Genomic DNA, 985,372 nt, shown 5'->3' with positions numbered 1-985,372 from the left:
GTATACCCATCATATGTGTTTCTTGTATTTTATGCCTATACAAATCACCCAGGAATGTGGTTAAAAGTTTGACTTGCTCAGTAGGACCTGAGAGTCTGCCTTTCTAACAAGTTCCCAACTGATATCTAAGCTGCTGCTTTGCCCAACATGCTTCGTGGAGTTAGTCTCTATTGTATTTAGCCTGTGAATGGGAGCCCACTTGCTGCTGTTATATTCTGTGCCTGCATCCCACTTATTTTAAAGAGACATTCTTCTTATAAATAATTAAATCTCTGAGCTGGAAACAACATCCTGCATATTTGTCCTAACTTTAACACTTTCCATGTGCAGAAAATTTTAACCACAAAGGATCTTTGTTTTATACCTGATCTAGGAAACTCTCACTCACTTTAATTAACCAGCTCGCATGCAGTAAAATCAGAGGAGCCAATTGCTATGAGCCGCATGTGTTTTATCCCGGAGAATTAAAATGTAGAATCTGTTCTCCTGGTCGCTTGCTCTGTCTTGATTACCAAATGTAAATGCAAATAATAGACGATTCGAACATAACCCAACACATGCCATAGCGAAGTTAAATTAAGTCAACCCCTGATTTCAATCCAGTTTCATTTATGTTTCATATAGGCTTTGTATTAATCATACATAGTGTATACATGATCTGAATTCTATTGCAACTTGATGCAATTTTAACTACTTTGAAATATTTTAGTTTCAATGTTTCCATTGTTTGAAAGAATTGTCATAGAAATATTAAAACACTAACTTCAGCTTTTCAATTGAGTTATACTACTAATGTTAAAAGATTATATATATATGTGTATGTGTTGTGTATATATATATATATATATATATATATATATATATACAGGAGCCTTACCATGTTAGAAAAGACTTCAATTTCTAACTCTTGTTTTTCCAGACTCATCTTCCTGAACACTGTTATTTATATCTTACATCATAGCCTTATCAAATTAACTTTCTAATTTTTGTTCATGCTTTTTGCCTTCTCAAATGTATGTGTATTTGGAACATCATGTCTTGGATAAGAAAAAAGTCCTGCCATCTTGGTCAAAGATCCCTCCAGATCCCCATCTCACTTCTATCCTCTACAACCTATCCTTCTTATTTTTTGAGAGGATCCAAACATTATTATTACTGAGGTACTATTAGTTTACAACACTGTATAGGTTTCAAGTATATAGTTTCTCACCTCAGTAACTATATATGTTGCAACTGGCCCATCACCAAATGTCCAGTCATCATTCACCACCAGGCAATCTATCCTCTCTACCCACCCTCCAGTCCCTTTTTTCCACCTTTCCCATTTAGTTTTATTTGTTCATTTGCTTTATATATATATATATATATATATATATATATATTTCTCAAATGAATGGAATCATACAGTATTTGTATTCCTCCATCAAACTTACTTTACCCAGAACAAGCCCCTCAAGTCTATGTTGTCGCAAATGATATTATTTTTGTCCATTTTCCATATGCCATCTTGTACATATACCACAATACCACATCTTCTTTATCTGTTTATCTTCCGTGGGGCACGACTTGGATTGTTTCCATAACTTGGCTATCGTGAACAGTGCTTGTATAAACATAGGGACCCAGATATCTTTTCCAACTAATGTCTTTATATTCTTTTTTTTTTTTCAAAGATTTATTTATTTATTCACACAAGCACTGGGCACAGTCAGAAGCATGGGAGGGTGAGAGGATTCACCAGAGCCAGAGTGGGGAACGGAACAGGCAGACTGACGAAACACACTGCTGAGGGGAGCAGCAGGTGGCAGGAGAGGTCTGCACGCCATGTGGGACACTCGCCCTGAGGCTGGGGATAGAACCGGCGCTGCAGAGACTGTGGGCAGCCTCGCAGCCCAGCGCTCAACCGCTGAGCCACCAGGGGAGGCCCAATGTTTTTATATTCTTAAGGTAAATACCCAGATTACTGGATTGTGGGTTACTGGATTGTGGGTCTGCTAGACTTAAGCAGCCTTTTCAGCCACCATTATGGTTACCTACAGTTTTGCATTCCTATACAAAGGTCAGAACTGTCCAGTCACAGTCGTATGAGTCAAACCTTACAAACTGTTTTTCAAATCAATCAAGAACAGAAAGCTTGATCACTTTGGGAAGGATATGTGTGAAAAGGTAGGACCGGGAACACCCAGGAGGCTGATGATGGATGCATAAACTTACTCCTGACTCATACATCAAGCGGTATGACGGGGAACACCTGGAGGGCCGAGGACCGATGTATGACAAGGGACCCCAGAAGCTGACCGGTGGCATGCCTTGTTGATAAGCTTAGGATCATGGTCAGGGGGCTGGGGTCCAGTTAGTATTACAACACTTGGTCATCAAGCCGAAAACATGGTCAGCAGCCTCATGTCCCCCCAAGTCCTAGAAGACATTCCTGACTTTCACCCATCCTTTTCTCCTTGTCCTCCTAACGCACGTAGCTGATGGTGTATGATTAGTCTATCAATAAAAACGGCCAGGATCTTGCTCTCAGCAGCATCCTGCATTATGTTCCCTGCTCCAGGACTCCCATGTCTTTGTCAATGTGGTGTTTCCCTATGTAACACTGGATCACATGGCTGTTCTGTTCTTAATTTTTAAAAATTATATATATATATAATATATATGACTTATTTATGCATACAAGAGCCGGGGTATAGGCCAGAGTTGCAGGGGGTGAGAGAATTTACCAGAGACAGAGTGGGGAGCAGACAGGTGAACTGAATGAAATATACTGCTGAGGGGAGCAGTGGGCGAGACAGGAGAGCAGGAGATGTCTGCTGCTCAATATGGGTCACCTCCCTGGCCAGGGATCGAACTCATGCTGCAGTAGTTTCAGATAGCTTCATAGTACTGATGCATAACCACTTGCACCACCTGGGAGGCCCCAAAAATCATATATATATTTTTAATTGAAGAATGTTGCTTTAGCTCTGCATTGATTCACACCTCTTCAGATGTATGTTACCAAATTATACCTACCACCAAAGCACAAATAATCCTCCACTCCAGCCCATTTGGGTCCCTGTTTCCTTTGCTTCTCTCATCCTACCCTCCCACACTAATAACCTCATCATCACAGTCAGATTTCTACAGTTTATTTTTGCTTAGTATTTTTAATTTTTTGAGGAATTTCCATACTGTTTTCCATAGTGGCTATACCAATTTACATTCCCACCAACAATGTACAAGTGTTCCTTTTTCTCCACATCCCTCTCTACCACTTGCTATTTTTTGCCTTTTTGACAATAACCATTCTTACTACTCAGTTTCCTATGCATCTTTTCATGTGTCTGTTGGACATTTGTATGTCTTCTATGGTGAAATGCCTTTTTAGATCATCTGCCCAATTTTAAATTGTGTTCTCTCTCTCTCTCTCTCTCTCTATATATATATATATATATATATATATATATATATATATATATGCACACCCATTTCTTGAACCTCCCATTCTGTAAAGCCCTTTCATAGCCAATTCTGTGTATCTGTGTATGCATCTGTCCTAGCAGCTTAGCAACATTATTTTCAAATTCATGTTTACCATTCTACTTTTCATGTTAGAATTGAAGGCAATTTTTTTAAGTTGTATTTCTAGTACTTAGGTTTGGAACTCTATATAGCAGTACTCAGTTATATTTTATTGATTTTTAATTGAGTGATATGGAGCTAAATTTTAAATATATGACATTTCTCTTATTTCCAAATCAAGTATTGTTGCTTTTGAAAACTATATACCTGACTCTCCAGGTAGATATGGAAATGATGAATTTTCATGAAGTTTCTCAGTAGGAATGACAGGATACATAATAAGGTATACCAGACTGAACCCCAGAATATGGTATTTTCTAAAAAGAGTCACAAAATCTTTGACACTCCTATCATTGAAATGTGGGATTTATGTCACTTTCTTAACATTTGGGCAGGTTTGAGAATGCTCTGACCAATTAAACGTAGAGGCTGGCAATGTTGCTGCAAGCTTACAGGGTTAGTTCATTAAAGGAGGTGTAGCTTCTTCCCAATTTTCTTGGCATACTTACTCTTCAGGAAGCTGTGCACCAACAGAAAGGAGTCTATCCTGAAATAGACACATTGGAGAGGCCATATAAGCACCAGATGAGCCACTGCCAACCAAGTCAGTGGGCCATCCCGTAGACCCAGTTCAGGTAAAATTGCAATGTGTCCTAGCTGATATCTGATTACAGCTGCCTGAGAAATAGGAAGTGCAAACTATCCATTCAAGTTCTTCTCTAACTCCTGGCCCACAAAATGGGGAGAAAAATATAATTATCTGATAGCACTCAGTTATGGGGTAATTCATTATGCAGAAATGATAAATAAAAGTAATCAGAAAAATAACCAGATTTCTGATCCCAACTCTATCTGTGTTGATTCTAGGAAAGTCATTCTTCCTCTTTAATTGAGAAATTAATCTCTTAGAAGCTATCAACAGTAAAAAACTTCTGTAGTCAAAATACATTTGCTATCATATTTCTAAATTCACAGATATGATATCTAATTTAATATCCGCAACTATAGCCCGAAGTTTCAGAGGTAGGTTTTTGATACATAAGAACTTGTATCCACATCTTACTTCAAGTTTATAAGTAAACCAAAGGCCACTCTCTCCTAGATATTTACATGCACCCCTACCTTTGAGCTATTTCACCTACAATTGAGAATTAATGATTTGGTGGATGGCCTCTAAAGTCTGAAGTGGCTCTCTCTGTTTCCAAGATTCTATAGTCTTTCAGAAATAATATCTTTCCATTTTAACCTATGCACTCAGAGGAGGAAATCACAATGTAAGCATGGAAGGTATTTAGCAACTTTTATAAATGGAGTATATGGAATGTTGTTATAATAGAAGGGGTAGAAAATACGTGAAAGGATATTTAAAGTGTGATAAATAAAAAAAAAAGTGATGATTCAGATGGGAATATCACTGGAAAGGTGAACAAGACAAAGGAGTAGCATCGTTTCCCATTGCTATTTTCATAATGGGAAATATGACCCTTATACATTCTTCTACTTTAGACAATGCAGTTGCCCCAAATCTTAAATTGTTGTGATACTTCTGATGTCCTCAATAGATCTTTTTCTTAAAAATGAAGTTGGTTTTAGGTGCAGTAATTTCTAAATAGGTAGTATTCTCATTGGGATAAATGGATAATACAGCAATAGCTAATGTTTACCATAAATCATTGTTAATATTGGCCATTGCTCTCTGGTGGATAATTGAATACTCTAAGGACAAATATGGGAGTAGGGAACTGTAGAGTATGTATCTTGACTCTAGTATCGATTTTCTGAGTGATAATAGGAGAGAACTGAGACTGCATAGCTTGAGAAATGGAAAGATTTCTACAAGGTGACAATATAATTTCTTCCCACATTGTTTATAAAGTTTATAAGGGTATTAATAAATTAATACCTAGAAAAACGAGTTACTTATAAATGATAAATATAGGGAAATTATTATTTACTGAATTAAAAAAAAGTGCTTCTTTAAGCAAATACAATAATAGGCATCATTATTTTGCTTTCAGCTTCTCTTCTTTGTATTAACTCCTCTCAATCACTAAGTATGACAAAAACCTTTTAGTAAGTGATTGAAGTTCAAAACACTCAGCAGTAAGGATATTTTCAATTATCTTCTCAGAATATATGACTTTTACACTTTATTGCCTATGTTATTTAAAAACTGAACTATTTAACTCACATGTAAATACTTATTAGTTTTTAGCTTAGTGGGATTAGTCAGTCAGGATCAATAAAACAGTGAACAATTGATTTATATAACTATACATTTTCTTCTTCCGAGAATGATTTAATGTAGGCATCATGAATATTGTAATTTACAAAACATGACTGACATCGATTTGTAAAAATATGAAACTATGACTGAGAAAATAGAAATGCATATACAATTTTGCCTTTAGTGAAACAATGAGTAAGCATCTTCTGTGTTTTTCTCTTCCATGTGTGATTTTGGATCTTTTTAGATCAGAACAATCTCCATAAAGAAAAGTACATTCAAAGTTGACTTTTCAGGTTGAAACACTATAGGTCTGTAAAAGTTAATTAAATTTGCCATTGGTCTAGTTTTGAAACAATATGTGTGTGTGTATACATATAGGCATGCATGTGTATATATATAGATATATATATATATATACACACACACATGTTAATATAAGAGAAACCATCACATATTTTAACCTTCAGTTTAATAACCTATGTCTATACCTATATACAGACTAGCATTGAAGTATTCACATTATCACATATTAAATTTCATTTTGTAATACTTATTTTGTGCACATTAAATTTAGATGAATGTGGAATTTACCTTTTTGCATTTTTACTGAAGATATGCAAAGGTGATATTTTTTGATGACAAGAAATTTTTCTTTGGATTGACATCATAATATATTATTAAATTTACCATTATCCCATTGACACTTATAAAATTGATAACTTCTTATAGTGCCCCCAAAGGTATTCTATAAAATATCGTATATGTTCTATATTAAACTATAAAAAAGGCACATTGATCAGCTAAGTTTGAAAATACTGATAAAATAGTTATGTGTGTGATTCTTTTTAACTCAGCAATTTAATACGCTAATCTTCATTGTGATTACCTGTAGTGCCCCAAACTTATTTTATACCATGCACATTTTTTTCATGGACTATTGTGAGGTCAGTGTTTTGCAAAATGTACTTTGGAATAATGAGCTCCAGGCAGCATTTTCTAATGCCAACAATCCATCCTCCTCTTCTGTCACTGACAAATGGATTCCACCAGATTTACATGAAGTCTAGCATTTTGTCATCTTGTTTTCCATTCATAATGTAAATTGAATTGAAGATTATTTTTAATATTTTCTATGTTCTAGAAGAAATCAATAGATGAAAACTAACCTGAAATGGTAACATGTCTTGTCAGTAAATGACAGGGAAATATATTAGAAAACTGTAGAATTATATAGTTTATATAAAATTCAGAAGAAAAGTGTTCTAAATAAGTTACTTCCCAAGATTTCAAAATTATTTGAATTCTCTCACCCCCCAAATCAAATATATTTGATTATATTCAAATATAATAAAATTATTTGAAATTAGAAATCACATTAAATTTTAAGCTAGTTCAGTTAATAGAATATAAATCTAGGTAGCCATTTTATTTTTTAATTTATTTTTTTAGATTTATTTATTTATATGTATTCTTTAGATATATAAAATATATTTTTTAAGATTTATTTATTTATACAAGAACTGGGGTACAGGCCAGATGTACAAAGACAGAGTGGGGAACAGAACAGGCAGACTGACTGAAATACACTGCTGAGGGGAGCAGCGGGAGAGACAGGAGAGGTCTGCCACTCCATGTGGGTATCTCGCTGGCTGGCCGGGATGGAACCCGCACCGCAGAGGCTGCAGACAGCTTCACAGCACTGTGCTCAACTGCCTGTGCCACCAGGGAGGCCCTAGGTAGACATTTTTAGTATAATAAAACTTGATTCTCTTATTTTTTTGAAGATCTGTAAAATAATCTATGTCAGTATTTTGCAACACATGTACACAGTCTTTTTTCATGGCTAAACAAATTCTTATGTTTTAACCAGATAGATCAAATTTTCCATATGATAACCTTTTAAGTACTTGAATAATGTGTAAAGTAAAACATGTAATTTTAATAAATCTCCATGTTATCATTTGTTCAAAGTCCTAAGGATTGAATGAAAAATATCAACAGAAAGATATTCTGATAAAAAGTAAGTCACAGATTTTTCTCCATAAATATGATTCTCTACCTTGCTTCATGGTCAGCTATGTGGCAACATTCAGCAAACACAAAAGTTTTGTGTTTTTTTTTTTTTAATGTTTTGTGTTTTTTTTTCCTTTTTTAATTTTTTTTTTGTAGAAGAACAGGGGCATAGGCCAGAGGTGGGAGGGGGGAGGGTGAGAGGATTCACCAGAGACAGTGTGGGGAGCAGAATAAGTGGATCTACTGAGATACACTGCTGAGGGTAGCAGCAGGTGAGACAAAAGTGTACTGTGCCATATGTGGGTCAGCTGGCCGGGGAGCGAACTCAGGCCATGGAAGCACAAAAGTTCTGTTGACTGACCCAATTGTTCATTTTTTTGGGGGGGGAGCATCTAATTATCAAATTATAGCTAAATCTGACTATGCGTGGTGAAAGGTAAGTAAAAAATGGGTGTGTGGAGAATAACACTTCTTATCATTTAATACACATTCAGATCATACATTTAATCATTTAATATATATTTGGAAATCACATTCGTATTTCCATTTGGAAATCCAAATCACACATTTGGAAATGTGTAGTAATCATTTAATACAGAATTCAGAATCTGAATTTTGACAAGATTGTCAAAAATACACATTTGGCAATCTTGTCAAAATTCAGATTCTGACTCAGTAGGTATGGAGTGAGGACTAACAGTCTGCATTTCTGGCTTTCCCAGTGATGAGGATGGTACCACTCCGTGGGCCATGTTCTGAGAAATGAAAGCATAGAAGCTTGTTGATTTATTCACTTGGTCAGTTGTACAACTCTGGGCTGCCTGTATGATCTATATTGGCCTACACTGTAAATATGCGCTACATTGTTTACCTGCAAATTATAATTCAGAACAAAGCCCAAAATAAAGGTTGAATGGGAGTTAAAATGGCAAGCTCTTATTAGCTACCCATTACTTAGTGTTGTTTGACTTCTACTTTTAATATTTACTTTGCATTCTTCAAAATGTGGTCTGTATAGTAAGTCCTCCATCTGCAAACCTTTGCTGTCTCTTACCATGTAGCCCAGACCCTACTAAAATTTACCCCTGATGTTACAACATATAAGCAGGTGTGTAGACTGTTCTCCCCACTGTCCATTGCAAGCACATGTTCTTTTATTTAAATTCATCTGGCTTTAGAAAAGATTTATTTGATAACTTAACTGTGTTTGCTAGTCTCTTCTGTGCTGTAGTGTTTCAATAACCTATCCTGTTTGTTCCTTTCCTGCCATCTTTCTGAAACGCACATTTCCTATTCTTTAATAAATACTGGAAACATCCAAGGAAGATCATTGCCATTTACAAATAAATATTTTTATATAATTTCAACTCTCTCCTTCACTCACTATCAATTCTAATAAAATATTATCATCTGATACTAGTTTTATCAAATATAGAAGGTTTTTTTTTTAAAGGATCATCACACATTTTACTTATTCCTTTGGATTGAATAGTCTGAAAAATAACTAAATTGGGCATAATTCTCAAATAATACATTCACTGATTTGTCAATTCGGAGGGTTTTACTAACTAAATGCAAAATGTTAATTATTTGGGATATAAATTATGATTAAATTATAAATCCTTTTGTGTTATACTTTCTATCTCCCTCTTGCCTGCCTTTTTTCCTTTTATCATTTCTCACTCAAAATACTCTATTTAATGTACAGATGGAAAATACTGCTTCTCATCATGGTGTTGCCCTTTTTTTTCCTAGATGATGATTAATCAATTACGAATTTATGAAAAAGAAACACCTGGCACACTTCCATAAACAAATAGGTTTCCTGTGGTTTTAAGAACAGCTGAGGGTATTTCCAAGGGTCAGGGGGGTGTGTGAGTAAAGCTCTCTTCACAGTTTGACTTCCCCACATGCCTGTTTCTCATAAATATGCACCCTTACACCCAACATACATTTATTTATTTATTTATTTATTTATTCAGCAAGCACATGTTGCAAAGGCTACAGAAGAACAAAGAATGTAGGGGAGAGAGAGGATTAACTTTGAAACACACGTGTACGTGTATTGAAAAAAAGTGTTTTAAAATTAATTTCCAAATAACCCTAAGTCAAAACCAAAGACAATGAAAATAGAAGCTGCAGGAGTAAGAAATACACAGCTCAGTGCCTCCACCTGAGGTGATTTGATCTTACAAGTTAATGGCAGCAATCGGTGTCGGATCGAGGACACCAATGAAAGAAACGTGCTCGGTACTTCCTTCAGCTGCTCTCCCAGAACTACTTTCTTGCCCTTCACGACACTTCTGTGGAAAATTTGGCTGGTATGTTTTCACATTCAAGGGGGCTAATGTTAAATTTATAATATTGTGCTATTGTCTACCTTTTGATATCGCCGATATATTTTTACATCTTTTAGAGAATGAGTTCTTGGAAAAGGAAGAGTCCATGTGTATTGCTACCCAGTCTTCCAAGGCTGTGTTTTGCACAATGGCAACGCCTCACACATCCAAGTTGAGATATGGTAGTTAGTGTAAAACATAGCCAGGTTGAAAGAATTTAGCATGAAAAAGAATGGAAATGACGATGGGTAATGTTTTTAGATGGATTACAAGTTGAAATGACAGTATTTGGAATATATTGATTTAAGATGTGTCTTATAATTAATTTCACCAGTTCCTTTATGCTCATATTCATATGGCTACTAGAAAAGTAACTGTATATGTGTGTGGCTCGCATGACATTTCTTTTGGACAGCACTACTATAAGGATTTTATTCTTATTTCTTTTATTCTATAATGTACAACATTGTTTTTCTCTTCAATAACTCCATTCCCTATCATTCTGAATACTAAAATAACTCCTCAAACATTGAACTTTGAAAATCCTCAAAATAATGGCTACTTGTCCCTAACTATATTTTAAGTCAAACTCAAATTAGCATCTAATTTTCTTTCTTTCTTTTTTGCAAATATTTAAATATAGCAAGGTGTTCAAATTTATAGAGTAGTTTTCTATTCCCAGACTTAAACAGCAATCATCAACATTGTGTTGTTACTGTATGTTTTTAATAATTCTTAAAACTTTGTTTGAAAATAAGTTTAAAATTGACAGGGAAATGCTGTTTTGGAAACCCAAGGCATTTTCCCATTTATTTTATAACTAAGAATTTTCTTATGTCCTCTAAAATGATTAGTATAACATTAATTCTTACTCACTTTGAAAAAAAAATTTAATACATATTTTAAAATTGACTTATAGAAAGGTCAAAGACATTCATAAACAATACAGATTGTCACAGCATATTCATATATGGACTAATCATAGCAGGATGAAGCATTTTTTCCAACATTATTTAGAAAACAACAGAAATTAGCATAAGGCAACTTTGTTCTAGTCCTGCTCTTGGGGTATTAAGTGTTTGAGACAGGAGAAGTACCTCATGTGACGTGGGCCTTGTTTATAAGGTAACCTTAATCCGTGGTTTTGAGTTCTATGTTTAAGTTCTTTGTATTTAACTTAAAATACTGTTTTCTAAAATTTATAATGTGATAGCTATGGAAGCACTCTCATGAGAAGGTTACTTTCTCAAGATTATTTTTTATTAGTCACTAAACAATCATGAAGAGTAAGATATATATATATATTTATAATACACACATTATTAGGTAAATTTTTCTAATCACTTCAATGATTAGTGTAGCCCCCCACCATTATACATTCTAATTAAAATTATCTTTGGGGATGCATGTTAGGACAGTAGAACCTGACTTTTCTGTGGAATTTATCTTAAGTTTTCACTGTTATTTGTATGCTTGTTGAATTAACAGAGATGTGAAGTAAGGACAGAGTGGTCAATGCAATACAATTTACTGCATTTTAAGGAGTGCTAGAATGATCATGTCATGAGGTTTTGCCAGAGTGGACTATTACTGAATCATGGGAATGATTTGTACAAGTTTCAGAGGATGCAATTGGTTTCCATTTTCATTAGTGGGAATCTATGTCCTTAACAGTCAATGATCAATGCTTATGTCAACAACTGACACAAGGAAATTTGAATTAATACAGTAATGGGATTGGAAGATGATATTTCTGTGTGCATCTTCTGCTCCATAATAGTTTTCCTAAAATCTTTGGGATAGGATTAAATGCTGAAGGACTGTGATGATGAAGACTTGCAATTCTGAGAAAAAAAAAGTATTATAAATACTATAACCATCAGAAATTAAGGCAAAAAGAGATTTTAAAGAAAATGTAACTGTACATTTTGTAACACACATACTTGTACATAACTGTACAAATGTAACACACATACTTGATAAATGTGCATTGTTTTCATGAAGTGAGAAACGGAATCTGATAAATGAAATGTCATGGTCAGACACTTTTAATCAATAATAAAATGCAAGTTTTTCCCCTTTGTTTAAAAAATTGTAAGTCTGATTAGATTATTAAATTGTTAACTTTCTCTGTTTTTTTTTTTTTTTGAAAAGTGAAATTGTAATCTCAAGCAGGACCTTGTCCTTGAAAATTTTTAAGGCTCAGTTAATCAACCATATTAGACACTAGACAGATATGTTTTATTCTTTCTTCACATGCATTAGCTTTTATCTGTGCTTAATGATGAGATTTCCATATGTATATGCCTTACCTTTCTGCCTTGAATTTTACTTGCTTTTTATTAACATCTGTCATTCTTGAGTCATTATTTGGATCTTATTATCTGTGAAAGATTTCACAGTTGAGAATTCTTTTGTTCACGATTAATAGTTTTTTTAAGATCTTGTAATTTAGTGAACTTTCATGTGTGAAATATTAAACTGATAAGAACAGATACTGCACTTGATTTTAGCCAAAAGGCTGAGAAGCAATTCATGTGTGAAATAAATATGGATGTGTACATACATGCGTATATCTATATGTGTCTCTGTGTTTAAAGATTGTCATATTCTTATATCTATATCTTAGGTATTTTTATAGTGCCAAGATAGATTTAGACCTGCTGATTAAATAGACATATTTAATAGCAATCATATAAAAATGGGGATGGGGAAAGCTTGCAAATAACCCTGGGAAGAATAAAGAGATACTTGATGTACTTTGTCTTAAAGGAAGAAAAAGATAGGAAGCAGAATAATATGTTATAAATTATCAATTTATGCAGTGAAACTGTGCTGTTTTTCCCCATGGGATATTTTTATGGTAAGTATTGATAAATAGCAATTGTTTTAACTGGGCTGCTACAGATATTCTATTTGGAGACAAATGTCTGGTACACTTGTTCTTCTAGTGGAAATTTAGTTTCAATTTGAGAAAAATGTAAATATGTTCAGATGCTGAAAGATAAACATATTCGATATTATTATATATTTAAAATTAATGATCTACATCCAGTGGCTATGTTTTATAGCTTATGTTGTAATTCTGGAATTCATGAGTCAACTTTGTATTTATAAAGTATTTGTGAGTAATCAATTAAATAGTAAGTTAACTTTAATGCTGTAATTGGCATACTCTGTTTCCCTTGTTTTGACATAACAACCATGTCATTGTTTCTTATGCTTGAGTTACAAAAATGATTCTAGACTCATAGGAAATCAGAGTTGGGAGAAAAATTTCATCTGATAACCTCCTTCTTGTTTATTAGAAAAAAGGTCAATCTGTGTAGAATTAATTTTATATCTTTAATTCATAGTATATCTTACTTTAAACCTTTCTATTTTCTGGTAAATAATCTTTCTTAAAAGATAAGACTTGATAGAAACCATGATTTTTATTAATTCCTTTAAGTGGTTCTTGCAGCCTGGCAATTCTACCAGGCTGGCTATAAAATTACCAAACACCTTCAGTTAGTAGAAGTCAGGGGAAGGAGGAGGAATTTCACAAATAGCAGCAGACAGAAAGTAGACTTTATTTATGGTTATGAAATGGGGTTATCGTTTTTCACTAAAATATTTTATATTCTCCAAAAGTAGTTCTTCAGTGGCTACTTGAATTTCATTCAATGAGAAATTAAAAAAGTTTGAAATGAGAATATGTTTCATGACATTTAGTAATTATAAAAATTAATATTTCTTTTATTATGATTCAAAAATTTTATGAAAAAATTAAAAGATATTTTGATGCAAAACTGGCAGAAGACATAAAATATGACAGCATGTGGTTCATTCAAAGGAGTTTTAGGATTAATTAAATTCACTTGGTATTGCTTCACAATCAAGATCAAATTTACAGACACAAGTAAAATTGACCTAAAAATAATTAGGATAAAAAAAATAATTAGGATAAAACTATAAAAGGGTCAAAAGCTTTTGATTTTTAAGAAGCTATTAAATACTAAATTTATTTTATAAGAGATTTAAGTAATTGACCAAAAAAAAAGGTAGCCAGAAGATAATGAGGTAAAATCTAAAATTTAATTTTTATCTACTCAGCCCTTTTTTTGTTTATTGTTGGCTACTTAGTGTATTTAGCAATGGATGGCCTACAGGTAATACTACATATAGAACTTATTAATATCCCAGGTTTTTTCTTTAGAATCAATTTGACTTAATTCCTTCCATAGCATTAACATCTTTTCAGAAAGAAGTATTGATGAAAATATTGATCTTTTGACAAAATCCATTTCATGGAGTACATTGATGCTATTTAATTGTTCAGTCATATTAACTAGGCCATCAAATTATATTATGTAGTTTAAGAATCTGAACCTAAGAGAAATATAAAATTGGAATAGTTTTTTTTTTATTTATCACTATAGAGTATTAAAATAGATAATAAAAATGTTTATCTCCTAAATACCTAAGAAACAGGAATACCATGTGTACTACATCTTTATGAATTTCAGTATGTCTGACAATGCAACATTTCTCTACTATCCCAACCCACAGTATTACTGAACTTTTGTCTCAGGTCTCTGTATAATTCTTGTAATTTCTTGAATACTTCATGTAAACACTTTATATAAAAATCTTCTCTCTATGGACAGAGAAATACTTTATTCTTAACAGACCGTGCTTTTGGGATTGTGACCAAAGCTATTGATCATCTTCTCAAATGAAAAGCATGCACACTAGCACATCTGTTCAAAATTTGGACCCTCTGCAGCTGCAAACTACCTTTAGTAAACTCTTCATGATTGAAATCATAATGATTTTATAATAGTGTTAGCCACAAATACTAATAGAATGTCCTACATTAGGGTGGGTTTTCAGATAATGCTTGATGGTGACTGATTAACTAATGAAAATTAAGTTTATGACAGTAATATACATGTGAAATATTTGTATCAATTTTTTTAAATGTCTAAAATGGGAGCAAATTTATTTCAGATTATAGTTGTGATTATCTTATGTAATTTTTTTTTTTTTGATCATTAAGCAAGTAAAGTTGAGACCAATCACAAAAAAAAAAATTAAACTAGACAGTGGAAACATTCTTGATAACCACTGGAAAGAGTCCTGGATATTTTATACCCTTGGGAACACATGAAAATAAGCCATTTCACTTTTCACAGTTAATTTCTCATGTGAATAAATGATCTATTTGTCATCAAGTATATGCTGATGCTTTGCACACAGTGGGTACACAATAAGCATTATTCACCAACTTAAGAAAGGGTTGTAAAATCACATAGTGAATTATTAGTATCTTAAATTGAACATATACAGAAGAGAGAGCAATCTCAAAGGGGATAATATCATTAAATTTGGCTACATGGCTCCTTCTAACATTGGAATAACCCTAGAGAAACTTTCATTTTCAATGGCAGATTATAACATTACCATAAATTTATAATGCATAGGGCAGACACCTAACTGCCTTTTACCAGCTGCCTTTTCCCTATGGATTTGATGTATTGTGAAGTAAATGTTTTGCAGTTAACTCATGTTCGAATATACTGTTAAACATGAGTAACTTATTCAATGCTAGAGAATCACACTAACATTCCTTTAGTTCTGCAAAAGAATCCTTAATTTGATATGAAGTTTGATTGTTTTAACTACACAACATAAAGGAGCCTGCACTACATCAAGACCTTTAATGGAAACTAATGGAATTTTTGGCATAAAATAGTAGAATTAATTAGATCCAGCAGTGCACACTGTTTAACTGCTAGCCTGCCATTTTACACTGATTTGAAGTCTTACATACTTAACAAAAGACATTGGGTTGATTGCACAAAGGAGTTGAACACTCTTTTCACATTCACTGTGTAAGTTATTATCCACTGTGAAAAGATTATTGACTTTTTTAAAGGAGATATTATGGAGAGAAATGATTGCTACCAGGATGACTGGTAGAATTATGTATGAGATAAGTAATAACTCTAATTTCTCATCTGCTGAATAAATGGCTTTAATTTTAAAATACTAGTTAGTGCATATGAGATTTCTGCTGAATTGAGCAGAATTATCAAAGCTGGTTTTGAAGTGTAATGGACACTAAAAGTGAAGCATAAAACAAAACAGTTTATGTATAACTTTGCTGGTTCAATAGTTATGTGTCCTAGATTGTTAGTGATGTTTCTGATGTTTTATTTCTTCCTGAATGTTGACCTGAAAAAAATTATATGTGCCTTATGCTGGGTCTAGAGTAGTAGTGCATAGATAATAACTGTGCCTCTGGTTCTCATGTAAAAATTGATCATATTTATTGATAATTGATGGCAGTTAATTGGTCTGGGGAAAAAAGATCAATGATATCATTGTAAATGTAAGTTAAGAGTCTAAAAGGATCTTGTATATTTTCCCTATAGTATTTATTTCCCATTATTGTGATTTTCTGTAATAGTTTGCATCAACTTTGATTGGTCATTGCAGATGTCTGAAAAGCTTTTAACGAAATACACACTTTTATAAAATTCCAGATCCCTTTATAGACTTTTGGATCCATGCAAATATTATATCCTCCATTTCACTATTTTTCTTTTTACCTCCAAAGATCTGTCTACTTTGCAATTATGCAGGATTATATATCTAGTTCTACCAAATAACTAGGAGTAGATGTGTGTCCTTTTGGGTTGAAGCTGGTAAGAGATGGTGAATCTTCACTGCCCCTTGTTTCCTCTGCTGTGAAGAACTGGAATATTATAAATCTTTAATGTATATCTGTAAGATGTGAGGTCTGGGGAGGAGACCAACATAAATGTGATCGTCCTTAGTGCTATTTGCCAAGTACTTCCTACTTCTTTATCCTGAGCCCTTTACTTCCTGAAGCAATGTGACTGGTTCTAGTATCTGATCTGTGAGCAGAGGTTATGATTCAATTCTGAGTAAGGGCATTATTTCTAAGTGAGAGACTTTTCTGCTCCGTTTCTTGCTATTCCTGATGGTAGGCATCTGCTATCTTGGTTCCTGAGTAATTGAAAGAGCAGACTGTGATGAACATGTAACAGCAGCAGGAATAAATATTTTTTATGTCTCTGACTTTGAGATTATTTGTTATGAGGGGTAAGTCCTGATTTTATTAAGCCATTTAGAATCGGGCATTTCTGTTTGGGCTGCTATCCTTAGTTACCCAAATACTACAGGTATAAGCAGTTCTCACTTTGCACAGTTCTGATAGGTACAGATTTCAGTTACCATAAATAACACCATCTCCCAACATCACTCTTCACTGTTTCTGCTGTCAGGAATTGTGAGTAATTGCATAGAGTACAAACTGCTTCTAGCTCTTCAGTCTGCAAATCATTATGTAAATAACAGATATGCATCATGATTAATGACCGATTGATTATTTCTTTGAAAGCCAATCAGTGACTGGTTACTGCATAACCGCTCTTAATACTCATATGGACAGCAATGACACGGCACATACGTGTGTTGACTCCTCATGTTCCTGTGATAACCTGTAGTGTTTGTGAAAGTGGGCAAAAGAAAGAGAGTGACAAAGATAAAAATGTAGAAGAGAAATGAAGAGTGATAACAATCGAAGCAAAGCAAATTAAATGTAAGAGAAGTTATAGAAGATCTAGCTCACCCTGGGAATGGTGACACTGCCACCATTCAAAGCAGTCCAGATATGCAGCTGGGGGATCTTACAAGGTGAACTTATCAACATACATTTAGGAAACTGGTGGTGACAAAATGAAGATATCCCTGAGGACATCTGGTAAAATACTTGACATTGAAGGAATTCTCAGAGATCTTTCCTGACATTGAAAGTGTGAAGCATAAAATAGAGGAAGGTGATCCAGACTTAGAAGGAGTGTGACAATTCCCGAAGACATAGCAAAGTTGCCACTCCACATTGTAAGTTATATGATGAGAAAGCAACTCCTGCTTAAACTACTATTGATAAGTTTTTTTTACAAAGAAATAATACACTTCAATTCTCAATGTTTCTGGTAGTTTGGCCAAATTTTATTTATTTTTTTAAAGATTTATTTATTTATTTATACAAGAACCGAGGTACAAGCCAGATGTGCGGGATGGTGAGAGGACACACCAGAGACAGAGCGGGGAACAAAACAGGCAGACTGACGAAATACATTGCTTAAGGGAGCAGTGGACGAGATAGAAGAGGTCTGCCGTGCCATGTGGGACTCTCGCTGGCCAGCTGGGATCAAGCCGGCACTGCAGAGGCTGCAGACAGCTTCACAGCGCAGCACTCAACTGCCTGCACCACCAGGGAAGGCCCAGTTTGGCCAGATTTTAAAGATCCAAGAACATCGTGCGTTTTCCAATTGATATTTTAATTGTCTTCTATGGCTTCAGAGTGCATACTGTGGTCCCATGCTAACATGCAGAGCAAAGACTGCCTGCATGTGATTAGGAAGAGAATTTTAATAGCAGTATCATTAAATGCTTCTCCGATCATATTGGTCATCGAGTATCATCTACTTCAAGTTCAGCTAGCATTCTATAAAAGAATGGTTTCCTATTTACCTCTTCTGCCTTGTAATATTTCTCTGCTCTAATCAAAATGACCTCCTTTCATCTCATAGTCATCATATCTTTGTTCACCCCATGCTCATGCTTTCATGTCTTTTTTGCTCTCCACCTGTTACCTCCTCCTCACCTGCAGATATCAGCCGAGGTCCTCCTCAATGAAGCATTCTGGGTATTTCAGTGTCAACTTTCTCTCTGTTACAGTCTTGCATGGAATTTTTTGTTTGCAGTTTGATTTGCAGCAGTTACTATAGTTACATTACATCTAGTAAATAATTATTTCATCAATGTCTGTGTTACTCGTTTGTAAGTTTATTCATGACAAATTCCTGTCTCATGAGCAAAGTAGATGCTCACTAAATAATTGTTGCTTTTAAAAGTAAAAAATATGGAGTCATTGCTGCCTGCTCTCCCAATTTTCAATTTTTTTATCCTTATAATTCTGAGAAGTACTTTAAAAAAAATATATTTATTTTTATGCAAGAGCTGGGATACAGACCAGAGGTGCGGGAGGGTGAGACGATTCACCAGAGACAGAGCGGGGAGCAGAACAGGCAGACTGATGAAATACACTACTGAGGGGAGCAGCAGGCGTGACAGGAGAGGTCTGCTGCACTATGTGGGATTCCTGCCACCGGCAGGATTGAACCCACACTGAGGACAGCTTCACAATGTGGTGCTCAACCCGCTGCGCCACCGAGGAGGCCCAATTCTGAGAAGTACTTTAAGATTGAAAGGGAATTTTAATTTTATAAATCACACTCTCCAGATGTCTATGTTATATAGGGATTATTTCTATCCAGCTAATGGTTACTATTATTTTGGTCAGTATAAAAGAATTGTTACTAATTAAGGTTTTTCTTATTACCTCTTGTAATGGCTGGATTTAGGAAAATATAAGGGCATTTGTGGGTGTAAAAGTAAAAATATTTGTGAGTAGAAAAAAAGGAACTTTAAAAAATTCAAAGATCACACAAAAATTCACATAGAATAGGCAAGAGATCATTTTTTCTCTTCATTCTTATGAACTACATGCCAAACTTCTTACATTGTTTCTTTTAACGTTTATCCTGTTAGACAGGTGTTTTTTTCCAATTTACTTTGGTAGAAAATAGAATTCAGAGTTTAATTTGCTCAAGGTGATAGAAATAGTAGGTGCTTTATAAAAGGATTTGGACCCAGGTTGGTGTGCCTTCATAATCCAGCTCTGCATATCATACCAGGCTGAGCCACAAAGAAACATCCCAGTGAGCTCAATATTAGTCTCAGTATTAGGGAGAAGTTTGCCACATATTCTTTTCTTTTTCCTGTTTTAATCTTGGCTGATTTTAATTTTATGCTTTTTAAAACTTGTATCTCTTCCTTTCAAGTTTCTATTGATTATTTTCATCACAACAGGAAATTGAAACTAAGCTTCCAGTTTGGCGTGGCATTATAAGTAGCCTGTATTTTAATTGTTCCTATGCTGGTACTTCTCAGTATCTGAAAAATCAATCATCTGGAACATTCATTGTATTAGGACTTTTTTGTTGGGCTCTTAGGAAAGCTTGGTGTAGCTCATCTATGAGTGTGTCCACTTAAAGCACAGTATTATGCTAACAGCTCATCTAATAATACCTATTCCCATAGTAAATAGAGTTTATTCATCAGTCAAACCATGCCTGTTTGATGTTTCAGACACAGTTGGTATGGTCATGGAGAGTTTGCTGGCACTTAATTTTTTTTAATTATAAATATATTAAATCTTTATTTTTTTTAAAGATTTATTTATTTATTTATACAAGCACTGGGTACAGTCAGACGTGTGGGAGGGTGAGAGAATTCACCAGAGACCAAGTGGGGAACAGAACAGGAAGACTGACGAAACACACTGCTGAGGGGGAGCAGCGGGCACGGCAGGAGAGGTCTGCACACCATGTGGGACCCTCGCCGGCAGCATGGGATTGAACCGGCACTCCAGAGTCTGTGGGCAGCTTCACAGCCCAGCGCTCAAACTCTGCGCCACCAGGGGAGGCCCTGGCACTGAATTTTTAAAGAGAAATAATAAAATTAAATTAACCTTAAATCAAAATTTATCTCATGTTACATATTGCTTCAGAAATTGAAATAACCTAGAACCAAGGCCCAGTATTTGAGAGAAAAGGAAGAATTAAGTTTTGGTAGTCTGTACATTAAATATACTCTTATAAATGCCTCTCCTCCCCCTGCCACAACAGACATGTCCCATCATGTTGACTAAACCATTGCTGCTGGCCTAGTGCCTAGTGATCAATAGTGGAGTAACCTGTCCCTTCCTGCTGGATACCCCTCCCCCCAACCACACAAAGTCCTGGACTTCGTATCCGGTTCTGAGATCAACAAAGTCTATAATTGTTTTTCTTGATTCCTTTTTTTCTTTAATAGTAATAATCCTATTACCACTCACTTCATATGATTGTTGCAATGATTAATAGATATGATGCATATAGGGTTTAACAAAGATCCTAAGACTGTAGAAACTCCCAGTAAACATTAGTATTAGTCATTAAATTGCTTTGTGGCATTTTCGCTAAGATCAAGGGTACTATCTGCTCTTATCAGTTATATATTAAGATGATGCTATCTCTATTCTAGGTATCTCCTCCCATTTATTCTCCATCTCTGTCTAGATGTCTGATGTCTTCTGTTACTCTAAACAATTAGTCTTAATGGAAGCAAGCTGACAAGATGGCTGCTACCAAATGAATATTTCAGGATGATTAAACCTGGTCATTCTTGGGGTGCCAGGGCACAACAATAATTAAGCACAGTTTTTGGTGATGCACAATTATATATGTTTTAAGTGACTACCTGTAGACCAGTGCAACATATTGATGAAAGTTGTATATTGAGTCACTATACTCTATCTTAAGGTTGTTGTACTTATTATCCAAATTAATACAGATTTGGATCAAGTAGCTTTATAAATACTTAATTTATGTTCTAAGTTTGTACACTCATTAGAGTCAGGTTTATACAAGGTGAGTAGAAAAAGGAAGCCACATAATTGACCTTTAATCAGTAATTCCTAATAAAATTCCTGCTCTAACATTTCCCTTTTAACCTTGTGTACATATATCTCAATCTATACCAGAATCAGAAAACCAATATGCCCTGTTAGTAGAAATTAATTCTGCTCATTTATGTATTCATAATTTTCCAGGGAAAGAAGCTTTCTGTGTTTTGGTTTCCTATATTCTCATATTTATTTATTTATTTATTTAGATTTATTATTTATTTTTTGTTTATTTATTTATTTATACAAGCCTGGGTACAGTTAGAAGTGCGGAGGTTGAGAGAATTCACCAGAGAAAAAGGGGGAACAGAACAGGCAGAGTGACGAAATACACTGCTGAGAGGAGCAGCGGGTGCGGCAGGAGAGGTCTGCATTCCAGGTGGGACCCTCACCTGAGGCCGGGGATCAAACGGCATTCCAGAGGCTGTGGGCAGCTTCCCAGCCCAGCGCTCAACCACTGCACCACCAGGGGAGGCCCTGTTCTCATATTTAATGTACTTTTAAATTTTTTATTTTTTTAGTTTGTTTTTCTGATCAATATATGCATATGATAGAGATATATTCTGCCATTATTTGATATAGGAGAATATTAAATTGTCTTAAAGTTTTAAATGATGCTTCAGGCCAGAAGTAGGCAAACTTTTTCTGTTACATGCCAGATTGTAATTATTTAGATTTTGTGGGCCATATGGTCTCTGTCATAACTATTCAACTCTGCCATTGTCATATGCAAACAGCCACAGATAACATGCAAATAAACAGATGTAGCAGTATCTTAATAAAATTTTATTTATGCACTCTAAACTTTAATTTTCATATAATTTTTCATGTTATCAAATAGCAATTTTTGTTTGAATTTTTGCAACCATTTTAAAGATAAAGATACTTTTCTAAGCTTGTATAATGTAGCCAGATGGCTGGCTGGTTTAGGCCCATGGGTGATAGTTGGATAAATCCTACCATAGCTTTATAATTATTTTCTCTGGGATGTAAGGAATAAATTTAATTCATGAGCTACCAGAAATCTCATGTAGAAAGAGCTGCCCCATAACCTTCAAATGATAAAGCACACAGAACTTCCTGCAATAGAACCGCAATATTTTCCATCAGTATCCACTAATGCTTCAAAGGCATTTTTTCCCAGCATATATTCAAAAATGGTAAACGGTATACACATTTTCATTTTCTCTTAGAAGTGACAAAACTGTTGAGTTACTTATGAGTTAATAGTGATTAAGCCAGAGATTTGGGTAGCATATGAAAGAAATATGTTTTAAAAGTCCAAAATTGTGCACAACTAAGTATCTAGATAGCAACTTTCAGTTAACAATAAAATTAAATCTAATATTTGACATTTTAAACAAACTTGAGAAATGAAGTATCAGTCTTCTGTTTCAAATCAATCCAAATAAAGGACAGAATAAAATTCAATTTCAGTAGATTCCGGTTCTATCACTAACACAACAGGGAAAGAATGAAAAAGGGAATAGTTGGTTAAAAAAAGAAGGAACTCATATCTCTTGAGTTTCTAGAGCATGGCAAGCAAATAATAATATCAATAATAAATAGACCATAGACCTAGGGCCAAATATGTGGGAAAATGAGAAAAGATCTTTTTCAGTGGTCTACCCCCACTTGACACAATATATGCTCACTCCACCCCTCCCTGTTCCTACCTGAAATGACACAGTCTGCAAACTGAAACTGCTCTCCTTAGTCTTTTCCATCCAAGTATATTGTTTACATTATTATATCTCTACTTTATTACTAGTTACCAGGTGGAGGAAGCTGAGGCTCCGAGAAGTTAACTTACCTTTCTGTTCATGCATTAAAAGAAAGAGGTAAAGAAAGGATTTGCATTAGATCAGACTCCACTGTCTCCTAACGTGGATATTGCCAAATTAGTATTAATTTTATGACAAGAAATTAGAGTACAAAATTACTTTTTAGCATGAGACATGAAATTTATTTTTATTATAGCCATTTTATGTGTGATTTTATAATCACCATAGAAATGATATAGCATATCATATCTACAGAATTTTTTCTAGTACGTTCTTCAGAGCTTCTTAAGGAGAAAAAAAATCTATTATTGGAAATTCAGAAATGTCCACTAATATTTCAATAGTGAGAGCTTTGATATACAGTTCAGTATGTCTTTTTCCTCTAGCAAGCGAGGGGATCTAAGGGAAAGTTTAAGAGTGGTAATCAAAAGAACCTTAGAGTCAAACACTGATCCTATTATAGCAGATGATTAGTACAGGTGGACCTTTCTCCATTTTCAGTGACTGTTGGTAATCCTTAAATAATCAGACAGCTGCTAGATAGCAAGAAAATGTCAAGTCGAGCACCTGGGTGTTAAACATTTATACATGCTTGTAGGCCACTTTTGATCTAGCTGCCCAACATGGCAAATGTCAGTGGATTCACATAGACTAAGAGGAAAGTGCCTCATTAAGGCATGGCTAGAGTTTGCTTAGAGTCAAAGGCACAAAGAATCCTGTACCCTGAGATGCAGTGTAGTTATTTCCCTGCGCACTGGGCTTGCCAGTATTTTTGAGTAGCCCGCATCCTCTGTTGTCTATCTGTCTATAAATTACTCTTTTCCCTTTCTCTTTTAAAAGAACATTGCCATGCCTTTGTTTTTCCAAGCAGAACAATACAAATTACTGTTTAATGGCCTAGGATGCCATTATATGGAGGAGCAGCCTGCACAGGCAGCTCCAAATTACACTTGGAGTTCTTCAAGGAGTTAATGACTGGTGGCTACATGCTGTATACGGGAGTAATCAGCAAAGATAAGGCAGCATCCTGGCTCACACAGGATGTTGTGCAGACAGAAGCATGCTGTCTGATTGCCTTCCTTAACCTTCTGTTCAGTTCTATTCCCTCTTGCTATTGTACTGCAGATGCAGTAATTAGTTTGCAAAGGGCTTGGGGGAAAACGGGCTCAAAGGCGAACTTATTTTCTTTTTTTCAAAGAAGCTGCCCAAGTTCATAAGCTGTGGTGAGTGACTTACTAAAATCAATGTAGAGTTTATAAGTGAAAAAGGACAAAGAGCATAACACAAAATGAAACTTGATTTTTCCATCCAATTTAGAGGACAACAAATCTGATTTAAGAAATAGAATGTCAAGAGAAAGGAATGTAATGTCATGTATTAAGTGAAGCTCTGACAAAAAATAGCAAATCCACGAGGAACCTTTTAATTCTACCATAGCGCCCACGTTATATAATTCTCCTGGTTACACAAATTGAAACATGTCAGGGTAGTCTAAAGAGTGAATGGTTTTGGTCACATATAAACGATTGCTATTTCTGTGTTTTCTTTGATGATGATAAAGTTCAAACTAGAATTGAATCTTTATTTTGGCAACTGCTTATAAATAATCTGTAGTTTTAAAAAATTGTCAGTATACATTTTCAACTAAAATATGGGATTGACCTCAGATTGCCGCATCAAAATATCTCTCCATTCTGCAGATGAACAGAACTTGTTCAATCAAAGTTGAAGATGATTTCTAAAGAGATCATTTTCCTAATCCTCATCAGCATCCTGGAGCTATTTTTGGTAACTAAGACTTGAAGTGAGATAGTTTGACATTGTAGCCAATCTTTAGCCTTGAGAACAATTACAGGAATTTGCCCCCAGCCAAAGAAACTGGGGAGGGAGTTGCAACTTGCATTTTTAGAAAGCTTCACTATGTGCAAAGTCACTCCAAACACTCCTGTTCTATGTCCTTTCTAGTGGTGCTAATTTGACTACATTTATTCCTAATGTGTGAATGTGATGTCTCTAAAAGCAATCATAAAATCAGACTCAATAAATTCCTCTTCTACTAGCTTACTTCTTTCTATTCTGAATCTCTGTCTTGGCTCTGCCTGTTTTTTTTTTTTTTTCCTTCGCTGAATCCTGTTGTCCCAACTCCACTTGGAATAACAGACATTGATGTCATCATTTCTGAGCAGAACATGAATTAAGAGACATGGGGTCCTCATAAAGTGACTTGTATATTTTCTATATTTAGAAAGTGGTCCTTATTCAACCTTTTCTCTAGTCAGTCTGATTATTCCCTATATGGTAACTACAATCTAATCATTGACTCATTGACGCTGAGCTTCTAGGTGGAAGTTATGGAGATACTTGGGTTACTGCACCTATCTATGTGAACAGGCATGAATTCTGATTAGTGAACTAACAGAAATGAAAGATGATACCCATCCAGTGTTCTAAAACAAATCAGAACTTGCATAACAAGCTATGTTTTACTATAAAATAAATTTTCCATGCTGAGAACCTGATTTAGTGACATAAGTAAAAAATAAAAATGAATAATGTGCAGGATAAGTATATTTTTCATGGGGTTGTTTTGTGTAAAGTGAGGAAGATACAGTAAGGAATACATTTTGGCAAGGGTAGTATTCTAAATAAGAATAGAGAAAGAATACCCTCATTTTATTTATTTTGTTTAATATGGGTGATTTCACTTTACATAAAAACTTGTTGAAAATATATGTTGTTTTTAAATGGCCCCTAAATTGTGGTCCCACACATTCATATACACTTTTTCCAGTTTGAAAATATACCATTTTTTAAAAAATGTTAAGTTTAAATTAAGTCAAATTTCCTAATATGCTATTGTATTTTTCTTTAAAAATAACTTTTCTTCATAACTACCATTAAGATTTTCAATCTGGGGCCTCCCTTGTGACCTAGACTTTAAGTCTCAGCATTAGCACCCATATGGCTTGAGTCTGATCCCCAGCCAGTGAGTTAATCCACATATGGTGCAGCGGACCTCACCTGTCTTGCCTGGTATTATAGGTATTATATTTTAAGCTGAAAAAATATTACCTCTATCATTTTCCAAATTAAACATATATCACTATTTTAAAAGAAAATAATAATATATAAATAGATAATAAATGCAAAACTAAAAGAACATAATTATCAAACTGAAGCTGCCTTAACTATAGTTTTAAAAAAATAGATTAAAATGTGTGATACTTGTTAAAAATGTGTACTCCCATGACAAATAGTTCTTGGTTATTTCTATCCCTCCCACTTACTACTTGAGTGATCTTAGACAAGTTATGTTTCTTGAGTGTCTTCTTTAGTTAAAAGTAAACAGTATTACCTGAGATAAAATGTGTAAAAGGCAGAGAAAAGGATCATCCAATGTTAGGTTATCATAATCACAATAATTAATTATTTGATCAATAAAGGGGCAAAAGTTTACATTTCCCCAGTGTTATGATGAAAAACTTGCTAGAAATGTATCTTGTGAAGTAGTTTCAGTGATGTGAAATGTGGATTACATGAAAGAATAAGTACAAGTAGGGCCAAATATGGAAAAAGTTGGTGAAACTAAATTATAAATTGATAGACAAATATAATGGTATTACAGGTGGTAGGCAGTTTCCAAAATGTTCCCCAATTATCCATGCTCCCTGGATATTCACAGGCTTATGGAATGAAATCCTCTTCTACTTTGTACCAAAAACTCGATCTGTGTGACCAACGCAATATGGTACAAGCGAAGTGAAAGGATGTCACTTAGAAATTACGTTTAGGGCCTCCCTGGTGGCACAGGCGGTTGAGCGCCGCACTGTGAAGCTGTCCACAGCCTCTGCAGTGCCTGTTCGATCCCCATCAGCCTTGGAGCAACCCACATGGTGCGGCAGACCTCTCCTGTCTCGCCCGCTGCTGCCCTCAGCAGTGTATTTCATCAGTCTGCCTGTTCTGTTCCCCGCTCTGTCTCTAGAGAATCCTCTCACCCTCCCATGCATCTGGCCTGTACCCTGGTTCTTGTATAAATAAAATAAATCTTTAAAAAAAAAAGAAATTAGGTTTAAAAGTCATTGTTTCCCTCTGATGATACAAATGAACTTCTTGAAAGCTTGTGACAATGTTTAAACAGGGTGAGTGTTTAAAATAGAAAAAAAAGACAGTAAAATATGTGATGGATAAATATGCATAAATCATACCCATATAATGTAACTTCTTTTTTTTTTAAGATTTATTTATTTATTTATACAAGCACTGGGTACAGTCAGAAGCGCGGGAGGGTAAGAGAATTCACCAGAGCCAGAGCGGGGAGCAGAGCAGGCAGACTGTCGAAGTACACTGCTGAGGGGAGCAGTGGGCACAGCAGGAGAGGTCTATGCCATGAGGCACCCTTGCTGGCGTCAGGGGATGGAACTGGCACTGCAGAGGCTGCAGGCAGCTTCCCAGCCCAGCACTCAACTGCTGCGCCAAAGGGGAGGCCCTTAACTTTTTTTTTTTTTTGGGGGGTGGGACCCTCGCAGGTGGCCGGGGATCCAACCAGCGCTGCAGAGGCAGCAGGCAGCCTTGCAACCCAGCGCTCAACCGCTGCGCCACCACAGGAGGCCCCTTAACATTTTTTTTTTTAATATAAACTGAATACACCTGAAGAATTAGCACACAAATCAAGAAATAGAATTTAACTTGTGGGGCCTCCCCGGTGACGCAGGCAGTTGAGCACAGCGCTGTGAAGCTGTCCGCAGCCTCTGCAGTGCCGGTTCATCCCTATGGGCCTCGGAGCAGCCCACATGGCCACCAAACCTCTCCTATCTCCCCCGCTGCTCCCCTCAGCAGTGTATTTCATCAGTTTGCCTGTTCTGTTCCCTGTTCTGTTTCCGGTTAATCCTCTCACCCTCCCACGCATGTGGCCTTTACCCTGTTCTTGTATAAATAAAAAAAAATCTTTAAAAAAAAAAATTAACTTTTATCCATGAAGCACCAACCTACCCTCTCCCAGTCACTGCATCATCTCCAAAGTCCTCATTATCAAGATCAGTTTTGCAAATTTTTGTATTTTATATAAACGGAATCATGCACTTATAGTATTATTGGACCTTGTTCATTCAATGTAGTCTATATGAGATTCATCGATGTTGCATATTATAGTTCATTTATTGTCATTGCTATATGCATTTGCATTTTATGAATAAACTGCATTTTACTTATCCAATGATTTCTGTTGATGGATATTTGTATTGCTTCCTATTTTTTACTATTGTGAATCATGCTGCCAGGAGATATTTATTATTAAATTTTTGTGTAATTTTTCATTGACCTTTTAGCAGTCCACTTTTGTCTTTTTCAATCTGTACTCCCTCGCAATTGAGAAAAATAAAAGAAAAATATTGAAAAGAATCATGGAACTTTGGAGTAAACACATTTTGCCTTATACTAACTCTAAAAACTTTCTTTTTTAAAAAAAGATTTATTTATTTATGCATAGAAGAGCTGGGGTACAGGTCAGAGGTGTAAGAGGGTGGAAACATTCACCAGAGACAGAGTGGGCTGCAAAACAGGCGGATTGACTGAAATACACTGCTGAGGGGAGCAGCAGGCGAGTCAAGAGAGGTCTGTTGCGCCATGTGGGTAGTTCCCTGGCTTGGGATCAAACTCAGGATTCTGTGGCTGCAGATAGCTTCATAATGCTAATGTTTAACCCCTTATGCCACCAGGAAGGCCCCTAAATTCTAGAAACTTTTACCTTCAATTTTAACATTAATAACATTGATTCTAGCATGGACTTTTAAGTCACAGTTTTAAAATTAAAATTTATTCTAAATTTAGAAACTCTTGCATTTTATATTTGGTTATAATAACCCTCCAGTTCGTTTTGTAAGTAGGAATAATAAAGGCTGTGAACTTTCATTGGATTCCTAACTTTAAGGAAAAATCCTATAAATATACTATATGTGAAGGTAATATATCAAGTGCTTTGAAATTTGGGATAAAGCTGTAGATGGCTTATTATCATTAAAATGGTTTTCTATATTTGAACAATCCATATTATTCATTTCTATATATCATGTACTGATTGTGTTTTAAGCCATTTTTTGACCCTCCGGCAAATGGGTTTCATTAAAATTTATTACAGCTTTATTAAATACGGGTGGCAACATAAAATATATCCAGACTAAATCACTTGCAGCAGTTCCTGTGCCAATCTATTTAAAATAAAAGTAACACCTTACACTAACTTACTATACCTTTGTGAAAGTGTTTTCTCTAGTGTTTCTAATCTAACAAGTCAGTTTTGGTAAAGCTAATCATTCTTTCCAAGATAAATTTTTCTTGTTTGTATAATAGAAATAACAGCTATCTCACAAGATCATTTGTAAGAATTTTTTTTTATAGTTCAATACAAATATATTGTAGGCCATGATTATCCTGGGTATATAGTCATTTAATTTTCTTGCAAATCTTCTTATTAAATCAACCCTTCTTTAGTGTCTTGGTCTCACAACATCTTGGGATTCATGGTGTCCATCCCTGAGGTTTAAAGCTGTTGTAAGCCATTATCTACACAATAGTTTTTCTGGGCCTTAAAAAAAAAAATGTTTCTTTGAGATGATGAGTGTAGATGATAAAATAAATCTCCCTAATAATAATGTGAACACTATTTAGCCTAGTAAATATTTGGCCATAGACTATATGAGTGAAAGACAAATGATATTCAAGGCCAGTGGAGAAATAGAGTTCAGAAGTCTATGATGAAAGTTATCTGGATAGCTGTTTTCTTTATTTTTTTACAGAATAAACTTGATTCCCCGGCTAAATCCTCAAATTTAGAGATACTTTTTTTGACTTCTTTACATAGGTGTAAGAAAAACCAGGGCATAGAGTATTCTATGATAGATAATTTTTTAAAATATTAATTTATTTATGTATACAAGAACTGGGGTACAGGCCAGAGGTGCAGGGGGTGAGAGGATTCACCAGAGACAGAGTGGGGAGCAGAACAGGCAGACTGACAGAAATACACTGCTGAGGGGAGCAGCGGGTGAGGCAGCAGAGGTCTGCCAGGCCATGTGGGTAGCTCCCTGTCCAGCCAGGATCTAACCCATGCTGCAGTGGCTGTGGACAGTTTCACAGTGCAACATTCAACCCGCTGCTCCACCAGGAAGGCTCTGTAGATTATATTTTCTAGTTATGAGGTAAAATTAGTAGACATCATTGTATTGTTTTAGGGGTTACAGTTTCAAGTCTACAAATGTTCACAGCAGGCCCACCACCAAAGCCCCTGTAATCCTCCACCATGCTTCATTGGGCCGCCTCCTTCTCCACTTCCATCCCTCCACCCTCCCTTTTGGTTGTTTCAGCCTCACAGTCAAGGATTTGTTATTGGTTTGGTTTTGTCTCAGCCTTTGTTTTGTTTCTCTATATTCTACATATAAGTGAAACCACCAGTTACTTATCTTTCTCCTTCTGGTTTGTTTTGCTTAGAATTATCCTCTCTAGTTCCATTTCATGTTGTTGTAAATAACAAGAGTTCATCTTAAAAAAAAAAAAAAATAGGAGTCTCGCTTAATTAGCCTAGGTTTACTTCATTGTTCAATCCATTTTTTATGTGTTTCCCAAAAAATTGTATACTTATGCAGGACCATGTCTTATAATGCCGTGTGTATATGTTTCACAGGTTCAGCTCCAGTCTGGACACCTAAAGCACAACTTATAAGTGATTTTAACAATTTTCAAAAAAATGTTTGAATAAAATAACTAGAGGTACTGTAGTAAGCAGAGGTCACTTTTCACTAAGTCATGTAAGAATATGGTCCTTGATTTAAAAAAAAATGGCCTATTTAAGGGAACTTAGGAAAAATATGCATTTTCTTGAAATGCAGATTTCCTGTTCAAAATTATATGAGTGGGCGAGCAGAATGGTGAGCTAACATTTTGGTAGCAGCATATTCTAGGCATGTGGAAATGCCCTTGTCTATTCATTCAACAAATATTTACAGAGCTCCTATCTTGTATGGATACAGAGGTGAACAACAGTGCGTCCACATTTCCTTAGAGAGACAGTAAAAGTAAACAATTGAGAGCATGATGACAGCTGAATTGTGCTGGCTCCTGAGAAGGGGCTGTGCCAAGCAGTGGACCCAGGTGACATCAGATGGCGCTCCCAAGGGAAGATTCCCTGAAAGGACAATTTGAGATTTTGACTCAAATCTAAGGAAAGATTCACTCATGTGATGTTCTGAAAGGAGTAAAACATTCTTGACAGAGGGAATTGCAAAGAAAAAGGCTTTTAGGTAGACCAAAGCATGATATGTTTATAGAACAGAAAGCAAGCTGCTGATTTATAGCAGTCTGTGTCGTACAGGATAGTTGCACAGTGACGCGACATCATAGATAACAGATACTTGTATTAACAGTAGAAAAAACTCATATGGGGGGCGACTTTGTACTTCCAGGTTTTGCATAACTATACTGAAAGATAGCTACAATAGGCTGTTCAAGTTCAGTGTTTGAGGAGAGACAGCGCTTGGATTTGAATCTTGACTCGGCCAGTTATTAGATTTGCAATTACTGTTAAATTCCTTAATCTCTCTTCATTGTTTCTTCTTTTTTTTTTAAGTATAGGGATAATAGTAGTACTTACTTCCTATGATTGTACTGAGAATTAAATAACATAATAATAACTAACATTTACTGAGTATTTGCTATGAGCTGGTGCTTTAATATGAATTCATTTTGGCCCTGCCAAGATGAAATTTTGTTAGTCTAATGTCAGAGTCTATGTTCTTTGTAATGAGCATACTATAAAGCGTTCATATGATTTTTTAATATGTGTTTACTAGTAAAATACTATAGAGAAAAACATAAGACTCCAATGATTCACTCCGATGAAGATCAATGATGATAAATATTGCATTATCGTTACTGTCTTTTTGGGGGTAATCCCAAAATATGATCATTTTGAGAGGTGTGATTGTGATCTATTCATTTTCAAAACTCCATATAAAGATCTGACACATGGTAAGCTCATAATAAATGTTTGTTGAATGTGTAAATAAACTTTAGAATTTCTGTGCGTAGAACCTTTAGCTAACTTCCTATTTCCTCCTCTTGATTCTATCAATATAAACGTCTTTCCTTTGCACTTTCATTTCTGCTGTTTCTGCTCTACTTCACCTTTGATTATATTTTTCCAACTACATGTTCCACTGAACAATTCTACAGCTGGGAATATCTACTTTTCTCTTTAAAGTCTTTGATTTTACTCCTTCCCTTGAGTGTTTTCTTTATATCATTTTAAATATATCCTGTCACCAAGTTGTCTTGGAAAGGGGGCTAAGCATCTTTTCTCGTGAGGATTGCTTTAACCTCTATTTGTGTGTGTGAAATCATATATATATGAAATTAACTTTAACATGATTCAGAAAACAATATTATATATAAATTTATATTATTTCTTGATCATGAAGATTCTTAAATCTCTTGGCCTACTTCTATTTTGGGGTGTGTGTGTGTGTATGTGAAGTGTATTTCAGACAGTTAGCATTTATCTAAATAAGCATCCTTCATGTCTTACAGATTGAATGTAAATATTTGTCCTGTGGGTCATTTTTGTCTTCAGTTCACTTTTGTTTACTAAGATGCAATAAAAAGTGTGCCCTAACAAACCCATCTTTTGATATGCTGTAAGAAGGTTAAATTATATTTCCCCCTCATATTTCTTTAGAGGCGGTATTATACATTCATAAATCTAATCTTTTCTTCACTCACTTCTTGGCCAAACATCTTCAAACTCTGATCTTGCACATCTCCAAACATAGCTATTGGGTCCTAAATTAAAGCCCCTCTATATTTCTTTTCCATTTACAGACCAAAGAAAGAGCCCCAGTCCCTCCCTTGATGTGAAATCAATTTCCTTCTTTGTATTGAGGCTTGTTTCTCTTGTACTAAGATTACATCTAGTCTTCTTCCTCTAGCTGTCTGTGTTCTTAATGCATTACATGGTTCTGCTTGAGGTCTGCTTTCTCTATACTGGGTGATTTTAATTAGTCTTTTGAAGTTTCTTTTGAAATTCTCTTCTCTTTCCCTTTTGATTATTTACTGTCTACAATTTTCCTTATCTCCATCTCTATGTTAAATTATTTTCTGTATTATTATTTCTTTTGGAATTTTAATTCCATTTATCAAGGTATTGGTCAGCTTCTTTTCTGTGTGTGAATGCACAAAAATGAGGATACACTCATACATGCACAAATACCCTTTTAAAGTTCTTCTCCACCTTCCTCTGCCTAGAGTAAGAATCTGTCCTTATTCTTACACTGGGGTCCTAGTGGATATCTAGATGAGTAAACACATGTTCTCCAGATAATCAGATGAATTCTGTGATACAGAGGTCTATAAAAGTAGTAAGCTCTTTCTAGCCAAGTTTTTGAAATGAAAGCTTCTTGGATTTTTCCAGAAAACATGAATAAAAATGAAACATTTTAAAACTTGTCACCTGCATCATCTGAAAGAGAGCACTCAGGTTCTCAAAATGCCAGCCAACATGCTTGGCACCTCCACCATTCAAAACTGCACAATAGGGAAAAATAAATAAATAAAATTGTGTGGTTACCTCACAGCATGTTAATGGGGAAGAACTTTACAATACAAAGAGTTGTGTTTAAGGTACCACATCTGGTGATCACAAGATAAACATCTAGCATGCAAATGATAAACGTTTGTGATTTAGCACTATAAGTTAATATATGTATATAACATCACATATATATGCAAAACCATTTGCCCTACTTACTATATTTATTGTATATTGTCATTATCAATTTATATATTAATATAAATTGTACTATTTATATAGTTCAATGTATAAATGTTAATATAGTATATATAATATATAAGATTAGATAACATTATAAATTTGCCCTACTTAATGCACATGATAAATTTGTGATTTGTACAAATGATAAGGAAACATATCATTAGCTCTTGTGTTTCATTATCACACTTTGGACTCAAATTGGGAGCTGCACAATCATACTTAGAATTGAATAGCAACTGACTTTTGATTTGTGAACTTGTTTTTTGAAATATTCATGCTAAATTAGAATCAGTATAATGGTACTATTTTGCTATACATTAAAAATTGTGGAATATTTTTGAACTTCTGGTTACAAAGGAATTATACTGGCTTATTTCATTTTTTAATTCTGGTTTTATATGTGATATATATGAAATAGTTGTGTGTTTATCATAGAATGATATATCTGAATTCTCTGTAAATGATTATTTATTAGTTTATTCTTTCTCAAGATACCAGGAATCAAATCCTTTATATAAAGCTTAACTTGACAGATTTTCACTTGTAATTGAAGCTTCAATTGAGGTTCCTGCAACAAATTAGTTTTCAGCTTCAGAATTTGTAGTCCCTACTGTGTTCATTCCTGAAAAATAAGCTGTATAAATATCCGTTTTAGATGCCTATTTTCTATTTAATGAAAATTTTCAGCTATCTTCATTTTTGACAGGCCAGAACATGGAAGACTCCCTACAGATATGATCATTGATAAGAACACCTACTAATGGATTTTATTAGCCACCTACTTAGAAACTTATTAACTAATTAAAAATTGAACATTTCTTCCTCATCTTTTGGGTTCTAACAATTTATTTTGCCCCGAGTACTAATTTATTGGAATAGAGTGAGCTATGTGTCTGTTTACATTCTTTTAAATAACATCACAGTGAATTATGTTAATAACAAATAGGTAGTATGACTTCAGTATTATTGTAAAGATGTGTGCATGGTATTTTCAATATCTCTCATATGGTTTGGAATAAATCACAAATGAAAACCAAAAATATGTTTTTGAAGAAATGCTACCTATTTTAAAACAATCAACATGTTGAAAACAGCTGGTTATATAAAATGGTGAAGTTTTATCACTAAAACTCTTAATATTTAGGACCATTGATGACTAAAGGATTAAATTACTATTTTTCCATATCATTAAATTACCTGACACCCTCACACACACACAAAAGCTACCGAAGTAGCATAACCATTAAAACATTGCAAGCCATTATTAAAAATATTATAAGGCCATAGAAAATCAATAAAATATAGTAAAAATCATATTTGAAATCATTAAAATATAAGTTATTTGAATGAAACTTTATAGAGTATGCTACATATATAGCATTATTTATAATTAAAACACAAAAGTATAATGTCCAATTTTTTTCTATTTGTTCAAAAGATATATGCAGTATTACTTATGCTCCATTGGCCTCATTTGGAAACACAGGGCAATTAACAAAGAATCCCCATCCTCAATTAGGTTGAGGATAAAATGTGTGCATCCATAAATTAAATGATAATAAACATGAGATTAGGCATAGCTTTATACAATAGATTTAATACTAAATAAGTAATGCTCATAATAGTATTATTAGTTTATTCAGAAAATATTCTTTGATCATGTCTTCTGGGTCAGGTGCTGTTTTAGGTTCTAGGTATGGTCTGGTAAAGTAAATATAAATATCCCAGGTTGCCGGGGTCTTACAGAGAGGAGACAATTAAAAAGATAAATATATAAAATACATAATATACTTGATGGTGGCTAACCTTGCTGGCTTCTTGGTAAGAAAAGATCACTGAGCTTTAAACTAATTTCAATTGTGATCAAGACTCATTATAATAAGGAAGACTGAGAATATCTAAGGGGGACAATAGGAGGTGCTGAACATGGGTATTAGAGTGGTTTGTGCACAGGACAGTGAACAGGTGACAATGATGGGAGATATGTGTATTAAAAAAAAAAAGCAATGACTAATGAGACTATATATGGAAGACAGAGCCAGAGTAACCAGTTATGGTCATTACAGTGTCAATGATTAGAGAATAAAAGAAATTAGTAAAGGAGTGTGGTAAAAAGAGTGATTTGGTAGTGATAGATAAAGGGAGGCACTTATGTTTTGGAAAAAGAGGAATTAAACTCAAAATTAGTGTATTTCCCAGAGGGTTTCTAACTTTCCCAATTATCACCTTATAGGAGTGGAAACATTAACCCTCTAAAGAACAAGCTGTAAGAATAATATAAATTATTACATATTGAGTGGATTGAAGCAAAATCCATTTATTCTCTCAAACTTCATTTGTGTCTTCTTTTTATTATACACTTGTGCTTTTCATTCTTCCTGTTTAAAAAAATGAGGGGAAGAAGTATTCTTTTTGACATACCTTAGATCATTTTGGTGACAAAGAAAATATAAAGGAAAGAATTAAGGGAAAAGGAGAAATGTCAGTTTAGGAAAGGAGAGGAAAAGAATCAGAAAATAGAAAACAGAGACCAGTAAATAGTTTTTTTACATTATGTCAAGGGGAAGGTAATACAAATCTAGATCATGGAGAATGCTTTAGATGTATGAAGGAAAGAAGGGGTGTACTGAGGGATGTTTTAATGTGAAAATAAACGTTAAGTGTGATTCACCTATACATTTTCACTGGCAGGATTTAGAATGTTAAATAACAGATTTTTTTTTTTAGATTTATTTATTTATTTATACAAGCACTGGGAATTCATTTATACAAGCACTGAGAATTCACCAGAGCCAGAGCAGGGAACAGAACAGGCAGACATACGAAATACACTGCCGAGGGGAGCAGCGGGCACAGCAGGAGAGGTCTGTTGAGCTATATGGGACCCTCGCTGGCAACTGGGGATCGAACCAGTGCTGCAGAGGCTGCGGGCAGCTTCGCAGCCCAGCGCCTAACCGCTGGTATGCATGGGTATCCCACCAAGGGAGGCCCATAAATACCAGATTTTTAAGATGATTCCTGGAGCCCAGGTAAGGAGAAGAATATGGATAGAAATCATAGAAATTGAGAGTCATGGATAGCAAAAAGACTGTTTAGTTTTATTCATAAAATGACATTGTGTTTGAGAGTAAGGAAATGAAATTCTATTCTAACATTCACAACCTAGAAACCAGACAGGTATTCAGTGACTCTGATGATGGTCATGAAATCTCATTCTTATGACCCCAATGCAACACTTTTGATTATAGTCTAATATGCTTTTTTATTAGGCAACTGTTACTTTCCAATATAGAGCTTGAAGTGAAGGAAGACTATCTGATAGATATTACAAATAAAGGATTAGAGGTGACACAGATGATATTTGAGAAGGTAACTGCACTATAGCAAAAAATGCAGGTGTCATTGAATAGAGATAATCTTTTGGAAGTTGAGCTCTACAAGAGGAAATAGTGAAAGATAATCAACAAAAGAAAAATCTTAGATAACATATATTAGAAATAGAAGGAGGAAGAATGAATGTTTATCACAGGCACAATTCAAAGGGATTGAAGTCTTGATTATTATCATCTAGCTGAGTGTTTAACATGCAGTATTTAAGTGTAATGTTTTATGCAACTTAACCCAGGAATGGTAAAATATTCACCTTAAGACAAAGTTAATCTAATTTAGCTTTTAAACTTCCATTTTATAAGTATACTGAGACTAGCATTCTAAAATTAGGAAAGATGTTAAGAAATGAAACATTACTATTTGAATAAGACAGAAATTTCTTCTAAGACTAAACTATTTAATGACAGTTTTTAGATGAAGATAATTTGGTTGTTTATTAATAAGATGCAAGTTACTTCCCTAATGAACCATTTTAATCAGTGATCTATCAGTTAATCAGTGTTAATCAGCGTTTCATTACTAAATAAGGACTTCATGATGAGGTGGACAAACTCATAGTGTTGCATAACTAATAAGTAGACATAATTTTTTCAAAATGATTTTCATTATTTAAGTCTATAATACTTGAAATTTGGGGAAAGACCATCTTGAAGTCAGCAGAATCTAGTGGCTTTATGAGAGGAGTCCAGCATTTATAATCAGTTGCTTCTGAGATGTATGTAGTTATTGATAATCACACAGCTTCTCCAAATAAAACAACCTGGAATAAATGGTGGTATTGCTTATTAGCGGTAACAAGACAGAACTGTCTCAGAGAATTTTTTTCTTATATTTCTTCATATGCCATTTTCTTACCAATAAAATAATATTGCTTAACTAAGATCTTAAAAATGATTAGATTCTGGGATTTTTTAAACTGGAAATTTTCTGTGTTTTTTTTTAAGATTTATGTATTTTTATACAAGAGCTGGGGTACAGGCCGGTGGGATTGAACCCACACTGCAGAGGCTGCAGACAACTTCACAGTGGGGCGCTCAACCTGCTGCGCCATCGGGGAGGCCCCGGAAATTTTCTGTTTCTTTAAAGATTGATTGAAGCAACATTGCATCATAAAACATTATTTTAATTGTTCATTGTTGAATCAACACATATATGTATTACCTAAAGGTCACCACTAAAAGTCCAAATCTAGGACCTCCCTTGGTGGCGCAGCGGTTGAACGCTGGGCTGCTGGGCTGCCCGCAGCCTCTGCAGCGCCAGTCCGTTTCCCAGCCGCGGCGAGGGTCCCACCAAAAAAAAAAAAAAAAAAAAAAATCCAAATCTATTCTTCATTATATTGAGATAAAATGAAACAGCTCTTGTAAATCGGTCCTTCATTTCTTCCCTTTGTCTGTCTGAGCACGTCTGGAACATGGATTTGGTTTTCAGCTTTGTGTTGTAAACACTGGGTAGGTTATACCCCAACAGGATTCTAACAAACTTGCCTAAAACTACCAGTTTGGTGAATCGTCCTATCGACACTCAGTCCCAGCCCTTCCAACCTGGAAAACCCTGTCACATTAGGAAGGCATGTAAGAGGCAGCTTGTGCTGCAATTTCAAGACAAGTCACTGTATCTCTTCTGTATGCTTGACTGACTTTCTCCTTGATTACTTGTTTTTCATTTATTTTTTCTCAGGGATCCTGACAGTTTTCAAAGATTTTTCCTATATTGTCCAGTGTATTTTATGTTAAGTGATTTGCAAAGTTATTTCTTATACCGAATGTAATATATTACACGCTAAAATTTTAAAAGTTCTTATTAACTTAGTGATAAAAGATCTTCCAAAGAAGTAACATATTTGCCATAGGTTTTTTTCACACCCAAAGATCATGGGCATTTGAATATTTTAGCCCTTCATTCTCAGAGATATTCTGAAAAGGTTTTGGGGAGATTGGAGTGAACAGAAGTATTTTTCCTGAATTTCAAAGAGGAAAAATTGAAATAAAATAAGAACAGCAGAAAAGAGCTAACCATCTATGAACTTTTACTAACTTCCTGTAACAGAGCATCAATTATGAATGTTGAAGACTACTTTTCTTTCTAACAGATACTGTTCAGTTCCCCACAGAATCAAAATACTAGTTCTCTAATGAAGATAGTCATAAATAAAAGTGAAGCACTGGATTATTTCTATAAAATAGACTCATAAAATATCCATAGATACCAGTCAACCATTTTTAAATATGTGAATGGAAAACATTCGGGACAAAATATGACAGAAAAAAATTTGCACAAGTTTTTTAGTGGCATAATAACAATCAGAAATACAATTAATTATAACTTGTTCTCCACCATTAAAATGCCCCAGCATAGACGTATACTTTTTCCCTTTGTAAATACCATGTAATACACAAATCAAAGAGACACTTGCTTAGGACACTCCTCAAAGAGCAGAATAAATAAATAAATCTCATTGTTTGTACTGGCTGCCTTACCAGGCAAACTTCAGACCTTGGAAGAATATTAAAACAATTCCTATCAGGAAATTTGAATTAGGGCAGCACACAGACGCTTTTGAGCATCGTCATAGCTCATTAAGAAAATTGTGCCTGGAGCTCTTCTCTCCAAGTACATATACATATGCAAGACTAAAATAATTATATTTTAAGATATTTCCATGTTTAAATAACATTACTTTTTGAAACTTTAACTTTGATTGATCTTTAGCCAAAAGAACCTGAAATTAAAATACCACAAAAATTTACTAATCTGAAGATAATATAAACCTGAGACTTAGTACATATTTCTTTAAGTTTGTATTGGTGCCCTTACGTTTACTCATTAGATAATTTTATATATTTTATTCACTTTGTCAAAAGACTTAAAGCGTCCTTTGAAAATAATTTTGTGTACAAATGAGTACAATTCCCTTCATTGCTTCATTGTTAGAAGATGTTATCTTTATATGTTAAGAAAATGTAAAAATTCTGGGTAGTGACAAATGATGCTGTGATTTATAACTTGTACTTGTTAAGAGATGTTGTGAGGTAGTCATTATGAACTTGTGAAATTAATGTGATGAGACAAAGCTTTTAAATATTCTATTTAATTCCTTACTCAATGCTCTAATAAAATGGCCCAATATTTGTGTTCATTGTGGTAGATTTTATAACAATCTGGAGAAATTCACCATTATACTTAAAATATTTTTGGTATTCTCTTAGTGATAACACTATCTCCAATGGAGATAGTTAAAGATGAAAATTAACTAATGTATTCTGATCTTGAAAAATCTGCTTGTCCTGATATAAGAACAGTGAAATATAACACAAATTTACTTAAAAGCTATATGAGAATCTATAAAATTATAGTACCTTTCCAATAGAAATGATAATCTTCCCAATAAATCATTTTTAAATGATGACATAATTGTAATGTGGGCAAAGGATGAGAAAGTCATTCCCAAAAGAAATATAAATGCCTAGTAAACAAAAGCATTAAATCCCATTACTAATCAGAAAGACAAACATTAACTGAGATATTTTCCAAACTGTATTGGCAAAATAAAAGTAAAGTATTAGTGGGCCTCCCTGGTAGCACAACAGGTTGAGCACCACACTGTGAAGCTGTCCGCAGCATCTGCAGCGCGGGTTTGATTCCCAGCAGGCCAGGGAGAGACTCACACGACATGACAGACCTCTCCTGCCTCACCCACTGCTCCCCTCAGCAGTGTCTTTGGTCCATCTGCCTGTTCTTCTCCCTGCTCTGTCTCTGGTGAATTCTCTCATCCTCCCACGCTTCTGACCTGTACCCCAGTTCTTGTATAAATAAATAAATCTTTAAAAAAAAAGTAAAGTATTAATGTAGTTATTAGATGATAAAATGAACTTGCAATGCTGATACAAGTATGTATTCATTTAAATAAGAAGGTATTGACACTTCCAGACTTGGGCCACACACATATGAATGAAAAGACTGGATGACTATGATGATAGATTAAGTTAGGAACTCTGTGGTCAGAGGTGGTGCAGAGAGTATGCTAGAGGTAAGTGAAGAGAAAGTTTGAATGAAACTGAGAATTTGAAGGACCTTTTCCTTTTCTCTTCTCTAATTTTTTGTCTTTTTTTAAGATTTATTTATTTATTTATACAAGCGTTGGGTACAGTCAGAAGCACGGGAGGATAAGAGAATTCACCAGAGCCAGAACGGGGAACAAAACAGGCAGACTGATGAAATACACTGCTGAGAGGAGCAGTGGGCATGGCAGGAGAGGTCTGTCGCGCCCTGTGGGACCCTCGCCAGCTGGCCAGGGATCGAACCGGCGCTGCAGAGGCTGTGGGTAGCTTCGCAGCCCGCGCTCAACTGCTGCTCCACCAGGAAGGCCCTTTTTTTTTTTGTCTTCACCACAAAAAAAAAGAACAAGAAACTCAGCAGCTGCCATCATGACGAGTAAATACAGTGCATGTTAATCTGTTTGTTGTATTGGAAATATCCATTTCTGTAAGTTAAAATGAACCTCTTTGACTAATAGGAAGCAGTTAAACATGGTTTGGACAAAATAATTATTTTTTAGTTAAATAAATCGGCACAATAGAATGAAAAATATAGAAAACCTAGTTTTTTCCCCATCAATCAATTCTTTTTTTTTTTTTTGTAAAATATGAGCTCTGCATGTCTTCTTATATTTCAGAATCTCCATTAAGAAGCGAGTCTAAAAACCACTTCATTCAAATTTCATGTGGTAGCTATCTTCACAATTTTACATTGTGCCAAAAGAGATGATGGATACAACTAGCAAAGAAGAAAATTTTCTGGAAAAATATAAGTACTTTTAAATAAAGTAGTTTACTATTTTCTCGACCAGTCCACTAATCAAAAATGAAAAACAAAAATCTCACTTGCTGGGGCTCTGTTAGTGCTAAAAATTCAGAGAAGAAAACGTGCAGTGCTACACTTGTGGGATTTATCATCAAGTTTTCTCTTCACTTATAATTTCTAAGCATGAGTTGTCTGGTGGCTCCAAAGTTAGGAGCAGAAAAATATTCTGCTTATTAATTTCTACCCATTTGATAGGGTAACCAAGCTAATGATCTGATCGTCTGAATATACCATGTATACTGAAGGATTTGTGCACTGAAGAAACCCAGTATATAATTTGTTTTTTTTAATAAAAGAGCCAACAGGATTGTTTTTAATATCAAATGTGTTAGTGGTTTAGAAATAATAGGATTGCTGATATCACCTCTTCTCTAGTAGACATTTTGAGTCATCAATATTTATCTCCATGGGATTTATGCATATTATTCTAAAGGTTTTTGAGCTCATTATATGGAACTGTTTTAAACTTAAATATGCAAATAAATTCTTGCAACCTCTCCTCAGTCAGTAGAATTAAATGATGTCCAATAAAATGTTTGACGTGTTCATGAAATCAACAATAAGAAGCTTGCAACTTGTCTTATAAATATTAGAGGTGATTCATGATAATCCCAGATGGGTATTGTGCTCTTAACTATTTTCTGTAAACTTCTAAAATTGTAGCCACAGTACTATTTTCTTCTTTTCCTTCTTCTTTGGTTCTTTTTTTTTTTCAATTTCAAGCAGAATCATCCTGTAAGGGCTAGAGAAAAATGGCCTATCTTCTAGGTACTTAAATTACATGTCAAACATTTCAGAGTTTAGAAGCAGCTAATGAGGATGTGATATTAAAATGTCAAACATGTACATACCATTTTCTTCCACTTCTTGACTCGGAAACCCTCTGGTAACAACTATAATGACCTGTTGAGGTATCAGCCCATCGTCCCCTTTCCTCAGTTGTATTTAGTAATTACTTTCTCCTTAAGTCTCCACTTTTCTTGAGGAAAGTAAATTTCCAAAGTAGTGTTAAGTTTGAATTAAATCCTGCTTATATTAGAGCAAAGATACATTAGCGGAGTGAATCTGACAGCTTATAGCTTTTCCCATTTATTTCCATCTCTACAAAGAGCTTCACAAAACATTCAAGTATATTTTTTGTTTTCAGGAGGGTTTTTCCTTAGAATACATTCTGACTGCCTTTGCATAACACCAGAGATGATTTTCAACTGTCTGACATGTGTTATCCTTTTTGTTACACAAATAGGAGTGAAAGAAGAAAAGATCTGTGTAAGCCAGTGCTGAGTAATTGAAAACAAAGTCCCTAATGCAGTGATAGAATGTTGAGATTTGAAGATCAAATGTGATTTGGAAATTTTGTTATCAGTGACACTCCAAAGAAGAATGTAATATGATGTAATGTTTATAAAAAAAAATTCTTTCCAAGTCTAGTTTATGTTCAAAGTGAATTTACATAACTAATTTTGCTGTCATAAGGTATTCAATAGATTGCATACAGATTCATCATCAGGAAATGCTCCCTGAGTAAGTGTAATCATTGAGTGAGCCAAAGTACATTATTTAGCATCTTACAGTGACCATAATTGCTTTGCTATTGTTTTTAAGTGCAAGGTCAGTCTAGCATATGAGATAGTTATGATGTTAACAACAGTTTTGATAGGATGCTTGTCATCCTAAAGTATATGTGGGTTGTTCTAAGGTCAGCCATTAGCTTCATTAAAAATAATCTGAAATTACTGTCAATACATGGAGTTTCTAAATGAGGAAAAGATTCACATGGCTAGTGTATGTTCCATTCATTATGTTGGTGAAACTGTGGCATTGTCAAATGTGTACTGTAGAGGCATCATTGGGATAACAGTATTCCTTTTTTTTTTTTCCCCAAAGATTTATTTATTTATTTATAGAAGCACTGGGTACAGTCAGAAACACCGGAGGGTGAGAGAATTCACCAGGGCCAGAGCGGGGAAGAGAACAGGCAGACTGAAGAAATACACTGCTGAGGAGAGCAGTGGGCGCAGCAGGAGAGGTCTGTGCGCCATGTGGGACCCTCGCCGGTGGCGGAGGATCTAACAGGCGGCGCTGCAGAAGCTGCGGGCAGCTTCACAGCCCAGTGCTCTTCTGCTGCGCCACCAGGGAGGCCCGGCATAACAGAATTTTTTATGCTAAAATGAACAGAGCTGTGACTTCAAACCAAAGGAAGTAATTATCAAAGAATGATAGTGAACTAGGTTCAGTACCAACTCTTCAACCATTAAACTGCCAATCTTTAATTTTCTCTCTTAAAGCACAGTATAATATATAATGGCTTTCACTGATGTCAACTATTCATTCATTCTTTTAAAAAATATTTTTGAGAGACTCTGATGAGCAAGGCACTGGGGATTTAGGGCAAAATTAGATAAACATAGCTCTAACAACTAACAATGAATTATACAAAGAAGTGGAGAGTGCTCTGAGTGTATCAGGAAGTTGTTTAACTTAGTCAAGGGGTCAAGGAGGACATCTCTGTCTAAATTATATTTAACTTGAGATCTGAACAATGAGTAACAGTTAGTGAAGAGAAATGGAGAGTGGGGATTAAGTAGATTAGGCCATGTGTGAGTCTGTTGTCTCCTTAGATACTTTCTTCTAGACAAATATTGTCTCTGATCCCTTGTTAAACTAAATCTTCTGTTATACTACTGGGCTCTATTTGGATTTTGTACTTCATTCCAATTCATACCTTACTCCTATAAAGCATCAGACCCTCTGGAAACCACTGTCCTCATTCTAAGATTCTGAAACATCACTAAGAACTAGTGTCTTGAGGAAAGGAGGGGAGAGCATCTCCATTGAACCTAACCAGAGAGAAATATGGAACTCTCCTCCTGAAATCATTTATGTTGGAGTTTAGAAGACTCTTTTCAAACAGTTAGGCTAGTAGATCCAGTTCTTCAATAGAGAAAAATGATAAATGTGTTAATTGGTCATTACTTTTATGAATAAGCATAGATTATACAAAAGAAAAAGTAGAAAAGGAAATAATCTAATAAAATGTGTATATATATATATATATATATATATGAAATCTACATAGGTAACATTATAAACTAATGTTACCTCAAAAAATTAAATGTATGGGGCCTCCCTGTTGACACAAGGGGTTAAGACACAACCTATGAATCTGAATCTATCCACAGCCACTGCAGCATGAGTTCGATCCCCGGCCAGGTAACTACCCACATGGCACAGCAGACCTCTCCTGACTTGCCTGCTGCTCCCCTCAGCAATGTATTTCCATTATTCTGCCTGTTCTGTTCCCTGCACTGTCTCTAGTGAATCCCCTCACTTCCCACACCTCTGGCCTGTACCCCAGTTCTTGTATGCATAAATAAATGAATCTTTTAAAAAATTAAATATATGGTGAAAGATAGAATTGGATTCTTAGTGAACCTAATACAGAACATGCGTGTGTGTATATATATAGCAACATATAAACATCAATATATATTTATAGAGGGTTGTTGATTTATGAGGATGCACACTTAAAACATATAATGTAATGTTTCAAAAATATTTTAAAAGTATATTCAGAACAACAGCAAAGGCTCTACTATTATTATTTCACAGCAGCTTCAATTGAGACCTATGTCATGTGTACCTATGTTAGAAGAATGAGGATAAATACTGGCTTTGGTTCAATAGAAGTTGTTTTGTTTTTTTTTAACAAGTCAATCCCTATTCTGTCTGTCTGTTGACTCTATTTTTCCTGTATGTTCTAATCAAAGACATAACTCACTTTCATTCAAACAAAATGCTCCACCAGGTAAATCATGAGTGACAGCTTGACTTGAGATCAGTCCTGGTTCAATATTGCTCCACTAACATGTCAATTATTAGAGAAGTCCTGTTGATTGATTTGTTTCATGTACACATTATTTTGATTCACAGTGATTTTAAGCATCAGAATTTCAAGTGCAATTATATTCTGCCTAAGTCAACATCTCTAGTATTCTCAATAGCCCACTTTTTCTCCCATTGCCTAATACAAGGACATGCATATTCCTTATCATTAAAAGATTTTACTGATAAAATTTTCCCTAATGTGATCTGAGTTTCAATAAAAAATAATTTATCCACTTGAATCAATATGAAAATTGTCCTCTTACACAAAACCCATTACATATTCATCTGTGATAATCTACTCTTTTTCACATAATTTTAATTAAATAATTAAAATATAGCATATAATTTAAAAATCTTATGATTAATTTTATGTATTATCATCATGGTAGGACCATATTTATGACAAAGAATAGTGTTGTTATATGTTCAGTTTTCCCTTAAAAATCTGAAAATGGAAAACTTTAACTATAGCCAAATGAATTATACAAAATAATAGTAATTGCTTGGTCTGCTTTAATTTATATCAGGAAATTCCAATGTTTAGTGGACAAAATTCCCTGCATGCATGTGCTTTGAAAGTAGTGTTTCTTGAAGTGGACTGAATTATAAGTGTCCAGAAATTTGCAGTTATTGTTTATACTATGCAGTGCAGATCATTGTGTATCAGTTTCATTATGAGTAATTACCACCAACTAGATCTATTAAAAATTATGCCATAGACTTTCCTACTATCCAACAATATTTTTAGTTAAAATTATGACAAATATGTTAGTGGGAATATGTAAAGAGCAAATGTTTTTTAACTTATAAAAATGTACACCTGCATACTGGTGAAAATTTTAAGTTCTTAAGCACACTGAAATCATTCAATTATTTGTTTGAAGGTATAATCATATTAACATAATCTGTTATAATTTTTTTAAATTCAGGAAATGTTCCTCTGTGTATTGTCAAAACAACCCAATTAACAAACACTTACATATAGTTAAGTGTAATATGCTTTCTCTATATTGGTCTTATTTTGTTCTTATATGTGAGACAGAATAAAAGTGATTGTTACCCTTTAATGATTTAGTTAAACAAATGGTTTTTATCATTTTATCAAGGCTATGGATTTTATATTTCCTTTACATAGCTCAACAATGCAAATATTGGGTTTTGTAGATAAGAATTCAATTAGCATTTCAAAGAGGTCAAATTAATTCTCTCTCAGACAGCTGCTTCTATTTCAGTCTACAAAGTAAAACTCAATTCTAAAGTACAAAACAATACTTAAATCTTGCCAATCACTTTCCTCATAGTAAAATAGATCTGATCTTTTAAGCTGGAAGGTTGTTGAGCTAAACTACTTAATTTTTTTTTTCAGTAATTCTACTTTCTTTTAAAAGTTGTTATGAGGGATTTTGAAGTTAATATTTTGGAGTACTTGAGACCGTGCCTGGATAAATAATAAATACTGTATAAATAAAATAAGAATTAGAAAATACACACATTTTGTTGAATCATTGTGATTATACATGATTCTAGAATCATTGCAGAGAAACAGTGGGATAACAGTGGGGAATGAGTAGGTGAGGTCATTCCCAGGTACTTTCAATATCTGGTGCTTCTAAAAACTGTAATGGTCAGTTTTAAACTGTAATAAAAATGGATGAAAGTTGGTCAACTTTTTTTTTTTTAGTTTTTTTTTTAAGATTTATTTATTTATTTATAGAAGTACTGGGTACAGTCAGAAGCACGGGAGGGTGAGAGGATTCACCAGAGCCAGAGCAGGGAACAGAACAGGCAGACTGACGAAATACACTGTTGAGGGGAGCAGCAGGTGGCAGGAGAGGTCTGCACGCCATGTGGGACCCTAGCCCGGATGCAGGGGATTGAACCAGCGCTGCAGAGGCTGCAGGCAGCTTCACAACCCAGTGCTCAACCATTGCGCCACCGGGGGGGCCCAAACGTTGGTCAACTTTTTAACTATGACCTATACATTGACTATTCTAAATAATAGACATGATATATAATATGATGTGAAGTGATAAAATACTCCTCTCAGCCCTGTTCAGTCACTCCCCAGTCTTGCCCCCTTTGGTATACATTTTCAAAAAATAATGATTGAAAAATTATATTTTTTAATTTTTTTTAAGATTTATTTATTTATTTTATTCAAGAACCGGGGTATAGCCCAGATGCTCGGGAGGGTGAGTGGATTCACCAGAGCCAGAGCAGGGAACAGAACAGGCAGACTGACAAAATACATTGCTGAGGGGAGCAGCAAGTGAGACAGGAGATATCTGCCACGCCATGTTTGATTCTTATTAGTTGGTGAGGGATTCGAACCGGCTCTGCAGAGGCTGCGGACAGCTTCACAGCATGGTGCTCAACCGCTTGCGCCACCAGGGGAGGCCCTATTTTTTAATTCTTAAAGGATGAAACTATTTCCAAGTGTCCAACATGCTTATAAGTCAATGTTTGATGGCATTTATGAGATCAATCATTCCCCAGATATATTTAAAAAATATAAAACAAGCAGGATAAAGCTATTTATTAGTAAATTAGAATTAATAATTCAGAATAATTAGACCCCCTGGGTTTTATTTTTTAATATAACCCTTCTAATTGCTTGTTTAATATCTTTCCCTTTAAACTGTAAGACTCATGAGGGCAGTGGTCTGCCTTGTTCAGTGAAATCCTAGTTCCTGGCATATGATAAATGCCAGGATAAATTTTTCTTGAATGTCAAAGTTAATTGCTAGTGAGGCTTAAAAATTTCTTCTTTCTTGGGCCTCCCTGATGGCACAGGTGGTTGAGCGGGTTTGATCCCGTCCGGCTGGCCAGCCTGGGAGAATCCCATATGGCTTAACAGACCTCTCCAGTCCCACCTGCTGCTCCCCTCAGCAGTGTATTTCATCAGTTTGCCTGTTCTATTCCCCACTCTGTCTCTGGTAGGTCCTCTTCTTTCTTCATATATATAGACTTTATTTTCTTAATGATACAGACTTTATTTTCTTAATATAAGATGGAAATAACTTTCCATTTTTTTAGTTTATGTGCTATTGATATGTGGAATGCAGTGGAATTAACAGCAATAATAATAATAACTAACACTTGTTGAGTTCGTACTATTTCTAGGCAGTATTTCATGCACTTTACATGTCTAAACTTATTTAATCACAGCTGTTATCCTGATTTACAAAAAAAAAAACTCTTATGAATGAGCAATATTTTCATTGATGAAACATTATAAATAAGATAATAGGAGAATATAAATGTATGTGATGCAGTGGTAAGATGTGCAGCAGACTATGTTAAAGATAAAAGAAATGAGTATAGATCAAAAGAAGAAACTTCCATAAATAGTCATGGACACTTAATGATTAAGAAGAAAAGCTGTGTTACCCTGTCTTTTTAAATTCAGTTATTATTTTGCTACTATATTTCCTTGTCTTTTTCTTCTATTTCCCAAAATATAACAATAATATTATTGTTTCCATTATATATTATTATTATTTCCTGAATCCATTATTACTGAAGCCATTTATTTCTTAGAAAAAGTACAGAAAAATACTTTTCTAATGGCTCTGCACTGATCTTATAAAACTGGACTGGTGGTTAAATTAGAATATACAAACTGCAAGATCTTGGACAAGCTACTTTCTTTGCAGTACATGCCTAAACTTTTTTTAGTCTATAAACTGGAGAGAAAAAATAAGTGTATTAAATGTGAGTATCAGTTCATTGCAAATTATGCTTATTAACCACCTTTGGTTAGTAAGATCCTTTTCAAATTTGTTTCTTTTCACATATTGCTAGCAATATTTGATGGCTTCCTTGTTTTCTACTATGACAAGTTCCAGGCTGGTCATTTATATTTCTTGACTCACAAATGAATCTTTTATATGTCTTTACTCACACAATGAACCATAGATTCTGGTTCCTTTTGGTGGAGAATAAAAATTGAACCAGCAAGCTTTTATTATTTCCTGTATTTAAGACATCTAGTAAGAATTTATAAATATTACAAAGCTGTTCATTTTCAAAGAATTTATAATTATTTGATGAGATTGAAATTAAATTTAACAAGGATTATGTTATAAAATAAATGCATATTTTGAGTGTTCTAGACAGGAGGGATTTCATTTTGGGAATACTTCTAACATGCTCAGAAAATAATTGCAGCTATAGTTAGAAAAAATAGAGGTCGCTTTAAATTAGGCTGGTCAAAAAAAATCTTATGGATGAAAAGAAATCATTCTTGAAGGATGAGAGGTATTAAGAATGGGAGCAATAGGGAAAATCAAAATATTCTAGGCATATATAATGGCAAAGAAGACCAGGACCATGTTCTAGAGATTGGAAATAAATTGATGCGTAAAGGAGAAGATTGTACAGACATTGGATATAAGAATAGAGGAATAATGGTTTAATGTGTCTGATCACATATCGCTAGATAATGATATTTAAGTTGGATAGTGCCATTAAAATAAAGAATGATAGTGACTTTTCCAAATTGATGGTTACATTGGTTAGGACAGTTTCTTTTTTTCTCTGAAAAAGTTTTTTTGTGAACTGTCCAGGTTCCAGGACAGTTCCCAGGTTCCAGGACTGTCCCATTCCTCCAGGTTAATCAGGGACCTGTTACTTCTACATCATTGTTCCACCATTGTTAGGCCATTGTTGTTATCTCCCTGGTTAAAGTTTACTCCACATTTAGGTGACAATCAGCAGAAGGCAAAGAATATGGTGGAGACATTCATGATCTCTCAAGTCCCAAAGATGTGACTGAAATTTCTCCCACTCATACTTTATTGGTGAGATGATGGTGATATGGCCATGCATGACTATAAAACAGCAATTCTTTATAGACATACTGGGTATTCATGTGCCTGGTAATCATTCTGTTAATATCAAAGAGTCAAGGGGTAGAATTTAGTGGAGAGCTAATCCCTATCACAATGCTCAAGACCATGATACCATCCTTTCATACCGTCCTGCTTTGTACATTTCATATTTTTCCAAACTTCATTACTATCAGCTGCTCCATTCATTTCCTTAATTAAAATGTCTCATTATCCTTCCTGCCCTGAATATTTTAACTGAGTATATCAGTCAGGGGCCAGAAGCCACATCAGTAGTTTGAACGTAGATATTTTAATATAATGAATAACTGGTAGCAGAATATTAACCACTAAGACATAAAGATAATTTCAAAGCATTCAGAAAATGGCAAATACAAAAAAAAAAAAAAAAAAAAAAAAAACAGCTAATACCTCCAGAGTTGAGACAGAGTACTCAAGGAAGAAACACAGTTGGACGAAACTTTACTACCTACTTCTTATCCTGTCTTCCCAAACTAGATTCAGAATTTGTTGGGGAAAGTGTGACAGTGACCACTGGTTGGTAGGTTGTGGTGACACAAATCAGGAAAAGCTAACATGAAACCACCCACTAAAATTTACTGTACCCAGAAACTTATAAAACTCACTAGGATACTTGTCTTGGGGATGCTGGTGAAAATTGGGTACTGCTGGAAGACTTTCATTTCTTCAGGAGTCATACTCCAGAGAATTTTAAATCACACTCAAAGCCAGACAATAATCCCTTCCTCCTATAGTGTTTCTCTAAGACCTTCTATCAAAAAGGCTTAATGTCTTGCCAACGGGCAAAGGAGATATGTCTATGGGCTAGAGCTTCGGTGTTATAAACCAGGACAAAGAAAGGTGGATTTGAAGAGGGAAGGCTATATGTTCATGACTGGTGCAAAGAGTGTGCCATGAAATCATTATACAGTGTGCTTGTGACATTAAGATCCCTCATTTTAGAAATGAATGAAATGAAAAATGTCATAATTTTCCTCTTCGTATACACAAATAACACCCTCTCAAAAGTAGAGTTGCCTTTAACTCATTAATAATCTTCAAGATGCAAATTTCATCTCCTCGTTAATCCAATGTTGTAATGACCTTCAACAAGTTCCTCCCCACTACATACAGTAACCATGAATGAAGATTTGTCAATTGACTAAACAATAATGGAAGTCTTAAAGTCTTATTTATTTTTTTTTAAAAAATAATCATTTTTCCTCATTTTCATGCAACACAGGGTCTGTTTCATAGGATTGTGTGTGACCATCTCCTCCATGACCCTGTCATTATCAGTGTGAGTAGTGAGAAAACGAAAAACCAAAGCTGCAGATGTGTTCCTACAGCCATCTGGCTCCTTTGGAAGGTAATTTATTTGCCTAAAAATAATCACATGCATATGGCCTCCCTCCTCCCTTACCGAAACATACTCCTAAAACTGTTAACATTCGTTCCATTGAGTTTACTAAAAAAGCATTTCTCCTGTGATACTGTTCTTTTGTTAATATTCATATGTGATATCTGAGGAAAAGAAGCAACACTCATGCATCCTAGGAAGCAGGAAAAATCTGTTGATGAGATTTTTTTTTTTAAAATCAAAAGTGTTCTTTTGGGCACATTCAATCAGCGAGTTTGTGTTTTTTCTTTTAAGTAGCTGTAATAGTGTCACATTTTCAGTAGCAATTTAGGTTTTGATTCCAAACTAATTTCTTCATATGCAGAGTTCTGAAAGGGAGATTTCCAATAGGTTATGATCATCCTGGAAATTTTCTGTCTGTGCTTAGCCCTGCAGCACTGGAAATTTGAATTCTTCAAGCATGGCATTACCACCAGCTATGTAGAGAATAGTGCAAAGCACACACCATTCTTTCGTTATTTGGGTGAATAGCAGTGAAGACATTTTAAGGACGTGAGCAGGAGGTTGACCACCTCTACAGTGATAAAATTGTAGCAGTCATGTCAATCGAGAATTTCACACCAAAAATCAGAGGGCAAGTTAATTTGTGATCATAATAGAACATTTTAATACTATGAAATGATGATAGTGAACATGGAGTTAATAACCATGCACATTAGCTGATGATCTTCAGTTAATGGAGAGCTTGAGTGGTCTTGCCCATAACACAAATATGCTTCATAGTATGTGGAATCACTCATGAGCCAGGTTCTGTTCTTGGATAGGTTATTTCTCCAGTCTCCTAAGTCTGAGGATGTCTGAAATATTAACTACCTAGCACATTATCTGAAATATTAACTACCTAGCACATTACCTAGGTAACTAGCTTAAGTATAAGCTAGTTCTCTGTTAGTAAAATTGGTTTAAAAAGGGAGCTATTGATTTTATGCTAGTCTTCATAATTTTACCTGGCTTACTCATACCCTAAATTATAACGATGATGCTCTTTTTACATTTTTAACTTGTCAAAGTGGTTTCAAATAGCCTAGAAGTAAGAGCAAAGTGGAGAAACAGCTGTCCCTTGTTATTTTGTTTCCTGAATACAAATAGTCTTAAATTGCTGTAAATGGAAAGGCTGGAATGAATTCAAACAGAGCTTGTTTAAATACACTCAGTCTGATGTTTGTGTGTTGGAACCTTTGGAGAGGGCAGACGTAGAAAATGCTACACATTAACTTGTCGCACATGACAATATACGGTTATGGCTTCTCTTTTGTTTGCTTGGTAGAGTTGCTTTGGTATCATTCAGGAATTTTTGTGACAGTAAATCACAAGAGATTTGAACTGAGATAGCTGAACAGCAGTATTAACTCCTTGGGCATTTGGTGTGAATTTTCTTTAACTCCTCTTAGGAAAACAAAAGCCCTTTTGGACTTCCACAGTGAACTGAATTCAGGCATGTATTTCTGATTTTTAGAATATGGCAGGAAAGAATTGAATGAATACATGTAGTCTTTGTTCTTGGCTTTTGAATTCTTGCCATTTGAGAAGTGAGTCTATATACAGAGGCCAAAAGACGGTGGTTTGTTTGTTTTTCTTCCATAACCCATTAATTTAAGGTAAAACCCTATTCCCGAAATGTTCCTAAATAGAGCTTTACTCCACACTTTTATTGACTATGTGGGATCAGAAAGACTGTCTAATGAATTCCTTCTTTTGTGTAGGAGGAAACATCACAAAATGTTTAAGAAACTTGGCCAAGGTCACAGAGCTCACGTTTAGTGGCACACTCATAAATAAATCCTTGGTGTTCGGAGTGTTGTTATAATAAAGCCACTTTCACAATTAGCTTAAGGATTTTTCTCTAACTACAGTGTACCACTCCACAGAGCAAGGGGAGTGGATTGACTGTATGCTATACCATTCATCAACTACCTCCACAGTCCTTACTACACTTTTGCATCACATGGCAGATTTCCCACAAGCTCACTGCCTAGATTATAAAATAGGAACTCAGTAAAAAAACTTGTTATGTTTTGAAGTTAAAGCTGCTGTGATTTTACTACTTCACATATTACTGAAAGATTATAAAGTGACAGTGCTAATCAAGCAGAAAAGAGGTAAAAGACTGAAGGCTATTAAGAAGTTAAACTTTTTTATTGGGGAAAGTGGTAATAAACTGTGATTTAAAGATCTTAAAGAGTTGTAGATAGTAGATAAGAATCAACTGTTCTCTACCCCCTGCACAGCTCTGGATTGGGAGATAAAGTAAAAGTATGTTATTAGAAGTGGTAAAGGGCTCTATTGAAAGCAACAAGCTGAATGCAGAATTGAACCATCTAACCTCATAGAGTTGCTTTGGGTGAATGGGTGAATCTCTGAGTCTCAGTTTCAATTTCATTATGTGGCAATGATGATTAAATGAAATAATATGTAAAATCACTATCTAGTAGAAGACTGCCCCATCGTAGGTACTCAATAAATGATTTTCATTTTTATTTTATTAACATATATTATCACAAGCTATATTGTTATAATATGTAAATATTGAATTAATTTATTATTTGTTTAAGTTAAATAATGTAAATTATGTATTTCATAGAGCTCTCCCAACTAGAATATATATGAAATATATTTATTGTGTATATATATAATTTGTATTTACATACTATATATAATAATTTATATATAGTTGTATATGTTACATATGTATTTTATATTTATCACAAATTAATGGTCATTGCACAATATAGAAAAGGATAAAAACATTAAAACTCAATGAGTCCAAATGTATAAATCATAAGGTATGTATTAGTGAACTGTATGAACCATGTTTAATAATTAATTTATAAGTATTAGTTAAGTAATAATTTTCTAGAAACTTTTAAGCATTATAAAACACTCACGCTTACAGTAAAAAAAATCTACATGAAGGGACATCTGTTCCCATGCATCTGACATAAAATATATCTAAATACATCTAGTTACCTTGATACTCTTCTCATCAATGACCCTATATTATTCAGTTGTTTCCTGATAAAACTCATATTACCATTTGTTTCAAAATATAGAGCTATTTGTATCTTTTTGTCAACAAATATTCAGAACATTTTTTTTTTTTGTACAGAAGAAACACTGATCTTTCCCCTTTAACATTCCCATAGAGTTTGCCTGCCCTTGTCTTCTTTTTTTTTTTTTTTACTACATTCCAGTTTACCTTTCTGTCCTAAGCACATTTTATACTTGAGCATCATCCCTTTCTCTGTCCTCTGAGTCCAAAAAAACTGAATTCTTTTCTTCCTATTAACACTCGCCTTAATCCTATCTGTCCTAAATCACCTATTTTGCTTTCTTCCCCTAACTCCACAAACTTATATGGTCTATGTTTTCAGTTTCTTCTTCTTTACCATTAATGGGACCCTGATCTAATCTTCTTTTCCAATAGTACAGTACTGGATACATTCTCTCAAAAATCTGCAATACTGCTAAACTCAAATTATTTTTTCAGGTTTTATTTCAGTTGATCCCCCTGAAGTATTTAATGGCACTTCTTCCTTCCTTCTACAATGTCCTCCTTAACAAAAATTACTCAAAATATTCCCCCCCATTCTCCTACTGTGTCAGATTCCTGAGTTCTTAGACTCCTTCCCTCCCCCCCCACCATTCTCAGACATCATCATTTTCATGTATAACTAGCAACTTTAACAGATACAATTACTGCTCTGGTCCTGGCTTCTCTCTCAGCAAGTCCCATCTAGACATCCCAACAGCTTGCAGAACATTCTGTCCCCTTCTGCATGCTCTTCTTAATGCATTTGCTTTCGTCATTATAGCAAGAGATATCTGTGTATTTGAGGACCTGGGTCATTGTAACATTGATTTCTCTCTCATCCTCATAATGGATTAGCCTCTATCAATTCTATCATTACCTCACATTATCTGTTATATGCATTCCCTAGTTACCAATTTTGCCATGTTTACCTCGGACTGTTATGTGTATTCCCTAGTTTCCAAGTTTGCCAGAATTGTTCTAATCTCTTTGCAAAGGGCTCTCCTATATCTAATTGCATTTTTTCTTTTCAAACCTAGCTTCCAAAAGTCCACAGAAGATCCTCTATAAAGAAAAAATCTAATAGTATCTCCCACTCAAAACATTTGCTCCATACTGCTTACATAATAAAATATAATGTTTAGCGTTTTCCACAATCTGGATTTAGTCACATCCAAAAACCTGTAAGCAGTCCAAAAATTTTCAAGAATTTTCTCTCCTCCATTACTTTTTCATACTGTTTCTCTTTTCCTCTTATTAATTCTACTCATAGTTCACAGTATATAAAAGTCACACTCCAATTAGATTTACTTTCATTATCTTAAAGCCATTCTTCTTCCTAGCATTCATCACAGTCCACCTGGGTCTTTGTCTTAGATACGGAACCCAATTGTTATAAAGTGTGTATAGAATAACACTAAAGATATAGCATCTATAGCAACACATTATACTTGAATTAACTTTACAACTTATCAATTATACCTCAGTAAAACCAATATTAAAAAGAAAAAAATCCTAGCAGGTCAATAAGAATTCGGGCGTGTTTTATTAATCATGGAGTTTTTTCTTCCTGCTATGGGATATAAAATAAAATGAATATTTTCAAATAAAATATGCAATGTTGTAATCTTATCAGTCCAATTAGCTATTTAAAGAACATTGAAAACACATTTGCTGATTTTAACAATTCTACAAGCCAGGCTTAGCATATAAACAATATGGATTATTGTGAAAAATCTAGAATATCTAAAGGTGTGAATTTGTATAGGATTGTATTTTTAGGCATAACATAAAGTGTTTCTTTTAAAGTGAGAAAATGAGACACACTTTTAAGTTCCTCTAAAATTATCTGTGATATTAAATGCATCAGCTTTTCAACAAGGCTCAATTTGTAGGAGACCATTGCAGACATTTGTGCCTGGTTTCACATTTATAAATTTGTGTGATCTATATCCAGTCTCTCTTTTTTTAGCATGCATTTATATGTGAGGTAAAAATGATTAATGTGGGCCTCCCCAGTGGCGCAGCGGTTGAGCGCTGGGTTGCGAAGCTGCCTGCAGCCTCTGCAGCGCCGGTTCGATCCCCGGCTGCTCCCCGGCCACCAGAGGAGGGTCCCACATGGCGCGCAGACCTCTCCTGCCGCCCGCTGCTCCCCTCAGCAGTGTACTTCGGTCCTTCTGCCTGCTCTGCTCCCCGCTCTGGCTCTGGTGAATTCTCTCACCCTCCCGCGCTTCTGACTGTGCCCAGTGCTTGTATAAATAAATTAAAAAAAAAATAAAATAAAAAAAAAAATGATTAATGTATTTTCAAATTATTCTCTTAAAGCATCACAAATAAGAAGAACTATTGTTAGTATGTTTTTAGTTATATTTAATAGAAATTCCAATATAAAATGCCCTAAAACTTTTAGAGGATTTATTAGGTCATATTGGCAAAAATAGCTGAACTTTGTGCTTAACTCTGCATCAGCTTTGCATCCAGGAAAAAATCATGTGCTGACTGACAGAGGTCAGAAATACAGAAATTTACCAGAATAGAAAATAGTACTTATTTGTTCAGCAGTCAAAGCAGTCTATGAAACGGAGGGAGAAAGGAAAAATCAATCCCTTCCAAATTGCATAATTGCTACATGTGAGGGAAGGCTAAAATGGATAAAGTGAATGTTGGGAAGACAAGCACAATGGCCACCAGTAAGATTAATTAATAACTTTGACTTCGCTTAATGCTTTCACTCTGAAATGTTCTACATAAGACTGTAAAGAAATTTCAAACAAATCAATGAATTAATTAAAGTACTTCCATGCTCTGTCCAAAGAAAGTAAAGGCTTATTGAACTAATTTTCAATTTAATGTGTCTCTAAATAAGCATAGATTTTTGAGGATTGTTGGATATTATACCAGACTATTTCCTGCTCTCTGCGAAAATCAATATGAAGTTATAGAGCAGTTATTAATGACAAGGATTACAGAATTTATATAAGCCTTGGTCTATGCCCTTAAAAATTAGCAACTTTGGCTGTGGAAACAACACTTAAACACATAAAAAGTTGAAGAATGACATTTAATGCATAGCAAGGTGCTCTATACAAGGTAGATGCTGCCTCAAAAAAGGAAAGATTTTGACCAGAAATAATGGAGATACACTTCTAGAGACAGTTGGGAACTGAGATGACCCAAAAAAGGGTTTTACAATTGCAATAATTAGAAAAAGGCAGAATAATCCATTCAATAAGGAAAATAAAAAGGAAAAAGAGCAAGTACAGATGATTTGGGGAGGTATTCACAGTCTTGAGCATGACACAAGTATGTATCAAAGACCAAGAAAATGGAATGCTATTGTTCAATGTTAAGATTTTATAATTGAAGTGAAGATATATCTAAAATTCTTTAATGAGGACAGCTTTCAGAAGTAAACAAATTCAGTCTTCATCTGATCATTTAGTAGTCTTTCAAAAACTTATTTTAGATTCATACAAATTTAGACACAGTAAAAAACAAAAAGATAGGCTAAGGTTCAGTTTTCTGGAGAAAGCACATGTACATTAAATCCAGTGTTTCTGAGCAGGGTAAATGCCAGGGTCTTAGAAAAAAATCTGTTTCAGGGTACCCTCCCTGCTGGCCTAAGGGTTAATTTTTAAGTCTTAGCGCTTCTACCATGACAGCCTACCGCTGAGGACTTAGTTCAATCTCTGGCCAGGGAGCTAACCCATATAGTGCAGCAGACCTCTCCTGTCTTGCCCGCTGCTCTCCTCAGCAGTGTATTTCAGTAGATGTGCCTTTTGCACCCCACTCTGTCTTTGGTGAATCCCGTCACACCCCGCATCTCTGGCCTGCACCTTAGCTCTTATATGCATAAATAAATAAATATTTAAAAAACAAACAAATCCTCTTCCACCATCACCATCTTGGGTCCTTAAGATTCTTGATTTTGACACTTTTATGAGTGAACTGTTATTCTCTTATCTGGGCATTTTTATCATTTTAAACTATGTGTTAATTTGTTAGTTTGTTTAGAATCTAACTTGAGGGAAAAATTGGGAGGTATAAAATATATATATATTTTTTTTATTTTAATAGCTTAATTTTGTTGCCTTCCCCTTAGTGTTCTATAATTTGAAGCATTTCCCCAGACTACATATGCAGTGTTCTTAAGAATAAAGAGGTAGCAGTCTTTATCTAATGAACTGTTTTGTTAAACTATATAATAAGCAATATCTTAGCTAGAAATCAAGAAATCTAATTTTGAGATTTGGCGTGAAAAATTCATATAAATAGTTAGAATATGTTTTGAAAAGACAAGTTCTAGTATCTTTTATAGCAGTTGACTATGGGCCAGACAGACCTGTTATCTTAAAAACAGTCAGTTATAGCTCCTCTCAAAATCACATGTATAGGTATACACATTAATTACGTCATTCTGTAATCGTCGGGGTATTTTTAAATGACCCTGTTTGTGTGTGTGTGTGTGTGTGAAGTTTCTTTTGCTGCTCTAGAAATTGCTGTATCTAGAAATTGCAACAATGCTGTTAGGACAAATTTGTTCAGTGTTATATTTCTGGAGGGGAATTCTTTTTTTTTTTTTTTTTTTGAGGGGAATTCTTTTTAACTCTTACATTACTCCTTATCAGCTGGGGTATACTGAAGAAGTTCATTAATTCAGTTTCTTCATGTGTAAAATATGGTAGATAAAAATGGTACTTTCCAATTGAAATGTAGTGAGAATTTTATTTCACAATTAGTTCATATGAAAGAGGTAGCACTGTCAGTTGGTATATGCAAACTAATTCTGAGCTATTATCAGTTTATAAAAACACTAAGCTAAGATTATTTCTTAAATCTTGAATATTCTGCTTTACTGCTACTGGAAACCACCATGTACACAATCTAGATATCCTTTAAAGTAGAGTCCTTTACAAAGACATATGACATCATTAATACACAGAAATTGCAGAGCACAGGAAAGTAGCTATTCATATTAATACTTTCTAAAATAGAAAAATGGGGGGGCTCTCATAAGAAATCTGCAAAAGCAAAGAGGATTTAACTATGGAGAATTAAAATGCAAATTGCACAATAAAATTTTTTTATGAGACAATATAATAAGCACTGTAGAAAATCAGTGAGATATAAGCCTTGCACCCATCCAGGAGAGAGATTCAAGTCTAGGTGAAATAAGGCACACAGGAGCAGAAAACTAAGCATTCATTGTGTTAACAGTGCATAGTCACTGTGTTAACAGAATATAGTCAAAGCACTATACATCAATAATTATTATAAAATTTGATCAGAGGAGATGCCACCATAGACTGAATATAGCAAAAGGGCACAGCAGAGTATCTGAAGAATTAATTTGGGTTTGAAAATAGGTAAGATTCCAGTAAGAGGGGAAAGGAGGTCGTTAGGAAGAGATGGGTACTGGTATTCCATCCAGGGGAGAGAAAATAAGCAAATCTAAACACACCCAACCCAGGGAACCTATCACCCTAAATCATTTACTGTTTTGTAAAGCAATGTCAGCTCAAAAAAAAAAGTTACAGAAAAAAATATTAAGTGCTACCTACTGAAAAAAAAAAATCAGTACTCTTAAAACACACATCCAAACAAACAAGAATAACGGTGTCTAGCTTGAAGGAAGCATTTGTAGCTGGCAATGCTGGAGAATAGCTCTGAGCTACATTCTAAGGGATTGTTACTTTGTTCTGTAGACAAGCACTCTAATTAATTTAATGTAGTATATACACATGTTGATAGTTAATGACATACACCTGAATCTTAAAAATATTATATGCAGTTATTTCAATAAAAAAATAACTTTTGAAGTAGGACAAAGCCATTACACAGAGTCTCTGAGTTGCGAGCATACAGAGTTCTTATTAATGTCTTGTTACAATAAACAAGTTAGAGCTCAAATATTTCAAGGAGATGAGGGGGCAGGATTTTGGCTTCCCCAGGTAAAGGAGGGGTGGGACTTGTAGAACAGTAATCATAATGAAATTGCTTGTTGCAATCTTCCATTGGTTTGGGGGCTCTCTAATTAACAAACTCCAAATATTTTCTTTTTACCCATGTGACACTCCCTCAAGTTTCTAAGTCCCTCAACAGAATAAAATATCTGATGGACCAAACACAAGCCACATGTCCCCTTCCTGACTATAATCTGAGAGGTAAGTAGAAGTTCTGATCCTTTTTGTTATAGCAGTGATAGGATTCCCACAATACCAAGACTACACTGGTGAGGCAGAGATAATGCTCCAAAGAGAAATGTGTGATTTGAAACAGCAGAGAGGTGGACCTCCCCGGTGGCACAGCGGTTGCAGCGCTGGGTTGTGAAGCTGCCCGCAGCCTCTGCAGTGCCTGTTCGATCCCCGGCTGCTCCCCGGCCACCGGAGGAGGGTCCCGCATGGCGCGCAGACCTCTCCTGCCGCCCGCTGCTCCCCTCAGCAGTGTACTTCGTCCGTCTGCCTGTTCTGTTCCCCACTCTGGCTCTGGTGAGTTCTCTCACCCTCCCACATTTCTGTCTGTACCCAGTGCTTGTATAAATAAAATAAGTAAATCTTAAAAAAAAGAAAAACATTAAAAAAAGAAAAAAAGAAACAGCAGAGAGGTGATATAGAACATATCATCAGACAAATAAAATGTCTGTAGGGCCTTCCTAGTGGTGCAGGGGCTAAAGTGTCAGTGCTGTCAAGCTATCTCCAGCACAGCTCTCCTGTCTCACCCACTGCTCCCCTCAGCAGTGTATTTCATCAGATCTGCCTGTCCTGCTCCCCACTCTGTCTGTGAATCCTCTCATCCCCCATACCTCTGGCCTGTACCCGGTTCTTGTGAGCAAAAATAAATAAAATAAATCTTTAGAAAAGAAAAGAAAATGTCTACAACATAATACAAATGAGTTGTTCAAAAAATAAGATCCATTAGCTCATCCAAGAGTCATTGAATCAGAGAAGAACCATAGATAGGTAATTCCAGACAGACTAGCCTGGATATGCGCTGAGGACCCAAGGACACATGTGACCCCAGAAGACCAACAGAGCATCTGATTCCATACACAGATTTTAGGCATTCTTCTGTGCATCTGAAAAGAGTTCTCTGCATTTTTAATGTCCCTAAAATTTGGTCTTTGCCTATAAGCCCAAACCACAGCTATAAAAGAGGGAGCAAGATTGAAGTTATGGAATGTGTAGTTGTTGAAAAACTGCTCAGCAAACTGGACAGCATTCATGAAATTTGTTTGGGTGAGGGCTGGCAAATTGCTTTTTTGAAAGAGAGAGTACATTAACAATTCTGGCATTCCTGTCTTCTCTTTTTACTGTACATGTAATAAATCCAATTCTATCATTCATAAAAGTGCTAATAAAAGATAAATGGTAGTTTTATAAAATGCACCACTATTAGTAACAAATGACAGAAAGGGCCATGGGTGTTTTTTTTCACGCCATCTAATTCAGCATAAATGAGCAAAGGGAAGATTTATTAGCCATTTCTAAATACTCAGAAGGAAGGACATTATACATAAACCTAAAAATATTTTCTTAAGGAGAATTAAAAGTACAATTCAATACATATTTGTGTCTGGCAGCTAGCTGAAGCAGAAGTTGTCTTCTTGCTGCAGCTGATGCCTCTCAGACTCCAAGGCGCAGGCTGTACCAGCTGAAGTCTGTCAACAGGGAGACCAGCATAAGGGCAACATGATAGTCAAAACAGGATGAAACCATAGTCTAAACAAGATGACATGAGCATTTGTGCAATTAACAGCATCAGCAAAAGGAGAGTTGTATTTGGAATAGTCTGCCAGGAATCCAAAAAAGGCAGAATGCTTATTTTGCCACAATAATGTTATGTATATCTGGTTAAATAGAATCAATGGCATGACAGAAAACACTGGGAATGGAGCAGTAAGGAAACTGAGGACAAAGACAAAAGATTGCAAAGCTGATGGTGGCTCTTGCTGTTATACGCAGAACTGACCTCAAACCTAATATTCAGCCTGTCACTCATCTGTGGGTACAGGCAGAGACTGCCTAATGTTACTTGGGTCATGCATCATACTGTTTTTTCAATATTCATTATTTAATTTAATTTATTTTTTTTTAATATTTATTTATTTATGCATATAAGAACTGGGGTAAAGGCCAGAGGTGTGCAGGGTTGGTGGATGAGAGGATTCACAAGAGACAGAACAGGCAAATCTACTGAAATAAACTGCTGAGGGGAGCAGCAGGCGAGACAGGAGAGGTCTGCTGAGCCATGTGGGTCACCTCCCTGGCCAGGTATAGAACTCATGCTGCAGTGGCTGCAGATAGCTTCATAGTGCTGTGCTTAACTCCTTGCACCACCTGGGAGGCCCTGGTTTAATTTTAAAATATGTGTAGGCTCCACATTCTTAATCTCATTTCACAGATGACAAAACTCCAGGGGATAGTTTTGAACATATAGAGAACATTTTTGAATCTTACATTAGTGAAAGAGCAAGAACTGTGAGGTTACATAAATCTAAATCTGAGGTTACATAAAATCTAAGGACTTTCTTTTGAAGATGACTTAATTTGTTCTATAATTAATTATCCTTATATAAAACATAAACTTGGGCTATATATGAGGAATAAGTAAGAGTATTTATGCTTCTCCATAATAGTTTGAGTCAAAATTGGTATCCAATAGATGGGAGACTCAATATTATTGTTATTAGTAGTAATATCAAAAGTTATCTTGTAATATTTTCTTTCATGTAATTTTCACAAAATCTTTGATTTTTAAGAGTACTAATAATTTCAACTAATAAATATAGGTAGTTAATGACAGGCCGACAAAGCCCTAAGGATCTTCTGTGGGTTATCTCATTTTGTTGTCCCAGCTTATATGAGTGAATTATTCCATTTAACTACTCAAGGAGGAGAGGCTCATAGAGGACTTAATCACACAGGTAATTTTATCTCAGAGCTTCTCATTCTTTAATATAATGCCCGTTCCACTACTTCATCCTTTCCAGAGATTTTAAGATTACAAAAGAAAATAGCATTGTTTACTTCTAATCTAACAAGCTGAAGGTGAGTCGATCTTTATGGCATTTTCATGTGAGTCATGTAGAAGTATCTTACAATCATTCTATTTGTTTTTTTAATATCATTAATCACAATCTTTGCTCATAGTTCTGTCCTTAGTGATGATTTGTTAACAGTTTTATATATATTTTAAGAATAATATTTTTATTATAGGAGGTATTCGAAATCTTCCAGAAGAAGCTCTGAGAAGAGTTATATTACTCAAAAATAGAGCTAGCATAGCTCAATACATCACTAGTATAGCAAACACTCTATCTAGAGCATTATTATCTCTTTTTTTAAGATTTATTTATTTATGCATACAAGAACTGGGGGTACAGGCCAGAGGTATAGGGGGTGAGAGGATTCACCAGAGACAGAGCAGGGAAAAAAACAGGCAGACTGACTGAAATACACTGCTGAGGGGAGCAGTGGGCTAGGCAGGAGAGGTCTGCTGCACCATGTGGGTTGCTCCATGGCCTGCCGAGGATCAAACTCTTGCTGCAGAGGCTTCGGATAGCTTCATAGCGCTGTGCTTTACCCCTTTGCACTGCCAGGGAGGCCCTAGGGCATTACTATCTCTTAGCAGAATTCAGGGCCACTGACATCTGTATTTGGTGCCTCTTCTCTTAGCTCAGTTTCCTTAACTACTTCTGGAAGATACAATCATAATTCCTGCCACATGGAATTTGCAAGATTTTTACATCAAAACTTTTGTGAGTTTAAAGATTGGGTGCAGTCCCCTATGTTTACAGCAGCAGTATTTACCATAGCTAAGCTATGGAAACAACCCAAATGCCCAAAAATAGATGACTGGATCAAGAAGATGTGGTACATATACACCATGGAATATTACTCAGCATTCAAAAAAGATAAACACATGCAATTTGCAGCAACATAGATGGAGCTGGAAGGGATCATGCTCAGCAAAATAAGCCAGAAAGAAAAAGAAAAATACCGGATGGTCTCACTCATAGCAGGAATCTAGAAACCTAAATAAGGGACCAGGAAAAAAGAATAACTATAAGAAAGAAAAAATCAAAATCAACAAAAAACTATGAACCAGAGACACACTATGGGGAGGTGGGGAAAGGAGGGATTGGGGTCAAAATAAGGGGGTTGCAATTGTATGAGGAATATAAAAATGAAAAAAAATTAAAAAAAGATTGGGTGCAGTATTTTTCCTCTGTATATTCCTAAACCTTGTTGCTACTCAAGAATGCACATCATTCTGGTGGCTTATTAGCAATGCAGAATCTGGAGCTCCACCCCATACCCACTGAATTAAAATCTGCATTTTAATCAAAGATCACCAGGCGATTTGTCTGTACATGAATGTTTCGAAAGCATTGTTCTAAAAACCACAAAAATTGATAAGCTCTGATTTTGCTGAACACGCATTTCATATGTGATAAAATTGGAAGATACTACCCTGATTTTGTAGCAAGAAAAGTCTCTGATTGCAGGGAAAAAAAAAGAACTAGTACCCTTGTAGATACAGAAAATAAGGTAGACTGTTGAATTATCATATCATTAAATATCAGGATTCTAAATTTAATGATTTTAAATTTAATGACTTTGTGATGTTAATCCCCTTAGTTGGTTCCTTGTTGCTAAGGGACCTAGGCATCAGATTTTTTGTTTCCCCAACAGTTACATTATTTAAATAAATAGCATGTTTATTTGGGGTTAAAATGCTTCATGCAACATTGTTACAATTGAGTAAATATGAGTTGGTTTTGATGCCACTGCTTGAATGATAGTATAATCTATTGGGAATAGAATATGGTTTTCTAATCTTCCTGAACAGATTTCACATTACTGAGCAATCTTAATATACATTCTTCTGGATCAGCGAGAGTTTCACACCAATAAATTAGAATATATAGAGATGTACGTAGTAAACCACATATGCAAATTAAACTATTTAATCAGGAGCGATGCTTTCTCACATCAAGCTGTGAGTTTCAGATCATGGAGCACTAGAAAGTGAAAACCATGAATAGTTTTTTTTTTTTTTTTTTTTAAGAAAAAGTGCTTATATTATCTATTTTAACATTATATAATAATCGCACGCCTTTTCAGTGATTTTTCTCTAATCCAACCTTACCTTACTGAAATTCAATTCCTTAAGTGTGTATTCAAAATATTACTTGGGATTCTATTTGTATTTACCTCGTAAATCCAATTATCTATATTTCTGGAAAGTAGTGGTCACCATTAATTTGTACAGGATTCTATTTTCCTATCTCAGCATTCAGTCCAGCAGTTTGTCTTTTCCACCGTCAACTAATTTCTATTTCTAAGGAAGAAATAATCACTTCTTTATAAAATAACTTCAAAATAAAGATTTACTTACTACATTAGAAAAACAGAGTAGTGACTTCAAGCTAGTGAAAACAATGAATTGGGGGAAGCAGATAATAAAAAGAGAAAGAGACCTACTACTAAACCAGGGATGCTTTTGAAAAAATCTTTTAGACAATATCCAAACTATTTTCAGCCTGGACCTTGTCTAAACATTCTCAAGTTGATAAAAATGTGGTATTTTTCTTTCAGCTTACAAAATCAAAAATTTCATAACCTGCCACAACCTAATAACCTCGAATTGAAACAAAAGTTAAATGTCCATAGTTAACAAATACACACTTTGGATAGCAATTTTAAAACATGTACTTCTCATTTTTGTGCCAGAAAGTCATTTCCTTTTTGAGTAGGGTTTTTTTTTTAATTCAGGTATAATTTATCATCTTAAAGAGTTTGTTGTCTAAGATCTTTAAATTTTTAAACCCTCCCAAATTCTAAAAAATGTGAATAAACTATCTGTAATTTGAAAAACTGTTTTTACCTTTATAAATTTATTTCAACACCAATGTTAGTATAATTGTTTTAAAATGTCCTTGTATTTTTAAATAAATTATCCCAATTATTTGTATTTAAATGAACAAAGACGATTATCATTCCAGCTTTCTAGTGAGATTCATAGATACAGGATGGCTAACTTGGGATCTCCAAGTTAGTCAGTATGGACCTTGGATTCAGTGCCCGATCCCTTGTCCTAAATCTTTTGTTCATAGCACCATACTGATGTTAGCTCATTCAAATACTACATCTTCTGTTCCCTTTAGGCCTTCCAGTACATATTTTACTTTTTAACTGCTTTCTGTAGGGTCTTCCAACTATCTTTAATAATGTCTCTATATACACAGAATTTCCTCACTTGTAATCCTTTTGATCAACATGATATCCCATCCTTGTTCTCTTAAAATTTCTGGAATATCCTAGTTATTTAGTATCCTCATTCTTTTCCTCTGAGGTGCTAGAGATGTCATTCTAGACAACATATCTGCAAAATTAATGATTGTATTCACAATTCAGTCTACAAAGTCACTGATTAAAGTGCTCAACAAAAGGTCTAGAAGCAACCACTGAGCAACATTACTTATGTCACCTCCACTTGGCAATGGCCCATCAAATACAACTCACTGACTATAATCCTATAGCACAGTGCTGTAACCTAATGGTGGTTGAAACAAGACAATATATCTCAATTCATTGATGACTTCTGGCATGTGGCAAAAAACCAAATCCTCTATGAAATAAAACTGTGGTAGATCTATTGCTTTCCCTTGACTAGCCACGTCTGTCATTCTGTCATAGATATAATTGATCATAAAGATATATACTGACTAGAGATTAACAAAGTGTTCTTCCACACTAGTAATTAACAGAATAGTTATTCTTTACAAATATAATCATCTCTTAAAAGGTGATTTACATAGATTTTTCATTGCTTCTTGAAATGAAAATCATATTCTGCCCACCAAATTTCACTCTACAGATATTCTTACCATTTGTACTAGATAAATTATGTTCATAATTTGCATATGGTAAACATCACAATGCACTTAAGAATTAAAAACTTGAAAAATGAATGAATTTCTTCAGTTTCACTCTTGTGAACAGTCAGTACCTCGATTTGCTACTAATGTTGCTACCTTGCTAATACTTGTATTCATTAGTGTTATCTGGGCAGATGTGACTTCAGAAAAACTGTCTTCTTTATATTTTTAACCTATTTACTGGCTCTTTAGAGTTCACATAAGTTAAAACAGCCTACATGCTTAAACTTATTAAACTATTGTGGTTCCTTATTTTTTAATAATTTTAATTCAAAAGTTCAAAATTAGTTTTCTTCATTTTCACTTGTCAATACTCAAACTGACAAAGAGAATTAATCTATATCATCCTCTCAGTGTTCTTTGCTGTGAGATTTTTGACCAATGCTGTTCTGTTTCTATAATTCAGTTCAGTTTCTGGCTGACCTAGTGATTCACATCTTTCCTGGAACTTAATTAGATAATTGAACAACAATCAACTTATTCACTCTCACTGACCCCTCAAGCTGGAAATGTCAATAATAATTCTCCTTTACAGAAGCAAATCCAGGGTTCATTTAGAGCTATTGGTCTGGTTTGTTAAATATGCCAAATGCACACTTGGGTGAGCTTACTTGGCTGATTTGCTGCTATGCAAGAGTTTGTTTATTTTCTCAAATATCAATCTTTTGATTAGAAGAAGAGGTGACATAATACATACACTGCTCCAGTTATAATTTCAGAAGGAAAAAAATAATAACATTTATGTACATTAGCCATTAGTAATGATGTCTAGAAGTAATTATATGAGGAATAATGATAGCTAACCTCACTTGAAAATAAGTTAACACTTTTCAAATAAGTTGAAATCATATTTACCATAGTTTGAAGGGCATGAGGTAGTATTGGTCTCCGGGTGTAATGGGATCAGATACCAGAACAGGTAGATCAGACCAGACTTTTATAGTTGGCCGTCTGCCCTGTAAGGTCCTCATTTTGCTCATTTTGCAAACTACCACCCAGGAATTATTAGACAATTTCTGGTTATCAACACCCAGGTAGTTTTAGACTCAGTGAAATGTACAAGAGCTTAATGGAAAAATAACAGAGAAATGCTATTCATTTTACAGAGGAACCACAGGTAAGGAGACCACACACTTCTGTTTGGACATGAACACATTTCTCATAAGAAATTCTTCACTTGAATCAACATAGAGAAGGAAGTCAGGAATTGAGATAATCTGAAGTTATCTCAGCCTAATGAGCTATTGACACTATGTAGCTGAGTAATGTCTGGCAACCTCAACTCTCAGCAATGTTCAAAGCTGGATATTCTATATTTTAGAATATTTGTCTTACCATCATCATAGTGTGACCTCTTCAAGAAAAAAAATAATGTTATGATCTGTGTAGGCATTCAAAATTGCCTGTCCAGTTGTGACAAAACTCTTATTAATACATGGTAAAAATGGTGGCATAAGAATTCAAACTTTTCTGAAGAGGTAGGAGACTATACTTCGGAATCATACACAGTGATGTAACCAATGTTACCTTTAAAAATTTATACAAAGACCCCAAATAAGGAAGTACTCAATTTATAAATGTTTGCAATTAAATGTGTTGGTATATCAAAGTTAACTTAAAACAGTAATTTATTAAAACATGATTATAAATTTTTAAAAAGAAAATTGCATTATTGAGGGTATATCTTTTTAAAAAATAATATTACATAATCTATCAACCATGAAATTAAAATGAAAAGAGATGACAAGGTAGTTTGAATTATTTCTTTAATAAAATAAAAGCTAGAAAACTGTGAAGGTCCCAGGATGTAAGTAAAAATTTAATTGCAATAAAAATTCCAGTCTGGCATCTACTGGTCTGTGCTGTTGAGTCAGCCATTGTGTGAAGTGACACCTCATCCATGGATTCAATATTTTTTTGTTGTAAAAGTGTCAAAAATAGACAAAATGTGCAGGCAACTATATATCTGGGCATACAACAGGGGAGTGGGAGGAAGAGGGAGCAAAATAGGGGTGGGAAGGGCACAAAGGACCATGGTGATGCATCACCGGCGATGTGGTAGTGGGAGATTTACAGGGACTACATTTGATGGGAGAAATCAAATACTATACAATAATGGGGAAAAAAAAAGAATTTCATGTCAGACAAAAAAAGAAAAGAATTTTGTTGTAGAAAAAAAAATTGTAGTCACCTACTTATAATATCACATAGGTAAAGCACTTCTACAAATAACTTCATGTTGAATTGTATTAATTGTGACTTCTAAGATGCTTCCTAATGTTGGCTTTGCTGAGACATACTGGTGTATAATGTGGCTAAATGTTTTAACCACAGGATGGGAAAAGTGATGACTCAAGTGGCAACAATTGCAATTTATGTGGTGTTACAGTAGATACCATGTTGGATTTCGAATAACCAACAGTGAAGTCTCTGCTTAATATGGAATGAGATGAAATGTGCACAATTAACTGAATAAACTGATCTGCTATAGACTTCAATAGACCACTGCCTTGACATATCTATTTTGTTTATCAGAAGAATGTCAACATATTAAAGTTTTTCCATTTGGAAATAGCTTGGTTTTATAGTGAATAAAAGAGAGAATAATCAAATGTAAATGAATTGAAAGAAAATTTCGAATGTTTGTTTTGTTATATTTTTCCCAAGTTTCAGCCAATTTTGTTTCCTAAATAGCTAAGACAGTAGATTTTCACCAAGATATCTATTTACCATTGTATTATTTTTCTGGTTAGTAAAATTATACTATAATGCCAACATTAGCTATGCTCTACAGAACTTAATTTCCTAGCAAAAAAAGTGATTTAGAAACCTGTTCTAATGTTAAAGATACGGTTTGTCTTAGGCATCACATTTAATATACCAAGAAGGTGTTCAGTGTTTATAGTGTGTGGTTATAGCAAGTGTCTTAGAATCTCTTATTTGGGTAATGAAATTTAGAGGGAGAAATGCCTTAGTTTGTTTCCAGATCCTAAACTTTCTTTCATGGTCATGTCGGCTTCAGAGCACCACTAATTTTGCTGCTAACTTTAAACATAGAGATGCATAAGAGGGCAAAGCCCTTAGGCTTTTGCCTCCAGATTTCAAAATCAGTATAAAGAATCTCCCAAATTAAAAATAATAATGTGTTACATCCTAAATGCTAACTTGATAATATCAGAGTTTATACTTTTTCCCAAAGAAAACTGTAAGGGTACATAGAATTTTAAAAAAATAATAATTTAAAATTTAAAAAAAAAGATTGTCTCTATACTTAAATTTTCACTAGTTCAAATAGTAGAGCAATTTAGAAATAGCTTGCCTTTGTAAGAAGTGTCTGAAGTTTCATCTTGTCTATCATCTGTTTATTTCTTATTTGTATCCAACGTAGTACTAAACAGTAACTAATAAATAGCTGTTGGTTGGATTTAAGGAGAGTCATCACCCTTCTTATCCTGACTTTCTTTTGAAAAAGACATGACGTTATTTAAGACATCTATTAACATTCAATGTTAATAACTTTAGTTGAGTGTTTAAATAAGCAATTTCCTTGGATTGGAATCAAATTTCTCACTCAGACTTATGACCTTGAACACTGTAAGAAAAACCCTCTTCACCTCAATTTTCCTCATCTGTAAATGGGTAAATAATGTCACCTGTGCCATCAGATGGCTCTAGGAAGTAGTAAATAAACTAAGTAGTTGAAAACCACTTAGGACTGTGCTTGGCACAGTTATAACTATATGTCATAACTATATGTCATATATAGTTTTCAGATACTCAGTAGCTACTCCAGTATTTGTTAAAACAAAACCTCAGGGCCTTCCCTGGTGGCACAGCGGTTGAGCGCTGGGCTGAGAAGCTGCCCGCAGCCTCGGCAGTGCCAGTTCAATCCCCGGGCGCCAGTGAGGGTCCCACATAGCGCCACAGACCTCTCCTGCTGCACCTGCTGCTCCCCTCAGCAGTGCCCTTCGTCAATCTGCCTGCTCTGCTCCCGGCTCTGGCTCTGGTGAATTCTCTCACCCTCCCGTGCTTCTGACTGTACCCAGTGCTTGTATAAACAAATAAAAAAAATTATTTAAAAAAGAAAATAAAACCTCAGATTTCCAGCTACACGAACAGATCAGCCAGTAAAACATTATTGCTAAAGTCAATCCAGCCCCCCATTCCCCTGCCACCCTCAACGGGACACTTAGAAAGCTCTTTCTTTTACCTGTAAGTGACTTTCTATGCTTTAAAAAACTGGGGGGAGGAGGTATCTTGGGGAGTGCTTTGAAATCCAAAATGAAATATTCTTGCCCATCATACCCTAAAAATATTGATTTTATAGTTTCATTTTTCTGTATTTATTAAAGGAAAGCATATTTGTTAGCCAGATAGTAAATAAAGTGCTGCATCTCAGATCTGTAACTACATAAGTCTAAATCCTTACCCCTTAACAATAGAGACTCCAATACTATCTTTTCTCTGAAGAAGCTCTGTAGACTCTAAATGTGTAGTAATTATGTGGATTTGCCTAGAGGAATATTGTTGAGATCATGATGTCATCTCAAGGGTAACGGATGCTTGAGGGTTGTTGAATATTTAATTTGTAAGAAGAGGTCAAAGAAAAGAGATGTTATTCTACTTTTCATGTATTTTATGAGGGAGAATCTGGGAAACTCAAATAAACCCATAAAGATAAGTGATAAAAATCTCCAAATGAACAATTCCAAAGAAATAGAATGATACCATGTTAGAATAATGTATCTATGGGATGGTTAAGTATTTTTCATTATTTGGGGGTAATTACAAAGTTTACATCAGCAAATACATCTTCCATGTGTTCTGCCTGTGTTCAGCAGTTGGATTTACATTCAATTTTATTTTAAAGTAAAATAATGTTATGATTGTTGTAAATATATAGTAAAAGAGAATCTAAATATATGTATATAAAAGCATTACCAGGTGTTTCTTGGGGAAATATACATAGTTTCTTAAATATACTAGAGTAACTATTGAGGAACTCTGCATATTCAAAGAGATAATATCTTTGTTACTACTCTTTTAGAAAATGTTTATTTTTAATTGATATATATTGAAGCTTTTATGTTAAAATAGCATAAAACCCCATCACATCCTTGAAACTAATATTAAGTTATATTTTAAAAGTATAGAACCTTCATATTACTATTTCAAAATATTCTTTAGTTTCTTTTTGTACTGTAAACAAATATTTTAAAATATCAATAATGATGAGATGCTGCCAAAATTCAAAATGACTGAAAGGAGTTGGTGAAATGGCCACTCCAGACTCTAAATATATTGCTTTTCAAGAGTTGCCTGGGCTTATATTACACAAATTTTAGTTTAACATCTGCTTGTATTTTGAGAGTCTTGTTCAAGGTGATTATTAAACAACTTCTTTGTACAAGAAGTACAAAGCTGCACTGATAGTAAGATTTAAGATATAGATAAAATGTAATTGATTAAATAAAATCCCCAATAATCAAAGGTCCCTGGAAGAATATCTCTAAATGTTTACAACACTCTATCCTTTAGGAAGTGGTCATTTATTCCATGTAAACATTACCCCATACTTTTCATAATATGGTATACTTTAGACATGAATTATTTGCAATTTAAATTTCATTTCTTAAATGTAACTGTTTGGTACATTTAAATATCTTTTAAGGGCCTCCCCTGGTGGCACAGTGGTTGAGCACTGGGCTGCGAAGCTGCCTGCAGCCTCTGCAGTGCCAATTCCATCTCCAGCCACCGGCGAGGGTCCCACATGGCATGCAGACCTCTTCTGCCATGCCCGCTGCTCCCCTCAGCAGTGTGTTTCATCAGTCTGCCTGTTCTGTTCCCCGCTCTGGCTCTGGTGAATTCTCTCACCCTCCCACACTTCTGACTGTACCCAATGCTTGTATAAATAAATAAATCTTTTTAAATAAATAAATATCTTTTAAAGTGCCAAAGATTTCCATGAAAAGTTTGTGTATTCCCTTCTCAGTCACCTAGCAAATATAATCATTGATTTCCATTTTGTTTGAATCCTTGTAGATAGATACATAGAAAATAGATAACCAGAAAGATAATTCTCTCGCCCCTCCTATCTTCTCTCTGTCTCTCTCATATAAAATTATAGGAGACTATGAACATAATTTTGAGTACCTTTCTAATTTAAAAATGTACTTCAAAGATCAATCTACCTCAATACATGCAGAATTAATTCATTCTTTGAATGTCTGCATTTTTTGAACCCACTCTATGGCTGAACCATGCTTTACTTAACCTGTCCCTTATTAATAGATATTAAGCACTTTCAATTATTTGCTTCTACAAATGATGATGGAATGAATAACTTTGAATTTGTGGCAAGTTTTTATAGGAGTTTCAATTCCTAGAAGTAGAATTGCTGGTAAAAATGGCACATATGAAGTTAATTTTCATATGCTAGATAAATTATCCTCTATAGCAAATGTTAGTAAATTGTCCTCTATAGACAATCTCCATTTACACCTCCACCAACAGTGAGTGTAATACAAACTTTTGAGAACTCAGCACCATTTCTTTTGTTTTTATCAGTAAAACTCAATGGATTGGGGATACATTCAGATGATTCTTTGAGTTTAACTTGTTGGGATAGTTCAGCAACAGTGACAGAGAGTTTGTGTTATAGTTTCAATTTTCAAATGCCTCATCCTATAGAAAATAGGCACTAAGTTATACCTTTGTCAAACACTTAATTGAAATCTAATATGTATTGGCTAAAATACAATCTATTTTTTCTTGGAATCATAGTTCCAATTTTATTCAACTTATTAACATAGAAATGTCCATTAATATTAAATATGGATTTATTTAAATCATAAACTAGAAGAGAGAAATCAGCACCATTTAAAAGAATGGGTCAAAGATAATAGACATTTTAGAGTCTAAAAGATAATATCTACACCAAGCAAATCTAATTGTACATAAAAGAATAATAGAATATTCAACATGTAGTTTTTTATTGCTTCTGTTTGTGCTTTCCTTGACTATAAATTATAATTCTAAATTGCCCTAGGAAATGTTATGCTTTTTGTACATTCCAACCCTGGTAGTAACAGGAGGTACTAAAAATGCTCATGAAAACTGTATTCCACCAATTAAGTGAATTCACACATGGTTAAGTAAGTAACCTAACATGCCTAAGCAAACATTTTATATGGTTTCTCATTACTTAGCCTTCAAAATAAATCCATAGAAGTTCTTTGTGATCATCCATTTAAAATTATACGCTCAAATTTAATCAAAATCTTTTTTATTTAGGGCAGCACAGTCCAATGTGGGTGTTGATATAAATGGTGCTGAATTCAGAAATGAGGGAGCTATTTTACATACAACTTAGATTGTTAATGAGTATCTTCACACAGGCTTTTACCAGGAAAAATTAATGGACCTTGGGTTTCACTGTCGCCCATAAACACATGAGAGTGCATAGCTAGTGGATACTGAGTTCAAAACTCAGATCTTTGCAGTCTACATGTATAAAGCAAATGTTTTCACAATATAGAAGAAATAGGTCGCTTCTGATAAGATTGCATAATTCCAAGATCAGCATCCATCTGTGTATATATTTTTTTCTTTTAGCTTATGTTAATAGCTTTATTTGGCAACTTAATGTTTTCCTTTTTCCTCCTAACAGCAGGTGAAAGAATTCATAAATCTGCCATGAACAGTTGCCAATGAATATTCATATCTGGGATGTCTGATTGCAGCAGTTTGACATTTTTATTTGATTTCCATCAAGAAAAAGAAATGCTTTGTTTTTCAATTCATAATGCATTCTAATCGGTGTCTGCACATTATACCACTGGTTAAGTTATTGTAATTGTCAGTATCATACAATTAATTTATAAAATAAGAATATTTGGTATGATCCAGAAAAAAAATGACTAAAAATTAATCTCACAAATTCATTTAAACAATATATCTTTGTGTTTATTGGGTAAGTTGTGAAAAAATATATCCGCATTAGGCACCTTCATTCCCCTGTCCTGCATGTATGGTCTATCCTCACTGGAGGAGTTGATCAGGTCTCCATTAATGTAGGGACCCCATGAGCAGGTAACATCAGCTTACTGGTTATATAGTCCACAGTCTGTTGTTATTTGAACAAGAAAACATCCAGAGCCAACACAAACTTAGTACTATTCTAATGGATATGTGTGGTTATCTGCCTAACATCAAGACATTCACAGCAATAAAATTAATTTCTTAATTAACTCAAATATGCCTTTACTTGATTCTGCCTTTTGATTGATTCTTTATCACTGTCTCAAAAGTACGTAAGAATCTTCTGGAAAGTTTGATAAAATAAAGGTCTCTGGGCCACATCCCTAGAAATCTTTATTCAATTTATGTAATGTGGAGCCCAATAATTGTATTTCTTACTATTTCCTAGGTAGTGATGGTGCTGGTGTACCATACTATATTTTAAATATTTTATAGTACTGACAACTGTTAGTCTTCAATAAGAGAGACAACTGTTAGTCTTCAATAAGAGTCTAGAGACAGAAATCTTCTAGATAAAGAGTGTAGCAAATGATTTATAAGCTTATATCAGCAGGCAGATTGCAAGAATTATTGGGGGGGGGCATAGGGTACAGAACAACTTACACATTTAATAACCCAGTAAAGCAAGTGTCTCCTCTAATCCTGGTCCTGAATAGTGTGTTAGCATATGGTATGTATTATATGCAAGGAGTTAAAAGTTAAAAGCTAATCAAGATTTAATTTTTTTAATCCTTTTATGAATCTGCATTCCTTAGTTTCATTTTTTAATTGAAAAGCTAAAAATAACGTAACAGTAAATTAGAGCACTCTAGCCCTTAATTATATAGAAATAAAATACTGGAGAAAAATATCTAACAGACAAAAAGAGAAAACCATAAGTATTTGAGGTTATTTCCTAGTCATCTATTAAATGCAAAGCATTTATTTCTAATTGTAGTTTATGAAATACTGATCTCTCTGTTTTGCAAAGAGCACATATTTACTTGTAATATTTTTATTTAATATATCTTCATTACCCAAATCAATTTTCTTAGCCTATCAGATTTTCTTACAGTCAGTGAACAAAAGTTATTTTCTATGTGTGGTGGTGGTGGTCAGAGTGGTTCTTTTTCAAAGGACTAACTGTTTTCTCAAGACTTTGAGAAAGACGCAAACTTCCTAACTTGTTTTCCCTACTTCACTCATATTTGCCTCCAAGCATTTTCAACTTTGCTTCCAGGCATCTTTCTAACACACAAATATGGTCATGCAACTCATTATCTTAATGAAAATCTTTTGTCAGCTTCCCATTGCTTTCAGCATAAAATGAACATTTTCCTTACAAGACCCTTCATATCTGCCTCACCCCAATGCCTTAGAGTTAGAGTTGAAACATTTACTCCAGGCATAAAAATCAATTTAGGATTCCCTAAAATACCACGTGTTCTTTTTTTTAAATAATAAATTTTATTTTTATATTCCCCATACAATTGCAACCCCTCCATTCTGACCCCAATCCCTCCCCTCCCGCCCCCCACCCCCCAAAAAGTGTCTCTGGTTCATAGTTGTTTGTTGATTTTGATTTTCACTTTCTTATAGTTATTCATTTTCCTGGTCCCTTATTTAAGTTTTCTAGATTCCTGCTATGAGTGAGACCATCCGGTATTTTTCTTTTTCTTTCTGGCTTATTTCGCTGAGCATGATCCCTTCCAGCGCCATCCATGTTGCTGCAAATTGCATGTGTTTATCTTTTTTGAATGCTGAGTAATATTCCATGGTATATATGTACCACATCTTCTTGATCCAGTCATCTATTTTTGGGCATTTGGGCTGTTTCCAAAGCTTAGCTATTGTAAATAGTGCTGCTATAAACATAGGGGTGCAGGTGTTCTTTGGAATTAATGTTTCTGTGTCCTTTGGGTAAATACCTAGGAGTGGAATTGCTGGATCATATGGAAGCTCTATGGTTAGTAGGTCCAGAAATCTCCACACAGCTCTCCATAGTGAATACCACATGTTCTTATGCAGCTGATCTCTGTGCCTAAAACATCCTCATTCTTTATCTTTTCCACTTTTCTTTTTTTTTAAAGATTTATTTATTTATGCATACAAGAGCTGGGGTGCAGGCCAGAGATGCGGGGGGTGAGAGGATTCACCAGAGACAGAGTGGGAAGCAGAACAGGCAGATCCACTGAAATGCAGCCTGCGAGTCAGGAGAGGTCTGCTGCTGCCACCTGGGTCACCTCCCTGGTTGGGGATAGAACCAGTGCTGAAATGTTTGCGGATTGCCCCATAGTGCTGCGTCTTAACCCGCTGCGTCTTTATTTCTCTTAAGACTAAACTAATTCATTCACTTCTTTTGGAAATTCTCCCTTTTTTGAACCAGTCTCTATTAAGTTTCTATTCTCCAGTACCCATTACATTCCTTACATTCTTCTAACAGCACTAGCTGCACCAGTCATTTGCCTCCACTGTAAATCTTTAGCTTCTGGAAATTACTTTTCCATTTCTATTTATGTTTATCACAGTGCCAGCATATAATGCAAAATGAGTACATAGATTCTTAAAAATTAACTTACTAGCTATATCATGAGTAATAAGGAAGATTTGATTCTCTAAAGTCAAAGTATACAGGGCCTGCTAAGACAAAAAAGCAGAAGTTTATTTTTAACATGTTGATTAGTACAGAACTATTATGGTGTTATGGAATGGGAAAGAGAACAATGCAAACAATGATTGAAGAAAATTCAGTGAGCACATTTAAGCTGTTACAATAGTTCAGATGTGGAATAAGGATGATTCACATTTGTGTGGTGTTAATGTTTATGAAGATGTGAAAGATATTGAATGTATGACTTGATAGTCCCACAATTTCTTTTTTTTAATATATTTTTTTTAAGATTTATTTATTTATTTATACAAGCACTGGGCACAGTCAGAAGCGCGGGAGTGTGAGAGAATTCACCAGAGCCAGAGCAGGGAGCAGAATAGGCAGACTGATGAAGTACACTGCTGAGGGGAGCAGCGGGCACGGCAGGAGAGGTCCGTCGCGCCATGCAGGATCCTCCCCGGTGGCCGGAATCAAACCAGCGCTGCAGAGGCAGCGGGCAGATTTGCAGCCCAGTGTTCACCCTCTGCGCCACTGGGGAAGCCCGGGTGATGGGATTTTGAAAAAAAAAAATGTTTGGGTAGAGGTCAGTGGAAAGTACGCAAGGAATTAAAAAATTAGAGTCAACATTGTAAATGGGGTTCTGAGATCCAATTTTTTAATATTGATGTTAGTTGCATGAATTAGGCAACTGAATCCATGGACACTGAGCATCCACTTTTTTCAGATAGAGATCAAATGAGACTGCAGGACTGAGTGTGAGAGACAAAAGAGATACTGACCAAAGGATGTAGACTTTCAAGAGAAGAAAGGTCAATATTACCGAGAGAGACTATCCAAAGCCATGACAGTGAAGCAGGAAGTTTCCCAAGCTTACTGCTTGAGGGAGTCTGCTCCTTAGATCCTGCTGCTTGCTGGAGTAGAAAAGTTGCTGGGTGTACTGCACTGCTTGTTCTCAGTGGTAGCCATGGCTACCTTGACCCCCTTCCCGAACAATAAAGTATGCTTTCGCTACGATGGATGGGATAGAGAGTTTCCTTATACCAATTGTATAAAAGCCTGCCATTTTCACTCTTGGGTGCTCGGTCTTTTGAGAGCTATCAAAAGCTGAGCCCACCAGTGTGACAAGTAAATCTCTCTCTCCACCTCCCTGAGTGCCGTCTGATTTCTCCGGGAAATTGCTGTAACAACAGCTTTGCATACAGTAAGTGTTTATACATATGTTATACTCTGAAATTTTAGACATATGCAAAAATGAAATGTAATTTGTGAGTAGCCCACAGGGATCATCGGGTATCCTGACCCAAATAGAGTGTACACAACAGCACATTCTGATGAGCCATGCTTTCCTTGATCTCTGCCCCTCCCCTCTTATCTTGGTCTCATCCACTCTTCACTTTCCATCTTCCTAGTTCTGCCTTCCTGCCCCCGCCTATATTTCCAGAAAGTCCCACCATGGGGATGTATGAGGATGTGGTGAGACCACACGGAGAAAGCTGAACGATTTCCCATAGCTAAACTGAAGCATCCTCAGCCACAACTTCCAGCAACATTCCCCCCTCTCTCCTTCCCCCCGTTCTCCCCCAAGTGGCGGCCACACATCTTCTGGCTATTCTGCTGGATAGCATATGGCAGTTAACCATTCTCGGTCCGGCAAAGTCATGAACCCCTAGACCACTTCCTTTGTTCCCAGTACTGCCTTGCTGTTTAAAATTAAATGTGACGCATTTGAACACTAAGGAAACCAGATGTGACATCTGTGGCAAGACTACCTTTCACCACCGCTGAGATATTTGGATATGAATACTGTTTGTCATTTCGCATTGCTGTTAGTATAGTACAGTGATAGATGATAACTCATGATTTCACAAAGAATTGTTTGCCCTTATGTAGTGATTTGTGTTACAAAGTGATTTTTTATAAGTTCTGTCTTTTGGTCCTGAAAAAAAGTCTTTGATCTAAGGGCAATTATTATCGTTTTACAATGGACGTGAGGAGGAGGCAGAGTGACTGAGTGATTTGCCCACTATCTCACTGCATAGGTGTGGTGCACCCATGGCCAGTACTGTTCCCTCTATACGACATTGTATTTATGTTTCTCCTGATAATAAGTTCATGGAGTACATTCTTTTCTCAAAGCATTTTTGTTTCAGTTTTTCATAAAAGAATACTGTTCCAGTAGGGCTGCTTTGCAAGTAAAAAATGAAAATTTAGTGATAAAAATTCTTAGGAAGATGAGTTCTATCAGCAAATGTGTGGCAGGGCTAATACTAGGAGGCTTCATGATAATTATCCCCATGATATTTTGTGGTGGATACTGTTCTCTGAGTGCCTTTTGGTTTTGCTACTTTTCTTCATTCTCAGAAGAGACTTAAGAGTGCATTACCTTCAACTTTTCTTTTTTGTGTGCTAACTTCTGCTAAAACATGAGGAAATTTCCATTCATCTGGTTCAGGCTAATCCTGTCACATGACCTGTTGATGGCATTGTTGGCCATTTTTCTTGCAACTTGGTTCATTAGTTTTCCATCTTCTTCCTGCATTTTCAGAGTCCATTTTACTACCTGTGATAAATCACACTGAAGTTTCCATGATCTAACAAGAACAAATCAAAAACTTTTTTGGCTCTAGTTACTTCTCACAATTTCTCACCTTTAATTCACAGATGAATGGTATATCATTTCTCTCCATTTCCTCCTCAACCCTTTGGTATTTTAAAACTGAACTTATTGAGGGAGGGGGGATGGAGAGGCACAGGTTTTTTCTTTAGCCTATCTCACCCACATCAAATTTTGATCCAGGTTTTCAGTCAGGGGATCTCAGCTAAGTCACTGGTGACCTTAAAATTTCTAATCAAGTCAACTCTATCTGGTCCTCTTCCACAGAATTCTCTGCAACATTAGTAATAGCCAATAGTGTCACCATTTTGAATCCTCAGTCCTTCTCTAAGATTTTTAATCACCTCTTGAACTGCATCTATTTTGAGGAAATTAGGTACAATAGTGAAGAGTGAGTGCACTCGAGACAGCCTGTGGTACACCACCACTAACAGTGTAATATTTGGCAACTTCTTTGTGCCTGTTTCCTTTAAAATGGGACTAATAATAGTAGCTGACTTAGGAGTTAGGAGCTACCTTATAGAGATATTTTTGAGGTTTGAAGGTCTTAATATATCTAGTGTTTTGATGCAATGCCTATCATATCACAATCGTTTATCAAATTATTATATCACTGCTATTATTGCTACCCTTGCCACCACTACTACTATAAAGTCTCTTCCTCTTGCCCCTCCTCTCTTCTTCCTCCCACAGCCTAGATATTGATGATCTACACTCTGTTCTCCATTATCTCATCTCCTCTGAGTGCTGTCCAAGGGCCATCAAGACTTCATATCAGGGCCTCCCCTGGTGGCACAGAGGTTGAGCGCTGGGCTGCAAAGCTGCCCACAGCCTCTGCAGTGCTAGTTCAATCCCTGGCCACCCGTGAGGGTCCCACATGGTGCGACAGACCTCTCCTGCCACGCCCGCTGCTCCCCTCAGCAGTGTATTTCGTCAGTCTGCCTGTTCTGTTCCCCGCTCTGGCTCTGGTGAATTCTCTCACCCTCCCGCGCTTCTGACTGCACCCAGTGCTTATATAAATAAATAAATAAATATTTTTAAAAAAAAAAAAGACTTCATATCACTACACACAATTTTTTTAATTGTTTTATTTTATATAATTCTAATTACATCATTTTTCATTTTTGCACAATGTATGCATTTTCATTTTGTTTATATTCCCCATACAATTCCCTCCTCCCTTATTTTGACCCTAATCCCTCTTCTCCTTCCCTCTCCCAGCCCCTGTAGAGTGTCTCTGATATATAATTGCTTGTTGATTTTGATTTTTTTCTTTACTATAATTAGTCTTTTTCCTGGTCCCTTATTTAGATTTTCTAAAGTTCTGCTATGAGTGAAGCCATCTGATATTTTTCTTTTTCTTTCTGGCTTATTTCGCTGAGCATGATGCCTTCCAGAGCCATTCATGTTGCTGCAAATTCCATGAGTTTATCTTTTTTTGATAGCTGAGTAATATTCCATTGTGTATATATACCACATCTTTTTGATCCAGTCATCTATTTTTGGGCATTTGGGTTGTTTCCATAGCTTACCTATTGTAAATAGTACTCCTATAAACATGGGGGTGTTGGTGCCCTTTTGAATTAATGTTTCTGTGTTCTTTGGGTAAATACCTAGGAGTGGAATTGCTGGATCATATGGAAGTTCTATCTTTAGTAGGTTGAGGAATTCCCACACAGCTTTCCATAGTAGTTGGACCATTTTGCACTCCCACTAGCAGTGCAGGAGAGTTCCTTTTTCTCCACATCCTCGCCAACATTTGTTGTTGCTAGTTTTTTAATATGTGCCATTCTCACTGGTATAAGATGGTTTCTCATTGTACTTTTGATTTGCATTTCCCTGATTACAAGTGATGTTGCACATTTTTTCATATGCCTGTTGGCCATTTGTATTTCCTCTTTGGAGAAGTTTCTTTTTAGCTCTTCTGCCCATTTTTTGACTGGATTATTTACTTTGTTTTTGTTGAGTCTAATCTGCTCTGTAGATTTTTGTGATCAGTCCTTTATCATTAGTGTTGACCACACACAATTTTAAGCCACTCATATCTTTATATCCAACTACTCAGTTGAATTCAGGACTAGTATACTCAATCACCAACTGGACAACTCCTTTCTGATGTCATTCTGGTACCTTAGAGTCAAAATTTCTAGATCTAGTATTTGTGTCTTTCCCATACTGTGATTTTTAAATACACTCCTTATTAAAGTCAGTAATCATTTAAGCCAGAAGTCTCAACTTACTTTTCCCCTTGCATCATGTCTACAAGTAACAGAGACTTTGAGTAGAAATGACTTAAACATGATCATTTATTTTGTCTTATTGGTGTCCTCAGTGACTCAGAGTCTTGTAGTTCATTCTCTTTATTTTCTAAAATGGAGACATCAAAAGAGCAGATAGACATCCAATAACCATGTCTGTAATTCTGGCAACAGTTAAAAGGAAGATTTTTTTTTTTTAAGAAGAGATAATTTGTTTTAAAGGAGCACACTATCCATATTGGAAGTAGGAATTGTTTCCTAATGCTTCTGCACAATATACTTTATTTTTCATCCCATTACCCTGAAGTTAGTTACATGGTTTCCATAACTACCAAGACTAGGAAATTATGTCTTTATCTAGATGGTCTTGTTCTCATCCAAAAATCAATAAGGAAGAAAAGAACAATATAATATATATTTTAATTTTAGTTTTATTGAAGCATATTTGGCATATAAAATATGTGATATTTAAGTAATGCATCATTTTGATTTGATATATGTATACATTGTCAAAGGATATCTCCATCTAGTTTAATTAACACATCCTTTATCTCACATATTTGTCTTTTTGGTGATTTAATGAGAGGTCTCTTATATATTTTATCATATAAATTATAATTTTAACAATGTCATATCATTTTCCTCTTATCCATTCCTACTGTTCCATTTCCACTGCTGTGACATCATTCCAAAATAGCTAATAAACGTGTTCTTCACGACTATGCATTGGAGCAAAGAAAGTTTGTTCAATAAATGGTGCTGGGAAAACTGGGTCGCTACATGCAAAAGAATGAAGCTTGACCACTACCTCACACCATACACAAAAATCAACTCAAAATGGATTAAAGAACTAGACATAAGACCTGAAACCATAAAATACATAGAAGGAAATATAGGCGAAACACTACGGGATTTGCACATCAAAGACATCTTTACAGACACATCACCCAAAGCAGTGATAGTGAAGAGAAAGATAAACAGCTGGGACTACATCAAATTAAAGAGCTTCTGCACAGCAAAAGAGACAATAACAAAAACAAAGAGAAACCCCACCAACTGGGAGAACATTTTTGCACACAACACTAATGATAAAGGACTGATCACAAAAATCTGCAAAAAGCTGATGAGACTCAGCAACAACAAAGAAAATAATCCAGTCAAAAAATGGGCAGAAGAGCTAAAAAGAAACTTCTCTGAAGAGGAAATGCAAATGGCCAACAGACATATGAAAAAATGTTCAACATCACTTGTAATCAGGGAAATGCAAATCAAAACTACCATGAGATACCATCTCACACCAGTGAGAATGGCACATATTAAAAAAACTAGCAACAACAAATGTTGGCGAGGATGTGGAGAAAAAGGAACTCTTGTGCACTGTTGGTGGGAGTGCAAACTGGTCCAACCACTATGGAGAGCTGTGTGGAGATTTCTGGACCTACTAAACATAGAGCTTCCATATGATCCAGCAATTCCACTCCTAGGTATTTACCCAAAGGACACAGAAACATCAATTCCAAAGAGCACCTGCACTCCTATGTTTATAGCAGCACTGTTTACAATAGCTAAGCTTTGGAAACAACCCAAATGCCCAAAAATAGATGACTGGATCAAGAAGATGTGGTACATATATACCATGGAATATTACTCAGCATTCAAAAAAGATAAACACATGCAATTTGCAGCAACATGGATGGCACTGGAAAGGATCATGCTCAGCGAAATAAGCCAAAAAGAAAAAGAAAAATACCGGATGGTCTCACTCATAGCAGGAATCTAGAAAACTTAAATAAGGGACCAGGAAAATGAATACAAGAAAGTGAAAATCAAAATCAACAAAAAACTATGAACCAGAGACACTTTTTGGGGTGGGGGGCGGGAGGGGAAGGATTGGGGTCAGAATGGGGCGTTTGCAATTGTATGGGGGAATATAAAAATAAAATTTAATATTTAAAAAAAAAAAAAAAAAAAAACGTGTTCTTCACATTACCAATAAAGTCAACTTTCTTTAACACATTCCTAATGATTTGACATCTTAGCTCAAAATCTTTCCTTCACTGCTCCATATTACAACATCTGCATTTCGGGTTAGAAAGAGCAAGATTGTATGCTGTAATGAAAATAATCTAATTACATAAATTTAACTCCCAATGATTTTTGTACTTATCTTCTTGTCACATCAAATTAGTTGCAATCTATTGAGGTTAATGTTCATTTATTTCTGTTTCTAGATTTGTACATGCTGGATTTTTTTCTTACATGAAATATTTTCCTTATCAATCTGACGAATGTCTATACATCCTTCAAGTTCCAGTTTAGATATTACATTCCTAATGTTTGGGGTTTTTTAAATTTATTTTTTAAAGATTTGTTTATTTATGCATACAAGAGTTGGGGTACAGGCCAGAGATGCAGGGGGTGAGAGGATTCACCAGAGACAGAGTGGGGAACAGAACAGGCAGACTGACTGAAGTACACTGCTGAGGGGAGCAGTGGGTGAGACAGGAGAGGTCTGCTGTGCCATCTGGGTTGCTCCCTGGCCAGCCGGGGATTGAATTTATGCTGCAGAGGCTGTGGTTAGTTTCATAATGCGGTCCTTAACCCCTTGCGACACCAGGGAGGACCTAATGTTTGTTTTTTAAAGCAGGATGAGTTGCCCACTTTCATCTTCATACTCCCATAAAGCATTATTATCTTATATACATCGTCCAATCTAGGGTAGGACATAATCTGTTGTTTTACAGACAAAATGTTAAATGTCTTTTCTCTTAGAAAATGAATGTCATAGTATGTTGCTGGATTTATGGGCCAATACAGATACAATATAGTACATTTTCAACAAAAGTTTGTCAAATTGTTAGATATATAAATATATGCTGGAATATAAAGACCATAACTACTCATATCAATCAATGTCTCAAACAGTAAAAATACTAAAAACATATAGACTGTTTATTCAAATCTGTACTTGAAGGAGAAGGATCTGAGTTAATTATCTTTTATTTACTAATTTCCTTTTGTTGATGTTAAACAAGATTTTTATTTGTTAAGTGAAGACAATCCTGATGAGACTTAAGGAATTCCATTTCCTAGAAATAAAAGCATTCCTAGCATAGAAGAGAACAATATGTACAGGCCAGTGAACTCTTCCAGGAGCACTGTGTAGGTTTCCAGTACAGTCCTCCCCTACCTGCCATCTGTTGAGCTGAAGAAGGCTCTTTAGAACTGACCCTCTAATTTAATATGATCTGGGGCATAGGTTAAAAAATTATAACAGCTCAATATATACTTCGAAACTTCGTCATTCACAATATGTCTTTGATGATTGTATATCTGGCATTTCTTCAGTTTACAAGACTTCAAAGAAAGTAGATTGAATAGTGTCTCTCAGTTTAATCATTTTGTCCCAGAACCTCAGTTAAGGCACCAAATTTCCTTCATATTATGGTGATGAACAAGAAAGTTATTTATTCCACAGACATCACAGAGCTAATCAGGAGATTCTCTTAGTCTGAATTCCATATTCTATATTCAGTTTTTCCTTATCCATTGTGTCTCTAAGGTAGAATTGCCAGAAACTCAACTTGACATCATAGCATTTCTTACTCCCAGCATGCTCTTTTATTTTGGCATTCATCACAAAGCTTCATCGCTGTTCACAGGTACATCGGGCCAATGAACATCACCTGGCCATAAACAAAGAAAAAGTGATCCATCGATCCCTTAAGAACAATTTGTATTTAATCTTGACATTGAAGTTCCCCTGAAATAAAGTCTTATTGTTTAACAATTAGTAAAAGAAGTTATCAAACGGTATGTGTGTGTGATAGTATAAGCTGAAATCAGTCCTTATATAATGATTTAAATTTCAGAAAAAATTACTTTCCATCTGAGTTGTTAATAAGATCTAAGAATAGATTTGAACTAAAATGACTAAAAATGACAAATGCCACAATGTGGAATTCATCTTTGCATTTTTGAAGGTCAAGGCAAATTTTAATGCAGCACAATATATTTCTCTAACAAGCAGATTTTAGCATGGTAAAATTGAAAGGACTGTTACAATGGTCAAATCAGAGTTTAAATTATTATGCAATGGAACTGTCATTAAAAATGTCAAGGAGAAAACTCATTTTTCCTAGGGTATGTCACAGACTATTCTGTTTCTTCCCTGTGATTTTTCTTTTCCTTTTTAAAAGTGTATCCAAAATTATAGACAACCATATAATCTACAACATTGTGATTTTGTTTGTTTTTTTGTTGGTACTCTGTTTGGGCCCAATTCTTTTGTAAGATTCAATCAAAACAAATTACTCAAAAAAATGATACAAATTAAAACGGCCAATTACTAAAATTATTATTAGAAACAGTGGCACTAAATAGCTATCAAATTGTTATCAATACTGATTCTTGAATGCTAGAGACTGGCAGCAAGCAATTCAGGGCCCAGCACTGCACCACAAACCAACTTTGAACAATGCTGGTTTATATAATCACAAGTGCAGAACACAGCTTCTCTGGACATACACATTCTGAGTTAATCTTCTATGTTCTATCATATTCAAAGTTGGCTTAAGTCTATAGAGCAGATCACCAAGGTTATAAATGGATTTTTTTCACTGACCTCACCATACTACTCCAGATGACCAAATATGGGTCATTGGTATTTTTGTCACTGATATTGGTTGGTCTGGCCCATGGGAGGTAAATGTATTTTTTAAATTACAGGTATTTAATGAAATTTTAAAAGCAATAAGGAATATCTTACAATACATACCAAGATTTTCTTTAACAGGGCTGATCTAATTTATTCCTTGTTCAAATGCTATATTACATTTTAAATTAAGAGGCATCTTATTCCTGCAGGTAGAATTTTAGGATCAATTATAGCTACCTTGTATTTTAGAAGGTACTTCAGTATGATTATATTAATTTAAACATAAAAATCTGGCTACTTATGCAGGAGTTGAAGTATGAAAGAGCTTCTCAATAGGCTCCTTATTTTAAGCCTTACCAACCAAATTACAGTGTAATTGCTTTTATTTGATCTTTTCCTATCGAAAAACTGCCTTGAGGGTGCATGTTTCACTCCATTTAATTTGATCAAAGAAAGAGAAGTCCAGGAGTTTTTCAAAGAACTTCCAGATTCAAAGTGGTAAAGAATATCCTATGTATTTTTACTACTCCATATGGACAAGTAATTTACACTGATTTTTAGAAAAGAATGGAAGGAAAGAAAACAAAGAATAAAAAAGGATGCATTTAGTGTTTAGCTTTGCAGTAAGTGTACTTAACTTCATATTGTGAAGACAACACATGGTATTTGAAGAATACTGTTATATTTATCGTGATTCTATTATCAATCACATGAAATCTTTACCTTTAGCTTTAGTCTGTTTAAATGTTACTTTGTACTTAATCCTATGATGATAATAATTATAAAATAGTATTATTGTCAAAATATAAGTTATGTACCAAAACCTGACTTTACTAATTTACTTAAAACAAAATTTACTCCGTATGAAAACTAATATTGATACATTTAGCACTATCCAGGAATCAAGTTTAGAGAATGCATATGATTATCTTTGTTGATTAATTATTCTAAATATCTCATCTATAGTTTGTCTTTACATTTAATTCTTGAGTAGTATTTTAAGTGTTTAATACTGCAGAGTAGTTTGTGTGCTAAATTTTTTTTCTGCAATGAATTTGGCAGTTATTGTATTTTATTTTAGTATTTTATTTTATTTTTGGCAAATAAAAAACAAATGAAAAATGAGGATGATTGTTTATACATAATCAGGTTGAATAAGAGAAGAGTAGGATAATTTTCATAATCCTCACTAGCTGTAAGTAGACACACCTGCACATCTCAACTGATAGTTTGCAATGCCCTGGGATTTTCTCAAGGATCTGATTTTACTCATTTAATGAACTGTATGTTAATTGTTCAGCCATTTCTAGTGACTTACTAGGGTAAGTCACTAAGTGACTCAGAATTTATAATGAACTTCTCAGAACCAGAGAGCAGCTATATTTTAACTGAAAATCGTGACCACCACTTATTTTCAAGCAAAGAAAGGGGGAGGGCACTAGTTCAATCCCAGAGACATTTATTAAGTGTTTATATATTGGAGAGTATTAACTCTAGCCTAGATTGTTGTAATTTTGTAAGACAAGAGGAAATCGAATATAATGGACTATCTGCTTGACCTTTGTCCTTCAGGCAAATCTTGTTCAGTGTAAAAACTTGTCATTGAAGCTGTCATAAGGTGTCCATTTCTTACGTTAGTAAGGAATGTGTGTTAATCCAGCAAGAATACGTTACAGAGATACCAGCATCTCTCTAATGCTATTGAGGTAGATAGAGACTCAGGGACTATCTTCAACTTGAGATCATATTAGAAGAGGTTTAGACTCATTTAATTTTGTTTGTCTTATTTTTATGCTCAGTAATGCTCCCTTGTTTATATTTTTAAATAAATTTCATTTTTCATCTTTTTTTTAAATGTTTTTCTTTATAATTGGGGAACAACACTTCTTTACACCCTGAATATGATCCAGAGGGTATAGGATCACATCCCTACAGATGTATGTTGCCACTACACACCCACCACCAAGACACCTAAAGTCTTCCTCCGTAGTCCAGTGGACTCATTCCCCTCTCATCTTTGTTCTACACCTTCTCTTGCCCACTCCGGTGGCACCAATTTTACAGTCAGAATTCTAGGGTTTGTTTTTCATTTGTTGTTGTCTCTTTCTTTGTTTAATGTTAGCCTGAATTTAGGAAAAAATTTATCCCAAAGAAAATTAAACTTTAAAATGTCACTATCACTGCAGTTCAATTTTGAGGTTGCTTTTACTTAGTTCTGTTCAATAAGATAGAAAGGCACTCATAATGAACTTGAGAGTCCATTTTCTTTCTTTTAGCAGAAAATGTTAGCATCAATTTTGAATGGACTGCATTAGAGCTTTAATTTTTGCACTACTGTTTCAAATTAGAGAGAATTTCTAAAAATAAACACTTATTTAGGGAAAAACATTCGTTGGATGTGTTCTCAAAATCTCTTGTATTTTGTCAGGAAAACTTAACTCATTGCATCAAATGAGGAAAAGTAAATGTGCTTCCCAGAGAGAAAACATTGTTTATACATGGAATTTTAGGTATGACAACAGGGTTGCCAGGAATACTTGAAGCAATCATCAAAATACAAGGTATGTATTTCATGCCAGGGACTACTTGAAACGCTCCATCTTCCCTGTCATCACCCAAAGTTTCATAACTTCTTATGGCATTACAGGCTTGGCAATATGCTCATTTCCCTCCATTCCAAGTTAGTTTCCTTATTGTATATCACCAAATAATATATGACAGGAATGTGGATTTCTATGCAGAAAATAGTATCCGTTATTATATAAGTAGTGGGTAAAAATTTAGATAAAGCCAATGTTCAGACATGGTAGGACAGATACATATATATATTGCAATTTTGTGAGTTATACCTTTTTTTTCCCACATAGACTCTTTTTTGGGAACCTCCATAATTTCTAAATCTTTGTACTCTGTTCTTCTAAATAATTTTTTCTTCTTGTTAACTTCCACTTCCCTCTTTATAGCATGCTTGTGTTCATTCAAAGGTCCTTAATGAACAGGAACTGGCCAAATTCTCTTTAGAAATTGAGATCTCACTCTCAAGTACATATTTGTTTTATTCATCAATATATTAAAATTTAGACAAAGATATCTCTTTAGATTATAAAGCACAACATCCAATATTTAAAATAGAACAATATACCCTGGTAATTTTGTGAAACTTCTTATAAAATCATATCAGATGATATTCCAAGTTGTCTCATTGTACTTAAGATCACTAAAATTGACTATAAAACCTCAGCAATAAATAATATTAAAAATGCAATAAAATGCCACTGTAGCCATATTATGTTTCAAAATAGTAACTGAAATAATAGTCATGACAATACAGGAATTAAGGGAATGTACACAGTTTCTAAATGTTATTAAAATATCTAAAATCATTCATTGCCCTTAAAAAATAACATAACCCATTCACTCTTCTAGGACCTGAAGCATTAGGGAAAACCTGGTAGGAACTTCAATTTACTGGATTAAGCTATTGGTTCCCTGTGTCTGGGGTGGAGAGATGTGCAGTGATGGCTACAATTTCCCCAGGCAGTGTAGGTTTTCCATTAGAATTAGCAAGTTCCTGCAGCTTTGGCAATGCCATGAGAGCAGCTCCCTTATGTTTGAATCAAAGAGAAGAACAGGCACACACACACACACACACACACACAAAAAAAAAAAAAAAAAAAAAAAAAAAAACCTGAACAAGGAAATAGATCCAGAAAACTAAGAACACAATGATAAAATCAAACCTCTATCTACCAATAACAATTGTAAATGCAAATGGACTGAACTCACCAATCAAAAGGAACAGAGTGGCTGGTTGATCAGAAAACAAAATCCAACTTCCTGTTGTCTCCAGGAAATGACCTAAGCTCTATGGATGAACAGATATTTGGCTTGTTCCAATGTTTCCAGAATCAAACAGAAGAGTTTGGTCTTCTAATACAGAGAGATCAGGGGCAAAAAATGTTCTAAAGTGTATTTATAAACTGTTATAAACAACAACAAAATTTGAAACATAGTATATAGCACCAATAAAAAGGACAAAAATCATATGATCATCTAATAAATGTAGAGAAATTATTTGACAAGATTCCATGTCCTTTTATGATAAGGATCTTTATTCAACTGGAGCAGAAGAAACATACTTCAATGTAATTGAGGCCATATATTATCCACAGCTAATATCATACTCAATGATATAAAACTGAAAACTTTAACATTTTTAGAGACACATTTGCTTATGGGCTATTATCAGATACATGAATAAATATATATTTAGCAAAACAGTTTTGTGGAGAATCTTAGTTATGGTTATGACAGGTACTAGTGAATATGATTTTGAAGGAAAGAATATAGTGATTTTTAATGTTCAGAAATGGTACATTTATGATTTTTTTTCCATCAGAATCCTTTGAAACTGAGCAAACAGTGAGTTTATGCAGATTTAGCTGTGAGCAGTATATGAAATTGCTAATGTCACTGAATTCATGAGAGAAACCATCTCCCCATCTTAATTTATACAGAGACTTATCTCTGAGATATAAAAGATGATAGGAGCCAAGAGATAAAACTCTGAATACCCAATAATACAGAGTAGAGAAACAAACAACAAAGATTAAGCACAGACCTCAAATATCATATTTCACTTATAAAAAATCCAAAAAATTGTGTTTACTTTGCAACATAGGGTAGCAGGGATTCTAAAAGCCTTTGTCAGATGAATAACTTTTATTATGCTACCTATATTTGTTCTCTTTGGTATTTGAATAAGATGGGGAATAGTTGTCCGTCTCTATAACATGTGAAAATCACAATAATAACCTTGTGGCTTTATGTAGCTGTTTGACTACTTTCAATATATCCCCATGTCCCAAAGATTTTGAAGCATACAGTCATTCACAACTGTCACAACATGGACATCATCATAATAACCAGGAAACTTTTTTTTTAATGGGTGAAATTTAGCGAAGGTTTTTTTGGTTTTGTTTTTCTTTTTTTATTAAATTTTTTTCTTATATCGTTGTACTCCCCATAGTTCTCCCACAACTATTTTCACCCCTGAACCATCAGCATATTCCCTTGTGTCCATCCCTCCCCTATATTGGCCCATTTTGCTTCAGTTCTATGGTTGGCTTGCTAGTTTTGACATTTTCTTGACCTGCTGTTTTAACCAGGAACTTTTTTTTTACTTTTTAAAAAGATTTATTTTGTTTTTTTATGAATGAAAAAACTGAGGTGCAGGCCAAAGGTGCGGGGTAGGAGGTGAAAGAATTCACAGAGCAGAGAGCAGAACAAGCAGATCTACTAAAATACACTCTAAGGAGAGCAGCAGGGGAGACCAGAGAGGTCTGCTGCACCATGAGGGTTACCTCAGCACTATAGCATAATAGTGCTGAGAGTTAGCCCCTACACTACCAGGGAGGCCCCGGTAACCAGGAACATTTTTTAAATTATAAATTCACAACTTTTAGGGTCTGATGCAATAGAAATAATATTAAGAATCTCTATTTTTTCCTCAAATAATTCTTGGAAAATGTGTTCACATTATCTTCCAGTTTGCTATTAAATCTGTTTCTATGGGATGTATAAGCTTGACTATTAAGATTGTCTTGGTTGTAAACACAGGAGAGTTCTCAGTCCTAGCGTAGTTTTTCACTAAACCATGAACTCCTAGAAAGCATGTCTCCTTCATCCTTTTCACCAGTGTCTAGGATTTTGTCCAGTATTCAGTAAATATTAATTTGATAACTCTAGTATACCAACAAATCAACATAACTTCTTATATTAAGTGACATGTTATCTCTTTCCATAGTCCCAAATTAAGGGACATACAACACTAAAACACTTTGTGTAACAAAAATTAAATTTTGTTTAACTAGTTTGTTAAATATCAGTTATTTCAAAGATAAGACAAAAGCATATAGATACATGAAATTCTAAGTATCCTTTGCCTATATCTTGTCACATCCTCCATCAGCCAATCATCTGTCTTTTCAAATGGTGTTTCTTTTTTCCTTCCTATGTTAAAGATATGAGTTGAACTTCTTTTGGCATTTAAATGATGAGACATTAAAGGATCTCTGCCAATTGTTCCTTCACCCACCACACCAAAAAATGAAATTGGGTTATACAATATATTTAGTTACTTAGTTTTCATTTTAAGTATGGGCTTTATGAAATTAACTAAGAGAATGTTCCTAGAGTAAACAATATATAGACATTTCTAAATAACAGATTTACATCATCAAGTTATTTAGCCTTTACCCATAGAGACAACCAACAATGTTGTAGCCATTAAGCATATTTAGTAGTTCCTGGGTTTTAAATGATATCTGACCAAGTGACTATTTTTCTCCTGCGACATGTGGCTATCTGCTCTCCTCGGGAATTGGGAATGTTTTCTCTAAAATGATTTTGTCCTTATCCATTTTGAATTCTCTACCTAAAGATATACTTTAGTGTATTTTTGTTTGTAATTCCTCTGTATCTTGTGGCATTTTATCTAACTTAATCCAGGATTTTGTCTGAAAAATACTGCCTGGCTAAAATTAAGCAATCACTGGCTCACTTCAGGAAATGATTAGTGTAATATATGAAGATAAAACACATTTTTTTCGGAAAGGAACAAAATTGATTGGGAGCTGAAAAACATGTCTGTGATTGTTACCTATTATCTGAAGATTTGTGACTATGAATGGTAGCCTACTTGGTTCATGAAAAGTCTGTGTATGGGTAACTGTGACAACAGTAGATCTGAAAGAGACCAGCTTTTGGTTACATCAAAATTGAGCTGACCATGGATGTAATTAGCATTGAAGGGCTGTGGCTGCAGATGGCTGTAGGGATATAAACCTGGCGGAAATAATGACAGGGCTGGAACTCAGCAGTAAGTCTTCATAATTTTTTTTTTTAATTTTCTTTCGTTCTTTTTTTTCATGAAAGCTCTAAACTTGGAAAATTGTGCCACCTGGAGATTTGTCATAAATGTCAACTGAAATATTAATCGAGCCACCAACAGAGAATAACAACTTTTGATTTTCTTGTGTTTTGCAATTGATCTCTCAAATTTTAGGAATATAATCCAAAAAATAGTTTTTATATATTGAGCAATCAACTCTGCCCAAATAAAATGTTACTGTGATTGTTTTTTTTTCTGATTTGTCCTTCAGAACAGAAATCTGTATGTTCTTATCAAAAACACCCAAATACAGCCAAAATGAGATATTTGTAGAGTAAACTGGAAAAAAATAATTACAAAAGCAAATCAGAATTGTAAACCACCCCCATCCCCAAATACAGAAAGAATAATGATACTTCAAGTTACCCATAACCCGAACTCTCAGGGGGTAAATTTTGTTTCTTTGAAGTTATATTTATGGATTTAAAACCTTTTATTTTCATTTCAGACTTTGGAAGTTAAGGAAATCCCCATATTAGAAAGGGATATGCAAACTGCTCAAGCACAGTATTTTTGAAGTTATTATATTTTCAAATAACTTATTGCATTCCAAGAATAGAATTTAATAGTTAACCTCTTGTGAGTTCATGAAATTTAACACCAATAAGATTTCATCCAAATTTATTTGATGAAAAATTGTTTTCACCAAAAATCTGTTTAAACTTTGAAGAGAAGTAAACTCTCTGGCATAAGGAATTTTCCATGTTTGCTACAAATTTTAAATTAGAAATGCATTTTTGACACCACGTTTGCTTGCTTCAAAAATATTCATATCTTGAATTACATATCTTGCAAATATATTTATTATTGATTTTCAAGTTGCTATATTTTGCTGTTTCCCTTTGCATCTGTCAAGTATTTTGTTTTATATAGGCAAGCATCGTCAATTCAACCTGTAGAAGAAGGGAAAAAAAAAGCATATTCATTATGTCCAAGTGAATAATAGCAACATAAAAATTCTAAATATTCCTAGATGCTGACAATTTCAAGTATGTCATATAAAAATGATGTCCTGCTATTTGTTCAAAGAATTCATATGAATTTCATTATTTTATAAGAAAAATCGAGGCTTGTGTTTTTAACTCTTACTGACTAAAAATAGGCAGAAATTTCTTATTCTTCAGAAAAATAATGTTAAGCCAAGATAACTTTTGGTGCACATTAAACATTACAAAGGTTAATAAATGCCACACTACAATGGATCAGTCAATATTTAAGCCTCTTCTAAAAGGCAAAGTTCATGTGCACTAGGGCAAGGGAAAAAGCAGCTTCATAAATATTTTAATTATTTCAGAGCTGAAATAAGGGTATATCGAATGACTTGTAAACCATGGGAACTATTTTATTTTTACATAGTGTCTGGCATCAATACAGACTTCTGAACATCCTGCATTTTAGAAACAGCACATCTTCTATCATAAACAAACAAAACTTTTTGTTTGAATTTTCAATTTCTTTTAGAAAGTGCTCTTCAAATTATGGAATGAACTGAGCAGTCTGCCTTCTGGGAACATGTGACACTTCTCACTTCCATAGATTGCCTCATAATGCCAGTTGCGGAATTGAAAGAATTGAAGCAGCAGCAGCAGCAGCACACTATTTGAATATTCACATTTCTTTGAAAGTTTTGTTGCAAGAATTGCTCACTTGACAAAAGCAAAAACCAAAAAAAGTCAGTGCTAGGAAAAAAGAGTTTCTCTCTGCTTTTCTGCTTCCCAATTGCCACAGGCAATTTGGTCATCCTGTAGTTGACCACCCAGAAAGACTTGGCTTTGGTCTCCTCCTAATTTGATGATTGACCCTGGAGGCCTTGAAACAGAGGTTGGCACTAGCTAAGATAAATAGACTGGAGAAAGAACCAAACAGAGGCATAACAGGAGTAAGCTAAAGAATGTCAATTTTCCTGAGACCCCAAGTTTAAAGAGGAGAGCAGGTTAGTGGGCCAGCCAACAGTTGATTGACTGAGGAGATAAGTCACCCTGGGAATTGGAGAAAAGGAATCTAAGTGCCATTAGGTTAAACAAAGGCTTTAGGTTAAACACTCTGTAAAAGTTGGTTGTTTGTTTTCAGACCAATAAAAAAAAAAAGTGCCTTTGACTTCCAAGAACCATTAACTCTGCTTTTGTCAGCAAGAGGCTCATCTCAGCCATTACAAATCTCCCAAGCCAAGCTGGGAAGAAGCTATTTAATCTTCAAACTGCCGTTAGTTTCTGAACTTTTACTTCCCTTTCAATTTATTATTCATTATTACTCAAATTTTAATCTGAAGGATACTCTTGACTTCTTTTTCAGCTATGTAAAAAATTCTAGCAAACTGGGTATGGTCTTGTTTTACATCAGAGTTTCGAAGCCAAGAGGGTCTTTGTCCTCTAATTCTGAGAACAGTGGAAAAGCCCTACTGTCTCCACTTTCACTAAAACCCATCACAGAAAATCCATATCAAAGACTCCTGGTGGGGAGGAAATGATGGCTCTCTCTTTTTTTTTTTTTTTAAGATTTATTTATTTATAAAAGCACTGGGTACAGTCAGAAGCACGGGAGGGTGAGAGAATTCACCAGAGCCAGAGTGAGGAACAGAACAGGCAGACTGACAAAGTGCACTGCTGGGGGGGAGCAGCAGGCGCGGCAAGAGAGGTCTGCCGCACCATGTGGGACCCTCGCCAGTGGCCAGGAATCGAACTGGCGCTGCAGAGGCTGCGGGCAGCTTTGCAGCCCAGCACTCAACCTCTGCGCCACCAGGAGAGGCCCCATGGAAATGATGGCTCTTAAAAAAAAAAAAAAAAAAGTGTACCAATTTTTCTATAATTCAAGCAACCAAAATTAAAGTGTAACTTGATAAATGGGAAAAACTTTAATGGGGGCATGGAATTAACAAAAAAAATTAATTAAAAATAATTTTAAAAAATAGAAAGAAAAAGAAAAGTTAGACATGATGAGGTTGTTTCATTTCTTCAGTTAATGCAAGAAGAGAACATAATGTCCAGACTGGAGGAGTGATTTCCTAATGCTACCCAGTAAGTTGATGATACCTGCCATACATCCTCTGACCCAGTGGGAACACTTGGTTGAGATGCTGCACGCATAAAATAATTCATTCTGTCTATGGTTTGGATGTTTAATGATTCAGCACGAGAAGCCTCCCCGTGCTATGTTTAGTATATTAGTTTCCTAGTGTTGCTATAACAAGTAACTTCAAACTTAGTGATTTAAGACACCAGAAATTTGTATCATTCTGGAGGTCAGACCAAAATGCATTTTAGATTGCTAAAACCAGTGTCAGCAAAGCTACACACCTTCTGGAGACTCCAGCCGGACACCCATTCCTTGCCATTTCCAGCTCCTAGAGGTCCCCTGCATTCTTGGCCTTCTAAACACCTCACTCTCAAGTCTTCTTCCACAATCATATCCTTTTTATATTCTAGACTTTCTGCCTCCCTTTAATAAGAACAATTATGGTCACATTGGGCCCATTGGGATAATTCAGTATAATCTCCCCGTGTTAAGATCCTTAATTATATCTCAAATCCTTTTGCAATTTAAAATGTTCACAAGCTTGAGGGATTAGGTCATGCTTAACTTTTGGGGACCATTATTTTGTTGACTACACATAATATAACACCAAAGAATGATCTGAAGATAAAAGACACGAATTTGACAAGAAAGCTTTGCTCCATGGTTTTGCTGTTCAAACATTAGCTCATTATAGATAACATTTTGACCATGTTATTGCAAATACTAGGAGTTATGGAAATTTATTTTTCTTATAAGAAAAATGAGGTAATGTTGGTTTACATCACTGTTTATATTTGGTGGTATAGGATCCCCCTTTCTGGTAATGTTACCATAGTGCTCATAACACCAAAGGACCCACAATTTATAAACCTATGATCTGCTATAATGTGAACCTGTTCCAATTAACAAATAAGAGGTCATAAAAATTCATCTTTGTAGTTCATTTGACCCATATGAAGAGCATTTAAAAATTTATTCTGATTGTAGAATCTACAAGAGAAATATAAGGTTAATTTTTATTCTGTTAGTTAGCATTGCAAAAATGTATACCCAAGTGTTCACCGGAATAAGAAAACTATTCCAGAATAAAAAAAAAAAAAAAAATATATATATATATATATATATATATATATATAGCATGAAAGAAATAAAATTCACAAAACTCTTGTGATTTTAGTGTAACTAGAATTTTTAACAGTTTCTTCCAGAACAATAAATTTGGCACAAAGGCAATTAGTTACCATTTGAAATGAATGAATTTTACCAGATACTATAATTTTTAAGATATTAAAATTTAGTAAAAGAAGAGGATATTTTGTATTTTATATAAAAGTAAAAAAATCTAACATTTTCAAGATTTTAAACTCTCAAATTATAAAAATATTTTGTACATGAACATGTAACATAGCAGTATTATTTATTATTATTTGAAATTTCAAGCTTCTAGTAGCAGTAGTTCTGAATAGCAAATGAGATAATGAAGTTTCTCTGCATAGTCCAGTTTAATGTTAGCTTAAAGGTTTTTTTTTTACTAGAAATATCCTAGTTATGGTCAAAAGAAGGTAGTCTGAATCATACACATAGAATGCTCCCTTGAATTCATTTTTTCTTTTAGTGGAATGTGTCATTAGGCCAGAAACCAAGTCTAATTAATTTTGAATTCCTTGCGCCAAGGTCAGGCAGAAGTTTTGGAATACTAAGTAGTTAAAAGGGAAAGAAAACAAATGTCTTTGAACTTAAAGTGAGGGGAGGAGGGCAGTGGTAAGGAAGGGTTTTTTTTCTTTTTAAGATTTTATTTATTTATACAAGCACTGGGGTATAGGCCAAAGGCGTAGGAGGGTGAGAGAATTCACCAGAGCCAGAGCAGGGAGCAGAACAGGCAGACTGACGAAGTACACTGCTGAGGGGCACAGCGGGCGTGGCAGGAGAGGTCTGCGCGCCATGTGGGACCTTCATCTGCAGCCGGGGATCGAACTGGTGCTGCAGAGACTGCGGGCAGCTTCACAACCCAGCGCTCAACCGGTGTGCCACCGGGGAGGCCCAAGAGGAAAGTTTAAACAGAAATTTTATTAGTTGATGTACAACTTTTTGGAGCCTTTCTACTCTTTGGATGAAGTAACTTATGAGAAATGTTTGATATGTTTTAAACCATGCTTTACTACTTTGTATTAGATAGATAGCTGCTTTTTTAGCTCCACAACAAAATTCCACAGACTGGGTTGATTAAACAACCAAAATATAGGCTATCATTTTGGAGACTGGAGGTCTGAGATCAAGCTCCCAGTCTGACCAACGTCTGGTGAAATCTCTCCCTAGCTCTTCCTGTCCCATCTGGCCTTTCCTTGGTGTGTGTACATGGAAATAGAGAGCGAGATCTCACTTTCTCTTCATATAGGGCCACTTAGTCTATTGGATTAAGACCCTACCTTATAACCTCATTTAACTTTAATTACCTTCTTTAAAATTCTATAGACAAATATTCACTTTGAAGGTTAGGAGTGCATTTTGGGTTAGAATTCAGTCCATAGCACTCCATCCTTCGCCTCCCAAAACTCATGTCTTCTCACATGCAAAATACATTAATTCTATCCTAATGACTTCAAGTCTTAAATAATTCCAGCATCAGTTCTAAAGTTCAAAGTCTCATCTAAATATCTAATTCAGATGTGAGTGAGACTAAAGGTGTGACTTATTCTAAGGCAAAATTCCTTTCTACTTGTAAACCTGTGAAACCAGGCAGGTTACCACTTCCAAAATATGATGATGGGGTATGCTTAATATAGACATGTCCAGTTCAAAGGGGAGAAATCAGAAGAAAGAAAGAGACAGATCCTAAACAAGTTCATCATTTAGCAAATCAAATAACCTTTGACCTGATACTCTGCTGGAGGTCCATTGGGGCCACAGCATCACCCCTATGGCCCTAGGTCAGAATCTTGACCTGATGCTATGCTAGCTTGGGGTCCAGCCCTCAATTTAGCAGTAACCTTGTCTATTGAAACCAAGAAAATGGCCTAAATGATCTCTGAGTCAACTTAAGGTCATCTTTTCCTCCTTTTGAAGACTAGACACACTTGCAACTGAATGACTCTAGCATCCTATATTATCATAGCCAAGAAATCCAATAGCCTTCTGTAATTTCCTCCTGTCTTCACCCAGTTCTGTTCAAATTGACATTGTTTCCGTTTGTGTAATAATCATATAATCTCTTTATCTAATGATAATGCACCCCCCACCTTGGTGATTTCTTCATAACACCTTTTTGTTTTCGTGGTAATGTGGGTAGTTTAAGAAATTTCCACTTCTTCAAGTTCTGACTCCTTTTTGCTTATAATTCCTTCTCACTTCATTTCTCTCCCTTCATGTCTTATTATAAGCAGCCAGGAGGTTTCTTCAACACTTAGCTACTTTCTCAGCTAAAGATTTAATTTCCTCTCAAAAGTTCTATTTTCCACAACAAACTACAACACAGTTTAGCAAATTTCACTTCGTAACAAGGATCACCAGTCCCCCAGTGTCCAGTAACATGTTCTTCATTTCTATCTGAGATCTTACCAGATGTCCCTTAGGTCCAGCAGGCATCTCACCACTCTTCCTTCCTCTATCATTGCCCAATTCCAAAGCTCTTTCCACATGTTTAGATTCTGTTTTAGAGCATCGCACTTCTGGTACCATAATCTGTCTTTTTCTATTAGGACTACTTCATCACAATCCTATAGACTAGGTCACTTAAACAAAACATTTATTTTCTTACACTTGCAATTATAGCAGGGAACCAGAATGGCCTTATTCCTGTGAGAACCTTTTTCCTGGCTTGAAAACAGTGCCCTCACTGTGCTCACAAGGCCTTTCCTCAGTTCTTGTGAGATGGAGTGGGAGGAAGGAAGAGAGGAGAATAGGGAAAGAAAAACAATTTTCCTTTTTAATATATGGTTTCTGATCCCATCACATTGGAATACCACCTTCATGGCTTCATTTACCCTTAATTGTCTCCTAAAAATTTAAACTTTACAGGCAGTCACATTGGATGTTGGGGTTTCAAAATATGAATTGCATGGAGACACAATGCAGTCCCATGGGCTGCATTCTGCCCCATGGGTCATTGTTTTTACACTTTACTTCTAGGAAGCTGTCAATAAATCTGCTACAAAGTGGTTTCAGCAGTAAATGAAAGAAACTTTTTTTTTTTTAAGATTTATTTATTTATGCAAGAGCTGGGATACAGGCCAAGAGCACGGGAGGGTGAAAGGATTCACCAGAGACAGAGCGGGGAGCAGACCAGGGAGACGACCTGAAAACACTGCTGAGGGGAGCAGCAGGCAAAACAGGAGAGGTCTGCCACGCCATGTGGGTATCTCCCTGACTGGCCAGGAATCGAACCTGCGCTGCAGAGGCTTCAGACAGTTTCACAGCGCTGCGCTCAACCCGCTACGCCACCAGGGAGGCCCTGAAAGAAACTTTTTAACTCTAGCTGACAGAGCTAAATTTAATTTAATTAAGTTGAATTTAATTTCACCAAAGAATTTTCAACAACTGGGGTTTGGTTGAAGATCCTTCAGCAGCTAGACTTGAATGAAATGAAATAAAAAAAAAAAAGAAAAAAAACTGATACAAGGAAGATATATCTGTTACTCCCTCTCTATCAGTAGTTATTCAAAAGAATAGAAAAAGGACAAAGAACTCTTTCATTTAAATGTATCCTTTTGCTTTTAATGGTATGTAAATGTCTTACAGTGGAAAGAATTTAGACTTTCTTTTCCTTGGAAATAAATATAAAAGAAATATTATCTGATCTTTGTTTTATATTCAGTAACACTCAAAATATTGCTAGAATGCCACACTGACTAAGAAAATCTGAGTTAAGGTCAATACTAAAAATTGTAAACCAATGTTACCAAGTAAAACGTAGTCAGCCACCCCTATTTTCTTTTATCAGTTATGGGTCAGGAAAAGGAAGCTTCTTGAAATTGGGGAGAAGGGCTATTGGACCACATCAGTGGTACTTATCCAGATGCCCACATATACTACAAGAATAGAAATGAACCTAAAAAGGAAATAAGGTTTTGATGGTTTGAGGCATAAATATTGAAAATTCAAAGCTGCATATTAAAAATGCAAAAATGAATGGGGTAAATGTTCATTTTTATCTCCTGATAATCAATTTCATGCTCCCTTTTCCTCCTTGGATGATCACAAAGAGAACTAATATGTTCATAGTTTCTAAAATTAAAAAAATATATATAAAAGAATTAGTATATTCAATTGAAATTATAAAAAAGTGAGAGGGAGAATAATACTCAAATTTAAAGCAAAATCATTTTGAGTATGAATTTCATTTGATCCAAACCAGAAGATTTATTCAGCAAAAAATCCATCAGATTATTTCTCTAGTTCTACTTTTATATAATCTTCCATTGCTCTACTGAATTTCATGTCATTTCTAACTGACCTTTTATTGACAGTCAAAGGAAATGTGTAGGGCAGGGGAAAAATACTGTGTACTCACTGGCAATTTTACTTGCTTCTAAAACTTTACTGTGCATGAGGATCATCAAGAGATCTTGTTAAAGTGAAACTTCTGAATCAGTAGGTCTGGGGTGGAGGTATAAGAATCTGCATTTTTTGCCCAAAAATAGATGACTGGATCAAGAAGATGTGGTACATATATACCATGGAATATTACTCAGCATTCAAAAAAGATAAACACATGCAATTTGCAGCAACATGGATGGCGCTGGAAGGGATCATGCTCAGCGAAATAAGCCAAAAAGAAAAAGAAAAATACCGGATGGTCTCACTCATAGCAGGAATCTAGAAAACTTAAATAAGGGACCAGGAAAATGAATATAAGAAAGTGAAAATCAAAATCAACAAAAAAACTATGAACCAGAGACACTTTTTGGGGGGGGGGGGGCGGGAGGGGAAGGATTGGGGTCAGAATGGGGCGTTTGCAATTGTATGGGGGAATATAAAAATAAAATTTAATATTTAAAAAAAAAAAAAAAGAATCTGCATTTTTAGCAAGTTCCAGGTGAGAAACCATGGGGCATTGCTCCAAGTAGCAACATGCTAAAGAACAGGTGACGGTGGAAGAAACCCTAATAATCCCAGTAACAGTTCCCAAACATGTTTCTTAGAAAAACATAAGGAGAGAATAGTTCTAATTTAAAAAGCAATAAAAAGATAGTAATGAGATAAATGCAGAAAACATAACACATCTCCCAAGATCTCTGATGCCATTTCAAATCTAAGAGATAGAGGCTAATAAATGCTATCAAGAAACCAGAGTTGTGATAATAGAATAAACCTAATATGGACTGCATCTAAGTGAGATGTTCTGAAGTAATCATTTAATAATAATACTAATAATGTAATAGCTATCAGGTTAATATTTTATGGCATCTTTACTGTCTACAATGTTTAATCATAATCAGTTTGCATTATAATTATCAGAAATCTGAACTAGTGTTTCTAAGCTGCCCAACATCTGTCCCAGTGAACCAAAGATAATATTAAAAAGGTGAAATTAAAAATAAATTGGAAATGGAATATGATATCTTTCACATTTGACCAAGTAAATTTTGCTGTAGGATATAAATGCATTGGGATTCTGATGCAAATTATTCATTATAAGACAAAGAAAACTAATAGAAGTAGTTCTCAAAGTAATGATTTAGGGCTTGAATTTGACATGTTTTCCAAGGGCCTTTATGATTATACATATTTCATGAATCTATATTCTGTAATGTTTTAGTTTTTTTTTTCCCCTGGAAGTGTTTTTTATGATTAGATCACATGGCCAGAACAGTCTTTAATGTCCTTTAATGTTTCCCTTTTTCCTGGTTTATCATTTTTCCATTTTACTTTGGAATGCATTAGCCTTTGCTGCATACCTTTCAAAACATCTACTTTTGTAATCAACTTGAAACAAAAAATGAGCAGTGAGACCTAATTGAATATTATGTATTTAATATCGATAAAATGGATATAATTTTGAAATGAGAAAGGCATATATATACAAGATGATCAGCACAAAATAGAGCAACGTATGCTTACTGGACAAGTGTAGCCAAATGGACTTGTTGATATTAAAAACTGGGAGCAAAGGAGAGAGGTTCTAGGGAACTATGGTAGAGGACTATGGGTGCTTTGGTGGTGGGTGTGTTGTGGTAACACATCTGAAGAGGTGTGATTCCAGACCTCTGAATCATGTACTGTGTTGTTATAAACCAACTTCACCTCAATAAAAATATAATATAATTTTTGAAAAAGCAGGTGGGGTAAAGTAGGAGTCCTGGAGCCCTCAGTGGGTTTTGCAGGGTTTTATTGGGATTTACCAGGTACATGGCAGGCAGGGGTACCAGAGGGCTGGAAGGCTGGCAGGCCACCCAGCCTCTGGCGAGTCTTCACTCTTCCTGGGCTCTCTTGTGGCCTCTGCTTCTCTTTCACTCTGCTCCTTTCGCTATGTTGTTCCTAGGGCATCCTGTGACACCGCCCTTATAAGCCCTGTCTCAGCCCAGGTGAATCCCATCTACATATGCTCACACCTTACTCCAGGTACCCGCCATCAGGTATGCATTCAGGACTGCAGGGATCCATCATCTATCCTGATGGTAGGAGGGCAGAAAAGCCTCATACCTTTTACCTTACCCTACATGTTCTGAAATGATATGAATGGTTCCATTTAAGACTAAAGTAATTTTGCACATTAAAAATTAGAATTATAATAAAGTAAAAATCAAAATCAACAAGGAACTATAAACCAGAGACACACTACCGGGTCGTGGGTAGGAGGGATTATGGTCAAAATAAGGGGGGGTGGGAATTGTATGGGGAATATAACCAAGATGAAAATGCATACATTGTGCAAAAATGAAAAATTATGTAAAAATATAAAATAAAAAATAGAATATTTTCACTTATGAACAGTTGATGAGACATGTTAGTAAAGTTTAAATTTGGGGGAAAATGAGCTTTTGGAGAATTTCTTTTTCACAATGTAGGGTAAAGAAAATGTCAGGCTCTTCTGCCTTCCTGCCATTAGGATAGATGATGGATCCTTGCGGTCCTGAATTCATGCCTGATGGCGGGCACCTGGAGTAGGGTGTGGGCATAGGTAGATGGGATTCACCTGGGCTGAGACTGGGCTTTTAAGGGCAGCATCACGGGGACGCGAGAAGAAGCCAAAAGAGAAGCTGAGAAAGAAGAGCAGAAGCCGAGAACGAAAGAGAAGCCAAGAGAGAAGCAAGAGAAGCAGAAGCTGAGAGAAGGCTGGGGAGCCCAGAGTGAAGACCTGCTGGGGGCTGGGGGGCTGGCAGCCCCTCTGCTCCCCAGCACCCCTGCCTGCCTTGTACCTGGTGAACCCCAATAAAAAGACCTGCAAAAAGCAACTAAGGACTCTGATTCCTCCTTTACCCGGTTTGCTGGATCAGGAAACCTGCACTGTGTCCATTCCTGCTTTACACACAACTCTGGAGATTTATATATAATGTTCAATATTAGTGGTCCTTGTTTCGCCCAACTAGTCATTCCTACTATTTCTTCTCATACCTGATCCTAACAGCTCTCTGTTGATTCATACTCACTTAGTAAGTGGAACAAAATAATCATTTCTGATGTGACTAAATGAAAGTGTGTGAGTACAGTAAATTTAAAAGACTATACTGCAGATCTATCTTGTAAGTATTTACTCCATTCTTAAAAGTTTGTACTTAGGGATATTTTATCAACACTGACTTTTTTAAAATGGGAATTTGCAAAGAATCTTATTTTGTTTATTACTCAGTCTTTTCTCTCCTGGGAGAGTTCCTTATATTAATTGCTTCTGTGCTCAGATGCTTCTAATTATTAACCTGCAGGTGTCTCTAATCACTGTGTCTTCCAGCAGAGTTTTGTTCGAGGGCCATTAACTGCGATGCTTAATTACAATACACTATACCTAGTTTTGTGTACTGTTTGATCTTTCAGATGGCTTTCCAGACCTCAGAAAATAGTCATTGGCAATCATTTTCTACAATTAACCACAGTGCCCTGTATCTGTTTCTCTGTTATTAAATTGGATCAGACTGCAGAGAGTTCTAGAAGAGCTAATCCTTAAAACTGAAAAGACTAAACTCTCACATATACTTAATGACACTTAGTCGCTAGTATATGCAAACCAAACAATGTAAATGTGTTCCTATGTTTTAAAATCGGAAATCTGCTGTATGAAAAATGTATAGAACCACTGAATCTTAAAATGTTTGGATTAAAAAAAAAAACCAACTCTAGCCCTTGTGTTTTAAAGTAAGAAAAGCATAGATGCCATAGACTTCAGCCTAAAAGAGAGTTTTCTGTTTCTGAGCTTCATCTTCCAAGTTGCGCTGATTGACCACTCACCTCTCAGTCCATTTTCAAAAAGTTCTGGAGTATGTCAAATTAGATTAATGACAACAGCAGAATTGTTCTAGCGTCATGAGCTATGTACCTTGTATTTCACACCAGAATACATTATTCATTGTGTGAAAACCAACATTCAAATAAAGATGTTTATAGGTCACTAGTTTTCTCCTACTGGGAGTGCTTATTTGAATCTCTGAACATGTCTTTTGACCCAGACGTGGCATCTAAATGGGGCCCTATGATTATGGCCCTGCGCATGGCAGAGAGCGTGGAGGCAAGACCCGGCACGTGAGCAAACAGCGCGTGTGCTGGTTTCATCCCGCCCTGGTAATTACTGTTTGGTTTGACTCAGCAGGATCATCAGGGCATTTGTTGTGTGGTAGGTCAGCTTTCCTTGCGGGTGATATTTATTTTATTTTGTTTTTTATTTGTCTGTTGTAGGTTCAGGTTTTGTTGCTGCTGTTCATTAGACATGATTTTAGCGAGACATCTGTGTGGAGTGAAACAAGCATGAGCTCAGTCTGTTAGTGTCACATTCAAAATCAGAATTATCTAATATGTTTCACAGCCTCATTTATCTGTCTAGATTTTATCTCTTGAAATGAAGTATGTCACCATTTCTCTGTCGCGACTAATTCACTTTCCACTCTGCCCCCACCTCACCCAACTTTTCAGGTATTTTCAGTGTTATCAAAATAGCTTTGAAAATCACTTTGTATTTCGTTTTCATGAAAATGGCATTGGTATTAGCATTTGTTACCTGCAGCATGCTAAACAAAATTACCTTCAAATAACAAAAAATTAAAATTAGAAAAAAAAAACACAGTTCTTTACATTAAAAACAGGATATTATATGATTTTCAAAATTTACCAAGCCTTTCTGAGAAAAGAAGTAACTTGTATTCATTTATTCACAATTCTTTAATGCATTGGTTCATTGTTAGATTTTTCTACCCATCCATGAAACTGAAAGATTATTCTTAAATATATCTGTAAATCTATGTATTTTTATGTTAGGAAACTAAAATTTTATTACACTAGAAACTCAATTCTTTGAAAGAATCTCTTAGCTGCTCTGTTGGTGAAGGAGAATTTTGAAGGTGAATAAATCTTAAATATGATGCTGCAAATGTTTGATTCAATCTTAACTTGTTTCTATTAATAGTTTATATGTCCATGTTGGAGACTATCATACCTGTATAAGAATATTATACTGTAGTTCTGCCTACAGGAAGGCAAGTGACCTTTGTTATACTAAGTAAAATATTATCACCCTTTAGATTATTTATTTTAAGGTTGCTCTAAATTTTCTAAAGCCTCTCTGTCATAATAATTTTAAAAAGAAACTTAATTGTGGGCCTCCCCGGTGGCGCAGCGGTTGAGCGCTGGGTTGCGAAGCTGCCCGCGGCCTCTGCGGCGCCGGTTCGATCCCCGGCTGCTCCCGGGCCACCAGAGGAGGGTCCCACATGGCGTGCAGACCTCTCCTGCCGCCCGCTGCTCCCCTCAGCAGTGTACTTCGGTCCTTCTGCCTGCTCTGCTCCCCGCTCTGGCTCTGGTGAATTCTCTCACCCTCCCGCGCTTCTGACTGTACCCAGTGCATGTATAAACAAAACAAACAAACAAACCAGCAAACAAATAAATAAAGCATGCCTCTATAAAAAAAAAAAAAAAAAAAAAAAAAAGAAACTTAATTGTGATTCCTGATATAATCACCTATAATCATAAAATATCTTATCAATATATGTATCTATATAATTGTCTTCATAATACATTAAGTAGAAATGTCTGGATTAAAATCCTCATTGAAAAATTCTTATATTTTGTGTCATATAATCTGTTATGAAAGTCTACAGCATCAAATCCATTACTTCATGAACTTTCAGAGGAAAATTATTAGATATGTATGTAAGTAATCTTAAAATATTATTGAAACATGTTCCTAATTACTTAACACTGCTATCGTGTTCACTTTTGTGACTTATATAAATGATCCTAAACTTTGTAGTCATTAGCAAAACTCTCTAATATGCTAGGAAAACAATCTATAGACCTGTTATCTGGTTGCTTTATTCTAATCTTTCTGAATAATGAGGAGACATCAGTATATTAATGGTGTCATTTTCTGGTTTTTATCCTCAACAGAGGCATATGATGGAAGCCATTTATCTCAAAGGCAATTTAGTATCACACAGTAGAAGACGGTAAATGGAAGAAGTCTTGTATTATGATTTATTTCATGCCATATGATCTAAGGTTGCTAACTATCCATTTATTTTATCTGGTTGTCCAATACAAGATCACCTAATTAAATTCTGAGGTCCAGGAGTAGCTATTATCAAACCAATGGTTTCTTAAGATTGTTAAAAATATTCATTATAAAGTTTGTGCTGGAACTTATTGTTCAACAATGTTCATTTTTAAGATTGCATTGGAGTTTTGCCTGAGTCCTCATTTTAATTATTCAAGTTGAAGTTATATTAAAACAATGTAGTAAAACAACGAGAGAAATTGAATTCTAGCAACCAATTAATCTTAAATGATCTTAAATGACCCATCATATATTATCTTTTGGTATCCAAAGCATATCTGTAATAGTTAATAAACATACATCGGACCTTTGTGTGAGCACACCAGAAGGTTTAATTATCTCTTCTTGCTTGATATGGACATAAACAATATTATGGATCATCTAAGTGACACATCTTTATTTTTTATGGTAAATTTAAAAACTTCTTATTAGAAAATAAGTTTAAATTCATGATAATTCTATTATATAATATAAATATGAAATAATTATAAATGCTCCCTGTTGTCAGATAATGAAATTTCGTCTATTTTGAGAGGGTTATGAGAACTGATAGGATTTTATGTGGAAATATGAACAATTTAAAAATTGTTTATCATCTCTTCAAACATTTATTGGGGACATATTATCCTCTAAACATTGCTGGATATCAGGGATAGGAAGATAACAGAGTGCCCCATCTCTCAGAATTTGCATTCTAGGGAGAATATGGTTCTGGAGCGTACCAAACACAACGCAATTAAAGTCATAGACAAATGCAGCAGAGAAACCTTTTGAGGAGGATAGCTGGTATGTCAAGCCAGCATTCACCAACTCTGGCTATTCTTAGACCACCATCACCATTAGCTTCAGTCCTCAGATTTGAGATCCAGGAGCACATTTGTTTGAAACTAAGAGATAAAATCAAGGGAACAGATTTTCACTTAGCAAATTCCCAGGAACCTATGGGTGTTTCAGTTTTTTCAAGTTATTATTCCTAATATTTTCCTATTAGGATATACTCTGATTTATATAGTTTTTAATTATAATGCTAGTGCCTTTGTAACAAGACAAAATATTATATCCAAATAGGAGATGGTGATAAGAAATGGATCACTGTCATATCACCCCAAATAGAAATGATAAATGCGATGAACTGCTTACCAATAGCATGACAAGTGTGAAATAAAACATCGAACAGAGATGCTTAAACGTTTTGAGAAGGTCTGGTTGTATAGAGTTGAGTCACACACCTTATTTAACTCTACTAATTGACTAGTGGATGTAAGTAAGCCTGAAACTCAATAGTGAAAATGATAGAAGAAAATTGTGAATTATTTTAAAACTTTCTTGAATTGTGGAGCCATATGGAAAATACTGACTTGCCAAGACCTAAAAGACTTTATAAAGGTTTGAAAAAAAAAAAAACTATATGCATCCACTAGGTGATTTAAATTATTTAAATGGGTAATGTTGACTGCTTTAAATCATTGCCTTTATGAAGGAACTAAAGAACTTAAACCTGAGAAAAATTGCAACTACATACACCGTCTTTAAAGAAAAAGTAACTTTTGAATTGAGCCTCAAGGAGATACAGAATTTTGTGGGTAGAAAAGACAAAAAAACACTTCAGAGAGATGGAATACATGCTTTTCAAACAAATTAAAAATTATTTATCTGGAATATAAAATCTCAAACATAGAGCTGTGTAAAGTAAAAATGGCATAAAATTCTCCATAACTTATTTATATTAGATTTGATAAGTGATAATGATAAGCATCACTATTCCTATTTGAACTATTTTAGGATGTGTATTACACAAAAATATCAGTGTTCACACACTCAAACAATCATGGTCCATAATTATCCTGTCACAAAAATAGAACTAAAACCAGAGGCTCCATGCAAACCATTCTGGAGTGCTAAGGTCAGAGAAGACAGAATGAAGTGGATGGTACTTGAAAATGCTACCTGATACCTCTCTGTGTCATCTAAGAACTGCTTAGCAAGATCACTTTCTGGGGCCATTGGACAATGTCTTATTCCAGATACTGTAACTCCTGACTTTGTATAGGCCAACATGACTGCATCTGGCTTCATACCCACTTCACATGCTTTGCCTTTCTCCTAGGTGTTTCCTTAATTTTTCTAAGGAGAATGTCATGAAACACATTAGGATCTAATTGTGTGCAATCTTGAAGTATGTGTGTTTGGGTACAGGGAAGGCATGTTAATGGTTCATGAAACAACCAGTGTCAGTGGAAATGGGTGACAACTGATCAATTCTCTTTCTTTCATTACCACATGATAAACTGAGGTGCGTCAGTTCACATAGACTCTTTTTTTTAAATATTTATTTATTTTTATGCAAGAACCGGGGTACAGGCTAGATGAGCGGGAGGGTGAGAGGATTCACCGGAGACAGAACGGGGAACAGAACAGGCAGACTGATGAAATACACTGCCGAGGGGAGCAGCGGGCAAGACAGGAGAGGTCTGCTTCACCATGTGGGACTCTTGCTGACCGACCGGGATCAAACCTGCACTGCAGAGGCTGAGGACAGCTTCACAGTGCAGTGCTCAACCACCTGCGCCACCAGGGAGGCCCCACATAGACTCTTAAAGATGCCAAAATTACGTTTGATACATAGTGTAGGCAGCTCAGGAATGCACTCCCATGTTTTTGCTACCCTTCCTCTCTTCCTGCCTTCTTGTGACTTCCTTGGGAAAGCACAGCCAAATAGAGTTTTAGCACATAATGTTTTTGCTTGAGATTCCATGACCTAAGGGCTAAGAGAATATTCTATTACAAAAAAAAAAAAAGTATAAGCCTTATGGATTATGGACCCCTTTTCATTAAACAGTCAAATCTTTGGCAAATTAGTGACAAATAGCTCTTTGAAATTATTTGTGTTAACAATGAAGGGGTAAACTTCTATAAAACCTCAACTTTCTATCTCTAAGTAAATTACTGCCTGCTTCCAGACACAATAAAAAACACTAAGCCCAGTCACTAAATAAATGTTTTTGGTTCCTGGGGACTTAAACTTTGGGCCATCATATGCTTTTATTCATTACATGTTGAATTTCAAGATTTAACTATCAAAGTGCAATGCCTGGCAGATCTGACCTCCAGTCTTAAGACTCTCCTAGCCATGTCAGAAATGCCAGTTGCACTTGAATTGATTCCCCCTTTATAAGAAAGAAGAAAAATGATATTTTTCTTTATAGTGATTTTTCTGAGTGAGCATCTTTTTTTGTATTAAAGTTACATCAAATGGAAATATACCATATACAACACTTGGGGAAATCACTTGAAATATTTACCCCAAGGATTAAATCTAAGTTTAGCGGTAGGAGAGTTGAAGTCTCCTATTATTGATAGCACAACTCCAAGGGCCACTACAAGAAGATAGGCAAGTCAAAGGCCACACATGCTGCCTCTGAATGTAATTATGAAACGATAACTGAGTGAGGAAACTGGCATGCCTGGTTAACATAACAGAGAAGAGGGCCCTCTGGGTCAGTTGTATCTGGAGTGCAGTCTTCTGGCCACTTGAGAAGTACGGAATGTTAATATTTCTTTGCCCTTCACTCTTGGCATAAGGATGAGAATTGTCCCAAAGGTCACCCACTAAGACTGTCTCTATCCACATTTTATTTTTCTGATTTCTTACAAATTCAGTTTCTCTGGGTATGTCAATACATTTAACTGTGCCCCCTTCCTTAAAACTCTCCACTCTTTTTAAATATTTTATTTCATATAATTCTTACATCATTTTTCATCTTTGCACAATGTATGCATTTTCATTTTGGTTATATTCCCCATACAATTGCACCCCCCCTCCTTATTTTGACCATAATCCTTCCTCTCTCCACGCCCGCCCCCACCCCGCAGAAACTCTGCACTCTTAATTTGCTCTATACGCTGAATAGTTTACTGGAATTTCCATTTCTTTTTGTCTTCAAACTTGGATCTACTTAACTAATTATCCAGTTTACTTTCTTCTTCCTACACTGATTTTCATCAGAATTTCAACCAATCATATGGATCCACTAGCTACAACTTTTAGCATGATTGCTCAATACCCTCTCAAAAGTCAAGTATTACCAGTGGCTTACACAACTTTGCCACTTAAACATTTCACTGTCCTCTGAATTTACTTGTCCATCATCATATTTATCTTACATAATCCAATGTTTTAATTAGATTGCAAATGTAGTATCTTTGTAATCACTGTTCTCTGCATTTCTTATGAAAGACACGTACATCACCTGGATTATACATAAAATAATGGAGGGGCAAAATTATGTTATGGAGGTTTGGTTTGCCATATAATCTCATAGACTTTAGTGTTCATATATCATATTCTACTTATCTAAAAAATTCCTTTGATTATCTTATGCCACTGGAAGACTTTGGTTTTAATCAGAGCCAGCAAGAGTCAAGAAAGCTGATTTATTGGTTCATTTTTTTGGCATTAACATTCATATGTGTGTGATGTTTAAAATCCTCTAATCTCAGTAAAGTCTCTTTAGTTCGTATTTCCTCCAGATATTATTATCTATTGAGAACTAATAACCTTTAAGATAAATGCCAATTTTTCCTGGATCTTGTCATCCCCTCAAAAGTTGGCAGATTGTTTGGTCAGAACTTTGAGAAAATTCTTTATCATTTCAATTTATTTTTACTATATTCACACTGCAGTGGCTTTTCTGTTGGAAGCAGACCTACACAATTTTCTTTAAGCTACTCCAAAGCATAGCTGTGTCTCTGAGATTGACTAATGGCAGTTGTTGAGAATCTGATTCATGTTCACAGTGATCAAGAGAAACCCCTTTTTAAAGCTAAATTGTTGACTGAAAATGGACTGACTCACTTTCTCCTATAGTCACTATTACTGACTTCTTAGAATTTGATTCTCAGTCACTCAAGGGAGATTCAAAATACAGACTTAAAGAAAAATAAGATTTGTAACTATTGAGATATGGGATCTTAAAGAAATAGATCAAGAAATATTTGTGGGAGATAAACTAAGATACTAGCAAAATCATAAAAGTCAGAATAATCAAGGACCATCACTTTTGGAAGTTAACTATCCTATTCTAGGAATTAAGATGAGTAAAATGATGAAATTATACTGCCAAAACACACAAACATTTAGTATTTAAGAATCAGCATATTAACACATAGAAATAAATTAAGTTGCTTCATTTCATGGTAGTAATGTTGGAATAATAATAATATTACAGTTATGCAACACAATGTATTGAATATATGTTGTGTGCCAGGCACTGTTCTAGTTACTGGGGAAAAGGAAAGAAGAAAACAGATGAAAATATCTGCCTCTGTTTGTAGTTCTCATTTTAAATTTATTTTAATATTTTTAGATTTTATTTACCAGTTTTGTGTTTAGAATTTTATAACTCATAATTCACGTGAATTGTTATTTTCCTTTGTGCTAATATCCAGTTTTGGTATTAAGGATATGCTACTTCATAGATTGCACCTTATGAGGGAAGATAATAATAGATACTTAAAATGTAAAGCCTATTACAATGTAATAATAGAAAAATAATTGTAAGAGGAAATGGAAATGAGGGTGTTCAGGGTGAGGGTTTGGGGTTTTTGTTTTGTGCGTTAATTTCAGATAGGGTGATCAGGGAATATTCTGTGCAAAAAGGAGGCAGTAGAGCAAAGATGAAGAAAATGAGGTAGAAAATTTACAGCAGATTGTTCCAAACAGAGGGATCTACAAATTCGAGGTTCCTAAAAAAAAGTGGGAGTGAAGTAGAAGAGAGGGAACCTGGCACCAAATTTTAAAATGTCATTTACATTTTCATGGAAGACTTGAAATTTTCCTAGAATTTCTAGTTACTTCATCTATATTTTTGTTACTATAGTGAAATAAATATTATTCAATTCTATTTTCTTTGGATCATTTATAATATTACTTTTTCTACATTGGCCTTATAAGCCTGCTACATACTGGACACTGCAACCAGTTTGAATAACTTGGAATGATTAGCTTTGATTTTCTCATAAAAGTTAATGTGAAACTGCTAGAACAATATTGAAGGAGTAAATATTGAACCACTTTTCAATTATGTGTTATGGTTGTGGTTCTTCCATCTTTTCTTGAGTTGATATGGACATCGAAATGAAAGAATACTTCAATTCATTCATGTGTTGAAAGAAAAGAGAGAGAAGAGAGAGAGATGTGTTCCCCTTAGTTTGCTCTACTCATTTGGCAAATGCAAGTCTGGTTATATTTTTTTTTACCTGCTGTTCACCTGCATAATTAGAGAGAAACACATAGACTTGCTTGTTTCATTGTGGACTCATGAATAATGACCTCCAAAACTATCAGGAACTCCACTTTAATCTCTTTAGTCAAATAATTTTATTTCATCCCAAAATAGTTTATAGCTGCTCTACTATCCTCAAACCAATAAGACATCCATTCCACTCCTTTCTCTAATTTGACTGTTTGTTTGTTAATTCTTTGAGGAAACAGAATCAGTTAAAGAGAATGTCTACATGTTCCAACGATCCTTGAAGCTAGTTCCCTTTCCTGTATTGTGGCCAACCTCCTACCTCAAAGGATGAATAACTATTCTGCTTTCCTCAGACCAACTCTTTCAGCTGAAACGCTGGTTCCCATCCCATTCCCAAATTACAGGAAAGTTTTGTCAATTAATTGTAATTCAATTTTTGGATGCCTTTTATAAAGTATAGGTTAAATTTATCCCATGAGTGATTTCACAATGTCATTATCATTCCTTTTCCCTTTGACCAGATATTTGCTTGCATAAATTCATTTCTATATCAATTGTGAGGGTCAGAATGGCCAAGGGTAACCTTGGGGATGGGAAAAAAAAGAAATCCTTCAAAGTCTTAATAAGGTCTAAGTAAGCATACTGATTATTTCCTCAGGAAGACTATTTCAACTAGTTCATTTTATTTTTATCAGCAAAAACTAAATATTCTAGCATATGAAACCTCCAAGTTGATAAAATTTTCTATCTGATATTTTAAAAGTGATTAATTAAGAATTTTCTGGAGCCTCTTAATTCTTTTAGAAGTTTCCATCTATACTTTGTTATTTAGGTAGTAGTGTCTATTATCTCTAGGACAAAAAAAAAATAGTGTCTATTTCTCTAGTTTCACTAAACCTATTACCAATAATTGCTTTATGACTTGTAAATTCAATGACTTTTGGATTCCATTAAGTTTTTGGATGACATATAATTTTGTGTGTGTTTTGATATTTCATGTCTTCTCTGTGGATCAAAAAATGCTATAGATCGGGCTGTTGTTTCTAAAACTGCTAAGTGCCTGTTTAAATCATAGATGCCTGTGATTTAGTATATCTTCTTGACTTGAATTGATATGCAAAATGTATAAGAATGTTATCATTTTTATGTTTTTTGTAGGTAAAATAATTTCTAATTAATATATACTTTTCTTCTTATTAGAAAGTCATTTTCCAATATCTTTGGAAATAGATCCATTTATTATACTTTGCCTGCCATTTGCAGTGCTGTCATATGAAAGAGATCTCTAAGAGTTAAATATGTAATATCTTGTGCTAAAGCAGTCAGAGTAAATTATCAAGTCAGTTCTCATTTGAATAGTTTGAGGACTCTGAATTGCCTTCTAACTACAAAGTTGTTCTAGTAGATTTTAATCTTGCTCAGAGACATTAAAAACTTACTTTCTCTGTTCTTTAGAGTCAGAGTTCCTCGGGAAAACATGTTCAGCAAATTCTACTTATGTTTTTTTTTTTGTTTGTTTGTTTGTTTGTTTTCTGAATTATCTGACAGTTTTGACAATCCAACTGTATTAACTCAGTGAAACCCAATTTTTCAATTCAAGCAAAGCAAATGTAATTGTATCTGTATGGAAAAACCTAGTAGGTTTTCTTTTAAGTAACATAGCTTTGATTTTTGCCCTTTTAAAAATATATTAAAATTACTGTGCTAATTATTTCCATAGTGAGTATGTTTTCAAAAATTAAAACTACTTAAAAATTACAATATTCCTGCTATGGAGAAAATATTTTTTGCTCCTTTTTTCCACTCTTTCCGACTCTTAGCCATTATATTTGTTCCTTGTCTTTGATCCATATATATATATAAAATCTTCATAAAATATCTTGTTGATCAACTAAATCTAATATTATTTAGCTTAAAAAGCAAACATACAAAACAAATTAACAAACAACTCCCCTCAAGCAAAATAAATAAGTTCCAATTTGTACAATGTAAAATATCCACCTGAAATTTTCCTTGTGTCCAAATCATTAAAAATTTTCAAATAATTTGAAATCTGTGATAATTTCAGACACCCAAAAATTGCATGTTAGGTGCCCTAAAATATTTTTACTGTATTTACAATTATTGAAATTGCATAATAATGTGTTCATTATTTTAAAGTTTATAATAACATAAATTTATAGAACAGTGCTATATAATTTCTTCAGTGGTTATTGGGTAAAATCTGTATAATTAGGACTAAGGCCATGCTCCTATAATAATGATATTTGTAAAACATCTTTGACAAAAACAGTAGGAACCTTCAGAAAAGGAAAACTGTAGTTTCCTTTGGATCATATGTAGCAAAGCTAAGTCTTGGCAGTCTGAAATACTAAGCTCAGAGTAGCTAAAATAACTTCAAAATGTGCTGATTATCATAAAACACTTAAGAAAAGGTTTCCTGTTCCTCTTCAGGAAGACAGTTTCATTTACTCAAACTTGGTTATTTTGTATTTTTTTTTTTTTATCATTTGCAATAAGATGTTTTTAAGTAATTTTATTTTGGCGGCTCCACTTCTCCCAGGAGTGACATATGTATTCCTCACTTAGGCAAAACTGCACTTCCTGCTTCCTTGATCTTCTGCACTTGGGAACAATAGAAAACTTTCCTTTTGCTCTTTGAACAGCTTGATTGTTTTTTCATCCATCACAAGTCTCATGAGGGAGGCTTCACCTCTGGAATCCTATCTCCCACCCATCCCAAGAAGCTGAGTGCTTTAACAGCAATGTCACTGCCAATGTGTTGTATTTGAAAGATTGTCTCATCTCTCTGTCAGAGGAAAAGCCCAGTCCTAACCTTTCACCAAAATCACAACCTGTTATCTCTAGAGTTGTATCCTATATACTATCAGAAACTGAGAAAGTGGCATCAATATTTCTATTTCTGTTTAGAAAAAAAACTATTTAATACTATCTTTAAATGAGAGAATAAACTTGTATTTACCTTTGAAACTAAATAATGATCTTTACAGTCAAAATATGAAATGCAGCCTCATCCATTGAGTTCACTTCACTGCCTTGATTTTTTTTACTTTTATTTTTTTTTAATTTTAGAGTTTTGAGGGCATATTAATTGACTAAATTCAGTATTGATGCAAAGACCATACAAATATTAATAAGACAAATACTATTAAAAAGAGAATTTTATGTTTTAAATAAATCATTCAGATAATAGATTTGAGAGACACGGGTAGTTTTCTACATACTTAAAGTCTTTTCCCTTCAATTCTTAAATCTTAGAATAAGTCCTACTCAATTGATAAAATTAATAATTAGAATTTTATCAAGCCCATAAATCAAGCTTAAGATGGCAAATTAATATTTTATATAATTTATTTGATACAGTTTTCCTAGTCTGATAATATTATTGACTGGGAATTTATATCTTCGTTAAATGGAAACTTCTAAGAAATTAAACGAGAGCGTGGGTCCGTTGACTTTGATGATAAATGCTTAGTAGCATTCAGAAGAATTTAAATTTTTAGGGAATTTCTGGATACTTTAAAAATATTTCTTAAGCTCTAAATTTTGAGATATGCAAATCATATATCTTGACCTCTCCTGTTGTAAATTGCTATATCATTGATAAGTAAAGCAAGGGATTCTAAACTACATTACATTTGGGGCTTAGGTCATGGTGTGGTCTGCCACTAATTTAAGTGAAAACTGGGCATTCTACCCCTAGTGTCCTTTTGGATCTTTTAGTTGTAGATCAGTCTAAAATATGATGGATTGAGTGTGTGTCCGAAATATGAGTACCTTGTTTCTATGTGGTTCATAAACAATATGCAAAACAGTTTTCATTTCACTTCATACTTATGATGGATCTATCAGTAGTTGGAATAGGATTGAAATTTAGATACACATTAAAAATGCTAATTATATTCTTGTTTAACTGCATAACAACATCAGGAAACAGCTGCCTTCACAAAAAAATGCTGGCTTTAACTTATAGTAAAGAGAGTTTCAGCAGTTTTGTAAAACTTTGGAATATCCCAATGCATATTTTGATGATTTCTATGAGGCCTGGAAATTCTATCCATGAAAATGTCGAAAGCACAGGAGGCACATCTTGTCCAAAAAACAAAACAGAGGGTATGACGCTGACATCAATGCCAAGCACATGCCCTGCTACAAGTGCAGATGTCCATAAAAAGTGCAGACACAGTAAACCAACCTCATGACTTGATTCCAAAGTGATAAATGCTAGAATAAGAGTATCATGAGGACTAGAGTTTACTAAAGATCAAATTGACCTCATCAATATACATCATTCCCTTTTATCAATGTGTATCTTAGTTACCTGGCTGTAATGAAAGTCATCAAAGACAGAAGGGCCTCATATATTTTTCTTTAAATTTTGAGAATGGAATTTGAAATACAGAGTTTATACATTGTTGAGTATGTTAATGAATATTAACATAGACATTTTCCCTTCACCTGGATATCCGTTGGATAGATCCAATGTTGGTATCCTGTTGCCATGTGTTTAATTTATATTTATAAACAAATTGATAAGAAACAACATAAGAATGCTAACAACTCACTGTTTGTAAAAATTTTCAGTATTACGCTTGTACTTTTGTTGTTATTTTACCTGTTTTTCTGAAATACATTTTCATGGGAGATAGCGTCTTGATTTCTAAGGAATTTAAGTTGAAATAGCATTGTTTCTCAAAAAGAAAATGAGGACTCATTCATAACACCCATGGAAATAATAGCAGATATTACATTTCCTGGATATTTATTTCAAGTTTTGTATCTCATAGCCAGAATATCTGTTTTTGTAAAATGAACTAATGAAATTGAATGTATGTCTATTTATATATAAGGTTTATTGTTAAAGTGCTGTTTTACAACTTATACTGCCTTTATAGTTTTTGTACAGTTTTTACACAATTCTCAGTCACATAAATTATACTTTCAAATAAGACAAACATATCATCAGGTCTTATTCAATACATTCATCATAAAGTAAGTACTAAATTTACTATACTAAAGCAACTATCCTAAAGAAAATACATAAAATTTGTAGGTAATATACAATGTATAAATGTCAATATACATGAAATCTTTAATATATGATGAATGAGTTGCTACTTTCTTAGAAAACATCATGAAAATAAGAATGGGTGACATGCTAACGTCCTATATTTGGTATTCATAATCTCATTTTGTCAATATTACTAGAAACATTAACATTCATCAATTCAAGAATAGACCAATATATATACATGAATAGGCCCCCGAAAATTCCTTTCCAGAGGAATTTTACTTAGTCTTAATCAATTAAATGTTTTACTGCACACGTATTTGAAGAGAGCAAGTTTTCCTCTAGTAGTAGAGATCTGTAATAGTATGGTGTGAAGAATCGTTACATTCATTTAAGTTTCTCTATATATTTAAAGTCATCTCAGATTCTTTAGTAACATAAATATTGCTCAGAAATATATTTTCTACTATATACACTATAGGAAGGAAAAGAGTATTTCTAGCTGGCATTCATTATAGTCCAATTACGTAGCAGGAATTCCATGCAAAGAACTCTGGATATTCAAGAACAGAGCCTTTTCTTCCATGTGTTTGATGGGAGAGGAATGGATCATGCGATAACCCTAAGAAGTAGAAGAAGGGTAATTGGACACTCATTCCTGCCTTTCTAAAATCACCAGTGCCAGATGCAGGATGTGTGCAACTAGTCCCCCACTTTCCTCAAAAGAAAAATCCCTTTTTTATAGCCAATCTAGTGTAGCACTATAAATAAAACCAGATTTTTGTAAGAGGAAGGACGTGGAAATTTTGATAGAGCCCTTGATCTGGCATTCAAAAGTCTGTTCACAATTTTTTCTCAATTGTTATCTTAAAAAAAAATTAGAGTACTTGAAAAGAACCCAAAACCTAATCCCATTCTTATGTCAAAAAGAGACAAGCTCATATTCATGGAGATGATTATTAAGCAAATGGAGAAAATATATAGCATAATGATAATTAATAATAAAAATATATTTAGATTTTAAATAACGCCTCCTGTTAGGTTCTGAAAATTATATAATCTCTTGGACATATGTTTTATAGCACAGAAGTTAGATGATGATTTTTTATGTAATGCTGGCATTTTTAAGTTTTTCTTTTAAATTATTCAATTTTGTTGATAGCAATTTTATTCTCAGAGAAAGGCTAATCCTTTAATTTAAAAAGTATGACCATGACTTCCACATAGATTTACTTTTTTTACTTTTACATAGACTTCCTAGATGTAGGTACCATTCCTTCATTTATTAATAAAAGTTTCATTGAACAACTCTTCAATGTGGGACATTGTTCAAGGTGAACAACTTTGCCAAAGCACTCACCCTTAATTAAATCACATTATCTTACTTTCTCTTCCTTCCTTCCTTTCTCAAACTTACACCTTGTTACTTCAGTCACCGCCTAGATTATTTGAAATTAGAGAAATATTAGTGATTAATAATTCTTCATTAGTGGTTAAGTATAATAGTGATTAATTGTACTTAGTATATGTTTTGCACTCATTGGTATATTTTTTGAAGCACAAGGGGAAATTTATTTCTCTAGATCAATAAAATGGCAGATTTCATGACCCCCTGTCATAGAAAGGATGTGGACCTTTTTTCAAAAATTTGTCTTTAAGTTAGCAATACGTTTGACTCTAAATTTAGCTTAGTTAGAGAAGATCCTGCTATCAAAATTCACTAGTTACTCTAGAAGGTATATCACTTCAGGTGCTGCATGATGTGACAATGTGTATAATAAGAAGTTGGGCCAAATCATTAAACCTGTTATCACTACAAAGAGAGCCTAGACGATCACACTCCCTCAAGAGTGGAACAACTTTTCATAGCCTTTGACAAGAGCTAGAAACAACTTGATATTTGTGATTTTGAACTTCTCATAGGGAAATGGCATGCTTGTTAAAATTAGACTTTCTTACCAATATTACTAGCCTGTATGTAAAAACAAAACAAATGCACTATAAGAGAAGCTGCTGCTGATTATTAAGAAATAAACATTCCTGTGGTTCATTTGAAGGCAAATCTGCAGTAGTCAGCAGAGGGTACATGCGACCACATCTGAGGGCTGGGATTTTCAAGTTCCTGTGTGCAATGAGAAACTCAGTGCCACAGCCATGCAGATGAAGAAAAGATGGTGTATAACTGTTTCCTTTCCATCTGGTGTTTTACAGCAGCTACACTCACAGTTACTCTTAAAGCAAAATAGAATGAGGAAAAATACATTCACAGTCTTGTGTTGTTTAGGCTGAAAAATCTAAGCCAAATTATTGTTTAGGAATAAATTAAATACTGAATAAAACAGGGTCCAAATATAAATAAGATAAAGTCAAGGGAAATTCAGTTTCTTGAGATCTTGAGCTATTTTGACTCATCCAGAACCAACCACTCCATATGCCAAGGAAGAGGGTTCACAGGTATTTTACTATCTCCAATCTATATTAAATTATAATACCCCCAGGATTCTCTAGCACATTTCCTAATCTATTTTTAATCTATAAAATATATCTCCAAATAATTTATCTTATATTTAACTTTCTATTCTTTTGTATACACTTTCTCTGGCCCTAAAATAGAAACTTCACTAGGGCAAAAGATTTGACATGTTTTATTTTCAATCCCTGGCATACAGGTAAAAAACACTGAACATGGTAAGTTAAAGAAATAATGAATCTGGGGCCTCCCCGGTGGCGCAGCGGTTGAGCACTGGGTTGCGAAGCTGCCCGCAGCCTCTGTGGCGCCGGTTCGATCCCCGGCTGCTCCCCGGCCACTGGAGGAGGGTCCCACATGGCGCGCAGACCTCTCCTGCCGCCCGCTGCTCCCCTCAGCAGTGTACTTCGCTCCTTCTGCCTGCTCTGCTCCCCGCTCTGGCTCTGGTGAATTCTCTCACCCTCCCGCGCTTCTGACTGTACCCAGTGCATGTATAAACAAAACAAACAAACAAATAAATAAATAAATAAAGCATGCCTCTATAAAAAAAAAAAAAAGAAATAATGAATCTGTTAAGGAAATAATGAACTAATTCACTTTATTTAAATGTGATACAGAGGGTATAATACTTATAGGTAAATACACAGTGCAACACATTTTTATTCCAGATATATTTTAAGGGAAAGGAAGATATTTTAATCCTAAGAAGAGGTTTGTTAATTAATTATTCTTTTTTTTTTTACCCAGAGGCTTGAAAAATATGGATTTTTAGGATACTTTTTAATCCAATTTCATTTATTAGGAAATACACTAATATGTGCAGTTTACACATAGGCATAGTTTTGATCACAAATAACTTTTTTAGTAAGCATTTTTTTTTTGGTTTTGGTTTTTGGGTTTTTTTTTTTTTGTTTTTTGTTTTTGGGTCAACCTAAACTTTGTTTCTACCTCATCCTCCCTCCCACTGTGTGCACCTAGGAACACTCATTTAGCTCTTCTTTCTCCCCCAAATAACATGGTAATTTATATAGAGGAGAATCATGTACTTTTCATTATATTTTAAAGGCTTTAAGTATTAACTTCTTTAATTAAATTTTCTGAAAAAAAAAAAACATGATATACTCGAGGATGTAAGACTATTTGTGTCAGAGTAAATATACATTTCAATAATAAAATTACAAGGAATTAACCCTTCACAGAACCAGAGCAAAATGTGTGGGTTAGCGAAAAAAACTGTTCTTCAGCAAAGATAAACAGCTGGGACTACATCAAATTAAAGAGCTTCTGCAGAGCAAAAGAGACAATAACAAAAACAAAGAGAAACCCCACCAACTGGGAGAACATTTTTGCACACAACAATAATGATGAAGGACTGATCACAAAAATCTGCAAAGAGCTGATGAGACTCAACAACAACAAAGAAAATAAAACAGTCAAAAAATGGGCAGAAGAGCTAAAAAGAATTTTCTCTGAAGAGGAAATGCAAATGGCCAACAGGCATATGAAAAAATGTTCAACATCACTTGTAATCAGGGAAATGCAAATCAAAACTACCATGAGATACCATATTACACCAGAGAGAATGGCACATATTAAAAAAACTAGCAACAACAAATGTTGGCGAGGGTGTGGAGAAAAAGGAACTCTTCTGCACTGTTGGTGGGAGTGCAAACTGGTCCAACCACTATGGAGAGCTGTGTGGAGATTTCTGGACCTACTAAACATAGAGCTTCCATAAGATCCAGCAATTCCACTCCTAGGTATTTACCCAAAGGACACAGAAACATCAATTCCAAAGAGCACCTGCACCCCTATGTTTATAGCAGCACTATTTACAATAGCTAAGCTTTGGAAACAACCCAAATGCCCAAAAATAGATGACTGGATCAAGAAGATGTGGTACATATATACCATGGAATATTACTCAGCATTCAAAAAAGATAAACACATGCAATTTGCAGCAACATGGATGGCGCTGGAAGGGATCATGCTCAGCGAAATAAGCCAGAAAGAAAAAGAAAAATACTGGATGGTCTCACTCATAGCAGGAATCTAGAAAACTTAAATAAGGGACCAGGAAAATTAATAACTATAAGAAAGTGAAAATCAAAATCAACAAAAAACTATGAACCAGAGACACTCTATGGGGGGTAGGGGGTGGGAGGGGAGGGATTGGGGTCAAAATAAGGGGGTTGCAATTGTATGGGGAATATAAAAATAAAATTTATTATTAAAAAAAATTAAAAAAAATCTGTTCTTCAAATGTGTTTCAATGCATTTTGTCATAGTAAAGTTGCCAAGTATAAAAATTACATTTATATTTAAACTGACTAAATCTTTTGAATCAAGATATAACTGAGAAATTTAGATAATTCACCTGCCTAATGATACTTTAAGACAGCATTTATCTAAAGGAATAATTCTATCAAGATAACAGTGGCCAGCCTTGGAGATGAACAACTCCTTCCCAATTGCCCTTATCTGCTGGCAAGTGAAATTGACAGTTCTCCACCTGGTATCACAGAGAGTCTAGGATTTAAGAACTGACTCATGTAGTTCATTTAATCTAAGGATGGATCTTAATCTGGTTATGAATCATTCTTCTGCATGTCCTTCTATCAAGGGTAGAGAAATTTTTGTTTTGTATCCCCTGGACATTATCATGACTCAGCATGGGTTTGCAACCAAATTCTTTACTTGCCTTTTTGCTCTCAACAGCTGCTATTTATGTCTCATGTGTCTGTTTCCTGTGACTAACTCTGGTAGAGGTATCTTTCATACCTCTTTCAATTTTTTCTTCCAAGTGCATAGTTCTTTGAGAGCTTCAAAACTTTCGTTCTGATGATAATGAAATATTGGTTTATTTTTAGAAGACATACAAGCTGCCGACAATTTTTTTTCTTTTACAATAATATCACTGCAAGAAAGGCTTAGTTTCAGAGTTTCATTTAATTTCACATTATCCTAGAAATCACTTAGCAAGGATTTGGGTGAGATATGTGGAATGGGGACATACTGAGGAATTCAATGTTGCACTTCAGATACAGAGAGGCGCCATGAATTTCCTTCTTTGTCCTTAGTTCCTCCACCACACTGGAATAACATGCTGGAAAAAGAATGCGGATAAAATGAGGGTAATAACAAAAGAAAGGACATGGCAGCCATGTATACGAGCACATAAGAGAAAGGGTGTAGAAAAATGTCTGGGAAACTAGTATAGTTACATAGAGTTTCATAATCTGACACCTGAAAATGTTATATTTTTAATCTTTTTATTTTCAAGTATCATATTATCTTGTGGATAATAGAACCAGTTATCATTAGTCCAAATAATTTACTCCAAAAGCACAAAAGGACCATAACTAAGACAAAAGAAGAGCCAAGACCCAAATCCTTATTTCCAAATTCAGATTCCTAACTTCATTTTCTTTTTACTGTCCTGGGACCTAATGGGAAATGTTTAATGAAAAGCCATATCTGCTATTCTTTCCACCATGGAACTACCATTGCTGAAAAATTATTACTTATATGTAAAAACGCAATACATAACTTGGGAATTTTAATGTTGCTATCAACATGAATTGCTGTGCCTGTTTTATATGCTTCTTGTTTAGATTCCTCAGTCAGTCATCATTTATAAGCTTAAAACACACACACACACACACACACACACACACACAAAGCAGAATGCCGTCCTTAGACTCTTACAGAATATCTGTCAGAATCAGTGCAGTAAAAATCTGTATCCGCATCTCCCAAATTTAGCTACTGGAGTTAACTCAATTTTTCATCTCTTAATATCTTTATTTTTCTCATCAAGTAATAGTTTTGAAGACAGATATAAAAAAAGATTGATAGCTATCAATAAAAGCTACCAATTTCTGTTCTCCATAGCTTGCATTTGTTATAGCAGTCAGGCAGAAAATGAACTGCTTCTCTTAAATTCAAAGTGAGTATATGATGAGTTTATATGAGATTTAAAAAACATGCATAATGGTGGCCTGTATATTGTTGTAGTTCACAGATAATTATAAGAAGCTGTTATATGATCTACCAGTAATTCTCATCAAAAATAATATAAATAACTCATTTTTTCTTTGAAGCTTTTTGTGCAGGGAATAAAATCTTAGAACTAGAAATAAACATTTACCTTTAATAATACACTTGCATTAAATTATGTAATTTGATTTAAATAGTTATATATGTTATCACCTATGTATAAGATAGATTTGGTTACCTATACACAATTCAATGCAGTGTCTGTAGGTAGCTAGATATGGTTAGCATATCTGCATATATTTTACTAAAAATCATTTTAATGAAACATTCTATTAATGTAGAAGAAATAGAAATTTCAAAATAAATATTGATTTATTAGGTTATTTAGTTGTACAGATATGCCTACTTGACAATTCATTGAGTTCATCTGATAATAATGATGATTAATATATGAAAAAACTCTATTTACTGGTTTTTACTGTTTACTAGTATTTCCTAAATCATTTAATCCTCACAACAATCCTCGTGATAGCTAGTGTCATTGTTACATGATGAAACTATAAGAGAAATTAAGTAACTTGCTCAAGGCACAGAGTAAGTGGCTGTTGAAATTAGAATTTAGGCAGTCTGAGCACCGGTCTGTGTTCTTAACACAGTTTGTGTTCTTAATCATGTAGCTACACAACCTCTAATAGTATAATTGCTTAAATATTTATCCCTTCTCCCTACTATACAATAGATTCTATTATATTGTCTTTCATCTCTATCTGTTTATATACCTCCCAGTTTGACTGCAAATACATTAAATGATTCAAATGATTCATTCTGAATTTGTAAGTCTGTTTGATTAGAATCCTGTCAGACTGCATAGTAATTTAGGTTTTATTAAAAATGTTAGTATTTAAGCTAATTCTATGCCTCTCCAACATGGAGATGATAGCGTTTCCATCTGTAAAGCCACTGTTTGGATTGGTATTATATAATACGGCTTAATTTTTAACATTTTTATCTTTCGTCCCTCTTCTGTCTTTCTCCGTCTCTCATCTTACAACCAGTAGTAGATATATTTAACCAAGTTAATGAGGGTAACAGATGCAATCTTCTACCATGAATAAACAATAGGTATGTAATTAAAATGCTTGACTTCTCCAAGATTTATTTACTAATTTGATAATATTTATTGAGTGCCTACTTTGTGCCAAGGAATCTATTAGAAACTGAAGCCACAGTGAGGAGCAAAAGTTTACATAATAGCTACTGTAATGGTGCAGTCTACTGGGGACCATGGTCATTAATTAAACAGTTAAAGGAAACTACCCTCACAGATAATGCTTTGTGATCTCTCTGTTTTAATACCCTGTTGCAATAAGCCAGAACTTACAAATTGTAAACCATAAAAAATTTACATGTCTCTTAATATTTCTTTGTACATCTTTTCTGTCCTTTAAATGAAGTTTAATGTTGGTGGGAAAGAATCAGTATTGAAAAATTAATATGTAGATCTAAATTGCTGTCCAGACATTCTGGTACTGTTCCAACTTTAACTCTTGACTAAAATGATAAAATGTAGTTCACCTACAAACCAGCATTCTCAGCACAGACTCAGCTATATCAGTCATTGAGGTGACATCATCTTCTAGAAAAAAAATGAGGTGATTAATTTGACTAAATGTCAGAGTAGAATGATTTTCAAAACCACAGCCCTGCCAAGTTTGTCAACACAACCTCACTCTTCTTTCTTGTAGCACTTAAACTCAAAACTGCATTAAAGCAATTTACTAAGATAATCCTTTTATGAGCAGCTGCTACTCAAGGGGCACAGAAAAATCACCCTTGGAGGTGAAAGGTTAATTTTGGAAAAAGAAAACCAGATAAATCACAAATACAAATGGATGGTATAATTAAAATTTCTTCTTTGGAGAGTTAGTTATTGAACTCTTTCTGCCTCATATATACTGGTTTATGAGAAACCTGTTGACTTTGAATGTTGAAAGGAATGAGTTCTGCCAGAATAACCAATGTTCAAATAAAGGATTTGGTATATAATATTCAGGATAAGTGTTTTATTCTATCAGTTTGATAAAATTAAAATAATGTGCATATTTATTAATCTTTACAATTTATTCTAGTTCAACTTTAAATTTGAAAGAATAATGGGCTACTTTGACATTCAAGTTTTTCCTTTATTGACACTATGTGTTGTATATAAACAGAGAAAGATTAATTTTACAAGATTTTTATCCATTAAAATACATACAGATGGAAAAGACATGCATGGACAAGGAAAAGAGAGTATTGTGACCAGTGGAATCTGACCCCAACTAAATTTGCAATGTCCTTCTCTATTCAGTAATTTTTAGTGGATTATTTCCTCAATTGGCATTCTAACTGAAGGCTTCATTCTGGAACCGGTTTAATAATACATGGGTCTTCTTATTCAAAATTATACTCTTAAAATTCTAGTATATTTAACTCAAAAATGGAGGCAAAATTTACCTCCACTCAAACTCTCAGTTGGTCCTAGCAAGAGACTAGCAGTAATGATTTAAGGGGGAAAAAATGCCTATTTTTATATATACCTTCCACTGCTACACAACTTACCTGGAAATCAGAATAATGTGTGCAAAGGAGCAACTAATTTATAGTCAGAAATGGGGGTATAGCAGATTTAACTGTCTAGAACTATTTAAAATTAAGCATGCTTACTGACTTCCCCAAGCTTTCATTTCTGCCCATAATTTCCGTGAAAATTTAAAATCAATAGGATATCTTGTTTACTAAACGATGATACAGGGCCTCCCCTGGTGGCACAGCAGTTGAGCGCTGGGTTGGGAAGCTGCCTGCAGCCTCTGCACCGCTGGTTCAATCCCAGCCGCCTGGGAGGGTCCCACATGGTGAGACAGACCTCTCCTGCTGTGCCCACTGCTCCCCTCAGCAGTGTATTTCTCTGTCAGTCTGCCTGTTCTGTTCCCCGCTCTGGCTCTGGTGGATTCTCTCACCCTCCTGTGCTTCTGACTGTTCCCAGTGTTTGTATAAATAAATAAATAAATCTTTAAAAAAAAAAAAGATACAAAACACTTCTGCTATTAGTAATAGTAAAATATATTTAAGTCTTAATCAAAACAAGTATTGTGAACTTCACTCCTCTTACCTGTGATCTTTTCTTGTCAGGGAAGCTTTCCAAATCATTAGGTGGGACACTCCTAAAATATACAGCATTTATTAACTATATCTGCTACAAAATCCAGTGAATGCAAAGAAACCGATATATCCTCAAAAACTGATATATAAGTTTGTTGAACTCTGATAATCATGTCTACCTTTTTTCTTTATTCGATTATAAAATGATGAGAAATCAGGTAAAACTGGTTTAAACAAACTATGAAAAGAGATTTTAAATAACGTACATATTTTGACCAAATAATGTTTACAATAAATGAATATATACTACAACTATATTAATCATTAATTCATATTTTATAGTTTCTTCTTGAGAAGGGACAAGTATCAAGTATTATTTCAAAAAGATGCTTGGGGGATATGTCCTTTTTTCATTGATTCCTAATGCTTTAAGTAGTCTACTTAAATATCCTCCATAAAACACTCCCCTAAGTGATCCTGAGGGGAAAAAATACACAAAACATGGTTTTAATAGTGTATGTGTTGGCGGGCATTTGGAAAGGTTCTATAAAGTACCATCTGCACTTTTGAGATAAACAACTCAGAGAGATTAGTTTAACAACTAAACAGGAACTTATTTTAAGAAATGAAAAAGTTTAGTGCTTGCTGGCGATTTTATTTTCAAGATCAAAAACATAGTTGTGGTGCACACCAAGGTCCTTTTCAAGGAAATGTTAATGACTGTCAACAAGGAGTATAATATTTGTTTCTAAACATAAGTCTTATTGATCTAATGTAATCTTTTCTTTTTATGCCATACGGAAGTATTTGAAATTCTCTGCCACTTTGTATTTGCAAAGGGAATTGGAAACCCTTTTATGAGTATATATTTTGCTCCTTTAAAATTATAGGGAAAACATAGCATTGGCTTTCAAACTTAAGCTAAAAAGTCCAGGAAATTAGAGTTGGAGCTATTCAAGGAATAATAATTGGGTTAGATTTAAGACCGACAAACAGAAAGATGATCAAATGGTAAAGAAAAATTCAAAGCTACAAAAGCAGGCTGAGGACATCTATTGTTTTACATAAAGGTAACTTTTTATATTGTTTTTAAAGCAAAACTTTGGTGCACACAAGTATGCAACTCAATGAGATGTTCTTCCTCAATATATATGCTCATCCTTTTTGCAAAGTGTTTTCATTCTCAGAATTCATCAAGGTTTGTTTAAATAAACTATACCTTGTATACCAACAAAATATACAGAATGCTCTATATATTTTCCAAGAAATTATCAAAACCACCAACACCTTTAATTAATTTCCAAAAGGACTGTTCAAATATGGGTGAAACTTATGAAAATTTTCAAAATATAAAACCAAAAAATAATTTGGAAAGTATAGTGGAAAAGGGATTATACACTAGACATAAGATGTAACTTTTTTATACTGATTGAGTTTTGTAACTAGCAAATTCTGTGCTACTTCTTTCTCTGTGTAAGTGGAAATTACTGAATTAGGTGCTCCCCAAATCCCTTAAATGACTAAAGATTTATGATATAGCAGCTCTAGTCCCCAAGTCTCAACTGAAAAGTTGTTATTTCTAGTGATACAATAAATCTTATTTTCAGAAATGAAATGCAAATAGATAAGAAAATGATGTTCCTTTTTTTCTGAAGGAACAATTTTCTTTTCATTGTCCTTTTTTATCTGAAATAATAAAAATCAAAAGAACAACCCAACATATATTGCCCCAAAACATTTATGGATGAACATTAGTTGTTTAGAAGGCTAAAATTACCTTTGTGGATAAAATAATTTATAAACCTGTCCACTTTATCAGCACACTATAATCAGTAGTCAATTAACTTCCTAGAGATTTTTTAGTTCTCAGTCAATAATAGCTAATTGCTCTATTTTCCAATTAATGATTTCTCAATTAATGATTCAAATGAAACTTCAGAAAGAAGTAGAAGTGAAAATTGTCATATCAGAAACCTCCTAATTATTTAACAAGAGGATAATTTGTAGATAAAATCTGTTTACTAAGCTAAACTTAATTAGGCCATCTACATTCAACCTTTGGCAATGTAGTCTTTCAAACAAAAATTGTTTCTTTCTGAATTAAAAGAAGGGGGACTAGTATGATGAATTGCTCCATTTGCTCTTTGCTCTAAGATTTCTCAGTTGAAATAGAGAAATACAATGATATAGTCCAGAACTCAGTCAGTTTAGATTACATTCTTGGTACAGAGGGAGTGTAAAATATCGGTCCTATATGTCCAAAGGGCACACAGATAACTTTCGAGTAATTCAAACATAAACAGGAAAGAAATTTGATAGAAGACCTTGGTGGTGGTACAGATCAGGTCTAATTACTGCTGCTCCTTGTGAACATTTTTGAATTAATAGGGTGGGAGGACAAACGGAAAGGCGAAGCATGATGAGCCTTCTGACTTTATAATCTGAAACCTTGACCCTCTTTCAAATTGGACCTCTCCCCATGAAACTGCCTGAGTTGATATATGAATGAGTATTTTATGTGGTGGGAGAGGTCTTAAAGAGGCATTTTTCTGGTCATTTTACCTGTGTTGAAGATCCTCATTACGGAGGGAGTCAGACCCTCCCTTACTCATAAAAGGCATTCACAATAGTCTAAGGGCATGTTCCAATTACTCATTAGTGCTAATTTCAGTGAAAAATTATCTGGGCCTGTTATTTAGTATCAATTAGGAACATGATTTTACCAGCATTCTGTAGGTATTTTATGTATGAATCCTTCTTTAATCAAGAGTATTTCTATATGTTATCAGAACATCCATAAAGTCATGAAATCTGTGATTCAACATCTTAACTTTTTTTTTCTTATTACACAGATGGTTAAAATCTCAAATAAGATTTTCTAAAACAGGCTAAACCTGGTAATAAGTAAATCAATAAATTGTATACCTTTAGTAGATTTAATTTATTTGGCCCAGAGATATTTTGGCAGTTACTTCAATTTATTCATTCACTTCTTAAGCCACTGTATGGTCATTCCAAACTTTTGCTGGTGAATAATGTGCCTTAAGATATGTGCAAACCAATCTGAAACTGATTTGAGTTCCTAATATAACTTTGTGAATGAAAATGATAGTTTTGTTTTGTTTTGTTTTTTTAAGATTTTTTTTTTAAGATTTATTTATTTATTTATACAAGCACTGGGTACAATCAGAAGCGTGGGAGGGTGAGAGAATCGACCAGAGTCAGAGCAGGGAACAGAACAGGCAGACTGACGAAATACACTGCTGAGGGGAGCAGAGAGCATGGCAGGAGAGGTCTGCGCACCATGTGGGACCCTTGCCCGGCGGTTGGGGAGCGAACTGGCGCTGCAGAGGCTGCAGGCAGCTTCGCAGCCAAGCGCACAACCGCTGTGCCACTGGGGAGGCCCTAAAATGATAGTTTTAAAACAAAATCTTTTACCAAAGCATTTTGATTTGGGAATTGGTAATATTTATTCTTCATTATATATTATTACATATACACACACAAACACATATAAATGTAAAACTATGTATATTCACAGTAATCACTAAAATTTATACTGAATTGCACAGAGTGTGCAGCATAAGTTAAACCCACCATGCACAACCCCTAGGTTATCAGCATTGCACAGATTTTGCTGCTAAGTACCTCGTGAATTTACCACTAGTAATAAAATCCCTCCATGTTAACAAAAATTTTTGGATTAAAATGCAAATATGGGTCTTCCTCCGGTGACATAGCAGTTGAGAGCTGGGTTGCGAAGCTGCCCGCAGCCTCTGCAGCGCCAGTTCGATCCCCGGCCACTGGGCGAGTGTCCCACATGGCGTGCAGACCTCTCCTGCCGCCTGCTGCTCCCCTCAGCAGTGTACTTCTGCTCTCCCCTCCTGCTCTGGTGAATTCTCTCACCCTCCCGTGTTTCTGACTGTACCCAGTGCTTGTATAAATAAATAAATCTTTTTAAATAAATAAAATGCAAATATGAAACATAATCGTAGAATTTCCCTGCTCAAATGTACATAACAGAGAGTAGCAGAGAAAGAGGAAAGCTTGTTTAGTGTATTATTCATAAGCACATTACCTTAATTATTTTAATATCATGAATAACTGTTACCAATATCTACCACAATATCACAAGTCTCAGATATTCTGAAGAATCACAAAAGAAGAAATTTTGGGCGCTTGTTGCCAAGAAAATCTGTGTCATTTCTTACTAGCTAGTATAACTAGTTTTGTTGTTTTTTTTTAATTAATGTTTGGTCAATATTATATCTTTCTCTTGCAGCGTTGTTATACTAAGGATGGTAATTGGGACAAATTATACAATTGTGCAGTGCCTTTTGGTATATATCTCAATGTACTGATACTACAAAGATTATATCTAGAAAAATAGATCAAGTTGCATGTATTTTAATAAATTTCTCAATTTGATTATAGAGCAAAGTGATAGATATGCATGCTAGATGAAAACAAAGAGAATGAATTTCAACAAGAAAAATAGTTCTAAGATAAAAACAAAACATCACATTCTCACTGAGAAGAGTGCGCTCTCCTGTCTGTTGGACTTAGCCTCACCAAAATGAGGTAACTCTAAGTGGGGGGAAAAGGCCTAGTCCCTCTAAAATTCAATATAAGTTTTCTAGAACTTTCCCTTTCCACTTTTAAAATGCCAATCTTTGATTCTATTGACATGGCATTTGACTTTTTCATGATTTCACCAGTTCGCAACTTTATTTATTTACTATTTCTTTCTTTTGCCAGATTGTAAGATCCATGGCAGCAGAAATCATGACTATTTTATTCACTATTCTATTTCCAGTTCTAGCAAACAGTTTGAAATATATGTGCTAAATGCATGAAGGATGTATATTCTGTGTATCAAGAAACCAACTGCAAAAGCATAAGGACAGAATACGCACTGAGTCTAGCCTTAGAACTTATGGCCATGTGCTTTCGGAGTAAGCTCTGTGTCTTCATTCTTTCTTATTTACAGTAACAGTACCTGGTCAGTTTGGGTAGCTATACAAAAGTACCATCAACTGGGTAACTTAAATAACATTTATTTCTCAAAGTTGTAGGGGCTGAGATGTCCAGGATGAAAACCTCCATCCATCCAGTGTCTGATGAGAACCTCTTGCTAGTTTGCTTTCTTCTTGTTACATCCTCACATATTAGAGAGCAGAGGGAGACAGCAAGCTACCTGTTTCTTCTTAGAAGGGCACTAACACCATTCATGAGAATTCCACCCTCCAGCCCTAATTATCTCCCACTCCCTCTTTTGGCATCACATTAAAGTCTAGGATTTCAACATATGACATTTAGTTCAATACAGGTATAGGAGAGCTTGTAAAATTTTATAGTTGCTAGTGTTTCTTTTGAGTAAAGATGGGATTGCTTTAATAGGCTTATCTTCCAGAGCCTCTCTGGTGGCACAGGGATTAAAGTCTCAGTGCTGTGAAGCTATCAGCAGCCACTACAGCATGAGTTTGATTCCCAGCCAGGGAGCTGACCCACAGGGCACAGCAGACCTCTACTGTCTTGCCCGCTGCTCCCCTCAGCAGTGAATTTCAGTAGATCTGCCTGTTCTGCTCCCCACTATGCTTCTGGTGGATCCTCTCACATACACCCACCCTTCTGGCCTACACCCCAGTTTTTGAATGCATAAATAAATAATATAAATCTTTAAACATAAACTTGCATGTTTTTGCAGCAATCTTATCTTTGGTGAACTAAGTCTGACATAATAAAATAAACTTGTTTGAAAATAGAAATAAAGGGGACTTATACATTGATGCTTTTTTTTGTATTAGATATAATGCATGTTTATGTTATTTTTGCAAGTCTGATTATATTAAAAGATATGTGAGATAGTAGCCAGAGTCATTTTTATATTAAATAAAAAAGAGCAAGTGATCTAATACCATAACATTTCCTTCAAAAGGTTGTTCAAAAGGATAATGAAAAAATAATAAATCCAAGCAGTTCTTTGAGTCCACACAGGAGTGTGAGAACAAGAGAACTTGCCTCCTCTCTCTGTTATTGTAAGGTAGCATATTCACTTTTTAATAAACAGGTTTATAATAACAAAAGTAAATTACTAATCGATTTGTGGAACACATAGATGCTGGCTTAATTTTCTAGTTCATTGTTGGTCATCCACTCCTGAAGATTACATATTGACTAGAAAAGCAGATGTGTCCTTGCTTGAAAGGCGGATTTTAAATTTTAGTGCCTCTTAAAGGTGGGCAGTGACAACGATAACAGGCAAAATGAGGGTGGATACGTGGACAAGGTGGTGACTCTACCCAGAGGGGAAGGGGAAGAACATTGCAGCTTGGCATCAGCTCTGCAATGTTGCTGCTTCATTTTTATGTTCTATGTTTGGTAATCAAGAGTCCCATTAACGTAAAGAATGAAGTCTGGTAGTCTGTGGCTTATTATGCATTGGAATCTTTGCTATTTGCTTTTTCAGTAATGGTGATTTCTTTTATGTTGAGAATTATAGACTTTTCCATGGAAATTCTTACCTTGAGAGAATTCAGAAATTATAGTACCTTCAGGCACCACTTAACATGGATACAAAAAGAATGAGGTTCTTACTGACAAGAAAAATGATTGATAAGTGTATGCTGAGAAAATCGTGAAAACATTAGGAAACCCAAGGAAACTATTCAGTGGAATCAGCTCTATGCAAATGAATATCAACATTTGCATATTTCCTTTTCCTGCTTCATACATTAAGAGGCCCCAGGTGGTGCTGAAAGAAAAGTGTGGTTTGTTTTGGGATTCTGTACAATTTCTGTCTTTTGCTCATTCACCAGCTGTGTCAAATATGGTCAGTGATGGCTGGTGGAACCTTCTCATTGAGGAAAAAAGAAGTTCTTTTTTTAAATCTGCCTCCTGTCAGTCATTTAAGTGGGTAGTATCTGGTAAGCTAGAAAAACATAGCATAGATCTTAACCCCAGGATTTTACTCTTTTTTTTAAGATTTATTAATTTATGCATGCAAGAACTGGGGTACAGGCCAGAGGTGTGGGGGGTGAAAGGATTCACCAGAAAGGATTCACCAGAGACAGAGCAGGGAACAGAACAGGCAGATTGACTGAAATACACTGCCAAAGGGAGCAGTAGGTGAGTCAGGAGAGGTCTGCTGCGCCATGTGGGTCACCTCCGTGGCCAGGGATTGAACTTGTGCTGCAGTAGCTGCGGATAGCTTCAGTGTTGCGTCTTAACCCCTTGAGCCACCAGGAAGGCCCTAGGATTTTACTCTTAAAAAAAAAAAAAAAACTTGTGCCTTATCTCAGGGAAAATTTAAAAGTTTATATAATCAAGAAGAATCAAAGCACTGGAAAAGCAGAAAGAAGGATCATAATAAGAAAATATTACTAAGTTCTCTTTTCTGAATATTAAAATTATTAAAATGAACATAAATGAAAACTTTCCACTTACCTATTTATATTAATGCAATAAATGACACAAGACTGTGATCAAATTATGGAGTTACATAAATTTTAGAGCCCAATACAAAATAATAATGTGGAGCTCCTTATTCAAAAAGCAAAAAGAAAAAATAGTTAATGGTACTAAAACTGAAGCAATTTCTTTTAAATTGTTTCATAACTTATAACACATGACTGCAAAATATAAATTTTATATGTCATGATTTCATGTAATACTTACATTTTGTTAAATATGATACCTTCATTTTAATCTTGAGTTTTTCTAGCTAATTGTTCTATGTATTTATAATTAAGTCATCAAAATTCAAATATTTAACAATTTCCTATGAAGGGACATCATTGAAAGTGATATTAGTTACTCAAGGCAAATAATTAATAGCAAACAATTTTTAATTTATAAGTATTCTGGTGATACAACTTTTCTAGAGCTATTAAGAATTTTTTATAGACTGACAACTTTGAGATACATCTGAAAAATTACTGAAAAATGTGAATTTTTGAACATACAGAGAAATTGACACATAAGAGGAAATTTTCTCAAAATATTTCTCTCTTCATACAAGTTAATTTCGTCATTTCATTTTAGTCTGAATTAAATTTTAAATGTAATTTCTAAGTTTCTTTCATCCTCCCCCCCTCCCCTACCAAGAGACACAAACATATTTGATGCTTGGCACATTAGTTGTGACATATATTTCCAAACTCATCAAGGTATAAACATTAAATATGTATAATTCTACAGATGTCAATTATACCTCAGTATCTCTTTAAACGAAATCAAAGGAATGATAATGCACCAATTTAAAAATGGCATGTAAAGGAATCAAAACTCATTTCTATTAGTTTTTTCGTAAGATCTTATCAATAGAAGATTGTTTAGAAAAATAGTATTAATAAATATGCTGCTATTATTTATATCAGATTTCAGCCAGAAATAAAATTTGAGTTAACTCTTTGACCCTTTGGGTCAATAAAAACAACCAAATTTTTATTGTGAACAGAACTGGAGTATAAAAGTTCACCTCTTCCAGGTCTCAGTTTGAAATTTTACTGTTTGGTTTCTTCTGCAAACTGGAAAATCTTAAATTCATAATACATAGTAACCTATAAAGCTCCTCAATTTGTGCTGTAGTTAATGCATTAAGATAATACTTTTGAAATTTTAAACAATGTCTAGAATACTTAGTCTTCCAAAACTGCAGCACATTTAAAATATACATGAAAGCAATGTGTTCTTTAACACCAATGTGAATTTTGTTTTAAAAGTTTACATATTGCTGTATGCAATGTAAGTGTCAACTGAATTGCATAGGCTCAAACCTTTTGAAAAGAAGATACAAAATGTATTTCCAAGCCAATATTTAATTTAAGCTTTGGTTATAAAAGAGACAAATTTAAATAGAATGGGGTTGAAAAAAATAAAAGCTAAAGCACACCAATGGTTTTAATAAAGGCTCATTAAAAACTGTGATTCTTGGCAAGCATATCCATTACTATGTTAAACTATAAAATGTATATGTTCCGAGGGCCAACAGTATTCTCTTTGTTGAGCCAGAGAATGGAAAAAAAGAACTATTTCAAGCTACACTAATAAATTTTTAGTGAGTCCTTTCAAGTATTTTGCCAAAACATTAGACAGGTTTAGGGGAACTCTTGGCTGCAAATTGATCCATAATAAACTGATTTATGTCATCACTTGAATATATGCCTTCCATGATCAGTGATTTAGGATGTATTATAGTTGGATCTATGTTTGACCTGTCAAGAATTCCTCTTGTGAATTTTGTTTAATTATAAAAAGTAAATGGGAAGATATGTAAATGAAAAATATCCTTTATGAGTATGTAATTTTTCTATATACAACCTCAAATATTTGCAATGGCAATTTTAGAAATATTGAATGCTTTTTATATGCCAACTGCCATTCTTGACGACACGTGAGATACTTCAGTGAACAAAAATAGAACACAAGTCCATCATGAGATAGTCCTATTGCTGCTGCAGTTCTAAAAGAAGATGAGAGTTTTTAACACAATTGTTAGAATCATATCTGAGTTTCTGGGTTCATATTGCAGAAATCTTTTTTTAAGGATTATTCCTTTAAGATTTTTATTTTATTTAGTTTTGCATAGAAGAACAGGGGTGTAAGCCAGAGGTGCGGGGAGGGGGTGAGAGGATTCACCAGACACAGAGTGGGGAGCAGAACAGGAGGATCTACTGAAATACACTGTTGAGGGAAGCAGCAGGCAAGACAGGAGAGGTCTGCTGTGCCATGTGGGTTAGCTCCCTTGCCAGGGATTGAACTCAGTCCGCTATGCCCAGGGGAAGCCCTTGCTGTAGCAGCTCTGAGACTTAACCTGTGGGCCACCGGGGAAGCCCTATCTTTTATTTTTGTCTTAAAATGTATTGAGATGTAAACATACATACTAGAAGAATAATAAAATCTTGTGGTTTCCTACAAAGCATAATCAAATAAAATATAAAATACTTTTCAGTGAAAATATAAAAGTACCAATAGAATGAAATCACAGCAAATTATTCAACTACTATTAAAAATGTAATATCCAAAATTCTATGATGGGAACTGGGAAATATAAATTTGAATGAGAAATAATCCTGCGCTCAAGTAGTTAAAAGTTCCCTCTCCCAGTAACCAAAAGCTTCAAAAAGACAAGATATAATACTGGTAACATTAGGCACTATCTTGACATAGATGGTAAGACTGAAACCTACTTCAGAAAAGATTTCCCACCTTTGTTCTTGAAACACAAGGGTGAGGAGCAGGGAAGTTTTGAGAAGGGAGTTAACGTATTTCAGGAAGGTCATTGGGCCAAATAGGCCTCCCTTGAACATGTCAATGAGAAATAATCAAGCCCTAATGTAATCAAACAGTTGTTTATTCAAGACATTCCAAGGTATATATCTGCAGTTCAGGGCATAGGGAAGATTTAAAAGCTCAGACAGAGAAATAAAATGAGTTTAGGTCATTTGCTGGGAAGTTTTTTGGATTGTTTCTTAAATCCATGTCTGTGTCCATGTTTGGTGGGCAGAGTGTCCAGACGGAAGGCTACAGTGTGAGGATCTGTTACCATGATCAGCAGATGATCTGGCTTTTGTGGTCACCGAATTTCTAGAGTAGCCTATTTAATTTTCACCTAAAAGTCTCCACATAGCAGTTAGAGATAGGATGGCGTCTGTCGACTCATAAGAGGTTCCACAGAATGAAAAGTGAAGGTGCATTTTATTCATTCTAGTTCACTTAGAAATGCCTAGAACTTATCCCTGTTTCTCACAGAGTGTGAGAATCATTTGTTGGAGCTCAAACCTTGTGACTTCTCCTATCCCTAGATTGCAAAGGACATGTGCTTGGGTCAGGAGTCTTTCAGAGACATTGGAAGGGCCTTACACACCTCAGACAACTGTGACTTCATGGAAGCCATGTTTGGGTGAAAGCTATACACTGAATTGTTGTTTCATTTAGTCACTGAGATCAGCCAGACTTTCCCACTTCCCCAACAGAGTGCAAAGGTAACATGTTTTCAATCTCATGATCAGGAATTCATTTTTATTCCTGTCAAGGTAACTCGATGAAATAAAGCTTTGTTTCCTGAAGTACAAGGTAATAGTGGGATGTTTACATTTATTTCTGTTTCTGGCTGTCACACAGTTGCTTCTGGCATAAAGAGCAGAGGATATGGGCTCTGGTTGCCCCCAGGATTTATATCTTCATCCAGGTATAAACAGGTTGCTATGACAGAGACAAAGTGTAGCTCACTCAGAGCTATCAAAAATATGAATCATTGCTGGAGGCTCAAGAGAATGGCTCCCTGCCATTTAGCTTCTGACACCATTATCTTCCTTTCTAAAAATAGAGGATGTTTGCTTTACTTTTCAAAGTCAGTCTCTGTGTTTTAATTTTACTATGATTTTTCTCAAGGTAAAAGGACATATAGTATAGTATAGGTAAAATAACATATGGGTACATGTGTGTATACGATTATCATTAACAATAATATATCCCTATTTCATCAAATAGGTTCCATCCACACTCAGTGAACTAAAGGACATGACCATCCTCAGAAAAGCAAAATGCTAATGGTTCTAGTTCCTTTTTGATTTTCAATCAAAGTTCTTCTGGCTCATGGCTGAGTTCATTGGCCAGGAATGAGGGAAAAGAGCAAGTAACTACTGATAATTGTTCTGTTCTGCAAAGTATCATTGGTGCATCAGAAAGATTAATTGCAGAAGCATTGTGTCCTGTCTACTACTGTGCCGACTGCCTGAGACTAAGCAGTTGTGCTACTGAATCACACTGAAAGGATTTCTGGCAGCCTGACCTTCCTCCTGTTTTTCTCTCATGTTCAGATTTAAAAGATGAATGAGAATATACAGTGGCATGAAGAACTGAAAAAATTTGAATATGGGTTTGTGTGACTTGGAAATGGTCCATGTCTTCCTAACACATTGTTCTGAAACCAAAAGTGAGGTAAATTGGAAACAACAGGAGGTCACAGATGATCATTATATTTCACTTTAGAAAAATATGTGTTACTGCCTCTTAGTTAAATCTTTTCTTACTCACAAAGGATACAGCATTTAAAGTTTGAATAAAGTTATGCAGGACTTCAAGCTCTAATTCCATCTAAACTTGTTTATGATACAAACTATATGGACTTATAGCTACTCTTGTCACATAACATTCTAAGTTGTATTACTGTATCATCATTTATGTACTTCTATTATCATTTTCACACAGTGAAATGACAGAGATATGCCTGTGTTTGGCAGTGGTTGTCTTTAAAACTGGCAGATTTGCCAAATAGTTTCTTTTGATTTCTCTCTCTATTAAATCTGGTGATTAACTTTAACTCCTACTTGAGAATTTCACCATTTTCCAGTTTGATTCAAATTGCTTTTTCCCTCCCCAGTGTCTCACAACATTGTTGTCTCATAAAAGTGTGATTACATCTTAATGATATAAAATTCATAGTTGAATGTGGTTTCATTTCTTACATCCCTATTTTAAATTTCCCTTGGTTGTATTAAAATTTTAGGTTTTTGTTGAGCATGGGGATACTTAAGCTAAAGGTTAACATCAAAGTGATGTCATTTTAATGTTGTGTAAAGAACCAGAGAAAACTGATCTTAGGAGCTAATTATGGAAGTGACTTCTTAGGTTATATCCATTCACAAATCTCTTTGGGTCCTTTTGGAGATTTCTGTCTTTTCCTTGAGAAAAATTATTTGAAGTTGTTTGTAAAAATACATTTTTACTAATAATTCATTATTTATTTTATAAAATCCTCAGTTCCTCCTATCTAACATCCACAGCAATTTGTTTCACTGAAGTGATTGTATATGTGCCAGTCTTAATGGCTGAATGTCAACACAAGAAAGTAGGTAAAGAGCGAATCTGAGAAATATCTTTATGAGATGGGGTTAAATCCTGTGCTTCAAATATAGGAAGTTTTACTACTATGATATCAACACTGCGATCTGAGTTAAAGATGTATAGATGGTTTCACTATTGGTAGAGTTTAGAGAAACAAAACAGAGGATCAGAGAAACTAATTTAAAAAAATCTATAGTAACTCATCAGGGAGAACTACCCCAAACAATCAACTGTTGAGGACAGTCAAGCTCAAAGAAACACTACTGTGATCTACCCACTGACTCATTGTATTTAAAAACTGAAGAAGATGAGTCATTTTTTTCAAGCATTCAAAGCCCTGCATGGAAAAACACCCAAACAGAAACAGTATTGTATATCCTAAAATATTTACTGTATTAGAATTTCTTGTTACATAAGTTCATCTTAAATTAAATCATTCCTAAACTTAAGAATTTAATAAGAATAAATCAGTATTTATGATGGCACTGTTAGGTTCTGGGTGGTTATTCCTTTTTTTTTTATAACTTTCAAATGAAATTGGTCAGATGATTATCACAGAATTCAAATGGCTAAAACTCTAACAAAGCCACAAAAGTACCAGGGCCTCCCTGGTGGCGCAGGGGGTTGAGCACTGCACTATAAAGCAATCCACGGCCTCTGCTACACGAGTTTGATACCTGGCCGGCCAGAGAGCAACCCACATGGTGCAGCAGACCTCTCCTGTCTCTCCCGCTGCTCCTCTCAGTAGTGTGTTTCAGTCAATCTGCCTGATCTGCTCCCCACTCTGTCTCTGGTGTATCCTCTCACCCACTGCATCTCTGGCCTGTACCCCAGTTCATATATGCATAAGAAAATAAATCTTTTTTTTAAAAAGTACCATCATCCAATGTTTATTGGAATACTACCTGTTCCCAAAAACAACAACAAAAATCTTTGACCCCAATAGTATTTCCTTAAAAAATTTTCCAAATTTCTAAGAAAATTTTAAGATAATCCTCATATAATACAAGCTAACTAAACTATAGATTTTTTTCCAGTTTTTCACCACTAAAAACAATGTACACATTTGTACAGAAATCATTGACATCTCTGATTATTTCCTGTTGATAGATTCCTAGAATTAGCATGAGTAGGATAAAGTATATAATTTTTTTTTTTAAATATCTTGTTACATGTTGTCAAGTTGTCCGGGAAGGAAATACCATTTTATATAAACAACACATAAGAATTTCTTTAATATAGAAACCTTTTTAGCTTTTCCAAAGAATGTATAAATATTTAAATATGTAAGCAGATAAATGTTTAAATATGTAAATATTTAAATATTCATTTCATCGAAAAATATGGCAACAAATATAGTAAAAAGTTTATAATACTTATGGTTATCCTTGGGCTATGAAAGTGCATAAATTTCTGGCTTTAGAGCAAAATAAAAGGGCACTGTGAACCACAGAATGTGAGCAACCTCTGAAAGCTATAAGAGGCAGGAAAGCAGGTGGGCCTCCAGAGCTTCCAGAAGGGGAGGCAAGACCTACTGGCATCTTGTTTTAGCTCAGTGAGCTTTGTATCAGACTTCTGAACTACAGAATATTTGTTACTTTTTTAAAATACTTATTTATGCATACAAGAACTGGGGCACAGACCAGAGGTGTGGGGGGTGAGAGGATTCACCAGAGACAGAGTGGGGAACAAAACAGGCAGGCTGAGTGAAATACACTGCTGAAGGGAGCAGTGGGCGAGTCAGGAGAGGTCTGCTGCACCATGTGCGTAGCTCCCTGGCCGGGGATCAAATTCTTGCTGCAGTAGCTGCACAAAGCTTCATAGGTTGCATCCTAACCCCTTGCACCACCAGGGAGGCCCAACATTTGCTATTTTTAATCTACAAAGTTAATGGTAATTCTTATAGCAACAACTGAAAAGTAATACTTTCATATAACAACCTTGCAATGCCTGCCCAAAGCATTTGAGCATATTAGGCACTCTTATTCATTATCCTTAGCAAAAGTCTAAGGGAGATTTCTCTGTCGCTGTTTACTCAGTTCTTCCTGTTGAAAGTCACTTTACATTTCTCAGGGGTATCAACAACTCCACCAACCGACATGTTCTTCATTAGACTTCAGAACATTTCTGCTAATTTTATTCATCTTAGCAGTCACTGCTTCTCAGTCTCATTGGCCAGTGTCTCTTCAATCTCTAGAGAGCCCCAGAGGAGTACTTGGTCCTCCTGGATTTCCACCCATCTTCTTTCACCTCCTTGGTGAACTAATCTATTATATTGGCTTTAAATATACACAATATTCTGATGATTCACACATCTCAAAGACAGATTTCTCCCTTAGTTACACCAGTTGCTAACAACTTTCTCAGTATCTCACATGGATCTCCCACAACATCTCAAATAGAAAATATCCAAAACTGAAATACTGCTCTCTGCCTTGTCCCTGTCTCAGCCGGGAAGAATTCCATTCTTCCTGGGGCATAAACTCAAAAGCTTAGAGTATTCTCTGTTCCTTTTTATCATATTAACAATAAATATTCTGTCAGGAAATTCTTTTCATACCATTTTCAAAATATATTCAGAATAGAACTTCTTCTCATAATATTCACCACTATGAAACTGAGCAAAACCATGGAATTTCCTCTCTTGGATTATTGTATTATCATCCTAAATGTTCTTCCTGCTTTCACAATTGCTTCTTCCTCTTCAAAAAACAGACAGTGAAATCCTAACAAGATAGATTGGGGTAGGAAGCAATACATTTTTTTAATATTTTATTTATATATTTTTGCATCATTTTTTTAAAGATTTTATTTATTTATACAATAACTGGGGTACTGGTCAGAGGTGCAGAAGGATGAAAGGATTCACCAGAGACAGAATGGGGAGCAGAACAGGCAGATCTACTAAAATACACTGCTGAGGGGAGCAGCAGGCAAGATAAGAGAGGTCTGCCTCGCCATGTGGGCATCTCCCTGACCGGCCAGGAATCGAACCTGTGCTGCAGAGGCTGCCAACAGCTTCACAGTGCGGCGCTCAACCCACTGCACCACCAGGGAGACCCATTGTTAATTTTTAAACAATGTTTGCATTACCCCCCCACTCCGGTGTAGTCCCCATAGAGTTTCCTTCACCAATGCACCAGTGCACCATCACCACAGTCCCCTGTGCTCCTCCCTCCCTTCCTCTGATCCCTCTCCCTCCTCCCCTGCAGTATGTCTCTGATTTATAATTGTCTGTTTGTTTTGTTTTGTTGTGTTTTGCACTGGTATTATTTTTCCCCGATATCTTATTTGGTTCCTATATGTGATATTTTTCTTTTAACTTCTGGCTTGTTTCACTGAGCATAATTCCATCTAGCTCCATCCGTGTTGCTGTGAATTACATGAGTTTATCTTTTTGATTGCTGAATAGTATTCCATTGTGTATCTCTAACACATGACTTCCTCGCTTATTCTCTTCCATCATTCCTTCTACTCTGGCCTACGTGCTGTTCTTCAAATGTGTCAGATGCATTGCCATTTCAGGGAGTAATCTTTCATTGAGAACACCCACCCCCTTTGTGCATGGTTCTTTCCTTCATGTCCTTCGTGTCTTTCCCCAAATATTAGTTTTGAAGACTTAGTCACCATATGCAAAATTACAACCATTGTCTCCCAAAACCTTTCCACCCACTTTCCCTGCTTAATTCTGTTTTATTATTATCTAACAACATACATTGTGCTTAATTTGGTTGTCAAGTTTATAGTCTTTTTTTTACACCATTAGAATGTGAGCTCTATGAGTTTTAGTTCCCCCCAACCCCATCTTCTCAATGTTGTATTCTGGATACTGAAAAGTGGAACTTTTGTCAGGACAGCTAAACATAAAATACAAATGCAAATAGTATAGCAGGTATAAACTAGGAAATCTAGTAGCACTCTTGCTTTGAAATTAGTATTCTACTAGAAGACATGCAAAGAAATATAATTTTACCATATTTGGAAAATGTGTAATAAAACAAATCTTTTTTTTTTTTTTTTTTTACATCTTTAGAAAGAGAATATCTCATATAGTTTATTTTATTTTTTTAAGATTCATTTATTTATGCATACAAGAGCTGGGGTACAGGCCAGAGGTGTGTGTGGGGGGGTGGTGAGAGGATTCACCGGAGACAGAGTGGGGAGCAGAACAGGCAGATCTACTGAAATACATTGCTGAGTGGAGCAGAGGGTGAGGCAGAAGAGGTCTGCTGCACCATGTGGGTAGCTCCCTGACTGGTCGGGGATTGAACTTATGCTGCAGAGGCTGCAGACATCTTCATAGGTTGTGTCCTAACCCCTTGCGCCACCAGGGAGGCCCCTCTAATATAGTTTATTTTTTTTTATTTTTTTTTTATTAGATAATAAATTTTATTGTTATATTCCCCATACAATTGCAGCGCCCCCATTCTGACCCAATCCCTCCCCTCCCGCCCCTGTCCCCCTAAAAGTGTCTCTGGTTCATAGTTTTTTGTTGATTTTGATTTTCACTTTCTTATAGTTATTCATTTTCCTGGTCCCTTATTTAAGTTTTCTAGATTCCTGCTATGAGTGAGACCATCCGGTATTTTTCTTTTTCTTTTTGGCTTATTTCGCTGAGCATGATCCCTTCCAGCGCCATCCATGTTGCTGCAAATTGCATGTGTTTATCTTTTTTGAATGCTGAGTAATATTCCATGGTATATATGTACCACATCTTCTTGATCCAGTCATCTATTTTTGGGCATTTGGGTTGTTTCCAAAGCTTAGCTATTGTAAACAGTGCTGCTATAAACATAGGGGTGCAGGTGTTCTTTGGAATTGATGTTTCTGTGTCCTTTGGGTAAATACCTAGGAGTGGGATTGCTGGATCATATGGAAGCCCTATGTTTAGTAGGTCCAGAAATCTCCACACAGCTTTCCACAGTGGTTGGACCAGTTTGCACTCCCACCAACAGTGCAGAAGAGTTCCTTTTTCTCCACACCCTCGCCAACATTTGTTGTTGCTAGTTTTTTTAATATGTGCCATTCTCACTGGTGTAAGATGGTATCTCATGGTAGTTTTGATTTGCATTTCCCTGATGACAAGTGATGTTGAACATTTTTTCATATGCCTGTTGGCCATTTGCATTTCCTCTTCAGAGAAGTTTCTTTTTAGCTCTTCTGCCCATTTTTTGACTGGATTATTTTCTTTGTTGTTGTTGAGTCTCATCAGCTCTTTGCAGATTTTTGTGATCAGTCCTTTATCATTAGTGTTGGGTGCAAAGATGTTCTCCCAGTTGGTGGGGTTTCTCTTTGTTTTTGTTATTGTCTCTTTTGCTGTGCAGAAGCTCTTTAATTTGATGTAGTCCCAGCTGTTTATCTTTGCCTTCACTATCACTGCTTTGGGTGATGTGTCTGTAAAGATGTCTTTGATGTGCAAATCACGTAGTGTTTCGCCTATATTTCCTTCTATATATTTTATGGTTTCAGGTCTTATGTCTAATTCTTTAATCCATTTTGAGTTGATTTTTGTGTATGGTGTGAGGTAGTGGTCAAGCTTCATTCTTTTGCATGTAGCAACCCAGTTTTCCCAGCACCATTTATTGAACAAACTTTCCTTGCTCCAATGCATAGTCTTTGCTCCTTTGTCAAAGATTAGTTGACCATAAATCTGTGGGTTTATTTCTGGATTTTCTATTCGATTCCATTGGTCTGTATGTCTGTTCTTGTTCCAATACCATGCAGTTTTGATGATTATGGCTTTGTAGTATAGTTTGAAGTCTGGGAGTGTGATGCCTCCATTCCCTTCTTTTTTTTTCAGTAGAGCTTTGGCTATTCGGGTTTTTTTGTGATTCCATATGAATTTCATCAATAATTGTTCTATTTCTTTGAAGAATGACATTGAAATTTTGATTGGAATAGCATTGAATCTGTATATTGCTTTTGGAAGGATGGCCATTTTAATAATGTTTATTCTTCCAATCCATGAGCAGGGGATATCTCTCCATTTCTTTGTGTCTTCTTCTATTTCTTTTAACAGTGTTTTATAGTTTTCTTTGTATAGGTCCTTTACCTCTTTTGTTAGATTTATTCCCAAATATTTGATTTTTTTTGTTTCAATAACGAAAGGGATGGTTTTTTTGATTTCTTCTTCTTCAGATTTATTGTTTGTGTATAGGAAGGCTACTGACTTTTGCGTGTTGATTTTGTATCCTGCCACTTTACTGAACTGATTGATGAGTTGAATTAGCTTTTCTGTGGAGTTTTTGGGGTTCTCTATGTATAATATCATATCGTCTGCAAATAGTGATAGTTTGACTTCTTCTTTTCCTATTTGGATTCCTTGGATGTCTTTCTCTTGTCTTATTGCCCTGGCTAGGACTTCCAGTATTATATTGAAAAGCAGTGGTGAGAGTGGACATCCTTGTCTTGTTCCAGATCTTAATGGAATTGCTTTCAGCTTTTCACCATTGAGAATGATACTGGCTGTTGGCTTGTCATAGATGGCCTTTATGATGTTAAGGTATGTTCCTTGTATCCCAAGAATTTCAAGGGCTTTTATCATGAATGGGTGTTGCACTTTGTCGAAAGCTTTCTCAGCATCTATTGATATTATCATATGGTTTTTATATTTCTTTTTGTTGATGTGTTGGATAACGTTGATTGATTTTCGGATGTTAAACCATCCTTGTGTCCCTGGAATGAATCCTACTTGGTCGTGGTGAATTATCTTATGGATACATTGTTGGATTCTGATGGCTAAAATTTTATTGAGGATTTTTGCATCAGTGTTCATTAGGGAGATTGGCCTGTAGTTTTCCTTTTTTGTGTTGTCCTTGTTTGGTTTTGGTATTAGTGTAATGTTGGCTTCATAGAACGTGTTTGGTATTGTCCCTTCCTTCTCAATTTTTGGAAGAGTTTGTGAAGGATAGGCACTAATTCGTCTCTGAATGTTTGGTAGAATTCATTTGTAAATCCATCAGGTCCTGGGCTTTTGTTTTGGGGAGGTTTTTGATTACCATTTCAATTTCGCTAATTGTAATTGGTCTGTTTAGGTGTTCTATTTCTTCTTTATCTAGCTTTGGGTGATTGTAGAGTTGTAGGAATTTGTCCATCTCCTCTAGATTGTTAAACTTGTTTCCATATAACTGTTCATAGTAGTTACTGATTATTCTTTTGATTTCTGCTGTGTCTGTTGTGATTTCTCCTCTTTCATTGATGATCCTGTTTATTTGTGCTTTCTCCCTTTTTTCCTTTGTGAGCCTGGCTAGGGGTTTGTCTATTTTATTGATTTTTTCAAAGAACCAGCTCTTGGTTTCATTGATCTTTTGGATTGTTTTTTTAGTTTCAATTTCATTTATTTCTGCTTTTGTTTTTATTATTTCTTTTCTTCTACTGGTTTTGGGGTTTTTTTGTTGTTCTTTTTCTAGATCTTTGAGCTTCGAGATTAGGTTGTTTCTTTGAGTTCTTTCTTGTTTCTTGATGTGAGCTTCTATTGCTATATATTTTCCTCTTATTACTGCTTTTGCTGCATCCCATACATTTAGGATATTGGTGTCCTCCTTGTCGTTCAATTCAAAAAATTTTTTAATTTCTTCTTTCATCTCCTCATTAGTCCAGTGGTCTTCCAGTAGTGTGGTTTTTAATCTCCATGAGGTAGGAAAGTTCCTTGCCTTCTTTTTATGGTTTATTTCTAGTTTGATGCCTTCATGGTCAGAAAAGATGGTTGATATGATTTCAATCTTGGTGTATCTGTTGATGTTTGTCTTGTGCCCCAGTATGTGATCGATCCTGGAGAATGATCCGTGTGCGCTTGAGAAAAATGTGTACTCCGTTTTTTGGGGGTTTAGTGTTCTATAGATGTCTGTTAAGCCCAATTGCTCTAGGTCCTTATTTAGAGCTTTGGTTTCTTTACTTATTTTTTGTCTTGTTGATCTATCCATTGTTGATAGTGGTGTGTTGAAGTCTCCCACTACGTATGTGTTTTCTCTGATGTCTGTTTTCAGAGAGGACAACAGTTGTCTGATATATTTTGGTGCTCCTTCGTTTGGTGAGTATATGTTAATGAGTGTTATTTCTTCTTGAAGTATTGTCCCCTTGATCATAATGTAGTGACCATTGGGGTCTCTTTTTATCTTTTTGAGTTTGAAGTCTGTTTTATCTGATATAAGTATAGCTGTTCCTGCTTTCTTTTTTGGACCATTTGCTTGTAGGATTGTTTTCCATCCTTTAACTTTGAGCCTATTTTTATCTTTTGTAGCTAAATGTGTTTCCTGGAGACAGCAAAAGGTTGGGTTTTGTAAAACAAATCTTTTTTTTAAAAAAGAAAAAAAAAAAGACCTCCATTCCAAGATTTTATTTTTACCTAAAGGAATTACCTAAACAAAAATTGCTGAATTTTCAATAACATCAGTACTTATGTTATATCAGTACTTATGTTGCGCTATAAAGAACACATTGAAAAATTAACCTTTCACATTTCACTTTCAACATAAAATGAAAACCTAGGCATAGTCCTAAGAACAATCTTCCAGGTTTCTCAAGTTCAGAACCTCCTCAGACCTCAGGTGTTTACACAGCGAGTCACTTAGATGAGGTAGGATCCGTCTCCTGGAATAAGAATTATTCAGGGCAGAGGGGCCTCCCTGGTGGTGCAAGGGGTTAAGTGTCAGCACTATGAGGCAATCTGCAGCCACTGCAGCACTAGTTCGATCCCTGGCCAGGGAGGTGACCCACATGGCCCAGCAGACCTTTCTGACTCACTTGCTGTATTTCAGTAAATCTGCCTGTTCTGGTGCCCGCTCTGTCTCTAGTGAGTCCTCTCACCACTCTCCCTCGCACTTCCGACCTGAACCCCAGTTCTTGTATGCATAAATAAATAAATCTTTAAAAAAAAAAAAGAATCATTCAGGGCAGAATTGAGAAATCCTGGATAAAAACATTTTGTAAGTGTATCAGGAAACACTCATTTTGTTACGATAAAGATATACCTTTTAAATTTCTGCAACAAAAACCAGGTTTGAGGAAGTGAATAGGAAGGGACACATAAAATAATATTTAAATGTTAAATAGTGACAAATCATTTCATAATATGAGCATGAATGCCAAGTTAAAAATTATTTCATGGTATTTGCAATACTTTTACTTTTCCCCTAGTTTCTTTATAATTCCATATACTGTACTGAAAAAATGTATTTATCTAAAATGGAAAATATTAGGTCCACTTAATTAATTTTTGTTATTTGTTACCATGCAAACTTACAGACTATATAGTGATCCCAGATATCAAATTGTATTTCTTCAATGAAGTAGTTCCAATGACTTCAGCACATTTTAAGGGCTTAATTGTCTTTTAGAAAAGCAAAGCTCTATGACATATTTCTTTAATTTCATAAAGTTAGCCATATAATTTGCTGACGTCATTTATCTTGATGATGAATATCGGAGTCAAAAGTGAATGAAATACCTCTGTTCAAAACAAACTATGCAAGCAATACTGGAATTGATGGATGGTTGTTTGTGATCATGGCTTGATTTTGATTAAATTTCAGAAGTCAGCTTTGTAGAAATGATTTCACACTTGGCTACAAAACCTTTCCCCCTCTAAGTTTGGATTGTTGGATTCATACATTATGTATTCCCTTTAATGACCCACATAGCCAAGGGATGGCACTTTAAATTGATGAGGGTTATATATTCATATGTAGAACAAATTAGTTTAGGGACAAATGAAGAATAGATGTGCAGTTGAGCTAGCATGAACTGTTACAATTATAGTGATTATTATAACCACAGTCTAATACCTTCCAGACATCAGCTATCATTATATGTGTCTCTATCATAAAAACACAATCCTATCCCTCCTAAAAAATGTTTCATTACAGGAATATTATTTATATAAAAATAGTTTGAGTGCTGTCAGTATTTCCATGCCAGTCTACTATTTTCAGGAGTTTAATATTCAGTAGTACAAAATTTGCTTTAAGGCATATCTAGGATTGCAATTCATCCATTTAAAAGCTTTTGCTGTATTTGTTCTGAAAACTTTGTTCTGAGAAAGATTATTGAACATAATGACAATATGACAATTTTGTTCACAGTCAATATAAATTGCTATTTCACTGCAATGTTTAATTTTCTTTGCAAGTGACCTGTACACAGTATGAGATCAAAAGTTGGGGGAGAGGGGAATACATATTAAAACACTTTTTAATGTGGAGCAATCTTTAAAGTTAGAAAGGGAAAAATTCCCATTTTTAATGTGATGATTGTAGATGATTTTAGAATATCGTATCTTAAAGATTCTTATGGTATTTATGGCTTGCCTAAATTTAAAAAAATGCATGAATAAGCTGTTAATCATTGTGCTTCATAGAGAAAATACCTTCATTTCAGTGTGAAAGCAACAGAGAGATTATAAAATATTACTTCCTTAGTTAAATTTTTGAAATTGCAAAATTGTGGGAACTATCAAAGTAATCTTATTTTCACACACATAACATTAAAATGTGGACTTTTTTTTACTTTATCTTAAAATAATCTTAGAAAATGCTTTGCAAAAAAAAAAAAGTACCAAATGTTTTCTTGTCTTTTACCAACTCTTTCCTAAAGTTTACCTAATTTCCTACAATAAACAATGGTATGATATTGTTAAAAAAAAAAAACAAAAAAAAAACCTAGAGGCCTAATTTAAGTTTTACTAACTTTCCTGCTAATGTTTGTTGTCTGTTCCAGGATGCAATTCAGTGTATTACTTTTCATTTAGGTCTCATGTGGGTATTCTTACTCTCCAGCAATCTGGGACAATTTCTCAATCTTTTTTTTTCTCTTTGTCTTTCATAAGCTTGTCACCTTTGAACAGTACTGACCAATTAAATTTTTCAATATTCCTCAGTCTGGGTTAGTCTGAAATTTTCTTATGGTTTGTTTGAGGCAATGCATTTTAGGAAGAATGACACACAAGTGATTTTGTGCCCTTCCCAACCCATCATTTAGGAACTAAATGAAATGCATATGGAAAAAAAGAAGTGAGGCAACAGTAGGAACTGTGGGCACAAAACCCACAAGCGACTAGATGTCCTTATTAAAGAAAATAGACATTTTCCAGGATGAAAGTCTAAGTTCAGGGAATCATAGCTTTCCAAAATAATGAGAGAAATCTATATCATGGAAAATTGTATGTCTCTATCAAACCATGATTTATGTACTTATCATTACCATAATATATCCAAATAATCTCTAATTGCATACAAGCCTTGAAAACACAGTTAAATATAAATTATATATGAAATTGGAAAATCACTTTAAATGTCCACAGATTTCATGTGTAGAACTTCAAGAGAGGAAATGAAAACATTTCTGTGAACGGTTCTGTTGCTCACAGTCAGAGAAGGTGTGACCTGAAGGAGTTATGAGGCATTAAAAGCAAGGATTGATAAATTAATTTTTTGCTAGAACTAACACATTACAATTAGCACCAATATGTTGACATTAGTAGTTTTCTTTATAAATTCTCATGTCTACTGAACATTAAATGATGCCAGTGATGAAACTGGGATCATTTTTATAACACTGATTGAGAAAATGGTTTTAAGAATTCATTGTAATCACAGAAGCGGGAAGTCATTCTAGATTATATACTAATTGTATTTTTGGTGTTTAGCCCAAGTTTACTTTCTTACATTCTGCCTTTAACTTTAGTTCTTTTTTTCTTAATGTAAAACCAAGTTAAATATATATACATATTCTTAGGAACATGTTTGATCCTAAGCTAGTTGTTTGAAACATTATTCCAAGACAATTACTGTGCTTGCCAGGGAGTATTAAAATGATGATTAGCATCTAGATGAACTATCCAGTGCAGTGTAGTGTATGCAGACCCACAAAACTGGTGTTCACATTGACCAACCTCTCCCTGTTTTCAACCCACCCACAGTGATTGATCCCCATTTTCCTGTTTATGCTTAGTTAAAACCTAACGTGAAAAGCAGGAGTAAGATAAATTACTACCATAACCATTCACCAGGTGATCTTTATAATAGGATACAAGTTTGTGGCAATTAAAATATACAATTGTCCTTATCAGGACTTGCTAATTTCACCATTATGTAATTATAATATCTAACTCAAATGTCTCCTAAGTACATAACAGATATATGACAAGTATTTTGCTAGCTGTTAATTTAAATAGTAAAACAATCAAAAAAATCTACCTCCATCAAGATTTATTGTATACATATCAAGAAATACTCTTTAATTGTTTATCCTTTTTTTTAAGATTTATTTATTTATTTATACAAGAACCGGGGTACAGGCCAGATGCACAGGAGGGTGAGAGGAATCACCAGAGACAGAGCGGGGAACAGAACAGGCAGATTGACGAAATACACTGCTGAGGGGAGCAGCAGGAGAGACAGGAGAGGTCTGCCTCGCCATGTGGGACCCTCGCAGGCCTGCTGGGATCAAATTGGCGCTGCAGAGGCTGCGGTGGACAGCTTCGCAGCGCATCACTCAACCGCCTGTGCCACCAGGGGAGGCCCCTGTTAATCCATTTTTTTAAGGATTTATTTATTTATGCATACAAGAACTGGGGAACAGGCCAGAGGTGCGGGGAACAGAACAGGCAGACTTCAGGAAATACACTACTAAGGGGAGCAGCAGGCTAGACAGGAGAAGTCTGGTGCACCATGTGGGTAGCTCCTGGGCTGGCCGGGGATCGAAATTGTGCTGCAGAGGCTGAGGACAGCTTCACAGTGCTGTGCTTAACCCCTTGTACCACCAGGGAGGCCCTCTTTATCCCTTTTTCAACCATAGGTACAATCAGTCTATTTTAATCTTGTATTCTGTTCTTTGTTTAGATTTATAATAGGTATATATATATTTTCTTATGTAGCTTATTTTTTCTGATTAGAAAACAATGCATACTTATTTTGGATAATTTATAAGGAAATGAATTCAAATAATAACCTTCAACTAAAGAAGACTACCTTCATATATTTGATATAAAATGAAATATCCAATTAGATATTTTTGGCCTTTATTTCAGATTCAGTACATGTGAGTGTTATACTTTGTAATATTTAGTTTTTGAAGATATAAAGATAAAAGATATGTATTTATACTGGCTTCTGTTTTTCAATATTATGCAGATGACTGGATGGTCATCCTTATATATTTGGTGTTGTTATATTTTCTACCAACCTGCATACATTAGGAGTATTCATGTTGTTCTGTTTCTTGTTTTATTTGAAAAAAAAATAAGCAAACTCAAACCAACTCAAGTGAAAAGTCAGTGTGATTCTAGATGCTATTGGCCAGTGTGAGCATACAAGAAAATAGTGCGAAACACATGTATAGGAAGTACAGCCAAACATAGAATGGGCACCTGGAAACCTGTAAGCTAACAAGGCAACTTTTTTCCCCTGAGGCCACATGTTCTCCCTTATCTTGGTATCTCTGTTCATTTCCTGGCAGGCTTCAATCATCACCTGATTCCTCTGTTAGATCTTTTAATGTGCAGCCCTACAAGGACCACCAGCCTATATGCCTCCTCTCAGCTGACCAGTCTCATTCTTGCATTTTTAAAGTTCTAGAAACTGGTGGGTGGTCAGCTCACATGAGTGATATCACACATACTACAGGTGCCTTGTCAACTTTGGTTCTTTTTTTTGGAATTATTGGCCACCTGCCGCTATATCTATGGTCATCTCTCACAAAGAAACAGCCTTGCATAGTTTGTCTGACTAGGGAGGCAGTGTACAGAACTGTTAAAGCAAGAAGGGGAGGTGGGTAAGGCAGAAAATTGAAAGATAATATCTGTTATTGATTTGGTATAATGAATTAAAGGTGCATGGTTCTGCTTTAGATGTTTCATGATAATAAAATGAAGAAGAGAGGGAATTGCTCTATACTCAGCACTAATTAAGTTTTCAAAATATGTTTATTTTTCCACTAACTTTTCTTGAGGTTATTTAGATAGTTCTTGATAAAGCTTCACAATAACGTATGGGAAAACAGAGATGTTTATTTTGTGATTAAATGGAATGAATTGTCAAATTCTAGTTTAAATACAGAGTCAATACCAGTGACCAGTTATAAAATGAGACATATGATTTCTTCCTTATAAAATTTTCTTTTTTCCTCCAACATCTAAAAGGCTATAAACACACAAAACATTATTCACTAGCACCATTCTTTCACTATTATAGGTAACAGATTGCACCCCAAATGATTGTACAATGGAATAAATCTGTGATCAGGACTATCTTTTAACTCTGTATAAGAGCCTAGGCTGGCTGGTGTAGTAACATTTCATGGGGGAGAAGTAGTATCAGGGATAATAAGAAATTCAGAAACTGAAACTTTAGGAGGTTTCCATCTGGAAAAATGGAGGAAAAATGACTTTTACAATCTTAATGTAATTGTTATTGTCAAACATGTCCTCAGTCTGGGATCCTCAAAAACTCCATTTGTGTTTAAAGAAATCACTGGATGTATTTTACCAAAAGATTTTTTCCCTTTAATTGTATTCAGTTTAGTAGACTTTTTCTTTGTCATTCACATTCACTCTACTTAAAACTATTGCAAGGTTATTACAATAGCCATCAATCCGCAGACTTACAGCTACAAAGATTTGAAAGGAGTTCGAGTACCCTCAGTATCACTTACACAAAATAGGTATAAATATACAGCCAATCTCACTACCTGGGTTCTTATTTCTTTTTTCACTGTCTCCCTAGGTGTCTCCACCATGGCAATGTCTTTACATCCACCTATGAACTTATGATGCCCAAATTCACAACTTTCAATAAACCCTTTTTCTGAGTTTCAGATCTGTGTATTCAACTGCCAGGTTGACTTTTGCTCTTGGGTTTTTTTCAAAGGTTCTTCCTATTTCACAAATGTAAACTTAACCCTTGATCTGTCTTTCATATATTTTCCATTCCTAATTTTTTACTTCTCAGCAAATAATGCCTTCAGCCATGCTTTTCACAAAGTCTAAAGCTTAGGTATCATCTTCAAAATGTGCTCATTCCATCATTAAATGCTGTCAATTCACCCTCCAAACTTTGTCTCAGCTGCATTTGTTCTTCTTTATCTGTGTTGCTCTGAAGTCAAAAGTACAGTATAATTTTAGTTTGGCTCCTTGTTTTCATTCATCCTCCTTGTCAACTTTTCTCTTCAGTCTATAAAGGAGAATTTTTCAAATTTATTAACTCATTACGGCATTTTAATTCATCTTAAATGTTTTATGATATTAGTTTACATTAAATATTTAGAATGTGTACCACTATAACATGAATTCTTCACCTAGACTGAGAAGGTCCTTTATGATCTGCACTCTGCTTCCTCTCCAGGACACTGTATTGCCACTTTCTCCCCAACTCTTAAAGCTTTATGTTGACTGACCTCTGTTAATCAAGTTCTTTTAAATCTCAGCCATTACATAGACTTCCTCCTCTCTCTCCTTCTTTTCTTGGCTACTTCTTAAACTGTTTTATAATCTGTAGTGATAAAAATAATAATCTTGGACTTCCCTGGTGGCGCAAAGGGTTAAGGACTGCACTATGAAGCAATCCACAGCCTCTGCAGCACGAGTTCCATCCCCGGCCGGCCGGGGAGAAACCCACATGGCGAGGCAGACCTCTTCTGTCTCGCCTGCTGCTCCCCTCAGCAGTATATTTTAGTCAATCTGCCTGTTCTGTTCCCTGCTCTGTCTCCAGTGGATCCTCTCATCCCCACCAACATCTCTGGCCTGTGCCCCAGCTATTGTATGCATAAATAAATAAATCTTTAAAAATAATAATAATAATCTCTTAGACCTGGCTACCTTCCCCCTCATAGCACTTATTTCTTTATTGTTATTATGTCTCTTCCTCACTTGTTTGTAATTTTTGAAAGGGCTTTGCTAAAGCAACAGAATTTAATCTCTGCTCAATTGCTGAAGCATAACCCAATGCCTGATAACAATAATTGCCTAAAAGTTAATAATTGGCAGCAAAAATACAAGATGTTTTTACATCTTCTAAAAATACAAGATTTTTTTTAATTAGTAAATAGGATCTCTCCCACTTTAGAAAAGGAACTATCTTCCTTAGGATTTAATCTGTTGATGGGAAGTAATTAAGCATTAACTGAATAATAGTATTACTAAATTGTATCTAAAAGAAAACATATTTCTTTGATTTATTTATAATAAATGTTATAATTCTGGGTTTTTTCTAGGAAGATTCTAGTGGCTATTTTATTTCTGAAAGTCATACAAAGTCATTATGATAGAGAATTAATTCCTTAATATGAAGAATTTTTGATAACTATATAAGAAATTTATAATTATTTTTTAAATTGGAGACTTAACTATTTGGTAGTTTCTACTTGAAACTTTCTCCTGTTAAAACTCATTGATTTGTTTTCCTTTTCATCTTTCAACCCTGAAGCTCTGAGTTTGACATTTTTATCACCCCAATGGAAGGCCTGGTTTTCATTTACAAAGCACACCTCACTTTTACAAGTAAACCAACATTTCACTTTTACAAGTGAAACATCATGGGCTAAGGAGCACATGCAAATCTAACAACCTGCTTTATTGTTCTGACTCCCTGTTTCCACAGGCTAAGATTTCACATAAGGTAAATGTGTTACATAAGTGAAATTCTTTTCAGTGTAGAAAGGGGAGGCTGTCCCTGACTTCAGTTTTTCCACGGAAACACAGCTGACATTTAAAGAGGGTGGCCCTCACTTATCAATATGCCTATGACAGCTGCTGGTGAAAGCACAGAAGCTCATGTGCACCTCAGAATGCATGCCTTTTTACACTCATTTACATTGGCTACGCATACCTACCCCTTTACTTCAGGGGACAAAGGAGAGAGGCTATGGTTCACAGAAGACACTGGTCTCTGGGAGTCCAGAAGTCAAGACTGGGTTCCAATTTCAATTCCAATTCCCTCTTTGACACTGAACATGTCTCAATTCTCCAGTTCAATCCCCTGATCTATAAATATGGAGTTGATCTGGATGGACTTAGGAATTCTTTCAATTCATGTTCTTGTTCTCTTAGCTTCCATCTCTAAAAGGTCGTACCTGTTCATTAAGATTCCTAACATGCAATTCTTTATTATCCCGTATATTTTTGTGACATTATTTTCTTGCTACCTAATTATCACAAATATTTGTAGAGACTTAGACTCTAAAGTGATGCTTCTCCTCTAATGTGGGTCTAACCTCATGTGAGTACTTCCACTGTGTGTGGAGAGGTGCAAGAGATATTTTAATCTCTTGGTAACAAAATGTGACTCCAAATTTATTTCAGCATTTCTTCAGTAGTATCGCTTTGAGTTGGTCCTTTCTAGGAAATCCTTTTTATGTCCTATTGAAAGAACTACCTCAGAGGACTGGCATTTGTGTTTGGGAAATTCCTTTTCATGATCCTCCAACTTCCTTTATCTTGAGCTTTACATACCACTCAGTGCTCTCTAGTTACTAGCTGTGTCTGCAGATGTGGCACGACCATTAAAATATCCTTCTTGGTTGTTAGAAAGATGTTATTCAAGTCTATCTGTTCTCACATTTTCAACTTACATTGTCATGATCTCAAGTTTTCCAGAGAATGAAATTATTAAACTGATCTTTAGAAAAGTCAATATGTAACTCTATAAAACATACTGGAAATTGCTGCTTTTTTAGAGTTAAAGTACCCAATATGGAAATTAGCTGCCATATTTTATAACTGGAATTTGCACAATGCCTTTTGAGAACTAAAATGCCTATTCACAGTTAAAATATAGAACTATGACAAGAAGCAAAAGGAGAGATGCTGCTGGTTATACAGTGCTTTTTCATCTTGAGTTCCTTAAGATGTTAGGAATGTTTGCTAAGGTTTATGTTAGTTTTCTTTCTTCCATCGTAATAATACGCATTATTATTATTGTTCTATTGTGTTCTGAATGCTATTAAATTTCATGCATGCTGTGCCATTTAGTCCTCAAAGTACTGGGAGGACTGGTAGAACACTTATACTTTGTAAAGGAGGAGATAGTGAAGTTATGGTAACAAGGTTAGTAACTTGAGAGAAAATGATGCAAACAGGGTTTAGTCATCTAACGCAAAGCGTTTTGTATTTTTTTAAGGAGCAGTTTGACTAATTAGATTAAAACATTAATAGATTTATAGAAAGATAAATTCTAAACACTTAGTTTTAGATTTTTTCAAACATATATATTTAAGAATAACCTGGCATTTAAAAACTTTTCCCAAAAAAAGAACATTTATGTTAAATTCCCAATTGTCTCTTTGTAAATACTTTCACAATCAGTGGTATCACTGAAAAAAATAGTCTTTTAGCCACATTATATAAATAATGCAGAATACTATTATAGTTTTACTTTATTTAGAAAACATGTTATTTTAGAGGATGATAAAATAAGTGCTAGCCTTCCCTAAAACAAATTTTCACAAATTTTAAAAGTTGAATTAACAAGGTCAATTACACTCAAAACATAATTTTTAATAATTGTATTTACTTAACCAAAAATGAGAAACAGTTGTTCTGTTTCAAATAATAAACTTTCTCAATCAATATTCATTTTACACCCCCACGGAACAAATGACACATCTTTTGGTTTTATGTAAAGAAAGGAATTCACAATCGAACAAACCCATGTTGTTCCAAATTGAATCCTGAAAAATTTTAGCCATCCATTAACAGTATGTTGCTTTGGGTCTCCCCGGTGGCTCAGCATGTTGAGTGCAGCGCTGTGAAGCTGTCTGCAACATCTGCAGTGAGGGTTTGATTCCCTGCCGGCCAAGGAGATTCCCACATGGCGCAGCAGACCTCTCCTGCCTCGCCTGCTGCTCCCCTCAGCAGTGCTTTTGGTCCATCTCCGTGTTCTGCTCCCCACTCTGTCTCTGGTGAATCCTCTCACCCTCCCCTGCCTCTGGCCTGTACTCCAGCTATTGTATAAATTAAAAAAAAAAAAAAAAAAAAAAAAAACTTAAAAAAATACGTTGCTTTAAAAAACTGAAAAATAAAATACAGATTTTAGTTATATAGGGTTTTTTAAATTACATTTCCTAAATTGGTTTGAAAATTCCAGATAAAATATTATATTCTTAAGACAATGTGAAGAGTATGGTCCTAATGTCCTTGAATGTCCATGGACAAAGGTTGGACTTTTCTGTAAAAGGGGAAATTATTTCTCCCCTCAAGAATGGTCTCGGTGGTTCTCCCACCACTAAAGCATTTGCAAATCAGCACCATATACTATCTAAAAATGTATTATGATGTAAGAAAAAGTCCCTCATTTGAAAATAAATGAACTAGGGCCTCCCCAGTGGCGCAGCAGTTGAGCGCTGGGTTGCAAAGCTGCCAGCAGCCTCTGCAGCGCCGGTTCCATCCCCGGCTGCTCCCCTCCCACCGGAGAAGGGTCCCACATGGCTCGCAGACCTCCCCTGCCGCCCGCTGCTCCCCCCAGCAATGTACTTCGGTCCCTCTGCCTGTTCTGCTCCCCGCTCTGGCTCTGGTGAATTCTCTCACCCTCCCGCGTTTCTGACTGTACCCAGTGCTTGAATAAATAAATAAATAGATAGATAGATAAATAAACAAATAAAAAGCTAAAAACATAAATAAATAAAAATAAATGAACTAAAATAAAATGAATATATGAATAAAAATAAAAGAGGAAATTGTTTTCTGATAGCTAAATATATATACCATTTCTGAAGTCAGGATTACTAAAATAGTCCTAATAACTGATGTGTATGTGTATATGTATATATTTATAAAATATATATATATGAAGATAAAATGGAAACATTGACAGATTAAAGATGCCCACATACTCTTTAAGACTCCTCCCATAAAGAGGATAGGGTCTATGAATACTTTTAAGCCAGTTGGCACAATAGTTGACTCTCAATGGGCATAAATAATTTCTGAATCATGGCAGGGCAAAACAGTTCTTTAATTGTGGGTTACTTTTATATATAACCTGTGAAGCAAACTTTTGTAGTCATGTAATTATCATATATGGCATAATTTTCCTCTCTATATTTAGTGTATTTACATGTATGTTTTCTGTCTATACTTAAGTATAAAATCTTCAGTAGTTATGCTGGTACTAAATAATACAATTTGTGAACCACATTTGCTTCCCTTTCAGCATGTTAAGCAAAGAGATTTAAATTAAACTAAATTCTCAGCTTCTATTTTAACTCCTACAGATGTCAATTTTTCTTATTTATTGACTGAAATTTGCACACATTACACAAACTTCTGCCAAATGGTAGTTAGTAATTCTAGCATTTTAATGCAATCAAACACCAGGGATTTTTGACAGTATTCATCACAAAACCTGTAGAAAATTTGCCATCCCATACCATTCTGACAAAAATCATGACAATGTACTAATGCTAAAATTTTAACAATTTCTAAATAGAAAATTAAATATAAATGTTATCCAGACGCTTAAAAAATTGATTCTGAATTAGCATCTCATCATCTCTGAAATAGTACATCTTACTAAAACAGACAAGTTTGTGGAAGATTGATGCTACTATTTTGAGCTGTCTGCTGCTCGAAAGTCATAAAAGGAAAAATTTTGTTAACTGTGCATGTTAGTTTGAAACAAGCAGATAAGATTGTTATCATAAGGACACTTGATTCAATTTAAATGATTACTGAGCTGCACATGGATGTAGCAGGGAATATTTAGTGACTCCAGAAAAGTACAGACTAGCAAATTGTATGGTCAGAACTCTCGGCAACTTTAGGGAGCACAAGGGACTTCAGGACATATAACTCAAGCTAAATTTTTACCCTAAATGGCCTAAAAACTTGAAAATCTATTCTATGTGCTCAAGCACACCAACATCTCACTGGTATTCATAGAATTTGATACACTTCCAATTCAACAAGCACTTTCCCCTGGTAAAATGTTGAATATTACTTTGGAGATGAACTTTTAAAGCAAAATGGTCCTTTTGATTTTTATTTGGGATTAAGTCCAAGATTTACCAAACAACATTTTGTATTATATTTGGTAGAGAATAAGAGAATATAGTTAGCTGTGAAGGGGCTGCCCTAAAATCTAACCTCTAACCTATAAAATCTCTCCCCCCCATCGCTCTCTCCCCGCCCACACACACCCCATCCTATACAGTATCCTAAATAAATCAACAAAAAGACTATATGCTCCATTCTAAATTTGTGTGTGAGTATGTGTGTATATGTTACAATTTTACATTAAAAACTGGCAGTTTGAAGGAATTGCTAAATGCCACACTGCTATAGTCTTAACCTTGAATGTCTTTCAGTCTCAATAGCTATTCAGTTATATGTGTTGAGTGACTTACAATGAAGTGAGAAAAAAATGCAGTGACTTGACATTTACAGGTCCCAACTGATACGTTTATTTATTCAACAGAGTAAATATTTAGTTGGCAGAATTAAATTGGAAAATGTTTATCAAGTTTGAAACCATGTTCATTCAATATATAAAACATAAACCTAGAGGCCTAGGCATAGAGAAATTTACCTGCAATGTGCCCTCCAGAGAAGGACATATTTAAATATCACAATAGATTTTCATCAGCTACTAGTTTGTTTTGAAAACTTCTGCCAATATTTTAGGGCAATGCTATTTGAAATAACACCTAATAAACCATAAATTACATGTGACTTTATTGATCATTTTGTATAATCTTACAATACAAGAAGTCCTCCAATTTATTTTCTCACTCTATTTTAGTCCAAGAAGCTAGTCTACAATACCTGAAGCATGTATTTCTCTCCTCGGTATTACAACATATCTGTGTCTACACATTTAGGATCAGATTAGCTCAACAGTTCTGTGACCATAACCAGAAAACAGTATCTTAAAAACAGTATTAGCTGAAAAGCTTGATGAAAATAAGCAAAGGTCTGTCAATTCTGCTTTTCACAATGTTATATGGACAAGTTCAATTAGTCAAGAAAAGTATATATATATATATACTGAATATATATATATATATATTTCAGTGGCATTAATTACATTCACAATATTATGCATCCACCATCACTGTTTTCATAGATTTTCTTTACCCCAAGCAAAAACTCTCTACTCTTAAAGCAGTAACTCTCTATTCCCCACTCAGTCTCTGGTAACCTTTAATGTACTCTCTGTCTCTATGAAATCAACTATTCTAGATATATCATAAAATGAGACAATAAAACATTTGTATTTTTGTGTCTGAATTGTTTCAGTATAGCATTTTCAAGTTTCATCCATCGTATAGCATATATTGGAACGTATCAATTTATATGAATAATATTCCATTGTACCCATATACCACATTTTCTTTATCCATTCATCACTTGGATTATTCCCAACATTTGACTATTATGAATAAAATTGCAGTAAAGATAGGTGTTTAAACACCTGCTTGAGTCTCTTGTTTCAATTCTTTTGGCTATAAACCAGAAAAAGTGGAGTTGCTAGGTGATATTGGAATTCTATGTTGAGGTTTTTAAGAATCACAAAACTATTTTTCCACAGTGACTTACCATTTTACCTTCCCACAGGCATCTAATTTCTACTAATAGCTGTGAAATGGTATCCATTGTACTTTTGATTTGCATTTCCCTAATCACTAATGATGTGGAACATTCTTTCATGTTCTTACTGGACAATAGTCAAGAATATTTGATGCATCAAAATATGACATTTGTTTTTTAATCCTCTTATATAGCTGGAATAAGAGTAATTATTTATGAAAGTCTGCAATATTAGACTATAAACATAAGTTTAAGGAATACACTTAAGTCTGTAAAATGCTTTTTATATTTTTTTAACAAGGAGAATTTTTTTTTATTTTTCCCTATTATGTTTATTGAGGTAATGTTGGTTTACAACACTGTGTTTGTTTTATAGGTTCAAACCTCTACAAATGTAAGTTTTCATACCATGTCAACCACCAGATCCCAATAATCCCCCACCGTGCTCCATTGAGTTCTCTTGTTGCCCCACTTCCACCCTGTACCCTCCCCTCCTGGTTGCCTCAGTTTTGCAGTCAGATGTGAAGGGTTTATTATTGGTTTTGTTTCTGTCTGACCTTTTATTTTGTTTCCCTATATTCTACACATAAGTGACCCCCATCTGAAATTTGTCTTTCTCCTTCTGACTCATTTTACTTATTATCCTCTCCATTTCCACCCATGTTATCATAAATGACAAGAGTTCATCTTTCTTAGTTGAGTAGCATTCCATTATGTATACATACCACATTTTTTTCTAATCCTCTCCTCTATCCTTGGGCATTTAGGTTTTTTCCATAAACTGCCTGTTATGAATAAGGTTGCTCCATGATCATATAGTGGTCAGTACTCTGCATTGTATAAATAAGACTGCAATGAACATAGGAGTACATGTAGCCCTTCGAATTTGCATTTTTGCATTCTTCAGGTAGATACATAAGAGTGGAATTTGGATCGTATGATAGATCTATTTTTGATATTTTGTGAATCATCCATACTGTTTTCTGTAGGATCTGGAACAGTCTACATTCCCACCAACAGTGCACCAGGGTTTTTGATAAGAATAATTCTCAGAGGTGGGAAGTGGTATCACACTGTGATTTTTGATTTGCAACTCCCTCTTGCCAAGTGAAGATGAACATTTCTGTTGGCCACCTGCCTATCTTCTTTGAAGAAATGTCTGTTTAGCTCTTCTGCTCATTTTTTGATTGAGTTAATTGTTTTCTATTTCTTGAGTTGTGCGAGTTCTTTATGTATCTTGAATATGAACCCTTTGTCAGATATATAATGTGAAAATATTTTCTCCCACTCAGTAGGGTGTCTTTTTGGTAAACATATTGTTAATATTTATCTTAATACAGGGATTTCATTTGCCTTTACATTAAAATGACATGATAAGTTAAGTAGTCTTGTCCATTAACGTTGTTCAAGTAGCAGAATTTTCCAAGTGGAACTGTATAAATCTGTGGGATTTTACATGGAGGAGGGAAATGGCAGAAAGGTATGCAGATATATATTATCATCTACTATGCTGTAGGTCACTGTTCTCAAACTGTTTCTCAAACTTGCCTTTCATAAACAAGTATTGTGGGATACTTGTTGTGGCCAGGTTTTATCCACATGGTCATTTGATGAAGCTAAGTATGAAGTTAATGCAAGAACTGAAACAATATCTTCTTCACACATGTTTTCCGGAAGTGATTATGGATAAGATGTTTAGTTTTTGTTACCTTTCCAATTACTGGTATAATTTGTATTCTTTTTTTTTCCTTTACCACAATTTCCTCTCCATCTCTATTCCTAGATCAGACTTTTACAGTAATCTCCATAGCAACATTCCCATCTAATTGAAGGATACATCTTTGGAATGAGTAGCAATACAACATTAACCATTAGAATATAACATTTTTCACAACCAGCCAAGAAATGTAAAAATGTCTGTGGCTCTTTAACAGTCACCTAAGGCTGAAATTGCTTGCATTATTAAGATTCGTTTACAAACAACTCCTATTAACTGATATGTAGCATAATAAAACTAAGCTTTATTTCAACATCAAAAAAGAAAGTCTAATTCACAAGTGAAGTTGCTTATAAAGACTCAAATCACCTTTTGTGGAAGAGTTTATAGCAGATTTGGGCTGTACTACCAATCAATTACTAGTGCACTAATATGTCTATTTACTGGCTGATTATGTCCTCTGGCAAAATTCGGAACTGTCTACTACTCTGGTGCAAACTAATCAGTTTTCAAAATTAGTTATTGATCTCAGACCCATTGTGGAGGTCCAATTTAGTGGCTGGTTCATTGAGTACTGAAATGACACCGTTTATGTGAGTAGCAGAGAAGTTAGAGCAAATACAGTGTTTAAAGACAGTTCTAAAAGGTAATTTTCCATTGCAGGGAATTGACAAATAGGAGTATTCAGGAATGCTAAGTTTCTCTGTTTAGAGAATGACAATGTAGGCGTATCTAGCCAGTTACGTGAACATAAATTCTTACTATGTACATTTGCTCTTCATATCCTGAATTGAAATAAATAGTGGATTATAAATCATTTTGAAAACTTCCCAAGGAAATTATTTCTTCCCGTTAATATTTAATTTTTAGTTTGAATTTATATGAAGGAGACTGAAGGGATGGTTACTTGACAGGTATCAAGTAACTCTTTTCTGACAAACATGAGGTGAAAAGTAAACCAGATATTGTGAGTTCAAATACTTCAGTGCCTAATTGCCACTTCATATTTCTCATAATTTATCAATCATATAATTTATCATTTTGTTTCATTGATTGTTTTGTATATTTCTTGTAGACATGATTTTTTAATGGTTTGTTTTGTATACTTTGTTTCAGGAAATATTAAAGTAGTTTGAGATTTGATATATTTTTCTGAGTATCTCAGAAAAACAAATTTATGAATTGTATCATTTGACTGGCAACACTGCTGAAAATTACTGAAAAATTGTCCTTGCATTTTCTCACAAATTTGGCATTCCTAAGGACAGGTTAATCTTAGAAGGTAACTTGTAGCATTCACATATATGTTGTTCCATAATGAAGGAGTCTTTGTTAAAGCAAAATGAAGCCATGTATTTGCGGTTTTAGTTAGACTGCTGCTAGGGAGACATGATTCAAGAAATCTTTGAGTTGAGTTCAAGTTGTCTGCATGGTGTAGGGTTTATTTCCATCTAGAAAAGGCAGGATAGTTTCACTCCGGGTTAGAAATCTATCAAGTTGGTGGCCCAATACACAAGTTTTGCTAGAAGTCTGTTGAATTCCATATGGTCCAGTAAGGTGCAGATCAGGTGAAAAGTTAATTGAACAATGATAGGTAGAGTTTCAATGTCTTATGGTCTGTGGCTTTGTTTTGGCTCCTCGCAGAGGTGGATGTGGCACAGCATGCCTCAACATGCCTGGCCATCTTGGACACCTGGGGTCCAACCCTCAATGGTTTTAGTTACCCAGATTCAAGTCACCCTAAATGTTCCTTTTTATTATGATACATGACCCGAATAAGATTTGTTTATGTTTAGTTATTTTAAAAAATACATTTCACTTAGGCAATAAAAAAATTGACACCCACAGTGACCAAAGCTCAATGTTGAGAAGAAACTTAGAAGTAGAAATTCCTGTTAATATTTTCTTATGTGGGATGGTAATCATTTTATTATCATCTTGACTTTTAGAAGTAGCTTTTTCTTCTTTGAATATATGTGTGTGTATACTTATATATATGAAAAGTACATCTTAAATGTAACCTTCAATAACTTTTAATTTAAAATATATTATAAATGCCTGTGGTTGCAGTTTGCATGAATTTTAAGTCTGTATTTTCAAGAGTTATGATTTTGTAAGTGAATAAAATTAAAACACATTTAAATATGTATTTGGTGGTGAAACCTCACACTTTATCATAATTTTAGCTTTATATAGAGTTCCTGTGAATTAGGAAGGAGAATTAAGAATTGGTCTTGTTAGTGGGCAGAACGAGGGGCACCCCAGCACACCCAAACCTTCCTGCTCTAAATAGGTTCTGCCATCTGCTGCATATAGACAAATCATACTACTAGTGCATAAGACCCCCAGTAGAAAAGAACTTTAATACAATTAGTGTGCAGTAGAGAGAAGAGAAAGAATATAGTTAAAATAGTTTCCAATTAGACACTCAAAATTTCCCGTCACCTCATAGGTAAATGCCCACCCAAACAGGGTTGGCCTAAAGCAGGGCACTGAGGCCCAAAGGCCTGCCAGAAGTCTAAGACACCTTCCAGTGGGGACCACAGGAAAGGGCAGACAGGGCCAGGCAAGTGTGGAAGGAAAAGAGCAAAATGAAAAACCAAGTCAACATTAAGGCTGCTGCTGTCTACCTCCCCATGGGTCTCTTACAAGACCACATCTCTTTCAAGTGTCTCCTTTCATGTCTCCCAAGTCCCTTGTACAAGTCCGAAGCTAAGAAGCAAGCGCAGCTTCTTCACATGGCTGTCTGTTCCATGGCCCTCCTCCAGTTTTCTCCTAGCCTTCCTCTTTTTCCAATCTCCAGCTTCTCTTCCCTGCTCAGCTCCACCCTTCCTTGGTGGGGCAGGGAAACTAGAACGTCCCCCTTTCTATGGATATCACACTGTTATAGTCTCAAAGGTGTAGAGATAACACAAATTTTATTGGTTTACACATTATCACAAAATTCTGTAATTTAAGAAATCTTCTTATAATAATTTCATTACAATGATCTTTTAATAACTTAAAAACCTTTTATTCTATTTCATTATAAAAATATAAAATAATATAATTGTACAAACAAGAGTAAGCAAAAAGCAACTAAGAAAACAGTTGGAGACATTGTCAAGTCTTCATATTATTAAAATTAAAATTCCTTTTACATGATAAAAGATATATATATATATATATCACTTATCAAACAACCAGTAGTTTCTCTAAGATAGTAATTTGAGCATCCAGAGATATATTGCATATGTTTTTATATGTCATTGGCACAAGTTGCAGTTCCTAAATTCAGGAACACTGAGTAAAATTTTAACTTGGATCAATGTTGAGGCCAATTTTCAATCTGATCATTTCTTTGGGGTTGTGGTCTTTAATGCTGATGAATCATCAGCATCTGCTTTAAAGCTTGTTAAAGGCATAGACCCTACTGAATCAATTTCCATGGATAGTTCCAAACATTTATGTTTTATAAGCTAATGTACCATAGAAAAAGAAAACTCTAGTTTGAATGTTCTTAGGACCTCAAAGGAAATGTAATATAAATCCAAATATATGATAGCTAAAAAAGTACAATTATCAGATTTCCTCATGTGTTCAGGCAGGCTTCACAAAAACGTTTTGGTGTGTTTATTACTTTGTATGCATCTAAAATATTACAAACTTTCATCTGTCAACTTACAAATTTATAAAGTATGCTGATATGTTTTTCCTCACATTAATCTGGAAAGATAATGAAAAGAAAAAGGAAATTGTTTAAGACATTAAACTCTGTCCACCAGAGTCGAAACAAATGATTTGCTCATTCCACACAGATTATCTGGAACTTGTTCTGAAATCTATATTGTCAATAATATAATCATAAAATGTCTAAAGAAAATGATTATCTGGACAAAATTATTTAGGTAATTTGTCTTATTTTGTGTATTACATCTTCAAAATATTTGTTTTATTCAAATTTACACTTTCAGCTAACCATTTTTAAAGAGTTCTTTTTAAAAAAAAAGATTTATTTATTTATGTATACAAGAACCAAGGTACAGGCCACAGATGTGGGGGGTGAGAGGATTCACCAGAGACAGAGTGGGGAACAGAACAGGCAGATCAACTGAAACACACTGCTTGGGGTATGCAGTGCATGAGTCAGGAGAGGTCCGCTGAGCCATGTGGGTATCTCACTGGTCTTGCTTCTTAACCACTTGTGCCACCAGGGAGGCCCCATTTTTAAAGAGTTGTTTTATAAAATGAGTACATTTTATATTTTTAAATAATTTCAGAAAGTACATGGAGCCATAATTTTGTACACTGTAAAAGTCTACTTTTATCACAAAAGGTATTTAGCACTGATGAAGCTCCATGACTATAAGGGTTCTACACAGAGAACGCAGAAATAGTAAATGGTAGATATATGAAAATATGTCCTATGGAATGCAAGTTTATTCTCTCAAACTGTTCTGTTGAAATATTTCATAGGGAATTTAGCAAAGTCAACCATTGGGCTTTTAATATCTATTACCATATCAGCACTATTTAAGCTTTTATAGAAAATAAAGCAGTAGGTTGCATAATAGACAGCAATGAAATGGTCCAAATAACTTCTTCCACTCATATTTGTTTTCCTGTTTTTCCAAATAGTCCCTAGAAATATATGGAGAAAAAATAAATCAAAACTACCCAAATTATCAACACTTTACAAAAACTGTAAAGAAATATATAGATTTTTAAAGTGGAAAATGCTTTAAAATAAAATCTATGAAAAAACAGCCAAGAAGTAAAAGTTGTCTTCAGATTTGGTTTATTTTCTCCATACCTCCAGGACTAGCTGAGCTGAAAGGTAATTATAATATAGAGGCAAAAGACTTGTCACTTCACCCAGAGTGAAAAGAGAACAAGAAATATGTTATTGAGTTCAAACTGAAAGCTGAATATCAGATATGAGAATTTCCCCATGGAGAAACAAGTTAAACTGTGAAGCATGACATTCTGGAAGGTTGTGCATATTCTTTGGAAATTTTGAGAATCTAGAACTGTGTCTTATATGTGCAGTAATAAAGAAAAAATAATGAATTGTACTGGGGTTGGCATCACATTGGTTTTAATTCACATTAAGGTTTAAATGATTGATAAAATTATTTCATGATGTTTTGAATTTCATCCAGTTCTTAATATACTCAAAATATATCATCTTCATTGCCTTAGTTGTCATCTAAGTAAAAAAAAAATAAGGTTTGATTGGATGACTGATACAGTTCTTCTGTCTCTCAAATTCATTTTTCTTCTCAATGCTAGTGTTTTCCTCTATATTCTATAATGGTACTGGTGCCAGTATTTTCATAATTTGGTTGTCTCTTTTTAAAGATTTATTTTATTTATTTATGCAAACAAGAACTAGGATATAGACCAGAGGTGTGGGGGGTGAGAGGATTCACCAGAGACAGAGTGGGGAACAGAACAGGCAGATCAACTGAAATAAACTGATGAGGGGAGCAGTGGGCACGAGACAGGAGAGGTCTGCTGTGCTATGTGTGTTAGCTCCCTGGCCAGGGGTAGAATTTGTGCTGCAATGTTATTGTTCCCTAAATATCCACAGCTTGTGTTATAGGTTTCCCTAGTCAACAACAAACCATCCTGTACTTTGTCATCAAAAATATATTCCAAGAGGGCCTCCTCTGATAGCGCAGGCAATGGAGTGCCACACTGTGAGGCTGTCAGCAGCCTCTGCAGCATGGATTCGATCCCGGGTGGCCGGCAAGTGTCCCACACGGTGCAGCAGACCTCTCCTGTCTCGCCCACTGCTCCCCGCAGCAGTGTATTTCATCAGTCTGCCTGTTCTGCTTCCCGCTCTGTCTCTGGTTAATCCTCTCACCCTCCCGCGCATCTGGCCTGTACTCCAGTTCTTATATAAAATAAATAAATAAATCTTTTTTTTAAAAAAAAGAAAAATATATATTCCAAGACTGGTCTCTTTTACATAGTTTTTTAAAACTTCATAGAATGAGAACATCAAATGACAGCAAGAGAAATTGTTCTACACAACCTAAAGTCTACAGTGATACTTGCTTGACAAATATTCACAACTTCTCATCTTTTTGGAAACATTTGAAAGTAGGCAGGGTGCATTACTGACAAATAACAGTACTCTGCATATGTCTACTGTCTAAACATATATGAATTACTTCAGTTGAAAGACCACTGTTATTTGCTTAATGCATGTCTTTTCCAATTTGCCTTTTCTGAGCTATATTTCCATAAAAAGGAATAAAAACAATATAGCTAAAGTTCCAGATTGAGTTTGAATAACTTGATGGGAAATAAAAATCCTTCAGTCTTCTATCATTTAACGATTTCTACTCAAGCAAGTACTGTACATTTACATGTAATTGGGAACACACTCACACCCAGAAAGACCTATGAATACTTTTTAATGTTTTAGTTTACAGTTAAGATACTAGCTTGCTAGTGCTAAAACTTAACCCCTTGCACCACCAGGGAGGTCCTTGGTTTTCTTTTTATGGTCATTTTGTTTTCTGTGCTCTAAAAAGTAACAAATTGGCTATCACCTAAAATTATAGGAATTATTATTAATAATTTATAGTCATTATAATAACCTAGAAACCTATCAGTTACTAGTTTACCGCTTTAATAACTAGATAACTATTTCCAGTAACTGGAAGATTGCTTTGTAATTATTTATCATAAAGTTATAATATCTAAATGTCTTTGATTCCCCAATGGACTTTAAGCTTCTTTGTTTTGATACCTCCGAAAGAGGTCCTGCTGGTATGAATGTCCATGAGTAAATGCATGCAGAACAAGAAGTAGACACAATGACTGGGTCTACAAAAAGCCTGAATTGACAGTGTGCTTTAATGGGAATGGTGGAAGAGGAACAGCAAATGGAATCTCCTGTCTATTAGGCTGAATCCACCCATTCTCTGAGTTATAGCTGAACTCTTCTGCAGATTCACTGCTAGGCAAACCCAGGGATAGATGTCACTACTATGATCAAAGATGACATATACCCTGTCAGATCCACCTCTGGAATTGAAATAGGACTATGATGTGTGAAACTATACCTGTGGTGCAGTAGCCACAACCTTCCTGAATCTTCTTGCCTTAGCATCGGCACTGGTTCCTTCGACATCACCAAATCTTCTAACTTTCATTCCTCTGTCACTGCATAGGTACATAATGAGCCAGCTCCCTACCAATGTGAAGTTGTGTGTATTTATAGTGGTGTAGACAAAAGGTTTGCACAATGGAAAGGATATATGCTTCAGGAATCAAATACTCGTTTTGACACTTCTCAGCTCCATAACTGTAGTCAAGAAGTTAAATTTTCTTTCACATCTATTAAAGATGAAAAATTATAGTTGTTAAATTGTTATAAGAATAAGAAAAGTCTGTAACATTACCCAACAATGTCTTTATTCAAAAGGTACTTTCTCCTCCATTATTTATGATACATATTATTATTATTTTAATACTAATTATTATTACTTTGTGGCCACTGGTGAAAAACTACCTATATCTATAAATTTTTCCTACTTGCCCTTTTTTACATTTATTTAACTACACAAATCTTTTATTTGACTCATAAAGATGACTTACAATTCAGACACTCATGGCTTATTCACACAACACTATAAATGATACATATATAATATTTATTGAGCCCTTAATATGTTCCAGTCACTATGCTCAGAGTTTTAACTGTGTTATTTCATTTTTCCAATTTTACTTTAAGAAATTGAGTCATAGTGTAGTTAAGTAAAATTTCCCAAGGTCATCAGTTAGTAAATAGCAAAGCCAGACATAAGCCAAAACATGCTTTAAATATTCCTGCTATAATGCCTCTGTTTGGATGTGATATTAGAGTCTTAATAACAAAGGAAAGGATGTGGGAAAGAGAGAATGTGAGAAAACTTATAACTGATGAATGAGGGTAAGATGTGGAATAGGAAAGAGCTTAGTTACTGCTATTAAACTGGGTTCAAATCCTAACTTGCCAGCAATATATTTTCAAGTTAGTCCTTCCACTTCCTATCAATCATTGGTATCTCTGAAATGAGACTAATACTAAGACCTCCATCTCCAGATTCTTAGGAGTATTAAATAAACATTCAGACAATATTGGTTATGTTTACCATAATTTTAAAAAGAGGAAGTTAAGGTATAGAGGAAAATTTCCTGTGCACATCACAATTTTGCTTGACACCTAGGTAATATGATTTTGCATTAAAGTACAGTGAACCCACAACATCAGTCAGCATTAATTTATATTGCAAGCAGAGTGAATATGTTATATGAAGCCTACCATTTTTTAAGGATCTCTCAGCCCCCAGAGAATTTGTTGGGTATGTATATAGCCCCTCCAATTCTCATATCAAAGCCCTAAAATGACAACAATTGTACCTAAATTAGATGAAAATGCTGACGATACAAAAGTCTTGCCACACACCCATTACACACACACTTAAAAAATTAGCAAAACCTAGGAAAACACTGAGGACTAACTCTACATTGTACAGTTTGGCACTACTTTTCCCATTTACATTTGAGCCACTGCTCATTTAGCAACAGTACTTGGATCTCAATAGACTTACGTTGTTGGTGTTGTGAGAGGTGTGACCAAGATTCTTCTGTATCGTGACCCTGAAAGTTGACATACTAGTATTTTTGCTTTTTTCTACTTATTTTGTTCATATTTTTTCTGATACTTGAACTGAATTAGAAGGTATTTGAGAGAACTTGAATATCTAATTTTCTCTTTGCTCTCAAATACCATGCATAAATTTTAAATATTTCTAACTTTTTTTATATTTCAAATAATTATCCAATAATGATTGAGAGATAACTCATCCATTGCAATTTGATTTAAGGCAAATGCCTCTATATTTGAGGCATCATGTTTTGCATATTGGTCTTGTAATATAATTGGTCTGATAATATATGCTATAATTGGTTTTGCAATTCATTAGAATTAGGAATACATGCCCTGGGGATCATGTATAGCCATCTAATTAAAACTAAATATATATTAAAAGGATATATTAATTTATGATGGAACTCTTATAATTTCTAATCAGTATCTCCATTTCAGAATTTGCAGGAAGGTAACAGCATAAAACTAATAATCAAGTTATTGTTTCCCTTAATATTGTGAGAGATATATGTATATATGAAATTCAAATAACAAAAACCTGATATTCTATTTAAATGTCTATGATTAAGGAAATGATTCAAACATACTAGATTTCCTATAAAACACTTTGTTCTTTCTTGTTCTATTAGATTGTAGTGAAGGTTAAATGTTGAATATTTCAATTTTTAAAACTGATAATAGTGTACTATTACATGCAAGTTTTCATCAGGTTTGTATTTGCTGGAACACCATCATAAATATTATAATTTCATCAATGATTGATGGATACTGTCAGATACATACATGACATTTGTTGTTATGTAGGTTATCCTTTTTAAAACAAGGTTTACATTTTAGAATGCTGTTTCAGTGATTAACATTTTTCAAGAGTTGATCTTTCCTATTTAATCATTTTGAAAGTCAGTTTAGTGACAGCTGCTTAACTGCATAATCAGTCTTAGTTTTAGTCTACCAGCGTGGATAGGTTTTCACTAATTTATGTTTTAATCTAGGCTATGTGTGTCTTCATACTACAGCACTTGAAAACTTAAGCATTTATTAAATAAAGACTTGAAGCAAGTGAAAAACATTTTCTTAATTGTCTGTAAGACAGATCTATCAATTGGTTCAATAAGCTTTGAAAATAAGTGAAAATAGCAGAACTCAATAAGGTGGCAAGGAAATTTGACCTATTGCAGATTTTAGAATCGATACATAAACATGTTACTATAGAAAAAAATGTCGAAGTATTCCTTATGGAAAATAATGAAGCTTTAAAATTTAATGACTCATTGAAATACCAGGCCCCTTTTGTGTGTCTGTGGTTCCTCTCATTATACTTAAACCAGAAATTGAACTGGACTGCATGGTACATAGAGGGTCTTTGAGAGATTGATCTTTGTTGCAGGAGATTCTCTACACTTCAGTAAATCACTCCAATAGCCTAATTTTATTATTTTAGAGAAGCTGATATACTATTTCTAAGTACCAAAGAGTCACAAAACCCAAGGCAGTAGGCAGTACATTTGCTGAATCATATGTCAAACTGAGAAGAGATTTGTTAAAAATAATTCCTTTGAAGAATATATTCAGCCTCAATTGTATATCCTCGACTGGCCACATGCTGGTTTCTCTCTTGAATTCTACCCTTTTGGTTTTCCCTTTATGTCTTCTTCTTAGTTATAAAGAGAACAATCCAGCCTCTGATAATGACTTACAAGCTTTATTATAAATTATTGGGGGCTTTGTGATATAACAAAGACTGTTTTTTTCTTAAGCTGTGATAGAACCAATGTATCAGAAGGGCTTTGTGTGTGTGTGTGTATGCATGCACGTGTGTGCGTGTGTTTGCTAGTTCAAATTTTTTTGAAGCACACTATTTTTCTTTGAAAATCATTGTTTCATTAATTTTTAAGAATATAATTATAGAAAGTGATATAAGACTATATTGCAAATATCTCCAAAGGGACAAGATAAAGCCAACATAGTTCAAAAGTTCAGAATTCAAAGCTTCAAAGTGTAAGCCTGGAAGAAAGGAAATTCCTCTGGGACCACTGTCATTTTCTTACATTCCCACCAATGCTTTGCTGGTTTGTTCTGAAGAACCATTCTCCAAAGACCTCTCATTATAATTTCTGCTATGACTGGCCGCAGTCGCTTGAAACTTGTGTGAAAGAACAAGGTATTTATCCACGTTGTCATTTTGCTTCTCTGAGGCCAGGGAATTAATCACTTTCTCAAGGGTCTAGCTCTACCAGTTCCTTTATTTTCGGGAAAGGGGATTTTTAAGAAAGGGCCACTGTGTGACCACAACTTATTCTTTAAAAAGAAATGGAATATATCATTTAAAGAACAAAAATTACCAAGAGATAATTTTAGCCAGAATTCAGTTATTTGACTCATGTTTGAGGGATGACCTCACTTTATGTCTAAATCAGGACTAGACATACCTTATAAACATGATGAAAAACTAATGTCTTCGTATGTGTGAGTCTTGTGGGCTGGCTGGGTGACAAGCATTTAGTCAGCTTCCATTTTCATCAGTTTAAATTCTACAAACTTGAAAAAAACTAAGTGGAAAGTGACACAAGAGCCTTTCCAGGAAACAAAATGGTTAGACTGCATAAGGAATGATGCCTGGCTCAGACTATGAATATACGTAGTGAATTTAGAATTTAGTCTCTTAAATGGTTCAACTAGAATGTTCAGTAAGCCAACAGTCTTTCACTAAAATAACAAATAAGTATTTAAGACCAGATAATTTCTGAAAAAGAAATTCATTGCATATTATTAATACCATCATTACATATTAGTAATACCTTATGGGTTTGTTTCTTTAGATTGACTTCATTTTTCAATTAAATCCCTCGCATTAACCAAACAATATCACATATATCTAGCTGGTACTTTTGATACAAATTTGAGAGCTATACACTTATTGTTATAATACAATATAATAGAAGACACTTACTGTTATTTCTAATTTATGGATAACAAAATCTGTATCAGGAAAGAATTAAGAGACTTTGACAGATACTGCATATTCATTAAATTTATAACCCAGAATTCAAATACTCATTTGTCTTATTCCTAAACCAAGTTTTTCTCATTGCACTATTAAGTTCTGTCTTTGATATCTACATATAAATTGATGTATATTTATTAATTTATTTGTATACACTTTTGGTAATAACCTACGCAAAAATTGCATTTGAGAATTCTATTTTCTATATCTTTAAAACAATGACAAATGTCCCTTCTTGTTACAAATTTAATCTTTTTGATTAGTAGATCACCACCCCTCAAACTGTAACTGACATGAATACATTTCTTCCTTTAATATATAGATAATTATAATAGGATTACCACTCCTTATACAAAAAAAAAATTCTAATCATTCCATAATGTTTTTATCAATATATATTGAATTTCTAAAGAATTCAATTGCCTGACGACTATACAAGCCAAATAGTTTTACCCAAGTTCACATTTTTTCCACAACTGAACTAATATGTAAAATTTTATACATGGGAGATGCATTAAAACATGAAGGCTAAACATTTCTATGTAGCTGGGAATAATCTTCAGTTTTCCTATTAAAATGAGCAAAATATATTTTTGCACATGGCTTATGTAGTTCAAATGACCTCTGTTCTAGTGGCAACTTACTAAACAAAAGTAAGAGATGCCACATTGTTAAGAACCTATTAACTTGAGCCTCCCCTGGTGGCACAGCGGTTGAGCGCAGGGCTGTGAAGCTGCCCGCAGCCGCTGCAGCGCCTGTTCGATCCCTGGACTCAGGCGAGGGTCCCACATGGCGCGACAGACCTCTCTTGCCGCCCACTGCTCCTCTCAGCAGTGTACTTCGGTCCTTCTGTCTGTTCTGTTCCCCACTCTGGCTCTGGTGAATTCTTTCACCCTCCCGCGCTTCTGACTGTACCCAGTGCTTGTATAAATATATCTTTTTTTTTTTTTAAAGAACTATTAACTTGATTCAGTTCAATGACTGGTGGTATACCAGGCCCTTTGTTTAGTGTATAATATATGGAGCCCTCATGGCAGAAGGTACAAAGGTGAGAAGAATCTCACCTGGTAATTCAATACCAAGATGATCAACAGTTTCAAGTAATATACTTATTGAACTTTATTTTGAAGATGTAGGAATATAAATTCTGATAACTTCACTGTTTAACATCTGATATGTAAGTTTCCCAAGTAACCTATATTTGGGAGACTATATATTTCACCTTTCCATTTTTAGCTCCAGAGCACCAAAAGGAAATTATTTGAAGGAAATCGCTGTAGGCACTCTCTCTTACCCAAAGAGCTGTTAAACACACACTTGATAAGTTTCTGAAGTCACTGAGGGAATCTCACTATTTGCTTGGTCCCCATCCAAAAAAGTTTTTTGTGTTTGGGAATCAACCACATTTCCCTACCTGTCATTTAAGAAAAATCTTTATCTGAATTGATCTATTTTGTAGAAGTTGGTTAGAATTGTTTTTTAATTTCTCCTTAATAACCTGGAAAATACTCTGATTTGTTAGTTGTTGATGATTCTTTGAATACATAGAAAGGTGTTAATTACACTTTATTGTAGTAAGGAACATGACTGAGGTTCTTTCTCTGTCAATATTCATTAGCATATGTGCATATATGTATACATTATTATGGACATAAATATAAGTGATGCATTCTAATTTAAGGATGCATAGCATCAAAATAATGTTATCAACTGCTAACAAGTCAGATAAGGAGACACATTGTTGTATTTCTTTTTGCCTCTTCTTCCTTAAAGTTTTATTAAAAGCTATTAAGCTATATATACAGAAGCTAAACTGATTAACAGTTTTGTATTTCATGAGTTACACAGCAAATATCTAGCCAATGTAATCCTGGCCTTTGGGCTTGAAAGACCTCAGTGAATGGAATATGTTTGTCTCCTTTTCAAGAAGACAAGCTAAAAACCATGTTCAGTTATATGTAAGCTAAAACATACATCTCTCCAAGCTTGAACTTCCTTTATTCACTGTATTTCCACTTGTGCATAAACTATATCCTGTCCTAGTGGCAGAAATCATAGGCCAAGTCCTCATAACTCAATGGGAAACATGATAGAAGTTGATAATGTTATTTTGCTATTATTCATGCTTCAATAGTCCACTGAAAATTATTACTTTATCTATTATCTGCCTCAGGTGATTTTATATAAAATTTGTGCAATGAGTCTCACTCTGAGATAGGAAAAGAAATATTAAAGATGCATTGAAAAAATAAATTATTACAAAATGTAAGTTAGTATATATAACGTATTAATAAAATACAACAAAATAATAATTATAATGTTCACATAGTATTGAATTTGATGATTAATGTAGATCCTAAAGACACAGCTTCTATTGTAAAGGAAAATAATCACTATATCTTATGCCTTATTATCAATAGTCTTATATGATGGATGCCATATTTCAGCATGCCTTAGAATATTAGCACCCTGTCTATTAAATATAGACACAAGAGACATGCCTTTTTCTGAATATTTGCTTTCAAATTTCAGTGTAATAATGAGCATTTACTAGTTTTAAGTATGTACGAAGTCTTGTGCTAGGAATACAATGAATAAGACAATAAAAGAAGAATTGTCCTCACTGCAACCCCATCCCAAATGGCTCATAGTCTAGCTAAAAATGGAACAAACATTATCATTTTTTTAAGATTTATTTTATTTATTTATGCATATAAGAACTGGGGTCTAGGCCAGAGGTGTGTGGGGTGAGAGGTTTCACCAGAGACAGAGTGGGGAGCAGAACAAGCAGTCTACTGAAATACACTGCTAAGGGGAGCAGCAGGCCAGTCAGAAGAGGTCTGCTGCACCATGTGGGTTAGCTTCCTGGCCAGGGATCAAACCCATGCAGCAGTGACTGGCAATAGCTTCATAGGGCTGAGACTTAACCCCTGTGTTACCAGGGAGTTCCTAGACAATATCATGTTTTTTCACTATATTTTGTAAGCTACAACTCTGAGTAGACTGGGGGAAGGTTGGTATGATAAACCCACAGAGAAAGAACATGACAAAATTATAAATTTGGATGAATTGTGCAAGTTCAAGAAGTTTCGAGACTAGATCAGATAACAGGTAACATTTCATAATATCTGAGCTCATGTTTCTCAAAGGATTTGTAATTTATTTACTTATTCTTCTTGTCCAAGTCCTCTCTCTTTCAAGTCTTCTTACAGAACTCCAGAAGTGGCCCTGATATTGCATTTGCTTTTAATGACCGTCATTTAAAATTTTAGTTTCTAAGTCTTACAAAAGTTCTTGGCAATGTACCCTTTTTTAAAATAGTCTTTGGAACCATCTATTCTTAGAAATATTTTTGGCCTCTTCCCCAGCTATTGGTAGTCTTTCATGGGCTTTGTGGGATGTTAATGGTTTGTTACAGTTGGCTAAATAATACCATTCAAAAAAACACAAATGTAGCACACAGCTTAAAGGCTGCTGAGATGTGTCTTTGCTGTCCCCTCTTCTATCATAGATCATTCTCACTTTGTAGGATGATTCCTTTATAATTATAAAAACTAAATTGAACACCCATATTACAGTAATAGTACTATATGTATAATAAGATACTAGGAATGTAGATGTTTTGATATGGATTTTTATTTCATTTTGTTACATATAGATGAAAAACACTATACATACATGGAAAATACATTGTTCTTTAGTTGATAGTTCTTGCCTGTGCAAGCATCCTTTTGGACCTTTGCAACAATTTCATCACCCCTCATACCCAGCACCTCAGACCAGTTTGGGAATATTGATTTAGATACTCCTACTCAGTCTCTTTTTAATCAGTTTCAGTTTGACATTCCATACAACAATGACTGTGATAGCAAAGTTTCTTCTATTTCCCACAAGCTTTCTTTTCCTCATTGGCTTTTGGAGGAATCTAATATTCTATTTAAAATAATGTTTTCTGATTTGTACGTATATTTTAAATTCTGTCCTTTAACTTGAAGCACATTCATTTTATCACTTCGCTTGTCAAAACATCAAACTTTTGAAATACAAGAAAGTTTTTAATGGTATGTTTTCTTCACACTTAAGAAAGTTAATGTTTCTAAACTGTGTACCTTCAAAACTCTATAGACATATATTGATTATGCAAATGAAAGCATGACTAAACTGTAATGCAGATGTAAAGGAACATGGATATGCTAGATTAATGACTAAAATAGACATTCCTGAAATGGGAAGGTCAGAATGAAATAGTCTTAGATGCCACTGAATTTACACTCTCTAAAAAGGAACCTAATCCTCTATTCAGGGTTAGAGGGCACTATCTGTTCATGCTATTTCATTAGAAGTTCATAGAGAATATAGATTGCTTCAAATATCTAAACTGAAATCTCACTTCATGGAATCCTAATTAGCAATTTTTTTAAAGATTTATTTATTTAGGCATACAAGAGCTGGGGTACAGGCCAGAGAGGTGGAGGGGTGGGTGAGAGGATGCACCAGAGACAGAGTGGGGAACAGAAGAGGCAGACTGATTGAAGTACACTGCTGAGGGGAGCAGCAGGCGAGTCAGGAGAGGTCTGCTGTGCCATGTGCGTTGCTCCCTGTCTGGCCGGGGATCGAACTCATGCTGCAGAGGCTGCAGATCACTTCATAGCCATAGCGCGGTGCTTAACCCCTTTTGCCACCCAGAAGGCCCCTAAATAGCAATTTTTAAATGCAATTGGACAACTTAACAGATAACCTGAAGAACAGATATATTCAAATAGATGAAGCATGGAAATATATTAACCTGAGAACTTTACACCTGCTATTTCAGTGATTATATTCCAACATCCCATGATTTTAGGGCATTATTATTTTTCAGTAACATAAAATACCCTTTTACATTTTGAATATCTTTACATAAGGACACAGATGCGCCTTGCCTTTAACATAATTGTTTGTTTGTTTGTTTGTTTGTTTGTTTGACTCATGTGGTGGCTGTGTGAAATTTTCTCTAAATTGTATTGAAATGATATTGCAATGACTGGTATTTTCTATTTAATCTTTAGATTGTGTTTTTAGTATGTTCAAGGAAAACATTATGCCACAGGCTTGGTAAACAAACTCACCTGTAATGGGAATGGTGGCAGTTTATAACAATTAATGACCTTGTCCACACATCCGCATGTCCCCACCACCCTGCCATTTATCCCAGGCAGAAGGCGTAATGGCTGTCTGTATTGATTTCCATTGAGTCACATGTGCTTTGCCACCTTGCAATCTATTTAAATGATGACTCATCTGAGAGCATGGAGGAATGTTTACAAAGTGAAGACATGAAAACAAACAAAACATTTTTATTTTGTTTTCTAAATCCCATTGCTAAAAGAAATTTAATATCACAAAATATGTGAACAACATGTTGAACCTTAGTGAAAAGTGATTAGTGACTTCACCGTATGGTATTGTTGAAAAACCAAGTATGACAAATAATTAAATCAGAATATAAATTCAGTGTTCACTTTAATAATATATGACTCATTTTTGCTACTGAACATTTGCTTCTGATGACACAATTGCTTTTCCAGACTTTGCTTTATATTTTGATAACTTCATTTGCTATTCATGCTGCAAATGACATCCCTATGTAAATGCTTTCATGCAAATGTGAAACTGAAGCCAAATTCCAGAAGAGGGAGTAAGCAGTGCCTGATTTAATAGGGTTAAACTATCCCAGTTAATCTCCTACAGAGCCCTAGATGGTTCAACAATTTTGGTAGCTTATGACATAAATGTTAAGATTCCCCAGCAGTTTCAAGTTCACGTACATTATAGAATGCATTGCTACAAACATTTTAATAAATATTTTACAGAGAGGAAATTAATTTGATAAAGAGGAAATTAATTTGAAATTAATCTGGTAATAGACACTATTTGTTATGATTCTGAAAATTCTAATTGATCTGAGGGGAGTATAGGTGGTCAGTGTCTTTTGTAATTCTAAGTAAGTTCATCAACAAATCATGGGAAATTTGGATATTTTTCACTATGTGTAGACATAAATAGGAAAATGATTTTGCAAAAAACAATACTTCACTTGACACTGATGCAAAGAAAAAAATTGTAACAAATTATGAGATCCTCTTTAACTCCCACCAGCAATTGTAGCAGAGTTCCTTTTTCACCACATCCTTGCCAACATTTGTTGTTGCTGTTTCTTTTTTTGACATGTGCCATTCTTACTGGTGTAAGATGGTATCTCATTGTAGTTTTGATTTGTATTTCCCTGATTACAAGGGATGTTGAACATTTTTTCATATGTCTGTTGGCCATTTTCATTTCCTCTTTGGAGAAATGTCTTTTAAGTTCTTCTGCCCATTTCTTTATTGGATTGTTTATTTCGTTTTTGTTGAGTCCTGTGAGTTCTTTGTATGTATTTGTGATTGGTCCCTTATCAGTTGACTGGAGTGCAAAGATTTTTTTCCCAATCAGTGGGGCATCTCTCTGTCTTGGTTAATGTCTCTTTTTGCTGAGCAGAAGCTTTTCAGTTTGATGTAATCCCAGGTGTTTATCTTTTCCTTGACTTTCTTTGTTTTGGGTAATGAGTCTTTAAGATGTTATTGCAATGTATGTCTTGGGATCTACCCAAAGGACACAAAAACATTGATTCAAAAGAACACCTGTACTCCTGTTTATTGCAGCACTATTTGCAATAGGTGAAACCTGGAAACACCCCAAATGCCCAAAAATAGATGACTGGATTGCCGCGGACCAGCACAGCAGTAGACGATGAGGCCACCTCAGGGTTGAGAGAAGCGTGCAGGGTGGTCATGGCGTCGGTGAAAGAAATGACAGACACACTTCAAGAGTGAAAATCTGAGTGTAATTTTCTTTGAGTTTGTGACCAGTATATATATGTTTTCCAAAAGCACAGGAACAATGAATATCAATGAAATTAGCTTGCTCATGGGCTCAGCCTATTACCATCAGGGTGGTGATCTACATAACAAGCAATGACCTTTATAGAAGAAAGAAGGAAGTTTAGAAAGACAATAAGGGATTAAAGTTTGTAGTTCTAGAAAGACAGGATAAGATTTTTAGCATTCTTGTAGTGGTTCCTGGTGGTCATTATCTTTTGATAAGCTTCTGTCTTTTCAGGGAACTTCTGCTGTACTTCCTCTGCTTCAGGGTGTTTTGCTGTTCTCCCCCTGCGCACTGGTTGCCCAGCCGGACCTAGGGACCATGGTGAAAGCCTATTCCTAAAGGTCACTGCAGGGGGAGGTGCAGCAGGTATGTCTTCAGAGGGTTTTGCTGTTCTCCCCCTGCGCGCTGGTTGCCCAGCTGGACCTAGGGACGGTTAGCCCTAAAGGTCACTGCAGGGGGAGGTGCAGCACTGGATCAAGAAGAATTGGCATATATACACAATGGAATATTATTCAGCAATCAAAAAAGATAAATTCATGCCATTTGCAGCAACATGGATGGAGCTAGAAGAAATTATGATCAGTAAAATAAGCCAGAAGGAAAAAGAAAAAATATTGGATGGTTTCACTTATTCCAGGAATATAGGGGAACCAAATAAGACATTGGTATTAAAAAAAAAAATAGTAACAGTACAAAGCAAAAACAGACAATTATAAATCAGAGACATACTGCAGGGAGGAGGAGGAGAAGGATCAGAGGGAGGGAGGGAGGAGCACTGAGGGGGACTGAGGTGATGGTGCACGGGTGCACTGGTGACGGAAACTCTTTGGGGACTACACCTGAGGGGGTTAGGGGAAGCAAATATTATTTTTTCAAGCAAGTTATTTTTTTTAATTTTTTTAAAGATTTATTTATTTGTTTATACAAGCATTGGGTACAGTCAGAAGCGTGGGAGGGTGAGAGAATTCACCAGAGCCAGAGCGGGGAGCAGAATAGGTAGAAGGACACTGCTGAGGGGAGCAGCGGGCGCAGCAGGAGAGGTCTGTGCGCCTTGCGGAACCCTTGGCCGGCAGCCGGGAATCGAACTGGCGCTGCAGAGGCTGCGGGCAGCTTTGCAGCCCAGCGCTCAACCGCTGCTCCACCAGGGGAGGCCCGGAAGCAAATATTATTTAAAAATGAACAATGATGTAATTTTTTTTTAAATTAATAAAAAACAAAAAAAAATCCTCTTTAAAAGTGTCTAAATAGAATAGAGGTTTTTAGGCTCAACTTTGGTGTGCTTAAGAATTCTAGATGAGAAAGAACTTGTATATTAATTCATTGATAAACTTCTAATAATGGGAAAGATATACTGTGACTAGATTTCAGCTAAACATTTGAAAATATCATCTGTATTGCTGAATACTTCAGTTAAATTGCCCTATCAGTTATGTTTTGTTTTAATAGGAAGCATTTGACAGTCATATAGAACTAGGATCAAATTAAGTATTCTTGTAAAGATAGGGAAATGATCTGCAAATTTCACATAATAACAGTGACTGTGCACTAATGGATATGTGTAACATAGGCCAGATTGTATTACACAGTTATTCTAAAAGATTCTTTGGTGAGGGCATCCCCTGTGGCGCAGCGGGCTAAGCGCTGGGCTGCGAAGCTGCCCTCAGCCTCTGCAGCTCCGGTTTGATCCCTGGCCGCCTGGCGAGGGTCCCACATGGTGCGCAGACCACTCCTGCAGCCCAGACCTCTCCTGCTGCCCGCTGCTCCCCTCAGCAGTGTACTTCGTCAGTCTGCCTGTTCTGCTCCCCGCTCTGGCTCTGGTGAATTCTCTCACCCTCCCGTGCTTCTGACTGTACCCAGTGCTTATATAAATAAATAAATCTTTAAAAAAAAAAAAAACAAAAAAACGATTCTTTGGTTATATTCTAAAATGTATGAATGCCTGTGCGTCCATACAAAGGCCAAATTCCAAATCTTAACATTCTCCCATGTGAGTATATTTGCAAGTTTAAATTGTATATGACCCTGAAAAAATTCTTCTAGATCCCTATGTTATTGCTTTTTTTAACTATGTTAAAAATTAAAGACATTAGAAAAGTAAAAATGCACACCTAAATAAAGCAGATAATTTAGTTTAAGGCCATGAGACTATTACATGCTTCAGATTCTGATTAGGTTTCCAGTTCCTACTATAAGCCTGTTTCTGTTGAGTAACAACTAATTGCTTTATGCATAAGCCTTAGAATGAAAATTCATGTCTTGCTTGAAACAAGCGCTCTTTTCTATACTTTTTGACAAAATACATATTGACAGCCTTTTTATTTGGAAGAAAGAGTATCTAGAGTGTTCTTGATGACCTGAGGTCTATAGGAATATATCTGAGTGTCTTTTAAAAATGAAAAAATGCTATAAATTCTTCTGAATATCTCAATTTCACTCTTTGTTGCCAGATGGAAGCTGTATTTCTCACAAAATCAAAAGGAATAACCAGCAAAATCAATACCTCTTGAACTTAAGAAATGAAAGTAACATTATAGAGACTATTTCCAAGGTTCTGAAAAAAAATTAGTTGTCTAAGCCACAGAAAAATAAAAGAGGTAACCAGATGCTTAACTCAGTTTTCAGAAGAGAAACTGCTGCTTTATAATCAATAGTGGAAATAAAATATGTTATCACCCTGCTGAGGTTCCCACACAAATACACCAAATGAACACGGATGGTTTTTAATGGAAATGGCCCAAACTAAATCCAAGAAGGATATTTCAGTGTTCTGAGGTTTCAGTTCACTGTTCAGTATTTGTTTTGTTTTGTACTGTGCTGGGAAAGTGACCAATTTCCTCCAGTTACTTTTCTTATATATGCAAACACACACACACACACATCACTTTAAATTTTTACTTCTTTACTCAACACATTTAGTATCTCCTGGCTGTTCTTTTTTTTTTTTTTTAAGTGAAAAAACTCACTGAAAACAATTGGAGAAGACTCCAATTTAGAAATGATGCTAGAAGGATACTCATCTGCTTCCATCCTCCAAGAAGTAACTTTCTTTGATTCATAAAAAGGTCATGAAGCTCAAAACAGATGACCCATACAACATTGCAGGTGGGGATGGCATTTTACTATTGCTAGCTTTTGGCTGCTGTTTTTCAAGATTGCTTTACGTGCTATAAGCTGAGCTTGATCTCAAGGACTTTCTTTGATCACTGGAAGCTAAAACACAGTGTGTCTATGTAATCAAAATATAGAAATAGCATTGCCTATCTCTTTTTGGTCTAATGAAAGCATGCTAGCATCCTGAATCTTTAAAATGTCCAAGATTGTAACTTAGAAGTTACCAGCATTGGATAATATTAAGGATTGCTAGAGAGAAGAAAGGTGGAATATAAACTTTGCTGCCCCTCACCCCACTAATTTCCTGTACCAAACTGTTTCCCTAGATTTAGAGGGAAATTTTGTGAGGAGATTCAAAGTAGTATGCCTCAGATCACACTAACATGATTGTATAAATAACAGGAAAAGTAATTGTTCAATATATGTTGAAAATAATATGCCTGTCTCCCAATTTTTAAACAACTTGAAGTAGGCCTTTTTGAAAGAGTATTTAACATTGCCATTAAAGTGGTTCTTCCTTCTTTGCAAAAATTTTATTGAAATACAATATACATACCACAAAATTCACCCATTCATATTATACCAGCAAATTTTATAGTATATTCACAGAGCTTTGCAAATATCACCCCATTCATTTTAGACCATTTTCATCATATCAAAAAGTAAGTCCCCTTTATTCCTCCCTGAATCCACTCTCCCTCCCAGCCCCAGGCGCCCACTAACATGCCATCTCCACATATAGATTTGCCTCTTCTGGATGTTTAATCTAAATGGATTCATGTGCTAGATCATCCTTTGTGACTGGATCCTTTCACTTATCATGATTTTTCAGATTTCATCCATGTAGCACATATCAGCACCATATTCCTTTATTTTATCTAATAATATTCCTTTGTATAGATACAACATATTTTGATAATTTATTCACTAGTTGATATACATTTGGGTTATTTCCACATTTTGGATATTGTGAATAATACTGCTATTAATATCATTGTGAAATGTGGAATTACTGAATCAAATGGTAACTATAAGCATAATCTTTTAAGGAATGATCAAAGTATGTTTTAAAACAACAGCATCATTTTACATTTCTTCCTACCATATATGAAGGTTCAAGTCTTCAAGAACATTTGTTATCATAGTCATACTACTCAGTATGAAGTAATATCTCATTGTGTTTTTCATTTTCCTAATGGCAATGATGTTGAACATCTTTTTATGAGTTTGTTGACCATTTGTACATCTTGCTTGGAAAAATATGTTCTCAGACCTTCTGTCCATTTTATAATTGGGTGATTTTTCCTTTTTAATGGCTTGTAATATGGCTTTATTTTCATATTCTAGATAAAAGTCCCTTATCAGATTTATGATTTGCAACAATTTTTTCCCATTCTATAGGTTGTTGCTTCACTTTCTTGATATCTTTTGAAGTACGTTTCTCATTTTGATAAAGTTCAATTATATATAGCATATATATAAATTTTATATATATTATATATAAAACAATTATATATAGTAACATCTACATTGTATATTAATATGCATTATATAATATATAATATACAATATATAATAATATATAATATTGTATATATAATATATATATAGTTGTTACTTCCAGATCCGGGTCATATCTAAAATAAAATACCAAATTCAATCACTATGGATTTTTCCTATATTTTCCTCTAATTTTTAGCTTTTATATTTTGTTCTTTGATATATTTTGGGTTCTGATACATGATATGAAGTAGTTATTCAACTTTGCAGGTAGATATGCATTTATTTAACATCATTTGTTGAAAACAGCAATTCATTTCCATGAGGTAGTATTGCTCCATTGTCAAAAATCGATTGATTGTGAATGTGAAGGCATATCTCTGTACTCTTAATTGTGTTCCATTTGCGACACTGTCAATTTTTTTTTTTGCTAATATTTTTGTCATTGGTTTTCCTAGCTTTAATGAGATATAACTGACATAAAATATTCTCTCAGTTTAAGATGCACTTTGTGTTGATTTGATAAGTGTATATTAGACAACATTTTCTTGATCTATTCATCCACCAGTGGACACGTAGACTGTTTCCATGTCTTGGCTATTGTGAATAAGACAATGAAGAGGAGGGTGTAGTGCAAACTGGTCCAACCACTATGGAAAGCTGTGTGGAGATTCCTCAACCTGCTAAAGATGGAGCTTCCATATGATCCAGCAATTCCACACCTAGGTATTTACACAAAGGACACAGAAAGATTAATTCGAAAGGGCGCCTGCACCCCTATGTTTATAGCAGCACAATTTACAATAGCTAAGCTATGGAAACAGCCCAAATGCCCAAAAATAGATGACTGGATCAAGAAGATGTGGTACATATACACCATGGAATATTACTCAGCAATCAAAAAATATAAACTCATGCAATTTGCAGCAACGTGGATGGAGCTGGAAGGGGTCATGCTCAGTGAAATAAGCCAGAAAGAAAAAGAAAAATACCAATGGTCTCACTCATAGCAGGAATTTAGAAAACCTAAATAAGGGACCAGGAAAAAGACTAATTATAATAAAGTAAAAATCAAAATCAACAAGCAACTATAAACCAGAGACATACTACGGAGGGGGGAAGAAGGGAGTAGGATCAAAACAAGGAGGGGATGGGAATTGTATGGGGACTAAGATGAAAATGCATATGTTGTGCAAAAATGAAAAATGATGTAAAAATATATAAAATTTAAAAAAATAATAGTAACTCTTCAAAATAGTGATTTAACGTCCTGAGGCTAAATATACAGAATTTAGAGCATATGCTAACTCTCTTTTTAATTTTCTAAGGAATCTCCATACTGTTTTCCATAGTGGCTGCACCACTTTACATTCCCACTAACAATGCACCGGGATTTCCCTTTCTTCACAGTCCAGAAAAATTGTGATCTCGTGTCCTTTAATAAAAGCCATTCTAGCAGGTATGAGGTGAAATGTCATTGCATTTCCCTGGTGATTAGTGATGCTGAACCCTTTCATGTACCTGTTAGCCATTTTTCTGTATTCCTTGGACACTTTTGACTTCAATTAATCATGCTACTAAAAAGAAAAATATTTAAATGCATCAAAACATTTTGGGAAGGAACGTACCTAAACGCAACAATGATATAAAATATGGAAAAAAGACTAAAATTCTAACATACACGGAATAGATTATACAAGGATTAGGAAAGCACAGAAAAAATAAAAAAAGAAAAATGTGGGAATGAAGGAACAGAGTATGAGAATTAAGGGACAGACAGAGCAATAATTAGGAATTTTTGTTAAAAGTCACTATGGTTTAATAAAAGTAGTTTCGTAATTACATATTGTCTCCCATTTCTAATTTTTCAATATAATACAAAAATGCATCTGTTGAAAACAGCTTGCTGTAATAAATGTAAATATTGTTAATAAAATGTTCCCCCCAAATACAATAGTACATTTAGAATTACTAATCGGTATAGAATTGATGAGTTAAATAGTAACAACATAAAATATTAATGACACAGAATAATGAGCACTCTTAGTTTATGTTGAAACATACCTTTCTACTGCTTTGATTTTTTTCTCCTTTTTTCATGTTCAGCTTTTTGCATAAAGCCTACTACACTGAATTTAATTGGCTCTGCATTTTCAAATGTAGACTTTTAATGAAATTATAACTAATCTGATATTTATTACACATTGAAACGCCTAAAAATGTGTTACACTGAATGATTTTAATACATATTTTTTAGGAAAATACTGGTTATGTAACTCATAAAATAATCTATATTTGCATAGAAATTCATTTCTCTTTAGGGGAACATAATTTAATAATTAATAATAATCACCAATATCCTTAAGAAATTTTTCCATTGTTTATTCAACTTTGACTCAACAGGTGTGATCTAACTCAAGAAATAATGAAGGAACAGAGAAGAACACTTAGCAATATATAGTTTCAAAAATAACATAAAAAGTGGCTTTATTTCCTGAGGATTAATGATCAACTGGAAGGGCCTGTTCCTAGGGCCATTAACTCCATGTGGTCATTAATTCTGTTGGAAATATCTCACAAAGAGGACATTTGTAACTATAAGTTCCCTTGTCTTACTGTAAGCTTTAGGAAAGCTATTTGAAATCTTTCCACTTTTTGAGGATGTTCTTTTATTACCCACTGATTTATTAAAAATCTCAGACTTAGTCATAAGCATTTGATGCAGATTCAGATTCTGGTATCTTTTGTGCCACATATATTTTGGCACTTTTTATTATAAAAAGTTTGGCACTATTTGGCACTATTATAAGCGTACAATGGCAAAAACATGTCTTCATTAATCAAGAGTCCAGCTAATTTAAAGCCAAAACTTTGACATGGTTTGTTTTATAATAAATGTTGAAGAATTTTAGAAAAATGCAAATTATAAAATATAAACCTCTTGTTTTCAGACCTGTTAACTGTAAATTAAACATCTGAGGAGTTGCCATTTCTTTCAAGATTTATGTTACTGCTTTCTTTGAGATTCAGGTTAATTTCCTTGTGAAATTCTGATATAGTTTAATTAAGTTCCATAAAGCTTGATTTCTACCCAAAAATTACTTTTAATTTTTTAATAACAAAACAGAGTAGTCTTAATTTCCTGTAATTCACCCTCATAATGCTTATGAAAGTACTAAAGTTTTACTATAAGATGTTTTAATTCTTGAAGATAAAAAATAATTTTTAGTTATGACTAAAATAACATAAGAATACTCATCCATTCTTTTGAAAACATATTCTATTTTAATGTTATAAAACAAATGTGGGTGGCTAAGAAAACAGTAATCATTACCACTAAAAAAATACAAATACAAAAACATACATAATTGTACAGAGATTATGTTCATTATTACATAGTGCATTGTAGTAGATTATGATATGGAATTTAGCATGTTGGCAATTTTTCTATTACACATAGATCATTAACCTCCACCTTTCATTGATATATATAATTGAAACCAACAGGGATCATAAAGTGAAACTCGCTGAGATAAGATGCAACAAATTGAGAATACCATGTCAAATTAAGACAGAGTGACTCCACACTGCCTTAAACAAAAAAAATATATATATAAAAAACTGATGTCACATTTATTGACAATAAAAGGGCCAAAAGCATGCATGTTAGATTAGAGTTAACCTAATTGGCTGGTGAGGGAACTTTGAAGTACAGAAACAGAAGCAGGCGCTAATCTCTGCCATGCTATGCCTTGTCACCACTACTTGAAATTCCATTGGGCAATGTTAATTCAAGCAGAGGTCTGAGCAACTAATAAATGAGGCAAATTGAGTCAATTACTAATTTCATGCTTTTATGATTTGGGGTTTAGCTAGATAATATCTGCAATTTAATACACTGCCCTCTAGAGATCTTGACCGTTTACTCTTTGTAGATCTTACAAAGAACTTGCTTTTACAGACCTATTTGCTCTATTCATTTTGTTTAAGATCCACTCTGCCATGTGTGGGGGTTGTGGAAGGGCAGCCAACGATTGTATTCACTCCTCAATGCATGCATGATGCCAGTGTATGTGTGTGTGTGTGTGTGTGTGTGTGTGTGTGTGACTTCCCTTTGAAATCTTTACCAGGTTTGCTAGCTAAATTCTTTGCTTTCACTTGACAGGCAAAACCTTTTCACAGGGATGCTGCAAGAGGTTTTATGTCATCAAGAATTTAATTTTTAAAAATTTACTGGAACTTCCACTTTCTTAAAAAGTCACTTTTATTTTATATTCAAATCAGTATAAACAGGTATCCCCTTGGGAATAGTTTAAATTAAAGTTCTCCCAGGTATGCATTTCAATTAGTATATAAGAATTTTTTTCTTCACAAACATCTAATGAATTAAAAGTGTATTTATTAATATTTAAAAGGTTTAACTCTAATACACATACAAAATACCAAATGAAAAAAGTAATATTAAATAATCTATGATCTTTTTTTAGCATATGTTCCTCCGTTTTTTATTTTACATATCTTTTTTTTTAAAAATGTACATATATGTACTTCATTGGGTTGAAAGGTTTAGGGCAAAGTGAAATTTTATGCAGCAAATTTACTGATATGGTCACTATAGCAATCCAATCTACTTTTCTGTTAAAAAAGTAGAATTTTTAAATAATCATATGAAAAATGCATGTGTACTAACACTAAAGGTTGGATTGTAAGTATGTAAGTAGGTTTTTCCCAGTTTCACCAAAGACCAAATAAAAATTTAGTTTAAATCAAATCTTTCTCCATCTGTGGTTAACCTGATTAGGTAGAGGTCAGTAAGGGAATGGATGCTTGCCAAAAATCCTCTTTGGCCTGTCCCCACCAACAACATAAAGTAGTAAATTGAGAATTGAATCAATTATACGAATAAGTCAGACTGAAAAGCACTTTCCACAGAACTCTATCAATAATTTACCTATGTTGTGTTGTAGGAGTTTAGACTTGATCAAGGTCGAAACCTAGAAGAGAATAACCACATTCTTTTTCTCCTTCCTTCCTTCCTTCCTTCCTTCCTTCCTTCCTTCCTTCCTTCCTTCCTTCCTTCCTTCCTTCCTTCCTTCCTTCCTTCCTTCTATCCTTCCTCTCTCCTGCCTCCCTGCCTCCTTCCTTCCCTTACTTTTGTCCTTCTTTTCCTACTTTCCCTTTCAGTTATTTTGTTAAGGGCCCTTATTTTCCATTCCACTCTGTAGGCTTGCCTTCCAATACCACTGATATTCTCAATGGAGTGATTTTCTTTGTTTCAGTAGAACTGAGACACGCATACTTCTGCTTTAATGGATAACAAAACCTAAAACAACTTCCTTTCTGAACTGCAGACTGAGCTCTGAAATCAAGAAGTAAATGGATAGACGTGAGACCAAGCCTCACACTACATTTCAATAGATTACCTCTATAAAAACAATGGTTATCCTCAGTGCTGCCCCAGGGCTGCACATTTAGAGGCCTACTCCAACCAGGAAGCTGCAAATGGTCCCCCTGTGCTGTTAGGAAAATTAATGTGTAGAATATAAAATAGTAAGCATGGTTAGGGATTCATAGAAGAAATGTTAGTCCTGTCTCTTCATATTTATTCTCATATTTATTATCCCCAAAGTTCTTATGAATAGTACAATTAAGTTCTTACTGAATATCAATACTTTTCCGTATTTATGTTCACTGACCAACAAAAGAATGAACAGTGTCTAAATAAAACAAGTCAATTAAATGAAAATGTTAAAATATTAGGAAAAGAAGTTGCATAGAGTGGATAATAATAGGTAATACTATTGATTATGTAAACTTGTATTGTAAGCACTTGATCATGAGCTATTATCCTATCCCTATGTGTATTAGTACAAACTGAGAAAATTGGTACTAACTGACCAATGAAACAATAACATTTGAATGTGTACAGACCTTTTGTACTTTTAACCACTTTGTGTAGCCTAATGAATATAAACAAATATAACATAGGACTAAAAAATACAATTTCTATTTCTCATTTTCATGCTGGTATTTTAGGAGTGATTTTTTTAAGTTGATCCATATTTTAAGCTGCAATTGAGGTGAATGTTATTAATATGCTACAAATTTAGGATAACAGCTAAACATATTATAAATATTAAGCATTATGCTATAAATTTAATTTAGATTTTTAATTGTTCCTGGCTTGGGGAATGTTTTCCTTGTATGTGCTCAGACTTCTCATCTTGCTATGGTCTTAGTTCAATAAGACTTAGCATTTGATATAAGAACACTGATAGGATTGTGAAGAAAAATCTGGCAGAGTATTTGGGACAAAGCATTTCAAGAAGTTGTAATGACAGGTGAAATCAATTACACTGTCTATGTGTGTGTTTGTCTCCACACACACAGAGACACATGGGCATGCATCAACATGGATATGCTTGTGTTTCTTTTATACTGACAGATTTAGTACTCATCTTTCCTCCCCCATAAGTCCTATTATTAACATTAAACCTATGGATTTAAATTAATGAATCGTTTAAATGTACCTTTTCATCTTTTGAGATCTAATAGGAATCTCAGAATGATAAGACTATTATTTTCTTTCCCAGCATAGATAAGTTGTTTTATGAGGCTTGTTTAAATCTATTTTGGGTTTACTTTCCCTTTTATTCTCCCTTTACTTATTTAAAAAGTAAAATAAAATGTAACAGGGAAGTTTACCAATTCTGTGGGCTTCATCTTGATGTATTTTCTTCTTCAACTCTCTTAAAATTATTATTCTACACCTTAGGCAAAAGGCCTTTTTTCTTCAAATTAGCCAGGTAGTTTTCCAATTATTTCCATATATTTCCAGTTAGGACATATGGGCATACTGCAAACATGAAATCATTAATAATAGAAATAGAGTTTTTAATAACAAAATTATTTAATATTTAAGTTTATGAATGTAACATTTAAGAAGTCAGCATATTAAAGCTAATAAACACTAGCTGTCTTCGGTGTTGACAATTTTTTTAGCACCATAACATTCAGCATATAACTGAATGATGATGACATTACCAAATAAGAGTCAGAGAAATTTGTTATATTTTTCTGTGGTAGTTAATGGCAAAGAGAGAGTTCATTCAAACCACCGTGTAATGTGCTGTATTGCAACATTCTAAACCACATAAGTAATTAATCTGAATGCAATATCATCCCATGGTCTGCATTGTTTTCTAGTTTCCACTTTCCATGTACTCTTTGAAGTCATCAATACCAATTATAATGAAATGTAGCTCATATTTTTACAACCACCATCAGTTAGAATATCTGTGTTTATGCAAGGGAGCTGTGTAAATCATGGTTCCAAGATTCTGTTTTGTTTGGGTTTGGTTTGGTTTTTCAAAATGGGATTTATTGAATTTTGTGGACATTGAAGAGATAATGAATTGAAGATCCAAGGGAAAGAAAATAAAGTTCTTTACCAATAAAGCCCTAATGTTAAATTGTCATATAATGCTGTTAGTGTATCAATATGCACAGCGTGAATATCCTGACATTTATTGATTTGCAATAAGAAACCAAGTGAATGGATTGTTAGTGGGAGTAGAAAGGTTTTAACTATCAGAGAAAATAGAATATGGCAGAGTTCAAAAAGCTATGAATTTGTGTTTTTCATTCCAGTAAGGTTATTGACCTCAGCCTGGAGGACATATATCCTTAAAAGCAGAGTTATCTGAAGAGCTTTTAATCAGATACCCACCCTGATGTACATATAGAATACTATACAAGTTTAAAGGGTTGCCTCTTACAAATTCCATGACAAATAGATCTTCCATGTCTTCAATACAGATTCTTGTTTTTATGAGTATGAAATTTATGCCATCCAGAGCACCAGGCATCTTATTCTAAGAAAAATTATTTACTATCCTAGAGTCTAAGCAAAATACACTGTTAGAAGGGTCTCCCCTGGTGGCGCAGGCGGTTGAACACAACGCTGTGAAGCTGTCTGCAGCCTCAGCAGCGCCGATTCAATCCCTGCTGACCCACGAGTGTCCCACATGGTGCGGCAGACCTCTCCTGTCGCACCTGGTGCTCCCCTCAGCAGTGTATTTCGTCAGTCTGCCTGTTCTGTTCCTCGCTCTGCTCTGTCTCTGATGAATCCCCTCACCCTTCCGTGCAGCTGGCCTGTACCCTGGTTCTTGTATGAAAAAAAAAAAGGTAAAAAAATACATTGTTAGAAATAGATTTACCCTCCCACAAAATGATCCATTCTATGCTAAAAGTAAGTCAGAAAATAGAGAAGGTATGAGACCTGTGCTATTAATGTTTTTTTTCCACTCCTAGATCCACTGTTGCCAAATACTTTTACCTGTCCTATCAACTGTTTTTTTAAAAAAGCTGTTTATAGGGCCTCCCCTGGTGGCGCAGCGGTTGAGTGCTGGGCTGCGAAGCTGCCCGCAGCCTCTGCAGCACTGGTTCAATCCCCGGCCACCAGGGAGGGTCCCACATGGTGCACAGACCTCTCCTGCCATGCCCACTGCTCCCCTAAGCATTGTACTTCGTCAGTCTGCCTATTCTTCTCCCCGCTCTGGCTCTTGTGAATTCTCTCACCCTCCTGAGCTTCTGACTGTACCCAGTGCTTGGATTAATTAATTAATTAATTAATTGCTGTTTATATCCACACATTAATAAATATATATTTTGCATTTAAATTCCATGAGAAAAATCATAAACCTGTTTAAAACTTTACTTTTGTAAATGACAATTAACCATCACCATTACTGAGATATGTCAGAGACTTAACACCATTACTGAGCCATAACAAGGAAGATTGAACATCTCTGGTAAAAAACAGCCATGGGTCACTAAAGATCATGCAGCCTCAGACACAGGGTGAGATAAAACTATGTGCTTGGAACAGTTTTTTATGAGAGAGAATTATATGATATCTTTGCATAACATCAAATTTTTACTAAAAATATGGGAATTTTTTTTTTCCTCTACTGGGGTCTGATGTACTGTTGCTGAATAGAAACCTATCTTCCTATGCCAAGAGAAGCATTTGAACCACAACAAATGATACAATCTACAGGTCCAGACTTCTACAGTTACAAAGAAAAACTATTACCTACCATGTCCATCCTAAAAATAAGAGCACAAAGGTTATTTTGGCTAGAAAAAAAGTTTTAAGAAAAATCAAAACATTCTTTGATTTCAAAACTTCTGACCAATCAATCTCTTATTCATCAATTTTTGTTCTAATAAGAGCTACTAATATCCTTTCAATTAAAATTACTGTCTTCAGAAAATAATAATTCAATATAATGAACAACTTGGAGTTCTTGAAAGCCCTTGTCTTGAAAAATGGAAGTTAAGGATCTGTTAAATTTACAGATCTCTTAGAAGAAATGATTCCACAAATCACTTACAAGTCTTTCAAAATTAACTTTTATTGGTACTCAATAGCTGTCCAAAATGTCTTCACTCATATTATCTATTTCTTTTTTTAACAATACTTTGAAATAGTACTCGAAATTCTTTCAGCTATAGTTTGGTTTGGTTAATGACCTCCTTTAAAAAACAAATGCTAGTATCATCTTGAATCTTGTTAAAAGGTTTTTGGCCATTCACACCTCAGTGTGAATCGGTATAATTAACATGCTCCATTCTAATCAATCTATTTAAACAGGAAAAGGAAAGAAGAGTAAGTTACATGCCCTACTTTGATGAGTAAGATTCCAGAGACTTCTGGGGTCCCTAAAGTAGGAAAAAGTTTTAAATAAAGATAAAAGCTGATAAATGAGCCCAAAATAGTGTTCATATATCTTCAAATGTTAACATTGACAACTCTGTGTAAGAAAAGGAGAAAAATTATTTTTCTTGCTGTTCTGTATGCCCATGAACTATCATAACTTGGAATGTGGAGTTGTTCTATTAGTAATATAATTTAACTATGTTAATGATGATATCGGAATTTGTGTTCTGGCTTGAAAATCTAATTATTTCTAAAGTTATGTCCATATAAAAGTACAATTTAATTTCTCAAATATAAACTTTAAACTTTTGAATGCATTGTGTTTCATGAACACAATGTGATTATTATGGAATGAGTGAAAAGAAATGCTGATAGTATTAAAAAGAAAAGAAAAATTCCAGATCAAGAATGACCTGAGAGCGAAAATTGTAGGAGTTGAGTTTTTGATATCAATTGTGTATAATTTATCATCAGTAAGTGATTAGGTAGTTTTTGCTGTATAACTATCAATAACAAAACTTAGAGACTTAAACCAATAACTAAGCATTTTATTTTGTTCATGAGCATATGGATCAGCAATTTGGGATAAGCTAAATTGGGTGGTTTTCTGAACTAGGCAGGGCTTATTCATGCATTGCAGGCAGCTGTCATGTCAGCTAGGAAATGCCCTAAAATGTCCTCAGGAAGGAAAGCTTATCTCTGCCCCATATGGTTTCTCACTATCTGAAAAACTAGTAAGGGTTTACTCATAGAGATTGAAAAGGGATGGAAGAAGAATGTAAGAATTCTTAAATCCTGGAATCAGAACAGGTTCAGTGTCCCTTCTACTTCATACTATTCACCAAAGCAGGTCACAGGGCCAAATCAAATTCAAGAGGTAGAGAAAATCTATCTCTTAATAGAATACAAAACATGGTGGTCAGTACTACGGTTTGGCTCAGCAAACATATACAATCCTGGCCTGCATAACAGGGAGTGTTGAGTCTTGCAATTTTTTAAATGGACAAGTTCATGGACACTTGTATTCATTTAAGTAAAATTAGATGGCAGTCTCTGAAATGACTGGGTTTACATGCAATACACCCTATGAAAATATGCTTCTGAATGTATTCAGGACCTCGGTAATTCCTATCAGTAAATTAAAAGCCAGGTTCATAACAAAGTTATAAGGACAATTTTGCCCACACAAAAAGAATCTTGGACCACTCACCAATTTGAAACTCTGGTCTAGCAGAATCATATATTTGAAACAGGATGCTGTTTATCATGTTCCTTAGGAAATTGAACAGTTATGATTTCAGCTAGGAGACACCCAAAATATCCATTCAAATTCATCTCTCAAAACTCCTCCACATGCATTGGTGGTGGTGTTCATTGTTGATCAGAACTCAAAAGATACACTGTCCTGAGAATAGAAATTTTATTTGTAATGTGGTTTGACATCTTTCCATTGCAGTGCTCACAATTGTTTTTAATATATGGGTAAGTTGATTGATAATTTCATTTATTTTTTATCATTGATAGTAAAGATAAGGATGGGGAGATGAAAAGAGTGGAGGGAGATAGAGGGAAACAGAGACGGAGAGAGGTTGACTAGACTAGACTGTACACATTAACTCAAGAATAGACGGGGAGCAAAAAATGGAAGGTGCTTTTTAAGGAATCTAGTTATTAGCAGTAAATAACATATACAGTGTTTCCAGAGAAACATCCATATATGTTTAATCTTTGCATGATAAAAAAAAATGTAAGGATAATGCACAGAGTAATCAATAGGACAAATGTTACAATTCATAGCTACTCATACTGTGCCTAGTAGTTTTTATTCAAATAGAATGGAAGCTATAGGGGTAGCTGCTTATAAAAACCCTTCACATCTTGGTGTTTGCAAGTGAGTGCACAACTAGCCTATGACTAATTTTCATGCCTGGGGCAGTTTAGTGATTAATGAAGTCAATGTGCTGGTGATTTTCTGTAAGATTTGAATTAAGTGCACCTTCTAGTGCACACTGAAGAAAGATTTGCCAGGTATATCCAGAGTGTAAGCCTGATTGTAGGAAATATTTTTATTTGCTTAGTAAAACATTTTTAAAAGATCTTAATCAACATGTATTTATTGAAACAGTCCCAACAAGATTTCAACTTATAATTGTTTAATTAGCTGTTGGATAAAATTCATATTTATCTTCAAAGTTAGTTAAACTGTATTAAACTTCATGCTGGCCTTCCTCCAAATTCACAAGACTGTATTTTGTGTTTGACCTTACTGTTCAGAGTGATGATGTTACTTTTGAGTACATTTTTAATCATCGGCTGATGAAAAGAAAAAAAAAAATACTGGAAAATTGGTAAGGATAGCAAACACCTATTTATTTAGTATGAAATGTATTACTCTTTCTCCACTTGGACTTAGGATTAGCACTGTTGCCTGCAGCCTGGGTGGCTGGCTCTTATCTGACTATATGTAAGTGCAAGAGGGCACTCAAGTTTCTCACACGCAAAGACAACAACTCTCTTGTAGATAACTGGGGGTACCTTTCAGACCTTACATCAGATTAACAGTGTTCTTTACTTAAAGTCAAAAATGTCCAATGTGTCCACTGTTGTTTACATATTTTTTTCAACCTATGTCTTTACAACTCAGCAGAGCAAGTTTGTCACATGACCCCTTGTGAAAATAGCATTACATAGTTTAGAAATGTCATTCTTGTTTTATCCCCCGGAGAAACTGTATTATGGTTAACAGCATTCCCTCTAGTAATAATTACAGGAATTCCAGTTCTTGACTAAAAACAGAAAAGACTCACATTTTACCAAGAAATGTGTGTCAAGACTGATAACATACATGAGGAGCCCCTGGGATTTATATAAAATACATTTTGTAAGAGTTGTATGCTTACTGCCAGTGTTAAGACTCCTAATGTAGGCTTTATTTCACAGTCTCAGTCATCAGTATTTTAAGTAGTGCTATCCAATTCCATATTGAAACACTTATACCTCTGTTTCATGTGCTATTTTCCTTACAAATTGGTAAATTTAAAGATGTAGATAAATTTCGTTGCTTCTTTTTTAATTGTTCACTATAATTGGCACAATATATGGTATATAGTAAGTATGTAAAATATACTTCCTCATAAATTTCAATCTATATTCTATCACACCCAACATTCCCAAGCCTATTTTATGCCTCCTTTAATTATTCTTCCAACTAGGACTAGACGGCTTAGTTAATATGCACTGAAAGAGAGGAAACAAGAGAATCTCTCCTTCATTTTTGCCAATAAATGCCAGTCTAGACACTTAAAAACCCTCTTGCTAGAAAAAGAATTCTGTAGAAGAGATATTTCACACCATGGTCAGATGTAGATGGACTCTCAGCCTCAGTGAATTACTCCCAGTTAAATGAGGCATGACACAATTCAAATATGTCCCTGAAGTTTTTTTTAAATCCTCTAAGAATGATTAAATCAGCAAATATTGGGCCTCCCTGGTGGCCTAGGGGTTAAGTCTCAGTGATACCACTCCTACAGCCTGAGTTTGATCCCTCAACAGGGAGCTACACACATATGGTGCAGCAGACCTCTTTTGTCTCACCCACTGCTCCCCTCAGCAGTGTATTTCAGTAAATCTGCCTGCTCTGCTCCCTACTCTGTCTCTGGTGAATCCTCTCACCCCCCTCACCTATGGCCTACACCCCAGTTATTCAATGCAAAAATAAACAAAATCTTAAAAAAAAAAAACAGCCAATATTAAATGCCAAAGGGCTACCATAAACACACTCTATTTCCAGAATTTCCCTTTTGAGAGTCTCTCAGTCTAAATAGCCTTTCTTCTAGTTCTCTACTTATTCACGGACCTACCTGTCTGTTAATTTCCACCTAAACAAAGTCTTTACTAACCATTTCAGGCCAGAGGGGTCATTCGTTCTTCTGAACTTATTCGGTATTTATGTTGCAAACCCTTATTAAAACTTTTTATGATGAGTTGATATCTTTGGTTACTTTATTCACAGCACATTGCCTATCCAATGATTAAAAATCTCTGAGTATGTAAGGTTAGTGAGAAGAGATGGTAGAATAGACTGAGCACAAAGGAGTTTTAGGGCAATTAACATACGTGTATACTCATGGAAAATACATGTAATTATACATATGTCAAACCCATGGAATATACACGATACCAATGAGAATTCTAACATTAACTATGGACTTCAGATGATGGAAAAAAATAATTCCTTGAAGACAAGGCTCATGCTTTATAGGTCTTTCTATGCAGAATTCCTAATATAATAGGAATATAGATGATAATCAAGGGGGGATTAAATTCAATGGTATTGAAATATAGCAGTACAATATCATTCATATCTAAAATGCTTTTTAGTTTAAAATTTATTATAGATGCCATCTCATTTGTTATATTCAAATCTAACATCTGAATAATGATTGTTTTAGATATAGAGGTACTTTCCAAAACATGACATAATATACTATGGGGTTAATCTACCCAAACGTAAATATCCATATGTTTAAAAGCAAGACTAGGTTTGAGAACTTAACCCTAAAGGCATTCATTCTGTGCCTGTTAACTTTCTAAAAATAAGCTCAGGGTCTAAAACAGAGAATGTTCTCTACACCTAATAACAAAGAAGAAGCAGGGCAGCCCCACTTTTTTCCTCTAAAAATTATGTTCCATAAATGAAATCTGATACTACTTTGAGCAAAAGTAGGGCAAGAAAAGAGCTAATACTTTAGTACAGACTCATTTTCGAGCAGAAGTCCAGATTGGAATGTCAGTTAATGCCAGTAGTAACAGAGTTTTGGCCACAAAACAATCAGTTTACGAACTTATTAACAGTTCATAAAATGTATGGCATTCTTCTGGTTCTTGTCACTGGTGAACATATGCTCTGAATTGCAACAGACTGAAGTACCATTCCATAAATATTAAAAATAGTTGTGAGCGTCACAATGGAAAACTCTCAAACCACATAGAAACATGATTCTTATTCAAAGAGCAGCAAATCTTTTCAGATATGATCAATGATGGATAACACTGCCAACATGTGTGGAGGGAGCTTTAAGAGGGGATTTTGAATGGGAATTTTTGAGGTCTCCTTACTGGTAAAAATCATAACTTCTCAATTTCATAAGGACATGATCAACACCATTCTGTTCCAAATCTATGATTCTTCTAAACCAGAATTCCCAATTGGTTTGCATTGTCAAGATTCTTTATGTGTGGGTAAAGCTGTCCTCCTAAAACAAACTTAAATACTAATGTCATTATGAACATCTTTCCACTGTTAAGTGAGTTAACAGTTTTAGAACTATAAAGTCACTCCTGGTTTTTTCCTCAAACACACTTGAACTTTATATATTTTATTCTATGCATGTGTTTGACCAACCATCTTTCTGTTTAGAACATGAGCTACTAAATATCTATGATTTTGTCTTTTTTTTTATGTGTCCATTCTACCTATGTAACTGATGTCTACAAGGTACAATGTCTAGTCCAAAACTGAACATTAGTGAGTAGTTCTTAAACGGTTGAAGACATTTTCAAAACTATATCATTGGACAAAGTATATTTTTAGAAATATATATGGGCCCTGTATTACTAATTAGCATATCTGAATTTATCCTTTAAAATAATTTTATCATTCAATCACAATAATGTTATACAGTCTAAATTTCCTCTCTGTTCAAAGTATTGCTTTAATTTATTTGTCCTTCTTTATCACTTTGAAGTTCCCCAGACTAACCCTTACATCCCATATTATAGAACTTAATGGTAAGTTAATTCTAAATGTATTGACATTATTAATATTTAATTTATGCATCGAATAAAATGTTTTTCTCTGGTATTTAATCCTAGTATTATATATCCTTAAAATCAAAGTCTTAAGAATACTGACTATTAAAAATCATGAACCACACTGATAATGCATTATTTTACATTAAAATGTTTGCCATGTTCTGGCATCATTTATTTTCAAATCACAATTATTTTAGATTCCAAAACTGATGCTTTCCTAAAGTAATTCAAAAGTATTTGAAAGTCCAATTAATGTTAGAATAATAAGATCACCATGATTCTACTTATAACAATATTGAAAAGGGACATCCTTAGTCACTAAGAAGACCTAACACACAGACACAAGAATTCACTTTAGCTTTGAAGTTTCTAGTCTTGTTTAAACACTGGCAAAGGATTTCAATATGGATTTGAGTCTTCAATGATATTTTTTTGTCTCAGTCTCTAAATCATCCCACAGGTAATTATTAATTTAGTTGTGGTTAATGTTCCCTTTTTATGTGTCCTTTTTGATCTGGCACACCCATGAAAGCCAGAGAAATAGTACAATAATATTTACTTAGTACATGTCCAGAATACATATTAAAGGAGCAAGAAAATACCTACTCAAACATTCATGTATAATGAGAAGATCAAAGCACTATGATGACTGACCATATGTCTAGAAATACACTATAATTAAGGTAGAGGGACATAAATATTCTGCTAAGAATCTTTTATTGTATAAGCACAAGGAAAAATAAAAGGAAGAAAGCAAGTTACCTCGTGGGGATATTGGAGACATTGTTCTCTAATTTCTAATCTCCTAGCAGAGTGTCTAATATTTTTTCTAAGAATCTATGAATATGGTAGATGTTCTTTGTTCTATAGCTCTTCGTAGTCCCATAACTTGCTTGGAAGCAATAAACTCTGTGAAGTAAAAATCAACACATCACTTCTATAGATCCAGAAGCACATCAATCTAATGTTAATTACCATTCTTGCTAGAGAAAAAGATGGGAACAAGAGATGTCTAGATCCAGGAATAATCCAAAGTAGCAATAAAATATTAAATTTCTTATAGGGGAATAGTTGGTGATGTTTTATAATTCATGATGCTGTGATATAAATGAAAAAACACTTGATAAATAATTGGAAAAGTTGTACATACTAAATGCTGAACAAAAGGAACAATTATTATCATCACCCACCATCAGTTTTTGTTCTTTTTCAAGTTGCTTCTCAACCCAGTTAGACCAACTACAGCACAAACTTTCTAGAGAGGGAGATTTTTTTAATCAGTTCTAGAGGATCTTTTCTGGAAAAATCATGAAATGCATCTTTTTCTCTCCTGACCTACAATTTATCTACTTGACTGGTTCACTAAGCCACTCATGAGGAACTTGGCAACCAAAGAATATATAGCAAAACTTAAAAACGCATTTTTATATAGAAGCTCATGTTCACATCATTAATTGTGTTCCAATTGATGATTCAGTTAAAAAAAAAAAAAAGAAAACTTTTGAAATTTTAATTTCAATTTCTATCCAAGTCAAAGATGATTTTGAGTATGTTTATTATAAATTCCTATATAATAAACCCTGGGCAGTTTAAAAATGTACATCCATAAGATATTTACTTTGCAGTTATGTTAAACTTTTTAGAAACCTCAGGATTTAATGGCTATCAACATTAATAAACTCTTCATAGCTCTTTTGGTTGACTCCTCAAATATAGGAACAAGCTTTGTGGCTTGTAATTCTGCCAATGGTATGAAAGAAAGAAAAAAATATATGAAGAAAATCTTTAGGCAACAATGGTTTCAGCTTTTAGTTCTTTGTTCCTTACTGGCAAATAGTTGAATAATAGTTCAGGAGTGAAAATAGGAGAGACTGTAATTGAAGCTACTCTCACATTTTACTCCCTCTGAAAATAGGAAACCCTGCTAGGTCAATCCCTTGCCTGGAGCGATACAACGTCCACGGTGTTTCTAACTTATCCAGGGAAGCAATCTAATCCAAATGTCTAAATTCAGTTGAAGCTGCTTATCATCAAAGTTCCCATTCATGTTTTTGGGACCAGACTCATTACTGAGAGAACTATAGCAGAATCAGAAGAAAGTTCTATTTATACTTTTTGACTTCAGTGAAATGCTTTGTGCTAATGTTTGTTACTTTGAGTATTTTATGGATGATTTGGGAATGTAATATATTGATGATGACATGACTTTTTTACAAAGGTAGACAACATCTGAGTAGTATATAGGCATGAATGCAGCTCTTTGCAACAAAATGGAAGGAATGTGAGAGAATTAGATGCAGCAAAGTAAATCAGAATGATAAAGACAAATATTGGACATTCAAGTAGCAGACAATTTGATAACACAAAACACAAAAAAAACTAGTGGACATTAATGAAGCTGAGGACTCTGAGGTTATGAAGGATGGTGAAGGGAAAGAGACAGAGGGGGACCAAGGAATGATTGTGGGGTGGGGTGGGGGAGAATAAAGCTAGACCTTCATCTATTTGTGAAGCTTCACTTGTCTTCCCATAAAATTCCGGATTTTTCCCATTGATTGCAACTTCCTTCCCACTGTTGGATCTTGTCAAACCGTTCTCTTTTCAAATTGAGAAAAACTTCATTGGAAACTCTTCTACTATAATAGCTTGTAGACTTTCTTGGGTGTGGGCACTGCATTTTAAGTGGCTCGTAACACAGTTTGCTTCCAGCTCCTTTGGGAGTCTCTTGAGAACAGAACCCATGTCTTCTTCAGATTTGTAGTGGAAGCACCATGGATATTTTCTAGAACAGATTTGATTCTCCCATTTTCTGGTTAAATAATAGTAGTATATTGCTTATTGGGCACATAACTTCTTCTACTTGTTATTCAATATAGTTTATCATTAAAGTGTGTTTCTGTTGTAAAAGCATCAGTACTGATGTGCTAATCTCATTTGTAGTCCAAAATGAACATTATTTTGAAAATGATGATGAGCTGGGTGAAAAGGAATGGAGCTTTGTTGAAGGAATTGCTATACATATCAATACTCTGTGAGGACTAATAAAAAAATCTACTTTTTAGAGTAAGGGGTGCAAAATAAGAATGACATAAATGACCACAAAAGGCTGAAAGTATTCTAGACTAGCAGCATTTGATTGGCAGATGAATGGTGATTCTACCCACTGTTGACAGTGTATTATTTATGGTTTGTACATATGAATCTGAGGCAATGTGAATCTGCTTCCCATAGCTGTGCTGCACTCAGATTCTTAAAGAAAATTATGCCAAATTATGCTACAGTTACTTCTTTTCTAGTAACTTGTTTCTAGAACCTTGGTTACATCAGAACTGAACACTATCCACATATACTCTGTCTTTGTCTTTCAAATAATTCCTTGATTAGAAAATCAATGAATTTTCATTTTTAATGAGTAAATTATTAAACTATATGCTTTCTTGGAGAATTAATTTGGTGATAACCCTCTACTATGTATGATGTAAGAAAAGCAGTGCAGTTTCATATGGGCAGTGAATATAATAGTTTGCAATGTAATAGGTTTTCTCAAATTCTTTTGAATATCAGTTCATGTTGTTCATGTAAAGAGGTGAGGATTGTCACTTCCATAGTCCTGTAGCCACAGGCAGTCTGAGCAGGTTGTTAATACTTCAACCGAGATCATTTCTAGAGATGGAAGTTACAGTAATTAATAAAACAAACAAATGTGGAATCTGAGTACCTTCATTTTCTCTACCTACCACCACTCCACACCACCCTGTTGATTAACCTGATTATTACAATAGTTTTGTCATCTACTGTGTACTTCTACTCTTGAAGTAGGAGTAACTAGAACAATCTTTTGGAAAAACTCAAATTAAATCTCAACTGTTCTATTTAAAACTCTGCAAGACAGTACCTCCATGGTGGCACAGGAGTTAAAGACAGCGCTATGAAGCCATCGTCAGCCACTGCAGCACAAATTCAAGTCCCTGCCAGGGAGGTGACCCACACAGTGCAACAGACCTCTCCTGACTCACCCACTGCTCCCCTCAGCAGTGTAATTCAGTAGATCTACTTGTTCTGCTCCCCACTCTGTCCCTGGTGTATCCTCTCACCTCCCGCCCCCCTCACACCTCTGGCCTACACCCCAGCTCTTGTATGCATAAATAAATAAATCTTAAAAAAAAAAAAACTCTGCAAGGCATCTCTGTATTCATAATGAAACATAAACTCTGTATTGTAATCCATAAATTATGGCCTCATAGTGACCAGGCCAAATGTTGACACTCCAACTTCAACTCCCGTCAGACCCATCCCACTACAATGTTACTTGCTCCGCTTACTCCCTTTGCTCCTTTGCTTTATTTCTTTTTTTAAAGATTTATTTATTTATGCATACAAGAACTGGGGTACAGGCCAGAGATGTGGGGGGTGAGAGGGTTCACCAGAGACAGAATGGAGAACAGAACAGGCAGATCTACTGAAATACACTGCTGAGGGGAGCAGCAGGAGAGTCAGGGGAGGTCTGCTGTGCCATGTGGGTAGCTCCCTGGCCGGGGATCGAACTCATGCTGCAGTGGCTGCGGAAAGCTTCATAGGTTGCATTTTAACCCCCTTGAGCCACCAAGGAGGCCCCTCCTTTGTTTTTTTTTTTCTAGAACAGAACAAACCTGTTCAAATCCCTGGACCTTTGCAATTGCTATTTCTTTTTCCTGAGATTGCCTTCCTCAGATTCTTTCATGCCTGGCCCCCTCCGTTTTTCATATGTATCTCATACAGATATTCCTTGAACTCTTAAAAAACACCACGAAATAGGGGCCTCCCCGGTGGCACAGCGGTTGAGCGCTGGGTTGTAAAGCTGCCGGCAGCCTCTGCAGCGCTGGCTCTATCCCCGGCTGCTCCCCGGCCACAAGAGGAGGGTCCCACATGGCACGCAGACCTCTCCTGCCACCCGCTGCTCCCCTCAGCAGTGTACCTCGGTCCTTCTGCCTGCTCTGCTCCCTGCTCTGGCTCTGGTGAATTCTCTCACCCTCCCGTGCTTCTGACTGTACCCAGTGCTTGTATAAATAAATAAATAAATCTTAAAAAAATAAATAAAATAAAAATGCCCCCAATTACTCTTCATCCTTCACCCTATGTTATTTTCTTCATAAAACCTATGGCATCTGAATTTCTTTTCTTCTCCATTTACTGATTAGAATCTAAGCCTGAAAGAAAATAAGAATATTGCATGTCTGCTCACTGATGTACCTTTAGTGCTTACCACAGAACCATGCCCACAGTAAGTACTCACTAAATATTTTCAAATGAATGAAAATATATATTTACATGCAAATATATATTAGAAACATTAAAACAACTTATTCTCTGCATGAGGTACCTTCTTGCTTCTTCCTCAAGATCCTTCTCCACCCCACACCCTTGTTGGTACTCTGAGAGATTGAGCCATTTTGGAGAAAGTCAATAACTTGACTTCTGTAAGTCTGGCCAGTGGAGGACACTTGCAAATGTTTGTAAGATAGGGAGAGTTTAAGTTGGGAAGTTTTTACCAGACTACCTTCCAGTCATATTGACCCAGGCTGACTATATTTCTTCAGTCCTCTACAAAGCACTATAATCACACCAGATGAACATCTCCATTCAATAACCTTTTCCAGATCTAGAGATGGCAATGCGTATGGGAATGACCAAGATCAGGAGACACTTGCAAGGAGACACGGAAGTGGGGGGCCGAGGGGGATGGTGGTGTGGATGTCCAGACAGCAACAGGCCAAGGCCAGTGGAAATCAGCTCCAAAGAAACAAAAAGGTGAAACTTCCCCCTAACAAATCTTCCCTAGAAAACTAACACAAAGCCTCAACAGATAAAATTAACCTGAATTCCATCAACAACAACTCATTTGAGTCCCCTCCTGGTAGCAGGAGTTTTGCTTTGCTGCTTTTGCTTGAAATAAAGATTTGCTTTGCTTGTGCCACAAATAAACTTTTGATGTTGGATACTCCACTGTCTTTTCTCCTACTTACAACATGGCCGCTGACTCCTGGGCCCTACTGCAATCTGGGGAAGCCACAAAGTCATGGGTGAAGTGACAGATTGTCCCTTTCTGTGATAACTGTCCTAGTAACTCATCCAAGGCTAATCTTATTTAAACCTTCCAATAACATTTTTTATAATAACTTTTATTTTTATATTCACCATACAATTGCAACCCCCTTATTTTGACCCCAATCCCTCCCCTCCCCGCCCCCCACCTCCCATAGAGTGTCTCTGGTTCATAGTTGTTTGTTGATTTTGATTTTCACTTTCTTATAGTTATTCTTTTTCCTGGTCCCTTATTTAAGCTTTCTAGATTCCTGCTATGAGTGAGACCATCCGGTATTTTTCTTTTTCTTTCTGGCTTATTTCGCTGAGCATGATCCCTTCCAGTGCCATCCATGTTGCTGCAAATTGCATGTGTTTATCTTTTTTGAATGCTGAGTAATATTCCATGGTGTATATGTACCACATCTTCTTGATCCAGTCATCTATTTGGGGGCATTTGGATTGTTTCCAAAGCTTAGCTATTGTACATAGTACTGCTATAAACATAGGGGTGCAGGTGCTCTTTGGAATTGATGTTTCTGTGTCCTTTGGGTAAATACCTAGGAGTGGAATTGCTGGATCCTATGGAAGCTCTAGGTTTAGTAGGTCAAGAAATCGCCACACAGCTCTCCATAGTGGTTGGACCAGTTTGCACTCCCACCAGCAGTGCAGGAGAGTTCCGTTTTCTCCACAGCCTCGCCAACATTTGTTGTTGCTAGTTTTTTTAATATGTGCCATTCTCACTGGTGTAAGATTGGTATCTCATGGTAGTTTTGATTTGCATTTCCCTGATTACAAGTGATGTTGAACATTTTTTCATATGCCTGTTGGCCATTTAGTCCCTTTATTAAATTTGCCTCAAAAATATTCAATATTTGAAATAATCTCTTTCAATATGTATTTATTAAATGTTTATATATGACTATATAAAGGATATGTGAATATATTAAAAGTTTTAACCAAAATATGTATTTCTTTATAATATATATAAACTATAAATAAATTTGATACTTCAGGAATATGCACATTTGTATTATAATTTTCTGTATTACTTGGTCTACTACTGCATATCCTAGAATTACTTGTGGTCCATTTTTAGATATATTATTTCAGGCACAGACAACAAACAATATAAATCTGCAAGTTCATCTTTGGGATTTTTACCTCTTTCATTGACTATTTCAAGGTTTTATGAAACTTTTAAAGGGTAGCTCCTCTGATAAAAAAGTTCATAATAACAAAATGTGTTAAATGACTCAATGGCCCCATCAAACAAATTTGAATAACTTATGAATTTAGTCCCCTGGAAATAGTATATATGCTTTATTGTCAAATGAAGTCAGCTGACATGGAAATTCCAGGCATGTGGATGGATAGAAAAATAAGGTAACCCTGGGGGTAAAGCCTTTATTGTCAAAATTGGTCATATGAAAATTTGTAAAATGGGCCTCCCCTGGTGGTGCAGCGGTTGAGTGCTGGGCTGAGAAGCTGCCCGCAGCCTCTGCAGCGCCGCTTAGATCCCCGGCTGCCAGCGAGGGTCCCACATGGCGCGCAGACCTCTCCTGTCGTGCCCGCTGCTCCCCTTAGCAGTGTTCATCAGTCTGCCTGTTCTGTTCCCTGCTCTGGCTCTGGTGAATTCTCTCACCCTCCCGAGCTTCTGACTGTACCCAGTGCTGGTATAAGGAAAAAAAAAAAAAATCTTTAAAAAGAAAAGAGAAAATGTGTAAAATGATTACCAACTTTGGTTGATTTTCAGAATTTCGCTATAGTCTTTTTAAAATACAGGAACTCAGGTTCTGGCACACAAATACTCAATTCAAATGCCTCAAATTGGACTGGTAGTCTTTATTACAGTGAACTCAGGCTCCCCTAACAATGAGCTGCTGTGAATACTTTCTGTGATCTATTCCAAATCCAGTTCAGTTCTATTTCTCTTTATCTGGACAGATGTCTAGTAATTCACCTTTTGCATATATAGTTTTCTGCTATTAATTCCATTTCACCTGACTTCAGTTTCTTAAATAGCATCATTTTTTTTTTAACAGAAGTGTTTCTATTTGGATCTTTAGTGTGAAAGTAAGAATTAGAAATTATGATCGACTGAATATGCATTCATTTAAAAGACAGAAATATAAATTTTCATAAAATCCTTTAATCTTTAGGCATTAGTCAATATTAGTGTCTTAATACAATTTGCAATTACTAGGCATCGCATCAGTTAATCTAATAAGAATTGAAATATTTTCAAAGGAAAGTAGAAAAATAATGATGAAATAAATTAGATTATAAGTGCAACATAATTTGTAAGATAAATGTGTATCTCAAAGATTGGCTGTTGAGATAATTTCTATTAATTATATTTTCCCTTTGACTTGGGCTTATCATTGCAAAGACATTATTCTTAAAGAGGATTGCAAAAGAGAGTGAAATCTTAAGGCTAAAATAGAAAGCAAACAACTTTGATGTAAAGTTATTTTTTAAATCATTTATTTATATGTAAATTACATTAAATGTAATATATGTATAAATCATAGACTGATAAAATAGTAATCTCTAAGAAACAGTGCACCTCATCGGTCCCTGAAGGCTCTAGAAATAACAGAAGGAAGAAAAGGAGAACAGAGTAGATAAAGCATTGTTGTTTTATTTCTGTTGGAGTAATGCAGTATCCTCTCTCTCTCTCCCCACTGCCCCCCACCCCCGCCACCTCCTAAGTATGGCCTTCTTTAAGATCCTTAAATTAGAACAAATTTTAATTGATAACACTCAATTATTGTCTTATGATATCCAAGAATAAGAATTGAGGAGTTGTAGTTAGAAACAGTGCCTCTAAAAATGGAATTTTTAAGATTCATTTCCAGTAACTTAGAACATCTTGTAATATCAGTTACCCAGGGATCATATTTTGATCAACATTCATTCCCCTATGGTTCATTTTCTTGCAGTGAGGTCTGCCCAAATACTTTCAGGATAATTAAGGTTGTGTGAAATCTCATTTTCTTTAATTTTGAGGCTGAACTTTAGAGGATATAAGCATTTAGTCTGACACACTCGAAACTTCTAATGCATTAAACTTTCTTAATGGCTGCTAAATTGGCTGTGTCTCTTATTCAACATGCTCCACACAACAATCTAATGGCTTACTTTTTCTTTTTTTATAATTTATTTATTTATATATATTTTACATCATTGTTCATTTTTGCAAAATGTTTGCTTTCTTTTCTCAGGTGTAGTCCCCATAGAATTTCCACCACCATTTCACCCAGATTACTTTTTCATTTGACAGTCCCCTTTCTCAAGCAACTTAGATCATTTGCCCATTGGAAGACCCTGGCAAAACTCTGATGGAGCACACAATAGATGAGAATTCAGTTCTTCCCCGAGGGAGAGCTGTGCTTGAATAAACAGCTAAGATACTGACAAGGTGAACTGTATGAATGTGCATGTGTGACTTTGCATGGGGTTGCAAGCTGTGATACAGATCTGAGCTGTTTTCACACTCACTTTCTATGAAGCAAAACCCCCAAGAACACAAGTCCTAGAAGTCCTCACCGTCAGTCTCCATCTCTGTTAAATGGTGGTGTTGCCTGCTCAATTAAAATGGGAGGTGCCCTATCAGAAAAGGTCTGGTCTGGTGAAGGGATAACAATGGGGTGCAGCTGGAGATCAGGGATAGTAACAGGACCACCTAGGTTTTACTGTTATCCCAGAGAAACAATGGCATTGTGGGGTGCGGGTGGCCATTTAGAAAAATAAAATAAAAAGAAGAAAAGATTAAATGAGCAAGCAGAGCCTTCTTTATTCAGTCTTTGTATTCCTGCTTTCTTATACTGCTGCTGAATAATAAAGCTTTCGCTCTGTTATTTATGTTTCTATTTGTAAATATGTCATGTTTATGTTATCAAAAATCGTAGATTATAATCACAAATACCTGATGAATTCCAAGGAATTTATCCTTAAAGATAGATTTTTAGTTTCTCAATTGTATTATGTCTTCATATTAAAAGTTCAATTTAAAAGTAGTGTCTTAGAAAAGTGTATATTCATTTAAGAAAAAAAGAAATACATCATTTCTAATCAGGATTTCAGGAGAAATCCTGTCATTTCCCTCCAGTGTAGCTCATCATAAAAGCTCTAAGGAAATAGTGCTTAAAATCAATTAACCAAGAAGGCCAAAATCAATTTAACAAGAGTTAGCTAATGTTTTACTAAAGCGAACTCTCTTTTCTTTAAACATGATTAATATCATTTAAGGGGTCTTATTAGTGGTGTCACTTCTAAAAAGTGTGACCAATTTGTAATGAAAGGGCCTTTGTATACATGTATGGGATTTATGGGAAGCATAGAAATTTAACGTGGTATTAGTGATTACATCTTTTCCTTGCCTTTGGTATTTTGAGAGAACACTCCATTTTCACTCTGTCTCCTTGGAATGTCTCCTCAAAGGTCAGTGAAGGATCAAGAAATACTTAACCTATAACTAACCATGATTAAAACAACTCTATGCAAATTATATTCTAGGATGACATTTAGCGATGTTGATATTGGTTAGAATCATAAAAATCAATGGATTTTAGCGTTAGAAGGAGCTAAATAATATAGGCCAGTAATTTTCAGTTTTTTAGCAGCCTTTTTCTTATCCGAACCCCAATACAAAGCTTAAAAAGTTCCTGCTATTGGGCCTCCTTGGTGGTGCGAGGGATTAAGACAGCACTATGAAGCTGTCTGCAGCCTCTGCAGCACAAGTTCCATCCCCAGCAAGCCAGGGATCTACCCACATGGTGCAGCAGACCTCTCCTGACTCACCCGCTGCTCCCCTCAGCAATGTATTTCAGTCAATCTGCCTGTTCTATTCACAGCTCTGTCCCTGGTGAATCCTCTCACCCCCCACACCTCTGGCCTGTACCCCAGTTCTTGTATGCATAAATAAATAAATCTTAATAAAAAGTAGGGCCTCCTGGATTTCTCCATTCTTATAACTATCCATCTCTAAGAAGTCCCCCGACAAGACCCTTTTGAGCGAAACAGGAGACTGAAACCTAATGTGTTCATATGAACACAGCATATCTGTACATTTTTACATATAATTTGACCCTATCTGTTATTGATACTAAATCTTGTTCTTTTTTTGTTTCTCATCATCCTTGTCATAATACGTTGTTTCTACCACAGAGTTTTACACTTTATATTCATTTGCTTTGTCAGATCATGGTGTTACAATGAGTTGGAACCCTGCATAACTCAGTTTCTTCTTTAAAAGTAAAAAAAAAAAAAAAAAAAAAAAAACTGCTTTACCCTTGGTTGCGACTAGTATAATTTTCTATCTTCATGTGCATATAAGACTCCCAGCCACCAAAAATCACATCATTTTTGTCTTTGTAAGTTCAGCCCCTGGTAATAGTAACATTAATATCTATCCTTGCCAAGGGCCTTTGAGAGCAACTAAGTTGAGTTTACGAAACAGACCATCTATGCACTTTTAATTTATACAAACAAGTTCATGTGACTGAACCACAAACTCTAATACTCACAAAAACCCTGTAATGGAACTGTCACCTCTGTTCTCTAGATATGAAGCCTGAGGTTTAGATTGAGATGAGCTTTGCCTGGGGCCACACATCCAGGAGTATTAGATAGGGGCTTGGCCATGAAAATATCTTCAAATCTCTTCTTTTCTTTTGCCCCAACTTGCTCTATAAGCTCAGATAATTTGAATTTATGATTGAGTGAGTTTGTTCAGAGCATAACTTTGTTCCACAGGTACATGAAAGTGGGAAACAAACAGATTTATTTATGAGGTAAGCTTTACATACTATAATAATACTGACTAAAATTGTAATCAGATATCAGTAGTAAAGATTGTCTGAGAGTTTTCAGCTACCTCTAAAGCCCACAGCTACATCAGCTATCAATCTTATTTAATTTGCAGTAGCTCATATACACAATAATGTTACTTAATGTTATTATCAAGTTAAGGGATCTTTGTTTTGTCTAGAATGTTGAACTAAAATAAAAAACACATTAGACCAAAGAACAAAAAAAGAAGTCTATTAAAATGTGAGAATGTTACCTTGGAATTTGTATCTAATATTAGAAACCATTAGATGGAAAAATAATGAGGTTTTGTGTTTATGAACTTTCATCTTTTAAATGAAAAGGAACTGAGTTATCAAAAAACAACCACAACAGAAAACTTTCTACTGTAAGCAGAAGATAAATAGTTGGGCAAAGTAATATTGACTTAGGAAAAGAATATTTGAACCTATCAGAGGTAACATGAAATGGGTATCAGAACCCAACATTAAAACATACATGATATTGATGGGACATGCTTTTCTTTTGCAATCATTTGTATTGTAATAGCTCAAAAAAAGTGACTTGAGCTGAAACAACTTGAAAAAATTTTAACATATCATTACATTTTGTTTTATCCTTAGAAAAATAATTTTATGCTACTTATGTGCATAAAAGCACATCTTACAACACTTTGTTTTTTAATTTATATTCATAGAATATTGAAAACCTCTCTCAAATCCTAGAAAAATCTTATGAACATTATGTATATGGTAAGTGAAAAACTATTAAGCATTTTATAAACATTTATTTATTTATTTATACAAGCACTGGGTATAGTCAGAGTGTGGGAGGGTGAGAGAATTCACCAGAGCCAGAGCGGTGAGCAGAACAGACAGACTGACGGAAGTACACTGCTGAGGGGAGCAGCGGTCATGGCAGGAGAGGTCTGTCGCGCCATGTGGGACCCTTGCCGGTGGCCCGGAGATCGAACCGGCACTGCAGAGGCTGCGGGCAGCTTTGCAGCCCAGAGCTCAACCGCTGTGCCACCAGGGGAGGCCCTATTAAGCATTTTAAATGCATTCTATGACTAATATGTATAAACTCAATTTAAGCATGTTTTAAAATATGAATTAATGGATTCAGCAGTATAAAGGTGATTCAGCTGTATTTCCTGTCACCTGAGGATTATCAGATTGGATTACTGAGAAAAAACAGTCCCACCTGTCTTTGATTCAGACATGTTGGAGATTAACCAACAAGGACATCCTTCAAAAATAGAACATCTTGCTACTATCAGTGATCCAAAACTAATCTAACTCATATCTTAAAAGCACAAACAGCTGAGAATAAATTTCAAATGAGTGCTATCACAAACAAGTCTTGAAAAAGAGGGTGGGTTTTCTATGACCAAAAGACATGAGGAAATTCTTCATGAACAGATGAAACTTGAAAGGAATGGAGATAGAAGGTTAAAAGAAGAGGTAAGAAAGGAAGTCCAGGGCCTCCCTGGTGGCACAAGGGGTTAAGCACAGCACTATGAAGCTGTCTGCAGCCTCTGTAGTACTAGTTCAATCCCCATCCCGGCAGGCCAGGGAGCTACCCACATGGTGCAGTAGACCTTTCCTGACTCATCCACTGCTCCCCTCAGCAGTGTATTTCATTCAATCTGACTATTCTGTTCCCCACTCTGTCTCTGGTGAGTCCTCTCACCCCCCACATCTCTGACCTGTACCCCAATTCTTGTATGCATAAATAAATCCTTTTTAAAAAAGGAAGTCCAAGTGTCACATAGGGTGAAAAGGAGTCAGGAATACCCAAACAGTCCCTTTGTTTTCAAGATTTATCACTTTCCTTTTTTTTTTTTTTTTGTAAGTTTCATTGATTGGCCATTAGTTTACATAACTACATAAATTGGGGGGGGGTATAACCTCTTATCACCAGGTGAAAGCTGCCTTGCTTACCCTCCATTAGAGTGATTACCACTGCCCTGTCCCCTCCCCTCTAGTCTCCTGTCCTCCCTCCCCCATCCCCTCTAGTAATCAGCATATTCATAGAATTCAAGAATTATTCCTCTTGTTTTGCTGGTTTGTTCTCTTTGGTTATTTGTATTCCACAAATGATTGAGACCATCTGGTAATTGTCTATTGTTTTCTAACTTACTTTACATAGCAGAATCACCTCAAGATTTATCTATTTCATCCCAAAAGTCACAATTCCATTTTTTGGAATTACTTCAGTAGTATTCCATTGAGTATACGTTCCACTTTTTTTTTAAATCCAGTCATCTGTCAGTAGACATTTATGTTGGCTCCACATCTTGGTTATTTATTACTCTCAGTTTAATGATTTTTGAATTCTTTCATTTGCATTTGTAACTTTGCTAAGAAATCTTTTGTTTCAAAAATTCTGGGGAAAACAAGACTAAAGAGATTAGTTGCTTTCTGAAAAAAATGATGTTTCTTCCATACCTCTTGAAGTTAAACTTTGGATTATAGATTCACACAGATTTGTATTTGAGCCACACAATTCTCCCATTTCTAGCTGGCTGATTTGGTAATGACAATATTAATGGGCACTGAGTAGTAAGAATTCAAAGGATTGCCATCAAGTTAATGTATGTAAAATACTTAGTATAGCACACAATCATCGATTCAGGTCATTTTCATTTTTAATGTTTTTAGAAGTACTAAATGGAACCTGCTGTTTTCAAACAGTTGAGAAGAGGAAGAATTAATCATAAACACCTCACTCTAGACTAAAATAGAAAGTGCATCTTGACTACAGTGTAAATGTAAAAATAAAACCACAAACAAAGCAGTAAAACTGAGAACTGAAGAATTTATCAAATATCTAGATAGGGAGAACTTTAAATACATATATGCATTACTGAAACGGACATTTTAATGCATGGCTTGTGAGAATTTAAAATGCTTTCTGATTTTCTCAGGAAGATTTTTGCAATGCATATTGAAAACTATTATTTCTGTATTGTCAGTAAGTCAATCTATTTAAGCAAACACTTAAATTCTAATGAAAAATGTGCAAAATAAGTTGTAGAAAAACACTTCAAGTCTGTTTTTCATAAAAGAAAAAAATAATAATTCTAGAAATAGCCTAAAAGTCTAATAATAAGGGAATATTGAATGTGTGATATTCATGCTACATAATGTCACAAATCATATATAATTGATTTTATAAGCTTAATAACATAGGAAAGCTTTAATTTTAAACATTAAATCAAAAAAAGCAAAATTAAAATTAATATAAGCTTGCAACTATGAAGAAATATTTGGAGATAAACCAAAATATTGAGATTATTTCTTGAAGTGAGATTATAAATTGAATGAATTCTTTTCTTTGTACTTTTCAGTACAAAAACTGCACTGAATATTTAAATATGAAAACATTTAAGTATTTTTCAAAATAAAGAGCAGAAAAAGCTACTTAGCAAAGACATATGACAATTAAAATTCTTGGGGCTTCCCTGGTGGCACAAGGGGTTAAGCAGCACACACTACCAGGCAATCTGAAGCCTCTGCAGCATGAGTCCCATCCCCAGCTGGCCAGGGAGCAACCCACTTGGCATAGCAGATCTCTCCTGACTTGCCCGCTGCTCCCCTCAGCAGTGTGCCTGTTCTGTTCCCCACCTTGTCTCTGATGACTCCTCTCACTCCTGGCATCTCTGGTATATACCCCAATTCTTGTATGCGTAAATAAATAAGTTTAAAAAAAATTATTTCAGTTGTGGTAAAACATGTCATAAAATTAAACCATTTTGATATAACATAAAATGTGTCATTTTCACCATTTTAATTATATAGGTCCATGGGATAGATAAATTCACATTGTTGTACAGCCATTATCATTATCCAGTTCCAGGATTTTTTTAATTTTCAAAATTAAAACTGTACCCATTAAACAATAACTCCCCACTCCTCACTCCCCTTATACACTGGCAAACACCATTCTACTTTCTACAATTCTTTATGATCTGATAACTCTAAGAAACTCATATATTGGAATCATGCAGTGTTTGTCCTTTGTGATTGACTTGAGTATTAATATTTTTGCGGAGAACTTTTATTTTCTCTCTAGGAAAGTATTAGAAAGTCAACCAAATCATGGATAAGGAAACAAAATTGTAAAAGGTCAAACCATCTCCAAAAGACTGTAAAATAGTTGAGACATATTATGTTTGGATTTTTAGAAATGTAGTGATGTATAATAATTTTAATAACATTCTGTATGTCAAAGTCTTAAGTATTTTTTGATCTCAAGGAATTTAAATACTTTGTTGAAAGGATACAGTCTCTTAGTGACAAGCATGAAAGGAAATCTAATTACTCACTTATCAACCCAAAATTCTTCTAAAACAATTCTTTCAAACATAAAACCAGACAGAGAAATTAAAAACTTTCCTATACTTTTGAAATTCCCATGCCAAAGTACTGGCTTCTCATTTTATTTATTTATTCAGTCATTTATTTATTTATCTATCTATCTATTTATTTAATTTTATTGAGGTACTATTGATTTGCAATACTGTTCATTTAGGGGTTTTAGAGTCATGCCTCTTCAGTTGTATATTGCCAGACCACTAAAACACCCATCACTCTCTACCATAATCCTGTGGGCCTCTCCACTCTTTACTTCCAATGCGTACACTCCACCTCAGATTTCTAGGGTTGATTTTGGTTTAATCGTGCACATTGATTTGCTTTGATTCTTCATATCCCACATATGAGTGAAATTGTCCAGTATTTGTCTTTCTCCTTTTGACTTATTTCACTCAGCCTCCATTTCCATCCATGTAGTCACAAATGGCAATGTCTCATTTTTTTTAATTAGCTGAATAGTATTTTACTGTGAATATATACAACTTCTTATTAATACATTGGTCATTAAACATTCAGGTTGTTTCATAACTTGGCTATTGTAAATAGTCTGGCTTTAAACATAGCAGTGAATATATCCCTTCAAATTAGTGTTTTTTCATTCTTTGGCGTTTTTCTTATTTCAAGGAGTCTATTAGTCTATAATATCTAGTCATAGTCTAGTCATAATCAATATTCTGATTATACTTAAATTACTGTATATAGTGACAGAATAAGACATATCTGTATTTTTAAAAATTAGTATCTACATTGTGTTTTATAGATATAGGTAGTCAGCTTAATTTATCACTTATACAAAATATGGTATTTAATATGACATTTTCTGTAGGACCAATAATTCAGAATCTCTGTATATCATGTATACAATGACACGTATATTCACAGAAGGACAGTTCTATGTGGAGGGAACAGACGTACCAATATGAATTTACTTAGCTGTCATAAGTTCTCAACATTGCACATTACTGTCTTATATATTGACTCTGTGTGTTTCCACCCAGCTAAACTTCTACATTTAAGTTAGGCAGAGAATTGTGTTATTATTTCAGAGTAAATCAAATTATTACTTCAGAAATGTTTTGGAGGTGATCAAATGGCAAAAGCTGTAGAGTGGATAAGTTTGAGTCTCAGGGATAACAAAAGGAAAGACCTTAAGTTTTTTTTTTTTAATTTAAATAATAAATTTTATTTTTATATTCCCCCATACAATTGCAAACCCCCCATTCTGACCCCAATCCCTCCCCTCCCGCCCCCCAGCAACATGGATGGCTTTGGAAGAATCATGCTCAGCGAAATAAGCCAAAAAGAAAAAGAAAAATACCGGATGGTCTCACTCATAGCAGGAATCTAGAAAACTTAAATAAGGGACCAGGAAAATCAATATAAGAAAGTGAAAATCAAAATCAACAAAAAACTATGAACCAAAGACCTTAAGTTTTTAATGCTTATTGTTCTGAATCGTAGTTTCATTGTGAAAATTTGTCTGGTCCTGAGTTCAGCTTTGTAAAGTGAGACAGTAAAAGGGGAGCTGAGTCACTGATGATGAGGAACAATAAACAACAAAACAGGGGAAGATATCAACTACAAAAAGAAAAGTTATATTTTAGTAACATAAAAGTCCAAATCCTATTATCCAGGATTTAGAGAAAATGGTGAACTGAGAGTAAAATCTAGAGTTGGAGATTTTTAGAAGAAAGCTGAAATGAAAGATATAACCAAGAGCTATTTTTAAGTATTTCTGAGAAAAATAACCAAGAGATGGAAACTGAACTCTGCACTGAGAAAAGTAATGTAGGGTTGGTGATTTAGATGTTCTGCACATACCAGCTGTTATGGATTGTAGTTTGAATAAATATGAAGCAAAAGAGGAAAAGACATTTGAAATTTCCTTTATAATACCACCATTTTGGAGCATTTTCACTGTCAGCTAGTATTTCAAAAATCTTTATTTCTCTTTGAATATTTGATTTAATGTTATATTGCAAAAGGGAAAGAGATTTTTGGAATTATATGAATACCATAAGTGAAGACATTGAAACATTAGTGAAGTGACCACTAGTTTGACCTTTTCCTCTTCTTTTGTTTTCTCTTGGTCTTTTTCAAAAAGACAGAAGGTCTGTGTTTTGGTAGTAAATTAATTTAGGGTGCCCTCTTTAAAAGGCAGGAGACGGGTTGGCTAACTCCTCCTTTTAGAATGTGTGATAGTCGTGTAAAAAGGAAGTGGCCATAAACTTCTAACACAAAATAATTTACTATAATGCATAAATCATTTCTATCAATTTTGGTTATTAGCTCTTTTAGGTCTATTGATGTCATTTATATTCAAACTCCTTAGTTGTTTTGTTACAGTGTTTCTAATAACTGCTTAACGGTGCCATAAGCTCATAAGACTCTTCCAAAATTATTTCTTTCTATTAGGGTTCTGTAACCATTTGGGGCCTTGAAAACAAAATATAATCAAACATGTCCCAAGTGATATCAGTAATTAAATTTGTGGAAGCTTTCCAGTTCACTTGGTGTAACAAATTCAAATATAAATTTATTGCTAAGGGCAAAACCAAAGCAATGTCCTGCAGTGATTTGGAAATTTAGTTAACATGATAGCTAACAAAAGTTTCTGAAAGAATAGACAAATTACTCCCAACCAAACATAAAAGGGGGTGACATAAGGTTGGACAAAAGATCCATGATTTAAGTGAATTTCTTTTGAAATGCAAACAACCTGAAGAATCTTTACAGCTCTCTTAGGAAAAATCTCCTGGGTGGTATCATTTGTGTTGAGGGGTTTTAGAACGGGCTGGTAGGATGCTAATGGAAAGTATTACACTCTTGGTGTTTTGGGGATTAGCATGAAGGAATCCCTGGATTTACTAAAGATGCTCACATCAATCTCTGAACTGCTCCTTGAGAGGCATTTTCCTTGTTGCTGCCTTTGGCTCCATGCTTTACACAGTTTCATCTTTTGAGAGGTATCTGATAGGGAAACAACCTAAGGAGTATCTACAGTCATACAAAATTCTATGAGTATCTCAATGTTTCCATTTATTCTTTGTTTTTCAAATTATGTTTATTGAGATAAAGTTTTTCATATTGCTGTTATCTTTGGGAGTTCTAGGTTTAAACCTCTATAAATGTATATTTTCACACTGTACCCACCACCAGTGGTCCAAATTATCTTCACCATCAATCCAGCAGTCAAAACTGAATGATCATAGTAAAAACAACACAACACAAAGTATATATATATGCTCACAAGCACAAAGTATATATGCTCACAAAGTATATATGCTCATAGGCTTAGTTTCAAGTCTGTTTTTTGTTTTAATCATGAAAGCTAGTATAATTTTATTTAGTCTTACAGGTTTATAATATGGAATCTCTATAGGTCATTTAATACCCAGGGATATATTCTGACCTTTGTGCTATCCAAATCTGTAGCATTCATTATATGCTATATCAGTGATGCTAATATCCTCCTTATTAAAATAAAATAGAGGTTTGTCATATTAGAATAAGACTGGTATATTGTACATATGTAATGTAGCAGATGGACCAGTTACCACAGATGAACCAGAACACGACTTTCAAGTCTACACTTGGCCCTGAAGAACAACTAACACTGATGGCTTCACATAAATACAAACATAATAGATTAGACCAGATGTGCCAATAAAAGACCATCAAAATAACCACTAATTCATATCACAGCTTACAAAGTAACTGCATTTCACAGAAACTGAATCTCGAAGCAATGCTTCTTTGTGTAATGGACAGGAGTCAGGCCCGGCTATTGCATACAAGAGCTGAAATTTTGGAAATGTCTTTACATGAGCAGAATTAGTTACAGAAAGTACATTCTTTTTTGTGTGTGTTTTATTTTTTTAAAGATTTATTTATTTATGCATACAAGAACAGGGTACAGGCCAAAGGTGTGGGGGGCATAAGGCGTCACCAGAGACAGAGTAAGGAACAGAACAGGCAGACTGACTGAAATACACCGCTTAGGGGAGCTGCAGGCAAGTCAGGAGAGGTCTGATACACCATGTGGATCACCTCCCTGGCCGGGGATTGGGGATCTAACTCAAACTTGCAGCGCAGTGGCTGAGGGTAGCTTCATAGTACTGCATCTTAACCCCTTGCACCACCAGGAAGGCCCCCCGGAATGTCCATTCTAAATGGGATTGGTCTTTAGGAGCCACTCATTCAACTCTCTAATTTTCTAGATGAAGAAAATATATCCAGAAAGACAATGTGAGTTTGAGACAGACATTCCCCCTATAGATGGCATGTAACAGCATAATACCAATAACAATTTGTTGAGTGAATTGAACAAATGACACTTTTCCCTCCCTCACGTTCTGTATTTCAAACATTGTAGCTTCTCATGCCACTGAAAACTATCCACAAATAGGTGCAGAAATTTTGACTACAAAATATTTTAGTCTTTTTCTTATAAGAAATACTGTTATAAAACAATCGCTTTTGGGGAGGAGTTAATGGATTTGTAATCAGAAGGAAAGAGTTACACGGCTGCTTATCAAACATTCAGATAAAAAGCTAAATTACATCAGCAGTGAAACGTCAGGGAGCTCAAACATCAATTCTAATTTAAAAGCATTTCTGGAGAGAAGGCAAAATATAATTCTATTCCTCAGTTGAGACAGTACTATTTCAAGGAAAATTAATATAGAAGTCCGACAAACAATAACGTTATAATCCCCTTATATGTCTTTCTGATGACAATAGTGATGACAACATCACATTACAAAAAGAAGTCTCAGTCTGAAGGAAACAGGTTAGAGGATTTCCCCTGAAACCCTTAATGCAGTTCATTCCCTTGTGAGGCTAATGGCCCAAACTCTCAGAAAGTGACATCTCCAGGAAGCTGGCATTGCATATACGAGAGGGGCCAGTATTAAATTTCTAGACTAGTCCTTCCAAAGCTCATGCAAAAGCACACACAGACATTACTAGATTGGACATCCTGAAGAGCTTACATAGAAGCAAAAGCAAATTGCACAATACATGTAAAACCAAAGTCAATAGGAAATTGCTACAGGACACACAGAGTTGTTTTAACTCATTCAATATCATTTTGTCGGGGGCAGGGGGAAATTCCCTCACCCCTCTGGATTCTTTTTGGACTGGACAAACTAATTATCAGTGTCAAAATTTAATTATATACATTTAGAGAATTCGGAATTCTAAAGTAAATGGGACAAACTAAAGGTTTATATTCCGTGTGTGTGTGTGTGTGTGTGTGTGTGTTGCATTTATCACTACCTGTTATTGATCATGGTGATGGGCTGACTCCTGTTGGGCTAAGGGATGATGGGATAAGAACCTGGGGCATCAAGGAGAGAAACAGGGCTCATATGATATGGAGGCAATGAATTCATAAGACAAAGCCTCCTCTCTACATGTTTGCCCTGCCTTAAGATAAGTTTCTCTGATAAAAAGTTTATTTCTGGAGATGACCCTACATCTGGGTAAGCTGCATTCTTGAAGCATTTGGTAGCAGTTTCACCCCAGGCCCACAGAACCTCTGTTGACCTCAGCTCCACATGCCAAGGAGAAACCTAGGAGAAAAAAAACCCTCCTCTGGAGATTGTGAGAAAAGCCTGTCTGAACATTTTTGGGGAGGACAATCCTACAATATGACAGAAACCGTAAAAAACAACCTTTCTCCCATTTATGTCAGCATGGTGCTTTATTGAACTGCTACAGCAGCTAGTCTGTTAGGCACTGAGAGATCGCCTGAGGATCAGGGAGGGACAAGCTCAGAATTCTAGAAAGGGCGTTGTCAAGTACAGCTCTCAGAACCACTTAGCATATTGAATTAGGTGGGGGAGGAGATTGCAGCTAAGCAGGCTCAAAAATTCTGTGGTGTGAACTAATGAGAACACATTTGCTCGCAAGACAAAAGTGAAGTGGGTAGAAAGAAACCAAATGAATACTTGAAACTGGGAAGTGCAATCAGAAGCCCAAAGAATAGCAAATCACTTGACTTTCTGTAGTATTGTTTTAGCGAAACCCAGCTTACCAATTGCTCCATTCTCCTTCCTGACTTTCCTGCTTTTCTGTCTTCCCACCTTTGCTTCCCTCTTCTTCCACTGCATTCCCTTACTCTTTTTCATAAACAATTGAGGCACATAAATAAGGAACCACTCCTGAAATCCCCTAGTTCACTAATGATCACTGCTTTCCTCAAGTTAAAAATGTGTGGCCCTGCAGCCTGTGCAGTGCCGGCTCTATCCCCGGCCACCAGAGGGAGTCCCACGTGGGACGGGGGACCTCTCCTGGAACGCCCGCTGCTCCCCTCAGCAGTGTATTTCATCAGTCTGCCTGCCTGTTCTGTTCCCTGCTCTGGCTCTGGTGAATTCTCTCACCCTCCCGCGCTTCTGACTGTGCCCAGTGCTTGTATAAATAAATAAATAAATCTAAAAAAAAAAAATGTGTGGCCCACATTGTGCAAAAATGAAAAATGATGTAAGAATTATATAAAATAAAATACATTAATAAAAAAATAATGCGTGGCCTGCCCTCTCTTCAGCCAGAAAAAGGCATTGTGGGATGAAATGGATGCCGATGTCAATCAGAACCGATGTCAATGCGCTCCTTGATTTTTATACTCTTGTCTAAGTTGCCTAATTTCTCAGCACCTCAATTTTTTGTAGTTCAAAATTAGTAAATAATCTTTTCTCTATTTCTGATTTAAGTCCTTCAAAAACCTTAGAAAAACATCTGACATCTATCTCTGATCACTTTTTCCTGATTTTATGCATGTAAGACTTCTTTTCCTCCAACTTTGGCTCCATGCTACCATGCATGGGATTGAAGTTTGTGGAATGTTTTGCTCCCTTTCAAAATTTATTATCAACCTTCTCTGTACCTTATTTTGGTGATTACAAGAAAATTTATTACTCCTTTCCTCTTTTCATGACGTTTTGGTGCCACACATAACACTGAGTAGTGTGTGAGGGATCACTGATTAGCATATATATGTTGGTCTAGATTTCAGGTGTGCTTATCTCTATGAGCATAACTTGTGATAAATTTGAATCTTTTTTTTTTAAGATTTATTTATTTGTGCATACAGGAACGGGGGCACAGGCCAGAGGTGCAGGATTCACCATAGCCAGAGTGGGGAACTGAACAGGAGGAATGACTGAAATACACTGCTGAGGGGAGCAGTGAGCAAGTCAGGAGAGGTCTGCTGCTCCATGTGGGTAGCTACCAGGCCAGGGATCAAACTCGTGCTGCAGTGGGTGTGGACAGCTTCATAGGCTGGGTCTTTACCCCTTGAGCCACCAGGGAGGCCCTAATTTTTATTCTTTATTATGGATACTACTTTAGACAGAAAGTAACAGACTGATGAGATTATATTCTTTTGAGCTGCTTTAAGATGCCCAATATATTCATGTGTGTGTGTGTGTGTGTGTGTGTGTTTGTTGCATTTATCACTATTTATTAATAATTATGGTGGTTGGATGACTTCTGTTGGGCTAAAATACAAATAATAAAGTTGCCAAGATAGTCATATGTTCAATAATTTGGGGAGATTTTATGTTTGGAGAGTGGTTTATGGATATTTTTAATTGAATATGAATAACTGAGGGGTGAGATGGATATGTTAATATTTAATTTAAAAAAAGCTATAAAAAGATGAGTTAAACTTTTTTCCTAAGACTACATTAAATATATCAAGAGAGTTAAGTCTACTTACTGCCATAGGCAGTTGTGTAAATCCAGTTCCATGGTAACCTTTACCACATTTTGCAAGAGACATTCTGTATTGAACATCAATAAAAACAGAACTAGATCCTTTCATTTAATATTTCCTCATAGAGGCATTGTTATTTAGTGTCTCTTCTAATATCTTCAAGGTATGGTTATTTTTAAATTTTGATCTGTTTTCATTACACAAAGAATGTCAAATGTGCTAATACATATATAAATAATTTTCAATTAGAAAACATTGGCAGTTGTAATAACAAATAACAAAAGACAATATCTAAATTTTGAAATTGTCCTGGTTCAATTAATACCAGTTTTAACAGATTCACAAATAAGGTATCTATTAATTTTAATTAGTTCATATCCTTGAGTTATATAATGAGATTATAATAAATGATATTAAAAATACCATTCAGTTCTGAAATTCTAAACTGGTTCTCTTAAAAGTAAACTTTTAAAATTTTGACTTTTCTTAATCTTATTTTTCTTTGTATTTAGATATACATATCTATTTCATGAGTATGTACATATATGATGCTTTTTATTTAATTAAATTTATAATTCATATTAACGCTATTTTCCAAGGCTTCTACTAAGTTATCCACTTGACTTTTTGCAAGTTATAAGTTATTTTCTCATTTAAAAATTTTTAAATAGTTATATCAATTTCCTAGGACTTTCATAACAAAGAACGACAAACCCAGTGGCTTTAAACAACAGAAATTTATTTGTTCACAGTCCCAAAGGCTAGAAAACCAATGTGTTGGCAGGGTGATGCTTCCTATGAAGCCTGAGGAAAGAATACTTCATAATACTTTTCTTCCAGAGTCTGGTGGCCCAGTCATTCCTTAGCAGATGGCAGCATTAACTCCAATCTCTACTAATGTCTTTATACAGCTAATTTCTCCCTGTGGTTTTCTTGCCTGTATCTAAATTTCTCTCTTCTTAATAAGGGCACTAGTTATTGAATTACGACTCATCCAAATCCAGTATTAAGTCATTTTAACTTGATCACACTTGCAAAGACACTATTTCCAAGTACCATTGAATTTTGAGGTTCTAGAACAATCTGAATCTGGGAGAGACTTCTTAACCCAGTACAGAAATATATAATAATACATAATGACATTTATGTCATATATTAATCAATTCATAGAATAAAGCATTTGGAAAAGAGTTAAATGGTCTGTTCTGCATGTTCAATTTGGAAATTTTTTATTTCATCTGGGGACTCAGTGTTTTATGAAGGATTTGGCTAGCCAATGAATGACAGAACAGTGAGTCCATCAAGGATGTATGAGTGGTATATCAGAGGTGAGGCCTAGTGCAGTTAGTGCAGTTTCCGTGGAGAGTCAGCATTACCAGCAGTAGTGCCGTTTTACAGGCAGTTACAGCACTTGGGATTTTCCTCATATCCAGTGACAAAACTCAAAGTCACATGATCTAACAACTACAAGAGGGGCTGGAAAATTTGACCAAGTTCTTTGTGGAAGAAGGAAAGAAAATGACTCCGGGTTAACAGAATTGTCTCTATCACCATGATGGAGATCCATTAGCACATTCCAAGAATGCTACAGATTCGAAACCAATTTTATTGTACATTATGCCAAGTCTTTTAAATGACGCTTCCAAATGCCTGTGTGAGTAGGCAGCTTTATCTTTGTCTTAGAGTTCAGGCATTGTTAAAAGGATACTGTAAGTGGAGGAATCAAGAACTGAATTCAGATCTACTTGAATCAGAGCTCCAGTTTTTAGCTAGCATGCGCTCTCCTTTCCCCATGTAGACTTTCCTTTATTATCCATGCTCTCACAGGTATCATGAAGCAGAAGGCTGCTTGCTTCAATAAGAGAACACTCAAATTTTCCTGATGACAAGTGAATAGCTTACTTAATAATATTGTAGAATGTCTGGAAGTCTTTAAAATACAGTACATTTTCATCTCTTTTTGATGGTTTAAATATGATGCAGAAAGAAGGCTGGAGATGGACTACCAGAACACATATAAAAATGTTCCTCCAGATTTGTGATGTGATATCTTTTAAATAACTGGTGGGAAATGGAGAAGGGAGAAAAAAATTACAGTTAAGTCATGACTTGGATTTAAATGATCTATAGAGAAAAGCTTAAAAAAAAAAAGGCACTTCAATGCTCATCACACTACAAAACTCTCATTGACCCTGTCTATACCAATCAGTACTTCAAGCACTCATGTTCGCCAGATCACTGAAGGAAACAAACAGAGATGAGTAGTCTTAGAAAAATGAGAAAGGAAGAGATTTTGTAAAATGTTTCTCTGAATTGCTAAAAGTTAAAAATTAAGTTAGAGTTTCTTATATTAGATGCAATGCACATATATTGCTACTAAATATCAGGAACTAGTCATTGAAAATAAGTATTTTAAAATTAAAAAAAAATCAGTACCATAGGGGGGTTATAATTTGGATCCAATTATCAAAAAACAGCATTTTTCAATCGTAACTATTTTGTCTTCTCGTCCCTGTGCATTAATATTATTATATAATGGAAAAGGAAAAATATCTTAGAGAACAAAAATCACCTACCCCTATACAACTTTTTGCTTGTAAAAGATGAGTTAATCAAAACTGCTTGAGAGATGCATTTCATAAAAATTGAAATATTTGGAAAAAAGTATTTTATATTATATGATTCCTTCATTTGCAGATTTGTCTACAGCTGTGGCCCATGATAGTTTCTCCCATATATTTCACTTTATCACTTAAGGAAGAGAATGTATATGCACAGCTTTCTTTTTTATTTTCACCAAAATTATATCATTTCCTGGACTCCCTGCTCGTACCTAGCAATTGAAAACCAGGTATTTGCCATAAATACCTGTCATAAATACTCCATAGGCAATCAGAAGCTTTTTTATCAGGCAGAAATAAGATAATTTGATACTGGAAGAAAATCAGAATCTGTTCTCAAGCAGATTAGTTCTTCTGTATGATAGACCATAGGCAGTTCAATTGGATTACACGTGCCCTTGGATTAATTCCATGATATTATTATAAGGTAGAACAAGCAAATTCTTTCCAATTTGAAGACTCCATTATGAAATATGCCTAAAAGACAACTTGGTGAGATGTTAACTGTAGAAACCTGGGTCTTCTCTCTCTCTCTCTCTGTATATATATGTATATATATTTAAAATGAGCCTTCTGAATCTTTAGCAATTCCTTCTTTTAAGAATAACAAACATTCTGCTTGAGATTAAAAAAAAAAACAACTTCCCATTATGATTACAGTTATGCATTGCTAAAATTCAATTATATGAAGCCCAGATTGGAACAGATGGACTTGGAATCATTTGGCAAAGAATCAAAGGGATTTTCTTGGGTTCATGTTATTGTGGTGTAAAAATAGCAAAAAATGCATTATTTAATATCATTGAAATTAGGCTATAAACTAAAATAAGAACTTGAGAACTTTAAATAGAGCTGGTAAAATATCAAGCAAAAAAATACCCATACACTTAGGAAATCTAGCCTGTCATGGTTACTGGCCATTTAGATAACAATTGCATTTTGTAGATAATTTATATTTTCATGAGGTTGTCAATTTTGTTTATTTTATAAAAACATTTTCTTAATCTAGATGAGAGGTTATCACTTTTGCTACCAAAGAGTTTCTTTTTAACTTTTGGCAGAGGTTGAATTTTCATTCATTACTAAAATGGAGGAAGTGGGGGACGGGGTGGGGACAATCTCAGAATTTTACCATATGAAGATAAAATCTCATGGATGTGAGATATTTTCATATTTTACAAAATCCCAATTTTTAAGGTATGTGCATAGCACAGAGAAATTCTACATACTTAGAAAAATTCTGCTTCAAATTTATACATTACTGACAGGGGTATTGTGTTTATTCAGAATCTATGCTATCACTCAACTTTTCAATCTAGATTGAAAATGATTATCTAAATTGATTTTAATTCTAAAGAAACAAAAATCCTTCTTGAACCCAGGTGATATATTTGATGGCAAACCCTCTACTTACTTGAAATATTTCTGTATTAAATCCCAGATCTCTGAAAATGAAATATTTTAATAACTTCATGTAATTTATGAAAAGCACTAATCATAGATAGATACTTAAGATAGGCAGACTTATTATGTGTAGAAAAGTATTAGTGAATATCTGAAAGTTAATTGATTGAAATCAGATACTCAGAACATATTTCAGAAAAAAATATATACAATTAATCTTGGCTCTCTCTCAAATCATTTTAGAATGACATGGCGTGTACTGACAAAAAAATAATGTAGGGGCCAATGAGTCATTCCTCTCTGACCTGGATGTCTAATGCTCTATTTTAATTGCCATGTGCCCTTTTATAGATAAAAAGCTGTACATATTATCTAAATGTGATGTTTCCATATAGTATGGGAAGACAATCTTACAATATATAGAGTAATTGAAACTGAACAAATAACAAATGATGATGTTTGACTTTTAAAAGATTCTTCAATTTTGAGACAAAACTGATCACATAATTCTGTGTTTTATTTCCCTATAAGTTTTTTTTTAAGTTATCAATTGAAATAACTTGTTAATGTGTTCAGTATTTCTGTTATTTGTAATATATCTCAAATTAATCCCAGGAAACCTAGCTTAACAGTTGGCACAGATTTTGTAGTAAAATGTGGATTCAAAGAAAGATTGCATCTTTTATTAATTTGAGTTAGATAGCTAATCTTTCATATTCATATCTGTAAAATGGGAATAAGGTCAACCATGTAAGACTCTCATAGGAATTAAATGATATATTTAAAAAAAAAACTAGAAAAGATCCCTGACACAAAATTCTGACCACATGGTAAAGGATTTTAAAATGATTAGTATAGATCAAATCTTTGATTTTCCTTAATATATGACCTTGCATTTATAAGGACAGCATATCTGAAGGAGTAGAAACAGTGAATTAGGACGTTTCAATTTATACCACATCCTTGAGAAAGCTTGCATGGGAAATAAATATTTAATATTTTATTTCCTATATTGTACAGATTGCCTTCAGATTAGTACTTTCTGATTCTCTATGAATGCCAATTCAGAAATGTAATCACAAAGAAGGCCATCTGATCACCTTACTGAAATTAGAGTAAATTATAGTGTCTTACACACAGTCTTCTTTTGAGGTATTAAAATATATATTTATCTGGTAGGCACATTTTGAGTACATAATAATACCATTCCAAGTTTTACATAAAAGGAGCCTAGACTTCCATGTACGTTTCTCCACTCAGCTGCTTGTTTAGAAAAGAAAAGTAATTCATATTTGGAAAGATACTGAAGCCAAGTGACCATTGGCCATTTTGTATATTAAATCTCTGATTTGGTGTTAGGGCTTTATTTTTCTAAGCCATTTTTGGCTTTTCATATTAATGAATATCTAGACAATTTTTTTTTTTTTTAGTTAAAGCATTGCAAAAATTACATATCCAACTTCTAGGATGTTCAGGATTTAATTTTTAATTAAAATTAAAGAAGTCTTTATTATATAGTATTCACCTAAAATTTGTCAAATTTTATTGAAATATACACATTTCTCTAAACAGGTATCATCACATTTTCTAGAAAGTGGTATCTTTTTTGCTTGTAGATGTAATATTGTCCACATGAAATTTCTGTCTGCCACCTTTACTATTCCTGTTGCTGACTTGGTATGAGTGCTTTGGTCATAACCTTTTCTTTCAAAGATTTATTTCATTTATCTATGCATATGAGAACTGGGTTACAGGCCAGAGGTGCAGGGGGTGAGAGGATTCACCAGAGACAGAGTAAGGAGCAGAACGGATGGATCTACTGAAATATACTGCTGAGGGAAGCAGCAGGGGAGACGGGAGAGGTCTGCTGCACCACATGTGGCTTAGGTCCCTGGCCAGGGATGGGACTCAAGCCGCAGTGGTTGATGACAGACAGGTTGATAGTGCGAGACTTTAACCCCTGTGCCACCAGGGAGGGTCCTGCTTTAGTCATAATCTTAAACCATCACTTTGTATGAGATTCTCATAAAATCATCAGTTTTCCTTAGTCATGTTTCATATCAAAGGAGACACTTACAAAGTGTTCTTTGTAAACATGATTTATGAATTTATCTGCAAGAAAAGCAGAAAATGTGAACTTCATAATTTCTTTGTTTTAGACTTTAATGACTATATACTGAAACCATAAGTAATGCATTGCAAAAATGTGGCACTATGCTGAAATCACTGTCATGTTTTGTCATCTTTAGTAGGCAAATTAATTATGATTGTAAAATGATGATAGTTGGCACCAAATGCCAATGCAACCAGAGGTTCCCCTTAAATAAACCCCTCTTCTTTATGAGGTCAATTCTCATATTATACAAAAGAACAACTTTCTTTGAGATATGAGACAACATTTTTCTGCCCTATAGGACAACAGCAATTGGTGGGTCATTTTCCTCCAGCCTAACCCCCTCGCTTCACACACACAACTTTTCTGCTTCTAAGTGATTTTATATATGACTTAAGGAAAATGCAACTATAAATGGTTAGTCTATCAAAATTCTGATAAAATTCTTCCAAGTCAACTGTTTCAATAACTTCCTTTTAGAGATCTAACTTAATATTGAATATCTATTTGATCTTAATATTTAATCTTCATGATGTGTTAATTTCTGCATTATTTTATTAGAAAGACTCCTCTCAGACTATTTTTATTGCATGAATGTAAGGAAGTTTGAGATTTGGGGGTGATACATTATTTAGAGGAATTAGGTAGATTTTATTTAAACCTAGTTCAAATGTTTAAAATAAAGTTTTAAAGAATTATCCATGATTTTTCCAGTATTATAGTTAGATAAGAGATATGCTAATCCAATGAGCTGTGGGCTTTTCCTAAACCACAGTATTATCTAATTTATTCTCCTTGGCTCTTGGGGAGGGCGGAATACATGTGAACTTGCTTAGCCTTGCTTAGCCTCTTTCACATAAAGTCAATGATTATTCACTCAGAATCATTACTGTAAGAATTCAAGAGATTTAACTTAAGCATACTGTTATTCTACTAGAGTGGATATTTTTTCTTTAGCAAAACCATTTCATTACCATGATTTTCAAGCATGTTCTTTCCTAAACACACAATATCACGTCCATCATAGGCAAGGAAGCGCTAAATTAAGTGGCAATGCCAAAAAGCACCCACCAAACAAAAGGCTCTTCCTCAAACGACCTCAAAGAATGTTTCCTAATATTTTCCAGTAGGGGGAACTAAAGACTCACCATCCAGCTTCTAGCTCAGCTCGCAGACCCGCGTGAGTTCCTATAACTCGCCTTCTAATCACTTCAACAAGCATCAAACAGCTACCAGCCAGCCTGTGATCACACGTGAGCCCGGCCACACCGGCCACACAGCGGCACCGAGGACAGTGACATCCCTTTGATCTGACCTGGCCTTCCTTAATCATGCCCGGTCCTAAATGGCATTCAGTGGGTGGGTTCTGCCTTAATTTTCAAGATTTTGTCATCTTTGGGCTGGAATCTTTTTTGAGCTTCCATTAGCTCAGCTGGATTTTCCTCTTCTCCTAGCTTGTGTTTTCCGTCCGTTCTCCCCATCCCCCCCCGCTCAGGGGTGCTTGTCTCTGGGGGATACAAACTTCGGGTACCCCCTGCAATCTCTCTGATCCCCACTTTCCATCCTAAGCATCTTCTGCGGAACTCCCTTGCATCCCACGAATCCTGCGCCAAACTCATCTTTGAGGGGTCAGAAGGCAACAGAGTAACGTAGGACGGGATGCACCTTCCCTCCCACCTTCTGCCGGGATTCCTCGGGGGCCCACAGATCTTGGTTAAAATGAGTTAGCCGAGGCCAGAGATTTCTGCCCCCCATTCCCCCCTTGTTCCTTTTCAACGACATAGGAAGCACCCCCCACAATCTTTCCGCTCCAAAATGTGGTTATATGTTTTCTTTCCTTTCCTTTTCTCCCTCCCGCTCAGCTACACATTTGGTTAAAAGGTGAAGAGTGAGTGTTTGTGTGATTTTTACGGGTAATGAGGCTGTGCCCTAGGTCCTGGAGGATGGTCTTTTTCCAGAAAGCGCGTGCATCTCTGGCAGACGGAGGAATGAATAATTAGGAAGAGCTTCCATGAAATCACTCACCGAGAAAATTACCTGCCCATTAAACGGGACGAGGCGAGGAACAGGAGGCTCGAGCCCACCTATCCCCTCCCGAGGCGGGGAGGGAGTGGAGGGGGCGCTGGCGCGGAGAAGGGGAAGGAGCTGACCCGGGGACTCGGTTCCGATTTTGTTCATTTCCGTCCCCCAGGGCTCCCGGCTCTCCGGCTCCCCTGCACCACCCCACCCCACCCCACCCCACCCCACTGCCCAGCGGGCCGGCGCCCCTGCCCCGGCGGGCGGCGGAGGCGGGAGGTGGAGGGCTCCGCGCACCCGCTCTTCTCCCCCGCCCCCTCCCGCGCCTCCCTCCCGGGGGCAGACTCCGAGCAGCTTCCCTTCCTCCCGCCCCTCCCGCCTCCTCGCCTTCCCTCCCCTAAAGTCCTTCCACCCGCGGCAGCTGCCGGTGGAGGCGGACGCTCTGCTGCGGGGCGGCGGGAGCAGCGGCCGCGCGGGCGGCTGGACGGCGGGGACCGGAGCCCGGACCCGGGCGGGCGGCTGCACCGCGCGCGGCCCTTTCTCTCCGGCGCCGGGGCTCGCTCGCCCCGCTGGGGTCTCGCCCGGCGCCGCGGGGTTCCCCGTCCTCTGAGGCCGCCCCGCGGGGCTGTCCGCTGTCGCGGCCGCGCCCCTCCCTCCGTCCCTCCTCCCTGGAGCCCCGCCGCGGAGGAGTTGGGATCCTCCACCCGAGCCGTCCGGGTTTTCCTGCTCCTCTCTTTTGGAAACGGGAGTGGTGGAGGGAGGCAGCGAGGCTGCAGAGGAGAGGCCCGCCAAGTCGGCCCGCCTGCAAAGTGTTGCTTTGACACATCCCTATTATGGAAGTTAAGTGAAAAAACTCTGGACGTGGAGCTGCTACCGAGAAGGAGACCCGGGGAATCAACCCAGTGGGCTGGCCAATGGTTTTTCGGCAGCGCGCTGGCAAGTTTGTGGAACACTTTCTAGGAATTAGGTCTTTTTCCTCCCCCTTCATCTTCTTGACTTCTGAAGAAAGAACTTGGCTTTGGATTGCAATGGAGCCTAAGCAGAGAGCGTTAGACACACTTGAATAATCCCTCCGGCTGGGCTGAATTTGTGGGAATTTCGAAAGCCTGAGCGTGGAAATACAGCAAGCTGTGGAGTACCTGCTGTTAATTTGGATGGATCTAGATGTGCCCCATTCAAGCCTCTTCACCTACCCCCTCTGATCTTGCAATATGTTCTTCATGACTTTAATTAGCATCTAGGAAAGTCTAAACTTTGGACCTACCTCTTTTTTTGATACTTATTTTTGTACTTTTGCTCTCTGGGATTGATTTCTTAAACAACCTGGATTCTTTTTACTATGTCAAAATGAGTCGGCTGATGTTTACACAACTACTGCTCTGTGGATTTTTGTATATTCGGGTTAATGGTAAGTAAAAAGGCTTTTTATTCTTTCCCCTTCTCCACTCCCCTCAACCCCCCTGCCCCCCAAAAAGACACATTTCTTTCTGAGTCGTATGTAGACTATATAAATAAAATGACATTATGTCTGTTGCCATTTTGGCCAGGCAAAGAGAGGTTTTGGGGGGCAGGGGTTTTAGGTCTTTTGTTTCTACTGTAAGCAGAACGTGTTAGTACTCACCTATTGTTGTTACTGTTGTAATTTACCTAATTAGTTGAGAAGTTGGATAATAAATGAAGGGGGCTTGAAGTTTTGTTAGAAAAAAAATATTAAATCTCTTGAGCCAGGTTAATACTCCTGTGCCTGCTCTCTCTTTGGTGTCTGTTCTTATATCTGAACTTTGGCTTAGAAATTCAAGTAAAGAAACATGGTAACAGACACTCCAATGAAGGTTCAGTGGGCTGGGAATTAGAGACGGATCACGGGGATCGATGTGTGTCACCTGCATGCTGGTGAGTGCTCTCCCAGTGTGAGATCAGAATGAAAAATCCAGATCATAGGGAGAAAACTGTCAAAAGTAAGACTGGGCGAGGCTCCAGGAAGAGCAGAGCTCTGGGCGGGCTGTGGGCACAGAACACTCAGCTTGGTCCCCAGTGGCAAGCACAATAGGGATCTGAAACAGGTGCTGTTGGTGTCTCCCTCTAGGTTGAGTTGGTCTGTCAAGCAGACAGTGTTCTGCCTGCTTCTCCTGTCTTTTGTTCAGATTTGGTTTTCTGGGATATTTCACAGGATGCCAGTATCTTGTGAGAGGACTGCAAAATCCTTTTTTGTAGCTCTTTTGAAGGACGAGGGGAAGTAATCATTACCATGCTTTTGTGTTTATTCAAAAGAAGAAAGTCTACAAAATATTTGGTATTACCCTTCTAGGGACTTTTTACATCAGTGGAAAGAATGGGTCTAAAGAGAAGGCTAGAACATGCTTACCCCCTCTGGAAATGTGAATTGTAGAACTTTAGATTTTACATTGCTATCCTTGTAAAAAATCTAAGGTGTATTGATTCAAATAGTAGCATGTTGCTACTTAAACTTTCGCCTGGCATTTGTATTGTGGATGAATTCATTATTTGGGACTCTACCTAATTTTTGCCTGCCTGCAGGAACTAACTTTGTTCCTGGCAGCTGCTGCTGTAAGGAACTCAATGTATCTACTCAAAAAGGAAGCCTTTCTATAAACATGAGGCAATACAGATGAGTTTACCTACTGTCAAGTGGCTGTTTTCAATCATGAACTACATGAGTACCTTTGCCTCCTAGTGATAGGAGGGAAGGCATTCATCTGGGCACACTCCTTTTCTTTTTCCCTTCTTCTAAGCAGTAGATGTTTAGAATGAATAATTATGAACTGGACTGTGGCCACACACACACACACACACACACACACAGAGTTACCTGTAATCATTCACCTTACATTTTCTTCTCCAATACATATCTACCTTTACATTTACAAATCCAAACAAAAAGGTTTGCATGTTTTTCTAAGTTCTGTTTGATAATCAGGATAAGAAGACATGGGTAAAACTTTTTTGGATAATATGGCTTCAAAAGCTATGAATTTATATATTTCAATATCAAAAACATACATATCCTCAATCTATATTTTGTAGACTACAGAATTATCACCAGGTTGGGGTTTTTTAAATCATTGCGTAGCTAGGAGAAATACAATTAAATTGCTCAGTGGAAGTGACAGAGGGAATCAGAAGAGCTTGGTGTTACAGAATGTAATTAATGTACCAGGGTGTTTGGAGATATATGAAACCAATGCAATTAACCAGCTTACTGGAACAGCAGTAGCAAGACATCATTTCTCTCTTTCTCTCCCTCCCTTCTTTCCTGTCTTCCTCCTTCCTTTCCCACTTTCTCTTCTTTTCTTCCTTCTCCCATTTTGTCCTTCTGCCCCAGAGACACACCTAGGATCTTTGTTGTCATTTAATATTACAGTATAAGGGGGGAATTTATGTTGGGGCCACAATTATGCAGCAGAATTCATAATAACTTAGTGAAAAATGCCCAAGGTTGAGGAGTTGAAAACACATAATATTACATTTGTGTGTGTGAAACTGTTATTTGTATTTAGCATTTACTTTGTCCAAAGCAAAGGAAACTGTGAATACTGTGACTGAACTAGTATGTAAACAGTTCTTTTGACATTGGATTACCTTTGGTTTACACCATAATGATGACAACTGTGGGGAATTGTTGAAAATTTGGGATGTAGACAACACTGCCCTCTAGGTTATTTCAACACACTGGACTGAGTGCTCACATCTCTAATGAGGGGGTTGGTTTGTAGGATCTCTAAGCTTTCCTGCTCTTCAGGATTCTGCTATTTCTCCTTACTTATTATCCTTCTTAGAAGTGTGTGCTTATTTTCCCTATGAATTTTAAATTTAGAGAAGCTTGTACCATTTCAAAGATATACTGACTACCCTTGGTGCTAGACACAGAAATTAATTTTATGCAGTGACAAATGATACATAGATTTGCATTGAAATTTGCTTGGTGGGTTATTTATATGTGCATTTTTATAGTATATGAAAAATGTTATTTTGCAACCTCATAGAAGATATGTGCTAATATTATTTATGATTTTTCCATATCTTGTGTCTGTAGAAATCCATAGAGAATAAATATTAAGCTAGTTGATAATTATAGACAAACTTTTTTATTTGGGATGTAAATAAAGATTTTCTTATTTGATGCAGATTAATTAGACAAATGCAGATTTTTCTGTACTATTTTTTAGGTGAATATATATTGAATTTAGCCTTTGTCCTATAGATTTTATTCAGTTTTATATCAGAATAGGTTTCATAATTATTTCCAAGGAATTAATACAAACCTTAACAAGACTTTTTAATTCGTCTATATGCCATACATTGTGTCACTTTGATATTTTTACTATACTTGTTAAAACATATTTTAAAAGTGAGAATTTTTTCTTATTGTTAATCCTTACCTATTAAATGAAAACGGTATGCATGATATTTGGGAGATAAAGTAATGTGTGTGCATAGTGCAACTGTATGATCTCATAAAGGTTTACATACATTTTAGTAATGTACTTCTTTCAGTAATGGGCTTATTATCATAGCCATATGTAGTCCATTTCAGAAGTTAAATTGCATATAAGTAACCTGAAATTTATTCTTGCAACTATGCAATAATATCGCATCTGAATTGGCTTCATTTGAATAATCTTTGATTCTAGGCAACATGTGGAACATAAACCAAAAGGATTTCTTAGAACATCACAAAAAAATTTTCTTAAAAAAGTCATGATTCTACAATAATAAGAATAATTTTATTATTAATAAAATAATAATAAGATTTAATAATAAGAATAATTTTGTTACCTCATCCCTGAGCAGCCTATATTAAATAAGCATCTTTGACAATTAAAATATGGATTAATTAATTAAAATATAAGCAAATTTCATGCATTTGGCATTTGGGGGTATTTGTGTGTAATCTGGGTGTGTGTGTAATTTGGGGGTGTGTGTCTGTCTACACACATATACACACACACACACAAACACACACACAAATGAAGGAGCTGATGTGTAGTGTGTGTGTGTTTCTAGTAATACCTGCTGAAGACAGCCCTGCATTTTATGGGAGAAAAATCCCGAGTAATTTAGTTTTTGAAGAGTTTAGAAAAAAGAATTTTTTTCTTTTACTTATTTATAGTTGTTATTTCCTCCTTTTCTCATTTTCCTCTCTTTCATTTCTTCTTCCTCCTATTCCTTTTCCTCCTTTTTTGGATGTGGTGGGAGGAATTGGAAAACATTTGAAGACTGAATAGTTGATGCTCTTTCTTTAATTACAATTTAGAAAACCTGCATGTAAGGGAAATATGTTAATAATATTTTACATTTGGATATATCCAATTAGAAAACCTATTATTTTTGTTTTTACAATGCTACATAGCTTTACACAAACTTATTTAGTGTAGATCTATTACTTTCTGGTGTAGGCAAACAGAAGTCTACAGACCTGACTTTAAGTTTGCAGTGGAACTTATAGAGTACCATTTTAGAGAAAAGTATTATGATTTTTTTTTAAAAGATTTATTTATTTATTTATACAAGCACTGGGTACAGTCAGAATCACGGGAGGGTGAGAGAATTCACCAGAGCCAGAGCAGGGAGCAGAGCAGGCAGAAGGACCGAAGTACACTGCTAAGGGGAGCAGCGGGCCGCAGGAGAGGTCTCTGCGCCATGTGGGACCCTCCTCTGGTGGCTGGGGAGCAGCCGGGATCAAACCAGTGCTGCAGAGGCTGCGGGCAGCTTCGCAACCCAGCGCTCAACTGCTGCGCCACCGGGGAGGCCCTTTGTTTTTATTTTTTAAAGATTTATTTATGCATACAAGAACTGGGGTACAGGCCAGAGGTGTTTGGGGGGCGGTGAGAGGATTCACCAGAGGCAGAGTGGAGAACAGAACAGGCAGGTTGACTGAAATACACTGCTGAGGGGAGTAGCAGGTGATACAGGAGAGGTCTGCTGTGCCATGTGGGCCACCTCCCTAGCAGAGGCTGCAGAGGCTGTGGATAGCTTCACAGTGCTGTGCTTAACACCTTGTGCCACCACGGAGGCCCAATATTATGATTTTTACAGTGCCCCTAGGTATAGGCCTCTCAACCTATATCAATTCATTGATACTGCTTTTTTGTTTTCCTTTTTTAAAATTATTGAATGAAGAATGAATGGCTATATAAAGTTTCTCATGATGAAATTTCCATAAACCCTTTCAATGTTTTATCCATAGTAGAGATCTAATGTAGTAAGTAAAGTGTAGGGTATTCACCCAAAACACCTATTTCTAAATATTTAAAACAGTGTTAGAGTAACCTGAGCCGCCATCTTTTGTGTTTTCTCCTCCACTTGCACAACATCTTTAAGATCTTTCATCCATTCACATGGGTTAAAATTGTCTTTATGCTGGTATTTCTCAAATTGCCCTAATCATTTCATGGAGGAATATAAGTTATATAAGGAAACACTTTGGCACTACTTCCCTCTCAGAGTCTGTCAGTGAGAGGTCTTTGTCACTGTTCCCTCACTTCTTTCATCTCCCTGGAACCCTACAAGTACTAGTCAAGCACAAGTGCAGGCTGGTTCCAGATTGGCAATGCCTGCTGGCAACTCTGTTGCCTGGAGCATGGCATCTAGCCCGACGGGCAGATGCCCAGTGATAAAACTGGGGGAGATGATAACTCCTTCAACACCTTCTTCAGTAAGATGGACAATGACAAGCATGTGCACAGGGCAGTGTTGTAGACCTGGAAGATACAGTCACTGATGAAATTTATACTGGCACCTACCGCCAGCTCTTCCCCCCTAAGCAGCCAGTCGCAGGCAGGGGAGTTGCTGCCATTAGTTATACCAGAAGGTACTACACCATTGGCAAGGAGATTATGTTCCTGATCTTGGACCAAATTCGCAAGCCGGCTGGCCAGTGCACAGGTCTGCAGAGCTTCTTGGTTTTCCACAGCTTTGGTGGGGGAACTACTTCTAGATTCACCTCCCTGACAAATATGGCAAGTAGTCCAAGCTGGAGTTCTCCATGTGCCCAGCCCCCAGCCCTACAACTTCATCCTCACCACTCCACCCACCACCTTGGAGTACTCTGATTGTGCCTTCATGGTAGACAATGAAGCTATGACGTCTGTTATAGAAACCTCGTTATTGAGTGCCCAATTTACACTAAGCTTATCTACCCTTTTAGCCAGCCTGCGTCCTCCATCACTGCTTCCCTCAGTTTTAATGGAGTGCTGAATGTTGATCTGACAGAATTCCAGACCAACTTGCTGCCCTATCCCCACATATGCTTCCCTCTGACCCACTGTTATCTCTGGTGTTAGGAACCTACCATGGACAGCTTTCTTTGACAGTTATCCCCAATGCATGCTTTGAACCAACCAACCAGATGGTGAAATGTGACCCTCCTCATAGTAAATACATGGCTTGCTTCCTGTTGTACCGTGGTGATGTTGTTCCCAAAGATGTCAACATTGCTATTGCACCATCAAGACCGAGATTGGCATCCAGTGTGTGGGCTGATGCTCTACTGATTTGCAAAGTTGTCATTAATTACCAGCCTCCCACTAATGGTACTTGGTGAAGACTTGGCCTAAGTGCAGTGAGCTGTGTGCATGCTGAGCAACACAACAGCCATTGCTGAGACCTGGGCTCACCTGGACCACAAGTTTGACCCGATGAATTTCAACCACGCCGTTGGGAGAGGGCTTGGAGGTGGGAGAGTTTTCTGAGACCTGTGTGGACTTGGCTGCCCTTGACAAGGATTATGAAGAGACTGAAGCAGATGGTACTGATGGAGAGGATGAAGGTGAAGAGTATTAACGTGTCTGCTACAATTTTACACAAGTTTCGGGATTGCTTCACCTCTGTACTATGCATCTGTCCACTGTGGCCCTAAACCTGCCCATCAAAGTGTTTTCATTTAAAAACAACTACCCCCCCCCCAAAAAAGGGATATACTTTGGCTCTTGTATATAGATTGTATCTCCAGTGCCTGTAACAGTGCTTGATATAACCAGCGAATGACTAGATGTCTAATGAGCATATATCAAGTTCACATCCGTGATAGAATCTTCTCTTTTTAGTCTGCACCAGCTCAATAAATAGCATTGATATTTGCAACCTTTCTTTTTTAATGAGAGAGATCACTCTTTTTTTTAAAATTTTACAACTATTTTAATTTTTTTCTTTTTTCTTTTTTTTACTTTTTATTTATTTATTTTTAAGATTTATTTATTTTTATACAAGAGCTGGGGTATAGGCCAGAGGTGAGGGGTTGGGGGGGTGAGAGGATTCACCAGAGAGAGCAGGGAGCAGAACAGGCAGAAGGACCGAAATACACTACTGAGGGGAGCAGCGGGCACCACAGGAGAGGTCTGTTGTGCCATGTGGGCATCTCCCTGGCTGGCTGGGAATCAAACCCACACTGCAGAGACTGCTGACAGCTTCACAGCGCTGTGCTCATCCCGCTGTGTCACCGGGGAGGCCCACAATTGACTTATTTTCAAAAAAATATTTATTTGTATATATATAGTTTATATCATTATTCATTTTTTTTAAGATTTATTTATTTATTTATATAAGCACTGGGTACAGTCAGAAGCGCGAGACGGTGAGAGAATTCACCAGAGCCAGAGCGGGGAGCAGAGCAGGCAGAAGGACCGATGTACACTGCTTGGGGGAACAGCGGGCGGCAGGAGAGGTCTGCGCGCCATGTAGGACCCTGGCCCGGTGGCAGGGGATGGAACTGGTGCTGCAGAGGCTGCGGGCAGCTTCGCAACCCAGCGCTCAACTGCTGTGCCACCGGGGAGGCCCTATTCATTATTCATTTTTGTACAATGTTTAATTTCTCCTCTTGGGTGTAGTCCCCATGAAATTCCCACTTTTGTCCTCACAGCTCATATCTGACTTGTTACTAAACCTTTCCAAATGTATCTCGATACCGACAATCTTTCTGTGTGTGTGTGTGTGTGTGTGTGTGTGTGTGTTTGTATGTTTCTGGTTTCTCCACATTTTATTATCATAAGCATTTCCAAACATACAGCAAAGTTAAACATTTTTTATTGTGAACACTCAGATATCTCACCTAGATGTGATCATTATTTTATGATATTTGATTATCACATATCTATCCATACCTCTAAGCAATCACTTTTTATTTTGAAATATTCTCAGATAATTCGATAACAAATATTTCTTACTCTGTGGACTATTGTAATAGCCTGATAATCATCCCTTCCTGCCCTCCTTGAGCTCCACACCTTACTTTCATCCCAGTTAATTCTTTACACAAAGGCCAGAGAGAACTTTTTAATACCTTGAGATAAGATAATGGCAGCTTTCTAGCATAGAACCTGCATATGGCTTCTACTTAAAACTCCTTGCAATTGTTTGCAAAACTCTCTCAAGTTGAGGCTCTCTCTCATCCTCTCTAAAGTCATTTGCTCACAATCCTTACTTGGAACCTAGAGTTTGAACTTAACTTGTAAAGCCCTGGCTCGGGTTTAGTGTTTTTTTTTGGTTTTTTTTTTCTTTTCTCTACCTGAAATGTTCTTCCCCACATCTTTGCATGGATAAGTCTTTCAATTGATATAGTAAGGCCCTATTCAGTATCATCTCTTCAGAAATACTGAAGATCCACCCTATTCGATTTGCTCCCCTTGAAAGACTATTGGACTATACTTGTCTTAATTTTTTATCATAGTGCTTATCTTTTTATGGAGGAGTATCTGTCTGGGAGTATCTGCAGGAGTGTGAGTCTGTCTGTCTGTACCTTTGTGTGTATAAGAAACAAGAATGGGGGCCTCGCTGGTGGCACAAGGGATTAAGCACAGAATTATGAAGCAGTCCACAGCCTCTGCAGCAGAAGTTCGATCCCTGGCTGGCCATGGAGCAACCCATATGGAACAGCAGACTTCTCCTGTCTTGCCCACTGCTCCCCTCAGCATTGTATTTGTCAGTCTGCCTGTTCTGTTCCCCATTCTGTCTCTGGTGAATCTTCTCACCCCTGAAGCGTTTGGCCTGTACCCCAGCTCTTGCATACATAAATAAAGAAATCTTAAAAAAAGAAAAAGAACTAAGAATGAACTGACATTTTACCTAGTTGCTACCTTGGGAGTTAGATGCCACACGAGCGTCATGGAAGAGATGAGAATTCTAGGTCAGAGATGATGGGCTTCCTTCCTCAGGCCACAGAGCACTGAATGACTTCATGCTTGCCTTGCCCCTGAGATCCCAAGGGGCCAGTGGGGAGGAGCCTCGGAAGATGATGCAGTCTTAGCTATTGGGGTTTGTGTCCCAGCTGAGGAACCCTGAGCTTGGGAAGCTAGGGAGATCATTTCTATTTTCAAAAACTGCTATATAAATATAAAAATATGTAGATACATATTTTTATTTCTATATGCTTACATACTACATATCAAAGATATAAATATTCTTGAAAAGATGGTTTGGACAAAAGAGCAGTTAGTACCCTTGCGAGTAAGATGTGCAGAAACATGAAAGCCCGGTGGAGAATATTCTCCCAGCGATAGTAATGGAGAGTTTTTAGTTTGTTACTGATTGACTCTTCCAACAAGCAACTAGGGCACAGACTAGCTTTGTCTGTTATGTGAGCCACTCTTCTCCAAGTGCCTAGGGCTCTGGATGACACATGAGAGATAATGTAATATTTCTTGAATATGTGACAAAGTGCTTGTGGAGTCCTTTAGCGATGTTTATTTTCATGCACCAGCCACAGACACATGGAACATTTCCCATTTGAACTATATTTGTGTGTGTGAGAGAGAGAGAGAAGGGAGGAGGGAGGGAAAGAGAGTGGGGAGGGAGGGGAGAGAGAGAGAGAGAGAAAGAGAGAGAGGGAGAGAAGGGTGGGGAGGGAGGGGAGAGAACGAGAGAGTGAGAAATATCAAACATACACATATAAATCATGATTTTCTGGTTATTTGCTGCTACTCCTTTCTCCTGGCAGGAGACTAGAAGTAGACCATTTGCTTTGATGTATCTATTTTCCATCAAACCAAGAATATTTTCCACTCCACAATTGTGGTTTTCATAGTTACTCTCCCCCTGATCCTGACCACTCTGGTGAGGGGCATGCACAGTTTAACAAGACATTCCTTCAAAAAGATTCTGATATGGGACTCCCTGGTGGTGCAAGGGGTTGGGACACAACCTATGAAGCTATTCACAGCCACTGAAGCCCGAGTTCGATCCCCTGCAAGGGAGATATCCACATGTCATGGTAGACCTCTCCTGTCTTACTTGCTGCTCCCCTCAGCAGTGTATTTCAGTCAGTCTGCCTGTTCTGTTCCCTACTCTGTCTTTGGTGAATCTTCTCACCCGCCACACCTCTGGCTGTTGTGCCCGTGAATGATGAATGCAGCCCCCAAGAAATCAAGGACAGCTGATGCAAGCACAAAAGGGAATTTAATGCAGACTCGAGTCTGGACTCATAACACCCATCGACGCAGTGGTGGATGGCGAGAGCCCCAAACTGGGGAAATGGGAAGGTATATATAGAGTTACAGGCAGGCTTAAATTTTACAATAAGCTGGCAGTTACTCATTGGCTACTGAAAGGCATTTTTGGCGTGGGTGCGACTCAAACTCAGTTGATTGGCCAGGGATGCTGCGGTCACCCTATTTGGTCGTCCCTTTTTCTGTTGGCCACCAAGGTGGTCCGAGAAGGTGAGGTGAGGATGAGACATAGTTCAAGAATGTTGCATCATCTTTCAGGAAAGCGAAACTTAAACCTAAAATTCTAAAATGGTGGTTACACAAAATGGCGAAACAGTGGTCAGGCGCGTAACAATCCGGTTTCCCACAGGCCTATACCCCAGTTCTTGTATGCATAAATAAATACATCTTTAAAAAGTATTCTGATATGCCCTAAGAAGACCATCCACACTTCTTCTGTACCAAGGAATAATAACTCATGATGATACCTAGTTCAGAAAAGGAGATTTTTTCTGTATATTTACGGATGCTTTCCATTTAAGTGTTAGCAACAGATTAAAATGATAACTTGAGTTCACAGATAGAATTAAAAAAAATTACTTTTAAATTCATCTCCAAATATATGCACCTGTAGTGAGTGAATAAGAAAAGGGAGAATAAAAGTAACATCCCCAGTAGTGGGCTTTGTCCCACCCTGTGGGCTAGGGTCTTGTTTACCATCGCTGACACTAAACAGATTCAGCAATTTGATAGGTACATTTTTAGAGGTCTGCTTTTTCACTTGAAGAAAAAAATCTTGTAAGTGGCTTTACTGGAAAAATTTTTTCAAAACTGAGAGGAGAGTCAATGTAGACATTTTCTAAATTTGATATGTGTTTTTCTCAAAGATTTTATTGAGATGTAATTCACAATTTGCTCATGTGAATTTTATATTTTAGTGGTTTTCAGCATACTACAATCTGATTTATTTTTTTTAAAGATTTTATTTATTTATTTTTGCATAGAACTGGCATGTACGCCAGAAGTGTGAGAAGTGAGAGGATTCACCAGAGACAAAGTGGGGAGCAGAACAGGTGGATCTACTGAAATACACTGCTGAGGGAATCATCTGGTGAGGCAGGAGAGGTCTGCTGTGCCATGTGGGTAGCTCCCTGGCTGGGGATGGAATTTAGGCTGTTGTGGTGGGACTTTGTGGTGGTAGTGCAGAGACTTAACCCCTTAGGCCACCAGGGGGGCCCTACAATCTAACTTAGACATTTTTTATCCAAAAAAGAATCCTTGTATTCTTTGTTTTCCAATCCTTCCTCAGCCCTAACATCCACCATTCTATGTTCTGTCTCAATGTATTCATCTATTATGAACATTTTATGTAAGTAGAGGCATACAACACATTCTGTCTTGTGACTGGCTTCTTTCCCTTAGTCTGTTTTTCAAGGGGATCCATGTTGTAGCATTTATCAGTTGTAGTATGTATCGGTCTTCATTTTCTTTTACTAGTGAAGAGTATCCCAATCGTGCATCCTTTCATGTATCAGATAATGGATATTTAGTTTCTACTTCTTGACTATTATGAATATTTTTTATGCATACAAGAACTGGGGTATAGATCAGCGGTGTGGGGCAGGTGTGTGTGTGTGTGAGAGAGAGAGAGAGAGAGAGAGAGAGAGAAAGAGAGAGATATTGAGAGAGGATTCACCAGAGAGGGTGGGCAGCAGAACAGGCAGATCTACTGAAATGCACTGCTGAGGGGAGCAGTGGGCAAGACAGTGGGCTGTGCCATGTGGGTTGCTCCCAGGCCTGCTGGGGATAGAACTCATGCTGCAGTGGCTGGTGATAGCTTGATAGCACTGTCTTTAACCCCTGCACCACCAGGGAGGCCCTATTATGAATATAATTACTAAGAACATTAATATACTAGCCATTGTGTACACGTTTTTCTCTTGTTTCCATATCTGGACTAGAATTGTTGGATCGCATGGTTAACTATATTTAGACTGTTGAGGAAGCACAGGACTGTTTTCTAAGAAACTGTAATTCTCATTCTCATTGGCAATTGTATGAAGTAACTATGTACTTTTAATACATTGTAGAAATAACACATTGAGTAGCCTTTATGGGTTGGGTATGATGTTTTGTGGTGAAACAATTTATATTATTGATAACATACCTTACATTTCCAATAGTCCTAATTTCTGATTCTGTCAATGATTATGTGTCTTGTAAATCTGTGTCAGTTTCCTCTAAAGCTTTAAAAATAAAATTAACCCAAGTAGAACTTGTCATTTTTAGCAGAGACCTGACCAATACTCAATATAAATCCTTGAATGATATCCTCTCACAGAGAGGAAGAATTTGTAGTTATGTAACATAACTCTCCCATTGGCCAGATACTAAGTAAACTGAAACTCTTAAGTTTTTATTTGCCTTGTCACAAATCTTATTAAGTTAGTGTCATCTAAAACTGAAACAAGTGTAGGAATGCTTTATTCTGTAGCATACTTCTTAAAAGAGACTTTTTAACTTCAAACCCTGGAACCTCTTAACGAGAATCTTGTACTCTTGTTATTGAAAATGAATAGCTGTTTTCTGAATATGTCAACAACAGAATTAGCTTGAGATACTTTGAGATTATTTACTTGATCCAACACATGCTTATAGAGCACAGATTTATAAACAAGGCAATTTACTGGGTCTCTGTGAGTAACATAATGACCTGTTAAATAGTTTTTACCTTTCAAGGAGATGATTGTTAACTAGAGGAGGTAACAAATGTTCCAGTCACTATAACAAAAGTAGGATCTGGTAAGTTGGGGGAGTGGGGAGTACTGGAACTGAAGATATGTACAGCATGGTCTGGAGATTCTAAGAAGGGATAGATGGTTTACAGCTGTGTCATCAGGGAAGGGCCAATACCAAATGGGTCACTAAACCTAGAGCTTAGAGTGGGGTTTTAGTAGCAGAAGATTGGAAATCACATTCCAGGAAAAGGAATAACAGAAGGAAGGACATGGACATGACAAAGGTGTATGAGGGGAAGGGCAGAGTCTAGTTTAATTGTAAGATAGTTCATAGGGAAGAAGCACAAAATTACGATTTTTAAAGGTAGTCAGCAAATACTAGCAGGTGTGAGCAAGTAATTTTTCCTTTTGACACTGAGCTATTTTATCTTTAAAATAGGCAATATAAACATACATATATGGTTAATAAATATAAATGAATTGTATCTGTCTGGGACAGAAATAAAATAATAAATGTGTTCAAAAAATAAAATAAAATAGGCAATATAATAGTGTGTATTTTATACAATGGCTATTAGGAATGAATGAATGAATATATACAAATACAACCATATATATTTGCGTGTGTGTATTTAATGGTGCCTAGTACTTAGTAAACACACTTAACACTTAACTGTTTTTTTTTTTTAAGATTTATTTATTTATACAAGCACTGGGTACAGTCAGAAGTGCAGGAGGGTGAGAGAATTCACCAGAGCCAGAGGGGAGAGCGGAGCAGGCAGACTGACAAAACACACTGCTGAGGGGAGCAGCGGGCAGGCAGGAGAGGGTCTGTCACGCCATGTGGACCCTCCCCAGCGGTCAGGGATCGAACTGGCATTGCAGAGGCTGCGGGCAGCTTCGCAGCCCAGCGCTCAACTGCTGCGCCACCAGGGGAGGCCCTTAACACTTAACTGTTATTTGTGATTTTTATTGTTAGCATTATTATTATCATTATATACACATATATATTTATTATATTTTAATTCCCAGCCTAGTATGGACTAGAAATAAATTGAAGAGGACTTTCACTAGAAATGAATTTAAGAGCACTTTGACTTTCAGGCTAATTATATATATCATAACCATTTTCATATGATCATCTAAGCAAGTGTTAAGTGACTGATTAAGAAGTTTTAATGCTCCTTAAAGAGACTCATCTGTGGCCACACCTATGCAACTGTGACAAACATGCTATGACATGTGTGTTTCTATTGCATCATGTGCTGATTACAGAACAAATGGGATTCCCAAGTCAGTGGTTATGAATGAAAGTAATAAACAAGAAAGGCATACAACAGAATAGCAATTTGTTAACAAATAGAACATGCTTACATAATCCTGCATTTTGATTCATGTTGACTGGTTTACATTTTCTTCAGCATATTTTTTGCTTGGTGCATTTGGCATAAAGTACCATGAACATAAATTGTGTGTAAGACGAACTTACTTGGTTCTAAATAAATACTCCTAGTGTAGAATATATTTGAAATTGATGTTCACTGTCAATTCATGTTTTTTTTTTTTTCCTAGCTAGTCTGCTTATCTTTCTTTCACCTACTATAAACCTGAATTCTAATAACTTTACAGATATCCATTAATGAGATTTCCATATTGAATGGTTGTATATAAGAAATGATAGCCCAAACAAAACAAAATTATTCCTATTGTAGAAGAGATGCACTCTGGGTGCCAAGCTGAGGACTCCACTTTTTGCTTCCTGTTAATTAATTGGATGACTTGAGATCCTTACCAAGAAAAAAGAGAGGGGACAGGGGAAAATTTGACTCTAAAATCTCCAACATGTCACTCAACCTTAAATTCTATTTTTGTAAGTAATTTAATTGTATTTGAGTACAACTGAGGGAGAAAATTTAGCTTGGAAAAATCATAAATATCCATCTTTGAAAACTATCCCTGTTTATTGTCCAATCTGGTTGGGATATATGCCTATATTTTTGTGTTTGCTTATTGATATAAATATAGTGTATAAGCAGAATTCATTCACTAGTCTTATGAGTCACATCCACTTTCATTAATTATCAGTGCTACTTATTGTTTCCTTACGAATAAATGCAATAAAAAAAAAAAACAGTAAGAAGAAAACAGTAGTCTTAGGCCAGTAGACTTGAGTTTCTGGCCACTATAATTAAAGCCATATGCCCCATAGAAGTTTTACCTTAGGAGAGGAAGTTAACAGCTACTTTTAAATTTCGGTTGTAGGGGTTAATGTAGTATCTCTTTCTTTAGTTTCTGATTTCAGGACATTTGAAAATGAACTGGAGAACGTGGAATATAACTCAACTATTCCATTATACTACATTTTAATTTTATATAGGGGATATCCAGTTGAAACTATTTGGAATTTGAAGAATTTTTCCTTAACCTATGTAGCAGTTATAACCTATCAGAATGCTCATAATTATGGTCAAAAAAAAGGGAGAACTTTTGACTTACAAAGATTAAATCAAGAGGTTTCCTTTACAGAAAAAAGGTTATAAATTTTATATATCAAAGTTAGTCACATTTTAAATTGTTACAAAATATTTATTTCCAAACATTTGTTAATAAAATATTAGAATACAGTTTCACTAATCTCTTTAGGTATACTTGATAATTCTAAGAGTTTTCAGGATTACATTGAACTAAGGGAAATTTGGGATTAACCCTTAACAAGAGGCCCTCTCAGTCGTGTTTTATATTGTATTTTGTTAAAATAAGAAATATTTAATGTATTGCCAAATAATAGTGTAGTTACTGAGAATGAGTTTATCGGTGATCTGTGAAACTGAAAAGACATTTTCCTTCCTCCTTTTGAAATATACATCAGCATGTCTATTTTAAAATACCTGTGATTGTCAGCTGAGACAATAAGAAACCATCATCCACTGTCAATTATATGAACCCCTCCCCAGCTCAACTGACCATTGATTGGAGGTGAAATGAAGTTAGAAAAATGCAACCTGCAATCTTTTAAAAAGAAAATGCCAAGTAACATATTATTCTCTACCTTTTTTTTTTTTTTTGTGAAAAATGGTCACAAGAATGTGATGGTCTCAGAACTACTTTTTTTTACTGCAGCAATAGTCTCAATAGCTAAAACCTACCGATGAAGAAGTATTTCTATGGTACCTGGGCCCTGTGCTCACAAATCTTCAAGCTGTCATTTAGGTGAGATCTTGCAGCCTCCTTTTCTTCTCACAAATTCTGTTTAATAACTTCACCAGAAAAGAAGTGATAACAGATTAACTGGGGAGTTCCTCACTCACTATCATGAAAACATGTGGATGATTTTGTTAGCTAAGGATGTTTTTAAGTGTTTCAATCTGCCTTTGTGATTTGAAAGCCTGGATAATGTCAACTTTTAATACAAAATGTAAGGGGAAAAGATTGGGAAAAATATGTACAACATGTGGGTACAGATTTTGAACACACATAGCTCTTATTCCCCCACCCCATAACACATGGCTATAAGAAATGAATAAACTTCCGAGTTGTTTGATGCCTGCCCTCTACTCACAACCCAAAGACAACTTTTATCTTAAGCAGAACATTTTCCAGGCTATGAATTATTATTGCACGTTTCTGTTAAATTGTTAACACCTGTGATGTTCATCAGTTGGATCTTAGGAAACTCACGCCAGATTTTGAGGCTCTGGGTAAATGTGTCTCATCATGTTAAATTTAAATTTCAAGTTTGTTCAGATTTTCTTTTCAGAAAGCATGTTTTATCTTTCTAAGCAGCAGCTAAATGTGGCATGCAAATAAGAGGACTGACCAGGCAATTGCTTTTATAGCCTGTCTCTGGAGGCAGTTCTAAGCTTTTTGAACTGTGGGGTGCTCTAGGAGTTTCCACATAATCTTTGCATTTGAAATAGTCCAGGAGATGCAAATCTTTGCATTTGAAATAGTCCAGGAGATGCATGGATCTACCTGGGAGGGGTAATCTCTTTGCACAATAAGGGGTGTGTTTGTGGGGGGAGGGGTCTAGAAAGAGAAAAACTGAACATTTGAATGAAGTGAATTGGGCCAGCATTTGAAACTCTACTATATAGCAAGTGGACAAGCTGATATTTAGTTCTATGGATTGTTAACATTCACATAAAACAGAATTATTTAGCATTTATTGAATCCTTTTTGATAATCAATTTGGGATCAAATGCAAAAGAACATGTGTCTGTCTTTGTATGACCCCAAATTCTTCCGTTTTCCCTTTGAGCAGATGACATGCCTTCCTTGCTGAGTGATATTGGTTGCTAGGCGAAGTGCAGTGGGCTGGTCCCCTCTTATCCAGCAGTAAAACTAAGGAGTGTATTGAGTGAGAGAAAGACAGGCAGAACACAGTACAGGCCATGAATCATGACTTGTCTCCAATATGTCCACTTTGCTCCCATTTTCCCCCCCTTTAAAAACTTTTGTTTTTGCCAATGATGCTTTCTTTCAGCCACTATCTATAATCTTTTTGGAGCCTGAGGGGATAAGGGTTGCTAAAGGGAGGCTGTGCTGCTAAGAGTCCACTCAGAGCAATAATAAAAGCCTTGAGAGTTATTCATGGGGCCACATTAGTGAGAATGCCCTACTCAGTGAATAGCATCAGTCAGCTGCCTTTGAAATCGGGTGATTAATACCTTCTGTTTTTAAAGGGGGAAAAGGCAGACAAGAAAGGTCTTCATTCTATTTGGGCTCTTTTGCAAATTAGACCTTAGACATTGTCAAAGATTTTGACAATGAAGTTGCTAAATTTTTAATACCTGCAATAGTCTCTTATTTTTTTTTAATCCGTGTTTCATGAACCATTCATTGTGGTTAGTGTCAGAGAAAATTGAAATGTTAAGAATATCCCAAATGAACACTTAGAAGAAAATCAGTTAGCCATTCTTATGTTTTGGCAACGGTTGTGATAACCATCAAACTGAAAATGTGATGTTAGCGATTATATTCAAAATGCTGTCTAAGTTGATCTATTTCACAGCAACCAAATCACATTTTTGTTTGTTTGATAAAGAAGCTAATTATAATACTCTGGAGATTGTAGAGAAGCATCTAATGAGAAAGTGCGAAGGGTGGCAGGTGTTTGTTTCCCATGAGCACTTGGTTGTAAGGGACAGTCTGCGATTTACAAAGAAGTTGTTATTTATATATGTTTGCATGTATGTTTGTTCACCTCTGTAGGCTACTTCAGCATCAGGGATTAGAGATGCTCTCCTTACAATCCCCATTACCTCTCTTTATATCATTTCATTTCATTAGGTTCAGAGCAAAGATCAGTTAAAATTGCTTGAGGTTTAAGAAACTTGTCAATCATCTGAGGTGAGTAGATGGAAAAGCTTCGGGTTTTGGTGGCCTGTGTCTAGCAACAGAATATGCAAGGTCATGCTTTTTCATACTGTTTTCAGCATCAGTCTAATGTAATCCAAGCTGTTCATATTTGCATGTAAAATTAAGCCAATCCTTAGTCCTTTTTAAAAGAATTTTTCTCATTTTGCTCTTTATTTTGTCTTTTAAACTTATTTTTGATACAGGAGGCTACTGTGGGGCCTCCTAAAGCTACTCATATTGCATCAAAAGCCTTTACTACAGTCTGAATATTAGAACAACATTGAAAGAACTCTGCGTGATGCTTCCTGTAACCTGTTTTTCACTCTGTGGAAGTGAAATATCTTGTTAAGAGGTGGTAATACCCAAGGGCAATCAGAGATGAAAATGTAACGATTTGGTGGGTGATGTCTAGAGATCAGCTTCAAGGAAGGTCTGATTTAACATCTTTATTAGTGATTAAAAGGAGAGAAAAGAATGATAAAGAAATTACATGTCCCAGCCCTTTAGAAAACTATCAGACCTTTCTCTCTCTATCATCCCTCCCTGATGAGCATAGAAATGATTTACAAAAAATTATGCAGAAAAAAATCTTAGCTGTATGAGAGCTAATGCTTTCTTTGGTATAAAAGTAAAGTAATTCTTCAGGGAAATAATCAGAAATCTAGATATCTAACTAGAGAGAGAAGCAGCAAAGCAATAAAACTGAAAAGACCCAGGGGATAAATCCAGGAGTGGGGGTGAGGGGAGAATGGGATTCAGATTAGGAGCATTATGTCCCAGTTTAAAGGTCATGAGATTATAGTGCCCATTTAGGGACTAGTGCATCACTGACTAGGAGATTCTCTTTCAATGAATGTGGCTTAAGTGCAATTGAAATATTTCTTTCATTTTTCACTACATTGCCAGAACATGAGAGGGGGAGAGGGATTTTGGCAGAACAGAAGTAAAAGCAAGTACAAAGACAAATTCTTTCAGAAGATGCCTGTCCATTTACAACTAGAGAAGGATGCACTTACTGCCTCTGGATATCCTGGCTCAGGCAGATGAAAACAATATAAAGATGGACCCTATTCAACCTTTCTAAATATCGAGGACAATTGTTGTCCTCGAAAATATTGCCCAAAATATTGTCCTCAATAACCTCATGGTTATTGTCAAAAACCATGTTTTAAACATTTCACCAGGCACGTTTCATGACTAAATCAGAAAAACTTGGAAGCAATAAATTATGTTCAGGTGGAAAATATCCTTATTTTAAAATTATCATTTTCTTAAATGAAGCTCAATACAAAGTTGCATTATATTTCAAAGGAAAGGTAGTAAACAACATGAGTCCACTATGTAAATAGGCAAGAATTGTAATCAGACTCATTGGTTGAACAGGCTCCAGAACATAATCCTCTTATTACTTTCAACATTAGTGAGATCTTATTAGACATGCGCCCTTTGGGGCTATACAATTTAAGGGAAATGTGAAAAATTTAATAGTCTCTGTTCTAGAGAGACCCACAAAAGGATAACAGGAGTGGAAAATAATACCTAAGATTGGCTGCATGAGTTGAGGTTCTTTTTTCTATTTTTCTTCTATCTCATTATTTTGAATAAATTAATAGTTGGAGGTAGAATAATGTTTTGTAATTGGATTTAAAACTCAATCTATCCTCGTTTAAAACATTTAAAATGTTGGATAGGTGTCATATACAAGCAGATACCCAGGCTCTGATGATTATTTTATAATCATTAATGATACGCCCAAGAGAAAACAAAGAATGCAGATCTGACTGCCAGCGCTTATCAATGCCACAGTGCTCTCAAAGTCTCCTGATACCTGTGTTAGTGAGGAAGGGGAGGATATACTGTGGACTGGTGTCTCACAACTTTTCCATAAAGAATTATATAGAAATTATTTTTGACTATGCAGGCAATATGGCCTTGTTACAACTATCAGACTCCATCTTTGTATGGAGAAATAGCTATCGACAATACATAAGTGAATGAGCACAGAAGGCTGTGTTCTCATAGAACTCTCCTTATTGACACAGAAATTTTAGTTGTTTGTAATGTTTTCATGTGACATAATATTTTCTTTTGACTATTTTTTTTTAGGGTTTAAAGATGAAAAAACAAGTGGCATGCAGATTGGTCTGGGGGCTATAGTTTGCCCTCAGAGTGTAGAGGAGTGTGAAGCATCTCTTTTTTTTTTCTTGAAAGGAGAGGAAGAGAGAAGGGGGTGGGAGGGGGCACGGGGCACAAGGATCCCAAAGATGTATATAGTATATGCCTCCTCCCATTAGTTTTCCACCTTCATTACTTTTCATCCCTTCAGCAAACTTTGTGTGCACCTACTGTGTGCAGGTGATCGAGCTATTTGCATTCCAAATTGACGGTAAGTTTCCAGTTTGACTCAAGCACTGCTGCAGTGAGGTGTGTGTACAGTGTGCTGAGAACATCACAGGCTGCCTGGAGAGCCCTGGGAGAAAACTTCCCCAGCAGGTAACTTGAGAAGAGTCTTAAAATGAAAAGGAGTGTTGTGATTGCCATTTGGAGAGGTTTCTGTAGTACGGAAAGGATATTCGAGGCACAAGGTTAATACATACAGTGTTTCTGATTGAAGGGTAGGGACAGAGGGGAGATTCCTCTGAGAAGTGGAGTGGAGGGATTGTTTGAAAAAAGGCTTAGTCATGGAAAGAAAGTAATGAAAACTCACCTAGAAGTTTTAAAGTGGATCAATGCTATTTGAAATGCAGTGTGTTTTGTCTGTGAGAGTATTATTGGTTGAAAAGACCAAGCAGAGAAAATCTGCCAGGGATAAAATAGTGAGGACATAAACAAATGATTATTAGTAGATGTGGGGGAACTGAGACAGAGCCAACAATTATGAAAGTTAAAATTAAGTTATGATGGACTGTGAGGTGATAGAGGGCAATTGCTGGGGTTTATAATTGGTTTTATTCTGTCAGTTTGATGTTACTGTTCTGCTGTGGGGCTACACATCTTGGCTCTCATTCGAAAGGGTATGGGCATGGTGCCATGGCATCAGTGCAACCAGGGATCAAGAGGAGGCCAACTCTACAAAATTTTATCAATATGTATTTGTGAGACATACACTCACACACTCATACATTTATATGTGTTTGTGTATATACGCAAACATGTGTATACATACATATGTATAATAGGCTTAAAGTTGTGAGATAAGAGCCCTGGTAATTAAATGCCTACATATATAATTTGAGTTATATAGGGGAATAGCTAGGGAGGCATTGAGTTTTTTAGGAAGAGCAGATATAATATAAATTCACCTGGAGATCACCCATCTATGATTTCTCTATACTAACTTTATAGTTTATTTTTTTTAGATTTTATCTTTATTCAACTTCCACTGCATCTTCTCGCTAAAATCAGACTCTTGCATGTAGTATTCACCATTCTGTAACACAGAACACATATTGATGTCCTGATATTATTGGTCTCTAATAGTCACTTTCCTGATTTTGTTGTTAGGTCAGTAAACCATTTATTGTATTAACAAAGGACCTTTCATTTTCATAATATGTGAAGTCAAAAGGAACTCTTTGCAGAGGATGCATATGTAATATCTACAATTATAGGAAGATTTGAAATGATTAAACAACAGAAATATAGATGCTGGAAAAGAAAATGCAAATGATTTGGCCTCCTTTTCCCTCTGCCATTATGATCTCCTATCTTTTTATCCTATCATAGTATTTGTGAGTTTCTTTAACTTCTCTGTGAGGGTCATAAAGAGCAAAAAACATATTTGAAGAACTTAAGTATAATGTATCCATGTATAAACTAAAATCAATGGGATTGCAATATAACTTACTTACGTGACATAAATGCAACCGATTTACATTTTTGTGCCTTGAGGAAAAAAAGAAAAGAAAACCAGTGGAGTAACTTCATTATACCCAATCCTGATCAATTTATTTCTGTAAATTTATGTAACTGTCAGATCACTTCTTACTTTACCTCCTCTAATTTCAAGATTTAAAAGTAGAGTCAAGTTAACCAAAAGAATGTTTATAGGGTGCACTTGGTGTGGCAAAATGGTGATTGTTGTAAAACACAACCTTTTAAGTAGCATGAATGTATTAAGTTAAAAAAGGTAAATAGAGTAGTTGTTTTGAACTTAGAAGTGAATGCAGGATACTCAATGTCTTTCGGAAGAGGATTTAGGATATATTTTGTAGGTATTTATCTCACACAAAGAAGAAAGTTTCCTTCCGTGGGAAACTATTAGATCACAGGAAAGCCTGAAATATTTGAGTAATAACTTTGTGAAACCACACTCAGTCTAAACAAGTTCAGACAAGATAAAGTCTTCGGAATAACAAAAAAGAATGATAGCCACAAAGATCTACTACTGAGTTCCCAGGGTTTTTCTGAAATGTAGTTAAGACTCTCTTAGATGAAGTCATCCTTTCTAGATCCATCTGTCTAAAATGCCTTGCCCTGCTCCTTTTTTCAAGGAAGGTGATATTTAGCAAATTTGGAGAGATTATAAAGACATAATTCTGTGTGATGTGACTCACTAGGACTAAGCAACAAAAATAAAGAAATGTTTGTAAATGAATGGCTTTGCTGCTTATTATTAGTGTCTTAATTCATGATGTGTTTCATTCATAAAAAGTTGTGAGTACTAGATAGCATTTCATTTTGGATTATGAGAAATTACCAACACCTCGTTTCTTGATATTATGTGGGCAGTTAAGAAGTGTCTGGGCAATACTAGAAGTTGAGCAGTTAGGAAAAATATATAATATATTTGTAATTTTCACAGCTCTATGTGTGCAGATAATTTAGGTACTAGACATATAACTATTTTAGCTAATAATAAAAATGGTTATTTTTTCAGGTTGTTGCTTAATATTTTTAACATGAAACATAAATGGTTGAATTGAGGCAGTAATTATAATCTATTCAACATATATTTTAGAGGAAGGGATATTTATATACCTATATATGCATATAAAGATATGCATGTATATGCATATATATCTGCATACAAATGCACATATCATAAAAGCTTATAATGTGTACACCCACTTTCAAAGGCTTTGGCACTTCTATCTTCTTGTATTAGCATTCCTATGAGTTAGTTACTAACAGGTGAACCATTCTTTTTTGCTTTAGCTTTTATAGTTTCCTAAAAAATATATACTTGGATTAGGATTGGGATTAGGATTCGATTTGTCACTAAGGGTGTGTGTGTGTGCACGTGTGCTTGTGTGTGTGTGTGTGTGTTTTATTATCAGAAAAAGGACTACTTACATTTCTTTCTAATTTCGATTAGGAAAATTCTATTACAATGTGGGTGATAAGGTCATCTTCAATACCTTTTACTAAACTTACAAATATCTCCTGAATAGGGTAAGTCAATAAAAATTTTGGAGCAAGATGCTTTTAGCTTGATACCATCCTAATTTTATTCAGTTGCCTTGAGGCAAAACTCACATGGAAATTAAAACTATAATAATCTAATGTTTAGTTTCCTGCAAGGTTCCAAAGAATGTAAGTAATAGTCATAATAGTCTTGTAATTTAATGAACAGGTTGCTATGTTCTGTCTGGTCTGGCCTGCCCCCTGTTCCATGCCATCCTACAGAAAAGTTGGCAGCTCCTCTGAGGATTATTGAAGACCTCAAGTGACATTGTTAGTAAAAGTATTGTAGGAAAAATAATGGCAAAATATGCAAATATGGCATATGTGTATGTTGCAATTTGAACAGTTTATCTTGCTGTTTCCAAGTTTATGACTATTAATATTGGTGTAGATGGTAGCACATATATACACTGATTCATTATTTTCTTCAAAATATATTTATTGATCATCTGTATTGTGTGGGTGTTTGTAACAGTGCATTGAGCTTTCTGTTTAGTGGGAAAGGTGTATAATCATACTGAGCATGTTTGTACTTAAAATTGATCTTAAGTATTTATATCCTTGGGTCTTGAGGCCTCCCTGGAATTGATGAGTATTCTGAGGCTTGTGCGATGGTTGTTTTAGGAGTGGGGTCTGGGAAGTGCTTTTAAGCTGAGAGAAGGACCAGAAGGGGTTGGGGAGTGAAGATCTTTAAAAACTTAGAAGAAAAGTAGAAAGAAAAGTTGTGAGGAGAGAGAAGGTGGAGGAAGACTGGTCCAGTTGAAACAGGTTATTGTTTAGATAAAACTCTAAATTTTATCCAAGGCAGTGGGAAGAACTGGAGGATTGTCATGCTGATAGGAACATTTTTGGGTTGGTAGCTGACGTCCAGCGGTCAATCTAGGTAATGTAGAGTGTGACTAGCTGTGAGCTTAGAGGTGGCCTCAGGATGTTCTCGGTATAGTGGCTAGGAACCTAAACCATTCTCAGGTGTGAGTAAAGGATCCGAAGAGGACAACTTAGCCCGAATCCAGAGTAAGACATAGTGAGAGGCAATGCTTAACCCGCAGCCAGATGAAGCAGCAGGGTGAGGAGAGGAGGACAGTGTCTGTTTTCTAAAGCTCTCTCCTGTGATTCTTGATCTACATCAAGATCAAGTGAAAAGATGGTGAGGAATAACAAAGGATGACTTTGCTAAGGAACTAGAAGTCAATAAATGAGACTAGAAAAATGTGGGTGAAAAGGGGATGAGTAAGTGGGCCTCCCTGGTGGCGCAGCGGTTGAGCGCTGGGTTGCGAAGCTGCCCGTGGCCTCTGCGACGCCGGTTCGATCCCCGGCTGCTCCCCGGCCACCAGAGGAGGGTCCCACATGGCGCGCAGACCTCTCCTGCCGCCCGCTGCTCCCCTCAGCAGTGTACTTCGGTCCTTCTGCCTGCTCTGCTCCCCGCTCTGGCTCTGGTGAATTCTCTCACCCTCCCACGCTTCTGACTGTACCCAGTGCATGTATAAACAAAAAACAAACAAACAAACAAATAAATAAAAAAACATGCCTCTATAAAAAAAAAAAAAAAAATTAAAAAAAAAAAAAAAAAAAGGGGATGAGTAAGAGAGAGACCTAGGAATTTGGAAACTAATAAAACAAGTTCAAAATATATGCTGCAATCAGGGAAGCTAGTGAAAGATTTGATAGGATCTCTTTATCCTGTCAACTCCTATAGCTCTTTCTTCCTCTGCCTGGATTATATCTCACTTTACCAGAATCATCATAATTTATGTATATGCTTTATGAATCACACCATGTTAGACTACTCATGTCAGGAACTGTTTCCTCCTTGCTTGTTATTGCTTGTCCTGGATAGTAGAGAAATTTATGCATAAGAAGCATTCAGTAAATACTTGTTAAACTAACCTTAAACTATTAACTTATTTCTGCTTTCCTTTGTTTTTGCTTGTTCTAGACTCAGCTAAAACTACTGTTGTCTATTGGTATTGCTGAACTAATCAATGATGTGTATAAACTACAAATGTTCTATTCGTCACTTCCAGAATATGCACAGTTTATGTATTCTGAGTATATTTGGGCTATTGCTTTACTATATTTGTGATTAAATCCAATTTCTCATTAAGTGATATTTATAATATGCACTTTGTATTATAATTGTCACTTTACTTATCTAAGTAGGAGGGCAAACCTGATAAATTCATGTTAACATTGGAATCTTTAGAAAAATCAGTATAGGGCCTCCCTGGTGGCGCAAGGGGTTAAGCACCACACTATGAAGCAATCTGCAGCCTTTGCAGCCTTTGCAGCCTTAGATCCCTGGCCGGCCATGTAGAAACCCACATGGCCAGGCAGACCTCTCCTGTCTCCCGCTGCTCCACTCAGCAGTGTACTGCAGTCTGCCTGCCTGTTCTGTTCCACACTCTGCCTGTTCCGTTCCCCACCCTGTCTCCGGTGAATCCTCTCGCCCCCGTATCTCTAGCCTGTACCCCAGTTCTTGTATGCTTAAATAAATAAATCTTAAAAGAAAGAAAAAGTGTGTATAGTTATGTCACTAGCTTTACGCTTTCAATTTTGTAATGCCATGAAAGTGCAGAATGCATTGTTTTCATAATTATCATGGTTGTTGACATAAAGAGTTAACTTTATTTTTAACATTACCTTATGAGGAGAATGCATTAAATTATGTCAGTATATATTTTTCAAAGGACAGAGATTAAGATAGAAAGTTTAGCTTCTTATAGTTTACAATTTGGCTTAGAAAGAGTTGCGTTTATTTCTAAAGTTTTGCTGAAAGAAGAATGTATTAATTATGCCAGTGTATCCACTTGAAGGAAAGATTGGGTACAAATAAAAGTTTATAAGAGTTTTTAAATTAAAATTCAAGTGTATGAAAAAGTAATAGTAAATATATTTTTATTTAAATTGTAATTTTACATTACATGTATTTTAATCATACTGGCAATGGAATACTAGTGATATTTCCAAGTATAATAAAAGTATAGTTCATTTCAAAATAAAAAGTGCAGAAGTCTCAATTTAAAAACATGGGAAGAATTCTTGAATCAAAAGTTAATTTGTATATGTATTCTCTCTCAAATATTTTGATTGTTTTCCTGAGGATAAAGGAAGAGTGATTTAGTTTCAGTGACAAAATATTTGTGGTAGTGATTCCCTGAAATTCTCATTTCCCATTTTTCCATAAAGTTGATGACCACTAGGGGGAAAAGGAAGTCTTGATAGCAATGGTGGAGGCAAGAATAGGTTTCTGAAAAGTGACCAAACTTTAATGTCTCCCCAGATCTGGGAGGCAAGGTATCCACAGAGTAATTTTATTTTGCTATTTAAATGCAAGGTGGGTCTGGTTTAGTCAAGGGCACTAAATTTATGTAAGAAAAAATGTGGGAAGGAAATATATATAATAATACTTATTATTTCTATTCTGTTCTTACCCTAAGCAGCTTCGAATGCTTAAAAATCATCATATTAAAAGTATAGTTCATTTCAAAATAAAAAGTGTAGAAGTCTCAATTTAGAAACATGGAAAGAATTCTTAAATGAAAAGTTAATTTGTATATGTATTCTCTCTCAAATATTTTGATTGTTTTCCTGAGGATAAAGAAAGATTGATTTAGTTTAGTGGGAAGGAGTACAGTAATAAATCACATTTTGAGGAGTTGTTTTGAATAGAATATATAAAAAGAGTTGTATTCTTAACAGAGGAAGGTTCAACAAAAGTTAAAATTCACTTTTATGAAAAGAAACATTTTGCATTAACAAATGAACGAGCAAACAAAAATTTTCTTCAGAATTAATGGTGAAAAATACCTGATTGTTTCCCTTTGTATTTTCATTTGAACCCAATTACCTGTCATTCCTATAACCTATTTTCAGAATTCCATTAAAGCCAGTGAGTAACAAGATTCCTAGCAATCTTCAATCAGGTGTCATTTAACTATTGGTGATCAAGATTGAGAGCACCTTAAATGAGGAGTTCAATCAATGGCCATCATCCATACTATTGATTAAGCACTTTGTTACCTTACTAAATGGCCCAAATTTTAAACATTTTTTAATTGTTTAAATTAAGAAGCTATTAAAATAGAAAATAATATTACTGTTTGCATAATTAATTGAATAATTAGTGGAATATGAAGGTAAACTTACATACTTCTCTTTGAAAATAGTGCCTTGTGTTATTGGATATACAGATGACCTTTCCACTCTAAGGTCAGAGTTCAAATTAAGCCCTGGGTCCTAAATAAATTGAGATGAATGGTTTGGCTTTTGTCCCTGGTGTAAAATAGTCCATATCACAAAATCACCATACATCTGTTTTTGCAAAATTGGCGTAATTGGCATTCTCCTAGGATTTCGTTGGCATTGAAACTGAAGCTATTTCTTACTATAAAGGAAGATCCATGTGTAGGTCATGTGTGTTTTTTTTTTTTTAACATGTCCATAAAAATGACCCAGAGTGTGTCTGTTCACTTTTGACAAAAAAGAGTTATGTATCATCATAATAAATTTGGTAATTGATAATAGGACAGTCACCATCTACCATGTTTACAGATGGGAACACCTATAGAAAATGACGATATAAATACTTGGAATAATTTTGAAGAAGACACATCCTTGATTTTATTATTATGGCTTTCAAAACTACCTGCATTCAATTGTATTGAGAAAAATAAGATTGCTTTATATTCTAATCATTGAAAGCCAAATTTTTTATAAACTTTAAAATTTGAAGACATAAGTATAGTGTAGCTATACAAAAATATTTCTTGGTGAAAGTTCTGACAATATTAACTGCAGGTTAATATTGATAATTTGTCTATATAAATTCTTAAAAAAATATCATATATTTTAATAACATGTCAAGTTGAAAACTTTTCTTATCCAGGAGTACGCTACATGAGAAAGATGTTTGTCTAGAGTATCACCCTATAAATCATTTAACAATATGTATACAATAAATTAAAGATCTAAGCATTAGGAAAAAGGTTAAAGTATAGATGTGTATACATTAATATTAAGTATGTGTATAATTCACTTATACAGGCAATCTAAATTTTAAGTAGTGATTTATTTTATTTTTCCTTTAAACAGTTTTTGATAGTATGAGCAGCAATCTAAAAAATTTGTAAGGGATGGTTGTTTACCATTGTAGTGGAGGGTTATATTAAATACAAAACACCACCATTACCCATATATTTACTGAAAATATAGTAAACAAACATGTCTTTGGTATTCTTTGTTACCATTAACACCCATGTTTGGATGAGCAAAATTTTAAGTCATCATTTGCTGTTGTTTAAATATTTTAAGAAAAAAGACCTCTCCCCTCATCTACACACACACACACACCCAGCTTGTATTTTGTGGAGGGTCTTAACAGCTTTTCTAAAAATTTTAACAATTGTCACTACTTCATTTTTGTGCCTACCAAAGTGTGATTGATATTGAATGAACGTTTAGACAGAGGACATTAATAAGGTAGATAGAAAACTAAGGCTGCTGTTAGTGTGAAATTCCCTGGAAAACCCTCCATGCCATTTTTCAGATTGCAAGTTACCAGTATATTTCAGTATTTAAAGAGGATGTAGAGAATACCTCAGAATTTAAAAAGAATTTTCATTTTATTGATGACTACTCCATCTATTGATTTTTAAAATGATCGTTACTTAATTTCTTGCAGACAACATCTTTTCAAGATATGTTTTCAACTCTAAACAGTCATTTGTGACTTCAGTATTCTTGTATTTCTTGTATTTTTTTTTCTTTTTTGTTCATGGAATATTATTAGTTAATCTCAATATAATTATATTTTCAAATATTTCAAAGTGGCATATCATTAGTCTTTGTTGTTGTTATAATGTCATAACTGGAGGGAAGATTCCATCCTATCTGGGAGTTCTACTTTTCTCTTCCTACTGGAAATGTACAGGCTTTTTGGTTGTTATTTATATTAAAAGTGTGAACCTTAATTTGATATGAGAAAACATATTTTCTTGATGAAAGAAAGCTGTCAGTTTTATGTGTTGGAAACAAAGAGTAAAATTAAGACATCACTTGCAAAGATGTTTCCTTCTGTTGTGCCATCATTTCCCAAAGGAAGTGAGAGAAGCCATTTTGTTTTGACTCTTCTAAATGAGAATGCACAAATCACCCTATTGAGAATAATCTTTGTTTAGATGAACATTGTATAGAATAAAGCATAATCATTTTTCCCATTGCTAATATCCAAAACCTCCTTCCAATCAGTCACTTAACAACCATGTTTAATATTCATTGTAAAGAGAACGATGTCTTGAAAACAGAATTCAAGCATATTATTCCTTTGTGGGAGAGGGTGAATGGCATCAAAACAGCACAGGAGAAGGTGGAATTGTCAGTAGACTGTGTGAATAAAGACTTTAATGTTTTTGTGAACATTAAGTTCAATATACTTCCACAGTGTGTTGCACAACCCACTCCCGCTTGCTAGTGTGCTCTGAGACCTCGTTATAGAACACATTTTATCTGAAATAGATGTGGCATGTTGCTCTTCATGCCAAATTTGACTTGCTATGTTTTTGTATGACCTGCAAACTCTAATAATGTTGCACTTAGTATATTTTGAAATAGTTGAGTAGAAATCAAGAGTTGAATATGTCATGATATGTGAAAATTCTATTCAGTCTAACTTCCTTGTCTACAAGTGTTGGAACACAGCCACCCTCATTTATTCACAGGCAGTCTACAGCTACCTTCCTGTTACAGAGGCAGAGTTAAGTAGCTGTGACAAACGGTGTGAATCACAAGGTCTAAGCTATTTATTCTCTCTTTATTTTTTAAAATTAAGTTCACTGGTCTGTGATTTAAAATAAAAAGGTGGTGTTGTTTGAGCTCAAGCTTGTGCTGTGAGACTATATACAAAATTGCTCATTTTTTATACTTTTTTTTAAAAAGATTTTACTTATTTTTATATAAGAACCGGGGCACAGGCCAAATGAGTTGGGGGAGGGGGTGAGAGGATTCACCAGAGACAGTGGGGAACAGAACAGGCAGACTGATGATGTACACAGCTGAGGGGAGTAGCAGGCAAGGCAGGAGAGGTCTGCTCACCATGTGGGACCCTTGCTGGCCAGCTGGGATCAAACCTGCACTGCAGAGGCTGTGGACAGCCTCACAGTGCTGTGCTCAACCACCTCCACCACCAGGGAGGCCCACAATTGCTCATTTTTAAGATAGAAATAGATAAGCTGGTAGGCATTTGAGGAGATCACTTAGGAGAGAGGAAGAGGAAAGCTGGCCTGGCTTTTAAAACTTGGTAGGAGATATGCTTGAATGGTTGAAGGAGTGATGATGCTATGGAAGAAAAAGAAGCTTATTGGCATAATAGTAATCGTCTGTATCACAGCAAGTATCTGGTATCTGTATCTATCTGTGTCACAGTAATTTATCTGGTATCCTGTGGGGAAATTACTGTTTTATTGTATTTAACCCAACCAGATAGAGTTGGAGTTAAAAGCAATTGGTGGCAATTTTGCTGAAATATATGTTGACTCAATATGGAAAAGTATACTAATGAATTTATAATGGAATCTTTTTTTATTTTTCATTTTAGTGAGTGATTTGTACTTCAGTCATTCAAGCACAGGCTATTTAAATCCTTGACGAACATGTTTAGAGATTATTAGATTGAATGACTTTCTTATTCTATCATTAATTAATTCATTAAGAACCTAATGCTTTGAGTACATTCTTTGTTTCAAACACTCTTTTAGGCACTGTGATTTGAGTGGTGAGTAGCAGAGGCCAAGTGCTTGCTCTTCTAGAATTTACATGCAGGAGTCTTTAAGAGAGAGAGAGCCAATGGGCAACAATTAAAGCAGTTATTAGGGAATTTTAGAGATAGGCTGGGGTTGTGAGGGTACTATGTAGTATATGACTGTGCCAGGTTTGGAAGCTATGTGGATGGATGGGATGTATCCCAAGATGTTCATGAGTGATATATGCCAATGTGGGGAGAAATCCAGGGCCATTCGTTTATTAATTTGTGTGCTTATTTATTTGTAATAGGAACAGTAGCCTGTAAAATTTTCAAAAGCTTCAGAAAGTTGTACTGTGAAAAAGAAATCTCCCACTTTCATGCCTTCAGATCTCTTATTTTAGGTCCAACAACTCTCAGTAGTTTTATCTCCATCCTTCTGAGAAAATATTCTGTGTGGAACTTTCTCTTTCTAAGATGATGGACATTTCTGTCTAAATTAGAGCTATTCCTTTCTCCACAAAATCCAATTAATGAGCAAGTTTTCCAATCAGAAAACATATTTTTTAGGAAAAATCCTGTTCGTTCAGTAAAAAGTTAGTAAACTTTGAAATAGGATTAAATTAAAATAAAACCTGTAATTTGAGTATAAAGGTCCCTTATAAATTTTATATGATGAATACTTGTGAAGTGTCCTAAAACTTCATAGCCTAGGTTTTTTGCCTGAAAATCAGAAAGGCACCTCTTCCCCTACTTGCAAAACTCATAAATGAAAAATGAAGTGGATTCTCTCATTCATTGTTTCTCCTTTAGGTACTTTGAAGTGAGTTATGTTGGAAACCTGCGTATTAAGAAGCATGCCCAAAGGAGAATCCCAGGCAGAGTCCATTTGGGGTGAAGGCTGAGGCTGGTGGTGTGTGATCGCTCCTGTGAGCCTCTGCTGTCTTTTCGCCTGGTTCAGGGTCTTTCTTGGCCATTTAAGGAGTGATTAGGTTCTCATCAGCTTCCCTGGCAAAACAGAGTTGGACAAAATCAAACCAGAAGAAACCCTAGTAATCTGACAGCAATATAGAACCTACGAGAAGTGGGGAGCAGAAGAAGGGTGGAGAACAAAGGGGGCTGGGACCCAGTGGACTCTGGTGGAGGACTGTGGGTGCCTTCGTGGTGTGTGGTGTGGTAATAGACATCTCAAGAGATGTGAGCCTGTACTTCTGAATCATGTGCAGTTATAAGCCAGTGCTACCTTGATAGAAGTTGTTTTATAACCAATAAACTATTCATAATTAGGGATTATGTGGGTAAAAATAAATTGAATATAAGTAAGGTTCCTTACTACCATGATGCTGAGAAATGTTCTAAAGATTTTGCTTCCTATCTACTCAGACTCTGCTTTCTCACAAGTTGCCATCCTGTCTTTCTGGGTTATTGGAAGAGTTTCCTGGTTGCAGGATTCTCCATAGAAAAGCCAGGGTGGATTTTTAAAATGTGAAGCATGTGATGTTAACTTCCTGAGGTGTTAAAAACACCTAAATCTCTACTGGACTTATGATAGCTTGAAATCATTAACAATGCCTTACAAATTCCTACATATTCTTGACCCTCACTACTTACTTTTTAAACTTTATTGTACTCTTTTCCTTACCTTGGACTCTGGCTATGTTGATGTTATTTGAGTTTCTAGAACATTCCCTTTAAGAGACTGCTGCTACTTTATGCTCTGCCAGGAATGTTTTTATCCAATTCTTATCTAGATTAAGAATTAGCCACTTATTTAGAGGCTTATTTAGAGTCACTTATTTAGAGGTCACGAGTCACTTATTTAGAGGTTTTCTTGCCCATTAATCCAAATTAGTTCTTGTTATTCTTTTTATGCATTTGTCACAATTGTTAAACATATACTTGGATACTATACACTTATATCCAAGCAGGTAGTTACCATCTCTACTTTGTTCACCAGTGTATACTCACTGCTCAACGTATATATTTGTGAAGGAATATATTTTATGTTTAATTTAAACTAGAAATTGTAAACATTCATGGTCCATAATGTTTGTGGAATTTGTGGTTGAGTCCCTCATTAATCTGTTTAATTTATATTCAGGATTACATTATTTACTATGGATATAACAAGTTTTTTTATTCCCCATGAAAGAACTGTTAGGTTATCATGATTTAGTTTAATGCAATGATTGCCAGAAGTCAAAAGGGAAATCATTTAAAAAACATGAATGGAAATGCATTGCTGAGCCTTTATTATGTTGTAATATCAGCTTTCGAGTCATTTTGTAGATAGGTGTTGAGGAAAATGCTTAATAGATATGAAAACAATTGCCCTTTAAAAATTACAGCAAACAAGTATTTAATCCAAAGGGGGTTAATAAATTGCTCAAGGGAAAAGAGTTGTAATTATATTTAATCACTATCATTAAAAATAGTCTTTAACAGGTTGAATGCTTTTAACTTAGCATTTTGAATATCAGATAAACATTGTCCATTATTTTTCTAGGGTTTTTTTATCATAAAAATAAGGAGAGTGAGAGGAACCCATGTTTATTTGCAAAGAGGGGAAAAAAAAGGCATGGCATTTCTGAAAAATTCATTGACTAGGTTGCTTTTCCATGCACAAGAGGGGAAATGCTAGTGAGCAGCACATTGCTGAAAACAAAGATCAATGGGACAATATGATTAATTTGAAGTTAAAGGAAGGAAGGTCTCTCATTTGTCACCCGTGCCAATTTGCAGTAAACCTTAGCGTTTCATCAAAGGGTTGCTTGTGAACTACTTTCAAGCAATCAACTTTCCTAGAACTGGTACCTCAGACCTTCCAGAGCCCTCTTTGAGAGCTCAGAGTTCCCGTGATTAATCTTCTCTTCTGTCAACATGAATATTAAGTGATTTCCTCCCTAGTGCATTATTAAGTTGTCTTATTTAATGCTACTTTCTGAGGACTCCACAGCTTGACCCTCACGCTGAGGGCGGACAGATAGGATTGTCTTATGGGCTTAGTGCTCTTACATGCGAAATGATGCCACATCGGTTTCCTTTATGCCTCGTCAGAGAATATGACCTAAAAATATACTCGAAGAAAGGGAGTAAATGAAATTTGTTAACTGGATCATGTATTTTAACTTACTTAAAACTTGAGCTGTCTTGATAACCATTTTTTGTATATGTTGATTAATACAAATATAAAAGTATACAGCATTTACATCCAAATCCTCTGTATTACAAATGAATGCATTCTAATTAAACAGGTAATGTTAATATTTTATTTTTATCATAAGAACCATGAAATTCTAACTTTATGAATTCTAAGTGCAGGTTTAAATTTAGATGTAGCATAAATATTCAATACATTCTGACTTTTTACAAACATTAGTATGTGATGTAAGTGGACTTTCTGTTCTCTGCTCCTGTGAAGCCTGCCTTTCAAGTGTCACAGTATCATCCTAACTTATATTCTCTCATCTTCCTTTGCTCAAAGGTTTAGTTTTAAAATATGACCCCTTCTACCTGTACAGTCACTGTAGGTCATCAAAGAGGTAGGTAGGAACAGATGATATTTTGTGGTGTGTTTTCTTGCAAACGTCTACTAACCCAATTAGTTACATTCCTGAGTGGGTCTTTGTATTTTGAACAAATCAAGTGATACTCTTTTCTAACACATTAGGGTGTTTATTAGTTCAGCTGGTCGGCTGACAGATGTTTCCTTCAGAATAGAACTGATACAGCCAGCTCAATTAAAAAATAAAGTTGTGCCCTGGGTGAATGTATGGCTTTATAGTTATCTTCCATTTTTACACTGAAGCTTCCTTTGTTGTTTTTTTTTTTCCTTCTATGTTTATTAGTCCCTGTAATATTACAGATTAATCACGAGGATATATCAAAGGCTATATTTCTCTAAACCTAAAAATATTTAAAGTCTTTAAAGACTTAAAGTGTTAGACATTATATTTAATTGTTTTATAAATGAAGGTTTCTTTTTTTTGTTTCCATCACAACACTTAAATTTTCATAAATAGAACACTTAGTACATTAAAGTCTGACATTTGGAACATGGTCTGTGAGTAGAAGTTTGCTTGTGTTTGGAGATCAGTGCACACACAAATACATATAATGCATCTCTTTATTTGTGAGCATTATAACTTGCAAGTTAGCGTTCTAGTAGTCATATCTTTCCTGCTAAGTTCACTTGAGAATTCATTTTTGGCCATACCCAAGTCTGGAGTTACAGTATGTGGAAAGATTTTTTCTTTTTTTTTTTTTTTCCTGTGAAAACACATTTTATTATCACTCATTTTAAAAGATTTATTTTTATTCATTTATACATATAAGAACTTGGGTGTAGGCCAAGAGGTGAGGGGTGAGGGTGGTGAGAAGATTCATCAGAGACAGAGTGGGGAGCAGAACAGGCAGATCTACTGAAATACACTGCTGAGGGGAGCAGCGGACGAGTCAGGAGAGGCCTCTTGTGCCATGTGGGTTAGCTGCCTGGCCAGGCATTGCACTCATGCAGCAGTGGCTAGTGATAGCTTGATAGAGCTGAGGCTTTAACCCCTTGCACCACCAGGGAGACCCTTTATTTCTTTAAATGAAGAACTTTTTTCTTACATCTTAGTTAAATTTTGGACAGTGTAAGATTAATCCCCTGAGGTGTGATCCCCATAGTTCTTCCACCACCCTGCACGCATAAACTTGCACGGCAGTGCATTGTGCTTTCCCCACCTGGGTATTTTCTCCCCTCTCCTATGGTCAGCTTTTCAAGGGTTGGTTTATAGTTTGCCTTTGACCTTGTGTTTGGTTTCTCTATTTCCCACATATCAGTGACACTATCCAGGGTTTATCTTTCTCCTTCTGATTTATTTTGTGTAGCATAATCCCTTTCAGCCCCATCCATGTTGCTGCAAATGGCATGAGTTGATCTTTTTTATTTTTGAGTAATATTTCATTGTGTATTTATACCATATCTTCTTAATCCATTCATCTATTTGGAGGTATTTAGGTAGTTTCCATATATTGGCTACTGTAAATAGTGCTGCTATAAACATAAGAGTGTAGGTTTCCTTTGGTATTAGTGTTTTTGTGTTCTTTGGGTAGATTTCTAGGAGTGTAAGGCTTTCAATATTAATACCCTGGTTGTAGGGGCAGGAAGGGCTCAGAGCAGTGTATCTATGACGGGAGCAGACTGGTAAAGGAGGAGTCCTAGAAACCTTAGTGACTTTTTTCAGGCTTTTATTGGGATTTGCCAGGTATGTGGCAGGCTGGTGGTGGTGGGGGGGAGCACGAGCAGGAGGCTGTCTAGCCTCCCAGCCCCCAGCGAGTGGCGAGTCCTCACTCTTTTTGGGCTTTCCAGGTTTCTGTCATGGCCTCTGCTCCTACTTCTTCTCTCTTTCGTTCTGTTAGCATCCCCATGACTCTGCCCTTATAAACCCAGTCTCAGCCCAGGTGTACCCACTTATGTAGGCCCACACCCTACTCCAGGTGCCTGCCATCAGGCATTACATTCAGGACCACAGGGATCCATCATCAATCCTAATGGCGGGAGGGCAGAAAAGCCTGATACTTTACTTACCCTACACTGGTCTACTGCTGGTTCATGCTGAAGTTGATTAGAGCTGCTAGGACTTCTGGGAAATGTACTCCAGCGCCCTGAACGGGTGAGGCCCCTTCCCCCACTCTAGTGGAAGGTCACCTCAGGTGAATTTCTGCATTAGCTTGAAAACAGTGAGTAGCTGAGCATTTGCTTAGACACTAAGAGGATTTGTAACCCTCTTTGAGACTCTTGAGTCTCCTGGTACTGACTGCGTAAGTTGCCATTTTTTGCCTTTTTCAATAGATGAGTGTGGCTGGGACTTAGGCTGTGCAGGAAGCGGAAACCTGGGTATCTTAGACCTGAACTGCACCAGGGAGACTGGAGATCAATCCAGAAGCTAGGAAGAGGGCTTCATTAGTGTGAGTTATCCCGAACATAAAACAGTGTGTGTGCTGGGTATGAACTTCAGTAATAAGGGAAACTTCATCGGTTAAGATTTTAAAGTCGAGAGAAATGTTTTCCCTCTCTCAGCAAGACTGGGCATTGTTTTTGTTTGTTGAGATATCTTGGGATCCTGTCCTTGTATTAAGGACTTGGAGGTGAATGGGGGAGGGGTGGTCTATGACAGTCATATCCATGTCAGTCCTCTCTGCTTACTTTTAGCAATCACTGATGCATGAGAATAATTACCTGAAAGAGTAACTTCTTTTTTTTACATGTTTATGTGAATAAATACCCCAAAATGTGATTGATATATTTTCCTGTATGAGTCATGCATTCATTACATACTATTATTTCTTCTGGCATATGAATGGGAGTTAAAATAACTGTTCTCTGCTTAGGTCAGGAAATGGTAATAGTTTAAAAACACTTCGAACAACTTGAACATATTGTGCCATTCTTGCATTTTTATTTAGGAGGAGTCATCATCTTTTTATAATTTATTTCTTGGTTTCATGAGATGTAATATTGAAGTTGTGTCCTTCAGTTCTCCTTCATGGTAGGTATTGTTCCCATTTTATTGTGCTTTCTTGTAATTCCTGTTTTGTCTTAAACATTCATTTTTTTAGGTATTAATTAGATTTGGCCTTAATTATAACATCTAATTTAAATGTTTAACATGTGTTTTGAGAAAAGAAAATGTTTTAGTACAAAAGTACCTACAAACAATTTATGATTTTTTTCTTAAAGTTTGATTTTTTGTTGAGTGATGTTTTAAAAGGCAAAGTAAAACTAAAGAGGAGAGTGTTTTTCTTCTCTTGACAACCTGCATCTCATCAACAATCTATGTGAAATATTTAAAAATTATTGCCATAAAGACTTAACTGTCTCAATAAAATTTAATTATAATTTCTAATTAAACAATTAACCTAGCACTTTGTAGCGCATATAGCTCCATCACGTAGAGATAAGTTTGTGAACCATAAATAATTTATCTTAAATTAAGCCATAGATTTGGTATTTTATGAAATTTTGAATTTTGAGTGTATTTGTTCTCAAAAATGCCCCTAAAAATCACAAGATTTCAGTTTTGCCTTAAATATCCAGCAATTAGTGAGTGTTACAAATTTTACAGTAGACTATGTAAAGGAGGAAAAATTTCTTTCCACCCTTTTAAGTTCTTGACTGGGAATGCTGTAACAAAAGACACATTAACAACAACAACAACAAAAGTTTGCAAATTTATTTAATGTAAGTTTTCCACCACATGGGTGCCTTTCCTAAGTGTTTTTGTGGAGGGTCTGAAAAAGAATGTAAAGTCCTAGGAAAATGTGACAGGACAGGAATTGTGAAGTAAGGCAGTGAACTCAGGGGACTTAGCAAGGACTGTTCCTTCAGCTGTCCCTCTGTGTCCTGTACTCTTCAGAGATAAGGGTGTTCCTTTCCTCAGGTTTGGGGGAAGACACCTTTCACATGAGTGAGCATCTTAAGACTACTTCAGGGAAAGGTCAGAAAGTTTTCCCTGACCTTGCCTTTCTCAATTTCCTTTAACTCAGAATATTTAATATGGTAAGTTATCTGTCTTATTTTGGAATAGTATGTCCTGAACCCTGTCAATCATTTAAGAGTTATGAAGCTAAACTTTTTAAGGAAAGGATTTGATAGCAGGTAGCTTCAATGTTACTGGAACAACTTGCTTAAACCAGTACTCTCTCCTGATAAAGACACTGTATCCTGAGCAAGATCTTGGGCAAAACACACACACAATAATGACAAAGTACATGTGAGATAAATATTTCTGCTTTTTGAAAAACAAAGCACACACATTTTTCTATTAGTTTTGATAGTATCAATACTTTTGATACTAATCTGTGGCAAACAATTTAAATTCTCAGATTCCTCATGTAGAACATATACAAAATTTGAACTGAGAATGAAATAAAATGATTTATAAAGCATCTGATGACTAAATTTTCAATAAAATATAGTTATATCAATCATTTTGTTGTTATTGCATATTAGCATCACTAAAATTGGATTCAAATTGTTAATCTTGTACTAGGCACCAAAAGTGCTAAGTTAGATCTTGTAGAAGAAAGAAGATTTAAAAATAAATAAAATTGTAGGTTAAAAATTGATAAAGAGGCCTCCCCTGGTGGCGCACCGGTTGAGCTCTGGGCTGCGAAGCTGCCTGCAGCCTCTTCAGCGCCGGTTCAATCCCCAGCTGCCAGCGAGGGTCCCACATGGCTCGACAGATCTCTCCTGCTGTGCCCGCTGCTCCCCTCAGCAGTGTATTTCGTCAGTTTTCCTGTTCTGTTCCCCACCCTGGCTCTGGTGAATTCTCTCACCCTCCCGCGCTTCTGACTGTTCCCAGTGCATGTATAAACAAACAAATAAATAAATAAATCTTTAAAAAAATTCTAAAAAAAAATTGATAAACTACTTTATGCATTCTTGTACAGAAATTACCATCAAATTAGGTTTATTCTGGATTCAGTTCAGTTGGGTGATTCTCAGGCTTGGGCTTGGCACTAAATCTTTGCTAAAAAGATAGAGGAAAAATGTTTAAATCAGCTGGGACCATGGGCATTCCAATCTTATGTAGATTTAGAGTTTTATCTCTCAGAATAGCATCTGGTCTTCGGGTTATTCATCTAAGTTACACACACACACATATACATACACACACAGAGTTATACATTGCACATTGCTTACGAATAGGGATACATACTGAGAAATGTGCTGTTAGGTCATTTCATCACTGTGTGAGCATCATAATGGGTTGCTGGAAAATCATGGTGCATTTTTTCTATGTTTATTGAATTAAAAATATGCCATGACTTTTCTGACAACCAGTTGGATGTATTGACACAAACCTAGGTGGTATAACCTGCTATATTCTTAGTCTATATGGTATATAACCTATTTGGACCACCATCTTCATTTTATATGTGATCTACCATTAGATGTATACACAAACACACGTGCATATATTCAAACAGATGTACTTTCTATATATTACTCTCGTTATGAGAGTTATTACACAGATTAGGTATTCTATGTAGGCAGGATGCTCAGATGCAGCATCATTGTTGGCTATTCTAGAAAATCTGTTGGTTCTATCTCTACTTTCTTCTTGAGGCCAAGATTATGATTTTTTTAAATTTTTTACATCATTTTTAAACAATATTTGATTCTCCCCACCCCCTCAGATATAGTCCCCATAGTTTCCTTCACCAGTGCACCCATGCACCATCACCACAGTCTCCTGTGCTCCTCCCTCCCTACCTCTGATCCCTCTCCCTCCTCCTCCCCTGCAGTATGTCTCTGATTTATAATTGTCTGTTTTTGCTTTGTTGTGCTTTGTACTGTTATTATTTTTTACACTGATGTCTTATTTGGTTTCCCTATGTTTGTGTTATAAGTGAAACCATCCGATATGTTTCTTTTTCCTTTTGGCTTATTTCACTGAGCATAATTCCTTCTAGCTCCTTCCACGTTGCTTCGAATGGCATGAGTTTATCTTTTTTAATTGCTGAATAATATTCCAGTGCGTACATGTACTATATCTTCTTGATCCAGTCATCTATTTTTAGGCATTTGGGTTGTTTACAGTTTTTGCCTATTGTAAATAGTGCTGCAGTAAACATAGGTGTACAGGTGTTCTTTTGAATCAATGTTTTTGTGTCCTTTGGATAGATCCCTAGGAGTGGAATTGCTGGGTCATATGGTAGCTCCATTTTTAGTAGGCTGAGGAACCTCCAGACAGCTTTCCATAGCAGTTGGACCAGTTTGCAATCCCACCGGCAATGTAGGAGAGTTTCTTTTTCACCATATACTTGCCAATATTTGTTGTTGCTCTTTTTTTTTTTTTTTTTTTTTGATATGTGCCATTCTTACTGGTGTAAGGTGGTATCTCAATGTGGTTTTGATGTGCATTTCCCTGATGATAAGTGATGTTGAACATTTTTTCATATGCCTGTTGACCATTTGCATTTCCTCTTTGGAGAAATGTCTTTCAAGTTCTTCTGCCCATTTCTTGACTGGATTGTTTATTTTGTGTTTGTTGAGTCCTGTGAGTTCTTTGTATATTCTTGTGATCAGTCCCTTATCAGTTGACTGGAGTGCAAAGATTTTTTCCCAATCAGTGGGGTGTCTCTGTGTTGGTTAATGTCTGTTTTGCTGTGCAGAAACTTTTCAGTCTGATGTAATCCCAAGTATTTGTCTTTGCCTTTACTATCACTGCTTTAGATGATGAGTCTTTAAAGATGTTTCTGAGGTGGATGTCTTGTAGTGTTTTACTATATTTTATTCTATATATTTTATGGTTTTATTTATTTTTTTTAAATATTTATTTATTTATTTATTTATACAAGCACTGGGTACAGTCAGAAGTGCAGGAGGGTGAGAGAATTCACCAGAGCGGGGAGCAGAACAGGCAGACAGATGGAGGACAGTGCTGAGGGGAGCAGTGGGTATGGTAGGAGAGGTCTGCACGACCTGTGGGACCCTTGTCCGGCTGCCAGGGATCGAACTGGAGCTGCAGAGGCTGCGGGCAGCTTCGCAACCCAGCACTCAACCCCTGCACCACTGGAGAGACCCGGTTTTAGGTCTTATGTCCAGTTCATTTATCCATTTTGAGTTGATTTTTGTGTACGGTGAGAGTTAGTGGTCAAGTTTCATTTTTTTGCATGTGGTGGTCCATGATTTTGTGTTTTTGATCAATACTTTTACAACTCTGAGACAGTTATATGAGCCTTGTTGGCATTTAAGGAAGCACAGGACATGTCTGCTTCAGATACTTTATTGCCAAAGGGAAAAAAGTTTTAATATAAGTGCCAAGGCAGAGGACCCTGAATGCCTTGAGATTAGGATTTCTTTCATCTAGCCTAATACCTGGCACCTGGTATATTATTGCTAGTAATATTATTGAAAAGTGAGGTTACTTTTCACATTAGAACCAATTAAAAATAATCTATTTTTTCTACTCTATTGATAGACCTCATTGCAGCACTTGAAATAATTATATTCTGATAATTCAGTTTGCCTTTTTTACTGAAAAGCAAGAAGGACACTGAGAAAATAGATACTGTTCTTCAGCTACTGAACACTTAATGCACATTTAGCCATACTAGAGAATTTTCAATATGAGAAAACTTTCTCAACTTTTATCCATTAACAGACACTTTTTAACATTATTATAGGATACTTTTGACCCAGGAATTTAAGCACATTTTCATCCTCACCATTTTACATCTTAAAATACTGAGAGGGTTTGTAATATGCCTGCAATTACCCAATACCCAAATTGCATCTGAAATTTGAATTCAGAGTCCATGTTCTAAAACAGCCTCACTGTGATGTCTTATATGGCACCATGGAATTTAGAAAGTTTGTTTTACAGGTATGATCTTCATTTCATCCTTATCACAGTATATAGAAGCAGATGTAACTTTCAATTCACTTTACAGAGTGAACAACTGAGGCTCAGAACAGCATATGTGAGGATGAGTTGGGTGAGACAGTCTTTTTTTTTTTTTTTTTTTACAGTGTTTATGTGTCACTCATTGTCTTAATGCTGAGATAGAGAGAGCTCTGTTCTTTCCCCCACCCAAAAATGCACCATTTTCAGAGAAGGCCTGATGCCATGGTCCTCTGACTTCCCCAACTGGGTTTCTCTGGTTAATTTGGATATCATGGTGACCTAACCACCTGCAGGTTTTTTTCTTATACATCCTGCACTAGTTGGAATTGTGGAACTAGACTTCACATCTAATCATTTAATCTGCTTATGTTGTGCTTTATGGAATCATTTTAATATATTTCCATTTCATAATATTAATGGCACTGACTTCTTAATCATTTTTAATCAAGACAAACTTTATTCTAGATTTAATGGTTTTTAGGCTAATCTCTCAGGTTTTTCAAACAGCAGTGGTCTTTCTGAAGACAGTCCCTTACATGAATTCTTTGCTTTGAATTGAATTCCACATTGAATTCTTTACTTTTTCTATTTATGATGGCTGGCTTTGAAAAATATATATATATATATTTAAAAATATTACCAATATTTTGTAATGTAAGAAGGATGGTTCAAAGTAATATGTCCCCTAAGTTTCACATGAAAATGAGTTCCACCTCAACGTAGTTCAATACAGTGTCTCTCTGTGTATGTCCTGGGACCATTATTTATTTAAATTTTTGTTAATTGCTGTTTTTCCAGAATGTATATTCCACAGGTAGTGCTGTTCTGTTCATAGGGGAACATTTAATTTGTGACATTTATTATGGGTTACAGTGGAACTTCTCTGGGAGTAAAAGTCACTGTTAGACAGCAGCTGTATTGTTTATATCACAAATGCTACAGTGAATAAATTAGTTCATAGCTCTAATATTCAGAAGCTTTATTATGAATATATATAACACAATAATATATAACACAAGTTAGGTTCAGTATGACTGTGACGATTTGCCAAAACTGCTCTGCAAAGGGTAGCTTTTTTGACCATCCAGCACTAAATCATATTCTCACCCCATGTTTGTTAACCAAAACAGACGACTGATTGAATTGTAAAGCTCATTTGACAAATGAACACATTTTGTACTCTTCCTGTAGTTTTCTGCTCTTGGCTTTTGTGTTCTGTGTTTCTTCCCAAGCTGTGTTATGCAAATGAGCCAATTAATGATAGATAAAATGATCTTCTACCTCACAGAGTTTGTAACTGGTAGGGCAACACCGTAAGTCACGTACCTATTCAGAGGATTCTATAGGCCACTGCAAGGGTCTGATTAGCTTGACTGTGGAAGACAATCGCAGAGGCATCTGCTCTGTTAATTTTGAGAGAAAATTTACCAGATGGAGGCTGAAGATTTAAGTGATTAGAAGGTAGTAGATTGGAATACAAATTGGATTAAAAGAAATTAGATTGATATAAATCGAATTGAGTCACAACAGTTTGTGTTGTTCGTACCAAGGGGCAGTGGATTATGGGAGAAGCAGATGCTCCAATGAGATAGGAATTAATGTGGCTTTGACAGTCCATCTGCGAAGGTCTGAATATCGAGTACATCCCTAATCTCTCTCTCCATTTATCAATGCCATAATGTTAATTAGTACTTCATTCATTAAGTTACTTACAGAAGAAAAACTCTCACCCCTATCCCCTCTCTGCTTGAGAATTTGTTATTCTGCCAAGAATTGGAAAGCTCTCTTCAGCTGAGCTAGCTACAGTTGACTGCAAGGATAACCTCTGTCCTTTCCCTCATGCATAGAACTGAACTGCCTTTGGCACGAGCTTGAAAATCTTTGCTTATATATCTCTTCATAAATATCTGGTTGCTTGATGTCTTGTGTTAATGCCTAGCACATTTGATGCTAATACTGTCTGGCAGATTCATCTTTGAGGGGAAAAAATGAGAAAAAAAAGTTCCCATAATTCTGTGACTGTTTCTGTGTGTATGTTTGAGTGTGCATATGTGTGTGTGGTATCTATGTGTTCATACCACATGTTTCAGTGAATGATTATTGGTTTATAGAAATTACAGGTTGCTGACATATTTATTTTAGCATACAGTATTTGGACCTGAAATTTAAAAAAGAAAAAACTCATTTTAAATGTTTGTGCTTTTAGTGGGACTAATATGTCTCCTTAAAAATCCAGGGGGTATTGACAGGGAACCTCATTATTACTCCATTGGCCACAGCAGTGAAATTCAGCATAAGGCAGTTCAGTCTTGGATCCCATCCAAGGGAACTGAGCCAGCAGAGAGCCAGAGGTGATCTCACCTTTCAGGCAGCCCAAAGGTACGGACTCTCTGGACCGCCATGCAGAAATGCCCACGTGTATTAGTGATAATCAGGGAAATACAACTTCTGGAAACTAAAGCGATGAGATGGGCAAAAAGGGAACGTGCATCCTGTGATGCAAGAAGCATATCATTAAAGGTTGTGCCAAGTCATTCAGAAATACTCGTGGTACTAGCAAGCATGGGCTGCCTGCCAGTGCAAGCAGGAAGAGTTTCTATTTTTGTTATGTGAAGGAAGGCAGTGACTTGTGCAAAAGTATATTAAGTGCTTGAAATTTTTTGGTTCATTGAAGAAAATTCTATGAGCAATAAGTGCTTCAAATGTTCTTAATATAGGAAAGAAATATGTGATATATTTATATACATGGCATCCCTGCCCCAGTCTGACCTGGGGCTTCTCCTGTGTCCTCCCCAGATTCCTATGGTAGGAGAGCTTTTGTATTTTAATATTGGCTAAAGAATCTGATGCTTGGGCCTCCTCTGGTGGCTCAGTGGTTGAGCGCTGGGCAGCAAAGCTGCCCACAACCTCTGCAGCGCCAGTTGCATCCCTGGCCACCGGCAAGGGTCCCACGTGGCGCGCAGACCTCTCCTGCCACACCCGCTGCTCCCCTCAGCAGTGTATTTCCTTAGTCTGCCTGTTCTGTTCCCCGCTCCGGCTCTGGTGAATTCTCTCACCCTCCCGTGCTTCTGACTGTACACAGTGCTTGTATAAATAAATAAATAAATAAATAAATAATAAATAAAAGAATCTGATGCTTTAAAATCCCCTATCTTCTTCTTCAGAATTAACCTGACCTCTCACAGCCAGGACTGAACCTGAGGTTTGTCTGAAACCATAATCTATGCACTATCTAGCTTAGGTACTAGATGTATATAATGTATGTAGCCCGTATTTCCAATTGTATACTCATTGATATAGGTTGGTGATAATGAAAGAGGTTATAGAATTTGGTACTAGCAATATTTAGAAAAGTAGAAGGGAAAATAAAAACACTAAGATGTAAGCCTACACAACGTTCAGTGTGAAGCAGAAATGCTCTTTGTAGGAAAAGTGCAATTCCTAAGAATTGTCTTTTGCTGTTCTGAGAGTAATTAAGTGCAAACTAAAAATAATTTAGTTCAAGGGTCAGTTCCTGTTTTGACACATCTCTTTTCCACCTAATTGTCAGCTATCTAATTGGTAGCTGTTGTCTTCATTAACGATCATCGGTACATCAAGGTGGTGCTTACTGAGCCTGGCAGAGTCAGACATTGTCCTCTTATTCCTCCCTTTGTCTCTGTGACTGATTATTGGGTGTTTAATACTTTGTTCAGCCCCAATGAGGATAATTAAAGAAATCACTTTGTTGTAAACTAATGGCAATAGACAATCTCCTGATCATTGTTAGACTTTAGACAGCAGATTCATATTCCATATAGTAGTCAGAATAGGGAGGCTGATGAATATGTGTTAAATGTGTTGATGCTTGTTTCTACACACTTTGATTTTTTTCCTTTATGCTAATCATCTCACATGGAATGTTTAGAAATTAAAGACCCTGTTTACTAGTTAATATTTCCTTATTTTATGGTTCTTATAAGTCAAAAATGAAAAAATATCAGCCAGACTTTGTCAAAATATCTATCATCATTTCTGAACTCATAGAAGGCAGCTGTCTCAAGGGCCTGGTTTCAATATGGGTGGTTTAAATAAATACAACAGATATAAGGCACCTCAACAAAGCAAGGGTTCTGAATCTTTTTTTTTTTTTAATTTTTTTTTAAATTTAAAAATAATTTTTTTTTTAATAGAGGCATGTTTTATTTATTTATTTGTTTGTTTGTTTGTTTGTTTATACATGCACTGGGTACAGTCAGAAACACGGGAGGGTGAGAGAATTCACCAGAGCCAGAGCAGGGAGCAGAGCAGGCAGAAGGACCTAAGTACACTGCTGAGGGGAGCAGCGGGCGGCAGGAGAGGTCTGCATGCCATGTGGGACCCTCCTCCTGTGGCCGGGGAGTAGCCGGGGATCGAACCGACGCCACAGAGGCCGAGGGCAGCTTCGCAACTCAGCGTTCAACCGCTGCGCCACTGGGGAGGCCCTGAATCTCTCTCTTTTTTTTTTTTTTTTCTTTCCTGCCTCTGAAGTCAACATATTTTAAAAATTTTCAGTGAATTCAGAAAAATGGAGAAACACAGCCAAACTTTAATATTTGAAGTGATGTTCTGGCACCTTTGACTATAAATCAGTGTTGCATAGACATCATAGCAACAGGGTAAATGCTGTCCAAGTAAATGCCAAGCCTTGGCTTAGTGGGTGGCTTGGAGGAGTGTCTTGCTTCCTCATAAGACTCACAAGGCAATTTGCTTAATCCTGGCTGCATACACTGGACTTAGAGAAGTGCAATTTGTAATTCAACTGGCTGAATAAATGGATTTCTACTGGCCAAGGGAGTGAAAGGAATTTAGAACATGCCCTGAAAGTCTGAGATTTACTTGGCTAACCTATTTCTTTTGTTTGTACATTTAAAGTTGAAATTAATGCTGTGTACTCCTAAAATTTTATTTCTCTAGCAAATGAGAACTGAGGAAGAAGCAATAGAATATACTTAGAATAGAGTAACTATGACATTTTGGAATGATGATATTGTTAACTTGAGTGTAGAGAGGAATGGAATTGAGCAGATGTAAGGTGAGAGACGGAAGGAAGACTCCAGTGAATGATGCCAAATGGTTTTGAAAGAAATTGAAGAGTTAAATCCTGCAGCTGACATTTTTAGCATTAGGAACTTGAAGAAAGATGGAGTATGTTGGGAAAGAAGAAGGAATGAGGTTTCAGACAAAGAAAGTGGTGATTGGTTCATTTTGAGGTTATAGCATTTGTGATTATGATTAAGCATTGAACTGGGCATCTGGACCCAGACTAGACCTTTTCTTAACTGGAGATACTAGATATTTGACTCTTGTTTTCATAGAAATTACACCAGACACAGTGTGTGGAAATGAGTTCCCTGTAGAAAACATTGGAAAGAGCAGCCGTCAAAAACACATACCTTAGGAGGCATTAACTATTGAGTTAGAAATTAATAGAATTAATTCTGACTTCTACTTCAATCGTTTATATATAACTAAATGTTTTTGTTGTTAGGCAAGGCAGGAGAGGTCTGCTGCACCATATGTGGATTAGCTCCCTAGCTGGGGATTGAACTCAGGACATAGTGGTGGTAGTTTTGAGACTTAACCCGTAGGCCACCAAGGGGGCCCTCTCCATAAAACTCAAAGTATTTTTCTCCCATTTGTGGTATAAATTTGTAAGGAAAATATCCAGTAATAATGTTCTTTTATTTTGTTTAATGTCAATGGCAGTATGTATATCTCTCAAAAACAGTTATTATTGCCTTTTTTGAAAGTAGCATACGTATATGGTATATTAAGCACATATTCTTATAGGCCTTTAAATTCATACACCTCTAATTTTTTTGCTCAGATTTTGAGTTGCTGCTTGTTAGGAAAATTCCACTTGTTGGAGATCGATGCAATGAATATTTGAGTCTAAAAAAGCTTCCTACATTTAGCAAATACCACTTTCTTCTGATCTATCCTTATTCTTGTCTTTCACAGTTGTTTTAACTCTATACATTTTTATTCCCCTGCCTGTCAGCATTTTCTTTCCATTTAGCATAATCCAGAATAATGTTGTGTGTTCTACTCCTTTTGCTTTGTAGACAAGAAAGCCCTGCATTTTGAGAGTGGCTGGATGGAGGTTAATTCCATGTCCACATGGTAATAACCTTAAAAAACCTGGGGATGATGGGTTTCATTTGATTCCTCATCTGATAAAGCTTCAAAGTAAATGAACTGAGTGGAAAATAACATTGCTCATAAGTTTTCTAGAATCTGAGTTCTTTGAGAGACCTGAGGATGTGATTCTCTCATATATATTACTGAAACATAATTCAAGCAGAAAAAAAGATCATTTAAAAACATTTGTAGCACTCCCACTTGCAGCATTTCTCCATTCAGCAGAAAAAAAAAAAAAAGCTCTTTTTTTTTTTTCTCTACACACAGTCTTTTAACTGAAAACGACACTCAGTTTTTCTCTTGCAGTGATGATGTTATCTGGTAGTCATTTTGCTCTGAAACAGAAGACATCACTTGACAGGAAATTCAAAGTTTTATTAAATCACTTCTTAAAGGTATCAACACTTGTCATAAATGGGAAAAAAAAAAAAACCCTGAAGAGATAGTATATCCCCAAATGAAAAACATCCTGAAAATCCAGGTAGCACATACTATTTATCTGCTACGTTAAAGCAACTTCAATTTTTAATCTAAGTATAACCAACCCCTTGCATCAATAGATAGATAAAAATCTTTATTATTTACCAAATAAGACTAAAAAATTGTCTTAATATTTATTTAAGTTAATATTTATTATTTTAATACAGTGTATAAAGTGAGAGGGGAAATTTCAGTTTGAAATTTTTCTAAAAGTTGGAAAGCACATTTTTATTCTTAACATAAGAGCTATTTGCAGCTGATTAAACATGAACAATTTTTGGGATCAAAATCTTGTCTGCGATGTTTATGGTGGAGCAAACACTTTAAAAGTGAAATTAAGTGTTTATATTCCAAGTACCTCTGCAGAAATGTGATGCCGTCACTTTTGTTCAGTTTGGTCAACTGTGAAAAACCTATTCACTCTTAATGTGAGGGTCAAAGAGAAAGGGATAAACACACGTTGTATTCAGCTACCTATATAAAGCTCCATTACTCTCCAAGGTACAGGTTTCAGAAAAAGAATTCCGACATGCCATTGTGTGATATAAAGAAAATACTATAAAGAAAACTGAATAAATGAATAAAGCCATTCCCACTATTCAAGAGACAAATCTTTCTTTTCATCTTTGGGATTACTATGCTCATATTTGACTTGGGTCTTTAATTTCAAGAGCTCTAGCCTTATTTTAAACACAGACAATTTCATAAACTGTAATTTAGAATGTCAAGCAAAACATGTTGCATAAAAAGGGAGAAAATAATTTTGTTTTGACCATTCCCTTAAACAACTGATAAAAGTAAATTTCAGACGGTGTTCTGATAATGTTCCTGGTCCCATCATGTCATTTAACTTGTCATGTTATTGTATCCTCAACAAATTTCTTTTGATGTTCTGTAAATCTCTTTAAAGTTATACTAGAAAAGCAACCAAAGATAGAACCAAAATTCACTCTTCCTGTTTATTAATTATGCAATGGCTTCAAGTCTTTCAGAAAGAAAAATCATCCGTATCGTTATAACCTTTTTTAATTTAATATTTTTGGGGACAGTGTTACTAAGAATAAATATTTAAATTCCACTTAATTATAATGTACAATTTTTTAGCATATATAGACAGTAATGCCTAATATTAACATTTATCATGAATCATAGTACGATTATTTAGCTGTTTTAACATTTTTTGAAAAGATTTATTTTTATTTTTTAAAGAATTATATATTTTTTATTTTTATAATGGCTGGGGTATAGGTCAGGGTCACGGGAGGGTGAGAGGATTTACCAGAGGCAGAGCAGGGAGCAGAACAGGCAGATGAACTGAAAATACTGCTGAATGTAGCAGCCGGCAAGGCAGGAGAGGTCTGCCACTCCATGTGAGTATCTCTCTGGCCGTCCGGGAATTGAATCTGTGCTGCATAGGCTGCAGACAGCTTCACAGCACTGCGCTCAACCTGCTGTGCCACTGGGGAGGCCTCAACATTTTTGATGAAGCTATAACAATCTCCCTGACAGGGTAACAAAAGTGAAGATTTATTTATTTATTTATTTATGCATACAAGAACTGGGATACAGGTCAGAGGTGTGGGGGGTGAGAGGATATACCAGAGACAGAGTGGGGAACAGAACAGGTTGATTGACTGACATACACTGCTGAGGGGAGCAGTGGGTGAGTCAGGAGAGGTCTGTTGCCCCATGTGGGTAGCTCCCTGGGAGGGGATCAAAGGATCGAACTCTTGCTGCAGTGGCTGCGGATAGCTTCATAGGTTTCGTCTAAACCCCTTGTGCCACCAGGGAGTCCCATAAATGATGTACTCTTACATAAGAAGATTATATCCTGTAGATAGATGGGAGTGTTTTTTCTGTATAGGGTTACAGATTAATTCTAGCATAGTGGTAGAGGTTATACAAATAAAATAATTATACATTATAATGAGACTAATAGTGAATAGTCACTGAGTGTTTACTGTATTTAAACATGGAAAACACTCGTTCACAACAATATTATTGGGTTGTACTGCTGTGTTTTCTAGAAACACAAATGTGAATTACATAATAAATTCGTCTGAGTTCATATTTTTCATCCAGGATTTGGACATGGACAATTTTAAGAGTTCCTGTATTGACAGAAAACCTCTATTAACTATGGAAGATCAACCTCATATACACATGCACACAAAATTTTGTGTCTAATTTCTGTAGTGTCATATAGTTTTGCATTCCATATAAACCAGTCCATGGTTTAAGTACCATATATATGTACCATAAATAAATACATATATATTTATACATATACACACATAATCCAGTGGTGAAATGAGATTTATATCGAACTTCTTCAGTAGTTGAGTGTTCATTATAAGTTAACAAACCTAAAACCAGTCATTGTGTGCATTTCTTAGTACAGCTAGTAGATTTGGCTCATGAATGCTGTAATTTTTTGAGTGATAATTTAGATCTTATTCTTTGAAGAAATATTTTGCATTGTACTAACATGTTCAATTCTGGTTTTGTTTTTCTTTTTAATTTTTGCATAGAAGAACTGGGTTGTAGGCCAGAGGACCAGGGTTGGGGGTGGGGCGGGGGCTGTGGTAGTGTGAGAGGATTCGCTAGAGAAAGACTGGGGAACAGAACAGGCGAATTTACTGAAATACACTGTCGAGGGGAGCAGCAGACAAGACAGGAGAGGTCTGCTGTGCCATATGTGGGTTAGGTCCCTGGTTGGGATTGAGCCCAGGCTATAGAGGTGATAGCGTTGAAACTTAACCCCTAGGCCACCAAGGAGGCCCTGTTTTTGTTTGGTTTTAATCCTAGGTATACTGTCAAGTAAAAGATGTTTGCCCTTTTATCTAGGACCAATTTAACTTTATAATAAAATATCTCCAATTTAGAGGAAAATATATCAAAGGCTTTATTTATCAGAAACCAAATGTTTAATAAAGAGTAATACATGCATGCATAATATATTAGTTCTGGTGGGAATGGTGGTGTTGACACTGATACCAGGACCGCTGGTATCTGTGGTTACTAAGACCAATGCTTTATAACGCTAATGAGTATATATTGCTTGGAAATAGACTAGAAAGCCAATGTATTACCACTCCATTAGAAATTCAGAATGCTGTTTTCTGGAAGCCTCTTCATAGTTTACACCAAATACATGTTGGTAGTTTTTAGAAAATTAAACATATGAAGCAATTTGATGAGTTTGGAAATTGTTTCATTGCATCACCTTTTGTAAAACCAAATGCAATTTTAAAACTGTGTTAAGATATTATAAATATGACAGTGAAAAGCTAAATTTCCAAAACATATCCCTGGGATAGAGATTGTTTTTGTCATCTTAGGGCAAATCTGCATAACCCATGAAAACCTCTGATTTGGTGGCAAATCACTCTTTAAAGAATGCCTTCAACCATGGTAAGATGTAGCAAATTGATTTGAAATAACGTTGGGTGAATGTCCAGGTTAATACCCTGGCTCCTCATTGAACTGTTGGAAAATGAATTTGTTAAATAGAAAATTAACTTGTTATTTCTCAGGAGGGAATTATTCCTAAAAATTTAATGGCAACTTTCAGATCTGTGGTTTCAAAATATCTCTTCAATGCTATATATTATAGATATTCTCATGTGTCCACCCTTGGATTCTATTGCCTTTGATTGGTTCTAATACAAACCAGTCCTGCCTTAGCCCTGGATGATGGTGCTCTGTAACCTGGGAACCCCTCTGCTCAGAGCTGGTCTGTAACTCAGTGCTTTGGATCAGGTAGCCAGATAATGGGATATTATAAAAAGCAATAAAACAAACCTAGTGGGGCACTGACTACTAACATGGGGTGGTGGAGCAATAGAGAAAATGCGTTTCTCTTTTAACATTTTATCAGTTTCTCTTCAGAATACATAAATAATGACCTGAAATGTAATTGTGAAATTCAAATAAAAAGTTTTATGGATATGTCCTCTCCTTGTTTCCTTCTCTTGAAAGAGCAGCCTGCTTACTCTGAATAAGGAAAGACCTTTTAAATATCATTGACTAATGTTTCATTTTAAATTATGGTTAAAATACTTTTAAGATGTGTATAAATTTAATAAATTATGTGTTAAATAAACTTTTTTAAACAAAATATTTAACTCATTATTAACTTTTGCAGAGTTCTTTAAAAAGGTATGTTGATACTAACCCTTGCTTTGATACTAGACCTAACCTATCAAACCTATCTACCCTATAGCAAACCTATCTAATCTGTAGATATATATATTAAAGGTATGAATGCTCATCAAAATGTAATTTCTTCAAAGTTTGCTTTATGATCATAAATTTAAGTCTTTCAGATGTGTATTATGACAAGGCAACCATAGAGACTGTGATCATATTATAAGATTTTGAACTTACAGCAATTTGGGGATAAAAGAATGGTATCATAAGATAGTTCAGCTGACTTGCTTAAGGTCACATACCTAATCATACCTAATCATACAATGACCCAGGGGAGACAAATAAAAGAAAACAATCCCACAGAAACTGAGGCTTAGGACTTTCTATTTTAGACTTTCAAAATATGGGTAAAAGGAGTAATAGAGAAGGAAAAGTCATCCCAATAGCAGAGTGTGGACACATCACAAAGACAGCTGTGCTTAGTGTGGGGGAAGAATCATTAGTTCTTCATTTCTTTGTTTTATTCTCCTCAGTTGTAAAGCTGAGGAGTTTGCGGCAAGAGGATTTCTGGGGGTCAACTTTCTGTCTGTGGCTGGCAAGACTAGATAATAATATTGATAATGGTTACCATGTTGAACAACTGAAACTTTTAGAATCAAAGCTGCCTGTTAAGTTTACAAAGAAATGCCTTTTATATGTATCAGTTCCTTTTGATATATAGTTTTACGACACTGAAAAGCTATGTAGAATTTTTAAAATAAATCAGTAGAACTTTCAGACTTCAATTTTGATATATTTCTAATTGGAAAGTATTTGGAAACAACACTTTTGGGTTTCCAGAAAGAATGAGAATCTTATCAATTTATCTGGGACATTGCCAACTTAGATAATCTCTTGAGAGAGTTTCACTAAGGTTCAGATGGATAAAATGGTCTTTGTGTTTCCCAAATGTTGACTTTGTCACCATATCCTACCACATCATAGGATTTCTAGGAAAAAATAAAGTGATCTCATAGCATTTTTTCATCCCTTTCCCTTGTAAGGGATATGCATTGGGATTTAGTCATAGTGAAGAATTCAAGAATGGAAAACATGGAAGGAGAGATTTCATGGTGTGATCAATTGATTCCATTTCATTACACATTACATTAGCTTACTAATAAAAGTGGACAACACTTTTAATGACACTGAGGTATGTTTCTCTCTATGGAGAAAATTTTGAATAGGATGTACTTTGGTAAAGTGGAGAGTAATAACAGCTTTCATTCTTTGAAATCTAGTATAAAGTGATCAACATGGTCTAACTGAAATTTACCATGCCCCCCCCCCAAAAAAAAAAAAAAGTACATGACTTTCAAGAAAAATGGTATGGTCCTTTTAGGGGGGAATTTTGTGAAGTGTGTTCATGATCATTTATAGAAGGAAAACCTATACTGACTGCTTACTACATGTGCTGATGTATAATTTCTCTGAATAATCTGTTCTGATGGTGAGGTTAATGGTCTGATTTGCACCTGGTGAAGTGAGGTATAACCGTTGGCTGGTTTAATAATCCACATATTTTATTCCTATTACATCCTCTCCTTGGGTCACAAAGCTTTCACTTTTTTGTAATTATATCTCTCAAATTGGAGGGAAGGGTTAACTTCAGGAGTGTTTTTGGTCGCATTCAAATCACAGTAATCAGAGAAAATCTTCCCAGTTTAATTTTACTATGAGTTGTTTTTTTGGGAAAAATATTTAGATAAAACAAACATAATATCAATAATTATGAACAAGGATACAATATTATGTAAATTTTTAAGAAAAAGAAAATAGTGCATGCAAATTTTGTTGGAAACAAATCTTGTTTCCTATTGCCAAGAATTTCTTGTGGCCTTGAAAAAATTCAGAAAAGTTTGAAAATTCAGAAAAGCTAGAGATGGCTATTTAGATACCAAAAGTCCAGGTAACACTCTATCCCAGCTTCATGAGACGGAAGTAGTTTACTTTGAACACATGAAATAAAATCAACTAATATTTTGCCTCTCTTTAATCAACAAGCACATTATCCTCTTTTATGGTATTATGTAATCAAAATCATTTCCTGAAAACAAAAGTTTCTGTAACACTCAGTAAAAATGAGTGGTTAAATTAAATTTAAATGTATTCACAAATTATGATTCATACTTCCAATCCTCTAAAATGTGAAGAGTTAGTAAACCATTAATTTTGTCTCTTTATTTTACCAGAAATCATTGTAAAATCATGTTTGAGATTCTTTCAAAAGCAGAAAAAATGTCCACTTTGTAAATTTGGATTCTGAGACCATTAGTCAATCTAAGATGCATCTGCATTCTACGAACTAATCTGATAGTCTATGAAATGCTTATGTCTAGCCAAATCTAAATGCAAGTGTGGCCTTCTCCTGGTCATTATCTTTAAATCCATTTCCTTCTGTAGTTCCTACTCATCATGGAGACCAAGAATCCTCATTTTGAAAGAGGTATCTCAGGTGATAATGATGCATGTAATCACTCAGTCAAGCTATCAGTGTGAGGAAGATGTTTTCTGGTTGTGTGACTAGTAGCATTCATTTGACTCATTTTATTGAAACCAACTTCAGAAGAGATTTTGGAATTATGTGGTTACAACGTTCATTCACCCTTTTTCCCCTGCTCTTGCATTCATTGTTAAGAAGCTTGGCACAATTCGGATAAAGGGTCTTAAATTCTAATTCTGCTGTTGCTAATTATTCATTATGGATAAGTCATGACTATTTGATAGCTTATTTTCATGTAAAAATGGTAAAAATAACATTTGGATATTCATCTTTAGGACCTTCTGATTAATTTCTGATGTCTTTACAACATACTATTAAATATAATGGTTTTAATTAAAATTTGAGCAATTGATTGCCTAGTAATTAACTGAGATATGACGATACGACAACATTTCCAGACTTGCTGTAAATGGCAATTGAAGTTAGAATTATAGGTAGTAATTCTGATTCTCCTGTATGTTCATGCAGGGATACTAAATATTTTTTTTATTACATGAGTAATATTAGCATTGCTGTCAGAGTACTTTTATTTTCATCTGAAATCTGGAGAAAACAGATTTGTGGTCCTCTGTAAAACTATTAAAATTTTCTGGGGTCTCCCTGGTGGTGCTGGGGTTAAAGGCACAGCGCTATCAAGCTATCATCAGCCAATGGAACATGAGTTTGATCCCCCCTCATGGAGATAACCCACATGGTACAGCAGACCTCTCCTGTCTCGCCCACTGCTCCCCTCAGCAGTGTATTTCAGTCAGTCTGCCTGTTCTGTTCCCCACTCTGTCTCTGGTGAATCCTGTCATCCCCCACACCTTTGGCCCATCCCCTAGTTCTTGTATGCATAAACAAATCTTTAAAAATATATGTATAAATTCTAATACTTGGGTTATTATTAGGGGAAAGTGATTTATAGGCACTCCCAGCAGGAGTGGCAAACTTTTTGTGTAAAAAAATCACATAGCAGGGCCTCCCTGGTGGCGCAGGTGGTTGAGCACAGCGCTGTGGGGCTGTCCGAGGCCTCTGCAGTGCCTGTATGATCCCTGCCGGTCTGGTCTCGAAGTAGCCCACAAGGTGGGCGGACCTCTCCTGTCTTGCCCACTGCTCCCCTTGGCGGTGTGTTTCGTCAGTCTGCCTGTTCTGTTCCCCACTCTGTCTCTGGTGGGTCCTCTCACTGTCCCGTGCATCTGGCCTGCACCCGGTTCTTTATAAATAAAACACATCTTTAAAAATAAATCACATAGAAGATATGTCAAGCTTTTTAGATGACTAAAGTTCTTTTATCCCCTTCTCCTTCTATTCCTTCTTTTCTTCATCCTCACATTTTTCTTCTAACAGCATTTTGAAAGGGTGAAAATATTCTTAGCTCTGGGCCATATAAAGCATGCTTCTTAAACTTCAATGTGCATACACATCCTTGGAGGATCTTGTTAAAATGCAGATTCTGATTCTGTGGGTCTTGGGTTGGTCCTTGGATGTTGTATTTCTTAATATGCCCTTGGCTATTAAAGCTCATGATGTTGAACTCTTTCCTGGCACTCTATGTGATGAACAGCCCCCTCTGCTGTTAGCATCTGAATCCCCAATGTCTGACCCGCAGCTGTCTTTTTTATTTTTGTTTTTTTTTTAAATCAAAATTATAGGGTTGTTTTGGTTCAGTAATGAAAAATAACTGGTAGCTTATTGGACCTTAAGACCCCAGACATCTTTGGAAATTTGAGGAAAGCTATGGTTCCCATCATTACTCTTTTCTGCCTATGGAGGAATACCTCTTTCAGAGGGTTCTGGGAACTACCTAAAACTGCTTCATCTTAATTGTTACTGCTATATCTGTATACTTTCTGAACATAAGGAGCTCAGGGTTTATTCCTTCACTTTTAATGGCATGCTAACATTTAAATTATAGCTGTATTTTTACATATCCATCTCAGCGACCTGGCTGGTAAAACCTTTCAACTTTATTGTATAACCTATTGGCTGTTGTTGACCTGATCATTACATTTAAACTTATAAATGAAGGAAATTTCCTAACTGTTGGCATAAGTGAACACAGATTTTTGCAATGCCATATAGTAAATTTATTCACAGTGCTATTACTCATCACTTTGAGAAAATTGTTTTATCAAAATATAGTTTATATGCACCCTATGTCATATCTTTTTATTGCATGCATGGAGTTATACAACCATCATCATAATCAATTTTAGAATACATGCATTCTTTGCTTTTGAAAAATTAATATCATGTCACTTTGTTTTTACAAAAGGCCTACCTTAAGACCTGTTCTGCTAACTGAAAAAAAAAAAAAAAAATCCGGAATGTATGTTTGCTTTTCTGGCAAAAGTAAAAAAAGCAAAAATATTGTCAATGTCTGATTTGCAGCTGCTTAGTAAAGACAGTGCATATCCCAAGGAATGAGATTTGCATTATCAAGTTCCTTCCCCAGGGACTGTATCTTACAGGCTTTGTATTTATCATTTCATTCTTTTTTTTTTTTTTTTTAAAGATTTATTTATTTATTTATACAAGCACTGGGTACAGTCAGAAGTGCGGGAGGGTGAGAGAATTCACCAGAGCCGGAGCAGGGAGCAGAATAGGCAGAAAGACCGAAGTACACTGCTGAGGGGAGCAGCGGGCGGCAGGAGAGATCTGCGCGCCATGTGGGACCCTCGCACTGCAGCCGGGGATCGAACCGGCGCTGCAGAGGCTGCGGGCAGCTTCGCAACCCAGCGCTCAACTGCTGCGCCACCGGGGAGGCCCTATCATTTCATTCTTGCTTTTACAATCTGTTAATTCTGTTTTAGGTTTTTTTGTGTGGCTTGTGATGGCTTGGTATGCTATTTTTTAGGTGTTGGAACACTCAAATATAAATGGTAATTGCTTCTTTGTGTTACATCATTTTGGCATAAGAAAGTTTTCATATTCATGCCATACTTTTGATTTGGGGGAAACCTGTAGTTTCACCACTACCCCATCCCAAAAGATTACCTAGTCCTCCTTAATTCCTCAGCACCATGGGACACCATAGGCAACCATAAATCTATTTTGTATCTCTGAATTTTCCTCTTCTGGACCTTTCACATAAATGTAATCAAACATAATGCTGTCTTGTTTGAAAGAAACTAGTTTTTTTTTTTTTTTTTCCACTGAGTATACTGTATTCAAGTATCATCCATGCTATTCTGTGTGTCATTCCTTTTTATTGCCCAGTTCCATTCAGTGGATATACCACATTTATTTATCCATTTTTCATTTCATGTCGGTTCTTTCCTTTTTTTGTTATTATAAATAATGCTGCTATGAATATTACATTGTATTTATGTACAAGTTTTGTAGAGATACAATATTTCTTTTTTTTTTGACTGCAATTGCTAGATTATGTGTTAATTCCAAAAGTGGTTTTCCAAAGTGGTTGCATCACTTTCCATCCTCTAGCAATATGAGACTTTCAATTTTTCCTGTACCTCTAAAATTCTTTTATTTTACATTTTTTGATTATTTCCATTCTAGTGGGTGACAAATATATCTCATTATGGTTTTTATTTGAATTTTAAGGATGTTGAGCAACTTTTCATGTGCTTACTGCCATTTATCTAACCTTTGCAGGCAAATGTCTGTTCAAATGCTTTACCCAGTTTAAATTAGTTATTGTATATTTTTGTTGAATTACACATTTTTATATATTGTAAAGTCATCTATCAGCTATAATATTTGCAAATATCTTTTTTGAATCTTTTTTTTCAATTTTAAATACTTTTTTCAGGCATATTTAAATTTGAGGAAGTTCAATTTATCTATTATTTAATTTATCACTTGTCTTTTTGATATCATATCCAAGAAGGGTTTTTTTTTTTAATCTAATTCATGGTCATGAAAATTTGCTCCTGTGATTTCTTCTAATTGTTTGATTGTTTTACCACTTACTTTTAGATTGTAGATGTTGTTTAAAAGTTTTTGTATTAGGGGCCTCCCTGGTGGCGCAGCGGTTGAGCGCTGGGGTGCGAAGCTGCCCGCAGCCTCTGCAGCGCCGGTTCGATCCCCGGCTGCTCCCCGGCCACCGGAGGAGGGTCCCACATGGCGCGCAGACCTCTCCTGCCGCCCGCTGTTCCCCTCAGCAGTGTACTTCGGTCCTTCTGCCTGCTCTGCTGCCTGCTCTGGCTCTGGTGAATTCTCTCACCCTCCCGTGCTTCTGATTGTACCCAGTGCTTGTATAAATAAATAAATAAATCTAAAAAAAAAAGTTCAGTCTATAAAAAAAAAAAGAAAGAAATCTTTAAAAAAAAAGTTTTTGTATTAGTGGGAATAAAATTACTAAAAGAATATACAAATGTGGCAACACTGGAATAGTATACCTATGTTATAGTGATAATGAGTAAAATTCTCAGAGTACTTATGGGGCATGCTAGAGTCTAAATCTTATTCCTAAATGATTTATGTATTTGCCTCCCATTATTTAGAAGTTTTAATTATAAATATTTTTCTCTTATCATTATGCAATATTTTATATTTATTATCTAGCAATGTAGGAAATTATTTTATATATAAATGACTCTCTAGTAACATGGACAATTAGCTAGTTTCATTTTAATAGTAGCACAAGATTGGGAATTGAGGAAATATGAAAGATTGTATATAGGAGATTAGAGAAGAACAAGGTGATATCAAAACATGATGATTGTGGCTTACCATATGCCTATTACATAGAAAGTGACATAGAACATTTGATGAATTTTAGGAACACCTTCTATGGCTATGAGTCCAGATCTTTACATTGGGAATATGTTTCTGACTTGAAAATTATTTTCAAACAATCATATTTACATATTCTGAAATCTCTTTTGATTATTACTTTGGACATAATTCTTATTTATATATTTTTAAATTCCTCACTTACTTTAGAGACTTAATATTTAACAATATGTAACCTGTGTTATTGTGATGCAAAATGCAATTGCTTGTTCATGTTTTAGTGCTTTGGGTCTTCGAAAGATTTTTTTTTTTTAATTCTGACCTGTGTACTCTAAATTACTCTTGTTCTAGTTACCTGTCATTTGTAATATATAAGTACCTTTTTGGTTGGATCTGATGAGATAACAAATGGTAATTAGCAACCTTTAAAAGTTAATCCTCTTCAGAAAAGAGAATGTTCATTCACTCTCAAATTAAGCTTCCTTTATTAAATTAAAATATTCATTTAATATTAATATTGAAAGTAAACTGGAATAATATTGAGGAGTAAATACTACTTGTGTTTATTGAGTAGAAATAGGATAGTTATCTCTCAGCATCTCCTCTTGATTTATTTTAGCAGCTGGTAGGACCTTTTCGCAAATACTTGTCCTTGACACCTTATAAACTAAAAATATTCAAAACAAAACATAATGCAAAAATTTCATCTTCAAATACCAAGAGCTCCTTCTTTACCTATTTTGTATGACCCTTACTGACATTGCTTTCATTGTAGTCACAAGGAAGTCATTGGTGGCTATCACTCTTCTGACTATATGGTGATATGCCAAATTCTGTCAAGAGTTCATTTTATAACATGCCATTTATCATTCTCCTTTTTTTCTACCTGAAGTGTCATTTACCAACAGGTTCTTTTCATTGTTCTCTGGGATATTTACATAACACTCAACTATCTTTTTGCCTCCTTTGCTATCTCTCTTTTACACAGCATACAAAACAACCTTTCTTACACACAGATGGCCATGTCAGTGCCCCCTCAAATTCTGTTGGCCATGTGGACCAAAAGTCACACTCCTCAGCACTGTACTTTAAAAGCCCCCTTTTCTCTGGCCCTAGGATTATATTTTGCCCTTACCTGCCACATCAAGAGGACACTTATGATGAAATGTTTTATACAGGTATTTTCATTTCATTGTGCTTTTGCTCATGATGTTTCTTTAATCTGAATGCTCTCCTTTGTTGACAATTTAAATGCCACAATTTTGGGGAGAAGGATCTTATTATGGTCTAGTTAAAGTTAAACTTCCCTCCCTGTTTTCCTATAAGGCATTTTTGAACCTCCATACATTACTTATTTAATTTTAATATAGTGAGTTATGCTTGAGTTCCTCATCTGACACTCCAAAATAGAAATTCTGCTGCTTCTGCTTAGTTTTGTATCCCTGGACAACAGATGCTATTGTCTAACCTTCCTCCTCTATTAAATTACTTTAATATTTGTACACAAGTTTCAGGTCTCTTTTAATGCTAAATTTGATGGTGTAGCACTAGCATTATAAATAGCATCTCTGTGTGTTTTATGCGTTTGCCTGCTTGACTTTCTCTTTGGGTAGAGAGTATGCACTTTGAAGAGAGAAAATTAATCTTACTCATCTTAGTACCCATTCTAACATACTGGTTCCAGAATAAAATCGCATGCCCTCACTTTTTCTTGCCATGATTCATGAAGGATGTTAACTCACTCACTGGAATTATATCAATTTATTGCGATATTTTCTCATTCCATAAGGGACATGGGAAGACTTAAGTGGTGCATAAAGAACAGAAGAGTGAAACATAAATAAAATAGTAGTTAGTGCATTTTGAATAATTAAAAAGCGTAATTTCACCAGTATGAACCATGATGAGACAAAAGCTACAGATAAGGAATGTTAAAGCTCGTTTCATTCTGTTTTATTTTGTAGGATCCCGTCTTCGCCAGGAAGACTTTCCCCCGCGAATTGTGGAGCATCCTTCCGACGTCATCGTCTCTAAGGGAGAGCCCACCACTTTGAATTGTAAGGCAGAGGGCCGGCCCACTCCCACCATTGAGTGGTACAAGGATGGTGAGCGGGTGGAGACCGACAAGGATGATCCCCGGTCCCACAGGATGCTTCTGCCCAGCGGGTCCTTATTCTTCTTGCGCATTGTGCATGGACGCCGCAGTAAACCCGATGAAGGAAGCTACGTTTGTGTTGCAAGGAACTATCTTGGTGAAGCAGTGAGCCGAAATGCGTCTCTGGAAGTGGCATGTAAGTGATCATAATGAGCCTGGTAAATGGCAGGCACATTTACTTTGATTTATTTTTAGTAAGCATTGATTCATTCCCATAAATGCTTAATATCTAAAGACGAAAACAATCAACACACTGAATAATTTTACTTTGCCTTCTCCAAAGAAAGCTGGTCAAAATAATGTCAAGCCAGGGTGTTGGAATGCATTTATTCATATTGAAGCAATGCAGAGATTGTGCTATTACATTAAAGTGAAGTGGCAATGGTGTCAGTCATGTTTAAAATTTGAATTATTAATAGGAGATATAATCAAGTTTCAAAGTGTTAAATGCAAAGTTTGTGTGTGACATGGCATACACAAGGCATAAATTCAATATTATACATAGTCCTGTACCTATTCATATATAAGTATTATATATAGCATTATATTGTGTGTTATATATTATATCTATTTCTGAATCTAACTTTTGTCAGGCAACTTTATAAGGAGAATGCTTTCTAGGCTATATTAACTCTTACCTCCTGGCTGAGTTTAGGAATCTTTATCCTCGTTATTCTAGGGGAATTAACAACAAAACAAAATCATCATTGAAGAGACTAGGAACAAAATGTTGATATGTAGGAGGGTCTTACTCAGTATTGGTAAATAATAATATCTAAGCATTGGCCCGGCCTCTGGCATTTTGTAATATATATTTTTATTAATCAGTTCAATTTCGCTAGAAAATCAACACATCAGTGCTTTGCATCTATTTGAACATCTCTACCCTAACTTCTTGGACCTTTCTTAGAACAAATTAAAATATACGACAGAGTTTGTTTCTTGTTTATAGATGAGGATTTGGTGCCATAATTTAAACAGTAACTACTAACCCTGCGGTCCATTTTTAACATCTTTTTTGAAGAAACACTTTATGTAGGATTAATGTGCATACGAGGGCAACAATCCTCCCTCTCCTCCTGATTGCCCTACCCCATGCCAATTTGTACCTTTAAAGTTTCTGGCTGTACATGGAAAGTCTTCATAGATGAGAAAATTGGGGACATTCAGGTTGGTGAACCATTTCTCTGGCGGGGGAAGAGAGTGCAAAATAATAACACATTGTCTCAAATCTTCAATTAAAGTTGATACTTGTATTCTCATACCATAAGATACCACATTAGATGAACAAAAGTGGTCTACATTGTGTAATTGTGTAGTGAAGTTTTCAACAATATATCATTATCTTTGCACATGAAAACATCCCTTAATAAACATTTCCTATTCAGCTAGCCTAGTGAATGCTTTTGCTCTCAAGCATCAGTTTTTGATTTGTAGTTTGTACCAGGAAATCTGGTACACATCAATACTTAACATGTATAAATCAGATAGGAAAAGTCTATAATAATCCTAAAACTCAAAACTGTTACGTGAAATACCTTGAACTTTAACTAGCAATGCCATTTTTCACTGACTAGGCAATTTCATTTTTATAATTCCAGAAAACAATTAAATTCAGTTTAAGGAAATTTTAAATGTATACAAAACTTAAAGAATGAAAAATATTTCCAACAGTACTGTTTTAATTTTGAAAAATCTTATTCTAGAACTTCTCAAACTTACTGAGAAGCTTTTCTCTTACTTTTCCACCAATCTTTCATAATAAATATATCGCTTATCCAATTTTATAGATAAAATAAAACCCATTATGGTTAAATGACCAAGACTTACATAATACTTAATGAAAAATTCAATATCACATTGCAATTCTTCTAATTTTTAGTTTTAGGGCATTGTTCCATATTTGGAAAAACACTCTAAATAAATCTGACCTACTTTATATAAATAAAAAAATTAAGACATTTTCACTAAAATTATTTTCTATCTACTTAGGAGAAAGTAACTCTTTAATCCTTAACTAAATTTTCTTCTCAGTATTAGAGTTTATATAAATGACAATAATTTTATTGTTGAGCAGTTATAATCTTACTTTGTTTCTGAACCTTATATTTGTTATAGCTGTTCCCAGCACATATGAAATTTTCACTTTTATTCAGTCTTAATATTTTCTCTCTTTCCTAATTGCATCATTAATAGTGAATCAAACTGATTTAGGAGGAACATTTTAAACCATGAATTTTTTTAGCGTGTAATATGACAATAGCATTTTTTGAATTTTTAAATAAATGCTAAAAATACTTCTGACCTAGAGAGGATGGCAAGAAGGCTTTTAAATTGGATTTAGCTAGTGAATAAAATCCTTTCTTCTAATGCCATGTCAACAGTTCATGTCATTTGAAACAATACAAGATCAAATAATGTCCATTTATATGCTACTCATCTTTTTTGCATTAGCTCAGCAGTCTTTTCTTTTTTCTTATGAAAAATATTAATATAGAAATTTGGGTCAAAGCATGACAATTTTTCAACACTATTAGTAACAAAGATCTATTTTTATATAATGATAAGAGACATAGCTACAGAGTATATCAATGTCTGGCCTTCATATTTTCAAATACTTAACATAAATGTTCAGTTTTGCCACATCTATGTCTTCATCCATTAAAGGAAAGAATGGAAGTTTAAAAACACTGTATATTGGGAGAACTTCTGGTAGCTGGATATGAGGTTGGTGGACAGCTAAAGTTTGAAAGGTAGGCATGTGCTCAATCATAAAATCTAGACTTTTAGTATAAAATGAGAATCTTTGAAAGAGAATGGAAGATTGGGTTAAGTGGATGATGAGTGAAGTCAGATAGGAGTTAAGAGGCTGTCAGATAACTTAGAAAAGAGTATACATGTTAGACTATAAACTGAAAATACAGTGACCATTAAAAAGAGGAAATGGTTTGAATCATATTTAGAAATTACACATCATATTACTTTATGTTTGATTTGAGGTGTTTCTCAAATACTATTTTTTGGCAGAATAACAAGGTGTATAGTGCTACCATCCATGGTGAGAGCAGAAACAGGAGAAATAGGGTACTGGAAACAGGAAAGTGAAATCAGCTTTGACTGCTATTGGTATTGTTTGACACCTTGAGATATACATGAGGTAAAATCATCCCGTTTTCTTTTTTAAGAAAAGCTATCTTTTTAGATAGCTTCTGGAATTGAGAAGAACGGTCTTTCCCAGATAGATATTGAAGCCATGGGATAGGTAGAATAGACATGGATGCCTAGTCAGACTTTCTGGAGGGCATGGGTAATAAGTGTTAGATCACTCCCATTGCTTGAAACACCAATATTTCATGATGGGCGAAGGAATGAGCTTTGAGGGGGAAAAAAAAAAAGAGAGCAAGGAATTGATTTTTTTTTTGTAAGATTTATTTATTTATTTATTTATACAAGCACTGGGTACAGTCAGAAGCGCAGGAGGGTGAGAGAATCCACCAGAGTCAGAGCAGGGAACAGAACAGGCAGACTGATGAAGCACAATGCTGAGGGGAGCAGTGGGCATGGCAGGAGAGGTCTGTGTGCCATGTGGGACCCTCGCTGGCAGCCGGGTATTGAACTGGTGCTGCAGAGGCTGCAGGCAGCTTCGCAGCCCAGCACTCAACCGCTGTGCCAACAGGGGAGGCTCAGAATTGATTTTAAGAAAAAGAAAAAGTGGTTGGCTATGCAAATGACAGTGATAGTCAAGTAATAAATATCTGTGGGCTCTAGTGATGAAAGAAAGCCCAGCAGTTGAAGAATGAGTAGGTAGTGGCAATGGACTGGCTAATGCCCATTTTTTCAAGACGTTAGCTATGAATGGAGTGCGAGGGAATGAGAACAGGGTATCCCAGCCTCTGCTCTACTGATATTTGGGGTGGGGCAATTGTTTGTTTTAGGGACTGTACTGTGCCTTGTAGGATGTTCAGGAGCATCTCTGCCCTTTGCTCGTAAGATATCCACAAGATCTCCTTTACTCATCCGGAGTGTGACAACCAGAAATATGTCCAGGAGCTGCACAGTGCTCCCTAGAGGAGGGGATGCATCAAAGTCATGTGAGAACAACAGACCTGGCTGGTTCAGAGTATGTAGATGAATAGAAAACAAGTGTTGCAACTTTTATTGTGAAGGTATTATTGATTAAAACATGTAAATTTTTAATTTCCATTTTCTTTTTCTGGGTTTTTATTTTTTATTTTAAAAGTCTTGGTTTCTGCTTTTGTATGAAATGGGCAGTTTTTACTGATAACATCTCTTTTGACAGTTCTTTACTATATTTGTTCTTTTTGTTTGTTTTTCTTTAATATCTACTTCAGTTTTATGCAACAGGACTATACAGTGGAGAAAAACATATACAGGACTAATAATTTCAATGGAGACTTGAATCACTTACCTCATATTTGCCCCTGGCACACTCCCTCTTGATTTCTGTTAAAAAAAAAAGAAAAAAAAAAAGCACAATTCAGAAAGTACTTTTGAATCACTTGACTTCAACAAAGATCTTCAGGTAAAAAGAATTTTTTACATATTTAGAAAACAGAATCACAGGGTCCCAGCAAAGCACCTGGCACTGAAGAAGTTAATATGCAGTTTTCCAGTGGGACCACCAAGAGAGGCACGGTGGAGCTGCTGCAGATAGGATTTCAGTTTGAACACCGGTGCTCTCTGTGTTTGGAGCAGAAGGAGCACAGAGGTCCTCACACGGATTGTGGCTGCCTGTGATACAGCCCGAGTCCCTGGCAGCCCCTAGAGATAGCAGCTGTAGCCCCAGGTGGTAAATATATGACAGCAGCTTGATCTATCGACCAGGGTAAGAGGGGGTTCTGGCCTAAATGAAAATTCATGAAAAATTGATGAAGTCCCCAGATTATTTTTTCCGTTTCCTTTTCTCAGCACTATACCAATGCAGAGAGGGGAGATTAAATGAGGTGCTGAATGCTTTAGTGACAAGGGGGTTGTGGTTCAAAGGTCAGGGGTCACTGACGGTTTTTTTTTGTCGCTTTCCTTACTTCTAAAGCAAAACACAGAAACTTTTCAGATAAGATGTGGTTTACCTTTGCTTTGATGACAATAAAGTGGCTAATATTTGAAAGTTAGCCTCTGATGCAACTACAAAAGGGAAAACAGATGTGATTCATAATTCAATTCAGGAACGAGAAATAGATTGAATTCCGTGACTGCAGGGCAATTTCTTTCCTTTTTTTTTTTTCTTCCCCCCACCCCCGTGTTTCAAGACTCATGCTGCAAGAAAGTCATTTAGAGAAGGAAAAGGTCTTGCATTATTTATAGGTCACAGATTGCTAGAACAGCATAGCTATGGAACTCTCTACAAACATAATGATCCTGTTTGCTTTAAATCCCAAACTAAATTGATGTTTTATCTGTACAAGGAAGAGAGGTTACAGAAGTAGACTCACTTTAGTAGCAGAGGTCACAGGTGGCATTAAAAATGAACACAAGGTAAATTGTTTCTTGATATTTCTAAGTTAAAAATGTCATTTTTTTTCTTTTATTTTGACTGCAAATGAATGTTATCTAGACAAATACCTTTATACTTCATAAAGTTTAATTTATACTGGTAAATTAAATTTCAAAAAAGGCTGAACTATGAAGAGAATTTTAAAATAGGTTTATTGAGATATAATTTGTCCATGTAAAATATACAGTTCAGTAGTTTTTAGGCTATTCACAGGGTTGTGCAACCAACACCACAGTCTAGTTTAGAACATTTCTGTCACTCCTGTAGGAATTCCTGTACCCTTAAGTGGTCAATTACCATTGCCCTGAAGACCACTAGCCCAAACCTTAAGCAAACACTAAAATATGTTCTGTCCTTTTTATTTTTTCTGTCTTTATGCACTTGCCTATTATGGATATTTTATATAAGTGAAATCATACAAATATGATCTTGTTTGACTAACTTATCATTAGTATATTGTTTTCAAACATCATTTTTGTTGCACATATTATTACTTCATTCCTTTATATTGCTGAATAAAATTTGTTTGTGTGGATATATGCCATTTTATTGAGTTGCTTGTAGGTTGATGGACATTTGAGTTGTTTCCACATTTTGTTATGAATAATGAATATTTCTGTACAAGTTCTTCTAGGAGATGTGACTCCTTTTGGGTATTTTCTTGGGTATATATCTAGGGGTCAAAGTAGTCATATGGTAATTCTGTTTAATTTTTTTGAGGAACTTATGTGTAATTTTTAAATGTAGATAAAACATTTGTTAGTGCCATTGGGTTACCTATATCCAACTCTTCTTGCAGTGGAAAGAACAACCTATGAACTTGAGTATATTCAATTGATATTATTGAATGACTAGCATGTTAAACTTCCTAGGTCAATATGTCCATATTTTAAGATAAGATTCAATTAATTAATAATAGGTAATAAATTATATGAAAATATTAATGGGCACAAAATCTTTCTTTGACCTACTCATTTAATTCCATGTGACATAAATTGAGAGAATAAATGCTGAAATCAGTTCTTCTTGTGAGTCTTCTAACAGACCATCTTGACTTTAGCTCCAATTAAGTTGAATAATGCAATTTACATCTTTGTTTTCTGTCATTTTTATTTTTCCTGAAAACAGACAATACTCTGACTTCTTGGGACATGTAATTACCTTTTCTGGGAATAAGTATCACTGCCTTTCCTGTTTCCATGTTACATCATCTTCCAAATGCTATAAAGTTTTGTATTTCTTTTTTAATTTGAAAGATTTAAGATAGGAACTTAATGAATTACTATAAAGAAGATGGTTAAGTAAGTCCAGGACTAGGAAAAAGAGAACTTCCATTACACTACCATGACTTAACTAAAATAATCATATAAACAGATTTGTCCATTTCAGTTCCATGAGAGTAATCAGTCCAACCAGAACCAATATTCTTAGATTTTGATCAAAAAGAATATAGAAGAAACTAGTCCTTTTATAAGTCTTATTTGCATTTCTACAAATTTCAAGAGAGAATTAATAAATTTTTGGTAGAGAGGGGATGATACACCAACAGTTGAAAAATACTCATGTTCAAAGTTACACAGGCCATGGTGTAGGCTGATTTGTGCCCTCCATTTTCCTTTTACCTGTTGAAGTCCTAAATTCTAGTACCTCAGAATATGACTGCATTTGATTATGGGACCTCTAAAATATGACACTTAGGATAGGAACCTAATCTGATATGACTAGTGTGCTTAAGAGAACAGGAAATGTGAACATATAAAGAGAAACCAGGGATGCCAATGACAGAAAAAGACTTTGGAAGACATAGGGAGATGGTGGCAATTTGCAAGCCAAGAAGAGAAACTGCAGAATAAACTAAACCTTTATCTGGAAAATCCAGTCTCCAAATCTGTAAAAAAATAAAGTTCTGTTAAGCCACATAATAGATGGCATTTTGTTATAGCAGCCCTAACAAATTAACATAGGTCATTAATTGTACAACAAGAGTAACATCTAGTAAAAGATTATATTAAGAAGAAAGTAGTGATGAGAATCAAATATTGTTTGCTGTCTGTGAATTTTGTCCTCTGATCCACAATACTGGTCCAAGACTGTTCTAAAAAAAAAATCTGTAAACTTAATTGAATATATTATACACCACGAGTAATATAAGTATTGAGGAATCAGTCTAAAACATCTTTAACTAGAAACAAATGAGAGAAGCAAATATTTTTATACCTGAGAACAGATGACCCTAGGGGTTATATGTTTGTGTGTAATATCCATGTCTGCCTTACTTGGGATGTTTAATTTTATGATACCCCAAACTCTTTCAAATACAGATCTTTCCTTTAATCTTTACAAATGAAGGTGTGAAATTGCTACTTTTGGGGAACATGTTTGAACTTATCATCAACTTAAATATGCATAAAGATCTATTTTGATATTAGGTTTCAGTTGATTGAATTAACTATGTCCAATCCCTCTCTCAGTACAAGTTTCAATCTGTCATTCACTCAAGTCAGCCTGAATTAACTCTGATACCAGGGGCAGCACAAAATGAAACAACATTTTGATATCCTTCACTTTTTTCTTTAATTTTATTTATTTATTTTTAAAGATTTATTTATTTATACAAGCACTGGGTACAGTCAGAAGCATGGGAGGGGGAGAGAATTCACCAGAGCCAGAGAAGGGAGCAGAGCAGGCAGAAGGACCGAAGTACACTGCTGAGGGGAGCAGCGGGCACCCTCCTCCGGTGGCCGGGGAGCAGTCAGGGATGGAACCGGCGCTACAGAGGCTGTGGGAAGCTTCGCAACCCAGCGCTGAAGCACTGCGCCACAGGGAAGGCCCTGATATCCTTCACTTTAAAGCGATTATTTCCCAAAACAAAATAATCCTGAGCTCTGTAAATATGTAAATTTTATTCATGGAATGGCAGACAAAACTATTGTGATTCTAAGGTGTGTCAAGACAAAACATGTCTTGTTTTCAATCCCAAAAGTGTTTTTTTTTAAAGATTTATTTATTTATTTTATACAAGAACTGGGGCACAGGTCAGAAGCGTGTGAGGGTGAGAGAATTCGCCAGAGGTGGGAGCAAAAAGGCTGAAAGCTCTGCTGAGGGGAGCAGTGGGCGAGACTGGAGAGGTCTGCTGTGTCATGTGGGGTTCTCCCTGGCTGGCGGGGAATCGAACCGGTGCTGCAGAGGTTGCGGGCAGCTTCACAGCACGGCACTCAAATGCTGCACCACCAGGGAGGCCCCCAAAAGTGTTTTTAAGATAAATTTAATAAATTTAATGAAACAACTTTCAAGGTTTTCCCATCTATACTCCTTTAATTTCCTAGATTTTAAATGATGTGCAAATATAAGTTTTTTGAAAGCATTTATAGGTACTTAGTATCTATATTTAAGATATTTAGAATACCTAATTTTATGCTGCAATGTGTACGCTTTTTTCCCAAGATTTGTGTTTCATCAGAATGACAGGTCTTCAATTTTCTTTCTTTCTTTTTTTTAAATTTTATTTTTGTGTGGAAAAACTGGGGTGTAGGTCAGAGGTACGGGTGTAGGTGGTGAGAGTATTCATCAGAGACAGTGAGGAGCAGAATAGGTGGATCTACTGAAATGAACTGCTGAGGGGAGCAGTGGGCGGGACCGGAGAGGTCAACTGCACCATATGTAGGTAGCTCCCTTGGGGATCGAACTGAGACCCTAGCAGTGACAGTGCTGAGACTTAACACCTAGGCTACCAGGGAGGCCCTTGGTTTTTTTGGATTGAATTTGTTTTTCATAATTATAATACACATTTTTAATTCTGACGTGGCCCCCACAAGGGTTTTATAATTACATAAAGGGTACTGCTTATCTTTCATGCATGAGGCAGTATATACAGCAAGCTCTTTACAGGAGTATAGAAATAATAACCGTAGGGGAAATTTTGGTGACTCTGGAAATTTCTTTCTGTATAGAAGTTTGTAAGAGTCTGTGGCTTAACTGCTTAAGGATGAGATTCAATTGTAGTATTGACCTGTTATTTCCACTGTATGCTGTTGAAGTTAGTTTTGCTTTTATGGGGTTTTCAAAAGCAAAAACACTCCCAAACATTCACCTCTTAATTAAGTACTATTCATACATTTTTGTCAATAGCATAAATGTTTCATAGGAAATAATTTAGGGCCTCCCTGGTGGCACAGAGGTTAAAAGTCTCAGCTATTGCCAGCCACTGTGGAATGAGTTCCATGCCTGTTCAGGGAGCTGACCCACATGGCACAGCAGACCTCTCCTTTTTCACCCACTACTCCCCTCAGCAGTGTATTTCAGTAGATCTGCCTATTCTGTTCCCCGCTCTGTCTCTGGTGAATCCTCTCACCTCTTGCACCTCTGGCTTACTTCCCAGTTTTTGTATGAATAAATAAAAATAATTCTTAAAAACCAAAGAAAAATCTAGGTAAGCATAACAGGTCCTTGCTTGGGGTAGCTTCTGTAAACTCTGAACTCCCAAGCACTACTCTCCTGGGGATGCTTACACATCAGTAGCTCAGTGTTTCTGGCCTCAGAGTGAAGTCAAGCATGGATTGTATGAGAGGCAGCTACTTTGATCATATGACAGATATACAGGCCCAATTTCTGGTGAGTCCCAACAGATATTTGGTATGTTTAATTTATTTTGCTTTTTTATTTTTAGTGAAAGTTTAGCACTCCATACCCCCATGGCCACTGGTCAAAGCCTCTTGTACAATTAATAGTCAAAAGGCCCCCAAGCAAGCAATGTCTTGTTGGGTTACAGGCAACAAGGAAAGTCTGATTGACTAATAACATTGGCCTACTGAGTAGGATGACAAATAGTGCTTATCATCTACTCTCTTTATTCCCTGAGAATCAGGCCATTTCTCAGTTATATAAGATGTTGTTGGTATTTATAAAGGCAATCATTAAGTTTCTTATGGCATTATGTAATATCTAAGTGTAACAAACTTTACAATTTATTTATATATAAATATATATAAATTTTATTTATAAATTTATGTGTATGTGTATATATAGCTATATACACATAAACACATACATGTCTACACATGTACATAATATACATACATCTGTATGTATACACACCTGTGTGTATATACACCTGTATGTATATATACATACACCTGTATATATAATTATGTATACACATATATATGCACAAAACATAATTTAACTGTTTCCATAAACAAATATATATAAACATATTTGAAGTAGACAAATATATGTAATATATGTAGACCTATATTTGATATACATTATATTTAATATATATTATCTCAATATATATTATCTCAACCTCCCCCATTTTCCTCCACCTTGCATTCTCCGCTTATTCACATTGAATGAGAGCATTCATTGACTTTCTTTAAATCAATTTAAAAATCTTTATTGGATTTCCTAGTCATTAGGAGTAAAAATTGGTTTCAGAAGTCCCTGTCTTCAATGGAGCTCATGCCATAAGTGAGAAACCTAGGTAGGCTCATCAATAACAGCTAACCTTCTACTGTGTTGTAGTGTCAAGGCCTTCAGAGGGGGCATGCCACAAAAGCTAGAAGGAGAGGCGCCAAATAAGTCTGGATGAATGTGAATGAAAAGTAATTTTTGACCACTAGGAAAATGTATAAAAGCAAAAGGCTTAAGCTGTGCTTAGTCATTTTGGTGGAAGATGAGTACATTTGCTGAGTTAGAGATTGTATATAGGAGAATAAAGGAAGATAACTTACATGAAAGTAAGTGGGGATTGGTAATGTACTAAACAAACCAGGGAGCTTGCATGTTGTGTTAAGTGACTTAAGTGAGTCCTTCAATGATTTTGATTTGGGGATGATACTTGTGGGGTTGATAGGAAATTCTTTAAGCACAGTGTGAGTTGGATGACAACAAGGGACACTGTGAAGAATGGAGAGATACAACAATTAAGGTTCTATAGGATGAGGATTGAAGTAATTTGTTGAATGAAGTAGACATTAGGGAAAGAGGAGATGGCATTGCAAAGGAGAATTGATAGGAATTTAAGAAATGAATCTGTAGTTCATAGGATAACATACATTTTATATAGTACCTTCTAACTACCAGGTACTCAAGTAGGTGTTGAGGATACCGATACTTAAAATGGAACAAGAATTGTTTAATGGCCATATATTTGCAGTTGAATGGATATAGAGGAAAAAGTTCTGGAGAGCTTTTTGTGTGACAGTGTGAACATTCCTAATCGGACAGAACTGCACACTGAAAAATGCTGGAGATGGTAAATTTGAGTTTCATGTTTTTTATCTTTATTAAAAACAAAAAATGAAAGAAGAAGAAGGCATGATTCATGACATCAGAGAGAGTTGAACAGGATGGTACAAAATGTGGTAAGTCCTGTGCTGTGGAAATTTGAGGAACTGTGATATAGGCAGAACGATTTCTCTGGATAGTGAGTAATAGTAATGGCTGGTATTTACTAAATACCAGACTATTTTTGTAAGTGTTTTACACTCATGATGAATTCAGCTCTCTAAATAATCCCATTTTTGTCTTCTCTAACTGAAGACCAAAGTATTAACTGGTTAGTTTTTAAACTACAATAAGAATTCAGGATTTGAACCCTGGGAGCTGATGTGTGGAACCTCTTTTCTAAACCACTCTGCTGAGTCTTTCTTCTTTGATTCCTTTAAATAAATAGACAACATTATTTACCCTAAGAAGAAATAATTAGTGTTTGTTTTAGATATTTTACTCAGAAAACAGTTATTCAGTTGTATATGTACAGTGATGATGCTGGGCTAGTTAAAGTCTAAGGCTTTGTTTTGGTGCTAAAACTCTGATTCATGGGATATTAAAGGAAGGAAACAACAGAAAGAGTGATTTTCCTATTTTTTTATTTAGTTATATATTGACATTTGAGAGCTCATTAGTTTATTCAAGTAATTTGATTTTCTCTTTACAGTTCCTAGTTGTCAAATATCCGTATCAGGAAAATTCATCACTTTCAGTTCTTATTGACATGTTTGCAGGCCAAAGCAGCTAAAAGATTAAGAATCCAATTTATAAGAGGAGTCATCTATCATTTAATATCTAAAGTTTACTATTTTTTATAGAAAGAGGAGTATGATAATAACGATACCTGCATGTTACTTTCTAGAGTTATTTGAAAGTTTTTAACAAATTCACATTTGTTATCTTATGGTGTATGTATTTATAGATATTTACTGACTTTGATAGCATGTAGTATAATTCATATTGGTCAACTTGGCTTTAAAATAACTTATTTATTTTTAATTTAAAATTGAATTAAAGGAGGAAGTATAATCTTTTCAACGACAACAAAAAAGATCAAGCAATTGGATGATCATAGGCAAAGAAAAGAAGAAAGTTTTGACTTAAACCTCACACTGTATACAAAAGTTAATTCATAATTTATTATACATTTAACCCTAAAGCACAAAAATATAACATTTTAGAAGACGGGAACAATCCTTTGGTGCCTAAGGCTTGGTGCTAAAGAAGAAACCAAAAAGATAAATATATTTGACTTCATTAAAATGAGAAATTTTAACTATTTGAAAAACTTTAAGAGAGTATATCACACTACTTAGTAGGAGACTGTGTTTACAAACCACATATATCTAATAAAAAACTCATTTAGAATGTATAAAGATCTTTCAGACTTAACAATAATGAAATAAATAATCCAATTAGAAAATGACCATGAGACTTGAAGAGACATTACATCAAAAAGTATATATAGCTGGCCAATAAGCACATAAGGATACATTAAACATTGCTAACCTTAGGGAAATTCTTATTAATACTACAATGAAGGGGTGCTCCCTCGTGGCCTAGGAGTTAAGTCTCAGCGCTGTCACCTCTATGGCCTGTGTTTGATCCAAGGCCAGGGAGCTAAGCACATGACAAAGCAGACCTCTCCTATCTCGCTTGCTGCTCCCCTTAGCAGTGTATTTCAGTAAATCCGCCTCTTTTGCTCCCTACTTTGTTTCTGGCAAATCCTCTCATGCCCCCATCTCTGGCTCCACCTCAGTTCTTCTACTAAATAAATAGATGTATTTAAAAAAAGGTTATGATGAGCTATCACTACATAATTTTCTAAGCTGCCAAAATTGAAAAATCATACATTAGCAGGTTCTGATTAGAATGCAGAGAAATGTATCTCATACATTAATGGGGGAATGTGTAATTGTAGAATCACTCTGGAAAATAAAGATTTCTTAAAATACTAAGTATAAACTTACCATACTGTTGCACTCTAAGGCCCTTATCTTATGGAAATGATAATTTGTATCTGCAAAAAAACTCTGTGCATAATTTTAATAGTTATGTTTATAAGAGCAAAAACAAATGGAGCAACAAGTTAAATTCCCCTCAATAGGTGAACAGTTAAACTATCCTACGTCCATAACATGGAATAATACTCAGCATTAAAAAGGAGTGAATTATTCATATAAAATGACTTGGATGGATGCCAAGGGCTTTATTTTGTAACATTTCAAAAGATCTCATATGGTATGATTTTACTTATATAACCATTTCAAAATGACAAAATTATAGAGATGAAAAAATTAGTGGTGGCTAAGGATTTGGAATAATGGGGAGAGCAAAATGGTGATCTTTATGGTGATAAAATAGTTGTGTATCTTTATTGTGATAATGGGTGCATAGGTGTGCATATTTGACAAGAATGGGCAAGATGACAAGTATCACACGCAAGTACCAATGTTAAATAACAGGCTTCGATATTTTATTATAATTGTATAAAGATACAATCATGGAGTGGGAAGAACTAAGTAAAAGAGCATCTGTGTCCTATCTCTATTCTCTTTCAACTTTCTATAAATCTATGATTATTTCAAAATGAAAACAAAAAATAAGCTATCCAATTATCTTAAGTAGGCTTAAAATATACATAAAACTGTCTTATTAAAAACTAAAAGCTATGTTTGTATAGATAAGTATTTTGTTTAAATATTGATGAACTCAATTCATATTTTTATTCAATGTGATTTGTTTAAAATTTACTTATTTAGATTCACATTTAAAATTAATAAATTGAATTTATAGTACATTCTACCTCTAGTCTTATGAATGCATCTTTATATTTTTGATATATGCTTTCTCATGCTTTTTTTTTTTTTTTTTTTTTTTAATAGAGGCATGCTTTATTTATTTGTTTGCTGGTTTGTTTGTTTTGTTCTGTTCATACATGCACTGGGTACAGTCAGAAGCGCGGGAGGGTGAGAGAATTCACCAGAGCCAGAGCGGGGAGCAGAGCAGGCAGAAGGACCGAAGCACACTGCTGAGGGGAGCAGCGGGCGGCAGGAGAGGTCTGCACGCCATGTGGGACCCTCCTCCGGTGGCCGGGGAGCAGCCGGGGATCGAACCGGCGCCGCAGAGGCCGCGTGCAGCTTCGCAACCCAGCGCTCAACCGCTGCGCCACCGGGGAGGCCCTCTCATGCTTTTTGAGTTTAATGACAAACTATTTCATTCTAAAGAAGAGAGGAATACTTATTTATGGGGATAAAGTAAGAATCCTCAGTGCATGGCCTAATAAATGGGGCTCATTATATATCTGTCCCAAAGTCTTTAATTTAAATTACGTAGGTAGTTCAGATTCAAAAATGTGGTCCACCTTGCATAGAGTAGTTTAATAGTTGTATCAGATTAAATTTACCTTTAAAACTAGAATACCACTAGAAGATAAATATCAGAGAATTAAGATTGTCACAGGTTACCAGGAAATACGGAAGGAAGCAGTATTCTTGAGCCAAGACAGTGCAGACAGCAGTAGGTCTGCCAGTTCTTGCCAAGCACATCAAGAAAGGTCTTGGCAAAGAGAGATTATATCTGTTCCATGTGAGCTTAGATGAAAGAAACAAACCAGTGTTTGGAAACTGAAGATTCAGTATGCAGATAATGATTACGGTGTCTTGCTCTTTCTTAGAAACTTCAGGAATTGTGGGTAAACCAGTCCCAGTGTGATGATATGATCAGAAAAGAAGCTAAAATTTACATAGAATCATTTGATTTGGTATAGCTTCCCTTATGTTCTACCTCAAAGGAAAAATAAGTTTCATGATAATAAAAGAAGAAAACAAAACTTAGTACTGGTACCCTACTCTGTTACACAATAGTTCTCAACACTTTGCTATTCACAAGGAATTTTATAAAGTAGAAATAATTTCCTTAAATTTAGTATTATTATGTTTCATAAAAAGTGCTTGTAAAATCACACTTGTGCATACATCTCACCCATCTTATTTTGAAATCCTTTGAGATTATAAGCAATTAAATTAATTGCATTATATAGTCCATCCCCTCATTTATAACATATAATTCCCCAGGACCCACATGTCCAGATTCAAGAGCAGCTTGATAGAATGGCTGATTTATTTTTGTTTTCTCCTTGAATCTGCTTTGAATATTTTTAAAAGAGGAGAAAAATGCTGTGTTTAATATTCATATAGGATTTTCTTTTAAAAGCATCCTTTTTCAAAAACCTATTGTTAAACAGGACTATCTAGAAAGGGGTCAACTTGCAAGATCCTTCCTAAGTACTTGTTTGGTTCTTTGGGATTGATGGATAAGCTGATAGAATCTAATCTTCAAATGTATGCCATTAATAGAGATGTAAGAATCTCAATTTACACTGTCTTTTTCTTTTCTGTCACATCGTGAGGGAAAGCTTTACTAATGAAGTACCCAATGGTAATAACCCATTATATGCTAGAATCTCTCTTTATATCAGATGACATGCAAATGAACTGTTCTATTTCTGTGGAGAAAGAGCGACAAGGAGTGGTCTAGTTAATCATACTTGAGGGCTGCCATAGTTGTCTTCTGGGAAATATTATCATTATTCATTCTTATTTAAGGGTCCTTATCCTAGCATAAGAAAATCTCCCATTCATTCCATTTGGGTTTGATGTTAATTACAGGAGCATTAATGGAAGCTTTCTAATAAGAAATGAATGTAGGATTAAATCAGAAAAAAAAAAAAAAAAGCAACCTTCAGATGAATCAGGTCATCGTTAACCCATGAGTGTGGAAGCTTGCAGGTTGGAGGAACTTTAGAGATCATCAGTCTCCTTGTTCAGATCTAGAAACTAAGGCCTTGGGAAATGAAATGACTTGATTAAAGTTCCCACCTGATGAGAGGCAGGTTTCAGAGGACACATGAGGAAGGCAATTTCATCAGCCAATGTGTTTTTCAATGAATTTCTTTTCTCAGGAAGGACTAGATTTTGATGCTCTATTGCTATTATTTATGTCATTTTTGGCAAACTTTTAAGACCTCTCTGGGTCTGTTTTAATAGAATTATACTGGCTTTTCTGTCCTTAAGATTTCCAAAGGAAATCTGATGGAACTAGTATAAAAGGTCTGTGCAATTACTAGACTAGATACATTGTAAAAAAAAAAAAAAGGCTATTTCTAATATTCCACTTACATTTTGCTTTTAGAAACTGAAAGGAGCCAACTTGGATATCAAGTAAATTTAATATTTGCCTTTTAACTGGCCTTTCCCCTGGTCTGTGAAAAGACTTTTCTTATCCCAGATAGCTTTTCTTTTCTTTTTTTTTTTTTGCATGTAAATTCTTGTTGACAACAAGTAATTGGTAATATTGTTGGTAAAATGAGGCTTTTCCTTAATCTTCTCTGTCTTTTGAAGAATCAAGTGATCATGTATCCGTGTCTACACAGCTCCTATTCACCTTGTCACCATGTAATTAAGTCATTTTTCTTTTTCAATCAGGCAGTAAGGTCTAAGGTAAATGGATCTTTGAAAAATTATTTACATTCTGGACACTAAGCCTGGTCTCTTGAAATTTAATGTTAATAAATATATATTTCTAGTATACAAATTGAGTCTTGATTCTCTTAATATACGAAACAAAGAAGCTTGTTTTTGATATATATTTTACTTACACTGAGTGTGTACTTTATCCGTTAAAAAAGCATTTTTACTTTTTACCAAGCTATTGTCATCTAAATTTCATAAATTTACACAAAATATTAGACAAAAATTCACATTTCATCTGTGATCATTTGGTCTTTAAATTGTGGTAGGTCTTTCTACTATGTATGTTTTTGTATATTTATTTTACTTTTATATGTGTTCCTGGTTATATGTAATGAATTACTATTGAGCTGTTGGAATACAAATAAAAATATGTTTATAAATTATATAAACTTTTTTCCACCATTTTTGTCAACATTTATACTTTAATCATTGAAATCCAAAAAGGCAGTTTTGTTTAATAATTTAATAAAATTACTATACATATAGGGCCTCCCTGGTGGCACAGTGGGTTGAGCACAGTGCTGTGAAGCTGTCCACAGTCTCTGCAACACGGGTTCAATTTCCTGCCAGCCAGGGAGATTCCCACATGACCTCTCCTGTCTATCCCACTACTCCCCTCAGCAGTGTGTTTCAGTCGTCTGTCTGTTCTGCTCCCCAGTGAATCCTCTCACCCTTCCATGCCTCTGGCCTGTACCCCAGCTCTTGTATAAAAGTAAATAAATCTTTAAAAAAATTACTACACATATAAATAAATAGCGCTATAATTTGGTTAAATAGGATAAACTAATAGAATTTAAATTTTCTTCCTTCAAAGAACATTTGGAAATCTCTTAATAATGGTTTTCATATATTCTCAGAAAATAGATATAATCTAAATTGCAAACTTGTTTAATAAATCTTTCCAAATTCTGACATTGTGGTTTTTTTTAAAGTTTCCATCTAATAATCTTAGTGTCAGTATTTTATAGTATTTCAAAAATAAGTTAAATTCATTAATTTTTCTCTTGGTTTATTTATTTATTTATTTATTTTTGACCACAAAACCGTTGTTTCTCAATTTTCTAATTGTGGAGTTATATCTTTGTGAGTACTAGCCCTTCTTCCTCTTTTTTTTTTTTTTTAAAGATTTGTTTATTTATACAAGAACCAGGGTACAGGCCAGATGTGCAGGAGGGTGAGAAGATGCACCAGAGATAGAGTAGTGAACAGAACAGGCAGAGTGATGAAATACACTGCTAAGGGGAGCAGCGGGCGAGACAGGAGAGGTCTTCTTACCATGTGGGACCCTCGCTGGCCGGGAGGCCAGGATCGAATCCGCGCTGCTGCAGAGGCTGCGGAGAGCTTCACAGTGCTGCACTCAATCACCTGCGCCCCCAGGGAGGCCCCCTTCTTCCTCTTTTTAAACCAACTAATATGTATTAGGCCTCACCTTGTACTTGGTAAATTCAGAATAATTGTTAATTCATGGTCTTTTTAAAATGGTCCTTTAAAAGTATTTGTTTTGAAGGCCTCCCCGGTGGCACATCGGGTTGAGCACAGTGCTGTGAAGCTGTCCGCAGCATCTGCAGCGCAGGTTCGATTCCGGGCTGGCCAGGGAGATTCCTACATGGCTTGGCAGACCTCTCCTGTCATGCCTGCTGCTCCGCTCAGCAGTGTATTTCAGTCATCTTCCTGTTCTGCTCCACACTCTGCCTCTGGTGAATCCTCTCACCCTCCCATGCCTCTGGCCTGTACCCCAGATGTTGTATGAATAAAAAATAAATCTTAAAAAAAAAAAAAAAGAGCTCGGGGGCTCCCTGGTGGCACAAGGGGTTTAGACACAACCTGTGAAGCTGTCCGCAGCCTTTGCAGCATGAGTTCGATCCCTGGATGGCCAGGGAACATCCCACATGGCACAGCAGACCTCTCCTAACTCGCCCCTGCTCCCCTCAGCAGTGTATTTCAGTTCATCTGCCTGTTCTGTTCCCCACTCTGTCTCTGGTGAGTCCTCTCACCACCCACACCTCTGGCCTGTACCCCAGTAATCGTGTGCATGAACAAATAAATGTTTACAAAAAAAAAGCTCAAAAAATATTTTTAATTTTTTAACCTTGAAAATATAGTTTAATTTCTTTACAATTTTTGAAAACACTAAATATTAAAATTCTTCATGAGTATTTTAATAAATATACATATTTGACACTAAAAAATAAATTTAGAGTAGTTTTGTTTCTATATGTGATTGTCAATTCTAAGAAAAATCAGTTTGTTTCATCCAACTAGTCTTCTTTCACCTATACCAGAGTCCTTAGTTGCAGTGACCTTTGGAGCGAGTGGTGTCTTGAGTGATGTAGTTAATGAGATCTAGTGACATCATGACCCTGACCCCTTCCTGGCCCTGGATCCTCTCATCCATCTTCTTAACCCCACAGGCTGAGTTAGTGTCTAGAATAAGGATTAAACAAGTGTGAATAAACATATTCAAGAGTTTTCTGTCATGGCTGCTGGCACATGGCATAGCAAAGTAAGACATAGAGAACTTAATACTGAGAATGCTCTTTTTTTAACTCAGTGAATCCTGTTACAGAAATCCTACTGTTTGTGGTCAGTGTGGTGCATCTAATCTTCTTGGGTTGCTCTATTCTTCAACAGTGATGGCAGTTGGCCTTTATAATCACATAGCTGTTGGCACATTCAATGAAAGGATGGCTGATCTATCACTTACCCAATGTCACACATTACTAAAGCTTTTATCTCATTAACTATGATTAATGTTTGTATGGAATGGGCTTGTCATGTAACTTCATATTCAGCAATTTTGAAAACCTTAGCTTACTTGAACAGTGAGTGGTATTTCTGTTTGCAAAGAAGAGGTTTATCTCAGGGACTGAGTGGCCTTATTTGCAAATCACTGTTGCCACATGGCCCTCTAACTGTATGATGCAGTTCTTCCTTGACTTTCCCCATTTTTGGTATTCAGTGTATGTCTTGTCATTGAACATAGGATGTCTTTATGTACTACAGTCTAATTATATAGATAAGAATAGAAGAAATGCAGTAAAACTCTAAGGAACATGAATGTCTTATTTCTTAGCCTAAAAGTTAGTTTTCTGGTATTATACCATTTACCTCTATTTTCCCAAAATGAGATGGAAAGGGGTAGAGATAAAGGCTATAGTTGCTTTCTTGCCCATGGCTGTGGTTCCTGCTTTATCTGTTCTACAGTTGACAAGTCTTTCCCTTTAGCCCAGGGCAACATTTGATAAGTTGACCAGTCAGTGATTAAACATATTTATTTAGTTCAATGGGTCAGAGCTATAGCGACAGATAGAAAATTACTGATGGATTATCAATTTCAGCACCTCTGACATCTGGCCTTAGTGTAGTCCATCATCTGAGGTCTCATAACACATTTGCTTGGACAATAACATGCTCAGCTACCTGTGTGATCACAGAAGTAGATACTGGAAATATTTTGTTCAGAAGTAATAAGACAGAAGTTGTAGAATTTAGAAAAGTTCTGCATTATACAGAACCTTATGCTCTTTAAAATTAGAATGAGAACTGACTTATACTTTAAAAATGTGTTGCTGACTTTGGGTTGTTTTTATTATTTTTTAGCGTAAACATTTTGGCAGTCCCCAAATAAATGTATTTGTAAATACTTTACAAACAATATTACATGTAAAAAGTTTAGTTGTAGCAAAATACTGTATTAAAATTATTTATTTTTTAAGATTTATTTATTTATACAAGAACTGGGGTACAGGTCAGAGGCACGGGAGGTTAAGAGAATTCACCAGAGAGAGCAGGGAGCAGAAAAGGCAGACGGAATGAAGACACTGCTGAGGGGAGCAGTGGGCGAGGCTGGAGAGGTCTGCCAAGCCATGTGGGTTTCTCCCTGGCCGGTTGGGAGTTGAACCCGTGCTGCAGAGGCTGTGGACAGCTTAATTGAAATAATGGTCTTGAATTTTGGCCTACTGGAATTACTAAAATACTCCAATTCGATTATCTGCTATTTAGATTCTTTCAGATTATAAACAGGATTTTAAATAGAATTTGTAAAATAATTTTCTTCTATCAATTTTACTATTAAATGATTATTTTACTCCAAGTGAGTTCTAATAATGACTATCAGATGCTGCAGCTGCTAACCTAACATAGAATTATATTTTACTCCTCTGTTGACTAAGAGTTCTTAGAAGCCAATCTTCTTTGTTTCTTTTTCAAACTCCCATATAAAAGACAATCCCATATTTTCAAACTCCCATATAAGAGACAATAAAAGACAATTAATAGATCATGACACTAGTAGGTTTTAACATATATTTGATTTATTCTCATTTGTAGAAACTGCCATTGATATTCAGATAAGATTATAAAGGTGAGGAAGTTCAGATAAAAATCCTGAATTTGATTTGGAGAATTCTTTTGAGCAGTATCAGGGAAGCTATTATACCAATTTCAGGGAAGCTTAAGGACCAATTCCTCCAAGTATGAGGATATTCTGTACCTGTCATTTGCTTTAAGACATTAAATATATTATATTGCATTTTTAAAGGTGGGTGCTCTCACTGTGCTCAAAATTTTGATGCACTGTTAAATGACTAAGTTTGCTTTTCTTCTTTCTGTTGTACTGAAATATGCACTTTTAATTTTCATTTACAATTGCTGGCAGATAAACTTTATACATTGACAAATATTTCCTTAAAAAAAGCAAACTGTGGAAAAGCAATAAAAATTATTTATGAATAGAGATCGTGGATCAACCCATTACATCATTTTGTGATTCCATAAAAATGAATAAACTCAGGTGAAAATATTCATTAATATGAATTAATGTGGATAGAAATTTCTTTAATAAAGAAACACATGTTACATTCTCAGGTGTTTTCACGCAGAAAGAGCTATTATCATTTGTTACCTGAGAAATGAAAGAAAGAAACGCATGTCAATATACCTTATCACTGTAATGAACTCTAACAAAGTGTGGTTAGTTATTTTAATGCTGTGTGAATTTTTTGGAACAGATAGTAAGGGAGAGAATAGAGAGTGATCCATTCTTACAGGCTTCTGGGCAGTCTAAGACTTACGGTTTTACAGAATTCATATTGACATGTAGTGATTTTTCATGCAAGAACATTAGCATTGGCTGATTTCATGTGCTTCAATCTAATACAAGATGTCAGAACCATAGTTTCAAAATACTGCCTTCCATGTTGCCTTCCATTTGTATCAGTAATTTAGAGTGATTTTCATCCTTGAATTTTTTCATAAACCCTATTAACTAGCAATGCTTTTTTCACTTTCATTATTAGATTAGTATTTTACATCAGCTAAACCTTCATTTCTGCATTTAAATTACATTTTTTAGCCTATACGATGAACTATTATGGTAACACATGGATGAAAGAGTGATTATTTTAACTCATGGTATGCATTGGCATTTATTCCAGTGTGTTTGGCACCTATATTTCTTTCAAAAATGCAGAGGTTATTTTTGGAAGATATGGAAAAGAACTAAGTCAGTGATGTTGATATAAGTAATGATTTTACTTGGGTGACCTAAAGGGATTAGGCTCTGGGGGGAAACTGGGAATTATGAAGCTTCTAAAATGTGTGCTGAAGGCATGCAAACTAGATCACATTTTGTCCCTGATCAGAACTGATTGCTATTATCATTACCTCTCAAAAAAATCAATATGTTAATGTTAAATTGGTAGTTGAGTTGATAATATAATTTTAAATGTGCTGTAGCTACACAAAATATAGAAGGAATGTTTGTCTTTATTCTGTGAATTTAAGATTAGCTTGGTGTGATTATGATTTCTAGCAGTTACAAAGCTAGAATTCAATGCAATAGCTGGAATTATGGTGCTCACTGTTAGTTTTGCAAATAAAAACCAACTTTGTCAATTAAGTTTATTGCCCTCCTCTGTGTTCAGATTATTATACATTTCAATTTAGCCTGAATACAGACTTAGAAATTAACTAAGAAAAAGCAATTGAGCATTTTTTATACTGATTTGAACAAGCTATTTGAACTCATATATTGCACCTTTAATCAACTTTGTTTGATCTACTTCTTATACTTGAAAGTCCCAAAGAATTTTCTATTACTCAGAGCTTAGATGAATTAATAAGGGAAACAGTGCAGATGTTTAGTGTTACTATGCCAATGTGAATATTTTAATCAGGTTTTGATGTTCTTGAAATCTTTGTAAAGGTTTTTATATTCTTTTTTTTTCAAAGATTTATTTATTTATACAAGCACTGGGTACAGTCAGAAGCGCCAGAGGGTGAGAGAATTCACCAGAGCCAGAGCAGGGAACAGAACAGGCAGACCGATGAAATACACTGCTGAGGGGAGCAGTGGGCGTGGCAGGAGAGGTCTGTGCCCCATGTGGGGCCCTCACCCGGTGGCCGGGGATCAAACCAGCGCTGCAGAGGCTGCGGGCAGCTTCGCAGCCCAGCGCTTAACTGCTGCGCCACCAGGGGAGGCCCAAGGTTTTTATATTCTGACAAAAGAATACTTTGACCACTATTCATTTCACTGTCTATATAAGTCCTTCATTGTTTAACCTTGAGTGAAGAATGAGACATTCTGGTTTAAATGTTTTCTAATTAACTAAGTTAAAATAGATTTCTTTCTTTTTTTTTTAGACCATGATGCTCTGTTGAAATTTTTTTCTTTTTTTTAGATTTATTTATTTATACAAGAACCGGGGTACAGGCCAGATGCGCGGGAGGGAAGGGTGAGAGGATTCACCAGAGACATAGCGGGGAACAGAACAGGCAGACTGAGGAAATACACTGCTGAGGGGACCAGTGGGCATGGTAGGAGAGGTATGCAGCCCCATGTTGGACCCTCGCCGGCCGGTTGGCCGGCGGACAGCTTTAGAGCGCGGTGCTCAACCGCCTACACCACAGAGGAGGCCCTGAAATTTTTTTCTTAATAGTTTTTTTTAATATATTATCTAGTATTTGGAATTTCTCAGACGATTAAGGCCTCAGAGTAATAATTGTAAGCATTTGTTCTCTTAAAACTAGAAAATCTTGAATATATTACATTATGCAACAGTGAAAAATCGAGCCATTTCTATGTGTAAATTAAACATTATGATCTTCTGGAAACTTCTCATTTACTTCTCATCTTTACTTCAAACAACTGATGTTTAGGGTGCTATTATATTTTCTTTATGAATAAATTAAATGGCTGATTGGACCAAAAGCAAACCCGCCCAAAGCCATACCTCTTGGTAGAGTGGGTTTTTGAATTTCCATGTGTCAGTTCAATGATTTGTATTTCTTTCCACTTAAAGCTATATATACAGTATTTGATCAATGGAAGGATTCTTCGGACTAATCTCTTTGTAAGTATAAAGTACAAGACCCAATTCTGATCATGTAAGTTAAGACTACAGATATAAATTCTGTGATCATTCATACAGATATGTAAATCAGTAAGCATTACCCATGCAAAGGGTTCAGGTCATAATTTAGCTCTCACTGCCCCTTTCCTTTTGTGTGCTCCAAAATAGTTTGCTGGTAAACTCTTCATTACTTTTCATATTCAAAGAATATGTAGAAATCCATGAAGTCACTTAATTTAAATTCAGATTGTTCCTATATAAGTAGGAACCTCCTAGAAAATGACCACACAAAAAACTGAAGCAGTCAGATATCTTTTTTATAGTGATGACAACATAAAAAATGAATCTATGATGCCTCACTCTCAGCTTCCTTCTCAGAACCATTCCACATGTGGTGTTGTGGTAATATTGCGAGCAGTGAAGTATTAAAACAGTTTTGTCTTGTGTTCTTTCATTCTGACAGGCCAATGACATAATGTCGACAAGCCATGTCTGATAGATTCAAAATTAAAAGTGAATGCCCTGCTTTTTTCCCCTAGCTCATGCCTAATGGCCTTTGAGCCAGTGAGCTATTTTACTGCTTCCCTCAGTCTTCTGTAGTATGTCTAGGAACAGATTTGTAAGGGTCTTTTCTTAGGTTGCAAGGGGTGACTTGAGCCAAACCATATTACTTTGTTATTAAAGGGGAAGGACAGAGAGGGATCAGCCGTAAAAACATAGACTGGTTCAGGACCTGAACTTTGAAAAGCATTTTGCTGATAGAGATACGAGTCTTATATAGACAATTTAATACTTTTATAATGATATGAAGAGGTTGATTTTCATAGCCACATGGAGCAACAACATTAAAACAAATAAAGGTAGGCATTTAAAAGCACTAGGAATTTTTCTTTCTACACTATATTCCAATATGTAGTTCCAGTAAGGAAGATGAAAAGCATGTATGGAAACAAGACTTTAAATATCTTCCTGGAGAATTTTCTCTTCTGCAGTTTTTCACCGACAAGTTTTGCTTCTCTAGCTGTATAATTCAAGATGGCTTATCAGATGATTGTTTTAGTAAAACATACAAAATAACTTAGAAAATTGAGAAAATAATTGAGGTTGATTATTAGAAAATTTTGCAAATATTTTCTTCATTTATTTAATCAGTGAACCAGAATTTATTATGAACTTAGGTTGTTTCAGTATATATTAAAATGTGCTCCTTGATTTTTGGCAGCATATATAGTGATTGGAAAAAATTAGAAATATAAGTATGAAACTGTTCACAATTCTAGACAATGAGTAAATCATCGGATAGCAGGTTCAGGTATACAAATCTATACTTGTGTGTGTGGGTAAAACATTTGAAAAATAATTTCTAGAGACAAAGTATTATTAGAAACCCATCTGGTCAGAATCCAGGTGGGATAAAAGCAAAGCTTGGTTATTCCTTCCTTCTTGATTCTTCAGAGTTAAGACTATCTAGAGAACTATCCTCAGAGGTTATCAGGGAGACCTGAGCTAAATGTGGGATATGATCCAGCAAAGTGGTGAAACCGCCCTTGTTGAGGAGAGGTGTTTTGAGTTGATCAAAATTTGAAAAATTGAAGGAGTTGGTTTGGGGCATTTCTGAAGCAAGAACACTGTAAAGGAGACACTTCAAGCCATGAGGGAACTGTGTTTATTGAAGATGTGAGAAGACCAAGATGGCAGTAGCAGAGTTTGTAATGTTGATTTGAGTCCCCCTAAGTCAGCTGGGGCCAAATTAACAGGAACCACAAAAGCCAGAAAGATTCTTTTTTTGGTCTATCCAGGAGACAATAAGAATATATTTAAGAACCTTAGAAAATGGACATGACACAATAAAATCAGTGTTACATGATGGAACATTTGGAGGGATTGTGGGAATGGGTTACCATGCACAAGAAAATCAAGGTAAAAGAAGAAACTGGAGGTGTCTGCTGGCTCCTTGCCTTCACTTTGGCAAAAAGGAATATCTACTTTGAGAATAGTAGTGCAATTACCTTTATGTGCTGCAGTATACATCTTATTTAAGTAACCGTCTTTAGTTCCAATATAATGTACCGAATTAATTTATCTATTACAATTGCTTACATGTCCCAAGGACTCATCTTTCTCCCTCCTTTCTCCTCTTTATTTTGTGTCCTTATTCTTTCTTTTTCACTCTCCACTTTTCCTTCCTTCCTTCTCTAATTCTGCCATGCAGGATGCCAGTCTTTTAATTATAGTGAATGTTAAAGCCTATTTAATATTTATTAAACTATACAATGAAATTATGTCCTTATGGTACAGCAGCATCAGAGCTGAATAGGAAAGGATCTATGGACTTTTTAGATATTTAGTTTGAATAATGACTGCTTCTGCTTTTGTTCATTTTCCAAGTAATATTTAGATGCAAACTTTATTTACTATAAAATCTGGAAGAATAATGAAATTTAGTCCAGGCATCCACACTTACTGCAAAACCAATTTAACTTTACAGCTGTGTTTTGTCTGTTCACCATTATGGTCATGGTCACATGAATACTTGTGGATTTCTCCCTTTCCCAGGGCTGTTTAGGTAAATCCTGGTGAATAGATTTGCTTTTGAAGCATCAATCACTGCAATGTTCAACCTTTTTGGGAGTTGTATAGTTTATTGGTGTTGGTTTCTTCAGTGACTTTGTGTTCCATTTAGGTGTGGTGCTATTGTTTTACTATGTTGATATTAATTCTGCTGAATTTGGGGCTGAAGGTCTCTATCATTAGCTTTGCTGCACATAGGTGTCTATGTCAATATACTTGATCAGAGGTATGATGTGGGTGAATCTAAAGTTTTGAATACAAAGGAAATAACAAGTTTGGATAAAGAGTTTCTTCAACAAAATTATAACCTTTTAAACATTCATTTACTATTACTTTATTTATAATAAATTTATGATTTTTTTCTGCTGTGTAAATCGATTAATCACTAATTTAACAGAGCTCAATTGTTAGGAATGCCATCATTCATAGATCATTGTGTACAAAATTATCATGAGAATATGCCTACCTTTAAAAATTTCTACTTTGAAATGCTATTATTTGTTTGGCTTATGAAAACATGTTCGCAAAGTCTACAATGTGCAAATCCGAAACAGTTTATTATTATTTATTCAGCTCCCAACGATTGCACACACTTGACCCTAAATGACAAAGTAAATGAAAGCCCTTTTTCAAAGTAATACAATCAGTTCAAAAAATATTGTGCTAATAAAGTTATACATTCTAATTGAAAGATTGATGGCAATCCATTTAGTTGTTACTAGGTTATTTGTGACAGACAGATGCAGAGTAACCTTATTACAGTCAGAATTGTGATGACTTGTAGCTGAAGAGAGGAAGAGAAATTTAAACTATTGTCACATCCATTTCCAAATGTATTCAGAAGATGATTTAAAAGAAAATATACGGACATCAAATATAAGTTTGAATTGGTTACCTAGCAGTGTTATTATAGAAGCAATGAAGTAATCATCTGTTTGATCTGTAATTGGACTACTTTAAATTCACAAATCAGATTTGCAGATTCCAATTTATGTAAGAGAAATGCTATAGCAAACATTGGATTAAAAGATTATCCCTTGTGGTTTGTTATTTCCAGTTCATATTTTCAGTTGTTTTCTTCTTGATCATTAAGTCTATATCAGTTTATTTTAGACATTTCTGTCCACAATTTCCAGTTCATAATAAATTATTCAGTGCTTTTCATTTGTATGTTCCCTAGTAGTTTAATGTCAGACTTTCAGTACAAGTCTCAAGGGAATTCTACCAACATTTAAAGTTAAGAGAAAGAGGGAATATGGAAGCACAATAATTATATTTTTCCTTACGAAAGATGTTGAAGTCTTTGTGGAGTATATTTCTTGTATACTTAATTTTGAAAATACTTTTTTGATTAATAATGATGTAGAAATTTTACCCTAAAGAAAGCTTTGTCTTCCCACAGGCTTCCTACTACTCTATCTGCATCTGCACAGATTTAAAATTTCTTATATTCATAAGTATCCTCAAAGACATCCTTTTTGTCTCAGTGTAATAATCCAGTGCTATGTCTCCCATAAAAAAAAAAAACAAAACATCGCATTTCCTCAATTCTCATTTCTGGCGCAAGCTTATATGAAGTTGTCCTTGTTTTTCTTATTACTCAATATTTGCACTTTCTCTTATTCTATGTTCTGAAACTATTCTGTTGTCCATACAATCACTGACATATCTTTTGCTGTACTTAACATTCTTCATGAATTCTAAATTCTTTTTATATTGGCAGACACACTCTCCTTTTTTTTAGATTTATTTATTTATTTATACAAGCACTGGGTACAGTCAGAAGCGCAGGAGGGTGAGAGAATCCACCAGAGCCAGAGCAGGGAACAGAACAGGCAGACTGACAAAATACACTGCTGAGGGGAGCAGTGGGCGCGACAGGAGAAGTCTTGCACCATGTGGGACCCTTGTTGGTGGCCAGGGATCGAACTGTGGCTGCAGAGGCCACGGGCAGCTTCGCAGCCAAGCGCTCAACCACTGCGCCACCAGGGGAAGCTCGGCAGACACACTCTTTACAAGATTATTACAAACCTGTCTTGAGATTCACCCTAATTTTTTGAAAAAGAAAAAAAATGAAATAAGGAGAATACAATTTTCATTGTGTGGATAAGTGAACTCAGTATCTGTTGGATAATGCTTATCTGCTGATAAATTTAGCATGGTGTTCTTTTTAAGATTGGGTTTTTAAATAAAGGTGACATTTTGCCTACCCTGAGAAATGAATTAAGAAGAAGGCTAAGCCAGTGCTCCCTCATGAGTTATATCATCAGTTAAGGTTAAAATTTTGACTTGTCTCAGCAAGTGAATTAAATATATGTTATAGTACGATCCTAACCAACGGAACACCAGCCAGTGGAGATTGTGTATTGAGATGATATGCCGAAGGCTAAAGTGGACAAAAAGAAACTTCCTTCCGTTCCTAATTATAGATCACTAATCACAGTTTACTGGTTATGTGATCTCAGACACAATATTTAACTTTTTGAGTGTTAGTATTTTTTACTTCAATTTGGATAATTCTAACCGAAGTTTGTTGGGATACACAGATAGTTTTATAATTGCATATCATTGATTCATTTATGAGTCACTAAGATTGAAACTATTTCAAAAATTATCCATGCTTTTCATTTCATTCAAGCAAATGCTTATAGAGTAACAGGTGAAGATCCAGGTGTTAGGGATTTGTCCATGAGTAATCCAGAAAAAGTTGTGGCCTCATGGAACTTAGATTGTCAATACTTACATACTCAATGCAGAAACTTGAGAAATATATAAATGCAAATTTATAAAAATAAAACAGAAGTCTGCTGTTAGTGATTTTTAAATGACTATATTTTTAGATGTTAGTATATTTACATATTTTGCAGTATTTTTCAGATAACCATTGTCTTTAATTTATATTTCACAAATATTTTTTCATATCACTCTCTTCCTCACCATGATATATAATCAAGCATATTTCATCCCATTTATACTTTAGCTTTATTATTCTTTATATGGGCATTTAAGTTATTTTCAGGAAAATCATAGTACATTCTTTACAGTTCATATATCCATATGTATTTACATGAAATGTATAGTCAAATGTATATCTGGGTATATACAGTTCATATATCCATGTGTATTTACATGAAATGTATAGTCAAATGTACATATGGGTATATGGACTATAAGTACTGTGTTACAATCTTTATATACATGTGTGAATTTTCTTTCACCTAAATCCATGCTAAGGCAATGAATATAGAGATTTTTAACAGTTTTGTAAGTTCTTCAGTAGGATGTTTAATATATTCTATATGCCTTACTAACCAGATTCAGTCTCACCTCGAACGCTTTGCTTATAGATTACTTTGCTGGACCCAGTTAGAATATTAGTTTAAGGCAACTGCATTAGGAGCTAAAATCTGCTAACAAAAACAAAAATCAATGGTCTAGAGATTTAATGTCTGGTACTTTAGGAATATTAAAGCTGTCAGTATTGTAAGGGAAAGTATACATTTGAGATTCATGAATATGAAAAGTAAATTGCTGATAAGCTCTAAGTTTAATGAGGATGGAACAATATATTCTATCAGAGTTAAAAATTTAAGAAGGGAAATGTTAAGAGTAATTGATAAACAATTTCTAACACTTTTTAGTAACGTATTTATTGATTTTAGTATGTGACTATATTTTTAAAAATAATATTCTGAAATCTGTTAAAATAGGGATACATAGTAAATTATTTGAATCTCCTTTAAATCATTTATTTAAAGTGCATTTATATGGATTAATTTGAATGTAAGTTTTCCATTGCACGAGGACCTGATATATTTCCATGACTCACTCATAAAATTATAAGAATAAGTATATTTAAATCTTTAAGCACAAAATACATATGATTTATTGTAGTGTTATGATTTTTATCTAATGTCCTAGTATTGAATGATGGTGTTTAATAATACTGTAATACTGTTTGTCAGAGATTTATTGTAGTTTTAATTTCTCTTAGTCAGGAGAGAGAGTACTTGAGTGTGTCTTGGTGATTATTGACTGATAAGCTATAAAATGATCTTGCACAGAGCTCAATGGCAAATGTTTCTCCAACTTCCTCTGATTAATATGGTCTCTCTTTGGTATAATGTGTCAATTTTATCAGATTCAGATTTATCACGAACTACCGAGTTTCAGCTCACGGGAAGGACTATTTTGACTGGATTATTATATTCTCAAATAAAATTGTTGATACCGTGAGAAAGAGTCCTTTTAAAAAGAATCATTCTTGACTAATCCTTGAGCAGCCAAATATGCCTTTATAAACATTAGATGAAATACATGAGCTGTGTATAAATAGATTTTGAAAATTTTAAATATTCTTAACAGTCCAATTAAATTGCAGTGGCTGGCTATAGTCACTTAATCTCCCTTGACCACTGAATTTTCAAGTATAGTTGTCTTCATTCTTTGGAATATGAAAATGTCTCCAATATTTAGAAGTGCTACAAACAAAAATGAAAATTATGAAGACAGAAGTTTGTTCTTGTAATCTATGTTTGATATATTTTTAATATAGCTGAACTTAACTGAACAAATATCTTATGGAACATCTCGCATGCGTTAGCATATATGCTGGGTTAAACAGCTACAAAAACCAACATAATTTAAGAGATAGATGAATGGATAGGAAATATTTATTAATCCTCCCTAGAAATATGACCTGAAATAATTAAGAATGGAAGCATGCAAATAAATTTCAACATTCTTCTTTCTCTAATCTTGCAATATACTGCTATACTTTAATTATATGGCCAAATGCGTAATTGGCACATTGTATGGCAATAATGGTTTATAAGTGCAGTTTCAAATTTTTCCAGGTCATTGAAACCAAAAAGCCATTATAATGAGAGTTGGAAGGTGAAGAAAGATTTTGGAATAAATTTTCCAATTTTTGATAGGTAATTTTGAGGGGGGCATTGATTAGGCCACTGGAGAGAGAGAATTGAGAATACATGTGTGATTTTCAAGGTAAAAAATGACTAGGGAACCCAGACTATTTCTAAGAATTGCATCATTCCTTTGTTAAAATCATTGTAAGTAACAATGCAATTTCACTCATAATGAACTTACATAGCAACGCTATTAACAACTTAGAAACCATCAAAAGAAATCTTAGTATTATATTTATCAAACATTTAAAATATAGCATGTATAAAGTACAAATGAATGATTTTAGGAATCTAGTACATCTGATGGATTGTGTGTTTTGTAAAAACCAAAATATTGAGCAGTATCATGCTCTGCTCCAAACAAACAGTATTCTATCTTGGAATTCCTTTAGTTTTTATGCTTCTGCCTAACTAAATAAAAGCACACAGTAATTTGGCTTTGTATTTTAAAACACCATTACTGAGAAAAACTGAACATGTTTTGCTAGTACATGTGGGCAGTTTCTATGCTAGAAATCTTTATGATGGGTAATAATTTTTACTAATCTGCCATGTTTGGCTGTTTTATATGTTGGAAGAGACGTCTCTATCTTTTCTTATTTCTTTATTTTGTCGGAAGGAAATAAATCTTCTGGTGCTCATATGTTTGCAAACATCCAACCAAAACCGATCAGTATCACAGATGTGAACATAGCTGATATTTACTGTTTTTCCTCCAAAAGTTCTGTCAGAGATCCAAGTAGGCAAAGAAATGTGGCTCTATCAAGAAAATGCTTTAAAGTTATTTCCACATAATATTTTCTACCTTTGCTTATGATGTGTGAAGTTTTAAATACCTAAAGAATTAGAAAAACAGAGCACCTTAATTATTTTTCTTCACTCTTTTCCTGATGATTTTGGTCAAAACAACCTTTAAAAGATAAATACATGTATGTGAATTTTAACATACTGATCCATTCCTCTTAGCATTTTCTGTGTCTTTCTAGGTGTCTGAGACTGGTGGGGAAAGCAGGAAGAAGAAACTCAAGTGTAAAGGTTACGTTAGGATGGGGGGTTTTCAAGAAGGTTCCAGTGTTGGCATGGGCATGTACTATCTCTATACCTTTTCAATTAGAAATCAGCTGCTCTGCAATGAGGATATTGTGAATGCTCACATCTCTATTTGTCAACACCGCTGAAACTTTTCAACATCCTATTTTTCATTCCTTTCTTGATCAAAGCTTAACCTGCCCACTCAGACTTTCATAAGATAATAATTTAATAACAAACTCCAAAACAGAAGACAAAGGGGAAAAACTGTGTAGGAGGCCACTACTAATTTCCCTCCCAAACATAATCAAATCAGTACAGTTATCCAGCCAGGACTCATAACCCTTAATAAGTCACTCTACTCGATTAAGAGAAATTGATTTTCCTCTACCGTGGATCATAGTGATTATGATAAATATGGTATCTGCTGTTTGCTGTGCTCCCCCCTTTGCTTCCAGTGTCCATTTGTTTGCAGGACGGCAGGTAAACGAGCGAGTGGATGATGCCTTGTCATTAACTGCAGTTGGTATCAGCACTTTGACAGCTGTGGAATTGAGTGGTTTCATAGATCAGCTCTGAAGCCTGTCTTAAGAGCCTTGCCCTGCAATTACACATTCCTGACAACACTACCTGCAGCCTTAAACATGTAAAATCCCTGAGTCATGATTTTTAATTGAAAATATTGGAATGAAACATAATTGATGGAATGATGGAGTTGAGGCTCTGGTTGTAAAATATGAAAAGTTATGTGGGCACCAAAAAGAACATGGCACTTTGCCAAGATTTCAACTTGATCCTCAGGTTATTTGAAGGCTAAGGTGGGTATGTCCTAGCTTGATCTCTGCAATCACACCTAGATTTCCAGATAAAATAGTATCTTAAAATGGTAATGTTGCTTGCAAATTCTTTGGGCTTACCTAGCCTTCTTCTGCCCTTGCTTGTAATCACTTGAAGAATCTTGAAGCAGTGGTTTTATATTGAGTGATTCTCCTTCTCTTTTCATTTAATAATTCCTGATACTCTAGTATCAGTTAAAAAAGGGAAAATTTTTATCAGAACAAAGTTTTCACAGAAAATTTCTGTATGACATGCTGGTAGTGTGTTTCTATAATTAAAAACATACTAAGTTCTTAGCTAGAACGTTTTAAATTATAAAGAACTTTATTCTTTACTAGAATAAAAAGGTATTTTATCTAACAATACACAGATATTAACAGTAATAAATGTGTGCCTTTTCTTTATAAAATATTTTGGGTTTGGGATTTTAAGTACACTGCTAATTTCCAGCAGATTCTTCCTATTTCTGTGCTATACAGAATGTGGTATGAAAGACTGATGAATTACAGAAAGACATGAAATGTTTTCTTAACTATGGAGATAGTAAAATATAGTATAAGAGATATTGAAAATAGGCTGCAGAATTTTCTTCCTGAAAACACTAGATTTGTTTGGTTAAAATTTTATTTTGGCTGAAGTCAGACTTAGGATTTTTAAAAATTTCTTCATCATGTGAAACCAATGTACTATTTTCTATTGGGGTACACTGGATTGTTGTTAGTTAATTCTTCCATTGGAGAATACTACTTTCTAATTATATTAAGAAAAAATAGTTTTTTAATTTATATCTGGCTGCCTTTCACCTTTTCTATGTAACTAAATAAAGGCAAGAAACTATGATTAGGGACCTCCCCTGGTGGCATAGCGGTTGAGACTTGGGCTGAGAGGCTGCTCGCAGCCTCTGCAGCGCTGGTTCGTTCCCTGGCCACTGGTGAGGGCCCCACAAAAAAAATATAAAAGAAACTATGATTTTTTTTTCCTAGTTTTAAAAATGCACTGGTGATTTTAATTTATTCTAGATAGCATTGCAGAAGTGACTACTGCTGTAAAGTAACTAGTACTATTATGTTACTTAGCATTTCCTTTGGGGGGAAATTCTATCATAAGGGGATTTAGTGATGGGGTATATGTCATATCTGAGAAAATTTTGATCTTATGTATATTTAACTTTTTATGACTAGAAATAAGTAAGTTATTTATAAAACTTGTTGAGATTCTGACTCTTCTCATACCAATTTTGAGGGAAATTTCCTCTTGTTGTCCAGGGGATTCTAACTATACAGGCCAATGAACACAAACAAGTCTGTTCTTGAAAAACCCTTCAGATGACTGCCTATTGGTGAGAATGTATTATCCAGTGAGGAGATGTGAGGAGAAGATGTCCTTTATTCAGTCCTATCTGCTTAAGGTGGAATCTTAAAGAATGAGTCCAGCCATTCGTGATCTCCTCCTTAGAGATAGATTGGCCCTATATCTACGTTAACCCTCAAAGAAAAAGAAGGTCTAGCGCAGCCCTTCCAAGTAAAGACAATTTGATAAAAATTTTCTAACACTCACAATATTCCAGGTACCATGTAAAACTTGACGCACAAAGACAGTAATCACAGCCATATAATGTGGCAGATTATTCCATTTCCTTCTTTCCACTCAAAAACTTCTGTTGCAACTCACTTATTCTTAACTTTTATGGTAGACAATGTTTAAAAACATTGTCCAATTCTGCAGACAAATACTATATTAAAAAGTCTAGTTTCTGTACTAGTTTTCACTTGCTCTTCACTTTTTGCACCAAAACACATAGTCTATTGAACTATTGCTGTCTCTTTCATTGGGATTTTGTGACAATACAGTTTTAATCACTCCTACTATCAATAATAGTTCCTTCATATCCTAGAGTTTACTGCACACTTTTAATTCACTAAACTATTTAAGTCTCATAATGGAATTCCTTTTTTATTAATAGCTGAGAAACCTTGGTACTTTCAAGCTGATGGATCACCTTCTTTTTATTTATTTTTCTTTTATATAATATTTATTTTTAGATGAATTATTTTTAAGCATTAGCAAGAACTTTTTTTTTTAAGATTTTTATTTATTTATACAAGCACTGGGTACAGTCAGAAGCACAGGAGGGTGAGAGAATTCACCAGAGCCAGAGAGGGGAACAGAACAGGCAGACCGATGAAATACACAGCTGAGTGGAGCAGCAGGCGAGACAGGAGAGGTCTGCACGCCATGTGGGATCCTCGCTGGCGGCCAGGGATAGAACCAGCGCTGCAGAGGCTGCAGGCAGCTTCGCAGGCCAGCCCTCAACCGCTGTGCCTCCTGAGAGGCCTGAGGCTTTCTTTTTAAATAAAAAGAAAACTGGCACAATTTCTTGTGCATCTAGTTAGAATATTCAAAATCATATATTAGCGATATAGTATGAACTATGATTAGCAAGGGAAGGAGGGAAGGAACAAGTGAGAGAGCATGCAAGAGCTAGCACATTATGTGGAGTAGATAAAAGTACTTAAATGTTATTTAAAAACTTTCAAATGAAGTATGCAGAATGAGTTTTTAAAACTGTTTCATTCATGCATACCCCTTGTTTAAAGTTCCATTTAAGTTCTAAATCAACAGTTCAGCTCATAACAGAAATGCAAAGACTAGAATGATTGTCTCAGTGTTCTGTTGATGCCGTAACTTATAGTGGCACAAGAGAGCAAGAATGTGGGCTAACAGGTATAATTGCGGAGCTTATGGCAGTTTAGGCCAATTGCAAACTTCCACACATAACGAGGAGAAAGCATGTGCATGAAAAGAAGATCGGAAGTGGCTGGCTAAGAAAAAAAGAAGGCTCTCTGGGTCTGTGTTGAAAAGCCCAAGGGTTTCTATACCAGACCATGAGATAGTTACTGATCTATAGTTAGAAGTACTTATGACCTGAGAATCTGTTATAGCATTATATTCTACTAAAAGGAAGATGTCAGGAGCAGTCCAAGCAGTTCCATTCTGTGAATCTACTGGAAAATATAAATGAGTAGAGAATAAACCAAAAAAAGAGCAATAGGGGAAAATGTTCAAAGACAACATTGAAAATGTCACACAGTTAAAATGATATTTCTTGAGTATGAAGACAAGCTGCTTTCCACTGACCCTCCAAAAGGTATACATTGTGTGTGTGATTTCTTGATGTTAAAAACCTAGCATGAGACAGAGAAATCTTGTTTTAATAAGACAAAAAAACTCTTTCCATGTATACTATTCCATCAATATACTCCATCCATATTTTTAAATTACAAATAATTTCTTGATATAGTAAATGGATTGCACTTTGGATGGTACATCAAGCCAATAACATAATGCTTATTAATAATACTAAGCAGCCTTTTAGCCTCATGAATTAACATTTTAGGAACTTAATAATGAAAATATGATTTAATGGTGAAATATGATTTCATATTTCATAATAATGAAAATATGATTTAATGGTGAAATACGATTTACTGCCTTATGCTTGCTTTTGAATCCTGCGTAACTTTAGTGATGGGGAAGTGAAGTGGATAATGTGGCTATGAAGCCAGTTCAGGAACTTAAAAGTTCCTAGATATAAAGATTGACATATCCTCACAGCACAATGCTGTTTCAGGGTTTGTGCTATCAGTGCCACTTCTCACTTTGCAATAAAGCTGTGTCTTCTGAACTCAAACTTTAAAAGGGTTTTTATCCCCACTTTCTCAGAAGCTGGACACCAGCAGAAGTAGCAGCTGCCTCTCTAGTCATTTTTCTTTCTCTTGTTTTGATAATTATGAGCAGAGGTCAATCACTTTCCCATCAAGGCAAAGCAGACAACCCCACATGTCAGAGCTGAAGTTACAGGTGACATGCTTGTCAACATCAAAAAGCCAAGAGTATATCTTAACTTGCTCATGACCAACAGAGTCAAAACCCTCTGTAAAACCAAAGGCAGAGGGGACAGGGAAGGTGGCTGGGTGCCCTGCCTTGTCAACTGCAGATATATAGTTCTAGGCAGAATTTGGTAACTTTAAGCTCCACAAATGGACAATTACCTTCCGCTTGTTAAGCATGGACTATGAGCACCCTGACGGAATGCAAATGCTTCTATTAAAGCATGACCTTGTAGTGCCTTAGATAGAGAGACTTTCCTTTTATTGAGGCATTTTTTTTCTGAACCCAGATTCATTTTTTTAGATGACAATGAGATGTTTTAAAGCTGTGAGGGGGGGCAAGTATTGCTCTTTTTATAAAATCTGGGTGAAGTGAAAGCTTGGCTGGCATCATTACAGAGATAAAGACACAGTTCCGTTCACTAAAACCAAAGGGAGAAGAGGAGAGATATGTTCTTTATATAGTGAAATTTTATATCAGATTTGCACTGCTCAGATTATGTCAGAGATTCATTTACATTTAATTATACCATGGCTCCTAGTCTTCGAATCAGCAGTACCAGAAATATACATTATCGAGTCTGCTGATTGCTGACCCTGAAAACATAAACAGAACCAATAACAAAACCATCAGCAATGAGGAGTTTGTGCTTGAGTTGTCTTTAGGTATTAGAATTCCTACATCCTTACCAATACGTCAACTGTGTGCACTTTCAATAATCCCAGCACATCCACTGTAGGGGGAGTTACAAAATTTAACCCAAGGTCCAATTTAGTACCTTTTCATGCCGCACCTTTTTTCAAACAATCACACATTTTCCTAAAATTACTTGGGTGATTTCATTCCAAATACATTAAGGGCTTTTGGTTTGAAGAGAACTTACAGAAGTTCTTCTTAGAAAATAATAAATTCTTCTGTATGGTAACTCACTACTTTTTTACTTCTCACATTTAAATCAGTATTTTATTTACAACATTCTCTGAGTATTGGTAGTGACTTGCTTACAGGTAGGATGTTAAGCAGAGCATTCATTCTCAGGATGAAAGAAAGCTCTACTTTCTAAGAAATTCATCACCTTATGTGATACTTTGTGGTTTAAAATGAAGTGAAGTATTTTCTGAAATGATCAAGTCTAACCTAACCTTAGGGCAAGTAATAATTCTCCCTGATTCTCAGGAATTAAAGTCTGTGGATATGTTTCTGTGTTCTAGCTATGCAGTGCTTGGTCATTGTAGACTAGAGTGAAATATGTAAGACTCTCATAATAGGTGTACTTGCTTAATCATCATTCATGGTACTGAGACATATATACCTTTAGACAGGATGATCGCTTAGTAACACGTGGAGTTTCTGTCATCCTTTCTTCTGTGTTGCCCTGTTGCTTACATTTTAGTTGGTCAACTTCCATGATATCCCCCAGAATGGAGTCAAAGACTGGCAAATAACACAGGTGTTTTGTCACTTTTTAAAAATCCCCTCCTTGGTTATTCATTATGGTAATGGCACTTTGTGATGTGCAATTTCTGGATTTATGGCCCATTCTCGATAAGTGTGAATCTGGACTGCATGTGCATCTTTGATAAGGTTCTAATTGGATAGCGGTGACCTTTCTGAATGTAATTCAGGGAGGAAGATTAAAAAGCAGTCCAGGAAGTGACAGGTTTGGGACAATAACGTATGAATTCGGCTCTGCTGGCAGGCAAGAGATGTAAGCCATGATAAATTAGAGGCAGACCAAACAGGCTTACTGAATGATTTTTCATTTCTGCTACATCCTTGGGTAAAACTCTTTTGCAGGAATTGTGCTAACCCCAGTGGATCTCTCTATGTCTGTGTTATACTACTTGATAACTGATTGCAGAAGCTGGTGAATTATTCTGTAAATGTAGTTTCTGAGAGACTGAAGAACACATACTCAATTAAAAAGTTCCAATTAACTGCTTGTGTGTTCTAATAAATAGAATAGTATGTGGAGAAGAGCTACCAAAACTCAGAGAATCCTCTCTTTTTGTCCTTTCTTCTCCCTTTCTCACATCTGTGTGCAAAGCCTATTTGAAATACATACACTGAGGTCCCGAGCACACCTTTATTCAATTTTAAATGTTTAAATTTAAGTTTAGTGATGGATTCTAATACAGTCTAATCAAGACACGTAATTAATATGCTTATGTATTTGGAAAAGTCTTAAACTGTTAATATATGTTCTACTTTGAATATATAGCAGGAATATACTCGGATAGGTGAGTCTATTTAAAGGAGACTTTGGGTTAAAAATACCTTTGTCAGATGATTTTTGTCAAGTCTGTCTTCTTTGCTTCTGAATCCCATCACTCATACACATGGAATACAAAATAAATTGTACACATAGCAGACAAGTCAACTGTTGGGCTTCCCTCCCTGGATGAATGGAGGGAAGAGTTCTGTTCTGCTGGCTTCCACCTCACACATAGATGCCTTCAGGGAGCACAGAACCTATCAATTCTGCATTTGCCTTTCCAGTAAACCCCCTGGGGATTGCCTTGGGAGGAAGGGAAGGCAGTTTTTTGAAGGTGGTAGGTGAGTCCCATGTTGTTTTTTTTTAAAGATTTATTTATTTATGCATATAAGAACTGGGGTACAAGCCAGAGTGTGGGGGGATGAGAGGATTCGCCAGAGACGGAGTGGGGAACAGAACAGCCAGAGGGGAGCAACGTGCGAGACAGGAGAGGTCTGACGCACCATGTGGGTAGCTCCCTGCCCGGGGATCGAATTTGTGCTGCAGTGGCTTCACAGTGCTGTGCTTAACCCCTTGTGCCACCAGGTAGGCACCCATGCTATGTTAAACCTATGTACATGTAGAGTTGTATTCCTGTTTCACTATAACTCAGGGTAGTGTCGCTGCTAGCCCTGCTTTTATAGGTGAGAAGTGTGATCCTTCAACACTCAGCACCAGGCCTGGTCCCTATGTAAATGGAAAACAAAATGAGTGAGACCAGGAAAAATGAAGTAACTCATTTAAGGTTACACTAATTAAAACCCAGAAGACCAGGTTTATATCTGGAATCTGTGTGTTAACACAAGCAAACTTCTAACCATATTGTTCTATGACAATTTTGTGATTCATTTATCATACACCATTTTTGAAACCACAGGGTTGTTTTTTTTTTTTTTTTTTTTTTGAGATGTACTTCCAGTATCAAGCAGTCCAGTCATTTAAGGGGTCAGACAGTCTTCATATTCATATTTAATGAAATCAACGTGGCCCACACTCTTCTTCAGCTATGTTTATATTCCTGGTCTGCAGACCTATTTGTTTTTAACTTATATAAAGAAAATAGGAAGTGAAAAATATTTCCCCACTTCAATAGTGCATATTTCTACTAAATTATTAGATATCTATATATTGGTATTCTTCCAGAATTTCTCAGATATCCATTCTTCCCTGTCCATTTTTTCATAGTCACTATTCTGGTGATCTTCTAAGGTGAACTTTTTAACTATTCCTAGAAACACTGACTTATATTCTTTATGGACTTCTTGCAATTTCATTCCACCTGTAAACTCACTGTCCATTTAATTATTCTAAAAATTTACTCATTGCATAACACTTTGCTGTTCTTAAAGCACATTGTCTGTCAGATTAAATTCAGAAGAAAGACCAACCATCACTAGTGGATTGTCAGTGTCATGTTGGTCTGATCCTGCCTTATATAGGGACACTTACTTTTCATAATTCCTATCAAAAACAAGTTCTCTACAAAGAGCAAACCCCTTAATCTCTCATTTATGCTAATGTTTATTTCTGGCTCTGGCTTTTCTTATGTGTTTAACTCATTTACCCTTTGTATACTCTCCTTCTTAAATATGACACAAAATGAAAATCAAATAGTTCTTTAATCAAATCGTATTCCGCCATAAATTTGGCCCAGCTCACACTGATGTTTTCCTATTCTGAAATCCTACTGAATATATAGAGATTTTCATTGTAACTGAATACTTGATAATCAATTGTCCCAACTATTTCTTCATGGCATCTCACATGTACCTTTCTAAACATTTTGAATTTCTTTTTTTTTTTTTTTTTTAAAAGGATGACTTATTTTTTATTTATTTATTTATTTTTTTTTTTTAAAGATTTATTTATTTATTTATTTATACAAGCACTGGGTACAGTCAGAAGCACAGGAGGGTGAGAGAATTCACCAGAGCCAGAGCAGGGAGCAGAGCAGGCAGAAGGACCGAAGTACACTGCTGAGGGGAGCAGCGGGCGGCAGGAGAGGTCTGCGCGCCATGTGGGACCCTCCTCCGGTGGCCGGGGAGCAGCCAGGGATTGAACTGGCGCTGCAGAGGCTGTGTGCAGCTTTGCAACCCAGTGCTCAACCACTGCGCCACTGGGGAGGCCCAACATTTTGAATTTCTTAACAGTATGTTCCATGTATGAATTTTTCCATGGCAAATTCCTTCCCACCATAGTCTGCTTAGGATATATTTTTGTCTGTAGTATTTATAAATATGCATGTGGATATATGCATCACCTCATTTGAAAAGAAAAAGAACATTTAGAACAGTTTATTGAAAATTTATGAGATTCTAATAAAATATTGACTCAAATATATAGTTCTTATTCAAGTGGAATCTAGAGATGAAAGATAGGGCAGGCTATGTGGTATTAGCATTTTAGTGTAAACATGCAGAGTTCTAATTGTATCACTAACTTTTAGGAAATAAAAAAAGCTAACTGGGGTAAAGAGGTGAAGTAAGTAGAATTTTCATTAAATCCAAGATGCATGGGTTTTTAATAAACTTAGATGTAATTTGGTTCTCCATCAAGGTCAGAACTCAAATAGCAGAGCTAGTATGAGCCTGTGAAGTTATTATTTATTAATTCCTTGCTTAGTCGAGCATGATGATAAAAATGGGCAGTAGATACATAAGCCAGCATTTGTTTTGTCTTATTTTAATCTCTCTAAATGTACAAATATGGATTATGTCAGAGGCTGTCAGGGACCATGGTATATGTCTCTTTTGCTATTTGCTTTTAAATATTAATATCGTCTATAATGAAGGTACTTCAGATCAATCTGAAAATGAATAAGGGAGCTTTATTGGCTTTACTAGTTTGGAGTCCACAGTCTTCACAATAGACACCTGAAAAGTGATGGTGTAGCTTGGTGAATAATGTGAGGATTGCATTCCTCTAGGAGCTCAGAAAATCCAACAAAAACGCTCTGAGTAAGTGGGGGTTCATGATTTCTTAACCTCTTGAGAAGTGTGAAGATAAAATAACATGATTATACATGCAAGGGAGTCCTGTTTGAAAAGTTACCATTTTGGTTATAACAATTATGGTTACAAAATAATGTGTGTTTAAACTTTCAAGGGTGTTACTGTGATACTTCTTGCTAATTTTCTAAAAAAGAAGTACTGTGCTGTAGGATACACACACACATACACACAGAACAGAGGTTAAAAAAACACTCTAAATCACTTTATAAAGTTGAGAGAAACTATTTAAACACAGTGATAAAATACTGCTTGAATTTTTATGCCTTTGAAAAATATTCCCCCATGTTCTGGAAGTGGGCAATTGAGAAACATGATGCATCTTTTATAATGAAATATCACAACATTGTACTTTTACTGGTTTAATGATGACATTTTCCTACCTCCACTGACCATCAACTGAATGAAATAATCATGGCTAGAGGATGAAAATGTGTTACATACACTTGTATTGGTTTGTGTTGATAGATGACTCTGTGTCCAAAATACTGACTGACAATGTTCTTATTTTCTAATTAATGCTCCGTTGCTGCTAAAAAATAGTTTAAAAGTGTGTACAGCAAGCTTGTCCATTTGCATGCACAGTGTGACATGATTACTGTTTGTTCCTTGAAAAGACTCAGGGGCTAAAAGGATGGTTTGGCACTTTTGCTGTCTTGCTTTGCAGAATTAACACTTTCACACTCTTAGTGGCTGAAGGGAGTGGTTAGGATACAGGGACTGCTGCTGCTCAGGACACTTAAAAATTTCATCCCCACCACTTACATGTTACAGGGTAGAGAACATTAGCTCTTGTACAAGAGGCAGCCTCCCAGCCTGCTGCTGTGTCAAGAAGCCAGAGAAATCAAAGAGCCACCCAGTGACCCCCTGTATTGTCTGGGCTTGTCGGCTTCTATCAGTTGTGGGCCACAATCAGCGAGATACATATGTACCTCCCACCTGCTCTGCCCTGGCAGCCCCTGTCCCTGCACCTGTTTGCTTATACATGAGCTGTGCATGTTTGAATTTAAATAGACACAAGAGGGTGGAGCAAGGGGGGAAGGGCCATGGTTGTGTCAGAAGTGGTTCATTTACTGCCACTGCCAGTTTGTGGGGACCTGGGGAGACACTCTCAGACTGTATTGGTTGACAAAAGAGGAATTTTCTCTGTTGGAATAATACATACGCACACACATATTGTGTGTGTGTGTGTATCCTTTTAAAGTTGAAAAGGGGTGGGGTTCAGTCAAGACAAACTTAATATTTGTTTTGGTTATCTTTTCTATCAATAAACAATATCTTCAGTTACATACAGATTATAAATAAGACGGTGAATTACTTGGGTTTTTCCTAAGATTGCCTTTCTTTACCAAGTTCAAATGATGTCATCATAAGAAATAGTTAATCAAAAGTTACAAAGACACGTATCATTAATTCAGGCATGCCTACGGTAAAATTTTAGGTAAATTACTATAGACTGGACTCATAGCTGTGTTATACACAATAAACACCTGTTTATTTTTATTAGGAAAGTATCTGCCTTAAAGAAAAAGTGGTATTGACTTTCTTTTGCAGCTTGTTTGCTAAACTATAGTTTTTTTTCAGATTTTCACTCCTGTTTCTCTTCCTGCAGCCTGCATCCAGTCTTCTAGTCTTTGAGTTACAAGTCCTGAGACAGGTTGAAACAGTATTTCCTAGTTCTGTGACCTTGGGTGGGTTATTTAATCTGCCTGAGGCTCAGTATCTTCTCGTCTGTAAAAAAGGGAGTACTGGTGCCTTCTTGAAAGTGCTCCAACGGGTTGAAATTTATAGACATAATTACAGTGTTTTTCTCAAACCCTATTACATTAGGTAGTGTTTCTATTAATGTTTGTATTGCATAAAATTAGCCTCTGACTTCATAAGATAAATTTCTTCATTTCATTACTAAATAAACTTTCTTTATAAGAACATAATACTTTTCAAAAACAAATCTGTCAACATAATCCTAAAAATTTCATAGAAACAATTCCTGTGTAAAGCACATTTTTGTATGCTAAAATGTTTTCTTGACATACTTTCATTATGTATGATTTATAAAATAATTCCAGAGTATAAAAATGGGTTTTTTAAAATTTTTTATTGCTTAATATTATACTTCACTCTAATTTTATTCTGCCAGGAATTAATGCAAAAGTTCTATATACTTTCTTTGGGGTTTCAGCCTTCCAACAAAAATGAATTAAAGAACTTGGGGAGAAGATTTTACATTTATAAATACACAGTCCCTCCTTCCCACACACATATCCAAAAGTTTTAAAAGATCTGTTGAATTTGGGGGCTACCTTGAAAGACTTAAAGCTGTCAGTGTCTTCCTACCCCATGTGGTTTGAGCAAATGAGCAGCCTTGAACTTTGCACACAGAGTTCCAGGGCCTGGGCAGAAGGCACTACATCTGCAGGTCCTCGCATGACTAATTTCCTGTCAGCTAGTGATTTTATTATCATTTAAATAAGAATTTATAATAATAGCAGTAAACTTGCCAGATGGCTGAATTAGTAAAATTTAAAGGATATAGGTTTAAAACATTTCTTTGCTTCCTCCCTTAATGCTTTCTCCTGTTCCTTTGCTATTGCCATCAGCTATTTTGGTGACCATTTTTCATTCACTCGTTTTCATCATTCCTGTTGATTAAAAGGATTTTAATTACGAAGTATTGAGTTGTTGTTGTAGCAGAGGGTACATCATGAGTCACTGCTAGCTGTTTACATAAATGGGGAAATAAGTAGGCATTTCCTGTGTCTTCTGGTAATCTCTACATGAAAATTTTGTTTCTATCCCTGCTCACCCAGCAACTTACTACCTTCACTTCTGCCTTACAATTTATACAAAGTTAAAATAACACACCAAAGAATGACTGTCCATTTCTCATGTTCTCTTTTGTTAGTAAACACAACCTTTATAATGCTGCAATAAAGAAGATAATCTTAAGTACAAAAGAATTTACTGATAACCGAGCTTTCACAATATTTCCTAGAGTACAGACACAAAAATAATTCCTATCAGACAAGATCTTACAAATATTAAATGTCATCACCAATATGGTAAACAAATGCCACTATGTATGAAACAAATATTGACTCTATTTCATAATGTAGTTTATGGTTAAATAAATTTAATATCCAGTTTTCAACTACCAATTTCACTTAATTAAAAGGTACAATTTCCTAAATCCTAATTAAATCAAAGTAAAAACATGCACTGCATCCTCCTCCTCAGAGATTTTTTAATGGAATGCTTGAGAAAGTTTGGTGTTGGAGTTAGAAGTCACAGGAAACTGATTGTTCTGATTTCTTTTGATTTAACATAATAAGATCACTATTAAACAAATTACATTAATTAAATTTTGAAGACACAGTGACTTCTAATGATGTCTTGCAATATATGCAAATAGTAGTATTTAATGTACACTAGGCACATTGGCTGGTGAGTTAGTTCTCCATGTGCACCCTTGGCAAGACTTCCTAATGCTATCTCTGCTCAGAGAACTCAACTTGCAACCTGTGAGACAACATATTTGTCAAGAGAGCAGTCCTTGTCACAAGCGGGGCTTATGTTCCCACAGGTCAGTAGTGGCTCATAGGAGATTTAGTTACTTCTGTTGGCATTAGACAGCTTCAGACGTCCCTCTCATCCAACTCACAGCTTGAACTTCCTCACGGACCAGTGTCTGTGTTGGCTGCCTAAAAAGCAAACTGTTGAACTTCTGCTTTAAGGAGGATGGATTACTGACTTCGTGCACTAAGTCTGGTCCTAGTTGTGATCTGTATTTAATAGTTTGGGTGGTTAGGCTTTATTCCTATTTTGTTTCCTATTTTGTTTTTCTCCGCCTGCTTTTGTGACTCTCCTGTCAATTTGTGCTGTATTTCTCATTTCATTTTTCTCTAAATTCTGCATATTTATTTCTTCGCTGTAAACTATTTAGGTGACGTTCTATCTTATTTGTGAGATAATAGGAAAATTGGCCAAAAATGCAAAGCAAAACGCTTCCTCAGATAAATGTCACCATTGAATGATTAAGTTTTTTATTCCTGTTTTTCTTTTCATTTTCAGTGACTATATAATTATATCTTTGTTTCAATAATGTGAAGCAAAAATTAGATGTGAGGGAAACTCTAAATAGGAAAACTCTAAATAGTGAGGCATAATGTTCTTTTAAAATGAAGAATTTAACTAAACCACTCTAAACTCCCCTGCTGGGCTCAGGCAAGCTGAAATTAATTCAAGACGGCAGATAAAATTTTTAAACAGGCCGAGTGGAGATGACGGATGTGACAGCTCTCAGTTAAAATGTCTTTTAGTGGCAAATGCATGCGTATTAGTCAAGAGATGTGACATAACTGTCCCGGGTAAGAGAAAATGAACCAATGACCATTTGCATTGAGAACAAAAGAAAATTCTTTCTAGTAAAATGTGGAGAAGGGTAGAGCGGTAAGTCCTTCTTGTTTGAGGTCATCTCATATAATCTTCTTGCCTTAAAAATTAATAAAAAAGAAGCCCCCGAAAGTTAGGCACAGCATTTTATCTCAAGTGGTGGTTCTTTTTTTATTTGTCTGTATATCAGAAAAGAAAATGATTGGTGAACAAAATATTTATGCCCGGAATGACCAAGTTATCTCCCCTCCCCTGACTCTCACCTTTTCTCAGGGAGCAACAGACAAATGTTTGGGGATAACCATACTTCAAAGTGGGGTTGGAAAAAAACATATAACCCAGATTGTAAACCAGATTCCAGCTGCATGAGTGAAATCTTGAAATGAGCTTTATTTTTTTCCATAAGGACACTGATTCCCCATGTTTTGCAAGGATAGGTTATTATGATGTGATGCAAAGAAAACAAACGTGGATGTGACTATAGCAGTAAGTTATAGAGAATGAAAATTATTTGGAAACTATACAGTTGTCAGGATTTGAACACATGGAAGTCAAGTTTAATAAACTTTAGGAACAGATGCTTTCAAGACATAGTAGTTACCAGTTAGAGTGGCAAGTATAATTAAGTTTTTAATAATATACAGTTTATTTTCCCAATTACAGTCAGATTCCATTATCATAATGTTGTTAGAAGACACTGTACTCTTTAAACGGGAAGCTCAATTATGAACCTAGAACTTACCATCTTTTTATCAAAATGAAAAAATTCACCTCTTTCATTTGTCTCAATACAACATGTACATACATTTCCAGTTTAGAAGTGAGCTTTTATGTGTTTTAATCACCTGTTATCCTCCAGAATAAATAAGAACATAAATAATTATTGCTTAATATGAGCCAAAGTAGTATTACCTATACAAATATAAAATGAAACTAAATGAATAAAAAACTAGAAGTAAACGATCTGAGACTTCAGGGATAAATAGGACTTATATATCAAAAGAGAATTGTTTTAATCGAAGATAGTAAATGGAAAAATTAGTTTTTCTCTCTTACATTTCTGGTGTTTCCTTCTGTCTCTTCTGTAAGGCTTGTTCTTGGTACCGGGTGATTAAAACTTTAAATTCCTTAGGGCTCAGTTCAAAATCCTCCTTACAACCTGTACATGGTTCCTGAGCCATTTCATCCATCCATATGGCTTTTGTTATAACCTGTATGCCAATTACTACCACATTTATGTTTGTAAGCAGAACATTCTGCTAAACTAAGATACATGTTCCCAACTGTGTATTTGACAAGGGTTCTTAAGTGTCTCAGAGGCCCTTCAATCTCACAAGGTCCAAAATGTTTTGGGTATCCTATCTAAGAAGCCATTAATTATCCAAAAACAAAAAGTTTTTTTCTTCTAAATGTTCGGAGCTAATTTTACATTTGGTGTGAGATGGGGGCCCAATTTTACTCTTTTACATACATATGCAATTTACTGTACCATTTGTTGAACAATTATTCCTTTCCTCTTTTTATTGTTTTTGTGTCATTATCCGGTATCAAATAAAAATATGTTATATTTATGGATTCTCATTTATTTTTCCGTTGATCTGTTTGTTTGACTTGATTAGTCAACTCATAATAGTTCTGAAATTGGAAAGCCTGTCTCCTTTAACTTCGTTCTTTTTCAAGATTGCTTTGGTTCTTCTGGTTTTCTTGCATTTCCTTATGAATTTTTGAATTAGCTTTTCAATTTATGCAAATAAGGAAGCTGGGGATTTTATGAAATTTTCTTTATAGGTAAATTGTGAAGTATTGACATTTGAAAAATATTTTCTTTCAACCCACAAATATAGAATGTGATCATGGTTATATAGGTCTTTTTATGTTTGCGTTCAGTGATACTTTATAGTTTTTAGTGTACAGATCTTGCACTTCTTATAGTAAATTTATTCTTATGTATTTTGATTTTTTGGAATGTAATTGTTAATGGAAATTCTTCTTAATTTTATTTTCTGTTTATTCTATTTTTTCTTGTATCTACAAACTTGCAGAACTTGGTTTTCAGTTTTAAGTATCTTATGTATATGCATTATTAAGATGTTTTTATATATATTTTTACCTATTTATCATTATTTTTATTGAAGTAAAATTGCAATATAACATTTTATAAGTTTCAGATTGTTTGTCATTATAACTTACCATCTGTCTTTGTTATAATAACTTTATCACTGAAAGTCCAATTCCATACTTTGCCATAAAAAAGAACTTTTTTCTCTAATTTGCTCATCTTTGCTTTTCTCTTTTGGTAACCACTAATAATCTTATAGCTTGTTTTTGTTCTATTTAGTTCATTCATATGTTTTGTGTCTTTATGGACCACCATCTGACTTATGGACAGAAAATTGGATAAAGAAGCTATGGTATATATAAACAACGGTACTACTTAGCAATATTAAAGGAAAACAATGAAATCCTGTCACTTGCAACAACATGGCTTGGCCTAGAGATTACTATTCTTTTTTTTTAATTTTAAAATTTATTTATATATATTTTACATCATTGTTCATATTTGTACAATGTATACTTTCTCTTCTCAGGTGTATTCCCCTTAAAATTCCCACTACCCATTCACCTGTGCACCATCACCATAGTCCCTTTGTATTCTTACCTCACCTGTTTGGATCCCTCTCTTTCCTCATCCCCTGCAGAATGTGTCTGATTTATAATTGCATGTTAATTTTTTTATTTTAATTATTTTTTTCCTGAACCCTTTTTTGGTCCCCTATATTCCTCCTGTAAGTGAAATCATCTGATATTTTTCTGTTTCCTTCTAAGTTATTTCACTGAGCATAATCCCTACCACCTCTGTCCAAGTTGTTGTGAATGGCATGAGCTTATCTTTTTTGAGAGATATATATATATATATACCACATCTTCTTGATCCAGACATCTGTTTTTGGGCATTTGGGTTGTTTCCATATCTTACCTATTGTAAACAATGCTGCAGTAAACATTTGGGTGCAGGTGTCCTTTTGAGTTAATGTTTTTGTTTTCTTTGGGTAGATTCCTAGGAGTGGAATTGCTGGGTTATATGGTAGCTCCATTTTTAGTAGCTTGAGGAACCTCCACACAGCCTTCCATAGTGATTAGACCAGTTTTCACTTCCATCAGCAGTGTAGGAGAGCTCCCTTTTCTCCACGTCCTCGCCAACATTTATTTTTGCTGTTTTTTTAAAATATGTGCCATTCTCACTGATGTAAGGTGGTATCTCGTGGTTTTGATTTGCATTTCCCTGATTATTATAAGTGAGGTTGCACATATTTTCATGCATCTGTTGGCCATTTGCATTTCCTCTTTGGGCAAGTATTTTTTTAAGTTCTGTCCATGTTTTGACTGGATTGTTTACTTTGTTTTTGTTGAGTCATGTGAGCTCTTATAAGATCTTTGTCATCTGCGCCTTACTTACTCCATTTTATGGAGTGCAAAATTTTTCTCCCAATCAGTAGGGTGGCTCTTTGTTTTGTTTAATGTAGAGACTATTATTCTAAGGGAAACAAACCCATAGTATTTTTTAGATTTAGGATCATGTTATTTGGGAATAGAGATGATTTCGTTCTTCTTTCTGCGAATGTTTGCCCTCCTTTTAATTTCCTTATCTAATTGTCTAGGCTTAAAAGTACCTTCAGTACAATAGAAGTAGAATCTTCTATCCCCAATTGAAACTAGAATCTTTATCCTCTTCCTGATATAAGCTTAGCTTTTTATAGTAAGTATGATATTACTGTAAAATTTTTCTAGTTGATCTTTGTCAGGTTAAGAAGTACTTTACTCTTTCTTAGTGTTTTAATTTGAAAGGGTGCTGGAATTTTCAAATATATATTTTTCTGCATCATTGTAATGAGTATTTGGTAACTGTTCTTTATTCTCTTGTTATATTATATTGATTTCCTTTCATATGTTAAATCAGGATTGCACTCTGAAATAAATCCTATGTAGTAATGTTATGCATATTTTATATGTTGTTGCATTTAGTTTGTTAGTATTCTGTTGAGGATATCAGCATTTATAGTGATATAGGGTATTGACCTACATTATTTTGTTGCCTATGAAGTCTTTGTCTAGTTCTCATATCACGGGAATACTGTTCTCTTACACAAATTAGAAAACGTTGAGTTTGTGAAGAGTAGAATCCTTCAGTGAAACAATCTGAGCCTGAATAACTTTTTTGTTGAAAGTTTTCTTGGCTATGTATTTGTTCTCTTCAGTTTTTAGATACCTATTATGATTTTTTCAGTCTTTTTTATTCAGGCTCAGTGGATTGTACTCTTCTAAAAATATGTTCATATCCACTCCATAAATGGAATATGATCATTAAGGAAACTAAATAAATCAGCACTTTTCCTTCCACTCTTCCATGTAATATGCAGCCAAGATCATGCCCTGTAGTTAGCATTGTAACAGCACAAACATTGGACCTTGGGAAGTATAGAGTTTCAGACATTTAATTCATCTTTATGCATTCTCAAACAATGTAGAGTGGAATAAGACCTATTCTTTAGCTCCAGTTGCCTTTCAAATATTTTTTTTGAAAGATTTATTTATTCATACAAGAATTGGGGTATAGGCTACAGATGTGGGGGATGAGAGGATTCACCAGAGACAGAGTGGGGAACATAACAGGCAGACTAACTGAAATACACTGCTGAGGGGAGCAGCGGGCAAGACAGGAGAAGTCTGCTGTGCCACGTGGGTTTCTCTCTGGCCGGCCAGGGATTGAACTCATGCTGAAGAGGCTGAGGATTGCTTCATAGTGTGGTGCTTAACCCCTTGCAACATCAGGGAGACCCTGCCCTTCAAATCTTCCATAACATGGAACCTTTAAATATTGAGGGAAAACTAGACATAAAAAGACACTGTCAATTGTAAAATAATGATATTAACACCTTTAAAAAATAATATTATATAACAACACACAAGGCATTTTCATGGTATAGATTACATGTAAGTTAAATCTGTGTACCACATTAATTGGAAGAAATTTGATCATGATTCAATACAACATTCTAATCACTATGATTTTCTTTTTTAAGCAAAGTTTATTTTATTTTATTTTAAGATTTATTTATTTATGCAAGTACTGGGGTACAGGCCAGAGGTGCGGGAGGGTGAGAGAATTCACCAGACAGAGCAGGGAGCAGAACAGGCAGAAGGACTGAAGTACACTGCTGAGGGGAGCAGTGGGCACAACAGGAGAGGTCTGCCTTGCCATGTGGGAATCTCCTTGGCCGGCCAGGATTCAAACCGGTGCTGCAGAGGCTGCAGACAGCTTCACAGCACTGCACTCAACCCAGTGTGCCACTGGGGAGGCCCTCTAATCAGTATGATTCTTTATCATTCATATTTTATAATGGTATTGTAGCCCTTCACCCTTTGCTTGAATACTTATACTAAAGGGAAATGACTTCTCATAAAGTCATTCTATTATTAGACAAATACGATACTTAGGTGGAAGTTCTTTGTTTTAAGCAGAATTCTGCCATCTTCTCTGTGTGCATTTGGTGCTGATTCTGTCAACATGAGCAGTATGGAACAATTTACTTCCTCTTCTACTTGATATATCTCAGAAAGACGACTTTCAAAAGCATTTTCACAGTAGATTTGTTACAGAAATAAAATGAGATCCCACACTTCAGAAGTTTCTGAGAACATAATATACACTTTAAATTCCCTAATGAAAGTTCTCATGAAATCATATGAATAAAATATCTCCCATTATATTCTAGACATTTGTGTTTTTCTTTTTTGACCTTGTTTTAGTATGAAGAGAAATAGTCAAGAAACAGTAGGTACAGAGAAAAATCAGCTAATGATACTAGTTTTTCTAAGTTAAAATAGAGATTTTTGCCTAGCAAAATATCTCCTCAAAATGTTTTTTTAAAAGAAATCTTCATTTTGAGAAAATGAGGGCAATTAGTGGACATTGGTCAGTGCTCAGTGAATTTTGGATGACTTGGTATCTGGGGGGGTCACAATGGCCCTCAAATATTCCCATGTGCTGATCTCCTCAACCTGTGAGTATGCTAGGTTACGTGGCAAAGAGAGATTAAGTTTATAGGTGGAATAAAGGTGGCATATCAGCTGATCTTAAGATGGGAAGATTATTTTAAATTATCCAAGTGGGCTCAGGAGAATCACGAGGGTATTTGAAGCTGGAAGTGGAAGGCAGAAGGGAATCTTAGTCATCTGATGTGAAGCCTCTGCTCCTTGATTTTGACTTTGAAGGTGGAAGCCTGCATACCAAAATATAGGTGGCCTTTAGAGCTAGAATATGCAAAGGAATAGATCTTTCTAGAGAACATCCAGAAAACCTGCTAATTCTTTGATGTTAGCCCAGGGAATCATGTGTCAAATTTTTTCTATTCCACAGACCTTTCATTAAAAAAAAAAAAAAATGCATTGTTAGTAAATGTGTGGTAGTTTGTCACAACAAATAGAATGCCAGTGCACTTGTTAGTGTTTTAATAGAAAACTAAATATGTAGGTGATCTGGATGCAGGTTTAATTACTCAACTAAAATAGCCACTTTACCTTCATGTTGTTCAACATTTTGCATGATTTTCATTTTCTACTTTGTTTCACTCTTCCAGCCATTTCACAATGTAAGTATTCCCTTTTCACGTCTTCAAGCACCTACTGTCTTTGCCTTCCATAATCTAGCACTAAGGTTTTAGTTCGACCTCCTTGAGCTCTCTTTCTTGGTCTCTTTTACGACTTATTCTGGTTCATCTTGATTTAAATTTAGAGCCCTTTACTCTTCTTACTCTGGAAATTCTCATCTGCCTTTACCTCTTTTATTGCCATATTTCTAGATAACATGCAAATTTCTGTCTTCATTCAAGAGCTTCCTCTGAGCTCAACCCATTGCCTACCTGAATTTGCTATTAGTCTCAAAGGTGCTTCACTTTAATACCACCCAAAATGAACTTATAACTCTCCTGTGCACTTGACACCATTCTGCTCTTCCCTTCATATTCAAAGCATTGCCACAAATGATCCACTTAAGATGTTTCTCCAACTGGTACTCTTTATTCCTGTTCCACCTGCATCACCCTAGCTTCCATCATTCCTCACCTGTATTATTAATGATCTATTGGCATCCAATGAACTTTGTTCATTGTTTTTCCCATTTTAGCTAGTCCTTTGATGTTCCAAGCTTCTGTCTAATGGTTTCTGTTACCTTGAAGATCAAGGCTGACCTCCTACAAGTACTATACAGTAAAATATTTCAGTGGCTTTGGAACAAGTGAAGCACTCATTCCCAATATCATTTTAGCACAAATTTAGTCTCAATGTTCACTTTTTAGGAATGTAACTAATAGGAGTCATAGTCTTGAAAACATAAAGAATATATGACATAGGATAAAAATCTCCAAGTCCTTCTCCCTGGTGTTTTCTTCTACTGTTGTTGTATGATTTGCAAATTTGGATTATTTGTGGTTTGGTTAATAAAGGGGTATGTAGGCCCTGCTTAGGAAGGAATGGGAAGAGGTTTAATATAAGCTAGAAGTTATGATGGAAACACAATCATATTTGACTTTGCTTGACATCATGTTACATAAAATCAAACATATATGCATGTAGATAATTTTGCACATTTCCACAAATTGGTGCCAATATTAATGGATGCCAATTGCCTTACTTGCTTTTGTGTTCACTGCCTGTTTGAGTTGTTAATGTATTGATGTGCCTATGACATTGGAAAACCATTATTAGTTAAACCGACTGTCAGGTATATTAGCCATTAGAAATTAGAAATTCATGGAAAGGATATTTCCCTATCTGTTGCAGATTAAAGTGAGAGATTATTACAAAATATAGTTCAAAGATCTCAGTTGAGTCCGTGTAATAAAGTATTAGCATTATTAAGCTTCTGTATATTGCAGACTATTTTATAGTACCTAATTTAATTTTCACAAGTTGTGCTGGTGTTTAGGAATCTTTTTTTTTTTTTCCCATTGGTTAGAGTGTAGAAGGATTGAGCTAACTATCAATAGTAATTATATACCCTAGGAAATGGATATTGTGCTCTGTCTCTAATGTCTGTACTTTTCTTTCAGTGTCAAGTGTATTACCACAGTGGCAGCAACAGCACGTGGAAACTTGTTAGAAATATAAATACTTGTGCCCCACCCCTACATCTACATAATAAGAATTTCTGAAACAGTGCCTATTAATAGATGTGTTGATAATTCCTTCAGATGATTCTGATGCATGTTAGATACTGAAAACTACATATAATTTTTCTATATTTCTCATAATTCATAAATTTGATAAGCACCTAACATCTTTCTTTATTCTTTTTTAACTCACTAAGTGTTGACCACTAAAGCAGTTTTATTTTAACTTACTAGGCAAATGATAACAGAGTTGACAATTAGTATCCCCATTATATTTAGGATAACATATAAACAAAAGGTTCATATGTCTAAAAATTAATTGACAATATTTGTTGTGTACTATATTTTACTTCAGTGACCAGTGCTGAAAGTTTTACTTCCTTTTGAAAGCTTAATGAGTCTCCAATTCCCAGGTTAAATTTCCAAGCAAAGAAACTTAAAACAAGTTGATACTTGGAGGAGCATTCTCTTGCTTTCTGTGTGGGAACAGAGAAAGTTCTTTACACATTTAGCCTACTCCCATTGAAAAGGGTCAGGTAACCCTGAAGGCTGTTGAGTACACAGAGTGGGGACTTGTTAGCAATTAGTAATAGGCAAAGAAGCTATACATTCTGGGTTTTTGGCACAATGATCATGAATTACTTCACTGTATTGTAGGTTGAAAGAGCTTATGAGGAAATGCATTCTGTGTTCTCAAAGCATTTCTAAATGAGCTTTTGGGACACTGTTTCTCTATTACAGATTACCTTTATTTGATTCTGGGGAATAAACATTGCTACTTAGATATTAAATTTCAGTGAGTACATATTTGCTAAAATTCCTATGGGAGTTGTGGGAGCCAAGCAGTAAGACTACACAGAGGAAATCCTAAAACGGAACCCTGATTGCCCCTGTGTTTTGTCTTCGTTAATTCAGTTGTTTGGTATTAAAGATAGAGGGAAGGAAAACATAGCTGAATTGCAACCCAAATTCTCATATGAATGCAACTCCAGTTTAGTTCCTTGATCTCTGAATATGGCCACCTAAAGTGCACGTAATTGTTCTCTCCCAGGCTGACCCAGGGGTTGGAAGGTGAACAGGGAAAACTTTGAAGGAGATTTAAGATGGCATTTTTTTGTGTGTGAGATGTATGAGTTGGACGCATGCCAGGGCTCAGTAAACCCTGTTTCAACACAAGGTATTGCTCACTGAGAGCCAAAAGTGGTTAGTAGAACCTTTCTCAATGAATATTGGTCCATCAGCCTTTATAAGAATGGCCCCTGCTAGCTATGTTTGAAGACTATCATCTGCCCTGCAATAGCTCTGATTTAGAGTAATACTACGCAGGCACTAATGTAGCCCAATGTGTGAAAAACAGACTTCTCTCCATGTGAGGTAAGTTAATAGATGTAATTGGGAATACTTCAGGAGGTGTTGTGGGGTTCTTTGCAGAAAAAGTGATTTACAAATTGAATACATTATTAATAGATATCATGCTTGTTTACTCCTGACATAAAGAATAGGGTCAAGGGATAAAATGCATCTCCAGCTTTTGGAATTCAAAACATGTTTTTATATCCTAGATAATAAATACTTGTAGCCGGTATTAGCGTATAATAAAAGTATGTGCCAGAGACTCCCCCAGAAGAGTTTGTCATCTGATATGCTGAATGGCCCCAGGGTTGGTGGCAGCTTAATAAAATATGTGAGTGTTCAGTGTGAAGCAGTTAAGTTATTTATTCCTCTTCTGATACTGCATGCATGAACTGCCACTGTTTGATGAATCACTGAAGAGAATGGGAACTGACAAACAACTCTTCCTTTAGCGGCCAGTCACACTGACAGCATCAATAGAAAAACACATCATGGGTTCTAAAATGCCACATTTTCACCATTTACCCTGAATAAGACATGAAGCTCTTTAAGGAAAGCAGTAGTACGTTATCATTAAAGGCCAACTGACAGAGAGGCGAGTGTGCTTTGAACTCTCTCAAGTCATCATTCTTAATTTCTTCTCTCCTTCGATGGAAGGCCCACCCACATGGGCCCTGAGCAAAGCAGGCACTATCACATGATTTAAAATCTCATTGATAGATTGGTTTCATCAACACCCATCCTGGCTCCTGCCCATTGGGAGAAGCTCCTGTTCTCATTAGGGTCCAATAATGTCTGTGGCTAACATTGTTCTCATGCAAATAGAATGACACAGAAGATAAGTGCCATGAAAATTCAATTTCCCCTGACCATCATTACCCTTTTTCTTTTAGTTATTCCCACTTCAATCTGCAGGAGGTAATGTGTGCAATCTGCTGGTACTTTTGCAAAATGATTACTACTTTTAGTAATGAATTTCCCAGCTATTGCACGAGGGGGTGTTTTAGAGGTTCCCTGGTTTTTGTGATGCAGACTTGGCAGCAGTCCTTGAGTGTTCTTCCCATGGCTTTTGCTGTGGTGAGTAGAACCTGTCCATGGAACTGCCTTCTTCCTCTGTCGTCATCAGTGGCACCTTTAAGTAGAGCAGTGATTTGTTTAATATTTTCTGGAAAACAAATATAACTTTTTCTACCTGCCCAAAGAGGAAGATACAAACTCCTATCAAAAGATACATCATAATATTTCTTCTGTAGTCTGTGACCAAACTTACATAATTTAGTAAGAATGTAAAATTCAGGGTAGTTCATATCAGTAGATTGAAATTATAAAAGAAGTTAAATAAATCATTTTGTAAGTCTATGGAAAAGTCTTATTTAGGCTCAGCTGAAACTGAGAGAACTATCAAATTCTGATACTTAATCCTATTGTTTGCATTTTAAGTTTCTTCAACAATGGGATTAAATATGTAAACATTTTATTGTCAGTGATTTGTCATGTTACAGTGGTTCTTTGTTTCTTCTGCAGTAATCCTTGCATGTTTTCAGTAGTGTGGGAGTTAGCTGTAAAAAAGAAGAGCGAGGGAGGTGAAAAATGTAGATTTCCCAGATAACAGATTTATATATATATGACTGTTTATTTTCAACATAAAATGTGAATACGTCCTCAGATGATAATTATCCTAATGGTAATATAGGAGGTTAACAGTACAAAGCACACTTTTCAAAACTTTTTATGTCAAACTTTTTTATTTCCTAAATAAGTAGATATGTGTAGTGATTAAGAAAAGTCCTTTACATATAGTAGCATATTATGGGCTAGAGAAATGCAAGATTTCAAAAATGTTAACACTGAAAAAACATTGACAGTTATTGTATATAAAGTCTTAGAACACATTTTTCTCTTATAAACTGAAACTTTTTTGATTAAATGTATTAATACTTTCTATTTACATGATTTATAGGTATTTTCATTGGATTAAAGCATTTATTACTGAAATATATTCATTTAATAATACATCCCCCCAAAGTCAAAGATGATACAAATTTAAAGAGAAATCAAGTTACTTCCTTACCTGAATCCTTTCATTTTATAAACTGATACATGCAATATAATTTAGTAGTTAGGTTGAGACTGTTCAGAATCTCTATGTGGCATGCCTGCAGTTAGATGTACACAGCTGCCAACATGTGGTATAGAAAATTATATTTGAGCTACAGTTTTAGTACTGCTACTTCAAGTTAGATACTGAGCATGTAATTACTGCATTCTTGGCATGTAATTACATGGGAGTTACAGTTTATACTGACCTGGAGAAATACTGATACTATAATTTGGAACTAAAAAGTAAAGTTGAATGTGAAATTGTGTGTTGATTTTGAAAGGCCTGTATTGTAAGTTTGCTCTCCTGAAGAATTTGTTATGATGATGACTCCCCCAATTTCCTATGGAGTTAGAATATGTAAAGTGTTATCAAATCATCCTTTATGACTCAATGGTTAACTGGTTACAACGACAGGTGAAAGAAGTACTCCAGTGTTCCAATGCATTGGAAGAAACTGCTAATTATAGCCCTCACTCCCAGTAATCCTCATGGCCTGCACTTCACAGACAGAGCCAATGGAGCATGACTGCTTGGGGCATTCAGTCCCAAGGGTTTTAGTTGTTTGTTTCGGTGTTGAGAAAAACACATTATGACCATAATATTATGTATATGAAATTGGATTTTTGTATCTACAGCACAAAGTTCCATCTTGCATAAAATGCAACTTCAGCCTAATTTTTATGGCGCTTCATTTGCATATCAAGCATATAGAACTTTCCAATGGGCTTCATTTGACATTAGTGACACTGTTGTTAATTTAATGTAGTTAGTATTATATGTTCCTGATGACCACTCCTCAAGGAACATTTCAGTTTTTTAAAGATTTATTCATTGCACAAAAACTGGGGTATAGGCAAGAGGTATGGGAGGTGGGGTTGGTGAGAGGATTCACCAGAGACAGAGTGGGGAGCAGAACAGGTGGATTGATTGAAATACACTGCTGAGGGGAGCAGTGCGTGAGACTGGAGGTCTGCTGAGCCATGTAGGTCAGCATCTTGCCTGGGAATCGAACAGGTGCTGTGAATTGCTTCATAAGACTGAGACTTAACCCTTTGTGCCACCAGGGAGGCCTTCAACTCTTTACTTACAATAAATGTGTGTGCATGGCCTTTAGTTGATGCTAAATGTAAAATTGAAAGATGATCTTTTATTTTCCACTTCACAGTACTATGCCCCCTTCATGCACTTTTGCATTCCATGACAAAAATAGTCGAGCTTTGCTTTTCTCAATAGTGGTTCCACTGTAATTTTTATTTTCTGAAATATAACCCAAGGTGTAGGGTCAGGAAGACCACAGGGCAGGTTTTCTTTGATCCCATGCAGGCCGAGTAAAGGAAGAGTCAGAGTCCTCAGTGGTTTTGCAGGTTTTTATTGGGGTTTACCAGGCATATGGCAGGCAGGGGTGCACGCAGGCCTCTCAGCCCCCAGCAAATCCTCACTCTATCTGGGCTCTCTGGCCTTCTCTCTGCTTCTCTGGTCTTCTGTTCGTTCTGCTGCTTCTCGGCTTCTTGGCTTCTCTTTCGGCTTCTGCTTTGGCTTCTCCTGGCGTCCCCGTGACACCGCTCTTAAAAAGCACAGTCTTAGCCCAGGTGAATCCCATCTACCTATTCCCACACCCTACTCCAGGTGTCCGCCATCAGGCATGCATTCAGGACCGCAAGGATCCATCATCTATCCTGGTGGTGGGAGGGCAGAAAAGCATGACATTTTCCCTTACCCTACAGTCCACCCCCTCAGGGTTTTCTGCCATATATTCTTTATCAGTCTTTATATACAAGTCAAACACATGTCTCTTGGCAATATGAACACTGCAGCCATGGCCCACAAAAGTAAATGAAATACATCACAATATAACAAAATATAACAGAACACAAATAAGTCCAGGCAGGCACCACCCTAGTGCAAAAGACAATTATTGGTACCAGCAGATGAGCCACCAAATCTGCTGCCAAAGGCACTGCTCATACGAGGGAGGGGAATCACTCACGGCATCTACTGTAACGCACCAGGAGCCGTCAGGCTTCCTGGCCTTCTCTGGCTGTAGTCTTGGCTACAAGCCACACACAGCATCCACCCCCAGGATGCACTCACTCTGGGATTGGCGATTCTATTCTGTTGGGGGTAATCGCCAACCCTCAGGGTTTCTGTCTGCAGTCGCTCCAACACTCGGCCTTCACAGCCACCAATGCGACTCGCAGACCCCTGCACTCAGGCCAACCCACTGCACAAGCACATGGGTCGGGGATCAAAACTCTACATGCGGCTTGGGCTCCACCCCAAGCCACGTTCCCCACCCGTCCCCCAAGGACGGGTTCCTCAGCTCCTCACCCTCAACAACGAGCAGGGCATCACCCATGGGTGATTTTACAAGACTCACAGGTCTTCAGCATACTCAGGCTGCTTAACAGCTGCTCAGGGCTTCTCAACTTAGCATCAGTACCAGCTTTTGCCTTCTCAGTTGGCTTTTCTCCTCTGCCTGGCTGCTGGGCATACACAGGCTGCCTTTGGCCACCAAAGCCCACTGGCCACCAAAGCCCAGATTCCCATCTCCTGGGGTTTACAAACAAAACTGTTCCACCCCAAGGGTCCCAAAACATATCAACCTGCAAGGTCCTCTGCCTTCTGGCGGGATTGTCACTCCAAGTTCATCAGTCCATGTCCATCAGTCGAAGTCCGTTGGCCTCTCCCTGTATCAGCACTGGTGAGCTCCGAATCGTGGTCCTCTCCTGCCCAACGATTCTGCTGTCTCAGGGGTCATTGGCTGGTCCTTTTGGGTGTCATTGGCTGGTTCTCTCGGGCGTCTCCTCCTCCTCCTCTGGGCGAGGTCTTATCCTGTAGCTCCCGGACCTTGTCCACCAGTCCCTCCAGGTCTTCGGAGGGCTCCATACCCATCTGCATGATCATCTTGCCGACTTACGCCAATTGTAAGGACAGGAATGGACACAGTGCAGGTTTTCTGATCCAGCAGACCGGGTTAAGGAGCAGTCAGAGTCCTCAGTGGCTTTGCAGGTTTTTATTGGGGTTTACCCGGCATATGGCAGGCAGGTGTGCTGGGGGGCTGGGAGGTTGGCAGGCCTCCCAGCCCCCAGCAAATCCTCACTCTATCTGGGCTCTCTGGCCTTCTCTTCGCTTCTCTGATCTTCTGTTCGTTCTGCTGCTTCTCAGCTTCTTGGCTTCTCTTTCGGCTTCTGCTTCGGCTTCTCCTGGCGTCCCCGTGATGCCCTTAAAAGCCCAGTCTCAGCCCAGGTGAATCCCATCTACCTATGCCCATACCCTACTTCAGGTGCCCGCCATCAGGCATGCATTCAGGACCGCAAGGATCCATCATCTATCCTGATGGCGGGAGGGCAGAAAAGCCTGACATTTTCCCTTACCCTACACAAGGGTATTCTAATTTTCGTTTCTTTTTAAAAATCACATTTAGGAGTAAATCACATTTAGGAGTAATATTTTCAAATGTTCAATTTGAAAATTAATAAGTTAACTTTCATATACTGCCATGTTTTTTCTGACAATATATTTTCTTCTCTTTGTTTCCCTTATGACAATCAGAAATCATTCAATTTCCCTAATTCTCCTTTCTCTTCTTTCTTGCTCCGGTCTCCACTGTAATGTCCTTTACTAAAACATGTGATTTCCTTCCTGGGCAAGAATATTCCATAAAATTGTCAAATTAGTAGCTTCATCCAAATTATATACAAAGTCATGTTCTGAAAATAATGCAGGAACAGCACTCTATTACAAATTCAATGGTTGGTACCAGTGAGACCCTTAAAAAAAAAAAAATCTTTCCAAGGGCTATAGATACGTCTCAGATTCCATGTATAGTAACTTGAGAGTTAAGCTCATCAGGTTTTAATTTAATTGGGGCATTTACAAACTTTCTTAAGTCATAGCTCTTAAGTATTATAAAAATAGAACATATGGTAGAAAATCATGTTCTGTGAAATATGCTAGCTAAACAAGAAAAAATAAAACAGCTTTAGAATAAATATTATGTCCATACCAGTAGTTACATTATATCTATATCTATAGCTAGAGAGCACTATTTTTCTGTTTTTAAAGCTTAAGTTTTCCAATTGTTGGATGCTTTATATATATAATTCTGATCAAAAATTGGTAGTACAGTAATACATAGCTTAAAAAATATTGACCTCACATATTGTAGGGTAAAGAAAATGTCAGTCTTTTCTGCCCTTCCGCCATCAGGATAGATGATGGATCCTTGCGGTCCTGAATGCATGCCTGATGGCGGGCACCTGGAATAGGGTATGGGCATAGGTAGATGGGATTCAGCTGAGCTAAGACTGTGCTTTTAAGGGCGGCGTCACGGGGGGACGCCAGCAGCACCAGTAGCAGCAGTAGCAGCAGCAGCAGAAGCCGAAGCCGAAAGAGAAGCCGAGAAGCAGCAGAACGAACGCTAGAGAGCCCACATAGAGTGAAGACTTGCCGGGGGCTGGGAGGTCTGCCCCCAGCCAGCACCCCTGCCTGCCATATACCTGCTGAACCCCAATAAAAAACCTGCAAAACTACTGAGGACTATGACTCCTCCTTTACCCGGTCTGCATGGGATCAGAAAACCTGCACTGTGCCCAGTCCTGCCCTTTACACATATTTATTATCTTTAAATTTTTAAAAAGGTTTATTTATGTATACAAGAACTGGGGTGTAGGCCACTTGTGGCGGGGTGAGAGCATTCACCAGAGACAGAGTGGGAAGCAAAACAGGCAGACTTAATGAAATACAATGCTGAGGGGAGCAGTGGGCAAGACAGGAGAGGTCTGCTGTGCCATGTGGGTCAGCTCCCTGGCCTGCTGGAGATCAAACTCATGCTGCAGTGTCTGGTGATAACATGATAGCACTGTGTCTTTAACTCCTGCGCCACCAGGGAGGCCCTATCTTTACATTTTTAATTTTTTTAATTGATGCAACATTGATTTAAATCATTGTTTGTATTTCGGATGCATAGTATCACTCCCCTCTGGTGGTTTTACCAGGGTGTGCCCACCACCAAAGCACCCTTGTCCACCACCATAGTCTATTGTTCTCCCTCAGCACTTTGTGCTTGCAAACCCCACCCCCCCCAATGCCTCTGCTCTATAGTCAGCATTCAAGGATTAGTATTTGAGTTTTGCTTTTTCTTTTGATCTTTTGTTTCTCTAACTTCCCCATATAAATGACAATGTTTTCTTTCTCTTTTTGACTTATTTTACTTAGCATTATCCCTTCCAGCTCCATCCATGTTGCCACAAATGGCATGAGAACAACTTTTTTGATTGTGCAGTAGCATTACTATTGTGTATATATGTATCACATGTTCTTGATCCATTCATCCGTTTGGGGGCTGGGCGATAAATGATTGTCAGGTTTTTCTGCCCTCCTGCCATTAGCGTTGATGGAACCCTGTGGTTCTGAGCGCATGCCTGATGGCGGGCACCTGGAGTGGGGTGTGGGCATACATAGGTGGGTTTTCCTGGGCTGAGACTGGGCTTGTACTATAAGGGCAGGGTCACAGGGATGCCAGAAGAATGAAGGAGACCAGAAGAGAACGAGAAGGAGAGAGAGAAGAGAGTGAATGAGAACATGAGAGAATCTCAGAGAGCCCAGGAAGAGTGAGATTTGTCGGGGTCTGGGAGGCTTGCCAGCCTCCTGGTCCCGAAGCACCCTTACCCTCCGTGTGCCTGGTAAATTCCCAATAAAAGCCTAAAAAAGCCACTGAGGGCTCCAGAATTTTCTCCTCCTTCACCCATCTGCTCCAGTCATAGAGATCCTGCACTGTGCCTTCCTGCTGCTACAGGGGCGATTTCATAAAATTCATAAAAAATTTCAATTTCATAAAATTCATCCACCTTTGGGCTCTTCTGTCCATTTTTTAATTGGGTTATTTGTTTTCTTTTTATCGAGTTGTATGAGTTCTTTGTCTCTTTGATTTCAGCCGTTTGTCAAATGGTAGGTATGTGACTATTTTCTCCCATTCAGTAGGGTTTGACCTCACATATTTAGATGTCCTCCATACAGGGAGTGAGAATAAAAGTATTGTATTAAGAAAAAGGCTACCATTGTATTATGCATTTAATTAAAATAACTGCAAGTCGATAAACACCAGTGTTTCCATCAACAAGATCCAAGAAGTACCACTTTATAGATGCCAAGTTTAGTGTCTTAATGAGTACTTGAACCATTGTTAATGGAAACAATAGACACCTGCCTGTGTGTCACTCTCTCCCTGATTAAAAGTGATAATCTTTATGGACAGTTTACCTTCTGTATGTAGTAACTGATCCTTTATAAACTTGCCTGTTCCTCAACTAGCTTGCAAATGATTTGAAATATTGGACCAGAAGGTGAAGGGTGGGACTGGCGCTACATGTGGGTAGACACTCAACATTCTCCAGTTTGAGATTTAAGAGTTTTGCTTTGGAGATGTCAGTGAAGCAGGTGTTACAAATTTTGTTGATTTTAAATCTGTAACAGTTTTACATTTCTTGGTGTCAATCTGGTCTACTAGTTTTGAAAATGTATATAATTAGGGTATTCTTGGCATTTAAGCATGATGTGGGGATAAAGAACCTATACATAGATTTTATAAATGTTATTTTACATTATATAAATCATCCACAAATTTCTATGAATGAGAGCTAATCATTACTATAAGGCAGAGGCCTAGCTGATTTTGACAGTAGTCCTGCTTATCATTAAACTGTTAAATTACAGAGATTTCAATAATCCAATAAAAAACATTGTGTTCTAAACCACTCACTTCACAACACTGTCTGTTTTTAAACTCCTTAATCACAGAGTCACTTATACTTGCTGGCACATTTTTTTAGACTTCTCCTGCTATTTTCTTTCACAGCACCCTTTTATTTCACCTTATAGTATTTATCATAATTTGAAATCATATCTGTATGTTCATTTATGCCTGTTTTTCTAACTTGACTGACAAGTTTTTGTTCACTAACTTGTACCTAATACTTAGATGTGGTCTTGGGGCACATAATAAGAACTCAAAAATATTCTGTTAAATTTGTGTGGTTTATAATAATTTAACAAAATACCTTACTGCTACCTTAAAAACATGGTTTAAATTTATTCTGGTATAGGGACAAACACATAGAAAAACATAAATATGTTCCTATGCCCATAGCATTCTGTTTTAAGATGCAATACATATTTGAATCAACTTGATAGTTCATCAGTTCTCAACTGCACAGAGCGTCGATGAGGAAGGATCTACTTTAATACAGATGTATGTATAATTATGTGTATATTATATAAATATATAGAAGTATATAAAAGTATGTAATATACATACATATAATGGTATGTGGATGGCAGTATTCTAGTGGAGATATTACACTAAAGTTTGTCTATGTAGAAACTAGTTAAAGGGTATGCCATCTCTTTTTTTTTTTTTTAAGATTTATTTATTTATACAAGAACTGGGGTATAGTCAGATGCGCGGGAGGGTGAGAGAATTCACCAGAAACAGAGCAGGGAGCAGAACAGGCAGACAGACCGAAGACATTGCTGAGGGGAGCATGGGGCAAGGCAGGAGAAGTCTGCCTCGCCATGTGGGAATCTCCCTGGCCGGCCGGGACTCGAACCCAGCACTCAACCTGCTGCACCACCAGGGAGGCCCTATGCCATATCTTTCTGTGTTATTTCTCATATTGCATTTGATTCTACAATAATCTTTATGTAATAAGATTAATAAAAATTTGTATAAGCACTTTATCAGATATAATACAAAAAGAAAAGGCTATTTTCACTTAATTATACTATTTTATTAACATTTATTTTTTATTAATGAAAAATAATATCAAATCATTATTTCTTTGGCAGTGTTTAATGCTCACATTTAAAGATTTGGACTAGACTGGGAGCATTTGAAAACTTAGGGATCTGTTTATATATTTATGAGTTTTTCATATTTGCAGTTTCCTAAATTCTTGTAGATTTTAACTGATATACAAAATGCTTAAGATTTTCTGTTCACAAAAAAGTTAAAACAACATTGAATATTCATCTTTCTTTTATTTTTATTAACTTAACACACGTGCATAATCATCACCCAAATTAATAAATAGACCCAGGAACTCTTGCTGACTTCTGACTCCATAAATTGAGTATTTTTTAACTCCCCATTTCTGTTTTGAAAAATTTCAGTGTCCAGAAAAATTGAAAGAGTACTATGTAAGCCCTCATTATCCTTCACCCGGATGCAATATTGCTTAGTATTTTGCCAAAGTCTATACATACACATTTTGTATTGTGGAGTATATTAGCATTTTTAAAATAGTGAATATGGGCCTCCCTGGTGGTGCAGCAGTGTACTTCCTCAGTCTGCCTGTTCTGCTCTCTGCTCTGGCTCTGGTAGATTCTCTCACCCTCCTGCAGTACTGATTGTACCCAGTGCTTATATAAATAAATAAATAAATCTTTAAAGAAAATAAAATAGAGAATATTTTTTTGAATGTGACATATTAGTCCTTGGATCTTCTTACTTCACAATTTTGTCATATTTTATGAATGTCTTGTGCCACTTCTGTCAGAACTGTTGGAATGTGAAACTTCTATTGTCTATGGAGACAGTGACATGATTTTTTTCTGCTGCATTAACTTTATTGTTCCCTGTAAAACACTAACACGGCAAAACTCTGAGCTTTAAATGAGAGACTTGTCTTCATCTTCATCAGAAAAATGACATTTGTAATTCAAATATGAAAAGGTAATGAACTTAATGCATAGCCTGGAATAACTATTGTAATGTGCCAATTTCTTTTTTTTAAGATTTTTTTTATTTATGCACACAAGAGCTGGGGTACAGGCCAGAGATGCAGGGGGTGAGAGGATTCACCAGAGACAGAGTGGGGAACAAAACAGGCAGACTGACAGAAACACACTGCTGAAGGGAGCAGCAGCTGAGACAGGAGAGGTCTGCCTCGCCATGTGGGTTGCTCCTTGGCTGGCTGGGAATCGAACTTGTGCTGCAGAGGCTGCAGATTGCTTCATAGTGTGGTGCTTAACCCCTTGCCCCACCAGGGAGGCCCCTGTGTTTCTTATAAGGCTAATTCCCAATGATACAGTTAAGGTATTTATTGTGTCCATTTAGTGTAGTGAGGATACAGCGTACCCTCCACTAATTTGGCATTCCATAATTATATCTGGTCTCCACAATATCCCTCAAGCATTTTGTTTAACATAATTTCTCATCCAAATATATGATAGCGTCTATGGCACATTGACTGTGTGCAAGCATGGTTCTTAACCTCAATGGTATTCTTGGTCTTAAACAGTATCATGACTGTACAGTCCAAAGTAATACCATCAAGCAGTCTTTTTATGGAGCTTCTCCATGAAGAGAAGCTATTTGTACAATTATTTTTGTTTAATTATAGTCTTCAAAAATAGGAAATACCAAGTGTGATTTGAAACTTTGATCTTCCTTATTTCCTTTACCTTTGAGACCCATAACAATAGGCTTTTATCACATTCTATTATAATCAATTTTTTGTTTGTCCTCTTATTAAAAGGTTATATTTTTATAGCAGATGCCATATAATTTTAATTTTCTCCTACAACTAGTAAGTAGGAAATTTGAAACAAACAAAAAGTCTGCTCAGTCAGAGGATGTTTTAATGATTGAGCAAATTCTTTCAATTGTGCCCTTCCAGAGGGTTCCCCTTGCTTCCTGCCATGTGCAGTCCTACCTGTATTACTTTGACACCTCATAGGAAAGACTGAATGGGTACTTGAATATGCAAACTTGCCTTCTTTGAACTGTGGGCTGTTTTCTCCCAGACTTAGATAATCGTGTTTTTGTGCAAAGGTTGTTGTGTCTTGAAGTGCCAGAAGGAAATAGGGAATAACTGTGATTCTCCTTCTAATACTCAGAAGACTCAGTTAGCACAGAATAATATCTCCCCTCTTCTATCTGCGTAATGTCTGATTGTGTCTATGCATATACAAATTGAAAACATTCAGATTCCTCTTCTAACAATGTGAATATATAAAATATTTCTGGGCCTCCCTGGTGGCACAGTGGGTTGAGCACAGCACTGTGAAGCTCTCCGCAGCCTCTGTAGCATGGGTTCGATTCCCGGCCAGCCAAGGAGAAACACATGGCACAGCAGACCTGTCCTGTCTTCGCCCACTGCTCCCCTCAGCAGTGTATTTCCGTCAGTCTGCCTGTTCTGCTCCCTGGTGCATTGTCTCGCCCTCCATGCCTCTGACCTGTACCCCAGTTCTTGAATAAATAAATGAATCTTTAGAAAAAAAGAAAATATTTCTGTTTTCTTTATTTTTTTTTTTTTTTTTTTAATAGAGGCATGCTTTTTATTTATTTGTTTGCTGGTTTGTTTGTTTGTTTTGTTTATACATGCACTGGGTACAGTCAGAAGCGCGGGAGGGTGAGAGAATTCACCAGAGCCAGAGCGGGGAGCAGAGCAGGCGGAAGGACCGAAGTACACTGCTGAGGGGAGCAGCGGGCGGCAGGAGAGGTCTGCGCGCCATGCGGGACCCTCCTCCGGTGTCCGGGGAGCAGCTGGGGATCGAACCGGCGCCAAAGAGGCCGCGCGCAGCTTCGCAACCCAGCGCTCAACCGCTGCGCCACCGGGGAGGCCCTATTTCTGTTTTCTTTAAACTTAAATACCCATCACTAGGCTACGTTATAGGTAAAGTGTTTATTTAACATTTTGTTAATTTTTAAAAAGTCACTTGCATGAATAAAATAGCCTCCTGTTTCATTTTTTGACTTCAAATTCGTCAACCTTTTATAAACTGTTATCATTCTCTCCCAGACAGAAGTTCTGCATTAAAATAAAATGAGGTCATAAGAATCCTCACTTACCAAGTTGTTCATAAATTTCCCTTGCCAGATATCAAAATTGAATTTAAATTTCCCAAAAGGATGTTTCCAATAACATTGACAAATAGGGGCCTCCCTGGTGGCACAAAGGGTTAAGCACAGCACTCTGAAGCTCTGCAGTACGAGTTCGATCCCTGGACTGCCAGGGAGCTGCCCATAGGGTGCAGCAGACCTCTCCTGTCTTGCCTGTTGCTCCCCTCAGCAGTGTATTTCAATCACTCTGCTTGTTCTGTTCCCCACTCTCTCTCTGGTGAATCCTCTCACACACCCCCACCCCCACCTCTGGCCTGTACCCTGGTTCTTGTATGCTTAAATAAATCTTTTTTGGGGAAAAAAAAACTGACAAATAATCCTCATTCTAGACAGAGTTTTAAGTTTGCAAGTAGTTAGAGTTTTGTGATTATTTCTGAAATTTACTTTGGTACCAGTAAACCAAGCCTACTTATCCATACTGTGTCCGTAAAAACTTTCCTCTGTAACTATGACTGATGCTTAAACTAGAAACCTGCTTTAGTAATAACTACTTTGATGTTCACATTTTTTCCTTTTTCTCCATTCTGAAGATAAAGGTCACTCTAAGAAGGTGGTTTATGAGTTAAAAGTGTTCCAAAAGGTTGAGGATTACAATGGAGACAGATATACTTCCCCACAAAAGGAACTGGAATTGAGCTGGGGCCATCCCACGCCGGTCCTCACAGAGACCCTGGGGAGTGGGATGGGATCTGACGGTGATGGGCTTCCCTTGACTGCTTTCTTCCTTTGTACCTAACTCTGGTCCGGAAATAGAGCAGCACATCATGCTCCAGGACTGACACCAGGGAAGCTTCATAAATCAGCAAGTGAGTGTTCCGGCATGATCCTTTAGCCACTGCCTTCCCTCCAGAGCTGACACCTGTCACCTTTTAAAGAGTGTGCATTCTCTGTCACAGAGCTGAGTCCTGTCTCTTCTTTATTCGCTCTCGTAATCTGCCTGGGTGGTATTATCTGGGTGGCTGCCCATATAGTATTAAATCACTGACATTAGGGCCTAGATTTTTTTTTTTTAATGTGCTTAAAAACTTGGAATTTCCATATAGTTATTGGATACACAACGAAGAACGTAATGCCACATACATTTCATTTTTAAAAGAAAATAAACATGCAAATGTATGAACACAAACATATTTGCATGTATTTTTAATAATTGACAGAATGTTACTCTTAATGGTTTGATAACTAATAGTTTAGAGGAAAGGCTAGGAATATTTCAGAATTTGGAGTTAGGAAAAAGGACTTTCAACATCATCAGACTGTAAACATCCATCTTCATTAAGTCAGTAACTATTGCTTATTTACGTCTATTAAAAATTGAGTATCTGCTCCGTGATGCATATCACCTTTCTAGAAAGCATTCTCTGAATCAGTTATACTGCTACATGGTTTTATTTTGTCCTAATGTGGTTTATGTATGTGGAATTTTAGAATCCCTCAGCTTTTACTGTGGGAATATAGAAATATTTCAGAAAATGTGGTAAGTCACAGATCCACCTGAGCAGAAATGTATATTACTTGGATATTTACATATTAATGGTGTTAGAAATAAAATTTACAATACATATTGGGGATTTTTCTACATCCCTCAAAGGAATGTTTCAAATTTATTTTGAATTCTAGTGAAGCAACAAGGACCACAAGGTGTTTGTAATTGGGGGGTATTAAGTGCAAAATACAAGTGGAGGGTGCTTAAAAGGGACAGGAAAAGTCAGTTTCCCATTGATTGCACTGTGGTGGGATAAATGTGTGGCTTCTGCCCTTAATGGAAGCTGATTGTTCAGGGATGTGCCAGCGAGACTGGTCGATTCTTGAGCTGTTGTTTACTGGGAAGGACAATATCAATTTTCCAGAGGGATGATTGGTGGGATGTCAAGGCTGTCACCCCTTTCTCCTCGTCACTGACAGACAGCCCAGTGACAATTACCAGTGATGGGACATTGCCTGCATTGGCATATACACTAGAGGATATAACTGGCAAACAAAAAAAAAAAAAAGAGGAAAGCACTCTTGTAAAAAAGATATAATCAGCAGTTGTCAGCACTGGTTACATATATGATGTTTGAATAACAAGGACACAGCACATTGCTTTTACCACTCATGTAACATAGAACCTACTTCATTACTCAAAAAAAAAAAAAAATCTTGGACTGTCTGGGATAGTTTAATGCTAGTAGTTGGCATTATTTCTATTTGAAGGTTAATATCAGGAAAAAAAAGGTCTATTTTTTTAAAAATATAGTTTGGAGAATTCATATTGCCTGAAAGGAGATATTTTCATTATTTACATAAATGATTACATTTGAACTAGTATGTTTCCTCGTGAGTTAGATAACTTTTAATGTTTCCTTCTGGGCTCGTGTTATTGGCCAATGTCCAAATGCATAACTAATGAATTGCATTCAATAGAAACACTAAATTCCTTCATTTTGGCAGAAATCCATCATTTAAATTGAGGAATATATTCTGTGCAGTGTAGGTAGTATGTGTGCTTATCTACCAGAATTTCTATAAATGTTCTTCTGCCAGTCTCATCTTTCCCATTTCTTTCTGTTCTATTATTTAATAGCTTCTGATACATTTAAAGAAAAAGAGCAGTATTTCTAGAAAGTACCTTCAGTTACGGAGAAGCTGACACCTAAATTAGTCAGACCACCTGGAGCATCATAATTGTAACTTAGCGGTATTTCTTTCTCAGCAAGAGACTTTTCTTTGTGTTAATTCATAAATGTCATTTATTTAATCAATCACATTGTAACTAATTATTTGTAGATTCACTATATGCTGTTGGAATTTTAGTATTTAGAAAAATTCACAGTGAATATAGTTTTAAATAGTCTTACTTTACATATATTTATTTTGTACTATTTAGATAGCTCCCTCCACTCTAGGTTTCTTAACATCAAAGTGAAAATATCTGTACATACATAGATAAAGCAATTTTTGTTTGCTTCCCAACAAAAAATGTTGGACTGGGAATACTTTCTAGTCTTACACACATTTTTTTTTTTTTTTTGCAATGAGAGTTGCTTTTCCCAAAATTGGTCACTGTAGAGATGAAAATAATTTGACATACAATGTTTATTTTCTACATATGTATAGCATTTATGGGTATAGCATATGTATTTCTTTTTTTGTGAGAAATATTTTCTTAAATACTGTATATGATTTTGAAATCAGTGTGTTCTTACTAAATCATTTTTCAGACATTAAAAAGCAAAAATTATAAAGTAAAAATCTCACAGGCTCTTACCATTTAGAGGCAAATGTTAATATTTTCATATTTGTCCCTTTTGTCTTTGTTTTAAGATTTTAAGTGTTTATATATGTTTGTGCTGTTTCAAGTGTTTTTCACTGATGCTGTTTCTAAGCTTGTTAAATACATAGACAAGTCTTTGATTTGAGCAGTATCTTTTTATTTTAAATATGTGAGCCAGCACTGCCTAGGGATTACATATGGAACTTACTTCTGATTGTACTTGTTAGATACCATGCAAAAGTTATCATTAATTTCCTCCATAAACCATGGGCTAATTGATTTTCCATTGCACTCATTAAAAATAGATACTTAGCTTTTCAGAAGATTGTTTCAGAAAACCAAGGCAAGGCCTAGGTCCTCGGGGATGCTATCAACTGACCATTCCATCAGCCTGGAATAGTGGCCCTCCTACTTGTCAGAACTGACGTATTTATCCCATTTCCCAGCAGATAAACATTTGCAAGGCAAATAATAAATTAGCCATTAATCAGAAGAATGTTTGCATTTGATGAACTCTGAATGGAGTGGAGATGTCAGGTAGATTGACAAGGTAAATCAACAAGGCAGCATCAATCCCTAGGAAGAGTCACCCACAATTTAGAAAGTGTTGACCCATACATATATTTAAAGATTTTGGAACTTGAGGATATTTTGTAAAGGAAGTAAGGCTATTAATAAAAAGGTGCTGTTAGAGTCTAATAATAGACAGTATGTTAAAATTTTAAATATATTTAACCCTCCAATGAAATTAGAATGTCATTTAAATTCTTGATTTGAAAAATAACTGTCAAATACTTATTTTTTAAAAGTTTGTATATTCTAATAATTTTTTTCAATTCCAGAATGCTCACATTTAATGAAATGTTACCATGCTATTCTACTTTTAAATTAATAACTTAGCAAGTGTATTCTTTTCACAACAAGAAATGATCTTGATATGTTAGTGTTTGTCCTAATTGGCTTTGCTCCTTTACATGTGTTATTCAAAGGCTTGCAAATTTGAAGTTTGAGAGACTTTGCTTGGATGATAATCATGTAATCTTGATGAGTTACCTAACCTTTAGTAATCTTTAATTTCCACGTTTGTTAAATAGGAATAATATCTATCCCAAAGATTCTTTATAAGCAATGAAATATGAAATGTATTTATGCAACTACTAATAGACTTGTATTTACAAAGAAGATGTGTAAGTTATAAAAAATTATTCTAAATCAGCTACTATGTATTAGCATCTGCTGTGTACATGGTAGTGTTCTATAGGGAAAAGCAGTAGATAATAGAGATTAAGACTTGTCCTTACAGAACTTTCATGTAGCAGAAGTAGACAATTGATAAAGCTAGAAACAAAATAAAATTTAACATAAAGTAGAGAACAAAGGCAACTAAAAGAAAATAAGCAGATGAAAACGCTGTTGGGTGATGGCTCTGTTACATATGGTAGGATAGTTGGAGATAGCAGTGAGACAAGGAAACTCTTGCAGTTATCTCCTGCATACCCTGCCATTAATGTATGATCTCTATAACCCATCTTTCTCTTGCCGTGATCTTTTTGGCTTACAGAGTTCCCAGCACATAGGTGAAGATGCAATGGCAGAATCCCTCAAAAGCTTTTCCATGTAGAACCGTATGTTGATATGAGATAGTTGGTTTTGATTTTCAGAGGGAAGAGGTGGTCTTTCTTGTGGGTGTGTTTGTCATCAGTTCACATTCAACAGCATTGATGTAAATCTCCAAAATGTGGTCATTTGACATGTAATATAAACTCACAAACTGACTTCAGTGCTTCAGGATAATGATGAGACATCTTGCTTTACTAAACAATTGAGGATATATGGTTATGGTTATGAGAAACAGCACAGAGAAAATATTTTAAGGAATTGATAATGGCACTTTGAATATATGTCATTTTAGTTCTTTCAAATAATTCCACAATCTCTTCAATGTATAAACAATTAATTGTTGTGTCATATATATGAAAATTCCCAGTATACTTAGGATTTTTTTTGGCTTGGTGATTACATTAAACTGTTTTCTTAGATCCACTTTCTAAAAGAGAGCTGTTCTTTTTTCTTTAATTTTGTACTGTGGAGAAATGAATAGGAAGGCTACAGATACTAAGAAAAAATTTAAACTTTTTTCCCCAAGTGTCTTTTGATTTGAATTAGAAAATAAATACTTATTCTGTTCACTCTGTTCTTACTGTTCTTTAGACATCCCAGTAATGCAAGGCATACTTGTATACTGATGTCAAGTAGGTGACTTGGGCGTTTGCCCGTATGTCCCAAATAATTCATTGTGATATATTTATTGTATCTCAGGTATATATTAACGTATCATGATATATAACTACTTATTTTATGTATCCTTTTTTATCTCTAAATTGGTATTTCACATTATTACTATCTATAGGATGCTTCTTAGAAACATTGAAAATGAAAAGCTTTGCATAATGCAAATTCAGAGAACTTTAATATTTAGTAACTGCCTTTAGGTGCAGGTTACTAATGCCCTTTCCATCCTTAAAAATAGGCTCAAAACTCCTGGTCACTTGTTAATAACTCTTCCCTTGTCAGGAGATTGAATCGCTATAGGCAAGCTTTCTTAATAAATCTGCAAAGAAAAAAATTAAATTCAATAGAAGACTTATATACATGTCTCTTTTACAGTTGGTTTTCAACCATGCCAAACATAGGCATTTTACCCTTTCCTTTAATTAATAATATGTACAAGCATATATGTGATTTATATTTAAAGAAATAATATGCCAGATTTAAAGAACATGAATATTTTATGTGCAGACATTAAAACTGGGGGAATTTCTAATCAAAATTATGAGGAAGAAAAATGTCACCCTTTCAATTTCTGCAGCATCAAGAAAAACATCAATAATATTAAAACGGATGGGTGATACTCTGTTGCTGTCCATATCCAGTCTTTTAAAAAAATCTTTGAACAAACACGTCACCTTAAATTCCCTAGATAGTTTTCTACAAAACACAAATGAGCAAACCTAAATAGTGAAAGAAGAAAAAAGATTGCTGTTAGCAAGGAACCATTTGTGACCTTGGGAAGAGATCTTAAACAATGCTACAGTTGGTTAAATTGGCTCTTAACAAGTTGTGGTCCTGGATCTACTCTGTTAAGGAGATACTTTCAGGAACAGGAGCCCATTTGTAATTAGATAAGGAAAACTGACAGCAACAGTGAGTTAGTGGCTCCCATGGAATGACAAGTATTGACTAAATCTGGGCCTGCGTTTGAGATGGTGAGGCAGTCGATAAAAGCATCAGGGCTTGTTTGGAGTACCACTGCCAGCAATGCTTTAATTTGCCGCCTGGAAAAGAGCCACAGACATTCTTCCCCAGTGTTTCGTGTTGCTGAGTTCTAACACTTACGTTTAATCTTCTGTTTACCACTAAAAACACTTGTAAGTGGTATATGACACTATAAAAAGGAAATAGAACAGGGAACATATTTTTGCATAGACACCCCCCCCCCAATGGTGCATTCCAAGTGTAGAAAAATCAACATCATTTGAATCGACAAACCAAGTGTGGAAGGAAAAGTTTAATAAATAATACAAATAAAAATCATTTGAAAACAAAAGCCTTACATGATTTTGGAGAAGAGGTAAGATAGAAAATATTTTGAAAATATCTATAGAAATCCTCCCTATATTTTTCTATATACCATCTCAGTTGAGTGAGAGAAAATCAATTTAAAAGGATATGCTATGAAGTACATAAACAATTTAAGTACATAAACACTTTATATTATTCTTCAATGCTTCCCAGATATTTTTGAAGTTGTTAATATATGTATTACACTATGATAAAATATTAATGTTTTCATTTATTTTCATTTTTCCCATTATATATACCTCTAAAAATTCACAAAAGCACCTAGCTTTTAATACTGACCTTTATAGCACTCAAGTAAATTGTACAAGCATGACTTGTGGTTCAGATTCTGCTGAGCCTCATTTAGCTTGCTGCCAGAATTCAACAGATACCATTATGAAATTTGCACATACTTAACCACTGCAAATTCAAATAATCCTCTACATGTGATCTTCAGTGTCTTATTAAATAAAGGTAGCCTTTAAAAATACTAGATTATTTAAATCTCATTTGGTTGCCAATGTTTAATGTTGCCCACCTGTTGTAACAGAGTGAATGCCAGAGAGAAACTGAACCATCTTTTGATTGTGCCAGCAATTTCCAGCAGTATAGGGTTTTGTAGTGAATCCACATTAAACTTCTGTTAGGTTCAACACGATGACCGACAAAGATTATCTGGTGTGTTGGGGAAATAATGACTGTATAAGGCCTGAGATGCATGCAGGCTGTGCCTCCAGGAGAAGCTGAGAGGGTTCTTTTCTTATTTCCAGATATGTTGCCAAGCTATGTGTCAGTTTGAGGAGTAAAATCATGCTTAAAAATGTAGGTATTAATTAAGACAGGACTTATTCTGACACATTTTATCTCAATATATAATTTTAAGCATGTAGAATGAAAAAATAATCAAAAGATAAGTATAATATTTAGCTGATATGTCCTCACACATATTTGGGATCCCTAAGTTATGCAAAATGGGTACCTCTTTCTAAAGTCTTACAGAAAATTAAATAGGAATAGGAATGTAGCATAACCAAATCACTTAGAACTTAAAATGTTTGGATTGAAAGTGCAATGTTGGGTCTTGTAACTGTTAAGAATGATGCACACATATGCTGGCTTTTTGTGGTTTCAAAATGTATTATGTCTGTTCTCATTATGTTCATATGTATAAGTTGTGAAATGTTTAATTATGCTGAAAATATTTTAAAATGCAAGATCTCATGTAAATTGATTAACAGAATTTTGTAGATAGTAATGTTGATGAAATCAAGTATCTCTTAAGTAGGAACAACCATTACCATCTCTCTTATTGGTACAATGACTGATTTTGGTTAAGCTGTCCTTGAGTTCTTCATGAAATGGTTCCACAGAAATCAGTATAGTGCTGGCTGTATTTATCCTGCTGTATGAAAATTGTCAGTCACCTTCTGATTCCTTTAAGATCATTATTTTGAGCATAGAGGTTTATGCAATGTCTTTAAAAAGATGTTATAGTTGTCAACTTTTGTAATCATCCTTAACAGGAGAGTTGAAATTAAAATACTGCCTGTAATGAGATTTCCAACAGATGGAATTAAATATGTGGATAAATCATTTTGGTATCTTATAGAGTATTAGAAATTTGTGTTAACAATTATGGGTATAACCAGATCATTCATTATTCATTCATCCAGCAACAAACTTTGTGTGTGGTCTGACAAAGTTCAGACTTTGTGCTTGCTGTTTGGACAATGAAGACATACACGATTTCTGTTTTAAAGGAATTCCTGTCCAGGAGTGGAGAAAGACATGTAAATAAATGATTGTAATACAGTAGAGTACAGTGTGATCAGCACAGTAATAGAGGTATGTACAAGCTAGAACAGTAATTCTGAAGGAGGGAGTGATTAATTCTGTCTAAGGTGTGATAGGGAAGGGATTGAATTCAAGCCCATTCTTTTGAATAATACATGAGAGAGCAACAGTCCATCCTCCTAAATTGAGTAGTTTAGCCAAGAAAGCTGCCATCCTATCGATCAGATGATAAGACAGAACTTAGATGGAGGGGGTCTAAATGAATAGGGAGCTGACAGAAGCAGGGCCTGGTGCCATTTGTAGCTTTATCCCTGAAACTACAATGAGTTGGTATGCTGTACAATGTCTCCATAATGATGAGGTTATCCCACAGCTGAAGGAAGTTTTTTAAAAGTGTTAGCAAAGAATGTCTAGAGATGCATGTAATCAAGCTGTCAATGTATTGTCCGAAACCTTGAGATGTGGTACTTTTCATAAAGGACAAGTCACAAAATCTGTCTTTGAATGAAAATGCTACTTCAGCTTTATTAAACATTATACCAGGTATTCTTTCTATCCCAGGCTATAGAATCAAATTTAATAGCAAAAAAAAAAAAAAGGTAAGTTTTCTTCATCTTGCTCCCTCATCTAGTCATTATTCTCTACCTCAGATTACTAACTCTCTCTTAACTTGGTATAGTGACATTGTTTTCTAATTAATGCACTGATTTCTTAAAAGCAAAAGCAATATAATACAGAAACACAAGACATGTAAATAAGACCTCCAAAACTTGAATTTTTTTTCTTTTACTTTCTCCTCGGTAACTTCATAAAAGTCCACAAGACTAAGAACTTTAGTCCATTTTCTATTGTTCTTTATTTTTATTTATTTTTTAAATAATTTTATTTTTATATTCCCCATACAATTGTAACCCCCTTATTTTGACCCCAATCCCTCCCCTTCCTGCCCCCCCACCCCCCATAGAGTGTCTCTGGTTCATAGTTGTTTGTTGATTTTGATTTTCACTTTCTTATAGTTATTCATTTTCCTGGTCCCTTATTTAAGTTTTCTAGATTCCTGCTATGAGTGAGACCATTTGGTATTTTTCTTTTTCTTTCTGGCTTATTTTGCTGAGCATGATCCCTTCCAGCGCCATCCATGTTGCTGCAAATTGCATGTGTTTATCTCTTTTGAATGCTGAGTAATATTCCATGGTGTATATGTACCACATCTACTTGATCCAGTCATCTATTTTTGGGCATTTGGGTTGTTTCCAAAGCTTAGCCATTGTAAACAGTGCTGCTATAAACATAGGGGTGCAGGTGCTCTTTGGAATTGATGTTTCTGTGTCCTTTGGGTAAATACCTAGGAGTGGAATTGCTGGATCCTATGGAAGCTCTATGTTTAGTAGGTCAAGAAATCTCCACACAGCTCTCCATAGTGGTTGGACCAGTTTGCACTCCCACCCACGGTGCAGGAGAGTTCCTTTTTCTCCACACCCTCGCCAACATTTGTTGTTGCTAGTTTTTTTTAATATGTGCCATTCTCACTGGTGTAAGATGGTATCTCATGGTAGTTTTGATTTGCATTTCCCTGATTACAAGTGATGTTGAACATTTTTTCATATGCCTGTTGGCCATTTGCATTTCCTCTTCAGAGAAGTTTCTTTTTAGCTCTTCTGCCCATTTTTTGACAGGATTATTTTCTTTGTTTGTGCTGAGTCTCATCAGCTCTTTGCAGATTTTTGTGATTAGTCCTTTATCATTAGTGTTGTGTGCAAAAATGTTCTCCCAGTTGGTGGGGTTTTGGTTATTGTCTCTCTTGCTGTGCAGAAGCTCTTTAATTTGATGTAGTCCCAGCTGTTTATCTTTGCCTTCACTATCACTGCTTTGGGTGATGTGTCTGTAAAGATGTCTTTGATGTGCTTATCACGTAGTGTTTCGCCTATATTTCCTTCTATGTATTTTATGGTTTCAGGTCTTATGTCTAGTTCTTTAATCTACTTTCAGTTGATTTTTGTGTATGGTGTGAGGTAGTGATCAAGCTTCATTCTTTTGCATGTCGCGACTCAGTTTTCCCAGCACCATTTATTGAACAAACTTTCTTTGTTCCAATGCATAGTCTTTGCTCCTTTGTCAAAGATTAGTTGACCATAAATCTGTGGGTTTATTTCTGGATTTTCTATATGATTACATTGGTCTGTGTGTCTGTTCTTGTTCCAATACCATGCAGTTTTGATGATTATGGCTTTGTAGTAAAGTTTGAAGTCTGGGAGTGTGATGCCTCCATTCCCTTCTTTCTTTTTCAGGAGAGCTTTGACTATTTGGGGTTTTTGGTGGTTCCATATGAATTTCATCAATAATTGTTCTATTTCTTTGAAGAATGATATTGAAATTTTGATTGGAATAGCATTGAATCTGTATATTGCTTTTGGTAGGATGGCCATTTTAATAATGTTTATTCTTCCAATCCATGAGCAGGGGATGTCTTTCCATTTCTGTGTGTCTTCTTGTATTTCTTTCAATAGTGTTTTATAGTTTTCTTTGTATGGGTCCTTTACCTCTTTTGTTAGATTTATTCCCAAGTATTTGATTTTTTTTTTGTTTCGATAGAAAACGGGATGGTTTTTTTGATTTCTTCTTCTTCAGATTTATTGTTTGTGTATAGGAAGGCTACTGACTTTTGCATGTTTATTTTGTATCCTGCCACTTTACTGAACTGATTGATGAGTTGAATTAGTTTTTCTGTGGAGTTTTGGGGTTCTTTATGTATATTATCATATCATTTGCAAATAGTGATAGTTTGACTTCTTCTTTTCCTATTTGAATTCCTTGTATGTCTTTCTCTTGTCTTATTGCTCTGGCTAGTACTTCCAGTATTATATTGAAAAGCAGTGGTGAGAGTGGACATCCTTGTCTTGTTCCAGATCTTAATGGAAATGCTTTCAGCTTTTCGCCATTGAGAATGATACTGGCTGTTGGCTTGTCATACATGGCCTTTATGATGTTGAGGTATGTTCCTTGTATCCCAAGAATTTCAAGGTCTTTTATCATGAATGGGTGTTGAACTTTGTCAAAAGATTTCTCAGCATCTATTGATATTATATGGTTTTTATATTTCTTTTTGTTGATATGTTGGATAACGTTGACTGATTTTCGGATGTTGAACCATCCTTGTGTCCCTGGCATGAATCCTACTTGGTCGTGGTGAATTCTCTTATGGATACATTGTTGGATTCTGATAGCTAAAATTTTATTGAGGATTTTTGCATCAGTGTTCATTAGGGAGATTGGCCTGTAGTTTTCCTCTTTTGTGTTGTCCTTGTTCGGTTTTGGTATTAGTGTAATGTTGACTTCATAGAATGTGTTTGGTATTGTCCCTTCCTTCTCAATTTTTTGGAAGAGTTTGTGAAGGATAGGCACTAATTCGTCTCTGAATGATTGGTAGAATTCATTTGTAAATCCATCAGGTCCTGGGCTTTTGTTTTGGGGGAGGTTTTTGATTACCATTTCAATTTCGCTGCTTGTAATTGGTCTGTTCTATTTTTTCTTTATCTAGCTTTGGGTGATTGTAGAGTTGTAGGAATATGTCCATGTCCACTAGATTGTTGAACTTGTTTCCATATAACTGTTCATAGTAGTTACTGATTATTATTTTGATTTCTGCTGTGTCCGTTGTGATTTCTCCTCTTTCATTTACAATCCTGTTTATTTGTGCTTTTCTCCCTTTTTTTCCTTTGTGAGCCTGGCTAGGGGTTTGTCTATTTATTGATTTTTTCGAAGAACCAGCTCTTGGTTTCATTGATCTTTTGGATTTTTTTTTTTTATTTTCGATTTCATTTATTTCTGCTTTGGTTTTTATTATTTCTTTTCTTCTTCTGGTTTGGGTTTTTTTTGTTTGTTCTTTTTCTAGATCTTTGAGCTTCGAGATTAGGTTGTTTCTTTGAGTTCTTTCTTGTTTCTTGATGTTAGCCTCTATTACTATATATTTTCCTCATATTACTGCTTTTGCTGCATCCCATACATTTAAGAAATTGGTGTCCTCATTGTCATTCAATTCAAAGAATTTTTTAATTTCTTCTTTTATCTCATTAGTCCAGTGGTCTTCCAGTAGTGTGGTTTTCAATCTCCATGAGGTAGGAGAGTTCCTTGCCTTCTTTTTATGGTTTATTTCTAGTTTGATGCCTTCATGGTCAGAAAAGATGGGTGGTATGATTTCAATCTTGGTGTATCTGTTGATGTTTGTCTTGTGCCCCAGTATGTGATCGATCCTGAAGAATGATCCGTGTGTGCTTGAGAAAAATGTGTACTCCATTTTTTTTGGGTTTAGTGTTCTATAAATGTCTGTTAAGCACAAGCGCTCTAGGTCCTTATTTAGAGCTTTAGTGTCTTTACTTATTTTTTGTCTCGTTGATCTATCCATTGTTGATAGTGGTGTGTTGAAGTATCCCACTACGTATGTGTTTTCTCTGATATCTGGTTTCAGAGATGACAATAGTTGTCTGATATATTTTGGTGTTCCTTCGTTTGGTGAATATATGTTAATGAGAGTTATTTCTTCTTGAAGTATTGTCCCCTTGATCATAATGTAGTGACTGTTGGGGTCTCTTTTTATCTTTTTGGGTTTGAAGTCTGTTTTATCTGATATAAGTATTGCTGTTTCTGCTTTCTTTTTTGGTCCATTTACTTGTAAGATTGTTTTCCATCCTTTAACTTTGAGTCTGTTTTTATCTTTTGTAGCTAAATGTTTTTCCTGGAGTCAGCAAAGGTTGGGTTTTGCTTCTTAATCCAGCCTGTGACGCTGTGTCTTTTTATTGAAAAGTTTAGTCCATTTACATTTAGAGTTAATATTGATATGTTAGCATCTGTATTTGCCATTGTGTTTGTCTTTCCTTTGATTTTATTTATTTATTCTTTTAATAACTTTTTTAATAACTTTTTTTTGGCCTTCTTTCATTGTTATTTGTCCGTCTGAGGTTATGGCTTTAGGACTCCTTGTAGTCATTTTTGGAGTGGGGGTTTAGTCGTGATGAAATTCCTTGAATATTTTCTCAGTTGCTATATCTCTCTCCTCTCCTTCTGGGATTCCTTTAACTCTTATATTTCCTTTCCTCATGGAGTCAGATAGTTCCTGAAGTCTTTCTGCGGTCTTTTTCCTTCTTACTTCTCTTTCCTTTTCTGTTTTGGTTCTTTTTATTTCTGTGTCTTCAAGAGTACTTATTTGTTCTTCCATTTCATCTATTCTGCTTTCATTGCTTTTCCCAGAGTTCTGTAGTGCCTCCATTAATTTTTTGATCTCCTGCATTTCTTTTACTTCCCTCTTTAGGGACTCAATTTCATTCTTCTGATCGTTGATTATTTTTCCCTTATCACTGTTTTCCTTTATGACTTCTGTTAGTTTTTTAATCATGGCAATTTTAAATTCTCTTTCTGGAAGGCTCAGAAGTTCTTCAAAGTTACTGTCGTTGCAATCTGGGGGGTGGTTTTCTTTTTGTGGTGCGCTTTTTTCCTGAGGAGTTGCTAGGTTGCGTGTGGTTCTTCTACTCCCTACTGTCTGTTTTCTAATTTGCTGTATGCATTGGGACACTGTGTTGCTGGGACTGGCCGGCATCTTGGGTGAACTTCTCCACTCCCCTCTGGCTCCTCCGGGAGCCATGTGTCAGTTTCAAGCAGAAGGTCCCTATTCTAAAATGCCGATGCGGGGACACACTCCCCTGTGTGCCTGGCTGCCCCGGCGGTGGGTTCCCGCTCCCTCTTTGGGCTCAAACTGCAGGCCAGAAGCGGCCTGGCATGGGCGAACTTCCCAGCTCACCTCTGGCTCCTCCGGGAGCCTTCTGCTAGTTTCAGGCATTCTTTACTGAAGAAATGTCCCTGTTCTAAAATGGTGATGCGGGACACACTCCCTGCGTGCCCACTCTGGCCCGGCGGTGGTTTCCCGCTCCCCCTCTAGGCTCGGACTGCAGGCCAGAAGGGGCCTGGCGTGGGCCAACTTCCCAGCTCACCTCTGGCTCCTCCCGGAGCCTTCTGCTGGTGTCAGGCAGTCTTTACTGAAGAAATGTCCCTGTTCTAAACTGGTGATGCGGGACACACTCCCTGTGGTGCCCCGGCGGTGGGTTCCCGCTCCCCCTCTGGGCTGGGACTGCAGGCCAGAAGGGGTCTGGCATGGGCGAACTTCCCACCTCACCCTGGCTCCTCAGGGAGCCTTCTGCTGGTTTCAGGCAGTCTTTACTGAAGAAATGTCCCTATTCTAAAATGGGGATGCAGGGCGCACTCCCTGCATGCCCATTCTAATGCACACTCTTCTGGGCGCCTGGTCTGCCCTGGCCGTGGGTGCCTGCTCCCACTCTGGGCTCGGACTGCTGGTCAGAAGGGGCCTGCCGTGGGCGAACTTCCCAGCTCACCACTGGCTCCTCTGGGAGACTTCTGCTGGTTTCAAGCAGTCTTTACAAAAGAAAGGTCCCTGTTCTATGGGGTGTTGGTGATTTTTTTTTCTGGTCGCTAGGTGGCAGCAGTGATCTCTCTTAGTGTCCTTGGGGAGCTGTTTTATTCACCCCGTGGGATGGGGAACAGAGTGGGAGTGGTGGGGAAAGCCTCAACGGCTTTGGGGTGCTGTGTCTGCCTTGTGCCCCACCTCCGCGGGGAACCCTCGCCCCGAATTTCATGCCCCCGGTCTCAGTTCCAAAGCCCTCAGGTCCAGGACGCGGGCTGTAGCCCATTTCAGTGTCCGCAGAAATGGCACCTTTTGCACCCAGCTCCCATGTCCGGGTGCCTGGTTTCTGATTACTCAGGGAGGGATGTTCACCTCAGTGAGGGCCCCTGCGCGTCTCCCTGCAAGCCTAGGTCACAGGCGTGGGGACCTGGGCAGCCGCGATCCGCGTTTGCTTTTCAAGCTCGCAGCTTTTCCGCACAAGCTTACCGGCTGGCCCGGTGCTGTGTGTAGGTCTCCGGGAGTCGTTGTTTTTCTCTAATGGCACCTGGAGCAGTTCCCTCACCTCCCCAGTGAATCCTGCAGGGTTCTCCACAGCTCCAGTTCACGGGGTGTGGTGGCTGAAATAGTTCCTTTCCACTCACAGTCCTGCTTGATGCGTAGTTTGTTCTTGTTGGTTGTTTTAGTTTTTTGTTTGTTTTTTCCCTCCTTTCTGTTGGTCGGAGAGTGCCGACTTTGTGGGTCGGGGAGGGTAGCAGGGTTCTGAGCTTTCCTCCCTTCTAGTCCTCTTTTACGTCAACTTTCAGTCCTCTTTTATGGCAACTTTCTTCTTCGGGTAGTTTGCTGGAGTTGTCCGTTTATCTTCCGTGTCCCAGTTCTCACTGGGACCTGCCACTTTTCTTCCCTATTAACTTTTTTTTTAAATGGGAGATCTTACTCGCAGCGTTTCCTTGCCGCCATGTTGATCCACCCTCTTCTAACCTATCAGTTTTAAATGAAGTCGCGTTTATTCCACAAATATTTCATGACCACATAGCAAGTACAGGTAGAGGGGGATGGAAGGAAGAAGAGTAGATGGAACTCTATTGTTCTTTATTTTTAATTGATATGCCATTATTCATAAATATCTCTGCTATCATTGTTGATTTGCATTTTGCTGTTTATCTTATTGGTACACAGTGTCAATTTTTTTGCTGTCTTTAATCATCCTATATTTAACATTTAGGCTGTGACTAAGGTTTGCTCTCTATTCCCTTATGACTCTGGACATCATTAGTTACCACTAAACATGAACCCAATCTCCAGGATAAAAAATATTTATAGATTGGTTCACCAAATGATTAGGAGCATGTTTATAAGATTGGTGTAGTGAATGGAGGCTCTGGAGATTTCTTTACTGCTGGACAACCTAACCTGAATCTCTGGAGCTGCTTTTACTAATTATAGTGTATGTGTTTTATCCTTATAATCTTGCATCAGCTACATTTTTAAATTCTGAGGTTCATGAAATGTTTGAATTCTTGATTAAAAGTTTAAAACTGGAAATGCAACCATTCAGTTGACAAAAGTTGTAAAGGAGTTTCTGAGTATACCACCCTGAGGGAAATAGGAAGATAAATCAAATAAGATCTTGCCATTAGTGACCTTGAATTTTTACCTAAATGGGATATTATGAAAAGATCAGAAACTTTGATAAAATGTTAAAGAACCGTACTAGAGTTGATGCATGTAGAATACTAAGAGTTAAAAGTATCTTTTCTGGTTGTGGGAACCAAATAATGATTGCTATAAAGCTTGCAATTGTGGCATACCTAGAAAGGTTTGGTTGGTTTGGGGTTTGCATATAAAGGAGTTGGGAGAAAGAAGCCTTTTCATACTGGTGGGAAAATATGATTGAAAATATAAGTAAGGATATGCATGTAAGTCAATGTTATCTCAATAAAAAATTATAGAGAAGGCAAACTAAAAAAAATATATATGTGCATTTCTTTTTTATAAATACATGTATTGGGAAGGAAATAAAATATTGACAACTTTGCTTGATGTGGGTAACTCTTCAGTGTCATATTAAAAAATATACAGTATCAGAAGCAGAAATACATCTACTATTTCTAAGTGGGTTTTACATAAAAATATCCTTTTCATTTTATATATTATTATTTTAAAAAATATCATTTCGGGAAAATTTCAGGATCTGTAATGGGACAAATAAGACTGAGATTATGTAATGTTCATTTTTATCTCCTCAGATTCTAACATAATGTCTTGCTTTTGTAACTTACAGAACTTGTGGATGAGTTTATTGTAATCATAACCTGAAATAGCTAAGTAGCCATAGAAATAGAGCATAATGAATGTAAGAGACATTTGAAAACAGACCCTTCAAAGCTTAATAAGTTTTTTTGTGTGGGCTGCCACAAAGATAGATCCTATCAAATGTAATGAGTGCTTGGGTGAGTTTACAAAGAAGAAAATGCGTTCATATACCTTTGGAAATATCTAATAAGCAGCATGGATTTCCATATAGGGAAATGTCAAGTGGTTGTCTGTTGAGAATGTTTTTTTTTTTAAAGATTTATTTATTTATACAACAACTGGGATACAGGCCAAATGTGCAGGAGGGTGAGAGGATTCACCAGAGACAGAGTGGGGAATAGAACAGACAGATGGCTAAAACACACTGCTGAGAGGAGCAACGGGCGAGACAGGAGAGGTCTGCTTTGCCATGTGGAATTCTCGCTGGCCGGCTAGGATTGAACCCGTGCTGCAGAGGCTGCGGACAACTTCATATTGTGTTGCTCAACCGCCTGCGCCACCAGGGAGGCCCCATCTATTGAAAATGTTAAAGGCAAATTACTATAGCATAAATTGTAGGGACACATAGTGCTGAAGAGCAGGTTTTGGAAGAATAAGTATTTTTGGAGCAGAAAACAAATAGAGCCACAGTATATGGGAGTTTTTCAAAATATTAAATATAAATATACCATAGGATCCCATAATTCCACTCATAGGTATCAACCCAAAGAATATAGAAACAGCAATTATAAGGGAAACTTGCATTCCCATGTTCATTGCAGCATTATTTACAATTGCCAAACTATGCATACAACCTACATGTCCAAGAACAGATGAGTAGATCGGGAAGATGTGGTGTATATATGCACAATTACTGCTCAGTTATCAAGAGAGAAAATCTCATGAATTTATAGCAGTGGATGGAGCTAGAGGAGATTATGCTGAACTACATAATTTAGAAGTAGAAAGACAAATAACACAAATAACTGGATGGTTAAAATAGTTCTTCTCTGGAGTAGCTAGGTCAGAAGAATCTAAAATTAATATTGAATCTTGTTGAGCTAACTTTTCTCTGTAGTTTGAGATTTGCCCACTTAGTTAAGTGCATACTAATTCTTTCATTTTAAATCATAAAATATATAATGTTCAATTTTGCCATTGTTGGAATCTGAAAGTTCTGGTTTGTGCCAAAAGGACCCATTTATTCAACACACAAATTGTACCCTGAGAGTTAGTGAATGTCATTTTAACATAAATATACTTAAAACTAACCAAAGCAATTTCAAAATTTTAATAAAAAAATTTTAGTTAGTATTATTATTACCTTTACAGTTGTTTTAGTTCTTTTAACAGGCAGTTGAGTATAATGACTGTTATAGGTATAAAGGACTTCAGTTCCACTGCAGCATCTCTAGCTTCTCATACTTTATTTATTTTAAAGATTTCATTTATTTATTTTTGCATAGAAGTGGGATATAGGCCAGAGGCATGGGGTGGTAGTGAGAGAATTCACCAGAGACTGAGTGGGGGGCAGAACAGGCAGATGTACTGAAATACACTGCTGAGGGGAGCAGCAGGAAAGACAGGATAGGTCTGTTGAGTCATATGTGGGTTAGCTCCCTGGCCTAGGATAGAACTTAGGCCTTCAAGGTGATAGCACTGAGACTTAACCCCTAAGCCATCAGGGATTTCCTGTAGCTTCTCATACTTGATGCTTCACAAACAACTGTGCATATTAGTCCTTTTATCTCTTTAAAAACCCTAGACAAACTTATCATTTTTTTTTTATTTCTGTATTTAGCATGTCTACAGTAAATTATAGGAAAGACAGTTCTGTGACTCTTTTAAGTTCTAAAGCTCATTTATTCCAATAATAATATATAAAATGGACCTCCCTGGTGGTGCAGTGGTTGAGTGCTGGGTTGCGAAGCTGCCCGCAGCTTCTGCAGCGCTGGTTCGATCCCCGGCTGCTCCCCTGCCACCGGAGGAAGGTCCCACATGGTGTGCAGACTTCTCCTGCCGCCCGCTGCTCCCCTCAGCAGTGTACTTCGGTCCTTCTGCCTGCTCTGCTCTCCCCTCTGGCTCTGGTGAATTAATCTCATCCTCCCGCACTTCTGACTGTACCCAGTGCTTGTATAAATAAATAAATAAAAAGTATAATATCTATGAAATTAATTTATAAATTTATAATTAATATGTTTTTATAATTTGTATGTTGTATCTGTGTTTTCTTTCATTATAAATCAAGAATGATTTTACTTCATTATGTAATTATTTATTGAGTTAATGTTGGTTTACATCATTGTTTGTATATTGGGGAGTGTAGGATTTCCCCTTCATGTGTAAGTGATGAAATCAGTAAATGATAAAAAATGTTAAATGTAATTGCTCGATCCAGCAACAATTTTTTTTTTTTTTAAGTTGGATTCTAACTCTGAATTATCAGTATTACCAAAACACAAGGGGTGGGGGAGGCTGGAAACAGTGGGCTTATTTACTTACATATGATTTACTCAGAAGGGTAAAAAGCCAAATGTATGAATTTACAAACACATGGGTAAATTAGTGTATATGATATTTTTTCCAACTAAAGGATTATTAATATGAAAGGAAGCACCAATATTTGTCAAACAAAGCTACCTTTGCCCTAGAGGGTTATTAAAGCCTACATATGTTTTATATGCAAAATGACCTGTCAGGATTATGGCAAAAAATTCTGACACCTGCCTTCTCATCAATGCCCTAGAATTAAGGTGAATAAATGAGTATCTCAGGATGGAATTGCACTGCTTATTGAGTTTGTTTGAGAATAAGTGTGCTTTGACTTGGCATTTTCATACTCATATTCTCATATTCTTGATTAGTTGAAAGCGGAAATGTCCACTTAATGTATAATATATCATGCTAAAACAAAATGTACTCTTTTTAGGATAAAACTTGAAATAGCACTTTATTGTTAAAAAGAGAACATTTTTATTATGCATCTTGATAGCTGAGCATCCTTATTTGCATTTATAGTTGTCAAAAATTTTTAAAACATTAATTCTAAAATTACAAATGGTTTCCAGAGGGTTATTTGACTAATATATTTTTGATCCATAGTCTTAGAGCCAAAAAGCAGTTGAGGTGGGATATTTTTGCTGAATATATTTTAAGCAAAGCTTGGTAGGAAATAATAACACATATAGTTCAAGAGCAAATATTTAAAACTTGAAATCTGATTATTAGTGCAGTGTTTGTGTGTGTGTATGTGTGTGAAAAAGAATGAGAGAGAGAGGGAAACTAAAAGCGAGTGTGGGCATTATTAATAGTTTTCTGGTTCAAAGTGCAGAAATTTTCTTTATATAAAATACATTTTTAGGTAGAAATATTTCATTAGACATTATATCACATTCATTTGGCCTCCTAATTAAACTTTGAGAATTGATTTTTTTTATGGTGCTACAAATTTTGTAAATGTTTATGTCACTGTTTCATTTTGGTTTGATTTTGTGAACTATTGCAAGTAGATGTGATAGGGTTAAAATGTGGGCCCTCTTGAAGATTGTATGGAAACTGAAGTTACAGGTTTACTGAGACAAGAACACAAAGATAAGATTTGTAACAAACCCTCTTAGAAGTGACCATGGGAAGATGATAAATGATATTTACCTCATATGTCATGATAACTGTTTTTTAAAGAAGATATCTGTGCTCTCTTTTATCAGGGGTATGGGGGAATGTATCACTTACAAGTACTCAATCACTATGACATAAAGAAATAGCAAACCTTGAACATGTCAAAACAGTGCCTGTTCAGTCTACTTCTTTTGTTGAATACTGAGTTTTTTCTTAATATTATATCCCTAAACAAGTAGTCTTTAAACTATGTTTACTTTATGAGATTTTATAGGATACTTAAGTAAATATGTAAACACATTCAACACATAACAATTTCATATAAAATGTATTCTAGAGTAAAAATACTACTTGATATTGCTAGTGTTATCAATAATTCTACACAAAACGTATACTAAGAATATAAAAGCATCAGTTTAAAACAAGCTAGTTGAGGTTTGCAATACTAAAATTGGCTCAAATTATTTGTAATGTTAGTTAGCCCTCTTGTCCAAGTTCTTCATATCTCTGTGAAAAATAAGTAGTAGTTTAGGAGCTGATTTAATATTGAATTTAAAACTATATATCTTTTGTAGTCATGAAATATTTTTCTGTGGAAAACTTGACCTTTTTTCCTGAAGAATGCATGAAATTTTTGAAATAAGATTCATATCTCCATTAAACACCAATTATATTCCAAATATTAAGCAAAGACAGTTAAAACTATATAAGTAACTTGAACATATGGGAAAATTCTAACTCTTCAACACAATAATCTTGTTTTGCAGGTATTTTCAAGGTTTTCGTAGTGACATTATCTATGTGTAAAATAGTAAACATGAATTTTGACCTCTACTCTGAACTGCTCTGCCAGATGTTTCTCAAAATAAAAGATATTGTCTCTGAGAGCTCTATAAACAAATCCTGACCTGAATGCCTCTCGTAGCATTCCTCCCAATTTATCAGATAAAAATAAATTCTATTTTCTTTTCACACAAGCCCTATATAACCTCTTTTTTAGAGAAAACAGTGAAATGCAGCATCATAACCAATGAAATACACACAAGATCTTGGCAGGCAGCATCAAGCAAGGAAGCATTATATTTTGGCTGAACATACTTTTTACTTTTATCTTGGCTAAAGCCTTTAAAAAAGAACATGCCTTAAAAGCATTCTTTTTTGCTATCCTGTACTAGATTTTCAAAAGAGGAGTTTTATTCAATGGTTTGATTCCTGGACTATAAGAAGGTGAAGTCTGTACACAAAATACTTACATTGTTGTAACTTTAAGGAACTTCAGAAATAGCAAGCCTCTTATAGTAATTTATAGTTGTGTACAGAAATGCTGAGGAAACCCATCTTAAAGCTGAATGACCCTGTTATCAAAAAACATACACATAAACCTCAGAAAAATGGTTCACATGGCAGATGGATATCTTGTATAGATGTTCCAGGGAATATCTCAAACATTATAAGCAAAGAATCAAAGACAGAATTTTAGGAAGATAAAATTTACAATCTTTCAAAATACAGACTTTTATTAGGTTCTCTATAAACACATACTTGTAAAGTATATTTGTCTAAGTTCTTCTGGTCAGTTAATAATAATTGAAAGAACTATGATATGAGCTGCTGTGTATTAATAGACAGAGTGACCAGTATGGTGCTTTGAGTAATTATTTCATTTAGTCCTGAAATAGCCCTAAGAGGTAGCATGAGTACTGTGAGAACACGTTAGCATGAACACCTTCATTTTTTGACCTGTTGTGCCACTAGATAGTCCAGTTGAAAGCCATAAATTGAGCAGAGAGTCTTAATTGTTCAGGGACTCAGTGATAGAGCTAAATACTCATGAGGGATTTCTCTAGATCATTCAACTCTTTAGAAGTGCGACCTAAGACAGATAGGAGCCATGATCTCTCGGGATAGAAGCTAATGCATTAAACTTGTATACTTTCTTGCTCTGGGTATTTACCATTTTGCCCTGACTTTCTTTTTTACCCTACATCATACAAGGCAGTAGGAATTTTTAACACAAATATTGCTGAAAGATTAATCCAGTCAGACGAAGACTACAATTTATGATTTGGTTGTTAATTAGACTTAAAGAACAAAGCTAATGCTGTTCCATTTAGTGAGAAAGGCCTCTGAGGACAGGAGAACTGACCAATATTGGTTCTCCTGCTGGGAAAACACTATGCATAAACAAGTCCCTGGGGCTTCATTACCAAGCCTTTTAGACAAACACAAAATGCATCTTAGTTTATTTGAAAATCCTTACAATGAAGCTTTATTGTACATCTATAAATTTTTCACATAGACATGTCAAAGTCTTGTAAAAGTATACTGGCAAGAATAATAAACATAAATAGCACTTTTCTTTTAAATGTAAAATGATTGTAGATACTACACAGTATGGTCATAAAGTGAATATTCTGTTGGGGTAACAATTGGCAGGAATAAATGGTAATATCTAAATGAAGTGGTGAACTATGCATTGAAAAAGTAAGCAATATAACACTACTTAGAAAATTTGGGTATGCAGTTTTTGATACTTAGCAGAAAAGATATGTTATCAGGGTGTCTCATTTTATGCCATTTATTGTGAGAGTCCAAATATAAAATTAAAATGGCAATATGTCCTCAATGCATTTATATTATTTTCATAAGTTCATAAAACTGTGCTCTGGTGTATAAATGTTTTAATATACTTACGATAATTTTTTTTGTTGTTTTTAAGAAAGGAAAAGTGTATTTTTATAAGAATTTGAAATATAAGTCCCCCAACATAGTTGGTTCATACTACCACAGATTTTCTTACTTATGGGTGGATTATATATACACATTTATTGGACCCAATTCTTGAAGAATAGGTATGAATTTAAATTTTGATTGAAAGTATTCAGATTTAGCCGTAGTTGTAATGCTGGCATTTCAAATTATCTGCTAACTAATTTAAACCACGGGATAACTTTTAGATGAATTTTTTTTTAAGATATTTCCCACTAGCTCTTTAAATGAAGTTGTTTCTCTTAAATTTGAAAGTTCTTTTCCTTCTTGGTGAAAGAGCATATGTCCATTTTGACATGTACGCCACAAACATTCAAATATGTTTGTACAATATGTTCACTGAAGTGTCTGGCCTGTAAGAGGCATGCCAACTTTGAAGGTTAAATATTCTTTCAGTATAGCTTGAGTTGTCAATCTGGTAGGCTAATCAAAGCTACAAGAGTAGAACTCCTCAGAACAAAACTTGTGATAGTAGGTACTTTTTGGCTTCAGAGAAGTAGTTCCTGAGGCAGAATCTTAAGTAGTTCAGTGAGAAAATTGCACACGAAGGATTCTTCTTGGCATAGGTTTTACTAAAATGACCAGTACTGAAGTTTTGCTGAATGTTGGAAATTTGGAATCTTCATATATTTAAGTCAACAAAGTCATTTTATAGACAGATTTCCTTCATTTTGCTAATTGGGTCATGATCCTGAATGAATGAAAGGCGAAGAGAGGTCATAATCTACTCAGCAAGGGTATATAAACTTATACTATCACCCTGGTAGTCAATCTTTTTGCTGTAAGTGTTGTAAAGCCTCATATATCTTAAATTTACTCAAATGCATAGAACTGGGAAAATACAAGATTAAAATTAAGGACTCCCCATCTTTTGTTTTTGTTTGAAGTTATGGTTATTGAGTTGTTATATCGGGAATTAGTTGTTTGACCATAGTGTGTTTATTTTTTTAATGTAAAAATCAGGAGCTTACATTTACAGATATTAGATTGGATTTATATGTTGTTCTGTTGCCCCAAACAACTGTCAAAATCAAAAGCAAAAGCAGTAAAGATATTGTTATATGAGATGACAGTTTATCCCAAACTTCAAAACATCAGTGGACGTGGAATACTGATGCAGAGATTTTCCTTTTATTGCTTCAAGTCTAACCCAGATAACATTCTTTAATATTATAGCTACTTCTTGTTGCCACCATTGATAGTTATATCAGTGGCAGCTTAATTCAGTAGATCAGTTTGCAGCCTTCCTCCTATTTCTCGGGAGGCATCTCCATTTAAATTCTCTTATTGTCATCCATCCCCTTCACTACTAACATCTAATTGTACTGTGTTCTTGGACACACTACTCTTTATGTAAGTTCACATGTAACAAACTTACTATAGTTATTCCTTATCCTTTAAAACTGCTTTTTCACAGGCCTTCCCAGTGGCGCAGCGGTTGAGCGCTGGACTGCAAAGCTGCCCACAGCCTCTGCAGCGCTGGTTCGATCCCTGGCCACTGGGTGAGGACCCCACAGGGTACGCAGACCTCTCCTGCTGCGCCCACTGCTCCCTTCAGCAGTATACTTCGTCATTCTGCCTGCTCTGCTCTCCGCTCTGACTCTGGTGAATTCTCTCACCCTCCCTCGCTTCTGACTGTACCCAGTGCTTGTATAAATAAATAAATAAATCTAAAAAAAAAAATAAAACTGCTTTTCCAGGAAGTTACTTAATCTTTTTTATTCTCCAGATTCCAGACTTCATTTATTAACGTTTTCTGATTGGATGCAAAAGGTTTATGGTAAAGATTTCTTTTACTGACTACAGAAAATTGAGTTAATTCATTCAGCTCAGTAAGTGTTTATTGAGAACTCATCAATTGCCAAGATATTTTTATTGGGAAAATAATGTTTACAAAGTTTTTTACTAAGCTGAAAAAATATTTTCAAATTTTCTGTAATCAACCTTAAATTAACTACTATTGATTTAGAGTATTTTTGCCTAGTGTTTTTTAGGCCTTCCCACAAAAGGACATATTTTTGTCCTTCAGATTAAAAAAAAAAAAAATAAGAAAAAGGAAGATTGCATAATTGGGTTATTAGAAACATAGCATTAGATGAAAGAGTGATTTAGTGTAAAGATGATTTCTAACATTTTATTTATATAAAAGCCTTTTTTTGGGCCTCCCTGGTGGTGCAGGTGGTTGAATGCAGTGCTGTGAAGCTGTCCGCAGCCTCTATAGTGCTGGTTCGATCCCCACCGGCCTTGGAGCAACCCAAATGGCGAGCAGGCCTCTCCTGTTTTGCCTGCTTCTCCCCTTGGCAGTGTATTTCCTCAGTAAGCCTGTTCTGTTCCCCGCTCTGTCTCTGGTGTATCCTCTCGCCCTCCTGTGCATCTGGCCTGTATACTGGATCTTATATAAATTAACAAAAAAATAAATAAAAATCTTTAAAAAATAAAATAAAATAAAAATAAAAGCCTTTTTTTCATTGTAATCACTATATTTTTTAGAAGTTGACTATCAGATGATTCTTGAAAGTATTTCAATTAAAATAGCAATTGTGGGCCTCCCCGATGGCACAGCGGTTGAGCTCTGGGTTGCGAAGCTGCCCGCAGCTTCTGCAGCACTGGTTCTATCCTCAGCCGCTGGGCGAGAGTCCCACATGGCACAACACACCTCTCCTGCCGCCTGCTGCTCCCCTCAGCAGTGTACTTTGTCAATCTGCCTGCTCTGCTCTCCCCTCTGGCTCTGGTGAATTCTCTCACCCTCCCGCGCTTCTGACTGTACCCAGTGCTTGTATAAATAAATAAATAAATCTTAAAAAAACTCACTTCTTTAAAAAATTTTAAAAAAATTAATAAAAGAGCAATTGTTAGCATTTTCCATATTGAAAATGACATTAAGATATCTCACCATTGCCATCTCCTTAAATCTTAACCTATTACACACGTTTTGTTTTCTCAGTGACAAATACATTTTTAAATAAGTTTTTTCAATTTTATTAAATTCAAATGAACAGAATAATATGCAAATTAACATGCCAACCTTTTTTTCTCTTTGTTATATTTAACAAACTAACAATTGTCATTGCAAGCTTTTATTTATTTGACATTACTTAAAAAATAGAACCTTTTAAAATTTTAATTTTCCCATATCCTTTAAATTGGTGAAGTGAAGGATGTTGATGAATGAATCTCAAGTAAGAATTTGTGAATATAGAATGAATACAAACTTTTTTAAAAGTAAAGCTTAAATTATTTTTAAAAAGTTTTTTCCTATCTTCTAAATGGGAGTAAATGCACTGATGATCCAGTTTTAAGGAAAAAAAATTCTAATCTGATATTATACATTAAATCAAGAGAAAATATGTAGATAAGATAAAATAATTTTAAAGACTATGCTTCATTATGACATTTATTCAGGCACTTAAAATTTCTGGAAATAGTTCATAGCAAACATTTTAAATCCATCATATCTATAATGATAAAAGGTAAATATTTTATAAGAAAAATTTTAAAATAAAATACCAGCAATTATAGACTTCCAGATACAATTTTTGATAATCGCATGTACTTGCATTGTGTATTTCAACAAGAAACACTCTTATTGTAGAAGTTCTGAAATGTACAGATCCTGAATCTGTCAAGTTAACTGTCACCCATGCCCCTCTCCCCACCTACCAAGCCTCATTAAATTAATCTAAAAAGAACACTATCTCTTTAAGGCTGGGAAAGTATTGTGCTGATGAGACAGGGGCTGCCCACCAATTGGCAGACCCATTGGGTGATAAATGTCCAAGGACCTCTAGGCTGACGACACATTTTTCATCATTAATCCAGCCCATTGTAACCAGGGCCACTCACATTGATTTGAACTAGGGGGCATCATCTGCTGTTAAGAGGGTGATGACTTGCTAAAAATGAAGGGCTGAAACTAATCAAATATATTTAGAGCTTTCTCTAGTACCTTGCAGGAGAGCAGCACTAGCCAGCTAATAGGGGAGCAGCAGACAGGTAGTGCTATGCTCTGCTAACTTTGTGTGGGAACATGAGAAATCCATGTGAAAGTCTTATATAATTTTATCTACTATACATTGTAGTACAAAATGTGCGTGAATTAGTCTAATACTCTGTACTTTAAAATGTAAGTGGAAAATATGCTTTTAACTGGAAAATCAATGAACTCAGTAATGAAGAATCAGAATTTCAAACCCAAATATATTTGAGGTTTTTTTTTTTTTTTAAGATTTATTTATTTTTATACAAGAGCTGGCGTACAGGCCAGAGGAGCGGGAGGGTGAGAGAATTTACGGGGGCAGAGCAGGGAGCAGAACAGGCAGATGTCAGAAATACACTGCTGAGGGGAGCAGTAGGCACGACAGGGGAGGTCTACTGCACCATGTGGGATTCTCGCCCACAGACCAGGATCGAACCTGTAGTGCTGAGGCTGCAGACAGCTTCACGGCGTGGTGCTCAACCCGCTGTGCCACGGAGGAGGCCCCAAATATATTTGAGATTGTAAACTGTATTTTTGTCTATATAAGTCTAAAATAGAATATTTGAGAAGGATGTTAAAATTTCTTACTGGATCAGCAAAATCTAATGGAGAGGTGAGTGTATCTTTTACCCCTTGCAGAATTCAACTAAACTAAATTTGGTTTTCTTCTTTTTTTTTTATTATATACCTAGTACATTTTTGAGAATACATATACATACATAATGCTGATTCAGGAGCTACATACATATTATATATAGGCATTTTATTAATGTATGCATATATATTTTAGATAAATACTGTATTTTAATTTATATTGATAAATGGTGGCACTGTTTCAATAATAATTGGAGATTTGATTCAGTGGTAATGGTTAAACAAACTTGTGTGACTCAGAAAAACCCACAGAAAACATGCACTTTTTTTTCTTGCTTAGAGTGGATAAAGCAAAATCAAGAACAAGTAAGCACTAAATTTAAGTCATTAGATTTAATGACTGAAAAATTTAACCTTTATACTCTTTAATAACTGCAATAGATTCAAAATAAAGGGCAGAATTTGGGAAAGATTGGCTTATTAAAAAAGAGAACACTGGGCCTCCCCTGGTGGCGCAGCGGTTGAGCGCTGGGCTGTGAAGTTGCCCACAGCCTCTGCAGAGCCAGTTCGATCCCTGGCCACTGCCGAGGGTCCCACATGGCGCGACAGACCTCTCCTGCCGCGCCTGCTGCTCCCCTCAGCAGTGTATTTCGTCAGTCTGCCTGTTCTGTTCCCCGCTCTGGCTCTGGTGAATTTTCTCACCCTCCCACGCTTCTGACTGTACCCATTGCTTATATAAATAAATAAATACATCTTAAAAAAAAAAAAGAATACTAATATAATTCCCTGTTATGATGAAGAAAGTAGAAAGGTGAAGGAAGAAAAAAGACAAAATAAATAAGGTAGAGTCTCCAGTTCTTCTAATAGCTCCAGTGTCCTTTATTTTATTATTATTTTTTAGGTTTTTGCATAGAACTGGGATATAGGCCAGAGGTGTGGAATGGGAGGTGGTGAAAGGATTCACCAGGGACAGAGTGGGAAGCAGTGTTCTGGCTGTGGAATTTCTGAAATACAGTGCTGAGTAGAGCAGCAGGCGAGACAGCAGAGTTCTGCTGTGACGTTTGTGGGTTAGTTCCCACAAATCTGGGGATCGAACTCAGGCCTTAGCAGTTATAGCAGTGATAACACTAAGACTTATTTCTGCTGAAAAGGAAGACTTGGACATGATTTCTCTGGAGGATGTTCATCAAGCCCATTTTGAAATCTTATTTCCTCCAAGTTCTGAAACTGAAATTTCACATCTTCGTATCTTCAAGTTTTAAGAGGACTATGTTTATAGTTATCAAATGCTTGTAATGTTGGCTGAACTTGTGTGGAGTGTTTCATTACTGAGTGATAGATATCCTGACTTTGTCTACCTTGTGATGAATATTCAGTCTGAATTTCATCTTAACTGAGTCTGTGTAAAACAATGCCAAAAAGCAACTGGTCATTAAGCAAATCATTTCGGACCAGAAGACAAATCGGTACAATTTTATGAGGGATGACATAGTAAGATCTACTAATGTTCATATTTTTTTCTATCCTAATACCCTTATAAGTAGAATTGGGGAAATGACTTGGGAGGGGAGTTGTTCTAAAATATAATTTCTCCTGTCCTACTAGTTCCATCATTTCTTCAAAAATGTTTTTCTCTTAGGTAGTTTGACTTATCATGAGTAATAGAATCATTATTGAAGAAAGCCCTTGACTTATCTTATTACTTAATTTTTCTTCCTTTCTTCCTTCCTCCCTCCCTTCCTTTCCCCTCCAAATATCCTTCTCTCCCTCTCCTCTTCTCCTGTCCATGCTGCAACATTTATCTCTATGTCCTATTCTTTTTCTTGTTCTCATTCATCATACATTTGTTTGATTGCCTAGCAAGTGCCTCCGTGGGTGATTGCAACAGACCCATGAAATCCAAGTGCACATCTGCTTAGAATCCTGTGGTCAAATTTAACTAAAAGCCTATAATAAGAGAGGAGATTCCCAGTAAGGATGATTTCTAGCAAAGTTTTCATTCAGAGCCTCCTTAACAGAGATTTTTTTTTTCCACAGGCAGTGCCTGCTAGCATAGTAGGTAGGCAAAGAGAATTTCAGTCACTCTGAAATACAGCAGGATTGGTTGATAGTAGGGATTTTTGAATGTCCAGTCATGCCTTAAAGTAAGTTGGGATTTTGAGGAAGATCTGTCTTCCATTCTTGATAATCAGAGTTTAGTGTTGTGTCCTGGTTCCAAAGAATCAAATAAAGGAAGTGATTTGTTTCTCTAGTTCCACATATGCTGCAAAAACAAAACAAAAAAACAAAAACATTGCTACCGTAGCTGTGTGAAGGGCTTATGCAACTTGTACATTTTTTTGGGGGAGGAGGCTAGGTCACCACATACCCACTTTTCTGATGTGTTGATTAAAGGGATTAAGAAATATTTAGTACAAATCTGTCACGAGAACAAGCAGACATAATTTTTGGGGGGTTTATGGCATTTTGTTTTATTGTAAACTGTTTATGGCATTTTGAGAGTTTGCAAAAATCCTTAAGATTCTATTTTTCCCCAGGAATACTTGAATATAAAAATAAATCAGATTTCACATCTCCTTAGGATGGAAAACTAGTGTAAGTAAGATTGATGTGTAACTATGGCATCAGAAACCAATGATAGTGCTGACATTTAAAATGTCAGCTTCAAAGTGTTTGAATGTATTTGCTGTGTAAAAATTCTTGAATCGAACTTGTCCATCTTATTCAAAAAGCTAAATGCCAATTGATTATTCACATATATCTCATTTTTTTTTCTTTTGTTACTGTTTCATGTTTTTATTGAAAGCAGCTTCTGGATTTCTCTATAAGATGGTGACGGTTGGTGCAGATTCTGGCAGCTAAAACTGACACTGCTGGAATTGACAAACCTGTATTTTCTCCTTCAGTTTTTCTTACAACTGTAAGATAGGGACTATAATCATCTTTATTTAGAACATGGGAAATCTAAAGTATAACTGAATTAGCTATGTCTTCAAGATCACATAACCAGTAGGTAGAAGAGCAGTGTTCAAAAGCCTGTGCCACAATGCAAAACTGCTTCCACATGAAAAAGCAAGTGAAATAATAGTAAGTTCTTCTTTTAGCTACTATATCTCTTAAGACAAAATTGGACCTGTGATTTGCCCTGACCTTGGCCTCAACCTCCAAAAATGCAAATCAAAGACATCTGATTTTAGTAGAAGGCAAATAAAAATGATTCATGGCCTACATTATTCAAAATATATTCATTGTCCATTTTGCATCAGACTCCAAGGCAAATCTGGCTTAATTTTGCCAGGCCCCAATGAAGTGAAAAGAGAAGTAGACAGTGAAGGATGGTGATTACTCTCACCTCTATCTTACTTTGTGCTCTACCCCTGCACCTTCTCTATAAAACTGATAATCTTAGATAGTGTTTTCCTAAAGCCACACTAAAGTTAGTATTGCATTCAGTGGACACCAATTGAAAATACTTTTTTTTAGCATAATACTACTTCATTTCATAGAAAGTAGTGTCATTCTTTTTTCCTTCATAATTATGTGACCTAAGCTTAGAAGACATTTATGACAATAAATTTAGAGATATAGAACCTTTGTTTTCTGTTATAGATTTTATAATTTAAAAAGTTCTGTATGTTAACATTTGCATTTAAATGTTTTTTTTTTTAATAATAAATTTTACTTTTATATTCCCCATACAATTGCAGCCCCCCCATTCTGACCCCAATCCCTCCCCTCCCACCCCGCCCCCCTAAAAGAGTCTCTCTGTTTCGTAGTTTTTTGTTGATTTTGATTTTCACTTTCTTATAGTTATTCGTTTTCCTGGTCCCTTATTTAAGTTTTCTAGATTCCTGCTATGAGTGAGACCATCCGGTATTTTTCTTTTTCTTTTTGGCTTATTTCGCTGAGCATGATCCCTTCCAGTGCCATCCATGTTGCTGCAAATTGCATGTGTTTATCTTTTTTGAATGCTGAGTAATATTCCATGGTATATATGTACCACATCTTCTTGATCCAGTCATCTATTTTTGGGCATTTGGGTTGTTTCCAAAGCTTAGCTATTGTAAACAGTGCTGCTATAAACATAGGGGTGCAGGTGCTCTTTGGAATTGATGTTTCTGTGTCCTTTGGGTAAATACCTAGGAGTGGAATTGCTGGATCATATGGAAGCTCTATGTTTAGTAGGTCCAGAAATCTCCACACAGCTCTCCACAGTGGTTGGACCAGTTTGCACTCCCACCAACAGTGCAGAAGAGTTCCTTTTTCTCCACACCCTCGCCAACATTTGTTGTTGCTAGTTTTTTTAATATGTGCCATTCTCACTGGTGTAAGATGGTATCTCATGGTAGTTTTGATTTGCATTTCCCTGATGACAAGTGATGTTGAACATTTTTTCATATGCCTGTTGGCCATTTGCATTTCCTCCTCAGAGAAGTTTCTTTTTAGCTCTTCTGCCCATTTTTTGACTGGATTCTTTTCTTTGTTGTTGTTAAGTCTCATCAGCTCTTTGCAGATTTTTGTGATCAGTCCTTTATCATTAGTGTTGGGTGCAAAAATGTTCTCCCAGTTGGTGGGGTTTCTCTTTGTTTTTGTTATTGTCTCTTTTGCTGTGCAGAAGCTCTTTAATTTGATGTAGTCCCAGCTGTTTATCTTCGCCTTCACTATCACTGCTTTGGGTGATGTGTCTATAAAGATGTCTTTGATGTGCAAATCACGTAGTGTTTCGCCTATATTTCCTTCTATATATTTTATGGTTTCAGGTCTTATGTCTAGTTCTTTAATCCATTTTGAGTTGATTTTTGTGTATGGTGTGAGGTAGTGGTCAAGCTTCATTCTTTTGCATGTAGCGACCCAGTTTTCCCAGCACCATTTATTGAACAAACTTTCTTTGCTCCAATGCATAGTCTTTGCTCCTTTGTCAAAGATTAGTTGACCATAAATCTGTGGGTTTATTTCTGGATTTTCTATTCGATTCCATTGGTCTGTATGTCTGTTCTTGTTCCAATACCATGCAGTTTTGATGATTATGGCTTTGTAGTAGAGTTTGAAGTCTGGGAGTGTGATGCCTCCATTCCCTTCTTTTTTTTTCAGGAGAGCTTTGGCTATTCGGGGTTTTTTGTGATTCCATATAAATTTCATCAATAATTGTTCTATTTCTTTGAAGAATGACATTGAAATTTTGATTGGAATAGCATTGAATCTGTATATTGCTTTTGGTAGGATGGCCATTTTAATAATGTTTATTCTTCCAATCCATGAGCAGGGGATGTCTTTCCATTTCTTTGTGTCTTCTTCTATTTCTTTTAACAGTGTTTTATAGTTTTCTTTGTATAGGTCCTTTAACTCTTTTGTTAGATTTATTCCCAAGTATTTTTTGTTTGTTTGTTTCGATAATGAAAGGGATGGTTTTTTTTTATTTCTTCTTCTTCAGATTTATTGTTTGTGTATAGGAAGGCTACTGACTTTTGTGTGTTGATTTTGTATCCTGCCACTTTACTGAACTGATTGATGAGTTGAATTAGTTTTTCTGTGGAGTTTTTGGGGTTCTCTATGTATATTATCATATCACCTGCAAATAGTGATAGTTTGACTTCTTCTTTTCCTATTTGGATTCCTTGGATGTCTTTCTCTTGTCTTATTGCTCTGGCTAGGACTTCCAGTATTATATTGAAAAGCAGTGGTGAGAGTGGACATCCTTGTCTTGTTCCAGATCTTAATGGAATTGCTTTCATCTTTTCACCATTGAGAATGATACTGGCTGTTGGCTTGTCATAGATGGCCTTTATGATGTTGAGGTATGTTCCTTGTATCCCAAGAATTTCAAGGGCTTTTATCATGAATGGGTGTTGCACTTTGTCGAAAGCTTTCTCAGCATCTATTGATATTATCATATGGTTTTTGTATTTCTTTTTGTTGATGTGTTGGATAACGTTGATTGATTTTCGGATGTTAAACCATCCTTGTGTCCCTGGAATGAATCCTACTTGGTCGTGGTGAATTATCTTATGGATGCATTGTTGGATTCTGATAGCTAAAATTTTATTGAGGATTTTTGCATCAGTGTTCATTAGGGAGATTGGCCTGTAGTTTTCCTTTTTTGTGTTGTCCTTGTTTGGTTTTGGTATTAGTGTAATGTTGGCTTCATAGAACGTGTTTGGTATTGTCCCTTCCTTCTCAATTTTTTGGAAGAGTTTGTGAAGGATTGGCACTAATTCGTCTCTGAATGTTTGGTAGAATTCATTTGTAAATCCATCAGGTCCTGGGCTTTTGTTTTTTGGGAGGTTTTGATTACCATTTCAATTTCGCTGCTTGTAATTGGTCTGTTTAGGTGTTCTATTTCTTCTTTATCTAGCTTTGGGTGATTGTAGAGTTGTAGGAATTTGTCCATCTCCTCTAGATTGTTAAACTTGTTTCCATATAACTGTTCATAGTAGTTACTGATTATTCTTTTGATTTCTGCTGTGTCCGTTGTGATTTCTCCTCTTTCATTGATGATCCTGTGTATTTGTGCTTTCTCCCTTTTTTCCTTTGTGAGCCTGGCTAGGGGTTTGTCTATTTTATTGATTTTTTCAAAGAACCAGCTCTTGGTTTCATTGATCTTTTGGATTGTTTTTTTAGTTTCAATTTCATTTATTTCTGCTTTTGTTTTTATTATTTCTTTTCTTCTACTGGTTTTGGGTTTTTTTGTTGTTCTTTTTCTAGATCTTTGAGCTTCGAGATTAGGTTGTTTCTTTGAGTTCTTTCTTGTTTCTTGATGTGAGCTTCTATTGCTATATATTTTCCTCTTATTACTGCTTTTGCTGCATCCCATACATTTAGGATATTGGTGTCCTCCTTGTCGTTCAATTCAAAGAATTTTTTAATTTCTTCTTTGATCTCCTCATTAGTCCAGTGGTCTTCCAGTAGTGTGGTTTTTAATCTCCATGAGGTAGGAAAGTTCCTTGCCTTCTTTTTATGGTTTATTTCTAGTTTGATGCCTTCATGGTCAGAAAAGATGGTTGATATGATTTCAATCTTGGTGTATCTGTTGATGTTTGTCTTGTGCCCCAGTATGTGATCGATCCTGGAGAATGATCCGTGTGCGCTTGAGAAGAATGTGTACACCGTTTTTTGGGGGTTTAGTGTTCTATAGATGTCTGTTAAGCCCAATTGCTCTAGGTCCTTATTTAGAGCTTTGGTTTCTTTACTTATTTTTTGTCTTGTTGATCTATCCATTGTTGATAGTGGTGTGTTGAAGTCTCCCACTACGTATGTGTTTTCTCTGATAGCTGTTTTCAGAGAGGATAACAGTTGTCTGATATATTTTGGTGCTCCTTCGTTTGGTGAGTATATGTTAATGAGTGTTATTTCTTCTTGAAGTGTTGTCCCCTTGATCATAATGTAGTGACCATTGGGGTCTCTTTTTATCTTTTTGAGTTTGAAATCTGTTTTATCTGATATAAGTATAGCTGTTCCTGCTTTCTTTTTTGGTCCATTTGCTTGTAGGATTGTTTTCCATCCTTTAACTTTGAGCCTATTTTTATCTTTTGTAGCTAAATGTGTTTCCTGGAGACAGCAAAAGGTTGGGTTTTGTTTCTTAATCCAGGCTGCAACTCTGTGTCTTTTTATTGAAGAGTTTAGTCCATTTACATTTAGAGTTAATATTGATATGTTAGCATCTGTATTTGCCATTGTGTTTGTCTTTCCTTTGATTTTATTTATTTATTCTTTTAATAACTTTTTTTTTTTTTTTTGGCCTTCTTTCATTGTTATTCGTCCCTCTGAGGTTCTGGCTTTAGGACTCCTTGTAGTATTTTTTGGAGTGTGGGTTTAGTTGCAATGAAATTCCGGAGTTTCTGTTTGTCTGGGAAGGTCCATATTCTTTCTTCAAAGAGAAAGGAGAGCTTTGCGGGATAGAGAATTCTTGGTTGGCATCTGTTTTCTTGGAGTCTGTTGACTATGTCCCTCCATTCTCTCCTTGCCCGTAGTGTTTCTTCGGAGAAGTCTGATGTCAGCCTGATTGGCTTTCCTTTGAATGTTATCTGTTTCTTCCCTCTTGCCAGCTTCATTATTTTTTCCTTGTCCTGGATTCTTGGGAGCTTTACTATTATGTGTCTTGCTGTATTTTTCCTTTCGTCGTGGAAGTTTGGTGTTCTTCTTGCTTCTTGTATATCAATTTTCAGCTCCTTCTTCACATTTGGGAAGTTCTCTTCAATTATCTCTTTGAATATTTTCTCTGTTCCTACATCTCCCTCCTCTCCTTCTGGTATTCCTATAACTCTTATATTTCCTTTCCTCATGGAGTCAGATAGTTCCCGAAGTCTTTCTTCGGTCTTTTTCCTTCGTACTTCTTTTTCCTTTTCTGTTTTGGTTCTTTTTATTTCTGTGTCTTCAAGATTACTTATTCGTTCTTCCATTTCATCTATTCTGCTTTCATTGCTTTTCCCAGAATTCTTTAGTTCTTCCATTAATTCTTTGATCTCCTGCATTTCTTTTACTTCCCTCTTTAGGGACTCAATTTCATTCTTCTGACCATTGTTTTCCCTCTCTAGGGACTCAATTGCATTCTTCTGATCGTTGATTATTTTTCCCTTATCATTGTTTTCCTTTATGACTTCTGTCAGTTTTTTAATCACGGCAATTTTAAACTCTCTTTCTGGAAGGCTCAGAAGTTCTTCCAAGTTACTGTCGTTGCAATCTGGGGGCTTCTTTTCTTTTTGTGGTGTGCTTTTTCCCTGGGGAGTTGCTAGGTTGCGTGTGGTTCTTCTCCTCCCTACTGTCTGTTTTCTAATTTGCCGTATACGTTGGGACACTGTGTAGTTGTGACTGGCCGGCTTCTTGGGTGAGCTTCTCTGCTCTCCTCTGGTTCCTCCAGGAGTAATCTGTCAGTTTCAAGCAGTCTTTACTGGAGAAAGGTCCCTGTTCTAAAATGCCGATGTGGGGACACACTCCACTGTGCGCCTGGTCTGCCCCGGCGGTGGGTTCCTGCTCCCCCTCTGGGCTTGGACTGCAGGCCAGAGGGGGTCTGGCGTGGGCGAACTTCCCCCGCTCACCTCTGGCTCCTGAGGAAGCCTTCTGCAGGTAGTCTTTACTGAAGAAATGTCCCTGTTCTAAGATGGTGATGTGGGACACACTCCCTGTGCGTCCGGTCTCAGGCACACTCTTCTGCGCGCCTGTTCTGCCCCGGCTGTGGGTGCTCGCTCCCCCTGTGGGCTCAGACTACTGGTCGGAAGGGGCCCGGCGTGGGCTAACTCCCCAGCTGGCCACTGGCTCCTCTGGGCGCCTCTGCTGGCTTCAAGTCGCTAGGTGGTGCCAGAGATCTCTCCTGGAGCCCTTGGGGAGCTGATTTTCCACCCTGTGGGACAGGGAATAGAGCGGGAATGGTAGGGTAAACCTCAATGGCTTTGGGGTGCTGTGTCTGCCTTGTGCCCCACCATCGTGGGGAACCCACGCCCCTAGTTTCGTGTCCCGGGTGTCAGTTCCAAAGCCCTCAGTTCCAGGACTCAGGCTGTAGCCCAGTTCAGTGGCTTGGGAATGGCGCCTTTTGAATCCCGCTCCTGTGCCTGGGCGCCTGGGCCTGCTCACTCAGTGAGGGCCTCTGCGCGTCTCCCCGCAAGCCTAGGTCGCAGGCGCAGGGACCTGGGCAGCTGTGATCTGGATCCGCGTTTGCTTTTCAACTGCACTGCTCCCCCCCCCCGCGCGATCCGGATTCCGATCCGCACTTGGTTTTCCAGTGCGCCGCTGTTCCGCGCAATCCTGACCGCGATCCGCGCCTGTTTTTCCAGCGCGCCGCCTTTCTGCGCAGGCTTACAGGGCAGCCCGGGGCTGTGTGCTGGTGCTGGCCTCCTCCCCGGGGGCGGGGTCTCTCTTCAATGGCGCCAGGTGCCGTTCGCTCACCTCCGCAGCGGATCCTGCGGGGTTCTCCACAGCTCCCGTTCACGGGGTGTGGTGGCTGAAATAGTTCCTTTCCACTCACAGTCCTGCTTGCTGCGTCGTTTGTTCTTGTGGGTCGTTTTGGTTTGTTGTTTCCCTCCTCTCTGCAGGTCGGAGAGTGCCGCCTCTGTGGGCGGGGGAGGGGAGCAGGGTTCTGCGCTTCCCTCCCTTCTAGTCCTCTTTTATGGCCACTTTCTTCTTAGGGCAGTTCGCTGGCGTCACCCGTTTATCTTCCGTGTCCCAGTTCTCACTGGGACCTGCCGCTTTTCCTCCCTATTAACTTTTTTTAATGGGAGATCTTACTCGCAGCGTCTCCTCGCCGCCACGTTGCTCCCTGCATTTAAATGTTTTTAGGCTGCTAGATAGCCCATCAATTCTCAAAATGGTAGAAGTTCATATATTTCCAAGTGCATGTAATTTTTATTTTCCTTTTTGTGTGTCTAATTGGCTATTCCAATGATATACCTCATGGCACTTTTTGTAATTTAGTATTTTCCTCCTGTAAATGTGTAAACAAAGAACCCTTTCCCCCCAAAAAATACAAATCATGCCCTAAATAATCTAATTCTGACCATTCTAATTGATCAAATATTAGGTAAGGAGCTGAGAATGTGTCCAGATTCACATCTCGTATATACAGATATTGAATTATAACAATGCACACCTGAAACTTTTATGTTTATAATGCAGAATTAATTCAATAAAAATGTTTTAACAATGATTCTTTTCAATTCAGTTGCATGTAATTTTAAACTAACTTAAGTTGTACTGTTAGAAGAATTGTTTTATTTTTTCAATCTATAAACAAAAAAATATGACTGATTTTATTTCAGAAATAGGTTTAAATAAGTCAGTCTCATACCGTCTGATCAGAAGGAAACTAAGTAATACATTTCATTGAAAATTTCTCAGGTATGAGACATGTCTAAGATCCAGTTTATAGGAGAAAAAAATAGCTCCCTAAGACTTCTGCCATAAATCATTATAATCTTGGTGACTTAAAACAAAAGAAATGTATTCTTTCTATCTTTTATAGTTCGGACACTGGGAGCATAAAAAAAGGTGTTAGAATGACCATGCTTTCTTCCAGTGCTCTAAGAGAGGATCCTTCCTCTTCCCTGAAGTTTCTGATAAGGGAGACATTCCGTGGTTTAGAACAGCATAACTCCAGCCTCTGCCTGTATCTCCTGCAGCTATCCTTCCTCTCTCTATATCTCCACAAAGAGTTCTCTTTCTCTGTGTTTCTCGTGGAAACACACGAACCAAAATGGTTAAAGACCAAACTATTCAACATAACCTCATTGTAACTTGATTACATCTACAAAGACCCTATTCCATATAAAGGTAGATTTGCACATACAATGATTTAGAACTTCAGCGTATCTCCTTTTTTTGAGGGGGGGGGGGATACAATTTGACCCATAAAAATGAAGATGTAGATTTTTAAATTTTTTGATATATCCTTTTGGTATGATAATTTATTGCTAGGTCTTCTTTGCATATAAACAATTACAAAACAGTACCTCCAGTAAGAAAATATTTAACTGATTTAGTTTTCTTTCTTGATTTTTTTCATGGGCTTTCTGAAAACAGTGCAATTGTCTTGAATTCTTACATGACTGTATGCTGTTCATTAACTGGACTCCCATAAAGCATAGCATGTAGGTGGGCTGATATTGGTGTATTTTTTCTCCTTTCTTCAATAGACTGGTGATTTGAGATATTATAGCCTCTACACAACAGATATTTTGTTCATATAAATTCTAAATTGTTTTATTTAGCTTTGAACTTTATATCAATTTAATTGATTTATTAGGCAACACAAACTATAGTCATAGAAAGTAGGGCCTCCCAGGTGATGCAGCGGTTGAGCGCTGGGTTGCAAAGCTGCCCGCAGCCTCTGCTACACCGGTTCTATCCCCGGCTGCTCCCCAGCCACCAGAGGAGGGTCCCGGATGGTGCGCAGACCTCTCCTGCCGCCCACTGCTCCCCTCAGCAGTGTACTTCGGTCCTTCTGCCTGCTCTGCTCCCGGCTCTGGTTGTGGTGAATTCTCTCACTCTCTTGCGCTTCTAACTGTACCCAGTGCTTGTATAAATAAATAAACAAATAAATCTTAAAATAAAAAAAAGGAAAGTACAAGGAATATCATGTGTGTAATTTTTTTTAACTTATGAAGTTTTTCTTCTATAAGAAGTCTAAGATTTAGGAGGAGTTTGGGCTATGAGAGGATTTAATGGGACAATTACTTTTCTGTCTGTTTTAGTTAGTAAGGGTCATTCTAAAATATAAAATATATGTGATATAAAAAATCCATTTTGACAGTCATACCATTCATATTAATCAATTTTCACCCCTCATTTTATATTAAATCAGGCGGAATTATTGTCTTGGTCTGAATTTTAATCTTAGATATTTAAATAAAACATCTGTGAATTTGATTTTTTAGTTTCTTTGTTCACTTTAGCCATGAATTTATTTTAAAAACATGCTTAAAAACATTCTTTAGCTGAGTGTGATCACAACATCAATTTTAGATAAAGGCTATAAAATGAGAGTGTAATTAATATTTTATTTTGTATGTTGTGGCAGTATGATGTGTAAAATTACTTTCACTGTTCAATGGGAAAATGTACAGTTCCCAAAGTGGAATTAGTAGTAAAGTTCTTATGATCACCAAAGCTCTATACTTTAATGTAGAGCAATTTTAAGAGTATTTGGCTAATATGAGGCAATTGCAGATTCATTGACTCTGTTTTTAAATCTCTAAATACTTTGAGTGAAGTCTATTAATGATATGCCTTACTTGCAGCTGACATTTTAAGATCCTTGCTGCTTTTCAAAAAGTGTGGGCACTAAAGATGTCTTCTTACTCCTGAGAATTGATTTCATACACAACAGGAGCTTGTGATGGATTCTCTCCCACTGTGGGAATTGTCTGAGAATATATCTGAGGACAGCAATTGGCTCAGATAAAGAATCTATCATGAACTCTCTCCTGTAAAGAGTAAGATTTTTGCATTAGAACTATGTGATGCTGAGTTTAACTCCTAGTCTCCTTTGTGATTCTAAAGCATTTGATAAGATTCTCCCTAATGCGAACAGACTGATTAGAAAATTTATTCATCCCATGACCTTGTCCACTCCTCTCTATCTCTGAAAAAAGTATCTCACCTGGAGCTCACATTTTCCAAGAATTCATTCTTTTTGTCCATATAACAAAATTTTGCTTTGGTTGAAAATGTAGTATTTGGGGAGATTTTGTTTTGATAAGACAGATCAGGTTCTACATTCACAATAAGATACATTCATAATTACTCATCATAAGTTCCTATTTTATTTTGTTTCAAAAGGCATCAAAATTGAATTGAAACTAATAAATGCAGTTTAATAAGGTGTCATGACAGACTGCATGTTACTGACTGGTAATGAATTGTCAGTGTGTTTTCATTGACCTCTGGCTTGTTAAAGCTTAACTTTGAGGACCTATTAGGCTGATCAAAATTATTTCTAATAGGCTATAATAATATTATTATACAGGCATAATGAGAAATCCATCTCATGATTTTTGAAGATGAGCTAAAGTTTATGGTCCTATGATTTATGATACAGTGACTCACTGTGTTATTTGTATAATCTGAAATTTGGGGTTCCTGTGATTAAACTCTATTTACATATCTCATGTGACATAGAGATATCTTTAATTTCTCTTAGATATTTTACTATCCCAAATTAAAACAAGAGATTTCCTTTAGATAAAAACAAGAGATTTCCTTTAGATAATGTAAACAATATTTTAAAATGAAATGTTGGTTACAATATTTTATCCATCTCTATTGTACAATTTTATTCATTCATTCTTCTCAACAATAATCTATAGAAGACCAACCATGAACAAGAGATGTCTAGTCCCTGTTCTCATAAGATTTCTATTCTGGAGAACAGGATAAGTAAGAGACGCATAAAAACAAAAAAGCATTAAATACAACTGTGATAGAGAATTAATCCACCACAAATGATATTGTGTGGTGGCCATTTTATTCATGGTTGTTAGGGCAAGTTCTCTTGAAGGTGAGGCCTTCTCTTGAGAGAACCATGCAGAGCTCTAGAGCAAGAACATTATGCTCTAGAACATCTACCAATAGCAGGACCATTAGTAGAGAATTTAAAGAATTTGCAAGAAAGAAGACCAACATAATTGCTCATAAAAGGTGAGGGGAAAAAATGACAGAAGGTAAGTTCAGAGAAAAGCATCTGCAGCTGACTTTCAGCTGTGTAACTAGGAGTTTGAATTTTATTTTAAAAGCAAAAAGAAACCATGGAACTGCTTTAACAAACTGACTGATGTGTCACATTTTTTTCAAGACCTTTTTGGTTGATTTATTGTGATCAATTCTCCATTTTTTTGACAGAATTTATGAAGATTTTAAGAAATGGATTCCACATCTGCTTCTTTGAGAAGTGGTTGTGTAACAGGGTGGTCCCCATAACAGTTGTGGTCTTCTAAAATTAATGAGTGTTTTAATAAAGATATTAATCTCCTATTTATTGCCAGTTATATTCCAGAAATGATTTGGTAATGTTAGTTTTATGCAGCAAATATGAATAATAATGAAAATATAACTCAATATTTCTGTTTTATGATCTATAAATCTAAGAAGCTTATAGAAAAAAATAATTAAATATTTGCCTTGAACAATCTGAAAACATTTTTGCTATTTTTCACATTGTTCCTGTTTTAGTGGATTGATGTTGCTTAAGCCATCTGAACTGAAAGTAACATAGGATAAGTGTTTTATTTTGTAATTTCATCTAATTTTCAATAATTTCAAAGTTAAGTGAGTAGTAAGATGAAAATAGCATTGAACAGGATTCATAAGGCAAGCACTCCCTTTTGGGAGACCATGCAATGAATATCATTAATCCATTTTTTCCTTGATTTATCAATAAATGCTAGAACTAGAGGATTATCACATGGATATTACATATTGATAACTATTGAAACAAATTAATATAGCATAAAGAACACTGGTCTGAACTTTGGAGATCTCCCACTTTGTAGTAACTATGGCATAGGGCAAACAAAATAATGTCTTTAGAACCAGTTTCCTAATTTACCAAATGAAAGGATTGGAGTAGGCTGGTCCCGGGAGAGATGTCAGGCTGGCCATACAGAACAATTTAGGGAACTTTAAAATATCACTAATTTCCAGATCCAACACTCAGAAATATTTATTTTGCCTCAGTGAAGTTCAAGGACAGCTACTTTCCCAAAGCATCCTGGTGATTCTGATGTATAGTCTTGTGTTAGGACTGTTGGAGTGATGCCTAAAAAGTCCTCCTTTTTAAAGGAAAAAAAAATCTGTTTCCCTAAGCTATTTGCAGTCATCTTTGTATTATAAATTATAATGCATTATAAATTTGATGCTCAGGTTCTCAGGAATTTTTCTTTGGAAGTAAGCTCTTGATCCTATGGTTTTAGCAACACAGTGTGCAGATATTTTGTAATTATTTCAAAATATCATCTTTCCCCTTCAATTTGGAAAATAACCTTAAAATTTGCAAGTGCTTCCAAATAGAAATTTCCCTCAGGGAAATTGATGCTGTGTTGTATTCAAAGATATATGGATAAGAACATTCCTTGCAGTATATTTTGTGTATGTAGAAAATTAATTTAGGTAAGCATAGATATCTGGAAACAAGAAATTGGAAAACAGGTTTTTGGATTAAAAATACAATATTACACTTGATCTTAGCCAAAAGGCCAAGAAGCAATCAGAATGACAACATTATAGTCTGCAAAGATTAAAAATGCAATTATTGAACTATAGTTTATTGATATCTAAAAATTTTCACTATCTTATTTAGTAAGAAAAGAAAATTACCAAGTGGTTTTTTTCCTATATGTGTAAATAAACAAAAAGACCAAAATTAAAATCTTTTAGGCTAGGGGAAAAATCTCTAATGCAAAATACTCCAATATCAAGTTTTTATTTCTATCTCTAAAATGATGAAATTAGGAAATAGTATGATTTGTTTTGCTTAGATGGGTATATATTTCTTAAAATTATATGCTTATTGCTTTGTGTTATTAGTTTATTGTTATTGAGGTAAATCAGTTTTATTGAGGTAAATTGGTTACTATATATGAATTAGGGAAAGATTTCATACCTTTTCAGATGTATGTTATCACTCCACAACCACCACAAAAGTACCATAATTCTCCATCATAGAGCATTAGACACCTTTTCCCCTTTTCTCCCCAGCTACCTCCTGATCTAGTAACCTCAATTCTGCAGTCAAATTTCTAGGGATTGCTTTACTTTGCATTACTTTGTTAAAAAAATTCCCCATGGTTCATGTGTAAGATGCTTGTGGAGACCAATGATATGAAGGTACTTCTAATTTTTATCCTAAAATCTACATATCCATTTGGAAACACAGTGTTACTGATGTCAGGGCTCCAAGGTAGAAGAGATCATTTGGTCAAGGGAAAACAGTTGTAGTAAAGCTCATATTCCAAAATTCATGTATGCGTAGCCACTTTTATTTTCTACTTTTGAATTGAAGATGAGCATATTTAATAGTTCGAGCCTGATTAAGCCATGCATCACCACATAGTGAAGCTCTTTCATTCCTGGTCATCTTTGGCCAATACTTTGTTTTGTCCCAGTTTCATGATGTGACTTTAATAGAATTATACCTGAATAGCTCAAAATTAAATGCTTAATCATGTTCAACTCCAATTACAGTTATTAATTGATCAAAGCTGATTATGACACCTGAAAGGAACCAGTTACATAAAATCGTAGGTTTGGGTATTGTACTCATGTGAACGAACAACCTATGAATTTTCTTTTATTAATTTTTTTATTAATTTTTTATTCATTTTATTAATTTTATTGTTTCCTAGCTTTTTGATTCATATTGGAAACTTGGGGACTAGGCTTAACCTTTACTTATAATAAAGAGTAATAGAACAGCAAAGTAAATTTATATTACAGGAAAGAGTAATTTCTTATTTAAATGAGTTAATATGTCATTATTTTGAAATGAGTTATCTTTTGTGCATTATGGATACATTGTCAACTCCTGGATATGCGTGTCAAACAAGGCTATGAATTTTAAGGTAGACATTTTGCAGTGTGTGTGTGTGTATTTCCAAGATCCCAAAACAATTATGAGCTAGACTTAAAATCATAGATATATCTGTCCTATAGTTCAGTCATCATGTGTAAATGTAATAAATCATCTTACCTTTTATGTTTTCCACTGGATGAAAATTAAAAGCAAATTCTTTGAACAAAGCTGTTCATAATCTAGTCCATATCTCTACCACCCTACCCTCATCTTTGCTCTTTAAATGTGCCAAGGTCCTTTTCATACCATTTTGGAATTCCTCCATTCCATGTTTACTTATCTTATTCCTACTTATCTTTCAAAGTTCAATAGAAGTTCCTGCTTACTGAAGTTCTTCCTGTTATACTACCTTATTCATTTCCTTATAATGCTCCTTCAATTTATTTGGGTTTGGTTAATATATGCCCTTAAATCTAGATTATTTTTATTTAATACTTTCACTTAGAGTTTACCATAGCACATTGCAAGTTTTTGTTTATATATAAATTTTAAATGTCAGCAGGTTTAATTAAATGTGGATTTAATTATATTAAATAATATCTTTCTAATATCTTTAGCTTTATATTTTATAAATTTCTTTTTTTTTTTAAGATTTATTTGTTTATACAAGAACCGGGATACAGGCAGGATGAGCGTGAGGGTGAGAGGATTCACCAGAGACAGAGAGGGGAACAGAACAGAAAGACTGAAAAAATACACTGCTGAGGGGAGCAGCGGGCGAGACAAGAGAGGTCTGCTTCGCCATGTGGGATTCTCGCCTGCCGGCCAGGATCAAACTGGTGCTGCAGAGGTTGCATCAGCTTCACAGTGTGGTGCTCAACCACCTGCGCCACTGGGGAGGCCCCTGTTTTATCAATTTCTTTAAAAAATACAGTGCCCGGGCCTCCCCGGTCACGCAGCACATTGAGCACAGTGCTGTGAAGCTGTCCGCAGCCTCTGCAGCGGCTGTTCGATTCCAGGTCAGCCAGGAAGCTAACCACATGGTGCAGCAGACCTCTCCTGTCTCACCCGCTGCTCCCCTCAGCAGTGCATTTCAGTCAGTCTGCCTGTTCTGCTACCCGCTCTGTCTCTGGTGAATTTTCTCACCCTCCTGTGCCTCTGGCCTATACCCCAGTTCTTGTATTAATAAATAGTCTTAAAAAAATACAGTGCCCATTTTTACTCCTTTTTATTTATGTTGAGACCTCTTCCCACCTCCCACCCCCAATTTGGTGAAATGGTAATAGTCAAGCTCATAATTCCCTATTTTATAAGTAAAACTTTTTGAGAACCACATTGACTACTAAGTGTAACACATACATGCTATCCTTTGGGCATAATAGATTTGGACAGGAAACTTAATATTTGGATTGTATTTCTGTAATTTGAGGAAGCTATCCAGTTACTGTGAACATCAGCGCTTGCACTTGCCCTCATTGTATCACAGAGCTATTGTAAAGAAAAATTACTTGTATAATTCAAATATGCTTTATGAATGGTAAAGACCTTTGGTAATTTCACTTTATATTAAATGTCCCAATTGTGTAGGATTTAAAAAAATATATATTTATTTATTTATACAAGCACTGGGTACAGTCAGAAGTGCGGGTGGGTGACAGAATTCACCAGAGTCAGAGTGGGGAACAGAACAGGCAGACCGATGAAATACACTGCTGAGGGGAGCAGCGGGCGCAGCAGGAGAGTTCTGTCGTGCCATGTGGGACCTTCGCCGGCAGCCAGGGATCAAACTGGTGTTGCAGAGGCTGCGGGCAGCCTTGCAGCCCAGCACTCAACCGCTGCGCCACAGGGGAGGCACTGTGTAGGATTTTTTAGATTTTTGAAATTAACTTTAAAAATAGTTGTGCAGTGGCAAATACAGGTTTCAATTACTTTGAAGCAAAATCTTTTGTAATATGGAAACAATGACATATCCTTTAAGAAGTACAATAGAACTCTTGCCCAACTCGCAAGATGGTGTGTGCATACATTGAGAAGCCAGCTACTAAAGACCTGAAGGCAAGAAAGCTGAAGTTGGTAGAAAGGTTAAGAAGAAAAAGTAACCCCAAGGCCAAAACGCCTAGAGAGGGAAGCCCTACTATATATACTGAAACCCTGTCCTAGTTAAAAGAATTGGCACATGTTCCCTATCTGTTGTATATTCCAGAAAGGCCATGTATTCAGCAGCAAATTGCAGAATTGAAAAGAAAAAGTAGAAGTTTCTTTTTATTGTCACAAACCTGTTGGTATTGTCAAAAATAGCAGTACCCAATGTGGTTAAACTTGGCAAGTTGCTTAGATACTATCTTACTGAGGATGTGCCTCGAAAAAGTTATTGAGCTGCACCAGAAAACCCTTCAGTTAGCGAGTGAGAAAACTGCCAGCTGGTATCACTCCTGGAATCTCCTGATTATCCTATCAGGGCACCACAGAGACAAAGGATCTTTTTCCTGAAACATCGGAGCTATGTGACATGGACCTGTGCCCTCAGATGATTTCCTCTGCATAGAACATAGCTGAAATTTGTCATCACCACCTCTACCAAAATTCAAACCATGGTGTGAAAATTCCATAACATCTCAGTGATAACTCACTTCAAGATGAAGGTTTGTTAGCCCATATGCCAGGAAGAGTAGATCTTTGGCACATTGAAGGAGAAATATGAGATTACAGAGCAGTGTGTGATAGGTGAGAAAGCTGTGGACTCTTCAGTTTGTCCAAAAGTCAAAGATACTCCTCAGCAACAGAGCTACTCCAGTTTGTGTTTACTCTCACAAATGGAATTTAACCTCACATATTGGTGTTCCAAATTCTCTACAAATAACCTAATTAAATAACCAGTCCATTAAAAAAAGGACAATAGAAAATGTTCAGAATGTGGCTTCAGTAAACATGCTTATTATTCTGCACAAAGTGATAATTCCTCCACACAATTGCATTTAAATCTCAACAGAAGATAAGCTTTCCCCTAGAAATTTAGCTATAAAAGTATGCCATGCTATTATTTTTTTAATTCATATTTCTCACTTTAACTCAATATTTTACATCTGTTAAAATGTCCTTTTATTTATCATTCCCCACATAAATATAAAATATTAGAATATTATCACTATTTAATGTATTTAAGTGGATTTTTAATAGAAATTATTGTTCTTAAAAAAAGGCATGATTCTTTCAAGATTATTAAATGGAAGTTTTCCCTAATGATATAGTCAAACTATGGAGTCTTCCAGTGATATATACTTCAAATCATGTAAGTTCTGAATACACTTTCATAGTAGGTGTAACTAACTTCACCTGACTAATGAAGAGGGATTAGTACCTCTTTTATCACTTAGACATTAATGAACTTTCAGTTTTACATAACATGGTTACCCATTCGTCTTTTTCAAAAAGATTAATTATTGTTGAACTTGCATCCTAAGTATTACTATGGTGTATAATAGAAGAACTCATACATTTTGAATAAAAATGTCAAGAGGCAAAGTATATTCATAGAAAATATAATCCAAATGATAGAGTCAAAAGTAGCATTTAGCATTAGGTATTATTTTGTGGTCTTTATATGTGTGGTGGTTAAACTACCCTATGCTCAGGTTTTATTTAATTGAAACATTTTTGGTGGGGCCTTACTGATGGCACAAGGGGTTGAGACACAACCTATGAAGCGGTCTGCAGCCTCTGCAGTGCGAGTTCGATCCCCAGCTGGCCAGGGAGCGACCCACATGGTGCAGCAGACCTCTCCTGACTCGCCCTCTGCTTCCCTCATCAGTGTACTTTGGTCAGTCTGCCTGTTCTGTTCCTCACTCTGTCTCTGGCAAATCCTCTCACGCACCCACACCTGTGGTCTGTACCCCAGCTCTTGTATGCATTAATAAATATATCTTTAAAAAAAAATTTGGCAAGGGAAACACCAGTTACACGAAACCTGCGGATCCAGATGTGACTGCTGCACAGCTCTGTCCTCCTGTGGCCCCAGTATTCATACTTATGGGCACACTCAATCTTGCCTTGGCTTACATGCCAGGATTACATATGCTCCCCAGGCACTGCCATTCAGCGCTAGATGGCTCTGCAAGCTGAAATCCCATCACTCACCAGTGAAGGTAGATAGAAGATGTTTATTGTTTTAGGATTTTATAGTGTTATTTTGTAGTTTTTGTTATTTTTTATAAATATAGTAGAAATAAATTCCAACCAGTTTAAGCTAAAAAAGGATTTTCAAAAAGCTAATAGGATTTGGCACTGATCCAATGCACCAGGAGCCTAACACTAGGATTCAGAGTGTCCGGTCTCTTATGTCCTACCTGCCTGCCTCCCTGCCTGCCTGTCTCCTCTCTCTCTCCTCTCTCTCTCTCTCTCTCTCTCTCTCTCTCTCTCTCTCTCATTCTTCCCCCAACCTGAACTTTTTAGGTGTCTTCTTCTAATTGTCCTTACAGAGTGTCCCCCAAGCAGCAGTGTCCCGGAACATATAGAAATATGGCCATTTGGACAGGATTTATCGTTCCCAAAGAAAGGGAGTTCTTGTGAAGGTAGAAAATAGTTCAGCAAATTAAAGATGGATAGATGGTTTACAAAATGGATATCCCAGTCGATTGAGCCCATCAATCTATCAATCAGTCAGTTATCTATATATCTAGATGTCTATCAGTGCATATATCCTAAACAAAACTAGTACGCAAATTTTGTCAATAAGAAGAAATAAGAATAGAGAATGGTAACTACATGTGAATCTTCAGTCTCACCCCTGGTTCATGTTTTGCCAGTGGGTTGTAGTTGACCAATAGCCAATTGTTTGACAAATTTGAACATCACAGGATTTTCAAAGTGGGAAGCCCAGGGTCATGAAGTGAAGAATGATTTTTATTTCTTTTTTTAATTGATACAGTTTTCACTATAAAGGAATGTTAGAATTTTCCTAGAAGAGTGAATTAATTTACAATGTAGATTCACTTTTACCCCTTCCGTCATCTCTGTTGGTTTATTCTCTACACATTTTCTTAAGTTACTTGGAAGGAGGACTATGTAAAACTTTGTCTTTATAGGGCCTCCCCGGTGGCGCAGCGGTAGAGCGCTGGGTTGCGAGGCTGCCCGCAGCCTCTGCGGCGCCGGTTCGATTCCCGGCTGCTCCCCGGCCACCGGAGGAGGGTCCCACATGGTGCGCAGACCTCTCCTGCCGCCCGCTGCTCCCCTCAGCAGTGTACTTCGGTCCTTCTGCCTGTTCTGCTCCCCGCTCTGGCTCTGGTGAATTCTCTCGCCCTCCCGCGCTTCTGACTGTGCCCAGTGCATGTATAAACAAAACAAATGAACAAACAAATAAATAAATAAATAAAACATGCCTCTATTAAAAAAAAAAAAAATAAAAAAAAAAATAAAACTTTGTCTTTATAGACATTAATTTCCTATGCTTTTATTTATGCTTTCAAAGCTTTTCTTCCCCATTTAAACATTTTTATTCTTTAAGGAGATCATGAGACAATATGGTGATATGTCCATTTGTTCCATGTGATATGCACATTTGTTCGATGGGAAAATGTGGTCTATTCCTAATTTCGTTTTCATTTCCTAAATAAGAAGACCCATTAAAAAGCAGACATCTGGTGTAGAAAGCACTTAAAGCTGTAGTTCCCAAGGAGTACTTCCCTTCCTCTTTAAATATGTATGAACTGTTGTTTTGGTATTCCACTTCATCCTGTCAAAATAGAATCAGATAGAATGTATGTGTGACCCCTTCCCCTTTTACCCTGGGAAAATGATTTCCAAGATCACTGAGGTGTACAATATAGTCTGCCTTCGCTTTCCATTTTATTCACTATCAATGCTTTAACTGTTACAGAAGCTGAAAGTTTAGATACATCCACTTTATTAATTGCTTTACTCTTTCACTTATGAAGAGGTCCTCTGTGAGCTTTTCATAGTTCAACTATAAAGGATGAATTTTAAACTTGAAAATCTTGAGAATTTCAGACCATCTTTACCTTCATTGATAGTTCAAATCAGAAAGGACCTATGTTTTTGAAATATTTACCTGGACAATTCTACATTGAAAATATGCGTATTTATTGGATTCTGTGACTAAATATCACTAACTTGCTCTCTGAAGAGAAAGGAACAACTAATATAGGCATTTGAACTAATCATTATTTTTCAGTTGATTCACATATAATGTCAATTTGCTTCTTTGAAATTTAGATCCAAGTTGGAAAAATTTATGTTCTACATAATACTAATTATCTATACCCACCCACTTCGTTGTCCATTTTGTGACAAAAGGGTTACATAGTCAAATGCTAGTCATCCTGCCTTGTCCTATAGCTTTATAGTTAAAATTTGCATATTCCACACTGCAAAAGCTTGTAGTAAGTATACCTCTGCTATTTTGGTTCAATTGAGTAGCCCATATATAGACATATATAAAATCTATGGACAGTTAAAATAAATCACTTTGAAAAACTTAGACTATTTTATAAGCAGATATAGTAGGAATCAGCACAAAATTTTAAGACCAGGGAAGACAAAACCCTCATTTTGTCTTCTTTGTAATCTTATATCCTTCAATGTGATTATGTCAGTTTGATTTGGTTAGATTGGAATTTTATTATATATAGTTCTATGAATGTCTAGATTTTCTTTTTTTTTAGATTTATTTATTTATTTATACAAGCACTGGGTACAGTCAGAAGTGTGTGAGCGTGAGAGAATTCACCAGAGCCAGAGCGGTGAGCAGAGCAGGCAGAAGGACCTAAGTACACTGCTGAGGGGAGCAGGGGGCGGCAGGAGAGGTCTGCGCGCCATGTGGGACCCTCGCTGGTGGCCGGGGAGCAGCCAGGGATCGAACTGGCGCTGCAGAGGCTGCAGGCGGCTTCGCAGCCCGGCACTCAACCCTGCGTCACCAGGGGAGGCCCTGAATGTCTAGATTTTCAAATGAATCAGATATGTCGTATTCACACTTGACATCCTCATTGCTGTGTGAATGTTTTAAATGAAGTAAATGTGTACTTTTGCTTTTGGTATTGATTTATAAGTTATATTGTTCTGTATTTGTATGAATGAGGATGTGCTATGTGCATAGATAGTCTGTGTTAGGATATTTCTAATCTATGATCATAAAATTAGTACTTGAAAGTAGTCTGTTTAACTACTGATTGTAACCATGTTTTCTAATAATATTCAATAATGTGATAATGCCTATGAGAAGACAGTTCCTTCACTAGAGGAAAACAAAATTAGGCAATTCAGTTTCTACACCATTTTGCATAATCTTAATTTAGCTAGGTACCTTTCCTCCAAGCATCCTATAAATACTATAGTTAATTACTTAATCTTTCAGTTCTTATATTCAAACCTTTGTGGTATATGAAAAATCATTTCCATCATCTTTGTTCTTTGAATTTGAACAATTTAGTACATAAATTAAGAGTTTTGTGTCAGATTTCAAAACTAATTTTACTTTCCTCTATTTTCAAACATATACAAAGCTAGGGAAATTAGCATTATCATTCAATATATAACCATAATCTAGATTCTATGATAACTAGTATTTTGGTATAATTTTAATCTCTCCATCCTTTTCTTCACTCTGAAGTGTATGAGAACATTTCATTTCAGTACTAGATAATTCAATAGGCACAAATATTCCTTTAAAATATATTATACAAGTTTCAGAATACAATTTTGTCAATTTGTCGTATATCTTTGATTCCATTTAGGACATATAAAATATGTGATTTCACATAGATTATTTGTCTGATATCATTACGTTCAAACAAGATTTTTTAAAAGGTAATTATTGAGAAACCCTTGCTATAATAGATTTTTTACTTCTAAATTAGTTTTTCTCTAAAATAATTATAAGTTTGGGCCTCCCCGGTGGCGCAGCAGTTGAGCACTGGGTTGTGAAGCCGCCTGCAGCCTCTGCAGCGCCAGTTTGATCCCCGGCTGCTCCCCGGCCACCGGAGGAGGGTCCCACATGGCACACAGACCTCTCCTGTCACCCGCTGCTCCCCTCAACAGTGTACTTCGGTCCTTCTGCCTGCTCTGCTCCCCGCTCTGGCTCTGGTGAATTCTCTCACTCTCACGCACTTCTGACTGTACCCAGTGCTTGTATAAATAAATAAATCTTTAACAAAAAATAAATAAATAAAAATAAAATAATTAGAAATTTGATTTCTTTCCAGCCCTATGAGACACATTCCAGCATAACACGTTTCTGAGGAAAAAGCGAGTTAAAGATAACTTATGAGAAACAGTTAAATATTATGAAGATGACTCTCTTCTCTTGTAGAATGGTCCTCAGGAACTCTTCCTGAGTTGATGTCTACATCTACAAACTAGTTTATATGTGGTGGGTTTGACTGACAGGTTGGATGAAGTTTATGTGGGTTTTTGGGGTGGATGAGGGAGCAGAAACAGGTTATAGTGTCCACTGAAGTCAATCATATAACCTTATTGATTGTTCTTTCAACTGCCTTACCTTGTCAAGTCTTATTCTGCTTTCACTGTCAATCCAGTCAAAATAGTGAAACTAATTTTTGCATGTATACAGAACTTTATTTTATAAGTTCTATCATTTCATCCTTGAAAGTGTAGGCATAACAAGTATTTCAGTCCACCTGCTGAAAAATAAACATCAGTATCAATGGATAGGGATGTGTGTAGGAGGGAAACCTTACTGAAGTTAAATCCTACACTGTATGTGCCTAGCATTTGACTTACTATTTGAGAAACCCAAATTGGTAAAGCATATACCAAAATGTTTCTTTATAGAAACATTTAGCAATGTTTTTCCTATTGCAGGATTCAAAGTAGCAATAATTTAAGGAATTTCACCGAGCACATTTATATTTAATAGCTAGGGGAGCAGATACTGTAATTCACACCATAAACATGTTTTCTGCTTATCTATCTATCTATCTATCTATCTATCTATCTATCTATCTATCTATCTATCTATCTATCTATCATCATCTCTATCTATCTACCTTTTAAAATTTTACTTGCAAGATTACAAATGAAATTTTAATAAAATCCAGGGAGGAACACTGAACTGAGCTAGTCAAGTGCAGGGTGGGCTTGCCAATTTCACAAACTATTCAATAGAACAAAATATTGAATTTAGTTGAATTACTCATTTTTAGTTCTCATATAATTTACCAGAGTGGCTCAACATAAAATTGGTTTGCCAGGTTCAGTTAGCATGTTTTGTTATTGCATGCTAAATCAATGAAATTAATCTCTAAGAAGATGTTTTTTCACTTTTAAGAACCAATTTAAATGTCTAAGTCTTCACCATGGTTTCTGTAACTTGTTCTCTAAAATGACATAATGATGCAGGCATAGCTATGGGTCACTGTGTGTGTGTGTGTGTGTGTGTGTGGTGCATTTCAGTACTAATCTACATTATGTAGCTGTGTATAATTTGAGATAGTGTTATGTACATTATCTAATTTGCTTTTTAGAAACATCCCCAGAGAGAAGAATCATAAATATTATTAAAGCTTTTGAGCAGATAAATGAGCTGAGGCTTGGGAAAGTTAAGTGAATGGAGCAAGTTAGGCTAGCTCATGAGTAATGGAGCAGTGGTCTGCAGTGTGGGGCACCGCCATCCTTCTTAGTGCTATGTATCTTTGTTCCATTTAAGTGATATGTTTCAACCCATTGTAATCGAAGTTTATTATTTCTCCTTACAATTTATATTGAGAATTCCCTCTGTGATAACAGATCAATTTTTTTTTATTTCAGCAGTACTGTAAAATAATAAAAAGTGTTTAACCTGGTTGTCTTAGGTTAATGATAAAAATATAACATAGTGTATATAAAGGTAAAATTATTGCTTTATCTGGTGAATTACAAGCTTGAGCTTTATTACGTGTTTCCCCTTTGGTGTTGGGAAGAATATCTTTGGCTATGTTAGAGAACTCTAGAATTGTTAGAGGTACTATTCATAGTAGACTGCTTTTTAAAGCAATGGCATCATGAGCAACAGTACATAAACAGAAGTTACTCTACAAATATAATGATAAACTATTTTTCTTTGACAATAGAAATGACACAGTGGGTCTTCCAGTAACAATGGGGAAAAGAAAATTAAATGGTTTTTAATGGAGCGTATTAATTTTACTTTAGCTTACTTTCCTATTAGTATTCTTCATTCAAATCTTAAGGTACTTATCTGAAAAACTGTTTTTCTTTTTCAAATTCTTTTAATGAATTGGAAGTTTGACTGCCACATAAGCTTGGAGAAATTAGCTTCTCTAAAGCTCAAGCTGTTTTTTAAATCATGAAAAAACATTGAAAAGTTGACTGGTAAGGAATACTGCAAGTAAATGTTTCTGGTATTCCTTATAATCATAATTTTAATGTAAAAAATTTGTTTTATTACATTTTGATGGTACATAAGGAAAATAAATGCTACACCTGTTGACTAGTTTGTCTACCTCATCTTTATTGGGTGCTTTACTCCTATACCCTATGCTTTTTTTTTTTTTTTGAGTTTTTAAAATAAAGTTGGACATGATAGAGTCTTTTATATATTTTTACCTATAAATTCTTAATTCATAATCTTATTTTTTTCATCTTTCCTTATAACACGGACAGACTTGCTTCCACCCTTTCCTAATCTAAACCCTTGAATTGTGTTTTTAATTCTTTTTGTTGCCTTTTTCCAGAGTGTTATTTTATTCCTTCAGACTCCCTCTCCTAGTTTTGTTTGTTTTCTCTCCACTTATTCTTTGTCCTCACTTGCTATCTCTTCAGCACACTTCAATGAAGTAGTTTATTCCAGTGCTGTCTTGTCTCCTTGTGGATCTACTGAAACTATTTTCTTCAAAGTCTTTTAGTTCTTTCCCTAGTTCTTATTTTCTGTAGTTTTATCATTTGATCCTTCTTGAATTTTGTTTTGTTTCTTTGAATTCAGCAATTTTGTACTTTCTTGGTTTCTTCCACTCTTCAAACTTTTTGTGTTGTTCCTTGGTTTCCAAACTCATTGATTTTCTTTCAATTACCATTATTACAAGTGTGGTACAAGTCAGGCAATGTTAGAACACCTGTGGATGCAGAAGTAACTAAGATATAAAATGGCCTGACTATCATGGAATCTGCATGCTACTGGAAAGAGAGAATAAAATGAATTAGGAGACATATCAATAGTAGAATTTAAAGCAGTGGTAAAATCCTATGTGAAAATAAAGTAATGGTATATAGAGTGACTAGAAATTTATATATCTGGAACAATCAGGTTATCTCTTTTTCTGTGTGGTTTTGGAACTGAAACCAAAAGAAAAGCTCCACTGTTAGTGAGTTGACTGAGGGTACCCCAGGGCCCCCAAACCTGCATGTTCTAAATGGGTTCTGTCATCCACCACATAAAGACAAAATATATTCTTAGTGCATAAGACAGTCAATAGAAAATAACTTAATACAATTATGGTGCAGCAATTAGTGTACAATAAAGTAGTGAAGAGAAAGTGTATAGTTAAAACAGTTTCCAAATAAAGCACCCAAAGTTACATATCCCCTTGTGGCAATATGCCCAGCCAAACAGGGTTGCCCAAAGCAGGACCACTATGACCTGAAAGCTTGCCACAAGTCTAAGGTACCTTCTGGTGGTGACTCATAGGAAAGGGGCAGAAGGAGCGAGGCAAGTCTCGAAGGAAAAGAAAAAAAATAAAATTCATGTCAGGGTAAAGGCTGCCATTGTCAGCCTCCTCATGGGTTCTTCAACCATGTCTCTGTCTTTCAGGTGTCTCTTTCCATGTCCTCCAAGTCCCTGGTGCAAGCCCAAGGCCAAAAAGCAAGCAGTTTCTTTTAAATCTCTGCTGCATGCCTCCTCCTGATTTTCTTCTTTCTCCCTCTCTGTGCTTCTTTCCTTCCAGTCTTTTCTCTTGCTCAACTTCACCCTTCTCTTGGGTGTGACAAGGAACCTGGAACCTCCCGTTCCAGGAATGTGAGATGTCTGGAACATGTGATATTCTATGGATATCACCCTTTTGCAGTCCTGCAAAGACCAGAGCAATAGGAATCCTGGGAAAAGAAAAGAGCAAGGAGAAAAACCACTTGAATGATAAAGTTGATAGGAATGGTTTCTGAGTTGGGTTGGAAAGTGGATTGGAATGATTGGGAAGTAAAAATGTAGAGACAGTTATTTTAAGTTCTTTCCAAAAATTGGCTCTGTCCTGTAATGGAACTATAATGCTTCTTTAAAATGGGGGATAGTATGACACTCTTGTTAAATTCCTAGAGGATGCTCTGGGATAGAAGGAGACTCTAATGATGCAGGAATGGTTTCAGAATTATAGGAGAAAATTATTACAGTGTTATTGCTCCTGGTTCCTTGCTCTAGCATGTGTAAACAAAGGAAATTTTCTGGGTTCCTTGCTCCCTCTCATAGACAAATTTACAAGTCATCTTCATAGACTCCAACTAACATGCAAAAATTTACTGCCTAAAGATTTAAGCAAGTCTTTTCAGATTAAAAAAAAAAAAAAAAAAAAAAAACAACACACAAAACCACCAAGGGATTTCTAGCCTTTGCATCTTTTTAGAAGGGAGGAGACTGAACCTGCATTGCCTTCCTTTAGCATTAGAATATCTTTGGATCAGAAAAATTTGGAGCCGTAATCCCATCCTACCAAAAATAATTGTGTTCTTTTTTTTTAAGAAGTGGGGTACAGGCCAGAGTTGTGAGGGGTGAAAAGATTCACCAGAGAGAGTGGGAAGCAGACCAGGCAGAAGCACCGAAATATACTTCTGAGCAGCAGGCGAGACAGGAGAGGTCTGCTGTGCCATGTGGGTAGCTCCCCAGCCAGCCCAGGGTCAAACTCGTGCCACAAAGGCCATGTACACCCTCACAGTCCTGGGCTCAACCCCCTGCTCCACCAGGGAGGCCCAAGAATAGTTATATTCTTGATGCTTGTGACCTACTGTTTATAGCTAAGTGAACTCTCAAGAGATTTGGGTTTTCTGTTTGAGTGGACAGTTCTCACAGGATAAGATCTGTTGGGGCTATTTCCTGGGTTCCTACCTCAATTTGATTATCTAACATCCTCTTTGTCTAACTATTCTTGAGACTTTATTTTTAAGTTAATTGTTATAAGCTGGGCCTCCCCAGTGGCTCAGCGGTTGAGCGCTGGGTCGCAAAGCTGCCCGCAGTCTCTGAAGCACCGGTTCAATCCCCGGCCCCTGGGCAAGGGTCCCACATGGCGCGCAGACCTCTCCTACCGCCCGCTGCTCCCCTCAGCAGTGTATTTCGTCAGTCTGTCTGTTCTGTTCCCCGCTCTGGCTCTGGTGAATTCTCTCACCCTCCCATGCTTCTGACTGTACCCAGTGCTTGTATAAATAAATTAATTAAAAAAACTTTAAAAAAATCAAAAAATAACTTCAACACACCACTACCAACAATGGATAGATCAACAAGACAAAAAATAAGTAAAGAAACTAAAGCTCTAAGTAAGGACCTAGAGCATTTGGGCTTAACAGACATCTACAGAACACTAAACCCCCCAAAAACGGAGTACACATTTTTCTCAAGCACACACGGATCATTCTCCAGGATAGATCACATACTGGGGCACAAGACAAACATCAACATATACACCAAGATTGAAATCATACCAACCATCTTTTCTGACCATGAAGGCATCAAACTAGAAATAAACCATAAAAAGAAGGCAAGGAACTTTCCTACCTCATGGAGACTAAAAACCACACTACTGGAAGACCACTGGACTAATGAGGAGATCAAAGAGGAAATTAAAAAATTCTTTGAATTGAATGACAAGGAGGACACCAATATCCTAAGTGTATGGGACGCAGCAAAAGCAGTAATAAGAGGAAAATATATAGCAATAGAAGCTCACATCAAGAAACAAGAAAGAACTCAAAGAAACAACCTAATCTCGAAGCTCAAAGATCTAGAAAAAGAACAACAAAAAAAACCCCACAACCAGTAGAAGAAAAGAAATAATAAAAACCAAAGCAGAAATAAATGAAATTGAAACTAAAAAAACAATCCAAAAGATCAATGAAACCAAGAGCTGGTTCTTCGAAAAAATCAATAAAATAGACAAACCCCTAGCCAGGCTCACAAAGGAAAAAAGGGAGAAAGCACAAATAAACAGGATCAGAAATGAAAGAGAAGAAATCACAACGGACACAGCAGAAATCAAAAGAATAATCAGTAACTGCTATGAAGAGTTGTATGGAAACAAGTTCAACAATCTAGAGGAGATGGACAAATTCACTCTACAATCACCCAAAGCTAGATAAAGAAGAAATAGAACACCTAAACAGACCAATTACAAGCAGCGAAATTGAAATGATAATCAAAAACCTCCCCAAAAACAAAAGCCCAGGACCTGAAGGATTTACAAACAAATTCTACAAAACATTCAGAGATGAATTGGTGCCTATCCTTCACAAACTCTTCCAAAAAATTGAGAAGGAAGGGACAATACCAAACACGTTCTATGAAGCCAACATTACACTAATACCAAAACTGAACAAGGACAGCACAAAAAAGGAAAACTACAGGCCAATCTCCCTAATGAACACTGATGCAAAAATCCTCAACAAAGTTTTAGCTATCAGAATCCAACAATGTATCCATAAGATAATTCACCACGACCAAGTAGGATTCATTCCAGGGACACAAGGATGGTTTAACATCTGAAAATCAATCAACGTTATCCAACACATCAACAAAAAGAAATACAAAAACCATATGATAATATCAATAGATGCTGAGAAAGCTTTTGACAAAGTGCAACACCCATTCATGATAAAAGCCCTTGAAATTCTTGGGATACAAGGAACATACCTCAACATCATAAAGGCCATGTATGACAAGGCAACAGCCAGTATCATTCTTAATGGTGAAAAGCTGAAAGCATTTCCATTAAGATCTGAAAGAAGACAAGGATGTCCACTCTCACCACTGCTTTTCAATATAATACTGGAAGTCCTAGCCAGAGCAATAAGACAAGAGAAAGACATCCAAGGAATCCAAATAGGAAAAGAAGAAGTCAAACTATCACTATTTGCAGATGATATGATAATATACATAGAGAACCCCAAAAACTCCACAGAAAAATTAATTCAACTCATCAATCAGTTCAGTAAAGTGGCAGGATACAAAATCAACACACAAAAGTCAGTAGCCTTCCTATACACAAACAATAAATCTGAAGAAGAAGAAATCAAAAAACCATCCCTTTTATTATTGAAACAAAAAAAAAATCAAATATTTGGGAATAAATCTAACAAAAGAGGTAAAGGACCTATACAAAGAAAACTATAAAACACTGTTAAAAGAAATAGAAGAAGACACAAAGAAATGGAAAGACATCCCCTGCTCATGGATTGGAAGAATAAACATTATAAAATGGTCATCCTACCAAAAGCAATATACAGATTCAGTGCTTTTCCAATCAAAATTTTAATGTCATTCTTCAAAGAAATAGAAAAATTATTGATGAAATTCATATGGAATAAAAAAAAACCCCGAATTGCCAAAGCTCTCCTGAAAAAGAAAGAAAGGAATGGAGGCATCACACTCCCAGACTTCAAACTTTACTACAAAGCCATAATCATCAAAACTGCATGGTATTGGAACAAGAACAGACACACAGACCAATGGAATCATATAGAAAATCCAGAAATAAACCCACAGATTTATGGTCAACTAATCTTTGACAAAGGAGCAAAGACTATGCATTGGAGCAAAGAAAGTTTGTTCAATAAATGGTGCTGGGAAAACTGGGTTGCTACATGCAAAAAAATGAAGCTTGACCACTACCTCACACCATACACAAAAATCAACTCAAAATGGATTAAAGAACTAGACATAAGACCTGAAACCATAAAATATATAGAAGGAAATATAGGCGAAACACTACGTGATTTGCACATCAAAGACATCTTTACAGATACATCACCCAAAGCAGTGATAGTGAAGGCAAAGATAAACAGCTGGGACTACATCAAATTAAAGAGCTTCTGCACAGCAAAAGAGACAATAACAAAAACAAAGAGAAACCCCAATGAGTGGGAGAACATTTTTGCACCCAACACTAATGATAAAGGACTGATCACAAAAATCTGCAAAGAGCTGATGAGACTCAACAACAACAAAGAAAATAACCCAGTCAATAAATGGGCAGAAGAGCTAAAAAGAAACTTCTCTGAAGAGGAAATGCTAATGGCCAACAGGCATATGAAAAAATGTTCAACATCACTTGTAATTAGGGAAATGCAAATCAAAACTACCATGAGATACCATCTTAAACCAGTGAGAATGGCACATATTAAAAAAACTAGCAACAACAAATGTTGGTGAGGGTGTGGAGAAAAAGGAACTCTCCTGCACTGTTGGTGGGAGTGCAAACTGGTCCAACCACTATGGAGAGCTGTGTGGAGATTTCTTGACCTACTAAACATAGAGCTTCCATATGATCCAGCAATTCCACTCCTAGGTATTTACCCAAAGGACACAGAAACATCAATTCCAAAGAACACCTGCACCCCTATGTTTATAGCAGCACTGTTTATAATAGTTAAGCTTTGGAAACAGCCCAAATGCCTAAAAATAGATGACTGGATCAAGATGTGGTACATATATACCATGGAATATTACTCAGCATTCAAAAAAGATAAACACATGCAATTTGCAGCAACATGGATGGCCCTGGAAGGGATCATGCTCAGCGAAATAAGCCAAAAAGAAAAAGAAAAATACCGGATGGTCTCACTCATAGCAGGAATCTAGAAAACTTAAATAAGGGACCAGGAAAATGAATAACTATAAGAAAGTGAAAATCAAAATCAACAAAAAACTATGAACCAGAGACACTTTTTGGGGGGTGGGGGGCGGGAGGGGAGGGATTGGGGTCAGAATGGGGGGGTTGCAATTGTATGGGGAATATAAAAATAAAATCTATTACAAAAAAATAAATAAATACACAAACAAACAAACAAATAAATAAATAAATCCAGCAACATAACAAGAAAAAAAAATGTGTATTGAGATATTAGAAACCTCAGAGCTCTAAAGGACTTTGAGATCATCCTATTACTTTATTTTTTCAATTAATAATAAAGATCTAAATAACTGTAAAAAAATTAAAAAATATTGTTATATTCTTATAAATCTCCTGCAGCTCTGCAGTTAACTCTCTTCCTGGTAGATTAGTATATAGCCAGCATTTTCTCCCAACCATTTCCCATCCTGTGGATTCTATTTCATATTAGTAATATCATATTTCATTTTTCCTTTCATTCCTGATTCAAGTTCTATGAAGATATTTGGTCATTCTCTTCCATCCAAGATTCAGTCAAGATCTCTTTCCTTTGCTACTTATAAATAATTAGTAGCCAAGGTCTTTGTCATTTTATGTCATGTCTCTTTTCTTTTCCTATTATTACTGCTGGTAATACTGTACAAATGGCCCTGCTTCCCTCTGGTTTCCATTTCTTCAAGCTGTTATATATTCTGGTAGCAGACATCTTCATCAAAAGACTTCACCAACTTCAAGTTAACTGTAGAAAAGCATCAGCTTCCTAACTTGGCAAATCAAGTCTTCTATGTTCTTTCCATATAAAACCAAGTTCAAATGAAGTGCTCACTTTCTTACACCATCCTTCTAATTCTAGGCTTTTGTTCAAGCTATTCTTAGCTGCTCATAACCTTCTGTCCCCAAGTGTTGGTTTCACCTACTTGAAAGAATTTTATCTTTCTCATCTCATGCCATGCTATTTTATTACACATCATTTTGGTTTTTGCCTTTCAGATAATTTACATACATTTTATTCCACATTTTTCCTTGAGGGTAGTATCTATGTGATGTTTATCATTGTATCACCCTAAATAGTGAGCCCAGTAACTAAATTGAGTGTGTGTTCATTGACTGGGTCTTCTGAATCATTCTTTTATCTCCATTGTTGGTGCCCATGACCTCTTTATATATAGCTAAATTTTCAACTGGTTATCTCCACATTAGTAGTCCATGATTGTTTTATCAGTTGTAGAGACTTAATGTGGATGATATGACACAACAATCTCACTCTTCCTGGCTATTACTCATAAAGTTACCACTGTAATTAATGACATGACTAATCTCTTAAAAGCGTAAACTGGAAAGTTCGGAAGTACTTCCATTGAGATTGCTACATTTGATTGATTCTACTTTTTATATGTCTCTGGAATCTTCTCTTTGTTTTCCTTCCACTATTGTCCAAGTTCAGGACTCATGGAATACCTGGGTTTCCTCACATGGTATGCATAGCTTTTCATGTTTCCGGATAAACTTCCTTTGCTGCCTGTTTTGTGTTTGCCTGTGTGTCTGGTCATGTAGAGCCCTTACTTTTCCTCAAGACTTTTCTTGTAATTATCTTTCTCATTTTCTTTGTGCTTATTTTGCAATTATTTTCCTATCAAATTCATCCTTCAGCAATCAGATTTATTTATTCCTTTTGACTTTGAATTTATTTTTGTCTTGCCTATGACTTTCTGTAGATTACAAAATCAAATATCTCTTACTCTATTTTGTACAACTCGTGATCCCCATTCTCAGCATCTTATGCTATACTAAAAAAATATTTGTTGATTTGAATTGCCTCATCATTTCAAAAACTTGTAAGTTTATTTAAGAATAATATATCATTTTCAAGTTATATATTATTTCTTTTAATATAACAATAACATAATATTTAGAAGTGATCGTAGTATCTGCCACATATTCTGTATCTTCTAAAACCAAGTCATTGTGTTTGAGGCTGGTGCTTATAATATAAAAAGGTAGAATAGAGTCCCCTCTACTTATGTGGAAAAATTAAAGGGGAAAAGTCTGCAACAAGGTCATATAATAGGTTTTACTTATCTTCATTGTCAATTTTAATTGCTGCATAGCTAATCTGATTGATTGCTGCCTCATCAGTTAATATGTTTGAAAATTCACCTCAATAATATCAAGAACAGTTCAGTAATAACCAATGAGGGGACACCTATTTGTACTATATTTAGAATGTGAGCTAAATAATATAAAAAATAGTTTTTGCTTGTTTTCTTTTCAGCCCTTCTGTGGCTTATAGGTAACACATAGAAGCTGTTGTACATTGATAAATGCACAGTGATTTACAAGTGTACACTATTAGGCCCTGATGTCAGGGGACAAAGGAGACATCTGCTTCCAAGGCTCTCTGTGTTACAGAGGAGAGAAACCCTGCCTGCTATTATATGTAAAAGGACATTATCCAATGCATTGAATGCCCAAATTAGGGTCTAGAAGTTAATGGGTACTTAACTATTTTTCAAATTTTAATGGAATACTATTATATCTATTTTACTCTCTTATATGAATTTACTGCATATAACTATTTTAAATAACATTTAAGAATTGAAATGAAATCTTTAACAAGTATTTTATAGATTTTTATTTCAAATTAATACATAGAATCAGATGTAATATTAATACAAAAAAGAAAATGTGACCAATAATACTTATTTGACTTAATGTTTTTTCTCAAGAAAAACAACACTTAAATAAGAATAAATTTCATTTGGCCCTTAAAATCTATATCAGAAACAAGCTATACATTAATCAATGAAAGCATATATGTTAATATTTTCAAATTTTGAACTATGTGCATACTATATTTGCATTTCTAGTTAAAAAATTAAAACAAAAACTTGAGATTAATAAATATTCCTGAAGAAAGTCCTTGTATTTTATAACCAAATTAGTTCTGAGTTTGGCATTTCCTTCTTACAGCCAAACAAGGGAGAATACCATTAGCTTTCCTGGAGCTTTGGGACCCTGGGCTTTTGCCTTTGGAAATTAAATATTTAATATTGCTTTGTCTGTGCTGACTTTGAACAGGATTCTTCCTTCAATCCAGGGCAATGTCAAAATTCATAGAAGAGCAACAACTCATATTGTCTATTGAAATCAAACCTGACTTCTCCCCCTTGCCTTCTCCCACTCTGCCCTTGGGACTGTGACATCATTACCATCTCAGTACCCCTAGGGTTGTTGTTCATGTTAAAATGAAGTGAGATTAGGGTTCTAGGAGAGAGCAGTCAAATATTTGAGTACTAATCATGTCTGGGTGTCTGTTATTACTTTCAGACAGTGGAATTCTTTTGGCTTCAAGAATTATACCACAGTCATGTAATGTGCATGTGGACAGAGAAGAATACAATTAGGTGAATCACAGAGACAATCTGCTTTATAGAGCATTCTTTGAAATGAAAGATGCATCTATTTAAAGGTTATCTGGCATATGAAAGGGACATTTATCCCCCAAGGAGAGACGGGAACTGCTTAAAAGGAATAAGACTTTTATTAATATTTTTCAATTAAATGTTGCAATCTCTTTATCCTTTTTCCTTTTGTAATTTTCATGTTGACCTATGTAAGTGCTTTGTCTGTGTAATATTCACTCTTTCTGGGCAAGTCATCAGATGGGATAGGTTTATTGAAAAAGAAACAGAATTAAAAATTCAATGACAAAGGTTCAAATAGTGTCTGTTTAGAGCTTATCGTCTCAATGTCAGGGCTTTCGTGGTTATTGGTTGGGGACTTTTGGGGTTGGTTCCTTGAAGCTCAGGTGGATGATGTCAGCATCAAGGGAAAAAGTGGCCTTACTTTCATTCTGTGGGTTTCAGGTGATTGCTTATGTTCAAGCCTCGTGGATATATCATCTTTAAAGAATAGCATGCAAAAGTAATGCATCTTTGTTACTGAAATATTTGAATTAGGAAACACAAAATCAGACAAATTAATTGGAAGGGGCTGTTAGTGTAGTATCTCCTCTAAAACTGTAAATGGAAAAACAATACTTTGTATCATACTTGGGTAGGTTTTATAATCTACTATGATAAAGCACTATTTAAATACACTAAAATTTATGATTTATCTGCAATGAAAGTATCATGCATAGTGAGGATAGACATAAAAAACAGAGTAGTATATACTAGGAGTACTAGTAGTAGTATGATGAAATGTTATAGGACCTGAAAATATTCATCCAGCCTTAAAAAGTTATGAATTGAATAAAATGAAAGAAAAACATTTTGATGACATGAATAGAATGTACCTAATAATCAAATTTGAACTTGAAAACTGATGGAGGACAAGAATAGAAAGACTGGAAAGGAGGTGCCCCAAGACCAGGATCTGTCTCACAAGGATGTGGGGGTAGAGGAATATAACATGACCATTAACCTAACCGTAGATGTCATGACCCTTAGGCACCAGTGCCTTATCACAAGACTTGAGACCCAAGCAGGATCAGATGCTATAGGGAGTGAAGCACAAGCCTGAGGGTAAAGATACAGAGATTGGGCCCACCCTGGAATCTTTATTCCCCACCCAGGAATCTCTGGTCCCTTCCTGGTTTTGCATAGTTGTCCAAAATTGGCAAAAATGTAACAATCTGACCACTTACAAAGATGAGCCCCCTGGGCCTCCCCGGTGGCGCAGCGGTTGAGCGCTGGGTTGCGAAGCTGCCCGAAGCCTCCGCGGCACTGTTTCGATCCCCAGCTGCTCCCTGGCCACAGGGCGAGGGTCCCACATGGTGCGCAGACCTCTCCTGCCGCCTGCTGCTCCCCTCAGCAGTGTACTTCGGTCCTTCTGCCTGCTGTGCTCCCCACTCTGGCTCTGGTGAATTCTCTCACTCTCCCACGCTTCTGACTGTACCCAGTGCTTGTATAAATAAATAAATAAATCTTTAAAAAAAAAAAAAAAAAAAACAAAAAACAAAGATGAGCCCCTCCCCACCAAAAGAAGAGGATAAAACTTCATGCTGCCCCCACTAAGGGGCAGCTCTTCCTGCCCGCTTGAGTCTATACAAGTGTCTTTTACTATCCTATCCCTTTTCTAATAAACCTGCCCTTTTAAATACCACTACCGGGCACAGGCGGTTGACCACCGCGCTGTGAAGCTGTCCGCAGCCTCTGCAGCTCGGGTTCGATCCCGGCCAGCTGGCGAGAATCCCACATGGAGAAGCAGACCTCTCCTGTAGCCTTTTAGGAAAACATCACCTTGGTCTCAACAGGTATTTTCTGCCAGTGGGTAAAAGCATTCACTGTGTACAAAGCAGAAATGTCCTAGTGGCATAGATATTTATACTAAAGCAATCCATTTCTCTTCTACCTGCAGATAGGAGGCTGGTGATATTCTGAGAAGTCCCATAATTTTAGTGGCTTTAAAATGTATAGTTTTTTGAGCAAATTTTAACAAGAAGTTATTGCATCTTTATTTTTTAATTAAAATATTTTAATAATTTTATTAAGGTAGCATTGGTTTACCACACTGTAATATAGGATCCATCATCTTTATTTTTTTTTGAAGTAATACTGCATTATAACTTTATATAAGTTTCAGGTGTGTATCATTGAAAATCAGTATGTGTCTATATTACATTAAGTGCACAGCTAAGATTTTACCTTTCTTTACAATGTTTGAAAATGTTGATTTACTAAAGAAGTAGACTAGTAATACTTACCCAGATAGAATAGGGAAAATGAGAGCTGAATGGACGTGCTTGGGGAAATTGCACACTATAGATTTACAAAGCCGAAGGTCTCACATGCAATTATAAATAAACACATACAAAATTGAACAACAGATTCTAGTAGTTTTAAATTTCACCTGCAACTGTATTTACAATTTTTCTTTGATTTCTCTTTTGTCTGATGATTTCCTGAGAGGTAGAATTGATGGGTTGATGTAATAATTCAAATGAAAGTTATGTCACAAACTCCAGGTAAGCATTTCATGATAAGCAGTTTTAATGAGAAAATAAAATGCTTCTATTTTTATGCAGAAATTTCTGCACTTTGAACATACTTCATAAACGGAGCATCAGCTAGCATTTTGTAGAGACAGATAGACCAAACTTAACTGCTAGTTTTCAAAGACAATAAAATCTCAAAGGCTGGATGCAGTGAATTATTCAGATAGTTCTATGTACTTTATATGTCAACTTTTAACTAGATAACACCTTCTAAATCTGATAAAACAGAAGTACTGTTTTATGAAAACAGTAAAAATTACAGGTTTTTTTTTTTATTTTTGGAATGGTACTAACAATAATGATGTCTTCTTCCTATTTCTAATCAAACCTTAATACAGTATAGAAATTAAAATGTAAAATAATTATAGTAAGAAAAGAGGGAAGTTTTATTTCAGTTTTTTTGTACCCTTCAAGATTTTGCCATTTAATAACACTATTTTCAATCATACCTTACATTTTGATAGTTTTCAGTAGTTCATCTCTGTAACAGGAATAGTATTAATAACTAAAAACAATAACTACTGTCCACTTGATTTTCATAAGAATAGAGGTAAATCATTATGAATCCTAGCTAACAGAGGTGAAAACTAGTATGCAGACAAGCCAGGTAGCAGGGTCATACAGGAAATAAAATGTGGCTAAGCTAGTATAAAAACATCAATCTTCTAACCTCTAATTCAGGGCTTTCCACAACTGCGGTATGATTAATCAATACCAGGAAGCAAACTAAGTATCAAGAAAATATCATCCATTTGTATCAGTCTTTCCTTTATGTGGTTGGAATCTAAAATACCAAGTGCGTGAGATATCAACAGCCAGAAGCTTTGGCAATTGTGACTATTGACTATTGAACGGTCTTTTTAAATTATCATCAGGAGAGTTGATGATAACATTGACATTTACTGAGCCAAGATTTGTGAAATACTTTGCAGACATTTTTGCTAACATGTGGAAAATAAGTTTTTTTCTTTTAACAACTTTGATTTTCTTTAATTTTTATACTTAGAGAACTCTCAGAGAACATGCTAAAAAAGCTATTGCCTTATGGATTGCAGTTGGCAGGGACTATTAGTGTTAAAGATTCACACATACCAAGTAAGAATGGATACATTTACACTTGTGTCATGGAAAAAAATTAGAATTTAAGGCTTAAATTGTAACAAAGGGCAAATTCATCATGTCTGAACAAAGATTAGCAGCATCTTTATCTGCCAGGGTTGTTGTTTTCTAAAGCTTAGTTTCCTAATCAAAGTTTTGGCAAGCAAAAATTTATTTTTTTGTGTGAGATGTGTATTTTAGTTTAATGTCTTTGAAAAGAGCAGGTAATCATGTACAAAAAGTAATTTGAGTTTAAGGTGTGGGAAGGTATTTGGTAGAGAAGCAAACAGTTCCACAGTGCTGGATGCTGTTGTTATCCAGCATCTATTCCCTTTTGCAGTTTACTGAAATAATTTATTTAAGTGTGTGGGAATCTCCTTTGCATCCAGCTTTGCTATAGACATGACATTATATCAACAGTGACATGACTTGTTTACAAGAGGGTGGTATAAACAGCAAATGTTCTTCCTCAAAATAGTTTTCTTGTTGAACTTCAACACAAAAGAGAATAAATGTAGAAGATCATATTTAACATGTAGAGTAAAATCTAAAGCAGAGAAGAGCAGCTGAGTATGTCTTTCTGTGTCTGTTTTAAAAAATACATTATTAACAATTCTGCTGCCTTCCTTTTCATATCTAATGAGGACCTAGGAAGTGTATATTGTCTTTACATGGCAGAGTCTACTACTGTGCTCCTCAATATTTCCAGGTAGAGCTGGTTTGAAATTAATTAAATGGGATAAGCAACATCAAACAAGGAGCGAGAGAGAACACACTAATATGCTCCAGTCTGTCACAGACACATTTCTGATCTATGATGTTGGAACAGACACACTCTCAGCTTTTTGATCTTGTGTTAACCTCATTTCTTTTCCTAGAAATAATAATAGTTTGTATAACATATCTCAGGTTATACCTGAACATACTGCAAAATACTAATTTGCTTCTGATGTGAGAAAAATTCTTTCGGACAATTAACAGGTAAAAATACAATAAGCTAAATTTTAGCCTTTTGAATCATCATTTGGATCATGACTGCTCATTGTATGCTGAACTCATTAAAGATCCAAATGTTTATTATTCCTAAGACCTGAGAACCTACAGGAGTCTGGATGCTCTGGTATGGAGAGAAAGAGCTCTGCCACAGCAACCTGGAGCTGGGCTTAGAGGGCTTTTCACTTACTCCAGGGTTAGCTTCTAGAAAACAGATTTGGGTAAACTGTCCTGGACATTCTGGCATTGTTATGACTCCCTACTCCAGTCTCCTACAGGTTCCATGAGACATACACCTGTGAGTTGTGAAATTATTACATATTGTAGATTCTTCAAAATTAGATAGCTTTTTGATATCAAGTATCCATATTACTTGGATTCGTTGGACAGTGATGAAACAATTGTGATTGTATCAACATGCTATTTTTCTTTTTAGCATTTATTGAGTCCTTAATTTGTATTAAGACCTCAGAATGGATGTTATAGGTTATGTAAAGATAAATAGTGATTTAGTTTCCTCGTAAAGGCATCCAGTAGAAAAATATGTTTCTTGTGGTACAAATTGATTAACATATGACACAATAAATAAATGAAATAAGTGCTTACAGATGAATAAGACATATTTTAAGATCTCAGGAGTGATATTATTTTGTGTGTGTGTGGTGGGGGAAGAGTGCAGACATCAGGAAAAGAAGGTGAAAATCAAACAGTTGACCCTTGTTAGGATTTTAAAAGTTTGAGAGTCACAAATACAGACAGGGAAATATATGCTATATACAAAGGCGGGTGGCCAATAAATATGACTGTGTTTGTCCATGGAACTGTAGGTAGGTGGATAGGGGTTTAAAATATAGAGGACAGTCTCCCATAAGTATTTTCCCCCCTTAATCTTATTTCCAAATATTGATGGAGATGTTTTAAGAAATCCTAAGTTAGGAACGTGAGAACAAATGAAGAGCTAATAGTTACTTGAGAAGAAAAAAAAAAAATATTTGGATTAATATTACTTAGTTTATGGTAATAAATATTATATTTTGTTTTGATTTAAAATGATGAGGATGATGGCTAAAAATAAAATGAACCAAGTTTTATGCATGTTGCATTTTAACAAGTTGGATGTCTCATTGGAATGCACTGCCTTCTTGCTCCACATTTATTTTTGGAATTTAATAAGGCGCCTGTCATATCTGCCTCAAGGCTAAAAAACATCATGGGGGAGAAATCCAAAGTACTGTCATGTTTGAGTGACATGGAGCCAATTTTATTTTATTTCTTTTTCATGGGGGGAGGGGTCGTTGAAATTAGCTGGTCTCACTTCTGAAAAGGCATCCCTATATATCTGTCCTAATGGCCTTGTGCTGGTTAACTGGTAATGACATTGCCCAGTGACATTTGTCAGGTGAATTTGACTCAGAAAACCAGTAAAGGATTTTCATTAAAAAATTAATTTCTGTGCATTTTACTGCAAAGCTCATTCTCATGATAGATTCTGGTACAGTGCCACATATCTCCAGAAGTGGGTCTCATTACCTGAGAAACTTGGGAAGGTAATAACTTCTTTATTTCTTCTTTGTGCTCCCAGAGCACATAATTAACATACTGACTCATTTAGCTCAACCCTCCATAGTATGAGGCTGTGTGAATACAATGGAGACTTCAGAAAAACTATGGCAAACAAGTATGGCTTCTTAGTCTCATCCAGGAGGAGGGGAAAATTCTGCCATTTTCTGCTTCTTTCTTTGAAGCTGATGTTTAGTATGATGTGATAATTTAAAATAGAACCATGATATGTTAGGGTTTAAATGGAACCATGATGTCTTAAAGAATTTAAGACCTGGTCTTATGGAATTATTCTGTCATTGATAAGTTATTTATAAAACTGGAGATCATAGTTAGCTAAAGGATTTGTCTGAGACATGAAAATAAAGTGTGCACTATTTGATAGGTATGCTGTTATAATAACTGTGATAAGTACTACAAAGTTGGCTCATTAAATCAGATTAAGATCTATTTGTTTTTAGTGACTATGGGCAAATAAGATAGTTAAATAATATGAACTTAAAGCATGTAAACATAGTCCTGTTACATCAAATAATGTGCTATAAGCAAAGTCAATAATTTTTGTTCCCCAGCTCTTCCTACCTTCATTATCTGGAATTTTCTGCATCTTGGGTAAACAGAAAAGAACTTGTGAATCTAAACTACTTTCTAATGAATGTGTGCCTTCTTGGGCACAAAGAGACAGCCACGAGCTCTTTCCCGAATCCCAAAAGACCTCTGGAGTGAGATTGAGAATTTGAGCTTGGCTTCAAATGTGTGTGTATTCAGTGAGTAAATACATAGAGAGAGAACCACTGTAGGAAAGTTTAGCCCTAGTTATGTGGTTATGCTCACTGTAATCCCAAATATGCATTGGATCAATTCTCAGTTTTATGGACAATAATTAGACATGGAAGACCAAGTCTGACCCATTAGAAATTGAACCACCATTTAAAATATGAAGGTGAAATATGAGATCTCTAAAAGATCTCTGCCCCATGTTGCAAGAAGCATGAGCTATCAACTGTCTTTGGATTTCTTTTTATTCTAAACATTTTATGGCTTCTTTCTGATGGAGCTCTAAGGCAATGTTGTTCAGATATCACAAAAACAATTTAGTACTTTATTTTCATAAATAATTAATTGAATTTAAGTGTCATTCCTGAGAACATGCCAATTTATTATCACTGGACTTCATCATATTTTGTACAAACCAAGTCTTGAAGCCATCATTTTTCAGTTAAAGATAGGAAGATTTATTGGTGGTTTGAGTAAATGATTACTTTGTTCCCCAAACTCTTTATTATTTAATTGGTTGATGAAAAAGTGGGTTTTTGTAGACTATATTCAATTTAATTAAATATTTAATTCAAATTTTCTGGAGGGAAAAATGGGGTGACTAAAAATGTTTCACTCTTAGTAAACAATTTCACTTATTATTTTAGTGAGATTATCAACCAAGAGATGTCTGTTTTGTCCATTTTTTCTAACTAGAGTTTCCATGCTTAAAACTGCTTTATTTAACTTAAATGTATCACTAATGATACTACTGTGAGTGTGCAATGCTTTTCCCATGAGCAACTTAAAATAGCTACCAAGCTTTGAATCTAGTCATTATTCCTGGAGCCAGCAGGAGTAGGTTGTCATGGAGCTAGGGAAGAAATCAGAGCACTCTATTTATGTTTTGGGCAAGAGGATGCTGTCTTTCTTCTATAAAATTTTAGAAAGAGGCTGTGGTGCAGGGACATTAGTCTGAATACTTAGCAGAGAGGGTACCACACGTGGGGACCCAATAAGGCATGTTGAAAGGGATGAGTGGAATGTCACATTCTCCTCCTGAATCTGAGACCAGTTGCCATGTTTCACTTGTTTTCTCACAAATTCTTAGAACTCTCATCTTATCAGTAAGAGTAATTGTACTACTAATAGAATATTTCCCCTATGACTAGGAATTCTGAGTTATAGAATTATCTTCCTTGAGAAAATGGCATTACATTGCTGACTTTGCAAATGTTATATGCGCTCTCTTTTCTTTGAATTTTAATTTTTTCCACTATTTCCTTAGTATTTCAAAACTTCCAAAAGATCCCTATTTGAATGCAAATGTCACTTGCTAGCTGCTTGATGTCAAGAGGGAAAAATTATTTTGTAAAATTAGTAACAATACTTCAATAATTTTTTTTTGTGAAAAGAAATTAATAGTATGCATTGGTGAGATCATTTGCATATATTGTTTCTGGAACTTTAGTCCATCAATTTCATTCTCATAAGCAGAAAGTTTATATATATATATATATATATATATATATATATATATATGTGTGTGTGTGTGTATATATATATTGAAAACTACAGAAAGTTTATATATATATATGTGTATATTGAAAACTACACTTGATCTTAGCCAAAAGGCCGAGAAGCGATTATATATATCATTGAAAACTATCTTTAAAAACCAGAGTTTGGGCTAGATTATCTGGAAGCTACATTATGACAAAGTATTCTGATAGGACTCATGTGTCTGTTTTTCCCAAGTGTTAATTTAATTTTGTGATCCAGAGAGAAATAATACACATTTCACATATATCTGAAGCAGCAGTAAAAAATAAACACTATTTACTATTTATTTTTATTAACATTAAATTAATATAGCCATAGCAAACCCAGAACTGGCTATAAAGTGTTAGATTTTTCCTCATTTTCCATATGCAAATTTTACTTGGAGAATCTTGCATTAAGGGAACATTTCAAAGAAATTTTTTCTAGATAAACACAGAAAAACTACCAGATCATAATAACACTAATATTGTACATGCAGTAAGTCAGATGGTAGCCCTCCAAAACTGCTATTACATGAAAGTGTCATCAATAAAATGGCTAATGTACTTCAGAACCACTCTAATTCAGAATAGCATGTTGATTTTAGATCTGGAGAGGCCTAGAACTGAATTCTGTTTTGACTTTTGATTGATTCACTTTGTAATCTTGGTCAATTTATTTAACTTGAGTAATTTAAATCTTGTCTATAAAATGGAGGCTTCAGGCTATGTTGAAAGATCACTTTGAAGATTCTGTCCGGTGTTTTCTAAGATGTCGGAACAAGGTTGTCCCATATTGGGCTTTCAGCAAATAGTCAGCCTGCTCCCAGGCTGTGCTTCTCATTCTACAAGTGGAAGCCCCTCCTTTCCTACTCCCTCTCCCCTATCTGGTCTCCTGTTCACCTCCTGCTGTAGGCAGGCAGAGCTGGGTACCACAAGCCCTGAGGGAATCTGTAATAACCTCAGCAGATGGTCGGTTTTACTTTTCAGGTTTAAACATTTTTGAGAATCCTTTCTTAAAATTTAATTAGTCAAATTAGTCAAAGTACAGAATCTTCCACATAAAGTAGCAGCCTAGGGTGACACAAGTTTTTGCCTTTAGAATCAAATATTGTAATGTTAATGGGCTGGAATAGGCTCTCTTTTTAATAGGGTTCACTTTGCTTACATTTTACTCACTTGGTGATACACTTACTGATGACTGAGGAAGGGATGCCTTTCAGTGTTTGCAGCTGTGATTCCTAAGTAAGAAGGAAAGATCGTTCCTTCTTTCAAAATAAATAACCAACTAAACAAACAAAGCCAGAAAGACAAAATAGCTGATAGTCAATGTGGTGTCTCAGAATGGAGAATGTGTACATGGCCTGTTCATAAATAATTTTATTTTTTTTTTAAATTTCATTCATTTAAATGACACTTGATTCTCCTGAAAGAATACTTTTATATCTTAATTTTAAATTAAGAATAAGCAGAAAGTTTGCAAATGAATTTTACTTGGTTATCTATTTAGACTATTTAAAATACTATATTTGACAAAGCTTTATGACATTAATTTACATACCTCATTGTATGAACTTTCAATTTTTGTCGTTTTGGAAAAATGCATAGGTGCATAGACGTTAGCATGTCAGATATGAGTGGAGCATTTACCATCCAAGTTAAAGAGAATGAGGATGTATGCAAACAATTTTCTGAGATAGGAGTCCTCAGCTTCCTCTCTGTTTCTCTTGATGGATGGTCAACAGATATCTACATTTGATATTTGAGAAGTGGACCATCTCTCCAGTACACCATTTCAAAACTAAAAAATTAACTTTAATAAGAATATTAGAAATATAATAGTGATTCTTGGGGTCCTTTTTTGAAAGTTGAATTTAGAAATGAACTGTAAAAGTTCAAACAAGTCAAAGAAGTTGTAGGGGCAGGAATGACCACTGAGCAGGTTTCCTGATCCAGCAGACTGAGTAAAGGAGGAGTCCGAGTCCTCAGTGGTTTTGCAGGCTTTTATTGGGATTACCAGGTACACAGCAGGCAGGGGTGCTGGGGGACCTGGGGGCTGGCAGTCCTCCCAGCCCACAGCAAATCCGCACTCTCTCTGGGCTCTCTGGCGTTCTCTGCTTCTGCTTCTTTGCTTCTCTCTTGACTTCTCTTCAGCTTCTATCTGTTCGTTCTTGGCTTCTTGGCTTCTGCTGGCGTCCCCGTGATGCCGCCCTTAAAAGCACAGTCTTAGCCCAGGTGAATCCCATCTTCAGGTGCCCGCCATCAGGCATGCACCCAGGATCACAGGGTTCCCTCATCTATCCTGATGGCAGGAGGGCAGAAAAGCCTGATACCTTTTACCTTACCCTACAGAAGTATTTCTACAAGTTAAGTATATAAATATACTTGAGTGGAAGGAATGTTGAAAAATCAAATTGAGTGGACAAATGTTCTAAAAGTTATTTGTCGTAAAAGCTATGCAATGACATAAATTTCAGAAATAAGTTTAATATTCATTAAACAAAACTATTAACACATCTCAATTAAAAAAATTATCTAGTATCATCCAAGTATTATGAGATGTGTACCCTGATAGGATATAAAGATTTCCTCGGGTAGAAATCTGAATCTAGTTGGGTGATAAAAGTCATACAATGTTATCAGCGAACCCAGAAAAGTTTAAAATGAAGGAAGATGGATGTTTTTCAATGAGAAATGACAGCATGTGCCCACAGAAGGACAATGGCATATTCTTCCATTCTAAATATTTGGGTTATTTCCATAAGAAAATTATAGTTTTCATAGAGGCAAATGTGGACTTTGTGGTAAGATCCAGCTATGATAGTCTACAAATAGTGATAAGGAGTCATTAATATAAATTAATACTTAAAAATTTGTAACTCACAATATTTGAAATGCATTGTTTAAAATAATAAAAAGGGACACAGATTGACATAATTTTTCTTTTTATACTTTGCTTAATCACTACATTTAAGGAGAATTTAGTTAAGTGTATTGTTACTTTTTATGTTTGAGATGATAATGAAAATATTACTTTGTTTTAAAGACATTTTTCTATTTTTGTAGTGAAGCATGCTTGCTTTCTTCAATTAAGTCTGCAGATTCATATTTTAATTTGTCAATGCAAACTTAATGTCCAGTGTGGTAGATATTTTACAAGGAGTAAAAGGAAGATTAAGCCTTAAGGGTAGCTTTATAAGTTTAAGTAATTGAAACATTGCTTTTTAAGCTTTTTTTTTTTTGAAGAGAATAATGATTTTAAGTCTGAATACTAAACTGCCAAGGGTTCATATTTATTGTATCATGTTGAAGTTGAATACCTTCAAAGGCCATTCGATAAGAGGGGAGAATTGTTCTACTTTTTCAAGTTTGGTTTTACTATGCCGTTTTGTTCTTAATAATCTTTTTGTTGGCTGTTGAATTGGAATAGGAAGTTAAAGCAGTTCTGATATTCTGTTTGTTAAAAATCTATTTTTTTCTAGGCAATTATTTCACTTGGTGTTATTTAACCTTTATTTCCTTATTGAACCAGCCTTTCCATTTGACAGAAGAGGAAACTGAGGGTCAAAGGGGTTAAGTGTCTTGCTCAAAGTCACCCAGAAAAATGTGGCAGAATAAGAACAAGGTCCCAGATCTTCTGACCTAAGGTCTAATGACCTTTCCATTAAACTTCAATTGCCAATTTTTTGTATAATGGAGGCAGATGTCTGTATCTTTGCTTAGAGAGGAAAGTGCACTGAAGTGCAAAGTTTCAACTGTACTGTTAAAGGGAGAACTAAAGAAAGTGAGAGCCTAAATATCTAGAAAGGCAGGGTTTATGTTAACACCAGAGTTCTGAAATTTTGGGAGGGTAAAATGTACAGAAATGTGCTATTACCCCATAAAATGTGAACTTAGAGGAATCAAAACCGATTGGAGATTTTGAAATCAAGCTAAGTTATATGAATCAAAGAGTAGAGAAAATCCTATTTAAAAGCAGCTGTAAATTTAGTGTTAGTAAAGTGAACATTTATAATCATTACTAAGGCAATGGTTTTTAAAACAATTTAAATAGTGAGTAGATGTAGTATAGACAACATATTTAAGCCACTTTGGAGTTTCTAACCATGTGACCACAAATCTCTACTGCCACCTTGTGGTAGTACATATATTTTAGAGACATGTTCCAGGGAGGAAAGTTAACCTCTGAAATGCTAAGAAGTACCATCAAAAAAAAAAAAAAAAAAAAAAAAAATCCAGTGGTAATTTAACTCTTCATTTTGGAACACAGGGACCAAGTAGTTTGGGAGAACACAGTATAGAGTTGTTTCTCAAACTCTTACTATAGCATTTCAGGAACCCCAGTTTAGTGAGCAAAGTCATTTTATAGGCACCACAGAGTGAAAACCTTGAGCAAGAGTATGGACCTGATTTCATTTCAGATTCTTTTGTGTTTATGGTTACAATAAATGTTCTTTTTTAAAAGCATATCCTAAATACCAACCAAACTTTATCTATATCTTAATTTGTTCTGTACATAGCAGTGGCAAGAGTATTGCATTGGAAATCCTAATGGTGTTTTAAGAATGAAAAGCTTTCAGTTACTTCTTCACATGACTATAATCCTAAAATTAAACATGGTGCTTCTATGTGGAAGTTGAATTGTTCCTGCTGGTTCTAAGCCAGATTTGTTGTCAGCATAAGTTTAAATGATCAGATTTTAAATAATCTTTGATTCTAACATCATCAATTATTGAAACTCACTATGTGACCTCTAATGTGTCTATAAGCTCATTAACCCAATAAAGCCAACTAATTGTCAACAGTTGATCAAAGAAATTTTTTGTCTTTAGATAATTTGTGTTTCAGTGCCAATGAAACTTCTGTTCTTATTCCACTAACAGAAGTGGATGAATAGATCAGAACAGTAGAGATGACAACAAAAGACAAATATAAACTTTTTTTTCTTTTATCATCCTGGAAAATATTTTTAAGATAACTTCAATGTTTACGTGTTAATTTATCACTTATTTTTACTTCGGGAATCTTGAGTATGTTAGTAATATATCTTTGTGCTAAAAATTAGTGTACCAATTAGAAGTTGTGTGAATTGGGGAAATTATCTAGCCTCTTACCTTATGTGCATGATGAGGATAATAACAACAACAGAAAGAATAAACAGCCCACATAGGAGTAAAATACTTAACCTGCTTCTCTATGTGGGTATGTAAACAATAAACAGAAAAAATTCTTATTTTATTCAGTAGAAAGTCTAAACATCTCATACCTTATTTATCATTAAAATGAAGGAAAGCTTAAGCAAAAATACAAAAACTTATTGTATGTTATTGTATTTGTGCGAAATGTTGTTGGAGAAGTGAATAAAGAGGAATGAACAAGTCCTAAGAGAGCCTCTTCTAAGAGCAGAGTATAAACCTGGACTCTCAAGGAACCTTAAAACAAACAAACCCTGTCATTGTCTCAGTAAGCTACCTTGCTTGCATCAAAATCTTGCCTCAGTAATTTACACTGTACACCAGTGATTTCTCAGAAAAGTCTTACAGACTTGTAAAAAATGGTTTCTGAAATATGCACTCATACTGCAGTGCTAGAGAAAGCCCCCCTTGAATACAACCTCATTAGCTCTCACTTTCTTTTTTGTTAATCCACAAATTCTATCCTTCTTGGTAGACACCTGGTGGTCTCTCCCCACCCCCACATCTCAGGGAGGAGATTGCCAAGGAGTTGAGTGAGGTTTCATTTTACCTAGACTGGTGGCTTATGCAAACTCTTCCACAAGACTATCTGTTGTCAATAATTAAGAGCTATCAAAACATTTGGCTCATTTATACTTGATAAGCTGAAATGAGAGTTCCTGTAATCACCAGCTTCTGTTTTATTTTTTAAAACACATAGTGCACAAAGCCTGCTGGGCCCTATGCAAACCATATCAGTGGAAATACTGGCTGTTCAGCAAACAGGATAGAGCCCAAAGGTTATGAAGAGGCAGAACAAACACAGCCCAGTGAATGGTCTTTATTGCAGAGGAGCTTCCCAGAGCAGGTGGGAATTTAGAAGCTCTTTTGAATGCGGAAATGAAGTATCCTGGCAAGATTTAATTGGCAAGCTGTTGTCATCAAATGCAGAGACAATGAAAATGGGCATGCATTCTGGAGTTGAGTAGGGAACTAGAGCAGTATTTCCAAAGAAAGGCACAGTTGATAGAAAATAGGAAATCCTGTATATTGATAGAAAGAAATAAAAAGTGTTAATTTCAGAAAACGATACCCCTCAGTAAAATTGAGGAAAAATTGTGTAGTGTATAGGTAAAGAGTGAAAAACATTTGAGTAAAAAAAAAAAAAATGGTCAACCTTGTATTTTCAGTACCAATAGCATAGTATAGGTTGATGGCCTAACTAATCTGATTATTTGGAGAGAATTCAGGGCTTTTATGGTTTTTTAATACTGACTTATAAGATGAGAGATCAGTGTTGCAACTAATGATGTTGTCACTGGTATTTTCAGATTTATTGCAGCTTAGGACACAATGGTACATACTGAGGGAAATAATAAAAAGAGAAGCAGTGCCAGAAAAATCTTTTGATGGTAAAATATCAGGATATGTCTTTTAAGCCTATCTCATAAACAGACATTTTGTTGTAATTGTGTTTATTAGCTGGACTGGCAGAATTAAAGCGGGACATTTCTTGAAAAAATTTTCTTACGTGTAATCTGGGGCAAAATAATCAACCACTGCCATTAAACTTGCTAGATAGTAAGCGTATGACAAAGGACTAGATTTTATAAAGTATTGATGAAACAATTTCATGAGTCTAAAATGAAATAATGGTGCCAGCATGTTAGAAGGAAGCCATGTGCCACGAAAAGTACATAGGGAGTAAGGAAGTAGATGTGTTTCCTCTTTAGAGACACTTGGATGAATTTCAAGTAAAAGTGTGCCTGGAAATTTTAGAACAACCCTAAAGTTGGAATCAAGATTACTGCTGGTTTAAGTGATACTGAAAATAACTGGATGATACAGTAAATATTACGTGGTGGTAGCAGGGAGATGGCTGCTATAGAAGTTTAAGTCTGGGACTTTTTATATAATCATATGTGCTTCCTCAATTTTCTTGAGTTTCACCGTTGAAATTATTCTCTTTTGTCAGAGGACCAGGCTGTTTTAAGAGTCCCAGTGAGAGTTTCAAGTGTTTCAGTACTCATCTGCATTGCCCAAGTTCCTCTTCTGTAAAACCCTACCTCTGCTTCATAGTCCAGCCTAAATACCTCTTCGGTGACCTTCTGGTTTTAAGTTAATTCTCTACGCTTTGGAGGGAACTTATCCCTTTTGGTACAGTTATTTGTGCATCTATAAATCTTCCTGGTCAGGTACCTCAAAAACAAAATCACTTTTAATTCATGGTTGCTTTGCAAAAGCTCTTCCCAACTGGCCACTTCTGCCCACTCTATCTTTTCATGTTCTCCCATCTTACATAACAGCTCTGTTCACATTGGCTGAGCTCTGCACACTCAGTTGAATTTGGTGACTTGTTCTTTCTTTGCACGTCCCCTTGGTTCATTCCTCTAAGCCTTCAGTTATCAACCGAGGTCTCCAGTCCTTTTCAGGACCCTCCCTATTAATTTCCTATACTCATCTCCTACTTAATGAGCCTTTTCTGTGTTTGCAGAAAATTATCTTCTGCTGTTATAGTTAGTATTTTATACACTTGTTATTACCTATCTTCTTGAATAGAACTTCCTTCCTCCTTGAGCTGAGAATTATATGGCATATGGTCAGTGCTCATAAATATTAGGGAATGAATATGAATTGACTTTTGTAGCATGTAAGCGCCATGAGAGCTGGGACTTTGTTTTGTAGATTCCTATCTTACTGGTGCTTGGAACAGTTTCCCGCCATATTAAATCTGCAGTAAAGTAGCTGCTGCATTAATAAACAAATAAATAAATGAAAATATTGTGTATTTTAAAAAGAAAATGATTGGTTTCTAAGAGGTTATATCATAACCGATGATTATAGATGAACAGAAGTACTAAGAATTTACATGATGACAAAAAGAGAGATGAGAGTAAGTAGAGCTTAATATTTATTTGGAAGTGTGCAAAATAAAGAGCAGGAACAAAAAAGGATGATTGCATAGTAACTGCTGTTCTTTGACAAATAAACCTTTATTCTCAGAAAGTTTACTTTAGCATTTCAGCAGCTGACAATAATGAAAGGAGTAAGAGATATGAATAATGACTTGCCATTTCACAATCACTTCCGTGCTTTGTCTGTTTGTGCCATTGTGATGGTTCAGATGGTTCCATTTGACCCTAACCTCTAGCTGTTTCAACCTCAGAACCAATATTTATTGCCACATATGGGCTATGCATGGCAGCTGCAAAATCCAGATGCCAAGCTTTGGAATGTATTTTTACGACGACGCCATCTGGGGCTCTGGCCAGCCTTCTTTATTGTCTCTTGAATGTTTACACTAATAGCTTTGCTGGGCCGTGGCACTACCTGTGGGACATGCTGAGGGTCAGGCCATTTATGAGAGTCTCTTGTCGCTCTGGTTAGGATTTCCCTTTAAACAACTCTCACATGCTAGCAACTTATTCCCCTTAATGTATCTGCAATGTCCTATAGAAGTAATAAAACAGGTGGTCATTGAGAGTAGGGAAGGCTAGGACTGTTCACAGAACTGGGTAAGGTGCTTTCATGGAGCCATGGCAGCCCATTTGTAGATTTTAGGGGAAACGGGAATATCTTTTTGATTTATTCAGTATATTATTCAACACATATATCATTGAAATGGAGATAAACTTTACTATAGCTGTTTATTCAACTTACTGAAATAGCATATTAATCTCTAATTGAACTGATGATGTTTCACATCTAAACTAAGCAGCCTTATAAATTCCTGTGATTTTGAAAAAAAAAAATAGAGGGTGGTTATTTCTCACCCATCAATGCACTATATATCATTTGAGATTCACTGACAACTCAGGAGAGGTAAAGTGACTCTTTATGATCCTTGGCAGTATGATTTAAGAAATTTCTCAGAGGTGAACCAAGTTGATTCACTGTTTGGAATTGCAAGAAACCCTTCATTTTAAATGAAGCAATACAACACAAAGAAGATTCAGCTCAAACAGTAATTGAATGTGTTATATTCAGCAAGAGGAATTGGTTCTGGGAGTTTAAATGACTTACCCAAGGTCACACAGGCCATAGATCCAGAGTGGAAGTGAAGATGAGCTTTGTACAATTATTTGATGACAGTAGAACTGAACTGACAGGAGAGTCCATCATGATAATCGAGTTCCTGAAATGATGAAATGACCTAATAATTGTGAAACATCCCCTTCACGTCCACATCTCTGACACTTGTGCTGCCCCCGTGAGTAACCTCACCTTTTTTGGTGGCTTTGGAGGTAGGGGCTGTGGATGGAGCAAAGTTACAGCCAGGCAAGGGACACAAAGGAAACTGCTTTTGTTTGACTTCTGAAGTCTTTTCCTGGTAGCTGGGCTTCATGGGAATTTCGCTGAGAGGCTGCCAGCCAGGATTTAGTGATGAAATGAAGCACTCACAGGTTCATGGTTTCTAATCGGCCTGTCACATATCTGAGGAGGTATTTCAGAACAAAGAGAGCATATGGGAAAGCAATTTAGTTGGAGATCTGCCGCTGCTTTCTATGTCTGCAATAGAAATGAACTGCTTCCTTTTAAGTGAAGCCAGGTAGAGAGCCAGAGCTAGACTGTCATGTGTGCCTCTACCAAATGGCCAACGTGTGCTGGGGGGACCACAGGAGGTTCTCGGAGCAGCCTTGCAAGTTCTGTATCCACTTAAGAAAACAGCTACAATTAGATCTAAGGGAAGGATGATACTCTCTCCAAAGACACTTTAAATAGGAATGAGCTGTTAAAGCTTTTCTGTAGATGAGAATAGACCTTTTAAAAAGATGTTTAGTCTTGGAAAGAACAAGACATATTGCTATACTGTGTTGTCAGTTCCCTAAGGAAATGGTATAAAAGAGAGCTCTTAATGTAGCTTAATCCTTTGTTCTGACGAATCTGTGCTTTTACATACAAGGATATAGTTTAGCCAGAAATCATGACAATATTACTATTTGGTATTGATAGTGAAATGCTATGCTATACAGACATATATGCATGTGTATTTTTAATTAATTTTTTTTATTTTTGTATAGAAGAACTGGGTTGTAGGCCAGAGGTGTGGAGCGGGGAGAGGATTCACCAGAGACAAAGTGGGGAGCAGAACAGGCGGATTTACTGAAATACACTGCTGAGGGGAGCAGCAGGTGAGATGGGAGAGGTCTGCTGTGCCATATGTGGGTTAGCTTCCTGGCCAGGATTCAAACTCAGGCGTTGGAGGTTCTAGCACTGAGAATTAACCCCTAGGCCACCAGGGAGACTCCCATGTGTATTTTTAAAATTTATTTATTATTACTTCAGTTGTTAAAAAAAAAGTCAGTGCAACTATGGTGAAACCTTTACTTGCTCTGTTTCCAAAAGATTACAATTCACATACCATCTTCTGTATGAATGAGATGAGAGAAAAGTTGATAGCCCTCTATAGTATCTTTGCACTGATTGGTGCCATTTCAGACCCTCTGAAAAATAGTGACCTAAAGATTCCCACCTATTTTTTTTTTCCTTTTCAGATTTGGAACATTTTTTTTCCCCCTTATGGAATAAAATTATTTCACAAAAATATGATGACTGGAGACAAATGCATCACCAGCTCCATCATTTCATACAGTAACTAGAGGAGATCATGGAAATGAAGGACAAACGAACAGATGTTCTCAAGTGGAGCAATAGGTTATGTGTGATAATGTCCAATGATTGGAAAACACATCAGAGGATGCTGCTATTTTGTATTGTTTTGAACTCTCTGTTTTGCAAATTGAAGAATAGCAACTTTGCCAGTGCTTAAGTTGCCAAAGAAATACAAGAGGTGAAAAAAAGTAGTGAGTTAAATCATCAATTGGAACAAGGTTTTTATTGCACAAAGTACTCACAAAAGGGCACTTGTACTGATAGGTGTACTGGGACTTGTGCATCCCCAAGGAGAGAGCACATGCTCCATAAAAGTCTTTGGATGAAACTTGGTAATATGTCCGTATAAGTAATAGATTATGGCTGAAGAAATCCTTGGGGGTCCCTCTGAAGGGGCCAGCTTCAAGTTAAAAGTGGAAGTGGGGAATAAACTTTCCTCTCTAGCATGCATACAGAAGCACACACACACACACACACACACACACACACACACAGTGTGAAAATATGTAACAAAAAAGTCCCTGGAAAAAGTATTTTAAAATTCCTAAAAGTTGCTTGGGACATCATGAGTAAGTTAACCATTGTCTTTTAGCACCCATATATCGAGTATCATGCAACAGGCAAGTGATTTCAGTAAATCTTTGAGAGAGCAGATGAAGTCGATGAAGACAGTGATGATAAATGTGATGACTCTGATGATGAATATGATAGCCTCAGTATGCATGATGGGCTACTCTAAATACTTTAATTATTAATTTATTCAATCCTTACATGAGTTCTGTAGTATCCCTATTTTCCATCTGAAAAAATCAAGACATAGATCACATAGTTACTACACGGATGATTCTGTTTTGTTGTTGGGTCTCAATGGAGCAAGTTATGAAATGATTTGTAGATCATCTGATCACATGGACTTACAAAATCCTGCATTATGAAAGAAGTAGGAAAATGTCCCATTCAAAATAGAGACATGCCTTGAAAGAAGAAAAGTTAAGTTTTGTCATTTATCTGTCACTTTTCAAAATAAAATTTTCAAAGATTTAAATTTTTTTCTTATAACTGATGGATCATTTCCATCATTTGGTCATGACTTCTAGGTTTTTTTTAAACCAGAGTTACATAAGTAATAATAATAAAGAATTCGTTTGTTTATGGCTCCTCATATAGGTCTAAATTAAAAGATAATGGATCCAGTGACAAGTTTCAGTTTTCGGCGTTATTAGTGAATCTCTGACATTGACTTTTTGATTGGTCATTTTGGTCATTTCCACCTTAGATTTCTTTTCACACTAAATTGATTTTGTTGCAACTGCACTTTTACATGAACTTCTAGATTTTTCGTTCTTTTCAACGTGTGTGTGTGTGTGTATATACACACACACACACACATATGGAGTATGTTTATAATTTACATCCAGTTTTATTCTCCCATACTCAGGTTATTCTCAGATATCAGAAGAACAATAACTTTACATATTTATGAAAAAGGTTTATATCTGCAGTAAAAAAAAAATCCTTCAATTTCTCAACTTGATTCTTCTAGCTATTTCAATGACTTTTTTTTGTTTGTTTGTTTTTGCCTTGATCTTTCACCACCATTTACAATCTTCTAAAATCACAAGTTGATACAATGGTTATATCTAACATATAATCACACATGTAATAAGACGAGTATAGTTCTTTCTTTGTCCCTTTAACACTATTTCTTTGATAAATTTTTTTAGCCATGGGCTGTGCTTCTGTAAAATCTGAATAGAGACCGATTTTTCCATTTATCTGTTAAACAAATGGAGAGTGTAGTTAACATTATGTTTTAATATTCAAAAAATTAGAATCACTTATAAGATAGACCTTTTCTTTAGGTACACCACTGCATGAAAATCTCTTATTCCTGTTCCTTCAGAAATACCTGTAACAATTAGAAAATTGCTGGATAAATGACTGCCCATTTTACTACTTAAATACTGAATTTGGTCACTTAATCTAATGGAACTGGAATAAGACATCATTAAATAATTATTGTAACTCAAAAACCATTTTTTTCTAATGTGCTCCAGAAGCTTCATTTATATTATCTAATACAGTCCTACATCCCTATGCCATACAAGGAAGACAAGCATCATGGTATCCCTGTCGTCCAATTGAAGAATCTAAGACAGGGAAATAGAGCTACTTGCCTTTGGTTACACAGTATGTCAGAGGCTGCAGTAGCAAAAGATGAGATGTTTGCTCACTGCCAATATACTTTTCTTTCCATTAGTCCCTATCCTCCTTACACCTTAAGGTGTAGGCTATTAGGGAATTAATCGTGTGTGTGTGTGTGTGTGTGTGTGTCACAGAGAGGATCAGTTTTAAAATTGAATGCCTTTTATAAGTTTATGTGCTTTGATATAATTTTAATAAGTGTACCATTACCTGCTTTTCTTTGAGAGATAATATAAGAGTGAAAAAAATACACTTACAGAAATGAAATGAAAATAATAAATAAAGCCCCTTTCCATTTCCATTATTCTAAGTCATGCTCCTGGAGACTTCAATCTCAATATGATGTTAATAGAACCATTAGATATGATTCATACCATACATAAGACACTTCTATTGACAATTCCATCTTGACCAGGGGTCAATGGATCCATTACAATGCAAATCTTACTGTATACTTTCCATCTAAATCAAAGGAATTTGGTCTTGTGTCCACTCTAATATGTTTCATGAACTAGAGTTCAATCTCAGATGTGAAGTACACATCTGTGTTTCTCATACTAAATCATGCCTGTGCCTATTCGCTCTCAATTTAAAATGTAATTAATTACGTTTTGCATTGGTAGACTACTTTGGGGTATTTAAAGAAATGTATAGGGTTTATGGAAATCTAAGTTTTCCCTTTTAGTATATACCCAATCAGAAGAAAAATGGATATTTATCTCATGGATATTTATCTCAATATACATGTAAAGATAATCTACATATTCACTGAGGCATAAAGAATCAGGAAATTTTCTAAAAGTATATAGAGACCCAGTTTTTAGATAAGCTGAAGTTTTTTTCAATATTTCTCTTAGGATGAATAATATCTCATTAGGCATAGTCATTATTTAAACTTCCTCTTTTATCCCCTACTACTTATTTTGTAGGTATTCTAGCATTGTCTCTTTTTCCTGTTGGTCTTGGGGATCACTCAGAATTCTTCTCTACTCAGTGTTCCAGACAACATATGCAAAATCTGTCCTTGAGCTGTGCAATTGCTTGAATTATCACTTCTCCTTTCTTATGTGTATTATTTTTCTCCTGCAACTAAACTGTTGCTTTACACCATTTCTGTACTACAAAAAGTCCTACTTTGCGAGAGCTTCCTGCTATAAAGGGATAGGTTAAAGTAGCAGAGAAGTAGTTGATCAAGATCACACATAAGCCCTTCCCTTCCCTAGGATTCCAAGACATCTCTGCCCTACTATGCCTTTCAGCCCTCCTCTCTATCTTCTTTTGCCTTTCTTGGAACTTAAGTCAAGGTAAACTTGGAACCAGGCTAAGCTGTCTCTAATTTCTTGTTCTACCTCCTCTAACTGTGTAATCTTGGTCAATACCTAATATTGTCTGATTCTCAACTTTATCATCTGTAAAATAGTAATAACAATCATCTACGTGAGAGGATTGTTGCAAGAACTAAATGAAATGATTTATGTAAGGGTCACAATGCCCTGCTGACAGTAGGCACTCAACATATCATTACCTTACTCCTTCTTCACCTTCGTTTCTATTTCCCCCCATAATATCCCACTTTCATGAAAAGAGGATGGCTTTTTAAGTATACCATCAATCACATAACTGCACACTGATTATCTTTTACAATATCTATCATTTTCAGAAATGTTCACTTCTTATTGGTTACTAAGTACTGTACATTTTTATATCCTTTAGTTTATGTAAGTTATTCTGAGATTCACTAAGCTTTAACTTTTGCATAAAAACGTAAACGTTCCAAGATTAAACAATAATACTAACACCTGAATTTATGCAAAATATCATCTTAGTTGAGATCTATTTGAAAGCTATTTCAATTGCTGAGCACAGCCAGGTTCAAAGTTTCTCTCTGCATATATGTGATAGTCGAAACAACTGTTACTTGCTTTAGTGCTGACATTCTTAATTTGTAGATGGACAGTGTCTATAAATGCAAAGTGCAGTATTACAGACCATTTCTGCTAGTAAGTCAGCGATTATCACAGTGAAACTCCACAGAAAGAGAGCTTAGATAAATTAATGTGTTGAAATGTTTCATGTTCACAGGTCCAACTTCTTAAAGGCATTCTAACCTGTTTCACCTGCTCATTGGTTACTATATCAGACATAGTATCAGTCTGGAAAATACAAATGTTGATTTCAAAGAATTAGGGTATTTATTAATGGTTTAGCCTGATTATGGGTGGACATTTTACTATGAGAAAGATGGGTTGCAGTATGGGGCCAAAATGAACAAGAATAAATAAAATAGTTTATTTGTAAGTGGGGCTGATCCCTCTTGCTCATGCATTAGTGCCTGGATACAGGAGAGTAGTAATTTATTGATGCAGATGGCTATGTAAAGTGCATGCAATTTGTGAGGGGGCTTGACCCTTGACTGATGGGCCATATGTTGTAAAGCCCTAGGGATGTCATTTGCCTCAGCTCTCTTCCTCTCTCTGTCTCTGCACCTATGGTCCTTGTTCAATCACCACATATTGAACTATAGACTTACTAACTCCCCCAATAAATCTCTAACTAATGGCTCACAAAGGCCATAACTTAACCCTTTCTACACAACAGAGCACATTATTTTGCATCATGATCACACTCAGTGAAATAAAAGATAAATATTATATGACTTGCATAGAATAGGAAAGCAAGTTGCTGTAAAATGCCATTCCCTGTTGGGTATTCACCATATTTGGATATAGTAGAATTGCTTTGAGCTTGTTGAATTATATCATTATTATTCTACCCTGTTATAATTACAGCTTACTGTTATAACATAATTTTTAAGTACTGTTAGCATACCATACTAGGCAAACATTGAACATTTTTTAATTAGCTTCTTTTGTCTGAGTCTTCTTTTTTCCCTAATAAAATATGTATCTATGTTCAGTGGAAAATTCATATGTTTTAATACACTCATAGATGTATATTTTAAAGACCTATTAGAGTCTTTGTATGGAATAGCAGGAAAAATACACTGTATGTTTTAAAAACTTAGTGTACTCCAATTCTTCATCAGAGTCCATTCCAGCAGAGAGGTTTCACACCAGAAAAGTATTAATTTTCAACCTCAGTGCTGCAATTCTCTCCTAATGTAGGCTTTCAGAATCTTGTATGCCACCTGGAACAAAATAAAATATAACAAAAACAAAAGGAAAAAAAAAAAAACACTAAGTCAGAAAAAGGTCCTGCTTATAAATTGTTGATTTAATTTTTCTTATCAAATAGAGTAAAACTGAAGAGTAATTCAGTGACATATTTGCCAGTAGAGTATAACTAATTTTAGAATTGTCAGTCAGTTGGCATGTGTTCAAACCCATCACTTGGATACGAGAGAATGGTCTTCTCTCGTATTCTCAGAGAGAATTCTGAGAGGATGTCATTGTAGGCGACAAATACATATTCTTTGTTAATCTAGTCTAAAGTAACTTTGGCATATTCACTTCCCTTCTCCTTTTCTGGCTATAGTCCTTGGCAAATTTGGCAACAACAAAGGAGAGGCAAGATATAGGTAGAAAGAATAAAGGAGCCATATATCCTTGACTGGGCCCCTGGATTTCCCTAAGGTATCATCTGCCTATACAAATAGTAGTAGGAGATAGTATATCTGACTATATTCCGTGCTTATAATAGTAGACTTCCCATAAAACTATGTTTCTTCTAGATAGCAGGATACTCTAATGTTCATGATATGTGCATGACATACTTTAATTAATAACTCCACCATGAATTAGGTAGTACTCTCGGGTAGGTATATAGAATTTTCATTTTCATTTTCACTAGATTTGATTTCATTTCATTTCCTTCACCATGACAAAAGAATGTTTTCATAATTTTTATCCTTCTAGCTGCTAAATAATTTTCTCACACTAAGTGAAAATTTAGATCTCTGAGCCAATTAAAAGACAGATGAGGAAAGTTGACTTACACATACACTCCATGAAACATTTTCTTTTTTGAATTACAGGACTTATCAGCATGGACAAGTGATGTAGAAAAAATATTAAAATATACAGGAAATAAGTCATTGTCTTCTGGCCTATACCCAGTAGACTTAGAATATACAATGCAGCCTGAACGTAAATCAGCATAAATAAGCCATGCATCCACAATTGAATTTCAATAATTTAAACATAAATCCTTTAGGCTTTGATACATCTTTTTTCCACATGGAATTTTCTTTGGGATTTTAGCACTGCTAGCATTCATTTGGAATACATTCACAAGTCACAAGTATAGAGGGGGCCTAGAAACATCTAATAAACAACCTCCTTTGAGAGCATGGTTTCATAATTTAAGGAAGTCTCATGAAATCTTGGATGGCCAGGGGTTTCCAAGATTCAGGTTCATATATATCTGCCTGCAAAAAGGACCAGCATTTTAAAGTATAAATTGCCAACTTTCCTACATGTAACAAAGCACAAGGGATGATCATCTATAGTGTATATTTCCAAGATTAAAAACAAGCAAGTATAAATCACAGCTATTCTGGTTCCCATGTATTAGAAAAATTCTTGATTGTTTCAGAAAATGTGTTGGTAGAACAACTTTCTCTGACCTAATGTGATTTCTTCTTGCTTATTATTTGGCAGCTAGACTTATGATGTGTTTTGAAAATAAATGAAACTATGTTGCAAATCACATTGACTGTAGTTTTTAAAAGCCCTCCAATTAAAATATAAATGTAACAACAAATGTTATTTGCAACTTTTCAAAATACAGAATAATGGTTTAAGTTGACTGTCAAGTTTTAGGAAAATGAATGTGTCAACTAGAGTTGGTGCAAATGATGATTAAGAAATTAGTTACCTTCATTTATTACATGTTTTACATCACTTATCTTATCTTAGTTTTACACTTGTTAAATAACTACAGTAAGTTTGTACTTAGAAACAACCAACAGACAAATCTTTTCTTTCAGAACATTCTAGAATGCTTGACTTAATACCATTTCTTAAATTCTTGTCTCAGATTAAAAAGGCCTATGGTTTTTGACTTAGTCTTTCTCCTGGCCCATAAAATGCCAAGTCACCTTACAGTCACGTAAAGGTGACCCTGTCACATTCTGTCCTCATAATCAATAAGAAAACTGAGTCACTTCTTTGTATATAAATTCATTCAGTATATACATTCTTAGAATTATGTCTATATCTGACATTACATTAAGTTATAGCATTGAATATATTAATTAAAATTTCTCAGTATTGAACTTGATGGTTCAAAATATTATAAAATAAGTAGGAATACTTAGTAACTAATATTTCAAGATTGCTGTTTATATATATTTATCAGTAGGGCAAAATTACATAAAAGGTACAAGAAAAATTACATATGATTATAATGATATGCAAAATAAAGACCATTCATAGTTTGTTTTCTTTTTAACAATAGAACTCTATGATATAGTTGAAAGTGATAAGGATTATTATTTGAAAACATTTTATGTAAAAAATACAGCTTTATCAATGCCTGTATAGGATAAATTAGTATGCTTTCATTCTTCTGAAATTTAACCTCCTTATAAAAATTACTCATTATTACAATTATTTTATATATATTTAATATTGTAATTTAACATATACAGTAAATTTTGTATTCTATAAATATAATATTGTGTATGTACAATAAATCAACAAATACTTATTGAGATCCTCATCTTTGTTAGGAAGGTAACATTGAACAGGATTATCTTCTCTGACTATAAAAACTTCCACTATAAACTACAGTGCTACTTACCCAAATATTTTTGATGTCTTTCTAATAATTCCTTAAAAAACCTGTAGTTGAATGTTTTCCAAAAGCACAGAGAAATATACTAGCAAATTTGTAATAGAAAAGTATAATGTATTTTAGAGGATGAAATATTTACTTCATTGTGTTTATTTTATGTTTTATTTTAAGAACCTGGCACCATCCCCTGATAGAAGGAAATGTGTCAAGCATTTATCTAAAGAGTATTTAGAAGTAACAGCTGAAGGATTAAGGAAACATCAGCATTGAATGAGGAAGTGAGCATAAGCTGTGATTAGGTCCTCTGCAGTGAGCTATTCTTAGCCAGTCTTTTTCTACAAAAATCACATCAGTAATTTTTAGTGACATTTTTTATTGTCCCTGTATAAAAGATAATAAAGTAGAAGAAAATAGAATCATTAGTGGGAAAAAAAATTCAAGTATTCCTGAGATGTAACCTGGTGTTCTTTGACTGCTGGTTTTGGGTGCTCTGAATTGCATATTAACATCGAACTGCCTTGTAGCAAAATTAGATGTCCCCCTGGGCTCTGCTTTTATATTTGTATATTGTTTCATTATTTTAAGAAATTTTCTCTTTGATTCACCAACCACCTTGTCATCTTCCAAACAAGTTCTTACACCAAGACTTTGTGTGCTGTTTTTAAGCATGTTGCTGTGAGTGGTGGAGGGTGACTGCTTTGTCTTTAGTATGATTGATACACTTCCTTTAGAGGGTAGGGAGAATTAATTTTGAAATTCTCATTTGGGTTAGTAACACTGCAAATAGTGCATGTGGCCAAAATTTTACAACAAGGCAAAATAAAACAATTACTTTCCCCTTCAACCTTCTTACTTTACTATCTTAATACAGGGATGGGAAATGAGAGAAATTGATATTTTAATTGCATAAACTAATTTGAAAGTTTCTTTGAAACAGAATACAAACTTTCTAATATAAGTATAGACTAACAAATGTCAGATTCTAATTACCATAAAAGTAGTAGCATAATTCACTAGCTACACTATTTTATCTATGTATTTATCATAATTTATCATAATTTTATTACTCTAATTGTGCCTTTTCTTTGTTAAAGAAACCTTTCACAATTACCTAAGAGAAAAAGACTTGCTACTTGGCAATGTAAAAATCAAAGACCTTTCACATTGGGTGTCTGTAAATGACCATGCCAGGCCAACTCAAATATGGATATTTTTTGCTTAACTACCAGAGTCATAACTGGAGAATATCAACTATACCTAAAATGCATTTATGAATCTAAATGTTAAATGCTGAAAACTAACAGAAATCTAACAATTTTGCAAAGGTTTTACCAAAGTATAAATATGAGAATTAATACAATTTTCTTGGGTCAATTAGACTGATAATTTCTCTTTATGTTTCCTATTCCTGTTAAGACTCTTCTTTTAGGTTCTGATCTGACTTAATGTTTTTAATCCACTCTTACTTAAATTTTGTTTTAACTATTCAAAATTTATTCTGATTCAATTTGGAAATTTCCACTTCTAGATATTTTCCCATGAGAAATGATGATATATGTCTACAGAAATATTCCCTTGTGAATGTTAAAACAGCTTTAAACATCATTGCAAAGGAAAATTGAAAATAATCCAAATACCCATAAGTATGTAAATAATTAAATTGTGGTATGTCAACACAATGGAGTATTACAAAGTAATAAAAAGAATGAGGAATGAGCTACTGATACAGAATAATAATATGGATGATGCTTACAATGTAGTGAACTAAAGGAGTCAGATTCAAACAGTTATATGACTTTCAATTTGATTTATATAAACTTTTTGAAGAAGTAATTCTGGTGATACAGAAAGCTGATCAATAGCTATCAGGAGCTAGGTTTGGAGAAAGGATACTGCAAAGGATAACTGGAATGTTCCTTATGATTGTATAATGAGTGTGGTGGTGATTACTTGGCTATATATTTCAAAATTATCCAGTTCTCAATTAAAAATTATTTTATTGCATGAAAATTATATTTAAGAAGGGTTATAAAGACAAAGCCATAACAAACCTGAGAAATCCAACTACAGAATTGAGACGCTGGATGGGAAGAGTGTGGGGTGGTGAACAAAGTGAGAAAGGAGCCCCCAAGGTTTATGGTAAAGGGCTATGAGTGTTTGATGGTGAGTGTGATATGAGAACTTGTATCTGAAGAAATGTGAAACTATTCCCCTACTCATATGCAGTGTGTAAATCAATGTTATTTCAGTAAAAAAAAAATACAGAAAAAATACAGATAAAGCTGATGAAAGGAACATTATAAAATTAATTTTCCCGTGGCATAAATTTAAATGATCAAATACTATACTGATCAGAAATAAATTTATGTAGGATCACAAGCAAAACAGTATAAAAATAAGATTAAATTTTGTTATAGAGATTTCAACAAAAATAATCCATCTGTTTTTAAGGAATTGTTCAATTTTATACTGCTACAATAGTAGTAATAGTTGATATTTATTGAACATTTAAAAAAATGGGGCCTCCCCGGTGGCGCAGTGGTTGAGCGCTGGGTTGCAAAGCTTCCCACGGCCTCAGTGGCGCCAGTTCGATCCCCAGCTGCTCCCCGGCCACCAGAGGAGGGTCCCACATGGCGCGCAGACCTCTCCTGCCGCCCACTGCTCCCCTCAGCAGTGTACTTCGGTCCTTCTGCCTGCTCTGCTCCCCGCTCTGGCTCTGGTGAATTCTCTCACCCTCCCGCGCTTCTGACTGTACCCAGTGTATGTATAAACAAAACAAACAAACAAATAAATAAATAAAACATGCCTCTATAAAAAATTAAAATAAAAAAATAAAAATAAAAAAATAAAAATAAAAAAATGTTCATTATTGCACTTTGATGTAAATGTCATATAACTATTTGATGAGTTTTCTGTTTTTCCCATAATTTAAAGCTATATTTAGAATTATTAATGGAGCTATTAAGGGAATAATGTACAGTCCTAATATATTCCTAGCTATGTGTGAGTTGACTTTACCTCTAGTTGCTATGTAGGCTTTTGAGTAGAATAAATTAAAGTGTAAAATTTTAGCCTAAACTAAGCACTTTTTTCCAAGAAACTTTTATCACATGAGGTCATATAAAATACATGCGTTCCATATTCAAATTTGCATATAAAGTGTTGTGGGAAAATTATGAAATATATGGTCTTTTTTTTCTTTTTTATTGTCTAAGAAGCACTAAAGCCAAATAACTTGGCATGATTTTTCTAGTTTCACTCTTTTAAATGGTTTTATTGTCAGGCAGATGGGGAGTGCTAGCCACTTACTAAAATTGCACTTGTATGTATGGTTAGAATGTTTCGTATTTATTCATGAAAATAAGATTTTTAGAATCAACATTTAACACTAGCAAAACCTAGCTGTCTTAAGGTTGATGACAACTGTACCTGTCATTTCCCAACCACTTTGAAAGATGTTGTAGCATGCATGACTGCCTAATGAATATTCTGAGATTTAGGTTCATTTTAATGATGTTTTTAAAAACTTTCCATCTTGGAAAATAAAATAGTATCATGGTCTAGGGATTCAAATAGATGGAGAAAGTGAATTTTGAGATAGGGGATCTCTAAATATTTTTGGGAAAATGGATGTGGTAAAAAATGATCATATACATCTTAATAAATACTGTTCCACCTCCATGAACAATTTAAGAATCAGTTCTTAGAATGGATCATCAGAAAGCATGTAGATTTTTGTGAATTAATAAACTGAGTCAGAGAGATATATTTGAAGTCACATGTGACACAGTCTTATTAACAGTAAACAATGACATTATTCTCTTTTAGAGTTCAAAGAAAGATCGATTTAAAATTAAAGATAACTACATTTATTCATCAGAATTTGCTTAGAATTGGGAGAAGTTAAGGATGATATTGTTTTGTATATTTAAAAATATATATTGCACTAAGACATGGATTTTCAATTAACTATAATACATCCCTTAAATTAATATTGCAGTTAGAGAAGTAACGACATCATTAGACTAATAACATTTTGAAACATGGTGATTTAAGTCAGTTGTTGCATATATGCATACACCATACATATATACATGCATACCAACATACATCATTCACTTGAAAATGTGGTTAGGCCTCCCCGGTGGTGCAAGGGGTTAAGCACTGCACTATGAAGCAATCCACAGCCTCTGCAGCACGAGTTCAATTCCTGGCCGGCCAGAGAGAAACCCACATGGTGAAGCAGACCTCTCCTGTCTCACCTGCTGCTCCCCTCAGCACTGTGTTTCAGTCTGCCTGTTCTGTTCCCCACTCTGTCTCTGGTGCATCCTCTCACTTCCCCTCATCTCTGGCCTGTACCCCAGCTCTTATATGCCTAAATAAGTAAATCTTAAAAAAAAAGTAAAAAAAAAAAAAAGAAAGAAAGAAAATGTGGTTGAAGACGTATCTTTTGCATAGCTTTGAGGAGACGTTGGGTGATGAGGCAATTTTTATCAATTTGAAGTAAAAATTAAACTTTCTGTCATTCAGGACTATTATGATGTCAAAATCTATACAGCTAAAACTTTAGAACATTTGCATCTCATAATGTCAGATCACTGAGGAACTTGAGTGTGTGTAGAGAACCTGCCAAAATAGAGTGAACACATTGTCTGAATAACCATTATATTTGTGGCTGAAGATTTTTCTCTCCCCAGTTGAGTTACTCTGTACATTTTATCCTAGTAATATGTACAACAAGTGATGGAATACAAAACTTGAACGCAATTAACTGGTGTATAAATACAGTTTATTAATTTTAATACATTTCTTCTTAGCCAAACTTATTTCTCTTTTATCGAATGATCGGTTGTACTCCGCCTACCTGCAGTAGTGAAATTGTTTGTTTAAGTCATTTATCAAAATAATATAGTTTTGTAATATAGATCCAACAATATTTGGTGAAAGAATTTGCTAGACTACAATTTGGTATACAACTTGATTCAAAGTATGTCCTAAAATTCATTGATTCTAGATGAAGCCCCAGAAACAATGTGATATTTGAATGGACTATTTCAAATCGCTGTTGTCCTTCGGGACTTTTGTCTTTGTCTACATGACTCTGTTAAAGCAAACTGAAGTATGCATTTCTTAAATATGGACATCCAGTTGCTTCCTCCTTTATAAATATGGTGCTTTGGAAATAGTCTATGAGTTGTGCAGGCGTATCTACATGCTAGTGATGTATCATGTAATTTGGATTGATATCACAATTTATGGAGAGGATGCACAATTCCTAATATGCTCCTCCACCCTACAACTTTAATCTCCATGGTCATCCAAATATATCCCTCTATGTAGCAATTAAAGGATTATAGCAATACCTTTCTGGTGTCTATAGCATAGTGTTTCTCACCTTCTTTCTTCATTACTGTCTCCTAAAATTTTTTTTTCAGCATTTTTGGCTCATTGCTATCACCATGAAATTTTAATACTATGGCAGACCTCTTTGTTTATGTACTATACGCATATCTGTGATTTTTGTACATAAAAAGACTATTTCTTTCTGCCCCTCCGAGAGGGTCTGCTTGCCCCTTTGGGATTGACTTTGCCTCTATTCAGAATACAAGTTGTGTATTATGGTGTCAGCTATAGTCAGGACACATTCTCATGCACATGCATTTTGATTTTCCAATTGTGTATTACTCTCCCTGACCTCGATCTGGAAATACTTCAATAACTATATCATTCTAATCAGTGCAATTTTGTTGATTTCAGAAAGAAATGGAGGATGGAAAGAGATGAGAATTAAGTTGGTCACTTTTTCTCTAAACAAAAAGAGCTAAGATTTTGGGTCCATACTGACATATTTAAAGTTAACGTTTGTTCCATGAGTAAAAATATTATGTAAATCCATTGAAAAGGCCATGCAAACTGACCAAGGATATCTCTAATGATCAACTCCAGTAGCTCTGGTATATACCCACTATGTTCATGATAATTTATACATGGTCCAATCCCAACTCCAGTCTTCCTAATAGACTGTCACTTGTGTCTCTCCAAACCCTATAGATAGATAGATGTGTGTTCAGGGGTTTTTATCTTGGGCTGAGGGATAATTTTACTAGGAAGTAAGTCTAATAGAGAAACACACATGCTAATTTTACAAATTAGGCTTAATTTATACAAAATGTTGATCCATGAATAAGTAGAACTTATGAATTATTATTACACATGGTAAATACTTCCTGAAAGCCAGGGACATGTTATCATCTTTATATAGATTTTCTAACTTTATCCTCAAAATGAATCTATAGGATAAATACTTGCATTTTCCCTATTTTATGAATAAGTAAAATAATGGACATTTCAAATACTGGTATTAATAGCTAATTTCATGTATGGTTATAATGAAAGATTATAAAAATAATAGTTGACTCATTTGTGTTTTATTTTTTTTATGGAAAAATAAAAAGCCCTTTCCACTTTCCCAGGTGTGGAGATCTTGACAACAAGTACAACCATAATTAGCCACCAGGACTAAAAAAGACAAACAAGAAAAATAACTTAAACTCAAATTCAGAACTTCAGAAGTCGTTGTTTTGAAACTGACAAATATCATAACAGTAATCCTGATAACAGCTGGCATTAGTTAACTAGTAACTAAATCATCATCACCCTCACAAAAGCACTTTTATTGTATTGAGACAGAGACACAAAGTCAGAGATGCTAATCATATTCCTTAGACTCAAGACCCTAATATTTTATTAGTGAAACTTTATTAATGAAACTAATTGTTCATGTGAGGGGGTATGTACTCTGTGAAAACGGAAAATGTGTTACAAACTTAAATAGTGATCACAGCATAAATGAGAAGAAAGTTCCACTTATGTTTTAAATGCTTAAATTTTCTGAACCTTATATATTTGCTGAATATAATTACCCTCAACAATGAACTAAATTCTTTTGGGTTTAATAAAATGTACCTTTTCTTTTGAAAATTATCAGTAACTTAATGATGTCATTGCTTATACAGGAAACATTATGCAAATGATTGCAATAAAGTCTATGAGTTTAGTTAAGCTTGAGAAAAAGTTTGTAATTAACAAATTAGCATTTGAAAAAGACATTTTAAATATGCATAGTAGAAAATTTTGCTTAACTTGTGGGGTGTGTTCATAATGATTATTTCAGAATTCATGCATATGCATTTTTTAACATGCAAATATTTGAAACCTTACTGGTCTAATCCAGAGCTGGCTAGTTTCTTTTTTTCCCTTCAGTTAAATGACTAGAATTATAAATAAGGCATCATTAATATACATATGAACATTTAGAATTTTCTTTGCCCTTCTTTTTGATGTAGCATTTTCTTAAATATTAAGAATGAAAAATTACCTTATTTATTATGACTTCAATGTGAATAAAAATGGCAGTATTATGAAAAAATGGTCTTGGTAACTGTCTTTTTCTACCTAGTGTATGCCTTGCACAGGCATGTTGTTGTTGGGGCTTAATTTATTTTGCAGGTTAATGTTAACCTAAATAAAGGGATAAAATGAAGCAAATTCAAATTACCAGAAATTGATTTCATTTAGGAATACCAGTAGAATTGCAATTTTGGAATCCCATTACTACAGTAAGCTGCAAGAGAGTCCAGTGAGGGTTTGCGTTACACTATTTTTATTGACAAGGAGTACAAAGAGGGGGAAGTCCTAACAGAGACCAAGCAGTACGTTCATTGGCTTGAAGATGGAAAGAGATTCTTGGTGGATGTTCATTGATTAGGAAATAACTTTTAGTGTTCTGTAAATCAGGATCCTATGGGAAATCAGTCTTTTCATTTTTTTTTAAGATTTTAATTTATTTTTGCATAGAAGAACTGGGGTGCAGGTCAGAGGTGGAGGGGGTAAGAGGCTTCATCAGGGAGAGAGCAGGGAGCAGAACAGACAGACTGAGTGAAATACACTGCTGTGGGGAGCATCAGGTGAGACAGGGGAAGTCTGCTGTGCCATATGGGTAGCACCCTGGGGATAAAACTCAGGCTGTTGCTGTGGGTCTTCACTGTGGTAGCACTGAGACTTAACCCCTAAGCCACCAGGGAGGCGAGTCTTTCAGTTTTTAAGTTCTGTTTTTCTGAGGTTGTTTGCATGAGATTCCCCATTTCATAACTTCAGATTCCATTTCAGATTGAAATCCTTTCATATTAAATTGTTTGGATATTAGTTCATATGAGAGTGAAGAAAATTCTGTTTTTTTTTTTTGTCACGCTCTCATGTACTTTCTTTAGCATAAATATATTTTCTTGATGATTTTTTTTTATGTCAGTCATTTACTTTCTCTATTCATGGATTAATAGATACATTTTTCAAATTTTTAGTATCAGGGCTATTCTCTAATACAAAGCATCTCTCTCACTGCTCCTCAGATGTTCCATTCTTACTAGGTTTCTATTATTATGCTTGCCATAAATACATGATAATTTAAATTTTCTCTGCCACCACCCAAATGTTTAGACAACCTCTCAGCCACAGAACCTTAATCAGTATGCTTAGGCCACAATGGTTTATTCCATTGTTTAATTTCTACAATATTTGTAGTCGGTTTATTACATTTCCTAGAAAATGGTTATATAAGAAGTTAAAGCTAATTTAAATACTTAGTTGATAAATATTTGAATGCTCTTTCTTTCCAACTGTATTTTTTTTTAAATTTATGTATTTATACAAGAACCGGGGTATAGGCCAGATGTGCCGGAGGGTAAGAGGATTCACCAGAGAAAGATTAGGGAATAGAATAGGCAGACTGACTGAAATACATTGCTGAGGGGAGCAGCAGGTGAAACAGGAGAGGTCTGCCGCACCATGAGGGTGTCTCGCTGGCCAGCTGGGATCGAACCCGCACTGCAGAGGCTGTGGACAGCTTCACAGTGCTGCACTCAACCACCTGCATGAACAGGGAGGCTCTTTCCAGCTGTATTACATACAAATACAAGAGCTATATTCATGTCTTCTGTTGGCTTGGTCAACCCCATAAAACCCAGTAGGCAGATAAAAATAGAATTGGCGTGACTGGACTTACTGAGAAAAATGGCTCTTCTTTCTAATGAACTCTTAATTTATGAGCCTGTTAGCATCTTGTAATTAAAAGGAATGATCAGACCTACAGAGCCATAAAATGAGTAAAATTTTTCCCAATAATGTGATTATAAACCTATACAAGGAAATGTGTATTCCTTGTCATCAAAAGGTGGCAAAAAAATGAAAGCTATTTTAGTGTCTTTAATTTTGCTGTATAAGTTAGTGGAGACTCTTTGGTGGTGTTCATTGTTTAACTTTGACTTCAAAAAGTTGGTGTAGTTCATCTTCCATTTAGCATTCTCTTCTTCTTTCTCCATTTAATGATGATCTGCCTTCCATGACACTATTGCACTCTATGACAACATGAACATACACACACACACACACACACACACACACTTCAAAATCTACATTGGAATAGCAAAATCAAAATGAGTGAGTGCCTGACAATACCTCCAAGGACTAGTCAAGTGATACTTGAACAGAATGAGAACATAGGAATGGTAAATATTCTAGGCCTAGATAACAAAACATACAAAGGTATGAAATAATAAGTCTCTCTAGGAGATACCAAGTATAATAAAACGCTGGCTGAATTTTCAAATGGCATGTTAAACAAGGCTGCGTGAACTTATAAGCTTATATTTATTGTTGTAAACTACTAGAAAAAAGAGCCTAATCAGCAGTTGCATTTTCAATTCTAATTGAAGATGCTTGCAGTTGTTCATTTTCCAGTGAGAATGACCTCAGTTAACAGTGGATGAGTCCCAAATCTGGATCTTTGTCTTGGGATGTCCACATTAGATTTGCTAATAACTTTAGGTTTATGTCCTGAAAAAAAAAAAAAGAAAACACAACTTTATCTTTCTTTTGCCAAATCCAAATTTGGCTTACTTAAAAATTGTATTTTCACAAAAACAAAAGAACAAAAGGTTTTAATATAGACAGTTTTAGCTTCAATATAGTAAGTCTCCTGTTAGACATTAGTGATTCTGAATATTTTATTAGTCTTCATACTAGTGTTTTATTTACCATTAAATCTAAATAAAAATAAATAATACTAGAAATATTCTTAGAAAAAAGTGCATATGTTTTGCAACTTAAAATTAGTTATTAGCATTCTTCATTATTTTTTTGTTTTCCCCTTTTTATAACTAAATTTATTTTTTAGATAACTGAATTAATATGTGAAAATGTAATTATTTCTCTACACATTGCAGTGCTTGTTGGGTGATAGCTAACTGACATAATTGATGAAATTTAGATGAAATTTGATAAATGGCTAGAAAGGTAAGTCTTATTTCCATTACTGCTTCCTTTAGTGACTGTTCTTTAGCCTTCATGTTTATTTTATTTCCATAATTATTTTGAAACTAGAAATCAGGGACATTTTCTCTCTATTCATCAGAAACACTTGCTCACACCTGTGGCTATGAATTCTGTTTTTTTGTTTTTTTAAATGTTTTCCTCCAGTTTTATTGGGAAATAATTGACCATGTAAGTTGATGGTATATAGCACAATGGTTGGTTTTGATATATTATGAAATAATTACCACAATATGTTCAGCTATTGTTCATCTTACGTAGATTCAGAAAAAAAGAAAAGGGAGAAAAATACTTCTTTTACAATTACCACATGGTAATTGCATGTATATGCATATACACCGCGATTTCTTTATCCATTCATCCATCAGTGGACACTTAGGTTGTTTCCATGTGTTGGCTGTTATAAATAATACTGTGATTTACATGTACATGCAAGATGTCTTTTCAAGTTAGTGTTTTTTATTCCTTTGGATATATTTCCTGGATCATACGGTAATTTTATTTTTAACTTACTGAGAAATATGTTTGCCATACTGTTTTCCATAGTGACTGTACCATGTTATACTCTCTCTGACAATGCAAAAAGGTTCCCTTTCACCCCCTACATTCACACAAACATTTGTTATCTTTTCTTTTCGATGGTAGTCATTTTAACAAGTAGGAGGTGATACATGATTGTGGTTTTAATTTGCATTGCCTCACTAGCGATGATGAGCACCTTTCATATAACTGTTGATCTTACATATATTTTCTTTGAACAAATATACATTCCTGTCCTTTGCCCAGTTTTTGATTGGTAAATCAGTTTTGTTCGTATGTCTTTGCTTTTGAATTGCATGAGTTCTTCATAAATTTGGATATTAAAACCTTATTAGATATATAGTTTTAAACATATCTCAGTCTGTAGGTTAGCTTTTCACGTTGTAGTTCTTTTGCATTGCAGAAACTTTTTAGTTTGATAATATCTCATTTGTTTATTTTTTATTTTTTTTGTGCTTTAGGTATTATATCTAAAAAATAATTGCTAAGACCTATGTCAAAATTTTTATTCCTTTATTTTCTTCTAGGAGTTTCATGCCATACATTTAAGTCTTTAATACATATTGAGTTAAATTTTGTGACAGGGGTGAGATATGAGTTCAGTTCATTCTTTAACACGTGACTATCTAATTATCCTAGCAACACTTACTAGGATATTATCTTTTCTTCATTGCATATTCTTCATCCCCTAGTCCAGTAGTTGACTATATACCTGGATTTATTTCTCTATTCTTCATTCTATTCTATTTGTCTGGCTTAATGCCAGGGCCATATTTTGATGACTATAGCTTTAGAGACTATAAAGAAACATGATGCCTCCTGTTTTTTTTTTTTTTTTCTTCTTTATCAGATTTTTTTTGACTACTCAGTATCATTTGTGGTTCTATATAAATTTTAGCAGTATTTTTTCTACTTTTGGAAAAAGCCATTGTAATCTTGATAGGTATTGCATTGAATCTGGACATGGTTTTTGATAGTATAGACATTTTAGCAATATTCTTCCAATCCATGAATATGGGATACTTTTTCTTTCATTTGTGTCTTCTTTGATTTATTTCAGCTTTGTCTTGTAATTTACAGAGTAAAGATCTTTGACCTTTTAGTTAAACATCCCTATCTATGTATGTCATTTTTTTGATGCCACTATAAATGAAAGCAATTTCTTTGTCTCTTTTTAATAAAATTTGTTGTCAATTTATAGAAATATTATCAATTTTGCATTAATTTTGTGTCGTGCAACTTTACTGAGTTCATTCTAATTAATTTAATAATTTTTGGTTGAGTCTTTAGGATTTGCATGTGTGTGTGTGTATATATATATATATATATATATATATATATAAAACCATGTCCACTCACATACCAACAATTTTACTTTTCCCTTTCCAATTCTGATACCCTTTATTTCTTTCTCTTACCTGATTATTTTAGCTAGGACTTCCAGTACTTTGTTAAACAATTATGGTGAAAATGGGCACCCTTGTTTTGTTCTCAACTGTAGAGGAAAAGCTTTGATTCAAAAATGATATTTATAAAACTGTGTATAATCATTCATACCTTACAAAATGTAAGTGTACTGTTAGATTAATTAATTTTTGATGCATTCAACAAAGCATTATAAGTATATCTAAAGAGATAAGGCCATATATTAAACATACTCATACACATTTCATTAAAAGCATATTTCATTAAAAGCATAATTTGACCTGTGTCATTGTTGGACTCGGCATAATATGAATATCAGAATAATATGGGTTCTAGTCAACTGATTTAAAAACTCATATCAAATTATTGCTTAGAGTAAATGATTTACTATCATAGAAAGAAAAAAAATCTTTAAAGAAGTCTTTCATATATGAAAAGAAACATGATAAATACCTAAGAAATAGACATACAGTTTGCATTGATGTTAGTGTAAAAAGCTTTAGTTAAAAAAAAAATAGTTGCTATGGTAAACATGAGAATCTAAATGAAAAATATGGCAGGAGGAAATATTTTCTTCATAACTTTTATTTTCTTTTTGAAGAATTATTTATGCAACTTCAACTATGTTTTAATACTTTCATCAATATTACAAATCATTGGTGAGTTTATTTGGTCTGCATCTAGAACAACCAAAAAAACATGTGTAATATATGTATCTAAAAGGGAAATGAAAATGCATGAAAATATCTAATTGTGTATACTGTTAAGCTAGAGAATTAAAGATGATAACCCCTTTTTACCATTCAGCCGAGCGTGAAGGAGCAAAAGAGATTCAAAACTTCATTAATTGCTCTCATACAACATTACAGGCCACCTGCACTTGAAAGAATTTACATTGGAGCAGATGGATTGCTGAATGCAGTATCAAAGATTTTCAGAATGTTTATTTTAAAAATAAACTGGATTCTAAGACAAGGACAAGCAAAGCATATACATTACAAAGATGACAGCTTTTATTATTGGGACTGTTAAAAAATATAAGGGCACATTTTTATCTAAAATAAAAACATTGACACCAATCTCTCCTTAAAATGATGCAAGTTGAATATTTGAATCTATAGACAATGATATGTTCATGCATTTTACTTTTACTGTATTTATTTGGGGCTTTTGAATCTGTCTCACTGGTTTACGTTAATAACATATCAGTGAAATCCAGCCTTTGTCCAATATAACAGTGTTCACAACGCTTATTATTCAAGCTCTTGAATAAAGATTTTTTCCATATGTAAAATAAGTAAGGAAAGGTTAAGGTTAATTTTTGTTGAGAAAACTCATTTTCACTTGTTTGGTACTGGCTTGAGCTCTGCTCTTGTACTGATAGGTCTGAGACACCCACTGTGGACGAGCTAGTAAAGATAAGCAGGAACTAACTAAATTCTCCTGGGTTTGGCTATATTATGCTTTATTTATAATATATTTTAATTTTTATATCTTGCAAATATTTCTATAGTTTCATCAACAAGTTAAGTTTCATTTAGAATTTGCACTATGATATTTTCAAACATTCTGTAAACACTGATATACTCAGAGCCAGCAATCAACAGAGGGTGGACTGAATCTGATCCAGTGTCTGGTTTTGGACATAAGGTCTTATTGGAACACAGCCATGGCCACTAATTTACTTACAGTCTAGGTCTGCTTTTGTGCTATGATGGTAGAACTAAGTAGTCATTACAGAGACAGTGTGGCCCCCAAACCCAACAATATTTATTTTCTAAATCTGCCAACCCACTGTGATCTTGGCGAGTTTTTTTTAATCGTTCTGTATATTACTATTCTTATCTGTAATGATGGTCTCTAATTCATACATTTTTTTGATGCTTATATGGGATTAAATAAGCTCTTAGTAAAAGACCAGACCCACAGTAGGTAGTGTACAAATGTTACCCGGTGTCATTGTCAGCACCACATTTTCTAAGCAACAGTGCTGGCACATGGAAACTGAGAAATGGCTTTTAAGCTGTAATAGTTTACTTTTTCTACATTCTATATTCAAATAGTAATGCAGACAGTGTGGTTTTGTGTGATCATAGAGTTTGGAGGCTGAAGCTCTGTATATGAATGATGATAACCTCCTTGCTTGTTTAGATAAGATCTTGAGTAAGTAATGTAAACTCTCCAGTCCTTGCTTCCTTGTCTGTAAGATATTAGTAATACTAACACTCATATATTCTAAGAGTCTGAATTGTTGTAAAGGGCAGATGAACTAAGAATTGTATATCAGGGTAAATTTTAAGGTGTGGTATAATAATTCGTATTCACTTCAATACTATATACTTTTGGTTTAAAAATGTGTATAATTATTTCGCCAAAAGAGCTCAAGATTAACCATTTTGTTTAACTTGTTGATACAGGAATCAACACTGATGGGCCTTGTATGCATATTGAGTGAAAGACACTGTACTCAGAGGACCAATTATGATGTGCTCCCCTTTAAATTTTCACAACTAGAAAATAGAATCTGGTGGTGGAAAAGAATTTTGGCTCTGTGCGTGTGCGTGTGTGTGTGTGTGTGTGTGAGAGAGAGAGAGAGAGAGTAGGGAGAAGTTTGTTAATGACAGAGAACTCTGGGAGGCTGATAATATTGTAGAAGTTCATCTAGGTATAGGATACATGGATGTGTTCACTTTGTGCAGCTCCATTGACCTGAATAATTATGACTTGTGTACTTCATTTTAGATATATTTACACTTGAGTTTAAAAATGTTTACAAAAAAAAACAAAAGGGGAAAATGAAGGAAAGAAATATTAAGTGTAATTATTTGTACTGCGTTCAGAATCATAAAAAATAATCTTCTGCCATCTAATCTAGTCACCTAATTCTGGCACATACACTTCCCTTTCTCAGGACAGCCCCCTTTTGTCATCAACACATGTGTACAGACATAAACAAATACCTGAATAATAAAATGGGACTCTGCTTTGACAAACTTTGGTGCCAACGCTATGTGATTTTGGATAGAAATGTCCCCTTTATTTTTCTCTCTATATAAGATATTCAGATTTTGCCTGAAACCTTTACTTAACTATTTAAGGCATTATGACCTTCAGGAGATTCATAGATTACCTTTGCTCCATATTTATACACCCATTTTGTTCTGTTTTTTAAACTTGCATTTGAATTTCTGCAAACATCACTTGTTTCCCTAAATTATACAGATGCTCCATGAAGAAAATTAAAAAACATCTTAGTCAAAAATTAAGTGTACAGTAAAAATTGAATATATTTTTAATTATTTCATTATTTTAAAGAGTAATTATTAGCACAAAATCAAAGTGTAACAGGTGTGAGAACTAAGGAAAACCAAATCTTTTTTTTTTACCCATTTTACTCATGCTTACCCATTAAGCATCCTGTTCACTTCTCAGAAATAGCAAATGGTACTACTGCTTTTCTTCTGCAAACCTCCATTAATATGTGTGAGTAATCTGTGCATATGCATAAAGACTTGGGTTTCATAAAATAGTTGCTTGCTGTAGTCAATACCTTAAACTATGTTTCATTAAGTGAATCATATGTTTGAAGATCTTCCATATTGATAAATAATGTGAATTAACACTCAAAGAAGTTACAAAAGCTTGGCTATATGAATTATGGGACAATGTCTTTGCAAATATTATAAACTTGTCTTCTTGACTTCATCAGTGTAGACTATTCTAATAATAATTTAAACTTTAGGAGACATTTTTTACATTATATTTATACATTGAACTATACTGAAAATTATTTTCCACATGTGGTTTTCCCTTATCCTTCTCATAGTGTATTGAATAAATATTTAGTCTATTGTTCTTGAAGTCACAGATACAAAATATGTGAAACATTCCTATTTCTTTTCTTACTTGTTTGTTATATTCTAGCCAGAAGTTTATATAAATTATGTTTCAGAACTTTGGACCTTACCAGATGTTGAGTAATATGCTGCTCAGATATAAGTGCAAATGGTTTCACTCTTGATTCCTTTCTACATGTGAAAGACAGCTTAGAATGCTAAACAGAATAAAAATAGAGGTTGCTGTTAATATGGGCTCTTTTAGAAATGAGGGCTGTGCTCTGACACATCCTCTGCTTATTGCACAAAGTGCAAAAGTATCACATCTGGAGTTCATAAGCCATTGTCTTATGGAATTGATTCATCATACAATCCCTTCTACTCTTTAAATAAACCCAAGAGAATTTGTTAAGATGCTATATGCACCCTACCACAAATTTACTCATACTTCTAAATACCCATAGACCCTTCCATATACTCATGTTACCCTTAGAGGCTTGTGCTACTATAATAATAATCACATAAAGTGGAATTGCAGCATGTTTTTAAAATCAGCAGATATTGTTTTAACACTTTGTTTTAATGGATTTCTGAATCTAGTCACAGGAGTTATTCTCCAAAATGATAGTTCAATTTTCAAAAAATTCAAAATGCTTCTATAATACATTTCCTTTTGATTGAAAGGACAAAAAAAAAATAAAGCTGGAATTAATTTTTGGAACACAGCATCCCCAGATACTTCAGAATTTGTTTTTCTTTCTCAAAGAATGTGTTATTTCTTTCATATCTTTCGGCTGTCAGAATCCAAATTGTTCATTCCACAAGAATAAGATTTAAGGAAACATTCAGCAAATCACTCTACAGGTGAGGAAATGGCTTTCAGAGGATTTTATATATTTGGGAGGAGCCACTCAGAGATTCTGCTGCTCTCAAAATTCCTGAGGATGTCAATTGAAAAAATGACTGCAATTCAGATCATTGTCGTGCTTTGCTGTCTTGTTTTTTTTTTTCTTTTTCAGATTGTAATCCACATGTTCAGAAGGCCTCTCCCTAGAGTATAATTTAATATAATTGACAGTCATTGTTCCTTGAAAAGTTTGAATTAAATTAACATAAGCATGAATGAAACTGGCCAAATCACCACATACAGACTTTATTATTATTATTTCATTTAGGATCTGTGACAATATTGTGTATAATATTGGCATTTGACTGTTATTTCCTCATTGAATCACTCCAAATTTGATTAAAAGTGGATATCTTAGTGTACTGTAATTTAGGTTCATGAAACACTGTTAGGTTTCCCATTTAGTTCTTGGGTTTATTGAAGAACAGGGCATTTTATGTGTGTAATGATGAATTTTGTTCTTTTTCTTTTTTACACTAAGATCAAATACAGACTGCAAAACTGACCAAGCATGAAATTGTTTTTAGAAATTGTGGGAGCTAGTTTAGATGGCAAGAATCAGACACACAGTTGTTAGTAAAAATGCTTGTGTAGGAAAGGATGATGGCAATGGATAGGGAAGTATAAAAGTAAAAAGACATTAGTGATGAGCAAAAACATTCATGTGACAAGTATCTCTGTAGAGTATTTGCATTTTAAACCCACACGCTTTAAAGCCTACAAGATTTTGGAAAAAATAATTCTCATTGTTCTGACTTTTTCTTCAAGGGAAGAAGGCCAGTGTGGGATCTAGGTGTTATGGTAGCTGCCACTGCAAAGCAATTAGACTTCATTATGGCTGTGCTTATGCAATACTAATTAACTTTGCCTGTTGTACTATTTTCCTTATTTGACCATGTGACAGCCCACAGGTCTGACACCCTCTGTGAACCAACAGCTGAAGAAATTTTCAACGTGGCAGATTTTTTAGAAAATACACCCAAACAAAAATGTAGTCACACTTTTCCTGAACAACTGTATTAACAGAATGTGTCATAGCAGATCTACAATTAGCGGATTGCATTCATTTGTATGGGGGGAGAAAATAAGAGACTAGAGATGATTCAAGCCTATGCATATGAATAATTATACCTTGGGTCCAGAACTGAAAATTGTAATGTTTCTGTATTGTGTTATCATGGAGAAAATCATCAGTAAAGTTAGATCTAGAGAAGTTAACCTTAAAAGTTAGAAGTGAAATTGTCAGTATATTTACAGCAACTTGACAAGCCTTTATGATGACCAGTTAATTTGTTAAACACATATTATATACAGTTAAGAATTTGAACATTGGTAAATTTAGTTTGAGGTGGGGCTGGGAATACTTTGGTTAACAAAATCGGATGTGGGCCTCCCCGGTGGCGCAGCCGTTGAGCGCTGGGTTGCGAAGCTGCCTGCAGCCTCTGCAGCGCCGGTTCGATCCCCGGCTGCTCCCCGGCCCCCGGAGGAGGGTCCCACATGGCGCACAGACCTCTCCTGCCGCCCGCTGCTCCCCTCAGCAGTGTACTTCGGTCCTTCTGCCTGCTCTGCTCCCCGCTCTGGCTCTGGTGAATTCTCTCACCCTCCCGCGCTTCTGACTGTACCCAGTGCTTGTATAAAAAATAATAATAATAATAATAAAATAAATAAATAAATCTTAAAAAAAAAAAAACAAAACCGGATGCAAGCTGCAGTTTAGTGGTTGAATTGGTACGGAGACTTTAGCCCCATAAAATTATATGTATCCTGTCATATAAGGGAAGGTGCTTGATGCTGTGAGCTGATAAACAAAGGTATTTGACCAGATGTGAACTGAGGAAACTATTCTTTGGGAAATGAAATTTAGCAGAGACAGGAAGTCAAATTGGAGGTTAAGTAAATAAGCTGAGAGCAGAGCACTGAATCACACACTTGATGCACATCAGAATCACCTGAAAAGTTTTGCTTGCTTATTTGTTTGATTTTTTCATTACTGATGCCTGATTCCAGTTCTAGAAAACCTTATTTAACTGTTCAAGATGTGGCCTGGGCATTGAGTATTTTAGAATATCCACAGGTGCTTCTAATGTGCAACAAAATGGAAGAATCAATGGGAGATTTCTCTGGGCAGTTGAAAGGTCTTGTAGTTTTGCGAAGCATGGCAAAAGGCTGAGCGGTCAATCACTGCTCCTTGGGAACAGAGAGAGAGGGGAGAAGGGTTGACGCATATGCAACAGGAGATTGAACTTCTGGGAAAGAGGAAGTCAGGCTGTGCAGGCTTTGTAGGGCTTGCTACTGATGTAAGTCTGGTGAATAATAATGAGAAGCCATTTTAGACTTTAAGTAGACATGTTACCCTCTCCCTCCACCTCCAATACCATTGCCTCCCCCCACTGAAATAAAACAGGAATAGGATTGACTTTGCTTTTCTCACTAATTTTGACTAGTTGACCTGTCCATACCTTTAAATGAATAGCAGTGGTTTTTAAGATCAATGGTCAGTGAAGAAAATTGAATCATTTCTTTCCTTTTTTTTTTCAGTCTTAAGTTACTGAAAGCTGGGAAATGTGCAAAACATCAAAATAATTCTTAAATAGTCATCAGATAAACTTCTAACCCTTCTCGTCTCCCAGCCACCAAAAGTAAACTTTTTTCAGCTGCACATGATAATCATCTAGGGATTTGTTTGTGTATTATTGATTTATGACTTTACTTTTTAGACCTATTTTAGGTTCTCATCAAAATTGAGTGAGGTAAAGAAATCCTCATGACTCCTTTTCCCCACCACATTTGCATAAGACTAGCCACATCCCATCCTAGAGTGGTACATTTGTTACAAGAACCTAAACACACATCATTATCACTCAGAATCTGAAGTTTATATTATTGTTTACGCTGGTTGCTATACATTCTAAGGGTGTAGATGAATGTCTAATCACATATATCCATCATTTCAGTATCATATAGAGTATTTTCACTGCTCCCAAAATCCTGGTCATCTCCCCTAACCTCCCTAGGCAGGCTCTCTTTTCCTGCTTCTACATTTTTGCCTTATTCAGAATGTCATATAGTTGGGACCATAGAGTGTATAGGGTTTTCAGATTGGCTTCTTTTGCCTGGTGATATGCATTAAAGTTTCCTCAATATCTTTCCATGACTTGATAGCTTCTTCTTTTTTTTTTTTTTAAAGATTTATTTATTTATTTATACAAGCAGTGGGTATAATCAGAAGTGCGGGAGGGTGAGAGAATTCACCAGAGCCAGAGCGGGGAGCAGAGCAGGCAGACCGACGAAATACACTGCTGAGGGGAGCAGCGGGCATGGCAGGAGAGGTCTGTCACGCCATGTGGGACCCTCACCGGCGGCTGGGAATTGAACTGGTGCTGCAGAGGCTGCAGGCAGCTTCTTAGCCCAGCGCTTAACCACTGCACCACCAGGGGAGGCCCAGCTTGTTTCTTTTTGACATTGAATAATATCCCATTGTCTAGATGTACATAATTTATCCATTCACCTATTGAAGGATATTATGGTCATTTCCACATTTTGGCAATTATGAATAAAAATAACACAAATATCTGTTTTTTTGTGTATAGATTTTTAAAAAATCATTTTCCAATCCTTATTATAAATACCAAGGACCGTGACTGATGGCAGAAACTTTTACAAATCCTTATGTCCAGGCTCAAATTGGTCACCCAAGTGATGATACCTAAGCATAATTTTTGAGGTTCAAAGCTAGTTCTTATGTTCGAGTTAACATCCACTCTTCTGAGTAAATCTCTTTAGATTCAACTAAACTTGAGACACATTGATTTAGGTCTCAGCTGGAAACCTTTTTTTTTTTTTTTAAATAAGGGGAGAGTCAAATGAATACCCTGAGGTTTATGTCTAAGTACATGCTCTTTACAGAATAGAGAAGAGCCCCTTCCAGGCAGCACCAGTTAAAGGAGAGTTTCCAGAGTCCTTCGTGACGAGATGACAGAATCCCTGCCTCTCTGAAAGTTTGCCAAGGACTTTATCACATTTACCACATTGTGGTTTCAATAGTTTGTCAGCTAGGCTCAAATTTTAAACAATTGTACTTCTTGCACTTGGTTCTGATTATTTTCCCACATTTATGTCATGTCCACACAGTGTTATCAATGCCTCTGCATTTCTAGACCCTGGATAACACTCAGAGTGTCTACACATGTGGAAGACAAAGAAATTGGCAAACAAAAGAAGTAAAGAAAGTTTGTAACGAATCGAAAGGGAAGGAAACAGACCTTGAACATGGGTAGAAAGGAGAGAAATAGAATATGTCTGGGATAGAAGGCACATTGGCGGGAGGAAGCATGCTCACAAGGTCAGAGAGAGTGAGAAGAGGCACTGGACAAGTGCCAAGAAGTTTGAAAAACCAGTGAGCAGATGCATGAATCTGTCAATGGACAGCTACCCGCGGAAGCAGGGCATTAAGCTTGTGGGTTATTCAGCAAAGCTCCTTCAACCAAATAATGAATGGCATAAGAACTATCAAAGGATTCAATGATAGGGAAAGGGAGCCTTTTGGGTGAAGAATTCCAGGAAAATTCTAAGGATTATGACACAGATGTTGGGAAATTGTCAGCATCCATTGAACAGTGTACAAATTTAAAAGTTAGGGGTTAGAATGAGCGTTGGAATCATACTAAGCACCAGGGTAAACAGAAGGTCTTTTAATAATAATCCTTAAGAGCACAAGCATGTTAAGTGATTTTTTAAAGGTCAAAGTTATCAGATACTGCCTTTCACCTCTACTATATTTCAGAACTGAATCAAAACTCCCAAATCATACAGTCTAAACTCCTCATCTAACAAAATGAGAAAAAGGAGGTAAAGTGATTTTTCAAATTAAGACATTTTTGAGAGCTAGACTTCAAATTCAGACTGCCTAACTCATGAGCATTTTGTCTTCTCACTCTATCATATTGTCTTCAGTCCAGAGCAAAATATAAGCAGACTGAATTGCAGTGGGAAATATTTACTTCACTTTCAGAAATTGAAATGAGGGTTATTTGATACTGTGATACTGTAGTGTTGAAATAGGTACAGCATAACATTCAAAGCTAATAGCAAGTAACCATCTGCAGAGGAGTGAACAGAACACCTTGTTGGGATTCTGGAAACTTGAATTTGAATTCCTTTCTATTATAGACAATTTCATCATATAGTCACTCACTCACTCACTCACTCACTCACTCACTCACTCACTCACTCACTCACTCGTTTGTCCTCCTCTATGCCTGAAAATGTACCTGGCTTTGTAGATAATGTGATAGAGTATGGCCTTAAGGTGCTTACAGATAGTATAAAAAATAAGACATATGTGTACACAGTTACAATAAAACACTGATTATAAGATCTAGAACATATCATTAGTCAAGAAATTTCAAAAGATGAAGGTGTTATTTTTATCTATTTGGGCAAATAGAAGTACTAGTGCCAAGGACATTGCAGAGAAAAAAAAAAAAAGGAGATTTTGAATTAGTTTAGTACATTACATATGATAAGAGTAAGGAGAAAGCATTTTAGAAAGGGGGAAAAGAGAGGTGTGCCTGAATAAAGCTAGTGTTCTTTCAAAGAATTTTAAAAATAAGGCTGGCAAAGTGAATTGGAGTTAGATCCAGGCAGATTAAAGTTTAGATTAAATATGTTAAAATTGACAATCAGTTGAGAGGTGAGGGGCAGGAGTCAGGATAGAGGTTGAAGGGGTGATAGCAAGTTGTGCTTTAGGAAACACAATTAGGAAAGAACTGAGGGTGGTTTGGAGAGATCAAAGGCTAAGAGTCTAGAGATGTGTTAGGTCATGGTTGCAAAACCTTGGTTCAGACTAAATAAGAGTGAAACTTATAGTAGCAACTGTAGTGATTAAGACTATGTGCCAGAAGAAAGAAGACATAGCAGAAGAATGACAGGAAAAGTCCGCCAGCTAGACGGAAGTAGAAGGGAGATGGAGACAATCAGTTACTTCAAAGATTCTGGGACTGGGTAACATGAAAGAAGACAGAGACATGAGCATAAATACGGAATGCAAATATTTCCATAACACTCATCATTTTCTCATGCTTAAGAAAATACCTCATTCATTCTTCCATAAACATGGAAATCTGCCATGAGTTTCATATTGTATATGTACAAATGGACACAATTGATTATTTTGTAACTTTAATCACTTTTACAGAATACAGATTCAGAGCTAAACAGAAACTGATACAGTATTAACTATATTAGGCAGTAAGTAAATCACAATTTTGTTACTCTTGCTCAAGGTATTGGCTACCTAGAGTTTTATCATTTGCTATGCTGATTTACATATTCACACAAATATGATAAGAATGTTTTTAAGAGTTAATTTTGTCTGTAGAGCAGCCACACAGAAGAGACGATAATCAATAGTAGCTTAAAATTCAGGCTCTAGCAGAATATTTAGGCAGACACCCAAAGGGATGGTTATTCATTCTAACTCAATTTAGTATACAATGTGTGGAGCATGAATGTAGCAGCCCAACCCATCTGTTCTTTTTCTAATTTTAAAGTGGTTATTTTTATATCAGTCTTTGAAATTTTTAGTTCTGTGTCTGCTGTGCTACAAAAAATACTGATAATAACAGACTGGGAGAAAAAAAGAAATGTTGATAAGAGGAAAAAGAAATTATGGTATATTAAACTTACTCATTTTGTTCCAATTAGGTGTTATTTCTTTATTGTGTTATTTTAACTTCCCCCTCTGTCTCGCTGTCTCATTTTTTAAAATTAAAATTTCAACATTTTGGATAATTGATATCACTAGAATTTCTTTATACTTTAGGTTTAGGGGCTACAATCTTGCTGAGATACCAGTATTGGGGAACTTGTCTTAAATCTACATTGAAATAATAGATATATTTTTAAAATTTAGATTATATGTTCACAATTAAAAGGAAAACATGGCCTCGCTGGTGGTGCAGCGGGTTGAGCGCTGCGCTGTGAAGCTGTCCACAGCCTCTGCAGCGCAGGTTCAATTCCCGGCCATCCAGGGAGAAACCCACATGCCGTGGCCGATCTCTCCTGCCTTGCCTGCTGCTCCCCTCAAGCAGTGTCTTCGGTCCGTCTGCCTGTTCTGCTCCCTGCTTTCTCTGGTGAATTCTTTCACCCTCCCACGCCTCTGACCTGTACCCCAGTTCTTGTATAAATAAATAAATCTTTTAAAAAATAAAACAAAAGGAAAACAACATTTTCTAAAGATATCTTTATGTATACTTTCCATAACATTTTTAAAGAGTCCAGTTTTCTGCTATATTGTTATTTTTACCAATACTATTGTCAGGATAATATTAATGATGACTGGGAGAGATGCTAAGCAGATTCCCATCGTTGCTAACAATAATCGATTGCATTGGGAAAATGCCATTTATGAAATGATATTCAGCATGCCTCCTAACTACCTAAATTCCCTCTTACATGATTGTGTTTCTGTATGTGGCTCCAAAATAATAGAATAATATAAATATATTTAATACAAAGATCCATGAATTCATATTGGTTTGTCACTTCATCCACTCATCAACTAGTTAATGAGTCTCTAGTATTCATATAGTTGAAGATAACATAATTCATCTATGAATAAAAACAAAAATATTTTTTCTATATCATTCTTTGGCAAAATAGGCATGTAGAGTCAACTGAAAAATTCCCTTTTCTATCCTTCCTTATTCTTTTAATAATATTCAAAATGACTTATTTTTAGTTTAGAAGTCAGCTTCCATATCTTTAAATTCTGTTGCTAGAGATACATTGTACCAGTTAAAACACATGACTCCAGGGCCTCCCTGTTGGCTCATGTGGTTGAGGTCCGCTCTGTGAAGCTGTCCACAGTCTCTGCAGTGCGGGTTCGTTCCCAGCCGGCCTGCGAGAATCCAACATGACGCGGCAGACCTCTCCTGTCTCGCCTGCTGCTCCCCTCAGCAGTGTATTTCATCAGTCTGCCTGTTCTGTTCCCTGCTTTGTCTCTGGTGAATCCTCTCACCCTCCTGTGCATCTGACCTGTACCCTGGTTCTTGTATAAATAAATAAATCTTTAAAACAAACAAACAAACAAACAAAACATGACTCCAGATCTAAACTGACCAAGTTTGTCATGTACTAGCTGTGTGTCTTCAAGCAAGTTACTTGAACTCTCTGAGCCTCAGTTTTCTGATCAATAAAATGAGGATAATAACAATACCTACCTCTTAGGATGATTATAAAGGCTGATTGAACTAATACAAGCAAATTAGATCAATGCCTCATTTGTAGTCAGCACTTATTTTAAGCTTAACTACTAATGCTGTGAATCCACACCTATCACAAAATGTCCTGGATAACTGCTGAACTACCTAAGCAATGGAAAACAGTAAACCAGTAATTGTACCTGTGTTTATTTCCACATATTTAACATACTTTTTTGGACTAAAAATTAAGAGTTATTGTGATGGGGCACCAAATCGAAGTGATAATGCCAATTTCCAGATCTCTGTTCTACCACTTTCTGGCTCACACTAGTATTATGAAAGATTTAAAATCAACTGTGATTTGAAGTATTTACTACAAATACATTAGATGTTCCCTAAATTATATATAAAAAAGATAGGAGAATACATTAATAAAGCTGAAATACGTACTTGGAGGCAGCAATAGCAGCTGGCTATGACCTTTTTATTGAGAAAGTGACCCAGAAAATGGCCAACAAAAATTTCATCATTTATTTCCCACTTCTAACCAAAGTCTCAGATGCCTTTAAATCATCATTGGATAAAGGTGGCTTTAGGTTGTATATAAAACACAAATTGTGTAAGGGAATGTTTTATCTTTCCTGTTTAGATTTTTTTCATCAGCATCGAATAGAAGACAGCACTAATATTTCTTAACATGAGCAAATAATCTTTAGTTTTGATCCCTTCAAAGTTGTTAATTCATGAGACTTTAAAAATACCAAATTCAAAGATAGGTCTTGCTAATTCCCTCAGAGTCCACATTGTTTCTAGGCATGACCATACAACATATAGATCCCATGGTTGGGACCTCCTATATTGTCACCAAGCACAATAGTTTAAATTATATATACAGAATCCATGTTAATTAGAAAATATGAATTGCTAGAAGATTTTTCTTGTTTGACTATAGATTACACAGAATGGATACTGAAGGAATGAGTTATTAAATGAGCAATAAAGGAACTGAGAGGCAGAACATAGCCAATCCATGTATTCAATTTTAGATAAGGTAGAAGGTTTGCTTTGACATCACATTTATTCCTGTAGGAAATGTAAATAGAACATGTTTGTAACAGAGTGGAAATGTATGTGTTTACTCATGGATCAAGTTTTAGAAAGCATTTACTCTATGGACTTATGAAATAATCTACCTTCTTTATCTTCACAATGATTAAAATTGAGTAGGGAAGAAAGATTAATAAGAAGGCTATTAAAATATAGGGGCAAAAGTGAAGGATAAGCTGAGTTCTTTGGGCACACTGAAGGTGGCACTTTAAGATCATTAAAAGTTTGGAGGGAGACTGAATTCCACCTTCCTCTTTGTACAGAGATACAGTGCTGGATTTTGGTTCCAAACGAAATAAGGAGTGATTTAAAAAATGGACAATTTGGCTCTCTTTAGTGGAATAACTTTCTCTCTCCATACCAACATCTTATAGGTGTTCGTAAAGTTTAAACCTATAAATATTCTACCTCATTAAGCATAAGGACCAGCATAGACATATGCCACCAGTGTCCACTTTCCTTCAGAGATTTAGGGTGATGAGAAGATAAAGGGTCTGCTTACCAGATGGAGCTTGTCAGATTAGCAATTGGAGCAGAGTAAATATCGCTGTCATATTGTTTTTTGAAGCACAAAGAACCCCCTTTGTATAACGCCTGTGCATATTTAATAGTTTAAAACAAAACAGCTCAGCAGAAGGTTGGCTGGTGGTTGTACCGCTAGCTGAGTCGCCATGGCCTGAAGGCATGATTCTGCTTTCCTCATAATAAGGAACATTAGCAACCAGTGGCTCGAGAAAGGCAGAGTCAAATAAGTCTCTTGGGGCTCAGTCGGCCACAGAAGTGAGAGCCGTTAGACACAGCAATGAGATTACGGCTTCAGAAAGGGTTTACCACATATATTACCACATAGACTTTACAGGGCTGCCAGCTCACTCAACTTACAAATGTCAAACATGATTTAAAAGGTTATTATACTATCGAGAAGGAAGGAGGATGATTTTTCATCACTGAAATTTCTATTTCATTCTGTTGCACATATTGCATCTCACAAAGTCCTATACTGCTAAATAACCTGCTTTTATCTTTAATAAGTGTTTTATGGACCTTAAATTGGAAGAACCATTTTCACTTTATTTGTATTAGAAAATTTGATCTTTTCTGGTCGAATAACACTGTGATAAATTTGGTGTGTGCGTCTATGTTTTGTGCTTCAAAGATTGTTCTTAGGAGGGGAGTAAATTTATTTGTAATGTGTCAGTTAGGGAAAGGATACGTAGCTAAATTGTAGTTTTTGTCCAGTGCGTTTGTAAGTCTGCAGTATTTCATACTAAAATGATTGGATGCAGCTCTCTAGATTGCATCCTATTTTCTCTTTGGGTTTTATTATAGCTGGTCTTTAAAAAGTATACTTTTCCAGCTCTCTGGTCCTCTGGGAATATTTATTTGCTCATTCGCTGTCCCCAATAAGAAGTTCATTTAAGCACAGGAACATTTGAAAAGTTGCTCAGTAAAAGTAGATGCCTGTTTTGGTTTGATTTTAAAGAGATTTTGACTCTTGTTTGGCAACATTTGAAATATCTATAATTTTCAAAGTGTAGCTTTCAAAATATACAATAAACATCAAATTGTCAGTGTGGAATTTTTAAACACTGCATTCTGAAAAAAGGTAAAACAGGGATTTCAGTAGGCCTTGTGGAAGAATTTTCCGCTTGATATTTTAGCAGGTCACCCTGATGGCTTTTTCTGGGTGTGTGTGAAACTAAAATGGAAGAATGTCTACGTATCTCCAAGGATGTGCCAGGTACATTTGTGCCATAAGCTGACACATATGGGGGTGGAGTTCTCCGGTGGGATGTATAAGGATAGATGCCTCTATAAGAAACCCTGTGGCGTTGAAATGTTGTCTGTTTCCCCTTTTATCTTCAGCTCTGAAACAGTTAAACTCTGAATTTACCAACGTTCACATGGGAATTCTTAAAATTTAGTGAAAGACTACAGTAGAACACATTCTCAGTTTGAAGGATGATACCTTTATACCTTTGCTTCAAGTTCAGTACTTATTTTAAAATTACTTGCAATAAGTACAATACAGATGACAAAAAAAGAAAAAAATAGATATTTTGAATTTTGAAAAATTACTGGACTTCCATGTGAAAAATAAAGTTTCCAAATATTATATGCAACTAGCTTTATAATATTTGAATGAGAGTGAATCTGAATATTGACCTAAGGCTCTGTGTGTGTGTGTGTGTGTGTTTGTGTAAATGTAACCCTTATTCTTTGGCAAGAAAAAAACTGATTTGAAGACTTTATGTAGTATATATTTACTTTGAGTATTATAAATTATATCTATAATATTGAAATATATAAAAATATTTTAAGTTTAGGAAATTAAGAAGCCATCCTACTTTTCCCTCTCACATATTAACAATATAAATAGAAGGGTTATTCAAATATTAATGAAAATAATTTTTTTTCAGTTTTTAAAATTTTCTCAAACAGTAAATTTACCATAATGATATATTCACACATTCAGTAAGCAAGGATGTATGGGATTTTAAAAGAACACTGTTTAAAATTCTTAAAACATTATTTTATTGGAATTGGTTAAAACTTCATTTCAACAAAATCCTCACATGTTTTTTTTTTAATTGAGAACATTCTATTACATATGGATTGCAATTTGATTAAAAAATATAAATACACCTGTCTAAAGCATTTGGTTATTGGGCAAAGCATTGTATGTGCATAAACTCAAAGTTATAAAGTATGATTATTAATATGATGACATATCTCACATTAAATTGTAAAATGCAATAGAAGTGTTTAATAGCAAAATCTTAGCATCCATTAAAATTACTATACATTTAAAAAAGACAGTGCAACACTATTTCAAAGAGCACAACACTATTTCAAGAGATAAGTTCACTGACAGCCTAATAAACTATTCTCTGAAAGCCTAATTGCATTTTAAAAATAAATTATTGTTTAAAAAAGATAGAGACATAAACTATCTAACATAAAACTTGTTTATGTAGGTCTATATGTGTAAGAAATGTATTTTTTCCTATGGTTCTAAAATAACAAAAATGCTAATTGAAATCTTACAGCTTAGTACAAGAATTAGTGGAATGTGTTATTCTAAAAAAAAAAATAAGCTGGTTTTTGAAAGTCATCCAACATTTTTTTAGAAAACAAATATCATGCTGATGTTATTTTGTTCCTGTGAGGAACAAACACATTGCCTGGGAAAGATATTCCCTTTGTATTTGACAATATGGCTATCACTTTTCATTCTAGTTATTCTTGAAAATATTCTATAATACATTCTTCTTGCCTTCTTCTCTATCTTCAAAATGGATGCCCTATCACTTTAAAATATAATATTTTACAAAACAATTGAAGCTTTATACATGCATAACCTAGCTCTCTGGAAAATAGGCCACATCTAATGTTTCTAGCAATTAAACTTCATTGGGTGAGAAATCAAGTTAGTCTTGCAGCCTGACCCTACTTAGATCAAGTTCATAGATGCAAGTGGGTAGTATGAAAATGATGAAGGGAAGATACCATGCTGTTGATATGGCTGTTTCCACAATGAATTGTTTTGTTAGAACTATGTTACTGAACACCACTCTTTTTTTTTCTTATTAGAAAATTATAGATTAGAAAATATTCTGTAGCATTTAAGCCAGATATTTCAAAATGGAGTTTATCACCTTGGCCAAAAGGTCAGAAGCTCGAAAGAATACAGTGGCCAGGTGAGTGAAGTTAATGTGGGTGGATAACAGAGAAATGGACAGTCTGTGCTCTGAATAAAAATGTTCACCTTTAAATAATCTGAATATGAGCTTACTTACGACATTATGCTATATTTCTATACTTTGGTTTCTCTTCAGATCATATAAATCTTCCACCTTTTACTAAAGACTTTCCATTTCTGACTGCTTCATGAGGGCCAAACCATTCTTATATTAGTAATCAGACTTCCCAGTAAAATAGAAAAAGGGATATTATTGTCCAATCTGGAAAACACAAAATTTCTTCTAGAAACAACCAGAGTTAAAATTAAAAAAGTGTTTGGAAAGGAGATTTACCTTGATGAAGGGAGAACATGTCAATATTTTTGTACTAATTTGCATTCATATAGAGTATACTCAATGTAGACGTAAGGAATATCAACTATAAAATATTAATTTGAAAATTTTGGGAAAGGTGATATTCCTTCTTATACTAGAGATAACAAGTCTAAGCCAAATATTATGTAATATTCTATGTAGGCAGAAAGATCTTAATTAAATTCCGTGGATTTTTTTGGGATTCAGATTCATAAAATCATTATCAATTTTCTAGTGATACACAATTAAAAATTCAATAAAAGGTAAATACCACTTAGGAGGTCAGGAGAAACTGGGCATTAATTTAGGTGGAAGAAAGAGCCTCTAAGTGGTCAGGACTCTAAAAAATTTCTAATAGTTTCACAGTCCCTGGGAAACATGTAAATTTAAGTTGAGAAAGGTATTTTTTTAAGATTTATTCTTAATTGTTTAAGCGTACAAGAACTGGGGTGTAGGCCATATGTGTGGGAAGTGAGAGAATTCTGAAATACACTGCTGAGGGGAGCAGTGGACGAGACAGGAGAGGTTTGCTGTGCCATGTAAGTTAGCTCCCTGGCTAGGGAACAAACTCATGCTACAGTGACTGGCCATAGCTAGATAGCACTGAGACGTTAACCCCTGCACCACCAGGGAGGTCCTGAGAAAGGTATTTTTGGAGACTCTTCTTGAGAAAAATAAACTTTTTTTGTGACTAAGAACACTAAAACAGATAAAAGAACAGGAAAATAGCTCCAGTTCTGTTTGGGGTATAAACAATCTGCAATTGAGGATATATGAGAAGAGATTTGGTGTTTATTCATCTTCCTGTTCAATTCAAATCTGGTTCAAGAAAAAAGGAAGACTATTGATTTCCAGAGAGAGCAATATTGTCTTTGAGTAAAACCGTGCATTTCTTTTTAGTTGAGATGTCTCATAATTAAATGGTATGTAAAAATTTATATAATATTGTTTCACTTAAGACTCAAGTTCTGTTTTCAGAACAATTATTCAATATCCTGATAGATTAAAAAAACGATTTTGTACAATTCTGTATTAGATGACCAAGGTTTGCCAATTCAGTGACTTACCATTTAAATATGGAATTCAATGTGGATAGTAGGGATGAGCTTTAAGTGAAAAAAAAAAAAAAGGTCCATAATGGATTAGGTCTGATACAGCCTTTTTGTCATGAGTAAAGAGGCTAATGTAATATAGGCACTCATGAGTAATCAGATGTCTTCCGATGAGTGAATTGAAATGTCATAGCAGAAGTAACTCACCATACATTTTATTATGAATTTTTGTGGGTAGATTTAAATTCATTTTCTGACTCATTTAATTTATTTAATCAAAACACAATCTAAGATGCATGGGAAAATCGATTGTGGTAATAAGAGATTTACCCCAATGTATGTATTCATTTAATTTTTCCTTTTCCTCATCAGTTGTCTGGGCTCTAATTTGTGCAGTCATTCTTTGCAGTATTTTTTTTTTTTTTTAATAAAGAGGCATGTATTTTTATTTATTTATTTGTTTGTTTGTTATACATGCACTGGGTACAGTCAGAAGTGTGGGAGGGTGAGAGAATTCACCAGAGCCAGAGCGGGGAGCAGAGCAGAGCAGGCAGAAGGACCGAAGTACACTGCTGAGGGGAGCAGCGGGCGGCAGGAGAGGTCTGCGCGCCATGTGGGACCCTCCTCCGGTGGCCGGGGAGCAGCCGGGGATCGAACCGGCGCCGCAGAGGCCGCGGGCAGCCTTGCAACCCAGTGCCCAACCGCTGCGCCACCAGGGAGGCCCTCTTTGCAGTATTGTTACAAAGGCTACCCAAATATGTCTAACAAACATTTTCAGACAGCATTGTATTGTTGTATAGACATTAGAAATTGTTTTCCATATCTCTGACCAAGTCTATCTTTAACAAGACTTCTCAGATTCCATATTTTGCACAACTGGATTTTACAAGATACAGTCAATTAGAAATATATGTGGCTATTTAATTGGGTTTTACTGTTTTCCTCTTTACTTATCTGACTTGGGTCAATGATTAAGAATAAAAAGGAGCTAATGTGTAATAAAAGTCCTTATACAGCCATCATCAATGCTATCATTACTCCCTATAGGACACTGGAATTCAACTGGATTTACTTGAATAAACTGAAACTACATCTTAACTTCTCCATGTTTTTGCTCTATCTTAGATAGTAGATTATAATTGCCTTTAAATCACTAATTCTGTCCATATTCAATTATTCTCTATAATTGTCTCACTTTCTTATCCTTATCTCTCAAAATGAATGATTCAGAAAACTTAAGAGTTTGTAAAATTGTTACCTTTTTATAGCAGTTATTCATATATGTGGAAGCCAGCTGAATTCCAGATTTTTTTTCAGATTACTTCTATAGCTTGATACTACATAAATAAAAAACAGGTACAGAAATATTTTATTTTTGGAGTGATTTTGGTATTATGTACTTAAGTGATTTTTTTTAAAAAACTCATTGGCTTCAGGTATGTTTTAATCACTGCCGTGTTTCATATCATTCATATGTTGTTTGCTGATGATAAACTTTATTATCGGGTAACATTTTGTGGAGCCAGGTTTATAAATGCCATTAAAGAAATAGAAAACCTCACATTCGTGTATTTAACCCAGATCATATGAGTAAGTGTGTGAGTTCTTTTTTTCTTACCTTTCAATTCACACATAAACTGTAGTGAAATTACTGGAGTCAGATGGTAATATAGAAACCCTTTTAAGATTTTTGAGTGTGTCTGGACAAGACAGATAACTCATTATTTTTATTCTCTCAGGTTATAGAATATAAGATTCTCCACAAACTGAAGAGCTTGGTGACTGTATGTTTTATTATGTTACACTTTAACTGTCTTAAGTGAAAATTGCACATAGTTTGTATGATTAGTGAGTGAACAGGTCTACCCCAGTGGACAGAGGAAACACTTCTTTCTCTGTATGGAATGCCACTTCAGAATTCAGTGTGTCAGCCACTCATGGAAAAGATTCAACACACACATTTTTAAAATTCAAAAATCTTAATTATCACCAAATCTATAAATCTTCGACCTTTATCCGTCTTGCCTCATGGCTTTTAGAGTCATGCTCAATTTCACAGCTGACAGTATGAAGCTTATCTTCATTTTTTAAAATGTCTAATTGGAACATAAGCAGCTGTTTTCAATAAAAGAAAATGCCTCTTATGTGGCAAGGTGTCGTCTACTCGACCCTCCATCATGAAAAGATTAAAGGAATGAGATAAAGTATAAGTTACCTATAATATATCAAGTTCCAGTTTTTATTGTATTAGTCAGGATGGGTTAGGGATTCTGTGGTAACAAAAAGTTCCCCAATATCAGTGATTTTAAAAGCATAACATTTTATCATGCCTATACACTGGGGTATTCTCTGACATTGGTATGCACTTTCCTGTACCAGCCAAGGTGAAGGGATATTAACACTCTGGAGAAGAGAGAGTCCAGAGTTTGTATAGTGTGTCAGCATAGTGAATTACATGCCATCTTATATCAGAGCTCATGGATTATAACAAGTCACATGGCCACACAAAAACACAAAGAAGTCAGAGGTAATCTAGTCATGTGTCTAAAGGAGGGGCCAAAAAGATACATTGGGCAAAAAAGTGATGATGATGATGATGGTGATGATGATGATGATGATGATGATGATGATGATACAGATATTAACTACTGGTGTCTAGCTGTAGAGTCCATTCCCACTGAACCTGCTTGGTGTATATGCTGATTTGACTTGGTATTTAATGCATTGACCTTTTTAAAACTGTATCTTGCCTGGGTCCTCTTTTCTTTCAGCAGAGTTATCTTCTAGTATATTGTTGACATATTTTTGTTTTGAGATATTTTCTCTAGGTCAAAGCAAATACTAGTGAATAAATCATTGGTAGCTAAGTCCAATGATTATGATGTTGATTCAGGAGGATTAAGATTATACTTGAAATTATGCTATCAAAGATTTCAGAGATATTTTCTGATAATTCCCTGAGAGTGATAGTTTCTGTATCTTTGCATGTCATTTTGCAATTAGAGAGACTAGACTGTGAATCAAAGAATCCTAACATCATAGGGCTGAGAGGATTGTTAACCTATATCATCTATTTCTTAAATTTCAATAAGATTGAAATCATAAACATCAGATTATCAGGTCACATAGAGTGAGAGGCAGACAGAAAATGTCCCTCCAAAATCATTTTATTCAATTCATTGGAGAACAGGCTGCCACATAATAATGTTAGAGGATGTGACTTCAGATTTTATTTAGTAAAAATAAACTTAACTTTCGCCCTTTTTGGCTGAGTTACTGTAGCATATTTTCTCTTTTATAATAATCTTCAAATGGGTCTACTTGGAAATTTTTTATTTATCTGATGAACTGAAAAATCACCATTATTTTATAAACTCACATAGACTTTGAGTTATAATAAATATAATAATAATAGTAGTAACAATAGTAATGACAGCACTAAAGGATGTGGTATTGGAAGAAGAGTCCTGGAACCACATTACTGTGACTTTCAAAATGTGCTTAATATCTCTAAAACCTCAGTTTTCTTTTTTGCAAAATGAAGAATGAAAATTGACCTTTAACAAACTCATGATTTGAACTTGGAACAATACGAAGTTCTTATTTGCAGAACAGTCTTAGAATAACTACATAAATAGAAGCATTGTAAGTGTGACGATATATAAACAAACATGATTTTAAATGGAAATTAAATTTCATTTTTCAGACCACATTGATTTTATCTGATCAAGTTGCTCTCATATAGTTACAAGGTCTATGGGAGAAAGGCATCCTGTCATGAATTCCAACAAGTCTGGGCTTTACTTAATCAAATTTTACAGTGTTGGACCAAACAGTAAATGCTTATGCAGTTGACTTGTCTTTCTTTATCTTCGGGATGCTTCATCTAATAAAATAATAAAATTGAAGAGCTGGGGACAGCGGCTTTGAGTTTATATCCTCCAATTCCTTCCCTATGTTTAAGAAAACTGGATGATTATCAGTTAGGGATTTTATTAAACTGCTAGTAAAAGACATCCAAAATTAATATTATTTAGAAATTACAAATTCATAGGCCCAAGATTGTCACAGATTTCTTAACCCTCAGCTCATAATTGCTTAAGTGATTTGCAAGATCTGCACAGCATCCCAATCATAGAATAACTGACAAAGGCTAAAGAGTGACTTGTTTGTCTATCCCCTTTTTAAAAAAAGCCAGTATTTTTTGCTTGCTACTTTTGCCAAACATTTTTCACAAAGCCCCACATTACAGGGAAGTCTGGGCAGTATAGTTTTGTCACTGATCAAGTTATGTTCCCCCCATAACTAGGATTCTGTGAATAAAAAAGCAAAATAAAGATATTGCATCAGAAACTTGTAGTCTCTGCCAGACAAGCCTATTTTACTTTTGCAGATAATAATGATATAATATTTCTATTACTTATATTTGCCATTATGTCTTGGCTGCAGCCTCAGCAAATCAGAGTTATAATTAACAAGAGGCAGTGTAAATTAAAATTACAGGTTTTAAAGTGAAGCTTACTTAGATTCAAACCAGGCCTCAACATTTGTGCAATTGCTTAGTATCTTTAAACTTTAGTTTTCTGTAAAATAGAAAGGCATCTACTTCACAAGGTTGTGCTAAATTAGATCATGCGTGTAAAGTACAAGGCTTTAATCACGATGCCTAGGATATTGTAATCACCCTAAATAGTTGGTGTTGCCATCAGCCAGCCAACGTTCTTTTCTAGATTTTGTTATTGAAGAAGTAAAGATGGTTGGTGCTTTACTGAAATCAATGTCAAAGTGATATTTATCAAATGATTCTACTTGTTATCAGAATTACTTTAGTGCCTGCTGCCGATCTACCTATCTGTTATCAATCTATCTACTTTTCCATTTATATCTGGCTACATCTTCTAGAGACATGACCAAGCCTGTGATTTTGATGAGCCTGTGCTCCTTATCCTATATTATAATACCCGGAAAGTTATTTTTCTGGTTTTCATTTTAATCTGATCTTACCTCATTGACAATATGAGCACAGACAAACTCCATAACAAGATTAATTGTTAGGTGTTAGAAAGTTAATTATCTCAGTCGAAAGAAAGAAAAAGTGGAAGCCATAAAACTCAGTTACATTTTATACCTAAATTTATCATGTATATAGCTGAGAAATAACTTATGTTCTATATTTTGTATTTCTCCTATATCTAGAAATACAGATTTTTGTTATAGTGTCTTTAGCCATTGATCAGACGTACCTACAGAAATCTAATTTAAGTAAAAGATCTATCTTGAGCCTGGCTTGAGTTGCTGAAAATTGATAACCCAATCGCCCATGCAGACTGACAGAAAAATCAGCATTGGCCACATAGGTATTCTTGGCCTTTCTTAACTTCAAGAATTTATTCACTTGTGGTCTCTGGCTGGGAGGCTTTTGCAACAATTGACTATGCCATGAGTTAGATAACTTTAATCAAAACTTTAGGAGTAAAAGAAAGAAAAAAAACTGTTATGGTGGAGAACGGCCATATTGAACATCTCTTGTGTTTCATGTAAAATTTCAATATGAAATTTTTCAAATTTTACTCTGGCTATGTTATAACATCTGCGTTCTTCAGGTACACATGAAATAGAATGAAATGGAAATTTTAAGTGGCTTCCATTCATCCATTCATATTTTGGAAAGCACTGAAGAATCTGTTGAGAAGATTCCTTGTGCTCCCATTCCTGTTACTGTGCAGGCTGCCCCCAGGTGGTGGAGATCCTAGGAACCAGCAGAGAGAACACTGTGGCCAACCCATGACTTACTGCTGCAATTGTGTGCCTGATTGATTTTTGTTGGAATATAATAGCTGAACAATTTGAAATTTATTACATGTAATACAAATTCACCTGTTTGAACCACAGCAGTACAATAATTCTAGAAAGTATAGCCATAGTTTTTAATTCAGTGCACTGTGTAAATAAACATCAAGACATACAGTCACTTCATGAAATACATGTTTAAAGATATTGTTTTGGACTCATTCTCTTCTTCCTCCATCCTTACCTACTTTAAGTCCCCTTTCCCCATGGTGGGGTTATCTGAGAAAATGTTTTTTCTCTTGATTGCCAGCAGTTGCTAGCTGGTGTCACTGAGTTTAAATATTCACTATGATTCAGAACTCTTACCATTTTCAAGTTCTTAGGAATTCTCTCATCTCATTTTTAAACATGGCCTTTGGGGAATGAAAGCGATCATGACAGATGGTAAAGGAGTAAGATTGCACTTTGGTGCTGCTCCTGTCTTTGCCTCTTGATCTCTTCCCACTTTCTCAAGGCAAATTATAGATTTCCTTTGCCTCTAGAGGAACACAAATAGCAGTTGTCAGTTACATGGTTCTTTGTTTCTAGTTTTCAGGAAAAAGGACTCTTAGTTGATTAAACATTGTCATTACATTTATTGTTAACGAAGGACACTGATTAGTGTGTTGGCCAAATATCTGAGTTGACAGGGAAGGGAATTGTTGAATCAAGGGCAAAAAGTTTGTTTTTCTTCTTCCTTGGAGAATTTGAAAGTCTCCCTCTAGTGGCAAAAAATGGTATTTCACTTACACACTATAATGGAGGGGGAAGGGGATGAAGGGGATTTTTTTTCATTATCTCTTGTAAAAACTTGATCTGATATATGTATTATATATTTTATATATACACAAATATGTGTACCCTGCAACTAAAATTGAGTTCACTTAAAAAATTAGAAGGCTTCTTAATTATTAAACTCATAAATCTAGGTATTCACTACATACTTTGTTCTTTAGTAATCCGCATGAATACAAAACACAACAAAGCAAAATCAGACAATTATAAACCAGAGACACACTGCAGGGGAGGAGGAGGGAGAGGGGTCAGAGGGAGGGAGGGAGGAGCACAGGGGACTGTGGTGATGGTGCATGGGTGCCTTGGGGAAGGAGATTCTACGGGACTCAATCTGAGGGGCCGGGGGGAAGCAAATATAGACTAAAAATGTAAAAAATGACAAATGTTAAAATAAAAAAACAACAAAGAAACAAAGGACAAATCTAAATGAAAGCTTTCTAGTTGACTAACAGAGTAGGTAATAAAATGAATCTGGATGATTAAGATGATGATGATGACTAGGTTTTTTACAATAAAGGAATTAAAAGGTATAAGTATAAACTAGGGTTGGGGATATATTTACTGTATTTCTCTATGTACTTGAAATATTTCATAATAAGAAAAATTTTACAGAGAAGGTAGAGTCACTAGCTAATTAAAATGTATGCATTAGAATTTAAATGCCGCTAGAGATGTATTGAGATTGTAATTACACTTGTGTTTATTTGTTAACATTTATTTATCCACTCGGGCAATATTTATTTATTTATTTATTTATTTTTTATAGAGGCATGTTTTTTTTATTTGTTTGTTTGTTTGTTTTGTTTATACAAGCACTGGGTACAGTCAGAAGCGCGGGAGGGTGAGAGGATTCACCAGAGCCAGAGCGGGGAGCAGAGCAGGCAGAAGGACCGAAGTACACTGCTGAGGGGAGCAGCGGGCGGCAGGAGAGGTCTGCGCGCCATGTTGGACCCTCCTCCGGGGGCCGGGGAGCAGCCGGGGATAGAACCGGCCCTGCAGAGGCTGCAGGCAGCTTCGCAACCCAGCGCTCAACCGCTGCGCCACCGGGGAGGCCCTGGACAATATTTAAATAATACCAAGAATGTCATGTATTGTAGATGATGTAGAAGAAATACAAAGACAAGCTAGATACGCAAGAGACCTGTGAATAGATTGCCACACTGGAGACAGTGTGGTCACTGCCCAGATAATTAGTAATGACAGTTAAACATAGAGCAGTGGGTAAAATGATCAAGAGACTAGGCATACTACAGAGGTGTTACCTAAGCAGAAAGAGCTTTGGGGAGTGGTTTTGCGTAATGGGACTTCAAGTATGGAGCGTAAATCGGGCGCAGCTGATGGGGCTACGTTGTTTAGTAATTTTCCTAAAGCAAACCATAAGCAGATTCTGTTGCATTATAAAATTATCAAATGGGAGAAGATGAAGATATGATCCTTAGGTCACATCCATGAATACAAATAGCTAATCATGCAGAATTATACATTCATTCACATAATGCTATGAAGTCCAGAATTAGCTGATGAAATTACATTTTTCAAATTAAACTTAATTGCTTAGCATTGTATCTTTGAAGGTTTTAGTTTGGCAATCTATTTGACTTGAAGGATAACAATGAAAATACTGCTAAAAATTTCCCCTAACAGAGGTCATAGTGGTTGGAGGGTCAAGTCCAATAAAAAGATCTTATTTCTTCTGAGTGAACTAGAAGGTATCAGTTCTAATGGAAAGCGTTGTTTTCTCAACATAATGCTCACGAAAGCTTTTGATGGTAAAAGTTTGCACTGATTTGGAGAACATGAATTGGGTAAAGATAAGTTTAGCAAATTGATGACCAAGAGCAAATAAGAAAATAAGGATGTCAGAAGATAGGTAACACATATTTAGGTAATATATTAATTGGTGAGATTGGTTAAATTTTACAGATATCTCTAAGATTTTATATTAGAGTCTCTAATATCTTTTTTATGAGACTGTTATAATTGCAGTTATATAGGCATACTATATAAGTTCTATGTATATAATACTTGCAGGCTTAAAGATTGGTAAAATTACTTGCTTTAAAGCTTCAGTCCCCCCCCAAAAAATAAATAAAGCTTCAGTCCCCATGTTTATAAACACATATTTTATTCTGGAAATCAAGCATATTTATCCCTACCTTCTCATATCCAAGAATTTCCAGTTGCCTAGAACTGTGACCCTCATGTCCCAAACATACCAACCCTTCTTTGGCAATAAGCTTATTCTCTTGAATTTTTTCCTCTGTTCTCCCGAGTTGGGAATTGTTTCTTACAAATGGTATCTCAAGTCCCTGGTATCAAGTAGATGGTGAGATCAATTGTGTGACCTGAGGAGATACTCCATGCTAATAGAGTAACACATTAGCATTTAACCTGTGTTCTTTCCCCAAATTAACAGAAAGAAACAGCTTTTCAGTAGAAAATGTGTCATTTGACTAAGAAAATGAGTGTTAAATAACTAACATCCCTCAATGACACTTTTGATTCTCCTTGTACATAGAGCTGAACTTGCACCTGATATATTTTTGCAATGCTGATCATACATTTCTTAGATAATTGAATGTTATCCTTCAGCCTGGTTTTATATTTCCTTCAGCCAGTTGAAATTTCTTAAGATGGCTACAAACTCCATTTTTTTTGTTAAACACACACACAAGTATTCACACATGCATTCACCTAAGAATCCACACGTGTGTGTATTCACACATGTACTTGCACACATACATCTTCACACATATATATATATATGTATCCACAAGATTTACACATGTTTTCACATGCATACACATGCATATTCATACAGGTGTACTCACTCAACTATTTACATATGTACCTACATTCAACAAGTATTCACATACGTGCACACATACACATAGTCATGCTTGAAAGTCTTTTTTTGTTTCAAGGGTGTTGTGAGTAGTCTTGGATATCACTTGGTGTTTTTGAAATTTGCCAAATAGCTTGAGGTATTTTAAAATATTTTTGTTCGATCAAATCCCAAACATGTTTTTCCAAGTCCTTTTTTTAGGTCACTTTTTATAACCATGTGTAATTTCAAGGAAATTTAACCCATATGTTTATTTCTGTTACCATATATTCCAAATGATTTATAGTACAGATGTAAGTATTTCCTGTGACACTGGTATATGAAGAGGGTGAAAGAGAGTTGCGATTTGCTGTGCAGGAAAGTCCACGGTGAGACTTTAGATTAATGATCATGGACTATAACCCAGTTCTCACCCCAACACACTCTTCATGATAAAAGTCACAGGGGACTGTCTGTAAGTGTCAGCAAAGGATGAGATCCAGGTACTGCAGTATGTTGATGAATGTGCGTTCCTAGCATGGATTCCAGAGATGGAACTCTGATTGGTGAGCGTGCAGCACTATGAGATTGAAGCCCCTAAGTGCTACTAAAGGTCTTTGCCAACTGTAATGAAAAACTGGATCTATGAGCAGTGATATTCCCTGGCAAAATAGGACTGCGAACAGCTAATGCATTTTATTTTGTTTGGTGGCATAGAGCCTGAAAATGTGCTTATTGTTGGAAATTTGAAACATAGTCAAAATGCCATCATACTTTACAGGAATGAGGGGGAAAAGAGCTGTTTAAACCGGCATATATTATTTAGAAGATGTTCTTAAAATTAAATGGATGTAGAGAAACATATCTAGCAAGACCTTTTGATTCAATCAATGTGCCACCTTAGGATAAGTGATATCTGTCACAGTAAAGATGCTGTGGGTGAGAATGGATGATAGCAGGATCTCAGAGCCAATGCCAAATGCAAGGAAATTAAAGTGCAGTTATGAGATAAGGAGATAGACATAAGTAATTCTAAAAAGCAAAGCATTTAAGAAATAAAAAGAAATAGTTTCTAAGCACTGCAACCCATCAGTCAGTTATTTTATATATATATATATATATATATATACACACATATATACACACATACACTCACACACTAATGTCTGACTCTACATAAAATCTTAAAACATTTGCAGGGAGAAAATGTGCTCCCTCATCCTGAATTGTATGCCCGCAGAGAGAAAATATACCAGCCTACTGGAGGGAGGAATCCCAGTGATCGAAGAAGTCAAACAACTTCTTGAACTCTGAGAACCACCTTGACTGTTTGGCTTCGAGGTTTTTTGGCAAAGTAACAGCGTCTTTCTGAGTGTTACCTCATAGGATGTTAGTTATACCAGGGCAAACGCAACCAGGGATTTGACAACTTCGACACACTTTGACTGGGCTGACATTTCCTTAGCAGTAACAAGCTGCCACTGTCTGGTGCCATGGGGCCCTTGGGCTTGATTTAAGAGCACTGACACTGACTGCTTGTTATTTCATATCTTAGAGCTGCCAGGAGACAACTGATGTCAGCATGAAATTATTTGATAGCTCTACATCTTAGACAAAATGCGAACCTATTGATGTCTGTAAAATAGCCATCAAAGTCTTGGAATTGGGTGGGGATAATGGGAAATAAAAACTCACCTGGTTTATTGTAGAATCCTTTGTTTTAAGTGTGGCCACAAAAATAGCATTTCTAACCATCTATTTTTGGGCACACTGTGCCTGCTTTTATTAAGCTATGTGCTCATGTAATCCTCACAACAGTCTTACAGGATAAATAGGGTCATTTTGAAACTATTTGACAAGATACATTTTACTCCTCATATGCAGTGGAACTGGGGTTCAGATATAGACAATTTGATTCTAGGGACCATATTTTGACTTGAGTTAACTCCTTTGGGGTTGAAAATTCCAGATTGATGAAACACTTTTGTTAAGTTATAATTAATAGTTTACTCCGTTTTTAATGCAAGAAAATAATTACTAATTTTATTAAAAAAAATGGCAAGGAACAATGTGTATTGACCGACAAATACTAACTAAAAGTTAGGATTTTTATCATTCTCACATCTTTTCTGGCACAAGCATGGATCTAATGGAATGATGGTAGTAATAAAGGGAGTGGTCGATCACCAGCTCTCTCATCACAATACATAGTTCAACACATTCTTTGAAAACACTTTGAAAATTGGTACAGTCAAAATAAATATGCAGGAATTTTTGTCAAATACAGAATCTCAGCAATGGGCAAAATAAATAATTTACTAATATGTAAATTGTAACTCAATTTACCACCCAATTGTTAGATCTCTTATTTTTAACCACAGTGATCTTCAAATTAGCCATTTTTTAAAGAAATGTATTTGCGGGCCTCCCCTGGTGGCGCAGCGGTTGAGCGCTGGGCTGTGAGGCTGCCGGCAGCCTCAGCAGTGCTGGTTCATTCCCTGGCAGCCGGCAAGGGTCCCACAAAAAAAAAAAAAAAGAAAGAAAGAAAGAAAGAAATGTATTTGCCTGCTTCTGAAAATGACCCGTGAGCTCAAGAGCATTTCATTTATAACATGTAAATATGTTATATTTGGTTTATTTGTTTAAAAATATAACATTTCCTTTTTTATATTTCCTGATTAACCTGAATAATGACAGGTGACAACTTAATTTCTAGAATGTGTGTGTGTGTTGTATATTTTTTTCAACCAAATCACAGAGATCTAGGGGAATTGTGATTCTCTAATTCTAGCTCAGTATATAGCAATTGAAAGCATTTAGTTGTGATTAAAACAGATTGAAGAAGATAATCCCTCTGAGAAAGCAGCTTCAAATAGCTTAGCAGTGCTTCTTCAGGGATAAGAATTAACACAACACAAGCTAATTCCTGCCATCTCCCTGGTGGGGAGATGTACCCCTCATTTGCTGTTTTTCTTCCTTACAGGGTTCTGTTTGAATTTTTCCTCTAAGTGATTTCTGCTTTGAAGGCTGACATACTCATTCTGTTTTCAAGCCTTTTACTTTGACTGATGCAGTAAAATTCACTTCATGTCATAAAGGAACAGTGTGCAAACTGTTCTCAATTTATAACTGAATCATATTCTAAAAGTCCCTGGGTCAGTCCTGGGCAATTAGGAACTTGGATTGCCACTCACCACAGAAACATTGGTCTATAAGTTTAGGCTCACAGGTCCTCCAAAACCTATTTGGGCCATAATGTAGCTGAATATGTGTAATAACATTTCTCTGAGAATACCTCTAATGCGTGTTGTAAATCCCAGTTGAGGGGCGTGGTGCCCTCAGATCCATTTCCTTCTCAGTGTGTCATTCTTTATTTTTTTTAATATTTTATTTTATATAATTCTTACATCATTTTTCATCTTTGCACAATTTATGCTTTTTCATTATGGTTATATTCCCCATACAATTGCACCCCCCCTCCTTGTTTTGACTCTAGTCCTTCCTCTCCCCGCCCCTCCCTCCCCCCCATCCCCATAGTATGTCTCTGGTTTATAGTTGCTTGTTGCTTTTGATTTTTACTTTGTATTGACTAGTCTTTTTCCTGTTCTCTTATTTAGGTTTTCTAAATTCCTGCTATGAGTGAGACCATTCGGTATTTTTCTTTTTCTTTCTGACTTATTTCGCTGAGCATGATCCCTTCCAGCTCCATCAATGTTGCTACAAACTGCATGTGTTTATCTGTTTTGATTGCTGAGTAATATTCCATTGTGTATATGTACCACATCTTCTTGATCCAGTCATCTATTTTTGGGCATTTGGGTTGTTTCCATGGGCACAAGAGCTAAAAAAGAAACTTCACTGAAGAGGAAATGCAAATGGCCAACAGGCATATGAAAAAATGTTCAACATCACTTGTAATCAGGGAAATGCAAATCAAAACTGCATTGAGATACCATCTTACACCAGTGAGAATGGCACATATTAAAAAAAAACTAGCAACAACAAATGTTGGCGAGGGTGTGGAGAAAAAGGAACTCTCCTGCACTGTTGGTGGGAGTGCAAACTGGTCCAACCACTATGGAGAGCTGTGTGGAGATTTCTGGACCTACTAAACATAGAGCTTCCATATGATCCAGCAATTCCACTCCTAGGTATTTACCCAAATGACACAGAAACATTAATTCCAAAGGGCACCTGCACGCCTATGTTCATAGTGTGTCATTCTTGAGATCAGAAAGATTGGCAGGTTATACTTTCCGTGAGGACTGTATTCGAGATGGGAGAAAGAGAGAGATTAGGGTTGAGGATGATCGAGAGGCTGAGATTTTCCTTATTCCCTATCCCTTTCCCATTGCTTTCATCCCATTTTGTGGTGTAAGACCAGACTCTAGTGAACAGGAACCATGCCTGGGGGGGGGGAAATGTGAGGTACACTGGGATATTCCTAGTGTCAAAGCATAAGAACATGATCCAGGATTGTGGTTGCATGTGGAGCATCATTTTTGAAGCTGAGCAGAGCTACCCTTTATGTACATCGACAGGTCAGGGACTGGAGTTCCTGTGGTACCTATGTCATTCTGCTTCTCTCTCCATCTACACCCCCAACTCCCACTCTGCCCCTCCAGCACCAAATTGCCCAGAGCTCAGTGGTGCATCTCTGATGCCAGGAGGTTGAAACACTTGGCGGGCTGCATTGAATTACGTAATTAACTTAATGCTGCGATTGACTTTATTGATAAAGTTTTTAGGCCAGGTTTTGAGGAAGTTAATATTTTAAGATCTGACACATGGTTTGCCATGTAACTTTTTAGAGGCTAGTGCAACCATGTACCATTAGGTATACTAAAGGGACCATACTTTTAAACCAGAATTTATTTACAGACAGCATCTAACCAAATCTAAAGCTTTCATCTGACTTTTTTCATGAATCACCTGCCAGCATTTCATCATTTTTCTGTATCCCCTTCACCATGTTATGATTATGTGGCAATTGATCTGCTGCTTAATTGCCAGTAATGATGATGGGCTGGTATTAATAATAATGGCATATGTTAAAAATGCAACAGGGCACCTCAATGCAATAAAAGAGATAGATATATACTTGAAAACCTTTTAACATTGCATTGCCCCTGCTAATGTTTCACAACACTTTTATACTCTGGAAAAAAAAAAGTGGCATAAAAATAGCATGTGAAGTGTTACTCCCACATGCTGTTCTTGGTCTTTGGCATGCCTGTTTTCTCCACATTTTCCAAAAATGACAAGAATGCATCCCATCTGATACATCCTGTGAAAAATTTAAGAGCATATTTGAAAACACAAAATACTGTTTTCATAAACTGCTGAAATCTGTGATAGTTTGGCAGTAATTGCAGGAACAATGCCGGAACTCAGCTCTTTATTTTTTCCTTCCCTTACATTCTTTTGTCAAAGCCACCGAACCTCCCTATGCTGTATTGCTTTCTGATCTGTCGGTCTGAGTATTCCTAAAACAAAGATGTTAGCCACTGAAACAGGGTTTGGCAGTTAGATTTTCCCCATTAATTAATGATCTAATGTTGATATTGATATAGACTTTTAAGGATAACATAAATAAGCTGAAGCTGATTTAGCTTGGAGTAAAAAAGCATAGATCTAAAGAAAAAAAGAACAAGCAGAACACTAGGAAATTCTGTTTTTATTCTCCTTTTACTCCTTGGGAATTTAAGATTGATTCCATACCGCACAGCAAAACCTAACAAATGCTGCCCATTCTCATGTTCAGATTAATGGAATAACACTTTAACTTTAGTTTATACAGGACTCCTTTACATTAAGAATGATCCTATGTTGTTTATGAAACACAAACACTCTTCCTTCCTGCTTTTTGCCCCCAAAGTGCAATATTTCAAGAGAAAGTTCAGTGTGGTGCAAATGGTACATAGTGAGTTTTTTAGTCATTTTTTTTTTTCCCCAGAGTGTTCAGTCTTAATTCTGATTTTGTTCCTCCCTATGCCTTTGGCCAGGTATACTGTTCCCTCACTGCTTAGAGATGTGCACTCATCCATTTGTGCATTCAATTTAAGGAGTCAAGCAGACCCCATAATTTATTGATATACACGGACTATTAACTAGATTAAAATTTGTCTCTCCTGTTCACGTCCTGTGTGGGGAGGCAAAATGACATAAGCAAATAATACTTTTGCATTTAGTTACATAGTATCTCATTTAATTCTCACAACTTGGAAGTTTAGGGCTTGAAGGAAGGATCCATGAAGATGATGAAAGATCATGTAGGAAAAAGCGTTATCAACTTGAACACAAGACAAACTCAGTCTGAATCCCTTCTCTATGTTTAGTAATTTTGATGTTTTCACAAAAAAAAAAAATTTTACCTTTTTTAAGATAAATTAAAACATTTGTCCCCTCATTTCTACTCACAGTCCAAAAGTAAGGCATATGTATTATGAGATATCACTTATTTCATGGCCAGGTGCCTGTACTTTTTCAGAGAATGACCTTGAATTTGGTATGTGTTAGGTCAAGTAGTCACTTCATATGTTGTTATGGATGGTATTTGGACTTGCATGTCAGTCACTGTGCTGGGTCCCAGGTTGTGGTGAGGAAACCCACCTAAACAAATGAATAGATGGGGCTTCCTGGTGATGCAGGGGTTAATGTGTCAGCATTATGAAGCTGTCTGCAGCCATTGCAGCCTGAGTTCAATTCAGGGCCAGGGAGCTACCCACATGGCTCAGCTGACCTCTCTTGACTCTCCCGCTGCTGCCCTCAGCTGTGTATTTCAGTAGATCTGCCTGTTCTGTTCCCCACTCTGTCTGGTGAATCCTCTCACCCCCCCACACCTCTGGCCTATACCCCAATTCTTGTATGCATAAATAAATAAAAATAAATCTTTTAACAAATGAATAAAGATGGCCATTTATGGAGTGTGTTTAAGGGAATATCACTTGGATGTGAAGAACTGAGGCTTAGGAGTAAAGAACAGGAAATTTGTTGGGAGACCCAATGAAGTCTTGAATGGCCACCCAAGAAATTGGGCTTTGAGCTGATGGTGAGCTGTAAACTTGGCTTGTTTTCCATTGAAGTATATTTACTGAGCACTGTTTTGTCATTTAGAAATATTCTTTGCTTATTTGGTAAAATATTAGTGCTTACCAAAAACACATTAACAATTCTAACATGAAATAGGTGAGTAAAATTGTTTCTCAATATTAGATTGCTTTGATTCATTTTTTTTTAAATGTGAATCATAGTTTTTATATGATACAGACTGTACGATGTGAAGAAGTTAGCTGTGTCTTCTGTCAGTCATTTGAGGGTGCGCTGTTTAATCTAATATGAAGAGAGTACCAGGGCTTCAGGAATACACATTCTCTAATTTGGACTTCAAAATGTGCTGTAGATGTTTCGGGTATGACAGAAAAATATTATGTCCATTAATATGGTAATTATCTACAGTCTTTCTTATGCTTCCACATACCCGGAGCTGATTGCTACATAAACAGGATTCAGAATATAAATATAAACTTTGTGCTTAGTGAAAGTGCCAATGCCTGTGTCTGAATTCTTAAATGCCATCTTAAGAACCAGGCAATTTCTGTTTACAGTCTAGTGCCTTGGGGAGACTGTTTAATGAGGAGATGTGAAGCCTTTTGCAGTTTATTGTTGATGACATTTTGAGGACACTTGCAGTTGCAGTTGGATAGACTGAAAAACAATAAGCTGGATATTTTCTTGGATGGGGTTTATGTGCCCTAGAGTGTTGAATCAAATTTATCAGTAATCAAATTTCTACTTGATAGCAAAAAAAAAATAGTCCCTTTTAGCAACTAAATTTCTAATATCTAAGGCAAAGGAAAAATCACTATTGCATATCTGAAGATGGATTTTCTAAGACATAAAGAATCCCCATTTTACCAGTTATCAATTGCACTAAATGTTACTACCACTGTTTTTATTTTTTTATTTTTCTCATACTTGAAATAACTGCTTCTCTGCTTAGCTCTGGTATTGGTATAACTTGAGACTTTTTTTTGGTTCCCTGTATTTAAAAATTATGAAATTTCTTGAGACATTCTTACAATAGAAATTAAATTGGCATCGCTATTCAAATAACAACTCTGGTATTGATTAACATTCTTTGTTTCATATTCATAAACATAATATTCACATCTATTGCTTGATCTCTTTTTTAAAAAAGATTTATTTTTCATAGAAGAACTGTGGTGTAGGCCAGAGGTGTGGGGGGCAGTGAGAGGATTTACCAGAGACAGAGTGGGGAGCAGAACAGGCAGACCTACTGAAATACACTGCTAAGGGGAACAGCGGGTGAGACAGGAGAGGTCTGTTCACAGGAGAAGTTTGCTGCACCTTGTGGCTGGGGATCCCTGGCTGGCGATCCAATCAGTCCCCAGCAGTGATAGCATATTAATTCTGAGACTTAACCTAAGCCAACAGGGAGACCCATATTGCTTAATACTTCTAAAATGAAATAGAATTAAGTGATAGATTTGCTCTTGTCTTTGTTTCCATGTGAAATATTTGTGATCAATTTGTAATTGTTAAAATTGTATGAATATGATAAAAAGGTAGAAGATAAAAAAGTGAATCTGTCCAGATGGAATAATGAGGAGGAGATTCATCATCTGGTCTGATCCTCAACTTTGGGGCTAATTTTTCCAGAGGTAATGCTATGGAGTGTGTGACTAAAAGTTTTGGAATATAAATCTGTGATCTTGAATCCTGACCTCATCAATTTCTTACTGTGTATCTGTGATCTAATGATGTAACTGTGGTAGATCTTGACTGCTAAATAAGCAGTAGATTCTACCTTCTTGTATTATCATAATGATAAAAAAAGGAGATAATGTGTGATTGAATCATACACCTGACACTATATATAACCTCTTCAATGCTAAAGTATTTACAATATAACTTACTTTTCACATACAATACAAAATTAACATTATTAATTTTAAGCTTTAGGTACTATTGTTAATATTAATGTTAGAACCATTTCATCATGGAAAGCTGTTTGCTAAATACTAGCCCAAAATAGAGGGAGGTAGACTTTTAATGCAGATTTCAGCTACATCATGGAAAACTTCTTCCCTTAACCAGAAATGTGTCTCTTATGACTTGATCTTTCCCACGTCTGGTGGATGAAATCTTATTTCTTGCTCCTAGTCTCCTCTTTTCCACACACTAAATCAGACCCCTTTTATCCCCAAAGAAATTATTTGGCAGGATTCAATGCACATGATCATGATTCTTCTAGCTTAAGCAAATTTATTATAGTGGCTTCAGTGGAGGTTTGATTATCTTCCAGATGCGGCCATTTTATTCACCACAAAGAGGTTATAGTTTTAGATTTGTGAATTCAATCATGCATTCCTAAGATGGTGTCACAGACACCTTAATTAAACTTGGTTCTTCCTAAATTTCCTGTTACTTCTTCCATTATATTTCTAAAAGTAAAAAAGTCTACTGAGACAAATATGTTTTCTCATTTTTTGTTTTTAAATGGTTGGCTTGAATTTTGGTGCATTTTTTAATGAAAAAATGAATGCTCTCCTAGACATACCTATCACTTAGGGTGAATGATCTTGAAATGTATTTGTTATTATCATAAACAGTTAAAAAACAAAACAAAACACTTCCTACCTGATTTGTGAAAACAAGTCTGATAGTGTATTTTAAATTTTGTCTTTTATTGAGGCAGCATTGTTTTAAAACCTTCATAGGATTCACAGGTATAAGATCATACCTCTTCAGAGTATGTTATCACATCCCACTCAACGCCAAGACACCCATAGTCCTCCACCAGAGCCCAATTGCCCCCTGCACACTCTGTTCTCCACCCTCTCCCTCTAGTAAGAGTTTTATCTGATGTGTTCAGGATGCACCATTATGTGCCTACATATTGATGAATGTGTGTCTATTAGGTTGTAATAACCATCTATAATCAAATAAGGTTATGTAAAACAGAGAGTGATTTCTGTATTTCCCTCCTTCAATAAGGAAAATCATCTCAGTTTCTTTATTCAGAGGAATTACTTACAGTTTGGGATAAGGTGGGCCTTTTAGAGGTCCTAAATTGCTTCTAAAATATGTATGCAAGGGTAAATAATCCCACATAAGTAAGAGGAACCTGTCCCAAACTACTAATAAATTCATTCAGATTTAGTAAGCTCTTTAGAAAAACAAAATGTCAGAATTTAATATTCATTCTGCTGCCCACACTTATCCCTTAGGGTGAATAATCTTGATAAAAATTACAGTATTTTTCTCCTAGATAAACTCAGCTACCCTAAAAGAATGAAGTTCATGATTGGTAGGTAGGAAGTGATCATTTCAGAACTTTCAGTTGTACTTAGATACTACACAAAGCCAGAGAGAAAGGGAAAAAAAAAAAACAAAACAAAACACAAGAAACAATGGAGTCCAGGGGAAAGGAAGTAGGACTGAAGATCTTGGGAGTCAGAGGCAGAACAGAAAGTGCGAGGAAGTCAAGGAAACACTTCTGTGTGTGATTCCGCCCAGGGCACCACTGACTGGTATGAAACTGATCATCATCTCCGGTGACATCTGTGGTGGACCTGCCCTACATTGCCTGTGCTTTGCTCCAGGCTCTTATTTCCTTTCCTCACACAGTCCAACCCATTAAATGTCTGCTGTAGTTTTTCACGCATGAAGAGAGGTTTTTACTTATTTGGCTCAGGCCCATGAAAAGATGAAGCATTGCCTGCTTCACTCATTCATATATCATATATCTTCTTCTTGCTCACCTTCTGTGCCCTATTCTCTAACAGAACACAGCCTCCTAGCTCTCAGATATCCCTTACATGATAGCAGACATCCTGGCAGAAGGAGAGGCAGTAGTTCTCTGGTGATGCTCAGAAGAGTGACAGATACTTTTAAGCCTGGTGGGGAGAAATTGACACAAGCTATTTTTCAGGAATTGTTTTTTGATGGTGTATGTTCTAGTGAGACACAAACCTGCAGCAAAGGTGGCAATTATTAAGCCCTATAACTCAAGTTTACTTGTGGTCCTGAACACTCAACACAGCCCATAAGAGAATTCCCTGTAGGGTCGTGTGAGGAAGACACGTATCTATTTTGTAAGGCTATCTCTTTCATTACGCTTGACATTTCAAATCTATGGCAGTAGGCGAGAAAGATGGGCCTTCACCAAGATACTGATCACAAACAAAAAGGAGTTAAAACTTGAAGTGACAATATTGTCTTCTGTCCAGCATGGTTTAAGTACATGTATGAGTGATGCTAACTTACTTTATGTTCTTTAAATGTAGCAGGGAGCAGATCTTTATACCTGGATATTGTAAAGTTATAAGCCAAAAAATGTCTACTGTGTCATCTCTATTTTTATATTTTTCTCTATCTCTACCTCTATATCTCTAGCTCTATGTCTATATCTATGATCTTTAACTTAATTGCAAAACAAGCATGGTGGCCTTTTGTTTTATGCTGGGATAGAAAGGTTTTCCACTTCTATTCATGGGCATAGATTAGTTTTGTGATCATTACCCATAAAACACAGTAACATTTAGGCCATTCTCTGACTTAGAGAAGATGGCAAAAGAGGAAGGAAATCAATAATTCACAATACTGGTGCTTCAATAATTCTCAAATGGCAACTGAACCTAATGATATGGTAGAAAAGGCAACCAGGCATTAAATAGTTGACATTACAATATGGGAAAGACACATTCCAAAGACAGTGGAACACTGTAAGTGCCAACTACTACTCAGTTAATGAGTCCTCATGCTTTGATGGGAAAAGCAGCTTTGTAAACCAAAACTATGGAAACTGATAACTGTCTGCAAAGTACTGTGGAAGCACAAAATAGAAGCTCTATGAACAGGCTACTAAGAATATGATAAACGTAAACTTTGGGAGTTTCAGTGGTTACTTGGATAAATCATGACCGACCTCACTGTAGTGGCATTTGAGATGGCTTAAGCTATGAGCAGGGATATACCTAGTGAAAAAGAAGGAGGGTAGTCAGAAGTTCTTACTTGCAAAAATGCAGAACTTTATGAAGGACCCCAGTGAGTTCTGCAGGTGAAAAGTTAGCTTTTTCCACTCTGTCTTTCTTTTCTGTCCTCCCAAACCAGCCTTCCTTATTTCTTCTTCATTTTTTTCTCTTCTTGTTCTTTTGTTTCCCCCCTTAAGTTTTAATCCCTCTAGTATCAGTGTGGTGGGTAGGCTAGGATTGGGGGAGATTATTGGTTTGTGAAACAATTAGGGAATTCAGCAGTAGTCCACTAGGAAACTAATGAAGGCTTTTCTTAAGAAAGTAGCTTGTAGGAGAAGGACATTTCCTCTACAATCTGGGAAAACTAAGAAAGGAAAAGTTATTTGTTTTCCTTCCCTAAACCTGGTGCAGCATACCTGCCTGACAACTTCCCAGGCTTCTGTGAAGGTTTGTTGCTGGCCAAAAGTAATAGTGAATTAAAGGATACTTTGCATTTTTATGATACTGAAAAACATGCTGATGCCTTTTACTAATGCCAAAAGAGAAAGGATATACAGAAGAGACAATTTCCAGTTTTGTTTTGCTAAGTTTAGCATGTCTCCAGGATGGGGTGATGTCTGTGTCCAACAAATACTTGGAAATATACCATCTCGAATAAGGTGAAGGAGGAGAGATGGGCCCCAAGAGATGAAGTTTCAGCTGAAGTTTATGTGGGACAAATAATTTAAAGTGTCAATTTTGTGTCCAGAAGGAATTGTCCACTTTCTGAATGAGCATCAGACGTTTCTAGCTATTTGAGTGATAACTGTTCTTTCTAAAGAGGCATTGTCATAGATGCAAATCCATTTGGGGGCCTTAAAATAGCTCTTTTTTCTTTTAAATAGGACTTGCTTGCTTTTTTCCATCCGCAGTTCAGGCATAGTTATCAAAATGTACATTATTTTCTTGCTTGCAAAGTGAAAACTTTGCTGTACGTATAATAGCATCTCTTCCCCAAGATTCACGCTCCAAAGGCCAAGCTAGGGATGAGGCAGCCAATTCTGTTCATGTTCACGACCAAAAATGAAATTAGAGAACATTTTTAAAGACTACTCATATACAAATTTTGACTTTGCACCTCAAAATTCTTTTTTGTTGAAGATTATTAAACTTGAGCTTAAATATAATTTAAACTGCTACTTAAAATAATACCATAACAGGGCCTTCCTGGTGGTGCGGGCAATTGAGTGCTGCACTGTGAAGCTGTCTGCAACCTCTGCAGTGCTGGTTCGATCCCGGCTGGCCTTGGAGCAACCCACATGGCGCAGACCTCTCCTGTCTCACCTGCTGCTCCCCTCAGCAGTGTATTTCATCAGTCTGCCTGCTCTGCTCCCCGCTCTGTCTCTGGTGAATCCTCTCACCCTCCTGTGCATCTGGCCTGTACCCCGGTTCTTGTATAAATAAATAAATCTTAAAAAAAATATCATAACAACAGAATACCTTATTTGAGATGAAGTTATATGTTTTTTCCTGTAGCATTATTTTCTTTTATTTCAGCCTATTTATTATTTTGCATATTATATAACATTTCCAAATAAACTATTCTTTTAGGTTCATGCAAAATATTTAAGTAAAACTTACAAAGGAAACTGATTCTGGGATCTCATAAGCATTTTCTAATCTGAGTGCTGAATTCTTTCCTTTTAGGAACACATGGGAGAATATTAGGGCAAGACTATGTTTGATGTACTTTCCACTAAGAAATGGTAGACTTTATAGACTATATGTATAATCAGTAAAAGGTGTTTATCCCAAATTTTATTAGTCAAGTTTCTGTTTCCTTGCCAGAAACCCTTCAAACTTGACTCCACAAACCCATATAATCAAATTTGTTTTACTAAATAATAAATCTATAAGTATTGGTTTAAGTTTCATCCCAGCATCGTTGAAACATTCCACTGAACTTTCGGATTTCCAATAAAGAGTTATGGTCGGTAATAATATGCTTGGGTAACAAAAAGAGAATACGTTATTTCCAAGTCTGAAGCTAAATTTTAGAAAACAGGCATCTGAGATTGGACCACAGACCTCTTCTTAATGTTTGAAAATAGAGCTCATATTTTATTTTGATCAGGGGGATTAAGAAAAATCTTTGTTTGGAGGAAGTATTTAGTTTCAGTTTCCACACTGGTTGTCTACTATTTCTCATTATTTGGGATATTTTTATGGACATGGTTCCGGAATGGTCTGTGAGATCTCAGATAGGATCATCATGACCTCACTAAAGAGCAAATGAGCATCAAGAAGACTAAATTAATGTTTTTCAAATAAGTAACTCAAAAGATGAAATGCAGAAAAGCAAATCACAAGAATACAGTGGAAACACAGCACTGTGGCAATGTTGTGGTGACAATTTTTAAATAATTTCTTATACATTTTAAAATGAAAAACAAAACAAAGATGTTTAGAGAAACCTAGAATACCACTGTTGAATTAAAATATCGATTTAAACATGCTTAGATAACAAGTATCTGCAATTTGAAGTATTCAGTGTTTTAGAAAATACTTATATAGTCATAGGTCAAGAAAATCACTAGTATTAGGTGTCTGATACTATCAAAGCAATTTCCTTTTTCTGAACTAATGTTTTGCTATTGAATAAGTTGCTTAAATAATGGTTTGATGCCCTAGTTCACTGATGAGTGAGACCAGTATAATAAAACCAATGCATTGAAAGAATTGATTTGCTTTGAAATTGCATATCAAGTAGGAAAAACAACTCTAGAAGTGAGTGCCTCATTTAATTAATTAATGCTTGTTTAATTTTCCATAGTAGATGTGTTTCCTGGTAGAAAGAATTACTTAATCATTTATAATACATTTATTTTTTCCTAAGGGAGGATGGGAACAATGAGTCAGGTTTTTTCCCTTTACTTTTGGGCAAAAAATAAAAAATTAACTCAATTTCAAAATCACACTCTTATATTTTCTGTAAACATGGTATGGTTCATATAGTTAAAGTAGGTGCTCATATGATTAAAGGTTAGACAATATCAGCAATTAACCTAACAAATGTTGACTGATTAAAAGTTCAAAGAGAATTCAAACCTCAGTTCCTTGTGTGGATAACTTGGCAATTCTGATCATTTTAACCAAGAAGATGTTGAAAAAAATATCACTTTAAAATAGTTTGTGTATGAATAAGAAATCATAGTAAAATGTATATGTGGATACTCTCAAAGCACCTCAGAAGGGAAGAATAATCTTGGTCAGTATAGCATTAGAGCAATCTAATGAAATGAAAGAAAAAGATGCTTCTCAATTTTCTCATATCTTTGGATAGTCTTTCAAAATGTATGTCATTTTTAGGTCTGCAAGAAGAAGCCATTATTATCATGGTTCTTTACATAGAATGAAAATATTTATTTATCAGGAGTGATGACCTACTCATGAATTGCTGGCTTTAGGCATCGTAATATATATTAAAGAAAGTTGGAGAGGCAAGCAAACAACATGCAAACATTATATAGGTTTATTTTTTTCTTTCCTCTTCAATGCATTTATTTGAAAATTACTTGTTTGCCTGAATTCACCCTGCTGGCGAAATTTTTATACCAGACAGCTACTTTTTATTATTGCTGCACATCATGAATAACAGCTTTATTTGATGGCAAATGAGATGCCCCAAGTTGCAAGCTTTCCATAAACATATCTGAATTGTTCAATTTCCTTCTCATTGTATAATTTCCACCTTGGCCCTTTGCCTGCTGATATTCAGATAAAAATTTCATTCAAGTCATTTTCAAAACTATTCTCTTGCTTGCTCTCGTAAGTGGTAAGATTGCTCAATTCGTATTAGCTGTACAATTGCTGCACAGGTTTTTATCAGATATTTTAAAAATCATTTCTTTGTAATGAATGGTAACAAGGACAATGAAAGCATGCCTCTAGTTGGTTTTCCCAAAAGTATGATTTATTAGCAAAAGAGTTAGTAAGATTTCTGTGCAAAAGTCTCCTTTTGGGGAAAATATCTTAATGAATTATTCTATTTCCTTTTCTTTCATGTCTTTTAACGTGGATTTGGAAATAATGCTACTGATTGATTGCAAATGACTTGGCCTTTTGTTTCTCAATTAGGTAAGTGATTCTAATTCTTCATTCTCAATGGGATTCCTTGGTTTTATTTTTATATCATTGCTCATCGCCACTTTGCACTGTTGAGTTCTATAGCAGAACGAGTTAAAAATAGGACATAAAAAGATCAATTCTCTATTTCAGTATTTAGCATTTAGACAACTAACAAATAGACCATGTTTGTTCCTGTTCCTGGGAAGCATATGCCAAGTTCGTTCATTCATTTTTGTTGACTATCTTTTGTTTTAAAATGAGCTGTCCAGAAAGGTCCAGGTCATACCAAATCAGTTACTAGTCACCATACTAGTTACCCAGCTAATCAGATGCATTTTGTATGGTAGCTAGTGACAGTCTGATATACAATTGGTAGCTTACAACTTTCATAATCCCCAAAATATAGACGTTTAAAATATCAACTTCAGATTTTGAGGTATCATCACTTAGTGCTGCAGCTTGGATTAGCTACTCATAGCTTATGGTTCAAGCTTTAAGGATTTATTCAGAATTAAAGATAGTTTATATTTTTTTAAATGGCCTGCAAAAAATCTAAAGAAAACTACTTTTAATATATGAAATTTATATTCTTGTTTACAAAAATAAAAATTTGTTGAACACAATCACACTCATTACTTTACATATTGTTTATGGTGACTTTGTTCTATCACCTTGTGACCCACAAACCTTAAAATACTCTCTCTGGTCTGTAGCAGAAAATATTTGCTTCCCCCATTGCTTGTATATCAGCATAGAAGAGGTTAATCCTCGACTCCTCCCATGTGGGGGAGACTGATAAGAACAGAGGTGAAATCCTTATACATCTGGCCTTTTATTCACTCACCAGGGACTCTACCATACTTACCAGACCAAACCTTAAGTGTATGTTTAAATTTTTCTGAAAAAAGCTTTTTATAGAGTTATATTTCTTGTGTTTAAAGCCCTAAAACATTCAACCCATTAAGTCTAATTTATATTTGCTGCCAGTGAGTCTTTGGATTTGTCCACAGACTCAAAGCCCAGTGGCTGATGGGAACTGGGAAAGTGGCATTTTGTGACTGATGAAACAGCAGCGCGTCATATAATGCATAATAATTTCCTCAAACTTTGAAACACTTCTCAAGGATCTGTCTCACCTAAGAGAAAACCAGCTTTCTACAGATACTAGGTCTTCTGAATTACATATGGCAGTTTTGGAAAAGTATAACGTGATCATTGCAGTCTGAACTTAGCATCTAAAGCAATGCAAGTTAGCGTCGCTGTGCCTTATGAAGTATATTTCACAGATTTTTTTCAGAGGCAATGGAGAATGTGAGTGGTTACATGCTTATTCTAAGAAAATCTTCAAAATAACTATAAAAATATATTTATGATTATAGTTCTTTTCATCTTTGCATGGAACAGAAATGGATACATTCATAGTTTGAGGCAGGAAAAAAAAGAGAACAAAGAAAAGATATTCTTGGAATTTTGCAAGAGAAAGCAATGTAGAAATTGCTGGATATTAAGAATATGCATTATCTTTTAGGTTTAAGCCACTGGGAAATAAAGCTTCTGTGCGTGTATTTGATATACAAAGACAGGCACAAAGAAAAAGGCAAACGTACTGTAGATATTCTAGTATGGCATAATTATACAGGATGTTTTCTAACCCTTTTCATGAAGATTTGACATTACTGTACCTAAGCTAGCAGCAGCAGGAATCACCAGGGAAAGAACAGCTGGATACTTTATTAGGTTTTATGTTGTACATAAGGAGACCATGTTTTCCATTGTCAGTGTGTAAAAGAAAATGAAAGCTCTGGGCATCATTAAAGTCTCGAAAGCGTAGGATGTGTCAGCTCTGTTCTCTCAACACCTGGATTGAAAATGCAGTGTGAGGTCACTGTAAAACAAAAACAGACCGTCTGCTCTAGTTGCAATTTAAGAGTTGATTTCAAAAAATAAAATAGTCCATAATTTTGGTAGAGAGGAATACCCCTTTGTAACTAGACTGTTACATGTATGAATATAAACTTACTGTCTGATTGAGCATGTTTTTATATTAGTGCAACTGAATATCTCTTTGCTGTTCCCTAAGGGGCTCCAGGATGCTCCTTGGTATGAGAAAAGCTGATTCTAAGGGGGTCCCACTCCCCCCGATTCTCAATTTGGTCCCTTTTGTTGGATCATTTTTATTGACTATCTCTTCCACCCCTCCAAAAAATTACACACATTATTTTTATTGATGCAGTCATTTTGTCTCTCCATGTGGGCCCCTTTATGCTGGGGACCATTTCATTATCTCTTCCTTAAGGCCAGTCTCTATGTTCCTCATTCAGTGGTTGCCTTTAAAATACTAGATTGGTCAGCTCTGGCTCCCGTAGCAAAGAAGCATAGGCAGTGGGGTTTAAATAGCAGATCTTTATTTTCTCCCAATTGCGAATGCTGATAGTATCAGATCAGGGTGCCAACATGACTAGGTTGTGGTGAGAGTTTTCTTCCTAGCTTGCAGATTGCTACCCTTGTGCTGTATGAGGATACAGCCCTATTGGAGAAGGACTCCTCTTATGACCTTATTTAACTTAAATTCATTCCTAAACAGTCTGTCTCCAGATACAGTAACACTGGGATTAGGATTTCAACATATAAATTTGAAGGAGATACACGTTAGTTCATAGCAGTAACTAACAGAAATAAAGTCTTGTAAGCAAGAAAGAGGACTGAATTATTTCTGTTCACATGAACAGAAAAATTATTTCTGCTCACATGAAAGCTGCTGGTGTATAGATTGAGGCAACCTATATCTTATCCACAAGTGGGATTATTTTCTTAATCCTCATCTATGCTCATATTAAATCTAGTAAATTACAAAATATGTTTCAAATAGTAAAGGATGTTCTGTTCTTTCATCAGTTTAGAAAAAGGAAATGTAACCGATTGAACTTTGAGTCCATGAATCATTCATGGATGTACTTACTGATATATTTTCCACTGGAGCCAAAATCATATGTAGAAAGTCACAGACGATGGGACGTGGAATTTAAAGAATAACTTGACAATGTTCTGCCCTTTAGGAACATATAGTTAGCAGGAAAGACAATTTCTGAGCAATGTGTTAAGAGTTTAACATAATTTTCTACTATAATAAAAATAAAGCAGTGCTTACAACCCTTTTAAACTGATGACTTTTCAGTTGTCATAATATCTGACCGTGCCAATTTGAGGGTGAGTTTGCACTTGAAGAAGGAAAGTGAGTAAACACCAGGCAAAGGGAATAGCAAATACAAAGCAAATGCACAGGTGAGAAGAGAGCATTGTCTCAGAGTCAGCAAGCCAGTAAGGTGAGCAAGATGAAGACAATGGAATGCTCAATTTATATATTGTTATTGATCTTCTAATATGTGTCAGGTTCCAGGTTATGTGGGTTGGCATCAAATGGTCAATAATTAAATTTCTGTTTTTAAGCTGATTTTTGAAGAGGAGGAGATAATTAAGTAAATAGTTAAAAGTTGTAAATGTAAAAAATATAAAAATCACCTTCAAAGGGGTATTAGTGATCTTACTATGGTGACTGTCAGAGTTGTCCACCTGAGAAGGTGATTAGAAAAGGAGATGAGTCATTGAAAATTGGAATAATATTTAGTCATGTAAAGATCCAGGAAAATGGAACAATTTCCCTCAGACATCAAGCATATTCTTTCCCAAAATATGATAATATATATAAACTTTTTTTAATGCACAAGGAAAATGTGGAGCGATAAAGGAAATATGACAATTAAGATGGTGTATATTAGATCATTGAGAAATCTCAGGGATATTAAAGATGCCGGTAGGTACTTGAGAGTCTGTTGTAAGATCTACTCCAATTTCAAGTGCATTCGAAAATATCTATATTAAAAGCTTGTTTCTTTTAAGTGCTTTATCCATTGGCTTTCTGTTTCTTTCTCCTATTGTTTGTTCCTTTTGATTAATGTAACAGACATAGCATTATGATCACCTCATTTTGGTAAAAATTTAGCATTATGGCATTCATTATCCTTCACAGCTTATATGGGTCAAGACTTTAGGTTTTTGCTTAGGGGGCCCCCCAAGCAAATTATAAAAATTATTATGATGCTGCAGTCAGGATGTCAATCAAAACATCAAGATGGGGTGGAGTTCTGTATCTGAAGTGGTTCAGCCATGATTCACATTTGGCAAATTGCCAGTGGTTATTGGTGTGAGACCTCAGCTCCTCCCTCCTGGCTTCTCCACAGACACTGTGTGTGCTCACAATATGGTGTCTGGCTTCTGCAAAAAACAATTCATTTAGTGCTTAGCCTTGGAAGTCACATAACCTCACTTCTGTATCACAGTACTGGTCACACATATAAGCCCAATTCAGTGTGTGAAGGTCTAGATAAGGACATAAAAATCAGGGAATAATGACAGTCACCAACTTGGAGTCTGGCTACCACAGGGAGAAAAAGTACATTTTAGTATTTAAACAAATAGTCTTGATATTATGTGGGGGAAAAAATCACTTGTTAATTTGTGGTTTTCAATCAGTAATTGAAGTAATTATCTTTGAACCACATATCCATCTTTGATTTTTACAGTACACACTTATATAGTGATACCTTTCTTTGTATTAGGTACTTAAATTGGTTTAATTTAATGGGATAATCATAATTAATAACTTTGTAAATCAAAAGGTGAATATGTGTATTGAGAATAAATTATCAAGACTTTGTCCAGCATAGTTGATGGTTATAATTTCTCAATCTACAATTCATTACTCTAATAATCTTTTCAACCAATTAACAGTCAATTTGGTCTGTTGTATTAAAATGTTTGACATATTATTTGCTTGTTAGTGTAGGTTAAATGTTAATTAAGCCTTTTTATAATGGCTAACATGGTACATCATGAAATCGCACATGTTATTGGTGGTTCTTTGGTCATAGTGTATTAATGTGCCTCATTGTCATTTTAGTATCATTAATGTACCTCATTGTCATCATATTCTGTGTCATGGAAACACAGCCCATTCTCGTATGGCTTTTAAACAAACAGTAGATACTTTTGTGTTAGTACTTTACGTGACTAACCAGATAATAGTCTGCTTTAGTTTTAGCTGGCATTATATTCATTCATTCATTCATTCATTCATTTTAGAGATTTATTTATTTATACAAGCACTGGGGTACAGGCCAGAGGCGCCGGAGGGCAAGAGAATTCACCAGAGACAGAGCAGGGAACCGAGCAGGCAGAAGGACCGAAACACTGCTGAGGGGAGCAGCGGGAGAGGCAGGAGAGGTTTGCCACGCCATATGGGTTTCTCCCTGGCCAGCCGGGAATCAAACCGGTGCTGCAGAGCCTGCGGACAGCTCCATGGCTCTGGCTCGACCCACTGTGCCACCGGGGAGGCCCCTGGCATTTGATATATTTAGACTGTGTTACTCAATATGTTTTAAGTATTTGTAGGCCAAAGTGTAATCTCCTTTACAACAAATGCAAGTCATAGTTTAAAGTTAAATGTGCATTTAATCTTCATAAGTGCTATGATTATAATACTTTCAATTTTATTAACAATGGAATGAAATATCAATTCCTGGGTCTATTTTCATTATCCCTCATCCACCATCAGCTATTTTTTTAGTATCATTAAACAGCATTTGGAAAACAAGGTTTGCATCAATTTTCTATAGTTGCATAACAAATTTCACAAAGTTAGTGGCTTAAACCAACATCTGCTTATATCACAATTTTGTTTGTGGGTCAGGAGGCATACACACTTTTGGTTTGCTCAGTGCCAAGATCAAGGTGTTTATTCAAAAGTCTCCATTTCTTTTTTGAGGTTCTAGGAATTAATTTGCTTTTTAGCTCATTCAGGTTGTGGGAAGAATCCAGGTGATAGTAGTTGAGTGACTGAGCTTTCCATTTCCTTGGTGACTCTTGACCTGGTTCTTCTTAGCTGCCTGCATTCTTTGTCTTGTGACCTGCTTCTTTCATTCTCAAAGTCAGCATCATGGGTCCAGTCCTTTTCAAACTCGGATTCTTTGAATCCCCTTCTGCCTTGTTTTGTGCCCTCAGCCAGAGAAGGTTCTCTCCTTTTTTAGATCCCATGTGATTAGATTAGGTCCATTTGTATAATACAAAGTAATTTTCCATTTTTTTAATAAGATTTATACATACAAGAGCTTGGGTACAGGCCAGAGATGTGGGGGGTGAGAGGATCCACCAGAGACAGAGCGGGGAACAGAACAGGCAGACTGACTGAAATACACTGCTGAGGGGAGCAGCGGGCAAGACAGGAGAGGTCTGCTGTGCCATATGAGTTTCTCTCTGGCCGGTAGGGGATCGAACTCATGTTGCAGAGGCTGCGGATTGCTTCATAGTGCAGTACTTAACCCCTTGCGCCACCAGGAAGGCTCTAATTTTCCAATTTGTTGTTGTTGTTGTTATTTATTTATTCATTCATTCATTCATTCATTCATTCATTCATTCATTTATACAAGCACTGGGTACAGTCAGAAGCCCTGGAGGGTGAGAGAATTCACCAGAACCAGAGCAGGGAACAGAAAAGGCAGACTGATGAGATACACTGCTGAGGGGAGCAGCGGGCGCGGCAGGAGAGGTCTGCGCGCCATGTGGGACCCTCGCAGGTGGCCAGGGATAGAACAGGCGCAGCAGAGACTGTGGGCAGCTTCGCAGCCCAGCGCTCAACCGCTGCACCACCAGGGAGGCCCTAATTTTCCAATTTTTAAGGTAAGTTGATGAACAAATTTAATTCTATGGGCAGAGTCTCTCCATAGCACTTCCTGATGGATTAATCAATGGAAATGTTTCGGGAGCATCTTCAGAATTCTACCTAGTAAAGGTTTGTTGGCTGGTTAGAAGATTTCAGTAATGTAATTTGAGTGAATCCTTTAAGGAGGCCTTGTATTTAATTAAGTCCTCAGCCACAGAAAGAGCCTAGTATGATACAGAGAGAACAAAAGTAGAAAAATTGCTCTAATTCCAAGTGCTCCCACAAACTTAAGATTTATATTTAGCTTATAGCTTGTCAGGAAAACCAGACTCCAACACAAAACCCCCTCCCAAAATGCAATATAAATATTGTATAATCCAGACCTAAGTTATTTCTTACTATATATTAATAAACAAGCAAACATCATTGCCTTTCTTTGTTCTTAAAATTGTTCCTGGCCCAAACCCAAATATGTGGGTCCTTTACCCTATAGGGAAAGATTTCACCAGAGAGCACTATGTGTAGTTGAACCAGACAAAAGTTTATTAGAGAGACTCATGCATGAGGGAAGTAGTACTGAAAAAGGAGAATTTTGCCTGACTCTTAAAATAGGAGGGAGAGATATTTAAAAGTAATTTCAGGGGGGGGCCTCCCTGGTGGCGCAGTGGTTAAAGTCTCAGAGCTACCAAGCTATCGCTAGCCACTACAGCATGAGTTTGATCCCCAGATCAGTGAGCTGACCCTCATGGTGCAGCAGACCTTTCCTGTCTTGTCCACTGTTCCCCTCAGCAGTGTATTTCAGTGGACCCACCCGATCTGCTCCCCATTCTGTCTCTGGTGAATCCTCTCATCACCTAACCTCCCCCCCCGCACCAACTCACACACCTCTGGCCTATACCCTAGTTCTTATATGCATAAATAAATCAAATAAATCTTTTTTTTAAAAAAGAGCAGGTTCAGTAAGTGAGGGGAGCTCATTCTAGGTTGAGTTACCTCTGTGTATGCAGAGCGGATTATAATCCGCCTGCTTTCGACATTGCGTGTGAGCGCTCAGCCTTGACTCACAGAAATTGTGAGATAGTCATTAGTCAGGATCTAGTGCTTTTTGTCTAGCATGGCACCTCATGGGCAGTGTGGTGCTAAATTGTATGTGCCTGGCTTGCCAGGCTTGATTCAGTCTTCCTGTTCAAACAAGACGTGGCTCTTGATTTATTTTATGGTTGTCTCAAAAACATGTTTGTAGCAATATTTCCCACTTTCTAGATTGTTCCCATCTATACACAGTTATGTTTACTTCTTAAACACACACACACACAAAGAACCTTTATTAAGTCATTTTGCCTCTTGTCTCTCTGACGTCTTTTCTGTCTGCAATTTCTTTCCAATTTTTTTTCTTGAATCCACTCTAAAAGCCATCATTTCCCCCCAGTATTTCTACTCAAACTGCCCTTATCAAACATGTGACATCAACTTTATTAAATCTGCTGGCCCTCTCTGAATAGTCATTTTAGTAGGTCTGTAGTTTGCATTTGACCCAGATGATTCCTTCCTCACTCTTGATATGTTTTCTTCTCTGAGCTTCCAGAATATCAACCTTGCATTAGTTTCCTCCTGTCTGTCAGCTGCTCTTTTTATATATATGCTGGTTCTGCCTTCTTACCTAAACCCTGTTTTTGAAGTGTTCTCTTTCCTGATCCTTGGACTTCCTCATTTTCTATCCTAATTGCTTCCTAGGTCATCTAATTAATTCTCATGGCTTTAACTACCACCATAGTTGATCCCCAAAGCTGTATGTGAAATCTAGACATTTTTCCTGAACTTCTAAAGCTGTCTGTTCAATATTCCATTTGTATGTGCAACAGGAATTTCATAATTAATGTGTTCCATACTGAACTATTATTTTCATTTACCTTCCTATATTCTGCTCCATCTACCACTTTCTACTTACTTTGACCCAAAATATTTTATTGATGTTATGCATCTTTCTTTCTCTATTCCCTTATGCAGTGCTTAATGAAAAATTGTCTCTTCAATTTTTAGCATAGATGGAGGTTTTGTTTATCTTTTTTACCACAGCCCAGGGTGAAACACTATCTCTCACGTGAATTATGCAAAATTCTGACAAAGTCAGTCTAATTCTGCCCTTGCTTTCATTTGATTCATTATCACACAATATTCTCACCTCTTCCTCCTAACAGTCTACACTTCACAGAGTCTTCATTGCCTTCCTTACTCTTTCATGCAAGTAATTCTGGCTTTTACCCTGATTTTATGCACTAACTATTGGCTCTGCCCCATTAGTTTTTCCAAGAGATTGAGTATTTGACCAACTCTTTTGCTGGCTTCAAGGCTTTCCTTACACAGTTACTCAAGGAGACCTTCCCTTGTCACTCCACTTTAATCTGCAACCCTTAGTGTTGTATCACTCCCCCCTTGTATTTGAATTTTGCTTATCACTGATGTTAAAAACAAAATTTAACCCCAAATCTTTAGAAATATAATTGGCTTTATCAAACTATTCATGAATAGGGCAGCTTCCCATCTAGCATGCAGAAAGACCCCGCAAGAACTTGTACAGAATGTGAAGTTTTATAGTCATAAGGAGAGTGGGATAAGGTCATTACCTAAAGGGAAGAAAGATTATTTCAGGACGTGAGGGGTGGAGGAGAATTTTATTATGCAGATGACCTGACTAGCGCTAAGATGGAAACGTGGATTAGTATCAATTTACACTTTGGGGAGAGGCTGAAACTGCAGTTAGGTTAGGTATTTTGTCTTGATGAAGTTTGACAGGAACTGCTCCATTTTGCTGGTTTCTTTTCTTAACACTTAACCTATCATCAACCTAGACTATAAACTTGATATGAGCAAATATTTTTGTCTGCATTTTCCCCACTACCTTGGTGTCTAGAGCAGAGTCTGGTCAGTAAATGTTTAATGGCGGGGGAAAGGATAAATAAATGAAAGTACGTTGATAAAGAGTATACTTTGGGGGTCTCCCCTGGTGGCGCAGCGGTTGAGCGCTGGGCTGCTGACCTGCCCGCAGCCTCTGAAGTGCCGGTTTGATCCCCTGCCGCTGGCAGAGTCCCTCATGGCGAGCAGACCTCTCCTGCCGTGCCCCGCTGCTCCCCTCAGCAGTGTACTTGGTCAGTCTGCCTATTCTGTTCCCCGCTCTGGCTCTGGTGAATTCTCTCACCCTCCCGCGCTTCTGACTGTACCCAGTGTTTGTATAAATAAATAAATAAATCTTAAAAACAAAAGTAATATTAAGAGTACACTTTGGTGCTGGCAAACAAGCTTTTGAGGTAGCTAGAGCAGGTATTATTTTCTTTATTTTCCAAATGAAGGCAATTATGTCTTGCCCAAGGTCACAAAGCTAGTTAAGAGATTAAACCAAAATTCAACTCTCTTGACTCCTAACCTGGTTTTCTTCCCACTACAATAGGTGCTAAAAATATAGTGTTGTCTGTTCTGGGGAGCTACAGTGCAATATCCCCCCAAGAACCTGGAAATAAAGAAATAGATTGCCTTCTGAGATTTACAATGTGAAATCAACATATAATGAATCAGTTACCTTAAAGAGCCTGAATTGCTTTTAAACCAAAGGGACCCTTACTGATTAAATGGCTTAGCGTTTCTAAAGAAAGAAATTTTTAATAAGAAAAATCAGACTTAATGGTACTTCAAAAGGAGATTCAAAAGGAAAAGTTAGTAAAATGCATACAAGGGGATCTTCACTCAGCCATTGAACCAGGAGATTTCTAGAACCTCCATGTCCATCGATGAGTCAGGCACCTTTGATTCATCTCCTTAATTCATTTGTTTGAATTCCATAACACCAACAAAGCACATGATGAACAATTAATTTTCCATGCAGCTCTGCCTCCCTACTTAAGAACAATCCCTGGCAAAATGGGTTCCCTGAGATTTGTCCCATATTAACTTTCCTTATTAAAAATTACTACATTATCCTTTGGATTGTGATTTGACTTCTGTGAAGTTTACTTTTGGGAGAATAGACATGCTGATCCTACTGACATGCATATTCTGATTTATTTGAAAGTTACATTCCAAAGATTGAAAAATAAAATCCAGGGCCTCCCTGGTGGCACAGCGGTTGAGCGCTGGGCTGTGAAGCTGCCTTCAGCCTCTGCAGTGCCGGTTTGACCCCAGGCCGCCGGGCGAGGGTCCCACATGGAGTGCAGATCTCTCCTGCTCCCCGCTGCTACCCTCAGCAGTGTACTTTGGTCCTTCTGCCTGTTCTGATCCCTGCTCTGTCTCTGATGAATTCTCTCACCCTCCTGCGCTTCTGACTGTACCCAGTGCTTGTATAAATAAATAAATCTTAAAAAAAAAAAATCCAGATTATAGTTTTGTGCGTCAGTCTCCCTAATTTGATTAGTTGATGTGAGTCTCCTTTGTATCTTTTTCCACTTCTACTGCTTATGGTGAAGCTCTTAACATTTCAGCTGTGGACGAAAACCAACCTTGTTTCTTTAGTGTCAGCCTGGACTTGAAAAGAAGGTAAGAGAAGACGATGCAGAAAGGTCCTAAATAGGGGAAATAGGCTTTTTAAGAAACAGGAGTTTAGCAGGAAGTGTCAGCTGAAGTTCAGCTGTTATATGGCACAGAGGAAACTTAGACACCAGGGCTAACAAGAAGCAAGTTTAATTGCACTGGTGCTGACTCAGCGGATTCGCATCCAAAGCCTGAACCCCGTCTGTAGAAGTCAGGGGCTTCTATACACTTACAGTTTATACAAGGTTCTGGGTGGGTTTGCACTGGCAGCTGTACATGGTCAGATATGACATGGCTACATACCAAAGGTGAGTTGTAAGTTGCTTACCAAGGAGTGGGTAAAGGGTCAGTTGTCCTGGGAGCCCCCAGGTCCATTCTGCTTCATGGTTAATATCTGACAATTCTTACCAGAAACACAGTTGCATACCAGAAACTGATCAAAAGGTCATTACTAAGATCCTCAGGCTGCTAATCTCAGTTACCATGCTTAGCAGTCACTTCAGGGAATAGGCAATTGGTTCTTAAATGAGGGAGGAATTGCTCTTCCTGTCTAGCAACCATTGTTTTGGCAATTTGGAATTTTTTATCAAGAAGGACAGTTTGTGGTTAAGGTTGATGGAAGTAAGGAGTAGAGAAATTAGGATAGAAGCATCACAAGACCAGAAACTGGAAGTGGGGGTAGTATAAATACTTGTTAAACCAGCTGTAGAAATGAAAAATCCTTAGGTGCCAACTATTATAGCAAGCATCAGACTGCCATAGGAAGTTTCTGGAGGCACAGAGCAGTGGTGGGATATAGAGGTTGAGGACCACCTTAGAGAATCACAGGTCCTTAATAATCAATCTATCACACCCTAGAAGCCATTAATTTAACAATAGGTTACAATTCCACCAAGGAATGAACCCCTCCCAAAAAGAACACTTTATAGTACAATTTCTGCACTGGCAAGAGGCAGCTCTTCTGCCTCCTCTCACTGTGCAGGTGTTTCCTTTCACAAACCTTTCCCTTTGCAAAACTGCAAACAGCTCTTCCAGCCTGCTAGTGTTTATGCAAACGTCGTCTTCTCCTGTTCTGTTATATATATAATAAACCTGCTCTTTTGCATATAACCAAAAGTCTTTGCCTCTTAGGGGAAACTTGCCCTTTGCCACTGAAAGGGCTTCTCAGAGGTAAGCCAACGACCTTGATTAACAAAGCACATACCTCTCCAAACCAACATCAGGTCTCCTGGCAAAGGCGGAGATAAACAGTTACAGGGAACAGGACATGAACGAAACCTAATGGAAAATGATATGCCTTTTGCTGTCTGTCGGAGCAGGAATGGCCACTGAGCAGGTTTTCTGATCCAGCAGACCGGGTAAAGGAGGAGTCAGAGTCCTCAGAGGTTTTTGCAGGTCTTTTATTGGGTTTCACCAGGCATACGGCAGGCAGCCTCCCAGCCCCCAGCAGATCTTCACTCTGGGCTCTCCGACCTTCTCTCTCTCTCCCTAGGCTTCTGCTGCTGCTGGCATCCCTGTGATGCCGCCCTTATAAGCCCAGTCTTAGCCCAGGTGAATCCCATCTACCTATGCCCACACCCTACTCCAGGTGCCCGCCATCAGGCATGCATTCAGGGCCGCAAGGTTCCATCATGTATCCTGATGGCGGAAGGGCAGAAAAGACTGACATTTTTTCCTTACCCTACACTGTCCCTCACACAGAAAGCTAAGTTTCTTTTCTCTGGCCAGGCCAAGAGCTAAACACACACTCACTGGCCTTCTGATTTACCAGTTCCAGTAGTTCACAAAATGTTTTCAATGCTTGGGGCATTTATACATTTGCATGGGTTGCAATAAACTACATTTTCATAGTTCCTTTTTCAAGTGTTGCATAGACAGAGAAAACATTTTACTTCTAGTAAGAAAGCTTCCTTCCTCTTGTTTGTTTGTTTGTTTGTTTGTTTTACTTCTCACTTGCCTTTTAAATTCATTTCATCTTTGGAGATAAATCTTAGGGAGGCTTATTGTGACAACTTCAAACTTCTATTGTGCCACAGTCAGACATTGAGTAAATAATTAATTTTAGGGAACAAAGAGCAACATAAGTATCTCAAAGCATATTAACATATTGATTAAATAAGAACACCTGGATTTGTCTCAGAGCTTAAGTTTTTACTTTTTTTTTTAAAGATTTATTTATTCATGCATACAAAAACCAGGGTACAAGACAGATGTGCAGGAGGGTGAGAGGATCCACCAGAGACAGAGTGAGGAACAGAACAGGCAGACGGACTGAAATACACTGCTGAGTGGAGCAGCAGGCAAGGCAGGTGAGGTCTGCTGCACCATGTGGGATATCGCCAGTGGGATCGAACCTCCGCTGCAGAGGCTGCGGACAGCTTCACAGCACTGCGCTTAACCACCTGTGCCACCAGGGGAGGCCCCTTAAGAAGGGATCATGCTCAGCGAAATAAGCCAGAAAGAAAAAGAAAAATACCAGATGGTCTCACTCGTTGCAGGAATTTAGTAAACCTAAATAAGGGACCAGGAAAAAGACATTATACTAGAGTAAAAATCAAAATCAACAAGCAACTATAAGCCAGAGACATACTATAGGGGGTGTGGAGGGGGTAGTGAGGAGGATCAAAACAAGGGGGGGTGGGAATTGTATGGGGACTATAACCAAGATGAAAATGCATACAATGGCAAAAATGAAAAATAATGCAAAAAATACATAAAATTAAAACTAATAAAAAATGGGAAAAAAGATTTTACTTTAAAATCAAGGTATTCACTTTCCACAGAAATGGTAGGTGAAGAGGAAAAGATGACATGACTTTTCTGGAACTTGAAAATATGTCTGATGGCAGGTGAAGGGATTAATAATTAGCAGAAGGAAGTTCACCCTTCTGCCTGGAACCAGGATTAGTAGGAACTTGGGTGTGACCTGAGTTAAAGGGTTCTGTGGTTGAGAATCTGAAGGAAACTCACTAGTCATCATCATGGATATTGTTTTGTTAACAGGGTGGCCCAGTCATCTAGGTTGAAATACAAGGGAAACTGGATATTTAGGCCTCAAGGAGGTTGCAATTATCTGCAAGTGTAAAGGAGGATCAGTCCCATAATTAACTCAGCTTTCTCATTCATCTAAAATTGTTCAGAGTAAATCAGGATGTGAGTCCCTCATGTGGTCATGATGGTCTTTTCTTGCTTATGTTTATTTTCCAAGAACAACAGGTGGGCTTGTAACAATGGGACAAAAATGTCCCTGTCCATTTAAATGAAAGAAAATAAAAAAAAAAAAACCCAACAACTGTTCTTTCATAAGTTGGCAAGTTGTATTTTAGAACACAAGCCAAAAGAGTATTCAGTGTCCTCAAGATAACATCTCATTGCTTGGACCAAAAATAGCCATGGAAGACAGAGCTGAGATGCCTGAGTCATGGTGACATGGACAACATTCAGAAGCTGTGGGTGCTCAGATTGTGGTAGTTCTAAACTCAAATTCAATATACCACAAATTATCAGAAAGCAACTCATTAGGGGCCTCCCCGGTGGCGCAGCGGTTGAGCACTGGGCTGCGAAGCTGTCCGCAGCCTTTGCAGCGCTGGTTTGATCCCCGGCCGCCAGGCAAGGGTCCCACATGGCTTGCAGACCTTTCCTGCCGTGCCCGTTGCTCCCCTCAGCAGTGTATTTCATCAGTTTTCCTGTTCTGCTCTGCTCCCCGCTCTGGCTCTGGTGAATTCTCTCACCCTCCCATACTTGTGACTGTACCCAGTGCTTGTATAAATAAATAAATCTTAAACAAAAAAAAAAGAAAGAAAGCAACTCAACTCATCAGACTCTACTAACTTGCATTTTCTGTATTTGTTCTACAAATATTGCCTAAAATCTCATCCTTAGAAAGACTGATTTGAGAACCTTGCCTCCAGTCCCCTGCCATTAAATGCTTGCATTAAAATGCTTCTTATCTCAAAAGCTTGCATCCTGGTTCTTGGCTTTGGTGCCATTGGATAGCCTGCCCAGTTTCAGCCACAGAACATGTTTTGCCAACATTATATGTAATGAGAGGATATTCAGCAACAAGAATTGAAAATATCAGCATTTCACACATTCTTCCTAGAGGAGTTTGTTTTAAACTCAGGACAAAGTTCTAGAAAGTTGCAAAATGGAAGATATAGGGCTTTGTTTTATTTTCTGGAAAAAAAAAAAAAAGCATCAAATGCCTGTGATTTGAACATGTGGATGGGGATGACTGTAGACATCTTGCCAAACTTCTTGACTACAAGAGTAATGGTAAAGGCAGACCTAAAATTTGTAAATCATTCTATATTGTAGAGGGCACCCTCAGATGATCTGCCTGACCATGTGTTTCCCTATGCACAGCAGTGCCCCCTAAATGAAGAACATCCACTTCAGGAAATAATGGTATTTTTCCCAGAGTCTAAGGTCCTTGATACCCTAGTGGTAGATATTTCAAGGTCACAATGTACTTTCCTAATTCATTCATAAACTATAAAGAAATTTGGGGCCTCCTCGGTGGCGCAGCGGGTTGAATGCAACGCTGTGAAGCTGCCCGCAGACTCTGCAGCACGGGTTTGATTCCAGGCCTACCAGGGAGATATCCACATGGCATGGCAGACCTCTCCTGTCTCACCTGCTGCTCCCCCAGCAGTGTTTTCGGTCATCTGCCTGTTCTGTTCCCTGCTCTGTCTTTGGTGAATCCTCTCACCCTCCTGCATCTCTGGCTTGTATCCCAGTTCTTGTATAAATAAATAAATCTTAAAAAAAAAAAAAGAATTCAGAAATGATTTGTTTTAATAGAAGAAAAGCATGATACAGATTGAAACATGCAGGTAAGTTCAAAACTCCTGCTTTTGATAGAGACAAATCTTTGAATTTTACCATTGTCTTTTTTTGTGTGTGTTTGTTTGCACATCAGTAATATCCATGTAGCAATCAAGGAGTCATCAGTAAGAATGAATTATTTTATTGAGTTGATCTTCTGTTTAGTCACTGCAGACACTAGATGATGGAAGAAGTTTCTTTCTGTTGCCAGATTGGGAAGTCAGGAAAATAAGTATGAAGAGTATTTCTGGATTTAAGCAATACATTTCATATGATCCATCACAAAATTCTTGTAAATAAAAGAGCTCATATTTGTCTCAGTCAATGTATATTCTTCTGCATCAGAAATGTCCTGTGCTAGATTTTATCTCATTGTTTATAGGTTACCAACAGGGTTCACAATTGCTCCTTTGAATTCTATGATGAACAAAAAAATTCTTTCTGGCTAGATTTTTTCATAGGCCATTATTAATGTCAATTTTTTTTTGTTTTTATGTTCTCCTTTATGAAGTCTATGTTCACTTTTATATTGTAACTTTGCAGTCACTCCTTTAAAAAAAAAAAAGAACCTGTAGCCATATGACAGATGTCTGCAATGTGGGACAAACAAACTTTTGGGGTTCTGTTATGGCATGAAAGACTAGAAAAAATGACTGTTACTTTTCTGAAGGTGACTTTATCATAGGTCCATACTCTAGATAAAACATCGATGGGACAAATATTTGTCTCCACACATAGTTAAGAAGTATGGCATACTTCTCGTTAAATAAATCCATTTACTTGAATCAAGACTGGTAGTGTTGAAACAAAATGTTCAAAGAGAGAGAATGTTTGGGATCAAAATCTTAAGCATGTCTCAAAATATTTTGTGTGTGTGTGTGTGTGTGTGTGTGTGTGTTTGTATAAGGTTATAAGGAACCATTTCTTTTAAATTCAATAACTATAACAACTGCTTAGAACATACATTAGGAAATATTGCTGTAGATATTCTGAAATCCCTTCCTGCATTAAACTTTAAGTAGAGAAAAAAATGTTTGGATGCTTACAGTAATCACAGTCTGTTACCACCACCCACCTCTCCTACAACTCCATTCCCTGAATTGTTTTCACTGAATTATATTTTGGAATTATGCCCTTGGGCCACATTGAGGATCATTAAATGAAACAGCCCTGAGAAACTCATTACTTTATTTACTGTAAGAATTTTGTTGAGGATGTTGTTCTCTGTGTAACCCAATGGACACCTCGTGAGAACTCTCAGGAGAAATACATCTCAAGAGTCAGTACCAAAATAGTCTTCTCTTTCCTGATTAAGAGTCTCATGGACCCTGAGAGTCACAAAAATGATTGTTTTCCGTTTTGCATGGGGAACTGGCAGACACAAAGCAATTTAGGGCACATCTCCTTGATAGGTACAGATTATCACAGCATTTTTGTCCTGGTCTTACTGTAAGATTTTTTTTTTTAATCTTTCCTATCTTAACTTTTCTTTGTCTTGATGCATACATCTGTGTCATTATTTGATTTGGTAGTATGCATCTTGTAAGATATCTAAAATCTTCTTTGGAAACAGGCAGATAAAATATTTACCAAAAAACTGCCCTTGTAATGTGAGAGAGACCAAGGTAACTCTGGAAAGTCAATGGAAATTAAGGGAAGGTTGTGAATTGAAATATTCTTATTTCCATGATGTCTCCTAGTGTGGAGTATAGTTAATGAGGGTGTTCTTTGCATCTCAAAGCCTGGGGTTAATGCTGGAGCACAGGTACTTTTAGATATTGTTAATTCTAACATGTATCATCACAAGAGAAGGCAGTTCTCACATTGAAAAAAGCAAGTGCAATGCTTCGAGAAAGAACAAACTCGGCATGGTTTCAAGAGAGCAAAAAGCTGTGCACACATGATCAGAATCAGTTAAAAGGCAAGTGTGGGATTTGAAGCTGAGAAGTGCACTACTCTGAATTCAGCAGTCTTGTAAACTATGATAAGGTGCTGCATTTCATTCCAAACACAGTAGAATTAACACTGGAGGGTTCTTTGCTAAATCAAGTGAGGTAAAAGTCACTCTTTTTAGTATATGAGTATTGACACACACAAGGAATCATGTAACCATTTACAGTCAAAGCATGGAGAATGTCTGTCACTCCAAAAAGTTCCCTCATGTCCCTTTGAGATCAACACCTGCTGCCATCCTCAGTTCCTGGCAACTGCGGCAGTGCTAACTGTCCCTTGAGTTTTGCTTTCCTCAGAACATCCAGGGGCCTCCCTAGTGGCACAAGGGGTTAAGATGCAACCTATGAAGCTATCCGCAGCCACTGAAGCATGAGTTCGATCCCTAGCCAGGGAGCTACCCACTTGGTGCAGCAGACCTCTCCTGCCTTGCCTGCTGCTCCCCTCAGAAGTGTATTTCAGCCATTCCTCCTTTCTGTTCCCCACTCTGTCTCTGGTGAATCCTCTCACCCCCCACACCTCTGTCTGTACCCTAGGACTTGTATGCATAAATAAATGAATCTTAAAAAAAATTAACTTTATAAGAACATCCATCTTATGAGTTAGGTCCTACTCTATGGTGTCCTTTGAGGCTAACTTCTTTCATTGAGCATTTGCACTTGTCATTTATTCACTGTATTTGATTGCTTCAAACAAATGTCTTTCTATTTTATGGCAATAGCGCAATTAGTGTCATAAGAATCATGGTAAGTAGACATATCGGTCAGGGGGTGATTGCAGCAGGTCAGGCAGAGGGAGGTGATGGGTTCCGTGGGTGGTAGCAGAGGAGTCATGAAAAATGGCTGATTTGGGAAACATTTAGAGGTTTGAACTGGAAAGGCATTCCACTGATTGACAGAATTAGGAAGGGGAATTGACCATGTGGGAAAAATTATTTTAGATTAGTCAAAAATTTAAATGAAAAAAAAAATTGAAAGTTCTAAAAGAATTCCTAAGAGACTTATTTAATGTAATCTCAAGATGAAGAATAACTTCTTTTTTTAAGATTTATTTATACTACAAGCACTGGGGTAGAGGGGTGCAGGGGGTGGGGTGGGGAGGGTGAGAGGATTCACCAGAGACAGAGTGGGGAACAGAACAGACAGAGCTACTAAAATACACTGCTGAGGGGAGCAGCAGGCGAGTCAGGAGAGGTCTGCTGCGCCATGTGGGTCACCTCCCTGGCCAGAGATCGAACTTCTGCAGCAGCTGTGGTAGCTTCATAGGTTGTGTCTTAACCCCTTGCACTACCAGGGAGGCCCTGAAGGATAGCTTCTTAAACAAAAATTTTTTTTTAAAGATTTATTTATTTTTTATTTATTTATACAAGCACTGGGTACAGTCAGAAGCGCGGGAGGGTGAGAGAATTCATCAGAGCCAGAGCAGGGAGCAGAGCAGGCAGAGTGACGAAGTACACTGCTGAGGGGAGCAGCGGGCAGCAGGAGGGGTCTGAGCGCCATGTGGGACCCTCCTCCGGTGGCCGGGAGCAGCCAGGGATTGAACCCGCGCTTCAGAGGCTGCGGGCAGCTTCGCAAGCCAGCGCTCAACCGCCGCGCCACCGGGGAGGCCCCTTAAACAGAATTTTTTTAAAAAAGACTAAACCAGGAAAAAGTTGCAATATAAAAAATAAATTTGGTGTAAGTGAAAGACATCACAATCTGAAGTGTTAAGCTAGTGCCAGGTAGGGAAAAACATTAGTAGTCTGTACATGCACTAGGTAATGAATAGCTGGTTGTCTATCTTTTCCATGCATCAATATATGCTGTGCTTTATTTCTCAGTGATACACACAATTTAAATAATATTCAATTAGTATTAGTATTGTCATGAGATTTTATATCTAGATAACAATCTCTTTAGAAAAAGATCACCCTCGCACCCCTGATCCATCACCATCGTCCCTTTCCCTAAAAGTTCCACTCTTCCCTCCCTTCGTTTGACCTGTCTTCTTCCCTTTCCCCTGCTGTATGCCTCAGATTTATGTCAGCTTGCAAGTTTTGTTTGAAAAGAGATTTTTATTTTATTATCATTTTTAAGAATGAATTTATTTATTTATTTATTGCATAGAAGAATTGGAGTGTAGGCCAGAGTTGTGGGGATTGAGAGGATTCACCAGAGACAAAGTGGGGAGCAGAACAGGCAGGTTTACTGAAATACACTGCTGAGGGAAGCAGCGGGCAAGTCAGGAGCGGTCTGCTGCACCCTATGTGGGTAGCTCCAGGCCAGCGATTGAAGTCAGGCCACCATTGTGGAGATACGGCTGAGACTTAACTTCTACGCCAACAGGGAGGCCCTGAAAAAGAGGTATTTTAAATATTTTATTATAAAATATTTAAATATTTTATTGGGATGCCAATAAAAAACTAGGCGTAAAACTGGGTCACCTTTCCTCCAATTCCTTATTCAGAATCGAGTGTCGTTTTCAAGTCAAACAAGTCACTGCATAATCTTCTGGAGAGGTTAATTGTGGCAGCAAGCCTGTAATATGCAAAAGCAGCCTGGACAGAGCTGTTGCTGAGTATGTTTTGTGTTCCTATTTATTTCATTGTCCTATTTTGTTTTATTTTCTTCTCTGACTGAAAGCCTTAATGGAAACAAAATTGTTTTTCTCATGTGAAATGATTAGCACTTCCTCTCACCCTGACTTGCTACCCCATCTTGAACAGAAAGCAGTGCACAACTATCTAAATAGGAATCAAATGTTCTTAGGAAAAGAAGCAAAAGAAACAAGAAAACAACTGGATTCTATTCACTTCTCAGGGACACATTTCATTGAACTGCAAAAGCCCAAGCACCTGGGAAAATCTGCCTAGGCAGGCAGGGATGTGAACTGTAATGGAAAATGCATTTCTATGTCCACTTAGAAGGCTGGGAGCTATTATATACTGTGGTTGGAGTGTGATCAAGTGAAATTCAAAACAGAGAGGTTATTTCAGAACCTTAGAGCATGACAATAAAATGGAGAAAACAGATGAATATGTGTATGCGTCCTTTCAAGCAAGAAACATCTGCTTTGGAAAAACAAAACTTACGTAGGCCGATTTAGAGACCTCACTTATGCCTCTGCAGGGTACTCTGCAATTATCGCTGTCCAGTGAGGCTTCAGAAATCAAGAATCAGGACAGAACAGTTGGGGGAGAGGGAGTGTGTATTGGGATTGATTGCCCACCAGAACAGATAGTGTGGAGAAGATAACTATAGACTACTCCGGAAAAGCAAACATTTTAAATATAGCTTTCTGAATTTAATCCTTAATTCAGAAATAGGATACATAGGCGCTAAATGTGGAAGTTGATGTACTATATCTCTCAGGTTTCCATAGAATTGCTTGAAGAATTTCTCACTTTTCTGCTTGAACACTTAGGTAAGACCCATTAACATACAGGGGTCTGGCCAACTCTTTATTAGTCACCACATGGCTGTGGGGTAGGGAGGGGGTGAGCTCAGATAAGCTAGTTGCAAATGCGCTCATTTACCAAAATTGAAATGCAACTAAATCCCATCAAAGTTTAGAAACCTGGAATAATTTATTTTATCCCTCAGCAACCATAGATTTGACACCTGAAAAAAAATGGTTTATATATAACACAAAATCGCATGTGTCACACATTTTATTTTATTTTTCTTTACCCTTTGAAGATGGAGAGTGAGAAGGGAGGTGGGAGCAGATATAAGGAAATCTGTCTAGGTAATTCAAATCAATGAAATTAGTTCATCACCATGTGCTATTACTAAATGTTGTAAATGTGACCTTGGGTTTGTGCAGCTTATGACAAGTATTAGTGTTTTATCAATACATGTATTTATTTATTTTTTATTTATTTTTACTTTGTAAAACTTTTTTTTTTTAAGATTATTTATTTATTTATACAAGCACTGGGTATAGTCAGAAGCACGGGAGGGTGACAGAATCCACCAGAGCCAGAGCAGGGAACAACAGGCAGACTGATGAAGTACACTGCTGAGGGGAGCAGCGGGCGGCAGGAGAGGTCTGAGCGCCATGTGGGACCCTTGGCCTGCTGCAGAGGCAGCTTTGCAGCCCAGCGCTCAACTGCTGTGCCAATGGGGAGGCCCCAATACATTTATTTATAATAGTTTAGTGCAAGCCTTAAGCATTAAAAATGCTAGGAGTGTTGCTTTTTTAAAGAAGTTACAGACATCAAACTTAGCTTTAATTTCAAATTAAATGTATTCTAGGATGCAAGGTAATTTGAATGTTCAGAAAACATTAGGATCCCAACCCCTTCTTCCCTCCTAAACAAATTGCTATACCAGGTAGCACCTCCACCTTCTTTCAACTTAATTATGTGCACTTTCTTATCACCATTTTTTATTGTTTTGGGGAGGATTCAAAGTTTTTCATGGGCACTCAGAGCTACTTACTTGCTAAAATCTTTCTAGCCTGCATTTTGCTTGCCTCCTTACCTGTGCCTCCTCACCCACCTTTTTTTAAAGTAGAGTAGCTTGTTGTTTTGTTTGCTTTTTTTTTAAAGATTTTATTTTTTGCATAGAAGAACTGGAGTGTAGACCAGATATGAAGGATGAGAAGATTCACCAGAGACAGAGTGGGGAGCAGAACAGGCAGATCTACTGAAATGCACTGCTGAGGGGAGCAGCAGGCCAAATACAAGTCTGCTGTGCCATGTGAGTTAGCTCCCTGGCTGTGATGGAACTCAGGACATCCTGGTGGTAGAGCTGAGACTTAACCCCATGGCCACCAGGGAGGATCTGCTTTTCTGTGTTTTGATTCTAGTGATTTTCTTATTTCTAAGATTGTGACACTTTGACATTTTCAGTTCCATCTATAATCATTATTAGTTTAAAATGCTCAACCCCTTCATTTCTATGAGGCATCTTTTTTTTTAAATTATAATTTTGCAATGTGGTTACACTAATAGCAGTTAGAACCTCAATAACCTAATCAAATTTACTTTTCTTTAGACGTCGCTTTGAAGTAAGGTTGCCATATGAAATGAAGGAAGCCCAGTTAATTTTGAGTTTCAGATAAATAATAAATAGTGTTTTTCTTAGTATTGGGACACAATTTTTTTTTTTTTATGAAACCGAATGTCTCTATTAATTTTTTTTAATTCTCTTTTAAGTTTAAATTTCACATATTATTCCATCTTTATTTGCATTTATTTTTAATTTTCATCTGGCAACTCTACTCTAAAGGAAACAAGTATACAGAAAGTTATTAACTTTAAAGTATTAAATATCAAATCATATTTAAATATGTTTGTAACTGACCCAGTTTCCCTTTAATGGTTGTTGGGGAGGAGTGACATAAATTCAGGGCCTGTTTAATGTTCATTTGTTAATTCATTTCACAAATGTTCGTTATACCCTTTTTGGGGGTATAGCTCAGGGGTAGAGCATTTGACTGCACAAATGTTCGTTTACCTAAAATGTCAGTCCCTAAGGGGTGAACAAAACAAACATAATCTTTGCCTTCATGAAATTTATAACCTAATAGAGAAGAACATTAATCAAATAATCTTGCAGATTTTTAGAAAATTTAATAAAGTACAGTAAAGGAAAAGGATGTAGTTCATAAGACAGGTGGCCCAACTAATGTGTTGCAGAGGGAGAATCAAGTAAGATTTCACTGAAGAGGGTCTCCCTGGTGGCAAAAGTGTTTATGTCTCAGCACTATGAAGCAATCCAAAGGCACTGCAGCACAAGTTCAGGAGCTACCCACCTGGCACAGCAGACCTCTCTTGCCTGCTGCTCCCCTCAGCAGTGTATTTCAGTCAGTCTGCCTGTTCTGCTCTCCACTCTGTCTCTGATGAATCCTCTCACTCCCACCAACTCAGCCCCATGCACCTCTGGCCTACATCCCACTTCTTGTATGTATAAATAAATATATCTTTAAAAATTTTTTTTTCACTGAAGAAATGAAATTTGCATTAACACTTAACTGGGCAAACAGCTGGTAGGGAAAGAAAATGGATTTCCTGGTAGATAGGAACATCAGGAGCAAAGGAATTGCAGGCTGTCATTTGTGGTTGAAATTCAGTGAGCAGTGAAGTAAGTAAGCAACCAGATAAACTGGGGCTACAGCAGGCCATCTTGATCTTTATTAAAAAAACAACAGGAAGACTTAGCAAGACTTGAAGAGAGTAATGAGGTTTGCAGTTGAAAAGATGACTCTAATTACTTGAAGGAGAGATTAGAGCAGACTGGGAAGGTATGTAAAACTTTTCCTGGTTGTTGGGTATATTCTTCCAGAGGCTGGCTAGTTTTCTGAGTCCATAGAGTAAATATTTTGTAATTTGAAAGCCACATAATCTTTATTACAACCACTCACTTCTGTTGAAGTATAAAAGCAGTCACAGACGATATGTAAATGATGTAGCAGGACAGTGTTCCAATAAAACTTAATATTAATACTAATACTGAAATTTCACTTCATTTTCAGGCGTCATGATATAACAATCTTTTGATTATTTTTTAACTGTTTCAAGACATAAAATCCAATCTTAGCTTGAGAGCTCCTTGCCGAGGTGTATTCAGGGAGAGTTGTTTGGTTCTGAGAGCTATTTTCAAAGAAAAATTAAGAGAAATGTTAAAGACATGGGTATGGAGGTTGAAGGTCTCTTGAGTTTCTGATATGTTATAGGTGGAAAGGTAGTGCCATCCCATGAAACAGATAGAGAACTTTGAAGGGAGAGTCATCAATCAGGAGACAGTAGGCTTTTTCATGACTCTGAACTCTGAAATATACACATGAGATATTGAATAGCATCTGGAAATTTTTCTGCTAGAATTACAAAATTGATAATCACCAGATTTTCCAGGCAATCGAAGCCTATAAGAACAGATTATTTTTCATAACAATTTCTGAAGTGTTTCCAATACCTCCCAATTCTTAGTAAATCTTACTTTTTTCTTCACTGTTCTGATTTTATTTATTTACCTCCTGGTGGTTCTCAACTCTGCTCCCCATTACCACTCATTGATTGGTGTTCTCTATGATGCTTGACTTTATTTAATCTGCACTTCCCAGCCATAATGCCAGATCTCACAGTTGGATTGCATATTAGCCCTGGAGGTCAAAGCAGGGGTTTGGTGGGGCTTTGTACCATCTGGCCACTCTCACCACATAGAACCACCAACAGCTTCTTTCATTTCCCTTGGTGTAGATAGCACCAAATGTATTATATTTTTTGTGTGCCTTGGCTTGGAAAAATTTGGAAAACACTGATAAAACTTCAAAAAGTGAATCAATAGAATCATATCAGAGGCTTTGTCAATATGAAGATAGATTTGGAAAGAATCATTTTGGGGTCAGAATACTGTTTTTCCCACATATCAGTTGATATCACCTTGAACAAACAGTTTCTCTTAAGTTTCAATTTATGGATTTGTAGAAAGAGGAATGATGGGAAAATCATAATTATGAATAATAAATAATCGTGAACAAAAAACATGAACAATCTGTTTATTGAGCTTATTTAATGAGATGATGCTTTTGACTCCTAGGCTTCTATTGCTATATATTGATTGACCAACCTAAAGTGATGGTAAGTTTATGAATTAACTGACAACAGATTAACAGGAAAACAATTTTATTTCACATGCATGATGAAGTACTCAGTATTGAGTAACTTGCTGAATAGCTAAGGGTGAGTGCTTATATATCAGTTTAAAAAAATGAAGGAGTTGGTGTGCCAGTGGGAAAGAATGGAAGTTTGTTTTTTTTTAAAGATTTATTTTATGCATACAAGATCTGGGGTACAGGCCAGAGGTGTGGGATGGGGGAGAGGATTCACCAGATACAGAGTGGGGAACAGAACAGGCCAATTGATTGAAATACACTGCTGAAGGGAGCAGTAGGCGCGTCAGGAGAGTCTGCTGTGCCATGTCATTAGCTCCCTGGCCAGGGATCCAACTAGTGCTGCAGAGGCTGCGGATAGCTTCACTGGTTGTGTCTTACCCCTTGCGCCACAGGGGAGGCCCAGGAATGGAAGGTTGTTCCTGACATTTTTATCCTGAAGCTGATGGGAAGTCTCCTTCCCTGGCGGTAGCTCCTTTAGAGACACCAATTAGTGCTAAGGTCAATCTTCTCAACAGTAGAAAAGTCCCATTTGGGGTCTATGGCAGCTGTTTTTTGGAAGGCTCTGCTTAAGCTCAGTTAGGGTTTTTTTTTTTCCCCCTGTGGTTGTGGTTTGTTCAGCTAGTTTCAGATTAAAATAATCTTTAGACCATTAGCAGTGAACTTAATGTAGTATAGACGCATGTTGATTCTCAACAATCAACAGTTGAAAATTATGTATTGTTACTACTAAATGTCAGTTGAAAAATAATTTTAAAAGTTAATAAAAATTAAATTTTAAAAGTTAAGTAACCTTTATACTGTTCTGCTACATTGTCGGTCCCTTCAGAGCTATAGTTGACTGTTGTCTAAGTAGTTGCTCACCCCTACAACCAGACTGGAAAGGATCTTCCTGACTTCTTAGAATGATTCGTTGCTTTGTGTAATATTAACTTTGAGTAGCACCTCTGAGGTTAAGCAGACAAGTGTAGAAAGGAATTCCAGATTTCTTGGCTACTTGCAAACCATTCACACAGCAGTAGCAACATTCATAGTGACTTATGAATCACTTCCACACTTTTGTACTAATAAGAGAATACTGTCAAAATACAGCTCAGACTCAATTAATGTGCCTTCAGTGAATTATTCTAAGTCAACTCAGGCCGTAGAGATGTGATTAGAGGCTCTAGACTAATTGTTAGGCAATGCATTTCATCCTGTAGGAGAGAAAAGTATTGTCTAACAAAATTTAAAAATTTTGAAGTCCAAGGTAGTTGCTGGCTATAGAAAAATACTTTGGAATGAGGTAATTTTTTTTCCCTCTACCCCTTTTTCAAGACAGTTCAGCATAAAACAGAAAACAGAACAATCCAAATGATTTTATTTTGCCATTGTTATAATAACCAAAAGGAAAAGACAAGTGATTTTTTTTTCTGTTAAGTTTGTGGGAAGGATTATATATTATGATAAATCCAGTCTCCTACCCATCTCCATCATGGTCCTTTAGAAGGAAATATTTTGAAGAAACTTGAAAGGCATCTAGAAATCACAGCTCATCATATATGAGATTTCTACTTAGGGTCTTTTCTCACCTTGACATCTTTCTTTTTTAAAAAATATTTATTTATGCATACAAGAACGGGTACAGTGGGGAACAGAACAGGCAGGCTGATTGAAATACACTGCTGTCACCTTGACATCTTAACACTTTCCTGATTCTAGTCCAGATGCCCGCTGCTGATTCCGTGTACACACTTTACTGGTATTCAGGGAGTACCAGGTTACTACTCTATGATACTCTTCCTGTGTGAATATGCACATTGCAAACAACAAGCAAGAAATCTGTGCACAACCCCTGTTTATAGCAGCGCTATTTACAATAGCTAAGCTATGGAAGCAACCCAAATGCCCAAAAATAGATGACTGGATCAAGAAGATGTGGTACATATACACAATGGAATATTACTCAGCAATCAAAAAAGATAAACACATGCAGTTTGCAGCAACATGGATGGAGCTAGAAGGGATCATGCTCAGCAAAATAAGTCAGAAAGAAAAAGAAAAACACTGGATGGTCTCACTCATTGCAGGAATCTAGAAAACCTAAATAAGAGACCAGGAAAAAGACTAATCAATACAAAGTAAAAATCAAAATCAACAAGCAACTATAAACCAGAGACACACTATGGTGGGGGGAGGGGAAGAAAGGACTAGAGTCAAAATAAGGGGGAAGTGCAATTGTATGGGGAATATAACCAAAATGAAAATGCATACATTGTACAAAGATGAAAAAAGATGTAAGAATTATATAAAATAAATATTTAAATTAAAAAAAAAAAAAAGAAATCTGTGCACAAGTCATTGAAATGGTCATCAATTAAAGCAAAAAGTTCATCAGTGACATGTGTCCACTTGTAAGGGGATAGCTAGTCTAGTCCTTTATTTCTGTAGTTTTTGTAATAGTCCTTAGAGTACAGCTTTAGTTCCTCTACTTCCTCCGCCAGCCTCCCACCCAAAAGTGATGGTTGTTTTCTAATGCACGCTCTGAGAGTTGTCTCCCCTTTGGAAATGATAATAACTCAGTAAGGGTAATAACTGAGCTCTAGATAGTTTTCTTAGTTGAGTAATAAAATAAAAAGACATTCAACATCAAAAATTAAAGGTGCTGTGAAGATGCCAGGAGACATTTTATTCATTTTACTATGGAATTATCAGGAGGAGATGGATTTTCAACCTTCAAGAACAGACAATAGTAATTTTCTGTGGTTTCGTGGGACAGGCTATGCTTAGCAACGAAACTGTGTGTAATAAACTCTGTGGTTGAAATATTACCTCTTGCTTCTAGAACTTCATTCTGTTTTTCATCTCAAAGGGATTCCACTCTCACGTTAACTCTTACAGTGCTAAGATTTACCAATGTCTGACATTTCCAGTACATCACTTGTGGTTCTTTATGTGAATATGTAATTAGTGAGCTTCAGAATTTCATAAAAGTCTTTAGTGGAAAAGGCAAATCTGTTTTTTGATGATAATATAGTTTGATATAATCCTAATTTTTCCTCTGTCTAAAAACATTAACCTATGAAATTACAGGAGACAAGAAATGAGAATTTTATGAATATAAAAAAGGGTTGTGTTTTTAGTATCATCTGCTCATCTGCTATTTCTTTTTATGTAAATATTTCCTTAGACTATTCATGATACATGCATCAAGTGTGCCTAGTAAACAGATTCTGGTTATTATTAAAGCCTATAGCTTAGAGTATTCAGACACCTTGATTCTTTTTTTTTTTTTAAGATTTATTTAAATCTTAAAGCTGGGATACAGGCCAGAGATGCAGAGGAGTGAGAGGATTCACCAGAGACAGAGTGGGGAACAGAACAGGCAGATTGACCAAAGTACACTGCTGAGGGGAGCAGCGGGCGAGTCAGGAGAGGTCTGCTTGCCATGTGGATTGTTCCCTGGTGGCCGGGAATAGAACTTGTGCTACAGAGGATGCGGATTGCTTCACAGTGCGGTGCTTAACCCCTTGTGCCACCAGGGAGGCCCCCACCTTGATTCTTTATGTTGTGTCCATTCTAAATTTCTCTCATCTATTTTCTTTTTTTTTTAATGCCAATCCTTTGTGAAGTCAGATATATTTTACTCTTTGTCATTTTAAAATGGAAGCAAAATTAAACATCCAAGAGCATATGTGACATTTATTATCTCTGTTTATATGATGTATTTGTATAATATAGATACTATGGGCCTATATATTTAAAACATGTGTTTACATAATGACAGACTTAAGAATGTTGCAGTGAGTCCTCCCCTGACATGAGGTTGAAGCAAAAAGAAAAAACTTGAACATGGACTCTGCTCCTCAGTGACCAGTAGTTACATGGAATCCCAGGATTTGTTTGCTCACTAACTGATTACTTCTCTGGCTATATGGTCCATAATCTACTTGCCTGAATGTTCAAATGTTTAAAACATTAATTAAATAGAAAATACTAGGGAATATGCTCATTTGAGGTGCAAACACATTTTTACATATTTCTGAACCTTTTGTGGTTTGATGTGCATATTTACACTTTATTTATGTTTCGTGTCCTCTCTCTTTTGTGAAAATCTCAATCTGTTTACCTACTTATATTTGAATTATGATGATTCTTCCTTTTTCCCTGATGGATCATTTAATATCAGTTTAATATGTTATTCAGTGCTCACTAGAAATATCAGTTAAGGCTTTATCTTAAGGATAGCAATATTCATATATGTTGGCATATGTATAACATCATCTTTTGTCAGAGAACACCCATAAAATCATTTTATATTAGTTTGTTTATTGAGTCAAAATCTTTATATTCAGTACCTGCGGGGGTGGAAAAATTCTATCTTGTATTGTGCTTGTGGAGTCTAGTTATAAATATTTAGTCTTGGTAATTTTTTGGTTTAACATGTACAAGACAGAGGTATCTTATTGTTCACTCAGGGAAAGCTGTTCCAGCTCTGTTGGCTGTCGTTGCCCGTGAGTATGATCCTGGTAGGACTGGAATCTGAGTGATCAGTGACGGTGCCTGGGATGCAATTTTAATGTTAAGCCACATCTATTCTTGGACAATCCTAAGAGCGAGTACCTTCTTAAGAGTAAGGTACCTGAGGTGCAAAATTTCACTCTCAAGGTCATGCAGGTGCCATGCAGGACCTCAGAATGAGTGTCTTTAAATTTTTTGCCCTAGACACTCCACCTTCTTTACTCCTAAGCTGGCCTTTGCAAGATGCATTCCTAGGGAGATGCCGGCCCACCCCAGTCACTAAGTTGCTGTCAGCCTCATTATAAGTGTTCTGGAAAATGAATGAGAATTTCTTAACAATGAAGAAATAGTCGTGTAACACCTTATGTGATTCTAACTGAGCTCATTTAAGGCACACTGCATGCTTTTCTGAGAGTGTGGGTCCTTTTCTCCTACCTTTCCAGACATAGATATGAGTTCTTTATTTACAGAAAGAAGAAACCTTGCCAGAGGCAGAAGGGACCAAAAGTAGAAAACAGTGCATAAGGTAACTCACATGAGACTGTCGGTTCTACAAGGCAACAAAGAAGCCACATGTTCATCACTCCTAGGTCTCATAGAGTCATGCTCACCTGTGGGAAATAAGGGAATAATGTGAGCTCCTAAATAAAGTTTTTCAGAATCTTGATTTTCATTTTTTGCAAGGAGGTTCTGGCCTGTGCATTGGATGGGCTGACTCAAGATTTTCATAGGCAGAGACAAGTCAAGTCAGTAAGACATGAGATTTTCTAGAAACCCAGTAGTACAGGGCTTTTTTGTACTGAGAGTTACATTCTGGCAAGGATGTTCTTTGACCTATCTATGTAGATGAAAAGGTGGCATCTTTGGTTGATATATTGCTTTTAGTACTAGGTGACAGTGATATTTGCAAAGGTCATCCATACTTTGTGAAACCATTAATAATTGGCATCTAATGAAAGAACTTAGTCGTCTGTAAAACCACCTAGAGCGTTGTACTTAAATCGATTACTGATGCAACTAGAGTGATGCAAATCAGATTAAGAAAATGTGCTGTTTCTCAGAACACTGTCATGTGTTATAACATGTCTGAACTAATGATTGTGTCACCAAAACAGAATGGTGATAAGATCCCAAAAAAAGAACCCAAAATTATAATTATTGGTGTATATACGGGAAATATTTTTATTTTAGATTTAGATAATTGCCTTATCTTTTTGATAGTTCTAGCTTTTGGATACCGAAGGAAATCCTCACATCGTCTTACTCAGAAAACTGAGCTCGAGTCTTCGGTGTCTTTCTCATTACATTGGAGTTAGTTTATTTGGTGAATGAATTTGATCACCTCTAATCACAAGGAGGAAAAGGACTGCTATTCAGACAAAAATGAATGTGTGGAAATCAACCTACCAAGGAATTGAAACCCATTCTTGGTTGTCATTTCTTTCTGTCTCTGTTGTTTGTTGTTGCTCCCTTTCTCCTTGGACCCCTTAAAGCTTGATCCCTTCCCTATTTTCTATAATCACATAATATTTTACTCATATAGATTTGTAGGAATAACTTTGTACTTGTTTTAATGAGCCTAGTGCCTGTTGAGCCACTTGTGCTTATACCTTGGACCACACGTGATTAACCATCAAACACTTTCATTCATGACTTACTAACCCATAAAACTAAAGTAGTTGTTTGGTGCAAACCACTATATTGCTCAGAAAGCTACTTATAACAGGAGTGACTGCTTTCCTGTCAACAACAGGAGTGACTGCTTTCTTGTCACTTCCCTTCCTGGGATCTAACTTGTGTGAATCACTGGAGCATTCCATCTTTTACAAACTGCATCTTTTACAAACTGTTAGTCCATGTCACTGGCTCTCTGTCATCTTTCTGTACATATTCATAGTTTAGTAATAAATTAAACAGAACAAACTACATTGAAGGAGCTAGGGCAAAAGAGGTAGAGGGAAGTGAGAAATCTGGAAGGAAGAAGAAAGTGAAGCAAGGAAGAAAGGAGGGAGGGAAGAAAAAGAAAAAAAGAAAGAGCATTATTAGACAGTTTCAAATTTATTCATAGTTGATTCCTACATAAGAAAGAAATGAATTTAATGTTAAGAATTACCGAATAAACCTCAAGTTTCTTTCCATTTCTTTGTTTAATATGAGTTTTCCCCACATACTGCATTTAACTATGTTTCTGTGCCATTTATAGTTTGTAGGCAAGAAGGAGGAAGTGAGGGAACCCTATACCAAAGCTGAAAAGTATTAATGTCTTGGACACAGACATTCTTCGTGTGCTTAAAATGTAATTGTCAGTAGCAAATTTATACAACCCAAGTTGCTCAACTCTTTAGTATAATTGTTTCTCCCAACTTTTTAAAACAATGGTCGGTGTATTGTTCTTACACAAAAGGTAAATTAAAGTTATATTTTTGTCTGCCTGGAATGGAAACATACAATTTTCACTCAGGGAGGTAATCAGGGGAGACTTAGAGGAAGATCTTGCTGGTTGCTTGCAGTTTGGGAGAAAACCTTTATCACTGGATTTGCATTAAATGTAGTTCCTTCCTCTTAAGATAGGGTGATTGGCAGGGATTAAGGCTTTATTACTAAGGGGTTCTAAGTTAGCTTCCCTTTTTCATGAATAATATCTACTCCTTTATTTATTTATTTTTTTTTTTTTTAGAAGATTTATTTATTTATTTATACAAGCATTGGGTACAGTCAGAAGCGCGGGAGGGTGAGAGGATTCACCAGAGACAGAGTGGGGAGCAGAACAGGCAGACTGACTGAAATACACTGCTGAGGGGAGCAGTGGGCGAGACAGGAGAGGTCTGCTGCGCCATGTGGGTTGCTCCTTGGCCGGCTGGGGATCGAACTTCCGCTGCAATGGCTGCAGATTGCTTCATAGTGTGGTGCTTAACCCTTTGCACCACCGGGGAGGCCCTCCATTCAGACCATTTTTAAAAACTTTCCATGTATGCTAAAAAATTATACATTCTTTTTGGATGTAAAATTCAATAAATATCAATTAGTTGATAAAATTGTTGACATCTTCTCTTTCCTTTACTGATGTTTTGTCAAGTTGTTCAGTGAGTTCTGAGAGTAGTGTTAACATCTCTTTTGCTTATGCTTTCTTGAGTTTTATTGGTTTTTGCTTCATGTTTTTTATGTTACATTGTTTTGTACATCTACAGTTATAATTGGTAAGTTTCTTTGATTGACTTTTTTAGCAGGATTTGATGGGTTTTTTTTTTTTTTTTATTTTTTTTTTTTTAAATATTAAATTTTATTTTTATATTCCCCATACAATTGCAAACGCCCCATTCTGACCCCAATCCTTCCCCCCCTCCCCCCCCCACCCCCAAAAAGTGTCTCTGGTTCATAGTTTTTTGTTGATTTTGATTTTCACTTTCTTATATTCATTTTCCTGGTCCCTTATTTAAGTTTTCTAGATTCCCGCTATGAGTGAGACCATCCCGTATTTTTCTTTTTCTTTTTGGCTTATTTCGCTGAGCATGATCCCTTCCAGTGCCATCCATGTTGCTGCAAATTGCATGTGTTTATCTTTTTTGAATGCTGAGTAATATTCCATGGTATATATGTACCACATCTTCTTGATCCAGTCATCTATTTTTGGGCATTTGGGTTGTTTCCAAAGCTTAGCTATTGTAAACAGTGCTGCTATAAACATAGGAGTGCAGGTGCTCTTTGGAATTGATGTTTCTGTGTCCTTTGGGTAAATACCTAGGAGTGGAATTGCTGGATCATATGGAAGCTCTATGTTTAGTAGGTCCAGAAATCTCCACACAGCTCTCCATAGTGGTTGGACCAGTTTGCACTCCCACCAACAGTGCACAAGAGTTCCTTTTTCTCCACATCCTCGCCAACATTTGTTGTTGCTAGTTTTTTTAATATGTGCCATTCTCACTGGTGTGAGATGGTATCTCATGGTAGTTTTGATTTGCATTTCCCTGATTACAAGTGATGTTGAACATTTTTTCATATGTCTGTTGGCCATTTGCATTTCCTCTTCAGAGAAGTTTCTTTTTAGCTCTTCTGCCCATTTTTTGACTGGATTATTTTCTTTGTTGTTGCTGAGTCTCATCAGCTCTTTGCAGATTTTTGTGATCAGTCCTTTATCATTAGTGTTGGGTGCAAAAATGTTCTCCCAGTTGGTGGGGTTTCTCTTTGTTTTTGTTATTGTCTCTTTTGCTGTGCAGAAGCTCTTTAATTTGATGTAGTCCCAGCTGTTTATCTTTCTCTTCACTATCACTGCTTTGGGTGATGTGTCTGTAAAGATGTCTTTGATGTGCAAATCCCGTAGTGTTTCGCCTATATTTCCTTCTATGTATTTTATGGTTTCAGGTCTTATGTCTAGTTCTTTAATCCATTTTGAGTTGATTTTTGTGTATGGTGTGAGGTAGTGGTCAAGCTTCATTCTTTTGCATGTAGCGACCCAGTTTTCCCAGCACCATTTATTGAACAAACTTTCTTTGCTCCAATGCATAGTCTTTGCTCCTTTGTCAAAGATTAGTTGACCATAAATCTGTGGGTTTATTTCTGGATTTTCTATTCGATTCCATTGGTCTGTATGTCTGTTCTTGTTCCAATACCATGCAGTTTTGATGATTATGGCTTTGTAGTATAGTTTGAAGTCTGGGAGTTTGATGCCTCCATTTCCTTCTTTTTTTTTCAGTAGAGCTTTGGCTATTCGGGGTTTTTGGTGATTCCATATGAATTTCATCAATAATTGTTCTATTTCTTTGAAGAATGCCATTGAGATTTTGATTGGAATAGCATTGAATCTGTATATTGCTTTTGGTAGGATGGCCATTTTAATAATGTTTATTCTTCCAATCCATGAGCAGGGGATGTCTTTCCATTTCTTTGTGTCTTCTTCTATTTCTTTTAACAGTGTTTTATAGTTTTCTTTGTATAGGTCCTTTACCTCTTTTGTTAGATTTATTCCCAAATATTTGATTTTTTTTGTTTCGATAATAAAAGGGGTGGTTTTTTTGATTTCTTCTTCTTCAGATTTATTGTTTGTGTATAGGAAGGCTACTGACTTTTGCGTGTTGATTTTGTATCCTGCCACTTTACTGAATTGATTGATGAGTTGAATTAGTTTTTCTGTGGAGATTTTGGGGTTCTCTATGTATATTATCATATCATCTGCAAATAGTGATAGTTTGACTTCTTCTTTTCCTATTTGGATTCCTTGGATGTCTTTCTCTTGTCTTATTGCTCTGGCTAGGACTTCCAGTATTATATTGAAAAGCAGTGGTGAGAGTGGACATCCTTGTCTTGTTCCAGATCTTAATGGAATTGCTTTCAGCTTTTCACCATTGAGAATGATACTGGCTGTTGGCTTGTCATAGATGGCCTTTATGATGTTGAGGTATGTTCCTTGTATCCCAAGAATTTCAAGGGCTTTTATCATGAATGGGTGTTGCACTTTGTCGAAAGCTTTCTCAGCATCTATTGATATTATCATATGGTTTTTATATTTCTTTTTGTTGATGTGTTGGATAACGTTGATTGATTTTCGGATGTTAAACCATCCTTGTGCCCCTGGAATGAATCCAACTTGGTCGTGGTGAATTATCTTATGGATACATTGTTGGATTCTGATAGCTAAAATTTTATTGAGGATTTTTGCATCAGTGTTCATTAGGGAGATTGGCCTATAGTTTTCCTTTTTTGTTGTCTTTATTCGGTTTTGGTATTAGTGTAATATTGGCTTCATAGAACTTGTTTGGTATTGTCCCTTCCTTCTCAATTTTTTGGAAGAGTTTGTGAAGGATAGGCACTAATTCGTCTCTGAATGTTTGGTAGAATTCATTTGTAAATCCATCAGGTCCTGGGCTTTTGTTTTTGGGGAGGTTTTTAATTAACATTTCAATTTCGCTGCTTGTAATTGGTCTGTTTAGGTGTTCTATTTCTTCTTTATCTAGCTTTGGGTGATTGTAGAGTTGTAGGAATTTGTCCATCTCCTCTAGATTGTTGAACTTGTTTCCATATAACTGTTCATAGTAGTTACTGATTATTCTTTTGATTTCTGCTGTGTCCGTTGTGATTTCTCCTCTTTCATTTATGATTCTGTGTATTTGTGCTTTCTCCCTTTTTTCCTTTGTGAGCCTGGCTAGGGGTTTGTCTATTTTATTTATTTTTTCAAAGAACCAGCTCTTGGTTTCATTGATCTTTTGGATTGTTTTTTTAGTTTCAATTTCATTTATTTCTGCTTTGGTTTTTATTATTTCTTTTCTTCTACTGGTTCTGGGGTTTTTTTGTTGTTCTTTTTCTAGATCTTTGAGCTTCGAGATTAGGTTGTTTCTTTGAGTTCTTTCTTGTTTTTTGATGTGAGCTTCTATTGCTATATATTTTCCTCTTATTACTGCTTTTGCTGCATCCCATATATTTAGGATATTGGTGTCCTCCTTGTCATTCAATTCAAAGAATTTTTTAATTTCTTCTTTGATCTCCTCGTTAGTCCAGTGGTCTTCCAGTAGTGTGGCTTTTAATCTCCATGAGGTAGGATAGTTCCTTGCCTTCTTTTTATGATTTATTTCTAGTTTGATGCCTTCGTGGTCAGAAAAGATGGTTGGTATGATTTCAATCTTGGTGTATCTGTTGATGTTTGTCTTGTGCCCCAGTATGTGATCGATCCTGGAGAATGATCCGTGTGCGCTTGAGAAAAATGTGTACTCCGTTTTTTTTGGGTTTAGTGTTCTATAGATGTCTGTTAAGCCCAAATGCTCTAGGTCCTTATTTAGAGCTTTAGTTTCTTTACTTATTTTTTGTCTTGTTGATCTATCCATTGTTGATAGTGGTGTGTTGAAGTCTCCCACTACATATGTGTTTTCTCTGATGTCTGTTTTCAGAGAGGACAACAGTTGTCTGATATATTTTGGTGCTCTTTCGTTTGGTGAGTATATGTTAATGAGTGTTATTTCTTCTTGAAGTATTGTCCCCTTAATCATAATGTAGTGACCATTGGGGTCTCTTTTTATTTTTTTGAGTTTGAAGTCTGTTTTATCTGATATAAGTATAGCTGTTCCTGCTTTCTTTTTTGGCCCATTTGCTTGTAGGATTGTTTTCCATCCTTTGACTTTGAGCCTATTTTTATCTTTTGTAGCTAAATGTGTTTCCTGGAGACAGCAAAAGGTTGGGTTTTGTTTCTTAATCCAGCCTGCAACTCTGTGTCTTTTTATTGAAGAGTTTAGTCCATTTACATTTAGAGTTAATATTGATATGTTAGCATCTGTATTTGCCATTATGTTTGTCTTTCCTTTGATTTTATTTATTTATTCTTTTAATAACTTTTTTTTTTTGGTCTTCTTTCGTTGTTATTCGTCCCTCTGAGGTTCTGGCTTTAGGATTCCTTGTAGTATTTTTTGGAGTGGGGGTTTAGTCGCAATGAAATTCCGGAGTTTCTCTTTGTCTGGGAAGGTCCATATTCTTTCTTCATGGAGGAAAGAGAGCTTTGCGGGATAGAGTATTCTTGGTTGGCATCTGTTTTCTTGGAGTCTGTTGACTATGTCCCTCCACTCTCTCCTTGCCCGTAGTGTTTCTTCAGAGAAGTCTGATGTCAGCCTGATTGGTTTTCCTTTGAATGTTATCTGTTTCTTCCCTCTTGTCAGCTTCATTATTTTTTCCTTGTCCTGGATTCTTGGGAGCTTTACTATTATGTGTCTTGCTGTGTTTTTCCTTTCGTCGTGGAAGTTTGGTGTTCTTCTTGCTTCTTGTATATCAATTTTCAGCTCCTTCTTCTCATTTGGGAAGTTCTCTTCAATTATATCCATGAATATTTTCTCTGTTCCTACATCTCTCTCCTCTCCTTCTGGAATTCCTATAACTCTTATATTTCCTTTCCTCATGGAGTCAGATAGTTCCCGAAGTCTTTCTTCATTCTTTTTCCTTCGTACTTCTCTTTCCTTTTCTGTTTTGGTTCTTTTTATTTCTGTGTCTTCAAGATTACTTATTCGTTCTTCCATTTCATCTATTCTGCTTTCATTGCTTTTCCCAGAGTTCTTTAGTTCCTCCATTAATTCTTTGATCTCCTGCATTTCTCTTACTTCCCTCTTTAGGGACTCAATTTCCTTCTTCTGATCTATCACTTTTTTAATCATGGCAATTTTAAATTCTCTTTCTGGAAGGCTCAGAAGTTCTTCCAAGTTGCTGTCATTGCAATCTGGGGAGTGGTTTTCTTTTTGTGGTGTGCTTCTTTCCTGAGGAGTTTTTAGGTTGCGTGTGGTTCTTCTACTCCCTACTGTCTGTTTTCTAATTTGTCGTATGCGTTGGGACACTGTGTTGCTCGGACTGACTGACATCTTGGGTGAACTTCTCCGCTCCCCTCTGGCTCTTCCAGGAGCCATCTCTGTCTTCTGGGGGAGCTTTCTGCTGGTTTTAGGCAGTTTTTACTGAAGAAATGTCCCTGTTCTCAAATGGCGAAGCGGGATGCAGTCCCTGCGCCTCCGGTTTCAGGCACACTCTTCTGCGCACCCGGTCTGCCCCGGACGTGGGTGCCTGCTCCCTCTGTGGGCTCAGACTGCTGGTCGGAAGGGGCCTGGCGTGGAATAACTTCCCGGCTGGCCACTGGGTCCTCCAGAAACCTTCTGCCCTTTTCAAGCAGTCTTAAGAAATGTCCTGTTTTATAGGGTGTTAGTGACTTTTTTTTCCTGGTCGCTAGGTGGCGCCAGAGATCTCTCCTATTGTCCTTGGGGGGCTGTTTTTCGCCTCCCCCCACCCCGTGGGACAGAGAACAGAGCGGGAATGGTAGGGTACACCTCAACAGCTTTGGGGTGCTGTGTCTGCCTTGTGCCCCACCGTCGTGGAGAACCCACGCCCCGAATTTTCGTGCCCTGGGTCTCAGTTCAAAGCCCTCAGTTCCAGGACGCGGGCTGTAGCCCAGTTCAGTGGCGCGGGAATGGCGCCTTTTGCACAGCTCCCGTGCCTGGGCGCCTGGTTCCTGCTCACTCAGGGAGGGACCTTCACCTCAGTGAGGACCTCCGTGCGTCTCCCCGCAAGCCTAGGTCGCAGGCGCGGGGACCTGGGCAGCCGCGATCCAGGTCTCCACTTGCTTTTCAAGCTCCCCGAGCGCGCCGCGTTTCCGCGCCAGCTTACCGGCAGCCCGGGCTGTGTGCGCGTCTCCCGGGGTCTTTGTTCTTCTCTAATGGCGCCAGGAGCCGTTCGCTCACCGCCGCGGCGGATCCTGCAGGGTTCGCCTCAGCTCCCGTTCACGGGGTGTGGTGGCTGCAATAGTTCCTTTCCACTCACAGTCCCGCTTGCTGCGTCGTTTGTTCTTGTGGGCCGTTTTGGTTTGTTGTTTCCTCCTCTCTGGGGGTCGGAGAGTGCCGCCTCTGTGGGCGGGGGAGGGGAGCAGGGTTCTGCGCTTCCCTCCCTTCTAGTCCTCTTTTATGGCCAGTTTCTTCTTCGGGCAGTTCGCTGGCGTCACCCGTTTATCTTCCGTGTCCCACTTCTCACTGGGACCTGCCGCTTTTCCTCCCTATTAACTTTTTTTAATGGGAGATCTTACTCGCAGTGTCTCCTCGCCGCCATGTTGCTCCACTCCTTTATTTATTAATGTTGTTTTTGACAGCTGACAATTCAAGGAATGTATTTGCTACTGTATTGACTATTAAAGTTCTATGCTTAGATGAGTGGAAGTGGCATGTTTGTTTTCTATTTACCCAACCAGTTATGTTAAATCATTAGTGAAAAATGAATCCATTGTAAGGAAAAATCATAATTAATGTGAGACATGATTATATTAATGAATTAATTTTAGATTATCATTATAATTTAGAAAGACCAAGATAATATTAATTAGATGAAAAATTTGCAGAGACTATCAAGTCATGTTTAATTATACCTTTTCCAGTAACATTCCATTTAGTGATTTATTTATGCTTTAATGATAAATCAACCAGATACAAATGGTATTGCCTCTGGAGTTCATTTTAGCATCTACTGAATTTAAGTAGTTCTATGTAAATTTGTCTATCTATCTATCTATCTATCTATCTATCTATCTATCTATCTATCTATCTAATTGGCTTTATTCTTTGTTTATTTATCCATTGTAAGAAATTCCTAGCATATATAAAATGTGTATCCTTAAAAATAATAGTATTAATATCAAAATTTGACAGTGACTACAGAGAATGTCATGTCAAGTGATTACTTCTCTGAAAAACTACCTCCTGGTGATAAAGGGAACTGAAAAGATGTTATGTTTGATTTTGTATATCACAGAAATTATAGCTCAGAAATTCCTAGCTCTTGCCAGGAAGAAAATTCACAGTGTGGGTTTTTCCAAAGGAAGGAGAAAGGGTCATTTCCCCTGCTTGCTCTTGTCTGGGCCTGCATTTGGCATTCTCATTGTCTCTCCTAGGAGTGATTATATAGCAGCCATAATAGCAAAGAAAGTTAAAAAAAAGTTGGACTGAAAAAAAAAAAAAACCCTAAACAACAATATTTGAAAGCCTTTCTCAATAGTGAGGCCAGTTTTCTCTTCCATTAATTCTCTATGTATTCTGGATTTAAAAAAATATTATAAATCCAGAAATGTAGGCTTAAATTGAGAAGGAAATAGAAGTAGTAGATAAGAATTAATTCAATGAAAGAAAACAATTGAGAAATTGAGGCTGTGATGAAAAAATGAATCATTTTAAAATATACATGTGTTTATAATGTTAGAATTTTATTCACTTTTAATTGAAGTTTTGTTGACATTTTGAAGCTTGTGAATTATGTTCAAAGGAAAATATTGTCATCTAATTCTCTCTATAGATTTCTGTACATTCAGCATAATTCACCTTGTATCCTTTAAGTTTTTATGCATTTATTTTATGAAAGTTTTCTCTCTGACTTGAGTCTCAATTTGTTCTGACTATTGCTTTCTCTTGCTTTTATAGATTTTATTCTATCGCTTTAAATATGTTTTAGTGTCAGTTTGCCAATGTGTAGCCGAGATGTGTTGAGTGAATTACCCCTAGTAACTTAGAACTTTAAATATTGCTTGTCTTCTAACTAGACTCATTTATTAATCCAAATATAATTCATCAACAACATTTAACTCAGTACCTTCCTGTCTTCCTGTTTTCATCACTGTTACTATAAAAGAATATTTCAAATGTGTCTTTGAAATAGTCTTTGCTTTCAGTATGGTAAGATACATGGATAGACCAAAAATGTTTTCTTGGGGCCTGGTGTGCTTGAGTAGAAGAGGTATTCAGTTCTCAGTGGCAATAGGGTGTCATTCTCCTTTTCTCATTTTTATTTTCCTTTCTATTGCCATGTAAGTAATTAAATACAGAATATTAAAAGTGTGTGCTTTTTCAAATTTCTAAAAGTTTGCAAATTTTAGTGTAGAATCAAACTTCACCACTACTGCTTTCTAGATGATGGTGCTGATTTTCTTTTTAAGTTTCTTTCTTCACTGTGATTGTTATAGAGCAACCCCGATATTAAATGGGTTCCTGGCTGTGGGTCCTCACCCGCGCGCTTTAAAGGGACTTATGAATACTCTACTACAGACACACGCAAAAGGGTTAATAAAAGGTTTATTTACAAGAGAAAAAGAAATAAGGAAAATGTACAACTCAGGGAGAAAATAGGGAAATAAAGTCTTTAATGCGTCCTACCCGATCCGACGACCTGGAAACCCAAAGTCACTCTCAGAGCTGGCCGGACGCTGCGAGCTGGCCGAGAGCCCAAAAATGGAGAGCCCCCAAAGCCCATGTGTCTGCCTTTTGTATCCACCTGGCTGCTTAACCCCACCCTCAGGTCCCAGCCACCTTCCCTTTGGTGGTGATGGGATTTGGAGTTCCCAGTGTCTTTGGCTTTGACCTGGGGTGGGGGTGGAGTCCACAAAGCCTATATGGAATTTGCTTTGGGACATCCTTTTCCCCCTAACATGATGACTTGTAATTTTTGGTTTAACCCTTTAATCTAGATCTACTTTCCTATGACACCAGCCAAACTAGAAACATGCTTAGGTTCAAGTTAAACTCATTACAATGAATAGCATAGGTAATAGAGGGGCATCATTAGTATTCAAAACACAAGGTTCTCGATCATTTCCTTCTTTTCTTTCAGTGTACATATTTATGTGGAATGCCCCATGCATATCTAGAAACTCGATACAGGCTCTATGTAGCAGTACCCTTTCCCTACAACTGCCCTTGCCCTCTCTCACCTCTCAGCACACAAAGGAGCAATAATGTTGAAATTCACCATAGAAACTAAAAGTCCTTAGTAAGTGCTCAGTGAGAACAGCTTTTCTTACAGTATTACCTTCTAGCCAGGAGACTCAGAACCGGGCAAGCCAATTCAAACCAAGAGAGTCCTGTCTCAGGTAGAATACCTTTGTTTCTGAGAGTCCTAAGGTTGTTTGGCCTACATTTTGAGGGATTTAAGCACAATCCAGGTAATGTTCCCTTAAAGATAATTTCTTTAAGCCACTTGCAGCAGCTCCTATTACAGATATCATAGAAAGCAAATCAGAATTTGAATTGATATTATTTAACTTTGCTGTAAAGTGTATGTGTATAAACAATTCCTCCTGGTTTTGTATTAAGGTTAAAATACCACATGCGGTGATAGGTTCACGTAGTTTAGATGAAATTGCTAAAGCCACTTTCCCAGAAGGCTTCACTTTTCTCTCTAAACTGGTCTTAATTTTGCTGACATTTATATATATATATATATATATTTTTTTTTTAAAGATTTATTTATTTATTTATACAAGCACTGGGTACAGTCAGAAGCACGGGAGGGTGAGAGAATTCACCAGAGCCAGAGCAGGGAACAGAACAGGCAGACCGATGAAATACACTGCTGAGGGGAGCAGTGGGCGGCAGGAGAGGTCTGTGTGCCTTGTGGGACCCTCGCCGGCAGCCAGGGATCGAACCGGCGCTGCAGAGGCTGTGGGCAGCTTCACAACCCAGCGCTCAACCACTGCGCAACCGGGGAGGCCCATTTTTATATTTTTTAATATTCTAATAATTTTATTTTTTCAGTAATCCTAAAACTGTATTTTTTATGACCACCATTCCTTCTATCTTTATACCTACTGACCCATTCTTCCTCCCTTCTTCCTCTTAATTAGAACCCTCACTGCATTTGTATTAATATCTGCTATTTTATATCTTCTAGTTTTTATATTTTTCTTGTTCTAATCATCTGACTTGTGAATGTCCAGCATTTGTTTTTGTCATTGTGACTTGTTATGCTAGGTTACATAATTTATTTAAGCCCCTCGAACTCACTCTCTGTAAGTGGCAGCATTTCGTCTGTCCTCATGGTTGAATAGTGTCCCATAGTGTGCATAGACCACATCTTCATCCCGTCATCTGATGTGCATATAGGCTGTTTCCATGTCCTGCCTAATGTCTTGCTGAATTTCAGTTACTTGTATATTTAATCACCTCTTACTGCCTCCTATACCCCATTAGACAGTAAGTCCCTCAAGGCACTCTAGGACATACTCAACACGTGCGTAGTGATGAGCATGTCACTCAAGTTCTATAAACACATATTGATTTGGGCTATCATAATAGCCAATGACCAGTCACTTGCCAATTCTACCATTTCTGTTATTCACTTAGTATGATACTACTAGGCAAAATGTGATTCATTTCTAAAATTAATTTTATTGCATCCTTAAGAAAATGTCACCCTGAAATTATTTCCTCATTCTCATTAAGCAGGATTTTCTAAGTCAGACCCATTTGTAAATTCAATGTTGTTAGCATAAAGATTCTTTTTATGAAAATCAAGCTGATTTTCCTCTAATATAATTTATATATTTCTTAAATTTTTATTGTTTTTAATAAAACAAATTTACATGATTCAAACTTAAAACTATAAAAGAATAGGGCCTCCCCTGTTGGCACAGGTGGTTAAGCACAGCACTGTGAAACTGTCCCCAGCCTCTGCAGTGCTGGTTCGATCCCGGCTGGCCAGCGAGGGTCCCACATGGCGTGGCAGACCTCTCCTGTCTCGCCCTCTGCTCCCCTCAGCAGTGTATTTCGTCAGTCTGCCTGTTCTGTTCCCCACTTTTTGTCTCTGGTGAATCCTCTCACCCTCCCATGCATCTGGCCTATACCCCGGTTCTTGTATAAATAAATAAATAAATCTTTAAAAAAAAGTATAAAAGAATAAATAGTAAAAATCATCTAGTTTCCTCTATCCCATATAGTTGTTTTTCTAGAGGCAATTGATATACTTCTTGGTTATTCCTCCTAAAATATTTCATGACTATACTAGTAAATACATGTATAAAAGGTCCGTTCATTTCTATACTTGCTATACACAAGTCAGTATGCTATACATAAATTTTTGATTGTTTAAATTGACACTTAATATATTCCACTGATCCTTCTGTATCTCTACCAAAGAACAGTCTCATGCAGTCTCATGGTGACATAAGCATGGCTTTCTATGTCATGTATAAGCTGAGTTGTGCTTGTTGCATTTCATTTATGGAAATCAAATTCAGAGGGTACTTATGCACAAATCAATTATGTCCCCAAGACCATATGAATGATGTGAGACCATGATCCATGGCCATCATACTATGCTGTTAAAGTGACTGAAGGTTATTGACTTACTGTAATTGGAGTCTGATATCTGATTTAGTTGTGTATATCTATTTCAAAGGAAAACCCAGGACTTTTGGTTTTTAATCCTTTGTGTACCTTACCCTAACCCCTTGCCATTAGGTTGGATATAAACAATACTTAATATCAGTGACTAATGGCATTAGTTTTTAAGCCTGGCAGCAAAACAAAGCCTTTCAGTACTAATCAGGAAGATACAATCAGGTATATGCCAGAGGTGAAGGATACTTTTTATTTTCTTTGCTCTGACTCTCTGGAGTTTCCTCTATGCAGTAATTTAAGTCATGTCTAAATTTACTGGAAGAATTTTTTATCTATTGCATTCTTTAAATGGTGGCGCCAACTAAATCTAGTTTTTAACAACAAGACTTTGGAAAAATGAGTAAATCATATGCTTTTTTTTTTAAGGCAACATGCATAAAACATGCCTTCCCTTTATTTGAAGATAAAAGGGAAGTAACATTGTTGAAAATTATGTTATTGCAACTCAATAGGTAAATATCACTTTTCGTAATTTGAAAATGCAACTAATATTTATAGAGAACCTGCTCTGTATCATTTTCTATTTTTTAAAAAGCCCTGCTGATATCAATTGTTTGAGCTCCTTTTAGGTAGATAATCTTATTGTCCATTTTACAGAACAAGGGAACTAGGAGCAAAGAACTAAAAACTTGCTGAAGAAAATAACAGAATTAGGATGCAGTAGAGCCTAAACTCGGATGCAGTAAAGCCATATATGTGTCTATTAAGTGGAAGGGTGTGAACTCAAATCTAAAAGCAAATTTTATATAGTCTTAACCATTATGTAGATATGTGTAAACATGAATATAGCTATAAGTAACACATAGGTGAAAATATTTGGAATAGCTTGTGTAGCATTAAGGTTAGTTTTCTCTTTGTGAATTAATCCTATTCAGTCTCTAAACTCTAGTACTCAAATTCCTCCTCTTGATCTGCTTCCTCTTTTCAACACACTTCTTCACTCCTGTTCTTTGTTTCACCAGAATCTCATTCTGTTCTATCCATCAATTACTTGATGCTCCCAACTCATCCCTTAAATGATAGTCAGCTCCAGGATCTCATTTGCCTTTCTAGGTCCCCAGAGAGGATCTCCATCCTGTGTCAACTCAGTTGGCAGCTCTCAACCTCCACCTCTCAGTCAGTCCTATGGTCTGTTGTTCTTTTTTCTTTGTGTTTTTTTTTTTTTTTTTTTTTTTCAATCCCCAGGGAGATGCAGAGTTGTTTGAATTGCCCTAAGATACTCAGGAAGGACTTAATGGAGATCACTTCTGCAGCATGTTTACAGTTGCAACACTTGTACTCTGAGCCTCTGTGCGGTAGAGAAGCGGGGCTAGCAGTATGAAGTTGAGGAAACAGGAAATATTCATCAAAATTAATGCTATCAGTGACTTCATAAATTTGAATGTTTTTCTTATAATCAACAGCAATTTCAACCCTATTTTATGGTAAGAAACCAAAATAATGCAAATTTCAGAACTGGATCCGAGTAGCAAAGTGGATTGTTTAAACTTCATAATTATCTTCTCTGCTGGAAATATAAAAACTTCAACCTGGATGCAGTGAGTTCATGGAATGCTGGTTATCACGGGGAAGGGGGAGAATGAAGAGGTGTAGGGGAGATATTAAAAGAAGAAAATGCGCCATCTTATAAAATATTTTTAAATTATGTGAAGAAAATTTACTACAAAAATAGAAACATGGAGATGGAAACTTTCAGAATTCCAAAATTAATAGAATTTTGTAGTGCTTTATGTTCTTCTACACATTGGTAGAGTTTATAGGCTCAAGTCCTTTCCTTACCTCTCTCGATATTTCTTTACCCAAATTCTCCTCTTGTTCTCTCATCAAAACAAAGATTATTCAGTGGTGAATCTGTGTTCAGATAGATGTTACTCTTATTTTCTCTACTGGTTAGTACTTGCCATATAAATTCCTATATTTTAATGTGTTATATGCACCCCCATCCCAGCCCCAAACTCAAAGAGAGTAAGACACGAGTATTCCTTTTCTATTTTCACACCTGAAAAAAAGAAACTGCTTTATTTTCTCATTTCTTCTTAAAGTTGTCATTTAGAATAATCAAGACAGAATTCATATTTTTCCTGCTTCCATGGGTTCTATAGAAGGTCTAAAGTACCCAGGATGCCCTGTTAGTCCATAAAACCATGATCAGCTTTCCAGCTCTTGAGCTTAACTTAGATCTTCAGAAGTATAATGCAGGGCTGTTTTGAACAGAGAAACTGCAGGAAGGGCTTTTTAAATGATAGCTTCTGCATTTTCTGTATCCCTTTGATGATTTCACACTCCAACTATTTTTGCATCTTCCTGACATTTGCAGTTCCCTTGAGGCATGTATTACAGTACACACACTGTCCATGGTTAGATAATCACAAGTTTAGATATTTGTGAAAGTTTAGGTTCTGAAGAAGAAAAATGACTTCAGGCAAGGGGGCTTGTCAACATCATCACAGAAAATTTCAGGGGTCCCATTTGCTTGTAGTTGCCTATGAGGATCCTTAGGTTCCCCTCTCCCAAAAGTTTATTCTTCTTTACTTTTACTATTGTTAGTTTGTTCTGTTTGGGTTGTCCCTCTCTCTTCATTTTTTAAAAACCAGAGTGAATTTGTTATAGGACAGGGAGAGGGGCAGCCCAAACCCCCGCAAACCTGCCTATTCTAAATGGGTTCTGCCATCCGCCGCATCAACACAAAACATAGGAGACTTTAATGGGAAGGAACTTTAATAAAACTAGGAAACAATACAGGTAAGGCAAAGAGTCTAGTTTCTAAATGAAGCACCCAAAGTTACCCGTCCCCTCGTGGGTAAAACTCCATCCATATGGGATCGGCCCAGAACAAGGCCCCAAAGCCTGCTACAAGTCTAAAGCATCTTCCAGTGGGGACCCACAGAAAAAGGTCACAAACAACCGGACAAGCCCGGAAGGAAAAGAGCAAAATCAACATCAAGATAAAAGCTGCCATTGTCACCTCCCCACGGGTCTCACCCACATCTGTGTCACCCAGTCCACGACCAAAAGACAAGCACAGTTTCTTTACGTGTCTCTAGGCTCCATGCGCCTCCTCCAGGTCTCCTTCTGGCTCCATCCTACTCCTTCCTCCTTCTCTTCTGCAGCTTCTCCTCTTCCTGCTCAGCTCCACCCTTCCTTGGGTGGGGCAGGGAACCTGGAACCTCCCCCTTTCCTGGGGACCACCCTGTTACAAATTGATCACAGAAAATTTTCTGGTTTGCTTGGGGTCTGTATGAAATTTGATGCAATTTTTACTTGAAATCTGTTTTTTCTGGAGAGAAATTTTAGGTGTGTAGAAAATTTTATTTATATTTTTTAATTTCCCCCATGGGTAACATGTATTAAATATTCAAGCTTAGTTTGTTCTTGATGCTTTCCAGAGAACTCAAAATTCCTTATGGAATCAGATAGTTCAGGGACATACCAACAAATGAATGCATATTAAAATCAGGATTGTTTAGTTTTTGAATTTGATTCCTAAGTGGAAGATTCAATGACATGGCTACTGGTTGAACAGAAAGTTATGTTTGATAATAGTAAAATGGAAATGGATATGAAAATAAAAAAACATTTCTTATTAATCTTTCTGATTCAGAATTCAGAAATTTTGATAGGCCCTTTAAAAACTATTAAAATTAAAATGTATTCTAAAACATAGCATTAGAATAATAACAAACATGTCCTCCTTTAAGGGGAGATGACATGTTTTTAATCCTTTTTCCTTTACATGTTGCTCACATGTAAACAATTGTTATGTTGCCAGATAATTTAAAAATACTGTTGGAGTTTTGCTTTTTTTGTTCCTATTTACAATTTTTTTAATATGTAAGTTTCATTTTTTTTTCCATAATCATCATGTGTAACATCTTCTTTACTTCATTTTCCATTCAACTGAACTGAATTCCAAGGGCTTATTCTTAGGGTTACTCAAAGTTGGGCTGCAAGTTGATTGATTTGTTATTTAGATTCCTAAAGATAGATTTATCAATTTTGATCTAAATGCTATTAACTCAGGACACTTTTCTGCATTGGAGGAAAAGCAAATTGAAGAGCTGTCACCTATAGGAAATTTAAGATTAGTATATTTTCTTTCCCTTTGCTTCACCCATGTTTCCTTCCAACAGAAGAAATCTTCCATCCATTAAATAATAGTCAACATTTCATATGTGTTTATCAATTTTATTCTAGTAATCTTGCATAGATGAGTGCAAATGAAATCACCAAAAAACCAGGGTTTCGTCTGTATGTGTTTGGGGAGTGAAGAGATTATGCTTAAAAGTGTACCTAGAAAGTTTAATAAGAAATTTAATGGTGTTCTAGAAACAATTGGCTGATTACTTTAGAAAATACATTTCCTTGAGTGTTTTCACATGTAAAATGTTGCAAAATTGTTTGCCAAAATATGAATCAGGTCGGTGCTCCTTTTTAATATAGATCTTCTTCACACATGTGCAGTCATGATGATCTTTGTAATATTCAGGTGGAGATTAGTGCTATGTTGCTTCTCAGAATGCTAAAATATAAACACTTATCAACTGAAACTCTTTAACATGGATATCCTTTCATGTTAAACTGAAATATATCTATTAGTCTCTATCAGATCTCTAATGGTTTGACTCTGAATGACACTATAATGACTTAGGACTCAAGTCCCTAACTAACATTGCAATCTGCAGAATGTTCAAACTCATTTTATTTGAATCTGTCTCAAAAAAAAAAAAAAAAAAAAACAAAAAACTATAAAGTGTGTCTGAAGCCCATTTACCATGTAGAGAAACTGATCTTTCTGAGCAGGAAAATAGGTATCTCTCTTTAACTTGTAAATACAACTGAAAATTACATAGGAGATTGTACTTTGCTTGAAAACAAAGATTGTATATCATTGATCTGCATGGCTCTCTACCTGCCATTTCACCTGAGACATATATGAGACTCAGTAAGTGCCATCTTAATACATACAGTAATAAATGACAGCTATAAACCTTTAAAATGCATGTGATATTTGTCTTCTCATACAGTCTCAAACTGTATATAAGATACAATTAGAATTTGGGTTATGAGAATTTGAAATATTGATTGAGTTAGAGAATATGACTATAGATTTTACTAATGGACAGAGCTTTTAACAGTTCTGTTTAAGACTTTAAACCTTTCTCAATTTTTCTGTATCTCTTCTAAAATTTCCAAATTTCAAAGCTGTAGTACACATTGAATTGTTAACACTTTCTAGGAGACAGTTTTCATTGTCTGGCAAAGAGAAATACCATGTTTCATTAAATTCCAGGCTTTCTTGTTTTAAATATGAAGTTTTTTGGTTGTTTTAACATTTATCAGAGCATCTGAGAGTGATTTTAGTCATACCATGATGTTGTTTTAACATTCAAAATTTGTTTTCTTTTAAAATAGTTTCAAAAAAATAAAAAAATATTTTCAAGATCCATTATACTGTCATTTATGTATTTTTTTTTTTTAGTGGTAGTGCATGGATGTAGAAAATGCATTGGGAGATACATATATTTGGTGCAAGATTTAGCAATGATAAAATGACATGAATAACCTGTGCATTCACCTCGATATATCTGAAGAAGCCCTTCCCTCATCCAGACACCTGTTACAATCCTCCTATAGAACAACTGAGTTGGGGAAATTTTCCATTCTGTGAAGACTTTTGGAATGAACTCTCTCATTGGAAATGTAACAACTCCATTCATATCAGTTATATGAGGTGCTTGTCACACAGAAAGACTTGATTTTATTCTTTTGTCTTATATGAAGATTGCAAAAGACTTTAGATGATTTAACTAAAACTCTTAAAAGAGTGAGAATCCGAAACACAGAAATCCTAACACTCAGATCATTGATTTTTTTAACTCACACCATTTTTCATCCTACATCTAAAAGCAAAATCTAGCAATAGCAAGAGCAGTTGCATCAACAAAGCAAAGAGAGATAAAATTATGAAATACCATTTTGTAATGTAAATTTGCAGTAGCTTTTATATAGAAGTATTGTTTCCTCCCTTTATTTTTTCTTCTTAATTTCTCTCTTTTAATAATTTTAATTTTGACCTGCACTATTAACATTTTTTGACACTTTATCAAGATCACATTGACTTAGCTACTTCATATCTTCTTAGGTGTGTGTTTATGGTACCGTCTGTGGCCAGCATGAGTACCAAATCAAGCTATGTTCTCTTCTGATGGCCCTATGTTTCATAATATCAAACACACTTACTAGAAGGTAATAAAAACTAGGGTTTAAAATTATGATTTTACCTGAGAGTGCATAATAAATACTATGATCTATATAGAAGAAAGAAAGTGGACTGTCCCACATATCAGTGTTGAAGTTGAGCTACCTGCAAGGAGTGATTGTCGGTGGGGTGAGGCAGGCTCTTAGGCTGGTTCCTGAATCCCTTCTTTCACGTTCAACCAGATATCTTTGAGTCACAGATTCCTTAGTTTACCTTACCTCTAGGTTATCTGTAAACTAGCCACACTTCTCTTGGAAAATCTGAAGCTGTGTCAGAAAACGTTCTAGTTAAGTACTTTGGGTTCTTCATGGTCATCATAGCTCTAAGCAAAATGTAATACAGCGAAAGTGAACACTATATTTTTAAGTAAATCTTGAACCTTTCAATTTTAAAGACAAGTGGCAATCCGGATCATTACCACAGCTAGCATCACATGCTATGTAGAGTGTCTGAAGTTGTTCTCACTGAGTCTCCAAAATTCCAAAAATGTAGAGCTGATCTCCAGGCTCCATCTCCCACTGGAACCTCTTCCATCTTCCCTGTACTCTCTGGATGTGTTCCTGTCCCTTTGGATTCTAAGTCTGCCTTCACGTTAGACATCTTCCTGAGTTCTCAATCTCATAGTCTCAACTCCCCCCAAAAGACATTTCTCCTACCTTCCAGAATCATTCCCTTTCTGGGAGCCCAGGGGTCAATGCAGTTAGAGGAAAATATCATTTTCTCTTAGATTAATTAATTTACTCATAGTGCCAGATTTTGCACTTGCAGTTGAGGAAGAAGAGTAAGACAAAATTTCCTAGCAAATTGTTCATAACCTCAAGTTTTTGCACAAATCTCTGTGCCACTAAAATTCCCTGAATTTATATTATGACATGATATATAAATATCAAAACAGAATGTTTTCCTTTTTGTAAGGTATATATACATTAGTATATTTGGACAATCTCTTTTGCATTCTCGGATGTGCTGTGCATATTTAGTCCCTTGAGATTTACTATTTCAAAACTTAATTTTAGCCAGGCCATGCATAACAGATTTTCATCTATGAAAGAATTTGCAGTGTGAAATAAGGACTGTCAAAGTAGTGATATTTAAGGAAGATTTGATGTCACATTGAATATTGGCATTTTAGTTAAGAAGTGTATTCATCTATTCTTTAACTTCATAAATTTTGCTTAGTGTATTAGTGCCTATTGCAGTGAAGTTACTGTAGATTCTAGAAATAAGGTATTGCCAGTGTGGTCTAATATACACATATATACCTGTATGTATCTTTAATGGACCCTTTTTAATTTGCTAAAATTCAGCCTATTTGACTCTATCAGAAGAGCTTTAATGTCTCTCATTGTGCAAACTTTGTTTCTGTCACCTTTGACAAATCCTAATAGGGATTAATTTAGTTATGGGTGACAGAAAAGCTGCAACAGAAACCCAGCATTCTGTCATGGATCCAAATTAGTTATGAGCTTTGCGTTCCCTGCTGCAGGAAGAAACTTTGCTAAATCTGTAATAGACAGAAATACTTGCTGCTTCTTTCCATCTTTTACTTGTTCTTATTAACTGTAACTTGTTTCTTTCTCGGTGGCCCAATTTAAAATTATATATTGTGGAGGTATTTGAAATTGCAGTAATAAATATGTGTTCTACACGTTTTTAATCACTTGCCAGTCCGCATTAGCCTTTTAATTATTAATAAAGTGAAATCCATTGATTTCCTCCAGTTGTTCGAACATGAGTCTGACCTAATCCTGCCTCAGGCTTGAGGGGTTCTGAGATGAACAGCAAATCCTTGAGCTAAACATTAATTTTGTGGGATTTAAACATAGTAGTATTTTTTTATTCCTAACGGAGGGTACTCCTTTGTCTTTTTCCTTCTGAATTTGCAGAAGTATTATGAACTTTGGTCTGTTTCATGTTATACATACAAAGTAAATCTTGGACAAAACAAGTTTGTGATGCCACTAAAATTTGACCTTTTTCACTATTTTTGTGCTGATATTAGAAATTTTGCTATGAATACTCATAAAATAGTGGGTTCAGAAGACTTTAATACCATTTTTAATTTAAATTGAAGCACAATTATTAGTAGGGCATTTTTATTTTTCTGTCTTAGGAAAAGCTCTACCTTTCTGGTTATATTTCAGACCATATTGAATAAATATACTTGCATTTACTGAATATTTTCTTAGTGAAATATCATTTTCTGTTTTCCTTTGTTCATTGACATAATATCATTTAACATATTTTTGTCTTCTACCTATATAAATTGAATGATATGTCAATTTACCTTCTCCATCTCCTCTTTACTTATAAAGGTACATTAAGCTGGGTGACAAGGTTGTTTTGAATGGAAATTTATAGTTAATCTGGGTTGTATATACATATACATATACATATATATATATATATATATATATATATATATATATATTTGGAAAGGACCCAACTTAGAACTTTAGAAGCTGGGGAATATCATGAGCTAAAACTTCAAGAAAATGGGTAGTAACCATACACAGTCTGTCTCATTAAATGTGCTGAAAGTTTGTTTCTCAAGAATAGACGAATACTCCCCTGATGGCGCAGCGGTTGAGCGCTGGGTTGCAAGGCTGCCCGCAGTCTCTGCAGCGCCAGTTCGATCCCCGGCCGCCGGCGAGGGTCCCAAGAATAAATGAATAAACCTGTATCTGTAGTGCCACACAATGACTAATACATAGTAGGTACTTACACATATACTTATGAATTAGCAATAACATTCTGTGGAGAGCTTTTCAAGCAGTGATGTTTGATAAGAAATGCTATTTAGCCAGGACAATTTTATATAGTTCAGAATATTCATATTTGGAGAAAATTATTGTTGTCTTTATATTCTGTGTAGATTGATCCAGCTGTCATGATAATAATATTCAATAATCACTAATCGGCTATTCATATAACAGCTGTTGAGCATTTCACTTGATCAGTTTGATTGTTCCTTGCACCTAAATGTGGAATTATTTTCCTATTTCCTTTTAGAATTACATATGTATAAAATATAATGCATATTATATTGTACCTATTACATAACATATAATCTATATTTACATATATATTGCTAACTTACTGAACTCTAAAGTGGACAATATATACATATATACCTAAATGTATGTTCCCATTAATTTATTGAAATTTAAGTAAATTTTATTAAACTTAGTTTATTTATATATTTACAAGTCAAAGCTGAGAAATGAAAAGTTACAAGTGCTTATTTAACCAAATATGGCAAAAAAAAAATTGTTATTTTCACATGTGCCACCTTTCCCTGTATGGGAAATACTCATAACTGCGTCTGATCCTAAATCTCAGGGAATTTGTTTCCAACACCATAATAGTCTTTCAAAAGCAACCGTGATTATAGGAACTTCAAAGCAGCCAGCCTCTGTACTATAAGATGGGCCAGTGGAAGTCAGCATCCATCTTCCATAAAAAAGCAATCCTGCTTTTCCCTGCTGCCACTTAGAGGGGCTTCCTTCGGGACCTTGTTAGATGCTTTCATGTGAAGACCATTTGACCCACTTCTGATTAGTGGCTTCTGGGAGGGAGATACTGTTGGCCTGTCACCTCCCTATTCTTGAAGTGAAAGAAAACTCTCAGTGGAATATATTAAGGATAATAAAGGGAAGAAGAAACACCAGTTAAAAGAAGGCTGAAATATTGAACAACTATTAAAAAAAGCCAACAGAAACATATTTCTATACTGATTGTTAAGAAGATAACACAGTCAGTATCACAGTTTCCTGTTTTGTGTTCAGAGCGCTTTACTTTCCCATTTCTTTTTCTTCCAATATTTGTAAATATGTGCATTGAGAATGCAAATATTAAGTAACTCTGTAGCTGATTTTACCTTGAATTAGTCAGTTTTTCTTTATCTGAATATTCATTTCTATATTTAGGATAACACTGAAAAATATGAAAAAGCCTTTAAAAGTAATAATAAAGATGACAAGAATTCCTACATTGTTAATGTTTCTAATAATGTTCATTATCGCATTTAAATCCTTAGATAAAATCTTAATTCACTAAATTATCTGTTGTTATAAATAATAGCAATAGTAGTAATATCAAGTGATCAACAAATTTCTCACCATATTAATACCATCTTTTAAAGTCAATGACAATTTGTTAGTAATATTAATCAATTTTGAATTTATTCATGATACTGCTTGTATAATTTTTTTTCCATTTCTTATATGAACAGGATACTTACATCACAAAATCAAACTACAGAGAAAATAATTTGCTTGATTTTTTCTCTTATTTATTTATATGTATGGACATAGCTGTCATATCATCATATGCTTGCTGTCTTCTTCCCCTCCCCCCTCCCATGTAGGATTGCCACAGTCTACTTTTCCATTAGGATAGGTTAGTGTTAATATAATTTAACACATATCATAAATTCTACACATGGCTTTCAAGTAATCTCGTTTTTAATTTCTCCTGCTTTATCCCTTTAAAAACCACAGCTGTTACTAGGAAAACAAAAATGATGTTGAGTCACTGCTTACTTTCACTTTCCCGGAGGGGTGGGGGAACAGCAGGTAGTATAGACTCTTTCTCAAACCAGATGTTACTTTATTAAAAATTGAACATTTTTGGAGGCGTAGAAGAAGATTTATGCTTTAGGATAGCAGTAAAATTAGAAAGAGTAAGAATAAGAATCTAATAGTCTAACTCGGCATTTAATTTCAAGCTTTGCTTACATTTTGTCAGAATTTTATTTAAATCATAATCAGAGCTAAAAAAATGTAGATGTTCTAATCTGATACTGATAAAATGTTATCATAGTCAGTTCAACAAGTTTTTCAGGAGACTTGCCATAAAATGACATCAGGGTAGGTTTCATAAAGGATCTAGTAACAGGGTATAACACAATGTAGTTCCTCCTTTATGAACGTTAAACTACTAATTCACTAAATTGTTTAGTCATTAGTGAGGGTTTTAAAAAGAATCATTATGTCTTCCATGATTCATTGACTTACTGTTAGGTTTATTTCCCTATAATTTGTTGTATTATATTTTACATAGGTTGCAAAGTTATACTTCTCTAAGGCACAAAAAGTCATTGCTTTGGAAGTGTTATATATTAAGTCATATATATATATTTGTCAGTGTTCAGAGATTTCCCTTCCCCCACTGCATATACATATTGATTTTGGAAACATGCTGAAATTTTCAGCTATCAAGAAATAATTCTGCAATAATTTAATTTTCAGGGCACACAAATAATCAAAAATATTGTGTATTTTCAATTCTAGCAATAAGGTTACAAAACTTCATCTGAGAAGTATTTAAAGAGAAAGTTTTCCCATTCTCATTTGCCTTTATCAATCCCCAAATTAAAAGTCTGGGTTTTTTGTTTTTTTTTTTCATCTGCTGTATGTATCTACTTTCTGGGTTAACATTTGCATTTCTACAACTTAAATAATGATGATAGGTTTTTTTTTTTTTTTTTTTAATAGTCAATCAGAAAAGAGTTGTAATTTGGGGCCTCCCCTGGTGGCACAGGCTGTTGAGTGCCACACTGTGAGGCTGTCCACAGCCTCTGCAGAGCCGGTTGGATCCCGGCGGGCCGGTGAGACTCCCACATGGCGCGGCAGACCTCTCCTGTCTCTCCCACTGCTCCCCTCCACAGTGTATTTCATCAGTCTGCCTGTTCTGTTCCCTGCTCTGTTTCTGGTGAATCCTCTCATCCTCCTGTGCATTTGGCCTGTACCCCGGTTCTTGTATAAATAAATTTAAAAAAAAAAGAAAGTTGCAATTTGTAGAACTTTTTTAGTGTTACACTAAATACAGAAATGAGTATTCAGGTAAATAAAAACTAATTCAAGTAAAATGAGCTACATAATTATTCTTTGCATTCTTGAATAAGTCTAAATCCTAAAATCAATTTCTACATTGCTGTGTTTTAGTTGCTTCATCTATAAAATAATGAAATTATGAAGAGCCTCTTTATCACTATCCAATGATAATATTGTGATGAAAGAATAAATGCATGAAACACTTTCATTTTTTAAATTATTATGGGGGCCCCCTGGTGGCACAAGGTGTTAAGCACAGCATTATAGGACAGTCTGCAGCCTCTGCAGCATGCGTTCCATCCCTGGCTGGCCAGGGAGCAACCCACATGGCGCAGCAGACCTCTCCTGCCATGCCCGCTGCTCCCCTTAGCAGTGTATTTCTTCACTCTGCCTGTTCTATTCCCTGCTCTGGCTCGGGTGAGTTCTCTCACCCTCCCACGTTTCTGACTGTACCCAGTGCTTGTATAAATAAATAAATAAATAAATAAATAAATAAATAAACCAACCTTTAAAAAATAAAATAATTACTAGTAGTTGATATTTCTGAACTTCACTTTCTTTTATGTAGATTTTGTCAACGGTTGATAACGTGAAAAAAAAAATAGAGATACTTCTAGAGTTAATCTAGGATCTTCATAAGTAAATCAGACTTCTGATAACATAGCTCAAATAAGTAGTAAATTCAATTTCTATATTAAAAATCATCTAGTATATTTTATACTTCTAAATCTGTCACTTAGCAAATAATAGTTTTAAAAGATTTAGTTTGTACATGTTTTAAGTGAGCAATATCATGATTCACTTTTCCTCCTGAAGAACATTTCTTTGATAAACTGTGCTTGCTTTGTAATTGCCTTGTTATTAGTTCAAGAACAGTTTTATACTGGTTGATAGAGAGCTTATAATGCATTGGGGAGTGGGCTAAAACTAGGTATATTTAATCCTCACAGTTGAACAGCGAGGTCAACATTAAGATTTCTATTTAGGGGTCTCCCTGGTGGTGAAAGGGGTTAAGCACAACAGTGTGAAGCTATCCACAGCCACTGCAGCACGAGTTCTACCCTGGCCAGCCAAGGAGCTACCCACATGGCGGAGCAGACCTCTCCTGTCTTGCCCACTGTTCCCTTCAGCAGTGTATTTTAGTCAGTCTGCCTGTTCTGTTCCCCACTCTATCTCTGGTGAGATAGAGTACACCTCTGGCCTGTACCCTAAAGATGCATAAATAAATAAATCTTAAAAAAAGATTTATATTTAATAGATAAAGTAAAATGAGGTACAGTCCACTGAAGTGAATTTTCAAAATTCTCCCTAGTGACTGCTGAATTTCTGGTTACAATTCAACTTGTTTTCCTAACTTCAACATTTCTGTCTTTAATCCCTGAGCATTACTCTGTTTGAAGGAGTTTTAATTATATGGAACAGTTTCTGTGATCTTTCTGCCTACTGGAGAGGGTCTTTATAAGAATGAAATTATAAGACTGTGTGGGATTTGCAGATTGTTCTTTGGATTTTTGATGATTTCCTCCATAGAAGCCCTACATATGGGGGATACAAAACACTGAAGAAACAATGAAATCTTTTCATACATCCATTTTATAAATCTTTTCTTTTTCATCCATCTACTGGCCGAAAGTCCAGGTTGAAGATGGAGCTTCATAGGTATGAGTGCAATGTTATTTTGAGAAAATCTGAATTAAAAAAAAAAATCTCTTCATGCTCCCCTCTGTATTTAGTAGCTAAATACTACTTGGAATTTTAGGCTTGTGGTCAACTTACTTCTTCATCAGCCTCCACAGTTTATTGAAAATTCAGCTCTGAGTGGATGGATTATGAGTTTATATTTCATGTCATTTCTGCTGGTCATGTGGTCATTTGTATTTATTTTTTAATCCAGGGAGGGGAATTCTTATCCTTCAAAGGCAAAAGGACTTTGTATTTCTGGAATCCAACACTCAGCTGGTCAGTGTTAAGGACCATTTAGAAATCCAAGTCACCTCCTCTCACAGCTGGATTTTACTTTCTTCAGCATAGTTTAATATTGCTTTGTATTTTATCAAATTCTTCTTGAATTGGATTTTGCACTGTAATTCATTTTGAAAACAAACCTGTCTCTTTAAACAGGGAGAGAGAGAATTCAACCCACTGGACATAAAGAAGGTATTTGGTAGCCATATGTCTTCAAACAGAATTGAGACATTGAAAGGAAAGCTCTAAGGGACATATTCCGTGCAATTAGTAAGCAATGATAAACCAAACATTTCCATGGAGTAATGAGTCCAAGGGAGAATTGTGAAGTTTGAACTGGAGCAAGGGAGTGAGGATTGTCAGTTGGCACTAGCTTCTCATGCCTGGATTGCTTGGAGCAGAAAAGTGTTCCAGTTGGCACTAGGCTTACAACCGTTGGCTTTTCACCTTGGCATTCATTGGAATAAAGGAACACTTTCAAATGGGTGCATCCAATTAAAGGTGCCCAAGTACTATAATTCCTTTACAACTTTGAAAAAGGAATTTGGAGGATAATAATCTACATTGAGACTGCAAAAAATTTATGTGACAGCTTCTATATAGAATATCATTACTCTTGGTTCCTTGGTTCTAAAATAAACATCAGACATGGGGAAATCATTAAAAGAAAGCAAGGGCTTATGAAATATAATAGCTCATGTGAAGCTTATATACATAGCCCTTCTATATAAACATTAAGTGTGTCTATGTATGTATATAAGATGTCAGGAAGCAGAAACTTACTTTTAGTTATGTTTATGTAAAACAGATAATTTCATGATTGCATTTTTTATTCTATGTGTCACTTACAGTATTTCTTCTTACAGTTGTTGGAAAATAAGCTTTGACACGTTAAGAGCCTACAGATGTCATAATTAAACTTAGTAATCAGTCTAGAAATAAACACATAAATAACAAGGGACCATAAAGTTCAGCAATATGGTACAGCATAAACATGGAATCCCAGTACTTGGTTCTAATATGAAAAAATGTGTTCTGTAGTTCAAAGCATGTCATTCTTTGCATATGTTCAAATGAAATATGAAAGAAGGAAAACTCACTCCAAATGATGAATGTTAGATTTTACAAGGACATATGGATGTTCTTAGAATTTAATGGGGGAAGGGGAACTTACCTGGAAACAATTATGGGAAATTTGGAAAAAATGGAAGTGAAGTACTCATTTGTTCTTATTATAATTACTTGATATTAGTTTTAAGAATTTTTAAAATCCAAAATAATAAGATGGGAGTAATTTCACTCAATTGAAATTAATTGTATTCAAACAATAATGTGACAATAAAAAAAAAAGACACTCAGGTTTTGGAACTGCTTTTGAAAGACAGATTTCAATGTGCACTGAGTAAAGAATTAACACTGACATTGTCTCTTCCCTGAAATTTTCTCATCCCTCTCCATGTCGTGTTATTTCTGCCAAGTGTGTGTTTCTTCAACCTATAAACATACACATACTTCTCTGACAACAAAAATCAGAGCAATGTTTGTTCATCCTCTTACCCAGGAGACTACAAGTTTCTTGAAGTCAGCAGCTTCTCTTAGGATGTATTTTGGCAATCCCAATAATTTCTTACATATAAGGTATTCCCTATTTCATATATTCCTAGCTCAGAGTGATGCACACAAAGTAAGTGATGAGTAAGAATTTATAACTGAATGAAAAAATAAGTGAATATGTGTATATGTCATTGAGTATATGTTGTAGAAATTTACTTATTCTGATTTGAAACTTTCCATTATAATTACTAGAAGATGTAGCTATTGCAATTTTTGATAGGATTACAATATTTAATATTTAAAGCTTTTTCAATGAAAGATATACAATTTCAATACTAGAGGCATGTATAATTTACAAAAAATTAAAAATAACATAATACCATTTGTATCTTCTTATCCTTACAATTAAGCTTTAAATAACAGTTAAGCCTTTAAAGTGTACATGTGGCAATGTTCAACCCTCAATACAAGTTAATATGCATGTAAACTGAAGCAATGATTGAGGATATGCAGCAGTAAGAATTACAATGACTCAATGTAGAATAAATACTAGTCTTAAAAAATACAAGATTTGGCCACATATTAAAATTTTCTAAGCTTGCTAAAGGAATATATAGTTTTAGGAGTTTTAAAGTTTTAAGGGGAAGAGGGGAAAAGACCCCACCCATGTGGGAATGCAAGAAATATAGATTGATGGTGCAAAGGTAAGCAAAAAGGACCCATGGGCCAAATCCAGTCTATCCAAGGCTGAAAATATCACCTGCCCCTATGCAGACAATACTGAATATCAGAAATTAGAGATCTCTCTCTGTCTTTGTCTTTCTGTAAACTGAGTTTGAACTTTAAAATAAAAATTAGAGTCAAAAGGACAGCCAGAAACTAATGAATCAGTTGTTTTCATTGGTTCTCATAGGAGAGGTTTGAGACAACAATTTTAAATTTCTTATGAGCCTGGCCTTATGTTATTTGTACTTGTTTAATTATGATTGGGATGTTGACTGGAAAATAGTTATGAGTAGTAATAATCAATTGAATGCTAAGTCTAGGCCTTCTTATATTTCATTTCTTTATTATGATTTTAGAATATATCAATGTATAAATTGAAAAGTAAAATCATCCAGGCCTGTGGTTCATTTGGTTTTTACACATTCTTCAGCCTCACACGCTGACTCATTCCATGGTTTCCTATTTCTCAAGCCAAGTCACAATTTCTAATATTTTTTTGGTCTTTGGATTATTTTCTGCTTCTTTTCAGCAGCTTGGAATTGCTATTGAAAGTGTACAGTATATTACTTTCCCGAAGTTTATATTTTAAGCATCACGAGTGTTTGAGCTTTATTTCAAGTCTAGCTTGAGATGTGGTGAGTCCTCAGTAATGGGCTCCTTTATGAGTGAAGATATGAGAAAAAAAGATTTGCTGTTTTTAATAGTTAGAACTTATTTTCTTTCTGTTGATATGTATCAGCCGAAAGTGATGAGAGAAGGTTCACATTAATTCATGTTCTCAAGGAATAATGGTTCTTGAACATCTGGAAATTAGGTTCTTGGTAGATTAAAGAAACTGTTACTGGTAGGTAGGTCAAATGTTTTCTGAAATAATTACATCAACTACAGAACAGATTGTCTTGGAACTTTAGACTAACTTCTTTAGCTATTTATATGGTCTTGTAAACAAATACAAGAAAAGCACTGTGACAATTCACTGGTACATTGCCCTGTTGAGAATGTACTTTCCACGCCAAGGACAACTATGAACATAGCATTATATATCTAGCACAGCTAATCGCAGTGCAATGTGTGTCCATCGGTTGATCTTTTGGAGGAATTAAGGGGAATTCAAAAGAAAGATTATCATGTGCAAACAATGAGAGCTTAGATGTCTTGCCTACTGGCCTAAGGTCTCTCCATCATTCCTGCAGCGTTTACTTTTGGTATCAGGAGTTAATTAAGGTGAAACATGAGGTAATTAGGACTAATCCTCCTGGCCTCCTGCTGGCCTGTTGCCTCCTAGGCCCTTGCCTAAGCCAAACTACTTTCAGTTTAAAAAGAAAAGCAAATCTTTATAAAAGTAATGGCCATGCTCTTTTTAGCCATGATTCATAATCTGTAAGGCTACTATTGTTTGTTTAAGATAGGGTTTTTACAAGGACAAAGTGTGAAAATGACCATTTTTTTAATATTTTGATACATTTGTTCACTTTCCATGTTATAACAGATTAAATGGAATATGTGGGGCAGTGTAAATCTTCAATTTTGCTGACATTGGAAAGTTATGCCCTTCATCCAAAATTACGTTCCTTAAAAAGTTTGTCAATGAACTATATATTTATAAGTATATATTTCAATTGGAGGGGGGATAAAATAGTGAAAAGCAAAAATGAAATCTTGCCCTAAACAACATCTGGATAGTTTATCCTTGAGGAACAGTCAAGATTTTATAATGCAATAAATAGATCTGTTAGGTAGTAACTGAATCTTGGAATAAATACAATATATGTGATTAGCACACTAGTACTATGATAAGTTTGTGTGTGTGGCAGACGGGGGTGGGTGGGTAGTTTTTGCTTTTTCCATTAAGACAAATAAAACACATCTGTGTTAAGCTTCTCTAAGTTGAAAGGAAAGCACGTGCTCCTTTATAGATGTCTTAGCCTTTTCATTTACCCACCATAATATACCCTGTACTCTTGCCTAAAGGTATTTTATTAGGATGTTAAGATATTAGAAGTATATTCATTAAATAGCAAATTGCTCTTAAGCAGCCATGGCATTTATAAGGAGGGCACATACAGGGGTAAAACCTATTCTGTAATCTTCTATAATATCTTATCAACTCTGAGGCTAGAAAATCTATTAGAATACATTTCTTTTTTGGTTGTAATTTCCCAATTACTATCAGAGTTTTAGCTTTTATTTATTTATTTATTATTATTTTTTTTAATAGAGGCATGTTTTATTTATTTATTTGTTTGGTTGGTTGTTTGTTTTGTTTATACAAGCACTGGGTACAGTCAGAAGTGCGGGAGGGTGAGAGAATTCACCAGAGCCAGAGCGGGGAGCAGAGCAGGCAGAAGGAGCGAAGTACACTGCTGAGGGGAGCAGCGGGCGGCAGGAGAGGTCTGCGCGCCATGTGGGACCCTCCTGCAGTGGCCGGGGAGCAGCCGGGGATCGAACCGGCGCCGCAGAGGCTGCGGGCAGCTTCGCAACCCAACGCTCAACCGCTGCGCCACCGGGAGGCCCTAGCTTTTATTTAGATTATACCAATTTCTCCTTTCTTTTCATATGTGTTTGGGAAGAATTATTTGTACTGTGTTTTGAATCGATATATATTTTAAGTCCTTTGCTCAGATTAAAATCACTTCTGCGGAGTAAACATAAATATTATACAACAGCTATTTTATAGCAAGTTGGTAGTTCATATCTTCTGCTTGGGAATCTAAAGCTACAGATATGTGGTTAAATCATAATCAAAATCTCCAATTGTCTCAAACTTTTTTTTTTTTTTTTTTAACTGAAAAAGGATCATCACTATTCTACAGGCTTTAAGACTAAAGGAAACATGGTAAGGTTGTTTGTATTGTTTAGTGAATTTGATGCTAGTCCCTTCAAGTAGAAGTGGGGCCCTATCTCCTGCAAAATTGCAAGAGAACATTTGCACCATGGCATTTAAGAATATATCAGATGAGATTTTCTATTGATCCCAGTGGCAGGGATGAGTGCCCTGAGAGAATAAATGAGCCGCCTTTATGAGACTCCCTGTCATCAAGGATTTAGCTATTTCATTTGCAGATTCCTGTAAATGTCCACCAGATTCATGACCAGTAATTTTCACTGGAGAAGGACTGGACCGTGGGTAAGCAAATGACTCTTTGTCATTAATGGTTTCCAACAGCATTAAAAATGTTCTGGCAGCTCAATTGATTCTGACAAAGCTATGGAGTTCAATGGCAGTGTGTTTCTAGCTAATATTTCTAATTATCAGCTCAAGGTAAGGACCAATGTGAATGGTATGGAACTCTCTCTCTCTCACACACATACACACGCACATACACACACACAAACACACACACTGATCACATAGTTTTTCAGTATAAAGATTTAAATTGAAGTCTAGAGATGTTCATATTTAGAATAGCACAATAAAAATACATGTAACCCAAAAACTTCTTATGTAATTAAATTTATATCTGCTAATCTTCACTTCGTTAATTGGGTTATCTTCTAAGTGATCAGTAAATTGCATGCAATAACCAATTTACATGCCTGTTAGAAGTGGTAGCTGCCTGGATATTCAAGTGTAAGTACCTACCAGTGTACCAAGATGGTTTGTAATGAACATGAAATGAAGAACATGGCAGATAAATGGATTAAAACTCCCAAATGTGAAAGTTTTGGGAGTATGTGTTAATATTTAAATTGCCTACCCTTAATGTAAGACCTCCACTTCTAAAATTCTTCCTACTAATAGCCTTAAAATTTCCTTTAATAGTGTATTAGAAAATCTATACCTCATTTTGTTGTTCCATATTATTTCTGGTACGGGTTGACTCACAGAGATGACTGTATTACATACAATGTAGTAAGGTGCTCATTAATTTGTAGTTTTTTAGAAACATTGAGAAGAGATAAAGATGGTGTGATATTGCTTTTATGGTTCTCTAACCCCTGTTGCCCATTTATGCTAGTCTCCCTAGGAAAGACATAGCCTAAGACTGCTTGCATGTTATCCAAAGTCATTACATAGGCTCTTTCATACAAAGCTGGTGTGAGTGCAAATTAACAAAATGTTTATTAAGGATAGTTTAACGATATGAATTTAAAATAAAAAATACACTTTTTGTCTTAGATCAACAGTTAGTTCTACTTATATAAAGATATATCACAGATAAATGAGCATATGTGAAAAATAGCAACATACTTTTCTTATAATGTTTAAAATAGTGAAGCACACAGCTACCTAAAGTGGATCAAGTCAATAAGAGACAGGCTAATAATTTATGGGGTACCTTATTTTGAGACATAAAAAGGAACAAGGAAGGTCTTATGCATTTATACTGCAAGACTTTGAAAATATTTTATTATGCAGTAAAAATGAAGGTGTTGAATTGTACTTTCCCACTTTAAGTGATTGTTTAAAAATGGGAAAAATGAATATATGCATTCATTCATCTGGGTATCTATATGTAAAGCTCATGCATAGAAACTATATCTGGGAGGATACACAATATATTAATAATATTGTTTATTTGTGAATATGAGCTTCATGTGTAGCTAAAGGGCAGAGATAGGAATGAGACATTTTATATTGTGCACTCTGAAACATGTTTTTATTTTATTAAAACATTTAAAAAATTATCCTTATTATGACCTTCCCAACCTGATATATCAATTTTGAATTTTAAATTGCATTTTCCTCTTCTCCACTTTAATGATTGTTTTTTACTATGAGAAAAACAAATTAAACTCATTTTATTATATAGTTATTGATAGTCTTATACCTCCTAGGAATGTTTCTGATCTTGAAGAATTGTTACATGAAATTTTTAGTGGTTAAATTTCAGACTTTCTAAAAGGACTTTCCAGTTGTTACGTATGTGATCATTTGATTAAAGTGAGCCCGGCAAGCCAAAGACAGCTGTAGGTCCTTTAATCCACAGCCCTAATCAAAAGAGGAAGTGGTCAAGTCAGTGATAGAAACAATACCCATAGGGCTCCCTGGGTACTTGTAAGTTGGAAAACTAAGACACAGGGCCTCCCTGGTGGCGCAGGTGGTTGAGCGCCACACTGTGAAGCTGTCCGCAGCCTCTGTAGTGCGGGTTCGATCCCGGCCGGCTGGCAAGAATCCCACACGGCGCAGCAGACCTCTCCTGACTCGCCAGCTGCTCCCCTCAGCAATGTATTTCTGTCGTATGCCTGTTCTGCTCCCCGCTCTGTCTCTGGTGAATCCTCTCACCCTCCTGCACCTCTGGCCTGTACCCCTGTTCTTGTATAAATAAATAAATCTTTAAAGAAAAAAAAAGAAAACTAAGACAGGACAGCCCCAAATACAGAGCTGCTGAACATTAAGTCAGAGAAGCTCAGATAGAAGATGTGACGCTTGTTATAAATGTCCACGTTATATTACATTTGTTTTATGCTGAGATGTTCGAGCACTCTCACATCTCCTTCCTCCTTAAGAGCTCATGACTCAGGCTGTACACAAGAATCCTAACTGAACTGAGTTCCCCGTCTAACTATCTATATAATACCTCTAGCATGACCAGTATCTTATGAGAGTGTGATCTCAAGCCAGAAGTGTTCCTTCCTGGAACACCCAAGCCCCAGGCAATATTTGAACAGCCAAGCCCCAAGATCTGCTAAAGATCTGAAAGTTTTTGCAAAGGCTTTAAAGCTCCATCCTGCTAGGACTGATTCCAGAAATACTTTCTTGATCCATTTCCTGGGGACTGCCTGCTCACTCCCAGGCCCAGCCCCAAATTGTTTCATTCTGTTAGCCTCTGCCTTGGGGCACTGGGTTAGAGATGTGTGCTCCTTTCCCACCAAAGGTTGGATTTTGGGGATGAGTTCATACAGTGGATTTTCTGAACTATATCCATTTATCCCAACAACAACAAAATCTGTGGAGTCTGACTTTGAGTCCAGCACTCCTTGAGGCACTGGGAATTCATAAGGGATCAAAAGGAACCAAAATATCCCATGGAACATCCTTTCCAACATGGATACAGACAAAAAAAACAACAAAAATAATAGATTAAAAAAGTCCTTTAGGTAGTCAAGTTGCCTAACAAGAGAAAAGCTTACCAAAGGGAAAAATGTGTGTGGCTGGGGCATTTTAGATTAACTGGCCAGGAAAATTATCCCTGAGAAGATGAATTTTAAGAGATGCCCAAAGAGGAAAAATCAAAACAAAACTAGCTTTGTGGGAATGTAGGGCAAGAGCAAAAGATGTTCTAGGAAGAAGGAAGAGTAAGTGCAAAGGTACCAAGTTAAAAAATATAAGGAAGTTATTTGGAAGGGGACAGTCTGATCAAGGATAAGGTAGGATGAGTCCAGGTGAGAACAGTGAGCAGAGTCCAGATTACCTCGTCCCCCTGAGGAGTTTGACTTTTGTGCTAAGTAAAATCTCTGGAAAGTTTTGAACAAAGAAGAGATATGATCTGCTGTGTTTTAAAAATGATCGCTCTTGACATTTGGTTGAGAATTTCCCAAATGAGAATAAGAACAGAAACAGAGAGGTAAGTTAGCATGACCTAGTGGAGGTGATGAGGAGTGATTAGAATCTGGCATTTTTAAAATTAAAGCCATCAGGATTAGATCACCTATATTAAGTTATGAGAGAAAGACAAATGAAAGATGGTGCCATTTTTATAAATCTAACTGGGAGAATGGAAATTGCCATTTACTGAAATGGAACTGCTGATTTTTGTGGGCAAGTCAAATCTGACATGTCTATTTGACATCTGATGGTGACAAGTAGGCAGTTGGATGTCTGAGTCCAAGAAAGAGGCCTGGTTTGGACATAAAAAATTGGAATACTTTGGAGTACTAACATATGTGTAGTGATTAAAGTCATGAAACTTGATGAGACGACGCCCGCTGCTCCCCTTAGCAGTGCATTTCAGTTTATGTTCTGTTCCCCAATCTGTCTCTGGTGAATCCTCTCACCCCCCTCATCTCTGGCCCGTACCCCAGCTCTTGTATGCATAAATAAATAAATCTTAAAAAAAACTTGATGAGTCTATAACTGGGGTATGTGAAGGCAGAAAAAAAACAAGACAGACCTTTGGGTCATTTTATTTTTAAAGGTGAGAAAATGAAGAGAAACTAGCAAATGGGATCCAGAAAAAAAACGTGTTACATAGTAGGCAGAAAATTCAATGAGTATATGATTCCATAGGTCAAGTGAAATCAATATTTAAAGATGGAGAAAATATTCAGCTGCCAGATACTACTGAAGGATCAAAGAAGATGAGTAATATGAATTGACTGTTGGATATGGTAGTGTGGAGGTCACTGATAACCATTATAAAAGTAATTTTCCTGGAGTCCTGGGGGAAGGGGGTTAATATTGCAAGAGGTTCAAGGGAGAATGGGAGAAGAGAAATTAGAGACAGCAGGTAAGGAGGTTGGCTACTTGCATGTGTCTCTTAGTATAGTCCAAAAAGAAATGTAGAGTATCTGGAGGAAATATAGGGACAATAGAGAAATTTTGATTCAGTTTGTTTTTAAAACAGGATAAATAAAATCATCCCTTCATGGTTATGGGAATCATGTAGTAAAGAAGGAAAAAAAATGATGATACAAAGGAGAGGTGAAGGGGATGGAAGCCAGGCAAAGTTGGGGGAGATGTGCTGGTCCAGACTCCAAGATAGAATCCGTTGTTGTGAAAGAAGGTAGATAATGGACCTAGGTGCAATTGTATGAGTAAAGGAGCTTGATATTCACATATATTTGTTTTTTGTGCTGTGCAGTCTATGATGCAAAGCCATTTTTTCGTATTAATATTTGAAAAAAAGGAACAGTGACATTGTTTTATAAAAGAACAATGAATTGTGTTGAAAGAGAACAGATTTTCAGACAGTGTTGAGATCTCGGGTAATCTATTACATATGGCCCCTTTTATAGTCAGCTTGTATAAATAGAATTTTTTTCCATTTTGATATAATTAAACAATGAAGCATTGAGTGTTCCTGATTACTCAGTCCCCACCCCTGCCTTCAGGGAGCTACCTGTCTGGTCAGACAAGCCCCATGGTATGGTGACCAGATTTTCTAAATAAAAATTGGGACAGATCACCGCACCCATGGACCGACAACAGGAGGGAATATTTAACTTGAGGAACATCCAGGAATATTCATGGCATATGTTTGCCATTATTGTAATTAGTATCAGATGTTTGTAAGTGCTGAACTAGAGAAATATACAGTGTTACAGGAGAACAGAAGAGCAAAACTCAACCATGCCTGGGAGATGTGGGAAAGCAAAGAGAAGGTTTTGAATATTATCGAAACAAAGTGAGAGACAGGAGTTAAGTTTGGGCAGGTAGATTAGAGTGTGAATATCATTCTACAAACATCAGTGGTGGCATAATTCTGTCTGTGTTGTAGAAGGAGAATTCTGGTAGCTCTGTGGAGCAGAAAGCAAAATTGGAGATTGTAAACCATTAAGTCTTATGCAATAACAGGCAAATATCATTAGGAAGTTACAAAGGAAATGGCAGTAAGTATTGAGAGGAGGGAGTAGATTATATGATTTGGGGGAAAGAAAAACAGGACTTTGAAACTTATTCGGGGATTTAGAAAACAGTGAACAATGGCTGTGGGTTTGGGTTTGATGTAAAAAAATCACACTTCTGTGTCAAGTGGATCAGCAGCTTTAGTCAGGGAGTGAGCAAATACAATGAGTTTATCATGGGCTTGATGAATTATAGATAATTTCAAGCATCTGTAATAAAGTCTGAGGTTTATTTATTTGACTTCTTTCTTTAAAGGACATTAGATTTATCATTTGAACTCAACAAGAGAAGAAAAAGAAAATTAGCTATAATTGGGATCAATTAGAGTGATGAAAGTTGTGCTTCACATCATTAATGAAAGGTTCATTATATACCTATCAAATGAAGGGCTACTGATATTTTTAGTGCAGAATAATGACATTTTCTTGACTGATAAAGTGGACGATGGTGGAGGATTATTGGTGCTTAGGTGGTGGGTGTGGAGGTGTGTATCTGAGGAAGTGTGAACCTATATTCCTAAATCATATGCAGTGTTGTCAACCAATATTACCTCAATAAAAAAAAAAGATGCATTAAAAAAATTTAAATGGTTGAGGAATCAGAAAGCTTCACAAAGAGGTTACATATCGTATATGCCACGAAGGATAAAGGAGAGCTATTTATAGGTGGAACAAGACAGAAGAAAGGAATAATGAATGACTTGGTTTCCCAGAGCTGCCATATCAAATTGGCATAAACTGGGTGACATGAAATATTTACTACTTATATCTTGTAGGCCAGAAGTCATGAGTCAAAGTTTTATTTCTTTCTGGAGATGCTTAGGGAGAAACTGTTCCATGCCTACTCTTGAAAAATGAAAATTTCTTACCATTTCTTGTTTTCATTTATTTCTCAAAGGAAAAGGAAACATACTGTAAAGATCTTATAAAGCAGCAAAAACTTAATGTGTGGGTTTGGTAATAATCCTATCATAGAAAAGCTTAAATCATGCTTTATCGGCATACAGTTATACTAATCTATCTAGAGGAATAATAATAAATATTATTAATAGAACTATCATATATTCATGCCAGATAAGTCTTTTATTTATATTATCTCATTTAATCCTCAGTGGTTATACTAGCACATTGTTTGTAGAGACAAGAAAACTGAGGTATAAACAGATTAATGGATGGTGTCCATAAACACTTAGATGTGATAAGCAGAATAATAATAAAATAAATTGAACATAGAAACAAATATTGCTATGAAAATTTAAAAGAGAGACGAATAGTACATGGGCATACATATTAGAGCAATAATGTAGTTTGTGACAGACGTAATGTAACTCTGTGCATTATAAGCCACCTAATTTTTAATACTCTCTGCTGCTGCCTTCTGCATCAGAACCCATTACACAACATAAAAATATTATATGGCCATTTATTGTAACAATAAAATAAAAAGTTATAGTATACATAACTTTAAAACCCTACTGTTTGTATTGAAAGCTTGGTAGAATTTAATATGAAATGCCTTTAAAGAGAAATGGATATTTGTTGAAAAGGAAATAAAACCAAGGACTCATCTAAAATGACTTCATTTCTAGCTAGAATTCAAGTTTGTGATTTGCCTTGTCAAAGGGCTGGTATTTCTCAAGTATGGTTTCCATATGGTCTTACTGAAATGAGGTTGGAGGAATGGTTAAAAATTAAGATGCCTGGGGGCCTCCCTGGTGGCACAGGGGTTAAAGACAGCACTATCAAGTTACTGCCAGCCAATACAGCATGAGTTCAATCCCCAGCAGGCCTGGGAGCTAACCCAAATGGCACAGCAGACCTCTCCTGTCTCACCCGCTGCACCCCTCTGCAATGTATTTCAGTACATCTGCCTGTTCTGTTTCCCACTCTCGCTAGTGAATCCTCTCACCCCCCTGCACGTCTGGCTTTCACCCCAGTTCTGGTATGCATAAATAAATAGAAATAAATCTTTAAAAAAAATTCCTCATCAATACCAGTCTTTAATAAACCTTTTTCCTTAACTTTGGCCTGTCTTTTAAATAAAACAATGACAGTACGATGGCAGAGAAGGCCACAGAATCAAAAACCTCCTTCTTCCTTGTTTCTGTCAGTTTCCAGCTAAAAGGAGCTACGGTAAATAGATACATAATGCAATATTTTACAAGCTATTTTTGGTGAGGCAAATCTATATGTGTGAACATTTAAAAAGAAGGACTGAATTTGTGAATGTATATAATCAAGTCAAGTTAAATTAAAAGGTGGATTTCTGGCATGTCTCTTGTTATTCAGAGAGTCTTCACGTTTCGCGGGACTGTGTCTACCAATAGGGCCAGATTTCCTGGGCATCCATCCTTCTGGGAGTGGCTGCTCTCTTTACTTCCCATTTAGCAGCTGTACAACTGGGAAACATCCAACAGAATGAATGCCACCTGCTCCTCTAATGATTTCAGCCAAGCGGGTGGAAATGAAGCTTTACTAAATGTGTTGTCTGTCACTCTGAATCAGTTTTTCAAAGGAAATTAAACTAGTCATATATTTGCATCGAAAATAGGTGTGATTAGTTGACTCCAATAGTGCATGAGGTAACATTCAGGTTCTCAGATTGCACTAATGTGGATGCCTATTCTTTTGCATTTATTTGTTTTTTTATATTTTTAAATAAATCACCATTAATTTACTTCCTTGTTAATTTTATCATGATATAGAATTCTCCCCTTAGGTGTGGTCACCGTAATACTCTCACCATCAAAGCAAACATAAACCTCCACCATAATCACCCCTTCTCGCTCCCCCTGCCTTCCTAGATGCTTCCGTTCTATGATCAGCTTTCAAGGGTTGGTTTTATAGTTTGTCTTTGTCTGATCCTTTGTTTCACCTCTATATTCCACATGTAAATGAAACCATCCAGTATTTATCATTCTTCTTCTGGCTTATTTTGCTTGGAATAATCCCTGTGGATTCCATCCATGTTGCCACAAATCCATGAATTTCTTTTTCTGTCACTGAGTTGTATTCCATTATGTATTAATACCACATCTTCTTGATCCATTCATCGGCCTGTGGTCATTTAGGTTGTCTCCATATCTTGGCTACTGTAAATAGTGCTGCTGTAAACATGGCAGTGCAGGTTTCTTTTTTTGAATATTTTGTTGTTGCTGTTATTTGGGTAGATACCTAGAAGTGGGATTTCTGGGTCATATGACTGATCCATTTTTGGTCTTTTGAGGAACCTCTACACTTCTTCCCATAGGAGCTAGGCCAGTCTGCATTCTTACCAATTATATAAGAGGTTTCCTTTCACTCCACACCCTCACTAGCACTTGCTGTTTCTGACTTTTGTGATATGGGCCATTCTCACAGGTGTGGGGATATGTCACTGTGGAATTTATTTGCACTGTGTAAATGATTATGAACATTTTTCATATGCCTGATTTCTTTGAAGCCATATGTTGATTTCTTTGAAGAAATGGCTATTTAGCTCTTCTGCCCATTTTTTGATTATTTGGTTAAGTTCTATATTAATATTTGATATCAGTCTTTTGTCAGATATCTAATGTGGAAGTATTTTGGAAACATAGTTCTGAAATGAGAAGTGGAGAAGATTTGGAGAGATAAGTCTGGAAACTGAGGCATTCTACAATGTTCTCTGTCAATGTTGTGTTGTTCCCTTAATCTATTCTAAGTAGATTTAGGTATGTTTTCTTTTTTTTTTTCTTTCATTGACAATTGGTTCTTAGTAAGTGATTCTCTGTGTCCCCAGTCCTGCTTACTAAATGTCAAATTCTCATTTTCCAACTCACTTTTGATCTCCTTCATCTCTTTAAATCTTTAAAATCATCTCAAGATATTACATTATAATATAAAAGAAAAAATACGGAATTTCCTAATACACGAAAGTAGGGCAGAAGCTGGCTTCTACCATTATTTGCCCCGGGATCATGCTCTTTGACCCCTCTGAATCTTAGTTTTATAATCTACAAAATAGGGCTATCTAATGGATTGGCTGTTTCTGGAAATGTCACAGGACATTTTTAAGGTAAATATTTATCATTACTATAGGGCCTCCCTGGTGGTGCAAGGGGTTAAGCACAGCACTATGAAGCAATTCCAGCCTCTGCAGCATGAATGTGATCCCCAGCAGGCCAGGGAGAAACCCACATGGTATAGCAGGCCGGCCCTGTCTCACCCACTGCTCCCCTCAGCAGTGTATTTCAGTCTGCCTTCCCCGCTCTGTCTCTGGTGAATCCTCTCACCGCTCGTATTTCTGGCCTATACCCCAGTTCTTGTATGTATAAATAAATAAATATTTTAAAATATATATTTATCATTACTATTAAGGTGTTATTTGGGCATATTTGTGTTTTATATCATGATGCATCGCATAGATTCCTATATAAGGACACACGACCACAAAAGTTTTATTTCAGATTTCCTCGTTTCACCCCAATCTGATCATGTATAACATTTTTTTTATTTTTTGCCACCATCTTCAATATTATACCATATTATTGTTAGAGACAACATGAGTATGAATTTGTAAGAATATGTCCACAATGATATGGTATTGATACTTTGTAAGGATTAGCTCATATAATATCATAAAAATAAGTAGGGAAAAAAACATGAAATTTTACTTCATAATTTCAAGAAAGTGTTCTTTATATGTGCTTTTTAATTGGACCTCAGGTTTTATCTAAACTGGTTCATTGGATAAGTGAGCACTTTCAGTGAATGGAATATTGTTAAATATGCTGTAGAAATTAGCTAATTGAAGTGATAAAAAAGAGGAAAATGTCAAGTAGAAATAAAAACATAAAAGTAGATCCAATAGTTTAATAATGACCCATTAATTCCCTTATGTTTCATAAAGTTTTTATAATAATGAGCAAATACATCTTAAATAATTCTGAGTTTAAAAAATATCTACTGCTAAATAAATCATCTCCTTTTATATTAATGCCATTAATTTACACTCCTCTAATTTGGAGTTCATCAAAATTCATTTGAATGAGTTAGAAATAATATCATGAAAAATGAGATTCATGTGCTGATTTGTATTCTTGCACTTAATGGGCACTTTGCTTTTTACTCTTCTGGCAATTGGGAATGCTGAGGCAGCACCCCAGAAAATGCCAACATCGGCAGACTAGTCACAAAAGTCAAGGAGTCATTCACCTACTTGGAGCATCTGTCTAATCACATGAGAACCCTCTGTGATTTCATGGTACTGGTGCCTGAAGAAGAAATCAAGTTGCTGTATAATAAGACAGGAAATTAGTGGATTTTTATGTTTTATACTTTATACTTTTTGCTTCCCTACTACACCCATTATAAATTTTGATGTCAAGTAAATCTTCCCCAGAAATGGACATGATGCTCCAGAATGCTTTATGCATACAAGAGCTGGGGTACAGACCAGAGTTGTAGGGGGTGGAGGATTCACCAGATACAGGCAGCAGAACAGGCAGACTGACTGAAGTACACTACTGAGGGGAGCAGCGGGCGAGACAGGAGAGTATGCTGTACCATATGGGTTAGCTCCCTGGCGGGGATCTAACTTGTGCTGCAGTAGCTACTGATTGCCTCATAGTGCTGACTCTTAACCCCTTGTGCCACCACGGAGGCCCCAGAAGACATTAATAGCTAATATGTACCTCCCTGCCATGTGGTGATTGTGTTGTTGTTTCTCCATCTTAAACTGTTCCTGGCATAAATTGATGCATATGGTGGGTATTCAGCACCCCTTTTCTTGTAAATGTCTTTGCCATGCCCTCTTAAGATAGAAGTATGATTCTGGAATCAAGCAGTACCCAGACTACAATGTAAAAATTGCAGTCAGCTCTTTGGTATCGAACCTCAGTATTACTTATTTATGTATTCATGTATTTATTTATTTTTAAGGATTTATTTACTTAATTTATACAAGAACCGGGGTACAGGCCATATGCATGGGAGGGTGAGAGGATTCACCAGAGACAGAGTGGGGAACAGAACAGGCAGACTGACAAAATACACTGCTGAGGGGAGCGGTGGGAGTGACAGGAGAGGTCTGCTGTGCCATCTAAGACACTCGCCGGCTGGCCGGGATCAAACCCGTGCTGCAGAGGCTGCGGACAGCTTCACAGTGCAGCGCTCAACTGCCTGTGCCACCAGGGAAGGCCCACACAGTATTATTTAAAGTTGCATTTCAAGCATGGATTTAAAAATGATTATCTTCATATTTTCCTGCAAAACGTAGCTAATTTACATTTACCTGACCTTCTCTCCTTGAATTGCTCTGGCTTTATTGCTGAAGCTTGCAACATTTCTCGGACACTCACAGTGATTTGCACGTATTTTTCGTGAATGTGTTAGCCTATGATTATGTAATTATGATTTTTATAAAAGCACAGAGCGCTTAGAAAATATTGTGCCCTCATTTTATGAATACTCAAGTACCATTTGAATAAAACACTTTGCTCACTTTTAGAAAAATGACAAGTCACTGGAAAGCAATCATTTTTTAAATGTAAAATACTATTTTTCATTATTTACCAACTCTCTTTTGTCCCACACATAGTGTCTGTATACTCCCTGTGGCGGTCAGAGTGGTACAATCTAGAAGTTAAATGATTAAAAAGCAGATATCCTGTGATTAGATGCAATACAATACTGTGCTGATATAAATATTTTATGGCCTATTAGGAAAAAATGCATTAAAATATGTAGTAGTTATGCAAATGTCTTACACTTTTAACCAGTTTAGGAAGCAGTGTTTTTTAGCCTTACTATTGGGTCTCTGTGATACAATTTAGGTAAGTTACTTTAAAGTGTAAATGAATTATCCTGTCATTTTAATATACAATATTGAATAGCTAGCCATGTCCAAGTTGATGTTATTCTTACATAAGATACGGAACTTTCATGCACAAGCTTTAAAGATGATTATATAATCAAGACAAAAATAAGTACTACAGAACAAAAACTATTGTTAAATAAAACTTTAAAATAATTGTAAAATTATACTAGGTGGTAATATATGAAATTGTTAGTCTTAGCATTATTTTATATAATATCATTTTCTTCTTCCTCAAGTCCATGCCTCTGTCCTTGTTGCTCTCTCTGCCTTGAATGTTCATCCCACTCTCTCTGAAGGAAATACTTGCTTTTCATCTATACAGGTCTATTCTGAATGTCTTTCCTGAAAATCACATGAACAGTTAGACATGGCATTCTTGGTGACATAGCTTTGACATTTGAAGTACTTCAATATGTGGGTGCATCCTATAGTACGTGAATTCATATACCCCTCCCCTCTATGCTGCTCTTTCCCCAAAGCTATTCTTTCAGGAGTGTCATGATGTATTTATACCCTTGAGGGTAGAGATCACAATATGTTTGTTTGTAGAGGTTATTAGCATTTTGGTCATCAAACAAGAGCTTAGTAAATGTTAACCAAGTGATGATGTGATTATATACTCATAATTCAGTAACAATATAGTTCAAATGGGAGAGATACTGGAAATTTTCTACTTTTCTACCTTGGTTTCAGTTGAAGGAAACCTAGGCTTGGGAAGGTAGCTTGTCATTCCTTTTTTAGGAGTTATTTTAGAACTGGAATAGTGCAAGCAAAATAGTAAAGCTATCTAAAATTATATGGCTGTGATGCATTACTTTGCTTAAGTACCTATGCCGAGTCACAGTTATTATGTGGGCATAATATATTTCTTTGTTTGAATATCTGTGCCTTCTGGTGTCCTATCTAATTCTACACACTTATTTTTGCTTCAGGTACCAGTATCTCAGTACTTGGATGGTAATTGGCACAGATGTTTAATAAAAGAAATAGTAACTCTGGCAAAACTCTAGGCAATGACAATCAGAGAATATTTTGTAGAAGACTTAGGATTTAATTAGAATTTTGAAGGGTGAGTAAATTGAGACAGGTGGAGGGAATAGGAAAGTGTGAGTGGAAGATTACAAGCAAAAAATGTGTGGGAAAGAGTGAACAAAAAAATATTAGTCAGTGGTTGTCCTCATGAAGGCAACGTTTTTTAATCATGTGGTAAATACTTGTTGGATTTTTCATTATGATACAAGATAATATACATGTGAAATTCTAGAGATAGTCCCATCTAGGCTGAAGAAAATATAAAAATATTCTACATTAGAACTTAGATCAGTGTTGAAAATTAATTATAATCTCTGATTTGAAGATGTGATTGACAGATAAGTGTGTTCCTAATGTACTAAAACAGTTAATTATATAAAGATTATTGCTCTTATTTTCATTTTTTTTCCCAAATGAAATTATTTCTATCAACTTTAGAAAATGCTGAGGAAGTTTCTTAGATCCCTTTTTTGTATTGCTTAGAGATAGATAGGAACACCATGCAGCTATATGTGTTTGTGTATGCAAAGTCCTGGAGGGGTTCTGGGGGGAAATTGTGGGAAGAAACATGGTTTAACAATGTAATTTAGGATTTTCCAACTCCTCCCATGTCCCACTTTCCCACAGCATGACAACACAGCTAACAAAAGGTTTCCTTACTGTCTTTGGGCTTTGCTCTAATATTCCCCTGAGAAAAAGCATCACAGGAGCCTCTCCCAGTTATTATGAATTGGCCTTTCCCAATTATTGTGAATTAGAGCAAAAGCTATATTATGGTTTAAGAGTATTGCTTTCTAAAATATATACGTGTGTGGACCTCTCCGGTGGCTCAGTGGTTGAGCGCTGGGTTGCGAAGCTGCCTGCAGCCTCTGCAGCACCAGTTCTATCCCCGGCCGCTGGCAATGATCCCACATGGCGCGCAGACCTCTCCTGCCGCGCCCGCTGCTCCCCTCAGCAGTGTACTTCGTCAGTCTGCCTGTTCTGCTCCCCGCTTGGCTCTGGTGAATTCTCTCACCCTCCCGCACTTCTGACTGTACCCAGTGCTTGTATAAATAAATAAATAAATAAACAAATAAACAAATTAATTAATAAATAAATAAATCTTTAAAATATGTGTGTGTGTGTGTTAGCTAAATTCTTACTCATGTCTATTATTTGAATGAAGGACAAATTGGTAAATGTTACATCTCTTGAATAATTTTTAACTCAACCATTTCTTGAGTGATCACTATGTGCTAGGCAGTGTGCTAACTGCATACAATGACAAAAAATGACAGGTGTGGTCTTTGATCTTATGGAGCATTGAATCGGTGGGAAAATAATCACCCACAAATAAAGGACAAATGAATGCCTCCATTACAATTGTTGAATGCATTTTTGGGAAATAAGCAGATGATTTGGTGAAACAGAGTTTGGATGGGTGACCTATTTTAGATAAGGTTGTCAGACACCTTTCTGAGGAAGGGACAGATAAACCGGGGCCTGAAGTGAAAGGTGGAGGTGCACATTAAAAGACAGGGAGAGGTCTTTCCTGGTGGCACAAGGGGTTAAAATGCAACTTATGAAGCTATCCGCAGCACTGCAGCAGGAGTTTGATCCCCAGCCGGGGAGCTACCTACCTGGCAGAGCAGACCTCTCCTGACTCGCCTGCTGCTCCCCTCAGCAGTGTATTTCAGTCAATCCGCCTGTTCTGTTGCCCACTCTGTCTCTGGAAGATCCCCTCACCCCCCAAACCTCTGACCTGTACCCCAGTTCTTGTATGCATAAATAAATAAAATCTTAAAAAAAAAGAGATAGGGAGAAAGTGTGGGGCAGGGAAGCAAAACTTTGTATGTAGGGTTCCTGAGGTGGTAACTTAAGAGGCGAAATGAACCTGTGCAGACCAGTGAGGGGTGCTGGAGAGACTGAATGTGAAGAGGAGGTGGTGCTTAGGAACAGCCAGTCACACAGGGATATGCAGACCATGCTGAGGCTTCAGATATTATTATTAGTGTGATAAGAAACCACTTTAAGCTGGGGAGTACCTGAATGGGTTCATATTTTTCAGAGCCCTGTGATATTCAGGATATATTGGAGGGAAAGAAGAGAGAAGCAGGAATGTCAGTCAAGAACCTGTTCAGTTGTCTACACAAGAAATAATGGTGAATTGAACTAGTTTGATGACCATGGAAATGAAATGAAGAGAGCAGATTATAGAAATATGTTAGAGCTGTGTGGCGTTGATGAAATGGTGGCTTTGTGTTGTGAGGGACTCTCATACAGGAGAGCTCAGGGGTTTCTGACTGCAGGAACTGAATGGATGGTGGAGCCATTAACAAAGAAGGAAACCACTGTGGTGGGCAAATGTATGTGTGTTGGGGATGACGGGAGATTTCCCCTTTGTATGTTGAATTTAAGATGCCTGATTGTCATTCTTCTTGACACTTCATACGCTTTAGCAATCAGGAGTGACATTTAGATGACAGATGTGTATTTGAACAATTTGGACATGCAAGTAATTGAAGTTACAAAATTTCTCTTTTTCTTAATCATAAGAGGAAAAACACATTTGAAGTGTGCATGATGTAAATGCAAGTATATTTAAAATGTAAATGTATCCTCATGTCTGCTCACACACCTAGGGAACAAACAAAAGGTTAATTAATAATATTTTGGAAGGAAGGAAGAAGGGAAGGGAAGGAGGGAGGAGGGAGGAGTGAGGGAGGAAGGAAGCAGGAAGAAAGAGAGAGAGGGAAATTGTGATTGACTGAAGAAGGCTCTGTTCAAATAATTTACTAATTAAGTTTATTTCCCCTAACACAGTTGTATGTAAGTGTAAAAGTAAATTAAATAAAGTATAAATGAGATTAATTCAATTCCTTAACTTCATATATGGTAAGAAAATCTGCATTGAATACCTGTCAAATATATTTGACCTCTGTGTTTTCTCATGAGAATCTTGCTCCTTTCAATATTTGCTAACTACAAACTTCACATTTTAACTTAAATCTGAGCTAAAACCTCTACAAATGCCATTGCTGCTAGGTGTCCCAGATACTAGACAGTTCATATGTGTGTGAAACATGTGCAGCCAGTTTGTAAGTGGGTGTAGGCATTGGAACAGGGATTAGTTTAACCCCCAAGTCTCTGGATTGTGAGATTAGCCAGAGGAGCTCTCCTCCTCCACTGTTCCAGAAATTATATACGAACATTGGCAGACAACAGAATGCATCTTAATAAAATGAACAGGTCCAATGAATAGTAAAACTAACTAATACTTATTTTATTTATGATGTTATAGATGGGGCTGAAAGCACATGACCTATTATCTTACTTAATTCTAACAATATCCTTAATGTGGATTCAATTATTGTGTTTATTTAATGAATGAAGAAATTGAAGAATCCTTCAATAATTTGCTTAAAAGCATTTAGTTCATAACTAGTAGAGCTACAGACTTGAACTCCTGTACAAATAAATAATTGTTATTTGTTGATTGGGATGTGTGAGTGCGGGACAAAAGAATCCAATCCCAGAGGAAAGAAAGGCTGACTCTTTCCTGGAGTAGACGACTTGCTGTTCCCACTGGCAAAAAGGGAAATAGAAGGAAAATAACAGCAAGCCATTAATTCATAAACCATAATTTTCACAATTGCAAGCCTTGCAGTTTCTGCACCTGGTCCATTGCTGACTCATCTCACCTGAATCATTTAGTCAGCTTCATTGTGTTTGCAAGGACTGCTAATTATCTCACTAGAATAATTTAAAATATCAATAAAGAATGCAATAAATCATTAAAGATAATGGTTAATAAGGAGAAATAATTTTGACTATTCAGCTTGCATTGATCATTAATATAAAAAGATGAATTTTATATTCTATTTTTCAACTTACAGGCAGCCATTAACCATTTATTTTGGTAAAGTTGAGCTGAGCTGGTTTTTCATTAAAAACTCAGCATTTATCTTACTGAATTCTTACTGTGATATCTAACTGAGGAACAGAAAAATATTGTGACTTAACCAAGGAAGCACAAGAAGACAAATGTTACCTTTTTAATAAACATTTCAGCATAGCTTTACAATACATGCAGTTTTAGTGCTCTGACTAAAAATTTCCTCCTTTTCAATCTACATAGGTATACATACTGCTTCTTACTGTTAATTTGATCTCTTTTCCTCTTGAAACTATATATGTGAATTAAGTGTGCGCAGAAATTCAATGGGGATAGAGGATAAAAACGATCTGATTCTCACAATGGAAATATTTTATGTTTGAAGCATACACATCAAAGCTCAGTTAACATTTTTGTGATAATTTCCCTTTGAGTGTTCTCAAAACAGTGCTCATTTTTCATAGAATTAATTTGTTTTTCTGTTTTTGATATGGTAGGGTAAAGTTATATAATAAGTAGTTTCTTGTCATGCTGATGTATTGTATACCAGGATTATATTATGTAATGCATAAATGCATGCCATTAAGATGTTTAATGCAAATATTTTTACATAGTAGTATAGTATAGTAAGAACAACATATAGTCAAAACTCATTTCTGTGAGGCCTCCCTGGTGGTGCAAGAGGTTAAGCACCGCACTGTGAAGCAATCCACAGCCTCTACAGCACGAGTTCGATCCCCAGCCGGCCAGGGAGCAAACCATATGGTGCAGCAGACCTCTCCTGACTCGCCCACGGCTCCCCTCAACAGTGCACTTCAGTCAATCTACCTGTTCTGTTCCCCGCTGTGTCTCTGGTGAATCCGCTCACCCCTGGCATCTCTGGCCTGTACCCCAGCTCTTGTATGCATAAATAAATAAAATAAATCTTAAAAAAAAAGAAAACTCATATCTGTGGAAGAGAATGAACCATAGCACAGAATTTTGACTGATTTTAGGTTGGAACTTGATGAATAATTGATGTGTTTCACAAGTTATAGTCAATCAATCCTTATCTATAAAAATGCTTTATTTTGCTTTGCCTAAAAACATTAGATACTATATATGACAAAAGAACAGAGCAAATTTTAAAAGCATAGCCCACCATGAAGCAAATCAGCATTTAGATCCTAATCTAAATGAATCCTAATCCTAATGCATTTAAATGTATCCTTGAACTACTTTGGAAAAATGGAAGTACATCAATGCCAAAAAAAATGCTGTTTAGTTTTTCCATTCACTGATTCTAGAAACAGTTCAGGAGCTTCATTTTATTACTATCTGTAAGTGCATCTGACTTGTTTTACCAGGTTTTTCCATATATTTTTAGGTCATTCCTATTACTCTGACTGGGACCTAACTGGTCCCAAAGCACAGAATACAGAATAGGGAATGGGCATATTTCTCCTCTCTCAAACTTGGTGGTAAATTATTCCTTTATGCAATCATCCAGTCAATAAATACCTACACTGCTGGGGCCCAATAAAGTATAGAGAATGGCATTACTGTTTTATTTTGCCCATGTGTATTTCAGCTGCAAGAAAGTAATTAAGAAACAGGTCAAATTTACGCATTTCAAAAGCTGGTTTATTGCAAAGATGTTCTAACTATTCCATGAAATTCAAGGACAGACATTGATAGGTTGAAAGAAGTGGAGTTGAAAAAAAAGAGTAGTCTCTTTTGAGAAACAAAACATTCTGTCTATACTCTTGTTTCTTTGCACATATATGTGCCTCTTTGCTCTCCATATTTATGCATCTTACCTATGTTTTGAAATGGCTATTTAGTCACTTCAGGCGCCTTGGCACCATACCCACTTATGACTGTCAGCGGTTTCTATGGGGAGAGAGCGAAAAGAGGAGAGATGCATCTGATCAGCATGGTGGAGCCCATGAATAAAAGCCTGCTCTGGTCCACTCTGCTGTGATCATCAGGTTAGATCACCAGAACAGATATTAATAGGCATGTTTCATATAACCCTACCTCCTATGCATGGACTTGGCGTAAGATCTGAATTACAACTAGAAGCCAAAGCCAGGGTTGATTAGCAGTTTTGAATAAATTCTGTGGGAAAGGGAGGGCATGAACCAGTACTTGAAGAGTGAGTAGTAATTGACAAGTTGGAGTAAGATAGATTAACACAGACTGGGGAAGTCTTGGAACCACTAATAGAGATTTGCTGAATAGAAACCAGAAGAGTGAGGAGAGCCAAAAGTCAGCAGGAAGATATAGTCAGCAGGAAGTTTGGAAAGGAATGCTTTGTAGAAAGTCTTGGATGATAAGCTATGAAGTTATTACTATCCATGAGGACATCTTTAAACTGTTGTTCTTGCTTTTGTGTATATGTCTGCACTAGCAGGGAATTGCTATTAATCAGAGGCATTCTGTTAAATATTTAGCAGGACAACTGTCCAAAATAAAAATGTGTGTATGTATTCATTGATTATAAAGTTTACTGATACAGGGATATGGAAGACACATTTACAAATAATAAGACCTATAATACCCTTTACTATAAATTTCATATCTAAAAATGTTCTGTTGATTTTTGCTGAAGACTTTTCTCAATAAACAATCCATAGTTGCTGTTCATCCATGACTCGCCAAATGGGAGTTGTATCCCTGTCTGCTCATTCTCTTCCCATTAAGTTCATTATCATTTGCAATCTAATATGCATTCTATTGTTAAATCATTTTTCACTGTCTTATAAATTATGCTCTTCAAATCAAAACAAAAATTAGCTTAGTTAAAATTGTAAATGTGTAATATTTAATAATAAACTTATAAAATAGCTGAAAACACAGTAATTGACTCTTCTAATCCAGGATGAACTAGCCCCAACAAACTGCTTGGTGTGTGAGAGAAGATAATCTGCTCAGTTAATTATGTCAGTGGAAAGGAAAGTTAAATATGGGAAAGTCTTCAAAATAGCCAGTGAAACTTGTTCGGGAATGGGAGCAAGAATGGTGTTAAATGATGTCAAGAAAATATACTTAGATGAAGAGGTTAAGATGATACTTATAAAAGAGAAGGAATGTAAAAATCCATTCATGGAGCTCTGGTTGACAATAGATGAGATGAATTTATATGAAAATTGATTCATTTGACTTTTTTTTACATTATTGTTAAAACGTTTTCAACTTAAAATCTTACATCAGATTTTTAAAAATATACTTTATTTCAACATGATTTACCATATTCTTTTTTTTTTCTTTTATCTTTTCATGGAACTAACATTTTTGGAGCAGCAAATATCAGTGAGGAAAAGCTAAATGTTCCACATGCTGTATAAGATAATTTTATAATTAATTGTGGAAGTCACCAGCAGTCAAAAATAGATGTAAATAATTATTGATTTCTATTAAATTAAGATTCTCTTTTCAGCTATTAGCGATGACCCCATTTGCACATTCTTCATGAAAAGCCCCCCTTGTTGGACTCAGAGGCTTATAAAGTAGAATCTGTCTTAGTTTCATCTTGTGTTTCCAGCATTTAGCTCAGTATTTGCCTCACACTGTTCAGTAAATGCGGGGTGAATTAAGGAGTAAAGAATCTGTATTTTCTCCATGAAGGAGAAAGACTAGTCAGTGATGAAAATGGGGCAGATTAGACCTTCAGCCAGGCACAAAGAAAATGTTGACCGACATTTAAGCAGAAAGGCTACTTTTTGTTTCAGTTAGATCTCAGGAGGGTCCGTTGGTCTTTGAGAAAATCTACAACAAAGATCCAGTAGCAAAATTATATGGCCAGATACTGTTTTTTCACTCTCCCCAGAGTGAAAATTCCAGCAGTATTTGGATATAGAGACACTCTTGAGTTCCCAATCCTGGAACTAAGGATAAGGATTAAGAGACTTGAGTTGGATATTGATGTAGCTAAAAGTATTTGCCAAAACTAGGCAGAGTAATTCCCTCTATAGCACGCAATGCACATATGATATGCTTTCTGCTTTCTTCAGCAATTTGGAATAAAATCTTCGAGATTGATTTTGACACTTTTGTTTTTATTAATGAATATAATTAAAAAAGGGACAAAGAGATTATAAGACCAAAAAAAAAAAAAAAAACAGTCCAGGACAGTGGCATTTATAGAATTTTAACAAAATATAAGGAATGGCAATTTATATAGATTTTCTTTCAAATCTTGTATAAATGAAGAGGATTCTATATGAGGGAAGCACTATGCCATTTGTGAATTAACTGTGAACAGTTGGTTGGAACAGCAGCGTTATTGCACATAAGAGTTAGAAACTCCCACAGCAGTCCACAAATCCTAAGTGGGAGGAGGGTGACCTCCTTAATGCTGAGGGTTACTGCCCATACCTCTAGCTCAGGTGGGGGCATACCTAATTTCAGATTACATTCAGCTTTTCTCATCTGATGCATAGAGATGGGAAAATGTACTTAGTCCTGGGACTCTCCTGCAGACACAACGTAGTTCCTGATCTCAGTCACAAAAATGGGGAGTGGTATTCAGAGGACTGTAAGGCTGACCTGCTATCAGCTGCTGGCTAGACTGAACCAGTTTGGGAAGGATGAGATTTTTGCCAGAGTGTTCTGAAAGTCTGTCTACCTTTCCTGTGGTGGGTTCTGTTGAGCTCCATCTCTCTGACCTTGTGCTGAAAACACCACATAGGAAAATAAAGACTATTTGAATTTTTAAAAAAAGTGTCCAAAGTCTATAGAGATACTAATGATATTCTAGTTGAGGTGTCCAAATTATGGTCTGTGGGCTAAGTCAAGTCCACCTCCTAATTTTGTATGTGTAGTTTTGTTGGAATGCAGCCATGCTCGTTCATTAGCATATTGTCTGACATTTGGGGGTCACAGTGGCAAAAGAACATAGTTGCAAGAGACTCCTTTCAACTGCCAAAGCCAATTTTTTTAGATAAAATGTTTGCCTATCCCTGGATGTTTTTTCCTTAGTCCTCAACACTGCTAGGAAAAAATGACTTGTGAATTTCATTTCGAGTTTTGACTCAAAATCTTACTTAACCAGAGCAGAACATTGGCTTATCATGAGTCCTAGTTCCTGTTATATTTTCCTGATGGGTACAGTACAATTTGGCGGAATTAATTCACAAAGCCGGAAGAGGAGGGGCCTCTATTAGGAGATAGGCTCAACATCTAAACAAGTGGTACTAGTTTATTTCTTTTGTTGCTTAAAGTCCATTGACTAAGTGAGGACAGGTAATGGGATTTGGGGACACTTCCCTCCCTTGAAGAGTAAGGGTTATGGAGTCACACACAGGATTAAATCTCTGCTTCTTCCTAACCCCTACTATCACTGTTCGTGTCGCTAGCCTTGCTGCTTCTCAGATCCTGCTCAGCTAAGTCTTCAGAGTAGGTGCCACATGGAAATATGTTGAAAGGTAAAAGGTTTCGTAGTGGGTAGGAGCCATAAAGCAAGGATAGAAGCAATTAAAAAATGTAATACAGGCATCTGTGGGGTATCTCAGATAATTTCTCAGCTGAAAAAGATGAATATAAACCAGGCAGTACCTGTCCTGTATTATATTTTCCTGAGATGTTCTGTACTCAGTTAGTTATACTGGTGGTATCACTGCTAGTTGACAACTCTGTAATGTTTATCATGTGCCAGTCAAGGTGCTTGTCATTTTCCAAGTACTTGAATACTGAGGATTTCCTTCTACCTCTCTGACTGCTTCTCCTTAAATGTAAGACTCTCCATTTCATCTTTAAATGATGGAGTTCTTCTAGACTTCATTTGTATGTGCTCTTAACATCAATGTCATATCCCTAAAAAAATCACATCTACTTCATGGTTTCCTCTATCGTCTAGAAACTGGTAACTCAAGGGCAACCCCACTGGCGCAGCGGTTAAGCACTGGGCTGCAAAGCTGCCCTCAGCCTCTGCAGCACCAGTTTGATACCCGGCCACTGGTGAGGGTCCCATAAGGTGCACAGACCTCCCCTGCCACACACGCTGCTCCCTTCAGCAGTGTATTTTGTCAGTCTGCCTGTTCTGTTCCCCGCTCTGGCTCTGGTGAATTCTCTCACCCTCCCGCCCTTCTGACTGTATCCAGTGCTTGTATAAATAAATAAATTGAAAAAAAAAAGAGAAGAAACTGGTAACTCAAATGTATAACTCTTTTTGGACCTACCTTCCAAGCTTCATTTGCCTACTTTTGGGAACATTCCTATTTGTTTTGCTTAAAAAAAAAAAAAAAAAATCTCTTCTTTCACCATGGCCTATCTTAGTGACTGACTCCACTATCCCTGAAATTTCTCAGTCCAGAAATTTGTATATCAAACTTATGCCCTCCCTTTCCCTTTTCCCCTGCACCAGTCACCAGATCCAGTTAATTTCTTCTCCTAAATACCATTGCAAATCCATCTACCTCTTTTGATTCCGTCAAAGCAAATCATTTTTCAATAAGGATGTGAAACAGCTAGTTACCTGAAGCCATTCTTAGCCCTAACCATGTTGCTCTTCTTGAAACTTTTCAAAGACATCATTTGCTTTTAAGAGAAAATCATTCATGCAGCCCAAAAGCCCCTGTGTGCTTCCTATACAACCCTTTTCAATTCCTCCATGTGCCATTCTTTGTCCTACCTTTGATTACGTAGTCTCCACTGCTGAGAAGGTCTTTGCTATTCCTGACCTAGGATAATCCTAATAGTGATCTTTCTAGAATAATCAGATTAGGTGAGACATCCCAAATTTCCTAGATGCACCTGTAATCACAATTGAGATTAAGTAAAATAATAGTATGTAATTATGTAATATTTGTCAGTCTCATTTCATTGTAATCTCTAGGAGGACAAAGGCTATGTACTCCTGCTTAGGACTGTTTCCATCTTCTAACCCAACAACTTTATAAATATTGAAAGAAAGAACTAACCTACCGACTGATTAAATGAATGAGCTCATTTAACACACACATGCTTTGAAAATATTTATTATTGTTTCCTGCATGGTGTCCATATGAAACTAAATTTCAAATCTAGGCTATTAGACCCTCAAATCATGCTTTATGATTTTCTACAAAGAAGGTTTAAGGTTTATTTGCTCTTCTCCTTGTTTCCCATTGCAATGTATAATGGAAAGTTGATGAGGTCCAGCTACTGGATCCTGGGAAAAGGAAGAGTAAATCAATATGTAACAGTGTTTTTGGTGTTAAGGGTCAAATTGAATAAATTGTGTACCTTATTACCCTTACACAGATAATGGCATCATTGGATATCACTCTTTTACTTTAAAGCCACTTATTCTGACTATTATTATTTTTAAGGCACTCACATATAAATGTAGAAATGGTCTAATAATGGATACTTGATCTTCAAATCATGAAATCAATTTTAATATGCTTGGAAGATTTAATATTTTCTTAGAGCAGGAGATTGATGAAGTCCTGTTAATGAATATATTGATGAGATTGAAGGAAAATGGGTTCAATGTCTTTTGTCACCAGTGTAAAACCCTGGAGTACAAACTAAGAAGTATATAAAGGAGGCATTAAAATAACTATGAGAATATAAAAAGTTAATTCTTAGCATTACCTTTTAAAAATTCATAAATATACACTTTTATATACATAACAGAATAAACTGAATTTTCTCAGAAAATTCATTTAAAGTTGAAACAATTGTAAGTATCTAAAACTAATACTCTATGAATCTGTTAATTTTTTTCTAGACCAGATATTATATAGACTCAAAAGAACTCATTTTCCTGATCCATCCATGGAATGTATTTTTTTTCCAAGTCATATTTCTTTTGAAAAGAAATTGCATAAGAATATAACTTTATAAGCCAAGTTAATAAAATAAATGTGAAAACTAGCTGTTTCAAAAAATTAAAATTTCTTTCTAAAACATTCTTCTCTTAGAGGCAATTTTGAATATAGATTTATTGTTGCAAAAAGAAAAATTCCATTCAAATTCTACCTATCAAGCTGTATTCCCAAGTTAACTAGCTTGAAGACAGATACTAATTGTACCCCCAATTTGTAATGCATCAGTTTAGCACTATTGATCTACTAAAAAAAAAAATGAAAGTAAACTAAGCAAAAGCCAGTCTCAATACCAAAGGAATGATATATTGATTCCATTTGACAATGCTTTGTCTACAGATCGATGTGTATCAGCAGCACAGGCCAGTTAAGAATGAGACCAGGTAGGTAAAGGTCATGAATGAAACAGTATCTATTTATTGGTGACTGTGAAATTAACATATCGTGAAGTTCACCTGCTGAGTGTTTATAAAGGAATTCAGTAAGTTCACTATGCAAAAAAAATTAACAATGGATATATTTTATGATTAAAATACCATACCAGGTCATAGAGCTGCTGTAAAGAAATTGACTCACTTTTTAATCAAAAATGACTTTGTAGTGAAATTGCAAGACAAAGACATTATCTGAACTCAGGCTTATGCTTATTTTAACATGTAAAGTCTTTTCTGTTAAAAGCCTATTTCCATTCTCTATATCAAACACTTGTAATTCAAATGTCTTCAAGTGAGAGATTCACTGATACCTCCTTCTGGGCCTTATTTTGAAACATAGTGTTGGACCTATTGACTCCTTTGGGAGCCAGAGCACTTGTTTACTTTTTATTCTCCTTCAGATTTTTATTAGAATAGACATATGCTTTTTCAAATTGACAGCAGAATTTAATGCTAACATACAGTGGTACGTTGTTCAATACATCATTTGGGTCTTTTATGATATTTTGTTACCACCGGATTGCCAAACAGAACCATTTATGTAATTCATAATTTGATTAGCTTTTTAGACACCATTAACTTTTGAATATTGATTACTTTTTCTTTTCTATTCATTTTTTTTTATGCTGAGCAAAGGCATGTATTAGAACTTAGATTAAATTCACTGTTAATGCTGATCCTACAGCTATGATTGGTCTTAGAAAACTGAATGTGATTTGCAATATAGATGTTTCTTAGGTTCTCCAATCCATGTTTTGTACTACCTTAAGATTTTTGTAAATTTCTGACCAAAAAAAAAAATCATATATATTATGTTGGGTTGATGAGAGGTTAAGAAGTGGAAGAAATATGTTCTAGCATTATCATAAAGAATTCACTCATTAGATTGCTACCTTTCCTTCATGGAATAAAATTTAATATGCTATAATGAAAAAATATGCATATGCAAAGAATTCTCTTTCTTCTAACCTCTATACTAGTGAAGTAGAAAAAGCTAATTGCTACATTAGAGATATGGAAAAAAATATTTATTTTACTTCCCCCCACACTTTTTATTTCCTAGTGTCAGTTACATTTTAAGAGCAAAACTAGGTGCCAGACTGTGTCAACATTGCTACTTTAGGAATAAAAATATTTTATGAATTATTCCAGTTAGTGTGTTTTAGGAGATTTTAAGATTCTTATATGGTCCTTTCTGACATTTGAAGATGGCACAAAAGGAACATAGAAACATACTTGTGTGCTTGAAATACTGGATTTCAGAATATAAAATAATCAGAATGTTGTATCCGAAAAAGTATATACAGTTTGTAGTTCCCTTGTGTAGTTGTTATCTTCATTTTAAAAACCAATTTGAATGTCTATTTCACTTAAAAAAAAAGAAATTAGGAAAAAAATCTATGATAGCTTATATACAAAGGAGATAGGTGTCTACTCTAAGTTCAGTAGCTATGCAGTAAAACATAATGCACATTAACCCTCTTTGTTCATGCAGCTTATTTTACCATGAAGAAGTGTGTCCTATGTACTATCAACCCTTGCACAAATAAATATGTATGTATATATATATACGCACACACACACATACAAAACATCTGGTTTGCATTAGTGCATATAATGCATCTATACATATATGTGTGTATATATGTGTATATATATAAATATACCTTGTATGTAATTTAATAACCTTTTAAATTGTTGCCATTTAAAAAAAAGGCATAAATACCAGTCTCCCCAGACTAACCTTAAAACAATTGGCCAAAGACCAATTTGACACAGGGGCTATTGTTTGCAGGCCTGTGTGCTAAACTACACTTTTAACAAGTACATATAAAAGGAGATCTATTTTTTTTTCATGGAGGATGTGTTATTATATATCCTATTGACTTTTTAAAAAAATTTGAAATAGGTTCTTGAAGTTTTACATGTAGAAATAGCTTCCTGAATTAGCTTCCTGAAGTTTTACACGTAGAAATACTAGATTTTTAGTGCTCCATATAGTCAAAGTCATTCAGAACAAAAGTGACCTCACTAGTTCATGAGAAAGACAAAAACATAACCATTATAATTGGGGAGAATGATAATGTGAAATACCGAGGAACATTATATTTTAAGTTCTTACAATTACATCAACTTTGGCAGCTAATTTTCTGAATGTTAATTAAATAGAATAGAATCTTCTATTTACCATTAGCCATTAAATTAGTAGCAAAAAAAAATGAATGATATCTTGTAAGTCATTAAAAATCAATTAACATCTTAAAATTTCTGGAAATTTGGACTCATCTCTTATTGAAACAGCACTTTATCAGCTTTGCTCAGGATTTGAACATAATGATCAAGGAAATATGTTAGAATATGAGGAATTTATCATTCATAAAATGGAATAATCTGATGATTTTTCCATTACATTGAGTTTGTATTTATCAAGCTGCAGAGCTCTGTGGCCTCTACCATATGATTGAGTCATTTTGATATCCAGATTCCTGTAGAAAAAGTGGACTGTGGCTTTCAGTCTTCCTCTGTCCTCTGGCATATGCTGAAATAAATTCGTATGGTGTTCAAGGTAGACTCGAACAAGAGACATTCCACAGAGAGAATGTCTTTTTTAAAGCATTAAGCATCCCTTGCGCTAATTCAAATCCAGAGAAGACAGCACTTCAGCTTGCACACTCAGAATGCACAGTGACCAATAAAGCAAGATGTCAACGGTATTATGAAAAGTGTATTTCCTTCAACATCATCATTTCCTTTCTCCCCTCTCCTATTTTCCACTCATTTTCTTTCCTTTCCTCCTCTTCTTGTTTTTCCTAGAAAAACATTTTTAACTAAATATTTCACATTCTAGTATATTTTAGATCTTTCCTAGATACTGTCATGTATATCATACTTTGTTCTCTACACCATGATATTTCCCCGCAATTTCAATTATGATGTAATTGACAAAATCCTAAGTTATTTAAAGTGTGCAGTGTGATAATGAGATATGCTCCAAATAGCTTATAATGAAGTTAAACACACTTTGGTACTGATCCAGTAGGCAGCTGGGGAATGTTTCCTGAATAAATGATGTAGTAAAAAGAGATGTAGATGGAAGTGAATTTTTAGCTTAATATTTGTCTTAAAATCACAGAATGCTTTACTATATAAAGTTTCAATCTGAGAAACAGATTATGTAGTTAAATGAAGATTTTCCATTTTTGTTGGCCTACTATGTGTTTACAGGAACAATGAAAGATAGTTCAATAAAATGACTGATACTAATACCTTTGCTTTATTATCTATACATATGCTTAGTTTTTAATAATTTGGTCAATAAAAAGCCTAATTTATCAAATTGATGATTTTAATGTGCTTATTGAATCCAGAACTTTGTCTCTGAAATTACATTCATATACCATTTTATATCTTTCTTTATGTTGAATGGCAAAATTCATTGATGACTTGGTAGTCTTTTGATCTAAATAAATTGTTAAGTCCCCATCAGTATCTATTGACTATTTTTCAAATAAATGTAACAATTTGCATTTACAGTAGTAAAGGTTTCTTTTTATAATGGACTGTTTATATGGTTTTAGTAGTTACAAAGTATACCAATTAAATATCTCAGCCACTATATATGATAAATGGAAGTTTTTCCTATGATTCTATTAGATGCAATATAAATAATAAAAGGGTAAGTTCTCTGTTTATGTTAGCATAAGCATTTGATAGTTTACTATATTTTTCTCCTTAGATGAACTATCTCAAAATTTCTTCAAATCTTGTGACTTATGTGCAAGCCTAATTTTATGTCTCTACTGATTCTCACATTGAAAAAAGGAAATTCTAAACCTAGTGTACAGTCTTTGCTATTGATTAGTAGGTCCCTTTTCCAGTTCCACCACTGTGATCTGATCCAGTTCTGGAATCTTCCTCTCCAAGAAGTTTTGAGTTGGAGGAACAAGTGGGAAGGGGAGGCCCTCCCCTTGCGTACCCAGATCCAGGAAGAGCCCCAAGTCCACCTTCTTTACTTCCTCGTCTTCCCATTTTCCCTTTGCTTTTTCTTATTCCAGTCTGTTGATTTTCCAGACCTGTGTAATGAATTCTTCCTAGCAATTGTTCATAGTAAGTCTGCAAAGTCACTGTTCAAGCAAGAGGATACAAATGAGAACTAGAGTAGTGGGTAGAGTATTTTTTTTTTTAAGATTTACTTATTTATACATAGAAGAGCTGGGGTACAGACCAGAGGTGTGGGGGTGAGAGGACTCACCAGAGACAGAGTGGGGAGCAGAACAGGCAGACTGACTGAAATACACTGCTGAGGGGAGCAGCGGGCAAGACAAAAGAGGTCTGCTGCACCATATGGATTAGCGCCGTGGCCAGAGATTGAACTCATGCTGCAATGGCTGCCAACAGCTTCATATTGCTGAGACTTAACCCCTTGTGCCACCAGGGAGGCCCTGGAGTAGGGTATTGTACCTGCAGTCCTCTCCTTATGCACATCTCTCTTTGCATTTTGGGACATGACCCCATGTAACTTTCATTATTCAGGTGGTTCTAAAATGCTCAGTGAAATAAACCGGAAGGAAAAAGAAAAATATCGGATGGTTTCACTTGTAGCAGGAATATAGGGGAACCAAATAAGACATCAGTGTAAAAAAAAAATAACAGTACTAAACACAACATAGCAAAACCGGACAATTATAAATCAGAGACATCCTGCAGGGGAGGAGGAGGGAGAGTGATCAGAGGGAGGGAGGGAGGAGCACAGGGGACTGAGGTGAAGGTGCACAGGTGCATTGGTGAAGGAAATTCTATGGGGACTAAACCTGAGGGCATGGAGGGAAGTAAATATTGTTTAAAAATAAACAATGATGGGGCCTCCCCGGTGGCGCAGCGGTTGAGCGCTGGGTTACGAAGCTGCCCGCAGCCTCTGCAGCGCTGGTTCGATTCCCGGCTGCTCCCCGGCGACCGGAGGAGGGTCCCACATGGCGTGCAGACCCCCTCTGCCGCCCGCTGCTCCCCTCAGCAGTGTACTTCGGTCCTTCTGCCTGCTCTGCTCCCGGCTCTGGCTGTGGTGAATTCTCTCACCCTCCCGCACTTCTGACTGTACCCAGTGCTTGTATAAATAAATAAATAAATCTTTAAAAAAAAATAAATAAATAAACAATGATGCCAAAAAGAAAAGAAAGCAGCTTTTTCTCCATTTCTCTTCAGTTTGCACATTCTAAGAAACATATTTGGAAGTCTGCTGTGCAGGACATGTAATATTTTCAAAAGAGCTATAGGAATACCTATGAATACATAAAGCATAAAGTTACATATCGTAAATATAGAATTACAATTTCTGTGTTTAAAATACCAGTTTTTTAAAAAATTGTTTTAAAACTACTTCAGAAGCAATTTGGAAGGATTAAAAAATAAGAGATACTATGAAAATGCATATTTTTATGTTTGAATTGAAAGGAAAAAAATTCCTTTTAAAATAAGTTATAGTACATAAGAAATCAGTATGGCAAAAAACATCTGTATAAATGAAGCAAAATTGAAGAAAAATGATTGCTCAGCGTACAAAATAAACCTTTGGTTCAAATTTTCAAGGTGAACTTTGTTTTTCCTTTTGTGAAAAACAGGCTATTGGTTTCTCAAGTTTTTAAAAAAAAAAGATTTATTTTATTTATACAAGAACTGGGGTACAGGCCATATGTGCAGGAGGGTGAGAGGATTCACCAGAGACAGAGTGGGGAGCAGAACAGGCAGACTGATTGAAATACACTGCTGAGGGGAGCAGCGGGCAAGTCAGGAGAGGTCTACTGTGCCATATGGGTATCTCCGCGGACGGTGGGAATCGAACTGGCACTGCGGAGTCTGAAAATAGCTTCACAGCACTGTGCTCAACCGCCTGCGCCAACAGGGAGGCCCCTGTTTCTTAACTTTTAAAATCAATTTTAGTGAATAAAAAAAACACTTCTTTTCAGTAAATAAATGAAAACGCAAATCTGGAAAGATGGTTTTTACAAATTCTTTTTTTTTAAAGATTTATTTATTTATTTATACAAGCACTGAGTGCAGTCAGAAGTGCAGGAGGGTGAGAGAATTCACCAGAGCCAGAGCGGAGAGCAGAACAGGCAGACTGGCTAAGTACACTGCTGAGGGGAGCAGCGGGTGCGGCAGGGGAGGTCTGTGCGCCATGTGGGACCTTCGCCCACTGGCCAGGGATTGAACCAGTGCTGCAGAGGCTGCGGGCAGCTTCACAACCCAGCGCTCAACTACTGCGCCACTAGGGAGGCCCCGTTTTTACAAATTCTTATCAACATTTTGCTTATGGGATAAGGAAAGATTTAAAGCATTTCAACTTTGAGATTTTTAAACAGAAATCATTTCAACATTGTTAAAATATGAGAACAGTACAAAATTTGCTCTCATGAATTGTTGCATGAAGCTATTTCCAGTCCTAAACTACAGAATGGTATTCCTACAAGACCAACCTGTTATGTAAGAGATAACACTATAATTTTCAGACTTTCTTTTCAACCAATGGAAACTTTTCAAAAACAGAACTCCAGCATATTAAATAATTTAACAGTGTAGAGTGACATTACATGATTATAAATGTCTGATCATTACCATCCTAAACTGATGAATATCAAGAGCCCACAGTACAATTTCAGGTTGGTATGACAGTATACCAACATTAGAAATGGTTCTATAAACTGTTCAGAGCCATACAAATGTTATTAGAAGCAAAAATAAGATCTTTGGTGGTGTGTTATTCAGATAACTCCAGCACTGAGAAATGTCCTAACTCCACATACCAGATGAACCTACTTGCCAACCAGCGCTACTAGAGGCCATGTATGTGGTATTTTCAGTTTTTTTTTTTTTTTTTAAGATTTATTTATTTACGCAGACAAGAACTCGGGTATAGACCAGGGGTGTGTGTTGAGGGTGGTGAGAGTATTCACCAGAGACAGAATGAGGAACAGAACAGGCAGACTGACTGAAATACACTGCTGAGGGGAGCAGCTAGCCAGTCAGGAGAGGTCTGCTGTGCCATGTGGTTAGCTCCCTGACTGGGGATTGAACTCGTGCAGCAGTGGCTGCTGATAGCTTCATAGGTTGCATCTTAACCCTTTGCACCACCAGGGAGGCCCTGTTCTCGGGTTTATTATGTGAGCAAGTTTCACCTTTTTCTTTGTAAGTGAACAAGCTTTAATTAAAAAAAATATATAGTGTTGAGCTAAATCACACCCTCCTGATCCAAGTTCCATGGTAATACAATGTGTGTAAACATCTCATATAAAGTGTGTGAAATAATTTTGCAAATTTCACAGTACTATACAAATACTAGTAGTAATATGTACTTTAACGTCACTTTCAATACTCCAGAAGAGTTTGCTCTAAGCTGTGCATGAAGTCAGTTGAATTGGCAGCATATCTGATAGCTCTCAGGTGGTAAGATTTAGAATATAATATACATCAGTGCATATTATTTTTATGACATATCAAGTTAGTTAAAAACAAATTTAAAATGAAATTCAAATCTAATATCATTGGAACATTTAACTCTTTTATGGAATATTAAGGTTTGCTTGGATACACTTGGAAGACCAATAAATGTAAAACCAAAGATCATAGGTTTGCTTCTAATAACATTTGTATAGAACCTTTTCTCATACATTATATTCAGTAATCTTCAAAGCAGTCCTGTTAGATATATAGCATAAGTGCTATCTTTTTTTTTCTTTTCAAAAATGAAGCAAAGTTAGAAGAAAATTAAATTTGTCTTGGAATAGATATTTTTTTCCTCCTTTGAAATCTTAGATTCCCAAGACCTCCTTATATAAGATCTTGGTTTAAGGTGACAACATTATATATGTCATAAGTCTCACGCTTACATAAAGCAGTGCCTTTCACTGAATTCTTTAACTTTAAGATATTGTCAATTGCATGAAGCACCATCTCCAATGATACTGGAGAACAGATGTGTGTTCTTTTGAAATCTCTGTTTTAGGTGGGGCCTTTCTACTACAAATGAATTAAAAAATAATAGGACAATTTGAGGGGGAAATGCCATAATTTTCTTTTTTAAAAAAAGATTTATTCATACAAGAACTGGGGTACAGGTCAGAGGTGTGGGGGGTGAGAGGATTCACCAGAAACAGAGTGGAAAACAGAACAGGCAGATTGACTGAAATACCCCCACTGCTGAGGGAAGCAGTGGGCGAGTCAGGAGAGGTCTGCTGCACCATGTGGGTAGCTCCCTGTCTGAGGATCAAACTCATGCTGCAGTGGCTTTGGATGGCTTCATAGGTTGCGTCTTAACCCTTGCACCACCAGGGAGACCCAAAATGCCATTATTTTCTTCCAAAACTTTTTTTACATTGTTTTGCAATTTAGCATCTTCATCTTTTCTGATATTAAGGAAAATAATTTAGATTCCTTGACTTATTTGGAGAATTCTCTTCGCTTGACCGTTCAAATGGTCACTAGGTACCTAGCAGGCAAGATCCAGGAATATGGCCAACTTGGACTAAAATTGGGATCAGGAAAGCTGAGTCTTCCTGTGCAGACTCCCTCTTTCTTACAAAGTCATCATTTTTTCTTGATTTCTGTGTCACTATGACCAACTTCACAGCCTTAAAAATAATATGTATGTTCCATCCCAGTCCTCATACTTTACAAGTTTAGCAGATGGTATCACTAATTATTCTTGTTTCTTTTCTTTCTCTAATTACTTCTGCATTTGTTTCTAATTTATTGTCTATCCCCCATCCTTGATTTTAGATCTTCTTTTCTACGTATTCAGCATTTCTTTCTAAAATTCACAGAAAGTAAATTTAAAAATACTGTTAATAGAATTTTAATATTACTATTTCTCTTTCCTGCATATGGATTTGTATAAATTTGGTTAGGTTCAGGTCTTTATGTACTTTATTAGAAAGACCATACTCCAAATTAATGCAGAGGAGAGGTTTTAAGAAAATATAAACATTTTATGGTATTTGTTAGATTTGAGTGTATAATCATGTACTTATTAAGTATGTATATATAAAACTTCCATATTTTAATGGACATTTATGTATATATTAAATTATGTCTTCATGTAAACGTCCTCAATAACTCTGTTCAGTTTCTGCCTATAGAGTTTATTAATCAGTTCTTTGTCAGGGAAATTATACTTTACTATATTCAGTTAATTGAAAGTAATACTTTGCGACCCTGAGAAGTCTTAAAGAGGGAAAAAGAGACCCAAATGGGCATGGGATTTCTTGATTTAGCAGCATTGACTTTTCCACAAAGAACAATTGCTGCCCGTACAGTGATGTCTCTGGGTGAATCAAATCTAAAATCCTATAAGGGAAAAGGGTGGCAATTACTGAAAAGAGCACATCTGTTCATGTTGTGCTTTGGGAATTAGGAAAGACCGTTATTTAAGGTATATGCTGCAGAGAGGAAGTGCATGGGTTTCCTATCTGATTAGCTAGTATCTCCAGTTAGGAGTTGTCAGCAGAATTGTCACCTATGTTTGCAGTGTCAGAAGGCACCCTCGCTAATTGCTGCAACTGAATCTGGATGGGACATATGTCTGCAGTGAGTGCTTTTCAGTTTCAAAGCCTGAGCTGGTTGGGTATTCTTTAAGTGGCATATTGCTCTTTTTTGGCAAATAAAAATCAGCAAGTGATTGATGTGCCACACCGGTTTGGTGACATCTCCTGCTGCATCAAGACATATTTTGTTTCTTCCTTAGAAACAGTCTTTTCAGAGTCTCAAGAAATGCAGTGCCGTAGGAAGATGACTAACATGAGAGCAGAAAGACAGGCAACTGGTCTCCCATTAGCCACTCTGTGCTGATAGTAGTAAGATATTTTTAAAATGTAATCCTTGATTTTAAATTCAAGAAAAATGTAATACTAAAATTAAGACTGTTTGAGGATTGCTAGCAACCAGTTGGACAAAGATAACATTCAACTAATGTTATATATCTCTAAGTCAATTGTATATGTAAGTTAAAATAAACCCCAACACTGCTTATTTGGTATAATAAGAATATATTATCCCCTGTCCACAAAAGATGCATCCATGATTATATTTACTCCTTTGTATGCTCACCTTTATAAAAATTATCATACATGTTCCCTAAAAGTGACTTCTTACAAAACTTACATTAAGGTGACTATTGAAAAAGCAAATAATTTTTTGCGAAACAAGGTTAGGGATTTTAGAAGTTTGTCCGCAAAAACTCTCAGTAAAATAATTGCATAGCTTACATGCAGACATAAACTTGACTTGGGAATTCTGGAAGCAAGCATTTCGTGATAGTCTTTTAACAAAAAAGGAAAGGAAGATAAATAAAGTTGCATTTTTTATTAATTGTCTGGAATAAAAAAATAACTGGTCTCTTCACAACAATATAAGGTGTATTGTTTTCATACATTTTGAAATAACAAGACTTCCTAATCTTTGAAATATATAACATAGGGGGCCTCCCTGGTGACACAGGGGTTAAAGGCATAGCACTATCAAGCTTTCAGGCTATCACCAGCCCCTGAAGCATGAGTTCAATCCCCTGCCAGGAAACCAACCCACATGAGGCAACAACCTCTCCTGTCTCGCCCGCTGCTCCCCTCAGCAGTGTATTTTTGTATATCTGCCTGTTCTGCTCCCCATTTTGTCTCTGGGAAATCCTCTCACTGCCTCCCCACACCTCTGGCCTATACCCCAGTATGCATAAATAAATAAATCTTTAAAAAAATAAATATATAACATAGGGATACTTGAAACTATGCCTAGTATGCTGCATAGGTGACATAATTACAGCAGATGACATGGAGTAATTGGGTCTGTAACTCCAATTACCCGAAGCATTGACTCTTTTAAATGTATGCCTTTATTCATCAGCTTTGTGAGATAAGCTTTTCTGTGGAAATAAATCCAGAGTATCTTCCCTTGAATTCATGGATTCCTTAAACCTCCTCTCTAGAGAACCAGCAAGAAATCATCGAATTATTTGCTAATTGTGAGCAAAATTTGTATTGATTTTCTCTTTGTCTCTGTAGCTGATGTTAATAGCATCATACTTCAGGTCACTAAATACTTTTCAGCACCATTTAATTGTCATAGAATCACTTACTAAGACAAAATTGTAGACATCAAAGACACACACACACACGTATACAAAGAAAATGATGACATAAGCATTTAATAGTCTCTTCTCCACCTCATTGGTAATATTTTACAATATATATTAGGTAATTTGAAACTAATAATCATTCTAAATGACATTCAAACTACTCTGTCACTAGGCTCTAGACATGTCTGATTTAACTGCTGGGCGAGTGTTAATTTTTCATTGTACCTCAGCCGCCGCCACCTCAAGAGTACAACAAAAAGTAAGCATGTGTCCAAATTTGTTCATTATATTGTCATAGCCTTTGAAGTATGATATGAAGAATATGTTCTTTGCTTTTCCTTTATAATCACTTTATGGATGTAAAAATAGCTACTGAATTTTTTTCTTACACTGTTCAAATTCAGTATGTGCTATCTAGTAAAGCAAAACTATTTCCATGTATTATAATTTCTACAATACATTAACAGTGTGTTTTAAATTAAAAATGCATGTCAGTATCCTGCACTGATACTCAAAACAATTGCTCAATAAATTTGACTAAATTCAGTGAAATATAACTGTGGAGAAAAATAGAAAACAATCCTTTGGATGCTCACAATAAGCTTTTACATGAGAAAAGATATTCCTCTCATGGCCCCTAAATAGTTGTTAAAACCAATGTACCTCATCTTTGACATCTGTTTGAGCAGAATGAATCCATTTTAAATCCCCAAATCACTCTCGTCCTGACAGAATGCAGTAAATGAAGCAAAATGGTTTGGGGAAATGAGAACGTGTGAACAAGCCAATCAGATGCCATTTAATTTCCTGGAGAGCCAGAAGTTTTCTCAAAGAACAGTGTGATCAGACCTTGATAAAAGAAAGCTTGCTCATAACCCATGGCTATTTGAGGGAATTTTCTCACAAGTATATTGAGATTTAAATTGATACACTGCCTAGAAAGTTTTCATAACAGTCAAGACTAATATGTTACTTAACAGTAAAGCTAGATAGTGTATAAATATCTGTTCTTGTATACACAGGAAGAAAGCCCCATAAATATTTTTAATGAAGCTTGCTATACTAAGAATCATGGTATTCTGATTGCCATGTGTTGGAACATTCAACATTTTTGGCTTTTCTTTATGCCCATTACTAACAATGAGTTTTTCTTCAGTATTTTTATTAGATTGTTAACATCTGTTAAATTCTGAGAACATCAAATAAAAACAAACTGTTAAAAATGAAAGTTTATACATAAACCTAAAGCTTTAACATTGTGGACATTAGTCAGTCCAACTCTGTCCAATAAACCTATGTAGTGTGCTCAGGGAAGGTCTCTGGAGAGCCGAGTAGGTGGTAAAGCAGACCAATGCCTTTTAGACAAAACTTGGCATCACTCCTTGCTCAGGACCGAGTTATCAGTTACTATTCATATAGTTCCTGCGGGAACACTGTAGCCTGTATCCCTGTGATTCCTGTGAACAAATAAGCATTTTTCTTTACATTATATTAAAATTGAGATCTCATCAGCTGATTCCAAAATTAAATTTCACAAATTGAGAAGTTCTTGTGCACAATACAATAAACAGCAAACCCACACTTGTTATACCTTGATGCTTCTGTTGTCTTGTTTTAATTTTGTTGCATTACTTTCCTTGAGACATCATAAGAGATAAAGTGCCTACTCTCTCAAGCTATTTAAGTCCATATGTGTGAGAAATATTCTGTTGAATATCACCTCTTGCTTATTATACATGAAATAAAAAGAAGGGTCATATTGACTTTTATAAAGCTGTGGTAGAGTATTTTGCAAAGATGGGTAAAATAATTCTTTCCATCCCTGCAAATATACCCATTACCATGTGGCTTTCATTTCTGTCAAGTAGAGGAGTACATTTCTCTGTTTCTTGAACATGGGCCAGCTTTTTGACTCCTTTTGACCAATAGAATGCAATAGAATTGGTGTGTTGACACCTGATGTAAAGAGTTGCTCACCCCCCGATTTGGCTTTTTGAAACACTGATGTCATCATGTGAAGCAGCCATCTTGGACCCATTGAGGTTGTGAGATCAAATAAGGATCTCACCGTACAGCTGCCCCAGAGTCCACACTAGTGTTAACCACCTAAACACAAAAATGAAGCCACCTTCTGCCATTCAGCTACAGGAAAGTCCCTAGACATTTGTACATGAATGAGCATCCCCAAACAAGATCATAACTAATCAGCAAAGTCTAACCCCAATCACTGACTTACATGTCAGCCAATGAAATAGAAGCTATACATCATTAAGATGACTTTTATTCTAACTTAAGGCATTTTGAGATGATGATATATCAATGGTTAATTAATGCATATATCTCTGGATATATGTGGTGTAGATATTAGTGATGTTTGTGAAAATGGCACACAGAGGACAGTAAGGAAAAATTTCCAATCAACTGAAGTGAAATAAGTAGGATTTTTTTTTCGAGAGAGTGCAACATAAACTTTATCATTTGCTAAACTTAAGCCTCTGAATGTCACCGAGTTCTGGACTTGAGACTAACATTAAGTTTTTTCCTCAAAATCACTTATAAGATGCTAAAAATGTTTATTTGCAAATCTGTGTGAAAAGAAATTATCTCAAGAAATAACATTGATCTATAATTATTTTGTGATTATACTGATTATTTGAAGTACAAAATTATATATGTGTGTATATATGTATATTATACATTGTTTATAAATAGCTCTCTTAGGTAAGTTCTATGGTCATCAAATGAAAGGTGAATAGTTCTAAGAATACTGAATATTTAATCAACTATGTCAGTTTAATGTGAGAAGTAATAATAATCATAAAAATTGCAATTAGCTTGGCTATTCTTGGAATTAACATTTATTAAAAATTCTATTCCACAACTCAATATTAATTAAGTTTTACCAAAAAAACTTGGAACTTGAAGTTCATAGCATGAAATAATCACTCTTAGTGACAGAAGCAAATGATTATTGAGGTTAGATAAAAAATAGTGATGAAAGCAATAAAATGTATATATTTTTAATTTTTATTTTCTCTGATTTTTAAAAAAAAACATATTGAGGTCAATGAATTTTTACATTTTTAGATATGCAGTTAGAGTTGAGAATATATTTTTAGAGAAGTGAGGTGATAATATATGTGCTGTAAAGTCTTTGAAGTAGATTAAAAAGGGCATTTTCTCTATTTACCAAAAAATGTGTTAATTTTAATCACAGAACAGTTTGAGTTGAGATTCATTCAGAGAAGAGAAGAAAAAAAAATCTGCATCTTTCATTAAAGTCTCCATCAGCCATGTTTCCATTAGAGTTCACTGAAAAATGACTCATAAAGCCAACAATTTTATGCATCAGGTGACAGGTTTTGACAGAAACAGCACTGCAGTTTTTGCGATATGCTACATTTTGAATGCTTAAACTGTGTGATTAGGTGTGCTTTATATGACTTCCACGTGCTTAGCTAGCAAAATCTGAGTTTATTTATACAAAATTATTCAAGTGAAAAAAATGGTGTCTCTCAAGTGAGGAAGTCAGACCTCGAGAGAGACCATCCGGGATTGGTTAGCATTTTATTATCAAGTGAGCCTTTCTAGCTTTGCTGAAAGTAAGGCACCGACCTTCTTGGTTAGCACAATAGACTTTTTATTTTTAACTGATGAAAAATAAAAATAATAAATCCCACCATTTAATAAAGTCATTTTCTATATCTGCTTCTGTTAGTTCAGCTCTGGTAAACGAAAAATCTACACCTCTTCTTTAAAAATTATTTTTAAAAAATCCTCGACTGTAATATGTGTACCAAAAGCTTTTGCTTTTCCATATGTGCATACCTGGTTGCTGATCTATTGATACTCTGTAGACACTTTTCTCTGGGCATATTTCAGAATAATTGCATTGTAGAGTCAGCTGTTTTTTATTTAGAACTGAACATGTAGTTGTTAAAGTGCTCAAATCAACTTTTCTCACTTTGTTGTTGAATGACACGTCACTCCTTATTGTTAACATGGAATATCAATCATTGTAACTTAAAATATTCAACTAGTGTAAGCCATTTATTTTGTAAGAGGAAGTGAAGAGAGTGCATGTTTTAGAGACTGAGTCCTGGGTGTCCAACTCCTAAGTACAAGACATTTGGAAACTCAATTTCCAAAACTCAGAAACAACATCTTTGCACTGGAGATTATCTCTTGAATAGTGGTGTGAGTTTTAAAGGTTATATGTCCAGTATAGTGTGTGTTGGATAAGGGATAGCCCACAAAAGAAAAATATTAGAACTTCATTTAAAAAAAAAAATGTATTCCTTTTATCCTAGCAGTTAGAGAAAAAAAAATATTGTGGCTACTTATTTATGTGACTTTTAGTTTTCACTTTCAAAGATCGAATAAGAACAATTCCAAAGACTCTACCTTTTAGAAAGCTAGAGATTTCCTAGTGATATGCATAAGGCAAAAAAGCAAGGAAGGGAAAAATAGTGGAAGGAAAATGCCTTTGTTATATGTCAATTATTTAGATACATTGTTTGATATAACAGATGACATCTAAACTGAGTAATTGGAAAATAAAATGTTGACCCTTAATTAAAATTCAGAGTACAGTAAAATTTATTAAATATGAATGCACAATTAAAATTGTAAGCTGAAAAGCTTGCCTTAAGTCCAATATTTTTTGGTTGTATTTTATTATACTAATTATCAGTTTTCCAAATACATTTGAGAACAGTTCTGATTCTCAATGGAAATCATAACATGCTATATAAGTAGTTTTCTTTTTTTGTTTCTTAGTTTCCCATTAAATCAAAATTTCCTTTTAGTACCTTGAAAGTCAGTGTAAACGAGTTTCACTAAGTTAACACTTATCATTTCCAATTCACTTCATTTAATTTGAAGCTTGGAGTGATAAAATTGTTCCTGTCTTTAAAAACTGAAATTTTCAATTGTAATTCTAAAAGGAGTCACCAAACTTGAAAAAAAAAACAAAAAAAACTATTGCTCCTTCCATTCTTACACTGTGATATCACAGTGCTTTTCTCTGAATTCCTATTTTGTCCCTTGTGTTGATCACACACTTGGCTTAATATCCTCTTGACATGAGAACATAGCTATTTCAAAGAAAGCCTCCAATTTTCATGTATGTTTTGGTTCACCATTGTCACCCCTAAAGCTAGCACAGCGCTTGACCAAGTTGAGTTTTTAATATTTATTACGTGAATAAATAAAAGATTACTGCAACATTTGACACTTTGAAATCTGAGTTTTCTATCATTAGCAGTCAGATTGTGCAAGGGCTCTTTTTTTGTTTTTTTAAGATTTATTTATTTTTATACAAGAGCTGGGGTACAGGCCAGAGGCCCGGGAGGGTGACAGGATTCACCATGGACAGAGCGGGGAGCAGCACAGGCAGACGGACCGGACCAAAAGCGCTGCTGAGGGGAGCAGCGGGCGAGGCAGGCGAGGTCCGCTGCACCATGTGGGCATCTCCCTGGCCGGCCTGGATGGAAGCCTCGCTGCAGAGGCTGCGGACAGCTTCACAGCGCTGCGCTCAACCCGCTGCGCCACCAGGAACTTTTTCCTTCCTCCCATGTCTTTCCAGTCTTTCCCATGTCCTACAAGCTTCCTCTTTCTTCCTTTCCTCCTTCCTCCCTGCATTTTTTTTCTCCCAGAAAAATATTCAACGCATCTCTGAAGTACATTTTAAGTAGGAAGTAATTTTCAAAGTTAGTTTTTTTTTTAGGCAAAATAATGACAACAACATCTTATGTTTATTTTTTTTAAAGATTTTTGATTTATTTTTGCATGGAAGAACTGTCGTAGAGGCCAGAGGTGGTGGCAGGGTGTTAGTGGGGGCTGGGGGCTGGAGGTGAGAGGAGTCACCAGAGACAAAATGGGGAACAGAACAGGTAGCTCTACTGAAATACTACTAAGGGGAGCAGCTGGCAAAACAGGAGAGGTCTGCTGCACCATATGTGGGTTAGCATTATTTAAAGTGCCTCAGACCATCCATAAAGTGTCCCAGTCATTCGTGTTAATCAGGTGTAATGAGAGGCTCCCCTTCCATGTGGAAATACAGCTCTGAAAGAACAGGTTTCTCAGTCTTCTCTAGTTTCTTAGGAATAATGTTTGCAGCTGACTGTAACAGAGTCTCTGCTTCTGATTATGTAGTCAAATTTGGATAAATTATTCGTGTTTATGTTTCAGTCTTGTGTAATAAATACTAAGATTGAATACAAAGAACACCCAGGCCTTTCAATAAGACATCTACTGGTTCCAGTCTCTCAGTTACCCTTTACTTTGGAGACAGTGAGCAAGATATGTAGGAATATATATTTGCATGACTAGATATTCTCATTTGAAAGGTGGCAATTTAACAATGTCAATCAATGGAATTGTTTTTAAGATTAAAATAACTAATGCCTGCAAAGTATGTAGAACATTAACCAGTATACAGCAAGCACACAATACTTACTAACTATTCTTATTACTAGATCCAGCTTATAGCTGACAAGGTTAGTTTTAAATGAGTAATATAATAAATGTAATTTTTTGTGCCTTAATTAAAAATGTGTGTCCTATAAACACTTAGGCTTATTATAGATATCAGTGGGAAAGTTAATTTAATTTGCAGGAATAGGTTTGAATATCAGCAGCACACATGTGAATCAAATCGCTGATTTCTCTATGGTTTCTGTTTCTTCGACTTACTGGACAAAGTTGGACATTCTTTTTTTTTTTTTTTTTTTTTGGTGGGACTCTCACCAGCAGCCCGGGAACCAATGGGCGCTGTAGAGGCTGCGGGCAGCCTCCCAGCCCAGCGCTCAACCGCTGCGCCACCAGGGCAGGCCCCAAAGTTGGACATTCTTGAGAGTTTTCTTTCAGGACTGCTACCATATTCTTGAGGCATGTTTTCTAATGTGTTCAATTACTTCACAGAAGCTGATATTCTCCCAGCAACTATATCATCTGTTTTGGATCTCTATAACTGAAAAACATCACTACTTGGATGTCTTACAGACATCTTTTTGTATTTGTCTGAAACAGAATGCCTTATCTTTTAAACTCCAAAACTTGGGGGAAATGTTTATAAAACAAAATTTTTACAAAGTCATCCCCTGTGATTGATCATCTAGGATGTCTTCTTAATTCAGTAAACATGTGTTGGACAATTTCCTGATCACCGAATTAGGCTTTGGAAATGTAGAGTTTATTGTTATCAGCCCAAATATTTACCTATTCTTATTTGAAAATTTTGAAGTCCAATTTTTATTTTTCTTTTACTTTAAAGTTCTAGTCATATTCACTAAATGGAACTTGTAATTTTACATTCACTCACCATAGTTGCTTGTTTCTATCATTGTTTTATTCATACTATAAAATGTAAGGGTTTACTGGAATCAGAGATACTCTAATCTCAATTTATAGAAGCTTATTAAGTTTCCAATAATTTGAGAATGTTTTTGACTGTTCAACAGTCATAGTAATGAGGTGTATAAATTTTAACTAATACTGATTAATTCTGAATATTAAATGCTTCCTCCTTTTTAATTGTAACTTCCATTAGACTCAGATCATTGAGAATAGAAACTGTCTCTTATTGTTATTTTTTAGGTCCTATTTGAGTGTATGACTTCGAGTACTAACTTAATGGTTACCTGATTTATTTACATCAATTTACTGCCCAAATTAAAGGAAAATAAAAAATTGACTTTTTTATAATGTGAGCTTCTGGAAAGACTTGATTTACTAGAAGACTGGTAGATTTCTGATGTGTTCTAAGTGCTTCTAAATACTTAACCTTCCTACTACTCCCTCTACTCAATTATTCCCAATAGTGTGGTCTCACCAATGATTAGACCTGGACTGACCAGGTACCTTCATTGGAATTGAAAAAATAAGAGGTTTTTTTTCAATAGGGCTTTATTTTTAAATTCTCTCCTTGAACCTTGTGTCCATATATGATACATGTTTCTGCTAATGCATCCCTTTAAATAAAAAAAAAAAAAGCTAATCCAGTATCCAGATGTTTATTTTGATTACAATTCTGTTGTTTATCACATAAACATGATTGTGTTTGGGGAGAAAAGTAATCATTCAATTTAGTTTCTCTGTGCATTTTCAGGGTCCTGCCTTGTGTAATGTAGCAGGGCCTTTAGTTAGCTTCATCAATTTTTATGTTTTCACTGTCTTCACATCGGTCATGCACTTGTGCTGAACCCCAGACTCCTTCGCAATCAAAACTCTCTTGATTACACACCAGATTTTATATTCAGAACCCTTTTTCATTTTGTGGTTACTTAAACTAATACATCTAGAAGCAGAAAGAGAAATATTTATATTAATCTTCTACAGTAACAATTTATGCTATGACATCATTTTAGTCTGTACTAGCATCATCTGTACAGAAAATTATTAATGGATCATCTATCTGACCTATATAACATTTCAAAGTGTATCTGACCTAGATAGCATTTCAAACTTGACATGTTGAAAGGTTGTTCTTTGAATATTTCTTTGACATTCTTCTAAGTATCTAAGAAGTCATCATGTGCTATTAAAAATTTCTAGGTATGTTCCATTATAGCTAATTTTATTTACTTAGGTATTCTACTTCTTTCTCTCTTTCTAATGACATATGTTATTTATATCATTTACTTATATCCATTCTTTGGAGCTAAGAGTTGTCATGCTACTAATTCGGTATGCTAGGATACCAAAAGAATCATTGTAGTTTGGGATGAGTTAGCTTTGCCTTATAGTGAGCGCACTCATTCCTGTGCCCAGAAGTACCTGCACTTAGTCTTCCATTTCCCTAGTGTGTGAAAGTAACTAATAGCTAGAGGGAAAAGAATGAGTAGCATGAGTAACTTACTGTTGCTGATGGAGATTTTTTATTCTGTGACTTATAACTTCAAAAGATAATATATTCCTGGGATAGCAAATGATGGCCCCCAAACAACTGATTTACTGACCTTCAAAATAAACAGAGGGGCCTCCCTGGTGGACAAAGCATTAAGTGTCAGCACTATCACTACTATGGCCTGGGTTCGATCCCCAGCTAGGGAGCAGCAGACCTCTCCTGTCTCACCAGCTGCTCCCCTCAGCAGTGGATTTCAGTAAATCTGCCTGTTCTGGTCCCCACTCTGTCTCTAGTGAATCCTCTCACCGCCTGCAACTCTGGCCTACACCCCAGTTCTTCTACACAAAAATAAATAAAATATTTTTTAAAAACAAAACAAAATTAGTATTATAATTAGCAAAGCTTGCATTTTTTTTTTGATTAATGGTAAATGTTTCACTCTTTTAAGAAAAGGCAGTACTAAATCATGAGATAAAATTTGAAAAGTAAAGTATATGTAAAATTTTATCCCCTTTCTTATTTGGAAAAAGACACTATCTAGGCTGTGCACAGTCTTCTTGTTGTAAAATGATAGAGGATTTACTCAGAAAATATTATTAGTTTTCCTATATCACCTTGAATTCTGAGCACACTATTAAGAAAATATGTCATATCTTAAAAATACGGTTGACATAGGCCATAATATAAAAGCAGTTCTATATACACTTATAAATAGAATAAAATTGGATCTCAATAAGAAAAACATATTGAAAGCTATTTAATTTTCTTTTGTTGGAAAGTGAACTTTTCATATTTTAGCACTGTAAGCAAACAAAATTAGTCTCTGAAGAGTCACAAATAAGTGAACAGGACTTGCTGGAATCTTTAGGCTGGGAAGGAAAGAACGCTGGCTTTGGAGGAAAGAGGTTGGGATCCCACTTGAAATGAATGTGCAGACGTGAAAATACGATGTTTTAATGAAGGCTCAAAGATACACAACGTACTGAGTTTTGTGTGCAGACCTTTTATTCTATTCCAATTTAATATCGTATTCTTGTGTACAGAAGGGGGAAATTTGGTTGTAAGACTAAAATGAAAACAAACAAATCTCTTTTCATCCCAGTGTACCTAGGCAGCTATCTAAACTGGAGATCTTAGACATCATATGTGTTACCCTTTCTAAGGGATGATGCTTTCAACTTAACTAAAATGACTGTATTTGTGTGAACTGCCAGAACCATTTCGCTTTTTCTGGTCTTGAGAAATCTCTTACTGTTAGAAAAGGGCCTCAGAAAACTCAACATTAATTGTTGAAAGGAAGACTCAGTGAGGCCAATGTCCTGATTTGGCATTTAGTTCTTTTTGTCTAACCCAACTCAGGGTCACAGTCTCACTGTGGTCAGAGAGCCTGCTTTCAGGCACCGGTTTCCTCAGATCTTTGTTACATGTCTTCTTTCTCTCTCAAGAGTGTGGAGGGATGTTTGTTGCTTTTCTGATAAGACTGTTTCTTACTCCCACAAGGAATAGAGGTTATGTTCTCCCTGCAGCCCTTTTTAAAAGTCCGACACACCCATTCTTGCCATGTGTGAGCAGTCTGCAGGAACTATTAGCCCTGCTTGAGTAACTCTTGATAACACTCTCTAGGAAGTCAATTAAAGATGTCAGGGGGTGGGCTGGACTGCTTTGCTTTTACTAATAGGCATATGGAGAGTGGATGATAGAAATTTCAGGAACAGGTGATTTTGGTGTTCAAGGAACTCAGAAGCTCCTGAGTTTTTGTTTTTTCAGTGTCTCAATTTTTTGCTTTTTGTGATCTTGAGATAAATGATCTGTTTTAATCTTTAGCCAGCAATAGCTCTGTAATATTGAGAATCAGGTAACTACTCTAAGAAATGATGAAAACATTTGTATAGTAACAAAACATACGAAGAGTGAAAATATTTTGCAAATTTGAGTGTAGTGAAAATCTGTATTAAGAAGGAGACAATTTGGGGGTCAAAATAGCTACATTTGAACTAAAACTAAATGATTACTCACTAAGAATTAGGAATAAAAATTGCTGGGTATTAATATAGATCATCTTTGCACTTTTGTGCTTCACATAATGACCCTTTCTTTGCAACAATTTGACCCAGTTGTTCTACATATTTTTACTAAGACATACTAGCCAAACTATGTTATTGACTTTTTGTTATTTAATGGAATGCAAAATTAAAGTGTCCAATTCTTCATCTAAGTAATTAATATAGATGTTTAATCCTATTTTCTAGACCCAACAAATATTTTGATTATGTAAAATATTATCATTATGTTGATTATTATATTATATCATTATATTATATATTATTATATTCAATATATTGATTATGTTGTATATTCATTGTTAAATTAGAAATATAATAGAAAATTTTCTTTTTTGTGTTTTATCTTCGATATTGTTATATCTATTGATACAGTTTATCAGGAGAATTATCACTGTGGGAAGATATATACTTTACAAGGGAGAATATATAATCTTAAACATCTAGTGTCTATTTTATTATACAAACAATGATAATGAATACCTCCTCTTTGCCTACCATAGGCTAAATGCCAAAAATAATATCATATAATAGTCATTACCACCTTAGATGATAGGCAGCATTATCTCCACTTTACAGATGAAGAACACAGCTTAGAGGAGGTGAATCATGTTTGCTTAATCCCATAGCAAATGATCAACAATTCCAGTACTTAAGTTGAAGCCTTTCATTAAACAAAACCTGTGGGCCTAACCTGTAGAGGGCACAGACCGAATAGGTGAAGATGTAAGGTTTTGCCTGTATTTGTAATTGCAAAAAAAAAAAAAACCTCACAATAATTATATCACACTGAGAAGTGAATAATCTTCAAGATGGTTACATATATTGTCTAATGTTTTGTTAAATATAATTGAAAAAGAGAAGAGATTTGAAACTGACTAGTAGGTTTACCGTAGCTGAAAGAAGAGATTGACTTATGTAAGAAAAAAAATGAAGAATCGGCTCTAATGATTTGAGCTACCATTGGAAAAACTGCAGCAGTTCATTATACACTAGGCAGCATTGTACTGATCAGCAATTCCTCACCACTAGCCTTTGTTGTCTAGTTTTTTAATCAAAAAAGCAGTTGTGCAGAATCAAGCTCATATGAGAGATTTATTCAAGGAAGCAAGTTTCATCATGAATTTTGAATTTAAAATAGATTTAGCCTAATGTTTGAAATCACCATCTCCCAGCGTGATACAATAACTGATTATAATGAAACCTTAGTTACCAAGTTAAATTATTTTTAGTATACTTTCATTATTAGGTTAAGGGATTATCAAATATGTCTGTTGAGCCTAAATTTTTATCACAATAATCTAAAGGTAAAATCTCTATTTTTTTTTTTTAAATCTGCTTTCCAACCCTGACTTCTCCTTTTATTAACTGTAATTGTTGGCATACTGGAACGGCTGCCTACCCATTCATAAACCTCCTTATCTCATAATGTTATTGTGAAGTTTCCATTGACTTTCTAGGCAAGGAATAATGACAATTTAATACATATTGATTTATCCCACCCTACTAGAAAACAGATATTCAGAACATGATGTTGAGACATGTATGAATATAGTAAGCAATGATAGAAGTTTCTTATTTGTGACTATTTGAATACTGTGAGATTTGTGAGTTAGTTTTAACTTTAAAAATAAAAACCACAGGTATTTTATGGAATATCATTCCACACAGTACCTTTCAAATAATATAAAGGTTACATCTCCCCAAAATGTTCAGGATAAACCTCCCTGAGATGTTCAGAACAGATCTTCTCAAGATATATCACTTTGACATTATTATTTTGAGCAGGCTAAGCAAAGCCATGTAGGCTCATGAGAAAGTTTTATCACTTCTTTAACTACTTATAAGAATGAAATTTGTGGGTGTTTTCATAATTAAGATTTTTACCAGAAATAACAATTTCTGGCCATTTAATATGATTAAATGGCTGGGCAAATATCTAATTATAGTGTATCTCAACTTCATCATATAAGTCACCTTCACCTCATCATGTGATTTCTCTGTCCTCTCTCCTGAAGCCCCAAGCCACTATCCAATTCTTTGGCCCAGGATATGTACAAACTATTCTGCCTTATTATTTTTGCAATATATATAGAGATAGAGATTCAGCAGACATCTGTAATTAATTTTTTTTTTCCCCACACACCTCTCTATTTGAGAAGAACCTAGAGTAATTAGGGGAGAATTTTCTATCTTCCCTGACAAATAGTATATTCTTTCCTAAAACAGAAGACAGGAAACTTCCCATATACTTATTGTGTAAAATCATTTAAGCCAATTCATGGAAATATGTACTAAAGAGGATTTGTAATAGTCATGTCCAGTTTAGTTGATGTCAAGAATTGAAATTCTTCACTCATTTATTCATTCAAGAGATTCTATGTACCAAGAATTCTTTTCTAGACGTTGTGGATAAAACAGCAAGCAAATGAACTTGGCCCTTACTTTCATGGAACTAGTTTATAGTCTGCTGATGGCAAATAGATGAAGAAAAAAAAAAGGACCAGGAAGAATTTCACATAGTGATTTATATGTACTATGCAAGGGAAAAAAATACCAGCAGGATGTGATAATGTGTGAGTTTGCTATTTCTTTCTTTTGTCATTAAGAGAAGAATGTGAAAAATTGACATGGTTTACATGTCAATCATGGTTTACATGGTTGTCTGAGATTTGACAGACAAGAAGAGGAGTGCTAAAAGACAATCTCAGGGAAAGTACATTTTACAGGGACTAGTATAGAGACAGGACATAAGGATGTAATTTTCTTTACTAGAAGAATACAAAGGCCCACGTGGTTGAGGGAGAATGGAGCATGAGAAGTGGGTACTCTGATAAACCAGATATCAAGATACCTTGTGGGCTAGCGTAAACATTTAGATTTTAGTTATTTATTTATTTTTTTGCCAATATGACAGGTCCTCTGGAGAATTTCAAGCCGAGGAATTGTGGCATTTGTTTTATAATTTTAATGAGGTTGTTCTGCTATGTGGAGCAACACTAAAAGTGAGATTACAAGGATTGTAAGTAAGAGTCAGCTGCTCTAGTCTGTGAGAGATGATAGTGATGCAGACCCAGTGACCAGAGTGGAGGTAAAGAAAAGAAGACAAATTCTGGATACATTTTAGAGTCATTGAAGCTTACTAATGGACAAGATGATGATGAGGATGATATGTGTCTGATGATGATGTGTGTGTCCATGGGTGACAGAAACAGAAGGAAAATACTAACTCCTTCAATATTTTACATATAATGATACCATGTACAGAGAAAAGAAAGTTGAAATCATGAAGATCTGTATGCTAGAAAGAAAGAATTCATTTCTAACCATATGAAAGATACTCTTAGATATTCTTGGACATTCAAGTGATGATGTCAGCAAGTCTAGGGGATCCAAGTCTGGAGTTTCAAGGTTGTGCTAGGTTAGAGACATTCACTTTAGAGTTATGGAGACAGATATGGTGGAGGTTAACTATGAAGAATGCATGTCTGGGCTCTCCATTTTTAGTTGGATAGACTGTGTTTTAACAATAGGAAGTTTCTGGCAAAGTGCACACAAGAATAATGAGCAGAAGGAAATTAGAAGAGTACGCCAAAAAGATAAGGAACACACATTTAAATTAGATATATTTTATGTAACGCTTAATCGTAATAGTTTCATCATGTAGCATTTGAGGGAGAATACACAAAATCACTTTAAGAAATTTCTGCACCTTATCTTTCAGCAAGATTATCAAGCGCTTATTATGCCTAAGGAACAATGGGAGAGAAACATGAAATAATTACATCTGCATTGTAGATATAGCTAATTTTCCATATAATTTCTATCTGACTCTTTTTAGTCTTACAAGGTACTAATATACTCTCTAGTGAAGACAATTAATTGTAATATTTGATTAAGTCATCCATTGTTATATGGAAATTCTATTCTACCTAAACATTATAAATATTGAAGGGGGAATAATACTGTTAGTATATTTTAGTATTATTTTAACTGATTTTCTATCTTTAATAACCATCATCTCTAATGTGACTTTTTCTATTTAAAAAACAACAACCAGGACTTTGCGGTAACAAAAATTATTTTTAGAAAATGCATTTTTAATTATTGGGCTGCTTAATTTTTGAGGGCTATTGAAAATATATAGTGAGCCTTTTTATTATGCAAATATATTCAGTTTCAAAAACAATTAAATGATAATAAAGCATTCTCTTTTCCTTTACATCATATTATAGTAATGAAGCTGTTACCTCTTAGTATGCATTTTAATGAGCTTTAACTAACATTTTAATGAATTGACATTATCATAAACCCAAGGATTAGACAAAATTGAATTTACTGGTATACAGAAAGTTTCATCAAGAGTTAATTACATTGTTTAAGGTGGATATAATTTATTTTATGATATACCACCAACTACATCCTATAAGAAAAACTAGTTGAATAACGTCATTAAACTTAACCTGTGCATAATGTATTCCTTTTACTCACTTTTAAAATAAAAAAAATAAGGATGTTTTTATCACATGAAATTCAAAAGGCCTATACATATTGAGGAAAATTATTCAGAATTTACATAAATTTAAGCAAGTTTTACAATTTCTCTAAAGAAAACTCAATGAAGAAACTACAGTGGAGAATCAGTTTATATTTTGAAAAGAAATCAATATAATTTCTTGATTCATAAGTTTAAAGTAGGATTATAGAATAACAACATAACTTATGAAGGATGAGTAACTTTTTGTGAATAAATTATATTTTGACTTTTATGGACTGTATATTGACAGTCAACATGTGATGACTGTAATGTCTCTCAACTAGAGTACTGTCACCTTATGCACCTTCCTCCAGACCCTTCTCCATTTTCATTAATCCTCTAGTGAGGAATTCAGAGGCCAGGGTCCAGCTCAAAGGTTGTCATTTTATTTACCTTTATATCTTTTACCCCCAACTCATAGTGACATTCAATTCATCTTAAATGAGTTTCTCAGTACTAAAGATATATATGCTTTATTCTATCTGAGAAAATAACTAGTCAAGTTGTATTTTTTTTAATTTCTAAGGTTTAATTTCTAAGGTCAGGTTTATCACTATCCTGCAGATACTTCATTGACCATTATGTTTCAAAGTTCCATGTTTAATAAACCTGTGGGACTGTCACAAAGTGATGCTTGGGAGAAGTGAGTTTTCCACACCTAATTTACAACTTTTTATGTTCAATCCAGTTCAATTTTGTGTGTTGCATCCAATTGGGACATTTGGTCAATTTGAGAATACTCTTGGCCAACAATCTTTTCATCCTTACATTGAGAATATGAAAATACTCTTGGGCAAAATTTTTTCATCCATACATTAATAAATGTAAATATTAATAGAAACTAATACATTTATAGGGTTCAGAAATCAAAACTCTGAAGTGAATATAATAAGATCATGATCTCAAATCCCTCATGGCCCAGTTTTTTTTTTTTTTAAGGCTTATTTATTTATTTATTTATTTATTTATTTATTTATTGATGCGTAGAAGAACTGGGGTATAGGCCAGAGGCGCAAGAGTTAAGAGGATTCAACAGAGACAGAGTGTAGAGCAGAACAGGCAGATCTACTGAAATACATTGCTGAGGAGAGCAGCGGGTGAGACAGGAGAGGTTTGCTGTGCCATATGTGAGTTAGCTCCCTGGCCTGAGATTGAACTCATGTTGGAGGGGTGATAGCGCTGAGATTTAACTCCTAGGCCACCAGGGAGGCCCCCCAGTTTTGTTTCCCCTCACTGGCCTTTGTTATTATTAGAGTCTTGTGTGTCTTTCCAGATTGCTTTATGTACATGCAAACACATTGCAGCATGTGTCTTTACTTTTTATTTTTAGTTGAAGCATATAATGCACAGTCCATATCTTGCTCTGAGACTGGCCCCTCTAAAAAACCTTCCTTATTGAAAACAATGTTCCCTTTGTAGCTTAATATATTTTCAATCTACCTTTCAATGAAGTTTTTCTGATAGCATGTGTTTCTTTCTTTTAGATTGAGTTATGTATTGTAACTTTACTAAATCTTTTTAGTACCCTAAGGGTAAGATCTCTGCTGGAAATAACTTGTTCTTTTAATATGTTACATAACAACAGCAGATTATACTCAAGATGTATAATATTATTTTATTAAAGAAAGACATGAATGCTTTTTAAAAAAATGCTTATTATATCCAAAAAGTAGTTTTAAGTAGAGCTGGCTGAAAAATGAAAAAAATAAAATTTATTTGGTATCATTTAAACAAACCAAAATGCAATACCATATTAAAATCACTATTTATAAATGAATGGAGTTAAATTTACTTGACAATCATATTGCTGATTGGGAGGAACCAGTGATATTTTATTATCATATTAATACTTCAAAACACAAAAATCACAAATAAATACATTTGACTTTATAAATATACTACTATATATAAATCCTAACTCCCATAGTACTATCTATAGTAATTTGCACATCTAGTAATATTCAACAGTCCTACTTTCAAGACTTTAAATTAGGAGATATTTTATATGAGGATAAAGTTCTTTAGATTATTAACTATTTAAGAATCAGAGGAATAAAAAATTGGCAGCTATTAAATTTATTTAAAATTAGATTAAAAATATAATTGCCGGGTCCTTCTTGTTTACTAGAATTTCTAATTCCTAATGGCAATAATAATTCTCATCTAAGACATATTTTTTTTTCAATGAAATAGTTTATCTAAATTTAATAGTTGAATTTTGTCCCTGTTTTCTCACTTAGTAAAGGGGGAAATACTGAAATCTATCACATAGTTTCTATGAAGATAATAATATTAATAAAGTTCTCAGAACAATGCTTAGTCTATAGTAGATTTTTAAATTATTTTTAATTATTTTTATTGACATATCTTTGATTTACATGGTTATTTGTATTTTGGAAGCATAGAATACATCTTGTGATGTTACCATATCACTCCTGCCACCAAAGCACCGTAGTCCCCCACCATAGTCCATTGTGCTCCCTCTTTACTTCACAATGTGCTTTACAAAGATCACTTCAGTTAATCTTCATAATGATCCAGTCACACAAACTTTATTATCCCTATTTTACATATGAAGAAGCTGGGTGTCAAAATGACTTTGGGGCTTATGTATGATCATCATTTAATAAAAATAGCAGGCCTGACACTCAAATCCCAGATCTCTAAATCCTTTATCTTAATCACAATACCACATTGCCCCCTTGCCAAACAGCAGTGATTCCATAAACATTGATTAAGCAAAAGTTCCAAGTTCTATGAAAGGAACTGGACAAATGATGGAGAGGAATGGGAATACATTCCAGAATTGGAAAGCAGCTGTGTGAAGACCCTCGCCTGGAAGAGAATTCACTGTGTTCCATAACCTAAGGAAAGGCCATAGTGTGTCATCTTAAGCCTGAATTTGCCCACACTCTAAACCTTCCTTTACCTAATACTAATCCTAAACTGAACCCTAACCCTAATCCTAAACTTATGTTTACACCTAACTCTAACCCTAACACCTAATCCTAAACCTAAATCTGAATTCACCTACACTCTAAATCAATCCCTTCACCTAGCAGTAAATCTAACCCAAACCCTAATATTTACCCTGGACCTATTTCAATGCTTAACCCTAAAATAAAAGAAAAAGAAGAAAGAAACTGTCCCAAATTAGGGATTAAGATAATCTGTGAGTTTTAATAATCTGTCATTACAAATAACCTTGATTAGGACAAAAGAATGGGAGTCTGGTAACTTGATGATAAATTTTACGCATCCAATGTTGGTACCCTCCCTAGTAGAGGAGCTAAAATAATCACATGCAGCTAGTTGTCTCCATGTAAGGATTTGGTCCTCTCCAAGCAGGAATGAAGTGGCTCTGTTTATATACTTTTTGCATCTGATCATTTTGGGAGTAAAAGGACCATGATTCCTAAAGCTAGGAATAATGAAGCTGAGAGAATAAAAATATAGCCAGACACTCAGAAGGTCATTTTTTTACTTCATTATTGATGAACATAATGTTCACCAAGGGTGACTCCAGAGTATATTATAGGAAGAGAGGGATTTTGTTTTTAAATTTCTATGCCTAAGATGACTTTTTCTAGTTTCACGTAGACATGAATGTTTTGCTAAAATATAAGTGAAATTTTAGATATTTAAACATTTAGAGTGAAACACTCCTGTGATGAATTTTCATCACTAGGACGCAGGATTATACCTAAAAAATTTTTCAATATTTAATATTTGGTATCAGTTTGTTTTCATAGAGTAAATGGCAAGCTTGCATGGATAGAGAGGTATGTTCTTAGCATGAAGAATAAAATAAATTGTGCCTTTCATAGATAAGAAAAAATTGTCAAGCACGTTGTTTTCTGGTTGTAATCAATGGTGTAATATGAATTTTTGAAATAATTTAAATGTGCTCTGTAGCACATTTGCATTCACCAAAAGTGCTTGGATATGCCCCTTGCTTCCTCTTCTCCTGCTCAGCTGTCAAAACATGGTGATGCTTTTGAAGATTGATGGTAGATGAGTAATGAAATTGCTGAGTGTTAACTGCAACATTCAGAATTCAATTGGTGGCAAAAGAAAAGAAGGTACTGGATCTGGCATACAGTGGAGACATGATAGACCTTTTTTTTAATCAGCCAATTTAAAAATAAACATACTATATTCTAGATTAGAAGACATTTCAAGGTTCTTGTCATGTAGCAATCAAATAGAATATTTCCTGAAGAATATAGGATGTCATATTATGTCCATTTAAGCAAAAGTCATGACACCTTAGAGTAATGCCCCTATTTTGTGTTGTGGACATATGTAAATCTTATTATCGGATGGGTGAAGATGAAGTTCATAGGCATATAGGACATGATACTTTAAAAATGTTCTCATGGTTGCATTTAAAATGCAAATATAGTCTCATGCATTTAGACTTTAGTCTATGATTCTGTGTAAAAGAGGACATGAATCAAGATTTTCAAAGAATTCTTTTTAAGTTCATATCAATAGATTATGGTGGGATTCAGATTATACTCTCAATTGGACCACTACTGGTTGTGGTTATAAACTGTGTTGCTAAAATAGGTGAAAGGATGGAAATTATGAAACCAAAAGTATTAAATGGAAAACCCATGAATACATCAGAATACATCCTCATTATTCAGAGATTTTTTGAGTTTCCAGTAGAGGGGAAAAAAGATAAAGCAACAGTAGTTTCAAAGTAACTGGCATCCTCGACAAGGAAGGTTGACCTTGACCTTCTTCTTCTTCCACCCCTTATTTCATCAGCAGGGGTGAGATTACTCCGAGACCCTGCCAATAGGTAATAAATAACACATAAATTCCAGGACACCCTTGCACTGTAGGGTGCCCTAATGTGTAATAATCCTTAGACTATTGAGTTTATAACTCATGACATCTGGCAGTTACTTGGCATTGTAATTCATGTTGATCATGTACATCAGAATACACCATGGGAAAGAAATATTGGAGCAATAGCCGGTTGATACTAGGAGAGGGTGGAATGAGAAGAAGATGATGCTAAGACTGTGTGCCTCTGTGAACTGTGTAGTGCTTTCAGATAAGGACTAATAAGGCAGGAGGGGAGTAGAAATCTATTGGGATCCAGAACAAAGCAGCATGCTATTATGCTATTATTTATTTGCTTTATTAAAATTGATCAATATAACTGTAAGGAAGTAATGAATCTTGAGGTGTGAATTTAGATATATAGTTATGTATAGTTTGAATTTATTTTTTTAAGATTTTTTTTTTTTTACTTATACAAGAACATAAATACAGGCCAGAGGCGCAGGAAGGTGAGAGACTTTCACCAGAGACAGAGCGGGGAGCAGAACAGGGAGACAGACTGAAATACACTGCTGAGGGAGCATCGGGCGAGACAGGAAAGGTCAGCTACTCCATGTGTGTATCTCCCTGGCCGGCCAGGAATTGAACCCGCGCTGCAGAGGCTGTGGACAGCTTCATAGCTCTGTGCTCAACCCACAACACCGCTGGGGAGGCCCTATAGTTTGAATTTAAATGTGCAATTAAACAAATATATAAATATATTGAATTTATTTTTGTACAAATAGTATTTATGCAAATCATTGCATAAATGATATTTGAGCTCAAATTTCTGTTTTCTCTGAATGAGGACTAAGTGAGAAGTGAGAAAATTGGAATTAGTGGGCAAAGATGTCATTCTACAAAACACTGCAATAATTTTTTCTACTACCTAACAGCCTAACTGCTTTGGCTGAAGACTTGAGACTCATGGGAGATGAATCAGATTGAAAAACTAGAAGCAGACAGATGGTTATTTGTAATCACCCTGTAAATGTAAATCCTATAAGTAAATTGTGATTATTTATTTACTCTGTTATTTATATTACCTGTATCCAAACCTAGATCCTGAGAAAGTGTTAGAATAATTTGGGACTTCCCTTTTGTCACCGTCTTGAAAAATGCTATTTAATGCTTTTTCTTTCTTTTAAATATTAGACTATGTAGTATTTATTTTTAAATTGAATATATTATATCTTCTGATACTCAGAATTATAGGCACCACTGTGACCAAGACTTGAAGTCTCTCTGATTGGGAAGATGCTAGAAGGAAATTGTTTGGTTAGCAGAGGTAACATTTTGGGGATGTGGAAAGGTTTTGTTCTGCTGTAAAGAAAAGCATCATCTTGATGTTTGGGTTGTCATTCCAGACACCAGACTCCTCACATACTAAATCTGGGCACAGTTTCTAAATTGCCTCCACTTTTTGAAACTGTAATTCTGGAGGTAGCAATACCACATGAACAATTCTGTGGACAATAGTTCTTTAAGGGAAAAAAAAAAGAGGGAGAAACTGATTAAACATTAATTAGCCTCAATCCACAACTTCCTCTTAAGTTAATGGATAGGCTATCCAGATCCCTGTCAAATATCAGATGCTGGGCTTTGCCAAAAATAGGACTTCCAAGTGTTGAAGTTATGCCAACTGCTGGCTCCTTTACTCAAACCAAAGGAAATGATTGCCAGAGACAGGCCTCAAGTCTGCCGCGGTCATATGTCACCAGTTTGCAGTGCCACATGTGATCCAAGAGTTTATGAATGATCTCAACACTTGGTCCCCAAGGAGAACATATGCATTACAGGGGTTGTGGATACAAATGACAGAGAGCACGATGCTTCCATGCAATTGCAAAGAATCCTTCAGCAAGTTTTAAACATTAATGGAAAACATTAAGGAAAACTTGGCACTCTTAGCAGGAATTCAAATTATATTGCGGGTGAGGACAGAACAGGGCTAAAAAAGGGATTCAATAATAAAGGCTTGGCTAAGAAACTTGGAGCTGGCCATTCCTCTTGCGTGAATTGTGTGTTTGTATGTTTTATTCCCTGCAGAATACCAGACTTCACAAAATGCTATGACTTGAAAATGAACAAGTCACAGGGCATTCTTGTTTATTCAACATGCTCCAATTCATACTGCTGGTTTATCTGGATCATTTGCTGAATGAATTTGCTTGCACATGGAGTCTTAGTGGAGGTGGAGGGGTTGGGGGAATGAGAGCTTCTCATTTTTTGGAATTGTCAGCATGCTGCAGAGCTGCCAGGGAGTCAGCTTGCACAGCGGTAGCAGGATGTCTCCCTACTGAGTTATTTCTTTCCTATTCCCCTTCTGTGCAGAAGAAACCACTTACGACCTGTCCTCTAACTATCAGGCAGACTATATTGTCTATTTCACTGGTGACCGACCTGACCATGTTTTGTTTGATTGATCAAATATAACAAAGGAGTTTCTGGTGAATGATGATTCCTCTTTCAATTTATTTTGTTTTTCTGTCATTGAAACTTTAAAAAAAATTGGCATTATTATAGCTTGTCGGTACAGCTTTTTGTTGAGAGGGGAAACTCAATTTAAGCTGAGCTAAATGTGAAAGCATAGTTATTTAGATCACATAACTAGAAAGTCCATATTTGGTACAGTCTTCAGTATTGATTTGTCCAGTTAGGTCATCAAGAACCCAGGTTTTTCCCAGTGTGTATGACCTCAATTATATCCCGAGGCTGGAGCTCCCCCTGGGGTCACAGCATGGCTGTCTACAACAGCCACTTCGTGCAGCAGGAGCAATGTGTGCTTTCCTTGGAAGTAGAATAGGTCTGCCTTGAATACTGGTTAGGATTACACCTGGCAACTTCACATGAGAGGTGGTGCTCGTGGTAGTGGGATTTGAGAAATAATGTGTATCAATTGTAGAAAGGGCTATCATTGTTTTCTAGTCCATTGTGATATTTGCTATTATACACTATAATCTGCACTACCAGTTTTACTATTGCACATAAATCTGCTGTTTCTTTGAGTGATTGATTCCTGACCTTCTTGAACTGGCTGGCTTTTAATTTAGAGATATATGAGCCTGTAGGTAGTCAGGTCAAGTACTCTGTCTCTTAAATTCAACCAAGTTAAATTGTTCTTCATAAATGACATTTTAAAATCAAATTAAAACATTGTGGGCTATCTTATATAACAAGAAAAGACTACAGCCTATCTCTTGAAGAAGAGCTCATCAATTCAGTCAACCAATTAAGAGCACTTAATTAAAATTTCTGATGTCCTTCAAGTTGGGAGCCCTTTTGAGGAGGGGGTGGAGGAGGCACTACTTGTCTAGTACAGGGTTTTCTTATGAATGTGTCCAAAGCTGACACAGAAGACAGTGTATCTGTTGAAGGAAGAAATAGGAAAATGTATGGAAAAAAGGGGGATTTGAAAGAGATTTTCAAGCAGAAACCAGCATATGCTAATGTACAGTAAGAACTACTCTGTATGTCTGGGGAGTGAGGATAGCCTCCGTGTCCGTGATGAGCTTGGAGATACAAGCAGGGACCTGATTCTCAGCAACATTTGAAACCATAGTAAGGAAAGAATTTTATCTTAAGTGCCATTGAAAAAGTTGTGAAAAGGCAATTGACATGTTCACATTTGCATTTTAGCAAACTCATTATAGCTACAATAGATAGATTAAAAAAGAACTCAGAAAAACTCCAAATAGAACATGCTTGCAATAATTCAAGAAGGAGATAAGAACATTCTGAAATAGGTCAGAAGGGACAAGATAAATAGAAGCAGGTGATGTTACAAATCAGTGTAGCATAATGATCGTATGTAGAGTCTAGTGTCAGACACACAGAGTTGAAACTCTGTACTTATCTACTACAATAGGTCATTTCTAACGATCTGTTGCATATCTGTGATGCCAAGTTTTGCACAAAATGTGTACTCATTAAACACTAGCTGTTATAGAAGTGCAGTTACTTATAAAATAGGACATCAAAAGTGTCCTTATGTGTGCCTGCTGACTGATCCAAAAAAGCAAATTTAAGAAACTTCTTATTGAAAACCAGTGCATAATTTCATATATGATTTACATGTGTAGCTGAAGGCTTCTTAGTATCTTTCTAAGTATTTAAGATTTTCTCAAATTTTGTATTTAGAAACTACCAGGCACCAGATAAGCATCATTTGGGATAAGGGTTCAATCCTACTGAGAAGTCTGTCCATGTGCACATGCAGAGAGAATTCCTGCTGGCAGGAAGCCCTGTGTTCATTGTTGCTCTGGGTTGCTGACAGGTTTCACTGCTGCTACTCCGACTTTTAATTACAATTTACTTGTAAATGACTTTTCCCGTGATCAGTTGAGTTTGTTGTGGATGGTTTTCTTTATCCAAGGGTGTGTATGACTTCTTTCATCAAAAAACTTTAGACTCCACATTTCCGGTAACTATTTGAAAGAATGTGTAAATTGCAGTTCAGAAATGTATCTTCCAGAAGTGCATTTGCTCTACAGTGTCATGCCATTGTTATTAATAATTTCTTCTACTAAGCTAAAATGGAAATAACTGAATAATTATTTACCTTGTCTTTACTAACTGAGGAAAAAGAATTCTTGAGAGTTATTAATGTGGGATAGAAAGATGAGGACTTAATGGTGGATGAATGTGGAATTTTAAGGGAAGTAGGAGTCACAGATTATGCTCTAAAGGCACAACTAAATGTGAAAGTCCTTTTATGGCATTATATTGGTTAGCTTTTGCTGCATAGCAAATTCCTACAAAATTTAGTGGCTTAAAATAGTACATATTTACTCTCTCACTGTCAATCATGTAGACATGAGTTTTATTCCTCTACATTAATATCTCTTACAGGTTGCAATGGTGGTGTCAGGGCTATAGTCTTATATGAAGGCTCCACTGGGGGAAAACTTCTCCTCCCAGAATTACATGGTTCTTAGCTGGATTTAGGACCTCTAATATTGTTGGACTGAGGGCCTTAGTTCCTCACTGGCTGTTGACTGGAAATGCTCTTCAGATCTTTGCTAGGTGGGCCTTTCTATTGGCAGCAGGGCATTGTGCATGATCGGGGGTTGGGGGGCATGTGAGGGGAGAGAGATTCAGAGAGGTGGAAGAACAGAGAGAGCGTAAAAGATGACAGTTATAATGCTTTATAACCTATTCTCAGAAGTGACCTCCATCCCTTTGTTATATTCTATTCATTAAAGGCAAGTCACTGGCTCCAGCCCAAGGTCAAGGGGAGAGAATTACACAGGGAATAAATGCTAAGAGGGAATGATCGTTAGAGGTCACAGAGGGGTCATCATTAGGTGTCATTAGTGGTCATTACCACTATAGGTAAGATCATGCTATTTGTCAGTACACAGGTCAATTCCTCACCCTTCTGTGTTCTTCTGAGTTGGGGCAAATGAACACATTAATACTAGACAGATTACTAGAGCAAAAGTTAACACATAATAACATATGTATGAAGACTTTCAATTTGAAAGTAAAATGGGTTTACTGGGTTTATATCCTGTGCTAAAGGACCTGGGTCCAGAAAAGAGGAGGGTACTTCTCATTGATGAGGAAGTGATGTTTTCATCTTTAAAGGTAAAAATATGATATTCTCAGATAGAGAGGATAGGCTCACTGACAAACCTATATGGTAAGATCCCCAAATGACAGTCTTCTAGGTCATTCCAGGGAATAGTGATCACTTATCAGATTAAGAATAAAGCAGAGGGATTAGGGGAAAGGTAAAAGCTTCTTCTTACCGTTAGGGCATTGATTGAGTCTAGTTACACATACCAAGGTGATAGATATTGGAAAAGACCTGCTTGAATCATTTTTGAAAAAATTTATCTGACCTATGTTGGAAGACTGAATCCATGCATTTTAGTTTTATATTAATTGTATAGATTGTACTGAGTATATGACATTGTTCAATATATGCTTGCAAAATTGATTAGTCACAAATCTCTGTCATAAATATGAAGTATATTTTATCAAACACACCAAATTTCCAGAATAACTTCCCAAATCACAGTGCATGTCAATGTAAAAAGCATGCAAATATAATCCAAGATCTATTATGAATCGGTGGGTGAAGTTCATGTACAGAAATGAAACTTTGGGTTATAGCCAATTACATTCCTTTATTTATTTTTGTCCCATGGATATTTGAAACCCTGTATACTAAACTTAGATCTGTAAAGAAGTACTAAAATAAAAGTGTACCTACTATATCTTATTTTTTTTTTTATTTTTAACTTACTGCTCCTAATTTTTGTCACTTTAATCAGACTTGTTTTGGTTCATCAGTATAAAGAACTTTTTGGAACTTTGATCAATATATATAATAGGACATCCTTGCTTTGGCTTACATGTCAAACAACACTTGAAAATATAGCTCTATGTTCTTTTTAGAATAGAAATTTATGGAGAAAAAAAGTATTGACTCAATTTGGACTTGCTTAACTTTCTACATTTACAAGACCATTTTCTTTCCTTATGTCCATCATATTTGTCAAGTCTTTACTATGGAGAACATCTATTCTTTATCATATATGGTATAGCACAGGGCAACATTCAAGATAGAAATGAGTTGTTTGCACAGATATTGAACTGATAAATGATATTTTTTGGCTTTGCTTATGTTTGTGAGTGGTATACAAACTTCAGAAGCATAAGCAAATATCAAATCATGTATGCTTCTTAACAATTTGGGAAGAGTTCAAATGATTTTACTTTTTTCTAAGACTAGGTTTCTCTGTTTACTGTGCTAAAACTTGCTGGGAAAAAAAAAAAGTTTTTTCTTGAGTGTTTTATGAGAGAAAGAGTGTTGGGGGTGGAGGGAAGAGAAATAGAGCAAAAGAGTGAAGAGAAGCACATTTTATTTCCCTAAAGGTTTGGAGTAAAAGAAATGGAATCACTAAGCAAAAATGAATTAACTGAGTACTATACAAACCCCAAAGAGCATTTTGCAAGTTGAAGAGGGTGCAGTACCAATTATATTATTATCTCACCCTACTCTCTGGGTGAATAGTCTGAAAGCCTGAAATTACAGTTGATGTAAGATTTCTTGGCTTCATTTGCAAATTGAAGTCATTTTCTTTCTTTTCTTTTTTTTTTTTTTTGGTGAATGCTATAAACACATGTTATATTGTTTAAGAGTCGCAGTTCTTAGTTTGTTTTGATATTTCTCTCCTTTTTGTTCCCGATGTCAAAGGTCCTTTTTTTTAACCTCTTAATTTGGCTTGTTGCAAATTGATCTAACAGTATGTTTCTGAATGATTTGCAATGGTCTTAAGTACTATTTGAGCAGAGGCTTTTTGGCATTTCATTTGTTAGGAGACCAGTTCTGGAGAAGGTCCTTCAACTGGCCAGATGTGTCGTTTTGGAACAGATTGTAAGCTTGCCACAACACCATTTGTTGCCAGTACCGGATATTGTAGGGATGATCACCACCCTGTTGCCATATTTTTACACTTCTTAACATTGCATAAACAGGCAGCTGTTCTGTATTTAGAACATAAATGATTCACCAGCTAGTTCTCCCAAGAGGATTTACCTGCAAGAGGGAACCACAGTGTTAACCCATTCTTATCCCCATGCCTGACAGTGGCATTAAATGCACACTTTCCTCAGCCCATTCAGAAGCAAATCCTTATGCATATAAGTCACACCTTACTTGCCAGTTAGACAAGAGAACCAAAAAAATGTGCAGTTCACCATGCTAAACTGGAATGCAGCTTCTTAGCAGCAAAAGCAGTATATTAATCAGCTTATAAGCTGAGAGTGAGCAATTTGTGCTGAATTCTTTCTTATTGCTCTGCCAATAGTAGACAAGATGTTCTAATCTCATAAAAGGCCATGACTTCATTAAAATGGAAAACTGTGTAAAAGGCTGTGTTGTAAGAGACAAGAAAAGAAAGCCCTAAAATCTCTCAGTTGTCTCTCTGGAGCTATTTTCTGTACAGGGAATTTTTATTTATTTGGAGAGTGACAATTAACCTAGAGACTTGGCTCAAAAAGAAGCAGAGTGTTGAAGTGGTCTCATTACTGGACACCAACGGGGTTGGTTTGAATCAATCCCCTCTTGTAGTGGGTGATTTATATTACAGGCCAGCAGAAGCTGCCTAATTTTGATTTCAAAAAGCTTGGCAAATTTATGTCTCTCTGTCTATCTATCTCTCTAGACTCACACACATATATATTTTATATATGAGAGAGAGAGAGAAAATGTATGTATGTGTGTGCGTTTGTTTTACCACTATGTACAGTTAGGAAACAAACTTGTCAGTGGTGTTATATCAGAGAATAAGAAAAGACTGGCAATTAGGAAAGGTAGAAAAACTTGAGGCTTAGATGGTTTCAACTCCTTTTTGGGGAATGTTTACCCCCAAATAGACATAACCCTTATTTGTTAAAAAAAGCCCAGTGTTCTGCAATCTGATAGGGCTGACTCGTGTCTCCAGGCTTTTCATCTTGCCAGCAAAGGAAAAGTACACACAGATAGATAGGTGACATTTGGAGAGCCTGGCGTGCCAGATTTTCGGAGGTTACAACGGAGGTCCAACCTGCTGTTCTCCTAATGAAAGGAGGGGAAGTTCAGACTGGCAAAACTGCTATAAGGGATATCTCTGCTCTGAATGTCACGCTGCCCAGATGTCGCTCGGCAGGTGGAGATGCAGAGAGAATGAAAATGTAGCCCTGTGTATGTGGGTGCTAGTGCGTTACAAGGGTGAACAATGAGTCTATCTTCTGAAGTGTAATGAAAACAGTGTGGATCTTGTCCATATTCATGTCACCAGAAAGGGCTTTCTCAAAGGGTTCTCACCCCACTTTCCCTCCCAGACTGACATGCACACATGCTCACAGGCCATGTGCATGTGACTTGATTCAGGCTTTTAGTATAATTTGACACTTCATTTTAATGTATTTACATACATACATGAATATGTGTTTTCTCTTTATAGAAAATAGGACCACATGGTACAGGGTTTTTTTTTACCTTGAGTTTTTATTTCAAAACTGTATCATGAATATTTCTCATCTTATTTTTCTTAGATTTATCTCAATTTTTGAATCATATTAAACGGCATAAGTATGTGATCATCTAGCCATTCCACTAATCATGAGCATTTAGGATGTTTCTTGAGTATTTAAGATACTTAGCGCGATGTTCTCAGTAAATGTCTCCGGGACTTTTAGTGTAAACGTTACTCTTTGAAAAAGAAAGTTATACTTATAGTCATGAACCTTATTGCTGAAGAAATGAGAAGGAAGTTGTTGTCCCCCCCCCCAGTGTATTTGAAAGAAAAGAGATGTAAAAACTGTTTTTGGAGTCTGTTTTAACATTATCTGAAACACTAGTTATTTAAACTGCTTAAATTCAAATGTATGTTCAAAGTATTACAGTTTGTGCATATCACCATTTTTTTCTGTGCCTAACAAGTGCACTTAATTATTTTTCCTAATGTAACAAATGATGTTGTCCATAAAGATTTTCCAGAGACAAATCATGGCAGTGAAAGGCTCCACAAAGGTTACATAAAAAAGTTGTTGGAAAATAGGTTTGGATTATGCCATTTGTCGAATCATCTATAGAATCTTAAGTGATGTCTTCCAAAGTGGACTTTCAGAACTAATTGTTATATAATAAATGAATAATACATTCATTAGGGGAAAAAACGATTGTTTCTGAATTTTCTTTACTACAATTCTTTTTCTTTAGTGTTACGAGATGACTTCCGGCAAAATCCCACAGATGTAGTAGTGGCAGCTGGAGAGCCCGCAATTCTGGAGTGTCAGCCTCCCCGGGGACACCCAGAACCCACCATCTACTGGAAAAAAGACAAAGTTCGAATCGATGACAAGGAAGAAAGAATAAGTGTGAGTTAAATTAAATGTGTACAGAGACTGAATATCAAATCTTACAATGGATGTATTTTAATCTTTTACTTATTGTTAGCAAAATTATACAACTATATTTGAATGCTAGTTGCATTTACACTGTAAGGAAAGGACTGAAAAATGGTAAACAAAAACCAAAACTTTGGCATGAAGCCGCCAAGAGACAAATATTATATAATTCAAATGTACATGATATATGAAAAATTACACCAATCTGAATATGGAAATACATCTTTGCAGTAGAATATTGATGTTTTAGCTTTTTTTAAGATCTCCAAATGCATCTATTGATCATGCAGTACATGTGTGTTAAAGTGTAAATGATGGCCATAAACCATGTTAACTGGAACATTTCTTTTAGTACTATTTCCAAAATTTATTATGAGAGGACATAATTTAAGTTAATGAACATTTCAAACACTTTCCAATTATTAATATTTATAACTAGAATTTTATGCGTGAATTATTTTCAAAATTTAACAGATAAGGAAAATCAAAATACAAGTGACTGTTTATGCAGTTTTGTTCATGTAGAAAAATAGACTGTTTTCAAAGGAAATTGATGATGAGGTTCAGTGGCTGATTAATATTCAAAATGAAACACCCAGAAAAAGTTAAAGCAGTAGAAAAAGTGGAATGGCATGCAATCATTTTATTTATTTTTTTTTTAGAGAATTCACTCAACATTTGTATGTGAAATTTGGGAGGCCCAGTCCACTGAAATAGATAATGTATCAACGTTTTGATGTTTGTGTAATTTTTAGGTTCAGTATACAGTACTTGAGAGTGGATATATTTTATTTAAAAATAATGTCTCATTTACCTGAACAAATGTGCCATTTCTACCAAAAGTCCATGTTATCCCCCCCAAAAAAAAAAAATCTTACAAATGAGGTTTTCTTTTCTTACATTCACAACATGACACAGGAATAGGTAAGTCTTGCAGGCAATCACAACATAAATTCATATAATTCTAGGCTGAACTGTTGATACTGAAAATTCACATTGCCAAGAGGAATTTAGTTTCCTTTCTTTTTTTTTTTTCAATTTATTTATCCAAGCACTAGGTACACTCAGAAGCACGGGAGGGTGAGAGAATTCAGTAGAGCCAGAGCAGGGAACAAAACAGGCAGACTGATGAAGTACACAGCTGAGGGTAGCAGCGGGTGGCAGGAGAGGTCTGCATGCCAAGAGGAATTTGGTTTCTAAAGGCCCGCATTTGGGAAACAAGCATATGAAAATGTGCTCCTGGTGACGGAGTAAAATCAATGTTCAAAGGTTTTCTAGCTCATGTTTCTATCATTTAGCTTTTTCTTTGTAACAAGGCACCCCTAAAATATAGTGACTTACACTGTTTTATTTGGCCCAGGATAACTATGGTAAACTGACAGTTCTTTGCTCAGGACCAGCTTAGCTAGTCCTTCCCAGGCTTTCTCCTGCGTTTGTGGCCAGTTTAAAGGGATGCTGGCAGCTGCGCTGTGCGCTCTAGGATGATTTGCAGGTCTGGCAATTGACTAGCTCTCATCTGCGCTTCTCGGTTTCTTCTCTTCATGGCTTCTCGTCTTCCACCTCAGACTTGTCCCCTCAATAATCTCAAAGTTCTAACTGTGGCAAACAAAAGCAAGTCCCATTTTGCAAGAATATTTTTCTTCTGGTGAAAACATTGCTTTACTCCTACTGGTAAAATCAAGTCATACTGCCAGGCTCATGTTCAAGAGAAATGGGGTGTCCTCCCTGGTCATTTTTATGACATACTATTCATTGTGATCTACCTTATGCAATTGATAACACGTTGATGATTTTTTTATTCTATGACATAACAGGTTTCAGAGTCTGAAATATCTCTGGTGAGAATATATCTACATGAGTTCTGCTTCCCAATGAAATTAAAAAATAATGAAGGAAAACATATTCTTATCTTGTGTCTCTTCAAAAACATCATATCATTGTAAAATTAAGCTTGTTCAAAATTATATATTAGTGATCTTTCTTTTCCTTTCCTGTTTTCTTCCCTTGTTCAATTTCTTTTCTGTTTTCTTTTCCCTCATGTTAACAGATCCGTGGTGGAAAGCTGATGATCTCCAATACCAGGAAAAGTGATGCAGGGATGTATACCTGTGTTGGTACCAACATGGTGGGAGAAAGAGACAGTGATCCTGCAGAATTGACTGTCTTTGGTAAAACTCTTTTAAATTGGAAATTGCTACTTATGTCTACTTTTTCTTTGCTTTTATTTTCTTTGCTTTTAGTTTGTTCATGCTGGACACCAGACCGTGTTAGGGACAGATACTTAGAACACGTGATAAGTTGTGACATGCTAGAATTGTCTGGTTTTCTTGTTCTGCCTTTCAGATAAAATCTTTGATGTGAATGAAAAACAAAACTTCTGAAACATTAATTTAGCTTATTTAGTAACACAATTATAGGGATTTGCCTTCCATCAGAATATGAAAAATGTTCTTTCTGAAAGTCTATTTAGAATATTACATTTGTCTGAAGTTTGTCATTCCACTGTGATACATATATCAAGTTATCTGCTAGGTGTTTTAAAAATTAGAGTGCAGTTCAAAGACATTTTAAGAATTCTTTAGATTGAATATTTCAACTAATAAGCTAAAAATTGATTAAATCTATAGCATAGAAATGGAGAAAGCATTATAAAAGAGAAAATTTGGAACAAATAAACAAAAGTAAAGGGAATACTATAATGCAGTGTGAAAGACTAAAAAAGAAATACACTGATAGGAAATTGGAGAAATCCTGAAGGTATTGCAAAATGAAACATTAACTTAGTAGACATCAAAATCCCATCCAGATATCTGGATAGAGATATGTATTGCATATTCTCTCTCTCACACATACAGACACATACACACAGGTGGTTTTGTCTCTCTGTGTATTGACCTAAGTAAACCTTAGTAAAAGATTTAACTGTTGCAGAAAAAAATTTGATTTTTTTTCAAAAAGATAATTATGATGTTTATGCTTGTAAAATAATCTTCTGCTTCTGTGCATGAAAGGATGCATCCTTCACCACAAGACATGCCCACAGGTAGCATCAAAATCCTGCATAGGTTCCTAAAAAGGCCTGTGTTGCAGTTTGGGAAATGCTATCATTCAGAAACCCTATTATGGTTTACATCCATTCAGAGCATGATGATTGTGTACTGAAGTGTAGGTCTCTGGAGTAATCACTGGTAATACTCTTGGTGGACACTAAGCAGCTTGAAGTCCCAAATGACAAAGCCAGGAGAAATGCCATAATTTGTTAAAGGCATTGACTATAAAAATGAAATTGTTCAGGGCCTCCCTGGTGGTGCACGGGTTAAAGTCTCAGCACTAACAAGCTAGCACCAGCCACTGTGGGCATGAGTTCAAGCCCTGGTCAGGGAGCTAACCCACATGGCACAGCAGACCTCCCCCCTCTCACCTGCTGCTCCCCTCAGTATTTCAGTTAGTCTGCTTGTTCTGTTCCCCACTCTTCTCTGATGAATCCTCTCAACACCACTACCACACCCCGCCCATCACTGGCCTACCACCCAGATCTTATATGCCTAAATAAAATTAAAAATAAAATAAAATTGTTCAAAATATGCATGTACATTTCTGTACTGCAGAGTTCAGACAAGTATCAGTTTGCCTTAAATTTCATTCAGTCATCTAGAAGGGTCCCAAAATATGCTTTGTCTGTAATGGAAAAAATACAGTTTTGCCTGGAAAGATATAAAATTAGTGGCCACTGAACATTAACATTGAAAACCAACAAGTACAGCTATTCTATTTAAAGAAACATACATTGCTATTTTTTTTTTTTCTAGAGCATAAGCTTTGGAGTAGAAAATGTTGCATTACACTGGTAAATTCTGCCTTTAGAAAGAAATTGAAAGGATTTAATGTCATTACCAAGCAATCAGACTTACCAATAATGTGCCTGTGTCATGAAATATTTATCATACTTTCCCTAAAGTCATGACAAGAACTGCAGGAGATCCCTAAACATGTCAGGAGTTACAGGAGAACTTCTAAATTATTTTGAAAATAGCCATAAACCAAAGAGATTGAATTTGTTCTAGAGGCAGTACCTCAGGACGAATTGATTTAGGAAGCTGAGAAACAGTGATCGGATGGTATAAACTAGTCAAAATTGACCTAAGGGTTTATAAATACAAAATTAAGTTGAGGGAAAAAAATAAAAATCCCATTATTGGTTAAAAAAAAAAACAACACCTAAACCCAGAAATAAAACATAAATGTTGTAGTGATGAGCCAAGTCAAGGATATGACAAGTTTTGCATGAAAGAGACTCCTTCTGCAGCTTGATTCCCCAATGCATAGTAATATAAAAATAAATAGTATGCTTGATGACATAAACACAACCAGTATGGTATGAAATCTGCATTTCTTTGGTGTTCTTGGATCCCAGTACAATTTTTGCTTATAAACCTCATTATATTTCCTCATTGGCAAATACTATTATTTCTGACCTAAGTTTTACAAATATAAACATCATTACATTTTCCCCTCCTTTTCAATTTTATTTTCATGTAGCAACAATTCTACTTTAAACAATCTGGCTCCTGTAACCACTGTAGCTATGGGACATTTAAAAATATCCTTGAAGCTCAGTCTTTACTTCAAGATGTTTATACTGAAAAAGTAACTGGTAATATATACTTGTTCAGAAAATTCACTTATAAATGGCAAGAAATACAGTGGAAAGAATAAAAGGTTCTTGCCTATACAAGAGTATACGAGAGTGATCTGCCAGTATTTTGATTTTTTAAATAAGTGAGCTTAGACTTGGAAGTATTTTAGTTTGAAAGCTGCAGTTGATATATTGTATTAAAGGGATCCATTATATGGTGAAGAATAGAATTAGACTTGATTGGTGAACTTAAAATATTGATTTATAATGATGTACACCTGAAAATTTTATAATGATGCAATGTTACTTTAATTAAAAATCAGAACTTATACATAAAAATGGTATATAAATCTTGCCTGTAGGCAAAAACATGATCAGTATAGCTCAACTTTAAAAATATTTCTGAGCCATCTTCAATAAATCACTTTTCTGTTTGTCCTTCTTTATTATTTGCTGTCCATAGAATAATATCCTAATTAAGTGGGCAGGACCTTGTCTAAATATCAGAAATAATTATCAAATCCTAAATGGACACTAAAATCTCTGGCACTGTCTGAAAATTTCAATGAGAACCCTAGATAGCACTTCACTTATGTTAATTATACTCTAAAGATTCTGAAGAGACAGAAAGTATAGTTAAAGTTTATAATTAAATATCTAATTATTGGGATATCCCTTGTTCAAAATTAACTGTCATTAATAATCAACTAAAAACTGGGCCTCCCGTGGTGGCGCAGTGGTTGAGCACTGGGCTGCGAAGCTCCCCGCATCCTCTGCAGCGCTGGTTCAAAGGTCCCACATGGCGCACAGACTTTGCTGCTCCCCTCAGCAGTGTACTTCATCAGTCTGCCTGTTCTGTTCCCCACTGTCTCTGGTGAATCCTCTCACCCTCCCGCACTTCTGACTGTACCCAGTCCTTGTATAAATAAATAAATAAAATCTTTTAAAAAAATAATCAGCCAAAAACAAATTGAATTTTTCAAATGCTTTTTCAGAGTAACACAGAAAAAAAAATTGCATGCTTCATTTCAAATACAAATTATTAGTATTACAAAAACATAATGAAATACAGAAATATTTTGCCTTCCCAAACACACACATACACACACACACACTCACACTCACACTTCTCATCTTTGAACATCTTTGTGAGCCTATTTTATCTTTCTGTTGTGGGATTTATTTCCATATGCATTTGCTTATTATGCAAATTTATTCATTATTTTGACTTCCTATTTTGAAAGATTATTTGACTCCTATATCCTCTTTCCCCTCTTCTCATCTTTACTTTCCCTTCCTTTTGTTCTCCTATTATATTGGCTTTAGAAATTTTGGTCATATGAATTAATGTAATCATGTAAATATTGTCAACTGTGAGCTAAGTGGCATTTATTTTCTACCATTATATCTGCTTTCTTTGAATTAATAATAAATGTTTTTTCTTTTATTTGTTTTTCTATATATCTGTTGTAAATTTTTCTTGAAATCTCTACTGCACATTTAAAATCCTATAAATTGGATTAACTACTTAGTTCCACTGGGGGACTCCTGCCCATTTTGACTAGACTGAATGCCACTTAGATCTGCTTGAGAAATGCCATCCTGGTATTCACTTACCCTTTTCTTCAATTATGGATTCTATTTCCTGTGTTCCATAGTCAGTTCTTTCTTAGTTAACTCCTATATTCTGCACAATATTTCTCTCCTGCCTTCTGCTTGAGTGGAGCCTCAAGTACATTACAGACCAAAGTGTCTTTATTAAAAATTTAATTAATACTTTGGTTATAAAAGTCTACTTTTTTATTTTTATTTATGCATACAAGAACTGGGGTGTAGGCCATAGGTGCAGGGGGTGAGTGGATTCACCAGAGATAGAGTGGGGAGCAGAACAGGCGGATCTACTGAAATACACTGATGAGGGGAGCAGTGGATGAGACAGGAGAGGTCTGCTCTGCCATGTGGGTTAACTCCCTGGCAGGAATAGAACTCATACTGCAGTGGCTGGCAATAGCTTGGTAGCACTGAGATTTTAACCCTTGAGCCATCAGGGAGGCCCCTGTAGAATTTTATTTTTAAAATCATTTTAATTCAGAATATTAAAGTCACCCTCTAATATATAGTTATCACTGTTACCCTTGATAAGTCTACTGTCTTCTGATCTCTATACATGTGAGCACTTTTCATTTTTTTTTATCTTAGAGCCTTTTTGTTCTGTATCTCTGAAATATTTCAAATTCTAACTTGGCTTGGTACTTTTCTCTTTTACTTACTAGACTCTTATTAAGCAATCCCTCTCTAAAATAACCTCTCCATTTTTCTACTCCATTTCCATGTCAAATGTATTCACCCATGTTAAAGTTCCTTTGCCCTTTATAGTCTCTCTTTCTTCCTTATTTATAGTACTCTGTTCTTGTTTCATGAATGTTTTAACTTCTCTTGTGTCTCAAGATTTTAATAACACTCTTAAATAAAATTTTCTTGTGATGTATTCTGCTTCTATTGTTTCTAAGTTTCTTCTCCCTCTTCTCAACATTACTCTCTGTCTCTTGCACTGGAGGCTTTCTTCAAATGGCAAATGTTTTATTATTCTTCATTAATATTTAATTGTTGTTCATTAGAAAGACTACTGTTTCAGTGATGATTTTCACGGGAGAATCATCCTGGCAATGGACAATTCTCAAGGGATGAGGACAGAGGTTGGGACTTAAGATTTCAGTTATTGGATGAGCACTAATAGTTGATAAGCTGAGTGTAGTTGAAATATCCAGCGTTAAGAAATGATGAAGATATTTCAGAACCAAATCTTAGGAAATAGGAACATTTTACTAAAAAACTGTAACCTTCAGTTAAGATTTCATTGCATAAGATGTTATTAAAATAAAGATGGCTATTAAATGTAATATAATTTTATATAATATTTATTTGCAAACTTTAAAAACAGCAAAATATTTCTTAATTCACTCATTTAACAAATATCTCATGAGCACTGACAGATCCAAGTCCTATTTAAATACTTAAATGTAATAGTGACATGCATATATAGGTCATTTGTTCTCAGCAGTACTATCATACCATGTTATCAGCAATAACATGACACTTTCCCTCTGCAACATGGAAAGAGAGAGATTTTTGTTTCCTCTAAGAGTACTTACCTATGTTTCTTCTTTCCTTTGCGTGATGATTTCTCTAAGACAAAGAAAATTCTTGGCAAGAGAAGAAGTTAATGCAACCAGGCTTTATTTAACTGCAGACAGACTGATCATTATCTTTCAGTCTGTTTTGGAAGGACACAATAATTCACAGTCAGTGGCTATCATAACCCCTGTTACCTAAACTTGCCCAGTTAAATAAAAAGAATTTATACTAGAGCAAGCCATCTGATGTCTCAATTTAATAGACACTACAGCATGACAGGTCTTTCTGTGTCAGCTGAAGTTAAGGTTTATAAGCAGTGATCGGTTCTAATGTCTCTTTATTGCATGTATTGGTCTTACAAGTCTTAAAGAACTCTACCTATGTAATTATTGCCATAACACTACTTTTATAATGTCAAGTGAAGTTTATTTTAAAATTGTTAATGTTGTCCTAGAAATAGCTATCACAGCACACTCATTGCCAGTTTTACAGATATGTTCAGAATAAGTACAGTTGAAAAGAGAAATTTGTTCACTGGGTACTTAAGTTATTTCAGTGTAGCATGTAAATAAGAAACTTGGGAGATATTATGCAACGCCATTTCAGATTTATGATATATTTTGTGTTAAATTGAATATTTTCCTTTCTGAATATTATTGACATAACTGTGTGAGACTTGGCATTTGATTTTATTACAGTCACATACAGAGTTGGATTTTCCAGAATGCCAATTTGGAACTAAATTGACCTGACTACTTGAAAGCTGTGCTTTACATAGTACCACACTGCCAAACAACACTACTGTCTCAAGAGAGATTAACCTTGTAAGCAAGATATGCAGGTGATTCAAATCCAGTTAATCTCACATTAAAAAAAATGTTAATTACATTGGCAGGGACTTGCCTCTGATCACTCCACAGCTATATAATTAGGGATCAGGACATTCAGAGGGACTCTAATCTAATTGATAAGCAGTCAGCAAACAGCCCTGGAGATTTCTCCTCCTGTTATTCAATATGTGTTCAGACATAAGGTGTTAACATGGAAAAATTAGTGACCTTAGTTTGACATGCTTCAAGATTGTTTGCTCATTATTCCATAGTTCAGGATGTTTCATATATATTTATTTTAATTGTGCAGAACTTCATGGAGTACAGGCTCCATGGGGCATTAATGGATGTTGAATGTGATCATGTATCAACTTACTGCGTGATTATAATTTTACTTTTGAATTCGTTAACATTATGGGGTGTTTTTTAGATAATTTTGACACAAAACTATAGACCAAGACATTTTCTTGTGACTTGTATAACATGTGTATGAACAGGCATGGTTTCATGTTTGAGTTATGATAATAGTCAACACAAAGGCAAAACATTTAAAAATACATCTTTTTCAGTCTTTAATAATCAAGATTCCAATTCTCAGATTTTCAGGAAATAATGTCTACTTAAGGAAACTGGAAAGCGATTCCTACAAAAATTTCTTTCCATTGAAATAAATGTGAGGAAAACATACTGTCTTTTTATCGGGAGTTAAAATTGCAAAGTAGAAGGTAAGGTTGGTGTAATTAGCAGAAAACAATTGGAACAATGAGTACAACAATTTAGAGATACTTGCTGTAATAAGTGCTTTGGAAATTCTCAGAAAAACACTCTAAAGGTTGTTACCAAACTCCAATAGATCAGTAAATTTTGATGTTACTTTTTTGGAAGGGACTAGGTAAGATACTAAGGTAGAAAATCCATCTTGATGTGCCATTTGCATGCAGATTACTTCCACCTGAATTGTTTTTTGCATTGTCTGCTTTCTTTCTCTATCAATTGAATTACATTTTCTACTGTGAGCCAATGTGACTTCCAAAAATTCTATACCACAGCCTGTCTGTGGTTATCCAGTTGCTAAGCAACTGGACACTGCTTGAGGGCAGAAGGGAATAGGGAAGGTACTTTTGGAAGTTCTCCATCCCTGCTGAGTTCATCAGAAGAGCAATAGGGTTCCCCATATCTTGCTTCTTCTTTAAATTATAAATTAGGTGCTTCCACAAGTCTCCATGTAAAACAATGGGATGTGGACCACATATGATAACCAGAGACACTCTAGGATCCTGACAGCATTCTCTAGCCAAAGAGACAACTCTAGTTTTTTGTTTTTTTTTTTTAATTTTATTTATTTATACAAGCACTGGGTACAGTCAGAAGCGTGGGAGGGCAAGAGATTCACCAGAGCCAGAGCAAGGAGCAGAACAGGCAGAAGGACCAAAGTACACTACTGAGGGGAGCAGTGGGCCGCAGGAGAGGTCTGCGCGCCTTGTGGAACCTTTGGCCGGCAGCCGGGAATTGAACCGGTGCTGCAGAGGCTGCGGGCAGCTTCACAGCCCAGCACTCAACTGCTGTGCCACCAGGGGGGCCTGACAACTCTAATTTTGTGGTATCTAGTATAAAGTTTGCCCTTCGGATTCACTATACTCAATTTGTGATTTTGTGATTGGTAGCATGTTAAGGGAAACATACAAAAACTTTACTTGAACAGGAAAAATATGTATTTTAACAGACATAGTCTGATATATTGTTATGCCATTTATTTTACAAATATTTTATTTATTTATCTTTGTGTAGAAGAACAGGGGTGTAGGCCAGAGTTGCTGGGGAGGGGGAGTGAGAAGATTCACAGAATGAGGAGCAGAACAGGTGGATTTACTGAAATACATTGCTCAGGGGAGTAGAGGGTGAGACAGGAGAGGTCTGCTGCGCCATGTGTGGGTTAGCTCCCTGCCCAAGGCTCTAACTCAGGCCTTCATGGTGGTAGTGCTGAGATGCAACCTGTTGGCCACTAGAGATGTCCCCATTTATATTATAATCTATATCATGCCATGAATATTTTCCATGTTACATAGGTAACTAGTTTTTCCACTGTATATGTTTTCCAAAATTTACGTTTTTTTACATTTGTACAACCTGCGTAAGATAACAGTCCTATTGCCTATTTACCGCTAGGAATAAGTCTGTATCAGCTATACTAGAACTGAAGTAGTTGTTTGGGGCACAGTGTCCAGAATTCAAAATGATATCACTAAATCATTCTAACAAACATAATTGGTCTGTTGTCTAGCCTGAACACTTAGACTCTAATTGACTGTGACTTCCTAAAATGTTAAAAGTACTCTGTTCTCCTAAATTTTTATGGATTGTTTCTAAATTCCGCAATTAAAAAACTCTCCATGACAGAGTCTTACTTGACTTGACTTGTGGTTTGTGACTTTAGGATCTCAAAGTACACATCCTAGATCATACACAGATCTGTGTTTAAAGTAACTTTTGATCTCTACTGTCAGCTTTACTGTGGAGAGATACAGTTGTCTTCCTTCTGAATACCAAAGATGGTTGACTTGATTTCAGTAAAATATGGCTCTTAGAACTTATACTCTTGTTTTATAAATATGGACAGTTATTTAGTCAGTGAATTCAAATAATTCTATATTTTTAACATATGTTATTTGAAGTGATTTGTTTTCTTTAAAGTGTTATTGTGGTGTTTCAGTTTTTGTGCAGCTGTATTCACATACTTAAGTTGGGTTTGAAATTGAAGTCTTAAGTAAATAAATATGGCCATATGGCCAGATAAATTGTGTCAACTCCCTACGGATTTCATCTTTCTTTTCCTTGACTTCTTTTTCTACTTCAATAAGTAACAATGTTGGACCAGCCTGTGACTGGAGACATGTGCTCATAAAAATTTAAATGATAATTTTGGCTGTATCAGGTCATTATCAAAAGAGAAGAAAGTGAAAAAAAAAAAGAGAAGATACTAGACGAGGAGACAAGGAAATGAAATGATTAGAGACATGTCAAACTACTTTTTGTTTTATATGTCTCTTCTATATGTAAGATTCTGATGGACAGAAATTTATTTTTCCCTTATCTTCATGTAAAAAAAATTCTAGAGTGAAGATAAACCATTTTAGATACATATTTTAACCAAAGAGTCAGTGATGAAAGAAGTAAACAAAGTATCAGAAAAATAAATAAAAAGAAAAATTTAAAAAGAAAAAATGGGTAAATATCCAGAACACTTAAAAGAAAAAAATTTTTTTTGCTAAAATATGTACACTTAGCAGTTCCAAAAAGAGGGAGATGTTATTTCATGGTTCCTTAATTTATCTTTTCCCTTTCGTTTTTAGTAAAAATAAAGGTAATTCTTATTTTGAAAGCTTAACCTTTTTTTCTTTTTTGCTTTCTCCATTCTTGTTACCATATTGCTATTTATTGCCTCTTTACTAGTTTTCATCAGTTTCAACTTTTAGTCACACTCTGAGACACTGTAATAAAGTTATATTAATTACTCTCTTTCCTTGTTTCCCTAGAATTCAGTATTCAGATTTTTTATGATAGGACCTACATAATTTAGCTCATGAATTTACTAAAGAATGAGTTAAATATTTTTCCAAAAGGTTATATGGGCTAATATACAAATCACAGATATCTTAAACTAGAAAATGTTTTATTTTATTCAGTTATGTTGTATTCATAAAACCTCATCAAGGCAGAGTTGAGATACAGAGTTAAGTACCTACATCCCAAAAATAAATCACGTTTCCTATGCTTTTCCATAATGTACTTAAATCATGTACAACATTTCACTTCAGTTGTTGTTTTTTTTTTTTCTCCCCCAAAGAACGACCCACATTTCTCAGGAGGCCAATTAACCAGGTGGTGCTGGAGGAAGAAGCTGTAGAATTTCGTTGTCAGGTCCAGGGAGATCCTCAGCCAACTGTGCGGTGGAAAAAGGATGATGCAGACTTACCAAGAGGAAGGTAAGATCAGATGGATGGAAATTGTTAGATTGGATGACCAACTGAATGATTGGAAAGGAAATATCATTAAGATAGCCCTAGTTGCACAACAAAGTATTCTTACATCTTGGTTGTGTTATATTTCGCACATAATTTTTACATATGAAAGCTATGTATCTGCAGTTTTATAGAATGACATTTTCCAGGATATTGAAGCCAATCTTTCATTGATTTTTTTTCACATGAATGTCTAATATTCTACTCAGCTATCATCCCTAAATAGTGAAGAGTCAGGAATTATAGCCTCTTCTAGACCTGCCATTTGTTTCTGTTAAATTCTTGACCTTCTTCAACTACTCTGAAGTGTCACCCTGTACTGGATACTGTGTCCTTTCTTTTATAACCCAGAGCATCATTAACAATAAACTGTTAAGAAGCTTATTTTACAGTCTGGAAAAATAGAGAAATCTTTCAACATAACACTGAGTCATCATATTTAGATCAAAGTAATCATTTTTATTGTTATCCTGGTTTTAGTAGAATTCTGTATTCAGATATTTTATGATATGTATCACTTGATTTAGATCAGGAATTCACTGAAGAGTCAGAACCATTTCCCCAACCCCTTTCTCTTCTTTTTATTACCAAAACAAAAAGCTCAACTTCTGAACTCTCTTAGAGTTTATCATCAACGATGTTTATCATCTTTTGAAAAAAGAAATTTAACCATTTGTTGTGTAAATTTTCCCAAGACCTTGCCCTTCGTGATCAAGTAAGTCATTCGAGTATTTTTTTCTATATAACAAGCAAGTCTAGCTTTAAGATTTCCTTTGCCAATGTGCTAGTCCTATCATCTGAAACTATGGTCATCACAGCTACTGCAGTCATGGGCTAAGTAAAATTTCTCATCCTGCTTCTAATTTTTTTCCTGCAAAAAATAAGTTTTATTGCAGTGACTGAAATTAGACATGCATTCATAGAAGACATATGCCTTTTATGGGCTTTCACTACTACCATTATTGATGATTTTTTGAGTTTATGCATTCATTTCAAAATCTCAATTTTATATGTACCTAGGTCTATGATATTATGCATTTTAAATTCATGTCATCAACAACATTGACTTCAAATGGATAGATTATTTTAAACAGTCATTGACATGGCCTTTTCAATCTATGGGAATAAGACATGAAGGTTTTAATTTGGGTTTCCTAGTCTAGACTGTAGTGAAAGTCACCCTATGTTGTTTTATCACTTTCATATCAAACATCTATCTTTAAAGGAAAGCTGTTGTCAAGAAAGATTTTTTTATGTGAAGCGCCTTCTTAATAAGGAAGGATATTGAAAAGCAAGGCGTTTGAGAAATTCAGTTTCAGATGCCCATCATTTATGGATTGTCAATAACATTTCTCAAATTTGAGAACACTTAATGGATCATTTAAAAATGTTGGCGGGCCTCCCCGGTGGCGCAGCGGTTGAGCGCTGGGTTGCGAAGCTGCCCGCGGCCTCTGCGGCGCAGGTTCGATCCCCGGCTGCTCCCTGGCCACCGGAGGAGGGTCCCACATGGCACGCAGACCTCTCCTGCTGCCCGCTGCTCCCCTCAGCAGTGTACTTCGGTCCTTCTGCCTGCTCTGCTCCCCGCTCTGGCTCTGGTGAATTCTCTCACCCTCCCGCGCTTCTGACTGTACCCAGTGCATGTACAAACAAACAAACAAAAAAAACGAACAAACGAATAAATAAATAAAACATGCCTCTATAAAAAAAAAAATAAATAAAAATAAAAAAAAAATAAAAATGTTGGCATAAGATTAAGACATTAATTATACACTAATACTTAGCCTAGTGTAGAGAAAGGGTAATTTTCATTTACTGAAAGTAAACAGCCTTGACTATTTAAGAAAACTTTTCATTTTGTAATAAATTCTGGATTTACAGTAAAGTTACAGAGATAATATATATAATCCCATGTACCCTGTATTGTTATATATAAGCCCATATACCCCCTATTGTTAACATCTTACCTTACTGTGAAACATTTCTCACTCCAAATGGACAACTGTTGATACATGATCATTAAATAAAGATCCCTTCATACTTCTTTGGATATCACCTTATTGTCCTTTAATGTCTGCTTTCTAATACAGAGTATTTATTTAGTTGGATATTTTAGGGTACTGACCTTAGTATCTAAGACAGGGTCTCAGTCTTTTCTTGCTTTCACGACCTTAATATTCTTGGGGTGTACTGACCAAATGTCTTATAAAATGGCCCAAACTTGGATTTGTCTACTGTTTTCTTAAGATTAGTCTGGGTTTCTGGAATTTTAGGGGAAAAGCAATAGAGAAGGGCCAATTTGTCGCATGATACCAGGGGGGTTGCTTAATATCTACATACCATACCTGGTGAGTCTACTATTTTTACTCATTAGATAAGACCCAGTTGACATATGTCTCCAAATTATAAGACTGTGTTGCATTTTTAATGGGTGCACATCTTTGAATTAAGGTAAAATGAAACTTAATCACATCCAGTTTGATTTGTTCCCAGATTATTCTAGGTGTTAGCTCATGAACCTGACAACTTTTATTACTACAATGTTCTCCAAATCTTGCCAAATTCATTTGCTTTAAAGTTGAAATAAAACATACAGATTAATTAAGACTATTAAAACTACATGTTGAAAATATTATATCAAGGCCTCTAAAGACCAGGAAATTTCGAGAAATATTACCATTGCTAACTTCCCTTAAATCATTTCCGTAACTTTAATCTCTTTATTTTCTATGCTAGCATGATAGTTTCATAGTGCTTTGTATAACCAGCTAAATATTTCTAAAAGTATCAATCAGTGGAAATGTTGTGTAATTTTTACATGATGTGTTATAGAGGCTTAGAACAAGGATCAGTGCAATATAAAAATTGGGGTAACTTTTTATCATGATAGAAGCTGTGTATTTTTTGTTAAATTCTCAATCTTATGTGGTATTTCAAAGACACTTATTCATTCTTAGATTGGTACTCATTAGCATAAGCTTCACTTATGCATAATGAGAGGAAAAGAGACCTTTTTATTTGGTGAGGAGTAACAGGAATGACTTTTAACCAACCATAGCCTAAATCAACAACATTGATTCCATTACATTATTTAGGTCTGAGACTAGAGAGATGGCTATTGTTCTTGTCTAAGTAATTGTGTGGAGTGGTGTGGAGGATGACATTTCTTTGGCTTAGCATTTAATGAAATTTGAATAAGGTTTGTGTAGTGGTTCACGCTTAACACATTTATAGTAAAGCTTTGTAGGGCAGCTGCATAGCCTGTAATTACAATGTAAGTAATATGTGACTAGTTTTCTTTTGGAGACAAGAAAAGCTTTTCAATTCAAGTTTAAATTTATGAAATGCTGTGATAGCTATTTAAACCTTCAACACAGAAGAAGAGAACTATGCCAACCTTTCAGTAACCAGAGATGAATTAAGGAAATATTTTTCCTTTTCCATGAAAAAAAATAATAATGTAGTATCTTTATATTTCTTTCATTGATTTAGCCTTACACTCCTGACCGTTGTTTAATGAAATTAAGCATACCCTTTGTGAGTTCTATGGAAGAGACTTTTTGATTAGTTAAATGGTTCCATGAAGTAGGGAGAGTAGCAATTCCCAAGTCAAAGGGAAACAATGATTCCCAATCAGGGAAATGTTACATATTTGGACATTTTCCAGCTAACAAAGGACAAAATAGGAAGGACCCTTCACATTATACAGGCTACTGTCAAAATGTCAATTGCTTACAGAAACTTCTGAATATATCACCATTTACAACTGAAGATTTCAGAAAGGAATAAAAAGTCATTTGTTTTTTTGTGTGTTTCTGTGCCAAATATCAACATCTTTTTTTCTAGAAACTCAAAACACTCAAATAAATCAGTACTGACTTACCTATTAAGGACAAGAATTTTACACACCAACATGAAAATAAAATGGGTAGGGGAAAAATAAGGAAAGAAGTGAATGTTATTTTGTAGTTCATAATGATTATTTATTTTAAAAGCACAATTTTTAATTGGTAATTTAAACTGTGAAAGATGCACTTTCAGGTTTACTTACATTTCATTTTGTCCCTATTATATTTGTAATACTTATTGCTAGTTTCTGTAAAAAGAAATTATTTTAGGCAAGGTAAAAATTCTATTATTGATTCTTTATATTTTATTTTAAGTTACCAGATTGGGTGATATAGAAATTATTTACATAGTAGAACATTAAGGAAAAACTGAAGAAATCCTAGCTCCTTCCTTGAATACTATATCTTTTTATCTCAGACTAATGTAGTTTTTATTAATTAATAATATTTTTTTAATGATCAAGTACCTCTAACATATCTTTTAACAAATTGCACATGATACAGAGGTTGACAGTATTTATAACTGGGGAAATGTTTCTATCATGCCATTTTCCAATTTTAACATGGGATTTTGTATATTTTTGTCATGTCTACAACAAAGTTTAAACTTTATAAAAAAAATCATGTGTTAATATAAATTGAACAAAATATAATAAATTTTCAATACAATAAAAATAAAGTTGAAATATCCCTACTACACAGTATTGTGTTCAATCTAATATTAGTAAGGAGAACAAAAAAAAAAAATCCCTTTTCAGCATTTGGGTGAGAAGTACTATAATTAATCTAATTGTGATTTCTTATCTGGGCTTGTCAGCACAGTTTGTATTTCAGTTAATTATTAGCTTTACTTTAAAGGACTGTAAACAGGAGATTTAAAATTCTTTATCAATTGCAGTTATGTTTAGTATATCACCATTAGGTTGATCCATGTTATTATTTATTCCATTTTTATTTATTTTCTAAACTCACTCTAAAGTGACACTAACTTCCTCAATAAGAATCTAGAGTAGAGAAAGGAATGTGCATAATAGCTTCTCAGAAAAAAAAAAAGGAAATAAAATATGCCATTTACATTCTTAGGTATACCTGTGAATTCTAAATGTAGTTGATGGCTCTTAGATAGTGAATATAATTCATGAATATTTCATAAAAATAGGAAAAGAACTAGAGAATAAGGGTTTCAGGATGTATAGTGCAAAATTCTATCAATTTTCTTGAACATACTGACAAATTCTTTTTCTAAAGTGCAAGTGTATTATGAAAGGGACTTCAGAATTCTTAGTTCCATGGAATGTGAGAGTCACATAAATACATGATTCTTTAAGGTAAAGAACTGAATAGACTGCATATAATTCCCTTTTTTTGTGGCATTTTTACACTGAGTGGCCTTTCCACTCAGCCCTGGAAAATGTTCTTATATTAATTGTTTGGAAGCTTCATTGTTTAGAGCATTTGCTTCTGGGATGTAGAGAGGCTGAACAGGTGCTTAGCTACCCTGCTGAGGGGATCGGCTTTCTTCACATACAGTGTTTGCTTCAAGGACATGTGGTAATTTGGGCTTCTGATAAATAACCTTACTGATTAGGTTGGCTGGTCAAGACTGTTCAATTAAAATGGTTTTAGAAAAAAGAAGGAAAAAGCTAAGAGCAGGAGAAAAGCAACGTATAGAAAACATTATATGTGACGTCTGAAAAATAGACTGGTCCCTAAGATTCAGAAATATAAAGGAAAGTGCCAATGAAAATTCTGTGATTTTTCAGCTTTGTGGATGTTTTAGCCATTTCTGCCTGAACTGAATGGACAATTACTGTGGGATCTTTTAACACAGTTACCAATCGCATAAAGAATATTTAGGCCATTGTTGGAGATGTTAGACTTTAGGCTTACTCTGATACTGTTTGATAAGTTATCCACTAAGTAATACTCCTATGCTTTGGATGTGAAATTTGAAACATTTTCTCACCACTAATTAGTAGTGTAACCTTGAAGAAGCTATTTAAACTCTTCTGTGTTTTACATTCTGAAGATTTTGACCAGCCATGTGGTGGAACTAATGATTAACCTATGTGTTCACTCCATTTGTACACAATGAATAATTATGCCATCTATTCTAACTCAAAGAGTTATTAAAATGATATAACTAATTCAAAGCACCTTAAATACTTTAGAGTGAATGTACATTATAGGTTCCCTGGTTTTATAAATCCAACTGAATGGTGGCATTTATTATATATAAGAAAAAAAAAACATTGAATGCTGAAAAATATATAGCATATAATTTTTTATGGAATAATTACATATTCTTCTCTCATTGGTCAGTCAAGTCTCACAGAGCATAGTACAAGTGCATATAATATTATAGATATAATAATCACTTTTGCTTTTAAATCATAGAGATTTATTTTTAAATTTTGCCATCTAGTTTGCTAAGCTTGAAAATCATCACCTATTTTTCTTCCTCTAGGAATCTGTACTTAGTTAAGATATTTTATCCTAGCCACAGTGAATCAGATATCAAAATTGAGACCTTCTAATTTCACGTATCATTTTGTCTGCTGGTAATAAGAAAACCACCAAGTCTGTAAGAAGATTACATAACAATGAAAGCAATCTTTTTGGAGGACTTAATACTTGCCATGCAATGTTCTAAATGCTTTTGGCATATGTTATTTCCACTATTACAACAATAGTGTTCCAGCATAATACTGCTCTACTTGAGGGATGAGAAACAGAAATGAAAAGAAGTTAAGTTTCCAAGGTTATACAATAATAAATGTTAGGTTCCAGGGTTTGTTTTAGAATCTTTCTAACATGAAACCTGTATTTTAAGCTAATAGCCTCCATGATTATGTTATTACTAATTGTTTATGGAATTGAACTGCTCACAAATTTTATATTCATATACAATTTTAGATAATTGGTTAACAACACTATATTATGAATGACTTTATAGGAATGCTATATAACATTACTGTGAAGGGTATTTATTAGATCAATTTCATAAACCACACATAAAATATCTTCATGTTTTGAAAATCTACATGTCAGCCAGGCCAAGATTATCTTCTTAAAAGCTGAAGATATAGATTTGTTTACAAACAAGATTAATTAGCAACTTTCAGAGGGATGCCAGGATCTGTGTTTTTATCAAATAGGTGCTAATAGTTGCTGTTAACACAAAACTAATTGCCACCAAGGGTGGGGAGTGTAAGTCTTCTTGTCCTGTGACCACATTGGCCCATCTGTTGAGACTCTCAGCTCAGAAACAATCTGGGAACTAGCATCAAATTTGGGCTCCGGCCAGTGGTCAACTAACAAGCTGGGACACACTTGGAATATGAAATGCCTTGAAGTCAGAGATGCTCTGGTGTCCATTAACTGGCAGTTCTTGTGTTGCACGTGAGCCTAGCAAAGACCAGGTGCCAGTTTGCAGAGTAAAAGGATCTGCTGAGTGCCACCTGTCACTCATGTGAGTATTGTATAATGCAGGGGCCTCAAACCAAATGATTCTTTCATCAAAGTATAGCATGTTAGAGCATCCAGCTTGTCTAGACTTAGCACTAGGGCAATATTTTTCCTTAGCCAAACTATAGACAAGCCAAACGCTTAGCAAGAGATATTCACCATAACCCACTATATCCCACAGGTGGAAATACTGGGTATTTTCCATTAAAGACACTTTCTTATCTAGGTTCATACCTTGATTGCAAACAAAATGTAAAAAGGAAATGGTTATTTATTGACTATATTAACACCAGTCCTTGCCTTCATAAGATAATCCATGGTTAGAATCACTTAAATAATTTTTCTTTCTTTTTTTTTTTTACAATTTAAAAGGACAGATTTATTAGGAAAAGGAGAATGAATAAAGAGACACCAAGTATACACAGGCAGGAAGAGAGCTGCCCCAGTGGTTTTTCTTATATTTAAGCTTGATTATTGTTGTTCTTCTTCTTAAGTTAAATTGTAAAGTCAGGCTGCAAGGTAAACTAGAATACAGGTGATCAACATTCTTATCCCAGCTCTGCCAGATTTCATGATGTTGTTTTAAATAATTTATGTAACATGTCTGAGTGCCTGGGTTCACATTTGCAAATGTATCTGTTGGATTGGATGGCTTCTATGGTACCCTGAAGTTCTGAAATCATGTGATTCAATGACTAACAACATCTCAAAACTATTTGAAATATATGGTAATTCATTTTAAGGAAGGAAAAATCCAGAAATTTAAAATGGGTGGGTCTAAAGAGGAAAGTGAAAATTACCCCATACCCTTTACCCGTGAACACTCTTTATATGTCTTGCATCTGTCTTATAATGTTTCTATCTTTATACAGGTGTCCATTTTATTTAAAGTTGTTTTTTGTTTCTGAATGCTTTTATAGGGTTTAATGGAAAAAAACTGATTACTAATTCATGGTTGTTTAATATTTTCTTTTCCCATAAATATATTAATGACTTATATTACTATAGTGTTACTCTAGACCAGACTTATTCTAGGCATTTTACACTAATATATTTGTCCTTTGCACAAACATATTATGTAACAACTATTACAATTTGCATATTAAAATGAGACTAAAGTTAAGCATGCCAGAATCAGATGGTAAGATGCCTGAATCGAAGTTCACACTCTTGGTCACCACCTAGAGGTGCAAGGTAGAAACATTTTTCCATTTTCCATAAGAAATTGAAGATTGGGAAAAGGAAATTTTTTATCTTTTTTATGAAACATATTTTTTCTTACATCATTGTTAATTTTTGTACATATTTGATTTCTCCCTTTAGGTGTAGTCCCCATAGTTCTCCCACCACCATAGCATCCATGAGCCCACCCCAGTCCCTTGTGTTTTTCTTCCCCTGTTTTAACCCTTCTCTCTTACCCTTCCCTGCTGTGTGCCTCTGATCTATGGTCAGTTTGCAAGTTTTGTCTTTTTCTTGACCCATTGTTTAGTTTCTCTGTATTATGGAAAAGGCCATTTAGTAAATATTAACCTAGAAATTTCACTTTAATCAGACAGTCATAAAATACTTTTGTGTAATAAAGCAGACATTAAAGATTTTATCATAATGGTATTTATCAATAATATATAAATCCATTGTATTACATAAAATAAATGTTTACATCTTAAAAATATTATTTCCCACTAAGCATTGAACAAAAATAAAAACAATTCTATTTTTACCCTCACAGAATATTTTAACTTGTATAAACCTGTGTTCTTCTTTTTAATACTATATCTAGAAAGAAAGATAAAGTCACAGGAAATATTAGAGAGAAAATTAAATAGTGTGAGTAGAGCAGGTAAATCTAGAACTTTGAAATCTCCTAGGGCATTGACATTTTGTCATTTTTTTCATCTTCTTGGCCAACAGTACTCAGATTATATTTAAATTGACTAAAAGAGTGCTTTTAATATATTTTCTTCACTTAATCTTAGCCAAAAGACCGAGAAGCAATACATATATTTTCTTGATAATACTTGATTATCAACAATTCCACGGACACTTATGAAGTGGCAGGCAATACTGAGGTCCAAACTTTATTATTCCCTATGAATGGGGTTATTATTCTTATTTCTTGTAATAGTTCTATTGGAAGAGTTGCTACTTAACCTAGTTATTCAACTCATCTGATCTGAATTGAAAGAGAAAGAGCGGAAAAAAATATAATTTGAGACCAAATTTTGCAATGAGATGAAGAATTATTTCTTTGTTAATGTGTAAAGGCAATACAATTGTCAAAGCTAAGAAACTAAAGAACAGACATTTTCAAAGTATTTTGAGGATATACCCTCCTCCACCTCATTAGAATTAGTTATTGGTGAAATCTATTTTAATGTTATATTGACTCATTGAAATTTCATTCTATAAGCCATATTTAAGGGTTTGGGGAGTTGCTGTTGGGCACAATGAACCTTAGTCAAGATACTAAGGTTCTAGAAATTCCTCCTGAGAAGATGATTAACCATAAAGATCTATGTCATAGACTTGTGATAAGATCTCAGTGGGAAATTTTGCTAATATTCTTAAGAGCAAAACTGTTACAGTTATAAAAGTTATGATACATTTCAACTCTTTTCATCAAATGTATAGGCATTTGGTGCTTTTATACAGAATATCTGCTTGATTATACTGTCATTGCAATTCATATAACAAATGGCACTTGTCATAAAAAATATGTTCGAAGAAAACTATAAATATCCTATCCATTAACCCACATCTTCTAACAGTTTTGTACAAATATTTATATCTAAATAACAGAAACAAAAAATTCAATTAGAACTTTTACCTTTATTTAAAAGATTATACAAACAGGGAAAAATATTTTGAACATAATTTATAGTATAATCGCAGTTCTCTCAAAGGAATAATAAAATTCTCTGGTGTAGAGTAGCAAAATGTTATCATGTGAAAATTATTTAAAAATAACCTATACTTCATTGAACATTTCCATATGATAATTTTCAACAAATAGAAAAGTTGATTTTGTTATAAGGATTTTGATAGAGGGTATGAAATGTAAAAGTTATTAAATAATGGAAACTGTATAAAAGCTATGATATACAAGACTCTCTTAGCAATTCAGAAAACAAAAGCTGTTCCATTCCTTTGTAACATTAGGATTGTGTCTGAAAGGGAAACTAGAATATCTACAGGTGGAGCTACAAAGTAGATTATTCTGAGAGAAGGATGTAGGATGCAAAAGCTTTGCTGGTAGAAAGTATGGGTCAACAGTTAATGCTCAGTTAGCCTGAAGCATAATGGAATGGCATTTAAGGCCAACTATGATGTGTATGTGTTGAACACACTATGAAATAGAGATTTGCTGAAGCATGTTGAAGAGAATTGTAACTTTGTCTCTACATTTACAAAACTGATTCTCATCTTTATATATAGGACAGCTTAAAATAGAGAAAGTTTGGAGGTCGTTTAAAAGATAGCTATGGGAAGTCATTTAAAAGATAAAGGACTGCGGGCCTCCCCGGTGGCGCAGCGGTTGAGCGCTGGGTTGCGAAGCTGCCCGCGGCCTCTGCGGTGCCGGTTCGATCCCTGGCTGCTCCCCGGCCACCCAAGGAGGGTCCCACATGGCGCGCAGACCTCTCCTGCCGCCCGCTGCTCCCCTCAGCAGTGTACTTCGGTCCTTCTGCCTGTTCTGCTCCCCGCTCTGGCTCTGGTGAATTCTCTCACCCTCCCGCGCTTCTGACTGTACCCAGTGCATGTATAAACAAAACAAACAAACAAACCAGCAAACAAATAAATAAAGCATGCCTCTATAAAAAAAAAAAAAAAAAGATAAAGGACTGCATTGGCAATCTTCCTGTGAATGTTAAAGCCTGGGTATTAATACAAGTTACAATACAATAAAAAGCATCCTTTTTTCCTTTCTTTTTTCAATTGGAAATTGATTGCATGTCAGGGTTCATAGAAAAGGGTTAAAAGTAATACTGAAGTTTATAACTTTCCTGCCTGTATGAAAGATGTTGTCCTTAATAAATAGAGAAATCAAAAGATTTATTGCTTAACCTAATCATTTTGAGTCACATAATAATGTTATGTCAGTGAATCCAATATAGAATTGATAGTGAGATGCAGCAGTACTTCTCTGAGTTAAGATAAATAAAAGTCAAATCAACTATGATATGTCTTTTATGGAAGATGATTTCTAATTTCAGAGATGTTAAAATGGGGAAAATATGTATCATAAAATCACTCATGGGAGTAATTGCTAATGTTTACAGGTGTTTTACATACAAGTAATACATTTAATTGTCACAGTTGACTCACAGAACAGGTACTTACATCATCCTTATTTCAGAAACGACGAGGCAGGGTGGCAGTTCAAGTTGTGGGAAGAGATTTAAATCCAAGCACTCTATTTTCTTATATTTTTTTATTTGTATCTTTTACATTATTGTGTATTCCCTGTAAAATTCCCACCACTCGTTCACCTGTGAACAATCACCATAGTCTCTTGTTCTCTGCTCTCCCTTGTTTTGATCCCTTTTCCTCCCTCTCCCTCACAAAATGTCTCTTATTTATGGTTGCCTGCTAGTTTTGTTGTTTATTTATTTGGTATTATTATTGTTGTTGTTGTTGTTGTTGCTTTCCTGATCCCTTATTTGGTTCCCCTATATTCCTCCTATAAGTGAAACCATTTGATGAACTCAAGTACTCTAAAGTCCATGTTCTTAACTACTACACTAAGATAACTCTTCAAAAATAAAATAAAATAATAACAAAACTGCAGCTTTTTGAGAGCCCACTGGTTTCATGCTAAGTGGTTATGCAATTAATAGTTAATCTTTCCAACAGACTCAAAGTATGAATCCCCTCTTTCCAGAGAGGAAGCTTAGAGACAGTGGTCTATGTGGACCCATGAGGAGAAAAGCTGTATTCAAACCCAACCCCAGTCCTCTCACCTAAAGGATTGTGCTCATTTGCCTCTTTGGACCTGAAACACCCTTCTTTCCAGTTTTCACTCCACAGAGGTTATTTTCTGTTTTGTGTTTCTGCATAACTTTCTAAGAGAAAATTGTGCTAAGCTTGTCATTGTTGTGATTGCTTATTTAACTATCTTCCCAACTCCCTCTGCTATATTTGTCTTCAGTCTCAAATATCCAGCACTATAGCTGACATGTGCTGTGTCCCAGATACACATTTAGTGCAACGGTTATCAATTGCAGCCAATTTTGTTTCCCCCATTCCCAAGGAGACTTATGATAATGTCTGGAGACACTTGTGATTTCTATTGAATACATTTGGGGGTAGGGATCACTATCGACTAGCTTAGAATGCTATGAAACATCCTACAATGCATGGATTATCACCCACAAGAAAGGATAATCTGACCCACAGTGTCAATAAAGCTGAGGCTGAGAAACTTATTTAGTGAAAAAAAATGAATATGATTTTTTTTATTGTTTAATCTCAGGGCAAAAGTAATAGAATATCATTCATATGAATAGATTTAAAAAACTATAGTCATTGTTTTAGTTCTGAAATGCATGTCAATGAGATAGGCAAATAATATCATGATTAGATTTGACATAATCTTGTCATCACTGAACACATGAAGAAAACCCTTTTGTTCACTAATGACTTGAGATAAATGTCTATTTTTGCATATTTTCTGTAATAGATGAAGCAGGGACTTTTTGATATTCCTTGCTCATTAAATAGTTGCTGAGTTGATAAACACCTGTTAAGAGTAACTTAATTAGAGAAGTATCTAATTAAGTATCTATTAATTTTTAAATAGACCAACCCACATGTTATATGACACACTTAATGATGAGTAGTGCCCCTTTATAGCTGTATTAAATTTCTAAATTATTCCATAAGCTCACTTCATGAGGAGGTTTCTGTGGGTAGAAGAAAAGAGGAGAGATCCTTTTGAATCTTCCATAACTTATTCCCTGACTGACATCCCTTGGAAAACACAGAATCTTCCACGAAGTTTAAGAAGTGGTAACTTGGGCCTCCCCTGGTGGCGCAGCAGTTGAGCTGCTGTGCGCAGCTGCCTGCAGCCTACTCAGTGCCAGTTTCATCCTCAGCTGTCAGTGAGTGTCCCACATGGCTTGGTAGACCTCTCCTGCCGCGCCCGCTGCTCCCCTCAGTGGTGTATTTCGTTGGTCTGCCTGTTCTGTTCCCTGCTCTGGCTCTGGTGAATTCTCTCACCCCCCCGCTCTTCTGACTGTATCCAGTGCTTGTAAAAATAAAATAAATAAATCTTTAAAAAAAAAAAAAAAAGAAGTGGTAACTTTAAACACACATGAAGGAGACTTCTTGGAGCTTGTCTAGCAAAATCTGCAAGACCACTAAGTGGATACACATTCAAAAATCCATTTTACCACATACCTTAACCCTCACTACACAGAACTTACTCTTAACTCAGAACTGACTACAAGAGTGGGAGTTCCCTACCAAAGATGTCTGGCCTAAGCTGAGTTCTGTGGATTCTTGTGAATTTAATCTCTGTTGAGTCCTTTTCTAAAAGGTCTTAAAGTTGTGATTAATTTCTAAATAGGCATATACAGCTGAAGCATACCACTTTTCCAAATCTGATGTTGCGATTCACAGTCCTGTTGGAAAACCAAGTTTTCCTAAATGAATTTAAGGCAATAATTACTTACAAATTGAAGAATAATTTAATCTGCCTCCACAACTTTGTTCCAAGATGTTCTCAATTGTGATGTATTTGCATTTTTATCATAAATTTTCATGATCCAATTAGTTTAAAAGTGTATTGGAAATGATAACTGTAATATTTTTTAAGGTACATGTATTCTATAATATACACACATACACTTGTGTACACATTTAACCTAAATTTTTAAGAGCTTTAAATTTGATGAAAGCCAAAAAAAACTTGGGGGGATAGTAAACATTCTATGCTGTTTTGAGAATAATAATATAATTGTTAGTGATTGCCAAGTGCCCTATCTATGTATATACACACACACACACACATAGATATAGATATATATATATATATATACACACACAAAAAAAAAGTCTAGAAATTGAGGCTGCTAGAGGGAAGGGGGAAGGTAGAAAGCAAAGGGAGGAGGGGACCCAAAGGACTATTATGGAGGAATGTGGGTGCTTTGGTGGGAGGTGTGGTATGTTAATATTTATCTGAAGAGCTGATAACCTATTCCCCTAAATCAACTGCAGTGTTGTAAACCATTGTTACCTCAGTTAAAAAAAATATAGAAAGGAAAAAAATATATTGCTGGTCAGGCAAATAGTGAATTTTTTTCTCCAGAGAGTTAGGCAAAGGTAAATTGAAGCATTTGTCTACTTTTGGTACATAAAGTAGATAAGAAATTATATTAATAAATAATGGAGGGCCTCTCTGGTGGTGCAGGCAGTTAAGCTCAGCCATGTGAAGCTGTCCGCAGCCTCTGCAGTTTCAGTTGGATCCCTGCCGGCCTTGGAGCAACCCACACAGCGCGGCAGACCTCTCCTGTCGCACCCGCTGCTCCCCTCAGCAGTGTATTTCGTCAGTCTGCCTGTTCTGTTCCCCACTGTCTCTGGTGTATCCTCTTACCCTCCCATGCATCTGGCCTGAACCCCGGTTCTTGTATAAAATAAATCTTTTTAAAAAATAAATAAATAAATAATGGAGATTTTGTCAGCCAAATATAACAGAAAAGCAGTGAGGCCAAAAAAAAAAAAAAAAAAAAAACCAAGAGAGAGAGAGAGAGAGAGAGAGAGCATATTGACAAGCAAATTATAGACCATTGGGATCTGAGTAAAGAAATAAGTGCTGATGCAAAAGGTTGATAGAAATGGAGGAACAGAAACAAGGTATAAAATGATGGAGAGAGTAGGAAACATCTGAGGTTATAGATATTTGATCTTTATATCTCAAATGTGGAATCGTGCCAGTTGAGGATGAGATCCAGAATCTTGCTCTGAGACTGTGGCCAAATGGAGAAGGAAACAGTATGCCTGGAAGAGAAGCTATAAATGAAGTGAGAGACAGCTATCAAAAACCTGGTTGACATTTTTTTGGACATTTATTTTATGCCAGGATCAAGTCTCAACACTTTAACTGTATTAATTCACTTCATCTTTACAATACATAGTGGATTCTATTAATTATTAACTTTGCTAAGGAAGAAGGTACTGGAAAGTCTTCATTTGAAAATTGGAGGGCTTGATTCTTATTCAATGGAATAGAACTTTGCTTTCATGCAGAACAAGTAACTCATTTAATAAATATTTATTGAGTAAGTACTTTGTGTTAGACACTGAGTATTTCTTTGGAATGTCAGGGAAGTTGCTCTCCAATTCTTTCTTGCCTCCCTTCTTACATAGATCCCCTGTTAAGAGCCAAATTCCATCATGGCATGGAAATAAGGGGGAAAAATCTTAGAAATACGGGGTATTAAAAAGCTTTACAAATTAGCACACAAGTGGTTTAGATGCTCAGTGAAACTTTTTTTTGGAGGTGGCCACAAAAATTTTGTGAGAGTTTGTATCAGAGAATACAGAACTCTCTGCAAAGGAAGCAAAAATGAGAGAATAAGGTGACAGGAAAGATGGAAACTTGGTTGGGAACTGAGGGCTACAAGTCATGGACTTCACAGTCATCCAAAAATTTTCCACAATAACTAATCTGTGGAGTCCCTAATATCTGTCTTAAGGGTAGAAAATGCTAGAGACAAGGACTCTCAAAAGACATCCACATATTTCAGTGATTAAAATTTGGAGACATTTCTAATTAGTGGTAGCAGGAATCTCTTGACTCTCTGGAAGGACTCAGTTGAAGTTTGATTTAATTGTCTGGGTTTGAGAAAGAGGCTCTGGTCCCAAGATGGTCAATGTCTGGGATCCCCTACAGTAGTTTGAGACCTGATCATTTGCACAAACTCATCCTAAGGCTAGAAATCTGTGCTGTAGTGTTAAGTCAAATTTTGTTAACCTATTGTATGTACTTCTAAACATCTTTTTGTTTGCTTCTCTAATTTTTTAGTTTGAAAATGGCCTGTTTTCTAAGTTGTGCTAAAGAGAGACTGGTGGAGAGATTTTTTATTTATGAATCAGAAGAGAGCCACCTGTAACTGGAATGGCGATAGCAAGAATAGTAATTAGTTAAAAACAAGAGAGATACAGTTCTGTTTGATTATTTTAGACAGACTGAATTTCACATTTCATCTTGGCTTTCATTAGAAGCTTCCAGAACAAAACAAGTTCTCTTGAGAAACCAACTTATATGTTTTTCTTTTCTATTTACTCACAAGTCTAAACTCCCAATTTTATTTTTGTTTCTCTTTCCTATTACTGTTCCATTAATTTTCATCTTTTTAGAAATATCTGTCACTCATACTGATCTTTGGTGTCAGTCCAGAAATGCTTGTAACTTGAACCCTGAAATCATAGGTAGAAAAAGACTCCTTAACCTCAATCATAAATGTTAACCTGTGTTAAAATTATAGATAAAAAAGAAGATTGTGAGCCCGAATCATCTATAGAATATAAAAAACTTGTCTCGGTATTCCTTTGCCAGCAAAATAATGGCCTGCATTGCTCATTTTGGGGTCCCAGACCTCAGATGTGATTAACACCTCGACTTTAGGATATACCTTAAATATTAAAGATGGAAAAATTCCCTAGAATTTAAGGTCCAAGAAACACCTATAACACCTATATGAGTATTGTTAGTGGAAGGATTTTGTTGGAAAAATGTGAGGAGAGAGGTTATTAATTAGGATAATTGAGCAATTTTTCCTATTGTCATTTGTCAAGAATGACAGAAGCAAAAGATTTAAATTTGTCTAAGATGGTTTATGTTTCATACAAGAGTATCTTGATTCAAAGTTAGGAGTTTAAGATGCACATTGTTTTAATGATTGAAAAATATCACTGAGTTCTAAATGGCTATTATCTTCATGTTCACTGTAATCCATACTGTGGGAGCAATTTTTAGATATAGTGGATGATTCTATATAATTAATAAGAGATTTTTAATCTCAAAAATCCTTCTACTGAAAACAAAGCAAAGGATTTTGTGACATTTTCATATCAAATCTCCACAGTTAAATTTTCCTTGAATTATGGAAAGCCTGCCATTACAAACAATTTATTTTCTGAGAGTCTAAAAGGTGTAGGGTGAGCTTCAGCTCTTTGGATTGAATGCAAGTATTTTGAGATTGGAAACAAACTTTTCAAGTTTCTGGAAATGAAACATTTTCTTGCATAGACATTAAATGTTGTCTGACTCAATTCACAGTGTTTACTATTGGCAAACTTAATAATAAATAAAGCAGATACAATAATAAAATTTAAGTGCAAATTCAAAACACTTGTTCTAGAATTGGAACCAGACATCTGATAATGAGAAGTAGTAGATGATTTCAATAAGTAAAAATATTAAGAAATTGATATCCTTCCATGAAAAACAAAGGTGCTTTTGAGAACAGAATGACCATTTAGAAAGCTCTATGAGTGTGGAACTCTCAGGTAATTAACATGGTAAGAAATAGACAGAATTGAAGTGTACAGGGTAAAATGTATTTTCTTTAATTATTTACTCCATCCAAATTCTGTAGTCATTGTAGAAGTCTGGGAGGGGGAGGCCCTAAATCATCTGAATTATATTTATAAAAGCCAGAAAATCATGAAAGGTTCCTATCTAAGAAGCCTAAGGTGCAAAGAATAAGATAATGTATGCAATGTGGCTATGTTACAACAATTTGTCAGTTCTCAAAAATTTTGCTTTTTTTTTAATTGACTTCAATTTTTTTTTTTTATAAAGTTGACATTGATTTACAACAGTGTACATGATCTAGAGATATAGTATCACACTCTTTAGGTGTATGTTACCACACCACAACCACCACCTAAATTTTTCAAGAAAATTGAGATTTATGGAAATCTTCCTAAGTTATGAGGAAAATTGTCCTTGCTATGAAAGAAAGTTTCTTTAGGGGAAAGAAAAAAAATAGATTATTTTGCTTAAATGTAGACGTGATTTTGGAATATAGTACAGTGTTTCTTAAAAAAAGTATAATTCTGTCTCTTTTGAGATGCTTTTCAGATTATACAAATATAAGATCACACCCAAACAGAACATTGCATACAAACTGTTGTTTAAGTATTAAAATAAATTTATTTTGTTTTGTTTATTATTTGGCAGAACAGATGGTAATGGTTTTGACACAATTCAGTTTCCTTCCCTCACCCCCCCCCCTTTTTTTTTTGCTTGGGAAAGAAACAACAAAAAACAGAGCTGCTTTTCCCACTCTGTCACAGCTGGTTACCAATCAATCTCAATTCACGGTACAGTGATGATAGCACATGTTGTCCGGGGGCCAAATCTGATTGGGTTGCATTTTTCAACAGTGTTTCATATCAGAAAAAAAAAAAAAAAAAAAAAGGTACCTTCCTGGTAGGGACTGTCAGCACATGATTGTACAACTGTCATTAATCAAACCTGGCAACAATGACTGCATTTATACTAGTCTGAGACTGGCCGATTTCACAATGAAAATCAACCAATTTCTATTAGGATTTCCTCACCAGTGATGTTTTTCATCTGTTTCTATTCTTTTTAATTAAAGTCAGATGATATTTCCTATATGTTGATAATATATAACACTATACCATGTTTAAAAGTAGCTGTTCTATGCCAAAATATGATCTAATTATTTAAAATTTATTCTTATCTATTTAAGAGAGGCTAAGACCAAAATCTGATTGATTCATAATATATATATATATTTATATATTTATATTTACATTATATTTACATTATATATATTTATGATATATATATGATATATATGTGTCAGTCAACACATTTATGAACCTCCTTAGGGTTACAGCTGGTTTAGAATAATGCTGAGGAAAATGTTGACAAAGTTTCTAGAAGTTTCTAGAGTTACTGAAGTTCCAAATGCAGATTCACTTTTACAGAATACACACCAACCCAGTGCACATGTACACAGAGCATTAAGCACACAGGAAAATGGAAGGGATGGGTTGCTGTCTGTTTGAAAAATAAATGTACTTGCTGCAGAAGACACTGATTTGCTTCCTTTATAACGCAAAACAACAAATTCAACATCTTCTGCAAAAAGGTGTTTGGAAATAGATTTTTTTTTTCTCTCAGTCATTTATTGTAATTAAATCATATGTTAAACTATTTTGTAAACTGTAAAGACCCGGGCCTCCCCGGTGGTGCACCAGTTGAGCGCTGTGTTGTTGCGAAGCTGCCCGCAGCCTCTGCAGCGCCTGTTCCATCCCCGGCCACCGGGAGAGGGTCCCACATGGCACGCAGACCTCTCCTGCCACCCGCTGCTCCCCTCAGCAGTGTACTTCGTCACTCTGCCTGTTCTCTCCGCTCTTGCTTTAGTAAATTCTCTCACCCTACTGCGCCTCTGACTGTACCCAATGCTTGTATAAATAAATAAATAAATCTTAAAAAAAAAAAACTATAAAGACCTCTTTAAATGTATAAGACTAAATTCATAATTTCATATTACTCAGTCCACATTTGCTTTCTAGAGTCAAATTAATATTTCCCCCAGTTATCAACTGTAATAGCATGTGGCATCCATGAAACTATTAGAATATACCAATTTATCCAGAAGGTAACACAATATATAAGACCACATTCTAAAATTTGTAGAAATATATGACATATAATTTCTTGTGAAATATATATTTTAGGAGAAAATATTGTCTCTAAGATATCATGATATGTTTAAAAAAAAAAAAAGCAAAGACAGGGAGTAGATATTTATGACAATTTCCCCCCTGACTACAATTGCCTTCCTTGGTATCTTGGGAAATGGACTTTGTCCTACTTTGCCTCCAATTGCTAGGGTATGAAGATAATAATGAATCAAATACTTACTTCATTCTGGGTTTTCAAGTTTTGGGGATACAATTTCTCTAAACATTTTCTTTCTTAAGTGTTTGCTGATTAGAGTCAACTTGATCACAATTATAAGTTTATCTTCTTGTTGACCTTAGATATTTTTGATTGTGACAGTTGGTAACAGTACAGCAATATCTTGAGTCTTGTTTGTTCTGGATAGTAGCAAGGTTGAGGCTAGTCATAAGCAGTGATTCAGCATGTCAGAAAGGACACAGGTGTCTCCAGTTGCATTCGACATGTCGGTGGTGATAAAAGAAAGTGTGTGTACTTTGGAGTAAGACTGATTGGAAAAATCCATATTTGTGTGTGAAAAATTTTAAATGATGTCAGTTATTCCAATAACTTTAAAACAATAGCAAGTCAAAGCGCAGGCACACTTCAAACTTGCTTTGGTGCAGATTTCAGCCCATAGATGACCAAACAGCAATTATGAATTTAAAAGTGCAAGTTTCTATATCCAGTTCACAATGTCTGAATTCTCATAACAATTCAGCCTCTAAAAGTTTAATTTTGATGTTGACCATTTATTCATAGATTCCACTAAGGAAAAAATTGTGGAAAAAATTACCATTTGGGGAATATGTCCCTTGTTTGTTTTAATTTCCCTTTTTAAATTTATACATTTTAAACTTTAAAAAGTGAATCTTTATGCTATTTCTTGGTCGAAAGCTTTACCCTTTGTATTGCAGTTGAAGAAAAAGTTCTTCATGGTTTTATAAACCTAAATAATATTCTTTTAAAATTATTATTTTTACACATGAAGAGTTCACATACTTTACCTTTTCAATTTTTATGTCTGTAATCCCTTTCTTGACAAACAGGGAGTAAAACTGACAATAATGTCCCAGATACTGCTAACCATATTTGCTAAAGTGGGAGAGCAAACTAAATGATTTGTTTTCACATTGAACTTTATGTGTCTAATTTTAAAATAGTAACTTCATTCCCTACTTGCTGGAATTCTTTTGAGGTTAAATGAGAGAGTATATTTTAGAACACAAGCAAATTTATTTTTATTGTCATTATTTTATTTTAAAGAACATTTTATGTTAAACAAACTTGGTTGCAAAATAATGAAACAATTTTGCAAAATTTGAAAGCATTGTGCAAAACAAAATGCCTTACTTTGCTCTCCTATAGTCTTTATATTTGTTTTAGACATTTTGCCAGAATCAATTAATTAATTAATTAATTGTGTGTTTGTTTGTTTATGATGAACCATTATTTTACATCCTTGTTTGTTTTCTATAATGTAGGTTTTCTCCCCTCAATTGTGGTCACTATAGTTTTCCTACTATGAGATTACCCATAGTTCTCATTTCATTTATTTTGATGCTGTTTTGATGCAGGGAGAAAGATTGTTTTATCATATTACTAATTTACAAAAGTAAATTTATTATTGATAATAATGTAAACCTAATGTCTTGATGGCAGACCAGGATTTGCTAGCTGCTTTATTTTAGCTCTATCTCCATCTGGTAGCATTGATGTATTAAATATCCCAGGTTCTTACATTTATAGAATTATGTTAATATCAGTTTAACCTACATTTTAGAATTGACTGCTGGTGTATAAACTTAGCAAGTTACTGTGTTCCTTGCTATATTAGAATGGTATATTTCAAATTAGTTATTCTTTTAGTTCTGCATTATATTGTTTTACTTGCAACAGTTCTGTGAAAGAACTACAGAAGAAACTTAAGCCTGTATTGGGACTTTCATCATTCACTCAATAAGCATTCATTTAGCACATGCAAGATCTCAGATGCTTTCTTGTAGGACTTGGGTTTATAGCTTAGAATGAGAGAACCAGTTTTTATTCTCATAGAGCAAACATGCTCTTGGAAACAAAGAATACAATAAACTACACAGCAAATAATTTGGTAGCTTTGAAGAAAATAAAACAAGATGAATTGAAAAATAAAGAAAACAAGAATTAAAAGTAATTTTAATAAAGCAACAAATAGAAAAAGCATTGTGCAAAATAAATGAGAGGAAAAGCATCTTTGAGGGAATGTGTGTGTTTGTGTGTGTGTGTGTGTGTGTGTGTTTTATCTTGAAAGTCAAGAATGATCAATGGAAAATGTAGAATGGCAATCCATGAAGTTACAGTAGAAGCACAAAGATAAGTGGGAACAAGGTAGCTATGTTGAGCAAGAAAAATAAGGTAATGTGTTTAGAAAAGGTTGGGCAAATTATCTAATTATCTTTTCCTTTTGGCACAAAGAGTAAGTAGCATTAGTTGAAACTTCTGAAAGAATGTTTTATTTCATCAGGTGTTTGTTTCATCAACCCTCATAGATTTTCTAATAGAGATGTTCAATGATAGGAATAGGCTGGAAGTCTCGTTGGTAAATCATTGCAGGCAGAATTTAAGTGTTAATGGATGGTTACAGAAGAGTTCTTAAGGTTGTTCTTAATTGAGTCAATTATTTTATATATAGAGAGAGAAAGTATTTTATATACATCCACATAGCTGATAATATTCAGTCTCCACAAAGATCTAGTGAACAATGAGAATTTAAAGGATTCTGAACACCCCAATACCTGAGAAACCTCAAAGTCTGTTTGTTTTTATATTGTAATACTGTGGTGTGATAAGACCTAGCAAAGCTAATATATCACTTCTAGTTGAGGTAAAAGAACATGATTCTCAGAGCTATATGCAGACCACAATGCAGTTAGGTAGATGTATGTGTTACCTGGAGAAAGACTTAGCGGTTGTTCTGACCTACAATCATGTGGAGGATAATGTTCTCCGTTCCATCTGTGAATCATTTCACTGGCCTGAAAGCCCTATGAGACATGTCTCTTCAATGGTAAATGCAGTGCCTAGCATGCAAAGTGTAATTCATAAATATTTCTTGTAAAAATGATTAAACCATCATTATAATCTCAAATTTCAGTAATCTTGAAGGGAAGTTAAAATGAAATAATGCTAAATGAGCACCATTTGAACCACTCTATACAAATAAGATGTAAGATCATTGAAAATGATAACATAAATACCTCTTTCTAATTCAAAGATTACCTGTCTCAATGCTGTGTTTAACCACCAGGGAGGCCCTGTAATCTGTGATTTTTAAATGAACATGCTTTGTTTTGAAAACAAGGTATTACTCATTCTCACATTTTATTTGCTGCCCATGTTGCTGAATATACAATGAATTTATCTAACCTGAAGTAAAATATTTTGTCAGAAATTGTGACCAAATGTTTGTTGAATGATGTAGCTAATGTGGCTCATATGTCATAAGTTTGCATTTGAAATTTAAACTAAGAATTTCATTGTGGGGAAAAGGCACACAGAGTGGGGAAAGTGCCAGGTTGATTGTTTTAGTTCTAGGTTTGAATTCTGGTTTTCTCTGATAAATTGACTTTGAGCAAATCATTTCACTAGACCATCAGTTTCCTCATCTGTGAAATGACAATTCATGATTCAGAGGATTTTGTTGAGGATGCCATGAATGAAATTTCCTGTCTTTTTGTTTTTTAATGGTGAAGCAACATACAATTTCTGATCTTTTCCTCAATGACAAATCAGAAAGATTTGTATCCATATACAAAACATAAGTAATTGATACTATAACAGCTGGGGGGCAGATATGAAGTTAATGAGCTTATTAGTAACACATTTAATGTAAGTAACTATACTTTATAGTTGAACGTTGTGTGTGTATTTTGTTTAAGGTAAAATACAGTATAGGAAGAGAAATTGGAAGGTGAACACTTAGCCTTATTTTTCTAAATAAAACCTATATTATTTAATAAAGACAGTCCATATTCTACACAGGTATGACATCAAAGATGACTATACACTAAGAATCAAAAAGGCCCTGAGTACAGATGAAGGCACCTACATGTGTATTGCTGAAAATCGTGTTGGAAAAGTGGAGGCCTCAGCTACCCTCACAGTGCGAGGTAAGAGACTTAGGGTGTGAGACATAATTGAAGTGGAAGACTACTTGTGGTTATTGGTAAGTGAATTCACAATCAAAACAATAGCTTAAGCTGTTTTATTATTATATTAAAAAGCCTAGATTTTATGTCTGCTCTATTACTAATGGAAATATAATTACTTTTAAATTTGGGTTTATAAGGATCATCATTTGATGGGATTTGTATTTAATAAGTAATAGCTTATATAGTATAAATGTATGTCTGAAAATAGAAGGTATTTTACACTAATCTGCATTTTCACTGCTTTGAACTATTCACTGCTTTTAAATACCACTAGTTTCAAAGCTGCTTGGTTTTGGCTTGCTGGTTTGACACTTTACCCTACTAGAGTACTGTTTTGAATTTCATTTTTTTTTATTTCTGCATTTGAAAAGCTACCTAAAAAAAAAAATAGAGCTAACACTGTTTCTAACAGTGAAAAATGAATGGAGTGCCTTCATCGAGATAATCTGATTTAAAGAGTAATTCCTGAAGTTCATTGGCCTTAAATAATTGAAATAGTCAGTGCTGCTCCTGTAATAACTTCACTTTCTAGATGTCATGCACCTTCTCAGTCACAGAATAATGTTCTTTAACAGACTCACTGGAATTGCTTGTAAGAGAAAGAAAGCATTACTTAACCCTAAAGTAAGTTAGAATGAATTAACTGCCTTCCTGGTGGAACATGTTGATCCACATGAGTAAATTAAATAGCCCAAGGTACCAAGTCATATCATGTAGACAGTTACTCTTGCCAATAGACGTTACCCATGGCATCATTTATACACGCAGGACTTCACAGATGGGCAAGTGCATCGCCTGTTGCTCAGTCTTTTAACCTTTCTTCACCACCCTAATGGACACCTCCTCCTTTCATTCCTCATAAGTATGGTTGTCTGTTTTCTTCCAGCGCTCAGTTACATCTCACCTCTTAACCCTTGCTCCCAGAAAATTTCGTAAGATTAGGATTAGGGTTTAGAGGATTTTGAATTAGGGAGAAATGAGTCAGGGATTTCCAGCTTGGTTCTTCCTCTGGTAAGAAAAGTGTTCTAAATCTAAGGTTAGGGCATCAAAAAAAAAAAAAAAATACACCCTCATCTTTTTCTGGGTAACTATTAGAAGACAGGCACTCTGGAGACCTGGAAAAAAGGTATTGGAGGTTTTCATACATCTCAATCACTCCAATCCCACTCCACCTAATCTGTGTTTTCCCCATGCAGATTTAGATAGAAAATAAATACAGACTACAGACCAAACTGATGAGCTAATTATTTGAGTATTCTTTTCATTAAGAGACATTTTGTAATTTACATGTATTTTCAAATCTATTTGTTTGCAGTTGTCTAGACACTCTTCTGCAAAAACAACTCGCTTGACCAAATTTCCCCCAAAGGGTGTTTGTTTGTTTCTGTAGTGACTGGGGAAAAACAAAACAGAACAATCAGCTAAGGAAATTTTCATTCAAAACATATTTGCTGACTAAGCAAATGGTGAGAAAATGTGAGGAGTTGTTTTTGGAAGCAGTGGGGCTTCCTTTTATATTTGAATGTTTGGGTGAATGAGACTTGAAGTGATCTGTTTGCTTTATGATCTTTCCCAGCTAATTGTTTTCATAATTTGTTGAAAGTTTCAGGCTTAACATTTCCTTAAAATAGGCCTCCTCCTTCTTCTGCATGAATGTTTAAAACTAACTTACAGAACTCATAGAAAGAATTATTTGCTTTTAATAGGAATTGATATAAAATCAGCAAAACTTAAACAGACTTTCCCCTAATCTGTGTCCTTAGATGGATTGGAGTTTTATCTGTGTAGCATGTATTTATCATTCACCTAAGACTAAAATCTCAAAAACAGGCCTAAAGAAAAAAATCTCCTTATACTATATAATGGGATGTAATTTTTTTTTAACCAGTACAAATGTTGCTGGTATTTCTCATAATAAAAGGTTGATACATTATCTATGACTTTTTTTTTCTATGCTCAAAAGTGAAATACTCAGCCCTTTCTTGGATTGTTTTATTAGAATGAGATCAACACACACAAGAGTCTTATTTTCATTTTCATCCATTTATGCAGGGACACCGTTTAACTTAATTTGCTGACTTTGAAAACATCCACCTGCTGGATTTTTTTCAGGATGAAATGTTACTCTGTAACAAAAACAGGAAGTTCTACTGTGATGTTTCTGCTAACATTTTACCATATTGTTCTCTTTAGCCAACTGGGTAAAAGCAACCAAACTTTGTAGTAAAAAATCTGCAATAGAGATCCTCCAGTTGTTCTCGATTTCAAACAAGTGGTAAAAAGGGACAGTAAATTAATCTTAATAGCAAGTAGTTCCCTTTGCTGACTTGACCAACATAAAAATTAGAAAGAACTAGTGCTAGACAACAACAAACCTCCCAGCATTCATATTTTAATCAAATTAAGCCTCACTGTAATAGAACTTTTATAAAGGATCCCACAAGGAGAACACAAACTCCATATTTGGAAATACAATTCTCCCATTTTTTTTTTAATTGCTTAAACTGACTTTCAAAAAATAAAGCCTTCATCTGAAAAACTAGCTTTTTTCTATGGCAATAAGACCTTATTTTTTTTTTTTAATTACCATAGACTAAGTGAAAGATATACATTTGATTTATTTAAAACATGATTTCTTGCCACAGTTTCTTCTTTTTTCTCTCTTTAATATTATAGACTCAACATACCTTGTGTTTTCTAAAGGAAACATTATGTTTGGGGTTCAGTTTGAGTTGCCACCTAAGAAATGCAAATTCAAAAATGAAAAACAAATTTATTTTTCTACTGGACATTGGCAAAATTAAGAGGAATCTCATCAGTTAAAATAAGGCACAACTTCACATTGTTAGTCTGTAATTTGTTGTTGTTGGCTGTTATTTTTATGTGCCCTCCAACATAAAAAACAAGAAAGAAATCGTGCATGGAGCAAATTCTCAATTACCTTGCGTTCCATTAAACCCGTGTATACTGTAGGATAGGCACACTAGAATGTCACTAAGCTGGAATTCCCATAGGACTGCTGTAATTGTTTTACAAGACCATGGATCTCACATAAGAGAAACGCAAGCATTTATTTATTTATTTGTTTGTTTGTTTGTTTATTTATTTATTTATTTATTGAGATTGCACAAAACTATTATTATAATGAACTTTTTGAGTGAATTCAAAGTCACTATAGTAAGTGACTGTAAGTGTGGTTTCAGTGGCTGTGTTAGCCCACCTTGCTGGAGATATATCCAGACAAACTACCTATAAGTTCTAGAGTCACATTCTGTGTGCACTAGGACTTTTCCACTGGAATTTGTCAAAACACTTTTGAACACATATTTTGAATGTAAGTTTTCATAAAAAGTTTAAATGCCGCTAAATACATTTCTTCCTCAATTGGACAGTGGACTTTGCTTTATATTTGCCCCTTGCTTTTATATAAAATGATTTACTGTCTAAATTGATTTGGTATGATTCTTTTTAAAGAAAATATTATTAAGGCCATGTGTATCTCTTACAATTTCTATGCTACAATAATGCTAGAGGACAACACAATCCTAGCATTTATACTCTAATCAAATCAGTCATACTCTAATAGAACTCTTAAAAATTGATCCTAAGTGAGTTAACACAAACTGCATTCAATTGTAAGCACAATTGTTCCCCATTGTTCAATTGCTTGAACTTGTTTTGTATGAATAAATACTTCGTTGGAAAAATGAAAATATTTTCTTAAAACAAAAAATTACTTTTCTTTTAAATTTTCCTAGACTAAGTAAAATAAATAAACTTCATTTGTTTTTAAAACATAACTTAGTACCATGTTTTTTCTTTTCTTTCTCTTTAATATTATAGCCTACTACTACTGATTTTAGTGATTGAAAGTTACGGTATAATAAAAAAATAATTTGTTGAAACAGCAGTTTGAAAGCCATTCTCAGTGTGAACAAGAATCAACTTGTCAGTCATTGTTTCCTACCCTCTGCCAAAAAAATACAAAAAAAAAAAAAAAAACAAAAAACTTAGCAGTAGTTAGCAAGCTACTCAGTTGAAATCTCTAAGGATGTTCCAACCTATTTGTTATATTTTCATCCACCCTGTCCACGGATGAAAAGTGATGTGATCTTAACTTATTACTGGCTGAAAAGCAGCGTCAGGGGCTTTTCTGTAGTTCTTGTAATGGTTCTGACTAACCATGCTTAAAATCCAATTGCTATTTAAATCAGACAGTGAGGCCTTCTTTTATTGACATGACATTTGCTGGTCTGTGACTTGAATAGTTATATTCATCAGGTTCTTAACTTTGGTGTAACACGAGGTTGTTTAACTCTAAAAAGATCTTTGAAATAATAGCTATAGTAAGTGACTATGATAAGACTTTGCATAAAATAGCTCTAAAATTGCTTATTGTCAGTCCTGGGATGCAAAATAATTATATTCTTAGAATTATATTTGTAACTTTCAGCTTTGTCAAATTCAGACATCCTGTTCATACTTGAATTATGAGACTAGAAATCACTCTACTGTCCATACTTAAATGTAGCATTACACATCATGCATTCTGATAATTTTCTTTTCTTTCTTTTTTTTTTTTAATTTCTTTTTTATGTTCTCACCACACCATTGTAATGTCTACAGCTCGCCCTGTTGGTAAGTAGCCATCCTTCTATCCATTTAGCATGGCTTTGTACAATGCTTCATAACTCATGCATAGTAGGATTTGACAGAATGAAATGTATGTATTCACCCATGTTAAAATATTACTTGTGGGACTACCTGCTATAAAAGTTGCTCCTAATCTTTTATTCAGTTTGATAAACCATCTTTGTAGTAACCTTTGCTATGTAGCAATGAAGAGGTAACAATTTTCATGTTAAAAATATGTTGATAGCTCTTAATTTTCACTACCTCCATTTTTTATTTTATGTATGAAATAATCAATTATTGGTTATATTTTATATTCATTTAGATAAAAGCTTATGAACTAAATTAATGAATTTCATTGTTTTTTGCTCTTCTATTTTAAGCTGCTCAAATCCCAGCTTTTTAAGGGTATTTTTAATTGCTGCATACTTATTGTCTGCATGCCTAATTAAATAAAATTTAGAAGACTGAGTTGTTGTCAGTAGATATAATACTAAGAGGAAAAGGAAGGAAGGAGCTGTGTTCTTTGGCATGAAAAGTTTGTGGTTTTAATATAGCTCATCCTTCATTTGGCTTTGCAAAATTGAAGTTAACAGCTTGCGCTTGCAATAATTTAAGTGGTAATTATTTGTAAACATTTGGAAATTTTTTAAATTCATTGATTTAATAACCTTTCTGAATCTCCTTTCAAGTTTGGCTTAATTTACCAATAAATGTGTTTAAAAAAAAAGAAATTTTGGGAATTCCATTGTAAGTAATTTGATGGATGAGTGGATTAATGAATGAATGAATGAATGAATTTACTACATAGCTTCTTTAATATACCAAGAAATACTTTACTAATATTCAATTTTATACATCTTTATAAATTGCTTATCTATTAAAATCTTTCTTAATAAAGTTGCTTGACTTTATTGATGTTTGGTATGGGTTGGTCCAAACACAATATTTCCCCCCATTGGTTGAAACAGTAACACATATTATTATTATGTAGTATACTTTCACATGGGTAGCAAAAATATTACATAGAATTTTGGTGTCTCAAGCTATTGTTCTGCTCTTTTATTTCTATGTGGTACTTCCTTCGCTAGTTATTTAATAAACCTGAATATCAGCCACTTTATATTATAAAATCAAGAGGGTAATACAAATCAAAGTCATTGCAGGAGTGAATTGAGTTCAAGATTTATCATATATATGAAAATGTTTGTACATCAGCGTTGATTAACATTTCTAGTTTCTAAAATGTGTTATTTTACATTTTAATATTTTTGAAATAGTTATGCGTTATCCTTAATTTGAATTTGAACTGCAGATATTTTTCTTAAAACAACTATTAAATTGAGCATGTTTTTTTTACAATTAATGTTAGAAAATTAGGGGATATGTCGTAATTTTTAAACTTCATTTTTGTACTTGTAGGAATTCATAATAATAATTACATGTCTATGGAATAGAATCTAAAATTAAGAAGAGAAAGGAAAGAATATAGTAATAATATTGATAATTAATATAAAATATCATTTAATTATGTTTTTATATATAAGCTAATAAACATGACCACTTGATTTATGTTTTTTCATAAGTTCCTATAACAGAACAATATGTCAATGATTTCCAATCTATTTCAAATTCATAAATTAAAAATACATTGATTGAAAAATATGATGTGCAGAGAGTATTGAGACGAATTTGTCATTTCAAAGCAATTCAAAAGTTATTTCTATTTTTTTGTTGTTCTTTGAAATGATTTCTTAAATTCCCATTAGATTGGAACTAAAGAATAGAATCTTGACACCTTGTACTTTTCTGGGATAGTCTGTCATTTCATAACTCTATCTCAAATGTCTTATGACAATGTTCAGAAATATAAAGAAAGAGACTTTAAACTTGACAACTACTGTTAAATGCTTTTATTGGCTCATCATAGAGAAAACTGATAATGAGGAAATTAGTCTGCTTTTTCTTTGCAACAACTTTTATATCAGCTTGAATTCATGAACTATACACATTTTAACTTTTATAGTAAGGTCAGTAGGTACAAATCAATTAAAATAATGAATTAAATATTCAAATATTAGAAAATTACATTAATATTAATATTTTATGGACTGAAAATCAAGCTTTTTAACATTTGATAATAACATGAATACTATTCTACAAGGTAGAAACCACAAAAAGAGGGGGAAAATATAGCTTTTAATTCCAATATCATTTAGGTGAAATAATGTGTTCCAAGTTTATACAACTTAGAAAAAAAATCAGGGATTACTTTCTGTCTAAAGTTTCCAAAATGAAATGAGCTAAGGTTAGAGGGGACTCAGTGATCTATGATAAAGGACTGTGGGTGCTTTCATGGTGGTGGTGTTGTGATGACATATCTCTGAAGGAGTATAAACCTATTCCCCTAAATCATATACAGTGTTGTAAACCAGTGTTACATCAATAAAAATAAATAAATAAATTGATTAATTAAATTAAAAAAAAGAAATATATGCAGATTCTACAAACTTACAGTTCAGTAATCAATCACCATATTACATTACTGGATGAAAGTTGGTAGACTTTGAAGAAGCCAATTTAGAAGTCATTGTAAACCAACAAACCAGAAGTTTTGTCTTCAAATTATGGCATTTATGAGCAGCATATGAGTTAAAGAATTGGTAACATGGTACAGTTTACAGTTGGAATAAACACCTCTGGCCTGTACTTTTGAGAATGTATCAACAAGTCTTGTTTTAGTGAATCCCTTTGTAGGAAATATTGAAAGAAGACAATCAGCTGGCTAAGGAGGACAGTATTCCGTAGATTTCACTCACTCATCTGAAATGCCATCAAGGTCTCAGAGAGCTGTTAGTCCCACTCCCATACTTGCCGATTACAATATCCAGACAAATGACACTAATCATTCAAAATCCACTAGTCCTTTAGGTGGGCTTTGCTTTTTACTCTTTCAAATACATCATTTATATGAGAAGTTCAAGTATAACCTATGACATGGTTAATGATGAATGCTGAAATATTCATTTGTTTATTTGGAAAACTCTTCTGATGAGGGAATTGACGGAAGAAAATGGTCCAAATAGGGATAAATATCTTGCTTCCTATACCCATCTGTTTTATTTTCTATTGGAAGCTTTTCCTGAGCTTAAAATAAAAAAGGAACATCTATTTTGGAGTTGGGCAACACATTTTTTCCAAGCAGCAACTCAAAACATGATGAGTAATTTGGAAAAGAACTGTCAAATCTACCAGCTGCCTTGCTTGTGAAGCAGAGCCCCACTCCATTCTCTGTCTTTATACCATATGCTAGGAGCTGATTGCCTCCAGTAGGGAACGACAAGCTGAGTATATGAAGTGAAACTTGTTTTAAATATCAGAAATAAACTGATAATACACAACTTTATGAAAACTTCTAATTCAGTGACTCAAAAGAATGTTTCCTTCTCATAAAAGAATGGAATTGAGTTTGTACGTATTGTTGGCAGTATTCCTTATCCTTTAAGAAGTTTTATTTTAAAGAAGTCACTATTCTAAATAGAAATCTATAGGGGTACTCTTTCAATATTTTAACTACTTAAAGAAAAAATTAAATTTATCTGCATTTGAGAAAGTTCTGTTTTAAATTTAAAGGAATTTTTGTTATAACCTGCTCTCTTTTATTGAGGCCACCAAGAAGTCCAATAAAAATGAGTGACTAAAAACATTATTTCAGGGCAATTATAAAGCAGACGTTACTTAAAAAGTAATGCAACTGATAATTTTGACATCACTGCTCTCTACTCCACCTTGAAACATTTAAATGTGCTGTATAAAATTTAACTTAAAATTGGAAATATTCTAATCGTGTTGTTTTAATCAGGAAGCTGGTAGGTATTGTATATGAATCCTTTCATGTCGAGATCCACTTTTCTGCAAAATGCGTCCTGAGTAAGTCTTAGAAGGAAACTTATACTTTTATTCCCTGCAGCTTTTCTTCTTTGGACAAGCTTTTACCCCGTGACCTGAGGTGATCATCTCCCTCCTACATGTTCTTAATGTTTCCTGCACCTGGTGCTAATTAGCTATTTTATGCAGAGTCCCATTTAATTATTATTAAACATCATGTTTTTATTGCGCCATATGTTTTGATTAAATAGTAGGCTAAAAAAAATGTGTTCTGTTGTGTCTTGTCTATTCCAACTGTTTCCATACTATGAAATATTTAAAATGTCTTAAGATAACACAGATTTTTAAAGTGAAAGACAAGTACTGGTTACTTCTCATGCTTGCCTGGTCTTAATCACTGACTTGATTCTTAGAGAGACCCTAGTGTGCCTGTATTTGTCCATTACCTCTAATTGGAGGCTAGTTATTACATTATGGGTTCATATTTTCTTTATCTCAGACCAGAATGAAAATCATCTATTATGTTGGTGTATGGTAGTGAAGTCTGAGGCTTATGGAATATTTTTTATTCTTGGTTGCAATGACCTTTTAATATATGAATACTAGTATCTTGGTCTGATCATTCTGTGTCTAATATTCCTATAACAAACCCAGTCAATCAAAAGAATCATCACTCTTTCAAGAGCATTTTCTTCTGTTTTATCTTTAAACATGTTTTTGTTTCACTCCTTTTTTGTTCAGATACATCAGTTATATTGTCTTCTGTTTCAATTCCACTTTCACTACTCTGTAATTTTGAGCTCATCACTTATTTCATATTGTATGATTTCTCAATAAATAGGTATCATCATCTCCCTTACTTTTTCAAATGTGACTGTCTTTTTTATTATTGTTTCTAAAACATATTTTTTTCTTTAAGTTTATTTTATCTTCTGTTCATGCATTGCTAAGCTTGAGTATGTATAACATATTCTTCTTTTCCACGTGTATTTTATCCCTTTGGGTTTTGTTTGTTTTGCTTTGTTTTTAAATAGAGGCCTGTTGTATCTATTGTTTTTTTTAAAGATGGACAACTATTTATTCTAAAGTATTCCCATGCTCCCTTGGTAATTCTGGAAGGTACACTTTCATCTTCATTTTATTAATTGTTCCTTTCTGTCATTAATTAAATAAATAATTAGCTAAGGTACTATTTGTTTTATTTTCTTTTGTGTAGGTCCTTATCTGATTATCATCTAGTTAACTGCTGAACACTAGGATTTGCATGTTTGGAGAAGAAAGTGTGGATTATCAAGGTCAATCAATAACCTCTAATTGGACTGTTGTCTTGAATATTTGATCAAAATCATGTTTTTTTTAATTGGTTGGTATATTATCAGTCCTTGGTGATTGCAGTGCAACCATCCCAGGCTAGGCAGGTTCATTGTTGATTTGGACAGACAGAAAAGAGTTTTGGAACCTTACATATATCTGAGACACCTTTCATGCTGAAGCAGGGGACCGAACACACAGACAGATCAGTGGGCAGGGATGCAGGCAGGCAGCAACCCAGCCTCCCATTCCTCATGATCTCCACAATCTCCCATTATCTCAGTGCTCTCTTGAACCAGTTGACCATACATATAAAAATGTGCTCTCTGATCTCTCAGCCTGAGTGTCCGAAATTAAAGGTATGCATGTCCCTTGCTCACACTCCTAAGTGCCTTCTTATAATAACACAATATCAAATATGGGTAATGAAACCTAGGAGGAAAGCAAAACTGCAGGTGGTAGCCATAGAGGTGGCATGGGGTGAAAAGAGCTTCAGTTCCTCCATTTTCCTTATAGTGATACATAACAAATCACTTTAAGTTACAAACTCTGTATTCTACATGAAACTCCTTCCTTATTTTCCTTCATTCTTCTTGCTTCATAATGAGCATGTTTTAGTTTTTTGGCACAAACTGAACTGCCTCAATAGCATATACCTATTAGACTACAATTGTATAGGTCACAATTCCCAACCAAACTGTATCAACTGGGTCCTCTGCTGAGCACCTTGCAAGCTAAAAACAACATATCGGCCAGACTGAACTCTTCTCTGGAAATTCTTCACCAAGATCCACTTTAAAGTTCATTCAACTTGACCAAATTAAGACTTGTGGTTGTGAGATTGAACTCCCCATTTCTATATTGGCTTCCCACCAGATGTTTTTCAGAGTTTGCCCACTCACCATCTTTCTCACATGACAATAGCCTTCTAAGTAATTCATTGAATCCTTCACATGTTTTGTTTTGTATCTTTCTGACTTTCCCTTCTGCTATCAGCTAGAGAAAATCCCTTTATTGAAAGGTCTTGTGTGATTAGTTAGTCCCACCTGATTCCCCCCCACTTAAAATCTACTGATTGTTTACCTTAATTACATTTGCAAAATCTTTTTTGTCATGTAACATAAGTGAGAGAATCTCTAAAAAATGAAGAACGTGGAATTCCCCTTAAAATTCTGCCATCCAAAGTAGGCTTGTTTTTTTTCTATCCTTCATATTTTCACTCCTACTTTCTGAATGTATCTGTTTATCTGCAAAGTGATATTTATATTTCTCAAATCTCTTGATTCTAGATCTTCTTTGTTTCATCAATGAATCATGGTGTGAGTCCTTACAATGCTGACAAATGAATTTTGTGAAATTGGTGTAGAGGACTGAGAATTGAGACTATTGTTCACCAGACTTTTTCATTTTCCTCCAGACAGGACTATGTTTGCCAGGGAGTCCTTCATAACTATGTTATGGGATATGATGATTTTTCTTTATTATTCTTTTGTTTCCGTGTATTCAATAGAGTAAGCCCTTACTCATTATCTTTACTGAAATATCAAAAAATTGTAAATACTCATTAATTTTTGGAGTCTATCCAAGTAAGAAGAAAAATAAATGCTAAATATGTTAACTTAGTATTTAAAATTAAACTACTATAAATACTACAGCATAATGTAAATACTCTGCCTAAAAATAATATTGTGAAATTATTATTAAAATATTTTTCTGACTAGTGCCAAAAACAAATACCATTAATATTTTAGTCACAGCTTCTAAGAAAGTCACAATTTTATTTTTATAAGTTATAGTAACTTGTAGACAAAAATATATATTATGGTATATGTTCTATATTCTATATTATGATATACATTATACCTAAATATTTCATGCATGACATTTGAATTACTACACTACTTATTTAAACATGTTAAATGTCACTCAAGGGAATATTACATAATTAAATTCATTAAAAATGTACCAACTACCAAGTTAAATTAAATTGAGTTAAAATATACCCGAATGCCTGTTTAATCTCTGTCATGGAAAACATTGCTCCCTGAATTGTTTGTTTGTTTGTTTTTTTATCTGCCCTACAGAACTCACAGTTCTTTGTCAACAAATACATTTTTGAATTCATCTTGCTCCTGCCTCTAGATCTAGTATAACACTTACATGTATGTAGAAGCAAGTCAAATCTTGGTGTAGTTGATACATACTTATGCCTACATAGGTAATACTTGCCTAGAAAATGTTTATGCAAGCAGCTTTAAATAGTGCTGTAAAAAGCTTCAGCAACATTAATGGTAACAGGCCAATCACTTAGTCACCATACTGCTAGTAGGAGATAAAATACAACAAAAAGAAGGCACTAATGAGTTAGGATGGTGCCTTACTAAGCGTGTAATTAATGTTATTAAGAAACATTGGAATTGCATATTAAAATTCCGTTAACTAAGCAGCCCTTCAGCATCAGTACATTTGTTCCTTGCTTGCAAGACTTTTCCTTCTTTTTTTTCTGATTGGCATCTTCATGCAGTATTTTTCTAAAAAATGAGATAATGGGATGTGATCAGCCTTCGTGGTTTAGCTAGAGTGCTGACATGACAGTTCTGGCAAGTTGACAGGTTAAGTGAGTGAAAATGGATGTCTTGCCTCACCATTTACTTGAAGAGCCATTTTTAAGCTATAGTTTCCCCTCTTCATTCCCTACTTACTACCTCTTCTACTCCTGATATAAGAAGTCTACTTCTCCCAACTTAGAATCAGGAGATAATTTTTTCACCACTCTTTGATCAATTATCCCTCTGCTGATATAAAAAAATAATGTGAAGATTCCCTTACTTAATAATTTATTAGCTTTTAAGTTAATAATATGTTATTTGTGGATTAACAGTTCCCTAAAGAAAACAAAATGCTATTATTTCATTCATATATTCTGGTCAGGAAAGCAATTTGAACACCAAAGCTGCTATTGGCATAGAAGAGAATAATATGGGAAAATATGATCTACAGGTCAGAATTTGTTTAAATTTTTGACAGAATTTCTAGGGAGCTTTCATGTTATAATTTTTATAAAGTTTAAAATTCTGTGAAATTTACATGTTGAATCTCAAAATGTCTTCCTATAGTTACATGATTTTCTGTACTTATAATTGAAATAAAATCAATTTTGGTAATCTGAAATATAATAAAACTTAAAATTATCTGTAAAGATACTAAACTGGGTTACATTAGATTGGACTGCTAAAGCCAGTAAAGAACATTTACATGGAAAAATACATGGTTCCACCAATATAATCCTTCAGTTTAACAGACTGACTTGAGTTGTCAAAGATGACAAGGAAGTCAAGTAAGGGAAAAGGTGCTTTGGTGCAATCCACGAAACTCCTATCACTGACATAAAGTATGTATTTTACCCTTAGTAAAGAACAATGAATAAATCAAATCTCTCTCTCTCTCTCTCTCTCTCTCTCTCTCTCTCTCTCTCTCTCTCTTTCTCTCTCTCTCTCTCCTCCCCACCTCTCCTGTCCCTCCCCTCTCTTTCCTTCCCCTCCCCTCTCTCCATACTTTGCCTGTCTGTCAGGGGCAGACTATGTCTCTTGCTCTCATACCTGTCAGATAGCCTGTATTACACTACTTCTTATTTCACCATATTGTACCATTCTGGTATTTATGTAAATTTCGTCTGGTAAGCAATGACTTCCAGGGGACAGAGATCTTAGCACCCATAGATCCTAACACAAAATAAAACCAGTACATACTTGATATTAACTGAATTAATATTATGAATGTTATGAATTAAGCTGTCAACTATCATCTGAATTTATGTCTATCACAATTTCATTATTATGGTATTTTCCAGTAGGTTATTTAAAAAAAAAATAAGGCTCTGACTTAAGCACAAAATGACTATGTGCATATAGCTATTTATTAAAACACTGTTTTTATATGCTTGCCTGAGAAATCCAAAAATTGAAGATATTTTATACCAAATAAGTTCACTAGTTCATTTTTTCAAAGACATTCTATTTACTCTAGATAATCATAGAATTGTGACTTCAATATGATTCATTAACATTTCAATCTCTATATTGCACCTTTTTAGAAGTTGTTTATTTTGTGAAGCTATTAATTATAAAAAATGGCTTTACCCACTCTCAAGACATATATGCATACTTTATGTGTGTGTTTGTGTATATTATACTTACTACCAAAACCCAATGTCTTTGATGTTTCTTGAAATTGTTTTCACAGTTACTATACATTTCAATGTAGACAGCCATTTAAATGTTTTATAGTCAAACTATGTAACACATTTCACTAATATCATTGCCTAATTTAGTTTAAATTTGGGTCACTATGAATTACTTTTGGAATTTTAGATCTAATAGGAAACCTCAAAAATGTGGCGCAGCGGTTGAGCGCTGGGTTGCGAAGCTGCCCGCAGCCTCTGCAGCACCGGTTCGATCCCCGGCTGCTCCCCGGCCACCGGAGGAGGGTCCCACATGGCGCGCAGACCTCTCCTGCCGCCCGCTGCTCCCCTCAGCAGTGTGCTTCGGTCCTTCTGCCTGCTCTGCTCCCCGCTCTGGTGAATTCTCTCACCCTCCCGCGCTTCTGACTGTACCCAGTGCATGTACAAACAAACAAACAAACAAATAAATAAATATACATGCCTCTTTAAAAAAAAAAAAAACCAAAAAAAAAATTAGTCTTCCCATAATCAGTAAATTCTATATGAATATTTCAAATGTAAAGGGGTAATAGCTTCATAATTATAGCACATTTTTACCCATAGAACAATTAAATGCAATTTATATATGTGAAACTTCTTGTAGGTGGAAAGTAGAATGTGAAGTCTAAGTAGATAAATGAAAAATTGTGATTCAGTGTAAGTAATTCTGTTCTCTCTGATGATCTGCTTTTTCATATTCATGAAGATTGGAAAACACTTAATAATTTTCTTCTTTAATTTTGATATTAAATAATTACTTAGATTATTAAATTATCAGGTTTTTGAAAGAAAATGGGCAGATATTGCTATTTTACCATGGGATAAGAATTTTTTATATTAGCATGAAATAAGATACTGGCTGGGAAAGAAAGCTTAATTCATCTAGAAGAGGTATTTCATGGATTCAGTCAGAAAATGGTTAATGGTAAAGGTAGGTAATTTGCAATTTGATCATTTGTACTCCTTGAAAACAGTTAAAATGAATAAAATATGATTAAGTGAGTTTTATAAAAATGGTCATTATCAATCCTTTATCACCAAATTATATTTTCCATGATAAATGAATTGCTTCCTCTGAGTTATGTTTTAATAAGCATCAAATCAAATATTTTTATAATATGCATTTCTAATGTTAACAGAAATTCCTTTGAAATAAAGTGAAATGTCAAAGATAAAAATTAAATATAATTGAGTGAGTTGAAGAGACAATCATTTATCAATTAGAAGCCAAACTCTTCTGATTATAAACTGAATAAACATTCATCTTTTACTTCTGATATATGATGTATTTTGATGAAATGACTTCTCGCTCTCTGATTCTCATTAATGATGGTAAGCTTATTGACTAATTCATTTGCAGGAACTTCTATATCTAATTATTACACAATGCATTTTTTTTGCATGTTGTTTTTGCCACTCTGGCATAGTGGTTATTCATTTAACCCATTTAATCACAGATTTTTCACGTGGCGCAGGGGCATTCTCTACCAAATATATGAAAACCAGTGAGGAAATGTTTTTTCCAAAAACATATTTTCTTTGGCTTACGTCTGCCAAAAACCTACCATTTTGAGTCATTCTCAATGGTAGGAATGTATCAATACCCCAGTTCTTATGTGATAGGAAAAACAACAAATAGTTATTTTACATGAAGAACTACTTTTTTCTTTAATTTCCTATTCCAAGGGATTCATTTAGTGTTCTCTGGGGCTTTCCCAGGTCAAATAATGACATCATTTCATTGTAAAATGGAGACAGCTTCCTACCCCAATAAGTAGTAGCAACTCAAATGACAAATCAAAAACACAAACATGGGAGAGGAAATAGAGAAATAAGGCAATGCAAACTAGTACCTTAAGTCAAAAGAACAAAAGACAAACTCAGGATAGAGTGTGCTCAGGTTGACTGTCATTGACAAGGTGGACCAAAGGATAACAGACAATAGGATAGGTCACCCAAAAGAACAAGCAAATATACATGCAATTGATCGAAATTAAACTGATCTGCTATAATGCTGCTGCTAGACTGGAGACAAGTGAGTGCTGAAATGACAAAATCTTGTTCCAGCCCATAGAAGCCAAATGCTTCACTAATTAAAATAATTTGCAAGCATTGTTCTGACAAGTAATAGAAAAACATTGCAGGTTTTGAAATCAGTATACCTAAAAAAGGATGCATTAAAAGTATAAAAAGAAGATGATGGCCTTTATGCTACTTTAATAGTGAAAACAGTTTTTGGGGAAAAACATAATGTTATGATTTTAAAAATGTTATACTGTATTAGAAATCATTACCCTTTTATTTGGTGTTAGGACAAATTCTCAGGTAGTCAAACCATAGTTGAAGTAAACCAAATTAATTTATCAACTAAACATTTAAGAGGTTTACCTATGGCATCAGATGATCCAGAAGTCAAACCTATCCTCCAGTCTACTGCTTCAATTTTTAAAAACCTCTGTTCCCTTTGTAAGGTTCAGTTGACTGGTATTTACTCCGTAATGTTAGTAGTTAGGACATAGGATTCTTTGAATATTAAATGACTGCAGATGATTTATCATACTTCCTGACACTTAATAAGCACTTAATTTATGTTAGTTGTTATTGGTTGTGTAAGTACTTTGTGATTCAGCAATCTTTAACAAAAGAAAATTATGGGAATGTGTGCTTCCAAATATTTCTATAGAATATATTGTAATTTATTAAATGCATTCAATAGCAAAAAACATTTTCTTCTTGAGTTTTAAGATACAAATTCAGAATATGTATTTTTTCTGTTAAAATAACCCAGTGAGTATTGTTATAGAATAAAAGCTTATTTATTATGCTCCATGAAAGAGAGTCCTGAGTGTGCCCATCACCACCCTGCCCATCACCACCTATTAATATACAACTGCTACATGACTATCTCCATGTTCATGCCTGCCATAGAAAGTCATATTTTCCTGTAAAAACAACTGCAAACATGATGTGATTAACCTCTAGGGTCCCCATCTCTTCATCTCCAAGTCCACCACATGCCTACCCTATGCTTCCTACTCATATTCAGTCATCTGATTTCCATATCACCACTCACTCTCACCAGTTAGTATTAGCATAACAGAGCCCTGTGTGACTTTGATTGAAGTCAGCTTGGGCTGAATGCACTATCAAAGCATCATTCCACAGAAATCAAATCTCATTTACCGTGCATTGTATTTAAATTCTCCAAAATACCCTTTCAAGTGAACAACAGCAGACCTCTAATTTTAATTGACCTTTTTCTATTTGGGTCTACCATTTTGAAAACCCCACCCATACTTTTCTCATAGAGCTGTTATTTTCAACTCTGGGTGTCTGTTTAACACTAAATGTTGCCAGTCCATTTTCTTCATCTCGTTTCTTGTTACAGCTGAAGCAATAAGATATAATCATTTAATAGAATAAGCAGATAGCTTATGGCATTAGTTACAACAAATGATTTGTTTAAAGTTTTCAGGTTCTAGGAGAGCTATAAATACATATTTTGTAATATGTTGTCTTAGAAATATATGAGGAATGCCATTTCTGTAACATTCTTTTGGAGTTTGTAACTCAATCTACTTAATTCATATTGACTATAAATATGTATTTTAAATTGTGATCTTGAGGATCTAATTGTGTTCTTTATGTAGTTAATGAGAGACATCATAGGGAGCATATTATGTATAACGCCCTTGTGCTATTGTGCTCTTTTGATAAAATGCCACTGCTCTGCCTGTTTTTTCCCATCAGTGCTATCACCCAAGTATGGTCTCTTAAAACCATTTTTACTGCCACTTGGCAGAACAACTAAAACAGTGAAGTATTATCAGAAGAATTATTGATGCAGTTTTTCATTTGAAAACCTCAAAAATAATTCTTTCAACTGATATCCCTTCAGAGAAGATTGCAATATAGATCTTGGCCAGAGAAAGAGAGTCTACAGAAGTAAAAGTGATTGATGTAATTCATCTTAGTGATCGAACTTCAGGTGACAATAGGAAAGGATGTACATTTTCAAGACTAGAATACTCTCTAAATCTTTTGCTTTGTTAAATGTTTTAATACATATGCTTTCTTTTCTAATTAAAAAAATTGATAAGGTGATTCCAGTTTCAGTAAGATCGATGACTTAGGTTCTGGTGACAAGAAAATATTTGGTATTTGTAATAACTTGAGGTTAAGGTACAATATAAACATCACATGAAAGAATAGTTCATAGCATGAAATACACAAATGCTAGTAGCATTTTGTTAGTTTGCCTTTAAAATTTTTGATACTGGGTGAAAACTCAAGGTTATGATTCTTGGTATTTTTAATCAATATCATCAGTGCTAAATATTACATTATGATATTATAGAGTTTCTTTGTCCTTTAAGATTTCTGATGAAATACTCTTTTTAGTTGTTACTATGTATAGCAAATCTCAATTGGAATTTTCTGCCATGATTGCTGAGAGCATTCATTCTATAATGCTAATTTTATTACATTTATTTTGCCATAAATAACTTTGAAGAGATTTTCATAGCTTTCAGTGCATAATTAAAGCTCCTGTAACATAGTCCCCATACAATTCCCACCTTCTCTTGTTTTGATCCTAGTCCCTCCTCCCCACACTATAGTGTGTCTCTGGTTTATAGTTGCTTGTTGATTTTGATTTTTACTTTATTATAATTAGTCTTTTTCCTGGTGCCTTATTTAGGTTTTCTAAATTCCTGCTATGAGTAAGACCATCTGGTATTTTTCTTTTTCTTTCTGGCTTATTTCGCTGAGCATGATCCCTTCCAGCTCCATCCATGTTGCTGCAAATTGCATGGGTTTGTCTTTTTTGATTGCTGAGTAATATTCCATTGTGTATGGGGACTATAACCAAGATGAAAATGCATACATTGTGCAAAAATGAAAAATGATGTAAAAATATATAAAATTTAAAAAAACTAATAATAAAAAACAAACATTAAAAAATAAAAAAATGAGTTTATAGGAAATATATATCCATTGACTGCTATGGATTCAATCTGCAGGAAAAAAAAAAGCTCCTGTAGCATAAATTAATTTGCCTTCCTATATTACCTCAACATCATGAATTTTTTTAAATAAATACACCCAGCCCATAGTTCTCTGATTATCCTCTTTATGCATGCTTGTCATGTCACAAATGACCTTACTGCTCTTTGTCTACTTGTTCCTCAAAGTACAACTCAAATGTAACCATCTCTTGGCATTTTTCTTCTTACATCCTCATCGCTTGATCTAGTTAATTGTTTTTTCCCCACTTTCTCTACCCCCAACGTCCTTCCCCAAACCCAGTGCTCTCTGTCTTTTCTTGTTATTATAAAAATCACTCTGCTATATTTGTTTTCATTAAAGTATTACTTCAAGGTCACCACCATATGTCATGAATGAGATTTTGTTTGTCTTGACACTCCTGTCTCATAATCTGGTAGTTAGCCAATACATTTTGAAGGAAAAAGTCGGTGCATCATATCCTTATAGAAGAATGCATGCGTAGATGCAGTCATTTGCCAGCCTTCATTTGGGGGATATGTTTTAGTAGCTGAGTTAAAACTGTAGGATCTGAATTCTGAAAACATTTTTCAAAATCAGTGATCTATAAAAAAGATTTTTGAAACTTGAAAAATCAAGTTCAGGAAAGACTGCTGTTAAAATAGAGATGATAATTTAAATGAGGTAGATGAGAGAGAGAGAGAGAGAGAGAGAGAGAGAGAGAGAGGTCCTAATATGGTTAAAACTATAAAATATGGGGAGAGAAGGGAGTAGGATCAAAACAAGGGTGGTGGGAATCATATGGGGACTATAACCAAGATGAAAATGCATATATTGTGCAAAAATAATACAAGAATATATAAAATAAAAAACTGTAAAATATGTTTTCTTCCTTTCATTTGATGATTCATTTCATCTTTTAAATTGTGTGTTGTCCATTATTACATTTTGAAAATTACATAAAGACAGACTCCATAGAACATATGGAGCTTTAAGTTTTTTCTTACTGTTTATCTAAAGTAATTTAAATTCTTTCTGGTTCAAAACAGTGCAAATGAATTAATAATCTGAATATGTGGCTCTTATCAAAGACTGATTTTGACTAAATTGTTTTTAATAATGAGATACATGTGAATGACTCAACACTTCCTAGTTTATTGCTACTTTTTTCACATGTTTATTAAGAAATAATGAACTATGTATAGAGCTTTAATCTTTTTTTCATAGTTATAATTTTTCTACACTATTTCAGATGATAGAGACAGTTCTTAAGTTTTTTTTCATGATATAAATATCTGGTGGTTTTCATCTCCTGAAAAACTGACACTGCAGTGTTTTAAGAGTTGTTACTAAAGTAATTTTCTAACTTTGATTTAAACTATCATTCCTATTAGAAAACATGGAACAAAAATCAATGTATCTGCTGATTCAGTGGAACTGTGTAGAAATAACAAGTAGATTGCAAGAAGCAAGTAATCTAAAACTGCAATGCAACATAAAACACTTTCTGTTCAAATAGATACATAAATCTGGGTTCTCTACTGTTAGACTGAGTCTTCTTTATCTATAGTTATAGAAGAAAATTTCACTTAGATTTATCCCTTCTGTCCCCTGGATATGTTGGTTATGTTGAGTTAGGTGGCAGTATAATAAACACCGGGAAAAAAAAAAAGGCACTACAAATCTAAGTGATTTTTTTTTTTTTTAATATATGCTTCTGCTGTTTCTATGCTGGCATTCTTATAAGGATGACTAATTGGCTAAACGTTTGAGGCTACCCCCCATTTACGCCACTGTTTACTCTGCCTGAATGTACTTCTTTGTGAAGTACTGAAAAAATTCCTAGGAAAGGCTTTTACTCAAGGTTGATATAGTTTGAATTATTTAGATTTCAGATTTCAGGCTTGCTGCCATATACACCAGATTCTAAACAAACAAATAAACAATAGTTAATTATAAAGTTTTTTTCTTAGTCTTAGTTTTCTAGCATAAGCAATTATTTGAAGTGGAAACAGATGAATAGAAATGTCATGAAATAAACAAGCTGTTTTCTCCTCAACTAGAGTGGCCTTGGTATGAAAATGTCCTTGTGAAAACTTCAAGCTCTACTGTCTACTCTCTTTTATTTTCTCCTTTCTTTTTATAGTTTTTTTTTTCCAGTTTCTTTTTTTAATGATTTATTTATTTATTTATTTATTTATTTATTTATTTATTTATTTATTTATTTATATAAGCACTGGGTACAGTCAGAAGTGCGGAAGGGTGAAAGAGCCAACGCGGGGAACAGAAAAGGCAGACTGACGAGAAATACACTGCTGAGGGGAGCAGCGGGCGGTAGGAGAGGTCTGCGCGCCATGTGGGACCCTCCCCGGAGGCCAGGGATAGAACCAGCGCTGCAGAGGCTGCGGGCAGCTTCGCAGCCCAGCGCTCAACTGCTGCGCCACCAGGGGAGGCCCCTCGTTAGTTTCTTTTCCAGTAGAATCACCTAGGCCTATGTCACCTAGCCTGTCATTTTGCTGGTCTCCCAACCAGACCTCTTGCTTTATTGACTAATTATTGACTGCTGCTCCCCACTCCCTTCCCCATTGTGCTTACCACATTCATTAGGAGGTTTAAGCTTCCAAAATATTTGCTTTATATCTATAACTCCTCAGCTTAGAAGAAATCAGATTAAAATCCTAAGGTTCGCTTCTTGGGACTTCCTCACACTGGGTCCAAATCTATCTTTTGTTGTCAGTGATATTGTTGTGCAAGCATGCACAGGGTAGGCCAGTTCACTGTCAATTGGGGCAACAGATAAAGAGAATTTGGGATTTTACAAGCCTTTAATGTTGGAACAGGGAACCAGGTACAACAGGCACACCAGGCAGGGGAGCTCACATGCAAGGAGGCAGGCACTGTCCGGGCAGAGGGGTTGGGAGGCAGGCAGGCACCCAAGCCTACCAGCACCCCATGAATCTTTACACTCTCTCTACTCACTCTCTGGCGTTCTTAGTCTTGTACCCTCTTGTGGTCTCTCCTCAGTGTGGTCCTCATTGTCCCGCCTCAGAGTAATGGCACCCTTTTATCCCTTGCTTCCAGGCCCAGGTGTGCACATTGACACATGAACACACGATGACTCCTGGGCCCAGGTGTCCATAATCATAGGCCCACACACTCCATGCCCAGGTCCCCCAAACTAGGGCAGCCATGGAACCCAGAGGAAGGCCTGACCGGAAGTGGCGGTCATAGAGGCTTGTGGCCTCTGTGATAACTCCAATAACCCACAGACATTTACACAATTAGGCTTCTCCATACCTGCTATATTGTACACTTTACCCTAGATGTATTCTTGCTTCTTTTACAATGCTTATTCAACTATTTGCTTGAAAAGTATTCATTTCTCCACTTATCTAATGTTGTCCTTTCCTCAAAGCCTCCATGGTATTCACTGTCAGCATAAAATGTTTCACAGGTAGGGCCTCCCCTGGTGGCGCAGGCGGTTGAGCACAGCACTATGAAGCTGTCCGCAGCCTCTGCAGCGCCAGTTCAATTCCGGCCAGCTAGCGAAGGTCCCACATGGTGAAGCAGACCTTTCCTGTCGCTCCCGTTGCTCCCCTCAGCAGTGTATTTCATCAGTCTGCCTGTTCTGCTCCCTGCTCTGTCTCTGGTGAATCCTCTCATGCTCCCGCGCATCTGGCCTGTACCCCGATTCTTGTATAAATAAACAAACAAATAAATAAATAAATCTTTTTTTAAAAAAATGTTTCACAGTTACCATAACACAAAGTGGCCCCTCTCTCCTGAAGTCCTATCACTCACATTTAGGATACAAACTGCAATTTAAATGTTCCTTCACTGATCTGATACCTTTATTATTGAACTTACCACAGTCATAGAACATTGTTGTTTTAGTATTGCTGTTGTTTTCACATCATTGTGTTTCATATTTTCCATGAGACTATGGATTTCTTGATGTTTGAAAGATAGATACTTTTTGTCTCAGTATCTTTAGTGCCTACTAGGAGAACCTGATAGATACTTATTTTTCTAAGTGATCTAAATAGAATCAACCACTTTCATATATTTCATCATATCGTTAGTTAGATTTCTGTATAATACCCATCTCTTCAATTATTCAATGTCTTCAACCATTCAACTCTTAAATTCTAGAATATAAAGCCTTTGAGAAAAGGATTCATATTTTATTGTATGCCTTCTGGTATCTCTGCACCTATTAAAATGTCTTAGAGATATTGCAAGAACAAGCCATGCTTGTCAAAGGAAACAGATGTTTGCATAAAGGGGCTATTCTCTTCTATTTCTGTTGATTAAAAACCAAATTGGAAAATTATGTTTTTCCTAAAAAATATAATAAAATCATTAAAAGTCTATTTTCCTTTGCAATCCTATGGATTATGGAATGACAATAGATACCATATTGAATATTTCTACTGATAAGTTCATTTCTATCCCCACATTTGATGGAGTTTTATTTTTCTCTTCCTGTTGTGTTCTGAGAAATGCCTAAAAAGAAATTTAAAACTGTAGCCTTTGTCTGGCACTGAGCAATCCACCTAATACCAGATTTTTGCTTTTATATCATTTTCTTTGTCAGTGGGTGATATTTACATCCTTTCTCTCCTTTTAAATTATAGCTCCTCCACAATTTGTGGTTAGGCCAAGAGATCAGATTGTTGCTCAAGGTCGAACAGTGACATTTCCTTGTGAAACTAAAGGAAACCCACAGCCAGCTGTGTTTTGGCAGAAAGAAGGTAGCCAGGTGAGTGTATGACTTGCCTATTTTTCCTGAAATTTCTGAACTCTCCTGTCCTATGTGCACCTCAAAACTCATCTTGTCTTTTTTGTTAAACATATTGAATGCATTTTATGTCTGAAAGGCAGGTCAATGAAATATTAAATAGTGGAAGTCAGATGTTCTAAGATAACATTCTTTATTACCTAATATTAGTTTTCTGCATTTCTATATCTTGTGTAGAATAGATCTGATACAGTATAAAGACATTATGTCTAAACAAAACTTCTTTAGTTTCTCAAAATTGCTGAACAGAAAAGAAATGTTGCTTTCCTGCTTTAAGCAGAGAAGATTAAGAGAGTTGGTACATATGAAATGCATAAATATTTCCAAGCACATACAGAACAGTCAAAAAATATTTCACTAGTAATTGGTCTAAAAATCATTTTCTTTCACCTCTGATAAATAGATCATATAAATAACTCTTCCCTATCATTTAAGCTTATCTATAATTTAAGCATTTTATTAAACATAATTCCCTTTTTTTGCTTTTGTTTAATGCTTATTAAGCTTTCGCCAGTTTACAATACTGTTTGCTGCTATTTGGAAGTAGATAAAATATTTTCTTCCATAATTCCTTCATAGTAGGAATAGATGGAAACTAATACTTTGTGTAAGAACTGACCCTGGTCCGGTCTTTGCTGTGCCCTGCCTGTCCTCTGGGGACCCTCTTTGCAACATGACCTCTCTGACTCTTTCCTAAAAGTTAATTGGATACATACTTTTCTCATTTAGAACTTGTCCAAACTTGGAAAAGCGAAGCCTCTGGTTTTTGAGACAATGAGAAGAATTTACAGCTCAAACAAAATCAGAAAGTTGTTCTTTGTCTGAGAATGTATCCGCACATGCCTGAGGGAGCTAGAGAAATTTTTGTTCTAGACTCTCCAAACCATCCCCAAGAAAGCATTTAATTTGCAAGGAGAGATTGCTGGTGCTGTTCCTCAGCTTAACTCTCTATTGTTTATCTAAATCTTGCAAGAATTTCCTGGGGAATAATGGAAATAGTGATTAAAGTCTCTGGACATCTAAATTTTTTGCCAGAGATAGGAAAAAATTTAGGCTGTATTGAGAGAAACTGTATATTAAACCCATTCTTGATTTCATAGGTAGAGAGACATCAGAAAAATTCCTCTCAGTCACCATCTGAGATGGTTGTGGGTTCCTATATATTCCTATACCACCCTAACCTAGCAATTTTAATAGCTCAGTATGTAAGGACAAATGATCTTTCTTCCTTTCCTCAATTCTCCTTGTTGTATTCACTTACCCTATAGTTTGTGAGTGTAAAAACAGTCCCTTATCCCACATCAGAATTGTTCCAGCTCCCAAGTCTCTTTTTTTTAAATCATTCAGTAACTATAAAATATGTTTATAAACATATATGTCCTTGACTCCTCACTTAAAAATTGCTTTTGAATAAAAACCTCCCAAACTCTAAAATAATGACCATAAAGCAACACAGGACTTAATTAAGCACATACTACAAACATCCTGAAAAATTGGAAATCCATTTTCACTCCATATGACTTGGGCAAATTTTGTACTGCTATTTAGCTTTACCTAAGCTCATTTCCTTAATCTAAAATAGGGAAAACTTTCGCTTCACATAAGTTATGAAAATTCATGATTGGTTAGTCTATGCAGGTTAAACAATGTTATTTTCACTGATCTAAAGCAATTTGATCATTGTAAGTTTGTACTTTAAGTCCTATATTAAGTTAAATTCTGTCATAACCTGCTTGTTATTATCTAGATAGAGCTCTAGTATATGTAAATCATATGCCCTGAAATAACTCCAGATTGATAAAAGATATTGCATTAAATGTGCATTGATCCCATGAGCCAATAGACATGGTGTTTGCATATCCTAGAATGTGTTTGGATAGTATTGAAAGAAGAAATGATCAAATAGCATTAAATATTTTTCTGTTATTTGACAAAATGGCATGCAATTCCAGAGATATTTATATTATGGGTTATGGGTTACACACAATTTACAGTTAGGTAATTTGATTTTATTATAATCTTAGATCTGGTTGTCCTCACTTACCTCCCGAGAGAGAGAGAGAGAGAGAGAGAGAGAGAGAGAAAGAGAGAGATTGTAAATGAGACTCAATGAAAAGTATTTGAGCAAACTGTAAATTTTAAAAGCTTGAATTGGCATATTAGGAAAAATAAATTGACCTACTGTCTCCAGTATCCAATTTTTGTGGTGATCTATGACTATCCATCAGAAGAAAGAGTTAAGAGCCTGGACTTAATGGTCCATATTCCTCAATATGTGCTGATAATGCCAATTAGCACTAATAGGTTACCTAGGCACTTCAAGGCAAGAAGAGCTATCTAGAGTTCCTGATTTTTGCTTGTAATCCATTTTCTTTTGCCTATGTCATACGGGCAGGGTATAAAGATGATGGGTTAACCTCAATCATATGCCATTTTCCATGTCAACGAATCATTTTAGAAGGCATAGTGATATTACATTGTAGAGAAAGAGATCCCAGAGAGAATTAAGCCCATCTGATGTATTAGTGCTATGTAAATTAGTATTCTAATGGCTAATTGTAGGAAAGTGCACAGTTTGAGTTATTGTATCATTTTCAAGTGGCTTTAAAATTTAGACCCTTCTCTTTTAGATGGTTTATTTCAGTAATATATTTGGATTTCACAGGAGAATTAACTTGTTCTCAAATCATGTTTCATATGCATGAAAATGTCTAGCCTTATATAGTAATACAAATTTTATAAGAGGGCAATAGCATTTTGAAATTATATTCCTGACATGCTAGCAAACATCACTTCTTTTAGAAAGGGTTTAATAACATGGTAATGTTTATGTAAAGTGGGCTTATAGCGTCACACTTGAATCTAATAAAGTGGACATCCATCATGTTGCAATAAAGAGAAAAGCTTCTAATTAAAGTAGGACATCATTCGCAGGATTAAAGTCATTTAGCGTAATTGAAAAGTGTTAATACCCTATTTTATCCTCTACCATTGGTATTACTTCAAGGGTAAAAACATTTTAAGGTGAAAATGTGTCCTATGCCTTTAATTGAATGTTATTACCTCCTGATTGTAACGTATTGAAACTGTTTAATTACAAACATGGAAAATTAATTACTATATCGAGAAACAGATCCCAGAGGGTTATAATGTTCTTTTTTGTAAGTAAATACAACATAAAAATTGATATGTCCTTATTTATAATCTAACTTGGTAACATATCTCAATATGATTTATTATACCCAAATGTTTTTCTTAATTGAACAACAGTAAAGCAATATAGGTCACCCTAGATAATATTACTGCTCTCATATAAGAAGTTAAAAAAGTGGATAGAGAGTAAAATAAAATAATTTTTCTTAAAAAAGAATATTATGATTTTTTAAGATTATGTGCGCACTTCTGAAACCTTTTTATTTTCCCCATCTTTTGCCTGTGTCATAAAAACCATCTTTTTATTTTCACTGATTTGCTTTATCTGAGACTGTGGCAATTCATAGCTTCTTTCAAAGCTGTTAGGACCTTGGCCTTCCTGGAGGCACAAGGAGTTAAGACACAACCTATGAAGCAATCCACAGCCACTGCAGCACAAGTTCTATCCCCGGCCAGGGAGCTACCCACATGGCACAGCAGACCTCTTCTGACTCACCCGCTCCTCCCCTCAGCAGTGTATTTCAGTCAATCTGCCTGTTCTGTTCCCCACTCTGTCTCTGGTGAATCCTCTCACTCTCCACACCTCTGGCCTATACCCCAGTTCCTGTATGCATAAATAAATAAAATCTTAAAAACAAAAAAGCTGTTAGCACCGCCAGAAGCCTTAAGGCAAAAGTACGTTCAACGGACTGTGTATCAGTCTCAACCACATACTTTTAAACATCTTTAGGTAAAATGAAGTTATATCCACCCACTAGTCAAAATGATTAGCATAATGTGTATTTTGCATTCTTAGTTTTGTGCAGTTTATAAAATACATACATAGTTAGTGTTACATTCCAGAGTCTCGCAAGGTATGATAGACCTCACAAGGTCTATGTCAGATAAATGTTATTAGGCACGCTTTACATATGAGGAAACCATGTTTCAAAGATAATAAGTAACTAGCAAAAGTCAAGGAGAAGCTAAATGGTTAAGATAAAGTTCCAGATTTATTATATGATTGCTTCCTTCAACAAGAACATGCTGAATTCTTAGAACATATTATTTTCCCATGATTTGGAAAATGTTTTCCAGTGAAACTCCCTGTGTGGCATTTAATCATTTCAACACCACATTTTATTTGGTCTATGTGTTTTCTTTTTTCCAGCCATATTCTCATAATTATAATAGCTATTGTTAATGTAATTTTCCTTCTGAGTGGGAAAAGAATATTGATTACATTGTCTTTGTTTTCACAGAACCTGCTTTTTCCAAATCAACCCCAGCAGCCCAATAGTAGGTGTTCTGTGTCACCAACTGGAGACCTCACCATCACCAACATTCAGCGTTCAGACGGCGGGTACTATATCTGCCAGGCCCTGACTGTGGCAGGAAGCATTTTAGCAAAAGCTCAACTGGAAGTTACTGATGGTGCGATATTATCATTAGATTTTACTTATGGGAATTATAGTTTTTCTTTTGAGATTTATGTTAAATGTGGAATTTTTTTTAATTTATTAGTTAATTCACTTAAGTTAATGCTTATTTTCTAAGTTTGAAATTAGGTAAAATAGCATTTTGAATAGTTTTTAATTCTCCCTAGTTTAATAATATTTATTTCCCAAGGAAGAACATTCAAGACAATCTATTTTATTCTTAAAAATATAGTGATGTGATATTACAGTATCTCAGAAACAGCATAAATGTGTGATTTGTATATTTTTATTTAGTTATATGCTGGCATTGCTTGTCATGGATATTAATTTTATTTTACTAGAGAAGAAAGAGATATCATCTTTGATGTTGTCAGTAGAAAAAGAATTCAGTTTTTAGTTAGCTAATCATGTTGTGATATCCTATGACTTTTTAGTTGTACATTCACTGAGTTAATTAAATACCTCCCAAACGATTGATGAATGCTAAATTATTTTTTGTTTTCACATATAAACTGTAAATCTTAACTCAGACATCTACATTCATAGTGAAAGTTGAAAAAAGATGCAGGGCGCTTTACAGTCTGATATATCCCAATATGATTTATCCCACGAGCTCATTTATCACAATTGACAGAGAGTTTTAGATATTTTGTGAACCTCTGAGCATGGATGTCAAAATCTCTGGTCTTTCATGTCTTAAATTGAAGTGTCTCATCCTCTCCTCTATTTATAAGGTTTTAGGGTTCCCCCTCCCTTAATGCTGACTTATGAGATAAAAATACTTTGACCTATGACCTCTCTGATTTTCTTCTTCCTTTACTGGTGAAATTTTATGCTCTTTTATATAATTCTAATTCTCATGTAGTTGAAAAGATCATTTAAAATTAATAGAAAGGCAGTATTTTTTTAATGGCTGTACATGGCATTGCCTGATTCAGCACCATGTGAGGCAAGAGAATAAATAGAACCGACAAACATTGACTGTGGGTGCATCGAGTCATTAGTGGCTGCACCTGCTGATGCTCAGAAACTTACTGCTAGGGAACTGGAAAGAGAAGGGAAATTCTTCTTTTAGATGGGTCAGATCATTATGCCTCCATGTTTCTTTGAAAGAATAAGAAATATTTTTAATCTTTTTAAATTCCTTATAGTCTCTGCTATCAGCAGAAATGTTCAAGAACATGCACTTAGAAGACAAAATATTTGGGCCAAAGTCTAAATTTTGTCATATGCTGCTAGAAAACAGTATAAATATAATGCTGTGGTCTCTACTAATCTATATAATAATATTTTACAAAATATAGACTTTAAATTAAATATTATGGTGGGAAAGCAAACCATATTTGCAGAAAACAAAATTGATAATTAGAAAAGCCAGTTGATATACTGATTTCATAGAACAGATGGATATTCAGAAAAACATTTGATTTAATGAAAACGAAAACTTAATGTTTTAACAACTCATGTTAGTTGATGTTATAACCTCGCAAAATTAGTTATTCTACCTTCAGTTCTAATGACAAAATTATTTTTTTTAACTTTTTTTTTTTATAGAGGCATGTTTTTATTTATTTATTATTTATTTGTTTGTTTGTTTTCGTTTATACATGCACTGGGTACAGTCAGAAGCACGGGAGGGTGAGAGAATTCACCAGAGCCAGAGCGGGGAGCAGAGCAGGCAGAAGGACCGAAGTACACTGCTGAGGGGAGCAGCGGGCGGCAGGAGAGGTCTGCTCGCCATGTGGGACCCTCCTCTGGTGGCCGGGGAGCAGCCGGGGATCAAACCGGCGCCGCAGAGGCCGCGGGCAGCTTCGCAACCCAGCGCTCAACCGCTGCGCCACCGGGGAGGCCCTCTAATGACAAAATTAAACGAGTGATAACAAGTTCCAATCTCATCACTGAAATGGCTTTGAAAATTTGTCACAACTGGCTTGAATATTAATTCTTACATTGATTTTTTACTTAAGTAAGCAATCACTAAGTCAAGATCCTTTTGCAAAAACATTGAATGAAAGTTTTAGACTTACTGATTTTGAAAATAAAGTAACCTGATTTTAAGACCTAACCACACACACACGCACCCACACACACACACACACAAACATGCACAAGCACAGTGTTATTATAAAAAAAAAAAAACCTCTGTCTCCTAATATTAACTTGCCATGTAGATTGATGACTCAGACTTTATTCATAGGTTATGAATGCTCAGATTGGTTAATAATTTAATACTATATGAGCTATCATTTTCAATTTGAACATTTTTCTAATATGATCAACGGTAATTTAGACACAAATAAGAGTTCAGTATAGAATGAAAGCATATGTCATGTTCAGAGAAACCAACAGAGTATACATAGCAATGTTTCTGTTATATTTTTGCACTTAGATGCCTTTTTGGAAATATTTTTAACTCAAGTGCTAATGGTGATGCAAGGTGCTGTTTAGTGATTTTACTGATAATACATTGAGCTAAGATGCTACAATATGCTGGAGTTTTAAAATACCTCTTTAAGAGCTTCTCATTAATTCTTTGTCTTGTTCCTCATTTATTCCTTTCTTCTGCTCTTTTTCCCTCTAAAAATTGTAATGAGAATTCCATGAGTAGAACCATTAGAATCCAAAAGAACTTCTGAGAATAAATGCATTTTTATCTTATGTTGACAATGAATGTCACACCATGGTCTTATATGAATGGTTTATTGAGGATTTATAATGTGTAGTTTGAGAAAACCATGCAATTGTTCACAGATCACTGGAAATCCTAAATGTTTACTTAACCTTTGACCTCACTGTCATGGAAACTTGTGGTCATCTTTCACCCATAACATACTTGAGACTGAAAATTCCCTCTACCCAGGAGATTTTCAATTACTTTATTGATCAAATGCATTTAAAAGACGATGAACAACTCATTTGGACAGTAAAAAAAAAAAAAAAAGAAACTAATTAGATGTGCTTTGGCTATATCTAACAATTTCAGGAATATAAAAGTAAAAGTAGGATATAAGATATTACCTGAAATTCAAAGATTTAACTTGAAATAAGGAAGATTTTTTTTTTTAAATTGATGAAGAGCCTCTACTCTGGTAATGGAGATCCACTTCTTTCACTGAATTGAAAAACCAATCACAATGGTCTGTGAATTGACCTCCCATTTTTTTCATGAATAAAATTAATTCTATTAAACTTTCAGTTTGAATATATTTGGACAATTACCACCAGCTATGTCAGAATTGGTATAATACAGTATTTTCACATGCACTGAAGGATTTTTGATTTATTTCTAAAATAAAGAACTGAATCAAGAAAACTGGTAAAATTAATGGTCTTAATTTTTGTACAACACACAAACAATGTTTTATTTCTATACTTAGGTTTATAAAGTCATACATACATAAACATACATTAATTCATAGTTTGATGTGGTTGGTTGAGGTTGTTGCAAGTTCACGGTATCTGGGCATGCTGAAAATGTATATCATAACTTCCGTTATAAATTTGAATTGGTTGAACTTCTCATGGTAGGCACTAATGGACTGCTTAATATTTTTCCCCAAAACACTGTGAACTCTAGTAACAAAGATGGTGGATATGGATTGGGAAATTTATACATTTATGAGTAAATTATATACTATAGTTTGACTTCAATATTCTGTGTATCAATATATGTATAATATGTATAGATGATAGATGGTAGATATATGATGGATATAAAATATGCAAAGTACTGGAGCTTTCACCTGATTTTTAATATCTGGATACCAAGACTACTGAATTTCATAAGAGTTAAAGTATTCTGAAAATATCTTTATCTTTTAGTTTTGACAGACAGACCTCCACCCATAATTCTACAAGGCCCAGCCAACCAAACATTAGCAGTAGATGGCACCGCATTACTGAAATGTAAAGCTACTGGAGATCCTGTTCCTTTAATTAGCTGGCTGAAGGAGGGATTTACTTTTCTGGGTAGAGATCCAAGAGCAACTATACAAGATCAAGGAACATTGCAGATAAAGAATTTACGGGTAAGTAATGTTGGACTTGTATTCATATCTTCTTCATTCAAATTAAACACTGCTCTATGGAAATACTGTGAATTTAAAATATTGTATCTCAGCGTACTGCTGTACATTTTACTATATGCCAGATTATTTCTTATTTTACAGATTATGAATTGAAATTAGGGGATATCATCATTCTATACTACTCCTAAGTTCATAACAGGTCCAGATCTTGAAACTTTTTAACTTTTTAACCCATATAGGTTAAAAATTAACTGAAATTAAAAATCTTAAATACATAAAAATGATGGTAAGAGGTATTTAAAATAATTTGAAAGTGACAAATCTTCTGATTTATTCTCATGAGCAAAGTAAATCTGTAAGGAAATACAAATATATATTGGCTTGGGCAAATAATTGAGCGGAAAAAAATTAAGAAATGAGATTGAGTACATAAAGGGAGGTTTGGCTAATTGGTAGAACCCTTGATGTTTTAGGTTATGTTTCTGTGATGTGTAGAATTCAACCTGCAGACTAGAACAAATCATTGCTTGTCTTTTAACAGAGGGTATCATGATAGGAATAACTATTCCTGGCAACTTAACAAGTCTGACTTGCTTAAGGAGCAACTCCAAATAAAATCTACTTATAAATTTGTATTATCTATCTACTACTGTGTATAACAGCAAAAACTTAAGGACTTAAAATACATTTTATTACTTCACAGTTCTTGTGAATAGTAACCTGGGAATGACTTAGTTGTGTCTTCTTCATAATCCACAGCATTATCATCAGGTGTCAGAATTGTGGTTTCATCTGCAGATTGATTGTGGATAGGTTTGCTTCCAAGTAGTGTTATTAACAGCTTTCACTTCCTGTGTCTGTCAGGCTGACTGACCTCAGCTTCTTGCTGACGGCTGCCTTGAGTTCTTTATCACTTGGCTACTTGCTTCCTCAAAGCCAACAAAGAAGAGAGTCTGCTTGTCATAGAGGCATTAAAACCCTATTTAATATAATCACAAACTTAACATTCTGTCTCCCTTGCCATGTTCTATTGGTGAGAAGCAAGTCATTGTTCCCACATACACTCAAAGTAAGAGATTGTACAAGGGCTGAATACTAGTAAGATGTTATCATGGGGACTCCCTGCCCTCCATCAGTTTTCACTTTATTATATCGAATATTGTGATTGTGAGCCTCCCCTTCATGTAGCAAACACTATGCTAAAGCCTGAGATTATTCTAGCAGTCACAACACTGGGCATGAGAGTCAGAATTAAGAAAGTTGATGTGTTAGTGCCTGAAGAAAAATTGATGGAAAATGATTCATTGGAGGAACAATTAGTAGAATCTGGTTTCTAGGTAGACATTGGAAACCATGACACAGAAAAAAAAATAAAAAGATGCTGAATTTTTGCTTTCAAAGCCAGAGGAGAAAGATAACATTTTTATTGTATTTGTTTCCAAGTGATCACAATATAGAATGTTATTTTCTGACAATGCAAATATATAGTCATAATCACATGTCTATCTAGTTGTTTATCATTGTATCAGACATATACAAAAAGGAATAATGGTTCTTTTTACATCACATGTGTGTGCACACAGAAATCTTTAATACTTCATATAATTTATACATATATTTCATTTTAATTTTGACACACAGACATTCTTACTCTATGAAGAAAAATACTGTCAAGCCAATTAAAAGAAAAATAATGCAGATCTTTCAGTCTGTCTTTTTATGGATTGTAAATTAATTGTTAGCCCTCATTGCACAAAATGCAAGTTATTAAAAAATTAATGCCAACTCTCCATAACACTTTAACCTCTAACTCAGGGTTAAAGTCAGACTTGGGCCATGGAGGTTAATGCATTTTCACTGTACCGCTGAATTAAAGGGTGTGCTTGAATAGTCAAGGTCCCTGGTAGTGTTTGAAAGAAGCAATTAAAGGTGGGTGTTTGATGATGTCAAACAAACTTTGAGCCCTCTGACAGGCTTCTGAGTAGTCTCACTGAGATGCAAGCTCCTGGGAGCTTGTCTGCAGCAACTACACAAAAGGAAAAGTAGGTGATGGAGTGTGCCTGCACATTAATCGTTTTTTAAAGCGCTTGGTTAAGGATAAAAGGAGACAGACAGAAAAGATATGAAACACTCATGACCAGAAAAGGCATTTAAAGTTAAAAGAATAAAAATGAATGTGGTGATGATGATGGTGACAGAAGACTAAGTTTTAGCAATGATATTTGGGCTTTTGATATTGCTTTTGATAAAGTCCAAAATGAAAACGTTGTTCTTTTTCTGTAAGATGACTGTATTTAAAGGGAGATAAAAATGTGTTTTACACTACTTTAGTGCAGTCCAGAGAGAGGGTTTCTGTGGGTCATATTCCTTTGTGTCTCACTATTTCTTTTTAGGTACTTAATGCAAGAGGGAAAAAAAAATAGCACTTTTTTTGTTCAGAACATGAACACTATGTTCTGGAAGTCCAGCTAATTGGTAACTAAATGTATCTTTTGAGAAGTAGAGTATTCCAATACTCATTAAAACATACCTACCACAGCTAATGTCAGACTTACATCTCTACACAATGACAAGGAGATGCAGTTAAGAAGCATTACCTACATACTCTTCTGTTAGCATCTGCACATAATAACAAGTGCTACATTGTAGTTCAACAGCTATAATAAAATGCAAATTCTTTACTCTTTCACAGACCATATTCAAATGAACATCCCATTAAAATCCAACCTTGGCTCATTATATTTAGTTTGTGAGTGATGCTTCTTAAATGCAAAGATTTCTAATGACTATAATGTGTGCACAGCCACATTTGAAAGAATGGTTCTTTCTACATGGCTCTCCCTCATCATCTGTCTGTATAATAGAAGACAATTGTGTGGAGATATTATGGCCCAGAATGATGTGCCAGAGCAATTTGAGAAACTTAAGTTAAACTACATGACATTTAAAATCAATTAAAATAGTGGATTGGCAATGTCGTGCATGATTTACCTGAGAATCAATTATGGAAGGTTGAGTCATCAATATCCTTACATTTTGAACCCAGCAGATACTGTATTCCAAGAACTCCCATATTTCAACAACAATCAGGTTCATTCATCACAAAATTTTAATTCTGCATGGTCAGATTTGTTTTATTCTATGTTGTCCTCAGTTTCTCTTCCCAATCTTCTTTGTTTCATCCCTAAAGTAATGTGAATGAATATTGTTTACAATGTAAGCTTGCAGAACTCAACTAAGGGAGGAATTTTGAGGTACATCTTTTGCTGATCTTGGGGGTTTTAATCAAGACATAGTCACAGAATTTTCTGCCTCTTCCATTTGTAAAATGTAAGATTTTATTATATTGATTATATTAACAATGATTGTATTAACAATTTCTAAAAGTCTTTGTCATTCTTAATGTATAAAACAAAACATTTTAAGTGATTGATGAAATGGCAATTTTTAAGTGTGTTTGAAAAAGAACTATGTATTAGATTATTTTTCTAGTTGGTCCTTTTCAACTCCAAATTGCATTGATTTCATTGGTATTCTTTTGTTTCTGTTTTTTTAATGAGACAACTTTATTTCATTCACTATCTCACAGCTGCAATTTAACATCTGAGTACCAGTCTCTCTCTTTTTTTTTTAAGATTTATTTATTTTTATACAAGAGCTGGGGTACAGGCCAGAGGCGCGAGAGGGTGAGAGGATTCACCAGAAACAGAGTGGGGAGCAGAACAGGCAGACGGACCTAAGACACTGCTGAGGGGAGCAGCGGGCGAGACAGGAGAGGTCTCATGCGCCATGTGGGATTCTAGCCAGTCGGCCAGGATCAAACTGCACTGCAGAGGCGGCAGACAGCTTCACAGCGCGGCGCTTAAGCCGCTGTGCTACCGGGAAGGCCCTGAGTACCAGTCCCTTTAAAGGAAAATAACTTAGATTTCCGTTAAACAGTTTCCTTCATTTTTCACCGTCTCTAAACAAAAGAGGAACGGTTGGTCCCTTATTGTCTCAGTGTTTATTTACTCCTGGGTGCATTTAATCTACTGAAATATAGTTCACAGGAGATGAATTCTGAAAAATTCTGTCCTGAGTATGTAGCTAGAGTAGTGAAGTATCACCATAAGCTCTAGTTAAACAAGTTCTACATGGAGGGAGGAGTGAAAAACAAATTTTACCAAGTAACATTTAATAATAGAAATATAATAAAAAAATCATTAAATCAGTATCATGAATAATATAACATTATGAGTTTATTTTAATATTTTATGATGCTTGTGCTTGACATTAATGTACCATTTGGACAGCCAAATGATATGTCGCATTTTAAGAAATTAAATTTTATATGCTTGATGTTGAGTAATTAGTCTACAAATTAATTAAAGTGATTGAATTCTCTTGCTTTTGTATACGCTAGATTTCTGATACTGGCACTTACACCTGTGTGGCTACTAGTTCAAGTGGGGAGACTTCCTGGAGTGCTGTGCTAGATGTGACAGGTGAGTACTTGGTGAATTATCCCTTTAGAAGAAATCTGATGTCCATTTTAGTGATTAGTTCACTATCAAGTCACAAATTAAGGAAAGACTAAGATTATAAATTAATTGAAGTAAGCTCTCTCCTGCCTCCTTTTAATTCTGTCCTTGGCACATAGCATTGTTTACGTGCAATTTGATGTATTTGTCCTTGATAACCTTACTATTTTATCTTCTCTATCTAGAGAGCAAACAATTCTAGTGAAGGCTTATAAGAGTCAATACTTACTAGCACATAGGGAAAGCAAATATTCACTAATATATTTTTAATTCATTGCGATGAATTATTCCCATCATACTCCCATTGACTATCACACTTCTTTTAAAAGCATTGTTGTCAATTTATGCAATCAAAAATTAATCCTTTTCTGTTTGTCCTCTATAGAATCTGGAGCAACAATCAGTAAAAATTATGATTTAAATGACCTGCCAGGGCCACCATCCAAACCACAGGTCACTGATGTTACTAAGAACAGTGTCACCTTGTCCTGGCAACCAGGTACCCCTGGTACCCTACCAGCAAGTGCATATATCATTGAGGCTTTCAGGTATGGGAGAGTTTTGTTTTTTTCCACTGGGCTTCTTGCTTTAGCTCCTATATCTCAAAATCCCATATGAGCTATCTTGCTGTTTTATTTTAAGGACTTGTCTAAATCAGTACATTTTAAGAATTTATATTTTATGTCTGACTTTATTCAAAGAATTTAGTGGAATATTTTCATTGATAATTTAATTATAAGATTAAATAGGTATTGTCTATACATAAGTCTCTAGAGATCTAGTTAATGACACAATCATTGAATACTATTTTTTTTTTTACTGTCACCATTATAGAAACTTAAGATGAGAATTTTGGCATTAGAACTCATAAAAAAAGCATAAGCACTTTTAAATTATGTGACTTTTATTGAGGCATGGAACTGGAATTTTGTTTCTAATAATTAGAACAGAATTCAAAATAATTTCAGTGACTTATTTTATATAACTGAATTCATCTACTGGATAGTTCTAAGATAAAGTTAAAAACCATAATTAGTAAATAGATTCCGGGCTCATCTGGTTATTGAAAAGAAAATATATGTCCATTTGCTATTTGAAATAACTATCAGCAATTTAGGGATAGAAATATAATTAAGCAAATATTATCATAAATAGTCTTATGAGAATTTGACAAAATACTTGTATGAATGGGGAAATGTAGCTTGATATTCACTTTTCATGGGCTTCTATTGTCATTGTAAAGATGGTGATAGTGACTGTCCATTTCAAGCATCAGGATAAGTTGTAACTTTCATTTGAGGCTTTCCCTAATCTGTTATATTTTTCAAACTTCAAAATACTATTCTTCTATAATTTTCATTCTTTGATGCATTAGAACTTAAAAAAAATAAATGTACAGCCTTGAAAAATCACATTTTCTCCTCATTCTGAACAAAAGAAACATTGGACCTTAGACAAAAGTGCTCTAAACTTGTATCCCATCTGTGACTGGCCGTTAGGGTCTACACATGCAGTCAGCGATATTTCACCATTTTGAGATGAGAAATCACAATACTGTGTAATGTACAATTTTATTAAAAATGTGACCAAGGGAAAATATTCATTACATGCTTCCTTTCTTCTTTTACAGATATGTAGTTTAGAAGGCTCTATTGTAATATTGCATGTGGAATTGATGCAAAAGAAAACACACCTTGTAACAGGAAAATGTATTGGCATAATTTACTCTGTAGTCCATTTATTCTTTCTACAGGTTAATTCTTTTCAAGGTATATATATACATTTACGAGGACCATATTTATTGTATAAACTTGATGTTGTGATCTTGGCCCCTGTTCCTTTTACAGGTATTCATTTAGTGGGCTGCTGTGCATTAGCAAAGGGCTGTCACATCTCCTGGGCTGAGTTTAATTTTGTTGTGCATGGCACTCTGTTAGGTGGGCTCGGCTTTGTTGTTGAATAAACTGAAATCATCCAAATGTTTCATTTATTGGGCTGAACACTTCAAGTTTTGTCTGTGTGTGTGTTTAATTTTCAGCCATTAACCTTTGTCATTGATACCCAACTCCATGTCCAATGCATTTTTGACTGGACCTTACAGTATTTTCTGTTCACGTTTCAGCCAATCGGTGAGCAATAGCTGGCAGACAGTGGCAAACCATGTAAAGACCTCCCTCTACACAGTCAGAGGACTGCGGCCCAATACAATCTATTTATTCATGGTCAGAGCTATCAACCCCCAAGGTCTCAGTGACCCAAGCCCTATGTCAGATCCGGTGCGCACACAAGGTAAATGCGATAGTTACAAGCATGACTGATTCTGGAGGGAAGCATTAAACAGATCTTTAAGAACAAAGGGATTGTATGAGGAAAGATAAAACTGTGTTTATGTTTCTTTTTTGTGATAATTCACTAGACTCGATCCAGTGAGTGAGAAGGAAATTTGTTATTTATCTTGATGAAGTATGCCCTCTTTCTGGAGCTCTCAGAGATTATTAAATAAAAATAACCAAAATAGTTGGGTACATTTACATAGTTAAGTGTGAGTCCACTGAGTTATTACTTGACTAGATTTCAGATGGAGGAAAAATGTTTCTCCTTCTTTGACATTATTTATACAATAGCAAAGTGATCTTTCATGGAAAAGATGCCATTATAGAGATAGCAACATTACTTCATATGCAGGAATTCTGTTTTTCAATGTTGTGGGTATCTAGGTGTGGTTTCCCCAGAAGCATCAGCTGCATCATCTTGGACCATTTTAGAAATACATATTCTCATTCCCCCGTTCAGGAGCTCTGTGGGTGCAACAGTCAGTGTTAAGATGCCCTCCAGGTGAGGCTGATGCTTAAGTTTGAGAAGCATCACTATAGTGTGTCTTATTAAGCCAGGTGTTTAAAGGGAAAATTTGTTCAGAGAGCAAGGCATATAACTCTCTTGACTAATAATAAAGAAAATAAAAATGCCTAGAATATTATGAGATAAAATTGGAAGGTTTGCTCTTCTCATCTTTAGTGCAAACAGAGAAGTCACTGGTATCTAAGTGTTAATATGCAATGTTCCATTATAATTCTCCTACTAGTATGTAGGTGAAGGGAATTAATAAAGCAGAAATAGTGCTTTGTTATTTGTTACAACCTATTCCCACCGGGTTTTTGTGAAAGGGTTAATTATTTCTTATTTGGAAAGTGCTTTGAACAAGATATAATTCAAAGTAGTATTTTTATACTATGAAAAGCACCATGCAGCCATAAAATATTATTATAATTACAATGTAGTTCAGTGATAGTTACTAGCATGCTATTATAACAGAAGGGCTCCTTCAAGGAATCAAGTGAAATAAAGTCACCACGTGATTTCGTAACGTTGCTGACATGATGACAGTCGAGGGAGGCGGGAATGCCACTTGGCTATTGTTCTCTAAGCAGTAATGTGATTAATTTTCCATGATGATAAAGGGCCTGTAGGTAAAGAACCTGTCTCCAGAGAAAGAAAAAGTACAACATGGAATTTGAAGACGTGAAACTGGTTATATTTTACTTTGCCTGGATCCAATTGCGTTTACTGTGTCTGAATTTAATGAGTAAATTAATTTAATGAACTTGGAAAAGGAAGAGGTATATGGTTTCAAGCAAGAAATTATAATGCCTAGATTGTTTTTACCTGTGTGAACAGAAACAGTTTTTGTGTGTGTGTGTGTACCTGCAGGAGAAGATGGTGGGCTAATAGAACAGGGACGACTTTTGGTGTGATTAAATCCAACAGATCTTCTTGATCATTCAATAATGAGGCCAGTAACTAAATCTTGACTCAAAATAACTTCTCGGTGAAAAGGTCAAAAAAGATTAATGAAAAGTTGTTTGTGATCTGGCTTGTTCCAGTTGAGAGACTCTGTAGAACAAAAGACTTGTGTTTTCTTAACCGATATTTAATAGGAAAACTCATGTTTTGTGTCTAAATGTCAGGATCACTTTTTGACACCACACTTTCAACAGTTTTCCATTCCACAGAGTACTTCTTTTCAAAGAACACTTAGCTGTGTGAGCTTTTATTTTTCAAAGACATGAAATAACACAAAAATTAGAAATAATTCATTTTTGTAAGGCAGTAAATACCTGTACCATCAATCTCATTTAGACCATAGATATATTAGGAAAGGTTAATATTATTCATATATTATTTTTTCCTAAATCAGGTGAAACTTTGATTTACTATTTATGCTAAAGATTAAATAAGAAAGTGAAACTGGAAATAGTCACCAAAATGAGGTTCCCAATTATTTAGGTCCCAATTTAAATTAGTGCATCCAAGTTAATTTATGGCTGAGGTATGTGCTTTAAAATATCTTTGTAAGAGTGTTACATTCTGACCTGAAACAATGAGAAAATCAAGATTAAGAAAATAAATCATTTTAAATTGGAATCCTTCCTTAAAGAGTTAAGTGAGAAAAAATATTTACCTTAACATTACAATGCTCAAGTTAAAGATGTTAATTTGAATATATGTGAAATTCAGTGTTTGATATCAATATGACAGACTTGGATGACTACAGTTTATTATTTTTCCTTAATTGACACATGAGATGCCAGCCATTTTATAGAAAGAGTAGTACTTTGGTGAATAAGCAGACACAATAATGTACAACTGAGAATATATCTACCCAAACATCTCCTTTCTCCTTCCTCCTCCCTCTATCGTTTTCATAAATCAGCTGCATTGCCTTTTGTTAGATATTAGAGTGTTGTTCAGAAAGCGTTACTTGAAAATCTTTTATCAGTATTCAACATTTATTTTGCTCAAAAAATATTTAAAGAATTTTAGGGTCTTCCCCTCTCTCCCTCTCTTTGTTTACCTTTAGTGACATAATTTACATCCCAGTTTCCCTGATTATTTTTACCTCATTCTCCAAGATTGAACTAGGTCACAGAATAGGAACACACATTCTAGTAATGGGAACAAGGACTTAAACAAATTCCTAAATAGGAATTTTCAGAGATGGTGCCATTAACTACTTGGTAAAGTCTTTCAGTGTGCCAACATCAATATAAAACTGGTGTTTCCAGAGACATTTTACAGCACCTCTTAATTCTTTAATAAGAAAACATTAGCTCTTCCACAACAATAGATTTGAATGGGGGTGAGGGATTGCAAATACTGTTTTATTAATATTATTTTTGTGATGATAAATGTCTCTCAAATAATATAGTAGCATGGTGGTATGTATATAAATTATTTAATATTTTTGTCACAAGGGGTTATTTTTTTCTCTGTAATTATCCTTTAGGGTATAATATTGGCTTATAGCATATCATTGGAATTTTAATATGAATTTTTAAAAGCTTGGAATGATTATCTATCCATAGATATCAGTCCACCAGCACAAGGGGTGGACCACAGACAAGTCCAGAAGGAACTGGGAGATGTAATTGTCCGTCTTCATACCCCAGTGGTGTTGACTCCCACCACTGTTCAAGTCACATGGACGGTAAGTTTTCACAGGTTGTGTAAGTGGTAGGTTTTGTTTTTTCATTCATGTAAGAAAATGAACCAAAAAAAAGGAAAAAGCAAATTTTGAAAAGCCAAAAATACTAATAAACCTCCCACCACTTAAAACTCTGATATAATCAATGACAAAAGGGGGGAAATATTCATAAGAGTAAATGGAATGAGTAAATGGATTAATCACAAAATAAATATGACATGTTCTAACTTCTGACTTTTTTAGCAGATGTAATGAGATATAATTAACATACCAGAGTCAATATATGCAAGTTGGCAGAATTGTTCAGTCTTCACCAAAACCTAATTTTAGAGCATTTCTTCATCCAAAATGAAACTCTCTGACACCGTTAGAACTCACTCTCTTATTCTCTCTAATTTGGCCCTTCGCACTACAAATCTAATTTCTTTATACTTACCTGTTTTTTTTCATATAAGAGGAAGCATGTCCTATGTAGAGTGTTTTGTCTGGTTTCTTTCACTCAGCAGAGTGTTTTTGAGATTCATAGAAGTGGTAGCATGTATTAATAATTTATTCCTTTTTACCACCAAGTAACAACCCATTGAATGGTTTTTATTTTTGACTGTTATGATTGACAGTTTCATAAACATTTGTGTACAAGGCTTTGAGTAAACAAGGTTCATTTCTCTTGATATATTCCTACAAATAGCTGAATACTACAGTTCTCTATTTCAGATTTTAATGAACTTCTGATATTAAAATATTTGTTCCAAAGTAATCATACAATTTTATGTTCCCCAAACATTTAAAAGCCCCAGTTTCTTTCATATCTTGCCGATTTCTGTCACCAACACTTGTTATTGACTGTCTTTTTGGTGATAGCCCAGTCTAGTAGTGTAAAATGAGGAATCATTATGGTTTTCAGTTCCATTTATTTTAATGACTAGTGATATTTTGCATTTTCTATGTGCTTAGTGAGTAATTGTATGTCTTTAATAGAAAAATTTTTATTCACAGTGTCTTTTCACTTTTTAATTAGTTTTTTTTTTTCTTATAGATTTGTAAGAGTTTTTTAAATAGTCAGGATACAAATCTCTTATCAGATGTATGACTTGATTTACAAATGCTTTCTCCCAATCTTTGGGTTATTTTTCACTTTCTTGATGGTGTCATTTGAAACACAAAGTGTTTTAATTTTGATGTTTTGCGCTGCATTAAATCAACCACCTTTACATTCTTTTAACTAAACTCATTCAGCAACTCCAAAATGTTTATAATTTTTATAATTTGACTTAAAAATTAGTGGATTTTAACAAGTAAATTGCTATTTTAATATAATATAAAAAATGGTAAACGCCATACAAGGTTAGATTTCAACCTGTCCACCATTATTTTAAAATGCAGAATGCTTTGATCACATGATAGCTCCTGCAGAGAAAACAAACATAGCATAAAAATAGTCAGATTTGTCATACTAGAGACTTGTGTATGTGTTTGTGTGCATCTCCTATGCCTGTGTGTTGAGAGGAGCCAGATAATGTTCTTCCTTTTGCCTAACACAGTCAGTACCAACTTCTCTTTATGCCCATGCTCTCTCCATGATAACCTTTAAAAATCCTTAAGGAAATATATCACCATGATACAATAGTACATCTTCTTTAACCCTCTGTGTGTGTGGCAGATCATGTATATTCTATAAATAATGGACATTTAAGATAAAAATAACTAGAAAATTTTCATTTCAATTATGTTACTTAGAATATATTTATATATTTCCATCATTATTGTCATTTTTGTTGCATTAGAGGAAAAACTCTAAGTCAACAAAATTAGGGTTTTCCCCATGTGGCATCCAAGTTTCTTTAGGGAAATAACTATATTACCCATTCCCATCAACTCTTTTTTTTTTTTTTTAAATTTATTTATTTATTTATTTAATAATAAATTTTATTTTTATATTCCCCATACAATTGCAGCCCCCCCATTCTGACCCCAATCTCTCCCCTCCCACCCCCGCCCTCTTAAAAGTGTCTCTGGTTCGTAGTTTTTTGTTGATTTTGATTTTCACTTTCTTATAGTTATTCGTTTTCCTGGTCCCTTATTTAAGTTTTCTAGATTCCTGCTATGAGTGAGACCATCCGGTATTTTTCTTTTTCTTTTTGGCTTATTTCGCTGAGCATGATCCCTTCCAGTGCCATCCATGTTGCTGCAAATTGCATGTGTTTATCTTTTTTGAATGCTGAGTAATATTCCATGGTATATATGTACCACATCTTCTTGATCCAGTCATCTATTTTTGGGCATTTGGGTTGTTTCCAAAGCTTAGCTATTGTAAACAGTGCTGCTATAAACATAGGGGTGCAGGTGCTCTTTGGAATTGATGTTTCTGTGTCCTTTGGGTAAATACCTAGGAGTGGAATTGCTGGATCATATGGAAGCTCTATGTTTAGTAGGTCCAGAAATCTCCACACAGCTCTCCACAGTGGTTGGACCAGTTTGCACTCCCACCAACAGTGCACAAGAGTTCCTTTTTCTCCACATCCTCGCCAACATTTGTTGTTGCTAGTTTTTTTAATATGTGCCATTCTCACTGGTGTAAGATGGTATCTCATGGTAGTTTTGATTTGCATTTCCCTGATGACAAGTGATGTTGAACATTTTTTCATATGCCTGTTGGCCATTTGCATTTCCTCTTCAGAGAAGTTTCTTTTTAGCTCTTCTGCCCATTTTTTGACTGGATTATTTTCTTTGTTGTTGTTGAGTCTCATCAGCTCTTTGAAGATTTTTGTGATCAGTCCTTTATCATTACTGTTGGGTGCAAAAATGTTCTCCCAGTTGGTGGGGTTTCTCTTTGTTTTTGTTATTGTCTCTTTTGCTGTGCAGAAGCTCTTTAATTTGATGTAGTCCCAGCTGTTTATCTTTGTCTTCACTATCACTGCTTTGGGTGATGTGTCTGTAAAGATGTCTTTGATGTGCAAATCCCGTAGTGTTTCGCCTATATTTCCTTCTATGTATTTTATGGTTTCAGGTCTTATGTCTAGTTCTTTAATCCATTTTGAGTTGATTTTTGTGTATGGTGTGAGGTAGTGGTCAAGCTTCATTCTTTTGCATGTAGCAACCCAGTTTTCCCAGCACCATTTATTGAACAAACTTTCTTTGCTCCAATGCATAGTCTTTGCTCCTTTGTCAAAGATTAGTTGACCATAAATCTGTGGGTTTATTTCTGGATTTTCTATTCGATTCCATTGGTCTGTATGTCTGTTCTTGTTCCAATATCATGCAGTTTTGATGATTATGGCTTTGTAGTAGAGTTTGAAGTCTGGGAGTGTGATGCCTCCATTCCCTTCTTTTTTTTTTCAGGAGAGCTTTGGCTATTCGGGGTTTTTGGTGATTCCATATGAATTTCATCAATAATTGTTCTATTTCTTTGAAGAATGACATTGAAATTTTGATTGGAATAGCATTGAATCTGTATATTGCTTTTGGGAGGATGGCCATTTTAATAATGTTTATTCTTCCAATCCATGAGCAGGGGATGTCTTTCCATTTCTGTGTGTCTTCTTGTATTTCTTTCAATAGTGTTTTATAGTTTTCTTTGTATGGGTCCTTTACCTCTTTTGTTAGATTTATTCCCAAGTATTTGATTTTTTTTTTGTTTCGATAGAAAACGGGATGGTTTTTTTGATTTCTTCTTCTTCAGATTTATTGTTTGTGTATAGGAAGGCTACTGAATTTTGCGTGTTGATTTTGTATCCTGCCACTTTACTGAACTGATTGGTGAGTTGAATTAGTTTTTCTGTGGACTTTTTGGGGTTCTCTATGTATATTATCATATCATCTGCAAATAGTGATAGTTTGACTTCTTCTTTTCCTATTTGGATTCCTTGGATGTCTTTCTCTTGTCTTATTGCTCTGGCTAGGACTTCCAGTATTATATTGAAAAGCAGTGGTGAGAGTGGACATCCTTGTCTTGTTCCAGATCTTAATGGAATTGCTTTCAGCTTTTCACCATTGAGAATGATACTGGCTGTTGGCTTGTCATAGATGGCCTTTATGATGTTGAGGTATGTTCCTTGTATCCCAAGAATTTCAAGGGCTTTTATCATGAATGGGTGTTGCACTTTGTCGAAAGCTTTCTCAGCATCTATTGATATTATCATATGGTTTTTATATTTCTTTTTGTTGATGTGTTGGATAACGTTGATTGATTTTCGGATGTTAAACCATCCTTGTGTCCCTGGAATGAATCCTACTTGGTCGTGGTGAATTATCTTATGGATACATTGTTGGATTCTGATAGCTAAAATTTTATTGAGGATTTTTGCATCAGTGTTCATTAGGGAGATTGGCCTGTAGTTTTCCTTTTTTGTGTTGTCCTTGTTCGGTTTTGGTATTAGTGTAATGTTGGCTTCATAGAACAACATTTGGTATTGTTTGGTATTGTCCCTTCCTTCTCAATTTTTTGGAAGAGTTTGTGAAGGATAGGCACTAATTCGTCTCTGAATGTTTGGTAGAATTCATTTGTAAATCCATCAGGTCCTGGGCTTTTGTTTTTGGGGAGGTTTCTGATTACCATTTCAATTTCGCTGCTTGTAATTGGTCTGTTTAGGTGTTCTATTTCTTCTTTATCTAGCTTTGGGTGATTGTAGAGTTGTAGGAATTTGTCCATCTCCTCTAGATTGTTAAACTTGTTTCCATATAACTGTTCATAGTAGTTACTGATTATTCTTTTGATTTCTGCTGTGTCCGTTGTGATTTCTCCTCTTTCATTGATGATCCTGTTTATTTGTGCTTTCTCCCTTTTTTCCTTTGTGAGCCTGGCTAGGGGTTTGTCTATTTTATTGATTTTTTCAAAGAACCAGCTCTTGGTTTCATTGATCTTTTGGATTGTTTTTTTAGTTTCAATTTCATTTATTTCTGCTTTGGTTTTTATTATTTCTTTTCTTCTACTGGTTTTGGGGTTTTTTGTTGTTCTTTTTCTAGATCTTTGAGCTTCGAGATTAGGTTGTTTCTTTGAGTTCTTTCTTGTTTCTTGATGTGAGCTTCTATTGCTATATATTTTCCTCTTATTACTGCTTTTGCTGCATCCCATACATTTAGGATATTGGTGTCCTCCTTGTCGTTCAATTCAAAGAATTTTTTAATTTCTTCTTTGATCTCCTCATTAGTCCAGTGGTCTTCCAGTAGTGTGGTTTTTAATCTCCATGAGGTAGGAAAGTTCCTTGCCTTCTTTTTATGGTTTATTTCTAGTTTGATGCCTTCATGGTCAGAAAAGATGGTTGATATGATTTCAATCTTGGTGTATCTGTTGATGTTTGTCTTGTGCCCCAGTATGTGATCGATCCTGGAGAATGATCCGTGTGCGCTTGAGAAAAATGTGTACTCCGTTTTTTTGGGGTTTAGTGTTCTATAGATGTCTGTTAAGCCCAATTGCTCTAGGTCATTATTTAGAGCTTTGGTTTCTTTACTTATTTTTTGTCTTGTTGATCTATCCATTGTTGATAGTGGTGTGTTGAAGTCTCCCACTACGTATGTGTTTTCTCTGATGTCTGTTTTTAGAGAGGACAACAGTTGTCTGATATATTTTGGTGCTCCTTCGTTTGGTGAGTATATGTTAATGAGTGTTATTTCTTCTTGAAGTATTGTCCCCTTGATCATAATGTAGTGACCATTGGGGTCTCTTTTTATCTTTTTGAGTTTGAAATCTGTTTTATCTGATATAAGTATCGCTGTTCCTGCTTTCTTTTTTGGTCCATTTGCTTGTAGGATTGTTTTCCATCCTTTAACTTTGAGCCTATTTTTATCTTTTGTAGCTAAATGTGTTTCCTGGAGACAGCAAAAGGTTGGGTTTTGTTTCTTAATCCAGGCTGCAACTCTGTGTCTTTTTATTGAAGAGTTTAGTCCATTTACATTTAGAGTTAATATTGATATGTTAGCATCTGTATTTGCCATTGTGTTTGTCTTTCCTTTGATTTTATTTATTTATTCTTTTAATAACTTTTTTTTTTTTTGGCCTTCTTTCATTGTTATTCGTCCCTCTGAGGTTCTGGCTTTAGGACTCCTTGTAGTATTTTTTGGAGTGAGGGTTTAGTTGTAATGAAATTCCGGAGTTTCTGTTTGTCTGGGAAGGTCCATATTCTTTCTTCAAAGAGGAAGGAGAGCTTTGCGGGATAGAGAATTCTTGGTTGGCATCTGTTTTCTTGGAGTCTGTTGACTATGTCCCTCCACTCTCTCCTTGCCCGTAGTGTTTCTTCGGAGAAGTCTGATGTCAGCCTGATTGGTTTTCCTTTGAATGTTATCTGTTTCTTCCCTCTTGCCAGCTTCATTATTTTTTCCTTGTCCTGGATTCTTGGGAGCTTTACTATTATGTGTCTTGCTGTATTTTTCCTTTCGTCGTGGAAGTTTGGTGTTCTTCTTGTTTCTTGTATATCAATTTTCAGCTCCTTCTTCACATTTGGGAAGTTCTCTTCAATTATCTCTTTGAATATTTTCTCTGTTCCTACATCTCTCTCCTCTCCTTCTGGTATTCCTATAACTCTTATATTTCCTTTCCTCATGGAGTCAGATAGTTCCCGAAGTCTTTCTTCGGTCTTTTTCCTTCGTACTTCTCTTTCCTTTTCTGTTTTGGTTCTTTTATTTCTGTGTCTTCAAGATTACTTATTCGTTCTTCCATTTCATCTATTCTGCTTTCATTGCTTTTCCCAGAATTCTTTAGTTCTTCCATTAATTCTTTGATCTCCTGCATTTCTTTTACTTCCCTCTTTAGGGACTCAATTTCATTCTTCTGACCATTGTTTTCCCTCTCTAGGGACTCAATTGCATTCTTCTGATCGTTGATTATTTTTCCCTTATCATTGTTTTCCTTTATGACTTCTGTCAGTTTTTTAATCACGGCAATTTTAAATTCTCTTTCTGGAAGGCTCAGAAGTTCTTCCAAGTTACTGTCGTTGCAATCTGGGGGCTGCTTTTCTTTTTGTGGTGTGCTTTTTCCCTGGGGAGTTGCTAGGTTGCATGTGGTTCTTCTCCTCCCTACTGTCTGTTTTCTAATTTGCCGTATGCGTTGTGACACTGTGTAGTTGGGACTGGCCGGCATCTTGGGTGAGCTTCTCTGCTCTCCTCTGGTTCCTCCAGGAGTCATCTGTCAGTTTCAAGCAGTCTTTACTGGAGAAAGGTCCCTGTTCTAAAATGCCGATGTGGGGACACACTCCCCTGTGCGCCTGGTCTGCCCCAGCGGTGGGTTCCTGCTCCCCCTCTGGGCTTGGACTGCAGGCCAGATGGGGTCTGGCGTGGGCGAACTTCCCCCGCTCACCTCTGGCTCCTGAGGAAGCCTTCTGCAGGTAGTCTTTACTGAAGAAATGTCCCTGTTCTAAGATGGTGATGTGGGACACACTCCCTGCACGTCCGGTCTCAGGCACACTCTTCTGTGCGCCTGGTCTGCCCCGGCTGTGGGTGCTCGCTCCCCCTGTGGGCTCAGACTACTGGTCGGAAGGGGCCCGGCGTGGGCTAACTCCCCAGCTGGCCACTGGCTCCTCTAGGCGCCTCTGCTGGCTTCAAGTCGCTAGGTGGCGCCAGAGATCTCTCCTGGAGCCCTTGGGGAGCTGATTTTCCACCCCGTGGGACAGGGAATAGAGCGGGAATGGTAGGGTACACCTCAACGGCTTTGGGGTGCTGTGTCTGCCTTGTGCCCCACCGTCATGGGGAACCCACGCCCCTAATTTCGTGTCCCGGGTGTCAGTTCCAAAGCCCTCAGTTCCAGGACTCAGGCTGTAGCCCAGTTCAGTGGCGCGGGAATGGCGCCTTTTGAATCCCGCTCCCGTGCCTGGGTGCCTGGTTCCTGCTCACTCAGTGAGGGCCTCCGCGCGTCTCCCCGCAAGTCTAGGTCGCAGGCACAGGGACCTGGGCAGCTGTGATCTGGATCCGCGTTTGCTTTTCAACTGCACTGCTTTTCCGCGCGCGATCCCGATTCCGATCCACACTTGGTTTTCCAGCGCGCCGCTTTTCCCGCACAATCCTGACCGCGATCCGCGCCTGCTTTTCCAGGGCGCAGCTTTTCCGTGCAGGCTTACCGGGCAGCCCGGGGCTGTGTGCTGGTGCTGGCCTCCTCCCCGGGGGCGGGGTCTCTCTTTAATGGCGCCTGGAGCTCACCTCCGCATCGGATCCTGCAGGGTTCTCCACAGCTCCCGTTCACGGGGTGTGGTGGCTGCAATAGTTCCTTTCCACTCACAGTCCCGCTTGCTGCGTCGTTTGTTCTTGTTGGTCGTTTTAGTTTGTTGTTTTCCTCCCCTCTGCCGGTCGGAGAGTGCCGCCTCTGTGGGCGGGGGAGGGGAGCAGGGTTCTGCGCTTCCCTCCCTTCTGGTCCTCTTTTATGGCAACTTTCTTCTTCGGGCAGTTCGCTGGCGTCACCCATTTATCTTCCGTGTCCTAGTTCTCACTGGGACCTGCCGCTTTTCCTCCCTATTAACTTTTTTTAATGGGAGATCTTACTCGCAGCGTCTCCTCGCCGCCATGTTGCTCCGCCCTCTCCCATCAACTCTTAACAAAAGAGGTTGAGAAAAGAAAAAAAGATGGCTGTCTTTTACCAGCTCTTAATTAATTTTGTTTAACTAGTTATGTTTGAAGTAAAAACAAAATGACATATAAAACACAATGAAGAGAGTTATTTTATTGTTCTCAATAATATTTCCTCTCAAAAATTCTATTGAGCACTCAAAATCCAATAAGCATTTTTTGAGGACCAATTCTAATTGATGTGGGGAAGTATGAGGGATGCAAATGGAGTTGAAGGAGACAGGAAAATTCTTAATGGCAGGACAGACAAATAGAAGTCTTAGTTTTAAACAGGAAGCAATTCATGCTATTCTCAGGTTCCAGCTAAGGCTTTACCATTCATTTACATCTATGCAGGGAAATATGGACACATGTTGTTAGAATAGGAGAACCTAAAATAACATTTTAGTTATTTTAATCCTGTTTAATCCAATTCTGTAAATTTTGAAAAGCAAACCAATGTAGACAGGCTGAAGAATATTCCCTATTTTTCCACATTTGTTTACAGGTAAAGGTAAGAATAGAGTTTCCTGACCTAAAATCTGCTTTATTTGTTTTTCACTTTTAAGATAATTTGCCAACAAATAATTAGACCAAATGAATAACTTTTAATGCTGAAATTTTTGCATATGATCCTGAATGGGCTATTTTGTTACTTCTCAGACTATATCAAATTTATGGCCTATGAGTATAAAATTGGGTATCACTCAACAAAAAGAAGGCTAAATTTATAATATATTAAGAATAATTATGATTATTCGGGATTACATGGCTTCTAATTCCATTTTTCATATAAGACCACAGATTTTATTCTGTGTTCTGCATAAGACGGTCTCTATTCTGTTTTCATGGATTGATCCTAGTGACATCATTGTTTGTCCAGGATATAACAGAGATATTACCTGTCAGGTCTCTTCCATTCTTCAGTAGGTCTGACTAGATATTAACAAAACCAAGGAATTAGTCATAATATCAACAGAATATTTTTTTTTTGTTCATGCTCAGCTAAAGAAGTCATCTCTGCTCTATTGGCAGTTTTGTAGGACTTCTTGTAAGTTGCTTCTAATGTGGGATAATTATTTGAGCAAGAATTAAAGTTCTTAAGTTTATGAAGTTAATAACTTTCAATGTCATTGAGTTTAAAAGAGTAAGTTAAATTAGATCAAAATGTATGACTGTAGTCTGATAGTGTTTTTACGAAAAAGATCTTGTCATGTTCACCTGTGTATCCCAAGAAGGGTGTCATGAAAAGTTTGTATATCTCTCTCACTTAGGGACTTTGGTGAATCTGCAGTCCATATTTTTCACTTTATCCTTTTCAAAGCAGAATATTTATGAAGAAATATTCTTTCAGTAACTGTCTACTGAACGATCATATTGGTTGTTTTCATATGTTTATTATAAAAAAGAAATGGTTCAATTAAATCGCAGGGTATTATACCCAGGGATTCGTGATTACATATGAGATAAGTATGTATTTGAGAAATATGCATTTTTTTTTTCTTAGACAGTATTAAGAGCCACTACTTTATTTTTTTTTTTAATAAATTTTATTGTTATATTCCCCATACAATTGCAGCCCCCCCATTCTGACCCCAATCCCTCCCCTCCCACCCCCGCCCCCCTAAAAGTGTCTCTGGTTCATAGTTTTTTGTTGATTTTGATTTTCACTTTCTTATAGTTATTCATTTTCCTGGTCCCTTATTTAAGTTTTCTAGATTCCTGCTATGAGTGAGACCATCCGGTATTTTTCTTTTTCTTTTTGGCTTATTTCGCTGAGCATGATCCCTTCCAGCGCCATCCATGTTGCTGCAAATTGCATGTGTTTATCTTTTTTGAATGCTGAGTAATATTCCATGGTATATATGTACCACATCTTCTTGATCCAGTCATCTACTTTTGGGCATTTGGGTTGTTTCCAAAGCTTAGCTATTGTAAACAGTGCTGCTATAAACATAGGGGTGCAGGTGTTCTTTGGAATTGATGTTTCTGTGTCCTTTGGGTAAATACCTAGGAGTGGAATTGCTGGATCATATGGAAGCTCTATGTTTAGTAGGTCCAGAAATCTCCATACAGCTTTCCACAGTGGTTGGACCAGTTTGCACTCCCACCAACAGTGCAGAAGAGTTCCTTTTTCTCCACACCCTCGCCAACATTTGTTGTTGCTAGTTTTTTTAATATGTGCCATTCTCACTGGTGTAAGATGGTATCTCATGGTAGTTTTGATTTGCATTTCCCTGATGACAAGTGATGTTGAACATTTTTTCATATGCCTGTTGGCCATTTGCATTTCCTCTTCAGAGAAGTTTCTTTTAAGCTCTTCTGCCCATTTTTTGACTGGATTATTTTCTTTGTTGTTGTTGAGTCTCATCAGCTCTTTGAAGATTTTTGTGATCAGTCCTTTATCATTAGTGTTGGGTGCAAAAATGTTCTCCCAGTTGGTGGGGTTTCTCTTTGTTTTTGTTATTGTCTCTTTTGCTGTGCAAAAGCTCTTTAATTTGATGTAGTCCCAGCTGTTTATCTTTGCCTTCACTATCACTGCTTTGGGTGATGTGTCTGTAAAGATGTCTTTGATGTGCAAATCACGTAGTGTTTCGCCTATATTTCCTTCTATATATTTTATGGTTTCAGGTCTTATGTCTAGTTCTTTAATCCATTTTGAGTTGATTTTTGTGTATGGTGTGAGGTGGTGGTCAAGCTTCATTCTTTTGCATGTAGCGACCCAGTTTTCCCAGCACCATTTATTGAACAAACTTTCTTTGCTCCAATGCATATTCTTTGCTCCTTTGTCAAAGATTAGTTGACCATAAATCTGTGGGTTTATTTCTGGATTTTCTATTCGATTCCATTGGTCTGTATGTCTGTTCTTGTTCCAATATCATGCAGTTTTGATGATTATGGCTTTGTAGTAGAGTTTGAAGTCTGGGAGTCTGATGCCGCCATTCCCTTCTTTTTTTTTCAGGAGAGCTTTGGCTATTCGGGGTTTTTGGTGATTCCATATGAATTTCATCAATAATTGTTCTATTTCTTTGAAGAATGACATTGAAATTTTGATTGGAATAGCATTGAATCTGTATATTGCTTTTGGTAGGATGGCCATTTTAATAATGTTTATTCTTCCAATCCATGAGCAGGGGATGTCTCTCCATTTCTTTGTGTCTTCTTCTATTTCTTTTAACAGTGTTTTATAGTTTTCTTTGTATAGGTCCTTTACCTCTTTTGTTAGATTTATTCCCAAATATTTGATTTTTTTTGTTTCAATAACAAAAGGGATGGTCTTTTTGATTTCTTCTTCTTCAGATTTATTGTTTGTGTATAGGAAGGCTACTGACTTTTGCGTGTTGATTTTGTATCCTGCCACTTTACTGAACTGATTGATGAGTTGAATTAGCTTTTCTGTGGAGTTTTTGGGGTTCTCTATGTATAATATCATATCGTCTGCAAATAGTGATAGTTTGACTTCTTCTTTTCCTATTTGGATTCCTTGGATGTCTTTCTCTTGTCTTATTGCCCTGGCTAGGACTTCCAGTATTATATTGAAAAGCAATGGTGAGAGTGGACATCCTTGTCTTGTTCCAGATCTTAATGGAATTGCTTTCAGCTTTTCACCATTGAGAATGATACTGGCTGTTGGCTTGTCATAGATGGCCTTTATGATGTTGAGGTATGTTCCTTGTATCCCCAGAATTTCAAGGGCTTTTATCATGAATGGGTGTTGCACTTTGTCGAAAGCTTTCTCAGCATCTATTGATATTATCATATGTTTTTTATATTTCTTTTTGTTGATGTGTTGGATAACGTTGATTGATTTTCGGATGTTAAACCATCCTTGTGCCCCTGGAATGAATCCAACTTGGTCGTGGTGAATTATCTTATGGATACATTGTTGGATTCTGATAGCTAAAATTTTATTGAGGATTTTTGCATCGAGAAATATGCATTTAATGAAATAAAGTCAGACCAGGGTCAGTTGCCAAAGAAATTACAACTTTTATTTTCATGTAATATTTTCACTTGCTAAATGTATGTGTTCTTCAATTTTCACACTTTTAAAATTTGAGTTACAGATGTGGTAGTGTTTGAGGGAAAATATATATTTCTTGGCCCGTGTGTTTAGATTTGAAGTCAGGTGACGTGGTTTAGCAATGCTTGACAGGATTCAGTTACTAAACACTGAAGATGTTTGTACTGAAAGGACTATCTTCCTACTTCCACTAGACTAATCTTAAAGCAGTAATAACTAGCAAAGCCTACTCTCTAAAAGTGATTACTTTTATGATAAGGGCAGGAAAAGGATAAGAAAATGACTGTTCTGAAAAGAAAATTGCAATAAATCTCTTCATTAAATATGGTTATTCTTGCCTGTGCCTTAATTTTTTATTTTTGTGCAAGGACAAAAAGAACTCAGACTTTCCATCACTTAACTATCAGTGTTTGAGTTGAAAGAGTACTTGTGAACTAAAATTTTAGAATTCAGATAAATACTGATCAGTTAATCAGTAGGCTAAGCTCCCACCACCCATGCCAAAAAAAATAAATAAATAAAATTCACTTTGAATTTAATGGATTTTTTAAGTGAAAAGATAGCATTATTTAAACAATGAAAATGCTAATTTGGGGATCACATCTGGACCCCTTTTTAGTATATACCTTACTTAACGATGATGCTTTATTATTGTGCATCTCTAAAATATGAAAGTGCTTTAACTTAGTCATTAAATTGTTTCTGTATCCTTATAAAATGAGTATTATTTGAGCAGATTAAGTAAACAGCTTAGAAAGTTTAAGAGGCTAAGTTGTGACTTAATTGAGATGTTAGGAGTAGAAGACTGAAGGTCTCTCCACTTTTTCCTTAAGGCAACTCTTTTTTTTTTTCCATGTTTCACAAAAATAACAATTTTTAAAATTATATAAACCCACGACTTGTGGCCAGATTCTGATTGCAATCAACTCTAAAAGAAAATCCTCCTTTTTATAATCTGAATGTTAATAAAATTAGTAACAAGCATATGACTAAACTTGAAAATGACCACCTGTAAAAATGAAATCCAAACATCAGTGGTATAGAACACATATTGAATAAAAATTCCACTTATGTTTTTAAAAATAATGTTCACTATTTTCGTTTTGCTCCCACCTGTAACAACAAATTTCCTCCTTAAAAAATGCATTGCAACTGCACAAAATCAAATTAAACTACTTAGTTATTAAGTAGACCTTTATTGTACACTGGTTGAGGGAAGTGTACACTGAAGTGAGAGAGGCAATGTTGTGTAGTAAACATTAGCTTCATAAAGTCCCTAAAACACTTAATTAATGAAAACCAAACATGGATAAAACCAATTTACCCAGATTTACAGACTCCCTTCATCTGGAAACAGCTGCTTAATGTTCTTCTTAAAAACACAGCTTGCTTCTTTCAGTATTAACAAGCTATTATTGTGAGTTATGTCTTTCTTTCAGTATATAAATTCACTTAAAGCGAATGCAAAGAAGTTTATAAAATGCAAGCTTAATGTTGTTTTAACATATGCTACCAGGAATTTTTTGAACATTGACAGTTTTGATGAAAAACATCTCTCTTTGGCTCTCATAATTTTAACATCTTGCTTTTTTTGTTGTCTGGTTATATATTATGAGAACAACTGCTTTTCTAAAGAATATGCCTCTTGATACAAAAGACAAGCTGGCAGCATGCATCAAGATTCAAAGAGCATGAGCTTTGACGTCAGACTTGGCCTCACATTTCTTGACATAACCTCATAACAGTGTAGCACTAATTTCAAAATATCTTTGAGAGTTAGAAAGCAGTCAGGCAGGAGAAGGAAATTTTGCTTGTAGAGACTAATCTGGGAAATTGGAATTAATTATCTGTAGAAGCACACATGCTCATTCCCACAAATTTTATGGATTTCTCTAGCTTAGACATTCTTAACTCAGAAAATGTCTCTTTGTTTCACTGTATTTTTTTAGGGTGCTGTGTTTTGCAATTTTCCTCTTTCTCTTAAAATACAGAATAAAATAATCCTGGACCTCCCTGGTGGCGCAAGGGGCTAGGCACAGCACTGTGAAGCTATCCGCATCCTCTGCAGCACGAGTTCAATCCCCAGACAGCCAGGGAGCTGCCCACATGGCAGACCTCTCCTGTCTTGCCCACTGCTCCCCTCAGCAGTGTATTTCAGTCAGTCCGCCTTACTTTGTTCCCCACTCGGTCTCCAGTGAATCCTCTCACCCCCTACCCCCTGCATCTCTGGTCTGTACCCCAATTCTTGCATGCATAAATAAATAAATCTTAAAAATATTAAAAAAAATAAAATAATCCCACCGTCAGAGAAGAAATGTTAGAAGTTAATACATAAAAGAATACCTTTTGGTCTTAATGTGGCCAAAGTTTTTTGTTTTTTGTTTTTTGTTTTTATGTTTAAGAGCAGAAATGAAATAAATAATCATTTCTGTCATCACCTACTCCAATTCAGCTCTCTCCTTACCTTTCTGAAATGAGTTTCTTCCATCTCTTCTTCATTAAATTTTATACATTGGCAGAGAAATGCCTCCAGTTAAAGATTTCTTAAACTATAGCTATTAAGTTATGAAATATTAATTGGAGATGGTAATAGTTATATTGAAGTCAAGTTTTTCCAAAAAACGTGGTAAGGCATTAAATAATGTTTAAAATGATAAAAGCACTTCTCTCCCTGAAAATGAAATAACTTTAAACTCCAGTAAAAATTGTTTAATAAATCTTAAGAAGTGCATGTTTCATTTTTCAGTTTGCACATGTCTGCATTTGGTTTTAATCTAGTTATTATGAGTGAACAAAAACACTTTTAAATTTCTATTTGACATGGTGAGTTTTCAGACTTGAAATCTCCTATTATCAAAAATAACTGCTTATTCCCTATAACTTAAATGAATGAAAGGATCAAGAAAGTTGCTGGGCCTCCCCTGGTGGCTCAGCGGTTGAGCGCTGGGCTGCGAGGCTGCCCGCAGCCTCTGCAGCGCCGGTTCATTCCCCGGCTGCCGACGAGGGTTTCAAAAAAAAAAAAAAAGAAAGAAAGAAAGGAAGTTGCTATATCATGCCAAGAGTGGGACCACTAACAGGGTCAGAAGTTGGTAATTAATAGAAGTCTTCCATTTAATATTTGTTAATGAGTGTGAACTTTTTATATTCATTTTAAAACAGATGCCCCCTCTGCACTTTAATTCTCTATATTATGCCATCTTCCATGACAGGGATTTTATACCTGCCATTCCTACTCTTTTTCCACTGGCTGAAACCTACACTTGCAGATCTCAGCATTTGTTCTTTCTAGACTCTGAGTTTCCACTCTAGGCTTTCTAGCTCCCTGTGCATCTCATCATCACATTTGTTTGTATTTACTTGTTATGAATGTAAACTGGCCACCATTTGAGTGATTGTTAACACCCATTCTCCACCTAGACCCCAACCATCACGAGGGCAAGAACTGACTCTATTGTCATCTCCATGTACTCTTTAGATCTTAGTATAATTCCTGGCCTACTAGTAGGAACTCAAAAAAATATATATATTTTGACTGAATGAAGCTATTAATAAATGGACAAGGAATGAGAATGGAATTTCTCTACAAATAGCACACTATGTGCAAAACCACAAAAAAAAGTGAATTATAGTTGAATGCAGGGAAAACAAAGCAAATATATCAGAAATGAAGCTAGACAAATGTCAGGTCTACATCACGACAGACCTAAGGTATTTTAACCAGGAGAGAAAGCTGATCTATAATTAATTTTGTAAATAATAATTTAGAATTATTGTCAACTTAGAAATGGAAGAGGATATTAGAAACAGGTAGATGAATTAGGGTGCTATTGCATTGCTCAGATGATAATTAATGAGATGGACATAAGGAAAAGTGAAATGAGAATAAATGTATTGTACTGTCTAAAATACTTCCATTTGGTTTCAAGTGCTATCTTCTGTTCTTCAGGTTGATCGCCAGCCCCAATTCATCCAGGGTTACCGAGTGATGTACCGTCAGACTTCAGGCCTACAGGCTTCATCTACATGGCAGAATTTAGATGCCAAGGTCCCAACTGAACGAAGTGCTGTCTTGGTCAATCTGAAAAAGGGGGTGACTTATGAAATTAAGGTTCGGCCATATTTTAATGAATTCCAAGGAATGGATAGTGAATCTAAATCAGTCCGTACTACTGAAGAAGGTCAGTATTCAGGTTGCTGGCATAAAGGAAACTGATACCATGTAATACCCATTTCTGTTGATGTTCTTGTTTCTCAGCTTCCTTAGAAACATAACAAGAGAGAATCTAAAAGCGAATCCAGGAGAAGTCATTTTATCCTGAGGATTCCATAGGGTTGGACCATTAAAAATATGACATTAATAATTTGAACTTAATTAAATAAATATTTGCCCTAAATCTTGTTTGATAGTACACTGAAATTTGGTTAAATTTTCCTACAATTCATATGTGGCTCTAGCTCCTTTGGCTTTGTTACAGGACAGGCTACTGGGAATCCAAGGCCATGGGGTATTCATTGTCACACCTCTTTTTTTTTTAATTAGAAAAACATGGCAGTCTTTTATAAGCCTCCTTCCCAGTGGGTTCTTCCAGTTTGACTCAAATTTGTAATTCAGAAGGCCTCTTACACCTTGATAACAGCATTTTTATTAGTGACGTCCTTTCCGTCTTCCCCTTGAGAACTTTTCTTGCCTACAGATGCTTTAGAGTCAATGTCTGATGGACACGAAATTATTGTTGGTCTCAACCAGCTCATTTACTCACTTCTCTTTCACTAAACTGGAGACTTACAACAAATGGTACTGCAAAGTGAAAAAAGTCAAATGCCAAATAAATAAATCCCCCCTTTTCTGCTTTCATACTAAGTTAACGTGCATGGCTCCCATAAAATCTAGTTTCTTAAACAAGTTTTATATAGATCGTCATAAGAGGAGCTTTAAGGAAAACGTGTTTGTGAATATATATATATATGTATTTATATATATATAAATACACCCACACATGCACGCGCGCATACACACACATCATCCTAGTATATAGATGTTCATGTGTGACCAAAACAATATTTGAAGTATGCTAATAATAAACAAAATAGCAAAAATGTTATCTTCTCATTGACTTCTATTTTGAGATACAATGACCTGGGCAAAAGTGCGTATTTTTAAATTCATCATTAATCTTAGGATTTGTGAAGAAACAGACAAAAAAAAGTGTTAAAGTTAATAATAGTATCTGTATCCACTGTTGGATTTCACTTTATGTTACAGATCTCTGTTACTGGTGAGTGGGGTAGGTAAATTTAATATAAAATGCTATGTGTGGAGCATACTTTCAAAAATCAATTTCACTGCAGTTAGACTTCTCCTTTGGATTAGACATTTGTCACCATTCACTTTACATTCATCTCCAGTTTCTGTGGACTTCTGAAGGTAACAAATGGAACTCAGTTGGGCTATGTCTGGGAGTGATGAGCAGTGATTTGGGTTCTTTCATATCTGTAGAAAGAAGCTGAGCACTGTAGTAATTGACCTGTCAGGAAGCAGGCATGGTGTTCTCTCCAAGCCAGAAGCAAGGCAAATGAGAAACCAGTTTTCAAAAGGGTTATTTTTCAATGTAGTCTACTTAATAACTACAAAACTGGTAGACAAGTGCCTGCATCTATGTCACCAAGCCATATTTTGGAGCAGTTATTCTCTCCTAAAGAAATAGTCTTACATAAAGAGCATGCATGGTCATCTGTCTGTGCATCCTGTCTCTCCATGCAAAGAGATCCACACCTCAGTGAAGTGACTATCTTGACAAATTTACCAAACACAACAGAATTCACTGGGTCTTTAAAGATATCTTTCATGATTCTGTTGTATGTATGTAAAACTATAAAAATACTGACCTCTTAATATAAAAATCTTTTTTATAACACACAATTATTTGAATGTTGTTTTAAACCATTAGTACTTTGATTTTGCCTTTTCTCTCTTTGGTTTGTACTTTGAGATTGATTGACAATTGAAAATTTGTTGGCAAAAGTAGTATTTCTTAGTTGTCACATAATCTGCATGGGAGATGTTGCATTTAAAATCAGAAATTTCTTCTCACTCATCCTTTCTCAGTTATAGAAGAAAGCATAAAAAGGAAAGTTGATATAGAGAATTAAAATCTGTCCAGTACACACTTGACCTATCTTGGACTGTTATGATTTATGTCATTAGAGTTCCTTGCCCACCAATTAAAATAAGTTTTGCATCTTAAATTATAGATTAACATATAGTAGCTGTTTTCCCAATTTGAAAACAGAAGGATTTTTTTCAGTGTTGGTAAAATTTATTAAATGTAAACTCAAAACAAGAAGACTGTCAATAATCTTGTCAGTCCTCACCACTCAGAAATGAAATTTTGATTGGCAACATTATGGAATATCCTCTCAGAATATTTTGATAAGATTGCTGTTTTTTATTTTCCAGGAAGAGACATTTAGAGTCAAAAAGAGCCATAGTTCTAAAATCATGCACATACCTGGCTTCAAATTTGGACTAACTCTTTGACATCCATAACTGTCTTCAAGTCAGCTTCTGTTTCCTCATTTGCAAAGCTGAGATAAAGAGTTGTGTCTACATCCTGAGAATTAAATCCATTGTGTCTCAGTACTGAGAATATAGAAACACTCATTAGAATGTTAGCTGTTAAATTTATTATTGACCACATATTACCATAGCTGTTGTATTTACTTCAAGTTTATCGATATATTTAAAGGACATATTTTAAAAAACTGTCACTGTTGAATTCCATATGCAAATTCAGAACTACTGGAAACCAGAATTGCATGCATCCTGCATTTATAGTCATATTCTGTAAGCAGCATTAATGCATACCAGGACTTACAGTTTATGTTTATTCTAATTACTTCCTCTACAGCTCCAAGTGCCCCTCCACAATCTGTCACTGTGCTGACGGTTGGAAGCCACAATAGCACAAGTATTAGCGTTTCCTGGGATCCTCCTCCTCCAGATCATCAGAATGGAATTATCCAAGAATATAAGGTAGGGCCCGGGTGAAGGAGGTCACAGATAAAGCTTCCTGGAGAAATCTGTCACATGGAGGTGTCCTGTCTCGAGTGGTGCTCTTACTGAGTTTGAGTGTAAAGTGATTATTTATACCTTTCTGGGACAGGTAATGAAAACAATGCATGGGGGATTAGAAACTAACTCTAAGGTCACAGAAACACAACTCAGTTAGACAAAGAGACCATAACAGTGGAGTGGTTTTCTATATAGTGAGATTCCAGAAACACAGGGACTCAGAGATATGGGCTACAGGGTAGGTGGTGAATCCCTCATCACCAAAACTGCTTTTATGTTTATTATTAGATCTCTGTAGGACAGACCTTAGGGCAGCCATTTTTTAAACTGTGTTATTAGAAAAAGTTGCTTCAGGGGTTTGGAGAGATGGGGTAAGTGTAAGAGAGTGGGCAACTCCAGCTGCCACACTAAGTTCTGCTTTTAGCATTTTATGAAGTTTTATAAATTGCTTCACTTGGAAAAGGGGAACCATTCATAAAACAAATTTTGAAAAAATTAGCTTAGTAGATAGATGATTATCTTTTTTATTGTTATTTGGTTGCTATTTTGAAAGAATATATTTACACTGTTTGAGTCATTTTTTGATATTTCAGAGATAAGATGTCTGACTTTGAAATATAAGATTCTAGCTAATTGTAATATGAGTAGACCATACTGTGAGTGTAAAACACCTCATGAAACCTTGCAAAATTTATAATCTTCTGATACTAATTTGATTCTGAAATTCTGACAATAACACACTAGATAGATAAATTAGGATAGATAACTAGACATACCACCTCACCCCAGAAATTCATAGTCTGTATGTGATAATAAGCTGAATAATTTCACTCAAAAGTATTTTAGATTGAATTATATCTAAGAAAAAATAACTTTTAAATAGAATTGTATGTTAATGGCTAATTTACTAAAGCAAAAGGACAAAATCTGCATTACCATTTACTTTAAAATTATCCCTATTACATTATAGAGAAATGCACTTAAGAAATATAAGTGGTTTTACAATAGCATGCATAGTCACACAGAGTCTAAAATTTTACAAGTATTCATGCTCACTATTCCAAAAGCAAAGAGTTATCTTTGTGAGTGTGTTTTCATGAGGTTGGGATTTTATCTTTGTGTTACCCAAGTGTAAATATCCTGAACTTCCATTTACTTAATATTGATTTTTTTAACTTATCTTTTTTCATAAGTTGTAAACTTTATCAGTTATGCGAGGTTGTCATGTTTTGGCAACAAAATATATATTTGGTGAGGACCAAGTACTCCTCCATTAGTAACACAAGTATTATAGTGAATTTAAAAAAATCTTAGCACATGTAAGATACATTTTAAAGAAAAAGTATCCTGGATTTACCTGATTCAGAAACAAATCCCATGTGTCCCTCCTAATGCATCCATATACAGAGTATTAAAATACCATGTAATATGAATATAAATATGTATACACAATAGAATTCTTTTAGAACATTTTACAGTAAGTTTTCCATATCCCAGAAGAAAGTGTGTCCTAAAATTTGATATCTACTTGAAATAAAATATCTTTTCTTCACATCACTATTTAAAAACTTTCCATTACTTTGTTTAGGCATGTGAGTGTGTATAACTATGCTTTGATCAATATTAAGATTTATTGCTGTCAATGTAAATACTGGCTTTAATTTCATCTCAGTCAATACCAATAACTTAGGTCAATTAATCTTATTAAGTACTTCTGAGTAAGTTAATATTTTCTTAAATGAAATATAAATTACATAGATGTGCAACTATATATGTTAGGTATTTCACCTCTTAGTCATATTTTAATAGATTATAATAAATCTTGATAAATAAATTAAGCAGAATAATTTATGTATTTTCATCTCTATCCAAATGCTGTTTGCAAGTAAGGATCACTTTGCAGGGATATTTAGGGTATCATTGTTCCTCTAAATGATTCATGAACATTCAGTGTTGATAATAAGATTTACAAGAACAGGGTGTAGTTTTAGTTTCCCTCCTTTTTCCCTTTACAAATACATGTGCACACACGCCACACACACACACAAACACACATCCACATATAAAAACTGCAGAAATTTGGCTTTAGAAAATGAATTTACGGCCTCCCTGGTGGCGCAGCCTCTGCAGCGCCGTTTCGATCCCGGCCAGCCGGCAAGGGTCCCACAAGGTGCGGCAGAGCTCTCCTGTCTCGCCTGCTGCTCCCCTCAGCAGTGTATTTCAGTCAGTCCGCCCGTTCTGTTCCCCGATCTCTGGTGAATCCTCTCACCCTCCCGCACATCTGGCCTGTACCCCCGCTCTTGTATAAGTAAAATAAATCTTTGGAAAAAAAAAGAAAATGAATTTACAGATGCTTCCAATCTTAAAAAATAGATTGGTCACTATTTAAAAAACATAATCAATTATAATGGTCTAATTACCAGCCAGGATAATTGTATGTATCTTTGTTCTTCACTTTACATTTCTGTAGATCTGGTGTCTGGGAAATGAAACACGTTTCCATATCAACAAAACTGTGGATGCAGCTATCCGATCTGTAATAATTGGTGGATTATTCCCAGGTATTCAATACCGGGTAGAGGTTGCAGCTAGTACCAGTGCAGGGGTTGGAGTAAAAAGTGAACCGCAGCCAATAATAATTGGTGAGTACCTATCTGTGTGGTCTGTGCTTTAGAATCAGTCAGCTGATGACAATGTAGATTTCTTTTTAAATCTGCACCCTAATAGTGGATATGTACTATCCACTTGTTGAAAGATGTACTGATTGGATAGAGTGCACACATCATATGGCCTAAAGGATTAGCTTACTAGAGCTGATCATAAAAATAATTAGCAATTGCTTTTACTCTTAAAAGTTCCATAAACTTCTTAAAGTTGTAATCACCAAGAGTTTAAATGCTGAAAGTTGGTTTCAAAATTACCTTTTTTTTTTTTTTTTTTTTTTTTTTTTTTAAAAAGAAAAAGTTTATTGAGGAGAAAAAGAACAGAAATAAAGTGGGACTCCCAGGCCAGGGAACCAGGCCTGGGAGGGGCAAGGAAGCCTCAAAATTACCTTTTAATCAATGGCTTCATTAACAATGTTGGTGACACTGAAATACAATAGAAAATGAGACCAGGAAAGTGCATTTTATTTCAAATCTATGTGCTTCCTCTTAGCTCAGAAAAATTATCAAAAATTAACCAGTCACACTAAAAGAAATGTTGTGTTTAATAATCCCAAGAAGATAACCCCATTAAATATACTATCATCATTACAGATAATTGTTCCCTATCATCATGAATTATATTTGCCTGTTTTTGAAATATATATAAATTGACTCTCACATAATATCATTTTTGCCTCTGATTTCTTTCATAATGCATAATGTTTTTTTGAGATTCAGCCATGTGTCTTGCATGTGTTACATTGTTTTATGTTTTGTTTCTTGAAAGTACACAATTGTTGATTGTACTATAGTTTTGTCTTTTCCTTTCTCTTGAGACAACCAACATTCTTGTGTAATATATATATATATATTTTTTTTTTTTGAGGGGGAAATACACAGAATTCAATTTTTGAATAGTGGGATTTATGCAGTTTAACTTTATGGAAAACCGCTAAACATGTTTTCTAATTGTTGCATGACTTTATATACTCTCACTGGTAAGAATATATATTGCTGGGGCCTCCCTGGTGTTGCAAGGGGTTAAGCAGCACACTATGAAGCAGTCCACAGCCTCTGCAGCACGAGCTCAATCCCCATCAAGCCAGGGAGCAACCCACATGGCGCAGCAGACCTCTCCTGTCTCGCCTGCTTCTCCCCCTGCAGTGTATTTCAGTAGATCTGCCTGTTTTGTTCCCCGCTCTGCCTGTGGTGGATCCTCTCACTCCCCGCATTTTTAAATAGTGTTGCTGATTGAGAGGATTTATATACACAAGTCTGGATACAAGTTCTTTGTCATGTGCTTGTATTACAAATATTTTCTCCTATTCTATGCCTTCCTGATTCATTTTCTTGTGTCTTTTAATGATCAACAATTTTAAAGTTTAGTGAAGTACAATTTATCAGATTTTTTCTTTCATGTTAGTACTTTCTAAAAATATCATGCCCTACCTCTAGAGAATATTCTTTTATATTTCCTCCTACTAGTTTTATAATTTTAGCTTTTCTACTTAGGTCTATAATTTTAAAATAATTGCATATGGTTGAAGATTGAGATTTATTTCCATATGTATATGAAATTGGTCTTAGTGAATGTTCCCTGTACATTTGAAAAGTATGTGCTTTTTTCTGTTTTAGAGTAGATTGTTCTATAAATGTATGGTCAAATTAGTTGGTAGTTTTGTTCAGTCCTTAGTGATTTTCTGTGTATTTTTTCTTTTCAGTTGAAGAGTCTGGAAATTCATTATAATATAGATCTGTGTATTTCTCCCTTTGCCTATGCATTTTTGCTTCACATATATTATAGCTCTGTTTTAAATGCATATGTTTAACATTGTTATATCTTCTTAATGAACTTATTCTTCATCATTGTGAAAGGTCCCATTTTATTTTCCATTAAGAGTCTTTGTCCTGAAATTTATTTTAATATTAGTGTAGCCATATCGTCTTAAAATGTTTATACAGTTTGTGCTTTATCCTCATATTATTTTACTCCTGTCTCTCTATATTTAATGCAAATTTCTAATATTGTTATCACATATTGTTAGATCTTCCTTTTTTATCCAGTATGACAATCTTTGTCTTTTAATTGGAATGTTTAGACTAATCTTTTTAATATAATGACTGATGTGTTTGGACTTAGAATTACCATCTCTCTCCTTATTTCATATCTCATTTTGTTCCTAAATTCTAATTTCCTGCTTTCTTTGGATAAATTGAATACATTTCTTTGTTATATTTTGTCCACTATTGCATGATTAGGCATACCTCTTTTGTGTGATACTTAACTCAAAGATACATAATTCCACTTTCTTTCAATATTTTTGCTATGGCTGCATACTTTGTTTCTATATATGTAATAAATACTAATATATAAACTAAATTATTGATTTTGTTGTAAATAATCAGCTATCTTGCAAATAGATTATAATTTATCCATATCAGACACTCTGTTCCATTTGTTCACTTGTCTCCCTGAGTCCCTCTATCTCTTTAACTCGGGAATGCTGAGCAGCCATATTTGAGGCTCCTTTTAATAGGTTGTATTTCAGAAATTGTTTCTAGAGTAAAAACTGTCAAACAAGTAAGATTCCTCTTGTTTATTTTCCTTTTTTCAATCCTTCCCTTTGGTCTCACATATTTTGTCTTGTTTTCTATTTATTTATAGTGGGACTGCATGCCCCATATCTGCTATTTCTTCATGGACAGAAAGTATTCTATGAATTATTCATGTCCATGATATCACTTTATGTTCTAGAACTTCTATTTGTTTCCCTTTACATTTTCCATTTCTCTCTGAAATTCCCCATATGTTTATTCATTTTCATTTTGCTTTATGTCCATGAACATGTTATAATAATTGTTTTAAAGTCCTGCTTTCGCTTTATTTCAACATTGTGTTATCTCATGTCTATTTCCATTAGTTACATTTTCTCTTGTTCTTGGGTTATATCTTCATAATTTGTTGTGGCTGTTGCTTGTTACTTCTTTTTGCATGTCTAGTATTTTTTTTATACTATATACTAGATATTGTAGATGACATAAGCTTTTGTGATTTTTCTGAAGAGTGTTGATTTTTGTTTTAGAGGCATTTCCTTTACTAACTATCATGAACTTGTGGTGGCTCTGTCTTTACATTTTGCTAGCATGGGACTGTGTTTTGACCTTATTGTAGAGATAAGCTTCTTTTTCATCTTTATTTCTAAGTCATGCCTCCTTCCTGGGGTTTCAATGAAAAGCCTAATATGTTTATTAGGCCCTATTAACTTGATGAAACTCAAACTTCAAATGCAAAGTTTTTTTACTGGGAATTTATCAATTTTCAATTGATAAGTCTGTTCAACCTTTTCAGCCTTCCAGCTTTTGGATTTTAACAGATCATTGAAATCTTCTTCATGAATGCAGTTTAAGGTTGAGATGACCAATCACCAATAACTCCCTCTTTCAAGTGGTTATCCCTATAATTCTCAGTTACTCTGCTCCTCTGAACTCTGTCCTTTGACATATCAAACCAAGAAGATTGAGATTTTCAGCTTGGGTTCCAACTGCTTAAACACTGCATAGTCTGAGATTACTAAAAGAAAAACAAAGCTTCAAAAATGCCAATTACTTCTCCCGGTGTGGTTCCTGTCTATCAAAATCAAATCCCTTCAGTTTTTCCTGCTTTTGCTTGCTTGTCAGTGTCTTTATTTTTTAAATATTCTTCTTGAAGCTTACACATTTTAAAAATAGATTCATAGCTTGATAACAAGTGAATGTTCCATTCCCATTATTTTCTGTTTATTTTCTGAAATGATGCATATATACTATACTTCCTACTTTTGGGAAATTATATATCACATAGTATTTATTGTTCATGAAGAGATATAACAGTCATAATGTTAAAAATTTTAGATTCTTTGAGTTTTTCTTTTATATATTAAATGCATTAAAGAGAAAAAGTTATAGTATTAACTTTTCTTTAAATTGTCTTCCCTTTCTTAATTAGTCATTGAGACTGAATTAATTTCTTAACCTGAGGGAAACCTACAATCTTTCCCTTCTGAGATTTTCTAAAATAAATTGGAATAAGAAAGAAATACAGGTACACCCAAAAGGATTTAACTGACATACACACACACACATTCACACACATATGTATGTGTATATATGTATATATATATATTCCATTTATAGTATTTAGAAATAAGCCATTAATTTTTCACTTAAACAACTGTATATGAAAATGTTTAAAATATATATTTTTATGAAAGCTCCTAGATAAGTAAACACAGCTGTTTTATATTTTTAGTGTCTCTCTAGCATATATATCAATATGAAATAGATCCACTTATAATTTCTCTAACTCAAAAATAAGTAAGATTGACAAATATTTATATTTTCCTTTCATGTTTTCTTTGCTATGATATTTAGTAATAAAAATAATTCTCAAGCAAGGGACTTTTTTTTTTAATTATGGCTATATATTTCACAATGTTTGAGGAATTTATTGCATTTGGAAGTGAGTAAAATGCTTCAATACCATTTAACCAGTTTCCTGTCATGATAGTTAAGAACTGAAAAATTGTATGCTAATTTATAATAATAAAGTTAATTTAGATTATTTTAAATAAAATGGAAATGGAAATTTTTGCTGAACACTTGTCATTTTAAAAAGATGTGGGGTCTTTAAATAGATTAAGAATACTTTTTAATTTATTATATAGTGCATCATACAAGTTTTTAACTTTTTTCTATGAAGTGAAAAATAATCTAATAAAATATTTTCCTATCTCTATTCCCAGACTTCAGAACATGCACTGTTCAAGGTGTAATCATGGAAAGTAGAATTGTGCCACTTGAATTAAACACACACATACACACAATTGTGAGTGCACAATGCAACCAGGAAATAGCAATTTGTCCTGAAGAGATTTATTTCTTTTTAATATCTACTGTTGTAGCGAAGAAGCCTTTAATTGTTGCTTTAATTACCCCTACATATCTACCTTAACATCTTGTCTGATAACCTTATCTACACAACTGTTATTCCTTAGTTGAAAAGTGATTTAGTGATGGCTAATCTCCTTTTCTGCTTCAATTTATGTTTTCCCTATTGTCTAGTCAGTTCTGGAAATAGCATTTGCAATGACTCAAGGTCTACCTCATTTCCCCTTTGCTTTAATTAAATCATGTATTGACATTTGACGTAATTTATGGCTGATAATTTTAGATTTGTCTTATGCCAGCCAATGTACTCTTCTATCTATACCTTTACAGTTTAGTTTTCATTCCAGAAAATTCCACATAGGGATCATTAATTTAAGTATTCTATAAATATAGTATATGGCCTCACACAGGCTTTAAAGTCATATTGTTTTTTTCCTCTGCAATTTCTGCTGGTAAGGTGGATTTTTACACCAAAGTCTCATAATGTTATTGCACTTACAGGTACAAAAATGCAACAACATACATCTATAATATAAGCATTTATTAGGAAGTCCTATAACAAACTTACAATGACTTACAATTTTCAACAATCTTGTATAATCTTATAACTGTTGTTTTTCTAATCACTTAGCCATTTCACTCTTACCTTTTATAGTTGGTAATAATATATGGAACAGCTGCAAACTTTCACAGTAATAGGTACAATCGAATCTGATGTGTCTAATTAATTTTTAGTCCAACAAATTAGTTTTGTTCTTCATTACTCTCCAATGGGAGGAAGACATTATATTTCATTATATTTTTTTGTCTGCAAGAACAATGGAGCGTTGCAGGTCACACACAGCCCTTGTCTGTGCTCTAATTAGTCCAACTGACAACACTGTTTCAAAAATAGCAGCAGCAATAAGAAATAGCAATACATTTTGGGTAACATAAATATTGTGCTGTATTAAATATGACACTTTGCCAACCTTTTATATAAATGAAGGAAAATTTGACTTTTTGTTTTCTTTTTCATAAATACTATTAGTTAGAAAAATCATCAGATATATGTATGTTTTATATTAAAAATCCAAATTCATCTTCATGCCTTCTTTAAATTTTTATATGCATAATAATTAATGACAGTTTGGGGAAATGAATTAGATTTATTGTATAAGTAAAGTTAATTATTAAATCTAGAATTTAATACAAAGGATACTTTGGAAATAGAATATAAATGTGTATAAGAAAATGCTAGCAGCTATAACAAAAAAGTCTGCATTCTGATTTCCTTAATAGCACAATGTTTTCTTTTATATTCTCAGTTTAGTCTAATGAGTTAGGAGAATAAAGGATAGGGTGTCTGTTCTATACCACTATTCAGGGAACTTCAATCTTTGCAAGCAATGACTCTTCTATTTCTTAGAAACTCCACGTTCTCCAACAGCCTTTGTTTCTCTCCCAACACATTAGGAAAGAAAGTATATCAAGCATTTTCACAGCAGTTCATGAGTAAGGTCTACAGGCAGCATAATCACTTGTGCTTACAAATTGTTGGCCAATAATTTTGTTGCACTAAACTACAAGGGAGGCTGGGAAATAAAAACTAATTTCCTACACTGGCAGAAAGGGAACACTGGTAAATTTGTCACCTGTGGTTTGTAAGACTTTTGAATCTAGATGATTCACCACTTCCTGAAGAAACTTGAGTGTCTCTAAGTAAATCTTAGACTTAGTCTTTTATGAGTTATATTTTGGAATCACAAATAACCATGTTCTGTTAACCTTGGGTGCGCGCAAACACACACACACACACACACACACACACTAGTAGTCTTAATGCCCTCTAGAGAATTAATGGATATTTGATCAAAATAAGGTATTTGGTAGAATATTCAAGACAGTATTAACGTTTTTTATGAATCATAAACATTTGAATTTTGGCAATGCTATAAAGGAAAGACATTATTTGCAAATACCCTGTGATAAATGTTGCAGCTGCTTTCTTTTTTCTTCACAAAACTACATTAAAACTTGTTTTACTGAATTGAAGAAAAGTTTAAACCCTTAGCAATTGTTTTACTATTTATTTATAAGTAGTTCTTGTTATCCACAAACCAAAACATAAAGGAACAATATTCTTAATCACATTTTGAACTCATAATTTGATTATTTTTCTGAAGCATAAAATATGCTTATCAACGATTGTGATAGGCTCAGGACACAAATATCACTTGCCTCTGAAGAAATTTTCTCATGCCCATGTACATATTTGCCGTGCTTATTTTTGTATTAATTTTAGTAACACTATTATTTCTTCCATAGGGGGGCGTAATGAAGTTGTCATTACTGAAAACAATAACAGCATAACTGAACAAATCACTGATGTTGTGAAGCAACCAGCCTTTATAGCTGGTATTGGTGGCGCCTGTTGGGTAATTTTGATGGGTTTTAGCATCTGGTTGTATTGGCGGAGAAAGAAGAGAAAGGGACTCAGTAATTATGCTGGTAAGAGAATATTTCCATCTAAGAGAATGCTTATCTTTAGGAATGTAATGAAATGAAAGAATGAGAAAGGCATAGAATGAAATAGTGAGTGAGTGAATAAATGAATGTTTTTGGTTAGTTTTAAAGACCTGCTTTATAAAATGCAGTTATAAACAACATGTTTTAATGTATTGTGCTTCACCATATGACATTATGTCCATAAAGCGTATTTATCTCTAGTAAAACATGGCAAGAGTACACACTGATAAAATACCTCACTATTTTTGTCCACACAGAGACTTTGCATTCAGAAGTGGTTATTTAGGTAACAGCTTTACCAGAGTGCTCAGGATCAAAGGGTATATTTTAAATATATATACCTGAATTTTAAGGAAATATCCCACAGGGAAGATACAAACACAAAACTTCACCAGAATTAATAACACCAATGAGGCACAAATTAAGTAATATAATATTAACAGACATAGGGTATTTATTTCAAGGTGACTACTGGGCATTTTAGAAGAAAGAAAAAAAGATAAAGAAAAGGAGAAGGAAAGGGGGAAAAAAAAAAAACAGGACTCAAGATGGCCTAGCTGTTTGCCATCCAAACTTTTCTTGGAATCCAAAACAGTTTCCAGGATGTTGAGGAGTAAAGAGGAGAACAGAGAGCCAAGAAAACAGGAGAGAAGAAAAGGAGAGAAAAGATTATCAAGCCATTGATAGAAAGAATGAACTTAATATTGAAACTATCTTCAATGACAATTTTAATTGCAATTCATTCTGAGTATTTTCTCTAGGAACAACAATCATTAAAAGAAGTTGTCTCATAGTAGTTCACATTCTAGAATTTACAAGGGAACACAATTTACCAATTATCCTACAAGCTCTTTAGAGATTACAAGACATTTAATCAGTCTTCGATTTCTAATTTTAACTTTTTTAAGATGCATACATGTCTTTATTACTGATTTTGACTGAAGTTTTATTATTTATTAAGCTTAACAGCCCTGTAGCTTGTAAGCTTCTAAGCTGCTAACAACATCTAAATAGAGCAAAATGTAAGGAGAGCAATGACATGGTTGTCTTGCTTTTTTCTTGACAACAGTGAAATATGTTCATTTGGTTATAACATGGTGGTTCATGTCTATATCTTATGAGAATAAAGTTTGTTAGTTACTGGTTAGAATAATTTCCCAGGCCTACAGAAATTAGTTTATTGTATCCATTGAAAAGGGTCTTCTATCAGACCTTGTGATTGGCTCTCATTCTGCCATTCTCATTTTTTCATTGATTGTAAACATCCTGCTTCCTTATGCATTGTCATCTGAGTGCTGTCTCAACACAGCATGAGGGATTCTTCCCCAAAAGTAGCATTAAGCAAAACTGCTGACTGTCAGAATCTTGAACAACAATGATACTTCATTGTACCTTCTGGCTTTTAAACACCGTCCCTCGGGCTTCATATCTGAAGGTGTTGTCCATCACCTTGTCTGCTTAATCAATCACCAATCAAATCATATTTCTTCTCAATAGCATACCCGTATAAATCATAAGCCATAAAAAATGACTGATGGAATTCAAGAACTGTTTCATGTTCATTCCTTTTTTGACTTTAAAGGAACATAATAAAATATTGACTGTGCTAGTCCACGTAGGGCGGTTCTATGATACACACATTTGAAGGCATTTTTATTCCCATGCATCTTCATTCATTCACTCCTTGTAAATAGTATAGCTCTCATAATTAGTAGTGTTGTATTTTAGTAAATTTATGTCAGCCTTTTTCCCTTTTATTTTTAAATAGGATTTCTTTGCAAACCCTGTGCATGTAATTTGAAAAATACCTATTGGACTTTGAGCTTGACGGGAACAGTACATTTCCTAATATCATTTCTTATTGTGATTGATATTCATCTGCTTGTAGAAGAACTGCTAACTCAGAAGGTGCTGTGCCCTTCAAATATTTTGGAATAAGGCCAACTCAGAGAGCAACCTTTCAAAACCTTTATACTTAATTGATATATGGCTGACTTTCAGAATAGATTCACCTTCAGCTCATACTTTGCCTTCCAGCAGCTGTGGTTCTCATTTAAGTGAGAAACAAGTGAAAATACAAACCATAAGTACCTAGAATTGCATAGCTGACTTTGTAATATTTTCTACACATTTCCCTCCATAAGTATCCTCTTCTGTATTTTAATTTTTTTAATTCTTGTTTTATACAATTTAGAGAACACTGAGCTATTAAATAAGAATAATTATTAGAGTATGCTTTTGTCATACATTTAAATTTCATGCATTTCTTTTTTTAAATAATTCTTTTTTATTGATTTTTTTTTTTATTTATACAAGAGTTAGGGTACAGGCCTCCCCTGGTGGTGCAGCGGTTGAACTCTGGGCTGCGAAGCTCCCCGCAACCTCTGCAGCACCGATTAGATCCCCCGCTGCAGGTGAGGGTCCCACATGGTGCGCAGACCTCTCCTGCCACCCGCTGCTCCCCTCAGCAGTATACTTCGTCAGTCTGCCTATTCTGTTCCCTGCTCTGGCTCTGGTGAATTCTCTCACCCTCCTGCACTTCTGACTGTACCTAGTCCTTGTATAAATAAATAAATAAATCTTTAAAAAAAAGAGTTGGGGTACAAGCCAGAGGCACAGGAGGGTAAGAGGATTCACCATAGACAGAGCGAGGAGCAAAACAGGCAGACAGACAGAAAGCACTGCTGAGGGGAGCAGCGGGCGAGACAGGAGAGGTCTGCTGTGCCATGTGGGCATCTCCACAGCCTGCTGGGAATGGAACCCCCGCTACAGAGGCTGCGGACAGCTTGACAGCGCTGTGCTTAACCCAATGTGCCCCCGGGACACCCAATTTCATACATTTCTTATATCCATTTATATATATTCATGAACTAATGATCCAATTTAAGAGCACAGAAGTTGCATATGGGAATATTTTTCTCATGTGCTTAGAAAAATTATGGAAAATATGCTTTATTTATACTGATTCTGCTTATATATTGGTTTTTATAAAAATTCTAGGAATCTTCTAAAATTTACAAGTATGAAAACTAAGTTAGTAAATTGAAAACAATGTGATTTTACTCATAATATGAAAAGCATAATATTTTCACTTTTTTTTTCGCATGGTGGTGTTGATATACTCTCAAATCCTTACTATCAAACCATGAAAGCAAATTTTTTTTTTTACAAATAAACAAAAAGGTTACTTTGGTATTAGCACTAAATTTATAACATAAGATACTTTGTTTATTCAAATTGTGATCTTGAGTTACACATAAGCGTCTATGTAATTTACATAGATTAAAGATATGCATTTTAGTAAAGTTAGATTAACCTAAAATAGTATTATAAAGCAGATAAAATTGGATTTCAGCACTGCCTTTTTCCATCTCTTCTTAACAACTAGAACAGCAAAGATAATAACCAGTGGGGAGACATATAAATACCTTTCAGGGTAGAGAGCCTAACTCTCAGGCACAATCCTTTCCACTCACCTTGTATGAATGGAAAATCTTACCCACTGATTTCTGTTAGTCTTTGTGGTTTTTCTTTGACACTTCACTGGGTGGAAAATTATATTTTAATACTGCTACTGAGCGTTGATATCTTTCTTCTATGTCAGAAGGTATTAACATATTTTTCAGTGGACACTAGTGGATTAAAGATGTAGATTGTGTAGGGAATTATCAAAAATCAAACACAAATTTAAACATTTATATGGCCTAAGCAGAGAAGTTGGCCTGGATGTTTTGCTTCTAGGCTTAGCAGAAAGTAGATATTTCCACAGGGAAATGTTCCTAACTTTCTATTTTGTTTTTTCATATTAACCTTATGAAATTCTTCAACACAAACATGCACCACAAGTTCACACATGTGCCACGGGCAGCAGAAATGAGAAGTGCATGCCCACATCTCATAAACCATGTGAAATCATATGCTTCTCTAGACCAACATACAATGTCATTTACCTTAATTTTCACTGAGCACTAGCAGCCTGCCTGTCACTGCATGTGAGGTTCCTGACTGGTTGGATAATTCACTGCCTAAGGTGTTAGAGGGTGAAATAGGATTGTAACGAGATTTGGGCCAAAAAACATGGAAAATATTAGGCAATATGTAAATCCAGAGATGTAAAAAGAAAAATAATTGAAGTGAGTTTGAAAAAAGATGTAATTACGTAGTATATAACATGGATGTTTCTCTATATCATCTTCTAATGGAGAGATGCATACATATGTAGGTATTATTTTCATGAAGCTTGCACGACTCTTCAAATTTTTGTTGTCTATTTTTCTAATCCCAATTCTTAAGCTGATTAAAAATCAGCTTTTTAATGAACATAAATGTTTTCACTTTTAAAGGAGTTTTCACTTTTAAGATATATTTTATGAACATTACCTTTGTGGATAACAGATTTTACAGAACAACTATAAACAATTTAATGAGAGAAAATTACGAAATGCTAAACGCTTCGTGCATAAGTTTTCAACCATTGGTAAAATATAAATTATTTGACAAAATTGAACAAAGAAAGCTAAAAGATTTGATGGAATTTTTATGCTCTGATTATCTAGGCTGAGTTAATGCTTATTAAAAGAGGATTAATCTACATTCATATTTGAGAAATAGCTTATCAGGAAAAGGAATGAGCTTGGCTGGCAACATTAAAGTTTCCATTTGGAGTAGGAAAATGTGGCCTCCTAGAGATAGCACCACAAAATGTCAATTTACCACATAGTTGTACTTCCCTTCCCCCTCAATTCTAGCAGACATGAGATTAGGATTAAGCCTGTCAGAAAATAGTAGAGGTACTTTGTCTATGATATAAACTCATAAAATCTTTTCACCTTGTATCCCTTTTAAATATTGCCATAAGTTCAAAATATTTAAAGCAATTCTAAAACATTTCATAAGATTGTGTTGTCCATAGAACTTTGTGCAAATCTTAATGCTGTTCAGTTCGTTTTAGGAAAAACAACGATAAACTTCTGAACATTGTTCCCTGAAAGTTTTTGTGAGTAGAAAGTCCTGGTAAAGATACTTATTTCATATTTATCTCTGACAAACAGAAAGTTTCCATACTGTTATGATCAACATCATAACTAAAGCAAGCTGCCCACCCTCTTACCTTTGAGGAAATTCAACATCTCTTTGAAAGGAGAGCTATCTCAAAATAGCTTTTAAATTGCGGTGCATTTATTTTTATGTTCCCCTCTCTCTCTTTACACACACACACACACACACACACACACACATGCACACACGTGCGCATGCTGAATGCTGATCAAAATACCAAATATGACTTACATTTTAGGAGTTGTAATTGTTCATTCTTATTTCTAGTCTTCTTTTCATTTCATAGGCTAATAGACCTCACTTATTTTTTATTTATTTTTTAAAATACAACAAACTAAATTTTGGAAGATAGAAGGGAAACTAAGAAAAAATGTCTTTTTTCCTTTCATTAAAAATACAACTGAATATACTTATGATGATAAGGATGCTATTACTTTTTTTCTAACACAAATATACAAAGTAGAGGAGTCTTGTGCCTCTGGGCCCTTAAAATAAGTCATTTATTTACATAACATATGTTATAGTTAGTGTGCAGAAGTACAAAAATTTATGTCTTAGGAGAATATTTTGACAACCTATTAGCAGTCTAGAACCATTTGAAAACATTATAATGATGATTAGAATGACCAGAATACAAATAGAAAATAGATATGTCCTCAATACTTTGAAATTTAAACTTATTTCACTCAAAACATTTAACTTTTAATTGGTAGAAATAGGCCATACCATAAATTTCACATTTTAACATGTCTATTAAATTAACCTTGATGAATGATACCTTCTTTCCCAATTTTTATTTTGGTAATATAGATAACATAGAAATTACTGTCTTGACTATTTTTCAGTGCACAGTTCAGTGGAGTTAAATACATTCACACTGTTATGCAGCCATCACCAACATTCATCTCCACAAATCCTTTCATCTTTTAAAACGGAAGCTCAGCACCCAATAAACACTAATTCATATTCCCCTCCACTCTCCACCCCGCACCCCCACTCCAGTCCCTGGCAACAAATATTCTGTCTTGTTTCTCCATGTTCTGGGAACTTGAGTCATATATGTGGAATCATACAGTACTTGTCTTTTTGTGACTAGTTTATATCATAATGTCCTCAAATTCATCTACATTTTAGTAGTGTCAAAATTTCCATATGTTAAGCATATTTTGTTTATTTGTTTATTCTTTGATTGACATTTACTTGGGTCGCTTCTATATTATACCTATTGTGAATGCTGCGATTATGAACTTATGTATATAAATATCTTTGAAACTCTGCTTTCAATTCTTTTGTGTATATATCCAGAAGTAGAATTGCTGAATCATATAAAAATTCTATTTTTAATTTTTTGAGGTCAAACCACTTTCACTGTAGTTGTACCATTTTACATATCTTTCCATTTCCATGCAAAGGGTTCCATTTTTCTCCTGGGCCTTGCTAACACTTGTTATTTTCTGTTTCTCACATAATAGCCCACAGAATGGGTGTAAGTTAGCATCTCATTTTAGCTCTCATTTTCTTCCTTCTAATGATTACTGATGCTGAGAGCATCCTTTCATGTATTTATTGGCTATTTGAATATTTTTGATAAAATTTTGATAAAATAAAAATTTAAGGCATCATAATGCCTTAAAATTTATATTTTATGAAGAATTTACTATTTGTTAGAATGTGAGAGTTAAGTACAAACTCACTTAAGCCTTTGGTTCAGTTCTTTTTTTCTCTAATATCATTTCTGCTTTCTCAGTAACAAATGCACAGTTGAGATTGGATATAACAAAAAGTTTGAGCAAAGGAAAAAAGACATAAGTTAGGGAGAAATTCTTCGTTTCTCCCCACATACCACCTAAACAGAACATCTTAAGGTATAGCCCATAAGTGCCTACTTATTTGCATACCCTCAGTGATATTCACAACATTATCTTAACTCTCTTTTAGCAGAGTAAAACAATCACTTGATAGTCCATTAAAAAAACACATAACTAGAACGTCACATCAGATGGAAAGCTAATTAGCTATACTCTTTTCACAGTACTTGTGCTTCTCCCTCCTAATCAGGCCTTTATTTAATACCACCAGTGCTCAATTTTTTCATTAATTGTTACGAACTAATTCTTCTATTTTTGTTAATAGCAGTTATTAAAGGGATGCAATATGGCGTGGACATACTGCTAAGCCCCGATTCCCTGGACTTGGGCCAGCCTGTCAGGAAGCAGAGTAGTGATCAGCATTCTTTCATCTTCTCTAAGGAGCTGTTCATAATCAGTCCTGGCCACATATAAAGGTCATGTCAGGATTGTTTTATAATGCATTAGAGAAGGTACCTGAAAAATTAATAAGGCAGAGTACTGCAGGTGCCACAAAATGTAACCAAACGCCTGCCTCATGCAGTCCTGATAGATCTGGAATGTGTCTCCTATGATAGTGGGAACAATGCATCATTAGATGACCCTTAGGAAGGAACTAGCAAACAGCAGTTAAAAATTTAGAAAACTTAAAGTGTCAGCATATTTGATAGTGCAAACTTGATGACTAGATGAATTAAGGAGAGATTATTCAAATTAAAAAGTTCACTATGTCTACACTTTAAGTCACAATATATCCTTGGTTTATTTAAAATAAGAATAAATTCATAAATTTTTCATTGATTTTTGCCTTTATTAAGGAATCATGCTAAATATAAACAATATCTTCCAAAGATAAGCTATGTTGAATATGCATTGATTAAATTGTGTTGTTTTTCACTTATCCCGAGTGATGGGTTTAACTGAGCAGTATTAATTTTGGTCAGAATTGTATATTTGCAAGGCACAAACTTCTCCACACAATTTTTCCCCATTATTTTCTGGTTAGGTTACTTAATGGCAAAATTTGGACCAAACTAATGTGAGACTATAGACTTTATCTATTAATCATGAATGTTCACATTTCACTGTAACAAAATTGTTGCTGCCTCAGACCCTGCACATAGACTGTATCACATTACATTTCTCACAACAGAAATATTTTGAATTCAATATATCTCTGGTAGTAAAGGTTTTACATGAATGATATTGGACCCAATCTGATATTTACATTCTTCGGTCAATCCTTGAAACCCAATTTCATATTGTTAACTTTGTGAGAAAAAAATTACAGTGATTGGAGTGAGTGAATTTTTCTCTGTGGATCTACTGAATGCTACAGTCGCTAATAAGATCCGGGGTTTTATAAAGTATTTAAAGTTTTGTAATTATTATAGTAAAATGGAATATATTCAGTATCAATTATTTGAAAATTTAATTTTCATGAAGATTGGAGGATTGCAGTTATATTAATTAGAGGTTGTTTTGTATTAATTACCAGTTGTATTAATTGCAGCCATGTCTATTGCAATTTAGTTGTTCAACTCATAGAGCTTCTCATTGTACCTGAAGGGATCAGTGATGACAAGGAATATGTTATCAGTCAGTCCCTTTTCCTCTCATTTCATTAAAAAGATGATAATATCTGTTTGATTTATCCTGTTACAGTTTCCATTATGGACATTTTTCTCTATGCCTCCAAATCAGGGCATGTATATGTTAAGATTTAAAAACACAACTTTGTGATTCACCATTAATGTATGCCAATCTTCAGTAACACTCTATATACCAATTGTAGCTGGTTTTGACATTTAAATACAAATTGCCTCTTGACTTAGCCATACATTTGGTTTGAAGAATTTGAAAACGTCTCAATAAAGTTGAAACAAATAATGGCTCTGCTCTGGGCCAAACCACTGCTTCTTACTCTCTGTACAATTATGTTAATTATATTTTGTTAAAATTCCCAGAGGTCTCAGCTCTAAACTAATGGCCAATATGTAGTTGTTATTAATTGTAATTAATATTGACTACTTGTGTGTGTCTTTCCATTTTTACAGTTACATTTCAAAGAGGAGATGGAGGGTTAATGAGCAATGGAAGGTATGCTAAGGAGATTTTTTATTATTATTTTTAATCAGGACTGGGGAACCTCTATTGTAAGAGGCTATTATTGTAATAAACGATCACTTACAATTCTGAGAATTCTAGGAGGAATTAAATGGCTTACCACAAGGTTTAATGATCTATCTGTTGTGCACTTTAGAGGAATCAAGTCCAGATGTTTCATATCTCCCAGACGCCCCTGAAGAAATTAGGAGTAAATATCACAAGGAATGTGTTCATTTGTTAGCAGGATGTTTATTGCATTAATTAGACATTAGCAAATGAAGTTGCTGTTGTTTAAGACTCCTTATTGGCTCTCACTAAATTGCTGTGAGTGAACAATTACACATAATCGATCACAAAGTAAATGATTCATGGATGATGAATAGGTTGTAGATTGATAGGACTAGATTCCACAACTTTGGATACTCAATTGAAATTGATAAAAGCTGATAACAAACCCATATATCCTCATCTATTTTCCCTTTGCCAATATGGAGATTGTAATTAGGCTCTGGTAATAACTTCCAATCTCCCATTTAATCAATATTTTAGCAAAAAAGAGATTAGGTCTAATGAGAGCTAGTGGATGTAGCAAGAAAGCAGTGGGATCTTCTTATTGCAGTTTCCATAGAAACACATGTTTCTCTTAGGGATTATACCAGAAAGGGTCTATCAAAAGAAAAAGTACAATGATTATAGATGCTGCTACTTCTTTGTAAATATGCCAATAATATGGGAAAAAAATCAGAATCCTATGTTTTATGTTAAAGATGGGAATATTTTATTAAACATGGTATGAAAATAGTTTTCCTTGTAGACTAAAATCACATACTAGGTCAGACCACAGTGGATCTTTTACTACCTTAAATTAATATATCCCTAATATTTTGCAAATTGAAGAACTTGGAAATAAGCTGTTAATGGAGCAGTATAAATACTGTTCATTAATTTCTCCCAAGTTCATTTTCTCTAAATCAAGTATGAGTGCTCATACCATGGGTTACAGGCAAGGGGGGCAGATAAATATGGGAACTGCAGAAATCAAGAAGCAATAGCCCAAAGTCCTGGAAATGGTTCATACTGAGCAGTCACTCTGAGCAATTGTTCCCTAGAGGTGCCAATTTATCATCAAACCTTGTTCCAGGATCCTTATTTTACCAATTCCTATCAATTTCAGAGCAGACAACTTAATTCATTTGAGATGTCAGCAGAAACCCAAGCAGGATGCTTCTGTTTCTACTCACAGAGTTATCTGTATATGGCCTTAATGAACTGTTGAAGTTCCTTAATTCTGGAGAACCTACACATTTTAATTTGAAGTGAATTGTTATTTAATTATTTAATCCATTTTAGTGCCTAAGACTGGTTTCCAAATCTCTCTTTGTGCTCCATTTCATTTCTGTTTTAGCCGTCCAGGTCTTCTAAATGCTGGTGACCCCAGTTATCCATGGCTTGCTGATTCATGGCCAGCCACTAGCTTGCCTGTAAACAATAGCAATAGTGGCCCAAATGAGATTGCGAATTTTGGGCGTGGAGGTAAGTTGTGTTTTTCACATTTCTGTTATTTGTTATTGTTTCCTTTACTTTCCTAGATGTTTTAAAAAAGACACCCTGGACAACATTTTATTCCATATTTGAATTTAATATTGTATAATACTAACAGTGTTATATATTTGCTAAATATTTCATTATAAAACTTGCATCTATATTAGCCTGAGTAAAAGTAAGCTTTTAATGAAGTCATTACTAACCCAGAAGATTAAAACGACCATAATTTAAGCTCCAAAAATAAGAGAGCCATTGACCTGTTGAGAAATGAATGAATTTTTTTTTTTAAAGATTTATTTATTTATACAAGCGCTGGGTACAATCAGAAGTGCGGGAAGGTGAGAGAATTCACCAGAGCCAGAGCGGGGAACAGAACAGGCAGACTGATGAAGAAATACACTGCTGAGGGGAGCAGCGGGCGCAGCAGGAGAGGTCTGTCTCGCAGAAGCTGCGGGCAGCTTCGCAGCCCAGCGCTCAACCACTGTGCTACCAGGGGAGGCCCCGAATGAATTTTCTAATGACATAATAATACATTTTGTTATTAAGACTATAGGTACAACATACTAAATCGGGAATTAGGCTGCTTTAGCTTTGGGAGTCATCATTTTACTTTTCTAAGCCTCATTTATGATATATGTATCAAGTGTGAACTATATACCTGTCATCATGGCAAACAGCAAAATATAACAGTGATATAAAGACAGGTGGCCCTTTGCCTCATGTAATATATCCTATAAGGAGTTGATATTAAATAAATATAACAAGTTGAGAAAGAACTTTTTTGTACATACCATAAATGAAAGTCAAAAAGGTGATAAATATGTGACATGCTCAAACCTTTAAAATTTGATGTCAGGTTATTGCAAGGAGACAAAATTGGACCCACTATAAATGATCATCATATGATCTCCGGCTCCACATTTGAACCAGTCAACAGGAGGGTGATAGGTTTAGAACAGAGAAATCTCTGGTCCCAGTTTTTGACAGATATATATGCGTTTTCCACTGGCAAACGAATTGCAATGACAGGAAATGAATTGTCTCCACATTTGAGGACTGCCCATCTGGAGTCCGAAAGACCCATATACAATGTTATTAATTCGATATCTGATTGAAAGGTTAAATTAGTCAAAAATGCATAAGCAGTGTGTGGAAAAGGTACAACCATAGTTCAACCTCCAGAAATAAGAGAGCTATTGACCTATTGAGAAATGAATGCATTTTTCTAATGACATGTATAAAGTGCAAGGCAACAAAGGTGGTTAAGGAATACAGACAAAGAAGGCTTTAAACATTGTCCAAAGCGTAATCAGAAACCATCGATGAAAGGTTTAAGAAGACAATTCTGGGATCCCAGTTCTGTTTTAAGTCATTCAGCCTGCTGTTGTCTGGAGAGTGAAATGAGTGGAAAATTGGGGTGATTAATTAGGAGTGTAGGGTTATACTCCAAGAAAATTTGGATGAATCCACTGGACGATTTCTATACTTCTAGGTAGAATTAATGCAAGAGACCTAGGGTAGGGTTAAAATATTCTGAGTGCATTATGAGCTTCAAGGGTAGATATCACTTGTTTGAGTATAAAATTATACTCAATGAGTAATCATATAGACACTGGTATTTGCTCTTTAAGAATAGAATATAGAGGCCTCCCCTGGTGGCACAGGCGGTTGAGCGCCATGCTGTGAAGCTGTCCGCAGCCTCTGCAGTGCTGGTTCAATCCCGGCCAGCCAGAGAGGGTCCCACATGGCGTGGCCAACCTCTCTTGTCTCGCCTGCTGCTCCCCTTAGCAGTGTATTTCGTCAGTCTGCTGTTCTGTTCCCCACTCTGTCTCTTGTGAACCCTCTCACCCTCCCGTGCATCTAGCCTATACCCTGGTTCTAGTATAAATAAATAAATAAATCTTAAAAAAAAAAAAAGAATAGAATGCAGGGCCTCCCTGGTGGTACAGGTGGTTGAGCGCAGCACTGTGAAGCAATCTACAGCCTCTGCAGTGACGGTTCAATCCCCGCTGGCCTCAGAGCAACCCACATGGGGAGCCAAGACCTCTCCTATCTCGCCCACTACTCCCCTCAGCAGTGTATTTCGTCAGTCTGCCTGTTCTGCTCCCGACTCTGTCTCTGGTGAATCCTCTCACCTTCCCGCACATCTGGCCTGTACCCCAGCTCTTGTATAAATCAAAAATAAATCTTAAAAAAAAAAGAATAGAATGCAAACACATGCTTTAATATATTAAAATGGTATTTCAAATAATAAACTTAAAAATTATTGCACAACCTGTATTCTATATATTACAACTCCCAAAAGGGGAGAAAAACGCCCATTTTCTAAATAAAATACAGAAAATAATCATACCTTTCTCAAGGGGTATGTAATGAGGATTGAATGTATGGCTACATGGTTTAGCACAAAACTCAATAAATACATGCCTGCTTGGTATCATTGGAGAAGATGAGAGGATAGACAGTAAGTTTTATGACTCCTCAGATTCGTGATTTCCCTCTGTAATCAAGTGCACATCTCTTAGGATTCTCACTTGCCCAGAGCCTCTGAGAGTAACTGCCTCCCTAAGTGACTAAACTTGGGACCTTCAATTATAAGCTATCACTTCCCCATGGGCAGATTCCAAAGCTCAGCATCCCCTCAGCAGGAAAGCAACACTCTCCTTACTGCCCTGCTCAGATTGATTTTATCAAAAGACATTGGTTTCCAAATTTTATAAATCATGTTATAGCTCCCTCTTTGCCTTTTATATTTATATTGGAAAGACATGCCATTCTAACTGTTTATCAAGAAATAAATACCTAAAGATGGGAAAAGTACTTTTTTTTTTTTTTTCGGTTTCCAGCAGGCTACACTAACCTCTAAAATGTCTCAGTCTAATTTGGCCAAGTTGTTAATCTGTAGGCTTTCAAGACTTTTCTTTATATTAACCTCATTTTCATGACATGATATATTTCACTGATGAACATCAAAGCCACAAAAAGTTTTTGCAGGGTTTACTCTGTCTCTTTTCATTGTAGTAGACATTTTAAGTATTTACTATGCACCAGAAATACTGTTTTTGTACATTGTATTTCCTTCTCATAATAAATGTATGACATAGATAATCATTTTTCCATTTTAAGTGTCAAGAAACTAAGGTTTATCAAGAAGAATAATGTGAGATCTGACTCTAAGCCTAAATTCTTTTACCTATCCTGCTCTGCAGTTCTAAAATTGGGATTCTTATGTTGATTATATAATTGGTAGGAAAAATATCATGGATACTGACATTTTCCCTTTAAGAACAGGTTATCTGTACATGTTCAAATGTAAAGGCAATAGTATTTTGAATAATAAAGTTACTCATTATTGCATAAGTCTGTATTTTATCAACACAAACAAGTTATAAAAATTCTTTTAACCAGTTAGTGTGTACTTATTCTATTCAAAACACTAGGTGAGGAATTGTGGAAATACAGACATTTCCAAATAAGTTATGATACAGTGAAGTAAACAATTATTCATACAATAATGCAAGCAAAGCATAACCAAGCAAAATGCATAACCAAGCTGATAAATCTCTAGAATGAATTATGAGTAATTTTAACTGTACAGAAGGGTTTTTATAATTAATAGGTTCCCAAACTCAAATATTCAAGTCACACTCTCTAAAGCACTAAGGATGGGTAGGTGAACGCAGTAAGAATGGGATGTGGGAAGTCCTGCCAGAGAGCATAGGTGGCAGCACCTGTTCAGGTCTGGCTGTGGGAGGAAGGCTGGACCAGAGTTCTAATCCATAAGCTGTAAGAGGGAACCCCACATCCAGCTATTAATGTATAATCTTCCAAATTTTCAATATTGGGATAAGACAATATTTTAAAAATGAAGAGTGATCAAATAATATTTGAAGGAACTATACAACCTACAAATCAAACGAGAAATACTTGGGCTTGAAGGGCTGACTGTAATTTCATCTTAGCAGAGAGATATTCTATTTCTAGACTCATAGTTTTAATTGTTGCAGAGTAGCATTATATGGGATTAGATTCTTCCTCTACTTTTTTTTCCATTTTGAACACTTGAAAACACACAACCACTTTCAAAACTGTGACTGAAGTGATTCCAATCTAAATCTGAAGTTTTGGAGAACCTCAAGTTCAAGATATCAGGAAACTGGGAAGGATCTATTTTTACAATTTTGGTATATTATTTAAATTTTTTAAATTGGAGAATAAATATAAAACTGATACTTGACAATGAAATATGCTTCTTAATTAGATTTTCTGATTACTTTATAGCTGAAAACAAAGTGGGCAAGAAAGCAGTTGTGAAATTCTGAACTCTAAAAGCAATTTTATTTACTTATATAAAATTGGTGAAATATAAATTTTAATTTAATGTCCATTGATATTCATTTAAAAATACTTACTTCAATTAAATACATATCCACCAAACTGTAAATCAAATTAGAATCCAGAATTCAAAACCCTCAGAGAGACTTGCATTATACCGTATACAGTATACATTTTATTTTTTATTTTTATTTTTTCATAACTATTAGCCTATCTTTATTTTTCTTTTTTAAGATTTATTTATTTATTTATAAAAGCACCGACTAAAGTCAGAAGTGCAGGAGGGTGAGAGAATTCACCAGAGCCAGAACAGGGAGCAGAACAGGCAGAAGGAACGAAGTACACTGCTGAGGGGAGCAACGGGCAGCAGGAGAGGTCTGCGCGCCATGTGGGAACCTCCCTGGTGGCCGGGGCGCTGCAAGAGGCTGCGGGCAGCTTCGCAGCCCAGTGCTCTCAACTGCTGCACCACCAGGGGAGGCCCTACAGCATACATTTTAAATCTCTTGTTCCTGTTGCTAGAGAAAACAATTTTTAGCTTTTGTGAAATGCAAAAATAATATTTTTATAAAAATCGTTATTTCAAGTACTGTTGGATAACATCAAATATAAAAGTTTTAAAATATCTTGACCAAACTCCTACATCAGTTTTCTCCTTGTGATGTCAACTTTGTTTTGTTACTGAGATAATTTGGTTTGCTACTTAATATTACAGTACTGGAACTTGTTCAGAATTTCTTGTCCTGAAGAAATCAAGTAGGTTGATGCTCTTAAGTCCCATGAAGTTTGGCTTTCAGAGCATAGGTCCTTAAAGAATATGCCATACTTTAGATTCACTTTTAACTTTATATAATTTAAAAGAGTTGGATATGGTGATTTATTTTTTGATTTATTTAGTATCTTTTCTCTGACAAAGAAAAATAAAAGCTCAGGAGCGAGGTGGCAGTTCTGTGTTAAAAGCATTGTGTAAGGATAATTCAGCACACCAAAATGATAAGTGGACTGATTGATATTCAGTGTCATTCCTGAAGTTTAATTTTACTCTTGCTATATTACAACCTGAAACCCTAATTCTCTACTTCTAAGAGTTAGAAGCATAAATTAAACTCACTGATCACTCAGATTTCCTTTTCTGTAGTTAACTTCTGCAGTATTGTTAAAATGACTTATTCATGAAACTGTTCCTTTATTACCAAGGGGGGTGGAAGGGGGGGACACGTTTGCTACTATCAGTTACACTCCATTTCCAGAGCTGTGAAATCAATTCAGATAAAGGACAGGTTGAAACTTCAGGAAAAAAAAAAAGTATGTCATAATCTGCACAGTATAATTTTGGGATTTTTGTGTCTATTCAGCAGTTTTATTCCCTGCCTTCTGGGACAAAGTGGGAAAAGGAGTTTCATCCATGGTTTGTAGATTCACTATTACAAATGCTTTGTAAAGAGCTAAAAATTTCATGGGTTTTAGAATAGAACGAACAACTGCAGGCATTTTTCAGTAGTGAATATCCCAAACTTCTCTTTCATGGTTGAGGAAGGTGGGGGAGGGGTGTGTGAGCAGTGAGACGTGAAGGGCGCGCAGTAGCTGCCTGTCACCGAGGCTGATAGTTGGCGATGGTTGTACATCATCTCCCCTTCATTGGCTCATGAAGCCCATCTCAGCTAAAATGCAAACGTGCGGCATGACACATTTATTTTTCATCTTCTATCCTGAGAGTTTTGGATTTCCTGTGCATCATTAAATTGTTTCATTTTCTATGTTCACCACAGATGTGCTGCCACCAGTTCCAGGCCAAGGGGATAAAACAGCAACGATGCTTTCAGATGGAGCCATTTATAGCAGCATTGACTTCACTACCAAAACCACTTACAACAGTTCCAGCCAAATAACACAGGCTACCCCATATGCCACGACACAGATCTTGCATTCCAATAGCATACATGAATTGGCTGTTGACCTACCTGATCCCCAGTGGAAAAGTTCAATTCAGCAAAAAACAGATCTGATGGGATTTGGTTATTCTCTACCTGATCAAAACAAAGGTAACAATGGTGAGTCAGGTCGTTTCTTGAGGACTTACTTTCATATCATTTGTGCATGAGATAGAAATTAGTATTCGTTGTTCAGTTCAGTGATTCATCATCAGGTTTGCTACCTAAACTAAAAAAAAAACAAAATATCGGCATGTATTCAGAACCTTGCACAATCCCTACCACCGCCACCACCACCTCCACCACTGTCGCTACCACCACACACCAACACCAATTGGTTCCATCCTTTTAGATCGTTTTCAATAGATTGATCAGCAATCCATCTCTACTTCCATTAGGACAGGATAGACAAAACATTCCTCCACCGTCCCACAACATCTGCTTCTGAGTTGCTAACTGCATGTTCTGCATGGGCTTGTGCTGTGAACTAATCACATGATGCCACTATGACCTCTGCCCTTTAACCCTTAGCCTTACTTTACATCCCTGACTACCGATTGGCTGAGGGATTGTCTAATAGAATGCCACACAACCAGTCACAGGATTTCAGCACCACCAGCTCTCACAACAGCTCAGAGAGGAGTGGCAGTCTCTCAGGTTGGTCTAATCACAGTAAGGAGAAATATTTGTTTGTCACCAGCATATGACCTGTATTCCATAGAACCATGAAGAGTACTGAGTCACAACTCACTATGAGGCATTTATCTTTCAATGACAATAATAGTTATCCTAATGAAATCATGCTGGGGGAGGGGGTAAAATATCACTGTCCCTTTATGTACTGAGAATGCAAGCGTGGATTTATAGAAAATAGATGCCATTTAATGAAATACTACACATTAAAGGGAAGATGAGTTTTATTGAACTTGAAGAGTCGATAAGTTTACCAGAAAAAATCACACAGGAAAGTTAGTTTAATGGCATGGATGCCAAAAGATGAATTCAACTAAAATGAACATGATTTTAGAGATTTTTCATGAAACTAGGATTCCAGGATGTGGCTTCTTATTTTTGGACAATCTTTCCAAAATGTCATATAATGGCAATTATTATATATTGAATAATAACATTTAGAAGGTGCTGATATCATGCTAAACAAGAATGTTAATATGAGAAATTACTGTTCACATATAAGTATTAAAAAATAATCTTACATATTGATAATTCTTTTATGATGTAACTTTTAATATTCATTTGAGATATATTAACCAAATTAGCTACTTTTTTTTAAAAAGATTTATTTATTTATTTATACAAGCACTGGGTACAGTCAGAAGTGTGAGAAGGTGAGAGAATTCACCAGAGCCAGAGTGGGGAACAGAACAGGCAGACTGATGAAGTACACTGCTGAGGGGAGCAGCAGGCCCGGCAGGAGAGGTCTGCGTGCCATGTGGGACCCTCGCTGGTGGCTGGGGATGGAACCGGCACTGCAGAGGCTGCGGGCAGCTTCGCAGCCCAGCGCTCAACTGCTGCGCCACCCGGGAGGCCCCAAATTAGCTACTTTTAATAGAAATATCATCTAGCACTTGTAGAGAAAAATGCCTTTTACCAGACAGAAATGTATACTTATCATAGTAAATATCAGGGATATTTACTCCAACCTCAAGCATTTTATCCCTAAAATGAGGAGGTCATAGACATACTCCAACTTCCCCACATAACATATACATTGTATGACTGATGACCTTATCTGCTCATTTCTAATTGATTCCATTACCCTATTTGCTTTTTTTTATATATATATATATTAATGACATGCTATTTAATTTCATGGAGAGTTTTGGGGGTTTTTAAGCACAGGTTCTTAATAAAACAACCTTATGAACTGTCACAGACTATCAGACATCAAGGACATGAAGAGTTAACTCTTTTACATCATTAGGGTAACATTTACTAAATGACTTTTCCTCAGGAGATAGAATCCTTTCAATCTGAAAATGTTAATGCTCTCTCTTCTTTCCAAAATGAGCCATTTGCTCTTCTTAGCTATTGGTAGAATGAGACACATCATAGAACACAGAAAATTTTAAACATCTGTTATGAATTTAAACTGACTTAGTAATATAAGGAAAAATTTTGAGTAACCTTATATGTCATTTATTTATAATGAGTCCCACGATTATACTGAATAATTAAAAAGTAATATAGTCTAGGCTTATGTCATTCGAGATACGTAAAGTCTCCAGCAACATACACATAAAAAAATTATATATACTGTAAATTATGGATCACCTAAGACTTGCTGTGAATCATTCATTAAATATTCTGTATATGTTGATTGCTGCTGAGTTTTAAAAGTTGTCTTTGAGTAATTGTAAGCAGAATACAATTCACAATAGTGCTTACTGCTTTTTTGAATCCATTAATCTCCTGAGTGACATTTATATATATCTATGAATTATATTAACTACTTCATCTACATTTGAATATGAAATTACTTAAATCGGTGATAGAAAGCATTCTATCAGAGGTGAGCAGTGTGAAGATATATTCTCTTCTTAGTTTAGTCCAGTTGAGTTTGCTATTATAGTCTGCTTTATTTTTATAATCATAGTCATGTTTTCTAAGGATCAGATTTAAGATCAAACTATCCTATGGATATATAATAATTTCATTTTATGAAATTTTCTAAATTTTTGCACAGTGATGAAACCAATTTGAAATGATCACAGTAATCAGGAAACTTGAATATTTCTAATTATTTTAGTGAATTTCTCATCTTTCTTGAAGCACTTTTATAATTTGCTCAATAAATAAGTTCTGAGAACTTCTGATAAGAATACAGCCATTTAAAAAGTATAAAAGAAATCTCAGATCTTTCAAAATGGTATCTATAATCATACTTATGTAGTGAATATATACATTGCACACATATATTATAGCATTAGTAATAATAGCTGGATCTTTTTATATACCAGTAACTAAAAAAAATAATATAACTTACTAATTTGAAAGTAGAATTTCTCTTTTCTCTATGGAAGTCATTTTTTCAGCACAAATAAATGTAAATTCAGATATTTACATTTTGAGTTGAAGAAAGATGGACCAAATTTGCTTGCAAGTCATCAAAATATGTTCCCCTAAATCATGGGCAAGTAATTCTCACCTGAAAATGCTTGAGGATTCTTTGGCTGCAATTAACAGCAACAGACATTAGTTCCCTTAGTTCATTCAATGTTTAGGTCTGAGAAAGAGAATTTAACTTCCCTTGGCTTTTGCCAGCTGCACACCACCTTGATGAGAACTTAGCTCTCAGATCCATGCAAAGAGAAAGCAGGGAAAGTTAGTTCATAGTGCTACTAAGTCTGCTAACAAATAGAAAGCAGAAATTTCCCCAGAGAGGAGATAGGAAGCCCTTGAAATCCCCTTTTATGAATCAGCTTTGTTTCCAAAATACATTTTTTTAAATCAGCTTCTTGGAAAAGTATAAGTAATGGCTTTGTTGACCTTGGACAAGGACTTCAACAGATTTGGGTTCAGAGACCCAGAAATAGTTATTTCCAGTGAAGCTGCTACATTCTAAATTGTTTTTTCTCTGACCGTGTGAAAATGGACCACATAACACTCAGAAAAAATACCTGTGTTTTCTCATCTATAAAATGGAGATATAATAACTTGTCTTTTCATGTCACTTCTCATGTTGATCACGTAACATTTCTAAAAGAGCCCTAAAAAGTGAGAAGAGCATGGTACACAAATGTATAAAGGAGGAGCAACTAGGGGAAAAGCTATAAAAGATGTATGGCCCAAACTATTCCTCTTTTGATTACTAAAATGAAATACATGCAATATTTAATTGTTTGTGATTTGAGTAGGTTATCAGGAAACAAAGGATAAAGGGCCGTCTACCTGAAAGACAAAAATGACGGATTTAAATTTAGGCGAGTTTATTATTCTCATTTTGAGAATAAGGCTAATTCTGAGTTCTCTCTGGCTCTAGAAGTGTGTGTAATGAAGCCTGTAGAAAAGGGTAGAACCAGGTTTGCTCTGAGACAAGGATTAGGAAAGTGTAATAACGACTGATATTTATCGTGTATTCTGTACATTCTAAGCTCTTTGCATGCATTATCTCTCGTAATCTCAAAATACCTGCAAGAGTTGTAACCACATCCATGGAAATTAAGCGATATTTATTAACTTACTAAGTAGGTGAGAAATTAGTCTTCAAACACAGATGTCTTGAAGCACAGCTGCCTGCTCTCCTTCCGCTTAATACCTTCCGTTCTGTGAAAGCACTTTCGTTGCACAGTTGCGCTTTCCTGTGTGTGCCTATGTACACATGATCTAGAAAATAGATATATTTCTATAAATAGCAAGTGTATGTATGTATAGTTTCACAGTTTTTTCTGGCACTCATGTAGTAATTATGTTATTATTAAAATATGTAATTCTCTGAATTGGCGGATGCAGATTAGTAACTGGTAGAACAAAACAACTGAGATTTTTAGTAATATCTCATTGCTCGATAGTGCAGCTACAGATATTTGAGGCTCACAGCTTTTCGTTCTGGAAAGATGAAGTCTTGGGAGTAAGGACAATGTCATTTTTTGACAAGTTACCCATGTTCCGCTGAAGCTTCCTTTGTCATTTGGTTGAAGAGGTATCCTACGTTCAGCTTTGGCCCATCTCTAAGGAAGATCTATCTACCAAGTTTTGAAAGAGTGAACAAGTGTACAGTACTGTACAAATGATTAATTTTATTTTTATATTTCATTGAGTTCCAGTAATTCCAAATATGACTCATGCTCATGTGTGGATGAATCTATTTTGATTACAGTTGTATTGAAACTGATGATTCTGTTTCCATTACATCCCCCTTCTCTGTTTGGAATTCTAGGAAAGATTATGCTTCAAACATCTGGGAACTTGTCTCACTATATGCCAAAATAATTGTGCCATTAATTAGTTATAAATTTTATAAAATACACTATTGGGAAAGATTTACAGACATCTAGCAGATTGTAGCTGATTGATTTTTATCAGTACTTTTGAGAGAAAAATGTTACTCTCCTGGATTAATTAAACTGAGTAAATTCTAATGGAAAAGTTTAGCCTGTATCCTTAGACACTGCATTTTCCACTGAGAGAGATTATGCAAAAGAGCATTATAAATGCACCAAAATCTGACATTTGAAAGAATTTGCTGTGGCCCATTATTTTGTCTAACAATGAAAACGTGGATGCAGCTTATGTGAATAAATCAATAAATGTGCTTTTGCTGCAGCATCCATGTTTTTGGTTTATTCAGCTCTGCAGTTAATGCATTGGGAAAGAAACAATATCATTTTTGAGTGATTTATAAAAATGTTTTTCTGATTATATCATCTCATTGTTTGTAGCTTTTCACAACTGCAACATACTGATTTTCATTCTTTCAAAACATAAATACATCTTCCCATCAGATGTACTCTGTGACTTCCAGTATTTTGGTAGCTCTGAATAAATGCATTATTACTTTCAGGTGGGAAAGGTGGAAAAAAGAAGAAAAATAAAAACTCTTCTAAACAGCAGAAAAACAATGGATCAACCTGGGCCAATGTTCCGCTACCTCCTCCCCCAGTCCAGCCCCTTCCTGGTACAGAGCTGGAACACTATGCAGTGGAACAGCAAGAAAATGGGTAAAAATGCTTTCTATACCAACCACAGCCCAGGGCTGTGCTGTGCTCTCCAGTGTGCATTTTTGTCTTTATCTTGTGTTCTCTTAACTGTTTTCCCTGCCCACTTCCGAGACTGTTCATTGCTTCCCCTCTCTTTTATTGTTTGCGCCACCTATATGTTTTAAGCTGATAGATAGATACAACACAGCACATATTGAGGACCCTGAAGCCTTGGCCATCGAGTGCCTCAGATTGTCTGCAATCATGATAATGCAGCTTCCATTTATAATATTGCTTGTTAGTTTGAAAGCAAGTGCCCACAGCTCTGTGAACTAAAGAGCCACTCCTGATAAGGGCTGAAAAGGGAATTAAAATAACCTTCTTCATCATCCCTCACAGTTTTCTAACGACTTGATGTCTGGACATAGCAGGGCGCCCACTGTCGCGCCCCATCACAATGGGATAATTGTAGGGTCCTGGCTAGTGAGTAGAACTTTAATCATCAGCTTTGATGGGAATTTAGGGACCAGAACAATAAAAGAGGTTCAAGCCAATGCAAATTCTGTAACAAAACCCATTTAAGTTAGAAAATTTCCTTTGAGGGTCTTTAAATGTGACCAGTTTCCTTATTCTTTCGCAAACATCTCCAAAGAGTTAGTTATATCCTCTGTTCGTTTAAGTGTGAATTGATTTGAAGGCAGAAAGACACTGATACTTTTTATTATTTTAATGCCCAAGAAGCAAATTAGAAATGTATTCAATCTTTTTTCTTATACTAATTCTAATTGCTCTTATTCCTCACAATTGCTGAATCCCCATTACTTTTGACTGAAACTGGAAAATGCAAAATTAAAACAGGTTTTCTTCTTCCATGTGTTTATTAAAAATATGTAGTTATTAAAATAGCTACATTTATTTGAATAATGATTTTATTAGCATTCTTGTTTCACATAAGAATCACATGTACATGCTTATGAGTTTTTTTTTCTCGTCTCCTTTTCTTTTTATGTAATTGCTCTCTTGGAAGTCTCCAGATTAATTTCACTAACTAGAATTTTCTGTCATGCTTGCTTCCTCAAAAGACCTTCATTTGCCTTTTCTGCTAGTTAATAATATAAATACATGTGTACTAAATATATGCATTATGCATAATGATAAATATGTATACATATACATATATATAAGAAAGAAAAAAAATCAGTATATTTTTACTTGTGTTTTTTTTTCTCTCTTTCCAAAGGTTTTATTTGCTTCTGTGGGATTATTGTCCCCATAAATATGCATACGATTTTTACTTAACTTGTTTTTTAAAGTTTATGTTTGAAATATGACACTGAGACCATACCCTTTTTCTCTGACTTAAAAATGAAACTTCTAAGTGTGATCTTACGTAATGCATGTCAGTGCTATCAGTGTGCCAATATCACATGGATACTGGGGCAAAGAAAAAAACAGAGATATGTATTCCACAGGAAAAGATTATTACAGGGCTTGGTCATCTGTTTTTTAAGACTGTTGTCAGAATGGGCAAATGGCACTTATAACTTGGAGGAGGTAGTAGTGCTGTTAAACAGTTAAAAGAAGAATCTCAACATCTGATCACATTAAAATTATAGATATTTGGAATCTTTCTCTTTTTTTTCTTTTCCCAGTAAGTCTACTTAAAAAAATACATAGACTAAGATAATACCTAATGTTTCTCATGGATTTTATTACCAATAACACCTATAACCCATTGAAATAAAACTAATTCATTCAAAATAAATGCTAAGCTTGTCATTTGATTTTATTGCCTAGCAGTAGAATTGGAAATGGTCATTTAATGAAAGAAATAGTACATAATGGTATCGGTTTTAATTTCTTGACACATTATTTTAAGAACATTGAGATATTACAATTATTTTTATTTGGAATTGTCAATTATTTTAATATCCATGCAGAATCCATATGTTACACATTCTTTTTTTTCTGAAATATTTCTAAAGAAATCCATTTGCTATTTTAGATATGAAATGGAATACATATTTTGACTATATATATTAAAAGTCCTTATGGCATGTACTTTCATGCTTATTTTCCTTCAAAATTTTTGTCTTCAATAACTAGTACTTGCTGAAAAAGTGATATCACTCTTAACAAAACAGTGAGGTATTAACCTGTCAGTAAACTGACAGAAAAGTTCAGTTTTATTCTTTGAACTTTGTTATTGAAGATTACTACTTGAAAGTTCTTTAAGTTGTTTCTAATAAAAATAAACATTTTAATGTCAATATGATAAAAATGAATTTAAAAAAGTAAATTTGGGATGATTTTTGTCTAACCAGTTTTATGTTTTCTAATGGGAAAACCTTGTAATACTGGAAAGGAAAGGTTTTTGAATACTTCCTAAATGTTTATACACTTCTATTCATTGAATATTTGAACTCTTAATGGTGACCTTAATATAGCATATCCACATTGATTCTCAATGATGAGCATCTGAAATTTATATAATGCCATGCAGTTTTAATCAAAACAAAGAATTTTTTAAAAATCAAATATTTCACAAAAGAACTTTTCTAGAGAATTGTCCATATGCTTTGATTTGAAATGTTCATAATTCAGGCTGAAGACTTTTTGAAACATGAAATATAAAAGTTTTGGTGTTCCCTTTCTGCTTTTAATGATTTTGATTTCTAACAACCAAGGATGTTGCAGTTACACTGGTGGTGATAGTTTCTATTGTTTTTGTGCATCATAATAAAGAATTAGTTAAACACACACATTTTTATGTACGTAAGTATTAAGCCCAATGTTGTGAAGGAAAGCAATGGAAACAGATGGGACAAGTACATGGTTAATAAAAAAGATATGATTTCTGATCTTGAGAGAAGTGGAAGGTAGAGACCAGAATCTGCACACACTATTTTTCATGGCAAGCCTAGATAGGCAATATGCACACAATAATAATTTGCATATATGAAGGGATAATGCCAGAGGTGCCTAGGGAAATCTTATAGACATTGAGTTTTCAGGTAAATCTTAAATTATTTATTCACAAATAATATTAAAGTTGGGGGTTTCTTGAGTACCAGACTCTGAGTCAGAAACAGTAAAGACAAAGAAAATGAGAAATTGTGTCTAATATAAAATCACCAATGATCCAAAGTAGATTGCTAAGTAATAACCAGAAAAAAAAAAAGTTACTACTGTTGCCACTGTCTGTGTAGATGGAGAAATATTTTCCTCCTCAAAGACAAAGAGTAAAATGAAATGAAATAAAAGATGAGACTAAAAGGAACATCCCATTAGTCCTAGCAATCCCCACTCTTCCTTCAAAACCCCACCCTATTCCAGTTAAAATTACTTGCCTTCCCTTTTCCCCTCCATTATTCCTTCAGCTTATGCATCCAATGTAGCACTCATCACGTTGCATTCTAATATTTTTCTGTATCGTCAGCACCTGGAATCTGTTGTATGAGGTTGTATTTGTTGAATTTGAAATATGCATGGGCAGGATATAATCTGAGATGATGTCTTCAGCCTATTTGTGATAACTTGTTCTCATAGGAATCTGATCTTTGGATATAAATTAGGGATTGGAAGACATGAGACAGGATACAGGTTGATAACATGTGGGATACTGCAATAAAATGGACAATATTAAAGAAAATATTAAGGGAATAAAATAGGATAATGGCAGTGAGGTGGAGGGAAAGTGATACATTTTGAAGCCATACCTACCTCAGAATTGTCACAATTTTGAAAAGATTGTATCTTTTTTATTGCAATGTTTGTTTCTGAAGTTTAGGTATCATCAGTTTTCTCTCCAAGTCTTTTTTAGTATATCCCCCCAACAAGATAAAATATCAGAAGTTATTCAAATACGTCTCCAAATAGAAAAATATGTGATATTAATTCAATACTATAGCAACCATGGTAAATGTTCTCTCTCATCAATATGCCTCTCTAAGCTTTACCAAACATGTTAAAATGTTTGTTCCTAGCTATAAATATAATGTATTTTTATTACAGTTATGTGATGCTACAGAGAATTCAGAAGTAATTAAATAGAAAACTAGTGCTTTGCTTTTGTTATTGCAATTAGAGATTGGCAAGCTTTTGAGGGTGTTGAACTTCATTGTATTTTTATTAATGATTTGGTATTTGTATCTGGCCTTTAACTACTCAGTTCACATACACATTGATTCATTGTCATCTTTCTTATTATTCACGAGTCAAGACAGATAATATGATGCCGCATACTACACTGACAAAAAGTCAAAGAATAAAGCTTCTCTAAAAAGACTGGCCAAAAGACCTTTGGAAAGGCATTAGAAACATTCTCACAGTCTTTTTTAATGTTACTAACAAGAAAAAGTCAAAATTCCATCACTCAAATAGGATATATATCTTTAAATGTGAAAGAAGTTCTAAAAACAGAGCTACACTTTTCATAACATTTACAGTGTCATTTGTTTCTTGTCTTCTTCAGAAACTGCATGAGACCTAAATATCTGTTGTTCTGGAACAAATATATTAAAGCAGGCGTAACTTAGACATGATGAGCAGTTCTCCCTCACATATATATGTGCTATGTCCCAACCTGCTTTCATTATTCTCTCATGTTCTTCTAGTCTTTCTTTTTTTTCCCCCCCTCTCTCTCCAGTTCCTACTTTTCATGTAAATCATTGACATTAATTCATGGACTTTTCACCACTTTACTTACAGGGTAGAAAGCTAGATTGCTACGGTTATAGATTATCCTTGTGGGGGAAAAAAAACAAACATGGAACAGTTGATGGTAAATACTGTTCTAGTTAAAAGGAATAGCTAATAATTTTTTTTTTAAATTAGCATGTTGTGCAGGTTATTTTATAATATCAAAAATTGTGGGGGGGAGTGTTAGACTTTCCTTTGATGAAATTTGATTAATAAAAAATGTTTAGTGAAACTAATTATAATTTTTCTATGTTATCTTAACAGAGGATGCATATAACATTGTTTCTTCATTTTCTTATGTTTTTCTGCATTTTATTCCATATACAAGTTTCCTTTATATTGTTGGAAGTAAGAATAATTCACTCTTTATGAAACTGGAATATTTTATGAAATAATCGACTAACTCCATTTGAATGATTGAATATATAAACATGTTCTTTTATTCAAATTTGTTACATCTGGCATAAGTCAATGTAGGTAATAAAAGTACATACACTAGTTTATGGAACAAAAAATGAGCCATTCTGTAACAAGTTATATGGAGTAAATTAAATTATAACTATTAATGAAGAATAACAGCTTGTATATCCCATACTAACAATGGGGGATTTTTTTAATTAGGTTTCTTACATATACTGTTGCTTGCCTTAACAAAGTATTTGGAGTCAAATAAGTAAATTAAGAAAAAGAAACTTAATGAAGCAATTTGTAGATTTTCATTTGAAATGAATAAATATGTTTATCACCTACTATTTTTAAGATATTATGTCAAGTGTTGCAAACAAGGATATTTCGATGCCATAACATTAATGTAGCTCAAATCCACTAAAGGAAAATACACTTAACATTTGAAAGGTGAGATAACACAATAAATTAGAAAATAGTTAAAGGTACCAACATTGGAAATGACATGACAATGTATAATCAATTTTCAAGCAAATGTGGAAATATATTATAAGTGCAACTTCAGAAGAGTAATATATCAGTCTAGGTGACCTCATCATGGAAATCTTTATAAAAGATACAGGATTTAGCCTGTAGCTTGAAAGACTTGTAAGATTAAGATAAATAGAATTGTAGTTACAGCTACAAATAAGTAGAGTACAACTTATTTGAAATAAGTTGCATTTTTTAAAAGTAATGCACCAACAAATTTTCTGTTATCGGGGTTTTTGGGAAATTGTAAAAAAAATCTGAAAATGTAGGTTGAATCTTAGACATAGTCAATGGAAAGCGTATTTTCAAGTCCATAATGAAGAGAAGTGAATATTTCATTCAAATCATTTTGATATTTTCATAACCCAATTTGTAAGTGGTAGACAGTATTGATCATAGATTAGGAAAAAACTAAAGGTGGTAATTTCCACTGATATAATAAAGTATAAACACCTTATGCAACAGTGTCTTTTCTCCAAATGATATCTAACTGATCACTTACATGTAAAACAAATAAAAATGCCATCATTTTTGAACAATATTTTTTTTTAAGTCAGATTGGTGTTTATATATAGTCAATTCATGGGAATAAAAGTGTAAATGATGGTTTTCTAATATATGAAAGTTGTTATTTGTAACACATTAAAGTGTGCTTATTTATATGAAAATGTAAAAGTTCAGAAGAGATATTCCTAGCAGACTGTAAAATTTCTAAAATAAGGCCTTCTGTCTGCAACTCATTCAGGTAGCCTCAGTGAGAAGAAAATTGAACAGCCAAAGATGATCTCATTCCTTACATTAAACCTATTAGTGACTCTCATCCAAAGGCAAGGTTCCAAGCTCCTCAGTTGATGAGACCCTCTGTGATCCAGTACATCCTCTCTCTTCTTTATTTGCCAGTTCTTATCAGCTGGAACATACTTGAGTAGTTCAAAAACTTTATATTTTCTCTTTCTCTGGGCCACCACATGTTGCTTAGCATATTCCCTTTTCTGGTGATCAGCACAGCCTTCCCCATCTCCAAAGCTGGCCGTGTTGGTCTCCCTCCTCTCTACTCTCACGGTAGTTGATATTGTTGACTATTTGCTTAATGTCAGTCTGTCCCCCTGGATTGCATGCTCTGAAAGTTTATACAATTACCTGACAGATGATTTTTGAATAAATGGAGGATAAATGCAAACTATTTAAATAGACTATTTTTAAATCAATTTTATTTTAGCAGCAAAATTGAGCAGAAAGTACAGAGAATAAAGTGACTAAGCATACATGTGCAGGTTTTTGTGATAGATTCAATTTATGTGAGATTATGTTAGAAAAGGCACTCAAGTAAAAATATTTAAAAATTATGTAGACATTTACAAATTAGAGTTTGTAAGGGAGATTATGACTAGAAATATACGTTAGTAATATTTATTCTATATTCAATTTTGTTGGCTACTTATTGTGGCTACTTACTGTAGGCTACTTACTGTGGTAAATCATCTGTAGGCTACTTATTGTGGTAAATGCTGAAAATACTAAGTTGACAATTACTGAGTTCTTGAGTTTAAGGATCTCACATAAGAGGGGGGTAAAAAATACATGAAACAAATAATCCCAATATAATATGGAGAGTGCCACAACATAACATTATGGAATTGTGATCAGTTCCATATGGCAGGGACAGAGAAAGCTTCACAGAACTGATCAAAATTAAAGTGAACCTCAAAGGAAAGTATAAGTGCTCACAGGCAGATGATTTGAACACAGTCATATACAGACAGCTCTGTACAGACCCAGAAAAAAATATAGGGTAAGCAGGTAACTGGAAAGTAGTAGAAACAAAGGCTTACTAGATGGGGAAGTTATTTTGGGTACAGCTCACGAATTAGGACTTTTTCTTGTATTTGCAATAATGAATAATTCAAAACCTGTGAATTAAGAATTTAAAACATAATCCTATTGCTTGAATGGAAGGTAGGGTAGAAGAGGCAAAGATGACATCCCAGGAGAGTAATGGAATAGTTCACATCAGAAGGACGCTGCTCTGAAAGTAGAGATAAAACATAGGAGATATTTAAAGAAGTAAAAATTCAAGTTGTGTGACAGGGTAGTCATAATTAATAATATTGCTGTTCTTATCCTGTCTCCTTTTTATATTATCTTAAAGTCTATTGGATATATGAAATAATAGAACCACAGAGAAAGTATAAGTAGAAATGCTACTAGATGGTATCATTTAAAACTTACTTGATTAATTTTCAATTCACAAGCAGAATCCCCTAAAATAATACTGTTTTTAAAAAATCGTTATTCTTTAAATATATATTTTATAGGACTAGATTTTTGACTTGTGTTTTAGAGAGTTGAAATTAGATGTTGAGCTGAAAGGGAGGTGTGATTTTCTACTGAGAAAATTAAATTACTTAACACAATCAAGGAACCTTATTTGGCATCACGGTACTTCATGGTTTATATGTCACATAAAATGAAAGGTGAGTATAGGTCTAAAAATGAGAGTAATAAGTAAAATCCTCAAATGCTTCTTAGATGATAAATATTAGCATACACAATTGCTGCATAATAGTGAAGAGAAGAAATCTTCAAGCCCTAATTTCATTAATTTTTTTTTTAAAAAAAAGATTTGTTTGTTTATGCATGCAAGAACTGGGTAAACCAGAGGTGCGGGGCGGGGGGGGGGGGATGAGAGGATTCACCAGAGACAGAATGGGGAGCAGAACAGGCAGATCTACTGAAATACACTGCTGAGGGGAGCAGCGGGGGAGACAGGAGAGGTCTGCCGCGCCATGTGGGTTGCCCCCTGGCCAACCGGGGATCGAACTCATGCTACCGTGACTGGCAATAGCTTCATAATGCTGTATTTAACCCCTGAGCCACCAGGCTAGCCCCTCATTAATTGTTTTTCATTAGCAATTTGGTGTTCCATGTGAGTAGCTTTGTTGGGAATTTATTGCCTTTTGTAACTGTGGGATAACAAGCAGCTAATCAGGTCTTTTAGAATAAATGGAGATATTAAGATAACAGGTGTAATTATGATTAGAAATTCAGAAAACAGCCAGGTTATGTATTGTGGCACTACCCAATAACTTGAAATTGGGGAGAAATTAGCCATTGTGGTTGCTGTTCACTGCCACCTTTTATTGTGCATGCATGTGTGATAGGTGTCAATGTGCTTTTCTTCTCATTTAATTTCAGCTATGACAGTGATAGCTGGTGCCCTCCATTGCCAGTACAAACGTACTTACACCAGGGCATGGAAGATGAATTGGAAGAAGATGATGATCGCGTCCCAACACCCCCAGTCCGAGGCGTGGCTTCTTCTCCTGCTATTTCCTTTGGACAACAGTCTACTGCTACTCTCACTCCATCCCCACGAGAGGAAATGCAACCCATGCTGCAGGCTCACCTGGATGAGCTGACAAGGGCCTATCAGTTTGATATAGCAAAGCAAACATGGTAAATATCCCAATTAAATGCGAGGACCCATGCTTTTAACACATGGATAGAGGAAATGATTTTTCACATTTTTCACAAGAGATTCTCATAGAACAATACAGCTGAGGTTAGAAATGCTTTTGAACAACTCTTTGATTATCTAGTTAAGGAAAATGACTGAAGAAATGTTAAATAATTTGACCAAGGACCTATAACTAGTTAGAGTGAACCAGAACAAAAATTCAGATCTATTGAGCTTCAGGCTAAGGGACTTTTGGCTATACTGAATATTTCTTAATTTACAGTTTAGCTTCCATTGGCTTATTCTTGAACTCCCTTCCAGTGCCATAATAAAAGGCTCATTTTGGATTCTTTGGAGTGCCTGTGATTAATTCTGTCTATGGTTATGAATATGTAGATGTAAACTTCTGTAAATCACATATGGTTAGTGTCAGCTATTAAAAGACTTTCTTTGGACTGAATTAAATGAAACATTAAAAAAAAATGCATCCCCAAAGACCTAGGATAAACTTCAAGCCCCCAAATTCCATTTTTCTCATCAATCCATAAGCACTCACAAGGTACAAATGGTAATCTACTTAGATATGACAAGAATACAACTTGGACAACGTTCACAATTTTATATTTTTTTTTTCATTTGCTCTGTATTTTCCCAAATAGTAACATATGAACTACTCTTAAAAGTGACATTTCAATGACATACCACTGATTATTACTTCTACACTGTGCTTGATCTTACAGTAAATTTTCATGAAAAAAAAAATTGTGTCTTCTTTTATAGTTTTAGCTACTAGAATTAGCTGATAATAATTCTTACTCTCAGTGCTAATGAACTATTTATAGTTAACTATACAAAGAGATAGTATTATAGAGAATGTCACTTAAAGCTTATTACAAATGCAGGTTGTTAGAAGCAGAAGTTCTCAAACACTACTCTTAATCATGTGGTTTTTCAAAGGTCATAGACAATTTGCTGCTAAGCACTAGTATTTCATATCAGCCTGCTTTATAACAAACCACTATTTAAGTTAAAACCAGTGGTCTTAAGAACCAGATTTCCATCAAGTTAACTAATGAATTTTGCCATGTGAAGCACAGATCCTAGCTTAGAGGCTCTCAAATCTGCCTGCATTTTGGAATAACAATGCATTGATATCTAGCCCCGGGATTGTTTGGTCTGATATTTACTGTGGGCAGCCAACATTGAGACAACTGCCTGCTTACCACTATGTGACAGTAAGCAACTTGCTTAGCATTTCTGTGCTTCAACCCCTTCTATTTGTATGCTGGCGATGTTAATAGTAATTAGCCCATTTACAAAATGATAGGGCAGCATCCAAGACTACTCTCACTTCTGACATCGAGTACAAGTTTTTAAAGTCCTCAAGACCACCTTCAGTTTCAAAAATTTGCTAAAGGAAATCACCAAAAACTCTTACACTCAAATTTACAGTTCATTATAGAGTGCAGATTCCTACTAAAGTCTGCTAAGAGGACAGATGCATAGGGTAACATCTAGGAAAGTTTCAAAATGTAGTTTCCATTGGAGTCATGGCAGGCAGGACTTTCCCAGAGGTGATGTATGACAATAAACAGAGTATTGCTAGGCAGGGAACCCACATCAGCTCCAAAGTCTAGAGATGTAATTGGGGCTCTGACTCTCCGTGTGGCTGACTTCAGTTTCCAGTCTCCATTGAAGAACTATTGATGACAAGGTGTGACTCAAAGCCCATTTCTTAAGTTCTTTTGGTAGACTTTCTGAAGTAGCATAAAGATTCCAGTTAAACAGACTTTTATCAAACCAGACATTTTAAGAACTTTGAGATTACCTTTCAGAAGTAGAGGAAAAGGTCTAACTTTTCTTTGGGCAAGGTCAAATTCTTCAATACACATCAGAGATTGTGTGTGTGTAGGGGGTATTGAATGAGACTGTACTAATGCATTATGTAGTAAAATATCTAGCTACATTATAGTTGTTATTATTCACAAGAGCTTGGGTTTTGTTCATTGCTGACTTTCCATTAGAAGCATGCCCTACTTAGTAAGTGTTTGAAGATATTTGCTAAATAAATGAACAAAGTAATTCTTCCCTACCTGCTCCAACTTTCTCTGCTCGTGTACCTCTTCAGTCCTGCAGTCCTCCAGAATGCCATTCTTGTTGCCCTTTGTAAGAGCAGTAGCGTCCATGTATTCACACAGGACACTGACATTCTGGTATGAAGTGACTCTCCATCTGGGGTCCATATTGACATCACAGGAGGAACATTTAGAAAATAATGATTCCCAGGATCTACTTTCAGGGACTGTGTTCATTGAGGCACGAAGTACACAGCACAGTGCCTGTCACTAGATGATATTTATAGACATTATATACCCTCTTCTCAAATTTCAGTTAATCTTCAAATCCTAATGAATTCAAGGGGTATGTTTTTCAATCCCTTAATATGTATTTGTTCCATCAATAGATGTCAGCAGTGATTTAGGATGGAGTGTTGGCCTGTTTTGTCCCTCTCAGGACCAAAGTGCACACCATTAAAAAGGAAAGAATCCTATATCTAAACACCACTTTGCATTCTGTTGTTCATCTCTTGGCCCTCTCCATCACCAAATCACAAACAGAATCAGAGGCAAAAAATTTAAACGTGATCATCAGCACTCAAGATTTTCTATAAGTGAATAGGAAGCCTCTGGCATTTTAATGAATGAGCTATGATGAGTGTCAGAAAATAACTCATGGCCTCAAAGTCCTGATCTCTTAAAAGATGTGGGCCTGGTGTTATTGAGGTAGCTTCCAGAACTAACATATTTGGTTTTTTTTAATACTGAAAGATCTAGAGTCTTGTTAACTTTGGAGCTGAGTGCAAGCACAAGAATGCAGTTGGGAGAGGAAAATTAAATTCTCAAAGAATTAAATATTGCCCCCAAGGCAAATATTAAAGGAAAATAATCTTGTATCTTTAATTCAAAAACTAAGAAAACACAGAGCCCTTGTTTTGCATTTCTTTTCAATAGCAAAGTTCTCTTAAATATATCACAATAAGGCAAAGAAAAGACTTAATTTGTCAAAACATGTAGATTTTCACATTTTGAGGTTGTAACCAGTAACAAAGGATGTTTTCACTTAGAATTTTTATGCTTTAGAAGAAACTAATAGCGATTCACAAAGTGAGTAGACTTGACCCCAGTGAATTGCACCCCATTTTGCATGCCCTGTGATTTGAAATAAGTCATTTAAATTTAAACTTCACCTTAATAAATCTTAAAAGATAGCTGAAAATATACATGTTGACATGTATATTTTCATTTATTGCAAAGGGCCTCTTTCTCACACAGTGTTCTAAATGCAGAGACTATGAAGTTGCATTATTTCTGGTTTCCAGGTGTTTAAAACTTGGGTAGGTGTGAGATGCAAATCAGTCACTAAAACACAATGTAGTCATTCCTACCCTAAACTGGGCTAAAGGGGAGGCAAGCGCCTGGCCTGCTTAGTGGGGATTGTGCAAGAAGAACGTCTTGTAGAGCAGGGAATATGTTCATCATTGGGAGCAAGAGGGTGTGAATACCGGTCATGGTTTTTATTTATTTATGTTTTAATGTTTAATTTTTTATATATTTCTTACACCATTGTTCATTTTTAAACAATGTTTGCTTTATGCTTTTTTTTTTTTTTTTAGCTCCATAAGCCGGTTCATGACTGTCACAAGGTACTTAGATAAATTTAGTACCACTTGGACACTAAGCTGGAAACAAAACTGTTACATTTTTTTTGGACAAAAATGTCAGTTTTAAACAGTTATTAGTGACAGATATTCCTATCCTTTGGTTGATTTATCTATACAAAATGCTGAGTGTGTATTTTTTTTCTGTGTATTGTCCCATAAATACGAGTAGAAATGTTTCATGATCTATAATTTGTTGTTAGTTTGAGTGAGTCACATATGCATAGCTCATTGTCCCTGCTAAAACGTAAGAACACACCGTAAGCTCCACAATTAGTTAAGGGTGAACAAGGAGACAAAACTAGTTACCATAGCATGCTGTTTAACCTAATTGCAATTGTGTTGAATGTTAACAAATTTCTCTTTGCCTTCCCATTTGAATTCTAGGCACATTCAAAGCAATAATCAACCACCACAGCCCCCGGTTCCACCATTAGGTTACATGTCCGGAGCCTTGATTTCTGATTTGGAAACAGATGTTCCAGATGATGATGCTGATGACGAGGAGGAAGTTTTAGAAATCCCCAGACCCCTGAGAGCACTGGAGCAGACACCTGGATCCAGTATGGACAATCTAGACAGCTCTGTGACAGGTAATGGAACTGATTTAATAGAAATAACTGACCTATTTATAACATTAAAATGCATCAAAAATCAAATACTTTCTTATGTAAGATTTATTCCACTCTATTTCTGTAACATTTAAAATATGTTAATATTAAACACAAAATTCAAAAAGGATTTGGAAATACGTTTGCTTTGCTGCAAGAATGATAAGAAAATTCATGAATTTTAAAAAGCTTTAAAGACATGAAAGAAAAACTCAATTATATCTAGGGCTTTCATGAAAAGTTCACTCTTCTGGGGAACCAAGTCCATTACATAAAAACCCTGACTTTTAGAAATGATATAGTTTGTATATCAGAAGCAACATACAAAGTGAATGAAATCTTAAAAATGCTTCTTGATATTTCTCTCTGTAAAATCATTCACTGATGAATATAAGCAAGTCTTCAGAATAAGCCTCTCTAAGGTTGCACAGGCGTTATTTTTAGAGTGGGGAAAATGTATGATGAGATAAACTCTACACTTATGCATTTTGCATGGCAGAATCCAATGCTTTCCCCTTTCCCAAGACATATTGTTATTTTTGCTATTTACTCATTTGGCTTCCTCAGGCCTGGCCCATGGAGAGAAAGGCTGCAATGGGTACCCGCTCAGGGTGGTCTCAGAACTACAGCCTTTCCAGGAAAATACATTCATCAAATTTTGTTGGAAAAAATTAAATCTTAACATGTACACAAAGAATATGGAGCAAAGTAAAAACAAATCAGTCATTCTGTTCAAGTGGGTATCTATTCTTTGACACAGGCACGATTATAGAGAAATAACAGCAAATGTAAGGTTTGCTTTTGCATGTCACTGGGTCTTCTCAGAAAACCACCTATTGCTGTATTTGCCCCAGCAGCTTCCAAACTTGCACCAAGTTCCACTGCATGTTAGAGTTTAGCAGACACTGATGGAAACAGGTTAATTACAATGATGGAGAAGCATCAACACCTCTAATTTTCTTCTGCATCCTTCCAGAACTACACAATGTGTGATACAGGAGCTCATGTTTCAGCTTTTCTTCTCATCTGGGGATGTCTGCTTGCCAGGGTAATTAAGATTTAAGAACTGCAGACATGCTGCTGTGATGTGAAATACAGATCTGAAGAAGGTGGCAGAGCAAAAGTTAAAATTGTTGAGTGCAGACATAGAGCTAACTTATTAGTGCACTCTCATGTTAAGCCCCTTTGCCTGAATTTCTAACATAATCTCCTTCAGGGTAAAATTCTGCATATTTTTGCATATTTTGCTAATGATACTGAACTCTTTTCCATTAGGGATGCAATACAGAATTGCAGTAATAATGAAAAAAAAGTTGACTATAGCCTATACAGTTCTTTTATTAAATATTATCATGTCAAAGATGGTAAATATATCTGTAAATCAGAAGAATGTCATCTTGAACTTTTACCTGATCACCTCTTAGTAACATCTCCAGCTGCCTAATGTAACTGTGGTTAAAAACAATCTGCATTTCTCCTATAGCTAGGCTAATGTTCATTCCAAATGAAGTTTTTATTGCTAAGAAAGCAAAGTCTGTTTTCTTACTGGAATTCACTGCTTAATTACTGCCCCATATAAAAAGCCTCCGGGTATTTAGGTATGTACTCCATGATGTAGTTATCCTATGAATAATGCATCTTTCAGTCAAAAAAGTTGTACTTTACACATAAGTAACTGAATAAAGAACTCCCCCTTTTGGGGAAGGAACAGTCTACAATAACTGTGGGAAAGGTATAATCAAAGATTGGATTTGCTTCCTAGAGTGTAATTGTAATATAAGTAAATTAAAGTTACAAATGAAAGAAAATATACTTTCTCCCCAAAACTGTGAGTGACTATGATAGATAAGTGTGTGAAATGATAGAGTGTGTGAGTAATGCAGTGTGTGTGTGTGTGTGTGCGTTTTTGTAGGGATCTACGACAATATAGGGCTGTGAGTGTATTGGAGTGTGTGTGTGCGCACATGTGAATTCACATGTCTGTAGAGACGGCCCTGCTGTGGTTGTTGCATAGACCATCTTATAGAAATCAGCATGCTAATGGATATTGTTCAAATGTGTTTATGTTTTCTTCACACACTTAAGGCTAGTTTAATGGTGCTTAATGAGGGGGCAATAAAACAGACACTAATCCTACTAGTTTTTATGTATTTAAGGTGGTAAATGCACACAGAGTGGATTCTGATCTTGCCATAAATTACTTGGAGTTCTACATTTGTGTGTGGTGAGACTACATTAATCATTACTGTCACCTGAAATTCTCCGATAGAGATTTTCATTTTCATGAAATTAATGACCATTTTTATTGAATGGAGCTAATAGTTAGGCTCCAGTTCCTGAAACTTTAAAGCTGACCAGAATGACAATCCAGTGATAACACAGAGATGGGCTAAAAATCCTTTATATAAAATTAGGCAGAATTTTATTTGGATATATTGCATTTCAACAGCTGCCACATTAGGGACTATCTGTAGTTAACAAGGTGCAAAGTCCACGTAGTAAAGAAATAAGCACATTAATTCCAAATGGTTACAGCTAAGTAATTTGTGAGGGACTTCCAGAAGAGTTGAAAATACCAATAGTTTCCTATCCACATTGAGTGTCTTAGTTGACATGGACTGGTACAAAACAATAGCATTAGACAGGATAGCAAAAGACCCAGAAACACATTTGTCACAGTTCCACAAACCGGGTAGCTCATAATCATGAGAGAGGCAGATTCAGTTTGGGTGAGAGCTGTCCCTGGCTATCAGGCGGCCATGTTCTCTGTGATCCTCACACATGGCGTAGGGAGAGCAGGTGCTCTGGTCTCTTTTTATAAGGGTCCTAATCCCATCAGGATGCCCGCACTCTCCTGAGCTAGTCTATACTTCATTACTCCCCAAAGGCCACATCTCCAAATATCATCACATTGATGTTTAAATATATGAACTGTGGGAAATACCAACATTTGTTCTATAACATTCAGTAGTAGAAAATATGTGTTTGCACATTTGTTATACTATTTATTTATTTCCACCATAAGTATCGATTGAATGCATTTTCCTTCCAACCGCTTAGCTAAGAATTTAGATTCAGCAACAACAACTTGCACTTAGTAAGGACAGACAAACTTGCCAACAGTGATCTGGTTGTGTGTTTGTGTATGTGTGTGTGTATGTTGTATGCGTCTCAATGGGCTAAAAATTTTATTTTGTACATTTTCAAAGGGTTGTAAGAAACCAAACAAAGAAGAATATATGGCAGAAATAGTAAATCCTAAAATATTTGGTACCTGGCATTGATAGAAATGGTTTGCCTATTACCATGCTTAAGTTTTTAATATATGCTAACTCGTTTAATCATCACAACCTTATTTTTATTCTCATTTTGTAGGTAAGGAAATTCAGTCACAGAGGGCTTTAAGTTCATTTTCCAGGTCATTTACATAAGTGAAAGAAGAATATTCAGAATCAACCAATCTTATTTTTAAGATAAATTACAGTGATTCCTGCTCTGGAAATACCCAACTGTTTTCTAATCTCTGGATTTGGCATATTTAATAGGAAATAATTGCCTGCTCAATTAATCTCTGTTTCTCTCTCTCTCTCTCGTATGTATATTTGTACATACATATGAGTAAATATATATTTATACAAATATAACATATACTTTTATCTGTTATCATCAGCTCTTCCTAATGTACCCTGCATACTTAATCAAGACCCAAATAATAATTTTTAGATACGACTAATCTTTGTCATATTTAGTTCTATATTGTTACAGTGACTTATGCTAACAAAATTCAACTCTGTCAGCACTATTATAGGGACCTCTCTTTTTTTTTTTTTTTTTTTGTGGGGCCCTCTCCAGTAGCTGGGGATTGAACTGGCGCTGCAGGGGCTGCGGGCAGCCTCACAACCCAGCGCTCAACCGCTGCGCCACCAGCGGAGGCCCGAACTCTCATTTTTATAACATATTTAAGTTATTCACATAATTTAAACCTATTTGGTTATAATGAACTACCAAAATATTTTTATTATAGCACATCACACTCTGGGGCTAGAATGTTAACATATGAGATTATTTCAGTCTTCAGGAGTATGCTTGCAATATTTCATCCAAAGCCCCCCTTTTGGGTAACTGGATGCGGGTAGCTTTCAGTACGTCTTTCTGAAACGATCATGGTGGGAGTCCAGAGTAAGTGTTTCCTGCATCTAATGACTCCACCACAGGACTAAAGAAACAGAGGCAATAGGAGAGAGGGCAGGAAGTGGATGTCCTGAACTTGGAGCCAAAATTCTAACTGCCTCAGTGATCACGAAGAGAAAGACTGAGAGTGAGTGCTACAAAGTGAAATGAATAGGCTTCCTTGACTGCTGGCCCTCACATAAATGCCACAACTAAAAGGAAATCGTGGCTCTCTGTGTTCAGTGTTTTATGTCTTTGGAGGTTTTTACTAGAACTCCCAAACCAGATCATTTTGCAAACAATAAAACCTGGCAGCCTCACCATCTAACGGACCACACAGCTTTTACAAAGTTGGCCATTTAAAAGTGTGCCTAAAGCCTTACATTTGCTATATGATCTCCAGGACAATATCTTTAGTATTAGGGTAATTTCAGGGAAAATGTTAAAAATAATTAAATCGTTTTTTCTCACCAACTTTGATTTAAAAAGAAATTAAATACATCAAAATGCAATAGATAAAAGGGGAATAATGTATTTTTATGTGAATGAAAAAGTTATGTGATTCTATATGTCTGAAGGAAGGGATTTTTTAATTGCCAATTTTCCTTTCTGTAGATATTATACCTTCTTTCCTCCGGTCAGGAACATATGTGGAATTGTTTTATATTCAATATATTTGAGTGAAAGAAGGATTTCTAAAGATTAGGCATGTTTTCTCCATATAAGCAGAAGTCAATATTTGGATTGACTTGTTGAAAGAAACTTAAGATATTACTGAATAGATAGACAGATTGCACTTTGTAAGGAAGAGTTCCTGGATTAAAATATTGGCTAAAAAATGGGATGACGAGTTTTTGTATCTCATAAAAATGGTAATGCAACAATTAGCAGGGTCATATTATAGAGCACAGACTTTACTCTAGCTTAATGGATCTAAGGATAAGCATTTATCAGCAAGGAAAGATTTAGCATAAAACGACATGTAAATGAATTGATGACTGATCATAAATTAATTTTAGTGCTGAAGATGTAATAGAGGCACAGCAAGATGCCACTTTATCATGGTATTTTACTGCTCAGTAACATTTGAGCAACAACTTAATGTCCTCTATGCAGTTCTTCCTTAGCTGCTTGAATAAATTGGAGATTTTTTTTTTTTTTCGGTCTTTCAGCAATTTTAAACCTGGGAAATCTGGAAAGATTGAAAATGTAAACACAAATAAATTTGCCTATGTGACATAAATTCATTTTTCATTAAATGTTTAAATATGTATTGATTATGCTTGGAGCTGTAACATGTCAGATTTGTATGAATTGCTTGTAATTTGCAAAGAATTTCTAACTGAGCTGTTTTTACCTAGCATTTATCTTAATTTTCATGCTTATATTTACATTTGTGAACAAAAGCCAATTATCACAAAATTGCTTACTTTTAAATTCTTGAATCAATGTTTTTCTCTTCTTTCAATCATTGTCTGTTTAAAAAATAGTTTATGGAAATCTTCAGAAAATTATTCTTGCTTGTATTTATGAAAGGAAGAACACTAACTACAGATAGGTAAAATCCTTAACAGTTAAATAAATTTGACTATTTTAGAACATGGAGGAAATATGGTATATTGTATGTACTTTTTAATTCATAGGGTGTTACCAGCCATCTTTTAAAATGTTGCTTGGAATGGATCTGTTCCATATATTATACTCAAGTAGACAGGTGGGAGTGTCAAAGATTAAGACAGGAGAAAGAAGGAGAGAAAAGATACTTCACCTGTTTATGTTCCATGCCCTCTATTTTGAAGGGGAAGGTGAACTCAACTATACCAACCTGAGACACGTACCCTTCTCCTCCCCCCTCATTGTAGGACAATGAGGTTTCTATTCTTCCCTCATGGCCAAATCTCTAAAGCACTCATCTCTTCAACCTTGATGTTATCTTTGCTCCCTTGCCCTTATGGAGAATAGCAAGACTAGCTAATCTTCTTTTTATACTGGGCAATGCCCACTTGACACCAGGTCTTTCCTGTGACTGTCCCTTCCCTGGAAAGGCAAAATAGCCTCAAGGAAAGCTTCCTGAATGGCAGGAAGCATTTGTGACTGAGATGAAGTAAAAGCAAAGACATGTAGGCGGAAGTAGTTGATTTGTTTAGGGACTGGCAAATTTGTGTGTGGAAATTGTTACAGGAATGATTTGCTCCTACAGGAAGATTGACTTTTTAAAAAAAACCCCTATTTTTGAAAAAGTCAAACTAGCTCTTTGCTAAGAGATCTCACAGGATGACATTTGTTTAACGACACTACTTTGGTGTATGACTTTTTTCCTAAGTTTTGCAGGTTCAGAGGCTAAATTTGTCAATATGCTAAATTCTCAGATATTATTCACACACCAATCCAACTTGAACAGAAAGATGAAAATCTAAAAACCAACCCAGCTATTTAAGATGGGTGAGTGGGGGAGTATACCAGTATTCAAGAGTCTCAAAATATACCCAAGACATATATTAATTACTTTTTAAGTTTCTCCCTTGAAATAATTATGTTACTGTTTTCCCCATTGTCTGAGAAATTAACAAGAGTTGGCTAGCATTACAGTCCTTATTAAATTAACTTTCTAGGTGTTTTTATGAGCACACTCTTTCTGTAACTAGAATAAGTTATTGCTAGGAAATAGTGCATCAAACAGAATCACAAAAGAATTAATAATAAAAATAATGTTTAAATCAATGTCTCTGTACAAGAAAAATGAAAATGAGTAAGATATAGTTCCTAATCTCTAGAATTCCACTGTCTAGAAGAGGAAATATATGTATACAGTGGACAGTAGTATAGAAGAGACATGAAATGCTACCATGTGCAGAGGTTTGAAATGCACAGGTTGTAGAGAGATTGACTCTGGAATATCTGGAAAGACAGATATTGTATGATTTCACTCACATGTACTATGTGGAGAAACAGAACAACAGATGAACTAATAAAACCAACTTTAGATCATAAAACCAAATTAGGGGTTAGTTGTTTGGTGAAGGATCAAGTTGTACTTTTAGCAGTGAACTTAATATTGTGTATACACATGATGATTTGAAAGAATGAACACCTGACTAATGTTATAATTCTTTATTACTTAAATTGAAATAAATATTTGTTCACTAACAAAGTGATCCATATATTATGGATTTTATTATGAAAATCAAATAAAAACAAGTAAATTAACTTATGAATAATGATTGAAAAATAAGTAAAAATTCACTCACCGCTCCCAAAGATTGTCAGCAATTAATAAAATTCTTAGCAAACTAGAGGTTTGTTGAATGAATAAGAGGTGATGAATGTGGATCAGGGAAGCTGACTCCATGGGGCACAATGGGGAACTGGGCTATAATGGTCGGTGGGGATAGATGTTGAAAGCTCTCAGACACCTCACTCTATGATTGGATATGGCATCAGCAAGTAAGGAAGGTTTTCAATGAGGAACAAAATTATATAATAGATGTTTCAGAAAAAAATCATTTAGATGGCAGTGAGGAAGATAAAAGGGACTAGAGGAAATCATTTAAGAGTAGCTTGGGAATGAAATTAGAGATAAAGAAAAGATGTGTGTTCAGAAAGTGAGTTTCCAATAGCCGATACTGATCTATTTGCCCATATTTAGCAGACATTTAGAAATACGGGAAACAGTACATGGAAGACACTGGCACTGAGTTTTAAACTATTCTCAGCTGTAGGGTTTCATATCCTTTTGTGATCACTGACTGGATCACTTTGACTTTTTTCTTATCTGCTGGAGCATTCCACTGCAAAGCCGATTGCATCATTTCTCCTTTCATTTTGGGCTGTCGGTCCTTGACTTGTGATTATTAACTCAGAAATGGTTCTCTCGGAGGAAGTTCCGTGGCCGTTGTTATCTTGGCTCCCTTGCAGTAGACTGTGTCAAGGGAATTTGTTTGGAAAGTAAAAAGTGTATCTCTGTGCTTTTGGCAAATAGAATCAAAACTCTATCTTTCTCTGCTACACTTAACATCCCTTTAACTTCTCAGATCCCTTCTAACCCCTTCGGTTTCTGATTTCTCTGACTTGAATGTGCATGAACCCATGTTATTGTATCCTGGCACGTCGGCTAAACGTACAAATACCTCATCATGTATATTCCTGTTGTCTCTGAAATACTGGAGAAAAGTGGAAATAATCTATAGAAACTGGATATGTGTTTCGTTTAATTAGAATATTTATATTCACTTTCATAAGTTCTATTTTAACCTCCCTAATTTTTTGCTTTTAGGATATGCAACCCTTGGTACTTTATTGTGTCATTAATTAGTGGTTACATAAATATTTATTGTTAATCATATTAGGTAGTTTGTTAAGTTCTCATCTCAAAGTGCTTTGCTTAAGAAAAAAATAGAATTGTAAATGACTTACTGAAAACTTAAGGATGAAAATGATTTCTTAGTATCTTATGTTTTGCAACTCTCTATATGAAAAGTTATTCTTTTCCTCTCTGACCAGGCAGCATTTTGCAGAAAAGTCCATATTAATGTCAGTGATATTCTTTATAATGGTTAATTTTCTAAAATAAAGATCAATATTAAGGCGAAAACTGGATTTCTGAAAAATAATCAGAAAGCAAAGAAAGTTTTGAATACTGAGCATTGACGTTAATAGAACTTTTGAAAGATACATTTTTTGATAAGTTTATTTTAAATGCACTGCAATTTGTTTCAATAAAAGCATTCTCTGCATTTTGTGACTAAAACACAGATAGCAATTCTCTTTGGAAAATGATCATGTAATAATTTAAACAGTGTAAGAATGGAACTATGTGGAACATGTGTTGCTCAGGTGGTGCAAATAGATACAGGTTTTAAATGAGCTTCATTCTTCTACATTTGGAATGTTTAGAACACAGATGATGCTTGCAAATGGCTAAATAAGTCTTGATAAAACCAGATTGACTTCAAGGAAAAGTGAGGAGTTGAGGCAGACTACTTGTTCATTAGTATAGTGTGTACAAGCAGATAAGCTATCCATTGTATACAACTCACTAGACAACTACATTTGTTTTTAGGTTCAATGGTAAATGGATGGGGCTCTGCATCTGATGAGGATCGTAACTTTTCTAGTCATAGATCTAGTGTAGGTAGCTCCTCAGATGGCTCCATCTTTGCCAGCGGCAGCTTTGCACAAGCACTGGTGGCAGCAGCAGATAAAGCTGGTTTTAGGCTGGATGGAACCAGCCTTACAAGAACAGGTTGGTAGACTCTGAGTCAACACTCTTTGCATGATAGAATCTTGGACACTGAGCTATTTTTCTCCTGTTCTTTCTCCTCAGTGAGTCAGACTGCAGGACTTTCTTTAATTTGCATGAACACAGTTTGGATGCTCAATTACCAGAAATCTCTTCTGATGCTACTTTTGCAGATCCAAGATTAGATTCCTACTCACACCTTCCATTCTTCTTTCGCCTCTTTGCAGCTCTGCTGATTAATTGTATTATGCTTCCTTTTATATTACAGCAAAGCAGCAACTGAAATTGCCATTAAATTTTCAATAATTCACACTTTGCAAAATTCTCACACAATCAATAATGTACCCAGTGATTAAAATTATTCAGCTTTTATCTCCATTACTTCTCTTTGCCCCATTTTTTTCTACAAATGCATTTTCTGGGAAGGCTTTCTCAGCATGGGGTGAATGGGTCTAAAGCTGTCAGTCTAAGAGTTCAAGTGGCTGATGGTCCTATTAATTGTTTGGCTGTTAAGATTTTAACTAAATAATTTATAATTTGTTTTAACGGATGCTAATTAAAGATAAAACCACTGCATTTGCAATTTGAATAAAATAATAACTACATGTGTATTGCTCTTTAAAGTAATCTAATTTTGTGAGAGTAATAATAAATATAAAAGTCAAATTATGTAATTTTTCATATATCTGTTTGCTTGCCCCAAAAAATGTAGGACTCAGGCTAATAATAGATCAGTTATTTATAAACATTATATTTACTAAAGTAATACAACTTTTACAACTTTTACATGGTGCATGTTGTTATATGACTGCATAGTTTTTCAGTGTTAAATAAGAGGGTACTAAGATCTTAATTAAATTTAACTATCTTACAAAATAAGCTGATGAAACTAAAAATATATTTTTAAAATCTTAATAACATTCAAACAGTAAAGAAAAATGATTTTGACCCTTCACTGTACTCTCAGGTTATAAAAATGAGTCTTGGAAAATTTCTTTAAATTATACCATCAATGGTATTATTTTTCTAATGAAATTTAAAAAAGATTTTCTAAGCATTGCAGAGGTTTATTTTTCATATAGCATCCTAACTAAAATGTTGTAATAGAGCAGTTATTTAAATTTTCTTGCTTTATAAGGTGTAATTCAGAAACTTTTATGTTGCCTGAGTGCTTTTTGTGGCATAACTATAAGCAGAGCAGAGAGAAAGTGCAAGGAGACTAATAAATTAGAAGGCATAAGTGCATTTCCTGCATGTATGCTAATAGCTAATAAAGCACTAAGCAATATCATGTCACATTGACTTAAGAAAATGTAACTACATACAATAATGTTTTAAGAAATGAAAACATACACAAAATAATAAATACATGTACATAAACCAACCCTCTTTTACCATAATAAACATGGTATTATAAACATTAATTCTTGAAAATTTATTAGCCAACATTTCTCAGAATGAATTTCCCTGCATATGTACATTAAGCCAAAAAAGGACATAGCACATTTCACTTCTATGAGAATTTGGAGTCTGCTCAGACATAAAAATATTCATCAGAAATCACCTTTTGCACTTTGGTGCAAGGTGATTTTAACCTGCCATCTACCTTATATGCTAATATTACTGAGTTTCAGCTAAAAGAGGCAGAATTCATCATTTACGTGTATGGGTGGTAAGGGCAACTTAATATATGTACCTGAGCAGACCTTTCATGTAAAATTTCAAATATTATTGCTGCAGGACATTTTGCTGTGCTCCAAGAGAATTTGTAAGATCCCAAAGGTAAAAAATGATTAAACAAATAAGACAGTATCTGATTCATTTCAGAAATAGCATCTTTAATTTTAAGAAGTAAAAACTGCATGAATTTGCATATATCTATGAAAATGTCACTACATTTGTCAAGGTTAAGTAAATATATAATCAAGTAATACAAAGTTTCCGGTTGGTGGATTTGTTTTATTTTCATTTACTTGAATTTTTTCAGTGGACAGTGTGTTGGTTATTAAAAGTGATACAAAATAAATGCAGCAGGGCATATTTTTTTCTACCAGTATAGGCTGTCTTCAGATGGCATTTCTAGACAGGTGGAGAGGTTAGTCTTAGTGAGAACAGAAATAGGGGACACAGAAAATCAGTGTGTTATAATAACTTCTTTACACCATTCCTTTTCTTTTTATTTTAGGCAAAGCTTTTACCTCGTCTCAAAGGCCACGACCAACCAGCCCATTTTCTACTGACAGTAATACCAGTGCAGCCATGAGTCAAAGTCAGAGGCCTAGGCCCACTAAAAAACACAAGAGCGGTCGAATGGACCAGCAACCAGCATTGCCTCATCGAAGGGAGGGCATGACAGATGGTAGGTTTGCTTCCTTCTCTCGTCTCCTCACTGAAAAGATTGTTCTGTGCAATCATTAACTTAGATTAAAGTAGCTATGGTAGATTAGCTGTTGCCTCATTATATAACTAGGCAGAAACCTGGCAATATGGTCTTGTTTAAATTAAACACCCTACTGTTATTTTAGTAATTTGGAATTATTTCTCTATTAGCATATCGACAAATAAATGCCAAAGCAACTTTCACTGGTTTTCTGCCATTCTGGCATTTTGCATTACTTTTCCATGAACAATCCCCTTTAAGGAAAAAAAAAAAAACTCGTAAGAGGTATGTGCACTCATAGGACTATTTCTGATATTAAGTTAAGATGTCTTAGATGGTATGTCACTTTTGAAAAAGACAGTGATTTGCATTTAGCCATTTTTTAGTTTCATGAATTTCAGGGTTAAAAGAATGCTACAGATCATCTATTGATGCATCAACTTTTCTGTAAAAGTTAAGATAATAAATATGTTGGGCTTTGGGAAAACTTAGCATCCCAGCCACAACTCCTGAACATTGCCATTGTTCACAAGTGCAGCTATAGAAAAAAGAAGCGAATAGTTGTGACTAATTGCCAACAAAGCTTTACTAATTGCCAACAAAGCCAAAAGAGGGAGCAGCAGAACTTGACCTATGGGTTATAATTTGCTAATCTACTTCTACTTTTATTATTTTACATGTAGCATCTAGTCTTTGACTTAAACACTGCTAGTTTCAGGAAACACGGTATTATTGGAGGATCTCCTTCTTAGATAATGTTTGTTTCTACAGAACAGGATCTTTTTCCTATCGCTCAATGTAACTCTCATATATTTACAAGTAGGATTAATATATTTTTCCTAAAATTTTATTCTACAGTGTATGTAAAATAATATATTTAAAGTACTTAGTATAATTTTGCCAGAGCCAAAAATTAATTTCTTCCTCCTCCACACTATTCCATACAACACACAAATCAAATTTTACTCTGAGATAGTTCAACTTAACACCAAAAGGATGTACCTCCTCAAGCTTCACATTAGACTCTCCCAGGAAGTACTTAACACGTTTCCTAGAGATTCTGATTTGATCGTTCTGGGGTGAAAATCAGTTATAGTTAGGTATTTTTAAAGCTCCATAGGTGAAGCTACTGTGCAGTCAGGTTTGAGAAGCTGTAACTGAGTCATGAGCACTCATGTCAGTCTCTTAGATTTAGAAGACAGAATGAGGCTTCTTTGCAAAAGAAGTAAGTAGTTGTTCTTTATTGGTTTGGAGGCGGGGAGGTATGGGTTTCTGTGTCTTTATACTTATGTCATTATATCATGCTTAGACTTTAAAGGCCAAACATAACTTGTTTTGAAAGCCTTCAAATTTACTTGTCCTTCCTTTATACTTTGTTTTCATTCAGAAGACTTTCTGTGGAATTAGAGGGTAAGGGTAACATCAAGTTTTTGATTCTCAATAAAAGAATAACCTGTGGTGAGCGAAATGTCACTGCCATTCTGCCTCAGATACTCTGTACATTACTTGAGCACTTAAAACAGTCTATAGTGTTGATCTTATTCCCACTAAATATGTTGTTATATATCTCAGTGATATGTTGTTATAATCTCAGAATTAATAATCTTGTATAATTGTCCTGCCCTGAATGTCATGGAAAGAGAAAAAAAAAAAATGCAGGTATATTTTTTCTGTGACTTTTCTGAAATCTTGAAGATCATAACCACAATATGTAGAAGATAAAAAATGTAAGTCACCAATAGAGATTTTTGTCTTTCTTCCTAGAACATTTTTGTAAGCTTTTTCAGAATGACTCATTAAAGCAAGTTCCTCCTAGCTTAAAGGATGATCAATATATAGCTTATCTTTCTATAAAACAAATAGGTTCCAAACTTTTCAAGTTTACCAACATTCTAAACAGGGTTTATGGATTATGTGTTATTAATAGATACACTTTGGAAGTAATGATGTTGCAAATCAAATTTAGCTCACATATCTTCCTCAGTGTTTGATTCAGAGACATTGTATTTATTTTTTTTAAAGATTTATTTATTTATGTATACAAGAGCTGAGGTACAGGCTAGGGGTGTGGGCAATGAGAGGATTCACCAGACACAGTAGGGAACAGAACAGGAAGATTGAAATACACTGCTGAGGGGAGCAGCGGACAAGTCAGGAGAGGTCTGCTGCACCATGTAGGTAGCTCCCTGACCAGCTAGGGCTCAAACTCGTGCTGCAGTGGCTGAGGATTGCTTTATAGGTTGTTTCTTAACCCCTTGAGCCACCAAGGAGGCCCCAAAGACATTTTAATTATGAGATAAGAATATTTATTTTAGATGGTGCTGTAAAGATTATCCTTAAAGAGATCATGTCACAGCAAATGTACATGCCATAGCATTTATATGGTATGAATCCATACATTGGTATTCATTTTATGACATTGTAAGTAAAATCAAAGTGTTTTGTGGGGAGGACATTGCTATTCAGTAGCTCCTCCCAGCGTATAAACAATTTACACCAAAACTTTGTCATTATAGATATTACAATAGTATTTTGTGAGTACATTAATCAGGATAATTATTGCTAGCTGTTAGGCCATATCCCTTCCATCCCTCCATGGCTTACCGCAGTGAGAGTTTGTTTCTCATAATCACAATGACTTATGCAGGTTAGGTGGCACTCCACTGAACAATAATGCAAGGATCTATCCTGTGACACTGGGGCATCGCTATATTCAAGATGGGGCCTTGATGATTTCTGAGTGAGGCCAACACAGAAGATGGGTGATAAGTTGGGAGTTTCTATGTGCAACTGAGACATATCACTTTTCTTACTTCTCTGTCACATGACATCAAATGTTGGAGTAAGAACTTATCTTTCTTTGTGCCCAATAACAGGAATTGAGAATTGTGGGAAATGTCAGTCTCTGTCACAAAGTGTATAAAAAACTACACACGAGTTAAGAAATATGGTTCTCCTTGGATGAAATCTCTCCTAAGCAAGCATTGTTCCATCAAAATCTTCTATCCCATTGAAGCAGATATTGACCAATGCTGAACAAAATGACCAATGCTGAACAAATAAGGCAGAGACAATAATTCTCTATCCTAAAAGTTTTCTCCTTAGGTCCCTCTTTCTAGATTCCCTTCCCTCATTCCTAATAAACTCAGAGAAGAGACTTTTTCCCAGCTCTGCCATGAGCTAACTTTGATCATGGAGCAAGTTTAATTCTTAATCTGTTACTTTAAATATTTATTAAACAGTTATTTAGTGATAAGCAATGGGAACCAAGCAAAGTTCCCTGCTCTCCCCTGGAGCTCATATTCTAGTAGGGAAAGAGCTTAAGACCAACATAAATGCATGAGTGAAAATATAAATATGCACAATGGTATGGCATGACATGAGCAAGAGACACAAGAAAAGAAGTCGAGAAGTATAAAGATCATGGGCCTTTATTTCTTTTTTTTTAAGATTTATTTATTTATGCATAAAGAGCTGTGGTACAGATTGGAGATGTGGGACGTGAGAGGATTCACCAGAGACAGAGTGGAACAGAGCAGGCAGACTGACTGAAATACACTGCTGAGGGGAGCAGCAGGCAAGGCAAGAGAGGTCTGCCTCACCATGTGGGCTGCTCCCTGGCTGGGGATCGAAGTCGTGCTGCAGAGGCTGTGGATAGCTTCATAGTGTGGTGTTTAACCCCTTGCGCCACCAGGGAAGCCCTCATGGCCTTTATTTCTAAAGTAAGAGTGCTCATGGAAGGCTTCACTAGAAAGTGACATTTGAGAAAAGACTAGAAGAAAGTAAGGGAAAGAGCAATGCTGATATCTGAGGATAAATCATTCTAGGAAATCAGAATAGCAAGTAGAATACTGAGGCTTAGTTGATGAAAATGAACTGTATGAATCAGAGAGAGCGACAGCATAGAATATGAAGTCAAACAAGTAAACAAGGTCATGTTTGTAGAACACTCAAGCTACTGTAATAAGGACATTGACACTTATTTTGCATGGGAAACCACTGGAAGTGAGTGTATGCTCACCTGGTGTGCACACACGTGTGTGTGCATGCTCACATGTGTGTGTACACATGTAAGGCTGTATAAGTAAGATATGCCCTTACTTTTGTTTTGCTGATAAGAAGTCATTGTATCTATTAAGATAGACTGAATATTTCTACATGGAAGGATAGAAACCACATAGGTGATCCCCACATAGGGAATAGATGCTAGTCATCACACTAATGTAAATCAGTGGACATGACATGAAAGGTTGACCACAATATGGAAATAGAACTCAGAGGATTTTTTAAGGAGATTAATATTGGCTGTAATACAGATAAATCAAAAATGTCTCCAGTTTTAAGCAACTTGTAGAATGGAATTGCTGTTAATTATGGTGAGAAACACTACAGAGAAAGCATATTTTATAGAAAAAGATCTAAAACTCAGATTTGATATGTAAAATTTGAGATGCTTTCTAAACAAGGAAGTTATATTATCCAGTGAGAATTTGCTTATGAGTCTGAATTCATGGGAGGGGAGATCTAGACTGAAGCTGTTTAATTTCCTTACTGCTTCTTTGACTCAATTGGGAAAAAAAAAAAGAGCGAATGATGGCATATATATATGTATATATACACACACACACAACATATATATATATATTTATATACACACACACATACACAAACACGCATATTTGTACTGTTGTGTGCCTGACAAAAGCAAATCCTCAGTAGGCCAGTATGAGACTCTTTAGTGAATTGATTTAGTTGAAATGACTCAACATAGAAATGGATAATAAATTTAATTTAAGTAAACATATTTGATTACATACTTTTATTTTTTCCACAGCCATTCTTAATTCCATCTTTCCTCCCATTTGTTTATTTCAATGCACATGCAATGTCTTTCTTCTTCAAATATATACACTCCAAAGATATTACTTAATGTGCAGCCATATGATTTCAAGTTAAATTAAAGAGTAATCAGAATTTTAGCTGGCATACGCCAATGCCATTTTACCCATTTAAAAAATTAAGATGCTCTGATGGAGAATAAAAATCCATGACAAGATATGTTATATTGCAAGTAAATATCATGATTTCCTCCCCAGTGTCAGTCCAAGTCCAATAACTCAAATGAAATAATTAATTTGCATTTATAATAATACATACTGAAGAAAGTCAGTATTGAATACAAAGGAAATACCAAGCTCATTGCTGGTTTTCTCAACAAACACATATTTCAATATTGGATTAGCTTTCATTTTGGAAGAAATATCCCAAATGAAACTTTATTCTCCCAGACAGAAACCTCAATCCTTTCAATAATTAGTAATTCATAATATAACAAGAGGACATAGATAAGAATTGGGAATGCTATTCCAAGCAGGGACTCCCAGGGGACATGCTGAAGAGGCTATCATTATTAATTCAACAGAGGACAATATCATCTTGCTCAGAAAAGAAAGAAATTATGAAGCTTGTTAAGAAAGTCTTTAGAAGAAACAGCTTAGCTTTTTTTAAGGAAGCTATATTTGGGACAAGAAATACACACTTTCCCTTTTAAATTTCACAGACAATGTTATTGGAAATGAGCTCATTTATAAAATATGGCATAGAAAGAAGTTACCTATATTATATATAATGTCCTCTATTACTGAAATAAATGTTCTCTATTAATGAAATAAATAAACCCTATATTACATGTATTATTAGGTCATTCAAACAAATAATTACTGATACTCCAAGGATGAACAAAAACATCTGCAATAGTATATGTGAGAATAATTAAAAGAAAATAATGCAAAAGAAAGTCAATTTTGAAATCTTCAACAAAGTAATTTCATTATGATCATAATTGTATAAATCATATAATAGAAATACAATAATACTTAAGGAAATACAAAAAAAAAGGGACTATAATTTCATAATTAAAGACTTTTTAAAAAGATCATGATCTGAAAAACAAATAAATGGAAATGAAAACTTTGCTGAGTATTTCAACTTTTAATTTTTTCACATGTAATATTAAAGAACTTTTCTGAAAAAATAATCTATCCCACTGCTTCTCATGTTTTCACAATGCATTGTCTACTCCCGACCAGGAAGCATATTCTATCTGTTCTCTGAACACTGATTATTAGTTATTAAAATTAATACATTGCAAGATTATAATATATTAGTTGTAACTCATTAGCTAACTCATGAAACGAAAAACCAGAATTGGTTGTCAGGCAGAATGTTAATTGCATTTAATAAATGTTAGCTTAACCCTTTGACTATTGCTAAATGTGCCACATACATGGGTAAAGGAAGTCATATGTTGCATATGATACGGCATATAGTTCTTAATTTCCCGAGGGCAACGTTTCCTGTCGAGATTGGCAGGAGAGCTCTTATTCTTCACGGGGCCTTTTATTAACACAGCTGCTAGCATTTCTAGCCATTTTGTGCCATGGTTTTTCTACTTTGGGGATGTGGGGGTGGACAGTTGATTAAATGTGAAGAAACCGTACATTGCCCTTTAAACCCTGAACACTAATCTCAACGTGCAATTGGAACACTTCCACATATAACAGTTGAATAAACTGATTGACTTTAATTTTAAGACATTGTAACCAAAAGATAGCAAATAAATCAATAATATGCATTTTGGAGATAGCTGACCTCCCCCTCCCCCTCAAAATTTATTTTTTGCATGGGTGATAGCTTTAGGAGGGCAAGGGTTTTTTTTTTTCATCTTGAACTAAAACCTGTACTTTTCATTAAATTGTAGTCCATTCTAAATATTATTCAAAATTTTTAGATCTTCCACCACCACCAGACCCCCCTCCAGGTCAGGGTTTAAGGCAGCAAATAGGCCCAAGCCACAATGCTGATAACGCGGAAAACTCAACAGAGAGAAAAGGAAGCTCTCTGGAGAGACAACAAGCATCCAACTTAGAAGACACAAAGAGCTCATTGGATTGTCCAGCTAGAACATCCCTAGAGTGGCAGCGACAAACCCAAGAATGGATAAACTCCACAGAACGCCAAGAAGATAGACGGAAAGCCCTCCACAAACAAGGTGTCGGACCAGGTGTGTTCTGCACTGTTCCAAGAAAGGGTGGAATTTTACCGTATTTTTTCCCTCGGGGGTATTTTAGAAATGGCAGTTGTTTGAGGGCATCTGAAACACTTGCCTTGAGTCACTAGTTGAAGCTGGAACTCCTCAACACAGCTCGCCAGCAGGTCCCTTAAGACTGATTCCAGTGAATAGACTCTTTGAGCCCAACAGACCTTGGAACTTCATCTGTAGTGAACAGGAGACAGCTTGATTATTTGCCTTTTAGAGTTTATATTGAGTATGTTTAACACCAGTAAATTTCATCTTTATTGTCCGTTTAACCTCTTCCTTCAACCAGCCTTCCTTTTTGACTGAAGTGACAAGTTATTTTGCATGGAGAACTCACTTCAGTCCAAACAGGTGAATTAATTGAAATAAAGTTGCAAATCAATGCCCAGCCACAGAAGCCTCATGTTAGAAAAGATTTAACTGGGCTTGCACTTTCTCCAAATGATTACATTTAGTTGACTGTTAACACTTCAATGGGAAATGTTCTTGTTTATAAATCAAACTTCCTGGAAATGTTACAAAATAAATTTCATGGTTTGTGGTTGGATTTTTTTTTTTTGGGGGGGGGCGGGTGATAGGGGGCACTAACCCTATTATACAAATACATTTTTGGTACATCTCTTCATGTCAGGATTCATTGAAAACACATATTCACACACACACACACACACACACACACACACACACACACACACACTCTGTTTGAAAGGTTCCTTACCCAGTCGTATATTCATTTAGACTCAATCTTTTCTAGTCCTCTACTCTTATATTTTCAATAATTATATTTTGTCACAATGTGCTTCCCAAGGCTTTCAGAAACATAATTATGCAATGGTCCAAAGGTGACAATTTAGTTTTAACAAAACAGGAAGTTTACTTGATTCAAACTGAGAAAAATCATATGATCCCTGTCATCACAGATTACCTGAGAGGGAAATGTTATATTCAGTCAGTATTTGTTTTAATCATCTGATCTCAGTAACAATACCCCACACTGAGAAACTAAAGAAAAAACAAAAGTGGACAAAAAGAAAGAAGGAGAGAGACAGGGAGAAAGAGACAGAAACAGAGAGAGAGATGAAGGAGATAAAGAGGGAAAGGTACTGAGGAAGGAAGAAAAAAATATTTCAGAGTGTGAAGTATTAGCAATGTACATCATGAGTTATATGTATCGATGTGGCACATAAGAAGATGCTGACATAATTTGTTAAAATAAACAACTTTCTCTTTAAAGAAAGGAAATGCTTAGCCTTTCAAATAATGTATTTTTTCCTGAGAAATAACAGAAATTTAAGAAATTTATTAACTAATAGTTCTTTACCAAAATTGATTCAGAAAATGTTGCCATAATTTAAACTAAAATAGCAACCATGTTTCTTCAATCTTGATGAAAAAATTAAATTGGAGCCTCATTGAAATCCAGAAATTATTCTCAGAAATACTCTTGCTAAACAATATGGTTCATTATATGCAGCTCTTTCATAATGAATTTAATTTTTTCAAATGATATACAACTTTGTGTACTTATCCCCAGATCTTTTAATTCAGTCCTGCTTCGGTTCTTATTGTAGGAAATGTTGCTTGCACATGGAATTTTTTTTAATATATGGGCCTTATTAAACTTCATATTTTTAATTTTACTGAAGAGTGAAATGGTAAATTAGCCCATCTTGAGCTTTGTATTTTAGGTTAGGTTGGTTTTGCCTCCATGTCACTTTTCTACTTAGCCCTTTGTGTTTCTTTCTTCAGAGGAGACCTTGGTGCCCTATAGCAAGCCCAGTTTCCCTTCCCCAGGCGGTCACAGCTCATCAGGAACAGCTTCTTCAAAAGGATCCACTGGACCTAGGAAAGCAGAGGCATTGAGGGGCAACCACCAGCGCAATGCCAGCGACCTTCTTGACATAGGATACATGGGCTCCAATAGTCAAGGACAGTTTACAGGTGAATTATGTAAGTGCTTCAGGAAAGACGCTATGGCGATTCAAAAAGAGCATGGTGTTAATGTCAGGGAAGAGTAAGTCATCCTCAACCCTTTTAGGATTCCTGACTAGGCCTGAAAAATAAGCTGAAAATGATAAATTAATGGGGAACACAAGCATACATATTATTGAATTTTTTGCATATACATGGAAACATTTGCAGGAGAATAAAGACCCAAAGAAATGATCAGATCAAGGGAAACTCTTCCACCTTTAGACAAAACCAGTAAATTTGTGGCGATTTGATAAGAAGGAGGATTTGGGCTAAGAGTAGTAAATAATGACGACACAACAAGGGCAATAATAGTTTAAAAGGTTTACTTGTAGTTTAACAGATTCAATAGGTTTATTTGTATAGATTTCTTGGTTCCAAACTCCATCTCTGGTGATCAGGATTCTTTCTTCCGGTACAGGAAGGGGATCACTGATGTGGCAGTTTTATAATCTGTTCAGGGAAAGATGGCACCATTTTCTCAAACTTATTCAGCTTACCATATTCAGTATGCTGAGGTGCCATATTTGGGGTAGCATGTTCTTAACCCAATTGTAACAATAAACGAATTACAGAGTGGTAGAAGATTTGCTTTGTTACATGAAAAAAATCGATTCTGATTTTCAGCAAGTTTGATGTTAACAGACCAAGGCTATTTACAGGAGTCAATTAGATAAACATTTCTTCCATTTCAAGTATAATTTCTACTACACAAAAACTATATAAATGTAGGCAGTTAATCTTGATAATTATAGGTTAATTAAATGTAGCCTACTTTGTATTTTTTTTTCTTTTTGCCTTATTCACTGAATCCAATAAAGAAAGGGAAGCCTATTGGTCCTTTGGTAGTTTTAAACAGCCTCTTCAAGAAGTTCTCACCCCCTGTTGCTTTCCATTTATGTGTTTTTCAAATTAGGGAGTCAAACTTGCTAAGTTGATCTTTGATTTTATTTAACACATAAAGAATTTTCTCTTTTTAAATAGAGAAATGGCATTGGTAACTAGTAAAACATCTGTTTTCAAGGTATGAAATAATAGATAACAGACAAAGACTGCCATGTTGTGTCACAGTGGAAAACATTAAAATTCTTGTATTAATTTCATGAGGAAAGTTATCAATTTCTGTATCCAACTTCAAAATTACATTTTTTGACTATTTCAGTTGCTTCTCAGAATTCAGTTTAAAAAACTACTGAGAGGGCCTCCCCGGTGGCGCAGCGGTTTAGCGCTGGGTGGCGAAGCTGCCCACCACCTCTGCAGCGCCAGTTTGATGCCCAGCGGCTCCCCGGCCACGGAGGAGGGTCCCACATGGCTCGCAGACCTCTCCTGCCACCCGCTGCTCCCCTCAGCAGTGTACTTCAGCCCTTCTGCCTGCTCTGCTCCCCACTCTGGCTCTGGTGAATTCTCTCACTCTCCCGCGCTTCTGACTGTACCCAGTGCTTGTATAAATAAACAAACAAACAAACAAACAAACAAATAAATAAATAAATAAACGAATAAATAAATAAAATCTTTAAAAAAGAAAAAAACTACTGAGAGACCAGGCCTGGTTTCTAATCTTCTCGGCCATTTACTGGTTACTTAAGAAGAGAAAGTTATCTACTTCCCTAGTCTCTGTAATCTTATTTTTTTGTTGTTTTTTTTTTTAAGATTTATTTATTTATTTGTACAAGCACTGGGTACAGTCAGAAGCGCGGGTGGGTGAAAGAAATGGGGAGCAGAGCAGGCAGAAGGACCGAAGTACACTGCTGAGGGGAGCAGCAGGCAGCAGGAGAGGTCTGCGCGCCATGTGGGACCCTCCTCTGGTGGCCGGGGAGCAGCCGGGGATGGAGCCGGTGCTACAGAGGCTTTGGGCAGCTTCGCAACCCGGCACTCAACCGCTGTGCCACCGGAGAGGCCCAGTCTCTGTAATCTTAATAGCATCACTATTATGCTCATATCATAGGTTGGGGGGAATGCCATGAGATAATGAAAAGTAAAAGTACTTTCAAAACTGTTAACATCCTTAATTGATAGGCATCATTGTTGTCTATAAACAATCTGATTACTATTAAGATGTATCTGTAATATTTATTCTGATTCATGACTACTGGATTTTTTTAACTATTACTTGATTCATAAGAAGCATAACAATTGCTCTGCTTGGATTATAAATCTCCAAATTCTACAATGCTTCTTTTTCTCCTGTCATCTCCTGCAAGTAAAATATCTTCAGTTCCCAAACTCACAAAAGCTGATGACATTATGTTTATGATCCGTTTGCTTTGCTTTTTGTTATTCTGATGAGGATAAAAATATTACTTAAGGGAAGACTATTTCTAATTTTTTTTTTTGTAATCTTTTTGTAGAGTAACTGAGAGGAGACATGCAAAGCTGCTCTGAAGGACCAGCAGGTCTGAACTCATGGAAGTGATGACACTAAACAGTGCAATGAACAATTTCTTTATTTATGTACTATTACAAGAACTGTAAATGCAATGTAAAGACACACAGCCACACATATCCCACAGATATTTTACTTGTGTTCTTCTCTTAAGTACACCACCCACCTTAACTCTTTCTTGTCAGGAGTATATAAAAAAAGAAAGAAAACAAAGCTCACCCTCCAGGAAGAAAAGGATTTTCCTCTGTATATAATTTCTTTTGTGCATTGCTATGCAAGCTCACTCTTTTTAGCTCTGTTCATATTATTGTCTGTTCTTATTGGTCTGTTGTACTATATGTGTATTAATAGGCTGTGGTGCCATATATTAACTTTTAATTGTGTAACTTTTATGTTTAAATTTTGCACTGCAATTTTATTTGGTGATAAGCACAAATCTCTACTCCTCGTGACATGAAGAAAAAGACTGAATGTGAAGGGAGTTTCTGTACTGTAAGTTAGTTTGGATAATGCTGGTTGTAACCAGTCATGTTAGATGGTTTTCAGTTGGGGTGTAGAAATAGGAAGAGGCAAAGGAACAGTGGTGTTGAAGAAGCCTTCTTTGAACATCAAAGACTGAGTCAACAAAAAGAAGGGAGAGAAAGGTGGCTTTTACTATTGACAAAAGCAAGGGTCAAAAGAAGAAAGTTTAAGTCTAAGACTGAATAAGCATTAAAATTTACAGGTAGCAAAGATGTACTAAACTTGCTAAAAAATTAAAGAGAAATTAAAGCTATATTGATTCAACCTTACCTGTCATTGTAATTGACCCATCTGAGAATTACAAGCTAAAAGAAATTGAAATCAAGGTGTTTCACAAGAGCTGTATTTATATTACAGATTTTTAAAAAGCATTTTCTGAATTTCCATAATTAATCTCTCCAACTCATTAAGTCAGAATATAATATGAAGTTCCCCAAGGAAACAAACAAAATGAACTCTAGAATATCTAGCAAATAGTAAAGAGGCAATTTATTATTAGGACATACTCGGGCTGCTTCCAAATATAAGAATTCTATTACAATATCTTGTTTCATCTTTCTAATACATGTACAGTACACACTAGAGGATAGAGCTGCACCACTTCAGTTCATGACTCTTAAAAAATAATGCTATCTAGATGCAATTTTGTGTTTTATTTGATTAAGAAGTGACGTTTATGCCACCAAATATATAGCCAAATTGTAAGTGCTTAAAAAAAAAGCAGTGCTCAGAGTATGTTCATTTCACAGTAAGTAGATTTATTGGATTAAATATTTTATGGTACATTCTCAGAAATTGGCTACCAACTAAAATATGTTTGACCCATTTTGAATGAGTAAATTGAAAAGAAAAATTTAAAGGAGAAAAATGCATGTTTATACACTTTTTAAATAAAACCAAACCTCGTAAGTGGACATTAATAGCAGTGTCCTGCCTCATTTGTTTTCACGACTTTGAGAACAAGAAACTCCTGACTATCAGTTATATATGGTCAATATGAATACAACTTTGAAATATGTTAGCTACTGTATATGTATAGTCAATCAATCAAGTAGAAGAGAACCTTCCTGAAATTCCCACTTGTGACATTTTCCCATGTGCTGCCTACACAATTGTAAATTAGATTTCCCCTATACTTTCTCATATTTTCCCTAGGATATGTTCAGTAATTGGTTCTTGGACTAATATTTGATGTAATAATTAGGATTGATTCTAAAATATGTGACCCATTGGAATGACAATTCATATTCTGTGCATTATGAGCTCAGCCACTAATTGTAAGTGATACATGATAGCAAAGGGATGACATAACGAAAAGTTTCCATCTTTTTTTATTCTCTGAGGATGCATCTACCCAGGCCAGTGCATAGGAGCAAATTGAGAACACCGAAGAGTACAGGCCCCTCTTCTTGCTGCCATGTAGTTTATTTCTTCATTGAAGAGAAAAACAATCCTGAGACACACACACTAAACCCCTTGTCAACTTTCTACCATCAGTGCCTAAATATTGATGCAGCTTGATTTCATCTGGGTCAGAGAGACTGGGGAAGATGAGAAGTTTGTGGAAAGAATGAATTCAACTTATTCACAACTGTTAGATGTGAGGAATTTAAGCTTTTTGCTTCTGTAGTTCTTTGCTTCACTTCTTTCTATTTAAAAGCAAACAAAGTTTTGTTTACTTATGTTCCTTCTCTATGCTCCTCCATAGCTCAATTAGTCTAAAACCTTAGTTCACTACACATATTACACATAGCCTTTGACACTTGGTAACTGACAGGTATATGTGATGAATAAACCAAGACTTGTGAATTAATGTGGGGAATTGCATCATACCTTCCTGATTGTCTTCCATGCATAAAAAATAGCTGCTATGGTTTCATTACGTCACTGCTGCAGTTCTGATGGTTACTTATGGAATGTTCTTCTGGAATAGTCCACATTCCCTATTAAGTCTAGTTAATCAGTCAGATCACCCCGAAATCAACCTCATATAGATATAGAGCAAGATAAAATGCCATGACTATCCCAGTGAATTCAGACACACTGTTAAAAAATCAAAAACATTTGTCAACTTCCTATATGTGAAAGCTTCTAATCAGTCTAAATCGGAATGTCATTAGAAGAATGAAAACATGTATGAGAGCTGTGATGATTTTTTTTGTTCTGTGGCCTATTAAAGGCATCTGATTAGAATTTCAGTACGCTCACTCTTTTGCAGGTCTAAACAGAAGTCTGCATAAGCTGTCACAAGGAAATCTGAGTGGGAGAGAATGTAATCTTATCTTGCACTCACAGGGAATATGGCTGTGCAGTCATGCCCAACATAAGCACAGCTTTGTGCATAACATGTGAAGTCTCCACTGGGGAAATAGTTGAATCTGCCCCAACTCAGGTATATCTCAGTAGATGCAGGTAGAGTCACCCTACCCCTTTTCCAAATATTTTCCATGCCATATTTAAAGTAAAATGCGAAAGTACAGGGACATGAAAACAATTGATTGTGTCACAGGATTTGAATCCAGTTCAAGGGAGAATAGAGAAAGTGGAGAACAACATCTATGGTATCATACAACCAAAGGGAGGTAGAAACACCGCCAATTTACTTGCTTTAGATGGTTTAAATGGTGTTCTTTGTCATAGTCTAAGGCTATAGGTATTGAAATCTATTTTCAATGGAATTCAACTTGAAAGTTTGTATGAGCTTTGATAGAACACCTCCAAATTTCTATTCAATAAATTTATGTAATTGTTCATTGACTATATAATTATAAAAATACCAATGAACTTTAAACTGGTTTTTCTTCACCACTGGAAAGTGATTGTGTCAGTATTAAAGATATGCAGATCCATGACATTCATTAACTTGTTCATTTGCTTCTGTATATTGTATTTATAGAATTTCATGACAAGATTTGTGTAAAGCAACATGTCCTTCCACATTATCTTAGAGGTGAAGTTACTTTCATTTTGCTTCTCTATAATGTGTACTTCAAATGAAACACCATATTTTTTAAAAATGACGTTCAATTTACTAATTTTTCTTATCTCATAATTTTCAAAAACATTTATTGTGACTTTAAAGTGTTGCAAGATAAGGGACTTTGTGGCCGTGAGTAGACTTTTTATACTTTGTTTTATAGATGGATTTTTTTAACAGTAGTTTAAGTCACCAAACAGCGTCCAAAAATCTTAATGTGTTTCATTTAATGTTGTTAGATCAGAAAAGAAATTGGCATACAATTGGTTAATAGTATTGTCAAAGAATTGTGTATTGTGTACTCACTGGGAAAAAATAAAATATATTCACATTTCAAATTTGTAAAAAAGCCATTTATGTAAAACAAACTTGCTTGCGGACAAACCAAAAATAGACCATTTTGCCACTTATAGAAGTCTGCACTGATATTTTATGACATAAACTCACTCTTTCATTCAGCAATGAGGAGGGCAGTGATCATAGTAATTGGTGTTGACTTAGAGACTAAATGACACTGATAAAGAATGTAAAAAGAATTTGAAATACAAGATTCCACTCTGTGGGCACTACTTTCTAGCTCTGACCTTACTTCTCCCATACAGGCCCTCAGATGGAGAGAATATAAATTTCTTCTCTACAAAATTACTTAATTATTTTTATAACATAAGTAAGGAAGCAAATTGAAAGAAAGTAAATGCTTTTAATTGCTTCAAAATTGCTAACGATAATTTTTAAGTAAATGGATGTTGAAAGTCATTTCACAGACTGGGTAGAAAAGAAATATTTCCTTTTTAATTGTACTTCATAAGTATTTCATTTTTTTCACTGTCAAGTACATTTATAGCATCAAATTCTCTCTAAAAAAGGAAAAATACTATTTTATATGTTCTTTAAAATAACAATCATAGTGACTATAAAAATGGCAAAAAAGAAAATTAACAGAAATGTTGTTTTAAAACTTTTAGAAAATAACTGATAAGAGGAAAATGCATTTCAGAGTTTCATTTTATTTTCAGTAAAAATATGAAAATAAATAGCATTAAATAATTATAAATAATGATACATTAATATAATACAATGACAATTCATAATATATGTGATTAAAGACAAAATATACAGGTGACCAATAAATAGTCAAGAAATTGCAAAAAATTCATTGCTTTATGGAATTTGTGTTTATGTTAACACCTTCAAATGACAAAAAAATGCAAAAAATTTATTAAAACAATACACCACACTCTCTTGATTATTGTGCATTAGCTAGAGAAGACATGTACCAATGTTGTAAGAAACACTTTAAGCTACAAATAATATTTAATGCTTTCCTTTAGTGAAAAAGTACTTGTCTCTTTCAAAAAAAAATTAGCAAATTTCATGCTAAATTTCACTTCCAAACAGAGATGTGCAATCAAAATGCAACCCCAGAAAACCAGCTTGCATGATTTCACGAGAAAAGGCAAAGAGAAAAGATGAGTCGGGAGGGAATGACAGCACACTGACTCAAAATGGTTGCAAGGATGCTTTCACCTCTCTGAATTTAGTGCAGTTTGCTTTTGACCTTCAGCCTCAGAAGGAATTTTCTTCAGGCCCAGAGAAGGAATCTGGTACACTAGAGGGCTGCAAAGCTGTCAAGAATTCCAGAAGCAAATGCAAGAAAATTGTGTGGCTGTATGTTTATTTTATTTAAAAAAAAAAAAAAACAAAGACCAAGGTGACCTGCCTTTGCATCTTCTAGTCAACACATTTTCTCCTTGCAGCAGTCAAGGCAGAAGAAAAACATTTTTTACATATATATTAAAATATCTTAGTAATTAATCGAGGAAGGGTGCTTTTGTTTTGTGATTCAAATCCAATGACCAAGACTCAGGTCTCTGCCCTTTCAAGCCACTGTAACGGTCCTCAGAGCAGGCACAATAGCACCCTGTACCTATAAAATGTCCTGACAGATGTAGCTTCTTGGTATTAGCAATTTTTTGAACATTTGGACAATGTTTTTCTAGACATTATGAATAATTTGTTTCCAGCAAACCAGTTATTGATTTTTGTATATTCTTTCATTTTGCAAGCTAGTGTTAAAAAACTGTATGAAAACTAAATATATATATATTATATATAAAACTAAATATATATATATATTATATATATATTATATATAACACGAGTGGTTAAACCAGAAATAGCTTTTGCTTCATAAATGTATTCGTATCCTTAGTTAAGGCTGGGTCTGATCTCTAGAAAGACCTTTTTTTAAGTTTTTGGGCTAAGGGGTAAAAGGTGGTTAAGCAAAGCTTTCAAAAACCTTTATAAGCTGTAGAATCTGCATTAGTTTCATTCACATCTCTCCTTCCTAGTTTACATTATCTGTGTTCTCGTCTATCTCTAATTAACCTATGAATTTAATACGTAGTTTAAAAGTGAAGAATATAAAATTGTGGAAGCTTTGTTGTTGAATATATAAAGAGGTTTCTCTACAACTTAACTCTATTTTAAATCTTTTCAAGTCTTAGGTGACATTAGACCCTTTCTCCAAGAATACATGGTGAGACTAGCACTATGTGAAACCCATTTGGAGAAAAACTCTCCTAGAAACTCTCATACCTCACTCTGGTCCAAGGCTGTACATTAAGGTCCCAAAGGCTTTGCATGCCTTTTTTTTTTTAAGTCAAGAAGTATGAGAAAAACATGAATACCATCTATTCTTAAGAGATGATAGAGAAAAAATGGTCATCATTGAAATTCTTAACTTATTTCAGAGCATACTTGAGCAACAGATAAGATAGAATTCTGTTTTTCAGCTTTTCTGCAATTATTTTGGACACTATTGCATCTCTAAATTGAGTGACTACAATTAAAGCATGAATATACATTTGTTATTTCCTTTAACTGCAAATCCCCACTCTCACAAAATTATTGTTTATCCATGTTTTAATGCTATTGTCTGATTATTGCTAGCCTTTACTTCCAATGCAACTTTGCTAGAAATAATACTGGAGCACAGAATTTAGAGGAAGAGGTTTATAATTCTCAGTAGGATAACAGCACTAAGTCCCAGTGAAATGTGAATGATAACTAATTAGTGATGATGAAAATCAACATACTTAGTAGAGGAGAAATATACAAGTACAAAAAAGTAAAAGTAAGTTTTTATATAAGGGAAATTATAGTGAAATGGAGGAAATCTGCTTGTTTAACTTTGAATACTTTGGAGATGAATGAATGCATCAGTAGATTAAAATGTCCCAAGATAGAGCCTCCCCTGGTGGCGCAGCGGTTGAGCGCTGGGCTACGAGGCTGCCCGCAGCCTCTGCAGCTCCGGTTTGTTCTCCAGCCACCAGCGAGGGTCCCACAAATAAACAAACAGACAAACAAACAAATAAATAAATAAACAAATAATAAAATGTCCCAACATAGGAAATTTGAAAGTAGTTACATTTAGGTAATGGTTATTCTAAGAAAGAAGATGAACCAGGCAAACTGAAGGGGGGGGGGGTGGAACCTGATGTGAAGCTTTCAGCTTAAGAAACTAAAACATTTTCAATAAATATACAAGCATTTCTGTACAAGTAATAATCTACCAAGTATCATATTCTTATTTTCATTAATACATACACTCACATATACAAATAGGTAAGCTACATATACTGTGTGTACTTATGTGTCTATGTTTATGCGTATATGCTTGTCATAATTTAGTCGGGTATAGGCAATGCTAAATAATGTTATTTGATTATAAAAGGTTGAACAATATATAAGGCAGAATGAACATCATATTAGAAGTAGAAAGTGAAGGTAACTAAGATTATGAATGTGGAGGCAAAACGTTTCAGAGCTAGCAGGTAAGGAAGAGCCCTGAGGTTCATATGGTTAGGTGAGACTTAGATGACAAAAGGGATTGAGTTTGGTTTTGATGGAAGAACTGATAAAAAGATAAACCTGGAAAAGGGAAGCAGACATGATACAATCCCTCATCTGCAGGAAACTGCAATCTAATGAGGGAATGAATCAACTGGATCTACGTACTAATTTGAAGGAATCCAAGATACAGTAAATTCTTGCAAAGTGTTATAGAGGAGTGTGGGAGATGGTCGCCTAACTCAATCTCTAGGTGTCAAGCAAGGATCCCATGGGATGTTAGAAAACAGTAACAGATCAAAGATAAGCGGAGAAAGAGTTAATGAAATAAAAAAGAGGGAGACTGTGAAAGCCTAGTGAAGACCTAAGAGCATACAGGCTAAAAGTTTCATATGCCCAGTTCGCATATTTCTTTATCCCTTCCTGGAGGAAGAATGATTCAACATAAAATAAGAAAATCGCTTTTGTAAATGGGAAATGTTATTCATCTTCCAATTCGATTTCCAGTTGCACCAATTCAATCTATCCAAACTTGACATGCATGTGGAAAAACACAGAATAAAGAATGTTACATGTAAGCCTTATGTCTGCAAACTAAATAAATATCATAATTATAACAGTGTGAAATATTCCCACTTACAAAGTATTCAGTTTCTCGTAAACAACAACAGGAAATACCAGACCGAAATGGAATGAAACCAATTATGATGAACACAATCCCAAATGGGACAGAGTGGCTTTCTACACATGTGCTGTGGAATGCAGCAGAGCCCAAACAGACCCCAAGGCTCAAATAGTAACTTCATTAGGGAAAATTAAGAACAATAGCCAATGCTGATAAATCTTCTAACAATAATCTGCCTGAGGACTAACCACAAAAGGAATACAAACAAACAAAGCTATACCCTGGAAGGAATAATGAAAGGAAAGATAATGGTTTGCAATAAGACTTAGCAGGAAAAAATGGAAATGGAAGCAAATCTTTATTTTCCTGTCTTTCCTCCCTCCCATTCTGCCTTCCCCCAGGATGCTAATGAGTTGTTGATTGTCTCTTATTAAAGACCAACAACAGAAAAGCTTAGAAACAGGAAAAATAATTAGAGCATAAGACTTAGTATGGATAATTATGAAATGGCAAAATATAATTAATCATCCATTCCCTGTAAATATCTCTTCGATAGTAACTCCACAATTTAAGATCACATGAACTTTAATGCTGTTAATACATACACTCATAAACACACACATACAAATGGAAAGCAATGCTATTTGCTGATAAAAGAAACTTGGAATGAGACATGGGGGCAATATTCAAAGCAGTCTTAAACATGACTTTATTAGATTAGCTACCTAGACAAAAAATAGACTGATTCAACATTTTATTTGATATCTTTCTTTAGTTATAGCTTGTCATCAGGGATTTCAAGTTTCCCATGTTTAAATTTAGTGCTATTAGAGATGATTTTTCCCCCCTTAAGGATGTGTGTATTTATTTTCCCAACCATTTGAGATTTGAGGGTTGCTAAATAAAGATTGTGAATTATTAAAAAATACCATGTCTTATATACCTTTTGCACAGGCACACCATTATGTCTGACACAACACTGAAGTGAAGAACTGCCCAAATATTGAATTGATTTGAATACAGTGGCACACAATGAATTATTTTACCAAATTAACTTGAATGGCATTTGTGGGTCTGCTAATCCTAAGCGGCCTGTTGGGCCACCATTTTGTTATCTACAGTTCTAAATCCTAAGGAAGGTCAGAACGGCCGGGTCAGTTAGGTACAGGAGCCCAACCCTGCGAGGTGCCTTTCAAATCAATCAAGAGAACAAAGCTGGGGCCTCCCTGGTGGTACAAGGGGTTAAGACACAACCTATGAAACTTTCTGCAGCCACTACAGCTGAGTTCAATTCCCGGCCAGGGAGCTACCCACATGGTGCAGCAGACCTCTCTTGACTCGCCCACTGCTCCCCTCAGCAGTGTATTTCAGTCAGTTTGCCTGTTCTGTTCCCCACTCTGTCTCTGATGAATCCTCTCACCCCCTGCCCGTACACCCACACCTCTGGCTTGTACTCCAGTTCTTGTATGCATAAATAAAATAAATCTTTTTTTTGAAAAAATCACAAAGTTGGATCATGCTGGGAAGCTGTAGGGTCTTTGCTGGGTATAGGGTAAATAAAATGTATCAGGCTTTTCTGCCCTCCTGCCATTAGGATTGATTATGGATCCTTGCAGTCCTGAATGCATACCTGATGGCGAGCACCTGGAGTAGGGTGTGGGCATGCATAGATGGGATACACTTGGGCTGAGAGACTGGGTTTAGAAGGGCAGCATCACCAGGATACCAGTGAAAAAGCAGAGCAAAAGAGAATAGCAGAGGCCATGAGAGAATGCCGTATAGCCCAGAAAGACTGAGGACTTGCTGGGGGCTGGGAGGCCTGCCAACCTCCCACTCCTGCCTGCCATGTGCCTGGAAAATCCCAATAAAAGCCTGAAAAAGCCACTGAGGGCTCCAAGACTCACTCCTCCTTTACCCCGTCTGCTCGATCATAGAGATCCTGCTCCGTACCTTACTGCCACTACAGAAGGTTTAGCAAAATGAGGTATGACTGGGAATGAGGGGGGGTGGGGGGCGAGGACCAATGCATAGCAAGGTACCCCAGACGCTGATCAGTGGAAAGCCTTGTTGATAAGGTTGAAACCATGGCTGGGGAACTAGAGTTTGATCTCAGTTACAATACCAAGTCATCAAGCAGATGAGAAGTGCCTGGAGGGCAGACTTACGACACCTGATGCTATAGTTGACAGAGCACCTTTTCTAGTTTCACCCCTCCCTTTTCTCTATGTCCTCCTTCCTCTCAACTGATGTTGTATTATTCTTCTATCAATAAAAAGGCCAGGATCTTGCTCTTCAGCAGCATCCTGCTCTATGTAGCCTGCTCTATGACTCCTATTTCTTTATCAGTGTGGTGTTGCCCTATGCAACAGGCATTGTGATTTTTCTTGTAAAAGCATTCATTCCAATGACTACATAGCCTATCTAGAAGCTAAAAGTCTAAACATGTTGCAAAAGAAGCTAAGAAACAAAATAGAGACCGAGAAAACATGTTTAGAAGCTACTGGCCATTTGGTTGTCGAACAATAAGCTTTGGATTTAAAGCTACAGAGGAAGCATAAAACATTATAATGCATCATTTTGCTTCTTAATGTCAAAGTAAATGACACAAAATAACTCTGAATAGCCAAATATGTTTATTTTGCTAAAATATGAAGCAAGCAAATATTTGCCAGCAGATTCGTCATATAGATGGTGGGTATGTCAGTAGCACTATCTTCAACCACCACTTTGAGAAAGTCAGAGGTCTATTTTCAAATAGGATCATTGTTTAATATAAAACCTTTATAAAAGCTGAAGAGTGAAGTCACAGTAAATACTACCTTATTCAATGTGATTTTATCGGTGGTGTTAAAATATAGGTGATAGACCAATATTTCTTACCAGGAGAGGTCAATCCATTTAGGCAACATACTTAGTGAACAAATAAGAGTGAGTATTTTCCTATAAGAAGATTCTTGCAGGCCTCCCTGGTGGCCTAGAGGGTTAAGTCGCAGTGCTTATCACCTGTATGCCCTGAGTTCAATCGCCGCCCAGGGAGCTAATCCACATGGCGCAGCAGACCTCTCCTGTCTCACCTGCTGCTCCCATCAGCAGTGTATTTCAGCAAATCTGCCTGTTCTGCTCCCCACTCTGCTTCTGGTAAGTCTCAGCCTCTGCATCTCTGTCCTACATCCTGTTTTTTTTATATACCTTGGTTGTTCTATACTGATACAAGGGTCTTCTTTACTTATCTTTGTGGAAGAACTGGATGCAGGGCACGAGAGAGGATTGGAGGCAGAGTGGAGAACTGGAGGCAGGGGAGAGGATTCACCAGAGACAGAGTGGGGAGAAGAACAGGTGGATCTACTGAAATGCACTGCTAAGGGGAAGAGTTGATGACAGGAGAGGTTTGCTGTGTCATGTGGGTCAGCTCCCTTGCCCAGAATCTAGGGGCTGAGATTTAGCCCCTAGACCACCAACAAGGCCCATATCCTGGCATCATCTTGAGCACTTATCAAATACCCAAGTTCTTCATTATATGGGGAAAAAAATGTCTTTGAGCTAAAAATATGTGCTTGCACAGAACAGATCACTAAAGAAACACAGCTAGGCTGAGGAACATGTCATTCCAAATTGTTAAGTCCACCAGAAATTACCTAAGATAATATACTCTTGTGAAGCAAGCTACTCATAAGCTGAATGAGTGACTCAATGGTTTTCTCTTTGGGTATTGATGAATGTGCATTCACAAGTTTTGTTTAGTGTAGTGGGATTGCTCAGTAGCAATTATCAGGGAAAACTAGGCAACAGTTTTTATTCTTACTAACATTTCAGTTCTGGTTTTCTTGTTTATTATAAAGAGATATGCATTTAATTTTTCTGAAATTTTGATCCAGATTGCTAAGGTTCATATTAAGAAGAAAGGGAAAATTTAAAGAAAAATGACAATTTATATTTTAAAAATTTTCACTAAAATACCAACTAGCCTAGAAGTGGTTTAAAAGTGCAGCCTTTATATAACTTAACAATTGTATTAGAGTTTCTTTCCATTAAAGTTCTTACACTCTAGAGTATGTTTTCTCTTGATGTGACAGATGGCAGAACCTATTTAGAACGGGCAGGTTTGGGGGTTTTGGGGTGTCCCTCTCCCTGTCCTGTAACATTTTTATGTACTAAGAATTAGAAATTCAATATAAGATCTTGAGTGAGACAGAATTTAGCTTGTAACATTCATTAACACATACTTCCCTTTAAAAAGTAAAAATGTTCCGATGAAGCAATAAAAATTATAAATTTTATTAAATTTTCATCTCTAAGTGCATGCATTTTTCATATTCTCATGATGAAGAGGGGAAGTATACAGAAAGCATTTCTGCCCCCACCCCAGCATATGAATGATTCTGAGATAAAACGTGTGTGGGATTCAACTAAGCACTTTTTTAATAGCATATATTTACTTAAAATAGCTACTAGCAGAAAATTGATAGTTATACCAATTTAAATACTTGACAGATTAAAAAAAAAGTATAAGATGTGAGTCTGACACTTTAAACGAAATACACAAGAGTATTACTAATGATAAAATTTGAGCTTTCAAGCAGATACTAGAACTTTTGAAAACTTGAATGTGCCACCGTGAACTTAACAACTTTCTAAAACTTAAAAGCTCTTCTGCTAAGAATGGTAATGATAGTGGTATACATGATTTTGTTTCATTTTTTCCCAATCTAGGTGCTTGAATGGAAGTGAACCCAGATATTTTTTGTTATTGTATTACCATTATTTTACATTCTTGCCAGTGTTTTGGACAATATTGGATTTTCTCCCACCCCCAGGTATAATCACTGTGGCCCTGCCCTCACCAAAACACAAAATACTAATAATCCTCCACCATAGGCTATTATCCACCCCCTACTCCCCCCACATTTTCACCTTTTCACCCCTATACCTCTAAAAGCTGAAGATCAATGATCAGTTTTCAAGGACTGGTTTTAAAGTTTGTCTATGACCCATTGGTTTGATTATATGATTTTTTAATATTATATAATGAAATGAACCCATAATTAAAAGGTCTGCATAACTCACTGAGTATTTTCCAAGTTGCCTATCTATGATAATTAAAATCTTGCATAAACAAAGGAGCTAGTCTAAGAGCATGATAACAAATTTCATATTGCAACTTAATTTCAGAAAATTGTACTTGTCACATTTTAATATAGTATCAAAAAAAAAAAAAAAAAAAGGAATGTCCTCCCTATACCAGTCCACCATTTTGCTTTGGAAGCATTTAACTTCTAACAGCTGGAGAAACATTTTTCTTCAGGATTAATTGTATCTTGAGTCTCTCCAGTCCCTGATTTAGACTAGATGAGAATTTGGACTTTAGAGTTGACGCTACAGTGAGTTAAGAACTTTGCAGTGATCACTGGCATGAAGTGAATATGTTTCTCATGTGTGAAGGACATGAATTTGAAGATATGGTCTGAATTCCTACCCAGCATACATCTATTGTAACCCTAGCCACCTATGTGATTATATTGGCAATGGGGGCTTTAGGAGGTAATTAAGGCTAAATAAGATTGCAAAAGGGAAGACCTAATTCAATGGAATTGTTGGCCTTATAAGAACAGGAAGAGAGAGTAATTCATTCTCTCCTAATTGCTCTTCACTTGTCACAAAGGAAAGGCCTTGTGAGGAAGCAGCAGCGAGAATGTGGCTGGCTGCAAGGCAAGAAGAGATGTCACCTGGAATGGAGTCAGTTGGCACCTTGATCTGGGACTCCCAGCCCTGAAACTGTGAGAAAATTAATGTCTGTGAAGTTATTCAGACAATGGTATTTTTTATAACAGTTTAAGCTAGCTAATATAATCTATTTTTTAAATTATTAGATATCAGGGGAGAAAATATATCTATCTATCTCCCCTATCTTAGCACACCTTCTACGGCACTTGTCTTTTTTTTTTTTTTTTAATGGAATCTATATCCATTCTGGTCAAAAGCCTATGTTCAGGGGACAGGGTGGGCTGAATAAAATAATGCATTCCTGATTTTAAGTCAGATGGCCAGTGAGGCTGCTGCAGGACACTCAGTGAAGACTATTGTTATTTTAATCCTTTTGCTGTAGCTTTTCTTACCGCCAGTTGCCAGGGTAACTTAAGTATTGATTGCTGTCTTTTTGCTTCTGTTAGTTCCCTTTGCTCTTTTTTCTGAGTTTGCTGAGATATGGCTACAGGGAGCTGTGTGTGTGTTGCAGTGTTGTGGTTGGTGGGGTTGGTGCGTGTATATATGCGAGTGAGACATTTTTTCACATGCACTAATCTGTTTGAAATCCATGTTTGCTTATATGGCTTTTTCCCTGTGCAGCTAGTAGAGCATTGCTATATTTGGAAGTTGTAAATTCTCTAACAGAAGCAGAGCTGACCTCCACTGTGCTTTCTAGGATTATCCACAGCCTTTCAAAACACGTGGTGGTTTCAGACTGTGAAACAGGGCATAAGCATCTTTAAGAAATGAAAAGCTCTCTTTGTCAACTATAAGTCCTAGATTTATCTGCAAACAAGATTTTTCTTTCTTTTTTTTTAAGATTTATTTATTTATGCATATAAGAACTGGGGTACAGGCCAGGGGCATGGGGGTTGAGAGGATTCACCAGCAACAGAGTGGGGAACAGAACAGGCAGACTGACTGAAATACACTGCTGAGGGGAGCAGCAGGAGAGACAGGAGAGGTCTGCTGTGCCATATGGGTCAGCCCCTGCGGCTGCAGGTAGCTTCATGGTGCTGTGTCTTAACCCTTTGTGCCCCAGGGAAGCCCCTAGATTTTTCTTTCTTGAAGAAACAAATGTGCAGGTAAGAGTTCTGCTTTTGTTATGCTCCAAGCTGTCATTGAGGTCATCCCAAGGAATCTGGACGAATTTGGAAGTCAAAGAAACGTCTTCCAGCTCTGGTTTTGCAACATAACTAGCTGGACAGTTTTGGACATTGTCATTTGGCTTCTTCAGGATTCATTGATTCATTAAAAAGTGTTCAAGGACCCCCTGTATGTTAGGTGCTGTATAGGAATAGAGAAATAAAACCAACAAAATCAAACAAACTGAAAAAAAAAAATCAAAAGCTACAAGTCCCCAAAGAAATTGATCAGCTCCTTATAGAAGGAACAAATGTAAACAGCCATGTGTTGTGGTGTCCCAGCTCACAACAGCCCAGCTTATTTTTTTGTGAAATGTATGCTCAACGAACACTCTTCATGGTGGCCAAAATATGTGCATTTTTAAGTGGCAGTAAAGGAAGAGAACAGAAGATTTGTGATTGAGTCACCAGGAAGAGCCCTGGAGAAGTGGGGATGTATTGGCATCTGGTGACCCCATATGCCTGCAGCCTGAAGGAGTGTGAGAGGCTGAGGTGGATGCTGCAGCTTTCACCTTAGAGCATCATGTCAGCTTGGTGGTTTTGCTGCTCTGGGCTGCCCTAGATTTGAGACCTGGAGCGGGGTTTCATCCTCATACACAGCTGTTGCCCACAATATTCGAGAGGTGGGCAGGTAGTCTGTTCAGGATATTTTTGTCACTGCAGTATCATCAATGAGGGGGGAAAATGAAGGAGCAACCGGAACACTAAAGCAAATATGGCCTCAGAGTCTATGGAACCTGAACAGCGCTGTGCAGGTTAAATACGTAAAAGCCAGTATCTAGAGATTATGGGCAGCTATGAGGACATAAAAAGGTATGGAATTAATAATCCACAAGGGATTTGAGAGAGGATTAAATAAGAAGGTAGTAGTTGAGCATGTTCTTTCTATACAGGGAAAGAAAAGATGGTCATTTCAAAAGAGTTAGAATTTGAAAAGCGTGGAAAAATAATGACAGCACCTCAAGTGAACATATCAAGAATGAAATCCTTTCCAAGGTACAGAAAACCCAATAATAATACTTTAAAGGAAGGGAGTATTTATTTATACCATATAACAAGCAAACTCACAATAGGTAGTTGTTGGATATGGTTCGGGAAGTCAGTTATGCCTTGTCTACATGATTACAAGATAGTTTCTGCAGTTCCAGACATCATATATATGGGTGCTCTAGTCAAGAGGAAAAAGGCAAGATACATGGTCATGCCAGTTACTTTCTTTTACCAGAAAAGGGTTTTGCCAGAATCTTTTCCCTTCTCCTCTGATTTAAGTTAAACCTTAGTCTGGACAGTTTCACAAGTCTCTCTAAAACTTAACCCTGTGTGTGTGTGTGTGTGTGTGTGTGTGTGTATTCAACAATAAAACAGTTTGGGAAAGGAAGTATTTATCTGAAACCATTGCTGTATTAAAAAAAAAAATGCATGCCAAACAATTCTGCCAGAAAGAATGAAAGGGTGAAACACAGGAAATAAGAAAAAAATACATGTGGCTTCATCACATAATTTTTGCAATGGAAGGTATGGAGAACTTCAAAATGAAGCTTAAAATTAAGGGTATGGTCTGGCTTACAAGACCCTTGGCATTATTTGTAATTCTTTGTCTTTTACCCTTGAAAGAAGGAATAAACTATTATCTTTTACCTTTAAGATTATACAAGATCCCTTATTAATAATACCTAGCATTCCATAGAATATCCTTACTCCAACATTAGCAATTGTCTCTAAGTCATAAATTTTCTGCTTATACTGCTGTCCCTGAAGTTTAATGGGTATAGAGCATAAACTCCTCTTCCTTCTCTTCTTTGCTCATCACCAACAACCCTGGGAAACTGTATACCTATTGGTTAATATAACCAAAAGCATCTTCTGTTTAAGAGGATGACATCTGCCATCTATCCGGCAGGAAGGAGGAACAATGGAGTGAGTGATGCCACCCAGAGGCAGGAAATTTTGTTCAAGTCCAAACTGGCACAATGAACTGTGTGGCTTTGTGCAATGCAGTCTCTGGGCTGGTGTCATGGAGGAAAACCTAAAATAATAGAATTTAACTAGAAAATGTCTTGAGTTGCTTTTACTCTTATGATGATATATTTCATTCAGCTACTTCAAGTACCACGGTTGTATTTTATAATGATTTATAGAATGACAATTAATATGGAAAAAATTCAAGTAAAAAAATCTTCCTTTATTAGGAGATACAGGCATCTTTAACTGAGCTAGACTTATAATCATTGTGGAGCTAAAGATTTTGCTATTAAGACAACTATGGAACGATATTCCATTGCTTCAAGATCCTGCATTTCTATGAAATCAGTCTCATTTCACTGTCAAAAACTTTGCAGTCCTGGGTCTGGGGATAATTCTCTTGCTTCCTTTAGAGCACATTTCTGACCAGTATGCCTGGAATTGAAGCCTTCATGTTCCCAGACAGTCGAATATCCTTAAATGTCTTCCAGGCATGACTGTGCTTATGAGGTTTTGCAGTTGGGTTCAGGGAAATGATGACCTCTCTGTCATTGATCATCAATAAGTCCCTGACAATAGTTTAGACAGGCACTCTGCTGGACACAGATGCCAAACTAGGCTACTCAACTAGCATCCAGGCTCTATTGTCTGTTGCTCTTTCTGGATCATTTACTTTATTTAATTTTGGCAAGTTAACAAAGTTAAAGAAGATACTTGCTGCTATTGCAGCTGGGAGCAGCCCACTTGACAAACAAATGGATTGTGAGATTTAGGGTGAAACTTCTGAGTTCTAAAGACCAAAGACAACAATGGTCACAAATAGAAGGAATCTGTATTACTGAGAGTATACAGCACACTGATGTTACAGAAGAGCTTTGACATTTTTCTAACTGGATTGCATCTGCACTTTTGAAAGACAGCTAGAGTAGCACTGGAGATAATAGGATCTGGGACTGAAAAGCCTTCATATTTTATTAGGGCTACACTGATCCCATTTCTTTAAGTCACTGGAGTGTTATTTCACATTCCAGTGTCTGCATAACTGTATTGCCTTTGTTTTTCAGTTCCATTTAAAATTCCCTGGCATATCAAGGCTAGTGAATGTCAGCAAAGATAACTATCAACATGTAATAACTTCCAACTACAGAAACGTATGGCTTGAAAACACTTAAATGAGCAGATCTTTCTGTAATAAGTGGGAGCCAAGGGAGAACAAATTAACTCCAACCACTCTTCATGTATGTCAGATTTCGTTTGAGTTTCGACTGTGCATAGACGTGGACATTCATCACAGATGGTCAAGGAACAGTAGTGTGTTCTAGTGAATAATAAGACTATAAAAACAAAGAGAGAACAATGACCTCCGTTAGGAAAACCTTATATCAATTAGCCCTCAAAATCCTACGGGAATGAGGATTCCCAAAATTCTGTGATGTAACTAAAAGTGGAACTCTAAAGAAATTCTACAATGAAGTCTTAATTTAATAAAGAACTTGCTAAGAACTCTGTTCTGGTTTTCTGTAGTTGCATAATAGCCCACAAAAAAAATTATTGTTAATGAACAACAATGTCTGACTACATTTACTGGCTTCTGCAAGTCTCCCATGAGGTTGGAGTCAGATGCTGGAAGCCCTTGGACACTTTTGAAGATTTTATTGTCTGGACATACAGAATATCTCCTTCAATCACACCTCTATGATCTTCCTGAGATGGCACAACATAGGGATGCCCAAGTATATTTTTCTCCATATCACTTCCTCACATGATTGCGTTGAGCTTCTGCAGAGCAGGACCACTGAGGACAACTGGCTCTCTCTAGATCAAATGCTTTATGAGATCTATTAAAATAGGAAATATAAGAGTTCTTTAGAGCTAACATCTTAAATGCAAAAGCATTATATCTGTCACATTTTATAAGTGAATCACAAGATTCATCCAAGATTCAAGGGAAGGGAAATATGCAAGGGCATGAATATTGGGAGGTTTAAGTCCTTTGAGCTAGCTAAGTGAATTTATATAACTTACTATGTGTTGGGCACTACCCTTAGTAATTTTAAATGGTTTTCTTTTTCAACCTTTTAACAATCTAGTGAGTTAGGTGGTATTATTATCTATCTATTTCATTGATTAACTAATCAATTGATTCAAGGCGACTCTGTGGCAGATGGAATCCAAAGATGACTCCTATGTCCTCTACCCCATGATGTTACTCTTGTTATGTTATCTGGTGAAAGGGAATTTCTCAGATTTAATTATGTTTCCTAATAGGCTGACCTTATTAAAGGGAGATATTAATTCCAACTATTCTGTGTGTATGTCAGATTTATTTGACTTTTGATTGTATACAGACACAAATATTTATCAAAGATGGTCAAGGATAGGACTGTGACCCAGTGAATAATAAGGCTATAAAACCATAGGAGAGGCAAATACCCAACATCGCAGAGAATCTTTATATCAACCAGCCTCAAAATCATATAGGAAATAGGTAAAGGTGTAATAGGTGAGCTTAATCTAATCACTGACACCTTGTAAATGTACCACATTTTTACAGGAGGTAACAGAAGGTAGGAAATCCATGAAGGAGTTAAATGTTCATTGCTGATCTCAAAGGTATGAGACCACATGCAGAGTCCATAGAACCATCTTAGGAACTGCGAGTGCTTCCTGGCCAATAACAAAGAAGGAAACAGGGACATATGTTGTATACCTATAAGGAACTGTATTCTGCCCAACAACCTGAGTGATCTTTATTTTATTTTTTAAATATCTTTGTTTATTTTTATCACAATATAAGATTTCCCCCCTACATCCCCTCCTTTTTTTCTCAAGTCTTATTTCCCCACATCTGTACCAATTCTTTTTGATAAGTACACTTCACACAAACTTTGTCTCAGAACTTGATTCTGGGAAACCCAATCTAACAAAATTGTTAATAGAGGTAGCTTAGAATATAGAAGACCAAAATAGGTGCAATTATGAGTGAAAATTGAATAGATAGTGACTCCTGAAACCCTACCGTCATTCAATTGCCAAGACCTTCCTCTGTCCTAAATCAGAACAAGATGAAGGTAGAAGAGGATATATTGGCTTCTGCAAGATCTCTAGCCTTCAAAAAACGGTTACTTATCAAATTGCGGAATTGATTTTGCTAGATGTTACTGCTGAGCAAAAGAAAGAAAATTACAAACTAATGTTAGTCAATGACCAACTCAAGGCATAATGTGAAAGTGAAAAAGTCTTCCAATGCAGCAATAACAGAGGCAGTTATCACCTCTGGCCTTGAGTGGACCATAATGAGGATCAAGTTCAGAAATCAAGGTCACCTTTGTGTAGTTTCAATAGAGCTATAAATAATGACGAATTCCCAGACCTGGCAAGTCTCTAAATTCATGAATGGAATGGGATTATAACCTGCTACAGGGTTATTTGGGTAAATGTGCTTGAGCACATTAAACCTGAAATTTCATAACCCACTGTGTCTACAGAAGTGGCCAGTTATTATTGCTTGAGGATAGCAACATCTTTCCTAAATACCATGCAGAGGCATCTTTTTACCTGAAATGTTGCTGATATCTCCCCTAAGGATCGCCCCTCCTAGTGCAAAGTCATAGGATGGCTCGACAGGGAAGTCTTCATTAAGAAAGAGGGATTATTGGGCCTCCCCAAGATGAAACTGGCTGAACAGTCTTTGCTATCTATAAGGGGCTGGAATGGGCACAGAGCAGGTTTTCTATGATTCAAGCAGATGGGGTAAAGGAGGAGAGAGTCCTGGAGCCCTCAGTAGCTTTTGCAGGCTTTTATTGGGTACACAGCAGGCAGGGATGCGGGGTGGAGGGGGGCAGGAAGCTGGGAGGCCTCCCAGCCCCCAGCAAGTCTTCACTCTTTCTGGGCTCTCCGGCGTTCTCTGGTTGTCTCTGCTTCTCTCGTGGTTCTTCTGTTCATTCTGCTTCTCTGCTCCTCTGCTTCTCCGTTTGTTCTCTCCGTTTGCATCCCCATAATGCTGCCCTTATAAGCCCAGTCTCAGCCCAGGTGAATCCCATCTACCTATGCCCACACCCTACTCCAGGTGCCGCCATCAGGCATGCATTCAGGACAAGGATCCATCATCAGTCTTAATGGCAGGAGGGCAGAAAAGCCTGATACTTTTTACCTTACCTGACACTATCCGTACCTCTTCTTTTCTTGTCTGTAACCTCAGCCACATTTTATATGCTTCTTTAAAAAAAAAATTACTTGAGTAAATAAATTGTTAAACTAGTGAATCTAGGTGGGGACTATAGAGAGAATAACAACCCTGACAAACAGTGTAACTTTAGAACATTAGTTTGAATGATACACAGACACCCATCATTAGGTCCTGGAAGTCAGTGCTTGCAATAATTAATAATAATTATTATAATTATATGAAAATTAAAATAATATAGATATATTATGAGAACTATTGTGTAAGCAGATACTATCCACTTTTTAATTTAATCTCCACATCAGCCTCATGAGAGACACAGCATTATTTCTATTTCATAGAAATTAGCAGCAAGGGACACTTGAGAAAGAAATAATGCCTGGCCCCTTAATGACAAGTTTAAGATCATAACAATTCAAAGACCCATTGGATTAAGTTAGAATTAAGGAAAGACTGGTATGGCTCCTGTGAGAATATATTCTGACTCAGCTGGGATTAATCCAGGGAAGTTAAATATGCTGAATCTGCATAGGGGAAATCAGTGAATCTATCTATAAAGAGTTGATGTAGGAAAGAGGAAGCAAAGGATAATAGTGCATAGAAAGTTTCCAAATCACTACAAATATGATGGAGAAATATTCACTTAACACCTAGCATACACTGAGTACCTTCTGGTTCCAAGATAATTTCATGAATTTGAATGCCTATCATTTTCACAGTATGACTCTGATAGGTAGTCTCACGCGCACGCTCTCACTCTCTCTCTCCCCTCCGCCCTGTTGTTAGGATTTCATTATTTCTTCCACAGAAAATGAGTTTTTTATTTTTTTTCCCCCATGGTAATTGCCATATAAATGATTGAATAAAAAGCAGGGGAAAATCCCTTAGAATTTGAATCTCTCCACTTTTAATTTTCCATTTTTATTTTTACTGAGTGGGCATTCAACTAAAGTTTTATTAATTTGCATATAAAACAATCTACAAAAATTTGGTGAGCCAGAATAAGAGTGATGATTATCTTCACTTTGTAATTAGTGATTGCTAATTTGTGTCATAAAAAAAGCCACCAAAATTATTTAATACTTGAAATACAGTTTATAGAAATGATTTAATCAAGAAAAATGGGCGGCCTCCCCAGTGGCGCAGTGGTTGAGCGCTGGGTTGCGAAGCTGCCCGGAGCCTCTGCAGCGCCAGTTCGATCCCCGGCTGCTCCCCGGCCACCGGAGGCGGGTCCCACATGGTGCGCAGACCTCTCCCGCCGCCCGCTGCTCCCCTCAGCAGTGTACTTCGGTCCTTCTGCCTGCTCTGCTCCCCGCTCTGGCTCTAGTGAATTCTCTCACCCTCCCGCGCTCCTGACTGTACCCAGTGCTTGTATAAATAAATAATCCTTAAAAAAATAATAAAAATGGGTCAATTCTACAAAGAAATATGTCATATTTTTTATATGGACCATAATTAATACATAACAATTTTTTCTTTACTGTGTTGACCTAAAAATTGTCAGCTATTTTACCAGAAAAAAGGGCTTATTTGGGAAAAACAAAGGCATTGCAATTCAGGAATGCTAACATATGTCAGGTCCTAAGGCAAATCCAGAGTATAGAGTAAAACGCTTCCATATAAGAAGGAAGGGGGGAGCGGGTGTTCTGAACAGAATTCACTGAAGAAAGTGCAGGGTGACCACGGCTTCTCATTGGCTGGGCTGTGACGCTTCTCTTTGGCGGAGTTCTTGCTGGGCAGGCTGGATCCTCCCTTTGAACATAAAGCAAAGCATTTCCTATTGGCAGTGCAAGTGTAAGCTACTTCCCGTTGGGGAAATGCAATGTGAAAGAGTTCATCTAAATGATGGAGAGCCATAATTCATGAGAGTTCCCTCTACAGGTCAGCCTGACTAATTTTAATTGAGGTTTCCTTATTTAATTTACATACCAGGACACCTAAAAATCATTGACCTTGGAAATTATATTAGACAGGACTCTGGGCTGCAAATGACAAAATCCCAAGTTGAATTAATTAGACAAAATTGACTCTTGTAGCTCAAGAAATATTAACAATAGATAAATGTCCAATACATAAGAAATCACTGAGGGGGTGAGGATGAGGATGCTGTGTGTGGGGCTGTTGGTTTGCTTAGAGGTGCAGGAACTCCTGGAAATGGGGCTTTAAGGACTGTAGGAAGCTATATTAACTGAACTTCATTTGTCTACTGATAGTTTTCTAACTATATAATAGTTGTAAGGACTTCTATTTAGCAGAAAACACTTTTTTTAGTGGCTTCTATATTTTTCATCTTAAGGTTTCAAATCTTGCAGATAAATTTATCCTGGTTAGTCTGGTGTGGTTAGCTCCCAAGCCTGCACCGATGACTTCAGTCAGGAATCTGAGAACTCTGCTCTTACCACCTTAATGCAGGTTGTCATCTTTGGACCAATGATCGTGCTTAGGAGACATTATGAAAACATGGCCTTTATTGAGAAAACCATTGGTACATAGAAATTCTAGAAGACTATCCAGTAAACCAAATAATTGCTATCCAGCACAGGAATATAAAAAGTTGGATTACAGTTTTTATATCGAGTTTGCTTTGGGGACCCAGTAACCCCTTTAGTATTGTTGGAAATGTCCCTGGGGTACCAATTCTCGGATTGCAGAAGGCTTTTTGGGTCACATCTATCAAGCATAGTTCTCCTCCTGTGATTTGCTATTCCTTCCCACAAAAGGAGCACTTTTGGTATTCACAACAGCACTTAATAAAGTGAGACTATCTATTTACTCAATACCAAAGCCGTGGTAGGTATTAATTAACCCTTATTGTTGTTATAGAAAAAAATAATAATAAGAGTTCTCTATTCTTTCATTATTAAGATTGTAATTTAGCAGCATTTCCACTCCTGAGTATTTTTCTTTAATAGGCAGTGACCTTTAACAAATATCTACAAATAACATTAATGTTTTCCTTCTCAATCCTTGCCCTCTCCACCCGTTGTCTTCACTCTGTCTTTCAAATCACGTTGGGTCATACAGAGGACAAATGCTAGATGTTTGGATTCCAGAATTACAAGCTTCTCAGCCAGTTTGTATTTGCATAAAAGCAGGCTTCTTTTTCAGACATTAGACACACATAGCAGCATCCAGCCTGCCAACTTTATTACTGTTCATTTCACCATCCTACTATAGCTCTTGCTGAAAAGAGTCACATAAATCTCAGCAGTAAAAAAGTAGTTTGCCATAATGACTCATCAAAGAAATAAGATATTATCACATTCTATGCTATACATCAATGATGTGGTATTTGTTAAATAATTTATAATTTGGAAACAAAGGTGATAAAATCATATTGAATATTTGAACCAGGTATCTTGAAAGATAAAAAAAATGCAAATAAAATTTATATGAATCCTTCATTTTTGCTGTCAGTGTTATGCCAGTAATACCACCAAAATACAGGTCCAAGATGGCCGCATAATTTACATGGGTAGGAAGAGACTATGCCATTTATTTGAAGACACATGCACGCACACACACACACACACACACACACACTTACACACACTCTCCATACATAATGTACTCACATAGCTGAACAAGCTAAAAAACTATATTCAAAGATTTACACTAAATCTTTTCTCTCCAATTTTCCTTGTACTGCAGGAACTACTGATGCTGATTGAACTCAGTGGCTCAATAAACAAGTTTGCTATCTCAGAAAATACACCCTCTTTGCCAGCAAGATGTTTGGAGTCATTCCAAGAAAAAGAAAACAAAAAAAATCCTGGTCAATGGAGGGAAGGGACCACATTGAAATGTATGTGCTGCTATTTTTACTCTGGTCATAAATCATTATCCTATCTGGCATTGATTAATTGGTCTTCCTCAAATCCTCCAGAATTCTTCAGAAAATCTAGAATAAAGGACAATTACAATATTAATAACAGAAAAGGATACATTTTCAAATGTTGTCTAGAGATAAAATTGCATGCACAAAAATGTGCCACATTCAAGCAGTTTTTTGGTTATTTACTTTTGTTTTTTAAATGATTCGGTTCTTCTTGTCCAAGTTTTCACTCACACTCTTATCTTCAGCCAGGGACCATGCTTGATGAAGATGAGATGATGTACTTTACATGTTCCTCCTGTTGGAGGGCTGCAGCGGCATCGAATTCTTCAGGGCTTACTACAGGTGATCAAGGTTTGCATTGGTAATTTAAGAGAATATTTATTTATTTATTTTTAAATTAAGGTAGCATTAGTTTACATTGTGATTTGTGTTTTAGACATATAGGATCACTCCCTTTAGGTGTTCACACTCTGCACGCATTACCCAGGCCCCCATTTAAGCGGGTTATCTAAAATAGATTATAACTAGACTAAAACAGTTCTATGAATGACTCAGTCAATCTTGTGGAGATTAAGCCTGCAATTCCAACTCTAGCTGCAGTTTGATAATTAATGAGCTTTTCCTTTGAGGATTAGGGTTTGCTGATTGCTGCTCTCTATTCATCCACTTTTTCCTTGTCTTACTTCACTCCTCACTGACTGCATTTCTGTTACTTTGTTTTATTTATTTATTTATTTATTTATTTATTTATTTATTTATTTATTTATTTTAAAGATTTATCTATTTATGCATAAAAGAGCTGGGGTACAGGCCAGAGGTGCAGGGGGTGAGAGGGATTCACCAGAGACAGAGCGGGAAACAAAAACAGGCAGACTGACTGAAATATACTTCTGAGGGGAGCAGCAGGTGAGTCAGGAGAGGTCTGCTGCTCCATGTGGGTAGCTCCTTGGCCAGCTGGGATTGAACTTGTGCTGCAGAGGCTGCGGATTGCTTCATAGTGTGGTGCTTAACCCCTTGCACCACCTGGGAGGCAGGCCCCTGTTACTTTGTTTTAAAGCGAGTTTCTCTATATGTTTTCAGGATGGTTGCTACCTTCACAAGGGATGCATGTTGCTCAGTAAGAAAACAAAGGGATTGGGGCCTCCCCGGGTGGCGCAGGCGGTTGAGCACAGTGCTTTGAAGCTGTCCACAGCCTTTGTAGCGCCGGTTCGATCCCCGGGTACCAGCGAGGGTCCCACATGGTGCGGCAGACCTCTCCTGTCCCGCCCGCTGCTCCCTTCAGCAGTGTATTTCATCAGTCTGCCTGTTCTGTTCCCGGCTCTGTCTCTGGTAAATCCTCTCACCCTCCCACTCATCTGGACTGTACCCCGGTTCTTGTATAAATAAATAAATAAATAAATAAATCTTTAAAAAAAAAGAAAACAAAGAGATTGATATTCCTATTAATTTATAAAAGTAAAAATGTAGTAAGGCTCAGGAAGACAACAAAAGAACATTGTGGCACATTCGAGGGTCCAGAGCTAGACTGGTGACACTGGGTATTTGACAGGATATGAGCAGTTTTGTGTATAGATAGACAAATGTATAGCATTAGGCAAGCTATATAATTGTAAATAATATATGTAGATGCCTAACTTATAACACACACACACACATTTAAAATTAGGATAAATCAAAGCTGAGTGAAAAGGAATATTGTAAAATAGATCTCATGAACATTTAGGAGCATATTTTCACTCTACCTTTGGAGTGAATAAGGGTTTCACCAGCTCCCCAAAGCAAAACTCCTTAGGTGAATATTAAATTAAAATGGACAATATAGATTATATTTAAATAGTTCTAGGATGAGAATAAGCTATCTGAATTCAAAAATTATAGAGGGCTTAAAGATAAAGAGTAAGGGAATGATAATTGTTATGTCTAAATTAATTCTAAAATCATTTATTCAGCTGTTGCATTGGGCAACACCACACTGATAAAGAAACGAGAGTCATGGAGCAGGCTACATAATGCAGGATGTTGCTGAAGAGCAAGAACCTGTCCTTTTTATTGATAAAAGAATTATACAGCATCGGTTGTAAGGGGAAGAAGGAGAAAAAAAGAAAGGGGAAGAAGGTAAAAAGGAAAAGGGGAAGAATGTAACTAGAAAATCAGGGATTGTGGGCCTCCCCTGGTGGCGCAGCGGTTGAACGCTGGGCCGTGAGGCTGCCCACAGCCTCTGCAGCGCTGGTTTGATCCCCAGCCGCCAGCGAGTATCCCACAAAAAAAAAAAAAGAAAGAAAGAAAGAAAGAAAGAAAAAAGAAAAGAAAATCAGGGATTGTGAGTCTGCTCTCCAGGCACCTCTCATCTGCTTGATGACTCGGTGTTATAACTGAGATCAAGCCCTAGTTCCCCAGCCATGGTTTCAATCTTATCAACAAGGTGCTCCACTGATCAGCTTCTGGTGTACCTAGTTATACATCAGTCCTTGGTCCCCAGGTTTTTCCCGGTCATACCTCGTGATGTATAAATTGGGAGTATGCTTTATGCATCAGTCATTAGCCCCCTACCCCCACCCCGGGCATTCCTGGTCATAGCTTATGATGCATAGCCTTCCCAGTGTGATCCACCTTTGTGCTCTTGATTGATTTGAAAGGCACCTCGCAGGGTTGGGCTCCTGTACCAAATTGACCTGGCCATTCTGACCTTGCTTAGGATTCAGAACTGTAGGTAACAAAATGTGGCCCAACAGGCTGCTTAGGATTAGCAGACCCACATTCAGCCATTAAAAAAGGTAGATAAATCAACAAAACTGAGTTTTGTCATGAATCACATAAAAGGGAATAGTCAAAGTATTCTTTTATGTTCATGTTTAATTAGCAGATGCTTATATAGCATAAAACATTGACAAAGCTTTGTTCTAGGTACTGTTGCAAATCTTAACCACTTGAGCATTATAGCAATCATATGAAGTTGGTACTATTATGATCATTCCCATTTTACAAATAAAGAAAGCATTCATGGGGCCTCCCCGGTGGCGCAGCGGTTGAGCGCTGGGTTGCGAAGCTGCCCGCGGCCTCTGCGGCGCCGGTTCGATCCCCGGCTGCTCCCCGGCCACCGGAGGAGGGTCCCACATGGCGCGCAGACCTCTCCTGCCGCCCGCTGCTCCCCTCAGCGGTGTACTTCGGTCCTTCTGCCTGCTCTGCTCCCCACTCTGGCTCTGGTGAATTCTCTCACCCTCCCGCGCTTCTGACTGTACCCAGTGCATGTATAAACAAAACGAACAAACAAACAAATAAATAAATAAAACATGCCTCTATAAAAAAAAAAAAAAAAAAAAAAAAAAAAAAAAAGAAAGCATTCATGGTAAACATTTTAAATATCTTAAAATTAACACGTTCCCTTAAATTTTCTCTTTTCTTTGTTAAATGCATTAATCAATTTCTTTAAATGTTTCTATCAGATTACAGTTTGGGTTCCCAACATCAACTTTGTTCCTTAGAAAAAAATATATATCCTTTTCATTGACTGTATTACACGAGACTATAAGATACATCTTCTTGAAGGGGAGGCACCATTTCTCCTGTCCCCCTTACATGCAGGTACCTTAGATTACAAGTTCCATGAACAGAACTTCCTTGAATGGGGGAGCTCCTGGGTATGGGGCAGAGCTGAGTGATCAGGTATACCTAGATCATGTGGAAGGGAGGGGCATGCAGGCTTTTGGTTCTGATGCCCAACTTGCAACCTGGAACTGCTAGAAATGAGACTTGGAGATGTGTGGAGGAAAGATATGTACATACACTTGGAAGAATTACTTGGAAGACACTCATGTGTGAGACACAAGGAAAGGCTGCTTCTGGCTATTGGCAGAGACAATGGCAGCTGTTATCTTGATCTGCACTTTGATCTTGCATTTTCTCTGTCCTTTTCCCCCAGTTTCATGGGACTTTCCTAATTCTTTTCTTGTGGCTCCCTGCCAGAAGGTGCCCTAGACTTTTGGCAGTCTTTGGGCCTCAGTGGTCCCAATTCCAGCTATCCCTGTTTGACTGGATGGAAGTAATCTGATTTATTCTTAAGAAATTGGTAGTAGTCCACAATGAGTACTATGTTCATTTTTAAGGGGTCAGGTCTTTTATTTAAACATCCCTTTAAATAATTTCTCTCGAGATTGATATTAAGATTCCTTGATCAATACCTGGGAGAATACATTATTTTTTTAAAGATTTATTTATGCATACAAAAATTGGGGTACAAGTCAGAGGTGCGGGGGGGTGAAAAGATTCACCAGAGACAGAGTGGGGAGCAGAACAGGCAGACTGACTGAAATACACTGCTGAGGGGAGCAGCGGGTGAGACAGGAGGGGTCAGCTGTGCCATGTGGGTAGCTCCCTGGCCGGGGACTGAATTCGTGCTGCAGTGGCTGCAGATAGCTTCATAGGTTCCTTTGCGCCAGCAGGGAGGCCCCAGAATACATTATTTTGGCTCTTTCAAGAAAAATGGGTCTGCATTTGTTCATTTCCAGTCTTTTGCACCATTCTCATTTCCTTCTGCTTTTACCAGTCCACCAACAGTGGTTCCAACTAGTGTCCCTGATTTTGGGTAACTAGCACATTAGTTTTTTTTTTCTTTTTTCTTTTTTTTTTTTTACTTGAAGTAATGTATTATAACATTACATATAACTCATTTTATTCCACTGTCAAAGATTATCCTCTTGTGTTTAGAGATTTAGTGAATAATACAGTATAGTTAAGGTACTGCATTTCAACTGTGTCTGTATTCTCTTTGGCCTACATGTTACAGGGAAATCCCAAAGGGAAATGGGATGACCTGAGTGTGAGTCCTCACCCACATGCTTAAAAACTCCGAACAACACTCATGGGCAGGTACGCAAGGAAGAGTTAATAAAAGGTTTATTTACAAGGAAAATTAGAAGAGAGAAAACAAACACACACACACAGAGAGTCAATACATCCTGCAAGTAATACTGTCTGCACTGGGACCCCTGGTATATGCCAAAGGCAGACAAAACCAAGAGGATGAAAGACCACATTGGTTTTATACCAGGCATGGCTGTTTAATTCCACTCTTAGTTCCCAGCAAACCACCTGTCAAACAGCAAGAATCATGGCAGATTTGTGGCATGAAGGGAGTTTAATCCTCAGAGCCTGTGATCTCTTTGGCATGGAGTGCGGTGCAGGTGGAGTTCACTCAAGACTTACTGTTCCACCAACACACTGAGGTGGGCATTCTCATCTTTCAGATGATTTTTTTTTAAAAGATTTACTTTATTTATGCATATAAGATCTTGGGTGTAGGCCAGAGGTGCAGAGGGGTGATAGGATTCATCAGGACAGAGTGGGGAGCAGAACAGGTAGATCTACTGAAATACATTGCTGAGGGGAGAAGTGGGTGAGACAGGAGAGGTCTGCTGTGCCATGTGGGTCAGCTCCCTGGCTGGGGATCAAACTCATGCCACAGTGGCTGGTGATAGTTTAGCACTGTGACTTTAACCCCTGTGCCACCAGGGAGTCTCCTGAGATGATTTTAGATCTGAAACATTATATTCACGTATCATCTTCTGTCTCTTTTTTTAAAATTATTTATTTATGCATACAAGAACTTGGGTGTAAGCCAGAGGTGCGGGGGAGGGAGGGGTGTTAGGATTCACCAGAGAGAGTGGGGAACAGAACAGGAGGATCTACTGAAATACACTGCTGAGGTGAGCAGTGGGGGAGGCAGAAGAGGTCTGCTGCACCATGTGGGTCACCTCCCTGGCCAGCCAGGGATCGAACTCATGCTGCAGTGGTTGGCAATAGCTTGACAGTGCTGTCCTTAACCCCTGCACCACCAGGGAGGCCCCCTTCTGTCTCTTATTTTTTAAGCATATGGAATGTTCCTTGAATCCCTAAAATAGTGATTTTTGAAGGGTGATTCAATTGGCACCCATACTGCAATCCCATATTTGCTAAAAAATGTACATTCCTAGACAACAACCCGTTTCTACTATATCAGAATATCTGGTGTGAGCTGAATTTCTATCATTTATAACTAAAAGATTTTTTAACTGACATTCTATTAATATTAAATTCTTTAGGAGTTTTAGCTATTCTACACATTGTGTTTTCATAAAGCCTTATGTTAGCACGACATTATAGTTGAGGACACTGAAGAAGTAGCTCAGGGTCTTACAGCTAGTAATTGTCAGGGCTGGGAGTCAAATCAGAGTCTTGGTTACTTGTTTTTCTCCCTCCTAATGTTTCGTAGGCAGATTAAACAGCTGTGGGGTTTTGCAAGGAGCTTGGTGACAAAAAATAACTCTTGTTGGCCCTGCCTCAGAGTCTGAAATCCTCAGCATCCTCCAATTCTTTCAGTTAAAGGCAGCTGTTTAAATGAAAATTATATCTGGGAAGGGTGTCACATTAATAGCTACTACTAGCTATTAACTCCTAAACACAAATCAATGTACTTGTTCTCTAGACTAGACAGGACTTCTAAAGAATGTACCATTGGAAGGAAATATTTGAACTGAGAATGAGGGGAATAGGAGAGGTTGTGAGCATAAGGATGCAGTCATGGTAGGGACCTTGGACAAGTGACAGACCACAAGTGCTAAGAGTTGGGCAGGTGGGATGGGAAGGCATATTGACTGTGCTCTTAGAAGTCGTGATAAAAGCAAAGATTGCCTGCATTACCTTTTTGCACACAACAGTATCAAAATGTGGCATCCATTTTGATCATGCTTCAATCTGAATGATAAAATACAGGAAATTACCCCCTGGATGTGTAGTGTGTGTTAAGTATGAAGAATTAATCCAAGACTGCCAAACCTGATTCACATAAGGTCCCAGCATGAACACCCATTTGATAATCATTAACATCTTTAACCTATTCTTCAAGTACTTTACTGAATAAACGGATCTTATGTCCTTAGAACATAGGACAATTAAACTTTCCTCTTGAGTGTCAAGTATAAATTCGATGTAAAATATGGCATTAAAGGACTAAGGCATGTACTAATCATTCCCATGTTACTTTGTTGTCAGAAGCATAACTAATGGAAAGATGGTAGAAAGGTATTACAGAAGCAGATCGAGACTTATTTTTTTTCTATGAATTACTCATAAAAGATTTCACAAACCAATAAAGTAATTCCAAATCTGCATAAATTACTAAACTCCTTGTTAAGTTAAAAAAATAAGTGACAGTGCCATTTGTGCCTTCATGGCAAATGTCAGTGTCTAATAAATTTGTTATAAAATGTTACAGAGTTTTTAAAAAATGATATCACTTAGGCTTGGATTAACAATAGGAAAAAAATCACAAGAGCTTTTCCTAAAGCTCTAGGTGAACAATGGCACTTGAAAATAAAACACTGGCAAATTGCCCATCTCCTGTGGGAAAAGGAGGAAGGAGGCGGCTGCATCTTTGTAAGCAATCACACTAGAGGAGGCAGGCTTCTTCCTGGGGCATTAACAACATCTCAACAGGACTCAGAGATTTTTGTCAAGAGCCACAATTTACACAATAATTACACTCATTGGAGCAAATACTGATCCTAAATTGCCTGCTACTTCTTGTCCTTTCCCCACCTCGAGTATTTTGTCCATGGACCCAAGTTGTTTTAAAGGATTAGTTTATTCATACAGTCATTTAACAAATACTAGCTTTTGGGTATTTGTTTTCTTTTTCTAAGCAATCAATTCATAGAGTGAAAAAATGTTTTTCTTTCTATTGTTATACTAAAACCAAAAAAAAAAAAAGGAATATTATTTTAGAAGTTTTTCTCATACCTAAGCAATGATTCTATCATATTGGTAAGGAAAATCAATTAAAAAAATATGACTAAGCCTGCTAATCATGATTTATTAAGAAACACAAAGCCAAAGGTAATCAAAGACAGTCTGGATTTATGTGGAAATGAAAAAGATTATATTGTGCATTTTATAAGACAAAGGTGGTTTTTCCAGACAATTAGTTGCTGATTTTTCAAGGACAGAGGTAAAACTAGCACTTTCCAGATGAACAGAATGAAAGAAAGAGAAACATTTGCTGATGCCTACGCTCACAGGCTTACAGTTGTTCAAAATACACTCACCTAGGTCTGTTGGTCTTCACATGGGAATTCGCTGAACTAATGATCAAACTCTGCCTTCATGGTACCATGAAAGAGAAGGGTAATTGTAGTTTTCTGCAGCTCATATTATTGATGTCCTGACTCATTATGCATTATTAACTTCTTTATGGGGTAGGGACACCAAAGAGATCCTGTTAAGAAGCAGAGAGTGCAAAACAGGATCAGTGGGATATTGTAATCAGGTGGAGGAGCAACGAAAATGCCTGGGAACAAACCTCCAGATGGTGATGAAAAAAAGATGACCTCCAGTGGAGCTGCTACACGAACTCCTGGAGGGGAACCTCAAGGCCACAAGCTGGGAAAGGAACATGAAGAAGAAGAAAGAGCAGCCAATTTCTCCTTCTAGGTAGAGATTAGGGCAGAAGGCTCCTTTGGGATAAAGGGCAAATCCTTAGAGCAACAGAAGTTTGTTGATCATGTGCGGATCTCCATCACTCAAGCACACAAGGCAAGTACCCCAAGAATTAGGTGTTGCATATATGCATGAAAATAACCTTGCCTGTCGGCTTTATGAATATTGGTAACTTTATCTGATTTAGCTGGACTCTGCTGTTCCTTCAAAGCTCTAAAGAAACAAACCTAATTCACATTCCAGGAATTCTCATTTTGAGGTCAGTTGAATGTTTTTGTATGAGAGTTCATGTTTGCTAGTGGGAAAAAATCAATGAGTCATCATATATTAACAATTTGTTTCACTCTTAGTTTATCTTCTCTTAAGTTTGTGAGAGTGAGATAAATATTTTAATGTTTAAAATGCCATATATATGTGAATTATTTTTTCATACTATTGACATTGAAATCCATGCATTGCCTGTTAAATTGATTCAGAAATGCCAAATGAATTGATAAGGCAGCTGCTTATTATTGGATGTTATTACTACCCTCCTAGGTTTCCATTGTTGTGACAATGGGTCCTTAAAACTGAGATTTTTGGAGTGAAATGAAAATGGATACATAATGGTTAAAATTAACAATCAAAAGGAAAGATTAAACTATACATTTTTATACACCTGAAATAGTAGTGACTTCGAGATCTAAGGATGTGATCCTTATGTTCTATTTAAAGCTATAATTTATTTTTCTTTTTTTTTTTTTTTTTTGTTTAACTAATTAAAGCTCTACTAGGACTGATCCTATTCTTCCTACTGGGCAAAGGATATAAAAACTGTCACTACATCAGATCCTCTTCCCAGTTCTGGGTCCACATCAAATGTTAACTAATGGGCTACTGATGGTGCAACAGGGTGGTCCCCAGGAAAGGGGGAGGTTCCCTGCCCCACCCAAGGGAGGGTGGAGCTGAGCAGGAAGAGGAGAAGCTGCAGAAGAGACTGAGGAAGGAAGCAGGATGGAGCCAGGAGACCTGGAGGAGGTGCATGGAGCCTAGAGACACGTGAAGAAACTGCACTTGTCTTTTGGTCGTGGACTGGGTGACACAGATGTGGGTGAGACCCGTGGGGAGGTGACCATGGCAGCTTTTATCTGGATGTTGATTTTGCTCTTTTCCTTCCGGGCTTGTCCAGTTGTTTGTGACCCTTTTCTGTGGGTCCCCACTGGAAGATGCTTTAGACTTGTGGCAGGCTTTGGGGCCTTGCTCTGGGCCAATTCCATATGGATGGACTTTTACCCACGAGGGGATGGGTAACTTTAGGTGCTTCATTTAGAAACTAGACTCTTTGCCTTACCTGTATTGTTTCCTAGTTTTATTAAAGTTCCTTCCCATTAAAGTCTCCTATGTTTTGTGTTGATGCGGCGGATGGCAGAACCCATTTAGAATAGGCAGGTTTGCGGGGCTTGGGCTGCCCCTCTCCCTGTCCTATAACAATGGTGCTAAAGAGGAAAAAAAAAAAAAAAGCAATTTATTTTAACCAGTTGGGGAGGAGAGGGAGAACTACCAGGGTAGGGAGTGAGAAGTTCCAGTTACTGATTGACAGTGCAAAGTAGGTTTGTTACGGGACAGAACCCCCAAACCTGCCTGCTCAAAATAGGTTCTGCCATCCACCGCATCAAGACAAAACATATAGACCTTTAATGGAAAGGAACTGTAATACTGTTAGGGGGAAATGATGTCCTGAGTTAATCCCATACAGGCTTTGTGGACCCCACCCCCACTCCAGACTAAAGCCATCAAGACATTGGGAAAGACAAATCCCATCACCACCAAGGGAGGGTGGCTGGGACCTGAGGGTAGAGTTGGGCAGCCAGGTTGGATATAAAAACCAAACACGTGGGCCTTGGGGTGGCTGGCTCGCGATCGCTCGCCTCCTGGCTTCACCACTCCTGGCTTCACCACTCCTGGCCAACTCTGAGAGCGCCATTTTGGGATTCCTGATCAGCGGATTGGGTAGGACTCATTTAAAACTTTGTCTCCCACTTTTCTCCCTGAACTGTACATTTCCTCATATCCCCTTCCCTTGTAAATAAACCTTTTATTAACCTTTTGTGTGTGCCTGCAGTAGAGCATTGATAAGTCCTTTTAAGCCCGCGGGTGAGGACCCACAGTTAGGCACCCCGTTTTGTATCAGGGTTGCTCTACAACAATACAATTAGTGTGCAGGGCCTCCCCTGGTGGCGCAGTGGTTGAGTGCTGGGCTGCGAGGCTGCCTGCAGCCTCTGCAGTGCCGATTCATTCCCCGGCCGCCGGCGAGGGTCCCACAAAAAATAAAAATTAAAAAATAAATAATAAATAAATAAATTAGTGTGCAATACAGAAAGGGGAAGAATAAAGTTTTCAATTCAAGCACACAAAGTTACCCATCCATCCCCTCGTGGGTTAATGTCCAGCCAAAGAGGGTTGGCTCAAAGCAGGGCCCGAAAGCCTGCCTCGAGTCTAAAACACCTTCCAGCTGGGACCCACAGAAATGGGTCAGAAACAGCTAGACAAGTTGGGGAGGAAAAGAGCAAAATCAAAATCAAGATAAAAGCTGCCATTGTTAACCTCCCTATGGCTCTGTCACCCACATCTGTTTCACCCAGTCCAGGACCAAAAAATAAGTGCAGTTTCTTCACGTCTCTCTGCTCCATGTGCCTCCTCCAGGTCTCCTTCTGGCTCTCCAGCCTATTTCCTCCCTTCCCCTGTCTCTTCTCCAGCTTCTTCTCCCTTCTCAGCTCTACCCTTTCTTGGATGTGACTGGAAAACCTGGAACCTCCCCCTTTCCTGGGGACCACCTGTTATGAGGCATTGGGCAAGTGGAGAGCCCTTAGGGGCAGAATAAAATAGGAAAAACTTTAGGAGAGCTGAAGAAGCTCCAGAGATAAGGGCAACAAGAGGAATAAAGGAAAGGGCAAGGATTCTGATGGGACATAGTCAAACACCCCAGGGCTAAGGACAATGGGACATTCCTGGGCAAGGAAGATAAAGAAAAAAGATAAGGGCTGGGACACAGAGACTTAGTTCCAGGCACAGAGACATTTAGGCAGTGAGTGAGACCACTGAGAACTCACCCAATCACAAAGAGACTGGTGGGGCTTTAGAATAATCAGGGAAATAAAGTCCATATTCCCTGAGGCATGGCTCCACTTCAGCTTCCTTGCCCCTCTCTGGCCTGCTTCCACAGGCCTGGGATTTCCACTTTATTTCTGTTCCTTTTCTCCTCCATAAGCTTTTTCTTTCACTAAACAAATATGCCTCTTCTCACTTATTTGCCTGAGCTCAGCGAAGTTCCTGCTGCAGATTTGTGAGACACCAGCCTGTGGTGGTCTAGTGGGTGGAACTCAACGCTGCCACTGCCGCTGGGGATCCATTCCTGGCTGGCGGACTAGGCCGAAAACCTGCAATTTCCGCATCAGTTGCACAGTTGCAGCTCCAGGAGCAGGCAGGATGTGGCAGGAATCTGCCTTACAGAGGTTGGGGGCTCTCTCTTTGAAAGACTGCTCCCCAAATGGGCATTCACTCCAGCTCCTCCCCCTCCCCCCCAGCAGCTCCCTCCTTAGTACTTTAGGGGGTCTTTAGAGCAAGATGCCGCACTGTCTGGGTGGGCAGGGCCAGAAGTCAGGAGGCAGAGTTCAGGCCCCATCTGTTCTCTACTGCTCCAAAACAGCTACAAACAAATAACAAATATACATTTATATGCAAATACATAACTGAAAAAAAATTCAGAATGTTGTAGAGTCTTCCCCTAAACACAAGATTTAACAAAAGCCTTTATTAGCCAGTCCTGCCACTGTCCCTCTAGTAGATAGTAGCCCCAGGCAGGCGGTGATAAGGTTTTTTTGTTTTTTTTTTTAAAGATTTATTTATTTATACATACAACAGCTGGGATACAGGCCAGAGATGTGGGGGGTGAGAAGATTCACCAGAGACAGAGTGGGGAACAGAATAGGCAGACTGACTGAAATACACTGCTGAGGGGAGCAGCAGGTGAGACAGGAGAGGTCTGCTGTGCCATGTGGGTTGCTCCCTGGCTGGCCAGGGATTGAACTTGTGCTGCAGAGGCTGCAGATTGCTTCATAGTGTGGTGCTTAACCCCTTGCACCACCAGGTTTTTAAAGCTGAAAACTGCGCCTGGGAGTTTGCAGTTACCACAGCAAGCGGGAGTACAGAAACCAAACTGAGACATAGGGCAAGTTAGGGTAATTAGGCAGTTTTAGGGACATTGCAGGAAGGGACCTCTGAAGAGTTTAGGAAGGCTTCAGAGATAAGGACAACTAGAGGAATGTAACTAATTCCATTGGGAAAAACAAACATCCCAGGACCAAGGACAACATTGTTAAAGCTGGCCTTGGTTTCCTTCAGGTGATAAAGGGAGGTGGAATTTGGGGAAACAGAGAGTGGTTTAATTAGGGCAGCAGACTCATGTCTGGTAGACCACTGTCCTCCCCTTTGTCAGAGTGCAGGGATATTTATGCAAGGGGGAGATGAGAAGGGGTCAGCACTGAGACCGGTGGGTGGCAGCCTGTTTTTCTTCAATAGCTGATGTTTAACTTTCTCTTCCCTAAAATGCAGGGGTGCTCATCTGGGAGACTGGGCCATAAAGATAAATCTATCAAACAAGGGGGAAGGTGCAACAAATGGGGAAAGACCAACCTGTTAGATAAGGAATATGAAGATGTGAAGATCCCCTGCTCAGTAGCAGATTAAGTGAGACAGCTGAGAACTAACCAATCACAAGAGACTGGTGGAGCTCTAGAATAATGAGGGAAAGAAGGTCTATATTCCCTGAGACACTGTTAGGGGAAACAACACCACTCCACTTTGGCTTCCTTGCCCCTCCCTGGCCTGGTTTCATGGCCTGGGAGTCCCATTTTATTTCTGTTCTTTTTCTCCTCAATAAACTTTTTTTTCTTTAAACAAACCTGCCTCTCCTCGCTTGCTTGCCTGAGAGTCTGCAAAGTTCCTGCTGCGGCTTCCCTGTGGTGGTCTAGTGGCTGGGACTCAGCGCTGCCCCTGCAGCCTGGGATCATTCCTGGCTGGGAGACTAGGCTTGACAATTCCGGTATCAAAACTATGCTGTTACAAGCAGCAGAGTGTTTCACCACACCCCATGTTTCAGGTACAAAGGGTACATACATCTTATTTTTGATGGGAACCCGGCCTCTATTGTTTTAGCCTGGAATTTTCTCACAGCCCTAACTTGTCCTCCTGAGATGGCTCAAGCTTAGGCCTTGCGGTGGTCTGCTACATTTCGCCTTGCCCCCATTTCACACATCTAAAGTAGATCACAGGTATTATTAGTGCCATCTTCCCCCTAGCCATTATATTCAAATCCTTAGTTGTCTTTGATTCTTCCCTTTCCTTCACCTCCCCCTGGCTAAAACCTATTGATTTTCTTTCACATTACCTCATTTTGATTCCTTCTTTCCAATTCTCACAGTTACTATCATATTAGAAGCTCTCGTTACTTTTAATTTACTTCAATGCCTTCTTTACTGGTTTCCAGGTCCTGTCTTGCACATGTCACCCAATTAATTTTACCTATTGCTCTAAGCTTTGTTTTTCTAAACTGCAACACTGATGTCTTCTCTTGACTTGAAAACTTTCCATTCCTTCAGAATTAAATCCATATTCCCTAATGTTGTATTTATGCCTCTCCATGAATTAATCAAAATCTACTAGTCCTATGTTGTCTCACTAAATTATCTTTGTACAACATATAGTAAAATTATACTGGGTCCTCACATCCTACTAGAGGTAGGTAATTTGTTAACTGTTAATTACATTTAGTCACTGAATAGATTTGAAAATAACTGAAAAAAAATTTGACAGCTGAGAGACCCTGAAAATATAAGAGGGGTAGAGATCACATTGGGTCTTAAAAGTTTCATAAAATAAACCATTGAGTTTAAACAGAAGACTGAGAGATTAAATTTTATTCTCCAGGTCAGCCTGGTTGTCTGATGAAGAATATATTGAGGGAGCCATGAGATAGTAGGGACCTTATTTAGAAATGTGTATATAAGAACGGGCCTCCCTGGTGGCACAAAGGGTTAAGTACAGCACTATGAAGCAATCTGCAGCCTCTGCAGCACGAGTTCGATCCCTGGCCAGCCAGGGAGCAACCCACATGGTGTAGCAGACCTCTCCAGTCCCGCCCGCTCCCCTGCTCCCCTCAGCAGTGTATTTCAGTCAGTCTGCCTGTTCTGCTCCCCACTCTGTCTCTGGTGAATCCTCTCACCCTTCCCCCCATCTCTGGCCAGCTCTTGTAGGCATAAATAAATAAATCTTAAAAAAAAAATGTGTATATAAGAATGAAACTAGGTGGACAAATTCAAGAATTATTTAGTATTTAGTAGAATCAATAACATATGAAGATTGATTGGATGATATGGAATCAAGGATGATATGGAATCAAGGATAATCAGTAACTGATAATTCTACTTAATTATGATATATTACTATAAGGGAATTACAAAGGGTAACAGATGGTAGTAGAGGAGAGGAGTGGAGTTTGGGTTTGAGAAAAGTAGAGGCACCAATCAGTTTTGAATACAGTGAGTTATTTGAAGAATATGTCCTGGAGGCACTAGAAAGGAACACTAACAGGCAAAAACCCCATGACAACACCACTCATTTAACAAGCCATACATGGGGTCAATTTCGATTAGTTGGGTTTAGTAAATTTTCACCATATACAAGATCTCAAAAGCAAAACAAAATTAATATTTTAGAAATAACCAAATATATGCAAGGGAGATAAAAGGTTGCAGGTACTTTCATGGTGGATGTGGTGTCATATATCTAAGGAGGTGTAAACCTATTCCCCTAAGTCATATACAGTATTGTACATCAATGTTATCTCAATAATAATATAAGTAGGATTAGATTGGAATATTTGCAGGTCAGATACAAATTGGTTTAAAATCTGATTGAATAGCGAAATGATAGATTTAACTCTGGCTGCAGGTACTTGTATTTTTAATCTTCCAATTTGTCTCTATTACCTTTTAGATTAATTTCTCTCTTGAAAGGAATTGCAAAAAAAAGAAATCTACTGATCAAGGTATTTTATTGTTTTGAAGGTTTTTTTGTACTGAGAAGTAGCTTGTGCTAAGTATTCAAATCTAACAAGTTTTACAATCTAGAGAAATAATAACAGTGAGGGAATGTGAGAGGTCTTCTCATTTCAACAGAAAGATGTCAAAATCCTCTGAAGGCAATTTTCAGACTGAATGATTGCCACATTTTGTTGATCAAAGATAATTCTGCCTTTAAATTTCTGCATGGTACTTAGCTCTTGGATAATGGTAAAAGATATTACACATCCTCCCACCTGGTATTACAGCATGCATAGCAATAATGAAGACAGATTAGTGCTATTTACCTACTGACACTGATAAGAGTAGCTTGTCTTTGTTCCTCTATTTTATCATTAAAGTCTTGTTTTTCAGCATTACATTGCCTGAAGACAGCATGCTGCAATCTTGAATACTGAAGAAAAGGTGTTTAAATATCATTAATGGCTTGGATCACCTCCCAACTAAAACCAACAAAATTCAGACTTATTGCTTTCCTCTGTCCTTAATGTGTATTTTTATGGAAACACAACAACCTTGGCAAAAATATCATTTTTTATGATAGAAGAGGTTACAGATCTTGGAAAGGAGAGAGAGAAGTCTGTGTGTTTGTGTGTGTTCAGTATGAATAACACTTCAAATTTTTCTTTTGGAGTCTGCCAGTTTTTGTTCACCATCGATGGCCAAGCAAATTAGTAATCTTTCTTTTATGGTGGTGTTCCTTCCCTAGCCCCCATGAGATTACCCTTGTTACTTAAAACACAAGTCTCTGATGGAGAATATAATGATCTTTTATAAAGTCCAAGTGGATTATATCTTCCAAGTGGATTATATCTTCCAAGTGGATTATATCATCCTGCCTCATTTCTGTCAGCTGTCACTGTCATTTCCTCAAAACAGTTAATCAGATTTGTTCAGCTTCACCTCCACTTCAAAAACTGAGTCTGACCTACAGAATTTGATACCATTTCAAGGATTCTTCTTTTGGCAAAGACAAAGTAGGCATTTGCCACTGGGGTCAGGTTTATAGTAGCAGCGGTGTCAAGTCTCTTAACAATAATTTAGGTAAACTTAGTTGGAACTGTTGTCAAATACAAAGCCTGTGATGGGGAATTGTTCTGACAACCAAAATTACACTTTGACTCTGTTACTGAAGACATTTTCCCTCTGCATTAATGATACTGAGCCATCATTTCTCCTTCATATCAGTTTAAAGTTACCATTATGTTAGTTGAATATTTTTAGCTTGTTTTCAATCTCTGAAAACCATGAAAATGAGGCACATACCCATAATTCCTAGCACTTTAGAACTGGAAAGGTTGGGCCTCCCCTGGTGGTACAGCAGTTGAGCGCTGGGCTGCAAAGCTGCCCACAGCCTCTGCAGCGCTGGTTCGATCCCCGGCCACCGGCAAGGGTCCCACATGGCACATAGACCTCTCCTGCTGCACCCACTGCTCCGCTCAGCAGTGTATTTTGTTGGTCTGCCTGTTCTGCTCCCTGCTCTGGCTCTGGTAAATTCTCTCATCCTCCCACACTTCTGACTGTACCCAGTGCTTGTATAAATAAATAAATAAATAAATAAATCTTTAAAAAAAAAAAGAATTGGAAAGGTTGTTGTACTTTGAACAGAGTTTTTGAATGGAAGTCTAGACCTCATGCCACAGGGTGCATTTGCTATATTTGCAAATGGGAAGGGAGCCATATTGTCACATGGCTTCTTTTTTGAGGTAGTGCTAAAAAAAATATTTTACCAGTGATAGTATTGCTAGTGGGAAATGATGTCCTGAGTTAATCCCATACAGGCTTTGTGGACCCCACCCCCACTCCAGACTAAAGCCATCAAGACATTGGGAAAGACAAATCCCATCACCACCAAGGGAGGGTGGCTGGGACCTGAGGGTGGAGTTGGGCAGCCAGGATGGATATAAAAACCAAACACGTGGGCCTTGGGCTCTCTCTGGCTTGCGATCGCTCTCCTCCTGGCTTCACCACTCCTGGCTGGCGGCCAACTCTGAGAGCGCCATTTTGGGATTCCTGATCAGCGGATTGGGTAGGACTCACTTAAAACTTTGTCTCCCACTTTTCTCCCAGAGCTGTACATTTCCTCATATCCCCTTCCCTTGTAAATAAACCTTTTATTAACCTTTCACATGTGCCTGCAGTAGAGCATTGATAAGTCCTTTTATGCGCGCGGGTGAGGACCCACAGTCAGGCACCCCGTTTTGTATTGGGGTTGCTCTACAACAGTATCAGAATAGAAGGTGACATGTGTTCTTTCCTCAGTGGCCAAGGAGGACAGGACAGTGTTTAAGATTTCAGACTCTTACAGGCAAAACTCTTTGGATTTGAAACCACTATTTCATTCCCTGGCTAACTGTGACCGAATTACTAACTAATCTAAGCCCCAGGTTTGTCATCTATAAAATTTAAGTGGAAATATCACCTACATGAAAGGGTTCTTCTGTAGATAATGAGCTGTACACAGAAAGCATTTATGTAACACAATAATTGTTATATTTAAGTAAATGTTCAATCATCTAAGTATCACCAATATTTCTCTTTTCAGCTGAATACTGAAGAGATAATACAATTGAACACATGAAGGGTAGTTTACTCTCTAAGCGATGTCATATATACTTTTAGACTTACTGTTGGACCTGAAAAAAAGTCTAAATCTAAGTGGGTCTCATCCACATGTGCAGGAGCAAAAAAATGCATAGTGTGAGTTATTTTCTTGCCTCAGGACCACCCATAACCCAAGCCAGAACACCCCCACTCCTTCTGAAAAAGAACAACACTACAAAGAGCTACTTGTTCTACTTTTAATTTCTTTTTTTTTAATCTTTTTGAGCAAAAAATGGCAGCAGATGAACTGCGTTTCTAGAAGGGACACAGAAGTGAAGATTAGGTGACCTGTCAGATTCCCATTATTTGAAAGGTCACAGAGTTCAGAAGGGAACACGACTTGAGATTGACAGAAGCTGAAAAATTGCTTTTGCAAGGTAGACAATAAGAAGCTACTGGAGCTTGGGTGCTCTAGAATTGAGAAAGAATTTCTTAAATCAGAGCTTCATTATATACTGCTATCTCTGAAAGTTTCAAAGAGATGTCTGTAGAGAATTTCTTTCTGAATTGAGTCTCTTAAATGTGATATCCCTTTTACACTAGATCATGTGGGGCATAGTCATAATAGGATTTATATTAGCTGTAATCGAATATTTGAGAGAAGTCTCTCTCATACTGTGGAAACCTAGAGGACAGGAATTTGAGTCTGCAGGACTTCCAGAAAGTCATGCCAGTGAAAAGAAAGTAACATAGTTATAGAAAGGTGACTTATCAGGAAATAATTTACAAAGTATCAAAAATTGTACTTTTCATATATGGGAAAGTTTACAAAATAGCATAATGTTTATAGTGATTTTATGAAATCCCTTTCTCAAAGATGCTCAGCTGTTCAGCTTGCTTTGAAAGTTATATCTAGGGCCTCCCTAGTGGCTCAGGCGGTTGAGTGTAGAGCTGTGAAGCTGTCCCCAGCCTCTGCAGTGCCGGTTCGATCCCCGCTGGCCTCGTAGCCACTCACATGGCAAGCAGACCTCTCCTGTCTGGCCCTCTGCTCCCCTCAGCAGTGTGTTTCGACAGTTTCCTGCTCTGTCTCTAGTGAATCCTCTCACCCTCCTGCACATCTGGCCTGTACCCTGGTTCTTGTATAAATAAAAATAAATCTTTAAAAAAAAATGATGCTATTAATAATAGACCTCTTAAAAAAAAAGAAAGTTATATCTAATTAATCATTGTTCCAGGTTAATGTATATTCCTTTCCAAGTTATGGGAATATGCAGTGGAGGAGCAAATGCTGGGTGGGCAAAAACTATATATTTTTCGTCGATGTGCTCATAACCCTTTGTTTCTGATCTTTTTTGTGAGATTTAATTTTTAGTTTGCCAATTTGTTTCACTTAGTTTGTTTCTAGTTTACTGAATTTGGGAGAGGATGGTAGCCTTTAAATAAGTTGTAAATAAGACTGACTAGTAGAATTGCATATTTGCATAAATTGCATTCTTCCATCATTCTTTAGGCAAATTTAAATCATAAAGAAATGCTGATTATATTTTCACAGCAGGATTGGTTTATTCAATCCCCTAATCCCTTCTTTGCATAAAATATACCTTAGTTTCTTTCAGAATTCTGAACATTAATAATGGAAGCAAAACACTGAAGCAAACTGGTGAAAGGGGTGCATTTTGAGAAGAGTATGGTAAGGAAGTCCTTTGAAGATACTTTAGCAACCAAACAATCTTACCCCAAGTAATGAGGAGCCAGATATAGGATCTTGCACCTCTAGGTCAACAGTTCAAATCTGGCCTAGATCAGCAATGACTGAAAATCATTACCAGTAGATGGCTTCATAATGTTCTCAATAAATGAATCAGAGGATTTGGTTATGCTGTTTGTGCACAGGTGCCCTAGTAACAAGTCAAGTCACACCATGCATGACACACCCTTGGTCACACTGACCCTAAGTGACACATTTGTTGGCTATTTCATTAAACTGCCTCAATATTTACTGAAGTGAAAATCATATAGCTACAATGCTGCTACAAATAATATCTACTAATGTAGAATCTGATTTTGCTCAAACTAAGAGTATTTTATGTTTGAATGAGTACACTTTGGACTGTGATATTAAGTGATAGCAATTAAATTTCCTATTTCACATGGCATATTCAAGAAAGAACTTGTTTTATATCAGACATTATTTTGAACACAGGGGTGTTTATTTTCATTTACAGACTTAGTCCAACATATGGTATGAACATATAAATTGGAAAACTGCCCTTTTGCTTATTTTCCTAGCTACAACATAAAAAGGAAAGGTGCCCATTTCTAAGATATCTCACTCATTTTCCCAATGATATTCCAAATTAAACATTTATACCTTTGAGGAATGTGCTGTGCTTTCATGGTAAAATGATTTTCAGTGGAAAACCAGGGTAAGCGTGATTCTTAGAGGGGAGTGTTCAATAAATTATCTCAAAATAAGGGTCTATGGCATATTGACATATTTTTTAAAGATTTATTTATTTATGCATACAAGAGCCGGAGTACAGGCCAGAGATGCAGGGAGGTGAGAGGATTCACCAGAGACAGAGTGGGGAACAGAACAGGCACGCTGACTAAACTACACTGCTGAGGGTAGCAGCAGGTGAGACAGGAGAGGTCTGTTGCACCATGTGGGTTGCTCCCTGGCTAGCTGGGGATTGAACTCATACTGCAGAGTCTGTGGTTAGCTTCATAGTGCAGTGCTTAACCCCTTGCACCATCAGGGAGGCCCCATATTGACTGTTTTAAGATGAAACATTTGATAAGTGGCACGTGCAGAAAGGACTTTTGTCCTTCTCCTATACCAGGTCTTAAAATGACATTTGAAAGATGCCCTCTTTATTCCTAGAAAAAGGAGCATCTTTAGGTCCAAAGACAGAGCCACAGAAGAATCTGAAGGAACAGATCTTACTAAGTTTCCCCCACTCACCTCTTACTTTTTCCTATTTTCTCTCTCTTTCTACAGCTTTCCATTCTTAATCAGGCCTATCATAAAACCACTCAGGTTGAACCATGTATTTGAGTCTTCCTTCTCTTATGAAATCTCCCATATTATGTAAAATTTATGTCGCATGTATCTTTTGTTACAGGGACGCCAGCCAAGCACTTAGAGAAAGGTAGAGAACGGAAAGTTTTCCTCCTCTGAGGAAGTCACTTAAAATCACACACCATTAAATATGGGAAGGAAGGGCTTTGAAAAGGGTTGTCCCTCTCTGCTTCAATCACATAAGGGAGAGAGTTGGTTTCAGGGAGGAGGAAGCCACGAAGTTCCGTGATGACCTCCATAAAATATTTACAAAGTGGAGTCAGAGATCTGCCCCTTTCTTGATTATATCATATACAATTCTCATTGGCTGTTTCCTCTTGTCTTTTGTGATAATTATACTTTGCATTTACATCTTGTTTGCAGAGAGGGCTTCTATGCTTGTGCTCTTATTTAATTTGAAATCTCATAAAACTCGAAGACCTAAGAAGTTAGTTAATTTGCCCCAAACTGTGCACTCAAAGGGAAGCATACAGTTTAAGTGTTCTATCTCCCACTGGTTACTCCACTGTGGCCTTTGAGTGAGAAATCACTATTGATTTCTTCTGCAAATCACTATTGCAGAAGATGTAAGGTGGCAGATACTAGGAAGCAGGCCCTGTGGCTGAATATGTGACATATCCTCTCCATCTGTACAAGTTCTCAAGAGTGTGTAGTTGCCATTGTCTGGTGGGATACAAGTTGTATTTTTTTTTAAGACTTATTTATTCATACAAGAGCTGAGGTACAGGTCAGAGGTGTGGGGGTGAGAGGATTTACCAGAGACAGAGAGGGGAACAGTACAGGCAGATTGACTGAAATACACTGCTGAGGGGAGCAGTGGGCGACTCAGGAGAGGTCTGCTGTGCCATGTGGGTAGCTCCCTGGCCGGCGATTGAACTCGTGCTGCAGTGGCTGTGGGTTGCGTCATAGTTTGCATCTTAATCCCTTGTGCCACCCGGGAAGCCTGTGATGGATACAACTTATTTCAGTTGCTGAATGCAATAGCATTTATAAACACCTCTTAAATATAGAGGTGATTTGTAGGAATTAATTTTCTTTCATTTTGTAAAAGTCTTAATATAATACATTATTGAGAAACCCAGTATTATAACTTGTTAAGTATATCCATATACTGCTTGGTGTCTGCAATATCACAAAGACATCCTGAGTAGAAAAACTGGAAACTGTACTGATGATTTTGGGTCTTTGCTAAACAGGCAATGCAAGGCAAGAGCTAAGGAGCAGAACATCCTAAACTTTCTAGCAAAATCCTTTGTACTGCTTGGTAAGAGCTGAGGAATGTTCTGTTTTCTGAAAACTGTAGAATGATAGCATTCAGGAGTAGGGATAAACAATAAAATCATTCTTAATGGTTTCTGAGTAGACCTTCGGATACTTAAACTTAGAGCTGTGGAGTGACAGAATTTCTTCTACAAAGGCAAAGATAAAAATGGCATTTTAAGAGATATAGAATTAGGGATAAGATGATAATCAAATGAGAATGGTAAAATCATCCCCAGGGTAGATAATAATCCTTATTTCTTCAAAGATGTACAAATGGTGCTATTATAGAAGCTAACACATAAAACATATATTCACAACTACTGAACCATGCAGAAAAGGAAATTGAACTTAGGTTATAGGTGGAAGGCAAGATTTGCAAACTAATAAACTTGTTTAGGAAGAAGAAAAAGATAAATTCATTCATATGCTTGTACTGCAAAATGAACTATATGTATTCAGAGCATAAACTGAAATGAACATGATTAAAGTTAAGATGTCTAAGAGTAAGAATTGGAAATTCAACCAGGAATACTCTAGGGGAATATAAATTATGGGGTGTGGGGATAGAAATCTGTTATTCTAAACAGTGATATTCTATTAAGTAAATAAATAACCATTAAAACTTGGATGTGATGTATAGTCTAGTTATTAGGATACTTGAAAAGTAGCAGTTAATAAAGAAATGTTTAATTTTTTAGCATGCGAAATCAATATGGAAATTTTACATAGAATGTGCCTTTAATTTTAACTTGATATGTGGGTGTCTTACAGGAGATGAATGGCCAACACAATGTTACACTTAAGTCTAACATTTGTTACTTTGTCAGCTTCCACACTCTATACCCAGGAGGATGGCAGAACACCCAGGGTCAAAAGAGAGTGACAGGAGGGAGAGAAAATGACATTGACACAGTTTGTGTGGCCCTAGGGGTTAGTCTGCACACAGGAACAGTAATAATTATTTACAATATTGATCTGCTGTGTTCCTTAAAATAATAAACTTATGTTAATAGAAACTCAATAATAATGATGATGATGATGAGGGAAGTTTGTCATTATCACTGTACAACCACAAAAATGAATCTTGTTGGGCTTTATAAACACTAAGGATTCAGTGTCATATACTGATTGTGACTGATGGTGTTGTTTTGCTACTCCAGGGGATATTTTTCTATCTATGTTAAGAGAATTTGAAATTCTGTTATAAATTGAATGATTACCCCACCTTTTGTTCGTATGTTGAAATCCTTCCCAATGTGATTGTATTTGGAGATAGAACCTTGAAAAAGGTCTTGAGGGTGAGGACCTAATTTAAAAATGACTATTTTCCTTTTAAAAGGGAGAGACAACATGGACACACACACATGCACACACACACTCACACACAGCTATGTGAGGACACAGTGACAAGGTGATGGGAACCTGCTAGCTAAGAAGAGAGAATTTTGAAGAAACCCAACCCCTTAGCATGGGGACCTTGGGTTTCCAGTCACCAGAACTGTCAGAAAAAAATTTTTTTTATTGTTTAAACTATCTAGTGGTATTTTGTTTAAGCCACATATGGTATTTTACTAGGGAGTTTCTAGCAATCTAATGAAACTTCATACCTACTTTCACAAGCTCACACATGTGGTGCACACACACACACACAAACATATAGCTAGATATTACTCTCCAGGTAAATAGATAAAGGTATTTTATTGTGTGGTACAGAAAATTTAATACATATCATCTTCTACTTACATTGAAATGAGCCTATAACATCATTTAGACAAAAATACCAGTTTTTAAAATCTCCTTCCTACCTTGTAATAGGGTAATAGTGGCATGTATTTCTAGCCTGATGGGTTGACTTAGTTTTAGGTCATTCCACTTTTTGTGTATGAGTAAACATTATTTTCACCATAGAGCATTTGGAAGAAGTTGCTTTAGTACCAAATACATACCAAATACAGAAGTTGCTTTAGTACTGAAATACACTGCTGAGAGGAGCAGCAGCCAGCAGGTGAGACAGGAGAGGTCTGCTGCACGTTGTGGGTAGCTCCCAGGCCTCCAATAAAACTCGTGGTTGGTGATAGCTTAATAGTGCTGAGACTTTAATCCCTGTGCCACCAGGTAGGCCCCTACCTGGGGATTTTAAACAGAGAATATTGTCCTAAGTAGAGGAGGGAGAGGAACACAAATAGAGCTTTTAAAGTTTAAATCTGAAGTATAAAAGTCATTAAGTACACAGAAATTGGGTTGGGAGGTGGGACTATAATGAAGTAACAGCATTTTCTAGCCCCTCAAGAAGAGGTTCCTGTTGCTTTGGAGAACCTAATGTGACTGGTGTTATTGGAGTGGAGATAATGAGAGGAGACAGACATGGTCATGACATGGGCTTCATCATAATAAAGGCAAGTCAGTGGCCAGTGTTAAGCAAAGAAATTGCATCATCAGAATTGTATTTAAAAGCATCATTCTGCTTCTCTGCAGAGAGGGATAAAAAGGAAATTTGAGCAGATATAGGGAGACCAGTGAAGCTTTAATTAAAATAATTCACATGTGAGATGCAGGATGTTTGTAATGGGATGCTGAGATGAATTTTGTAAGAAATAGATAAATATACAATATAGTTTTGGCAGTGGAACTGACTGAACTTTAGGAAAACATACACACACACACAAATGGTGAGAGAGAGAGAGAGAGAGAGAGATTCCTGATAACACAATTTTCAGCTAGAGAAAGTGGTAAAGGAAATATTTAGAGAAGTTGAGAAAATGTAATAACATTTATTAGTCTCATATATCAGTAGTGGAGCAATGCATTTTCTAATGCCATTTATTTATCCTAGCAAACCATGAACGATGGTTTGGGTAGGAATTCTGAGGTCCCCTTTCATTAACAATTTTGTAAGATTTTCTCTTTGTCACACTATACTGTCCCATAAGGTAGATGAATTTCCTGGCCTTACATTCAAAACAAGCCATTCCATGTGACTATAAAACAGCAGATGACTTTAGGCCTCCATGTTTGGAATGTGAAACTGTGGTTAGTTTTTTAAATATGCAATTTAAAAGGATTGCCCATGGGTATTCTTAAAAAAGGAGATATCTTTTTCTCTGGGACAGGCCCAGGTAATAATGAATAAACCCAGGTTAATCTATGTGAAAGCAGTTGCTGGGACTTGTCTGTGGAATTCCTGACTAGGGCAGTCACAGCCAGGTCTGCAGGGACCCACAGGCTGTAAGAACAACACCTTGAGGAGGTCTCTAGTCAGCTCACAAAGGTGGGAAAGTCATTGACTTTTCATTGGACCTACTGCTTTCTGTTTATCATGCCAAAGGATAATAAAATAGTGGCACTAAAGAGATGATTGAATAAAACCTCATGTTTATATTGCAGAGTTCTTTATAAAAGACCCCCTATCACTACCACTAAAAAAGAAAAAATAGATAACATAATGTCCATCAGTAGGGAAACTAGTGGAATAGATTTTGATTTTGTGTCAGTATAATGGACTATTAAGCAGCCATTAAAAATAGGAACCACTTGGGCCTCCCTGGTGGCGAAAGGGGTTAAGCGCCTCACTATGAAGCAATCCGCAGCCTCTGCTGCCCCAATTCGATCCCCGGCCAGCCAGGGAGCAACCCACATGGTGCAGCAGACCTCTCCTGTCTTGCCTGCTGCTCCCCTCAGCAGTGTATTTCAGTCAGTCTGCCTGTTCTGTTCCCCACTCTGTCTCTGGTGAATCCTCTCACCCCCCGCATCTCTGGCCTGTACCCCAGCTCTTGTATGCATTAATAAATAAATCTTAAAAAAAAAAAAAGGAACCATGTGTTAGTAGATTCATTGGCATGTGTCTCCAAGGAAGTTCACCAAAATAATCACAGCAGGCTGTTCTGAAGTGTGTGCTTTGGAGTGAACTTTGTGTTCCTTAAGTTTTTTTCTGTTGCTAGTGAACAATCACAGACAAATATTATGTTCATTTTTTTAATAATTAGCAGCAACATTTTAGTGTATCTAATTATCACAAATATAAGAGACTTATGTTTCTGGGCTAACAAATATTTACATGCTTGTATCAAGAAATAGGCTATAATGAATACTGTCCATATTGACTTTGTTTAGTTTTAGCTGCAGATTTATTATATAGCCCAAACAAATAAAATCCTATTAGAATTTTAGCTTCATGAAGACATGAGACATTTTTGTTTTGTTCCCTTTGGTCACTAATTCTTTGAAGGAAATGAATATAATCAATGGATGTATTTGGTGATTAGGATACAGAATTTCATGAGCAAATCCATGTTTAAGTATGAGGTTAGGGGTTAGTTATTTTTTTCTTTCTGAACCTTGTTGTCTTAATAGATTAAGAAAAAAAAAGGGGGTAATAGATTATCACAAAAGACTTGTAAGATTTAAATAGGATAATGCATATGAAGTATTAAACACAGTGTTTGAGATCTGGTAAGCAAAGCATGAATTATTATCGATGTTTAATTACTTAAGATACATTGCTAAACTATCAAGGAAGTCCTGTGGTCATTCTATTTTTAATGATTATTTATTCCTTTGATATTTAGATAGCTTTATTACTCTGAAATAGCTATAGTTACTGAGTCCACAACATAAAATTCAAGTTGTTCAGTAGCAGTTAGCTAAAAAATAGAAATGAGTTTTAACATTTCTTATCATATTCTTTCAGTTCAACCTTGTTGGTCAATTACTATGAGATGTTGTTTCTCTGAGGTTTTTAATTAGGCTGCAGTTACAGGCATGTGAAAACAGATTTTTAGCTTACAAACAGGAATCTAGACTCATATTGAATATCTTTAAAAAAAAGGATTTTGGAATATGTGATTTTATAATCAATATCCACTTAAGAGATCATCTAAATGAATGGATAGTATAGCTGTGGGAGAGCAAGTTAGAGTGAGGTAATTGGCAAAGAGTAAACATAAAAATATGTATTTTCATCATTACTATTACAGACTTATATAAAATAGTTCTCTTCACACAAAGGTACTCATTAATTAACCTAACACATTCATGAAGAATCACAAAAATGATAGTTGGAAAAACCTCATGAATTGTAGATGTAGTCATATTGTGAAAAAAAGAATATAACTCAAGCTTATTGGCTTGATAAATTTTTGTTACATTTTCTTACTACTGCCACCATCAAATGTCCATTCACCATCCACAAACCGATTGATCTCTTCTGCCCATCTTCCACTCTCCCCTTCTTCCCTATTTCTAGAAGTTGCCCCCTTATTCTATCTCCTATTATATTTAATGATGAAGGACCACAGATTTTACAAATAAACACATGTTTAAATACTAGGTCAGCCACTTTATTTTTTTATTTATTTATTTTTTTAAAGATTTATTTGTTCATTTATACAAGCACTGGGTACAGTCAGAAGCGTGGGAGGGTGAGAGAATTCACCAGAGCCAGAGTGGGGAGCAGAGCAGGCAGAAGGACCGAAGTACACTGCTGAGGGGAGCAGGGGGCGGCAGGAGAGGTCTGCGCACCATGTGGGACCCTCCTCCGGTGGCCTGGGAGCAGCCGGGGATCGAACCGGCGCTGCAGAGGCTGCGGGCAGCTTCGCAACCCAGCGCTCAACCGCTGTGCCACCGGGGAGGCCCTAGGTCAGCCACTTTATCTTTGTGAGCTTACTCTCTAAATCTACCAAAAAAAAAAAAAAAAAAAAAAAGATAGTCTAATTATTCTGCTTACTACTAACTGCACTGATTAGTTTCATCTACTTACATATATATTTTTTGACATAACATTAGTTTAAAAAATTGTGTAGTTTCCAAGAAGACATTTTCTTACTACTGCCACCATCAAATGTCCATTCACCATCCATTGATCTCTTCTGCCCATCTTCCACTCTCCCCTTCTTCCCTTCTCGTAACCACCATTCTGTCATCAGAGACTACAGATTTATTTTTCCTTTTACTCCACAAATGAGGTAAACCACGCAATATTTGTCTTTTATGTTTTGACATATTCCATTAGGTCCTTCAAAGTTCATCCATGTTGTCATAAATGGCAAGATTTCATCTTTTTATGGCTGAGCGCATATACACTTTCACGTAGATGCACCACTTCCCTTTAGACATTCCTTTCTGCTGCTATAAAATGCTTAGGCTCATCCTGTGCAATTCCAGCTCCAGTCCTAAAATAAGGAATTTTCTCTTTGATCAGAGAAAGAGATCATATACAATGATCTAGGTGTCAACCTATTATTAGTTCAAGATATTACTCAAAATTTAAGACACTACATAAAAACATTTCAGTTAATTGTGTAAAAGTTGGTATAAGTTTTTTTTTTTTTTTTAAATTTGACTGTTTTCCATCTGGACAAGCATTTCAGAATATTTTATAGTAAAATGAAGTAAATACATATAACTATGTTTCCAAAGTTACTTATTAGTTTTATCAGAATTAATGATAAGTATTTAACTTGGGCTTGAAATTATTCTATTGATGTGACTGATAGACTTTCTAATTAAAAAGAAAATTAGTCTGGAAATATCAAGTACTTTGAAGGGCATATATTCAGCTTGATAGCATTTTTTTTTCATCTTAATGGAACTGAAGAAATGAAATGATTATGATCGTTGCTTTGAGTGTTAAGTACTCATTTTTTAAACTCAAAGCTTTGTGGTTTGAGCGAGACAACTGTGTTTATATACTGCCAAAGGAATATATGGAGAAAATTAATAGAAAAATTATCTTACTGAGTAAATTTAGAGCTATATCTTCAGAGAAGATGTTAATATATTATACCTATATTTTGCTGTTTATTATGAAAAGGTCCATATTTATCTACAATTTCCCAGCTATGCATGCTAAAATCTACTTGATGGTAAAATAAAAATTAGGTCTTTGTGAACACAATTTTGAGTTGTTTAATGTTAGATGTCAGTTGAAGGTGATTCAGAGAAGACAGTGTGTTGTATAGAGATAAACAATGCTCTGTGGAACTCAAGTAGTATATTGACATTTTATATACTGAATTTCTACTTTAAAGAAACATTGGGGACTATTGCATTTGAAATATTTTTAGAAATATCTACAAATTTCCTGTTTTCCTGTTTACTGAATTTTTAAAAGAAATATTTATTTATGTATGCATACAAGAACCAGAGTACAGGCCAGAGGTGCAGGGGGTGAGAGGACTCACCAGAAACAGAGTGTTGAACAGAACGGGTAGACTGATAGAAATATGCTCTTGAGGGGAGCAGCAGGGGAAACCAGAGAGGTCTGTTCTGCCATGTGGATCAGCTCCCTGGCCAAAGATCGAATTCGTGCTGCAGTGGCTGCAGATAGCTTCATAGTGATGAGAATAAACACCTTGTGCTATACACACCAGGGAGCCCTTCTGTTTGTTAAATTTTTTTTTTTTAAGATTCATTTATTTATTCATACAAGAACTGGGGTAAAGGCCCGAGGTGTGGGGGTTGAGGGTATTCACCAGAAACAGAGTGGGGAGCAGAACAGGCAGATTGACCAAAGTACACTGCTGAGGGGAGCAGCGGGTGAGTCAGGAGAGGTCTGCTGCGCCGTATGGGTAGCTTCCTGGCCAGGGATCAGACTCATGCTGCAGAGGCTGCGGATAGCTTCATTGGTTGCATCTCAAACCCTTGCGCCACCAGGGAGGCCTTGTTTATTGAATTTTTAAAAAATCATTTTTAATGTTTTATATTCTAACAGCAAACAAATAAACAAAGCATTTCTAGGCCACAAAAGCTGAGTTATATCATTTATATATGCTTCCCACTTCACCACAAGGCCTAAAACATTAATGTCAAAAAAGAGCTTTAAGGAGACACTTTTATTATGACTTAGATAAGGTGAGTCCTGATGATTTTATAATAGACTTGGCCTCTTTCATAAGAGCAGAGATTCTGATCATCAACCACTTTTTTAAAAAGTGATTAATATAAGACTTGGCATATGATAAACATTTTCTTTGATTAAAACATTTTTCAAATGGAAGAAAAAATTAGGAAAAATTTAAAGCAAGTGATAAATAAAATACTATTATGAGAAACAAGGGTTAATGTTACTTATGCCATCTAAATTTTGAAACAACTGCAAAAAGATAATTAAACCTGAAACCAGTGGAAGGAATCATTTAAAGAGAGATTAACAAACACATGACCCCTTGATCGAGAATGATCTCAATTGAGAAAAGGGAAAATGAAAGTGAACAGCAAAATAATATTATTGGGGTAAACACAGCTTTAACAAATGTGTAGATTAGACAGTATATCATGCAACTACTGCTCAAAACTTACCTAGGAGACATGAAACCTAGGCCAATAACAGTAAACAATTATTGACACAATGGATATCATAATGACAAGAGTTCCAAATGCTACCACACTTTTTTCAGGTTTTATTCACTTTATGCTTGATTGTTTTGCCCACTAGTTGATTTTTCTTGACTTTAGATTCTAGCCCCCTGATTTCATTCTGTGTATGACAATCAGATTGATCATTCTTTTTTTAAAAAATTTTTTTTAAAGGTTTATTTTTATTTTTATACAAGAGCTGGGGTACAGGCCAGTGGCATGGGATTGTGAGAGAATCTGTTATAGGACAGGGAGAGGGGCAGCCCAAACCCCGCAAACCTGCCTATTCTACATGGGTTCTGCCATCCGCCGCATCAACACAAAACACATGAGACTAATGGGAAGGATCTTTAATAAAACTAGGAAACAATACAGGTAAGGCAAAGAGTCTAGTTTCTAAATGAAGCACCCAAAGTTACCCGTCCCCTCGTGGGTAAAACTCCATCCATATGGGGTCAGCCCAGAGCAAGGCCCCAAAGCCTGCCACAAGTCTAAAGCATCTTCCAGTGGGGACCCACAGAAAAGGGTCACAAACAACCGGACAAGCCCGGAAGGAAAAGAGCAAAATCAACATCCAGATAAAAGCTGCCATTGTCACCTCCCCACGGGTCTCACCCACATCTGTGTCACCCAGTCCACGACCAAAAGACAAGCGCAGTTTCTTCACATGTCTCTAGGCTCCATGCGCCTTCTCCAGGTCTCCTGGCTCCATCCTGCTTCCTTCCTCAGTCTCTTCTGCAGCTTCTTCTCTTGCTGCTCAGCTCCACCTCCCTTGGGTGGGGCAGGGAAGCTGGAACCTCCCCCTTTCCTGGGGACCACCCTGTTACAGATTCACCGGAGAGAGCTGGGAGTAGAACAGGCAGACGGACCGAAATACACTGCTGAGCAGAGCAGCGGGCGCGGCAGGAGAGGTCTGCCACACCATGTGGGATTGTCCCTGGCCGACCGGGAATCGAACCTGGGCTACAGAGGCTGTGGACAGCTTCACAGCACTGTGCTCAACCCGCTGTGCCACCGGGGAGGCCCAGACTGATCATTCTTAAATCACACATATTCCTCTTTGCCTCAAAATACTTCTGATATTAAACTGAAACTCAGTCTGGCTTCAACAGTGTGACCTCACATAAACTGTGGCTAATTGTCCACTATTCATAAACATTGTTCTGGTCACAGAGTCTACGTAGTAGCCCAAAGTACTAATTCTGCCTAGAAATCTGCACTTATGTTGATTTTTATTTATTTTCATCTAAAATATCCCTCTGTCTCATTACTGCTTATCATTTGCCTCCATTTCAGTTTTGATTGGGGATGTCTAAATGTGAATGGTCTTTGAATGCTGTCTCATTTAATTATTACAGTAAACCTGAAAGGTAGAGGATATCATTGCAACTTTGAAAAAAAAAAAGCCTAGAAAGGTTAATCAGTTTGCTATAGATACACAAATAGTAAGTGGCAGAGGTCTGTCTGGGGCAGAATCTGTACTCTTTAAATTATGATTTACACTTAAACTTTCTCTATAGTGGAAGGGTCATGCATATAAAGCAACTAATTTTCAACACAAATGTTAACAAATAAGTAATAAATAGTTGCAACAATAGATTGTTGAAATATTAATGAAAAACAGTTATTTCTGAATAGAAGGAATAGGAGAGGCTATGATGTCTGAGGAGCGTCTTGAGATTTTTTTTAAGATTTTTTTTTTATTTATTTATGCAATTTATGCATACAAGAGCTGGATTGTAGGCCAGAGGTGTGGGGTGAAAGGATTCACCAGAGAAGTGGGGAGCAGAACAGGCGGATCTACTGACATACAGTGCTGAGGGGAGCAGTGGGCGAGTCAGGAGAGGTCTGCTGTGCCATTTGGGTTAGCTCCCTGGTGGGGGATTGAATTCAAGCTGCAGTGGCTGCCAGTAGCTTGATAATGCTGAGACTTTAACTCCAGCACCACCAGGGAGGCCCTTGAGGTCTTTCTCAATGGAATTGCAACCAGAGGAGACCTAATCCAAAGACTGTTCCAGGTGGTGCCCTTTTAGGGGGGGGGGGCGGCCAGTGAGGATAAATAGCCCCAGGTGAAATTGGAACAGAGTGTATTGGTGGGGGTGGAGACTCTGATAGGAAATACAAGGGACTGCGGAAACAGCCCCTGGGATTCAGTTTAGCAGGTTTTTTGCATTTTCGGATCTTCAGTCATTCAGGGGTCAGCCTCCCAGCAGCCTCAGAGAAGGAAAGTTCAGAGGCTTTGAAGCTAGCTGAGTGACTGAAACTGTTCCCAGCTTTGTTGCTGTTAGCCTGGAAGGAAAAGGTGAAGAATCGGAGCCCGGTGCCTCGCTGAGCTGAGTAACTGTGGGCCATTGGTCGGGTTATTCGACTTCTGCGGCTGCTGTTTTGAGTGTCGGTTGTCTCGTGCTGTGCTGGCACATCTCAGCAGCTGTGGTGAGCATCTCCTGTGGGCCTCGAGTCTGGTAGCCACATCCTCCAGGCCCTCAGTGGAGGGAAGACACCATCTTGGGACTATGTTTAGGACTATAAGATACTGGACAATGCCTCCAGTGAGGAAAATGGACATTTGTGGCCTCAGTGACTCTTTGTTTTTCCTTGTTAAGTAATCCCATTATTGTTGTTCTCTGAACCTGAGTAGTCTTGTGATTGTGCAGGTAAGATTTCGGACAGTGACTGGTAAACTATTGGGGCACTGTCCTTGGACAGTTTTAGTGCCCCTTGCTGCCCTGTATCAGAATGAATAAAAGTGGAATAATTCTTAAGACTTAGACTAAGGAGATTAGAAATAAGGTGAGAAAGCTGTGGGATGTGATATATGGTGCCCTACAGAAAGCATTGAACTTTGGGGTGGATGTTGATGCTCACACAGTAGAACTTCAAAGCCATGGCAGAGATTTATTTTTAAGCAACAAAGACATCACAGAAGACTTAAGAAAGGAAAGTGTTAGAAGGCAGGGTGAGGGGCGTCCCAGGTCCTCCAAACCTTCTCTTTCTAAATAGGTTCTGCTGTCCACTGCACCAAGATGAAACATACCTCTAGTGTGTAAGACCTTTAGTGGAAAGGATCTTTAATGCAATAAGTGTGCAATAAAGAAAAGAGAACAAAGTTTCCAAATCAAGTACCCAAAGTTACCCATCCTCTTATGGGTAAATGTCCAGTCAAATGGGGTTGGCCCAAAGCAGGGCCACTGAAGCCCAAAAGCCTGCTATAAGACTAAGGCACCTCCTGGTGGGGACCCTTAGGAAAGGGGCAGAAGGGCCCAGCTCATCTGGGACACAAGGAAAAAAATCAAGATAAAAGCTGCCTTTGTTAACCTCCCCACGACTCTCACCCACATCTGTTTCACCCAGTCCAGGACCAAAAGGCAAGTGCAGTTTTTTCACATGTCTCTCTGCTCCATGTGCTTCCTCCAGGTCTCCTCCTTGCTCTCCATTCTGCTTCCTTCCTTCCTCCAATCTGTTCTCCAGCTTTTCCTCCCTACTCAGCAATACCACCTCTCGAGTAGGGCAAGGAACCTGGAACTTCCTCTTTTCCTAAGGGAGCACCCTCTTACAAAAGGACATAATCTGACCTGTGTTAAGGGAATTTACCCTGAAATCAATGGGAAGGGCAGATTAGAAGATTGAATTTGGAGAAAAGGTCCACACCAGAGAAGAATCCTCTAAAGTAAGGTGGTCAGGCATTGTGGGGATATAATAGAAAAAACAAAGAGGCTTTGCTGAATTAGATTTGGTCTGATTTGGTACCTTAGCAGTAAAGGAATAAATTATAATTCAATAATGTTTATTTAAATTAGTGTTACTGAACATGCACAAAACCCTTGGAGTTAGAATGGAACCTGCAAAGACTGCGGCATTTCATCATAGTCACACTCAGGATGAAGCACAAAGGAAAATAGCATTTTTAAATTGAACTGAGTGTACCACTGGGATTATAATTTCCCCTTATAATGGAACAACCTGTGTGGATATATGCTATTTATAGGAATCACTTGCTGGTTAATTAACAGAGAAACAGTGATATTACAGAAAAATTATGGACTTCAAATTTTGGTGTTCGTTATCTGTGATTCTTAAATATAGTTCTTGATTTAAAGTCTTGATTTACTTAAAATAAATGTGAAAATTGAAAATATAATCTTACCTGCTAGGGTTTTTTCACCCCCATATTTAAGCAAGAAGGTGCAAAACACCAGTCATAATGATTGTATATCTACTGCCTGGGAAATTGATCTGAAACAGTATAACAAACCTTTGAAGTTCTTTGGGGAGATAATAATGTTAATGGTTCTGGAGTAATCTATCCTTCAGGCCAATTCTAGATCAGATAAGTTCACATGGGTTTGTCTTTTATAAATGATCATTTTGATGGGGATTAGGGAAAAGGCTAGTCAGTATTGACATTAAAGTTTCTGTTTGTGATGTTGCTTAGGTACAACCTACTGGCAGAGAGACAGCCATATCTTTTTAGGCCAAAATTTGCCTGTAAAATAGCAAGACTGTCCATAAATCTAAATCTCTTAATAGATAATAGATGAATAGGTATATAATAGGTATATGGACAGATAGAAACAAAGAGAACACAGAGAAACAAAGAGACACAAGGAGATACATAGTGAAGACACACACTCTCAGAGACAGATTCAGACAAAGAGTCAGCACACGACAGACACAGTGACAGAGAGGACACAGTCACACACACAGTCACACACACATAGCTAGAAACGGGAGAGAGATACAGAGTTATAAAGGTAATATATGTATGTATGTATAACTATATAAGCTGCAAGATAAACTTTAAGCCTTCACAGATCGCTTTACACTGTAATTTTCCAAAAATATTAACTGGTGGCCTAAGTAGGCAGATATATAAGGAGGTGTCTTTTTTCTCTCCCCCCACTGAAACGCATGCTGTATGAGCTTTAAATAACCACTTTTTTTCTAGGACACCTATCTCAAAATAATATGAGGGCCTTTGGGTTAGTGGATAAGAATGGTAAAGATATTTTGGATGAGATTGTAGGAATGCTCCTATACTTACTAAGCCTAACTATTTGCACTTAAGGTCTAAAAGGCTTGATTTTATGGCCACAGATAAGAAATTGGCTGCACCAACATGAAGAGGAAAACTTCTGGAAGAATATGCAGTACTCGAGTGTGGTACATACAGCAAGGGCAAAATTGTAGTAAATAAATTGTTCCTTCTGTCCTTACAGGTTAGCCAGTCTTCTTTGGGAGGAGTAATAATGATAATAATAACAGTAATAATAATAATTGCTGTTCTATATGTTCCATAGCATATATGAAGTATATTATCTCATTACTCTATTTGATGTTTTAGAGCTTTCCTATTTCTCTTTGCCATTCTCACTTGATCTTTAATCAGTGTCATGTGGCAGGAGGATTGCTACGTCCATTTGACAAAGAAAGAAACTGAGGGTCAATTGTTAGTGACTTAAGTTCACTATTGGCAACAAAAGAAGAATAAGAATAGACTTCTAAATTCTGGACTTGTAATCTTATACAGAAGGCATTTTTTGAAAGAAGCAGAGAGGGGCAGTACCTGACCTGAAATCTATGACCACATAAAAACTGCTCTGAGAAACATTTCCTTTCTGCAGCCAAGCATGAACTGGGCTCTAGGAGAAAATGTAAGAGCAGAACCAGCATACTCCTCTTTTTTTTTCCCCCTGTGAAAGTGCTTCAGGTGCTCTCGAATGCCACCTGGAATGCTTTTTGTCCGTGAGAAAAATTCTGAAGAAAGAAATCTTAAATACAAATTTTGTGAAACACGCCAACCTAAGTCTAAAGCAAAAGCGTGGTTGTGTTCTCATAATTACTCTGATGAAATTAATACATCTATTCATTGTCAAGGGAGAAAGAAACATTCACTTGGAAAAACTGAGGCTGCTTGGAAAAGTCCACGGAAAGCCAAAAAGAAATGAACAGTAGCTATTATTGAATCCAGAAGTTATAACATTGGGGAGGGAGAGGAGGGGAAAATAATTGGAAGTTCCCACAGGAAATCAAATCCCTATTGTCTCAGCTGGCACTGAATTGTCACCCTTGCTGTATTTTACCTCCCTTGAGGGCTCCAGTGACTTAATACCCCATGACCTTCCCATCAACAAACAGTGGTGAAACAATTTCTGCTTCTATTGAGAAAGAAGCAATAACAGCTAGGCTTCTAGACTGAGGAAGTCCAGAAGGTCCACTTTATTTCTGAATACATGAAGGAAGGGCGAAGGTAATGGGTCACACTGTCACATCATTAGCCGTCACTCCTGAGAACTCTGGGCCTCAGTCCAATTTCCCCTACTCTGAAAATGAAAGAATCCATCCCAGTTAAGAGTAGGGCTATCAAATGACAAATTCCAAATTTTCCTTGCCCAAACTTAAAGAAGTTTTTTTTTCCTACTCACAGGGAAAATGTGGAATTCTTTTTAGACAGCACTATAGAGCATCTCAGGAACAGCCAGCACCCAGGGAGAGCAGTAAGTCTGAGAAACAAACGGCAGCTACAAAGACCTTGATGTATATTCTGCAGGAAAGAGACAGTAACACCTCCAGGTCTACCCCCAGGCAATTGATTAAGCTAAAGCTGCTGGCACAGAGTCAGCGGATATAGAGCTTCCTGAACCAAATCTCTGCAGTTTGTAGTCATTTACTCCAGAGACAGAGAACTTGACATGCCGTCGTGGTTTCTGAGGACATTATAGCACAATCCAATAGCATTAGTAAATTTTTCCCTGGGTCATCAATCAAGACAAAAATAAATTTTATGCTACAGCATTTTAAGGAAGCAAGAATAAACATAATGCCACTTATATTTAATATCTCCAAACTTTTCAGTCATTTCATTGAGTTATTTCTGTTGAAGGTAAAGTAAATGATCAGAAACAAAGTTAAATTTTTCTTTGCCTCCCTGGACTGTTATTCTAGGGAGGGAATCAACTATACATGGATACATTTAGTGGAAGACTAAATCATATGTCTCTTGATGAGCATTTAAATAAACTTCTGAAAGTATAGGGAAGAAGGTGAATTCTCAATTGTGACATAGTGACTGGAGGTGAGTTGTTGCATCGGGCAACACCACAGTGACAAAGACACGCGAGTTGTGGAGCAGGCTACAAAATGCAGGATGCTGCTGAAAGCAAGATCCTGGCCATTTTTATTGACAGACTAATCATACAGCATCAGCTACGTGCGTTAGGAGGACAAGGAGAAAAGGATGGGTGAAAGTCAGGAATGTCATCTAGGCCTTGGGGGGACACGAGGCTTCTGACCATGTTATCAGCTTGATGACCAAGTGTTGTAATCGAAACTGGACCCCAGACTCTTGGCCATGGTCCTAATCTTATCAACAAGGCATTCCACTGGTCAGCTTCTGGGGTCCTGTGTCATACATCGGTCCTCGGCTCCCCGGGCATTCCCACTCATATTTCATGATGTAAGAGTTGGGGGTAAGTTTATGCATCCGTCATCGGCCCTCTGGGCATTCCTGGTCATACCTCTTGATGAGTATTCTTCCCAGAGTGATCCAGCTTTCTGCTCTTGATTGATATGAAAGACACATTGTAAGGTTTGGCTCCTATGCCTGATTGGCCCATTCTGAAGGGCAGTTCTGACCTCGTATAGGAATGCAGAACTGCGGGTAACCATAATGGCAGCCGAACAGGCCGCTTAAGTTTAGCAGGCCCACAGTGAGATTAGTCTGAATCATGAGTCTATTTGATCACATCAGCTGAGAAGAAAAGCAGAGCCTTGGTCAGTAGGAAGAAATACTGGCAAACATGAGGAAGAGCAAATAGATAAGTGAGGGTGGAGGTAGAGAGTGGGTTGAAATATAGGTGGGAGTCAATAATGGGAAGCTTTAAATGCTGGGCTAAGTAATTGGTTATTTATTTCAAGTAGTAGGAAGTGAATGTTTTATAACATGGAGTGGTAATAACTCTACGAAGAATGTGTAGTATTGATTGGCGAGGAAAAGTGTTAGGTACAGCACACAGACAAGCTAGAGGGCTGCCCCCCAAGTTAACAGTGGGAATTGAAAGAACGTGGTCTATGAAAAGGATGTTTGAAGATAATGGCAAACTTCATAGCTACTTGGACTCCGACATAGACAAAAACACAAACAAGCAGATATGTTCATAATAATATTTTGTGTATGTGTGTAATTTAATACACAGAACAAATTCGGTTAAGAATGAAATCATATTCAAAAAGAGAAATAGTATGTTACCACTGATATAAGAAAATTTTAAAAACTGCATTAAACTGCCTGTGTGTGTAGGTAGGAATAATTCGATGTGTGTAAAGTGGAAAACATATTAAATTCACAGCACTTTGTGATGCATTGGACAAGTTTTTAAATCAGAGTCTCAGTATTCACAAATTTAATAGTTCTGGGCAAAATAATTTCAAATGTTGTAATTCAATATATCTGTTGCATATATAAAATGATTTTTTAATTACGTAAATATGCTAAAATATTTTCCTAAAAAGTTCAGAATTAAATACGTTCAATAGAATCCTGATTCTTAATGATGGTGCTTGACATTGCGTGATTCTGATATTTAAATCATCCCCTGTAGCTAACTCATAAGCACACAAGTTTATACACATTCTAAAGGGATGATGAAACTGATCTAGGAGTTTTTATATTTTGACTTTTACTGCTCAATTTTATGTTTAGATATATTTTATGAAAGGCATTACCCTTTGGATCAATACTGTGTTTACAACATTAATCTAATAAGTAATGAAAATAACCATTGAGCAAGGCAACGATATTAGGCAATCCATAAATAACCATGTAAAGCTGTAGCTGAGTAATTGATTGTGGAATAAACTGCTTTTTATCTTTAAAAAACTGTCCCTTAAAAAAAGTTTGTAGTTGTCATAAACCAAAAATATGTGTTTGTCAAAATATTTATTACGCCAGAATTGTTGAAGAAATTTAGGAAGTAAATGATTAGATCATCAAGGCATTATTGAATTTTTCTCTGTTAGGTGACTGTGTGCGGCTAGAGAAGCATCAAGCTTTTTAGAGAAATCCAAATTAATAAAAATGGAGCAAGTGATTAGAAAATTTGTATATTTTTGTATACTTGTATATGTTTTCTGATTTTTGCATCTAAAATTGTCATGAGAATTTAAGCAAGTAGACATAGTTCTGATATATTGGAAATGCCCCAACATTGTATTTATGAAATAACTCTAGTAAATATCACAGTAAAAAAAAAAAAAACAAAAAACAGCTGGTCATTACAAAAGGTAAAATGAATAGAAGAGAAATATGTCTCTCTGTGTGCATATATACACATATGTATGTATGTATGCGTGTATATATATATCTCTCTCGCAAATTTCACCCTACCCTCTGGTTCCTTTAAGGCTGTTTATTTCTATACTGATTAAAAATTTAGAAATATGGTCTGTATAATTGGTATACCAGTTCTCTAAACATTCCCCAGAATGGAAAGATTTGGTCATTTTTATTATATACACACTATTAAATATCTAGATGATTGACAAATATTGTTCCAGTTACTCAAACAGTGTTTGTCAAATACCAACTATTCACAAAGCATTGCACTTGGAGCTTTGTGACTTAAAATTATGGTTTTTAAAGGAATAAAAAATGAGTGGTTAATAAACACTTGTATTTATGTATTATTTAAATCTGCACCTAGCACACTGCTTTGTGAATAGTTAGTATTTGACTAATATTGTTTGAGCAATTGGAACAATGCAACTCTTTCTAGTACTGTGTAACTAGTAGGGCTTCTTCCATCCTGTCTCTCCATTGCTTTAATTTCACTTTTGCAATAACTAGTTCTTAAATTTTGCTTATCTGGTCATGCCATGTTAGACTCTTCCCTTCAAGGGTTTGTTTAATATGTTCATCAATTCGTACAGCCTCACATCCCAGACTTCTGAAACAAAACGAAAATATGAAAGTGTTATGTTAATCTGCCTAATCCATTTTATGCTATCCTCTTTGATCATTGCTTACCCCACCTCTTTTTCTACTCTCACATGTATTAAGAAGAATCCCTTTATTTATTGTATGTGCAGAAATAATAGGATGTAGTACAAAGAAAAATGAAGTCTCTTATGGCATGTAAAACGTGTCAGAGATATGCCAAGATTCTACATCTCATCTGGAATTGAAAAAAAGCCAAAAGTACATCATGTTTAACTTTGGATAACAAATATGCTTACTTCATTGCTAGTGAGGCAAATAAATAAATCTACTTATATAAATAATGTTCCCAAGATCTAATTAGAAAGCAGCTATGACCTAATGAGGGTGTGGTACTCTTTTCTGTCTCAAAATCATTCCAAAGCTGAAGTTCTATAAAAAAGCAAGACTCAACAAATAATTAATAAAAGCGTATTCATTGATTTGTGACAACAAATGACTCTTGATGTAACTTTACTGTAAACTTAGTCTCATAGCATAATGCAATGCCACATACTTGAATTGGGAGCTAAGTCCTTGCAAGTCTCTTTCTGTCCTTTGTTCCTGTTGGGAGTTTGCCCATGTAAAACATGCAGAGCCTAATGACTGAACAGAGAGCAAACACGTTTTTCACACACTTATTTTTTCTCCACATGGATTGAAAACAAATCACAGCCCCTCTTGAGAACATAAAGTACTTTTAAAAATAACCAGCTGTCCCCATATAGCTTCTGTTTTCTGAAAATAGATAAATATGTAAGGTGCATATTTATAATGCAAATATGGAAAGCAAAGGCAAAACCTGAATTGTAATAAGTGTCATTAGAATGCCCAAGGAATTTTGATTATATAGCTTAAATTTCATCTATTCCTGAGAATAACATGACTAAAAATATTTGGAAAAATCTAGGAACACCATAGAGGGTTGTTTTTAAATCCTTATTAATCTTCCAATGTGAGAACTTCCTCTTCCCATTGAGATCCTTTAAATATGTTTTTTTCTAATAAACTCTGAGTGCCCTTTGTTCATTTTCCTCTAGTCTACCCAAAGTACCTCACGAGAGTTTTTTGGAGGAAATTGGGTATACAATCATAAAAGCAATTCTGCCAGAACACAAACATTTAAAAAAAAATCATTCTCACGCAGGTCTCTCTGAAAGAACTTCCCATTTGGCATGTTTGAAGGCTATTAGGAATGATTGCCTTTTCTATTTTCTATCTTTGGATTTCGACTTTAAGCCATTTTGCAGTCCAACCAAAATTCTGTGTAGTGCTATGGGCATATTGTTGAGTTTTGGGGAGGATGCATTGTAAGGGAGAGCTGTCCTAGTGAATTTGTGCTGTGGTATTGTGTCCTTGTTATGATTCATTCTCATGAGACTTCTGTCTAAAAGGATTAGGGTGTTGTCATTCCCACCCCTCTTAAACAACCCCACAAGTCCCCCACTTAGCTGCTTGGGGTGCAATCTTTCAAGACTTCACAAGGACCACAGGAATGTTTCACTGCTGTGTTAATAGGGAAACTAAAGTCAGATGGGAAAATTCAATGGCAGTTCTTAGGATAAAGTACACTATTAAGTATCTAATTTTGGATAGTAAGATTTTAATGTTCTTTTTCGATCATAACTAATTGAAGTCAGGCAATTGTTTCCCCAGCAGACCACAACTATTGCCCACTATGTTGAAAACCTAATTTCCATTCGGTATACAGTGTGAAGAGAATACACTAATTTTAGGGTCTACTAGGTTAGTGGAATGCTGATCACCACCCACACCCTTGAAAACCATAAGAGTAGGCTTAACATTTTATCCAGGATGAAAGGGTCTTTCAATAGTTCATTAATGATTTTATTAGATTTATAGAAGAGAAAAGCAGACTGAAAAAAAGAAATTATGCTGGTGCAGGAGGACATGTGAAGCTGCATATGTTTATTGTTCTAAACTTGACAGAATAGTTTATGGGTGTTAAGGACAACAGCAGAACTCATTATGTCTGAGGAAAGAGTGATTGAGTTTTTCATTGAAATTGTGTGTGTGTGTGTGAGTGTGTGTGTGTGTGTATTTTGTGGATATGGACATTTAAGTTCCCTTAATAGGAAAAGGTGCTGTTAGGGGGCAGACTGAGAGGAACATTGGGCCCCCCAAATGTAGCACATTCTAAATTGGTTCTACCATCTGCTTCATAAAGATGAAACATACTCTTAGTGCTTAAGGCCTTCAGTAGAAAAGAACTTTAATAGAATTAGAGTGCATAGGGAGAAGAGGAAAAGGATAAGTTTCCCAATGAAACACCCAAAATTAGACATACCCAGCCTAAGAGGATTGGTCCAAAGAGGGGTAGCTGAGGCCCAAAAGCTTCCTACAAGTCTACTGTACTTCTGGTGTGGAACCATAGGGAAGAGGCAGAAAGGATTAGGCAAATCTGGAAGGAAAGCAGCAAAATCAAAGTAAAACTCAAAATAAACACTGCTATTGTCAGCTTCCCCATGGTTCTCTCACCCACGTCCATTCCAAATGTCTCCTTCTATGTCCCCCAACCCCTGGTGCAATTCCAAGGCCGAGGAGTAAGTATGAATTCTTCCCCTGGTAACTTTAAACTTCCCCTGGTAACTCAGTCCCACCCTTCTGTGGGTGGGGCAGGGAACATGCCTCACTCTTTAGATTACACTGTTACAGTGGCACATTTCAATTCATTAACCTCATCAGCCAATCAAGGGCAGCATTTTAGGTAACTAATCTCATGCCCTCCGTGCCACCATAATGCTTCACGAATGGTGCTGACTTATTAAATGTTTATTGAACATTAAGACACAAGGAGCTACAAATGTCCCATTTTTCAGAGATGTAGAATGGTAAATCCTATTTTTTTTAAAGATTTAATTATGCATACAAGAACTGGGGTATAGGCCAGAGGCGTGGGGGAAAGTGAGTGTGTTCACCAGAGACAGGGTGAGGAACAGAACAGGCAGACTGACTGAAATACACTGCTGAGGGGAGCAGCGGGCGAGTCAGGAGAGGTCTGCTGAGCCATGTGGGTAGTTCCCTGGCTGGGGATCGTACTCATGCTGCAGTGGCTGTGGATAGCTTCATAGGTTGCTTCTTAACCCCTTAAGGAGAGGAGGCCCCGTAAATCTTAAGAGGAGGCCCCAGGGAGGCCCCGTAAATTTTAATTTTTAAGTTTTATTTAGCATTTTTCTTGAATCTGTGGTAACAATGGAAATGTTTCTTTGCTTATGATTTCCAAATTCAATCTCTCAGGTCAGGTTGTAGAGTACACTTTTTGTAGATATCCCTTATTGACAGACATTTAACTATGTATTTTTTTATTCCAATGCTTTCAACCATGGCAGAGCACAATTCTGCTGACTTTGAAAATACGGCAGTAGGAACATTTGTTCTAGAAACTACAAGTCAAGAGCAAGAATACAAAAGCACAGTCATTCCCCCTTCTGGTATGCATACATTTGGACACTTCACCCGCCCCAATGACCTGATCTATTTAGTACATATTCAAAAAAATTCCAGCTCTAGGACTTTGCATTTGAATATGTTTAAAGTATCTAAGGAAAATATTATCAAACACTGGGGTTCGAATTCCTGTGACTCACTGATTGTGTCTGAGTTTGGCTCTGGATAGAAGCCTTTTCTAGCTTCCAGGTAACTAGGTTGTTGGTTGTTTCTATAGCAGGGTGTTTGAATATAGGCCAAAAAAGCTGGAAGTCTTATCATCGCAGGTTTTCTTCTTTTAGAATGTTTCTGTTTTTATAACAGTGATTTATTGAACCAGGATGTTACACATCAATAGGCATAGAAGCAAAGACAAAGGGCAAACAACTTGCTGTAAATGAAGTTACTGAAATAAAGCTGGAATTGAAGAGAATTTGGAAATTATACATTAAAACAGTTAAATGCTTTGAGTAGTTCCAGGTGAATCTCTGGCCTCTCTGGAAGTGTTTGACTAGAAAGAATACCTAAGTTCTACTCAACATGGTCATATGACTCTCAAATGCCCTTCAAAGTCAGTGGAACCAATAACTGCACCTGGCATTTTTCCCCCCTAATTATTTGTCTTCTACAATTCCCATTTCAGTCAGTGACATATTAGCTATCTGTTGCTACATAACAAATTATCCCCCAGAATCAGTGGCTGAAAGCAACAATAACATGTTTCTTTCATAGTGTCTTTGGGTCAGGAAAAAGAAAACTGCTTGATGGAGGGATTGTAGTTCAGGGTCTCTTGTGAAGCTGAGACAGCCTAGGTAAAAGAAATTATGAGCTGGTAGTATGAGTTTCACTAAGTCTTCTTTGAACAGATGGACTGAATCATGAGCTCGCTAGTCCTGTCCAAACAATTTTGTCCACCACACTGACCATGAGGTGCCTTGATGGATAAAAAGTACAATCCTGATATCAATGATTAACACATAATTTTTTGGAGGGAGAAGCTTAGAACCCACTTGTGTACCTGAAATATAACCCGCCTGTGCATGCCTGGGCATAGCCCAACCCAAACAAGCTCTGAGGCTGCTCTCCTCCTCCCTCCCTTTAACTATCTTCTTCTAACTCCCTTTGGGGAACCAGTCTATCTTCTCCTTTCCTGCGCTTACTCCCTCATGCATGAGTTTCTCTAATAAAGCTTTACCTAATTCAACTACACCTAGCACTTTTTGGTGAATTCTTACTCTAGGGAGGCATGGGACACACTCTATTGGGTCAGGCTCTGTAACAGTTGTAGCCAAATGCCAGCCAGTATTATAGTCAATGGAAGGTTTTAATCATGCTATTGATCTGGTTCCAAAGTGGCTCACTCACATTGCTTTTGAATTGGTGCTGGCTATTTGGTGGAAGGCTGCATGAATGTTCTAACAACATGGTGACTGGCTTCCTCTATAGTAAGAAGAGAGACAGGTGGAAGTTATGTTCTTCGTGACCTTGACTATGAAGCCACATAAGAACACTTTCCTCACATTCTCACTTTCCATTTGTCAGGAGTCCTTGAACCTGGCTTACATTCAAGAAGAGTAATTAAATTCCAGCTTTTGGAAGGAGGCATGTCAAAAATTTACAGACATATTTCAAAATGAGGACAGATGGGTGTCAGAAAACTTCCAACTTTTATTTATAAAGAGCTTCTATGGTACTTTTCTATTCATCCATTTTCTTTGACCTTCAGGTCCTCAAGATATCACCATCTTAAATGGTCATCTGCTATCTTGAATTTCTTAAATATCTCCACAGTACAGTCAGAACAATCTTATTGACATCTGAGCATGTCATTTTTAAAGCTCCTTAAAGCTCATATTTTGTTTTCTGTGACACAAAACTAAACCACACATGCCTTAACCTAAATCCTTCATGTCTCCTGTTTATACTTTCAGATTCAAATCTCCCTCTTTCTTTTAATTTTATATTTTGTTATTGACTTTTTATAGTTCTTTGACTATATGGTGTTACTTCTGATACTGTTTTCCTCTCTGTAGCAGAGAGCCAAACTATTTTTCTGTCAATAAGTATAGTTGGATTTGTGGGTCATACAGTATGTCATGACTACTAATCACTCCCATAACAATGGGACAAGACTATGTTCAAATAAAACTTTATTTATAAAAATACACAATGGACCGGAAGGACATATGGTTCACATTCTTCTAACCTCATCTTGAAAAATATACACAGCCTCTTTTGTCCAGATGGCATCTGTGATTGACCCTTTATGAGTCCTTTCAGATATTGTCTCTGAATTTTTCTGAGTAATTTTAGGTTGGAATAGGGGTCTTTGTTCTGTAATCGCAAGGCAACCATGGTAAGTACTATTAAGGTTTTATCATATGAAGTTGACAACTGTCTGAAAATCTTCCTCATAAAGCTGGCAGGTCTTTTTCATTTTTTGAAAATCCTGCCGAACATAGTATTTGCCTAATGTGTTTAACTACATTAAATCAATTAAGAACTAATGAAGAGAAGACTTAGGAAAATATAATATACTTTATATATTATGATATATATTAATATTTTAATATATGACACATAATATGTAATAGTTATTGTATAATTATAATAATTGTATTAATATAAATTAATGTTGAAATTATACATCAATATTACCTGATAGATTAACTCTCCTCTTTATTTTTTACTTAGTATATCTGCTTTTTTTTTAAATCAAAAATGGTCTGTTGATACTCTTTTGTCTTATACAAATAAAACCAGTAGGGTTTGACAATGCAAAATAATTCTTTCCTGTGATTTTCTGTTATAAAGGAACAGGAAATATGATCTATACAAGTATATATGAACAGTGTCTGCTGACTATATGTGGAATTGGTATATATGTATATACATACATACTCACACCCAAAGATTCTCATTCAAAAGCTGTACAAGGGTATAGAGGACACTGATTCCAGAAGAACTAAGGGCTATTGTATCACACAGTCATTGTGAAGAAACATTGAAGTGTGTTCATAGCTAGCAGTATAAATCTAATACGGCAAAATTTAAAAACATTTCAGATATAAAAAGATAATTAAAAAATACGTGTGTGTATGGAGAATTAGAATATCTAGGAATATCTTCTGGGTATACTGTGTTAAGTGAACCTATGGACATAAGAACTTACTTGAGTAAAATGACCATAGATTTTCATGGCTTTAGAAAGAGATGGTTGGATGATAAAACTTCATAATTTTATTGTATTCTGATTTGGTATAGTTACACACATGTGTTGCTAAATTTTTATCAATATGTTTGTTTCAGGAATCTCCTGTTGCATAACCAGTCTAAAACAAAGTAGCTTAGGGCCTCCCCTGTGGCGCAGCGGTTGAGCGCTGGGTTGCGATGCTGACCGTGGCCTCTGCGGCGCCGGTTCGATCCCTGGCTGCTCCCCGGCCACCGGAGGAGGGTCCCACATGGCGCGCAGACCTCTCCTGCCGCCCGCTGCTCCCCTCAGCAGTGTACTTCGGTCCTTCTGCCTGCTCTGCTCCCCGCTCTGGCTCTGGTGAATTCTCTCACCCTCCCGCGCTTCTGACTGTACCCAGTGCATGTATAAACAGAACAAACAAACAAACAAATAAATAAATAAAACATGCCTCTATTAAAAAAAATAAATAAATAAAACAAAGTAGCTTAAAAAAAATGACACTAATGTATTCTTTGGGCAGACTCATTTGGGCTAACTCAACTCTACTCCACTGTGTATTAGCTGGGATAGTTCAAAGGCTGGTTTTGGTCATCTTCAGAAGGCACACTCACTGTTCCATTAGTTCCTGTTTATAGTTAGTTGGGATGATTCAAGATGCTAGGGCTGTGGCCAAACACTTACACTTGATCTTTCTATGTGGTTTGCTTGATTTCCTCACAGCATGGCTGCTGAGTTACAGGGTCAAGCATTCCAAAAAAGAGGGAGTCAGGACACTCTTTGCCATTTGTGACCTAGTTTTAGAAAATAAGCAGTAACACTTTTATTGCATTCTATCCATCAAAACAGTCAAAATGACTCCCTATTTCAAGGGAAGGAAAAATAAGCTCTTCTTCTTGACATTTCTGAAAGAATACAAAGTACAAAAAAAAATAACCATTTTATGATATTTTAAACAGTATAAAGTTACTTTTATTATAGTTGAACATATTCTTATAGTAAGGTTTGAGAAAGAGTATATAGATTTTAGTGGATTTTTATAAAACTGTTAGTACACAATTTACCCAATTTCAGAAGTTACTAATATAACTATAGTAAATCACAAAGAACATATTATAGTATGTAAGAAATTTGCTCTTTGACTACATAAAGAAACATGACCAGGGCAGTATTAGCTGTGTTCCAAGACTGATATCAATGACATATTGCAGAAGAAAATTTCAGAGTTCTTGGCAGACTCCAGCCTGCTCCTATATCCATTCTCTATTCCTGCTCTTAGGAAACCCAGTGTTTTAGCAGCAACATGACAATGGAATAGTGACAATTTATGAGTCTCCTTGTAGCAAGGTGTGGCAATATGATGGCTAAAATTGTTGGGTGCAACTTCTGGAAAGGGTTTGTAGAGGGAGAGGAACACACATCTTTGGTGCCTTCTACATCATTCTGATAACAGGAATGTCACAGCATAACCCCACAGGTGGAACTCTGATTGTAAATTATTCTTATGATGAACTGTACCCCTTTCCCCCAGCCTTTGCTTACATGATGAAAATAGAAGATTGTGTCTTTGTAAGTAACTATTTCAGATTTGGTCACATGCAATTGAAAGTATTTATATAATTTAATTTTATATGACTGCATTATAATTTTGCTGATTATGTTGGTGCTGTCCTATATGCCATCCCATTACTAGTATCTATTAAGTCCCTCAGAGGACTAAAGTTAGTCATTAAGTCTCCTTCTACTGCGTGTGGGGTTTTTGGTCTACAAACATAATGTCCAAAAGCGAATACACTTTGTAGTTTTTGGTTAGATTGTTTGAGATGTTCTCATATACTTTCAGTTTCCTGATATGTAAGAGAGAAATAATCTTTTTCATAATATTTCAGAGAGAATCACCTTGATTATGTGAAAACCCCCTTTCCCTGAAATAATAGTTCCTGGGTGTATATGTGCTTGTGTGTGTGTATGATGGTGTAGGTTGTGGTGATTCACAGCTCTTATTCAATAATAATTTCTTTCTCAATTGATCATGTGAATGCTATAAACCCTAGAGAACCATGTTGTTGCAGATTGAGAATTAATGACTGTGGTCATGATGAATGTATGTCTTTTCTCTCTATACAACACCACTTGTCCTTGGGTTAAACCATGCTTTGGCTATAACTACCTCACGGTGAATCATACCATAACTAGAGGTCTCAGAGGACCAAGGGATTGGTCTAGAAAATTGTATGTGTGCGTGAATGAGGTAGTTCACTCAAAGCACTAGCCGGGGATTTTGGGGACAGCATCAGGAAAATCATTGTAATTATGTGCAAATAATCAGCCTCAGAAACCACTACCTACTCTATTTAGAAAAAGTTCATCAACAGCAATAGAGAATACAGCCATGCAGAGAGGAAGAAGAGGGAGACATTCCTAATATTTATGAAGTCAGTGATTCCAGATTTTTTTAAACAACTTTGTTCCTGACTTTTCCAATCATATAAGCCAAAAACATTTTTTCCTATTTTGCTCAAACTGCTTGCACTGAGTTTCTGATTCGTCCGTGAGTCCTGGTTATACCAATGAAGAATTGGATCAGATGAACAGAGTGTTGGGAAGTGTTAGTTGAATCTTATATTTGAAGAGAAAATGGGTCAGAAAAATTTGTGATTATGTTCTCTGTGTCTAAGGGTAGATCATTCAAATAGTATGAATGTGCCTAGTATAAGCAGGGTTTTTTTTTTGTTTTATCTTTTAGAGTCGGCCTTATTTTTTGATATCTATTTTTGCAACTAGCTGAAACCTCAACAGGGAAGCCATGCATTTTAATTCTGATCAGCCAATTTACCCAAATGTCTGATTTCATTATACTGAGCTGTCTACAAGGTTACCATGGGCTAGTTAAGTACCAAGCAGATTTGAGAAGATGCACATATTTTCCTGGCAGCCTCACACAATAAGCATGCAGCTTTGACTTTGAAGATCAAAGCCAGTCTATCTTTTGATTTTAATCCTTCGTTTTCCCATAAAGCATTATTTAAAAAATTAAGAAACTTTTTAATTTTGAAACTTTTAAGTTGCCTTAAAACAGTCTTATATAAATCAAAGTTAGACTTTTTCTCACTGAATTGAATAATAATGAGAGAAGGCTGACATAACTATTGTAAAAAGTCTGTTTTAGATAAGAGAGCAAATATTAACTTCAAAAACTTTAAGAATTGCATGAGTAAAAATCTAAGTGTAAGAATATTTGTCAATTTATTTTATGGAGTGAACAGTTCTTTGATGGAGAGAGAATCTTGCATATATTTGATACTGCTGATTCAGAGACCCATGGGTGCAAATGCATACATGTATTTGCATACACACACGTGTAATTGTGAGACATATATTTATTTCTCTTAAGACACTTAATCATTGTTTTTTAAAGCAAGTGAAAATATTTTCTGCTATTCTTAAAAGAAGTAACTCAGCACCTTAACATAACCCTGAAGAAACCACTCATATCTGATTTTCTTCCTTTGTTATTTTTAAAGACTGGGATACAGGCCAGAGGTGTTGGGGGACAGTATTCACCAGAGACAGAGTAGGTGAAATAGGCAGATTGACTGAAATACATACACTGCTGAGGGCAACAGTGGGTGAGTCAGGAGAGGTCTGCTGCACCATGTGGTTTGCTCCCTGACTGGGGGTCGAACTTGTGCTGCAGAGGCTGCAGATAGCTTTATAGGTTGCATCTTAACCCCTTGTGCCACCAGGGAGGCCCCTCTGATATTCTTTAAAGCATTCAGTCTAGTCTAGACAGTTTAGCAGTCTAGATCTCATGTAGTCAAATCACTCATGTAAAATCCAGTTGAGATGATCATATAAACATTAAGTTTGCTACCAGGCAACATTTTTTCCCTGTTGTCCAATAGTGAGACTCAGCTATAAAATCTCCTGATTCTCTCTCGTTCATTTCTTTTTCTTTACTTCCTCCTCTTTCTTGCTCTCTTCCTCGGTTCTTGCTTTTTTCTTTCCTCTCCATTTCCTAATTCACTTTCTATTTCTTATTTTTTTTTATATTCTTCAACTTCCTAAATAAACACTTTTTCCAGTTTCTATAGTGACTGAATTTACAAACTTGAATGAGTTCTTGAAAATGTTTGTGGTAGCTACAGTTGATCATGTTGTGGAACTTTCTGTATAATTGCCTCTCTGCTTGTCTGCTGTCTCCAGAGTTGGTCCTCCATTTTCCACAGCCCCACTCCCAGCGACCTACTTCACTTTCATCTCTGTTCCACAACAGACGCTCATTTCCACTCCCTAGGGAGATCAAGAGTTTAGAGGAAAAATTAATAGCTCCTCCTAAACACAAGGTAAACTGTAATAAAGTATAGGAAGCTATTTAGTAAAATCCTGTATTGTTTCTGTGCTTTAATTGCCATGTGAAAAACAAATGGCTTCTGTCTTTATTAAAGTATAAATGCATGGAAGTGTACAGAAGTCAGCGTTTCTGGTTTGAAATGCAAAACCTGTTATTGTAACACGTGTTTGATATAAATACAAGTACCAGAAAGGACATTTTAGGAAGTTCTTAATTGTTTTTCCATCACCGTGAGCAATAAGAGTTTAATTTTTAGTAAGAGATGTGGGTAAGCAGGTGGAATTTCAATGTAGTGGATTTGAAAGGGAACCCAATTCCTATGCTAAATTCAAACATCATTAAAATGGAAACATGTCACTATGTAGTCTAAAAGCAAACACCACATCTTAGTTTAAAGAAATCAGCATTTGGCATGCACTGTATTTATGAACCATCCAAGCTGCTGGAAGCTATGAAAATAGAATATGTTGAGGTTCTATAATAGGAGATGTATAGTCCTGCTTCCAGAAAATGTAAATTGGTAGTATTGATTTAGAAGGTTAATATTTTCTATTCTCTTTTGGTAATATACTAAAGACAATATAAATATTATCAACACTAAGATTAAAAATTGATGAATATTTGAGATGACATTTTATTTTACTTTTTTTAAGATTTATTTATTTATGCATACAAGAACTTGGGATACAGGCCAGAGGTGTGGCAGGTGAGAAGATTCACTGGAGACAGAGCAGGAAACAGAACAGGCAGACTGAATGAAGTACACTGCTGAGGGAAACAACGGGTGAGTCAGGAGAGGTCTGCTGCGCAATGTGAGTAGCTCCCTGAGTGGCCGGGGATCAAACTCATGCTGCAGAGAGCTTCACAGTGCTCTGCTTAACCCCTTGAGCCACCAGGGATGCCCCAGAGAGATGACATTTTAGAGAACATAAAGGAGAAGCACATGTTGGGGACAAAAAATTCTTACGTCAAAAGTTTCAGAGGGAATCAACAGTAAAATTAGTGAAAAGTATTCAGAATTGACATGAGATTTGGGTGAAACTGGTAAGAGGTAATGGTAATGAGTGCAAGAAGTCACTGGAGTGAAAGAAACCCAGAAACAAAGTAATTTGAGAAAAAGACATAAGCTAGGTAATATTGGAAAGCGTTATATGATCACTGGACTGCTGAAATATTCTTCAAAAATATTTTATCATCAAATATATTGTGAAATAATGTAATTTTGTTTCCTGATGTAGACTCCCAGTGTAAAAGAGGATATTGTAGGTTTTGAGAATTTCAGGAAAGTTTATGTCAGTGTTTGTAGTACTTTGAAATCTATAGAGAAATCCACTGAAATTCATTTAAACAAAAAAGAGGTATTTGGAAGAAACTACAATCACTGTAACCTAAGGATCAGAAGATACTCAGCACTCACAGAGATTCATATGTGGCTATTTTAGCATCCCACTTTTAAGAAAGATTTTCTGGTGGACCAGCTTAGAAAATGTGTTATTTCTTTTTCAATTACCTACAGCATTATCTACATAATCTTTTAATCATCTCTGATTGCCTCTTTATTATCTTTTTTTATAACTCTCACAAAAAAAAAAAAAAAAAAACCTCTGGGAGATTTTCACCCTTATTGCCCCACTTTGTAACCAGAAATTTATTTTTCGTATTTTTAAATATGAAATTTTGTTTGTTTGATCATATGGTAGTTTGTTTGATCATATGGTAGTTCTATTTTTGGTTTATTAATAAACCTCTATGCTATTTTCCATAGTGGTTGCACTGATTTATATTTTTACCCAGTGTACAAAACTTTCCTTTTTTTTTTTTAAGATTTATTTATTTATTTATACAAGCTCTGGGTACAGTCAGAAGCGCGGGAGGGTGAGAGAATTCACCAGAGCCAGAGCGGGGAGCAGAGCAGGCAGAAGGACCGAAGTACACTGCTGAGGGGAGCAGCGGGCGGCAGGAGAGGTCTGCACCCATGCGGGATACTCCTCTGGTGACCGGGGAGCAGCCGGGGATCGAACTGGCGCTGCAGAGGCTGTGGGCAGCTTTGCAACCCAGCGCTCAACCGCTGCACCACCGGGGAGGCCCCAAAACTTTCCTTTTCACTACATGCTTATCAAAACTTATTTCTTAAATTTTTGATAATAGTTATCATTATCAATCGATACCATGATTTTGATTAGAATGTCCCAGATGTTTAGTGATGTTATGCAACTTTTCATGTACCTGTTGGCCCTTTGTATGTCTTCTTTGGAAAAATGTCTACACAGATCCTCTGCCCATATTTTAATCAGATGGTATGTTTAATTTTTTGCTATAAAGTTGTATGAGTTCTTTGTATATTTTGAGTATTAATACATGTCAGGTGAATTGCAAATATTTTCTCCTGTTCTGTAGTTTGTCTTTTCATTTTGTTGATGGTTTCCCTTGCTCTGCAGCACCATTAAAGTTTGATAGAGTTCCACTGGTTTTTGGTCAACATTCTATTGTAGGAAAGACATTAATGACTTAAAGTTTATAAGATGAATAGTAAGAATCACTAATCCATAATAATAATAAAAATGAGATTTTGTTTTATTTTATTTTTTTTTTTAAGATTTTATTTTATTTATACAAGAGCCTGGGTACAGGCCAGATGTGCAGGAGGGTGAGAGGATTCACCAGAGACAGAGCGGGGAACAGAACAGGCACACTGACCGAAATACACTGCTGAGGGGAGCAGCGGGTGAGACAGGAGAGGTCTGCTTGCCATGTGGGTTGCCCTGAGGCTGGCGGGGATTGAACAGACACTGTAGAGGCTGCGGACAGCTTCACAGCACTGTGCTCACCCATCTGAGCCGCCAGGGAGGCCCCCGAGATTTTGTTTTAAATTTAAACTTTATTATTCATTTGTTATCACCAGAAAGAATTTAAGCATAATTAATATAAAAACTGCTATAAAAAACAGTAAAAATAAAGATTACTAAGTTTTTTGACATCATAGAGTCTTAAGAAATGTAATTCTTCTTTTATACATTAGGTATCCAGACATGGGGAAATTCCAATTTCTATTCCTGACTCCATTTTTACAAAAATGGTCTTGGGAGACGGCCAAATATTTTTGGTGTGGCTAAGCCTCCTCTATTCATGATGGTAAATTGGTATCCAAGTGCATTCCCAGCGAGGCAAGTACATAGCACATAGCTGTTTCATTTGACATGATCTTCTTCTGCCTCACAAGACTATCAAGAGGATTCGTGAAGTTTCGAAAATAACAATAGTGATTAAATTCCTGATCATAGGGAAAGAATGGCTTGCTGCCAAATCTTGGGCAACTATTAATGAATAATTATTGAGCTTTGTTCTCACAGAGACTTAGGCCTACTAAAATTAGTTTTGTGTCATATTTTGTCTATTAACTAAGGGAGATAAAGTTAAATTTCATTTCCAAAAATAGCCTGCTACATGAAATCCTGTCCATATCTTGTTGATATAACTCTTAATTTTACCAGTCTTGTTCTAAGCAATTTTTAGTCTTTGTGATGTTTAACCCCAAATACTTGTAGACAGTCATTATCCTGTACCTTGTTTGGTACTTAACTGTACTTTACATATCTAATGCTTTTAATCTTCTCTTATAAATTAATCAGTCTTAATTCTATTTCATTGGGAAAGTTGCTTGACTATAACCTACCAGATAGAGAACTTTTGGAGATGAAATGTTATCCACATATGAGCCAAGAGAAAAATTGAGACAATGCAGAGCAGACATTCAATTGACTTCAGTGACTAGATACAAATCCTCCACATTTTTTTGTTCCCACAATCAAGATTAATGGTGCTTAGGACACGTTACTCGAAAATAGAGCACGTTGGCATAAGAATATTCTTAGGTTGAAGAAATTGGAGAAAACAGCAGAAGCAGGAGGTCACTCTGATTTTTTAACCCTCCTACTCTCTTCCCTGAAGCAGAACAGTAAAACCCTCAAGTGAGAGATGCCTTCCCCATACCCAGAGGAAAGGAAAATTCCTCTCTCCAAAGACAAACCTAACAAACGACAGGTCTTGCTGTTTCCCTCAGTTTATTAATGGGTTGTCAGAAAAGTCCTAACACATTTTGGCTTGAAAAATATAGAAAAAATACATCATGACTTTTCCGACAACCCAATATAATTATCTCATAATCTTTAGCCTATCCTATTCCTCCATGAATGTACACTTCATCTAATCTAGCAAAAAATTTTCAAATCTAGTTGTTTCTTTGGGTATTTATTTCCTTTGGGTTCCCATGCCAGGTAAAACACTTTAAGGATATCAAAAACATTGTAAACTCTCCTGTTAACATGTCTTTGTCAGCTAAATGTTCATATCCAGCAGGAACCCCCAGAGGGTCAAAGAAAACTTTCTATTACCTACAATATAATGATTTCACAGACAAATTTTGGCATGAAGAATACCTTGTATTGGATAATTGATTTATAGAGTTTCAGGTCAATACAATTCAGCCATTTTTGCAGGTAGCTGCATGAATATGTACTCTCTCTAATGAAAAAGGATTTAAGAGAGGACTCAGAAATTTTAGAAAGATTATGTCACAAAAAATAGTTCCATTTTTAGAAAAGTGTCAAGAAACACAGTCAAACTTGTCTAACTTTCTCAAAGAAAGAACAATGGATTTTCAATATCTATAGCTCTTAAAATTCAAACTTACCTTCTCCAAAAAGAGAAAGGGACTTTAAAATTTCATTCTCAGCTTTGCTTTCTTTGAAAAGTCTAGATATACTTATCATGTGTAATAAAACAGGACAATTACAGTAAGTAATGGTAAAATGTAATGGAACATTTTAAAATGAATTATAACTAATCTATTATCTTATTTTGCCCTTTCCACACCAAACATATTGAAAAATCACCATGAAAAATTGCATTGTAACCACTCTATCTTTAAAGGACTAGCGGTATAAAATCTAAAATACAGGTGAATTTTTTGGGAGAAAAGTGTAGTAAATAAAATCTTCTCCTAAAGTGGTTGAACTGAGTAGCAAATTTTAAATTCTTCGTTTCTTTCCTAAGAAATCCAAGCCCATAAAAGCTGTGCATCTCACTGCCTTTACTGAGTTATGGCAGTGAACACAGTAGTAGAGAACTTCCTAACATTTTTATGGTGCATTTTTAAAGATAATTCTTCAATAACTTGTCAATATGCTTAGAATAAAATTACAGCTCATTTTCATCACCTAAAAAGTTTTGTATGGGCTAACCCACACCTGTTTTGCCATTGAGTGAATGAAAGCAAACAAACACTGTCTTTACTATGAAGTCTGGGTACTTAAATATCTTCTTTTTAAATTATGCTAATTGATAACATGGGATCAAATCAGTTATAGCCAAAAGGCCCAGAATCTGCTGAGGGAAAAAAAAGGGAATTGGCTTTTTTTAAGCACCTAAGCTTCTCAATAAATATCAGATATCATTGTTTATATATCACCTCTGTGAGGTGGGCGTTATCATTCTTATTTTCAGATATGCTAATTGAGTCAGTCATTGAGTGATTTTCCAAGTTCATGATGTACCTCCTGGGCCTCCCCAGTGGTGCAGTGGTTGAGTGCTGGGTTGTGAAGCTGCCCGCAGCCTCTGCAGCGCCGGTTCGATCCCCAGCTGCTCCCGGATCCCCGGCTGCTCCCGGCCACCGGAAGAGGGTCTCACATGGCGCGCAGACCTCTCCTGCTGTGCCCACTGCTCCCCTCAGCAGTGTACTTCTGTCAGTCTGTCTGTTTTGCTCCCTGCTCTGGCTCTGGTGAATTCTCTCACCCTCCTGCGCTTCTGACTGTGCTGGTATAAATAATAAATAAATAAATAAATACATCTTAAAAAAAAAATTAAAAAAAAAAAAATGATGTACCTCCTATACCAGGAAGAGAGAGAAGGAATTTATTTTCACCAGAGTCTTGGAATTCAGGAGTGAGAAGACTGCTTAAACAAATTCTGTTATTTCTTCACCATTTTACTAACCTCAAACCCAAACACCTTTGTCTTGTCAATTATTCATGAAGATGTTGTTTATTTTCTAAAAAGTGTAAAACCTTCCTACTTTGGTCACTCCTTTGAGATTCATATCTTTGTTGGACTCTATACATACTTATATATATATGTATACATATATATATATATATTTTTTTTTTTTTGGGACCCTCGCAGGTGGCTGGGGATTGAACTGGTGCTGCAGAGGCTGTGGGCAGCCTCGCAACCCAGCGCTCAACTGCTGCGCCACCAGGGGAGGCCCTACATAATTATATAATTAAACTCATTTTCCTCCTGTTAATCTGTGTTACAGAAACCCTTAGCCAAGAACTGTATGATAGAAGGATCATTTTTTTCTCTCCTATCGCTTGAAGAACAAAGCCCATGATATTGAAATATATCAACCTAATGGGACAGTCAACATTTATGGCACAAAGTTTTCACACATCCATACTTTTTTCCACTGACACTTACTAGGGGTCAAATATCTGCTAGGTATTTTGAAAGGAACTGGAGGTAGTGTAGATAAGCAAAGCCTAGAAATGGTCCTTGTATTCTGAGAGCTTATGGTATAGTGAAATGTCAGACTTCCACCAAAAATCACAATATTGACTGTGTAATATCTAATAAATAAATATAAAAAGTACTGTGGATGGATGGGATTTAGTATACTAAAAGTTTATTTAAAAAGGAACTGAGATTGGGCCTCCCCTGGTGGCAAGCGGTTGAGCGCTGGGCTGCAAAGCTGCCTGCAGCCTCTGTAGTGCCTCTGCAGTGCCAGTTCGATCCCCGGCCGCAGGCGAGGGTCCCACATGGCACGACAGACCTCTCCTGCCGCCCACTGCTCCCCTCAGCAGTGTATTTCATCAGTCTGCCTGTTCTCTTCTCCTCTCTGGCTCTGGTGAATTCTCTCACCCTCCTGCGCTTCTGACTGTACCCAGTGCTTGTATAAATAAAAAAATAAATCTTTTTTTAAAAAAGGAACTCAGAATTGAGAGTCAGAGAAGGCTTTCCTGAAGTAGTGATAACTGATAACTGTAGTATGAGTGAAAGTTAAACAGGAAATTGAAGTGGGGCAGGTGTTTTTCTGGAAAAAGGAATAGCATTTGTAAAGGCTATAGAGTAGATTTGAGAATTTAAAAAACAATCCCTGTAAGTATAGAAGTCAGACCAGAGAGAAGAAGGGTAAACCTAGAATGAACTTGCAGGCTTTTGTAGGTCATGCAAAACATTAGATATTTCCACGGAAAGGGAATCAGATATTTTACTAATAAAACATTTGCTAATTACTGAAATGACTAGACCAAGATGAATTCAACTGTCTTTGATGGATGTAGTATTGATTACTGAAGCACTGGTACAGTGTTACTGTACATGCACTAGAAGAAATAAGCACTTCTTCATCTTTTCATTCCTTTTTGGGTAAATTGCTCATAAAAGTGAATCTCAGTCAGTGATCCTCTTTTAAGAAGCTTATTTGGTGGGTAAAATATTGCTCTGGCTAGGACTTCCAGTATTATATTGAAAAGCAGTGGTGAGAGTGGACATCCTTGTCTTGTTCCAGATCTTAATGGAATTGCTTTCAGCTTTTCACCATTGAGAATGATACTGGCTGTTGGCTTGTCATAGATGGCCTTTATGATGTTGAGGTATGTTCCTTGTGTCCCAAGAATTTCAAGGGCTTTTATCATGAATGGGTGTTGCACTTTGTCGAAAGCTTTCTCAGCATCTATTGATATTATCATATGGTTTTTATATTTCTTTTTGTTGATGTGTTGGATAACGTTGACTGATTTTCGGATGTTAAACCATCCTTGTGCCCCTGGAATGAATCCAACTTGGTCGTGGTGAATTATCTTATGGATACATTGTTGGATTCTGATAGCTAAAATTTTATTGAGGATTTTTGCATCAGTGTTCATTAGGGAGATTGGCCTATAGTTTTCCTTTTTTGTGTTGTCCTTATTCGGTTTTGGTATTAGTGTAATATTGGCTTCATAGAACGTGTTTGGTATTGTCCCTTCCTTCTCAATTTTTTGGAAGAGTTTGTGAAGGATAGGCACTAATTCGTCTCTGAATGTTTGGTAGAATTCATTTGTAAATCCATCAGGTCCTGGGCTTTTGTTTTTGGGGAGGTTTTTAATTACCATTTCAATTTCGCTGCTTGTAATTGGTCTGTTTAGGTGTTCTATTTCTTCTTTATCTAGCTTTGGGTGATTGTAGAGTTGTAGGAATTTGTCCATCTCCTCTAGATTGTTGAACTTGTTTCCATATAACTGTTCATAGTAGTTACTGATTATTCTTTTGATTTCTGCTGTGTCCGTTGTGATTTCTCCTCTTTCATTTATGATCCTGTGTATTTGTGCTTTCTCCCTTTTTTCCTTTGTGAGCCTGGCTAGGGGTTTGTCTATTTTATTTATTTTTTCAAAGAACCAGCTCTTGGTTTCATTGATCTTTTGGATTGTTTTTTTAGTTTCAATTTCATTTATTTCTGCTTTGGTTTTTATTATTTCTTTTCTTCTACTGGTTCTGGGGTTTTTTTGTTGTTCTTTTTCTAGATCTTTGAGCTTCGAGATTAGGTTGTTTCTTTGAGTTCTTTCTTGTTTTTTGATGTGAGCTTCTATTGCTATATATTTTCCTCTTATTACTGCTTTTGCTGCATCCCATACATTTAGGATATTGGTGTCCTCCTTGTCATTCAATTCAAAGAATTTTTTAATTTCTTCTTTGATCTCCTCGTTAGTCCAGTGGTCTTCCAGTAGTGTGGCTTTTAATCTCCATGAGGTAGGATAGTTCCTTGCCTTCTTTTTATGATTTATTTCTAGTTTGATGCCTTCGTGGTCAGAAAAGATGGTTGGTATGATTTCAATCTTGGTGTATCTGTTGATGTTTGTCTTGTGCCCCAGTATGTGATCGATCCTGGAGAATGATCCGTGTGCGCTTGAGAAAAATGTGTACTCCGTTTTTTTTGGGTTTAGTGTTCTATAGATGTCTGTTAAGCCCAAATGCTCTAGGTCCTTATTTAGAGCTTTAGTTTCTTTACTTATTTTTTGTCTTGTTGATCTATCCATTGTTGATAGTGGTGTGTTGAAGTCTCCCACTACATATGTGTTTTCTCTGATGTCTGTTTTCAGAGAGGACAACAGTTGTCTGATATATTTTGGTGCTCTTTCGTTTGGTGAGTATATGTTAATGAGTGTTATTTCTTCTTGAAGTATTGTCCCCTTAATCATAATGTAGTGACCATTGGGGTCTCTTTTTATTTTTTTGAGTTTGAAGTCTGTTTTATCTGATATAAGTATAGCTGTTCCTGCTTTCTTTTTTGGCCCATTTGCTTGTAGGATTGTTTTCCATCCTTTGACTTTGAGCCTATTTTTATCTTTTGTAGCTAAATGTGTTTCCTGGAGACAGCAAAAGGTTGGGTTTTGTTTCTTAATCCAGCCTGCAACTCTGTGTCTTTTTATTGAAGAGTTTAGTCCATTTACATTTAGAGTTAATATTGATATGTTAGCATCTGTATTTGCCATTATGTTTGTCTTTCCTTTGATTTTATTTATTTATTCTTTTAATAACTTTTTTTTTTTTTTTGGTCTTCTTTCGTTGTTATTCGTCCCTCTGAGGTTCTGGCTTTCGGATTCCTTGTAGTATTTTTTGGAGTGGGGGTTTAGTCGCAATGAAATTCCGGAGTTTCTCTTTGTCTGGGAAGGTCCATATTCTTTCTTCATGGAGGAAAGAGAGCTTTGCGGGATAGAGTATTCTTGGTTGGCATCTGTTTTCTTGGAGTCTCTTGACTATGTCCCTCCACTCTCTCCTTGCCCGTAGTGGGTAAAATAAATCTTAGGAAAGTGTCTGTTCTATGTTACAAAGTTATAGATGACATATATGAAAATAGAAATTTGCTAAATCCTAAGGTTCCTCAGTGCTGACAGTGGTGATTGTGGGAGAGTGATTCAAAGGGCATGGAGATGTCCCTGGAAAAAGTATTGCTCGAGTTGGGTCTTAAAAGATGGGTAATACTAGGACTTTCAGAAGTGACAGACAGTGACTTTTCAGTCCAGCAAATTAGCATGTGTATTGGGACAAGAGGACTATTAAAGGGAACATTATAAAAGTGCAAAAATATAGACTAGGTCTTCTTGAACAATGGCAATAGTGGGTTATTCCAGAGAGAGAGGGATCCTCACTAGGGGAAGACACGTATACTTGGTACAGTTGTGGAAGTGAGATTCTTCTGAGAGAAGACATAAGACTCCATTTGGGAAACCAGAATCATAAAGGTCAGAGACTTACTTTTTCAACATGAGTATTTTTCTCCCCAAGTCCAGCTGTTGGGGTAAGAAAGTAGCTCATTACTCCTCTTGGCAAGGCCTTGGATTTGCTAAGAAGTGAAGAGAGCAAACAGGCAGGGATAGAGGAAGTATGTTAACTGGTTCTTTTCTGCTAATACAGTCACACAGACACCCTCCCCCCCCCCCCATACAGCATTCACTTGAGAGAAATGCATGCGATTTCCTCATATGAACCATTAAGGACAAATGTCCTTTGTTGCCTCTAAAGCTCTGAAGATAAACACCATTTAGTTCCTGTGACACAGAGCAGCAGAAGAGAGGATTCTAGAATCTGAATGATTTGTGTGTGTTCCACATGCTAACCACCACTCCCAGATTTCACCCTGTGCTTTAATGATTCGCTGCCTGTGGTTTGGGAGAATATCTTTTATTTTTATGTTAATGTTACAGGGGTAAAAGTTTAACATTTTGATTTGCTGAACACATTCTTCCTTGTGAAGAAAGTTAGGACTTGTTTGTCTCCATTATTCTGGTTTCTCTGTGCACGCACTGAGAGATATAGATGGATGTCATAAATGAAGTTCCTTTTATTTCCTTTTTGTGTTTTTCAATTTGGCACAATAAAGCTTCTCTTCCTCAAGTGATATCTTCAGATACATTGTTTGATTCTTCATTTCTTCCTTTATTTCTTGTTTGATTTTGCTACCATTTCAAATTTTTAGTCTTTTGTTTTCTCAGTAGTTATTGAAATATTTATGATATCTGGAAACTGTTTCTTAGTTATACTTGCTTCGTAGACATTTAAAAAGTATTGCAATGCCATGACAATTAAAATGTGCAAATACTTTCTAAGTAGCAATTACCAATTTGGCTAAATAGTCTTTTAGTATATCATTTTACCAGCCACCCATTCTCACATTTTATTTTTCCTGATTCACTGTAGCTTCTCTATGATACAACTTTTTGCTGGTTTATAAAACATTAAGATTATAAGTTAAATAAGATATGTTTCCAAATAAGGACCTTGCTCTCTTGGGTAATAGAGACCCACTAAGAATGAGAGGACCCCTTTTGTTTGAAGTCAGTTGCTCTTCTGGAATCACTTATTGGTTCCATCTGTAATTACTTCTTTTTGCTAAATGTCTCAGTATTTGATCAAAAACAGTCTGTTTTTTATACGCTGGAAAATGTGAATGCTTGTGCTTAACTTTTAGTTTTTTTTTTTTTTTTCTTATGATCTCACATTAGGTTTCATTCATCCATCCCTTTAACATTCAAGGAACACCCAACAGGGGGTAGGCGAGGCTGGCACCACTCTATGTTCTGGAAGTAATGGGGAGATGGGGTTCCTGTCAAACACAGAGGAGACACAGTTGCTGTATTCATTTGTTCGGAGGGACCTATTCTTTTTTGGCATCCTGGATAAGGAAGGCCATTGAGGAGGGACTCTCTCTTTCATCTCAAAGGGTGTTTTGTGCACACATGAGACTCCCTGAGGGGCCAAAGAAAAATAGTGCTTAGATTTGAGTGAGAGTGGGCAAAGCAGAATGTAAAAGAGAAAAAAGTCTGATGTTAAAAATATCCCAACAGGAATAAACAAACAGTATCAGCTGTGTCTCATTATATAGTAGTGAAGACTGTAGAGGGCAGGATGGGGAAGAAAAGAGAGGATGCAGAAGTGAAATATACACTGATTAATAATGTTTGGAATGCACAGGGGATTTACAATCTAAATGGAAACAAAAGCGTTATCTCTCCTGCTTCTTTTGGGACTACCCAGAAATAGGAGAGTGAGCTATAAGCTCCCAATGCTTGATGACTCTGAGTATAGCAAAACTATTCCAAAAGTAATAACTCTTGTATACCAATAAACTATTACAAAGCATATGCATGTTTCCCTCATTGCTTTATGAAGTAGCCTATAGTTGTGCCAGATTATTATAAAGAATCATCACTTCAATAGATAGGTTTCAAAATCTTTATAAATCTTTATGAAAATATAAAATAAAAACCTATTGTAGTGAAATAAATGAAATATAAATGAATATACACGAGAATTATAAATTAAGTAATTTCCTGGAGGAAAATTATGCTAATAGAAAGCTATAGCGGCCAGCCTTGAGAGTTTAAATCAGTCCTTAGGTATATAAGCAAATAAACAGGTATATAAGGACTTTTAAAATTTCCCCACGTAACCCATTTTTAACAGTTAGCTTCATAAAATTATGCTTTTAGTTTCCACAAGACTCTTTAGTTTTTCATTTTAATGTAAAAATCTAATTTTCTTTCATATCTGAAAAAAGATATGGTCCATGCTAGTCACCTGGTTTTTAAAAAAGTGCTAAAAGATTTTTGTAAAGTTGTAGTTATCCCTTATATTTTGCAAAGGATTGGAGTTCCATTTTATTTTAGTAATGCTAACATATGTAACTAAGGCCTACTAGATTTGGCATATTTTGAAGAAAATAATTTTCTTTTAAACTAGGAAGTGGATGGAAGCAAAGTATAAAATTATTAATTTGTAAAATGAGAAGAAAAGATGGAGAAATGGCAGCAAACTCAATAAACAAACACAGAATTTTGGTAAGCCTCAATGCTACTCTGACTACTGAACTTTAACCATATATAATTTTATCTCCACAAACCACAGCAATTAAAATGAATATATTTTAAACCATCCAAATTTGGGAGGCAGTCAATTGTATGTAAACAGGGTACATTTTTATTATATTGAGAAGTCCAACCTAAAGTTTATAGATCAATTCATTTCCAGGAAGTAAAGTTATATTACAAGTGTTATAATTTCTCAAAATGTAGCAAAACATGCTAATAAAAATCACAACTTTAAAAAATTTCTATATTAAACATTTTCAAATGTAGCAATACATTTTGCCCAGTGCATACATTCTAGAAAATGTAAGTCCTAGATAATCCTGTTGTGTCTTTCCTGTAGCAAATTTCCACAAACTTAGTGGCTTTTATGCTTTCCCAGTTCCGGAGGCCAAGGGATCAGTGCACCAAAGTCAAAGTGTCAGAAGGACCATGCTCCTTCCAAAGGCTCTCAGGAAGAATCTGTTCCTTGTTTCTTGTAGCTGGTGGTGACTGCTGACATTCCTTGGCTATTGGCCACAACATTCCATTCTTCAAGGCCAGAATCTTCAAATCTTTCTCTGTGCTCCATCTTCACATCCTCTTGTGTGTGTTCAGTTTTCCTTTCCCTCCTTATTATAAAGATAAACATGATTATATTTAGGGTCCAGCCAAAAAATCCAGGATAATATTCCCAGCTCACAGATCTTTAATTACATCTGAAAACCCTCCTTATGCTTCCTGTATAAGGTTACATTTACAAGTTTCAAATTCAGATGTCAATAACTTGTAGGGAGTTGTTTTTTTTTTTTTTTTCCAAACTAACACATATATAACAAAAAATACCTAATATTAGTAGGGAAAAGTTTGTGTGATAAATATTATTTGTGCTGACATATGTCATGCAGAAAGGATGTAATAAATAAGACCATTATTATCCCTGTCCTTATAGAGTCTGCCACCCTAGAGGGGCTGAAAACCTCCATTTCTCCTTGAAGTAGGTAGAGAGAATAGTTTTTGAAACTCAGGGTGGTTAGCTGGAGTTTGAGGAATATAAAAAAGTTGAAAAATGGCTGTTGTAGGAACATTAGAGAAACAGTTGGGGCAAGTAGGAATTCTGGAACTCTTTGTGTATTGTAAACATTAGTGTTTATCATGCCTTGATGTTCTTCACTCAGCTGAAATCCCAAAGAGTAGTTGAAACCCCAATTCAACCAGCGTGAAGGGAAGCTGTAGCCTAGACCAGGGCAATAGAGAGAGTTGGTATATTCTTGGCACATCACTCTCTTCTACTATCAAGATTCTGGAGTGCTTTAGGGCCCAAATCCACCATAATGCTGTTAGATATGTTCTGTGCTATGCAGAATTGACATCAAACAGTAACAAAAAGGTGATTTTTTTTTCTTGGTAACATGAATATGAAAATAACAAACCTGTAGGGATTTGTAAGTGTAGGAATTAGAAAAATCTTATGCTTCCAATTTTGGCTGAGTTCAATTACCAAAAACTTCCTGCAAGCCACTAAATTCACTGACAACAGAAATAGTTATTATGTACCTTTGAAGTCATTAAATTAATCAAGGCTGAGCAATTTAAGTTCCTAAGTTGCTGAATTTCTCGAGTTTCTCTTCTACTCATATATCTTTGGTTATTCATCATAGAAGTCAAATATGATTCTGTTATTAAAATTATAAATATATATTCCTTGGATCCTGTTTAAATTTCTGAGACATTTTGTTTTGGAAGGGGAATAATATACTTTACTTATATTAAGTGCAAATAGCCTAACCACCAGCTGGAGGTGGTAGCTTGATAAACTGCAATTACATGTGTCAGAGAAATTGCAAATGCAAGTATCAGAAGCTTTGTAGTTGGTTTAACTAATCATAATGTAGATTGAAATCTAAATTTGGGACTTACAGATATTTGGATATTACTGAAGAGCTTAATTCTTGTAGAGATCTAGAGAAAGTATGGTAGTTTTCCCCACGCTCCTTATTTTTGGGGGGTTTAAGTCATAGAAGAGGAAGAACTAGAATATATAGTTTGAGCTAGCCATGATTATCTGGGAAGCAATGGTGACAGGGTTAATAGATTAGCACATGTTGTATACTTAATACCTATGTAATTGAACTACAGAAAATTCTAATGAAATATTTGTATGTATCAAAATTCTTAATGTTTCCTTTGCCTTTCTAAATGAATGATCATCTCTGGTTATACCAGAATCTAAGCTCTGTTTTGATGCAGAAAGTCTTCTTTAGAGGGAGAAAATATAAAATCAGTCAAGTCTGCAGTATGTTGTTTTATCATTATTGTCATTTTTTAGATTAAAGAGGAGGAAAAAATAATTTTCCCTTTACACTTCTGAGATCTTAGCTGAAGCTTCTCTAATACAGATTAATATGAGAAAAATAAAAGTTTATGGAAACATAACCCTCATGTATACATGGAAATACACAAGGAAAAATGAGAAACTACTTAGAGTGGTCTGTTACCAGCTTAAATATTTCATTCAGCTAAAGACAAAAAGGAAGGTTGTGTGTGTGTGTGTGTGTGTGTGTGCACGGGCGCATGCGCGTGCAGGCAAGATCACTTGTAGAAAATTATCAAAAAAAGTAGGAGTATGGTTTAAAAACTATATATTAGTGGCCTTTCCAAGATAAGAGTTTCTCATAATTTGGTCATCCATCTCTGTCTGCACCTTTGCAAATGGAAATTCCTTTTATAAATGTAAATTTCCTTTTCAAAAGGGCAATTTCTGTTTGAAAACTTCTACTGGGTTTACGTGTTTTTCAAAATAATCAGCTCCAAATAATACTTATGCGAAAGAGGTTCATTTTAGTGGTATATTCTATTTTTCATTTATCACATCAGTAACTTTCATTTTCCTAAACGGTGCACTAAAAGATTATGTAATTATCATTCCCTGTAATAAGATATAGTATGAAAAAAAGACAAATGTCAAATTCTTTCTAAATATTTATATATCACTTTAAATTAAACTTTAGCGATAAATACAGGAAAGTTAACAAGAATATACTGCTATTTGTTATAATTTCAACATCTGTTCATGTTCTGTTTTGTGTCTATTTTTACCTGGTCTTTGAAAACAGATGATGTATATCTCTATGCGCAATTATTTAGAGACTGCTTTAACAAAAATGAGAATTACAGGGCTACGTCTATACATGAACTTCTTTACTATTCTTTAAATATTTCAGTACTTATTTCTAGGAAAGCACAAGTTTGGATAAAAGAAAAATTTTACTGGGAATACGATTTCTTCCCTTGATTAAAAAACAGATTGAATGAGGAGATTATATCAAGAGCAAAATTTGGTTTGCAAAAAATATTCATAATTTTAATTATCTAGATTTTGAATTTTCCAAGTCTCATTTAACATTCCATGATCACTGCAACTATTTAGAATGCAGAACTGAGAGGTACCCCGGGACCTTCAAACTTGCATGCTCTAAATTCTCTAAATGGGGTCTACCATCCAGCACATAAAGACAAGACATTCAGTTAGTGCTTAAGAACTTTATTTGGCTTATTTTGCATAGAGAAGGAGGAAAGGAAGAAAATGATATAGTTTCCCACTGAACAGGCAAAGTCATCCATCCCCCGTGGGTAAATGTCCAGCTAAACAGGATTGGCCCAAAGTGGGACAGCTGAGGCCCAAATAATGGCCACAAGTCTAAGACACCTTCTTGTGGGGATCCATATGAAAGGACAGAAAGGGACAGGCAAGTCTGGCCAGGCAAATTCAAAGAACGAATCAAGATAAAGGCTGCCATTGCCAGCATCCCCACAGGTCTCTCACCCATGTCTCTTGTAATTGTCTCTACTTGTCTCAATACACGTGTCTCCTTCCATGTCCTCCAAGACCCTGGCACAGGTTCAAATCTGAGAAAGAAATGTGACCTTCTTCTTCTCCACTCTACTCCACATGCCTCCTCCAAGTTCTCCTCCCTGCTCAGCTCCTGCCTTCCTTAGGTAGGGCGGGAACATGGAACTGCCCCCTTTCCTGAAGTCTAACACAACCTGCACTGAGACTGACACCTTTGTCCTATATTTATTCTATTCCTAAATTTTAACCACTTGGTACTAGACGAAACCAGATGCTCCACACCTCCTTGCACTAAATCCTTTTAACATCATTTTCACATGGAGGGGGTAATATTTTGCTAACACTTTATTATTCCACTTTTTTATCCCTTGGCATTTGGCTTTATCCCTACCCCTAGTCAATTAAATGATTGTTGTATGTTTCTTGTCTCAGAGGAAGAATCTGGAGATGTAAAAAGCTTTTGTACTATTCCAAAACCTCCACTTCACGATGTGAAAATATTACTGAGAATAGTTGCATTATGCTCAAGAGCATGGAACGCAAGAGTTTGGTCCACCGCCTCTCTCTCTGCTATCAAGTTGAGCAAAAAGAAGGCATGCCTTATTGTTTGGCACTATCCCAAGAGAGGCATCCAAACCCAAAAGGGTAGATCTAAATCTGAATTTCTAACTCTCTGGGTGTAGCTGACATTCCGGAATAGATTATTCTGTGAGATGCGATGTGATGTTTTGTGTGTGTGTGTGTGTGTTTGGAGGTGCCTATCCTATGCCTTAGGGGTTGTTAAGTAGCAATCTCATAGCAATCTCAGTCTCTACTGAATAGATGTCAATATCCCCCTCCTCCCCAGCTGCAACAAACAAGAATGCAGCCAGTTATTACTAAATGTTTCTGGAGGTTGGGGTGGGATAGGCAAAACATCCTCAGTTAAGAACAACATATGCCCAGGCAGATAGGATGTATAGCAACCACAATGCAAACTTCCTATGTTCATACTGCTGGGAATTTGAGCCTGGCTCGGTGTCTCTCAAGAATTCTTGAAGGGTAATTTATAACTTCCCAATCTGAGTAAGTTTCTAAGTTAGGTCAACTCTGAATATGTGTTCAAAATCTGCCTGTTATTTATCCTGCCTAGAGAGTTTTTCACTTTATCTTAAGACTGCTCCACAACATCTTTCAAAGCAATTTTTTCTCTAGCAATTTGGTTTGAGAAGTATATCCTTATTTAAAAAGGAAAATTGATATGCATTACCATATTGCACATGGCACATTCACTTTTGCCGACGAGTCTTTGAATATATTATCTTGGTCTTTTTTTGTCCTATTCATTATTTTCCTTGGTATTGATTATTTAAATTTAAGCAGTCTCTACTGTCAAAATATATTTGAGGTTGTAAATAATAATTAAGCACTATGAAAAATAGCTGCATAAGCCTAAAAATAAATGTAGATAAGAGTTGACAGGGAGGAAGTGCGGAATAACTGCCAGGACGTTAGCATTGTCCACCTGAGTTTCTTTTCAGAGGGAGGAAAAAGAAGCCAATGAGAAATTATCATCTCATACCTGCATAATTTCTCTATGATGATTCCTGAAGGCTAATGGGAACATGGATTTTGACCTGTAAGCCTTTTGGAATTTTTACAATCACATGGTTGTCTATTCCAGAAGAGGTTTGCCCACACATGATTGTCTAAACTACTCTAAAAATATTAGTAATTGGCTGCCCTAACTTATATATTGACATTATTTATAGAGTTTATTTGCTGAAAATGTTTTTTCAACTACTAAGAAATTTTGTTCTATTTATAATTAAATTTATAGGGTTTTATGAATAGAAAGTATGCACACAGTAAAAATGTTCAAAAATCATTGTCAAGTAAAACATTAAAAATGTTAGCTTCTGCTTCCTAAATCACTTCCCAGTTTCCCTAGAGGCAATTCTTGTTATCAGCTACTTGTATCTTTTTCCAGAGGTATTTTATGCATAAACAAACATGCATATAAAATTTCTTTACACACATGTATTGCACTCTATAAAATTCTAACATAGGATTGTTTAAACTAAGGTTAACTTTGATTTATAAGTCCTATTTTAGCTATGACTCATCTTTGATCATTTTGCTGATGTTTCCGGGACACTTTCATCATGGGAATACAAACAGGACATGTACCTTATATTGTGGAGTTTAGTCTGAACTTCAGTGGTTTTCATACTTTTTGCATCTGTTCCACTTATATCTTGGAGTCTTTACATGGCATCTCAGCTGTTTTCACAAGCAAGTCTTACCAGTTTCCTGTTTTTACCTAAATTCTGCCAGCTGTTCAGTCAGCTCCCAGCAAAGAATTAGCTGCTCACAATTAGGTCACTCCAGGGACTCCCTGGTGGTGCAAGGGGTTAAGACACAGCCTATAAAGCTGTCTGCAGCATGAGTTCGATCCCCGGACAGGAAACTACCCGCATGGCACAGCAGACCTCTCCTGACTTGCCTGCTGCTCCCTTCAGTAGTGTCCTTCGATCAATCTGCCTGTTCTGTTCCCCACTCTGTCTCTGGTGAATCCTTTCTCCCCCTACACCTCTGGCCTGTACCCCAGCTCTTGTATGCATAAATAAATAAATCTTTAAAAAAAAAATTAGGTCACTCCACCTATCCACTCCACCTTTCTGGTAAGGACCTAGGCTGCTGTCAGCTGGGCCATCGCTGCTCTCTAGAGCATGGCTGGGTCTCTGGAGCTCATAGCATAGCAAAGCTACATGCACATTGTTCTCCACAGAACTGAGAAGAAAATGATTCTCCTTTTGATCTCACTGGCCTTTTGTAGTTAGTAGTATAGATTAGTGCTCCCTGTCTTCTCCACTGGCTGTGCTTGATTCTCTTCCTCCTTACTCAGAGGACTGTTCAATAAGAGATCCAGACCTCCCATAGTAACCAAGCTCCACACGCAAACATGCTGTGCCTCACTAAACCACTAGTCATATCTAGATTTCTCTGATACACAGCTTCTTCCTTTCCCTCTCCTGTTTTATTGAGTTAAAAAAAAAAAAAGGCCTACAATGAAGTAGTTCGAGTTGGACCCTCACCCAGACTTAATACCTAATCTTATTGTCATTTCAATGTCTCTGAAAAGTGTAATCCTACACCAATCAATTGAGAGTCAATAGATTAGCATCAGTGAGGTGAACTGCATATAAGACCCTCCCTTTCTTGCCCCTGAGGGAAGATGGTTTTACCTGAAATATTCTTTTTCCTTTTGCAAATAATCTTGTCCCATTTCTTTCTGTCTATAAATATCCTTCATTTTCTGTGAGCCCTAGCAACACCTAAGCAGGATGCTGTTTGATTCACGAATCATTTAATAAAGTCCATTAGATCTCTAAATTTGTGAATTATGTTTGTTAATATTATCTGAAATAGAAAAAGAAGAGAACAATTCACAATAGCTCTGGATACTACCATGTTACCTCCTACCTTTGTTCAATTTTATGGCATTGTTGGTAGTTTCTTCTGTTGCTGTTTAGACTACTTGGTCTAACTTTGTTTTCCTTTTTCTGAAATAGCTACACATGTTTTATTGTTATTGTTGTGCACAAAGCCCCAGGATGTCTCTGCTTCCATGGCAATCCAATCTGGCTTTTCCCAGTTATTTATCTGTGCAGCACTTTCAAAATCATAACCTGTTGCTGGAATCTCTCTAAGATTGTGTTATAATGACTGCATCTAGCAATCCTACAGTCAGAATACAAACTTCCATTTCAAAAAGTTTTCTATTGAAGTAACAAGAAAATATGTTGGTAGTATTAATCTAAATCTTACTTCATTTAGATGGTAGTAAGATAATTGGTTTTCTTCATGTACATTTCTAACCTTTTACCTACAAAATATAGCTATACAGTTGATAGTCCTGGTAATGCAGAAGCCCTCTTACAACAAATAGGTTATTTTCAGCTTGTTTCACAACATAGAAAAGCATTACCCATGACCTATGCACCACATCAAAAATCCCATCAAACAAATGGAGCTTTACCCTAGGTCTGAATGGCACACAACATCATGTACAGTCAATGGAAGGTCCAGTCCTTCTTGACTCAGTGTGTGATGGAATGGAGGGAGTTCCCATATGAATAACTTCCCTTTTCTAAACTATGGTAATTGAAGGAGTATCCAAGTTAGCTTGGTTGATGAAAATCTATAAGGTAAAGAAGGAATTTTGCTGACCAGTCTTTTCGGAGCTGGTCACAAAAGAGTGTATACTGCAGGAAACCTGCCTTCTCTCAATTCTTCTACCAACATGGAGAAGCATCCGAGTAAAGTATAAGTTGGGGGTGGGGAGAGGTTAAGAGAGAAAACTGTTGTATGATTTTTTTATCTCCTCTCTGATATTGAGGGTACTCAAAAATTCCCACTTGCTCCTTATCAGGTATGTTTCAACCCAGGAGGAGTTTGACTCGGTTATCAGACCTTCTTAAAATGTTTTTGGTCAAGGACAGCAGAACAGAGTACTCTACTGGGACTCTTAAGATGTTACAAATGTACGTCAGGAGGCTAAGCCTATTGCTGCCAAGATAGGACTGAGTTAGGATGGTGATTCATTTTCTTTCTTTTTTTAATAAAGATTTATTTATTTATGCATATGAGAACTGGGGTATAAGTCAGAGGTAAATCGGGTGAGAGGATTCACCAAGAGAGTGGGGAGCAGAACAGACAGATCTACCAAAATACACTGCTGAGGGGAGCAGCGAGCTAGGCAGGAGAGGTCTGCTGCTGGATGTGAGTTGCTCCCTGGCCAGGTGGGGATTGAACTACTGCTGCAGTGGCTGGCGATACCTTGATAGTGCTGTCTTTAACCCCTGCATCACCAGGGAGATCCCGGCAGGGTGATTTTTTTTTTTATTTAAAGATTTATTTATTTATTTATACAAGCACTGGGTACAGTCAGAAGCGCGGGAGGGTGAGAGAATTCACCAGAGCCAGACAGGGAGCAGAACAGACAGACTGACAGAAGTATACTGCTGAGGGGAGCAGTGGGCACGGCAGGAGAGGTCTGTGCACCATGTGGGACCCTCGCTGGCAGCCGGGGATCGAATGGGTGCTGCAGAGACTGCGGGCAGCTTCGCAGCCCAATGTTCAACCGCTGCGCCACCAGGGGAGGCCCACCAGCAGGGTGATTCTAAGGGAGGTGAAATAAAAAAGATTAAATAGTCCCAGGCCACAAGTACAAATGGAGACCAGCAAACTATAGTCTTTATAGTTAAATGTTATAGATAATGCTAGAAAATCATTAGATGAAATGATTTCTATTGTCCTGCCTTCACCACAACCAAGAAGCTTACATTTAGATTCATAGTTGTAGAACTCCTTGTTTTTTTCACCGTCACTGAAGAGAACAGTAAAAACTCAGGAAGAAACAAAGGGATTCTCATGTGAGTGTGAGACCCTCTGTTCACCTCCATGAAGGGATACAGAGAGCTCTTTCTGTAGCATGTTCACATCTCAAGGACACTATGGCAAGGAGAAACAAAGTGAAAAAGCATTTACCTGAGAAGGACTGTAAAATTGAAAAGAATCTGCATAATGCCCCAGGAGACAAAACTAAGTTGGTGAGCTAAGGTTTCTACAATACCCAATAACTTGGAAAATAATGAGAAAAATCACATCTTCTATAAGAAATTAAAAACTATTTGCTTTTTTTATATTACTTCAGTCTCTTATATCAGCACTTCCAGTTTGCCATGTGGTTGGTAATGTCATCCTTGGCCAGTTTTGAATCATTCCAAGAAACTTGAACTTCACCAGAGGTCTTTTATAAGTCCTAATTTTACAAAAGACCAAACCATTTGAAAGATCCCTTCTTCTATGGCATGTTTGAAAACAATTTTGCTTGGCTCACTTTTCTCAACTCTTTTTCTATGTCTGAGTATGTTTTCAGCCATGACTCTTGTGTCTTACTAGTTGTAAAATAATTATGTCCATGTTTGTTTTCTTCTTCTGTTGCCTTTGTTTTTTGCAATTTACATTTTATCTCCATTTCTTAATTTTTTAAAGTTTTTTTAAATCTTTTTTAATTAAAAAAATCTTTTTTAATTAAAGATTTATTTTTTATATAAGAACTGGGGTACAGGTCAGAGGCACAGGAGAGTGAGAGGATTCATCAGAGACAGAGCGGGGAACAGAACAGGCAGATGGACCAAAATACACTGCTGAGGGGAGTTGCGGGTGAGGCAGGAGGAGTCTGCTGTGCCATGTGGGAATCTCCATGGCCAGCCGGGAATCGCACAGGAGCTGCAGAGGCTGCGGACAGTTTCACAGTGCTGCGCCCAACCCACTATGCCTCCAGGGAGGCCATTTTCTTAATTTTTTATTTTATACTTTTTTCTTTGATATTTTGTCTTAGGTCAAGCTTTTAAAGATTTCCTTGATAATATTTATATGGATTTTTAAAAATTTTATCAATAATTCTTATTCAAACAGGCAGTTTCCTTTCCATTTGTTGTGTTACTTTGCCACCTTATGTTATAATATATTTACCTAGTTTGGGTGCAGATTTGTTCTAATTTTGACTTATTTTTTAAATGGAATTCAATCTGTCTGGAGTAACACTTAGCTGAAAAATAAGATGGGAAGGAAAGATTTCTCAGAATATTTTCTTACCCCATGTTCTCTGGGTATATGTATAAACTGTCATCCACACTGAGCATTCTCAGAATATTTTCTTACCCTATGTTCTCTGGGTATATGTATAAACTGTCATCCACACTGAGCATTTTGAGCAAAAAGGTGGTTTTGGATCAGAGCTACACACATTCTCAGAAATTTTTGTCTTCTGAGATCTTGTATTTTTTCAAAACTCTTCAGTGCATCATGATCAGCTGCTGTGACACAGATTGTTTCCTTTGCTTCCTCCCACTTATAGCTTTGTTCTTTCAATATATGCCAGTTCCTTATTTGACCTCCCTCCCTGCCACTCTGCAGTGTGGAAAGCCCACAGATTTCCCCATAGTCCACTCATTATAACTGATCTTAAACAATCAAGTAAGTTGGTCATCAATAGCATCACAGACGCTTTTGCAGATCTGTGCTCTCTGGTTTTGTATATGACATATTGTTCTATGGTATAATTGCTCTGTTAACATGAGTAAAGGCAAATCAGATGTAGAGTGAGACAGAAATGTAGTCTAGATATCATGATAGTTTGGCCCAAATGTCATTGTTTTGCCAACTTATTTATAGTCAGGTTTGAAGTTGAATTGGCTTTTCATGAGTCTACATAAGATAGAAAATCCTTTTTTGAGCTTTATGCATTTTGTAATTTTGATGAATTCAGAGAGGAAAGTGAGATACACCTTTACTCAGGGAGCTTTAACCAAAAGTGTCTTCTATATATGTAAAATTAAACAATACCAACAACAATAATAATCATGCTTTTTTGAAGAAAAATGCCTCATCTAAAAGCTTTGTTTTTTTTTTAATTTTCATGGCTCATTTATTGAAGTCATAAAGAACACGATTATTGAGAAAATACAATGAAGAAGGCTAAGTGGCAGTTTGAAAAGCCCTGATTAGCAGACAGTCTATTTGTAGTAATTGATGGGTTAGTATTCCCAATGAGTCAACTGTGTCAGAATCAGGCCCTTGATTCATTCATATTTAAGTCACCTTTATTTGGTTACTATTCTTAACAAATCTAGTCTTTGACAATATATGCCTATTCTTGGGCATGTACAAAGAATACAAGGATCTTGTGGTCTCTCCTCTCTTTTTACTCAAGAAAAAAATCATGTTTTGAATATGCTTACCTGATCCTTTTATCTCTCATGAAAGGTGATAAGATGTAGAGAATACTTCTCTCTAGAATGTATAACAAGAGCTAACCTCAGGCCATGGGTTTAGTGAGTTCCAGAGCTAACTGTAAATATTTCTATTTCAAACAATTTTTTTTGAAATTGAATTTAAAGACTTGAATACAAGGAACACACTTTGCTATTTTAATTCGACATATCGGACCACTTATGATAAACTCAAATTGTAGGGGGCATTTATTTATTCCTTCGTGTTACTAGTTTTATTAGAATGTTTTACATTTCTGATATATTCTAATATATTAGCAGAAGATAACATTTACAGTGATTTTTATATTACTAACTTTAACATAGACTGATTATATGATTTCTTTTCTCAAATAAAGAGTATACAAGTTCAAGAGAGAGCAGATACATACTGCATTATAGTATGCCACAGTATATAATATAGCACCAATGCTTTCATGCTTTTATTTATTTATTTAATATTTATTTATTTATACAAGCACTGGGTATAGTCAGAAGCACGGGAGGGTGAGAGAATTGACTGGAGCCAGAGCAGGGAGCAGAACAGGCAGACTGACGAAGTACACTGCTGAGGGAAGCAGTGGGCAGCAGGAGAGGTCTGTGCACCATGTGGGACCCTCGCCCAGGGGCCAGGGATCAAACCGGCGCTGCAGAGGCTGCAGGCAGCTTCGCAGCCCAGTGCTCAACCGCTGCGCCACCAGGGGAGGCCCGCTTTCATGCTTTTAAAGATTTGAAATTGAATCTCATTTTTTTTTTTAAGATTTATTTATTTATTTATACAAGCACTGGGTATAGTCAGAAGCGCGGGAGGGTGAGAGAATTTACCAGAGCCAGAGCGGGGAGCAGAGCAGGCAGAAGGACCAAAGTACACTGCTGAAGGGATCGCCGGGCTCAGCAGGAGAGGTCTGCGCACCGTGGGGACCCTTGCCAGTGGCAGGGGATCGAACTGGAGTTGCAGAGGCTGCGGGCAGCTTCGCAGCCCAGTGCTCAATGGCTGCACCACCAGGGGAGACCCTTGAATCTCATTTTCATGTTTTGTATGATCATGAAAAATATAAGACTACATGTGCTATATAGTTTATGACCTCTATTTTTTGAGATAAGTAAACTAGAATTCAGTAGTATCAGGTAACTCCCCTAAGATCACACTGCTAACAAGTGACATTAGCCGGTTTCTGAATAACTGTGATTTACAGCATAAAAAAAATTCTAAATTTTGAGAATTGTAGCTGAAAGAGCTAATCTGGGAAAATGATAGTCAACCAAACAAGTATTTTGTGAAAGACTTTGAAAAATAGACATGAAACATACCAAGTAAACAATCCCATTGTCTACTAGTAGTGGATGCTGGCAAGTTGTATGGAAAATATATTTCAAATTTACACCAGAACTTACTATTTGAAGAAATTGTAGTTAGTGTGAGACAATTTCACTGAGAAATAAAACAAATTCTGGGTAGAAATCCATGTCTATAATCCTGCCATTGGGTATAAACTAGGGATGAGCCAGGTTCTTTACAGGATATAGCATTAACTTGTTTATTCAGCACTTACATTTAATTTCTCTTATGATATATTCCTTGGTTAATACTAAGTTATACTATAGAAAAGGTATTTTTCCTGTCATCAGGAAAATTAGAGCCTCTTAAAATGTCACTCTTTTTTGTTCAATAGAATTTCAGTGGTTGACAGAAATGGGGCTGGAGAAGGAGTGAAAGGGATTGCACAGAAGGAACAGTAAATAATCAGAATGCGTTAATACTTGCTGCTATGTTTATATTATGTAGCTATAGGTATTAAATGAAATGGAATTCAATAGCTTACATTTCATCTACTGAATATGTTTTTTTCTTTTTTTCCTGACTGACTCATTGCCTCAACTTAATGCACTTGGGTTTACTATTCTCAAAAGTCTGTCTTTGGTGCTGCAATCTTTGTTGTTGATCATTAGATCTTAAGTACGGCATTAAAAAATAGGACATTAAGGAGGGCCTCCCTGATAGCACAAGGGGTTAAGCACACTATCTGCAGCCTCTCCAACACAAGTTCGATACTGGGCCAGCCAGGGAGCTACCCACATGGCACAGCAGACTTCTGCTGTCTCACCTGCTGCTCCCCTCAGCAGTGAATTTCAGTAGATCTGCCTGTTCTGTTCCTCACTCTGTCTCTGGTAAATCCTCTCATCCCCCACACCTCTGGCCTGCACCCCCATTGTTGTGTGCATAAATAAAGAAATCTTTAAAAAAATCTATCATTAATGTAATAGGATCTTCTTAAAATACTCACTATTGTTTGACAGTTCTAAATAAATCCATGGACTAAATGGTTTGTGCATTGATTGTTGATTTCTGCCTTACAAGAACTTAAAATTTAGCAGTTTAAAACTATATACATTCATTATCTCATAGTTATCAAATAAATTTCAGGTTCAGAGATCCAGGATTCTTCTCTGGATCCTGTAGTTCTGGAAATATCACATTGCAGCATTGACTAACAGATATTAGTCAGCGGCTGTTGGAAGACTCAGGGTCTCATGGACTATCAGGCTGAAGCTTCAGTTCCTCATGAGCTGTTTACAAGAGGCCTATATAAGTACTTATCATGTGGGCTTACCCAGAGAGCTTCTCACAACACCCTTCAAGAGTACCATTCAAGAGACAAATGCTAACATGTTGGAAGTCAGTTGGAAGTCAGTAGGTCTGCGATAACCCCTCACTTTTGCCATCCTCCATTCATTCACACAATTCAGTAGGTCCTGCTCACATTCAAGGTGATAGAATAACACAAGAGTATGAATATTGCCAAGCACATGAGGGTCATTGGGAACATTTTAGAAGGTTGTCTATGAGAAGCAATATTATATGTTTATAACCCCCAGCTAAAAAAGAAAAAGAGAACACGAGATTTCATTGTTTACAATTGGCTTCTTTCATTTATGTTAATGTTACACTATAAATAATGTTTATTTTTTCAGTTACCACCAACAGAAAGCATTAGTAAATATTTTCCTACTTGGAGCAAATAAGCATGTTTCACTGCCTCGCAAACAAAAGAAAAAGGGAAAAGTTGAGTTCTATGAACCTGGTGATTCCTATACAAGGACAAGAGGCTAAATTCTTGCTTTTGATAAAAGTGTGTAGTTTTATAAGCATTAGATTATATTCTTTTATTTCTTATATTACCTGATATTTTTGAATTGGTTAGTTTGACCCATTACATTTTTATAGCAATACCAGGACACTAGTCAGCATATTATAAATATTGCTTAGGCCACAGGTAGAGGCAATGTACTTGCTCTTCGTTTGATCAAAGAGAGCCTCACTGATATTATTAAAAATATATCTGGATTCCTGGTGCTGTGGCTTTTTTAAAGATCATACTACTCTCTGTACCAATCAATTTGCATTTAACCTGAAGGTCATCTGTTGGAGCCCTCTCCTTGGCAATGAAAGCAGAAGCAGCAGCAACAGCAAAACAGAAGCATCTGGAAAGACTCTCTACAAGTATCTGAAATTGGTCATGGTGGTTTAAGAAAGAAAGAAGCTATTGAAAGTCAGTTTTCCCAAAATATAATCAGTGTCCTCTACTTAAAAAAAAAAAAAAGGGAATAATGACCTGTATGGGTTTTATTTTCATTTTCAAAAGCGTTCCAATATATTTACATTAATCTTTTAACTTCCAAATGTTTTCAGTATTTTGACACCTTCTTTCTTACCAGCTTTGTTTCAAAACACTACAATCACTCACATAGATTTTTGCAATTTCATTCTCATTTTTCTTGCTGATTCTACTTTCACGTTGTCCCCCTACTATCTAAGTTCAATAGAGCAGCCAGAATAATCCTCTTAAAATGTAAGTCAAATTATATCACTTCTCTGTTAAAATCCTTCAGTGACTTCTCACCTCACTCAAAGTGGAAACCAAAGTCCTTTGAAAAACCTACAAAACCCTATGATTGGGGCCATCAATATGTCTCTCACATAGTATTATTTTGCTTCTTAATCATCATGTTCAATATACAGTTGCTTTCCTGCAGTTGCCTGAATCCCCCAGGAATATCCGGCCTTTATATTGACTGATTGTTCTGTTTGAAATGAAATCCTATTGTCCTAGATATTTGCTTGACTTGCACCAACATCACTCTCAAATGGTACCCAGATATTTTTTTTTTAAGATTTATTTATTTATACAAGCACTGGGTACAGTAAGAAGCGTGGGAGGGTGAGAGAATTCACCAGAGCCAGAAGCAGAACAGGCAGACGGACGAAATACACTGCTGAGGGGAGCAGCGGGCGGCAGGAGAGGTCTGCGAGCCATGTGGGACCCTCGCTCAGCAGCCGGGGATCGAACCGGCGCTGCCGAGCCTGCGGGCAGCTTTGCAACCCAGTGCTCAACCGCTGCGCCACCTGGGAGGCCCCATGTACCCAGATATTTTTTGCTGTATGATCTTATTTAAAAACTAAAGTTCCTTTCCACCTAGCTTTCTCAACCTACATTCCCTGCTTTTTATTCCCTTCTAATTTTCAACATCAGTTAATTATTTAATTTCTCTCTTTCACATCTCTGAGGAGTGACAATCTATCAATAATCTCTGCTGAGGGACTACAGTAGTACCTGGTACATTCTATGGTGCTCAAGAAATTGTTTTGGAATAAGATTTCCTATTTTTTTCCTCTCAATAAAATAATTACACTCATCCTCACCTTATCCTAGCGCTCATGAAAATGGAATTTGCATCCCTTTTTATTTACAGCAACGACATCATGCTAGTTTTACTTTCTAGTTATTAATTTTACAGAAGTACTTAAATTAGCATATGAGCTCTGTTCTCTCGATGCTGCGTGAATTATGTTACTTGCTCTCCCTGAGATTTCTTATACTCAGTATATAGAAATAAACTCTGTGGCTAAATACTTTGATTTTATATTTAGTAATTGTATGAGTAATGACTCATTAATAACTATTGTGAGGGTCAGAATTTAATTTTTATAAGATATATACAAAAATTTAAACAATAATTTAACACCTAGTTCATTGACATGTAGTGTTTCATACTATAATTACCTATTTCTTACTACATATACAAAAAAACCACATATTGTTGTCTGAAGAGTAGGAAGGAATTTTTCCCTTTTTTTGTTTATTTCATTCCTTGCTCAGATTTTCTTTGTCAAGTGAAAATTAGAGTTCCTCATAAGTTGTCTATTTTTTTAAAGATTTATTTTTATTCATTTACGCATACAAGAACTGGGGCACGGGCCAGAGTTGTGGGGGGTGAGAGGATTCACCAGAGACAGAATGGGGAGCCGTGTACTGAAATACACGGCTGAGGGGAACAGTGGGCAAGGCAGGAGAAGTCTGCTGTGCCATGTATGTTAGTTCCCTGGTGGGATCAAACTCATGCCGCAGTGGTTGGTGGTAGCTTGAATGCACTGAGACTTCAACCCCTATGCCACCAGGGAGGCCCAAGTTGCCCTTTTTTTGAAGACTTCTTAATCTGCACCACAACTTGATTAAATTGTCTCACCGATGTTCTCACAGTGCCTTGATCAGGTGCTTTGGTAGAGGTCTCTGAGAAAGATGAAGTCAAATGTGATAAGGTTGATATGTAACCAAAATAGATGTAATGCTCTAGCATGGTTGGGAAACTCTACTTGTATTCTGGAACATAGAACTTATATAAATTGACATAAGTGATTTTAATTGGCAATAAATTATAACATGCCTTTCCCTAAAGGGGTATTCTAATAGTGAATAAAAAATAGCAGTTTAGTTTTACTTTGGATAAAACATAGAGACCTTTTAAGATAGGAATCTTTGGGAAATGGAGTGCAGCTTGGTGAAGAAATGAATTCTCCGTAATAGGACATTAATGACAGAACTCTAGATATGCAAGTGTTAAATGGTGACCGAGGCTTGCAGATTTTTTCCAAACCTGAACTTACGTTTCTTAAAGAGAAGGGTAGTAAAATCCAGATGGATGTATACCTAGAGTTGTGTTTAATAGAAAGACGGTATTTATTTAAAGTGATAAACTCACTGAAATCTACATTCTTCTTAATATCAGGCAATTGACAATGTCAAAAAGCAAATAAAACCTAAAAACTGGATGAAAACACATAGTGAAACATAGAGTCACCAGAAGGTTTTTTTTTTTTTTTTTTAATTTAAGGGAAGTTAAAAAAATAAATCAAGCAGCTAAAGAAGTCAGAACTCAAAATCTCCAAATAATAAACTCAAGCTGAGAGAAGCCCTGGCTTCTGTAATATTGCGTAAGTACATGAGAGAAGTTGTTGTTCACTGTGACCTTCATACAATCTGGACAAAGAAAAGGCAAGAACAGCCTGTATCCTGGTATAAATCAGCACTCAGTATGCTGTGCTGTCTAGAAAAGCGGAACTGAAGGAGGTAGAGTATTAAGGGGAAAAGCCATTAGAATCATATGGGAAAAGTTCCAGCTGTGTATCCGTTAAGACGGTATCAATGGACTGACTGTGAAATGTTTCAAACAAGCAAGATTTAAAATGGTGATATTTTAGGAGCACGTATTCACTCACCTTGAAAGTTTTAATGAGAAAAACAAGAACAACTAAACAGTCTCTCAACATGACCAGGCATTTCTGGAAAATTCTTTTTTGAGTCATCAGTGTATATCCAGGTATTTAGCTTTTAATGACACATTGTCACAGAAATGTTTGACTTTAGTAGTTGTGTTTACTTGATCAATGAATTAAGAAGGAAGTAGGAACAAAATTGCTGTTTCTTCTGTGGCATTCATTGATTCATTTTTATTTTTTTCTTTTGGAGTACAGCTCAGTAGGGGCAGCAAAGAACTTTATTCCATGCAAATGGTCAGAGATCTGTAGAGTATCTGTTAAAGAAATTGCATTTTGGGGGAGGTTTATTAATTTATTTTTTGATTGATTGACTTATTTATACAAGCACTGTGTACAGCCAGGAATATGGAAGGGTGAGATAATTCACCAGAGCCAGAGTGGGGAGCAGAGCAGGCAGAGTGACGAAGTATACTCCTGAGGGGAGCAGCGGGCAGCAGGAGAGGTCTGCGAGCCATGTGGGACCCTGGGGCGGGGGATCGAACTGCCGCTGCAGAGGATGTGGGTAGCTTTGCAGCCCAGCGCTCAACCTCTGCACCACTGGGGAGGCCCTCGGGGGAGGTTTAAATAAGAAACACTTATCACTTAAGTAAGTGAAATGGATTATCCTGCATCAGGAATAGAACACTTAGCAATGGCTGTCCTTGTTCAGTCCCCCTCATCTCTTCTATATGACCTCAAACATTTTATATTTTCATTAAAGATGGTAGGGCTAGTTATTGATAATCTGTTTTCCTTTAATCATAGAAATATTTTCTTTCCTCTCTTCCTATTTCACATGTAGGATTTAGATTATATTGAAAATCAAGTCAGGTATTGATGCTGGTCTATGTGAAAGAAAGAAGTGCATGGAATGATATTATCCCCTTTTCAAGATATTGGAAGCACCAAATCCACCTCAGATTTCTCTATATGAGAGAAGTTATCTAAAGTCCACAATGTAAAATCATCAATGGGATCACAGGGAAAAATATTCCAGATTTGGAACTAAAGTGTACTTTTTGCTACCTTGTTTCTCTTTGAATGTTTCCTCAAAATGCATTTCCAGTTGCCATTCAATATGAATTGTTGAGCTAATGAAATAGGAAAATGAGAAAATATATCACAAAAGGTATTTTTTAACATGATACATATTTTACACTGGGTGTGAGGTATACATTGCATTTGCATAGATCATAGATGAGAACTGATACTTTAATAATGAAAGGAAGTTGGAAGATTTAGAGAAAATTGGGTAGCTGGAATTTTTTTTATATTGATTTTGGAATTCTGTTTATTCACATATAAATTCTAGACTAGAAGGCATAGAATCAGAGCTAATATTTTGCAAATAGAATGAAAACATTTTTACTGATTTTTGAAGTTCTTTAATTATAGAACTCATGTCCTTTTAATGTGTTGTGGGGAATATTTATTTCTAACTTACTATTCATTAAAATAATTCACTAATGTATATTAACAACATTAGTTGTTGGTTTTTATAAGGGGTTTAAAAAGAAGGAAAAATATCATGATTTAAGAATAGCTAGAAGGTGGTAAAGGTGAGGAAAGTTTAGGATATGTTCAAGTAATTGGCTAGAATTATCACATTTATCTCTCTGGGTCTTGAACTGAGGAAAGAAACTCATTAAGTGAAGATTATGAACTTTGCTCCCCTTAACCTTCCAGAAGAACTTTCAATTATTTAAATGTGTTATTTACCTTTTTTTCTCCTTTTGCATGAATAGCCACACTTTTATTTATTTTTGATTTTAACGATTTGTCAGTGAAAAGAAAACCCTTGATACAAAAACTCCATCATAGAACCATTAGCAAATTTTTCATTATGCTTCTGTTTTACAATAATCAATTTCATATACCTTTTCTTATTTTTTTCATTTGCAGTCTGTTTAATATCATGTCATAAATCTGAATAGGGCTTCCTCCTTCCCCAATCGCATTAAAATAGCAGTTTTAATATCTTCTTCCTGGGTTTCTTATCACCAAGAAAACATATCCAGTAGCAGAGATCATGGTGGAGCTGTTTTGGATTACTAAAATTTTATTACTTCCATAAAATTTGTCACGGCACATTTACAAATAGGTTGTGAATCATCGACTACTACACCTGTCAGGAGATGATGTGGGATCCTTTCAAATATCACATCAGGCCTTCAATTGCAGCTTTCCTGACATTCTATGATGATGCAGACATGAAACTTAGGAAGCTTCAATTCTGAGGAAGAACATAGGGACAAAATGGAGCAGTGGTAGAGTACCCAGAAGCCAGTAGCATTTAAACAAAGAGGTAACTGCAATGATAAATGAATTTAACAGAGATTGAATAATTGTCTCATGCTGTGACTTTGCTTTTTTTAAGTGCCTAGTATGGCTGTTCCCAAACAAAACTGTGAAATAAGGAAAACTATAACTTTTCTATTTACATACTTTGTAGTGCTTTTATTTTTAAAATTATTTTTTAAAGATTTATTTATTTATGCATACAAGAACTGGAGTACAGGCCAGAAGTGCAGGGGGTGGTGAGAGGATTCACCAGAGACGGAGTGGGGAACAGAAAAGGCAGATTGACTGAAATACACTGCTGATAGGAGCAGGAGGTGAGTCAGGAGAGGTCTGCTGCACCATGTGGATTGCTCCCTCGCTAGCCAGGGATCGAACTCATGCTGCAGTGGCTGCTGATAGCCTCGTACGTTGCGTCTTAATCCCTTGTGCCACCAGGGAGGTCCACTTTGTAGTGCTTTTAATCAATGTTTATTAAGAACCTGTAGGAACTGGGCTAAGTATCTAGAATCTTGAGATATTCAATTGAAAAAGAACCATCCATAAGAGCTCATAGTTTAAGGTTTATTTCAGTTATATAAATACTGAGAAATAGGTATTCAAAGGTGAATAGGAGTAGAAAAATATCCTCAATCTCAAATTCAGAGGTCCATGGAACTTTCTTATAAGAAGAGACACTTAGCTGATAATTGAAAGAAGATTAGAAGCTGGGAAGATGGGCTTTAGGCTGAAAGGGCATGAGTAAAAGAACAGAAATTTAGCATTGTATTAGATATTCTAGGAATTGCACATAATGCAACATGACTGGAGGCAGCAGTGGTTGTGTGATGCTCGGGCAGAGAAGGTAAGTCCCTAAATATGAAGGACTTTCAAAGTTAAGCCAAAGCATTTGTACTCTATCCTAGACACTATTGTAAGTCATAATAGTATTCTAAGGGGAAAATGAATATTAATATTTCTCTTAGCAAGGTCAGTGTCAGCCATGAGAGTAGAATTTGGACAGGTGCTACAGTGGAAGCCAGAGATCAGTTCTAATTCTGTGTTAGAATCTGGAAAGAAAAATAAAAGTAAAAGATTAAACTGCAGGGGTGGTAAAGGGAATGAAGGCTGGCTCCAGGCCAAAATTATGACAGAAACAAGGCTTATTTAAAGAGCAAGATGCATAGGATTTGTAAACTGGTTGGATTTTTAGGTGCTGAATAATTCACTAGATAAACAAGTTTCATTTTCTGAGAAGGGAAAAAAAATATGAAAAGGAGCACAAATGATGAGTTTGCTTTTAACCGTGTTGTTTTTGATTTGTCTGTAGGAAAACCAGGATAAGACATAAAAGAAGGATTTCAGGAGGCAGTAAAACCTGGTAGAGTGATTAAAACATGATTAAAAAGAGTGAATATTTGTCAGAAAATTTGTTCTGACAAATCCTTGAACCTTAAAGAAGCTGTTGGTCTCTCCAAGCCCCAATTTCTTTATTGGTAAAGGAAATCATATTTACCTCAGAGACATGCTTCATTCCCAAGCAAGACTCTCTATTACAGTGTGCTTTCTCTTAAGATGAAAGGAAAAAAAATTCTGTGCTTAAGACATTGGCCATATGCGGGGTCCTGTAGGATGGGAGACAGGAGCTTCTATAGCACACAGAGCAGTCGCATCTATGTAGTGAACTGTGTCTAAATGAAAAACTAAACTTCCTAAAATTCCAGAACATAATGGATGTTCTCCTTCTCTCGATTCCATGATTTTTGTGAGACTACCTAGGTGATCAGATGTCATCTACCTCATAGCAGTCAATTAACATACCAATAAGCATTTTTTAAAAAGTTTGTCTTGGTAGTTTTGAGAAAGGGTGTCTTGTGATCATTTCATTAACTTTTATAACCTGAAGATGATGAAAGTTCATTTTTTTTAGTTTTGTTAGAATTGGAATCTTTTAATGTTCCTCAAACTATCTGTCATTCATTGATTTAATAAATATTTTCTGTCACTATGCGCCAGACACTGTTTTGGATACTTATTTAGTACAAGTATGTTTCGACATAGGACAGATAAATAAATAATGATTTCAAATGGAAGTAAGTATAAAATTCAAACCAAATGACTTCAGGTGGCGATATACATGAAACAAATAAATTGCGATAAAGAATAAATGTGGGGCCTCCCCGGTGGCGCAAGGGGTTAAGACACAACCTATGAAGCTAACTGCCGCTGCTGCAGCATGAGTTCGATTCCCAGCCAGGGAGGTACCCACATGGCGCAGCCGACCTCTCCTGACTCTCCCACTGCTCCCCTCAGCAGTGTATTTCAGTCAATCTGCCTTTTTTGTTCCCCACTCTGTCTCTGGTGAATCCTCTCACTCCCTGCACCTCTGGCCGGTACCTCCGTTCTTGTATGCATAAATAAATAAATCTTTAAAAAAAGAATAAATGTGAATTTTAAAAATTAACATGTTTTAATGGAAACTTGCATATTTGCTTAAATAAGGAAAAGTCTGACACAGAGAACTGGGGGTTCAAGTGTTTCACACAGAAGGGGGAACAAGGCAGGCTCCAGCCTATTTCCGAGTAACAGAAATGTTGACAGTGTCTCCAGTGCTGCAGTAAATAGGAGGAGGTCTGATGAGGGTTGTGACTGGGAAGGAAGCATGAATGATATGTATAAGACATTATATACATGGGTAAAAGTTGTATTTTATATCAAAACAGTGAAAAAATCCTCTGGAAAATGTAGAGCAGAGGCATGAGATGATGGGATGCATAGCTCAAAAAGGTAATGGGGCAAGACAGGGAAATGGTGAGGGCAATACCATTAACCTAGTTATATAGGACAATCTTCTGCTACAGGGACCTCCTAGTTAAGACTGGCAGAACTGGCAAGAAAATCATGGCTTAATGTCAATCAAAGAAACATGTAATTTAATAAAAGGGATTTTTTTTTTTGCCTACTGGAAACTATCATTAAATCATCCTTCAACAACATCAGAGAAAATCCATAAAGAAAGTCATCTTTTTCATCTTAAAATATTTATTTTCCCAAACTCAACTCTACATTTTATCTTTTTAATCACACTTTAAAAATAGTAGCAAAATGACTCCTTTTCCATCTTTCCTTGATTTCTATGCAAAAGAATATAATGCATTATGATTTCTTCAAAGCATTCAACTCTTAAAGTAGATTTCATTTCAAATATTTTAAGAGCTAAAAAGCTAAATAAAACCATATTTTACAGTGAAGAAGAAAGAAGTATAAGGAATTTATTTAAATAAGATCAGCACTGTAAATCCAAACCTTTTTTAAGTTGCAAGACACAGTTTAACTGCTAAGTAGCTGGTGAATGTTTGACATATACGCTATGTGGTACAATTCTGCAGAAAGGAGACATAACAGGGAGAATGAAATTTTGATACGTAATAGTTATAGAACAAAAGTTATTTAATAGAAGGTCCATATTTCTGGTTGCATTTCATCCCAAACTAACAATTTATTTACATGTTAAAGGCATTACCATGTACTATCAAAATAGTAAGCTTTGGGAAAAATGTAATTATTCAAGAGGGGAATTTATAACTAAGCTGTCATATTGAATGTTCTTAACTATAGTAGAGAATTTGGAAGTGGAATCTGAACAACTGAAATGAATCTGAATAGATAGGTACCAACTTGTCAAAGGCAATTTAAACATATTGATTAGAATATCTTGAAAAAATAAAAATTCTAAATGATATAATTATTGAATTTTATGGCATTTGGATTATAAATGGAAAGATTGCAAATTATTAACTTGAATAAGGAAAAAGATGATTCTAGTGTGGCATTTTTGTTTTGGGTATTTTAATTTTTATTCTGAGTAAACTATTTTTAAAAAGATGATATGGTAACCTTCACTTTACATTGGATGTTAGCAATATGATCATCACTTCGTCACGTGCATCACTTACTTTTGAACATGGATGAAAAACCCTCTTTATTTCCAGCACCCTTTCTCCCATCACACTGTTTAATGCTGAGTCTCCACCACCCAGAACTGTTGCCTGTGATATGAACAGAATTACCAAGGACCTATCATTCTTCCCTTACTCTTTGTTTTATCCTCTTTCATTTCCCACAGTCACCAAATGAGACCATCAACTTTTTTCTATTATTTCTTGTTAGCATCATAGTATAAAGTGCCCTCATTGGTTAAGCTCAATTGCATATTTTTAAAACCTGTCTATTATCCATTATCTACCACCATGATCATTTTCATAGCAATGTTGATGTTTAAAAATATGGATTTATTTTCATTGCAGTTAGAATAATCCCAGACCTCTTTGTTCTGGACCACAGAGCCTTTCATGAACTGGTTCTCATTCACCTATTTAATATGAACACTTTCACTCACTAAGATGCCCCCACAATATTCTTTTCTCTGTTGCTCTGATACCTGAAACATGTTGCTGGTGATGGTTTCTGCACTAACAAGTCTACTGAGATTTCGCCTCACTCTATTATTATTTTATTGGTGTTCTCATAATACATGGTTTAAATATCATCTTCAATGAGACAGTTTTGCTGAACTCGTGATCGACATACTTATCACATCACCTTGTTTAATTCTCTGAATAGTATTTGCTACACTCATATAACTTCAGAGGATTTAGAACTGCTATGGGAACAGAATGTTTTCTGTCCTGGTATTCCTGTATACCCAGTCTTAGATTATTGTCTGGCATATGGTAGAAACTATGTATGTGAGCATATTTATATACAGTATAATACATAGTACATATGCATATGTGTAACAGCATGTCCTCAAATAACATTAATTCATTCAATGTCATTTTATAACATTGATGAGAAAAAAAGATGCATGTCAATGTTGAATGAAAGCATGTTACATATTATTTCACTTGAAGTTTACTTTCCAAGAATCTATTGATGACAATAAGACAGCAATTACTCTGTATATATGAGCATATATACATGTGTGTATATATGTGTGCACATATGTAATATATATGGGTGTGTATGTGTGTGCATATATATATGATATATGTATCATATATATGATTGACTACATGACTAATGAATGGGCATTTGGATCCAATGGCATTGAAATGTCAGCTTTGAATATTTAAGTGATTAAATCATTCAGATTATGCTTGTATTATTCTACCATATCTATTTTTAAAATATATTTCTGAACACTTATATAGAATTTATAGAGCCCTGTTTAGAGAACAAGTTATTTATTCACTAATTTTTATTTAACAAATATTGAGCAGGCAGACACTTTTCATCTGCGAGTGCTTGAAGACTCAGATGATATTAATATCAGTCTTTTCCAAAATTGGGCCCAGATGCACTGTCTGTGAAGCAGCTGCTTTAGCCCTCTATTTCTGATCGTTAATTGTTTGACTTTTTTCTGCATATGTCAAAATTTTCAGACCACTTAGATCTATCCTCTCTACTTATAGGTCATCATTGAGTAATTTTTATTTTGGACTTCCCAACAGGTTGGTACAAGTAAGCAGATCTATTAATACTGACCGCCATCTGCAAAGCTCTAAATATAACTTGTTGATGGTTAGAATCTGCATTTTACTAAAGGAAAGGCAGGTAATAATAATAACAAAGCATGATAAGTGTTCTCAAGTATTTTAAAATCTTTTTGGTTTGTCCTTTCTCTTATTAGCATTTTTCTTTCCTGCTTAATAGTGTTTGGATTCGAGAGGAATAAGGCATCCCTCTCACAATACTTCATTTGGTTTCTAGTTCATTTCAGATAGGAGGAAAAACTTATAAGGACTCTAACTCTCAAGATTAATTGTAAATTTCCAAAATGCCTTTGCCAAACTCTCAAAAGCATTCAGACAATTATCATTCCCTTTTGTGAAAGGAAAAAAAGCAAAACTGTAGCTTACTTAATTGGAATATATGTAATGTGAGGGTCTAAGGACATTAAATGCTATTTAGAAGCAGTTTATGCTATTACCTACCCCTTTATATAACTATTACTAAGGCACTAATGGTGTATACATTTTGAGGGAGGCAAAGAACATGAATACTACTCTTAACTTGCTTTTATCTTCCCTATTTTTATGATTTACTTCTTTATTTTCCTCAAGCTTAATTGAATTTCATTTTAAAAGTTAACTTGAATGAAAAACTATCTTCTATTAAACAGTAGGGCAATAAGGTGAAAAGGGAGTGGATATAAGATAGATAAACTTGTAAAACAGACAAGGGAATTATAGATGTATACGGTTTTCAACCTAAACAAATTCATTTGTCAGCAGGGAAACTATTTAGAGTGAAGAAGATTATTTTTGCTGCGTATATGCAAAGTGTGCATAATAAGTCATTTAAATCAAGGTTATACATTGTCTTTAGGCAATTATTCTCTTCTCTATTTGTCATATGTAAAACTCCAATTGTAAGCAATTTTGAACTGTTATTTTGTTGCAATTATGCACTCCTTTGACAAAGGATAATGATTTATTTAAGAAAGAATATGCTGCTGGGTTACATTGTAGAATTTATAGTGTAACAGGGAGAAATAATTAACCAAGCAGGTACATAGGAGAGTGGTGGATGCTAGTGAACAGTCTGAAATAAATCAACTTATTAAAGGATTGTTGCCTGCACTTTAAATTCTTCATAGTTAAACCTGCTCATTCACATTTGGGCAAAATATTCACCCAGGATGAAAATTTAATTTTGACCTCTTCCTATCCGATGAGACTAGTTTTATTGCAACAGAGTCAGCTGGTGTCTTTTTGGTAAGCTACTTAGAAGGTGACGTTAAGCAAGTGGAGACTAGAAAGGGGTCAGGAGAAGTCTGCATAACAAACTCTAAAAAACTCAAGCCCAAACTAAAAGTAGAGGCAAGACTCTTGGTCCATGTCAGTACCTCATACTGTGGACAAGGCGGGGCATTAGACTGAGAGGCTCATTTTAAAAGATTATGTCAGGCAGGGAATTTATGCATGAAGTTCTCTGAAGTCATAGGACAACAGAAAATCCTCTTGCTGAGTTTTAAAAAACAGATTTGTGGCACAGATCATATCACAGTATTTTTGTGCTGTTTTTTTCTAATAATTAACAGAAACATTTAAAATTAATAGCTGAATAATGACATATTTGTTGCACTTTTAATGTTTATTGTAGTTTTATATTTTTTAAGATTTTATTTATTTATGTATATAAGAATTGGGGAATAAGCCAGAGGTTTGGGAGGTGAGAGGATTCACCAAAGAGAGTGGGGAGCAGAACAGGCAGACTGATTGAAATACACTGCTGAGGGGAGCAGCAGGGAAGACAGGAGAGGTCTGCTGCGCCATGTGGGTAGCTCCTTGGCCAGGATTGAACTCAGGCCCTGAGACTCAGTCAGGAAAGCCCCTAATGTTTATTTTATGTGGTGTGGCATGTACATTTCCATTACCTAACACATCAATGAAGAAGATATGATCACAAAAAAGGAGAGTAGCAAGCATACTCTTAATCTTAAGTTTTACCCAGCCCAGTTGCTGGGATTCCAACTTCTTCCAATAGTTCCTTCCATATGCTGGCAGGGAGTGACTGGCTGTTCTACTGAGCAACTTTGCTGTTCATCTCTGTCACCTGTGGATGTCGGTTTTTCTGCTATGTCACTGCCCAGTTCTCTGCAACCTCCCATTATGTGTCCAAATCTAGGGATATTTTCCTTTCAGAATAGTATGACTTCTTTCAGAATTGCTGGTAGTTTTCTGCTAACTTTTTTTTGTCCTTGTGTTTCTCTCCCTAATACAAAACATCAAAAAATTTCCATTTCTCATGGGAGCTTGGGAGCAGGAGTCTTTCAGCTATTAAACAATATTCCAGATATTACAGAATTTATATTTGACCCATTCTTATTCAATATTTAATAGCTTTTGTTTTTTGAAAAACTTGTGTCCAGTTGCATCAGACTTGGATATAAAGATAAAACACATTTCAGTTTAAAATTATTCTCCTCCCCAAATCAACTCATGCCCATTGAATGTTTTCTGCTCTCCTAAGTTCATTTTTGCTTGTGATAATAAGGGAGCTCTGATCTTTCTTTCATAATAGTCTAACCCTGGTGTCCTGAGACCTGAGAATCAAAGCTTAAATCTTTCCCTACTTCTGTGCCAGACATCTTTGCAAATTTAACACCTATATCCACTTATTCCTGTAGTTATTACAGTGTATATGCTGTTTCTCCTCCCTCCCTGCTCTCCTGTCCTAGATCTTTATTAAAGATATTTCATTTTGATCTAGATACTATACAAATTACTACTGAAATTATGACAATATTTACAATGGTGCCCCCCTGGTGGTGCAAGGGGCTAAGTGCCGCACTGTGAAGCGGTTTACAGCCTCTGTAGCACAAGTTCGATCCGCAGCTGGCCAGGGAACGGCCCACAGACCTCTCCTGTCTAGCCCGCTGCTCCCCTCAACAGGGTACTTTGGTCAATCTGCCTGTTCTGTTCCCCACTCTCTCTCTGGTGGATTCTCTCACCCCCCGCACCTCTGGTCTGTACCCCAGCTCTTGTATGCATAAATAAATGATTCTTTAAAAAAAGGAAAATATTTACAATGTATTTGAAGATATAATTTTTGTAATTTAAAAAATTTTAGGAAAAATTTTAAGCCTGAAAATATGTATGTAGTAAAAATTTGTCTTTGAACAAAACTGATAGCTTATTATGTTTACAGTTTTTCAGCAACTATAATTAATTTATTGGATTAAAAACACAGCCAGGTGGTTCTTATCATTAAAGAGTTCACAAATTATTGGGGCAGAAAAATACTTATGGAAAAAAATGCAGGTGAATATGGCATAACAGGGGAGTAGATTCTGCTTAAGAATCATACAAAAATAAATATCACTTCATATTGAAAAGCATAGTGACCATTGTCTTATTTTAAAAAGATATGGAAAAACTCTAAAACTCAAAAGGCTGATATCAGTGAAAGCCTGATGTCAGTGATAGGCCTCTGGGAATAGATGTGACTGATATCAGAAGATATGCAGTGGCTGCTTACGGCAGTGGTTGTGCCTATGAATTTGGAGCTAACACACGAGTTCCATTCTTGACTTCTCCACTACTAGCTGTGTGACATCATCATGTTCTTAACATCTCTGATTTGAAGTTTTCTCACAGGTGGTATTTATGTTGTATCAGGGAGAAATTAACCAGTGATGAAGTGATTTATAGTGAGTCAGTAGATAGATAGGCAAGATAAAATCTATGCGGATTTAGAAAAGGGCAAGTTGGGAGAGAGACCACAGGACTTATCTATAGCTAAAATGACTTCATGCAGTATGCATAAATAATTCAATATGGACTAGAAAACTCGAGGCACGTGAGACAATCATTTAAAATAATTAAATTCAGAAGAAATGATTAATTTATACTTATAAGGTTGTAACAATTTGACAATAAATCTCTAACATTGAAAATTAAAAGATGAGTAAATACTGGCAGCAAATTCTTTTCAAGCCATTTATTAGATTCCATATAATATTAGTACATTCAAATAAAGTAAGGTAGTAAATATGAGGAATTGGAATATTTCATAGAGAATTTATACATTAGTAATATAGTGTCACAAAATATTTGTATAAATAATAGATTATTAGTATTAGTATATTTTTGATAATATTATGATATATATGATAATATATATCATAATATAGTCATATGTGTACAATTTTATTTTCCTCAACTGGGTTTATACATATATGAGAATAGTTACTTGCCCTTGACTTATGCAGACTAGAATCTACTTGTTCACATTGTTAACTTGTGTAGAAGCTCATTTTCCTAACTGACAATATATAAGCAAACTTGAAGACAGCTTTTCCAAATCATCACAAGTTCCAGAATCGAATGATATTTTATCAACTCCCGCAGCGCTCCAGGTAAAAAGTGACTTATTTTGTTCAATGATTCAGATGACTGTCTTAATCTGAAGCATATTTTTCTACATAATGCTACATACTGGTTCATGAGAGATGGGTTGAAACTGTGTATTACAATAAGGACCAGTAATCAGCTGAGTATATCTGAGTGACAGGCTGTGTTACATGTCTACTTAATACATGCACATGATTGCATTTTTGATGTTGCATTAACAATAAAATACCATTAAGTTGCAAGTCAGTTCTTAAAATTGTTAAAAATGTTCAAACATGTTACTTTCTGTGTTTTTCTCCAACATTCAAAAGATACATTACATGACTTAGCATTTCTTCTCTTTGTACATTGTACCTCCAGAAGTATTCAGAACAGAAAATAACCACATAGTATTTATGTGAATTTCAGCTCATTACTGCAACTAATTTCTAGGTAAATAATAATAATATAGTTTATCAATTTATACAACTCATGTTCTTATAATTCATGTAAGTTGTAAATGAATTAAATACTAACAAGCAGAGTATATAGTGCTCATTCTCCCGCCTTCCAGCTCGCCAATGCTTCTTTTCCCCATAACAGTGCCCATTGATTCTGTCTTCTCTAGTCTACCAACTGATTCTATCATATCCATGGTAACAGCTGCTCTTTTTAGAGTGGCTATATTGTCATAATTTACAAATATCTCATAAAAGTGTGTATTTTTAAACAACATGTAAACAATGTTTGCCAATGTTTATGTGTTCTTGGGTTTATATTTGTCTCTTAACTCAAGCCTTGTGCTTATGCAAGTTCATATATCTGTGTACATATATATTTACATTATATGTTGTATATTTGCATTGTATATAATACTGGAAATTATGTTTATGCTGTATGTAAACATATAAAGTTACATATAAAATTATATATATACACACACACACATATATAAGATCTAGCTAGAATGAAAATTTTAGTCCCTAAACAAGCCACTATCTTTTGCCTTTGACCTTCCTTTGTACTTTACTTCCTCCCTCCCTCCTTTCTCTTTTTCCCTCCTTCCCTTCCTCTTCCCCTCCTTCCTTCCTTCCTTCCATTTACAACACTGTTTGTGATTCAGAAGTATAGGACCCTACCTCTCCAGGTGTATGTTACCACATCGCACCTACCATTAAGGCACCCATAGTCCTCTACGATAGTCCACTGTGTCTCCCCCCCCTTTCCACTTTCACCCTCCACTTCCTCTTCATGTTGCCTCAATTTTATAGTCCTATTACTGATGTTTGTTTTTGGTTTGGTGTTGTCTGACTCTTTGTTTTGTTTCTCTATATTCTACATATAAGTGAATTCATCCAGTATTTGTCTTTCTCATTCTTGCTTATTTCACAACATAGTCCCTTCCAGTTCCATTCATGTTGATGCAAATAGCAAGAGTGCATCTTTTTTTTATAGCTGTGTAGTATGCCATTATGTAAATATACCACATCTTAGTTCACTCCTCTGTCCTTGATGAATTAGGTTGTTTCCATAGACGTGCATGTTTCCCTTCAAATTAGTATTTTTTCATTCTTCAGGTAGATACCTAAGAATATAATTGCTGGATCATATGACAGATCTTTTTAAAATATTTTGAGAAAATTTTGTACTAAGTTCATAGGGCTGGATGAGTCCATATTCCCACTGACAGTATGTGAAATATCTTTTGCCTCCGCATCCTTGCTAACACTTGTTTCTGATCATTTCAACAGGGCGCATCTCCACAGCTGTGAGATAGTTACCTTGGACTTTACAATGCCTATCACTACACTCTTCCCCCAATACCTCTGATGTCATGCCCCTCCATCTCACTCTAACCGTCATTACACATTTTAACTATAAACACACCTTTTTCTTGGTTCATTGTTACAGGGTTCACATCATTCATTAACTCCTCTATAAAGATTTTGAGAATCTGGTCATTATCTCCTGTTATTGCAGTTTTCATGATTTAATTTTAATTTCTTATTCTTGGAAACTCTCCCTATATTCTCTGTGAGGAGGAATATTGTTTTCTAGTACACAGTTGTTCAGCCAGCCCCCAAATAACATTGTTTAATTCAACTTAGTGTTAATATAACATTGATGAGGAAAAAAATCTGTCTGACATAAAACAGAAAGATATTGTTAGAGGATGTAGTTTTCTTACAGTCATTTCTCCTAAACTTACAGCTTCCAAGAACTCATTAACTATGTTAAGTGAGAATTTGTTGTATTCCCAAAACCAAGCACTATTGGAAAATGCTAATTGAGTTAATGAAGAAATGAATGATGGAAAATTTGAATAAATAGAGGCCAGGTATTGTATGTATCTCCCTCACTAGACTTTGTCAAACACACAAATGATTTAATCACAGCTTCTCAGATCAGCACCTTATATTTGCAGACTGAAACTAGCATAAATTGTCACTGCTTTAAATTATTCCTTATTGGAACCAGGGAGAATAAAAACAGAAGTATTTTCATCATGGGTCATTATTTAATCCCCCAAAGCATAAAAAGCAATAATAAGTTAGGGGAATTGCTGGCCTCTGACTTATGTTCCTCTAATTTAGTGTCTTATCTTGAGATAAATATATTTGAAGTTTTTGCCTTAAACAAGGTTGACTCTGGATCAATTTCAGAAAACTACTTGTTATGCCTAGGATATACTTATCTCCTCCTGGTGCTTTGGGATGGAATCAAGGGATCATTCAGTCCAAGCACCTGATCCTATTTGCTGCCTATTTCAACACTCTTGTCAGCATCTTGTTTCCTAAATCTTGCAACATGATTCAGCTATGATAGATTCTATTAGTTCTTGATATTGACATTGTTCTCTGACAGTTCAGAAATCCCTGAAGCCCTTTGGAATATCTGAAAGCCAATCTAATAGCTTGTCAAGGGAAACTGACCAGACCCTGAGGTCAGATGGAGATATAATTAGGGAAAAAAAATAGATTAGCTTTAATTATCTGAATAGTTCAATGTCCCTTGCCAATTATTCATAACTGATTGTCTCTGCTTATTTCAGCTTTAGTCTGCTTATACTGTTAATCTAATTTATCTTTAAAAACTGTAGCTTTACCCCCTTAAATGCATGCTTAAACATACATATATACTTATCTCCATATGATAAAATTCTCTATGTAGAGTATCTCTCTTTCTTTATTGACTTGTTTCTATGAGGCTATTAATTTTGTGGTGAAGGTGACAGAAAAGGTTTACTCATTTTTATTTATATGTACATAATACAGTAATTTTTTTGAAATCCTCAGTAATAAAATGTGTGCCCAAAATCTTTAGTGAATAAAACTACTTTCATGGTTTGATTATAATAGAAAGCAGAGGGAACATTTTAATAATATGATTAAGATTTCTTTTAAATAACTCATTTTAAATTAATTTCTTGATTTATCTTGATTTATACAGAATGTCCTAACATAAAATATTTGTGGAGTTCAAATGAGGTATATATGTATTCTTATTAATTCTTTATGTAAAGCTGTACCTCCAAAAGGTACCAATTATTTTTTAATTTGGATGTGTTTTGATATGATATTTTATGAACTTGAAATCATTCTTAATAGAAAAATCTATAATTTTCTTGTATGACTTAAATATTGCCAACACTGCAAAGCTAGTGGAAGTATTGTATCAATAGAAAGACATGTCTGACACAAGTAAGTGCTCAAGATATAGTTGGTAATTTTTATGCTTCACAATCTTTTTCATTAACAATTCATTATAAAACTGTGCTATTTTTGTTAATTTGTTGAATCTGCATTTTACTTTTTAGTTTAAAAGATAATGACATTTGATAATATTTTGATTGAAGCCAGGAATGATAGTGTCTTTGTATAAAATAGAGACTCATACATTCTCCTATCTTTATTATTATTTTTAGTTGGTGATATATTTAATTTCTATTATTTTTTATATTAACATAATATCTACTTTTACAAAAATAAGAAACCCTCAAGCAGCTGTTTTGTACATTTGCAGTAGATGATCTTTAGAATCAGTTTCAATTTCTCACTGGGGTATTGATTAGGATGGCATTTAATTGAAAAGCTTATTTAGGGAGAAATGATATATACTTATACTGTTGAGTCTTCCTTTTTTTTAACCTAGAGACAGCCTTTCTCTCAGTAGTTGTGTTTGCAGGTGTCTCACCTATTGCTTGTCCTCCAATTACCCCACAAGCAAAAAATATCATTTGGTTATAAGGACATGTGAGTGCTAATTACAATTTCCACCAGTTTGACAGCAAATACATTCTGCATTACTTACCAAATCATACTTACACAGGTTCATAAATTTTGTCTGTACTCATTATTTTGTGGTATATCTTCTTTGCAAACAGGGGACAATGAACTAATTTTGGTAATTACATTCTTGCATTGTAATTCCCCTTTAATTTTCTTCTTGAAAGGACATTTCAATATAAAAATGCACACAGTCCTTTCCACTTTCTAAATAGTGATCAGAAATCTCAAGGGTAAAGGATTGCATAGGGAAGAGAGAGTAAAAGTGTCAGGGGCTGGTGGAAGGAGAAGATAACTGTTAATTTCATGGGGGGAGACAAAAGAATGGACAAGTATATAAAGGCTAAGGATGGCAGAGAAAAAAAAGGAGGAACACAAAAGGTATTTCCAGGTGTTGTAATTCCTCGTTGTAATTCCAAGTCTAAATAAAGAATTTGATGTATTTTGAAATTATTTTTGATTGCACAGATTATGTTTTATGATCCACAGCATCTCTGTGAGCCCTACCATCTAATTTTTTAAAGCTTTTCCTATACATTTTTATATTGCGCAGCATGGTTATTATTAAATCCAAGAAAACTAGTCAGTTTTTGCCAGCATTTTAATATTTACTCTTCACTGCTCAGTTCTCCCTCATATCTTATAGTAGGGATATAGTCTATAGTAGGGATGCTTCCTTCAAATTCCCCATCAGGGGACAATGGAGCATCTGTTTAGCACCTGCCACCTGTGAGCTCTAGCGCTAGTGTTGTGATAAGGGAATATGAGGAATGTACTTAAGATCACTTGGACAAGTCAGACCCACACTCTTAGAAAGCATGGTTATTTGCCTAGCTTGAATCTATTCCCTGCTTTCTCTGCCTAACCCAACCTCAGTTTGCTCAGATGTTGACAAACTAATCAGTCCAATTCATTTCATAGGAACTGGTTCCATCCTCAATTTCAGTGATGATTCATGATTTCTTTAAATCAACAAGCACATGTCATTCTCCTGGTTATTGAAATTTTAACTTCACATTCAGAGATAGGACCATATTTCCTGGGTGAGTGAGAGGCTCCCTTCCACAGGATGTTAGTAAGACGGCATATTCTCATGTGCTGCAGAAAGCCTTTATGTGATCCCAAGGGTTACCGTTTTAGGCTGAAGCCAGCAATGTGAACAGCAGAGCAAAGGAATGGAGAGAACTAAAGTCCCTGATGACATCATTAAACTTCTAAATCAATAATCCATGACATCTGTCTTCCCCTTGACTTCCTGTTATGGCAACTAATAATGTTTAAAACATTTTTAGCTGAGATTTCTATTTATAATTGAAAGCATCCTGAATGATATAACAGTTAATACGTAAATAAAAATTAGTATTATTCTAGTGTTTTCATCTGGAAGCCCTTATTTACTGCTATGTAAAATATGTGTCTAAATGTAGATATATATTTTCTGGGGCAAAATCTTACTTTTAGTGCAAAAAAATGTAGCTTTCTTCTCAAACATGCTTGTTTCATTAGTTTACCAACACTTTTTTTCAAACCTACCAACCTCTCCCTCTCCATTCCTTTTCCTTTGTTTTAATGTTGTGGTTTGTCAGTAAAATATAATGTAAATGTTTATGTGAACAGATTTGAAAATCTTCTCTCTTCTCTCCATCTTATGAAATTTGACTATGCTACTGATTCTTGATAAACTGAAATTCTCTAATATTATGCATTTTATAAAAATTAATAGTTGATTAATTTGTTGCACATTTTGTTTTAATATGTTTAGCTGCTCAATCTATTTGAATTCACATTTACAAGATCGAAAGGTTTGAGAGGACATGTTTGTGTTTTTGATTACTGTTAGTAGCATGACTATTGGTGATTAAAAATGTATCAGACCTTTCAATATTTCTGATTCATTTTTACTTTGAAAATAGAGAACTTTGATGATAAGTTTAAATTGAAAGTCACCATTGAGGAAACACTGAGTAAATAGTGTTTCACATTCTTTAAAATAAAATTCAAAATTGCAAAAATCTTGACCTCAAAATTCATTTTGCAAAATGTAATAACTTTCTTTACTCAGTTGTTCATGCAGCAAATGAGTCATGCAGGGAGCCACATAAAACCTTCAAATATGTAAAACTGAACATCAAGGACATGTACTTTGTTTTTTATAACCTTGTATTTCTACACAGAAAATACTGTCACCTTGATGCTCTTCCAGTAGGAATTAGTATTCAGGAAAAAAAGGCAAATTGACCAGAAGAAAGGCAGATCTCTATTTTTGAACATGAATTACATTTAGACTGCAATTGTTGGTTAAGACTACCTGAAAATATCTTGGATTGTGGGTGAGCAACCTCTAATCTTATTCTTTGCCAGAACACAGAAGAGACACAAATGATGAGAGATTAGTTTTACAAACTCAAAGGACTATATGGAAGGACACGAAAAGGTGATAAAATGCAGATTCATGTGACAAAAATTATCTTTCTAGGGTATCAAGCCTGGATGATGGGCTAAATTATCCAACATCATCAGATACAAGTTAATAAATAAAAAGGGCCTCCCTGGTGGCACAAGGGGTTAAGTCTCAGCACTATGAAGCTATCCACAGCACTGCAGGACAAGTTTCATCCCCAGCCAGGGAGCTGACCCACTTGGTGCAGCAGACCTCTCGTGTCTCACCTGCTGCTTCCCTCAGCAGTGTGTTTCAGTAGATACACCTATTCTGCTCTCCATTCTGTCTCTGGTGAATCCTCTCACCACCAACAAAACCCCCTGCACCTCTGGCCTACACCCCAGCTCTTGTATTCATAAATAAATGTCTTTTAAAAATAAATAAATAAATAAATAAATAAGCAGGTTTTTTTTCAACATCCTATGAAAACGATTATGTCCTGCATTTTGTGATTTTGTGTTGAGGGAAGGGTGGCTTTTTCCAGGTGGAAGTTTTAAAGTCCATGCTCTAATTCTCATTCACCAGGGTGTATGCTCACTGCCTCCAGCAGTGCAGTGGACATAGTAAGTGCTCTCTATACTTGGATATGAGCAAATATAAAAGTATTATGCATCCTGGTCACAAATCTTTTCCTGCTATAATACTTATTACAGATTAACATTCACAAGGGAAATATCTCGCTCTGCAGATAGACTTATATCATCATTCAAAAAATATCTTTTTTAAAGATTTATTTATTCATACATACAAGAACCGGGATACAGGTCAGACACGCGGAAGGGTGAGAGGATTCACCAGAGACAGAGCAGGCAACAGAACAGGAAGACTGAGTGAAATACACTGCTGAGGGGAGCAGTGGGCGAGACAGGAGAGGTCTCCGCGCCATGTAGGACCCTTGCCAGCCGGCCAGGATCTAACCCGCGCTGCAGAGGCCGAGACAGTTCCATAGCGCTGCACTCAACCGCCTGCACCACCAGGGGAGGCCCTCAAAAAATATTTTGAAGGAAGTAAAACTCTCAATAACTTGTGATCATAGCAATCATTAACATCACAGGATCTTGGCAGAGATAAGAGAGTCTTGCAATTATGTGTAAATATCTAGTGCTCCTTGCAACACTTTTTTTTTTCAATAAAAATTGTATATGATGTTTTATAAAATGAACTTTAAATTCACTTCATTCTACTTAAAAATAATTTGCATTCCTGATTATCAGCAAACATTTCCTGCACACCTGACAATCTCAGAAAGTTACCACAGATCCTTCTATTTGCATAATATGTGCTTTTACGGCCCAGTTTTCCTTCTCAAATGTGAGCTCTAGACATTTGAATTAGTAGGATTCATGATTTTATTTTACTGCCTGACAATGTCTCCATTAAAATAGTTTTTACCTCGAGTTGATGGTTCTCAAATTATAATCCAAATGTTTTGACCTTACCATCACTGCAAATATGTATGAAATGTGAAGAAAATCTTGCCCTCAATTTTCTGATTCATTTACTCATCAAACTATCTTATTAAAGCCACTTCATATTCAGGAAACTTCTTAGCAAATTATTTCCAGCTTATTTCATAGTCCTAGGAAGTTGACACTTACTAACCCAACCTAAATCCCTATAGATTCTCTTTAGCGTATAATTCAGAGCTCACACAGATCTTCTGTTGCTAGAATCAATGGGTAGATGAATCAACAAATCCTCACTAAAACATTTATTTTAAATAACTCAACCAAATTTCTGCCAGCTATTCATTCCCAATCCCCCTCTTCCCACTCATTGAAGGGAACTATTTTTACTATCTTCCTGTTTGTGAAATTATGTCCCTTACTATTTTTTAAAGATTTATTTATTTATGCATACAATAACTGGGGTACAGGCCAGAAGTGTGGAGTGTGTGAGGATTCACCAGAGACAGAGTGGGGAGCAGAACAGGTGGATCAATTGAAAACACTGCTGAGGGGAGCAGTGGGCCAAACAGGAGAGGTCCGCTGCACCATGTGGGTATCTCCCTGGTCGGGGATTGAACTTGTGCTGCAGAGGCTCTGATAGCTTCATAGCACTGAGCTCAACCCCTTGCACCACCAGGGAGAGGCACTGTCCCTTAATATCTATGAGTTTTGTTTTTTTTTTAAACTTCTTTGACAAACTTTTTTTTTTAAGATTTATTTATTTATACAAGCACTGGGTACAGTCAGAAGTGCGGGAGGGTGAGAGAATCCACCAGAGCCAGAGCAGGAAGCAGAACAGGCAGATGGACGAAGTACACTGCTGAGGGGAACAGCGGGCGGCAGGAGAGGTCTGCGCGCCATGTGGGACTCTCGCCTGGAGGCCTGGGATCGAACCGGCGCTGCAGAAGCTGCGGGCAGCTTCGCAACCCAGTGCTCAACCGCTGCGCCACCGGGGAGGCCCTGTGTGAGTCTTATTCACTATATATGGCTTCTTTAAAATCCAGTATATTCCACTTTAATGTTTTTGTTCATGGTGACACTTCCACTCCTCACAAAACAGTATAATTCTCTATTTTTTTTTTAATAAAGAGAATGCTGGCTTGATTCATACAAAAAAATAAATAAAAATCACAACAGTTTCAATGAGACCAAGGAGAATGATAAATGTGCACACAGAGGAATCTGATTTAACTAGTATCCAGGAGAAAAAAACAAAGGTCACTTGATAACATGTTAAACCCAAATTGAAAATTGTTTGATGAGAATGAATGAAAGAAAAGAAAAGACATATTCTGGGTCACTGGACTGAGTTGACCTCGAAGGAAGTTGTGTTATAAATTTGTGTACAAGAAGTGAAGCATAATTTTATGATGTGGAAATCTATGGGATTTTTATGTAAATTCTGTAGGAAACATGGAGAGATGAAATGAGGCAACTATAGTCAACACTTATTTTACCAGCATATTATAGGGAAGTGAGGCCTCAAATCAATTGTAAAAAGACCATAGAAATGCTAAGCATATGCTGGCTAACGGTAGTGCTATAAACTGCCAGGAAAACAACAACAAAAGAAAAACTAATAGAACATGCCTACTTGAAATATTGCAGCAATATGACATTACAAAAAAAAGCTAAGTGTTGAACAAAACAAAGAAAATTCAGAAGTATTTGTGAAATATCAGGAGTGGCCTTGTTTCTAATCATATGCCAGAGCCCATACTTCAGGGTCTGGAGGATTGGGGGTGTCCATAGAGGCATAGAGTCTGAGATTCATTTGCTGTGGATTGGAGAGATGGGTTCTGTATCTGCTCATATTCTATTCTCTGTACAGTCCTTGTCCCTTGTATTGATGCTTAATTATGCAAAGATCTTAAATATACAGTTTTGTGAGTTTTACAAATGTATCTGCCCATTTAATCAACATCTTCAAAATGCAGAAACTTTCTGTCATTCTAGAATGTTCTATCTTGCTTTCTAAAAGTCCCTTTCCTTATTGCCCCTTAATTATTCTGATTTCTACATCTATTGATCTATTTGGACATTCCTGAACTTCATAAAACGGAATTATGCAGTATGTACTTATTGTGTCATCTTTTGCTCTGCATGATCAGATGAGGTTCATTCTTGTATATCAGTGGTTCACTCCTTTTTATGGCTGAGTAGTATTACATTATACAATCATAATGAAATTATTTTCTCCAGTGTATTTTAATGGACATTGGGGTTGCTTCCAGTTTGTTGACACTACTATGAACATTTATATGTCTGATTTCTGTGAGAAATCTCACCTTTTAAGATTAAAAACAAAACAAAACAAAACAAATAGCAATTGCAGTAGTTGATATCAAGTCCTAATCTGGAATTTGTAAAAGTTAGTTTTTTGGAAAAAAATATCTTTGCAATTATAAACTGTTGAGACTAGGAGGTTACCCTGGATTATCCCAACATGGCCTAAATACAATCACATATGCCTTACAAAAGAAAGAGATAGAGATATGAGTGATGTAGAGATGAGAAGTCAATATATCCAGGGATACAAAGATTCGAGTGATATAATCACAACCTAGGAATTCTTAAAGCCACTAGCAACTGAGAGGCAAGGAACGGACTCCTCACTATTATCCCACGAAGCAGCATAGTCCTGTTAGATTTAGGATTTATAGTTACTAGAACCATGGAAAATTAATTTTTGTTGTTTTAAGGCATCAAGTTTGTGGCCATTTGTTAAAGCAGTCATGTGAAGCTAATACATCCTTACTTGTCTCTCCTGCCTTATTGGATTTTGATTTGAAATTGCAGATTCATTGGAGGAAGATCTTATTCAGGGAAGGAAGCATGTCTTTTCAACTTTCTTTTTGAATTTCATTCCTGAATAATCAAAATTAATTATAATGATGTCAAAGATATTTAGAAAAGTTTGATTTATCACATTATTTTATAAGGAAGAGAACATGTCTGTCATACTGCATTTTTTTGCTAGTGCTACTTAAATCATCCTAAGATCTTGAGAAAAAGAAAAAAAGATCTTGAGGAAAAAGAAAATGTTGGCATAAGTCCTTGCTCTAAATAACCTGACATGCATATTTGTCTAAAACTCACACCATTTTATTTGATTAACAGCCACCTTCTGCCTTCATAGCCAAGCACATTGAGTAGGTTTACTGGAGGCCTCAGAGAATGGCCACATACCTTTAGTTTTATTAAACTTGATTCAACAACATAGAATCAAACACATAGCTCCTAATCTATGTGTGTATGAGTATGTAATGAAAGTGGCTGTCAAATCTCAAATTATCACCAGGCAATAGTAAAGTAAATTTAGAATAAGTAGTTTTAGCTAACAATGCTTTTAAAAATGAAAAAGAATTCCAGCATCAAACATTAATAATAATTAATACTTTTTAAAATGCATTTGTATTTCTGCTATGATTTAGATTCAGGAGGAATAGAATGCTGTACTAGTACTTGCATTGCCATAGAAATACAAAATAAAATAGAATACCATAAAAAGGATGCTTTGAATAAGAGAAATTGATTTTTTCACAATTCTGTAGACTGGCGGCCCATCAAGAAACCAGAAATCTTGGTGTCTGCTGAGAGCTATCTTCTTAGATTGCAGATAACTAACTTCTTGTATTGTCATCATTTGATAAGAGAGGACAGGGGTCTCTTATCTTAGAGAGACCCCATTGAATAACCTCATTTAGCCTTAATTACCCTTAAACACCTATCTCCAGTTACAGTTATTTGTCAGGTTAGGATTCAACATATGAATGGGGAGTGGACAAAATTCAGCCCACAACATCTCTTTCAATCTTCACGAACTTGGAAAATACATATATAGGACAAAAATTAGGTACTCAGATTTGTTTTGTCTTTTAAAGTCTGTTTCCCTTCGTTGCTAAGATCCTAGAAGTTGAATTATTCATCATTTCCTCTCTTCCCATTCCAAGATGGAGGCTGAAATTATGCTCCCTCTCACCCCTCCAATGATGCTTCTAGTCAAATGTCATTGGTGACCTAGTTGTCAAATTCATTTGTCATTTCAAAAGCTTTTTTTCTTGCTGTCCATCTCTTCATTTCACACTATTGATTTTTTCAGCTTGAATTAACCTTCTTTGGCTTCCATGAGATGGTTGAGGTTGGAATGATATGTTAGTTTATTGCTGGCCAATAATGCAATACAGTAAATATTTGTATAACAAGTTAACAGATCATTGTGTTAATTGTATTAATTTAGTTTCCTTATGTAGTATGATATATTTCCATATATAGAGTATCATAAAATTCATGCATATATTAATATACAGAAGAAACCATTTATAATTTCAAGTTACTTTATTTTTCTCCTAACTATACTTATTGAAATGTTCAGTGTGGTAAAGAAAAGAAGAGCCAGGCCAAATTTCTCAAAGGCAGGGAAAATTTATTGCACCCCTGGGTCAGATTCACAGACCCAAGGTGGGGGTCGGTGAGGTTGTGCACGTTCCCGGGGGAGGCAGGCTTTTGTAGGATGAGAAGTCTGGTGGGAAACTGGGTTTGTGGGGGGTGGGTGGAGTTTGTAAGGCGTGAAAAGATTTGTAGGGTGGGGTGAGGTTCATTGTCTAATTTTTCTAGGCTGGCTTCTGCATTCCTGCCCCCAGGTGGGCTTCCTGGTGGGCTTTTGCATTCCTGTCCCCTGCATGGATCTTTCACTTACATAATACTTTGTATGTCGATGACACCTTGATTCGATGAATAAAGTTATTTTCTGCTTTTTCTCATCAAGAACAAGATTTTAGAGACAATGTTTATTGAAATTATGTTATACATTAGTACTTTTGAAAATAATTACCATTTTCATCATGCTGCATATGGAGACAGACGTACTTCTTATCTAATCCTTTATTTTTGAAATTACATTTTTTTGAAAAGTCATGAAGTTTACTCCAACTGCAACTCCATGCTGTGCTTAGTGCAGTAGGATGGATAATTTAGCGATGATATTGCTAAGAAAAAAATAAGTGGAAAAGTGCCTTGGAATCTACACTAGTGAAGTTTAAAGTTCTGACAGAGATTTAAAAGTGAAAAAGGAAGACTAAGTAAATGAAAATTAATGCAGTTATCAACTCCAATAAAATATGAGATAAAACTACATTATATGTGTTATCTGTAAATAAACTTTACAAAGATAAAATAACATTCATCCCGACCACATGTAGGTATACTATAGGACAGGGACACCTTAATGCACTTGTGTGTGTCTGTACCTCTGTGTGTATGGATGTATAAAATGAGGACCACAAATAAGGGCTAAATACCTGTCCTCTGTATTCTGAAGCAATAATTTGGGGTTGAAAACAAAAATCAATCAAAATGTCAGTTTTCATATCTAAAAAATATGTTGGTTATAAATATAAGAAATAGCTAAAGTCTTTTAAAAAATTGCCTGCCTAAAAGACTAAAAGAGTCATGAAAGACTACACTTAAAACTGTCTCCAAGAAGTCCACAAATATAGAGTCAATTTCTTTTTTTTTCTTTTTTTTAAAGATTTATTTATTTATGCATTCAAGAGCTGGGTACAGGCCAGAGGTGCGGGAGGTGAAAGGATTCACCAGAGACAGAGTGGGGAACAGAACAGGCAGATCTACTGAAATACACGCTGAGGGGAGCAGCAGGTGAGGCAGGAGAGGTCTGCTGCGCCATGTGGGTTGCTCTCTGGCCGGCCAGGGATCGAACTCATGCTGCAGAGTTTGCAGACAGCTTCTTAGATTGCGTCTTAACCCCTTGTGCCACCAGGGAAGCCCTAATATCAATTTCTAAAATGATATCATAAAATACATATAAGTTCATGTTCTAAGATTATTTTTATTGAGATATTTAGTGAAGGGTAAATGTAAAATGGTAGCCATCATGTTTGAAAAGGGATTTGTTTCCATGAGCCAGAACTTGTCCATGTACATAATAATTAAAATAATTTGGGATTTATTTTTTTTCATTCAACATGAAATGTTCAATAGAAACAATAGTATACACAAACTCTTTACATCATTTTATGAAGATATTTGCCTTCAGGGAACATAGAGATGTACCAGATATAGATATAGTACATAGATACTGCATTGATACTTCCTATTCATTTCTATTCTAAATAGAAAGACCCTACCTTCTAGTTATATAGAGACTATTTGCTGTCAGTTATCTACAGCTTAGAAATATATGGAGAACCCAATTCTAATTCATTTTCATCCTACATTATGATCTCCTGCCTTTTTTTTAAAATTTATTTTATTTATTTACATGTACAAGAACTGGGGGTAGGCCAAAGGTTCAGGGGATAAGAGGATTCACTGGAGACAGAGTGGGGAGCAGAACAGGCAGACTGACTGAAATATCCTGCTAAGGGAAGCAGCAGTCAAAACAGGAGAGTTCTGGTGCACAATGTGTGTTAGCTCCCTGGTGGGGAATGGAGCTTGTGCCTCAGTGGCCAGTGATAGTACTGAGACGTTAACCCCTGTGCCACTTATTTGGAGGTTCGGGACAAGTGATTAAAATTACATCATTTTTACTCCTTATAGTTAATTTATTTTCTTCCAAGTTCCATCGCTTCTGTGCAACTCTTTATAGCTTTTATATTCAGTGTCTTTGTTCCCTGTAGAATTAGATTAGTTAACCCATTAGACAAAGTTGTGGTTTACAGCAGAAATTCATAATGATCTTAATTAGATTCTAAAATATTTCTGTTAGGTCAGTGTTTCTGTAGTTATTAGAGTCATTTTCTTCTATTTTCCCCATAGTAGACACAAAATGCAACCAAAGATATGAGCAGTTTCTACTAAAATGCTGTCGATTGTTTTTTATAACTTTGATAACAAAATAATCCACATGCAAGCAAATACAATTATCCTAAATTTCTTCCTTATGAAATATGTGCAATTTTACTTAAAGAATATTTGAAACCCCAAAATATATTGTAATTTTGAGTTAGAAAAGATCCCATTAATTAGATGAATAGTTCCCTTCTCTCAAAGCTATTGATCTCTATAGCCTTGAATAAATAAAAAGCAAAGGCATCTGGTTATATGCACCCAAAGCTTTGTGTGACTTCCAAGTGCTTGCTGAATTATGTATTCTATATAAATGGATTTTTCTTTATGGGTTATAGTTTCCAATATAATTCCCAGCTGAATTCAATTTTCATGAGAGGAAACAGCTACCCCAGTCTAAGACAGACAGCTACATAGGGTATAAAGGAAAATTAATGCGTATTAGTAATATAGGTAACCAAATGCCTCATTTATATTTGGAGGAATATACTAAGAAAAGTGCTCACTCATACAGTTCACGAATGTGGTAATCAAATGTGACAATATAATGTACTATAATAGAAATTCTTGCAAAATAAGATGTGCAAATACAGTTTAAATAAATCCATCACTGTATAATAGAATAAAAAAGGAAAGTACAAGATTTTAGGATTTTTTTTGATGAGAATAATATCATTATGAGAAATCAATTGTTCCCATTCTATAAAATGTCTATTTTATTGTAAAATCAAATATTATGTTATATACACAGTCTTATAAAGTATAGCATTTTTAAAAAGTTATGTATTTGAATCTCACTATGACTCAATTGCAGAGTGAACAGTGAATATAATTTATGAAATGATTTTTGTATTTTATATAATTTATCTGCACATACTTTTAGTTGTGAAGTGCATAGTTTACTCAAGTATATAGTTTTATATTTCTGGTAGGATAATATTCAACAAACACTTATGTTTTTGCCATGATACTTGCAGTACAATAACAAAGCTTTATAATAAAGGCATCATTTGTCTCCTAATATAGTTGTTAGCAGTGCTTGTTCTATCACTACATTTACTTAACTTACCACTTATGTAATTATTCCATCACATGTAAATTTGATCAATTTTTAATTTCAATAGCAAAATCAATATAGAATTTAATTTCATTGATATATATTTAAATTGATTTATAATGTATTTATATCTCCTTTATCATTCTTTATATTTTAAAATGAAGTAATATGTAAATTAAATACATTATTTTAATAAAATTTGACATAAATACAATATTTTTAGTCAGGAGATGATACCAAAAGATGTTTATCAAGCATCATTGCTGCTGAGTAAACTGCATAATGTAACAGAATTGTGTGCATTAAGTTTACAGTTAAGTAGATGCTTTGTTATGCAAAGAGAGAACATAAACTTATTTAATCTTTTTAGTGGATTTTTAAGTATGGGCATTAGGCAATTTTGCTATGCTGAAGAAATAATTTAATGAACAAAACTATGTAAAATGTTTATGAGAAAGGCACTTGAAAATGGAAAATAAGTTTTCATAAAACTTGAAGAATTAGGGCCTCCCTGGTGGTGCAAGGGATTAAGACGCAAACTATGAAGCTGTCCTTAGCCATTGCAGCATGAGTTCGATCCCCGGCCAGGGAGCTACCCACATGGTGCAGCAGACCTCCCCTGACTCATCCGCTGCTCTCCTTAGCAGTATATTTCAGTCGATCTGTCTGCTCTCTTTCCCATTCTGTTTCTGGTGAATCCTCACCTCCCTCCACCACTGGCCTGTATCCCAGTTCTTGTATGCATAAATTAATCTTTTAAAAAATTGAAGAATTATTTGTGCCTTTTCTCTTATTTTCCCCACATTTTAACTTCAGCATATTAATTTCTTTTTAAGATAACATTGGCTTATAACATTCTATGTGATTCAAAGGCTTAGGATCACATTTTTTTTAAAGATTTATTTATTTATTTTTTTATTTATACAAGCACTGGGTACAGTCAGAGGCGTGGGAGGGCGGGGAGCAGAACAGGCAGAAGGACCGAAGTACACTGCTGAGGGGAGAAGTGGGTGGCAGGAGAAGTCTGCGCGCCATGTGGGACCCTCGCCCAGTGGCCAGGGATCGAATCGGCGCTGCAGAGGCTGCGGGCAGCTTCGCAACCCAGCGCTCAACTGCTGCGCCACCGGGGAGGCCCAGGATCACATATTTTTTATGACTATGGCTGAAACTAAAAATATAAGATTCAGTCACACTAGCTCAATACTGTCCATTTATTTTTGCTTATGGTTAGTAGAAGACAAGGATAAAGAAGTCTTGGACAGCAGAGACATAGAGGATATTAGCATAGGACTGTACTTTTCAAGTCTTACTGATTATGCCACAGGTTCATGGATGTACACAAATATATAATCTCATATGTAAATATTTCTTAAAATTTTTCTAAAAAATAATGGCAGGACCAACATTTAGTGGATGCTCAAAGAGGAAAGCATTTGAGAATGTCAAAATATTGGTGGGTGGAGTAAAATTCATTCAGAAATGGAAATCTCATCCTTACATTTCTCACCCATGAATGAGAAAATATGTTATCCCTTTTGTCTGTCAAAATGCAAGGTTTGTGTAAATGAACTTGGGGATAACAGCAACAAAAGTGAATAGGAATGGACTTTTGAATATCATAAGTCACACAAAACTGTGGGTGCAACAACTCCTCCTGGTGTATAAATTGAAAAATCTCTGAGGGACAGCTATGGGATGCTGTGGACTGTTGTCAGAACTAGATGAGAAATCACTTTGTGGATACTGTGTATCCAGTGGTGCAAAAAGCACTCCAGTTGAGGTCCAGCTTCTTAGAGTGTTTCCCTTTTAGATGATGTTGAAATCTTCTGTCAGACTGCATACTCCAAAGGAGAAGCCTCTGGAACAGTTTCCTTTATGAGAGTAGGAAAATAATTCAGTACCCAAGGAAAAAAATCACAATTTGAAGTCATTCTGATTTTGCTATTCGGTCACTGCTACCTTAGATCAAAAGAAAGGAAACAGACCATCATTGTTGAAGAGGCATGTGGTACATATAATTATTTTTTTTTTAAAAAACAAAATTCTCTTGAAAATTTTATTAACATTTAATAAAAATAGATCATTCAACTCTTTCAGTCTTTACGAAATTTTTGTTTTAAAGATGAAACTTATTTCACAAGTCCTCATGTAAACCAATCAGACACAAATAAGCCTTTATACTGAACCTCTCAAACACATCTTTTTACTATCTATCTTTTTTTGGGGGGATGACATCAGCAACATACTTCAAGATTAAAGGTTATGAACAAATCTTAATTTTTTTTTCTTTTTTTTGTGGGTGTAAAGGAAATTTTATTCACAAAACAAATTACAGGATATGTTTGAAACCAAATTTCATATCATTGTTTATTTGCTAAGAGTGTGTGTTGACAATTCAAGAATTGGGAGACATCTAAAGCTTGGTGCTTTAAAAATTGGATTACTTGTTCTAATTTGTTTCTTATCTCTTGCAACACTGCCCTGAAAAGATGTGATTTTCTAATGGCTTGTAATGGCTTATAAGAGGCATATAAAACCAAGAATTTATGAGGTACGCTAGTAAGAAAAATTGGATTTTGAAGTAGTATTAATTTTGCATATGCTGAGTGATAATACATCTATAACCATGTAAGTGAATAACAGGAGTGCTTTCTGATATCTTTCAGTTGTTAACAGAAAGACTAAACATCTTAAGCATTGGTAATATATTTTGCTTGTCTTTTAGATAATAAAAGCAAAAGTATTTTCATTACAAGCTCTATAAACCTGAAGTGTATATTTCCTGGCCATTTCAGCAAAAGCACTTTTTTTTTTAGTTCAGTAGAAATGTTCCTTTAGTCCTTCATATGACTTTTGCTGATACATATTAGTTAGACAATTTTTGTGTCCAAGTGAGAGAAATGTCTGAAGAGGCTCCAGTGACTGATGGGGTTCAGATTCTCTCTTCCTTCTCTCATCCCCCCACCTCCGCTCGCATATTTTTTAATTTTTTTTTAAAGATTTATTTATGCATACAAGAACTGGAGTACAGGCCAGAGATTTTTTTGGGGGGTAAGAGGATTCACCAGAGACGTAAGGGGGAACAGAACAGGCAGATTGACTGAAATGCACTGCTGAGGGGAGCAGAGGTCCCCCCTCATATTTTGCTTGTCTTATTTCCATCACTGTGGAGGAAAAATCCACTCAAGCGATAGTTGTAAACTAGTAAACCACTTTTTACAACTTCTGCACTGATATGATCACCAACTCTAATGGAAAAATTCCAAGGGGGGACTGTGAACCGTGATTTACCTAGAATCATCTCATGTCTACTCCCCAAACGATCCTGTAGTAAGAATATGGAAATCTGATGAGTCAACATGTGCCCTGAGTCCACAACAGTTATGAGGATGGAAGACCATCTTCAACAGCACCCCTACCTCCACCAGGATCAAAGCACTAAAGGTGGGGGTCACTTTGAAGGAAAGCATGATGGACAAATTTCAACTGTGTCCATTATAATGGGCACCAAGGCGGAGCCATGGATTACACAAGCAAACTAGCAACATCAGTTGTAAGAGTTTTGTTTTGTTACTGTTAAAGAGTTTTGTTTGCTGAGTCAAGACTTGTTCAGAAAATGACATACACGCACAGGTGATAACAATTATTTTAACAGGAAAGTTAAGGTAGAGAATTAAACCATTTCTGGAGGACTAAAAAGACAAAAGCAACACATATATCACTGAGGTGGTAACTATAGGAAATAGCTAGTTTGGGGGACTATCCCTTAAAAAAGAAGTTAGAAGTATTAGAACCTAGAAAAATAGATGGGGGTCATGCAGTGCTGGGAACCACATCTCTGAGGAGTGTCTGTGGGTGTCTGTGAGGGATCATGATGAGGTTCATTCTTGAGACATCACAATATGAACTGGAAAAAGGTCCCAGATGCTGTCTAAGGTGAAGAATATTTGCTCAATTGACAATGAACGGAAAGCATTTATGATGAGGAGGAGTAAGCCCTTCCTCCCAGTCTCCTCTTCTGTCCCCCTATTGGCAGAGCCTGCTGTCCAGTTCCAGCCTCAGGATAGCAAAGAAGAGGCTGGAAGAGTGAATTTGAAGTTGAGAGACAACAGCCTAGTAATCAGCACATCAAAGATGGTAACATCAATTCTCTAGCATCAGCTAGAGAATATTCTGCCTCATGAATATTCTGCCTCACTAGTGTGGATTTTGTCTGTATCTACAGATACAATAATAATAGAAACATTACATCTGAGTGCAAATAACCATGTCATCTCTACACTTGGTCCCATCTTATTGCCCACTGATTTCCTTAAACTTTGTTGTTTTCTATCAAGTTCTTCCTACTCAAGTTGGAGTCATAATCTCCAGACTTTAGAGCATATCAGGGAGAGATGTCTCTGAAGCTTTTCTTTGAATTATAAATTCAGAGCTGATAACAGTCTCCGGCATGGCAGAGACAATGTAATATGTAGATTCTGCTAAGGGTAAGAGAGAAGACCTACTTGAGACTATCTTTCTTGGAACTCCTCACCTTAATCTCTCTCATATATGGATAACTGAGTATCAAAATCAGACATTTGAAATTCTCTGAAAATTTTTTTATCAAGCCTATTTGAATTGAAACAATTTTCACAGGAGCAATATTTTTCCTTTAGCTTATTCTGAACTTTTTGTTTAAAAAAAGCTTATGAATTTTTTTTAAAGATTTATTTATGCACACAAGAGCTGTGGTACAGGCCAGAGGTGTGGGGGATGAGAGGATTCACCAGAGACAGAGTGGGGAACAGAACAGGCAGATTGACCCAAGTACACTGCTGAGGGGAGCAGCAGGCGAGTCAGGCGAGGTCTGCTGCACCATGTGGGTTGCTCCCTGGCTGGCCGGGAATTGAAACTCATGCTGCAGTGGCTGCGATTGCTTCATAGGTTGTGTCTTAACCCTTGTGCCACCATGGAGACCCAGCTTATGAATTTTCAAAGATAAATTCATTATTTTATTTCAATTACTTACTTTTCTTTTTTATATACTTCCCCTGGAACATCCCAAGCATTGATTCAAATATAACAAACTAAAGTGTTTGGGTGACTTTAGTGTCAACTTTAAAATTAATGATGGATACAAGAAAAAAGAGAAAATAGGATTTTATTATGATGACGATATTCTGAATTTCACCAGGCACACTGTAGCAAGCTTGATAAGCCTGCTTGAATGATTTGTTTTCAAAAATTCACTAGCAGTGGAAAAGTTTAATGTGGAATCTCAACACAGCTAATTATATGTATTAGCTGTGTTGAGTAGTTTGCTAGCCCAGATAACCTTTAAACTTTGGCTATAATGGCAATTTCCTTAATGGAGGGGCTTAATAGAAATTGAAACAAATGTATCTCCTTAGATTTACAGAGATTGGATTGGGAAGTTAGAAGACATGAATGTTCGGTGCACACATACTGACAGAAAACCATGTCATTTTAATGATTCATAATTTCTAATTAGCCATGATTATTCTGAGTGGTTGTGGATATACATTTTAATTGTATCACATACTGTAATTTCCAATTTCCGCAGAGATGCTGATGAAGTGGAAGTCGTATTGCAAAGTCATCATTTAAATATTTGAGAAATGGAAGGCTTTAAAAGGGATAAATATCCACAGCTTAATTATAATTTCTATTGATCTCAGAAGTCAATCTGTCCCAGTAATATGGATGGCTGTCTCCCTCCTCTTCCCTAGCTTAACATCATCGTGAGCAACATCCTCTGCTCAGCAAATGGAGAGGATACTATACTTCCATCATGTATTCAGTGTCTTAGAAGACAAAAGTAGAGAAGCAGAGGCTGGGCAGGTGGAGCAACTGGACGGAGGTCATTGTTGTATTAGGAGAGTTTTAATTTAGCTTAGATTGAGAGCTGAAAGTGGAAAGTTTTACATGGACACTCAGATTTCACATAATACAGTTACCTGGAGGATACTTAGATTTACTTTAACATTTAATTCCAAAGCAAAATAATTGGTAGGCCTGAGCAAGGCATGTCTCCCAGGAGTTTCTGATGTGAGAAGAGGAAACACAACAGGTTAGCAGATATATGTTTCCCTGGGGATTAGAATAAGGAGAAGCTATTTGATGGCTTCTTTTAGTTGTAAGGGTGTTTTATGTGATCTCTCGGTCTTGTAATATATGACATAGGTGACCGGAAACAGTACACCTATGACAGTCTTTCAGAGAGGTAGTCACCTGGATCCCATTGAGGCTGAGAAACTCAAATAATTAAGAAAAGTTCCCATTCCAATATCCATTTAGAATAAGATGACACAGGAAGCAGTTTCTTTTTCTTTTTAAATATTTATTTATGCGTACAAGAGCTGGGGTGCAGGCCAGAGGTGTGGAGGGTAAGAGGATTTCACCAAAGACAGAGTGGAGAGCAGAACAGGCAGATTGACTGAAATACACTGAGGAAGGGAAGAGCGGGCGAGTCAGGAGAGGTCTGCTGTGCCATGTGGGTTACCTCCCTGACAGGGGGGATCAAACTCATGCTGCAGTGACTGTGGATAGCTTCATAATACTGTGCTTTAAACTCTTGCACCACCAAGGTGGCCCTGGGAGCAGTTTCTTGAGATTTCATAAAATCAGGGGATACGTTTTGAATATACCAGTACTTAGATTGACAAATAGGTATAATTTATGATAGAGCTAACTGAAGCAAATATTAGTAATCTACAGTTTATATTTAGGGGCATCTGAGGAATCTTTAGGGGAGATGTTTTGGGGGGAATCTTTGAGTTTCTTCTCACTAAAAAAAGGAATAATTCTTAGCAAGGTATACCCAGAGATTATCTCTGCATTAGATAAAATTAACTTTAATTAGATCTGGATTTCTTTTGTTGCATTTTATTTGACTGAATGTGTGTCATTCATGTTTGTCTTGTGTAACGGCAATAGGCTTAATTATACATCTTTGATATAGAATCTCCATTATGAATTGGAACAAAATGATTACCTGAAATTTATTTAAATTACTATGGATCTACTAAGTAAAGCTGTTACAAAATCTGAGAAATGCATTAGTATATTCAATCAGCCAACAAATGTGTGTTAATGCTTAAATCCTTTATATGTTACTGTGTTTAACTCAAATTACTAAAACATTATCATGACTATTGCAATAAAAGGAAATATAAGTGAAAATTATTTAGTAAGCTCTTGGCATATACCTAGAATTCTATTATTTATTATTATTAATAAAAGTATATATTCCCTATGAATAGTGTTAAGCCATGTTATAATGATGTGTGATCTTTACCACCTTGAAACTGATGGTTTACTAGGGAAGTCAAACAACAAAATCAACAAGGGTTAATAAATATCATAATAGACTAAGTACCCTTTTCCTTAAATTCATAACAGGAACAAGTTATCCAACCTTATATTACCTTCTTTTTGTGTGGTGCTGAAGCTGTTAGATGCGCATAGTTTAAGTGTTCAATACTTGTTTTTAATGAAGCAATTCCAAAATATATCCTGATATCTTTATGTCCCATTTCATTTTTAGTATTCTCACATTCAGTGATTAGGCATATATTTCACTTTCTAATCTTTCTGGGTGGAAAAGTTCCTTTATTTTGAATTGGAGTTGAAAACTGATATTCAGTTGGGCTAAAATATATGCTCCTTGACAAGTATTTATAAAGCATGATAATTATGCTCATATAAACACTATTATAACTGTTATGATGATGTTCAGCAATTTAGAGATTGATTTGCCATTTCACAGCCAATTAGTAAATTTTTTTTGTTGTTGTTGCATGTATAGAAGAACTCGAGTATAAGCCATAGGTGCAGGGAATAAGAGGATTCACCAGAGACAGAGTGGGGAGCAGAACATACAGATTTACTGAAATACACTGCTAAGGGGAGCAGCAGATGAGATAGGAGAGGTCTGCTGCACCATAATGGGGTTAACTCCCTGGCCAGGAATGGAACTCTGGCCACAGTGGTGATAGTGCTGAGACTTAACCCCTAGGCCGCTAGGGAGGCCCCTTTAATATGTACTATTCTATCACTTCATATAGATCATGTAGTAGAGCTATAACTCTAGGTAGATAATGAAAATTAACTTCCATGAGAGAAAGCAAATATATTATACTGAGGGTTGATCAAGAGTCCCCAGAAGTTAATGAACTTTTACAAAAAAAGTCCACGGTTATGGTGAGTCTTCAAACTGCAGAGCTTAAAGGTAAATTATCCAATTCTTCTAGTTGAAGATGTTTAAATGTATGTCCATGACCCTCAAGAGTTCCATTGCTGGTCTTGGCAAGGGGTGGTGCCTGTAAACTTTACAGACAACTTTTACTGTCCAGGCCTATCTATGCCTCACTCTGGAAAGGGGAACTATACTGATAAGGTAAGAAACCCTTCTCTGGAGGACGTGATAAGCCAATTTAAATCTAAGAAAGAGGTCAGATGACAAGAGAAATAGCAAGTATCTTCCTCCAGTTATTGAGATGGAACTAGATAACTAGTAGTGATTCGCTGTTCTAATTTTCTTTGAAAAACTTCAGAAGATTGAATATGAGTCATTTTTTTCAGGATGTTCCAAGCAGCAATAAAGTCCTTCTTACGATAGCTTCCTTAAAGATTAGCTAGTTGATTTGTGAGTTGTAATGTCTTTTCTTTCAGTATGCGATTTTCTTCATGAACAGAAAGGGGAATCTTTGTGACATTATACGCAGTCTGGTAGATGGCTTCCACGCTGATTTGACTACATGGACAGATGAGCATGTTCAGCATGTTATAAATGGTGACCTAATATCCTGAGGTTACTTTGAGCTTATAGAACGTCACTCAACTCTAGCAGAGTGTCACCTTTCGATATAAGTGGGAGAGCTATGCTATTAACTTTTTTTCTGTGGCACTGAATAATCTCATGAGAGGCAATATTTTGTAGTTATTAGAGCTCACACTTGAAGCTATTTTTCCTGGGTTCAAATCCTGTCTGTCACTTAGATGCTCTATTATTCTGAGTAATTTTCATGTTTGTCTCTGCCCTGTTTGCAGAATAGTGATGGTAGGCTTATTCTTAGAATTAAATATTACTATTTATTATGTATTTATGCAACCGGGTGGTCCCCAGGAAAGGGGGAGGTTCCCTGCCCCACCCAAGGGAGGGTGGAGCTGAGCAGGAAGAGGAGAAGCTGCAGAAGAGACTGAGGAAGGAAGCTGGATGGAGCCAGGAGACCTGGAGGAGGCGCATGGAGCCTAGAGACACGTGAAGAAACTGCACTTGTCTTTTGGTCGTGGACTGGGTGACACAGATGTAGGTGAGACCCGTGGGGAGGTGACAAAGGTGACAATGGCAGCTTTTATCTGGATGTTGATTTTGCTCTTTTCCTTCCGGGCTTGTCCGGTTGTTTGTGACCCTTTTCTGTGGGTCCCCACTGGAAGATGCTTTAGACTTGTGGCAGGCCTTGGGGCCTTGTTCTGGGCCGATCCCATTTGGATGGAGTTTTACCCACGAGGGGATGGGTAACTTTGGGTGCTTCATTTAGAAACTAGACTCTTTGCCTTACCTGTATTGTTTCCTAGTTTTATTAAAGTTCCTTCCCATTAAAGTCTCATATGTTTTGTGTTGATGCGGCGGATGGCAGAACCCATTTAGAATAGGCAGGTTTACGGGGTTTGGGCTGCCCCTCTCCCTGTCCTATAACACTTAGAACAGTGTTTGGCACATAGTAAAAATTATTTTTTGAAATAAAATGACATTCTAAAAGAGTGTGTTGATGGATGGATATTATCTAAATTGCTGGAAGTTCTATTTTTCTGATATGATTGCCTGATTCTACTGCTCCCAATTAAATGGTTAACCCCTCTACTGCTTGCTACAATAAAGTTTTGGTTTTGATGAGAAGAAAGAAAACAATTATGGTCTTGGGCACTACAGCAATTGTTACAGAGCAAGTTTGAGAGATACCACTGCTTATTATTTGTACATTTGTAAATATGTTAGTGCAAGTCCTTGGAGTGAGGGAGGGTTTGGTTTGGAGAAAGGAGTAGGAAAGTGCTAAAGAAAGAAAAAGCACTAAAGGTAGTGATTTGGGCTTTGGGGAACTTATCCATGTCAGCAACTTACCTAAATTCTGATCCTGCTCAAGAAAGCTTGGATATTTCAAACATATATAACCGGTCCTCGAATAACATTGTTTGGTTCAAGATCACTTAATGTTGATGAGAAAAAAATTAATCATGGCCAAGACCACCATCTGTGTGGAGTTTGCACCTTCTCCTCAGGTCTACTTGTGTTTCCTCTCACCTCCCCAAGATGTGCATATTAGGTTGCTGGCATGTCTAAGTTGTGTTAATGGGGAAGTGTGTGTGTGTATGTGTGTCTTGCAGGGGAAGGGTGTCCTATTCAAGTTGGGATCCATCTTGTACTCTAAGATGCCAAACTAGATCTCAGTCACTCATGATATCGAACTGGAACAAATAGATTAGAGAATAAGTGGAATGTGTACAAATTATTATTTAATATTAGAAGAGCTTTGGGCCATTATATGTTTGGTGCTGCTTTTGTGACCACAACTGTGCTGTAGGAACTTAACTCTTATTTCTACAAGCCTACTGTATATTCACTTTCATCATTTTATTAAACTCATGGTTTCCATGACCCTTTAGACAACATTAAGACCTGCTATATTGGTTTAAGGTTATCTTGCGGAGGGGGAATATTGATATACATTGAGTTCCAAATCAAGAGCTATTCCATAATATATGCTTTAATCAGAAGAAATGATTTTCTCTTAAACTGTGAGATCTATAACAACATGTTTTATTCCATCTTAAACCTCCAGAGTCGTTTGTTTATTTATTTATCACTTCTAAACCTCTTAATCTAATTTGAGCCAAAGGACACAATGGAACATTCCTTTTTCAGTTGCACTTTCTAATGAACCTCTTTAAATGAATGGTGTCAAAAGTTTTCCTGCATATTGTCATGTGGTGCTTGTCTAAGAACTGAGAGCTGTTGCAACTGTAATTCACAGCTGTAATCACTCACCATCCTGGAGAGTTCTAGTTACTATAGAATCTAAATTAAAGTGTTTCCAGGAGATAGAATACTAGCATGGATTCCATTGAAATTTATTCTCAACAAGGTTTATCACAGAGTAAATTTTCTAGCTAAATCAAGTCCCCAAATACTATTATTGATGAAATAAATTCTGTAAAGACTGACTGTATATGTAAAAGGTATCCGCTAATTTACTTTTCTCTGAGAATAAGGTAAAACAATTATGTATAAAGTGGATGTTTTCCAAATTTGACTCATCCTGAGAATTACATGGGAAATTGATCTATGATCAGCTCTGAAATCTTTATTTTGGACAAATATCCCAATAATTTTAGAATCAGGGAGATATTTCCTTATAAAGTGAGGTACAAAATGGTTCGGACATACTAGGATATTTAAGGGAAAGTGGACAGTTTTTTGAGACTTAGCAGAATGATTCTCTTCTGGGCTTATAATCACTGCTTTTATAAATCAGAGAAATTAGATGCAGGAAGCTTGAATAAAAATAGAAGTCTAGAGGATGCAAGCTTACAAACCATTTTTATTCAACAAAGCTGACATGTTTTTTACATAAGGAAAACAAAAACATAATTGCCAAAAAATTATAGCTGTAATTCAATTCTCAAAACAATAATCATGCAGCTTCACTTAAAATCTCAAAATTTTGAGAGAATTGTGTGGGACTGATAACATGAGAGAAATTATATATCAGTCCAACCCATAGGAAGCATAGGGGCTAACAGAGTTTTAAATGTTGGCTAATATTTCTCCATGGTGGTCAAATAGTTAAATCAGTCACATCAATTTACTGGTGCTGGAAAAGAACAAGGGATGAGACAACAGAAATTCTTTGTTTTTTTAACTTACGTATAGTGACACAGATTATGAAAATATAATGTAACCCCCCCCCCACCATAGGCCAAAGCTCTTTCTGATAATAAAAATAGGCAAATCAGAACAAACCTATACTTGAAGCCCAACTTCAGATTTTTCCAATGTACCCCCTAGTATATTTGTATAGTCCATAGGTCCGAGTTCCTAAATTAGAGTTCTAATTGATATTCCTGCCAGTTACTAGTCTACAGTTCTCGATAATTCTCTCAGTGAGATGTCTATATTATTTCACCCTTCTTGGTTTCAAACTGTCCTTGAGCAGCTTCCTAGGATCTCATTTATTTAACTCCTGACCAACCACTAATATGCCTTAGAAACTTAAGGAATTATACATAGATGTCAAAGATGATCTTTATATAGATATATTTCCCTGAATCTTAAATGTATATTAACTGGCAATCCATGAAACTATATCTCTCATTCCATAAACCCACCTCTGCATTTGCATCTATTGCCATCAATATCCATATCACTTTAGTTATTTCTCAGTGTCATTAACTCAAACTGCACTGTAAATGTAATCCCAGAAAATTTTCCTTCTCATTTTTCTCCTCCTGCCCATTTCTCTTTTCTTTTTTTTTTTTTTCATACCACTGTCACTGCAATGAAAACCATCTTCATTGCAAAGAATTAGAGAACGCCTTCCAGGCACTGGTCTCTATAGAGCTATTGAGAACAGTTAGCTAGTCAGGGAGAAGTAGGGGTGTTTCATGTGTGAACATCATTGCACATTTTGATTATTTTATTTTATTTAAGATTTATTTTTTATTTATACAATAGCTGGGGTATGGGTCAGAGGCACAGGAGGGTGAGAGGAGTCACCAGAGACAGAGTGGGGAGGAGAAAATGTAGACAGACCGAAAGCACTGCTAAGGGGAGCAGCGGGCGTGACATGAGAGGTGTGCTGCGCCTTGTGGGAATCTCCCTGGCCGGCCAGGAATCGAACCTGCGCTGCAGAGGCTGCGGACAGCTTCACAGCACTGTGCTCAACCCACTGAGCCACCAGGGAGGCCCACATTTTGATTATTTTAGCAGATTTGCTTTCAGATAGGATTAGATCATCTTTATTTCTTCCTCCAGGACATGACTGGCTAGGAGTCCATACTGTGGTACAACAGATGACTATTTTGATATTTTCCTGCTCACCTATGTTTGCTTTGTACAGGCCCTATTTGATATTTGAATCACTCCAAGATGCCCCAAAGTGGTATACTGACAATTTTGAATAATTTGCAATTCAAAAAAACAATCAGTGAATGAATGACACCCTAAAACCTCTCTTTCTCCTAAAAGCTGAAATTTTCTTTGATCCTCCTCCTCTCTGTTTACCATGAAAGTAAGAAATAAATCTCTCTGTAAAAGTTACCCTTCCTGCATCAGAGACAAGGACTTGAGAAGCTGTGTAAAACAAGCTCTACTTAGTTCACTAAGTTTCTTGTCTTAAGCAGAACTTTTTTTTTTTTAAATAATAAATTTTATTGTTATATTCCCCATACAATTGCAGCCCCCCCATTCTGACCCCAATCCCTCCCCTCCCGCCCGCCCCCCTAAAAGTGTCTCTGGTTCATAGTTTTTTGTTGATTTTGATTTTCACTTTCTTAAAGTTATTCATTTTCCTGGTCCCTTATTTAAGTATTCTAGATTCCTGTTATGAGTGAGACCATCCGGTATTTTTCTTTTTCTTTCTGGCTTATTTCGCTGAGCATGAACCCTTCCAGTGCCATCCATGTTGCTGCAAATTGCATGTGTTTATCTTTTTTGAATGCTGAGTAATATTCCATGGTATATATGTACCACATCTTCTTGATCCAGTCATCTATTTTTGGGCATTTGGGTTGTTTCCAAAGCTTAGCTATTGTAAACAGTGCTGCTGTAAACATAGGGGTGCAGGTGCTCTTTGGAATTGATGTGTCTTTTGGGTAAATACCTAGGAGTGGAATTGCTGGATCATATGGAAGTTCTATGTTTAGTAGGTCCAGAAATCTCCACACAGCTCTCCATAGTGGTTGGACCAGTTTGCACTCCCACCAACAGTGCAGAAGAGTTCCTTTTTCTCCACACCCTCGCCAACATTTGTTGTTGCTAGTTTTTTTAATATGTGCCATTCTCACTGGTGTAAGATGGTATCTCATGGTAGTTTTGATTTGCATTTCCCTGATGACAAGTGATGTTGAACATTTTTTCATATGCCTGTTGGCCATTTGCATTTCCTCTTCAGAGAAGTTTCTTTTTAGCTCTTCTGCCCATTTTTTGACTGGATTATTTTCTTTGTTGTTGTTGAGTCTTGTCAGCTCTTTGCAGATTTTTGTGATCAGTCCTTTATCATTAGTGTTGTGTGCAAAAATGTTCTCCCAGTTGGTGGGGTTTCTCTTTGTTTTTGTTATTGTCTCTTTTGCTGTGCAGAAGCTCTTTAATTTGATGTAGTCCCAGCTGTTTATCTTTGCCTTCACTATCACTGCTTTGGGTGATGTGTCTGTAAAGATGTCTTTGATGTGCAAATCACGTAGTGTTTCACCTATATTTCCTTCTATGTATTTTATGGTTTCAGGTCTTATGTCTAGTTCTTTAATCCATTTTGAGTTGATTTTTGTGTATGGTGTGAGGTAGTGGTCAAGCTTCATTCTTTTGCATGTAGCGACCCAGTTTTCCCAGCACCATTTATTGAACAAACTTTCTTTGCTCCAATGCATAGTCTTTGCTCCTTTGTCAAAGATTAGTTGACCATAAATCTGTGGGTTTATTTCTGGATTTTCTATTCGATTCCATTGGTCTGTATGTCTGTTCTTATTCCAATACCATGCAGTTTTGATGATTATGGCTTTGTAGTATAGTTTGAAGTCTGGGAGTGTGATGCCTCCATTCCCTTCTTTTTTTTTCAGAACTTTTAAGAATTTTTGTCTGGTCTGTTCTTCACAGATTTTTTTTTTTAATGCTAGTTTGATAAAGTCTATATGCTAATTGTTTTGGTCATTCACATGGATCCCTATCCTGTGGCCCTTATTGAGCAAAAAAAATTAAATAGGTTTTTTTTTTCTTGCTAATATCTCAAGTATCCTTTTTTCTGGGTCAACCAAATGATGTAAGGGGGAAGAATCCTAATATTTTCCCCTGTATTTTACATGTCATCTGAACAGGTTGGTCTGCAATTTTAAGACATCGTGTACTTTTGCCATCATTTGTAAATTTGTAGCTAAAACTTTTCAGCACTTGCCTACTTTTGACATTGTTATTATTCAAGCACTATCATCTTACCTTTTGCATACTTAGCTGCCCTGGAGATAAATAATCCAATTATTCAAATATCATTAGATCCAAGTGTGCTAAGAGCAAAAAAGAAAATACAGAGGCCACTTTCAAACCCTCTCATCTGTCAATACATGGCCAGATCAGACCCAGACTAAAACTAATATCTTTTCCCCTACATCAAACTGCCACTGATCTACAGTTTAAATTTACTTTTTCTTTTTGTTTTAAAACTGCCAAAATAGAAGTAAAAAGATCCAATTAAAATTTAACTTATTGTTAGGTAGTAGGAGGAAAAGTAATGTCTTTTTATGGTTCATTCACTGAAGTACAATATATAATTAATTAAATTAAAAAATTCCTTTGAACATCATTTTTAAATAAGTACACTGGAAATTAGTAATAGAATGTCACTGCTATTCCTATGGAAACCAATGTGCATAATCTATGATTTGTTGGGCCACAAATTGTAAAAGATAAAATGAACAGTTTAATCTCTAAGGTTTAAAAATATGAAATTCTTTACCAATCACTAACATAATAATTTGTATGGGAATACTTTATACCCTGAAAAACTATCTATGTGCAGGTAGCAGGAAGGAAAAGAAACATCGTAAGACAGGGAAATATTCCAAATACTTAATCAGAGCTTTTTTGGATACACCAGAAAATGATTGCATGTTTATAGTGGTATAATGGAAAAATACTTCTCTGACAATTGTCAAAAAAAATAAATAGAAAATTAGAACAATCAATATGCTCTGATTATCCTAGAAAAAAAAGGATATAATTTTCAACCTTAATAAAACTCAAACATCCAAGTCACCCTCCTGCTGTTCTATTTGAATATTTTTTAGTTATCAGCTTAACATTATAAAAACTCAGAATGAAACCAATTGTAACAATATTCAAATTCTCAGAAATGATATAAAATCATATCTTCAATTATAATAGAGTTCCTCAAGCTGGTGACATTCTTTGAAAGCCTGTATTCTTTCCCAGATACCATCGCAAATATGGAACAAGCAAGTTCATCAGTTTCCATTTCTATCATGCTCTGCATCCAGTCCAGGAAGAGGGCCCCTGATTGTGCACTCCTGGGATTTTAGGTGAAAGCTTTTGTGTTATAGGATTATCCAGATTAATCCTGTTCTTTCCATCCCTATTCCTTAGAACACTAAAGATTCTGCTTTAGCCTTTCCAGGCCATTGCATTTGGCTAAAGGATTTATTCTCCTCCCGGTTTCCTATTCTTCCTTCTATTTCAGGATCGAACCTGACTCCCTCGGTTCTTCCATAGCCGCTGTTCATGGGTTCTTATCATTGCCACATAACCAATGGTCTGTAATAAGATATTCTTTCATTTAAGACAGCAGGCTTGAAAGAGTTGGGGGAGGGGATATGGTGGAGTAAAGGAACATGCACACTTGTCTTTACATGACTTTATTAACAGTTGATTCCACATTTTGGATATTTTGTCAACAGTCTGTGATTCATAGGCCGAGTTCTGTTCCAAGACATGACTGGTTTCCCTTGCAGCATAGCTCTGCCAAATTAATTTACAAAAAACAAGTTCCAACCAACTTTCTTAATATAATTCCCAATGTAATATTCAATTACAGCTTTATTCCTTCATAACCCATAGAATACATTTTCTAATGACTACAAGCTACCTTTGCACACAGTAGCTGGCATCACAGGTTTTTAGTTTTGAAACTATTAGTTGGGCTTTGTCAATAAATTCTTCATTATGTAACTGGAAACACACACATATACATATACACACAGAAATAGACATATATACCTGTAACACTAGCCTTTTTACTCCATGACTAGGATTTCTGTGTGCACTTGAAACTGTGCACAGCCAAGGGAGGCAGATTTGATCCTGGACATGTGGTTTTAGTCCAGGTTCTACAACTAACTGTGTGACTAAACAACTCCTAGACAAATTCTTGAAGGTTAAGTTTGAGCATCCATTACTTCCTTTGGGCTATTGTGAGAAATTATCAATGTGGTCGAATGGCCAAATGTCCTTATAAAAATTGCAGAAATGGGAATTTTAACCATAATTAATTAAGATTGCAGTTTCTATCCATGATAAATTCCCATTTAGTAGACATTCACTTTCATTAGGTGCCATTCTACTGGTCATTGGCAGATTTTTGGATCTGGCAAGAAGTAGTTAGGACAGTGAATTTAGCCTAAATTGGATATAACTATATGGCTGGGCAGTCACTTTTTGTAAATATACAGAAGATCCTGTGTGGAATGACTTGTAGAAATACCTTTTTTTCCACTATATTGACATACTCAAGATGAAGACACAAGGTCACAGGCCACCAGTGGTCAGCCAGTTACCTGAATACCATCATTTTCTTTGTACAGTATCTAAAGTTGCTAATATTCTATATTTCCCTTACTACTTGGCATATAATTTTATATTGATAATTTTGTATTCTTAAATCTTATATAAAATGTGGGTCCCACAAGTACTTAATCTACTTTTGTGTAAGTTAATTTTCTTTCTTAGGTCACACGTTTTCAAATAATGAAGAGTTGAATGTTATTTCCATCTAATGAATCTAAGAGAAAAAACAAGAGGGTATAGGAAAAATAAGAAATATTTCTTTTAAATGTACGTCAATGTCCTAAACTCTGACAAAATAGAAACTTTCACTTTTTTTTCAAATATGGCAGTCCCCTTCCCAATGTATTAATGCTGTGCCTTCACATATAATTACCTCTTTTCTTTGTATGAGCAATTATAACTCAGTCTTCCAAATGGAGCTCAAGGTAAATCCTTCTGTATTAGAATTTTACTACTGTGTAACAAATCACCACACATTTAACGGCTTAAAATAATATATATTTATCATCTCACAAACTCTGTGGATCAGAAGTCTTGTCACAACTTACATGGTCTTCTGCTCAGTCTCACAGAACTGCAATCAGATGTTGGCTTAGACTGTAGTTTCATCAGAGACTTGTCTGAGAAATGATTTACTGCCATACTTCTTCTTTGGCATAACTCATCTTTTTAATTTTTTTTTAAAGATTTATTTTATTTATGCATACAAGAGCTGGGGTGTTGGCCAGATATATGGTGGGGGGGAGGTGAGAGGATTCACCAGAGACAAGAGTGGGGAGCAGAACAGTCAGATCTACTGAAATACACTGCCGAGGGGAGCGGCGGGCAAGACAGGAGAGGTCTGCTGCACCATGTGAGTCAGCAACCTGGCCAGGGATCGAACTCATGGTTTAGTGTCTGCGGATAGCTTCATGGTGCTGAGACTTAACCACTTGTGCCACCTGTGAGGCCCCATAATTCATCTTCTTCTAGATATACTACTTAAGTCCTGTTTTCTTGCTGCCTCTCAGCTGTGGTCTGTTCTCAACTCCACTGTTCTTTTTCACTTATCTGTGTAGATCTGGTTTCCACATAGTAGCTCGCCTCTTCAAAACTAGAAAGGGACTACCTGACATCCAGAAACAACCTAGGTAAGTAGATGGTGTACCATTTAATAATAAAATAGAAATGGGCATCTAAGAATATGGTAGATAGAGCCTAATTTGGGGAGCTATATTAATTTTCAGATTCCCATCAGATGTCCAAACAAAGATGGCAAATGCAGTGACAATCTGAGTTTGGAAGTCAGGGCCCTCTCTGGACTAGAGACACACAGTGACAAAAGCATGAGCTCGGAGCTACTGTTGGTCAAACTTGGTTTCAGATTCGAGATTCTCCATTTACTAGTGATGTGACTTCTGTTAAGTCTCTTAACACACCCTGTCTTGGTTCCACCTTCTATAAAATGGAGAAAATGGTTAATATTAATTAAATTAAATTAAATCTGTAAAAATAGAATAACTAAAAAGTACATTCAGGAAATGGTGGTTTAATATGAGTGAGTGTAAAATATATCTTACAACACTTATAGACCTGTAAATGGCATAAGTAGGAAGAGAGACACTTGTAGACCTGTAATAGGCATAAGTAGGAAGAACTCATAGCAAAATTAGTCCTTAGAAGAAGAGGAAAGTGGTGCCATATTCCAAAGTCCAGACATTCTCTAAATGGGAACCTCAAGGTGAACTCTTCTGAATCAACAACTGGCATTGTTCCCTGTCCTGCCAGGAAAGACCTGTGCATGTTAATTTCATTGAGAATCAAATATAATTCTTTGACTTGGAGCATTGTTTTTTTTAACAGAGCTAGACTGAGCTTGTAAGGCAGTTCAGGAGAGTGTGTAGCTTGAACTCAGTTATTTCACAGGGATTTCATGTTATAGATTTCACAAGCCAAATTAAATACTGAGGAGGGAATTTCCACAATTTCCTACTTACTAGCAAAGGCTATCTGGGGTTAATAGCATCCCAATCCTGCTAGCCCCTTCAAATTCTTTGGCAAAATCAGGAAAATAAAGAGAAGCAGCACAGAAGTAAGGGAGATTTAATGCCAGGAATGTGCAGATACAATCTAAGGAAAAGCTGGAGACAGGGACTGAGGAATAGCTTCTGTGTATATTAAACAATGAACGAGGTTTTTCTGTTTTGAAAAGTTTAATTCCAATCAAGATTTAACAACTGTTTCCCATTTTTTTTTTCTTCCTCCTCCTTAAAATGTCTGCACTTTTTCAAAGCTCCCTTAATAGAAACACAGTATCTTCTCACAGTTCAAGCTCATAACTGAAAAGTAAACAAATGGCAAGCTGAAAAGTCATTTGTATAAACGACAAACCAGAGCCCTTTCTATTCACTGTTCTGCCACCTTCTTCATGGTTGTAACAACCTTTCTGAATAATTTCTTTATCTATAACATAAGCAGGTGGGACTGGTATAGAAGGGAACTTCCTGCTCTAGTGTTTTGTGATTTGAATCCTCTCTTATGTTAATAAAGTAGGTAACACCTGGTCACAGCATATGCCTTCACAATAAATTGTTTTATTTTTCTTTTCAAAATGGGATGAGGACGAAGACTGAGGAAAGAAAAACACATTTCATATGGTAGGACATTGCTGTTTTTTGTTAGAATGTCCACTGTTTAGACTCTGTGTGTTTGTATCTGCATTTTACACAACTCCAAATTTGACCTTTTTTTTCTGGAAAATTTGAGTGATTTTCATGATGGAAATATTAAGGAATAAATATTAAAGAACAGGTAAAAATTATTTTAATTCTTAAGGTTGTCATCTTATAGGATGGGGGATCAATCATTACCTCTAGGTCAAATAAAAAAATGAAAGGAATAATTAAATTTTGAGAAAATGTTATTGCCATAGTGAAAATGGAAATAAGTGTATCAATTTTTGGATTCTTTGAATTGAGACAACAGAATACATCAAGGATCTGTTAAAATTTTTGTAGAATATGAATGAAATGTAGGGAAATATGATTTACTCTTTGTTATTCATATGTTAATACCACTTCCCATTTCTTTATCTTTTTGTTATTGAAGAGGAGGATAATCACCCCTAATTCGAAGCAGGGGGCATATAAAGATGAGGCATCTTTCTTTTGTTGCCTAGTCATTTAATTCCTGTCCAAAGAATCTGAACAAAACTACATACATATGGAGGCCAGAAGATAGTCATAGAAGGATACAGGAAGTTCCAAGAAAAACAATTTTCTCACTTTTCCAGGCGATGCCATAATTTTCTATAAGCTCTCCAGTTGAAAGAGTGAAGAATCAGACTCAGTGGATATTGATGCTCATAATTTTAAGATTTTGTTGAAATAGATTATTGATTGATTTTTACCTTGATCTTCACCTCAGTAAAAATCAATGTTTGTTTGTTATAATTATCTCTGTAAGCCATATGCATCTCCAGCTAATAACATATTTTCTGATGTCAATAATATTTTGAGTTGTGAATAAAAGCGTTAATAATTTACCATTAAGGTTAAATGAGCATTAGAATTTAGTCAGTTAAGTTTTATATCAAACACTTAGAATAATGTGGAATTACTAAATTATTAAAGCAAATAATAAGCTTTTGCCTTTCCTTTTCTCATTATTATTTCTGTCCTTTTAATATATTCCCAATGTGGTATCAGTTCTGGATCTATACAATAGACTCATGTTTTTCGGAAAAGAGAGAAAACTATGAAAATTTAAATACAAAAATCACTTGTGTTTTTTTCAGTGCTGCTATTTGTCAACTGATTAATTTTAGCTTCGTTTAATTTGCCTAGGAAATTTAGGAAGATCCTGCATGCAAAATGCAAAAGCATTTTTTAGAGACTGGTTCAGTAATATAAAAGTAAGGTAATATAGGGCACAATTTTTACCAGTAGCCTCTGTAAAGACGTGACTGTGGAATTTTGGCCGTGCTTGAGATACGTGCTCAGTGCAGCTTCCTACTTGGACATGTGAACTACAGCAAGCAGAGAAACAAGATCTTTTACAGTGACTGCATGGATGCTATTTGTGTATGTGGAAGGACTAGTGGTGTAAGAGGAAGACAGAAGTAGGTGTCAATGTTGCCAGCGTGGCCATTTGAATAAGGATGGGGTGAAATTCATCAAGCAGCACCACATAATTGTTCATGCCTGCAAGGAAAGAGAAGTAAATGACTTATGGTGACTTGAAGTAAACAATAGAAGGGGTGATTTATTTTGAAAAACATCAAAAACCAAGAAAAGAAACTCAGTGGGCAACTGTCTTGAATGAGTTTAATATGTCTGCTCACCTATTTGTATATATCCTTGTGTTGTGTAGTGTAGGTGTAGATGTTTAATTTTATAGAAAGGTTATTCTGCTAAAAAACTTCATTATCTTACCCCCTTTCCATTCATTTGTTTTTATTATCCACTTATCTGTGTGCATTCAAGCTCTTGCTTCTAATTGCTGCATAATATTCCGTAGAACTCCTCCATGATATTCTACAGCATTGCTTGGGATTGGGTAGTTTTTGGCATTATTCATAGATATTTCTAGTTCTGACACGTGTGAATACATGGGAGGAGATATAATTTTGGTTAACGAAAGTAGGCAGATATAAACAGGTATCACTCCTGGTCTGGAACGTATTTGTTAATGTCAGTCTGGTTAATTAAAATTCTTCAAAACTCATCTTTCCCTTTCACAGTGTCTGACTGTGTCAGAGGTGGTGGCTTCACCCTCTGTTCTGAGAGAATACAATGAGTTGACTTGTGAGTCTGTGGTGAGGGCTTGTACTGTGAAAATATCCAAACCTATGTTGCTGAAAATAAGGGTTTTGGAGGTTACCACAGCATAATATATTCTCTCCTGATTTAATCCTCATAGATGCCCCTTCATCATCCTGTGTCAGATTATTTTGTGAATGTATAACCAGGAATATTGGGGTATTGGCTGAATGCAGTTTAAACTGAATAAGTATTGTGAGAGTGCTCTTGAGTAAAGTAAGCTCGTCTGGTTTCTCCACATCCACACTAATAATCACCACTATTCAACTTTCTAGTTTCTGCCAATCAGGTGGTTATAAAGTGGTAAATTATTTTTACTTTAATTTGCATTTCTCTGATTACAAATGAGCTTGAGGATCTCTTCATATACTTGATAGCTATTTGTGTTTAACTGTCTGTTTATCATCTGTTCCTATCATTTGCCCATATTAGGTTCTCCTCACAGAAATATGTTTAAAATCATATGGTATTTTTACTCATACAATATATCGTATTTTAAAAACAGTTTCTTTTTTCCTAAAAGAGGAAAGGTATATTTATAGAAACTTTTTCTTTCCAATCTCTTTAATAATGATTTCTTACTTAATTCAAAGGACAATCTCATACACACTTGTCCCTATAGCACTGTGAAATAGAGTGTTGGAATCTTTTCTTGTTTGAGTCCTTTGTGCATTCCATTTTAGTCTATTCCATTTTCATTGTTACATTTTAGTTCCTTTGATAATGCTTTTTAATGTCTTTTGTTCAGCTATTCTGTCCTCTCTGATTTTTTTTCCTTCCCCACAAAGACTCATGGATCCAACTTTTATACTCACGATAGTGAAGTAAACAAATCTCCCACCTTAACTTCTATTGTTAGGGCTGCACATTTCACTAAATATTTAGCCTCCCTACCTAATTATCTTCTCTTACCATCATCCCAAACTCAGCCAGTTAAGAGGGAAATAAAAATATCACTTGAAAAAGTATGTCACCTTCATATATTATAAACCATTTATGTCAGTTGTAAATCATCTTTTATTGTTAAAATGGAAACCTTCAAGTTACCTTTGATATTTAATTATCTTTTATCTGCTAGGCTGCATCATAAATTTGGATGTTCTCCCATTCCAAATGCTTTTTGGCTTTGCCCCTTTTTCTCTGATACCACGTTCCCTTATCCACTGCTGCCTTCCTAGCAAGAAGTTTACCACCTAAGACCAAGAGCAGAGGTATATATACTGACTAGCCTTTGTGATGAGGGTTTTATATCATTTCACATAAATGCCACATTTTTATTACACTGCTACTGCGTTAAATATTTTTATATTTTGTTTTGCTTTTTTTCCCCCAATTGCATAAATATTGAACAGTGATATTTTATGCTATTAGAATGATTAAATAATAAAAATTATGTGAAGTAAAATACAACATTCCACCTTAACATTTACCTACCCCAAAGTCTTCAGGTCTTATCTATTTCTATGCATGCATCTTACACATAAATTGTTCTCTAAATGATTACATATAGAGAGTGTGTATAAATGTGATTTTTTTTTTGTTTTTGCTTAACCTTTTACCTTGGTAAATGTGGTTGAATCAGGTTAATTTCTGCCTAGTGTGGATGGTCAATAGAGGAAAAGTTGACTGTTAACAAGATACCTGTGAGAAGCTTTTATAATAATCCACTTGAAGGATGATAAAAGCTTGCCCTTAGTGAATGTCAACTAAACTAGGGCGCAAGGCTGATTAGTAAGAAAGAATTGCTAGGATGTGACACTCACTTTTTTGTGGACTGTGTAGTAGATGATGGTGACCACTCCTAGTTTTCTGTTGGAAAGATCAGAGAGTAAGTGGCAGTGTTACCTTAAATATAGAACCCAGGAAGAAGAGCAGGTAGAAAGGAAAAGGGAAATTGATTTAGGGCATGTAAGCAACTGAAGTTAACATCTTTATATGTTAACTTGTGAGGAATTAAGTTCAGAATTTAGGTTCTCCCTAAATTCTGGGAATTTGATATAGAAGGACAAGATTTACTCAAATTTGTCATACATTTTGCTTTTGGCTATGAATTATTGAAGTTTTATATTTCATTTTATTAAGACCATATTGTAATGGTGTCCTTAATTTCATCATTTATGGCAGCTAACATAGGTTATGATGGAATATTTTTGAACAGGAAATAGTGTGGAAATGAACATAAAGTTTTATTTGTAGAGTGGATTTGGAGTTAGTTTTATTAATTTACTGTTCTGAGATATCTTAGGGTCATCTAGGTGCAAAACCTGTGTTCCACACCAGTGATCCCAAGATGAACCACTAAGCATTAGTAGTTTGTAGTCAAGGAAAGTGGAGGCAAGACTTCATGTGTGGTGCCTTATGTGATGAGGATAGTCATGAATCTGGTTGACTTATTAAGATAAGACTGTTCAGAAAACAAACAGCAAAAAAAAAAAAAAAAAGAAGCTGGGAATAACTGGGTTAGAACATATATTTTTTCACTCCTTCAATTTCCATGAGTAGAAAACACTCAAGTCTTCTCTCTACCTCCCTGATTTTTCTCCCTTAGAGTACAGGATTTGCTTATCTGATTAGTGATTTTTGTCATCAGAAATTCTTCTGTATTTCCTTCTCTTTGCTAGATAACTCCTAGTGGAGAACATATGTCCTGTCCTACAATGTGGCACATCGTTTGAGGGACCTGCTCTCCATTTAGAAGTCGATAATGGCCCATACTCCTGTGACTTAATAGGTGAATCTCCCTAAAATGTGATCTACTACTGGAAAGTACAAAGCTCACAGATACAAATTATTTTCTCAGTGTTAGCCTTGTAGAGTCAGAGTCAAGTTTTGGTATCATTTACTTTATTCTTTCATTTATCTCTTTACTCAGCTAACACTTGAGAACTATTGTAAATAGTGCTGCGATAAATGTTGGAATGCATAGATGCCTTTGAATTCATGTCTTTGCATTCTTCAGGTAGATACCTAGGAGTGGAATATTTGGATCATATGGTAGATCTATTTTTAATATCCTGAGAAAACTCCATTTTGTTTTCCATAGGGACTGGTCCAGTCCACCTTCCCAGAATTTTTAAAACTTTCATTCTGCATATGTTTTTAGGACCTAATTTCTGCTATTGGCTTCCAGATGCTAGATGACATCCTCTTTCATATCTGTTCAAAAAACAAAAAAGCTTATCTTATTATAGTTTCTGGCATCTAGTTGTGACTCAATACATTTTTCTTTACATCACTAATTAGTACTAGAAAACTTGTCTCTTTGATGTGATTCCTTACTTTCTTTTAATAACTCTTCTAAAACATCTTATGAACTATTTTTATTCCAAAATGCCTGCTTTATACTGGAAAACATTTTGGTAGGGATCAAAACTGAGAATATTTGCTAACTTTTATAGTATATATTTCTTTGGTAGGATAGGAGAGAGAAACAAAATGAATTCCAAACTCAGGGATTGTGGCAATGGCACTTAGGAATGTATTCCTTTTTGGACTTAATTTTTTATGCAAGAAGATAATGGTAAATACACTGGTCTTGTTTTTTTGGTTTTATTTTTATTTATTTATTTATTTATTTATTTATTATGTGTGTGTGTATGGATAGAACAGAGAAAGCATGGAAGGTATCATCGATCTGAACTATTGATGAAGTGTATATTTCCACCACAGCAATTCAGTTCATCTTTGATTTGGGCAAGTCATTAAGGGGAAGTAAGGACAGTATAGTTTAAAAAAATAGAATTAAAAAGGAGGAGAGAAGGGAAACATGCCTGCTAATTCAGCCTTACCAATAGCCTGTAGCAAGGTACTATAATAAAGGAGAAAAATTTAAAAGAATGTTTCTTTTTCTCTGCATCCCTCTTGGGCAGTCCGGAAGCTGGGTAGGATATTTTTAATACTCTAGATGAATCACCACTACAGTCATACTTGTCATCTTAAAGATGAAAATATTGTGGTGGGGAGAAAATTACTTTGTGAAAATATTTTTGAATGGTTTTCCTTTTGCAGAATGAGGAATGTTCAGTTTTGCATCTCTAGATACCTACTGCCAAATTATCCTCCCAAACTCTACCAGTTTACAGTCTCATCAATCATGTATGGAAGTAACACATAGCCTTTTGAAAAGAGTATTTTTAAATCCTACTTTCATTTTTGTTAATCCTGATTTACCCATACTTCTCAATCTCTCCATGGAGTAGAACTACTATATCCAAATTTAACATCGCCATTCCCATTTTCAGTTCAGCTGTGGGCTTGATGTTTCTTTGTCCAAAGTTTAGATATTTGATATTTCATTGTTCTTTCTTAAATCTAAGGAAATTTCCTAGAATTTTTCCTAGAAAAATTTTTCCTAGAAAAATCACTCATCCTTCCCAGGAAAGATATGTTATTCTCATT

General features: G+C 35.7%; 1 protein-coding gene, 2 long non-coding RNA genes and 3 pseudogenes across 10 annotated transcripts; 3 read left to right on the top strand and 3 right to left on the bottom strand.

Moving 5' to 3' along the window:
* Positions 1-12,575: 12,575 nt before the first annotated feature.
* LOC119258386 (U2 spliceosomal RNA) lies at positions 12,576-12,682 on the bottom strand (annotated as a pseudogene).
* Positions 12,683-88,794: 76,112 nt separating this feature from the next.
* On the top strand, positions 88,795-212,410 carry LOC129146753 (uncharacterized). The gene is made up of 3 exons (XR_008553919.1): positions 88,795-88,921; positions 91,303-91,435; positions 212,380-212,410. It is a non-coding gene; the product is annotated as an uncharacterized LOC129146753 (long non-coding RNA).
* A 27,542-nt stretch (positions 212,411-239,952) lies between these two features.
* ROBO2 (roundabout guidance receptor 2) lies at positions 239,953-824,050 on the top strand. Of its 8 annotated transcripts, none has more exons than XM_054700704.1 (29): positions 239,953-240,737; positions 303,384-303,710; positions 654,294-654,451; positions 656,529-656,649; positions 666,927-667,065; positions 691,138-691,265; positions 695,934-695,945; positions 714,999-715,123; positions 719,557-719,728; positions 723,556-723,761; positions 728,164-728,245; positions 728,667-728,829; positions 730,404-730,570; positions 733,645-733,766; positions 750,260-750,491; positions 753,222-753,346; positions 755,856-756,027; positions 763,264-763,446; positions 772,427-772,469; positions 773,884-774,011; positions 780,125-780,406; positions 785,808-785,964; positions 794,776-795,036; positions 799,143-799,348; positions 808,596-808,778; positions 810,961-811,134; positions 817,946-818,218; positions 820,004-820,195; positions 822,574-824,050. In XM_054700704.1, the coding sequence occupies exons 1-29, from the start codon at positions 240,677-240,679 to the stop codon at positions 822,576-822,578; spliced, it is 4,599 nt and encodes a 1,532-aa protein (XP_054556679.1). In that variant the 5' UTR covers positions 239,953-240,676; the 3' UTR covers positions 822,579-824,050. The 8 variants fall into 8 exon arrangements, with proteins under 8 accessions (XP_054556679.1, XP_054556678.1, XP_054556680.1 ...); XM_054700703.1 differs by having other exon boundaries at positions 820,004-820,204; XM_054700705.1 differs by lacking the exon at positions 695,934-695,945 and having other exon boundaries at positions 820,004-820,204.
* LOC119257624 (tubulin alpha-1C chain-like) lies at positions 245,531-247,255 on the top strand (annotated as a pseudogene).
* LOC119258395 (U2 spliceosomal RNA) lies at positions 447,813-447,883 on the bottom strand (annotated as a pseudogene).
* Positions 824,051-930,551: 106,501 nt separating the features above from the next.
* Positions 930,552-943,157, bottom strand: LOC129146752 (uncharacterized). The gene is made up of 4 exons (XR_008553918.1): positions 943,106-943,157; positions 932,518-932,625; positions 931,419-931,483; positions 930,552-930,667 (listed from the first exon to the last, which is right to left on the bottom strand). It is a non-coding gene; the product is annotated as an uncharacterized LOC129146752 (long non-coding RNA).
* Between the last annotated feature and the right edge of the window lie 42,215 nt (positions 943,158-985,372).

Source organism: Talpa occidentalis, unplaced genomic scaffold (assembly GCF_014898055.3).
Source record: "Talpa occidentalis isolate TD23 unplaced genomic scaffold, MPIMG_talOcc4v2.1 talOcc4.4, whole genome shotgun sequence".
NCBI classification, from domain to species: domain Eukaryota; kingdom Metazoa; phylum Chordata; class Mammalia; order Eulipotyphla; family Talpidae; genus Talpa; species Talpa occidentalis.
This window is presented reverse-complemented; position numbering and strand designations above follow the sequence as displayed.

Coding starts and splice junctions, on each gene's coding strand:
- ROBO2 (XM_054700703.1), top strand. CDS start 240,677: ATGAGTCGGCTGATGTTTACACAACTACTGCTCTGTGGATTTTTGTAT. Junction 303,711..654,293: donor TGCGTCTCTGGAAGTGGCAT/GTAAGTGATCAT, acceptor CTTTTTCTTTAG/TGTTACGAGATGACTTCCGG. Junction 808,779..810,960: donor AACCAGCCTTACAAGAACAG/GTTGGTAGACTC, acceptor TTTTTATTTTAG/GCAAAGCTTTTACCTCGTCT.